The 1,103,480-nt window shown below is 39.6% G+C and overlaps 15 protein-coding genes, 4 long non-coding RNA genes, 1 other non-coding gene and 2 pseudogenes across 41 annotated transcripts; 11 read left to right on the forward strand and 11 right to left on the reverse strand.

Annotated features, from left to right (window-relative positions):
* Positions 1-22,194: 22,194 nt before the first annotated feature.
* On the forward strand, positions 22,195-138,591 carry NARS2 (asparaginyl-tRNA synthetase 2, mitochondrial). 5 transcript variants are annotated; one of them, XM_045557256.1, is made up of 14 exons: positions 22,195-22,648; positions 26,234-26,343; positions 28,291-28,411; positions 33,095-33,235; positions 40,645-40,725; positions 64,397-64,491; positions 92,252-92,384; positions 100,751-100,849; positions 100,963-101,000; positions 110,830-110,896; positions 113,074-113,211; positions 132,637-132,734; positions 134,666-134,687; positions 137,969-138,591. In XM_045557256.1, the coding sequence occupies exons 1-14, from the start codon at positions 22,508-22,510 to the stop codon at positions 138,026-138,028; spliced, it is 1,344 nt and encodes a 447-aa protein (XP_045413212.1). In that variant the 5' UTR covers positions 22,195-22,507; the 3' UTR covers positions 138,029-138,591. The 5 variants fall into 5 exon arrangements, with proteins under 5 accessions (XP_045413212.1, XP_045413215.1, XP_045413214.1 ...); XM_045557255.1 differs by having other exon boundaries at positions 22,196-22,648; positions 134,661-134,687; XM_045557259.1 differs by lacking the exons at positions 134,666-134,687; positions 137,969-138,591 and having other exon boundaries at positions 113,074-113,238; positions 132,637-132,718.
* On the reverse strand, positions 132,385-153,349 carry LOC123642285. The gene is made up of 3 exons (XR_006736429.1): positions 153,248-153,349; positions 152,374-152,530; positions 132,385-132,741 (listed from the first exon to the last, which is right to left on the reverse strand). It is a non-coding gene; the product is annotated as an uncharacterized LOC123642285 (long non-coding RNA).
* A 2,829-nt stretch (positions 153,350-156,178) lies between these two features.
* Positions 156,179-312,206, forward strand: GAB2 (GRB2 associated binding protein 2). Of its 2 annotated transcripts, none has more exons than XM_045557268.1 (10): positions 156,179-156,348; positions 254,586-254,886; positions 281,462-281,708; positions 300,110-300,702; positions 301,966-302,060; positions 303,177-303,441; positions 304,277-304,364; positions 304,686-304,788; positions 307,244-307,369; positions 308,281-312,206. In XM_045557268.1, the coding sequence occupies exons 1-10, from the start codon at positions 156,274-156,276 to the stop codon at positions 308,422-308,424; spliced, it is 2,037 nt and encodes a 678-aa protein (XP_045413224.1). In that variant the 5' UTR covers positions 156,179-156,273; the 3' UTR covers positions 308,425-312,206. The 2 variants fall into 2 exon arrangements, with proteins under 2 accessions (XP_045413224.1, XP_045413225.1); XM_045557269.1 differs by lacking the exon at positions 156,179-156,348 and adding an exon at positions 174,734-175,103.
* LOC123642291 lies at positions 262,190-277,628 on the reverse strand. The gene is made up of 3 exons (XR_006736430.1): positions 277,566-277,628; positions 263,631-263,661; positions 262,190-262,244 (listed from the first exon to the last, which is right to left on the reverse strand). It is a non-coding gene; the product is annotated as an uncharacterized LOC123642291 (long non-coding RNA).
* Positions 312,207-312,541: 335 nt separating the features above from the next.
* USP35 (ubiquitin specific peptidase 35) lies at positions 312,542-416,378 on the reverse strand. Of its 7 annotated transcripts, none has more exons than XM_045557263.1 (15): positions 416,304-416,350; positions 379,024-379,166; positions 341,129-341,280; positions 338,653-338,877; positions 336,649-336,848; positions 329,240-329,920; positions 328,090-328,222; positions 326,494-326,623; positions 326,000-326,101; positions 324,275-324,433; positions 319,543-319,736; positions 317,949-318,042; positions 316,410-316,516; positions 314,646-315,948; positions 312,542-313,706 (listed from the first exon to the last, which is right to left on the reverse strand). In XM_045557263.1, the coding sequence occupies exons 6-15, from the start codon at positions 329,910-329,912 to the stop codon at positions 313,539-313,541; spliced, it is 3,063 nt and encodes a 1,020-aa protein (XP_045413219.1). In that variant the 5' UTR covers positions 329,913-329,920; positions 336,649-336,848; positions 338,653-338,877; positions 341,129-341,280; positions 379,024-379,166; positions 416,304-416,350; the 3' UTR covers positions 312,542-313,538. The 7 variants fall into 7 exon arrangements, with proteins under 7 accessions (XP_045413219.1, XP_045413220.1, XP_045413217.1 ...); XM_045557264.1 differs by lacking the exon at positions 416,304-416,350 and adding an exon at positions 402,304-402,396 and having other exon boundaries at positions 338,780-338,877; XM_045557261.1 differs by lacking the exon at positions 416,304-416,350 and adding an exon at positions 402,304-402,396.
* Positions 337,173-353,397, forward strand: KCTD21 (potassium channel tetramerization domain containing 21). The gene is made up of 2 exons (XM_045557272.1): positions 337,173-337,239; positions 350,322-353,397. Exon 2 carries the CDS (start codon positions 350,351-350,353, stop codon positions 351,131-351,133), a length of 783 nt encoding a protein of 260 aa, XP_045413228.1. The 5' UTR covers positions 337,173-337,239; positions 350,322-350,350; the 3' UTR covers positions 351,134-353,397.
* ALG8 (ALG8 alpha-1,3-glucosyltransferase) lies at positions 384,704-408,815 on the forward strand. 2 transcript variants are annotated; one of them, XM_045557270.1, is made up of 14 exons: positions 384,739-384,863; positions 385,173-385,270; positions 391,063-391,141; positions 392,510-392,703; positions 395,103-395,212; positions 396,264-396,331; positions 399,037-399,163; positions 399,423-399,526; positions 400,329-400,449; positions 403,310-403,449; positions 404,626-404,765; positions 406,051-406,148; positions 406,465-406,537; positions 408,562-408,815. In XM_045557270.1, the coding sequence occupies exons 1-14, from the start codon at positions 384,843-384,845 to the stop codon at positions 408,791-408,793; spliced, it is 1,605 nt and encodes a 534-aa protein (XP_045413226.1). In that variant the 5' UTR covers positions 384,739-384,842; the 3' UTR covers positions 408,794-408,815. The 2 variants fall into 2 exon arrangements, with proteins under 2 accessions (XP_045413227.1, XP_045413226.1); XM_045557271.1 differs by lacking the exon at positions 385,173-385,270 and having other exon boundaries at positions 384,704-384,863.
* Positions 416,379-416,465: 87 nt separating the features above from the next.
* LOC123642293 (NADH dehydrogenase [ubiquinone] 1 subunit C2-like) lies at positions 416,466-424,497 on the forward strand. Its single transcript, XM_045557275.1, has 3 exons — positions 416,466-416,785; positions 422,635-422,778; positions 424,320-424,497. The coding sequence occupies exons 1-3, from the start codon at positions 416,617-416,619 to the stop codon at positions 424,367-424,369; spliced, it is 363 nt and encodes a 120-aa protein (XP_045413231.1). The 5' UTR covers positions 416,466-416,616; the 3' UTR covers positions 424,370-424,497.
* An 862-nt stretch (positions 424,498-425,359) lies between these two features.
* LOC123642292 (thyroid hormone responsive) lies at positions 425,360-429,258 on the reverse strand. 2 transcript variants are annotated; one of them, XM_045557273.1, is made up of 2 exons: positions 428,362-429,258; positions 425,360-426,046 (listed from the first exon to the last, which is right to left on the reverse strand). In XM_045557273.1, the coding sequence occupies exon 1, from the start codon at positions 428,831-428,833 to the stop codon at positions 428,381-428,383; it is 453 nt and encodes a 150-aa protein (XP_045413229.1). In that variant the 5' UTR covers positions 428,834-429,258; the 3' UTR covers positions 425,360-426,046; positions 428,362-428,380. The 2 variants fall into 2 exon arrangements, with proteins under 2 accessions (XP_045413229.1, XP_045413230.1); XM_045557274.1 differs by having other exon boundaries at positions 428,344-429,256.
* A 24,588-nt stretch (positions 429,259-453,846) lies between these two features.
* Positions 453,847-459,411, forward strand: KCTD14 (potassium channel tetramerization domain containing 14). Its single transcript, XM_045557276.1, has 2 exons — positions 453,847-454,105; positions 458,676-459,411. Exons 1-2 carry the CDS (start codon positions 454,055-454,057, stop codon positions 459,345-459,347), a joined length of 723 nt encoding a protein of 240 aa, XP_045413232.1. The 5' UTR covers positions 453,847-454,054; the 3' UTR covers positions 459,348-459,411.
* A 14,780-nt stretch (positions 459,412-474,191) lies between these two features.
* Positions 474,192-572,177, forward strand: INTS4 (integrator complex subunit 4). 2 transcript variants are annotated; one of them, XM_045557278.1, is made up of 24 exons: positions 474,192-474,464; positions 477,921-478,115; positions 484,869-484,986; positions 490,294-490,400; positions 501,133-501,318; positions 502,439-502,489; positions 503,988-504,076; positions 505,796-505,916; positions 514,710-514,781; positions 516,582-516,756; positions 522,991-523,196; positions 526,789-526,931; positions 530,796-530,911; positions 535,745-535,878; positions 537,240-537,397; positions 548,084-548,177; positions 552,929-553,009; positions 555,132-555,262; positions 557,820-557,879; positions 559,739-559,898; positions 560,124-560,267; positions 563,468-563,588; positions 567,680-567,903; positions 569,210-572,177. In XM_045557278.1, the coding sequence occupies exons 1-23, from the start codon at positions 474,411-474,413 to the stop codon at positions 567,856-567,858; spliced, it is 2,895 nt and encodes a 964-aa protein (XP_045413234.1). In that variant the 5' UTR covers positions 474,192-474,410; the 3' UTR covers positions 567,859-567,903; positions 569,210-572,177. The 2 variants fall into 2 exon arrangements, with proteins under 2 accessions (XP_045413234.1, XP_045413233.1); XM_045557277.1 differs by lacking the exon at positions 569,210-572,177 and having other exon boundaries at positions 567,680-568,022.
* Positions 572,178-573,812: 1,635 nt separating this feature from the next.
* On the reverse strand, positions 573,813-602,403 carry AAMDC (adipogenesis associated Mth938 domain containing). The gene is made up of 4 exons (XM_045557280.1): positions 602,268-602,403; positions 592,090-592,239; positions 575,975-576,070; positions 573,813-573,990 (listed from the first exon to the last, which is right to left on the reverse strand). The coding sequence occupies exons 2-4, from the start codon at positions 592,219-592,221 to the stop codon at positions 573,850-573,852; spliced, it is 369 nt and encodes a 122-aa protein (XP_045413236.1). The 5' UTR covers positions 592,222-592,239; positions 602,268-602,403; the 3' UTR covers positions 573,813-573,849.
* LOC123643179 lies at positions 595,635-595,836 on the reverse strand (annotated as a pseudogene).
* Positions 602,404-602,492: 89 nt separating the features above from the next.
* RSF1 (remodeling and spacing factor 1) lies at positions 602,493-722,286 on the forward strand. Of its 2 annotated transcripts, XM_045557282.1 has the most exons (18): positions 602,918-602,997; positions 634,390-634,466; positions 635,078-635,215; positions 646,512-646,603; positions 661,872-661,964; positions 666,231-666,436; positions 674,094-674,248; positions 686,051-687,819; positions 689,554-689,760; positions 694,997-695,101; positions 696,334-696,413; positions 703,017-703,071; positions 704,212-704,321; positions 710,315-710,382; positions 711,419-711,626; positions 713,907-714,127; positions 716,448-716,636; positions 719,720-722,286. In XM_045557282.1, exons 3-18 carry the CDS (start codon positions 635,203-635,205, stop codon positions 720,292-720,294), a joined length of 4,146 nt encoding a protein of 1,381 aa, XP_045413238.1. In that variant the 5' UTR covers positions 602,918-602,997; positions 634,390-634,466; positions 635,078-635,202; the 3' UTR covers positions 720,295-722,286. The 2 variants fall into 2 exon arrangements, with proteins under 2 accessions (XP_045413237.1, XP_045413238.1); XM_045557281.1 differs by lacking the exons at positions 634,390-634,466; positions 635,078-635,215 and having other exon boundaries at positions 602,493-602,997.
* Positions 637,070-637,161, reverse strand: LOC123643003 (annotated as a pseudogene).
* Positions 722,287-742,280: 19,994 nt separating the features above from the next.
* On the forward strand, positions 742,281-763,565 carry CLNS1A (chloride nucleotide-sensitive channel 1A). 2 transcript variants are annotated; one of them, XM_045557283.1, is made up of 7 exons: positions 742,281-742,504; positions 748,401-748,537; positions 753,062-753,163; positions 753,822-753,929; positions 755,281-755,454; positions 759,910-759,999; positions 762,800-763,565. In XM_045557283.1, the coding sequence occupies exons 1-6, from the start codon at positions 742,380-742,382 to the stop codon at positions 759,975-759,977; spliced, it is 714 nt and encodes a 237-aa protein (XP_045413239.1). In that variant the 5' UTR covers positions 742,281-742,379; the 3' UTR covers positions 759,978-759,999; positions 762,800-763,565. The 2 variants fall into 2 exon arrangements, with proteins under 2 accessions (XP_045413239.1, XP_045413240.1); XM_045557284.1 differs by lacking the exon at positions 755,281-755,454 and having other exon boundaries at positions 742,301-742,504.
* A 6,529-nt stretch (positions 763,566-770,094) lies between these two features.
* Positions 770,095-782,459, reverse strand: AQP11 (aquaporin 11). Its single transcript, XM_045557285.1, has 3 exons — positions 781,512-782,459; positions 772,197-772,313; positions 770,095-770,441 (listed from the first exon to the last, which is right to left on the reverse strand). The coding sequence occupies exons 1-3, from the start codon at positions 782,128-782,130 to the stop codon at positions 770,362-770,364; spliced, it is 816 nt and encodes a 271-aa protein (XP_045413241.1). The 5' UTR covers positions 782,131-782,459; the 3' UTR covers positions 770,095-770,361.
* A 569-nt stretch (positions 782,460-783,028) lies between these two features.
* Positions 783,029-783,146, reverse strand: LOC123643031. Its single transcript, XR_006736608.1, has one exon. It is a non-coding gene; the product is annotated as a U5 spliceosomal RNA (small nuclear RNA).
* A 2,902-nt stretch (positions 783,147-786,048) lies between these two features.
* Positions 786,049-818,783, reverse strand: LOC123642303. 2 transcript variants are annotated; one of them, XR_006736432.1, is made up of 3 exons: positions 818,684-818,783; positions 786,690-786,840; positions 786,049-786,357 (listed from the first exon to the last, which is right to left on the reverse strand). It is a non-coding gene; the product is annotated as an uncharacterized LOC123642303 (long non-coding RNA). The 2 variants fall into 2 exon arrangements; XR_006736431.1 differs by lacking the exon at positions 818,684-818,783 and adding an exon at positions 797,170-797,308.
* Positions 818,784-833,174: 14,391 nt separating this feature from the next.
* On the reverse strand, positions 833,175-836,002 carry LOC123642304. The gene is made up of 2 exons (XR_006736433.1): positions 835,785-836,002; positions 833,175-833,346 (listed from the first exon to the last, which is right to left on the reverse strand). It is a non-coding gene; the product is annotated as an uncharacterized LOC123642304 (long non-coding RNA).
* Positions 835,437-988,546, forward strand: PAK1 (p21 (RAC1) activated kinase 1). Of its 5 annotated transcripts, XM_045557289.1 has the most exons (16): positions 835,452-835,969; positions 836,895-837,024; positions 915,902-916,112; positions 929,560-929,660; positions 929,938-930,085; positions 934,200-934,237; positions 947,551-947,667; positions 950,846-951,020; positions 953,129-953,192; positions 958,109-958,157; positions 963,704-963,816; positions 975,279-975,396; positions 978,913-979,012; positions 980,406-980,602; positions 983,473-983,610; positions 987,202-988,546. In XM_045557289.1, the coding sequence occupies exons 3-16, from the start codon at positions 915,923-915,925 to the stop codon at positions 987,286-987,288; spliced, it is 1,635 nt and encodes a 544-aa protein (XP_045413245.1). In that variant the 5' UTR covers positions 835,452-835,969; positions 836,895-837,024; positions 915,902-915,922; the 3' UTR covers positions 987,289-988,546. The 5 variants fall into 5 exon arrangements, with proteins under 5 accessions (XP_045413243.1, XP_045413246.1, XP_045413245.1 ...); XM_045557287.1 differs by lacking the exon at positions 836,895-837,024 and having other exon boundaries at positions 835,437-835,969; XM_045557290.1 differs by lacking the exon at positions 836,895-837,024 and having other exon boundaries at positions 835,437-835,969; positions 915,905-916,112.
* Positions 988,547-1,008,436: 19,890 nt separating this feature from the next.
* GDPD4 (glycerophosphodiester phosphodiesterase domain containing 4) lies at positions 1,008,437-1,093,345 on the forward strand. Its single transcript, XM_045556938.1, has 17 exons — positions 1,008,437-1,008,625; positions 1,012,646-1,012,749; positions 1,023,191-1,023,284; positions 1,025,873-1,025,932; positions 1,027,608-1,027,706; positions 1,027,778-1,027,871; positions 1,028,698-1,028,775; positions 1,029,574-1,029,719; positions 1,030,117-1,030,199; positions 1,042,844-1,043,000; positions 1,067,588-1,067,809; positions 1,068,734-1,068,888; positions 1,080,530-1,080,677; positions 1,084,393-1,084,475; positions 1,085,238-1,085,290; positions 1,088,025-1,088,028; positions 1,092,877-1,093,345. The coding sequence occupies exons 1-17, from the start codon at positions 1,008,437-1,008,439 to the stop codon at positions 1,093,343-1,093,345; spliced, it is 2,238 nt and encodes a 745-aa protein (XP_045412894.1).
* Positions 1,093,346-1,103,480: the final 10,135 nt, after the last annotated feature.

Below are 1,103,480 nucleotides of genomic sequence, written 5' to 3' on the forward strand. Positions count from 1 at the left end.
GCTACTCATTGTACAAACATTCTGATTCTGTCCATCAGACCCACCCATTTCCCTCTGGTAGAAATCAGTGAATCATACCGAATCTTGAGTAAGCCATCATGATTGTTACCTTTTTAAGCTCTATTGCTTTTGTCTCTGATCACCTATCCTTGTCCCTGGCCTATTTTCTATCAGCTTCATATCACTATCTACAAGACATCTGGATAGGGAAGAAAGTTTAGAATAAGATTTGGAATGAGAAGTTTTTCTGGAAATAATTGGGCTAGAATTAGAGAGATCTGGTTTGGTTCTATTCCTGGTTGCTTTTGTCAACCTAAATAACAGACAGAGGCTCTTTAAAAGAAAGCATTTATCCAGGAATGAGCATTGCAATAGGAATACCTACTATGTGCATAGTCAGGGAGGTAAAGAAAGACAAAGAGTTTTAAAAAGAAAAATGAGAAGGATTACATAATTGTTTTGAGGTAATTATCCTTGGCTACAAGGATCAATAACAAGGTGGCACCGGTTTGAGTTTGGACAGGCAGTTTCTGAGCAAATGTCCTTGCAAAAGTATTTTTTTAATATAAGGTTGTAATGGCCTTTGTGCAAGGTTGTGGTTTTTGCAGTCTTTTGTGGTAGTTCTTGTTATCAGGCATCCATGCATGAGAACCTTCCCTTCATTGCCTTCCCAGGCTCTATTTGTCAAGGTTTTTAACACTAGTGACTCCATTTTGATTCTGACAACTTTCACACTTTTAACTAGCTCCTTGATCTTAAATGAATCCCGTTATGCTTCTTGATATGATTTATAAAATTATTGAATTGGAATTAATAGTATTCATGAAAAAAAGACACCAGTGACCAATTCTGGAGTGAGAGAGATATGTGATGTCTCAGGCAGGGAATTCAAAATAGTTGTTTTAATGAACCTCAATGAACTTCAAGATAATACAGAGAAGGAATTGAGAAATCTATCAGAGAAATTTAACAAAGAAACTGAGATTTTAAAAATCAAACAGAAGTACTGGAGCTGAAAAATTCAGTTGACAAACTGAAAAATTCTTCAGTGTCTCAACAGCAGAGTTGATCAAGCAGAAGAAAGAATTTGTGAGCTTGAGGACAGGCTATTTGAAAATGCACAGTTAGAGGAGAAAAAAGAATGAAGTACACTTAAAGGATCTAGGAAATAGCCTAAAAGGGGCAAATCTAAGAGTTATTGGTCTTAAAGAAAATGTAGAAAAAGAGATTGGGGTAGAAAGTTTATTTGAAGGAACACTAACAGAACTTTCCAACCCTAGAGAAAGATGAATATCCAGGTGAAAGAACACCAAGAAGATTCAACCAAATAAGACTACCCTAAGGCATATAATAATAATGATAACTCCCTAAAGTCAAGGACAAAGAAAGGATCCTAAATTCAGCAAAAGAAAAGAAGCAAATAACTTATAAAGGAGCTCTGATACATCTGGAAGCAGACTTCCAAGTGGAAGAGAGAGTGGGATGACATATTAAAAGTGATGAAGGAAAAAAAACTTTTGACCAAGAACACTGTCCTCTAATACTATGTTGAGTAGAGGTGGTGAAAGTGGGCATCATTGTCTTGTTCCAGTTCTCAGTGGGAAACTTTTCAACTTTTCCCGATTCAGTATGATGTTGGCTGTGAGTTTTTCATATACGGCTTTCTTTAATTTGAGGTATATTCCTTCTATGCCTACTTCGTTGGGGGGTTTTATCATGAAGGAATGTTGGATTTTATCAAATGCTTTTTTTTGCATCTATTGAAATGATCATATAGTTTTTGTTTTTAATTCTATTTATGTGGTGAATCACATTTATTGACTTGCATATGTTGAACCATCCTTGCATCCCTGGGATGAAACCCATTTGGTCATAATGAATTATGTTTTTGATATTGTGTTAGTCCATTTTGCATTGCTATAAAGGAAATAGCTGAGGCTGGGTAATTTATAAAGAAAAGAGGTTTATTTGGATCATGATTCTGCAGACTGAACAAGCATGGTGCCCACATCTGCTTCTGGTGAGGACTTCAAGGAGTTCCCAATCAAGGCAGAAGTTGAAGAGGGAGCAGGCTTGTCACATGGCAAGAAAGGGAGCAAGAGAGCGCCCACACTCTCTTTAAACAACCAGCTTTTGCATGAGCTAATAAAGCAAGAACTCATTCATCAATGAGAGGACAGCAAGTCATTCCTAAGGGATCTGGCCCCATGACCAAAACACCGCTCACCAGACCCCACCTCCATCCCTGAAGATCAAATTTCAAGATGAGATTTGGAGGGGTCAAACATCCAAACCATATCAGATGTGCTGTTGGATTTGGTTTACTAGTGTTTTGTTGAGAATTTTTGCTGGTCTCTGAGACCAGCTGAGAATTTTTGTTAGTTTTGTTTCTTAGTTGTGTCCTTTCCTGGCTTTGGTATCAGGATGATACTGGCCTCATAGAATGAGGTAAGGAGGATTTGCTCCTTCTTGATCTCTTGAGACAGTTTCAGTAGGATTAGTGCCAGCTTGTCTTTGGATGTCTGGTAGAATTTGACAGTGAATCTTTCTGGTCCTGGCCTTTTTATTCTTGGGAGATTTTTTATTACTGATTCAACCTCACTACTCATTATTGGTCTATCCAGGATTTCTATTTCTTCCTGACTCAAGCTTAGGGGGTTGTATGTTTCCAGAAATGTATCCATTTCCTCTAGATTTTCTAGTTTGTGTGCATAGAGGTGTTCATAGTAGTCTTTGATGATCTTTTTTATTTCTGTGGTACCAGTTGTAATGTCTCCTTTTTTATTTCTGATTGAGTTTATTTTAATTCTCTCTCTCTCTCTTTTTTTGTAATCTAGCTAGTGGTCTATCAGTTTTGTTTATCTTTTCAAAGAACAAATTTTTCCTTTCATTGATCTTTTGTATAGTACTCGTATAAAACTAGTACCATACATAGATCAATGGAACAGACTAGAGAACCTAGAAATAAAGCCAAATACCTATAACCAACTGATATTTGACAAAGCAAATAAAAACATACACTGGGTAAAGCACACCCTATTTTATCAGTGGTGCTGGGAAAATTGGATAGCCACATGCAGAAGAATGAAACCAGATCCCTGTCTCTTACCAAATATAAAAATTAACTCAAGATGGTTCAAAGACTCAATTATAAAACCTGATACAATAAAAATTCTAAAAGAAACCTAGGAAAAACTACTTCATGTAACTTACTTGTGCTGTCAGGGCCTAATCAGGTCCAATCATGCATATACTGCTTCCATTTGATGATGGAGTGCTCCTGTGCATGTCCAACTTTATGGCTTGGTGAGTAAGGTAACACCCAGTTCATGATGGGCAACTCAGGTCAGATAGTACTTTGGTGGCCCATGGCTAAGTGTTCAGTCTCTAAGGCCCAGTAGCAGGCCAAGAGCTGTTTCTCAAAAGGAGAGTAGTTATGTAAAGAAGATGGCAGGGTTGCTCCAAAATCCTAAGGGTATTCCCTGAAATTCACATACAGGGGCCTGCCAAGGGCTCCAAACAGCATCACTATCTGCCACTGACACTTCAAGCACCATTGGGTCTGCTGGACTACACAGCCCAAACAGCAGGCAGCTTGCACAGCAGCCTGGACCTGTTGCAGAGCCTTCTCTTGTTCTGGACCCCACTCAGAACTAGCAGCTTTTCAGGTCCCTGGGTCAATGGGCTAGATACCCAAAAGATGAATACGTTACTTCCAAAATCCAAGGAGGCCCACTATGCCTGTGTCTCTTTTTTGGCTGTGAGAGAGACCAGATGCAACAGCTTATTCTTCATCTTCACAAGGATACCTTGACCTGGCCCCACACCACTAGACCCCTAGAAATTTCATCGAGGCCTCTGAATTTTTGAAAAATTTGTTTCCCACTTTCTGACACACAAATGTCTTACCAATAAGTCAAGAGTAGTTGCTACTTCTTGTACACTAGGTCCAATTAGTATAATGTCAGGAATGCAATGGACCAGTGTGATATCTTGAGGAAGGAAAAGTTGATCAAGATTCTTGTGAGCTGAGAAGAATCTTGTGACACAGAGCTGGAGAGTTCATTGTCTCCTGAAGTGAGACAGTAAAGGTGTACTGCTGGCCTTGCCAGCTGAAAGAAAACTGCTTCTAGTAGTTTTTATTAACGGGAATGGAGAAAAAAAAAAGCATCTGACAAAATCAATAGCTACATACCATGTACTAAAGGATGTATTAACTTGTTCAAACAATGAAACCACGTCTGGTCCAGCAGTTACAATTGGAACTATCACCTGGTTAAACTCATAAAAATCCACCATCATTCTCCAAGATCCATCCCTCTTTTGCACAGGCAAAATAGAGTTGAATGGGAATATGAGAGTCACCACCTCTGCATCTTTCAAATCCTTGATGGTGGCACTAATCTCTGCCATCACTGCAAGAATGTAGTGTTACTTTTGGTTTACTATTTTCCCAGGTACAGGCATCTCTAATAGTTTTCGTTTGGCCTTTCCTACCGTGATGGCTCTTACCCCACAGATTAAGGAAAACCAGTGTGGGGGATTCTGTTAGCTGCTGAGTAGGTCCATTCCAATTATGCATTCCAGAACTGGAAAAATAACCATAGGATGGGTTCAGAGACCATTGGCCCACTGTGAGACAGACCTTGGCTAAAAACCCCTTTAATCACCTGACCTCCATAAGCCCATCACTGGTGAACCACAGTGATGTTTGGGTCTCCTGGAGTTAGTGTCCCTCCAGAGCCAATGTCCAGTAGTCCCTGAAAGGTCTGATTATTTCCTTTTCCCAATGCAGTTACTCTGAGAAAAGGCTGTGGGTTCCTTTGGGAAAGGCTGGGAGAAAAAATAACAGTAAAAATTTTTAGTAGTGCACCAGGACCTTTCCAATAGGGCACGTGGCCTCCCTTTCATTCAAAGGGTTCCAGGTCTACCAACTGGCTCAAGTCTGGGAATTTATTGAGGGCTGTGATTCTCTGATTTTATAATTCAGATTAGACTTTTGTTCATTTGACCTAGAACTTTTCCGCTGATTCAGATCAGAAATTTAGTAGGCTTCCTATCTTTCACTTCCAGAAACACCGTGATCTACTAGCAATGCTAGATCTGCGTGAGTCAGACTATGCTGATTGCTGGTTTGATTCTGCTGTCCATTACGGTAACCACTTCCACCTTGCCTTTGGTGGTTGAGTGCCACCACTTGGCCCCTGCCACCCCAAGATAAATCTTTCTGTGTAGACTAGCCTTATTCCACCGTCAGATTAATCCAATTCAGCATTACTTGAGCACCTACTATTGTAGGACAGGTTGCTATGAACAACTTTTCATGAGAGCTATTAAATACAAATTAAATGCTTTTATCAGTAACAAATATTGTCAATATATGCTTATCCAGGCCTTTCTCTCCTTCTTAGACTGCTCACATCCCTCTAGGCATTCCCAGAAAATTCTCAGACTTCTGACTGAGCACAGGGGCCCATTGATTTGCTAACACCTTCTTTTTACTGGGAGACTGCTCATAATTGTTCCAAGCCTCAGCTCCCTGGATGCCATCTAAGCTCCTGACCTTTACATATTTTCTCTTTGTCACCAGGTTCTGAACTGAAACCACAAAATGAGAGATGCTATTTGCTCTGATTTTGTAACTCTGATTTTCCTCGCATCTAATACTTACTTTTCATTTGACTTTTTACAAAGAGAAAGGTAAGAGCTCAGGGTTTCTTGAAGGGATCAGATCCTTTTGCCTTCAGAACTCCTTTTATAATGTCAGTATTTTAAAACTATCAAACTAAACAGGGCATATTTTAAGAAAGTTTACAGATTAGGATCTTAGCAATATGTTTCAGCTAAATGTCAGAACTAGATAATGTCAACATTAATCAAAATGGCCAGCTAAGAATTGAAATGACATTGGAACTACTTGAGTCCCTAACATTCAGGAGGTAATGCTGCATTAGCAGATGTCAAAGTTAACAGTGTTAGCCAACTAAACATGGAACTTCCAGAGCACATGTTGGACGTTAGCTGATCAGCATTGATATTAATCATGCTTTGAGCAGTAGACAGATAATCTATAAATACTCAGTTTACATCAAGGAAAAAAACTGATTTTATTTTCTTCTATTTCTAATGTAGCCCTGACCATATTTCTTGTTATATGTGAGATAAGTTCATTGACTACATTCCATCTACACCTTGTACTAACTTCTGTGGTTAGAATTTACTGCCATCTATTCTACTTTGTGTATCTGTCTCTGACCCACAGCAGCCTATAAGATTCTTAAATGCAGAAATTGTGGTTTACTAATATCTGCCAGGCCTGCAATGGAGTATCAGGGACTCAGGAGTAAAAAAAGTCTTGGATTTAATTCCTGGCCCCAGAACTTAACTGTGTCATTATGGGTAAGTTTCTTAACTTCTCTGGGCCTCATAGTACTAACTTGTAAAACAGGGATTTTAATACCTACTAGAAGAGTTGGTTAAGATTAAATGATACCATTTACTATATCATAAAGATTCTTTGGTTATAAACAGAAGGAAACTATATCATTAAGTTGTTTGTTTACAAGCAACAGAAATAAACTTTTGCTAACTTGAGGGGAAAAAAAGACATAACAACTAAACACAGAGTGTAGTTTGGGATTAAATCCTGGGTCAGAGGGAAAAATTTATAAAAAGGACATTATTGGGACAATTAAGGTAATCTTAAAAATGGACTGTATATTATAAAATAGAATTAGCTAATCTTAAATTTTCTGAATTTGATCATTTTATTGTGGTTATGTAAAAGAATGTCCTTGCTTTTAGGAAATACACAATGTAGGATTTGGAGGTAAAGGAGCATCATGCCTGAAACTCTCAAATGCCTCAGGAAAAAATTGTTTTTATATATATAATATACACATATATGACATATGTAATATACATTTATATACAATACATGTACACACATATATAAAGAGACAAAGCAATAAAGTAAATATGGCAAAGTATTAATTAGTGTATCTGAGTTAAGGATATGGGAATTCTTTGAACTCTTCTTCTACTGGTAAAAATTATTCTCTTCCTTCTTTTCATCACCTTGCACATGACTCACAATCCCAAGAGAGAGAGATCTTTCAGTGAATTAAAACAGGGGTGAGGGATAGAGAGTTTCCAGAAGCGTTCACTATTGTATCCCTCAAAACCCAGAACAGTGCCTGGCCATCACGTGGTATATCCTCAATAAATAATCCTCAATGCATATTCATACTCATTTATACACATAGTAGGCACACAAGAAGCCTATGTAAGAAGTCTACATTCCCTTTTTAAACTCCAGTTTCAAGCATTTTATCAACCATACAGCATGTGCTCTAAAATAGTTGCTACTTTAATTGTAGCATTGGCATGACCTACAGTAAGTGACTGCTGCTTAGCTATGTGGGTGTGCACATTCAGGAATCCTATCTTCTTCCTTACTAATGAGTGGATTGTCCTGGACACATGGCCTGCTTCCCAGATAGGCAATAGTTTCAAATGTCTATGACAAAATAAATGTAAGTAGAGGTGCCAAGAAAGTATAGTGACCTGACTTTAGAGTCACCACCTCTTAATGACCATGAGATTTAGGAAATAAATCTCTTCATCTCTCTAAGTCTTGGCATCCCTATTGTGATATTATGAAATATAGAAGCGGACTTCAAAAAGTTTGTGGAAAGATGCAGTTAAAAGATAAAAATATAAATATAAACTTTATTTTTCAGCATAAGCTCTACCAAGTTCAAGGCACTCTTGTAAGTGATGATACCAGCCATTTAGTCCATCCCTAAAGAACTGAGGGTTCTGGGAATTTAGCCATATCAATGTAGTCTTTTTTACATTATTAACTGAAGACAAATGGGTGCCCTTTAAAGATTTTTTAAGATTGGGAAACAAAAAGAAGTAAAAAGCAGCCAAACCAGGACTGCAAGGTGGATGCCTAATGATTTCCTATCGAAACTCTTGAAAAATTGCCCTTGTTTAATGAGCGCAATGAGCAGGAGCACTGTCATGATGGAGAAAGATGCTGATAAAGCTTTCTTGGGTGTTTTTCTGTTAAAGCTTTGGCTAACTTTTTCAAAACACTATCATAATGAGCAGATGTTGTCATTCTTTGGTGATCCAGAAGGTGAACAGGCAAAATGCTTTGAGCATCCCAGAAAGCTATTGCTATAATCTTTGTTCTTGACTAGTCTGCTTTTGCTTTGGCTGGACCACGCCCACCTCTCAGTAGCCATTGCTTTGATTGTGCTTTGTCTTCAGGATCATAGTGGTGCCAAGTTTCATCTCCTGTTATGATTCCTTTAGGATCTTGATCCCACTTGTTTAAAATTTCCATTGAAAGATCTGCTCTTGTCTGCAGCTGGTCTGGGTGCAACACTTTTGGTATCCATCGAGTGGAAAGTTTGCTCAACCTGAATTTTTCAGTCAGGATCGTGTAAGCTGAACCATTTGAGTTGTCTATAGTGTTGGGTATCATTTCTGCCATTAATCATTGGTCCTCTTCAATTAGGGCACGAACAAGGTTAATATTTTTGCTCCAAACTGATGTAAATGATCTATCACTGTGGGCTTCATCTTCAACATCATCTTGCCCCTTCTTAAAATGAGTTATCCAGTTGTAAACTGCTGATTTCTTTATGGCATTGTCCCCATAAACTTTTCATAAACAATCAGTACTTTCACCATTCTTCCACCCAAGCTTCACCGTAAATTTGGTGTTTGTTCTTGCTTCAATTTTAGCAGAATTCATGTTGCTCTGACAGGAGCTCTTTTCAAACTGGTGTCTCATCCTTCTTAGTGCCTCAAACTAGATCATGTTCAGACATGTTATGACAAGTTAGTAGGAATTTACTTTGGTGCAAAAAAACTTTTGAAATCCATGCATAGATGTTTCAGAATACACATTTTCCATGAACTTTTTGAAGACCCAGTATGTTTGGTCTTTGTCCCTGTTTCCAGCCATACAACTCCTAAAATCTGTGGAATGTTCAGACTTATAAGTGTCTTTTTGGATGCTAATGAGCTGACTAATGGCAGGCAGGCAGGCGAGGTAACTTCAGGATGGGGGCTGGTCACCAGAAAGACCAAGGCAGGATTACAGCATCGGGACATTCAGCCCCAAATCCCAACCTCCAGGGAGGGAAGAGGGGCTAAAGGTTGATCACCAATGGCCAATGATTTAATCACTCGTGCCTAGGTTATGAAGCTTCAGTAAAAACCTAAAAGAACAGCGTTTGGAGAGCTTCCAGATAGCTGAATACATGGAGGTTCCTGGAGGATGATGTATCTGGGGAGGGCATGGAAGCTCTATGCCCCTTCCCACATGCCTTGCCCTATGCCTCTTTTCATCTATATTCTTTGTAATATTCTTTATAATGAGCCAGTAAACATAAGTATTTACCTGACTTCTGTGAGCCACTCCAGCAAATTAATCCAACCCAAGGTGGGTGTTACAGGAACCCCAATTTTTAGCCAGTAGGTCAGAAGCACAGGTAAAACAACCTGGGCCATGCAATTGGCATCTGATGTAGAGTCTGCCTTGTGGGACTGAGCCCTCAACCTGTGGGATCTGATGCTATCTCCAGGTAAATAATGTCAGGATTTAATTAAATTAGAGGATAACCAGCTTGTGTCTGCTGAAAAATCTACTGTAGCATTGATTGGTCATTGATGGGAAGAAACCCACATACACTTCTTGGTAACCAGAGGTCACAGAAGCCTCTGCGTTGATTGTTGTGATGCGAGAGCGGAGGAAAAACAGTTCATTTTTTCCTCTACATCAGCAGACTCATGCATAAAATGGAATGTTAAATAGTCCTTACATTATGGCCACTAATCCCCAAGAGAACTCCTTAATGCTGCCTAGTAATCATAACATATTTCCCTAGTACATGCACTCTTCCACTCTCCTAGATAATTATTTCATGTCTTCTCTCTCTTTCAATCATTTATATCTTCCCCCATCCTCACTTTTAGCCCCCTTTAATAATTCTTCCCAGAAGTTGCACACACCACTTCGGCTATTTTCTACGTACCAGAATTTAGTTACATAGTAACATGACCATACCTACTGCAGGGGAAGCTGGGAAATGCCTTTATTATGAGGGTACATGGACCCAACTATAATTCCAGGCTTCTGTTATCAAAGGGAGGAAAATCAACACTGAGAGATATTAGCATTTTTTACTCTAATGGATTTATCATATTGTTTCCTGAGGCTAGGGGCATCACGTCAAAATTGTGACCCATGGCCTCAAGTGGGCCCTAATTCTCTCTGGCAGGCAAACTATCTATCTCTAATCTATTCACACTCCCACTCTGCTAAATGATAATTTCATAATCCTTTTCCCCTTTTCAAAACTCCAACATCTACTTTGCCATTTTCTGTCTCTCTCACATACACTTTGTATTTGTGTGTGTCTGTCTGTCTGCTTGTCTCTCTCAGTAGAAGACCTTGCTTCCTATTTTATTGTGAAACAGAAGCAAATTAAAGAGGACTTCTACAAGTTCCCATGACCATTTACACCCCCATAAACCCACCAACCTGCATGTGTGCCCATGTACTTTACCTTGTCCCTGCTACCTTAGGTAAACTGTTCACAGTGTTCTCCTCAGTTGAAGCTCGCCTTCCATTTGTACACTTGACCCCACCTCCTCTCACCGATTCAAACACAACACTCCAGGAATTTTCTTCTCTTGTTCCTGCATTGAATTTTTTCCTCTCTTCTAGATCTTCCCCTTCTGGTTTCTGGTCTAGCATGTAAAGAGGTTGGAAGTCATCATTCCTGTCCTAATGTCAACAGAAAAAAAAGCCAAACTCTGTAAAATAACTTAAAGAGGTTTATTCTGAGCCAAATTTGTGGACTATGGCCCAGAGCCACACCGAAGAAGAATTGAGCAAGTGGACTCACTGTGGTTGGGTTACAGTTTGGTTTTATACATTTCACGGAGATGAGAATTACATGTAAAGTTGTAAATCAATACATGGAAGGAATACATTGGTTTGGCCCAAAAAGGTGAGACATCTCAAAGCAGGAGGAATATAGATGGGTTTAAAGACTATTTGGTTTGTAATTGGTTAAAGAATTGAAGCTTTGTCTAAAGGTTTGGAATGTTTTAAGTTGAGAAAGTCTGTTAGTCAGAGACAAACCACCAGCCATATACCCAGACTCAAGTAACTTGTTATATATAATAAATTGAGGACCTGCAGGCTTATCTTGCACAGCCTTAGGCCTGGTAATGAGTTACAAAGGATATCTCCAAGAAGGGAGGGGGGCATGATGAGACATGCCTGACCTCCCTTCCCATGGCCTTCAACTCAGCTTCAGGGCATCCCTTGGCCAAGAGGCGGTCCATTCAGTCAGCTGGTTGCGGGGAGCTTAAGATTTTATTTTAGTTCACACTCAAAACAATAAAAAAATTAAACAAACTGAAAGTCAGCAACTTTTCTTAGATCCATTAGAGAATTGAAGTCACAGAGCAAACTGCTGCCATGAAAATTGGAGAGACAAATGGGTAAATATAGAGAATCACAACCTACCTGAAGCCCAAGAGCAGAAAAGTCTGCAGGAACAACTGCTGGGGTAAGAAAAACCTAAGCGGTAATGGATGAATTGTTGGAGACTGAGTGTGGGCAAGTTTGGAAGTTAAAAACTCCAAGGGGGGCCAGTATTACTAGATTTTACTCCCACTTTTGTGAGTTTTATCTCCAGGAACCTTACCAGGTTCTCAGGGCAAAGATCGGAGAAAAGTGCCCTCATGCTGCTGGCAAGGGGAGGAGAAAAATCGTCATTTCAAAATATGCCCAAAGTATTCTGTTCTTCTTAATCAGGCCTGCTCTCAAAAGAAACTATTTTACCACAGCCTAACTGACACAGGGAAAGAAAAAGACCCAACTCCAGCCCCTTCTTGCCAACTAAGGGGGGAAAAAAACTAAGAAGCAGTTGATGAAAGGCTCAGCCCAGCGGCATATGCTCCCTAAAAGACTGAGACCTAATCACAGGTCTGTAGAATGCTTCCTCTCTCCCGAAACCTTACTACTATATCAATAAAGCTTCTGTATAATGACATACAGAAAGGACTTCATGTCTCAGACTTTATTTAAGAAGTCTCTAGGGAAACCCAAAGAAAACAGGAGAGACAAAAACATGGACACCAGAGGAAAGTTTAACCTCTGACACATACAGCTACAGCAAACAATAAACACAGCCTAACTTCTAGCCAAACATAAAACCTCACACTAAAGCTATATTTACCTCAGTTCCTTTTATCTACTATATTATGTCCAACTTTCAACAAAAAAATTACAAGATAAACTAAAAGGCAAAAAACAGTTTGAAGAGACAGAGCAAGCATCAGAACCAAGTTCAGATATGGCAGAGATGTTGGAACCATCAGACTGGGAATTTAAAATAACTATGATTAATATGCTAAGGGCTCTAATGGGAAACATAGATCTTTCCCATTACCATATAAACATGCTGTTATTTCTCACACATTAAAGAATACCTCTTTCATGACCACCTTTCCTCACCAGCTACCACCTAAAATTTTTCTGCTCCTCTTTCAACAAAACTTGAAAATACTGTCTCCAATTTCTTTCCTCCTATTATTTTAAAGACAGGGTCTTGCTCTGTTGCCCAGGCTACAGTGCCTAGAGTATAGTGGTTCATAGCTCACTGAAGCCTCAAACTTCCTGGGCTTGAGCAATTCTCCTGCCTCAGCCTCCTGAGTAGCTGGGACTACAGGCATGCTGCCACCATGCCAGGCTAATTTTTCTATTTTTTGTAGAGATGGGGTCTCACTCTTGCTCAGGCTGGTCTCAACCTCCTGAGCTCAAGCAATCCTCCCACCCTGGCCTCTCAGAGGGTTAGGATTACAGGCATGAACCACTGCACCCAGCACCATTCTTTTTTTTAAAAAAAACTTTTTATTATGGAAAATTTCAAACATAAACAAAAATAGGATAGTACAATGAATCACCATGTACGTATTATCCAACCTCAATATTTTTCAGCCTTTTACCAGTCCTATTTCATCTATTCCATTCTACTGTTTTATTTTTTCTGAAATATTTAAAACAAAATTCCAGACATCACATTTGACCCATAAATTCTTCAAGATTGTATCTTTAAAAGTTAAATAATTATTGCACATAATCACAATGTTATATCATATCTAATAAAATTAATAACAACTCCTTAATATCAACTAATATCAGGAATTAAAGGGACATCACTACATATCCTACCATCACTAAAAGAGCAATATAAACAACTTTCTGCCAATAATTTAGCAGCTTAGATGAAATAAACAAATTTCTTAAAACATACAACTTACAAAAACTGACAGAAAAAGAAACAGAAAATCTGCACAATACCATATTTATTAAACATTAAATTTACAATTTAAAATCTTCTCATGAAGACAGCTCCAGGCCCACATGGCCATAGTAGTGAATTCTAGTCTTCTAATAGTGAATTCTATTCAAACATTTAAAAAAGAAATAATACCAATCTTATACAAACCCTCAAAATATAATACCCTGTGCCTCTTGAAATTTCTCTCTGTCTCTAAAAAACACATCTTTTCCCCGCTGACTTGTCTAAATAAGGATCTATGCATTGCATTTGGTTGCTGTGTCTTTTAATTTTCCTTTAATCTATAACGTCCCCTCTCCTTTTTTAATGCCTTTAATTGTGGAATAAACTGGTTCATTTGTCCTATAAAACTTCATATATTATGGATTAGGTTTATTTCTTCCTCATGGTATTACTTAATTTGGTCCTTTAACTCCCATATTTTCTGTAAATTGCTATTTGATCTAGAGCAAGAGTTGGCAAACTGTGTCCAGCAGGCTAATTCTAGCCTATTGCCTGTTTAAATCCTAAAAGTTAAGAATCGTCATATTTAAAATTTTTTTCCCATGTGTCTTCTCTCTTCTTTTTGAATATTTTAATTTTATTTATTTATTTTTTTGAGACAGAGTCTCGCTTTTGTTGCTCGGGCTAGAGTGAGTGCCATGGTGTCAGCCTAGCTCACAGCAACCTCAAACTCCTGGGCTTAAACGATCCTACTGCCTCAGCCTCCCGAGTAGCTGGGACTACAGGCATGCGCCACCATGCCTGGCTAATTTTTTTTTTTCTATATCTATCTATATATATATATATATATATATTTTAGTTGGCCAGATAATTTCTTTCTATTTTTAGTAGAGACGGGGTCTCGCTCTTGCTCAGGCTGGTTTCGAACTCCTGAGCTCAAACAATCCACCCGCCTCAGCCTCCCAGAGTGCTAGGATTACAGGTCTGAGCCACCATGCCTGGCCTTTTTGAATATTTTTAAATTGACAAATAAAAATTGTATATAATTGTGGTACACAACATGTTTTGACATATGCATAAATAGTGAAATGATTATATCAAGGTAGCATATTTAATAATTAGCATACCTATCACCTCACATGTGTATCATTTTTTTTGTGGTCAGAAAATGTAAATCTACTCTCTTAACCATTTTCAGATATACAATACATTATTATTAACTATAGTCACCATGTTATACAATAGATCACCAGAGCTTATTCTTCCTAACTGAAACTGTGTATCCTATAACAAACATCTCCCCATTCCCCACCCCCAAGCCCCTGGAAACCACCATTCTGTTCTGTTTCTATGAGTTTGACGTTTTTAGATTCCACATATAAGTAAGATCATGCAGTATTTGCCTTTCTGCATCTTGCTTTTTTCACTTAGCATAATGTCTTCTGGGTTCATCTGTGTTGTCACAAATGACAGGATTTCCTTCTTTTTAAAGGCTGAATAGTATTCCATTGTGTATATGTACCACATTTTCTTTATCCATCCATTGATGGACACTTACATTGATTCTATATCTTGGCTATTGTAAATAATGCTGCAATGAACATGGGAGTGCAGACATTTCTTTCACATACTGATTTCATTCCCTCTGGATATATACCCATTAACAGGATGGGTAAATAAATTGGGTTGTAATCATAAAATGAGATACTATATGGCATCAAAAATGAACAAACTATAGCTACAGGCAATGACATAGCTGAGTTTTATGAAAATAATAGTAAAAGAAACTGTACACAAAATAATACATACTGTGTGCTTCTATTAATATAAAGTTCAAAAATAGGCAAAACTAAATTATAATTCTAGCCTACATACTTAGGTGGTCAACTATAAAGAAAAGCAAGGAAATGGTTACCTAAAAGCTCAGGAGAGTAGCAACCATTAGGGGTAAAATAGCTGTGATTGCAAAGGGGAAGGAAAGTTGCTGGGGCAGAGGTGCAGCACTGACAGAATTCTTTTCCTTGACTTGCATGGTGATTACACAAATATTCATTTTATAAATATTCATTAATTATACATTTATGTTTTATGCATTTTTCTGTTATGTGTCATCATATAAACATTTTTTAAACTTGCTATTATCCTCAGCAGTGAAAGCCCAGGCAATTATTATATGCCAAATTATCCCAAATAATAAGGTATAAAATTGGTGTTTCACACATTAACCTGTTTGCAGAGGATGTTACAATTTACTTTTAACCCCACTTCAGCAAATGCAAATATTTACCAAAGAACCAGCCAATTAACAAGTATTAAACTCCAGAATTAATTGCACAAAATCACAATTTGTAGCAATCCATCCAGTGGCAAGCTTTGCCAAATAGCTGCTAAACTTAAATTTTAAAGAGTGATTAAAACCTTGGGGACTTCTGGGAGTAAGTATGTTTTCTTTAATCTGCAATGTGGTCACAGAGAATTATAGAAATCTATTTTCTATAATTTCTAGTCCTTTGTCAAACACATAAAAAGTACCATGATTAGTAAAACTACAGTAGGCAAGATTAAGATCTCAAAATGGAGGTGAGGAAAGTGACTGGACACATAAAATGACACAAAAGATATTTTTAAAATAAATTCTTGATCTTAATTTGATCTTATTTCCCTGGGGTGTAGAACACTGTGTGTGTGGGTTGGTAACAAGGTCACAGCTGCACTACTGGGTCCAACTGGTGTCATGATGCTGCTGCCTCTTAGATGGATGTGCTGGGACGTTGGTGAGGCCCCAGAGATGTTGAGATGCAGGAGCTTTTGGGCCTCTGGGCAGGATATACTCTGATAGTGGCTCATATCTCAAAATGGTGCCATGCTGCAACAGCCTGGGACCGGGGCAGTGGGGGTAATCCAATGTGAATTCCCTCCCTGGAATTATGCAGTCACAAGGACTCCAGGCAGCTCCCTATACTGGCTCAGGGCCTGTGAGGGATGTGGACCTCACTTTTAGTTAGGTTGCAGGTGTCTGTGGCATGCATGTGGACTGCTGGAGATCTACCACTTGCCTTTTCCCCACAATAGGGAGGTCCTTGTGGTTCCAAGCCAATCCTGGCCAGCTGCTTTGCTTCCCTGTCTATGTTGCCATGCCAATTTTCCATGCCTCAGAGGGCCTTTGCTACTTCGTTACTGAATTCCAGTCTTCTCAGACAGTCTGTTTGACATGTGGTTATTTATTTGTTGTTTGACTAGAGGTGAGTGCTGTATGCCTCTAATCAGCCATCTTGATGGCATCTCTATTGCACTGTTCTTATAATCAAAGTCAGATCCAGTTTTGTAAGTTCTGAAGCTTACATAATTTAGGAGGTTCTCTTTAAGAAAAAGAATACAAAATTACAAATATTAAAGTAAACATTTATTGTATGGACCTGAAGGTAACATTAAGGATGTTTCATTTCTGTTCCTCAGGGCACTTCAGGGAGCTCCACTGGCCAGAGAGAGGTTGGTAGGTATGCTACAGAAGACATATCCTCTTTATGTTGTAGGGGGAGCCATCCAAGGGTTATTTAATTACTGGAATAATAATGAATTGGGTAAGAGCATGAACTCTGCAACCAGATTGCCAAGGTAACTTGGTACAAGCCATGAGACCTCTCTGAGCTTCAGTTCCTCCTTTATAAACTGGGGAGGATACTACTAACTCTACTTCAGAGGGCTAGTGTGATGATTAAATGAGTTAATATGTGAAGAGTTCCTGGTGCATAGTAAACTTTCTAAAATATGGTAATAGAGTTAACCCTTGAACAACATGGAAGTAAGTTATGCCAACCCACTGTGCAGTCAAAAAAATCATGTGTAACTTTTGAGTCCCCCCAAAACTTAACTACTAATAGCCTACTGTTGACCAGAAGCTTTACTTAATAACATAAAGTTGACCAGAAACTTTACTTAATAACATATAAAAATAACAATAACATAAACAACATATATTTTGTATTTTTATATATATGTATATCACATACTATATTCTTTTAATACAGTAAGCTATGGAAAAGAAAATGTTAAGAAAATCATAAGGAAGAAAAAATATATTTACTGTTCATTAAGCAGAATTAGATCATCATAAAGGTCTTTATCCTTGTCATCTTCATGTTAAGTAGCCTGAGGATGAGAAGGAAGAGGAGGGCTTGATCTTGCTGTCTCAGGAATGGAAGAGCTGGAAGAGTTACAGGAGGTGGAAGGGGAGGCAGGAGAGGCAGGCACATTTAGTGTAATTTTATGCAAATACATAATAATTTCTGTCTGATGTTTTTGCTTTTCCATTTCTCTAAAAATGTCTTTATATGGCACAATTCCTCCACCATTTGCTTTAGTTTCAGTGCCCATATTGCAGGAGATTCTACGTCATAAAAGAAGTCAAAAGTAGTCTTGAATAATCAAACCCTTCTGCCAGATTATCCAATGTCAATTTATTTTTGGCACTGCCTCCTCTACATCTTCATCTTCGTTGTCTGGCACTGGTTCAGAAGCACTCATTTTCATCAAGTTGTCTTCTGTTAATTCCTCTGGTGTGATGTCTATTAGGTTTTGAATTTATCCAAGATCTGTATTTTGAAACCCTTCTTTTCTTGCCATATTCACAGTCTCTTTCATGATTTCCTTGATTGGATCTGTCGTAAATCTGGTAAAGTCATGCATAACATCTGGACACAGTTTTCTCCAGCAGGAATTTATTGTTTCAGGCTTGATGGCTTTCACAGCTTTTTCTGTATCAATGATGGCATCTGCAATGGTGTAATCCTTGCAGACATTCATGATGTTCTCTCTATGAGGATTCTCTTCCATAGCATTGACAGTTCTTTCCACAGAGTACTGTGTGTAACAATCCTTAAAGGTCCTTATGGCCTCCTGATCTAGATGCTGAATTAGAGATGTGTTTGGGGGCAAGTAGACTACTTCAGTGCCTTTGGTGTTGAACTAACTCATGCAGTTTCGGGTGGGCAGGGGCATTATTCAATATCAAAAGAACATTGAAAGGCAGTGCCTTACTGGCAAGGTACTTCCTTACTTCAGGGACAAAGCATTGATGAAAATAATGCAGAAAAAGGGTTCTCATTGTTTAGGCCTTCTTGTCGTACAACCGTAAGACTAGCAGCTGGTGTTTATCTTTTCCCTTCAAGGCTCAGGGGTTAGCAGCTTTGTAGATAAGTCCATCATAACCCTGACTTCATTCGTAAGGAACAGTAGCATTAGCCTCTCCCTTCGTGCCCTAAATCCTGGTGTTTGTTTTTCTTCCCTACTAATAAATGTCCTTTGTGGCATTTTTTTTTTCCAGAATAGGGCATCTACATTAAAAATCTCTTCAGTCAGATATCCTTTCTCCTCAATGATTTTCTTAATGGCATCTGGGTACTTTTCTGCTGCCTCCTAATATCTTGACATTTTTAAAGTCAAAACTCTTTCTAATACAATCAAACTATCCTTTGCTGGCATTAAATTCTCCAGCTTTAGTTCCTTCACCTTCCTTTTGCTTTAAGTTGTCATATAATGACTTTGCTTTTTATTGACTCATATTAGAAAGGCATACAGGTATGCTTTTCTTACAGCAATCCTGTACCCACATAAAAGCTGCATTTTCAATATGAGAGAAAAATGTATTTCACAAAAAGTGCAAGATTTTTATGCCTGCTGACATAGCTATAGTGATAACTTCATGAGTTTCCTTTTCTTCTTCTTTTTTTTTAATAGTGGCTCTTATCCTGGATTCATTTATCTTTAAATGGTGAGCAACTGCAGCTGCAGACCTCAATCTACAGTATATATCAAGCAATTCAATTTTTTCTTATAATTCCATGACTTTTGTCTGCTTCTTGGGAACACTTCCAGCATCACTAGTGGCACTTCGTATGGGCCCCATAGTGTTATTCAAGGTTTACGGTATTGCACTTAATACGATGAAAAATATGTGAGAACTGCCAGAGATAACTTTTTACTTCACTATGCAATTTACTAGAGAGATGACCTGCTTACTTAGAGATGATTAGTATCACGTGGTGTTTTAAGTGGATACTTGCAACACTTGAGTTTACTGCAACAGCAACAGCAGGGGGCTACAAAATTATTAAATAGTACAGTATATATTATAATTAATGTTATGCAGTTATGACTTAATATTGCATCTTTACATTTGTTTACATTCCTCTTGACTGTGAATGATGCCAGGCATGGCCTGTGTTTGTGTGTATAAATCTTGATAAATTTTAACTTGTTATAATAGATTTATGTATATTTTATGATAATACATGATAAAATAGATTAGTATCTACATATATATTATGCATTCATGATATCTTTTTCTTAATTTTTTTTATTTTTTATGCTACACGGTTTGTAAGTTTTTTGAAATTGTTGCAAATCTCAAAAAAAATTCTCCAATATATTTATTGAAAAAAATCCATGTGTAAATGGACCTGTACAGTTCAAATCTGTGTTGTTCAAGGGCCAACTCTATACTCATGTTTAAAACATCACTCTGGCTACCACCTGGAAGGTGATGAAGCTAAAAGGGGAGGTGTAAAGCCAACATTGAAAATAAAAGTAAACAAGAAGATGATATGATTTGATATAGCACAAGATACAGAGGATAGTTTGAATTCAGCACCAGAAGCATAAATGCTATAGTCAATTTTCAATTATATCCATTTTAAATTAACCATTGCTAATTTCAATTTCAATCACTGTTTCAATCACAATTTCAATTTCAGTATTATTGGACAGTAGTCCTCTGGTTAGAAAATAATTAACCCTTTGGCTTAAACAAGTAGTAAGGGAGAGGGTAAGAAAAGTCAGGATCCCTACTCTCCAGGACTCAGATTCCAGTTCTTAAGATGCACATTGTCAGATGGGGTATAGGGTTTTGGAGAGTAAGAAGGTACCTTTGTCCATTTTGTGTTGCTATTAAAAAATACCTGAGACTGGGTAATTTTTAAAGAAAAAAGGTTTATTTAGCTTATTGTTCTACAAGCTGAAAAGTTCAAGGGCATGGCCTTGGCTTCTGCCCAGGGCTTTTGTGCTGAGTGACAGCATGGCAGACAAAGTTAAAGGGGATGGACACGTGAAAAGAGGGGAAAACCTGAGGGGTGTCCTAGATGTATAACAACCCATTCTGGCAGGAACTAATTCATTCCCAAAAGAACTAATCCAGTCTCATAGGTGTGAGAACTCACTCACTACTGCGAGAACAGAATCAAGCCAATCATTAGGGATCTGCCCCCATAACCCAAACACCTGCCATGAGACTCTACCTCCCAACACCATCACATTGGGGATCAAATTTCAACATGAGTTTTTGTGGGGACAAAGAAACCATAGCAAAAGACAAGAAAAATACCCTGGGCAGGAAATGAGCCAACTGGTTACTGCTTTTGATGTTGCAGTTTAGGCACAGACAAAGAAGAGATTTGCACTGGAATAAACATCATTGCTGTGTACCCCAGACTGTATTATTCCCCAGATTTTACAATCAATTCATTGAAGGCATACTCATTTTTTTAAAGGTCTATAACTACATAATTCTGAAGACATTTGGTGGCAAGTTTTGTTTTTCCTTTTTCAAGGTTCAAGAGGTGCCAAAGTATTTTCCTAGGAGATATTGTCTAGTCTGTCTTGAGAACAGTTTTACAATTCTTCCAGGCCATTTGCCCTCCTGGCCACCTTTCCTGCCCACCTTCTGGCAGGAAATTTTCTTCCATCCCTACCTGGCAAAATTCTGATCCTCCTCAAAAACTCAGCTTAATTATCTTTTTCTCCAGACTACCACTCCACATGGCTTGTACATCTATATGTGTACTTGCCGGTTTATATTGCAATGATCTCTTTTTTTGCCAGTCTCCATCTCTAGAGCATGAGCTCCTTGATGAAAGGGACCATAATTTTATTTTCTACCTTGGGACACTATCTAAGCATAATAGTTTAGTGCATGGAGCCAGCACTTCTGGGTTTAAATCTCACTCTTATAGAATGTGTATCCTTAAATAGGTCATTTAACCATTCTGTGCCTAAATTCTCTTATCTGTAAAATAGGCATAATAATAGTGGCAACTTTAAGTAACTAGCCCTCACTTCTATCTTTTATTTTTTAGATAGAAACCTTTTCATGACCGTCACTGAGTTACAGAAAGAAAAAAAATTTTTTTTAAATACATTTAAAAGGTAGTCTAATATCTAAAAGGGGCATTGCTTCCAGGTCAAACAAACGCAGATAACTGTTTTGGGGAAAAAAAGAGAGACTTGAAGATTTTAACAGGTAACTCTTGGCATTCCTCCAAGTTGTCTGCAACGTCTTCACACCATCATGCCTCCTGTGACTCCCATATTCAGGGTCTCATCTGTCAGAGGACTACCTGCTCCAGGAAGCCACCTCTGACATCCCACACTCAGGCTCTGTGAGGCAATTGTCTGTTTTGATGTCTGATGCCACAACTGTGACTTGAGCAGGGACTATGCCTGGTTTTTCTCTGCGCTCAGAACTCAGGAACGACTGATACCATACTCAGGTTAATCCTGTCAACAATTTAAGAGTCTCCTGGACGTTCTCCCTCTGCATCAGTCACTCCTTGCCTCTCAGCGTTCCTCAGCCTCACTGAAAGTTTTAGAAATGAGGACCCTGAGTCCCCCCACCCCAAGTGCGCTTCCTGGTTTCTTCAGCGATAACCCCTACAACCACTGCGCCTTAACCCCGCCCCTCCCTCCGGCTTCGCCCCTCCCTCCGACGGGGCCAAAAGTACGCATGCTCTCTTAACCTCCGTAGCGTGATGACATAAGCGGCGTTGGCGTGGTGACGTAGGGGCCGTGGCTGCGCGCGCTGCAGCCCGGGGTCGAATCGCAGGTTTAGAATTATCGCGGGGCGGTGAGGCTCCTGTGCTGCCTCTGAGCGTGGTTTCTGTGGCGTTTGCAGAGTGCGCTGTCTCCATTCTGCTCTTTTGGGAAGAGTAGAGGTTCTGTGGGGACAGCTGGGAGCCCCGAAGGAGAAAGAGCAGCCGGGGGGCTCCGTAGCGCCTGAAGGCAGGGCTGCGACCGAGAAGAGGGGAGCTGCTGAGAAGGGAGGGCCCCCGCAGGCAGGGTCCCAGCCGCTGACATCAGGGCTGGTCCCGCGGAGGGCCTGGGGCAGCCGCGCGATGCTCACGGCCCGGTACCTTCTCCGAGCCCTGCGCTTCTGTTCCTCTGCTCCCTGCCCCAGGCACAAACCTTCAGCCAAACTGAGCGTGCGAGACGCTCTTGGGGCCCAGAACCCGAGTGGGGAGCGCGTTAAGGTCCAGGTTGGTGTATGGGAAGGGGTTGGATTTTTTCTTTTAGGGACTTAGCACATCCACATCTGGCTTTACTTTGTGCCCTCTGGTCAGACAGAACCACCAGCAGGGAGAAGTTAGAAAGTGTAGGCATTGCACCGCACTTTCTCATTTCCTTGGGTAGCAGTACTTTTCACAGAACTGTTCCCATGATTATAAAGTGCTGGAACTTTGCTTTCATGATACCAGGGCATTACCTGTAAACTTGTTCATCATACAAAACATGTAAACGAACAAGCCCCTTTTCTCTACTTTGATCCTTTGTAAAGTATATCCACGGTTATAAAGTGCTTGTCTTGAGCTAGCTCCTTGAGAGGAGAAAGCATGTCTTACCTATCTTGGTATTTACACATGGGTGCGGGTAAATACTTGTTCGACTAAACCGTGCGTTTTATTCCACTTCTAGGCGCCTCAATTCCTAAAATGGGGCTTTGTGTGTAATTTATGTTTAATGAATGAGGAGAAATAGTGGAACGTAGAGGTTTGAAAGAGCTCTGGAGTCAAGCTGCCTAGGTCTAAATCTCTACCACTTAGTAGCTCGTTAATTATGGACATGTTGTTTGTGTGTTCTAAGCCTCAGTTTCCTCTTATGAAAATAGAGATAATAGTTCCTACCTCATGGAGTTGTGAAAATTAAATGAGATAACGAGTATGAGATATTTAGGATAGTGGCCCACATTCTATAAATGTTAGCTGCTAGTATTTCTCTTGCTAGTAGTATTTGTAGCAGCTCCATATAGAAGATTCCCCTTTCAAGGAGCAGGTTAAGCAAGGTGGTTCGGTTGTTCCTCATTAGATTGCTGAAACACATGGATGCAGTTATTTTTGTTGTCCTCACACATTGTTACTTTTTAGGAGTACGACGATTCTGCCCCTCTTTGCATTTTGGGTTTATATATATGTGTGTGTGTGTGATATATGTCTATATCTATCTATATATGTGTGTGTGAGTTTGCACACACACACACACATATATATATATGTATACATTTTTTTTTAAATAAAGACAGTCTTCCTCTCTTGCCCAGACCGGAGTTCGATGGTATGATCATAGCTCACTGCAATCCGGAAGTCCTGAGCTCAAGTAATCCTCCTGCCTCAGCCTCCTGATTGACTAGAACTACAGACTAGTGCTGCCATGCCAGCTCTTTGTTTTTGTTGTTGTTATTTTTTTTAGAGACAGGGTCTCACTGTGTTACCCAGGTTGATCTTAAACTCCTGGTCTCAGGCAATCCTCCTGCCTAGGCGTCCCAAAGTTCTGAGATTACAGGTGTGAGCCGATGGGCCCATCAAGGGTTTCATATTCTTTCCATAATCCATATCAAAACCTTTTGTTGCATGGACCTATTAATTGGGCATGCATTTGTTAATACCTTCTGTGCGCTAGTTAAGAGAGAATTTAAAGATGAAAACAGAACCTGCTGCCCAGGTTAGAGGCTTTTTCTTTAGTCCTGTGCAGTCTAATATGGTAGCTACCAGCTAGTTGTGACTCTGAACACTTGAAATTTGACTAGTCCAAATTGAGATGTGTTGTAAGTATAAAATACATACCAATTTTGAAGAACAAAAAAGAATGGAAAATAATCTCATTAATATACTTTTATATTGATTATATGCTGAGAATATTTTGGGCATAATGGGTTAAATATTACTTTCACTTGCTTGTTTTTACTTTTAATGTGGCTACTAGAAAAATTTAAAATTACATATGTGGCTCACATATTTCTGTTGGCCAGCCCTGGTCTAATGGTTAAAACAAATAATTACAGCAGTGTGATAATTAGTAGTGGTGTATATAAGGAAAGAGCTATGAGAAAACAGAAATTCCTTAACTGTGTGAGGAGGTCAAGGAAGATTTCTTGCATGAGACGACATTTCAGCTGAGTCCTGAAGGATGTGTTACCCTTCAGAGGCAGAGGAACTGGGCATGCGTAGAAGTAGCATCCCAGAAAAGCTTGTTAAGAACAAGAACTTTGAAGTAAGAACTGCGTTTGAATCCCAACGCCACTACTTGGTAACTGTGAACCTGGACTATTGAGAGAGGTTATTCTAATGTCTCTAAATATATTTCTTCATCTCTAAAATGTAATAACCTCTTCACTACGTTCTTATGATTATTAAGTAGCATAATATTTATAAAGAGCTTAAAAGCAAGTTAAAAACTGCTCAATAAATGTTAACTTTTACTAATAAGTAAATGTAAGAAAGTGGTGCTTTGGAAATTACTACTGATCGACCATGACCAAACAGCAGATACTTTGCAGGCAGCATGGTAAGATGAAACCAGAAAGACGAGCATGCTCCACATTATGAAGGGCCTTGTACAGGAGGCTGAGGCAATTTACACCTTATTCAGGGTAGCCCAGGGGAAAGGTCAAGGGCTTTTTAGTCAAATAGACTTGGGTTCAAATTCAAGCTCCACCCTTTACCACAAGTGTGACCCTCAGGAAGTCATGTAACTTTTCTGAGCCTCAGTTTCCTCACTTTTATATGGGGATAATCCATAGAGCTGTTGTGAGATGAAACAGTTTATGAAGGTGGTAAAACATTTGTTACATAGATGTCTAATACATGGTAAATAATCTTTCACTGAAAAACATTTATGGATTACTATGTTGAGATTACTATTTAAGATTATTATGTGCCTGGCAGTACACGTGAAAGCAAGTAAAGCATGATTCTTTCACTCAGTGCATTATGGGTATGCAAATAAGTGATAGAAGGGCTTTTAATAATAGGTGGGGACACAAGGAAAATAAGGGTCAGTACAGTGTTTCTAAGTAGGATCAGCTCTTACTTTTTTCCCCGAGCGTGTTTAATGGTGAATGCCTGTCTGCTCGTTTGCTTTATACTTGTGGGACACTGTAATTCAGTGTCTGCTGGAAAAACATTATTTTCTCTTAACTAACGTGCTAGTGAAATTTAAGTTGGGTGTATCTGAGAGAGATGCTTTTAGTGTTACTGGTCTAGTTGAAAACATCTCAATTGTACTTGCATGCACCTAACCTTTAAATTCAGTCTGTCTTTGAAAGTTTATGTGTCACTTAATATGGGTTCTTAAAGAGAAATTTTTTGAGAGCTTTTCTTGTATGCTACTTTGTAAAAGGAAAAAAATCCCATAAAGATATTTCCATTCTTTAAGTACATAATTTGCCTTCTGTGAATTTGATATAAAAAGGAGAAAGACATCAATATAGTGCCCAGTTATTTATAATTGGGGGCAGGGGTGGGAGTCAGGGCGGAAAGACCTGCAATATCCAATATTGGGGGGATTGGTTGTGTGAGTTAGGCTTATCACCTTGATGGAATATTAGGCAGCCGTTCAAAATGATGAGCTTTAATAAGAAAACAAACAAAAAAGATGGACCAAGTGTGTATCTCACTGTGATAAGAATCAAATTATTATACATATGGGTAAACTAAAAGCAGTTAATTTGTTGAGGCAGGATTGTGAGTACATTTTTTCTTCTTTCATTTAGTCTTCTATGTGTATATGTAATGAAGGTGTAATATGCTATGTGTTCTAAGCTCCTTAAAAATATTTCTCTTCCTTAGGGGTGGATTCGTTCTGTCCGATCCCAGAAGGAAGTCTTATTCCTGCATGTAAATGATGGATCATCTTTGGAAAGCCTTCAGGTTGTTGCAGATTCAAGCTTTGACAGTAGGTGAGTTTTATTTTGGTTTTTTGTTTGTTTTTTCAGAGTTCTTTGATTTTTTTCTCATCTCCACTGCCTCCCCGTTCCCTAATCCAGTGTTTACATTACTCCCTGAATGATCTTCCTAAACAAATCTGCTTTCATAGCTTTGAGGATCAAGTCCAAATATTTGGAATCAAAATCCTTCAATCTGAGACCTTTCCTCCTCTATCTGACATCATCACATGCCAATATCCCTCACCTGTGCTTTGCTTTGGTCTTTACTTGCACCTCCCTTAAACTGTTCTGATCTTTTTGTGTTTTAGCATTTGTACATGTTGCTACCTCTGCCTGATATAGCCTCTTCTTCATTTGTCTTTCATAGTTCCAATTGGGCATCATCTGATGCTCCCATGCCTTGGCTGTGTCAGGTACCCGTTTTCTATGCTCCCTTGGCATCCTGTGCCTACCTCTGTGTTAGAATGTATCACACTGGGCAGTAATCAATTGTATTCTTATTTGACTTCTGCTAGACTCTTAGTTCCTAGAACTTAGGAATGTATTCACTTTTGTATTCTTGGCCGCTAGCACAGTGCTGACAAAGTGACCAATTGTTACTTGTTGAATAAATGGAAGAAATTTTATGGTCTCATTCATCAGGTTTTAAAACTAACACCATTTTAATATTAGGGTATGAACTCTGAGGAGGAGAACCATTATTCCAATTTGTTAGAATAAGAGTGCTTTGCTATTTCAAAGATCATTAGGGGTAATGTTCTTCACACATTGAATAGATTCATGGATCTCAGACTATTTGGTCAATGGACAGAATAAAAAAAATTGTTATGATGTAATAGTAACCTTTTTAAAGGTTTTTACTTTTTCTGATTATGTATATCAGTATAACAATCACATGGGTATGTCTAATACCTAAATTTTAGAGGTTCTAGAGGATGACTGCCTATGTCTTTGAAATATCCCCAACAGCCTTTAGGGTGAAATTCATATAAGTCAAGTAGTTTAAGTCAGAGCATCTCAAAATGCCCTTTCAGGTTTGGAGAGAGTATACCAGGTGTTTTCCCTCTATAATGCAATAGTGGACAATCTTATTTATATAAATTACATAACAATAAATTTAAAAGGAAATAGCATATAGTAAATGTAGTAAGCAAACAAAACTGAGTGAGGAAGCTCCTAACACATTTACTTTAATACAGTATTTTGTATACTATACTGTATTATAATATTTCAATACAATTTATTAAAGAAGGCACTCATACTTACTGTAGTTATGAAATGTTAGAACTAGAACAGATGTACCATCATTTAGTCCAGTCTACTTCTTAATAGATGATTCTTAAATGAATTTAGATGAATTTCCATAGTAGTCATATAGTTAATTTGTGGATGAACTTGAACTAGAACCTATACTTGTCAACCAGAAAATAGTTCTGTGTGTTCTGAGACCATGAGCCAGCTAACTTTTTTTTTAAACTTAAAAAAAGCACAATTTAATACAAAAATAGTACAGAGAATTCCTATGTACTTTTCACTCAGCTTTCCAAATGATAGCATCTTACATAACCATAGTTTTTATCAAAGCCAGGGAAATGGCATTGGTATGGTACTGTTAATGAAACTACGGAGCTTATTCTGATTTCACCAGTTTTTACAGTGATCTGCAATCTTTTAAAAAGGTTTTGGCCAACTTTTTAATAAGGAAAATCATATAACCTGTTAATTCCAAATACAAATACTTATATTCAAATCCTTAGCTCTCTTTTTTCCTATTTTAAAGCTTACGGAATTCATTTTTATAATTTTGGTATACAGTATAGATTCTGAAGACTGTTTAACCCAATTAAGGGTAAAAACTTCTGTCATTAAGTATTATAAATGTTCTGATAGCAAGGTTTGTATTAAAATGAAAGTTATATATAATGATATCTTGTTTATGTTGTTTTTTTGTTACTATAGAGAATTGGCTTTTGGGAGTTCTGTGGAAGTCCAAGGGCAGCTGATAAAAAGTCCATCCAAAAGGCAAAACGTGGAACTGAAGGCAGAAAAAATTGAAGTTATTGGAAATTGTGATGCTAAGGTATGCTTTCTAATACTTAGGCTTAATTTAAAATATTAGCAATCTGTTTTAAGTGTGATTATGGGAAAGACAACACTTAGAACATATTTCAGTTATGACTTCCCAGGTAATTGAAACAGGCCATAGAGCCTGTAGAGACAGTAGCAAAAATTATTTACCTAGACAGCGTAGTCTTATGAGTGAGAGCTAACTGTTAATCTAAACATCTCTGGTGCCTGTCACAGTTGAAACTCGCTGCTTTTACAAGCATGCCGAGTTAGCCGCAATGACATGCCTAGACAGGCCATTTCAGTTTCCCCTTCTTAAGAAAGCTAGAAAGGACTTGTGCATGATCTAGAACAGATCATCTAATAATGATAGGCAGTAGCCACCTGTGGCTGTTTGATATTAAAGCAATTAAAATTAAATAAAAAATCCAATTCTGGGCAAGTGTGGTGGCTCATCCCTATAATCCCAGCCCTTTGTGAGGCCAAGGCAGATGGGAATTCGAGGCTGCAGTGAGCTATGATCATGCCACTGCACTCCAGCGTGGGTGACAGAGTAGGACCCTGTCTCTAAAAAAAAAAATAAAATCCCGTTCCCTGTTGACATTAGCCGCATTTCAAGTACTCAGAAGTTGCATGCGGCTATTGGTTACTATATTGGATATCACAGTACAGAACATTTTCATTTATCACAGAAAGTTCTTTTGGATGGTGCTGATTTAGAGTGTTGCAGCTTAGGCTAAACAGAGACAAGAAAATCTGCATTAAGACATGTTAATGCCTGTTTTTGTAAGATTTTTCTGTTAGTAGCTTTATAAGTTGATAAAGAGATTAAGGGGAATAAAATCAAAGATTATCAATCTAGTTCTGTAAATTTACAGTGGTGGAGAAGATGAAGCCCAACTGGGTAAAATGACTTGCCAAAGGTTATCAGCTGATTAATGTCATAGCTGAAATTTATATTCTAGCCATTTGACTCCTCTGTGTTTTTGCTATAATTGTCTTCAAATATTTAATGAACAAAAATTGAGGAAATACAGGGAAATTACATCATTTTAATTCATTTGTAGTTCTTTTGGAATAATAGGGAGAAATTAAATGTAAGAAAGGCAGAAAATGGGAAATTTTTCTTAAAAAATGTCATTCTGAATAATTTTCCAAGAAATTCTAGTTGACATGTAAAAATCAGGGATCAAGTTCTAAGATTTCTGAAGAATAGACTATGGAATCATTTGGAAATCAAGAGTGAAATGGAAAATGTAGTTATTTTTGTTTTTGCTCTTTTAGAGGGATCTATGAGTATTAAAAATTTGCCATGTTTTCACTACAGTAGTCCCCCCTTATCTGCAGTTTCGCTTTCCATGGTTTCAGTTACCCATGGTAAACTGTGGTCTGAAAATATTAAATGGAAAATAGCAGGAATAATTCGTAAGTTTTAAATTGCACACTGTTCTGAGTAGCATGATGAAATCATGAGTTGTCCCACTCTATCCTGCCCAGCAAGTGAATTATCCTTTTGTCTAGCTTATGCATACTCCATATACTACCTGCCTTTTACTGTATAAGAAAAAAACATAGTGAATATAGGGTTCAGTACTATACATAGTTTCAGGCATCCCCTGGTGGGTCTTGGAACATACCCTCTGCAGGTAAGGCATGACAACTGTACTCTTAATTGTTCTCCCTTGTGTCTATTGATGTCAATACCTTCACCTTCCCTTCCCCTTCAGTTCAATGTCATTTTCCAACAAGTATTCCAACATTAGGGAATTCTGAACCCCTAACAGTCCCCAGATCTCTATTCTAATGTGGTCACATTTTCACTTTAGTAAGTATGGTGCTTATTTCTGTACAACATAAAAAGTAGTATGTGTACAAGGCCTAAAAAGAATAGATGAAACTGAAGAAAAGCAGGCTGCCAATGTAGCTCTTTTTTAGCTTCTCTGTTATCTTTTTTATTGAAACCTTGGTTTTTGTATGAAAGCACGTATCTGTCTTCTTAATTTTGTAACATGAGTATGGGCAGGTATGGGCAGGGTATTTCAAGCTGGGGCCATAATTTCCTTTAAAATCTTTTTGTAAATCTTCGCTGCTCTGCTAGATTGAAGAAAGCTAATTGACCTTTTATGTTCTTAGACACCAGTGACATTGATAAACAGTAATAAATTGTACCAATTGATTATGAATGATTGTGAGCTTTTAAGATATATAAGTAATTTTAAAATTGAACGCTAGCTGTGTGTATACAATGGTAGAAAACATAATTTTTAATATTTATTATATTCTGGACTCCTGTGTGCCAAACAGGATATTTTGTATAATTAACCCTAACCTCTCTATTTGAAAGAAGTGATTGACAGCTAATGGATACAAACTTGATAAATAACATTTGAGCCTCAGTGAAAGAAACTTAGCAACCCCAACCTTTCTGGAGCCAGGGACTGGTTTCATGGAAGACAGTTTTCCACTGGGGGTCAGGGGAGTAGGCAGAGCTCAGGCGGTGATGCTGTGAGTGATGGGGGGGGAGGGGAACTGCTGTGCAGGGCGGATGGTGGTAGGGGTGAGGGGTGGGTTGGGGACCCGGGGGTTGGGGACTGCAGCTATAAAGTACACGAAAAAAGTTCAACTCTTTAAAGTGCAGGGTCATTTAACTGCAAGATTAATGGAATGATCCAGTTGAGATTGATCCAGAGAGGATAAGAGGCAATTGCAATTATGTTAATATGATGATACCGCCACACTCTAGGCAAGGTGACAGAGTGAGACTCTGTCTCAAACAAACAAACAAAAAAAAGATATAATGAAAACATTCTAAAATGAATCACAAAAGAAATCTTAAAAGTGACTGTTTTGGACTATGCTGAGTACAGTGCTGCCTATGGAACTATTTTCCTAGTGTTTCCCAAACTTTAGCCATGATTTTTACTTGTACTGTAGTTTAATGCTTTTCTTTAAATCCACTTAGTTTACTTAAAAATTAGCTTTTTTGGGTGGGGGGCAAGGGCAATATATATAACCTAAACTGAGATTTTTAGACCAGTTAAAAACCCAATTTGGGGACTAGAAGCAAATTCAATTCATTACACATATCAAGAACATTCATCCAAATCCAGTTCTTGGCAGAAATAATTGAAAAAAAAAAGACATTCAATCTGTAAGGTACTATGAATATATTATTAATAACTTTTCAAATTATATTTAACCTAAGTTCAAGGATTAATGAAAGAAAGCTAGGATGGGGTGGGGGGAGGGCTATTATGCAACACTAACCCAGAACTCATTTGTAATTAAAGATATTCTTTTCCTATAAACCTATTCACCAAACAAATAACCAAAGATTCCTTTTCAATATGGCCAAATTGTTATCATTCCTATATATCCTTCCTTCCTTCCTTCATATACAAAGCTCTTTTCTTCCTATCAGTTTTATTGACTTTAGTTCTGTTCAACTCCCTTTTCCTCACATTATCCTGTATTCAATAGTAGTGTTCGGATTATAATAATCTCCTTTCTCAAATAATTTCACTAGATCTTTAACCATAAATATCAAATACACTCCATCATCAGTTTTTTGTGTTTGTTTGTTTGTTTTGAGACAAAGTCTCACTCTGTTGCCCTGAGTAGAGTCCCGTGGTGTCAGCCCAGCTCATAGCAACCTCAAACTCCTAGGCTCAAGCTATCCTCCTGCCTCAGCCACCTGAGTAGCTGGGACCACAGGCGCTTGCCACCACGCCCAGCTTATTTTTCTATTTTCAGTAGAGACAGGGTCTCGCTCTTGCTCAGGCTGGTATTGAACTCCTGAGCTCAAGGGATCCTCCCGCCTTGGCTTCCAGAGTGCTAGGATTACAGGCATGAGCCTCCGCGCCCGGCCTCCATCATCAGTTTTAAGGTTCTGGAATCCTGTTCACCCACAAGACACTGCTGTTTTGATTTCTGTCTGCTCTTTTGGCTACCTGTATTGTGCTGAGGCCAGTCACTGACTCTTAGTTTTCTTCTAGGGTTCTGTGCACACCCTCCTTACCCATTTAACTTTCATGTCACTAGGCCCTCCTTTCCAAACTTTTTTGAAAGTCTTATTTCACATAGTTTCCCAAATCAGTTTTCTCCCTTGCTCCCTCCGACCCCAAATGAAAAACAAGGGCTAAGAACCCTGAGAGTACAACTGAGACTTAAAAAAAAAACCTACTTAAAAAACATCTTAAACACTAAATGATGAAAACATATGCCATTCTAATGTTTCAGTTATCTCCAGTTTTTAAATATATCCATTTTAACATTACTTATTTTAATAAAGCTTCTCTATTATAACTTTAACACTCAGTTATTTCCATGCGGGGAAAAAAGTAATGAAGAATTCAAATCCTAATGCAGTTATACTGAATCTAGTTTCAATAATCTGAATTTAACCTTCAAAGCTAAGAATTATTTGTCATATTTTATAAGCTGTAAGTCATTCAGAAGCCAAGTCCAAGTCTTTGGCTAATAAGTAGTAGAGCTGGATTCAAGCGTACATCTTTGATTCCACCCCACCATTCCACTTAACCTGGTGGAAATAATGTGAACTGTCATCAATTAAGAAGCAAAGAAGGAAAGTATCTTAGTTTTGTTCTAAAGCACTGTTTAAGAAATGCCTTAGAAACTGATTTTATTAAACTATATCTTTTTTAGTTTCTAATTTGCTTTTTCCATTTATTGGCAGGCTTTCCCTATCAAATATAAAGAGAGGCATCCTCTGGAGTACCTAAGACAGTATCCTCACCTTAGGTGTAGGACTAATGTTCTGGGTTCTATACTGAGGGTTCGCAGTGAAGCTACAGCTGCTATTCATTCTTTCTTTAAGGTAAGATCCCAAAAGTTCCCCCTTGACCCTTGGTTATCTCTCCTCTCCCTCCTTGTGTCCCTTCGCAACCATGATTTGCTTAATAGCTTGCATTTTCTGGAGTTTTATATAAACGAAATCATTCAATATGTACTCTTTAGTCTGGCTTCTTTCACTCGGCATAATTATTTTGAGATTCATCCACACTTACCAGTGGCTTGCTCTTTTTTGCCAGTAAGTTTGATGTCAGCTATAGATTTTCATAGATGCCCTTTAGCTGATAGAGGGAAAATCCCTCCTATTCCTTGTTTGCTGAGAGTTTTATCAGGAGTGGATATTGGGTTCTGTAAAATATTTTTTCTGTGTCTTTTGAGATGAAAAACTTTTCTTAAATGTGAGTTGGAATTCACTAGTGAATCCATCTGTGTGTGCACTTAAAAATTTGTAAGGGGGGGTTTAACTACAATTTTAATTTTTTCAATAAATGTACAATTATATAGGTTATCTGTTTCTTCTTGAGTGAACTTTGGTAGTCTGTCTTTCAAGGAATTGATCCATTTTATTTAAGTGGTTAAATTTATTGCCATAAAGTTTTTCATAATATCCCCTTATTATCATTTTAATATCTGTAGAATCTGTGGTGATGTCATCTCATTCCTGATAGTGGTATTTGTCTTCTCTTTTTTCTGATCCATCTGGTTAAAGGTATATCAGTTTTATTCATCTTTTTTATTTCTATTAATATTCTTTCCTTTCACATCTACTTTGATATTATTATGGCCACTAGAGCTTTCTTTTGGTTAATGTTAGCATGGTATATCTTTTCTCGTCCTTTTACTTTTAAACTGCAGTTGACTCTTGCACAACATGGAGGTTAGGGGCGCCAACCCCCTACACAGTTGAAGATCCAAGTATAACTTTTGCCTCCCTCAGAACTTAACTAATAGCCTACTGTTGACCAGAAGCCTTACCGATAACATAAATAGTTGATTAACACATATTTTGAGTTTATTTTGGGTTTTTTTTTTTTTTTTTTGGTTTTTTCTTTTAGAGACTGGGTCTCACCCTGTTGGCTAGGCTGAAGTGCAGTGGCTCAATCATAGCTTGCTGCGGTGTCGAACTCCTGGGCACAAGCAGCCCTCCTGCCCCAGCCTCCTGAGCAGCTTGGGCTTTAGTCACACACCACCACATCTAGCTAATTTTAAAACATTTGTTTATGGGCAGAGTCTTGCTTTGTTGCCCAGGCTGATCTCCCAACTCCTGGCCTTAAGTGATCCTCCCACCTCAACACTCATTTTGTATTTCTCAAAAAGTATAAGTTTTCTCACCAATTTCCTTGTCTTTTTTTATGGGTGGTCCTTACACTGGATTCATTTATCTTGAAATGTCTATGGTACATATCAAGCAATTCACCTTTTTCTTGTAATGTCATCTTTCTTTCCTCTCATCCTTTATGCTATTGTTGCTGTACATTTTACTTTTACATGTTATAAATTCCATAATTCATTGTTATTATTTTTGTTCAAGCAATTTTTTTAAGGAGATTTATATAATAAGAAAATAATCTTATATATTTACCTATGTAGTTACTATTTCTGGGGCTCTTCGTTTCTTTGTGTACATCTGATATAATTTTCTTCCTGCCTGAAGGACTTGCTTTAATATTTCTTGTAATGCAGGTCTGCTGGTGATACATTCTTTCAGCTTTTGTATGTCTGAAAATGTCTTTATTCCACGTTTATTTTTGAAAGATATTTTTCCTGTATACAGAATTCTAGGTTGACAAGTTTTTTCCTTTAAGTACTTTAGAATTGCCACTCTGTTATCTTCCCATTTGCAGTGCTTCCAATGAGAAATCTTATGTCATCCTTATCTTTGTTCTTCTGTACATATCATTTTGCTTTGACTGATTTCAAGACTTTATCACTGTTTTTTAGCAATTTAATTATAATGTGCCTTGGTATAGTTTTCTTTATCAGTCTCGTGTTTGCGTTTTGTTGAATTTCTCAGATCTGTGGGTTTATAATTTTCTTCTAGGATTTTTAGCCATTATTTATTCAAAATTTTTTTGTGTCACCTCCCTCCTGGGAACCCAAATTATCCGTATATTAGGCCACTTGATGATATCGTGTAGCTTAATGATGTTCTTTTCTTTTTTTTCAATTGTTTTTCTGTGTGGGTTTCTTTTGGGTAGTTTTTGTTGCTGTGTCTTGAAGTTTACTGATCTTTTCTTTTGCAGTGCCTAATTTGCTGTTAATCCCATTCAGTGTATTTTCTGTCTCACACATTATGCATTTCATATCTCGATGTTCAATTTGGGCTGTTTTTTTAATACCGTTTATGTCTTCATTTTGAACATGGAATACATTTTTAATAAGTACTTAAAAACTGTTTTTATGTCTTTTTCTTCTAATTCTAACATGTCTATCATTTATGGATCGGTTTTGATTGATTCGTTAGTCTCTTCAGTATAGGTTATGGTTTCCTGCCTCTTCGCATGCCTGCTAATCTTTGGGTGCCAGACCCTGTGAATTTTACCTTGCTGGGTGCTGTATATTTATAAAGCTTCTTGAGCTTTGTTCTGGTATGCAGTTACATTACTCAAAAACTGACCCTTTGGGGTGTTGCTTCTATGATTTTGTTAAACAGATGTGGAGCAGTGCTCAGTCTAGTATTAATTATTCCCCACTACTGAGGCAAAGCCTTCCTTAGTATCCAACCGAGTGCCTTGTGAATAATGAGTTTTTCCAGTTTGGTTTGTGGGAAAAGGTCCTGTTTCCAGTGAGCATTTGGGTACTGGGCACTGTTTAATCTTTTTAGATGATTCTTTTCCTAGCATTAGATAGTTTTCTCACATGCATGCACTGATCTATCTACCTCATACTCCAAGGTGTCCCTCTACAGCTCTCTGTCTGTGCAGCTCTCTCCTACCTGATATTCTGTCCAGTGAATTCTAGCCACTTTGGTCTCCCCAGACTCTTAGCTGCATCTTCTCACCTCAGGGAGTCAGCGAGGTTCTGCCTCACTTCCCCTTCCCTGTGCTGTGGCCTGGAAGATCTCAAGGTAGTAAGCTGGGCTCCTGGTAGGGCTTAACATGTTTGTTTGCCATCTCCCAGTGAGAGGCAGCTTTTGTTGTCTGATATCCAGTGTCTTGAAAACTATTGTTCACGTGGTTTGCTTTTTATCGTTATTTTTGCTTTTTTGGTTGTTTTAGGTGGGAGGGTAAAACTGGTCTCTGTTTCTCCATCATAAATATATATTTTGTATAAAGTAAGCACTAATTTTAAGGAGGAGTTGCTGTTGATCAAGTAGGTTGATCTAATGACAAAAAGGCATTTTGTCTCATTTAGCTTTGTTTTCAACCAATTACCTGGGAAGGCCACAGTTTAATGTGGTTGACAAATGGCCAAGGTGAAGGGACCTTCCCCCATGTCGATGGGAGGGCCCCAAAGGCGAGGAGTTAAAGTTAAAGTGAAGCAGATAAATTTCAGGGTTATTATTCCATGTGGTTTTGAAGCTTTTCTTGTGCTACTTCTCCAGATCCAGCTAATTTGCAGAAGCTGTGCAAAGCCTTCCCTTGGGCTATATCCGGATTCATACAAATTCTCTTTGAAGAGCTCTTTCAGAGTTAATTTCTGGCAAAATAGCCAAAGAATATCATGGCTTTAAGGCATGTACTTTTAATTAAACAAAGAAAAATAAATCACATTATACAATGTCATTCCATTATAGTTTGAAAGGGTCCTTTTATATATGCTCTCATAAACTTTCTTATGCAACTTCCATATGGCTTTTCAGCAGTGCTTGAACCACACAAACATAAAATTAGTTCAGATCTAAAAATAATGTATATATATTTTGCCATATGGCTTCAACAGCTGATAAAGTGGACCTGCTTTAATTCTGAAATAGTTTTATAGATTTTTAACCACTAGGTGGTAGCATTGGCAATCCATTGACAAGTGAACTTCACTTTATACATTTCTTTATTACTTGAAGGTTTTACAGGTATGTAAACAATTAAAAATAAGAGAACAAAATAGAAAAATTTAAAGTAGGAAAAATAAGCAAAATAAAATATAAAAAAACATTTCAGTGGTTGGAAATGGGCCTGGTACAGTGGCTCATGCCTGTAGTCCTAACACTGGGAGGCTGAGATGGGAGGATTTCTTGAGCTCAGGAGTTGGAGGTTCCAGTGAGCTAAGATGACACCACTGCACTCTACCTGGGGTGACAGAGCGAGACTCTGTCTCAAAAAAACAAAAACCAAAGTATTTAAGTGGTTGGAAATAACTTGAATTTTAGTGCGATTGGTGATGGTTACAAAGGTAGACACCTTTTGAATGCTATAAATTCACTTTTTAATTGTAAAGCCTTGGAGCTGGGCTCAGTGGTTGTAATCCCAGCTGTTCAAGAGGCTGAGGTGGGAGCATCCTTGAGCCCAGGAGTTCAAGGCTGCAGTGAGCTATGATTGGGCCATTGCACTCCAGCCTGGTCAACAGAGCAAGATTCCATCTCTTTTTAAAGTCAATAAATTAATAATTGTAAAACCCTGGAAAATATAACGCTGATACCTCATTCTAGGTTATTTACCTTTATGTGTGATATTTAGGATTGAATTGTTTAAAGAAGTCACTGAAATACTATAGGACATGTTAAATAATAGTTATATGTTATCTAGTATTTGGTACTATTTCTTTGATTTGTTACTTTAGGTTCCCTAAAAGATGTTAAGACTTAAAATACTAAATTTTCATAAATTTCAAATCCATCAATAAAAATATAGAAATAAGGGGGGAAAATAGAAACTCGACCAGTACTTTAAGTTAGGATACTTTAAGGATCTAGAGTTATTTCTTGGTTTGAGTATCAAAAATGTTTTGTGTATAACCTGGTTTGCTCATAAAATTGACGCACTTGCTACATACTAAAACTTGGCTATCAGGACTCAAGGAATGAATGAGTCATTTAGAAAAGTCAAGTTTCTTAAATAACTGAGGAATTTTCTCTTTAGGCTGCAATTTTTTCTAAATTCTAGTGGAAGTGTTCCTCAAATGGATTACATACTTCCATGTCTTCCTTGTTTGAGCCAATAGGAAACATTTTGCCCTTTCTTAATGAGTGGAGGTTCTTCCTGAGAGTTACCAGGGATTGTTCTCTATATGGCAGTGTTTTCAAAGCCTGCCACTGTGTCGAGTAGTCATTACCCTTGTGTTGAAGGGCCACAGACTGCTGTGCCTTTGAGTTCCTATACCGGTTTTTTATGGATTTTTTAAATCTCTTGTTGTCACGTTTGTTGCCATCATTGTGCTTGTGGCTAGCAATTCCGCTCAAGCTCCTTTTTTTGTTGATTCTGATTGAATAATGGTAGTTATTTCAGTTATATGGGAAAGAAAAATATAGTCCATTAGTCTTCTCTGAGTGATATATATGGGCTTTAGTATGTGAATTTTATAATTCTGGGATACTTTAGAGCCTTGTAAAATATTTAGTTCTAGAATGTGTATCAAAATATTTAGATATTTGGAGGTGGTGAGTAGAATCTGAAAAATTGGGTGAAAGTGTTTACTTCTGGTTTTGGCCTCTTCTCTGGCCTTCATCTCTCTAATCAGAAATGCTTTGCTGTGGGATGGTATAAGTATGTGACACTGGAAACCCATTTGAGGCAGGTACTGACAGTACTCCACCGGTCCTTACTGTTTACTTTCCTTTTAATCCTTTTCCTTCCCCACTTTCACTTTTTTGGACTTTGCACTGATTTATTTTCCTTTGTACTCTCTCCTTTATAGCTTTTGGTAATGATATGGACTTTGATAAGCCTTGCTAGCAGCATTAAAGCTTAAAAAGCTGCTGACCCTTTTTGAAAGTTTTAGCATTAGTTAAAAATAATTCCCACTGCTTGTGTATTTTCTTTTTTAAAAAAATCTCATACAGTTATTTTCATAAGATTTACAGTGCTGTTTCTTGTGGCATTCAACCAGTTCTAACTTTGGCAATTATGTTCAGTCATTACATTTTCTCCTCCCTCTCCACCTCCCCTTCCCCACCCTCATTTCCTTTGGATTTTTCACTTCCTTTCTTTGTGTACTGCACTCATGCTCATAGTTGCCTGCATTCATGTGGAATAAATGATTCATGTCCATAATTCTTGGCTCCTAGGAGATAAAAATTTTATGTAGTAATGTTATTGATTACATTTCATTGGTTCTTTATAATGTGCTCTGTGTAGCACCTTTAGGCACATTGCTTTCAGATTTAGTATATATCTGAATACTTTCCGAGACTCTTAAATTATAGATTGAATATTTAATCAATGCACATCATGAGGCAAGCTGTTGACTGAGTACTTTGTATTGTGGCCAGAATACTCAAGTTCAGGAAGGGTCATATTTGGGAGACCCCTGGTAATGCGTGGAGACATTTTACATTCCACCAAACTTGGCAGAGATGTGTACATATAAATTTATTGTGTTGACTTCAAGGCCAAAATTTTGCATTAAACATATATTATTCTGTTTTTCTATTGTAAATTCACTTTTAGCTACTTGTACTCCCACCCTGCAGCATCTACACTTCATTTAACCTTTTGCTTATATCCATAGTCAAAATGAAAGAAACATAACCTTGAAGTTGCTGAATCATTTCAGTCCTACTAGCAACAGCTTTTGTGGTTCACTAATGGAAGCAGTCTCAGAGTTCTAATCAGAAGGGCTGCAGTTGGGCACCTCAGTAATGGATGGGTTTGTGCTGCTCAGAATTTACTTCAGGCAAAGGAAGTATATACTACCTGTGCCATATGGAGTGCATTGTGCCATCAGTTTAGTGATAGAGACTTCCTAAAAATCATTTATGCCTTTTTTTGCTGTTTATTCAGTCCCTGTTTGTCAACTCTTAATTTTTCTCTTTTTTGTGGTTCATTACAGTTGAGGTCTCATTTCAAGATAAGTTTATGTTGATTACTTTATATTTCCCTAGCAATGTGGGTAACATCATTATACATTAGCCTTGAGTAAGAGAGAGTGCGTTGCTGTGTGTATATTTGTTAGATCACCATCTGTATGTCAGAAAAATGGGAAGAGGAAATAGCACTAAAGAATGTGAAGACCTAGGTTCCAGTCCTGGCTCAGCCACTGACTAGTTAGTTGTGTGACTTTTGGAAAGTCACTGAATCTCTCTGGGCCTCAATTTCCTTATTTTTGAAATGAAAAGGTTGGACTAGTTAATGTCCGAGTCTTTTCCTGATTTAAAATTCTTTGTACATAGTAAAACACTCAACTGATCTTTCAATAGTTTTATATTTGGGGGATTAGAGAATGGTTTTGACGTGGCATTCTCTTATTGTGCCATTTTCATAATATAAAACGTGTGTGTTCTTGGAATTGTTTCATATGCAAATGTACTAAGGAGAGCGGCTTCTCTTTTTCTTTCAGGACAGTGGCTTTGTGCATATTCATACCCCAATAATCACATCCAATGACTGTGAGGGGGCTGGAGAACTTTTTCAAGTTGAAGTAAGTTATGCTTCCTATCTTGAAAGATATATTGCTGTTTCATATTTTTCATCTGAGGGTTTGCTTTAAATTTATTAAGAGTGGTGTGGACAGAAGACCATGGGTAGCACCTGAAATTGTCAATAATAATTCTTGAAAAACATATATAGAAAATTCCAGTTGCTCTGATTTCCAGTCCTATCAGCCGTATTACTTATACTATGACAGAAAGGAGTGAATTTTTAATTTAGTATTCCATTTGCTTTTCTTTTTCTTTTTTCTTTTCTTTCTTTCTTTTTTTTTTTTTTTTGAGACAGTCTCGTTCTGTGGCCCCAGCTAGAGTGTGTAATAATAGCTCACTGTAACCTCAAACTCCTGAGCTCAAGCAGTCCTCTCACCGCAGCCTCCCAGAGTGCTAGGATTATAGGTGTGAGCCACCTCACCTGGCATTTGCTTTTTTTAAGTCACTGTGAATTGGTGAACTAGAGCTGCGGTCCCCAACCCCCAGGCCAAGGACCAGTACCAGTCCATGGCCCATTAGGAACTGGACCGCACAGCAGGAGGTGAGCGAGTGAAGCATCATCTGTATTTACAGCCACTCCCCATTGCTTGCATCACCACATAAGCTCTGCCTACTGTCAGATCAGTGGCAGCATTAGATTCTTGTAGGAGTGTGAACCCTACTGTAAACTGTGCATGCGAGGGATCTAAGTTGCATGCTCCTTATGAGAATCTAATTCCTGATGATCTGCTGTGGAGCTGAGGCGGTAATGCTAGCGCTGGGGAGTGGCTGCAAATACAGATTATGATTAGCAGAGAGGTTTACCTGCACAATAAATGTAATGTGCTTCAATCATCCTGAAACCACCCTCCCACCCTCCATTCACATACCTCCCACCTCCTACCCCCACACCCAGTCTGTGAAAAAATTGTCTTCCATGAAACCAGTCCCTGGTACCATAAAGGTTGGGGACTGTTGAACTAGAGAATTTTGAAGAAATTAATAAGGGTTTAAAGTTATTTTTTATGAAAATTCAACCTCTAGTTAATATTTTTAAATGTAAGTCATATTTTAAAAGACAAATAGAAATAGGAAAGTATACACATGAATATCATTCTCTTTTTTAAAAGTACATCTTTTCATAAGAAATGATTTATGTTCTATACACACCATTAAGGCTCTTTAGTTTCTTTGTCTATAAATCATATTTTGAGCTCTTAGTATGTGCCAGGCATTGTTAGCCTGCCGTTATTGCAGATAATTAAAAAAAAAAAGTGTTACTGGGTTTTTTTACTTATAGGCAGTTCAAGCCTTTCATTTACCAGTTTGATAGCTATTTAAAATCATTGGTCATTTGTGTAATAATGTACAGAGAGAGCAGTATGTTGATTAATGGTGGTGCTTTTATGATTCTTTTATTTGTTTACTGGTTTCTTTATCCCTAAGAAGTCAAGACTCTTATTTATACATTTGGTTGAGGCCATCCAATGACATGACCTGTATACAACTGCTTTCTCTGGTTTAGTACTTTCTGACTCAACAGTGATGGCTCCTCTTGATATTATTGAGCAAAGAAAGTATTCACTGGAAGTTGTCCTGATATATTCAAGTCATTATTCAGAATAATAATCAGACGCTATCTTTCTTCATACATGACTCTTAGAAATCTTGGTGATGATTAGCCTTCTGTAAAAAGCAGAATAAAAATGCCTTGTTGAACGTTTATAGTGGGAGTGTTAACATCTGTTTATATAAGTTCAAAGAAGGCTGCAAATGACAAAATAAAAATACGTAAATTCTAAAAAATCTTCTCTTTTAGGTGTTTATTTTCTCTTTGTACCTTAATATTCTTCTGAATGTTGAAGTGAAGAATTACCCACTGTAAATACATTTCATAACCTCTTAATCTAAACCACTGAATATTAAAAAATAAATGACTGAGAAGGAAAGGTGTAAGTTAAAGGAGGTTTTACAAATAAAATAGGAAGTATTAAAGAGACCCAAATTAAACAAGTAAAAAACTGTAACAAACTTAAATAATGATAAATTTGGAAATAACTGGATTGCTACCAGGGAAATCCCACAAGGGGCTATGAGTGATTACAATGTGCATACTTTGGCCTCTAAACAACCCAAGGTAAGTTACCAGATAAGCATAAATAAATAAGAAGAGGAAAAAATATATATCTGAAGCTAAACAAATGAAAAATGTTCTATGTTCATACTATATTATTTCAGAGCCTAGGAGAGGAATTTTATATGGTGCAATTAGACTTGCCTATGCAGAGTCCTATAAAGAGGTACTTTTGAATTCATTGATCCGAGGCTCCTACAGTTAGGATTGAGATCAGGTTTCAGCTGATCTGTGCTATCTGGCTTTTGTGCTATATATGACCTGCTGTCTTTGTTACTTTTAAAAGTTCAACTACTAAGACTTGTCTTCTGCCCATGTCAACCCTCTGTCCTTTGAAAACAGTACTCCTTCTTATTCTCACCTCACACACTTCTATACTTCTAAGATTCATTGTGTTAATTTCCTCCTGGCTGCCTGTAGAGGCATAAGGATTTAAATCTTGGCACCCCCTTGTAGGAGGAGATGGGCTTTCATATTTAAATTCCTGCTTCTTTTAATGGTGCTCTTTTATTCTCTGGGAGTATTGAAGTGTCAGTAAGTACTATATTTAAAGATAAGGTTGCCCAGTATGTACTCAGATTTGAGGGCAGCTTTAAGAGGTCACCTTGAAAAAGCACAATAAGAACATGCACTTCTAACACTCTGTTGAGAAGTGAATGCATGCCCTATCATTTTCGTTTTCCTTGCCCTCCTCTCTGTTACCTGCTTTAAGACTTTGGATATTTGTTAACGTTTAGGGACTACTGAATACATTTTAAGAAGTTGCATTGAAGGCATTCATTTGTTATTTAATAGGCATTTGATACCATCTGTGTTCAAGGTGCTGTGCTAAATGTTATGAGGGATATAAAGATGTAGTTGAGGTTCTAGCCTGTAAAGCTGGTGAGTTGGCAGGAGTTGACAAACGAAGAGCATGCTGTTCATTCACTCTTGATGTTACTTATCTTACAACATTCCTGTTTGTATACTTTTTCCTTTTTGTCTTAAGGCTATTGCTGAGTTCCCAAAATTATGTTTGGTCTTTATGATTTTGGAACAACTAGTTTGTTTGTCTCTGAGAAGATAAAAGAGATTATGGTAAGAATTATAGGTTGGGACTGTCATGAGACAAAATTATAACAAATTTAGTTTAAAGATCTTAATTAACTTTTGTTTGCCATTTTAGAATCAAGCAACACCTCATTCTATAAAATACAGGAGGTTGGTTTTATAGACAGAGAGAGCTAAGGTGAGCAAAAACAGAAAACAAGAAATGGATTTGTGTTTTCAGAGTTACTTTCCTTGTAAAGGTTAAAGCAAAGGGGACTTCCTTATCATGCTGGCTAAAACTGATCTGTTTGGGGATTTGGCTGTTATCTCTCTTCTTGATTTCTTGGAAGGTCAGGTAAAAGATCTTAGTAGCATGGAACTCCAGCATGAGTAATTCCGTTTTGGTTTGGAAGATCAGATATCAACTCGGTTTCAGTTTGGTGACTTGTAACTTTAGTATGAGTGACTGCAATTTAGTTTGTAGTCTGGTCTGTTGAGGCTGAGTGCAGGAGCTTAGTCTAAAACAATAACCTTCTGTAATTTTTATTTAACATGACTAAGGATGTTGATCATCTTTTCATGCATTTATTGACCTTTGAAGAAAAGTCTATTTAAGTCTTTTGTGCATTTTTTGATTGGATCATTTGTCTTTTATTGTTAGAGTTATAGAAGTTCTTTTATATATTCTAGATACAAGTCTATCTCTCCCCCGACCCCTAGCAATATGAAGCCTCTGATGTTGCCACCCAGAGGGCACAGGCTTGAGAAGGCCCACAATAACCCAGGTGTGGCACTGCTTTTGGCGGGGCTTTCTTTGGCTGTCTCTTCCCTATTCATACCCAGCTCTTAAGCTCCAGTAAATGCAGACCAACTAAATTCATACTCCTTTATGGGGATAGTTCCCAAAGTCAGTGTTTGAGATTTGTTCTAACCCAAAGAGGGCTCTTCCCAGCTGTTTTCCAGTCTCTTTCCAGCATACTAGAACATCTACAGTTCAGCTTTTATGTCCAGTGAATCTGTCAATCTCCAATTGCCTTTCACCACGACCACCACTATTTTCAAGAGCACCCTTCAGTTTGAACTTTTCCATACTCTGTTGCAAATGAAGTCAGTTCCTTTAGGGAAAGATTTGGAGCTCTGTTTTATGGCCTGCTTCTTTGCCCAGTGAAAATTTTGGAGCCAGGGCTCTAGTGCTGGAGATGGGGACAATGGATGGTTCTCTCTAAGTGACATCCTGATTTATGGACTGAGTGTTCAGTGGAGCAAGTGGCAGTAGTCACAGATCTCCTTGGCTTGCCTCTCCTGGCATGAAATACACACTCCATAAGCTAGGACAAGAGTAGTTGGGGCTCTAGTATTCTCAGCATTGCTACGTCCAAAGTGGAGCCTCCATTCCACAAGTGGGGCTAGGCCAAAAAAGGGAGGCTCCACTGCACAGCCACACTTGCCCAGAACTTAGCCTCAGCAACAGGTAGCTATGAGAGAGATGAGAAACATTGGCGTGCTGCCCCTCCTGTTAGAGCCCTGTGTTCTTGGCTGTTTCGGTCTGGAATGGAGTTTCTGTCATGCTGTGCTGTGAGGGGGGAAAAGAGGGAGTGGGCTCAGGTTCAGACACTACAGACTTTCCTTTTCTTTACCAAGTTTTTATAGATTTTCTTGGATAGATGTTTCTTCATTTGCTGTATACCCATAGAACTATTTATAGAGACTTTAAATGGTTGGGTTTTCTAAATTAAAATATTAATATATTAATATATCTTTCATCGGTTTTCCTGAAGAATAGGTCTGAGGAGCTCCCTACAATGTCATGCCAGAATTGAGGGAGGAAAAAGGCTGGTCACTTTTGGACTACTTTTTATCACTATGATCCTCAGTTTCCTCGTTGGTAAAATGTGAATGACTCTATATGTATAGGTTGTAAGAATTAAGTGAAATGACATACATGAAAACTTCAAATTGCTAATCAAAAATAAGGAAAACTTAGTGTACAGGAGCAGGCTGATAGCATTTTTCTTTTCCAAACTCTTGTCTGTTCTAGAAATGGTAAGAAGTTACTGGACCTCAGGAATTTGGGAACTTGTAAATTTTTATGGCTAAGTTATTTATGACACACATCATTTTGGTTCTGTTTGATGTTTTCATTTTTTAATTACTGTTACCTGTTTTCTTTTAAACTTTGTAGTGTTGGGCTAACCCAGGTCAAACCTCTTCTCAAAATGACTTTTTTTCAGCTAACTTTAATACTTCCCTTTCTCCAACTCCTGTTTTATTCAGTTGCTATAGCCTGTTTTAACATTCAGTTCTTTAATGGTTTCTTGCACATTTGTTTTGTTTGCCAGTATAGACTGTAAACTCCTTTCAGGGAAGAGCTATATCCTCTACCTGGAACACTTAAATACTTATTCATTAATGTTTTCTAAGGGCTATTTTCGCTTTGCAGAACTTTCAGCCTGAAGACTAGTCATTTTCTTTCCTATTGAGCATACCTGTTTCTGTAAGGAGGTCCAGTTTCTGCATGTGAAAAATGCCTGACCCTGGGACTTATCTAGGAAGATAGAAGAGACTCTCAATAAAGTTTGCTCCTAGGCATGACATGGGCTTTACTCTTCTGTATTCTTTGAATTTTTGATCCTATGCATGTATTTCTTAAAAAACAAAAATGATAATATATGTATGAGGTACACAATTCAAAAGTTAAGGAAGGATCCCCACCTCTCACCTCTCACAAAAATCAATTCAAGATGGATAACAGACTTAAACCTAAGGCATGAAACCTTAAGAATTCTAGAAGATGTTAGGAAGACCCTTTCAGTCATCGGCCTAAGCAAAGAATTTTTGAAGAAGACCCCCAAAGCAATCACAGCAGCAACAAAAATAAATAAATAGGATCTGATCAAATTAAAAAGCTTTTGCTCAGCCAAGGAAACCATCATTAGAGCAAACAGACAGCCTACAGAATGGGAGAAAAATATTTGCTCTCTACACATCTGATAAAGGACTGATAACAACAATCTATTTAGAACTTGAAAAAATCAAACAACCCCATCAATAAATGGGCAAAGGAAATGAACAGAAACTTTTCAAAAGAAGACAGAATTATGGCCAGCAAACATAAAAAAAATGCCCAACATCTCTAATCATTAGAGAAATGCAAATCAAAACCACAATGAGATATCACCTAACCCCAGTGAGATTGGCCTCAGTCAAAAAATCTCAAAACAAACAAATGCTGGCAAGGATGTGGAGAGACAGAAACACTCTTACACTGCTGGTGGGACTGCAAATTAGTGCAACCTCTGTGGAAAAGAATTTGGAGATACCTCAAAGAGCTAAAAATAGAAATACCGTTCGATCCAGAAATAGCACTATTAGGCATCTACCCAAAAGAACAAAAGACATTCTATAATAAAGACATCTGCACCCAAATGTTTATGGCAGCACAATTCACTATTGCAAGAATGTGGAAACAACCCAAGTGCCCGTCAATTCATGAGTAGATTATTAAAATTTGGTGTGTATATATATATATATATATATATATACAATGGAATACTACTCAATAATAAGAAATGACAGTGATCTAGCACCTCTTATATTTTCCTGATTAGAGCTTGAACCCATTATCCGCAGTGAGGTATCACAAGAACAGAAGAATAGGCTCACAGGTACTTGCTGTCAAATTGGCACTGACTGATCAACACTATGGTGCTCACGCAGTAGTAATATTCTCCAGGGACTAGGGGGTTGTGGGGGAAACTCACAACTGATGGTCGTGGTGAGCATTATAGAGGGGAAGGGCATGCCTCTAATCCTTGCTTGGGTGAGGCAAAGACATAAAATGTAACCAACATGTTTGTACCCTCATAATATCCTGAAAAGGAAAAAAAAAAAAAAAAGGAAGAACATAAAATAAAAAGTCAGCATCGCTTCCACCCCTGACTCCCAGTTACCCAGTTCTCCTTCTGGTAGGCAGTCATTGTTATCTGTTTCTTATGTGTTCATCCAGAGGTATTGTATGCTTATACTGTAAGAATATACATATCTTTTTATATATTTACTTGTTACACAAATGGTAGTTTACTCTTCACAATGTTGTATACCTTTTTTCGTTTATGAGTACCTCTTACAGCTCCTTCCAGTAACCTGCCTCCTTCTTTTAAAGGTGCATGCCATTCCAGTGTATCAGTACATGTATTTTAATGTATTTAACGTATTCTTTTACTGATGGGGAATTTATTGGCTAATTTTTTTTTCTGTTACATGCTAGTATGTACAGATTAGTATTGGGTCCTACATTGAGAATTTTGAATTAAAAATTATTTTTTAAATTAAAATGAGTTGGTTCTCAAGAAATGTACACTTTCTTTATCCAGAAGATAAAGCTGACACATGAAATTATAGACAGAATAATTAAATGTTTAATTGGGTTTTACCTTTTATATGGGTAATTATACAGGATAAGTTATACAGAATTATTATGTCAGATTTTGATTCACTTTTTATAAGTGCTCTAGGAGAGTTTTCTGACAAAGAGAAACTAGATACTCTATTTATCAAAGATGTACACAGGACAAAGCAAGTGATCCTTTTTGATATTTCTGTCTTTGATTTTTGTACCCAACTTAGTCTATCATTTTCTGCTTCCAAAATTACCCAGATTCATACCAGTTCCCTTTCAGAAAGTCACATTGGTAGGAGTTTGAGGAAGGGAGTGGCCCATGGTGAGAAGCAAGCAGATATAGTGAATTATTGATGTATATCACTTACCTAATGCAATAATTAATTCTTTTTTCCAGTTAATATTAATTGAGTGTATACCTGTGCTGGAGATAAAGTGGCGAACAAAGTACACCGAAGTCTTTTTCCTTGTTGAATGTATATCCTTGTAGAAGGGAAGACAAATAAAATATAAAAGAAAATAGAGAGTATATTAATGTCTCCAAAGATAGTTACTGAGTACATTGTGCTTGCCAGTATTTGCACCCTTCTGTTGTTCCTGTCCACACTTAGTTTGGGTTCTGTGTAACCAATAGAACATGGTAGAAATGAAGTTTCCTTGGCAAGGTATAAATCTCACAGCTTCTGCCTTGTATCTTTTGGAATGTGAGCTCTGGGGGAAGCCAGTGTCTATATAAGAAAACTGGCTTCCAAGAGACCACTATACTTTGAGTTAGCTCAAACTGGATATATGTGAAGGCTGTATGGTAGGACAGAGTTGCCTAGCCAGCTGTTGAGCTATCCTTGCTAAGGCACCAGATTTGTGGGTAAAGAAGTCATCTTGGGTATCTGTTGATAGCTGAATTGAGCCTTCAGAAGACTCCAGTCTCAGCACCCATTTGACTATAACGACGTAAGAGACCCCTTGCAAGAACAGCCAGCTGAACTCAGGCAACCCACAGAATTGTGAAAGATAGCAATAGATTATGGCTGTAAGCCACTAAGTTTTAGGATGATTCATTTCTCAGCAATAGATAATCAGAACAGATAGTGATTAGTACTGTGGAGAAAATTAAATTGGGAAAAAGAGGTTACAAAGAGAGAGAGATTCTAGTTTAAATTGGGCAGGCAGGGAAAACCTTATTGAGAAGATGTTAAAACAAAAATATGGATGGGAAGAACATTCCAGTCAGAAGGAACAGGAAGTACAAAGTCTCTGTGGCTAGAGTGGACTAAGGTTTTCAAGAAACAACCATGAAAACCAGTATGGATAGGGCATAGTGAAAGAGGGGAAGAATAGTGGTAATTGAAGTCAGACAGGTATAGGGATTGGAGTAGGTACAGATTATATATGGCAGTGATGTTCAATTTTATGAGGTATAACGCTTTTAAAAAAAATAGCAAATATGTTGTAATAACTCATTTTTTCTCCCTAAATGAAATATAGATAATATAAACTTTTCATATACTTCACTGAAAAAATGAAATGTTTCCAACTTAATATAAAGAAGAAATAAAATGAAAGTAATATAATTAGTGTATTTTATTATATAAATGCTGTGGTCTAGAAGAATATAAGTAGCCTTTATGTAGAAATATATAGAGCTGCTGACTTTGGCAGCTATAAATTAGGACTTACACAGGTGTGTTATTGGTGACTCACATAATATGAACAATTTGGTTATGAGATTTTGTGGAATGGTGACTAATTCTTGATAGAGTTCTACACCAAACAAAGTACAGCTTTCCCTTGATTTACATGGAGGATGCATTCTGGAAAATTCAGAGTATATTAAAAGAATAAAATAAACCTAATTGACTGACATGAATGTTCCATGGGATATTTGAAACTTGGATAGTACCCACTAAATTCTAGTGTCTCTCCTCAGTTGTGACAACCAGAAACATTCCCACTGGGAACCTGTGAAAAAGGACTTTGTAGGCCATTATAAGAACTTTGACTTTGAATGAGATGAGAAGTCTTCAGAGAGTTCTCAGTAAAGGGAGTAATGTAAATCACTTATTTTAATGAGATTTTAATCCTGTCTATGGAATGGAGAATAAGTTGTTGGGGGGAGATACAGCAGAAAAGAAACCAGTTAAAAGTCTAATACTATAATCTAGGTAGGCAGACAGTGGTTTAGACCAGAGTTGAAGTGGTAGATCCCAAAATGTGGTTGGATTCTGGTTATATTTAGAAAGTCATTCATGCATCGTGGTACCTGGGTACTTTGTTTTTGTTTTTGTTATCTTTATTCTTGGCTTATATTTTCTCAGAAATAGTTATGTTAGCTAGTTCACCTCTGTTAGAGACCTTCAAACTTTTAATATGGAGAGTATTATAATATTTTTTTCTATGAATGGTTGTTTCCATTGCTAATTAAAGTAGAAAAGTAGATTTTCCTTTTTTTAAAAATGTAAACTTCCATGTTGCTAGTCTGGGCGTTAGAATTCAATTAAATAGTCATAAATGAAAAGAAGATGCCAGCTTCACAAACACTAGAAAGCTTTACAAGCTTATGCTTTTTAGGGCAAATGCCATTTAATTATTTAGGAGAATTGGTATTTGTTGGAATTAGACATTTATGGATACCATCATTGAGGGAAGCATTCCATGGTATTGTTGACTTCGGGAGACACTTTGATCTCAAAAAATACTATAAATCTCTTTTGGGTAATTTTTGGATAGCAGCACAGCTAGAGGTGAAGGATGACCAAGCCCTTCTGTTCCACTTATCAATAACTTGCTTTTCCCCATGCAGCAACTGAAAGAAAATATGTTCTTTTAGTAATTGTTGATTGGGATTAAATTTTTGTGTTTGGAGGAGGTGGGGAAGATAAGGGGCTAATTTTTGTTGAAAGAAGTTTGACAGGATTTAACATGCTCAGTGTAGTTTTGTTTTTTAAGTATTTTTTTGAGTACCTACTATGTTTAGTGCTATTCAAGTCCTTTGGGGTGGATAAGTGGTTTGGAAACTTAACTCTGGAACACAGGTTTCCCTTCTCAAGGAAGGGACTGGAAAATGGGATGAGAGGATATTTAATGTATATATCTTATCCGTCTTTATAGCCCCAGTCTGACAATGAATAAGCCAAAATTAATATTTTTTGAGTGATAGTGGCGAAAATGTTTGGTATATCTTCCATGACCCCTTCACATTTCAGAGCAAATTTACCTTTTTGCAACTTTACATTGTGTTTCTCTCCTGAAAAAAAATAAGGCAACATTGTTTATCCACTTTTTGTTTTGCCCTATCCACAACTTCTGATATAAGAGACTCCAGGCCCCCTTTTCTTGCTTCTTTCTTTGTTCTTTCTCTCTTTCTCAGACTGCTCAGCAGGAAAGCAGACTGTTTACAAACAGTCTGAGCTAATAACGTCCTTTCCTGCTTATCAAATAGTTGCTAAAATGAAACCTTTCTCAGGGCTGAGTGTGGGTGTTCTAGTTAGTGGGTGTTCTGGAATGTAAATGGCCCTTTATTTTAAGAAAGGTTATTTTTATCCTAGCAGTTCAGTATACACCAAGATACACATTTGTAGCAATTAGAAAGTATGGAAACACAAACTGGACTAATTCGAAATTATTAGATCCATGAAAGACCTACATATATGGCTTGTTAATAACAGGAATAAACTGAAACTAATACAACCAGCAAAGTAGAATGCAGCTTACTGAGTGCATTTCCTTTGGCTTTGGTTTTATGTATGAGATGCAGGCTAATGGCATGCCAGGACAATTCCTATAGCAATGAGAGCAGCCTCATTTGAGACACAGCTTGATAGGGAACATAAAACTACCAAACCACAAATCTTTGGAGACTGTATGACGGATTTAGTTCCTCTGTTTCATTTTATCTGATCAGAATTCCATACTTTGGAAAGACTAACATACTTTTTGAAAAAGCTTTCTGAATCCTGTAGCTTTATTTCAGCTCTACAAGATAAAAAATAGGGGGAACAACCTGTTATATTAGAAAGATGACTAGATGATTATATGAGAAGCAGAGAACCTGGATTCTACAACTGATCTTGCCGAAAACCAGTTGTGTGTAACATTTCCCTTAACATTTATCACTTAACATTTTTAAGCTTTTGGATCTTCTTTTACAAAGGGGCAGTTGAATTAGGTTCTATCTAATTCAGAGATTCTTTGATTCTCTATTATCTCTATCATGAAAGGTATAGTTTCCCTGTAACTCCTTAATTGAGATTTAAAAAAAGAAAATAAGATATTCACTGGTTAGAGCTTACAGTTGGTGAGTACTCTCTCTTTCTTTCATGATCTTTATAGGGAAATTGCAGATTAAACAGGGCAATGGCATTTTATATTGATTTTAGACATTTTAGGTTTCTGTGCCATGCATTTTTATATTTCTGTATGTATTCTCTTCCCAATTTTTCTTCTCTGGGATTATGAGTAAATAAAATGGAAAAAGGTGAAGGGGAGAGGGAGTGGACAAAGTAGAAGATGGACAGGTAAACAGAGGTAAAATAGAATGTGGATATTTCAGTGATGGTGAAGGTGAAATAAATTTTCCATTGTTGATTATATTCCTCTCCACTGTTAACTAACTGCTGTTTACTGGCTCCTTGCTACATATTTTACATGGAGACAGAATCAGACTTATGTGGGTTTTTCTATTTAATTCCCTTGAGACTGTGAAACTACTCAACTATATTTGTTCTGCTGTGAGAACAGATAACTGGAGGGTAATTCAAAATATTTGTTTAATACTTTCTTGGAAATCCTCAAAGAAACAGGGAGCATTTTAGATCACTATGATATGAAACTCAATGGGCTACACACATTTTTAAGTTTTTGATAACTCTTGGTTTCCCCTTTTGTGGTTCTGCTATTTTTTGTCTTCCAGTGGCAGAATAACCCAGCAAAAATTTTTACATTGTGCGTGACAGAGAAAGGCTAGGTTAAATTGTTTTGCAGTAATAAATCTTATATGATCAGAGAAGGGTTAGTTGATTCATAGACTATTAGAACGGGAGCAACTTTAAAATGTCTATTGTATTGATTTTCAAACATTTTTGCTTAAAAAGTCTTTTCCAGACAAATCTTATACCAAGACCCAAAATATACAATAGATAAAAAGTAATGACTATGTTTATTAAGTAGCTATGTGGTTTGGCTGATACACTGATCACCTATATGAATGTTTAGCAGAACGTTAGGAACTTGGGAGATTGTAGAAGTCTTAGCTGTGCAAGACTTTGTACATGTTGCAGGACATCTTTGACTCCTGCCTACTAAATGCCGCTACAAATTCCTAAAATATTTTCTAGGGATCATTATCATCATCAGTGAGAAGCACTAATCTGTAATCTCTCCCCTGGTGATTTTATCCATTTCCAAGGCTTTGTTTACCATCTGCATACTGATACACATACTGACACCATCTGCATACTGACTGCCAAACTGTTCATCTCCATCCCTGGCCTCTCTTTCTGAGCTCCAGATTTATAGAAGCACCTGCCTACTGGATATTTTTCATTTGATATGCATTCAAATGTAGTATATATTAAATAAAACTTTTGATTTCTTCCCTCCAAAAGCCTCTTTCTCTTCCAGTCTTTTCCCCCACTGTAAAAGTTACTGCTATCCACTAATTTGCTTAAGTAAAATATCTAGAAGTCAGACTAATTCATCGTTCCCCTGCCGGTCGCCTGAACCCCACATCTAATTCATCAGTGAATTTTGTTGGCTTAACTCCAGCGTAAATCCTCAACCTCTACATTTCTATTTCCAGTATTATAGGTCTAATTCAAGCTACTCCTCTTTTGTCTTCTGATTGCTCTCCCTACCTACACCCTGGTCTCCCTATTATCTATTCCCCATTCAGACACTAGAATAATTTTTAATATGGATCATGCCACAATGCTGTCCTTAAAACATTTCCTTGGTTGCTCTGTGTTCATAGAATAAGTTCACACTCCTCGTGATTTCTAAAGGCCTCATAATGATCTGACTCCTGACTTCCTCTCCAGCATCATCTTTTAACAGTCTCTCATGCTTGATCCCCACAAGCTGCAGTGACCTGCCTTCTACTCCTCTAATAATCCCACCTGCTGATTTCTCCACTGACTGTTCATTGTGCCTGGAATATTCTTTCCAGTTCATAGTATGGCAAAGACATTCTCATCCTTCATGTCTCTCTTTGCTTGTTACTGCTTAAGAGTGCTCCTCCCAATACCCAACTTGCTTATCCCAACTTGTAATTATCTTGTTTCTTTATTAGTTTACATGTTCATTTTCTTTTTTCCCATTAGCTCTTTGAGAGCTTATTCTCTATCTTATTCATTTTTGTCTCCACAGTCTAGCATAGTGCTTAGATGAATGAATGAGGTGTAAATATAGACAATTATGAAAGTACAAAGGAAAGTTATTTTTCCTAGTGTAGACACAGTTGAAGGTTGTGCGGTGGCTGTTAGTGGTAAGAAGGCTTTATGGATACGTGGTTTTTGAGCTGAATATGTTCTGCTGTGAACCTAAACTGCTGTGCAGTGAATGACATAGGCATTACGGTGTGAATGGGCTGGGTAACCAAGATCGCTACTGATGGACTAATGGCAGGTAGCATACACAGCATGGATACACTGGTAAGAGATAATTCAAATCCAGGTTGGGACAGAGCAAGATGGACCGAGATTTTATCACACTACTCAGCATAATGCACTATTTAAAACTTACGAATTCTTTATTTCTGAAATTTTCCATTTTAATATTTTCAGGCTGCAGTTGACTGCAGGTAACTGAAACTGAGAAAAGTGAAACTGCAGACTACTGTGCCTACTTAAGGAATGTTTTGAATGATGTGGTGATGATTAAATCAGACTTCTTCCTCAGGGTGTATTTAATTATTGGTTTTATCACCTCATTCTGAAACTTCTAGGCACATTTATTGTTAAAAAGAAATCTTGTTTCTGAGTCTCATCCTTACAATAAAGGAACGAGAGTAAAGATCAAGCTGTACCCACTATGAACAAGCAACCTCCTCAGCTTCCTGGTGCTACAGGTACTGACTGAGGAGTTCTTTATCTCCCTCTTGGTCACATTTGCTGAGATTGATAGAAATGAATCCAGGTACTCATTCATTCATTTGCTTCCGCATGTACATTTTATATCATGACTTAAGGTACACACACTCTTCGTATACAGTCATGCATTGCTTAACAATAGGCATGTGTCATGAGAGATGCATAATTAGGCAATTCCGTCATTGTGCGAACATCCTAGAATGTACTTACACAAACCTAGATGGTATATTCGTCTATATACACATCTAAGCTATATCGTATATTATTGCTGCTGGGCTCCAAACATATACAGAGTGTTACTGTACTGAATACTGTAGGCAATTGTAACATAATGGTTAAGTATTGTGCGGCGCATGACTGTGTTTTATCTATATTATGTATTAAATAGAGCACTGTGGCTGCTCTGTGAAAATAATTATATATTTAAGGGAAAATGAGTTCTAAGATGCAAAATAACCAACTTAAAAATGAGCCCTCAATATTATATTTCTGCTATATCTTAAAGAAAACAAGATAACTAAACTAAAAATAAATCAGCAAAATAAAAGTATTTTATGCACTATCAAAATACCATAATGACAAAACTATGAAGCATGTAATGAGATAAAGCATTCTTGCTAGTTTATGTTCAAAAATATTTTTCAAAATGAATGAAAGCTCTGATTCCAAAATTTTATCTCAATGTACAGTATTTTTTATATTCTACCATTTTTCTCAAAGGAGAGAAAATATTCAGGGAGTGAAACAAACATACTGAAGATGGGATAAAAGTAAATGAATTATGTACTAAGTTCCGAAAATCATAGAAATGACTACCTATGGGCTGGAAATAATAGAAATTACCATGGTATTATTATTAATGTCTAGAAATTCCTTGGGGAAAAAATATACATATTCACATCGCACTATCTGCCACAATGTAAATAAAAATTCTGCAATTTATTTCTAGTTGACATAATTATATGGCTACCCAGCTGATCTGGTACTACTTATTAAAAAGTCCATCTTTGCCTCAGTGATTTGAGATACTACCTTTATAATGAACTTGGGTCTATTTCTGGGCTTTCAGTTCTATCCCACAGGTTTATTTGTGTATTGCTACTACCCTATTGTAACTTAAAGGCTTTATACTATATTTTAATGTCTGGTTTTTCAAGCATTTTTGATCATTATATTCCTTACCATTAACATGAGTGGAGATTTTTATTGCATGCTCTTTCCATGGAGAAATACATTTATGTCTCTCAATTATAGGTCTCTCTCATATTTCGAGGCCCCATTTCAATTCATTTTTCAACTGAACAAATATTTACAGAGTGACTACTGTGTCCCAGGTAATAGGCTAAATGCAGGATACAGTAATGAGCAGAGTCCCTGAGGAACACCAATGTTTTTCGATTTCATTAGTTAACACTGTGAAACAAAAAGTATTTAATATGAAGCTTTGGTCTTAATAGTTTTGAGAATTTGTGAATAATTTGGAGAAGTCCTAATTTATTCACTCATCATTGGTTGGTCTGTTATTCAGCCCAAAGGATGTACAGAACTTTCTCCAAGTTTCTTACCCCTTTAGGCGTACCAACATTCCAAGAAATTCTGGCTCATGCATTCCTTAAAAAACTAACTGCTGCTCATTTTTAATGGCTGAGAGTAGGGGTGTATAAACCATGTGATCCATAGAAAACAACTCACAAACAATATCCTGGCTGAGCACACTGAAAAGCCAGTCAATACTACTACAACAAACCTATTCAAAAGGCTGAAATCCAGAACACTGATAATACCAAATGCTGGCAAGAATCTGGAGCAGCAGGAACTCTTACTCATTGCTGGTGGGATTGTACAGCCACTTTGCTGTACAGTTTGGCAGTTTCTTAAAAAACTAAACAAACTCTTACCATAAGAACCAGTAATTATGCTCCTTGGTATTTACCTGGAGGAGTTGAAAACTTATGTCCACATGAAAATCTGCACATGGATGTTTATAAAGCAGCTTTATTCGTAATTGTCAAAAGTTGGAAGCAACCAAGATGTCCTACAGAAGGTGAATGGATACATTGTATTTGTTACATCCAGACAATGGAATATTATTAAGCACTAAAAAGAAATGAGCTATAAAGTCATAAAAGACCTAGAGAAATGTTAAATGCATGTAACTAAGTAAAAGAAGCCAAACTGAAAAGATTATATACTGTAAAACTATATGACATTCTGGAAAAGGCAAAACTATGGAGAAAGTAAAAAGATCAGTGATTGTTAGGGGAAAGGAAGGGATGACTAGGTGTAGCACATATTATTAGGGTAGTTAAACTGTCCTGTATGATATTATAATTGTGGATATATGTCATTATACATTTGTCCAAACCCATAAAACGTACACCACCACCAAGGGTAAACCCTAATGTAAACTATGGGCTTTGGGTGATAATGTTGATGTAGGTTCATCAGTTACAACAAATACCATTCTGGCGGAGTATGTTGATAATGGGGGAGGCTATGCATGTGTTGGGAGACAGGGAGCATATGCGCAATCTTTGTACCTTCCCTCATTTATGCTATGAACCTAAAACTGCTCTAAAAAATAGTGTTTTAAAAAAAGAAGGCCAGTCAACATAAGAATCTCTGATTAATATGCTATGTCTTTCATTTGCCAAGAGAAATACAGTCAATGTCCCTCATGACATAATGATTGTAGTAACTGCACTCAAGCACTTGGTGGTTGTCTTCAAGCTACTATTGTTCAGCATGGTCAGTAGTAGGGAGGACAACCTAGAAACTAGAGATCACTAGGCACCTCTGTGTGTTTGTCACTGTGTCAGACTGCCACTGTCTTCTAAGAGTAGTGACCACAACTTCATTTCCTCTCAAATTTCGTACAAGTTCCTCTCTTGGCCAACTGTGACCTGGAACCATACAGGAGAGGGGATTTCTAGGAAACATAACCTGAGCTTTAGATGGGAGTAGTAACACCAAGCTGACAAAATGCAATCCAGATATCCCCTCTTTTATTTTTTGCACTTTATCCCAATCCCTACTCCCATTCCCTATTATTCTCTCTCGGAAGCACACACTTTTATATATTTGTTATTTCCTTTATTATGTATGTGACCTCAAAATATGAGTGGTATTTTATATATATGTGTTTTTTAACTTTCAGTAATGATACTATATTATGTGTCTTGTTCTGTTTCCTACTTTTTTCCATTTAACTCTTTGTTTTGAAATTCTGTCTATGTTGTTATAGGTAAATCTATTTGTTGCTTGTAATTGCTCCAAAGTATTCAATGGTATGTGTCTGCTACATTTTACTTATTCACTCTTCTTGTAATAAACTCTTAGGTTGCTTCCAATTCTAAGTTATACCCAGAAAAAAATATAGCAATATTCTTATACATATTCCCCAATGGATCTGTGTGAAAATTTCTCTAGAGTATATATCCAGGAGTAGAACTTCTAAGTTATGGGGTGTCTACATTCTTAATTTCACTAAGTTCTCCAGAATAGTGGTACGGTACCAGTTTATACTCTACTGGCATTTCCTGAGGGTTCCTGTTTCCCAGTGAATTAGTTTTCTATTGCTTTGTAACAAATTACTGCAAACTTAGTGGCTTAAAACAACACCCATTTATTAGCTCACAATTCTATAGGCCAGAAATCCAGAATGGCATGTCTGGGTTCTCTACTTAAAGACTTATGTCTTACAACACTGAAACTAAGGTGTCAGCTGGCTGGGTTCTCATCTGGAGCTTGAGGTTCTCTTCCAGACTCAGTGCTGTTATTAGCAGAATTCATTTCTTTGTGGTTGTAGGACTGAAGTGGCCATTTTCTTGCTGGCTGCTGTCCAGATTGCTTTCAGCTCCTGGAGACTACTCTCAGGACGTTTTCATGTGTCCCTCTCCATCTTCAAGCAGCCATGTCATGTTGACCCCTTGTCTTTCAAATCTCTGACTTCCTCTTTTACAGTGTGCTTTGGAAAACATTCTAACTTTGATGGGCTTGTGTGATTAGGTCAGATAATCTCTGAATCTTGAGGTCATCTGATTTGGAACTTTAATTAAATTTACGAAATCTCTTCACATTAGTGCCTGGATTAGTGTTTGATTCAATAGCCAGGGGTTGGGAATTGTGGGAGCACATCTTAGAATTCTGTCTACCATACTTTAAATCTGCATCTACAATTGATACTATATAGCTTTCTGATTTTTGTCAATCTGATGTATATAAAGTGTTCTTGAAATGCCTTCTTATAATTTGCATTTCTTTAATTCCTATTTAGTGAGTATTTCTTCATATGCATTTTAGCCATTTGAGTTTTCCTTTCTGTAAATCTACTTTCCCATTTGAGGAGCGGATTATTTTCTCTTTCTTGTTTTCATGGCAGGAGGTCCTTATATATTCTGTCCGTTAATAACTTGTGGATTTTAGATGTTGCCAATTAGTCATTTGTCTGTTAACTTTGCCTATGTCTTCCTTTATTAAATAGAAATCCTTAATTTTAATATACACAAATTCATCAATTTTCGTTTATCATTTGCAATTTGGGGCTCTTGTTAAAGAAATCCTTCCCCACTGGCATGATCACAGAGTTGGGTGTCTAATTCATATATTTTATTCTTTCTCCATTCCTAACAGAAGTATTTAAGATTGCAAATTTAAGATTGCAATCCTGGCTGTGGTGGCTCACACCTGTAATCCTAGGAGTTTGGGAAGCCAAGGTGGGAGGATTGCTTGAGGCCAGGAGTTCAAGAACAGCCTGAGGAAGAGTGAGACCCCATCTCTACAAGAAAATAGAAAAGTTAGCCGGGCATGGTGGTGCTAGCCTATAGTTCCAGGCACTCAGGAGGCTGAAGCAGGAGGATCCCTAGAGCCCAGGAGTCTGAGGTTGCAGTAAGCTAAAATGATGCCACTGTGCTCTAGCCCAGGTGTGGCAGAGTGAGACTCTGTCTAAAAAACACAAAACAAAAAAAAGATTGCAATCCTAAATCTGAAATTTGCGATTCTAGGTTAACAGTTTTTGAACCTGTGAGATTCAATAATTACTTTAAAGAACTGAGTTGAAAGTCATGTATCATAAAATTAACCATTTCAAAAGGTACACTTCCTGGAATTTAGTACCTTCACAATATTTTACAATTGCCACCCCTGTTTTGGGGTGATGAAAAACATTTTCATCACCCCAAAAGAAAACTCCATGCCCATCGAGTAATAGTTATTCCCCATTTCCCCCTATCCCCAGACCATGACTGTCTCTGGATTTACCTATTCTGGATATTTCATATAAACCATACAATATGTGACCTTTTATGTCTGTCTTTCACTTAGCATAATATTTTCAAAGTTCATTCAAGTTTTAGTATATATAAGTACATATATTTAATTTAAACAACCTATATTCCTTATGTCTGGATAATATGTTCGTGTGTATGTATGTATCACATTTTGTTAATCCATTTTTCCATAGATGGACATTTAGGTTGTTTCCATCTTCTGGCAATTGTGAATAGTGCTGTTATAAACAATCATATACAAGTATTTATTTACATCCCTTATTTTAATTCTTTTTGCTATATACCTAGGAGTAGAATTACTGGGTCATCCAGTAATTCTATTTTAACTTTTTAAGTAATCACCAAACTGTTGTCCCCAGTAACTATACCATTATTGTACATTTCTAATTTCATTCCATTGTTGCCAAAGAAGATCCTTTCATGATTTCAGTCTTTTAAATTTTATTGAGACTTGTTTTATAGCTTATTGTATGGTCCATCCTGGAGAATGGTCCTATGCATTTGAAGAAAACGTGCATTCTACTGTTGTTGGGCGGAGTCTACCATTTCTAAGTTGCCTTTTTCTTGATTCATTTATTCATTGAATATTCATTGATTCATTTCATTCATTCTTGATTCATTCATTTATTTGGTTGCTATAAACTTATAACTATTTTCCAGAGTTCTCACAGTTGATTCTGACAAGATTTGTTTTTTTTTAGAGACAGAGTCTCACTCTGTTGCCCAGGCTAGAGTGCTGTGGCGTCAGCCTAGCTCACAGCAACCTCAAACTCCTGGGCTCAAGCAATCCTTCTGCCTCAGCCTCCTGAGTAGTTGAGACTACAGGCATGTGCCACCATGCCCGGCTAATTTTTTTTCTATATATATTTTTAGTTGTCCAGCTAATTTCTTTCTATTTTTAGCAGAGACGGACGTCTCGCTCTTGCTCAGGCTGGTCTTGAATTTGTGAGCTCAAACGATCCTCCTGTCTCAGCCTCCCAGAGTGCTAGGATTACAGGCATGAGCCACCACGGCCAGCCAGGATTTGCTTATTTTTAATGAAATTTTTTGTGGTGGAACAGGCCTTTGGAGCTACCTACCCCCACCATTTTTGCTGACATCACTCTCAGTAATTACTTTTTAAAACAAATATTTTATAATGGCCATTTAATATTCTGAAATAAAATTTATAGGTAATGTAACTTAATACACACAGAAGTTTTTACAAATCAACGTAATGCCTTAATTGTAATATAAAGGAGAAATAAAAAGAAGTAATTTATAATAAAGTAGTATGAATTTCAGTATGTAAATACTCCATATGACATTAGAAGACATAATGAAGTAGCAGTATATTTGCACCCATTTAAATAAGTTGGATTTAGGAGATATAAGAAGATCAGAATCCATTTTTTATGAATGCTGATAAATGAAAGGCTAAAATCTAGTCATAAAGACGAGACTTTTTTTTTATATGTATGAGGAATGAAAGAAATCACTTTAAGTAAAGTTGCAATAAAACACCAATACAAATGATAGACTAGAGAAGTGAAGGAAAGGAAAAAGTATGGTAGTCTTATAAATTTGCTGGGCCTTACTTGGAAAACAATTCTTCAGTAAATTATTAGTGAAGAAATATTGGAGAATATATATTTTATTTTAAAGTCCTAACACATACCACATCAAGTATGTAGTCTTGAGTACTGAAGGCTTTGGAAACAATATCCTTTCATTGATAAAGGGATTTAATTTAAGGATGGACTTCAAGAAAAAAAAAAGCACTCATAGAACTTCTAAGACCAGTATCACAGTAAGTTTGAAAAACTAATAGGCAATTATTACAAAACTAAACAAAAAATTCAATTAGTGATTTTCACAGTACATTTTTTATTCATACACACACCTACCTATACACGATATTCAGTATTTTTAGAATAACCAATGAAATTACATAAGATACCATGTATTTCTATAATTTGTTATTTAGTACTAAGTCTGTTAAAGGAATCTTATACCCTCTATTACATATTTAAAATTGGCTTTATTGCTTTTACAGTAAGTGCACCATTACACTAACATAATTTCAAATGCACAGTTTGAAATACAAGAGTAGGTAATTTAGCTTCCTTCCAAAAAAAGTTGGTATGATAGTTAGAACTTGATTCAGAAGCTTTCTTAATTATATTGTTTAAATTATGTTTGTCCTCCAGATAGTTTTTTAGCTGAACTCTTATAAATGTTGACTGGCTTGTTTCCTACCCATTGGAAATGGAGTAATCATCCTGTCCATATTGTATGTTCATAAAAGTCTAATCGCTCAGTGTATCTTTTAAAGATAAGGTCCTAGCCAGGTGTCCTATCACTTTGAGAAGCCAAGGCAGGAGGATTGCTTAAGGCCAGGAGTTTGAGACCAGCCTGAACAACATAGCAAGACCTCCATTTCTACCAAAAAAAAAAATTAGCCAGGTGTGGTGATGCACACATGTAGTCCTAGCTACTTGGAAGGCTGAGGGAGGAAGATCACTTGAGCCCAGGAGTTTGAGATTGCAGTGAGCTATGATAATGCCACTGCACTCTAGCCTGAGCAACAGAGCAAGACTCTGTCTCACAAAAATAAATAAATACAGATAGGATCCTGCTCTTCCTACCTCTTGAGTTGCAGTGAAAATTAAATGAATGTGTTTGAAAGCTTATATTCATAAAAGTCTGTGTTAAAAACATTATTGTTATTTTAACAATAATATGACACCACATATTCTAGAGGCTATTCCTTTGAGAAAATTAAGTCGTAATGATAAGTCACAATTTTAAAAGATTATGTAATTCTTCACATTTAAAATTTCTAATTCATAATCTCTTGCCTCAGCTTGCCCCTTAATAAGAATCACTTTTTAGGTCAGGTGGGATGGCTCATGCCTATAATCCTAGCACTCTGGGAGGCCAAGGCAGGTGGATCGCTCGAAGTCAGGAGTTCGAGACCAGCCTGAGCAAGAGCAAGACCCCGTCTCTAGTAAAAATAGAAAGAAATTATCTGGCCAACTAAAAATATATATAGAAAAAATTAGCCAGGCATGGTGGCACATGTCTATAGTCCCAGTTACTTGGGAGGCTGAGGCAGGAAGATCGCTTAAGCCGAGGAGTTTGAGGTTGCTGTGAGCGAGGCTGACGCCACGGCACTCACTCTAGGCTGAGCAACAGAGCGAGACTCTGTCCCAAAATAAAAAAAAAAAAATCCTAGCACTCTGGGAGGCTGAGGCAGGAGAATCACTTGAGGTCAGGAGTTCAAGACCAGCCTGAGCAAGAGGGAGACCTTGAGACTCCGTCTCTACTAAAAACAGAAAAAAATAACCGGGTGTGGTGACGCATGCCTGTTGTCCCACCTGCTCGGGAGGCTGAGGCAGAAAGATCGCTTGAACCCAGGAGTTGGAGGTTGCAGTGAGCTATGATGACCCCACTGCACTCTAGGCCAGTTCTACACAAAGTGAGACTCTGTCTCAAAAAAAAAAGGAATCACTTTTTAGTGGGAAGTGTGTTCTGTGACAAAAGCACTTTGTCCTTTGGTTGTTGTGTGTTTTGACAATATGGAACAACCTTCCTTTTCCTTCAGCACTTTCCAGGCAGGTATTTTCTCTTACAGATATGTGCTTTATTTTCATGAGAGTGACCTGTCCTTGCACAGGATTAATTGCACTATGATTTTTAGTTGTGGCACATATATATGAATGTGAAAAGCAAAGCATGTAATAGCTTTTTGTGGCTTCTGTTTTTTATTTGCAGCGTTCAAGCAAAATAAAGTTACCTGAGGAGAATTTCTTCAATGTTCCTGCTTTCTTAACTGTCTCAGGACAACTTCATCTAGAAGTGATGTCAGGGTACAGAATTTTCTTTTCTCGTTTGCTTTTCCCTTTTGCATTTACAGGTTATAGTTTAGATGAGAGTGAAATAGTGCTTCCCTTCTATGCCCAAGCCTAAAAATTGAAATGTCTTTATTATTAGTTCATTTGAATTTACCACAAGTACATTTACATTGACAACTTGAGAATATCCAAGCCTCTTACTTTAAAAAAAAATCACATTAATCTAGACTTTTGCTTTCAGTGATAAATGTACCCCTGAAAATATAAAGTTATGATTTTTTTCTTTTTACTAATCTTTTTTGCTTAAATTTCAAACATGTAATCAGAATTTATTTGTAATCAGTCATATTTAAGCAAGTAAAGCCACTTCATAATTCACACCTGAATCAGGTATTAGCCCATTTCATTTAAAAAAGAGATACCTGGAACAAATGGAAGAAAACATTTTTTTTTTCAATAATTGGTTTAAATAAAGAAAATCAACTCATAGCTCCATTATGAGAGGCATACAACAAATTAGCAAATCTTTCAAGTCAGATCACATGAATTGTAGCCACTGTCAGACCTCTGGAAAGTCACTATGTTCCTTGGGGCCCAATTTTCCTTTTCTTTGAAACGGGATTGGAGAAGAAGACCTTTAAAGTCCTGTCTAAATATTATGTTCTGTGATTTTGTGAGTAATTTCTTAATGCTAACTCAAGAAGTATTGAGTTTCCTTTATACATCTTCTTTTTCCCATGTAGGGATTGGGACTTAAAAAGCTTTTCAGGAAATAACTTGAATGAAAACAAGGGAATATTATGTGTTTCTCATTGTTTTTAAAATGCACAGATGGGAAAACTCAGGAAAGGTAGTAGAATCGTTCACATTCTGTGTTTGTACCTATTTTGGAAGGATGGAAAGTCAATGGTGTAATAAAGATGGTCTTGAAATTAACTTACACTTAGATTCTTTTCTGATTTATCTTTGAGGCAGGTATTATTTGATAGTTCTAATAACCAAATAATTGACAACATTATCTGAATACTGTGAAGAAAAGCTATCATAATATAACTGTGAGATTGTAGGATTTGCAGAGCTGAATGTAGGAAAGACCATGTTGGGCATGTCATGGAAAGTTCTTTATGCCTGCCAAAGTATAATTTTAAAAAATTAAAAACATGAGTCATGCAAATATAAAGTAAATGTGTGTCAAAGATTTTACTGAATTCATTAATTACTGAGGGAACAAGTAAAATAGGTAAGGCTATTTTAAAAAGCATCTGAGGAGCTCTGTATTCATAGGCAATTTAATAATTGGTGGAGTAAGATTGCTAAGTTAGTTACAAATAGGTTAATGTCCTACATACCAGTAAACCCTAAAGTTTGGAATCATATCTTCTACCTGACAGAAATTATTTGCAACTCTACTGGACAAAAAACTATAAATTAATATGTAACTTCACTTAATCTGAGATATTTAATTCAATAGTAAATAGAATAACGGAGCAAGTACATTCCCCTAAGTAAATAACCTTTGAATAGGTCTGTGTCCCCTTATTACCTTGAAAGCACATCCCCTTCTTACGGCCATTCATCTTTTGGTCTTATGTTCAAGGTTTGGGTAACCTTTCTTAGCAGCCTTTCAATGTTTATTTCTTTTATTTATAAAGTTAGAAGCAAGGTATCTTCTCCCTCGGAAGTGTAATGATATGTGAAAGGTATACATTTACCAAACATCTGTTTCTCTATTATAATACCACTAGTGTATTAAATGTGCCTCTTTCCCAGTAAAGTGTAGTGAACCAGAGAACACAGTGTGCACGGTGAAACTTCACAGATTAAATTGGTGGAATATTAGGTTTTGTGTTTTTTAGTGTATTACAAAGTATTTCTAATAATGTCAGTCAAATGTTGTTCCTAGCTTAATATGCATAGTTTTACGACTATTAATATACAGTACATAATGTTTCTGATTAATACATGATTTAATCTCTGATAAGAAATTGTTAGTCCTCTTTCCCTCAGCTTTTTTTCTTGAGTTCTATTTAACAGGCTTTTTGAAAGGCAAAAGATTTATATGCTATGAAGAGAAACCAGAGTATTAACAGACTTTTTAAAATAGAGTAAATAGCAGTTAAATTTAGAAGGTTAACATTTTCCAAAAGGATATCTATGTTGGTTTAGTGAGTTTATAGCTCCATTTTAAAGCTATTTTTTTTTTTTTTTGTTTTTAAAATATCCTCTTTTGGAATAACTTTTATTCCAAAATAAAAGTAGTGTTACTATTATACAGAAAAGTTGAAAGGAGTGCACAGTTTTGTATCTTTCCCATCCAGTTTCCCCCATTGTTAACATCTTCCATGACAATAGTACATTTGTCAAAACTAAGAACCTGATGTTAATGCATTACTATTAACTAAATTCTTGAGTTTATTTGGATTTTACCAGTTTTTCCATGAATATCTTCTTTTTCTAAGATCCAATTCAGGGTACCACATAAAACTTAATTGTCACATTTCCCCAGTCTCTTCCAGTCTGTGATAGTTTCTCAATCTTTCTTTTTCATGACCTGTAGAATGTACCCCAATCTGGGTTTGTGTGATGTTTTTCTCATGTGAGGTTATATGATACCAGAGGTGAAGTGCTCTTATCACATGATATCATGGGGAATATGGTATCCATATGGTAATGTTAACCTTCATTATTTGGATAAGGTAGTGTTTGCAAAGTTTCTCCATGTGAAAATGGACTATCTTTTTTTCTTTCCCTACTCTATTCTTTGGAAATAAGTCACTAAGTTTGGGTTCTTTCTACAAATATTATGAGTAACGTTGTTATGAACATTTGAGTAGACATTTTTCTGTGGACATATGTTTTTATTTCTCTTGAGTTACGTACCTAGCAGTGAGATTAATGGATTATATGATAACTCCATGTTTAATTGTGTGAGGAACTACTAGACTGTTTTCCATAGTGGCTGCACCATTTTACAGTCCTACCAATAATAGTGTAAAGATTCCAGTTTCTCCACATCTTTGCCAAAGCTGATTATTATCTGTCTTTTTTATTGTAGCCATTCTAGGGAGTGTAAAGCAGTTTCTCATTATGGTTTCGATTTGCATTTCCCTGAAGACTAATGATGTTGAACGTCTTTTCATGTGCCTGTTGGCCATTTGTATATTTTCTTTGGAGAAATGTCTTCTTAAATCCTTGGCTTGCTTTAAAAATTGGGTTGTCTTTTGTTATTGAATGTGAGAGTTCTCTGTATATTCTGCATACAAGTTCCTTATCAGATATATTAATATGATTTATAAATATATTTGCCCCCATTCTGTGGGTTGTCTTTTCACTTTCTTGATGTTGGCAAACTCAAATTTTTTTTTTTTTTTGAGAGAGAGGCTTACTCTGTCGCCCAGGCTAGAGTGCTGTGTTATCAGCCTAGCTCACAGCAACCTCAAACAACTGGGTTCAAGCTATCCTCCTGCCTCAGCCTCCCGAGTAGCTGGGACTACAGGCATGCGCCACCACACCAGGCTAATTTTTTGTTTCTATTTTTAGTCGCCCAGCTAATTTTTTTCTATTTTTAGTAGAAATGGGGTCTTGCTCTTGCTCAGGCTGATCTTGAACTCCTGACCTCAAGCAATCCTCCAGCCATGGTGTCCCAGAGTGCTAAGATTACAGGCATGAGTCACTGTGACCAGCTGGCAAACTCTAATGTTTATTTTCACTTTTCTGGGTTTTGAAAGTACCTCAAATGGGCACCTCACTTTGAATGCAGATAACTGCTCATCACTACCATGCATGAACCTGGAACATACACTGTCCTTTAAATACTGATTCCAGATTTGAAATTTATCTTTAATAGGTTCTAATTTATTATTACTCTGTTTCATGTACTCATATCATCAAAAAAAAGCAATATTTTTGAGAATTTTGAAATCTCATAATTTTGTTGAAGGGAGGGTGGCCATCTTTTTCTATAATTACAAAAGTATTTTTATTTTTAGATTAAACACTAATTACAATGATCAAAGTCATGATTTTCTAAATTTCTACATTATCTTTTTCCTTTCAAACACCTTTGTATCATACTTGCCGTCAGCATTTGTCTTACTAACCTTATCAAGTAAATTTTGTGTACAAATATCATAAATGGTGAAAGAATATTGCCATACATTCTTTTAGCAAAATGAGTTGATCCAGATTCTTGCATAATGAAATCCTTATTGTGAAATGAATAATTGGTTGAAAATACCATATTTCCTTTTTGTCCTTTGCAATATGTTAACACTTAACAGTTCTTATGTTTGAGAAAATTCATTTAGGTAGATTATCAGTATCTGAAGTCTCATTGTCTTTGAGATTTCATTTACACAGTCAATTTTACCATCATGATTAGAGAGTAGATTGTTGCTGTCTCTGTGCATTAATTTTCAGATATGTCTAATAACTATGAAATACCTTTATTATTTTTCTTCTCTTTTGTTATTATGAGTGAAAAATAAGATCTGAATTCTCAACTGTGTTCTCAAAAACCACAGAAACAATAACAACAATGGTGTATCTAGGCTTCTCTTATGCCTTCTTGAAAGACAACACAAGACTTGTGTATTCATATGCACATATAGAAGTAACATTCATCCCATGTGGGGCTGGTGGGAAGGGGCGGAGGGACTGGGTAAATTCACACCTACAGGGGACAGTGCATACTGTCTGGGAGTAGGCAGGCTTGTAGCTCTGACTAGGGCGGTGGAAAGGCAATTTATGTAACCAAAGCGTTTGTACCCCTTAATATTCTGAAATTAAAAAAAGCTTTGTATATTATAAATAAGAAGACTAAAGATCATATAATGGTGATAATTTGTCTCACTATTGCATTTTCTTCTTAGGCACTCATCATTTTTCCGTTTTCTTAATATTTTACTTTTTTAAGCATAATTAGGAATAATTAATGAGTGATGATGAAATCATTCCTAGGATGATGAAATAGCAAGATGCTGCAAGATAGAGGAAAAGTAAGAACACTAAAACCCAACATATATGTTAGATTCATGAAAGGATTCAATGGGCTTTATTTTCAAAAAATAACTAGACATTTTTCTGTTTTTTGTGGATATCCTGTGTAGTGGCTTAAATTGTGTCAAACGCAACCTTATTTGGAAATAGGTTATTTGCAGATATAATGAAGTTAAAATAAGGTCATATTGGATTAGGGTGGGCCCTGAATCCAAATGACTAGTATCTTTATAAGAGAAAGGAGAGGAAGATTTGTATGTGAGGACACAGAGAAGACATACACAGAGGGAAGAATGCCATGTGAAGATGGAGGCAGAGATTAAAATGATGTCAAGGATTGCTGGGAGCTCCCAGAAACTAGGAAGGGACAAGGAAGGTTTCTTCCTAGCATCTTCAGAGGGAGCATGGCCTCGCCAACACCTTGATTTCAGACTTTAGCCTCACAGCTGAGAGAATACATTTCTGTCACTTTAAGCTACCTAGTTTTTGGTAATTTGTCACAGCAGCCTTGGGAAACTAATACAACCTCTAAAAGTACGTAAGTCATGAAATATTAATTTTTATAAATAGTTAGAACTGCTCAACAAAGAAATCCAAAATTGGGTATAATGGATCCTGGCAATATACTGCAGGTTAAATTAATTGTGATTTTTCCATATAATGGATTACTATACCAGCCTTTAAGATTGAAGATAAAGCTTTACAACATGTTGTTTTTTAAAGAGTGGTTATGAAATAGGAATTAGAGTGTGATTCCAGTTTTTTAAACTGTGTTTATATATATATTCATAGGAAAAAGTCCGGAAGAATATATACCAATATTCAACTTGCAAAAAATAGCTGTTTCTGCTAATTTTTATTTCCTTCCTTCACCTTGTCTTTTTTTCAGATTTGAAAAATTAGTGTTTATTACTTTTATAATCAGAAAAAACAGTTCTTTCCATTTAGGGAGTCAGCTTGGGCTTTGGGCTGATTTCATTCTAATTTGATTGATTGGTTGGTTTGTGATTGGCATGAGCTATTCTAAACTCATTCCCTTCTTTATTTTATCAATTCAGATAATGAGCTCAGAAGCCATGAAGCATTCATACTTAGGATACTCTCATCCTGTTTTGTGGCTGTGGTGAGAATGACAACATGTAGACCTGAGTTAAACTGGAATACTCTTTACAACTGAGTGTGAAACTGTCTTCTCATCTGCTTATAGGACTTTTTCATTCTTCATCCACTTGATACTTAGATACTTATCTAAACTTTGTTCATTTATACTCATTTGATTTTCAAGATCTTTTTGATTATGATTCATGCCATGCACCTCTGTGTTTCTAATGCTATTTGCTATATACCATTAGACTGCTTTTTCCATATCTGCCCGTTCCTAAAGGCTCAACTGAAATATTATGACTTCCTCCTTGACTCCCTCCCTGTTTTTCTCCCAATCTAATTTTTTTTCTGTTCCTTTATACTACTCAGCCATTTCATGTCCTAAAGAAAACAAGTTTAGGCCAGGTGTGGTTACTTATGCCTGTAATCCCAGCACTTTGGGGAAGCTGAGGTGGGAGGATCACTTGAGGCCAGGAGTTCGAGACCAGCATCAGCAACATAGTAGGAGCCATCTCTACCAAAAAATAAAAAATTAGCTTGGTGTGGTGGCACACACCTGTATTCCCAGCTACTCAGGAGTCTAAGGCAGAGGACAATTGCTTGAGCCCTGGAGTTTGAGGTTGCAGTGAGCTATGATGACTGCACTCTAGCCTGGGCAACAGAGCGAAATCCTGTCTCAAGAAAAAAAAAAAAGTTCTTAACATTTAGCCAATTTGTAGTTCTCTTCATAAATGTCTTTCTCAAGGATTATAATCCCTTAAGGACATGTCTTAGCTCTGTGTCCTTATAATTCCTGGCAAGTAGTAGATACTCAGTTTATTGTTAAATTGAATTTTAAAGCATGAATTCTCATTGTTTTAAAATGTTCCTCTACTGTTTGTATAGTCATCTTGTGTATATCTGAGGAGGATTGGTTCCAAGACCCCTGTGGATACCAAAATCTGCAGATGCTCAAGTATTTGCATAAAACCTATGTGTATCCTCCCAGATACTTTAAATCATCTCTAGATTATTTATAATACTAAAAGAATGTAAATGTTATATAAATAGTTGTTGTGCTGTGTTTTTCAACTTTGTATTTTTTTAATTGTTGCATTGTTATTTTTTGTTTCTTTTCTTGAATACTTTCAATCTGTGGTTGGCTGAATCTGCAGATGGAGAGGACTGACTGTACTATAGTGTTGAGCCTACAATAGGACTTAAGTATATGTTAATCCTTTTACTGTGTTTCATAGAAATGATATCACCATGAAACCTGAGATATTTATTGAGATTGCTTCCTGAATGTGTGTGAATGACGATGAATATACTTCTTTTAGTGTATTGTTTATGTTAAAAGTTAACCCCATGTAGATAGAAATATGAATTAACAGACTATGTAAAAATGACTCGGGAGCTTCATTCATTATCACCTTGCCAGTCTCATTTTTTGTGTAATATTGCCAGAGGACAAGCATTTCAAGCAGATCAATCAGCAAGTGCAGAGGCTTGAAATATTGTCGGAATATTTATCTTGCTTGGGTTCAAATACAGAGAATGGGAATATTTGAGTTAACCAGAGGTTGGAATTATTTAATACTTAGTGAGTTTGATAGAAGTAGATAGGTTCAGAAGGTTATAATGATGGACAAAGGAATCTGTGCTAGGTAAGAAAATGGGAGTACAGGTTGATAAATAGAAAAAGTGGTAGACATAAAGAATTGGAGGTCTTAATAGAGAATTGTTGGTGTGGAAGTACTATAATAAAAACCTGGATGAATTTGACATGATTGATAAATGGTATTATAAAATTTATATCAAACATGGATTCTCTGCTCAGCTCTCCACCTATTAACTGAAGTGCCAGTGTGTTTTCCAGTTGAATTACATGCACCTCAAACTCAACACGTTCAAAACTAAATTCATCATCTTATTCCCTAAATCTGTTTTTCCTCCTGAATTCCATATCTTAGGAAATGGTACTTCCAACCTTCCAGTTTGTCAAACCAGATATATGGAAGTCATTCCAAATTCTTTTTCCATACCCTTTGCATCAGTCATTTGCTTCAACTTCCCTTTGCTTCAGCTATCCTAAACTGCTTATAGTATTCTAAGCACCTCATCCTGTTTCACGTGTTTGTATTGCTTTGCATATGCTGTTTTTCTGGCTGGAATGTGCTTTCCCTATCCCTTTGTCTATCTAACTCCTGCCCATTAGTCTAAACCAGCTTTAAAAAAGAAAGAAAGAAAGGAAGATCACCACCACCTCTTTGTTTCAGTGCCCTTTTCTATGCTCATGTTGCTTTGTGCTTACCTATTTTGTAACACTGGAGTCATTGATTTATTTCTCTGTAGCTTAGACTATGAGCTTTAAATTTAGGGAGTCTTATTTTATAACTATTAATACAGAATAAAGACAAGTACCTACTGGAAAAGGGTTTCTATCAGTTCTATTTATCAAAAATATTGAAATTGTCTATTTATTAATATAACCTAATATAAACTTACCTTCCCATTAGACTGTAAATTCTTCAATCTGTATCTTGTTTTCTCTTTTTCATCTTAGGTTCTGTTACTACCACATAGCCTGATCAATGGCTCAAAAATCAGTCTCAGTCCAGTTCAACATTTACTGAGAACCAACTGTGTGCCAAGCACTAGGCTAGGTTGTGGGTTACAAAACTAAACAAGACAGATATGATTTCAACCCTTCACGACTATTTAGAATCTAATGAGCAAAATGGGCATTAGAAAAAGAAATTAGCCAAGATGGGAGGATTGCTTGAGGCCAGGAGTTCAAGACCAACCTGGGCAACAAGAGACCCTATCTGTACCAAAAAAAAAAAAAAGTAGCTGGCTTGGTGGTGCACACCCAGCTACTCCAGAGGCTGAGGTGGGAGGATCACTTGAGCCCAGTCTGGGCAACAGAGCAGGACCCTGTCTTTTAAGAAAAAAAGAAGAAAAAGAAATTAGAAATGTGATAGCTGTTGTAGAAAAGATTGTCCTAAGGACAAGAAGAGCGTAAATCAAGGGAATTTCACTTTGTCTAGGTTGAATTGACTTTAGAGGTAACTTTATCTGTAGAAGTGAACTTTTAAATGTCATTCATATTTAATGACCACTAGCTGTTATATTTGCAGTGGATTCTATCACTTTTATATTCTTGAAACAACAGAATTCCGTTTAATGCAACTTTTTGTCTATTATAATAGAGCATTTTATGGTGTATAATTTTTTTAGTTATCCTAGTGTATGTTATCTGTATTTGGCTCTGGAATATCTTTTGGTACTTTTATGTCATGTTTGATATATTATCCTTGAACAAATTGTATTCAGCCAAATCATCAAAAGCTAGAAAACTATGTAACTTTTCTGTCATGTACCTTTATCAACTTTCAGATATTTAGAATCTTTTATAAAGCTTCATGTAAAAAAGTGTGACTTTGTATCCTTTCTGACTTTAGGAGAACAACCAGGATAATGAAGGATCTGGTCATCATTGCCTAAAAAAAATGGTTGAAAATACTGGACATATTTAGTATAGGGAAGACAAAGGGAAGACATGATTTGACAGTTGTTGAAATCTATTTGGTGGGTTTCTGTGAGAGCCTTGTATACAGATGAATAAATTTTTTTAAGAACAACTTTATTGAGATGTAATTCACATACCATAAAATTCACCCTTTAAAAGTATACAATTCAGTATTTTTACTATGTTTACAAAGTTGTGCAGCCATCACCATTATCTAATTTTATAACATTTTTATCACTCCAGAAAGAAACCCCATACCCATTAGCAGTCACTCTCCATTGTGCCCTACCCTAGCCCCTGGCAGACACTACTGAATCAGAAACACTGAGAGTGGGATCCACAGCCTCTATCATAACAAACCCTCCAGGTGGTGCTAATGCTGAGACCACTGCTTTAAAGAAAGACTTTCTTTCTTTCCTTTTTTTTTTTTTCTGAGACAGAGTCTCACTCTGGCTAGAGTGTAATGTTATCCTCATAGCTCACTGTAACCTCAAACTCCTGGGCTCAAGCGATCCTCCTGTCTCAGCCTCCCAAGTAGCTGGGATTGCAGGCAGGTGCCACGACACCTGGCGAGATACTGGCCTCCATCTGTGGCCATGTTGGTCATCACTCAGCCATCTGTGTTCTGTCCTTCAAAAACTTGAGATTTCTTGTCCACTGAAGGCCACCTTCCTGTTTCTTCCTTTTAATTTTTTTGTTATCATTTTAAGGCCTCGAGGAGTGAATATAAATATCTGCTAAATTTATCATTCTAACTTCATTTCTACTGGCTTGAATGGTATTAATTTGCTTTCCTTTAATTGATGTTTAAGCTATGAATTATTCATGTAATGATTTAATGTCTTTGTCTAATATGTTGACTCTGCAGTGTCTGCATACTGCCCTTGAAAGTCTACATACTGGTTTCTCTACCCATTTCTAGTGTGGAATTCCTTTGTGGAGGGAATACCAACCTGCCTTTTCTCCACTTCAAGTGTTTGGGAGAGTAGCTCCACTGTTCTGTTATCTAGTTCACTGAGATTTGGCTAAGCAGGAAAAGTATCTAAAAAATTGATTGCCTTTATAATAAGCAAGTTTTGTGTGAGTTGTCTTTAAAAAAAATTGCCAGTCCTTTGAGTAATTATTGAAATAGTATTCATTGTGCATCAAATGCAATGCCTGTTGGTGCTCTCTAAAAGTAAATACAGGTTACTATAGTGAGACATCAAATTAATCCTGACTAATTAGCCCAATATGGACAGTAATTGGAGTTACAAAAAGCAAAACTGAGATTGTTACTTCTTTCAATTACTGCATAATGTTGTCCAAATTCTATTTTGCTCAAGTGGCTTTAATTACTTTTTTTTTTTTTTTTTGGTGAGATGTTGTCTTCTTATGTTGCTCAGGCTGTAGTATGTGCAATGGCTGTTCACAGATGTGATCAGAGTGCACTACGGCCCTGAACTCCTGGACTAAGGTGATCCTCCTGCATCAGCCTCCTGAGTAGCTTTAATTACTTTTTTAGGAGAAGGAAAAAAAATCTGTTTTGCATATTTGCAGGATTTGGTTGGGTTGAGAACAGAGAATTTTTGTTATTTGACATTTTTTTCTAGCATGTTTTTTTCTTCTAAAAATAACTATGGATATTTATTCAGCAATAATGTTAGTGTTCGCCCAAATGGTATGTAACTGTGTTGGACACCGAGGATGTCAAAAATATGAGATAGCCCCATTGATGGGCATATGAGAGTTACCAGTGCTGTTGTAGAGTGAGGCAGCTACTGAGATAATGTTATCCCTGCCAAAAAAGTACAGATCTTTTCCAAATTAATGGTTCTGTTAGTTGAAGTAGAGGCAGTAAGAGACAAATTGGAATTCTGGCTTCTTTACATACTAGTTTCATAAGCTTAATGTCTCAGCCTCCACTTTCTAATCTATAAAAAAAAATTATGATGGGCCACTTTGTATAGTGAGCTATGATTGTGCCACTGCACTCCAGCCTGAGTGACAGAGCAAGACTCTGTCTCTAAAAAATAAGTAAATAAATGGCCACCTTGAAAAGCAGTTGTGAAAATTAGGTACCATGTAAAGCCCAGTGTTTATCACACTATAGGCACTGAAATGTTAGGTAATGATGAATCTAGAACCATGTTCTAGATTCTTTTGTTCTTTGAAGTAGATCATTGCTGTGCCCCTTCTGGGTTTCCCGGAATCTGACACTTCTTAATCCCCTTTGGAATCAGTATCCTTCCACTACCCCCAGCCCTAGGCAACCACTGATCTGCTTTCTGTCACCACAGATTAGATTTTCCTTTTCTAGAATTTCATATGAGTGGAATCATACGTATTTATTCTTTTTGTTTCTGGTTTCTTTCACTCAGCATAATACTTTGTGATTTATTCTATACTTTGTTCCTTTTTTTCCTGAATATTATCCTATTGAATGGATATACCATGATTTGTTAACCTTTTTTTTTTTTTTTTTTTTGCTACAAGGTCTCACTCTGCCACTCACACTGGAGTGCGGTGGCACAATCAAAGCTCACTACAGCCTCAAACACCTGGGCTCAAATGATCTTCCTGCCTCAGCTCCCCAAGTAGCTGGGACTACAGGTGTATACCACCACACCGAGAAAATTTTTTTTTCTCTTTCTTTCTTTCTTTCTTTTTTTTTTAGAGCTGTGGTCTCATTTTGTTGCTCAGGCTGGTCTCCTGCCTCAGCCTCCCAAAGTGCTGGGATTACAGATATGAGCCACTGTACCCAGCCCCATTCATATTTTTTTTGCATTTGCTTTTATTGTGATAAGCTACAAATAACAAAATTCAGCATTTTAACCATTTTTAAATGTACGATTCAGTGACATTAAGTACACTGACGATGTTATACATCCAACACCACACACACAAATTTTTAATGAATATGTATTCACTGTTTATTTATTTGAATAGGTAACACATACACATGAAAAAATTTCAGTCATTACAAGAGTATTCTGTATATGTCTGTTAGATCTAGTTGTTTTATTGTGTTAAGTCCTCTGTTTCTTTATTTATCTTCTGTCTGGTTCTATCCATTATTGAGAAGGAGGTATTGAAGTTCTCCAGCTGTTCTGTAGAATTGTTTTCTCCCTTCAGTTCTGTCAGTTTTTGCTTTATATATTTGTCATTAGATGTGTAAATGTTTATAATTGTTATATCTTCTTATATTGAGCCTTTTATTAATATATAATATCCTTCTTTGTCTCTTTTAATCTTTTTGGATTTAAAGTCTATTTTGTCTGATATTAGTATGACCATTCCTACTCTTCTTTTGGTTGTTATTTTTATGGAAAATTTTTTCCATGCTTTCACTTTCAATCTGTTTGTGTCTTTATATCTAAAATTAGTCTTTTGAGGACAGCATATAGTTGGGTCATGCTTTTTTTAAATCCATTTTGCCAATCTGTCTTTGATTGCAGAGTTTAATCAATTTACATTGAAAGTAATTATTGATAAGGAGGGACTTCTGTCATTTTGCTATTTGTTTTCTATATGCCATATGGCTTTCTTGTCCCTCATTTCTTGCATTACTGTCGTCTTTTGTGTTTAGCTGATTTTTTGTAGTGAAACATTTAAATTCGTTCTTCATTTCCTTTTATATATATTCTGTAGCTATTTTCTTCTGTGGTTACCACGGAGATTACACTTAACATCCTAATATTATAACACTCTAATTTGAATTTATACCAACTTAACATCAATAATGTACAAAAACTCTCCTCCTTCAACAGCTTCATCTCTTCTACTTTGAGTTGCTGATGTCACAAAATTACATCTTTATACATTGTGTGCCCCCAAACATAAACTAATAATTCTTTGAAATGGATTAACCTCTTATATTATGTAGAAAACAGAATGTGGAGTTACCAACCAGAGTTGCCATATTACTAGCTTTTACGCTAATAAGTATTTATGTATTTATTTTTGAGATAGGGTCTCACTCTATCACCCAGGCTAGAGTACAGTGGCATGATCATAGCTCACTGCAGCCTCCAACTCCAGGGCTCAAGCAATCCTCCTGCCTCAGCTTCCTGAGTAGTCGGGACTACAGGTGTGTACCACCATGCCCAGCTAATTTTTAAATTTTTTGTAAGAGGGGGTGTCTTACTATGTTGCCCAGGCTAGACTTGAACTGCTGGGCTCAAGCAGTCCTTCCACCTCAGCCTCCCAAAATGCTGGCATTACAGGCATGAGCCACCGTGCCTGACCTGTTCATGAGTTTTTTATCCTATCCAAAAGATTAAAAAGATTTTCTCCCATGTTTTTTTCTAGGAATTTTATAATCTTAGCTGGTACACTTATTATAAGCTAGTATATTTATAATCATAGCTTTGTACATTGTCAGTGACCTCCCGTACTGGGGTGTAAGCTTTTGGAAGGTAAAGGCCATGCTTCATTTACCTCTGTATTCACAGTGATTAGTATTCTTTTTTTTTTTTTTTTGAGACAGAGTCTCGCTGTGTTGCCCGGGCTAGAGTGAGTGCCGTGGCGTCAGCCTAGCTCACAGCAACCTCAAACTCCTGGGCTTCAGCCTCCCCAGTAGCTGGGACTACAGGCATGCGCCACCATGCCCGGCTAATTTTTTCTATATGTATATTTTAGTTGACCAGATAATTTCTTTCTATTTTTAATAGAGACGGGGTCTCGCTCTTGCTGAGGCTGGTCCTGAGCTCCTGACCTCGAGCAATCCACCCGCCTCGGCCTCCCAGAGTGCTAGGATTACAGGCGTGAGCCACCGCGCCCGGCGTCACAGTGATTAGTATTCTAATAAGTATTTGTTGAATGAAGAAATCCATCAATATGACTTCATGGTAGATAGATAATAATGATTGTAAGATACAACCTATAACTCCTAGGCTGCTATATCTCTTACTTCTTGGCAGCTGTAATCTGTGAGGTTGAATTACTTCTGTACTTTTGACTTGGTTCATCAATATATTTTAGGTGGGGGGAAAATCAGTTAAATTAAAAAAAACATAAAATACATTTAAAAACTAGGAATAATATACTATTGAAAAAGTATCCTTATTTGAAAATGGCATTTTATTTTACATTTTTGTGTAGTGAGTGTGAATTCCTGTTTGTATGAATTCAGAAAATTTAGTGTTTTTTTAAAAAAAACAAAAATTGAAAAATATACCTGTGAACTATGTGTATGAATTACACAAGCCAATGAAACATTTATGTTAGGTCATTAAATATAAAATGTCTGTTTTCAAATAAAAAGTTTAGTTCATTATATCTCAAACAAGAAGCAGTACAATTAAAGTATGTGCCTAAACTGTCTACACAGTTTTGCCATCTTAACAGTAGCTTGTTATGCTAGCAGTGAAGAACCCTAGAGAGCGAGTAGCAATGAAATCACAAAAGGCATTTTCCACAGCTTGTTGAGAAAGAATATTTTTCCTTGCAAGAAGTGGCCCAAAGCCTGGAAGAAGTGTTAGTTGATGCAGGGTGTGGTGAATACAGTAGATGACAGTTTCTAAGTCCAGCTTTTATAGTTTGAGGACCGTTATTTGTGCAACATGTGACCCAGCATTGTCTTGCAAGAGGATTGGCCTGTCTCTATTGACCAGTCTCAGCTGCTTAATCACAATCATTCTCATCATTTTGTCCAATTGGTTGCAGTAGTATCAATTGTCTACTGCTGTAATTGATTAACCAGGTTTCATGAAGCTGCAGTGGATAATACCAGTGCTGGAACACCAGACAACATTAGCTTTTGATGAATATTTGGTTTTGGACTGTGTTTGGGCACTTCATCTTTATCTACCCATTGTGCCGAATGCTTGCAATTGTCAAAAAAATCCATTTTTCATCACATATAACAATATGGTGTAGAAATGGTGCACCTTTATGTTGTGACAACAAAGAAAGGCAAGCTTCAAGTGTGCCCGTTTTAATTCATGCAGGACCCATCTATCCAGCTTCTTTACCTTGCTGATTTGTTTCAAATGGTCCAATATTGTTGGAATAGTAAGGTCAAATCTTGAGGTTGAGATGGATTCACTTCCACTACAGCTATCAGTTCATCATTATACACCTTGATCTCAGGTCACCCATGTGGCTCCTTTTCAAGATTAAAATCACCAGAATGGAACTTCTGGAACCATTGACGTACTGTACATTCATTAGCCACATCCTTCCAAACACTTCACTGATATTTTGAGCTGTCTAGGCAGCATTGGTTCCATGACAGAACTGATATTCAAAAATAACATGAGTTTTTGACTTATCCATGGTTTCACAAAAACTGCTCTGAAACATTGGAAAGGTAATCACAAGCCAAAAACCATGTCTTTGAAAGACTTAGGATGTACCTTCACAGTAAAAATAAAACCAGCAGGGTTAAAGTGAAAATGTCAGAAATATCAGCTGTCAAACTTAGTACTTAAGGAAATAGGACATTTCATTCTAAATGACCTAAATATATATTTTACTTCACTGAAACCAACTGGCAGCTTTAGTGCAGAGCTAGGATATCCAAACAAGGATACTTTAACGCATGAAAGGGAGCGCTAGTAACAATTACTCTGTAGCAGTCGGCATAAAGTGAGTTTTTCCTGGGCAAACCCTACCTATGGTCACCCTATAGTTATTGAATAGGAACAAACTACATTTCTGCCTTCACTGGTGCTGTATTTGTTTGTTAATAGAAATGCCTCGTAGGCTCTAAAAGACATGTGGTAAAAAAGATTGTAGAGAACAAATTTTTCTTTTCTTTTCTTTTCTTTTTTACAGAAAATAAAAAGCAATTCCATCTTTGTTCCTTTAAAAGAAATTGCTAATAAAGAAACTCAGCCATGGTTTTGCTTTCCTCTTACCAGTAAAAGCTGATAACAAATAAGCTTAGTTACATGTATTGGTTGATAGTCACATTATTTTTATTTACTTTGATGTCAACCCCTCCTTTCTCTCCCATGATAAAATGAAAAAATAAAACTAGTGTTTTGCCACTTGAAACAGGTGCATGGGACAGATAAATAGATGTGTCACATAAATCTCTGTAGTTTGGAGAACATGCAGAACCCAGGCCAGCCTTTAAGAGGCAGAGTTAGCATGTGAATTATGATAGAGATCAGGAGATAGAAGCCTGTTTTTTGTTTCTGGAACATCATTTAGTGACTTTTCCTTAATTTCTTCAAATGAGTAATTACTCTGGGCTTTCCTCCTGCTTCTCCTTTAGGATAGTATAGTATGAGATTTAGTGAAAAAATTGAACTTTAGGCAAACAGGATTTTAGGGACTACTGTATAAAGAGTTATCTCAAAAATTTTCTTGCATACCTTTCTTAGCCAAAATACGTGTTTGATTTGCTAATACTGGTATTTCCCATATAGCTGTGGAGGGTTAAGTGTAACTTGGGAATTTGAAGATAACTGTCAAAATAGTTCAGCCCAGAGTCTCTCTATGTTTTATATAGGTCATCCCATGATCCATATCGTTAGGAATGTTTGCTTTTAGTGTTCATGTAGCTGAAGTGGCCTGGAATGGCAGAGCATAGCTCTTCCTCTTCCTTTTCCTACTCTATCTTTTCTTCCTTCTTCAATTTAGGGAAAATGAATAAGGATTTTTCATACATTATTTCTTTGGACTAAGTGCTCCTTTAAAAGCATTTGCTCCTGTTGCTAGTCTGTGGTGGTCCCTTTGTGCTTTTGTGTTCATAAAGCAAGCTCTGTTTGATTTGAGGTTGTGAAGAATATTAGAAGGCCGTTCATGGTGGCACGCAGCTATAATTCTAGCACTCTGAGGGGCTGAGGCAGGAGGATCACTTGAGGTCAGGAGTTTGAGACCAGCCTAAGCAAGAGCGAGACCCTGTTTCTACAAAAAGTAGAAAAATCAGCTGGGTGTGGTGGCATGTGCCTCTCTAGTCCAGCTACTTGGGAGGCTGAGGAAGGAGGATCACTTAAGCCCAGGAGTTTGAGGTTGCAGTGAACTATGATGATGCCACTGCACTCTAGCCGGGGCCACAGAGCGATACTCTGTCTAAAAAAAATATATATATATATATATATTTTTTTTTTTTTTTCATTCCTAGTCTGCAGGCCTTATGCAATTAGTACCCTTTTATGAAATAATACCTTTTCTATCAATTATTTTTGCCTTTTATTTTCAATCATAATTGGGAATTAGAAGGTCTAGATCAGTGGTTCTCAACTCTACATTAGAATGTCTCAGGAGCCTTTTAAAACATATAGATGCTTCAGCTTCCCCTTACCCCCAGAAAATTGGATTTAATTGATCTGGGACCAGGATTGGGCATCAGGATTGTTTTTTTTAAGTGCCATATGTTATTCTGTTATGCAGGCAAGGTTGCAAACCACTATAGATCAGCGTTTCTTAAAATGTAATCCTTGGACCAGCAGCATCAGTATCACCTGGGAACATATAGAAATACAGACTCTCAGGCCTACCTAGATCTGCTGAAGCAGAAATTCTGTGAGTGGGGCCCACCAATCTGTGTTTTAACAAGCCACAGGTGATTCTAATGCATGCCCAAGTTTGAGAATCACAGCTCTAGATCATCTAGGCATTTGTAACAAATCCTCCTTTTATTTAAGTCTAACCTTGTAGGCACCATGATGCTCTAGTATGGCTCTGGACCTGAAAGTAGCTAACTCAAGCCTGAGCCTGAGCAAAAGTGGCTATAGCCAAAAAGAGCTATCACGTATATCAGATGTGTTGCTATTTTTGGTATCCTAAAATGGAATGAAAATGTGTCCCGATTGACCATTAGTACTTGCAAATGACTATCCCTTTCCACTCAGAAGGGGCTGTAGTTGGAGGAAAGAATAAGAAAAAGAAGAGCTGTAATGGTAGGAAATGGCAATCACAGAGACAGCAAGTTACTGATGACGGAAGAAAAGCAAACGAGGAACAGCCCCCAAGAATGGAATAACCATGATGTACAGAGGGATAAAAACCACCCAGATGATGGTGACGTTGAAGATACAAAACTTTTCTTTGGAACATGTGGCAGTGTTTTGTTGGGTTATGAGACCATTGATCATCTGTGCTGTACTTATTAGTTTTTAAGAGTGCACACTTGCAGCAGAGTAGAAAGTGGACTGTGGACTCAGACTGCTTTTGTTAAAGCCAGTTTTGGTATGATACTCTGGACTAGTTACTAACTTGTCTAAGCCTCAGTTTCTTCCATTGTAAAATGGAGTGAAATCACTTCCCTTATGGAATAGCAAGGATAAAATAAAGCTTGTGTAAAGTGCCTAATAGACAATTAGTCTCAGTAAACTTTTTTTAATGTCTTGTGATAAAATACACATCACAAAATTTGCAATTAGTGATGTTGTACAACCAATATCACTATCTATTTCCAGAACATTTTCATCACACCGAAAGGCAACCCCATATTCATAAAGTGATTGTTCTCCATTATGGACTGAATTGTGTCTGCCCCCAAAGTCATATGTTGATGTCCTAACCCAGCATAGTGGGTTAATGAAGGTAGTGCCTTTAAGGAGGTAATTAAGGTTATATGAGGCCATAAGTATGGGGCCCTAATCCAGTAGGACTGGTGTCCCTATAAGAAAAAGATATACCAGGGTGTATATGCAGAGAGGAAAGGCCGTGTGAGGACAGCCTTCAGCAAGCCAGTAAGAGAGACCCCACCAGAAACCATCCCTGCCAGCACCTTGATGTTGGATTTTCCACCTCCAGAACTGTAGGAAAATCAATTTCTGTTCAAGCCACCCAGTCTGTGGTGTTCTGTTATGGCAGCCCATGCCCACTAATGTATTTCTCATTCCCCACCCCACCCCACTCCACCCCCCTCTCCTGCCAACCACTCTTCTGCTTTCTGTCTTTATGGATTTGCCTATCCTAGATATTTCAAATAAATGGAGTCATATCATAGGTAGCTTTTTGTGTCTAGCTTCTTACCCCAATATTTTCAAGGTTCATCCATATTATAGGATGTATCAGTATTTACTTCTTTTTATGGCTAAATAATATTCCACTGTATGAATATACCACATTTTATTTTATCCATTCATTCATAGCATGTGTTATTTCTGCTTTTTGGCTATTATGTATAATACCACTATGAACATTCATGTACAGAGTTTTGTTTAAACACTTGTTTTTATTTCTCTGGGGTATATATCCAGGAGTGAATTGTTGGGCCATTCTATGTTAAAGTTACTGAAGAACCACCAAACTATTTTCAGTAGCAATTATATAATTTCACATTCCCATCAACAGCGTACAAGGAGTTTCTCCATGTCCTTACAAACATTTGTTATTTTTCATTTTTTAAATTATAGCTATCAAGAAACTTTTAAAAAGTATATTAATTAGAGGTCTAAACTTTCTTTAGGGCAGTAGTTCTTAATCAGGGATTCATATCATAATTATTTGTGGAACTTTTAAACATATCCATAGCCAGGAACCTTCCTAGACTTTCTGAATGGAAGTCTCCAGAGGTGGGGCCCTGAATTAATACCCCTCATTTAGTATCATTGCCTAAGTTAGTAGTTTCTCAAAGTATGGTCTGGATATCTTTGGGGCTGCCTGAGATCCTTTCAGGGGAATCCTTGAGGGTAAAAAAAAACTATTTTCATAATAACACTAAGACAGTATTTGTCTTTTTCATTCTCATTCTCTCAAGAGTATACAGTGGGGTTTTCTAGTATTCATGACATGTGATAGTGCAATAGATTGAATGTAGAAGGGGATATGAGAATCCACTGCCTTCTGTCAAGCTAGACATTAAAGAGACAACAATGTAAAGCAGTGCCATCCTCTTACAATTTTTTTTTTGTTTTGGAAAAAAATTATTTTTCATAAAAATATATTCTTAATGCCATATAATGGGTTTGTCATTGTTTTTAAGTGAATTAATTTTTAATTTCTCAGTTTTAATGGTAAATATTGGTAGGTATAACCTAGATAAAATTTCCTTGAGAGTTGTAATAATTAAAAGTATGAAAGGGTCTTAAGATCAAGCAAATGAGAACTGTAGACCTATGGAAAGGAAGGAGACAAAAAATAACTATTATCCATTTTTTGAACACTTATCATGCAGTTTGAATTAGGTTAAACTTTTGACATATTTTGTTTTATTTCATCTTTATAGTAACCCCATGACATATGTACACTTAACCCCATTTCATATGGGGAAATTTAGTCTTAAGAGAACTTAGCTCATAAACAGAGGGGCTAGGATTTCAATTTAGGATTTTAGACCACGTGCTGTTAATCACTACCATAACCTTTAAAAAGTAAGAGTAATCTGTATAAGATTTGAGCCTGGAAAGTTGTTGATGGTTCAATGCCATAATGACTGACTCATCTACGTCTATAGTATCAAGCCTCTAAAAAGGTAGACCTAAATAACACTGAAACATCATGTGGTATATGCACCTAAATTAAAGTACTTAATATTGTTCTCTTTATTGATCCTCAGAACAAGGACCACTAAATATAAGAAATATAAGAAGGTTAATATTGACATGAGGAGATTCAGTTGACAAAATTATATACCTGTTTTGGAAAGGTGATTTTAGTGTCTTACTGACATGAAGATAAGTATTCAATTAGAAAGAACTATCAATAAATTGTGACCTTTTAGAATAGTTATTTTCCAAGACCTCATATCTAGTCAGTCCTCTGAAGAGTCCACAATAGCAGGAATGAAGAAGTAATATTTCACTCTGGCAGAAGCCAAAGAATCAGAAGTTCACCCAATCTAGTCCTTTTAAAAGATTTACTTGTTGCCTACTGAGCAAGAGCTAAGGGGTGGGCAGTCACTTTTTAAAAACTGATGCTGTCATCTCCTGGTGCCTTTTGTCAATAATTATTTGACAGAATAGCAAAAATTTTTGTTTAGTAATTGATATTCTGTTTACCATCTTCCTCTTCTTACTCCTCTACCCTCACCCCCATCTTAGTGCTGTTTCAGAGATTCAGTTTGGGAAGCTGGGTGCAGTGTTGTGTACTTACACTCCTGGCTACTTAGGAGTCTGAGGCAGAAGGATCTCTTGAACCCAGGAGTTCGAGGCCAGTCTGGGCAACACAGTGAGACCCTGTCTCTTAGAAACAAAAGACTCCATTTCCCCAAACTGAATCAGCATATTTTATAGAAAATGAATTGTTTGCTTATTTGACAAATATTAATTGTCTAGTGTGTGTTGGACAATGGATGAAGACTGAGGATACCACAGTGAACAAAAGAATAAAGTTGTTCATGAAATTTACAATCTGATGAAGGAGATGGACATTCAATAAATAATCATAACAGTAGATTTATATTTAGAAAGGTACTATGAACAATACTACATGGTGTTATTAAAGAGCATGATGGTAGGATTGACCTAGGAAGATTGGAGGAAGACTGAGGTCAAAGTGGAGTCTGCTGGGAGGTTTGAATTCAGTTTGTGACAAGCGAAAGGATCAACTAAGCAAATAGATACATGCTTCTGGAGCTTAAAGAGGAGCTCTAGACAAAAGGTATAAATTTGTAAATTGAATGCTAATAGGCAGTTAATTGAAGTCATTGGCTGAGGTAGATCATCTAGAAAGAGAGCATACAGTGAGAAAAGAAAAGGGTCTGGGAGTAAGTTTTAAGGAATGTTTAATGAACAGCAATGTTTAATGAAGTGGCATGTAGAAAGAGGCAGAAATAGAGATCAGAGGAATAGGAGGAAAACTAAGAGAATGCAGTGTGCAAAATTTCAAGAGGAAAGGGTTTATATTAATATTTCAAAGAGTGTCAAATAAAATCCATTCACTGCTTACCATGGCTTACAAGGAAGGCCCTGTATGTTCTGGTCCTTCCCTACCTCTTTGACTGGCTCTCTCATCCTTCATCCTGCTACTGGCCTATACTCTTGTTCTTTGAACATGTCAGGCTCTTTTCTACTTTAGGACCTATGTGCTTGGTGTTTCCTTTGCTGGAATGTCCTTTTCAAATGTCCTCAGAAATGGGTAGCCAACCCTTCACCCCCTTTAGCAGGATTGTTGTCAGACTCTATTGAACTTTGAATTTCATTATGCAATTTAAGATTATACTTTGCTTGAGCCTTAAATTCATTTTGCAGAAGTGTTTGGCAATAATGGTAAAGAAGAATTTTTAGATTGTATAATGTACCCTCCCTAAGGCATCTTAACCCGAATTGTTGAAATGATGAGGGTTGTATCTCTTTCATAGCCTTCCACCAAGTGTATTGCAAGATAGAGGAATAGAGAGGAAAGCCGAAAAGGAGGTACCTGCAGTCCACTCTGTTAGGCATGTAAAAATAATGAATGACAAATATGTCAATATTGATAATCCGGTGGACACAAAACAGTAGTAAAATAGATGATCATTTTCAGAATGATGGGAAAAACAGTTGGCAAAGACTGTTTCAAAAGCCGGTTTATGATGAACACACGTGCATAGAGGGAAGTAAAACTCAATGGAAATCGAGCAGGGAGCAGAGAGGAGGAGAGGATGGGCAAAAACCTACCTAACAGGTACAAGGAACACTATCTGGGTGAAGGGCACACTTTTAACCTCGACTCAAGCATTACAAAGGCGATCCATGTAACTAAAAACATTTGTACCCCCCCAATACTTTCAAATTTAAAAAAAGCCAGGTTAAAGCTTTCTGTCAGTTAGTTCACTTCAGTTCAGTGAACTTTTATTGAACTAACAGTAGAGAAGCGATATGGAGGGAGGTTGGGGATGGTTGGTGGGGAGGTGGACATGTAGGGAAAGTTGCTGATTAATCTTATGCTGAGGAAGTTCTTCCCCAACTAAAGAACAACAATTCCTGTATTTTTTCAAAATATGATGATTAGCTCTTAAATTTCAGGGCCAGAAAGAAGAAATGGCCAGGCAATTCGTGACCATTTTACATTAATCTGCTTGCCAATTCGAGGGCTTCATAAAACTCCACAGAAGGGAGAAAGTGACCTTTGTAGAACCTTTTTTGGTAATTTTACTTTTTATTTTCCAAAAAGCCATTTTTGTAGCTGTCTTGATTGATGTGTATTGAGTGTACTTTTGTTATCTTAAACATCAACTCCAAGCTCATGGACTTTCCTTATATAGCTTTCTTCTCTCCATAATTTGGCACAAGAATGGTTTTTAGTGCTGAGTGTTTTCTGCTGGTCTCTTCTCACAGCCAGACTGGCCTTTCACCTGGTTTTGTATCTTATTTTAGAAATGGCCTTACTCTCATATCTTATTTTAAATGTTGGTTTGTTTGAGCCTTGCTGCAAATGGCTTTCATGTCTGGAAGACAGAAAAAAAGAAGAAATCAGCAGAAATTAAAATAGGAATGATTTCAGATGGATCTAGAGACAAAATTATTGCAAAAGATACTAGAGATCAATGCCAAGCTACTCCCATCCCTGTAAGAATTTGAAGATAGGAAAGGCTAAATGACTTGCTGAAGATTATAAAATATTGATTACAATTTATCATTCTTACTATTTTCATGAAGACAACATATTCTAAAGAACTATGATTTTAACACATGAAACAAATAAGCTATTCATAAGGCTAGGAAGTATGCCAAATTACATACCCTAGTTATCTTTAAGAAGAGAGAATATACTAAAAATTTTTCTTTCTAATTCTCTGAGTTTGTAAATGTTTAACTATGAGCATCATTATTGTTAATGCCATGGTTAAGGCTTTTAGTATTAGAGTCAGATTTGGATTTGAATCTGGCATCTGTCACTTACTAAGCCATGACTCTGTGACTTTTGGGAAAGCTTCTTAACCTCTCTTCAATTTCTTATTCTGGAAAATAAATGTAATAATACATATTTTATTGTGTTAACTATAAAGGGGCTAACTCTAAGGTTCTTACATTTAATGCCTGGCTCAAAAGAATCACTCTCTAATGGTAGCCACTATTGTTACTACTACTGCTACTGTCACTTATAATAGAACCCTGGACGCTGACATAGTGATCACTGTTGAGTGATTTAAGCATTCAACTGCTTAAAGACTGGATGCTGTAGTCGGCAATTTTTCAACATACCTTTCAGCTCATTTCATATTTCCATTATTTCAGAGGGCACACCGTGATAATCAGTTCTTTCTTACTCTGAATGATACTTAACTTTTCAATACCTCAATCAGAGCCTGATACTATGATTAAAGTAAAAATTCTTAGACTGGGTGCAGTGCCTCACACCTGTAATCCCAGCACTTTGGGAGGTTGAACCAGGAAGATCACTGGAGGCCAGAAGTTTGAGACCAGCCTGGGCAACATAGCAAGACCCTGTCTATACAAAAAGTTAAAAAATTAGCCAGGCATGGTATGGTATGCACCTGTAGTCTCAACTACTTGGGAGGCTGAGGCAGGAGGATTGCTGGAGCCCAGGAATTCGAGGTTACAGTAAGGTATGATCGAGCCACTGAACTCTAGCCTGGGCAACAGAGCAAGACTCTGTCTCTTAAAGAAGTAATAAAAATAAAAATTATTGATCCTCTTATAGATCTTATACTAGAGAGCTTGCCCTGCATTGCTAGGGAAAATCATTAACCAATGTTAAATAAAAAATCCCTATTTCTGCTCATCTTGGAGCATCCTACATAGAATTGCCCTGTGAAAAGCAGATACTCTTGTGATTTGAATTTAGAGTTCTTGTTAGAAATCACTATTTTCTATGCACCTAGTATCTTAATACAAATAGCATGTCTCTTTCAAACAGCAATACCATTAGCCTTCCTTGTATTTCAGGGCCTCCAAAATAAATTTCAACTATGCCACATATGTATTTATGCCCTGGAAAATTTCAATAAAATGTCATTTAATATTAGTTAATATCCGTATATACAATTTCTTGTAATGCAGTCAGTACCAGAGAGAAATGTCACTTTATTTATACTATTTCTGATCTACCTAGAGATGGCATGGTCACAGATTGGAAACTCAGGGCCTTATAATTTTTGCATTTGTTGTTTGGGCCAAACCTGTATTGTTTGACCCATTTTAGGTACTAACAGCCTCAGTAAAGTATATCTGAGTATTTTTCTACATTTGTAATGTGACCGTTTTTGAGGATATTGTGCTTTTTCAGTTTACAACTGAGGAAGCCTGTCATCATCATTAGTACTCATTCATACAGCATGAGCACCTGTTTATCTTAGGCACTGGAGATGCAAATATGAATAAAACATGATTCCTGTTCTAGAAAAATGTCATAGTTTATTGGGGGAGAAAGATAACTTAAATACATATTACATTTCAAAGTGATATGCTCTATATAATAAATATATGAACAAAATGTTATAGTAATATATAGGAGGAGACATTAAATTTGGGGATGTGTGTTAAGGTTTCAGAGAAGAAGTAACATTCGAGCCAAGTATTGAAGTATGGATGGGAATTTGCCATTTAGAGAGAGGGAGCAGGGGATGAGGCATTACAGGGAAAGGAACACCCTATGCCAAGACCTGAAGGCATGCAGGGCCATGGTAGGTAAGGAGAATGTCTTCAGAGTGGCTGGAGAAAAGGCTGTGTGAGAGAAAATTGAGTCTAAATTAAGAGTTAGAATTTTATTTGTTGTCAGTGGTGAATCAGTGAAGTTTTTTAAATTAGGGCTGGCATAATCAGATTTGAATTTGAAAACTCTTAGAAATTTAGAGCCAGAGAAAGACAGGTGGCAGGTACCACTTAAAAACCTGTTCTCCAAGCAAGAGATAAGGATTTACAGTGACAGTAGTTGTGGAGGTAGAGAAGAGTCGCTAAATTTCAGGGAGTTTTCTAAGGTGTAAACAATTGAATTTTGTGATCCATATGATATGGGACATGTGGGCAGTAGGAGGGGTGTGGGGTTTGGCTTGGGCAATTTGATAGATTAACTGAGATTAACAGAGCTGGGGGAAATGTAAAAAGAAAAGCAGAGTTGTGCATTATTTTGTCTTTGGGAGAGTTTTCATTTTGTACAAGGTAGATTCAGACTTTCCAGGAACGTTCTAGTAGGCAAGTCTGGATCTAAATCTTGGGAGAGAGGGAACCATATTAATATTTTTGAGTTCCTACTGTTTATTTTTTCATTAAAAACTAAGCTTTTCAGAGGTTAACTGATTGTGATCTTAGGAAGGTGGCTGTAGAACCAAAACATAAATTCCGAAGCTTCTTACCAAATTGTTCTTAACTGAAATGGCCATTTGAAAGAAAAAAATAAATCTCTTGGTTTCCACTGTTCATTATTTTACTGTTTCATTTCCCAGAGTATCTTTACTTAAAAAAAACAAAAAACAGTTATATATGCAAAATCCATCCATTTTCTGCACTAAGTTTTCTGATCTTAATGTTACTTATCTGATGCACAAATGAAGAGTTTTCAGGATCATACCAAAGGAGCCGCAGACCACTTACTTTTTTCTAGCCAAACTTTAAAATTGAAAGATTAAGTCCTCAATAAATATTTATTGCTTCATTTATGCTTGATCTAATCTTAATTGTTGCCCAGTTTCAGTATGAGGGAGACTATCAGTGTTAAGAATGGAGGTATAGTGTCCACTTCTTGTAAGAATTTAAAAATAAGGTGGATTTTTTTCCCCATTTGGATGGTTGAGCTATAGTCTTTGAAATCCAGAGAATAAAGTAGGTAATTCCTCAAAATCTGCCCTAATCCCCAGATTTCAGGGATCATTCATCATTGATTGAAAGACTTGCATGATTGTGAAGGACTTGGGTAGACTTTGAACAAGCTGTACATATCTGACATTCTTTTTTCATGTATTTAAAAAATAAATGAGTACATCTTATCTACATGAAATTCTAGTTTTCACTGTTACTATCTAGATTTTCTGTTTGGTGTTTTGGGCTGTGGTATTTTTTCTTTACTTTGTTCTTGATTGCTGTGAAACGTAGTTGCCTGTTCTTTAAGGCAGCTGCAGTAGAGTGCAGCCAGAAGTGGTTATATTTCTATATTTAGTAAACCATAGGGTTTGTGAGGCAGTTGCAGATTCCTTCAGGATAAAATTGTTTCTATAAATGTAATGTTTTTAATGAAACTATTATTATCACCCATTAGAAAAATATAGCAGGAAATATGTGTGGGTTTGTGAACAAGACTGAGGCACAAAAATTTTTTTCCCTTGAGAGCTCTCTGAGTATTTTAAATACTTAAAATTAATCATGTGAATCCTACTTTTATGCTCTTAATCTTGAATTGCAGAGCTTTTACTCAAGTGTTTACCTTTGGTCCAACGTTCCGAGCTGAAAATTCTCAGTCCCGAAGACACCTGGCAGAGTTTTATATGGTAGAAGCAGAGATTTCTTTTGTTAAGAGCCTTCAAGATCTCATGAAGGTAGGTATACAGGTTTTAAAATATCAGGGATGTAAATATCAGGTATCTGTGGCATTAAAATGCTTCTGTACATATTTTTACCTCAGACATCTGTGCTTTTCAGGTATTCATAAAATGAAAAAGATGGAGAACTACTTAATTTAATAAACACCTACTGAATACATTTAGTGTAATAGTTTAAAGTACAGGAGTCAGACATTTAAGTTTATATCCCAGCTCTGCAATTAGCTTCGCTATGAAGTTACCTAACTTTCATGATCTTTTGATTCCTTGGCTGTAAAATAAGAATAACCGTACTTATTCCATAGGGTTATTTTGAGGAGCAAATAAAATAATGTGTATAATATAAAACCCCTAGTATGGGGTCTGGAACATAAGCAGGCTCAGTAAATAGTGGCTCTTCTTTGCTAGGAAAATAAATAAAACATCTGTAATAGTTATATAAACATTTAAATAGCTATATTAGAAAGCTCCCACATGAGCTGTCCAAGCTCAGTTGGAAAAGCAGGGGATGAGGCCAGAAAGATGGTCAGGAGTCACATCATGAAAGGCCTTGTATTTAAACACCATGTCAAGGAGTTTGAACTTTATTCACAAGGTGAAGAAGAAAAAGTTCTCAGTTTTAGAAGGCCTGGTTAGGTCTATGTTTTAGAAACATCTTTTTAGCAACAATATGAAGAATGATTTAGAGGTAGATAAAAATAGGATGGGAGGCCTTGTTAGGAGGCTGTGGACATAATCCAGATAGAGCACACAGGCCCTGGAATTGGATAGACCAGGATTTGATTCTTAGCTCTACCACTTACTTGCTGTGTGACTCCATTTCTCTGGGCCTCAATTTCCTCATGTATAAAATGGGAATAATAATTCCTACTTCATAGGATAGTTGAGAGGATCAGGCAGATAATACATATAGAGCACTTAGCATAATTCGTTGCACTTAGTAAATACCCAGAAATTGTTAACTGTTATTATGAATCCTCTATTCAGTAGTATTTTGGTTACTATCTTAGTTTGGATTTGTAATTATAGGATATTTAGTAATTTTCATCAACTCTCCTTTCTATTGATTTGTATAGCTTTCTACTCTTACTCAGGGACTGCTCCATCTCCACTTAAAATATAAATATATATATATATGACAAATGGAATGGACTCATTATTACCCCATGTTAGGTTGGATTTTCTGGTAAACCAATTCTTAGGCAGAGATTTGTGAGCAGGGGGATTATTGGGGAACACTCTAGAGAACAACGCCTGTAAGGAAAGGAAGAAAGTAGCATTTGAAAGAGGGAAAAGTTGAACTATGATGCATTTATAAACAGAGGCCGTAGCCTATTCTTTGAGGAACTTTGGAACTGGAATGGTCCTTTACAATTGTCCCATGTGAAGGCAAGGAGGTAGGCCTTTGTGCCTCCCCCCATCAGCCAGTCATTGGGCATGGCTAGCTGCTGGAAGGGCCATAACCTTGAGTAAGGCAGCACCCTTGGGCCTGGACAACTCCTGAAGAGAGACTCACTATAAACCATAGTCGTTAGCATTCCCGAAATCCTGTATAGGACACTTGGCTCTGAAGGAGTGTTATGGCCATGCACTATAGCGTCCACTTCCATACCCCCTTAACTCCTTTGCTTTTATTAGTCAACAAATCCGTGAAATTCTTTTATTCTGTTGTAAACATTGTCAGTAGAGCATTTCAAATCTAATGTTTGAAATGAGTCATTTATTTATTCCATTTTTTCCTCTTATTCCATTCATTCTTTGTTTTTATTTCTGGATACCCTAACTGACGGATTTTTAGGCTAGTTTCTTAAGTATTGGTGATTAATGTCTAGGCATAATGTGAACCAGAAAAATACACAAAGTTATTTTATTCAGAGCATTACCCCATACTACCATTGCTGCTGTTGTTTCAGATATCTTCCAAAATAAGTCTGGGACTAACTGAAAAGGGTTAGACCACCCCAGAGAGATGAACGGTTACTTGTCTGGTGGCTTTAGATGGGGTGGGCCTGAGTTGGGAGGTAGCTTCAGTGACATTACTCTCTGAGAGTTACACAATAGCTACCTGGAACAATTCTTATTTACACTTGTTTTCTTGGCTTAATTTTCTTTTTAATTTATTTTTAAATTTATATACAGAAAAATTCTAAGTTTTGAAAAATGTATAGACCTCTGTAACCATGACTACAATCAAGCTACAGAACAATTTGATCATTGCAAAACAACTCCCTCTTGCTGCTGCTTTGTATTCTAAATCTCCCGCTGGCAACCACTGATCTGTTCTTTATAGGTAATCTTGCCCTTTCCAGAATATCATATAAATGAAATAATATAGTATTTAGACTTCTGAGTTTGGCTTCTGTCACTTAGTGTAATGTATTTGAGTTTCGTGCATGTTCTGTATATCAATTGTTTGTTCCTTTTTACTGCTGGGTAGTATGCCATGATACAGATGCACCACAGTTCATTTATCCATTCACCAGTTGAAGGACCAGTTGAATTACTTCCTTCCAGTTATTGAAAATAATGAACAAAGTTGCTAATAAATATTCATGTGTAGGATTTATATGGACATAAAGTTTTCATTTCTCTTGGGGTAAATTCCTAGGAGTGAGATTACTAGGTCAGTGTTTGGTGTTTAATTTTACAGGAAAGCAATCTGTTTACAAACTGACTGTACCGTTTTGCATTCCCATCAGCAATGTATGAGTTTCACATTTCCACTTCCTCACCAGTACTTAGTATTGCCATGTGTGTATGTTTGAGATAGGGTCTTGCTCTGTTGCCCAGGCTAGAGTACAGTGACATCATCACAGCTTACTACAGCCTCAAACTCCTGGGTTCAAGTGATCCTCCTGAGTAGCTGGGACAGTAGGCACCACCATACCTGGCTATTTTTCAAATTTCCTGTTAAGATGAGCCTTGCTGTGTTACCCAGGCTAGTCTCAAACTCCTGGCCTCAAGCAATCCTCCTGCCTTGGCCTCCCAAAGTGCTAGGGTGTGTGCCTGTGTGTGTGTGTTTCAAGTCACTGTAATAGCTGTGTATTAGTCTCTAATTATGATTTTAATTTGCATTTCCCTAATGCTTATTGATGTTGAACATCTTTTCATGTGTTTATTGGCCATCAGTATATAGTCTTTGGTGAAGTGTTTGTTCAAATTGGGTTTTTTTGTTGGATTGTTTTCTTGTTGAGTTTTGAAAATTCTTTATTCTAAATGAAAGTCCTTTCTTAGATATGTGATTTGTAAATTTTTTCTCCAGTGTGTGGCTTATCTTTTCACTCTCAGCAGTATCATTTACAGAGAAAAAGTTTTTAATTTTGATGAACATTAATTTACCAGTTTTTTCTTTTATGGATTTTGCTTTTAGTGTCCTATTTAATAATTCTTTGCCAAACCCAGGATTATAACAATATTCCTGTTTTCATCTGAAAGTTTCATTGTTTTAATATTTTTTTAAGTTTTAATTTTAGGTTTACGATCCATTTTAAGTTAACTTTTATATAAGGTGCTGAGGGTATAGATTAAGGTTCATTTTTTGCACATGTCCAGTTGTCTTAAAAATATGTTGAAATGATTATCTGTTATCCATTGAATTGTCCGTACATCTTTTTTTTTTTAGTTAAACTTTTTATGTTGAGATAATTGTGGTTCACATGCAGTTGTAAAGAATAATGTAGAGATAGCCTGTGTACTCTACTCAGTTTCTCCCAATGGTAAAATCTTGCAGAATCATAATATAATATCACAACTAGGATGTTGATATTGACACAGTCAAAGTAAAGAACATTTCCATCACCACAATTATCCCTCATGTTGCCCTTTTTTGTATACCCTACTTCTCCTCCAGTCACCTTCATCTGTAGCCCCTGGCAACCACTATTCTATTTTCCACTTCTAAAATTTTATCATTTCAAGAATGTTACATAAATGGAATTATACAGTATGCAGTCACTCAGGACCTGCTTTTTCCACTCAGTATAATGTCCTTGATATTCATCCAAATAGTTGTGTGCATCAGTAATTCATTCCTTTTCATTGCTGAGTGGTAATCTATGGTATGTATTTCCCACAGTTTGTTTAACCATTCACCGATTGTTTTCAGTTTAGGGCTGTTATGAATAAAACAGCTATGAACATTCATGTACAGGTTTTTGAGTAAATATGTCTTCATTTCCCTGGAATAAATGCCCAAGAGCAGTAGGTCATATGATAGCCATATGTTAATTTTATAAGAAACCACCAAACTCTTTTCAGCAGACTGTTCTGCCAGCAGCGTATGAATGATCCAGTTTTTCCATATCCTCTCCAGCGTTATTTATAGTCACTATCCTTCATTTTAATCATTCTGATAGGTGTCTAGTAATACCTCATTGTGTTTTTAATTTGCATTTCCCTAGTTGCTAATGATGTTGAACATCTTTTCAGGTGCTTATTTGCCATCTGTATGTCATCTTCTGTGAAATGTCTGTTCATGTCTTTTGCCCATTTTCTATATGAATTGTTTTTTCACTGTCCCATTTTGAGAGTTCTTTATTCTAGATAGTCTTTGTTGAATGTGTGGTTTCCAAATATGTTCTCCTAGTAAGTAGCTTGTTTTTTTATCCTGTTATTTTTGATGAGGTCCAGTTTATCATTTTTTTTATTTTATGGATTAAGCTTTTGGTGTCAAGTCTAAGAACTCTTTGTCTAGCAATAGCCGTAGATCCTGAATGTTTTATAAATGCTTTACAGCTTTAGCTTTACATTTTTCATGTAAGTCCATAGTCTATGTTGAGTTAATTTTTGTGTAAGGTGTCAGACTTAGAGGCTCTTTTTATTTCTCTTTTCTTTTTTTCTTTTCTTTTCTTTTCTTTTTCTTTCTTTCTTTCTTTTTTTTTTTGCCTATGGATGTTTTCTTGCTTCAGTACCATTTATTGAAAAATCTGTACTTCATACATTGAACTGTTTTTGCATCTTTGTAAAAAATCAGTTGGTCATATTTGTATGGGTCTATTTCTGGGTTCTGTATTCTGTTCCATTGAACTTTGTATCCTTCTGCCAATACCACACGTTCTCGATTACTCTAGATATATACTAGGCCTCAATATCAGGTAGAGATTCCTCTCAGTTTTCAAAGCCTCTGCTATGCTATTTCAGTCTTTCTGATGCATGTGCCACTTGAGATTAGCCTAGAAATTGCACAGTGGTTTATATTGGGTAGTTCATTGTCAGAAACCTTCACTTGGCTGTTTTGGGTCTGTTGCACATGTTCATTGCTTGTGGGTAAGCCCTGGCCTTATGCTATTTCACATAAGGTATTAGAGGGTCACCTCCTGCTCTTCAGAATTTCCTTCACACTATGTGACTGCCTGAGGCCTTTTTTTTTTTTTTCTGGTTTCTCTGTCCAGAAAAACAGGTTTCTCCCAGGATTTTAGTGACCACCATGTTACTCATTTCCAGGTGACTGTGGACACCTGAGGTCAAAGTGGCAAGAGAAAAGATTTTTAAAATAATGGGGATTCCCTACATATATGCTCTTCGAACATTGGAAGTCCCCCTTTCCCAGTTCCTCTGATTGGAGAAGTGGGTCTCCTCTTGGAGTTTAGGCACTTGTGCCACTGTCACCCTGATAGTACAGCTCCATAACTGGGGCTGCCTTCAGGATAAGAACAGCAGAGAAAAGAGAAAAGGGAAAAAACAACCTAGGGCTTTGTCCATAAACAGTCTAGCGCTGCAGTTCCCAGACCAGGAACTGGGCTGCACATCACCACCTGAGCTCCACCTCCCCCTCTCCTCCTTCCCCCCTCAGTCCATAAAAAATTGTCTTCCATGAAACCAGTCCCTGGTGCCAGAAAGTTGGGAAACCACAGCATGAGCACACAGGGACTTTTTAAACCTAATTCTATACTGGAAATAGGAGCTTTCTCCCAGAAGTTTTGCTTCCTATGCTCAATATTTCACCCCCAAACCAAAGCCAGGAGACAAAGGAGGGAAAAATGAAACTGAAATTTATCTCCATTACAGGTTGTAAATCAAATTGACTATTTTCCAGTCTGCTTGTTTACTTTTCTGAGTTCTTAGGTATTTGCTCTTTGTATTCTGACCAGATTTTTTAGTTATGAGTGTTTAGAGAGATAGATTGTAGTCAATTTATTCCATCTTGGCCAGCTAGAGAAATAAAATGGCTTAATTATTAATATTTCTAATTTTCATTCTCAAAAAGTGTCCCAGCTTGGATAATTTATTACATAATTACACAAGAATGTCTGTGACTAATTTTGTAAGTCTTAATGCTGACCTTAATGAACTTAGTAATAGGAAATTAAATCAGATAAGAATTCAGGTTTTGGTGTTATGATTTGCTACTTGAGTTCTTATTTATTTGGTATTCCACTGGTGGTACTCAAGGCATATACTGTTGAATGATTCAGTTAATTGGGATATAAACTTATTTCCTAAAGACAGGAGAAAAAAAATGTGCTCTCCCCCAAAAGTAATGTCCCGCTTCTCTTAATTTTCTCCCTTGTATAAATTACTGTCTCTGGAAATTATCATCTTGATAAAGAGCAGTCTCTTAAATGTTAAATTAGAACATTGTAAGAGGATATTTTCCCCTCATGACCTATAAGCAATTAATAAATATTACTGTTTTAGTGCCATTGAGTAATACATATTTAAAACATCTGAGTTATGCTAACCCTTCAGTTAAGTTTCTATTTTTTTCAAATATGTTTATGGAGCATAGTTTAAAAGTCAAGGTTAGGGAAGCCAGTGATTTTCTTCTTCTAGTGGAAACTTACTGCTCATGAAAGACACCGACTTAACAAGCCCTGTGGTCAAAGTCTTCATCTTACAGATAGATGCTTGTGTCCCTCAAGAGTGCAGGCATTCCATCCAATCTACTTGCTCTTTCTTCCTCCCAGTATCTGTCGGCTTTGCTTAGTGATTGAGGGATATGACCCTTCATAAATCACTCGGGAATTTCTTTATCTCACTACTAAACTGAACGTGATATAGGCTCAAGGTGAAAGATCTTTAGCCTCCTATTTTGCGCTTTTTTTATTCCTTACTTCTATTTACCTCTCCATTAAATTAATCTAGTCTTTTTAATTTTCCTTTCTTTTCCTCCACTGGGTTAGAATGTATACATTCTGTTTCTATTATTTTAATGGTTTACCTTACATTTTTTACATGAAGTCTAAAGTTAAACATCTCTGCCCTCCTTAGGATAGAAGATCCTTAGAAAGTTCTGCTTTAATTCTGCTTATTCCCTTCCATTTTATTTTTGTTGTTGTCTAGTCTTTTGATTCTAACTTGTTTTGCCACCCCCCAAATTAGTTGTCATTATTGTTTTATACTGTCAGTGCCTTAGATACCCACATGCTCACCAATTTCTTTCGCTATGTTAGATATACATGTTAGTAGGAAGGATAAATGACCATGGTAATTGAAAGTAAGACAGTGAACCAGGAATGCTGTGTAGCTTAGCAAGACATCTATAATAAATGCCACTAATGAAGGCGGAGGCATCATGAAATAAACCTAGTTGTCACTGGTCTTTAAGTATTTGCCTACATCTGATCATATTAAATTACTTCAGTAAACCGTTATGCCCCCACCTTGTTTCCAGCCTGAAAAGGGTGTACCAGTGATGCAACAGAGGAAAAAAAAATGTCTGCCTTTGAGCAGCCCATGTTTTATAAATGTTTGTGTCTTTGTGAGTGCAACATTTGGAGTGCCTAATATGGTCTCATTGATTTAAAACCAAAAATTTTAGTTGTGATTAAAAGGATTTTAGAAATATTTTCCATCCCAGTCACTTTTTTCTTCTAAGAACAAGTTTCTCCCATGAGACTTCTATGGATATCCCTGGTACAATGCATACTTATCTACAAATTTGTGTTGTATACTTACTCATGTTATCTTTATGCTTTAGCAAAGCAAAAATGTATGTATTTGTATTTAGCTGTATCTCATTGTTTCTCTAATTTTAAAGTTCACTTTCATTTACCAATAACTGAATAAACCTCTTTTCAAAATGTTTTTACTCTTCCCAGCAATTAATGTTTATTGTATGCTTCTTTGAGCCAGGTACTAAGCTAAGTCTGATACAGGGATTATCTTATTTAATTCTCTCAATAATTCTGTAAGTTAGGTATTATTATTGTCCTAATTCTACAAGTGAGTTTATTGAAATTTAGAGAGACATTGATCAGTTACAGCTGTTCATTTGACATATCATTTCTATGCTTGTATTAGAACTATTAACATAAGATTCAAATATCCCCTCACCCACCCACCCAGAAGAAATTGAGATGCCTGGACAAGTTTTTCTCATAAAGTTGCTTACTTGTCAGGTGATTTTGTCTCATTTCTCTTAGGTTATGGAGGAACTCTTCAAGGCTACAACAGTGATGGTTCTCTCAAATTGTCCTGAAGATGTTGAACTCTGTCACAAATTCATAGCTCCTGGCCAAAAGGTAATTAGTTTTGTGGATAAACCCCAATACATCTGCTCTTTAAATATGTTAATTACATATAATGAATATAATTACATTTTAAATTTTTTCTTTTTTTCTCTTTTATTACCAAGGACAGATTAGAACATATGCTAAAAAACAACTTTTTAATGTAAGTAGATGTTATACTTTTTCTGAACTGTATTCATTGTCATTGTATTTATCACACTGTATTGTAATTTTTTGTTTACATATCTGCTTACCACATGCCCCAGACTTGAGGCAATATTCTAATTATTTTTATAGCTCTTGTGTCTGGTTCATAGTTGATAATCAATGTTTCACCAGTAAATTAATAAATCATAACAAGATAAATGGACATAGTAATTATTAGCTGTATTTGTACAATTCAAACTTATACTAACTTTTGTAATCAAAATTTGCTTGATTGAAAAAGAAACTTTAAAAAATACACACAGTGTAGGTTATAGCAACACAAGAATTTAAGAGAAGAAACTAATTAGGAGACTATTACAGTCATCTAGGTGAGAGTTAATGGTGATTTGGACCAAGTATTAGTCGGAGTTCTGGGGGCAGGGAGAATTTATTTTAAGGAATTGGCTTACAGCATTGCAGAGGCTTGGTGAGTTCCAAATCTGATGCAGTAGGCTGACAGACTACAAACTCAAGGAAGAGTTTGCAGTTCAGTCCAAAGGCAGTCAGTCTCCTGGCATAATTCCTTCTTTCTCAGGAGGAGGTCAGTCTTTGTTCTAGTAAAACCTCCACATGATTAGATCAGGCCCACCCACATTATGGAAGGTAATCTACTTTATTCAGAGTACACTGATGTAAACATTAATCTTATCCAAAAAACACCTTCAAGAAACATTCAGAATAATATCTGACCAAATACCTGGACACCATGGCCCAGCCAAATTGACACATAAAATTAATCATCACAGACCAGGATGGTGGTGAGAGTTGTCCTATTCTGGGTATATTTTAAAGATAGAGCAAACAGGATTTACTGAGGGTGAGAAAGCAGAAGACAGAGAAAGAATTCAAGGGTAACTGTAAGCTTTTTGTCTCATACAGCTGCAAAAATGGAGTTTCCATTAAATGAAAGCTGTAAGAGTAGTGGGGGGAGGTTTGGGAGTGAAGGGGGTGGTATCAGGAATCCAGACATGATAAGATGCTTTTCAGACATCCAATTGTAGATGTTGAGTAGGCAGTTGAAAATATGGATCTGGAATTTACATGAGATTTCTGGGCATGAGCATATTGATAAAAGTAGGAATGAAGTAGATGAGGAAAGAAGTAATTTGGGCCTCCCAAGGAATCTGTGCTGGTGATTAAAAAACAAAGAGAAGATCTTCATTATCCAACTCCTATGTGAGGAATAAGATATTTGCTATAAGCTAGACAGTGATAAACTTTACATAAATTAGTAATTCATTTTATCTTGACAACTCTGAGTGGTTATTATTCCCATTCTGTAGGTGGAGAATCAGCACAAAGATAGTAAAAGAGTAAAAGATAAAATGGGGCCGGGCGCGGTGGCTCACGCCTGTAATCCTAGCCCTCTGGGAGGCCGAGGCGGGTGGATCGCTCGAGGTCAGGAGTTCAAGACCAGCCTGAGCGAGACCCCGTCTCTACTAAAAATAGAAATAAATTATCTGGCCAACTAAAATATATATAGAAAAAATTAGCCGGGCATGGTGGCGCATGCTTGTAATCCCAGCTACTCGGGAGGCTGAGGCAGTAGGATCGCTTAAAGCCCAGGAGTTTGAGGTTGCTGTGAGCTAGGCTGATGCCACGGCACTCACTCTAGCCTGGGCAACAAAGTGAGACTCTGTCTCAAAAAAAAAAAAAGATAAAATGGGGACTCAAGCTCATATTCATCTGATTTCAGAGCCTATGCTTTTAACCACTTCATATATTTGACAGGGCACCAGAAATTAATGGGAGAGTAGTTGTGGGTCCCCAAATATCCTTATGACCTTTATGTATCACTTAACTTTTATACTTCGGAGTCCTTGTTTATAAGATATTATAGTTGGGAAATGACCTCATGGTCTGTGCCATTTCAGTCATTGTCATTGTAATGATTTATTCTGCATAACACAAATCATAGTTATTTAAATTTATAGGGAGAGTGACATCAGCAAGATGGTGAATAGGAGGTTCCAGGCTTCGCCCCCCACCCACAGAAAGTCCAATTAGCAACTATCAACAAGACAAGAATACCTTTATGAAAATCTCAGAACTTGGGAATAAAACTGAGACACCCACATGGAACACAGAACAAAAAATACTGCATTAGTAGGGTAAGAGGAATGGTCTCATTTTGACTACCTCTCCCAAGTCAACACAGTGCCACACAGAGGGGATGTCCCTGAGCCCAAGGTTTCTACAGTGGGAAAAGAGAGCCAGAGACAGCTATCCTGCTTCCCCAGCATTCTGGGATGCTTCCCAGAAGACCCACTCCTGTCTTATTCATGGGGAGCCCTAGGAGGTAAGGTGAAGGCTAGACCTCCTAGGGTCAGGAAGGAACAAAGAAAGGGGACAGGCCTCATAGCAGCCAGAACTTGGTGGTAGCTCTATGTTTTTACCAGCAGGGCTGCCCAATCAGAGATGCCAGCCAGCATCAGAGATACCAGCCAACGGCATAGCCCACTCACAGAGCCCAGCTAGTTGCTGCAGAAACTTAGTAGGAAGTTCTAACTGGTTTGAGTTCCTACAGGCCAGCCACCCCACCCAGCCTGGGAGCCCATCTCAAGGCTCCACCCAGGCAGACAGGCACTCATCACAAATGTTTTACATTTGTGTAAGATACAACTGGCCAACAGGTATAAGAAAAAATGTTCAACATCACTGATTATCAGGGAAATGCAAATTAAAACCACAATGAGCTACCACCTCACACCTGTTAGAATGTCAGTTATCAAAAAGTCAAAAGATAACAAGGGTTGACAAGGACATGGCATTTCAGAACCCTGATACACTGTTAGTGTGAATGTGAATTAGTGTAGCCATTGTGGAGAACAGATGGAGGTGTATGATCCAGCAATCCCACCTCTGGTTCAATTCCAAAAGAATTTGAAATCAGTATGTCAAAGAGATATCTGCACTCCCATGTTCATTGCAGCATTATTCACAGTAACCAGGATAGGGAATCAGCCTGAATGTTATTTGTAACAAGATGGATAAACCTGGAGGACATTATGCTAAGTAAAATAAGCCAGGCACAGAAAGACAAATTCCTCATGATTTCATTTGTATGTAGAATCTAAAAAGGTCAGATTTATAAAAGTAGAGAAGAGAATGGTGGTTACCAGAGGCTGGGGGAGTGGAAGGGGGTTGGGGAGAACTTGACTGGGGGTTACAAAGTATCAGTTGGACAGGAGTAATAAGTTTTCAAGATTTATTGTACAACAAGGTGACCATGGTTAATAAAAATGTATATTTCAAAATTGTTAAAAGAGTAGATTTTAAATATTCTCAGTAAAAAAGCCTTGGTTAAGTATGTAAGGTGATGAATATGTTAATTACCTTGATATAATCATTTCACAATGTATACATACATCAAAACAGCACATTATACTCCATAAATATGTAGTTTTGTCAATTAAAAAATTTTTAATTTTAAATAAATTTCTATGTGTGATTATTTGTTTAGTCTATTATTATAATACCTTTTTGAGGTCAGAGGTTGTATTTAAATAGCCTACTATTAATATTATACCCGCAGTGCCTAGCACTGTGCCGCTAACAGGCACTCAGTAAATTTTTATTGAATAACTGAATGAATGAATAAATGACTTTTGAGTAACTATGACGGTAAAGGTTCCTCTTTAGGCTGGGTCCTCTCGCTCAGATTTTTTTTTTTTTTTTTTTGAGACAGAGTCTCGCTCTATTGCCCAGGCTAAGTGAGTGCTGTGGCGTCAGCCTAGCTCACAGCAACCTCAAACTCTGGGCTTAAGCAATCCTTCTGCCTTAGCCTCCTGAGTAGCTGGGACCACAGGCATGTGCCACCATGCCCGGCTAATTTTTTTTTCTATATATATTTTTAGCTGTCCAGATAATTTCTTTCTATTTTTAGTAGAGACGGGGTCTGGCTTTTGCTCAGGCTGGTCTTGAGCTCCTGACCTCGAGCAATCCTCCTGCCTTGGCCTCCTAGAGTGCTAGGATTACAGGCGTGAGCCACCACTCCCAGCCTCGCTCAGATTTCTTATTGACTCATATCAGTACTTTATTCACTGAGTATAGTAGACTGTGATTCAGAGGACCTGGATCCTAATCTTGGCTCTACCATTTATTAGGCATTAATGAATGAATTAGTATTTTTTTTCTTTTCTTTTTTATTTTTTTTGAGAAAGAGTCTCACTCTGTTGCCCAGGCTAGAATGCACTGACATCATCATCATCATAGCTCACAGCAGCCTCAAGCTAATAGTCTCAAGCTATCTTCCTGCCTTAGCCTCCTGAATAGCTGGGACTATAGGCACTTGCCACCATGCCCAGCTAATTGTTCTATTTTTTGTAGAGATAGGGTCTTGCTGTGTTGCTCAGGCTGGTCTCAAACTCCTGGCCTCAAGTGATCCTCCCACCTTGGCCTCCCAAGGTGGGAGGCATGAACCACTGAGCCCAGCCAAATTAATATTTTTCAACAAATATTTACTGACTTCCTACTGTGAGTTAGGTACTGTGCTAGTTATTGAGAATTCAGCAGTGAAAACAGACATTGATTGATCCATTTATGGAATTTAAAATCTAGAGAAAAAGATGAACAGTTAAATATTTACATGAATAATTAATTACAACTGTGAACTTGATTAATAGTAAATCTTTATCTTTTAACTCCTGTTTCCTCATCTTTAAAAAATACCTCCTCTGTCTTATATTGTTGAAAGGATCAAATGACCATACTCTTTCAAGCAATATGTCAAACTAGATAGCTTGAAAACACTGTTGCTATAAAATATCTAAAAATGATAGTTAAAATTTTATAAAATCCTTTAATGCATTGTTGAGTTCATTAGAAAGTAAGAGACATTCCAGGCACTAGAATTAAAGAAGGAACCAAATACCAGAGTGATGTGCATAATTGACATGATGCTGAGGATTCTCAAAGTGGAGGGTAGGGAGGGTAGAAGGTGGTTTTCCAGTGTTTGAAACCAGAGATTTTGAAAGTGTTGAGAGGAGATAAGAGTAGACTTAAGCATAATGAATTAGAATTGAGATATCCCCAGAAATACACATACACACAAAGCTAGAACGTCTGAGGACCACACCATTAATGAAAAGGCCAACTAGAAAACAAGGAAACAAACAGAAAATTCAGCTAGCCATCGTAGGGAGTTTATAAAGAATTGTATCTGCTTTAACCAGAGCTTAAGGGTAGAGGCAAAAAAATAGTCTGCATTGAGAATTTGCAGCCACAGTCTGCCCTTAAGTGAACCTAGAGTTTGAATTTATAGTTCCTGTGTGGTCCAAGAATCCTCACGCCAGGACATTAAAATAAGAAGTTGTCTTGGGTTGGAGATAACCCTGGAGTACCTGTAAAAGCAAATACAAAACCAATCTTGAGGTTTACACCCTCAGCCCAGGTGGCATGATATTCTCAAAAACAAACTGCTGAAGATAATCTCACAGTCCAAACTCTGAAACAACCTACCATAGGCAAGAACAGCAGACACAATAAATCAGATTCTCAGGATGTTCAAATAATAATAATTACAATAGAATGATAATATCTTCACATTGTTGAAAGAAAATAAGTTACCTTAGAACTAAAATGCTGGGCAGCAATTACATGTAAAATTGAAGCGATATGTTCATAGTTGAAGTATGTTAGTCCTTGTGTTGTTAGAAAGGGAGGGATACTGATTAGATTTGTTAAGTCAGACCTGCATGGTAAAGTGTTAAGGATATGCCTATAATCCCAGCTACAGGGATGTTGTGGCAAGAGGAATGCTTGAGCCCAGCAGTTCAGATCTAGCCTGGACAACATGGCAATATCCCATCTCTTAAAAAAAAAATTAAATTAAAAAAAATAAATAAGAAGATGCTGGGCATGGTGGCTCATACCTGTAATCCCAGCCACTGGGGAGGCTGAGGCGGGAGGATTGCTTGAGGTCAGGAGCTGAAGACCAGCCTGGGCAATATAGCAGGACTCCTTCCATTAAAAAATAGAAAAAAAATTAGCCAGGGCCAGCTACTCAGGAAGCTGAGGTGGGAAGATCGCTTGAGCCCGGGAGTTGGAGGCTGCAGTGAGCTATGATCATGCCATTGCACTCCAGCCTGGGTGACAGAGTGAGACCCCATCTATAAAAAAATAAGTAAAATAAATTAAAAATTGTTTTAAATTTAAAAAAATGAAATGCTAAGGGTAGCCACTAAAAGCATAGTAGGATGGTGATATTGGGGTGATGATTATTAAATTAATATCATCAGAGGTAATAAAATTGAGAAATAGTTTGTGTAGTGGTGCCCACTCTAGCACCTTGTCATCACCCTTCTGCTGCTTCGTACTTTTTAAGGCACTGACTCTGAAATGCCTGAAAATAGAGATGTGGCTGAGTCTACCTTTGAGATAATCCTTTAAAAAGTAAAGCTAATGGAATAGACGGAGATAGCAAAACAAAGAAACTGTCGTCCTTTATGCAGACTGAACTATTAGTGAATCTGTATAGAGACACTACATGACTTGTATTTTTTTGAATAAATAGATTTCGGTATATTCTAAAGTGCTTCTTAAAAATGTTTTATATGAAAATATACTGTTTAAGAAACTTGTATAGTAATTGAATTTAGCCTTTGTCAAGCAGAAGTGGAATTCAGTTATTTTACATTTTCTTTGTAGTATTAAGGTTTTGAAAATATAGAGCGCTTACCTTCTTCATTTGCTTTTCATTTATCTGGGTGAATTTGAAGGAAAGAATGACAGGAATGATCTCTTTAGCTTAGCAATTTTACTCCAAGAGCTTCAGAATAATGAATTTTCTTTATTCAACAATGAAAAATTTGAAATGTGACGGTAGTTTGATGCTGTACCATGCTACATGACAATGTTTTTTCCTCCTTTCCTCAAAGCACTTTGGAAATAGTTTCTGGAAAGGAGACGAAATATTGTTCTCTATACATATCAAGAAAAATACTTAGTAGAGAGAGTTGATGAAAGCCGCTAATGATATCCCATGTAAAAAGAGTAATTTGAACTTGAAAGCTGTGCCTCAAATTAAAGTGTGAGGGGAGTGGGGTGGAAGATCTGGAATAAAAAGAGTTATTTACACATGAGAGTCATTTCTTCTTAATAATAAAACAGTAACATAACAGTGGTACAATGGTACAAAATCCTACTGCTTCCTATTTTGCCTGCTCTTATGTTTCTCAGTGTAATTAGTAGATTATACCAAGTAATTGATGTAATAGAACAATAGAATGTCTGCACAGAAAATTACTATTAGACAAGATAGTCCAATCTCATTTTACAAATTTAGTTTTTAAATTTTTGTATAACACATTATAAAAATTAATAACATGCTGGGTTGAAGTGACGTACATAGCTAGTAAGTGGTAGACTCAGAGGAAGAACCAAGAGGCCATTATTTTTTGTTTTGATTAACTGTATGAAACTCCAACTGTTTTAGACATTATCTTAGCAGTTAAAAGCTTACTCTGTAGTCAGCAGATCAGGGGTTAGTGCTTACTTATATGAGTGATCTTTGAAAAGTTATTGATTCTCTCTAAGCTTCAGCTTCCCATCTGTAGTATGCTAATTTTGAAATTATTATTATGACTACTACCAGCAACACCACCAGCAACACCACCACCATTACCTTAGAAATTACTTGTTATTTAATACTAGATTTTAATTTGAATAGAATTTTCATCTTTGATAAAACCTATCATTCAAAACATTGGTTTGGGGACTTCATTTGTACTGTAAGATACAATACAACTCTTTTCTAGTCATTGTAGGCGTGAAATTCACAGAGAATAAGTTTGTGCTAGGTAAGTTATTTTTTGAGCTCAAAGTCCTTCAGAAAGTTTGTGTGGTTTTTTTGTTGTTTTTTTTTTTAATCATCCAAAATACTGTCGCAGTATTTTCCCTGAAGTTTGCAAGGAAACTGACATTTTCATATGTTACTGTTAGGAATATATTGGTATAACCCTATAAAAAACAAGCAATATCTTTGGCAAAATCTTTCAGAAAATATAAAGGTGGCAAATTTTGATCCAACAATTTAACTTTTTCCATGTGTAAAATTAATGTAGAAGAATTATTTGTAATAGCATTAATTAGGTATATGTAGTCTTTTTTTTTTTTTTTTTTGAAAGAGAGAGTCTCACTCTGTTTTCTGGGTGAGTGCCGGGGCATCAGCCTAGCTCACACCAACCTCAAACTCCTAGGTTCAGGCAATCCTCCTGTCTCAGCCTTCCACATAGCTGGGGACTATAAGCATGTGCCATCACACCTAGCTAATTTTTTCTATTTTTAATAGAGATGGGGTCTCGCTCTTGCTCAGGCTGGTCTCGAACTCCTGAGCTCAAGCTATCCTCCTGCCTCAGCCTCCCAGAGTGCTACTGCGCCCAGCCTTGTAGCCTTGATTTGTAATTCCAAAAGATTAGAAACATGAAATATCTATCATTAGATCACTGGTTAAACTAATTAGGACACATCTACAAAATGGAATATTATGTAATACAAAAAATGGAGAAGTTATTCATATATTCATAGAAAGATATGAAATGTATATTATTGAGTAAAATAAGGTATAAAAGAGTATGTATAGTATGTATGCTATGTCTGACATCTGTAAAACAAGAAGGGATGTTGTATATTAATGTTTGCTTACATATATGTATATTCATTCCTCTAGAAGGATACTCAAGAAACCAGCAACAGTGATTGTGTGGAAGGAGAGGAACTGAACTGGGTGGCTGTGGGACCAGGATGGAAAGGAGATGTGTACTCTTTGATACATCTTGATTTTTTTTCAACTATGCAGATATATTATCTATTCACTCAGTTAAAGCAAGTCCTTGGTTTGGCTTACTTTGGAAGTGAGGTGTCTTATTGAGAGAACCAAAAATATTTTTCGTGAACAGTCTTACAATGCTTAGAATATACTACCAGGCCCAAACCGTGGCCTGACAGAGTCCATATGATCTGACTTCTGACTGCCTTGCCTGTGTAATTGCCTGGCATTCTTTCCCTTGTTAAATATGTTCCAGTCGCACTGACCTTTTTGTTCCTTAAACAAGGCAAACTGTTCCTCACTTTGGCTCCTTGTACTTACTCCTTCTTTCACCTAGAATACTCCTCCTAAGATATCTATATAGTTCATTTCCTTACTTGATGGAGGTTTCTGTTCAAATGTCACCAATTCAGTGAGGCCTTTTTTTATCTAAAATGGCACCCCCAGACACCCTGTGTCTCCTTACTGCTTTATTTTTCTTTGTAGCACTAATAGCTACCTGTTTGTTTATCTGTCTCCCCTCTCCCTAGCCCCTCCTTTTCTCTCTCTCTCTCCCTCTCTCTCTGTCTCACTCACAGACACACACACACACAGGAATATTGGCTCCACGAACACTGAGGCTTTATTTTTGTTTATTGTATCTCCAGTGCCTAGCACCTACACTTAGTAAGTGCCAAATATATGTTTGTTGGATAAATGAATGATGACTTTTAGGAAAGTCTTTTGCTCTTTCAGCCTCAGTATTTCATACCTTTTATTAGGGCATTGGCACAGCATGAATTCAGAGAAAATCTCTACTTAAGTGACCAGCTCCTTTGTGTACATTGCACGTAGATCAGCAGTGGGGTTATTGAATAGCCACTTCTTTTCATGCAGATCAGACTTTCATAGGATTAGGTCAGCCTTAATTTCTGACTACTCAGTACTCAGGAACAGGCATTTTCTAGTTTTAAGATGGACTAGTTAATAACAGCCCATGATCTTGACCTTTCTCTGCTTTTACCTTGTTTCCCTCCAGCATTTCTTATACCGAAGCAGTGGAGATCTTAAAGCAAGCATCCCAGAACTTCACCTTCACCCCAGAGGTAGTATTTTGTGTGTGTGCATGTATGTGTGTGTGAGAGAGAAAATGTTTCCCTCTTGCCCTTGTCCTTGCTTATTTTATTAAGAATCCTTCAAAATAATCTTATTTCTCTTATTAGCGTATGGTGTTTGCTCATGTGTACAAGCCTTTGTTTCATGTTTGCTCAACCTTGTTCAAATACTTAAAATGAAAGCTAATTTTGAAATATTAATAGAATTATATCATTTAGAATAGCAGTGATTAAAGGATTATAAAGGAGTCTCCCACATTTGGGATGATGAAAGTTCTAAAAAAGAATGGTAATCCCAGGATATTACTGTAGAAATCACCTAGTCCAGTATTTGCCAAAGTATATGCGGAGTAATGTTAAAAGGTGACAAACAAAAGAGGTTATGTGATCAAATAAGTTTAGGCAACATATTTAAATGATTTCCTTTTTAGTTGAACTTTACAGAGTCTTATAGTTTATGAGCCACTTTGGAAAACACTGATTTTTTTTTTTTTTTTTTTTTTAAGTCTCCTGTTTTTGTTTCTTTTTTTAAAGAGACAGAGGTGTTGCTTTGTTGCCCAGGCCGAACTTGAACTCCTGGGCTCAAGTAATCCTCCCATGTTAGCCTCCCCAGTATCTGGAACTACAGGTGCATGCCACTGTGTCTCACCAAGAACTCCTTTTTTTTTTTTTTTTTTTTTTAATTTTAAAACATTTAATTGACAAAGATTGCAATCAAATTAATTAACACATTTATCAACACCTGCACTGAACTTAAGATCCCCAAAACTTGTTCGTTCATCTTATAACTAAGTTCGTACCCTTTTATCAATATCTCCGCATTTCCCCCACTCCCCAGCCCCTGGCAACTGGTGTACTGCTCCTGTTTCTGTGAAGGAAGTCCTTTATTTTGTTGGAAAGGATGTAGGTCCAGTGAGCCCACATGATTTATCAGTGGGCATGCATATAATGTCAGAAGCGAGGCTCCTCATTTCTATTCCAGTCCTTTCTTCTATAATTAGGATATTGCCAGATAAGTGGGAGTAATAAGATGTTAAGAATGTAATAGCTTTGTCTTCAAACTATTCCTTATACCAATGCAATCCCCAGTTACAGTCAGATCCTCTTATAAGGTATAATAGTAACCTATGCTTATTTATAATCAATTAACTCTTTTTGTAATTTTTAATGTTTGTCTTCTACCCTGGAAGCTTCATGAAGTCAGGGATTATAACTGTTCTACCCTGGAAGCTTCATGAAGTCAGGGATTGTAACTGTTTTTCTTACCATTGTATCCAGGATCTAGTATGGTACTTGGAATTTAATAGTTATTTGCCAAATAAATAGATTGAACAATATTATTAAATATTCATCAAAGAGCATCTGATATGAGTTGACTATTTTTTAAAAAAATTCACCAAGACAAGCCATCTAGCCAAAGATAGGCTCAATATTGAGAATATTATCTTCTATCATTTAATTTCCTGAGACCTAGGAATAGTAACTGTGGAAGAAACTCTAGGCAATATTAATAAAAACTGTGATTCTGAAGTCAATTTTTATCCCCTTGGAAAGTGTGCTTTGTTTTCCTGCAGGTGCTATTTGTCTGCTGAATGCTGCTCCCTGAGATGGGGGACAGAAACAGTGTTTATCTGTTGGCTTTAGCTTTCATCTTTCCAGGCCTTTGGCTGTTCTTGTTAACAAATGTTTCTCTCTAGTTTAGTCAGCTGTGTCACCTCAGCAGACAGCTCCACAGCTTACTGAGCCTCAGGGAAAAGAAGCCTTTGGAACTGATATAGGTTATTTTCAGAGTTTGTTTTTGTTTTTGTTTTTTGAGACAGAGGCTTTCTCTGTCACCCTGGCTAGAGTGCAGCAGCATGATCATAGCTCACCACAACCTCAAACTCCTGGGCTCAGGTGATCCTCCTACCTCAGCCTCCCAAGTAGATGGGATTACAGGTGTGCACCACCATGCTTGGCTAATTTTTTGTATTTTTGTAGAGATGGAGTGTCTTGATCTTGCTCAGACTGGTCTCGAACTCCTGACCTCAAGTGATCCTCCCACCCCTGTCTCCCAGAGTGCTAGGATTACAAGTATGAGCCACCTCACCTGGCCTATTTTCAGGTTCTTAATTGTATGTTTCAGCTCTGTCTTCTCCTTTGGTCATTCTTTTTTTTTCTCATTACAGTGGGGTATTGATCTACAAACTGAACATGAAAAGTACCTGTTGAAGCACTGTGGCAACATACCAGTCTTCATCATTAATTATCCATCAGCACTCAAGCCTTTCTACATGAGAGATAATGAAGATGGCCCTCAGCACACAGTAAGAAGAGATACTAAATAAATCGGGGTTAGTTATCTCAGAGTCTGGATTTTTCCCTTGGTTTAATTTCACTTAGCCTTTGGCATATTTTATTAAGTTATATCCATCACTCTTTTCATCTCTTAAAATGATAAAGTTTTTCAAAGATACTTCTTTTTTTTTTTTTTTTTTGAAACAGAGTCTCACTCTGTTGCCCGGGCTAGAGTGAGTGCCGTGGCGTCAGCCTTGCTCACAGCAACCTCAGACTCCTGGGCTCAAGTGATCCTACTGCCTCAGCCTCCCAAGTAGCTGGGACTACAGGCATGCGCCACCATGCCCGGCTAATTTTTCTATATATATTTTTAGCTGTCCGTATAATTTCTTTCTATTTTTAGTGGAGACGGGGTCTCGCTCTTGCTCAGGCTGGTCTCGAACTCCTGAGCTCAAACGATCCGCCCGCCTCGGCCTCCCAGAGGGCTAGGATTACAGGCATGAGCCACTGCGCCCGGCCTCAAAGATACTTCTTAAAAAAACATTCCCAAAGAAAATCCCAATGTTCTATAAATATACTTCCTCATTTTTATCGCAAGGTGTCTGTAGTTTAACAGATGCAATTATAGGTGTTTTTTTGTTTTGTTTTGTTTTGTTTTTAATAACTGAGAGAAAGTGGCCTGGAGCACTGTGTAGCAATACCAGCTCTACTGTCAAAGTTACATACTGGTTAGGAGACTCCTGGGAGGGAAAACTTGCTGGGAAGAAATGGTAGCAGTGGCCTGAACAGAAAAAGGAAGAACCAGCTTGGCAGAGCAAGAGGCTTGGAGTACTTTGGTTTAGGCTATCAGAAAGAAATAGTGAAGGAAGGGCTATGGAGGATGTGGAGATGTAGCCAGGTTCTCCGTCATAGTTCTCACCTGACTGTCTCTTCTCTGTCTGTCTTGTCTCTGTCTCTCTGATCTCTTTAGACATTCTTGTCATCTGTTCATTGTTCACCCTTAACTTTAGTTGCTTGTTTTATTTTTCTGGTTTCCTTTTCCCTTTTTTCTTTTGTTTCTTTTTTTCCTCCCTTACAAAATTAACCATAATATAAAGAAAGAATATATTTTGACTTTTACAATATTTATTGAATAGTTATATATTTAATATCATTAGTTGTAAAAGTCTGTGAGACAGATACATTTTTATTTCAAAATAGGTCCAAAAACTAAACATTGCTATCTGATGCTTTCCACTTCCCTGTAGGTAAATACCTAAATGTAAATTAGGGCTCATCAATAAATAAAATGTCCCCATCTTAGGTATACAAGGTTATCTGTTTGAATATATTTCCCATTTTATATTATAGTATTAATAAAACTATATTAGCCACCATTTAGTAGATTCCTATGAGTCAAGCACTACCATCTCATCTCTAAACCAGAAACAACTTTGCCAAGAAATTTATCGTTTCACCCATTTTATAAATGAAAAACTGGGGTGCAGAGAGATTGATTGCATTTTCCAGTGCTATGTAGGTAGTAAGAGACAGAGTTAGTATTCAGACCTGATTCACTCCAGCTCTGAAGTCTGTGTTCTCTTGTACTCTATCAGACTGCCTCAAAATCACAAATAATATAAAATTACGTTTTAGCTATTGATTTTACTCATACCCACCTTTCATACAATATCATCAAAACCAGCGAGTAACACAACTGATTTATGATTCTTACTCTCTTTTCCCTACCAACCCTCCAGTATAATTGTTTCGCCCACAGGTTGGCAGCAAAAAGGAGGAAAGACTAGGACACAGATTATCCAGTCCTAAATATTAATAATTCAGTGTTGAGCCTATATTACAAAACAGAGGACTATGTCCATATCTCTTGGCTTACTTTTATCACTCCCACCCAGTCCTACTTCCAACCTCCCAACCATGTATTCTTTTCATATAATGGAAATGGAAATTACATGAGAAGAATACATGAGCATTTTTCAGTCACTCAATTTTGCACTTCCTTAAATCCTCTGTTTAAGATTTTTCCTTCTCTATAAAGACTTCATGGGTTACCCAGCCACTTAGAGCCTTCCTTTCTTGGATTTCTGTAGCATTCAAAGAATTAGTAAAACTCTGTAGTATTGTGTATATTTTTTGTAGTCTCTGTATAAATTTTGCTTTCTTAAACTAAACTCTTAGTTTCAGAATGGCGATTGAATTATTTATAACCATCATACCATCTCCTGCTCATTCCGTATTCCCTCTAATATGGCTTTCACCCCTATCATACCACTGAAGCAGCTCTTGTCAGAGTTAGTAATATTATTAAATCCAACAGCTTTTAAAAGTCTTTATTTTACTTGAACTCTTAGCACTATTATGGACCCACCACCCTTCTGCTGCACCACCCTGCATTCTGATACTTACCTACCACTGTCGATGACTTTCTTATTCTTAAAACCCTTTCCTTCCTTTGCTTCTATGACATCACATTCTCCTGTTGTTTTTCCTTTCTCCGTGGTTATTCTTTCTTAGTCTCCTATACAGGTTCATCCACTGGTTGCAATCCATTGGATGTTGGAATTCCTCAAGACTCAATCCAAGGTCTTCTTTTCTCTCCCAGGTGATTTCAGCTGTAACCACAGCTTACTGTTTATTCTCAGGCAACTCAGAAATTTATACTTTTTTTAAAATTATTTTAAGCCTAAACTGCCAGCTGAGAAGAAATTTATATCTCTATTCCAGACTTCTCCAAGCTCTGGACTGAGATACAGTCATTTCTTGGTATCCTTAGGGGATTGATTCCGAGACCCCCTACCTCAGATACCAAAATCGGTGGATGCTCAAGTTCCTTATATAAAATGGCATAGTATTTACATATAACCTACACACATCCCCCCATATACTTTAAAGCATCTCAAGATTACTTATAATATCTAATACAATGTAAATGCTAAGTAAATAACTGTTATACTGTATTGTTTAGGGAATGATGACAACAAAAAAAATCTGTACATGTTCAGTACAGATACAGCCACTCATTTTTTTTCCCCAGATATTTTCAGTCCTCAGTTGGTTGAATCCACAAATACAGAACCCACAGATATGGAGGGCCAGCTGTATCTTAACTGCCACTTTGATTGCCATTTAGATATCTCAAGGGTATTCAAACACAACATGTCCAAAACTGAATGCATAATCTCTCCCCTTCTCACCTCCTCCTACCAAATTTGATCATATTTCAATATTCTCTGTTCATCTAATTGTGCAAGTAATCTTTAAAATCTTCCTCTTTTACTTATTATATTCAAGCTATTACTAAGTTCTATCAGTTTTACACTCCCAAATATCTCTCACGTCCATTCATTCTCTTCATTTCCACTTTTATTTTTTTTAGATTAAGAAAGAATCATCTTTTTAGATTAAGAAGGAGTCATCTTTTGCCTAGTCAACTTTAGTAGCCTCCTAACTGGTTTTCCTGTATCTACTCTTTCCTCTCCTGAGTCTGTTCTCCCCATTTTAGTGTGAGATTTCAGAAAATGTAAATCCAATCATGTTATCTCTTTTCTTAATTAAAACAATTCAGTGTCTTCCCTTTGCTCCTAGGATAAAAGCCACAGTTCTTTACATAGCCTACAAAGCCAGTATAATCTGGCTGTGCCCCCCTCTCTATCCTGCGGGACTGAGGTGCTCCACTTTGCTCTCTCTGCTGCAACCACACCACCCTTCTTCCACGTCAGCAGACATGCAGTGCTTTTTCTCACCTCAGGATCTTTGCATATATTGTTCCTTCAATCTAGAAGTCTTCTTCATCTAAGTAATTTTACTTGTTCTTCAGATATCAACTCAATCACCACTTCCTCAGAGAAACCTTGACCCTCTGGAGTCAGAGACCCCTGTTAGATGCTACAGTAGGACCATGTTAAGTTTCAAAGTTTTAGACCCAGAGCTACTAACTTCCCACTGCCTTTTTTTTCTTTTAAGATACAGGGTCTTGCTTTGTTGCCTAGGCTAGAGTACAGAGGTGTGATCATAGCTCACTGTAATCTCAAACTTAACAGGCATAAGCAATCCCTCCTGAATAGCTGGGACTGCAGGAATGTGCCACCACACCCAGTGGATTTTTAAATTTTTTGTAGAGACAGGTCTCCCTATGTTGCCCAGGCTGGTCTCGAACTACTGGCCTTATGCAGTGCTCCTGCCTCAGCCTCTCAAAGTGCTAGGATTATAGGCATGAGCCACTGTGTTCAGCCTACTAACCCTTAATTCATCATAACCCTTAACACAGTTGTAATTTTATATTTATGTATATGACTCTTTAATTAATGACTCTTTCCTTTATGTCAGAGGACTTGAGGACCTCTTTTTCACTCACCAGTGTATTCTTAGTGCCGAGCATAATGCCTGGGACATAGCAGGTACCTAATATCTATTTGGTGCATGGATGAATGGATAAATGAATCAAACCCAACACAGTTTTAGGCACACCATGGACAAGTAGTGAGTAGTGACTTGATTTGCTACGGAAATTGCTGGGAGGCTAAAAAGCAGCTTTTAAAGAAATTTTTTTGATACCCTTTTATTGAAATGGTATATATACAAAAAAGTGCATAAATCACAATTGTATAGCTCAATGGGGTTTTACAAAGTGAACCTAACCATGTAATCACCGTCTAGATTAAGGTTTAGAACATGGCAAACATCTCATATGCCCCCTTCATGCTCCCTACCAGTCATTAACCACCCCTCCCAAAGGTAGTTCCTTGTATCTAACTTCTTATAGATCAGCTTTGCCTGCTTTGAAATTTAATATAAATGTAATCATGCAGTATGTACTTTTTGATATCTGGCTTCTTTGCTCAAAGAATCTTTGTGAGATTCATCTATGTTGTTACATGTAGTAGTAGTTGGTTCTTTTCATTGTTATATACTGTTTCATTGTGGGGCTCCACCTCAGTTTATTCATTTTACTCCTGAACATTTGGGATATTTTTATTTTGAGTTGTTTTAAATAATGCCGCCATGAAGAGTCGTGTACATGTTTTTTGGTGCACAAACATACCTAAAAGTAGGATTGCAGGGTCACTGGGTAAGATATATTTAGGTTCAGTAAATATTAGCAGTTTTCCAAATATGTTTATAGTGTAATCTCTTTGTGTAAAATAAAAGCATGTAAACACACACAAATACATACACACATTTGCCCATATGCTTATATATGCAAAGAAATTCCTTGAAAATACTCAAGAAACTATTTACCTCTAGAGAAGGGGAGGAATAGACAGGATCTATTATTTAATATCCTGTGTGCCCTTTGAATTTTGTTTTACCATAAGTATGTATTTTTTAAAAAACCAACTAGTTATTTTTAAAAACCATTTGAAAATCTTGCTACTTGAATGTATTAAAAGTTCTCTTCTGCCTTTTTTAATAATAGAACATTTTAAAAATCATTTTTGTGTTGCTAGGTTATGTCTATCTAGTTGACAACCCATTTACTTTTTTTTTTTTTTTTGAGTTTTACTGTATTTCTTTTTAAAATTTTTTTATTTAAATAGATTTAGGGGATACAAGTGGTTTTTTGTTACATGGCTGAATTGCATAGTGGAGAAGTCTAGGGTTTTAATATACCCATCACCTGAATAGTGTACAATGTACCTAATAGGTAATGTTTCATTACTCTAAGCAGTATGGCATAAAGGAAAGTCTAGAGGCTTTAGAATCGCTCTTAGGTTCAAGTCCAAAGTCTGTGTGTTACAAACTATGTGATCTTAGATAAGCCAACTAATCTGAGTCTTAGTTTCCTCATCTGTAAAAACAAGGTGATAACATTTTGTGGAGTTGTGAGGATTAAATTAGGTAATATATAAAAAGTACATAACAGTGTTTGGGGTAATAGGTAGTCAATAAGCGTGATATTGTTTCTCTTTACTTTATAAATTTTGATAAAATCTTCCCCCCTACTTTTTTTAGTTGACATGTAATAATTGTACATAGTTATGGAATACAGTGATATTTTGATATGTGTATATAATGTATAATGATCAAATTAAGGTAATTAATATATCATCACCTCAAACATTTACCATTTCTTTGTGTTGTGAATATTCAAAGTCCTCTCTTCAAGCTTTTTGAAAATATAATAAATTTGTAATAAATTACAGTTAACCATATTTACCGTACAGTGCTGCAGAACACCGGAACTCATTCCTCCTATCTAGCTGTAATTTTCTGCCTATTAACCAACTTCACCCTGTCCTCCATCCTCTCCTACCCACTACCCTTCCCAGCCTCTCACACCCACATTTCTACTCTCCACTTCCCATGAACTCAAAATTGTTTTTTTGTTCCCACATATGAGTGCGAACATGCAGTATTTATCTGTGCCTGACATTAATTTTGATAAAATCTTTATTACAGTAAAGCACAATAATGTTGTGTGTGTGTGTGTGTGTGTGTGTGTGTGGCCACATGATAACATTTCTTAAGAGGCAGTTCTCTCACAGACTGCACTCACAAACATTTCTTACCTTTCTTTAGAAGTACCAGGAGGCCTTCATTGTGGCAGTCTCTCTGATAATGTGGTCTCACACCCCGAAGGCATTATAATGGGCCTTTAGTATACTTCCATAATTTATGCAGTACTATAGCACATAGCTTCTCAGAGCTAAATTATTCAAATGTAATTTATTTAAATTCTTTACATTAGGCATAGATACTAACATTGATACATTAGTAACCTAGATTTATTTTCAGTCCACTTGTGTAAAATACTTGCTTCCACCCCTAATTTATTTTTTTCCGGGGATAAAGAAATAAGCTTTGGGCCAGACAACTAAATTCTTTGTGGTTTTAGTAGGTAACTGGCTGTGGGTAGGGTTGCAAGAGTTTCAGCAATGGATGCAATGCAGTCTTAAAAAAGATAAGACAGGTGTGTTTCACAGTTGCCTACTCTAGAGAATCAAAAGAGTAGGTAAATATCTAACCTACACTTGTAGCTTTTGGCCACAGATAACAAAAAGTAAAATGGTATATTTTTACCATTATTTTTAATATACCAATAATAACTGGAATACCAATAATAACTGGTATATTTTGACCAGTTATTATTTTTCTTTCTTTCTCCTCCCCTCCCCCCAAATGAAGGTATACACTGTGATGTAATGAAAAGTACACAGGATTAAGAGTTATTAGGCCAGGTGTGGTGGTGTGCGCCTATAGTCCCAGCTACTTGGGAGGCTGAGGCAGGAGAGTAGCTGGAGCCCAGGAGCTTGAGGTTGCAGTGAGCTATGATGATGCCACTGCACTCTACTCAGGGGGACAGAGTGAGATTCTGTCTCAAAAAAAAAAAAAAAAGAGTTGTTAGTTCTGGATTTGAAATCCATTTCTCTTACCGGTTAGCTATGTGACCTTAGGCAAGTCTCTCCAATCTCTGAGCCTCAGTTTCTCCCTCTTTATAATCAGAATTGGATTAGATAATCTCTAGGATTATGTATAACCATCTCTTAAGATTCTCTGATTTCATGTAGTCTAAGTTTTTCTTTGTTTGCATATATAAGAATAACGTGTCTTCTTTGTCTATCAAATTGCCAAGCATATTTGATAATTTAAAAAGGACAGATTGGCTGGGCATGGTAGCTCATGGATTATAGAATCCTAGCATTCTGGAAGGCCAAGGCAGAAAGATGGAGGATTACTTGAGGTCAGGAGTCTTAGACCAGCCCCAGCAGGAGCAAGACCCCATCTTTACTAAAAATAGAAAGAAATTAGCCGGGCATGGTGGCACACACCTATTGTCCCAGGTGCTCAGGAGGCTGAGGCAGGAGGATCACTTGAGCCCAGGAGTTTGAGGTTGCTATGAGCTAGGCTGACGTGACTGCACTGTAGCCCGGGCAACAGACCAAGACTCTGTCTCAAAAATTAATTAATTAATTAATTAAAAATAAAAGTAAAAGGGGACAGACCATGAGACTTGATAAAATGAATCTAAGCAAACATGCAAAATACCATAACCCCTGAGTCTGGATCTCTAGTAAGTCCCCAAAGGCAGGTGGCAAATATTCAGCTAAAGGAATGGCTTCACAGAGAAGAATATTCATTCTTTCTACCTATGTATGATTAGGAAAAGATGACCACCCTATGGTCCTTAGTGAGATGCCAGAGCCACTAGGTAGTGTTCTAATTTTCAAAAATGTATCAGTATTACTTAGCAAACAAGAAAAATGTAAGCCATTAGTGGGCATTCAATAAAGTCAACTTCAAAGAGAGAGAACTCCTCAACCAAGGGATGTCTAATGAATTTCCCTGGGTTGTAGCTAGTTAACTGACCTGCATTAAAATAGCCTGAGCTTCATACCAATAGAAATAGTGATGAAGGGAACTGTTGATTTTCCCCATATCTGGGACCTGATGACTATCCTTGGAATTTGTCAAAAGTATGCATTTCAGTCCATTGTAAAATGCTCCCAGATTCTTTATTATGAAATATTGTGTACTTTGAATTGTAGAGGTAGGGAACATAGGGAGGAGACATGTTTTTATGTGTGTGCTATATAGACTGCTAAGGTTTTATTGCCAAACTGTTTCTCCCCATTTCAGTCTTCCCATTGCCTTAACTGAACAATTTGCTTAATTATTACTAAAGCTGTTAAGATAAAAGTGAATGGAGATGGCTCCTAAGTCTTATGGTAGAATAAGAGTGTCAAGGAAGCTGCAATATTATGAAGAGTAGCAAAGAAAAGAAATTCAGAGGGTTGAGAAATTATTTATACTGTCTTAACCTAAAGAGAAACTAACTTTGCAGGATTAGAGAGGAAATCTGCTTGATATTATTGGCAGAAGAAAATGGAAGATAAGATTAACAAAGTAGATTAAATTCTTGACATTCTGAATTGACATCTATTATTGAGTACCTATGTGACAAGCATAATGTTGAAGTTTTCAAAAGAGAAATAACGTTTATCAAGTACATGCCATGTGCTAATAGTTACTTTTACCCCTTTCTTACAGATGAGGCTGTTGCTTCTCAGTGCAGCAGTGTAGTCACTTGTATAAGATCACATAGCTATTAAGTATTGCAGTAGATAGAGGCAGGAATATGGTATGTTTGGTAGCTTTGTTAGAATGCTGATCTTTCTGGAATGAAGTCTTTATGTCGGGTGACAGAAAAAGCAATGGACTTACAGCCAGGAGACTTAGGTTTTTTTGCTCCTGTATCTACCATTTAATCTTTCTTGGCCTCAGTATTCTCAGGGGATCATAGTCAATCTCATTTATTGACAGGAAAATGCAAATTAAAACCACAGAAAGACACCACTATATACCAACTAGCATGGCTAAAATGAGAATACCTGTGATTCCAGTTGTTGATGATGATGTTAAGAGATAAAAGTTTCATATGCTGCTGGTAGGAGTATAAATTGGTATAATCACTTTGCAAACCATTGGACAATATCTATTAAAGCTAAGTATATGCATATTCTATGATCCAGCAATTTCTCTCCTATTAAAATATGTACATATGTGCCCCAAAATATATACAAGATTATTCATGGCAGCACTCTTTGTAATAGCCTGAAACGGGGCTGGGGGTGGTACCAAATTAACAACAGTAGAATAAATAACAAAATTGTAGCATATTTATGTAATGAGACATTATAAGCAATGAGAATAAATACTCTACCAAGGAGTGTGTAATGAATTTCCCTTGGCTGGGGCTAATTAACCAACCTGCATCAAAATAGCTTGAGCCTCAAACCTACAGATAATACTGATGAAGGGAATTGCCAATAAACAAACTGTTGCTACATGTATCACCATAATGTATCTCACAAATATAACTTTGAGTGAAAGAAGTCAAACATAAAAGTATATACTATACGATACTATTTATAGAAAGTTCAAAAATCAATAAAACCACCCTGTGGTGATACAGGTCAGGAAAGAGGTAGTTACTTCTGGTAGAGGTAGTAACTGAAAGAAAACCTAAGGAGGATTTTTGGTGTTACTGTTGCTCTGTTTCTTCATCTGGATGGTAATTCATGGTGTGTTTGTGAAGATTTATAGAACTATATACTTATTATTTGTGTACTTTTTACGCATATGTTACACTTCAATAAAGAAGTTTAAAAGGGAATACTATGCTTGTATCATCACAGGTTTGTTGTGGAGATCAGATAAAGGAATGACAAATACTGTACTATAAAAATATTCGTAGAGTAGGGAATTGTTGGATGTTAAAAATGTCTAGGCAGGATGGGAACAAATTATGGAGAGATTGGAGTGCTATAGATAGCTCATGCTGGATCTAGTAAACAGTAGAGAGGCATTGTATTTCCTTTTTAGATGATGGCAAGATGAAAAGATTAACCAGACAAGTGCTACACAGGTTAGATTAGGGGAAGGGGAAATTGAAAATAAGTAGGATAGTTAAGGAGCTTTTTTTGCTTATAATCTGGAAATGGGAAGATGAGATCTTAGACTAAGATGACAACAGTGAAAATGGAGAGAAAGAAATGAAACTAAAACATTTCCAAAGAATAAACAATGGTGTGTGAAATAAACTGGAAATAAAAGATAAGGAAGAAGGAGTCACAGGTGATTCCTAGAGGTCAGACTAATCATAAGAAGAGTAGTGCTGTTTACAGAAATGTTTTCCTCTCTCAAGTGGAAGAACTCGTACATGAACCTTTGCGTACCTCCCAATGGTTTTCTTCTGCTCACTTGAAATTTAGAGCTAAGGAAGAAAGAAATATGATAAATCTATCTTAGCTCCAAAGGAAAGAGAGCATATGTTTTGGAGCAAGGTAAGAATTTCATTCCTTTGAAGCCATTAATATCTTTGCAAAATATAAAACTTTTGCCTTTTAGGCAGTAGAGGTATTAAAATGGACTAGCCATTATATGAGCCAAAGTCCATTTTCAGTCATTGCTGCCTACAGCTCATTTGCATCTGCTCACTGTCGCATCTACAAGGCCCTCTTTCCTGGTCATACCTAGTTGTTTTCAGTGGCAAAATATTGTCTATATCAGCAGTTAGAGCAAAACCACAAACATGTTTCCTATGGTTTGTGGAACATTCTTTTTCTTTTGATAATAGTGTGTAATGTTCCACTGTTAGTAGCTATTGTGAGAAACTGAATAAGGAGGTTTTCATTTTGTGTTTTTCATCAATATTTAAAAATACTCAGTTTGGTGGGAAGAGAGGTAGCAGAGGAAGGGACATTAAACTTTTTTCCTTCTCTTTGAATTTAGTGTAGAAAAGATTATGTATTAAAGGCCTTGTTCCTATCTAGCCTATTTGCTTTTTTTAATTCAAGGACTGAGTTTTATTTTCAGTACATTGATTGGAATCAAAGAGTCAGAGTCAGAAGGGAGTGTCATAAATAGAAACCACGGTTTGTTCAGCTTGAATACCAACATGAACAATTTCTAGATAGCATGCCACTGCAGCTGTGTGACTTAAGCAGAATCAAAACTCATACCCGGTAGAGGAAGATGTGCCAGAGAGGATTCTGGGCCTAAAAGATAAGCCCAAAGTGGAATAGGTTTTGTTTAAAACTAGGGAAGTTTGGGAAAACATAGGAAAATGATCTGTAGCCTCCTTTGTTATCTGTGCAGAAGAGGGAAAGGACAGCAGAACTCCAAGTTCTTCTACTTATTTCAGGCCTCCCAAAGATACATAGAAACACAATATTTTTAGCTACAAAAATGCTCAAATCTGGTCAACTTTGAATTAAGAAGACATTTCACTATGCAGCCAGTGAATTATGTAATGATAGATTTAGCTCTGGTTTCTATTCATTATGTAGTCCATTACTCCCAGTAGCCACTAGACCTACAGATACACTATGCATATTTTCTGGTCCTACTTTCCTTTCTCTTTGAACCCTATCTTTTTCCTAAAGTACAAACAATCGTTGATTCAAGTTCATGAGTGATTTTGGTCTGTGATTGAGGTTCCAGGAAAAAGTAATATAGGAAGATTGAATTACTTTGGGGTTCCTTTGCCTTATGTGTCTTGCTCAGAAATAGTCATAGGTGAAACTTATAAACAGGAACAAATAAGTATGTGTTTGGTCATCTAATTAAAAGATGAGGAGATTTCCTAATGGAAAGTTCAAACGCTTGCAGGTTCATCCCCCAGGGACAAGGGCGATACGCTCTAACTTGCTTAAGATGTGCCCTAACAGTCCAGCTATTTGGAAAGGCTAGCATACAATAGCTGAATGGGCAGAAAATGGGCACTGAACTGACAGTAGCCCAGTTTCAGAGTTACCTTTGCGGGTACCTTTCTGACTCTTCAGGCATACTGGAATTGACTGGAAGGGCCATTAGTTGTCCACCAATATCTGTGCTTTTGATAGTGACCATGGTCTGTATGATTATTCATGGTGCATTATCTGTATTCTTCTTGTCACATTTAATGCTTTCTGTCATACTTTCTGGCTAGCTATGATAAAATCTGATCTACTGCACTTTTTATTTATCCACAAACCCTCCCCACTTTCCCTAGTCAGGATTAATTCCTCCTGTCTGCAGTGATCTTGCCCTGGCTTTTTGTTTTTTGTTTTTCCTTTTTTGTTTTTTAGAGAGACTGGGTCACAGTGGCCTGATAACAGCATACCATAACCTCAAACTCCTGGCCTCAAGAGATACTCCCACCTCAGCCTCCCAAGTAGCTGAGATGACAGACGCAAGCCACTGTGCCCAGCTCCCACTAGCTCTTTAAGCCAGTTTTAGCCTCACATAAACCACAGACCTGCCAGCCTGTAAAGGCAAATTAGTAATCGCCAGCAAATGTTTTAGCCAATTTGCTTGTTTCCAACCTGTTTGCACTCTGCCCCACAATCACTTAACAAACACCATAAAGTTTTTCTCATTACTTCTCCAAGAAATTTATGTGATTCTCTACATGTTTTGTGCACACTTAAGTTTTGTATTATATCTGTATACATTTTATCTCCACTAGAGCCCTGGAGAAACAGGTAGTTTCTATGGTAATTAGCCCAGTAGTTACCAGGGGAAGACAAAAAATAGAAGAATCCTACCTGGAATTTCAATCCTAACGAAAAAGGTATGGAAATTTGAGGGAATTGTTCTAGCGTATTTTTGATATGCCAGAAGAAGGTGCAGCTCTGTGTATGCAAAATGTGTCTTTGTTTGTCATTAAAGAATACTCTGCTGTATTATAACTTCTCAAAAACCATACAGGATCTCTAGCTAGATTGCAGGATACAATTATAAAAGAAAAGAAGGAAGTATTAGAATCTGATATGGTTGAAAGGAAACTAACCCTGAAGTAAAGGAGAAAAGAAGAATGTTATATGGAGGAAGAGAAGACAAAAAGGCCTTTGTGGGTTTTTCTTCACAGAGGTAAATCTGTCCTTGCTGAAAAAGAAATAGTACCATTTGGTCATGGAACATTTATGAGGCATTGTAAAGGAACACCTAACTCAAAAGGAGGTACAGATATGTTAAGAGGGAAGGCGGGGCTCAGTGGCTAACGCCTGTAATCCTAGCCCTCTGGGAGGCCAAGGCGGGTGGATTGTTTGAGTTCAGAAGTTCGAGACCAGCCTGAGCAAGAGCGAGACCCTGTCTCTACTAAAAAACAGAAAGAAATTAGATGGATAACTAAAACTATATAGAAAACATTAGCCGGGCAAGGTGGCACATGCCTGTAATCCTGGCTACTCAGGAGGCTGAAGCAGTAGGATTGCTTGAGCCCAGGAGTTTGAGGTTGCTGTGAGCTAGCCTGACACTACGGCACTGTAGCCCGGGCAACAGATGAGACTCTGTCTCAAAAAAAAAAAAAGAGACGAAGCAACTTCACTCTGTATGTCAAGGAAACACATAGGAAATTCACCCACCTGATAATGTGAATTTTCAGACCATCTATACAAATAAAGGACATATATGTTATATGGGTTCCTCCTGCATACAACATAACTAGTACCAGGTAAAGATGTAGGAGTGATATAGGACTTTATCCAGATGTCTTCTAAAATTTTTTTCACTAAAATAGCCTATTTTGATAAATTTTTTCATAATGCTAAGTTCATCTCCCAGAGGACGAAGGAAGAAAATAGAGGAGCTACTATTCTGGCCTTAATTCTAATTAACAGTGAGGGATTCGTTGAGAGAGTGGAAGTGAAAGAGTCCAAGTAGATGAGGAAAGAGCAAAGGGCAAACCGTTGTATCATACACGCATAATTTCTGCTTCTCCCTCAGAGGGGATCATGCTACCCTGCCCCATTGACCAGCCCTGAGTCATGTGACTTGCATTGGCCAAGGAATGTGAGCAGAAGTGACATGTACGTTACTTAAGGACAAATATGTTTAACACACATCCATACTCTTTTTCCATTTGCTCCAAGACCAGCAATACCTTAGAAAGGGGTTGTTACATCAGCTTCAGGCCAGGATGGACATGTAGCATAAGTTTTAAGAAAGTGAATTCATTGTTGTTGTAAACTAGTGGTTCTCAATCAGGGGCTATGATGTCCCACTCCCCCTTCTCCCAAGGGACATGTGGTAGTGTCTGGAGACATTTTTGGTTGTTGCGACTGGCCTCTGGTGGGTACAGGTCAGTTATCCTGCTAAATATCCCACAATGCATAGTTCAGGCCCTCACAACAAAGAAATATCTGGCCAGAAATGTTATTAGTGCTGAGATTGAGAAACCTTATTATAAGCTTCTGGGGTTGTTTATGACTATAGCTTAACCTAGTCTATCCTGACTAATACAGCAACTATCACCCTAGGTTTGTAATAGCCAGTGCAGAAATAGTTGGGCCTAACCAGTTAGGTACCCTGAAAATTAAGAAGGGAAGTTTGGAAGAAATTTTTTTAAAAAGTAGCTATCATACCATGGCATAAGATTTTGAAGATGACTCAAAAGGATCAGAAACTTCTAGTTCCACAGCTATTACTGTGCAGTTGCAAATATGCCAAGTAAATACAAGCCAAATAGAAAGATCTAAAGCCAATGTGGTTATACAGTGAACTCTCCACTGAACTTAAATATTAAAAGAAAGGAGGTTTATAATCAAAAATAAATATGATTTATCTAACCTAAAAATAGCATTAAAAAAATTAAGATCCAAAATTAACATAATTTAGACCTGCAAAAAGTGGTAACATCCCAGAGGGCTTTTTGTTTGTTTTAGTTGTATTAGCAGCAAGATCAAGCATGAAGTGGATCTTTTATTTGATGCTTATGAACTACACAGAGAAAGCAGAACAGCTTAGCAAGGGTTGTTTCATCCCGCCTCATCTGGACTGCCTACTTCCTGTTCTTCCATAATAGCTGATGTTCCACCATCTTTTTGAGGCTATAGACCTTTTTAGCACTGGCTTTTAAGCTTTGCATGTACTTACAATATCAAAAGCAATTACTGCCTTCTCTTGTTGCATGGAATCGCCCCTACTTTAAAATCTTGGAAATGATAGATTTCTGATATACTTATCCCTTCTTTTCATTTTTTTTGATAAGTCATAGTCGTATATGTTTATAGAGTATAGTGTGATATTTTTATATATCATACTATATACAATGTGATATGATTAAATCAAGCTAATCAGCATATCCGTCACCTTGCTTACCTGTCATTTTTTACGGTGAGACATTTGAAATTTACTCTCTTAGTTATTTAAAATATATAATACATCATTATTGACTATAATCACTCTGGTGTGCCATAAATCTCAAAATCTGTTTTTCTTATCTGTCTAAAATTTTGCACCCTTTGATTAACAACTCCCATTCCCCTTTTCTTTGTAACTTTATACCCTTTCATCAGCAACTCTCCATTCCCTCCCTCCCCACTCCCAGAGCTTCTACTTTCTAATTCTATGAGTTCAACTTTACTATGTTCTACATGTAAGTGAGATCATGTGGTATTTGTCTTTCTGTGCCTAGTTTATTTCACTCAGCATAATGTCCTCCAGATTCATCTATGTCATCACAAATGACAGGATTTTCTCTCCTTCTAAGGCTGAACAGTATTCCATTATGTAAATATACCATGTTTTCTTTATCTATTCATCCATTGACGGACACTTAAATTGTTTCTATATCTTCACTAATATGAATAATGCTGCAGTGAACATGGGCGTGAAGGTACCACGTCAACATATTGATTTCAGTCCCTTTGGATATATGCCCAGAAGTGGGATTACAGAGTTACATGGTAGTTCTATTTTTAGTTTTTTGAAGAACCTCCATAGCATTTTTCATAATGGCTGTATTAATTTACATTCCCACCAAATGTATAAGAACACCTTTTCTTTGCATCCTCTCCAAACTTATCTTTCATTTTTTTGGTAAAAGCCATTCTAACAGGTGTGAAGTGATATCTCATTGTGGTTTTAATTTACATTTGTCTAATGATTAGTGATGCTGAGCACTTTTTCATGTACCTATTGGCCATTAGTATGTCTTCTTTTGAGAAATGTCTGTTTAGTTCCTTTGCTCATTTTTTCAATGGGTTGTTTTCTTGCTATTGAGTTGTTTGAATTCTTTATATATTTTAGGTATTAATCCCTTGTCAGATACATGGTTTGCAAATATTTTCTCCCATTTTGTGAGTTGTCTCTGCACTTTGTTAATTGTTTCCTTTGCTGTGCAGAAATTATTTAGTGTGATGCCATCCATTTGTTTTTGTTGTCTGTGCTTTCCAAGTCATATCCAAAAAAATCATTGCCCAGACCAATGTCTTGGAGCTTTCTCCCTGCATTTTCTTGTAATAATTTTATATTTTCGGGTATTATATTTAAGTCTTTAATCCTTTTTGAGTTGATTTTAGTCAAAGCTAAATAGGATGTAATGCTGTATTTCAGGGCATTACTATTTCCCAGGCTTTAAATATTTTTCAGGCAAAGGCCAAAGAGCCTCTTGGTTGACTGTTCTCTTCCAACTCTGATTGTCTATAATTCTAAATGTAATACTCTGGATTGAAGGTAAGAAGAAATTTTTTACCATGTCTCTTTCAACTCCTATCATATTTTAGCCATGTCTTAAAGCAAGATACTGGGAAATAAAGATGGCAGTCCTTTTGTGGCCATAGAAATTCCGTTTGTACTTTCTCTTTTCTCTGAGGATAGAAGAGGTAACTGCAGGGTCCTGATTAGAGTTAACTGTGTAGCCCATGAGAATTGCCTCATCACATTAATAAGGCAAGGCTCTCTTGTCTACCTATCTAATGTTGGTGGATGGATTTCATTACCATTTTTCATGTCTGAGTTAACATAAACACTAATCTAAAATACCTGGTTGTTCACTGTAGGCCCCTCAAGTTTATAGAATTACTGTCCAGATGTGGTCAGCAGCAGTGAGTGATAGCATGACGAAGACAGACCTGTTTGTATACTTACTCCTAATGAGCTTGTTGAGTGGCAGGGAATTTAGTAAAAGTAGAAATCATTAGTGAATCTCTGTTCTCTCTCACTCAGCCTAGTGATGAAAATCATAGCTAATGTTTTCTCTTTAATGATAGTAATGAGGATAAAGTATACAGCATTTGGGGCACATTCTTAAATTCTTCTTTATTAGTCTTAATTATTTATAAAATATACCTCAATCAGAAGTTCTGAAATCAAAACTAGAGGGATAGTGTAGTGGCTAAGTGAGGCAAAGTTTAAGAAAAAAGTTTACAATATAATGTGACATTTAAAGATTAAAATGTGTTTTATGGATTCCTAATTTTTCATTTGTTGCTATAAATCTTTCTTAGTTTTGTACCTACAAATTCTTGGGCTTAAAATATGTCTTCCTGCCCAAAATAAAAGAATTGGCAAGTCACAAAATAATACAGATAACAAACAAACATTTTTAAAAATTAAATATTACTAGTAATTAAAGAAATACAAATTAAAATATCAAGCTATCATTTTCTCCTATTAAAAGTTTTTTGATGTTTTCTATTACATCTTTACTGTAGAAAATAGGAAAATAAAAATAACAGAAAAGAAGAAAACAATGTTAAAATATCCATAATCCTTATCACAGTGGCAGCACAATTAACATCTCATTATGTAGATCTCAGTCTTTTTTCTATCCATGTCTAAAATTGACCTAATAGTCTAATAGTTGATGTATATTTGAATTTTTCGTCATTGTAAGTAATGCTGTAATAAACGTCCTGTGTGTTAATCTTTCTTGCATCTCTGATTATTTTGTTAGGACTAGTTCCTAGAACTGTTATTGCTGAGTCAAAGCATATTGCATTTTTAAGGCTTTTGATTATCTGTTGTCAAATTGCTGACCAGAAGCTTATATCAAGTGTACAAGAGCATTGGTTTATTCATTCTCTTATCTATATTATTTATGTTGTTTTCTTATCATCACCATTTTGATAATTCCAAATGGTATCTTATTCTTTTAATTTGTACTTATTTGACTAGTAATCAGAGCTTATTTTATGTCTTTTCTTTTTTTTTTTTTTTTTGGAGACAGAGTCTCACTCTGTTGCCCAAGCTAGAGTGCTGTGGCGTCAGCCTAGCTCACAGCAACCTCAAACTCCTGGGTTCAAGCAATCCTTCTGCCTCAGCCTCCTGAGTAGCTGGGACTACAGGCATTTGCCACCATGCCTGGCTAATTTTTTCTATATGTATTTTTAGTTGTCCAGCTAATTTCTTTCTATTTTTAGTAGAGATGGGGTCTCGCTCTTGCTCAGGCTGGTCTCGAACTTCTGACCTCGAGCGACCCTCCCGCCTCGGCCTCCCAGAGGGCTAGGATTATAGGCGTGAGCCACCACGCCCAGCCTAGAACTTATTTTATGTCTTAACAAAATATTACAAATTAAAGAAAATTCTCCATTGCCACATCATTTATAAGAGAAAACAAACAAAATACACACACTGAAATAAATGTTCAAGAAAAAAGGGAAGCAATTATATAAATTATAATAATTTTAAGCAATAAACTACACATCTGTTAAAACATTAAATCTATGAAGTATTTTTACTGACATGGCACAAGTATTATATACTATTAGGTAAGGCAATTAAAATGGTAAATTTTTATGTGTAATTTTATCTGTAATATACTCTTCTTAAATGTGTAAGACAAAAAAAAAAAAAACCTGAAGGGAAATATGCCAAAATGTAATTGCTTCTTATGTGGTGATCAGTGATTTTTAATATTTCATCATTTTTAACACTTTCCACATTTTTATAATTAACGTTTATATCACATTCACGAAGAAAACACATTCTTGTTGAGTACACCACACAAATGGTAGAAGAGGAGAGAGGAAACTGCCCACCTCAATTGGTGTAGCATATATTTAAAAGAGAATATTAAACATTTAAACATTTGATACTGAAACAAGGAGCATGGACAAATAAAGTGAGTAAGATTCTGGCAGGCAGTTAAACATCTAGTTGTCAAAATGTTAAAATTTCTACTTGCTCAAGAAGCTGACTATTGGAATCACCTGAAAACATAATGCTAATGATTTTTACTTCCTTTCTAGGTTGCTGCTGTTGATCTTCTGGTTCCCGGGGTTGGGGAACTCTTTGGAGGAAGCCTCAGAGAGGAGCGGTACCATGTCTTAGAGCAGCGCTTGGCCAGGTAGGACCTAAAACAACACAATTCAGAAATTTGGGGTGAGGCACTCAAAGGTGATCGTGGCATAGTAACAGAGAAAAAATTACATGGGCCTCAGGCCTTGGTGATCCAGACCTGGATCTCAGATTTCTGTGTGACTTTGAGCAAATTATTATTCAGCCTCTCTCACCTTCCCTTTCTTAAAGACTTAGAACTGTTATATGAAAAGTCTGCAATGATATTTGCCCACTATTTGTACATATCTTTCCCTATGGAAAGTAGTTTTTTAAAAAGTTAATATGAGGAGGAAGATTTCCCCCTAAAAGCCTGTCCTACATTTTTCTCTTGTCTGTATTTTCTGTTTATTCTCAGTTATGATTGGTGGACTCGTACAGGGACTTAAAGATAGACTCTGAACCAGGGACAAGATAAAGGTGGGGAAAGAAAACTGCTAAAAATGTCTGCTAAGCTAGCATTTAGAATAAGCAGATTCCCCTTCCTTGGGTTCTCTACTATGTCAGGATCTTGATTTAACTATTTGAATACTTTATTTTAACTTGCTGTTTGAGACCTGGGAAATGAATCCATAAACACATAGAGAATGTTTTGGAGATGGGAAATAGGGAATCATGTTTCTAATTGAACTTCCACTCCTGTATATGCAGTGTCTGCCAACAAACCTTAGTGACTTCCTAAACTAGCCAAGGTTATAAGCCTCTGTTTTTCCATGATTTCTACTTTTACTGTGTCAGACTTAAAAAAAAAAAAAAAAAAAAAAAAATACCTTGCCATGTCTGTATGCTTAATCCTTCTCTCCAGATAATACTGGGTTTCATAGTAACCTGGAAAAGCCATAATTGTTTGAGAATGTCATGTTAAATTAGCCGTTTGTAAGTCCTTCTTTCCCTAATGGAGAAATGCTTAAAAAGTTGGTGCTTTCCCAAGATCCCACCCTCTCCTGGGTAACTAGTTTTGTAATCCAGTCATCTGAACTGCTCTATTAGGTTAGGATCCAAAAGAAAGGGATAAATAGGTTTTGGGGAGATTCTGTGTATCATTCTACTAACTCCTTAATACCACTATCATGTTAGAAAGTCCTCAGAAAGTTGTGTAATTGAAGTAAAAGTCAGACTCTTTAGGTGGAAAGAATCTGAGGATTCTTTGGGGTTTTTTAAAAAGCACAATAAAAATAACACATGGCAAGAAACCTCATCTGTTGAAAGATTAATAGGTCTGTTTTCTTTGCTTGCTTCCTTCCTTCAGGAAACCTTTCGTCATAACATTTAATGTTGACCTAATATCTGATAATATCCAAATTTATCTTTCCTAATGAAATGAATATATGTGTTCCTTATCTCAGAGATTTGTGTGTAGCTGTGGTTCATGTTTTCTGTATTTTTGTATATTTGAATTTTTCATAGACCTGATCACTTTAGATATACTGTAGCCTCAAACATTTTTTAAAGGGCTGATATTAATTTAAATGAACACTGAGGGCTTAAAATTTTATTAATATTTCTCAAATAAGAACAAATCAGCAACCATATTACAAAGGCAGCCTCAGAATTTATGTTACTGTTTTAATGTTATAGAATGAAAGTTGTGTCTGTGTGTGCCTCCTAACAATCTTACCCAGTAAAAATAGTGCTTTTCTTATGTCATAGTACAATAAGCTGATGTCTGATGAATCCCTTCTTTTGGGCTTTGGATCATATTTTCTTTCTGTAGCGTTTATTGTCTAAACCCCTTATTTGGTAATACCTTGGGCTGTTGGTTAACTTACTACCAAGTTTCAGCTCCTCAGCTATATTGTGTGTTACTTGAGAGTACAGGCTTTGTTGTGTACTTCTTCATAAAAAGCTCTTTGCATACAACCCAGAGTAAATGTTGAGTGGTTAATGTATTTACCTTATTGCCATTCCCTGAAAGAATTTTATTATCTTTTCACAGATCAGGACTCAAAGAAGCCTACCAATGGTAAGAATATGGCCCCCAATAATTCATACATATTCTAGCTGCTTGTCTGAGTATTGCCTAGAAGAATTTTAACTTGTATTTCCAAGCCCCTGTGGAAGAGTGTTAAGAACTGTGAAAGGCAGGGAGATGTTGGAGGGGAGGTCAGAAGATTATTTATTCCCTTTGGGTTCTTGAAAAATAGTAATGTTAATAGCTACCATTTAGCTTAGTTATTGTGTCAAATAACTATGTTAAAATGTTTATGTATATTATAATATCTCATGTAATCATCACAACACTTGTGAGTTAGATACTATTATTAACCCCTTTTTATTACCCCTGTAGGCCTGAGGCCCAGAGATGTTAACTAACTTAACCAATATCACACAGGTAGAAGCATGGAGCTGGGACTTGAACTCTCTGAATCGAAAACCTTTGATCTTAACCATTGTGCTTTAATTTCTTGCTGGGCGCAGTGGCTCACACTTGTAATCCCAGCACTTTAGTAGGCCAAGGCAGGAGGATCGCTTAAACCAAGGAGTTCAAGACCAGCCTGGGCAACATAACAAGACCCCATCCCTACAAATAAAAATAAAATTAGCTGGGCAGGGTGGCACATGCCTGTGGTCCCAGTTACTCAGGAGGCTGAAGCAAAAGGATCGCTTGAGCCCAGGAGTTCAAGGTTACAGTGAGCTATGAGTGGGCCAGTGCACTCCAGCCTTGGCAACAGAGTGAGATCCTGTCTCAAAACAAAAAAAAAATTTCTTTAGGTATGAAGTAAGGGACTTGAGCTAAGTGATCCCTAAGGTATCCACGAACCGTAGAAATCTGAGCTGCTTAGGGAAGACCACCTGTCTGTACTCATGCATTTACTTCCTCAAAGTTGTTCTGGTTTTCTTTCTGCATACACTTTCTGCAAATACTTTTCAATATATACAAATCATTTATATTTCTGTAATAGCACTCCTTTGGGATCTTGACATAATAATATCTGCAATAATGTTAATCCTTTTGCTGTCCTCAAGAGAATGAAGGGGCATGTTACACCCTTGCCTTTTGGTAAAGAAGGAGGTAGGTTTCAGAGATGCAAAAAAGCTAAAATTGGGTTACAGTCATGGCCTTTGAATGCCTTATATTTACCAGTAATGACCTTAGGCATACTTAATCTCTCTAAGTCTTGGTTTTCTTGGTTATGACATGGAATGATACTATATACTTCACAAAGTTACTATGAAGATGAAATGAAACAATATAGGTTAACTATCTATGCTCAGTAAATGCTAGTTGCCTACCCCATTTCTTTACTTTGTTCTTAGTCTTGCTGTTGAATATTAGATAGATAAGCCTGATTTTTTTGAGGAAGCTTATGCATTTTACCTCAGATTCTTTCAGTCTGTGAGATAATATTTATGATGTGTAAGAACTTGCCTTAAGAAAGAACTAAATACAAATTTTAATTATTGGTTAAGTAAGTTTAGGCCTTTTCTAGTCTTTATTAATCATTTTAGTAGTATTCTTTTCCCAATGAAAGTTTTCAAATTTCTAAGATCTCCAAATGTAAATATTTATTATTTGAATTTGCTTCCTTTTATGTGGTAATCATAGCATATTCAAGGTAAGAGGGGCCTTACAAATCTTCACATTTGTGATCTCTGCTAATGTTCTCCCATATTGTGAGTAGCCACCCCAGGTGTCTAAGAATTTACTCACTTCCTATTTCTTCATGCCATATGCAAATAAAGTCTATAACTAGTTCTACAGCTTTTCTAGTATCTCTTCTATAATCTGGCTACCCTAGAATCAATCTAATGACAATCAAACAAATATACATACATTAGAAAACTTTTTTCTTAGGAGTGGATTTTTTCACCTGTTAAAGCAAAGGCAAAGAAAAATGCTGCAAACTGAATCTCTCTGCTGAATTCAGTTTGCCGATATTCATGCCAGTGTTTTGAAAGCAATGTATGAGAAATTTGGACCCATCTAAAACTATTGCTGGACCTACTAGCAGCCGCTGAGATCTTCTAGGCGTTTGTGACAGGTGGTTTGGTATGCCCTTAATCTTATTTTGTTACTAAATCAAAGTATACGCTGTCCCCCTGCCTGGTAAACTTAATTTGGCTACCAAACATTTCAATTAGTCAATAAGTTCCTTCCATTTTTCCTTATAGTTCTTACTAATCCGAAGTTTTATATTAGATACCTCTGTCATACTATTCTCTCACCTGGTACGGCTCATCTAGTTGGAATTCATCTTTATTTCAAAAAGTACTTAGTCAACTCCCTAAAATACCAACATATGTAGCCATTATTATTAATGGTGAGGAAATAGGTGGTAGACAATCTTTATGCTTGAGGAGCCAAATGACTACCAGCTGTGGTGCTTAAGTCTGATTGTGGAACTGATTTTACAAATCATTCAAGAAACTCTAAATTTATTTGAGTCAATATTATATAACTCAAGAATTTCCCCACCAAATGACATAATAAAGTATTTATAGTTTTCCTTTTTTTCTTTCCTCTCTAAAATAACTTCATCTAATGCTGGTGCATTAGAATCTGAGTTTTATTAATGGCTTGGCCATTTTCTAGCCATGTGGTCTTAAGTGGATAGGTTTCAGAGGCTGTCTAGCCTGCCAGAGAAATGACTCTGAACATCTTCACTAGGCCCAAAGTGGAGAACTAGAGATTTCTCCTCATTTCAGCATTCAAGAATATATTTTTTGCCTTCAAACAATAAACCTTCATGTAGAAGCACCTACTCTAAAGCATTCCCCGGAGATAAAAGGTTGAATGATACACGATTCCTGCCCTGTTTTAGCTTATAGTCTAATTTAGGGGATATCTTTTTGTAATGTATCAAGCGAAACTCTTCACTCTCCTCTGTGTATTGAACAATATGATTTTGGTAAGGAAAAAAGCATTATCATTAACACACCAAGAAATAGAAGAGGAATGTATTTTCAGAAAAACTAGTAAAGTTACTAGAAATTTTTCTGTAGCCTCATGAGACAAGTTTTCTGTACATAAATACATAAATAACTTATAAAGGATCAAATGACCAAAAGCTCATGACTGAATGACAGGATCTACTGCTGTTTGTCTGGGTAACCTTGGATAGATGAGATCACTTTAACTTTGATGTTTCCATCATCTGTTTGTGGAGGGGAAAGACTGGTCTACCACAATGATGTGGACAATAGCAAGTGATTGCAAAATACTTTTGAAACATAAAATTCTAATTATAACATCTGATCTCATACAGCATGTATAAGTGATGATTCTCTATTTTTAAAAAACAGGTATCTGGACCTTCGTCGATTTGGATCTGTGCCGCATGGAGGTTTTGGGATGGGATTTGAACGCTATCTGCAGTGCATCCTGGGAGTTGAAAATATCAAAGATGTTATGCCTTTTCCAAGGTTTACTCATTCATGTCTTTTATAGCTGGAAGATTGGTTAAGGAAAAGCATACCATTACAGAGGCACTGCACATGAATATGCATATAGGAGAATGCATGTTTGGGTTTTAGAAATGCAGGTTTCAATATGTAATTGTTGTACCGTGAGATGTAACATATGAAAAATATACTCAATCATGATTTTCTTAGAAAGTTGAGAGCATTTCTTGAAAGTATGAACTTCCTTAAGACAAGGTACTTATACCAAGTGGACTCTCAAATCTATTACCTCAATTAAGAAGAAATGAAGAAATTGAACTAGATGGTCTCAAAGACCCTTTCAAACTCTAAAACAGGATGAGATAGTGTATTTTACTTTGTCTTTAATCATTAGATCACTTCCCTGTGTAACTTTTAAGAAACAACTAGTAGCTAAAAATAAAATGTTTTTAGATCTTTTCTCCCTCGCCATTTAACCTGTGATAAATGCCTGTCTTGTTCTCAGTGCTTTACTAAACATTGCATTCACTGTATAAACTCTTTAATCACTTTTGTGCTATAATTATTTTCTATTAGATGTTTATTATTTCTTTAATCATCAATAAAATAGATTTTTAATTAAAATCTATAGAAAAAAGTTATAGTTTTAAATTCCATTTGGTCCTTTCCCAGTAAAATTTGGAAGAAAGGTATTTTCAATCCAGGATGAAGATGGAAACATGGTAAGCCTAAAGGATGGGTAATTCTAGAGTCAAAAAGTAGTGTGGTCTATTAGAGTAAGAAGGGCACCAAATTGGGAGTTTGAGGCCTGACAATTCTAGCACTTTGGACAAGCTGCTTACTCTGCATGAGCTCAAGCATCGTTTTCCTCACAGAGTTGAAATAATAATTACATGAAAGTGTGTATGCATATGTTTGAAATGCTACACAAACTTTTTAAAAACTCCCTTTAGTCTATATGGACGTAGAGCAAATTGTATATTCAGTAGAATTCATATGTATCAAATAATTGTAAAAGGACATACATTGCTAAATAATCAATTTTTTAAGTCTCTTTAGATGGCGTCTCTTAGGTTATTTCCTAAGGAAGTTTGTATGTATATTTTAAACTAATTCAAAATCGAGCAGCTGAAAAGAAACAAACTCCAGAACCTTAGAGTTGGAAGACACCTGAGAAGTTTTCAAGATTGGCTTTCTACCTAATGCAGAAAGATCCTATCTACCTGGGCATTTGGTTTTCCAGCCTCTTCTGGACAGAGAGCTCAGTATCCTACAAAATTGCTCATTCTATGTCTGAATCTTTTTAATTGGTAGTTTTTGCTGAGCTAAAATCTACTTCCCTGGAACCTTAATCCTGTGGGCTTAGTTACCAAGTTTAGGACAGGATAAAAGGGATAATTAAGGCTTCTATAAAGCTTGCTTCAACCATGAATTTAGTGAGAGAAATTCATTTGTTTATTCAACAAGTATTATTTGAGCTGCTTTTATATGCTAAGACTGTGCCAGGTGCTACATAAACAGTTGGGAACAAGTTGCCACCACAAAATTTATAACATGTTGGAAAAGATACTTCATAAGTAAATTAATGTATTATTTCAGAATATGATATGTGCTATAAAGTTACATAAAGAACAAGCATAGAGAAGCTTGCTAGGGAAGGCATCTCTGAAAAAGTAATATTTAATCGTAGACTTAGAAGATAAAATGCAGAAACCATATTATTTTGGGGGAACAAGGGTCACAGACATTCACAGACCCAGAACCTGGAGGCACTACAGTTTCCGAGGTATATTAGTCCATTTGTGTTCCTGTAAAGAAAATGCCTGAGGCTGGGTAATTTATAAAGAAAAGAGGTTGGCCGGGCGTGGTGGCTCACGCCTGTAATCCTAGCACTCTGGGAGGCCGAGGCGGGTGGATTGCTTGAGGTCAGGAGTTCGAGACCAGCAAGAGCAAGACCCCGTCTCTACTAAAAATAGAAAGAAATTATCTGGCCAACTAAAATATATATAGAAAAAAAATTAGCCGGGCATGGTGGCGCATGCCTGTAGTCCCAGCTACTCGGGAGGCTGAGGCAGAAGGATCGCTTAAGCCCAGGAGTTTGAGGTTGCTGTGAGCTAGGCTGACGCCACGGCACTCACTCTAGCCCGGGCAACAAAGCGAGACTCTGTCTCAAAAAAAAAGAAAAAAGAAAAGGTTTATTTGGCTCATGGTTCTACAGGTTGTACAAGCATGGCGCCAGCATCTGCTTCTGGTGAGGGCTTCAAGGAGCTTCCAATCAAGGCAAAAGGCAAAGGGAGAGTAGTGAGTATGTCACATGGCAAGAGAAGGAGCAGGAGATAGCAAGTGGTGTCAGGCTCTTTTAAACAGCCAGCTTTCATGTGAATTAATAAAGTGAGAACTCACTCACTATGGTGAGGAGGGTGGCAAGCCATTCATGAGGTATCTGTACCCATGACCCAAACCAGGCTCCACCTCCAACACTGAGGATCAAATTTCAATATGAAATTTGAAGGGGCCAAACATCCATACCATACTACAAGGCTATCAGGAATCATGCCTCCCGTGATTTTTGAGAAACTGGATAGACTTGTAATGTTAACATGATGGTAGGGCATCCAAAATTACAGTGATGGAAAGAATGCTGAGATGGAGAAATCCCAGGTTCTGGATCTAGCACCACTATGCATTTAGCTGTAGGGCATTAGGCAAGTAAAATAACTGTGGCAGCCTCCAGTTTTTTTCATCTGTAGAACTAGCATTTTGAAGTAGATAAGCTCCAAGGCTCCTTCTGTCTCTTAATCTTCTGTGAATCTGTGCTAGACATAGTCACTAATATTAGTAATTGGTTTAGAATCTAACCTTTAGATCACACATAATCAGTCCCCTATTTTGGTATATACTAAGTGTCAAAAAATGTGTAGTGAAGTCAAATCACTATACAAAAGTTGAACAACAGACTTAAGTCTGTTCAATGTGTGTGTGTATGGAGTGGGGAAAGGTCCTTCTCAAGGCATCAAACATGTATTGTTTTTCTTGCCTTTTTGATAGTCTTCAGCAGTGTAATTCCAAAACTTCAGACTTATTTATTCATTCTTTTCCTTTTCCACACAATGAGTATCTGGTTAAAGCCAAATGTTTGCCACCCATACCAAGCCTAATAATTTCCATCTTTGGCCCAATACTTCTGTTTTACCAATAATTGAACAAAAACAAACACTCACGTCAGACAAAGATGATGAAAATGCCAAAACTAATGCTTGCAGGCAGCATTAACAGGAAAAAATTTTAAATGTCTGCTCATCAGCTGATATATGAATATCTAAGTTCTACATGCAGAGAGCATTGTATAAGTCTATGTATAATGAATAAAAGTATGGATTCAATAGTTGAGTACTGTCTACACTATAACCATTATCTTATAGTGCTCAGTTTGTGAGTTAGAAGGTGATGTGAGGCTGGGTACGGTGGCTCACACCTGGAAAACCAGCACTTTAGGAGGCTGAGGCAGGAGAATTACCTGAGCCCAGGAGTTTGAGGTTACAGTGAGCTGTGATCACGCCACTGCACTCCAGCCTGGATGACAGAGTGAGACCCTGTCTCTTAAAAAGAAAAAAGTCATGTGAAGGTGAGTTAGTTTTTAACTTGAGTAACCAGTTTCCAATGAGGGAAAAACCAGATTCCGTTTTTCCAAGATTTCTAAACATCACCTCAAAATAGTAACCCCAGCAACCCAAGTAGAGTATATTCTAAAACTTAGAAATGTTTTTTCCATCATTTAATTCCATTCTCATTTCTAATTTTGAGATAAGTGGAGAAAAAGTTATTTTCCATCTGGCTGTCCTCTTGCCTGGGGAAAGTTGTGCTGTCATGTTTTTTGCTCTGACAAGAACTTAATTGTGTGAGTGATCCATTCCAGATCTAGACATAACTCTCCCACCCTCTGACCCAGCCCAGAGACTCTTTAACTGTCACAGAACAGCAAAGGAACTGTTTGACCTTTTGTCCCTGTCAGACAGGATCTGCCAGAAGCCTCGCTTTACAATGTTATATATTCAAATTCTCTATAAATTGAATCTAGACATTTAAGCATGACTAAACAGGCATTGAAGATGCAATTGGTGAGATGGATTAACTCTACCCATTTTTACATGTCTTGCTTCAGATAATTATGGATGAAAGATGCTTATTTGGATTGGATTGCTATTTGCTCGTATATTTATTTTAGTAAGTGGTGAGGCAAGAACATAAAAATGTATAGTTGAAAGATAGATTGGCCTGGGTTGATTTGGTAAGAAATGTGTGGGGTGTTTTGGCTTCTGATCAATATTTGTATTCAGTCTGCAATCTAAAGTATGTATAATAAAAAGAAAACAGGTGAGCATAACATCTCATTGTAATTCCTTCCCACTTTATCTTCCAGTTAAAAGATAGAAAAGTGTTTTAAAAGAAAAGGCAGAAAGCAACCTTACTCTGTACTGAAATGATTCAGTAGGACTTCGATAAGGCAGTCTCTTATTAGGTTATAGTCAACACCCCTCCCTGAACCTGGACATTCTACTGTTGCCAGTAGCCCTAGATTGACCTCTGATCAACTAGCGCTCCAGTTAGCTCTTGTGCAGAGTTTGGTTTGGAATCTAGTGAATTTACAGCCATTATTAGCACATTGGGTATATGTTACTGGGAGACCTTTATAAAGAAGCCACGGGGAGTTTAGATGGCTCTTAAACTATCATTCAGGCAGCTGATCATTGAATTAACATAGCTTATGACTCTTAAATAACTTTCTGCTACACCTTTACTGTTCATAATTCTTATTAATTACTATCATTTGGACATTGCTTTACATTTTGTAATTTTTTTTTAGTTTTCTTAGTTCATAATATATTATGGACTTTGTTTCTTACTGAAATTCATTTGGTTTAACGTAAGATTAGTTTGTTATAAAGATTGAGAGTTCCTACTACTGAGAGAGAATAAGACAACAAATGAAGTTCACTACCATCAGCTTCCGGAGACACTAAAGACAGAACTTTCTCATAACGGAAGAATCTTGCATCTTAAGCCCCAGAGATTGGACGTGTTACAAAATACTCTCTTTGGCCTCTACTTTCCTTTTTCTGCTCAGGGAAGAAGGGACTGAAGAATGTGAAGAAAGATGAGGATTGAGCTCAGATACATTCTAGTAAAGAGAAACATTAAAAATGTGATAAAGAATCCTAGACCCAGCAATGTACTTATCTTACTATACCTCAGGTTTTTGTTTTTTTCATCAGTTTACACTCATATTTGCCCTACCTTCCTCTTAGGATCATCCTAGAATTGTACATAGAAAGTTAGATGAAAGAATTTTGATGGGAATTACTAATGTTCTCCCCAAAGTATATAGTCCTTTGATTTTCAAGATGGTACTCTGAGAATAGAAACTTGGGCTTGCCTAGGAGAGGTTTTAATGCTACAAGTACACATGTACACAGCTAGAACTGTATTTTGCAGAACTGGGGCCATTTACAGCTGTAACTCTTTGTCTCATAACTTTCTCTACACACTGGCTCAACAAGAATTGCTGGTTTGCTGTTTTCCTAGGATCCTAGTTTTGAAAAATCTCATTAAAAATCATATCCCTTCCCCTATCTATGATGTATAAACCAACCCTCTCTGAATTTCTCCCAATTCCTAGTAATTTACCCGCTGTCTCTAAAGTGAATAGGAGCTTACTACCTTAATAGAGAACTTCTATCCTCAGAGAACTCTGGTTATTACAAACTTCTACCTGATAATGACGAAACTTGCCTCTCTGTATGATGCAAATGTAATAAATTAGAAACACAGCAACTCTTTTTCTTCTCCCCAGCCTTGTCTTCTCCAATGTGGAATCTCTGTAACTGTTCAGTTGGACAATTTGTCCTTCCCCTGAAGTGCTGCTCCTCTTAGGTTATTCATCAGGCAATATCCTTAAAATGGGCCTTTCTGTTGGGCAATGAAAGCTTCCCTCCCCCGTTCACTCACTCAGCTGCTACCCAAGTATTCTGTGATGCCAATCTTAATATTGGAAGAGCATTAAAGTCTCCAGTGCCTCCTTCCTATCTGCCTTACAGCCTGTCGTAGTTGTTCCACTTCCTGTATACATCATACTGCTGAAGGATCTTAATTACAGTTTCAGGGTGTTCAGGGAAAGTCCCAACCCCCTTCATTTGGGGATTGCACAGATGGGCCTGGGTCATATACAGACAGCATGAGATACTGTTGAAGAACAGTAAGTTCTTTCAGTGAGGATTTCCACTAATATATGCATTTTCTTTGCAGTACCCCAAAAGGCAGGAGCTGATTCTTACACAGTTAGGATATAGCTGGACAATGATCTCTTGAAATGTAATTTCCACATATCGAATTACAGGTTTTTGCATCAGGAAACTGTTGAGTCAGATTCCTGCCAGAAGATGTGCTGAGTATTTGGTGTCTTGGAAGGGTATTAGTCATAGAGGGAGAAGACCCTGGTTTAAGTCTGACATTCCACTTACTAGCTGTGGAACCTTGAGCAGGTAATGTCCTCTCTGAGTCTGTATACCCATCTGTAAAATGAGGATAATGCTCATCTTACAGTGTTGTAAAAGCAGTGGAGATTGTGTGAAAGGGTTTCATAAACTGAAAAACACTGCACAAATGTCAGGGCTTCTAAGGAAAACCTTTCAAAACTCAAGAAATCTGTATGAACCAAGATACTTATACATGTTGAGTGAAATATTTTATAAGAATTAAAAATCATAAGAGAAAATGTGTTAAAATTTAAACAATTAAAAATGGTAAGTTTACAGTTAGAACAGTGTGAATGCTACATACGTAAACCAGAATATGGAAAAAATGAAATCAGCGGTTACAGGGCAGTTGAATTAAGTGGCTTTTTCTTTAAAGACTCCTAGGTATATTTGGTTCAGTTTAATAAACTTTTATTGAGCTCTCACTATGCCAAGCCCAGTGCTAGATCCTGTGAATACAGAAATAAATAGGACATGCTTCTTCATCTCAGGGACTTCTGTACAGTCTTGTCAGTGACCCCAAGTGATTCTGATGTAGGTGGTTTAATTCTGTACTGTGAGAAAGCTCCAGTGAAGTTTTAATATTTTTACAATAAAGGATGAGTAACAATTGTACAAATCTCCTGCTCATTGAAGAAGATACTGTGTTCTCTCTGCATGTGTGAGCTGGTTTTTATGCCTCTATATCAAGGATGGAAAAGCCAGTCTGCAGTAATGCCCCTTGGAACCCATCCAGTGTAGAGCCTGCCACACCACTCAACCTTTATCTCTTTTCCTTACTCCCTCTCTCTCCACAACCTCTCCCACGTTTTCTTCTCTGCATGCATGTGTCTCCCACTCTGATTCCTCCTGTGCCTGGTAATGTAACATCCAGGTGCTTCCCCTGCCTTTCTCCACCCCTCCCCCAACCAGATACATCAATTTTATTGAAAAGAGTAACTTATATATAGTTTAATAAGTACTAATTTACACTGGTTAATGTTTTTCAAAAAAATAAGAGTGGGCTCTTCATTGATCAACAATCACAAAAAAATCCTATGGAAATTTTTACGTCTTTATGTTTCACTATTAATTCTTGATTGCTTTTTTTTTCCTGATGTGTTTGCAGCTCTCAACAGAAATTTTTTAAAGTCCACATGCTCAAATGCCTGTCCTGCCCATAGAGTTGGGGTGTACCCTGCACCCTGACTCAGTATTGCTTGTCTCCACATGCCTGTAAATGGACTTCAGTGACCTTCTCAGGCTACATACCTGTCACCTCTTAGTCAGTGAGAATCAAAGAATTAACAGCTGTAATCACACTGTTGTCTGATGCTGTGAGGCTTTATTTCAAGAGTGGTGACACTCCAGAATGCAGCTGGGATTTCTACATTTTCACGTGTTAGTGTGTATGTTACTTGTACTTCAGGAAACCAAGGGTTGGACAGTGGCTTCCAGACCTCCTTTCCTTATGCTCCCTCAGTACTTTATGCAAATGCTGGTTGTCTTATGCTGCCATTTGTCTTCTCTGCCAGAATGTGAGCTCCACAACAGCAAAGGTAAGAGCACATTCGTCTTTTTATCTGCAGTACCTTGCAGAGTGTCTGGCACATAGTGGTCACTCATTAAAAAACTGTTGAATTAATCATTTAGGTGACCCAAAAAAGGGTATGGGGTGGAAGAATGAATATGTCCATCAGACTAAAGGAAAATATTCCTTTAAAAAAAATTCTAAAAACTGGCATTTCTCTCTTTATGTGTCTGAAGTATTTCACAAATTTTTAAACTAACCCTTTCAGTACAAATCCAAGTCTGGAGCCATTCCCTGAACATAGGATCAAGAGGCAGGAATCAAAAGTAATAATGAGTTTAGCTAGTAAGCTGTCTTTATGACCTCTGTCACTGAGGGTGATTTCTAGGGCATCTTTCCTAGCATTGCTTCTGGAATATAGTGACGACTTTTAAAGACCATCTCTGTACTGTTCATCATTATATCCCCAGCACCTAGCCATGCGCCTTGTGCCCAGTAAGTGCTCAGTAAATATTGTTGAATGAATGTATTCAATTGAGAGAAAGAACATCAGAAGGAAGACTCAGATGAACTTAGTTGAAGTTGCTTAGATTTTCAGTAACTGGTTTTTCCCACCTTGCTCTCTAAATCTAGACGAGTTTATTGCCTACTCTGTGCCCATCTGTGGGGTACCCAAAAACAAGTTAAAGCCTAACTTCTTGCAGTTTTGGTCTCCATACAGTTGGTTGATAATTTCTCTGTGCCCCCACAGTACTTTGAACATAACTCTGTCATAATATTGACCACATGCTACTGTAGATATCTGCCTATTTCACTCCCCAGAAAGGTCCTGAAATTCTTAAGAACCTGGTCTTGTTTATCTTAGTATTCCTATGCTGAACTTGAGGTAGTAGGTTCTCAGATAATCCCTGCTAAGATTTGAGTAACATGTACATAAGTAAACACTCCTAATGTATTTGAATATAAATATTTTGTATTTGAATAGAAATATATATTTTTCTAAGTGTATTTGAAATTTCAAGGGATAGATACTGGGTGTGTCCTGAAAGAAACAAGATAGATTTCCATGCCTCTATTGAAACACTTTTCAAGGTGTCTACTCAGTTATCAAATCTGTCCTTACTCTCAGAATTCCCCCATCCCTGTCTTAGCCAGTGGGTCCCTATCAGACATATTGGGGGCCTTAGCTTCTCTTGGTGATTGAACTAGGGGTGGACACCTGACCCAAAATTTATCAGTCTCATTTTCTCTTGAGAAATTGGTGTTGAGAACACTAGAGAGTCTGGACTGATTACTTGAACCAGGAACATATAGAAATAAAATTAGGAGCTGTAGGGCGACCATGTGCCTCAAGAGACAGGGAAAGCAGTGTGCAGAGAGAAAGAAATGAAGGCAGAATGTTCAGAAATGAAAAACCATATGGCCTGAGAGAGACACACAGACACACACACACAAACTGGCTGCCCAGTTTTTCCCATGTTTATTCCCTGGTTGCTACTCTTCCTGAGGCCAGATTATTCAACTTTTTCTTGGGTTCCATGGGATATACCCACTTTCTTACATAAATTCCCCATTTGAGCTTGAGTGAGTTTGAAATGAGTAGCATGAGTTTGAAATGACTAAAAGAAGCCAAATTAATATACTATCTGACTTATAGAAAGAATTCACATTACTTATTTTTTGTCTCATTACCTTTTTAGTTATACCCACATATTATCCCATAACATGTTAATCAGGAAATTATTTAGATGGAGAATTCCTGATAAAATAAGATGCAGTAGGAGGGTAAGGTGGTTTCTTTGCTTTTCAAGTTTCTTAATATTCTGAGCCACAAAAAAACAGAAAGCAAATGAATGGAGGCTTATTTACAAGAGATTGGACACATGTCAGACCTTTTTGGAACCACACAATTGGATTAAAAAGATTTTGAAGAACTAACACATTTGGCAGCTTCCCAAACCATCTATTTTTGAAGATTCTGCTTTCCAGAACTGTATTAAGAATGGTATTTCTCATGGACTTTAGCTGTGTTTCAAACTAGCCAAAAATAAAAACTCTAAGAAACTAAATTTTAAAATGTGCATGCCTCGAGTAGCCTTGATCCTACTATTGGACTGGCCATAAACAATAATGGCCAAATCAATGAGAGTAAGATAAGGACCTTGCTCTTCAGAAACAGTTCCAAATGTGTGCAGGGCTTTGTATACCACATTCTTTCAACCCTGGTATGCCACACCATGAATTCAGTGCTCACTTAATCATTTTGAAGACATGCATGGAAAATAGAGGAGTACTGTGAACTGCAAAAATCATTATTTGTCTGGTTCAGGAAAATTTCAGAGGAAAATCTTAGGGCTTTTTCCTAGAATGTTGTGAAAATATCAAATTGTAATGATTGCTGCCAACATATTTCTAACCACTCTAGGAAAAGAAAACAACAACAAGTATCCAGCTCTTATTCTGAGCTGACACTGGACCATGGAGATGCTTACATGTAATTTGACTGCATCTATGTTCCTTTTTTAGTTAATTGTGTTAAATGTGCCTCATAACTTCTATTCCCAGTGGGGCTGTCATTTAAAAGGGGGCTGAGGGGAAGCTGTTTTAATTCTGGCTTTTGTTTCAGCCACTAAATGTAATGCCACATGATGTTGACCCAACAGTAATCCAGTTAAAAAAGTCTTCGGAGTTACTACATCATCAAAATTAACCCTGATTACATCAAATTATGTTGAAACAGACCACAGCTGTTTGCCCTGTTGAAGCAACTGCTTGAGAGCTCATCCAGAAGATACATCTGGGTGTCAGGAAGATATATTTCGGGTTTATTTTTGTTTCTCAACACAAATGTAGGAGGGAAACACCCTGTTCTGCCTAGAGTGCTTAATGGGAGCTGAAAACCTTGTGATTCGCCAGCAGTCAAAAATTGTCTTAATTCCCAAAGAGAAGGGAACCTGATATCTTTTGTTTCAGTCATCTATAGGAAGGATGTAAGAAAAAGGAAATTCAACTCTGTTAATATTGCTCTTGCCAGCAAAATGAAGTGGAACAGACTAACAAGAAGGTGGTGGGATTTTCTTTTGTGGGTTACACGCAGTGGTATACTAGAGCTGGCTCAAAGCAGCCTGTGAGAGTAGATTGCTCAATTGCGAAGTATTTTGCAAACTGGTTGTTAAACTATAACATTAAAATTAAATTGTAATGGAAAGTAAGTATTCAAGAAGATGTGGGCAGATTGGAACCCTCATACATTGCTGGTGGGAATGTAAATGGCATAGCTACTATGGAAAACAGTTCAGCAGTTCCCTAAAAAGTTAAACAGAGTTACCATATGACTCAGCAATTCCACTCCTGGGTAGATACCTAAGAGAACTGAAAACATGTTCACATAAAGTTGTACCTGAATGTTCATATTAGCATTATTCAAAATAACTAAAAAGTGGTAGCAGTTGAAATGTCCATCGACTGATAAATGAATAAATAAAAAGTGGAATATCCATATAATGGAATATTATTCAGCCATAAAAAGGAATAGAGAACTAATAAATGCTTCAACATGGATGAACCTTGGAGACATTATACAAAGTGAAAGAAGTCAGACAAAAGATGCCACATGTTGTATGATTCCAGTTATCTGAAATGTCCAGCACTGGGAAATTCATAGAGACAAAAAGTAGATTAGTGGTTGCCAGGGGCTGGGATCAGGAGAATGGGGAGCTAAAGCTAAGGGATATGGAGTTTCTTTTGGAGGTGATGAAAATGTTCTGGAATTAGATAGCAGGAATAGTTGCCTAAGTCGATGAATATACTAGAAACCACTGAACTATATACTTTAAAATGATGAGTTATGGTATGTGAATAATTTAAAAATTAAGTCATATAATCTTACAATTAAATGTTACATTAAAAATAAAGGGGCCGGGCGCGGTGGCTCACGCCTGTAATCCTAGCACTCTGGGAGTCCGAGGCAGGAGGATCGCTCCAGGTCAGGAGTTCGAGACCAGCCTAAGCAAGAGCGAGACTCCGTCTCTACTAAAAATAGAAAGAAATGATCTGGACTGCTAAAAATATATAGAGAAAAAAATTAGCTGGGCATGGTGGCACATGCCTGTAGTCCCAGCTACTCAGGAGGCTGAGGCAGAAGGATTGCTTGAACCCAGGAGTTTGAGGTTGCTGTGAGCTAGGCTGACGCACGGCACTCTAGGCCGGGCAACAGAGCAAGACTCTGTCTCAAAAAAAAGGGGGAGGAATAAATATCCCAGACTCATTACTTGGTAATTATTTTACATTTTACTTTTATCTCTGTTCTTGGCATTATTTATATCTATAGGATCTTTATGTTGAAAATACTGCCTGTAATCCTAGCTCTGGGAGGCCGAGGCGGGTGGATCGCTCGAGGTCAGGAGTTCGAGACCAGCCTGAGCAAGAGTGAGACCCCGTCTCTACTAAAAATAGAAAGAAATTATCTGGCCAACTAAAAATATATATATAAAAAAATTAGCCAGGCATGGTGGCTCATGCCTGTAGTCCCAGCTACTCGGGAGGCTGAGGCAGTAGGATCGCTTAAGCCCAGGAGTCTGAGGTTGCTGTGAGCTAGGCTGATGCCACGGCACTCACTCTAGCCCGGGCAACAAAGTGACACTCTGTCTCAAAAAAAAAAAAAAAAAGAAAATACTAAATAATGGTGTATTACTGTGTATCTCCTAACTCTGTATTCAAGGACATTAAGTTGATAGCTTGAAATTGGCCATGGGATGAGGAGACCAGAGTATTTATGACACAAAAATTGGTATATACGCCGGGCGAGGTGGCTCACGCCTGTAATCCTAGCCCTCTGGGAGGCCGAGGCAGGTGGATCGCTCGAGGTCAGGAGTTCGAGACCAGCCTGAGCGAGACCCCGTCTCTACTAAAACTAGAAATAAAAATTATCTGGACAACTAAAAATATATATAGAAAAAATTAGCCGGGCATGGTGGCGCATGCCTGTAGTCCCAGCTACTCGGGAGGCTGAGGCAGTAGGATCACTTAAGCCCCCGAGTTTGAGGTTGCTGTGAGCTAGGCTGACACCACGGGACTCACTCTAGCCTGGGCAACAAAGTGAGACTCTGTCTCAAAAAAAAAAAAAAATTGGTATATACTATAAATGAAGGCTCCCACCACCATGACCAAAGAGACAATTTTAAAATATTTACCAACCTATCACTGGCTGTATGGGTCAGACAATCATCTTGGGTAGCTGATAGAATTATGGAGTTATTAATAGATGAAATGATCTCCTGAGGCCTGTGGATCCCCAGCAAAAGAAAAGCTAGCAAATCTGTGTAGCCATTATGCATGCATGAAGTGCAGAAGAAAGTGGCATTTCTGGTCATCTGTTGAACGAAACCACTTTGAGTCAGGGGACATGATTTCTCCAGCTCTGCTAGTGTTCTGCCTGGGTACAAGAAAGGTTAGGTGCTAAAGCCCCTGTAGAACTGCCACAGTGAAACCAGATGTCAGAGTAACCGCAAAGAGTGTTAAGTCTTAGTCCTAGAAAGAAGGATATCAGAGGACTCTATACAACAGCAGAGTTTGGAAACTAAGCATTGACATAACTAGCTCTGTAGAACCTGGGAGTAGAAGTCAAAAGGTTAAAGGAGCCATTGTTTTTGAAACTACCCAACAATTGCAGCCATCCTTTTTTTTTTTTTTTTTTTTTAAAGGTCTGGCTTTGTCACCCAGGCTGGAGTGCAGTGGTGTGATCATAGCTCACTGCAGCCTTGATCCCCTGGCCTCAAGTGATCCTCCCACCTCAGCCTCCCGAATAGCTGGGATTACAGGCACACACCACCATGCCCACCTAACTTTTTAATTTTTTTGTAGAGATATGGGTCTTGCTTTGTTGCCCAGGCTGGTCTGGAAGGAACTCTTGGCTTCAAGCAATCCTGCTATCTCAGCTTCTCAAATCCTGGAGCACAGGGATTACAGGTGTGAGCCATCACACCTCGCCCTACACCCATCTTTAAAAGTGGAACTGCCTAGGATTGCCTTCACCTTCCCAGCTCTTCCAGCTAGGCCAGTCCCTGTGGGTTTAAATACAATGCAAAGAGAGTGGACGTTGTGTTCTCACCATAAAAATGATAACTATATGAGGTAATGCATTTGTTAATTAGCTAGAGTTAGCCATTCCACAATGTACATATACTTTAAAACATCATGCTGTACATGATAAATACATACAATGTTACCTGTCAATTAAAAAGAGTATAGCCACATTTAAGTACCTTCACAGATACTGTTCTCTGGTATGGATTGATTAGAGAGTACTGGATACTCCAGTGGTCCATAGCTCCCAGCTGTCATCCTTAAGAGTTGCTGCCTTCGTTCTCACAACAAACATTTAATGAGCTTCTATTGTGTGCCTGGCACCATCCTGGGAACCTGTGGGGATACAAATACAAGGAAGACACATTCCTGCCCTCAAAGAACTCACAGTTCCGTGACAAATAAATATTTACAGTACGTTTGATAACCCAATTTATATAGGTGCAGGGTGGATGCCAAAAAAAAAAAAAAAAGAATGAACAATTTTGCTGGGAAATGGGTATGGTAAGTTTCAGGGAAAAGTCTTGACATATGTCCAAGATCTAATTCAAGGTAGGAGTTCTCTCTGCAAAGCAAGTAAGGGGTCAACATGCAAAGTATGATTTGGAGTACTAAGGCACTTTCCCAAGGGCCTTCACAGTTTTTGTTCTTGGGAGAATATGACAACTTGCAGCAGGATCTGTGCAACACAATGATGTTAACACCCCCACCAGTGTTAGCAACGATGTTCTGGGAGCCTAACTGCCACAGAGCAATTAGCACTGGTTCTGGTTATCTACAAAGGAGAAATTGGGAAAGTGGACTTGCTCAAACTTTTCTCTTTAAGAAAGTTTGTTTCCAAAATATCTCCCACTGGGTGTAGTGTCAAACAACTGTCAGACTTTTAGCAGCCACAGACTGGGAGGAAACCCAATTAGGTCTTTAACCACACCCCAAGCCCACTGCCAGATCTCGTCCTCATCCAGATGCCAAGAGTTAACTTGAGTAAGTCAGGGTAATATGATGGAGGGAACCAAGTGGGCTTAAAGCAACCTGGGTTAAAGAGGTACACACCTCAGTGTTCCTGAGAGATGAGTGTCCTGAAAGTCACTAGCTGAGTTGGCTCAGCTGGTCACACTGACCTTGGCAGGCAGCACTCGGCTATGAAATTAACCTGTCAACTGAAGGGGAGAAAAGGCAGAAGGGCTAGGACACAAACATCCGTCCCCACCTCCAGTCCAATCACTGACGTCAGGCCTGGCATACGTGGTATTAATCACGCCAGCCTGGTGTGTGCACTTGAGGACAGCTCTCCTTCCAGCCCTTCAACCCGTTTCTGGGAGCATTCCACCAGCCATGCACCTGCCACTGGCCACAAAACCTCAACTCCCAGACAGGCACGGATGCAGGCTGTCACTGACGACAGTCAAAGCCACAGTGTACCCTTTAGAACCCCAGCCTTTGTGGGGAGTGGGGAGACGGGAGCAGGGATAAAAGTGGTACCCATGCTTTTCTCCCAGTATACAGCTCTCTAATCTCTGCAATGCTCCCTCTCCATAAGATGGTCATTTCCTGGGAATTTAATGAGAATATAGAATTAATGGTCCAAAGCGCTCTTGGAGCCAGTCATTAATTCCCTCAGGAAATACCAGTGGTCTTTAAACAAAATTGCCTAAATTAAAGGCTAGTGATGCATGTCCTCACCGGGCTGAGGGAGGGGCTGTCACTCCAACTGGTTCCAATAGATGGCGCCTATCTTCGTTTAAATAAATCATTCAAATAATTTGTTTTCCATTTTTCCCCAGTGAAAACCAGGGAGCATTAAAAAAAAAAAAAAAAAAAAGTCCAGCAGGGATTGGAGAGGATTTAGTAAAGGCCCCAATGGGAACGTTTTGTCCGAAGGCTGTTTCCAGACCTGGCATGCCTCTCAGGCTCAGGAGACTGATCCACTCCTGGTCCCGAGCAGTCCCATTTCCTAAGTGCAGCCTAGCAAGAGAAAGGTACGGTGGGAGCAAGGCTGAAAAACAGAAGAGCCTCTATCTCTAACCTTCGTGGAAGGTTGGGGTGTTGCGACTTCTGAAAGCTGATACTCTGTGACTGTCGTATTGCAAGGCCCCTCCTGCTTGGCCACAAAACATCAAACTTTTCTGTTTCCACGTGGAATTTTAAATAACAACACAGAGTCTTTTGCTAAACAAAATAAGACCCTAAAGAGTTTCTGACAGAATGTGACCTAACCCCCAATTATTGTTGAACAGTCTCCCAGTCTGTGTCTTGAATCATATAACTATCAAAGGATACACAAAAGAAAACTACTCTTCTACAGAAAGATGGGGCACATGTCTGCCTGATTTGCATCACAAACCTCAGCTGCAGCAAAACCATGCAGATTTCTCCGACTCTGCAATCCCTGAGACTTGGCACCATGACTCAGAGGTGAATGAAGTCAGAGGACTGCTTTATTTTGGTTGGGAGTCACCGCCTCCTGATTGATTTGGCATACTTTTAAGTATTTTGATATTTATGTCTCACAGGGATTTAAAGTACTTAAAGCCAGAAGTTAAAATGGCCGTAATTTTGGTGGTGGCCTTTTGTATGTGACTTAAAGATCCCTAAATTAGAACGTTAAGGGGGCTCTGGTCCCAGCTGCAGCCTGTCTGACTTTACTTTCCAACCAGCAATACAATGGATATTGAAAAAAGTCAGCGACATGTTGGGTACAGGGGATTGATCTCTAAACCTCCCAGGATGCCTAGAAGAACTAAGCACATGGTAGGGGAGTAGCTTTTACAAACCGATTGAAATGGGTGATCTTTCCCAACCCAGCCAAATCTGTTGGACCAAAGGATGTCCAACGGCTTGAAACAATGACCTTAACTGCACTGAGACAGGGAAATGAACAAAATAGCCTTAGTCTAAGATTGTATAGAGCAGTGCAAGATGCTGCTTCTCCAATTCATGCTGGAGTTGTGTGCTTCCACATACTTTATCTGTTAAACATCACCACAGTGAGAGACTATCATTATATTCCTCTTTACATATCAGAGGTCTCATAGCCTGTGTCAATGTGTTGGAACTCGGGGGGAATTTTTGTCCCTCATTTCTTGTTTTTCTACACCACCTTGCCTTCCAATTCACTATGAAATACATTGACTAATTTTTTCTTCCTCCACTCTGCAAATCATAGGATTTTTCTTCTGAATTCTGATTTCCCAGAGGCAGTGTGGGAGGCAGCCAGCTGGACTTTGTTTTCTGGCAATAAAAGGCCCCCCACGTTGGTCTGCACACGTTAAAACAATTCCCTCATTTTGAATAGCAGAGGAACAGGGCTCCCCCTCCCCCCACACACCTGAATTAGAAACTTTTCTCTGCATTGTGCTAGCTGTGGGGCCTTAGGTTATCTGTAAAATGGGAACAATACTGCCCACCCGGTTTTAGATTTGTGAAGACAATCCTGTAAACAAGGAACGCAAAGGGGCACGTAGTAGGTCTGTTTCCTTCTTTCCTACTGCCGCCAAGAGGGTGCGAGAGTTCAAGAAACTTGCTGAGAAGCGGGTCACTTATTTCAGCCGGGACCTGATCCACTGAAACCTGAAACTCTGGAAATGGCTAGGAAACGCGAGCAGTCCTCGAATGCCTTGCCTGCCCACCCTCGGTGAAAAATCGATCCGCGACCCCGGGCGCGCAGTCCCTTCCCCTCACACACACCCCCTACCGCCACCAGGGGCGCGCCTGCCGCTCGCGGCTTCGCGGGGCAAAGCGGGACCCCGGGGCGGGGCCGGCCGCCGCTCTCCGCGTGCTCACGGGCCGGGGCTCTCGGCTTCAAAGCCCCGCGGCCGTAGTCGCGTCCGTGCGGGCGCTCCCGGGGGCGTGGCGAGCGCGCCGGCCTGCCTGCTGGGGCGGACCCGCCGCGGCCGGACTGGGAGTGCGCGTGTGCGCGCGCGGGCGAGAGCGGGCGCGCGCGGGGCCGCCTCGTCCTCGCCCTGCCGCGGCCGCCCGGCCCCTCCCCTCCCCCGCGAGCTGCGCACCGCGGCCGGCGGACCCAGCGGCCCGCGCCCTTGTCCGCGCGACCCGGCGGCGGGCTCCAGTCGGCCGGCAGCATGAGCGGCGGCGGCGACGTGGTGTGCACCGGCTGGCTGAGGAAATCGCCCCCCGAGAAGAAGTTGAGGCGCTACGTGAGTGCCAACGGCGAGCGGGCGCGGCCGCCGAGGGGCGGGCGGGGGACGCCGGAGGCCTGCCAGGGGCTGGGGGCTCTGGGAGGGGCCCCCGGAGGAGAGAGCGGGTCCCGGGGCCTCCGGGGGCGAGGCGCGGCCGGCACGCCCCGCTGCTCTGGGGTGTGTGGGGCACCTGCACACCTGTCACAGGTGCGCCGCCGAGGGGCGGGGCGGGCAGGGCGGCGGGTTGAGGCGGCGGCTGCTACTCCTCGAGGCGGGCGCGCCGGCGGCGCCTCCCCAGCCAGCCTGCCTATAAACTAAATACAATGTGCAAGTTTCTTTCGATCGTTTTCGGAGACCGAGAGAGTTGATTCCCTGGGCTGGGGGACCGTAGTCACCCTGAGCGGCTTCAACCTGCAGGGTGGGGGAGTGGGCGGGAAAGGGGGGCGTAGGCTGTAGGGCCGCGCCGCCCGGCCCCACAAAGGGCGAGGCGCTCACACCCTCTTCCCTTCCCTTTCTCTGCCCGGCCCTCCCGGGTAGCCGCCTGCCTCCTTCCAGTCCGCAGCCGCTGCATCATGGCCAGCGTCAGCGGCATGTGCAGCCCTTGTATTAAGTGACTCATTTGTTTGTCCCCCGTCTTTCCCTTTATTCTGTATGTCTCTCACACACACCTCCCCCACCCCCCCACGATGGTGACACTGCAGTTTGGTCCTCTGTAACTGGCTCGGGTTTTGTATCGTGCAGCTAGCTCCTTGGTGTTTTGGGGTCGGGAGAGATCAAGGTTTTCAGTTACCAGGTGTTGCTAACCGACAGTGTTTACTGAAATTGCTGGTGCAGCCTCTTCCCTCTAGGTGAGAAACTGGCAGTATGGGGGAAGGTGTACAGTCTGGCGCTGAGCGATGGAGTTCTGGCTTTTTTTTTCCCCCCCTTTTACCAGAGGATGCCCTGCCTGATGAGGTCAAAGTACAATATGGGCCAGTTACCGAGATCTGGATGAAATGGCCCTGAGGTAGTCGCAGGAGTTTGGAAATGGAAGTAAGGAGTGCTAAAAGATGTCTCGGCCTCCCATCTTCTCCCACTTCACTTCCTAAGAAATGCCCTTGTTAAACTGACTTGTGCCGGACTCCCTGGGTGCACTCCCACAGCCTGGAAAGGAGCGATGCCCTCCAGCTGTAGTGCATCAAGGGAGCTGGGAATAGACCCTGCCCTGTCAGCTGCACCAGTGGCTGTCCATGGGGGGAGAGGCAGAAGCTTACCAGAATTTCCTGTCTTGGCTCCCCAGATCAGAATCAAGGGACTTCTGGCCTCTGGACTGAGGAAGTGACATTCTGTTTTTCAAAGGAAGTGTTGTTGTTGGGGAGTGCAAGTGTGTGTGTCAATGAAATCAGGCTCTTACTTAGATCATTGGCTGGGAAAAATCTAAGGATTTAGCACATGACTTTTGAAAGTGGACATAGATTTATAGTAGGGATGAGGCAGGGAATTGTTCATCTCAGTTTTGAAGGTCATTTTTAGGATTGTCTATGTAACCAAAGTGTAATTACTAAGAAAGAAACTTTTTCCTCTTCAGGGTTGTATCAGCACATTAGGAAGGTTGAATTTTTTTAAGAATTAGAGTTAAGGAAGAGTAATTTGCTATTAACATTTTCATAAGTATTTTAAAAAACACTTTTTTTCTCAAAGAGCTTCCAAAAACTGTCTATAAAAGTAGATACCATACCAGCTAGTGGAATAGACTGTCCAGTAAAAAATGTGACCCTTAATTTTCAAATTAGAACACTACCCTAAACAACCTTGAAATTTTGTTTTTGAAACAATTTGCAAACAATTTGATACTGTATCAACATTTGACAGATCACTACTTCAATTCTATCACCCAGAATCTCTTTATGACCTATTTCTTGGGTATTTTTGTTCACAAACAACTTTAGTTCAAAATAACTAAGTTTGGAGGCTTTGGGGCAAGCACCTTTTCCACCCATTTGAATGACTGACAACTTAGAGCCACATAATGACCTCAGCCTCTCTTTCCTATCTGCCATGCAGCTCCAGCCCACAGGGTACCTGAACAGACTGGCAACAGCTTTTCTTAGGCTAGGATGTGATGTGTTCTACTGATATCACTGGAAGCCTCTGTGACTGGAAGTTCAGTTCCCCTGGGTGAAACTGAGCTGATCTATGTAATCCTAAACTTCTGGGAAAGAGCCTACCTTTACATCTTTTCTTTTTGAATATTGAGAATTTCTGCACCCTGTTGCAAGTTAGAACTCCTCAAGGTTGCTCAGTTTGTTAGAGGCCCAAATTCATTACAACCAAACTTGGAAAGAAGTATTTCCCAGCCTCATTGCTATACATTTACCCCCAAATAGCTGCTGCTTCTGGTATACATCATAGGCATGTGGTATTATAGACTGATAAATCTTATAAAAGAATGCAGCAAGCATCTGAGATAAGGGGAAGAAATAGTTTATGAAATAGATTATAACTATTTAAAACTACTTTTAGAAACTTCTCATTTAATTTTGGGTGAGGGGTAGGTATAGGAGGGAAAAGCAACTTGTAAGAGTCAATGGTAATATCAGCAATTAGTTTTTAGGGATTTTTTTCGTCAGCCTTTTCTAATTAATTATAAGAAGGTGTAAAAGATTTATTCGTTATTTGCTGTGTTCCTTGGAGAAATTACAAAAAAAAAATGACTCTGGCAAATGCTGAGTATTGCCCTTAAGGCATCATGATATAGTTACAGTGGGAGGCAGTCAGGAAGGACAACCCTCCCATCATGCTTAAGTATGTATGTCATGTGTGCGCATGCCCCGTGTGTGTTTGTGTGCATGCATGCATGCATACAAAGCTCAAACAGAATTTTCTTGGGAAAAAAACATTTTATGACATACACCACATTGTAGATTTCTATTAATTTCACTGGGTTAAAATATTCAGGGAAAGAGAAGATTGGCAGCAACACTGCCCCCTGGTGGGTAATTTTAAGAAACTTGGGTATTGATTATAATGAACAACAGCATTAAGGAAACAGTAATTGTTTATTTTCACTTTATTTATTAAATAAATATAATGATTAAATATCTGTGTCCTGGGAAGTGGATTAGGTACTGAGAATAAAAATTAATCCAACCCTTCAATTTTAGCACATGACCTTGCTTTCTCCTTCATGAAGATTGAAATAATCAGGGAGTAGCTGTCCGAGTGTACCGTGACCACACTTCCAAATTTACCTGTATCTGCATGGTTCCTTTCCTTTTTCCCTCTTCTTAGAGTAGATGAAGTGCCCCTTCTATATACACTAATCCTGCTACTTGTACTTTGGGTCATACCTTCTCCTACCTACTCAGAATTCTTACTCTTTCTGTCACAAATCTTCAACTTCTTCCCTCTACCGATTTCCTTTCTACTATCATTTAAACATATTCCTTTTAACAAAATTCTCCCTAAGTATCACACCCTCTCCTACTCACTGTGCTTTCTCCTTTTCTTCAGGGCTAAACTTGTTGATGGTCATTTATGCTGTCTTCATTTCTCCCACCTTCTCAGTCTGCTCTAATCGAAGCCTACTTTGTCATTTTACCAAAGCTATTCTCACAAAGGCACCAGTGACACCCGGGCCACTAAATTCAGAAGATGATTTTTTTACTCATTTTAATTAATCTCTTCACTGCTTGGTTATAGTTGACCACTCACACTCTTTTGAAACACCTTCCTCTTGTCTTAGCCGACACCATTAATGCCTGGTTTTTCTCCTTTTTGCCACTCTAAATCTGCTTTGCTAGACTGACTTCCTTTACCCAGTCCTTAAAAGGTTGAAGCTCCTTTATAGTCACAGCAGCTGTGTGGTTTCTCCCCATTGGCGATCTTGTCCATTCTCCTGGCTTCAATTATCATTTGCATGCTGGTCATGATCAAGTTAAATTTCCATCCAAGAGTTGTGTTCTGAACCCTAGACTTGTATATCCAGCTGTTAATTGGGCATCTTTATTTGAATGTTTCCTAGTCAACACAAACTTACCACACCCAAAACTAGACACTTCTTCATTCCTCTCTTCTCCACCCCACATCTGCTCAGAACATAATGCCACTAACCACCCACTTGCTCAAATGAGAAACTTGGGAATCATTTTTGACCCCGTCATCCACTATCGCACATCCAGTCTTTCACTAAAATCTACTAGTGCTATTATCTGAATATTTAATATCTTTGCTATATACTTCTTCAATCCTACTGCCATGACTCATAAGATTAATTATCGTTTTATTGATTTAGATATTTGGGGGGGGTCTCAGTCTCTCACCCAGGCTAGGATGCAGTGGCACGATCATTGTCCACTGTAGCCTTGAACTCTTGGTCTCAAGGGATCCTCCTGCCTTAGCATCCCAAGTAGCTGAGACTATAGGCTCCAACCACCAAGGCCAGCTAATTATCATTTTAATAGCCATCTGCTGAGCACTTACTCTGTGCCAGGCACTATGCTTAGACCATTGATCTCCTAATCCTTTTAGCCCTCTGAGAAAGGAAGTGACTTGCCCAAAGTCATCTAGCTTTGTCCCAAAGCCTGAGCTTTTTTTTTTAATTAAACATTTTATTTTGGGGTAATTGTAGATGCACATCTAGGTATAAGAAATAGTAAAGGGAGACCTGTGTACTCTTTATTCAATTTTCCTTAATGATAGTATCATACAAAACTGTAGTACAATATCACAACCAGGGTATTAACAATGATACAGTCAAGATACAGAACATTTCCATCACTACAGAATCACTTATGTTGCCCTTTTATAGTCGTACCCACCAGCATCCCACCCCCACCATGTCCTTAACCCATGACAGCCACTAATCTGTTTTCTACTTTTATAATTTTGTCATTTCATAAGTGTTATATAAATGGATTCATGCAGTACTTTTTGGAATTTTTTTTATTGAGCAAAATAAACTAGAGATTCATCCAAGTTGTTGTATGTATCAATAGTTCATACTTTCTTATTACTAGTAGTAGTTCATGGCATGGATGTACCACAGTTTAACCACTCACCCATTAGTTGTAATTTACATTTCCCTAATGATGTAATCTTTTATATGGCTATTTGCCATCTGTATATCCTCTTTGGTCAACTGTTTCTTCAAGACTTTTGAGCATTTTCTATATAGATTTTTTTTTATTGATGTTGAATTTTGAGAGTTCCTTATATGCTCAAGATACTAGTCCCCTGTTGCATATGTGGTTTGCAAATATTTTCCTCTAGTCTGTAGCTTGTGTTTCCACCTACCTAATAGCCTATTTAATTCACTTATATTTTTGTTTACAGTGTACTTTCTTCCTTGCTGATGTTTTAAGGTTCCTCTTTTTCTCATTTCTCTTCTGTTTAAGGAATTTCCTGTAGCCATTCTTTCAGGGTAGGTCTGTTGGTGAAAAGTTCTCTTTTTTTTCCCCTTCACCTAAGAATGTCTCAGTTTCCCCCTTTATTCTGGAGGTGGTTTTCCACTGAGTATAGAATTCTGGGTTGACAGTTCTTTAAGCACCTGAAAAACGTAGTGTCTTTTCCTTCTGGCCTCAAGTGTTTATGATGAAAAATCCACTGTCATTCAAATTATTTTTCCCTAGGAGGTAAGATGTCATTTTCCTCTAGATGCTTTCATGATTTTTTTCTCTTTGTTTTTAGACGTTTGTGATGTATCTTGGTGTGGATTACTTTGGGTTTATCCTGTTTGAAGTTCACTAAACTTATAGAACCTGTAGGTTTATCTGCCTTGCCACATTTGAGAAGTTTTCAGCTTTTATTTCTTCAAGTACTTTTTCAGTCCTGCCCTCTTTCTCCTCTCCTTCCAGGAATCCAAGGACGTAAATGTTAGATCTTTTGTTATAGTCCCACAGGTTCCTTGGGTTCTAATCATTTCTTTTTCGGTCTGTTTTTTTCTGTGTTGTTCCTATTGAGTCATTGCTACTGTTTTGTGTTCCAGTTCACTGACCCTTTTCCTCTGTTCTCTTTATAGTGCTGTTGAGCCCACTGCTGAACTTTTCATTTTGTTATTGTATTTTTCAGTTCTAAAATTTCCATTTGGTTTTTCTTTACATCTTCTATTTCTTTGCTGAGACTTTTTGTTTCTTTGTGAGGCTTTCCATATTTCCATTTGTTTCAAGCACCTTTGTAACTGCTCACTGAAGCATTTTTATGATGGCTGTATTAACATCATTATCAGATAATTCTGACATCTGTTAGAATTGGCATCTGTTGATTATTTGAAGTCTTCCTTATTCTTGATATAATGAGTGTGGTTTTGTGTTAAAACCTGGACATTTTTGTATTTTGATACTCTGGATCTTATTTAAACCTTATGCTGTATTCATATTACTCTGACACTGCTCCAGCAGGGGAAGGGGGTGCCCAGCCTTAATAGTTCCAGGTAGAGGTAGAAGTCCAGATTCTCCCCTCAACCTCTGTTGACACTCACAATAGGAAGGTACCTAATTACTCCCAGGAGGGGACAGGGTTTCCAACTTCCCATGTGGTTCCACTTACTCTGCAGAGGTAGGGTACCTTGTTAATAGTCATTGGGTATGAATGCATCAACTTTCTACTTGGCTTTCTTTGAGACCTCCCTAACAGGTATCACCTGGCCTTATGACAGCCTATCAAGGGTGGAAGTCTAGATTCCCACTCAGCCTTTGCTGCTTTGAATCAGGATTGGACTACAGTTTTTTCTGTGGTGTTTGCCTACAGTAGAGCAGTTACTGTTTAGGGGTTTCATGTCTTACTGGGCTGTCCCTTTCTTGATCTTTGGCTAGAGAGAGAGGAGACTTTGGGGGGGAATTTTTCTGCACATGTTGGTGTTTCAGCCTTGCTAACTTCTTTAGCTCCAATTCTAAGATATATGAGGCACCTCAGGTGCCAGGGTCCCTAGCAAGTCTGCCTTCTTCTCTTCGTCTTTTAGATTATTCTTAGGGTTTTTTTTTGTTGTTGTTGTTGTTTTGGGTTTTTTTTTTGTTTGTTTGTTTTGAGACAGAGTCTCGCTCTGTTGCCCTGACTAGAGTGCCATGGTGTCAGCCTAGCTCACAGCAGCCTCAAATTCCTGGGCTTAAGCAATCCTACTGCCTCAGCCTCCCGAGTAGCTGGGACTACAGGCATGCGCCGCCATGCCTGGCTAATTTTTTCTATATATTTTTAGTTGTCCAGCTAACTTCTTTCTATTTTTTTAGAGACAGGGTCTTGCTCTTGTTCAGCCTGGTCTCGAACTCCTGAGCTCAAACGATCCTCCCACCTTGGCCTCCCAGATTGCTAGGATTATAGGCGTGAGCCACCGTGCCTGGCCCCTATGTTTGTTTTATATATAATATCTAAGGTTTTTAGTTGTACTTAGTGGTAGGAATGGGGAAAAGTATGTCTACTTCATTTACCCACTGTGTGTGGTATTGAGTATTGTGTATACAAAAGTACTCAGTACCAATAAACATTCAGTGTAGTAATTTCAATTATTAGGTATTTTCTTCCCTTTTTACCAGAGAAGAAACTGAGCACAAAGTTAAGTGGAAGACTTAAGTGCCACATTTATAGTAAGTAGCAGATCCAGGACTACAAGCCAAGTCTTTTTATTAAAATCCATATTCTTCCCACCACATGGCAATGATTTTCTGTGGTTTAGGATTCTTCCATACTTTATTTTTTAAAATTTTTATGGATACATAATAGTTGTACATATTTAGGGGGTGCATGTGAAGTTTGTTTTTTTTGTTTGTTTGTTTTTTTTATTTTTTGAGACATGAGACAGTGTCTCACTCTGTTGCCCTGGCTAAAGTGCAGTGGCATCATCATAGCTCAGAGCAACCTCAGACTCCTGGGCTCAAGCAATCCTCTTGCCTCAGCCTCCCATGTAGCTGGGACTATAGGCGTGCACCACCATGCCTAGTTAATTTTTTCTATTTTTAGTAGAGATGGGGTCTTGCTCTTGCTGAGGCTGGTCTTGAACTCCTGACCTCAAATGATCCTCCCACCTTGGCTTCCCAGAGTGCTAGGATTACAGGTATGAGCCACCACGCCTGGCCTGGCATGTGAAATTTTTGTACAGGCATATAATGTGTAATAATCAAATCAGGGTAATTGGGATATCTGTCACCTCAAACATTTATCATTTCTTTGTTTTAGGAACATTCCAATTCCACTCTTCTAGTTATTTTGAGGTATATAATAAACTATTGTTAAGTATAGTTGTCCTATTGTGCTACCAAACATTAGATCTTATTCCTTCCATCTAACTGTATTTTTGTACCTTTAACTGTCCCCTCTTTATTCCCTCTCCTCACTACCCTTTCCAGCCTGTGATAGCCATCGTTCTACTCTATACTTCCATGGAATCAATTTTTTTTTTTTAGCTCCCACATATGAGTGAGAAAATGCAATGTTTGTCTTTTCTGTGCCTGGCTTATTTCACTTAACATAATGTCCTCCAGTTCCATCCATATTACAAATGACAAGATTTCATTCTTTTTATGGCTGAATAATATTCTGTTTTCTTCATTTGTTGGTGGACACTTAGGTTGATTCTGTATCTTGGCTATTGTGTCTAGTGCTGCAGTAAACATGGGAATGCAGATACCTCTTTGATATACTGATTTCCTTTCTTTCGGATATATACCCAGCAGCAGGATTGCTGGATCATATGGTAGTTCTATTTTTAGCTTTTTGAGAAACTCCATACTGTTGTCCGTAGTGGCTGCGCTAATTTACATTCCCACCAACAGTATATGAGTGTTCCCCTTGCCTACACCCTCGCCAGCATTCCGTATTGCCTGTATTTTTTTCCCTGTATATTCTTATTTTACAAAAGAAAATAAAAAAGAACTGTAGATACCAGCATATATGACTCTCATGTATATAATTTTGAGCAAAAATCTGCCATTTACAAAAGAATGTACATAGATTAGACTATAGTTATATATATACAGTTTAAAACATGCATAACAGTAACATTGCTTGGAGTTACAAACATGTATAACAAGTATGCAGAAATGCAAGGAGTAATGAACACTGCATTCAGAATAGGGTTACCTCTGAGGTGAGGAATGGGTTAGAAATCAAGCAAGACAATACAGGGGAGTTTAACAGAGTGAGGTCTTGGTATTGTGCGGTGTGTTAGGTGGTGGGCACAAAGGTGGTTGATGTGTGTTCTTTTCATATATCCTAAAAAATGAAGAATATGTATTAAGGAATCTTATCATTCTCTTTCTCCTCTACTAAGGATTAGAAGAATCCTACAGAACTTGCTCACTTCTCCATTTTAAAGATAAGTAACTCAAGGCCCAGAGAAGTGACGTAATTCACCTAAGGGCACACAGTCAGGTGGTGAAAGAGCTGAGATTAGAATCCAGATTTTCTAGGTCCTGGGCCAAAGGGTTTTACACTGCTCTTTTAATTGCATTTGGTCCAGTTCCTTTTTCATTATGATAGGAAGGAAACTGAGTGTAGATGTGAGCAGGAGCAACAAAAGGGTTTAGATGCCTCTCAGGTGAATCACACAGGAGGTGCAGAGAAAGGACTTGGTGAAGCCAGGCAGATAGAACATTCTTTTTTAAAAAAAAAAAAAGTTTTATGTTTTTAAATTGACAAAAAATAATTGTACATCTTCATGGGGTACATAGCGATATTTTGGTACATATAATGTATAGTGATCAGTTCAGGGTAATTAGCATGTCCATCATCTCAAACATTATCATTTCTTTGTGTTGGGGACATTCAGTATCTTCCTTCTAGCTATTTGCAACTATTTTTATTAGCTATAGTCATCCTACAGTGGTATAGAACACTAGAACTTACTCCTTCTATCTAGCTGTGATTTTTGTATCCTTTAACAAATGTCTCCCCATGCCTCCCTTCCCCAGCCTCTAGTATCCTCTGTTCTAGTTTTTACTTCCATGAGATCAACTGTTTTTAAGCTTCCACATATGAGTGAGAACATGTGGTGTTTAACTTTCAGGCTTATTTCACTTAACGTAATGCTCTCTAGTTCCATCCATGTTGCCATGAATGACAGGATTTCATTCTTCTTTATGGCTGAATAGTATTCCATTGTGTATATATGCCACATTTTCCTTATCCATTCAGCTATTGTCAGACACCTGCGTTGATTCCGTATCTTGGCTATTGTGAATAGTGCTTCAGTAAACATGGGAGCACAGATATCTCTTTGATATACTGATTTCCTTCCTTTTGGGTGTATATCCAGCAGCGGGACTGCTGGATCATATGCTAGTTCTATTTTTAGTTTTTTGAGGAACCTCCATACCATTCTCCATAGTGGCTGTCCTCATTTATAATATATTCCCACCAACAGTGTATGAACGTTCATTCCCCTTACTCCACATCCTTGCCAGCCTCCATTATTGCCTATATTTTTGATGAAAGACATCTTATCTGGGGTAAGATGATATCTCATTGTAGTTTTAATTTGCATTTCTCTGAGATTAGTGATACTGCATTTTTTCATACACTTGGCCTTTTGTGTGTCTTCTTTTAAGAAGTGTTTATTCAGATCTTTTGCCCATTTTTTAATTCAGGTTATTTGGGGTCTTTGTGGCTATTGAGTTGTTCGAGCTCTTTATATATTCTGGTTATTAATCCTTTGTCAGACAGGTAATTTGCAGATATTTTCTCCCATTCTGTGAGTTGTCTATTCCTTGTTGATTGTTTCTTTTGTTGTGCTGAAGCTTTTTCGCTTAATGTGATGCCGTTTGTTTATTTGTGCTTTGGTTGCCTATGCTTTTGAGGTTTTACTCAAGAAATCTTTGTCCAGGCCAATTCTTAGAGCAGTTCCTGAATGTTTTCTTCTAGTAGTGTCATAGTTTCAGGCCTTAAGTCTTTAATTCATTTGATTTGATTTTTTTATATGGCAAGCAATAGGGGTCTAGTTTCATTCTTCTGCATATGGGTATCCGGTTTCCCAGCACCATTTATTGAAGGAACTATCCTTCCCTCAATGTATATTCTTCGTGTCTTTGTTGAAAGTGGGTTTTCCCTTACTTTAGCATATCTACACCTAATCTTCTATTTACTATAGTCCATTTGCAAAAGGGCAACCATTTACAAATACTTAAACAAGAGGCGATGATTTGAACTTACATAGTATTGTCATAATTGTTCTACAATTCTTCAAAACTCAAGCATTTATTAATTTTACTGTTTTTTTAAGCTATCAGGTAACCTAGCAGTTTATAAAATTTGAACTCAGTAGATAACCTTAAGTGATTTGATATCCTTGATTGGTGTCTTAGCCCATTGAGGCTATTATAACATCCTTAACTGGGTGGTTTATAAATTAAAAACATTTACTTCTGACAGCTCTGAAAGCTGGGAAGTCGAAGATCAAGGCACCGGCACATTCAGTGTCCGGTGAGGGCCCACTTCCTCATAGGTGATGCCTTCTCGCCATGCGCTCACAGGGTGGAAGAGGGGAACGAACTCTCTGGGGCTTCTAGTATAAGGTCACACTAATCCCCTTCGTAAGTACCCCTCCCTCATGACCTAATCACCTCCCAAAATCCCTACCTCCTAATACTATCAACTTAGGGGTTAGGATTCCACCATGTGAATTGGGGGTAAGGGACATAAACATTCAGTCCATTGCAATCAGATAATTCTTTAAATTTTCTAAAAAATAAATTTTAAGTCTGCTCACCATTAGAAAATTTGGACAATATTAAAGTATGTGTAGAAATTACCTGTGATCTCAGTAACCTGAGATCTTTTTCTTTAAATTTGTCTTCTCAACAGAGAGTGTGAATTTAACAAATATAATTTAGTTCAGTAATTTACCAAACAATAATTATGTGCCAAGAGCCTAAGTTCTGGGACTACAAAGCATAAAAAGAAAAGGCTTCCTAGAGAGGTGGCCCTGACTAGAAGTAAGCAAAGAAAAGAAGGCCTTTTCAGGCAGAGTGAGAGTTTAAAAAGGTGAGAGTATAAGAATCTCACTTAGAGCTTTGGGCAGGCTTGGTGCTACTTGTCAGGCACCAGCTATAAGCCAGGTACTTTCAAAGTAATTATCATTTATTCTTTATAACTCCCCCCCCCCTGAGTTTTAGGCTTGTTTCTTTTTATTTATTTACCAGTTGTCAAAATAGTGAGTGGGTTCGTTAGTATCCTTCAAAGTGATCAATTGGGGCACTTTTTAGTATCGTGACCTCACTCACTTAAACATATTCAGTGGGTTTGACTCTGTTAGAGTTGTTGTCTGTACTGAAGTTCAGACTGACCTATCTTTAGCCAGTGGGAGCCTATTCAAGTTGGTTTCTGGGTCCTTTTGACATGACCCTGCTATCTTTGATAGTTTCTACCTAGTATGACAAGATATTCCAAGTGCTTGTACATTTTCTGATCCAGACCTGGAATTATTCATTTCCTCAAAGAGTCCTGGTTTCTTGTAGTAAAAATAGTGCATAGAAACCCATTATGAGCACTAAAGGCTACTTAACTGCTATTGCTATTAGGTTGGTCACACACTTATTTTTCTCATAGTTATAATCAGCATGAAGTATCATTTTGTATTCTGCTTTTCAAAAACCATCGTTGTGAATATTTTCATTTACTTCTACATGGTATTTTTTGTAATTTTTAATTATGAAAAATTTCAAACACAAAAGTAAAGAAAATGGTATAATGAATACTGATTTACACAGTTTTCAACAAGATCTCATATTTGTTTTATCTATCCCTTTTACTGTTTCATTGCTGGAATATTTTAAAGCAAATCTTAGACATGTACGTAAGTCTCTTATAAATATCACATGAGTGAATTTATCATACCTTATATGCACATTCCCCTGGTTAGACATTTATGCTACTTCTAATTATTTACTGCCGTATACCATACAGGCTTTTGTGTCATACAGGTGGCACATCTTATGAGAGTTTCACCCAAGCTGATGAGCTATTGCATTAGGTGTCATCAACTGTTACCATAGTTCACTTGGAAGATTTTCTGGGAGAGATGATCAGTGTGTCTTTCCTTAGCCTGCCTTGGAAGAATGTGACAATTTGAGTTCTGGGAAAATGCTGAGTTTTATATATAACAGAGAGGCTAATTTTCTTGTGAGGATTATTAAAATGAGTCTGTTATTTTAATCTTTTGATACAGTTTCCTAGAGGAAAAAATTGGGTATAGAGTATATATATGTGTGTATACACACACACACTTTTTATTTTTATTTTTTTTAGAAACAGGATCTTGCTATATTGCCCAGGCTGGAATCCAGTGGCTCCTCACAGGCACAATCATAGTTACTACAGCCTCAAATCCTGGGCTCAAGCAATCCTCCCACCTTAGTCTCCTGAGTAGCTGGGGCTATAAGCATGTACCACCATACTTGGCTTTACTTTTTTAGATACCAACAGAGGCTACAGTGTGTTGAGGTTAAGGCTATTAGAAGTCTATCTGAAGATACTGTCGTTAGCAAATATTAAGAGTCTGCAGAGTATACATAATATTTCCCTCAGAGTTTATAGGGGAAGCAGCTTGAATTACAATGCCAGGCAGTATATACCCCACAAATGGCCAAGACAGTGCCACAGGAGCCCGGAAGAAATTGGTCTAGTGTGTTCAGTGTCATAAGACCTATGTGTGGATTTTCCTTGCTGGGTAATCTGCCATTTCACCTTTCTGCACTCGTTTCCTCATATGTTCTTAGGACTCAGTTCACGTGTCACCTTTTGGCAGCCTTTTCTGCCCCACTTTTCCCAACAGAATGAGTTGTAGAATTCCTCCAGCTCTCCTGTGACACTGTTATGCCTTAGTACCACTCAGTAACTGGGTTTACACTCTGCTTCACCACAGACTAGTAATTTCTAGAGTATACCGTGTCCCTTGTTCATGTCCTTGTAGCCTTGGTACCTAAAGCACAGTATATTATTGTTGGCTAGTACTTTATATGCTTTTAAGTTTTGAACAAATATTACTTTAGGATTGGTTACGTTTCCTTGGAGAAGAAAGAGCTTGAACTAGAATTGAAATCACTTTTTTTTTAGCAACAGGTATTGGGAACTTTCATAGGATGGGCTATTAAAAATTGAATCTTTTTTGTAATACTTAAGTATCACTCATAATAAAGTTATTGTAAACACAAATCACAAAAAACAAACACCCATATTAATTAAGAGCACTTGTAATATTCCTGTCAAGGCATAAACATTAAAATTTTAGGATATTTCCTAGTGTCTTTTTTTTTTTTTTTTTGAGAGGCAGTATCTCACTCTGTCACCCAGGCTGGAGTACAGTGATACGATCATAGCTCACTATAACCTCAAACTCGTGGGCTCAAAAGATCCTCCTGCCTCAGCCTCCCAAGTAACTATGACTTTAGGTGTGAGCTGCCATGCCTGGCTATTTTTTTTATTTTTTTGTGGAGACAAATTGAAGAACAGGCCTAGGCTGGTCTTAAACTCCTGGCCTCAAGCAATCCTCCTACTTCAGCCTCCCAGAGTGCTGGAAGTACAGGTGTGAGCCACCACACCCAACCCTAGTCTCTTTTTTCTATGTTTAGATGTGCTTTGTATATATATTACAAAATGTGAGTGAGACTCTACCACTCTTGTATGCCTCAAGTTAATATATTGAAAATACTTCCCTGTGTCACAAAATAGTCTTTCATGATAAGGCTTTTAATGGCCATGTAAGCAGAATGACATAACACAGAGCTTCTCAAGCATATGTAATATAAGGACACGTGAAGCAAACATTTTTACAGGTTCTTGATGTTGAATTAAATTATTGTAATTATTTTACCAAAATGTGTATAAATAAAAACTATGAAGGGTAAACATGTACTTATAGCTCTTCCACAATTGTAGACCAAAACAAATTTACAAATTAAATATAAAACTTCAGAACCAATATAATTCACGTTAATAACAGTTGATATTTTGCTAACTAAATTGGTGCTTAAAATGTGAATATGGCACTTATTTCTTTGGTGCATGTCTGTTCTGTGTCACATTCTTTGTATCCACTACATGTCTGTGTTTGAACTACAGTGAAACTTTGGTTTTTGTAGCAAGCCATATGGCTTTTAATTGGTATGACCATATTATTTATACACTGTCACCTCTGTCCTTTCTCATTAATCATTAGCGTATGAAAATTAAAGACCTTGTTACTTGATATCAGTAGGTTTTAAATGCAAATGCTGGCAATCAAGGTATAGCATTTGATCCATGAGATCCACCTGAAAGATGATCGTTCAGATAATTGAGACTGTGCTTATGCATTTTAAGAGCCCGCTTGAGATGAAAACTCACAATTGAAAAAAAAATTGTACTAGATTTTCAGATCCCTGAAGATATATCTTTGGATCCTATTTTGAAAAATCCCCATGTACCATAAAAAGCTTAGACTATAAAGCCAAGTGCGGTGACTCACGCCTATAATCCCAGCACTTTGGGAGGCTGAGTTGGGAGGATCACTTGAGGCCAGGGATTTGAGGTTTGATCGTGTCCACTGCACTCCAACCTGGGTGAGAGAGCGAGACCCTTACTCTAAAAAACAAACAAAACAACCAGCATAGGCTCTCAGCTGAGGTTAGCCCCCTGGGTTGGAATCCAAACCAAACCTTCCACAGGCTTTGTGGGCTTGGGCAAGTTTCTTAATCTTTCTGAGCTTTAATTTGCTGGTCTGTAAAATGGAGATAATAGCAACTATAATGAGTTAATTGAATAGTTTTATTAATAATTCATATACCATAAATGTCACCATTTTAAAGTGTGCATACTCAGTGTTTTCAGTATAGTCACAAAGTTGTGCAACCATCACCACTGTCTCATTCCAGAACATTCTCACCCCAAAAGGAAACCTCATATCCATTAAGCAGTCACTCCCTAGTCCCTCCTCCCCCGGTGCCGGCAACTACTAATCTTTCTGCCTCTGTAGATTTGCCTGTTCTGGACATTAAATGGAATCATACAATATATGGCTTTTTATGTCTGACTTCTTTAACTTAGCAAAATATTGTCAGGGGTCATTCATGTTGTAGCATGTATCAGAACTTCATTCCTTTTTATAATTGAATAATATCCCATTGTATGGGTATATCACATTTTGCTTAACCATTCATCAATTGATAGACATTGGACTGTTTTCACTTTTTGACTATTGTGAATAATGTTGCTGTGAACATTCATATACAAGTTTTTGCATGGATATATATTTTTGGTTCTCTTGGGAATGGAATTTCTGGGTCATATGATAACTGTGTTTAACTTTTTGAGGAACTGCCAAATTGTTTCTTTTTTTTATAAGAAGAATATATTTATGTATTATTTTTGTACTTATGGATCAATTTTTAAAATGCTTTGAAACTGGCACAGAACGTATCACATGGGATGCTAACAAGAATGTATACCCAGTTTTGATTGTATTCTCTGGGACTTGACAAGTTCTGTTTGCCTCTTAATTGATGAAGTCAAAGAATGAAAACAATGTTTGAGTTGCTTCTCTTCTGTGAGTCTCTAAAAGAAAAGGTGGAAAAGAAGATGGACTTGCTCTTCATGTCAATCTCAGATGTTTCCCCCAGAGTAAAATGTCGTCTTCTCTGTTCTGACTCCAGAGCAGCATGTTAACTGGAACTCTATCCTGGTACTTAGCACATTCTGCCAGTGAGCTAGTAGTGTGCATACCTTTCTCCTGCTGTGTTAGGACCTTGAGAGCAAAGACTAGGTCCTGTGCTCATATGTGTACCACCTATAAAGTATGTGCTTAATATGTACTCATTAAATACCAGTTTGAATTTTATTGTCATTCTTAGACTTTTCAGGTTCATTTCAAGAAGAAAATATCTTTTCTGACCAAGACACCCCTAGTTCACTTCTCTGTTAGGTAGAGTTTCTCATCCTTCTGTTTCTACCCAAAGAAGTATGCTTTAAAGGTAAGGCAAGAGTTAACTTATTTTTTCTCTTTCTTTAACAGAACAAAAGCAAGCAGTACCAGTGGTGGGAATAGGATTTTTGCATTACTTATTTTAAAGTTGTGTTCTCTAAGAATATTCATGGCTCTGGGGACAGAACATTGGTAGAGAGCATTTGGGTAAAGATAAGAGAAATTATGTTCTGAGAATATATTGTGAGCATCCATCTATAAACAATGTGAAGTCAATAGAGCACTTATTACATATGAGGTACTGTTGTGTGCAGTTCTTCTGCATTGTCTCATTTAATCTTCATAGCAGCCCTAAGAGAGACAGCATGTGGATAAGAAACTAGGCAGCAGGGAATTTAGAAAATTGCAAAGATTTCTCCATTAGAAAGTAAAAGAACCAGTTTTTGACCCCAGGTACTCTTCCTCCAGTGTCTGGTTGGCCTCTTTATATGTACCGGCCTTGCTCAAGGTTTTAAGATACACACTTTCTGAAATATGAAATTTGTTTGAGTCAGACAGATCTGAATTTGAATCCTGGCTCTACTATTTAACAGAAATATGACCTTGGATTAGTTATCTAATCTCTCTGAGTCTCACTTTCCACATGGAGTAGTCGGCAGATTGTGAGTAAAGTTCCTCATTCCATTTTAATTCCCTTCTGCCATTTCTTGGTGGAGTTTTCTTTGCTAACATTGTACAACCTGACAGTGACAGGCTATGAGAGTGATGGCAAATTCCAACTATTTAGTATATTTTGGAACTTGGTTATGTAATAATTAAGCTATTCAACACATTCTTTTTTTAGCTATGTTGACAACTTTGCTTTCTCAACCCACTGAGAGACCGCTGTTACTGTGGACTTAATTCTGACCCAGTGGGAACAATCTTGGTAATATGAACTTGATGAGAACTTGGGAATGTGATGGTCAGCTTAGTTTGTTAGCAGTGAAGAGAGAGAATATCACACCCTAGCCTGTAGGAATGCATATTTCAGAAAGTCTGTATCTTAAAACCTTGACCAAGGCCAGTACATTTAGAGAAGACAATATCCTAACAGCTCACTGGGAACCATGCCAAATGAGTTGGAGCCCAAGAGGAAAAGAAAGATTTTTTTTCTAGCTATATTATTTCTCGTGCTTCAATGTTTGAATTAATGAATTCTTTATCTTATGCCTCCTTTTCATCAAAATGGTAGTATTCCCTACTTGTCAGGCATGACTTACTGCTTTTTCTGGAAGACTATTTCTAAAATCAGACCAAGAGTATACGAAATGTATTTTCTGGGAAACATTAGTCTAGAGGATCTGAGAGGCCAGAAACTTTCACTATAAGTAAAAGAATCATGGCTCATAACCACTAGTTTTGATCTCATACTGTTGATCCTATGGGAATTCTTTATTATTAGTAACAAATAAAACGAAATCTACAGAGGCTTTTTTAAAATTGAAGAAAAAGTATTTTATAGTACTTTGAGCTTTTGGAAAAATAGACTTTCTTATGGCTAAGTCTAAAGGGGCTCATGGTTACAATTGACTTTGAAAAGGAAGGAATGAGTCACTTTCCATGCATAGTGACTTAACTTTGTATAGGGAACTGTGCAGTACACAGAGACTTACATGTTCTTGGAAGGTCCATTAAACATAAAAATGTAAGTACCCCTATTGTTAATTGCACTAGGGAAAAAAGCATAACTCAGGTCTTCTCTTTTGAGAATCCAGGAAATCTTACTTTTGGGATACTGTGGCCCCAGCAGAAGAGGGCCGAGGAAATACAGGCTTTTACCGAGTACCTACAGGATGCCTCTCACTGGGGTTGTAAATGATACAGCACTTGGCCTTCAGGAGCCCAGTATAGAAGGAAATCAGTCCACTAGTAGGTAAGTGAGAGCCACTGAGAAAAGTGCTGCAGTTCTGACATAAACAAAGTGCCCTGACAGCCCAGAGGAGGGTACAGCTAATTGACTGGGAATGATCAGAGAAGGCTACAGGAAGGTGTTCTATGAACCAGGTCTGGAAGGACCAGTAGTAACAGTTGGACTAGGAGGAGAGAAGAAAGGTATTTCAGCCAGAGAGAACACCTTGTCAAACTGACCCCTGACACACTTGAATGATCAGAATGGAGCTGACATGTGGGAGGAGTGGTGGGATTAGCCAGATGGGGCCAGGTTATGAAGACGTGTGTGTTATGTTAAGGAGTTAGAGCCCTTATTCTTCAGGAAGCAGAGAACTGTGAAGTTATGTGTGTAGGTTTTAGTGGCCTGCCTGCACACATGTGGTACAACAACCTCTAGTTCTATGATTAAATAATTTGGGAAACATTCCATACTGTTTCTTTTTCTTGGTGGTTCTATATGTACATAACTACATTGAAGCCCCTGAAATTATAAACTTAAATTGTTTAACACATGGTCAAATGTATTCAAACAATGGAACCCTTTTTATCTATTTTATCTTTTAGTATCATGTTTAGAGTATCTGATGTAGGGAAAATAGGTAAAGGGAGAAAATAAAAGAAGTTTCTAGGAAAATAAAAGAAGAACCTTGTTTACCAGTCTCTCAATATTTGGGAGTAGGAGAGGAGGAGTCATTTCCTAAACCTAAAGACAACCCGGTACTAGGTATGAGGAAGTCTGGGTTCTTATTCTGTCTTTGTTGTTAAATAAACTTTGCATCCTTGGCCAATCCACTGCTTTTTCTTTTTTGCCTTTTTTTTTTTTTTTTGAGAGTGGGTCTCACTCTGTCACCTTGGCTAGAGTGCAATGTTGTCATCATAGCTCACTGCAACCTCAGGCTCCTGGGCTCAAGTGATCCTCCTGCCTCAGCCTCCCAAGTAGCTTGGACTACAGACACGCACCACCATACATGGCTAATTTAAAAAAAAAAAAATAGTTGCAGAAACAGGATCTTGCTGTGTTGCTCAGGCTGGTCTTAAACTTCTGGCCTCAGGTGATCTTCTTGTGTCAGCTTCCCAAAGTACTAGGATTACAGGTGTGAGCCACTGCACCTCGCTCAATTCACTACTTTTTTGAGATTCATCCTGAAGACACAGATAATACTACTGGACCACAGTTAGTTGGAGTCTATGTTAAGCACTTTACATGGATTATAAAGTTAGATTCTCTTAGAGGTAAGACAGCTGAGGAACTGAGAGATTGAAGAAACTATTCAAGGTCACCCTCTGGTAAATGAAGATGCTTAAATGGATGAGAGACTAGGTATTTTTGGTGGAAGAAACAGTTTAAAGGCACAGAAGTGAAAAGGGGCAGGTAATCTTCAAGGAACCATGTATATAATCTGGTATTGTCAACCTTAAATAATGAGATTCAGAAAATATGATTAAGTATAGAGTTTATGTGAGCACAGAACTTGAAGATGACCACCTGGGAGACACTAATTCCAAACAAAGGGGGTCAGCATTTTGAAGTGGAAAAGTTAAGGTTTACAGGCAAAGACAGAAATTTTAGCAGGATTACAACATCTTCCATAGGAGACCAGTGCATACGTTACAGCAATTTGATTGTTGACAGACGCCTACATTCCAAGGAAAATTATTACTCCCTCAGTAGGGGCAGTGATCTGAGGGGATCTTATCTTTGGTGCCATTTGGTCTTAATTATTTGCAGGGGAAAAAAGGCATAAGTTGTAGCTGCATGCTACGTGACTCAGGCTGCATAGCCACATTCCTCTCAAGGCTCAGAATAATTTAAGGTCCCAAAAGCCTAAATTTGAATTATTTAACTCTGCAGTAAGCAATGTACTTAGCAGGGTGGCAGGAGATAAGAATAAAAAATGCAGGTTTAGACCAGGTTGAAGAGGGCCTTTGAATGCCGTGTTTTATTTGCATTTTATTCTGCAGTCATTAGGGAGTCATTATCATCCTAGTTTTCAAATGAGGCCTCAGAAATCTTCTCATTCAATGTCATACATCATTATTTTATGTACAACTAAGGGAAAAAAATACCTCATCGAAAGAGTGCTTTTAGACTTACCTGGATATGGATATAATTGTCACTGTCTTGCATATACAAAAAAATTATTTTTAAGAAAAAGAAGAGGAAGAAAAAAAAAACTAATTCAGGATCATAAAACATGCAAGTGATAGAGCCAGGAGCTGGAGCTGGGTCCACTTGTCTCCAAAGCTTATTGGGCTTTTCTACTGTCCCATGTTCTTCAAAATAAAGAGTTAAACTTACCTGGTCAACATGCCAGTTCTGTGTACTCCCTGCTGTGGACTAAATATTTATGTCCCTCAAATTCATACGTTGAAATCCTAATCCCCAACATGATAGTATTTGGAGATGGGGCCTTTGGGAAGTAATTAGGCCATGGTGGTGGAGCACTCATGACAGGATTAGTGTCTTTATAATAAGAGACACAAGAGAGCCTGCTTCCTCTCACACTCTCTCTCTCAGCCATGTGAGGACACAGCGAGAAGGCACCCATCTGTAAACCAGAGAGAGGGCCCTCACCAGACATGGGATCTGCTGGCTCCTTAATCCTGAACTTCCCATTTTCTAGAACTGTGGGAAATAAATGTCTGTTGTTAAAGCCACCCAGTCAACAGTAATTTGTTATATCAGCCCAAGCGGACTAAGATACTTCCCTAGTCACGTCCCCTCCCCCATCTCTCCCCAATCATGAGAATGGATTAGAACTTGAAACCTAGGGCTTCCTGACTTAGATAGAAGTCATTCTTATCTCATCCCACAGTAAAGAAAGCATGTGTTCCCATCTTTTAAACAGAAGTACTTGTTGACCTAAAACTTAAGAACATGTTTCTAAACAAAATCTTTTACTTAAAAGATGAAAATGTAGCAAGAGCTGGATGGTCTGTATTTGAATTCTACTGCTTACTAAGAAACTTTTTCTGTGTCTCAATTTATTTATCCTTAAAATGAGGCTAATGATAGAACCTAGCTCATAGGGTTTGTTGTGAGGACTGAATGAGTTAATAAAGTGCTTAGAACAGTATCTAGTACACAGCAAATACTGTATCAGTGTTAGCTCTGTTTATTAGAAGTATTATTGTTACTCATCATTAATAGACCCTCTGGTTAATGCCAAAACAGGCAGACTTTTTGCTTAAGGAATCTTCATTTTGCTGCTTGGGTCCACATCTGGAATATATGTACTTAGCTCTCAAAGGAACAGATCCACCTTACTGTAATCTAAAGCAGAAATAAACTACTGATGGTCCAGGGAGCACAGTTGTCTCCCTGCCTATCTGGTTCTGTTCACACAGGTATGTACGATTAACATTTCCCCCATATTTTCTCTTATTATACCTGTGAACTTTTAAACACGAGTTTAAATAAACTTCCCTGTCAGACTATGGGAAACAGGTGGTCTAGAGTCTGCAGAGTTACTGTCTCCAAGGGACTGAAGGAGATTTGGCAGAGGGGTGATACAAAGAGTAGGAGAGTCTAAGGACATGTGGCAGAAGCCCGTGGAGAGCCTGTGTATGTTGCTTCTCACCTTTACACTTCTGTAGAACCATGTGTATCCTTCCATTATAGTACTTAGCACATTGCATTTTAGTTGCATATGATCTCTCTCCAACTCCAGTAAAATATCAAAACCTTGAGGATAGAGATATTCTCATTCTTTGTATTTTTAGCCTTCAGCATAATGCCCAGCACATAATAGGTATTCAGCAAATATTTGAGTGAATCATCATTTCAAACATTAAGAAATGGATGATCAGTGAAGTATAATGACTTGACTAACGTATCTAGTCAGTAGCAGAACTGGGAGTCAGACCAGGATTTCAGGTCTCCGTGACCCGCAAGTTTTCCCGTTATAGTGTGTGTTTGTTGATATGGACAGTAAGGTCCTATACAGACATCATTTATAATGACTTCAAAATGGCCCAATAAATGGCACAGTGAAACTTGTGATAAACACAAGATTATTTGTATTGTAAACCCTGGGCTTTATAATTTGGGGGTTTTTGAGGGTTGATGGCAGGGTCATGAGATTGGAAAGACACAGACAGTAAGTAGTCAACCATACGGAAAATAGTTACTAAGGAAGTGGTATTTTTGGATTACAAAACTAAATTGGGATCAACTTGGCTTTTTGAGTCAACTTGTTGGAATGTGTGACTGAAGTTGGTCTGCTTATCATGTTTTATAATATGATATTGGGTCAATCAAATCGTCTGGTCTGTTTTATCAAATCCTCGCTAAAAATGGGTCTCATTAAAGGTAAACTGGGGCTGGACTGTTTTTAAAAATCTCAGGTTTCCAGGATAGACCATCTACACTTAACAAAACTATAACAATTCTTCAACAAGCATGTGTTGATACAAACTGTGTGTCAAGCACCATGCTAGGCTGGAACAACAAAGAAAGATAAAAGAAACCTTGTCTCAGAGGAGCTATTAAGTTGGCTTCTCTCCCCAAATTGAACAATTACACAAAGAGGTAAATTCTGTTAGAGGGGTTTGTAAATCATCTAACAAAAAAGGCGCTGGGGACAAAGAGGGTCTGGACAATAACAATAATACCTACATTGAGTATCATGCCAGCTACTATTCTAAGCAATTTACATGTATTACTTAAGTATCTGTGTATGTTTTGGGAAGTTTTCCTCATCCAGGGCCCACAATATATTAAAGAATTTTTATCTCTACATTTAGAACCTTTGACCTTTTTTGTTTTGTGGCTGGACCCTTATTTGATTAGAGTCATTATAATCACCTGGCAGCTTTAGGTCTGGCTCTTTATATTGTATATGTAACAGAAAAGTTGTTTGCTCCATAAATACATACAATTATTGTTTGTCAATAAATAGTAGTTATTCTCATCAGTATTAAAACAGTCTCCCCCTACTTTCTCCTGGCTTCTAAGGTGGGAGGATTCTTGCTTCCTGGGTCTTCTCCCAGGACTCTACTTCTTTCTAATAGGCCAAATGGACTGAGAATGTAAAAATCAGGAAGACACACTGACTCTCCATAATAAAGAGTTAAAAGATACAAGGGAAATGAGAGGATGCAAATCTAAAACTGGATTTTTGAAGGTTGGAGGTGGGGGTAGGTCAGTGAGTGAGAGACCCTTGAGGAACTGTAATATATTAAAGAATTGGTGAAGAGTAGATAAAAAGTGTGAGTTGTGACTTTGATTCCTTTTCATATCCATTGAGAAATGTAAGTAAAGTCTGGAATTACTCTTTTTTCATTGTTGATTGTCAGAATGTCTTTCTGCCCGGAAGTGAGCCACTTAGATTGCTGGGGTTTATTCAGGTTACACATACCTTGTCTCTCCATTTTAACTGGCTTTTATTCCGTTTCCTTGCTTAACAGTTTTTCTCTTTAGGCCAGTAGCTGACACATGAAGAATACTTAAATTCTTTTTAAGGGTTTTTGCTGAAAGATAAGTGTTTTATTTAGAGGAGTAGAATGGGCCTAGGGAATAACGCAAACCTTAGTTATCTACTGTTGGACCTTAATGGCTAGTCTCATGTATTTGAAACACTTGTTCTTTACTATATCATCAACTAAGACTTGGATATCTTTCTCTCTCACTGCCTTTGTGGTTGCAGCTACAATTCACAGCTGTCCGAGGGGTCAGGGAAAGCTCTTCATCTCTCAGCACCTCTAGTATCCCTGGCAGATCTAAAGCAGAGACAGGAGGGCAAGAGCTGAGAGAGGTTAAGGTGAATGCACTTTGTAAACTTACAGGGGATGGTATTCTGTACAATGCCTGGCACAGAGCTGACATCCAGTAAAAGAGGAGGAAAAAAGCAGACACCTTTTACTCATACCAGAAATCTCTTGGGGGGAGGGGGGACAAGAGCAATATACGTAACCTACACTTTTGTACCCCTATAATATGCTGAAAAATAAATGAACCACAAAAAATGGCAAAAAGAAAAAAGAAATCTCTTTTCTGCTTCTCCCACCTTGGTCAGCCTTGGTCAGGGTAGGGGATAGGACTGGATAAGATCCTTGTGACATAGATTAACACTATGCCAGTCATAGTTTATATTGTTTAATTTCAGTCCTTAAAATAGCCCTATAAAATACAGTATGATCCCCATTTTATGTTTAAGGGAACTAAAGTTTTAGAGAGTTTATGTCACTTGCACAAATGTTACCCTTGTAATAAGAGATGGAACTGGGATTGGAATGCAAATCTGTCTAGCTTCAAAACCTTTGATTTTTTTTTTTTCCCCTACTTTTCAGGCCAGAACAGCTGTCAGATTATGTTTATGAAGTCTCCTGGGTCCTTGAAGTGACTTTGCTAATGGTGTTATGAAAAGCTGTCTCCCTTGAGAACTGGTGTTTGAAGTTCGTGGTTTATTCAGCAAACGTGCTCAGCCCCAGCTATGAGCATAAGCTGTGCTAGACACGAAGGTGGACTCCAAAGAATCAAATAATAATCCCCTCCTCATGGAGCTCCCAGTATAGTGAGTGACCATAAATATAAATAATGCTGGGCAGAATGATGTCAGTAGTGTAATTTGAGGTCATCCTAGAGGAGCACAGGGGAGGAAGCAGATGAGGGAAGGAAAAGAATCAACCTCTCGTACGTGAGAGGCAGAGCCTACATCTCTTTTGGCCACTTTAGCTCATTAAGCTTCCCAGTAACCATATGGTATCCTGATAATATGTATGAGCAACCTACTCAACATTTCACAATAAGGAACAGGTGGATAGGACTCTCAAACTCAGAACTCTCTGGCTCCAAGTCACTGCCCTTTTCATTAGACTATTGAGTATAGACTAAGTACAGGTTTTTTCTAACATTAAAAAAAAAATACTGCATCCTTGGTGGTAAAAGTTTCGTTCTATGTACAAGTGAATGTGTTGTATGGGACTCAGTATATTTGCTGAGATTCCCTTGGTTCTCCCTGCCCCTAAGACCCTAGTCACTTGCTCAGCAGTGAGTCTGCAGCTGTTGCTACTTTTGTGGTATTTTCTAACACTGATGACTGTCTCATCCTCCCTCTGGGCGAGGACTGGATTCTGGTATGGTCTCTGTGGTGTCCACTGTGGAAAGAACTACAGCAGCTCATATGCCTGAGCCCCATCCGGTCGGACCCTGGCCTCTCCCACCACTTTAAGGTTCAAATGTAGGGTGTCTTCTGCCCCAGTGATGGTCCGGAGGGCTGGGTAAACACAGCCTGGAAGTGGGAGGTGAGGGCAGGTAATGCATCTGACCAATGCAATTGGAGGCTGGAGAAGGGAAGGAGCCAGCAGGTGAACTGCTTCCTGTCTGCCTCTCTCCCCGCTTACCCATTACGCACATACACACAATTCTGAGGTGCAGTATTCTGTATGGCCCATCCTGAAACATCCTGAATGATCTGGCAATTTTCTGCATCTTGACCTTCAGCTGTGGCCAGTTTGTTGATGCATAGCCTTGTGTTTGCCTTCCCTTCTACCCTTCCTCACTAATCTTTTTTCCCTCTTTCTGCTCAGAGATTGCAACACTTGTTAAACAGGTAAGCTTTGACTCGGGCTCTGTTTTCTAGGTTGCCAAGGCACAGTGGTATTCAATGACAAGTAGTATCTTTCCCACCACAGCCCCTTGCCCTGTTTATCCTGTTTTATGCCTTGTTATTTTTCACTTAACAGCATAATAATAGGTAATATTTGAATGCTTATGTGTCAGACACTGTTCTACATCTTTATGATTAGTGTGTCCCAAAACCCTGTGAGATAAAATAAACCGTGGATGTAGTTCCGCATTAGCACAATACAGATCAATCGTATTTGTTTTCTCTTTTAAAGGAATGATTATCGCTTTTGTTAAATGGTATATGTTTATTATAAATCAAGAAATGCTAAAAAATCCAAAGACAGCAAAAACTCACCACAGATCCCATCCTCTAGGAATAACCATTAGGTGAACAATGTCCTAGGCAACTCTCATGAATCTCAACTTTCCTTAATATTTCTATGGTGGTGTCTGAGTATACTAGTCTTTAGTTGATAAGCATTTACAGTGTTTTCTTTATTATTTAAAAAATGCTAAAATGACCATCCTTATAAATGCCTTTGTGTTTTTGTAATTCACTGGCATATAAGGTATGTTTCTCCCCCTGAAAATTTTTATTCAGATATTACCATGTGTCAAATGTACCTGTTTTGCAGACGAAAGGCTTTAAGCCAAGGCAAAACTATCAGCAAGATTATCTGCCCTGGAGTAACCTCTCTAAAGGAGGAGAATGAGAAAGCAAAATACTATATAACAGAGATGCAAATTTCTCATCCTAGAGTTTTAGTAACCAAAAGAAGCCATAAGCCACACAGATGATCAGAAGTACATTTGAGCTATTCCATTACGTTTCAGATTTACATTTTGCTATAGTAAGTCATGGCTGAAATATGGTAGCGGCACTGATTTATCATTAAGTTCATATACACTGCAGACTAATCCAGTTAAAAGGGAACAACACCAAATTTTGAAGACAGGGTGAATAAGTTTGCAACGCAGTGAGTAACAGTGATTAACAGAATCAGCTGGAGATCAGCAGGAATGATGAATTTTCCTGGCATCAAGAATGATTACTGGATTATTAAGGTGATTTTCCAGGGTCTGAGGTTGAAGATTTAAACCTATACAATTTACTTTTGTCTTCTTTTCTTTTCTTTTTTTTTTCCAGTTTGTTATCATGCTGTGTAGTTCTGTTATAAAGGTATGTAGTCATATTTACTGAAAGACTAGCTTTTATTAGAGTTTGTCGTTTCTTCTCTCATTTGGTATGTACTAATACTTAGTGAAATGTTTGCGTTTTAGAGTATGCTTTGTTCCTATTTTTATTAATTTTTTTGTATTGTGGCTGTATAGCAGTTTGTATACATTTATCTAAATAATCATAATCATCAGTTCCATATTTTTGTGACTTCTGGGCAAACATGATTTAGCTGTAGGAAAGTTTTTTGCCCAGAATAATTTGCACAAAGTCCTTGCCTTGAGAATTTGAGGTGAAAGAACTTTGCTGCCTTTCCAGATAGCAAGCCTATTATAGAGCCAATGGGAATTAATCATTTTAATGAATAGTATTAATCTGTTGACTAACCAGACAAACCAGCAAGGCAGCTACTTTAGTAGTGTTGCTGTTTATGGACTTTCTGGTTGAACAAAGCGATCTTACCATTCTTAGCAAAGAATTACTTAAGCACGCAACAACACACTGATGTAGCCAGTAAGTGCTATGAGAAATGGAAAAAGAATAGAGAATTAAGAACTCTATTCTTAGAGGCTCAGGCTAAATGCCCTCACCTCTTTGATACTGCCCAGACACTTTAGCTGGAACTGGTGCCTCTTCAAGTCCAGTGGCACTTAGTTTATAGCACTCCAGGTATGGAGTGACTGTGTCTTCAAACCAAAAATCTTGATACTTGTTCTTAGACAGATTATAAACTGGTATCTTAGGCCCGAGTTTCATCTACAAAATGTTTTGTTTGGCCTGCAGTGTTTTAAACAGTTTTAATTCGTTGTAGATTACTAAATCCTGAGCTATTTTACATAAAATCAATAAAATTTCTGGCTTCCAGATCTGAAACACTGGGCCCAGATATCTGCTTAGCAGCAACTAGCTGAAACTGGGTGGTAGCTATCCACTGTAGCCAGAGCATAAACTTTCCGGTTTGCTGTATTACACAAACGTGTGCACACACACATGCAAACACAACACATGTGCACACACACTGGTCACTTATGAATGAACATATGCCCTTTGAAGGCAGGAGTTTTGTCTGTTTTGTTCATTGCTTTTTTTCTTACGACCAAAATATTGTCTGGCACATAACACATTAAAGAATATTGTTTAATGGAAAGAATGAATTTGTGACTCTTGGTCTAAGTTTATGGGGGGGAAATGGGACAGAATATTTCAACTTTGATCTCTTTTAGAAATGGGAAATGTGTTCCCTTTGCCCTTGAGGTACTATATTAATATGTCTTAGCATTATAGTTTTCATATGTGATTTATCTCCTCTGTTGGATGGTAAAGTCACCGGGTTCAGGGACCTGCCTTGTAGTGTTTTGCTTACTGAAGAATACCTTGTATGTATTATAATAGGTGCTTAGGTACTCCTTGGATGAATGGCAGAATTTTAGAATTTCTCGTGAAGAAAGAACTTTGTGAATAAAGTCAGGGAAATACTAGTGAATATGTTGTGGTGGGGACATCATGAGGTGGCCCATTTGAGTTGCTTCTTCAGCTGTTTTCTCCACACCCCCACCCCCAAGTATATTCTGTTCACCATCATGACTGTAGAAGGTTTTTGGCAATCCTTATGCCTGCTCTTTAGTGGCAGAGTAAATTAACCACTTTCCTCACTTTGTGCATACTCTATTTTAGTGCTCATCATATTATGTTAAAAATCTTATTTCCTACACTAGACTGTGATTTCCATATCAGTAAAAACTCTGTATGGTTTGTTTTTGTTTATCTAACAGCTAGTACTTACAATATTTGTGTGCCAACTCTGAGCACTGTTTTAGGGACTCAGTGAATGTTTGGATTTAATGAGCTTGTGTTAGGAGTTGTATTAAAGTTTATGCCACCTTATAGTTTATAAAACATCTGTTATATTCATTGCCTCATTTGATCTTGAAATCAACTTAGAGATGCACATGAGAAAATTAAAACCCAGGGAAACTGTAACTGGTCCAGAGTTACGTGGCAGTTAATGGCTGAACATCCAGGCTGAACTCTGCCATTTAGTGGCTGAATATTGACTAAATTCTGATGCCTGCATAGAGAGGGATAGAGTTATGGAGGACTTGTCATTCTTGGCTGAGGAATTTGGTCCTGTGTATTGAAACGAGATGAGAAGGGGAAATGTTTCTTTATGAGTTATTTTTGGATGAGGGCTTTTTGCAATCCAAGGCAATCTCAACAATAGCATTCCTTAGGGGAGTGAGGAAGATGATGAATAGTTATTAGGTTGCTTGCCTCACCCAGATTCCATTCCTGCCTCCCAGAATTTTCCCTGTTTCCACCCAGCTCTGCAGTAACAATCAATCCGGATCAGTGGCTGTACTTCACTTTTTCTATCAAGGAATACCCCTCCCTTTTCTGTCTTCCGTCTTCAGGCTTTGGATAGGAGCCCTTTAATTGCTGTTGACTAAAGAACTGGAGGCCAGCCCCTGCATACCGGGAATGCCAGTGGCTTTGTTAGTTGAGGAGGGCACTGCGTTAGCACTGCCCTCTAAATCCCAGAGCAGGTGGAGGAAATCTAATTAGCATTTACTAAGCCAAGGTCCCCTGGGGAATTTCTGATAAAGAAAAGGTCAGTGCAAAAGGAGAAGGAACTGAGGATGGAGACTTCATTTTCCCAGTGGGAATTTTCTCAAATGGACTGGGAATCAGATAAACTGGATTCTAATCCCTGCCCTAGCAGTGGCTTTTTAACCTCAGGCAAGTCCCTCTACTTATCTGAGGTTTCATTTTTCTTGTCTGTGTCTTAGTCCTTTGCTAAACCCTCTTTTCTAAACAAATACTTGTTTCATAAAAACAAAAGGGACCCCAGATCATAAAGTCGCTATCACCTGGGAAGCTTTTCCCAATATTCACATGTCCAAATCTCACTCTGTATCTACTGAAGATTCAGTAGATATGTAGTAAATATGTATAGTTTGGGAAAATGTTTCCCAGGGAAATTTGATGAAATCCTTGGTTTATGCTTTGCGAAGAACTTAACCACATATAGCAAACTCTAGGCCTAGCACAGTGTTTGCTCCCCACACAGTAGTTGCTCAGTAATGTGTTTGGACTGGGCTTTACCTGGGCTGAGTGAGAAGCTAGTGGTGGAATAACCATCGCAAACCATAACTAGTTTACAAAATGGAGGTTGAGAGTTCTTAGTGAGTGGTGAAGTCGATGGTAATGAGTTGCTATCAGCATTTTAAAAATGAAATAGAATAAAAAGTAGCATGTGTTCTATCTAGTAAGGGTATTTCTTGAAACTTTTGGCTTCATTGTTTTTAAAGATACAGTGCTGCAGTTCAGAAAGCATTTCTTGTTGGATTGTGGTCAAAAGCCATTGATCTAGACCGGGATCAGTATTGGAGTAAAGATGGTTCTAGGGTGAAGGAGTTTTGAGAAGCAATGTGTTAAAGACACTAGGGAATGTAGGTTCTAGTCTTTACCTAAGCTGGGTTTTTTTCCTTTGGTTTTTTGTTTTTGTTTTGTTCGTTGTTTTGTTTTTTGAGACAAAATCTTGCTCTGTTGCCCAGGCTAGAGTGCACAGTGGTGTCATCATAGCTCACTGTTGGGACTGCAGGCACGTGCCACCATGCCTGGCTAATTTTTGTTGTTGAGATGGGGTCTCGCTGTGCTGCTCAGGCTGGTCTCAAACTCCTGGCCTCAAGTGATCCTCCTGCCTTGGCCTCCCAAAGTACTGAGATTACAGGAGTTAGCCACCGTGTCTGGCTTACCCAAACTGTTTTATTTTGAGCAAATCACATTTTCTCCCGAATCTCATATTCTTCTTTCTCATTGCCCTGACTAGCCTCTACCTGACTTCACCCCCACATCTGCTTGGCAAGACTTAACTCAGATGTCCCTTTTCTAACACCTGCCTGATCCTGGCATGTAGTGGGTGCTTATAAATATATGTTAAATCATTGAGAACCTTTTCCTTAAATCCGCAGGTACTTTCTCTGGGCTTTTATACCTACCACCCCATTCAAACATCTGTTGGTAGCTTTTAAAAAAAAATGCATTTCTATTTCCCTTCTGGGTTGTGGGCCCTAGAATACAGATACTTTTATTCATCTGTGTATTCTCAGAACTTAACACAGTGCCTGGTATATAATAGGTGCTTCATAAATGTGGGAGTGAATAAATATTTTTAATGGAGTGTGTAATAGGTGATTCATTAACACATTTACTGAGCACTTACTATAGACCAGGCATTGTGGTAGGTACAGGGATAGATACAAATATGTATAAGACAGCAATATCTTCCCCTGAGGAGTTGAGAGATTAAGAAATTGAAGTATAAGCACATAGAGTTGCTGACAAAGCCATTAGTGTTAATATCTGGCTATGTGGTTGCTTATGCAGCTAATGTGTAACTTCCCATTTCTGTGTTTGAATATTGGTCACCAGAACCGTGCAGGAAGCATGTCTCTCCATCCTGATTAATTTTCTCAGGAATTAAGTAAGAAATCTTATTTCTGATATGGTGATGTAGTTCCAAGGAAGCTTAATTTGAGGAGGCAAAAAGAGACTCATCCTTTACATATCAGTTATAAGAGGTAGTTTAAAAATCTCCCATTATAATAATGGACTTGTCAATTTCTACTTGCAATGATAGCAATTCTTGCTTTATATATTTTGAGACCATATTATTAAGTGCACATACTTTCAGAATTATGTCTTCCTGGAACCGTTGAACTCTTCCTATCTTTGTAAAGTGACCCTCTTTACCTTTTTCTCTTAGTATCATTTTTGTTTGTTAGTCGTATAGCTATAACACCATTCTTTTGAACAGTACCCCACGTTATGTAATTTTTTCCATCCTTTGACTTGGAACCTACCTATATGCCCTTACATTTTAGATGTATCTTTTAAAAACAGTATGTAGCTAGATTGTGTTTTTGTTTAGTCTAACAGTCTTTGTCTTTTAACTTAGAAGTTAATTTGGATTTATTGTGGTTAATACAGTGAGACAATCTTTGTCCTTTAACTGGTAAGCTTAATCAATTTACATTTATTGTGGTTATGGTCATATTTAGAGTCATTGCAGCCATCTGGTGGTGTACGTTTTGTTGCCCTGAATTTTCTTTTTTGTTTTTTTATCTTAACTTTTTGTGTTGAGTATTTTCTTTTTCTAATTTTCTTTTTACCTCTTTGGAATTTATACTGTATCTGCTTTGTTAGAAGTTATTTCAGATATTTTATTATGCATACTTATTAAAGTGTTTAAATTTAGTAGGTAATACGTACACATAGCTTAAACATTAAGCTTTTTTTTTTTTTTCTTTTTCTTTTTTTGAGACACAGTCTCACTCTGTTGCCTGGGCTAGAGTGCCGTGGCGTCAGTCCAGCTCACAGCAACCTCCAACTCCTGGGCTCAAGCAATCCTTCTGCCTTAGCCTCCCTACTAGCTGGGATTACAGGCATGTGCCACCATGCCTGGCTAATTTTTTCTATATATATATTTAGTTGTCCAGCTAATGTCTTTCTATTTTTAGTAGAGACAGGGTCTCGCTTTTGCTCAGGCTGGTCTCAAACTCCTGAGCTGAAACGATCCGCCTGCCTTGGCCTTCCAGAGTGCTAGGATTACAGGCGTGAGCCACCTTGCCCAGCCTCATTAACCATTTTTAAAGTATACTCTGAGGAGTCTCCCTTCTATCCCTCTGCCTCCATCTGCTCAATTCTAATCCCCCTGTATATCTATCTCTGTTATATGTTAGCCTCTGTATTCTAATACAGATTATAAATATAGATACAAATATATATTCTGTTTAACTCTTCCACTTATACAAATGGTAGCAGAAAGCACAACTTTGTATTTTTTTCTTCACTTCATAGTGTATCTTAATACTCTTTCCATATTAATATAGAAAGAGTTTTCTTCCCCATGCCTTTTCTAAAAACAGCTGAGTGGTATTATATCAATTGGTGGAGCTGTAACTAAATGTCTTTATTGATGGATATTTACATTGTTTTTAAGCTCCTTTAAATAGATCGCAGCATGTACATATGTCATTGTGTGCACATGTTAGTTTATGTCTAGGATAAATTTCTATTATAGAAAGGAATTGCCTAAAGGATATACACTCTTAAAATATTGATAAATTATGTGTAATTTTGCCACATGGCCCTCCAGAGAGTTTGTATTAACTATTTACACTCTTACGTGCAGTGTATGAAAGCACCTATTTTCCCACAGTCTTGCCAATATAGCTGTCAAACTTCTGGATTTTTGCCAATCTGACGAATGAAAAGTATTATTTCAGTGTATTTTTAATTGCATTCCTTTTGTAAGTCAACATTAATCATCTTCACATGTTTAATAATCATTTGTAGTTCTTTTTCTGTGAACAATCTGTTCATATCCTTTGCTTATTTTTCTACAGGGTTGATAGTCTGATTTGTAGGATCTCTTTATGTAAGAGATTATCCCTTTGTAATAGAAATTGAAGATTTTTACAAAATATTTGTGATCTCAAACCCAGGTTATTTGTTTCCTTGCCTTGCTTATAGGGGTGGGGGTGGGGGTGTGGGTGTGGGTGTGTCGCTCACCATGCAGGATTTGTAGATTTTGGTGCAGTCACTCTAACGATTGTTTTTATGGCTTCTGGTCTTCAGATCATAGACTTTCCCACTCAAAGGCTATAAAAGAAATGCGCTGTTTTATTCTATTACTTTTATAGTTGTATTTATACATTTCAATCTGATTCATTTGGAGTTTATCCTGACCTATGCTTAGAGATACAGGTTCAACTTTGTTTCAACTTTATTTGTAACGGTGTCATTTAAATTTCATACCTCAAATACCATCTCAAATCTTTTCCCCATGGATTTGTGATGCTTCTTCTATCATAATCTAAGAGTTTTATGCATTAGTAACCATTTGTGGACTCACCAAATATTAAATTCCATTGGTTGGTCTGTCTATGTATATGAGATACATTTTGTTTTGATTAATGAGGCTTTATAGTATGTTTTATCATATGGTTACAAGAGCGACCCCTGATTGCTATTCTTGTTTATTTTTCTATACATACCTTATAGTCATCTTCTCTTATTAAAAAAAAAGTATGGTATTTTTACTGAGTTCGTGTTAAATTAATTCACTTAGAGAGAATTGAGCTCTTTTATTAGCACATATATTTTAATATGGCCTAAAGTACAGTAATATATTTACTGTCTGCATTAGTTTCCTCTAGTTGCTGTAACAAATGACCACAAATTTGTTGGCTTAAGAAAACAAATTTACTCTCTCACAGTTCTGGAGGCCAGAAGTCCAAAATCAAGGCTGTGGTCCCTTTTGAAGGGTCCAGGGGAGAATCTTTTGTCTCTCCCAGCTTTTGGTGGCTGTAGATGTTCCTTGGTTCATGGCTGCATCACTCCAGTCTCTGCCCATGGTCACGTTGTGTCCTCCTCCTCTGTCTTCTCTGAGTATCTGTGTCTGTTCTCCTTCTAGCTCTCTTGTAAAAAGATACATGTCATGCATTTTGAAGCCTACCTGGAGTATCCAAGTGCCTCCTCTCAAGATCCTTAACTTAATCACATATTCTGACATATAATGTAATGTTCACAGGTCCCAGGGATTAGGATGTGGACATATCTTTTGGGGAGCCACCATTCAACTCACTACACCCTCCTTCTGAATCATACAAGAATCTTCAAATACATGCTGATCACTCCTCCTAATTTATGTTATTGTTGTCTAGTATTTTACTTCTATCTTGTTTCTTTATAACCATATAAATTAAGTAATATTCCTGTTATACACAGACAGCATTCAGATTTCCCACATATTTATCAGTATCTATGCTCATCTTTGTTTTTTTCTATGTCAGACCTTCTATCTGGTATTATTTTTCTTCTTCCTGAAATATATCCTTTAGAATTGCCTTTAGTGAAGGTCTGTCTGTAGCAGTCTCTCTGTATTTTGTATGAAAATTTTGTTTTGCTTTCATTGTTTGGTTTTCTTGGCTATAGACTTCTGCATTGAAAGTTATTTTTTCCTAGCACATTGACAGTATTATTCTATGATCTTCTGGATTTTACTGTTGCTGTTGAAGAGTCAGCTGATAGTCTAATTGCTGTTGTTTTGTAGGTAGTCTCTTGTTTCTCTTTTTTGTCTTTGGTGTTCTTTCTTTACAATATGTGGTTTCATTTCTATTTATCCTGCTTGACATTTGTTGAGATTTCTAGATCTGAGGTTTTATACTCTTTCAATTATTCTGAAAAATCCTCAGCCAAAAGCATGGAATGATACCTTTCTCCATGCTCTTATTTAATTCTTGAACTTTAGTTACGAAATTAGCTATATTAGACCTTTTTATTCTATTATTCATGTCTCTTAAACTCTCATAATATTTATATCTTTATTTCTTGGTCACTTTCTGTGGAATTTCTTTGGATCACTCTTCGGTTGACTATTTCTTTAGCTATATTTAATCTGTTTAACCTGACCATTGGCTTTTTCATTTTAATTATAATTTTCATTTCTGGAAGTTCTATTTGGTTTGTTTTCAAATGCACTTGACTCTTTTTTTATACTGTCTTGTTCTTTGCTAATTTTTTCAAGCCCTTCTTTTAAATCTTGACATATAATAATCATAACATTTTATATTCTGTCTCAAATTCCAATATCTGAAGTCTTTGAGGATCTGATTCTTCTGTTTTTCCTGGCTGTCTCTCTCATTGTGACGTTGTGGCTTACTTCCATGTGTGTCTTTTTTTTCTTTGGTGATCATTTCAGTGCTGCAGATTTGTTGCCCACACCCCAAATAATCATCACAGTTGTCACTGGTGTTTGTTACATAGCCTCAGGGCAAAGGTGGTTTAGTGCTCTCTTTCCTTCCAGGATTTCAGCTCTTATGTACAGTTTTTATTGTGGTAAAATATATATAACATAACATTTACCATCTTAACCATTTTTAAGTGAACAGTTCAGTGGCATTAAGTACATTTACATTGTTGTACAACCATCACCACCATCGATCTCCAGAACTTTTCATCTTATAAAACTGAAACTCTGTATCCAGTAAACAATAACTCCCCATTGCCCACCATCCCGCAACCATTGTCTCGGTGAATTTGACTATGCTAGGTACCTTATATAAATGGAATCATACAATATTTGTCCTTTTGTGACTGGGTTATTTCACTTAATGTAAGTCTTCAAAGTTCATCCATATTGTAAAGTGTCAGAATTCCATTCCTTTTTAAGGCTGAATAATATTGCATTGTGTGTTATTTATACATATACACACACATACATGACATCCATTCATTATCAGTGGACATTTGGGTTGTTTCTACCTGCTTTCATTTAATTTTTGTTTTCTGCAGATTCCTCTCTTTACAGCTCAGCTGGATGCATTTAAAAAAATTTTTTAAATATATATTTAGCTTTTTAAATTGTTTTCTTTGGGAGAGTATCTAGGTATCAGGGTATCTAGGCTGTCTTATTGTTGGAAACCAAAGATACCTTCTATGTGTGGACCAGAAGACAATTGAGAAGAACACATTTTGACATTCTTCCTTTTAGGGCACTAGAAAGGGAAGATGCTGAAATATGGAATAATTAAATATGTAGTCATGTATGTTTTAATGGTTTCCTTGAGATCTGTTAGGTAGTATTTTTTTTTCCTTATGTATGAGAAAACCTTTAGAATACCATAAAAAACAAATCTCTGTCTTATAAGATTTGGCATTGTTAGCATGCTGTTTGTGCTAACCTCTCACCTACCCTCAAATGCCCCAATATCTAGTAGTATCATTTGAAACTTCTTCAGAAGTATCAAAATCATAAACTGCTTGAGCTGCAGAGGTCTAATTTCTAAACACTACCCCCTCCACCACTGTGTCTTAAAGATGAGTTGGCTAAGGTTAAGTTACTGACTCAGGGTCACAAAAGGAGTCTGTAACAGCTAGAACCTCGGTTGCCTTACTTTCCTTCCAGTATACCTTGTACTTCTGTGTGCTTTCTCTCTTTGGGGAGACTATCTGTGATCATTTAGTGAGTTCTGAGCTGGGTCTTTTGAAGAGTTGCTCTGGATATTGATGATCAGACACTGATATATGGGTCGGAGTAGCAGCATGAATCCTCATCTAATTAACTGGTGAAGGCCAAATAGAGTTGGCCTTCCATATTTTACTTCAGTTCTGTCCCTCCTATTCATGGAGTCTTTTTAGATAATAGAGGGTCAGAGCTGGGTGGGGGAGCTCTTGTGATCATTGGGCCAGTCCCAGATTGCCCACAGGGGCATTTTGGGATCCTCTACCCAGAAGCTTTGATGTTCTTTATAGATGAGGAAACCGAAACCTGAAAGATGCAAATACGATTTCCCTAAGGTCACATGAAGTGTTCATAGCAAAGGCAGGGCCGAACCCAGGTCTCCTAATTCCTGTTCCAGTAGAGGATTTCTGTTACACTAATGCATTCAGTTCACTTCAGATCTTTGACTGAGCTCCCCCTCTGTGGTCTCTGTTTCCAGATTGTGAAATGTCATAAAGGTGGTTTGACTTTGAAAAGAAGCCAGAACCTGGAGGGTTAATAGAAATTGAACAGTGAAGGGGGAGCCCTTTTATCCTCTCCTCAACTAGGGAGCTGCTGGGCTGTTTCCCTTACACCGCATGTGTTCCATTATGGTATAATGATGTAATTACCAGTAATGCTGCTGCTGCTGCTGCTGCTTGAGTAGTGGTGGAGAAGCAGCATTAAGGAAAAGACTAGCCCCAGTTCTCTCCTAAGAGCCATTTCAGCCCACTTCAGTCTATTAGATTGAGGATGCTGGAAGGCGAATGGCTTCAGCAGAGGAAAAGGTCAGATTTAAAAGCTTTTCTGGGCTTGGTATTTATTGTTGCTTTTTTGACCTTCAGAAAAATCCCCTGTGTATTTGCCCTTGATTCTTGCCTTTCCCATTACTGCTTGAAAGCTGTGTTGCTGGCCAGACCAGGTCTTTGGAATAGATGGTTTTCTGTGTGGTGTTATTTGAGAAGGCATTGCCCTGTGTCCAGACGACCAGTCCTATTGCCTTTTTTATTTTTATTTTTTGTGATACAGGGTCCCACTTTGTTGCCTGGGCTAAGTACAGTGGCCTGATCACAGCTCACTGCAAATTTCAATTCCTGGGCTCAAGCGATCCTTCTGCCTCAGCCTCCCAAGTGGCTGGGACTACAAGCGTGTGCCACCACACCCAGCTAATTTTTAAATATTTTTTTGAGATGGGATCTCACTCTGTTGCCCGGGCTGGTCTTGAACTCCTGGCCTGAAACAATCCTCCTGCCTCAGCCTCCCAAAGTGCTGGGATTATAGGCATGAGCCGCTGAGCCTGGCCCCCTATTGCCTTTTATACCACCATTGTAGTGTTAGTAGTCTTTTTGACTCTTGAATGTTTTAGTTTTCAGCAATTCAGTACTTTTTATATGTATATATAATATATGTTATCTGTTATGTATAATGTTATATAATATTTGTTATATATAATATGTTATACATAAAATATATATTAGACCTAAACAATTTATGAGTTAAAACTTTAAAATACAGAAAAGTACGCAAGTGCCTTAGGCAAATCACTTAACCTTTCTGTGAATCTCTTCTAAAACATAACCTTGCCACCTGATGATTATAAGGAGGTAATCATGGTCTGCGGAATACAGTACACCCTTCCAAAAGTTTTCCTCTATCAGGGGATAGCCATCGTTCTAATATTAACATTAGAACATAATATTAAGCACCTGCTGGGCCCGAGGCACAGGTTATAGGGAGGTATAGCAAGTTTTGCTTATTTCAGTGGTTCTCAAAGTGCCATTCCTGGACCACAGCAGCATCAACATCACATAACAACCTATTAGAAATGCCAGTTCTCAGGCCCCAAGCCAGACCTACTGAGTCATAAATTCTAGGGATGGGAGCTTTCTGTCTATGTTTTACCAAGCCCTCTAGTGATTCTGATGCACACTGAAGTTTTAGAACCACTGGCTTATTTTATAGTTTAGTACCAGGAGGTATTTGATAATATAAAACCTCTTACGTTTATCTAGCCACTAGCCACTGGCAATTATTTAATTTTTAATAAATTGAAACTAAGTAAAATTAAAAATCTGTTTTCTCATTTGTACTAGCTACATTATAATTGCTCAGTAGACAAATGTGGCTAGTGGAAACTGTACTAGACAGCACAGATATAAACATTTCTGTTATCACAGAAAGTTCTATTGAACAATGCCAGGCTCACAGCAGTGGTCCTCAAATGTTAGCATGAATCACATCACCTAGAGCAGTGGTCCCCAACCTTTTTGGCACCAGGGACTGGTTTCATGGAAGACAGTTTTTCCACGGGTGGTGGGTAGAGGGAAGCAGAGCTCAGGGATGATTCATGGCCATTTTTCTAACAGGCCATGGACAGGTACCCTGCGGCCCGGGGATTGGGGACCGCAGACCTAGAGGACTTGGTAGAATACAGATTGCTGGGACCCATCCCCAGCATTTGATTCAGTTGATCTGGGGCAGGGCCAGAGAATCTACTCTTCTGACAAGCTCCCAGGTGATGCTCATGCTGCTGGTCCAGGGACCACTTTTTGAGAACTACTGGTCTATAATAAGGATTTTGGATCTGAAATCTGTGGGCTTCCAAAAATTGTAGGCAAAATGTTATATAAATTCATATGATAGAGGTTACAGGATATAGGGCTCATAGTTTTAATCTGATTCTCAAGTGGGTCAGCAGTTCAGGAAAACCTGTAGCTGCAGTTAGAAAATCTGAATGACAAGGACTTAAGTCACAAAGATATTGATGTTCATTTAGCAAAATGAGAGACAAGAAGTTTCAGGATTCTTTCAGTGGCTCAAGCATGTCACCAGGAAAATCAGGCACTTTCTCTCCCCAGAAAACCCCTTATGTTTGTTGCCCACATCTAGGTCACATGCCCACCTCCAGACCAGTCCCAGCAGTGAGGAATGAGATTTGTATCCTTGCTTTTGATTCAACCCCTGGGGCTGGGGGAGGGGTCTACCTTCCCTGAGACCATGGGATCTCTACCAGCTATCTGAACAAAATATTAGTTCTGTAGCAGAGAGGAAGGGAGAAAGGGCTATTGAGTCTCTCAGCAAGTGACCCAAAAATTAGGAGTGTCTAGTCTGTATGTTTTCAGCTCATCACATGCTTTTAGCTTGCTAGGCAAGCATGGCCCAGACATACTGAGCTGTTAAAGCCCTGCTGGGCTCTGTCCTCTCAAGCCTTATGACAGGTTCTGTGAAGCCATTCTGTATATAACAGAGGTGAAGTGGGGTGGAATTTAAGAATCTGATCCTTAGCCAAGCATGGTGGCATATACCTGTAGTCCCAGCTACTTGGGAGGCTAAGGTGAGAGGCTTGAGCCCAGAAGTTCAAGACCAGCCTGGGCATCATGGCAGGACCCCATCTCTTAAAAAACAAACAAACAAACAAACAAAAACAACCAGTCTCTGGGAGTCAGCATCAAATCAGCCTTAAAGCTAGTCCCTGGCTGGGCACAGGTGTTTGAGACCAGCCTAGGCAACATAGTGAGATCCTGTCTCTACAAAAAATAAGAGAAGTTAGCCAGGCATGGTGGTGCATGTCTATAGTCCCAGCTACTCCAAAGGCTGAGATGGGAGAGTGCCTGGGCCCAGGCGTTGGAGGTTGCAATGAGCTATAATTGTGCCACTGCACTGAACTCCAGCCTGGGCAACAGAGTGAGACCCCATCTCTTAAAACCACACAAAAAACACCCCACTAGTCTGCCTCTGATTTTGGCCCACAATTCTTAGAATTGACTCAAGGTCCCTGCCAAAGTACTAATCTTTGTACTTTTTGATTCTTTAGGGACCCCCATTATTCTATTCTTTCACTGGTCCTCTTGGAACTCGAGTCCTGGTCCTGGATTTTGGGACCAAACACTTGGATTCTGCTACCAGACTTCCAGGTTTCTGTGTACTTGCCGGGATCCCTGCTTGTCTCTCCCAGTCAGTATGCTTTAGATGATCTGCTTTGCTAAATAGAGATATCATGTCTAAAAATGCACACTGTGAGAATTTTCCATGTAGAAAGGGTAGATGAAGTGCTGGGAGTTAATGAGATCATTGAAGGAGAAGATGTGAGAAAAAAAGCTTAAAGGACCCACTACAACCTACTGAATCAGAATTAAGGCGTAGTCATCTATGTTTTCATCTATAAGCTTCGTGGGTACTGTGAATCCCAGGCTGAGAATCAACAAACCTAGTAGTGGCCCTGGGAATCCAGAGGGGTGCCATCTGATGAAAGGGATGATGGCAGCTGAGCTGGCAGAGCTTTCTGCCTGTGTCCCCTACCCCCAGAGCAGTTCTGCTTTTACTTCTATATTATCGTTCTACACAAAATTTTGTATACAGAAATAAAGGATTTCACTTCTTTAAAGAAAAAGGAGGAGGGCTACTGGCTAAATGATGTTGAAGTCCCCTTCTGACATTGGCATTCGGCTCAAGGGCTAGAATACAGGTACTAGGCTATGACATGTGAAACAGAAATGTAGTACTTTCCTATTTTAGGGGAAGGAACTCTGACCCCCTTGTTCTCCACATGGTTTTGAGCTGACAGTTGCCCCGTCAGTCAACAACTGGATATAGTACCCAATTGTTTGCAGCAAAAGTCCTGTAAGTCTGTTTCCTCTAAAAGCTACTTCCACAACTTCCCTCCCCCCATCCTCCCAGGACAGAAGTGGACACAAAGGAGGAACGTTTCAGTTCCCCTGCCTGGTTGTGTGTCTTCCTCTCATAGCCTTGTTCAGAATGTCTAGGGAATTTTTATTTTCTGAACTTGCTTACCAGAAACAGTTTGGCAGAGCATAGTTTGGGGAGGAGGCGTTAGTTAAATGAGCACAAAAGCACATGTCCCTATGGTGAATTCTCAATGCGTATGAAGGGGGAGCAAAGGAGCTTTAGCAACATTGCAGTTCAGGCTAAATCAGGAATGGAAATGAGGAACAACCAAAAACACCATAATTTGTTTCAGACCATTTAGTCCCTGACTCTCCGTAACACATACTCAGGATTACAACAGAATTTCAGTGTATGCTTTGTATATACTTCTTAGAAGTTTTTATTTGTACTATAATTTATAGTGAGACAATGAAAAGTCGCCTGTTTTTATAATACAGATTTCAGAAAGTGAAGCTTGGCTGCTGAGGAATAAACAGGCAGCAGAGCAATTCTCAAAGAGGGAAGTCATGAGACTCTTAAGGGTTTAGGGAAAAGATCACTGTTGGTTAGAAACGTTGAGCCTTTGTTAAAAGTTGAAAAACACAATCCAATCTTCGGAGGTTCTGAGAGGGAGGGTGACTTCCCAGTCTCACAGGTGATTAGACAAGTTAATCCCAGGACCCGGTCCCCTCTACTGTCCATCCACAGTGTTGTGCCCCCTTCTGATTTTCCCCGCCAGAGCACAGCCCCCAGGGTTTCTCTCTCTAGTCTAGTTTCTGCAGCTCAAGCCGTGTTCTCCTTGATCTGTTGGCCTGGCTTCAGGGAGATGGACTACAGCTGGTCTGGAGTAGGAAGAGGGTAAATTTACTTAAACTTTCAGCATGACCCATTTGCCTAACTTTTTCCACTGTGATGAATGAAAATATAGACAACAGAATGTTTCACAAGACAGACAACTCAAAGAGAATAAGAACAAGGAAGTATGCAGTTTGTTTTTGCTTTTAAAAAGAAGCATATTATAGAACTTCTTGATTTCTTTTTTTTTTTTTTTAACCTCTGTCATCTGTGATCCATTCGCCTGTCCTGCCAAGATATTTTGGCTTTTTTACTCTGGGAAACCAGTGGGTGGGTAAATACGGAGGAGCCAGGAGTTAACAAAATATCAGCAGATGCTGAAGCCAAATGAGAGGATTCTCCTCAGCCCCATAAGGAGAGGTGTACCCTACTTCCCCCCCACCTAGGCTCCTTTGAAAAAGACACTAACACTCACCTTTATGAGAGGATTTCTCAGTCCTGATGAAAGAAATCTCTAGGAACTCTTTCTGTCGCTGGGCCATTAGGGCTTTGCCTTTCTGAGCATGCCCTAAGCACTGTAAGAAATAATAGCATTGTCTTTGAAGTCAAGCTTACCCGGTCTGATTCCAGATCTGTTGCTGAATCCAAATCTACCATCTGGGCGACTTTTGATGAGTTCCTTAAACCTTCTGAGCCTGTTTCCTCATCTGTAATACAGATAATAGTGCCTACCTCATCAAATTTGATAGAATTAAATAAGATAATGTGTATTAAGTGCCTAGCACATTGCCAAACACCTGATCAACAAGCAATAAAATTTTTTTTGCAATACCACTCGTTTTCTTGGCAACTTATATGCATCTTTCTTCTGTTCTCCCAATGACCACAGATGGGAGATAGTAGCTTGCTAACTTGATTCCAGGGGCAGGAGAAGTGGCAAAGGGAGTTACTTTTTCTCCTTATCAACTTTAAGGGATAATTTACACACAATAAATGACATCTTTTAAATTTAGTGAGTCTGACAGATGTCTATACTCATGAAACAACCACTATGATAAAGATGTAGAACATTGTTACCATCCCCAAAAGATTCCTCTTGCCCCTTTCCATCTGTCCTGTCCTCTGCCCCAGCCCCAGACAAGCACTCATCTGTTTGTCACTGTGCATTAGTTTGCATTGTATGTGAATAGAATCATGTAGTGTGCATACTTTTTGTCTGGCTTCTTTGAGTCAGCATAATGATTTTTGGAAGTATCTACATTGTTGCATGTATCCTTTTTATTCCTGAACAGTATTCCATTCTGTGGATATAACACCTATTGGTGGACATTTAGGTTGTTTCTTATTTCTGGATATTTTAAATAAAGCTGGTACGAACATTCACTTGCACGTCTTTGTGTGGGCATATGTTTGTGTGGGCATATGTTTTCATTTCTCCTGGGTATACGCAGAAGTTGAATGGCTAGGTCATATGGTAGGTGTTCATTAAACTTTTTAAGAAACTGCCAAACTGTTTTCCAAACTGACTGTACTGTTTTACTTTCCCATTAGCAGTGTATATGATTTTCAGGTGCTCTACATTCTCACCAGTACTTAGTGTGGTCAGCTTTTTAAATTTTAGTCATTCTGATGGATTTACAGGTCATGGTATTCATTATGGTCTTAATCTGCATTTTCCTGATGTCTCATGATGAAGAGTATCTTTTCATGTGCTAACTGGCCTTTTATACATTATCTTCTTTTATGTTGTATCTGTTCAAATTTTTTGCCCATTTTAAAAATTGTGTTGTTTATCTTCTTGTAATTGAGTTGTAAGAGTTCTTTTTATGGTCTAGATACCAGTTCTTTGTAAGATAGAAATATGTGAAAATTTTCTTTCGGTCTGTAATAACGTGTAAATACAGTTGACCCGTGAACAGCATGGGTTTGAACTGCATGGATCCACTTATATGCAGATTTTTTTCAATTAAAGTGACACCAAGTATGCCTGCCTCTCCTGGCTTCCTTCCACCTCCTCCTCCTCCTCAGCCTACTCAGTGTGAAGATGACAAGGATGAAGACCTTTATGATGACCCACTTCCAGTTAATGAATAGTAAATATATTTCTCTTCCTTTTGATTTTCTTAATGAACGTTTTCTTTTCTCTAGCTTATTGTATTGTAAGAACGCAGTATATAATATATATAGCATAAAAAATCTGTGCTAATTGACTGTTTTGTTATCAGTAAAGGATTCTGGTCAACTATAGACTAGTAGTTAAGTGTGGGGGGGTCCAAAGTTACATGCAGATTTTCTGCTGTGTCCCTCACCCCCACACTGTTCAAGGATCAACTGTATTCTCTCCCAGTCAGTGGCATACCCTTTCATTTTCTCAATGGTACCATTTGAGGAACAAAAACTTTGACTTTTAGTGAAGTTTATTGTTTCAATTTTTCTTTTATGGTTTGTGCTTTTTGTTAAAGGTCACAAAGATTTTTCTCCTATGTTTTCTTTTAGGAGTTTTTAGTTTTAGCTCTTATATTTAGGTCTGTAATCCAGTTCAACTTAATTTTGTGTATAATGTAAGGCAAGGCTTAACATGGAAATTATCTTTTCAGTGGCAATTATGTATCAGGAATTTTCTTTAATTCTCAAGAAATAAGTGTTCTAAGATAGGTGGTTATCTCTAATGATGAAGAAAATAAGTCTCAGAAAGATTAACTTGCTCAGATTGTACAACTAAGATTCAAGCCTGTGATTGCCCAACTCCAAAGCCCATATTCTTTCTACCCTACTATGCTGGCACTATTTCCAACATCAGTTCAGATCTGTGTGGAAAATGCCTAGCTTTACCCTGTGAGGATGATATAAAACTATGAGATAGCACTAATGTTCTAAGGACGTTCATATCCCCAAACCCAGCCTAATGACATTAGCCACAGCAGGGATGTTGGGAACTAGGATCAGGGGTTCCATGTCAGGCCATATGCTTAGGTCTGTATCTCAGAAGCTATAAATATAACTGTCTTGGTGCTCTCTCGATAAGGAGCCTTATTCTGAGGATTTTTGTCCACTATATAATTGGTCCATCAGAAATATGAAGTTAAATGTCTGGCCACACAGAGAGTTAATCCTTAGAGGACTCAGTTGGATGGGTAAGTCCAACTGTGTTTGGTTTGAGTTTTTATTTTTGGAAAACAAAAAGTGAGTCAGTTTCCTTCCTTCCCTCTCTCTTTCTCACCACTCCTTCTAGATTCTCTTAGATGCTATGGTCATGCTAGGTAAATAGTATTTTCCCTAAAACTTTCCTGGACCCATGACAGAATCATGTAAGAGACACATCCCCTGTGTCTGATACTTAATGCCCCTCTTAAAAGAAAAGAAAGGTCTATGTAAAGCTAGTCACTTCTGTCACCTTGAAAGAGTCTCTGGTCTTACTTAGGAATATTTTGTTTCTTTTTAAAGAAAATGTGGAGGAGGGTATGAAGAGTCTGTTTTTGCTTCTCAGCAATGCAGATTTGGTAAATTCACTCCTTTCTGTGAGGCAGAATATAGTATAGGGGGAAGTGTGGAGCTTGGGAGTGAGAAGTATTTAGGTTTGAATCTCAGCTCCAGTGCTTACATTGCTAGCAAATTACTCAATGTTTATGAAGTTCAACCTCCTCATCTGTAAAATGGGAATAACAAGTGCTTTCTGGGTTTGTTATAGAATGTCTGTGCAGCATCTGGCACATGTGTATGCATATATTATTCTTAGATCTCTTTCTGAGGAGTAAGGACATGGGATATTCATAAAAAGTCTGAATTAAGGGAGTTTTGAGACTTATAAAGAAGTTTTTTTAGTACAAAGCCCTTAAGATGCCTTCAGACATATATTGCTTTCTCTGGCTGATCTGGGCAGTTTAATTTCAAAGCCCAGCAGCCACGGAGGATGAAGCTTTGTAGTCATTCTGCTTGTTATTTTCCTTACAGCTGCCAAGTAGATTGTCCTGGGTCTCTGGAAGCAAACTCTACTATCTGTGATGCAGTTATTTGCTAATGAAAGGCTTATCTTATGGACAAAAGTGTGAGTTGGGAAAAAGGGGGAGGAGAAAAGGCAGTCTGTCTGTCGTATACATAGAGGATCAAATATAGGTTGGTAGGAGAGAGTGGGGAACTCAGATAACACATTTAGGAGAGAGATACTTCCATCTTCTGAAATACAGCCCTGAGAAACATCAGTCTGTGTGTCAGCTGGTAGGATGAGAGCAAGTCAGCATCTCTCAGTATCTTCTGATTACCATGCTGTCCAATTGGCCTTGTTTTCCTCTTTTCCACGAGAGGCTCCTTTGCATTTCAGTCTGGGAGCAGGCCTCTGTTGCCCTTTTGCCTACTAAAGGTTCTGTTGACTCCCCAGTTACCATTTTCAAACTTGTACAACCTTCAAGATACAGTTCAGGGCTTAGCTCTTCCAAGAGGCCTCTCTTGGCCCAGTTTGATGGTTCCTAGGCCACCCTAAAATATTCAGGCCTAGAGAATCTGAATCTGTGACTATTTAATCAGTTACAAATTGCGTGTGTTCAGGAATTGGGGTTTGTTACAGAGACACAGATCAGAGTTAGTACCAGCAATAAGTGCTTATACTTGTCTCTTCTTTGTACCACTTTTGGCTCCTCAAGTATATTCCTAAACGTCTTCAGGATTGCCTTTCAGAAGCCAGGTGATTATTTTAACTCTAACCTAAATATCTCCATTTTCCCAGTGTTCATATTGCCTCTACAATTTTGGATACGATTTATTTCACTTAACATTATGAGCTTAAAAATACTTTCTGTAAACTTTGAGGGTGGTTCAATGGCTGCAGTGTGACTCACTTATTAAAGCACTTTGTACCACCAGGACTTTGGAGGCTTAGTCTTTCTAGGTAAGAAAGTGGGTGTCGTTGAAGCCCTTCGGCAGACTTGTCTTTTGCAGTTTGCCACTTACATCGAAACATCTTTTTTTCCCTCTACATCTGTATGTAAAATATTTTGACTCTCCAACAAGATGAGATAATCACTTCCTGTGTTAAGTTACATATTGTGTGGATGAATAACATTTGCATTCAGGTCTATAAAATAAATGTCTTAAATTTTACCTGTGATTCATTCTAAGAATTAAAAAACAAATATTCTTTGCATACTGTAGTCATGTTAATATTCACAGAAAAGCTAGGTTGCATCATTTGTCCCATAGGAAGAAAACAATTTGCTGATACTTAACCTGTGGTATTTATTAACAAAAGAGGATGTTCCAAACATTAAGATCTCTCAAGTAGATTCTCATTCTACATTTCATCAACTGCCACATTTTATTTCCTTTGTATTTATGCCTTATCTTTGCTTTTTGTTTACCTTGGAATTTCTAGTTGCCTTTTTTTTTCCTGAATGAAAAAAGAAGTATCCACCTTTACCTTATGACTTAGATCATTTAGCTTTTTAGTCATACTGTTTGTTCTAGGGAAATGACTTTAATCTTGACACATTTTCCTCTAATTCCTCAGAGCTCCTGTTCTAATTTCAAGGGCTGCTGCCATTCCTAGGTTAAATCTTTCTTGCATCCTATGTCATCCTCTTTTTTAAAGTCCTTTTTAATTTTGCTATAAAGCATCCTTGGTAATGTTTTCAGAAAGACTGCATAAAAGTTAAATTTTCTCAGTCCTCTCATATCTAAAATGTTTTGCCCAGCTGTTTTTTAGACAGTCCTTCAAGTACTTACCTTGATCTCTGCTCCTCTTCCTACCCGTGCTCTCCTTGTTCTCTTAACTCCGTGCTATCCAGCATGGTAGCCACTCGCCACATGTGTCTGTTGAGCACTTGAAATCTGGCTCATCCAAATTGCCCTGTGCTGTGCCTATAAAATACACACCAGATTTTAAAGACTTAGTACAAAAGAAAAGAAAATGCATCTCATTTTTATATTGATTATATGTTGAAATGATATTTTAGATATTAAATATATTATTAAAATTAATTTCACTTGTTTCCTTTTACTTTTTAAATGTGACTACTGTAGATTTTAAGATCACATACGTGCCTCACGCTACGTTTCTGTTGGGCAGTGCTGCTGTTATCCTCAACCTGGCGCCTTCCCAGGCCTCAGCAAAGAGCAGCACTGGCTACTGCACACAGCCTTCCCCACGTTCCGCAATCTGGCTTCCTATAGTTGCGTTATCTGTAGATACACCAAGATTTTGGTACATCTACAATATAGTACATCTACCAATATAAGCCCATCTACTTTCCATCTTTTGAAAAGTGTTAAAAATTTCTAGTCTTCTTTTCTCCTTATTCTTCTCTCTCCACCCTAAACACAGTTATTACTTTATTCCTTCTTGTACTACTTTGTGAGTTCTTTGGGATTTGGAAGGAAGGGAAGGTAAACATTATTTTCAGTCTGTCAACTAGAAACAGAAGATTTTGCTCATTTTATCACAGTTCTGAACAACAGTATGATGGTTGTCTTCATACATAAGTCCATCTGCATCTCTGGATATTTTCCTACGATGGCTTTCTAGAGATAGACACACAGGTCCAGAGTATATGAATTTCTTAAGGCTCTTGATATATATATTGACAAACTGATTCCCCTCAGAAGTACTAATTTATGTTTTCAGTGGGTTATTCAATAAAAGATGGGAGCAGTTACCCAAATGGTACCCACATTCACATCCAAACCCATTTATATGGATCTTTTATCTCAGCTTCTGTGGAAAGTGTGGCCTCTTTTCTGAATCACTTAACTTTTCTGAGCCTTCATTTTTTTTATTTGTAAAATTATGATGATCATGCCCTAAAATAATGTATAGGAAAGCTATGTTTTCATTAATTCCTTTCAGCAAGTGTTTGAGAACCCCCTACTTGTACTAAGTACATGTGCTATACTAGGAATTATGGGGGATGTCTGAATAATATGGACCCTGGACTCAAAACTAATTTCTTTTGAAAGGAATAGAGTGGGAAGATAAGACACATTCATAAGATGCTGCCACACAAGTCTTTTTGTGATATGTAACAAAAGGAACAGACAGTGCTGAAGTTCAGATGAGGGATGGTTTGCATTCCATTCAAAAGGTCAAGGATAACAGACTGGAGGAGGTGGCATTTAAGGTAGGCCTTGAAGGAGGAGTGTAATTTCAACATAGTCAGGGAATAAGGTAGGAGGTGATGACGTGTGAGGATGATCTTGAGAAAAGGCACAGGGGTAGATCAGTTGATAGAATTCACTAGAGTATAAGCAAAAGGCAAGGAAAACTGAAGTTGTAGGTTGAAATTTTTTTGTCTCTGACCATCCTTATTTACATGTGGCACAGGAAGAGGTCCTCCATGTATTTATTTCTGCTCTGTTTCAATAGGGAAAGTGGAGAGAAATCATTTCACTCCATTTTGGCTCTGGCTGCAATTTGTTAGGCAAAGTTTGTCCTGTCTGTAGGAACAAGAACACAATATACATCTTCTCTCCCTTCCACAGAGGCTGCAGATTATGAGGCGTTTTTAAACAGTTCTAAGGCTGTTTCACATTGCACTTATCCATTCAGGCGATAACTTGGATCAGAAGTTTTGAGGAGTGGTGGGAGGAAGAAGATCCTTGAAGAGAATAACTGAGGCCAAGGACAGGCTGGCAGTAAGGAGGGAGCAGTGAGACCGCTGGTGTCGTCACGCACAGGCGAGTTTTGTGAAGCAAAGACAGGGATTCTGCTTTCCACCCTCTTTCTGTTCTGCCTTCTGGGAGTTCTCTGCCTTCTCAGCAGTTGTTTGGTAACTTCATGTTGTTTTCTGACAGTCTAGAACCGTTTTGGGTAGCACCCTCCCCACTACTATGCCGAAGATTTTTTTTTTAATTACTTAATGGATTTAAGAGGTACAAGTTGAATTCTGTTACACGTATATATTATATAGTGGTATACTCTGGTGTACCCATCACACAAATAGTGACGTTGTATCCCAAAAGTAATTCTTCATCGCTCACCCCCTTCCAACCTCCCCCCTTGTCCATATACCCACTCTGTGTGCCCTTGTGTAGCGATAGTTTAGCTCCCACTTATAAGTGAGAACATGAGGCATTTATTTTTCTGTTCGTGAGTTACTTTACGTAGGATAATGACCTCTAGTTCCATACGGGTTGCTCCAAAAGACATCATTTCTTTCTTATTGCTGAGTAGTACCCTATGGTATATATATACTGCCAAGATTTTTTCATCCTCAGCAACATTCAAGGATTCTTTCTTGTTGCCTGTAAAGTGAAATCCAATTCCTATCCCTGGCAGTCAAGGTGGCCCCAGCTCAGGTAGAGGGTCCAGCTTATATTTATACCATTTTACTTTATGTTGTACCCCATTACTTTAACCTTGAGTCTACGGCTTAACATCTCTCATCCACTTCTTCTAACAGAAGCATCTGCTTCTTGTATTCATTCAACAAGCATTTACTGAAAGCCTATTATGTGTCATTTCTTCAATAAACTTTTATTGAGTAATTGCTGTGTTTTAGGCCTTATTTTAGAGTCTGTGAATAAAGAAATAAGAAAAAGGATAATGGTGGTAAATGGAGAATGATCATGAGATATATTTGGGGAATCAGTATAGCATACTAAATATAGGTGTGACAGGAGGTACCCATGCATTCCCCTTGAATAATCATTGCCTTTGAATATGCTAAGGAGACACTGGGATCAAGGCTTAGGTAGCATTTAAGTTCAATTCGAATATGTTGACAAATGGAGATGATGAAAAAAGCAACTATAATGGTGCTGCACTAGGATCATCAGCTCCAGGACTGCTGGTGATTTCTTAAAAGATACAGCTTAATTTGCCAGGCACGGTGGCATATGCCCTGGTCCCTGATTTCTACCGTGCTGTTGCTCACCAGTGTGATGGGAAAAGAAATGATTTGGAGCCAGATCTGCGTGTAAGACCTAGATTCACCGTTTATTTACTCCGTAACCTTGGGCAGATTTCTTAAACTGGTTAAAGGCTTTGAGAGATACAGCCTTTCTTAGGGTCATTTGTTGTGGGGTATGGATGAGAATTTTTGTGGAAGTACTTAGCATAGTAGCTGTCACGTGGTGAGTAGTACCCTTTATTTCTCCCTCCTGGAGGAGCTTTCTTTTACGCCTCCTCGCATCTTTTAAAATCTTGCCAATCCTTTTTTTAGCTCTTTTTGTTTGTTTTGAGATAGGGTCTTGCTCTGTTACCCAGGCTGAAGTGCAGTAGCATGATCATAGCTCACTGCAGCCTTGAACTCCTGGGCTTAAGCAACCCTCCTGCCTCAGTCTCCTGAGTAGCTGAGACTACAAGTGAACACCGCCACACCTGGCTTTATTAAATTTTTTTTTTTTGATAGAGACAAAGTCCCGCCTAGGCTGATCTTAAACTCCTGGCCTCAAGTGATCTTCCCACCTTGGCCTCCCAAAGTGCTGGTATCACAGGCACAAGCCACTGCATTCAGCTTTTTTGGCTCTTTTACCACATCTCCATTGAAGCTTTTCAGCATTCCGTATGTGAGAGATATATGGGCTTTCCCTTTTGTCCATCCTTTGAGTAGTAGGGGGAATGGCACAGGAAAAGGTAGAAATATGAACAAAATAGCACTGTATTTGGAAGCAGGAGAATAAGGGTCAGCGAGAGGCAATGTGTAGATGGTGTAAATAAAGGTGTCTTGTCCCTCAGGGTAAGGTGATTGATTCTCAGCCCATCTTAGTTTATCCCAGTAGGCCAAAGATGAAAATTGTCTCCAGTTCCTAGTGTTAACCACAAAAAAGGGGCCACTCACTGTTCTTTTTCAGTGAAAGTTAGCTGCCAGTCTTCCAGATAGCCCTGAACTTTTAAGATACAATGCTATGTTTTGATTAGAATTGGGCCATCATTCTACAGATTTTTTTTTTTTTTAGGAAGACCTAGCTTGGTCAACAGAATAGAAAAACATCCAGAATGACATCATTTTGGTGAGCTTTGAAGGGAACAAAGATGGTCAACACAACTGCTTGTTCTTTTATTTATCATTTCACACCTGGTGCAGTCAGGAAGCTACATTTAAAAAACAATTTTCTCTTTAAAAAGAAAAATAACGCGTAGTCAAAAAAGTACTTATTTGCTGTGGAGCCGGAAGGATTCATTCATTGGAGCTGATTGTTCACATTTGTAGAATTTAGAATTTTGTAGATGGAAGGGGTTTTACAGTTGAATTGGGTCTTCAAAAGGAAACAAAAGGCTCTTGCTTTCTGTATGAACAGAGTTCATTCACAAGACAGTTTTTCTTGATCTATGAGGAGTGATTTCAGACAATTAGCTAATTGGTTGAGGCAGGTGACCTGTCAGCTTTGCAGAGGGGACGTCTGCTCTCAGGGATCCACATAAAGAACACATCTTAAGCTTTCCATGACAGCCAAAAAGCAGCCCCATTAATCCTCCTGTGTAATGGGCAGTCATAACCACAGATGAGGAGTGCATTTCACTTGAGAGTAAAACCATGAAAACCCTAGCAGCTGCCAACAGCTGATCTCTGCCACCGTCAGCTCAGTGTTGTTTTGGGCTTTGAAATATTTTTAAATGATCTTCCAATTTGCTTTATTGTAGGGGATAAGTGACCCTCCAGAAATAGCCTGCTGTTTGTTTTTTAAGTGTTATCAGATGCTTCATCTGTTGAAATGACACTTGTCTGTTGTATCAAAATCAAGGGCAGAGCTTATTTGTGACCATCTTCAAACCCCAAATGGGTGTGAAAAAACAAAAGGGAAAGTTTCTGTAGTAAAGTGCAAAATTTTTCTGGATTTCAAATGTGAAAGAAATTCAGAGTGGAAGGAGGAGGGTCATAGACGTGTCAAGAAGGAAATCTGGAGAAGATAACTGATATGAGTCAATAAGTTGATCTCTTAGCCCCCAGTCGGAGAGCCAGTGAAATTGGAGTCATTGTTTTTGGAACATATTATTAAGATGTACCCAGAATGTAGAGTTTTGTGATGAGAATGTCTGTAACCACTGTAAGATGGCTGATCCCTCCAACCAGAACAGCCACAAGACTGGTCATTCAGAGACCTGGTTTTTGTACCACTGTGTGTATCCTTGTTAGTGTAGTGGTTAAGAGGCTTTGGATCTGTCACACATGGACTTGAATTCTATTTCTGTCACCTACCTACTTTATAACCTTGGCTAAGCCCATGGTAAGAATTTACCTCAGGAATATTTTCAGTTTATTTCTCTTTCAGGAAGAGAAAAGCAGACTGATAGTGGCTTAAACAAATAGTTCATTTTTCTCACATGACGAGAAGTCTGGAGTAAGCAGTTGCCACCTTTGGTTTAGAGACTTGGTGTTCAATCAAGGATGCTTATTCTGTCTTCCCACCCAGCCACCCAGTGTGTTGGCTTTCAACCTCATGGTAGCAGGAAAATCAAAAGCTTTCCCAAGAGCCCCACAAGGTTTCTACTTACGTCTTACTGTCCAGAACTGTGACATGTGCATACCTCCACTTACTAGGAAAGTAAACATTCTACTCCTCTAGACTCTATAATGAAGGCAAACCAGAAAGATGGGGATTGTGAACAGGTATTATGTTATCCAGCCAACAGTGCAGTGTCTAGCACAATAATTAATGTTAAATGCTATTATGATGATGCTGGTGATGGTGATAGATAACTCACCTCATTGTGCTCCTCTAAAGATTCAGTGATGTGATATTTAACATTTTATACTTCATGAAGTACTTTTATTTACCTGTATAAGGAGTTTGTTGGTAGTTATTGTTATTACATGTTTAGAAGTTCCTTGATGATTGATCCAAAGAAGAAAGGTCAACAAGGAAGGAAGACATAATAGGTCTTCACGCTGACCTGGCCCAACCCTAGGTCTGTTGTGTACAGAGCCTTCTCAGGGCACCTAGACCCATAGCAGTTGCTCACCCTTCTATAGTCCTAATATACTATTTATGTGCTGCTTTATATTTTAAAAATACACATGGATTCTTAGCGAGGTTTGGAACTCCTTAATTACAGGATCTATATAGAATGTGCCTTATGGAGTGTAGGGAGGAACTCAATTGCTATTCATTTATTTAGTTATTATTTTTTGGAGACAGGGTCTTACTCTGTCACTCAAGCTGGAGTGCAGTGACCCAATCATAGCTCACTGCAGTCTTGAACTCCTGGGCTCAAGTGATCCTCCCATCTCAGCCTCCTGAGTAGCTGGGACTACAGGTGCCCCCACACCTGGCTATTTTAAAAACTTTTATGTAGAAATGTGGCCTCGCTATGTTGCCCAGGCTAGTCCTGAACTCCTAACCTCAAGGGATCCTCCCGCCTAGGTCTCCCAAAGTGCTGGGATTACAAGTGTGAGCCACTATACCTGGCCACTATTCATTTATTGACAGAATGCCTTCTACTTCTCACTGTTAGCTGAACATGAGGCAAAGTAGGGACGGGGAATGATTAGAATAATGCGTTCTTCCTCTATGGGGGAGGAATTTTATTTTCTTTTGCCCAATACTATTTGTTCTTTCTCCAGCTTCCACCTTGTTCTTTTCCTCTTAAAAGAGTGGTATGGATTGTCAGAGGATGAAGTATATCATTCCATTTTTTATTACTTTCCAGCCTTCTTAATTAAGTCTTGACTGTGATTTAGCTGTGGGACATTTTGCCCTACTTTTTCCCATCCAAGTACTAACCAGGCCTGACCCTGCTTAGCTTCCGAGATAGACAAGATCCGGCATGTTCAGGGTGGTATGGCCATAGAGATTGCCCTACTTTCTAGTAGGACAAAAATTCCTGACCCCTCACTGCTGTCTCTGAGACTGCAACAAAAAGGAAACCTTTGGAAAGTTGCTTCTCTAGTGCCTTTTGCACACTCTGCCACTGTCCTTGTTTCTTTTTGGAGACTTAAGAGACAAATGATATCGAGTAAGGAAATCAAACCCATTGACTTAAATCTGCACTGAGATGTAAACGATTATTGATCTTTTGCAGAGACCAAATGCTAAGGATGTGTAGAGATCTTGGAAGGCGAAGGTAATAGATGGATGTCTAGCATTTGGAGCATTTAGTAGCAAGGCTAGTTGCTCAGTCCAGGGTTCTTTCAACATTTCCCTGCCGTGCTATAGTCGTCAGAAGTTCATAGAGAAAGGTAGATGCCAGAGTAATCACAGCCAGATTCCTGAGCGGTTGAATCCAGTGGGTTTCTTCCCTTTACCATGATCCCGAGATTTTAAAAATAGGAATGAGTGGTTGCTAACATGTTTTAGTTCAATTTATATCACCTCTTAAGCTATTAATCCAATTATTCTGTTTATTTATTTGTTTCTAATAGTACGAATTCCAAGAATTTTCTAACATCATGTTTCTTATACCCTTTGGCCACTTAATTTTCCCATACTTTTTATTCCTATCTATTTTTCACTGTTTGATGATAGTTGTTTAAATAGAGCAAATGAAATGCCAGATGTGGTACCTGTATTTCTAAGCTCCAAAATAAACTTAATGTGCACAAACATCCATATTTTCTTATTATCTATTTACACTATAAAGTGCTTCACCAAGGTTTTGGAGACTTAAGGTGCCAGTTAATTATCTTTCCTCTCTTCTGTTGTAAAGAATAGGAGGAGGGAGCTAAATGGAGGTGAAGTTATCAGCTTTGCTCATGACAGCCCAGTAGATCCTAAATTGTATTCTGGAGATGCAAGTCTAGGGGTACTCCCTATAGTGAGAGAAATCTAAATCACCAAGCAGTGTGTAGAGTAAGACAAGAGAAAACTGAGGATGAACTTTCGGGGACCATACACCTTAAAAGGATCCCTGTGAAGACTGAAAACGAACACAGAAATGCAGGAAATGGTGGCAGCAGATAATCTAAAGGATTTAGAAGAAGCATTTAGGAAAGAAGGAGTGCTCAACTGCCTCAAATGCTGCCATGAAATCAGCAAACAGAAGAGCAACAACAACAAAATGGGCTTTTGCAAGAAAAGAAGACCTTAGATCACCCGTGGTGAAAAACTTACTGTTCTCCCTGCCCAGGCCCCCTGGACTCCACTTGCATAGGACCACCTTAGTTTGTTTTCCAGTTTCACATATGGCTCCCATTGGGTATAAAAATATGCCACTCAAAGATCTTCAGCCTCAAATTACTCATTGTAATCCTGGAAGAAGGACTTACCAGTATATGTCTATGTATTTGGAGGATGGTTATTTAGAAGATTTTCCTTTGTAATTGGAGCCCAAAATTTCCTGGTGAGAGAACCCTAAATCACTAGATCAGGAGTGCATTAATGGGGCGGCACAAGGTCTGCCAGGGTCCTGGGCAGGCCCTGAAACAACCCAGCATTCCCCAACTCCCTTCTGTCGTTTAATAGGACGTGTCTGTCCTCCTAAGCTGAGATTCTTGATCTATTGTCGTTCAGTGCTTCAGGGGGTGCACTGATGTTGGGACTCAATAAATGTTTGGTAAAATTAGTCTTCTGCAGGGGTAAGAAAAGGGAGGGCTCTGAAAACAAATTTCATCTTCAAATTTCTGCTCAGAACCTAGGATATGAGGAAACTCCCTGTGCCTGCTTCTGCCTGTAAGCAACTTCAGAAAGGTTCTTTCTCAAAATCAACAAACAATATTCCCTAATAGCTACTTTTTAGTCTCCTACTGTTGCATTTAGTTTCCCTACTGTTCAAGCCAGAGCTATGACTTGTCATTACTCAAATGTGCCTTCAAGTGGAAATAAATTTCCTGCATCTCATTGGCACCCCCACACAGGTTTTCCAATCCTTTAAATCTTCCTAGAATCTTAAATTGTGAGGTTTATTCCTTGGTAACCAAAGTTCACTTAAACATAGGATGTCATTTGTACTATTGTTGCATTTCTCTCATCATTTGAGTCAAGCAATGTGTGTAGGGCACTCTAAGGCTTTTACCTTTTTTCTGTGCTATAATGACTTGTATGAATAGAGAGTCCAGAACACAGTGAGGACTTGATAAATGTTGAGTTGAAATTTAAATCACACCAGGTACCCAATGAGCTTTTCCCCGGGGCAAATAAAGCCAGTGTTAAGCTGATCTCACTCGGTTGTTGGGCAGGAAGAGTCCCAAGCCTGGTGGTTTCCTCAGTCACTTCTTGAAAAACCAGGGGCCCTCACGACTGGCTCCCAATAGCATGTGTATTTTTAGTCCTGCTTTTCATGTAAGTTTCCCGTTAACTGCTTGCAGGAAATCTTTTCTTGGACATAATCTGCCTATTTCCTGAAGTCTTCCTCTCCACATTGTGTCAGTTTGGGGATGAATCAAGTCAGCAGTTTTGGAGAGGGTTTGTTCTCTTCCCTGCCACAGTCTCCCCCCTTTGTGGAATACCAGAAAGCTGCCTTTCTTGTCTTTTTCTAGGGGTGAAGGGAGGAGGGTCAAGCCCTTGGTGTGTGTCAGCCTTTTAGGCCGCCTGACACAAATGTCCTTTTGTGTGTGGATGGGGCATGTGTGTGTTTTTTCCCCTTCCCAATGGACACTTTCATTTATTAGGTCCGGATGGTGTCTTCTGAGCTATAAACAATGGTATAGGAGATAAAGAGCTTCCTTAGTGAGTAAGCTGTGGTGGCAGCCACTGGTTTTCCTTCTCTGCCTCTGTCCCCCATCCCCTTTGTCTGTTGTAAATTTGGTCTGATTAAGCCAGCCTAGAACCTCTGTGATCCCTCTCTAGGCCTGGGCCAGCATGGGTACTATTCTCTTACCTTGAGAACTTCAAACTTGGAGAAAGGTTTTCTGTGATAAGGATAACAATTCCTCGTGTTTGTACAATGTTAGTTTTTAAACATGTTACATCCTTTGAAGAACTGGAATTCTGGCTTTGTTATCCCTTAAGAATGGAGGATTTGGATCAAAGGATATGTGTTGATTGCTGGCCCTGCTATTTAATAACTGTGAGACCTCAGACAAGTCATGGGGCTATTAGCAGTTTCCACTTCAGAGGGCATTCCAAAGTTTAAATAAAAAAATACATGTAATGTGCCTGCCATAGAGGAAGCACCCACGTGTTAACCAAAAAAGGAGGGGGGTGGTAAATGAGACAATATCAATGAATATGCTAGGCATAAAATCCTGAATATACAGTGCTGTTTGGTTAGATGATTAAAAAAAGACCCCTTTCTCTCCCCCTAAATCTACCCCTTCACCTGGATTCTCATTCTGACCATTCCTTCCTTTTCTCAGTCATCCATCGCTATGGGCTCTCCTATCTCAAAGTAAACCACTCTCTCTTGAAGCCAGCCCCTACCCCAGTGGTTAGCACAAAGTAGGGTTCAACATTTACTTGAATAGGTACTTATGAGACAATCCAAAATACAAACCCTCATATTCTCCTTCTTTCCCATCCTCAGGGGCCCACCCTCATCACTCAAACTTATTTCTTGATTTTTATACCTAGGGATCAGTGTGAGAAATGGATCAGTGTGAGAGCCACTTTAAACAGGAAGGAATTTAATACAGGGAATTAGATGCTTGCCAAATGGTACAAGCAAGAGATGTACTTAACAAACATTTGAATGAGTGCCTACTGTATACGTCAGTTACTGTGCTAGGCAAAGGGAACACAGTCAGAAAAGAAGACGAGGCGTGGGTTTGTTCGTGCTAGTCTAGTAGGCGGATACAGAGATGAAAACAGTTGCAAGATGATGTTATAAATTCTAAAAGGAAGGTAGTCAAAGGAACAGAAATGAGAGGTACATAAATCAGGTTGAGGGATAAAATGAGGATGAATATGAAAGGGCTGTCTGTACACATGTAACAAGTTAAGTGTAAAGGATTTATGTTACTATAAAGAGCCTACAAGGCTGTCCTTAAAACCGTAATGTCTTCCTCCAAATCACCTAACCCATCTACACACAAGACCCCAAAATGTTCTTTATTGTTCCTAAACTTTTTAATGAAAATTTTCAAATATACAGCAAGACTGAAAGAATTCTACAATAAACGCCTATATTTTGACCATTTAGATTCTGCCATGAATACTTTACTATGCTTGCTGTATCATATACCTATCCATCTAGCTATTCCTTCGTCCATCCATTATCTTTTTAAAGCATTTTAAGTAAATTGCAGACATTAGTATATTTCTCCCTAGATACTTCAGCATGCATATCATTCACTAGAGTTCTGTATTTGTTTAGTATTTTTCTTTGATGTAGAATTTACATGGAGTGAGATTTTCAGATCTTAAGTGAGCATTATTTCAGATTTAACAAAAGTGTAACTCAAGTCCCTATCATACTATAAAACATTTCCATCATTCCAGAAAGTTTCCTCTTACCCCCTCCCAAACAGTTCCCAACACCATGCCACCCTCCAGAAGGAACCATCATTCTTATTTTTTCCCACCATACATTAGTTTTGCCTATTTTAGAATGTCATATAAATAGAATCTGGTAGCATGTACTCTTTGATGTAAGGCTTCTTTCATTTGGTGTAATACTTCTGAGATCCATCCATGCTGTTGAATGTATTTATAGACCATTTTTATTGCTGAATAGTATTCCATTTCATGGACATACCAAAGTTTGTTTATCCATTCTCCTTTGGATGGATGCCTGTGCTGTTTCTGGCTTTTGGCTACTATGAATAAATCCACTCTGAACCTGTAATATTATTTTTAAGTAGACTTTTATTTTGTTCAAAAAATGTTAGAGCTGTAGAAAAATTAGGAAGGTAATAGAGAGTTCCCATATACCCCACACTCAGATTTCCCTTTTATTAATATCTTACACATAATGTCCTTTTTAATGCCTCCTTTGGCTTAGTGTTTTTGGCTGGCTGCTTACCAGATTGCTCTTTGGGAAGACTACAAATTTGGTGCTCTTAGTAAATACCCTGTAACGGGAAATCATTTTTGTCATCCCATTGAGATTATTGACTCAGGATTTATTTTATCAAATAAGTTGGTCTCAAGAATGTCTAGTGGTTGATGTTTATATCCATTTCTCAGAGTCTTGCTCAGGGAAGGGGGGTCCCAGGTGAGGTCCTGGGTTTGCAGGTGAGGGTGACAGGGCTTAGTCCTCATCAGCACAAGCAAATGATCACCACCACCACTTTCTGGCTTTTCCATTTCTAGGCCTTCTCTCACCTCCAGCAAATTCCTAACAGGGTTGGAAGATGTTTTCCTAAAGCACATCTTATGTTTATTACAATGATTAATATTTATGCTATACTTGCCAGTTTATAAAGCTCTTTAACATCCATTTCTTCTTTTCAGTCAGTAAGGTATAAATTATACCCATCCTATAAAGGAAAAATTAAGTTCAAAGAAATTAAATTACTTATCCAAAATCATATTTCTAGTTGTTTTTTAAGAGTTTAGAGTATAAACCCAGCTCTTTCTTGCCCTTAAGTCCTGATTATATATATATATCTTTCCATTCAAATTTTGGGACTCACCATTGTTTTTCAAGGCAAAATTCAAACCATTCAGTACATCATTTAAGGACCATTGTGATTGGGATTCAGTGTTTCCCTGGGCCCCTGTAGGCTCTAGAAACACTCAGTTGTATATCGTTTCCCAAACACTTCATGAATATTGCTACCTCCGTGCATTTTAATGATGGCTTCCCTTTATGTTGAGAATATTTTTTCTTTCTTCCATCCTTCGTATCTTGTCCTCAGACTTTGCTTCTGGGAATATTCTTCATCCTTTAAGAGTCATCTCAGATTTTATTACTTTTATGTGAAACATCTCTTGATCGCCTCCCCTTCCCCATCCCCTGACCCATTCCCAGCTTGAGGTGCTTGGGGCCCTAGTCAGTTCTGTTCATATATTAGAATTTGAGTCCCCAGCAGACCCATTACATATTAAGATACAAAAATAATTTAAGACATGATCCCTTGAAATTACAAATTGTTAGGGAATCAGACATGTACAGAAGTGATGATAATATAGCATAGGGATAAAAGTGACCCAGATATAGATTTATTGAGTTCCACTGTGTACCCAGCACAGATGCTCAGTACATATTTGTAGAATTGTATTGAATAATAGAAATGATGCATTTGGGCTAAGTAAGAAAGATCTTGAGCATGTACAAAGATGGTGGCTTACTTACTGTGGTTAAAGAGCATAGAAAGGGTTTTTGCTCAAATAAATCTCCATATGATTTTTTCTTAACCTTCATCCCATCACTCCACCACCACTTGCTGGCTTTTCAATTTCTAGGCCTTCCTCTTACCTCCAGCAAATCCTCAACAAGGTTATAAGACTTTTTTCCCAAAGTATAGCTCATGGGAAAATCTTACTGGGTCAGAATTGGGTCTTCTTCGGACATGTTTGAGGGTAGCAAACTGCAAAACTGAGTTAGTTCTCAGATGATTTAAACATTCTCTATAATACCATTTCATCTATTCAACAAAAGTGACCTGGCATCCTATTCTGTGTTTGTGTCTATGTCTGAAAATAACAAGATGAACAAACTGTTACCCTTGACCTTAAACTCATAGCAGAATGCAAACACCTTCACACACAAATTCACATAAGTAACATGAATCTTTTTTGGAAAAAGGATAGTAATAGTTTAACAATTTCTTATTCCTATAGGAAAGGCCTTCAGAGTGTTTTCACGGCCATAATATCAATTCTTTGTTCTTCATTTAGAAGAAATGAAACAGAGTTGATTCAGTAGAGTTTACCATTATTACCTGTGACCACTATACATCATTTCCTATGATAAGGAAATCCAAATAAATACAAAATTAAGTCCTCTTAAAAGTTTATTAATGTGAACTTAAATAATTTTCTCTTTTGAATGGTGTTTGTGTTTTATAGCTCTCCTCTGGCATCAAGTTGTGATATAATTTTAAATGAGACATTTATGTAAAAATGAGATTATAACACTGGCTCTATCTCACAAGGTTGGAAGCATCTTCTGTAAAAAGCAGTGAAGAAGTGCTTTAGATATGGTTATAGAATGAACTCTAAGATAGAATTTCAGTGGAAAAAAGCAAGGTGCATACAATATATACTATGATAATATGCTACTATTTATATTAAAAGGGGGAAATATTATACATATTTACTGTTCTGTGCATGAAATATCTCTGAAAATAAAGCACAAGAAACTGATAACAATGATTGTCTCTACGAAGCAGAGAAGGATGGCCTAGGTTAGGGTAGGAGAGGGTTGTTATTATTTGCAATTTTATGCCCCTTGATTCTTGAACCACATTGTTTCTTCAAAAATATGTGTTTAAAAAAAAATGAATAAAAAGTGGTTTGGGGATAGTTTACTAGTACAAGTTCATAGGACTAGATTATTGTGAATTGTCTTTTTTATTAGTGATATTATTAATGTCTTGTTTTCTGGTGAAATCACCTTTAAAGCAGAATCTATATATCTTGTGATTTGACTGCTGACAGTGTAGTGGTTGTCAGGGTGTTGCTAAGTTATGTAAGATTCTTAGAAATCTCAGACTTTAGGTTGATAGTAGTTTCTGTGGTCAGAGGAAGGCACATCAGAGCACAGGTAAGAATTCTTAGAAACTTAGCATCATAAACTCTCAGGCCTGAGAGAACCAGAAGTTAATTCGTGTACCCCTCATTGTGTATTAGTATGTCCTCTGAAACATTCCTGCTTAGTAGTCATTGTCACTCCAGCGTTGCTTGATATGAACAGAGCCTCAGCAACATAGTTGCTGTGCTGTCCAGAAAGATCACAGGACTAGGAGTCAGATTACTTAGCTTCTAGTCTCAGTTGTGCCGCTGATTAACTCTGGCTTCAGGGAAATCATTTTCCCTCCCTGGGTCTCTGTTTCTTCATCTCTAAAATCAGAGCATTGGACTGTGTCATGGAAGACAAGTACATAGCATGGCTGCTGCCACTTCTCCCTCCCACCTATGGTAGACATCACTTCTTAGTTATGATGGAAAGCCACAGATGAAGCCTCAGAATCCTTCTCATCACAGACTTCTAGGCAACTGGAACCAATAGATGGGCCTTGACTAACAAGATAAAAGTCATTCCCTTCCATCTCTAAGGTTCTCAAGCAACAGTGTGCTGGTAAATATTTAATGACAAGATCTCAAGGGAGAAAAAAAGAAGATGATGCCCTGGTTTGCAGCATTTGCCAATTTCCGTGGTGTAAATATTCCCTCCATGACTGATTTCAGACTACCAGTGTGAAGTCAACTGGGTTGCAGAATTCCCGAAAAGTTAACAATCCTCTTTCATGAGTTGATAGAAGCGGACTCTGGCTCATCATTGTAAAAGTAATGACTTTGGATTAATTGGCCATAGTCATAGTGAAAATGAAAATGACTATACTCCCTAGGGAATTTTATTCAGAGGCATAATTCTTACCTTGCACAGGCTTTTGGAATTTGGAAATACTTGGTTGTCATGAGACCTTGGTGAAATTATTCTGTATCCATGAGCCTCAGGTACACTATCTGGAAAATGGAAATAAGGATTCCTATGCCATCAGATGATAGTGAATAATGAGAGACTGCATATAAAGCACTTAGCATGGTGCCTAGCATATCATTTGACCTCTAGAATGTTCCCCTTCCCTCACCAGTGTAGGAGGCTATTATGTTAGATTGTATCTTTATCTTTCCCACACTTCTGAAGGGCTAGTGCTTTCTCTCCAGCCCCTTTCATTTTCTACTATATTCCCTTGACATTCCCTTTTCCTCTGTCTCTCCTCTGCTTTAATGTACTTAATCTGTCTAGGTGGAATATAAATATTTAATCTTCCCTGTTCCTAATGTTTTATCTTGTTTATCATCTATCCAGTCCTCTTTTAGTCGTCTGTTGTGTCTGAGATGATAGACACACTTGTGGGTAGAGATCAGCCCTATGTAAGTCTCTTGCATTATCCGCCTCCACCACACCATGAACAAATAAGCGCCAATAATTTCCCCATTCTTGTGATCAAACTTACATCAAGGTTGATGTCAAAAGGAGCTTCTCTTATGGGAGTACCAGAGGAGGCAGCTAAAGATCAGTCCAGAGTATGGTTTGATACTTGTATAATCATAACTACCAGTATATACTCATGACCAAAGACCCAACAGCAGGTAGAAATAATTTCACATTTTAAGAATGCGTCATTTTTTATGCAAGTGGTGTACTTCTCAAAAGGTGTCCACAAACTAAATTTTGGTTAAAACACACCATCTTCTCCCTCCTCCAGTATAATGTTTATAAAATTACAAGTGTGAGAGGAAATGTGTTGTAATCTGGGCTGCATCTCCTAAATACAGGCCTCAATTCTCCACTTACTAAGCACATATACTGTGCTTCAGACACTGCAGTGGGCTAGGAGTAAAAAGACATGAGACAATTCCTGCCTGCAAGGAACTAATGATCTCTAGACAAGAAACAAGTCAGCCAATAGTTATAACACAGAATGATAAGTGCAAGGAGTAATACAGGTAAGCGGGAGCTGTTGCAGAACATAGAGGGGGTGTTTCCATCAGCCGGGGACAGGTGGAGGATTGTGAGAGAGCATCCTGGAAGGAGTGTGTGGGAAAACTCTGTTCTTCTTTGCTCTCTCTCAGCACCTGGTACTGTGCTAAGGTTAGTAAGTCCTTGATACAGGGGTGATCATGTCCACTCTTGTTGCTTCAGTTACCATCCCTATTTGCTAATGACTTCCAAATTTATATCTCCAGATGAACTCAGTGTCATCTACACTGTACTAAATCTCCTTGAGCTCCAGGAGACCTGCCTCAGTAGATGTCATAGTTTGCTCAAGCTAGAAACCTACAAGTCATTCTTTCACTCTGTCTCCCCCCCCACATGCCAGCAATCACTCAGAAGTTGATTCTCCCTACTAAGTATGTCTTTTGCATTACCTCCTCTCTCTCTCCATTGTGCCACCATCCTTTCTCACTGGGACTATGACAGTCTCCCAGTAGATATACCTCACCCTAGTCTTGCTCTTCTCCAGTTTTCCACATAGCAACCAGAGAGATCTTTCTAGAACACAAATCCAGCTGTAGATCTCCCCCTTCCTGTTATGCTTAGGATAAAGTCCAAATTCCTTAACTTCTTCCCACTGGCTTTTTCTAACTATTGAACCAAGGACAAGACCCTCTTGCTTGCCATTCAGTCTTGTAGCACACCACATTTCCATTTATTGTAACATTGGTCATGCTTTATCATAATTATCGCTTTGTTGGCATCTCTGATAGATACTCGATTATGGACCATGTCTGTTTTGTTTACTGCTATATCCTCAGCCTCAGCACAGTGCCTGGGATACAGTAGAATACTGAATGTGTAAATGAGTTCCTTAGTTAAAATGCATTTTTAAATAATAATTTTCTATCCTATAAAATGAATAAAAGGCCTCTAATGTAGCTTTTTGGTAAATGTGGTTAGTCATTTGGCAAATTATAGCAGATCTTGTTTAGATTGTATACAAGGGCTGGTGAGAGATTCCAATTTCTGTCATTATATCTGGTTCTCACAAGAGCCATAGAGATCAACATTACAAAGCCTATGGGTAAGTTACAGGGGGAAACATGGGAGAAAAAAAATGCCTAAAGAATAAAAACTTAACCACTTTTTCCCCTACTAGTGCTGCAATATGTATTTTCATGCGTATATCTTTTTCTTTCCTTTGAATTGTTATCTTAAAGTCAGTTGCCAAAAGTGAGAATTATTACATAAAAGGCAGTGAATATGGCTCTTGAAATGTTGCCAAATTGTTTTCCAAATGCATTGTACCAGCAAATAGCCCACAACAAATATCCCTGAGCAATGTTTAAGGGTATCTGTTTTATCACATTCTTACCACCGCTGAGAAGTGTCATTAAAATGTTTTTGCTGGTTTAATGAGGAAAAAAATGGTTCTTCCCAATTCCTTTTTGTTAATGTTTGGTCTTTTTAATCTGATTCTTCATGCAGCTCCTCCTCAAGGAGCATCCCGGCCCTCAAAGACTTGTCCAGAGGCTGGGGGCTCACAACCGCGGCAGCCTCTAGGGCACAGCATCTCTGTTGTGCAGCCGTAGGGAGGGGCGGTGGTGAGAGAAAACGTAACACAAACCACACCATTGTTAGGGGATGAGGTCGCTGGGATAATGCTGTGAGAAGGGATGAAAAGAACGATTCTCCATTCTTGATTGTTGTGATTTCCAAGGATGAGCCAACAGCCCCAGCACGGGAAGGGATGGGTCTTTACTGCCTCCAGATGCTCCCTTTTCCAGCGCTGCCTCCCACTATTTCTGCTGAGAAAGGGTGGGGGATAGCATAGCAGCTGAAACAGATTAACTTTTATGCCAGTTTCCTCCCTTTAAGGGATTGGCCTGGACCTGGAGACATTCAGAATTAGTCAGAAACTGCTTAGGAATAAGAACATGGTTCGGGGTTCATAGTGTGTAAGGGCCAACCTTCTGGAGTCCATACACCATTCCTACCTTTATCTACGGGAGTTGCTTGAGGCAAAAAGAGCTTTCTTTCCTCTCCTTCCCTACTGCCACTGCCTTCGTTCCGGCCGTCATCCTGTTATGTCTGGGCTACGGCAGTGGCTTCCTATTTCCCGTAACCTGTCCTCATCTGCACTGTTGCCAAGTGATATTTCTACCATGCACAGTGGATCTTATCACTCCCCAGTTTAAACTGTCAGTGGTCCTCCACTGCCTTCAGGATGAAATCCAAGATCCTTTTCCCAGCTTTTGGGGGCACTTAGCAATCAGATCCTAAACTGCCTTTCCAGTGTGGCTCACACCTCTCTTCTGAACTGTTCGGGACCCTAATTAGTGAGTGCATTCTCTGTAAGGTGCTTGTGCTGGTCCCACTGCCCCAATCGCCCTCATCCCTCACGTCCCTCCTCAGAGGGCAGGCCCCTTCAGTTATCACCCCTTTGGTGAATTGTTTCTGGGTCTCCCCTGGTAGTTAATCACTCGTGTTCCTATAACCCTATAGTACCACCTGCACACAAAATTGTGATTTCTATGGTGGTTTCTCCCCAAACCAAGAATTATCACCTTTCTTTTGTATATTTCTATTTGTGAATCCCCAGCCCTTAGTACAATATTTTGCACATAATAAATGCTCTAACACTGCGGTCCCCCACCCCTTGGGGGTCCGTAGCCTGTTAGGAACCAGGCAGCACAGCAGGTGGTGAGCAGCCAATGAGCAAGCGAAACTTCATCTGCATTTACAGCTGCTCCCCCATGTTCACATCACCACATAAGTTCTGCCTCCTGTCAGATCACCAGCAGCATTAGATTCTCATAGGAGCTCAAACCCTACTGTAAACTGCACATGCAAGGGATCTAGGTTGCACGCTGCTTATGAGAATCTAATGCCTGAAGATCTGAGGTGGAGCTGAGGCAGTGATGCTAGTGCTGGGGAGCGGCTCCAAATACAGATTATCATTAGCAGAGAGGTTTGACTGCACAATAAATGGAATGTGCTTGAATCATCCCAAAACCATCTCCTCCATCCCCCAGTCCATGGAAAAATTGTTTTCCATGAAAACCGATCCCTGGTGCCAAAAAGGTTGGGGACCGCTGCTCTAAAATGTCTGCTTTCCTGCCTTTCTGCTATTCTTAAGCTCTTTAACCTTCAATGCATTCATATTTTTAGAACTAACAGGGAATGTAGTGAAGTTTAATCCTGTTATTTTTTGTAGAGACACAGGGTCTTGCTCTGTTACCCACGCTGGTCTCAAACTCCTGGCCTCCAGTGATCCTCCAGCCTTGGCCTTCCAAAATGCTGGGATTACAGACGTGAGCCACTGTGCCCAGCTGCTGCTGCTTTTTTAATAGTTGACAAAACCAAAGCTGAGTGAGGAAAGGAATTCACCCTGGGATGTGTAGCCTGGTTCCATGGCAGAGCTGGTTAGGGCTGAGCAGCTTAGGCAGCTTGAAAAAAAACCTTGAAATAAAGGATTGCATCAGAAGGAAAGAAAGGAACAAAGATTTATTGCCAGGTTGTTTGCTGAAAGCTTTATATTAATATGTTACCTTTTTAAAAAAAAAACTTTTTTTTTTTTTTTTAGGTTGTGGTAAAATACACATAACAAAATTTACCATCTTAGCCATTTTTAAGGGTCTATAGTTCACTGGCATTAAGTACATTCACGTTGTTATGCAACCATCAGCACCATCCATCTCCAAAACTCTTTTCATCTTCCCAAACTGAAATTCTATACCCGTTAGACTGTAACTCTCTATTCCCCCCAGCCCCCGGCAACCACTTTTCTACTTTGTCTCTGTGAATTTGACTCCTCTAAGTACGTCATATGAGTGGACTCATACAGTATTTGTCTTTTGTGACTGCTTATTTCACTTAGCATAATGCCCTCAAGATTCATGTTGTAAATTGCCAGAATTTCTTTCCTTTTTAAGGCTGAATAATATCCCATTGTATGTATATACTGTGTTTATTTCTCCATTCATCCATCAGTGGACACTTGGCTTGTTTCTGCCTTTTGGCTATTGTGAATAATACTGTGATGCACACAGGTTTACAAATATCTGTTCAAGTCCCTGCTTTCAATCCTTTGGAGTCTATACACAGAAGTAGAATTTCTGAGTCATATGGGAATTCTATTTTAATTTTTTGAGGAATTGCCATACTGTTTTCAACAGCCGCTATACTATTTTACATCCTCACCAACAGTGTACAAGGGTTCCGGTTTCTCCACATTCTCACCAACACCTATTTTTTTTTAAATATATAGTAGCCATCTTAATGGGTGTGAGGTAGTATCTCGTTGTTTTGATTTGCATTTCCTAATGATTAATGATGTGAGTATCTTTTCATGTACTTGTTGGCCATTTTTTTTTCTTTTGAAACAGAGTCTCTCTCTGTTGCCCAGGCTAGAGTGCAGTGGCATGATCATAGCTCACTGCAATCCCAAACTACTGGGCTCAAGCAATCCTCCTGCCCAAACCTCCCGAGTAGCTAAGACTATGGGTGCACACCAACACGTCTAAATTTTGTGGGGTTTGTTTCTTTGTTTTTGCTTTTGTTGGTTTTTTTTGTTTGTTTGTTTGTCTTGTTTTTTTGTAGAACTAGGGTCTCACCGTGTTGCTCAGGCTGGTCTCAAACTGCTGTCCTCAAGTGATACTCCTGCATCAGTCTCCCAAAGTGCTGGGATTATGGACATGAGCTACCATGCCTGGCCTCTTTTGGTCATTTTTTTTCTTCATTTTTTTTTTTTTTTTTTTGAGACAGAGTCTTGCTCTGTTGCCCGGGCTAGAGTGCTGTGCCATCAGCCTAGCTCACAGCAACCTCGAACTCCTGGGCTCAAACGATTCTTCTGCCTCAGCCTCCCGAGTAGCTGGGACTACAGGCATGCGCCACCATGCCTGGATAAATTTGTCTATATATTTTTAGTTGGCCCACTAATTTCTTTCTATTTTTAGTAGAGACAGGGTCTCACTCTGGCTCAGGCTGGTATTGAACTCCTGACCTTCAGTGATCCACACCTGCCTTGGCCTCCCAGAGTGCTAGGATTACAGGCGTGAGCCACCGCGCCCGGCCTTTTGGTCATTTTTTATATCTTCTTTGGAGAAATGTCTGTTCAAGTCCTTTGTCCAATTTTTAGTCAGTTTTTTTTTGTTATTAAGTTGTAGTTCTTTTATATATTCTGGATGTTAACCCCTTATAAGAGATATGATTTGTAAATATTTGCTCCCATTCTGTGGATTGTCTTTTTACTCTGTAGATTGTGTCCTTTGATTCACAAAAGTTTTTAATTTTGATGTACTCCAGTTTATTTTTTCTATTGTTGCCTGTACCTTTGGTGTCATATCGAAGAAATCATTGTCGAATCCAATGTCACGAAGATTTTCTTCTATGTTTTCTTCTAAGAAGTTCATAGTTTTTGCTCTTACATTTTGGTCTTTGGTCTATTTTGAGTTAATTTTTTTTTTTTTTTTTTGAGACACAGTCTCACTCTGTTGCCCGGGCTAGAGTGAGTGCCGTGGCATCAGCCTAGCTCACAGCAACCTCAAACTCCTGGGCTCAAGTGATCCTCCTGCCTCAGCCTCCCGAGTAGCTGGGACTACAGGCATGCGCCACCATGCCTGGGTAATTTTTTCTATATATATTTTTAGCTGTCCATATAATTTCTTTCTATTTTTAGTAGAGACGGGGTCTCGCTCTTGCTCAGGTTTTTATGTGGTATAAGATAAGAGTCCAGCTTATCTTTTTTGCATGTGGACATCCAGTTTTCAGAGCACCGTTTGTTGAAAAGTTATGTTACTTTTTTTTATATGGATGAAAATCCTGAGATGTTTTATAGCTATTTTATAGATGAGAAAACAGAAGTTAAAATATCCCTGAGGATATCCTAAAAGCAGGCCCCTTGGTAACCTTGGCAGGCCAAAGACATAAAAAAAGAGAGAAAAAGGCCATTTATGATATAAGGCAAGGAGAAGAAGAGAATGGACAGAGAGGAAAAGCAGAGCAAAACAATACAAGACTTGGTAGGTGTCAGCCTGAGCAGAACTTTGCAGAGCATTTAGTGTTCCCTGCAGAAGCCTTCTTTTTTTTTTTTTCTTTTCTTTTTTATTTCAGCTTATTATGGGGGTACAAAAGTTCACCTTATATATATTGCCCATGTCCCCCGTGCTGCTTCTTCTCTTTCCCTCTTCCTTCTCAGACTCTCTCAAGTAGCTCCTTCAGTTTGCTGTCCCTTTTGAATCTCTTTGAAAGCTTTACCACAGTCTGTCCCCAGCCTGTTTTCTCAGCCTTGTCTGCTGTCTCCCGTCCTGCCACTGTGAACCCGTGGTGGAGCTGTGGTAGTTCTCACTGTTCCTGTAGTAAACCCTGCCTTTACACACATGGTCATTCCACTGACTTTACCGTTAGTGCTTGACTGTCTTTCTCCAAGGCCTGTGGCGAGCGGGGCACATAATCACCTCTGTTTCCCAGGAGCATTGTAACTCGGTGTGTGCTCAGTAAATGTGTCAAAAGGTGACTAAACAGACTGTTTTTGTTTGTCTGCATAATCATTCAGCATATGCATTATAGGTTTACTTTCAGGGATTTAAAAAAATCATGTGACATGGTCTCTGCCTACCAGTGATTGTGGTCTAGTTGGGAGAAGACTAGATACTTTCATGTACGCTTATACTTTAATATTCTGTGTAACATGTAATCTTTATAATATTCAATGAATGACAAGGAGGACTGACTTTCATCTCCATTTTATTATTAAGATACTTTAGGACAGAAAAGTTAAGGGATTAGGCTGAGGTCACATAGCTAGCAGGTCGAAATGGGACTTAAACCTAGGTGACTGACTTCAGGCAAGATGTTTAACCACTTTAAGCAACTCAGTTTGTTCACCCATAAGATGAAGATGGTTGTATTAAAAACCAGCCAGTATATGTGGGTGAAGAGTTTGGCACAGTACTGGCACATCATATAGATGCTCAAATGCAAGCTACTATTATTTGTCTCTGTATCTGATGTTTTTGACACTAACACACTTTATGTGTATTACTTTGGAAAAGAGGCCTGCAAGTACCATCACAAATGTTTTGACCCCAGACTGTTAGGAACATTAATAATCACTCCTGCTTTACATGTTAGTCCTATGTAAAGCACCTCACGTGATGCCTGCCTGACTCAGGGCTGAATGAATGGTTCCTCTGTTTCCCCTCCTAGCTTTGTGCTTTTATGGGTAAATTACTTGGAGCCTGATACTCCTAAATTCAGAGGCTAAGGAATAAACCAGCTAGGAATAGAACTTAGGTTTCTACCATATTTTTCAGGCCATGGGTTATTTTCAGTTACTCTTTCTGCATTCTCTTTCCTGTGTTCTCTTCACATTTTTTTGGTAGTTGGATTTAAGTTGGTAGGATCACTGAGGCATAGTAGAAACTGATCTGTACTGATGTCTTATTTTCAATTTGTAGAGGCCCCAGGGCATTTGGGTGATAAATGGTGCTGTGTAAATTGAAATGCAACTAAGGGTCTCTTCAGTGTTTCTTAAATTAAGTTTATTATGTGTGGTAATTTGCACCTAGAGGCTTTTGTTGTTATTTGTTGTAGTGACTGTGGCACTAATGAGCCTGCTCCCAGAACAGCTTGGCATATGCCCCGTAGACAGTTTATTTGCATTTGGCAGGACTCCATGGTGTACCCTGGACAAACGAATCAGCCTACTTGGGGGATGGGGAAACTGAATCATAGAGAGGTTGTGGATCTTGCTCATGATCCCCTGTGATCCTGAGATGTGGGAATATCAGAGAGTTCTGCATCCTGTTCCTAGCTGGATTATTCCTTCGCCTCTGGATCTAGGAATATCAAGTCCCATGTAATTCACTCATAAAAGCACAAAGCCAGGAGGGGAAGTAAAGGGACCATTCATTGAGCCCCGAGTCAGGCAGGCATCACATGAGGTGCTTGACATAGGACTTGCATGTAAAGCAGGAATGGCTGTTACTGTTCCCAACAATCCAAGATTCTGATTCAGTCTAAAGTCTATTTGCTTTATTAGAGTAGGTAATAGTGTTTATCTGGAAGCTGTATTCACCCAAAACATGCGAGGAACTCAAAAAAAATGTGCTAAAAAAAAATCTTTTGAATGATCCCAGAGAACACACACTAAGGCTTGTACACATCTGATTCTTATGACAACTTATAAACAGAGCAGGTGACACTTTCCTCGTGAGTCTTAGAGAGGCCAAGGAGCTTGCCTGGGGAGAGGGTGGGCAGGTCATGCAGACCAAGGACTGAACCCAGGATTTCAGAGAGATCACCACTCAGAGATTCTCTAATTCTAAGGTTTAATATGAAACAATATATCATGTAATAATTTTTTGTTTTTAGTTCCTGCTTCTACCACCCTCATCAGGAGTTGGAAACTTCAGACTTGAGACGTTGCAGTAGTTTCTATCTGAGAGATGTGAGGCTGGTCTGAGGCAGGTCTTAGCGAAAGAGCACAGAAGACAGTCAGGAGTCCTTGCTTTGCCACTTTATAACTTTATATTTCCGTGGTTAAGTGACTTAGCCACTTCATGCCCCTAATTTCTTCATCTCTAAAATGGGATAATACTACTACTCATGGGATAGTTACAAGGTTGAAATGAACTAAAATATGTAAAGTGCTTAGTATAGTGCCTGACACAGAGTAAATACATGTTTTGGTTGTTGAGATTGGAGAAACCCCAAAATCTCCCTGTTGTTTCCCTCATGCTTTCTTATTGAAGAACTATTGGGAAATTACCTACCCTTCTTTCTCTCCCTGCCTCCCTCTCTCTCTCTCTCTCTCTCAACTCCACAGGTCAGCCTGGCTCAGAGTTTACAGTAAACAACAGGGGACATTCAGTTAGTTGTGGCCTCAGTTCAGGGCATCTTATGTAATGTTCTGCCCTGTGACATAGATCCAAAAAAAGGAATTGTTTCCAAGCCTAGACTTGGAAGGGAGATTGGTATTAGTCATTTGCAGCAGGGCATGAAGCTGATTTCTGTCGGTAGAGCCAGCACTGGTCATTAGGTAACATTGTCTTTGCTTGTGCCTTCTGCCCCATTTCAGGGCCTCAGGGGTCTGGCCTCCGTGTGACGTGGCCTGACTGAGCTTCAGCAGGTACCTCTTATTGGGGCCCACACCCTCCCCTCTGACTGCCAGCTCTCTCCAAGTCCAGCTGCCACAGGCTTTCTAGGTGTCTGGGTACTCTCGCAAACTAATTGCATCTTAGGTATTTGTGGACAGAATTAACATAGAGACAAATGTATTCAGACAGTGTAAAAGCAATATAATAAGCAGTACCAATACCACTGCCCTGGCCCAAGGCCTGGCAGAAAGCAGTGGCTCAGTGAAAACTTGTTGAGGAATTTATTACTTTCAGTGTAACACATTTATCCTAAACATGTGTATGGAGCCCAGTTCAAATGCTGCCTCTTTTGTTGAACTGTTCTCATGTCAAATATAAATTCTCCCTCTTCCATAATAGAACTTTAGAGGAAAGTTTATACAGGTAAAGTTTACATGATAATATTTATTTAGGAAAAGGAAAAAAAACCTTTCACTTTTATTGCCTCATTTGGTTCTCACAACAGCCCTGTCAGGATTATCATCTTCATTTTGTAACTGAAGAAGCTGAGGCTTACATATACGGAAGAGCCCAAGTTTATGCCATTCTTAAGCAGCAGAGCTGATCCCAAAACTTACTTTCAAGCATATAAAAAATGCCTAATAAATGTTCAATAAATACGAAGGAAAGAAAAAGAACTTACTTTTATATATTAAATTACTTCTGTTTCAATATGTTACTACAGGCGGATATATACTTTAGTTGTGTCTGTGTTTTAATGTCCCCACTAGAACAGAAGCCCTTTTCATTTACAGACTGTCTTATACTGCTGCTTATGCTTCACAGAACTTCACTTACAGTAAATGTCTGAAAGTGGATTACCAATTTTAACAGGGTTCTTCAATGCCAGAATCAAAGGGGTGACCAATGGCAGAATTTTATACAAAAATCAGTGTAGAGAGAGAAAAAGTTTTCAGTGGGGAGACAAATCAGACTATTTTCCTTGTATAGAGAGCTTCCTAATGAGCCTTCTTAATTTTGTTAAGGTGGAAGGACATACCCCCAAGGGCCCTCTTCCTGAAGGTTTATACCAGGCTCATGGTTTGTGGCACTGGGCTTTACCCTTTCCCATACCTGAAGCTGCAGCTTTAACACAAAGCACAGTCAAGGACAGTGATGCTGGAACACTACAAGTCCTGGGCCACGGTCCTCCTTGGCTAAATGAGATTCATCACTATTAATATCTGGGTTTCTATTAATACTCCCTTTTCACTGTGAGTTAATTTAAATCTTCTGTTCTCTAAGCTATTCTCAACCACACATTCTTGGGCCTGGGCCTGGTTCCCATTTTTAGATCATAACTTCCATTTTGTTTTTTGTACTTGCAGAAATAATAGGAACTCTGCCTTCATTGTTTCTCAGAGGAGGGGTGGGGCTTTATTGGAATTGTAAGTGAAGCGATTCTTTGTTAGGTAAGACTGTCCCTTGCAGGGTTTAAGGTTAGTACACCTGTGCCCTAACCTCTAATGCCTGTAAGGCTCCCTAGTCATTGTGACAACTCACCCCCCCCACCACTACACACTCTCTCTCTCACTCACACACACACACATTTCCAACCCCCGCCCCAGGTGGACAGTACCACCACTGGTTGAAAGCCACTGTAACCACATGCCTATCGCTGCCACCCTTGATCTCTGTTAACGTAAGTCCCTATCCAAGGTGGATCTAGGAATGGGGATGTTCCTCTCTACATCTTGAGAAAAGAAGCTTTTCAGCTCCCCAGAGCTCCCACGTCTTTAAAGTAGAGGCAAATTAGGGCTCTGACATAAGAGCTCCTTAGGGATTGGGCTGCTGTTGAATGTCATTGTTGCTCTGTCAAGACCACATTTAACCACAAGATTTTATTCTCTTAAAATTACATGAGAGCTGAAGTTGGGAAGGCTGACTGGGGAATGACTGTTGATGAGTATGGGGTCTCTTTTTGGGTAATGAAAATATTCTGGAATTAGGTAGTAGTGATGGTTGTACAACCTTGTGAATATACTAAAAGCCACTGATTGTACACTTTAAAGGGTAGATTTTATGAAACATCTCAATTTTTTTTACATCACATGGGTCTGCTACTCTTAGTATTTTTCCACCTATCACCTAGTTTCCCAAGCTTAAAAGTTAAAAAATCTTGCAGTCACTTTTAACTCTTCTCTTTCCCTCAGTTTCCATTTCTGATGGGTCACTAAGACCTAACTCATAAGTAATCTCCAGATTCCCCCCTTTTTTTCTGTCCCTACTGGCAGTGACCTCACTGAAGCTCTCCTCCCTTGCCTGTACTATTGTGATCAGCTCTTAATTTCTCTTCCTGTCTTTAGACTTCTCCCACATTCATCATCTTTCCAGGATGCCTCCAATTATGTCTTCAACTTTTTGTTGTGAGATGCAATACACATACAAAAATTCTATAAAATATACAATACTATAAAGGAAACACCCATATAACTAGCATGCAGGATATGGTGACTCATGCCCGTAATCCCAGCACTTTGAGAGGCCGAGGCCAGAGGATCGCTTGAGGCCAGGAATTTAAGACCAGCCTGGGCAACACAGTGAGACCCTGTCTCTACAAAAAATTAATTATCCAGGCATAGTGGTGGATGCCTGTAGTTTTAACTACTCGGGAGGCTGAGGCAGGAGGACTACTTGAGCCCAGGAGTTCAAGATTGCAGTGAGCTGTGATCATGCCACCGCACTCCAGCCTGGGCAACAGAGTGAGACCCTGTCTCCTCCCCCTAAAATTGCTAGCATCCCAGAAACCCCTGAATGTCTCTGTCTTTCCAATCATAGTCATCTTACTCCACCCTATCCCCCTCTTCCAAATATCATGACTTTTGTGGTAATCATGTCCTTGCTTTTGTTTATAGTTTTACCATAAGTATGTGTATTCTCAAGAAATATTGTTAGTTTTGTCTATTTTTAAACTTGGTATAAATGAAATCACATTTTAACTCATGCTGCTGCTTTCAACTTTATGTTTGTAAGATTTCTTCATGTTGTTGTGTATAGCTCAGTTATATTTTCTTAAAACTTAAGATCTGATCCTGTTTCTTCCAGTCACATAGATGCCAAGTTCAAACTCATTGATGTGGCAGCATTCAAGGGTCCCCCATGATCTTATCTTAACCTGCCTCTCCAGCCTCATTTGCTACGACCTCTCCTTCACCATCCTTTCCTGTGATCACGTTAAGAACTCGCTGTCTCCAGAAGATGCCGTGTCTTTCTCTGCCTCCAGTGCTTAAAAATCTAGACTATCTTTCTACTCTTTCATCCTGGCATATTCTTTGACTCCCTTCTCAAAGTAGAATAGTCTCTTTTCTGCATTACATAGTTCTTCATACTCTCTTTCCCCTTGTTAACACTTATAATATGTCTTGTATTAGGATAACAGTTAATTGAGCATGTACAATGAGCAGGTGCTGAGATTAGACTGGTACAAAGTAGATGCTCAATAAATGTCACTTTATTCCCTACTTTGCATAGTAGATGTTCAGTTGAATTCTTTGGGCCAGCATTCCACCTTTAAATCAGCAGCATAAGGGACTGTAAACTGCTTTAGCTACTCTGGAGCATCTTTCTGAAACCTTTCCTCCTGGTTACATTTCTGGCTAATGTGAACAGTCTCTCAGGTATTTGGAATCTCTAAGGGGCTTTTGTGCCTCAAGAGGAACGCCATCATCTGTTTATACTTTGTTTAATGTTTAATTTCAAAACTTTGAAAATAATTTTTATTGTACCTTTAGACATTATTTACAAATTTGGTTAAATTTGCTTAATATAATTGCAATTACAAGTTTAGTTTGGCTGATTCTCTTGAATACTTCAAAAGTCTTAGTAGATAAAACATATACAAATACAATGATTACAAATCTTATTTGTTTACTTAGGCTTAATCTTGTTCTGAAACATCAACACCTTCTTTGTCTTCTTGCTTGTTTATGTGCTCTCCTAGGGCTCTGCTATGCATGTTTTGATACCTTCCCAAGATTTAAGTTATATAATTTGACTTTCCCAGGGAAATAACCAGGAAATAACCTAACCAGGATGAAAAGTGAAAAAAACAACGTCTCAGATTGGCGAAGTCATGAGAACTGGATTATAAACTAATTGATCCTTGGGTTGGGGCACATGGCTAGGTTGCTTTCTCAGGGTGATTCAGACCCCTGCCACTGCTTATGAGGCTAAGCTTCCTTTTTCTAAATGAACTTTAGTTGTTAGATCCATATGACTTTAGTTCATGCCTTTCACAAAGGTTTTACTTTTTTATAATTTAGTTTCTTACCTTCAAATGAAGAGGCTTTTTAGTCTGTCACAGCCAGTTATAAAACAATGTCCAGTTATTATGATATAGTGACCTGAATGTTAGTATTGTCCAGAACTTACTTATACCTCAGTAGTATCACAGTATAATTAGTGATGCATGTGGGGCAGTGGTTCCCAAAGTATGGTTCCAAAACCAGCAGCATCCGCATCTTCCAAAAACTTGTTAGAAAATGCAAATTCTCAGACTCTTCTGACCTTCTAAATCAGAAACTCTGGGGATGAGACCCAGAAATCTGCATTTTAACAAGCATGCATGCATGCTAATGGTTGAGAACTACTTCTAGAAGATGAAGGAATAGTTCGTGGAATTATTTGTCCTCTACAAGCTGAAATGTTACCTTGGAGCATACTGTTGTACCCTTATTCTGCTTGGTCAGTGTACATGACCACCAGTGCTTTTTCAACTGTTTGAGTACCTTTTTCTTTGGCTACTGTATATGATCACTAGTGATAATCAGTCCTTCCTATTCTTTGTACAATTTCTTTTTTTTTTTTTTCTGTACTTCTTACTTACTCATAGTTCCATGTGTAGATTCTGTCTTTGCTTATACAGATAGAAACAGATACACATCTGTGCTTTATATCAGCTATATTGCTTAATAGAAAAAAGGAAATGCCCAATGTGTTGACCCCCCCTTATCAAAAATCAACAAAAATGCCAAACAAATCCCATTTGTATTAGGCAGTGTTCTATAGATTAACAGAACCAATAGAATACACATACAGATGTATGAGGGGATTTATTATGGGAATTGGCTCACATGATTATGGAGGCTGAAAAGTCCCACAATATGCCATCTGCAAGCTGGAGAACCAGGGAAGCTGGTGGTGCAGTTTAGCTCAAGTCCCAAGGCCTGAGAACCAGGCAAGCCACTGGTACAAGTCCTGGAATTTAAAGGCCTAAGAACCTGGAGTTCCAATGTCCAGGGGCAGAAAAAGATGGGTGTCCCAGCTCCAGAAGAGAAAGCAAATTAGACTTTCCTGTGCCTTTTTGTTCTTTCCTGGCCTCAACAGTTTGGATGGTGCCCACCCACATTGGGTGAGGGCGGATCTTCCTTACTCAGTCTACTCATTCAAGTGCCAGTCTCTCCTGAAAACACCTTCGCAGACACACCCAAAAATAATGCTTTACCAGCTATCTCAGTGTTCCTTAACCCAGTTGACACCTAAAATTAACCATCACACTATTATAGTCACCTTTTTTTGTAGTAAAAAAAGACTGTTGTATACTTTATTTCTTTGAATATCATGAACTCATATTTTCACAGATTCAAATTACTTATAAACTTAAAATGTTACAGCTTGGCAATGGGAGCCCCTTTAAATTGAGTCCTTTTGACTTTTAACAGTCTTTAACATTTTTTTCTGTGATATATTTTAAAGCACCCTTGCTTTTATTATTGAATAAGAAGACTGTTCAGGCCTATCTTAATTATTATTTTTTAATCCATAGCATAGAATCAACTCCCTCTCCAAGGAGTTCGGATTCCTTTGGTAGAAAATAATACAAAGGATCCGCATTCAGGACTGTGGGTACGCGTAAGAGCTTGCAGTGTTCATAAGAACTGTTGTTGCCATGAGCCACTCCTAGTGACTAAGTTGGAAAGTTAATGTTTTTCAAGTTTATGAGTTCATGTAAGAGTGCTTAAATTCAAACTTTTCTTAGAATGTGTGGTTTTACTGACCTAAATTAAGAGTCCTCCATAGCTATTGGAAAGGAGGTATTTTTAATTAACTGCTGTGGTCTCTTCCACTGCATTATGCCCAAATACAGGGGTGGTAAGAGCACACATTCAAAAGAATTAGAAGGTAAACATTTATATTTATGTAGAATATTTTTTAAAAACATAAATACCTTTTTTTCCTTTTTATAACTATGTGAGGTGGGTGGAATTTGGTCCATATTACAGATGAGGAAACTAAGGTTCACGGAGGTTAAGTGACTCCTTAGGGTCACACAGCTAGTAAGTAAAGGCTGGAATTTGAACCTATATCTTCAGATTCCAAATCCTGTTTATTTTCCACTGTACTGTGCTTCCTTTCCGTCTCTGCCTTCAGGAAGCTTACAGAAACCCTACGCACCTGAAATAACATAAATAACATTCATGATGAAACTTGGAGCTGTAAACTTTGTGAAATCTCTGCTCATAATATAGGCAAAGAAGGGTGCCTAGAAGTAAAAAGACCAGGTAACTTTTACTTCTTAAGATGAAAAGGTCCTGGTGCTCTATTTTCTGAAGAGTTTAGCACCTACCTCCACACAAAAAGACAACTCTGAACCTCCTAAGTGGCCAACACTAGATTATAAAGTTATAAAGAAGGCTTCAGAGCATCCAGAGCCCTCCTGTGCCACCTCCTCTCTTTTGTGGAGCTCTCTCTTGCCTTGCCTCAACATTCGAGATTCACTCCTGTCTAGAATCCTGATCTCTGATCTGGTATCAGTCTTATGCCTTAAAGTAAGTCTAAGTTGTATAAGCCACTAGTAGGAAATTTTTGCAATTTTAGAGACAGAACTTATTTTAGAATAAAAGGCTTTGATTCCTATCTTTAAAAAAAAAAAAAAAAGACTAGATACTGACACATGGTGAAAAGGAGACTTGGCTTCTTGTCCCAGCTCTGCCCACAGATTTTGATGTATCTTTTTAGTAAGTTATTGCCATTTTCTGGACCACTGTTTCTCAGTCTGTAAAATGATGATGATTACCCCTTTCTTGCCCTATTCATAAGGCAATCGTAAAAATATAAAAAGGGATTTGTAGTCTGAGATCCCATCGGTCCTGGTCCTCAGTTGACATTCAGGTGGACTCTTGTTTAATGAAGTGAAAGAGATGCATGGTCCCTGCCCTTCCAGGGGGAGTAAGAAAGGCTTCTGTGCATTGAGTAGAATCTTGAAGGATTAATAGGATTTTCACAGGAAACATCACAAAGGCACAAATTGCAGGGCTTTTTATATTAATGCAGTTTTCTCTGTCTGGAGTCTGGGATGTTTGGGGGCTGAGAATAAGAATGGAAGGGGAGGGAAGGTTGAAAACAATTTCAGGGAGCAGTTTTGAGCCAAATAAAACAAGGCCTTTGGATGCTATCCTAAGTAGTTTAGACTTAGCACTGTAGGACAGTGCTTTACAAAACCTTTTCATATTACACCAGCAGTCCCCAACCTTTTTGGTGCCAGGGACTGGTTTCACGGAAGATAATTTTTCCATGGACAGGTCAGGGGGATGGTTTGGGGATGATTCAAGCGCATTTATTGTGCAGGCAAACCTCTCTGCTAATGATAATATGTATTTGCAGCCACTCCCCAGTGCTAGCATCACCACCTCAGCTCCACCTCAGATCATCAGGCATTAGATTCTCATAAGGAGTGTGCAACCTAGATCCCTCAGATGCGCAGTTTACGGTAGGGTTTGCACTTCTGTGAGAATCTAATGCCGCCACTGGTCTGACAGGAGGCAGAACTTATGTGGTGATATGAGCAATGGGGAGCAGCTGTGTAAATACAGATGAAGCTTCACTCACTCACCTCCTGCTGTGTGGCCCAGTTCCTAACAGGCCATGGCCCAGTACCGGTCCTTGGCCCAGGGGTTAGGGACCACAGTATTATACCACACAAAGAAAATAATATATTAATGTCAGGCTACAGGTAGCTGGTAGCCAGAGCTGACTAGCCCCAGGACTACAGCTTCTCTGAGGCCTGAAGGAATAAAAAACTATTAATAATTTGGCACATTCTCACTGGTTGAAAAGCACTGCTAGGCAACAAGAAGCCTGATTAACAAACTTTAGGAATAATATGTCTTTTCCCATCTTTCCAGAGTCCCAGATTGTGATGTGACTTCAACTCTTCAGATTCTTGCCTTGGGAGCTGGGTCTTTGCTTAAATAGAGTACACCAAAAATGAGTCAAGCCCACAGATCCTAAAGACGTTAAAAGGATAATAGATTATAGTATAATTGCCAGGCTAGAAGAAGGGGAAAATAGAGATTGACTACTAATGAGTATAGGATTGCTATTTGGGGTGATGAAAATGTTCTGGGATTAGAAAATAACGATGTTTGCAAAACCTTATGAATATACTAAAAACCACTAAATTATAAACTTTAAAGGAGTGAATTTAATGGTAAATGAAATATATCTTTTTTTTAAAATAAAAGCATAATGGAATATTATGAACAACTTTACCTGAATAAATTTGATAACTTATATGAAATTCTATAAAAGATACACATCAAAACTGACATAAAAAGAAAGTAAAAATCTAGGCCGGGCGCGGTGGCTCACGCCTGTAATCCTAGCCCTCTGGGAGGCCGAGGCTGGTGGATCGCTCGAGGTCAGGAGTTCGAGACCAGCCTGAGTGAGACCCCGTCTCTACTAAAAATAGAAAGAAATTATCTGGCCAACTAAAAATATATATAGCAAAAAAAAATTAGCCGGGCATGATGGCACATGCCTGTAGTCCCAGCTACTCGGGAGGCTGAGGCAGTAGGATCCCTTAAGCCCAGGAGTTTGAGGTTGCTGTGAGCTAGGCTGACGCCATGGCACTCACTCTAGCCTGGGCAACAAAGTGAGACTCTGTCTCAAAAAAAAAAAAAAAAAAAAAAAAAAAAATCTAGAGTCCTGTATCTATTAAAAAAATTTAATTTAATTCTAATTTTATTTATTTATTTATTTATTTATTTATTTATTTTGAGACAGAGTCTCGCTTTGTCGCTCGGGCTAGAGTGAGTGCCGTGGCATCAGCCTAGCTCACAGCAACCTCAAACTCCTGGGCTTAAAGGATCCTACTGCCTCAGCCTCCCGAGTAGCTGGGACTACAGGCATGCGCCACCATGCCCGGCTAATTTTTTCTATATAGATTTTTAGCTGTCCAAATCATTTCTTTCTATTTTTGGTAGAGACAGGGTCTCACTCTTGCTCAGGCTGGTCTCGAACTCCTGACCTCGAGAGATCCACCCGCCTCGGCCTCCCAGAGTACTAGGATTACAGGCGTGAGCCACCGCGCCCGGCCTTAATTCTAATTTTAAATCTTCTCCAACGAAAACTCCAAGCTTGAATGGCTTCACTGATGAATTCTATCAAACATTTAAGCAAAAAAAATAATCCCCAAATTGGTATCTAGGTTCAATCCAATCAAAATCCCAGCATCTTTTTTTTTTTTTTTTTGGTAAAAATTGACAAGCTGAATTTAAAATTTGTATGGAGATGCAAAGCACCTAGAATAACCAAAACAGCCTCAAAAAAGAAGAACAAAGTTGGAGGACTCATACTACCTCATTTTAAGACTTATAAAACTGCAGTAATTGAAACAGTTTGGTATTGACATAAGTATATATAGAGAAAGAGATCAATTGAACATAACAAAGTTCAGAAATAGACCTACATATATTTGGTCAATTGGTTTTCAACAAAAATGCAAAGGTACTTTGATAAGGAAAGGGTATTTCTTTTTAACAAATTTTGCTAGAATAGCTGGATATCCATATGGGAAAAAAATGAACCATGATTCCTACCTCACACTCTACACAAACTTGGATCATAGACAAACATCAAAACTAAAATTATGAATATCTAGAAGAAAGCAGGAAATCTTTTCAACCTTCAAGTAGGCTAAGATTTCCTAGATAAGGTAGATAAGACACAAAAAAAGCCTCAACTTTTAAAAAAATTGATAAATTGGACTTTATCAAAATGAAAAACATTTGTTCTTTAAAAGATACAATTAAGAAAATGAATATATATAATTATTATTAATTAAAAATAAACATTTAGATTTTTTTTTAAAAAGGCAAGCCACAGTCTGGGAAAAAATATCCTTCCCCTCTTTCTTCTCCCATTATATATATTTGAATTACAATGGACTATATACAGAATATATAAATGACTCTTATAACTCAATAATAAAACAAATTTTAATTTAAAAATAGGTAAAAGATTTGAACAGACACATCACAAAAGAAGACAAGTGACTACTGAGCACATGGAAAGTTGCTCACCGTCATTAGTCATCAGAGAAATACAAATTTAAACCACAGTGAGATACCACTACTCACCCCCTAGAATGGCTATAGTCTTGTGAAGGAATTAGAATTCTCATACATTGTTGGTGGGAATGCAGAAATAGTACAACCACTTTGGACAACAATGTGGCAGTTTCTTATAAAATTTTGGAAAACAACATGGCAGTTTCTTATAAAATTAAACATACACTCACTATGTGACCTAGCCATTCCACTCTTTGGTATATAGCCAAGAGAAATGAAAACATATGCTCACAAAAAAAGACTTGTATGATAATGTTCGTAGCTACTTTATTCATAGCTACTTTATTCACAGTAGCTCCAAGCTGGAAACAGCCTTATTGTCCCTCAATAGGTGAATGGATAAACAAGTAATGATACCCCCATAAATTTGTAACTACTCAGCAATTTAAAAAATCACTGATACATGCAACAATATGGATAAATCATAAAAACTTCATGTTGTGCATAAAAAGCGAGGCACAAAAGAAGACATACTGTATGATTCCTTTTTTGAGACTCTAGAAAAGACAAATTTAATCTATAGTGATAGAAAGCAGGTCAGTGGTTGCTTGGGGTCAGGGTGGATAGTGAGGACTAACGTGGAAAGGGGTGAGGAAAATGTTCTATCTTAATTGTGGTGGTGGTCATATGGAATATACATTTGTCAGAATTCATCCCTCCGAAATCTTAAGATGGATGGATTTTCTTGTGTATAATTATACCTTTATAATGTTGATTTTTTTTTTTTGCAAATACTATGCCATTTTTTTTATTATTTTATTTATTTATTTATTTTTATTTCAGCTTATTATGGGGGTATAAAAGTTCAGGTTATATATATTGCCCATGTACCGCCCATGCCCCCAAATCAGAGCTTTAAGTGTGTCCATTCCCCAGACAGTGCGCAATGCACTCATCATGTAGGTATACACCCATCCCCCCCCCCCACCCCGCATCCCCCCGGGTCAGGACATTCAAGTGTGACCATTCTCCAGACAATACGCAACACATTCATCAAGTAGGTATACACCCATCCCCTTCCCCCACCCCCCACCTCAGTCCGATACCCAATTGGTGTTATTCCCAAATGTGCACTTAGGTGCTGATCAGGGAAACCAATTTGCTGGTGAGTACATGTGTGCTTATTTTTCCATTCTTGGGATACTTCACTTAATAGAATGGGTTCCAACTCTCTCCAGGAGAACAAAAGAGATGCCATATCACCATTATTTCTTATAGCTGAGTAATACTCCATGGTATACATATACCACATTTTACTAATCCACTCATGTATTGATGGGCATTTGGGTTGTTTCCACATCTTTGCAATTGTGAATTGTGCTGCTATAAACATTCGGGTGCAGTTGTCTTTTTTATAGAATGACTTTTGTTCTTCTGGGTATATGCCCAATAATGGGATTGCTGGATCGAATGGTAGGTCTACTTGAATCTGTTTAAGGTATCTCCATAATGCTTTCCACAGGGGTTGCACTAGTTTGCAGTCCCAACAGCAGTGTATGAGTGTTCCTGTCTCTCCGCATCCACGCCAACATATGTTGTTAGAATTCTAGAACAAAATGTAGGAAAGACTCTTACAGACATTGGCCTAGGCAAAGAATTTATGAAGAGGACCCCTAAGGCAATCACAGCAACAATAAAAATAAATGAATGGGACCTGATTAAATTGAAAAGCTTCTGCACAGCCAAAGAAACAGTCCCGAGAATAAACAGACAACCTACAGAATGGGAAAAAATTTTTGCATACTACACATCAGATAAAGGACTGATAACAAAAATCTATTTAGAACTCAGGAAAATCAGCAAGAAAAAATCAAACAACCCTATCAAAAAGTGGGCAAAGGACAAGAATAGAAATTTTTCAAAAGAAGATATAAGAGGCCGGGCGCGGTGGCTCACGCCTATAATCCTAGCCCTCTGGGAGGCCGAGGCAGGTGGATCACTTGAGGTCAGGAGTTTGAGATCAGCCTGAGCGAGACCCCGTCTCTACTAAAAATAGAAATAAATTATCTGGACAACTAAAAATATACACAGAAAAAATTAGCCGGGCATGGTGGCGCATGCCTGTAGTCCCAGCTACTCGGGAGGCTGAGGCAGTAGGATCGCTTAAGCCCAGGAGTTTGAGGTTGCTGTGAGCTAGGCTGACGCCACGGCACTCACTCTAGCCCGGGCAACAAAGTGAGACTCTGTCTCAAAAAAAAAAAAAAAAAAGATATAAGAATGGCTAACAAACATATGAAAAAATGCTCAACATCCCTAATCATCAGGGAAATGCAAATCAAAACCACAATGAGATATCACTTAACTCCAATGAGAATGGCCTTTTTCAAAAAGTCCTAATGTTGATTTTTTAAATTAGATAAGGAGACCAAAAAAGGAGGGATCTACCCAGGGGTCTTTCTTTTAATGCTTATATTGACTTCTCCTTATAAATAAAGCAAAAGCTTTTTCAGTAGCTCATAGAGAGGCCATGGAATCTCTGTATGGGAATGTTTTTCCCCTATACATATAATACTCCAGGAAGCTAGTCTGGTACAGATTGGGGCTCCCAGGAGCAAAACAGGGCATTTACTTGATCACCTGAGTTAATGTTTGGAATTAGGTTCAGTCTCCTGCCATCTTTTGAGTGACTTCCCTGCCCTTTTTTTTTTTTTTTTTTTTTTTTGAGTTATGTGACCAGAGAAAAGAAGCCAGGTTCCTTAAGGTCCCCATACCCAGTTCATACTGTACCTTGGAAGCAGCTTTTCATGATACTATATTAGTTCGTGATCAGCAAATTCCATTATGTACTGCACTCCGGGTGGGTAGTGAAATGCTCTCCAGGAAGCACTGGATGTTGTGCTCATGTGGGTGTATATTCACAGTCTGGGTACCTCTGGGAGGGTCAGTCTGGCATAGTCCAGAAGCCCTACCTGACATTTCCAACCCTGTATCTTTTCTTGTGGTCTTAAAATGTCACACATTGAAGTGAAGGTAGAGAACAACAAAGTTAACACTTGTACATTATAGATGAAGAAACATGGCCCAGAACAGGAAAGTGTTTCTCCCCCCGAGGTTCACATTTCAGAGACAGAGCTGGAAGTTCAAACCAAATCTCCAAACTCCTGATCCACTTATTCCTCTAGTGCAGTTCACCAAGTCAAGACCACATCGTATCAACCATTAACGATTTAATGCAATGTTTCTCAAAATGGGGTCCTTGGACATTTGTAGTGGAGCCATTCGAGATTTGTGTCCTTAGACCTACTAAGTCTGAATCTCTGTTGAGCCTGGGACCTAGGAATTTGCATTTGAACAGGTATCTCAGTGAGTCTGATGGAAACTGAAGTTTAAATACCACTGTTGAAGACAGTGGTGAGCTAATGAAGGATTTAAAGCAAAGAAGTAAAACAATAAAATCTGTTTAAGAAAATATGGAACCAGGTCTTGGAGATGGGGAGAACTGAAGAGAGAAAGCTTTGTTCTAGAGGAAAGGAAACAGTTTAACGATATTCATGGGCATTATTTATCTATCCTTCCCCTGACTTTGCCCCTGTTTTCCCTGGTAACCTTTGCTTAATTCAGTGGTTTAAATGTGACTTAGATCAGACCATTCGAGGACATGAAAGTGAGGTCCCTCAATGGAATGACCTTTTTGTCTCCAAAATGCAAAGGGTTGGCAACAGCTTATTTGTTGCTTTGTCAATGGGAGAGGCAATTGTGCTAATGGATTCCAAGTCTTCTGCAAAAAGGTTGACCCGGTCTTTGGGGAATCAATCTCATATAATTCAGTCAATGTAATTACTGATACAAGGCTCTTTGGTTTCCCAGATGTGACCCTGTCCCCCTCACATATGTCAAATTCATCTTGCTCCTTTGTCTTTCACGTGGTAGAGGCCAAGAAGGGATAGAATGCACCGTTAAGAGGCTTGTCAGAGAGATGTGGCTGGGAGTCCCTTCCCTATTACAGTAACTCATAACACAGCTCACCCACTTGCTCAAACTGGAAATCTTGGAGTCTTTCTTTATTCCTCCTCCCCCTCCTGTATCCTGCATATTCAGTTTGTCACAAAGGTTAATCATTTCAGCCTCTGAAATATATCTGAAATGTATATGCCCTTTACCACTGTCCTGGTCCAAATCACCATGTTTTCCTGGGCAGTGACCTTTCTGGGCTCCCTACTCATGCATTTTCCCTACATCATGACAGACCAGAATGATCATTTAGAATGTCAACTATGAAAAAATTTAAAACCTCATGTTCTGTTTATTTAAATAAAAATACAGAGTTATATGGTTTGAAATATGAAAATTCCTTGTATCCCTTCTCTTACCCATTCCGCTTGACAGGTAATTGGTAACAGTTTGGAATGCTTTTCTAAGCATTGGTAAAACATGTGTGTGTATACTATATGTACACATACATATGTGATTGTGTGCATATTTGTGTACATAAACACGTAAGATACTTCATATAAATAGTGTCATATCAATTATATAAATAGTATCATACTACATTAGTCTCAAGCTTATTTCTTCATTTGCCACTGTATCAATTTATTAATTATGCCCCTATTGAGGGAACTTGTTCTGTTTAAGATAAATCTAAATGTCATAAAATGGCCTGTAAGGCCCCACACAATCTGCCCTTGCCTTTCCCCCATACTACTTTCCCCTTTGCTCACTGTGGTACAGCCGTGACCTCCCATCAAGTCCTCCCTTGAGCCAAGCTCACTTCCTCCTCATGACCTTTGCACATACTGTTCCCTCTGCCTGCGTTGCTCCCCAGGGTGCATGACAACAGTTCTCACACGGCACACTACGATGTCCTCGGTCCTTCGAGATACACACCCACCTGAGTGTTGCTTATGGACTGAATAAGTGTTCCCCATGAATTTGTAGTTTTTTAAACAAAAATATGTGGATATAGTGGTTAACAGAATTATTGAGTTAATGAATTCATAGTAGCTTTTCTTTATTAGTTAACAAATACTAAAAATATGTTACTGTTCTGTGGAGGAATTCTCATATTTTTTATTTTATAGTAATATTTGACATTGAGGACAACTGACCTATGGAAAAAAAAAGTAAAACCGAACATGTCAGGCCCTACTTTAAATAGCCCCAAACTACCTTTCCAACCTTACCTTCAGTAATTTCCTTCCCACACTGTTTTTCACCCTCCCCCCATCAGCTTTACCAAACTTAGCTTTATTATCTGAGCATACCAAACTTTTTCACATATGGTCAATCCTCATATTCACACAATCCACATTCTGTATTTGTGAATTTGCCTACTCACTAAAATTTATTTGTAACCCCAAATCAATACTCACTGTATGCTATGGTCTGAATGTTTGTGACTCTCCAAAATTTGTATGTTGAAATCTAATCCCTCATGTGTTGGTATTAAGAGGTTGGGGCCTTTAGGAGGTCATCAGGTAGGTCATGAGAGCAGAGCCCTTGTGAATGGGATTCGTGCCGTTGTACAAGAGGCTTAAGGGAGACTGTTGGACCCCTTCTACCTTTAGAGGATACAGAGAAGGCACCATCTGTATCATAAACAGGGCCTTCACCGGACACCACATCTGCTGGTGCCTTGATATTAGACTTCCCAGCCTCCAGAACTGTGAGCTATAAATTTCTATTGTTTATAGATGAACCAGTCTGAGGTGTTTTGTTTTAGCAGCCTGAATGAACCAAGATAGCATGCTTTTGTGGTTAATCACAGACATGTACACGTACAGAACAGTGAAAAATTCAAGTCACCTGACATACACATTCCCAGCCAAGATGGAACAAGGCAATGCTCTGCCTTCTTATTTCAGTTTTCATACTAAAAACAAGTGTCTTTTTCATGGTATATCAGATCCCATGGATTTTCCATTTTTGTCCTTTTTATTAGTAATTTCACTATTTGAAATGATGCCCAAGCATAGTACTGAAGTTCTACCTAGTGTTTCTAAGCACAAGAAGGCTGTGGTTTGCCTTTCTCAGAAAATACATGTGTTAGATAAGCTTTGTTCAGGCACGAGTTATAGTGCTGTTAGCCATGAGTTCAGTGTTAATGAATCAAAAATATATATTAAATAAGGTGTCTTTAAGCAGAAACACACATAAAACATGGTTATCTATTGACTGGTTGACAAAAATATGACCACAGGCTCACAGGACCCTAATCCTATATTTCCCCTAGAGGAATGATTCAGTATTCGCTAATTAACTGTGCGGATTTTACTGACCATAACTACCAGGAATAACAAGAGTCAGTTATACTCATATTATTCTCTTAAGCTTAAAAATTTCTCCCTCCAGCATTTTTCTTCCACAAGCAAAACTCTTCCCATCCTTCAAGATCCATCCAGGTGTCACCTGTACTATAAAACTTTTACTGACTCTTCCCGAGCAGAGTAGTTCTCTCCTCTGAGCACCCGCAAACCTCTGTTCGTACAGATACTAGAGCACTGACCTCAGTGTACTGAGTTACCTGTGGACTGTGCCTGTCCATCCTTTCCATAAATTATGAGTTCCTGAAGGATCTAGCATTAACAGGCTTGACAAATATTGATTAAATGATTGGAAATATAAAAAGAGGAAGGAGAAGAGGGTTTGTGTAGGTGGGAATAAATACTAATGGAAAATAAACTGAAAGTGAAGGAAATAGTGAATTGAATAATGAATATGACCAGGGCTCTTGGAACAGACCCTTGAGTTACTTTTGTGGTAGCACACTGGTTCTGGGTCTCAGTATAGGACACATGCTTAAAGGCTGTATTGATTAGACATTGACTTGAGTTGCCTTAAATGAGAAAAAGAGTTTATTGAGTCACTTACCCCCAAAAGTCGAATGGAAAAACCTGGCTTCAGGATCAGCTTGATTTAGGACTCACATTTCAATAGGATCCATCTTTTAATTCTGCTTTCTCTGGGTGGGGTGTTCTTAGGCTCCAAATAGTGGTTCCTGTAATTTCAAGTTCACATCATCACATCCCTCTGTCTAGTGACAAAGTGAGCCCACTTTGAGTAACACAAACAGAGGTCCTGGAGTTGAATTTTAATGACTCTTTTTGAGCTAGCTTGGATCATGTGCCCATTGCTGAACCAATCACTGTGGCCTGTAGGATGAAATGGCATTGACTGGCTTAATCTAGGCTCCCATGATCTACCCCCTGAAGCTATAGTTGGAGTCAGTTTCCCATAAAGGGTGTGAACTTTCCAGGTGATCTTTTGTGTTATTATGTCTGTGTACCATCCTACCCAGGATAGAGAGGGGGTTACATTAACAGGTCATCTAACAGAAGTTTTGTTTGCTGTTACCAAAAGAGGAGCAAATAGACATTCTTTCCTTTTGTTCCTTTGGTATAACGTTCATTGGAGAGTTTTGTAATGCATAGCAAGCATCTAGTACTGTCCTAAATGCTGCAGATACAAAAACCCCTGACCTCAGAATGTAACAGGCTTGTGGTAAGATACAGTTCATTCTGTGCCCTAGGAACAAATAAAGTTCATTTGGAAACAGAGACTGTACTACTCACACGAAAGAGTTGGACCAAATACAGTAAGTACGTTGCCCTCTCCTAGGAGATTTGCATTTGAGGAGTGGAAATAACTCTAGACTAGGACCTGAGACCTAGATTCTTGTCCCATTATTGCCATCTGCCATCACCAATTAACTATGAACTTGAATTCAGAAATTATATGGCCAGTGTTTCTCAAGTCAGCAGTTCATCTGCGTTAGTGTCACCTCAAGTTCTTTCTGGGTCCTAGCCCTGACCCACTGGACAAGATCGTCTGGAGCTGTGATCTCTGTAAGTTGTTTAATCTCTATGAACCTCATTTTGCTCATCTGTAAAAAGGGGATCATATTTACCTTATAGCATTGGTTTGAGGATTAAATGTGATGATGGATAGAAAGCACATGGCATGTAGCAAGAGCTCAGCAATTGCCCTTTTTAAAATTTCCTCAGAATGTAATAAAGCCCATGTAGTCCAGAGTAGTTGAAGGATTCCTAGAGGAGGGAAAGCAAAAAGCCCTTCCTCCTCCAGAAATGTGTGATTGTTACATGACCCCACTGGACACTTGTAATGTTAGCTGTTAACTATTACGGGACATAAGACTGGCCTAGTGTGCTTCATGCTGGAATATATTCGGTGTAATTGTGCATCATATACTGAGAAGTCAGATCACATTCTCCTGTGTCTTTGTGGTTGTTTGAGCTTATTTTTACTGAATACTATAGAAGGAGCTTGTTGATTTGTCATGAGAAGCACCCTAGATCCCAAACCACATCACCACCTGGAACTTTAACTAAGAGAAGTGTGAGAGTATTTGTGTGTTTGTGTGTCTGTGTATGTTATTGGTGAATTTTTTTAACAAAGCAGAGTTTTTTGAAGATGCAAGTATTATGCTCTTAATATACCTAATAGGTTCAATTTATTGATATTATCCAGTAACCTCAGTTAGACTTAGATCAACTGTAATCCTCACTTGACAGGATTCTCCTGGTTTATTGGCAGTTTTTGGCTTTACCCTCATCAGAAAGAGGGAAGTTAAGAGGACACACCCATTTCTAGGAGTTATGCAAAACCCTCTTCCAAGAAATGTCTTGCCCCTTCTACAACTTTAGTCACAAGGCATGTGAGATTTGATATCAGGAAAGATGATTTGAGACTCTGAGAAGTCCTTAGTCATTCAAAGAAGAGTTTTGTTATCTTTGGTATATTACCTAAGGCAGGGCAGAAGATTCTGGAGTTTTAGAAACATTTTCAACTGTCAAAGGGGTTCTGGTTAATACTTGGTTATTCGGAAGAACACATCCCTCTGTTCCAAGAATCTGAATAATCTGATTAAATGAGATGTTACCATATCATATTTTCTTGCTTAAAAATACGTAAGTCTCTCAAGGTTGAAAAAGACCTTAGTCTTTTGTCTGTCGGTCCATTCTTTGAGCCCCTGTGTAGTCTGCCTTTCCTTAGCATGCCCCTGCTGGCACTCACTTAACTCTAGTATGTTGAGCCGCCCAAAATAAATCAAATTGGTCTTCACTGTGTCAGAACATTACCATCATGACTCCAAGCGAATCTCACTGAATCCTAGCATGATGGAACTTCTAGTCCCTCATTACCACCAGGATGGAACATGACATTCCTCATGTGATCTGGCCATTGCGAAGCTAAATTGGGGCCCACCTAAGTTTTCTGGGTGCCAAGAGCAATAAGAGGAAGTCATGGCCTTGCTCTACATGGTTGAAGACCTTAGGATCTGACCCAAAGGACAGAGAAGATAGGTTCACGTGACATGTACTCTCTGCTCAACAGCTAGGAGTGATGCAACTTCCAGGTCGTATGTACCCACTTTTTGTCTGTGGTCTGGATGGTTGTGAAATGGTTTGTTTTCTGACTGGATTTGGGTACAAAAGGAAAACAGTCACTTCTATTTCATCAGAGAAGGTGTTGGCGTACCCTTGCTCCTAGACACAAATTCTAACTTTGTTTCAACTTTTCTTGACAGTCGGCTCTGTGCCATATACTTCTTTAAACCCCATTGTTAAGTAAAGTGACTTATTAATACATTGTCTTTTCCTCTTTGTCTCCATTATTATTATCCTGATTTAGATTGCCGTCTCCTCTCACTGTTACAGACTATTGCAACAGCTTCCTAAATAGTTTTCCTTTCTCTGGTTCATCTTCCTCACTCTGCCAGATGAGAGCACAGTACCAGTTAACATTTCTCTGCTGATCTGTACTCTTTAGTAGCTCCCCGTTACCAATAAAGGAAAGATGAAACTTCTTAGAGTGGCATTCAAGGTTTTCCAAGACCTCCAAACTCTTCCCTTCTTCCTTCTTTTCCACATTGAAAAGAGACTATTCTACATTCTCTGAACCTGTCTTATCTTTTCCTATGCCCAGGCGTTGGTTATACTGTATGTGCTATTAAAAATGCCCTTTTCTCCTTCCTTTGCAAAACCATGTATAAAACCATACCTTCCTCTTTATTCATGTTTATTCCTCCCACCACCACCAAAAGTTTGATTCCCTGCTTCAGTGGTCTCATAGTATATATTCTGTCTCTCTTTATGGTACTTATAAAAAATCTGCTTTATTTTAGGCATATGTATTAATAATGTCTTCTTTCAACTTTGTAAATATTGTAAGTTACTTCAAAGGAATATTTGGTTCTTGCCTTTTTTCTTTATCCCCCAAAGCATTCAGCAGAATTTGTGCTTATTTTTACTGAATACTATAGAAGGAGCTTGTTGATTTGTCATGAGAAGCACCCTAGATCCCAAAGATTTCCAACTGTTTACTAAATGCCTTATAGTTCTACATTTTACACTTAAGTCCATGACTCATGTTGAGTTAGTTTTTCTGTTTTTAGTAGAGACGGTGTCTTGCTCTTGCTCTTGCTCAGGCTGGTCTCAAACTCCTGACCTCAAGTGATCCTCCTGCCTCGGCCTCCAGATTACAGGCATGAGCCACCACACCCAGCCTTGAGTTAGTTTTTGTATATAGTGTGAGACTTAGGTTGAGGTCTTCTACCTCTCCACCCCGCATGGATGCCCAGTTGCTTCAGCACCATTTCTTAAAAAGGGTATCTTTTTTACATTGAATTGCTTTTGCACCTTTGTCAGAAATCAGTTGGACATATTGTGTGGATCTATTTCTTGGTTTTCTGGTCTTCCATTTTTCTACACTTGATTGTAGCCAAAAGGCGGAGAAACCACCTATTCCATTGTTCTATACATCTCTCTCTCCCCCAGTGCCATGTAGTCTTGATTACTGTAGCTATGCAGTAAGTATTAAAATCTGGTAGTCTGATTTCTCTCATTTTATTATTTTTCAAATTCAGTTTTGCTATTGTGCTTTCTTTGCCTTTCCATATACATTTTAGAGCAATCTTATCTACATCTACAAAAACTTTTTGCTGGGATGATAGGAAATATGTTAAACCTGTATGTCAATTTGGGGAGATGTGCTGTTGAGTTTTTTCTGTCTGTTTTTTTTTTGGGGGGGGTGGGGGGGGAGGGGGGACAGAGTCTCAACTCTGCTGCCCGGGCTAGAGTGCCGTGGCATCAGCCTAGCTCACAGCAACCTCAAACTCCTGGGCTTAAGCAATTCTTCTGCCTCAGCCTCCCGAGTAGCTGGGACTACAGGCATGCGCCACCATGCCTGGCTAATTTTTTCTGTGTATATTTTTAGTTGTCCAGCCGATTTCTTTCTATTTTTAGTAGAGACGGGGGTCTCACTCTTGCTCAGGCTGCTCTGGAACTCCTGAGCTCAAATGATCCGCCTGCCTCGGCCTCCCAGAGTGCTAAGATTACAGGCGTGAGCCGCCGCGTCGAGCCTATGTTGAGTTTGTAATCCATGAACTGTAGGTCTGTCCATTTATTTAGATCTTCTTTGATTTCTTTCATCAGCATTGTGTAGTTGTCAGTATGTATATGCCCTGCATATGTTTTCTTAGATATATAGCTTTTCAGTTTTTAAAAGTGACTATAAATGCCTTCGTATTTTTATATTCTATGTCCACATGTTCATTAGTAGTATATAGAAGAAAACTGATTTTTGTGTGTTTATCTTGTGTCCTGTGACCTTGCTAGACTCACTTATTAGTCCTAGGAGTTTTTTTCTGTAGCTTCCTTGGGATTTTGTGTGTAGACAATCATGTCATCTGCAAATAGGGACAGATTTTTTTCTTCCTTTCCAATCTTTTGTGCCTTTTATATATGTTTCTTGCTTTATTGCCCTGACTAGAACTTCCATTAATATGTTGAATAAAAATGAGAGGAGCAGCTATCCTTGCCTTATTCCTGAGCTTAGGGGGAGAGCATGCAGTCTTTCAAAACTAAAAACAACATTGGATACTGGTCTTTTGTTGATGTTCTTAATCAAGTTGAAGAAATTCTCCTCTATTTCCATTTTTCTGGGAGTTTTTATCATGAATGTTAACTTTTGTCAAATATTTTTTTCTGCAATGAATGCTATAAACCATGTGATTTTTCTTCTTTAGCCTGTTAATATGGTAGATTACATTGACTGATTTCAAATATTGAATCAGCCTTACCTCTTGGAATAAACCCCATTAGGTCATGTGTTTTTATAGGTTTCTACCTTCTATTTGTATTTTACATTTAAGTCTGTGATCCCAGGCCAGGTTTGGTGGCTCATGCCTGTAATCCCAGCACTTTGGAAGATTGAGGTAGGAGGGTTGCTTGAGGCCAAGAGTCGAAGACCAGCCTGGGCAACATCCCATTTCTACAAAAACGAATTTAAAAACATAACTGTGCATGGTGGTGTGTGCTTACACTTCCAGCTACTCGAGTTTGAGATTTTTGTAAGCTACGATCATGCCATAAAAGTCTGTTGTTCTATTTTTTTTTTTTTTTTTGAGACAGGGTCTCGCTCTGTTGCCTAGGCTAGAGTGCCATGGCATCAGTCTAGCTCACAGCAACCTAAAACTTGTGAGCTCAAGCAATACTCCTGCCTCAACCTCCAAAATAGCTGGGACTACAGGTGCATGCCACCATGCCCGGTTAATTTTTTCTATTTTTAGTAGAGACGGGGTCTTGCTCTTGCTCTTGCTCAGGCTGGTCTCAAAACACCTTACCTCAAGTAGTCCTCCTCCCTCAGCCTCCCAGAGTGCTAGGATTACAGGAGTGAGCCACAGCACCCAGCCTATATAATTCTATTTTGAGTTAATTTTTATATGAGATTGTGTACAGATACAATAACAGTCCTGAAAAAGCCTTCTCTTTATTAGCATATTCAGGACTCACATTTCCATGTTCTCCTTGTATAATGTATCAGTAATCCAACAGTAATTTTTCATTTCTGTATCATGGGACACCTTTCAGCTGAAGCTCTCAGACCCCTTATAAATATTTATTATATGGTCACTGCATTTATCAGAATGAAGGGAACAAGATGCTAAAGAAGTCACATCATAGGAAATCCACTGCATACCTTTATCTTATTCTTTTTTTTTTCCCTGTAATCCTCTTGCTGACCTCCTTTTCTACTTCCTACTGTGAAAGCTCACTTACATTTTAAAATTGCATCTATTAGTTTAAATAAATTAACATATTCATTGAATCAAAAAAATCAACAGATCTTTACTGAATTCCCATATGTGTTAAGCACCTACCAAGCAGTTGTTGGCCACACAGGACCCTAACCTCAAGATGCTTGGAACTCAAAGGAGTGAAAGATATACAAGCAGTTGAAATGCCAAAGTGGGGAAAACTCTGGGGAAATCTGAAAGGAAGACAGGCACATGCAGCCTGCAGGTCCAACAGTCCCCTTCCTTACCCTATGATATCTGAAGACCTATTAAAAGCTTTGAAATAACTAATCACTTTTTCTCCCTCTTCTTACTCCTTCTTGGTGCAATTTAGGCCTGGAAGAAACGCTGGTTCATCCTGCGGAGTGGCCGGATGAGCGGTGACCCAGATGTTCTGGAATACTACAAGAATGATCACTCCAAGAAGCCCCTGCGGATCATCAACCTTAACTTCTGTGAGCAGGTGGATGCAGGCCTGACCTTTAACAAGAAGGAGCTGCAGGATAGCTTTGTGTTTGACATCAAGACCAGTGAGCGCACCTTTTACCTGGTGGCTGAGACAGAGGAGGACATGAACAAGTGGGTCCAGAGCATCTGCCAGATCTGTGGCTTCAACCAGGCAGAGGAGAGCACAGGTAGGAGAACAAAAAGGCCTTTCTCAGAAGGGGCTAAAACGAGGCCCTGAGATCCTTGACAAGGAGAGCAGCCTCAGCTAAGCCTTCTCTTTGGCAGAGGAGGGATAGGCAAAGGATAAGAGTGTAAAGGGGTCGGCCAGATACTAGAGAGACCCCTGACCCTAATTATGTTCAAACAGGAAACCAAAGAATGTTGAGGTCGTGACAAAGATAAACGTATGTTGTGGTATGTCCTTAGGCACTTCGACAGCATGGCCATTCCTTCGTCCCTCACCTATCCCCCTTCCCTTAGCTCTCTGGCACCCTGGCCCTGTTACCTGTCAGCCATTCCACAGGGAAGATCTCACCTTGATCCCGCCTCTGGTGCGTCTCTGTCAGAACTAGCTGTTCTCTTTCAGACCACCTGGCACAGTTACACTTGACTCTTTTTGTTTGTTTGTGGTGCTTTGCGATTATTACTGATATATAATCCAGTGCTCATTTATAGCCACTTGGGAGGGGACAGGTGAAAGGAAGAAATACTGATTTTTGTTTGGGGTTTGATAACCTTCACAAAAGAGTAGCTCAACTTTTTGGAATGAGTTTTAAGGTGCATAAATGCTCCTCAACATTCGTTTGGGCTCATTCCTAACTCTCCAGGATGGCTGAAGAGCGGGTTTTTTTTCTGAGGTAGGCAGATAGTCTAAATCAGTAATTCTCAAGCCTAGCTACACATCAGAATTAAGGAGAATTTTTTAAATATTGATACTGAGAACCATGCCAGATCAGTTAAGGATCTTTGAGTGGTAGACCTAGCCATTAGTGTCTTTTAAAAGCTTCTTTCTGAGGAGCAAGGGTACAGGGCTCAGCAACCATTTTCTGTAAATATTTTAGCCTTTGAAGACCACATATAGTTGGTGTTTCATATTCTTGTCTTTTAAATTTTTTTTACAACCCTTGAAAAATGTAAAAACCATTCTTGGCTCATCATCATCACCTGGGAAGTTGTTGGAAATGCAAATTATTGAGCCCCACCCTAGACTTACTGAATCAGAAACTCTGGGAGAAAGACCCAACAATGTGTTTTTAAAAACCCTCCAGGGTTTTTAAAGGGTTGCAAGGTTAAGTTTGAGAACCATGGGTCTAAACTCTTGCTACTTGGAGTGGCATTTGTGAGCCAGCAGCATCAGCCTCTGCTGGGAACTTGTTAGGCAGAATCTGGGGCTTTCACCAGACTTACAGGATCAGAATAGTTTAAAAACTTTTTGTTTTGAAATAATTTCAGACTTACAGAAGGATTGCAAAAATAGCACAGAAAGTTCCTATATATCATTCACTGAGCTTTCACTAAAGTTACATCTTACATAACCATGGTGCAATTATCAAAACTAAGCATTTAACACTGGTACAATGCTATTATATTAACTTAAACTACAAACTTCGGATTTCACCTGTTTTTCACTAATGTCCTAAATTTATTCAGGATTCAATACAGGATACCACATTAGATTGAGTGTCACGTCTCGAGTTTCCTCCAATCTGTGACAGTTTCTCAGTGTCTTTGTCTTTTATAACCGTGATACTTTTAAAGAGTACTGGTTAGGTATTTTGTAAAATGTCCTTCGATTTGGGTTTGTCTGATGTTTTCTCATGGTTAGACTGAGGTTATCAGTTTTGTGGAAGAATACCACAAAGGTGCTATGTTTTTCTCAGCGTGATATGTTTTTCTCATCATGATATGTCAGAAGGCACATAGTGTTAACGTCTTATTACTGGTTATGTTAACCTTGATCACTTGATTAAGGTGGTATCTGCCAAGTTTCTCAACAGTAAAATTACCATCTTTGTTTTTGTAAGTAATAAATATTTGGGAAATACTTTGATGATATGCAAATACCCTTTTTCTCCTTAAACTTTTGCCCACTACGGGTGGGGCAAGGACAATATACATAATCTAAACACTTGTACTCCCATAATATGCTTAAATTAAAAAAAAACACACACTTTTGCCCACTAATTTAGGCATTCATCAGTTCATCATATTTGCAACAGTTATTACTGTGGTGTTCTAACGATGATTCTATTTTTCTCAGAATCTGCATTATCAAGATCCCTAGGTGATTTGTAGGCACATTAAAGTTTGAAAAACACAGGCCTGGATCATTGATTCCCAAATCTGGTGGGTCATCAGAATCACCTGAATTTTTTTTTTTCCCATATAGGTGCTGATTCAGTAGATCTTATTTAGGTTTGAGGAATCAATAGTTTTTTAAAGTACCTGCCACAGAACAGGAGAAAATATTTTCAAATCTTATATCTGATAAAGGTCTAGAATCCAGAATGTATAAAGAGCTCAACAACAACAAAGAGACAATCCATTTTAAAAGTGGGCAAAGAGGCCGGTGGCTCACGCCTGTAATCCTAGCACTCTGGGAGGCCGAGGCAGGAGGATCGCTTGAGGTCAGGAGTTCGAGACCAGCTTGAGCAAAAGCAAGACCCCATCTCTACTAAAAATAGAAAGAAATTATATGGACAGCTAAAAAATATATATAGAGAAAAATTAGCCGGGCATGGTGGCTCATGCCTATAGTCCCAGCTACTCGGGAGGCTGAGGCAGAAGGATTGCTTGAGCCCAGGAGTTTGAGGTTGCTGTGAGCTAGGCTGATGGCACAGCACTCTAGCCCGGGCAACAGAGTGAGACTCTGTCTCAAAAACATAAAAATAAAAAAGTGGGCAAAGGATCTGAATAGACATTTCTCCAAAGAAGACATACAAATGACCAGTAAGCACATGAAAAGATGCTCAATTCCATTAGCCATAAGAAAAATGCAAACCAAAACCAAACTGATATACCACTTCATATCCATTAGAGTGGCTGCAATCAAAAAGATGGACAATAACAGATGCTGGCAAGGATGTGGAAAAACACATTGTTCATATGTCCCACCTTATACTTTGCTTGTGGGAACAGAAAATGATACAGCCACTTCAGAAAACAGTGTGGCAGTTGTTCAAAAAGTTAAACCTAAGAGTTACCCTGTGACCTAGCAATTCTACTCCTAGGCATATTCCAGAAAGAAATGAAGACATATGTTCACACAAAAACTTGTACGAGACTGTTCATAGCAGATTATTCATAATAACCAAAAAGTAGAAACAACCCGAATGTCCATCAAGAAATAAACAAAATATGATATATACGTATAATGGAATATTATTCAGCCATAAAATTGTACGAAGTACTGACTGATACATGCTGCAACACAGATACAAAGCTTCGAAACATGTTAAGTGAAAGAAAACATAGACAACCACATACTTTATTATTCCATTTATATGAAAGTTGAGAATAGGCAAGTCCACAGAGAAAGTAGGTTGGTAGTTGAGAGTAGGGGAATAGAGAATGTCTGCTAATGAGTACAGGGTTTCTTTCTGGAGTGGTAAAAGTGTTCTGGAATTAGATTGTGATGATAGTTGTAAAACTTTGTGAATATACTAAAAGCCACTGAATTTTGAACTTTAAAATTGTGAAATCTGTGGTAGTATTGTATCTCAATTCTTTAAGAAAAGGTCCTCAGGTGATTCTGACAACCAGCGGGTTTGGGAACTCCTAGACTTAGGACCAGCTTCATGGACATGGGACTGTACAGTCCCACTGAGCCCTACACCCAGAAGGGCCTGGACTTGGTTAACACTCTGCTTGGTGGGGAGTGGTGGTTCGCACCTGTAATTCTGGTACTTTGAGAGGCTGAGGCAGGAAGATTGCTTGAGGCTGGGAGTTTGAGAACACTCCACTATTACTATCTTGAAGTTCTTAATAATTTTTGAACAGGGAGTTCTGCATTTTCACACTGGGCTCTGCAAATTATATAGCTTGTTGTGCCTGGACTAGATGTCTTGCCCCAGGAATTCTGTTATTTATATCTTCTTTGGAAAAGGTTAATGAGCCTCCATTTACTGCTAAGTTCTTTGGTATAATATTTGTTTCCTGTGTGGAATTTCCTGTTTTCCCCAAATCTTTGTCATTTAAAAGCTTTGGGGATTTTGTTTTTGTTTTTCCCCTTAATTTTATCCCTAATGAAGAGCAATGTATGTTCAATGAAAAAAAAAATGGTGGGGAAAAGTGAAATAAGAAATGAATAAAAAGGCAGAGGGAAAAAAACTCTACAAACCCACCAGTCTCAAAGCTTTCATAAATGTGAGAATTGGGTCCAAGAAGTACCTCGGCATTTTAAGAAATAGGTATGAGAGGGGGGCGGGGGGGAAGTAACCAGAAAGCAATTTGCTTTGAACTGAATTATTTACTTGTAGGATTAGAGGTGTTCCCACCAAGAAAACAAATTCTTGAGATGTAGCAAAAATTACTCTTGCTCCAAATATCTTTTTTAAAAATCACATATTTAAAAGGTACTGACTGAATCCATCCTCTTACTATGTAGAATTTAAGTACAACGAAAATGTAGAAACCACATTCTCTGAGCTTGCTTTCTTTGGTAGCAAGATTCATTTGTTCATTCACACATTATTCATTCAGCAAACCTTACTGAGCACTTACATTGTACATAACCCGACAGCATACCCTGTCATAACCAGTTGGGGCTACAAAGATGAACGGTAGAGTCCCAGTGCTCACACGTCATGGCCTGATGGAGGGGACAGGCATGCAACCAGATAGTCACAGAGGGCTGAGACAAGGATGGAGACACTAGCCCATGTATCACAAGCTCAGGGAGGAAAGGAGATTGGGAGTGGGGGAGTCTTAAAGGGGTAACAAATAATCAAGTGTGTATTTTGTCAATGGCTTTGTCTATGACAGGATATATTCCCTTGAGCCTTTATTTTTCTTTAAGAGGATTATTTTATTAGATGTCTAGTGATTTAATTATCAGAGCAAGGATATTAGTTGTCTGTGATAGAGCCTTAGGGTTCTTTGTGAGATCTTTGTGATGAATACAGTAGGCTTTTCTTCCTTATCGGACGAGAATCTGGTATGTTAAAAGATTCAGTCATGTAATGGGTTATTTTTTAATTTAGTGCCGTTCTTAAAACTGGATTATATCTATAAAACTCTCAGGTAAGTTATTACAGCCTAATCACCCAGTGAGTGTTTTTTTAGCCAAGAGTTGGGATCTGAGGAGAAGCAGGAAATTAACATTTGACTACCTTCTTTCATTTAAGAGCCTATTTCATTTAATCACTTTATCAACTTTATTTCCATTTTTCACATGAAGAAACTGAGTACTTTTTTCCTTGCCTAGCACTTTAACTCTTCAGGACTAAAGATCTTCTCTGTCCACCTGGTCCACCCTCACCCCCAGGCTGGGTTCAGAAGGGCTACCCAACTCTTAGCCCCCCAAACTCTTCCTCAATGCAAGCAACATTGCTCTCCTTTTGCTGGGACCTGTTGAGAACAATCTAGTCACCTGGGTCTTGATATCAGCACCTGCCTTAGGTAACGAACACCCTGTATTGATGCCTAACCCTCAGCGGCCACAGAAAGAAATAATAGCTATGTATTGAGCCATCTACTCTATGAAAGTAGAGACTTTTTCCCCACTGAAAGTTCACAGTAATCCTTTGAGGTAGCAATGGTTTTAACCCAAGGTTACACAGCTAGAAAATGAGAAAAGCAGGCTGATAGTCTAACCCAGGTCTGACTTTGCATTGTAACACGCTATCTCTTTGTCCCTGACCTCCTGAAATACATCTGCCAGACCAAGCCTGGACGTTCTTGCCCCTTTGAACGTTATGCGTTGGACTGGAAGCACCCTCTGACTCTTTCACAAGGGGTCTTACAGCTGGCTCAGGTTTTTCCTCCTCACCAACCTATATTGCTCAAGTCCTTGTGCTGGAATATTCCTAAATTAGTAATTTCTAGGGCTTTAATCTAGTCATCAGGCTCTATTGCTTATTTTGTAGGCTGGGAATAAGGATGCCTTAGTTCAAATGACCACTCTGTGGTTACATGAGCAAGTTACTGTATCAGAGTCTCAGTTTCCTTTAATAGGATGGCGATAAAATACTTTCTGTTCTGACCCCATACTTCTGCTTCTCCATGGGTGCATCCAGACAGACCGTAGCCCGCCGGCAGCAGCTCAAGTTGCATATCTCCCATAGGACTGTTCACATTGTATTCTCTGTAGGAGTACCCGCTGGAGTAGTTCAGTCCAGTATCCTGCTCGCTGCTCGGTCCTGTAGAGCTGTGGCCCCCAATCCCCGGGCCACGGCCTGGTACTGGTCCGTGGCCTGTTAGGAAATGGGCTTCGCATCACCCCCTCATCCCTGGGCCGTGGAAAAATTGTCTTCCATGAAACCAGTCCCTGGTGTCAAAAAGGTTGGGGACCACTGCTATAGAGGTTTCATCACATGGGGAGCCTCCTTCAAGCAGATATTCCCTTGTTCTTTGTTTTCGTTCTTTTTTTTTTTTTTTTCTTTTAAGGGTTGTGTTGGGACCCGTATAAAAACTTCTGTTTTCTACTCTCAGCTGGAAGAGGTTTTGTGGCAGATGGAGTCTCTCTTTTTTTATTCCTTCTTGCCACCCCCAGATTCTTATTTCTACTGCCACCCTCCAGTCCTCACATACTCCAGCCAAAAATGTCTGCAGGAATAAAGCCTGCAGCATCAAGACCAGACCAGGAGTGAAACTGAGTCTGAATATCGACATAAGGTTGGAGGAAGCAACGATCCCTGATGGAGAATTCTTTCCAGAAGGAGGCAGGGGTGTGATGCTCAAGAAGAAAAGCAATTCCAAGAACGTATATCAAAGAGACTTCACGTCACATATGTGGGATTTATTTTTGTTTGTTTTGTGTGTATACGTGTGCACAAACAAAAGAGAGAACCCCACCTTCCCCTGGGAGTGAAAATAGCCTTCGGCCGTCAGAGTGAGGAACCAGAGAGCTGCCTGAGCTGTGTTTACGAGCAGGCGGTACGGGTCTTCGTATTTGTGGCCCAGTCGTGGGCAGCTGTCCCTGACCAGATGTACCACACACAAAAAGAAACAGCTCTCAGCAGACAGCTTCGATGAATTATTCATGCGCTCAGGAGTCATCTGCTGTGAGGAAAGCCCTCACCCCCTTTGAATCTTCGAAGCTGAGGATGTCTCTTTCCCTTTTATCCTCCCCCTTCTTCGTTTATTCGTAGCTGTTCCAGGGCCTGCACTGCGCTTGCGTCTCAGCCTTGCTGTTTATTTTCTGTATGATGTCGAATAAGGAACTTAACCTCCCCGAGGTTTTATCCTCTGTAAAATGGAGGTGACGCTCCCTCCCAGAGTGGTTGGGAGGTTACACAGGTAAAGCCAGAGTGCACAGTGTGATCAGTGGCTGCTCACTTCCCTGTGTTCTTTGTAGTGGTTGTGATGATAGCGATGATTTTTATATCTGTAAGACCAAGATGAACAGAATATGATTTAAATATCTGAAGTTTTTAGAGAACTGTACAGTCCACATACATTTATGTGGTCTCCTTATACTTGAATATAAGCAAACAAAATGAGGGGGGCAGGAGCTTGTGAGTATTATTCCTCTTGTACAAGAAAGGAAACTAAGGTTGAAAGACACCAAGTGACAATGCCAGAAAGCAGGGTGGCCGGGTCTAGAATCCAGGGCCTTTGACTCCGTTCTGGGGCTGTGTGCTCTAACTCTGCTGTGTCCTGACCCCGCCACCCAGACCCGTTTACTGTGGCTGCTTCTAAGTCACAAAACAGCCAGCAAGAAGGGAGAGATGCAAGAAGTTGATAAATCGCTGGGAACTATGTTGAAAGTAAAGTGCTGTCTACACATTAATATTAACCTCTGATGGCTAAATTAGCAAGATTAACGTGAGGCATCTTAGAGTAGCCAACAAATTACTGTGAGTTAGAGTCAGGGAATTTAGCTCTCCAGAGCCTCACTTTGTAACTCTTGAAGATTTTGAAGGGCAAAGCCTCCTCCATATCCTACAATTTTAGCTTTTTCCCTTCTTCTTGAACTCTGGCAGGAATTTCACAGTAGTCACATGTCTAATTCTATGGAATCAAGAATTCTCAGCATTCTAACTAACGGTTCTTTATCTCTTCTCCACCTTTTCTCCACTAAAATTTTGTCCAGGCTGTCCCCTTTAAATGTTTTGTAAATATTTAAACTTCTAGTAATCCTTGAGTCTCCCAAGTAAGTCAACAGCAGAATTATTTTAAGTCCTGGGTCCCAGCTGGGGTCAGGCAATACCCATAGGATTGCTTTGGGGGAAATCTTCAGCATCCAGTGGAGGAATGTTTTTGGGGGGTCTTCAAACAGCTCCTTCCTCTCCAGAGAGAATGATTGGTGCCTGAAAGGTCAAGACTCCTTACTCCAGCCAGATTTCTGACAGCAGGCAGGGCTGTGGTGGGGCCGGGCAGTCCACTCAGCTGCATTCCGATGACCTTGGGCCTCCCCCATGATGAGAAAAAGTGAGTGGGAGAACTGGGCAGGAGCCTTTCTCAGAGACCTCACCCTCTCTCTTCTCATCCCCGGGAGGGCCTTTTCCTCCCTTATTCCCTCCCCCACCTTTTGTACTTTGGCTTTTCTGCTTGAGGTCAGATCTCTCAACTCCTCTGGGGGGCCCTTGTTGGAAGCCAAGAGCGACCGTGGGAGGTAAGACGCAGCTTCTCCCCAGGCTGAGACTCATCTCTTGAGGAGGAAAGAACAGAGTGGAGACTGACCCAGGCCCCAGCCCAGAGGCGGAGGCCGCTGTCTGAATCACCCACCCTTTTTTTCCACTGAGACAAAGAGGAAAATAAACATCCATACCAGTTTCCAGCCAGATCTGAAATCCTCATGCCTTAAAAATAAAAAAAAATAAAAAAATAAAAATGTTATTCTAAATAACAGTGAAATATCAGGCCTTCCTCCTCAGGCTTTTGCTTGTTTGTTGTTTTTGTTTACAGTCACCCTTCAGAGTAGCCCTTGAGTTGGGACATTAACTCTGTAAAATCCTCCAGATCCTCTGCATTGTCCTGGAACAGGCTCCAGCCCTGACCTTCAGGGAAATCCAGACCCTCTGGAGGAGGAAAAGGAGACAGGGAGAAACCTGACCCTATTCTCCTCATTCTAAGCCTTGATCCTTCTTCCTGCTTTCCCTTTTGTACCAGACACTCCCCCTCACCACCCCAGCCAGCCAGCATAGATAAAGTCTAGTGTTACCTGCCAAAACCCACAGACTGCGAGAGTTGGGAGCGTCTCATCCCAACTCCTCAACACCAGAAGCTTTGGATGGCTCCCAAACATCTCTTGAGATTCCCCATTTGTTGTTGTTGTTTTTGTTGTTTGAGTACTTCTGATTATCCCTCATGATGGATGGTAATAAATGATTGCTGAGTTCGTCCCAGACAGATTCCAAAGCCTAGTCTAACTCTAATTTTGGACTTAGAGATAAAATAAAAACAGTGGGAAGGTCATCTTGGACATCTGAAGACCTTGATTATGATTAAATATCCAGTTATATATAGTCCTACGTAGGATTTTGAACTCTAAAAAATCAGTAGCTATGGGGTCATCTATCTCTAGAATCTGAATTGAGAATCAAAATCCTGATTCTAAATTTCAGGTTTGTTACTGATTCACTGTGTAGATCTCAGTTTCTTCAACAGTATATTAGGAGTGATTTTGAAACGTTTTTTTAAGCATTGATATTTAACCAAATCTCACATGGAACCAATATATGAAACAAATGAGAGAGAGCAACTTTTTTTTCTCCCAAATTTTTAGAGATAGACTCTTGCTCTGTTGCCCAGGCTGGAGCGCAGTGATGTGATCATAGCTCACTGTAGCCTTGAACTCCTCAGTTTCAAGCAAGTCTCTTGCCTCAGCCTCCTGGGTAGCTGGGACTACAGGTGTGCACCACTATGCCCAGATATTTTTTTAATTTTTTTTTTTTTTGTAGAGACGGTGGTCTTACTATGTTGCCCAATTTGGTCTCAAACTCATGGCCTCAAGTGATCCTCCCACCTCAGCTTCCCAAAGTGTTAGTATTACAGGCATGAGCCACTACACCAGGCTGAGGGAGCCACTTTGAATATTGCACGGGAGGGGGTCAAGTGCTGCAAGCTGTTGCTAGACCCTGCTACCTCCTCCTCTTCCTCTCCCGTGGTTGCCTGGGAAGGCTGGAACACAGCGTGAAAATACTGGTCTGCAGCAGATGTTTCTGAACAGAGCCCTGCGGACCAGTGCTGAGCTATGAAAATTTTCGTCAGTCCACACAAAATAAAAAACATGAGGAAGGTGAAGTCAGTTTTCGTAAAACTAAATATAATCAGATTTTTAAACTTCCCTTTATTCAGAGATTCTCTTTATGTCTGTGCATGTATGTTAAAGTGTTCTTTTGTGTGTGTGTGAGGATGACTGTCATAGCACATAGTTTTTTCATATTTGACATCATTAAAAATTGGCAGCCCTGTGTGTCCATTTCTAAAAGTGCATAAACAAATGCATAAGCAAAGAGGCAATGTTTCAACCTGTCCATGAAACAGAAGGATCTGGGAAACAGTAATCTAGAGGTGATGCTGGTGTCAGGACCGGTCCCCAGCGTCTGCTTCTGTACTTATGGCCAGAGGTCTCTGAACTCTACCATTAAGTCCAGGCCCACACTGCACACCAGCATAAAGTCAGTGCTCTGGGATCCTTTGTGAGCTAGCTGGGGTCAGCCCTGGGCTCTTGCCTAATTTTCGTGACCTTCCATCTTTGGCCTGTGAACCTGCCTGTAGTCTCAAATCCTACGCAGGACTGGACCCTATCCCGCTTTTATTTAGCCCCTCTCATAAACCCAAGTCTTACCAGACCTCAAGCCAATGGCTGGAGCCCCACTGCCCACTGGAAAACTGCTGGGTTCCTGTGGCCTGTCTGCTTGCATTTCTAAAGAAAATCTGCTTCTGCTTCCACAGAACATGCTTCCTCCTCGTCTTGGACTCTTCTGCCCACATTTCTAGGTGAGGCCCCACTTTCTGTTTCTGTGTTCACTCTGTCAGCAGCCTTATCACTGAGAACCTGCTTTTCCTGGGTCCTGTTCTAGGGACAAGGGCTAGAGAAGAGCGTAAGACATGGACCTGCTGTCAGTGAACTCCTGCGCTGTGTTATGTTCTCCAGTTTATGTTCTCAGCCCAGCACCCTGGGAACCCTTCCTAGTGACTCTCTGCCTCCCCTGTATCTAGTTCTAGGTCCTGGCCCCTCAATTTTCAGCAAGATTTACCTGCTTTTAACAGAACTATGTCTGGCTCTGTGCCAAGACATATCTACCCGATAAAAAGGTTGAGGTTAACCTCAAGTGTGAAAATAAAACGTTTTTTTTGTTGTTGTTGTTGTTTTTTTAAATTTCTGAATTTAGCTTCAACATCAAGCCCCCATCTGGCCAGTGATAGAAATGGAAGTTTTAATCAACTCAGGGTAAACCTGGTCCATACAGGATTTTCTCAGCTAATTCAGATCTCTCTTGGTTTCTCTCTGGGCTGCTGTTTCAGTTCCCAGAGGCTTAGAGAACTGGGAACAGTTTACTAAGGTCAGTGCAGAGTTTGGGGTTGAAGGAGGAAATGCATGAGAGACTAGGGTGAGAACATGGCTCATTCATCTATTGCCACATTAGCAGAGACATGTGGTAGCTGCCCCAGTAAATATCCAAATGAATGTTTTAATTACAATATCTGGTTATAACTTTGTAAACAGTTATATAAAATTTGTTTTTAAAATTTTGACTTATTTCCAAATATTGTCATTTTGAGAAATTCACTGTTGAGGAAGGAGGGGGGGAAGCTTCAAAAACTTGTCTAACTTTATTCATAGGTGATAGGGTCTGAGATACCTAAAATTTTGTATATGGAAACAGTGGTATAATGTACAAAGAAAAACAAAAATTGAAGAAAAACTCAAAATAGGCGGTGTGCTAACTAGGGCTGAAGGGATGGGGTTATGCCAAAGACCTTAAGTGTATTTTACGTATCTATCACTTGTTCATTGTTTCCCTTTATTCGCTACCTCCTCACCCCTTTTCTGGATGAGGTCAGTGAACACAACTCCTCATGGCTAGTGAATCATCTTAGCCAAAACACTCAGCCAAGACAGAAGGGAATAGATTTCATAGAATGAGAAACTTCTAGAATATGAGATATTGAACGGTCCTTAGAGAGTATTTAGTTCCAAATTCCTCAAATGACAGTATCTAGAGGTCAATCAAGGGGAGCTAATTCATTCAAGATCATACAGTCGACTGGCCAAGATAGAATTAAAACCCAGGTTTCTTGACTTTCAGTTAGTGTTTCAAATGACGTTGATGATGATGGTCACATAAAAGTCACCGTGTATGATTTATAAAGTGCTTTTGTATATGCACTGTACAGAAGGGCAATTTAGTACATAGGGTCTTGGGATCATATGAACGTGAACCCACAACATTGATGAGTCCATTGTAACATAGTCTTTGATAAGTTAATTTACTTTTCTGAGCCTCAACCTCTGCATTGGTAAAATAGAAGCAAGACATTCTTCACAAGATTATTATGAAGATTAAGTAAGAATTCATGTAAAGCATATAGCATAATGTCTGGTACACAATAAGCACATATTAAATATCTGTTTGGCTGGGTGTGGTGGCTCATGCCTGTAATCCTAGCACTTTGGGAGGCCAAGGCAGGAGGATTGCTTAAGGCCAGGAATTTGAGACCAGCCTGAACAAGAGCGAGACCTCGTCTCTACAAAAAAAAAAAAAAAAAAAATAGAAAATGTAGACAGGCATAGCAGCACACATCTGTAGTCCCAGCTGCTTGGAAGGTTGAAGCAGAAGGATCACTTGAGCCCAGGAGTTTGAGGTTGCAGTGAACTATGATGATGCCACTACACACTAGCCAGGGTGACACAGAGCGAGACCCTGCCTCAAAATGTATGTATATATCTGTTGAATCTACAGCTAATAAATTGTTGCTGCCTTCTCTATGATCTTCTCAACAGCCCTTTGACTACGTCTATCACGCCACTCTTCTTCGCCAAAACTAAAATATTCTAAATAACCCCTTTCTCTGTTTTGCTCAAACTCAAAAACATTTTTACTATGTGTGAGTAACACGTTTACCAAATAAACCTTGCTGAGTTTCCTGACTTGAGGTGCATTTTACTTAAGTTACTGTGGTACTCAAAAACAAAGGTGTCTCTTTAAATGTACTGACTACTACTAATAAAAGCTAGTATTTACAAAGAACTTACTGTGTACCAGGCAGTGTTCTAAGCACTTCACAGATGTTAACTCTCATAATCCTATGAGGTAGATACCTATTATTATTCCCATTTTACAGATAAGGAAACTGAGACACGGCGCTATTAAATAACTTCCCCTAATTCACACAGCTAGTAAGTAAAGGAGCTGTAATTCAGACCTAGACAGTTTGTCTCCAGATTAACTATTAAGCCATACCCTGAACTTCTAGATACAGTTTGTTACCTCAAACTGTCACAGTGGCTGTACAGAGACTTTAGTGTGTGCACAAGGATCTGGCCAAGATTCACTGCCATCTCTTTTCTTTTGTGGTGACCTTCTCTGGCTTGACCAGCATAGCTGCTGTGCCTGCAGTCCTTTAAGAAAGCATCACATAGAGTTCATGCTGCCTTTAATTTCAACCTAAGACAGCTTTTCCCCATTGCCCTAACCATAGCTTCAGTTTTCTCTGAATCTAGGACAGATGTTTTCACGCCCACTAGAATCCACATAATTACAAACAGAGCTGAAAGGCCAGCTGGGGGACTTGGCCATTGATGGCTGCATTTGTTTTTTTTCCAGGCAGGAGTGGTGGTGCAATCATTTGTTCATCAGGCATTGTTTTGGACACTTGCATGTGTTAGTTCAGGTTCTCTTAGAAACAGACATCAAAAAGAGTTTATTTATTATAGATATGCCAAGAGATGTATTGGGTGAAATACCCGTGAGGGGTACAGGAGGGGAGCCCGAGAAGGCAGGGAGCATCTTCAGAGTGGCATGCAGGTCTGGCACCGCTGAAGGAGGGGAGGCTAGAAGTAGAATTAGACTACAGCCTAGTGCTGCAACAGTCCCAGCCAGGTCAGTGCGAGTTCTCGCGCGTAGTCTTTAAAGAAGTCCCGTGTCTCACAGGAACAGGCCTGTGTTAGCACTCCTGCCACTGACCGAGAACTGTGGGACAAGTGCAGCCTCCGTGTGAAGCTGGGGGCGTGCAGAGCAGCTGGAGCTGTCAGTCAGTAGGGTACCCACATCAGGAGAGCTGAGCCACGTTTTTGTGGCCACCACACTGAGGCATCAAGGGTGAACAGGACATGTGGGGTTCAGACTCTTAAAGGAGAGTGGGAAGAGACAGATCAAAAACAATGTTTAAATGGTAGCAATAAGTGCTTGGTGAAAATAAGACATGGTAATACGGTAAGGAAGGGCTACAAAGCCATTTAGGTCAGGACCAGGTCGTCAGGAAAGGCTTCTCGGGGCTTTGGTTTCTTTATTAGTCATATGATAATCATTTTGTCTTTAATTCCACTGGATGTCTGTGTAGTACCTTCTAATTTCTCATCTACCTTCTATGCCTCACATCGAGCTGCCTAATGGAATGAACCCTTGGCTTGTGTGAAAAAGACTTGGGTTTGAGTCCTGGCTTGGGTACTTCCTAAGAACTCTATAACATCAAGTAAGTCATTTTATTTCTCTGAGTGTCAGTCTCTTCAGATATTAAATGAAATTGTAAAGATCACTGCCTTGCCAGCTTTTCAGGGTTGTTGGAAATGTCAGAGTTTTTGAGAGCAACCTAAAATTGGAAAATAATTTTTTTAAAACTTCCTTTTATAATCACGTGAAAAGTTAAAATACTTAGGAATCAGTTTAACAAAAAGCATGCTATATCTCTATACAGAAAATGTTACTGGGAGAAATTAAAGACCCAGTAATTGTAGAGGGATACTGTGTTGGTGGAGAAGACTCAATATTGTTAATATGTCAGTTTTCCCCAAATTGATCTATAGATTCAGTCCAATCTCTATCATAATCTTGGCAAGCTTTGTTTGTATTAATTGACATCAAAGCAAATTAGTAAATACTATATACACATATTAAAACATTACTATTTATCAAAAGAACATGTCAATAATAATTCAGTCATAATGTACTTTTTAGAGAACTTTATGGAACTATGTAAATTATTAGGTAAATGTTGTTTTCATTTTCCTTAGAAGTAGAAAAGTATATGCAGAACTTAGGTTTATAGTTCCTGCAATTAGATATATTACTAGAAAAAACACTGACGAGAATGCCATCCTTGTCCAGGCCTGCTGGGCACTCAGTCACTGGTAACTTTCTGGACCTTAGATTTCTTATCAGTGAAGTATTAAACTAAATGATCCCCTGGGTTATTTCCAGACCTGTCCTTCTGTGATAGGGAAGAAGAATAGAATCTTAAGGATCAGAAAGAACAGTCTGGTGATTTTCTTCAATCCTATTTGTATAAGTTTACCATGTTAGTCTCTTAAATCTTCTGTATGCTGACTAGCAACTAGCATGTTGTTTGTGCCCAAGTGTGCTATTAATACTAATGAATTCTCCAAACTGGCTTATCTTATTCTTTTTTCTCTTATTTCAAAGCATAAATTTGGGATTTGTTCCTTTTGGTTTTAGTTTATATCTATCTCCTTAGTGGTGAACTTAAATTAGATGCTAATATTTTATAAGAGGACATAATTATGCAAACCAGAGGGAGAACTTTTAATCTAGGGGTTGGCAAACTTTTTCTACAGGCCAAACAGTAAATATTTTAGGCTTTCCCATCCATATGTTCTCTGTTGCAAGTACTCAGCTTTGCTGTTATATAAGTAGCCATAAATAATATGTAAATGCATAAGTATAGCTGTGTTCCAATAAAACTTTATAAAAACAGACCAGATTTGATTTCTGGACTACAGTTTGCCAGTCCCTGTTCTAGTCTAATAATATGCCTTGGCAGGCCTACTCAGATACTGTACTCAGTATGGGTGGTCTTAGTGTGTTGGTCCTCCTAGTGGTGTTAAAAAGACAACTCTCCCTTTTGGACCCCAATAAAAATGCCTAGAGATGCTGAGGCATCAAAATGTAAAACTGGAAGATGAGTATGAAAGCTACAGATGTGAAGCCAGGAGATTACTGGGACCCCAGGACTGGAGGCAGGGTCTGAGAAAGAGCTGCCAGCTGCACACTGGGTCCTGCCAGCCTTTCTGTCCCTGCAGTCCTCTGTTCACCAAAGGCCAGTGGACCCCATTTGCAGCCTCTGGGCCAAATCCTAGCTCCAGTCAAACCCTAAAGGTCTGTGAATACAGAGTCGAAAGTTTCCTTCTACACCAGGTTAGCCCCCAACTCCCCGCAACAGTGAAGGGTTGAGGAACAACTACCATTTATAGAACACCTATGTGCAGGGACTTTGGCATTTCTTATTCCCTAGACCAACACTACAGGTAGCCATTTTACAAATTAGGACCCTTGGATTCAAATACCATCCCTAAGTTTCACAGCTAGTAAGCTGCAATTGTTTCCTTCCCAGTACCACACTGCCTTTCTGAAGCCAAAGTTATACTTCAGATAATTCAGCACGTTTCCTAATTCTGTAGGCAAAGCTGGAGCTCTCTGAATCCCAGCCTCACCGTCCAGACTAGATCAGTTTAAGTTACAATATTGTTCTTTTGATTATTGCCACTTATGATGATTCTTGATAAGCTCCTATAACTGTAATGTCTGATGCTTGCGTTTTACACCAATTGCCAGTTGTCTCTTAGTGAGAGTCACTGTGAAAGAAAGAGGGGAAAGCTTACCTCTTATGAAGTTGGTTAGCTACAAAATTCAGGGATATATTTTTTATATTTTTGTGGAAAGGTTTTAAGAGTCAAACGCATCATTAACATGTTGACCTATGGTACCCACTAGATGGATTAGGATACTAATGGTTTCCCAGAATGCCTTGGAGGAAGCCTTAAGTGCTGTCCTGAACATAAATTTCTTCTTTCCAACTGCAGTGTAAGCTCATAGAGCAAGGACAAGATCCACCCTTGCAGGCTGGCCTGTAGCTCAGTAGCGCCTGCAGTAAGTGCTCCTGACAGTAAGGAAGTGACAAGAATGCATCATTTCAAAATAGGTATGAACCCTTGAGGGAGACCAACCCAAGCCGCTCACAAAGGAGCAGGGGAAGGATCTGCCACAACTGAGGTGTACGGTAAGTGTAAACAAAGCTTGTAACCTGGTCTTTCGCAAATGAACAGGACAGTGCATGACTAAATATAAACTTGCTGTCCAAAAACAGAAACACACACAACCCAGAAAACCTCACTAAGTGATAACAACTTCTATCCTAAAGAACAGTTTACATTTGGATCCTGGAGTTAGTTGTTCATTCTTCCGACCCAGGGAGGAAAGATTCCAACAAAACTCACTTCCCTAGTGTGTTTATTGAACACCTTCTTACTCTACTCCAAGCGTTGACTAGGCATAGCTAAACAGCATCAGAGAAAAAGAGATGGTCTAGATCGTGACTTCTAACAGCTCACAGTCGCATTTCATGACAGATTTGTGAATTCCCAACTATTAATAAAATAAATGGCAAAGTTAAGTACTATAAAAGATTTAGAGGAAGGCATGATTAATTCTAATTGGAGGCCTTATGGAAGGCAAGGCATTTGCACCTCTAAAATGAGATGCCCCAGGGCAAAGAAGGATCTATTAATACAAGGATATGTGACAAGGGACTGTGCCCTGCCACTGTGCTGCAGCCACTCTCTCTCTTTCCTCTGTGCCCTTCACAGAATCAATTTCTGCTAATGTATACAGCGAGATCATATGCAGCAAGGTCAGGGTGTTCTGGCTTGGCTCTCCCAATCTCTGAGATGGTGTTCTTAGTCTTCCTTGGAAGGAGGAGGGGGAATCATAGAGCCAGAGAGGCCTCATGGGATCTCATGTTACTGCCTGTCTCTACCTCCCCTTTTTTCTTCCTCTGCTTTATAGTTTTTATAAACACTAGGAAACTTACATTTTTGAACTTGAGGAATTATTTATGCTGGTCTTTAGTACTTTGAATCTAGCAAATGTTTACTTACCATGCAAATATGAATAATATTATAAACTCACAACAAAGTAATGGGTCTGCTCAGCCAGTGTCCTTGTGATCAGATCTCATGGTTTGATTGCCTTCCCCACACACACATTGCAGAGAATATATCTTACTTTGGGTTCAGGGGAAGGACTCTTGGACTAAGAGATCTGAATTCTGATTCCAGGGTTCACTTCTGGCCCACTTTGTGGCCTTCAACAAGTAGCCTCACTTCTCTGGGCCAGTTTCTCACAATGTTGGTGAGAGATTTGGGAAGTGGGAGGAGAGTAATGGTGACAAGAGATTGGACTCTGGGGACCCTTCTAGCCACTATATTATGTGTGTAAAGGGGACCTTTCCTGCTGCTATATTATGTGCATTTAGTCTTATATTTATGAATTTCCTCTGATTGTAGTGTATGACAGAGAATCTTGAGAATTATTCCTTTTTACATAATGTTAGGCTTGTGACTATGAGTTAAAATGACCTACAGCTGCAGGTCCAATCTTGCCCTCAGTGCTTGTCAGTGTGCTTTTGTTTGTAGAATTTTCCACCCATCTGATCCTTGTTTTTCAATTAGCTTTCTACAGGGACCACTCACCCCTTAGAATCCTATACAATTCTGTTTTCAAAATTCTTTCAATCATCCTCTCCCCATTAGAACCCTTAGAATTTTACCCCACCATTCCACTTCTAATAATAAATGATGGGACAAGTGTCAAGCCAACAGCCATTTATTGAATATTTAATAATTATTATTTACCTATATTTCATATCATCAGATCCTCAAAAGAACTCTGTAGAGTGGGTGTTCTCTTTGGCATTTGACAATGTGGAAAATGAGGTACAAAGAGATTAAAAGTTTTGCCCAAGGCCCTGCAATAAAATAGTTTCAGAACTTGTTTCTGGGAAGCCCACACCAGGGTTATTTTTGTTGTGCTTCGTTCCTTTGGAGTTGGCCATCAGTGATGTGAGGGGCCAGTGAGAACTCAGTGGTTCTCAATTTGTGATTTTGATGACACAAAGAAAGGTTTTTGGAAGTATTTGTTCTTTAATTTGCCTTTCAGAGCCTGTTTTGCTCTTTTTCTAGTAGATCCCAGCCCTCTACCTCTGCCTCAGAATTAAGCACTGGAGATTCTTAAAACCAAACCGGTGGATCATAATCTAAACCTCTGTGTAAATATGACTCAGTGGGTCTGAGGTGAGACCAGCTCTCTGTATTTAAGTTTCCCAAAGATAACTTTGATGTGTATCCCTCACCTAATCCAAATTATTCCTTTGATAAATTTTATGAATAGAGACAAGGCTTGGAAAGATGAAATGGCATGCCCAGATTCACTCAGCCAGCAGGCAGCAGAGCCAGGACTAGCCCCTCATTCTAATATTTAACTCTGCCTCCCACAAGGCTAATACCATTTGCCTCATAGGGATCTTGTGGGAACTCTTCCCTCTACAGAAGTGAAAAGAATTGGCCTTGAAGGCAGCGAGATCTATTTCAGATCTAAGCTCTGCCATTGTCTAGCTGTGTGACTGCAGAGTTCCTTATTAACTTCTCTGAGCTTCTGTTTCTTCATCAAAAAAAAAAAAAAATGGAGGTACTACTAATACCTACCTCACAGGGTAAACTGGAGACACATAGTAGGTGCTTAGTAAATGACAGCTGTGATTATTATAGTCAGTATTGTCCTTTTGGTTCTCATTAATTCCCCATATAACATCTATATAGGATGTAGTTGCGACTAAAACAGTGACAGTTACCTTCCAAGCATCCATTATGGCTTGGAAAGCAAGTCACACCTCTTGACCAATCTCAAGGTCTCAACCAGCTCTGTGTATACTCCAGGAATAAGAGCAATAAGAATGGCTAAGTACTATGATAAATGCTTTGTATGAAATGATCTCTAATCCTCATGGCAGCCAGCCCTACAAAGTATTTATTATCCCTGTTGAACAAGTGAGAAAGAGATTTATTAACATGTCCAAGGCCACAGAGTGAGGAGTTACCAGAGCCAGGCTTTTACTCCAGCCTGGGCTCCAACATGGTCTTTGGTCTACCACTTTATGGGTTCTGCAACCCACTGAGGCTTGAGGGTGGGGATTTGGGGAGAAAGGGATAAAGATAAAAAGGGCATTGAGATAAGGGAACTAGTCATTATTTGGCCAGTCATCTTTTCCAGAAACTCCCGCCAGCCTCCCCTTTCCTGCTCCTGTTATCACTAGCCAGTTGATGGCTGGGCTGGCCTGGGCTGGGCTCCTCTGCTGAAATCCTTCAGGGCTTTCCTGTTCTAGAGTTTTGCAAGAAGGTGGGAGGAGTGCTTGTATGCTGGGCAGGCTTCCCAGGGGTGATTGTGGAAAGGAAGGGGAGTGATTTTGTAGGGACCTAAAAAGAAGCCAGGAGGAAAAGGAAAAAATAAAACCCTATTTAAAAGAAAACATATTGACTCAGGCATTTATGGGCATTATCTTTAGTCTAGACTTAGAGATAGAAGCCCAGGCCAGGAGTCTAGAAACCTCCATTTTCTTCTTGCTGTATAACTGACCTTTGTAATGACCCAAGACACATCATTACAACACCCTTACTGCCAAGTACCAGGAATGACCCAGCAACACATTGTTTAATGTTTTCATTTATTTTTACCATTCTTTTCTTCCATCAAGGGGTACCCAAGCAATAAAAACAAATTCTATTAATGTTTTATGCATGTGCATAGATTTGCTTTCACAGCCCTTATCTTATCCAACTGTTAAAACCACCCAGTGAGACAAATAGGAAGGCCAGGGATTATCCTCCCAAACTTGATAGGTACGAATTGAAGCTCAGAGAGACCTAGCAGGATCTCACAGCCAGTTAACGGCAGAACTGGAACTGGATTCTTGGTCCTCTGACTCCTGTCATGTGCATGAGGTTCACTCACTGGAAGTAGAATTTCAACCCAAGTGGGTCTTTTGACTCCAAACCGTGTATGTGTTCTTGCTATTTTGTTTTACTGAGATTCACGCTGCCTTGCTATGATTATGGGGTGAAGTCCTGAACAGGGGGGCTGGGGCAGGGTAAGGAGGCGGTATAGGGAACTGAAGGTAGGAAAGGGAGAATGTCTATTACTCTCTAGCATACTTTAGTAAGGATATTGTATTAACTGAGTGTTCTGTTTTCTCTTCAGAGAGGAAATAAAGAAAAAATAAAAGTCAGATGTGTTTTGTTAAACTACCCCTAATCTCTCACATATACTTAACACTTCATACTTTGCAAAGGACTTGGGGGGAGGGGACTGGGGTTTAAACCCATTTAAAGTGTACAAGTCAATGTCTTTTAGTATATTTACAGGGTTGTGTAACCATTGCCACAATCAAATTTTAAAACATTTTTATTACCCCCAAAAGAAACCCTGGACTCATTAGCAGTCACTTCCCATTCCCGCACCCTTATCCCAACCCTAGGCAACCACTAATCTACTCTCTTTGTATTTACCAATTCTAGACATTTCCTCTAAATGGAATCTGGCTTCTTTTTTTTTTTCCTTAGCATAACATTTTCAAGATTCATACATGTTATATAACTTATATCAGTACTTTATTCTTTTTACTGCTGAGTGATATTCCATTGTATAGGATATGACACATTTATTGATCAGTTGATGGGCATTTGGGTTTTCTACTTTTTGCCTGTTATGAATAATGTTGCTGTGAACATGTGTGTTCTTTCTGTGGAAATATGCTAACATTTCTCTAGGGTTTATACCTACGAGTGGAATTGCTGGGTTATATGATAACTCTGTGTTAACTTTTTGAGAAACTGTCAAACTGCATGTGTATATTTATAGCTTTACTGAGATATATTTCCCATACCATAAAATTCACCCATTTAAAGTATACAGGTCAGTGGTTTTGAGTATATTCCGAGGGTTGTGCAACCATCACCAAAATCTAAGTTTAGCAATTTTCCATCACCCCAAAAAGAAACCCCATACTCATTAGCAGTCACTCTCCATTCCTACTCCCCATGCCTACCCCCTAGGCAGCCACTAATCTATTTTCTGTCACTGTGGATTTTCCTATTCTGGATATTTCACATAAATGAAATCATATGATCTGTGTTCTTTCGTGACTGGCTTCTTTCACTTAGCATAGTATTATGAGGATTCAGCAAAATAGCACATTTCAGTACTTCATTTCTATGGCTGAATAATATTCCATTGTATGGATATATCACACTTTGTTTATCCCTTCATCAATTGATGGACATTTGGGTTGTTTCCACTTTTTGACTCATGAATAATGCTGCTGTGGACATTCATGTACAAGTTTTTTAGGGGTATGTATTTTAATTTGATCCTCATCAACCTATGATAAATAATGAGGCAAGTGGCAATAGTCCGTTTTTACAGATGAGGCAACTGAGGCTAAGTAGTTTGCTCAAGGTCAAATAGCAAGCTGCAAGCAGATCAGGAATTGAGCCAAGTCTCTCAACTGCTGGCCTAATATATATTTTTCTCTTACATTTACCACACCATGTAGCTTTTGTTCCATGAAGTGTTTGGAAATATTTTTGAGAACTTTAATTACAAGATGTGACACTGAGTGACAATGGAGCAGTACCAGGCCTAGGAATCAGCCCTGTCCAGAATGTGGATGTAAAATGCATCCCACTTACCAACGTGGGGTGCCATCTGGAGGAGCAGCCTTCAGGGAGCAAATAAAACAGCACCGGACTGGGCTGGCTGAAGCTCCTGCCTCCAGCTGATGAGGAAAGTGAGGTAGCGCCTCCCTGGAGCCTCATCCATGGGGCACAGGCAGCTCATCAGAATGGGGGGCTGGAGCCCTGGGGAAGGGATAGGAGAGTACTCTGCCTTCACAGTCCAAAATGGGAAGAGCTTATTCCAGAAAACTTTTCCCCGAATTCAACTTTGTGATAATTTTTCCTGAGATAGGCAAGAAAACCTTGTTTGAAGTTTTAAATTTTATGGCACTACGTTGGTTTCCTGGGGCTGCCGTAACAAATTACCACAAACTGGTAAACAGCAAAAATTTACTCTCTCAGTTCTGGAGGCTAGATATCCAAAATTAACGTTTTGGTGGCATTGGTTCCTTCTGTGTGCTCTAAGGGAGAATCTGTTTCTGCCACTTCTAGTTTCTGGTGGATGCCAGCAATCCTTGGCATTTCTTGGCTTGTAGATACACCCCCCCCCAATCTCCACCTCCATTATCACATGGCATTTTTCCTGTATGTCTTTGTATCTCTTTATCTCTTTTATAAGCACACCAGTTCATTCGATTAGGGCACAACCCAATCCAGTATGACCTCCTCTTAACTTCTTTCTATCTACAAAGACCCTATTTTCAAATAAGGTCACATTCTGAGGTTCCAGGTGGACATGCGTTTCGGGAAGACAGTATTTAACCCAGTATAGACACCAGAGAGTAATCACATAAATTCAGGCAGAGGGCTTTTAACGCTGGAACTAGACGTGGGATTTTGGCAATGTTTAGTGCCAAAACAGCTTTGAAAGAACTTTTCTGGAACTGTAGACCATTAGATAGAGCTGGCTGGTTTCATAGACGTGGCTTTGTGCTGGTAGAATAGGAATCCAAGTTTCTGTTGCATGAGGGCCAAACTCATTCTAACCCCTACTTCATCTTAATAACAGATCTTTGAATCCTCTCCTATTTTGACCACAAGAAACAGGCATATTGTATACATGCAGGGTTTTCTAGATCAAGCGTGTATTTCATCCTTATAACAACTCTATGTTGATTGGTAAATAAGGAAACTGAGACTCTGAGGTGACTTCCCCCAGGTCTGTAATTAAATACATTGAGTCACAGATACAATTCCACAGCCTGAGCCCAAGGCAGAGGGCTGCAGAGATGAGGATGGGTCACTCCTCTTTTATTCATACTCATAGCCCAAAGCATTCAACATAGGGGGCATGAAGGATGCATTGGATGACAAGGTAGGAGAAGTAGGTTGTGTCAGAATAACCTTTCTTGTCAGACTGAGGAACCTGGACTTTATTCTGAAGGCAATGAGGAATCAGTGAACATTACTGAGGGAGTAGTGACTTCTTATGCCATGTACTTTCTTTGTTTGATCAACACATGTTTATTGAGTTGTGTCACACACTGGGCTTGATGCTGAGGATAAAACCATTACAAAAGAGACAGAATCCCTACCCTCACTGAGCTTACAGCCTATTATATGCAGTGATGAAAGAGACGTTGGTATTTCCTTAGAATCCATTTGAAACACAAGGAAGTATGGATAAGAAACAAAGTTGAAATAAACAGGAAAATGATTTTAAAACAGAGAGAGAGAGAGAGCTTTGTAAGTCATCTTAAGGATAACGGAGTCATTGCAGAGTTTTAAGTGGGGCAGTGACAATGTGACATGGTTGTTGAGAAACAGGGAAGGGTCACAGCTAAAGCATAGGCTTCTGGCCTGGAGGAGATGGTGATGATGATATACTTCACTGAGGTGGGACACAGGAGTGATGAGTTCATTTAGATTGCTGAGCTTGACCTGCTGGTGCGACATCTGAATAGAGGTGCCCCGCAGGTGAAGCGATATACAACAGGGAGGCACAGAGGGATAACTGAGCCAGAGATTGAGATTTGAGAGTTGTCATCACATAAGTGGTAACGGAGGCTGTGGGAATGGACAGGATTTCCCCAGGAGAGTCTCCAGAGTGAGAGTGAGGCCATAGGAGGGTCTGCAGCAGAACCCTGAAGAATGCGTCCATCGAAGGGGTGGGCAAAGGAAGAGGAGCCCAGAGAGACAACAGAGAATACAGAATCTCACCAGAGGCTTTCTTTTGGCACATTCCCTGTGTCTTCTCAGGCAGCAATTTTTGTTCATTCCCTGGTACTGTAGCTACTCCATACCTTAGTGTAAACCCTCTCTTCTCTGCTATTAGAGAGTTCATCTTGCAAATCTAATGGAGTAATGAAGCCATTGATTCCGTTAACAAACATCCAGTTCACTGCGAGACCTGTAATGGGAATTCATTTTGGAGGTCAATACAGCTGTCAGTGGAACAATTTTTTCCCCAGAGGCCCATCGGCTTTTTCTGTCGTACACTGGCAGAAGTTGTCCTGTCTAGCATCAGAAATGACTGGAGAGTAATTAATGCTGTGGAGCATTAATGAGCTGGTGACCCTGCCTAGGGCCACGAGAAGGGTACAGCCTGAAATAGGTCAGATGATGGGGAATAGAAGAACCATGTCCCCTCTGATATGATTTGAATAACCCTAGAAAGCCACCATTACTGCCTCCAAAACCTTATCGCACCAGCTATACCACTGCCTAAAATTACATCTTTAAACTTTTATTTATTTTGAACAAGAAGTTTCACTATTGGAATTTTTGAATGCTGAATGAATGTTTTTGCTTATTCTGCAAACACGGACTAAGAACCTTCTACATACCTGGCCTTTATTAGGTACATCCTGGGGCTGTAGGGGTAACAACATCCCAGTCACTGTTCTCAGAAAGCCATGGACAGGGCAAGGATGCAGAGTGACTGTGGATCGAAGGGAAGTACGGGCCAAGTGCTTTTGGCACAGAAGAACCAAGTCCAGGACAGTTTCAGAGAGAATATGATATCCCTGCGGGCTCTTAAAGTCTGCATATGAGTTTGCCAGCAGAGTAGAAGTGAAACCTAGGCGGAAGGAACACTATAAGCCAAAACAAAAATCATAAAAGAGGCTGGTGTGTTCAGGGACTGATGATGCTTCCATATGCCTTGTTTATGAGTAGAGAAAAGCAGGAAATAAGTCAGACTGTGAAAAGCCTTGTATATTATGCTAAGGAATTTGGACTAAGCTTCGAGAGCCAGCCAAATGAATAATGCCCTTGGCTTGGGGTATAGCACTCTAAGCTATTATCTGTCCTTAATACCTCACTTCCTTTCTAACACAACAGAAGAGAGTTTGTGATAAGAGTTAAGAGAGAAAAAGAGCAATAGACAGAGAGTGGTGGGGAGTGAGGAACACAGCTGTCCTTGAAGGACTTGGACGGGCAGGCGGGAGAAGCTGAGGTCCAGTCTTAAGGGACAGCTCCAAATACATTTGTGCTTTTATCATTAATGCAGTAAGGCACAGGCTAGGGCCTCAGTGAGTGCGTCTTCAGTAAGCAAAGCCTCATGTAACAAAGCCAGCCTTAGCTTTGTGGGAGGTAATGATAGCAGGAGCCAGCAAAGAGGAGGAAGACAGGAGTACTCAGTGCTCCAGAGGCTGACCTTGCCTGAGGATCAAGGTCCCACTCTTGGACCATGAGTAGCCAACACCTCCTGGAAGTGGAGCAGATAAGGCCTTGCTGTGATAGGAAGTGGCCTCTAGGCTACTCAAAAAGCAGTACAGAGGTGCAGAGCATCTCCTCTTCAACCTAGGTGGCCAGGAGGCCCCAGCCCTCCTCTGTGAGGGCAGAGAAGGGGCAGGTATGTGAGAGAGAGAGAATGCTACTGCAATATTTTTTCTTCCTCTGACAACCCACTTTAGGATAAGGACTCCTTTCCTTCCTTTTTCATTCACAGAGCTTTCTCCTTTTCACAGATTCCCTGAGAAATATTTCCGCAGCCAGTCACCACGGGCCCCGCTCTTCTCCAGCTGAGCTCAGCGGCTCCAATCAGCACCTTCTCCGAGAACGAAAATCCTCAGCCCCATCGCACTCCAGCCAGCCGACCTTGTTCACGTTTGAACCACCTGTGTCAAACCATGTGCAGCCTACCTTGTCCACCAGTGCACCTCAGGAGTATCTCTACTTGCACCAGTGCATAAGCCGGAGAGCAGAAAACGCAAGGTAGGAGACTGCCGTGGCCATCAGATGGGCGAGTGCCCGCTCACAGGGCCTAGCACTTTTTCAGTCCCCGTATTTTCATTTTAAAGACAAGGGAGCAAAATACTATATCTTTATAGGTAAACAAACACATGTATAACAACATAATTTTTTGCTTGTGTAACCTTCACATTTTATTGGTATCGTCTGTATTGCTGCAAAGTGATAATTGGGTTCCAGAGAAACCTCCCATTATCAAAAATCATGCTATAAAAAATTTTTATTTGGGCCAGGCGTGGTGGCTCACGCCTGTAATCCCGGCACTCTGGGAGGCTGAGGCGGGCGGATCGTTTGAGCTCAGGAGTTCAAGACCAGCCTGAGCAAGAGCAAGACCCTGTCTCTACTAAAAAATAGAAAGAGATTATCTGGACAACTAAAAATATATATATAAAAAATTAGCTGGGCATGGTGGCGCATGCCTGTAGTCCCAGCTATTCGGGAGGCTGAGGCAGCAGGATTGCTTGAGCCCGGGAGTTTGAGGTTGCTGTGAGCTAGGCTGACGCCATGGCACTCTAGCCCGGGCAACAGAGTGAGACTCTGTCTCAAAAAAAAAAAAAATTTTTTTTATTTGAATGGCATAGGGGCTAGAGTTTCAGAAAAAACAAAGTCAATTTACTTGTTGGCCTTAAGAGTATAGCTATAAAACCTTTACATTGTTGAACAAATCCATATCTCACTTTTGCTCTAGAGCTGTACCATTCCGTATGAAGCTACTACCCACGTGATTATTTAAATTTAAATTAATTAAAATTAAATAAAATTTAAAATTCAGTTCCTCAGTTTTACTAGCCACATTTCAAGTGCTCAGTAGCCACATGTGGCTAGTGGCCACCGTACTAGCCAGCACAGATATGGAACATTTCCAGCTTCACAAGGACTCCCTGCTTTAGGGTAATAGTCTTTATTTTTCTAGTGCCACTAGCTCTCTCGGGTACAGAGCCTGTACTTATTTTTGTTACTTCTTATTCCTGTAGTTAGGGTAAGCAAAAGCACAGAGCCGATAGCTTTGCCAAAGCTAGTTCCCAATTGCTACAGTAGCCAGCAGATTACAAATCACATTTCTTAATTAATTAATTTAGAAATATCTAATTCAAGTTGTGAAAGTTAAGGCAAATAGAGAAATGGCTGTGCTATATATCACTTCATGATATCTGTGAAAATATTTTCTTACATAATCTCACTTAAACCTGTCAAACCCACTGAGAGATAGGCAGTATAGATAATATATCTCCGTTTTACAGATGAAGGAACTGAGGCTCACAGTTAGTAAATAGCAGAGATAGGACTAGAACCCAGATCTTCTTGTTTCTGGTCCTGTACTCTTTATGCTATGCTACTCTGCTTCTGTCTTTCTGAGTCATTTACATCACATAAACTCTCAGCATTCAATGTTAAGGTTGCCTCAAATACCCATTTTCCTGAAGGAGCATGGTTTGTTCATTTGTGAACTTTCACTAGTTCAACCTCCATCCACTTTTATATGAAGAGCTGAGTTCTAAAAAAGATAAAATGAATTAGCCCAGGTCCCTGAACTAGTTAGTGGCAGAACTATAAATACTGCCTGATTCTCCTGCATCACAGACCAGAGATAGGGAGTGTGGTATAATGAAAAGTGTGTTCAGGCTTTGGAGTCAGTCAGATACGGGTGCAAATTCAGGTTGTGTCACTCTCTTGGTGATTTTGAGCCACTTATTTAACTTCATTTACCTTCAATTTCCTTATCTTCAGAATGGGAATAACTAATTCAAAGGCTCACTAATGTGTGTAAAATGACAAAACATACTGAAAATACCCAATGTAGATACGCAGTACATACTACCTGTTCTCCTTGTACCCCGTCCCTTCCTACACATGAAATGGGCTGGGATTAGACAACATCGAGTTTTAAAAACATAGTTCTGTTGTATAAGGTGGGTAATATAAGTTCCTTGCAAACTTTAATATGCATATAAAGTACCTGAGGATCTTGTTGAAATGCTCATTCTCATACAGTAAGCCCGGGGTCATGGGATCCTGCCTTTCTGATAAACTCTAGATACCACCAGTGCAGCCTGTCTGCAGATCACACTTGAAGTAGAAGGCTTTATATTAATACAATATTAACAAATACCACCCACCTCCACTCCCATGATACTGCTAAAGTATCAAAGGAAAAAAATATGTATAAATGTCTCTGCTTGAATTAGCAGTTAGGGCCCACTCTCTGCACCCCTACCTCTTCTGTAAAACCTCTAATTAATTTTCCTAGCTAGAATTCATGGTCTTCTCTGAATTACCATAGCAGTTTTTTATTATCTCTCTCACAGCATTTGGAACCTTCTGCCTTGTATTATAGATTTTTGTATTTATATGTTACTGCTCTTTGAAGACAGGACCCAGGGCACATAGTAAGTGCATAATAAATATTTGAACAAATCTGTGTTGTAGAGAGAAAACATAGAAGAGGAGATAGAACTTACCTACAGATGGGGAAGCAGCATTGTTGTGGGTCCTTGACCAAGCTGTGCTTTTCCTATGTCTTCGTTTTCACTTGTGTGGATGAGGGAGTGAGAAGGTGATGAGAAGGAGCTCAGGGAGATATTTGGAGATAATAAGTTCAGTGTTTGCAGAATTCCAAGGGGAGGTAGAGGGTTGGAAGGAAGCTTTCTTTTTTTTTTTTTTTTTGAGACAGAGTGTCGCTTTGTTGCCCTGCCTAGAGTGAGTGCTGTGGCGTCAGCCTAGCTCACAGCAACCTCAAACTCCTGGGCTTAAGCAATCCTACTGCCTCAGCCTCCCGAGTAGCTGGGACTATAGGCATGAGCCACCATGCCCGGCTAATTTTTTCTATATATATTTTAGTTGGCCAGAGAATTTCTTTCTATTTTTAGTAGAAACGGGGTCTCGCACTTGCTCAGGCTGGTCTCGAACTCCTGACCTCGAGCGATCCATCCGCCTCGGCCTCCCAGAGTGCTAGGATTACAGGCGTGAGCCACCGCGCCCGGCCAGAAGGAAGCTTTCTTAAGTCCAGAAAGACTATATACTATGGTTTCTGGTACTAATGGTGTAGTTTACATCATACTAAACCTACTGTAACAATTATAAACTCTGGATAAAATATTAAAAAAACAATTATTTGAAGGCACCAAAGAGCAGTCAAAAATCAAACAGAAACTGGAAGAGATTTGACTCTTGAAAGAAATAAGATTCAATTTATAATCCATGGCTTTTCCTATGAAGTTCCTATAACATATAATCTCAAATGTTCAGTATACAATGAGAAATTGCTAGACATGTGAAGAAGCTATAAACATTGCCCCATAGTTGAGAGAACTGAGTACATGGAAACAGACGAAGATAAACCCAGATTTTGTAGCCAGCCTACAAAGACTTTAACATAATTATGTTAACTTTTTTAATCTGGGGGGGAAATGGGTATAATGCATGAAGAGATGGTGAATTTTAGAAGAAATAGAGACACTTTGAAAAAGATTTTAAGAGTTCTAGTTCCACTATGGTGGCAGAAGCCACTGTTACATATCCAGGGCATGTTAAATCCACATACACAGCAGGCCAACTATGTATCCCCCCACTGATTACAACTAAAAACTCTGGACAAAATCCAAAGCACGGTTACCCAAAGACGCTGAAAAGTAAATAAAAGGAGACAGATTTTAGTGAAGAGAAAAACTTGGAGAAGTGTCTACACAGAGATGAATTTTTTGTCTCATGGATTTGCCTCCAGGGTGAGCCCCATCACAAAGCAGCATGGTGGCTTCAGCCCTCATAGAAAGCCCATCGTTCTGGGTAGTGGAACCAGAAAATGAGCCCCTTGGGGGCTGGAAGGAGTAAGTATCCCAGAGTGAAGAGAGCTGAAGAAGGATCTCCTATTCTGGGCGTGAAACTACATTATGTCTCAGGCTCACCTTGAGCGGTAAGTGTGTGAGACAGGCCCAAACTAGCATAACAAAGGCTACGTGAAGTCAAGTAAGATTTGAACTACCACACCGAGGAGAGACAGAACTTGCAGTCTGAACCTAACCAGGTTGATTTCCTGCAGAAACAAAACTATCAGTTCTCTAGAGAATTATAATGGAACCCAGGGTCTACACAACATAACAGTCACAACATTCAGGATATATAATCCAAGATTTCTCAGCACACTGAGCAACAGCAAAATATAACCTGTTCTCTATGGAAGACACAGGTGCTAGTCTCAAGAAAACCCTGATGTTGTAACTATCACAGGTTTTTAAAGCCCCTGTTAAAACAACGTTCCATGTGATAACTGAAAACATTTTAAATTAATGGAAAGAAAAAAAAAAAACTATGCTGACCTAGAAGTCTTTATTCTGCAAAAGTATCCTTCAGGAATGAAAACAAAATAACATTCTCAAATGAGGGAAAAATAAGAGAGTGTCCAGGAGATCTGTTTCAAAGAAATGAAAAAGTTCTTCAGGCTGAAGCAAGATGGTATGTACCAGAAGGAAACTTGGATCTTTGGGAATGAAGGAAGAGCAACAGAAATAGTAAATATCTCCATAACTATAAAAGACTGTTTTTCCCTTTTAAGTTCTTTAAAATATGCATAAATGTTGAAAGCAAAAATTAAACATTATCTAGTGAGGTTTTTACCTGGCTTTCTTTCTCTTCACTATGAAGAGCTCCCTTTACCATTTCTTGTCATGTGAGCGGCCAGGTGACATATTTTTCCAGCTTTCATTTATCTAGAAATATCTTAATTTCACTTCCATATCTGAGAGCGATTTTTTTCTGGGTATAGAATTCCAAAATAACAGTTCTATTTCTTTCAGTATTTAAAGGATATCATTCTAGTCTTCTGACCTTTATTGTTTCTGATGAGAAATCAGCTGTTATTTTTATCCTATTCTTCTATATGTGATATATCTTCCTTCCTCTAAATAATTTTTTTCTCCTTTTTAAAAAAATTGTAAAATACATAACATAAAATACACTATCTTAATAATTTTTAAGTGTACAATTCAGTTGTGTAATGTGTATTCACATTGTTGTACAACCAATCTCTAGAAATCTTTTCATTTTGTAAAACTGAAACTCTGTGCATTAAACAACTCCCCATTTCGTCTTCCCCCAGCCCTTGAAAACTACCCTTCTGCTTTCTGTCTCTATGAATATGACTTCTCTACATACCTCATATAAGTGGATTCATACAATATTTGTCTTTCTGTGATTGCCTTATTTCACTTAACATAATGTCCTCAAGGTTCATCCATGTTATAGTATGTGTCAGAAGGTACTTCATTTTTAAGGCTGAATCATATTTCATTACATGTACCCTTGAACAACACAGGTTTGAACTATGTGGGTCCACATATAGGTGGATTTTTTTCAATCAAACATGGATCAAAAATATAGTATTTGCAGGACGTGAAACCGGTGTATGTGGAGGGCTGACTTTTCATATACTCAGGTTCCGTGTTCCCCAAGAATTCCAATTTCTTTTCTCCAATAGTTGTTATTTTGTGGGGTTTTATTTTGCCATTATTAGTATTTTTAATTGGTACATATTTATGGGTATAATTGATATTTCAATACATGTATACAAAGTATAATGATCAAATTATGGCAATTAGCCTATCCGTCATTTCAAAATATATCATTCCTTTGTGTTGGGAACATTCAAAATCCACTCTTCTAGTTATTTGAAATATACAATAACTTCTTGTTAATTATAGCCATTCTATAGTGCTATAGAACACTAGAAATTATTTTCCCATGTAGCTTTTCTTCTGTATCTGTTAACCAACCTTTGGCTATCCCCCTCTACCTCCTACCCTTCCTGGCTTCTAGTAACCACTTTCGACTTTCTACTTCTATGAGATCAACTTTTTTAGCTTCCACATGTGAGTAAGAACATGCAGTATTTATCTTTCTGTGCCTAGCTAATTTCACTTCATACAATGTCTTTCAAGCTCATCCAAGTTGCTACTAATGACAGAATTTTATACTTTTTATGGCTAAATAGTATTCCATTGTGTATATATAGCACATTTTCTTTGCCCATTCATCTGTGGATGGACACTTAGGTTGATTCCATATCTTGGCTCTTGTGAATAGTGCTGCAATAAACATGGGAGTGCTGCATATCTCTCTTCAGCATACTGATTTTCTTTCCTTTGGGTATATACCCAATAGTGGGATTATTATATCATAGATCATTCTGTATTTAGTTTTTTGAGGAAGCACCGTACTATTTCCATAATGACTGTACTAACTGACATTCTCACTAACAGTGTATAAGAGTTCCTCTTTCTCTGTGCCTTTGCCAACATTTGTTATTTTTTGTCTTTTTGGTAATAGCCATTCTAACCCAGGGTGAGATGATAACCTCATTGTGGTTTTGATTTGCATTTTCCTGATGATTAGTGATGTTTAGCATTTTTTCAAATACTTGTTGGCCTTTTGTATGTCTTCTTTTGAGAAATATCTATTCACTCGTTTGCCCATTTTTGATCATATTATTTGGGTTTTTTTGCTGTCAAGTTGAGTTCTTTGTATACTCCAGGTATTAATCCCTTGTGAGATGAGTAGTTTGCAAATATTTTCTCCCATTCCACAGATTGTCTCTTCACTTAGTTAATTGTTTCCTTTGCTGTGCAGAAACTTGTTAGTTTAGTACACTTCCGTTTCTCTATTTTTGTTTTTGTTGCCTGTGCTTTTGAGGTCTTAACTGGGCCTTTTTTTTTTTTTTTTTTTTTTTTTTGATGGGAGACTTTTTATTATGGATTCAAAGTCCTTACTCATAATTAGTCTGTTCAAGTTTTCTATTTCTTGTTGGTTCAATCTTGATAGGTTATGTGTATCTAAGAATTTATCCATTTCAGCTAGGTTTTCTAATTTGTTGGTGTATAGTTCATAATAGTCTTCAATGATTCTTTATAGTTTTGTGGTATCAGTTTTAATGTTTACTTTTTCCTTTTTTATTTATTTGGGCCTTTTTTTCTTGGTTAGTCTAGCTAATGGTTTGTCTATTTTGTTTATCTTTTCAAATAACTAATTTTGTTGATCTTTTGTATTTTTTCAGTTCAAATTTTGTCTATTTCTGCTCTGATCTTTATTATTTCTTTCCTTCTAATTTTGGGTTTGGTTTGTTCTTGTTTTTCTAGTTCCTTGAGATTGCATCATTAGGTTGTTTATTTGAAATCTTACTATTTTGACAAAGGCATGTATTGCTATAAACTTCCCTCTTAATACTGCTTTTGCTATATCCCATAGGTTTTGGTATGTTGTGGTTCTCTTTTCATTTGTTTCAAGACATTTTTTAAATTTCATTCTTAATTTCTTCACTCACCCATTGGCTATTTAGGAGCTTGTTGTTTAGTTTCCATGTATTTGCACAATTTTGAAAGTTCCTCTTGTTATTGATTTCTAGTTTTATTCCATTGTGGTCAGAAAAGATACTTGATATGATTTCAGTTCTTTTAAATTTGTATGTGTGTACCATGTGGTCTATCCTGGAGAACATTCCATGTGCTGATGAGAGGAATGCATATTTTGTAGCTGTTGGATGAAATGTTCAGTAAGTGTCTGTTAGGTCCATTTGGTCTAAAATGCAGGTAAAATACAATGTTTCTTTGTTGATTTTCTATGTAGATGATCTGTCCAGTGCTGAGAGTGCGGTGTTGAAGTCCCCAACTATTGTTGTATTGGAGTCTGTTTCTCCCTTTAGATCTTAATGATGTCCCATTTGTCTTGTAGGCTTTCTTCGCTCTTTTTCTTATTATTTTTTTTCATCTGGGTAATTTCAAACAACCTATATTAAAATTCAGAGATTCTTTCTTCTGTTTGATCAGGTCTCCTGTTGAAGTTCTCTATTGTATTTTTTATTTCATTCATTGAATTCTTCAGCTGCAGGACTTTTTTGGTTCTTTTTTATGATTTCTTTCTCCTTGGCAAATTTCTCATTCATATTGTGAATTTTTTCCCCTAGTTTCATTTAATTGTCTATATTTTCTCGTATCTCACTGAGTTTACTTAAGGTCATTGTTTTGAATTCCTTTTCTGGCAATTCATTGATTTCACTGGGGTCTAATACTAGACAGTTATGTTTCTTTAGTAGTGTCACATTTGCTTCCTTTTTCGTGTTTGTTATGTCCCTACGTTGATGTCTGCACTTCTGGTGGAACAGTTGCCTCTTCCAGACTTTCTAAAGTGGCTTTCTTGGAGAAAGACTTTCATCTCCAGTTGGGTTTTACCGTGCCAGTTGAGAATTTTTGTGGTGACTTTATTTGCAGATAAGTGGAATGGTATAGTCTCTGTGCAGCTTCTTCAGCTGTGTTAAACAATAACTATGAGTGCCTCAGTGCCTAAACTTTAGAAGTTTGTGGCAGCAGCAGTGGTGGTATAGGTTGCTAACGTCCCTGGTGTCAAGGGCTTTTGGGGTCTTTCTGTTCTCATTTTCCCCACAATAGGGAGACTTAGCTAAAGGGATCCCTCTTTGTGTCAAGTCTGATATGGCCTACAAGTAGGTGCAGTGGCACTGCATTCCAGGCACATGTGCTTGGAGCAGCTGTGGGACCAGGATCCTAGGCTCAGAGTCTTGCAAACCTATTGTGGCACCTGGGTCTTGGGGTTTAGGTTTGCTCTTTGTGGCAGTGTTAGATGTAGATTGCCTACTGAGCCAGCATTTGTGACTCTGAGGAACTCTTTAGTAGCCTGGGCCCAGAGGACTGGGTTGTAGCTGTGCTTCTGTCTCTGAGGGGCAGGGCACAGCACTGGCCCAATTCCAGGGCAAAAGGGATACCCTGGAAGTTTGATCCTGGGTAGCAGGGTACAGCTGCAACTCGGAATCCTGAGCCAACAGGACTCAATGGCAACTCTAGGCCCAGGATGCAGCACTTTGTAGTAGTGACTCTATACTGGTCACTAGGGATGGTGGAGCTAGGCAATATCCTAGACCGTGAGGCCAGATGCAGCAGCAGTAACTTACTTGGAATTCATCCATGTTGTTTCCTGTATCATTAGTTTGTTGCTTTTTATTCCTGAGTAGTAATCCAGTATATCTTTATATCACAGCTCACTTATCCATTCACATGTTGCTAGGCTTTTGGATTATTTCCAGTTTGGGGCATTACAAATTAATACTCATTTGTATATAAATAGTCATGAACAAATCTTTGTGTGGACATTTGGTTTTTTTTCTCATCCATAAATAGAAAACTATGCAGATAGTTTTACTGGTAATTTCTCTCAAGCATTCAAAGATAAAATAAGACAGATCTTACCCATATTCTTTCAGAAAACATAGGAGTAGGGAATCCTTTTGCAACTCATTTCATGAGACCAGCATAACCCTGCAAAATCTGTCAAAGATTACAGGAAAGAACTTAACAGAACAATATCCCCCATGAATATAGATATAGAAATCCTTTTTTTTAAAAAAAGTATTAGCAACTGAATCCAATTAAATATGTGTGTGTATGTATATGTGTATATATGTGTATGTATGTGTGTGTTTCAGGGATAATAAATATTAATATATTAGGGAATATGTATATGTGTATACATTAGGGGTAAGCCATCATGACAAAGTAGTGTTTATTCCAGGAATATAAAGTTGGTTTTACATTCAAAAACCAACCAATATAATTCATCACATTAAGAGGAAACGGAGAAAAATCATATCACCTTGATAGATGCAGGGAAAGCATTTGAAAAAAATCAGTACTTCATAAAAAAGTACTTCTTACCAAGGTATGCATCAAGGGGAATTTCTTTCAACTATTAAAGGACTTCTACGGATAACCTACAGCTAATATCCTACCTAATGGAGAAATATTGACCATAATCCCCTAAAATTGGAGACAAATAGAGAATACCTGCTCTTACCACTTCTTTTCAGCATTGTACTTGAGATCATAGCCACTTCCATTAAGAGAAGAAAAAGAAATAAAAATGCACAAAGATCAAAATGGAAGATGTTAACATTGTCTTTTTTTGTAGGTAACCTCACTGTAAAAACAAACTACTAAAATTAATAAACTACTGTTAATAATAGTACACTGCAAGGTCACAGGATAAAAGGTTTTTATACAAAAAAATTAAATTTTACATACTAGCAGCAAACAATTAGAAAATGAAAAATTTTTTTAATTCTTTATACAGTGGTGTCAGAAAACATGAAATACTTAGGAATAAATTTAACAACATGTAAGACCTCTTCACTGAAAACTATTAAACATTGCTGAGAGAAATTAAAGACCTAACTATGGAGAGTGATGTACTAAAGTTATGAACTGGAAGACACAATATTATTAAAATGGCAGTTCTTCCCAAATTGATCTATAAATTCAACACAATCCAAAAAAAAAAAAAATCCCAACAAGCTTTTTTCATAGATACTGAGAAGGTGATTTTAAAATATATGTGAAAATGCAAACAACCTAGAATAGCCAAAGTAATTTTAAAAAGAAAACAATAAAGTTAGAGGACTTATACTACCTGATGTCAAGACTTCCTGTCAAACTTTGGTAATAAGACAATGTTGTGTTGGTGAAAGGATAAGCACATAGATCACTAGAACAGAATAGTGAATCCAGAACAAAACGTATGTATGTCTTTAGACAAAGGTGCCAATGGAGGAAAGAAAACCTTTTCAGCAAATGGTGCTGGAACAACTAGATATCCATATAGGAATAGTAAAAAAAGAACAGCAACCCTTACTTATATCACACCACTCAAAAAGTAACTCAAGTGCAACAGAGACCTAAACGTAAAATCTAATACTGTGAAACTTAAAGAAGAAAACAAGTCTGTGATTTTGGGGTTAGCAAAGATTTTTATATAAGACACAAAAATCAGGACTCATAAAAGAGAAAAAATAGACAAAGTAGTCTTTATCAAAATTAAAACTTTTGCTCTTCAAAAGACTCCATTAAGAAAACAAAATGGCAAGTCATAAAATGTAAGAAAATACTCAAAACATGTATATCTGACAAGGGTTTCTAGAGTGTATACAGAACTGTTACAATTCAATAAGAAGACAGGCAACCCAATTTTTTTTCAATGGACAAAAGATTTGAACGTCACCAAAAAAAGATATAGGAATGGCCAATAAGCACATGAAAGATGCTCGTCTGGGAAGTACAGATTGAAACCTCAGTGAGATTCTGCTTCATCTCCACTGGAATGGCTAAAATAAAAAAGACTAACAATGCCAAGTATGTGGATGATAAGTACGTGGATGGACTTGAATCCTGCACTGCCTCTGACATTGACATTACATACTAGGTACCCTGGAAAAAAAGGAATGATGCTTTACAGTTTACAAAGCACTTTTACATTACTTACCTCATATGATTGCCAAAATAATCCTGTAAGGTTACTTTTGAGTAGGGACTGTAAAGAGAGAATCAGCTCATTTATCTCTTCGTGGCATATGTAAATATGGCTGATTGGATTGCTGAGGCCAATAGTAACAGCCTTCTGCCTATTCTTTTGTTTGTTTGTTTGTTTGTTTTGAGACAGGGTCTTGCTTTCTCACTCATCCAGGCTAGAGTGCACTGGCATCATCGTAGCTCACTGTACTCCCAAGTAGCTGGGACTATACGCACACACCACCACACCCAGCTAATTCTATTTTTTTTGTAGAGATGGGGATCTTGATCTTGCTCAGGCTGGTCCTGAACTCCTGGCCTCAAGTGATCCTCCCACCTTGGCCTTCCAAAGTGCTAGGATTACAGGTGTGAGCCACCATGCCTGACTTCCTTTTTTCATTTAAAGGGAAACCTGACATAAAGCTACAATAAATTAAGCACCTTAGAGATAAAACCGTGAATTACATATTTATTATTACTCTTACTTCAGTAATAACCGCTCTTCTTCCTTCAAGTACAGATAATATGTATTCCTGTAAAATAATTTCAGTTCTCAAAATCCAGGTCTTCCACTGAGCTAAAATAAGTAACTATTCAGAAAAGTGTCTCTTGCCAATGGAAAGAGTTTTGAACTGGCAGTGTCAAGACAAGAAGATTGCTTTTTGTCTTTGAAGACAAATTAGTTTCACAGGATTTATTTTCACCCTCCAGCCTTTGGGGTCTCATTCCAGATTCTAGCCAGTGCTTGTTGTCTTATTTCAAGAAGGCTGTTAAACCTGTAACAGATTGATGCATTGATGTGAATCAAATGCCCTGAAAAGCCATAATTCTGGTGAGGGTTGCGGGGAGTGAAATTTCATTAATGAGATTCCGTAATGAAACCATCATTGACCCTGCAGCAGTATTCTATAGAAAGGTGGCAGGTAAAAGGTAAAATTAGAAATGTCAGTGGAGAACTCAACCATGATTAATCTTTTCCAAGGTTTCCCTGACTCATTTACCCCATGGCTTTGATTGACCAAAGGCAGAATATACAACTTTTAGTTTCACATATACAACTTTGCTCTGTAACCACAGAATTGTCTCAAAATTGGCTCAAAATTGCAGAAAGAAGGGTTTGAGATACAAAGATGAGTCTCTTAAAGAATATGACAGAGTTTCCTTCCCTCCCAGGAAGGCTCCATTGGGCATGTGTCACATACAGGATAGACCAAGTGACCTCTTAAAATTGCCAGTGACAGTCACAGAACTCTACTCTGGAGCTTAATCTGCTTACAAGTATTTACATGTTAGGTTTCCCTTAAATGGGAACATACCCATTAAGAAGATGGGCTTCTTCCTGCTGCTGGAGGCTCCCTCAGGGTGGGAGGTCGCCCTTGGTAAAAGAAAAAAAATTCTTTTAAGTCAAACTAAGCCCTTCATCATTAAGGTGCTTAGAAAAACTAAGAAACCGTTTCTGAAAGCCAAGGGAGAGATGGTGTGATACCAGCAGCTTCTGGAGTAGCCGGCAGCCAGGAATGGGAAGGAGAGGCACATTGAGCTCTGGCTTGGGGAGTATTTTCTCCCAAGCTGCTTTCTGCCTCCAGGGAGCTCCCTGCACACTGTGTTTGAGTATCTTCCTGTGCCAACTCTGCCGTTTACTGTTTCCCTCCTCTGATGTGTGAGGGTAAGAGGCATCTCACAGACGTGTGAGGGAGGGTTTAAAGAGATACCACATGTGACGTGCCTGGCAGGGTCTCTTGCCTATTTTTGTGAGGTTTCTGTAAGCCTACAGGAGACCATGTGCTCCTACTACATGCAGGACGTGGCCTCTGCCTTCTAGGAGCACATGGTCTGGTCCAAGTGGAAAGACACAGACCCGAATAACCCGAGGCAGAGTACAGTGAGTGTTAGGGTGAAAGCACAGAGTACGGTGGGAGCACAGAGGCAGGAATGATTAAAGGGCAAAGGAGAATTGGGGGCCTATAATGCCTTGGTAGAACGAGGCTTCTTTTGGACTTTGTGTAAGATTGTGACATGTCAAGGAAGCATTCCTGAGACAGATGAGTAGTGCGAGCCCAGGGCTGGAGCTTAGACCATGTGGGACATGTTTCGGAATGAGTGAGCGGTTCTGGGAGCCAGAGAGGAAGATGCTGAGGTAGAGAGAAGCTGGGGCATAAGCTAGTGGATTCTAAATAGGAAAGGCTTCGATCAGCTGATCCACATGGTTAGGACAAACCTCAGGAAAAGGGATGGCAACACTACACTTTTCTTTATTCATGTGTTTACTTACTCTAAATGTGGAAAAACTAAAAGTGCTTTTTCCTGGTCTCTCATTCAACCACAACAATCATCAGTACAGGAGACTTCTGAGGCCAGATATATGGGGTTTCTCCCCACACACCAGGCAAACAATCAGTTCTGCAGAGGACACCAGCTGTGTATCCTCCCATTCTGATGCTGTCTGGCTGGAGATAGCCTCAGAAACCTCAGGTGAAGGCTCAGCCCCACAGGATAGCCCCCTCCTTCCCACCAGTAGCAAGTCCTGGCCTCTGGAACCTTTCTCCCACCTATGACCCCCTCTTTGGGTTAGATTAATTTGCTAGAGTAAGTTATAGAACTCAGGGAAACACTTGCCTTCATTTACCAGCTTATTACAAAGGATGCAAATAAATAGCCAGATGAAGAGATACATAGGACAAGATCTGGAAGTGTCCTAAGAATAGGAGCTTCTGTCCCTGTGGAGTTGGGGTGTGCAGTCCTCCGAGCTAGTGGATGAGTTCCTATTCACCTTATATGTGTTCTGCTATCCAGTAGCTCCCAAACCCAGTTTTTTGGTGTTTTTATGGAGGCTTCATGACATAGGCATGATTGATTAAACCATTGGCCATCACCTCAGCCTTCAGTCCCTCTCCTCTCCCAGAAGCCGGGGGGGGGGGGGGGGGGGGGCGGGGGTTGAAAGTCCCAACCTTCTAATACTGCTGTGGTCTTTCCAGTGACCAGCACCCATTCTGAAGCTATAGATCAGTCGGTCAGTCAGCCATCAGTCAATCATTAGCGTACAAAAAGACATCACTCTGGAGATTCTGGGAGTTATATGTCAGGAAATGGGGTCAAAGACTGACTATATATTTTATAATACACACATTCATTTGTTCATTACACAAACATAACATTCATTATTTACTATGTGACAAGCACTGATCTGAGTGCTGAGGAGAGAAGAATTAGTAAGACACAGTTTCTGTCCTCAAGGAAATCAGTCTGTTGGAGGAGACAAGTAACAATGGTACATAATACCGATAACAAGTGCTATCTCTCCAGGAAAAGGTTAAGTAAGTGACTGATAACGCTTGGAGGTAGAGGATATAAGAAACATTTTAAAAGATGCGCCGTCTGAGCTGAGTTTGAAGGATAAATGGAGCAGGAGTTGCCAGATTGAAGTAAGAGGCCTTCCAGACACAGCAAAGCCCAGGGGCGTGACTAAGTGGGCAGTTGGAACCCTGCAGAGTCGGGTTTGAGGGGATCCTGGAGTGGAGAGGGGAACGAGGGAGAAGGTACTGGAGAGATCAGTTGGGAAGGACCCTGGGGTTTGGGCTTAGTCCAGACAGGCATTGAGGCAGTATGGAAAATGTTTAAGCTGGGGAAGTTAGGAAGGTAAATACCAGTAGGATGTAGAGGATCAGAGAGGCCCTGGGCAGATGCTAGGGAGATTAGTTACTAGCCCTTTCATTAATCCAGAAGTAACATCAGGAGTAACTGAACTGGGGTGGGCTCAGTAGGACCTGATGGGGTTAGTGTGTGAGAAATTATAATGTGGGTAACTCCCAGGTTTCTGGCTTGAGTAACTGGTGCCATTCCTAAAACACGAAAGTCAGGAGGAGAAGTAGACAAGAGGAAGACGATGAGTTCATCTTGAATATGTTTAAGGTTACTGCAGGATACCTGTGATGCTCTCCCCAACCCTATTCCCACCTTAAAATCCCTCGGAGGCCCCCTGTTCCCTTCAGCCCTGGCATGGCCCCTGCCTTGTCATCTCTCAGCCCTGCCTTCTAACATGCTTTCACCAGCCTGAGCAGCTTGCAGTTCCTTGAACTTGCCGATTTATGTTCTACATCTTCCTTTCTCCGAAGGCACAGCTTTTCCCTTCTCTTGCCTTTTGCCTGGCCAATTGCTGCTCATCCTTCTAGACTTGCTCGGATGTAACATCTCTGAAGGAGCCTTCCCTGACGTCCTCCACTACCACCACCAGGGAGGGTTAGTATAAATCTGTCAGCAGCCATGCACTCTCCCCTACTTGATGGCAGTGATTTTTCACACGTTACCTCCTCCACTGCTGTGACATGCCCCCTCCACTCCCCACCCTCCCAACCTCCTGAAGGGCAGGTGGCATCTCTTTATCTATTGTGCCTAACCCTGATGGAAAGTAGGACATCAGCAACTGTTTGTTAAATGAACAAATGCAGATGGAGACATCCAACAGAGAGTGGAAATTTCAAAACACAACACAACAGATACCACAGACAAATGGGAACAGCATGAACACCTTATGTCTGCCATTGGCTCCCCTGCCCTCCCTAATCACCATAGTTATTATGTAAAGACTGGGTGTTCTGTCATCTAGGCCCATGGCTGCTGGCTTGGTTGTGTGTGTGGAACGGAATAGAAAGGGAGAAGGAACACACTGGAGGAGCACCAGAGAAGGTTTGGGTTGGGAACCAGAACTCCCAGCCATCAAGAGTGCAGTTTACAGAAGAGGGAGCCTGCCCTACACACCTGTTTCTTTTCCTCCTTTCTAAGTTTCCGGGCCCTATTTTCTAGCACCATCTGGTGGCCACATCTATAACTAACAAGCTCCCCATGAGCTAGGAGAACTTCTATTATACAAAGGCAGAGTTCCAGGAATTGTCCTCAGAGGGTTATGTATGACTGGCCCCCATGAAATAGCGTGCAAATGTATATGTATACAGGATTTGCCTTTTCTGGGAGATGCTCCAAGAGCTTTTTATTAGATTCTTAAAGATGCCTATGGCCTCCAAAAGGCTGAGAATCACTGCTATAAAGGATCGAATCTTCCTTTTTTTCCCCCAAATAAAATCCTAAGAATCATAACATAAAAGCTATAAAACTGGACCTGGATCCCTACTTGTACAGAATATCACCCTCCAATTTCCCAAAGCACCACACAGCACATAGAATCCAGTTTGAAAACCACTCTTGTGGCCGGGCGCGGTGGCTCACACCTGTAATCCTAGCACTCTGGGAGGCCGAGGCGGGTGGATTGCTCGAGGTCAGGAGTTCGAGATCAGCCTGAGCAAGAGCGAGACCCCGTCTCTACTAAAAATAGAAAGAAATTATATGGCCAACTAAAAATCTATATAGAAAAAATTAGCCGGGCATAGTGGCGCATGCCTGTAGTCCCCAGCTACTCGGGAGGCTGAGGCAATAGGATTGCTTAAGCCGAGGAGTCTGAGGTTGCTGTGAGCTAGGCTGATGCCACGGCACTCACTCTAGCCTGGGCAACAAAGCGAGACTCTGTCTCAAAAAAAAAAAAAAAAAAAGAGGCCGGGCGCGGTGGCTCACTCCTGTAATCCTAGCACTCTGGGAGGCTGAGGCGGGTGGATCGCTCGAGGTCAGGAGTTCGAGACCAGGCTGAGCAATAGTGAGACCCCGTCTCTACTAAAAAATAGAAATTATCTGGCCAACTAAAAATATATATAGAAGAAAATTAGCCGGGCATGGTGGCACATGCCTGTAGTCCCAGCTACTCGGGAGGCTGAGGCAGGAGGATCACTTGAGCCCAGGAGTTTGAGGTTGCTGTGAGCTGGGCTGATGCCACGGCACTCACTCTAGCCTGGGCAACAGAGCAAGACTCTGTCTCAAAAAAAAAAAAAAAACCACTCTTGTAAAGCCAAAGGCTTATAGAGCTTCAGAGCCAGGCAGACCCTTAGAAATCGTTGGGAGCCACTAGGTCACACCTCAGGGGAGCCTGGGTGAGCTCACAGAACACAGCAGCAGCAGGACTGGTGTCACATGCAGGCTTCCCTCGTTTGCTGCTCCTCTCTTTGCTGCTTGCCTTGTTTCCCAAAACCTAAATTAAAAAAAATAATACGTAAAACTTTTTCTATCCTGAATAAAGTTCCCAAATAGAAATCCATCTTTCCTATAGATTTCTAGATTTTTGGTAAGAGATATTTCCCCCTCTAAAGGCCTCTCAACTAACCATAATTTATGGTAGAAAATAAATCTGTAGCTTACAGTTGAATAATTGTTTATAACTTACAACATCAACACGTATGAGCTAGTTTATTTTACACTGGCAAACAGACTCAGAGACAAAATGACTTGCTTGCTGTTTTCTGACACCAACTTAAGGGTTCTTTTCACTGTTTCTCAGCATTTGTATTCAAATGTGTATATTCTGTTGTACCTAAAACAGTGCACAAGTAGGCAGCGTAACTGGCTTATTGATACCTGTTTTGGGCTCATCACAGCCATTTGCAGGTGGGGGGAGAAATAGAGGCTAATATTGATTGAACATCTGTGTATTAGATATACTAGAGTCTAATTTCTAAACAAGCCAGGTGTGGTGGCACATACCTGTCTGTAGTCCCAGCTGCTCAGGAGGCTGAGGCAGGAGGACCGTTTGAGCCCAGGAGTTCAAGACTACAGTGAGCTGTGAATGTGCCACTGCACTCTATCTAGCCTGGGTCACAGAGTGAGATCCAATCTCAAAAAAAAAAAGAAAAATTTGAAACATCTCCTGGTCAATAGGGTGACAAGCAAAAAAAAAAAGCAACTTTCAAAGCATATTTTTAATCACCATTTTGCCGATACATAAACTGAAGTTCAGAAAGAGAAGTGCCTTGCTCAAGGTCACACAGCTAGTACGTGGTGAATCCTAAATAACCCTCAGGTCTGCCTGACTCCTCGCACTGTGTTTATTTCCAGCCCAGCTACCTGCTTGGGCCTTTGAACATCCCAGCCTACCTCCCTGGAGCCATCCTTGGCTTTTCTCATGCCCCTGCCCCTTCCCTTCTTTCTCTCTTTTAGGAGTGCCAGCTTCTCTCAGGGCACCAGGGCCTCCTTTCTCATGAGGAGCGACACAGCTGTACAGAAGCTTGCCCAGGGCAACGGACACTGTGTCAACGGGGTCAGTGGTCAAGTCCATGGTTTCTATAGCCTTCCCAAGCCGAGCCGGCATAATACAGAATTCAGAGACAGTGCCTACGACCTCCCTCGGAGCCTGGCCTCCCATGGCCACACCAAGGGCAGCCTCACAGGCTCTGAGACAGATAATGAGGACGTGTACACCTTCAAGACGCCCAGCAACACCCTGTGCCGGGAGTTTGGGGACCTCCTGGTAGACAATATGGACGTTCCGGCCACCCCACTTTCAGCCTACCAGATCCCTAGGACATTCACTCTGGATAAGAACCACAATGCCATGGCAGTGGCCACCCCTGGGGATTCAGCCATAGCTCCCCCACCCCGGCCCCCCAAGCCAAGCCAGGCAGAAACACCTCGATGGGGCAGCCCTCAGCAGAAACCTCCGACCAGTGAGAATAACAGATCTCTCTCTGTCGCTGCCACCATCCCCAGGCGCAATACTCTCCCGGCAATGGACAACAGCCGACTTCACCGAGGTCAGTATAAGCCACAGCTGGGACGCGGTAGCACGGGGCTTCTCAGTGGTTTGCTAGTCCTTGGTCATCCATGGCCAAGAGAGATGTAAGAACCATCCAGGTCACTGATACTCATGAGTTTAGGCATCTTCCACCCAGATCCTTTACCAGTTGGTCCTCTGGCACCGAAGGCTATTAGCAGACAGCCACAATGGCAAGAGTGTAGCAGACCCTGCCTGAAGGAATATTCTATTAAGGGAGATAGAACATTCTTGGTTAACCACAGTACAACATATTATGGGTTTGGAAGTCCAAATCATAGTATTTTATTCATTTATGAATCAACCCAAAAGTTTAAAAAATAAATTTAGAAAATCATTCTAAACTGGAGCCAAACCTATGTGGACTAGCAGACTATTAAAACAAAATGAGATCTTCAGAATATTTTCTAAGCTACACTTCAGTCTCTTTGGTTAAAGTCGGAACTTCTGTTTGAAGTACCTAAATTCTGTTATGATTTGTTTTCCATTGAAAAGATTCCAACTCTGCATATAACCTCCTCTGTTTCATGAAAAAATAGAACAATATTAATTTCTTTAATTTTGCATCTTGCTTTAAAGCTTGCACAGTCTTTTCTAATGCATCCTGTTGTTTAAGCCAGGCAGAGAGTTTGGTGGGACAAAGCCTCATTGTCTCCATTTCTCATGAGGCTCCTGGTAGTTGAGAGTCTTATTCAGGGCTGCAGAGTCATCAGTGGCAGAGATGAGACTCAGGACCCTGGGGTCCTGGTTCCTGGTGTAGAACTCTTTGCAGTCTTTCAGTGTGTCAGCACTCTGAGCAGTCACCTGTGCTTTGGACCTGAGATCATGGAGACATACATAAAACACATTTCTGCCCTTCAGAGCTCACCTCTAGTTGGAAAAATACCACTACCATGTGTAAATTAGGATGAGTACGTTACTGTAGTGTTCACAGAGGTGATGGTTGGGGTGAGGGGACAGGTGGTAAGTGCTATAGCTGTCAAAGGAGAGGTACATAAATGAGGGCAGCAGTTGTCAAGGAGGGATTGTCTGCAGATGCTAACATTGGAGCTAGATCTAGAAGCCCAGCAGGAATTTTTGAACTGAGGAGTGATGTGTTGGAAGTGATACCTTATCATTTGGGGTTGAGAATAGTATGTTCCAGAGTTTCAGTAAGACCCTGAGCAGCACTGGTAAGGGTGTGGGCAGTGTCAGCTCCTGGACCAACTGTGAGTGTGTGTGGCTCTTCCTTCCCGTGTCATAGCTTCTTCCTGTGAGACCTACGAATCCCCCCCGCGTGGTGGAGAGGGTGCAGGCTGGTCTGCTGCGTCCATGAGTGATGGAGTCAGTTCTTTCTCGGTGAGTGCCGTTTAACCATGGGTTCTAAGGCCAGCTCAGGTGGGTAAAAGATCACACCCATGAAAAAGCACGGCACCAAAAGAATGATGGCATCTCCCTCTTAGGACTCTGCCTAGATTCTTGTCTCAGTTCAGAACCTTGGGCTGAGTTTTGGACAATTAAGATACACATATGCTAGTCTGGAAGAAATGTATGTACTTAGATAGACTGGATTATGAGGTTCACCAACCCTGCAGGTAGGCACGGGGGGTCTAAGATGCAGTAGACTCAGGATCTGGGGTGGTGGACCTTCTGAGGTGGCAGCCTTACCCACGAGGTCTCACCTGGAGGAGAGATGCTGCAGCGTGAGACTCCAGGCAGGGGTGGTACTGAGAGTCAGCCTCGGTGGCACAATGATGACTTGAGTGTGGGATCTCTGCCCACTCTCTAAAAGGGGCTGACCACAGTTCTCCAAAGAAAAAGGCAGCCCAGGAAAGCAGCCTAGGGCCTGGCTTCAGGCCCGCTGGAGAGACAGTGAAAATTAGGTAACCAAAGCAGAAGCAGCTTAGTTGTAAGTCTAGGCAAAGAGGGCAGGGGTTGGAGGAAGGCTCTAGCCAGGGTTGCTGCATTACGCAACTCTGTGGCAGCTCTGCCTGCAGCTTGGTGGTCACCTAGGGGCCCCGGGTGAGCCTCAGGCCCTTCCACGGCCAAGACTCCTAATAATGCTCCTTGCCCTGATCAGGGCCTGAGACACTGACCTGCCAGTGGTGAGTCTGAACTTCAGGCAGAAGGCAGGTCCCGAACCAAACCTACACGGTCCTTGGCATGTGCTACCCTCAGCCTTGGCCTGGCATCTAGAAACCCAAGGGGATCTAGCCACTAAGGATATTTTATATTCTAGGTATCGCAAATTATAAATGGACCTCCAAAGGTCATGAAAGCTGGAAGGGACCCACAGACCTCATTTCTTCCTGTCTTCCACTCTGCTTTCTTATTTGGTCTTCTCAAGTCTCCCTTCCAGCCTCAAAGTGTAGCTAACTCAGGCATGACTTTTCTTGCCTTGTATACAGCTTCTCACCCCCTTCTTGTTTCTTCTTGCAAGTGACAGCTGTGTTCTTTCATGCTCCCTCTCCCCAGCCAGGGAAAACGCTTGTGGGCCGATCAGATAGCAGCAATTCTGAAGACAACTACGTGCCCATGAACCCAGGTTCCTCCACCCTCCTGGCCATGGAGCGAGCGGGTGATAATTCCCAGAGTGTCTACATCCCCATGAGCCCAGGGCCCCATCACTTTGACCCACTTGGCTACCCATCCACAACCCTTCCTGTGCACCGAGGCCCCAGCCGAGGAAGTGAGATCCAGCCACCCCCTGTCAACCGCAACCTCAAACCTGACCGGAAAGGTAAGTCCACTCTTTCCTCCATCCTGTGTCAGCACACTATCCAGGGACCACTTGCATTTGCTTAGGAATCAGGTGGATGCTGGACTTGGGGTATATGACTTTGGGCAAATCATGTAAATCCGCTAAGCCGTAGTTTTCTTATCTGTGTAATCCCTGCCTCCCAGGTTTGTTTTGAAGGACAGCATCTAGGATAGTACTCTGGTACACAGCAGGTGTTCAGCAAAGTTAGATCTATGGCCTCTGCATGTAGAACAGGAATAAGTGCGGAGTTCAAGTTCCAGTCTGCCAGTACCACTCCCCGCTGGCTTTGGATCAGCGGCAGGAATTCAAAGGGAAGAGTAGGATAACTGGGCAGAGAGAGCCCCTTGTGGGTCTGGCGAACAGGGGATTCAGATTGTAGGGTTGAAGCCTCAGGGCCTCCTGGCATTTACCTTCCTCCCCTGTGGCTTGCACAGCCCTGTCCGGGAGCAGGAGGGGGCAGCCATGGTGACCATCTCCACTTCAAACACAGTCTCTTGTTTTTATGTAAAGTCATAAATCTAGGGAGAAAAATCTGTTATTAGACCATTAGTCCCCATTTTGGATTCTGAAAATATGATTATCATAGATATAGCAGAAAAAATATAATTTGGAATCTGAAGACATGACTTCAAGACCTGTCAGCGTGAGTAAGGATTATATAAGCCTTGCTGAGCCTGTGTTTCCCTGCATAAAACTGAAATGACTGTGAAGGCCTTTACGAACATGCTTGTGCGTTATACCTAAGTGTAATATACGTATGTGTGGCATTATTATTATTATTGGGTAATTACTGGACTTTCTCTTCCTGCCCCAGCAAAGCCAACACCGCTTGACCTGAGAAGCACCGTCATCGATGAGCTCCCCTTCAAATCACCTATCACCAAGTCTTGGTCCAGGGCCAAGTGAGTGTGTGTGTGTGGAAGGGGGGGGTTGGGGGAGGTGAGGGGAATGGTCGCTGGCCTGGGGCCTGGACAGCTGGATTCTGATGTTTCGGATGCTAATACTCTCATTAGCTGATCATGTCTCCTGATCTCTTGGGGTGTGGCTTCCTCAGCTGTAACAGGGAATAATTATACCTGCCCTGTATCAGATCTTAATCTGATGGAGTGTGAAGCTCTGACGGCTGAGGTCTGAGTGTTTGAGGGTCAGGGCCCAGCTTGAGGCTAAGAAACAGCAGCCATGAGACTTCCCCAGGGTTTATTGTTTGTCTCCCTCCCCAATAGCCACAGCTTCAACCCCAGCTCCTCCCAGTACTGCCGCCCTATCTCCACTCAGAGCATCACCAGCACGGACTCGGGAGACAGCGAAGAGAACTATGTCCCTATGGTAAGTCCTTGGGGGTTTGCCGGAATGACTCCTAGCAGAGTCCCCTGGTACCTCCCACTCAGTTCCCTGCTTCCCAGCTTAGCTAGCTCACCTCAGCCCAGGGACTCCTTGCATTGTGATTTACTCTCCTGCTACAGATCCTTCTTGAGCACAGGAATCAAGGAATGGGAGTTGTCATTAGATGTAAGGAAGACATAGGCCCTGCCCTAAGAAAGTCTCAGTCTTAAAGAGCTGGGGCAACCCGCCTCTCCCATGGCTGTGACACAGGTGGCATGATCCGTGACCTTGCAGAGGCAGTGCTGGAGGTCCCTACGCAGTGATGAGAGACACACATGCCTAACTCACCGTGGTGAAGGCCATAATAGAGGTGTTTATAGAGGCAGAGTATGATAAGTTTCTTCACTGAGATTTTCATTGAAAAGGGTTTAGCTGCCCAGCACCTGCTAGCCGCTGCATAGATATTGAAAGAACAAATCAACCAACAAACTGCACAGGACTATCACCTTTCTCATTAGAATAAGACTTCAGGAAAGTCCTAGACAAGGTGTGCTCTTCTAGAGCAGGAGCCTGGGTGGCGGCAGGACGCTGGAGCGTGTTATCTGAAGAACTGCTGAAGAAACAGGGCTTTGTGCAGCCTGGGGATGAGGCGAGTGCTCAGATCCCGGAGGAGCCAGGTGGAGGGAGCACACTGCTTCCGTGTGACTACCCGCTCTAGGCCACGGGTGGGAGTTTCAGAGGAGCTGATTTGGTGCAACAGAAGAAAATTTTCCAACATCCAGGGCACAAAGGAAATATGTTCCCTTTGTTACTTTTTTTTTTTTTTTTTTTGAGACAGAGCCTCGCTCTTTTGCCCTGGCTAGAGTGCCCTGGCGTCAGCCTAGCTCACAGCAACCTCAAACTCCTAGGCCTAAGCAATCCTCCTGCCTCAACCTCCCAAGTAGCTGAGACTACAGGCATGTGCCACTATGCCTGGCTAATGTTTTCTATATATTTTTAGTTGTCCAGATAATTTCTTTCTATTTTTTTAGTAGAGACAGGGTCTCGCTCTTGCTCAGGCTGGTCTTGAACTCCTGACCTCGAGCAATCCTTCCACCTCAGCCTCCCAGAGTGCTAGGATTTACAGGCGTGAGCCACCGCGCCCAGCCTTGTACATTCTTTTTAATTTTTAGTTTTTATGGGTGTCTAATAGTTGTATATCTTTACAGGGTACATGTGATGTTTTGATACAGACATACAATGTGAATTAATCAAATCAGGGTAATTGGAGTATCCATCACCTCAGGCATTTATCATTTCTTTGTATTAGGAACATTGTAATTCCACTCTTTTGGTTAAAGGATACCCTAACTTACTGCTGATTATAGTTACTTTGTGGTGCTATTAAATATTGTTCATTCTACCTATATATATTTTTGCACCCATTAATCATCCCCACCTTATCCCCCCGCCTCCCTGCTATCTTCCCAGCCTCTGGTAACCATCATTCTACTCTGTCTCCATGGGATCAATTGTTTTTAATATTTAGTTCCCACATATGAATGAGAACATGCAAATTTGTTTTTATGTACTTGGCTTATTTTACTTAACATGTCTCCAGTTCCATCCATGTTGTTCCGTCCATGGCAGGATTTCATGTATAATATTCCATTGTATATACGTACCACAATTTCTTTATCCATTCATCTGTTGATGGACACTTTGGTCAATTTCAAATCTTGGCTATTGTGAATAGTGCTGCAATGTACATGGGAGTGCAAATATTTTTTCAATATACTGATTTCCTGTCCTTTGGATATATACCCAGCAGTAGGATTGATGGGTCATATGGTAGTTCTATTTTTAGTTTTTCTGAGGAAACTCCATAGTGCTTTCCATGGTAGTTGCACTAATTTCCATTCCCACCAGTAGTGTGTGAGGGTTCCCCTTTCTCACATCCTCTATTGCCTCTCTCTTTGATAAAAGCCATTTTAACTGGGGTGAGATGATAGCTCGTTATAGTTTTGATTTTTGTTTCTCTGATGGCTGATAATGTTGTGTGGTCCATTTAGGGCAGCAAGCAAAGGCCGGGTGTCTCAGGAGACTGTGGATGAGACTTGGCCGCAGCCCTATAAAGGGGGCAGCATGGTACATGGCATTAGCACAGGTCTGGGAGTCAGAAAAGAGGCCCAGTTGCCATCACACACCAGCTGTGCCATGGGGCATAGTCCCTTCACTTCTCTGAAAGTAAAGTGAACTATGGTTTTATCTTTGTTTTAAACAATGGAGCAGTAATGATACCTACATCACAGGATTGTTGTGAGGATTAAAATGAGAACATGAAAAGTCCCTAGGTTGGTGCGTGGCTCGGAGCAGGGCTCAGTGAACCAGCAGGTCTTACACCTAGAGGTGTGTTTTTCTGGATGGTGAGTTAGTCTGTGTCCTAAACTCACTAACAGTTTTTTTCTCCTTGTGGTAGCAAAACCCAGTGTCTGCATCTCCCATTCCCAGTGGCACCAACAGTCCAGCCCCTAAGAAGAGCACGGGCAGCGTCGATTATCTGGCCCTGGATTTCCAGCCAAGCTCCCCAAGTCCCCACCGCAAGGTGCCTGGGGTGGGAGTGGGGGTGTGGGGGTCAGAGCTCTTGGGGACCCCAGGGGAGAGATCATGGGGGCCAGGGTACCTTCAGCACTAAACAACAGCACCCAGCCTCCCTCCCCCTCCAGGACCAGCTTCTGACTCACCTGGGTCTTAGAGACACGTGTTCCTCTCTCTCAGACCACAGGTACCCACAGTCCGTAGACCCTCCTCAGTCACCCTGTCCCCTTGTTGTAGAGAGATGGGCACAAGTGTACAGAGACCTGATCTGCTCACGGTTACAGAGTGAAGCAGTGGCATATCCAAGACTCGGGGATCCTGCCTCCTGGTCTCAGGGTCTCATTTAAGGAGGATGTGCTATCTGGGTGGGTCCCAGAGCCCTGCCATTGACACAGTGGCCTTCGGAAGGGATTTGCAGGCCTAGCATAGCCTCCCCAGCAAGCACACTGAGCTACTTGTCTAGATGGCAGGGTGGGGAGCTCCGCCCAGCACAGTTCCCCCCGCAGGGCAGTTGTGAGGGCTCATCAAGGTGGCACACATAAAGCCCTATGGCTAATGGTTGTTGACACCCAGCAAATTCTTTGCTGTGGACAAGTGGCCACAGGGAGATTGGTGGAGGCAGAAATAAAGGCCTGGACCCATCCACCAGGGCCAAGGATGGGCCTGGATCCTCCTAGGAGCAGGGAAATAAGAAGCCTGGCAGGGTCATGGCGTCCAGCAGGAGGGACAATTAGTTTGGAGTTCAGGCTTTAAAGCCCGCATTGGGAAGAAGACAGGCTTCTGAGGCCGACAGAGTGGCAAGCAGAGGCCACCTCTTCTCCCCTTGAGATCACTGGGGAAGTTCCCACTCTCCTCCTCCTCTTCCTCCTCTCCTTCCTGGTACTCACAGCCACTCCCTTTCCCACTCTGTCCCCTCAGCCATCCACTTCATCTGTCACTTCTGACGAGAAGGTGGACTATGTCCAGGTGGACAAGGAGAAGACCCAGGCGCTGCAGAACACCATGCAGGAGTGGACAGACGTGCGGCAGTCCTCAGAGCCTTCCAAGGGTGCCAAGCTGTGACCGGAGGAGGGGCCGCCAAGCCCAGGGAGGGGCCGGGAGGCAGTGTCTCCAGAGCTGGTCCCTCCCCACCTGTCCTCCCCTCCCCCCCCCGCAACTTTCTTCTCTGCCACTCTCGGCCTTCAAAGCACTTGACATCAGGGACCCTGAACCATTCCCCTGGGAGGTTAGGGCCTGATCAAGGCACTTCCTCTGCCCGCTCGGGGCCCACTTCTGATTTTTATCAGTAATGGCCATGCCTCCACTCACCTTAGTTAGGAGCTATTGCCAAAAAGCATCGTTCAACCTCTTCCTGGCCTTTAGACCTGACTATCTACCAGACGTTTGGAGAGAGGGGTTGGGGCCCTGAGCCAGATTCCACACCTCACATTCGGTCGCAGCCCTCAGCCCTCTTCCCTGCAGCCACTGGGCTACCTCTCCTTCAGTCCCAGAAGACAAGTCGTCTCACTGACCCAGGGAGCCAAGGACCAAAGTAGATATGGACTTTTTCATCCCTGTTTTTCTTGGTGGGGGAGGCAAGGCCAGGCCACCAAAATCAAGGCGCTTGATTGAGAAGAAAAGCCAGAGGTGGTCCTGAGGGGGCAAAGGAATTAGATCCCCAGATGCAGAGGGGCGGCTGGTACCCACAGAGGTGCCCCACTTTCAGGCTGAGGCCATGGCAGGGCAGCGGTGTGGGTGGACAGGCAGAAAGATGATGGACATAGGAAGGGAAAAGTGATGGTGGGCACCCGAGAAGGAGCAGGGCTTGCCGCTCAGGACATGGAAGTGACAAGGACAATGTGGGGTCAGGGTCCCCTGAATTCAGGAGCCACAGACATCCCCCTCCCCCGGTCACTCTCTGACAATGCCACTCTGGGCCCGAGGGCAGTCTTCTTCCCCAGTCCCCCCTGGAAGGCCCCCCACTGCACCCAGGAGCTCCACACAGGAGGCAGCTTGGACCAGGCTGGGCGACAGAGCCACAGTGTGTAGTGTGGGAAAGCCAGCATGGTGGGGGTTGGGGAGGCAGGAGGGAGCGTGGTACAGGTACAGGTGATGCAGGGACTGAGGGGGAGCCTTGGGACAGGAAGGGCCTGGCAGGGGCACAGGGCAGTCCAGTGCCCTGCAGTGGGGGTGGTGCAGCTGCAGCCAGTGAGTTTCTGGGAGGTGGACAGTGTGGCGGCGGAGGGTGCAGAGGTGGCCTGGGAGAGTGCCCCAGGCAGTGCATAGGGGTGCAGGGCAGAGGAGAAAGTGAGGAGCAATGTGCATGGCAGTATGATATGAGGGCCACTCCCAGGACGGAGGGACGGCAGGTCAGGCAGGATAAGGGTGAGCAGGGCAGAACTGTGTCTAGAGGACCACACCTGGTACAGCTGATGGGCTGGGGTACGTGCCAGGTCCCGGGGCAGGGACACATCTGGCCTGGTGCCAGGCCCAGAGGGTTTCCTCAGCCCGTCTCCCCTCTGTTGCTCCCCAGCATTCCAGGTGCCACGTTGGACTCAAACTTGGCTACAGGAATGGGAGAAGCCAACTTTCTCCCTCCAAGGCTTGAAAGGTCATCAGATCAGCAGGGACTGGAGGTAGGGTATCCCCTGAGGCTCTTTCTCTTATGCCTAAGGAGGGGGGAATGTGAATTTTTTATGCTGAAAGTTCTTGACCAAATTTTCAAGAGTTTCAGAAGCAACAGGGCACACCAGACATTTTGTCTTACGCATTCCCCTTTCAGCTCCTGTGAGCTCACACACTTCGCGAGACCCATGGCCTGGCCTTTCTCTAAGGAGCCATCCTGGGAGCAGCACGTCCCGTGGTAGCTCTTCTCCTCTTAGCTTCAGTTCAGGTCAACTCAAGAAGCATTTAGTAATGGCTGCTGTGGCCAGATGCTGGCTTAGGCACCAAGGACACAGGAATTAATCAGACTTTGTCCCTGAACTTGAGATGGTCACAATCAGTGAGAAAAGGACACGAGACAGTGTTGATGCCGTGAGAGAGAGAGAGACTTAGGATGCTGATGGAGTGTGGAGGAAGTACAGACTATGTCTCAGGGAGGTTGGTGCAAGAGGCAGGAGTGGGGTAGAGATCAGGGAAGGTGGATTCTAGGAAAACTGGGTGCCTGAGACAGCCTTACAGTTGGATAGGTTGGATTTTTATGGGGAAGGCAGGCAAGGCCTGTGTCCAATGATGGGGGAAGGCAGGCGAAACTTGGAAAGCCTCATGTTTGGGGAACAAAAAGACCTTTGAGAGTGTATAGGTCCAGCCACTCAGATGAAAGGGTAGTGATGACTATAGCTACACTGGGCAGGGTATGCAGGGGACTGGTTTACTCTGTCTAGCACTGACAGTGTCCCTTTAAGGCCTTCTACAAGGGGTCCCAGATGGCAGAGCTTTTAACTGGTACCTCCCCTGTGCCCCAAGCAGGCTCCCATAAAAATGTGAGCATGCTCTGAGCATGCCATGATGTGAATGAAACTGGCTGGAGTCTTCAGAGACTGAGGTGCTCAAATCTAATCTCCAAGAGGCCTCCTTCCAGCTCTTGGTTCCTGTAACTAACTATCAAAACCCTTAGGGTGGAAGTGTAGGGGTAGAGATGGAAGGAAGGACAAGATAAGGAATTGGGCTTTTGAAAACAGAGCTCTGGCTTAACAAGCCCCAAACTACCAGCCATCTCTAGCATGTACCCACCCCCCAAAAGGAAAACTCAACTCAGTTCAAAAAACTGGTCCTTTGGCTAATGTGTGGGTCAAAGTCCACCTTTCCTCGTGGCCTAGCAAGGACTAAGACCCCCACAATGGCAATGCCTTCCTCACCCCACAGAGCTCTCACAAGGACTCGTCCTGCCTGGGGCTTCTCCAAAGGAGCCAGCTCCACCTCTGCAAGGTTAAAGTTGAACAATGAGAGGGAGCTGGTGTCTCCCTGGGTCCTTGCTTTGCCATCTATGAAATGGGTGGTTGGGTTAGATATCTGAGGTCCCTTCCACAGCTGATGCCCAGCTGCTTTGAGTGGGAACTCCCTGCGTCACCAGGGGTGGGCAGCACCCATAACCCCCAGTCTCCTCCCTAGCTTGATTTTGGTAACTTCTTCATTTGAAGCCATTAAAATATGCCCCTTTCCTAGGACAAAAGCACAACCATTCTGAGGCTGTTGGAGCACGAGCTCAATCGGTCTTCCCTTCAGCCCCTTTACCTGCTACAGAGCTAGTCTCAGCCCCATGCCTTTGCCAGAGCCCTGGAAGAGTGCAAGATAGAGGGAAATTAGTACTCCCTTCCTGTCTGGGCCTTCATCTGTAAAATGTGAGGGAAGCAAGGCTCCAAAGGCCTTTCTGCGGGGGCTATTGTTCTGGGACTCGCCAAGCTCTTTGGGGCCTGGGACCATGGTGGGCTACCTACCGAGGGGGCCCACTGGAGATTCAGGCTGTTGTGTGATTATCTGGTGATATGTGTTCTCATGTGTTCGTTGGCTACTTGTGTCTTGAAATTTAGAATCATTTCGCACAGAATTGTTGCTATTTGTTGGGAAGGGAAAATGGACTAGAGAAAGCCTAGTTCTTTTCATGTTACCATTCAAAATTGACATTTAATTAATTTTTCAAATCACTGTTGGTGCCTAATCACTTAAGTTATTAATTTATTCTGTTTTCTTTTTTAAAAAAATTGTAACATATTTATCCTGGTGGTAGGTCCGGGGGTGGGATGGGAATGTGTGAGTGGGTTATATTTTTGCTGTGGTGACACGTGGTACAGGCCTGGAGCTTGCAGGTCCCTTTTTACTGTGGTGGTGGAGCAGGACAATAATAAAGTCCCTTAGAAATGCAACCCAGAGCCCGTCTCATCTGCAAGGCTGGGCACTGGTCCCAGCGCGGGGGTGAGAATGATCCCAGGAAGGCTGGTCTTGGGCCCTGCATGGGTGGCCAGGCCTCTCGGGCTACAGAAATGGGAGGATACCCGGAGCAAGGCGCAGGCTCTGGAGCCATGGCCGCTGCCGCCCAGCGTCCTCCCCGTCCTGGCCCGTCAGTACCGAGGGCTCTCACAAGTTGCTGGGGGTATGTCCTCACCTGACCACCAAGAAGCCTGGGTCATTGTCAGAACCCCAAGGGTACGGCAGACATCACAGCCACTGAAACAGGGGAAGAATGACATCTTTAAAAGGCTTCATTGAACCTAGTTTTATTTCTGTTAGAGACGTGGGTCTCTGCTTCACTTAGAGGGGGCTTATAGCAGTGTCGGGGCACAATGAGGTCAACATCTGCGCTTCACCACCCCCCTCAGGCAGCCACTCTCACAGCCCTAATGGCCCACTGCGCACAGACGAGCCAGCCCGCTTCCTCAGAGGACGATGGCTTCAGTCTCTGCAGTGAAGTAAGGACTCTACTTTAACCAGAAGGGGGATGCTAACGGTGGCATCTCAGGCACTGAGGCAGGCGAGAGAAGAGAGGGGATAGAGGTAAAGGGGCTCCGCCTCCCCTTGATGTGTCCTCGCTTGCTACAGGGGAGGGAGACAGGCCAAGGAGGGGTCGGACCAGATGAAACTCTGGGTCTCTGATCTGTGCCACGCTGCTTCCCCTCTACTACTCTTAAAGTAGTACAAACCAACAGTGGAGGGAACCCCCCTGGAGAAACAAGAGGATGGCCAGAGGTGACACACAGCCCCCTTTTTTGTGCAAGGACTCAGATCCCGCTGTGCTTTTCGTATTATAGAGCAGGACTCGTCTGAATAGAGCTGGAAGGGAAGTGCTACTTGATAGCAAAACATCAGAGCTGAGGTTCAGCCCTGTTTCCTGAACATAATCAGATGCTCCTGCACAGGGAGCCTGCAGGGGCAGGAGGGGGTGGAGGCAAAGCCCAGAGTGTGCCCACCTCAGTTGCTTCAAGTTAATCAGGACACTTGGGTGTAAAATGTTAATGGGACTGATCCCAGGATCAGGGGCTTGGGTCTTACCTCCACGTCTGAGAGTCTCTGTGTACCCTCCAGGCCGAGGTCTGGGGTCCCAGACGCTAGCCCTCCTCCTTGCCCTTGGAAGAGCCTACTTCAGCACTAGGCCTGCCTCCCCCAGACCCCTCCGGGCTTCCAGAAGGGAGGGGTCACTGCTTCCCGAGGTTGGCTATGGGGCCCCCCAGAGGTGGGAGCAGGCTAGGAGTGGGTTCACATTAGAAGACCAGTCTGTGGAAGTCGCCACCATTGCCACCTGCAGGGTTGCAACCCCCTGGGGAGCCTTCATCCTCATCCTTGTCTTCATCAAAGCCTCTCCCCCAGCGTGGAGAGGCAGGGAGTGCCGAGATGTAGGCCGCCCTGCTGCGTGCCTCCTTCTCCTGCTCCTGGGAACACAGATGGGGGAGGAAGCTTAGGCGTCAGACCCTGCAGCCAGAGTCCTCCTTTCATTCTCTCCCCAGCTCCACCCAGCACAGCACTTCCGACTGGCTCCCCTGGGTCGCCAGGACACAGAGGGGTTCTGGCGCAGTGGCAGGACAGGGGGGCTGGACCCATCCTTCCACCCTATGTCTAGGCTTCCAAAATCTCTCCTCTTCCTCTCAACAAAAAATAGAGTCCCTTGGTGGAAAAGAACTCATTCATACTAGATGGACTAGCCAACAAGGGCCTGACGTTGCACCGGGAAGCAGGAGGTCTGGGGACTTGCAGAGTCCCCTCACACCACACAGGAACCCAGCTGCAGGCTCCCTAACCACGCTGTGCAGCTCACTGCCCTCGAGGCATGAGGAACGGGCTCTGCCTCCTGGAGAGAGGTCACCTCCAGCTGGACAGCCCAGCAGGATGTGAAAACAGGCCTGGTGTCCCACCCCAGCTGCCACCTTTCCCACACAGGACACCAACTCCCGACACTGGGATCCTCAGGTCCTGTGTCTATGGCTAGTACCCATTGCACTGGTCAGAGCTCTCTGGTTCCTGTAGCTGAGTGTTTTGGTGACACCACCCTTGACTCTAAGAGTGGACTCAGACAGTGACAGACGAGGTTGACAGGGGTAGGGTGGGTCCCCCAGGAGCATCCACCACTGACTCGTACTCAACTACTCACTCTCACAGACGCCCATGCTGCTCTTCAAGCACTTAACTAATTATGCAGTTATTGACTGTTCCTCTGAAGTAAGTATAGTCCCAGCACTAGGCAATGGGTGAATGCATAAAAATAGGAAGAGACCCAAAGAGAAGAGAAATAACATACATAAGCTAATGGCTGCGCTGGGACCAGGCCCCCTCCCCCCGGGAGCTAGACCAAAGCCCTGGAGGGGCCCGCTCACCTGCAGGTAAAGGATGTTGTCTTTGGAAATGGCTTCCATCAAGTCCTTGTGGAGGGTGGGCTCTGCCCGGACTCTGGGAGAGCCCAACTCGGCCTCTTCCCCAGGCCGCTGCCGGTAAAAGAGCACATAGGCTGTGTCCTTGGGGAAGAAGGAGGTGACGTTGCTGACAGACTCAAAGGAGGAGAAGGACACTCGAGTGTCGTTGAACAGGTACCACTGGTTCTCGGGCTCTGGCCTGTCGGCAGCTCCCAGAGCAGGAGGGGGACGGGCAGCGCCCTCGCGGGCGTAGCAGTAGTAGTGCCCGCTCTCTGAGGACACTCCGGAGTGCACCACGACACTGCACAGGTCGTAGGCCTGGCCCCGGCCGCCGGCCAGCGGCAGGCGGAGCAGCAGGGGGATGGCGACGTCGTCCAGGATCTTGCGGCGCCGCATGGTGCGCAGGTCGAAGGAGAAGCGCAGCAGCGTGAGGATGAGGTAGCGCGGCCCCTGGCTCAGCTCCACCACCTTCTCTGCGTCTTGCAGGGAGGCACAGCACTCGCAGTAGTAGCGGTTCTCCGCCGTCAGCCTTTCGGGTGACAGGAAGTAGTTGACCAGGTCCAGGACAGAGCGGGAGCCCTCAGGGCCACACGTCTGTTCCTCACAGAGGATGACAGCATCCTGGGAGGTCCCCGAGCCCAGGCCGTCCTCTTCCTTCTCCTTCTCAGCCTCCTCCTCCTCCTGGGGCGCCGCCTCCTTTTCCTTCTCCACCTTCTCCTCCTCCACTTTTTCTTTCTCCTCTTCTTCCACTCGGGTCCTTTCTTCTTCCTCCTCCTCTTCCTTTTCCACTTCTTCTTCCTTCTCTGCTCTCTCTTCCTTCCTTTCCTCCTCCCTCTCCTGCCCGCCCTGCTCCCCCGCTGCCGGGGAGTCCAGGCCTCCGCTGTCCAGGACAGTGGGGGGCGCGTCCCCTGTGATACAGAGTTTCCTTTGCCTCCGGGGACCCACCTTTGGGCTTGCGACCTGGGCTCGGGCTGCTGGTGGGAGCTCCTGGGCTCTGATGTCCTCTGCAGGGACCATCACCGAGCCCAGGCGACGGCGGCGACAGCGCTCAGGAGGAGGAAAGGCAAGAGAGAGGTCGGTGAAGGCCTCCTCGCGGGAGGAGACATTGAGGCAGCAGAGACAGCATATCCGAGTCACAATCTTGCCCCCAAACATTTTCTCCACAGAGGTTGAACTTGGACTCGGGGGCTCCTCAGGTGGGGAGGGTGAGCTGGATTGTTTGAGCTTTTGGCAGATCCTTGTCCCAGTTTTCTCCTCTTCGTGCAGCCTAGGACAGGGAGCACAGGGTCCGTGTCCATACATGCAGGTCCTCTTCCCGTGCACTCGCCTCGCTCACGCCTGTCTACCGTACGCAGTGGGCCACACGCTTAGACACCCACCGGTGCAGAAGTCTGCACGGGGATCTAACCCAGGGACGAGGTGGCATGCCAACGCCCCCATGCACGTGCCCTCCCCCACAGGCAGGCACACACACAAGGTACATGAAGACGGGCCGCGTCCCCAGGGCAGTGATGAAGATGCCTTCCACAGAGTGACCTCCTCCCAGGGGGCCCCGCTCAGTTCAGCATCTCTAAACTTCCCTCACACTCAGCCCTCACACTCACAGCACCCCCTTCTCTGAGCCTTCCACAGGGTCAAGGCAGCGCTCCCATTTCCAGGAAGACACAACGCAGCTCAGAGGTCTGGGGCTTCCTCCCCGGCACCCTCTCCGGCCCTGGCCTCCCTTACCTATCCAGCAGGTACTTCAGGTACTCTGAGCAGTCCTGCTGGGTGCCAGGGCTGAACCAGGGTGTCCAGGACGCAGAGAGGAAGTTCTCTGGGGAAATGGCAGGTCGCTAGGACAAGGTGGGCGAGAGACAGGGTCAGTTCTGCACCTGTTAGGCCTGAGGGTCTGCCTGGTACCCCCCTGCCTCACACTCCCTGGCCTCCTCACTGATGTCCTCCCCCTGCCTCATTGTCCCTGACCCACGCAGCCTCTGAGCAGGGCGTTGGGTTCACAGAGATGAACAATCCTCTAGGAATCTGCCCTTCCCTGACACACCTCATACTTTCTCTCTGCCTAAAACATCCCTCTCCCCTGTATGTTCACAACATGCTGCACTTCCCTCTGTTAAAGCACAATGAATGTCACCTGTAGGTCTGTCTTCCTCAGAGCAAGCTCTGGGCCCCCCGCAGGGCCTTGCATAACCGATGGCCAAAGGCTTTAGGTTCCTTGAGGGCACAGACCATGTTTGGTTTGTTCACTACAACCCCTGAGGGTGCCTGGGGATATGGTTGCTCAAAAGTGACAGTAAAGCCAGGTGCAGTGGCTCATGCATATAATCCCAGCACTTTGGAAGGCTGAAGCGGGAAGATCACTTGAGCCCAGGCATTTGAGACTAGCCTGGGCAACACAGCAAGACCCTGTTTCTACAAAAAATGTTTAAACTAGCCAGGTGTGGTGGTGTGTGCCTATAGTCCCAGCTGCCTGGAGAGCTGGGGCAGGAGGATCTCTTGAACCCAGGAGTTCAAGGTTACAGTGAGCTATGATCATACCACTGCACTCCAGCCTGGGTGACAGAGTAAGACCCTGTCACTAAAAAAATAATAAATTTTTTAAAGTTACAGATGAAGCAACATGCTACGGTTAGACAGTGTCACCCAAAAAGAAAAAGCAAGGGTTGGAAACTTCACCCCCAATACAACAGTGTTGAGAGGTGAGACCTGTAAGAGGTGACTAGGTCGTGAGGGCTCTGCCCTCGAGAACGCATTAATGCCATGTTGCAAGAGGAGGTTTGTTATTGTGGGAGTGCGTTCCTGACAAAGGGATGAGTTTGGTCCCCTTTCCTCTCTCTCACACCATGGGATGTGCCTTGTGCCATGTCATCATGCAGCAAGAAGGCCCCCACCAGATGCAACCCCTCGATCTCTAGCTTCCCAGCCCCCTAGAACTGTGAGAGATCAATTTTTCTTTAAAAATTACCCAGACTCCAGTATTTTGTTATAGCAGCACCAAAAACACCAAGACACAACACCTTAATTCCACAGAATGAATCATAGCACAGAATGGGGCTTCAGGGGCCCCTCCCTCCTTGGCCCAGTAGGGTCACTGAATCGGCCCCAGGGGCTGTGGCCGTGAACCTGTGCCAGCCCAGACTGGGGCTCAGCAGGCTACTCCATGCAGTGGGAGAGGATAGCCAGATGCAGGCAGGTCCTGGGGAGGGGAAGGGTGGCAGTGCAGGGGCCTGACCTCCTCTCTGCCATGTCCCCTGCTCCCCCTGCACTCACCTGGCTGTGCTCCAGGAAGGCAAAGAGCCACTGCAGCTTGGTCATCAAGGGCTGTGAGTTGTTCTCAGTCAAACGGAGGACGCAGTGTCTGAAGCTTCAAGACAAAGCAGGAGCACCCAGGGTAAGCCACGAGCACCCAGGGAACCTCTATTCACCCATAGTGCAGGCAACCCAGAGCCACCTGGCCAGAGGCAGAACAGACAGATATGTCTAGCTCAAGCTGAGGCCAGAGGCTGGGAAGGAAGAGCTGGTAAACAACTCAGCCTGGAGTGTCTGAAGTCAGGAACACAGCAATGCCATGTTTTGGACAATGAAGGGTACAACAAGGTAACCCGTTTAGTCCCTTCCAGCTCTGATGCTCTGTAACTCCAGGACTGAAAGATTCAAATGTCCTAAGGTCCTGTGGTCCCAGGGTTGTAAGGCTTGGACTCTCTTACATGCTGCAGAGTCTGTGGCATCATCATCCCAGCCACAGCAGCCACTCACACCCCATTCCCTCTGCTTCCCTGGGAAAGGGTGTTCACACCCATCCACAGCAGCGAGCTTTGCCCCAACCTGGGCCCACCACTGTACTCCTACAGTCCCTGCCCCTAGAGCACCTTGAGTTATTCCCTTGCCTTCAAATGGGGCATCAGCTCCTAGTGACAGGGGTCTGATCCTGTGGGAGACAGACCCCCCCAAACATACACATTCCCTGGAACAAGCTAATTCCCAGACCCTGCTTAGCTTCTGCTCTCACAGGCAGCTCTGGGCAGACCAGGCGTGCATTTCTCCACACAGCCCACCGCCCAGGACAGCACCACTCAAAGTGTGATCCACTTGGCTGGCCCAAGACAAGGTAAGTTCAGAAACTGAGTGGGCATTTAGAAACTGGCATAGCATTTCAGCATTACCACAGCCACAGAAGCACACGATCATTTTTCTAGTAAGTCATTTTCTTGTTATTTTATAAAAGTAATAGGCTGCAGCAGACTGCAAGTTAGAAAACCAAACCATTCCTTCACCAGGCATTTTGAGAAGAACAAGCAGCAGCACCTTAGGAAGTCTTGGGGATCAGCTCCAGCCTCCTCCTACTGAACCTGAGGCTCAGAGAGAAGAAACCCCACTGTAAGCCATGACCAGAGGTCAGACTATAAGCCAGAATCAAAGCTTATTTTCACTGAATCAAAGCTGAAACTTTGACTTTTAAGCAACCACACCATGAGGTAGATCAGTAGCAACAGACAGGGAAGACCGTGTTTGTTCCATTTTAAAGAAGATGTCCACTACCAGGTTGGGTAGGGGTTCTACTGTGGAAGACACAGTCCACTCCCATGGACTCCCGGAGAAAAGTCAGTGATGTCAACTAACCCAGAAACAAAACCCTCTGCCCCTGCGGCCCAGCCCTGATCTTACATTCCCACCCAGTCCTGACCTACTCCTGTGGCAAAGGCCTGAGGCCCTCTGTACCCACAGGCCTCCAAGGAATCAGGCCAGCTACACGCAAAGCACAGCCCACTCTCTCCGCCCTCCATCCCGGCACCTCTCCACCTTTCACCAGGGAGCCCAAGGGAGAGACGCAAGGACCGACAGGGAATTCGAAAGCAGCACCTACTCAGAAGCCATGAACAAGGCCTGAAGGATGCTGTTCACGTAGCACGTGTTTCCCAGATTGATTAAACCAATCTTGCCCGTGTCTGACTTGGCCATGAGCCGGGGGTAGAAGCCAGCCAGCTCGCTCTTCTGTGAGGTCCAGGCATCCTGCCCCAGCAGCTGCTTGATGCGGTCCTCGTTGGGAACATGGAGGTCCTGAGGGGGGAACGCAGAGGCAGGACGATGGGCACCAGGGTCAGCTCGAAAAACAGCAGCTCCCCTGGGAGGCATCTTGGGCTGCAGTCAACCCCCCAGCCTCCCAAGCACACTGCCCCACATGTGCTCGAGAGATGCTTACAAGCTCGCTCCAGCTTCTCATCGTGGTATGTGGGACTTCTCCATGACCCTTTGGGTCACAACTGCCTTAAGATGATATAATCCCCATTTCACAGATGAAAAAATTAAAATTCAAATAGAGAAAGGAATTGTCCAGGGTCATAGAGGCAGTAAGCGAAGAATCTGTATGTTCTTAGAAGAGCCCAGGCTATGACAGACTCTAAGCAGTGACAGCCCTGGCCCACTGGCCCAATCCAGTGGTGTCAAGATGTCAACACTAGCCCTGACCCTGGCCCACCCAAGCAGTCTGCCCGTGGACAGCGAGCCTCTCTGACTCCGTGAGTGAACCTCCTTGGGCCTCAGTTTCCTTATCTGTCCAGTGAGGATACTCCTACCCTATGTCGGTTTAGCATTCTATATGTTCCTGTTTTCACCTTCTACTTCTAGATTTGCAGAATCATCTTTCAGGGGAATTAGTCAGCCCCCTGGAACGTGATCCTACAGGCAGGATGGCAGGAAGATGCTGGGGGTCTGAGGTACAGGTCCTTGGACACTAGCATGCTTCCCCACTCATTAGCCTCTGTCACATTAGACAGCTGCACCTAGAAGGGTATTACCAAGCAATAGTTCTAGGAATGATATATTTTAAAGAGAAACATCTAGACCCAATGCAGTGTTACTTAACAGATTTAAGCAACATTCATAACAGTTCTTTAGCCCTCTTATTTCCAGATCCTGACCACAATGCCCTAGAGGTTTGTCCAAGGCTCCACAGGGCTTCACACCAGCTTAGCACCCAAAGCCCAACTCCCAGCGCGCCCTACGGCTACTATGGAAGGTCTTTTAACACTTTTGCTTACTCATTTTCCAGGATCATTTATCAGATTCATCAGTCACCTCTCACAAGTGATAAAAACAAACCAAGGAGGTGCCCAGGGGGAGATACGATGATACAGGCTCAGTATCTTAGTCCCTTCCCTTTCCTTCCTGTTACGCCCCATCTAATCACCCCACACACACACCATGAACAAATAAGGACAAAAAGGCAGACAGACAGAGCCCCCCACACCCAGCACGCACACACAGAAAAGATGCAAAAATATCCACCCTAGAAAAAAAACATCAAATGCTTCTTTTCCCAAAGAAGGTAATTTTGTATTCTCAGGAAAATAAAATCTGCCAAGTAACTCTCAAGCTCCCAATGTTGTTGAAAATTTACATATGACGGCTCCCTTAGCATGTACCACAGCTCCCAGAGAAACAGCCATAACCTGATACATCTGCCCAAGTCACAGAACTTTCCAGAACTTATTTACAAAGGCACATGTATACAAAAGGATGTACTCATAGAACACATGTGAGAGAATTTTATAAATAAAACCCTAGTTGCTGCCTTGCCTCTCCAACTGCCTTGTACCAAGGAGTAGTCAAAGCCACAGGGCAAATGTGGCACATCTTCCTGCAGCTATATTCTTTAAAAACATTCAGTGAAGAAAAAACTATACACAAATGTTTACAGTTATGAAGTATATACTTGAGTCTTCAAAATAAAATGCGATTGTAGAGAAACTCTGAGCTCACATCAGGCTGCTCTGGGTAAGGGCCTGCCTCTGACGTCAAGCACTGCGCACGGAACGTTTGGGAAGCCCAGATCTCCCGGGTTAAGCAGTGACTCGGCCTGGGTTTCAGGCACTGCACTCTGATCTTGCCCATCCACCTTCCACCGACACGTTATCACCGAACTGACGTCTCACATCTGTGCCTTTCCCCCTGACTCAGCTGGAGGATCCTGCTCTTGCCAGTTTCTACCTGTCAAGGTCTAACTTCTACATGCCCTCTCTGTGAAGCTTTCCAGGACCTTCTCAAGTGGGGTTCCCTGTGCTATGCGTACCTGTCCTATAAAGCCTAACTCCCTGCACCTGCTAGTACAGGTACCGCAGACTCGCCTCGTCCCCCTGGATCAGACCATCCATCAGCACCTAGTGTGCAAAGCCTGTGTCTCCCTCATCGCCCATGGCAGGGCCACACTCCCTCCTCTTTGTCCATACCCATAACTACTGCATTCTCCACACTGCAGTCACACTGCGACGACAGTCCATTCATTTACTCACAGACATCTACTGGGCACAGAGGACATGGTCCCTGCCCACCAGAAGCTCACAATCTAGCAGTCATGAGGTCTCAGAGCTCTTGATCTGCCTCTCTCCTGAGCCTGATAACCTTGGGCAACACACCCAACACGTGGACGTCATGTTTCCCCTGCTCACCCACCTCCAGCACAGCTCCTTCCACTCTAGATAAGCTCTAATAAAAATTCTTGCTCGTGTGAAGTTTGAAAAACTGAGAAGATCCAAGTAAACGCCGGAGGTTCTGTTTACTGTATCTACCAACTCCCATTCACGGTGGGTTGTCCCTTTGTGTGTTTTGTAATTTGGGCATCATAAATTCATTCAGTAGAACTTTATGGTTTATTTCTGTTCCTACCAGGCTAACTGGGGCATCACAGGTTTATGACTCTTTTTTTTTTTTTTGAGACAGAGTCTCACTCTTTTGCCCAGGCTAGAGTGCCGTGGCATCAGCCTAGCTCACAGCAACCTCAAACTCCTGGGCTCAAGCGATCCTCCTGCCTCAGCCTCCCGAGTAGCTGGGACTACACGCATGCGCCACCATGCCCGGCTAATTTTTTCTATATATTTTTATTTGTCTGGTTAATTTCTTTCTATTTTTTAGTAGAGACGGGGGTCTCACTCATGCTCAGGCTGGTCTCGAACTCCTGACCTCAAGTGATCCTCCTGCCTCGGCCTCCCAGAATGCTAGGATTACAAGCGTGAGTCACCGCACCTGGCCTATGACTCCTTTTAATGTTAGTTCTGAGCTTGGGGGGTGTCTCACAACCCCAGAGATGATATGAATTTGAACCCCTCAACCCACATGCGAGCAGGCTTCTGATTACATTTTCCCCCAATCCAGGGCCCAGACCAAGCCAGAAAAGTTACCTTGATGTCTATTTGAGACCATGTATATAATTGTTCAAGATCACTCTTTTGCTAACAGTAAATCCTTTCTTGGGTCCTGGCTTTCAGTGGGCTTCTTGGTGCCAACTCCCTATTGGGGACAGGCCCTAAGCCTCACCTCCTGTCCCCACCAGCTCAAGCACCTTGGTGACTGAAGTTGGCCATGTCACCCACCCCCCTGCCAGACCCCAGGGAAGAGACCATCCTTTCTCACTTACTGTTCTGGAATTCAGGTCTCTCTTTGGCCCTGGGGATTCCCCGATACTTTCTTGGCAAGCTCAGCTGTGAACTTAAGTTGATGTTATATTTTAACAAGCATCTCTAGATGTTTTGTAGTGAGATACTTTTCAGGTTATCTAGTCTGCTGTGCTGCAGAAGTGACAGTCTAGACATCTTCACCCCCGCTCGGACCTGCATTCTGTCATCAAGCACTGGGGCAGGGCTTGGCATCCAGGGCCGGGGCTGTCTCTCCGTGACTTGGCACCCACATCCCCAAACCTTTTACAAATCTCTTTCCTCACATGTGAGATTGAAATAACAATACCTGCTTCATAGGTTTCTCGTGAGCATCAGAAGACAAAAATATATGAGAAAACAGTGACAAGCGCAACGCTATGTACAGCTGTCACTGTCAGACCCTAGCAACCTGTCAAGCCCAGCTTAGAAACCCTTTCATCTTTGAAGCCTCCTTCTCTAACGCGATCTTTCCCTGCTCTGGCTCCTCACTGCTCTCCGGCCAACCCTCACAGATGTTTTCACAGCGGCTTAGCCCAGAGTTTCTCGTACACAGGCCTGTCACTCCCACTCGGCTTCCTGCTCCTCAGTGGAGGAGACTCCGTCGACTTCCTGCCTGTGTGCCCAGTTCCCAGCCCAGCCTTAGCACAGAGTAGGGCACCAGTAAGGTCACATAAACAAGCGTAGATGATCCCTGCTCTGGAGTGCTCAGTCTGCTCAGGGAGACAGACACCGACAGTGACGACATGTGACACAGGGCTGCACCAGGGCTGTGGGCACTCAGAGAGTCCTGACCCAGCCTGGAGTGGGGCTGGGGGAGACCGAGAGTTATCAGGGAAGGCTTCCTGAGGGAGGCAACACTTGAGCAGAGCCTTAAAGGACAAGTAGGAACAATCGAGGAAGAACAAGAGTTTACACAGTTAGAGAGAACAGCATATGCAAAGGCTCAGAGCAGTCACGAGCAAGGATGACCCATCTGGGGAACGGTGGGCGGAACAGTGGGCAGCTCGGTATGCGTGAAGCACATGATGGACTGGGGAGGTGGCAGGAGCCAGCCAGGGACCAAATGATGGGGGTGCTGCCACCAAGCCACGGTATGGCCTTGAGGAAGGCCCAAACTGGCATCTTTGTCAGAGTGGGGTGAAGGACAAGTAGGGGACTGCCACTCACCTTGATGGCCTCCATGACAGGCTCATACAGGTCCGGGAAGCCCGGGAACCGGAACACCATGCAGTGGACCAGCTCTGCCAGCTGCTCCAGGCAGCTGGTCCCCGAGTTCGAGTCCTCCTTGAGCAGAGAGGCCACCATGGGGGGGATGTGAGGGAGGAGCTGTGGGAACAGAGCTGGGTTAGGCTCGGCCCCAGCTGACCCACCTGAGACACGGGACTGGGGTCGCTGCTGGAAGCACCCGGAGCTCTTTGGGGCAGGGAGGGTTGCCCACCTGACCACTGTCCCCTTAACTCAGATGCGGCTCTGAGCTCTGCAGGCAGGTGACTCCTTTCACCAGACACGTGAACTAAGCCACCCTGCCACCCTGCTTCAGTTTTGTCATCTGCAAAACAGGATAAATAATACCCTCCTCACAGCTGAGGCGAGGCCTGAGCCCAAGCCCCCGCTGTTTCGCCTCAGCCAGTGGACCTGCCCTGGGGGCCCGAAGACCTGAGCGCCCAGCCAGGGGTGACAGCCAGCGGGGTAGGCCCTGACAGAGCAGGCGCGGCAGCCTCTAGGGGCAAACATCATCATTCTTCCAGCAAAATCGCCATGTCAAGCACTTCATCCTTCCAAACACTTTGTGCAGCAGCAGTTATTTCCCCCTTTTTATAGATGAAGAAGCTGAGGTCAGAGTGGTTACACAGCCTGCCCGGGGGTTCGTGCTGGGTCATGAGGAAAGCTGGTGTCCGAAGCAAGTCTGTCTGACCGAAGCCTGGTTCTTTCCCCTGTGTATGGAGTTTTACCCGTCCAACCCAGAGGTGCTACACCATGACATGGTAATAGAGTCAGGCCACAGGAACCGGGAGCAGGACAGAAGGAAACAAGTATGAGTCAAGCCCCTGGTTATGTGGCAGGCTCCTGACAGACACCACTTCATCTAATCCCCTCCAACCATCCTAGGAGTTTACCCCCATTCCAGGCTCTGCAGCTAAGTGCCTAAGTGCCCAGCCTAGGCCAATACATCTGGCAAACAGCAGAGCTGGGACTCACCCCAAGTACCCCAATCCCTGGCTGTGAGCTCCTCCCACTGCGACAAGTTGGCAAGCGTGATATTTCACTGCCCTGACCAGGAACCACCAGAATCAGGGGCCCCATCTGCACATCCCAGGGACGGGCAGGGTGAGGAGGGCAGCCCCCAGGGCCTCAGGCTGTCCTTCCCAAGGGAGGGCTCCAAGGACAGCAAAATGGGCCCTGAGCTAGAGGCCAGGCCACCTGGTACTACGGCAGGGTGTAGGAAGGACACTGGGTTAGGAGTCAGGCCAACTCGGTGTGAATTTTCACTGTATCACTCGCCAGCTGTGTGTCCAGACTAAGTGACTTAACTCCCTAAACTTCAGTTTCTTCATCTGAAAAATGGAGAACATGACAGAACCTCTGTCCCAAGCTGTTGCAGGGGTTAAGTGAACAAACATACATGTTGTCCTTAGCACTGTGCCTAGCACACAGCTGGCCCCAAGGAACATTAGGCGTCTCTATCACTATACTATATGCCCTGAAGGAGGCCACACAAATTCTCTGGCCCCAGTTTCTTATCTGTGCAGAGAGGTCTCAGGCCTCTTCCAGTCCTAAAACAACAAGGCTTCAAGGTCATGGGCCTCAAGCCCCAACCCTTTTTCTCCCCAGAGACAGCACATCTGGCCTGCCAGGCCTCCTGTCCTTGGGGCGGCAGGCAGGGGCCCTTACCAGGTGGAAGGCCTCATGGGAGTGCTGGAAAGTCAGGAGCATGTACTTGAGGACAGACAAGGCAGCTCCCCGGACAATTGGGTACAGCAGCTTGGAGAAGACCTGAAAGAGAGTCCCTGGTCAGGAGTCCCGCAGGCCTGGCTGCCTGAGGCCAGGTGCAGTCTCAGGCCTGAGAGGGGGTCAGGGACACGCTAGAGCTGAAGCAGCAAAGCCACCCAGGAGCAAGAACACGGAGGAGGCTCACAGACATGGGTGGAAGACAGATATCTGATGGATGGATGGACAGACGGAAAGTGACAAAGATGCACATGCTTGAATGAGCAGTCAGAGCAATGAATGGGGGCATCTGAGGCCCAGAGAGGGGCTGTGAATTAGCCCAGTTTGCACAGTGAGCTTGGGCAGGAGGCCCGGTGCTCTGCCTCCCAGACCTGCACCACCCCAGCAAGAGACTGTTAGGAAAGGCTGTAACCCCAGGCTGGAACAGGGGCACCCACCTTCTCAATTTTGGCAAGTGAAACCTCGATCAAGATGCTGAACTTCTTAACGGCAGCCAGGCCCTTCAGCAGTGCAATGATCCACTTGTCAATGTTCTTCCCAAGGGGCCAGGAAACCCAATCGATCATCCTGGTGAGGAAAATGACAGTGACACAGGGACAAGGGAGGCCCAAGTGCCTGGCTGAGGGCAGCCAGAATGTCCCGAGTTCCCACATTGACTCACACCTGCACAGGACAGCCCCGAATCTTGTGGGATGAACAAGACACCTCTAGGAAATGCGAATGAGCCCAGCACAGACGGCTGCCAGAGACTGAGGCTCACAGCCCGCCAGGAAGGAAGCCCGGCCCTCAGCACCCCAAACCTCACCCCTCCACACTGGGCTGCAGTGGCAGAACAAGGCTTTCAGCTGCCTCTGCCTGGAAGTGCACTGTCCCTAGACCAGAAGCTCTGGCGCTAGCAAGCCCTTGCTGTGTGATCCGGAGCAAGCCACTTGCCCTGAGCCTCAGTTTCCTCCTCTGTAAAATGGGGACAATCGCTCCCTCACAGGGTTCTTATACAGATTTAAAAAGGTAATAGCTGACACTTAGGGAGTATCCCCCCTGCACCAAGCACCGTTCTATCGGCTTCACATGTACTGACTCCTCTGATCCCCACCGCACACTGCCCAAGCCGACTGAGCATGCAGCTGCCACATAGCAGGTGCTCAGGAAAACATAGTTATTATGAATTTTATGCTCATACTATGCTATAAAGAACAGTGACAGAACAAATAACAACAACACTAACTTCCATGGCACTGTTCTAGGCACTTTATATGTATCATCTCATTTTATCCAATTTAATCCTCACAACCCTACATGATGGGTTCAATTATATTCCACTTTATAGTTGAGGAAATTGAAGCATTGAGAGGTTGAGTAACTTGTCCAAAGTCACACAGGCAAGAAGTGGTAGAGGCAGGATTTGACCTCAGGCAACTTACCTTTAGAGCCCACACTCTTACCCACTAAAGGCAAGGAATCCAGGAAGGCCCTACGCAGACGGTGGAGCTGCACACGGGTTGGAAAGAGTGGCAGAGGGAGGCATGCCAGGTGGACGGGGTCTGCATAGGCAAAGGCCTGCAGGGAGGAGGGGAGGCGGCATGATCTGGGATCACCAGACGGGCAGGTGCGGCTAGAGCACAGGTGTGATGACGTTCAGATGAGGTGGGATGGGCAAGGGCTCTGGGAGCTGAAAAGCACCCAAACTCTGCTTACTGAAGTTGCCAGACTCACAGAGCACATCATAGAGCCCTCTTGCCTTCTCATCCGACCCCATGGAAGCCTAACGACTTCTCATACCACCACCCACCTCTGCTTTTAGAGGGGGAAGTTGAGGCTGAGAGTTCACTGGCATGTCCAGGGACACAGAGCTGGTACCTAGCCTGATAGCATCGCCAGGGCAGGCCTCTCTGTGGCCCCCACATCCAGCCCAGGCCCAGAGCAGAGCTCAGGAAAGGATGGACGACTGCCTGGGCCCTCTGACACTAAATCTAGTGCCCACGCCGTGGAAGGGGCTTCTGGGAGAAAAGAGGAAGGGGCCCTCAGCACCCCACCTGCTAATGGCCGTCAGCATCTGGGAGTCCGTCACACTGTCATCGTTGCTGAGGTTCCGGACGACACCGTCCATGAGTTCCAGTGGGAGGTGCTGGACCACACTGGCCAGGGCGCTAGACGGCGGCTCCTCCTCTGCAACAGGGGGCTGGGCTGAGCTTGGCGGGGCACGCGGGCCCCTCCCCTCCCTCACCACCCCACGCCCCTGTGCTGCCAAGGAACTAGGCTGGGCCTCTGCAAGGAGCACAGCAGGGCCACCTCCTCTCCTGTAGCACCACAGCCTCTGATTCCATGTTAACTCATTCACGCAATAAACCTTCACTAGTACCGCTGCGGGCTCAGTCCTGCGCTTGGCACAAAGATGCAGCACTGACCTCCACCTGTGGGCGTTCGGGCCAGAACTTTAGAAGGGGCAATGCTGGAGCTACCCAGAAAACGTAGGAGGGGTCTGTGCACTGTGGGGGAGGGGACACTCCAGGTGGACCCACATAGACCGGGGTCTAGCTGGGAAAGCACATTTAGTTATCAAAATTTGTCATCCACTCGTAATAAGGACCCAAGTCCTTATACACACGGCCCGGGTTCTCCACCCTGCCAAGTGCATTCCCTTTCTTTTCCCTGTTCAACCCCTATGGTCAGGGAAGGCACAGATCCTACGTCAGCCATTTCCTCTATAGTCCAAGTTCCACCGTTTCCAACGGAGGGTCAAGATTTTACGTTTCAGGGTTAACACCTGCAGGCTCCATAGGCCTCCAGACCTTCACCTGTGCCCGCCCAGAGAACGTCGGCCCTGCTGCCAGGTGCCACCAATCTCTCAAGCCCTGGCTCAAAAATGACTTCTATCAAATCCACTGCCCCCCCCCACCCCGGTCTTCCCTCTGGCCAGATGGCTACTGTCCTTCTCCCACCCAGGCAATGCGCTCCTCCGCGCGTTTCCAGCGCCACCAGGGAGAGGCCCCGCAGTAGACAGGTCTGCTAACTCAAAGGAGGAACACTGCAGTCCCCCCGTGCATTGGCCTCTTGCCCACACCCGCCACCCCACTGGGCGGGCACTCGCACGCAGAGAATCCTCACGTACAGCCACCTGCCCAGGAGACCCTCCAGGCCCTTGGCGTTCCCGTGCTCGCGCCCCAGCCCCACGAGCCCACGCACCTGTGCACGAGATGACCGCAAACAGCTCTTTGAGGCAGGGCAGGATGGCGGCGGGCTGCGCGCGCCACAGCTGCGCCAGGAGCCCGCTCACCTGCTGGGCCTGCTCCAGGAACTCCACGGCGCCCTCCTCGCCCTCGGCGGGGCAGCGGAAGCGACCGAGGCAGCGCACCAGCTGCTGGCAGAAGAGCAGGCGGTGCGGGCCGTCGGGCACACAGCGCGGGTGCCGCGCCAGCAGCCGAGCCACCTGCGCGCAGGCCGCGGGCCCCGGGCGCTCGCACACGGTGCGCAGCACCTCGCGCCGCAGCAGCGCGAACACCTCGTCGGCCGCGGTCCCCTCGGGCAGCAGCTGCAGGCCCAGCTGCACGCAGGCCAGCGCGCGGGCGCCCGGGGGCCCGGCCCCGCCCTGCAGCAGGCGCAGCACGCGGCGCGCGCTGAAGAACTCGGCGAAGACGTCGGGGTGGTGGCGGCCCGCCACGTGCAGCAGCTGGCAGCCCACGCGGCGCGGCAGCTCGTCGGCGCCGCCCACGTAGAGCCGCGCGCCCAGCGCCAGCAGCGCCAGGCACTGCTCCCGCTCCAGCGGCTGCCGCGCCGCCTCCAGCACGCGCCGCACCAGCCCTTGCTTCACGCTGGCCGGGTACGACGACGTCACCACCGCCTCCAAGATCTTGTCCATGGCGCCCGCTGCGGGGACAGGGGCTGCGGTCATACTCTGCCCGGCGGCCGTGTGGCTGAGCCGCCCGGGTAGTTCCCTGAGTGCTGACACTTCGGGCGAGCAACTCAACCGTTCTGGGCCTCAGTTCTGCTACCTGCCAAACGGAGCAAGGACGCCCACCCCGCTGGGAGGCAGCCTGATGAAGTAAAGCACGACAGCTGGCACATAGTTGTAGCTACTGCCACTAATTAATGGCACAAAGGCTACGTGAGCCTCCCCCACCCTCACCCCTATGCTTCTCTCCCCAGGCCTCCCTGGTGACCTCACCCACTCTTGGAGCAGGCAGGAGCTGGGTCTAGAAACTGCCGTCCAGAGACTTAGCCAAGTCACATCCATGGGAGAGAGGAGATGAGGCACACACAGAAAACTCACACATCCGGGGAGGACGGGCGCGAGGCCCCCAGGGGCAGCCAACAGGGCTTCCCGTGATCCCTGGCACACTTTACTCTGCTCCCACTCCTGGCCTTTCCCAAATGACCCGCACCTTTGCAGGACTCCACTTCATTGTGTGCGCGGTGCCTTCTGCCTGACGCATCCATCTGGCGAGAGCCCCGACCACCACACTCTGACTCCACCAGGCAAACTCCTATTTTCCCTCAAAGCCCTTAAGTACCTGTTCTCACTGAGAACACGCCTCGTGCTCCAGGCCCCAACCCATCTACCCTCAATTGCAACAACTACCTGCAGCTCTTCCTCCGATACAGCCAGGATGACTGAGTGCTGGGTAGGTATGGGGTCCCGGTCCCCTCTCTGTGCCTAGCCCTGCACACGTAGGGCCCCGCCTTCGACTCCAGCTTCAGCCCACAGTGCCCCTTGCTCTCTGTTAAGTGCCCTCTGCCCTGGGCCTTTGTGTACGTACTTCCCTCCCCTTCAGACCAGGAAGCCTGGCCTGACCTCCCCACCTGGGTCCAATTGCCTAGTTAAAAAATTAGAACATCCTGTCCATCTCGTTTGTAGCATGATTACTTGATTGGGGTCAGCCTCCTCCATGATACTTTTCATCAGGGGTCCCCAACCTATGGTGAGCTGTATAATTATTTCATTATATATTACAATGTAATAATAATAGAAATAAAGTGCACAATAAATGTAATGTGCTTGAATCATCTCAAAACCATCCCCCTCCCTCCCCGTCCGTGGAAAAATTGTTTTCCATGAAAACGGTCCCTGGTGCCAAAAAGGTTGGGGACCGCTGCTCTGTATGGTTACTGAGGGTAGGAACCACATCAGGTTTTGTTCCCCACAGTATCCTCAGCGCCTTGTGCAGCACCTAGTGCACAGTGGGCATGTGCTGGATGAGCAAGTGCAGAGAAGTGTGAGCCACCTCTACCTTATAACCTTCCTTCTGCCCTTCCCCTCCACCCGGGCTGTCTCCTGGAAGCCTCTGTCCTACTCCGGCCACTTCAACCCACTTCGCCTACCGATTCTCATGCTGGCTCACATGGTGCAGCTCGCTCTCTTACACCTAACTCTCCCCTCCTAGAAGGCAGGGCCATTTCTTTGCTTCTTTGCATAATCCCAGTCTAGGCAGGGCCTGATATAGGGCTCAGGATATAGTAGGTGTTTAACTAAACTTACTGGTCCCAGTAAAAACTATTCTTGAGACCTGGAGTGGACGTGAAGACAAACCAGAAATTTCCTGGATAATAAGGCTAGAAAATTTTATTCAGAACCACAGATATTTTGGAACCCCAACTACGTGCCAGACCCCAAGTCTCAGATGCCTCTCTGTCCTAGTTCTCAGCTGTGACCAAACCCATTACTGCATGTGTTAGATGCCACCACGTGCCCATTTGTTTAAGTGTCTCTCTCTCTCTCCAGGCTGTGAGCTCCTCTAGGCTATGGCTGGCATCTCCCATGCCAAGAGTGTGTGCCCCTTAAGAGTTAATTAAAACAAAGCATCATGAAACAAACAAACAGAAAAAAAAAAAACCAAGAATGAAAACTGAAAGTTTACTGTGGTTAGAGGTGTAGCCATGGCAGAGTTCAGTGCTTCCCAAATGCTGGCCTGGCTGCCTCAGCATCTCCTGGGCATTTGTTAGAAATTCAGATGCTCAGGGCCTGCCCCAGCCTCCTGAGCTAGGAAGTGGGGGCATGGTGTGTTAGACTCTGCTTTTTTATTCTTTGAGTGAAGCTCATCTGGGACACATTCTGGTTACCATAAAGGTTATTTATGTTCTCCAAGCCTCTGTTTTTCTACCTGGCAGGGTTGCGAAGGCAAATATTAATATAAAGTCCTTAGCATGGTGCTTCACACAAGGATGTTCTTGGAAAATATCAATTTCTATTGCTTTAGAAGCAAAGTCCTCCCCCTTTAGGAACGTCTAGTTGGCTGGTAGAGACAGATAAGTCTGTAAAGAGAGCCAGTGCAAGGCACAACCCTCCTCCCGCCCTTTTTTTTTTGAGACAGTCTCACTCGATTGCCGGGAGTAGAATGCTGTGGTGTCAGCCTAGCTCACAGCAACCTCTAACTCCTAGGTTCAAGCGATCCTCCTGCCTCAGCCTCCCGAGTACTGAGTCTACAGGTGTATACCACTACGCCTGGCTAATTTTTATATTTTTAGTAGAGAAAGGGTCTCACTCTTGCTTAGGCTGGTCTCAAACTCCTGAGCTCAAGCGATCCTCCCGCCTCAGCCTCCCAGAGTGCTAGGATTACAGGCGTGAGCCATTGCGCCCAGCCACAAAGCATAATCTCAAAAGGCCTTTAAAAGTGTCTTTAAAACCCAGTTCGAGACCCGTCTCTACTAAAAACAGAAAAAATTACCAGGGTGTGGTGGTGTGTGCCTATAGTCCCAGCTACTTGGGAGGCTGAGAGGAAGCAGATCGCATGAGCCCAGGAGTTTGAGGTTGCTGTGAGCTGTGATGAGGCCACTGCATTCTACCCAGGGCAACAGAGAGAGACTGTCTCAAAGAAAAAAAAAAAAACCTGGTCTCCCTTCAGCCCTGGTTCTCTCTTTCCTAGGCAGTGCCTGTGACAAGGCAGTTGCTATGGCTGTCCTCCTTTGCAGGAACAGTCCATCCTCCCAGACCCCTGGGACAGCTTACCCCATAGGCTAGTGGATTTAATATGCTTTCCACCCAGGCTGCCAAGACATCCTGGCACTCAGGCACCTAAAGAGAAACCCTAATCAATGAGGTGCTGGCATTATGCATGAAGGAAGAGGGCATGAGGGCAGGCAGAAGTGAGCTCTGGGGCCAGGGAAGGCTTTGGAAATAGAAAGAAAATCAGACTGGGAATGAGGAGTCCCACATTCTAGGCCCAGCTCCTTGTGTGACCTTGAGTAAATTGTATCCGTGAGCCTCTTTTCTCTTCTGTAAAATGGGGATAAACGATATTAGATTGAACCACAAGAAACTGAGTAAATCAAATATTGACAATTTCATATCGTTCTACCTAATACTCAGCACATAAGATGGGCTGTGCCTGGCTGCTGGGAGCTCAGGCAGTGGGGGCTCTGATCTCCAGGGCCGGCCCTGCAGCTCTGCTCAGTCTGGCCTGGCCATGCCAGGCAAGCCCTGCCCACTTGCCCTGCTCCCACGCAGGCAGTCTGAGGACAGCTGTCACCATGGTCACCAGCAAACCCACTCAATAATATCTTGGATGCATTCATGCAGAAGGGTTTTAGAGGCTTCCACCTCACCTGACCCCATCAGGCAGGCAGGATAAGGGCTGCTAGCCCTACAGCAGGAACGGAGAAGCCAAGGCCCAGAGAGGGAGGGACGTGGCCTTGGCAGGGCAGGGTTAGAACCTGCACTGTGCCTCCCTCGGGCTGGCTGGATTATCCCACTAGGCCCCGGATGAGGAGATGGCCTGTCGATGCTGGCTCTGACCCAAGGGACAGCTGCCCCACACCAAACGCAGCAGCAAACAGCAGCCGCGTCCTCCCTCAGAAGAGCCTGCTTTAAAAGCCTAAGACACAGGTTCTCTGCTTCAGAGTTACCAGGTGACCTTGGGTGAGTCCTTGCCTGGCTCCTCAGCCTTCCCACCTGGAAAATGGGGACTGATCTGGGCCTGGCACTCACAGAGTTGAGACCAGGTATAAAAAAGATGCGGGCTGTTCTTGGACCGTCTGGCCCTGATGGGAGAAACAGACACTGTCAGGGGAAGAAGACAGGAGCCACGCACTGCTGATCCAGCTGATTCTACAAGGCTTTTCCCCCATCAGCCCTCACTGCCCGCTTAGCGTTTCCACCATCTCTCCCCAGAGCTCCAGCCCCACCCGGGATCAGCTCCCCTTGACTTCTTGCCTGGACTAGCACGGTGGCCTCCTGAGCCCCCTCCTCATTCCCTCCCTCAATCCATTCCCCCAACAGCAGCATGTGTCCTGGAGGAGCACAGAGTCCAGGCTTTGAATCTAGCCCGGCCACTGCTCCTCATGATGGCCAAGCCATGGGGGCAGGTTCAGAGGCAGGTTCGAGCCTCTGAACCCTCAAGTGGAAGATAACTTCCTGCCCATCCCTTGGCCTTTCCCAGACAGCACTTGGGTTATACCCCTCAGCCTGCTGGCATGACAGCCTGGGAGTCCCAGCAACACCCAGCAGGCCCCAGGGCACACAGTAAGCACTCGGGAAAATCACAACCCCTTCCCCAGAAGGCCCAGATCCCTTACCTGTCTGTCAGCATTTCTGCTATGCGTTGACAGACCTCTGTTGCTACACGTCACCTCAAAGCACCCAGTGTGTGTGTGTGTGTGTGTGTACCCAAGCGAGCACACACAACTCCAATGCTCAGCTCCACCACCACACCCTGAACCCCAACTCAGGCTTCTTCATCCCCCCACGGTCTGTCCATCCCATCCTACAACATCATCAGGTTAACCTTATTTCAAATTATGCTTCATCCTGCTGTGCCCCTGCTCAGAACTGTCAAGGCTCCCCAGCCTCCTGGCCCAGGATAAGATCCAAACTCCTGAGCCTGACATCCAAGCCTGTTCTGTGACACTCAGCTAACATATGGCAGGGGTGGAGATGAACTCAACCAACACTGTTTGGTGGGGACACGACCGGAACTTGGGCAGTGAGCTTTTTCCCGATTGCCACTTGGTGTAACGACCTCTCTGCTGGGAAAGGGCTTCTCCCTCTTCTCTCCTGGCAAATCCTGACTCATCATTCAATGCCCAGCTCACATGCCCCCTCCTCTGGGTAAGCCTTTCCTTATCCCTCCACAATTCCAGTCTGAGCTCTGGCCTCCAAGGCCCTCTTAGCTACTCTCATCCCTCTGCAGTGTAACTGGACTCCATGTCTCTGTCTCCCACCAGGCTAGCACCTCCCTTGGTAGGAAGTAGGTCCAATCTCCCTTTGTGCCCAGTGCCCAGTACGGGACCAAGCACAGAGGTATCCATGAAGGTGTGCCAAGTGACTGAGGAGAGACATGTGACAGCCAGATGAGATAAAAACCAAGGATGTGACCAGAAAAGCACCTTCCTAACCTTTGGTTCAGTCACTGCTCCCTCCTCTGCCCAGGCCTGGTCTTGCATATCCATAACCCAGAGAATCTTAAACAGCAGCCAAGAAAGTCCCTGCAGAGGCCGCTGGACTGGACAGCGTGAGGCTTTAGCCATTCTAGAAAATGATTTCAACAACCAGAGCACAAGAAAAAGCAAAAACAAAACAAAAAAATCTGTTCCTGGTTAGCCCTCACGTCAAAAGCTCACAGAATCTTCTAGGAGTTGGAGAGAGGCCTTCAAGAAGGTCTCTCTCTACCTCTCCCTACCCCAGGGCCGGGCGGCCCCTCCCAGCCCCTGCTCATCACCTAAGAGTTGAGGAGCTCATTCCCTCTCCTCTGGGACACCCCCCAGCCTCCCTCCTTTGACTCCTCTAGGTGCCAGAGCTGCTGCGGGGTACCAGGCTGCCCCCCCTCCCCAGAGATGAGTGACCCCATCTCTGGCCCCTTAGGTCCCTAGGTAGCAGCATTTCTCTCTGTATTTTTTTAACTGAACTTCTGCACAAGGCAGCCCTGGGAAGGAGCCCTTCACCCTACACTGGGAGGCCCTTGTCTGGGCCACCAATCTGTCCACTGGAAAGGAAAAAAAAAAGATTTTACTGGTAAAAAGCAACTGCTCTTCTACTGAAGGAGAATGAAGAGATAGAGGGGAAGAAGGCAGAGCAGCTATTCCCTCCTCAGGAACCCACAACACTCACCCATCCCTACAGGGGCCACCCCTCACAAAGCTCTGATGGCCGCGCCCCCACCCCCACACCTGGCTTTCTGGAAGGGAGGGCACCAAGCTGACACATTGGGGTCTCCAGTTTGCAGGGGCCGTTATAGGTGGAGCATTCCAGGGCTGAGGATGCTGAGAATAGCAGAAGCCCATTCCAAGCAGTGGTGGCCTCTGGGTCTCCCAGTTTGTGCCTCACCTCGGCCCCCTTCCTGCCTCCAGTTACACTAGTGCACCCGCGTCCAGTCCACTCTGGGTCTGGGGTCCCTCACGAAACGCCAACAAGCTTCATGGTACTGGGCGCCGGCAACCTCAGCCCTGAGGAGGGCGGGAACAGAATCACCCCAACACACAATTGATGAAGAAGACGGCTGAGGCCCAGAGAGGGGTAGCTACTCGCCCAAGGTCACACAGCGAGGCCCAGGATGCACCCAGACCTCCTGATTCCCAGCCCTGGGCTCACGAGTCTGGGGTTCTCGAAACGCCAGGGTGCAAGGCCCCCTACCCCAGCCCCAGCACACCGCTCCCAGCCCTCTTACCTCCTGGACCCCAGTGGGCCCTGACTCAGAGCCGGCTCCTGGGCGGGGCGCTCAGGCCCGGCAGGACTAGGCTGGGCCGGGCTAGGTCAGGGCGGGTCCTCTGCTCCCCCCAGGTTGGGGACGCCCTCCGCCTGGTCCCAGATGGGAGGGATGCTGCTTCCACTGCAAAGTCCAATCTTCTCACCCCGCTCTGCATAAGCCTGTATGTACCCAGAGAACCAAACTGTGCGACGCGGCCGCGGGGCTGCGGGACGAAGCGGGGGAGGGGCGAGGTGCGGGAAACGGGGCGGAGCCGGAGCGGGGGCCACCCCGGCAGCCGCCACTCGGACCGCGTCCCCTTTAAGGCCAGCCGGCCTGAGCGCCGGCAGGGGCGGGGCGGGGCGCCGGGCGGCTCGCCGCAGTGCCTCCTGGGAGATGGAGTTTGAGCTCCGGGCGCCGAGCCGCAAAGGGCCTAGGGAGAACTACAAGTCCCGCGGCGCCGCGCGCGGGCCGCGGGCCGCCACGCCCCTGGGCCGGACTCCGGCCCTCCGCCCGCCTCGCACAGCTGCGCTGGCCGCCCGCGGAGGGGAGGCTGCAGAGCGAGGGCAGGAGGTGGGTGCGGCGCGGCCGGGGGCGCGGGGATCGGGGACTACCGGTGATGGGATGCGGGCCCATCTGGGCACCTGTCCTAGCAGGAAAGGTCATCTACCCAGCCTTGCCGTTCTCATCTGTGAAGTGGGGTTGGCAACCCCTGCGGGGGAGGGGACCCGTTTCGGGGAGAGAAGAGCCAGAGGGGGCAGACCTATAAGAGGGAGGCGGAGCTGGTGGGAGGAGCCAGGGGGGAAATGGTGATGGAAAAGCCCGGATAATGAGGGTCGGGGGGCTGTGGGAGGAGTCTTTGGTGGGTGGGGCAAGGAGGGTCAGAGTCTCAGGTTAGAAGCGGGACACCGGTCAGGTCCCAGAGAGGGCTCAAGGGCTGGGCAGTGGGTGCCGAAAAGCCAAGGAGGCAAGCCTGGGTTGAATTGGGTGAAGGGGCCGAAAAGCATTGGGGAAGGAAGGGCGGAGGCACAAAGATGAAAGGGACCCCTCCCAGCTCTGGAGAGCCTTGGGTGGGCGGCGCTGTGGCGGTGTGGGCAGGGGCTGCCCGAGTGGGCGAGGGCCTGTGGATGCACAGAACACTTTTCCATTCCTTGTGACTAGAAATAAAGAGCCCATCCCTTGAGCTCAGTGCGTCACATATGTGATCTCATTCAACTTTCACGCCCTGTAAAGGCGTCACCATATATGTTTACAGGTGAGGAACATGAGACTCAGAAAAGTGAAGTGACTTGCCCAAAACGACTCAGGACCCCTTGCTTCAAAGACTTTCCTTTTTCCCCCCACACTGCACTCAAGGGAGACAGAGGTTTAGTGTGGAGTGGGTGGCAGGGAAGGAACCAAAGTTTTGATGCCCTGCCCTTTGCAGGATGTCTGACAGGACTAGTTCCCCCAACCCTCCCAAATGCCAACCTACAAGGCAACCTTCTTGTGGTATTGTGAGGATGGATTTGAAAGCCCATGTTTATAAATTATCATTCTTGGGAGGAATAATTGGAAGAAAGTCCGAAGACAGTCGGAAGAAAGTAGGTGAAGTGGGGTGCTTGTGCCTGAGGAAAACCACAAGATGAAGCATGAGAGTGAGCTGAGAGGGTGAAAGAAAACTCTGGAAGAGGATGGGGGATGGTGGTGGTTGTTGGGGGTTCCACCAGGTGAAAGAATACATTGCTGTGCAAGGAGGGAGGTCATGCCAGGTCCAGTGCTGTCCTTCCTCCAGCTCACCTTTCCTCTTTTGCCCCAGTGGGCAGCTCTGTCCAGGGCCCCTGTGTGTCAGCTGAGTGTAGGAAGCAACTTTTCTCTCCTACTATGTGGATGTGGTGGTAATGGAGCCGCCTGTGGGCTTCTTGGAGATATGGACTGAGCAAGACAGGGTTAAAGATACAGCAGTTGGGTGTGGGGAGGTCAGGAAGGGGAGGGGAAGGGCAGTACCTCTACATAGTCCCCTGGACTGTGAGCCAAAGATCCCTTATCCTGGTGGGCTGATGTAGGTGGGGAAGTCTCCAGTTTATTGGAAGACAACCTTATTCATGCTGAGCATCGTCTTCTTGAAATTTACCCAGCCATGCTCTGTCCATTCCCCTGCACCGTGGAAACTCTCCTTGCATTTACTTCCAGGTGATCACATGGGTCTTGCCCCAAGCCTTAGATTCCAAACTGAAAATTCAAGAGAGCATTTCAAAATAAAAAGTTTTTAAAATCCAGAAGAGGGTGATAAATTTTCCTATTTGTAGATAGATGACAGTCAGTCTGGGGTGGGGAAAATGGATCTGTCTAAACAAGGGAAGAAATTTTTTCCTCTCCCCCTATTCTGCCTGCTTCTGTGGATATAGAGGGAGGCAATCCCAGCCCCAACAGAGGGGCCAGGCACCCATCTACATAAGTAAAGTTGGCTGGGGTAAGCAGTGAGCATAAAATGCTCTGGAAATACACAGAAGGAAGGAAGGAATTCCAGCTGAGGAGCCTGGGAAATGAATGGGATTTTCCTTTTCAATCTAGGCAGAGGGGATGGCAGATGCCAAATTGCAGAGGTAGGAAAGGACCTGGCATGGTTGGTCTATTAAGTAGGGATATAATAGTATCTACTTCATCTGTGAGATTAAAAGAGATTAACATGCCTAAAGAGCCTGGCACAGTAGTAACTGCTCAATAAATGTTAGCCATTATTATTACTGTTGTAGTGGTGGTTATTGTTAGGGTCATGATCATCTGCCCAGGAGTTGGCCTAGGGCAGTACAGCTGGTGAGTGGCAGAGCATGATTCGATACAGGCTCAGGTAACACCAAACACCATGCACTCACTGTCCTCTACCCCACACAGCCTCTCTCATTCCTTCTGCCCATCTGCAACATTTCCGAGGCCCAGAAGTGGCCCCTATTTATGAACATTCTCAGTGAGCCACGATGAGAGTTTCTTTCCTGCTGTGGTAGCAGAGACTCTGGGTTTGGGATGAGGCAGGAAAAACAAGGCCTGAACAACCATCATCTCCCAGCCTGGATCTCAGCACAGAACACAAGCAGGCCCAGTGGTGTGGTTTCTCTGGGTGATGGGTGGGTCTGTCTATAGAGACCACCCAGCTTTAAATTCTAACTCCTTCACCAATTCTGTGAGCCATTTTTGCTTAGCCCTGGTTGGCATCCTAACCCTCCAAAACTCAGTTGGAGAAGAAAATTATGAGCTTTCAGTGGCTTCTTAATAGCAGTAATAAATCTGTAATTTATTGAGTCTGGCTATTTATTGGGGTCTGGCATTCTGATTGGAACTTTACATCTATGGCCCTATGTGAGGGAAGTGTTCTTTTCTTCTCCCTTCTTTTCAAAATACAAATGTTTACAAATTTTCAAGCCTACAGGAAAGTTTAAAGTAGCCCTTCACCTAGATGCATCAACTCACACTTTGTCAATTTTGCTTTACACACACACACACACACACACACACACACACACGTGTGCACGTGCACACACATGCTTTTCTTTTTTTGGCCAAAGTATTTAAAAGTAAGTTACAGATGTCTTGACACCACTTGACCCCTAAATTCTTCAGCATGCATCTCCTAATAATGACATAATTCCATTGTCATACCTAAGAAAATTAGTAATAAGTCAGTATAACCTAATATAACCATTGTTATTCACATTTTTCCAATTGCTCAAAAGTATTTTCTCTTGTTTTTGGTTTTTAAAATCAGATCCAGTCAAAATTCACATATTGCATTTGATTATATCTCTTTAAGCAACTCATTTAATCTAAATATTATAGAGCCCATCCACCTGCTTAAATATGTTCAATTAGTTCATGAGTGATTAGATTCAGGTTGGTTTTGGGTTGGGGGTTGGTTTTGACTTTTTGGCAATATGTGTACTTCTAACTGCGTCACATCAGGAGGCGTATGATGTCAGGGTCTTACTATCCATGAATACTAAATTTGATTATTGGTTCTGATCCCTCCATTGTAAGGGTAAATTTCCCCCCCTTGTAATTAATAAGTAACCAATGGAGTGATTCTTTGAGGCTGTTGTAATCGTGTGTTCCTGATAACCTTTCACTCCACATCCACTGATAATCCGTGCCTGAATTGCAACACTGAGGGTCCCAAATTGGTAATTTTCTAATTCTGCCATTCCTTCTGTATTTATTACCTGGTATTCTTTTTTATAGAATAAATTTTTTCTGTCTCTTTCTCACTCCCTCTCTTCTTCTCTCCCTGTTTTTTCTTTTTGGAGTAACATTGTGGACTGAGGATTTTTTTTTTTTAATTCAATGTGCTATAATCATTCTTTTTGGTACTCAAATTATTACAGATTTGGCCAGTGGGAGTCCCTTCAGGCCAGCTCCTGCGTTCTTTTGACAGGACCTCATTAGTCTTTGATTGCTTCTTTGCTATCTGGCAAAGCAGTTGCAGGCTTACCTTGAACTTTTCCTGTAAAAGTCCTGGAATCATCAATTTCTCCAGGAAGCCCTGGTTTCTTTTAGAGGAGATAACATTTAGAAACCAAGAAACGGGGCCTGGTGTGCTCATTGCTGCTGGGTGTCATTTCTGGGCTCTTTGAGTGAGCAAACCTAGGAAATGATAGATGATAGATAATTATCATTACGTGGGTTTATTGTTACACTTGGTCCCCACTGATAGTGCAAAAAGGGTAGACTGCTTGGGAAGTAGTTCCATGATAGAAGTAATGTAATTCATTATGGAAGTGGGCAGTACTGTAGGAAAAGAGGAAATTGCACAGAAAAGAGCCCATGCCTACTCCAGGGCTCCATAAATGTACAGACTGTTAGCTAGGACCTCTGTGGCTAAGTACAGCTTCCTGCTGAAGACCTTCAGGGGACTGGTTCTCTGAAAGGTGTCCAAACTGGAACTCCTAGGAGCCATGATTCTGAGGTCAAGAATGCACATGAAGCCCTGGGAAAGGGATTCACGTTCTCTAAGTCTGGTTTAGGTTGTCTGTGAAATAAAGATTATGTGATCTGTCCTGCCTGGGTCACAAGAGTTGTTGTAAGGATCAGTATATATTTTTTAAATTGCTAATCGGTCTCTTCAACACATTTATTACAAAATTCCTTCTCTTTTTCATTTTAATACCACAGTTTGAAATGTCATTGCTTTATGATCTGATTTAATACATTACACAGATATCTCCTCTTTTTCAAATATTCTTTCAGGTTATCACTTATCAATTCTTCCAAATTAAGATTTTAATTTTTTTAATATTATATGAAGAATACTACTGGGATTTGGATTAGGACAGCATAACAACTGTAATTAAATTTAGATTAGAAGAACAAATTTAAGATCTTTTGTCTTCCTCTCAGAAGCATCACAGGTCTCTATTCAAATTCTATGTATGCTTCATAAAATGTCATAGCTTGTGTTACTGGAGGGGGCACAGGCTTTGGAGAGAAACTTCACTTGGAATTCTGCCTTTGCCACCTCTAGCTGCGTGATCTTAAGCAGCTGTCTTCTCCACTTTGCATTTCAATTTTATAATCCTAAAAATTGAGATGATAATCAAACCTACCTCAAACCAGCATCAGTATGGCATTTTAGTTAAATAATCTACAGGAAGATGCCTCATAGCTTAGGACATGTCATAGGTGCTCAGGAAATGTTGATTCTCTCTGGCACCTGGTCTTTATGTAGGTCAGAATCAGATGGAGATGGCAAGTGTGAGAGCACCCGGTAAAAGGTAGGAGGGGGACAAATGACAGAACTCCATGGGCCTTGGCTGCTGAATGCCCAAAGAGCAGTGTCCTCAGAATACAGACTTCGCAGTTAGACAGGCCTAGACTTGAATCCTGGCTCTGCCACTGCTTTGGGCAAGTTACCTAACGTCACTGAGTCTCAGTTTCTCCCCTAAAGTGGAGGGAATATTTGCCTTGGAGTAGTATTGCGGAGCTTAAATGAGCTAGTATACTGTATATAACGCACCTAGCACGGTACATAGTAAGTTCTCATCAAGCATTAGCTGTTTCCCTCGTGAGGCCTGCAGGGACGGTAGGTGCCCGGACATAGTTTTCAAGTAGGAATTTTGGAGCAGTGTCTTGGCTGCCTTTCCTTGCAGGACTTCCCCTCTCAAAGATTTCTGTTTTCTGTGTCACAATTAACAGGTTGCGACTAGGTGATTTTCAGGCCCTGGACTGGAATTGTCCTCTTGCTGGTGCCAGGCTGGGCACCCTCTCATTTCAGCTGCAACGCCAGGTGCCCAGGTGCCATGGCCTCCCTGCCTTGTCAGGCGGTCTGAGGCACAGACTGGCCTAGTCTCCTGGTTTGACACCAGTGGTTTTCTCAGGGAGGCAGATGGGGCTGATTTTTTTCCCTGGTTCTTTTCAGGTTGAGAGGCAGACCGGAACTTTAGATTTATAGCTTGGAAAGTCTCTGCTTAAGAAAAATTATTCATTCAGACACAGCAGTGGCATTTCTTTTATCTTCTACTTCTTAGTTCAGTTTGCAAGCCCATTTGCCTTTTTGAATCTGGCTTTTAAAAACCTTGCTTTTTGTGTTTTGCTGCTTTATCTTTAGACATCAGGAGTTGCTATTGAAGTAGAAAGGTTCACACCTCTCAGTGGACTTGCCCTGTGCCAGCTCTGAAGGGCCTCTGGGCCATCCTGGGGTCTGTCCCCCATCCTCAGATGTGAGTGGGAAGAGCCCCAGGCCAGCTGTGGACAACCCCTGTCTGGTCAGGACAGAGAATAAAGGGGTGTGTGCATCTCTTGCTCACACTGGGGCCCCATGGTGGGAAGGGAATGAGCAGAGGTGTTGGGCTCAGACCTGGGCTAAGATCCCAGCCCCTCCAGTGACTGGCCGTGCAACCTTGGGCAGTCTCTTACCCTTTCTGGGCCTCAGTGTCCTCATCTATACAATGGAGATGATAATAGTATTATAGGGGGCTTTTTTGGCTGGGCTACAAATTAAATTGACATAAGACCAATTAACAGGATAAAAACCATTTTAATTACATGGAGTCACTCAAAGACATGAGACTCAAAGAAGGGCCAGATAATTGAAGTTTCTGTAGCATCCTGAGCTCCAGAAAGGAACAGGGGGCTCAGGGCTTCTGGAGGGAGGTGGAGACAAATTGTGGGAGGGTGAGGGGAGAAACTGTGTGGTGAATAAAGGTTGCCTTGTTATGCAGATAAGTCTCTCAGGTGATAACATTTGTTTCAGAGCGGCTCTCTTCCTGGTACAGATACCTTTACTAATGAAAAGTTTTTTGGGTTTTTTTTGTTTTTGTTTTTGTTTTGTTTTGTTTTGTTTGAGACAGAGTCTCGCTCTGTCGCCCTGGGTAGAGTGCAGTGGCGTCATCACAGTTCACTGCAGCCTCAAACTCCTAGGCTCAAGCCATCCTCCTGCCTCCGCCTCCCAAGTAGCTGGGACTACAGGAGTGCTCCATGATGCCCAGATAAATTTTCTATTTTTAGTAGGGACGGGGTCACACTCTTGCTCAGGCTGGTCTCAAACTCCTGAGCCCAAGCGATCCTCCTGCCTTGGCCTCCCAGAGTGCTGGGATTACAGGTGTGAGCCACTGAGCCAGGCTGAAAAGTTCTTTTATACATATAAATTTCCTTTACAAAGAGCAGCTTTTCAGAGCTATTTCTGTGTCTGCAGTTTCTCAAAATAACTCGGAATAATCAATATGCCAGAGAGGTATATTTTAAGGTAGTATATTCTGATCTCCTGCAGTCATATTTTGAGGTGGTGTGTCCTGAGCCCCAACAGTAGCTATCTCACAGTGTGGTTGTGAATACTTTGAGGTAATGAATAGACAGCATTTAGCACAATAGTATATTATTCTCTGTACTTTTCTGTATACTTTTATTAAAAATAAATAAAATGTCACAGACTGTTTATGAAGCACGGTGAAAGCAGGAGGTGTGAGCTCAGTGTTGGTAGCTGTGGTCTTGCCAAGCAAGCTGCACCTCAGTATTTAAAAAGGCTACTTCAGGGGCCCTCAAACTTTTTGAAGCTCTTAAAGCCTTTTGAGGTTATTACAAGCTTCAGCAGCTGTGGGAACAGAATGAGCTCTCCGCTCACTGGCTGTGCGTCCTGGGCAAGTCAGCAGTCTTTCCAAGTCTCAGTTTCCTCATCTGCCAAAGGAGGGAGAATGATGCCTACTTTGTAGGACTGCTGTGAGAATTAAAAGGGCCGATGACTGTAAAGGCCTTGAATGTAGAAAAGGCTCAGTAAATATGTGTTCCCTTCCTCTCTCAGTCTAAAAGAAAAAAAAAACTGTTTCATTTACTCTCACATCAATACTCTGACACCAAATGTGTGGGGCACCTCACTCCAATTCTGACACTATCTACCTGGAGTTAGCACAGAGCCCCACAGGTTAAAGGCTCAGTCCCACAAGACTACCCCCACTTCAGATGCCAATTGCAAGTCTTGGTTGTCACCTGTGCTTATGACCAACTGGCTATAAACTGGAGGTTCCTACCACCCTCTCCTCAAGTTTAATAAGCTAGAACAGCTCACAGAAATCAGGAAAACAGTTTACTTACTAGATTACCTACCAGTTTATTATGAAAGGAACAGCCAGATGGAAGAAATGCATAGAGTAGGATGTGGGGAAATGGGCCCCCAGCTTCCATGCTCTCTTGAGGCCTGCCACCCTCCTGGCACCTCCATGCGTTCACCAACTTGGAAGCTCTCAGAACTTTGTCATTTGGGGGTTTTGTGGAGGCCTCATTATGTAGACATGATTGATTAAATCACTGGCCATTGGTGATCAAGTTAATTTCTTGTCCCTCTCCCTCCCTGGAGGTCAGGGAGTAGAGGAGGGGGTGAAAGTTCCAACCCTCTGATCACATGGTTGGTTCCTCTGGCAACCAGCTCCCATCCTTAGGGACTCTCCAAAAGTGATGTCATTAACATAAACTCAGATGTGGTTGAAAGGTGCTTGTTATGAATAACAAGATGTTCCTTTCACCTTTATTTCTGGAACTGGGGACAAAAACCAATTATTATAACAAAAGACGCTCCCATAGCTCTTATCACTCAGGAAATTACAAGGGTTTTAGGTGCCCTGGCCAAAAGCTGGGAACAAAGACCAAATGAATATTTCATATTATATCACAGTATATCACTCCCTGCTGTCCCACCCCCCCATAGCACTAGCACCTACTGCGTGCTAGGCAGTGAATATGCAGACATGAGACATGTGGTTGCTTTCAGAGAGCTCACAAACTAGGCAGTGGTTTTTAAAAAAATTTCATCACAACTCCTAGTATGAAAATACATTTTATATCATGATCCAGTTCACACACACATAACCTAAAGCAAAGTTTCAGAACAATATATATGACTGATCACAATCCACTCACTGTATTGACTTCATGACTAACTAATAGGACACAACCTTCATTTTTTTCTAGTTTATGGAGGCATCATTTACATACAGTAAAATTTACCCTTCCTAGGTATACTGTTATATGAATTTTGACAACCTTTATAGAGACATTTGACCACCACTGCATCAAGATAGAGAATATTTCCATCACTCCACAATATTGACTTGTGCTTATTTGTAGCCAGTCTCTTCTCCCCAACCCAGGCCCCGGAAAACCACTGATCTAATTTCTGTCTCTACAGTTTTGCGTTTTCCAGAATGTTATACACATAGAATCATGCAGCACATAACCTTCTGTGGTTTCTTTTACTTAGCATCGTGCTTTTGAAAGTCATCTGTGTGCTGGTGTGTTAGTAGTTAGTTCCTTTATATTGCTGAGTCGTATTCCATTGTATGGATGTGCCACAATTTATCTATTTACATTTTAGTTGTTACCAGGTTTGGGCAATTATGAATAAAGCTGCTATAAACACTCACATATAAGTTTTTACATGGACATATGTGTCCATTTCTCTGGGATAAACATCTAGGAGTGGGATTACTGTGGGTCAGGTGGTAATTGTATGCCAAACTATTTTCCACGATGATTATACTATTTTTATTCTCACCAGCAACATATGAGAGTTTCTGTTGCTGTGTGTACTCACCAGCATTTAGTATTGTCAGATTTTTTATGAGTCACTTTAATGTAGTAGTATCTAATTGTGGTTTTAATTTTCATACTCTAATGATGTGGGGCATCTTTTCACGTGATTGTTAGTCATCTGTATATCTTCTTTGGTAGAGTATCTGTTAGATCTTTTCCCATTTTTTACTTGGGTTGTTTTCTTACTGAGTTTTGAGAGTTCTTTATATATTCTCGTTAACAATGCGATAGGTGTTCTGCAAATATTTTCTCAGTCTGTGTCTTATTGTTTCATTTTCTTAAGTGTCTTTTAAAGAGCAGAAGTTTTTCATTTGGATGTAGTCTAGCTTATCAGTTATTTTATGGTTTGTTACTAGATAGGCAGAGTCCTATCCAGAAAATCTTTGCGTAACCCAAGGTCACAAAGATTTTCTCCTAGATGTTATACAGTTTTAGATTTTACATTTAGTCTATGACCCATTTTGAGTTAATTTCCCATATATGATGCAAGAGACTGATCCATCTCCTTTATTCCCCCATATGGGTGTCCAGTGATCTGCACCATGATAAAGCCAGGGAGGAGGGCTGTGTGCACAGCAGCTCCCTGCACAGTGGAATGGTGAGTGCTGCGCGGTACCAGGGAGCCTAAGAGGAGATCTGTTGACCTAGTGGTGATCTGGGAACAGCCTTACAGAGGCAGTGACTCATAGGCTGGGCCTGAAAAGTAGACAGGAGAGAAGGTGGAGAAGGTAGAAAGGGTGGTGGTATAAGGAGAGCAAAGGCAGTGCAGGTGACAGCGTGCTCTTCCCCTCTCATCTCTAACTCTGCCCTCCACGCATTCCAGGCTCGGGCACTCCAGATGTCACCGAGTCTCCCTCACGCTGTCACCTCTTCCCTCTCATCTCTAACCCTGCCCTCCACGCATTCCAGGCTCTGGTACTCCAGATGTCACTGAGTCTCCCTCATGCTGTCACCTTCGTTGCCTTTGCTCTCCCTATACCACTACCCTTTCTACCTTCTCCACCTTCTCTCCTGTCTACTTTTCAGGCCCAGCCTATGAGTCATTGCCTCTGTAAGGCTGTCCCCAGATCTCCACTCGGTCAACAGATCTCCTCTTAGGCTCCCTGGTACCATGCAGCACTCACCATTCCATTGTGCATCACCTGACTGCAAACCCTCCATCACACTCATAAGCTCCTTAGCCCCCAGGGGTGCCAGTTCCCGCCCCTCGTGTCATGTCATTTCACAACAGGGCCTGTGGATTTACGATGATGGACACCGTGGCCCTGTGACTAGAAAAGAGGGGCTTGGAGGACTGAGCTCTGTGACTCAGTAGGTATGCAGAGAACACCACAGAGCCCCCTGGCCAGCCTCTGCCCCACCTGCCTGTGTAACCCTGTGCTGCTCTCCCCAGACAAATGACCAGCAGCCACAATGTCATGGAATGAGCAAGAAAGCAGGTGCTCTGCTGCTTTTGCCGGCAGAGAAGTAGGAGTTTGGGCACCCACCTAGGGGTCCAGGGGAATGCCCTGTAGCTACTGACCGCCTCCCCCTGCAGCAATGCTCCTAGCACGTCATCACTAATGCATACAGGAGGTGTGGGTCTGCCCAGCTGTCGGGAAAGGCAGCCCAGCCTCTCTGACACCTGATCCTGCCCTTTCTGTGAAGCTGAGCCACTTCACAGAGCCTGGGCCTGGAACCCAGTGTTGGGGGGCAGAGGTTTAAGGAGAAAGAGAGACTGAAAACTAGAACATGCACATTACTATTTAGAAAGAAAAGGGGTTGGAGGAGACTAGAGTCCTGGGAAGAGGGAAGCAGGGAGGAAAAAGAAGATTCTGGAATGAGTAAGTGGTGACACACTCCTGAGTCCGGCTTCTGCCTGGGCCCTCTGGAGAGAGAACTGGCCAGATCCGCCCTGCACCCCAGCACCCTACCCAGCTGCGGCTCCGAGGCCAGTCTGTGCCCCAGCAGCCCCCTCCCTGCAGTTGGCCGCCCTCCCTGCTGGGCCTCCCCACTGTCTCGCAGCCCATCTGCTCCAGGCTTCTGCTGACGAGCCTTCGTAACTTCATCATGGGCGCATTTCTCTTCAGACACTCCAGATGGTTAATGCCTGTCTGCAGTATCGAAGTGCCCCTTTCGCCTGGGGAGGAATTGCGAGGGTCCCCACCCGAGTTGAGCAGGGCAGCTGAGCATGGCCCCCATCCTCTGGGAAAAAAGGGGTCTCAGTGCAATCAGCCTCTTTAGAAGGCAGACATGTTGAGAAGTGCTTGCCACCTCTGCTGGGTGATTTTGGGGAAGTGCCCCTCTCGGGCCTCTGTTTCCCCATCTGGACAGTAAGCATACTTGGCAGGATGATTCTTGATGTGCCAGGATTCATTCCTGCCCTGCTCCCACAGCTCTTGGTATGTCTGTCTTGTCACTGAGCCTTCAGTGTCTCTTGTCTCCCCCACCAGCCTCAAGGGCAGCAATTCCTCTTGGTGTCCCCACCTGCCGCTCTAGGGAAAGACTGCTGAATCCTTTCTGCAGGGTGACTCTTGGGAAAGTATCATGTTGGAATCTGAGAGGGTATATCCCCTACTTTCTAGAACCTTCGTTGAAGGAGGCTCACCAGCCGTAGACAGTGGCACCTGGGATCAGTGGGGGCTGTGGTAAGGAGTGGGTAATGTGCCCTTAGGAGGGTGCTCTGGGCAGAGTCCGAATTTGCCCTGACCTTGCTGCCAGTCTCAGAGAAGGTTGGAGTGCCTCTGTGACAGGCAAGGACAGTCCACCAGGAGCCAAGAACATACTCATGGCAAGGAAAGTTGGCCCGGGAGCAGTGAGAGTCTTGAAAGGACTGCTATTTGGAATCCAGAGAGCTGAGTGACCCATCATGGGCCTGCTAAATAGATGGAAATGGCACTAACACAGCCTTCATTGAGAAAAATAATTAAATTCAGAGGCAGCATTGGTACAATAGAAGGAGCCCTGGGCCTGGAGCAACTGCTTTCCTGCCCCCACCTTGAGATTTTCAGAATATTTATTAAGTAGGTAGAGTGTACCAATCTTTGGCTAGTAAGAATTTACACATCTTTCTTTTGTATAAAGGGACCTGAGTTTAAATCCTGACAAGGCACTTCACCTCTCTGAGCAAGGGGCATAAATCCTGGCACAGTTTTCCTCCTCTGCACAGCAGGGATGGATGATGGTATTGTCCATGTCAAAGGCGATACAACTACTATGTAAGCAAATACTTGTAAAAACACGTAGTATAGCTTTTAGCCCAGGCACAATTTTCCTTTCTTCCTGTAGACTAGGGGTTCTCTATTCTAACTGAACATTTAGAATTACCAAGGAGCTCTTTAAAAATACCACTGCTAGGGCCGTGATCCAGACCAATTAAAAGAGAATCCCTGGGGGGTGGGACTCAGACTTTGGGTTGGGTTTTTTTGTTTTCTTTCTTCTTTTTCTTTTTTAACTACCTAGTGAATCTAATGTGCTGTATACAGTGTGGTGATTATCACCCATTGATCAAATATTAATTCACTTCAACCCCAAGGAGTATAGGCTGGATCTACAATAAACCGTCAAGAACCACGACTACCCAGATATGGTTGAGTAATCGTCATTTCTTATTTTTCTCCCTCTCTAAGACTACTTCCTAGCACCCCAGCCTCCTGCCATGTCCGACCCCATCACGCTGAACGTCGGGGGGAAGCTCTACACCACCTCACTGGCAACCCTGACCAGCTTCCCTGACTCCATGTTGGGTGCCATGTTCAGTGGGAAGATGCCCACCAAGAGAGACAGCCAGGGCAACTGCTTCATTGACCGTGATGGCAAAGTGTTCCGCTACATCCTCAACTTCCTGCGAACCTCCCACCTGGACCTGCCCGAGGACTTCCAGGAGATGGGCCTGCTCCGCAGGGAGGCCGACTTCTACCAGGTGCAGCCCCTGATTGAGGCCCTGCAGGAGAAGGAGGTGGAGCTCTCCAAGGCCGAGAAGAATGCCATGCTCAACATCACTCTGAACCAGCGTGTGCAGACGGTCCACTTCACTGTGCGGGAGGCGCCCCAGATCTACAGCCTCTCGTCCTCCAGCATGGAGGTCTTCAACGCCAACATCTTTAGCACCTCCTGCCTCTTCCTCAAGCTCCTTGGCTCCAAGCTCTTCTACTGCTCTAATGGCAATCTCTCCTCCATCACCAGCCACTTGCAGGATCCTAACCACCTGACTCTGGACTGGGTGGCCAATGTGGAGGGCCTGCCAGAGGAGGAATACACCAAGCAGAACCTCAAGAGGCTCTGGGTGGTGCCCGCCAACAAGCAGATCAACAGCTTCCAGGTCTTCGTGGAGGAGGTACTGAAAATCGCTCTGAGTGATGGCTTCTGCATCGATTCTTCTCACCCACATGCTCTAGATTTTATGAACAATAAGATTATTCGATTAATACGGTACAGGTAAAAGGACCCCAGCAACACTGGAGAGGGGAAGTCCCAAGAAGCTTATGTCAGCCAAGGTCTTGGAGAGAGTCTCGCCAGTAGCGTGAGGCAGGGTACCATACTAATCTGTACTAATTGCATAGCAGGACTTGATTCCCCCGTGATGAAGTCCACCTTTTGGAATCCACATGTCCTCCGAGCAGAACCACCTTTTTTCTTGCCATTTTGAGCTGGAGATGGCCAGTTTATTATGACAAGTGAAGAGTCAGTTGATGTGTACTAAAAGAGGCTATAGGAGGATTTTCTGGCTGGGACAAAGGAGCAGCAGTTTTCTTATGGGCTCCATCTCTCTCTGCACCGCTAGCCAGTGACGCATTTACCCATCTGTGAAAAGGGCCCTGGAGAGGGCACGGGACAAGAACAAGAGGCTCCCTTTGGTCTCCCAGAACATGAAGTGCCCAGTGGTCCCCATCACACCTGCTCTTCCCTCCCTCGGTTGCTTCCAGAACCTTGGACTTGTTTGCCCAGGGGCGACCATGTTTGGCTGCCTTGGAACGCAGTGTGTTCTCAGAGCTCTGTCAGTGTCCCCACTGCGGGAGAGAGCTGAGCTGTGTCGTGGTCCAGAGGAGGGGGCATCCAGGCAGGCTTCAGAAGGTGGGGCTGTCCCCCTCGGCAGGGCCGAATCTAAGCAATTCTGGCTTCAGAAGTGGGCTGCTGTTCCTGCAAAGATATGAAAGTATCTGGAACCAGTGTGACATGCTTCAGAGTCCAGCCTATTGCCTGACTTTCATAATCCTTTTCCCAAAAATTTGAAGTATCATTGAAACAGGTCATTTTAAACAAATATATTATGGATTCTCAGGGTTGGAAAATAATTCAACAATTGCTTGGTCCTCCCCTGCCCCAAGCACACCCCAGCACACATGGGGGTCAGCACCTCTCCCTGAGCACCTCCAAGTGGTCACCTGTGCCTGCTTGTATACATCTGGTGACAGGAAGCTCACCTTCCCAAGGGCGGTTCCTGCCATGGTTGGATGGTGCTGACTGTTAGAAAGTTCTTCTTTATATTGAGCCAAAATCTGTCCTGCCACTTCCATGTGCTGGATCTTGGTTGCAGACCTTCTTTCTCACCAAATGTGTATCTTCACTTTCAGAATAGTCACCCTAAGAGGCCAGATGCTTGATCTGAAAATATCGTTACTCAGAATTCAGATTCCCCTTTGGGATCAGTCTTCAGAATCAAAGTTGGCTCGTTTCCATCCCCTGTCACTCAGTCCCCTTTTGTTGCAGCTTCACCTTGTTTGTGACCCCACTTCACCCACCTTCCCCAACCAGCCATGGCTCCACATGCCTTCTGACCACTGTCTGTTGGAAGCCCCTGAGGACGTCCAGAGGAAAGAGACAGGATCTCTGCGGGCACTGTGCAGCGAGGAGCCCAGGAGTGGTCCGAACCATAACATTGCCTTTGGAGTGAGCGTCCAGCCCCCAAGACGCTGCTCTCAGGGAGGCCGCCTTCCCCCCTAGTACTGTGTCCAGTTGTAACTAGCCCGCAGGTCTCCTTGGGGTGCCATCCAGGACAAGCAACCCTAAGCCACTACTTCCTATCGGGTGATGAGCCATGCAGGCCTCCAAACTGCACATTATGATTGACCCCCGGAGTGTGGCCTTGGGAGTCCTGCCGTCTTCCCCACTGGGCAGGGGCCCTCAGACAAAGCCAGGAAAGTTGGGTGACACAGGCACCCACGGAAGGTAGATCAAGGAAGGGGCTTCTCACGGTTATACCCTGTGTGTAGGGAGCTTGTGTGCTGGGCTGTGGGCAGGGCCAGTTCCCTCAGGCAATAAAGGCCTTTCCCCCGCTACACGGGGACCCAGGAGTCTTTGTGACAACTGTCCCAGGCCACCAGGCCAACATAACTTGGAAAAGCCCCTCAAGGAAAACCCAGTTATACCAGACAGCAAAAGCTGTGACACTACAACAAAACAATTCAAGGAAGAAATCTCATAAATCATCACTGCCCTTTTTTCTCTCCATAAAACTACTTCCACCATCTTGTGGTGCTTCCTAATTCAAGCAGCTTGACTTTAGAGAAATTACAGAACCTGTGAAGCCACTAACATGCTGTATGACTTTGTGCAAGTCACTCACCTCACTGAGCCACCTCTGTTTCTTCATCTGTGAAATGGGCATAACAGTAATATGTAACCCTACCTACCTCACAGGACTGTTGTGAGGATCAAATGAAATAATGTATGTGAGAATACAGTATAAATGTTAAATGACTGTTACCATTTTGTGTCTGCTTATAAGGGGGAGAAAAACACCAGTCTTAAATCAGACTGGCTCGGGTTTGCATCCTGGCTGTATTTCTTGCTCTGTGACTTTGGACAAGTCACTGAGCCTCTCTGATTTGTTGCTTCATTGGATAACATCCCCCCTCCTCCCAGGTCATACAACTTAAATGCATTGGTGTGTGTGAAAACTCCTAGCTAGGCCTGGCACATAGGAGCTCAGTAAGTGCTCACTCTTACAGGAGGTGGTAACGGTGGACTCTTGTGCCAGGAACGGAGAGTCCCAGGCAAGTACAGTTCAACCAGTCTTTTCAGAGCACTAGGTGTGCAGGCTCTGAACGTGGGAGCAGCCACAAATAAGTTCAGCTAAATTGGCCTGGGAAAAGGTTAGGGCTTCACACAGTGTGCTGTGGGAACCTAGGGAAAGAGAGCCTCAGAAAGGGCTTTGTGGAGGGTCGAGGTGTGCCTTTGGGTAGGTTGGATTTTTTGAAAGAATAAGCAAGGAGGTCACCAGGGGTGCAGGGAACAGCCAGAGCAGGGAGCTGGCAGCCAGCCAGGGAGGGTGATCAAGGAAAAGTGTGCATTCACGCATACCCACAGCACAAGGGGAGCGACAGGTTGTACCTTCAATGCAATCTCATTGCGCCCACATCTAACTTAGTTGAGTTCAGCCATCTGCTCAGCAAAAATGTGAGAAAGGGAACAAACACTAACCTATGCCAGCAGCGCCATCCCAGCACTCAAGTGAGTTAGATGGGAGTGAACTGGACAGCAGAGATGTGCTTCTTGTCAGCCCCTCACCGACCTGAGTGAGACCCAACGGCGATCTCACCTGGACTCAGTTTAGCCTTTTTTATACCGCCCAGGGCTTCTTCATCCCAGCTGAAGGGGCAATGTCAAGCACACAGCACTTGCTAGCTGTCTGTTCCTGCCCTAGCTGTGGTCCACGCATGGCAAAGGGATGCTCAGAATGGGTGCTGAAGGGAACCGTAAGGCACCTTGGTACGACCACTTCATGAGGCCACTGACACAAAACGGTCCCACATGCTTGGAGGCCAGCAGCAGCCACCACCTCAGACACCACTCTGTGATCTCACACCCTGGGGACCTCCAAACGCCCTTTCCCATTTTATGAAGGGCTAAGCCTCGTGACCCTGTTCTGCCTTTGGGCCAGAGCTCCCAGTGCAGGAGTGGCCAAGATCCCCCTTGTCCACACCTCAGACTTTGGAGCCCAGGGTGCAACCATTCTGTTTTATAAACTGCTGTGCAGCCTAAATTATATAGCATTTGTGTAACTGCCCACTTATTTACCCCAAACTACAGCTTCCTTTTATAGGTTACTCCTAAAACAGTCTGCTGTGAATGGGGGCTTAGCCACGGTCAGCCTCAGGCCAGTTTCTTGGCTGTGTGGCCAGAGCAGCAGCCCATCCCTGTCCTGAACTGCAGTCTGTTCACACTGACTGCCTGTGTCTGCCTGTGTCCCAGGGGCCTCAGGCTGATGGGGGCAGTTGGCAGGGAAATGAGGCCTGTGATCATCCCTCAGAGCAAAACAACCTTGATAACACGGTCACCAAAGGGAGGGGCCGGGGCCCATTTCCAGGCCCTGCAGGGTCCTGGCTGTGGCTGCTCCATCTGCCCAGATGGCCCAGTGACTTCAGTCTCCTTCAGAACCTTTGGGACAGTGTGGCACCAGCAGAGCTGTGGAAACAGTGTGGTGACACACTTATCCCAGTCTGGATCACAAGGACCAAAGGGGACCCTGAGGAACAACATCGGCCTGTGGAAACCAGAGAATCACCGAGTGACCCAAGACCACCCAATACAAAGAACTGCAAAACAAGCTTTGAGGCGGTACTGTCTGGCTCTGACTCTCAGGGGCAAGAAGTGCATACACAGCCTGGTGTATCTGACCCTTGCCACCCCCTTTCCTGGTCCCATTTCCTGCCAACTTCCCTGCACCCTGCAATATACACAGCATTCCAAAGCCTCTGTCAGCATTTCCCAGTTAGCTGGCAGCCCTAGAGTGTTCTAGCCTGTTCTCTTCCTTATGCCAGGCCCCTCCACCCAAAGCCAAGGTTCCCTTTTACTAAAGAGTTGGGTAAAGACCCAGCTGAGATACACTTGAAATCCTCTAGGGCTGCAGTCCCCAACCCCAGGGCCATGGACAAGTACCAGTCCGTGGCCTGTTAGGGACTGGGCTGCACAGCAGGAGGTGAGTGGCAGATAAGTGAGTGAAGCTTCATCTGCATTTACAGCAGCTGCTCCCCATCACAGCATCACCACATAAGCTCTGCCTCCTGTCAGATCATCAGGCATTAGATTCTCATAAGTGCTCAGTCCCTGCTGTAAACTGCGCATGCCAGGGATCTAGGTTGCAGGCTCCTTACGAGGGTCTAATGCCTGATGATCTGAGGTGGAGCTGAGGCGGTGATGCAACTGGGGAGCGGCTGCAAATACAGGTTATCATTAGCAGAGAGGTCTGACTGCACAATAAAAGTAATGTGCTTGAATTATCCTGAAACCATCCCCTCACTCCTGGTCCGTGGAAAAATTGTCTTCCATGAAACAAGTCCCTGGTGCCAAAGAGGTTGGGGACCGCTGCTCTAGGGATCTTGCCAGGCAAAGAACAAAGGTTCATGTGTTATGATATGGATACTGTCTCCCCCAATTGGTTCATTTTATAAATCCCATATTGGATTTGCTTCATCAACACCCTTTTGTTTGGCACCTTGTAAGTTGCCAAGCTCCTTCACATCCACAGTTTTCTTTCCCAGAACCGAAGAATATGTCTTGCCATTCCACACTCCTGTCTGGGTTGCCCTTTACTACTTTGTCTTCATAACAAACATCTGCTCACCCTTCAACACTGTGTCCGCCTGGCCACCTCAGCTCCAACCAGAGCCTGTCCCAACCCTTCTGTGCCACCCTATACCTGGTGAAGACTTTCATCAGTATACTGCAGTTGTTCACAGGCAGAGTTGTACTGGTAAATAAAGCCCTGGTTTGTATTGTTGGCCACTTTCCATGGTGTAAATACTGTCACCATGGTCGATTTCAAGCCACCAATGAGACATCACTGACAAGCTGGCAGAGAGGCACACATGAGGCTCCGGACAGCCGGAGTGAGCCAGCTCCAGCACCCACCATCCTTCTCACTGAACTACGAGCAGGTAAGGCTCGGTGAGGACAGGGCTCTGTCTTTCCCTTTGTACCACCAGTGTCGAGGACACAGAAGGTGCTCCATATATGTTGGTGGGACTCCTGCCACCTCGGGAGTAGGACATTTTTATTCCCATAGTGTTCTCTCTCGCTCGCTGAAACTCCTTTTTTTTTTTTTTTTTTTGAGACAGTCTCATTCTGTTGCCCAGGCTAGAGTGCCGTGGCATCAGCCTAGCTCATAACAACCTCAAACTCCTGGGCTCAAGCCATTCTCCTGCCTCAGCCTTCCGAGTAGCTGTGACTACAGGCATACACCACCATGCCTGGCTAATTTTTCTATTTTTAGTAGAGACGGGGTCTCACTTTTGCTCAGGCTAGTTTCAAACTCCTGAGCTCAAGCGATCCTCCTGTCTCTGCCTCTCAGAGTGCTAGGATTACAGGCATGAGCCACCGCGCCCAGCTTCAAACTCCTTCTTGAACAAAGTCTTGCTCAAACTAAAGCAGGCTGAAGAGAGCACAATTCAGGAGTCAGACTGCTTGGGATCAAAGCCTGGCCTTGTCACTTAATAGCTATGTGACCTTGGGCAAGTTACTTAACCTCTATTTCCTTGTCTGTATAGTGGAGATTATAGTATCCACTTCACAGGGTTGTTGCAAGGATTTGATGAGGTAATAATCTATAGCTTTTTGAACAGTGCCTGGAGTAAGTACTGTTGGAAAATATTATTACAACTATTATGATGATTTTCTGTCCTCATCTTTCACTGCTGTCCTACTTGCCCACTCCCTCAGTGTCTCCTGCATAGTCCATGTGGATTTCCATCTCCTGACTTTTGCTGAAGCCACTCCCCCTGCTCAGAGTGTCCCATACCCTCTCTTCTCCAGTGACCCACATCCTGTCCATCCATAGCGGGTGCCCTTCTCACCCTCCACCCACCCTCTCACTGAGCCCTTCCTCCTCTGGTCTTCTAGTGCCCTTGGGTCTAGGAAACAGATCTCATCACATGTTCTGTTCACAGACTGAATGGTTGTGTCCCCCTAAAATTCCTATGTTGAAACCTAACCCCCAAGGTGACAATGCTTGGGTGGGATGCCTTTGGGAAGTGGTGAGGTCATGAGGGTGGAACCCTCAAATATGGGATTAGTTCCCTTGCAAAAAGGGCCCCAGAGGGCTCCCTTGCCCTTTCCACCTTGTGAGGACACAGTGAAAGGACAACCATGTATGAGCCAGAAACCAAGCCCTCACCAGACGCCAACCAAATCTGCCTGTGCCTTGATCTTTGACTTCCCAGCCTCTAGAACTGTAAGAAATATATTTCTGCTGCCCAGTTTACAGTATATTGTTATAGCTTCCTGAATGGACTCTGTTCACAAACTCTGTTAAGCACCTCCTATATGCCAGGCCCAGGGCTGGGCTCTGGGAAATCAAAGGTGACCCTGCACGTTCCTCCCTTGGGAAGTCTGGTGGGGAAAGAGACAGGCAAACAAATTCCAATATAGTGGCCAGTGCTAAGGTGGAAGTCTGCTCCAGGTAGAGTGGACCACAGAGATAGGATGGCCAGCTTTAGCAATAGCCCCTTGTAGACAACACACAGTTTATAAAGCACTTTACTTCCTTTTCTTCATTTAATCCTCACAGCAGAGCTCTGAGAGAAGCTGTACAAGAGGTGCTTATTTTTCATAGATGGGAAACTAAGGTTCAGGGAGATGAAATGACTCACCTACGGTCACATTATATGTAAGTGTAGTGCCTAGCACATAGTAGGCCCTAGCCTAGGCTAAAATTAAATAGAATAAATATCATTTAATTCAAGTTAAGTGGCCAAGTTGAAGTGAGAACCCATTCTGAATCCTCCTTCGGGATTATTTCCTCTCAGCTGTGAGGCCAAGGACAGAACCAGGCTTCCAAGTGCCAGGACTGAGATCCAGGCTTTTCCACTGACATTCCAGGTGACCTTGAGCAAATCACTTCACTGTCCTTGACCTGAAACCTTCCTCAGCAAAACACAGCAAGGTAGAGTTGGTCTCTACCAGCTTGAAGTATCTTCTCACCAGAGCAGGATGGAAGCGAGATCTTCCTACCCACAGAGACATGCAAGCAGAGACCCCAAAATCCCTTGATGGGGCTGTCGTGGGGACTTCCAGCTAGGGACTGGCCCCTAGTGCCTTCTCCCACCCTTTCACCCTGTGAACGTGAACCTGTGAACATAACACTCAGTGATGGAACAGCCTGTGATTTCTGTATTTTCCAGTGTGAAATGCTGGACTGTATTAAGTGGTGCTGGGCATAAAATGACCGGGCAAAGTGGAATACTTCAATGGCACGTCACACCACAGATGCTCCCATGAGTGCAAATGGACAGCTGTTGTGAGGGGGAGGCTCACTGGATGGAAACGTGGTGCTCCTCACCTTCTTAGAAGAGAAGCCAGATGAGACAAACTGAGCCCCCCACCCACCATTCCTGAGCAGAGAGAAGTTCTCCCTTATTTGGCTGCTAACAGAGAGGGAACCTGTAGGGGACTGTCAGAACGTGACATTGGTTGGCTATTTTTTGGCATAGAATCTGGAAATGTGCTAGAAGAAGACTTAAGACTGATCATCAAAGGTAAAGAGGAAAGAGAACTGGCTTTGAGTAGAGCAAAGCAGGCCCAAACTCTGCCACTCTCAATGACTTCATCCATGAAATGGGGATAAAATACCTGCCTTGCCTACCTCAAAAGGTGATTACAAGGATTGAGGGAGAGAATGCAGGCATAGCGCCTGGCTGCCTGCATGTGGGACAGAGCTCTCCTGAAGCAGGTGCCACACCTCGTGCTCTATATCCCCAGCCCTCAGCGCACTGCCTCCAAAGGGGAGGAGCTTGGTTCACATTTGTTGAATAAGGGACTGAACTCCACTGCTTTACCCACAAGGAAACAGGTCCAGAGAGGCGGAGGGACTTGGCCTACTCCACAGCCAGGGCAGGAAGAGCCAAGGCTGGACCCCAGGACCCCCGACTCCCAGGCCTCTCTCTCCCATACACTTCCATGTGCATACAACATTTGGCAAAGCCCTCTTTGCACTTTGGAACCTTTCTGTTTTCAACCTCTTGGTTGGTGAGTAGCAGCTTTGGAACAAGAACCTAGGTCTGCCAGACTCCAAAGCTACAGGATCATTTAATGAGACCCACCAAAAGCTCACATGGGGCCTGAGCAGCATTTTAGATATGTTTCCCAGTCAGGGGTTTAGCTAGTTCTCCAAGTGATGAGCCTCAGTTAGGACGATGCTTCACCACCCTACTTCCCTGCAAAAGTCTGGTACCGGACAGCAGCCAGACTCTGAGGACCAGGCCCAGGAGCCTGCCTGCCTCCCCTACAGTAGGTCCTCACTGCCAAAAGCTAAGAAACAGGATATACTGCCTCCATCCAGTCTAAGACATGTATTTTTCTCAAATTTCAGCATCTCTGAAATCAGAATAAGGCTTAACAATTGATGGTATCTTACAATTATAATTGACAGCATTTATTCTTATGTGTTGGAACATAAAATAAACTTGTATCTTGGAACTGTCTGAGATGAAATGAAATCCAGCATTGGCCAGCCAGGGCAATGTCACTGGAGGGCTGTGCATGGTTTTCCCTGGGATAGTTATTTATTTATTTATTTATTTTGAAATGAATCCTAACTTTATTTTTTTAATATTTTACCAGAAGTTTAACTTTTTTTACTACAAAATATTAAGGAGGTGTAAATATTTTAGCTTACATGGATTGCTTTTGCAATGCTCGAGTCCTAGCTACAGGTGTGCCTGTCACCCAAATAGTGTTCATTAGGTAGGCTTTTGCCCCTCCCCTTTCCCCCACCCTGTTGATTTCCACTGAGTTTTACTTCCCTCCCCACACATGTGTGCTCATTGGTTAGTTCCAGTTTCCCTGGGCTATTTAGACCCTGGAGGCTCACTTCCTTCTGAGTTCACTGTGCCTTATTTCACCAATAGGAAAAACAGCCAAAGCCAGAAAGCCAGGCACGGCAAGCCAAGGAGAAAGGCCCTTACTGGAAACCAACCTGCTGACACCTTGACCTCAGACTCTCAGCCTCCAGAACTGTGAGAAAATACATATCTGTTGTTTGAGCCACCCAGTGTGTGGCACTTTGTTACAGCAGCCCTGGCAAACTAACACAGTGAACATGCGGACACACAGAGAAGCGCAACAGCTAGGAAGAGGCTGAAGCGGGACTTTGTACCCAGGCTGTCGGCTCCACAGCCCAACCACAGCCTCCATGCAGAGGAGGCCTCACGGCTCCCCCCAAAGCAGTGCCACTGCCCAAGGCCTGTCCTGCTTCCCAGTGCCCAGGCAGCCTAGGGAGATCCTGGGAGCTCCTCTGCCTCAAATTCCTCCAGCTGAGTATGGAGTGTAAATCCAGAATGGGCCTCGGGTGGGACAGAGAGGAAAAAATGGACCGTGATGATGGGGCTGAGAACAGACACACACACACACACACACACACACACACACACACACACACACACACACACACACACACCCTGGTAGCCTGGGTTCTTGTTTCCTAGAGCAGCAGTCCCCAACCTTTTTGGCACCAGGGACCAGTTTCATGTAAGACAACTATTTCACAGACTGGGGGCGGAGGGATGGTTTCAGGATGATTCAAGCACATTGCATTTATTGTGCAGTCAAACCTCTCTGCTAATGATAATCTGTATTTGCAGCTGCTCCCCAGCAGTAGCATCACTGCCTCAGCTCCACCTCAGATCACCAGGCATTAGATTCTCATAAGGAGCTTAACCTAGATCCCTCACGTGTGCAGTTTACAGGAGGGTTCACACTCCTGTGAGAATTTAATGCCTGATGATCTGACAGGAGGCGGAGCTCAGGTGGTGATGCAAGCAATGGGGACTGGCTGTAAATACAGATGAAGCTTCACTTGCTTGCCTGCCACTCATCTCCTGCTGTGCAACCTGGTTCCTAACAGACCATGGACCAGTACCAGGACCACACTGAAGGGGAAACAGGGGATAGTCAGAGATGCCTCACCAAGGAGGACACCCTTATGCTAGGTATTGAAGCATGAGTAAAAGTTTCCTAGGCAGACAAGGCAAGGAAGCTCATTCCAGCCATAAAGGACATCATGTACAAATAACAATAGCTAATATCAATGAAGCACTCCTCGTGTATCAGGCATGATACTGGGTACTTTACTTGCAGCATCTCATTTAGTTCTCACAACAACTGTATGTGATAGGTTTACAGATGACAAAACTGAGGCTCAGAGAGGGTGAGTAACTTGCTCAAAGTCACACAGCTATTAAGTGATAGGACCAGGATTCCGACCCTGATCTGCTGTCTCAGGAGCCTGTGCTTTCACCACTACCACGTTACTGTCTTTGTGCAGAGGCCTAGAATTAAGAGTTAATGAAAGAATGGTTATGTTTCCTTAGTAATTTCTCTGATTTTTCTAATTGTGATTAAGTATAGGCAGCTTTTTCTCCCACCTTCTCTGATGGAGGATGAGAGAAGTATCGGGTCCTGGGATGCAATGGACTCATTTGGCAGTGAGATGGGACAAGGGAAGATGTGTCTGGAGCTTGTTTATGTTTGGAAGGCTTTAGGGCCTTGTAACATTTTCAATGTTTTTTTTCTTTGCCTTAAAGAAAATCCAGACAAACCAGAAAACACGTCCTCTCCAAAGGCCCCACCATTTTAAGAAAAAGGGAGGAGGATTCATTTTGTGAAGTCTGTCCAAGTTGACTTAGTGCCCTACTGGCCAGAAGCCCCAGCTTGAGTTTGGAGTGTTTTGTTCTGCTGTTTTTGAGGACTGGGTCAGCAAAATACATCCCAGGATCGTTTGTCTGTTTTTCCCTGTTGCCTCATGACTTCCAGACAAGACTAGCCAAAGCTCACTCTCCCACCAGCACTCTCAAAGAAGTCCTCTTTGGCAGGAAATGTAAGACAGAACTAAGAAAGGCTCAAAGATGCACAAAGCCTTTTCCAACTGTTCCATGCCCAGTCGGGGTGGTGTGAGAGAGAGCAGGGCTGGATGTCAGGGGTCCTGGAGTCTGGCCTTCGCTCTTTCTTTTACCTGCTGTGTGATGTGGACAGGTCCCTCTGTCGCTCTGACTTCTTTCCTTGTGCGTGAAGCAGTGGAGTCAGTTATTCATCCAACTTATTATGTTTGTTGAAAACATGAACGAATGACCTTCCACAGACAGCACTGTGCCGAGGGCTGGGGATACTGAGTGTGAGATGTGGTCCCTGTTTTAAGAGAGCTCTCAGCCCAGGACTGGGAGCAACCAGAAAAGAGAACAAAGTAGAGAAAGTCACCTCCTTTCTCTAGCTGGAAAGGCAGGTGGGGTCAGGGATGGAGCATCTGGGCTGGTTATCTATTTATTTATTTACAGTACTTTGAGTCGCTGTTTCATGGGTGGACTTGAAAGGGCAAGTAGAGTTTGCTAAAGCCAGACTGGGGAAAGGCATTCCAGCAGAGCAAAGGCTCGGCGACTTGAAAGAGCAAGGTCAACTCTGCAACAGAGGCACTGGAGAGGAGTGGCTGGGAATGGTTAAGGGTCTGGGCAGACTGCCTGGCTTCAAGTTCTGGCTCTACCACTTGCTGGCTATGTGACCTTCAGCAAGTTATTCCACCTCTCTGAGCCTAATTTCCTCATCAGACAAATGGAGATAGTAATTCCATGTTCCTGAGAGGGTTCTGTAAAGATCAGATGAATTAATGCAAAAAAAGTGCTTAGAACAATGACTGGTACCTGTTACTCAATGAATAATAATTATCAATATTACTATTATTGTATGTAGTCTAGGCTAGAGGCTAGCTACAGCCTAGCTAAGAAAATTGGCTAAAAACGTCTACTGAAGCCAGATTATGAAGAGTTTTGTATGTCATGTGGATTCTATCCAGTCACTGTTTATCTGGCCCTGAGGATACAGTGCTAAATTGGAGTAATTGCCCCAGAGTAGGGATGCCAGGCATTGTGGAGGGAGGGAAGCAGCAGAGGTAGAATGTGCTGGAAACAACCCATGCAGGCATGTGTCCTTCATCATCATGCAGCGATTACATAACAGAAAAGAGGCCTGCCCTGATGGACCCTGCATTCAAATGTGGACAGATAATCCCTTTGGTCATAATTCCACGTGGCACAGCTGTGACCAGACTCAGACATTTAACAAGACTTTCCCTGGGGCTCAGGAGATGGTCAAATGGAAATAAACATCAAGTACAACATGAGCTAGAACACTTTCACAAAGTAAGGCGAACATTTTCACAAGGTAGGCATGGAGAACCCTTTGGCAGGCCTTTCTGCCCTGCCCATGCTGTGTGGGTATCAGAGGCCATTTTGCACCCCCACCCCACAGTCCTATTCAGCTCACATAGACCATTCTAGAGCCCCAACCCCAGAAATAAAGAGACCCCGAGGGACAGGTGGTCTTTCACTTGCCTGTCTCAGGCATATCTTTCACATTGATTTTCTCTCTTATACTCTTGTTCTCTCTCAATTGTCACATAGAACCATCACCCCTTTAAAAGAGAGACCTGTCTTCCCCTGGGGACATGACCTTACTCTCTGGCCTAAAAATATGCAGTCTCTTAGGAAAATAGATGATAAACTGATTATAGCAGAGACTTCTGGTTATCCCTTGATATCCATTTTTCCCTACTTCTTCTGGTAATAGAAACAAGAATTTTAACTAGGCACTTGGCCACCCAAAAGAAAGACCATATTTCCCAGCCTCCCTTGCAGCTAGCTATGGCCATATGACCAAAATCTGACAAACAGGGTGTGGGGAGAAGTGGTGTGGGTGTGAGGGAATATGCCTCATCCCTTCCTTCTTTCTGCTGGCTGGAATGGCAGACATGTGGCAGGAGTAGCCATGGACCATGATGTGAAGAATACATGCTGAGGATGGTGGAGCCAAAATAGAGAAGGAACCTGGGTCACTGACATCATGGAGTACTGTACCTGGGCTGACTACCTCTGCACTTTCTTCTATGAGAGAGAAAACAAATGTTTCCTTAGTCAGTTTGGGCTTCTATAGCAAAAATACCATAGATGGGTGGCTTAAACAACAAATACTTATTTCTCACAGTTCTGACAGTGGGAAGTCTAAGAGCAGAATGCTGGCAGATAGGGTATCTGGTGAAGGCACTCTTACTGGCTTGCAGATAACAGTAATCTACTAATCCCATCATGTGGGCTCCACTCTCATGACCTAATGACCTCCCAAAGACCTCATCTCCAAATACCATCACTTTTTGGATTAGGCTATTAACATATGAATTTGGGGAGGACATAAACATTCAGGCCATAGCATCATGGTAATGAAGGGCTAGTGGCTTAGCATTGGGAAAAGATTGTGTCATGTTGCAGTGGAAGACGGGAGATGGGATATTTGAGACAGAAAGTCTGAAAAAAAATATAGCCCACTGAGCTGAGTGGGAGATGTTCGGAGCTTGCTCCTGTGATGTCAGTAAGTATCATGAGCCCAGCACAATATATGGTACTTCCTCACATTACCCTAATTGCCCCAAGAGGTCAAGTCTCAAAAGATCTTAGTGAGGGAAAACATTTCTACTGCACAGAGACTCCTGCTTCTGTACCTAGCATATGCTCCAATTTGGACCCCAGATGCCAATGCCATTGTAGATACCATTCAGGCTAGGACTACTGGACATGTTCCACAGTGGGATTGTCCCCTGCCTGTACCCCTCCACATTAGTCTACTGCTGAGGCCCCAGCCTGTGTCCTGAGATACCAAGAGAACCTTTATACATGAATTTCATTCATTCCCTTTATTCATTCCAATGTGCCAAATCTTCCTAATTCTTCAAGCCCTAGCTCAAATGGCTCCTCCTCCAGGCCCTGTTAACCGTAGTTCCCCCTCCTGAGCTCCTATTGTTATTATTATTATTTTTGGGTTTTTTTGGAGACAGAGTCTCGCTCTTTTGCCCTGGCTAGAGTGCCGTGGCATCAGCCTAGCTCACAGCAACCTCAAACTCCTGGGCTTAAGCAATCCTACTGCCTCAGCCTCCCAAGTAGCTGGGACTATAGGCATGCGCCACCATGCCCAGCTAATTTTTTCTATATATTTTTAGTTGTCCAGATAATTTCTTTCTATATTTTAGTAGAGACGGGGGTCTCACTCTTGCTCAGGCTAGTCTCAAACTCCTGACCTTGAGCAATCCTCCCACCTCAGCCTCCCAGAGTGCTAGGATTATAGGCCTGAGCCACCGTGCCCGGCCCTATTGTTATTATTAATAACAATATTAATAATAACTCATTCAGCCCTTACAAAGAGCTAGGTACTAGGCTAAGTTATTGTTTGTTTGTTTTTTGAGACAAGGTCTCACTTTGTCACCCAGGGTAGAGTGCAGTGACATGATCATAGCTCACTGCAACCTCAAACTCTGAGGTAAAGTGATACCCCTGCCTCAGCCTCCTGAGTTGCGGTACTACAGGCACGTATCACCATACCCAGCTAATTTTTTTTTTTTTTTTTTTTTTGGTAGAAACAGGGTCTTGCTATGTTGCTTAGGCTGGTCTCAAACTCCTGGCTTCAAGCGATCCTCCCACCTCAGCCTCCTAATGTGCTAAGATTACAGGCATGAGCCAATGTGCCTGGCCCTAGGTTTTTTTGTTTTTGTTTTTAAGAGACAGACTCTGTCACCCAGGCTGGAGTGCAGTGGCATGATCATAGCTCACTGTAACCTCATCTTAGTTCAAGTGATCCTCCCACCTCAGCCTCCCAAGTAACTAGGACTACAGGCACACACCACCACACCCAGCTGATTTTTTTTTATCTTTTATAGAGACGGAGTTACCATGCCCAACTGAGTCACCATGACCAACTGATATTTTTATCTTTTGTAGAGATAGTGTCTCACTATGTTGCCCAGGCTGGTCTCAAACTCCTGGGCTCAAGTGATCCTCCCACCTTGGCCTCTCAAAGGCTGGTGGGATTACAGGTGTGAGCCACCATGCCCAGCCCAGGGTAGGTTATTTACAAACATAATTATTCAGCTGAATCCTCACAATGACTTTCTGAGCCAGGTGTTATTATCTTCGTTCTGCAGATGAAAAAACCAAGACTGAGAGAGGTGAACAAGGTGTCCAAGGTTAGAGAGCTGCTAAGTGACTGAGTCAGGATTTCAAGCCAGGTGTAACCTGCACTATCCCATCGGAAGTGAGCACTTTTTTCTCGGAACTCCCCTGACTCTTTCCCTGGACTCTCTTAGACTGGGATAATTTCCCAGATCCACTCCTAGGCAGCCTAGGGTTCTGGGATCATCAGAGGGAGCGTCAAAGGGGCCATAGGACCTTCTCAGTGGCTCTCTAAGAAGTACCTCCAAGGCCCTCTGGTGCTGGGCTCTTTTCTAAAAAGCTGTCCTCCCCCCACTCTGCCCTTTTGCAGGATGCATCTTTAGAATTCCTGGACTCAGCTTCTGAATATTGATTGTTTGTAGGAGCAAGTCAGCAATTTGTGGTTTCCCGACAATGGCTCTGTATTCTATTATAGGACTTGGCTTGTTTGCATTTCCATCATCAGGCTGCACAAAGGCCCGGGGCTGGCCTACCCTTTTGCCTGGTGACCCGGAGCTATTCTGGTTAGGTCCTACGGCCAGGTCACCTGCCCCAACTGCTCAGAGTGGGGACCACAGGACAGGGCAGAAGCCCAGCTCTGCTATTAGAAAAATAAAACCCAAACAAAATTGTAGCTCTTGTTCAAAGAAAGGATCATTGTGATGCCTATTTTTCTAAATGTCCATTTTCATACTTTAAAGGAAAACAAATAGTTTTAAATCCAGGGTGGCAGTGTTGACAAGGGGGTGGGAAAATGAGCACCCCATATACTAGTGGTTGGGTATAAACTAATGCAATCTTTTTGAAGGATAAATTGGTACTATGTATTGACATTTCAAATGTACAATCACTTTAATGCAGCACTTCCAGTTCCAGAAATTTATCTGACAGATATTCTTGCATGTTATGCAAAGATATATGTATGAATGGATGTTTATTTGTGTATTATTTATAACAGCAAAAAATGTTAGTAATCTAAATATCCATCAGTTAGGGACTTATTAAATAAATAATTTAGTGTTTAGCCATACAATGGAACACTTTGCAGCCATGTTTTAAAAGAAGTAAATTTGTATATGCTGAAATGGAACATTCTCCATGACATACTATGAAATTTTAAAAAAGCAATGTGCGGGGGTGGGGTGGGCAAAAAACTGGGTGTGAAAGGAGGTGAAGGGGCTCTGTTTGTGTGTGTGTATGTATGTATGTACATATAGAATATAATTCTGGAAAGATAGCAGGAAACCATCAACAATTATCACTTCTGAGGAAAAGGCCTGGGATAAGAGGGAGACTAACTTTTGAGTAACATTGACTACAAGTTTGAACTGGTTTGATTTTTTTCCCCATGTACTTATATTACTTTTATTTTTAAAATATCCTGGTTGGAGGCCAGGTGTGGTAGCTCATGCCTGTAATCCTAGTACTTTAGTAGGCCAAGGCAGGAGGATCGCTTGAGGCCAGGAGTTTTAGACCAGCCTGAGCAACATAGCAAGATCCCATCTCTATAAAAAATAAAACAAACAAACAAACAAACAAAACACCATTAGCTGGGCATGGTGGTGTGTGTGTGTAGTCCTAGCTAGTCAGGAGGCTTAGGCAGGAGGATTGCTTGAGCCCAGGAATTTGAGGTTGCAGTGAGCTATGATGACACCACTGTACTCTAGCCTGGGCAACAGAATAAGACATTATCTAAAAAAAAAAAAAAAAAAAGGATCCATGTTGGAAAAAAATATTCTTATCTAAAACAAACCTTGCTCTTCTAAACTGTTGCAAAGGCTTCCCCATGGATTCCTGTAAACTGAACTGCTACAACATGTTAAGCACTATGCCTTGTTTTTTGTAAGACTGAGGTAAGGCTCAGTATCTCAATTTTATAGCTGAGGAAACAAACTTGAAGAAATTGTGACTGTTAGTTTTATATGCCAATGTGGCTAGGCTATAGTACCCAGTTATTTAACCAAACACTCATCTAGGTGCTGCTGTGAAGGTGTTTTGTAGATGTGGTTAACACCTACAATAAGTTGACTTTTAAATAAAGGAGACTGTCCTCAATAATCTGGGTGGGCTTCATCCAATCTGTTTAAAGGCCCAGAGAGCAAAACTGAGCTTTTTCCTGGGGAGGAAATTCACCTGTGGACTGCTGTGTCAGCTCCTGCCCAAGAGTGTCCAGAATTTGAACTAGCTTAGCCAGCCCCCACAAGTGCAAAACCCATTTCCTTGCAATACATAAATATGTACATATATAGTACAAGTTCTGTTTCTCAGGTAGAATCCCAACTGATACACTTCCTGAGATCACAGGGTGAATAAATTACACAAGTAGGGTTTGAATTTGAGTCCATCTGGCTTCAGAGGATTTGTCTCCCCACCAGGTGCCAGAGTGAGCCTGACGAAACACAAACAGGTTCGTGTCACTCATCTACCCCCAAGTGAATCCCTTCATTGAATCCATCACCTACAGGATAAAATAAAAATTCCCAGCATGACTGTGTTTTTCGAATCTCTTGATTGCAAGTGACAGAAAATGCAACTCAAATTTCTTTAAGAAAAAATAAGAAGGAGGGTTTATTGTCTCATGTACTGGAGAAGATCAGAGGAAGTGCTAGTTTCATTAGGACCCATAGTTTTTCTCGGTCCATCTCTCAGCTTTGCTTTCCTTTTAAAAAAATCCCTTTCTTAGTCATGATGTCCCCTTACGGTGGCAAGGTGCCTGCTACAGCTCCAGCCTACACACTTCTAGTTCCAAGCCCTAGGGAAAAAGGGAGCCCATCTCTCCCATATCTCAAGCAAAAGTTGTAGAAAAAACTGAGTGTTAGTGGCTCTGATTGGTCTCATGTGGTCATGTGTCACTGTCATCAATGACATGCCAAGCATCCAAATTTTTTTTTTTTTTCTTTTGAGACTGGGTCTCACTCTATTGCCTGAGCTAGAGTGCCATGGCACCACTATAGCTACAACCTCAAACTCCTGGACTCAAGCAATCTTTCTGCCTCACCTCTTGAGTAGCTGGGACTAAAAGTACCTGCCAGCTAATTTTTCTATTTTTTGTAGAGACAGGGTCTGGTCTCGCTCTTCCTTCGGCTGGTCTTAAACTCCTGGCCTCTAGTGATCCTCCCACCTGGGCCTCCAAAAGTGCTGGGATTATAAGCATGAGCCACTGCACCAGGCCTCCAAGCACTGATTGATCTGGATGCAGATCTGGGGAGGAGGGGGCTGCCCTTCCCAACCAACATGGATTGAGAATAAGGTGAAGTAGATTTCTCCATGACAATCAAGGGTTATTACTGGAAGCAGGTAAATGAATGCAAGACAGTCCAATATGTCTACTTCAGTGATTTCCAAGGTCTGACATCATCTGGCCCTTGCCCTACTCCTTCTCCTACCCCACACAACCTATGCTTCAGTTTTACCCAGACACTTGCCAGTCCGTGAATGTGCCCCAAACTCTTCTTCCTCTGTGCCTTTCTCCCGCTATTCTCTCTGCTTAGAATGCTATTTCTCTCCATTCTCCATCCTAAAAATGTTACTTTTCCTTTAAGACCATCTCAAATGTAACTTCTCTGGAAAATCTTAGTGGATGCCTCTAACTTAGTTACTCTCTCCCTCTTCTTTGTTTTTATAGAGATATTTTTGACTCTATATGGGAGCATTTAACATAATATCCTTCTGATATTATGGTGATTTCATCACTTGACAGCTTCTCCTTGTCTGCAAGTTCCTTGAAGGCAGGTACAATAAATCAATCTCCTATTTAACTCACACAGTGCCCACAATAGTGTCTTGAATATATTTACTTTTTGAGTAAATGTTTATCTGTTCTGCGGCAGTTTCTATGTTGGGTATTGGAGAAAACACTGTTTCAAAACACTACTGCCCACATTTGCTTCTTTCTCCAAAGGAAAAGCCAAATATCTTGAGGCGCCGCTTAGATAGGCATGACAGTAGCAAGTCACAGTCACGAGTTCAGCATTTGAACACAGTCTGACAATCTTCACTGCCGTGCAATGCCATCTTCCAATGGGTAGAATAGGCTAGGAAATTTCACAAACCTGAGTTCAAATCCTGACTCTACCAATTCCTACAGTGTGACCTTAAGCAAGTTGTCATATCTCTCCAAAACTACAATTTCCCCCATCTATAAAGAGGACATAATATTTATATCTACTTTATAAGACTGTTGTGAAAATTAAAAGAGTTAATCCATGGAAAGCATTTAGCACAGTGCATAAAGGAAGCACTAGGTAAACATTTCCATTATTACGTTTTCCACAAAAGTTAAGCCCCGTTGTATGATTTGGAAGGAGAAAGCTCAACAGAGATATCATAAAACAAGTATTATATTTTGGATGTGGAGGAGAGAGAAAAGAGAGAAGGAAGGTAAGTAACAGAGCAATAGATGGAGAGTCTGAGGGGAAAAGTCAGCTGGTAAGAAATTCTGAGTGATAGCACTGGCCAATCAACAATAATAATAATAGTAGCTAACAGTTACAAACTGCTTACTATGTTCCAGGCAATTCTAAGTGTTTTCCATATAATAACTCAATTATCAAAACAATACTGTAAGATACATACTATAATTTTCCTCATTTTACAGATAAAGAAATTGAGGCACATTGAGGGTAAACTGCTTCCCAACATCCAACAGCTAGTTACTGGTAGAGCCAAGGTTCAAAAGCCCGTAGTCCAGTTCCCAAGTCTTTATTCTTAATGACTATGCTATACGATGGAGGGAAATTTGGAGAAGTCAAAAAATTCAGGATTCAAGGAAATCATCCAAAATGAGGGCCAGGATTTCTTCAGAAAGATGTCCCATCACGATATTATTTATTGAATACCTACTGTGTACTAAAAGCCGCTTTATTTATGCATACCACTTAATCCTCACAAAAAACATATGTGATAGGAACTGTCATCCCCATTTTTAGACAATGAATTTGAATGACAGAAGCTAAGTGATAAAATGATTTCTAGCACAAATCCACTTCACAATGGTTCTGTGCATTCACAGATACACTCTGTGGTTAATCTCCCAGTTTCTGCAAGTAGAGGCTGGTAGAGACATATTTAGCAGATATCAGAATTCTCACAGTGGTTTCCTGACCTGAGTAGTAAGAGCCTTTGTAGTAGAGAGGGCCAAATGGAAACCCTTGATATTACCCAGACACTCCAATGCCCCCATCAAGAGAAGCAATATTGCAACCCAGGAAGGAAGTGCAGAGATTAACACCATCATAACAGACTTAGCGGATACAAGCCTGTTCATCCCCATTATATCTCTGTTTAAATCACCTCTCTGGCCTCTGCAAAAAACAGACAGACTCTGACAAATGATGGTGGGCTATCATAGACTTAACCCAGTTGTAACCTTAATAGTAGTTACCATGCTGAATGTGGTATCTTTACTGTAACACAACCTCTGACATTTGAAATGTGGCTATTGATCTAATAAATGTGTTCTTCTTGATCCCCATTAGTAAAGAGCATCAAAAGTAGTTCCCCTTCCTCTGGAAAGAATGATAATCAGCATTCACTGTCTTGCCCCAAGGCTATGTTAACTCTCTTGCTCTGTAACAGGACAGTACATGATCATCTCAGTACAGAAAACATCAACATTGTTCCACTAGAATGATGATTTCCTGGTAAGCAGGAAGAGGCTAGATGCCCCAATAACACATAAATAAGGGTGGGAGATAAACCCCATGAAGATTCAGGGGCTTGCCATGTTGGAGAAGTTTTTAAGGGTTTGATGGTCTGGAGTATGTAGAACATTCCCTCTAAGATAAAGGACAGGCTTTTGTACTAGCATTCCTATCACTGAGAAAAAAGCATGGCACTTGGTGCATTTTGGAGGTGACATATGCTAGACTAAAAATGCTGCTCTGATCCATTTCTCTGATGACTTGGAAGGCTGCCAATTTGGGTCTCAGAACAAGAGAGAGGGCCGGGCGCGGTGGCTCACGCCTGTAATCCTAGATCTGGGAGGCCGAGGCGGGTGGATCGCTCGAGGTCAGGAGTTCGAGACCAGCCTGAGCAAGAGTGAGACCCCGTCTCTACTAAAAATAGAAAGAAATTATCTGGCCAACTAAAAATATATATACAAAAAAAAAAAAAAAATTAGCCGGGCATGGTGGCTCATGCCTGTAGTCCCAGCTACTCGGGAGGCTGAGGCAGTAGGATCGCTTAAGCCCAGGAGTCTGAGGTTGCTGTGAGCTAGGCTGATGCCACGGCACTCACTCTAGCCCGGGCAACAAAGTGACACTCTGTCTCAAAAAAAAAAAAAAAAGAACAAGAGAGAGTTCCTTAGCATGTTCAGTCTACAGTGCAAGCTACCTTGACACTCAGGCATATGACCCAGAAGATCTGTGGGGTATAAGGATGCTATGCAGCATCTCTGGAAAACTCTAAAAGTAGAGTTGCAGTCTAAGGGTTTTGGAGCAAGACCATGCCTTCTGTGGCAGAGAACAACTCATCATTTGAAAAACAGATCCTGACATACTGCAGGGTCCTGGTAGAGAGTGATTGCTTGACCATGGGATACCAAGCGTAGTAGGCTAAAACTGCCAACAGATATCCATGTCCTAATCCCTGAAACCTGTGACTGTTACCTTCTGTAGCAAAAAAGGACTTTGCAGATGTGATTAAGTTATAGATCTTCAGATGGGAAGCTTTTCCTGGATTATTTAGAACCCACCTGAATAATCCCCTTAAGAGAGGGAAGCAGGGGGAAATTTGACACACACAAGAAGAGGAAAAGGCAATGTGATCCTGGAGGCAGAGATTGGAGTGATGTAGCCACAAGCCAAGGAATGATGGTAGCCACCAGAAGTTGGATGAGGCAGAAACAGATTCTCCCCTCAAGCCTCCAGAGGAAGTACAGCCTTGCTGACACCTTGATTTCAGCCTAGTGATACTGATTTTGAACTTCTGACTTCCAGAACTATGAGAGAATACATTTCCATTATTTTAAGCCACAAGTTTATGGTAATTTGTTACAGCAGCCACAGGAAACTAAAATATCAAGTTACTATACAACTGGAACCCCCCATAATGAGTGAGTATTATCAGATCCATCAAGCCATAAGGATTATAGTAGCAATTCGTCATATGATGGAAATGGTACATTTGAGATTGGGCCCAAGCAGGTTCAGAAAGCACAATGACAAAAACACTTGGCCCAGACTCCCATGTCACGTCTTCCTCAACCCACACATATGGCCTGAAGGTGGGGGGGGTGGGGGGTGGGAAGTGGGACATAGGGGATTGGCCGGCCAATGAAACCAACTGTCAGAGAAGGAAAAAACTCAAACTTACTTCAGAGATAGATTGGAGCAATTTTTTGGTATTAGTCAAAAATGGACTGCTGCTTCATGACTCACGGTGGCTTTAAAGGACAGTGGCTAAGGGAAATCCTTGCAATGGACAGAGCTACAATCAGAACCCTTGGTTGTTCACTTTGTGAAGAAAGAAAAGTGGCCCAAAGTACAGCTATATGTGGTCTCCTGAGCAATAGTGAATAGTTTGGCTGAGTGGTCGGAGACTTGTAAGAAACAATTTTGGAGATTGGATGAAGGAAATCTGGGCAAGAGGCATCTCAAATCTGTGAGAGTTGCTATGTGGGTCTTTTTATCCCAGGTTAATGCCCACAGGAGAGCATTCCTGCAGAGGAGATGCCCAGCAACCAACAGGAAAGGATGATTCACCCTGTGGATGCCAGTCAGCCTCTCTCCAGCTACCCCAGTGCTGGCACAATGGGCCCATGAGTTGACTGGCTGTGAAGGTGAAGATGGAGGCTATGCATGGGCTCAGCAGGATGGACTCACCCTCACCAAAGGTGAATGCCTAAAAAGCCAGTAGCAAAGGGCAATGTTGAGCTCTCGGCGTAACACCAAACCTTGAGGAAACCAGTCAGCCACTTGGTGGCAGATTGATTACAGTGGCCCCTTCAGTCCTTTAGGGAGCAGTGAAATTATGTTTATTCTAGACACAGTTTTGCATTCCCTGTCCTCAGTGCCTACACCAGAACCACCATCTGAGAGCTTACAAGATCCCTGAGCCCATACAACATTGACTCAGAACAGGGACCTACTTTCAGCCAAGAAGGTGCTAATTACAAGATCCACTAATCTTACTGTGCACTTTATCACCCAGAAAGATTATTACCAGATAATTCTTCCAGTTAAGTGCCAGCTCAGAAACAAATCCAGCACTAATGATGAACAGGTTATTGCAGTAACTATGATCTGTCAAGGGTAAGGCAACTATAAGGACTTTAGGGAGTAAGGTCACTGTCCCCTCACTCAGCAAGAAACCCAGGGAAGCCCAAGTACTGACTGAAAATAAGGAAAATCTAGATTGAGCAGTAGAGGAAGGAGATGGTGAATATCAATTACAGCTTTGGGACCAACTGCAGCAGCAGGAATTGTAACTTGTTTTACTAATTCTCTTAGACTGTTAAGTGTTTGCAGAGATTACAGCCAGCAGTCGCACTGAACAGGACTCTGTGACAAGCTGAACTTAGAGGAAGGCATAAATGGGCTTGAATGGTGCAGGGTGGACTCTGTCAAACACCTCTTGTGTCCCACTTGCAATCCTGTCAGTCTCTCCAGCCATTGTGCAGGGATGATCACCTTCATGCAGATGTAACCTGATAGTGCCTGGCCTCAGGCCTGCCTCATGCCTCTCATTTCCTGCCTCCCAGCCTCTTTGAGCTGCCATGTGTGATGCCAGTGGGAGTCCACCCAGCTCTCATTTACAGGAAACCTAAATGTTCCCTAGGGCCACTCTTGACCAACAGGAGAGGGAAGCTGACGGATAACCTCTTCCTACTTTCTTCTCCTGAGCAAGACAGTCCGTAATGCATTTCACATAGCTTCTCAGAAGGTCTCACATGTTTGAGCCATCAGCTGTCCTTAGTGGCAGCCAATATCTTGTCCTTATATTCACTCTCCCTATTTCATTCTCTTTTTCCCTAACAGCTGCTTCCTGAGATCACTGTAACAAATTAAACTACTCACACATAAGCCTTTGTCTCAGGTTCTGCTTTTGGGAGAATCTAGGCTAAGACAAAATGCTTGAGGGCTTTAATCAGAATTGAGAGGCTATTTCAGACTCCTGCCTTGAGTGACTGGAGGTTGGAATCAGAAATTTTCCTCCATTGTGCTCTAAGATTAAACAATGGAGGTCATAAAATGTCATCTACATTTTCTGCCTATGAAACAGGGTCACCTGATGATAATCAGAAGTCCCTTTGCTCTTAGAATATTTTGCTTTCATCTTCTCCCTGATTGATATTCAGGGTCTATATAAACTTGACATTGGTAGGATCTTCTGATGTGGATAAAGGGAGGGATCCAAATACCAAGATGCTCAATGAAGTCTGGATTCCTCTGGGCTTCCAGTCAGAGCACCACAAAATACCGAACACTCATGAAGATGAGGTAGGAGGAGACCCCATAGAAACACTTCCAAGTTAAGGGCAAAGGTCTAGGGGCTAGATAGTGGAGGAGACTTTTTTCTTTTTCTTATATAATCCATCTGCAGAACATCAAGTTGGGAGCATGGAGAAAGAAGCAGTGTTAGGGTTTTATATGCAGATGCTGGCACCTGATGGGCTGGTTTGAATCCTGGCTCCATCACTCACCAGCTGTGGATACCCAAGCAAGTTCCTTAACCTCTCCCATGCTCGACCTCCTCATTACGTTTACTTAAATGAGATGACTTATGTATCACATTTAGTTCAATGTCTGGTATCCAGTAAGTGTATGCTAATAATTATGACTCGTATCCTAGTTCACATGGAGCTAGGCATCAATCAAATCTTCTAAGATTCTGTGAGTTTTACCTGTTTTTGCCTTCTCTTAAGTTACTCCAAAATCTCTAAGAGCAAAGATTACTGAAATGGGGGTCCTAGCACTAATGACAAAATACAGGAAAGGAGCTGTGAGATACCTTTTAGCAGTCAAATTAAAATCTTAGTTGTTCACTTAAGTGCACATATAGTAATAACAGTCATCGGGTATCGGGCAGATGTGGGGGATGGGTATATACACACCTAATGGGTGCACTGTGCACTGTCTGGCAGATGGACATGCTTGAAGCTCTGACTCAGGTGGGGCAAGGGCAATATACGTAACCTAAACATTTGTACCCCCATAATATGCTGAAACAAAAAAAATTTTTTTTAAAATCTTAGGTGTTGACCCAGCAGCTTAGTGATATCAATGAGCTAGGAATGAATGAAAACTCATCAGCCTCTGAGGACACACGGTGGATAGCTCCAGTTGAAGGCTCCAAACAGTGAAAAAGCAGCTACGACCAAAGCTTCTCCATGAATACTGCAGGGGGATCCTACTTCCTTCAGAAAGCCTATAAAAAGTTCCAGGAAATTCCAGAGACAATAAACCTGGTTAAGGAAGTGGGTGTGCACACATGCATGAAGGCACATGTACACACAAACACATACACATACTCCTGCGTGAGGACTGGGTGTAGGAAAAGACTGATGGGATCTAATACATGAAGAGGAGGGGAGTGACATCCAGCTTCACTAAACCATTAAAGGAGGGGGAGGAATGTGCAGGTTGAATAAGAATCATGCACTGGAACAATTCCAGGTTGGCCCTCTGCTTTGAAAGCACTTCTTAACTAGCAGGTGGGTTTTAATAATAAGCTACCCAGCAGGCCAGCTAGGTCCTCACTGTGAGGCATAAGAGAGCAGGTGGGGATTAGAATGAGGTGTGGTTGGTGGAACAAAAAAGAATAATAAGAAGTCACTTTCTCATTTTTCAGCTGAGGTACAAAGAGGAAAGGTGGCCTGCCCATGGTTATACAGCACGTTAGAGGCAGAACTTAGACTAGTGTTAGGGCTGCACCCTAGCTTCTTTTTTGTTGCATAGCAAAAATCCCTGGGAAATTCATTCTTTTTTTTTTTTCTAGGGCCTGGGTCTTGCTCAGCATACTGATGGGAGGAGACAAGTAGAGAGTCAGGCTAGTAGACAGGGACCTGGAAGTTTGGCAGCAGAATTCAAGTATTTAGTCCCAAAATCCAGGACCAGGAGTCTAGTTCCAAGAGGACTGGTGAGAAAAAAGAATAATGGGAGTCTCTAAAGAATCAAAATACAAAGACTTGTACTTTGGCAGGGACCTTCAGCAAATTCTAAAAAGAATTGGGGGCCAAAGTAAGAGGGAGACTAGGTTTTTTGTTTGTTTCGTTTTGTTTTTTTTTTTAGAGATGGGGTCTCACTCTGCAGCCCTAGCTGGAGTACAGTGGCACGATCATAGCTGACTGCAACCTCAAACTCCTGGGCTCAAGCAATCCTCCTGCCTTGGCCTCTTGAGTAGCTGGGACTACAGGTGTGTGCCACCACACCTTATAAAAGAGAGCCCAGAGAACCCTCTCATTCTCTTTCCACCATGTGAGCATACAAAAAGTTGGCGTCTGCAACCTAGAAGACAGCCCTCACCAGACCCTCTTCCTGGCACCCTGATCTCAGACTTCCAGCCTGTGGTGTTTTCAAAAAGAGTGAGAATTTCCATGTGGCTAGGATAGGTTTAAGAAGTGGGATGAAGTGAAGCTGGAGAAGCAGCAGGAGCCAAGTCAAGAAGGGCTGGAAAGGCTGGGTGTGGTGGCTCACGCCTGTAATCCCAGCACTCTGGGAGGCCGAGGTGGGAGGATTGCTTGAGGTCAGGAGTTCAAGACCAGCCTCAGCAAGAGCAAGACCCCATCTCTACTAAAAAAATAAAAATAAATTAGCCATACAACTAAAAATAGAAAAAATTAGCCAGGTGTGATGGCACACGCCTATAGTCCCAGCTACTTGGGAGGCTGAGGCAGGAGGATCACTTGAGCCCAGGAGTTTGAGCTAGGCTCAGCCCAGCTATAAGCTAGGCTGAGGCCACAGCACCCTAGCCCAGGCAACAGACCAAGACTCTGTTTCAAAAAATAAAAAAGCAAAAAATATATAAAAAGAAGGGCTGGAATGACAGCTTCGGCTTTTTCCTGGAGACAAGGTGGAGCTACTTGAAAGTCAGGAGGAAAAACCATGTTGGAGAAGCTGACTCTGGTGGTGATGCAACAGCAGGATGATGATTTGATTATTTGTGCCCTTTTATATCTTGTGCCCCTTTATATCTTTTACATGTCACTAATTCCTGCAATTATCACATTTTATCAGCAATCATGTGTCACATGCTTTGGGAGACTCTGAGCTCCCAGAAGGCCAGAATCCTGTAGATGGCTGAATAACATAATATTAGACAGTCCTGGATTCAAATCCTACCTCCTCAAACTTACTGAGTGTCCTTGAACAAGTTATTTAACCTCCCTGAGCCTCAGTTTTCTCATCTGCAAAGTGGAAATAATCATAGTACCTACCTCATAGGATGGTTGTGAAGATAAAATGAACAGAAACATTCAGCATGGTATCAGTGTACATTAGGCCTCAGGCAAAGCTGCTCTTGTTCTTATTCACCTCGAATTCCTGTGGCCTAACACAGGGCCTGCACATCTTGAAGGCTCTGTTAGGAGAACACAGAAAGGGAGGATGTTGACAGGGAGGATGAACTAGACATAATAAATAGAGGGCTTTCCCACCCCGAGAGACTGATTTATTGGGTTTTTTTCACCTAGATAAAATTATATCCCTGATAGCCTACGATTACAGCTAAAACATCTATGGTAGTATTAAAATATGTCGACAAATTCTTTGCCATGTCTCCCTTCAAGAGGTGGGGCCTAATTGCCCTCCCCTTCACTGTGAGCTAGACTTAGTAAGTAACTGCTAACAAATAGAACAAAGCAGAAGGGACCATACGCACCTTCAGATGCTAAACCATAAAAGGCATTGCGACTTGCTTCTTGCTCACTCTTGGATAACCTGATCTAGCAGTGAGCAGTTGCTATGTCCTGAGGACACACAAGCAGCCCAAGGAAAAGCCCATGTGACAAGAAGCTGAGGCCTTCTGCTGGCTTTGGAAGTAGATACACAAGCTCCAGTCAAGCCTTCAGTTGACCACAGCTCCGAAGTCATCCTGACTACAATCTCATGAGAGACCCTGAGCCACAACCACCCAACTAAGCCGCTACTGAATTCCTGATCACAGAAACTCTGAAATAATAAAGTTTCTAGGCTGCTAAGTTTTGGGGTAACTTGTTATACAGCAATAGATAACTAATACAACATCTAAATGCAATACTGCTCATTTTAAATTTTAAACTTGGAATTTGACTGTTTCTTTCTGATTTTAATTGCCCTCCAAATGACATTATGAACAATCATCCTGAGGTATAAAAACATATAATTTATTGGGTTGATCATATTTGGTTCAAGTTCCAAAAAATAAAACAAGTCTCCAGGCACTCAGAATCCATAGAGCTGCCGAAGTCTGTGAGATCGTCAAAATTTGAGCACTGCCTTCTCAGAGAGAAGCTTGGAATGGTCAGGAGAGCTTTCCAGGCACCAGAAATGCCCAGGAACTGGAGCAGAAGCAGATTAACTTCTTGGAAAGGAATGAGGCCAGGTCACATGGCTTATGAAAAACTTCACCAAGTTATGTATTGTTCCATCTGCTCAGATTTTTCCAGCTTGAAGACTATAAAACTGACATTGGCCCTTTTTTGCAATTTCTCCCCAAGTTCCAAATCTACTTGTTCTGGGTAGTGTACAGTGGGAGAAGAGTGGGGGCTAGAGGGTGGGAGAGACCTGGGCTGGAATCCTGTTTCAGACATTCATTCCATTCAACAGATATCGAGCACATATGTTGTGCTGTTGTGAGGGCTGCTACTGCTGCAATAATGAATAAAACAAACAAGGTCCCTGTACTCATGAGGAGAATGAGTAGTGAGGGAATTAGATCATCACACACACAATGTAATATTGCACTCAGCTGTCAGGTGCAGGGTAAGGGGAGGTCAGGGAAGGTTGTCCCAGAGAACTGGTGCTTGATCTGAGAGCTAAAGGATGAAGAGCTAACTAGCCAAGGAAAGAAGGAAGAACACTCCAGACAGAGGGAACAGCATGTGTAAAGGTGCAGTGACAGAAGGGAATGTGGCTAGTGTGGCAAAGGTGGGTAAAGAGAGACTTGGGCTGGACAAATGACTGGACAAATGTGAGAGACATCCAGGAGGTCAAATAGACAGGACTTGGCAATAGCCGTTAGAAATGCTTTTAGCTGGAAGAACAGACAACCTGACCAACCATGGCTTAAACACATAAGGCTGGTATATGTGTTTCCTCACATAATAAAAAGTCTGAAGGTAGAAGCAATTGGTTTAGCGGCTCAGTGATGCCAGGGCCAGCATGAGACACTTTTTCTCACAGCTGAGTCCAGTTTTTTGCCTAAATAAGTAGGAAGAATGAGAAAAGGGGCAAAATTCATGACAACTCTCTTTTTGTTTTTGTTAGAACAACTCAGCAAAATAAAATTCTGGTTTACTGTTGAACAACATTGTTTCACACATACATCAAACAGGCCAAAAAGAAGAAAGTTACTGGAATGCTCCAAATAAGATTGTTTGTTGTTGTTTTTGGTTTTTTTTTAAAGATTTTTTTCTTTTTTTCACCTTTGAGATTCTAATGAACACAATCACACCACAAGTAAAGTCAGAAGCAGGCAGAGACAGCCAGCGAGCTGGAGGGCACCTGTAGCCCTAGCTACTCAGGAGGCTGAGGCGTTGAGGCCAGGAGTTCCAGGCGGCAGTGCCCTAGAATGGGGCCTATGACAGCCTATGGCCATGCAGTGTGCTAGCACGGCACCTGCCAGGAGCCACTGCACTCCAGCCTGGGGACTCTGTCTCTGAAAAAACAAAAAAGTAGGGAGGTAGGGCAGAGAACGCTCTAAAGGCTGCGTTTGGACATCTGAGATCATTAAAAATGGCTGACTTCTAATAATATGTACAAAAATATAAAATATAAATAAAAAATGAAAACATACTTTCCTTTTAAAAATACTTTTAAGAAAAAAATGCAGAGCCTTGGAAGTATTGGTTGTTTTTCTTCCCCTGTTGCAAGTTCACATTGTGGTCTTGAAGGGTCCCAGGCCTCTCGACTACAGGGTGACCCTGTTCAGATTCTGAGAGGAGAAGTGGAGGGTGAACAGTCAGGGAAGGCTTTTATTTTTTTTTAAGTTTAGCTTTTCCTTTTTTGCTATCTAGTCATCCTCAACAGTCTTCTGCTTCTTGGTGTCAACATTGTCCTTCTCTTCATCTTCAGCTGCCTCAGCCTGCTCATCTTCATCTCCATCCTCCTCTTCACCATCTTCGCCTACCTCATTGTCAGCGTCCTGCTCCCCATTTTTCTCATGTGTTCCCATTAGCAGGGGCATCTTTTCCATTCTCCACCTCCTACAAAACTTCTTCCTTCTCCTTTAAGTCCCTGGGGCAGATCTGGGAGCCGGTGTCCACACCATAGACTCTGACATGGTGGGGCATGCCACTGATCCCATGGAGTGGATTAAAAGAAACTGAGGGCCAGGTGCAGTGGCTCACACCTGTAATCCTAGCACTCTGGGAGACCAAGGCAGGAGGATGGCTTGAGCTCAGGAGTTTGAGAACAGCCTGAGCAAGAGTGAGACCCCATCTCTACTAAAAATAGAAAAATTAGCTGGGTGTCCTGGCATGCACCTGTAGTCCCAGCTACTTGGGAGGCTGAGGCAGGAGGATTACTTGAGCCCAGGAGTTTGAGGTTGCTGTGAGCTAGGCTGATGCCACAGCACTCTACTCAGGGCAACAGAGTAAGACTCTGTCTAAAAAAAAAAAAAAAAAAAAGAACATTTGGGGACTCATGATAAAGCTGCCGGAGTCTACAGTGGCAGGCCTGGACCTGGAACTATGCAAACATGGCTTTTCAGAGCAGCCGGTCAAGACAAAGCTCTTATCAGGAAAGGAAAATCTTGTCCAGAAACCCCCCAGCAGCTTCTGCTTAAGACTTACTAGACAAAACTGTATCATCAGGGCACTCCTAGCTGCTAGGGAAGCTGGAAAATCAACTCTTTAATTTTCTAGCCCTTTTTTTTTTTGGAAACAAGGTCTCACTCTGTCTCCCATGCCGGAATGCAGTGGTGTCATTATAGCTCACTGCAACCTCGAACTAACTCCTAGGCTCAAGAGATACTCCTGGCTGACCCTCCCCAGTAGCTGGGACTACAGATGCACACAACCATGTCCAGCTAACTTTAAAACTGTTTCTTTTGGTGGTGGGGTGGTCTCAAACTCCTGACCTCAAGCAATCCTCCCACCTTGGCCTCCTAAAGTACTAGGATTCAGGTGTGAGCCATTGCACCCAACCCATTTTCTAGCCTCTTTAGAAGAAATTGAAAAGGAAGAAGGGGTTGGGAAGGGGTGTGGGGTTAGTCAATTCACATGACTGACACATTGAGTATCACACTGAACAGGTGGGAGGAGGAAGGAATGGTTGGTGTCATCATTCTGAGTGGATAATATTGAAAGATTGTGAGTTCGGTTTTGGATATACTGAGTTTGAGGTGTGTGATACACTTGAATGATGGCCTCCAAAGATATCCATGTCTTAATCCCTAGAACCTGTGAATGTTACTTTATATGGCAAAAGGGACTTTACAGATGTAATTAAATTAAGGATCATGAGATTCGAAGATTATCTAGGTGGACCCTAAATGCAGTCAGATGTATTCTTAAAAGAAGGAAGTGAGGGAGATTTTTTTTCCAGAGGGAGATTTGACTATAGAGAAGTAATAGATCGTGAGGATGGAAGCAAGAGGTTGGCATGATGTAAGGAAGAGGCCAAGGCCGAGGAATCCAGGCAACTTCTAAAAAGCGAAAAAAGCAAGAAAACAGATTCTCCCCTCAGAGCCTCTAGAAGGAATCAAACCTAAAGACACCTTGACTTTAGCCCAGTGAGACTGACTTTAGACTTCTGGTTTATAGAATTGTAAGAGAATAAATTTGTGTTGTTTTAAGCTTCTAAGTTTGTGGTAATCCGTTACAGCAGCAGCAGTAGGAAACGAATGCAAGCTGCCTTTAAAATATCTAAGAGATGTCAGGTAGGCAGTTGAAGATAAGGGTCTGAGGTGAAAGAAGAAGGCTGAGCTTGAGCTATAAATTTGTACATGACACTCATATGGGTGGCAGCTGAAGCTGTGGGAGGGCATAAACTCATTAGGGGAGTGACACTGTCACTTGCTGTCCATCTTTCAGCAAGGTATTTAACTTCTCTGACACATTATTGAGCATTTATTCTGTTCTGGAAATCATATCAAGCAATTTACATGCATTCTCCTTTAATCCTCACAACGACTTTGAGGTTGAAACCATTTTTATCTATTTACAAAAGAGGAAATAGGCTTAGAGAGTTTAAATAGTTTGTCCAAGATCACATAGTACAATGACGAGACAAGACTAATGCCACTGCATTTGACTCAGCCCTTGTTACCCGGCTACGAGCAGCACTGACGTGATCTAGTTTTTTAGACCTACTAAATCAGAACCAGAATTTTATCATAACAAGAACCTCAGGTTATTTGTACATTAAGTATAAGAAGGAGTTTCCAGTCTGCCTCCAGAATGGGTTCCACACAGACAGGTGGCTGAACCAAGAGCCTAGCTCAGAGTTCTGGAAACCCAGTGTTTTTCACCTCTGTACCTTTGCTCATGCCATTCTCTAGCTGAATTTAATACTCCAGTGCAGGCGTCCAGGTTGGGTGCCTCCATAGTAATCTCAAGTATTAATACTTTTATCTGCTGTAACTCTAGGGTGACAATGTTGCCTCCTCTCCTAGTACGTGAACGTCTCTGGCGTAAGATAGGGTTTTTTCTCACCTAGGTATCCTCAATGCCAGGCAAAATCAAGACCCACAGACGACGACTAGTCACCATCTGAATGCAAGTATGAAGTAGCAAATAAAACTGAAATCTGTCACAGCGAAGACCTACTCAGGCGCAGTGGAGCCCTCTCACGCCGGCGATAAGGCGCAGCTGTGAAAGGTTGGTGGGCGGGAGGTTTGAATGCCCGAGTTCAGCCCTCCGACTGGCTGAGCGGATGGGCGCATGCGCACAGCTCTCGGGCACCGCCTCAGAGGGCTTTCCTCGCATGCGCGGGATCCCGGATATGGATCAAGTTGATTGAAAGCGCGCAACGCTGCTGCAATGGCGGCGCTCAGAATTGCGATGGGTGCTGGCAATTGGTTTTCGGCTTTGGCGCTCGGGGTGACTCTCCTCAAATGCCTGCTCATCCCCACCTAGTAAGGGACCCGCACGGCCAAGGGCTGGGTGGGGAGGCCCCGCGGTCGGTCAGGGCGGGAGAGAGGAGTATGGATATTCCTGGGTTTAAGGAGGAAAGGGAACTTTAGGTAGGTCGTTCTGGTCGCCACCCCGCCTTTGTTAAGTTTCCCACCGATTGTTCCTTGACCGGAGAACTAGAACATAGCCCTAGCTGGCCAGGTTCAGGCCTGGCGCTGTCTTACTTGGGACAAGTCACTTTAACGTTTTGAGCCTCAGGGTTCTCATCCTTACTATGCATTTAAGAACACCCATCTCCACCATTCATTCAGCCAGTATTATCAGCTTCCTATGGTGCCGGGAACTGTTCTAACTCCAGAAGATGCAGAGGTGAACAAGAAATTTCTGGTCCTTGCCCTGGATGGAGTTGGTGAGTGGAGATAGACAAACAGGAAAGTTTCAGATTGTGATAAGATCTATAAAGGAAATAGAGAGTGACTAAGTGGCAGGGCACTTTTAGGAGATGATGTTTGGGGTAAAATTCAAAGGATGAAAAAGAATAATATGAAAAGCAGTTCAGGCATAGGAAAGAGTAAATGCAAAGGCCCTGTGGTAGGAAAGAACTCAAAGCATTCTAGGAACAGAAAGTGGCCATTGTGGCTGAAGAGCATTAAGGGAGAAGAATGGCACAGGACGGGGTAGGCAGTGGCCAGATCACACAGGGTTATGAAGGCCACAGTCAGACTGCTGTGTGAAAAATGGATAGAGGGCCAAGACTGAAAAGGCATGGGAATCAGGAAGCAACCACCAACTGGTGGTGTGCATACAATACAATGGGTACTCAATATTTATTAATATCAGCTTCCACCTTCCCATCATCCTAACTCTTTTCTTTTTCCCCTTATTCCCTTTTCTCCCTTACCTCCAGGTCCCCTACTTCCTAGTTTAGGATTTGGTTTATTGGTATCCTTTGATTGAAGCTCTTGGTGCTCTCTTGTTGGGTATGGGAGAGTTGTGTTTATAGAATATACATCCATACTGATGTGTATATGTGATTATATAAGCAGTGAAATGTATATCTAGTTCAGTAAAATGACTTACCAGGGACTTGGAGGAAAAGAGTTGATCACTTCAATTTCTGCACAGCAAATAAGAAAAATCTTTCCATGTTAAAAGCAAATTGGAAAAATCTTTCTAAAATGTAGGAAATTCCTTTCATATCAGAATGAAAGAGAATTTTTTTTTAACTGAAGTTCTGTGCATATAAGGGGATATTTCTTGCTTTAGTTACTTCAGCCTAGAAATGTACCTGCAGTGTTGTTATTTTGAATACCACTCTTGGTCCATGATTAAGAATGTGTATAGTGCTCACTCCGGCAGCAGACATACCTGCATACCTCATTTTTTGTGCTTCACTTTATTGTACTTCATAGATACTGCTTTTTTTACAAATTGAAAGTTTGTGGCAACCCCACATCAAGTCTATTTGTGCTATTTTCCAACAGCATGTGCTCACTTTATGACTCTGTGTCATGTTTTGGTAATTATCTGTTATGGTGGTCTGTGATCAGAGATCTTTGATGTTACTATTGTAATTGCTTTGGGGAACCTCGAACCACAGCCACATTAGAGGGCAAACTTAATGTGTGTATTCTGACTGCTCCACCAACCAGCCATTCCACCATCTCTCTCCTCCACTTGGGGCCTCCTTATTCCTCAAGACACAGTGATACTAAAATTAGGCCAATTAATAGCCCTACAGTGGCCTCTAAGTGTTTAAGTGAAAGGAGGAGTCACAAGTCTCTCACTTTAAATCAAAAGCTACAAATGATTACGCTTAGTGAAAAAGGCACATGGAAAGCTAAGATAGGCCAAAAGCTAGGCCTCTTGTGCCAAACAGTCATGTTGTGAATACAAAGGAAAAGTTTTTAAAACAAACTAAAAGTGGTACTCCAGTAAATACATGAATGATAAGAAAGGAAAATGGCCTTACTGATGATATGGAGAATGTTTTAGTGTTCTGAATAGAAGATGAAACCAGCCACAACATTCCCCTAAGCCAAAGCCTAATCTAGAGCAAGGTCCTAACTTTCTTCAGTTCTATGAAGGCTGAGAGAGGTGGGGGAAGCTGCAGAAGAAAAGTTTAAAGCTAGTAGAGGTTGGTACATGAAGTTTAAGGAAAAAAACCACTCCATAACATATGTGTGCAAAGTGAAGTGGTAAGTGCTAATTTAGAAGCTGCAGCAAGTTATCCAGAAGATCTAGCCAAGATCGTTGATGAAGGTGGCTACAGTAAACAACAGATATTCAATGTAGATAAAACAGCCTTCTTTTGGAAGAAGACACCATCTAGGACTTTCATAGCTCAAGAGGAGAAGTCATTGCCTAGCTTCAAAGCTTCAAAGGACCAGGTGACTCTTGTAAGGGGTTAATGCAGCTGTTGGCTTTATGTTGAAGCCAATGCTCATTTACCATTCCAAAAATCCTAGGGCCCTTAGGAATTATGCTAAATCTACTCTATCAGTGTTCTATAAATGGAACAACAAAGCCTGGATGATAACACATCTGTTTACAGCACAGTTTACTGAATATTTTAAGCCCACTGTCAAGACCTACTACTCAGAAATAAAGATTCCTTACAAAATATTACTGCTCACTGACAATGTGTCTGGTCACCCAAGAGCTCTAATAGAGATTTATAAGGAGGTTAATGTTGTTTTCATGCCTGCTAACAGAACATCCATTCTGTAGTCCATGGATCAAGGAGAAATTTTTGATTTTCAAGTCTTATTATTTAAGGAATATATTTTCTTAATGTATTTAAGAAATACATTTTCTTACAAATTTAAGAGAGTTCAACAGAGTCTTTGAAAACAGGTGGAGGAGTGGTAACTTATTTAGCAAGGCAAACCTTTAGCTCAGCATGCTTGTAGAGGAGGATAGACTAGAAAAGAGTCTATACACCTTGCAGAATCCTAGAGGGGTTTAAGACTTGGATATATAGGACTCAAAACTGGGAAATTGGTTGATAGTCAATATATTAACACTTTCAAAAAAAAGACCTGCAGTCCCATAATGCTGGCAAGTAGCATCTATACCGCTTGAAAGTGAGGTTTCTTCTCTGAAGAAATTAAATAGAATCTCCAGATTCAGAGGCACCAGGTTTTGTGTAAGGCAGAAGTGAGGCAAAGGGCAAAAAATTCAGATTAATTGAAGATCTATGTAGAGTAGTTACTATCCCTCCTCACCCCATCCTTCATCCCATCCCTCTTCCCTCAGCTCAAATGCAAGCAGAAAATCAGAGGTTTAGTCTTTGGAGAAGCTGAAACAACCCCAGAGGAAAGACTTTTACTAGCTTTGGGGGTTCTTCTAGTGAAACTGTCAGCTCTATACCTGGTCATCACAAAGTGAAGTCTCCAGTAGTTTCCAGCAAGACAACAAAATAACTACAACAACCCCCCCAAAAAAGAGACTAAAAGAGGTTGATATAATACAACTAATAAAATTTCCCCAGACTCACTCAAATGAGTTCTAAATGCCATCTTCAGAGAGATTCAAAAAGATACATTTATAAAACAACACATGCTATATGAAACAGGAATGAGAGAATACAGTACTTAAAAATAGAAAATATAATTGCCAAAATTAAAATAAAAGGGATAAATTGAGTAAATCTCTCAAAAATATGAGAGAAAAGATAAGAATCAGAAGACCAATCTAGGATGTCTAGCAATCAACTAGTTTCAGAAAAAAGAAACTGAAAACAGAGGAGAGGAGATTAACAAATAAATAATATTTTCCATAGCTGAAGGACACTTGAATGCTCAGCATAATAAATGCAAAAAGATCCTCACCAAGACATAAATCACTAGACATTTAAGACTGCTAGGGATAAAAAGAAGAAACAAAAAACTTCCAGAAATGAAGAGAAAATTGTAAAGGAAAGAGACTTATCAACATCAACATTTAATACTAAAAACCAATAGATCAAGCTTTCCAAAATTCAGAGTGAAAGTAATTTTTAACCGAGAATTCTATACCCAGTCAAGTATAATATATCAGAAGCACAAGTCATAAATGTACAGCTCACTGAATTTTTGTAGTGAATACATCTGTAAATAGCATCTAGATCAATAAACAATGTTATCAGAAGCCCCTCATGCCTCTTTCCACTCACTCCTCCCATCCAAACCCACAAAGGGTATTGGTATCTGGCTTTTAACTCCATAGATTAAATTTTGCCTATTTTTGAGTTTTATACAAATGGAATCATACAACATGTTCTCTTGGGTCTGGCCTCTTTCACTCAGTATTAAGTTTGTGTGTTGTTGCATGTAATCATAGTTTGTTCATTCTCACCACTATATAGCAGTGGTTCTCAAACCTTTTTGTCAGAATCCCTTTACCTTTTAAAAATCGAGGGCCACAAAGATGTATATGCTCATAGGGGCTGTATAATAGATATTTACTATTTTAGAAATTAAAACAAATTGGTAAAGCACAAGAATATACAAGTACAAATTGCATTTGCCTTCAGATTACATCACATTATGTAGCCTCCGGAATACACTGTATACTCATGAGAGAATGAGTGAAAAAAAAGCGAATTACATCTGAGTATTATTATTATTATTATTTTTTTTTTTTTTGAGACAGAGTCTTGCTCTGTTGCCCGGCTAGAGTGAGTGCCGTGGCATCAGCCTAGCTCACAGCAACCTCAAACTCCTGGGCTTAAGCGATCCTACTGCCTCAGCCTCCCAAGTAGCTGGGACTACAGGCATGCGCCACCATGCCCGGCTAATTTTTTCTATATATATTTTTAGTTGGCCAGATAATTTCTTTCTATTTTTTTAGTAGAGACGGGGTCTCGCTCCTGCTGAGGCTGGTCTCGAACTCCTGACCTCGAGCGATCCACCCACCTCGGCCTCCCAGAGTGCTAGGATTACAGGCGTGAGCCACCGCGCCCGGCCTACATTTGGGTATTATTATGAAAATAGTTTTGACCTGCTAAACTCCCTGAAAGGGTCTCCGTTGGAGTCCCTGAATCACACTTTGAGTATTCAATTGTATGAATGTCCCACAATTTATTGAGCCATTCTACTGTTCGAGGACATTTGCATTATCTCCACTTGTGGCAGATAATGCTGCTTTGGACATTCTTCTATAGGATGTGTCTTTTGATGAATATACATGTCTTTTGGTGAACATATTATGCATTTCTGTTGGGTATATATAATACTTAGAATTGGGATTGATGGGTCATCAGTTCATTGTTGAGTGGTGATTTGGAAGCATCTATAGGAAGTTCTGGTTAGAGTGTCAGGAGGAAATTGGAGATGTCTATCTCTAGAAATCAGGAAAAAAAAACCATTGTACAATTAATAGTTGAACCAAAAAGTGTGAATATGATTGTCCAAAGCAGAGTAAGTTGCATTAAAAAAACTGAACCTAGAGAAACATCAACACCTGATGAATATAGGAAGGGAAGGCCATGATTGAGACTGAGAAGGAGTTGCTAGGAGACTTAGGAGAAAGTTGTCATTGTGGAAAACATACACTTTCCAATGTGTGGAAACACTGGACAGCGTAAATTGGGCTTTGCTGTGGAGCTCATTATTGACTTCAGTGAAGGGTTATTCAACTAGAATGTTATTGAGCCCATCTATGTGTCAGGTACTGTTCTATATGTGGAGGGGAGATACAGCAGTGGACAAACTGGAAAAAAAGATTTTCTACTGAAGATGGGAGGTACTTGAATATATTTATACATTGTGATGGCAAGGGGGATAAGTGGGAGACACGGGCCTTTTTCTACCTTCTGTGGTGAAGTCCTCATCCTGGAAGATCCAGCTTATATGTGAGGCCTTTTCCAGATAATGAATTTTGTTAGAATTCTTTGTGAGCAAGAGGACATCATTTCTGAGCAAGGGCCTGAGGGCTTCCGTTAAGAGAAAGCGTGGGCTTTTTGTCAGCCCTTTTGATTAGCTCTGAGACCCTTTTTACTAGCTTATAGGTCCCTCAACAACTTTCCAGAAGGAGGTCTGGTCTGACCTCCAGATAAATGAGGTGTTATAGGATTATGTCATGCCTGTTTATGTCTTTATAGGACAATGAGGTGTGACTGCTTAGGGGATGTCGGTCCATTTAAAAGCATAATTATGGAAATTAGAAATTGATAAGTGTTGCAAAATCTCATTTTATTCATCTAATTGTTTTGAGTAGCCATTCCACAGATTTTGAAGTACACCGAAACTGGCTTGCTATCACCCACAGTTTGCCGATATCACAGTGGTATTATGAGGTAAGTTTTACTTTCACCTTTTTGGTTGTACTTTTTTTAAGATTATGTGTAAAACCAGGTAAATATTATTGACATTAAAAGAGTTTTCCATGAGGTCATAGATCTAATTTTTATAAAATTTGTGTTTTTTCCCCAGTTCTGTCATTTGGCACTATATTAGGGTATCCCATTATTTCAAAGTGAGTTTCCCAGTCCATAAATTGAGGATTAATCTGCCACAGTCTTTGAAAGAGCATTGGATTGGCAAAGAGGAAAAATTGGATTCTAGGCCTGGCTCTGCCACTAACTAGTTATATGGTCAGAGGAAAGGTGCTTCATCTCTCTGGACCTTAGTGTCTCATCTGGCACATGGGGATTTAGAATAGTTTCTAAGATCCTGCTATCCCTAATGTTTTGTGATTTTTATGAGGAAAGGAATAATCAAATGATATATGTAGGCATCAGGTAATATACAAACCATTCTCTCCTATTAATTATAAATGTCTGTATTTTTATTTCTGGTATGAATTACTAAATTGTATGTGATACTTTATGAAAAACAGACATTACCTCAGAAATGTCTCAATGAAAAGCAGCCCTCTGCTGTTAGGAAGATATTTTTTAAGGCAAGGTTTTTGTGACTTTTCTGTGAGTTTCAATAGTATATATATAGTATTTTGTATGTGTATATATAAGATATAGTACAGTAACCCATGAAGTAGGTATTACTACCCTGTTACATAGGTTAGAAAACAGACTTAGAGAAATGTAACAAAAAATAATATTCTAAAGTTTGCGTATTTTTCATGTACTCATTAGTGACTGTTCATTCATTTAACTAATGATTATTTAATGCTAAGGATGCAAAATGACAAAGGGTGGTTGGTTTCTACTCTCAAGAATCTCCTAACCTAGTAAAACAACAGATAAATAGCATTTGTGTACCATTTTGTTGTTTATAAATATATTTAATATGTATTATCTCATTTAATCTTCACAATACTTCATTTTACAAATACAGAAATTGAGTCTCTGAGACAGAACTTGAACCAAAGCTAGTGAATCATTTGTTATGCTTTTCATATTCAGATGAGTAGAACCATGTCATAACTCAGCTTATTATTTCAAGGTTTCAGATTAATTTCCTTTGAAATACAGTCGGCTATATTTAAGGAAATTGAAGACCATATTAAATAACTTGGAAGACAGGTTTTAGTGTTCTGCTCAGTCTTACATAGGAATTGCTCTATTAGTTTAGTGCACATTTTAAACACAATTTCATTTCACTGTGCTTTTTTAAAGACCAGAAAATGCAAAATTGTCGATGTTTACACCTTCTTTGTTTATTCAGTTACTTAAGATATGTTTTATCTTCAATTTTTATCACAGGCAACTTCAGAGTGGACCTTGGATTATCCACCTTTTTTTGCATGGTTTGAGTATGTCCTGTCACATATTGCCAAATATTTTGATCAAGAGATGCTGAATATCCATAATCTGAATTACTGCAGCTCAAGGACCTTACTTTTCCAGAGATTTTCTGTCATCTTTATGGATATACTCTTTGTGTATGCTGTCCATGAGTAAGTCTGGGGCCTATCATTTTGTGTCTATATATTGAAGAAATATTACCGTATTAAATAGTATTAACTTATTTCTTATTTAGGGGAAACAAAGTTCATATAATAGCAAATGCTAAAACAATGAAAAGCTGTGTTGTGCTTTAAACTGTATGAGTTTAAAGCAGTCTAGCTAAACTTGTGGAAGAAATGGGGATGAGGTGGGATTACAAGCAGAGGTAGAACAAGAGATTGTGAATGTTATGAAAAGAAGTATCCCAAGTAGAGTTCCAGGGCTATCTCCCCCATCCAGAATAGCTCCATATGCTTTTCTTTCCTTCTTTGCAGCAGGCCCCCAGAAGCTTCTATGACCTACTATTTTGGGGGATCCACACACATGTACATAGTACATGCACACTCATGCACACATATACAGTGTGCTAACCACCAAAGTCTGCTCTTGTGGAGCTTATATTCTAGTAAACGCAAGAAATCGGGCTGGGCACGGTGGCTCATGCCTGTAATCCTAGCACTCTGGGAGGCCGAGGTGGGTGGATCGTTTAAGCTCAGGAGTTTGAGACCAGCCTGAGCAAGAGTGAGACCCCCGTCTCTACTAAAAATAGAAAGAAATTACATGGACAACTAAAAATATATACAGAAAAAATGAGCCGGGCGTGGTGGCACATGCCTGTAGTCCCAGCTACTCAGGAGGCTGAGGCAGTAGGATCGCTTGAGCCCAGGAGTCTGAAGTTGCTGTGAAACTCTGTCTCAAAAAAAAAATAAGAAATCACACTGAGTGCTTTCAGTGGTTGTTTATATTTTTATATTTTATATCTTTTACTTATAAATTAATTTTAAGTAGTTGAATATCATATATTGAATGATTTGCACAGTGACTTTCAATTAGTAAGTTTTCAGTTAGTGTTGGTTTCCACTCTGTCCTAGTATTTAAGCCTGCTGGTGTGATTGTGACAGAGCAGTAACTGTTCATTCATTGACCCTTGTCATGAATGGCCCTCTAGACTGAACCTTTGCCCCAGTCAGTAAAGAGGCCCTTGGGAATGTTTTAACCCCTGCTCATTCTTATTGAGTAACTCTTGTTTGTCACCTCACTTTCAGTCGGTTATAACCTGGCAAGAGTTAGAAGGGAGAATGATTTGTAGTATGTTCCTTTTAACTCAATAAGTTTGAATTAAAGCTCCTGGGGAAAGGGTATACAAGCAAAAAGGGAGAGGGAGTAGAATTAATTTCCATCTGCAAAGGAGAGGGAACAGTTAAATAAGATTATTGAAATTCACGTGCCAGTTCCCAGAACCAAGCATTATGAATTAACTTACTTAATTTTATAAATTGCCCTGTAAGTTTACCTCTATTCATGAGGAAACTAAAGCTCTATGGGGGAAAAGCAGGACACCTTTCCTAGTCCCCCTTTAATTGCCTCTGTTTTTTTTTTTAGATTTCTTTGTTTTTAGAATTTGCCAATATTCAAATGTAATACATTTTAAACATATTCTTTTTATGAAATAACACATCCTCATTGTCAAAACTTTGGAAAAGCCCACACACAAACACACAGAGTAAAAATAACCATACTTCCCACCTATAGCTATCACTGTTAACATTTTAGTGCATATTATTTCAGTCTCTTTCTGTGTCTGAATATAATTTTTATAAAATTAAAAATGGAGTCACACTGTTTTGTTACCTGCTATTGTCACCTAGTAATATGTCCACATTTAAATGACATACTTTTTTATTATACATGAGGGGTTTTTTAATTATTATTTGGACAATTAGGAGCTGCAAGTTTGTGGGTCTATTCTTAATTTGTCTGGTATGGTAATACATAATTTAGAGTCCTAAATCTCTCTGGTCTGCATTTTTTACTCTTCAGAACTGACATAGTATGTGCCCTCTCAATTTTCAATATCCTTACTTTTCAATTTAGGTAGCTATTTCTGTTTTTAGTTTTATTAAATGAAGATTTTGTTTCAGATCAGCATAGCTGACAAAGAGACATGGTGTTTGTTATGTTTTGTTTTTTTGCAGAGACGGTTTCTTGCTATGTTGCCCAGGCTGGCCTCAAATTGTTGGGCTTAAGTGATCCTCGTACCTCAGCCTCCCAAGTAGCTGGGACTATAGGCCTGGCTTGCTGCCACCTTTTTAAGCAACCAAGAATGGCGTGGGCTGGGCATGGTGGTTCATGCCTGTAATCCCAGCACTTTGGGAGGCAAGGCAGGAGTATTTCTTGAGGCCAGGAGTTCAAGACCAGCCTGGGCAACACAGCAAGACCCTGTCTCTACAAAAATTAAAAAAAAAAAAAGAATGGCTAATAAAATGTTTATCATATTTTACTCTGCAGAAGTTCTAATGTTCTAATGAAGATCAAAGTTGTTTGTTTCTTTCCTGATGTTTCATTGTAGGTGCTGTAAATGCATTGATGGAAAAAAAGCGGGTAAAGAACTTACAGAGAAGCCAAAGTTTATTCTATCAGTATTACTGCTGTGGAACTTCGGGCTGTTAATTGTGGACCATATCCTTGATGGTCTATGTACTATTCCCATACTTATTGTGATATATACTAGCATAAGATTAATTCTTTCTATAATGGTGATTGTGAAATGTGATTTGCTTTTGAAAATGTGTGTGGGCTGGGTTAGTAGGCTCATAAAACTGTGGTCTCTGCCCAACTTTACCAGACTCTGGTATTATTAGAGCACTTCGTTTCTGAAAAGTTAGTGGTGATATGTGAGAACCAGTTAAACCATCAATAAAACAATATACTGGGATTTGTAAACTGTCTTTAGATTAATCTAATACATATATATTAAATAGTTTTATAACACATTATTCTAAATACCTTTTATAGGAAAGGGCACATCATAATGTACATATGGGAACAGTCTGGCATTCGTGCTTTTCTGCCATCTTGGCTTACCACATATTAATAGGCAAAGTTCTTAAATTTAAGGGGTCTGGATATAATTAAAATCCTAATGATAGAAGCCTAATGTTTTGCAGTTTTCATAGAGGTAGGCTGGTATGGAGGAAAACACCCAGACTTTGGTTTCAATCTGACCTGAACTCAAATCTTAGTTGTTGTAGTAACTTTAGGACCATGAGTAGATTAACGTCTCTGAGCCTTAATTTCTTTATCTCTAAAGAGGATAATTCTAACTACCCCACAGGTTCATTGTGAAGCTTAATCAATCAGATATTATATGTACTATGAACACGGGGGTGCTGCATGCTAGTGGCCTTCAGTGGCTGTTAGGTCCCTTCCTTTTTCATCCCTAATTCTAAAAAACAAAACAAAAACTTCTTGCCCCTTAGCGGCTGGGCCTTTAAGGTAGGAAAAAAAATGAGAAAGTTTTCTGTTTTTCTTCTTAAATGTAAATTTTAATTAAATAGTTTGTCCAAGATTTGACTCTGTTTATAGAAAACACATTATGAGAAGTCTAAACTAGTAGTAATATTTTTGTCTTGAATTTACTTATTAAGAAAGTATTTGCAATTTTTATACTCAGTCAGCTGGCACAGTTCATCATGGTATCCTCTATTATCTTTCCTTGACCTAAGTCCAGATATTCATTTCCAGTATAATGGTTTTTTATTTGGATTAATGCTACTCTCCATAGCACGATTATTTCAGGTAAACACAAAATTGGCTAATTAGATTTTTTCCAGTTTAGTTTAATGACAGTGTGGTAGGTGATGGGTAAATTTATTTGACCAACTGCTTTAAGTTGCCAAGGGCTATAGACACTTTTATTGGGTATTTCTCACAAATTCCATCTTCTCTTTTGACAATAATTTTCTTCATTTTACAGATGAGAAAATTGTACTCTAAAAACCTGTTAGCCTGTGGCAGGCCTGAATGAAATTTGAGTTTCTATGTTTGGTTGGGATCACTTATGTAGGAATGAAATCTCCAGCAGTTTTTACAATATATAATAATAATTATGATGGTCGTGCTTTACCATCAAGCATGAATAATAATGTAATGGAAAATATGGGATTTGGAATCAGAACTGGGTTGTAATCCTGCCTAATGCTAATGAGCTCTGTGACTCAGACAGGGCTTTACTCAAATGCATTGGCTGCTTCAGATTAGGTATATTGCATATATTTTATTGAGTAACTTCACAACCTTTCTGTAAAGTCATTATAATTATTGGTCTCCTTTTTTTTTTTTTTTTTTTTTTTTTGAGACAGGGTCTGGCTTTGTTGCCTGGGCTAGAGTACAGTGGTGTCATCGTAGCTCACTGCAGCCTCGAACTCCTGGGCTCAAGTAACCCTCCTGCCTCAGCCTCCCCAGTTGGAACTACAGTCACATGCCACCACACCTGGCTGATTTTTTTGTGGAGACAGAGTCTTGCCCCTGCTCAGGCTGGTCTTGAACTTATAGCCCCAAGCAATCCTCCTGCCTCAACCTCCTCCCAAAGTGCGTGAGCCACCATGACCGGCCTATTCTCCTTTTATAGAGGAGGAAATAAGAAACACAAATTTCTGGGCCACCCCTCTGTACACGAAATCAAAATCTCTGAGATTAGGGTTTAGAAATCTCCAAGGAATTTTGATACACCATCAGGTTTGTGAACCATTAACCAAAGGCAAGTCACTTAACCCTGTTAGGCTCAATTTTCTCATCCATAAAATGAAATTTACTCCAATATTCTTATTTGTAAAACAAGGCTACTTACCTCACAGGGACTTTGCAAAGATCAAATTTGATAGTCTGCTTTAAAGTTCTTTGTCAACTATAAATGTCTGGTTAAACTTTTCTCTTTTAACCGTAAAAAGCCACATATTGCTTAGGACGTAATCAGTGTTCAATAAATAATTATTGGATGCTTGTTGAACAAATGAACTAAAATTTGACCATAGAATCAGCTAGACCTTATCTGGATCTTACATAAGTTATAAAATTGGTGAAGAGAGATCTCAAAGCATCCCATTCTTTTTCCTTATTGTTCGTAAACCTACCTATTCTAGACCACACCTGATGAAACAGTGAGAAAAGGAACTGGCCTCCCCTGGTCCCTCTGGCAGTTTCTCTGCTGAACACCAGGACCATTATCTCATTTGATCCTTCCAAAATTCCTGTGAGGTAGGTAGAATTCAGACTTCTTAGTTACAGTCAACTGGGTTTTTTGCTTTTGTTTTAATCAGAATTAGTTCTTCTAGGTAGTTTGTTAGGATCAAGTGTTATACCGGTGCCTTTAGCCTGATAGTACTATGTAAGTTACTTGATCTATAGTATAAGATTTAATTGGTTCTTTGGTAGCATAGCATCATATATGTTCATTCATACTCTCATTCCCAGATCCTCTTTGGAAATCAACTCCAGCTACTGTAAAACTGTAAGGGGTGGAAGTAATTGAATTCTCTGAGCTCTAACTCCTAAGGGAGAATTTGTACTGTATTATTACTGATGACATATCCTACATCTCAGCATCAGGCTTAGTGCTTAATAAATATTTGTTGAAATAATGACTTGGCTGAGTGCGGTGGCTCACACCTGTAATCCTAGCACTCTGGGAGGCTGAGGCGGGCAGATTGTTTGAGCTGAGGAGTTCAAGACCAGCCTGAGCAAGAGCAAGACCCCATCTCTACTAAAAATAGAAAGAAATTATATGGACAACTAAAAATATATATAGAAAAAAATTAGATGGGCATGGTGGCACATGCCTGTAGTCCCAGCTACTCGGGAGGCTGAGGCAGGAGGATTGCTTGAGCCCAGGAGTTTGAGGTTGCTGTGAGGTAGGCTGATGCCACGGCATTCTAGCCAGGGCAACAGAGTGAGACTCTGTCTCAAAAAAAAAAAAAATTAGAAATAATGACTTTACAAATCCATTAGAATCAATATAAAAGATAGTTGGAATCACTTGCCTTTGTTCTCCTTATATTGCCTGTAGAACATTTACCTTGAATTTTTAAATCTTTTTATTATAGAAAATTTAAATCTCATAAAAGTACAAAGAATAGTATGACAATGTACACACAGACATTATTTTAAAACACACCCCAGATATTTCATTTGTATTTCAGAATATATCATTACAGATAGATATTTTTTTAATAAAATTTTTAAGAATAATTTTAGCTTTCCAGAAAAGTTGTAGAAATAGTACAGAGAGTTCCTGTATATGCTTCACGCATTTTCTCATCCCACCATCTTATATAACCATGGCACATTCATTCATCAAGGCTAAGAAACCAACATTGGTACATTCAGATTTCACCAGTTTTTCCATTAATGTCTTTTTCTGTTCCAGGATTTAATCCAGGATACTACATTATTTCATTTCATTTACCCTGAATTTTAAAGTGATATTTCCCTTTTAAATCTCCTAGAAAAGGCATATGGAAGGAGCATTTCTCTTTGCTGTTCTCCTACATTTCAAGCACATCTACCTCTACGTAGCACCAGCTTATGGTGTGTATCTGCTACGATCTTACTGTTTCACTGCAAATAAACCAGGCAAGTTTCAGTGATAATAACAAAACATTTTTTGTTTTCTTCTTTACTGTATTGACTTGGTAGTTTGCTTGATAAGAGGGTTTTATGAAGCACAGTAGGTATCTCTCAGCTGCCAATCCTATAAACCCTTTACCCATTCTGTCTTTGCTCTTGCCACATCATAAAGATGATTGTACTATCGGGGGATGCTTCTAGTTTTAGCCCATCTAGGTTATAGCTTTCCATGCTCCTGGTTAATGATAATGTTCCTTTTCTGTAGATGGGTCTATTCGATGGAACAGTTTCAGCTTTGTTCGTGTTATTTCCCTGGGACTGGTTGTCTTCCTAGTGTCTGCTCTTTCGCTGGGTCCTTTCCTAGCCTTGGTAAGCCTTTTTTTTTTTAAGTAATATGTTTTTTTTGTTGGTGTTTGGAAAAAATAATAAAGCCGGGCGTATATGAAATAAGCAAAAGCTACTTTTTTCTTACTCCTCCTACCCAATATAACACCCCAAAGATAGGGTAGTATTTTTTTCATACATTCTTATGCATATTCAAATATGTATATGTATATATGTATATGTTTTACTCTACATTACACACAGAGACACACACAGAATTGATCCTCATTATTGGTATATTCTGTATTTGCAAATTTACCTACTTGATAAAATATATTTGCAGCCTCCAAAATCAATAATTTTGCAGTCTTTCACAGACAGCAAACATTCTAAAGTGCCTAGAATGTAACATGTTCAAATGGTTTTCTTTTTCCCCTTACTCCCCACCCTGAAGTCAACTAATTAATTTTAATTCCTACTAAAACTGAAAAGCACCACATCTTTTGTAGTCTGCCCTGCTCTCCTCTTCACTCTAGTAGACTTGGATGAGCTGCAGTGCTCTCCTTTGCACCTTGTAAATTCGTGCATTATACTTATAGCATAATAGTATGGACTGGCACTCAAAGTATTTTTATGTATCTTGTCCCACTGGACAGCTGACAAGGTTAGATAAAAAGAGGTTCTGTGAACTGCTCAGGATTATATAACCGCCTACTTGAAGGAATAAAGACTGGGACCCAGACCTCATAACTTTCTACACACTATGCCATTGACAGTTCCCTAGTTCTCTTTTTGAATTTGGAAAAGATTGATGACTGTTTAATCAGTTTCATTTGTCTTTTAACAGAATCAACTGCCTCAAGTCTTTTCTCGACTATTTCCTTTCAAGAGGGGCCTATGCCATGCATACTGGGCTCCAAACTTCTGGGCTTTGTACAATGCTTTGGACAAAGTACTATCTGTCATTGGTATGGTTGCAAGCCTTTTTACTCAGACTATGAATATTGAAAGGACTGATCACATGGAGAAATGGAAAAACCTGCTTTGTGTTTTGAATGTGGCCAAATTGCTTATTTTCCAGTCCTGCATTTCAGCTTTCATGATGAACAAGGAGAGCAGTTCTTGGGACTGAGGCTTTAGTGCAATAAACAGACTGTTTTCCTTATAAAAGCTCCTTGTGGCAATGAGGATAGTAATCCTTTCCTTGGAAAAATATAAAATATTTAAACACTTTTTAAAGGTAATTTTTGCCTTAAGTAAAACATTATTCAGTAGTTAATGCTACTTTTAAACTTAAATATGTGAAGAAGCAAGAAAGAAAATATGTAAGTTGTAACTCTGGGTGTTAAATCAATAAAGAAAATGATAATCACATTTTAGAAGAAATTAAGGACCCAGGCTATGCTTTTTTTTTTTTTTTTTTTTTTAAGAGACAGGGTCTTATGTTGCCCAGGCTTGAGTGCAGTGGTGTGATCATAGCTCACTGCAGCCTCAAACTCCTGGGCTCCAGTGATCCTCCCACCTCAGCCTCCCGAGTAGCTGGGACTATAGGCATGCACCTAATTTTTTAATTTTTTTGTAGAAACAGCTAGAATTACGGGTATGACCCACCATGCCCAGCCAAGCTAGGCTTTTTTTTTTTTTTTTTTTTTGAGACAGAGTCTCACTCTGTTGCCCAGGCTAGAGTGCCATGGCATCAGCCTAGCTGACAGCAACCTCAGACCCCTGGGCTCAAGCAATCCTTCTGCCCCAGCTTCCCAAGTAGCTGAGACTACAGGCATGCGCCACCATGCCCGGCTAATTTTTTCTATATATGTTTTCAGCTGTCCAGATAATTTCTTTCTATTTTTTAGTCTCACTCTTGCTCAGGCTGGTCTTGAACTCCTGGCCTCAAGCGATCCTCCCGCCTCGGCCTACCAGAGTGCTAGGGTTACAGGCGTGAGCCACCGCGCCAGGCCCAGGCTATGCTTTTTTAAGTTTAGGTTGTAATGAAAAATAATGTATGCCTTGAGATCATTCTACTAAAGATAACTCACAGTCTCTCATTTGTGAATACAGCCTAGCTTGGTGGAAAATGGCAGGATCAGGAGTGGTAGTCAGCAAACTTTTTCTGTAACTGGCCAGATAGTATTTTAGGCTGTGCAGGCCACACACATGATGTGTGGGTATTTGTTTGTTTGTTTACAACCCTTTAAAAATGTAAGAACCATTCATAGCTTCAGTGTTATGCAAAAACAGGGTGCAGGCTAGATTTGGCCCTTGGGATCATAGTTCGTTGACCTCATCCTCTAGAGTCTGATGACTTGGTTTGGAGGCCCACCTGCATAAATTGCTGGCTCTGTGGCATTGGCAAGTCATTTGATTACTCCAGTCTTGCTTTCCTCACTAAGGGGATACTTGTACTTTACCTGTTCCCATGCAGTGTGTTGTAAAGAACAAAAGCAAGAATAAAGAGGTACTAGGTTATCTGTAGCAGAACTTTGGAGCCAGACAGGCTGAGTTCAGTTCTACCACCTATTAGTTGTGTGACATTGGGCAAGTTACTCCATCTCTGTGCCTCAGGGGGCTAAAAGTAGTAGGTGCAGAGCCCTTGGCACGTGTTAGATGCTTAAAGCATGGTGGCTGCTATTGCTGATTTTGATACGTACTTGTAGGAAATCATGATTTGGTATTATCTCTCACTGTGAATCCAGCACATGGCTTTCTTACAAGGTAATTTCTAAAATTTATATTTCAAAAAAGCTTTAAACAGCCAACATCGTATGAGGTACAAGGGCCAATTGCCTTGTCTTAGTCAGGAAACTGTACCTTCACTTACATACCTTCCTCTTCAAAGGTGTCTCACATGGAAAGTCAGTGGCAGGATTAGGCGACTGTGTTTCAGAGAGACAGTTGTTAGCTTTAAGAGAGAATCAGCAGGCTGGAGGAGAAAGGGAAAAAGGTGACTAAATAGAAAATATTTTGGTAGTCTACACCTTTCCCACATTGCACTGATTTTCAGTGGCATTAAACAGGGCTATTCAGGTGCTCAGACTGTCCCTGACTGTCTTATTACCCTGGAGCTTCTTAAGGCGTCATCATCCTCTGAATTGGTTCATTTAATAAGTATTTATCGAACTCATGTGCACTGGGGAACTCATCATTCCTGCCTTTAAGGAACACAGTATAATAGAGGAAACGAGTTCATAAACAAATACAGTGCAATATGGTAAATACTATGATAGAGAGCTCACAAGAAAATCAGCTCTGCTTGATTTAGGAGCTTTCTCAGGTGAGTGATTAAATTAGGAGTTAGCTTGGTGAGGGGAGTAGCCTGAGCAAAGGGACACAAGGGTTGAGTGTGGTATGTTGAGGACCCACAGTTTGTTCATTGTGGCCAAGCCACATTTGACAAAGTAGAGATGAGGCTGGAGATGTAGGAATGGGCTAGATCATGGAAGACACTCTACACCATGTTAGGATTACAGACTTTCTCCTATAGGAAATTAAGGACTCAAAGTTGGAGTGTGACATGGTCAGACTGCATTTTAGAAAGCTTGCTTCATTTGAGAGGTGAGAGCAGATTAACGTTCATGCTACCTGCCAGCAAGTTTCCTGTAAGCTGCACAAATTCCCTGTTCCAATACAAACAGCTGCTTTATATATTATAATCTTAAGACCAGAGGCATTTTAGGTAGAACAGTACAGAATTAAATTCATGAAATCTTGGCCTTTAAACAGCAGCAAGATTTAGTAGATTTATTCTTTTCTCAAGGAATTGATTAGTGAAATATGATGTCCCATTGATTCAGAATAAAAAATAAAGTAAAATGTCTGTTTACTCTGTAGGTTTGAAATTGAAGTTTCTTGATCCCAACAAGATTCCCAAGGCTTCAATGACAAGTGGTTTGGTTCAGCAGTTCCAACATACAGTCCTTCCCTCAGTAACTCCCTTGGCAACCTTCATCTGCACTCTGATTGCCATATTGGTAAGAACCCCACAGATGGTACTCATTTCTCGGGTTTTCTCTGCTTTGCTTTTGTGTGGGTGATCCAGTTTCAAGCTTTTCCAACTGTAGGATAAATTCCATGGCTGTAATCCTTCCACAGATTGAAGCATTTCCTAGCAATTCTTCGAGTAACTTTGAACACCATGAGGAAGGATTACCAGGGAAGCCTTTGTGAAAGAGATTCTTACTAGTGGCTCTTAGACCATCTGTTCACCCTGGGGTGAGGAAAAAAGAAAAGCCCAGCGAGGAGGAGACGCGGACCATGCAATGGAGAAAGAGAAAAATGTTTGTGACAGGGACATCCAGATTTTTTTTTTGTTTTTCTCATCCTTGGCTAAATGATCAAAATTCCAGATGGAATCTGGACGGCATGGATATTTTGCCTTGATGGTGATAATAAGTTGAGAGTCAACAATGGCTTTTTGAGCATCAGATAAGAGTCTTATATGAATCAGATGCTGTTAGAGGCTTCAGTCATTGTTATTTTCATTTTAACAACGAAAGTGAATTACAAACAACTCTACTGATAGTTACACTCATCTTTAATTTTGGTTTCTAAATGACCCAGATGTACTAGCAAGCCACCTGACCCCACTTAATTATGTGGCAGTACAGGTGGGTAGGTAATTAAGCTCTGCCGGTCTACTTGTTCACAGGTTTTAACTGAGGTAAAACTTTTTTTCTAAAATATCAGCCTTGTAAACTGCATATAGAAGGCCATGGTTTTGTTGTAAATTACATTCCAGCCCACAAAGCTAGATGTTTATTTATTAATATGGTAAATCTAATTTATTAGCCCCAAAATATCTATGAACTTTTGTAGTTTGACCTAATAGGTTCAGTTACTGTTAACAAAGTGAAGATGTAATTAAGTGATCAGTGTATCCCAGAACTTAATTATCATTTATAATTAATCTTGATAAGAATTAATTTTAATGAGTTAAATATATACTTCCAAATGCCTATTTTTTTTTTGAGTTTTTATATTAACTTTTGGTGGACTGTGCACGAAGTGATGAATTATCCCAGTTTCATGAAGAATTGTTGAAGATGTACTGGTTTTCAGAGATGATGCAAATTTTGTTCACCTGATCTCTGTTTCTGTAAAGTCTATTTTAATGATACTGAAGTTTTATCTTTGCCTGTTATTTCTAGCCCTCTGTTTGCTGTCTTTGGTTTAAACCCCAAGGGCCCAGAGGCTTCCTCCGATGTCTAATTCTTTGTGCCTTGAGCTCCTTCATGTTTGGGTGGCATGTCCATGAAAAAGCCATACTCCTAGCAATTCTTCCAATGAGGTAAGGAATAGCTCAGTCAGTTGGCATTTCTGGCATATTTCACAATGATCTTATTGTTTTCTATTTGCTCTGTCCCTTCTTGTCATGTTCACTGGGATAGGCAAAGATGTACAGGAACAGATTTCCATTAGGACAGGGCAGGGATGCTTAACTTGGGATCCTTGGACCCATGAAGGTTCTGAGGTATACACAGATGGATGTATTGTTTCTGCATTTTTGGTGAGGTATACTGTAGTGATCAAGTACCATGACACCAGGCTGTTAGGCCTGGATATTGAGTGGTAGCATGTTATGGAAAAAGCGTGGGCTTTGGTGTCATTCCATCTGTGCAATTAAGGTCCTCTAGTTCCTTGTTAAGTGTTAATCAAAGTAAGGCTTGAGTTCATTCTGGAATAATACCTAACATTCATACCACAGTTCAGCTTTTCCAGAACTATTTTTGTTTTGCATTCTTTCTTTGGAGCTTTACAACAACCTTTAAGATAATTAAGATAAATAAATTATTCCCTTTGTTAACATCTGCAGAAACTAGGGCTTCAGAGTTTGTGACTTGTCCAAAGTCACACAGCTAGCAAGTAGCAGAGTTAGGATTTAAACCTGATTCTTATGATGCTGAATCCTGTGATCTTTTCACTGTGCCATGCTAAAAAGAAACATTTTAAATGTAGTAGTGTACATTTTATGCATAATTAAAACCCAGCAGATAAGATAAATGGTAATAGAATCAGCCTTTTTTTCTTGGTATTTTTCTTAAATCTTGAGAAATCATTTAAGCTCTGAAAGAACATTAAGCAAATTTGTCAGGTCACTGTATGGCTTCCGTGGGTTCATTTAGCAATGTGGAGTTTCCAAGTTAAAATGTAGAGCAAAACGTTTAATGTCTTTAGTCTAAATTCATACTGAACACCAGCAGGTGCAGGGCATTGTCCCAGAATGAGCTATAGGGTTGGAAATGAAACGCCAAGTCTTGTTTCCCTAACTGCCACCACTAGGCAGCTCCCAACCCCACACATTCTCTTTCTTTGGAGAAGTCAATTACTCAGGAAAGCAAGATTCTTTTTTGGCTATTCCCTAATTCAGTTTGGTACATTGTATTGATTGCTTAATGTTTCCTACTAAAAAATTAATATTCTCAACTGAATTGGACTTGTAGCAAAATAAGTATGTTCATTTATGCTTTAGCCAGTTCTAGAAGTATTGTAATAATAGAGGCAGTTTATTTAAGCTATTTGCAAATGTAATATCCGTTGTTTTAAGAAATTATTATAAGAATTTTTATTTTTAGCCTTTTGTCTGTGGGAAAAGCAGGAGATGCTTCAGTTTTTCTGATTCTGGCCACAACAGGACATTATTCACTCTTCCCTCTGCTCTTCACTGCACCAGGTAAGCAGCTTCTTTTTAGAGAGATACATTTGACTACCATGCCCTTTTTATCGAGGCCTAGAGATTAATACTATCTGATTTAAAGAACCTTAAAATCTCTTGGAAGGAGAGATCCCATCCATTCTCTTAAATAAAATTCCAATTTGCCCCTAATCCTCAGTATCTTTAGATGTCACAAAAATGCAAAGGTAAGTTCAAAAAGCATTATTAGCACTACATAGTTGTGTCCAGTGTGCTTATATTACTTTAAGCATCATAAATGTTTCTCTTATCAGCTAAATTATCATGGGGTTTTTTTTTTCTGTTCTTTTCACAGAACTTCCCATTAAAATCTTACTCATGTTACTGTTCACCATCTATAGTATTTCCTCACTGAAGACTCTGTTCAGGTAATCCAAAATAGTACATTTAAAACTATATTTAGTTTTGTTAATTATTTACTCCTAAATGGTCATATAAGCCTTTAAAACTATTTTTAAGGCCAGGTGTGGTGGCTCACACCTGTAATTCTAGCACTCTAGGAGGCTGAGATGGGAGGATTGCTTGAGCTCAGGAGTTTGAGACCAGCCTGAGCAAGAGCAAGACTCTGTCTCTACTGAAAATAGAAAAATTAGCCAGGCGTTGTGGTGTATACCTGTAGTCCCAGCTACTCGAGAGGCTGAGGCAGGAGGATCACTTGAGCCCAGGAGTTTGAGGCTGCTATGAGCTAGGCTGATGCCATGGCACTCTACTCAGGGCAACAGAGTGAGACTCTGTCTCAAAAAAAAAAAACCACAAAAAAAAACTTATTTTTAAGTTATAATAATAACAACGTTACAAAAAATTTGTAGAGGGAGAAATTACCCATAGTCCCATCACTCAGACATAACACAGGTTGTATCTTTAGTCCGGAGGAGTATTTGAGAACTACCTAAATTAAAACTTTATATGAAAACTAAAAAATGGAATGTAAAACATGTTATAAATAAAATCACATAAATACAAATACATATGGAAAAAACTAAAAGATATTATGTAAAAATTCTTGTTATAGAATTATGGGTAGAATTTTTTTCTCTTCTAAATTTTATGTAATGTTATCTATATAACTTTTAAAAGCTTGCTTATGGTTCATATCTGATTGTATCCATAAAAACTCATATAATTAACTATGTTAAAACTCAATTATAACCACATGACCCAGCAATTCCACTCCTGTGTATATACCTGAAAGAATTGAAACCAGGGACTCAACAGATACATGTGCACCAATATTCATTCCAGCATCATTCACAATAGCCAAAAGATGAAAACAGCCCAAATGTCCATCAACAGATGAACAGATAATTAAAATATGAGGCCAGGTGTGGTGGCTCACACCTGTAATCCTAGCACTCTGGGAGGCCAAGGTGGGAGGATGACTCGAGGTCAGGAGTTCGAGACCAGCCTGAGCAAGAGCAAGACCCCATCTCTACTAAAAAATAGAAAGAAATTAACCGGACAACTAAAAATATATAGAAAAAATTAGCCAGGCATGGTGGCGCATGCCTGTAGTCCCAGCTACTCGGGAGGCTGAGGCAGGAGGATCACTTGAGCCCAAGAGTTTGAGGTTGCTGTGAGCTATGCTGATGCCACAGCACTCTAGCCCTGGGCAACAGAGTGAGACTCTGTCTCAAAAAATAAATAAATAAATAAAATAAAATATGGTATATACATACAATGGAATGTTATTCAGTCAGAGAAAGGAATGAAGTTCTGATACATGCTACATGAATGAATCTTGAAAACATTATGCTAAGTGAAAGCCAGACACAAAAGGAGAAATATTGTATAATTCTACTTATATGAAATTCTAGAATAGGCAAATTCATTGAGACAAAAAGTAGATTAGAGGTTGGGGAGGCAGGGGAAGGAAGGAAATTGTTAATCGTTTGGGAGTTTCTGTTTGGGGTGATGAAAATGTTTTGAAAGTAGATAATGGTGATGGGTGCACATTATCAATATACTTAATGCCACTAAATCATGTTCTTAAAAATGATTAAAATAACAAATTTTATGTTATATATATTTTACCAAAATAAAAAATATTTTTTAAATCCTCAATTATACATTATTTATCATGTTTTTAGCCCAATGACACAGTATCTAGCCCCTTTCCCTCCTCCTAATGCAGAGCTGATTCTCTTTGAGCAGCCTAAGCTAAGCAACAGCATAGGTAGATGACTGGGTAAATTTGAATTGTTGAGATAATATAATGTCATTATAATATATTAATATCATTTTTCTAAATGTGAAATTTAATGCATTCTTTTCACTCTGGCCTTGGCTATAATTCACATCAAGACAGTGCAGATGAGGAAGCTTTAGCTGGGAAATGTTTGCTAAACCAGGATGACTCATCTAAAATCAGACTTTTCTCTCCTTTTTTCTTCAGAAAAGAAAAACATCTTTTTAATTGGATGGAAACTTTCTACCTCCTTGGCCTGGGGCCTCTGGAAGTCTGCTGTGAATTTGTATTCCCTTTCACCTCCTGGAAGCTGAAGTACCCCTTCATCCCTTTGTTACTGACCTCAGTGTATTGTGCAGTGGGCATCACATATGCTTGGTTCAAACTGTATGTTTCAGTATTGACTGACCCTCCTGTTGGCAAGACAAAGAAGCAATGAATAAAGGAACTGCTTGGATGTATGCCAGGCAATTATTTCATGGGAAATTAATCAGAACTTGAAGAAAGTTGCCGGTGGCATGAGCAATTCATTTCAATAGATCTGTTTGGAGAACCATTCTTCCAGAGTCGGCCTTGCCCAGCCTAGCAACCTGATTGTCACCATGGCAAGAAGCCACTTTCCCTCCATAAGCAGTGAAACACATCTGAAAAAAATCTTGCCTTTCCCTGTTAAAATTGTCTGAGATCATGCAGACTGCTGTGCTTGCTCAAGCCAAACGGGGGTCTGATTAACAGCGTAATTATTTGTAGCCTTTGCTAATCATTGTCAAGATACAAAACATAATTAGACTCCTATGCTAAGGGAAATATAAATAAAATGCCATTTTGTATTTCTGCACAAAAAATTTTTGGATCATCACCAGCTGCTACATTTTCCTGTTGGCATGCACACAGGCAGATGGTGTACTGTCCCCATTCTGTACACCTTGTTCCAGGAGATTTTTTTTTCACTGAAATTATGCAATGACAATACTCACAAAGCCAAGGGGAGTACTTAATGTACTGGTTTGGCCAGGCAGCAGAGACTACAAACCACAGCTACTCTTATATTGAGTTAAGGACACCTTGCACAGCTCATTTATTCTAACAGCAAACACTGCAGTTTTGATAAGGCTGCCACTTAAACCTTTCCTCATGTGAGTGAACTGAAGTGGTTTTTGCTGTCTGGTCTTGTCCTCTCCCTTCCTTAAGAGTACTTCGTATGCACTTTTTTTCCAGGACCTCCATTTGCATAATATCTGCTGTACATTCAAATCCAGCCAACATTTATCTAGCCAACACTAGGAACTTTCACACATTTTATTTACCCATTATCCCCTAAGAAGATCAGAGAGAGTCCAAGGTCAGTGGCATCCTGGGATGAAATCCAGCTAGCCCATCTCTTAAATCCACTCCATTTTCCCCTACTTCTTGGGGATTTCGCCAAAAGGGGAGGGAAGCATGGCCCCTCTAGCCTATTTTCCTCTCCACAGTCTCCCCTGTACCCTGTGTTCCACCCGTCCTAACAACTTAAAATTCCCAGTGTGCCATGCTATTTTGTACCTCTACTTCCTTTTATTCATGCTGCTTCCTCTGTCTCCTTTCTGCTGACTTTTCTACCCTGTCATCCAATTAGACAAACTGCTACCACATCTATGAATATAAAGGTAGGATGCCATAGTGATTAAGAGTAGGAGCCCTGGGGTCATACAGCCTGGTTGTAAATTCTACCTCCATCTTTTATTTTTTTTAATCTGTAGGCATGTTATTTAACCATCCTTTGCCTCAATGTCCTCATCTCAGAAGAGCACTCAGATTTATTTTTTACAGTTTTCCTGACAAAGAACAGATAACTGATTAAGCAGGGTGGGGGTGATCACCTCTTAAAGCAGCCCCTCCCATATGTACAGCTGTTTATTACTGCATTTTTAATGCTGACTTAATATTTTTCTTCCTCTGGCTTTCACCTATTACTTTCTGGCACAGTACATAATGAGCTTCTACTCACATACACATGACAGCCTTTCGAGTGATACACAAAGGGGAAACCCCACATTGTGTCCCTTTCTGTTGAGTGCCTACTATGGTAGGCATTATCTTTTTATCCTTACTAAAACTGCAAATCAAATTCATTGTCACTTCAGAAAAATATTTACTGGATTCCTGCTGAGTGTTATGCCCTGTGCTTGGTGCTAGAGATCAAAAAGTGAACAAGAAAGACATATTCCTGCCCACAAGGAACTTACATTCTAGTGGCTATAGCATTCTAAGAACCAGGAAGAGTGGTACAAGTTGAAGTTGGAAAACTAGGCAGGGCCCAAATTATGCAGGGTCTTTTAGGCCATTGTAAGGAATTAGATTTTATTCTAAGTCAAATGGGAACAAAAGAGTTTAAGATTTTCTGAGTTACAGTTTCATGTACATGGAACAAAATTCAAAACGTTTCCAGCCACCCTGTTCCCCTACCAAGAGGCAACCATTGTTACCAATTTCTTATGTATCATTCCAGAGATACCAGAGATATTCTACATATAAAGAAGTATTTATACGTTCCCCCTCCTCACTACTGCACTTGACTAGTCTTTGAAAAAAAAAAAAAGTATTTACATATACATAAATGACAACACTGTGCACACTTTTGACCTCACTTTGTGTGTGTGCATGTGCATACACGTGTGCTTAGTATATTTTGGAGTTCATTCTATTATCAGTACATGGGAAATACATAGTACATAGCAAGTACATACCAAGACCTGGTCTCTACAAAAAATAAAAATAATTAGCTGGGTGTAGTGGTATGTGCCTACAGTCCCAGGTACTTGAGAGACTGAGGCAGGAGGATCACTTGAGCCCAGGAGTTTGAGATTGCAGTGAGCTATGATGACACCACTGCACTCTAGCCTGGGCAACAGAGAGAAACGCTGTCCTCCCTTAAAAAAAAAAAAAAGTGACATATTGATATGATGCAATATTATACAATAGTCAAAAGGAATCAGGCCGGGCGCAGTGGCTCATGCCTGTAATCCCAGCACTCTGGGAGGCCGAGGCAGGTGGATCGCTCAAGGTCAGAAGTTCAAGACCAGCCTGAGCAAGAGTGAGACCCCATCTCTACCAAAAAAATAGAAAGAAATGATTTGGACAGCTAAAAATCTATATAGAAAAAATTAGCCGGGCATGGTGGCGCATGCCTGTAGTCCCAGCTACTCAGGAGGCTGAGGCAGTAGGATCGCTTAAGCCCAGGAGTTTGAGGTTGCTGTGAGCTAGGCTGATGCCACGGCACTCACTCTAGCCCGCGCAACAAAGCAAGACTCTGTCTCAAAAAAAAAAAAAGGAATCAACCTGACCTTTCTGTATCATCATGGATAGATCTCAAAAACTTTACATGGAGTGAAAAGCAAGACAAAAACAGAAATTATGAATCATACTGTTTAGGTTAAAAAGCAGCACACACATAACACAATACTAAATATATATATAAAATTATTTTTAAAAATAGACTGGAAATATACACACTAAACTCATAATGGTTGTCTCCAGGGAAGAAAGGAAAGGAGACTGGTTTTATCTGTGGTGTTTTATTTCCTTTTTAAAAAGGGAGAGGGCTAAAAATAAATATGATAAAATGTGAAAAGTTGTTAATTCTGGGTATTAGAATATGAGTATTTGTAATATTGTTCTTTGTAATTTTTTGTATCTTAAGTTTCATTAGGAAAAAAAAAACAACACAGCCCTCGATTGAGCTCAGAAGGAGGGATGTGCTGGGGAGGGCTGGGCTAGGCTTCTGTTATGGAACCTGTTGTACATTGGTGGATTTTTTGTAGAATCCAAGCCTTGGCTAGTCTATTCAATATACAAGCATTTCATCACGGTTTTGGTTTTGTCGTTTTTTGGTTTTTGTTTTTTTTTTTCGCGAGACAGGGTATCACTCTCACCCAGGCTACAGTGTAGTCATGTAATCATAGCTCGCTGCAGTCTTGAACTTCTGGCCTTAAGGGATCCTCCCTGCCTTGGCCTCCCAAAGTGCTGAGATTACAGGTGTAAACCATCACGCCTGGCCATATTTCATCATGTTTTAACAAAGTCTTTGTAATCATTTTAAAAGTTTGCCTAATAGTTTATCTGGTATTCAGAATTTACCTCATCCTCCTAAGGAACATTTTGGTGGTTTTCATTCTTTTGATATAATTTTAAAAGAAATGCTGTGGTTAAAACTCTGTGTATAAAAAGTTTTTCATGCCACATTATTTTCATAGGACAAATTCCCAGACGTGTAATTACTGGGTCAGAGGGTATGTACTTTTGAAACATTTTTTGCCTTTCAGAAAACTTCTGATATACACTCCTTTGGAGGATCCTAACATGAAATATTGTCAGGTAGTGCTTTTTAAAGGCATAAAAAGTCCATCACTTATTCGATAACTGTAGGGGATAACGGGGGTGGGGGGAAAGGGGAAAGTTCCTCTTGGCCCTCTGAAGGTTTGCTGAAAAATCAACTTTCAAAAGGCAGATAAATTGGGGAAAAGGCATACAAATTTATTTAACATGTATATATATGAGCCTTCAGAAAGAAGACCCAAAGATACAGGGGAAATTGTCCATTTTTATGCTTAGGTTCAACAAAGTATGAACTGTCATGTGGAAATATGACTGGACAAAAAGGGTTTGATCTAATGCTAATAGACTGAGTGGGGAAACCCAGCAAAGTCTGTCTGTCTAGATTCTTCTTGGCCTCTTTGAGCATGAATTCCTTCTGGGTATGGGGCAGGACCCTCTTTGCAATGGGGGGATGTTATGGTAACAGAGTAGTTGCCCCTCCTCCCATAGACATAGGAGAGTAATACTGACAGTGGGGAACATATAACAGAAAGAATGGCCTGAAAGCCTGAAAAAAAAAAAAATGACAAAAATGCTGTTTCTTTAAAACCTCACTTTTTTTTTGAGACAGAGTCTCACTACAACTTCCAACACTCAGGCCCAAGAGATCCTCCAGCCTCAGCCTCCTGAGTAGCTGGGGCTACCAGCTATTTTTTTCTACTTTTGGCTAATCGTTTTTTTTTTTTTTGGTGGGGGGGCTAATTTTTTCTATTTTTAGTAGAGATGGGCTCTCATTCTTGCTCAGGCTGGTCTTGGAACTCCTGACCTCAAGCAATCCTCCCACCTCGGCCTGCCAGGGTGCTAGGATTATAGGCTTGAGCCACCACGCTGGTTAAAACTTCACTCTTTGTGGAAACTAAAACCTACATCCCTGCCTCAGGCCAGTGGCTGGGACAGGCAGGGGAGTGTCCTTTGTTCTCTGGGCTACAGGAAATGGCTCAGCCTAATGTCAAGATGGAGGCCCAGGCCAGGGAAGTCCTGGTGGACCTCCCAGGTGGTTAGAGGTCAGTGGATTGTCTTAGGAGATGGGAACATCAGAATCATCAATTGTTCAAGAATTGTCTGAAGCTAAATGGCTACCCTTTAGAAGTTCTGTATTTCTGCTTATGAGGACAAAGGAAGTTTTTAGACAAGAGTCTCCATCCTCCTCATTTGCTGGCAAATTAATAAATCTTTCTTTCCTTCTCCTCAAACCACTTGTCCTTGTTCTTCTGATACGGCCTGGGGGACAAGTGCTGAGCTTTTGGTAACATTATGACCTATAGTCAAACAAGGCAGGTCAGGTAATTTCTTTATGGCCAGTTTTGGCACAGAAAAATGGAGGAAAAGTCAGAGTAATATTTTTAGGTTTTATGGCTGGGTTGGGGAAAAGGGTTCTGCTGTCTATGACCTGCCTTGGGGAAAAGAGATTCTAATTTCCATGGCTAGCCTCAGAGAGAATGGGAGTGGGAGACAGGAAGGCAGGAAAAGCTCAGAGGAAAACTTCTGCTTCTAAGGCATTCATTTTGAGGGTTATTATTTTCTGAGCCCCAACATCACACTTAGCTGGTATTTAATTCTTCCACTTGGGAAATCAGTATCTTTGATGCATATACCTTTCCATAAACCTCTGGTTTAGTCAGCATTTCCCTGGATAAAATGTTGATCCCACTAATGAACAGACACAACAGGAAGACATTTTAGCTCAATATCCAGAAGGGCTTTTAAAGAGAGAGCTCTACTAGGCTGACGCCACGGCACTTACTCTAGCCCGGGCAACAAATCAAGACTCTGTCTCAAAAAAAAAAAAAAGAGAGAGAGCTCTACAGAGATAGAAGCTCCCCATTACTGGAAGTGGGTGAGCATAGAGTGGACGATTGTTTGGCACAATGTTACAAATTTTCTCTTTCCTTCATTCCTCAAACTTTTCAGGAACGCCCTCAGTCATGTCCAAGGACCTGAAGACTCAGGTGAAACATTTTAGGGTGCTGCCTCCAAATCTGAATTTCTAGAGTAGGGTAAATGATCCAGTCCTCGGCCTCTCTGAATTCTTTGCTGTTGACTGTACCTTAATTTTAGGTTTAGGATGGTGTGTATGTCCGAATGAACCCAGAAAATGAAAACTAGCTATTATGGAATTTCAATTCATTATATGAACTAAAATAAAATCTCAAGGCTTCCCCACCCTCCACCAGCTGACTGAATGGACTCCCTCTTGGCCAAGGGGATAGTAAATTGACTGCCAAGAGGAGGGAGGTCAGACACACCTTATCATGCCCCCCTCCCTTCTTGGAAACATCCTTTGTAATCCATTAACAGGCCTCAGGGTATGCAAGATAAATCTGGAGGTCCTCAATTTACACAACAAATATGTCAGGTGGCTTGTCTCTGAATAACAGTCCTCCTTATCTTAAAACATTCCAAACCATTACACAAAGTTTCATGTCTTTAACCAATTACAAGTCAAAGAATCTTTAAACCTACCTATAACCTGTAAGCCCCCCTCACCCCCCGACTCCCCCCTACCAGATGGCCCACCTTTTTGGACCAAATCAATGTATGCATTCCACATATTGATTTATGACTTTACCTGTAATCCCTGTCTCCCTGAAATGTATACAACCAAGCCGTAACCCAACCACAGAGTACACTTGCTCAAGGTTTCTTGGGCAGCCGGGTGCTGTGGCTCACGCCTGTAATCCTAGCACTCTGGGAGGCCGAGGTGGGAGGATGGCTCGAGGTCAGGAGTTCGAGACCAGCCTGAGCAAGAGCGAGACCCTGTCTCTACTAAAAATAAAAAGAAATGATCTGGACAGCTAAAAATATATAGAAAAAATTAGCCAGGCATGGTGGCACATGCCTGTAGTCCCAGCTACTCGGGAGGCTGAGGCAGAAGAATCGCTTGAGCCCAGGAGTTTGAGGTTGCTGTGAGCTAGGCTGACGCCACGGCACTCTAGCCCGGGCAACACAGCGAGACTCTGTCTCAAAAAAAAAATTTGGCTCAGAATAAATCTCTTTTTTTTTTTTTTTTGTGAGACAGAGTCTCACTCTGTTGCCCGGGCTAGAGTGCCATGGCGTCAGCCTAGCTCACAGCAACCTCAAACTCCTGGGCTTAAGCGATCCTCCTGCCTCAGCCTCCCGAGTAGCTGGGACTACAGGCACGCAACACCATGCCCGGCTAATTTATATATATATATATATATATATATATATATATATATATATATATATATATATATATATATATATATATATATATATATGTTATTTTTAGCTGTCCATATAATTTCTTTCTATTTTTAGTAGAGACGGGGTCTCGCTCTTGCTCAGGCTGGTCTCGAACTCCTGAGCTCAAATGATCCGCCCCCCTCGGCCTCCCAGAGTGCTAGGATTACAGGCGTGAGCCACCACGCCCGGCCAGAATAAATCTCTTTAAAATTATTTTACAGAGTTTGGCTTCTTTCCGTTAACAATTACGTTTCTCAAAGCTACCCACCGTGCCCATTTGTGGATGTTGGAAGCAAAAATAAATCTTTGCCCAACGGGTATTCAGGGGCAGGGGAGGAGAGGCAATTCTGGGTGGGGGAGTAAGGAAAAAAAAAATCAGTGCCTCTTACTCTTCGCTCAATTTGGCTTATTTGGTGTATTCCTCCACCCCGTGGTACCAGGGCCCCGAGTCCCGCTCTCACCAGAAGAATCAGAGCCGGTGCGCGAGCAAGGTGAGCCATTAAATAGCCCGGAACCTCCCGTACTGGGTTCCGGCGGCAGCACGCACCGGGAAGCGTTTCGGCGCTGCACCATTCCTGCGCCATGTCCTTCAGCCCGGTCCTCGGAGGAGAAAGCTTGCCGCTTACGCCGAGCCAGAGGTCGTGGTGATTTTTCTTGTAATTGGTAGTCTAAGGCCAGGCCTCAAGTGGAAACGGAGTCACTATGCTGACCGGACGGCAGAGCCCAGTGCCCTTACAGTTCCTGCCGGATGAGGCCCGGAACCTGCCCCCGCCCAAGCTGACGGACCCGCGGCTCCTCTACTCGGGCTTCCTGGGCTACTGCACCGGCCTGCTTGATAACGCGATCCGGCAGAGACCGGTGATATCGGCTGGTGAGGGCTGCGCGGGGGGGATCGGCTATGGGGAGAGGGGGTCGCAAGGCTGCAGACCAGCCCTGTCGTAGGCCCTCCTGAGGAGCTCTGTTTTTCCGTGCCTTTTTTGGCCCCAGATCACCTCTCCGGGCCTTCCGAGTCCTGTTAGCTCTTCAGAACCGGGAAGAGCCAGAGTGACATTTGGCACTTGAAGAAATTGAGATGCAGTGAAGCAGGGACTTACCCCTGACCCCACAGAGAGTCTGTGAAGGATCTGAGACTGTTCCCCTTTTCAGTTTGTGTTGCACTCTGTGCAAAAATAAGCCATGGCTCCATCCCATGCACTACTGACACTCTACCGGCATTAGAGCATTTAGTCCTCAGAACACTCTGTGGGGAGGTATTATCCACAAATGAGGAAACAGCCTAAGAGAGGTTACAGCGGTTTCCCCCAAGGTCATCTGGCTAGTAAGTAGCAGAGCCTGTTTTTAGACCTCAGAGTGTATATTCTAAACCAGTGCTTCCCAAACCTAACGTGCATGTGAATAACCTAGGGATATTACTAACATGTGAATTCTGAGTCATTAGGTCTGGGGAGAGGCTGGATGTTATCAACAAGCTCCTGGATACTGCTGCTGCTAGTCTGGGGACCACAGTTTGAATAGGAAGCTCTAAACCACTGAGCTTTATATATTTCCTACTAGTATGTTGCAGGCCTCTTCTCAGAGACTGACTATTCTGATAATAGCCAACACAGCTGTGCTAAAGACAATAGATTTCCAAAGGGCAAGAAGAGAAGAACTTTGGAAGAGATACCTTTTAACTTAGCTTTGATTTTCAGGCAGAACTGAGAGATAGCTTTCTAGGCCCATGGGCTAGTGCAAGCAAATGGAGGCAAGGGCCTCTGAATGTGGGGGGTGTTAGAAGATTGAGTGAATGGACAGGGTTAGCGGGATAAGGCTACAGTGGATATTTAGGTAGATCATGGCAATTTATTCTCTAGGCAGCCAGGAACCTTACAAGCTTTTGAGAGCTGGGAGATTGCAGTGATTAGACCTGTATTTTTCTTTCTTTTCTTTTCTTTTTTTTTTTTTTAATTTCAGCATATTACGAGGGTACAAATGTTTAAGTTACATATATTGCCTTTGCTTTGCCTGAGTCAGAGCTTCGGGTGTGTCCATCCCCAAGACAGTGTGTATTGCACCCATTAGGTGTGAATATACCCATGCCCTCCTCCTCCCCAAGACCTATATTTTAAGCAATGTGAAGCATTGGCGCCAAGGAGCACAGTTAGGAAGAAAGCTCATGCAGTGGTTCAGGCAATAGGAATCACCCCACTTGTGCCTCTTTAGCCTTCTTCCAGCTGTATGTCATGCCTGGAGGTCAGCTGCCAGCCCATCAAATCCATCATTTTCAGTGCTCAAATAGTACTAAAGTCCCATCTCCCTTGGACATGACATTCCTTCCCTCACCACAGGAAGGTATGATCTTTGCCCATTTCTGCCTCTGGGAACATGGGGTTTCCTCTCTTTTCATCACCACTCCACATTTGCTCAAGCCTGTCACTTGGTATAATGAAAGAGCTCCACTTTGGAACTAAACAGCCTTGTTCTGCTTCCCAGCTGTGTCACTTTGGGTAAGCAAGTTATGTGATCAGGCTAATCGGAGCCAAAGTTTCATCTATAAAGTGAGAATAATTAATTTTTGCATATTTGTTGTGAGAATTGAGATTCTATAGGTAAGATGTCTAAAACAAAAGATGCTGGACAAAGCTCCCCTGAACTCTCTCTGTGCTAGGCAGTGTGTTACATAAGTGGGTATGTGGGGTGAGGAATACTGCCCTTAAGGAGCTCCTAATCAAGGAGTCAGGGAGACAAAGAAGGAAACAGTTGATTACTGGTCTTGGTATGATAGATACATGTTTTGATAGAAGTGGGTGAGCAGAGCACACTTTGGGAGCACGGAGGAGGTACAGATGGGAGGGAGAATGTTCCGGAGGAAGTAGAGGTTTGCTGAAATGGAAAGTATGTACCACTTAATCTCACCTCATTGTTGTCAGTTTACCAGAAAGAGGATAGTAGTTAAGAGAATATGATTTTGGATTTGACAGCACCTCCACCCTACTAGTCATTTGATTCTGGGGAAGATCCCTATCTCTGTGAGATGAGATAATGTATATAAAGTACTTAGCACAGGAGTAGGGGTCAGAGTTCTTGAGTTCACTGAGATTACCTAAATTGCTTTGGAAAATTTAGATCCTGAGGACTTTATTGAAATGGTTATCCTCAGCATTTATTGAATTCATATTGTGTTTATCTAGCCCATTGCTGATACATATATTAACAGTAGATGCTCAATAAGTATTTATTGAATGAATAAGTATATGTAGCTTATAAGGAATATAAAACATGGTCCCAGCCCTCCAAAAGTTTATATACCAGATGGACGTATCTATTAAAAAGACAAGTTTATGCATATAGAGTAACAGGTGTGACACATAAATGATATTTCTAAGAGAGTTGGGGTACATGTGGTATTTTGAGACATGCATACAATGTGTAATGATCAAGCAAGAGCAGTTAGACCATCCATCACCCCAGTCACCTTTTCTTTATGTTGGGAACATGCCAGTTCCTCTATTCCAGCAATTTTGAACTGTACAATAAATTATTGCTAACTATAGTCATCCTACTGTACTATCAGTAAATAGAATTTTTCTTAAGTTTTTCTCTCATCACCTTGTTGCTGGTTACCACTTAACCTGCCCTAAATTTAGAGTTAGTTGGTAATCTAACTATCGTCCACAAAATTAAATGTTTATTGATTTCTAGATTAATGTCAGTAATTTATGGAGTTAGGCAAAGAACATGATGGCTTCCAGGTTTTGAGTCATTGAGTAAAGGAAAAAAGGGGAAAATGATTGTGGAGGGGTTGTGCATGTAATGAGAGGCAGACTGCTGCTGAGAGAGAGAGAAGAGAGGTTAAGGAAAAAACAGGGACTTGGGAAGAGGCCAGGCCATGCCTTTAGGGCTAGGCTGCTGACGTCATTTAAAACACGAAGTCTTTTTCTTTGAGGAATACGGGTCAGCACAGAGAGAGTCTGGTCTTGGTATCTGTGGAGTCCAGTGGCATGTGGGAGAACACACTTGGTTTGCTATGTTGTGGGTAGCCCATAAGGGGAAGCAGTGGCTGTTTGGGGTAAGAGAATGCAAAAGAGCCTAGCCCCTGTCCAGTCCCAGATCATAGGAATATTTTTCATTTTTATTGTTTTACACATTTTCCAAAATACTTTTACATACATATGTCTTGGTTTATATACTACTACTGTGAGAAAGATAGGATAGGTATTAGCTCTGTTTTAGAGGTAGTAAGTTGAATTGCCCAAGGCTATACATTTATTAAATATGTATTAAGTGCTATGTGCTTATACATAAAGATGAATCAAACATTGGTTTTGCCTGGTGGTATAGACAGAAATAAATTACTGTAGCAACTTACATGTTAATAGACATGAGTTTACCCTTTTAACTTTGAGAAGTCTGGGGAGACTTCTTAGAGAAAGTCATGTCAGGGGTGAATCCTGAAGGATGAGGTGGTCACTAGGTACAGAAATAACCAGAGCATGTTATTTAGCAGCATGAAAGTTTGTGTGAGGAATTAAAAGTAGTTCAGTATTGCTGGAGCACAATGTGCATATCAAGGGACATCAGAAGGTGAAGGTGGAAGAGTTGACTCCTGAAGGGCCCTGTTGTTTAGATTCAGGAGTTTGGACTCCTGTTGGACATAATTAAAGGATAGAAGGGACTGGCAAGATAGGTTCACATTTCAGTAAAATTCTTCTAGTGACGGGGCAAAAGCTGGGATCAGAGTAGAGTGGCTCTGATGAAATGAAAGGGAGGCCAGTTAGTGTAAGTGAGAGAAGTTCCCCAGAGTGAGGAAAGGAAATAATTACAAGGTAGAATTGACAAGACCTAGTGACTAGATGTGCAGGAAGAAGGTAGAAGAAAGGATTACTGTGTTTATGACTCAGATTCTCTAAATGGTCCTATCATTCTCTGAGGTAGGCATAAGAGGTGTGAATAGGAAAGACGTGAGTCCAGTTTGGGGTATTCAGGTGAACACAGCTGACAAACATTTGGGTAAGTATGTTATTTAGCATGGGTGTCTGGGTTAGACATACTTACAGGTCATCACCACATGGGTAGTAGATAAAACTGTAGGAATAAATGAGTTCTCCAAAGGAATATGTATAGGATAAGAAAAGAAGAGGACTAGGAATGGAATTCTAGGGTATAGCTAGAAAATCAAACCTGCAGTAAGCTTTTTGCAAAAACTGTTTCTGTGTATAAAGTTCACACCTTTGGATTGGATCTCCCCTTCAGACTTTCACTTTTGGCTTTCCCTAGATCATGTGATTTGATCCTCCCAGTCTCATTATAATAGGATAATTTTTAAAATACAGTTTTGAATAGATAATACATGTAAATGGCACAAGCTTTAGAAGGTACTAAAGAAAACAGTGAAGGAATTTCTTTTTTTTATTATTTATTTTTTTGAGACAGAGTCCTGCTCTGTTGCCCGGGCTAGAGTGCCGTGGCATCAAGCTCACAGCAACCTCAAACTCCTGGGCTCAAGCAATCCTACTGCCTCAGCCTCCCAAGTAGCTGGGACTACAGGCATGTGCCACCATGCCCGGCTAATTTTTTCTATATATATTTTTAGCTGTCCAGCTAATTTCTTTCTATTTTTAGTAGAGACGGGGGTCTGACTCTTGCTCAGGCTGGTCTCGAACTCCTGACTTTGAGCGATCCTCCCGCCTCGGCCTCCGAGAGTGCTAGGATTACAGGCATGAGCCACCACGCCCGGCCCCAGGAATTTCTTAATGAGATACTTTCATAGTGTAGCTGACTGTTCTAGTAACCAATAAATATGCATATATAAATCGGGATATGGAGACAAACCAAATTGCTTTTAAAACATTTGTAGAGGACTTTACCTCTGTCCCATCACATCCTGCACAGGCCCTAGAATGTAGGTTAGTTGGGGTCTAAAAAGATTTTTTTTTTTCCTATTCTTAGCCCAGGATTCAGGATTTTGTACTTACCTACCTTTTCCCATGAGGTCTTTTCTTTTCTTTTCTTTTCTTTTCTTTTCTTTTCTTTTCTTTTCTTTTCTTTTCTTTTCTTTTCTTTTCTTTTCTTTTTTTTTTTTTTTTTTTGAGACAGAGTCTTGCTGTGTTGCCTGGGCTAGAGTGCTGTGGTGTCAGCCTAGCTCACAGCAACCTCAAACTCCTGGGCTCAAGCAATCCTCTTGCCTCAGTCTCCCGAGTAGCTGGGACTACAAGCATGCGCTACCATGCCCGGCTAATTTTTCCTATATGTTTTTAGTTATCTGGCTAATGTCTTTCTATTTTTAGTAGAGACAGGGTCTCGCTCTTGCTCAGGTTGGTTTTGAACTCCTGACCTCGAGCTGTCCTCCTTCCTCAACCTCCCAGAGTGCTAGGATTACAGGCGTGAGCCACCACACCCGGCCTCCATGAGGTATTTTATAAAACTTGAATTTTAACAATCTTAGGTTCTATTGATAATTATGTTTGCAAATAATTATGTTTGTTTTTCATAAGTGCCAGATTTCTTTAAGAATATGTAGGATGTCTCAAGGTCAAGGATCAAGGCGTTTGTTTAGAAAAACCATATAGAAAAGCTTTTTTTTTTTTAAAGAAAAGAAATACCATACCACTAAATTATGTATCTGAAATCCCCCATCTCTAATTTTATTAAAATATATATATATCTGAAATGTAAAAATGTAATTCTTAATACACATTGACTGATTTTTGCTTTCTTTGGAATTTGTCATTTGAATTTCAGGTTTGCATCGCCAGCTTCTGTATATTACTTCCTTTGTTTTTTTTGGATACTATATTTTTAAACGTCAAGACTATATATATGCTGTGAGGGACCGTGATATGTTTGCATATATGAAATTACATCCGGAGGACTTTCCTGAAAAAGGTATTTCAAGTTAATAGTAGAAAACCTTTTTTTATTCTGTATCATTTTCCCTGGTTAATCTTATTCATGCCTATGGCTTCAGGTACCCTCTGTACTCTTCTGTTGACTCCCACATACTTATCTTTAGATCAAAATTCTCTTGAATTTATTTATCTAATTTCTGGCTGATTACCTCTGTGTCCCTTTGACAGCAACAAAGTTCATGTCCCCTCTGCCTTCCCAAACCTCCTGCTCCTCTGTGTCATGTTTCAGGGAATGGCACTACTGTCCACCTGTACACAGAAGCCAGAAGCCTGAGAATTATCTTCAAGTGTTTCTCTTTCACTTCCCATTAGTCATCCAGTCTAACCAGTTCTATTTCCTAAATACTTCTTTTTCTTTTCTTTCTTTCTTTTTTTTTTTTTTTTTTTTTTTTTGTCTTTTTATTTTTTAGTGGCAGAATCCAGGCCAGTATTTCCTAAATATTTCTCAACTTTGAACTCTCCTCTCTCTCCCACTACCACTGTGCTGGTTTAGGTTCTGATAATGCCTTGCTTGGACTGTTGCGCTTGCCTCTAAGTCATCTCTGCCTTTGGTCTTGTTTCTGCTGACAGCAAATTTGATCACACCTCTCCTCTCTGTTTAAAATAGCCATCCATTGCCTATGGGATAAAATCCAGACTCCTTAGGATGGCTCATGTCCCCAGGCTGAGCTAATTGCCTATCCTCTTTTCAGAAACACTTTTCCCAGCCAGGCACGGTGGCTCACACCTGTAATCCTAGCACTCTGGGAGGCTGAGGTGGGAAGATTGCTTCAGTTCAGTTCAAGACCAGCCTGAGCAAGAGCAAGACCCCATCACTATTAAAAATAGAAAAATTTAGCCTCTCATGGTGGCATGAGCCTGTGGTCCCAGCTACTCAGGAGGCTGAAGCAGGAGGATTGCTTGAGCCAGGAGTTTGAGGTTGCTGTGAGTGAGGTTGATGCCACGGCACTCTAGCCAGGGTGACAGAGTAAGACTCTGTCTCAAAAAAAAAAAAAGTCTCAGTGACTGCCAAGCCATAGCTAAGGACAAGAAAATAAGGAAATTTTTAAGGGTTTGTTTTATCTGTTTGGGCTGCTATAACAAAATACATTGGACTGAATAATTTATAAACAATAGAAATTTATTACTCACAGTTCTGGAAGCTGGGAAGTCCATGATCGAGGTGCCAGCAGATTCAGCACCTGCTGAGGGCCCACTTTCTGCTTCATAGATAGTGGCTTGTTGCTATGTCCTCACATGGTGGAAGGGGTGGACAAGCTCCCTTGAGCCTCTTTTATAAGGGCACTAATCCCATTCACGAGGGCAGGGCCTTCATGACCTAATCACTTCTCAGAGTCCCTACCTCTTGATATCAGTGCATTGGGGATTAGGTTTCAGCATATGAATTTTGGGGTCACACAAATATTCAGACCATGGGGTTTCTATTGATAAGGTTATTGGGTGTTAATTTTCCTTTAGGAAATATAATTTTTAAAACATAATTTTAAAATAAATCTTTTGTGATCTTTCTTTTTATAGATAGGAAGACTTACGGTGAAATTCTTGAAAATTTCCATCCAGTACGTTGAGGTCTTCAAAATGCCTGCTCCAGTTTCACTGATAACATTATTTCTGGATTTTATGGAACATGTTTCCATGTCAGCCGAAGTTTATGTTAATCTGTGTTAACACCTTATAATTAAAATAATTATCATGAGTTCTCTGACTCTTTTTTTGTTGTTGTTGTAGGAAAAATAGTTCATTGGAGAATGGTCAATTTCCATTCACCCAGTTTTAAGAAGACATCTGAAAGATTTTAAAATGGAGTTTAGTTCTAGTTTGGAATCAGCAAACTGTAGCCCAAATCAGGCCCACTGCCAATAAAGTCTTACTGGAATATAGCCATGCTCATTTGTTTATGTGTTGTTTATGGTGGCTTTCCTGCTACAACAGCAGAGTTGAGTAGTTGTGACAGAGACCTTGTGGTCTGCAAAGCAAGCATAGAATGAGACAGATTATGGAGCTTTTTGTGTGTCGTGCAAAATAATTTTGACTTGATCCTGTAGGTATTGGGAATTCACTAAAGGGTTTTAAATAAAATGGTCAGGTTTGTATAACATTTCTGAGCTCTCTCTGCAATAATATAGAAGGTAGATTGGAAGGAGGAGACTTGATAGGGAGAACAGAAGTCTGATAACTGCAAAGGGTCTTTGCTCTTAGACGGATCATCCTGGAGAAAGTGGATTCAGTAGCTGACACTGTCTACAATGGAGCTTGGTCCAATTAGAAATAAAAGATTGCACCTAACTGGAATGAGGTTATACTTTATGGTTTATCAAATCCAAATGCCTGTCCAAAAAATTGTTTGTTTCCAAGCTCAGATTTGATAATCAGATCAGGTTTTGAAGATAAATAAAATTGTTTCTTGATATGTGATTTCAGGTTAGGTGGTTGTACAAATATGAGCAGATGGTTTCTGGGTAAAATCAAATGAATTCCATCTCTATTCTCTTGCGTACCACTTGTAAAAAATGAAATCATGTTGGACGAAGTGCTTTAGAAATAAAGAGATGTACAAATACAAGGTATTTTTTTTTTTATTGCTTCTGCAATAAGTGGGATTACAGTTCACCTGTGCTTGGCCTCATCAGTGTTCAACAAGTACAAGATGGTGAACCACTCATCCCAAGGGATTCTCCTACCTCTTAGCTCTGGAGAGTAAAAAGCAAGGGCTAGAGCAAATACATAGGTGAGGGTGGGAGAAAAATTCAGCCTATTATAATAGCTCTCACATGCCAGGTGCACTTATTCATCATGTTTAATTTTCACAAGCTCATGAGGTAGAAAATATTACCCCCGTTTTGTAGATGAGGGAATTTAGGCTCCAGTGGGTTAAATAACTTGCCCAAGAGCACATAGCAAATGACTGCCAAGAGGAAGCATGTGAACTTTGGTCACATCCTAACACCTATGCTCTTTCTACTGTACCACACTGGACAGGTAACTAGTCTCTCAGGAACCACTGGTCACCACCCCAAGCTGGTAAGAGGAACAAGGGGAATTGTGAATAGCAACAGATATCCTAAAGGTATGGCAGTGACTAGAGTCCAGGAAATGGTGCTCAGAAGGAGGTAGAGAAGCATCCCAGAGAACCGAGTCGCCTTCACTTCCAGCTGCAGGTCTAGGCCTTTCTGGTCCCATCATCAGGGCTAGTGAACTGCTCCATGGCCTCATCACAGAGTCTGCCTTCTAGCATGTCAAGTGATCTGTGGATTGCAGAAGTTTGTACAAAGCCAAGTCAGTATCAATTCAAACAAATAAGGTATAGTCACATGCCTATTGAAGGAGGAAGAACAATGAAAAACGTCAAGGTTGGTGTTGCTATAGGAAAACTGGGTGCCTTAGCACTGTTAAGAAGAATCAGGTGGTCAGAGCTGGAATAACTAATCTGATTTCTCCTCTACATTTAACAGGGAAACAGATGCAGAAAGCTGAAATAAGTTGTCTAGGATCAGTCATATAGAGGTCAATGGCAGAACCAGGACAAGAGCCTAGATTTTTAAGCTTTTGGTATACCATACTGCCTCTGTGAATGAAAATCAGTTAAGTTGGGGTGTGTTGAAGCATTATGGTGTAGAATTGCTACTCTGGTCTTTGAAGCTGTTTGGTTAAGAAGTGGGGTTTCTACCCAGTCTGCCACCTCCAATTCCCACCTTCTGCTCTAAGGCTCTAAGGAACACAGAAAATCCACTGGTGTGGAGAAAAAGAATTAGACGAGTTAGGCCAGTGTTCACATCTTGGCTCTGCCATTTACTGAGTAACATTGGACTCATTTTACTTCTCAGACCTCTAGTTTTTTCAACTGTAAAAGGGAAGGATAATTCCATTAGGTAATTGATATGCAAGTGAATTTAAAACTATTCAAATGTCAGTTGTTACTTTTACTACGACAGTTACACCCAGAGAAGTGAATTGGCTTACCCAAGGCCTCACAGAACTTGAACCCAGAGCTGTTGACCTGGCCCAGTCTAATTCAAGAAGAACCTCTGAAAGGTGGCTCAGGGAGCCTTACGGGGAAGAGGAAAGCAGGTTGACAGTTTGGGCTGGGGGTGGGGAAAGGAAAACTGGCTGAGAAAATGCCTGGGGCAGTGCTTTCTTTAAGCTCTGTGTGTTTGGGGGTCCATGTTCATTCTTCATCATTACAGAGCATCCTTAAGGCAGATAATGAAGGTAACACTATATGGCAGAGAGTAGGTACAATGGAAAAAAACACTCAAAGTTGGGGTCAGTTTTGTTTTTGTCTCCTTACTATATGCCTTTGAGTCATATCACCTCTCTGGCTTTAATTTCCTTACTAGTAAACTGGGCATACAAATCTTATTCCACATGCATACGTCAGGTGATTTTGAGATTGCAATGGACATAGATGTTTTTCGTAACTGATGAGGTCAGTTTGTGGGAGCAGGGCTGCCAAGTGGCACAGGGTCAAAACTGGCATGTGCTGGGGTCCAATTTCTCCCAATCTTTATCCCTGAGTAACCTACTCATGACTGCGCCAGGTCTTCTTCCTACCTCCTACCCTATGCTACCACCTGCTTGTCTAGCTTGCAGCTCATCCACACCTCACAACCCTAGCCCCTCTGTGCATAGACATATAGTCTCAGACTCCAACCCGTGTACGCCTGTACACACAACAGGGCTTCCCAACAGCATGCCTGTACACTCGAGTGTGCCTGGAACAGATTAGAGTGCCAAGACTGGCTCCTTGGCTTTCTGTTTGGCTGGTTGTAACCTGGGATAGCCAGAGTACTCCAGCCAGTTCTAGGAGTACTGTGAGCAGCCTCACCACACACTCCGATATGCCATGTAAATATGATTCTCCACATTCTGTGATTCACTGACATACATATAGAATTCACAGTGTCCACTAAGTAAATACACATGCCTTGGGTAAGTTTCTTCATTTGTGAAATGGAAATGATAAAACCTATCTTTGTAGGTTTACTGTGAAGATTAAATGAGATAATTCTATGTCAAGCACTTAGAGGCTGTCCTGGCACTTACTATGTGCTCGAATGGAAGCTATTATTAATACATGACATCAGAGGTTCTTAGGAATCATGGATGGACCTTGATGAATGGCATAGCCCTTAAAATTACATGTACAGTTGGGTGTCTATACACCTAAACTCTCGGGAGACAGTCCATAGTTTTAATCAGACTCTTCAACAGTGAGAACACAATCATTCATTCACACGTCTCAAAGCATTTACATACTTACTAATAAATGCACACATACACAAACACATATATGTGCACATAAGGTATGCACTCACAGACCACTTTTCCTTCTGTCTCCGTGCCAGTTCATTGCCATTACTCACCAATTTGGGGTCAGTAGGATAGTAAGGCAGGCCCAATCTTGGGCCCTCCTAGGTCATGGTCCCAATACCCTGATGTGAGGGTATCTCTGCCTGAGAGCCAGGCTGTCCCTCTCCCACTGGGTTGCACTACCTCCCCGTCTCCTCCCCTGGAATGCCCCTTGATGGGCTCTGACACCTACCAGCACGGCCACCATTACCTTCCCTAGAGTCCGAGGCCTACTGGACCTGTCCCGTCATTTCCTGGTATTTCCTTGTCACCTCCTGGGCTCTTAGGGTGAGGTGGGTGAGGATGTGATGGAGGCTGGAGAAGTGCAGGTAGAATTGGGCTTCCAGGTCCAGCTCCCCTGAGGCCCTGTCATCCTCTGCCTCCTCTGTCTCTGCAACTTCATTCTCAGCCTTGTCAGCTTCCCTGCCTGCCACCTTGGCCTGCCACTCCTCCCGCAGCAGCAGCCCGTGGTCCACATCCACGCAGATGGTCTTGAGCATAGTGAAGTAGGTGTAGAGATCAGGGGCCCTGGCCTGGCCCTGGCCCCTGTGGCTGCTCAGCTGCACATCCCGCAGAAGGCTGGGGATCATCACCACCTGCTCCATGTTGCGCACCTCGGCCGAGTACCGGTCCATGACGGTCAGCAGGCAGTTCTTGGGGTAGCGCTTGGTTAGCACCTGCATGGTTGCTTCCTCTCACGCTCTGAGTCCAGCAGACTGCCCCAGCACTATTTCTAGGCTCTGGATCTGACGGCACATTGACAGGATGCCAAGGCCCAGCCGTTGGGTCAACACAGCCCTTTTTTAGGCCAATCCCAGGGCTGAGGCCCCAGCGTCTGTATCAGGTGATCTATCTGCCCAGGGACAGACCTGCCAGCCTTCTGCTTGTCACTTCAGCTCTACAAGACTGCCTCAGCAAGAGCCTGGCTCTTCCAACAGCAGCTGCTGGGCCAGTTGGAAGGAAGCTTTTCCCTTTGGCATCTGGTACACTTGACCCCAGGCAATAAATAATTCTTGCAGGTCACTTGAGACCAAGTTTCCTCTTTGCTGCCTGCTTAGCATAGCTTCCTAATGCACAGCTCACTTCTTCACCCTGGGGTGCCTCAGCTGTGAAATGAACAAGGGAAGAGGGTTATGAAATGAAACACCTTGGTGTGGGGCAAAGAGCACTGAAGTTCGAGCCAGGAGCCCAGTCCAGAAATTTCCTAGCTGAAGTTTTAGTTGTTTGCTGGCTAACAGTTATTGCAGCAGGTTCTGCACTGAGCTTTTTCACAAGTGATCTCGTTTTATCTTCACCACAACCCTGCATAAATGTTTTAATATTCCTGTTTTACCAGTGAGGAAGCTGAGGTCCAGAGAGCTAAAGGAACTTGCCCGAGGTCCCACTGGAGCTGGGATTCCAGCCCAGGATCACCCCTCTCCCACCTCCAGGCAGTGTTCTGGACTGACCTGTGAGGTTATGTAAGTCCCACAAGTCAACAGGATCATATCCTCTATCAATTTGAGGTGGTGTTGTAAGACTCGAATAAGACAAACCCAGTAAAAATGCTTTATATCAATCCAGACAAGCAATTGAGGTTAAAAAAAAAAAAAAGAAAGAAAGAAAAAAGAAAAAAAGGAAAAAAAATGTACTTTGTAAATCACAAAGCACAACCCCCAGATATATCGTCCGTGTGGATTCATGGGCCTGGCTGTAAGGTGAGGTTCTTTTCCAGAAGTATTCTTCAGAAAAGAAGGGGTTGGGCCGGGCGCGGTGGCTCACGCCTGTAATCCTAGCTCTGGGAGGCCGAGGCGGGTGGATCGCTCGAGGTCAGGAGTTCGAGACCAGCCTGAGCAAGAGTGAGACCCCGTCTCCACTAAAAATAGAAAGAAATTATCTGGCCAACTAAAAAATATATATACAAAAAAATTAGCCGGGCATGGTGGCTCATGCCTGTAGTCCCAGCTACTAGGGAGCCTGAGGCAGTAGGATCGCTTAAGCCCAGGAGTTTGAGGTTGCTGTGAGCTAGGCTGATGCCACGGCACTCACTCTAGCCCGGGCAACAAAGTGACACTCTGTCTCAAAAAAAAAAAAAAAAAAAAAAAAAAAAAAAGAAGGGGTTGTGCCATCGTCATGTCCTGACAGTCTACATTATACAGGGTGCTTTTCCTCTACTTTGCTATGAACAAAACTCTTAGCAAAATGTATTAGGCCAATGATACCTCAACCAGTCAGCAAGGTAAAGAATTTGCAAACAAATTGCTTCCTAAACTATGAGTAGAAAATAGTGATTTTCCTTAATTAATATATTAAATTAAAGAATTTAACTTTAAAAGATTACTTAAATAAACATTTCATTAATTCATTTCTAGTCCTACAACATTTTGTTTGTTTTTGACCTTTATTATGGGAAAAAAAAATTCTTCTAATGTTTTCTCCTCAAAAAAATGGGGCTTCCCTGGAATTCAGACATCCATGGTTGCAAAGCAGTGGGCGCAGCCAAAGACCATAAGGCTGGACGCTGTGATCTGGGTTCCGGTGCTGCCTCCGGGCCCTCTTGCAATCAGGCTCCCTGGGCTCCAGTGTCCACATGTAAAGCGAGGAGAAGTCTGCAGGGAAGGCCCTTCCAGCCCTGATTGTATAACTCCTTTGGAATCCACATCCAGGTCTCTAAGGACATTACTCTCTGCCTTAGTTCCTGTGCCTTTAACCTAGCCCCAGGGTCACCAACTCAGAACTGGAAAACATGTTCTGCTTGTGGACAGGGCCGGGAAAGCTGACTCTGGCCTCGTGGGCAGAGAGCAGCTGCCTCCTGCCTCTTCTGCCCAGTGGCCTGGGGCAGCCCTGGGCCTCCCTGGGCCTCACTTACTCCATCTAGAAAACTGAGAAAACTGATCTTTGATAAGACCTCTCCAGCTCAGGCTTTTGGGGACTCCTTCTGAGCACACGGTCCCTGCGCCTCTCTGTGTTTTTCTGCCTCTGTGTGTGCATTTTAACCCTCTCTGAGGCCAGTCTATCCCCAGACATGTTCCTGGGCTTGAACCAGAGAGAATGATGAAGGGAGGGAGGAGGAAAATGAGTGTGTTGGTGAAAAAGGGAGAGAGTGAATGAAGTAGTAAGTGGGTGAAAAAATGAGTTGTGTGAGTGAATGAGTGCAGAACACACGAGAAGGCCTGGGAAGGAGTGAAAGGAGGGTCCACACGAGCAGGTTCACCCAGCCAGCAGGCTACAGATCCAGACTGCCCCCAGGTCTCCCTGGCAGAGAGAAGACCCTGTATAAAAGGCTGCCAGCCATGTGTCAGATTAGAAGACAGACGGGGGGTTCTAAGGGGACAGGCTGGATGCAGACAAGTTCTAGGAGAGAGAGGAGGGCGGCAGGAAGCAGAGGCATATCGTCTTTTCAAGGGATGGAGGAGGTTCCATAGGGACTTGGCTGTTGTGGTCTCAAAGCTGCCACAACCCAGGGTCAACAGGTTATCCGGTCCCGCTGGGCCACTGCAGGTAGAAAATTCCAGCAAAGGAGCGAAGGGAAGTAGCAACAGCTGGACTAGACCTCAAGCTTCATTCTGTTTCCCAAGGCTTCCCTCCCACCCTTTCATGGGGAACTGCGGCTGAGTGAGATGCTTACTGCAATCCCCTCGGCAGAGCTGCCTATGGCCTCACCCTCGGAGGATCTGAATGCCCCAAGCTGGACACGCTGAACAGGCCCAGATGGCCTGGGGTCAAGGCCCTCAGGGCCAGGCCAGGCACAGCACGTGAACATGGTGCAAGGGGTGAGATGAGCAAGTGGTGCCCAGGGCTGGGCTGGAGCCAGGTGGCCACAGAATGGACTCAGAGCAAGGTTGGGAAAAGTTTTCCAGTTTAAAAAGTAATTTCTACATCCACACCCATCACCTGATGTCTATGGGCCTCAGGCTTTTTTTCTTCATCTTATCACTCGGGGGAGCACATGGGGCCAGGAGTCAGGAGCCTTGTAGTCACGATCTGCCCCACCCCCACCCCGTCACTCAGCCCCTATTTGTCACTAGGTGGGGGGCCTCATGCATTGAGAGTCTACTATGTGCCAGCCCCATGCTGGGCCTGTGGGTATGACTGGCCATGAGGCAGATGAGGTTTATAACCAGTGGGGAGCGAGCCATGACAAACACATGCACAGATAAATATGATAATATCTCATTGTGACATGCACTAGGGAGAAAAGAAAATAAGGTAACAAGTCTTGCTACTCAAAGTGTGATCTGCAGACCAGCAGCATCTAACCACCCCGAGCTCATCAGTAATGCAGATTCTCAGGCCCTGCCCAGGACCTACTGAATTGGAACCTGCATTTCAACAAGATTCCCAGGAGATGCCTAACTCCAAACACGGTTATTATCCCAGGGAAGGAGAGACAGCTGTGCTGAGACCAGAACGTTCTCAGCTTCTGGAAGATCTGCTGTCCATGCAGAGAGGACAACAAGTATTACCGATCACAGAATGTCCTCCTAAAGGCACAGCCAACTTGGGCGCGACCGTAAGCAAGTCAGCCTGCCTCCACGGGCCTCAGTCTCCCGTCTGGACAGCGCAGGAGCTGGACTAAATGGAGGCTCTTTCAGGCTAAAAAACACACTTCCTCTGAATGGAGGATTTTGGGGGCATCAAGAACCAAATGACCAGCCAAGGAGGAGCTATTTATTTGAGGGTGTGCCAGGGCTCCCTCTCTGGAGTCTTCAGCTCACACCAAAAGGCCCAGACCTTTCCTTCTTACTCAGGAATGTGGGTATCTCTGCCTTTCGGAGAATTCACTACAAACTCTACTGTTACAAAGGCTCCGTGTGAAGGGCTGACCAGGGTGGACCAGGAACCTGGCAGGTCTTCCCGTCCAGCCCGGCTCCCAACTTCCTCCTTGTCACCCCCTCCCCCAGTTCTGGGAAAACCCAGCCTTTCCCCACCTGATGCAACTGGCTCCAGGGCCAGCCTGAGGCCTCTGGGCTTGCTGAGTAGTAGACAGAGAGGGTGACATGTCAACAAAGCGTTCCCTTGTCAGTCAATCCCAAAAGTCTGAGTTGTCAGGCTGTAAGACTCCATAGTGATCCAGCAACCCAACCCCTACAATTCACTGATGAGGAAACCAAGACTCCAACTTATATTTCTAGTCACGTTTTGTTCCCTCCCCTGTCATATGTATCACTTACTATAAGGGTATGATATTTTAAAATCCTGTGACCAGACAAGACTAGTCACTCATACCAAAAGCATGGCTGTCTCTCTCCTACATGGGAGCCCTGGAGGGCAAGAACCAGGTCATGACTCTTGCCTATGACACCAGCACCCCAGGAGCTTAGGAAAGTGTCCTTGGTTTGCTGACTGATGGGATAAATGAACGAAAAACGTGGGGATCTCTCCACCCTTGGTGTGCTTCCCAGGTATTCACTCCTTCCTCCAACACACTGTTGCTGAGCGCCCCCCAGGAAAGCACTGGCCACAGCGGGCCCTCAGCAAGGAGGCTGCCAATGCCAGCTCCAGGCCTCCAGGGAACTCAGCTGCCTTCTTCCACCACAGCCAGTCCCTGACAGAGGAGCTCCACCAGTCACCCTTGCACGGGAGAGCTCTCGGTCGGCCCACAGGGCGGCCAGTCCCAGGCTGGGACCCTGGCCAGAGTCCAGGAAGTGATTGGGGACCCACACCCACCTGGGCACAGGTGCTGGGAAGGGGCTTTCCTGGGGGAAAAAGGTACTAACTCCCTACCACCTATATATAAACCGTGGGCTAAAATGCTGTGCTGGAACAGTCTGACAGAACCTTTCTGAAGGGCTGCTCCCGGGTTATAGACCTCAGTCTATAGTCCTCAGTAAGACCTCTAAATCAAACTAATTTTAGGCAGGGTATGGTGGTTCATACCTGTAATCCCAGCACTCTGGGAGGCTGAAGTGGGAGGATCGCTTGAGGCCATGAGTTCAAGACCAGCCTGGGCAAGAGCCCTGTCTCTACAAAAATAAAAAGTAAAAAAAGGCAAGAGAGCCTGTAGCCCCAGCTACTCAGGAGGCTGAGGCAGGAGGATCTCTTGAGCCCAGGAGTTTAAGGTTACAGTGAGCTATGATTATGCCACTACACTCCAGCCTGGATGAAAAAGCAAGACCCTGTTTTAACGAAAAAAAATTTTTTAAAAGCCAAACTAACTTTAATTCTTTAAAAGCTTGATTTTTTTTTTCTTTAGCTGATAGTCATAGCAACCAGAAAGGGGCTCAGAATGTGCTGTCCTGGGTTATCTGAAACATTGCAGGGACCCAGCGCTGTGGTCCCAGCAGGGACCCTCTGACCCCCTCCGGCTCCTCCACGGTTGCAGATGACTGGGTGAGTCTCTGCTGAGTCTCCGACCTCACTCTTGCTTGATGGGCCTGAGTTTTATTTAGCTCGTTGCTCTCACTCGTTGAGGAAGGGCTAAATTCTTCCTTGAGACTTCGTTTCTCGAGAAGGAATTCTAGTTTAAAAAAACACTAAAAAGGAATAGATACGTGATGTTGTCTGATTGGCTAGGCTTCCTTTCAATTTGACTCTTTAAACAAGGCTCAGCAGGACAAAAACTATTAAAAATCTATGAGTGGTCTGACTCAACTCCAAAGACAAGGGACACTTGCTCCTTCCAGCCAGATTCTGATTTGACATCTCCAGGTGACCGGAGAGCTCATGGAAGTGTCAGAGGTACACAATCCTTGCAATGGCAGCCGTCCCAGGTTTCTTGCCTAAGTCACTATATTCTTTAACAGATGAATAACCCTGCTCCTTGCCTACACATAATGTCTGATGACACCCATGATTATACTTCTATAAACGATCAGATTTGCTTACACCCCCACTTAAATATAATTTTGCACCATACTAAACCCTCCACCATCTAAGCAGTGGGCTAAAATGCTGTGTCAGAACAGTCTAATAAACCTCTCTAAAGGGCTGCTCCCGGGCTACAGGCTTCTGTCTGTATTCCTCAACAAAACTTCTAAATAAAACAAACTTTAATTCTTTAAAAACTTAATTTTTTTTCTTTAGTCAATAGTTGCATCCTTTTTTTTTTTTTTTTGGAGACAGAGTCTCGCTGTGTTGCCCGGGCTAGAGTGCCGTGGCATCAGCCTAGCTCACTGCAACCTCAAACTCCTGGGCTCAAGCGATCCTCCTGCCTCAGCCTCCCGAGTAGCTGGGACTACAGGCATGTGCCACCATGCCCGGCTCATTTTTTCTATATATTTTTAATTGTCCATATAATTTCTTTCTATTTTTAGTAAAGATGGGGTCTCACTCTTGCTCAGGCTGGTCTCAAACTCCTGAGCTCAAACGTTTCACCCGCCTCGGCCTCCCAGAGTGCTAGGATTACAGGCGTGAGCCACTGCGCCCGGCCAACAGTTGCATCCTTTTGATCATCTTTCATTAGCTCTTAGGTCACCTCCAGAGAACCCAGGGGACTTCACAAGGCACAGCTAGAAAACAGTCAGCCAAGATAAAGTCCAAAGCCTCGTCCCAGCATTCGAGTCCTCAGCTAGCCTTTCCGACCTTGTCCCCTGCCATCAAGTCAACAAATCTGAGCCTCACTTCTGTGCTAAGCTCTGAACTGGGCAGGAAGGACACCCAGATGCACAGTCCAGGCCCCAGAGGTCAGAGCCTGGTGGGGAAGAAGGACAAACAACTAAACAAGCTGCTCCCATACAGCTTGGTAAATACCAGGAGAGCACAGGCATCTGAGAGAAGAAGTACCTTGGCCAGCCTGGAGGTTTGGGGAAGCTTTCCGAAAGAGTAATATTAATAACTCTGTGGAGTTAGCAAGGCAGAGAAAGGTGGGAATAATCTTAAGGGCACGATGTTAAGGGAGAAAAATGTTTCTCTTTCTCTCTGCACATATATGTGTAAATACATACACATTCACACTACACACAGTACATACTCTATATACTCTCTATATGTATATACACTATGAACTATATACCCATGACATAGTATATATAATAAAGAATGTATCATTACAATTTTTCTGATTTCATGTATCTGTATATTCTTTATAAATGTATACATATGTAGTAAATAAAAACTTACATAGAAATGAAAAACACACATTTAAGGAGCCATCTCTGGGGCATGAGGGAAAAAAGGGAGGTGCACATAGGTATTTTATATTTGCTAGGTCTTATTTCTCAAGTTGAGTAATGGATACATGAATATTTATATATTCACCCTCATATTTTTGAATACGTTAAGTGTTTATAGCAAAAAAAGAAAAGGAAAAGTGGGAAATATTTTCTAGGGAGAAATACCAGCCTGGAGCAAAAGCTCAGAGGCGTGAATAGCAAAAGTACATACATACTGGTGATTCCCCAACATGCCCGCACTCCCAAACCCCACAGTAACTCGTCCAGATCTTCACTGCCCCTCTTCCTGCCTCACCCCCTGATGTCCTAGCCTAACCCCGCGCCGACTTTTCCGACCAGATCAGCCCCCTCCCCTGTAGGAAAGGCTCTCCTCCCAGTCGCAAGGGCGCGCCTCTTCTCTGATGGTTCAATTCCTGAATCTATGCCTCGCCCCCAAGACTGCGGACCCGCGGAGGCTGAACCCAGCCAGGCGCAGAGCTCCGCCCCGCCGGCGCGGCTCCGGCCAGCAGAGGGCGCTGCCGGGCAAGCCCAGGCCTGGGCTCCGTCCGCGCGGCCGCCGCGCCGCTCAGCCCTGCCCCGGGCCTCCGGCCTCCTGCCCGCCGCACGGACCCTGCGCCCGCCGGCACTTGTCCGCTTCGTCGGCCGACGGCGAGACAGTGGGAGGAAAATCCTCTCGTCTTCCCAAGACACCACTCACCAAATAGCCGGTTTCCTAAAGGGCCTTGACGTAGCAGGGGATAGCAGCGAGCCGATGTCTTGCGTTCCATTACTGCCCATGCGAACTGATTCTGCGGACTCCTTAGCTTTCCTGAGAGCCCTCTGCCGTCTAGCGCCTGGCCTTTCCAACTCGAGACTAACCCCCGTGCGGGCCGGCGTTCTAGCAAACTCCCCCTGCTGAGGCCCCCTCCGGCCCGCAGCCTCTTCCCTTCCTTGCCTGGCTCTTCTGCTCCCCCCGCCCCTCCGCGGGCTCCCCCGGCTCTCCCAGGGCTGGGGGTTGAGGGGCGTCGGGACGGGAAGGGCTAAGGACCACAGGGTCCCCTGGGCGCTGCAGATGCCCAGTGTCCCGCAGGAGCACTTGCGTGGGCTTTTGGGAAACCCACCACATCCCTCCGCAGTGGCACCCTTAAAAAAGGGGCTTTCTCCTCCTGAAGGCTGCTTACAGCCCCTCAGCTTCTGCACCCCCTTCCTCACACCTCCAGTCTCATTCTGCCGGGTCCCCTCGCCCCTAAACGGAAGCCATCTTCCACTGGGTCCATTTCAAGAAGACCCTTCTGTGGGGTCTACACGTGGATCACAGGAAGCACACAGCCGGCAGGGCAGCCCTGCCTACCAGCCCCTCCGCTCTCCAGCCAGGTGCCAGATTCCAGACCCCAGAGCCCTCGCCTACCCTCAAGGCTCCCCAGATAGTTCTCTGACAGCCTCTCTCCCCTGGTTTGGGGTGAGGGGGAGTAGCGCCTTCTACTCCCTGTTTAGGTGTGGGTTGGGGGGTGAGGCCAAGTGAGCACTCTGACAACTCTCTACAAAGGAATTTCCCCTCCAAGTTCCTGGGGGGCTTCAGCCTTCTCTCTGTGGCCAGGAAGTAGGTGAGGAGGTGGGTTTTAGCTCTGTTCTCCCTTCTGGGGAGTCCTGCACAGGTGGACCAGCCTCACTACAGGGTCAGCAACTCTGGCCTAGTTTCTGCCTTTGTGGCCTCTGCTGAAATTGTGAGGCTACTGGAAAGTATTTGTATCCTATTAGTTTCCAGCCTTTGCCTGAGAGCTATTCGCAGTGTTTCTCTCCTTGACCCAGAAGAGACCCGGCCAGAGGATTCACCCAAAACAAATCTGACCATCAATGCCCTGGGGGAACCCTTCCTCCCCCCCGCTCCTTAGGCATGCTGCATTCAGCTCCTCTGCCTTAAAGGCACTTTCTGAATCTCAGTGCTTTGTCTCACACCTTTGCCTCTCCTTCCACCAGAATTCTGCCTCTGCTTCTCCACTTAGCCAACACCTTTTGGTCTTTGAAGACTGGAGTCAAAATTTCACCTCCTCCAAGAAGCCTTCCTTGACAACCCCTCAGGCTGGTTCAGGTTCCCCTTCACTGTGCTCCCACCGCCCCTGTCACTAAGTGTCTGCTGTAATTACCTCTGTCTGAACTATCTGCTCACTTGATTCTGAGCTCTTTGAGTGTTACAGCAAGTGTCACAGCGGGTGGTTCTGAGGACAAACAGAGCAGCACACAGAGAGTGGAGAGTCGGAGAGTCGGAGAATCAAGGTTTATTTTCCGGGAGGCTCAGAGGGGTCTCACCAACAAATTCTGAGCCTCGTCTACCCAATTTTTCCCACCTTATTAGGTTGGGGGGGGTCTGAGGGGTGGGGTCTCAAGTGGCTGATGCACCAGGTAACAGATGGGGGTCTTCCTTATCATGAGGGCAAGGATGGTATTTGTTTTACTGAGTGTGTTTAATTGTTTCATATGCAAAACACAAAAAAGAAAGTCAAAGTCACGCATAATCCCACCACTCCTTTTTGGTAACAGAGAAAGGACAAAAATCTCCCTTCCCTGCCTGCCCTGCCAATCCTACCTCCAGTGACAACCACTGTCAAGAGGATGATACGGCCTGGTGTGCACAGCACACACACACACCCACACACACACACTTTTATAATTCCTATTATACATCTTGGTCTACAGTTTCCATTCTCATTACAGTCTATTCTGGGCATCTTTCCATGTTAGTACACACATACATATATTTAGCCTTTTAAACTATTTAACTATTGTGCAACCATCACCACTATTTCCAAAACTATTTCTTCACACCAAACAGAATCTCTGAACTCATTAGGCAATAATTCCCCATTCACCCCTCCCCATAACCCCTGGTAATCTCTAATCTACATTCTGTTTTTCTGAATACCTCACCCTTTTTCAATGGATGAATATTATTCCACAGTAGGAGAAATCGTCATTTCTTTATTCTCTACTGATAGACATTGAGTATATTCCCATTTTTTGCATAATACAAACAATGCTGCAACAAATATCGTCCTACATAATACACATGGGAATATTTTGGTAGAAGAAAGTGCCAGGAGTGGGGCTGCTGGGACATGGGGTGTGTGCATTAAAAAGTATAACAAGGCTGGGCGCAGTGGCTCACGCCTGTAATCCTAGCACTCTGGGAGGCCGAGGTGGGAGGATTGCTTGAGTTCAGTTCGAGACCAGCCTGAGCAAGAGTGAGACCCCATTTCTACTAAAAATAGAAAGAAATTAGCTGGACAACTAAAACTATACATGGAAAAAATTAGCCGGGCATGGTGGTGCATGCCTGTAGTTCCAGCTACTGGGGAGGCTGAGGCAGGAGGATTGCTTGAGCCCAGGAGTTGGAGGTTGCTGTGAGCTAGGCTGACACCACGGCACTCTAGCCCGGGCAACAGAATGAGACTCTGTCTCCAAAAAAAAAAAAAAGTATAACGGATACTTACAAGTCCATGCATCACACTTACCTTTAACGTGATTGTTGCCCCAATCCCAGATATTCTGGTTTAATAGGAATGAACTGGAGCCCAGCAATCTGGATTTTTAAAATATGCTTACCTGATCCTTGTGACATGGGACCACACAATAAGAAACCCAATTGAGAGGACTGGATCGCTGTGGGCCTCAGCATCCAGCCTTGAGCCTGCCCACACAGAGTGGTTTGCTCCCTGCAGCAACATCATAATTTCTGGTGTCCCTATTCACTCCCCTCTGCCACCATGCCAGTGCTGCCCTGGTGAGTCATGAGACTCAATGTGCTGGACCCTGGGGTGGCAGAGCCTCTAAGGGAAGCTTGATGTACTGTATATGTCCCAATCCCGGAGCCCAGGGTGCTTGAGTCACCCTGGCTTATCAGACAGCTCCCAATTCTGTGATCTGTTAGATTTGCCCTTTGTGAGAGAGGCAAACTCAACTCATTCAAATCAAGGCCTAGCAAAGAAAGGTTGATTGCCTTATCCCCCTGGGGAAGTGATGACTCACACTGCAGCAGTGGTGGGTGGAGGACAGAGAGCCACTGGAGAGAAAGAGAAAAAAGAAACAAGGCTGGATTCCAAGGGGTAGGGGGCAGGAATTAAAAGGTTAAGGAAAAGAGAAGACAGGAAGAAACTGCAGAGAGAGATACAGAGAGATAAGAGCCAGAGAGAAAGAAGAGCAGAGTTAAAAGAGAGGAGAAACACAGGAACAAGAATTGGAGGGAGAAAGAGAAAAAAGAAGGGAAAGAAAGAGAGAAAAGCAAGAGGGAAAAGAGAAGAAAGAGAGAAGAAGAGAAGACAGGAGAAAGAACAAAGAATTTAGAGCAGCAAGTGATTTTCTTAAGTGGTACTTTGGATCAGCCCAGAAATAGTGCTCGTGCTTTAGATCCCAGGAAGACATAGGAGATGGAGGAAGACTTGGCTTGGTTCTCAAGTCCTGGCTATCGGCCAGCTCAGGTTTCAGTCCCAGCATGCAGCTTCCAGCAGTCTGTTTGGTGTCAGACTCCGAACCTGCAGCAAAAAACAACAGGGGCAGCCACACCCTGTGTGCCCAGTTGGTGGCACAGCCTTCCCAGTAATTTGGAAACCAGGAATAAGATCCTCAAAAAAGTGCCTACTCCTTGCACAGTGCCTTAGCTATAAAGGATGCTCATTGCAGCACTGTTTATAGTAGAGAGAGGGGGAAAAAAGACAGGAAGAAAGGAAAAAAGGAAGAAATGAAACGTGGCTTAGTACATTTATGATATAGCGATACAACATAATGCCATGTAGCCATTAAAAATGATGATACAGAAGAACTCTTAATAATTTGGGGGAGCTGGGCACAGTGGCTCATGCTATAATCCCAGCACTTGGGGAGGCCAAGGCAGGAGGATCACTTTAGGCCAGGAGCTCAAGACCAGCCTGGGCAAGCAAAACCCCATCTCTACAAAAAGTAAAAAAATTAGCCAGGCATGGTAGCATGTGCCTGTAATTTTAGTTACTTGGGAGGCTGAGGCAGGAGGATTGCTTGAGCCCAGGAGTTCAGTGTCACAGTAAGCTATTACACCACTGCACTCCAGCCTGGGTGACATAGCAAGGCTCTATCTCTAATAATAATGATAATAATATTATTATTATTTGGGAAAAAGCCTCACAATACTAAATGGAAAAAATACATACATGTTTAAATAAATCTTTCAAATGGCATGATTCAAGTTTTGTTGGTGAATGTGTATGTAATGGGGGTGGTACTAACTTCTGTCGTTCAAAGTCTTCTTGAAGTTCAGTCCAATCTTGTGGTAAGAGATAGTTTTTTTTTTCCAGCAATCTAAAGTCCAGACGCTACCACTTCCCTACTAGCCCCATGTTCTTTCTCCCTTTTGGGGAAATTTCCATGAGTCTTAGGCAGGGGGCCAACTCCTGGTCCTTGCTTCCACTACAGAAGGCCAAATGGTTGGATTCTTCTACCAGCCCCTCATACAGCCAGGGGCCTGCCCATGGAGCCATCCAGTTCTGCCATGTGACCCCAGTCAGGCTCCTGCCACTGGGCCCGCAAACTCCTGGTCCCCCATTGTCTGTGAACATTGATAGTCTTCTAACAAATTCTCTTTGTTGTTTAAGGAGTGGGCATCTGTGGCCTCTATTGCTTGTCCCCAGGATCCCTGTCTGATACCCCTGCTGTGCCCTGCTGCAGGGAGTTCTGCCACTGTGATAGCACTTGTGGGGGGCCACTGGGAATGCAGGGCTCCTCCCCTTCTCTTGGGTAAAGGTGTCTAGGTCTGTGTAAGAAGGTGTCCATGCAGATAATAGGTTGGGGCCTCCACACTTGGGCTGGGCTGGCGGTGAGTAAGGAGCTGGATGGTTGCAGTTAATTCCTGAGCTGGCAGAGGTCCTGCGTCCAGGAGATGCTCTTCCAAGTGACACTGAGCCGTTGGTAAACAATGATTAGTCCCCAGATGGTGCTGAGCACCTGAAAATTGGCCCTGCAGGCCAGAGGCCATCTGCATAGCCTGAAAAAGAAGGTAGGGAGAGTATCCAAGAAGCTGTCACTCGGACTGGACCAGAAGGAAGATACTGGGGCTCCAGGAGATGTCTCAGGGAGGGAGGGAGGTAGGAGCTGCCCAGCAGGAGCAGGGCACCCAAGGACTCCAGAGGTCCTGAGACCTGGGACACCGCCCATGTTACTTTGTCCCGTCCTGTGTTTGCTGGTCAGGATTCGGTCAGAAACCCTTAGAGAAGAAAGGCCTCTGGGAGGGTGGTGGGGACAGATGGTGCCTTACTCCTTGCTGGTCTGGCAGGGATCCCTGGGGCAAGAGTAGGTAGCAATGATTTTTTTTTTTTTTTGGTCAACTTTTTATTGAAGTGTAACTTACATACAAAGGAATGCGCTCAAGTAATTTGCACAAAGTAAGTGCACCTGTGTACCAGTACCCAGCTCAAGAAAAAGAACATTAGTCACCATCCCAGAAGTTCCCTACTATGGAGGCAATGATTTTATAGAGGAAAGTGGACAGAGACTGAGAGCAGATGGGGAGGGAAGGAAAAGATCTTCCCAGGTGCCAGCCTGGGCTGATGTATAGTCCTGGGGACCAGCAGGGGCCCCTTCTTTATTAGCACCAGCTGGTGAGCTGGCACACCCCGCAAAGAGAGGTGAGCAACAATGTGTTTATAGAAGGTCAAAGACCGGGTGGGGTGGGGCCTAGAGCCTGAGGGCAAACAGGGAAGGGGATGCTTCCTGGCCAGGCAGGAAGGGAAGGGCGTGAGAAGGGAAGGGCGTGTGGCCCTGCCAGGGTCTGGGAGTGGCCTGTCCTGGGGGAATGGCCACAGCTGACACTATTTGCTCCCCAAGTTTCTGTTTGTTCAGGAATGATTCACATGAGTTCTGATCGGGCTTCCCCTCCTCTAACCTTGTGCTGAGCACCTGAGTGGGGGACAGCAGGGCACCAAGGAATGAATGTTTGGCCCCTGGTTCAGGGCTCTGTGACTTTGGGAAAGTCACGTTCCCTCTCTGGCCTTGGTTTCCTCATCAGCAAAATGGGACAACATGTACCTCATGATGCTACTGAAAGCTCGGCACTTGTCCCCAAGGCCACATCAGAAGAATGAGAACAAATGGTTTGAGGAGAAGGAAAGAGAAGACAAAGAAGGAAAATGGTAGGCTGTGGTCTCAAAATCCAAATTCCCTACAGAAGCAAACATACAGAGCTTTTAAAGGGAGGGCCCTCAGTTCTAGGCTATTGTCATTGAACTACAGTTAATGATTCTAATATCCCATCTCTGCTAAAGACAAAGCCATGACCTCTGCTCACCTGGGAGGCCCACCCAGACCACCCTTGGCCAGGCCTGGGATGGAGTGGACAGTTCAGCTGAGCTATGGCCTGTAACACAAAGAACAAAAGACATTTCTCTGCCCCTCCTGACCCTCTGCCCGAGGCAGGGATGCCAGCCTCAGGTCCCAAAAAGGGTGGGGGAAGTTTTAAAGAGACAGAAAACATCTTTTTTTTTTTTTTTTTTAACCCCAGTCAATTCCCTCTTTTACAATTAGATTGTCGCTAAGAGAAAATGAGATAAACCATGTAAAATGCCTGACATTGGGCAGGCACTTAATAAATGTTTGCTCCTTTCCTTTGTCACTTTTTCACTTAGCAACTATTTATTTGGGGCCTAGCATGTAGCAGCCCCAACTGTGCTTGGCACCAGGAAGGCAGTGATGAGCAAAACAGATGGGGAGACTGGCTGTCCTTAGGGAGCTTGGGGCATTAAATAAACAAACACATGTCATAAAGGAAAAGAGCAGAGTCTTAGTAAAAAGTATCGGTGATGACATCCTTCAAATAGAGTGGTCAGGGTGGTCCTCCTGGGAAAGGTAAGGTTTAAGCTGAGACTCAAAGGATGAGAATGAACCAGGCATTTTGGAAAGCAGTGCCCAGAGGGAGGTAAAGGGCACAGGCTTTAGAGACTTAGGATTTCAAATCCTGCTTCCTCTATGTACTCAGCTGCGGGACTTTAGGTGAGTGCCTTCGCCTCTCTGGGCCTTGGTTTTAATTTCTAGAAAATGTGGCTTAAAAGTTCCTACTTTATAGAAGTGTGAGGATGAAACCTGATTGTGTATATGAAGTGCCCAGCTTTGAGTCTGGCACATAGTGGGTACTCAGCAAAAATCAGTTCCCCTCCTGTCCCAGCTTAAGCTTAATTGTCAAGTGAATGGCACAGAGACAATGTATGCACACATGTGTACACACACACACACACGCACACACACACACACACACGCATGCACACACACACATGCACAGACAAACACAGGCAGAACACAGATAGCTTTCCCAAACTGGGTATTCCAGGAGAGTTTCCTAAAGGGACTCTTACAAGGGTATGGGTTTGGGGAGAGCAACAATCAACAGTGCAGCCCCCCAGGCTACTGACAGGGCTAGGAAGGGGGCAGTTACCGGAAGGCACTGAGGGAATAGCTGTGTGGAATGGGTCCCTGACAGGAGCTGGGACCTTCAGAAGAGAGATGCAGCCACTTTACAGGGACTTGGCAAGGAGTAAATATTCTGACTTCAGCCACCTCTTGCCTCCAAGCTCCTGCTAAGCTCCCACTGGCTGAACTCCAGTGGAAGTCAGAGGGGGCGCTGGAGCCTGCAGACTAGACTCACTCTGTGGGGATCAGCCTCCCGGGGTGAAGGTGGTGTGCTCTGGAGGGACAGATGGAAGAGACGCAGCATAGTATCCACACCCACTGGGCCTCTTAAGATGCAAGTGGCAGATGTAGCAAATGTCAAGTGGTTTAAGTAAAAAAGGAATACGCTAGGTCCCTGAACTGGAAACTCCAGGGGTAGGGCCTTAGGCATAGCTTGGTCAGTGCTCAAATGATAGCCAGAGACCAGTTTCTCACCATCTCTCAATTCCATTTTCCTACATATGTTAACTTCGTTCTCAGGCTACACGTGGTTGGGAGGTGCTGGCAGTAGAAAGTATAGGAGGAGGTGGTCCCCTGAAGAAACCGGTTCTGTACAAAGGAGTGTACGTAAAGGCAGGGTGCAAATGTTACACACACCCACTACAGTTTACATCTGGGGGCTCATGGCCTATACACTCAGGTGACAGAGATTGGGACCACCGAGGCCATGGTGAGCAGGTTCCTCTGCCTGGCTGTAGCCTGCTTGGGTAAGACTGAGGGCTGCCCATTCCCACCTCTATGCTGGGCGTGGGGAGGAGCCTGAAAGACTACCTAGCCCAGCAACCACATTTGACAGGTGACAAAACCAAGGCCCAGTGAGAAATGCTTTGCACAAGACCATGCAGTTAATGTCAAGGCAGGATTTGAACCCAGGTCACACAATCTGTCCTCTACCCGTGTCTTTTTCTGAAGAAAGAAAAGAAATAAGAAACACCCTTAGAGAATATTTCAGTGCAAAGCAAAAAGAAAGAGAGGAGAGAAGAAGGAAGGAATGAAGGAAGGAAGAAAGGAAGGAAGGAAGGAAGGAAAAGAAAAAAAAAAGAAAGAAAGAAAGAAAAAGAAATAATTGAGAGAGAAAGGAAACTAAGACAATATAAAAGAATACAGAGAGAAAAGTAATTTTCCTCCCATAGCAAACCCCTAGTCCTCTCCCTGGAGGTAATGATGGCTAAGTAGATCCTTCTAGAAATTATCAATCCAAATGTAGTGATGTGCATATACGTATAATAATTATTGTTTTTATTATCTTGGAGACTTTTCTCTATTAGCACATATATATCTGCCTCATTTTTTATTGTGGAGATAGAGTATTCTAGTATGTGGATATACTCTAGCTTATTTAAACAGTCCCCAAATGATGGACTCTTAGGCTGCTTCTAGTCTGTTGCTGTTACAAACAATGGTGCAGTGAATACTCTTGTACACATAATGTCTTTGCATATGTGTGCTCTAGAGACTAATCCTAAGAGTGGAAATGGCATCCCATGGCTTTCAAGGCTCATCCTGACTTCACTTATGCTAGAAGGAACCAAGACTGAGAGTGTTGGATGGGATCCTAACCCTCAGCAAGCCCAGCTGTTCCCTCTCTGTTTTACAGATGTAGAAACTGAGGCCCCAGGTCTGACAGCAGCCTGCGGGTAGATTTGAAGTAGACCACTCTGTGTTGTCCCAGAGAGGATGTGAGGGAAAGAGGGCAAGGCCAGGGGTTGGGCAGTCCTGGCTTTGTGTCCTGGCCTACCAGGGCTGTGAGTGGTCAGCAGAGCAGGCTCTGGAGCCAGGCTGCCTGGATTCGAATCCTGACTTAGAAAAGTAGCTTTTCCAACCTTCAATTTCCTTACCTGGAAAATGGGGATGATTTTAATCATCCTTTTGTCTTCTTTCTGGGGTTGTTGTGAAGATTAAATGAAATAATGCCTGTGGAAAAAAGATTACTTTTTTTTTTTAGGCAGAATCTCACTCTGTCACCCAGGCTGTGGTACAGTACCAGGCTCATAGCTCATTGTAACCTCCAACTCCTGGGCCCAAGCAATCTTCCCACCTCAGCCTTCTGAGTAGCTGGGACTATAGGCACATGCCACTACACCTGGCTAATGTTTAAATTTTTTGTAGAGATGGGGTCTTGCTATGTTGCCCAGGCTGGTTTCAAACTCCTGGCCTCAAGTGATCCTCCCACCTCAGCCTCCCAAAGTGTCGGAATTATTATAGGTGTGAGCCACCATGCCTGGCCCAAAGGTTACCGTCTATTACCATTCCCCACTCTGGGCACCTTGACTCCTGCTTCTTACAAAGGGCATTCTTAGGGTTAAAAGGCCCACAAGCTGGTGAACTAGAGGCACACCTGGCCACCAGCCATGATCTCTGTTCTAGTTGAGGCCAAATTGAGCAAGTTATAATCTTACCCAGAAGCTCTGGCTGGCTGCTCCCTGGAGAAGGGAGCTTGTTAGTCTGGGGGCTTTGGAAGGAAGGCCAGCCATACTGCCTCCCTCTACATGGGCACCCCGTGCCTGCCCGTGCCTGACACTGAAAGTATAGTGCCACCCAGATTCCTCCCAGAACCTCTGTAGGAACATTACAGCTCCCATTTTTTGTGTTGAAGAATATGAGGCTCTCAGAGTTCAAAGGACTTGCTTCTAAATAAAGAATACCTAGGGCAGAGTGGGGGGACTTCCCGGGGGAAGGGAGGACACATTGACCCACTGTTATCTATATGCTCTTTAGCATATCTATCTATATCTATAGTTCCTTATGCTTTTCTTCTCAGAGCACGGCTCGCACTGTAGAACCAGATATTTATTTCTGTGGTTATTCGATTACAGTCTGGGTCCCTGCTGAGAGTGAGCCCCATGAGATCAGCTCTTATCCCCTGGTTCACTGTTCTTTTCCCAGTGCCTGGCTCCATGATGGACACACAGTAGGCACTCAGATACCTGTGTTCCTCCCTTCTAAAAAGGGAATAGCATTACTTGCTATCAGCGTTGTTCGGAAGATTAAATGGGATAAAGCTCTCCAAAGTGCCTGGCACAAAGTCAGGCCAGTCTGGTCTAGTCCTGGACCATTCTTTAAAGACCTGGATGGCCGGGGGTGCGGTGGCTCACACCTGTAATCCTAGCCCTCTGGGAGGCCGAGGCGGGTGGATCGCTTGAGGTCAGGAATTCAAAACCAGCCTCAGCAAGAGTGAGGCCCCATCTCTACTAAAAAAAATAGAAAGAAATTATCTGGCCAACTAAAATATACATAGAAAAAATTAGCTGGGGATGGTGGCACATGCCTGTAGTCCCAGCTACTCGGGAGGCTGAGGCAGTAGGATTGCTTAAGCCCAGGAGTTTGAGGTTGCTGTGAGCTAGGCTGACGCCACGGCACTCACTCTAGCCAGGGCAACAAAGAGACACTGTGTCTCAAAAAAAAAAAAAAGACCTGGATAGATATTTCTCAAGGAGGTATGGAGCAGAGGAAGGGAAGAGGGTCCTTGTGGATTGGCAGGGGTCTCCCTATCCGCAGGACTCACAAAGGGAGCCTTGTGTGGGAGTGGGTGGGCAGGATGCCTTGTGGCACAGCTGGGCCCAGGCTGCCAGGCCTGGGCTGGGCTGCGCTGGGCACTCTGCCACAGGCAGCCTTCTGAGGGTCCTTTCATCTGAGTCCCAGCTGCCACTTGGCTGGCTGGCCCAAAGCCCAGCCACCTAGAGGGGAGAGAGGCTGGCAGCTTTGTCTCAGGAAGAACAGAGGGGAGTTGAGTGAGGGGAGGGCAGAGGGAAGCAGTGCTTGCTCTTGGAATCAGGCCAAAGGGAAACAAGATCCAGTCATAGAAAACATCAAGGGGTTGTCTGAATTCTTTTGTTGCCATAGCATCGAGCAAGACAGGATCACAGGGACCATCTCAGAAAACAACCCAATCCCCACCATGTTATAGGTGGAGAACTGAGGCCCAGAGAGGGGCAGGGACTTGTCCAAAGTGATACAGCAAACTAGTGCCAGAGCCAGAACTAGAGCCCTGATCTCTTGTCTCCTGGCCCTGACTGGGTCTGAAAGAAGCACTTCATCTCTGGGAGCCTCAGGGTCCTCATACGTAAAATGGAGGTACTAATTTCTATTTTGAACTGTGAGGGTCAAATGTGCTAATGGATACAAAAGGAAGAGGAGGACCATCTGAGTTGGGCCTTGAAAGCTCTGTAGGAGTTTTCCAGGCAGAGAAGAATGAGCTGGTGGGGAAAGGCATTCAGAGCAGAGGGAACAGCATAAACAAAGGCAGGAGGGCATTAGAGTGCAGGTTGTATTTCAGGGGAGCTGGAGCTTGGGAGGAACAGGAAATGGCGTTTGGCTGGCACCATGGCAGGCAGCTGTAGTCTCAGCTATTAGTGAGGCTGAGGCAGGAGGATTGCTTGCTTGAGCCCAGGAGTTTGAGGCTGCAGTGCACTACGATGGCACCTGTGAATAGCCAGTGCACTCCAGCCTGGGCAACATAGCAAGACCCTGTTTCTTAAAAAAAGAAAAATAGGAAATGGTGCTAAATGCCCAGGCTGCTTGGTGCTGTCAGAAATGCCCACTGTCCCTCTGAGTGTGCAGGCTTCCTTTCTGAGATGATGATCCTTCAGAACTCCGCCTACCTGTGGAATCATCCTGGCGCATGTAGTAGATCAGCCGTCTGGGAGGAGTCAGACTGTGCAAAGGAAGTGTGGAGTCCATGGAGGCTCCTGACCCAGACACAGCAGGCAGGAAAGCATGCCTTGAGGAGGGCACAGCTCCCGCCCCCTGGCTTGGTCCCTCCTGTAGAGTCATAATGTTCATGTATACGATTTGTTGAGATACAAAACAATTCTGCAGAGTCACAGAAAAAGAACTTTTGAGTGAGAAAGACATGGAGTCCAAACCTGGCTCTGCCAATTACTAGCTGTGTGGCCTTTGAGCCATTTGTTTAATTTCTCTGAGTCTTGGTTTCCTCATTTGTAGAGTAAGTCTTACTACTTGGGAAAATTGGTATGAGGGTCTGTGTTGGCTGCAGGTCCTCAGCTCATGATCATTTTCCTTTCCTTTCCCCCCTTCACATTGCACAGCTGATCCCCCTTCAAGCCTCTCTCGAACAAATCTCTTCCTTCTTCAAGACCCAGCTTACATACCACCATTTCCATTCTTTTTAACAGCTGCATAGTATTCCACAACATGGATAGACATGGTTTATTCAACCAGTATGCTATGCGTCTAATTTTCGCCACAGCTCTCAAACAAATCAGTGATAAATATATTGGTTCACATATCCTTTCTGAATGGTGCTTTTGTTTCTATTGGATAGATTGCCAAAAGTGGGATTATTGGGTCAGATGGTATCTGTATCTTTTTTGGTAGATATAGCCATATTACTTTCCAAAAAAATTGTAGCAGTTCACATTCCCAATCAGCAAAGTCTGAGTAGCTGTTTTCCTTCATCCTCACCACCTCTGGCATATTGTTCTTCTTAATATTTGCTAAATTGATGGATTAAAAAATAGTACAGCATTACTCCTTTAATCGCACTTCTTCAGTCCCTACAAAGTCTCAGTAATGCTTCATTTCAGTTATTTTATTTTTTTCATTTCTAGAAATCTATTTAACTTTAAAAATCTGCCTGGTCATTTTTGATCATATCTTCTTATTCCTTACTCACGTTTTATAAATACACCATTTTATTTATTTAAGCACATGAAATACACCTATATGTTATACCCGATAATCTCAGTCTCTGAGGAGTTTATGGATCTGTTTCTGTTGACTCTTGCTCATGGTACCTGGTTTCCCTTTGTGGTTTGTGACTTTTGATTGTAAGCTTGTGTTTGTTGGAATGCTATCTGTGTGGATTTTTTGAGGCTTGGTTTGATTATACTTTCCTCCAAGGAGGGTTTCATTTCCTACGTCGGCATCTGACTGCACTATCAGGTCCATTTTAAATCAAATTCCAATTGTTGTTGCTGACCACACTGGGTCCCAGATCTATTTGAGCTCTTGCCTATGGCCAAAAATTTTCAGGGGAGACTTTTCCCTACCCAGAACCAAGGAATGAGACAAGGAAATTTCCACAGCATTTGCCTTGGAGTGGCAGATTTTTCTAATTTACCCTTTTACAGTCTCTGATCTGACATCCTACCCTCTGAGTGGCCCAGAATTTGCCTTCTAGCCCCCTCCCCTTAAAATAACACTTCTAGGTCACTCAGTGTTGGAGATAACCGCAGGGAAGCCCCTGGAGTCGGTGCTCAATCATCTCAGAGTACCTCAGCGCATTTCCTTAACTTTATTGCCAGCTCAGACATATATAGACATACACATGTTCAATATTTTCAATATTTTTTATTGTTGTTTTTTATTTGTACAAATTTATGGGGTACATGTGCAATTTTGTTACAAGCATAGATTGTGTAGTGGTCCAGTCAGAGCTTTTGGGGTATCCCTCACCCAAATAATGTATGTTGTACTCATTAATTTCTCATCATCTACCCCTCAAAATTTTCAATATTTTGAGATTCCTTGTAGCTGGAGGATATCAGAATATCTAGTCCTCTATATTATTGGAAACAGACATCCAGGGTATTTTTATATACTAATTTACTCTTTCATTAAAGTTATTTGTGCTTTTCTCTTTAGCAAAGAGACAACATATTTCAGGCACCTGTGTTCCCCGCCCCGAACTCCTAGCCAAGGTCAATGTCAGTAACTCTTGGTTGAATAAATGAGTGACAACCTACATGAAAGGAGGGAGAAGAAAGGATTGGAAAGGTACCCGTGCTGGATGGGTGATGCTGGATGGGATGGCAGCATGGAGGCTAAGGAAATGGGCAATGACATTTACTGAGCCCCACTCTAGAAAAGCCCCTAAATCCTAACTGCTTTATTCTGGTGTTTTCTAAATTTCCAAGATGACAAGATGCTTGTTAAATCTAGAGATTCCCAGTACCTCCCTTGGTTACTCGGTTTCAGTCTGGAGGTGGGATCCTGGGATGGTGTTTAATAAGCACCCAGGGCAAGTCTTACCATCAGGGAAATTTGGAAACTATAGTAATTATTTCACTTAATTTAATTCTCACAACCACCTAGCCAAGTATTCACATGTATTTTACAAAAGAGGCAATTTGGGCTCTGAGAGGGGAAGTGATGGAAGGTCACATAGCTGGTAAATGTCAGGGCCAGGGTTCCATTCCCTGTTGTCTCCCTCTAAAGCTTTATCTTTATTTTCCCCCCAAGTTTCTGTACCATTAGTTGACTAACATGAGTACAGGTTATGACCATGAGTCACTATTTCCTTTTTTTGTGTGTGGTAAAAAAACATATAACATAAAATTTACCATCTTAACCATTTTAAGTGTATAGTTCAGTAGTATTAAGTATATTTTCATATCTCCAGAACTTTTTCATCCTGCAAATCTGAAACTCTGTAGATACTAAATAACAACTCCCATTTTCCTTGTCCTCCCAGCCTCTGGTAACCACCGCTCTACTGTCTGTTTCTATGGATTTGATTACTTTAGGTACCTCGTATAAGTAGAATCATACAGCATTTGTCTTTTTGTGACTGGCTTATTTCACTTAGCATAATGGCATTGAGGGTCATCCATGTTTTAGTGTGTGCCAGAATTTCATTCCTTTTTAAGGCTAAATAAGATTCCATTGTACATATATACCACACTTTGTTTATCCATTCATCTGTTGATGGACATTTGATTCCATCTCTTGGCTGTTGTGGATAATGCTGCTACGAACATGGGTGTACAACTTTCTCTTTAAAATCCTGCTTTCAATTCTTTTGGATATATACCCAGAAGTGGAATTACTGGACCATATTGCTATTTTTGATTTTTTGAAGAACCTCCATACTGTTTTCCATAATGATTGTATTGTTATTTTTTTAGCTAAGTCAGTTTTTTTAGACTTTATTTTTTAGAACAGTTTTAGATTTACAGAGAAATTGAGAAGACAAGTACAGAGAGTTCCCATACACCCCACACTCAGTTTTCCCTATTCTTCCTATTCTTAACATATTACATTAGTATGGTACATTTGCTATTATTAATGAAGCAATACTGACACATTATTATTAGTTTATTCATATTTCCTTAGTTTCTGTCGAATATCCATTTTCTATTTCAGGATCCCATCCAGGATACCACATTACAATTTAGTCGTCATGTCTCCTTAGGCTGCTCTTGGCTGTGACAGTTTCTCAAATTTTCCGTTTTTTTTTTTTTTTTTGAGACAGAGTCTCACTCTATTGCCCCGGCTAGAGTGCCCTGGTGTCAGCCTAGCTCACAGCAACCTCAAACTTCTGGGCTCAAGTGATCCTCCTGCCTCAGCCTCCCGAGTAGCTGGGACTACAGGCATGCACCACCTTGCCCGGCGAATTTTTTTCTACATATTTTTAGTTGTCCAGCTAATTTCTTTCCATTTTTAGTAGAGACGGGGTCTCGCTCTTGCTCAGGGTGGTCTCGAACTCCTGAGGTCAAACAACCCTCCCGCCTTGGCCTCCCAGAGTGCTAGGATTACAGGCGTGAGCCACCAAGCTTGGCCTTATTTTACTTTTTAACGCCACCCTGCCCCCTGGAGCCCTGTTTTTCTCATCTGTAAAATGGGTGTTTGCTGACCTTTCACCCCCAGGACTGTAGGGAGTAGAAAGTCTCTGGTTGTCAATGTCAGTTTCCTCTGCCTTCCTCAATTTGACTGTTGGGGAACCCAAGGCCCAGAGAGGGGCAGTGACTTGTATCAATCTTAATAAGGAGATTCAGTCAATATGATTAAATATTGAGTTTAAGTGCAAAGTTTGAGGACTGTCACTGGGGAGGACACGGACTCCAGAAAGATTGGGTCAGCACGTTGGAGCGTTGGAGCGGAGAGGTTTGAGCCACTCTTACATAGGCAAGGTCTGGAGAAGCTTAAGAGGAGTTCAACTTTTTTCATAGGAGGTTAGTGCATAGTTGCAGAAATCTGGTTGAAGGCAGTGTTTCTTTTTGGGAAGGGTATATTTAATATTCCACATTAACTACGTAACAGTCAAGGGATCTTTTATCCAAGTCAAGAAGTCTTTTCTCTCAGGTGCCATCTGGTCTGAGCCAGGGACAAGAAAATAAGGCAGGAAGTTAATCTTTAACAAAAGGTCGGTAATTAAAGGGCCATGCTCCATGACTCAGTCTCCAAAGTCTAGCTTCCTCAAGGCCTAACAACTTTTAGAAGCCCCAGATACACGGATTGTCCACTCTCTTTCACACCTCCCCAGGGTCTCACCGCAAGGAATGCCCAGCTCAGGCCAATCCGCCTGGGCACAGTGGCCCCCACCCAGGGGCGGGGAGCCAGGTGCACTTCCGCCGGCCCAAGTTATCCGGCCGTGGCAGGGCGCGCAGTGCGAGCCGCCCCCGGGCAGGGATGATCAGCCTGACCGCTGTGCCCCGGTCCCCGCGGCCTGGGCCGCCGACGGTGAGTGCGAGCCCGGCCAGGGGCGAGCGGGCGGACAGACCCACCGGCGGGCTCCCACCCCGCCGCGCTGTTCTCTCGCTCCTCCCGAGTTTCCGCCGTGCGCCCCAGTCCCCGAGTCCGAGTTCTCTGCTCCAGGCGCGCTGTGACGCCCTTCGCCTCTGCCTGGGCGCTCTCTTTTCCCCTTGGCTGTCCCTGCCGCTTTGACCGCTCTCCTTTCGCTCCTGGGGCTCGGTTCCTGCTCCGGCTCTATCCATCTTCTCCGTGCCCTCTTCTCTCCTGGCGGCGTGTTTGTCTCCTCCCTCCCCACTCGCTCTTTGTTTTAGTTCCTCTCTCTGTACCCTGGCTTGTCCTACTCCACGGCTCTTTCTCTGTCCCTCCCTCTCCCCTGGCCCGGTGGGAGAAGCCTGGCCAGAGGCTTGTTCCCTCACCGCAGCGCCCACCACCCCCAGCCTGCCCTTGCCTTCTGGTTGGGGCCAGATTCCTCCCGCTTGCCCGCCCCCTGCCCGGGCTTGGCTGAGGGGCGTTTGGGAGGCGGATCAGGGAAAGGCCAGGTGCGCTCTAGGAGAAGAGAATTCTGATTCTCTAATGGACTGAGAGTCCTCCTGGAGACTTGGAGGAAGAGAAAGCAGATCCGGCAGTAGGGCGAGTGTGGCTCTTTCCAATAGGGCGATGATAACGTCATTGTTGTTGGCTAGCCACAAAGCCACCTGCTTGCTCAGTGCCAGGACTGCCCCAGGTGCTCAATAAACGCCTGAATGAATTACTGGGCAAATGTAATGCATGGAGCCTGCACTGCACATGATGCCAGGTAAGGCAAGATTGGCCTTTAAGAGAATACCAGCTGCTCCTGTAAATCAGAGCTGAGGGTAAGCACCATGCCATTCAGATGCTGAGCCCCGTAGTAGGTATTGGTGAAATAATGACAAATCAAGTACAGTCCCTCCCTTAGGAACTTCACGGTCTAATGGGGATACAGGTGAACAAACAGGGAACTATGAGAGAGGAGCTGTAATGATAGGAGACTGTCTTCCCCAGCCTCTGCCCACAGGACCTGGGACAGTTTTCCCTTCCACCCAGGAATCCTTTGGCAGAGTGACTGCCAAAGGTGGGGAAGGGGAAGGGCAGCTGGTCCTGAAGAGGGGTGGAAAAGAAGTCTGTATGTTCTAGAAACACACGGCAGTATTTATAAATGAGATAAGAGGTCTGGGATTTGCAAAGGGATTGGAAGTTTTGGAAAGAGGGAAAAGAGGGACAGAATTAAGAAGCTCGGGAACAGGGCTAAGGTCTTGTTTGATAAAGAAAGAAATGGGGCTGAGGATGTCAAGCAGGAAGCTATTTTTTGAAGCATCTGGAAATTAGCTTCAGAAAGGACATTTGAAGTGATTGGATCCATTAGACTTTCAGAGCTGGAGGGACTTAGAGCTCTCTTGGTCCATTTCTTAATAATTATTTTAAGCTTATCTTAATCTATAATTAGATAAATTATCTAAGTTTAGGCCTAGAGAAAGTGAACAGCCCCAGGCACGTAGCTAAGTATTGGCAGCAGAGGGGCAGGATGTTGAGGGGGGGTGGTGAGGAGGGACATCCAAACGGTACTGGAGTCATACTGATATGGGTTTGATCCCGGCTTCAACTTTATCACTTCCTAGCTGTGTATCTTCTCTCTGATCTTTCCTCGCCTGTGACATGGGACGTTAGGAGGGCTGGTGAGATAGCAGTAATGAGAACATATTGGTCCATTCAAGGGTTAAAGTCTGCAACTTCACAGTTAACTGGCAGCTCTACAGAGGTGAACTCAGGGTTAACCAAACGGCCCGGCCAAGGAGCTTTGAGGTTTATGGGAGAAAGAAGGAGTCATAGGTTCTGGGCTTATTTTTCTCAGCTCTATTGTTTGGCTGCTGTCAAGATGCATCCTCTCCTCTGCCTTCTCCCCTCCAGACAGCAGAACTGTCCCCCGGGTAGGAGCTGTTGTCATGGCAACTCAGTTCTTCCCCGGTACTTTGGTTGCCTTTGGCTCTCTTAATTCCAGTACTTTAATCTTAGAGGTGGAGCCCGCAGACCAGTTGAGAATGTCACACATAAATCAGAATGCAGAACATTTCTGAGCCCCGTTTCCAACCTTGGCCCTGCAATGACCTGTGGTACAATCTCCAGGTTAGCTGTCCCTCTAACACTGCACAGATCTTTTCTGCAGCATGAGCTATCACAAGCCCTAGGAAACCTTCTTTGACAGCCTCCAACATACACCCACAAAACCAGCTGACCCTGCCTACCTCTGAGTCTTCCCTGTCAGCTCCTACATATTTAAACCATCTGTTTCCTTCTCTCCCCTGTGAACTCCTTGAAGACAGGGACTGTGTCCTACTGTGCTTGGCACAAGGTTTGCATGTAATAGGCCCTCCATATGTTTTGTTGAATGAACGCCTCACTAAGGGAAGAGTGGAGGTGTTGGAAAGTTGAAGGTAATTTATGCACTGACCAAGAGCTCTAGCTTTGGAGTAAGGTGAACCCAAGTTCAAATCCCAACAAGAGCTGATTGATCTTAGGCAACTTACTTCATCTCCTTAAGCCTTAGTTTCTTCTATAAAATGGGGGTTTAATATATTCTTCATAGAAGTGTTGTGAGGATTGAGTTAGATACTGTATTTAAAACACTGTGCACAGTTCCTAGACTGTGAGGGCAGGACCTACATCCTGCTTGTTCATCACTGTGTCCCAGGTATCTGGCACAAAACACAAAGTAGGCACATATATATTTTATTGAACAAGCAAGTGAATTTTAAATAACAAAAGTCGTTTAGGATTGTTCTGGTTTGTAAGGATGACTGGTGTATCACCTCATGAGTAATCATAGTTATATGGTCTTCTGGTATTATTGTGGGTCTCTGTGGCAGCACTTAGTGTTCCCTGAATGCAGCCTGAGTCTGTTTCCATATCCCTCTATTCCTCTACCCACTCACCTGTGAGCATCTACAGGCAGGCACCACCCACATCCTTAGTGCTCAGTCCTGCCCTCTGGCACAGATAAGTGGACTCTAAAAGTTCTGTTGAACAGCCAAACTTAACTTACATTTGCACCGCACTTCACAGTTTATGAAACAGTTTTACACCCACTGTATTTAGTATTACTGGCCTTTTCACCAATGAGAATATTCCTATTCTTATTCGAGACCTATGGGTCCATATTTTGAAAGACATTCATCAAACAAATTCCATTTTTGCCAGGACGATGGCTTGAGCCTGTAATCCCAGCTACTCCAGAGGCTGAGCCAGAGGAGAGCTTAAGCTCAGGAGTTTGAGGCTGCAGTGAGCTGATTGTGCCACTGGGTGACAGAGCTAAAAAAAAAAAAAACACAACAACCACAACAACCCACAAATTCCATTTTTAAAATCAATCAAGGGCATGCCAACTGCTAATCAGAACTTCTGATCTACATGAAATAAGAAATTTTGTCCCCAACTCCCAGCACAGGATGTGGGCGCCCAGTAAGTGTCCAAGAAATGCTTCCTGAATGAATACATGTGTGGTTTCTTTGGTCTTTCTGAAATGTTGAAAATGCCCCTCCTCCCAGGTTGGGAACTCCTGACTTCACAACTCCATATGCCCATTTTATAGTGCTAGGATTACAGGTGTGAGCCACCATGCCCGCCTGAGGGTGGGCATTTTAAAAAGGAAAAAGATCCTAGCACTCTGGGAGTCCAAGGTGGGAGGATCACTTGAACTCAGGAGTTCAAGACCAGCCTGAGCAAGAGCGAGACCCCGTCTCTACTAAAAAAATAGAAAGAAATTAGATGGACAACTAAAAATATATATTAAAAAAATTAGCCGGGCATGGTGGCACATGCCTGTAGTCCCAGCTCCTCAGGAGGCTGAGGCAGGAGGATTGCTTGAGCCCAGGAGTTTGAGGCTGCTGTGAGCTAGGCTGATGCCACAGCACTCTAGCCCGGGCAACAGAGCGAGACTCTGTCTCAAAAATAAATAAATAAATAAAAATAAAAGTAAATAAAAAAGATTATCTAAAATGCCTACCCTCTGGAGCTATACCGCATAAATACAACCCCCTTCAGTAAGATGGGCGTTCCAATAGCTGGAGCCAATCATTAGGGCTCACCTAAGTTCTGAAGTTCTGTACCTGGTTTATTCTTTGTATAAAAACAGGTCAAGGCTGGGCGGTGGCTCACGCCTGTAATCCGAGCCCTCTGGGAGGCCGAGGCGGGTGGATCGCTGGAGGTCAGGAGTTCGAGACCAGCCTGAGCAAGAGTGAGACCCTGTCTCTACTAAAAATAGAAAGAAATTATCTGGACAACTAAAAATATATATAGAAAAAATTAGCCGGGCATGGTGGTGCATGCCTGTAGTCCCAGCTACTCGGGAGGCTGAGGCAGTAGGATCGCTTAAGCCCAGGAGTTTGAGATTGCTGTGAGCTAGGCTGACGCCATGGCACTCACTCTAGCCCTGGCAAGGAAGTAAGACTCTGTCTCAAAAACAAACAAACAAACAAACAAAAAAACAGGTCATGAGCTCCCTGGAGGTGGCGCTGTTGGCTCACTCTGCGTGTTGTGCCCCCAGATATCTACAGTGGTGGAGCTGAACGTCGGGGGTGAGTTCTACACCACCACCCTGGGCACCCTGAGAAAACTCCCGGGTTCAAAGCTAGCGGAGATGTTCTCCAGCTCCGCCAAGGCCTGCACGGATGCGGAGGGCCGCTTCTTCATCGATCGCCCTGGCACCTATTTCAGACCCATCCTGGACTACCTGCGCAGCGGGCAGCTGCCCACGCAACACATCCCCGAAGTGTACCGTGAGGCTCAGTTCTACGAGATCAAGCCTTTGGTCAAGCTCCTGGAGGACACGCCGCAGATCTTCGGTGAGCAGATGGCTCGGAAGCAGTTTCTGCTGCGAGTGCCAGGCTACAGCGAGAACCTGGAGCTCATGGTGCGGCTGGCGCGCGCTGAGGCGGTGGCAGCGCGCAAGTCGAGCGTGCTGGTGTGCGCCGTGCACACTGAGGAGGAGGATGCGCAGTGTGCCGAGGCCCTGCGTGCCCTGGAGGCTGCCAAGAAGTCTGTTGTCAAGTTCGGGCCCTGGAAGGCGTCCCCAGACACAGATGACCTCCTGCACTGCGTGGAGATGGACATTAAGGCCCAGGGATACACGGTATTCTATGAGCGCTACCAGTTCGAGAAGGTATCCCGGGCCAGGCCCTGCCTTTCCTTCTACACGTTCATCTTCACCTGGTGGTGATCCCCAGGGGCAGGAACTGTTTGGGCTCTGGTGGGGCTTATGGAATTAAAAGTTGCCATCAAAAGCCATCTTCCTTTAATTTCACAGACAAACTTCAGACAACTTCCAAGGTGGGTCTAGAGTCTTGTCCCAAATATTTATCTCCCCTTTGAGGACTTTCCACTCCATTGCAACTGACTCCACTATACTTGCCTAGCAAGTTGCACCTGCTCCCTCTTCAGAGCCTCATGTACCTGTCAGACCCTTCTCGAAGTCCAATAACAAGACTAAGTTAGAATGTTTCAACAATGTGTTAGCAGGAGATGTGTGATGCCGACAGGATGCCATGAATCTAGATATTCCGACCTAAAGATGTAGTCTACCCAGCCCCCACTTGTGGTCCAATCCATCTAGGTGTGTGCCTTCGTGCAGTAGATGCTGCTCGGATCCCTTCACAGCTGTCCTATTCGCTAGAGCTGTGGTTTTCTAAGAGCAGCATCAGCATCACCTGGGAACTTGTTAGAACTACAAATCCTCAGGCCCCACCTCAGACTTACTGAATCAAAATCTCTGGGGTTTGGCCCAGCAATCTGCGTTACCAAGCCCTCCAGGTGATTCTGATGCACTCTAATTTTGAGGCCTTCTCTAGAAAAGAATTGCCACCTCTCTTGTATGGAGGTACAAGACACTGACCTCTAACCTCAAGCAAGTCCTGTTCTGAGCTCCTCCTGGGATGAAGCTGAAGTCAGTCTTCAGCTGAGAGCACATTCTTGCTTAGCTTTTTTTCCTGGGCCCTAGGCTGTTTCCCTCACTCCCCTTCTCCTAAGAGCACTGCTCAATAAAGTGCTTTTGGTTCTGCTGCTCAGCCTAAGACAGTACTTAACGCTAAGGAGGAAACATAGACATTCATCCTTCTACAAGTAGGTCTAAGATAGACAGTCCCCTTCCCTGCCTAGTAGCTTAACCAGCCATTCTGGGTCATCTGGGACACAGGACTTCCAGTGCCAAAACTCAGGAGGTCCCAGGTAAACTGGGATGAGTTGATCACCCTGCTGCCTACCCAATCCTTCCTCACTTTGTTTCTTTTTCTTTTGGAAAGCCTCTTCCATGGTTACAGATCCAGAAATAACCTTCCACTCAGGAGTGACCATATGTACCCATAGGAACTTAGCTTTGCTTCATAATGGGATAACCATTATCTCTATCTAGATCTTTCACAAACCATTTGAACATTTCCCTTTATGACATCTTCCCCTCCTGCAGCATCTCTGTGGTATGTTTCAACCAAAGTCCAAAAGCTTTTCTCTTGGACTTGGAGCCTGACTCCATGAGGATACTTTCAGTTTTTGTACTTTGCAATTTCTTCAAAAGGCTGAGCAGTTGTCTCTAATGCTTACAACCTACCAGAGTGATTCAGCCCATCCCTTTAGGAACTCCAGGTTTGAGGCTGTTGGGTTGTTCCTGTGCCCAAGTATCTTTAATATATTGTCCCTTGCTTTGAGAAAAAAGTCCAGTCTCCATGGTATGTGAACTCTTTTCTGGATTCGCCTATTGCTACAATCTCTCTGGGTCTCAAATGATAATAAAAGAGTCTCTTACAACTCTGCTAAGACCACATACCTATTGTGCCTGAGAACCTTACCAATCCCTTTATAGTTGCTCAGGTTGTATGAGGCAGTATTTAGAGTAGTGGTTCTCAACTTTGGCTGCACATTAGAATCACCTGGGGAGAGTTAAAACACTCCAATACATCATTAACTTCAGGCCAATGACAATTCACTGGTTTACCCCAAACCAAGAGTGATCAGTCCTTTTCATTGGCATGGCCCTTTGTCCTAACCACCAATTTGTTCTCATGTATGGTGCAGAGCAGGGCCAGGACAAGGCTTCTCTCTGGCCTCACCGTAGTCTCCATCTGGTGCAGATATCCATGATTCCATGAGTTTTAATAATCTCAGCTGGAACTCCAAGTGGAACTTCACCTGCTTATGAGTACAGGGGTTCATGTTAATTACCCAAATAGCTTTTGCCCAACTTTTTATTTGGAAAGTTTTCAAATCTACAGAAAAGATAAAAGAATAGTATAATGAATTTTTTACCCAGATCCACCAGCTATTACTATTTTGACATATTTTCACTATCACATTCTCCATACATATGTATATATACATATATAATTGTTCACTGAACCATTTGAAGGTAAGTTGTAGACATTAACATGCCTCCACCTAAATACTTCAGCTTACATCTCCTAAGAAAAAGGAGCTTCTCTTACATGATCACTGTTACCACTTCTAAAAAAATTAACAAATCTAAAATATTTAATGTATTATCTATTTTGACAGTTGTTCCATAAATGTATTTCATAGCTTTATTTTTTAAAAATCTCATCAAAGATCACACATTAGATTTGGTCTTTAGAGTTCCTTAGTTCAGAGGTTCTCACCTTGACCACATATTGGACTCAATCTGTCAGATAACTTAAATTATGCCTGGGCTATATCCCTAGGGATTCTGCTTTAACTGTTTTGGCATGTGGTCTGACCATTAGGCTTTGAAAATCTTCCTCAGATATTTCTAAAATTCATCAAAATTTGAGAAAAACAGTTTTAGTCTCTTTTAGTCTACAAGTGTCTCCCTTTTTTCCTTTTATATTGATCCAAAATTTCTTTCTTTATTTTTATTTATTGTTTTTTTGAAACAGGATCTCTCTATCACCCAGGCTGGAGTGCAGTGCCACACTCATAACTCTTTTTTTTTTTTGAGACAGAGTCTTGCTGTGTTGCCCAGGCTAGAATTCCATGGCATCAGTTTAGCTCACAGCAACCTCAAATTCCTGGGCTCAAGCAATCCTCCTGCCTCAGCCTCCCAAGTAGCTGGGATTATAGGCACTCGCCACCATGCCCAGCTAATTTTTTCTATTTTAGTAAAGATGGGGTCTTGCTCTTGCTCTTGCTCAGGCTGGTCTTGAACTCCTGACCTCAAGTCATCCTCCTGCCTTAGTCTCCCAGAGTGCTAGGATTATAGGCGTGAGCCACCGCACCTAGCCGGATCCAAAATTTCTTGAAGTGCTAGGTCCACATCTACTTGACCTAAGAACTTTGATATGCCCTCTCCTTCAAAGTCTTTTTCAGTTTCTTCTGGGAGTCCTTGGTTGCACTTGTAGTGTGAATCGTTTCTTGTCCCAGGCTCTTTTAAAATTTTTATCATTACCTTGCTGCAGTCTAATCAGTACCACTTGACCCATTGTTCAAATAGTTGCATTTCCTGGACCATGATTTTCCTAGGGCCTATGTAAAGCTACCATCATTAGACCTTTTTGGTGGGTTTTTTTGTTTTCCCTCTTTATTACTTTGGTCTGAACATGGATTCACCACACTAATACCAGGTACAATATTTGTCAACATTTAACTAAAGGCTTGGGGATTATATGTAGCAAAGTTCCCACTAGCTACTATATGTGATTGTTCCCTAAGCACGGGACTTTGATATGTCCTAAGGGGGTCCTGTACTAAGCAAGTAGTGTTATAGTTACTTCCAAGCTTAACAAAAAGCTACATCTTTAACCAATAACAGAGCTGCCTCCAGACCTGACAACTGTGATGCTTCCCAATGATAGAGCTGCATAGTCCCGTCCCACATTGACTATGGGCTTGGCAATGTGACTTGTTTACCAGTGGAACATCAACAAATGAGACACAAGCAAAGGCTTGATAAGCACTTGTGCACGGGGCTTGCACTCTTTGCTGTGAGAGAAAACCAGGCAATTCTATTGTAGAGGCTATGAGAAGGGGAACTGAGGAGGCCATCTTGGGCCATCAGTCCCTAGTTGAGCTACCAGATAACCCAGCTGAATTAGTGACCCCAGAACTGCCCAGCTTAGACCAGGCCAAATTGCAGAATCATGAGTAAATAATGTTTTCATTCTGTTTTGGAGTGGTTTGTTATTTAGTAATAGATAACTAATATACTTCCTTTTAAGAGACTTCCCCAGAATTCCCACCCAATGACATGTTTACATTTTTTTGGCTAGAATTGTGACATACAGCCACACCTAAGTGCAGTACGCAAGAGAGACTGGAAAATGTAATTGCTTGTGTGTGTGTGTGTGTGTGTGTGTGTGTGTGTAAGAATAGAAATAGTGTTAGCAAGTTATTAGAAATATGGAGGTAAATTGGTGAAAGGAACAGGGGACAATGATTTTTCATTATAAACCTAATAAAGTGACTGCTTTTATAAAAATTTTAAAAATCTGTGTGCACCTATTACATTGATTAAAATAAAAGTTAAGTTAATCTGATGAGCAAGGTTCAGCATTTTAATTTGATTTTCTTCAGTAGAAGACTTCTGTAAAACTATTCTCTTTGCTCATAAGGAGAGACAACATATGCATACATTAAGAAGACATTTCCTGGAATGAACTAGATCTGGACTGGAATCCTGTCTCCACCATTTACTATCTGGATGATCATGAGGATGTTATTTAATGTATCTGAGTCTTAGTTTCTTCATCTGTAAATGAAGGTGATAATACTACCAGCATCATAGGGTTGTGGTGAAGAATACATACAATAATGTATATAAAGTGCTTGTTTATTTACAGGAGGCTTTTGCCTATAATCCCAGCTACTTGGGAGGTTGAAGCAGGAGGATCGCTTGAGCCCAAAAGTTCAAGACCAGCCTGGGCAACATAGTGAGACCCTGTGTCTATAAAGAAAAAATGAATGTTCCTATAGTCCCAGCTACTTGGGAGGCTGAGGTGGAAGGATGGCTTGAGTCCAGGAGTTCAAGGCTGCAGTGAGCTGTAATCATGCCACTGTATTCCAGCCTGGGTGACAGAGACTTCGTCTGTAAAAAAATAAACAGGAGACCACTTGCTCAAGGCTTTTTGAGCATGGCTCTCTTTAGGCCATGGTTGCACATATTCAGCTCAAAATAAACCTCTTTAAATTTAAAATAATAAATAAAGTGCTTGTCACAGCATCTGGGGACATAGAAAGGGCTCAATTAACACTGGATATTAGTACAGACATACCTTGGAGATATTGTGGATTTTTTGGTTCCAGATCACTGTAATAAAGCAAATATCTCGATAAAGCTGGTCACATGAATCTTTTTGTTTTCCCAGTTCATATAAAAGTTATATATGCACTATTAAGTGTGCAATAGCATGTTTAAAAAACCAATGTATATACCTTAATTTAAAAATGCTAATAATCACCTGAGCCTTTTTTGCTGGTGGAGGGTCCTGCCTCGATGTTGATGGCTGTTGACTGATCAGGGTGGTGGTTGCTGAAGGTTGGGGTGGCTGTGGCAATTTCTTAAAATAAGACAACCATGAAGTTTGCCACATTGATCAATTCTTCCTTTCATGAAAGATTTCTCATGTGATGCTATTTGATGGCCTTTGACCCACAATAGAACTTCTTTCAGAATTGGAGTCAATCCTCTCAAACCCTGCTTTTGCTTTATCGACTAAGTTTATGCGATACTCTAAGTGGTCACTTCAATTCTTTGTAGTCATTTCAACAATGTTTACAGCATCTTCACCAGGAGTAGATTCTTTTTTGTTTTTTTTTTTTTGAGAGTCTTACTCTGTTGCCTAGGCTATAGTGCTGTGGCGTCAGCCTAGATCATAGTAACCTCAAACTCCTGGGCTCAAGAGATCCTCCTGCCTCAGCCTCCTGAGTATCTGGGACTACAGGCATGCGCCACCATGCCTAGCTAATTTTTTCTATTTTTAGCTGATCTTGGACTCCTGAGCTCAATCGATCCTCCCGCCAAGGCCTCCTAAGGTGCTAGGATTACAGGCATGAGCCACTGTGCCCACCCTGTAGAGTGTTTCTTGAAAGGGGACCTGCTTCAGAAGGTTGTGAGAGTGTGGTGTGTTGAATGGTGGTCCCCCAAATGAAATGTTCACCTCCTCATCACTGGAATCTACAGATGTTACCTTATGTGGAAAAAGAGTGTTTGTAGATCAAATTAAGTTAAAGGTTTTAAGATGACGAGACTAGCCTGGGTTATCTGGGTGGATCCTAAATCCAATGACAAGCACCCTTGTAACAGACACACAGAGAAGAAGGCAATGTGTATGAGGATATGACCACAAGCCTAGGAATGCTGGGGTAGTTACCAGAAGCTGGAAGAGGTAAGGAATAGATTCTCTCCTACAGTCCCCAGAGGGAACACAGTCCTGCCAATAATTTAATTTTGGACTTCTAGCCTCCAGAACTGTGAGAGAATAAATTTTTGCTGTTTTAAGTTACCAAATTTGTGGTATTTATTACGGCAGCCTCAGGAAATGAATACAGAGAGTTAAATCAAGTAATATATATGAAAATATCCAGCACATTTTAGGGCTCTGAGATTGTTGAATCAAAATCTCAAGGCTAAAAGCAATGTAAGGAAAGGCTAAGGCCAAGGCCATGGTGTTTCTTACAGACCCTGCTGGGAAGTAACAGAGTTCCACCTCTCTCACATCATTAAACAGAGAGAACAGCCACTACATCCATCATTTTGTGGAGCAAATGTTTAACCTGAAGCCACATGAGAGGGATCATAACATAAAATTCTCTCCTGACTATTTCAAAATTTCTTTTTCAATTCTTCATTTCACTGTGAGATCCACTCATATTAACTTTTAGTTTTTTCACAGGGACTTGTGATTTTATAAGTACAGTATATATAAATCCTGTCATGATCCACAGCTGCTTGAGATATTTACTTTGGTAGTTACCTTTCTTTTTTTTTGAGACAGAGTCTCACTCTGTTGCCCAGGCTAGAGTGAGTGCCGTGGCGTCAGCCTAGCTCACAGCAACCTCAAACTCCTTGGCTCAAGTGATTCTTCTGCCTCAGCCTCCCAAGTAGCTGGGACTACAGGCACGTGCCACCATGCCTGGCTAATTTTTCTATATATATTTTAGCTGTCCATATAATTTATTTCTATTTTTTAGTAGAGACGGGGTCTTGCTCTTGCTCAGGCTGGTCTTGAACTCCTGAGCTCAAACAATCCACCCACCTCAGCCTCCCAGAGTGCTAGGATTACAGGTGTGAGCCACCGCGCCCCGCCAGTAGTTACCTTTCTTGTCAGACTCAAAATATTGTTTGACTTGACAACAGAGGCAACTGTTTACCTACTTCTGGTATCATTAACTGTCAAGGCTTAAGAATAAAATTACTCAGAACACAGTCATTTTCAAAGATTACTATAATTCAGGAATCACATCTGCTTATACGTACATTTTTTTATTTTCAAAGCTTGGTCTGTTTTTCTTTTCTTTCTTTCTTTTCTTTTTTTTTAAGATAGTATCTTGGGGCCAGATGCGGTGGCTCATGCCTGTAGTCCTAGCACTCTGGGAGGCTGAGGCGGGTGGATCGTTTGAGCTCAGGAGTTCAAGACCAGCCTGAGCAAGAGCAAGACCCCCGTCTCTATTAAAAAAATAGAAAGAAATTAGCTGGACAGCTAAATATACATATATATATATATATATAAAAACTTAGCCGGGCATCTTGGGGCATGCCTGTAGTCCCAGCTACTCAGGAGGCTGAGGCAGGAGGATCACTTGAGCCCAGGAGTTTTAGGTTGCTGTGAGCTACGCTGACGCCACGGCACTCTAGCCTGGGCAACAGAGTGAGACTCTGTCTGAAAACAAAACAAAACAAAACAAAAAACAAGATAGTATCTTGCTTTGTAGCCTGGGTTAGAGTACAGTGGCAACATCATGGCTCACTGCAACCTCAAACTCCTGGGCCCAAGCGATCCTCCTGCCCCAGCCTTCTGAGTAGCTAGGACTACTGGTACGTGCCACCACACCCAGCTAGTTTTAAAATTTTTTTGTAGAGATGGAGTCTCAATATGTTGCCCAGGCTGTTACTGAACTCCTAGCCTCAGGCACCTGTTTTGGTTTTAATATGGCTGGCAATTTAGGGTGGAAAAATCCTAAATGTCTACTTGGAACTTTTTACGATGAAGAAATTCAACATTATTTGTCAAGAGGCTGAAAACAAGTCCACACTCTTTGATCAGTAATTACACTTAAGAGATTACATTCCAAAAAAGTACTTAGAGATTCAGACAATTTTTTGTAATCCACAGTTTTGCTATAGACATCCTGCTCCTTAAGACATAAATATGATTGATTTAAAAAAATCTCAATTTAATCAATTAAGGAAAGGTTAATATCCTTCCCAAGATTTCTGCACATTCCCAGAGTGCTTGTGTTCTTGTGGTCAGCTTTGGTCCTCCACGCCTGCTGATTCTTTCTACACAGGGATACTCTTGTCTTACATCCATTGTTGCTGTTCTATACAACACTCATCAGATTTAACACTCAGATCTTTTAAAAATATTTTTATAAGTGCCACCCCCATGACCTACATGTGCACATAGCAGACTGTGGAAGATATAGGCAAATAAAGGGGAATGGGTTTATAACACAGAAACACAACTTTCAATTGAATATTGGACATATCTATTCTTAAAAGTGTCAGCCATCCCCATCACTAGGGACTTTTTATTAGTAGATTGTATTTGTTTACTGTTCTCTCTTCTCTCCATGTTCTTGCCATGCTACTCTGTGGGTGGGAATATTCTTCCCCACTCCACTGACTTAATTTGGCCAGTGGAATATGTGTGGAAATTGCAGTATGCCAGTTCCAAACTAAGGCTTTAGAGGCATGCCAAGTCTCCACAAACCCTCTTGTGTTCCTTCTATTTGCTCAGAGAAGACCATGTTCCAGTTTAGCTACCTCCTTTATTGCTTTGGCTCTAGAGTGCATGCATGCCTGAAGGATCTGACCCCCCTCCTATCAAGTTACCAAACTATTTTATTAAACAAAAGTAATTCCAGTATTCTCCCAGCTCATTATATAATGCAGTTAACATGTTATTTTTATACTACTTAATTTAAATAGGAAAACAATTGGAAATAAGTCATTTTAAGTCACCAGTTATATTAGGTCTGTATACTACCATGTTATACAGCAATTAAAATTACATTATAGATGGCTTAAAATTATTGAGGAGGAGAATGCTCATTTAATTCAATGAAATTTAATTAAATCTTTGCTCCAAAAAGGATTTACAGTGGTGGGGCCTACAGGGCTGTATAAAAAAGAAATATCCAAAAAGATATACATTAGAAGTATATAAATTACATGAACACTATTGGTTGCCATTCATCAATACCATCTCCTCCCTTCCTCTTTTCTAACAGAAACAGCAAAATAGCAAAGATAGTCAATAATGTTCAAAATACCATCTCTGTTTCATTTGTATAATATATGAGACTTCTCAGATCTGTTGAGACTCAGTAAAGGAAATTATACTCAGAAGGGGAAACCTTAAAACTGTATGCTAAACATAACTGTCATTATAATCCAAAGGAAGAACACAAAGAAATATTAAAACCTTTGCAGATTGTTCTCATGAAGACACCCTAGTTCATAGCACTGCACCAGGTTTTCAGGTCTTTTCAGGTCTACATTTTTCTCCTAGGGTATCTCTCTCTCTCTCTCTTTTTTAAATTCTCTACTTATTTCCCTCATCCTCTATGCCTCCCCACCATCAATTCTCTGCCCTTTTCTGCTGTGGTTAGTGTCCTGGAAGACTGAAAGTCAGGTACTGCATATGCAGGGCCATTCCTGGTTGGCCAGAGACTTGGCAAGTTCAAGAGTGAAGATTTGTGACAAGAAGGCCTGGGGAATTGCTATGGGTGAAAATATTTATACTTCTTGTTAATGCCTACCAGAGGGCACTGACTGTAGAAGAGGGTCTCAAAAATCACAATGATTCAACCTGTGGATGTTAGCCAGTCTCTTTCCCCAGCTCCTCAGTGCTTGCTCAATGGAGTCACAAACAAAGTGGCCATGATGTCAGGGATAGAGACTATGCATGAGCTCTACAATATAGACTTCCTCTCACCAAAGCTGATCTGGCCACTGATGTATGTCCAACCTGCCAACAGCAGAGACCAACACTGAGCCCCTGATATGGTATCATTCCCCGAGAGTATCAGGCACTTCTTGGTGCCAGGTTTATTGCACTACAAATAAGTTAGCTATACTGCCCTGTAACAAACTGTTGGGAGACATTCTGGCGTTTCTGAGCAACGGGCACCAACAGCTTTTCTTGAGGATGTTTGCAAAGCTACTTAGGAGCAGGGAGCAGATTTACTTACATTCCAGGGTAATAAAGCTAATATCAATTCCTGGAGACATTACAGGGTGACAAAAAATGTCTCCCATGGGTTGGAAGGCAGATTTGTTTCCTGACAGTATAATAAAGTCTCTCCCCAGAGAAAAGCTTTGCTAGCAATCCTCTTTTAAGATTGGGAGTTTCCTAAGCTCATTGTGCATGGCATTCACCTACATTGCTGCCATGGTCCATGGGGGGAAGAATTGATACCAACTTGAAGTTCATGCCATCTGCTATGCTGTGAATAGTAAACTGCTATATTCATTTGGGTTTGTTGACTCCTTACCAGTTGAATCTATGAAGTGTGGCAAGTCAATTTAGCAGCTTAGATACTGCCTCACCATGTGACAATCCCTGACCCCCCCAAATGTAATGCCTTAAGACTATAACCATTACTTATTTCTCATGAGCCTACAGACTGGGCCACTCTGGTCTCAGCTGGCTCACTCATACATCTGTAGTCAGCTGGTGATCAGCTGAGATGGAGCTGGTCTAAGATGGCTTCAGCTGGGTCAACTTGGCTGTGTTCCATGTGGTCATTTGCTCCCAAGCAGACTAGGTTAGATTTGTTCTCATGGTAATGGTAGGGTTCCAAAATCCAGCAACAGGCCTGGGAAATTGGTATGTGGGTAGACTATCAACTTAGGCGCAAAACTAGTGCACATGACTTCTGCCACATTCTACTAGCTAGTCACAAGTCTAGCCAAAGTTCAAAGGGTGGGGACATAGATTGCACCTCTTAGTGGATGCAGTTTCAAAGTCACATTTCAAGGGGTATACATACAGAGAGGAGGAGTATTGGGGCCATTTTTGTAATCATTCTACCACACACTGGATCCTTTCCATCACAGAGGGAGCAGTTATTTGTTCTCACAGGAATAGATACGTATTCCAGATTCAGTTTTTTTTTTGTTTTTTTTTTGTTTTGGTTTTTTTTTGAGACAGAGTCTCACTTTGGTGCCTGGGCTAGAGTGCCATGGCATCAGCCTAGCTCACAGCAACCTCAAACTCCTGGGCTCAAGTGATCCTCCTGCTTCAGCCTCCCAAGTAGCTGGGACTACAGGCATGTGCCACCATGCCAGGCTAATTTTTCTATATATATTTTAGCTGTCCATATAATTTATTTCTATTTTTTAGTAGAGACAGGGTCTTGCTCTTGCTCAGGTTGGTCTCGAACTCCTGAGCTCAAACAATCTGCCCACCTCAGCCTCCCAGAGTGCTAGGATTACAGGCATGAGCCACTGCGCCCCGCCCCAGATTCAGTTTTGACTTCCCTACCTGCAGTGTTTCTGCCAGCCCCATCATCCATGGATACCTCATTCATTATCACGGTATTCTATACATTGCTTCTGATTAAGGAACTTAGATTTTGGTGAAACAATTACAGTGAACAACTCGTTGATCTTGCCAGGAACCCCATCACTCAGATGCAGCTGTTATAATAAAGCAGTTAAATTACCTTTTGTGGGCTCAGTTATGGTGCTAGCTGAGAGACAAAACATTTTGAGTTTGGGGTGCCATCTTATAGATTTGTGGTATATGCCTTATGCCAACAGCTAAAATATAGTACTGTTTCTTCCACAGTTAGAATACATGGGTCTGAGAATCAAGGGGTGGAGGTAGGAGCAGTTCCTCTCACTTTTATACCTAATAACTCATTTATGAATTCTTGGGCTCAGTAGGTTTGGAATGGTTAATTTCCAAAGGAGGAACAGTTCCACTAGAGAATATAGTCATTGTTCATCACATTGGAACATGTAATGAGACTGTCCCCTGGCCACTGGGGCTCTTGTTGCTAAATGAACAGGCAGAAAAGAGGTTACTATACTTGCTGGGGTGATTGACCCTAAATTCCAAGGGGAAGTTGGGTTGCTGATATACAATAGGAACAGGGAACACTGCTGCCCAGGGAACCCACAGGGGCACCTCAATGTATTATCATATGCAATAATAAAGGTCAAAGGACAATGGCATCAATTCAATAAAGACAGTTTTTCAATTCAACACTAAAGAATGTTGTGTTCTTATTTCTGTACCAATCTGGCCCCAACTTCTCAACTTTGTTTTTATTGCTTTTCCATTTTCCCTGTATGCACTTTACTCCCAATATGCACCGAATTTCCTTTGGTTTTATAACTGCACCAAACTCCTTCTTAAAGCCATGTATTTAATAATATTGGTGATAATACTTTGTATTATTGATGCTACAATGCACATTTAACATTTCTGAAATCAGGACACATCTTAAAATTGCTGTTGGCCAATTGCTCATGTGTAGACTGGATCATAATAATTCATGTTATCATCACTTCAACTGAGCTCTGTGTAATATCGGTAGTACATGTTTTGTCTTTAATTACTATTTAAGGCCAGGTGTAGTGGCCCACGCCTGTAATCCCAGCACTTTGGGAGGCCGAATGGGAGGATTGTTTGAGGCCAGGAATTGAGACCAGCCTAAATAGTGAGACCTCTGTCTCTACAAAAAAATTTTAAAAATTAGCCGGGCATCATCATAGCTCACTGCAACTGCAAACTCCTGGGCTCAAATGATCCTCCCACCTCAGCCTCCCAAGTAGCTGCGACTATAGGCACATGCCACCAGGTGTCGTGGTGTGCCCCTGTAGTCTTAGCTACTTGGGAAGCCAAGGCAGGAGGATTGCCTGAACCCAGGAGTTCCAGATTGCAATGAACAATGATTGTGCCACTACACTCCAACAGAGACCCTGTCTCTAAAAAGATAACATTAAATTAAATTTTTAAAAATTGCCATTTATCTTTAAATAGATTACTCTATAATTTGGCATTAAAATGAAAATTTTTTATGTACATGGAAAAACATGGACACACAGCAGTATGTCATAAGATACAAATCTATGTATAAATAAGTTTTTAAAATTTATTTTTATTTATTATTTTTTTAACCTACTGAATCACAACAGTAACTTAAGATTTTTTTTTTTTTTTTTCGAGTTCCTGGCCTTCTGCTCTCCAAAGATCTTCCTGCCTCGGCCTCCCAAAACGCTAGGATTACAGGTGTGAGTCACTGCGCCCGGCTATTTGTATTTTTTTTTTAGAGACAGGGTCACCCAAGCTGGAGTGCAGTGGCACCATCGTAGTTCACTGCAGCCTTGAGCTCCTGGGCTCAAGGGATCCTCCTACCTTAGCCTCCCATGTAGTTGGGGCCTAAGTTTAAAAGAGCTCTTTCAGTAAATATACATAAATCTAAGCAATAAGAAACCATTCTTTTTAACTTCAGCATTTTTCTTAATATACATAAAACAATGTTTTTTTTTTGTTTTTTTGAGACAGGGCCTCACTTTGTCGCCCCAGCTAGAGTGCAGTCGCATCATCATAGCTCACTGCAACCTCAAACACCTGGGCTCAGGCAATTCCCTTGCCTCAGCCTCCCAAGTAGCTGAGACTACAGGTGCACACCACTACACCTGACTAATGTTTCTATTTTTTGTAGAGACAGGGTTTTGCTCTTGCTAAGGCTGGTCTCGAACTCCTGACCTCGAGTGATCCTCCTACTTGGCCTCCCAAAGTGCTAGGATTACAGACGTGAGCCCCGCCCCCTGCCAGCAATGAGTTTTTAAAATAATTGCTGGCAGCTTAGATTTGACAGACTATGGTAATAGTAGCAATAGTAGCTAATATTTATCGAGGGCACTGATTGCTAAATGTTTTCATTTCCCTTGACATATTTGTATATCTTCTAGTCTCTGCGGTCTGGAATGCCTTTCTTTCTTTCTGCGAAAACTGTTTTAAAGCTGGATTTTTAAAAAAAGTCTTCTCTATTTTTACGAGAGGCTTCTCTGAGGAAATTAGGTCTGTTTGAACCACAATCCCGTTACACAGTACATTTCCGTTTTCCTGTAATGATCAATTTCGTCGTCTGCCTTCCCAGATTGCAGGACCTTGAGGGTAAAGACCATCTTTTATGCATTTTTGGGTCCTCTGTATCTATCACAGGCACAGCCTCCTCCTTTTTCTAAGCATCCCACATTAACTCTTTGGAAAAGACAAAACAATGAACAGCTAGTTTCAAGTAGATTGTAAATCTTGACCTTGAATTTACTAACACGTAGCACTACACTTTATAGCCTGTAAAATGCTCCTGCATTATTTCATTCCGTTTGTCACATCTGTCAGGTTAGGTATTACAAGCACATTTGTAGTTCAGGACATTTTGTTTATCGAGTGCCAGAGCTGGAGTCTGAAACTTTGTTGGTTGACCTTTGGTCTCGAGATTCTTTCCATTGTACCATAGCCATCAGAGGAGAGATCGACTGCTTAAAGGATGGTAGCTTTTGCATAACTGGAACGAGGGAGCTTGAAAAGGAAGCCCAAAGCACTGAGGAGGTGGCAAACAGCTTGAACAAAATCAACGCGCTGTAAAGCTACAAGCAGCAAACACTGTGCGCAGCAAGGGATGATGGGACTGTTAGCTCACCCTCTTTCCGTTACTTTGTGAGCCAAAATCCTTGCGCAGTTCCAGGTTTTACCTCTAGCTCGGGATCGCCCGCCTCTGCCCCTTAACCTGTACTTCCTCCCTCCCAGCGCCAGTCTCTCGGCCAATCTGAGGCCACTCGCCAGCCTCCAAAAGCTCCCATTGGCTCATCCACCTTTGAGTCCCGTCCCTTGTGCCAGAGGCCCCGCCTCCTCCAAGCCTCGCTCCGGGTTTCGTTCCTCTTGCGCAGGAGACGGCGGCGGCCAAATCGGTCCGTACATAAGAGGGGAAGTCGAGCAGCAGGAAGTGGCCTCTCTTTCCCGAAGCTCCACTGCTTTGTGGGATCGCGGTGGGTTCCTCCAAGCTGGAGAGGTTTTCCGAGTCCCTCCACCCCGCCTCCTTCGTTGAGTACGGAAGCTGAGAGGGCCCGCGAGCAGCCATGGCGGCGCATCTTAAGAAGCGGGTGTATGAGGAATTCTCTAAAGTGGTTCAGGTAAGTTTCGGCAGGAAAGGTCCCAGGCCCCGTCTGAGGCGGGAAAGTTTTCCGAGCCCCAGGCACTTTGCTGGAACAGGCGCCATAGTCCCATGTTGAGTGCCGACTAATTGTTAGTCTGAGACTGCATGTTAGTGGGCGTGTTAGCTTGCCGCCGCCGTTGTTGTTATTAACTGATATATGTAGTCTGACAGAGTTTTTAAAAATTATTGGAAGAAACAAATAGTACTTTACAATTTACAAAACTGTCTTATCAGTTATCTCATTTTGTTCTCTCACACAGCCTTCCTAGGTCGGGTTACATTAACATCCTCTTTTCCACATGTGGACGTTGAGCCTTCCGGAGGTGTACGAGGACACAGCCAGTTAGCAGCAGAGCCCATCCTAACTCTAGTTCCAAGGAAAGCGCCTAGCGACAAGTTGGGCTATAATACGCAAAGCTCTAAAGGGCTGGAAGAAGGGTCTATAGAATTTCTCCAGGCCCAGTCAAAGCAGGCGAGGCTCACAGGCTTCATTGGTGGAACAGCTCACCTAGAAAGGAGGGCAATACCTTCTTCCCGTGGTGTTAAGGATAGGTGGGCCGAGCCCCTGTCAGAGCAGTCACTGATGCTCCGTATTTCTTAAAGTAAATGTCGCTAAAGTAGAGTGTGATCTCAAATTATCCTGTGTCCAGCTTCTCAGGCTTTAATGTATATACAAATCACCTGGGGATTTGTATATAGTGTAGATTCTATTCGGGGTTGGGTGTGGGAGGTGAGGCAAGATTTTGCACTTCTGACAAGTCCCCAATTCATGCAGATGAATCAGCTGCATCCTTAAATTCTTAGACTTGTAGAGTAGCAAGACTTAGACCATCCAGCAGGAAACTGATCCATAAACATTACATTCATACATTCTGAACGCAGCAAGAGTTTATTGAATAAATGAGTGATTACTGCATACCAGGCATGGTGAAAAGTTTTGAACTATAAAGTCTAATGCACCTCAGGGTCCCTGCCCTTTAGGAGCTCCACAAGCTAATGGGAGAACCAGAACTGTGTGTCTGTGATCATAGTATAGAGAGGTAATTGCATTGACAAATCAAGTCTTCCATTATCTTTTGCAGCTCCTTTTCCGTAAACCAAACTCCTTAGCCCTTGGTGATCGACACTGTTTCTTTCCACCCTTATTGTCATTTCCTTTCTTTTTTGTTTTGTGAGCACATATTTGTCCCGTGCTCCCCTAGTCTGCAGGGAAGTTTGTCTGTTTCTTATTCTTGTTTATTCTTATAGTAGCTTTGATTAAGATTTGACCTTGATACTTTTTTTGTTGCTAATTTTTATGTGAAATTAATTTTCGTGAACTTTTACAGTGAATCAATGTTCAGGAAAGCTTTTCTAACATTACAGAGCTCCCTCTTCTGTGGCTTGCTTTCTGGAATTTTCTGGCTCTATTTCCCTTGCCCATCCTGTTTTTTTTAATTGTGATAAACTATACATAATATAAAACCTACCATTTTAACAATTTTAAGTGCAAATTTCAGTGGCATTAGGAACTTTCACATTCTTTTGCGTGTCACTTCCTTTCTTCCCAACATTCTGTTGTTCCGGTGTCCCAAGACTGCTCACCCCTCTGCCAGCATGCCATGTGTTTGAACATCTCCAGACTTTTGTACCTGTTGCCTTCCTTACATGGAATGCATGTCATTCTTCCCTTTCTTTTTGTTTTCCACTCCGTGGACTTAATGTTTTTGGTTCTAGACCCAACTGAAACCTCAGCAAGAGCTTAGTCTCTTCTTCATCTGCTTCTGTAGCACTCTGTTATACTCATTTATTTGTACTTTTCATTCAGTGCTACTATAATCACTAGTGTACCTACCTCCCCACCAGTCTGAGCTCCTTGAGGGCAGAGATAATGCCTGGTTCATCTCTGTGTCCTGTAGATTGACCATAGGGCCTAGTTCACTAAAATGTTATTGATGGTTGAATGATAGCTGATACTAGTTTGTCCTCTACCTTAATAAAGTCCCTAGGGAAAAAATTCTTTCCTGGCTTTTGACCTAACTACAACTTAGATAACACTGAAAACTGAAATTTGCATGGAATGGGATGGGAATGAGTAAGAATTTTAAGGGAAGAATTAATTTCTTCACTTTATTTTTGATGAGTACTTACCATCTAGTGATTAAATGAGATCTTAGTGTGTCTGTTTAGGATGTAGGATGGGAGATAATTGATATGTGTCTAGCACTTATTATGTGTATATTCAATAAAAACATTTAGATTTCTCAAATATTCTTGTGCAATAGATATTGGTGTTATCTTTTATAGAAGGAGAAGCCTTCCCTGGCTGGTAAGTGGTTATTGAATATAAATTACTCTGACTCCAAAGCCCTTATTCTTTTTATAATATCATACTGTCTTCTTGTCTAGAATAATAGTATGAATTTATAAGGAGGTGATTGCCCAGTACACTAAAATGATGTATTGGGTGTTAAGGAAAATTATTAATTATAACGTTTACCTTCTGTTAGGATCCTCTTCTATACCTACCCACCATGGCCTAACTTAAGACTTGAAGTAACAGGTTGCCCTTTACACAGACTTTTAACGTCCACTTTGTGTCATGAATGCATCTAGAATGGTTGTAGTTATATACTATCCTTGGGAGAATTGAGGAAATAATCACTCAAATAATTTTCTGTGTTCTGTGGCTCATATAGTCTCCTGGTTGAGAAAGACTGGTGGTAGGTGTTATTGTTCCTATTTTATAGATGCTAAAAGTGAGACTCATGACTTAGAACAGAGCAGCAGAGTTGGAACTCAAAAATAACTCTTAATTCCAAATCAATCATTCAGTAAACATCTATTGAGTGGCTACAGTTTGCTAGGCATATGGCATGTGTTTTTTCCTACACTTACCATCCTTCTAATAAAGGCCGAGTGGTTTGGGTAAAAGATAGTCACCTGTAGTAAGGGGAAGATTTTTTTCTTCAGTGTAAGCTGCAGACAGTTCCCATCAGTCCTAGTTTTCTAAGGAGGGAATCTGAGCCTGGTGGGTGCCTCAGCACAATCTCAATGTATTTGTAGAATTGATTTTTGTTTTCTAATAAAGAATGGAGTAATTTCTTTCTAATGGCTTTTAAACCCCAAAGCTACAACAATCCTCAGAGTTAGGTAGAACAAAATGTTAGTGTACCTATTTTATAGAGAAATAAACTGAGACTTGGAGAAATTTAATGACTTGCCCAGAGTCTTGTAGGAGCTAGTGAAAGGCAAAATTGGGACTCATGACCTTGTCACCAATCCAGTGCTCTTATTCCAGTTTATAACACTGCTTTTTTCCAAGTGTAGGTCTATTATCTAAATACGTTATTTGGTATAAGGGAAATTATTTCCATCAAATGAAGCGAAGTGAAATTTGTAGACTATGTTTTCAGTTAAGTTTTTATGCCTTACCTTCCCTACCTCATTGCAGCAACCACAGGAGGAAATTGCTACTAAGAAACTCCGACTGACAAAACCAAGTAAATCTGCAGCACTCCACATAGATCTGTGTAAAGCTACCTCCCCAGCAGATGCTTTGCAATATCTACTCCAGTTTGCCAGGAAGCCTGTCGAGGCAGAAAGTGTGGAGGGAGTAGTCAGGATTCTCTTGGAACATTATTACAAGGTAAGAAAACCTTGAGAACCTGATGGGAGTATGTATAAGAGTTATATTGTGTCTATAGAATGGTTAATATTGCAAATAAATAAGAAGATGTTCATTTGGCAAGCTTTTACTGAGTGCTTTCACTAGATACTGTGGATAGAGATAAAAAAGATGCAAATCCTGTCCTCAGAAACTGACAGGCAGAATACTAGATGGAGACAGACGTGTAGACAGTAAGGTGCATGATAGATACTGTGGATAGAGATAAAAAAGATGCAAATCCTGTCCTCAGAAACTGACAGGCAGAATACTAGATGGAGACAGACTGTAGACAGTAAGGTGCATGATATTGCCGAAGGTGCTGTGAGCGCATGTAAAGAGTGCAGTGGAAGCACAAAAGAGGAGTTGACGTCAACCATAACCCTTCTGTAACCAGATTCATCTCTGGAATGTAGTCCCCTTAACATCCTCCTGTTCCTGTCCTAATTTCTGGTCCTCATAGCTAATTGCAATAGCCTTTTTTTTTTTTTTTTTTAGCAAAGTGGCATTTATTTGTTTTATGTATTTTAATGGATTAGATAAAACATCAATGCATGCATGATTAAATAATGTAAACAGAAAATGAAGTCCATAATATGTGTTTATTTTTCAGTTTATGTAGGTGAGATCTGAAGTTAAAGAAGAAATTATTTGAACCACAGATTAATTAAATGTTAAAAACACTAGTATGAAATTTTCTTTTTTTTTTTTTGGCATCTCTGGGTGGGCCCAGACTTTTTTTTTTTTTTTTTTGAGAGACAGTCTCTCCCTATTCTCTGATCTAGAGTGCAGTGTGGCAAGATCATAGCTCACTTCAACCTCAAACTCCTAGGCTCAATCGATCTTCCTGCCTCAGCCTCCCAAGTAGCTGGGACTACAGGCTCACACCACCATACCGGGCTAATTTTTTTTTTTTTTTTTTTTTGAGACTGAAAATTATTAAGCTTACGGAAAAGTAGAGAAAATAGTATAATGAACTACCAAACCCTTTCCTGGAATTTAAGAGTTGTCAATATTTTGCCAAATTTGCTCCATTTGTTTTCCTGAAGTTTTTTAAGGTATCATATGATTTTTCTCTATTTCAGTAATAGCTCTGAAAAAGGGACATCCTTTTTTTTTTTTTTTGACACAATCACCTGACCACATTGAACAAAACTAATTCCTTAATGTCATCTAAGAATTAGTTCATATTGAGATTTCCGTAGTTCCCCAGATATCTTTTTATAGTTGATGTGTTCCAGAGTGCACACCAGGTTCACACATGACATTTGGTCTTCTTTGAAATCTAGAACATTTTTAATATTTTGGTGACATTGATCTGACAAAGACATTGGGTCAGTCCCTTTGTAAAAATGTCTTGTTTTCTGAATTTGTTTACTTCCCTGGGGTTAACTTTCTCCTCTGTCCCCTGTATTTACTGTAAATTAGAAGTTAATTCTATAGGCTTTGTTAGATTCAGGTTAAACATACTTTTGAGAATTTTAAGACTATGTCATAGATGATGATTTGTACTTCGTATTGCACCTATCAGGATACATATAATGTCTTGATGTGTCACCTTGCAAAAGATTCTTTTTTCCTTCAGTCTCTCTCTCTAAATTTTACTTAAATCTGTTCATTCTGTTACCTTTGTCTGACATAAAAGGTCCTCTTCTTTACATATGTAAAGTTCTAGCTTAATCAAAATGCTTGCAGTTTCCCAGGGACCTTGTATGTTTGTAGAAATCAGTGTCTTTTCACATGCTCTTTCCTCTGGCTAGACCCCTTCTCCCTTCCACTGCCCTGTGATCTGGTCATCCATTTGCTCTGCCAAGCATAATCCTTCCTCAGAGTCTTTCTACTTAGGTTTCCTTCTGCCTGGAACACTTCCCTCAGATATTTACTAGTCTACTCCCACTTGTCTTTCAAGTCATTTGAACAAAGGCTTGAACAAAATTCAACTTTGTTCAAGTCTTTGTTCAAATGTCATTTTTTCATTGAGATCTTCCTTTGCTCCTCTGTTTTCATATTGAAACTGCCTATCCCAACCCAGCACTTCCTAACCCTCTTCCTTGATTTTGTTTTCTCCATAGCACTTACTATCTTTTAATATTCTATATAATTTTCTCATTTATCATGTTCCTTGTACTAGAACGTAAGCAGGGGTTTTTGGTTTTTTTAATTGATGTATCTATAGCACCAAGAACAGTGGCTGGTAAAATAAATATATGTTGAATGAATGAATGCTTTTGGGATGCTTTTTACTCAGTTAACAAATATTTGTTATATATCAGGCATTATTCTGGGCACTGGACAGTGTCCTGTTAGCATAATTATTAGCTCTTATGTATTGCCATTGTTTGTCATATGTGTTTGTCTTCTTCAGACTTTGAACTCCTTAAATTTAGAGACTACAAATCCGTTATTCTCTATCCCAGTCCCTGGAACATTGTAGGGGCTTAATAAATGTTTCACTCATGTTTTACATGAATGAAATCAGGCTTTCTGTTCTCAAGAAGTTTTCAATCTCTGAGTGACCTATTTTCATTTAACCTTTTTCTTACCAATATCTACCTTTATTATATATCATAAAGCTCTAAGAGCCAGGCAGGATGTCACTTGCCTGTAGTCCCAGCTACTTGGCAGGCTGAGGCAGGAGGATCACTTAAGCCCAGGAGTTCAAGGACGCAGTGAACTATGATCGTGCCGCCATAGTCTGGGTGACAGAGTGAGACCCTGTCTCTTAAAAAAACAAAAACCCCCCTCTATTACCAATAACTGTAATAATACTTCTGAGAGGAGTTAACATTTATATACTTGTTAGAGGTTATAAAGCACTTTCCACATGTAATATTTTATTTTATCTTTATGACAGCACCATTGTTATCTCTAAATTCCAGATATGGAAGTAGGCTTAGAGCAATTTAGCATCCAAAGTCACTTAGCTAGTAAATGGAAAGTCTGGATTTGAACCTGGGTTTTTGTTTTCTTTGTGAAACTTTTTGTTACGGAACACTTCAAATAAATACCTATACAAGTATAGAGAATACTTTAATTAATTCCCATGTACCCATTACTCGGCCTCAAAAATTATCATTTATAGCCAAGCTTGTTTTATTTCCTTCCTCCCCCAATCCGCTTCCATTTCTTCCACTCTCACCTTCTTCACCAGATCCTTGGCATCATATCATTTCATTCGCAAATTTCACTTTATATCTCTAAATGATAAAGGCTTTTAAAAAAAACATGATCATAATACTATTATAATGTCTAAAGGAAAATTAACTCAGGTGTTCTGATGTCAGATCCCAAGCACTTTAACCATGCTATGCTACTTGCATTAGTTTAGCAGACTCTAGCCCCAGAGGAAATGGGGAGGCATGCCACATGGGTCTAGTTCTGGGTTGGTGATCGTAGTGTGTTTTACCCTTTCTTCTGTTTTATCCAGAAATGTGGTATCTTGTATTTTAGTGGATAAACTACTGGTTTCTGCTTTTTCCTCCATTTTTCTGTGGTCAGGCGATAGTATGTGAACTTATTTCACCTGAGGGATTCTTCACTTATACTACTGTGCTAGTTTCTCTGGAGGATGCAGAACTGTGAGACATATTCCTTGTCCTTTAGGGGTTAGCAGTGTAGTTGGCAAACCAAATAATATATGTAGTGTATAGATACTAAGGGCTAAAGTTATTCATTTGTTCAGTTTTTCATTTGCTTAGCATGTCTGAATACTTACTTTGTGCCAGGACTTGTGCTTTATGTTGGTAATACAGAGGTAAATATAATATGATCCCCGATCTGAGTCTTGCTGAGTGGCTAAGACAAGAAATGAATAATAACAATACAATGTTTCAGGCATGAAATCTGAGGCAGATTATAATATGACCTCAAAAAAGATGGTGATCAGTTCTACTTGGGAGCAGGGATCCAGAAATGCATTATAGGTTAGTAGCAATGCTTGAGATACATCTTAAAAACAGATTTTGGCCATTTGGAAAACAGGAAGAAAGACATTTTAGTTGTGAGCAATTGTGAGGAAAGTCATAGAGATGTGAAATAGAAGAAATTTAACTATAGTTTGGCTGGTGTAGAGTTTAGGTTGAGAGCTCGTTAAGAGATAAGACTGGAAAGATTTGGAAGGAGTCTTATTCTGAAGGGCCTTGGGTTCTGCCTTGTCAGTTTTTGTTTCAGACATGTCACTCTGGGGGAAGTGTGGAGGTTGGAGGAATGGGATGAGAGCAAGAGTGGAGGTAGGGTGACCAATTAGGAGACTGATGGGTTGGAGAAAAGTGATGAAAGCCTGAATCAGGATAGTTTTAATGGTGAGAAGAGCAGTTATTAGAGAGGACTTTCCTGGAGGTAATTGTGTTTTAGCTTAGGTGTGAAGGGAGTCATTTATGTGTCTCAGTGGAACAAGGTGCTAGGGAATTATTTCAGAAAGTAGAAGAGCTTAAGTAAAGTATCCAGATGGATAAGGAATGTTACTAGGTCAGATATTCTTTTATCTCCCTTTTCTTCTTTTTCTTTTTTAAATTGTGAAGTACATGTAACATAAAATTTATTATCCATTTTAAGTGTATAATTCAGTGGTGTTAAGTACATTCATATTGTACAATCATCACCACCATCCATCTCCAGAACTCTTTTCATCTTGCAAAGCTGAAAACTCTATGCCCATTATATAATAACCCTCCATTCCCTCCCCTCGCAGGCCCCCCCCCCCCCCCCCCCCCCGTCATCTGGCAACCACCATTCTACTTTTTGTCCCTATGATTTTGACTACTCTAAGTACTTCATATAAGTGGAGTCGTATAGTATTTGTCTTTTTGTGACTGGTTTATTTCACTTAGCATATATCTTCTAGCTTTATCTATGTTGTAGGACATATCAGAATTTCCTTCCTTTTTAAGACTCAATAATATTCCATTGTATGCATATACCACATTTTGCTTATCTATTCATTTGTCAATTGATATTTGGGTTGCTTCCACGTTTTGGCTATTGTGAATGATGCTGCTATGAACATAGGTGTACAAATATCTCTTCAGGATCTGCTTTCAATTCTTTTGAGTATATATCCAAAAGTGGAATTGCTACATCATATGGCAGTTATATTATTCCACAGCAGCTTCACTACATTTCTACCTGCAGTGCACAAGGGTTCCAATTTCTCCACATCCTTGCCAACACTTGTTTTCTGTTTTCTTGATAGTAGCCATCCTAATGGATATACGGTGGAATCTCATTGTAGTTTTTATTTGCATTTCTATTAATATAATGTCTTGTGATGCTGAGTGTCTTTTCATGTGTTTATTTGGCCATTTATATATCTTCTTTGGAGAAATGTCAGTTCAAATCTTTTGCTTATTTTTGAATCGGGTTGTTTGTTTCTTTTGTTGTTGAGTTTTGGAGTTCTTGATATATTCTGGTATTAGTTTCAAATCAACAACTTACCTTTACAGCTTAACTAGAAAAAGAATAAACTAAACCCAAAGTTACCAGAAGGAAGGAAATAATAAAGATTATGGCACTGATATTTGATTACCTACCATATGCCTATTTTTGTGCTAGTTGTTTTCCTCTCAGTAACTTTCTGAGGTTATTAGCCCCATTTCACAGATGAGGCTCAGAGAGGTTAATTAACTGCTCAAGACATATAGCTATTGTGTAGTGAATCCAGGCTTCACATCTAGATCTGGCTAATTTCAAAGCCCTTTCTTTTTCTGCTGCATCTCACAATTTAAGGTTAAGTTCCCAAGAAAATAACTTTGCCAAAGTCATGTGCATGGTAAGTGGCATAGTGTGCCAGGATTTTAGATCTTACACCCTATCTTTTGCCTCTTCACCACTTTAGGCCTCCTTGTTGTGCCTCCTTAAAAACTATATGTGGGAGGTGGGGAGTTGGTCATATTTGAAAAGCACCTCATCCTTTCAGGATACACTTAAGTAATTTTGTCTTTGGTATAGAAAGATGACCTAATCTTAGCATTGGCAAGGCACATTTTTTTCTCATTTCACATATATTTATTGACCATGTATTTATATTTATATTTATTGATGTTTTTAGTGTCAGGTATTGTGCTACATAATTGAGATATGGCAATGAACAAGAGGACATGTTCCTTTTTGTATTTGGGGGCAATTTCTCACCACAGGAATTTGGTGCTAGTTAGAGACCACCTCCCACTATTGAAGCTAAAATGGCTAGACTATTCCTTTCTGAGTCTTCTTTGCATCGGGGGCCTAGGCACAAGACTTATAATCAGCCAATTTCACTTGCCTGCCCTAGACTACTAATCAGGATCTGATGATTCAAAAAAACAGTTAAAGTGAAAGATTCTTTCTGGTGATAGCGGTGGTAGTTGTGACACTCACTTTCCAGGGACTTCAAGAGCAGTAATGCTGGCAGCATTGTAGGGTACCCAGTGTTGGTGGTGCAAGTTGTTGTGACTCAAGCCTAACAAGACTCCTCAGTGGAGGTAAATATACTTTTAATGCCAACAGCACATTTTTGATTAGAAGGTAATAACATCAGGAAGGCATAAATAAATTCCCATTCTCCTTGTGGTATTTGGGTATGATATACTGATTGAGAAAAGCTCTCTCCCCTGAAGTATATAAAGTTAATTTTTCAGAAATGAAGCCTTAGAATACTTGGATTATTGACTCTCTTTTGGAATGTTAGTTTCCCATGTTCCTATTTGTTGATTAGCTAAGAGTAGAGCATCAAGGTGACAATTGCTGCTTTTGTTCCAGGAGAATGATCCATCTGTGAGACTGAAAATTGCATCATTGTTGGGATTATTATCAAAGACTGCAGGATTTTCACCAGACTGCATTATGGATGATGCCATTAACATCCTGCAGAATGAAAGTAAGTTGCAATTTTTTTTATTTTTCCAGACAACATCTCGCTCTGTTGCCCCAGGTAGAGGACAGTGGTGTCATCATAGCATACTATAATCTCAAACTCCTGGGCTCAAGTGGTCCTCCTGCCTCGGCCTCCTGAGTAGCTGGGACTATAGGCATGCACCATGACACCTGGCTAATTTTTTTTCCATTTTAAGTAGAGACAGGGTCTTGCTCTTGCTCAGGCTGGTCTGGAACTCCTGAACTCAAGCAATCTCTCCACCCTGGGCTCCCAGAGTGCTAGGATTACAGGCATGAACCTCCTCGCCTGACTGTAAGTTGCAATTTAAAAGCCATGTAGCCAGAGCAGAAATCTTAAGTTCCTTTTATATAGACTTTAGAACAAAATTTTTTTGTGTTGGTTGTTATTAAAAAGGAATTTGAGGATGATTCCATAGAACCATGTACATATATTTACATTAGAGTTAAAATGTATTTTTGTCTCTTGATAGCTATCATTTGTTGACCAAGTACCATGTATTTAAGATAATTTACATATGATATAAGATAGATATTATTGTCTCTATTTTTGTTTGTTTGTTTTTGAGATGGGGTCTTGCTGTGTTGCCCAGGCTGATCTTGAACTCCTGGCCTGAAGTGATCCTCTTGCCTCAGCCTCCTCTCTACCCCTGCCCTAGTAACTGGGACTGTAGGCATGTGCTATTGTGCCCAGCTTATTGTTCCTATTTTATAGGTTGGGAAACTGAAGCTCAGTGAAGTTAACTAATTTGTTCAAGGTTACATAGTAGGTGGTAGAATTGATTATTTGTTCACTGTGCCTTACTAACTTAGAAACCAGGAGAGGTACTGTCCTATTCATGTGGTCCCATCACCATAGATCCCATAAAAGTGACACCTCCCAGGTCTCATACGAATTGTGTTGTTTCTTTTTCTGTTAGCTCTTTGTTGATGTCCACTAAAATATATTCTCAGAGTTTAATGTTTTGATTATATGGTTTTATGTATATATAAAATTCTGTTACAGAGTTAGTGCTTCAGTTGCCTTAATATTTATTTTAAAATTACAAAAAAGAAACCCTTTGTTTCTGTTTCTGACAATATTGTGATTTTATTTATTTGACAGAATTGGTTGTAGTTTCAAAAAATAGTTTTATTTCATTTTGGGTTATAAATATTTAATATGGCTATTTAAATATTGAATAATATTTAGTCTATAAACTTAAGAGGCTATAAGAGTAGTAAAGGTCAGATGAACTCAGGGTATCTAAATTCACTTATTGTACAACTGTTTAATGATAAATATCTTACATATGTGGGCCATTGGCTGAAGTTGAGAATTTTAAAAATTTTATTAGAAATAACTATATATTAAAATTTTACTTGTATTGAATTTTGACGCAAGACTTTTAATTCACAGGAAACAATGAAAATCTTTTTTTCTGGGAGGGGAGATCTGTTTTATTGAAGTGCCAATATAATGACATTAAAGAAAACAAAAAATATTCCTACTACTTTCATAAAACAGCTTATTTTACATTACCTTTTACTTATATCCATTTTAGATGGTTATACTTACAGTGAATGTACTATTTTGCATTTTACTATACTCAATGTTACACGGAAACATGCTATTTCATTCTTTTTTTTGAGACAGGGTCTCTGTCAGCTGGGCTAGAGTGCAATAGCACGATCATAGCTCACTGCAGCCTCAAACTCCTGGGCTCAAGTGATCGATCCTCCCGGCTCAGCTTCCCAAGTAGCTAGCACTACAGGCATGTGCCACCACGCTTGGCTAATTTCTTAAATTTTTTGTGGAGACAGGGTCTTCCTGTGTTGCTCAGGGTGGTCTTAAACTCCTGGCCTCAAGCAATCCTCCTGCCTTGACCTCTGGAAATGCTAAAATTACAGGCATGAGCCATTACACCTGGCCTTTTTTTCAATTTTTCTATGTATCTTCATAATATTGATAGTGTTGATAGTATATTAACAACAGGTACAGTAACATGTTTCTAATTTTTTGCTCTTGTAGCCGATGGCAAAAAGAAGTCCATTTTTTATTCTATCTATTATTCCTTAGGATAAATTCCTGGGAAGGGAATTACTGAGTTAGGGAGTTCAAACATATTAATGATCCTTGATATATATTATCATGCTGCTTTCCAAAAGGATTATTTCATCTTACACTGCAACTTATAACTGTGTGTGCAGTACTTGTTTCCTCAAGACACATTTTTAAAAGCTCCAAAACAATTACATTGCCTTTACAGAAGTATCATTTTTTTCCGTGGAAAATTCTTGTAGTAGCTGCATGGGAGGTGACGCTTAAGGGATTCATAGGTGCTCACTGAGTGGTGGGGTTGAGGATGGAGTCAGGTGTGGGGGAAGGTATTCTAGGTAGAGAAGGTAGCCTGAGCAAAGACAGGGAAACATGGGAAAATTCCACTTTAAGGATTTCATAGAACCATAGACTTTTTGAGCTGTAATGACCTTACAGGGATTTTTTTTTGTGTGTGTAATTCCTTCATTTCAAATGATAGAAACTAAGTCCCAGAGAGATGAAGTGAGTTGCCTAGTTCATTTAGCTAAGGGTTAGCTGAACTGAGATCTTAGCACAGTGCTCTTTCCTATAGACCATGGTTTAACTGAAACACTTTACTTCTAAAATAGAAACATTTTAAGAGAGAGTTTTGATGTAGTTTTGATGTAAACCTCATTCTAGTCTTCAAAAAAAAGGAACTCAAATTATGCAGTATCCATGGCAAATAGCTGTTTTATTTTTTGCTAAGTATTCTAATTCTGTTTCTTATTTGTTTCCAAGAGATTTGATCTAGGTCCCTTTTTGGTTTTAAGTTCCTGGCCCACCTGGATTCATAGCAGGTAGAACTGGAAGGGACCATAGAGATCATTTAAGTCCTTTATTTTGTAGCTGAGGAAAATGAACTCCAGTGAGGTAAAGTGACTACTAAAGTCATTCTATATCTGTGGAAGCCACAGACTTAGAATTTAAGTCTCCTAACTATTTGGTCTAGTATGCACCTTCAATTCCAAGAGCATGGTCTGCATTCTAGACCAAGTGTTTCATTTCAGTTCAACAGATGTATGAGTGCTTAACTTCTTGGCAAGCACTGGGCTGGGTCCTTTGAGAGGGTATCATGTATATCTCTGCTTCTCTAGTACCTGTTACGCCACTAATGATAATACAAAGTGTGTTTTAGAGGAGGTGTAGTCGGAATACTTTGGGAGCAGAGGAGAGGTGGAATCGAAAGGCCAAGTAAAGAGGTGGGTTTTTGAAGTCACAGGTGGGGAAAAGTAATGCCAAGAAGAAGGAACATTATGATAATCGGTAGAGAGCTGGGAAAGTACAAGAGATATTTGAAGAACTGAATAGTTTATGAAAGATTGGTGGGGAATGGTAAAATATTTTAAAGCCAAAGGGTAGTCTTGAGGAATTTGAATCTTATTTTGTAGGTAGTTGGACCATGTAAAGTTTTTTGAACAAGGGCATGAAATTATCAAGTCTAGTTTTAGAAAGAACTTGGCAGCTCTAAGGAATTCGGTTTGGTGATACTGAGGCTTCAGTTACTGTCCATGTGGAGATATGTGGTCTACAGTAGGTCTGAAACTCAGGAGAGAGATTAGGATTAGGGATTTAAATTTGATATCTGATTTATCAGAAGCAAGAGTTAAGCCTAAAAAGTTTTAGGTAGTTTTTCATGGATGTTATATAGAATTATATTTCTGAGGAAATAAATTAATTGGGTGGTGTTGGAGATTTTTTCGTCTCCTATTTTCTTTTCTCTTTGTGGCCTCTTTCATATTGGAAATTTTTCTTGATTATCCTTAGCTTTTCAATTAAATTTAAGGTGAGGCATTAAAAAGCTGATTGGTAGTCTGTGTGCATGGATGGGGCTGATGGTTTCCACTCTAGGATGATACATGTCTTTTGAGGACTTTTGAATATTGGTATCTTTTGGTGTTTTTTCCTGGACCCATCAGTTTTTCAAGTTTGAAGTTCATGAATCTCCTGCTGGAAGACAGAGAAATGCCTGGCTGCTGTGTTCTTGGAGCCAAAGCAGCTGAAGGCAGAGTAGGGAGAGGGAGAAAGTGTCTCATTATTCAATATGTTGACTATCCCTTAATCTCCTCTTCTTCACTGTATCTCCTCCCTATTCTCACTTGGTGTCCCCAAAATTGCATCCCTTTTGGTCCAATTTCTACACAGAACAAACCTCTTGTTTCCATGGTCACTTGGCTGTGTAGAATAGGGAAGGGGTTAGGGGTTCAACCTGCTGCTTTCTTTTTTCTATTTCTTAGAGAGATTCAAACAAATTTCTGCCTCATCCCTGTATTTTGTTTTTGTTTTTAGTCTCCAGTTCCTGAACCTTTCTGGGGTGTTATGGCTGGAATTTATTTTCTTTGCAGTGATATCCTGCTCACTAGGTATTTGATGTTAGATTTCTCAGTTTTGCCAATTTCTTCATCTTTCCATCTCTGAAAAATTTGTTATTTTTTTCAACTATTCACCTTTTTTTCTCACTTCTTGTCCTTTAAATCCTTTTAATTTCTTTACTCTTATGTTAATGAGGTTTTAGGAAAGAGCAAAGATAAACAGATGTGTTCAATGTACTATGTTTAAGTGGAAGTCTTACTAAGAAGTGATCAGAGTTTCCCAAGGTTTGGTCATTCATACATCATGCAGACCAGGTGCCATGGCTCACACCTGTAATCCCAGGACTTTGGGAGGTGGAGGCAGGTGGATCACTTGAGGCCAGGAGTTTGAGACCAGCCTGGGCAACACAATGAGAACCCCATCTCTACAAAAAAAAAAATATTTTTTTTTAATTAGCTGGGTGTGGTGATATATGCCTATAGTCTTAGCTACTTGGGAGGGTGAGGCAGGAGGGTCACTTGAGGCTAGGAGTTTGAGGTTGCAGTTAGCTATGATTGTGCCACTGCACTTTAGCCTGGGCAACAGAGCAAGACAACCCATCTCTAAAAAACAACAAAAACTATAATATATATGCCCTACTAGGGAATTTGGACATCATTTTGAAGGCAATGAAAAACTCTTGAATCAGTCAAGCACTACACGTTTTTGGAGCACCTACTATGTGTATAGGATTATGGCCAATCCTTCAGAGGACTAAAAAATTTAGATGCAATCCCTTTGGGAACTTAGATTTTAGTTAAGGGGATGAAGGATCAGTAGAACCCAGCTGACAAAAATCTACATTCTTCACCCAAGTAAATTAGTTTCTATAGTGATCTCCTCTTGAAATTTTGCAGCCCAACTTTACATCTTCCTTTCTAGAGTCTCATCAAGTCCTAGCTCAACTGCTGGATACTCTGCTTGCAATTGGCACTAAACTACCAGAGAATCAAGCTGTCCAGATGCGATTAGTTGATGTAGCTTGCAAGGTAAGCATAAGGTGGTCTGCTTTCTTGAACTGTTTTGCATTATTGGACAGGTGGTAGGAGCTGTAAAATCTGCTCAGGTCCATCCTAAACTTGTAACTGAGGATTGCCAAGGACTTTTAATGGTTTTTAGAGCTTCCTCATTTTTTTCTCTCTTGGTATTGGGTTAGGAATAAAGTTAAGTAACTTGTTATAAAATGAATTTCCTCATCCTCCCAAAAGGAATGAAAACACTTACAATACACAGCTACTGTGTATACTGTGCCTAATAATGCACTCTGCTTATTATGATTCTTTGTATTTCGTTTTTCATTTGGTCCTCACAATCCTTTAGGTAAATACTGTTATCCCTGTTTTATAAGGGTGGAAATTAAGATTTAAATTGTCCAAGTTTTCACAGCTAGGAGTTTGTAGAACCAGGGTATAAACTCTGGTTTCTGTGACTCCAAACCCATGTTCTTTTTATTATGCCTTGTTGCTTCAATAAACAGACCAACTAGACATAAGCAGCTTTATGGGAAAATTTTTTAAGTTCTTTTTTTCTGATTATAAGAGAAAAATACATGTACATTATTTGTGCCTTTTGATTTAATTTGGAGCTTAATTAGCCTCTTTGTGCATAAACAGCAGCCCTTAGAAACTTGTATTAATAGAATTGGTTTTACATTTATTTAATCTTTTTTTTTTTTTAATTTACTTTTATTTCATCTTATTTTTTTTAGAGTCAGGGTCTCACTCTGTTGCCCAGGCTGGAGTGCAGTGGTGTAACTGTTCATAGTTCACTGTAGCCTTGAACTTCTGTGCTCAAATCATCTCACCTCCTGAGTGGCTGGGACTGTAGGCATGCGCCACCATGCCTGGCTACTTTTAATCTTTTTAATAACTTTATTTTGAGAATATAAGAAGATAAGTATGTTTAAATTGTGTAACAGTATTATATTCATGGAATTAGAGAGGTATTTCAGAGCCCTAAGAAAGATTACTTCATTTATCTTAAAAAAACAGACAAATATAAAAGCAGAAACACTTAGAAAAGTACAATATCAAAAGCCTAAGTGGAAAAAACTAGGGGTTATATGTGTGAGAGAGTAAGTATATCTCCTATGTGAGAGAAAATATGTATCTGTGAAGTCGTGCTTGTGAGAGGTGTCATACTAAGTGGGTTATTCTTACAGTAACAATTTCTTAAATTTGCTTTAAATATATTTTTATTATAAAAGTTTATATTCAGCCTGAGCAAGAGCGAGACCCTGTCTCTACAAAAAATAGAAACATTAGCTGGGTGTAGTGGTGTGTGCTTGTAGTCCCAGCTACTCAGGAGGCTGAGGCAGGAGGATTGCTTGAGCCAGGAGTTTGAGGTTGCTGTGAGCTATGGTAATGCCACTGCACGCTAGCCCTGGGACAGAGTGAGACCTTATCTCAAAATCAACCCAGAAAACAAACAAACAAACAAAAGGTTTATACTCACAGAAAATTTGGAAAGATATTAAAACGTATGAAGAAAAAACTACACTTAAAATTCACTACTCAGAGGTAACCATTATTAGTCTTTTGATGTACTGCTTTCTGATTTTTTTTCTGTACACAGACTGCTATTTTTTATTTTTATTTTTTTCCCATTACATGTCCATATTGCGTAATGGTGAAGTTGGGGCTTTTGTATACACATCACTTGAAATTTGCTATTTTTTAACACATAGTTGTAATCATAGTCTATACATAATTTTGCCCGTTTTTTGCTAACATTATAACAGAAGTATTTTTCTTCTATTGTATGTGTTTTGTAAACATAATTTTTAATGGCTGTGTGATATTTTGTCCAATCATTAAAGCATAGTTTAACCATTTGCCTATTACTGAATATATTGTAACAATTTATTTAATTGGAAATAATACTACAGGGAATATTGTTATTCTAAAGTGTTTTTTGTCAAAAGTAGAATTACTAATTGAAAGCATTTATAATTTTTTAAGGCTCCTTTTTTTTTTTTTTTTTTTTTGAGACAGAGTCTCATTCTGTTGCCCAGTCTAGAGTGCCATGGTGTCAGCCTAGCTCACAGCAACCTCAAACTCCTGGGCTCAAGCAATCCTGCTGCCTCAGCCTTCTGAGTAGCTGGGACTGCAGGCATTTGCTACCATGCCCGGCTAATTTTTTCTATATATTTTTAGCTGTCCAGCTAATTTCTTTCTATTTTTAGTTTAGTAGAGATGGGGGTCTCGCTCTTGCCCAAGCTGGTCTCAAACTCCTGAGCTCAAACGATCCACCCGCCTCGGCCTCCCAGAGAGCTAGGATTACAGGCGTGAGCCACCATGCCCGGCCTAAAGCTCTTAATAGTTTTAATCAAATTGCTTTCCAAAGGGTTCCAGTTTATATGCCCACAAGCAGTATAATGAGAGTGCGTAATTTCACTGCATCATTCCAGCATTGTATATTAATTAATGTTTCAAAACCAAAGATAAACCTGTTAATTTCGTAGGAGGAAAATGATATTTCATTTTTCAAAGAAATATTTTTAGAAAGACTACTTATGAGTTTTCTTCTTCATTGGTTTTTTCTTTAGTTGTATTTTTTCTCTTGGGAATGACCTTTTCATGTCCTTTGCCAGTTTATTATATGGAGTTTTTGAGGTTTTTTTTTTTTTTTTTACCATTTGTAGAGGATTTTAGTAGGGTAAAAATTTGAACCATTTGAAAATGGCAGATCTTTCACAAGCTTTTTCAGACCCAAGTAAATAAAGGCTACCTGTGATTCATAGTTACAGCCACTGTTTCTATTGGCTGATACCATATTTGTCTATGACTATCATACAATGTGCCTAAAAATTTTTTTTATTGATATATAATTTATATACACAACATTCACTCTTTGAATAAAAAAATACAAAGTATTTCCTCCAACCGTAATGGGATGAAATTGAACATCAGTTAACAGAAATTTAGGAAACCCACAAATATGTGGAAATTAAACAACATACTCTTGTATAACCAATGGGTCAAAGAAGAAATCAAAAAGGAAGTTAGAAAATACTTTCAGATGAATGAAATTGAAGACATAATGCAGCTAAAGCACTGTTTAGAGAAGTTTATAGCTGTGGTTGTCTATAGTGAAAAAAAAGAAGATCTCAAATCAGTAACCTAACCTTCCACCTTAAGACACTGGATAAAGAAGAGCACAATAAACCTAAAGTATGCAGAAGGAAGGAAATAATAAAGATTAGAGTAGAAATTAATGAATTAGAGAGTAGAAAAACAATGGAGATAATAATCAATGAAATCAAATTTGGTTCTTTGAAAAGATCAATAAAATTGACAAACCTTTAGTTATATTGACTAAGGAAGAAAGAAGGCTGAAATTACTTGACTAACAAATGAGAGGATATTACTACAGACCTGACAAATAAAAAGGATTATGAAGAAATACTATGTAGAATTGTATACCAATAAATCAGATTACTTAGTTGAAATGGACAGATTACTAGGAAGACAAAAACTACTGAAACTGACTAAAAAGGTAGACAATCTAAATAATCCTATAACAAGTGAAGAGATTGAATTAGTAGTAAAAAAGCAAACAACAAAAAAAACCACTTACAATGAAAAGCTGAGGCCCAGAGGGCTTCACTGGTGAATCCTACCAATATTTAGATGAGAATTAATACCAATTCTTTACAAACTCTCCCCAAAAAATAGAACAGGAGGGAAGACTTTCCAATTCATTCTGAGTTCAGTATTACTCTGTTACCAGAAGCAGACAAAAGATATCACGTCAACAGAAAACTATAAGCCAGGCATGGTGGTGCATACCTGTAGTCCCAGCTACTCTGGAGCCGTGGTGGGAGGATCTCTTGAGCCTAGGAGTTCAAGGCTGCAGTGGGCTATGATCATGCCACTGTACTCCAGCCTGGGCAACAGAGTGAAACCCTATCTCTTAAAAAAAAAAAAAAGAAAAGAAAACTACGGACCAATGTTTCTTATGAATATGAATGTATACAAATATCCTTAATGAAATACTGGCAAATCAAATCCTCCAACAACATACAAACAGGATTGTACAACATGACCAAGCGGGATTTATTCCAGAGATGCAAGGTCGATTTAATATATGAAAATAAATTAATGTAATATACCATAACAATATAATAAAGGATAAAAACACATGATTATCACAGTAGATATAGAAAAAGCATTCAGCAAACTAACATCTTTTCATTATAAGAACATTAAAAATATCTGGAATAAAATGGAACTTCCTCACGCACATAAAGGGCATCTACAAAAAAACTGATAGCTAACATCATACTAATTTTGATAGAGTAGATGCTTCACCCCTAAGATGAGAAATAAAATAAATATGTCATTGCATTTCTCTCCAATTCTATTTAACTTTGTGCTAGAGGTTCTTGCTAGGGCTATTAGGCAAGGAAAAAAAAAAGGCATCCATCTTGGAAAGGAAGAAGTAAAATTCACTCTATATATATTTAGAGGTGACATGACCTTATATATAGAAAATCTTAAAGAATCCTCTAAAAACCTATTAGAAGTAATAAATGAGTTTAGCAAAGTTGCAGGATACAAGATCAATATACAAAAGATCAGTTGTATTTCCATACATTTTCAAGGAACACTATGAAAATAAAATTAGGAAAACAATCCATTTACAGTAGCATCAAAAATAATAAATGCTTATGAATAAATTTAACAAAAGAAGTACAAAACTTACGCTCTGTAAACTATATGGAATTTCAAAGGAAATTAATAGTCTTGAATAAGGCTGGTCTCGAACTCCTGAACTGAAGTCATCCTCCCGCCTCAGTCTCCTAGAGTGTTAGGATTACAGGCGTTAGCCACCACACCCAACCCCTGAACTGGGATTTGGCAGTGGATTATTAGATATGACAAAATCACAAGTAACAAAAGAAACAAAATAGATAAATTTGGTTCCATCAAAATTGAAAACTTCTTCTTCTTCTTCTTCTTCTTTTTTTTTTTTTAGACAGAGTCTCGCTTTGTTGCCCGGCTAGAGTGAGTGCCGTGGCATCAGCCTAGCTCACAGCAACCTCAAACTCCTGGGCTTAAGCGATCCTACTGCCTCAGCTTCCCGAGTAGCTGGGACTACAGGCATGCGCCACCATGCCCGGCTAATTTTTTCTATATATATTTTAGTTGGCCAGATAATTTCTTTCTATTTTTTAGTAGAGACAGGGTCTTGCTCTTGCTCAGCCTGGTCTCGAACTCCTGAGCTCAGAAGATCCACCCGCCTCGGCCTCCCAGAGTGCTAGGATTACAGGCGTGAGCCACTGCGCCCGGCCAAAACTTGTTCTTCTTAGAACACAAGAAAGTGAAAAGACAATCTACAGAATAGGGAAAAATATTTATAAATCATGAAGAGGGACTTGTATCAGGACTATTTAAAGAATGCAGCCAGGCGCGGTGGCTCATACCTATAATTCTAGCACTCTGGGAGGCCGAGGCGGGTGGATTGCTTGAGGTCAGGAGTTCAAGACCAGCCTGAGCAAGAGCGAGACCCTGTCTCTACTAAAAATATAAAGAAATTATCTGGCCAACTAAAAATATATATAGAAAAAATTAGCCGGGCATGGTGGCGCATGCCTGTAGTCCCAGCTACTCGGGAGGCTGAGGCAGTAGCATCGCTTAAGCCCAGGAGTTTGAGGTTGCTGTGAGCTAGGGTGACGCCACGGCACTCTAGTCCGGGCAACAGAGTGAGACTCTGTCTCAAAAAAAAAAAAAAAAAAAAAAAAGAATTCTTACAACCCAATAATAAAAATACATGAATACATGTAACCCAGTTAGAACTCAGGCAAAAGATCTGTTTTTTTTTGTTGTTTTTTTTTTGAGACACAGTCTCACTCTGTTGCCCAGGCTAGAGTGAGTGCCATGGCGTCAGCCTAGCTCACAGCAACCTCAAACTCCTGGGCTCAAGTGATCCTACTGCCTCAGCCTCCCGAGTAGCTGGGACTACAGACATGCACCACCATGCCCGGCTAATTTTTTTCTCTATATATTTTTAGTTGGCCAGATAATTTATTTCTGTTTTTAGTAGAGACGGGGTCTCGCTCAGGCTGGTCTTGAACTCCTGACCTCGAGCGATCCACCCGCCTCGGCCTCCCAGAGTGCTAGGATTACAGGCGTGAGCCACCGCGCCCGGCCAGGCAAAAGATCTGAATCGGCATTTCTCTAAAGAAGATACACAAAAAGGCTAAACACATAAAGATGGTCAACATCATCAGTCACTAGGGAAATGCAAATCAAAACCAGAATGAGATGCTATAATAAAAAACAGACTGACCTCTAGGATGGCTATGATAAAAGAAAGAATGATCATACCAAATGTTGGGAGTTCTTGTCCATTGTTGATGTGAATGTAAAATGGCTCAGCTTCTTTGGAAAACAGCCTGGCAATTCCTCAAAAAATTAAACATAGACTTACCACATGACCCATCAATTCTACTTGCAGGGTTTTACCAGTGAACTAAGACATATTCATTCAAAAATTTGTGTATTAATGTTTATAGCAGCATTATTCATAGTAGTCAAAGGTGGAAGCAACCCAAATGACCATCAACTGATGAATTGACAAATAAAATACAATGGAATATTATTTGGCCAGTAATAGGAATGAAATTCCAATACATTCTATCTACAGCTTGGGTGAATCTTGAAAACATTATGCTAAGTGAAAGAAGTCAGACACAAATGAACACATACTGTATGATTGTGTTTATGTTAAATTTCCACAATGGGTAAATCTACAGAGACAGAAAGTACATTAGTAGTTGCTTAGGGTTAGGGCTAACAGAGGGTTAGGCGGTTAATAGCAAAAGATTACAGAGTGTCTTGTGGGGGGTGTGGGCAGCTATGTTTCTGAAATGGTGAAGATGTTTGATAACTGGTGATGATTATACATATAAATGAATATACTAAAAATCGAATTGTACACATTAATTGGGTAAATTGCATCATGTGTGCATTCCATCTTTATAAGGCTATTAAAAATTTACCCTTTAGTGAATTTTGGTGACTCTATCAGTAGATTGATTCCACTTTTGGTTATTTTGGATAATGCAGGTAAGAGTTTTTCATTTACAAGTTTTTGTTTGGACGTATGTTTTCACTTATTTTAGGTATAGACTTTGGAGTGGAATTGTGGGATCATGTGGTAATTTTATCTTTAACTTTTTAATAAAATTGTGATAAAATACACATAACATAAAATTTGCCATCTCAACCATTTTAAAGTGTACAGTTTAGTGGCATTAAGTTGGCACAACATTCACAATGTTGTGCAACCTTCACCACCATTCATTCACAGAACTCTTCATATTGCAAAACTGGAACTCTGAACCTATTAAACGATAACTCCCCATTTGTCCCTCCCCTAGTCCTTAGCAAACACCATTCTATTTTCTGTCTCTATAAATTTAACTATTCTAGAGGCTTCATATAAGTGGAATCGTATAATATTCTGTGTCTAGCTTATTTTACTTATCATGTGTCTAGCTTATTTTACTTATCATAATGTCCTTGAAGTTCATTCACATTGTAGCATGTGTCAGAATTTTTTTCTATTTTAAGGCTGAATACTATTCCATTGTATGTATATAAGACATTTTGTTTATCTGTTCATTTCCTGATAGACACTTGGGCTGCTTCTACCTTTTGGCTCTTGTGAATAATGCTGCTACTATGTACATGGGTGTACAAACATCTCTTCAAGTCCCTGCTTACAGTTATTTGGGGTATTATTTTGGACTGAATTATGTCTCTCCAAATTCATATGTTGAACTTCTAACCCCCAATGTAACTGTGTTTGGAGATAGGGCCTTTCAGGAAGTAAATAAGGTTACGTGATGTCATAAGGGTGCGAAGTCCTAATCCAAAGGACTAAGACAAAGAGACAAGAGTTCTCCTTCCCCATGCACGTGGGAGAGGCCATGTGAGGACACAGTGAGTGGGCAGTTGTCTGCAAGTCAGGAAGAGAGCCCTCACCAGGAACTGAATTTGCCAATACCTTGATCTTGGACTTCTAGACCCAGAACTGTGAGAAAATAAATTTCTGTTGTTTAAGCCACCCAGCCTTTGGTATTTTGTTATGGCAGCCCTTATTGAGGTATTTACTGAGAAGTGAAATTGCCAGACCATATGGTAGTTTTATTTTTAATTTTTTGAGGAACAGCCATACTGTTTTCCATAATGACTGTACTGTTTTACACCACTACCATCAATGCACCAGGGTTCCAATTTCTCCATATTCTGACAGCACTTTTTTTTTCTTTTTGACAGTAGCTATTCTAATGGATATGAAGTAATATCTTATTGTGGTTTTGATTTGCATTACCTAATGATTAGTGATTAGTCTTATTAAGCATCCTTTCACATGCTTATTGGCCATCTATATATCTTCCCTGGAGAAATGAGTTTCTTTAAGGAACTCATGAGCCAGTAGTGAGACTTATAAAGTAAATACTATACATTATAATATGCTTCATGCACTAACAGGCGTACCTATAAGGTATAAACATTGTTCAGCGGAAGCAGTGAAAAAAAGTGTTTGGGGGTAAGAGGAGAAGTATTAAGGAAAGCATTCTGGAAGAGGTGACATCTCTCTTGAGTTTTGAAAGACAAATAGTAGTTTGTCAAGTAGGTAATATTAGGGCAGGATTTCTTAATTAAAACTATTTTAATTGCTTCAAAAGATGATGTGGGGTAAGGGGTAGGGGGCTTAATCAAATTAGAGAATTCAGTGAGGGTTTTCTAAAGAAAATGATAGTTGAGTTTAGATTTTAATATTTTTTCCCCCACTCCTGAAACTTAGCCATTTCTCTAAGGAGCTCTGTGAACCCACGTTTTTAACAACTCCCATTCACTTTTCTCCTCACCAGTGTCTTTCACACTGAAGAGCATGATCCATTAGTAGGTAATGTAATCAATTTCATGGGACATGATTGATTTTTTTTATGATTGATATTTTTTGAAAATAAAATACAAATATCAGAGTACATCACAAAATGGAAGGGTATTTTTTTTTAGGGTAAATATTGTTCTGTTAAACTTTCTATGTATGTGTTTTTATGTGCTATGTTGCAATATAATGTGTATTTCTTATGATGGTCTCAGTCAAAAAATGTTTGAAAGCTGGAGTTCCCACATTATTTTTTGTCACCTGATGTACATACTCATTTCTTCAAAGTATTTTTAGTTCCTGTAACTGCATTATGCAAATATCTTGTTTTAGTGGCATTGGAGTAGGGTATCCAAGAGGGAAAACATAATTTATTAAAAATGCTGGTGAGAAAAGCTAATATGAAAAAAGTTAATATTAATAGTACTAAATGTTGACAAGGGTATGGCACAACTGAAACATTTATGCAGCACTGGTGGGAGTGTAAATTAGTACAATCATTTTGGAAAACTGTTTGACAGTATCTTCTTAAGGTGCATATATGTATGTCCTGTGGCCCAGCAGTTCCACTCCTAAGTGTATATTCAACAAAAATGTGAACATGTGCGCCAAAAGCCACATACAAGAATAATCATAGTACCATTATTCAGAATAGCCAAAGACTAGAAATAACTCAAATATCCATGAACAGAAAGGCTAAATAAATTTTAGCATATTTACAAATGAATACAAGCGACACTATGTGCCATACAATGGATCAATCTCACTAACGTAACAGTAAGCAAAAGAAGCCAGATACTATTTGAGTTTATAAAGTCCAAAGCTAAGCAGAATGAATTATGTGTTAGAAGTCAGGATAGTAACTATTTTTGGTGGTGATGGTGTGGTGGGGTAGTTGCTTGGAGGGGGCAAGTGGGGTGCTTTTAGAGTGTTGGTTATATACTATTTATCTAGGTGCTTGTTATATGTGTGTATTCACTTTGTGAAAATTGAGGTGTACAGTTAAGATTTTTGCATATTTTGGTATGAGTATTAAAAGTTTTAAAAATATATACATTTTTGTCTTGTTTTAAAGTTTGATAGCAAAGGCTGGGCACGGTGGCTCATGCCTGTAATTCTAGGACTCTGGGAGGCCAAGGCAGGAGGATTTCTTGAGCTCAGGAGTTTGAGACCAGCCTGAGCAAGAGCGAGACCCCCACCTCTACAAAAAATAGAAGAATTAGCCAGTCATGGTGGTGTGTGCCTGTAGTCCCAGGTACTTGAGAGGCGGAGGCAGGAGGATCGCTTGAGCTCAGGACTTCAAGACCAGCCTTAGCAAGAGTGAGACCTCTTCTCTACCAAAGATAGAAAAAAATTAGCCAAGTGTGATGGTGTGCGCCTGTAGTCCCAGCTACTCAGGAGGCTGAGGCAGGAGGATCCCTTGAGCCCAGGAGTTTGAGGTTGCAGTGAGCTATGATGATGCCATTGCACTCTACCCAGGGCGGCAGAGTGAGACTTTGTCTCAAAAAAAAATTTTTTTTTGGTAGCAAATAAATGCAATTCAGGGACAAATTTTAAAGTACCTACTTTGTATAAGGTAAAATGCCAGTGGCTATTGGGAATACAAAGATGAAAAAATAGGGCTCTTAATTTTTGAGGACTCATGCATTTTGGGGAAGGCACATACTTAAATAACATGATGCTGGAAAGACTGGTGAGAGTATAGTGTTTGAAATCATCCCTAACGTTGATGCAGTGCTTTTGTTTCTGGTTTCACGTTTGTTTGTTTTTCAGGATATCTTAATCATGTCCTTTTGTTCCTCTTTTTTTATGTAGCACTTGACAGATACCTCTCATGGTGTAAGAAATAAGTGCCTACAATTACTTGGCAATCTTGGCTCTTTGGAGAAAAGTATCACAAAAGATGCAGAAGGCTTAGCTGCCAGAGATGTCCAGAAAATTATAGGCGATTACTTCAATGACCAAGATCCACGTGTCAGAACAGCAGCTATAAAAGCCATGGTAAATTTGATTATGGAAACTAATTGGGGATAGTTTTCATTTGGGGTTCCCCTACTTTTTTTAAGTTCATAACTAGTGCTGCCTTGGATATATTCTGAGTCTACCCAGCATACACCTTATGCACACTTTCAGGAAGGTATTACTGGTGGCAACACGGAGCTCAACTGTACACATTCCTGTATAACAAATGACTTTTCTGGTAGCTTTCATTTGTACTTCTGAAACATGAAAGGTGCAGCCTGTACCTGTTACAGTTCCTTCAGCAGGGAGGGATGTGACTTAGTATTGTACTATTACAGGGAGAAATGGTAACCATTTCTTTCCTAGCCTTCAGGTCATTATTTCATGTTTTTCTAATATCCCCTTGGGAGAGTCCATGGATTAGGTTTTTTAAATGCTTGACTGTTTCTACTGAAAGTCTTTGACCAGGTTTCTTACTTACTTATTTATTTATTTGCATTAGTATAGATTTATGGTGTACATGTGTAATTTTGTTGCATGGATAAATTGCATAGTGGTGAAGTCAGGGCTTTTAGCATATCCATCACCAGAATAATGTACATTGTACCCACTAAGTAATTTCTCAACATCTACCCCACTCTCACCCCCAACCCTTCTGAGTCTCCATTCTCCGTCATTTCCACACTTTCTGTCCAGGTGTACACATTATTTAGCTCTTACTTACAAGTGAGAACATGCAGTATTTGTCTTTTTGCATCTGTGTTGTTTCACTTATGATAATGGCCTCCAGTTCCATTCATGTTGCTCATAAGACATGATTTCATTCTGTTTTATGGATGAATAATATTACACTGTGTGTGTATATCACATTTTCTTCATCCAGTCATCCATTGATGGACACTTAATTGATTGCATATCTTTGCTATTGTGAATAGTGCTGTGACAAACATGAGTGCAGGTATTTTTTGACGTAATGATTTCTTTTCCTTTGGGTAGATACCCAGTAGTAGGATTGGTTTCTTATTTATATAACACTGATTTTGGCTAAAGGAATTATGTCAGTGTGCTGTAATAGGGGAAAATATGTGAGATTATAGGAAGACATTGGAAATACTTATCTTTTTCTCCTAAATACTTAAACCATATCTTTATTGTCTAGCTGCAGCTCCATGAAAGAGGACTGAAATTACATCAAGCAATTTATAATCAGGTACTTTAAATGATTATCATCTGGAAGGGGAGGGAAGTTATTATGAAGCTGGGAGGATGGCACTTTGGTTTTTGGAATTTGAAAACATAAGGATTTAGCTGGCTGATAATGGCAGCATAAATCGGGGTGATTGTTTAGTCATACCCAAAACATACTTTTCAGGGAGAGAACAGGGGATATGTAATTGTATAGCACTAACACATGTGAGCAGGACTTTTAGGAGGATTTGAGTAGCTCAATATGAATACCAGAGTGCATGAAGAAAAGCTTAGTATTTAGAATAAGGAAAGTGGTAGTCTTGTTGATCTCTGTTTGGGCCATACATTAAGTCATTTCTGGGCACCACACTTGAGAAACTAGAATGTATCTGGAGAAAGGTGACCAAGACCATGGGATCATATGAAAAGATATCATATGATATATTATTGATAAAGAAAGGCTTAATGGAGTTATAGAAAAGCTGATTGACAGCCCAACCAAAAGGCCCTAGAGGGTGATATTTCCCTTGGAGAATAAACGAATGAATCTGGTAACAGACAATCTAAATCCATACTCAGAGATCAGATTTTATTAGCCTGCCAAAAGTGGTTTTATTTCAGGGGAAGATGGCAATTAGCCAAGCTCCAATAACTGCTCTGTAAACCAAGTTTATTATTTTACAAAATGGAGTAGAATGGGTCCAGGATGCTTGTGTTGGTGTGACCATGATCTTCTCTTCCTATTGGGAAATTATATGGGAAGCCAAATAATTAAAGTTAACTTGGAGAGTAAGGACTCAGAGGAAGGAAAGTTAGTTGGCTGATTCAGATGTTTGGTGGCATAAGATTATATCAGTAATCTAGGCAAGGAGTAATGAGAACTCAAGGGAGTGAAGATGGAATGATAGTGTAGGATTTGAGATATAAGGTAGAATATGGTTCCATAATGAGTCTAGTTTGGTTATGTGGCATTTGAAAGGTTGATGGGACATCTATGAAGGAAGTTCCAGGCCACAGGTAGTTATGAAGGTCTGGAGATCAGGGGAAATCAGAGCTGAAAGTGGATATTTGGAGCCATTGATATCTAGGGATTATGGGGATACCCAAGAAGAGTAAATGAATTGAAACAGAGGCCAATGATTTTAGACCAAAATAAACAGAAATGTGTGCTTTGATTTTTATAGGCGGGGAGAAAAACCCATCTTTGGTATTTGAACCTTTGAGAGCAGTATTTGCTAGCAGCTTTGCTAGATTTGATGCTATTCTAGATGGTTTTGTGCTGTCAGTCTATGTGGTTCTGCCTTCAGACATGGGGAAGAAGGACTCATAGTCAGAATACAGCCAGAGCAACTGACAGAGGCCAAGCATTCTTTGTTGGGCAAAGGTTCAAGAAGTTAAAACCACCCACAAGTACTTTATTTGGCATCCTTATCCAGCCACCCTATCTTCATTTCAAAAATAATTTGAACATTTCCTGCAAAGACACAGAGCTAATAGACTTTTGGAATCCTTCTTTGCAGGCCTGTAAATTGCTCTCTGATGACTATGAACAAGTGCGCAGTGCTGCAGTCCAGCTTATCTGGGTTGTCAGTCAGCTCTATCCTGAAAGGTAAGTGTGGGTGTAAGCCAGCTTTTGTTCATTGCTAAGCCATTTCTCTCTTCTCACCATGCAAAAAGCCTATCTCTAGAAAAGGAATGTTGGTTAGATTTTTAGAAGGCGTTATGAACTAGGGGAAAAGCACAGACCCTGAAAATCAGGATGCTTGGTCCTTGTTTTTCATCTCTGATAGAAACTTTCTGTGCACCCTGTGAAAGATACTTCGTTTCTTTGGCTCCCAATCTTCTCATCTATAAGCAATGAAATTGGGATATCTTCCTTTTTTCTTTTTTTTGAGACAGAGTCTTGCTCTGTTGCCCAGGCTAGAGTGCTGTGGCGTCAGCCTAGCTCACAGCAACCTCAAACTCCTGGGCTCAAGCAATCCTTCTGCCTCAGCCTCCCGAGTAGCTGGGACTACAGGCATGCGCCACCATGCCTGGCTAACTTTTTTAATATATATTTTTAGTTGTCCAGCTAATTTCTTTCTATTTTTTGTAGTAGAGACGGAGTCTCGCTCTTGCTCAGACTGGTCTCGAACTCCTGAGCTCAAACGATCCATCTGCCTCGGCCTCCAGAGTGCTAGGATTATAGGCGCGAGCCACTGTGCCGGCCTGGGATATCTTCCTTAAGTGCTTTTTTTTTTTTTTTTGAGACAGAGTCTCACTTTGTTGCCCGGGCTAGAGTGAGTGCCGTGGCGTCAGCCTAGCTCACAGCAACCTCAAACTCCTGGGCTTAAGCGATCCTACTGCCTCAGCCTCCCGAGTAGCTGGGACTACAGGCATGAGCCACCATGCCCGGCTAATTTTTTCTATATATATTTTTAGTTGGCCAGATAATTTTTCTATTTTTAGTAGAGACGGGGTCTCGCTCAGGCTGGTCTCGAACTCCTGACCTGGAGCGATCCACCCGCCTCGGCCTCCCAGAGGGCTAGGATTACAGGCGTGAGCCACCACGCCCGGCCTTTAAGTGCTTTTTAGCACTTTAAAATAAATCTTTAGAATTGTTTGGGACCCATTTTAATTTCATTTCGTTTGGGCCAAATGCCAGATAAAGATACCAGGTGAGTTTGAGAAAAATGATCCCTTATGCACTGTTTTCCTAGTTAAAAATGTTTTCACAGCAATGAGGTCATTGATTCTCACAGTGATTCTTTGAGGTGGAAAGAAAAATATTTATTCTATTTTATAGAAGAGCTCCTTCTATAGGAAAAAGAGGTGTTCTTTCCTCTTTATTAAACTGCCAAAATTTGAAAACCAGAATGAGTTAATAAACCTATAGGAGTAGGCTCCATTTGTAGTTTTTTAGGATTTAGACACATACACAGATAAAGACTAATTGGAAATTATCTCTCCTTTTAGGACCAGAGTGGCGAGTAGACTTTATATGGATTTATTATGAGATTTACTGTATGTACAGCAGTTCAGTTATAGGAGATGTTGAACTTAAGGATATAACATACTCTGTGATAGCTAGTTTTTGGTATCTTCATAAATCTCTGAGCCTTTGGTTGGTTACCTAGTTTTAAGACACTGAAAATTTGCAATGCAACTAAAAGGGTTTCTTCATACTCCCGCAGTGATTTATTTTACTCTGAAATATATTTTATCATTGTAGGGTATGAACTACTCAATTATCATTTCCATGTGTGTCAATCTTCATTGGTCATTCTCAGTTTATTGAATCTGCAGCCTTAGGCTCATCTTTTATCATATGTAATTTCTTTTAATTTAGCATTGTCCCAATCCCTTCTTCTAATGAAGAAATTCGCTTAGTTGATGATGCATTTGGAAAAATTTGTCACATGGTCAGTGATGGCTCCTGGGTGGTTCGTGTTCAAGCTGCAAAGCTATTGGTAAGTTACATTTTCTTTAATGAACACATTGCTTGTTAAGTTTTTCCAAACATTCTGAGAAGGTACAGATAGGGGCAATGTGACCCACGTTTACAAACCCCAGAATTTCTTTTAATATAGAAAGGAATAACTCATTCTCCTATAGAAAAATAGCCTTTTAGAACTAGAAGAAAATCTTTAAGATAATCCTATTTGTTACCATCTGAGATAGCCAATGCCTAGAGAAAAAGGAAGATAATAATAAAAATAGTTGCTGCTGTTTATTAAACACCAGCTATATCATAGATATTATTGAAGGGGGCCCTTTGTATACATTTTCTCATTTACTCTTCATTGTAATCCTGCAAGATAGATGTTACTCTGTCAGTTTTCCAGATGAGAAAACTGAGGCTCTGAGGAGCTAAGTAAATTTTCCAGCTTATACAGATAGAAAATTGTAGAGTGAGCTTCAAATCCCAATCTTCTGTCTTTTTAGCCCAATGCTTTCCTACTGTTTTATGTTTGAGTACTCACAGTGCATTTATTAAAACATTTTTAACTTTTTAGGGATAAAACTGTCTTGTAGTAGAAAGACTGTTGGCCTGATACTCAGTCTTATTTTATATCTGTGTTACCTTGGACATGTTACTCCATCTTAGTATCAGTTTCCTCATCTATTAAGTGGGGTTCTAGTATCTCTCATGTTTACCTAGCAGGGTTACCATGATGCTCAATTGAGATACCGTCTATGAAATGTTTATAAACTAGAATGTACTATGCTATGTGGGGTGGATGGGGGTTATAGTATATAAAGGTATGTAAGTATCTATAAAAATGTATATATATGTCACACCAAGAAAATCTGAGATTCTTTTTGGGTACTTCCCTTTTGAGGGCCCCCAGCTCTGCCATTCTTGGTAAGGTGGTTGGCTTTGGACCTGCCTGAACAGGACACAGATCTAGTGATAGCTTTAGTGCTATGACCAGTATGTATGGGGGTAACTGCTAAAATCTGTGCGAAGCATTTTCATGGAATAATAAGTTATGTGGATGATTTTGTTATTTCCTGCTTTTAGATTATATTGCTTGTCCATAATAGAGTTAAATAAGCCAGCTGTTACTGATTTTATTTCTGAATTCACATTTTAAAACTTTCTTTTAGTTTATGAATATTTTAAAATTCATAACAATTCCATCACTCATCATATCCTTTCATTCAGCTTTTACTGAGCATCTGCAATGAACTCTGGTAGGGGGAGGTGGAAGATGTGTTAGAGAAATAATTTAATGATATATCTTTACGTGAGTAGGCAGTTTAGAAAGGTAATCCTTAAAGCAGAATCAATCAAAATTTTCACTTTTGTACCCCATAGGATTTGAAAATTATTTATGTAAAGTTGTGTGAATAATGAATGGTAAATTGAAAGGCTTTCTACTTGCATGACTCTAACTTCAGTTATGTACTTCATGTTATAATTTCATGATTTTAAATCTAAACAGCTCCAAATTATATAAGTAATTATGCTTATATTCAGAAGCAATTAATAATCTAATCTTGCTAGTATTAATAATAATAACAATTGCTACCCCTTACCAAGTTCCGGAGCTACTAAGCTAGGCATTTTTAGTCATACACACACACCCAAACACACACATTCACGTATACATATACACCCACTTCCTTGTATACAGGCATATGTATGTGCATACATACACTTTTGTGCATACTTTTTGCAAGTAATTCTTAATCCTTAAATTAAACTCTTTGAAGTAGGTATTATAGTACTCATTTTATAAATAAGAAAACTAAGGTTTAGAAAAGTGATGTAATTTGTCCAAGACCACGTAGTTAGTAAGTGACAGATTAGGACTTCAAACTTCATGATCTGAAGTCCATGTGGAATCCTTTCCTAGTGAGAGTTCAGTTATACACATTGGGAGCAGTGGTTGGGCAGTTAAGGCCCTGGTTTACTAGTTTCTCTGTGCAAGGTAAGAGGTAAAGCTGCCCTGTTCCAACTTTCCAGCACACAAACCTGTGATCAGATAAATAACATAATCTTTTAAAAAAATTTATTAATTTTTTAATGGACACATTGTAATTGTACATATTTATGGGGTATAATTTGATGTTTTGATACATATCTATGTTGAGATGTTGTGGTGAGGACTTTCAAAAGCCTTTCTTCCAGCTGTTTTGTAATATACAATATTATACTGTTAACTGTAATCACTCTAATGTGTACATGAACACCAGAATTCATTCTTTTCTATCTAATTGTAACTTTGTACCCATTGTCCAACCTCACCCCATCACCCTCTGCCTCTTTCCCTGCCCAGTCTCTGGTAACCACTGTTATATTCTCTGTCTCTGTGATACCAACTTCTTTTTTTAATTTTAAGATTCTATGTATGAATGAGATCATGTGGTATTTGTCTTTTTATTCCTGGCTTATTTCACTTAACATGTCCTCCAGGTTCCACGTTGTCACAAATGACAGGATTTCATTCTTTTTATGACTGAATAGTATTCCATTGTGTACACACACACACACACACACACACACACACACACATATGTTTTCTTAATCCATTCATCTCTTTTTGGACACTTGGCCATTGTAAATAGTGCTGCAATAAACATGGGAGTGAAGATCCCTCTTTGACATACCGATTTAATTTCCTTTGGATATATACCCAGTAGTGAGATTGCTGGATAATATGCTAGTTGTATTTTTAATTTTTTGAGAGAACTCTGTGCTGTTTTCCATGATGAGTGTACTAGTTTACAATCCCAACAGCGTGTGAGTGTTCCCTTTTCTTCACATCCTTGCCAACACTTTTCTTTTGTCTTTTTGATAATAACCATTCTAACTGGAGTAAGTTGGTATCTCATTGTGGTTTTCATTTGTATTCCCTGATGATTAGTGTCTTAGTCTGTGTCACTACGATAGAATATCTGAGGCTGCCTAATTTATAAAAAAGCAAGGTTTATTTGGCTCACAGTTCTGCAGGCTGTACAAGAAGTATGACATCAGCATCTGCCCCTGGTGAGGGCCTCACAAAGCTTCCATTCATGGCAGAAGGTGAAAGGGAGATCACATGGTGATAGGTGCCAGGCTTTTTTCAACAACCAGTTCTCGTGGGAACTAAGTGTGAGAACTCACTCATTCCCTTAAGAATGGCACCAAGGCATTAGTGAGGGACCCGCCTTCATGATCCAGACATCTCCCACCAGGCCCTACCTCCAACATTGAAGATAAAATTTCAACATGAGACTTTGTGGGAACAAACAAACTATATCCAATCCATAGCAACTAGTGATATTGAGAATTTTTTCATAATCCTGTTGGGCATTTGTATGTCTTCTTTTGAGAAATAGCTATTCAGGTCTTTTCAGGTCTTTTGCCCATTTTTTAACTGGGTTATTTTGGGGACATTGTCATTGAATTATGTTCATGTTCCTTACATATTCTGGATATTAACCCTTTGTCAAATGTATAGTTTGCAAATATTTTTTCCCATCCTGTAGGTTGTCTCTTCACTCTATTAATAGTTTCCTTTGCTGTGCAAAAGCTTTTTAGTTTTTGAGATCTACTCTCAAATTGAAAAAAAAAAAAGCTTTTAAGTTTGGCATAATTCCATTTGTTTATTTTTGCTTTTGTTTCCTGTGCTTTTGTGGTATTATTTTAAAAATCCTTCCCCAGGCCAATGTCATGAAACGTTTCTCTGTTTTCTTCTAGTAGTTTCATAGATTTTTACAGTTAAGTCTTTAATCCATTTTGAGTTGATTTTTGTATGTGGTGAGAAGTAGGGGTCTAGTCTTATTCTTCTGCATGTGGATATCCAGCTTTTCCAGCAACATTTACCGAAGAGACTCATTTCCCCCATGTTTGTTTTTGGAACCTTTGTCAATAATCATTTGGCTACAGATGTGTGAATTTATTTCTGAGATCTCTGTTCTGTTCCATTGGTCTATATGTCTGTTTTTATGCCAGTACCATACCGTTTTATAGTATGTTTTGAAGTTAGTTAGTGTGATGCCTCTACCTTTGTTCTTTTTGTTCAGGATTACTTTGGCTATTTGGGTCTTTTGTGATTCCATATGAGTTTTAGGATTGTATTTTCTATTTCTTTGAAGAATGTCATTGGTATTTTGATAGGAATTGCATTAAATGAGTAGATTGCTTTGGGTAATATGGCCATTTTTTACAATATTAATTTATTCAATTCATGAACATGTGATATTCTTCCATTTATTTGTATCTTAAATTTCTTTTATCAGAGTTTTATAGTTTTCAGTGTAGAGATCTTTTACCTTTTTAGTTAAGTTTATTCCCAGATATCTTTTTTTTTAATAGGTATTGTAACTGGAATGGTTTTCTTAATTTCTTTTTTAAATAGTTCACTCTTAGCATATAGAAACACTACTGATCTTTGTATATAAATTTTGTATTCTGCACCTTTACTGAATTTATTTATTAGCTTTAACAGTTTTTTGGTGGTATCTTTAGGATTTTCTATATATAATCATGTCATCTGCAAACAGGGACAATTTGACTTTCTTCTTTACAATTTGGATGCCCTTTCTTTCTTTTTCTTGCCTACTTGCTCTAGCTAGGACTTCCAGTGTATATTGAATAGAAATAGTGAGTGGGCATCGTTGTCTTTCTTGTTCCTGATCCTAGAGGAAAGACTTTCAATTTTTTCCCCATTTAGTATAATGTTAGCTATGGATTTGTCATATATGGCCTTTATTATATTGAGGTACATACCTTCTATACCTAATTTGTTGTGAGTTTTTGTCATGAAGGGATGTTGAATTTTCTTACAGGCTTTTTTTTTTGTGTCTATTGAGATGATCATATGGTTTTTGTCTTTCATTCTGTTAGTATGGTTTATCACATTTATTGATTTGTGCATGTTAAGCCATCCTTGCATCCCTGAGATGAATCCCGTTTGATCATAGTGAATGATCTTTTTAATGAACTATTGGATCAATATAGTAGTATCTTGTTGAGAATTTGTGTATAAATACCTGTATACATATAGGAATGCCCTGTGTTTCTTCTTTTGTTTTGTCCTTGTCCAATTTTGAAATCAGGGTAATGCTGGCCTCATAAAATAAGTTTAGAAGTATTACCTCCTCTTCAATTTTTTGGAATTATTTGAAGAGAATTGGTATTAGTTCTTCTTTAAATGTTTGATAGAATTCAATAGTGAAGCCATCAGGTCCTGGGCTTTTTCTTTGATAGAAAACTTTTTATTATTGATTCAATTTCCTCACTTATTGGTATGTTCAGGTTTCTTATTTCTTCATAATTTAATCTTGGTAGGTCATATGTATACAGGAATTTATCTATTTCCTCCGTATTATGAAAATTGTTGGCATATAGTTCATAATAGTTACTTTTTTTTCTTTTGTATTTGTTTTTATTTTTCTATAGATCTCCTCTGTGGTCACATAATAGTTTCTTATGATCATTTGTATTTCAGTGGTATCAGTTGTAATGTCTCCTTTTTCATCTCTGATTTTATTTATTTGAATCTTCTTTTTTATGAGCCTAGCTAAAGGTTTGTTAATTTTGTTTTATCTTTTCAAAAAACCAACACTTCATTTTGTTGATCTTTTGAAATTTTTTTAGTCTTTATTTTGGGTTTCTTTTTTTTTTTTTTTTTTTTTTGTGACAGAGTTTCGCTTTGTCACCCTGGGTAGAATGCAGTGCTGTCATTTATAGCTCACTCCAACCTCAAACTCCTGGGCTCAAGTGATCCTCCTGCCTCAGCCCCCCAAGTAGCTGGGACTACAGGCGTACACCACCACGCCAGGCTAATTTTTTCTGGTTTTGGTAGAGATGGGGTCTCACTCTTGCTCCTTCTGGTCTCCAACTCCTGGCCTCAAGGGATCCTCCTGCCTTGGCCTCCCAGAGTGCTAGGATTACAGGTGTAAGCCACTGCACCTGGCCATCTTAGTCTTTATTTTGTTATTTCTTTTCTGAGTTTTATTATTTTCTTCCTTTCCCGTTGTTGGGCTTAGTTTGCTCAGAGACACCATCTTACCTCAACATATTTGCCTTGGTTAAAGTAGAACAGAATGTAGATATTTTTCTGATTGGTGAGATGCACTTTATGATGAATGCATTATCTTTTTGCCCCAAATCTGCTCCTCCTGTATTTTCATGAATGATGCCATCATCCACTAAGTCATGAACCAGAGGAATCTGGGAATATTTTTTTCTATTTGGGAATATTTTTTCTATGTCCTGTATCCATTGAGTTACCAACTCTTATCAGTTATACCTCTTGATGTCCCATAAATCTATCCCTTCTCCATTTCCACTGGCCCCACATTAATTTAGGTCTCACCATTTTTCATATAGATTTCTATGCTATAGGGCTCTTTGAAATTTGTGGATTTAAAATGCAAAGCTCCTGCTGTTCATAGATGACACTGAAAATTTAATGCAAGTAATGATATGTAATTTTTTGAGGCCCAAATTTGAATAGTACCCCCTCTGTGCTGCTATGTTGGGAAGGTACTCAGTTGAAAGCATTGGAGGAGGGCACTGGGAATTATAGATGGAGTAACTAAATGTAAAGTTATTAAAACTTTCGTTCTTTGTGGCGAAAAGCCAACTGTCAATGCAGGAAAACTAAAGAGTTAGGAGATCTTAAAAATTTATAGTTCTTATTTATAAAATTGATACTTGGATTAGAAAATGAATGTTAGATTTGGCATTGGATCCGATCTGTGTAATAAACAACTGGACCACATGGGAATAAGAAAAAGTAGTTTTGAAACTACTTCAGTCAAAAATAGTACAACTGTTGTTCTCCTTGAATCATAGGAAAGGTGTTAACTTGGGTAAGGATATTCACAAAGAACATGTAATTTTCTATTAAAAATGTGATTGGAAAAAAGATCCTATCCTGTATACGCATTTCGATGTTTATTGGGAATTAAAGAAGGTCTCAGAGATATTCCTGAAGAATATCTAGGACCTACTCCAATAGCTTCCTAAATTGGTCTCTTTGCTTTCATTTGGATTCCTTGTGGTCCACTGGCCACACTATTGTAAAATGGCCTTTATGAAATATAAATCTATGTTATCCCTTACTTGAAATGAGCAAGTTACTTAATCTTAGCCTCAAATTTTCATCTAAACAATGAAGATGATAAAGGTACATTCTTTATGGGATTATTGGGAGGAATAAATTTGAAAACTATAAGTAAAATATTTTACACACTGTTTAGCTTATTAAGTGTTTAGTTGAGATTATCTAGTTATTATTCATAAGACAAACCCCTTACCATGGCAAACAAGGCCTTTTATGATCCTGTCTGTTCTGCCTCATTTTCAGCACTCCCATATTATGTTCCATTCCTAAAACCACTTAATGCTTCATTCACATGGCATCTTTCTTCATTTGCACTATGGTTTCCAATTTCCCAAATCTACCTCTCCCTGCCTCTACTCTGTACTGCTTGTTCTCTCTATTTGCATAGCATTCTTTATAGATGTGTCTTATAATATTTCATAACATATTGCAGTTATGTCTTTGCTTATCAGTTTACCTCACAAGTCTGTGAGATCATTGACTGTAGAGTTGATATCTTTTTATTTTTGTATTTTTGTTCCGATAACTGTAGGCATATAATTGAATAGTTGCTAAATAAATATTTTTATTTCTTTATTTAACTTTTGAGATAGGGTCTGGCTCTGTTGCCTGGGCTAGAGTGCAATGGTGTCATCATAGCTCACTGCAACCTGAAGCTCCTGGGCTCAAGTGATCCTCCTGCCTGAGCCTCCCAGGTATCTGGTACTATAGGTGTGCACCACCACACCCAGCTAATTTTTAAAATTTTTTATAAAGATGGGGTCTCAGGCCGGGCGCGGTGGCTCACGCCTGTAATCCTAGCTCTGGGAGGCCGAGGCGGGTGGATTGCTCAAGGTCAGGAGTTCGAGACCAGCCTGAGCAAGAGTGAGACCCCGTCTCTACTAAAGATAGAAAGAAATTATCTGGCCAACTAAAAATATATATACAAAAAATTAGCCGGGCATGGTGGCTCATGCCTGTAGTCCCAGCTACTCGGGAGGCTGAGGCAGTAGGATCGCTTAAGCCCAGGAGTCTGAGGTTGCTGTGAGCCAGGCTGATGCCACGGCACTCACTCTAGCCCGGGCAACAGAGCGAGACTCTGTCTCCAAAAAAAATAAATAAATAAATAAAAGATGGGGTCTCACTGTGTAGCCCAGGCTAATCTCAAACTGCTGTCCTCAAACAATCCTCCGGCCTCAGCTTCCCAAAGTGCTAGGATTACAAGTGTGAGCTATCATTCTTGGCAGCATTTGTTTTACTGAATGTGTGAATAAATGAACACATGAATCGAATGAATGAAAAGGAGTGGAGAGAGAGTGGAGAATAGTGGTTAAGTTGCAGAGGATTCTGGAACCAGGTTTATATCCCAGCTCTTCAGTTCACTCTTTGTGACCTTGAATGTGTTACTTAATCTTTTTATATTTCCTTTTCCCCATATATAAAATGAGACTAATAATAGTTTTTACTTTGTTAGGGTTATAGTAAGGATTAAATGAGTTAATATATGTATAAATCTCTTAGAATAGTACATGACACATAGTAAGCTCTATTTAGGTGTTAGCTGCTGCTTATATTTTTGTTATTTTCCTGATGATTCAGAGTCCATAGATATCTTTACTATCATAAGTAATGTCTTTATTCATTTAAGTTGGCTGCAAACTTTGAATTTTAAGATAATATTTAAATCATAAAAGTTACCCTGGATTCTTTCTTTTTTAGGGCTCTATGGAGCAAGTCAGTTCTCATTTCTTGGAGCAGACCCTTGACAAGAAGCTGATGTCAGATCTCAGGGTAACTTGAATTCTTCGTTGTTTAAACTGGGTTTCTATAACCAGTATCAGTGTGGCTATATGCTGAGTTGTGTCGATTTAATTTAGCAGCCTATGCATTTGTTAAATTAATGTAGGGTGACTAGATTACATTTTAATTTAACATCTTAGTAAATTGAACCAAATTATAATACAAGCTATGCCATTAAATTTTGTATTATTATGATGAAATATTTTGTGCAGGTTGTGTTTTACAAAGAAGAGGAAAGATTAACTTTCCGTTTGTTAGAAACTACAAAGGTCTGTTCTTATTTTGTGAAATAGTATGACATTTTAGGACTCCTTTTCAACAGCTATTCTCATGGAAGGGAGATCTCCAAACACTAACAAAATGCCTCTTCTAGAATCTCCTTAAGCTTTGACTGTGATGGTTTTCTAACATGATTGGTGGGACCAAATATGAGTCTGAGAATATGATATGTACAGTCATTGTCAGTGCCTCAATTTTTTAATTATAAAAGTGATAATAAAGAGTTAAAGAATTTTTAATAAATAGAAGGAAAGGGGAAACAATTTACCCATATTCCTCTTACTCTAATGCAATGACTTTGGTCATTTTGGTATATTTCTCCCAGCTCCTTTTCTTATGCATGTTTTAAACATTGCATTATTGTATGTAGACAATTTTATAGTCTACTTATTACATTTGCCACTATATCATGTGCTTTTTTCATATTGCAACTTCACACTTAGCATTTTTACAGACTACATAATCTGTTAAGTAGATGTGCCATAACTTTTTAGCCCTTTCAATATATTAGACATTTAGATTCTCCTGATTTTTCCACCATTATAAATCACATAAAGGGTAGCATCATCTTGCATATTAGCTCTTTTTTTTTGCGTCATTTTGTAAGATAAATTCTTAGAGTTGACATCTCTGCTTCATGAAACATTGCCATATAGCTTTCCTGCAGGGCATTGCCTTGATTTGAGGTTGGTGTTTGATTTTAAGTGTTCTTTGTGTGTGATGTGGTAGAAGTGTAAAGAAGGAAGTGCTCGTGGTGAATAGGGAGGGGTGGGTGATGCAAAGGTTTCTAAGACATGTCACAAGGTACAAGCTTTAATGCTGGACCTGACCCACATTCTTGCAGGCTCAGGTGCTCTATGTCATTGTTGCCTCTTAGATGACCAGCCATGAGGTTATGGATTCACACTACGAAGGTTCATGAGAGGCTGATGTATAAATCAGAGGGCTAGTTCATTCATTTATGATGAGAGCCATAACATAATCAAGTGGACTGGATATTTGCTTTTGCCAACCAGTATATTCCCCCTTAGGCAATCTGTATAGAAAGTGAACTTACTAGAAGATTGTTTGGTGAACTCACTGTTGCTCAAGCAGAGCACAGTGTTACTAAGTAGAGGATTGCTTTTACTGAGATTGAAAACAATTGTTTTCTAGAATCAATGTGTTGTCTACCCAAATCATTGTTCGAAGGGACACTGCCATTATTTACTTCTCTGGTACTCCTTTTCCTATGTCGTTGCCATGGCAAACTAAACCACCTGTCTGATCAACATATTCTTTAACTATCTTCATCCTCTTTAATTAGGTTACTCTCAGCTGTTATAGACCTATGAGCCTTTGGTCTCACTTTTAATTGAATTTGCATTTCTCTGCCCTAAACTCCTGACTAATTTTTAAAAAGTGTAACTCTCAGAGAGCAGTTTTATTTCCTACCTTCCCATGTTCTCAGGGTGCACCTTAATATCCCTTCATGAACCTCTTGCAACTGGTAATTGTTGTTGTCCTCTCCAGCGGAAACGTACTGCACATGAGCGTGCCAAGGAACTGTACAGTTCCGGGGAGTTTTCCAGCGGCAGGAAGTGGGGAGATGATGCTCCCAAGGAAGAAGTAGATACTGGGGCTGTGAACTTGATTGAGTCTGGAGCTTGTGGAGCTTTTGTTCATGGATTGGAAGATGAGATGTATGGTAAGTATGACTGCATAATAATAGTTCTCATTTGCTGGGTGACTGCTATGTGTCATGCGTTGTACTGGGTGTTATACATGCATTGTCTTGTTTAGTCTTCACAGTCACTCTATGAAATACTTACTATGATTTTTATAAATCATAATTTTACATATTTTACAAACAAAAGAGGCTGAGGCCCAGATAGTATGATACAGTGGGTAAGGGCATGGGCTTGGGGTTCAGTTAATCTATATTCAGATTTCAGCTTTTCACAAAATGGTGATAAAAATAACTATTTTTCTGAGTTGTAAGAATTAAATGAGATCATACGTACATAAAGCACTTGGTGCAATACATGACTTATTCACAGTAAGCACTTAATAATTGGTAGTAAAAATTGATATTATTAATAATAACAATAACTTGGTATTAGTCACTCAGCCAGTAAGAGACAGAAGCAAGATTTAAACCTAAGTATGTCTGACTGGAAACCCTTTATATGTCTGATAAGGACTTTATTTTACCTTCTTTTTTTTGTTTGTTTTTGAGACAGAGTCTTACTCTGTTGCCCGGGCTAGAGTGCCGTGGCGTCAGCCTTGCTCACAGCAACCTCAGACTCCTGGGCTCAGGCAATCCTCCTGCCTCAGCCTCCCAAGTAGCTAGGACTACAGGCATGTGCCACCATGCCCGGCTAATTTTTCTATGTATAATTAGCTGTCTGTATAATTTCTTTCTATGTTTAGTAGAGATGGGGTCTCGCTCTTGCTCAGGCTGGTCTCGAACTCCTGAGCTCAAACGATCCGCCTGCCTTGGCCTCCCAGAGTGCTAAGATTACAGGCATGAGCCACCGCGCCCGGCCTTACCTTCATTTTTAAAAGACATTTTTGTGGGAACAGAATTCTAGATTAGTAAGATTTTTCCCTTAGTCTTTTAAAGGTGCTGTTTCATAGTTTTCTGTTGAGAAGTCTGCTGTCATTTTTATCTTCCTCTGTATATAATGTGTCTTTTTCCCTCAAGCTGCTTTTAAGATTTTTTCCTTATCACCGTTTTTAAGCAATTTGATTATGATATGTCTAAAGTGTAGTTTTCTTCATGTTTCTTATGCTTGGAGTTTGATGAACTTCTTGGATCAAATAGTTTATAGTTTTCATCACATTTGGAAAATTCTTGGCTATTATTTCTTAAATATTTCTCTGGCTTCATGGCCGTTTGGGGACTCCAGTTGTCCTACAGCTCACTGATGCTCTATTTTTCTTTTCTTTTCTCTCTCTCTCTCTCTCTCTCTTTTTTTTACAGTTTTTATTTTCTCTTTGTGTTTCATTTTGGATAGTATCTATTGCTTTGTCTTTGAGTTCACTAATCTTTTCTTCTGCAGTGGCTAATCTGATGCTAATCTCATACAGAGTATTTTTCACCTCAGATGTATAGTTTTCATCCCTAGAAGTTTGATTAGAATTTGGGTCTTTTTAGTATCTTACATGTTTATTTAACATGCTTAATCTTTTCTCTAGCTTTTTCAATAGATAATACATTTATAACTGTCCTGCTATCCTTGTCTACTAGATCTGTTACTTCTATGGTTCCTGGGTTGGTTTTGATTGATTTTTCTCCTCCTATGTTATTCTGCTTCTGTGCATGTCCAATAATTTAAAAAAATGTTTTTGTAAAGACAGAGTTTTGCTAGGTTTCCCAGGCTGATCTGAAAGTCCTGGCCTCAGGCAATCCTTCTGCCTCAGCCTCCCAAAGTGCTTGGATAACAGGTGTGAGCCACTGTGCCTGGCCAGTGTCTGATAATTTTTAACTTGGATGCCAGACATCTAATTGTAAATTTTACTTTATTTGGATACTAAACATTATTTTATTCCTATTACTGTCGTTGAGTTTTGTTCTGATACACATTTTGCTCAGGTCTTATTTTAAGTTTTTTTGGACAGGACCAGAGCAGCATTTGGTTTAGAGCTTATTTTTCTCCATTACTGAAGAAAATCTCTCCTGAATAAACTGCAGTATTATAGGCCCTGTGTGAGCGCTGGAGATTGTTTTCTTTAGTCCTTTTGAGTGGTTCTTTTCTGGCCTCAGGTGGTTGCCTCACACATCAGAACTCAGCTGAAGACTTGAGAGGGACCCTCTGCAGGTCTCACAGCTCTCTATCTCTGTGCAATTCCTTCCTTTCTGGTAATTTGCACTGTGAACTCTAGCCACATTGGCCTCCCTAGACTCCCAGCTCTTGTCTTCTCAACTCTGGAACCTGGAACTCTCTAAACACTGAACCGCTGTAATCATAGAACTCACCTCATGTATTTCCCATTTCTCAGAGATTGCTGTCCTTTATTGTCTGATGTCCAGTGTCTGGAATGCTGTTGTTTTGTGTATTTTGTCTCTTGTCCTAAAAGGATAAAGCTGGTCCTTGTTACTCTATCTTGTAATACATATCCCATAAAGCCCTTGTGATTTCCGTAATATGATGCTATCTGTCTCACATAGATAGAATGGCAGTGCTTTGAGTGATTGACTCCAACCTCTTCATTTTCAGTGAGAGTAACAGACCTGGGGAAGTAATGTTGATTATCTAAATTTTACAGTAAATTTGTGTCAGAGACAGGATTAGAACCCAGGTCTTAAAAATGCCTATAAAAAAATCATCTCAGGATAGAACTTTTTCTTAGAAGGGCAAGAATATTATTTTTGAAAGACAGTTTTTTATCAGGAGGTAAGAATTGGGTTACCCTATCCAATTTGCTCTAAGATGTTCTCTATGTGTAGAAATTGGTTAAAGCTTCCTCTTCTTTTTTATTCTCTATGAACTTGCAACATGAATTACAATAGTTTAAATAGTATTAGATAATAAGGAAGTCCAGTTATTAAAACGCATTTTACCCAAAGATGAGTAACTGAAACCTATTTTATTTTGTTTCTCTTTTTTTTTTTTTTTTTGAGACAGAGTCTCACTCTATTGCCCAGGCTAGAGTGCCATGGCGTCAGCCTAGCTCACAGCAACCTCAAACTCCTGGGCTCAAGCAATCCTCCTGCCTCAGCCTCCCAAGTAGCTGGGACTACAGGCTTGCACCACCATGCCTGGCTAATTTTTTTATAGATATTTTTAGTTGTCCATATAATTTCTTTCTATTTTTAGTAGAGACGGGGTCTCGCTGTTGCTCAGGCTGGTCTCGAACTCCTGAGCTCAAACAATCCACCTGCTTCAGCCTCCCAGAGTGCTAGGATTACAGGCATGAGCCACAGTGCCCGGCCTTAATTTTGTTTCTATTAGCATTTTGCTTTGTTAATTTTTATAATTGAATTTCATCACTATTAATGTTTATATATTTTAGTTATATGGCTTTCAGCTTGTCACTAAGATTTAATTAAATTAACTTCAGTTTAGAGAGTGAGTAGACCATAACCAGGTATCAGATATGACAGCTTTCTAATTTTATCACATTTATGAAACTCTGGGTAAATTTGGGTTTTACGGGCGCATTGCTCAGAATGAAATGGAGCCTTATTTCATTTGGCTGTAGACTCTAGTGTAGTACCTCACACACTTTTAGTCTTCTAATTCATCCATGGTTTACTTCCCTTTTGGGGTTTTGTGCATGCAGTTCTTCTGCCTAGAAAGACCTTTTTCTTTCTTTTGATTTAGCAGCTCCTTCAGGTATCATTTTAGGGATCACTTGTTCCAGAAAGCCACCTCTGATCCCATTGAGTGGGCTATATGCCTCTTGTGCATTTTCTTACATTCCCTGTGCTTTTCCATGGTAGCACTCATCACTTTGTAATACAATTAACTATTCTTGTCTGTAAGCTTTGGGAGACAGTCTTATTCTTGTCCATCTTTGTGTTTTTAGTAATAAGTCCAAAGCTAGTAAGTAGCTAAGTCAGCTCTGATTACACATTTTCAGATACTGAGGATCAGTCTTTTTTTTCTAGTATGGCAGATTCTCTGCCCTGGACCCTTAAGGAGTCTATGACATATTTTCAACATTCCAGAAAGTTCAGTGGAAAATGTAAATTTACTTGCCTATAGCGTGGCTGGACAAGCAGAGTTAAGCACCAGATTTCTTTGCTTCTGCTTGGAATTGCATTAGCTCAGGTCACACTGATTATCTCACGCTGATCAGAAGTTCCTCTGTGATTCCCTTGATGGGCTTGCAAAGGTTACACATGAGTCAGTGTGGTTTAATGGATAAAACCCTAGGAAGAAGAGTCAGCACTTAACATATTTGGGTTCATCTCTAGCTTACTTTATAATTATTAGCAATTTCACGCTTAAATTATATTACTATGAAGTGAGCCAGGTGTGGTGGCATGCACCTGTAATCGCAGTTACTTGAGAGACTGAGGTGGGAGGATCTCTTGAGGGCAGGAGTTCAAGACCAGCCTGGGCAATATACAAGGGCTGTCTGGAAAGTATCCAGCCATTGTTAATATGTAATTTTCATATTACATGGCTGTATACTTTTCGGACAGCCCTCATGTATAGCAAAACCCCATATATGTCTAAAAATATATATATTATTGTGATACGTTAAGTGTAGAAAATACTTCCCTTCTGATGAAAAGGAGGAATTCATAACTATCAAGGAAAATCCAAATCATCTCTCTTTAATGTAGTAACTCTACTTTTATTTATTTATTTTTTTTTTGGAGACAGAGTCTCACTTTGTTGCCCGGGCTAGAGTGAGTGCCGTGGCATCAGCCTAGCTCACAGCAACCTCAGACTCCTGGGCTTAAGCGATCCTACTGCCTCAGCCTCCCGAGTAGCTGGGACTACAGGCATGAGCCACCATGCCCGGCTAATTTTTTTGTATATATATTTTTAGTTGGCCAGATCATTTCTTTATATTTTTAGTAGAGACGGGGGTCTCACTCTTGCTCAGGCTGGTCTCGAACTCCTGACCTCGAGCGATCCACCCTCCTCGGCCTCCCAGAGCTAGGATTACAGGCGTGAGCCACCGCGCCCGGCCCATAACTCTACTTTTAATGTGTCTATAAGACCTTTCTTATACAAGGAACAAATTGTGTTTGTGAGTGTTAACCACAACTTTAGGTTTTATTGTTTTGTTTTGAAACTGTATATTTTGTTGGAGAACTATTTGGGAACTACTGGAACAAAACAGCCATGTATGGAAGTCTTGTGAACATCGTCTGTATCTTAACTCATTTCTCATGTCTGTATCCTAGCACTTTGTACAGGGCCTGGCATATAGTATGTGTTCAGGAAACATTTATTAGTGAATGAACGAAGGGTTTCCAGGTTACAGAGGCTGTATTGTTACATGTTCTGAGCAGGCAAAGGGGTAAAAGACATGCCTCAGTTTTCAAGGTGCTTATAGAACCCATACTATGCCCTAGCTGATATTGATCAAGCTTTTTAACATACGCCAGGTAGTGTGCTTTGTGCTTTACCTGCATTATCTCATTTAGTCATAACAACTTTGTAAGGAAATGGATATTATCTCACATATAACAAGTAAGAAAATTGAGGTGCTAAGAAATTAAGTTACTTATTTGAGATCACCCTACAAGTTAGTGGAGGGATCACTCTCCATAATTTGTCCTGAGACTTCTATCATTCCAAAGCATGTCCCCCTAACTACTACATGATGCTAGCCTAGAATCCATAGACCTGGGTACTAGCCTTATCTCTGCCCTCACTCACTTTGAGGTAAGATAATTTACTTTGCAGAATCTTATCTCTAAAATGAGAATGATCATATTTAGCCTATTTTAATCTTAATAATGATAATATTTAATAACTGACTTGTAAAAAATACTTTACTGTGGTCAGAATATTGAGATAAGTAAGACAACTTATTAATAGTTTTCAAGAAATTCACTTCATGTAGACAGACGTGTGACTTGATCACATGTATGTGGAATCAGACTTAAATTTTTGTCCTTGTGACACCAAACTTCATGTTCTAAGATCAATGTGAAGATAGTGTCTAAAACTGTGGCATGGAGATCTCCCAGGGAGAGTTTGTAGAGTGAGATGAGTAGAGAATGAAAGACAGCCTGAAGAAGAAAGAATCTATCCTGGATTTTTTCTATGGCTCTTAACTTGATGCACAATTGTTTCCTTTATAATTTTTTTTTTTTCCTAAGAGACAGGATCTCACTGTGTTGCCCAGGCTGGCCTTGAACTCCTATGCTCAACTGATCCTCCTGCCTCAGCCTCCCAAGTAGTTGGGCCTAAAGTTGTGTGCCACTGTGTGCACTAATGTGCACTTTTATTTGTCACCTTTTCTCTAGAGGTCCGTATTGCTGCTGTGGAAGCTCTCTGCATGCTGGCCCAATCTTCACCCTGTTTTGCCGAGAAGTGCCTTGATTTCCTGGTTGACATGTTTAATGATGAAATTGAGGAAGTACGTCTGCAGTCCATACATACTATGAGAAAAATCTCTAACAATATCACTCTCCGAGAAGATCAGCTTGACACTGTCCTGGCTGTGCTAGAGGTGGGTGTTTCCAGTTTGTTACTCGTTTCCTCATCAAATATCTACTGAGTGCCCCCCTCCTTTTAAAATCAGGTATTATGCTTGGTATTGGTGACACAACAGTATGTCAGGAAGAACAGTGCTGCCTTCCCAACACACCCCTTCCCCAAGATGGAGGAAACTGACTATCAAACAGACATATAAATAAACCTGGTCTTGCTCTGATCACGAAAGGATGGGGTGCCCTGAGAATAGAGAAAGTATCTAACCTGAATTGGCTGAAGTGAGGTTGGAAGTATCGGGAAGAAAGAATAAATGCTATAGTGGACACTTCAAGGAGGAGTAGGACTTAAAGAGGCATCTTTTTTTCAAGGAGGGAGTGGCACTGGTTGTAGGGTGTAAAGGTACCAAACAGAGGGAGCAATTTCCAAAGATCCAGAGGTAAGAGAAAATATGATGTATTCAAGGAATTAAAAGGAGTTTATTATAATGATAGCATAGAGATGAAAAGGTGGGAGAGGGGAGGAAGTGGCTATAAATAAAGCAGGGGCCAAATAATGAAGAGTTCTTTTTCAACTTTTGATTTCATTCTTCTAGCGAATCATAGGCTATTATAGCAGGGAGGCCTCTTAGGGATCTATTCATTCAAACCTGTAGTTTTATAGAGAAAAAACTAAGTTGTCTGAGCAAGTTAGTGGCTGCACCCCAGGATATGAATGCAGATTTGCTTCCCAGGCAATACCTCTCTATGTGGCTCTTGAATTATTCTTCTAAAGTGCCTGGATTTTATTTGCAAATACTGAAGTTTTTCAAGGTATTCGTAAATGGGATTTGCCTTCTGGTTTCCATTTGTGGGAGATGGGGTTCAGATGTGAAAGGGATAGCAATTTGATGCTTAGTTATTAGCACACTTCTTACAGATTTCTACAACATACTTTAGAAAACAGATTGGGTGCTTTGGTTTTGAAAGTCCCTACCATTCTCTCAGTTGCTTAGCACTTCTATTAAGATTTTTCCTGAATTTGAAATCTTTATTTATAATTTTTCCTAATATGATAAGTTTACATTTTCTTTATTGTTCTTCATGGGTAGTCTCATAGTCTAGCCACTCCTTTCCTTTTTGACTTTCTTTTCCACTGTTTCTCACCTTGAACTTTATGTTGTAGTCACTTCCCAACACTTCATGCTTTTCCTCACCATTTTGCCTTCACTGTAATTTTTCCCCTCTGCCCACAAAACTTTCACCTTTCACCTAGCAGACTTCTGCTTATTCCCACAGCCTGCATTAGGCAGCACATCCAGGAAGCCTTCTTTCACTGCTGCCCCCACCCCTGGGTGTGCTAAAGGCTACTCCTTTGTATTCCCATGACACCCTGTATATACTGCTTTAGGATTTTTCAATAATTCTCTATCTCACAAGACCCAGCTTCTTAAAGGGGAGTCCTGGCTTTTTTTATTTTTTTATTCCCAGTGCTTTACAGTGTCTGACACAATTAGGAACTCAGTAAAGGTTTGCTGAGTAGTTGAGCAATGTTTTGATGTATAGAATTGTTCACAGAGCCACAGGTATGCTTGTTTGTGAGTGCTTTTATATATAATTTGTATAAGTATAAATTCCTTTACTGGTAATTCTGTTTAAGAATTTAAATTTACATAAACTTATTGTCTCTGAACTCTACCCTGCTACTCACTGCTCCCTTATGTTTACTGTGTCACTGTATTTCACTGCTTCAAGCCTAAGGTAGCTGACCCTTTCAGCTGGAATTTCCTTTTTTTTTTTATGCTAAGATACTACCCTGCCTAGAGAAATTCATTTATTTATTCAATGAGTACTGTCTATGTACTAGAAATATAGTGGTGACAAAAGATAGGATCCCTGCTGTCATGAAACTTATATTCTAAAGAGAGATAAACAAACAAAATGATTTCAGATAGTGATAAATCTTATGTAGAAGGTAAACAGTATAATGGAGGAATGAGAAATTGCACTGTAAATGAAGTGGTCAGTAAAACCTTTCTGAGATACTGTTCTAGTTGAGCCCTGAATAATGAAAAGAAGCCAGCCATGTGTTGATTGGGGGAAAGAACTACAGGTAGAGGCAACAGCTAGTGGAAAGGCTCTGTAAGGAACAAATGAGCTTTGGTGTGTTTGCAGAACAGAGAGTAAGAAGACCAGTTAGTGGAATGTAGTGAGAAAGTAGAAATGTGGTATGAGATGAGGGTTTTTTTTTTTTTTTTTTTTGAGACAGAGTCTCACTCTGTTGCCTGGGCTAGAGTGCCATGGCATCAGCCTAGCTTACAGCAACCTCAAACTCCTGGGCTCAAGCGATCCTCCTGCCTCTACCTCCTGAGTAGTAGCTGAGACTACAGGGATGCGCCACCATGCCCAGCTAATTTTTTTATGTGTGTGTGCATATATATATATATATATATATTTATTTATTTATTTTTTTTGAGACAGAGTCTCACTTTGTTGCCCAGGCTAGAGTGAGTGCCGTGGTGTTAGCCTAGCTCACAGCAACCTCAAACTCCTGGGCTTAAGCGATCCTACTGCCTCAGCCTCCCCAGTAGCTGGGACTACAGACATGCACCACCATGCCCGGCTAATTTTTTCTATACATATTTTTAGTTGGCCAGATAATTTATTTCTATTTTTTTAGTAGAGATGGGGTCTCACTCTTGCTCAGGCTGGTCTTGAACTCCTGAGCTCAAACGATCCGCCCACCTCGGCCTCCCAGAGAGCTAGGATTACAGGCGTGAGCCACCGCGCCCAGCCAGAGATGAAGGTTTGAGAGGTGGATAGGGGACAGGTGGAGAGCCTTGTAGACCATTGTACGATGTTTAAATTTTATTCTAAGTATTATGAGAAACCGTCGCTAGATTTTATGGAGAAGAGTGATGTTTTGATTTCCTTCTTTTCAACATTTCTCATTCCTGGAGTCTTCTTGAAATTCATATCAGATAGATTGATTCTTTTTCTTATTCCTTTATTTAATGCATACACGGATACCTTTATTTATTGTGCTTTGCAGATGTTGTTTTTACAAATTGAAGGTTTTTTTGCAACCCTGGGTCTGTCGGTACCATTTTTCCAATAGCATGTGCTTGCTTTCTGTCTCTGTGTCACATTTTGGTAATTCTTGCAGTATTTCGAAGTTTTTTGTTATTATGTCTATTATGGTGATCTATGATCAGTGATCCTTGATGTTACTATTGTAATAGTTTTGGGGTGCACAAACCGTTCCCACATAAGACAGCAAACTTAATTGATAAATGTTGTATGTATTCTGACTGCTTCACCAACCAACCTTTCCCCTGTCTCTCTCTTAGTCTCTGTTCTTAGCCTGTCCTTTTTCATAGTTGCAAGAAAGGTGATGTGCCTTTAGCATCATGACTGAGTTCCAGACAGGAAGGAAAAGGAAGGTTAAAGAGCCAAAGTGGGCAGGGCTACTGTATCTGTTTTTTTTCAGGAATTTTAGCTGGCAAACTTCCACATATTTTGTTACATGACCACCCTAGATGGGAAGGTGGCTAAGTAGAAGGGGATGGTAGGTGGAGGCTAAGTCTGCTATGACTACTATTATTATTATTACCTGTTGTTTTTTTTTTTAAGGATTCATCCAGAGATATTAGAGAGGCTCTTCACGAACTCTTATGCTGTACTAATGTTTCAACCAAAGAAGGGATTCATCTTGCATTGGTGGAACTGCTGAAAAATTTAACCAAGTACCCTACTGACAGGGACTCCATATGGAAGTAAGGAATTTTATGCCCATTTACTTACTGAGTCCTATAATGTGATAAATGTACAATGCTGACATTATTTGATGGATCATCATAGATTAAGGATATGGCCCTCAATTTTGCCTTTATTTTTGAAATCTGATACAACTTAACCAAACTCTCAGGAGTCTGATTCATAAACTGAATATCACATTTTAGATTATTTATTAATTTGTTCAACCTAGGAAATCTTGTGTACCTTTTGCCATGCTAAGCAAATTTTACATACCTGCTGTATGCTGACTGTGGACCAAGCCCCATGATAGATGTTAGAGGTACAGAGATGAGTCAATTTGGTTTCTCTCTTTCTCCTATGTAAAGTTAATCACTCCTTTGTCTATTTTGCATTTTTGTACGGGATCTGAACCATCATCATAGAGATTAGAGGTAGGGCTGTTACTTGACCTACAGATGGGAAATCACAATCATTTTTTCCCTTGGGTATCTCTAGCTTTACTATCATCAAGCTGTTAACACTATTCATGAGCCTCTATTTGAAGAACTACTTGCATGCATGTAATATAAAACGTGTGCTTCACATGTTTAAATGAGCTTATGTGATGAGACCACCCCAACTGTGTACAGTTTATTGATTTTCAAAAAAATTTGTCACTAAAAGAAAAGCTGTGGGTTAAATCAGGTACTTGGAAAATATATTAAAAACTGAAAATACCAGGGAATCTTGCTCTAGGTAACATTTTTGATATCTGGTTTTTTTATTTTGCTATTTCTTTATGTTTCTACAGTCCAGTTCAGCTCCATTCCATGTACATTTATTGACTGTCTTCAAGGAGCTCTCAGTTATTGGGGGTGTGGTGATTGTAGTGGGATAAACACCTGTATCAGTAACTGTAGTTCTTTGGAGACACAAAGGGAATGATTACTTTTGCTTGATGAAAGGAGTTGTTATGGAATGCTTCACAGAACATTCTTCTAGCATTAAAATAAGATTTGTAGTTATTTGGTTCACCCAGAATATTTATGTAAGGCCTCTTTATTTGGTAAGTGTGGAAAAAAACTCTTTAACCACTTAGTGCTCCAAAAGATTTTGAAGTTACCTGTTCTAATTATCACTTAATTTTTTTTCACCTTTTCCAACGAATGGTGGCCTTATTTAGAAGTGCCAAAAAAAGGCTGAGTATGGTGGCTCTTGCCTGTAGTCCCTACATTTTGGGAGGCCGAGGCGAGATCGCTTGAGGCCAGAAGTTCAATAATAGCCTGAACAACATAGCAAGACCCTGTCTCTATAAAAAATAAAAAATAAATTAACCAGGTGCTGTGGTATGTGCCTGTAGTCCCAGCTACTCAGGAGTCTGAGGCAGGAGGATCGCTGCATCCCAGGAGTTCGAGGCTGAGTGAGCTATGATTGCACCACTGTACTCTAGCCTGGGTGACAGAGCAAGACTCCATCTCTTAAAAGAAAAGAAATAACAACCAAAAAAAGTATGATAAAAGAGCAAAGGTATAGTCACAGTAGCATATTTTTAAGATATTGATAAAGATAGATACATAAATGAAGGTTCTGAAGGAGGTAGTTTTCTGTGTTTATGTATCTTTAGTTCATTTTGTAATGATTACTTGAGCACTTGTTAAAACACAATCACTGTGTTAGGTGCTGTGGAGATTTAAAAATGGATTTGGCTGAGACCTAGCCTTCAAATATCAGGAAGAGAGAGACGTAGGAAATACACAGATAGGGAGGTAGATGAGATAGTAAAAATTTAACTATGTTAATAAGCCAGAATTGAAGTCTAGCTTTAGAGAGGCCCATAAATGTGGGTGTCTCCAAGGGGACTCCATAGCACTTGTGTTCCCCATCAGAGTTCTCAATAGAATGAGAGCTAAAAATAAAGGAATGGAACCTGGAGGCCAAAATGCATCCTTTACAATAGCAATCCCCAATTTTTTTGGCACCAGGGACCGTTTTCATGGAAGACAGTTTTTCCATGGATCGGGGTTGGGGGGGGGATGGTTTTAGGATGATTCAAGCACATTACATTTATTGTGCACTCTATTATTATTATTATTGTTATATTGCAATATATAATGAAATAATTATACAACCCACCATAGGTTGGGGACCCCTGCTTTACAATGTGCCCTGAGGCACATTGAGTAAAAAGGCTGAGAGAGGCCACAAAATTAATGAATTCAGTTCTTTCCACACACAAGGAAAAGCAGACTGGGAAGAGCATACTTCTCTAAGAAGGTCAAGTGCTTTAGATGAGATGCCTTTCATACCCCATGTATTCATGACTTTGTTTATGGTGTTTGTTTTCTCTCTCTTTTGCCAATCTGCCTATTCTCCAGTCCCTGGTGAAGTCCCATATCCTTTGTGATACTTCTTTTCAATTTAATGCAGCTTCTAAACCAGAACTTGACAAATAAAAAATAATAAAAATATATAATTAACCTCTCACTTATGTAATTCCTTATTGATTATAAAGGGCCTTCATGTAGTCATGTTAGCTAACATTTATTGAGTTCTTAATATGGAGCAGATACCTTACTAAGTCCATTACCTTAGTTATCTCATTTAATCCTTATAGCACCTCTATGAAGTAATGATTTTTAATACCATTTTGTAGATGAAGAAACTTACCTGCCTACGGCTGCACAATTTCAGACTATGTCTCTGATTTCAGGACTTTACCCAGCATATTAGTTAGAATCTTTTTGCCTATAAATAAAAGACAGTCTGATTAAAAATATGTTTTTTATTTTTACTTTTTATTTTTTCTGAGACAGAGTCTCATTCTGTCACCTGGGCTAGAGTGCAGTGGTGTCATCATAGCTCACTGCAACCTCAAACTCCTGGGCTCAAGCGATCCTCCAGCCTCAGCCTCCTGAGTAGCTGGGACTATGGGCACACACCACCATGCCCGGCTAATTTTTCTATTTTTTTGTAGAGATGGGGTCTCGCTTTTGCTCAGGCTGGTCTCAAACTCCTGGCCTCAAGCACCTTGGGTTTCCAGAATGCTAGGATTATAGGTGCCCAGCCTGATTAAAAATATCTTAAACAATAGGTTTAATTTTTTTACATAATAAGAAATCAGAAGGTTGATTTCAGCATTGGTCATTCAGCAAGTTAACAGGTTAGGGCTGTGGTTGATTTCTCTGAAGTTCTCTTAGCTTTCTCCTCATAGTTGCAAGATGGCTGCCTCATAAGACAGTTTCTAAAGACACAAAGAGAGGGCATTCCCTTTCGTGCATTTCTTTTCTTATTTGGTTAAAAAAACATTCTTGAGAAGCTCCCCAGCAGACTTCTCCTCTTGCTGCATTGACTAGAACTGGGTTACTTGTCTACCAGCAAACCATAACTAGAAAAGGGAATGGGATTGCCAGGATGGGTTTAGACCTGCCCAGTTACCAGCCCATGGCCTGTTAGGAAAACAGGGCCACACATCACCACCTGAGCTCCACCTCCCCCCCAACCCCCATCCGTGGGAAACTGTCTTCCGTGAAACCTGTCCCTGGTGTCATAAAGGTTGGGGACCACTGGTTTAGACCACTAGCCGTTCAGCCTTTGGGCTGGGTCTGCCTTCTCTGAGCACTTTGCTGCCTGCCTGATACCTGAGCCAAACCAGGGCTGTCTTGGTAAGAAAAATGGGGGAAATCTCTGTTGGTTAAATAACCAGTTCTTTTATGTTTATAATAACCAATTTTTTAGATGAATTAACTAAATTCACTTCAGATGATGTATCTGAAGTCATAGAGTTAGCAAATATGTGTGGTTGAGAATTTCCAATTCCGAATCAGCTTTTCTGATTCCAGTTCCTAGTACTTTTTAAAGGACTTACTAATGTACTGAAGTGGGTTCTTCTTTGTTTGTTTCAGGTGCTTGAAGTTTCTGGGAAGTCGGCATCCAACCCTGGTGCTTCCCTTGGTGCCAGAGCTTCTGAGTACCCACCCATTTTTTGACACAGCTGAACCCGACATGGATGATCCAGCTTGTATCCTCTATTGTTTGTATAGGCCCTGTTGTGTTGGCAGGGAACTTTGGCATCTCCTTCTGCGTGTAGCTAGGGTGGTCTGAGTTTTATTTTTTTCATATCCATTAAGTAAAAGAGTATGTCTTGAGGGAGTCTGATGGTTATTATTTTCAGCTTTCATTCTTGTTTTTATAAGAATTTAATACTAATAATTATTTTTGACATTTATTTAACACTTACTATATTGTACATACTGTTTACAGTTGTCCCTCAGTATCTGTGGGGGATTGGTTCCCAGACTTCCTTGGCTACTGAAATCCATGGATGCTCAAGTCCCTGATACAAAATGGTGTATTAATTGCATATAACTATGCACATCTTCCCATATACTTTATTCATTTATTTATATTTTTTAGAAATAGAGTCTTGCTTTGTTGCCCAGGCTCTTATGCAGTGGCGCAATTATAGCTCACTGCAGCCTTTAACTCCTGAGCTGAAGCGATCCTCCTGCCTCAGCCTCCCAAGTAGCTGGGACTACAGGTGTATGCCACCATGCCCAGCTAATGTTTTTTCATTTCTTTAGAGACGGGATCTTGCTATGTTGCTCAGGGTGGTCTCCAACTCTTGGCCTCAAGTGATCCTCCCACCTCAGCCTTCTTGAGTTGCTGGGATTACAGGCCCGAGCTACCTACCAACGCCTGGCTCCTCTCCCATATACTTTAAATCATCTCTAGATTATGTATAATACCTAATACATTATAAATGTTATGTAAATGGTTCTTATACGATATTGTTTAGGAAATAATGACAAGAAAAGAAAAACTCTGTTATGTTCAGTACAGATGTAACCATCCCTCCCCTGCCTTTTTTTTTTTGAATATTTTTCATCAACAGTTGGTTAAATCTATGGAAGCAGAACCCATGAATATGGGAAGCCAACTGTAAAGGCATTATACAGTTTATCACAGATCTTCTAAACAACTCTGGAAAGAGGTATTATTTCTGCTTTACAGAAGATCAAACTGAGTCTCAGAGTTTAAGTAACTCTCCAAGCAGCAGATCTGGGATTCAGAGCCAGACATCTGTGGTTTTAAAGCCTGGGTTCTCTCCCTTATGTCTTACATAGTGTTTAATTTGATCTGTAGCCTGAAGGAGGTAATGGGCTGAGCTAGGCTGCCTGAGTCTCTGCCTCTGATACAAGTTTAGTAGGTTTGTGATAGCCTGTGCAGCATGCCATGCAATTGAATTGTTTTACAGTAATGGGACTACATTTACATCAGGGTATCCACACTCTCCCAGTGTTCATTTGCTCCGTGGGCAGATCCTCGGTGAGGTTGAGGGGTATTTATTGAAACAGGGATCAGCCAATTGGTTGTTGTAGTAGGTGATCATTATATTCTCCCTTAATTCTTCTTTTTAAAAAAAAATGAATTTATTTTATTTTTTTAATTGGCACATAATAATTATACATGTTTTGGGGGTACATAGTGATGTTTTGATACATATGTATGTATCAAATGTTTTGTTATGTATAGTGTGCAGATCAGGATAATTAGTATCTTCATCATCTCAAACATTTATCATTTCTTTGTGTTGGGAACATTCAGTATCCTTTTTCTAGCTATTTGAAACTGTATATTTAATATTATTATTGACTATAGTCATCCTACAGTGCTGTAGAACACCAAATCTTATTCTTCCTATCTAGCTGTAATTTTGTACCCTTTAACAAATCTCTCCCTATCCCTTCCCTACCATCTTTTAATTCTGTTTTTTTACTTTCACAGTGCTTTCAGAATTTTTTTTTAAAGATCTGTGTAATTGATGTACTAAGAAATGCCTGACTTCATGTTTACCTCTATGAAAGACACATCCCAGATCTTACCTCTAATGGTGTAGTATAACTATTTGAAATTCAACTTACCAGAGATGTGTTTGTACGCTAGGTCTTATTAATAATCTCAGAAGGCATATTGAAATTTTCTGAAATCTGAAGGTCCTTTCACATGAAAAAAAAACATTTTTGGAAGCCAATTTTGTTAAGGTATTTTTCTGGGTAGTTGGAGGATTGTATTTATTAATTATATTTGACTGTGAGTAACAGAGATTGTACCCAAATGTAACGTAAACAAATTAAGATTTTTATTTTTCTCTGATATAAGAGAGGTCTAGAGGTAAGCAAGCCAGTGCTGGTATAGCAGCTCCACATCATTCTTGGTGATCGAAGCTCCTCCTGTTTTTCTGTTCTTGCCATTTTTGGTTGTCCAGGGTTGTTGCTAGAGCTCTAATCATCAGGTCTAGGTTCTGGGCAGGAAATTAGAAGATATCTGGAATAAAATCAATATTGTATTAGTAACAAATAGAATATTTAGAGAAAGGATGGGATAAATACCGGGTAGCCAGGTGTTAGGCTCTGCCATAGGGAAATGTGTGGAAGATTGTTAGAAGGCATATTTATCTTTTAATTTTTGATATTCTGTTATAAAATTAATATACATAGAAAATCTAAAGAGTAGAAAAAAGAAACTTTATATTTATAAACACCTAAAGTCTTGCTAGCCAAAGTAATCTGTTAATATTTTGGTGGATTTCTTTCTCATTTTTAAAAAACCTTGAGGTTGGAATTTTGCTACTGTTATTTTTTTAACATAGTTTATTTCATTAACAAATATTTGATAATAGCTGCTATCATATCCTCTATATGTTTTAGACCCTGTTCTTTTCACTTTATAATGAAAAATGCTTATGATACAATATTAAATTCTTTTCATACAATTTATTTATTTACTTACTTATTTATTTTTTTGAGACAGAATCTCACTCTGTTGCCCGGGCTAGAGTGCCTTGGCGTCATCCTCACTCACAGCAACCTCAAACTCCTGGGCTCAATCAATCCTACTGCCTCAGCCTCCTGAGTAGCTAGGACTACAGGCATGTGCCACCATGCTCGGCTAATTTTTATACACACACACACACACACACACACACACACACACATATATGTTATATATATATATATATATATATATATATATATGGTTTTTTTTTTGTTTTTTTTGTTTTTTTTTTTGAGACAGAGTCTCGCTCTGTTGCCCGGGCTAGAGTGAGTGCCGTGGCGTCAGCCTAGCTCACAGCAACCTCAAACTCCTGGGCTTAAGCGATCCTTCTGCCTCAGCCTCCCGAGTAGCTGGGACTACAGGCATGCGCCACCATGCCCGGCTAATTTTTTTCTGTATATATTTTTAGTTGGCCAGATAATTTCTTTCTATTTTTAGTAGAAACGGGGTCTCGCTCTTGCTTAGGCTGGTTTCGAACTCCTGACCTCGAGCGATCCACCCGCCTTGGCCTCCCAGAGTGCTAGGATTACAGGCGTGAGCCACCACGCCTGGCCTAATTTTTCTATATATTTTTAGCTGTCCATATAATTTCTTTCTATTTTTAGTAGAGACGGGGTCTCGCTCTTGCTCAGGCTGGTCTTGAACTCCTGAGCTCAAACAATTCTCCTGCCTCGGCCTCCCAGAGTGCTAGGTATTTATTTATTTTAAAATATGGAGTACTTCACAAATTTGCATATCATTGTGCAGCAATATTAAATTCTTTATAAATATTTTTAATGATTGTGTGATGCATTCTATCAAGTAGGTGAAACATAGTTGTTAAATCATTTTCTTCTTTTTGGACATTTAGGTTATTTCTGATTACAGTAGTCTCCCTTTAGCTGCAATTTCGCTTTCCACAGTTTCAGTTACTTGAGGTCAAATGTGGCCTGAAAATACTAAATGGAATATTCTAGAAATAATTCATAAGTTTGCATGCTATTCTGAGAAGTGTGATAAAATCACGCATCATCCCTCTCCATCCCACTCAGATGTGAATCATCCCCTTGTCCAGCGCATTCACACTGTACATACTCCCTGCCCGTTAGTCACTTAGTAACCATCTGGGTTATCAGATTGATTGTTGAGGTATCACAGTGCCTGTGTTCAAGGAACCCTTATTTTAGTTTATAAATGGCCTCAGAGCTCAAGAGTGATGGTGATACTGGCAGTTTGGATCTACAAATAGAAGCTGTAAATGCTTCCTTTGAGTGAAAAGGTGAAAGTTCTTAAGAAAGATTAAAAAAAATCATATGCTGAGATTGCTAGGATATATAGTAAGAACAAATCTATCTGTAAAATTGTGAAGAAGGAACAAGAAACTTGTGCTAGTTTTTGCTGTTGCACCTCAAGCTGCAAAACTTAAAGCCACAGTGCCTATAAGTGCCTTTAGTTAAGGTGGAAAAGGCATTAAATATGTGGATGGAAGACCTGAACAGAAACGTGTTCTGATTGATGGCATTCGGGTTTGGAATTATCTGTGGTTTCAGGAGTCCACTTGAGGCCTTGGAACATATCCCCTGAGGATAAGGAGGAACTACTGTTTTTGCTTTTATAAATGATTCTGTGATATTAAATTATTTACTTAGAATAGATTTTGAGATGTGGAATTACTCAATAGTCACAGGACTCTTACTGCCTGGTACCAAATTATTATCCAAAGGGATTGTGCCAGTATGTACTTTAATAGGCATTGTACCAAGAGGTTCTATTTGTTGGTATTCGCAGCAACATCCGGCATTATTTTTAAAAACCTTTGGTAATTGGGATGTGGGTGGAGTAGGGGAATGTATCTGTTGTTTGAATTTGCATTTCTTTGATTATTAGAAAACCATTGCTTTTCTCTGGGTTCTTAAGAAAAAAAAAGAAAATCATAGTCCCTTGTTGGGAATTTTGAGGGTGGGAAGAGAGGGCACCAGATTCTGGCCAAGCTCAACCTTTTATACTTCCAAGTTTACTTAACCCACTGACCTATCAGATATTGCAGTTTTGGTTCTTATTTTCAATGCTGCTAAAACCTGTCCAACAATGCCAGCATTGTTCTCAGATCACACCTTCAGACACTATGCCTACCTCAGAGACAGTCTTTCTCATCTTGTTCCTGCCTTGAGGGTATGTTGAAAACATCTCTTGTCCTTGCTTTTGGGTTTTTTTTGTTTGTTTTGTTTTTTGACAGAGTCTTATTCTGTTGCCCCTGGCTAGAGTGCAGTGGCATCATTATAGCTCACTGGCAACCTCAAACTCCTGGGCTCTAGCAGTCCTGCCTTGGCCTCCAAGTAGGTGGGACTACAGGCTTGTGCCAGCATGCCCGGCTAATTTTTCTATTTTTTTTTTTTTTTTTTTAGAGGTGGGATCTCTCTCTTGCTCAGGCTGGTCTCAAACTCCAGAGCTCAAACAGTCCTCCTGCCTTGGCCTCCCAAAGTGCTGGGAGCACAGTTGTGAGCTATTACTCCTCACCTGTTTTTTTGATTTTTGGTAATTTTGGGTTATTAAATAGCAGAAAGTAGACTATATATATATATTCTTTGAAAACTCAGTCATTCATTCTCTTTCTCTCTTAGGCTCTCTCCCTTTGTTTTATACTTTTAGAAGGTTCATTTTAGTATCCCTGGGTTATTATTGATTATGTAGTATATGGCAAGAAAAAGGAATCTGGAATAATAGATAATATTTTAGACCAGAGAATCAATTGTTATATGTTAACAATTATGTAAAACCATGATTCTCAATGTGTTTATTTTTTAATAAACTGTTTATTATTTTTAAAACCTAGAGATACATAGAAAGAAGAAATTTTTTAAATGAAGCATAGTAATAATAACAAACACTTAGTGAATGCCTTGTGCCCAGCACTCTTCTAAGCTCTCTATTTGTATTATTAACTCATCCCTAATTGAGTAACTCCAAATGACTTTATTTAGAATAATATATATGGTTAGAAAATTTAAACTTTAGAGAAGATAAAAAGTGAAAAATGAAGTCCTCTTTGCTATCCCTTCTCCATCCCTTTCTTAAAAGATATCTACTTTTAGCAGTAAGAAAAGGATTATAATTATCCTCATATAAAACATTTTTATAATATGCTACATAAACTTAGTTGGAAATAAATCATCACTCTTCCATCACGTGAAAGATAAAGTTTAAAAATAAATGTAACATAGCTTGAGTTTTAGTACCATTCCTGTGGTTAGCCCGTTTATTTCGGTTGGCAACAGAAAATAATACTATACTATTCTCTTTTATTTTTCTCCTGGCATTGGGGCTGTATTGAGATAGACCATGGCTGCATTTCCTCTTTCTTTCTCTCTCTCCCTCTATACCTGGGAAAGGGGAGAAAGGTTATTTACAGACCCTCTCCTAAGCTTTTTTCCTGTTCTGTTTGACTCACGTTTTTCTGGGTTTTTTTGCGTGTGTGTTACCAAAAGCTGAGCCACAGAACTTGATGGTACTATAATCCCACTGTGTTTGCTTAGTTACCAGGTAGAAAACTGGTGTCATCAGCCGTTTCTCCCAACATCACGCCTCATGAGGATCCTTCCCAGCAGTTCCTACAGCAGAGCCTTGAGAGAGTGTATAGTCTTCAGCACCTGGACCCTCAGGGAGCCCAGGAGCTGCTAGAATTCACCATTAGGTAAGGCGATCATCCATTTCCTCTGACAGAGTTACCTTTGTTGTTTTGCTCAGCTTGACTGGTGAATTCTGGTGTTGGTTATTAGGTTTGATTTTCTGACTCTGCTGGCCTACACTGACACGTGGTTTTATGTTCTGTTTATATTTGGATTAGATTGTGGTTTGAGCATATTCTTTAAAAAAGCTCTTTGCATTCATGACTCGATTGATGATTAGTACACAATAGAATTAGTTACAAAGAAGCTATTTTTAGTTTTTCTTTCTTGTATATTAGTTAGGATGGGTTACAGAAATGCAGGGGAACAGCAGCTTAAACAGGAGGAAAGTTTAATTGTCTTTCATAGGCAGGATGGGGCTGAGATGACTATCAGGGGTGTAGGCTCATTCTTTCTTGAGTCTCCATCTGCATCAAGTGGCTTCATATCCTCACATAAAACAATTCAAAATCTAACTATCCCCTCTGTATTCCAGCCTGTGAGAAAAGAGAAAGGGCAAGAGAAAGGCATCATTTCTACCATGCACCCTTTTAAGACACTTCCCAAAAGTTGTACACTCTAATTTTACTTGGATCCCGTTGACTAGAGCTTAAATCACATGGCCATATCTGTTATACTATCTAAGTTTGTGTAGGGACACTCTGATGTTTGCACATCAAAATCGCCTTATGACACGTCTCAAAATGTACCCCCATTGGTCTTAGTCAAGTTTATTGCTCAGCATTCATTTGTAGAAAACAAAATATGTTTTTAACCAAGCAGAAAGAAATTTACTACAGGATGTTATATGGCTCATAGAACTGTTGGGAAGGCTAAAGAAACAGGTAAGGTTGAATATCCAGGAATGAATTCCAGACCCACACAATGAATGGGCCACCAAGGGGGCTGCTGTTCCCGCTGCAATCAGGAAACTGCTTGTTGAGTCAGGATAACACCGATAGAGCTACTGGCTCCAGAACCATGTCATGAACTGTGCCTCTTTCCCCACTTCATTCCCTATGTACAACTCAAGAGAATGTGTTTGACTGGCAGATCCTGACTGACTTCTGAAACCTAGCTCAAGGAAATCTGAGAAATGCAGTTTCTAACTGCTGCCATGCAGTCTGGGAAGGTACATTAGATGAAGTTTGGAATACCATGTGTGAGTGAGCCAAATGCACAGAGAATGTCATAAGTGCCAAACTTCTCTGAGTTCCATTTTACCTATCTGGAGAACTTGGTGACTAGCTGGGTACAGGGCTAGGAATGAGAAACTGGGAGAGAGTTAAATGGGTGTTGTGGTAATCTAGTACCCCTATAAAAAAGTTGAGGGTGTCATGGGCTCCCCTGGGGGCGGCCAAAGGCCAGGGCTGGACGGGCTATGGGGAGAATGCTGGGCGCATGGTTGCAGTCACAGAGACGGGGAGCATGAAGCATGTGGCCAGCAGGGGCCTCCTGTACCTCCACCTGGGGCACATAGTGTGCTGTACCCCAGTGAAGCCTCCAGAAGCCACGTGGAGGCTCATAGCAGCTCTTGCCCTGGGGTTCTCCTCAGCTACTCCAGTGGTAGGGGCCTGCAGAAGGACTCTGCACCCCAAGCAGGGAAGATTCACAAGGTCCCTGGCGAGCACAGGCCTTCGCAATTCTGCTGTGGACTGGGTGTTTCAAATCAATGGAGGCGATCATGCCAGAAATGAGAGATGCTTCAAGAAACAAAGGTTGAGTAAAAGCTTGTTACATAATGATTGGACTCACACGTACTGCCTATTTTGCAGTGAAAGCATCAGCCAAAAGGGATGCCGAATGACATGAATATTAACAAGTTGGTGGCCGGGCGCGGTGGCTCACGCCTGTAATCCTAACACTCTGGGAGGCCGAGGCGGGTGGATTGCTCGAGGTCAGGAGTTCGAGACCAGCCTGAGCAAGAGTGAGACCCCGTCTCTACCAAAAATAGAAAGAAATGATTTGGACAGCTAAAAATCTATATAGAAAAAATTAGCCGGGCATGGTGGCGCATGCCTGTAGTCCCAGCTACTGGGGAGGCTGAGGCAGTAGGATCGCTTAAGCCCAGGAGTTTGAGGTTGCTGTGAGCTAGGCTGATGCCATGGCACTCACTCTAGCCCAGGCGACAAAGTGAGACTCTGTCTCAAAAAAATAAAAAATAAAAAATAAACAAAAAACAAGTTGGAACATGGCAAAGAAAACTATGTGGTATGAAGAAGCTGCATTGGCTGCACAGGCTAAGGCTAAATGATATTCTAAGTGGCAGAGTGCTCACTTGAATACTGTGTCTGTGATCACCCACAATAAAAGACAGGGGAAAGAGAATATTTTTTAAAAGTTGAAATGATTTTAGCATGACTGTTTTTGTGCTGCTATACACTGAGTCACACACTTGATGTTTATTGAGTGCTAGCAGTGTACCAGGAACAATGCTTTAACCTAGGGGTTTAAACTACAGCCTGTGGACCAAATCTGGCCTGTTGGCCTGCTTTTGTAAATAAAATTTAATTGAAACACAACCATACTCATTCGTGTAGGTATTGTCTATGGTTGCTTTTATGCTGCAATAGCAGAGTCAAGTAGTTGCCAGAGAGCTGATGTGGGATGTAAAACCTAAAATGTTTACTATCTGAACTTTTATAGAAAAAGTTTGCTGATCCTGCTTGTAAGCTCTGGGCAGTCCACAACTCTGTAAGCCAAGGTTCCAGTCCTCTCTATACATACTCTTGTGAAGTGATGTCTCAATCACATTTCTTACTCTTCTCTCTCACCAAAGTGCTTACCTTGGGAGGCCACTAAATGAGGTTGTTGACCCAGAGCCCAGTAGAATAAGCTCCACTTCCAGACTCATCCCCGTCTAAATAAACATTTGGGTTTTGTCCTTGGCAACTGTATTGTGTTAGCACTATAGCAAGTGCAAAATGCACAAAAGCAAGCCAATTTGGTCATTAGCTGCAGTGCTGGCTGTTAGAAGGTACTCAGTAGACACCTGGTTGGTTTGAGTTGCCTTCATGATCTGGGTTTCAGAGGTGATAGTGCTGCTGGACTTTGGCCTGGCCAGATCACTGTTTTAGTGCTGTGGTCGTAGGCTCCATGTTTCTAGCTTAAGTGCATTCTTAGGAGGATAGACAGGATGGTGAAAGATGGACAGGAAAGCAGATGGAGCAATAGCTACTGAGGGCACATTATGCTTTTGAAACGTTTTTGCAAACATGTAGCAATTTGCTAGGAAGTGGCAGAACCAGAATTTGAATCTAGCTTTGCCTGACTCTAAAATTGATGCTCTGTGATATGTAGCAGTGAAGATTTCTATATCAAGTGAGATTAGATCAGATGATCCTTGGTTTTCTTTACAACTTACAGTTTCCATAGTTATTGTAAAGTGAATTAAATGTTAATCGGGGTTTCACACAAAAGGTTCTCTGATTAGGACTGAGGCCACATATTTGTTGGTATTTGTGTAAAACAAACAAACTTCACTGTCAAACACATTGCACTTTATTGTACTCCTAGAAGCCATTTAACCAAACCAAGATCTTACCTATGGAAAGTCTGCTGTCGTTCATTCAGAGTGCTGGGGAGATATTTGTTTGTTTCTGGGACTTGACATAACTACTTCGCCTTACCACTCAGGAAATATTTTTTGAAAACTATAGTTATGATGGCCTAACCAGGAATGAAGACTTTTAAGATTTGTGTAGATGGCATTTTCTTCTGGCCACACTTCACATCTAGATGTGTAGATTTGATGTTTTGTAAAGCTCTGTCCTCCTTGATTATAAGAAGAGCTGTTGGCCAGGTGCGGTGGCTCACCCCTGTAATCCTAGCATTCTGGGAGGCCGAGGTGGGAGGATTGCTTGAACTCAGGAGTTCGAGACCAGCCTGAGCAAGAGCGAGACCCCGTCCCTACTAAAAATAGAAAGAAATTATCTAGACAGCTGAAAACATATATGGAAAAAAAATTAGCCAGTCATGGTGGCACATGCCTGTAGTCCCAGCTACTCGGAAGGCTGAGGGAGGATTGCTTGAGCCCAGGAGTTTGAGGTTGCTATGAGCTAGGCTAACTCCATGGCACTCTAGCCCGGGTAACAGAGTGAGACTCTGTCTCAAAAAAAAAAAAAAAAAAGAAGAAGAGCTGTTATCTATCAAATGCCTACTGTGTACCCACTCTTCTAAGTGCTTTACATACATTATTTAATTGAATTTAAAAACAATTCCATGAGAATTACCCTGTTTTTACAATGAATGAGATAACATACCTGATCAGTGATCTGGGATTCATTCATTTACTATCTGTTTTTTGAGTATCCATCATATGCCAGTATACTAGACAGAAGGGACTCAGTAGTAAACAAGATACAGTCTCTGCTGTATCTTAAAGCCTGGTGGGAGAGATGGCTAGGCAAATAGGAAATGTAGAGTTGTGCCTTCCTTGCTACAATAAAGTGCAGGGTTCTCTAGGAAAATGGAGGGGCCCCTAAACCTTCCTTAAATGGTCTAATCCTGGAGTGGGGAACCTGGAGCCTTAAAGCCACATGTGGCTTTCTAGGTCCTCAAGTGCGGCCTCTTGACTGAATCCAAATTTTACATAACAAATCCTTTTATTAATACATTTTTGTTTTTCTTTTATATTTTTATTTTTTTTAATGAACATATTTAAAATACCAAAGAATAAAATACATTTCAACAAAATAATCCTCCCAGATTGACTGGCACAATTAGAACAATAGTAAGCCATAAGGGCTAAATTGACAGCTGCTATGCTCATGACTTAGTTCTAACTTCTCTGCCTGATTGGCACCGCTACTGCACCAGGCTGGTTGGTGAGAGTTTATGGGAGTTGAGTATGCCAGTCTGTTATCAGCGTTTGACAGCAGTGCAGTGAGTGTGTTTCTGTTGGAAGTGGAATTTGTGAATAGTTGCATAGCTCGACAGTATTTTTTAATTGTGTCTGCTTAACAGCCCATCATGTCAAGGAAGACCAAGACAACACTGAAGGAGAAAACAGATTTTTTAATGAGGATTGGGAATTGCAATATTACATCTTGTTTCTGCTAAAGATAAGATGATTTGCTTGCTTTGTGATACTGCAATATCAACATTAAAGAAATTCAATGCTCATCAGCATTATAACTCTAATAAGGACTACAAATATTTTAAATTAGAGAGAGAGGTGTGAAAGGTTGAATTGCAGAAATTAAAAGGTGAAAAGCAGAAGCAAAGACAATTCTTTCAAGCAGCAATAAGACCTGGACATAATGCCACTGAAGCAACTTATAAAGTAGTTTATGTACACAGGAAGAAAGGGAAGCCATTCAGTGATGTAGAAATTGTGAATGAATGCATTGTTGAAGTTGTAGGAAGCTTAGATTGTGATAATGTTTCAAAGTACAAACAACTGCCTCTTTCAAGGAAAACCATAACTGATTGGCAGCATGAATTAGCCTTCAACCTAACAGGACAACTTCATGCAATACTTCAAAAGAAAAATGTATATTATTCCATTGCTTTGGATGAATCAACTGATAATATTGACCCGGTGCAGGTTTTATACTTCATTCGGGTCATAACAGAAGATTTTCTTTGCTACAAAGAGTTACTCGCTTTGGGTACTCTTTCAAACAGAACATGAGGCATAGATATCTTCAACAACTTTCATGATAAATGTCATGAAGTTGGACTTAATTTGGTAAATTTAGTGAATGTATGTACAGATGATGCACCTTCCATGACAGGAAAACATAAAGGGTTTATTGCACAGATAAAGTATTAAGAGAAAAAGAAAGCATTAACAGATCCAGATGCTCTCATTTCTTTTAATTGTATCTTGTATCAGCTAAGTCTCTGTGCTAAAGCTACTATTTTAAGTGACACTTTGCAACAAGTTATAAGTATTGTTCACTATATTCCTGCAAATGTAACATGACATCGTCAGTTTTGTAACATGCTAAAGTTGAACTATGAGGTATTCAATGTGGCTTTTCTGTATCTTCTAAAGTGTGTTGACTATCACAGGGACAGGTGTTAGCCAAAATTTTATGAACAGATAAATTTTATGAAGAACAGAATCAGCAGTGTGCATTGTTGAAAGAAGATTTCTATAGGAATGCAGCATTTATTTGTGATATCATGTCAAATCAAAACGACTTGAATATTTCTTGCAATGTAAAACTAAGTGTATATATGACATGTGTCAAAATATCCAAGCATTTTGAAAAAAAGCTATCCTTTTTCCAAAACACTCCTTCTTCAAAAGAAAATTTTGGATGAACATTTTCCCAGTTAGCAAAGGTCATTGATGAGCCCAATGACATATGTGAATCATTTGAAGAATATGCAGCTGTTATAGACCTGTTCTTTGGAGAATACAATGAAAGCTTCACTGACTTTGAGAATCATGACACCACACTCAAATTAGCATTTCAGCCTCACCTAGTTGATATCCCCAAAGCACCTAAAAAACTACAGATGGAATTAATTCAGCTCTCACTAGATGACATTTTAAGGTCACTGATGCTAAGAAAGATCTAAGTAAAATATGGGAAAATGCAGTAGAATACACACGCCTTCATCAACTTGCCTGAAAAATGCTTTCTTGCTTTTCAGCCACTTATTGCTGCAAATCTACATTGTCCTACCTAACCCAAATCAAGATGCCCTTAAGGTCACAAATGACTGACACCCATCTAGAGGATCAGCTGAAACTGCAGACCTCCATGCTGCAACCAAGTATTCAAATAGTTTCCAACAAAAAGCAGATACAACAAAGTCTTTAAAAGGTTAGCTAACTTTAAAATGAACAAATAGGGGTAATCACTGTGTGGTTCTCCCTGTGTATATGTTAATAAAATTTGTATGCCTTTTCTCTGATTAATCTGCCATTTATGAGGACAAAATAAAATAAAATTAACAAATAGTCTCCATTGTTTGAAATTATTAAGTACATAGTAGTTAGATTTCTTTTATAAAATTATACATTTTTAAGTATATTTAATTACGGTTTCTTGAATGCGGCGCTATTTGATTACAGCTAAATTAATGCAGCCTTTCAACATGAAAAGGTTCCCTACCCCTGCTGTAAGCAATGACCTGAACAAAGAATAGAAGTTAGTCAAGTGAAGAAGGGAAAAGGGTGTATCTAGGACTAGGAACAGCAAACTCCTGAACTAGAGCTTAGGTCTTTCTTGCCCTACATCTTGTCTTACTCTGTTTCTGTTTAATAGTTGGTATAAAGTAAAGCATCTATTAATATGAGATTTGAAATCCAAAGGATATGGTCTAAGTCTTAATTTTATCACTTCCTAAGTGCGTGATCTTGGGCCTTAAACTCCCTCATCTGTAAATTAAGGGTACTATGTCACTCATAGGACTATTGTGAAGATTATTGTAATGATATATGTGAAAGCATTTTGAGAATAGCAATTACATGGATAATAGTTGGACATTTATGAAATTTTGCTTTAAAATTTAAATCTGTTGCTTATCAGACATACTAGACATGCTGTTGATATTTTGTAAGTAAATCCAATCCAAATTTTATAAATGTAATCATGTTTAAATTCACTATGGGGGCAGGAGGGGATTGTATTTTAAGGAATGCTGCAGTCATTTGTCTGCTGTTTCTCAGGTGAATAATAACCTCTGATTTTTCAGTTTATATTTTTGTGTAAGTCCACAAAAATGCTGTTACTAGATATATACCTTATTTTTTCATGAACCATATCATTTTTGAAGTGTTCCATAATAGACAATTGTTCTTTTGGAGTAAAACAGCTCATTCTAATCTGAAACAGAGTGGGCTTCATTTATCTGGGGTCAATAGAAATATATTTCTTTTCTTATGGGAATTGTTTTATACCCCAACCTTAAAAGAATGGGGGATTACTTGGTTGAATTTTTTAAAATCCTTCTTTTGCCATGCAACTTCCAATGTCTCTAAGGAATACTTGTGTTTTGTACAGTAGGGGAACTAGTCCAATAATTCAAAAGGTCTATAATGTATAATCATCTAGGTGCAAAGATGAAGACAGTTTTTGAAAATTCACTAGGACTGTGTACTTACTTTGTATATTGTAAAATTCCTTGTTCTACCAAGCTATGAAGACACATTAATTGTAAATTTGATATTTAGAAATTTTAAACTACATTTGATTTGCACATCCAGAGTCTTTGACTATCTTTAACAGTGATTTAAAAAATTAATTCAGTTTATTGTGTAAACTTTAAAAAAATCACATTATATGTAAACATGTTTTCCTCTAATATTTTAAAAATACTATTTATTGCCATCATGCGGACTAAGGATTGTTAAAGTGTGTGTTCCTGGGAGGAGCTCTTTTGCCCCGCCAGATCACATCTATGACAATGTAGCTCATGTATCTGGTTTTAAATCAGTTTTGGTGTCATCTGTATTTGATATAGTTCATAAATAAATGAGAAGAATTTAACAACAAATAAATAAATGAGATACAATATGATATCTTATATCATATTGTATAAAAATACTTTTGGTTTATAAAAATACTTTTGGAGTCAACAGATTCATGTCCTATATTTGCTGGTTTTTTTTTTTTTTTTTTTAGAGACAAGGTCTTGCTCTTGTCACCCAGGCTATAGGGCAGTGGCATCAGTCATCACTCACTGCAACCTCAAACTCCTGGGCTCAAGCGATCCCTCCTGCATCAGTCTCCCAAGTAGCTGGGAATACAGGCATGTGCCACCATGCCCAACTAATTTTTCTATTTTTTGTATACATGGGGTCTTATTGTATGCTCAGACTGGTCTCAAACTCCTGGCCGCAAGCTATTCTCCCGCCTCGGCCTCCCAAAGTGCTAGGATTAGAGATGTGAGCCACCATGCCTGGCCAGATATGTTTTTATATGGTTGCAATTGTGTCTGTACTTATATTCAATTAGTATACTTTTAATTCCAGGTATCAGAAAACCTTAAACTAGTTTATGATGGCTGTTTATTTCCTGCTATGATCTGAATGTTTATGTCTTCTCCCCCTACCCCCAAATTCATATTTTGAAATCCTAACCCATAAGGTAATGGTATTAGGAAGTGGGGCCTTTGGGAGGTGATTAGATCACGAGTGTACAGTCCTCATGAATGGGACTAGTGCTTTCATAAAAGAGGTGTAAGGGAGCTCTCTCATGTTTTCCACCATATGAAGATGCATGCAGGGTTGGGGAACCTATGGCCTTTGAGGTCCTTAAGTACAGCCTTTTGGTTGAATCCAAATTTTACAGAACAGATCCTTTTATTAAAAGGGGTGCAGCAGAGAAAGATGAAGCTTTTCTTGCCCCTTTGGTGCTTAAAAAAGAACAATCCTGAAATCAGAAGGCCTCAGGTTCCCATGATGTTTCTGAGGAAACAGGCTCTCACTGGACTCCAGATCTGTAGGTGCCTTGATCTTGGACTTCCCGGCCTACAGAACTATGAGAAATGAATTTCTGTTGTTGATAAGCCACCCAGTCTATAGTATTTTGTTATAGCAGCCAAATGGACTAAGACATTTCCTCACATGACCAGAAATTGAAGGTACAGTATGATTAAGTATCTTATTTATATCGTTAAGGACCCAGTTTCTTTCTCTCTCTCTCTGGATTTTTCTTGTCTTCAGCGTTGGCCTTATCCTAAGGCTTTATTTCGTTAGAGTTGCAGTATAACTGCCAGTGGCTGTAAGCGTTCTTGCTCAGTCCTGTGAGAGACAGAAACAGCAGACAGACACACCAACCCGCTCCAAGCATGGTATATAAAGGCTTTGATTTGGACTGATGAGGACAGTTCAGGTCACATATCCAGAGGGACAGCATATACTAATTGGCTTAATTCAATCAGATTCTACCTGGAATTGGGTTTGGGGATGTGTTCCCTTGAACAAAGTCAGTTCAGTTAGTAATGAAGAAGTAGAGAATGGCTAATTGGGTAAGCAACCAATAGTGTCCTCCAGAATACCTTTTTAAAAAAATAATTAGCTGGGCATGGTGGCGCATGCCTGTAGTCCCAGTTACTTGGGAGGCTGAGGCAGTAGGATTGCTTAAGCCCAGGAGTGTGAGGTTGCTATGAGCTAGGCTGACGCCAGGGCACTCACTCTAGCCAGGGCAACAAAGCGACACTCTGTCTCAAAAAAAAAAAAAAAAAAAAAATTTTTTTTTCTGATACAAAAAGTACTTGTTCATTGTATAAAATACTTGGAAAATAAAGCATAGTTGGGAGAAGGCACTAAAAAAGCACATTGAGATCATACACATTATTACCATTTTTATTTTATTGGCTGCAGTGTATTTCATTGACTGGCTGTATCCTAATTTATTTAACAATTCTACCATTGGATATTCAAGTAGTTAGAAAGTTTCACTATAATAGTCTACATAACAATGAATATTACGGGGCATAAAGCATTTCATTTCTGTTGACTATTTCCCTCAGGATTGCTTTTCAGCATAAAGCTTTATACCTTCATACCATGTGTATGTGGCTTTTATAACATAGTATAGTTTTATTTTCCAAAATGGTTTTATCACCTTAAACTGCTATCAGAATGTGAGTAAACCAGTTTCATTATAACCACTCCATTATTTGGTGTTGTCGTTTAAAAATTTATAACCAATTTACTAGGTGTAAAATGGTAAAATGCTTTTGACATGACCTTTATGTTGGTGGCATTATCTTTATTCTGTTTGGCTTGGGTTTATTTACTGTAGGGATCTGCAAAGACTTGGAGAACTTCAGTCTGAATTGGCAGGAGTAGCTGACTTCTCTGCTGCTTATCTTCGGTGTCAACTACTTCTCATCAAGGTTGGTTTGGATCCATTATGTTTATGATTGTGATGCTAAGAATGCACTTTCATGGGGCTAGCAGTGCTTAAGGCCGTAAGTTGAAAAACATGATCTTATGCAACCACTTAGCAATGGAGAAATTATGTACTCTGCATATAATTCATTATATTTGTCTCTAATTAAAGAAATGTTAACTTATATAGATATTTGAGTTTATAAATTTTTTGGAGAATTCTTTTTATCATATTATTAGATCAGATTGGATAATCATTTTAATTAGAATCCCAAGGATTTTAAATGTTTTATATAATTTGATTAACAAAGGACTGATATAAACTTTGATATTATTTTCTTAAAGTGCTCATTTTATTTTGTTAAAGTGTTGATTTCATTGCTTTTAAAAAGACCAATTTGCTAGCATTTCATACTAAATAGTTAGATAATATATGTACATAAAATTGGCACCCAAGAAGCTATTTAGTTTTGCTGAGTTAGAAACTAATTAAGGGCACCATAATTTTTCTATATTTTGCCTCCCATGGAGGCCTTTGAAATTCATCTTTATTAAAAATCAAAATATAACCAGGGTACTGAAAGTCAGTATATGAATGGTATAATTGTTACATATCCTGTCTCTTTTTTTTTTTTTTTTTCTGAGACAGAGTCTCACTCTGTTGCCTGGGCTAGAGTGCCGTGGTGTCAGTCTAGCTCACAGCAACCTCAAACTCCTACGCTCAAGCGATCCTCCTGCCTCAGCCTCCCAGGTAGCTGGGAATACAGGCACGTACCACCATGCCCAGCTAATTTTTTTCTATTTTTAGTTGTCTGGCTAATTTCTTTCTATTTTCAGTAGAGACAGGGTCTCACTCTTGCTCAGGCTGGTCTCAAACTCCAGAGCTCAAGTGATCCTCCTGCCTCAGCCTCCCAGAGTGCTAGTACATATCCTATCTCATGCCCTTCTTGTTATCTGATTAGTGTTTTTTACTGAGGAGCAACTCATTCTAGCATTAACAATAAGATACTTTTAACTATAGCAAACTTGTATTTTTGTGGTATAAAATTAACTTGGCATGATAATTCATATTATCTACCCTGCAACTTCAGTTTCTTCACAGACTAGGCATGCAGAAATAAGCAGTGGATTTTATTGAAATCTAAAGGCATTTTTGAATGACATTGTTATCAACCATTAATTGGCTCAGGACCTTTGTAATTTTTACTTAACCATATGAGTTGTCTATTTTTACACTGCTTTTTTCAGTGTGTTTCTTTATAGTTTTTCAGTTTTATGAATGCATGCTTAGTTTATTATAATCCATAACCATGTAATTAATCCTTGTAATATATTGCTTTAGTGTTTTGTGAGTGAAGTTGAATGTATTTTCAAAGAGAAACCTTTAAAACCTTAAAAAAATAAAAAATAAAAAGCCAGTTAAACTAGTTCAGTAGCATTCAGCTTCTGCAGCAGAGTCTTGTTATAAATTTAGTCTTAGAATATAAGAGAGCACTTCTCACTTGATAAACCTTTATCTTGGCTTTAGTTCTAAATGTTCAGAGTCTTCAATGTGATTAACGATATTTGACCAAAGTCAGAATAAATGGGGAAGTCAAAAATGATTTTCTAATGTAGGATGTGTAGCTTGTGCTAAATGTTCTATGTTGGGTTGTGCAGGTGGTGTGTTTGTATACATGTGAAGGTAGGTGTATACACTTAGTTGAGTTGGTATTTAAACAGTTCTTCTTAGGCTAGATAAATTCTTTCAAATGTATATACTTGTGTAACCACTACTGCAAGCAACGTAGTAGAACATTTCTATCACCCCAAGAAGTTCCTTCATGGCCCTTTGCAAAGTTGTTTGCTTTTTCCAAGCCTCTGTGAAACCCTAGGAATACAAGGAGTCCTTCGAAAAGAATCTACTTTTCTATAGTGGCAAAATATGGGTGAGAAAAAGAGATGAGATTACTCCTAAAAGGAACACAGAAGTATGATTGTTTCTCATCGTCAAGTGACCGAGTAGGTATGGGGCCCAGACCTAGACCCTGAGACATAATGGGAGACCTAGACCCTGTTTAATAATAGGAGAAGAGCTAAATAAATTGTGGCACAACACTATATTCTATAGTTAGTAATGATCTTTATGAAAAATTGGACAATAACATGACAGAATACTTAGGGTATAATGTTATGTACCCCCAAAAGGGAAGCCAATTATAATCCTGAAGGACACAGTCAGGAACACCATAATCCTGAATGTTGAAATCCCAAAAGAGGCCAGGCGGAGGCTAACGCCTGTAATCCTAGCATTCTGGGAGGCCAAGGTGGGAGGATTGCTCAAGGTCCAGAGTTCGAGTCCAACCTGAGCAAGAGCAAGACCCCATCTCTACTAAAAAATATAGAAAGAAATTAGCTGGACAACTAAAAATATATAGAAAAAATTAGCCAGGCATGCTAGCACATGCCTGTAGTCCCAGCTACTTGGAAGGCTGAGGCAGAAGGATTGCTTGAGCCCAGGAGTTTGAGGTTGCTGTGAGCTAGGCTGATGCCACAGCACTCTAGCCTGGGCAACAGAGCCAGACTGTCTCAAAAAAAAAAAAAAAAAAAAAAAAAATCCCAAATATCAAAATCCTTAATGTGTAAAATCCCAGTCCTGAAAAGATCAAAATCCCAAAAATATAATTCTGGAAAAAATAATTTAAAAATTCTTTAAAAGATATTTATTTACATTTTTAAAGGGGATTTTTTTGAGAAACATATAACAACACAACAGAACACTCCATAGGCCACTTTACGCAATAAAATAGGCAACAGCAACATTTTTGCAAGCATAAAACACTCAGGTATACCAATGACAGTTGCGTGGGTAGAACAGTTATGAATACAGGAACCATATTCATAAAGAAATAGGTCAAAAAGGGAAATGTGTAAATGTATATCACTATAGTTGGTAATTATGTGCACCTAGCTTCATATAATAACTGGGGTCATCTGAAATATGGTGACAAACAAGCTAAGTCTTTTGATAAGATCAATGGAAACTGCTATGGGGAACTTCTGCATATGTAGTCACCCAGTGAGCTGAGATCTTAAGAAATTTTATCTTTTCCAAATGCAGTTGTTCAAAAAGAAAATCTCTTCATTTACTGAGGAAGTTTCAATGCTTTTATATACATACACAATCCTTACAAAGTCAATGTTGTGATAATGCACTTTTGTGGAGTCAAATTTCTGATATCCAGGCAGCAGAAGAAACATCTGTCCCACCTGTCAGAGAGAGACCATTTTGCCTTCTGTATTTGTTCTTTCTGGGCCCTTGGCTGATTGGATGGTGCCCACCAACATTGAGGGCAGATAGTCCCCACCTAGTCCACTCAGACTCACACAATGTTCTTCTCTAGAAACACTCTTACAGACACACCCAGAATAATGCTTTACCAAGTTTCAGGCATTCCTTAATCCAGTCATATCTCCTTAAATATATCTCCTTAAACCATACTTAAATTCTAAATTAAAGACAGTAACAAGGTAATAGTTCCACCTAACATGATGCACCTATCCTGCAGACAACCAAAATACGCTAATCCCTTCCTCAGAATTGGGCTTTCAAGATTTCATTCAGAATTTTAGTCTTTCATAATTTCAGTGTTGGAGATTGTTTTTTGGGGTTATGATCCAAATCCCAAGAAAGGATACAAAATTAATTCTGCTTTCTGACTACAACTATATAAAATAGGCATATGAAAAATGATTGGAAGTAAATATTTAATACATTTCCATAGTCTGTCTATAGTCTAGACCTACGGTTATTTAATATGATAGCCACCAGATAGATATGACTATTGAGACTTGAAATGTTATTAGTTCAAACTGAGATGTGGTGTGAGTACAAAATAAACACCAAATTTCTTAAACTTAGTGTGAAAAAAATGTAAACTATCATAGTAATTTAAAAAATATTACATGGTATATATCTTAGTTATACTGGGTTAAACTTTTTAAAAACACATTCATTTCAGCTATTTCTTTTTAATTTTTAAAATGTGGCTTTAAGAAAATTTAAAATTTCATGTTTGGCTCACATTATGTTTTTATTGGACAGTGTTAGTGTAGGTTTCCTGAAATGTCATTCTATTACGTCTATAATTAAGAAGGACTGAGAAAATCAGAGGCTCTAACAGAGGTTTAGATAAGAGATGAGGTCATGTGGATGGATAGCTAAGGAGAGAGATGGAAGGTAAAATCCATGGCTGTAAGTGGTGGTATTGAATGTAGAAAGATTAAGAGAGGAAGGAATCTAGGAAAAGCTGCTCAATTTCTAGTTTGGGTATGTTGCTAAAGTGAAGAAGGGGTTATTCAAACCATAATGAGCAGATGGGCAAAGGAAAAAGAACCACAGTCAAGAAAGAAGGGTCTAGGTGGCTCAGGTAGTCCGGTGGCTCTGGAAACAAGGAGCATGCAGAGCTCGGGAAGCTGGCTTGCCTGCACATTCTGGTGAAGCCTTCTTGGCTCCTGTACTCTGCTTCCGAGCACTAGTGTGAGACCCAGGGCGTTTGGGCGAGGAATTTGGTCAAATGGGCAGGAATTCATTTAGCCCAAACCATTGGTCTCTTCTTTCTTCATAGTAGGTAGGACTTACTGGCTTAAAAGAATAAGATTGAGAGGGAGTCCTATTCATGGTAGACTTTCAAAGCAAAACAAAAACATAAATCTCAAATGATATGCCAGTCTTTGTGATGTCAGTGTTCTGTTCTCTCCTAATTTGTCTGTGTAGGCCTTACAGGAAAAGCTGTGGAATGTAGCTGCCCCTTTGTATTTGAGGCAGAGTGATTTGGCCTCAGCAGCAGCAAAACAGGTAAGCTTATTCAGACCTTCCTCTCTGATAGATTTCTCTCCCAAGAATTGTCCAGTCCAAGGTAGAGCCAGAGGTCTTCCCATGGCCCCATGCCTCTTCTGTGGTCTCCCTAATTTCAGGCTGTGACAGAAGTCAGTGATATGAGAAGCAGCATAATTAGGGGACACAGCACTAGCTTTGGAGTCAGTTCTAGTCTCAGGTCTGCCTCTTATTTGCGGAGTGATATTGAGCAAGTTCCTTAACCTCCCTGGATTTTTCTTCCTCTGTAAAGTGTATCAGTTGAAATAGATGATTTCTAAGATTCTTTTGTGTTCCAAAATATCAGTTTGTATTTCAGATATACTGAAATCTAATAAATACTATGAATTTTTCATCTGAAAATGTAGCTTAACTAATTTTGAGGCTATCTCTTTAGCCTGTCCCATTTCTTGAATGTTAAAAGTTCCTTAAATTTCTGATTAGTTCATTAAGTAGCATTTAATTTTATTTGCCTTGAGTTTTTTTTTTTCTAGCTTTGAGCAGTTCTCCTTTATCCTCAAATATTGAGACTTGGTGAACTCTTGTGAATCATGTCTTCCAGATAGTAAATCTGTATATGACTCAGTAAGAAGCTAATGATGGTGACTGTGATGATTACATTACAGTTCCCTAAATGATTTCAAGTCTGTTATCTTAATCAACCCTCACAGTAATCCCATTAGATCAGAATAAATATTATATTCATTTTACAGAAGAGGCAGTTAAGGCTTAGCAAGATTAAATTCATAGAGCTATATAAGTAGTAGAGTCTGGGTCCTTTGTACTGCCCAGTCTCTCATCTGATCTAGACTTCCTGTCAGACCTGGTATGTGGCTTATTGTAGGGGAGTAGCACTTAATGATTAGAACCCCAAATTGGACCATATTGGGAAGGATGGGACCAGGGAGTAGTAGTTTGGAAGGAAGAGAGAAAAGGAATTACCATTGCTATATACCAGGTACTGTACTGAGCACTTTCCATGCCCCACTTGATGCTTTAAATTTTATGTTGGTGGTGCTATTTCTTCCCTTTTTATAGATAGGGAAACTGAGGTACCACATAATTAAGTAACTTGCCTTACTGCCAATTGTAGGAGAGCCTAGAGTCATTTCTCTGACCCTAAAGTGTTCAAAGGGAGGCAAGCACAGAAGGGAAAGAGAAGCATCATTTGGATGGAAGTATCTTATTTGGAGAGAATTCACCAAGAACTGAAGATCCTCTGGGCTTGATCTGGGGTCATAGATACTGTTTTCTGCACTTAATTCCCTTCTCACACTCCCTCAAACAGACGAGGCCCATAGAGCAGTCTGGATGACTAACATGTGGTTAATGGTTCCTGTGCTTAATTCTTTTTTTTTTTTTTTTAGCAGGTTTTTTGTTTTTGTTTTTGTTTTTGAGACAGAGTCTCGCTGTCTCTGTTGCCCGGGCTACAGTGCCGTGGTGTCAGCCTAACTCACAGCAACCTCAAACTCCTGGGCTCAAGCAATCCTCCTGCCTCAGCCTCCCGAGCAGCTGGGACTACAGGCATGCGCCACCATGCCCGGCTAATTTTTTCTATATATATTTTTAGTTGTCCAGCCAATTTCTTTGTATTTTTTAGTAGAGACAGGGTCTCACTCTTGCTCAGGCTGGTCTCGAACTCTTGAGCTCAAACGATCCACCTGCCTCGGCCTCCCAGAGTGCTAGGATTACAGGTGTGAGCCACCGTGCCTGGCCCCTGTGCTTAATTCTTGAGGAGTTCCTGGGGATTGGGTTTCTGTACATAATATATATTAACGTGTTCCCACTGCACAGTGAGTGGTTTAGGGTAACAAAGAGTGCTTTCAGTGCTTTGCAATTTTATCAATGATTAAACCTTCATATCTTCATATCAACAAGTAAGATGATTTTATTACCAGATGAAAGTCTTTTTTTTTTTTTTTTTTGTAATTGACAAAATAATTTATTCTCTATCACAAGACACACTATACTAATTTCTCTCAACATTTAAAGCATAGAGACTTAAAATCTCAATTCAGAGTTTTGCCTAAGATCATTAAACAGTAGAATTTTGTGGTGCTCTCTAGTTAAGACTGTGATATTTTTACTTACCTTTTATTTACAGATCATGGAAGAGACCTACAAAATGGAGTTCATGTACAGTGGCGTGGAGAATAAGCAGGTGGTGATTATACATCACATGAGGCTGCAGGCCAAAGCATTGCAACTTATAGTAACAGCACGAACTACTCGAGGGTAAGTTGTGAGGTTAGCCAAAAGGTGTGGCATGCTCTTTTCAAAGACACTTCCAAATGCATTTAGACATTGCACCAAGGTTAATGATATGTAAAATGAGATTTAGGAAAGATGAGCTAAGGGATGTGTGATCTATTCATTTTTTTTCTGATATTCCAAGTTCTGTTCTTAGATCAACTTAGATCCTTGGTAATCTGATCATGTCTCTCCCTTGCGAATATCCCTCCAGTGGCTCTCCACCACCTGTAGCACAACACAGGACTTCATCTGGCAACAAGGACATTCTATATTGTCCTGTTTGATAGATTTCTTTAAAAATTTAGTTCCAGAAACCACTTTTCCTCTTCTGAAGGTACTAGTAAGCTTTTTCCCAGATAGTAAAGGCAAATCAAGAGGATGTACTGTGATGTCAGACTACTTTGTTCAAATCCTGACTTTTCCTCTTAATAGTTGTTTGATTATAGACAGGTTTTTTAACCTCTGTGTGCCTTGTTTCCCCATCTGCAAAATGAAAATGATAACATCTATCTCATGGCATTTCTATGAAGAATAAATGCGATAATACATGTAAAAAACACTTAGCATGGTTCTTGGTACTTACTTAATAGGAGCTCAGTGTAATTGTAGCTCTAAGATTTTTTGATAATGGGAGTTGCCACATTTCATTGATTCTCAGATGCACATTTTTTATTATTATAACTTCTCTGAAATCAGATATTTTGATGATGTGCCATAGTTTGATTTTTTTTTTTTTTGAGGCAGAGTCTTGCTCTGTTGCCCAGGCTTGAGTGCCATGGCATCAGCCTAGCTCACAGCAACCTCAAATTCCTGGGCTCAAACAATCCTCCTGCCTCAGCCTCCTGAGTAGCTAGAAGTACAGGCATGTACCACCATGCCCAGCTAATTTTTCCCATTTTTAGTTGTCTGGCTAATTTATTTCTATTTTTAGTAGAGACTGGGTCTCACTCTTGCTTAGGCTGGTCTCGAACTCCTGACCTCAAGTGATCCTCCCACCTTTGCCTCCCAGAGTGCTAGGATTACAGGTGTGAGCAACCGTGCCTGGCCACCATAGTTTGATTGAAACTGTTGTTTCTTGGTATTTTTTTACATAAAGATGCATCTTAAGAATGATGTAATCAGGCTGGGTGTGGTGGCTCATGCTTGTAATTCCAGCACTTGGGGAGGCTGAGGCGGGAGGATAACTTGAGGCCAGGAGTTTGAGACCAGCCTGGGGAACACAGTGAGGCCCTGTCTACAAAAAATAGAAAAAATTAGCCTGGTGTGGTGGTGTGCACCTATAGTCCAAGCTACTTGGGAGACTGAGGCAGGAGGATCACTTGGGCCCAGGAGTTTGGTGTTGCTGTGAGCTAGACTGATGCCGTGGCACCCTATCCTTGGCAACAGAACAAGACTCTGTCTCAAAAATATATATATATTAGTAAGTTATATTGGCCTAGCATGTTGCCTGGATTATTTAGGTATGCAATAAGTATTTACTAAAATGAAAACTTACTCTTAAGTACTGTGAGGGCAAAGAAAATAAGATAGAGAGGAAGGAGCAACATCTATATCTGTGGGTAAAGTAGTAAGAAAATCTTTTCCCATTTTGCATCAGGATTTGCCTTTGATTAACTTCCTGGGTGTGCTCCTTGGAACCCTGATAATGTCAACTATATTATTAATAGTAGCCTGTATTCCTATGTAAATAATGATCTCTGGGTAAATTGCATCCAAACTAGAAGGAAATATAAGTGAACTGCAGTTTCCATATGCAGACATCATAGCTTTGGGCTTCATTGAGTGCAGTGATTCTTATAACTGGACATATCCATTGTGGGGTCCCTGGAGGCTATGCCTGTGGAGTTGTTTCAAGAGATATTTGCACCTACGGAGCATGGGGCTTCTAAGCTAGGATGGTCTCCACACCTGGCTGATGTGGATCTCATCTCCTTGTACTCCAGTCAGCTGCGGGATCAAAGATCCCAGACTGCTGTGTGGACTGCTGCAAGGATTCCTACACAAGGAGAACTTGACACTGTACTACTTATTAGCTGTGCTCCTGTCTTGTATCCTTAGTGAATCTGGTGCCAAGTATAGCCTGTGATAGTCTTTGATTTAGAATGTTTATTAAGCTTAATGGGCACTGCAGTGGTTTAATCAGGTCTCAGGCTCCTGACTTGTATTTTCCCCTAGGTCCCTAGTCCTCTATTTCTTTTAGAGTTCTTTTTTTTTTTAATTTTTATAGATTTAGAGTGTACGAGTGCAGTTTTGTAACATGGATATATTGCCTACTGGTGAAGTCTGGGTTTTTTGTGTAGCCATCACCTGAATAGGGTATGTAGTACACATTAGGTAATTTCTCATCCCACCCTCTTGCCTTCCAAGTCCCCAATGTCTATTACTGCAGTCCTTTTAGAGATCATTTTATAGTGTAATATGCTCATTCTCCTTTCACATAGGCTCAGGTTTCTGGGACTTTGGTCCTCACTCCCCAGTATGCAGATTTCACAAGAAAATTGCTTATCATTACTATCTGTTTTGCATTTCTTTTCTACAGAGTTGACCCCTTATTTGGGATGTGTGAAAAATTTTTACAGGAAGTGGACTTTTTTCAGAGGTAAGTATTTTGTAATTCTCCTGGCTTATTAAATCTTGGTTTTGCAGAGAATAGCACTTACAGGTAACAAGAGCAATCACAAGTCAGATTCCTTGATTTAGCCCATGCAGCCAAACTATCATCTGTGGCAATGTGTCCTAATTTGGTATTTTCTTTAATGGTATATAACCTTCTTTGAAGTTAGATCTTCAAAACTAAGCATACAACTGAATAATAAGAACATCAGGAATCCTTTGGATCCCGCACTCAGTCTGACCATAAAATGACATGTATTGTGAAGAAAACTTGAAAACTCTTTTGTTGGGGAAAAAAACAAAAAAAAATGACAACTTGTTCATTTTTTTCACTTCTGTTCCCATTGTTCTTAAGCTTTAATATTTCTCTATAATCTACAAAGAATTGTTCTGTAATTCTTTAGGTAAATTTTATTTTGTAAAATAGGTATGTTTTCTCAGAGTTCGCTATGAAGTGAGTCAATTAAAACAAATGCAGTAGATGAATGGGAGGTTTGATGAATAAGTGGGAGTCAAAGTGGTAACCAGACCTGTGGTGTGCTGGCAATATAATACGGGGAGGAAGACATTTATAGGATTGTAAAGCACTTGCTTAAGTTTAATATTTCATTTCTTCTACCCATTGTCCCTGTCCTCATGAACCTCACGAGACCTGGGGTTTTTATGACTCTGCACCTCTCATTCATTTTTCATTTGGGTGGTGATAGCTTCCCATAGGGCTGAGTTGCAGTACCACCTTCACCAACAGTTGATGCTCTCTATCAGATGCTACAGTCTAGCTTGGCTCTTTAAGATCCTGGTTTCAGATTTGAAGAAGTTCTTGTCTTACATATGGTTTTAGATTCTTTAAGGTAAAGAGTCTGTTTTTGCACAATTGGATTGAAGAGGTTTTTGGAAACATGGCTCTGAATTACCAAAGTTTCTCATCTATTGTTAACTAGAGCTGCATATTCTTTCTTAGTTCAACCTTTGAACTAAGTTTCAAACATTTCCTTAGTGAAATGTTTTTTGACTATCCCCTTCCACAAGGCAGAAGTATCATTGAATCAATTGGAGCTGGGAATAACTTACTTAACTTTTCTGAACTTCTGTGCAACGTCATCCTCTCGGAGTCTCAGTGTTCCCATCCCTTGAATATAAGCTCCATTGAAATAGTCATTTTCTTCTCTCTTGTTTACTATGTGTTCCTAGTACCTAGAATAGTACTTGGCACTTGGTAGGCCCTATGAACATATTTGTTAAGTTAATTTATGAATCTGTAATATGAAGAAAAACCAAATTGCGAGGCACAGTGGCTCACACCTGTAATCCTAGCACTTTGGGAGGTAGAGGTGTGAGGACCGTTTGAGGTCAGGAGTTTGAGACCAGGGAAATAGTGAGATCCTACCTCTACAGGAAATTTAAAAATTAGCCAAGGGTGATGGTGTGCACCTGTAGTCCCCGCTACTTGGGAGGCTGAGGCAGGAAGACCACCTGAACCCAGGAGTTTAAGGTTGCAGTAAGCTATGATGATGCCACTGCACTCTATCCCAAGCAACAGAGAGAGAGAGAGAGAGAGGGAGACCCTGTCTCAAAAAAAAAAAAAATTCTAATGGTGTACAGGATTGCTGGGAGTATTAAATAAGATCATGTAAAACAAGAGTATGCCTGACACATAGTGGTCACTCAATAAACAGAGGATTTTATGATGATCATGTGACTAAGGCATAATTATCTGGGTACCTATCTCTCATGAACTATGAGCTTCTCCCGGTTCTTCACTCCTACTTTAGGGCTTGTCAGATGTTGGGGCCTCAGCCTGTGGTAAATGAATATGTAGTCAGTTGCTTCTGTTTGTTCCTCCAGGTGTTTCATCGCTGATTTGCCCCACATGCAAGACAGCTTTGTGGACAAACTTCTTGACCTTATGCCCCGACTCATGACATCGAAACCTGCAGAAGTGGTCAAAATTCTACAGACCATGCTGCGGCAGAGTACCTTCCTGCACCTCCCCCTTCCAGAGCAGGTCAGGGTCTATGTCAGAGCCCATCAGGCCAGATCTGTCCAGGCAGTCAAAACTGTTCACCTTGGTGGTCTTCTTTGACCAGTGGAGCAACTGGGCTAGGGCCCTTCCTCAGACTGGCTCCCATGTGCTTACTCATTAGATAAGGAGACAGAAAGGCAGGGATCATGTTTTGTTGCCCAGGAATGACCTAGCCTTAGAATTATCATATTTTCTTCTTACTTACAGATCCACAAAGCCTCAGCCACCATCATTGAGCCGGCAGGCGAGTCAGACAACCCCTTGCGGTTTACATCTGGTTTGGTGGTGGCCCTGGATGTTGATGCAACCCTAGAACATGTGCAGGATCCTCAGAGCACTGTGAAGGTCCAGGTCTGTCGGGTTTCGGTCCCCATGGAGCTTCTAGACTGTCCTTGTATTGAAGTATTCAACTGTAGTACCCCTGTAGTCTCTACTTGAGGGACAGAAACTGGAACAGGAGAAGGGATGAGCCTCTGTGGAAAAGAGCCTGGGCTAAAATCCCAACTTGACTGTTGAGTATGGTCTGGAGCAAGTTACTGTAAATGCTGAGCCTCAGATTCTACGACTAACAAGTAGGAGTAGTTGACACTGAAATGAGATAATGTATATAAAGCCTCCGGCATGCAGTAAGGGTTCACTAAATGACAAGACCCTTTGTAATCTTATGATTTGAGGTTAAGACTTGGTCTTTTATTACAGCAAGTTCTTTTCAGGCTGTGGGTGCATCAGCTAGCAAATAAAATTTATGGGTGGGAAAAAGTGATCACTAGGAAATATTTTTCCCAAGTTAAATAGATATATTAAAAACACATGAGAGATGTGGTAGGACACTAATCCAGTCTGCAATGAAAGGCCCACAAAGAGTACTTACTACCCATTCGTGCATCCTATTGTCCTTCCATGTAATAGTGCTTACTCTGTGGCACATGCTAATAAGTGCAGGAGTTGCCAGGGTAAATATGTCACAGTTCTTGCTCTCAAGATGCCCATAGTTTCATTCAGAGACAGACAAATGGACAGGCATTTAGAAAACAGAAGTTCAGTGATTAGACGTGCACAGGATAAGTTAAGAGTACTCTGGAGAGGCACTTAATTTGGAGAGTGTGGTGGAGGGATGAATAAGAGCAAAGGAGAAGGGCAAAATGAGGGATTCTAAGCCGAAGGGCTATAAGTAGAAGCGGAGATGTGAGCACTTGCAGGAAGTATAATCAGAGGACAGGAAAATAATCTGGAGGAGGCAGGAAAGGCTTCCTGAAGGAGGTAAGGATGAATCAGGCCCTGAAGATAATACTTTTTGGCTATGGTGTCAGTAGAGGAACAAGCTTTCTGGTTTCCCTGCGGGAATTATTTTAAATTATGAGACCTGCAGAGGACTAATTGTCAGCTAGCTGTGAAGTTGTATTACAGTGTTTTTTCCACAGTAGTAGTTCTCCACTCTAGCTGCACTTTAGAATTACTCAGAAAACATTAAAAAGTACTTGATGGGCTCATGCCTATAATCCCAGCGCTTTGGGAAGCCAAGGTGGGAGGATTGCTTGAGCCCAGGAATTTGAGACAAACATGGGCAACATAGTGAGACCCTGTCTCTACAAAAAATAAAAAAAAAAAGTTAACCGGGTATGGTTTTGGTGCATGCCTATAGTCCCTGTTACTTGGGAGGCTGATGTAGGAAGATTGCTTGGGCACGGGAGTTCAAGGCTCTAGTGAGCTGTGATGGCACCACTGCGCCCCAGCCTGGGTAACAGAGCAAGACCCGGTCTCTAAAAAAAAAAAAAAGAAAAGAAAAAAGTACTGATGAACAGGCCTCAGCCTGTATCAATTAAATCAGAATCCTGAAAGTAGGGTTCATGGCTACCAGTATTTATTTTAAGAGTTCATAGGTGATTCTAATGTGTAGTCAGTGATTTTTGTAGCTGCAAAAAAAGTTCACTTACCAACTGAGCATAAATGAGTTTGCAGGCAGGTTATTTAAGGGTCATCTGCCAAACTCTCTTGTGAAAATCCCCTCTGAAGCACCTCTACTACATGCAGGGCTAAACTGTTTGGGTGCCTTATAGGTAGAGAGATGGGAAACTTACTGCCTCATCATGGGACAGCTCCAGTGGTTTGAAAGTGCCATTCAGTCCAGCCACCACACCTGAATTCTTCCTCTGTTCTGAGCAATGCTTTAGATGCTAGAGATGTAGCTATAAACATGCCTCAGAGATTACATGGAGATTACATTCTCTGTTAAAATAATGTATATCTGCCCACAGCTTCATTTGACTAGCCTAAAAAAAAAATAATAATGTATATCTATTCTTTAAAGCAGACCCTCCAGGAACTCCATTTATTTACACTTTTGTTGGCCTAATCCAGGTATACCTAATGATAAGAGGAGATACAATTTTTAGTTGCTCTGAAATTCAGAATATAATTCATACTGCCCATTTTCTTCCCCTGACTTACTTGGGCCACAGATTTCTAAGCCCCGTTCATGGGAGGAATAGAGGATGATGGAAGGTTCCCAGCAACCATTTCATGGAGTCAAGGCCTTTCACCAAGGGCAGTTTTCTTGAGAATTCTGGGAGATTCTGCACCCTTTGTCATTGTTATCCATGCTCATTACTGTTTCAGCCCTCCTCTGCCCTCCTACTTAGAAAATCAAGCCCAAGTACTTCTCTTGAAAGATAATAAGGATCAGGAAGCTGGGACACCTGCATCTTTCTGCTGTAGTGGGGGCATGCAAGAGTGGGCAGTAGCGGCTTTAAGAAATAAGGGTAAAATCGAGGGAGGGGGGAGCCCCAAGGTTTAAGGAGAGATGAAAGAAGATTATGGGGAAGTGGGCTGAGACATGTCGCCCATAGTTTAAAGTTGAAAGACCTGTGTGGTTCCCTACTCTGCCGTTATATTTACATAGAGCAAGTCCTGTCGGGTCCTAGGATAACTTCATTTTGTTCCTCTAGTTCATTTGTACACTGTGCAGTGTAATAGGCCCTCTACACAGGTAGCTAGGAACCCCCACCACCAGATACTACGGAAAGAACTTTGTGGCAGTTTGTGAAATTTGAAGGAACTGGTCAGTGATTTGAGAAGACACTACATTGAGCACTTCTCTGTAGAAAGAGACGGATAAATGACTTCCTAGCTGCTTGAAATCCGGTGGAGAGAATACAGTTACAAAATAACTCTTAATACATGGTAGTTGGTGATGGATGCTGTTTTGTGATATGATTCAAAGCTAGGGAAGGAGAGTGATTCTGATGGGAGTGCCTGGGAAGGCTTTTCAAGGTCAGAATTAATATTCTTACCTGTCCTTGTGCTTAACAGACACTCTGTTCTTATCACTAATTCACCATGAATTCCGGAAATATTTACTGGACACTGCCTTGTGTTGGGGCAGGGAGTATACAGATGTCTACCATGTTGACCTCCCCTCAAGGAGAAGTCTTTTATGAAGGATGATGCCATCTTTCTTCTCCTGTTTTGGGGATCATAACAGATGTCACCCTCAATTTTGTTAAAAGCTCATCTCTTTTCTGCCTCTTTCTCTTATTTCTATTACCTCTTAGGTCTTATATCCAGATGGCCAGGCTCAGATGATCCACCCTAAGCCAGCAGACTTCCGGAATCCTGGTCCTGGGCGGCACCGGCTCATCACTCAGGTGTACCTCTCCCACACTGCCTGGACAGGTAAGGAGTCAGTGGCCCAAGGTGAGCAGGAAAATATGCGCCTGGGGATCGTACACACCCTTTAGCGTTTGGCTTTCGCAGTTTGAAGACATATGTGGTTAAATGAGGCTTGCCAAGGATTGAACTTGAGTCCTTAAGGAGTTTATAAGCTCAAACTGGGAACATTGGGACTAATTTGCTACACTGCTTTGATTGCATGAGGAGCAAGATTCTATTAGAAAATATACAGGAGATTACAATAGATTGGAGTCTCATGGAAGGGGCCCTGTTTTGATGCCAGGCAACTATTCTCTTGTCTTAACTCTGCCACTGACTTGCTGTGTTACCGTGGTCACTCTCCCTTTCTGAGTCTTTTTCCTCACCTTCAAAATAAAGATGATAATTCTTAATCTACAAATTAGTTGTGAGGATTTTTAGTCCATAAGAATAAAATGAGAGAATACAAGTGCAAAAGACATTACATTTCAAGTCTGTAAGGCTGCTTTGGAAAACTACAAAAAAAAGACAGTCTGTAGAACCTAAAATATGGGGACAGTTCGGCTCTGTGGTGTTTCCTAAATCACTGAAAAGGATTCAGGAGCATAGTTGTTACTGGAGGTGTTTAATGCTGCCAAATTTGGCTTATTTTAGAAATAGGGGGATGTCTTTTGGAATTTTCTTTCACTCCATGTTTTTAAATATATAAACAATTATTTAATGCCATTGTTAATGGTTTCCCTCTGTCAGAGGTGTTGGATGGACACTGGTGATTTTATAAAGCTTTTACAAGGTGCTTTTGAATGTTAGGGCAGCCCCTTTGGGGTTCTAGTGACCCTGGCTTTGGCATAGTTGCAGGAGCATCCAGCACTTCTTTTACCCAGGACCTGCCTCCCTGAGCATCCCTCATTCCATATCCTTGCTTCTTGGCATGTTTTTGCACTATATGCCAAAGCACTAGCCCCACAGGAAAGTAGAGTCCTTATTCTGATATTTTCTAATGAAGGGACGTATGTATGGAGCAGCAAATGCCGTGGGACAGCATTATTTTAGGTGGGACAAGGATCAGGAAAGCAAATCACAGCATGTTAGAGCTCAAAAAATGTGGAAGGTCTTGAGAGGGCTACTGACTTTCCCTGGTCACACAGCAAGTCATTGTCAAAGCCAGAGCCAGAACCCAGGCTGTCTGCTCCCAAGCTCCAGGTTCTTGCCAGTAAGGCCTCATTTCCTCTCAGGATGCCTTAGTTCATTGCAGATCTGGTTTTTGGTATAGTCAGGCTGCCTTGAGCCTGAAGAATTATAACTTATCCAGGATCACCTCCTCTAAGAGCTCACTACCCAGTCACTATTACAAATCCCTGTTTTAATTCTCTGCATAATACTTAGTAGTGTCAAATGTTTTCTCATTTAAGTGTTTACTGACTTTCCCATGAGAATGTAGGCTCTACTAAAGCAGGGAGCTTTGCTCATCTTTACCTCTCTATCCCCAGTGCCTCTATACCCTGTATCCCTAGTGCCTGACATGTAGTGGGTACTCAGCAAGTAATGAAAATTGAATATAAGATTATAAGTATGCAATAAAAATTCATTTAATCTTCAGACCAACTATGTGGTGGGAATTAGTATTCTCTGCTTCATTTTACGGATGCATAATTGGAGGCCCAAATAGGTGATCAGTGATAGTACTGAGACTGGCACTTAGATTTCCTAACTCTCAAATGCCTTGTGTTTCATTGTATTATGCTCTCTTCTGGTCTGGGATACTAAAGTGAAACATCTCATTCTAAATGCAGCTGCACCTTCTTTCTCCTAAACCAGGAGATGGGGCCTGGTGTTCCTAGGGAGCCTTTCCAGTCCCTCAGCAGCTCCCTACCGGGGGCCTCTCCTCTGGGAGGCAGGATGCTCCCATATGCTTTGAGTCACATAGACCTTTGGTTCCCAACCCCTGGGTTGTGACCTGTAACCTGTAAGGAACTGTCTGCAGAGCTCCGCCTCCCCCCAGCTCTGCCTTCCCTCCCATTCATGGAAAAACTGTCTTCCATGAAACTGAAGAACTGAGTGCACAGTAGGTACTGGTCTGGCGCCTGTTAGGAACAGGGCTGCAGAGCTCTGCCCACCCCCCACCCCCAGTTCACCCCCTGCCCACTGTCCGTGGACAAATTATCCTCCATTAAACTGGTCTGCCGGTCCCTGGTGCCAAAAAGGTTGGGGACTGCTGACATAGACCATGTTTCAAATTCTGCCTTCCTTGCTGTGTGACCCTGAGAAAGTTACTTTGCCTCTCTGTCTCATTTTCTTTCTCTTTAAGATGAGAATAAGAGTAGAAACCTCTTAAGAGATATATTCTTCCAGACATGATGAATAGGTTGTATGAGTTGTCCTAAATGATCTTTTGTCTTTTTCTCCTGCTATCCTCTCACTCTTATTTTCTCTCCTCTATTCTTTCCTCCTATGGCACTGCCTTGAGTTGCCATTCTTAACAAATGCTGGTAAGGTAAGACAAAACAACTCCTTAGGGTTGAGTCGTATATGGACTCCCTCTGACTCTTATCAGGATTTGGCTTCTTCAAAGTGCTGTGAGGGCCAGGGTGATGGTTGTGGTCTGCCACCTGGGACAGAATAGGAGAGTATGGTAGGAAAGCTGATACGGGTACTTACCCTGACTCCACCCTTAGAGGGAGATTCACCTGGAGCCTGGTACTAGAGAACAGTGATAGTTTCATTACAGATATGCTTATGGCTGGTGTGTGGCCCTCATGTTATATAGGTATGTGCTTACCACATGGCTGGTAATTATTAGTGATGCTGAGGCTGCACCCAGATGTCGTACTGACCTCTGAGGTTGGCTAGGTTGCTGTGGCCTTGGGCTGCCTGTGAGTCTTTTCCTTCCTGGAGGACAGCAATCCAGTATCTGCTCTGACCCATAGGGAGAAGTGTGGAATTGACCAGGAAGAGGTCTGGGGAGGCATTGAGAAGTACTGGGGTCTCTACCCTTGTTAATTTAGATCCATCCAGGCCTCATTCCTACTCTCTGAATTTCTTAGCCTTGGGCTTATCTTTAACACTTGCACCTTTTGCTCGAGTTGCACAAAATTCAGGAGGACATCCCAAGCTCACTGTTCCCTAACCTTTGCACTTGCCCCTAGGTTTTTCTGAAATTCTCTCCTCCTCCTTTATAGAAGCCATGTGGTTAATAGAAAGATTAATTGCTTCAGGTTATGAACTGGCTCAAAGATTCTGTCACAGGTGTGGATTTGGGCAGTCACTTAGAACCTCTCTGAACTTTCGGACTTTTTCCAAGATTGTAACAGTCTTTCTTTCATGATGTGGCAGGATAAGAACTCTTGGGGCTATGTGCTTGGCACAGAGTGGGTGTTCTACTCCAAAGCCTTCCTGCACTCCCTCTGCAGTACTTCTTACTGACTTGACTAGAGCATATAATGCACTCCATTGCAACTGTCTCTGTCTTTTCAACCAGACAGCCAGCAGCCTGATGGGAGGCCTTATCTACCCTTGCTAGGGCCTGCCACATAAAGACACTAGATCAGTATTATAATATGATGTAATAAAAGAAAGAAAGGTTTCCTCACATGATTTTAGGTCCCTGAAACATGTTCCTGTTCACTGGTGAGGAAAATTTAGCAGAACCGTTTCCTATTCAAAGGCTTCTCCACTAAGAAGGTGGAGTTCTGTGGTACCCGCAGCCCTGAGGCTTGAGATTGAACTACACAGGAAGAGCCCACTTACTTGGGTATGAGAATAGGCCACATGCACCTGTGGTCCTGTGTCCTGAGGCTGGAAGGCCTCTGAGAAGAAGGGTTTTTAGTTGGCTCTCTGATTGTCTCAGCAGCCACGGCTCGGAGCCGCAGGGAGCCCACAGAGACCCAAGGAGGAGGTGGCAGAGAAGCATCACATCTGCAGGCTCAGTGTCATCCTCACAGGATTTAGGCTGGGAAAGTGTTTTTGTTCCATGAGGGTGAAGGAAAGAACGCGGACAGATGAAGAAATGTTCTTGAAACCCTGCTGCATCTATTTTGATTTGCTTTTACTTGACATTTCATCTCAGTTCCTAGTAGTTGCCTTATCACAGAGGATTTCTTTTGTCTTTTTTCCAGAACCATGCCAGGTGGAAGTGAGGCTGCTGTTGGCCTACAACTCCAGTGCTCGCATTCCAAAATTCTCCTGGATTGAGGGTGGCGAGGTGTCACCCCAGGTGGAAACCAGCATCGAGGGCACCATCCCCTTCAGCAAGCCTGTGAAAGTTTACATAATGCCCAAACCTGCAAGGCGCTGAAGCAAAAGCAGTCTGTACAGCCACGGCCTAGAAGCCCCTTCTTAGGTATCGGAATGAGCCAGGGCCCGGGGGCACTTCACCTGGAAATGATATGTAGGCATAAGGAATATGTGACCCTTATAGTCTTGTCTGGTATCAAACACAGGATAAATTATTTTTGCATTGGTTGGGTACGGTGGCTCATGCCTGTAATCCTAGCTCTCTGGGAGGCTGAGACAGGAGCATCACTTCAGGTCAGGAGTGTGAGACCAGCCTGAGCAAGAGTGAGACCCCGTCTGTACTAATAATAGAAAAAATTAGCCAGGCACCTAAAAATAGAAAAAAAAAAAAAAATTAGGTGCAGCTTTACCAGCTGTGCATTTTCCCCATTGACAGTTCGGAGGACCTTAGACATCTGTTTTCTTGCCGAGAGGCCTCTTCCCTGACTCAGGGAATAGCTGGGCCCAGGACTGACTGAATAGCTGGAGAATGAATAATTTTCATCCTTCAGGGAAATTCTTGATCTTGCCTGCCTTTATTCTTAGAACCTCTGTGGCTTTTAAAGAAATAATAGAGAAAAGCCATATTTTAGAAAAGAAATCAAGATTCTGGGAAAGAGGGATCCAGTGTAGTTAATAAGTCATTTCCTGCTATATCTCTTATGAGTTGGTGCTGTGTGGGGGTTAAAGTTGCAAGTGCCCCAGAGAGGTCAGCCAGTTTGGCAGGGCCTGTGCTGTGTGCTTTACCTATCATTTAATCCTCACACCACCCAAATGACCCACCCAAATGACTCTTAGAGATTAAGTCACTGGTGGGAAAACTGTGTAGTAAATAAAGCATGTATTCATTCAAATCCAAGAAGATCCTAAAGGTCTAAGCTACACCACACTTCAGGGGAAGTATATGGAAAAGAGCCTTCAAATCTTGAGCTCGCTATGCCTCAGTTTCCTCATCTGCAAAATATACCTGAAGTGTTGATGAAAGAATGGATTAAATAATGTTTGGTAGAATCTGAATCTGCAGCCAGTTTGGATCATATTTGGTACTTGGAGAACTTACGACTTTTGTTTAATGTACTTTGTGCCAGGCAGTGTTGTATGCCTTTTACATGAAGTAACTCAATTAATGCTCACAACCACCCTTTGAAGTAGGTACTGTTATCTTTATTTTATAAACAAAGCAACTGAAGTTCAGAGAAATTAAGTAACTTGCCCTAGGTCACACAACTTGTAAATGACAGATCGAGGATTTGAACTGAGGCAGTCTGGCTCCAGGAGGTTATGACTGCTATAGAGGGACTAGGGGAAGAAAGATTACTTCCAGGAAGCTGACTTCCCTAGTGCGCTCACCTGTTTTGCACATCTCCCATCAGTGAGCTCTCGTGTGTCAACAACAAGATGCCCTGAAAAAGGTGCCTGCCTTAAAGATAAAATGAAGCTTGTAGCCTGGCTGAATCATGCCATGGCCCTGACACAAACACCTGATGGCAATTGCAGGGTTGGAGCATAGATGAAAACAACAGATGCATGGCTGCTGACTGAGCCCATCATGCTGGAACTATAGAAGGCCTTCTAAGAGAAGAATATGCTGGAGACTTTTCAGATACAGTACCACTTTTATAAAAATCCTTCCAATTTATCCTCCATTTTACCAATGAGGAAATGGAAGCTTTGAGGTAGTGTCTTTATCCTAAGGGACAGAGCCTGGACTTGATCCTGTCTTAAAATCCAAAATGTACTTTTTCTATCAAAGGTAGATATACACTAAGGGGGCAGATTTTGGCTTACCATCAGAATAAAAATTTGTTGCTAAGGACTTTGTATCATATGAGGGGTTGAGTTCAACCTTTTAAATCCCTTTTACCCTGAATTCTCAGGTTCTGAGAAATACAAGAATTTTGATTTTTCTGCATCTGGTTCTGTACTTTTTCACTGAAGTAAAAAAGTGACCATTTTTTTTATAAAGGCTTGGAAGGGAGTGTGGCACCTTCATTTACAAATGAAGGTGTAAGCCCAGAGAGGCTGAGTTACTGGTGAAGCTAAGGCTAGAAACCCAGGCCTCCTGATTCTCCTCCATGTGGTTTTCATAATAAGAGTCTATTCTTACTAAGAGGTCTAGCATGCACCCAGCAGTCAGAGCCAGCAACCTGTGTGCCACACTGGATTTCTTCCTTATCCCTCATACAAAAGCAGCCAAGTCCTTTAGATTCTGCTTTCTGCAGTATTTCTTGTCTCAATCCTCTTCTCATACTCAATGTTTCCATCCTGATGCAGCCACCATCATCTCTCCTCCCAGTGATCTCTTTGTCTCAGATCTTGCCCTCTTCAGTCCATTCTTCACACAGCTGTCTGTCTAAAAGCCAGATCTGATCACATCGTTCCCCTGCTTAAGCCCCTTTAAGTGGATCACTGCTAGTCCCAGGATAAAATCTAAACTTCTCTCCTTGAAGGCTCTTCATGCCTCTGGGTTGTCTCCAGCCTCCTACTCCTTCTCCCAGACTGTCCCTGTACTATGTATGCCAGCTGAACGGAATTACCGTGGTTGTTCCCAAAGCTCCCCATGCTCTCTCTCACCTCTAGGCCTTTGGACCTGCTGAACCTTGGAATGTGCTCTTGAGACTTCTATGGTTCCTTTCCTCTTATTCTTCAGGACTGGGCTTTGTACTAGAATCTACTCTTATCTGTGACTCTTCTGGGCTTGGAACATTGCCTCCTGCACATTCTTCAAGCATAGTACTTATCATTGCATTGCAGGTTCACAAATGCAAACCCCTAAAGAAGGTAGGTGGAAAAAGCAAAGGAATAAAGTGGCCAAGAGGAAGATAATAGAGACTGAAGAATGAAAGAGCACATTCTCTATAGAGAAAGCAGTTGCTATTCCATGCCAATCATTTTAATTTATAAGTGTGGGCCTGGTCATGTTAGACCTTCTCATTTTTCAAAAAAAGTCAGAAATCTGCATTTTCATGTAAAAATACCCAATTAAAAAATCTTGGTAACTAAAGTCAAGGTTAAAATTACTGAGAAAACACATCTCCAGGTAGATGTGTGCCCATTTGCAACTTCTATGTGATCACTGTATGTTTACACGTCTGTTTTTTCCAACTAATCTGTACCTGGACAATAAGAATGTCTGTGTTTTTGTATCTCCAGCACAACTCCCGCCACATACCAGGCAGGGAAAGAAAGAGTATATGAATCCAGAGCAAACTTGGCAGTACCTGGTGTGTCGCAAGAGCAAGCCCTGAGATTTAAGTTTCTGAAAGGACTTTGTATTTTCTTTGACATGATTGAGTTCAGCAAACTGAATTATGGAGAAGAAAGGTACACATATAGCACTTCTTGTCTTAGGAACCACTTACATTAGAAGAAATTAAGTGTGGGCTGATTGATGGCTGTGCTACCTAAAAACTGAATCAAAAGGATTTAATGATTAATACATGGGACTAAATATAGTGTCATGTGGAAAAATAGCTTTTCTCCAAGCTCTGTATATTTCCAGCATTGACCATGTGGACCAGATTGAAAGGAAGGGGCTATTTGTTAGCGGATTTTATACAAAGTTGGATAACCTCTAAGACATTTGTACTAAGTTCTCTTTAATTGGTGATAGCTCACTTAGGAACAATGATTACACCCACACCTAATTCAACACCCATTGGAGCTGTCTCACATTACATTTGACAAAAAAAAAAAAACTGCATCATTAAAGAAACAGTCTGAATTTTATCAAACACCTCTCTTAGGTATATAGGGCTGGCTTTATAAGCTGAGGGAACAGATCTATAAAGATCCTGTCATCTGGGAAATGCAGAAAGGGCACTAAGCAGGGCCTCCCTAGCCTTCTCTGCTGGGTGTCTTGTCTGTGAGGATCTCCCTTGCGCCTCTAAGGAACAAGGAGGTGTATGACAGAAAGAGATCAAGACAGCATTCGGTTCTGATCCTGCCTCTACTTGTTGGGTGAACTTGGAAAAATTCCTTCACTCCATTCCAGTTGTCTTAGCTTACCTTTTCTTGCCAAGCTACATCTTAAGTTGCTGTCCAGTCTGTGGATTGGCTTCCCTTAGGTCAGATGCCTAACAGTGACAGGGTCATGTGGAGCAAAAACCAGCTTTCCAGGGGTGCTGCTTCCACAATAGCTGGGGTGGAGCAATTTTATTTATAGCTGTTATAAACACCATACCTGGTAAATGTCTAGTTAGAAAGTTGCCAAGTAAATGCTTATTCAGTGAATTAATGAACATTTTACTCTTTAAGAATCAGGTTAAGTGTCATCTCCTTAATGATGTCTTCCTTAATTTTCCTTACATCTTGGTAGGATAAATTGGTCTTTTCTTTGTACCACCATCCGACCTTGTAACTTTTATAAAATCAACATGTTGTATAATTATTGTCTGTTTACTTGTCTGTCTCACATAACTCCTGAGGGCAGGATCTATAACTTTTTCCAGCCCTATTCCCCCAGGGCCCAGCAATAACCGGTCATAAGAAAATTAGCAACAGACTCTCAGTGAATGGGCATGAAAAAGAATTGCTGAATAAATGAGTGAGATAGTTCTTTTGGGCTCTAACATTCTATAAATCTATGAATTAAGAAGCTGCTATATTAAGAACTAGGAAATGAAGCTATGTTGATTTTACATAGTAGCCTCCCCCATTAATAGAAAGATAATGACAATTGTTTCAATTTATTGAGTCCTTATTATATGTCAGGCAGTGAGCTAATATTTTCTATGACTTACATCATTTAATACCTACAATGATTCCAGGTACTACTATTATCCCTATCTGACATATGAAAACAGTGAAACTCGAGAGATTAAACCAGTGAGTGGTAAAGAGCTGCAGTTCAAAGTCAAGGCTATTTGACACCAAAGACATATGCATACCTCTTTAAAGAAGAAAAAAAATTAAAAAGGTGATGCTGATAACTTGTAGTTCTCTCGGTCTATTCTAAGGCTTCACAAAGGCCACCTAGGTATTTAATAGAACAAAGACTATCTGAGCCAGCAGAGACTTTAAAGGGCATCTAGTCCAGCCCCAACATTTAATGGGAATCTGAGGCCCAGAGAGAACTGTCTGGCTCCGGTCTCAGGGTTAGTAGAACAGCCTGCCTAGAAACCAACTCTCAGGGCAGTTTTTCTACGGTTACTAAAGCGTTCCTTACCTCATTCAGGGCTCTGTTCATGTCATTGCAGACTTTCCCTGACCACTTATCTGAAGTAGCCCCCATCACTCTTTGTCTTCTTATCCTGCTTTATTTTTCTTCATACCAGATTCTACTTATGTTATGTATTTGTTTACTTGTTTATTTTCCCCACTGGAATATAAGCTTCACAAAAACAAGAATTTTACTGCTATTTTTCTGGAGCGGTGCCGGTGCCTGGCGTAAAAGGTGCTAATAAAAACTTAGTTGGATTGATGAATTAACATTCCAAAGTCAGCCTGGGCAACGTATTAATAGCAAGACTCTGTCTCTACAAGAAATTAAAAGAAAAAAAAATCAGCCAGGTGTAGTGGTGCACACCTGTAATCCCAGCTACTGGGAAGGCTGAAGTGGGAGGATTGCTTGAGCCCAGGAGTTCAAGACTGCAGTGAGCTATGATTGTGCCACTGCACTCCAGCCTCACGCAAGCGAAAGAGTGAGACCCTGTCTCAACAAACAAACAAACAAAAAACCTCCAAAACATTCCAAAGCATCAACTGAAATGTGATTTTAAATGCACTGAAACATTTTGGCCTTCAAGGCACAGCCTTTATTTTTTTGTCTGACATTTCTCATACTTCCAGCCACGTTATTAAACTTTGGTAAACATCTGTCTACTTTTCTGGTTTTTAACACCCTCAAGGATAGGGACCTTGCCTTAGTCCTGCATGCATCCCAAGAGCCTTGCACATGGCCGTGGTATGAACAGGTGTTCAGAATTGCTTAGGGAAGGCTGGTGTGGAGAATGGTAAGAGTGATAGTCGCAGGCATAGTTGTTTAGTGATTTATTCGCCTCCTAAGGCTCCATCAGCAGGTAGAATGGAAGACACCTCCCACCCTGACCCCTTGGGCAGCCAAGGCATTATACTCCTTCACTGCTGCCTCAGTCTGGAGGACCCGCACATCAATGCCATGTTTCTTGAGGTACTCCACAGTTGATGGAGGCACCTGAGAAAGAGGAAAAGAGATGAATAAGTAGGGGAATGGACCCTCAGGGCTTCCTTTTCTATTATGAGGCAAATGTACTCCACCTAATTCAACGGTGACAACTGTTACTTCCTGACCACCCAGCATGTCACCAGTTCAAAATTTGGCAGTGAGTCCCAATGAGTCAAAAATCCTCTGGGGCTGGGTGTGGTAGTTCACGCCTATAATCCCAGCACTTTGGGAGGCTAAGGTGGGAGGATCGCTTGAGCCCAGGAGTTTGAGTTTGCAGTGAGCTATGATGATGCCACTACACTGTAGCTGGGGTGACAGAGTAAGACTCTGTCTCAAAAATATAAATAAAAAATAAATAAAAGGCCTCTGAGAAGTTGACACAAGTATAATACCCATGCATAAAGCTCAAGAGAAATGGAAATGGAAGAGCATGGATATTGGAGTCAGCCTTGGTTACACTAGTAATGTAACCTTGGGTAACTGAATTAAATTCTCTGAGCTTTTGTTTCCATGTCTGTAAATTAGGGATAATAACACCTAACTCATAGGGTATGTAAAATGTCTAGCAGGGTGCAGAACCTAAGCTATGTAAATGTTAAATGTCTTGAGTCAGTCCAACCTGAGTCTAAATTCCAACCTTATCATGTACCAACCAAGAACCCTTAGGCCCTCTATTTAAAGTCTCCCAGCCCCAACTGCTTCCCTTATAAAACACATCATAAAATAAATGGTTACATCACAGCGTTGGTGTGAGGATGAAATTAACCAGTGTATGTACACTGCAGCTCAAATGTCTTCTCAGGACTTTCTTAACCATTCCATAATAGCCCTTCTCAAGTCAACATTTTCTTCACAGCATTTATTATAACATCTGAAACTGTCTAGTTTTTTATTATCCACGAGGGGCATGAACCTTGTTTGTGTAGATTATCTCACTGTCCCCAGTGCCTAGAATAGTGCCTGACCCGTAGAAAGAGCTTAATAAATATTTGTAAATGGATTTATAAAAAAGCTGTTCTCCATAGTGGCAGCTATTATTAGATGATATTTTCTCAACTCAGTGTATTATCCTAAATATTTTAAAATAGGTTTTAATTAGACTCTGCCTCCTCAGAATGAACTCTTAAGTGAAATATTTTTTAATATGCCCTATATTACTTTTCTATATGTTTAAAAGATTTATAACAACAAAAGCCTACAGACAGGAATTATTGTAATGGGAGAAAAACTAGTTTAAATTTTAAAAATATAAATGAAGGGCAACTTCATCAGTAGGAACAGGATTGTGGGACATCTATATAGAGGAAATAATGACGTAGATCTCCATATATTTATGTGGAAGGCTGTCCATAATGTAATAATGTAAATGGAGGTAAAAGATACAGAACAATACATGTAGTATTGATCCTGTTTATATAAGATGCCTTTAAGTGCACAGGTGGATATCTGTATGTATAAATGTGTATATATTTGTAGATGCATTCAGAGAGAGCTGTAGGAGTATACACCAAATGTGGAGATTTTGAAGGGGAAATCTTTTACCTTTTTGCTTCTACATTTCTACATTGAATTTTGAATCTTTCATAATAAGCATGTATTATTTCAGTAAGGAAAAATTTTTTTCTCAAAGGGGAAAGAAGCATAACTTACATTGTCTAAGAAAAGAAAGAAGAAAAAGTACTATAAAATGTGAAGATGCAAAGTAGTATTAAAATATAAAGGACAAAATATTGATAACTGTGGAACTTGAGAAATTCTAAGATTGAGGCACTTCCAAGAAACAGCTGAAATGACACAGTCTCAGTGTTAGGTAGACTGCAGAACCCAATCCTGATGGGGTAGAATAGTGTATGCAGCCATTACTCTATCCTGGGTCAGCAAAATGAGGGGGCATGATATATAGAGATGAACTCCCAAGGAGGACACATCCATAAGACAAAGGTCCCAGAGATCCCCACCTGTCTTCAGGAATGCTATGCGCAATAATACCCACCTTCAAGGCCTCACTCATCCCTCGACCAATCACAAGAGTCTGTACACCCTTCTCGACAACTTCCTTCACATCTGCAGGCTGCACACCAGGAGAATGCTGGATGTGGAAAGAGAAAGTAGACAGGTACCTGCTCTCAATCTTTCTTTGCAATAGGCATTCTTGTGGGATTCAATCATTCAAGAAATGTTTACTGAGGTTTATTCAGTGCTAGGTATTGTTCTGGGCCCTGGGATTAACTGAGAAGATACAGTGCTCCCCTTAGGGAGCTCCAAGTCTAGTGAAAAGTCAAGAAGATCAAAAAGAAATTTCAATAGTTTTATAAGTGCTTCAAGGTAAGTTCAGGGTATGGGCACCCCATTCAGACCTGGGAGGTCAGGGCAGGTGGTCAGGGAAGGTGTCCCAAAGATAGTGACATTTAAGCTAAAACCTAAAGGTCACGCAAAATTATCCAGGTTAAAGGAAAGGAAATCATAGAAACAAGGCATTCCATATACAATAGCATGTACAAAGGCTCAGAGGAAAGAAAAAGCCTAGGGAAAAATACATAATTTGCTACAGTGCGAGTGTAGAGAGGCAGGTGTGGTGAGAGAAGAAAGCACTTGCACACCATACTAAAATCTGGAATTTAGAAAATTTTTGTATGAATCTCTACACTATTAACCTTTTCCTGAACTTTCCCAATTAACCCCAGGAAACTTCTATTTATGCTTTAAAGTCTGAAAAGCCTTCCTAGTCTTCCAAGCATATTTAAGGTGAGGTGTTTAACAAAGATGAATCCAGCATTAAAGGATGGTGGCTTCTGAACTATATCTACATCAGCAAACGGGATATGGGAGTTAGAGTTTGGGATGCACAAGGATGATGCTCTCAGCACTGAAGCTCAGAGAGACAGAGCATTTCTTTTCTGACCCATATACCTCTCTCTATTCATTCATTTAACCAGCATTTACTGAGAACTTACTCTGTGCCAAGTCCTAGACTAAGCACTAGAAATACTGAGATCAACCAAATATTCCTTGGAGGAGTTTTACTCAGGTAAAGTTAGTGAACATGTGCAAATATTTATAATAGCCTGAGATTAAAAAAAGTGTTGAGGATTTCAGAAGATGAAGTGAGTAAACATGAGTGGGAAATTGTCATGGAAGACATGCTGTTTTTAGCAGATCTTTTTTTTTTTTTTTTTTTTTTTGAGACAGAGTCTCACTCTGTTGCCCGGGCTAGAGTGAGTGCCGTGGCGTCAGCCTAGCTCACAGCAACCTCAAACTCCTGGGCTCAAACGATCCTCCTGCCTCAGCCTCCCGAGTAGCTGGGACTATAGGCATGTGCCACCATGCCCGGCTAATTTTTTCTGTATACTTTTAGTTGGCCAGATAATTTCTTTCTATTTTTAGTAGAGACGGGGTCTCGCTCTTGCTCAGGCTGGTCTCGAACTCCTGACCTCGAGCGATCCACCCGCCTCAGCCTTCCAGAGTGCTAGGATTACAGGCGTGAGCCACCGCGCCCGGCCTGTTTTTAGCGGATCTTGAAGTATGAGTAGGAGTATGCCTTTATGCCATGGTTGTAGAAGGGTTACATTCTAATCACAGAGATGGTATAAGAAAAGAGCTGCTAAAATTATCAGGAAGATACCAAATGGACCAGAAGGGTTTTTCAGCTCAGAAAGATGGTTTAGATGAGCTAGGACTGAAATTTGTATATTTATAAAAGGTGCGGGGAGAGTGAATATGAGTTTTTCATTAAATCCTATAGTAATGTTTACATTACAGTTTTCATAATACATCTATATAAATTCTTTCCATGTGTTCTGCATAATAGCCTGTAAAATAAGCACAAAAGCTTCCATTCTCCTCATTTTATAAATAAGAAAACTGAACCTCATAAAAGATATGTCGCTTGGCCAAGATGACACAATTGCCAAATGTTGGAGCTGGGATTTGAACTCAAACATGTTTTACCTGTGGTTTAATGCACATTACTAGAATACTATACCCAGGAAGCAACTTTCTTGAAGGTTGAAAGAACTAAGCTAATTACCACATAGAGGAGTTGTGCATACCCCAGTAACTGGCCCATTGCAGGTATACAGTAAGTGTTAGTTTAAATGTAAACCTGAGTCTTCCCCAGAACAATCTCTTCCCTCTCACACACATGGACAGGAGAGTTAAAAGGCCAATAGAGGAGACACAATGGAATATTAAAAAACACGTGATTAACAAAAAAGAGGGCTGGTTGTAGTTACTCATGCCTATAATCCTAGCACTTTGGGAGGCTGAGGTGGGAAGTTTGCTTCAGGCCAGAAGTTCGAGACCAGCCTGGGCCATATAGTGAGACCCTATCTCTAAAAAAAAAAGAAAGAAAGAAAGAAAGAAAAATTAGGTGGGTATGGCAGTGTGTGCCTGTGGTCCCAGCCACTTGGGAGGCTGAAGCAGGAAGATCACTTGAGCCTAGGAGTTTGAGGTTGCAGTGAGCTATGATGGTGCCCACTGCACTCTATTCTGAGCATCAGAGAGAGAGAGAGAGAGAAAGACGCTGTCTCAAAAAAAAAAAAAAAAAGGAAAAGAAAAGCAGGAACAAAGAACATGAAGACAAATAGAAAGCAAATATCAAGATAAAGATAAAACATTTAAAACCTCCAAGATTCTCAGAACATAAAAAAAGCATCTAACTAAATGCTGTTTACTTTAAATATAAAGACACATCAGAGAAAAAGCCTGTGATTAAAAAGAAAAATAAGTAATTTAAATACAAATAGAAAAAAATAAATATAAAGACATAACTTGAAAACAAATGGGTGACAAAAGATATAAAATGCAAACACTAAGCTTAAGAGGACAAATAGAAAATAAATATAACATAGTGAGACTCCACCTCTAAAAAAATCAACAACAAAAAAACCCTCACATAAAACAAATCTATTCATGTCACTCTTTTTTCTTAATAGCATTCAGTGGCTTCTTACTGCCCTTAGAATAAATGCCAAGCTCCTTAACAAGGTCTGTGTTCCCAGCTACCGCTCCAGCCTCACTGCATACCACTTTCTTCATGCGCCAAACTCCGGTCAGACTGCCCTTCTATCACTTCTTCAACCATAGCACTTTCTCCCTCACCACTGTTAACATGATGGAAAGAAAATCTACAGATTGGGATAAAATATTTGCACATCATATATCTCACATAGTACTTGTATTCAGAATATATAAAGAACTGTCAAAACACAACAATAAGAAAACAATTGAATTTTTTAAATGGGCATAACAGTTGAAAACTTAATGAAAGAAGATATATGACCGGTCCCTATGTACATGAAGACTCTCAATATCATTAGTCACTATGGAAATGCATATTAAAACCACAATGAGATACCAAATGCTGGTGAGGATACAGAGAAATTGGATCTTTTATACATTGCTGGTGGTAACATAGAGTTACTTTGGAAAACAGTTTGGCAGTTTCTCATAAAGTTAAACATTAATCATGAAACTCAGCAATCACACTCCTGGAAATGAAAACTCTTATTACAAAAACCTGTACATGAATGTCCATAGCAGCTTTATTTGTAGTAGTCCCAAACTAGAAACAATCCAAATGTTCAACTGGTGAATGGATAGACAGATTGTGTTATAACTCAAACAGTGGAATATTACTCATCAGTAAACAATAAAAAGAAATAATCTATTTATACACATGCCAACATGGATGAATCTAAAATGTATTATGCTAAGTGAAACAAGTCTCGAAAGATTATATACTCTATAACTCCATTAATATGACAAGTAAATTTTAATAAGGTCTATATATGAGCTGATAGCATTTGTTAATTTCCTGATTTTGATCATTTTATTGTGATTATGTAAGAAAGTATCTTTATTTTTTAGGAAATATACACAGGTATTTAGGAGTAAAGGAGTAAACAAGTTCAGGAAAAAAAACTACCTGTAGAGGAGAGGATAATTAAAAAAACGTAAAATATTAAAATTTTGATCTCGGTGAAAAATACATTGACAATTCTTTGTACTATTCTTGTAACTTTTCTGTAAGTCTGAAATTATTTCAAAATAAGTTTTTAAAAAAAAATATAATAGTATTATGTAAGCAAATTATATATTAGCAGGAAGAGACCACATACAGGTACACATACACACTCATCTGCTCCCTGATTTATTTAGCCAAGGAACCAGAACTGAACAGAAGCAACATGGCTACACAAAGCAGAAAAGATGCAGCATATCTTTGATGGCTTTCCTCATGCCTCTCGATTCCTTGTGGGGCATGCAGCTGCTGGCGACATTCTTCACTGTCAGTGTTCCAGGGCCAATAACAAAGCCAAATTCTCTCTCACTACTAGCCTTTTATTTTCAGGCTTATCTCATCAGCATCTTCTGGAAGAATTTACACTAAAACTGTATGCACTCATGTTTAAGGGAATATCAAAGAGTATTCTAGGTTAGAATACCTGTATGTCAAAGAGTGCACCAAACTGATCAGCAGCAAAGGTGCATCCTCATCTTGGGAAAGGATGCAGAGCTAGTGCCCAGGTGTCTCTGAACAGGGCCTCTGCCTCCAGCTTTCCCTGTTCTCCACAAAGATCACAAGAGATTTGGGGAAATTAGATTGTTTTCTTATAACGTTATTTAAGTTTATAACTTTTTAAAGGCAAAACAAAATAAGGGATATATTTTCACTTGATTGCAACTAGTTCTTAAAGACTGTTATCGGATTGGATTAGATGTCCTTTTTAGTTCCACAGCTCTGGTGATCAATCATAGAACCACCCTGAGCTGAACAAATATGATTTAAAAGCTTAACATTTTTTCTAAAGATACGACCATGGTAAATGTTTAATAGAATTATAGATCTTCACCTTCCTTAAATAAATGCATTTACCTGAATTTGAATGATTCCTTCATTCAACAAAGAATAGCACCTACTTTGAGTAGTACCATGCCCACGTACTCTGAGAGCTCACATGCTAGTATAATGAAACAAGGCCACTGACTGCTAGAAATCAAGTGAAAGGTCAGAAGAGAGTACAAATCCATAATCCTCTGGAGATTCAGACTGGAGACAGCCGCAGCCTATCAGAGTTGCTGGATCAATGGAACTCAAGTGATGAATTTGGCTGTTGCTGCTTTACTGCAGGCCCATGGTGTCACATACAGAGCAGTGAAAGATAACTGCGACGGCCTGCGGATCCAGGCATTGGTAGTGATTACTCTCAGTTTTGTGCAGAGGCCTGGGACTGAAGCATCACTCTGTTATTGAGGCGTCCTCAATCTGCCACCAGCTCCTCCTGTGCTTCCTCCAATCCCTTAGGGCAAACCACTAAGGCTCGCATCCCTATTGAATGTCTGATGCTGTTCCTCTTCTCTAAGAGGCTTTCTGTCACATGACTTAAGGTTGTAAAGCTTGTTTTTTCTTAGGGGAAAGCTATTAATTGTGGAAAAACATCCAGCATTATGCCAGCTAAACAACAGTATGGCATCCTAGATGGGTCAAACATTTCCCCCTATTTTGTGTTAAATTTGAAAAGGAAACATTCCTAAATTACACTTTCAGAGAAGTATTTCCTTCTGCCAAAATAAAGTGTGCATAAATGGGTAGTAGCTATGCCATTATCTGTTATGTTGCTGATAAAAACAGATTCTGTGAGTGAAGGTGAAAGGATCTCTGGAATCTGTCCCCTGTGGACACTGCCTGAGTCACAGTCTCATTATTACTTATTTGAATTAACAGGCTCTTAATGATCTTGCTGCCTCTACCAGGGCAGAGGCCTGTTTTTCTGCCATAGGGCCCTGGCAGTATGGTGAAGCCTCTAGCCCCCTTCTCAGAATAATATTTAAAAATCCATAAAATAAAATATATAAGATTACAAAGGAAACAGATCTTATACTAAAGGAATTATAAAAATATTAAAAACAAATTTTGGGTCTAGTGATATATCTGCTACTTTATTAGTTTAGAAGAGTGCACATCTTTTCCAAAAGCCCACTAGCAGACTTAACTTCTCATCTCAACAGAGGTAGACTGCTAGTTGCTCTTTCAATATCCATTCTGACCCTTTCCTGTGGTACATGCCTGCTAAGCTAGAGACTCCATTTTCTGCCTTTCTTGCAGCTAGTTATGGCCATGTGACTGCTGTCACCAACATAAAATTCAATGGAACGTGAGCAGAAGAAATGATTCCACATCTGGGTTTGGCGTGAGATTTTCTTCTCTCTCTCCTTCCTTTAAGTTAGAATCCTGGCCCACCTACAACCAGTTCCCACCATTCAAATGCCCTAGGAGATGGTGGAACAACACAAAGAAAAACCTGGCTCCCTAAATGACCCTGTGCAGCAAAGCTGTCCACACCTCCTCCACCCTACCACCCAGGTGAGACTGGCTGCACGAATTTATGAAATACACTTCTATCTTCTTTAAGCCCTGGATTTCAGGGTATCTATTACAACAGCTTGGCCTCTACACTAAGTAATACACAGACCCATTCCTAAACTAAACCTTGATTGGTTAGGCAAATCATTTGGGGCAGAATGAGTGTTAGAGAGTCAACTACACTAGACCACTACAAGGGACGAGGTATTATATGCAGAATATAACTCTATAGGAATTCAACTATATGTTTCCAGAAAAAGAGAGAGAAAGAACTACTGAAATAAGGTAATTCAGCCATTCCATTCCAGGAACATATGCCCTCGATTCAGCATGAGATAGCAGACAGGTATCTGCTATTCCTTCCATTTCAATTTCATAGTTGCTGCTTCTAACATGAACATTTGACTTACTATGTTTCTAGTGTTTAAAACTACAATATGGGCCGGGCGCGGTGGCTCACGCCTGTAATCCTAGCACTCTGGGAGGCCGAGGCGGGTGGATTGCTCGAGGTCAGGAGTTCGAGACCAGCCTCAGCAAGAGCGAGACCCCGTCTCTACTAAAAATAGAAACAAATTATCTGGCCAACTAAAATATATATATAGAAAAAATTAGCCGGGCATGGTGGCGCATGCCTGTAGTCCCAGCTACTCAGGAGGCTGAGGCAGTAGGATCGTTTAAGCTCAGGAGTTTGAGGTTGCTGTGAGCTAGGCTGACGCCACGGCACTCACTCTAGCCCAGGCAACAAAGCGACACACTGTCTCAAAAAAAATAAAATAAAATAAAACTACAATATGCATTTTTCATACAATATGGACCTAAATGCAAGGCAACTACTTTATCTGGTCTTCATCAAAGATAACCAATAAGTTCTAACACTGAAGGGATCTTCCTAAAGGATTTATACTATAAGCAATATTTTAACTGCTGACTTTAAAATTTAATCCCTGAGTAAAATTCAAGTCTACCATATTAGTCTAAAGGATGTAAGGCTTGGAGGGACTTTAAATATCAATCTAGCCCCAACCAACTATATGATATTAGAGCCTCCTATAAAAATAAATGTTTATAGATATTGGTGACCAATTGAAGAGCTCTTCCTATGATCCTACTCCAGCATTTTCCCCATGTTTGTATGTCTAAGGATATGTTTTTCCTGCCAGTAAGCTAGTTACCCTAGTTTACCTAGAAAACATCTCCTTCAAGAGTCAAGTCAAAGATCATACCTTCTGTAAAAACTCTCTGAAGTCATCCAGGCAATTTTAGGTACTCCTTCCTCTCTACTCCCATTATACCTCTTGGTTCATCTACTGTGGCACTTATTACAATTCTCTTTTTGCTTAATTCCCCCATAGAGCTCCTTAAAGGCAGAAACAAGTGATTTATCTTAAAGACAATGCCTGGTACCTAGTAAGTAAACCCTAATATTTTAAAATGTTGGATAATGATAATACACACTATTCCTTCATAGTGAATGAATGACGCTACATATCCGAATTCATTTTTGGATGCTAGAATGCTTGAGCATTAATGAAGGATTCTAAAAGGCTTTGAGAAATCACCAAAATCTGCCATTTCATTCTTGGGAGCTTTCACCTTCTTCTCTGTTTCAACTTTGACATCAATAAAGAAAGCAATATGGAATACTGTTCATTTTTACTAACCAATTTAATCATTTCCACATTTCAAAATTGGTCGTCTTATAAATTGTTAATACTAAAATATGGTACAACCCATATAAAGGGAATTGGGAAAAAAATATCTAACAAATCTACATTTACCTTTATGTTTAACTACAATCCTAGTTCTAAGAATTTACCTTGAAGACACACTTCCTTTGTTTAAAATTTTTTTTTATTTTTTGTAGTCACTATGTTGTCCAGGCTAGTCTTGAACTTCTGGCCCCAAGCAATCCTCCTGCCTCAGCCTCCCAAAGTGCATGTGAGCCACCATGCCTGGCCATGATACACTTTCAATGATACAAAAAACATGTACAAGGTTATTCATTATAGCATTATTTATAACAGCAAAATATTGAAAGCTATCTAAGTGCTCATCCATTAGTACTAAATTGAATAAACAATATTATATTCATAAAGTGGATTACTCTGTAGTGGTTAAAAAAGAACTCTATGAACTGATGTCCTGATTTTCTGTATATAATAAGTTAAAATAAAAAAAAGGAACAAGGGGGCTAGGTGCAGTTGCTCACACCTGTAAAGCCAGCCCTGTAATCCCAACACTCTGGGAGGCCAAGATGGGAGGATCACTTGAGACCAGGAGTGCAAGACCAGCTTGAGCAACATAGTAAGACCTATTCTCTACAAAAAACAGAAAAATTAGCCAGGTATAGTGGTGCACGACTGTGGTTGCAGCTACTCAGGAGGCTGAGGCAGGAGGATCTGTTGAGCCCAGGGGTTTAAGGTTACAGTCAGTGAGCTACAATCACGCCAAAGCACTCCAGCCTGGGCAACAGAATGAGACCCTGTCTGGAAAAAAAAAAAAAGCAAAACCACATTGGGAAGAAGGGGAAAGAGCAACTAATAGTCTTGAGTATTATTATGTGCTAGGCATCATGCTGGGTAACTCAGGAAAAGAAGAAAATTAACTTTTTCTTTTTTTAAATCCAGTATCCACTACGTGAAAGGCACTATGACAGATGCTTTCCAAAGGTAAACACATTTAATATCAAAGCAACCCCATGAAGTACATTAGTTTTAAGCCCCAACCCCGAGAGACTGATTCAGCAGGTGAGAAAAGGGACAAAGATACAGAAGCTACATTTTAAACAAACACTCTAGGTGATAAATCATACTTTGAGAACTATGAGTTGAGAGAAAAGAAAGAATGAGAATTTACTTGAGCAAGGCAAGTTGCATACATTTTAACATTTATTCTTCTCAACCCATCCCTTATTCTTACATCAATCTGTGATAAACAGATACTATTCTCTTTTATAGAAGATTAAACTGAGGTACAGAGGCTAAATAACTTGTTTAAGGTTATCCAGCTAAAAAGTGACAGTGCCTAAACCTAGGAATCTAAATGTTTACCAAATGTCTCTATCTAGATGCCCTAATATAAGTTCAAGATCAACATGTTCCAAAAGAATTCATTATTTTCTCTACTTAACCCCTGCCCCAAATATAAACACATCTGTTTCTTCCCTAAGTTACTCAATCTCAACAAATGGCTCCACCACTTACCCATTTATCCATGATAGAATTCTCCCTCATCTGTTAACTCTAGTAAGTCACTTTCCCTGTCAATTTCACTTTCTTAACAGTTTTCAAATTTGTTGTGTCATTTCCATCTACGCTACTACTAACTTAAAAACAGCTTCATTTATTGATTACCTACAATACACCTATCATTGTACATTAATCCTTACATCAACTCTAAGAGGTAGGTAATATTACTATCTTCATTTTATTGATGAAAACTCTGAAACTTACATATCTTTGATCCTATGTACTTTTGCCTCTACATAGATGAGTTCTAGATCAACACCTCGGTTTTTCTTTCCTCATCTTTCCCAATACCTATCCCTCCAACTAGATAGAGAACACTTCCTCTTCCTGCTGACAAGTGTAACCAACAAGGTAAAAACTAAATTTATGGTAAACTTTTCCTATTTTCCTTTTATCATCAATGGAACCTTCACTGTTTTGTAGTTTTTAATCTTAATAAGAGGGAAAAAAACTATATATATTACACACACACACACACACACACACACACACACACAACACACACACATACACACACACACACACACACACACATATGGTCAAAAGGTACATGAAAGAAAGTTGGACTCTGACCTGAGCTTACTGTTTGTTTCATACTTTTCTAGCTCTGTGCCTACACAAGTTATATAACTTCTCTGTGCTTAAGTTTCCATAAATAAACATGAGGCTAATGGTAATATTAACTCATACGGTCTTGTGTGGGAAAAATATAATATACAGTGTTAAATACATTTTTGAGGGGAAACAAATCTCTCTAGTATCAAACACTGAGAAGTTCATGTTCCAGTATATCTTAAACCACAGTCTGGATAACCTTTGTCAGACACATCACTCTCCCACATTAGTATCTGTGATGATTAATTTCATGTGACAACTTGATTGGGTCATAGGGTGCCTATATTAAATATTATGTATGGGTGTGTCTGTGAGGGTGTTTATGACTGAGATTAGCATTTGAATTGATGGACTCAGTAGAGTGCCCTCTCCAGTATTGGTGGGCATCATCCACTGAAGGCCTGAAAAGAACAAAAGGCAGAGGAAGGAGAATTTGCTTCTGCTTCACCACTTTAGCTGAGACATCTCATTTCACCTTCTCCTGCCCTAGGACTGGGATTTAAACCACCAGCTCCCCTGGTTCTCAGGCCTTCAGACTGAGACTGAATTATACCCCTGGCTTTCCTAGGTCTCCAGCTTGCAGAGAACAGATCATGGTTGAGTCAATTCCACATAGTAAACCTCCTTTTATATATTTCATATATATCCTACTGGTTCTGTTTTTCTAGAGAACCCTGACTAATATAGTATCTAAAGTGTTACAACTTATTCATTGAATAAAATATAAACTTAGCTCTGCATGTACAGACCCTCTGTCAACCACACCACTGCCCACTCTTGCACCTCTTCAGTGTCAGTCGATGAAACACTACAGTGGAGCCATCTGGTTCAAGTAGGCCACAAGATTTAGGGCTTCTTATTCTGCGGCCTCCTCTCATTATGTCCCTTCCATTCCTTTTCCCAGTCCAGGTATATTCCATGATTTATGATCCAAGTTGGTAGCTAAGAAGCAACTAGGTGTCAAGATCAAATCAAGAGTGCATGCAGTTCAGAACCAAGGCATGAACAGAGAGTGTGTTGGGGCTCTCTTTTTATGTGGGGCCTGATTATGTAGGCCTAACTGTTTACTATGAGAAACAATGTGATAGACTATACAACCTGAAATGTTTCCTTAAACAAAATGTCAGATAAAAATAAACATCCTTTGAAATTCATAGTTGAGTTTACAAAATGGAAAGGGAAATGCCCAGAGGGCAAAAGTGAAGACAGAGTTGGAAATTAAAATGGTAAACTGATATTGAAGTTATCCTGGGGCATTTGCCATTCTCAGAGTCTTGCATTTTAACACCCATTCTGAGGCAGAGACAAGGCCTAAACAAGGTGGGAAACTGGAACTGAGCCATCCTTCCCAATCTTAAAACAGCCTTCTTAAATCCATCTTGGTTGAAATGATTGACCCCAAAATTCCATGCACTGCCTCAGCCTTGGCTCTAGATGGGGGCAAAACTCTCCTCTGAGAATTTATAAACACAAACCTGCTTGCACATCAGTTTGGGGCTCAAATATACACTATTAGCCTGGTCTAGGAAACCCTCAGTCAAGAAATTAAAAGTATCCCAGACTGAGAATAACATAGGATGCCTAGAAGCAAATATAAATCTCCTTTAACAGAACAGATCTCAAAAAAGGGCATAGTCAGACCATTCAGTATTCCCACAGATAAAGTTCTGAAAACACTATTGCTGACTTAGAATAACAAGACAAATTAGAATTAATTATCAAGGACCTTTTCAGACAAACAAAAACTGAGAGAGTTCACCAAGAGAGCCTCACTAAAGCAACTTCTAAAGGATATTGATTCCAAAAGAAAGAACCTGATCCCGAAAGATCTAAAATACAAAAAGGAATAATGAGAAAGGAAACTGGTAGAGAAACGTGGGTAAATCTAAATACCTGATTTCAGCAATGTAAGGAAACCTCTGTCAAATTGTAACTGGCTCTATGAACAAAATTCAATGACCCTATATATTTTTTTTAATAATCCTCACCTTTAAATAACTACTTGATCTTTTGAATTGTTTCCCAGAAATGGTTGATTTTCTCTAGAAAAAGGAGCTGAGATTCTCAAGGCTTTGGGTTCCTGACACCAAGATTCACCATCCCCCACAACCTGCCCCCAATGTACTTGGCCTCTAGTCAGATATACCAGGACCTGCCCCAAGGCATGTGGTCCCTCCTTTAAAAGCCCATGATCTCCCTTAGTGGAAGAGTCAGATTTGAGGCAGCTTCTCTTATTCTCCTGAGGAGATGTCTATTGTATTAAAAAATTTGGCAATCCTCATTGTCTCAATAATTGGATCTTTGTGTAAAGAACACCTGGACCTAGACCCAAACTCCCTTGTGGTTTCAACAACAAAACCATTAGCTCATCACTAAAGTAACTGAGCAGACTTCAGCAGCCACACATGACAAAGAATACAAACTTACACGACAAAGAATATAGACATTACAGAACTAGATAGGAACAAATTAACAACAAAAAACAGCAGCAACAAACCTTGGGAATGGGAAGGGAAGTTGATTTCCAGAGTTGCTACATTATATTATGTAAAATGTCCAGTTCTCAACCAAAAATTGAGAAATGTAAACAACAAAGACACGAGGACATAAAGCAAGAGAAAGTAAGAAGGCGGCCCCATACAGGAGAAAAAAAAAGCAGTCAACAGAAATTACCTCTGAGGAAGCCGAGATATTGGACTTAACTAGAGAAAGACTATTAATCAGCTATTTTAAATATGTAATAAGCACTAAAGGAAACCATGTTCAAAGGAACTATAGGAAAGTATAACACCAAATAGAGAATATCAACAAAGAAATAAAAATTATTAAAAAGAAACAAATAGAAATTCTAGAGTTGAAAAGTATGACTGAAGTAAAATTTTCACTAAAGGGGCTCAACAGTAGATAAGCATCAGCAAAACTGAAAATAGGTCAATTAAAATAATCCAGTCTGAGGCAAAGGAAAGAAAAAAAATGCAAAGGCAATGAACAGAGCTTAAGAGATATGAGGAAAACCCTTCTTAATGGAAAATAACCCAAACTCTTTAAAATAATTTAAAGAGGTTTATTCTGAGCCAAGTTTGAGGACCATGGCCCAGAGCCATGCCCAAGAAGCCATGGTTGGGCTACAGGTTTTTTTTAATTAATTAATTTATCATTATTATTTTTTTAATTCCAGAGTATTATGGGGGTATAAGTGTTTTGGTTACATGGATTGCTTTTGTACTGCTGGAATCAAAGTTGTAAGTGTGCCCATCACCCAGTTAGTGTACATTGTACCCATTAGGTATGACACAGTTTGGTTTTATACAATTCAGGGAGTCAGGAATTACATGTAAATCAATACATAGAAGGTGTACATTGGTTTGGTTGGAAAAGGGGAAACATCTCCAAGGGGAAGCAGTCCTTACAGGTTATAAGTGGGTTTAAAGATTCTTTGGTTTGTAATTGGTTAAAGAAATGAAGCTTTGTCTAAATGCTTGGAATGTTTTAAGTTAAGATAAGGAAGTCTGTTAATCAGAGACAAGACACCAGGCAAATACCCAGACTCAAGGGATCTGTTAAGTAAATTGAGGACCTGCAGGTGTGGTTCAAGCTTTGCCTTGCATAGTCTTAGGCTTGTTAATGAGCCGTAAAGGATATCTCCAAGAAGGGAGAGGGGCAGGATGAGGCATGTCTGACCTCCCTTCTTATGGCCAGCTTTACGGTATTTCTGGGGACCCCTTGGCCAAGAGGGGGCCCATTCAGTCAGCTGGTGGGGGCTTAAGATTTTATTTTAGTTCACACCCTAAAACATACCAATATATTCATGATGGGGTCACAGAAGAAGAGGGCTAGAAGGAATACAAAGAATATTTGAAGAAATAATAGCTAAAAATGTCCCCAATTTGATGAAAAACAATCTACATGTTCATGAAGTTTAATAAAGTCCAAGTAGGATAAACTCAAAGATATCCACACCTAGATATGTTTAAACTATTTAAAGCTAAAGACAGAGTTTTAAAGGCAGCAAGAGAGAAGTGACTTATCAAGTCCAAGGGACCTTTAATCACACTAACAAGTTGATTTAAAATTAGAAACCAATGTGGTCAAAAGGCAGTGGGATAGCATATTCAAGGGCTGAAAGAAAAAGAAAAGAATTCTATATCCAACAAAACTATCCCTCAAAAATGAAGGATCTACTTCTATCATTACATCATGAGGAGCTCCACTGACCCACTCTAAGTAAAAATTATTAAAAACAACAAAACAACAAAGAAAAGCCAAAACCAAAATTCACAAAAGCAACAAGAAAAAACCAACAAGGTAATGGTCCTAAGAGCAAATAGCAAATGAAGAAACATTACACAAGAAAATCTATAAAAATTTGCTACAATAGACTTAATGTTTGTGTTCCTACGAAATTCATATATTGAAACCCTAATCCCAATGTGATGGTATTCAGAGGTGGGGACTATGGGAGGTAACTAAATCATAAAGGTGGAGCCTTCAGGAATGGAATTAGTGCCCATATAAGAAGAAGCCAGAGAGCTAGCTAGCTCTCTTTCCACCATGCGAAGATACAAGAAGTTGGCTGTCTGCAAGCTGGAAGAAGGCACTCACTTACCAGAACCCAACCATGCTGGCATCCTGATCTCATACTTTCTGCCTCTAGAACTATGAGAAATAAATGTTTATGGTTTAAGGTACTCAGTCTATGATACTTTGTTATAGCAGCCTGAACTAAGACATTTGGTAAGACAGGCGAGGATCTGTGGTATTTAAATCAAGATTGCTATCTCCCTGCCTCCTCCAGTTGTGAGGCAGAGACTCCACTCCAGATTGCTGAGGCTAGGAACACAAGGCTCCTTCTCCCCTCAGCATCCAGCTAGAAGGCTTTCTTCCCAGGAAGAGTAGGAATTTAGTGGTCCTTATCCTGCCCCCAGCTTTCTGTTGTTGAGGCTAAATCCAAGGTGAATGTGGTAGAAAAGTAGAGGCTTCATTCTGTTGCTGAACGTACACCTTGGGCATGGCACACTGAGAACACTAGAAGACGCGCAATAATAGGGAAATGCACATGAGAATAACACTTCACACCCAAAGGATGGTTATAAAAAACCAAAACAATGAAAACAATAATGTGTTGGTGAGGAGGGATGTGGAAAAATTGGAACCTTCATATATTCCTGGTGGAAATATAAAATGGTGCAGCAGCTTTGGAAGACAGTTTCCCAAAAGGTTAAACATAGAGTTACCACATAATTCCAGAAACCAACTACTAGGAATACACTTAAGAGAACTGAATTATTCCATCAATATAAAACATCCACAATAGGCATATCTATAGCAACAGAAAGTAGATTACTTGTTGCCAGGAGTTGAAGGTCGGGGGGAAGAAGAATGGGCACTGATTGTTAATGGTTAATGGAGTTTCTTTTGGTGATGATAAATATATTCTGAAATTAACATTGGTAAGTATTATACAAGTTTATGAATATAAAAAATCCTTTGATATTTGGGATGGGAAAATCCTGAAGGTGGGAAGATCACTTGAGGCCAGGAGTTCAAGACCAGCCTGGGTAACACAGCAAGACTCTGTCTCTCTAAAAAAAAAAGCAAAATAGCAAGATATAGTGGCTCTGTGCCTATTGTCCCAGCTGCTTGGGAGGCTGAGGTGGGACTATTTGAGACTGGCATGGGGGTGATATTGTGAGACACATCTCTTGGGGGAAAAAAGGTCCATTGAACTACATGCTTTAAAAATGTGAATTTAATGTCATGTGAATTATATCTCAAAAATAGAGAGGAAAGTAGTTACTTTTCACCTGGTTGTTACGGCTTACGAGGTTGGAAATCACCTAGTAGGTCTCATGCAGTGTCAACTAAAGACTAGTATCTTACCTCAGTTCCTGTTTCTCTCCAATCCCAAGCCCGACTGCCCCCTGGCCATACTTTGCAGTCCTTATAGGTTGTAGTAGAGCCTTGTACTTTCATTTGCCCCCATGAGAGGGAAGCAATTTCAGGGGAAGACATAAGGAACTTAACTGAAATCTGGAATTAAAAGAAAAATATACTAAATCAGTTATGAAGTAATATTGAAATGGCTTCAAAATATAGGGATAGTAAGCCCTGATTCTCCATGATTTGAGAAGCATCTTTCTCATGGTTATCACTTCTCTAGAGATCTAAAAGGCACCTATTATTCTTGGAATCCTGAAACATCCAACTTTGGAAACCAGATACAACAATTACTTCTCAGACTCCAGAGGGAATCCTCAGGATATTTATTGAGATAAAATTTAAAGGTGGAGATTTACTTCACCATGATGGGACAGGGAGGTTGACATAGCCTCTCCCCAAAAAGAAACCATGAAGCTAGAAAAAACTGTCAAAGCAACCATTTGTCACTCTAGAAATAAAATTAAAGACACATCACAAACTGAGAAGTGGTTATCTATGAAAATCACTGAATTTCAGGTAAGAACAGCAAGATTTTTTTGTTGTTCTTGTCCTTCACTACCTTCATTCCCTTACCCCAGTTCTGTTGGCACCAAGGTTCAACTAGGTTGGAGCAGGACGTGAAAGTGAACATCCCTGCTGCCACTGCCAGAGGAGGCTCACTTGATTTGGAATATTATCAGTTTAATATTATCATCAATATTGGTGACCACAGTGTAAGCAAACATGGATGGCAGGCAGTTCTGTTTGCCTGATGTTGCCTTTTGTTTGGGAAAAGCAATAAATTGGCAGACTAGGCAGGGATTTAACAGGAATTTCCCAGAGGTCACACAGCCATAGGGGTCTCTATATGCTCTCCACATATCCCAAGTGGACCAGAGGCTCTGAGGGTATGCCTCAAAGACTTGAGTAGACCTAAGGCATCCAAACTTTCTGGGTTCATGAAGCCTGAGCCCATGCACAGTGGATGAGCAAGAAGACTCAAGAAGGCCTAGCAGAATGTAAAAGCCAGTGAAGACATAAAATAGCTGGAGCCCGAGCAACATAGCGAGACCCTGTCTCTACAAAAAATAGAAAAATTAGCTGGGCATGGTGGCATGCACCTGTAGTCTCAGCTACGTGGAAAGCTGAGGCAGGAGGGTCACTTGAGCCCAAGAGTTTGAGGTTGAGTTTGCATAAGCTGTGACGACACCACTGCACTCTAGCCCAGGCAACAGAGCGAGAGAGACCCTGTCTAAAAAAATAAAAACAAAAAACAAACAGCCAGAACTTTGAATGCACTTCCCAGTTCATACGCTGATCTATCAGCAGAAAGTCGTCCTGGCCCAAGGTGTTTGAGCAAAATCTTTGATTAATCTTTGGCTGATCACTAAGCTATGTAGACACAGAGGAGAATCCTAGAAAACCAGTTTTAAAAATAAAATCAAGAAAAAAATCCTCAACTGAACAGAGATTTCAGTGGCCGCACACTGCATGGGAGATAGAATACACAGATTTAGTTTTATGGTTTTGAGTGTTTGTCTCCTTCCAAACTCATGTTGAAACTTAATTGCCATTATAACATTATGAAGAGATGGAACCTTTAAGAATTGATTAGGTAATGAGAGCTATGCCCTCACAAATGGATTAATGCTATGATTGCGGGAGTAGGTTCATTAGAAAAGGAGTTTGACCTTTTTTTTTTTCTCTCTCTCTTGCCCTTTCTTTTCCTTTCTGCTATGTGATGCCTTCTGCTATGGCATGATGCAGCAAGAAGGCCCTCACCAGTTGCTGGCCCTCAATCTTGGACTTCCTAGCCTTCCAAACTATGAGAAATAAATTTCTGTTCATTATAAATTACCCAGTTTCATGTATTCTGTTATAGCAGCACAAAATGGACTAAGACATTCAGTATATAGGCAAGTGACTAAAAACACAAACAAATAAACAAAGAACAACTTTCAGGGGGGAATATCAGAATCTAGACTTCCTATATTATCTAAAATGTCCAGCTTTCAACAAAATATTATAAGACATCAAAGAAACAAAAATGTGTGACTTACACTCAATGAACTGAAACTGAGTACTCCCAAATGTCTGATTTAGCAAAGACGCCAAAGAAGCTATGACAAATACAAGGGAAATACTGTGTAAAAAAAATTAAACAAAAATATGATAATGACTCAATGAATACAGAATCGCAAAAAAGAGACATTAAAAAAATAAAATGTAAATTCCAGCATTGGTAAGTACAATCAGTAAAAGGTGCTTATGTCCGTCATGGTTCTCCAGAGAAACAGAAGCAGTAGATTATTATATATTAAGAGACTCATTTCAGGGAAATGGCTAATAAAATTGTGGAGGTTGACAGGTCCAAAATGTGCAGATAATGCTCGTGGCCTGCTAACTCTTGGGCAGTTGTTGCAGTACTGAAGCAGTATTTCTTCTTACTCAAGGAAACATCAGTTTTGTTTTAAGTCCTTTGAATTGATTGGAAGGGGCTCACTCAGAGCATCAAGGACAATCTCATTGCCACAACAGGCTACTGATTATAAATGTTAACCACATCTACAAAATAACTTCACACCAACACCTAGATCAGCGTTCAACTAAAAAACTGGTACTACAACCTAATCATGTTGACACATAAAACTAACCATCACAGTCCACCCTTTGTCAATTTGGCACCTATTTACATCTTAACTGTAATTAATTCTCCAAAAAAATAATTGCAAAGGCATACTTCTGCCTAACATTAATAACTACTAATCCATTTTTGCAACTGCAACTTCTGAATACCATTTTTAAAATAACAAAGAAGATCAACATACTCTTTTGGATGCTGTTCTAATGCTACACTAGAAGGGAGAAGACATATACATATAATTATAATACAAGGTAATTTTCGAAAAGTGACATAAGGGATGTATAATGAATTGACATGAGTGTTGAAAACTTCTGTATTAGTCTGATAGGGCTTCCATTAGAAAATAATCACAAACTGGATGGCTTAAACATTAGAAACTTATTTTCTCACAGGTCTGGAAGCTAGAAGTCCAAGATCAAGGTGCCAGCAGTGTTGTTTTCTGGTAAGGCCATTCTCCTTGGCTTGCAGATGTTTTCACATGGCCTTTTTTGCTTGCACGGGTACTCCTGGTGTCTCTTCCTTTTCTTATAAGCTCACCAATTTTACTGGATTAGGGTGTGATCCTTATGACCTCATTTAACTTCAACTACTTCCTATCTACAAATACAGTCATATTGGTTAGGGCTTCAACATACAGATTTGGCAGGGAGGACACAATTCAGTCCATAGCAACTTCTAAGTAGAGAACAACTTTCTAATTAAAGAAATCTGATTGAGGAAAGAGTATTTGAACTGGGTCTTGAAATTCAATTGGGAAAGAAAGGAATTAATATTTATTGGGAACCTACTATGTACTTTAGATTTATCTCAACAATTCCAAGATTAGAGAGTGGTTAAGAAACTTGACCCAGATTATATAGCTAGTAAGTGAGAAAATCAGGATTGGAATCCAGGTCTTAGGTACTCTACAGCATGTCCTCTTCAATTCTCTGTGCCATTCTCCTCCAAACTTTACATTCAACAACTATTAAATAAGGAAATGCATAGGGAAATTACAGAGGAATTTATTATACTGATAAGAACAGATACTACACTTGATCTTAGCCAAAAGGCTGAGAAGCGATACAGAGGAATTTAGAATTAGCAAAAATAACTTTCTGGGAGATAAAATGCCACTGTTTTTTTGGGAGCATTAAGAAGAAAGATGAGTTTGATGTAGAAAATAAATCATAATCGTTATATCAGTTAAACATACCCTAAAGCATGGTGGCTTGAACAAGACAAAAGGTTAAAGTCCAGAGGTAGTCAAAATAGGAATCAGGTTGCTTCTACCATTCAGCTTCACAATCTTGATGATGAGATCTTAAATCTCGTGGTCTGTTATGGAGCTCTAGCCATCACATCCATGTTCTAAGCAGCAGAATGAAGAGAAAAAGTGGAAAGGAGTAAAGGGTCTATGCCAGGTGTCCTTAAAGAAAATTCCTAAAAGGTTTCAGAGAATACTTCTGCTTGCATCCCATTTGCCAGAATATAGTCACATACAATTGCAGAGATGGCTAGAATATGTACTGTTTATTCCAAGAGGCAATGTGCCCAGGTATTATAAATATTAGGGATTTCAAGAGGGAAATACCATATACCATATTGGGGAAGTACTACTCTCTGAGATAATTATTTATCCTCATAATTCAGATTTTTATTTTTTCTTCTTTAAAAAATATGGATACCTTTTGGTCTAGTCTGGTTGAGTTCATGAGATAATCTTTTTTTTTTAACCTCTGTATCCCATTCTCTGTATTAAAGACTCTAGGTAATTATTAGTACTGTGTTCAAACTCCTTCTTAATATATTAAGTAGCATCTCCCTTCACTATATTTCATTAGTATGGCCAAGTTAACTTCTCCACGTACTGAGAAGTTTTTATCAGTTTACTACCTGCTCTTCTTTTATGATGTTGGAAAGCTTTCTATTCTGAAACTAATGTTTAAAATCCTTATCTTTTATTTCACAGCCTCTGACCAGTATATAATAATAGTAATATAGTAATAATAACAATAATACCAACTTTTACAATAAATTTGCAAGGTACACATTATAATCTCCACTTTCAGATAAGAAAGGTTGTGGTCCCCAACCCTCTGCCCCCACCCCTCCACAGAGCTCCGTCCCCCATGAAACTTAGGAAGCCCCAGACCCCCAGCATGAGGTGAGCAGTGGGTCTTCCAAGCTTCATCCGTATTTATAGCTGCTCCCCTCCCTGCCTGAGCTCTGCCTTCAGCAGCCGCCTGCCCACCTCCCCCAGTAGAAAAATTGTCTTCCATGAAACTGGTCCCTGGTGCCAAAAAAGGTTAAATACTTCAACAAAGTTACAATTTCTGAATGGTAAAGGCGAGATTTGAACCTAAATCCATCACACTTCAAAAGTCATGTTCTTTACAATATACCACACTACCTTGATACTAGAAACATTCCTCTGCAAGTACATAAGCAGTCTTTTCCTAAGCATTAGAATTATCCATAAAATCCATTGCCTACATGAAATCCATCAAAAAAGAAGTAATGGGTTTCCTTATGCCCATCTCAGTTTGATAATAAAATCATAATTAAGAGATTCTCTAATCTTCATTATGTGCTTACTTCTGTAGGAAAGTTGCATCTTCTAATTTCTTCAAAACACTGAAGGTGTTTATTGTTGGGAATGAAATCATTGCTTCCTTAAACGCTATTAGGTGAATTTGTCCTTCATTTGTATTTGCTGATACATAATTTGTATTTTATTCATTGAGTTATTAATAGTATTGATATTCTTGGTTTGTTTATGTGCACATGTAAATCTACATGAGTGTGTCTAAGATTTTAACCTTTTAAAGCACCATTTAAAAACCGATAAATAACCAACAATACGTCTGTTGTTTACAGCTTTACTTAGTATATGCTGGTAACTAGTTATAAACGTTTCAAAAACAGTTTTCTTTATCTTCAGTTTGAATTTACTTTCAGTTGTCTTCTTAGTTTATTTCTATTCAAGAAACATTTTTGAGGTTCTGACATGTACAGCTCATTGTGATGAGGTAGCAGAAGAAATAATAAGGAAGGTAGGGTTACTGAAAAATAAATGGAACCATTTAATGACTTCAAGAAAAAAGTTATCCAGTAATATTAATAACTGTCATAATCAAGTGATAAAAGATCCATTTTGTTCATTAATCTGCACACTTATTCATTAATTTGCCTCCACATGTACATTTTACATGAGTCAACACATACACATTTCATATATATGTGTATATATATCATGAAATATACTTATGAAATAATCTTTACTATATGTGATACACTGTTATATTTTCTGCTCTATTTTTATTTTTTGTTGTTGTTTTTTTTAGAGACAGGGTCTTGCTCTGTCGCCCAGGTTGAAGCACAGTGGTTCAATCATAACTCATTGTAAACTCTAACTCCTGGGCTCAAGTGATCCTCCTGCTTCAGCTTTCTGAGTAGCTGGGACTACAGAAGCAAGCCACCATGCCTGGCTAATTAAAAAATTTTTTTTTTTGTAGAGACAGGGTCTCAAACTCCTGGCCTCAAGCGATCCTCCCACTTTGGCCTCCCAAGTCCTGGGAGTATAGGCGTGAGCCACTGAGCCTGGCCTCTTTTTTGTTTTTAATATAATTCTGGTCTTGAGCCACCAAACTGATTTCAAAACCTGCTAATGAGCCATAACTCACAGTTTGAAAAATATTGCTATAGGTTAGGGGTATGTTCACAGTATTCACTAAGGACAGCATGAGCATTAATTACATCAAAATGGCAGTAGATGCTAGAATAGGGTTTGCTGTGTCTGTAACCAATGTTCAGTTGCAGGGAGTTGTTGAAGAGAGACTGAGTAGCCTGTGTAGCAGGGGTATACATAGGAGGCTTGGGGCAGGGGCTATTCTGCAACTGGATACTGCATGTAAATACAGTATCTTAATAATTTTACAACAAGCATACCCTTTCTGGTCCATACTAGTGAGTATCAATCCTTGCTGTTAAGGATACCAAACTTCCTAACATCATCCCTGCTCTCAATTATCTAATAATAAAGATTTAAAAATGTAGCGACGATATAAGGTATAGTACACTATAATATAGGCAGTCCCCCATCATCTTTTCCAGTAAAAATCTTTATTCCATCAGAGAAACTGTTCTCAGCCGTGCTTTTAAGAGACTAGAGTAACACATAACTCTTAAAAAAATTTTTTTTCAGTAAGACACTTATAAAAGTGCCTTCATCAGTGAATACACTTCTATTGTAACATAGAATTCAGTTATCAAGAGAAAAAATAGAAAATGGTTGGTTTACATCTTGTTTATATTAGGACTTCCTTTTGTTTTCCTATGTTTTCTTATTAAACTATCTTGAAGAGCAGAGATTCTCATTTCTGTTGACACTTAATAGCTTTCTCACCACATTTAACATACATCCACATACTTCCAGATGTTTTAACACTTTTTAAAAGTGAGTTTTAAACGAACCAAATTTGCTCAGCATTGATTAGGAATTCTCCAAACTGGCTCATAAACTGAATTCAATTCCCCTCAATATACATTTATGAGCTTATATTAATAATATATGAAAAAAACTGCGTAACAAGTACAAAAATAACATATGAGGAAAACAAATGTGTATAAATTGTTCTGATAAAAAGCAAACTGCTACCAATGCTACTTGGGAATATGCAGGGATAAATCATTAACGTTTAAAATCAAAGCTTAATTACATATAGTTGAATGCACAGATATTATTTACAGTTCAATGAGTTTTGACCAAATAAACTTGGCAATAGTTTATAGAAACTATATTATTACAAAGTCCTCTTGTGTCCCTTTCTAGTCAATCCCCTTCCAAGCTCAAAGGAAACAACTATTTGATTTCTATTCCTACAGATTAATTTGAGCTTCATATTGATGGAGTTATTACAGTACCTAACTCCTGTGTATCTGCCTTGTTTCACCTGTTTTTGAGATTCACCCAGGTAGAGTGTGTCAATATGTCTATCAGTATGAGTGGCAGTTTATTGTAGGAATATATCACAATTTTTCCATTCTTCTGTTAATAGATATTTGGGTTGTTTTGACTTTTTGGTATTTTGAATAAACTAGCCATTAATTCTGACTGAGCAAATTAAAAGGTTTTTTTTTCCCTAAGAGGATGTGAAATTTGAAATATCTTAAGAAATTTCTTATTCATAAGCAAAGTTGAACTGAATGTAATTTAGTGCTTGTTTAAAGGCCTCTTTATGGCAGTTACAATAAGTCAATTACAGGTTTAAAAAACAGCTAATTTTATGTACGTTTATATTCCAGTCTGACATACATAATTTAAAGTTATTTAATTACATAAATTGGGATTCTAACCCACAATTTCTCTTAGTCCAGGAAGGTAAGAAGAGATGGTAATATCATGAGTGTGTGCCATTGTTTATTTTCAAGAACAGATTTCATGAAGGCATAACCTAAACCTTGCTTTGTAGTAAAACACCTCTTTATCTTTGGGGTGGATATAACTTTCTGAGGCCCAAGGACTTTGTTCCCCTGCCAATCTGGATTACAACAGGCAGAAACTCTAACCTTATTTATCAGTCTCCTTTCAATAACAGTTAGCATTGAGAAAAGAAAACCATAGTAATGAAGTTTTTATTATTTTTTTAGAATGTTATTTTACAATCTCATGGAAGTGTGGGAAGTGAGGTGCTGGAAAAGCTGAAAGTAAAGAGAAAGGGTAAGGTTCACATAATGATATAATTAAATCTTCCCTTTGGTTTAAAGGTTCTTTCTTTAGAAATTCCTTCCAAGGATAAAGTATCTTTATTTAAGGTCAATTAAGTAAAAACTATATGAAGGTTTTTCTATCTTTCCACAAAACTTTTGTTAAAAATGTGTTCTGGGTCAGATAATTCTTAAACTGGGGTTCAGGTCCCTAGGGACTAGAGATATACACTTGGCAGCTTGAGAGTTCTGTTAAAATGTTTTGGTTAATTGTGTGTTTCATTTCAGTGATTGCTGAAAAACAATATTTTACCACTCATTAAATTAAAACCTCTTTTGCAATGATAATTCATAACCAGAAGATATTTTCCTAAAGTAAGACTTTAACTTTTTTTAACTTTCTTTACTGTGGTAAAATATAAATAACATAAAATTTACCATTTTAACCATTTTTAAGTGTGTACTTCAGTAGCATTAAGAACATTTATATTGTTTATACTTCAATTTCTTACATCAGTACTTCTTAAATTGGAATTTTCAAAATATTTGCCAAGTTTCAAAATATTTTTTTTCCTTTAAAAAGGGTCTGTATATTACCCAAGATTAAGAATCACTATCCACGGTAATAAATTCTTCTTACAATATGGAATTTTTCTCTTGATAAATGAGTATTCTTTCTTTCTTTAGATAATGAGAATGATGGTTTTTCCCTCTTTCAAAACCTGGAAATGCAGAACAAAACTCAATGGTTAACTGTGTAACCATTTTCCCTGAACCTGATATAATTATTTGCCCATATATTTCTTTATCTTCTTTTAATCACAAATTTTCCTATATTACATGGCTTGTGTTGTACCTTGCTTCAAATGCTTTTTATGAAGTAGGTATTATGTAAGTTTTAAGTGCACTCTGAAAATTCTGGCTCAAAGTAATAAACTGTAGACTAAATAAATATAGCTGAATTCAGTCTAAATTATAGGAACTCTTTTCTTCTATAACAACTAATATATTTTTAAGTACTTACAATGTGCCAGGGAATTGTGCTAATCACTTTACTGTGAATTATTTAGTAATACCCTATGATGTATTTTATCACCCCACTTTACAGAAGTTCAAAGAAATGATTAAGTGGTCCTGCTAGGACTCGTCTGGCTGAATCCAAAGCTTAGGCTCCTAACCATAATAGATATCACTTCCCAAGCTGTACATTCTATTTTACATTACCGGTGTTTTTCTTCTGGGATTCTTTGTGGGAGAATGTTCACTGCCACCCCCAACGAACTGGAACCCTGTCTTCTAACACACTTCTTGCTGTTCCACGGGCTCATGATGTTCGGCCACACTCTGACACTGGTCACTCAAAAGAGCCCCTCCACTTCGGCCACTGATAATCTCAGCAGAGCTCTGTCTCCTCACACCTCGGTCCCCCTGCAGAGCCTGGTCCCTTCAGACCCTCATCTCCCAGCAGCACCCCAACTCCTCACTCAGGTGATCCCTGAAGAGTCCCGTTCCCTCAGGCCCTTGTCACCCAGCAGAGCCCTCAGACTCTGGTTTTTCAGCAAAGCTGTGATTCTTATACCCCATCAGAGAGCAATGCCCCTCAGCAAACGTTCGCAGAGACTTCTTAAAAACATCCCATCCCAGCCCCTCATTCAGGGCACGTCTCTGCCTTTACCCTTCCCAACCTCCTCCCACAATTGTACTTCTCTTTCTCCACCTATTCGTCTCTGCTTCTTACTCACTCTGCTCTGCCTCCTCTACCATCCCGTGGCCCAGTTTCAGTTCCTGGATTCCCCCGAAAACTCACCCAGTGCCCTCTCTCTTCAGAGTTGAGTTCCCAAATCACTCAGCGCTTCACCTCTCACCTCCTGGCGTCGTGCGGCTCTGGCCCAGGCACTGCCCCCGGCCCCCATCCGGAGCGAGCCTTTCTGCCGAAAGGCGCCCGAAGCCCCGCCCCCTCAAGCCTATTGGTCACTGTTCTTGAAAAGTCCCGCCCCTCCCGCTTTCAGCCCGCCTCCCCGCCCCGCTCCCCTTGTTTTCATTCCCCCTGTCACACGAGGCAGTGGCAAACCCAAAGTGGGAGGGGAGAAATAGAGGGAGGGAAGGGGGCGGAAAGAGGGCTGAAAGTGAAAGGCACAGCGGGCCTCTCTGTCTCCCGTCTGACTCGGTTCTCGACTGCTCCGGGCCGCCGATGTATTGTGGGATCGCGGCGCCGTCCCTGAGACACTCGGATCCGCAGGGGAGCCCGCTAGAGAGCGCCTCCTGTCGTCCGTAAGGCTGCCCTGCCATTCCTCGGCACCCCAACTCCCCCCACACCCCCATCGCCTCCTCTTCCATCCTCCAGTTCAAAATGGCGACGGCGGCGGCAGCGGCGGCGGCGATGGCTCCTCCGGGCTACCCGGGTTCGTGCCCCAACTTCGCAGTAGTCTGCTCCTTCTTGGAGCGCTACGGGCCGCTGCTAGATCTGCCTGAGTTGCCGTTCCCCGAGCTGGAGCGGGTGCTGCAGGCGCCGCCGCCAGACGTCGGCAACGGAGAAGGTAAGCGAGGGGCCGGAATGCCCGGCGGGAAGCGGCCCTGGCGCGCTCCTTCTCTCTGCTCTTCACAGACACCCCAGGCCTCCGCGGCTCTGTCCTCCTCCTGGGGCGCTACTCCGCCGGGCCCATCTTCTCTGCCCAGCCCCGGAGGTCTTGGGCAGTGAGGAGGCGGGGCGGGGGCCCCCTAGGGCCACTCGGGCTGGCCAGAAGCGGAGGTGGGGGCGTCGCAGGCTAGGTGTGGGCTGGGGGCGGGGAGGGGTCATTGTGCTGGCCGGCCGCCCCAGGGACTGCTCCCCCGCGGCGGGGGCCGGTCCCCCACCCCTTCTCTCCCTTGGCGGCGGGGGAAGGGGAGCGCTGGTTCCGGCCAGCTTTGCGCTTTTCTCTTCCCTCCTTTGCTCCCCCCTCCTCCCACCAATCCTCCCGACTGTCTGGGGGGAGGCTGGGCCCGTCTTCTCGGGGCGTCCCCTTATCTCCTTTCACCTGGGTGGGCGGGGGCCAGTGGACACCCAACTCTCCCTCCCTCTGTTGAAAAGTCCCCCGAGAGATTCGTCCCCTTTCCCTTCCCCTCGAGGGCTGGTTTAACCCCCAAAACTCCTTCCTCCGAGTACGAAGGTCTGCTCCTCCCTCATGGGAGGGGGTTCCTCCTCCATTCTTGGAAGGGGGGCGAAGTCGGTTCAGATTCTCTTTGGAGAGGAAAGGGTTAATTCCTCCTCCATAGTTTTCCTCCTCCCTCCTCACCTCCCCCCCAAATAATAGAAAAGCATCTCCCCACTTTTCCAATCCCTTCCCCCTTCATCTTGGCAGCAGGGCTTAGGGGAAGGAGAAGTCGCCCTCCCATTTGCTGGGTGGGGTGGAGTGGTTAGTATGTAGGCTGGAGGAGGGGCTCTGACGGAGGGGGAAACAGTTGAAGAAGGTGCTTGTTGCTCATGTTTCTCTCTGGTGCCGCTGGTCTATTATTGGTGTTCGCAAGTGGTGCTCCTTCCACATAAGGCCACCGCGCGGGTGCAGGGCGCATGCTCTGCCCGGCCCCATTGAAACTTCCTGCTGCTGCTGGTTCTTTTGCTGGAGCATCTCAGCGCTGCGCCTGCTGCCTCCAGCCCTCACACTGAGAGCTTACACTCACCCCTATTTATTCCCGATCCATGCCTCTCCTTTTCTGGCACATTTCTTCCCTCAGAGAAGGCTTTTTTGTTGTACTCTGAGCATTGCCTTTATCTGGGAACAGCCCTTGGCTGGAGAAGAAACGTTTTCCCAATAGGTCTTTTTTTTTTCCTTTTTGTCCATATTAGATGGACAAAGTGGACTGGATTTTGTGCAAGACAGATAACTGTTTCGTTTCCAAGAAAGCAGGCTCGCTCTTCTATTCTGTATGCAAATGAAGAAGTTTCTGTTAACAGAATTTATTTACATTGCTAGGAAGGTCGTAGGTGTGAAGTTCTTCAAAATATTACTTATAGAGAATGTCTATGATGCTATGGCTACCAAAGGCTCATATTAATACAGCAGTTATAACACAGGCCTATGTCACTCCTAACCGATACAGATCCCTTCTACCCTTAACAAACTCTGGCTTACAAAAGGCAAATTTTTTAAACAATACAAAATAGGAGGGTAATTAAGTACCTTATATAAAGACTTTGTGCAGGATTTCTTTAAGAATTAAGCTCCCCAAGGTAGCAATTTCTTTCTTTCTTTTTTCTTTTTTAGAGACAGGGTCTTGCTCTGTTGCTCAGGCTGGAGTGCAGTGGCGCCATCATAGCTCACTGTAACCTCCAACTCCTGGGCTTAAGCAATACTCTGGCCTCCTGAGTAGCTGGACTATAGGTGCACCACCACACCCAGCTAATTTTTTTTTTTTTTTTGTAAGGACAAGGTCTCTCTACATTCCCCAGGCTGGTCTCAAACTCCTGACCTCAAGTGATCTTCCCTGCCTCAGCCTCCCAAAGTGCTGGCCTGAGCCACCATACCAGACCCAATGTAGTAATTCCATTATCAAGTTGTATTTACTCTTTTTTTTTTTTTTTTTAAAAGAAAATCATCATTGTGGAGTAGGATGCCTTAGTAAGTTGCTCTTAGGATAACTTTGGAAATGATAGTAATGTATTTGTCAGAGAGAAATGTGTGAATTTGGGGAAAGGATTGCTGGCAAATTGTTTTTGGAATTTGTTGGACCGAGTTGAAAGGCAAGGTATAGGCTTTTTAGGATGGCATGGTATTTTGGGTAGTGTATGACATTGCTTGCCGCTCCATTCCTTTCAGGATTTTTTTCCTTTTTTTGATGTCAAGAGGGCAAGACTTTTAGATGTTCTGACCACTGCACTTAGTTTATATTAGTATCAGAAGAAAAAAATATTAGGATCAGTTTAATACTTCTAGAGTTCACTAGTGGGCCACCAGCTAAGTAAAAATGGGAAATAATCTGGACTAAGGAATCATTTAGTTCAGCCACTGCATTACCATTGGTGCAAGTGGTAAGGGGACTGATAATAATAGATGATGTCATAAGGTGATCTTAGAATAATTACTAATTAATGTTACATAGTTCAAAACACTTTGCAAATGAAAAGTCTCTGCAGGTCAAATGCTGTTACTGTGCAGGGAAAAGATTTTCAGAGCTTTGATGATGGTCAACCTACTTGTAATAGCTGATAAAACAATACTGGTTCAGCTAACAAGATTTGAGCTGAATCTTTTTGGGAGGGAAGTGTGGCGTACTAGGAATTAAAAGATATGGATTTAGTGTGACAAAGACATGGACAGTAGTGTAATAATGTAAGTTGTAGGAGAAATCATTAATTCATATGGATCTCAGTTTCAGCAAATAGAGATAATATCTGAGGATCTAATGAAGTAATGCTTCAAAAATCCTTTTGTAAATCAAACATTTACAAATATTCTTATATTATAAATTTTATTAAAGATGTTTCTCAGATAAAAGACATTTGGAATTAAAATGTTAAATTTTTAGCATGTTGTGGGCACAAGTATCATATTGAAGTATTATGCCCTTGGGTAAAAATCATTGTTATAATCAAATGAGTTTTGCTTTGTATAAATTTTAAGTGTTTTTAAAAGGCAGCTCTTAGTGCCATTTAAAAAATCCTAGTTTATAAAACTTGTGGTTTTTACTAGTGTGATTAGCCATTGGAATGTGCCTTTTTAAGTATATTCTTCTGAGTTGCCAGTTTAATACTTTTTACATAGCATTTATTGTGATAGATGGGTCAACATTAAGATATCCTTTGGAGGAAACTGTAATTCTCTCTATTGTCATTGTTTAAGTACTTTGTGATCTTTCTCCTAAAAATTTGTTTATAAGTTTTTTTAAATTTTATTTTAGTTTTTTATTTTTTAGAGACATGGTCTCGCTCTGTCACCCAGGCCAGAGTGCAGTGGGATCGTCATTGCTCACTGCAGCCTCATATTCCTGGGCTCAAGTGATACTCCCGCTTCAGCCTCCTGAGTAGCTAGGACTACAGTTGTGCGCCACCATGCCTGGCTAATTTTATTTTGTAGAGATTGGGTCTTACTATGTTGCCCAGGCTGGTCTCAAACTCCTGGCCACAAGCAGTCCTGTCCTCCCTGCCTCAGTCTCTCAAAGTGCTGGGATTATGTGTGGGAGCCACCATGCCTGACCTATTTATAAGTTTTTTTTTTTTTTTTGAGACAGAGTCTCACTTTGTTGCCTGAGCTAGATAGAGTGTGGTAGCGTCAGCCTAGCTCACAGCAACCTCAAACTCCTGGGCTCAAGCGATCCTCCTGCCTCAGCCTCCCGAGTAGCTGGGACTACAGGAATGTGCCACCATGCCCGCCTAATTTTTTCTATATATTTTTAGTTGTCTAGCTAATTTCTTTCTATTTTTAGTAGAGACGGGGTCTCGCTCTTGCTCAGGCTGGTCTAGAACTACTGAGCTCAAACGATCTATTTGCCTTAGCCTCCCAGAGTGCTAGGATTACAGGCATGAGCCACTGCACCTGGCCTATTTATAAGTTTTAATTTGACATTATAGCTTTAGCTTAGAATGCCCCACCCCCCACAGTCAGTTATAAAATTTGGTTTTACAAACTACTTGTTTAATTTTAGTGACATAATAATAGCTGCTGTTTATTGATCATTTACTATGTATAAGCATCATCTCATTATTCTCACAACTATTCTTTGAGGTTGATAGTATTCCTATTTGGTAGACCTAGAAACTAGGTTCAAAAGGTTGATTCACTTGCCCAGGATTATATAGTTAATGGTAGAATCTGATTTCCAGTCCAAGTCCAAAGCCACAAAATTATATACTTTGGCAGAGGACCATGGTTCCCAGTCTGTACCAAGGCACCCAAGGTATTGTTGCCAACTTTGCAAAGGTGGCATTTAACAATTTAAATTTTCAAGGAAGATATAGTGATACTTGACATTTGTTAGTTGCCAGGTGAACTACTAGCTTGACAGAGTTCATGGTGTCAAGGTTAGATTGTGCTACATTCCTGTAGATGACATATCTTTGTGAAACTGGTTTTTTAATGGTTGCTGTGGTAAAATGCAAGTACTGTATGAAAATCAGTATGGAACAGGAAGTAGGATAGCAGTGTCCACTCTGATTGCAAGACTTGAGAAGTTGTGCAGTACCCAACAGTAATATACATTCCATAAAGTAAATATGGTTATTTATGGAGGAAGTAAAAACATAATTTTTTTAAATTTAGGTGGATTATTTTTTCACATGGCTGCTAACTACTTAATAAGTGGAATTGTTAATAGCAAAATTAAGTATATAATGTATTATGGCTCATATCAGCAAGGGTTCCTCAAGAAAGCATTCATAGTGAAGATTGAGTCACCTTTATTATAGACTCTAAGCTTTTTTCCTGTATTTGTACGTGTTTATTTTAATCATTTTCAGAACGGTAGGCTTATATTATAGGTTTTTATTTTTTCTTTTGTTTTTCTTATATTTTTTCACATTTCATTTTCTATGATGTATATTTCTTTGGTAATCACCAAAAAAATTATTTAAAAGTAGTTTTCCAAAGAGGTTTTATGAGAGGAAAATTGAGTTGCTGCTTTGATTTATTTACTCTTAATCCTGATTTGCCTTATTCGTTACGATTATCCACCCACATCACCCAGGTTAGAAATCAAGGAGCCATCCTAGACCCTAACATTTGCCACACTTTCTACCTTGATACCAGTCTTACTGAATCTACTTCTTTCTCTCCTTTTATATTCAACCTCACTTTTCTATCATCTCATTGCTACAGTTTTAATCATGCTGAACTGCTTGCAGATCCCTGAAGGTGTGAAAGGTTATTTCGCATCCTTATGCTTTTTCTTCATCCTCTTCCCACTGAGTTGAAAATCTCCTCCCCATCTTCCTTTCTTTGCCTACTCACTGTACTCATCATGAGTCTGTTCTTTAAACATCAAGTGCTCTGTGAAATTTTTCCTCCTTTCTTTCTGTCTCTCAAGTTAAATTAATCACTTCCACCTCCTCACCCTGTATGTACCCTGTGTACGTTTTATGTCACAGTACTCATAACGCTTTTTGCACTTACAGTCTAGCCTATGAGGTGGTAAGCTTCCCTTGGGGGCAGGGATTCTTATTTATCATCTATCCCTAGTGACTGATGGGTAATAGTGAGTATACATCATAAATGTTTATGAAGACTGGGCATGGTGGCTCACACTTGCAACCCTAGCATTATGGGAGGCCAAGGCAGAGAGGATGGCTTGAGGCTAGGAGTTGAGACCAGCCTGGGCAACATAGTGAGATCCCTGTCTCTACAAAAAACTTAAAAATTCCCTGTATGGAAGTATACACCTATAGTTCCAGCTACTTGGGAGGCTAAGACAGGAGGATGACTTGAGCCCAGGACTTCAAGTTTGCGATGAGCTATGATCGCACCACTGTACTCCAGCCCAGATGACAGAGACCCTGTTTCTAAAAATGAATGTTTATGAAATTAATAGTTCTTCCCTAATTTATTATAGGATCATGTTCTGCTCTAAAGCTTCTTTTTAGAGTTAAGCTTTATATAAACTAAGCTTTTAAATTAAATATTTGCCCAGCATATGAGAATGACACTCTTTCCATTGATAGTTGGAAGTAATTCACTAGTGGTGCTACTACTTAAATTAAGTATACTTTATGCCCCCGTTTCATTAGATGTAATATTGTGTTTGATATAAATACATGTAATTTGAAGTTAAAGCCTAGTCTGTGATAGTTCAGTACAGGGGTGGGCAAATTATAGCCTGTGGGTCAAATCTGGCATGTCATCTATTTTTGTAAATAAAGTTTTATTGGTACACAGCCATGTTCATTTGTTTACGTACTGTTGTCTATGGCTGCTTTCACACTATTGTGGCAGAGGTGAGTAATTGCCATTTCCTCGATAGTTATCTGATTTTACTCTTACTTGGGTTAGGTGAGTCTAAAAGCTTTTTTGTTAACAGACTGATGACATTACATTGAACTAATTTCTTTCACTCAAGGATAACGGTGGTGTCTTCTGTCTGATTGTCATAAGGCAATGCTGGGATAGGTGCCAAGTGACAATAGCAGTAGTTGGCAGTAAGGGTAAGAGTTGCTTCAACATTTCTGTTATACTGGCCTCAAAGTCTTATCTGAGTGGACTGATTTAAGATCTGATTTGGAGGTATAGTTCCGAGGTCTTGGTGAGGATAAGGTTGGATGAATAGTGGTGATGCTCTGTACTCAAATGGGAAAGGATATGCTTATTGAAGGTACAACTTGAAAGATTTAGTTAGGTTACTTAGAGGATAGAGGGTTGGGAGAGAACATACTTGACAATCTGCTAGTATGTGGGATTCAGTGCTTTGATCCTCAGTCAGTGAGTTTGTTTTACAGGAAAAGTGCAGTGTTACGAGGCTTGGGCACTGGCTTTGCTGGATATCTCGGGATTTATTTTCATACTTACCCTATTCCTTTTGTCCTGAGCAACCTCACAGTTGGCTCTGCAAATAAATCTAATTGCCACTTTCTCTATGTTTAAATTTTAAAAGCCTTTAGGAAGAAAAAAATTAAACTGGGTTATTCCGTATTGTATGTTTGGATATTTGGGATTTGGCCAGATTATAACACATTGAAAAACTTTCATTACTCAAGAATTATAGTGGAGTTTAATTTATATTCCCGTCAAAATCTTGCCGAGCTCTACTTTGTTAGAATCATGAAGGAGCCATGTACAGCAGCGCTAACTTGGGCTGGCATCTGAATTCAGACATTCCATAACATTCCTCATTTTAGAGATTTTTTTTGTCCTATAAATTTTCACTGTGATCAGCTGGTTTGTCCATGCTATTTTTCTTTGTGTCTCAGGGCCTTTTTATTTTATAGCCTATCTTCTCTCCTACTCTTACCTGGTCTGATTTCCCAATGATAGCTATATCTCACCCTTTTTCTTTCCTGTTTTCCCATATTTTGGACCTTCCCTTTCTACCTTAATTATCTTCTGCATTTCCATCTTTTATGAGACTAAAAATAAATTATAAAAATGTAAAAATAAGGCTGGGCGTGGTGGCTCATGCTTCTAATCCCAGAGCTTTGGGAAGCTGAGACAGGAGGTTTGCATGAGGCCAGATGTTCCATACCAGCCTGGGCAACCCTGTCTCTACAAAAAAATAGGGGAAAAAATTAGCTGGGCTTGGTGGCACGTGCCTGTGGTCTTAGCTACTCCAGAGGCTGAGGCAGGAGGATTGCTTAAGCCCAGGAGTTGGAGGCTGCAGTGAGCTATGATCACAGCAACTGCATTCCAGCCTGGATGACACAGCGAGACTCCTTCTCCTAAAAAAAAAAAAAAAAAAAAAAAAAGAAGGGAGTCTTTGTAATATGCATGCTTTACTGTAATTTTATAGGTTAAATACCTGTAATAATACTGTTACAGTTATTAGAGCTTACTTTTGAGCCAGACTCCTTAGTAAAGTCTTCTACCAAGATTTCTTTATTTAATCCTCACAACCACTCTATATTACTATTAATATTTTCATTTTATAGATAAGGAAACTGAATCTTAGGTAAAGTAATTTGCCTAAAGTAACACAGTATTAGAGTTGGAGAAAAATTTGATTAAAAAATAGTTTGAAATGCTGTGGGATTTAAAACTGGCTAAGTCTAGCTTCGGAGCCCTAGCTCTTAACCACTGTATTATCCCTGCAGGTATGATCTTATGATTATAATGTGATCCTCAGTACTGTGATCTTAGTCTGAACACTTAGGCTTCTAAGTCAGATCGTAGTGTATTTTCTACTAAGCTTTTTTTACTTTTAACAGTTCCAATTTTATTAGTATGAACATTATTTTAGAAAGAAATAGTATTCTAATGGGATACTGAAATATATTGAAACTAAAGAAACACAAGTTCATAGGTGCAGTTGAATTCCTTGAACATTAATCTTTACCTGCCCTTCATGGTTGTTCAGGATAACCCTCGTCTTCTCATACTTTAAAATAGTTTTCTTCTTGAATACTTTTAAAATAAGATTCCATGTCTCGTGGCTGTAAAATTTTGTGCATTGTGTCATCAAAAGCCTCCAGGGTATGTTCCCCTGCTGTATGACTTCCATTTATCCTAATTAAAGAAAAGGTCTAATTTTTCCTTCTAGTTTAGTGGGTTTCAGCCCTTATGATAATCATGTGATTTAATTAATTATGTCTGGCTTTGCATTAAAATCACCTGAATCCCTTTGTAAAATACTGATGCCTGGGCCATACAATGTTCCATTAAAATCAGAATCTCTGGGGATGGAGGCATCAGTGATTTTAATATGTAACCAGGAATATCTCACCTAGTTGTCCTGATACTTTTCTTCAAATCTTGTCTTAAAGGCTATTTTAAATTTATTTATTTTTGAGAAGGGTCTTGCTATGTTGCCCAGGCTGGTCTTGAACTCCTGGGCTCAAAGTGATCCTCCTGCCTCAGCCTCCTGAGTAAGTGGGATTACAGGTGCTCACCACTATGCATAGCTTAAAGTCTATTTTGTCTGGTGTTGGTATATCCACTTCTGTCTTTTACTGCTTTGCATGCTCTATCATTTTCTATCCTTTTAACCTCCTTGTGTCTTTGATTCTAAAGTATATCTCTTGCAGACAGCATGTTTGTATCATGTTTGCGTGCATCTAGTTATGGATACAGTTATAATATGAAGTATAACTGCTATGTAGAGGAATTCTAAGGTGCTTTGGGAATATGAAAGAGCGAATACCTAACTTTGGTCAGAGGAAATCATAACTTTACTATAGTCATTATGGAAATTTAAATGGTTGACTAGAAGTTGGAAAAGCATTTCAGGTAGGGAACAGCATGAGAAAAGGCATAGATGTTTGATAATATGATGTGTACAGGAAATTGTAACCTAACTATATGCATGAGGTTTCTGATAGGATTTGTGGTTGAGGAACTGAAGGCCATCTGAGAAAATTAGATTGGGAATTATAAATTCCTTAGAAGTATTTTTTCCTTTCTTTAAAGTACAATAAATAGCACATTAAATAAAGGCAACATGTCAAAGACTGACAGTAAGTTCCATAAGGAATTTATTTTTGTCTTATTCTATTTCTAGCATAGTATTTAGCATATTGTAGATGGTCAAATGTTAGTTGAATGTGTCACATATTTCATATTAGTAATAATGGGTATTTTGATGTATTGTTGGTTTTTCTTTTCATCTTTTACTTGCCAAACATTTTTCAAGGTGTAACTCTTTTTCTTTTTGGAATTGCTTGTAAAGATATACATTACTGAATCCCTCTCCCACTTGTTTTTTGACTCATTTAATTTTTTTTTTAATGACTCAGGTGTTTCCTCCTGGGTCCTCTTTATCTTGGGTTTTATAATAGTACCTTAGAAGCCTAGATGGAAAATCTTTGGGTAATCTTTTAACTCCTTTCTTGGATTATGTGGTTATACCATGCCTTAACTACATGCAAAGCATATGTTAACTTCTTCTAAGCTTATTACTTTTTACAGGAATCCTCTGAGTATAGTTTTAAAATCCAGTTTTTCTTTTATCTTTGCCAAGATACCTTGGGGAAAAGTCATTATTCCTTTTCTGCTATTTACCTTCTTTTTTTAAAATTCCCATACCAGTTTCTCTGATTTTATTAATATATGATTTTCACCAGGGGTGACCTGAAATTCTCTTTTCTGAAACTAAATGGTTTTGGGTTGTTGGAAAGGCAGTGGGTAGTTTGAGGATAGGGAAACCAGCTAGAGGTTGTTATAATATTATTCATGAGATACGAATTGGGGCAGTGGCCATGGGGACTGAGGGGAAAGACTAGATCTGAGAAAGATTTTGCAGGCAGAATTCATAAGGACTTAGTGAATGGATTGATGTGAAAGGTCTTTGAGTAGGAAGCGATTAGTATTGATTTCCAGGTTTCTGGCTTGGAGAGTGAGAAGTTAATAGTTCCATTTACTGAGGAAGGAAACTGCTGAAAAGATCCAGAGTTTATAGGGGAAATGTGTAACTTTCTAGTAACAAAAATTCAGAATTCCAAAAACTTACACATGGGTACTATTTGAAGCACTGTTAATTTCATAGCTTACTAAAACCTTATTCTGAATAGACTATGACAATACATCTCATTTCACAGCTCTTTTGGCTTTTGTGAATTATTTAAGTTGTTAAACATGTTTATGCTATACATACTTTAAATATACGTTTAACATATTCTGTTACACTTCTAAGAACAGTTTTCAAGAGTGCCTTATTTATGTACTTAAGCTAATTAAAATTAGCTTTAATTAACTATCTTGGCATTTGTGCCCAATGTGTTCTCTTATAGGTAGAGCTTTCTTTAACTGAGATATTCTGCCGTTTTTATTTGCAAAAAAAGTTTGTTGTAATTTTAGAGATTAGCTGTGTTCTGCTAGGTATAGAGATTTGATAGTTGTTGGATATTCCTTTCTGTTTTGCTCTTCCCACAAAGAAGCAAATGGAACTTCAAAGAAATTGAAATGCCATTTTAGAAAGACAAATATATGTCAAATATGTAGTGTGGATTGAGTCCATTAATTATACTGATGAAAAGTACATAAATTATGTATATGATTGTGTGGGTTGAAAGTTGATAAGAGATTCTTGATTAATCTTGAAAGATTCTCTAGCAGAGACATTTGAGTTGAATTCTACACGAGGAACGACTATTTCTCCAACTCTTAAACACACTATTAGACACCATGTGCTAACTCAGATCCCTAATATTATTTGAGCTATAAAGTCTGGTCTCATGCCATTTAATTGGTGATGGATGGTTATATCATTTTAACAGAAAAAAATAATACTATTTAAAGAAATTAAGCCAGGTGTGGTGATGCATACCTGTAGTCCTAGCTGCTTGGGAGGATGAGGCAGGAGGATTGCTTGAGCTCAGGAGTTCGAGACCTGGGCAACATAGTGAGATCTCATCTCAAAAAAAAAGAAAGAAAGAAAGAAAGAAATTATGTATATTTCTGTAATTATCAATAAGGTAAACATCATATATCTATAACAAGGAAATTAATATTGTGAGATTTTTTCCATTTCCTCTATGGTTAATACTAGAGCATGATATATTACTATAATAGGTTTAATATACTCAAGCAATATAAAAATCTTAACAGGCTTCTTTCCTGATCCTGCTTTTTAGTTCCACACTAAACCTGTCATGTTTTAATTACTTGATATTTTTAGTTCCATCTTGCCATTAATTTATTTCTACATTATTTTTCAATAATTATTTAAATCAAACTGTATGTTTTAGTAGTTTGTTTGCTCACCACTGTTCTTTATCCCTATATTTTCCTTCTTAGATTTGTTCTTTTGCTATAGTACATCCTTTTCCAAATAGGTAACTAATGGTAAACTTTAGGTTCTCACATGCCCAAAAATATATTTATTTTGCCCTCTCTTCTGACTGCTGGTTTAGATTGAATATAGTATTCCAGTGTAGTATTCAAATAACTTCCCTCACGAACTTTGACAATATTGCTGTTTTTATCTTCTGGCATCCACTGTTGCTGATGAGAAATCTGTCAGTTTGATTCTTATTTCTTTGTAAGTGAGCTTTTCTTCATTCCTGAAAGATTTGTATGATTTTTTTTCCTCCCTGGAGTTCTGAAATTTTCTATGATGTGCCTTTTTTTCCCCAAGTTTGTTAGTTTTGCTTTGACTTTTTAAACGACATTAAAAGTACAGATTTATTTGAAGCCTGCTGTGTACTACTACAATTCCTATCCCTATTTTCTTCCCTCCATTCCCACAGCAACTGCTGTCCTGAATTTTGGAGTTTATTATTCCCACAAATACTTTTATACTAAGAGTATATATTTATGTATCCATAAATAATACATGATATATGTTTACAAGCTTTAAAACTTTATACATAAATGGTATAATATTGTATGCATTCCTCTGCAATTTACTTTCCCCCAACACTGTTTTAAAAATATATCCATATTGATGCATATTGTTTTGTTTATTTTAACTGCTATATAGTATCCCATTACATGAAATTAAAGTAGTCCCCCCCCTTATCTGCCATTTTGCTTTCTGCTCTTTCAGTTGACCTGTGGTCAACTGCCATCCGAAAATATTAAATACAAAACTCCAGAAATAAACAATATGTAAGTTTTAAAGTGTGCGCAGCTCTGAATAGCGTAATGAAATCTCACTTTATCTCACTCCATCCCAACCAGGATGTGAATCGTCCCTTTGTCCAGTGTATCTATACTGTATATGCTACCAGCCTGATAGTCCCTTGGTAGCTGTCTCAATTATCAGATTGCTTATTGCAGTACACAGTGCTCATGTTCAAGTAACCCTTATTTTATTTTATAGTAGCCTCAAAGTATAAGAGAAGTGATGCTAGCAATTTGGATATGCCAAAGAATAGTCATAAAGTGCGTCCTTTAAGTGAAAATGTGAAAGTTCTCAATAAGGAAACAAAAAAAATTGAATGCTGAGGTTGCTATGGTCCACAGTAAGAATGAGACTTGTTTTGGTGGCTCATGCCTGTAATCTCAGCCAAGGTGAGAGACTCACTGGAGGCCAGGAGTTTGAGACCATCCTGGACAACATTCTTGAGACCGCTTCTCTAGGAAAAAAAAAAAAAGAACAAAGGCCTAGCTACTTGGGAGGCTGAGGCCAGGAATTCGAGGATGCAGTGAGCTGTGATAGCATTATTGCACTCCAGCCTGGGCGACAGAGTGAGACCCTGTCTCCAGTTAAAAAAAAAAAAAGTGAGTCCTCTATCCATGAACTTGTGAAGAAAGAAAAAGAAATTTGTGCATAGCATATATGTGGTTCAGTACTCTCTGGGGTTTCAGGTATCCACTGGGGGCCTTGGAACATATCTCCTGCAAATAAGGGAGGACTACCTATACTATAATTTATGCCTTTTTTTTTTTTTTTTTTTTTTTTTTTGAGACAGAGTGTCACTTTGTTGCCCGGGCTAGAGTGAGTGCCGTGGCATCAGCCTAGCTCACAGCAACCTCAGACTCCTGGGCTTAAGCGATCCTACTGCCTCAGCCTCCCGAGTAGCTGGGACTACAGGCATGAGCCACCATGCCCGGCTAATTTTTTTGTATATATATTTTTAGTTGGCCAGATAATTTCTTTCTATTTTTAGTAGAGACGGGGTCTCACTCTTGCTCAGGCTGGTCTCGAACTCCTGACCTCGAGCGATCCACCCGCCTCGGCCTCCCAGAGCTAGGATTACAGGCGTGAGCCACCGCGCCCGGCAATTTATGCCTTTTTAATTGGTGGGCTTTTAAGTTTGTTTTTGTCCTGTTATGAGCAATGTTGTGTAGTGAACATTCTAGCAACTTTGCCTAGAGGTGGAATCGCTGGGTCAAAGGGTATGTAATCTCTTTCATATGCTGCTGAATTCATTTTGCTAGGATTTTGTTGAAGGTTTTTGTGCTCCTATTCATAAGGTGCTCATCTGTAGTTTTCTTATGATATCTTTTGAATCGTTTTGGTGTCGGGGTAAAAGAAAAACGATATCTTGCATGCGAACACTCTTACACCAAATTTGTGGTTTTTCCACACCAAGCAATTCTTCAGTTCTCTGTGGATACCAACTGGGTGTCCTACGATTTAATTTGATTCGGACACTAGCTACCCAGAGTTAGTGCAGATCCACAAGTTGAGGATGCAGACCTACAAGACTGCCTTCCCACTTTAGACAGCAGTTACAAGTATTGGGTGTCCCAGGGTACCTGTACTTCGATCTGACTTGGTTATAAATTGGGGCTTCCCACAACCCCGTCCTTAGGTTCAATAATTTGTTATAATGGCTCACAGATCTCAGGAAAACACTTTACTGATATTTACAGGTTTATTATATAAAAGATACAAATGAACATGTAGATGAAGAGGTACACAGGGCAAGATCCAGAAGAGTCCCTAATGTAGGAGCTTCTGTGCCCCAGCACAGGGATATACTCACCAACCCAGAAGCTCTCCGAATCCTGTAGTTCAGGGATTTTTATGAAGGCTTCATGATGTAGGCATTACCAATTGTTAACTCAATCTCCAGCCCCTCTCTCCTCCCCAGAGAATGGGGATGGGGCTGGGGCTGAAAGTTCCAGGCTTGCAAGGCTTGCAATTATGGCTTGGTCCTTCTGGTGACCATTTCCCATTCTGAAGATATCCAGGAGCCCACCAAGAATCGCTCTGTTAGAACAAAAGATGCTTTTATCACCCAGGAAATTTGAAGGGATTTAAGAGCTCTGTGTAAGACTCTCCTCTCACCCCATCACTTAGGAAATTGCAAGGGATTTAGGAGCTCTGTGTCAGGAACCAGGGCCAATAACCAAATATTAGAACAAAAGATGCTGCTAGCACCCTATCACTCAGGAAATTACAAGGATTTTAGGAGTTCTGTGTCAGGAATCAGGGAGCAGAGACCAAATATGTATTTCTTATTATGCCACACAAGGTAAAATTGACCTCATAAAATGAGTTTGGAAGTATTCCCTTCTCTTCTGTGTTTTAGAGGAGTTTGAGAAGGATTGCTGTTAATTCTTTTTCTAAATGTTTGGTACAATTTGCCACTGAAGCCATCTGGTTCTGGGCTTTTCTTTGTGGGAAATTTTTCTTTTTTAAAAATTTTTTTTAGGTGTGGGGTCTTGCTATGTTACCCACACTAGAGTGCAGTAACTGTTCACAGTTGCCATCATAGGACATTGCAGCCTCTAACTCCTGGCCTCAAGCAATCCTCCCACCCCAGCCTCCCAAGTAGCTGCTCTTTGTGGGAAATTTTTTTTGATTATTAACTCAATCTCTTTATTCTTTATAGGGATATTCAGATTTTCCTCTTGAGTAAGTTTTGGTAGTTTGTCTGCTTCTAGGAATTTGTTCATTTCATCTAGTTTATCTAATTTGTAGGCACACAATTAATTGTTCGTAGGATTCTCTTGCAATCCTTTTATTTCTCTAAGATCATTAGTGGTATCTAATGATCTCCTTTCATTTCTGACTTTAGTAATTTATGTCTTGTATTTTTCATCTCTCTAGCTAAAGATTTGTCAATTTTATTCATCTTTTCAAACAACCAACTTTTTGTTGAGTATGATTCCATTTATATAAAATATCCAGAATAGGCATATTGATAGAGACAGAAAATAGGTTAGTGGCTACCAGAGGGTGGGATGGGAGAAATTGGAAGGGATGAGATTTCTTTCTGATTACAGAAATATTCTGTAATTAGGTAGTGGTAATGGTTGCCAAATATTGTGACTATACTAAAACCACTTAATTGTACACTTCAAAATGGTTAAAATGGTAGATTTTGTTATGTTTATTTTATTTCAATAAAAAAGTATTTTTAAGAGTTAATTGACTATACATATTGAAGTCTATGTCCGGACTCTACATTCTGTTTGAGAGATGTGTTTGCCTATCTTGAGCCCAATATCATTTTGCCTTGACTACTCTAGCTTTGTACTAAGTCTTCAAGTCAGGTAATTTAAGTTCTCTAACATTATTCTTACTTTTCAAAGGTGTCTTAGCTGTGCTAGGTTCTTTGCATTTCCAAATGAATTTTAGAATGAGCTTATCAGTTTTTACAAAAAACTTTGCTGGTATTTTTGTTGTTACTATTTTGAATCTACAGATGAATTTGGAGAAAATTGACACATTGAGATATTGAGTCTTCTGATACATGAACACAGTGCATAACTCCATTTATTTTTTATTTAATTTCTTTTAGCAGTATTTTATAGTTTTCAGTGTACAGATCTATATTTGTTGTCATATTTATGCCTAAATATTTATGTTTTTATGATACTCTAAATGCTATTGTTTTAACATTTCAATTTCTAATGTATAAAAATACAATAAATTTTTGTATATTGATCTCGTATTCTATAGCCTTACTAAACTCATTCAATTTTAATAGCTTTGAAAAAATTCTTCATAAATGATCATGTTATATGTGAATAATGACAGTTTTACCTCATTATTTCTGATCTGGATGCCTTTGATTTCTTTTTCTTGCTAGAACAACATGTACAGTGGTGACAAGGGGACATTCTTGCCTTCATTCTGATCTTAGGGGGAAAACGTTCAGCCTTTTACCATTAAGTATTAATATGATGGTAACTGCAGTTTTTTCACTATGCGTTTCTGTTATTAATAGGAGGAAGTTCCCTTCTTTGCTTAGTTGACTGAGAAATTTTATAAGGAATAGATGTTGGATTTTGTCAGATTTTGCATATATTGAGATGATTATATGTTTTTTTCATTTTAGATTTATTAACTTGGATTTTTTAAACTAATATTGCATTTCTGAGATAAACTCCATTTAGTGATTACTGAGTTGTGTCCCCCCAAAATTCATTTGTTGAAGCCCTTATACCCTTTGTGACTATCAGGGAGAGCATCTTTAGGAGGTAATTAAGGTTAAATGGGGTCATAAAGGTGGAGCCTTATAGGACTGTGGTCTTATAAGAATAGAAAGAGAGATCTCATGCTCCCTCTCTCTACACTGTGTGAGGACATGGTAAGAAGGTGGCTGTCTGCAAACCAGGAAGAAAGTCCTCACTAGAACCCAGCAGTGCTGGCACCCTGCTCTCAGACTTCCAGCCTCCAGAGCTGAGAAAGTAAGTTTCTGTTGTTTAAGCCACCCAGTCAGTGGTGGTATTATGGTAGCCCAAGAAGATTAAGACAGTCATTATGAATTACGCTTTTTATATATTTGTTAAGATTGTGTTGAGAAATTTTGCCTTTGTTTATGAAAAATATTGGTCTGTAGTTTTCCTTCTTTTGATATCTTTGTCTGATTTTGTTATGAGATGATGCTGGTCTCATGGAAGATATTTGGAAGTATTTCCTACTCCTAAATTTTCTGAACAGTTTGTATAGAATTGGTATTTTTTAAATTTGTGGTTTAATTCACCAATGAAGCCATCTTCAGTGGGCCTGGAGTTTTTTTGTGTGGAAATGTTTTAAAGTACAGATTCAATTTCTTTAGTAGATATAGGGCTGCTCGCATTATCTGTTTGGATGAGCTTTGGTAATTGTTTCTTTCAAGGAATTTTTCCATTTCATTGAAGTTATAGACTTTATCAGCATAATTTTTTTATAGTATTCTTTCTGATTATCCTGTTCATGTCTGTAATATCTGTCATCCATATCATACCTGATATTTCCCAGCTGCTCAGTTTGGATAAAGTTCATCAGATTTTTTTTTTTTTTTATCGTAAAGAACCAGCTTTTGGATTCATTGATTTCTCCTACTTTACTTCCTTTCTTCTGCCTTCACTGTTTCATTTGCTCTTCATTGTAGTTTTAAAATTTCTACTTTTGGGGCTTTCTTTAATAATTTGTACATATCAATGGGGTACATGTGGGATACATACATAGAATGTGTGATGATCAAGTCAAGGTATTTCGGGTATTTACCACTTGAATATTTATCATTTCTATATGATGGCACATTTCCAGTCTTCTTGTCTAGCTATTTTAAAAGTACAATATATCATTAACTATAGTTACTCACTCTTCTCTCAAAAATTAGAACTTATTCCTTCTATCTAACTGTATATTTGTTTCCATTCATTTCCACTCCTCCCCCATACGCCATTCCCAGTCTCTGGTATCTATCATTCCATTCTTTACCTTCAAGTGATCAATTTTTTTAGTTCTTACATATGTGAGTGACAACATATGATATTTGTCTTTCTGGTCTGGCTAATTTCACTTAACTTAATGTCCTTCAGTTCCATCCATGTTGCTGTAATAGAGATGATTTCATTCTTTTTATGGCCAAATAGTATCCCATTGTGTATATATGTTACCTTTTCTTTATCCACTCATCTATTGATTCCATGTCTTAGCTATTGTGAACAGTGCTGTGATAAACATGGGAGGGCATGTATCTTTTTGATATATTGATTTCTTTTCCTTTGGATAAATACCAAGTAATGGGACTGCTGGATTGTATGGTAGTTCTATTTTTAGTTTTTTGAGAAATCTTATAGATTCTGGATATTAGTCCCTTGTAAGATGAGTAGTTTGCAAATATTTTCTTCCATTCAACAGGTTGTCTTTTCACTCTGTTGTTTGTTTCTTTTGCTGTATAGAAGATTTTTAGTTTGATACAGTCTCTTTGAGGTCTTAGCCATAAAATCTTTGTCTAGACCAATGTCCTGAAGAATTTTCCATATTTTCTTCTAGTAGTTTTATAATTTCAGTTTGACATTTAAGTCTTTAACCCATCTTGATTTGATTTTTGTGTATGGTGAAAGATAGGGATCCAGTTTTATTCTTCTTCATATGGTTATCTTGTTTTCCCAGCACCATTTATTAAAGAGGGTGTCCTTTCCCCAACGTATATTCTTTTTGTTTTGAGACAGTCTTGTTCTGTCACATGGTCTAGAGTGCAGTGGCATCATCATAGCTCACTGCAACCTCAAACTCCTAGGCTCTAGCGATCCTCCTGAGCAGCTGGGACTACAGGTGCATGCCACCACGCCCAGCTAATTTTTCTGTTTTTTTGTGGAGGTGGGGTCTCACTCGTGCTCAAGCTGGTCTCAGACTCCTGGCTGCAAGTGATCTTCCCGCCTCTGCCTCCCAAAGTGTTAAGATTATAGATATGAGCCACTGCTCCTGGCCCCAATGTATATTCTTGATGGCTTGGTCAAAGATCAATTGGCTGTAAATATGTGGATTTGTTTCTGCATTTTCTATTCTGTTCTATTGATCTATGTGTCTATACCAATACCATGCTGTTTTGGTTACTATAGCCTTGTAATATTAATATATTTTGAAGTGAAGTAGTGTGGTGCCTCCAGCTTTGTTTTTGGTTCAGGATCGCTTTGGCTATTTTGGCTCTGTTTTGGTTCCATATGAATTTTAGGATTTCTTTTTTCTATTTCTGTGAAAAATGACATTGGTATTTTGATAGGGATTGCATTGATTCTGTAGATTGCTTTGGGCAATATAATCATTTTAATGATATTAATTTTTCCAATCCATATGGATGGGATGTAAAGTGTGTTTCTTATAGATAGCATATAGTTGGATCATTTATTTTTATTCATTCACCCAGTCTATATCTTTAAACAGAGAATTTAATCCATTTATATTCAAAGTTATTATTGACTCATGAGGTTTTGTTCCTGTCATATTGCTGTTTTCTGGTTGTTTTCTACATTTTCTGGTCCTTTATTTTTCTTTTATTGTTTGTTATTGTGGTTTGGTGGTTTTCTATAGTGGTACCATTTGAATCCTTTCTCGTCCTCATTTTTGTGTTCTCTTTACCAGTAAGTTTTATACTTTGTGTATTTTCATGATTGTAAATGTTAGTCTTTCTCTTCCAGGTTTAGGACTCCCTTGAACATTACTTGTAGGGCTGGTCTAGTGGTAATGAATTCCCTCAACTTTTGCTTATCTGGGAAAGACTTTATTTCTCCTTACTTATGAAGGGTAATTTTGCTGGGTATGATGTCCTTAGCTGACTTTTTTTTTTCTTTCAGCACTTTGCATATGTCCTCCAATTCTCTCCTGATCTGTAAGGTTCTGCTGAGAAATGCACTGTTAGACTGATGCAGTTTCCTTTATAGGTGACTAGACTCTTTTCTCTTGCCGTTTTTAGAATTATCTCTTTGTCTTTGGTGTTAGTTTGACTATAATGTGCTAAGGAGAAGACCTTTTTGCATTATATCTGCTTGGGGATTTCTGAGCCTCCCATATCTGGATCTCTAAATCTCCTACTAGACTTGGGGAGTTTTCATCTATTATTTTGTTATATAGGTTTTCTGACATCTTCATTCTCTCTTTGATCACTAGGATATCAATAATTCAAATATTTGGTTGCTTTATGGTGTCCCAGATGTCATAAAGCATTTGCTCATTCTTTTTGTTTTCTTTTTTCTTTATTTTTGTCTGACTGGGTTATTTAAAAAGACCCTGTAATCTGTTGTTGAAACTTTCAAATATGGTTTGTATTTCTTTTTTTTTTTTTTTTTGATACAGAGTCTCACTCTGTTGCCCAGGCTAGAGTGCCATGGCATCAGCCTAGCTCACAGCAACCTCATACTCCTGGACTCAAGCAGTCCTCCTGCCTCAGCCTCCCAAGTAACTGGGGCTACAGGCATGTGCCACCATTTTTAGTTGTCCAGCTAATTTCTTTATATTTTTTAGTAAAGACCGGGGTCTTGCTCTTGCTCAGGCTGGTCCTGAGCTCAAACTATCTGCCCATCTCGGCCTCCCAGGAGTGCTAGGATTACAGGCGTGAGTGGTTTATATTTCTTTCAATGAATTTTTCATCTCTAGAATTTCTGTTTTGTTCTTTTTTATGATATCTATCTCTTTGGTAAATTTCTCATTCATATCCTGAACTGTTTTTCTGATTTCTTTGTGTTATTTTTCAGTATTCTCTTGTATCTCATTGAGCTTCTTTAAAGTTAATGTTTTGAATTCTTTTTTCAAGATTTTGTAAATTTGTTTTTGATTGGGATCTGTTGCTGGAGTATTGTTATGTTCCTTTGGAGGTGTCATATTTTCTTTTTCATGTTTCCTGTGTCCTTATGTTGATATCTGCACATTTGGTGTAATAGTCACTTGTTCCAATTTTTTGAATTTGCTTTCATAGGGGAGGGCTTTTTCCTGAAGATGTATCTATGGTGTTGGTTGAGTAGGGCACTTTGGCTTTGATTCTGGGGGCATGCAGCAGTGTAGTCTCTGTATAATTTCTTTGGCTTTAATCAGCAACAGTGGGATCCGTTATGTCTTTGGTGGCTTAGTGGAGGCTGTGGTGAAGTTTTGCTGGGAACTGGGATGCCAGTCTTCGGGCCCCAGTGGTGGCAGCGGTGGTCTGAGTGTGCCTGTTCTTTGGCCTCAGGGTGGCATACACTGGCACTGATGTTAGGGGGTACATGTAGGCTGATTCTTAGGCCTCCAGATGGCTTACTTGGATGCTGGTAGTGGCAGCATTGTGCTGGGCAGATAGGCAGTTTCTGAGGCCCCTGGGCAGCTGGCATGGTGCTCATAGTGGCTGGATGAACCTCTGGGTTCCAAGTGGAGTGTGCTGGTGTTGATGATGGCTGCAGTGGGCTGGGCGGACCAGTCTGTAAGTGTGCAGGTAACATAGAGGTAGATGGTGGTTGTGGCAGGGTTGATAGGCTCAATCTCAGGCACCTGGGAGGAGTGCTCAGATGCCAGGGATGTTAGGCTGGGCAATCCTGTCTCTTGTTCTGTGTGCTGTAGCATTGTGTTGGGGTGTGAGGGGGGTGTTGAAGCCAGGCTGGTTTCACAGCTCAGCCCTTATGATGGTAGCTTATGGGTCACTTGTGCAGTGTGTGCCTCAGCCCCAGGACAGTGTGCAGTCTGTTGGGGCAGGACGCTAAAATGGCGCCTTGCTGCAGCTGCTTAACTCTCAGGGAATGTGTGGGACCCAGGCTAGCTCCCTTCCTGGAGCAATGCCTGTTGCACAATCTCCCAATCTCCTAGCAGGTCCCTATGTTAGTTTCGGGGCCCAAGTGGGTAAAAGGGCTCTCCCATGGCTAGGATTGCACAAGTCCATGGTGGGAATGTGGACCACCAAGGGTCTATCACTTACTCTTTCCTGCATTGCTGAGTCTCTCCTGACTCCCAGCTGATCCCAGCCAAGCAGGCTGCCTTGCCTCTCCTTCTTAGCTGTAGGTGTTTCCTGTCGTTTTTCTGTTGAATTCTAGCTGTGTCGCGGATCATTTATTGGAACTGTCATTATGTACTGACTATTTTGGTTCTTCTTAGTGGAGGAGATGAGTACAAAATGCCTCTAGTGAACCATCTTTAAATCCCTCTATTCTTATTGTAGTTTTTCATTTTGAAAACTTTGGTCATTGTTTTGAAACTTTTCTTTGTTTCTAATGGATTTTTAGTTTTATAAATTTTTCTACAAGTACTGCTTTAGCTGTATGCCACAACTTCCATTTTATTTTTATTTGGTAAGTTTTTCACCAGACTAAGAGTTTTTTTCTCCATATTATTTTGTTTAGTTTTCATTGTTGCATCTTTAAGTTCACTAATCTTTTTTGTTGGTAGTGTCTGATGTACTTTTCACATTCAGTATGTTTTTGTTTCAGACATTGTAGTTTTCCTTTGTAGAATTTTCATTTGGGTCTTTCTTTAGTATTAACCTTGTCTCTATCCAACATATTCAGTTTTTCCTCTAGTTTCTTGAACATAGAGATTATAGTCATTTGTAGTCATGTAATAACTCTTCAATCCTTTTTTTAAAATTTTTCTTGCCTCTATAAAATGCTTTATGGGAGACATGTCCTTTTCTATTAATTCTATTATCTGAGTAATTTCTAGGCCAGATTTGATTGATTTTTATTGTCATTATTGGTTGAATTTTTCTGCTTCCTTCGCATGCCTGGTAATTTTCGAGTGGATGCTAGACACTTGACTTTCACTATGCTAGGTGCTGCACATTTTTATATTCCTATAATAGTCTTGATCTTTGTTCTTGCTTATGATTAAGTTGCTTAGAAACATTGATTAATTAGCATTATTTTAAGCTTTGTTTGCTGAGACCAGATCCTCATTTATTCTAGGTTTAATTTTTTTCTTATTGAAGCAAGATCCATTTTTTGCAAAGTCCCAGATAGTAAATATTTTAGGCTTTGTGGGCTATATACAGTCTTTGTGTCAACTACTCATCTCTTCTGTAGTGTGAATTCGACCATAGATAGTATTTAAATGAATGAGCATGGTTGTGAACTTCATTTTTATATGTTGTAATTTGAATTTTATATAGTTTTACCTTATAAAATAATCTTCTTTTGACTTTTTGCCAAGCCTTCTAATAATGTAAAAATCATTCTTAGTTCTTGGTCTATACAAAAACAGGTGGTGGACCATATTTGATGTATGGGATGTAATTTTCTGACCTCTGCACTAACCAATGCTATTTGAAATATGAGGTTTCCCATTCTTGCTGCTGGGGTTGGGGGCAGGCCTTCTTCACAGATCTGTGTGGGCATGAGGCACTATTTCCTCTCTTCTTTTGGAGTAGTTCTTTCCCTAACCTTGGTTAACTTATTCACGTATGTGTACTGATTAGCTCATTGCTGAAGGCCCAGAGGGGACCCTTTGCAGATTTCGAGAGTGCTCCCTTCCGACACTCTGCTGTGTGAACTCTAGTCACCTTTGCCTTCTTGATTCTTTTGTTTTTATTTTCTGTCACCCTCTGAAGTGTAGTGGTTTGATCATAGCTCACCACCACCTGGAATTCCTGGGCTTAAGCAGTCCTCCCGCCTCAATCTCCTGAGTAGCTGTGACTACAGGCATGTGCCACCGCGCCTGGCTAAGTTTTTCTATTTTTTTGTAGAGAGCCTCAATCTCCCGAGTAGCTGTGACTACAGGCATGTGCCACCGCGCCTGGCTAAGTTTTTCTATTTTTTTGTAGAGATGGGGTCTGGCTATGTTGCCAGAGGCTTGTCTCAAACTGCTGGCCTCAAGCATTCCTTCTACCTTGGCCTCCTAAAATGCTGGGATTACAGGAATGAGCCACCATACCTGGCTGCCTTCTTGATTCCTAACTTTATCTCTTTTACTCAGGGAGATTACCAAGTTTTTGACTGGTCCTCCCTCTTGGTTTTTTTTACCCAGTTTGCAATTGGGGCAGTTGTAGGGTTTATCTTCTTTGTTTCTCATCTCTCATGTATCACTCATTCAGTCTTTTGTTGGCTGTTTGTTAACATATTGAGTGTCTTGCTTCATATATTGTTTAGTGTGTCAGGCAGTAAGGGTAAATTCATTCCCTATTACTCCATATTTGTTGGAAACACAAGAACATAGCCTTTTTTTCTCTTTTTTATTGTCATTATTAAGGGATTTGGGCAGGAGGTTCAGCCCACCATCTTGATATAATATACCTCCATCATAATACTTTTAGATAACTAAAATTATGGGGACCTTTTGTTTCCCAAGGTATATTGAGTGCATACTAGATACTAAATCCTTCTCTAGGTCTTATGAATAAAACTTTTATGGAACTTACATTCTAGTGGTCTCTAACAGTAGACTGTGAATATAACATCTAAGTACATGAAATAGGAAATATATGTGTTCCGTAGGGATCTACTGGCTTGAGCAAGTAATAACCAAGGGTCCATAAACCATTGTAAATATTTTTAAATGCGAACTTTAAATTTAAACAAATATACATTTATTTATCACCGTGTCACCTAGGCTAACAATCTCACGTATCATCGTCTTTATATGAAATTTTCTTAATTCAATGCGGTAATTTCTTTTCCCCATGCCGATCAGATATTCTGATTGATAATTAATAATAACCTTCCTAAGTAAAACACAGGAGACTTTTTAATAAATTTAGTTTGGTGAACCAAATCCCTATTTAAAATATAGTATCTGTGGTGAGAAATTAGGGGGAGGCAAAATGATATAGGGAATCTTACTAGCTTTGCTGCTTGCTATTTTTCTGACCAGGGCAATATATTAACTTCTGAGCTTCTTCATGATGGAGATAGTAATAGCCACCCTATAAAGTTTTAAGGATCTTTTCCCTTTATGGAAATGTTGAAAACCACTGTACAATATGCAGATTGTTTCTTTTTAGATAGTTCATAGATTATGTATTAAAAATAGATCTACTTCTAATTCACTTTTCTTTAAATTCACATCATCTGTTCAAGTACACTTGCACATCTTTAATGTTGCTTTAAAAATTAGGAATTCTGGCCGGGTGTGGTGGTGGCTCACGCCTGTAATCCTAGCCCTCTGGGAGGCCGAGGTGGGTGGATCGCTCGAGGTCAGGAGTTCAAGACCAGCCTGAGCGAGATCCCGTCTCTACTAAAAATAGAAATAAATTATCTGGACAGCTAAAAAAATATATATATATAAAAAAAAATTAGCCAGGCATGGTGGCGCATGCCTGTAGTCCCAGCTACTCGGGAGGCTGAGGCAGTAGGATCGCTTAAGTCCAGGAGTTTGAGGTTGCTGTGAGCTAGGCTGACGCCACGGCACTCACTCTAGCCTGGGCAACAAAGTGAGACTCTGTCTCAAAAAAAAAAAAAAACAATTAGGAATTCTGTCTCTATCATTATAGAGTAATAAAGGTTTTTACCCTCTTGTCATAAACAGCTAGTAAACTGGACCCAAATACATGAGCCATCTCTTTTTAGATATACCAAGGCAGATCAGGACTATGATCCCTGTGACAGGGGAAATAAAGAGGTGAGCCTTGTGATGACTGTAGCTTCCTGCCTGAAAGTAGGTTCAGGACCACAGAAACGGGGAGAAGGAATCTATTGAGAGCCTGGCAGCCTTATTCAGTTGAGGAGGCAAAGATTGGATTTGGAGAGGCTCAGGCAGCTAGAAGTTTCAGGGCCAAGTTCTAAAAAGAAGCGAGCTATGCAGAAAAAAGAACTCCAGAAATCTGTATAGGGGCCACCTTGAAGTCTTTGCTGAATACTGGGTCATATATGCATAGAGTTAAACTCCATGAGGCTAGGCATTGAACATCCAGGGAGTTATTAGGAGAACATTTCCCAGTGTTTACACTGGAGATGTTTGAATTGTGACCAGAATGAAGGGTTCTTTGGAGCACCAGAGCATTCAGTGGAGAAACCCAGTGGGCTCATTGTAACAAAGCTGACAGAAAAGGCCTTAAGATCAGATGGTTCTGAGAATAAATACCTGCCAAGACAAAACCCAGCTCTTTTTACAGGATGATTGCAAAATCCAGACATTCAACAGCAGTATTGTAACATTGATATTTTCTAGCACCCAAGCTGAAATTACTAGACATGTTGAGAAACTGGTCCATTGTTATTCAGTAACTGGAGAAAAATCAGTCTAAAAGGAAGCAGATTCAGAAATGACAGAGATGCTGGAGCTAGCAGACAAGGATGTTAAAATAGGTATTTTAATTAGTAAAAGTATTTAAAGAAAAATATGTGCATAATGAGAGAAATAAGAGATGTAAAAAGGGGACCAAATGGAATGTCTAGTGATGAAAATAACAATATCTGAAATTAAAGGAATTCAACAAAATATTGGACACTGTAGAAGAACAAACCAGTCAACTTGAAGACATAGTAGTAGACTTTATTCTAAAACGAAGCAGGGAGAGAAAGAACTGAAAATAATCAAGTGCTTTACTGGTCTGTGAAACAATATCAAAGAGGCCCAATAAAGCATATTTGAGATCCTAAAAGGAGGATGGAACCAAAAATATTGAAAGAAATAGTGGCTCAAATTTTTCAAATTTGATGAAAATTATAAACCCACACCCAAAGATCCAATAATCTCAACAAAATACAAAGATATGAAAACATATCAATTGCCAAAAACCAGTGACAGAGAATCTTTTTTTTTTTTTTTTTTTTGAGACAGGGTCTCACTCTGTTGCGCAGGCTAGAGTGCAGTGGCGTCATCATAGCTCACTGCAACTTCAGACTTCAGGGGTCAAGGAATCATCCTGCCTCCACCTCCTGAGTAGCTGGGACTACAGGCATGCGCCACCACACCTGGCTAATTTTTTTATTTTTCATGGAAACAGAGTTTGCTATGTTGCCCAGGCTGGTCTCAAACTCCTGGCCTCAGGCTATCCTCCTTCCTCATCCTCCCAAAGTGCTGGGATTACAGGTGTGAGCCACAGTGTCTGGTGATAGAGAATCTTGAAGGCAACCTAAGAAAAAGACACATTATGTACAGGAGAACCAAGAAGACTCTTTGTCAGAAACTATGTAAATTAGGGGGATAATGAACATTTTTAAAGTACTAAATGAAGAAGAACTGTTAATATATAATTCTATATCTAGCAAAATATCCTTCGCAAATGGTGAAATGAAAACCTTTTCAGACGAATAAAGCCAGAAAATAATATGTTATGAGCTAGCTGACCTGTACTATAAGAAACATCTTCAGATGAAAGGACAATTGGATCAAGTGGAAACTTGGATCTAGATAAAGTGTTGAAGAATGCAAGAAATGATAAATATGTAAGTGTGAAATAGACTTTTCCTAATTTTAAAAGACTTTAAAAAAGAGAATTGACTGTTTAAAGCAAAAATCACAGTATATTGCAAATTTCACAACACTGTGAAGAAGTAAAACATATGACAACTGTAGTGCTAAGGATGAGAGCAGGGAAATGGAAGTATGTATAAAGTTGTAAGGGGAAAAAGCATTCGCATTGTATGTGAAATGGGAGAATTTTATTTGATGGCAGACTGTTGAATTAAAGATGTGTTTTTGTAAAACTTAAAACAACCACTAAAAATTAAAGAAGTATACCTTATTAGGCAGTAGTAAATGTTAAATGAAATTCATTTTAGTCTAGTTAATCCAAAAGAAGATAAGAAAAAGAGTAAGAAGTGAACAAAGAAATGTATGTATACACAAAGTAAGTGGTAGGATTATGGATTTTAGTTCAATTGTATTAGTTATTGCAATAAATATAAATAATTTTAGTTATGGGTTGGCTAAGTTTTTTTGTAAAGATATCAGAGAATGAAAGAATATTTTAGGCTTTGTCGTCAATATGGTACCTTTTGAAACTGTTTAATTCTGCTAGTATAGCACAAAAGTAGCCATAGATATTACATAAATAAATAAGTATGGCTGTGTTCCCATATACGTTTATAAACACTGAAATTTGAATTTCATGTTATTGTCATGTGTCACAAAATATTATTTTTCCTTTGATTTCTCTCCTCCAACCCTTTTAAAAATGTGAAAACATTCTTAGTTTGCAGGCAATACAAAGACAGATGACAGGTTGCATTTACCTTGTGGGTAATAGTTTGCTAACCCTTGGTCTAAACCTACTCTCTTCAATATGTCACTACTAACCACGTGTGGTATTTTAATTAAAATTAAGTTAGAAGATGGAGATTGTCAGAGTGAATAGAAAAGCAAGATCTGGTATGTCCTGTCTACAAAAATCTGCTTTAAACATAAAGACGTAGGTTAAAAGTAAAAGCTGAGAAAATGATAGACTGTGCAAAACTAATCACAAGAAAGCTGGAATGGCTATACTAATATAAGAAAATGGAGACTTCAGAAAAAGTAATATTAATAGAAATACAGGGTGTCCCGAAAGTTGCCATACATAGAGAAAATGTAGCTAAATGTACCTTTTTTTTACTTTGCATACGAAGGAAAAATTTTGTAATGAATATTTTGTAAATAAAGGTACTTTTAGCCAGAATTTCCCATTTTCCCTATGTAGGGTGACTTTTGGAACACCTTGTAGATAGGGATATTTCATAATGCTATTCATCAGGAAGATATGATAATTCTGACAGTCTTTTCACTAATAGCAATGCTTTAAAATATGTGAAGCAAAAACTGACAACTGAAAAAAATACATACAATCCATAGTTATAATTGTAAATTTCAACATTCTTCTCTCAGTAATTGATAGTGCAGCTAGACAGAAAAGCATAATATAGAAGACATGAACAATGTTATCAGCAAACAACATTATTGCCATTTCCAGAACACTCCATCCAACAAAGTAGAAAACACATTTTTTTAAAATGACTGACACCTCAAGTATTGGTGAGGATGTAAAAACAATTGGAATCCTTATACAATAATTTTAGGTAAATGGTACAACTATTTAATACTTTGGCAAAACGTTTGGGATTTTCTTATTAAGTTAAATCTATGTTTTACCATACAACCCATCAACCCCACTACTATCTACCCAAGAGAAATAAAAATGTATCTCCACACAAAGACTTGTACAGAAGTGTTCATAGCAGCTTTATTAATAAAAGCCCCAAACTAGAGACAGCTCAAACATTCATCAATTGATGATTAGATGAACAAATTATGATATATTCATATAAAGCAACCATTATTGATAAAAAGTATGAATCTCAAAAACATTATGCTAAGTGAAAAAAGCTGTACAAAAAGGGTAAATACTGTATGGGTTGATTTATATGAAGCTCTAGAAAAGATAAATTTTTAGTGATGGAAAGCAGATGAATGGTTTCCTGAGGCCAGAAGTGGGGTGAGTGACTGCCAAGAGGAGGACAGGGGAATGATTTATTTAGTCATAGCCTCTTCTATTTTGGTTTTTGCTTTATCTTGTCCTCTTACCATGTGTTAGGAAGCTCACTAAGCATCCTAAAAGTTCAGTTTTCATAAAAGCCAGTTTGTGATTGGCTATTCATAAGTTGATAGCATGGGTGTATACTCGATTAAGTGTTATAAATGCACAGCTTCAAAATGGGTATTCTATTTTACATGTTTGTTTTGCTTTGGTGGTTTTCTAAATATGTTGTTCTTTTTTGCTTTCTGTTTCTTTAAGTATGAGCAGAAACATATATTATTGCTTACTCATTTGCTAATCAGTTACTTGGATTAGAGGAAGTTCATGTTTATGAAAAATGTATTTTTGTCTTTTTTAAAGGCCAAATCCATTTGTTGAACAGTCTTTATTGAATGCATTGTATGTGCTAGGCACTGTCCTAGGTGCTGAAGAAATAGACCTGTTTAATGTGGGGTGTAGCTCGTCAGACAGGCATTTATGATACAATGTGATACACAAGTAGACGTTAGGATCATTTTGGGATATCCAGCAGGGGCACTTAATCCTGATATGCTGGGATAAAAGAATGATTTCCAAAGGAAGCAACAACCAAGCTGAACCGTGAGGATGAGAAGAGGTGGGGTGCATGTGCTAAGGCCTGGAAGCTAGAAATGTTTGAGAACTCCAAGAATTTCAGTAATGATGGATTTGTTGAGCCATTACATGAAAACTAGTAACTCATTACTCTGGACTTCTTGGTATGTGAGAAAAACTAACCCTTTCTTTGTGAAGCCACTCTGGTAAGGTTTTCTATTATTTGAACACATCCTTAGCCAGCACACTGAGACTATTGTATATTTAAATTGAAGCAAAGGGGTGGATGAGATGACTTATGGACAAAAGAAATGAAATTCTAAAATAAAAGGAACTAACTTTCAAGGATAGGGCAGGAGCATAATAAGGTTTGCAAAGGAATCCAAAAGGGGCAAAGAGATAAAAAGAGAAATTGGAACAGTAGTGTCACAGAATGCCCAGGTTTCAAGAAGGAAGATATGGTCAATAGTGTCATATGCTGCTGAATTAAGACAAAGGCTAAGGAGTCCACTTAATTTAACTAGTGGAAGTAAAATTAGGATGGTTTAGGAGCAAATGGGGCAGGTGAGAAAATAGAGACTGAGCGCAAGGAACTTTTTTTTAGAAGAGGAGAGGAGCAGGTGTTAGCTAGAGGGGACTACTGTTAGCATGGTAACTCCAAGTTGATTTTTCAGAAATCACATTTGTATTCTTAGTTGTATTGTTGTATTGTTGTTGATTGAGACCAACAACAGTTTAAAAGATTCATTCAAAGTCATATATAAATAAAAAATCTTGTTAATTTCATTTTAAAACGTTTTTTCAAGGAACCCAGTCTTAGTAAACCACTCCTAGGAACATTTGTTTTTCTCTAAAGCATAGAAGTTTAAGCCACCAATTCTCTTATTTTCTATTATGTTAGATTTTATGCACATAAGATCTAAGTATTGAGATAATGATGCTTCTTCACCAACAATGAAGAGCAACTAGGATGTTAATTTTTCAACACAACTGAATAATTTTTTTGTTTGTTTTGTTTGAGATGGGGTCTTACTATGTTGTACAGGGTGGTCTTGAACTCCTGGGCTCAAGCAGTCCTCCCACCTCAGCTTCCTAAGTAGCTGGGATTAAAGGCATGGGCCACTGCACCTGGCACAATTGATAATTTTGATGGAACTCTTTTAAAAATGTAGTTAATATCTCAGCTGTCTTGAACCTTTATGAGGAAAGAGTCTTTTAACTGGGACCTTTCTGTGTATTTTGAATCGTCTGTAAACTCCTTGAACGGAAATTTTTATGTTTACATTTTTCTTAGGAATGTCTCGCTTTCATTCAAAACCAAGAGGTTGTCTTACGTTGGGTTCTCCAAGAAGCAGACCCTGAGACAAAAATGTGAGTGCCAGTAGTTTATTTGGGAAGTGATGTCAGGAAAGATGCCAGGAAGTGGGGGAGGGAAGAAGTGAGATGGGGAAGAGAACCAAAAGCCCATACCGGATGTATGTGTTATCAAGTAAGTTACCACTATGGGCAACTAGGCTAAATCCTCCTTTTGAGCTCTGGAAGACAGTGTGTAGGTCATATGTCAGATTTATCCCAACCAAGGGGTACAGGATAGGTAAAGGGTAGGTTACTGGTTAAGGGCTGTTGCCAGGAAGGGTAAACTTCCCTGCCCTGCAGTCAGAGAAAATCCTCAGGCAAAGACTTAACACATTTCTGCACTAGAATCATAAATGCTGAGGGGATAAAGATGAGGTCCTTGCCAGCATCTGCTAAGAGGTAACAATAAAACATAATTTCATTTCTTGGTTAATTAAAGATATTTAAAAATTGTTTAATTGACTAGAAATTTTATAACATTAAGAAATTATTGATTTTTAAAAGATGGTAATAATGGTATTATGGTTATTTCAAAAATATAATGATTATTTATGGTTAATACCATAATGATATTATGATTATTTTCAAAGAGGTAATAATGGTATTATGGTTATTTTGTTTTTTAGAGATAAACACTGAAGTATTTATGGATGAAATCATGATATCTGGAATTTGCTTTAAAATGATCCATTGGAGAAGAAAAAGTTTCTTGTTCTTCTAATCATGATTCTTGAACTGGGGTGATGAGTTCATGGGGTTTTATGGTACTAGTCTCTCTATTTTGGGGTTTGTTTCAACATTTTCATAATAAATTTTTTTTTTTCCCCAAAGTGTTTAGTGTCACCATTTTGCTGAGTAGAAGTTTTTCTCTGTATGTTCCAGAAATTCGGTGTGGAATGAATGGTTTCTTAAGCGATACAGGACTATCAGGAGCACATCCATTGTCTTTTTCTTACATTTCCAGAGTTAGCAAATGTTCACATGGAGAAATCAGTTTTTTTAGAAGTCGTTAGGCAGAACCTATTTTTTATTTCTTGTGTTTTGCTGATGTTCTGTTTGAACTGACTTAAAAATCACCAACGTTTTATTCAGACCATCCTGATTTTCTACTGATCATTTTTAGCAGTCGATTGCCTGGCCCCCAAATAGGGCATTAGAATTTTGCTTTAAGTAAGACATCATCACCATCTGGTGGTGAATAATGATAACTTTGGTTTGGATAGTGCTTTATGGTCTATAAAGTGCTTGCATATACATTTTCTCATTTATTGAAATAACTAGAAATTATAACAAGCTCATTTTGTTCTGCTTTCTGAGAAGATCTCAGGAAACTGTAAGATGACAAAGAATGTTACTCATCTAGTTACCTCTGCTCTTCAAATGAATGTCAACAGAAACAAAGTGTGAAGTGATGTGATCACTTGTTAGCAAGGAATAAAGGCAGAATATAAATTTCACAAAGAAATGGAGTTCTTTTACTGTAAGTTCATAGTTCTGCGGAACTCTTTATAAAACATCTAACTCATTTCATAACACCTAAAAATTATAGTATTGAATCATAAAGGTATCTATCTTCTAGTTTGCTGTTCAAATGGGTTTTTTTATTTTTATTTTTTTGGTTTGTGTGTTTGGTTCATTGATTTTGAGTCACTCTGTTGCCCTGGATAGAGTGCAGTGGCATCATCATAGTTTACTGCAACTTCAAACTCCTGGGCTCAATCAGTCCTCCCACCTCAGCCTCCCGAGTAGCTGGGACTACAGGCAGTCACGCCTGGCTAATTTTTCTGTTTTTTGTGGACAGGGGTCTCACTATTGCTCAGGCTGCTCTCGAACTCCTAACCTCAAGCAATCCTGCCTCCTCAACCTCCCGAAGTGCTAGGATTACACACTAAGTCACGCGGCCCGGCCTGTTCAAGTTTTTAAATACCTATGAAACATATGTGATAAGAATAGAAGCCTGGAACTTTATAGAGGTCTTGTGCTGGGAAATCCCTACATAGGTAATTGTTTAATTAAACATTTGGACTTATTTACTCTTATATATTAATACAAATGTCCATGGGAGCATTCTCCTCTCTCATTCCTATACAAGTGGGAGCGAAAAGGGGAAAAAAAGACAACAAATGAGCCCTCTTGGATTAAGGATAGCACCTAGTGGCTCACATAGCAAACTGAATAACCCAGTCTTTCATGCCATCTCATCTTCCCCATCACTTTCCTTCACACTGTTATTAGTTCAGATAATTTCTCCTTCACAGCTATGGGAACTCTCTTTTTGAGCTGTCTGCAGAAATTTTTTATTTTCCTCACTTCCTGTTGCTTTCATTCTCCTTTATTTTCTTGTCCTATTCCAGTTCTTCAATTAGTTGAATGGCTACCATGAACTTGGAACTGTGCTTGGTGCTGGGAATCCAGTGATTTGAAAGGCAGATGGATGTGTCCCTGTCTTCATGGAGCTTACATCTAAGAATGAGAGAGAAGGAAGGAGATAGATTATAGATAGTTACAAACTGAGACTATGAAGATAATTAGGTCTATATGACATCAGCCTTACCCTTATTTTCTTTCTCTTTTCCTTTCTTGGTTTTAGTTAGTTCTTGTTTTTTTTCTTTCTTTTCTTTTGTTTCTCTTTTTCTTTTTTTTTTGTAGACATTACACTGAAAAGAACAGGATACTACACTTGATCTTAGCCAAAAGGCTAAGCAATTGTTTTAAGTATCAGCATTTGGGATAAATTTTAAATAATTTTTTACCCAGTATGCTTGCTTTTGTACTTTAACTGTTAAAATTGCAAGACAATTTTTTCTATTATTCTGGTTAATGTTATTGTTAAAATTGGTTTTTGTGAGGTAACTGACCAATTTACAACTTTGGGTTTTTAGTGGGATATATTAATAGCTTATTTTGTGTAGGTTGGGTATTGTCTGTAGTAAATGTGTCACATTTTGAGTAACAGTGCTTACTTTTGAATTCTATAGCACAGTGTTTCTCTTTTTTTGAGCCCTGGTGTCTCACTCTGTCACCAGGGCTAGAGTGCCCTGACATCAGCCTAGCTCACAGCATCCTTAAACTCCTGGGCTCAGGCAATCTTCCTGCCTCAGTTTCCTAAGTAGCTGGGACTACCGATGTACATCACCACGCCCAGCTATGTTTTTTCTTTCCTATTTGTTAGTAGAGATGGGGTCTTGCTCTTGCTCAGGCTGGTCTCGGAACCCCTGACCTCAAGGGATCCTCCTGCCTTGGTCTCCCAGAGTGCTAGGATTACAGGCATGACCCACTACGCCTGGCAACATTTTTAAAAATTGTCACACCACTAAAGAGAAAATTTTAATTTAATTTAAAATAAATTTCTTTCTAGCAAGAGACATTAAGTACTAAGGAATAAGATTTTAATAGGTAAAGTTAAGATTTAAAGAACCATAAGCCATCATCTGAGATTTTTTTGCCCTACCATGAACCTGTTTTTTCTCCTTGGGGGCAATATTGCCCCCCATTGAGAATATATACTATGGCAGACTTTTCTTTTATATTTATAAATTTTCTGGAAAGCAATTTGTAAGTGGAGTGGCTGTTTCAAAAGTTTTGACTATAAGAATGGGTTGGGAAATAGTGTGATGGTTATATAACATTGGACATTTAATTAATGCCATTGGACTGTACACTAAAATGGTTAAAGTGGCAAATTTTGTATTTTATGTATTTTGCCACAGTTAACAAATTAATAATGTAATACACCAGAACCATTGGATTGTACATTTTAAATGGATGAATTGTATGGTATGTACATTACATCTCAATAATGCTGTTTTTTTAAAATGGAAGAATAGATCTGGAGGTGTAATAATAGTCCCTCTGTTTCTGTATCAACTATTAATATTTAGCTGGATTATATTTTAGAAATGGATGATGCCTCAGGGTGTACAGACAGGAGCAACCCAAGATCAGAAACCAGACACGGACCTGTGCAGAAAGAGTGGTTTGATTCCTAGTTAGGTCTTCTGAACTACTCCTTCATCCATTTGATACTTTAGAAACATTGGAAAAAGGCCTGGATTGGAAAGGCAAAAGTCTGGGCTCTCCTTGGGCTCTGTTTGATTTTGGGTAATTCCTATTACATCTCAGGCCTGAGTTTTCTAGTCTATCAAAGGGTGTGAATTAGAACATTGCTTTCAGTTCCAAAATTCTAAGATCCTATGATCAGTTGTGTTGTTATAAGGCAAATAAATACTTCAGTTGCCTAGACATAAACATTGAATATTAGAGCTGGAGGACTATAGATCATTTGGTGTAATTCATTTATGGATGAGAAATTTGATGTTTGTACCCTTGTTTCCTGTTTAGTGCTTTTCATAATGTATATATAAGATAGTTTTTAAGAATACATAGTTGAAATATTAAGGGCAGGCTTTTAAGTGATATTTGGACTTTGAAATGGTAAAGAGTATGAAATGGTAAAGAGTATGAGAAACAAGACCTGGTACAAATAAATTTATTTAACTTTATTATTAAATATCTATGTGTACATTGTTGTGTTTCTGAGTTATAAATGTGATTAAACTAAAAGTCATGGTTTCTGCTTTTGATAATGAATAATAGGGATCACACAAGACACATATAAACTAGTCACTTTTTTGGATTATGATTGGCATAGGTGCTTGTTAGAAAATTTTGTAGAATTTTAGAAAATTTCTAAATCTTACAGTTTTCCTTGAGGGTACTTCTCTGCATCTTTGCTGCCACAGCCTTAGTCCACGCCATCATTATCTCTTGCCTGAAGTACAGGGATAGCTTCTTAATGAGTCATGATTGCACCCTCCCTCTCAGTCCGTTCCTCGTAGAACAGCCAAAGTGATCTCCCTGTCCTATAAAACCTTTTTAAACTATGAAAAATGTGAAACATACAAAAGTGGAAAGTTGTATAATGAACTTACTTTCATGTGCCCATTACCCGGCTTCTGTACAAGTTTGTTTCTTTTGTAACTCCATCTACTCCCACTCCCTGGTCACTAATTTCAAGCAGATCCTGGATATAGAGTGATCTTTTAAAAACTTAAATCGTGAAACTTTTCTACATTCCCCCTGTGGGTTCTTATTACACTTAGAATAAAAATCTAAACTCTTTACGTAGCTCAAAGGCTTTATGAGATTTGGCCTTTGCTTATTTCTCCAGCAGAATCTTTTACCCTTTCCTCTTTCCAACCACACTGGTAGCTTTTGGCTACCCCAGGAGTTTCATAAAAGCATTTCCTTTTGCCTGGCATTTTCCCCACTTCCTTGGCTTAGTTGGCAGCTTCTTATTTTTATGGTCTCATCTTTATTAAAAAAAAGGCATTCCCTGACGTTTTTAACCCTGTGTGAAATGTTTACCTTTCAGTGGCAAAAATGTTAGCAATTGGTGCATCTAGGTAAAGAGTGTACTAGTCTTTCAGCTTTTCACTGGATTTGAAATTATTGGGAAAAAATTAATTGGGGGGAAATCTCTCTTCCTCCTTAAATATTATGGTATCACTCTTTCTTTTTAAATTTGTTTTGTCTCTTTCTCTCACTTCCCTGTCTCCCCCCACCACACACTCTTGACCCCTTGATTATTAAATTGAGTAGAGAGAAAAGAGAGAAGGGAAATTGGGTCATCTGGTTAGAGCTGGAGGAATATGGAACTAGAAACCATTGCCTCAAGCACCTCAAATTCTGGGACACTGTTTATAAGTATAAGCAAAGAGTATTCCTTTAAAGATTGACTGATGTGAGGGTTGCTTGCTTCATCTTACTCAGAGGCCTTGCTTCTTTTTAAAGAAACAACTGTCTTCTCCTTCAGGAAGGGTGGTTTCACATGGTGCTACAGTTTTGGGGGGTTTCATTTCTCTTAATTCTATTCTCCTTTCTGGATTGCTGGTTATCACCACCTCCAGCCTTGCTGATATTTGTAGTGTACTGATTACTTTCTTCGTTGCAGAGAAAGTTTTCTAATTTTGATTCTGAAATAATATGGGCCACATTGGTTTTTTTTCTTTACCTATGTGGGAACAGCAATATGATTCTCAGTGGAATTCAAAAACCTAAAGTACAGGTACCCTTTGATTTATCTGCCTGCATAACACTTATTCTTCGATTTATTTTTTTTCCATAATGGTAATGAATTGAGCTTAGTCATTTATATTACACTTACCTGGAATTTCTGTACTGTACTCTTTAGATGGTGGTCTAAGTTGCATTTCATAGTCTTGAGCTGTTTCTTTGCTTTTCAGAAAAGCAGGATGATTGATTAAATGAACTCTTTGAAGGTAGGTATATGAATACATGACAGTGATTTCAAGGATCAAGTGGCCTGTGGGGCTAGTCTCAATATTCTAAAACTGTGCTTCCCCAACAGAATTTCTAAAAACTTGGCAATAAGTATAATAAAAGCTTATTATAAGCATGTCTTTCAGTCACTGTATCTGATATCTATGTTCTTTTATCAATGTACTAGATAAAGTCAACTGTTGTCATAACTGTAAGTGTATCTCTGCATATAATGTTAGAGGAAATTTAAATAGAAGACTTTATTGAAGAATGAGAAGAATTGTCTTTAGTCATTATGAACTGCTGTAAATTTCTACCATTCAGAAAAGTAAAATTATAAGTAACACAATAGAATTGCAGGGACAGCAGCATTTTAAGAGTTGGTGCTGGAAAGTGGTTAGAAAAATATCAAAATATAAAACATCTTTGGGTAATTGGATCACTAATAGCGTCTGGGATTCTACCACTTTCTCCTGCTTCATACCTACATCATGTTGGCACGCCCTTCATAAATTCACACAGTCCCTGCCTGACCTTTTCTCTCTCCTACAGAATCTTTCACCTCCTGATGCCTTGTGAAAGAAAAGTGCCCATTAAAGGTTATGTATCAAATCTACAATTAAACTAAGATCTCTTTTTTTACATAATAAAGGGTGTCCCAAAAGTCTCCATACATAGGGAAAACGAGAAATTGCAGCTAAATGTACCTTTATTTACTTGTTTTGTAAATTGTAGTGAAATGTACCTTTATTTTGTAAATTTTGTAAATAAGGTACATTTAGCTACAATTTCTTGTTTTCCCTATGTATGGCGACTTTTGGGACACTCTGTATTATGTAAAAAGCTAGAGATCTTAGTTCAATCGGCACAAAAGCCTGTGTTTTTCAAAGTGACTTGAAGTTGGTTAATGAATCTTTAGAAGGAAGTTATTATCTAATGTTTCAGAAATGAGACTATTTGGAAAATGTTCTGGGTGGTAAATGAGTGAATTGAAAGCTTGTCAGTGTTTTAGCAAATTATCATGTATTTTAAAAATATGATTGATACTTTAACAGTTACCCTGTCCAAAACTATAGCCACATGCCATGTGCCTGTTTAAATGTAAGTTAATTAAAAATAAAATTTAAAGTTGATTTTCATTAGCCACATATCAAATGCTCAATAGTCGCATGTGGCTAATGGCTACGGTTCTGAAAAGTGCAGATATGGAACATTTAAATCATCCTAGAATGATCTATCGAATACACAGTGCTGTTTAGAGCATAAAAAGTATGACTTTAATATTTAATAAACTATAATGCTGATTAATTTTTCTATTGAAGTTTTTGCCTGTCTCTTATCCATTGACAAATTATTAAGAGCTACAAGTACCCTTAAAGATTATCAGCTTGTCAGTTCTATTTGTAACAGAAAGTATAAATAATTTCAGTTAATAAATTTAGTGGATTATGTATTTTAATTTCAAATAAGCTAGCTCTATACCATCCAGTGCTATTCAATACAGTAGCCACTAGCCACATCTCGCTCTTGAGCACTTGAAATGTAGCTAGTATAAATTGAGATGTGTTGTGAGCGTAAAATAATTTTTAGTACAAAAATGTAAAATATCCCAACTTTTAAAGGCTGGTTATATGTTGAAATAACATTTTGGGTATATAGTATTAAATAAAATGTATTATGGAACTTAATTTTAACCTCTTTTTACTTTTATAAATATGCTACTAGAAAATTTGAAATTAGGCGAGGCACAGTGGCTCATGCCTGTAATCCCAGCACTTTGGGAGGCTGAAGTAGGAGAATCACTTGAGGCCAGGAATTCGAGAGCAGTCTGGGCAACATATCAAGACACCATCTCTAAAAAAAATTTTAAAACTTAGCCAGGTGTGGTAGCATGCACCTATAGTCCTAGCTACTCAGGAGGCTGAGGCAGAGAATCGCCTGAACCCAGGACTCTGAGGCTACAGTGCACTGTAATCATGCCACTGCACTCCATCCTAGGCTCCTGGGTCATAGAATGAGACTCTGTATCTACAGAAAATAGTAAGAAAGAAAGAAAATTTGAAATTATGTGACTTACCTTATATTTCTATTGGACAGTGCTGTCTGTACAAAAGCTGATACTCTAATAATAATCAAATATTATATAATCTATTTGTACATACCTAAATCAGCAACTTGATCTGTAAAATGGGATGAAAATATATTTATTGCATATTTATTTTTGTCCTGTATTGGCTTGTAAAAATAGTACCAGTACTCTGGGAGGCTGAGGCGGGAGGATCACTCGAGGTCAGGAGTTTGAGACCAGCCTGAGCAAGAGCGAGACCCCGTCTCTACTAAAAAATAGAAAGAAATGATCTGGACAGCTAAAAATATATAGAAAAAATTAGCCGGGCATGGTAGCGCATGCCTGTAGTCTCAGCTACTTTGGAGTCTGAAGCAGAAGGATTGCTTGAGCCCAGGAATTTGAGGTTGCTGTGAGCTGGGCTGACGCCATGGCACTCTAGCCTGGGCAACAGAGTGAGACTCTGTCTAAACAAACAAACAAACAAAAAAATAGTACCAGTAGTATCCAAATCTTTCTTGATTTTTTATAACAGTATGGTGTGGGGGACACGCATCAAACACTGGTGCAAAACTTTTAGCCGACTACTAAATGAATGATACAGATAACAGGAGTACAGTGGGCATTCCAAAGACAAAGGAGTTGCTGGTGTTGGAAAGCTGAGACTTTTGGGACTTGTATTGCCTAGATATTGAAAGATCAATGTGATTCAAGTGGGCAGAAAACAGTAAGCTGGAAGGCTTTTTATAAAGCCCCCCACGTAGGTAATGAATGAGCTGAGTATGCTTAGTGGATGATAACTGGCCAGAATGATTTGAATCAAGGATTCCAGTGTAGAAGACAGAAAGAGAGTTAGACAGAGACTGAATATTGGGACTCTGAGGCTAGGGTAAGAAATCTAGATAGGTTTATATAGTTATTTAGGAGCCATAAAGCACATTTTTCAACTGGGAAGTGACATGAAAGCAGTATTTTTGGAAGATTGGTTTGGTTTCAGGAGACTATCCATAGCTATTTTTCTGACATGAAATGGTACGGTAATGTTCTAGAGAAACTAGGGGAAATAGGGAGCAGGTTTAAGATGTAGAAAGGGAGAACCGTCCAGACTCCTGTGTTTGAGGAAAGGAGAAACTGAAAGTGACTTCCGTTCCTAAAAAATCACAACAGAAATAGAAAGTATTTTAGCTTTATACATTGTTTTGTAGTTTCAAAACTCCGTGAGAGGGCCAGTGCATCCTTTTATTACCGATGGGAAAATTAAAGTTCAGTGTTTAGAAGACTTGACCAGAATCATTATCTCCTTGTATATGTGGTGGAACTGAGAATTGAGCCCATGTCTTTTTCTTCTTATCGTGTTGTCATTGACATCTACTCAGTTCCTAAGCCAGTACCTCAGGTTTTCATGATTCTTTATCGCTGCACAATCACTAAGTTTTAATATTTTGTTTTTCAAACATTTCTCAGACCTGTCTACTTCTCCCTATACCTCCTCTACCTTAAGTCAGGCTACTCCCATCTTTCTGGAATGTTGTTTTCCTGATTTCCATCTAATTTCTGCCCTGCACTCTACCTTCTAAAACAAGCAAATAAAAGCTGCGTTTATTTAAAAATTGTATCTTCCACAATTCAGTCATTGAAATCTTTCTAAAATGTTAGAGCACTCTTCTGCTTAAACTTTTAAATAAAATCTAAACTTAACCTGGCCTTATAAGGCTTTTTATGATCATGCCCTTTTTCTTATGCCTATGCCTCCAGTTCCATGATCATTTTGGTTTTTAGCCATTTGCATCTGCTTTTGTTTCTGCAAGGAATGTCCTTCCCTCCCTTTTCTCCAGTCCACCCTCAACCCCATACTTCAGGCCTTAGTATAATTGTCTATTTACTTATTTGTAACCACTCTTCCTCTACCCCCACCCCCAACCCACCAATCCTCCTCACTAAGACTCACTTAAGGACAGGGACTTTTTCTTGCTTACTAATAGTAGACCCACTAAAATTTATTGAGTTGGTGAATATTTTTATACTTCAAGGTATTGTTTCAAATTAGAAGTAGCTTTAGTGGAGAATGAAAGCATGACTGAAAAATATTAGGTCATCATTTCCCAATCTGTTCCTCAGCGTTTGTGTCCTACAGGATATTAGATCAAATATATTCGATAATGCTGCAGGTTATATCCCTTCTTTGGATATTCACAATGCACATAAGGGCAATCAATAAAGACTTCCAACAGTTCTGTGGTAAAAAACCTTTTTTTTTTTTGATCCAACATTTTCCTAATATATTTGATTATGGGACTTTTTTAGATAGTCTACATATAATTTCTCTTAGATACTAATGATATTTGGGATTTAGGCCATGCTGAATTTGACAGGTGTATATATCCTATATTTCCCTTAGGTTTAATTAATATAATTTAAAAACACAGTCAGATCATGACAAAAGGGATATTTGGAGGAACTCTGGTTGCTTACAGTCGGAACAGAGAACCGGAGGGAAGATATAGCAATCCTCAAATATTTAAAGGTTAGAGGATAAGACCCAGAATCAAGGGAGGATGTTGTAGGAAAGCAGATTTTTACTTAGATTAAGGGTAACTTTCTAATAATTAGAACCATCCAGAAAATGGAACTAAGTGCTTTAGAAGGTAAATAATTTTTTTGTCCATGAAGGTTGTTAAGCAAAGATCCATAGAGATGCTGTGGAAAAGTTTAGCACATCAGATAAGGGATGGATTGGAAGAGTGGTTTTTTGAAACAGTTTGAATTATACTTAATTAGACTTGATTTCTGAGTCAACTTGGAATTTATAGTTCTTGATTTCTCTAATTCTGTGAATCTGTCTTGGTCTAAAATCTCAGTAAAGAACCCAAATATGTATAATGGGAAACAAACAGATTAGAAACTTTAGTTGTGTAGTTAAGTGCTTTTACTTAATGGTAGTTTTTTTTTTTTTTTAAATAGACTGTTTTTTAGAGCAGTTTTATGTTCACAGAAAAATTAAGTGGAAAGAACAGAGTTCAGATGTACCCCCATCCTCCACATGGACAACTTCTCCCACTGTTGACTCTGGTAACAGTGGTACATTTATTATAATAGATGAACATACTACGTTGCCATATCATTATCACCCAGAGCATGTAGTTTATATTAGGTTTCACTCTTACTTGATGGTATTTTGAAAGAAATTATGAATATTCCTGCTCTTTAAGAAAGTGGGGCTGGGCGCAAGTGGCTCATGCCTGTAATCCTGGTACTTTGGGAGGCTAAGGCAGGAGGATCCCCTAAGGCCAGGAGTTCAAGACCAGCCTGGGCAACATAGTAAGAACCTACCTGTCTCTACAAAAAATCAAAAATCTTAGCCAGGTGTGGCAGCAGGCACCTGTAGTCACAGCTACTCAGAATGCTAAAGCAGGAGGATTGCTTGAGCCCAGGAGTTGGAGATTGCAGTGAGCTATGATAGCGTGCCACTGCACTCCAGCCTGGGCCGCAGAGCAAGACAGTGTCTGTAAAAAAAGAAAGAAAGAAAGTGTTTTTCAGTCATTTCAAGCTTTACTTTAGGCTTTTCTGATTCAGAGGCCTAAAGGATAGTTAGAACCAACATCATCTATTTTGAGAAAGTATTCAGGGTTGGAGAAAGTTACTTTTCTATAATCTTAAATGTTTACAAGTGTTTTATTTTGCTGGCTAACAGTATTTTTTTTCTTCCTTTTAAGTACCAAAAGAATTGGTGGAGCTCCATTTGAAGTTGATGAGGAAGATTGGTAAATCTGTTACAGCAGACAGATGGGAAAAATATTTGATCAAGGTAACTAGTATTTGTAAATTACCTTCTTTGTTACTGAAATATTACTCTATCTAGCATAAATTTATGTTATGTTTCATAATGTGCATAACTTTTAAAGTAGTTTACTAAAAGTTTTGGAATATGACTCCAAAATCCATGTTACTATAAGTGTGTGATTCTCCTCTTGCTACTATTAAGCAATGATCTTGAGTCTTAAAGTTAGATTTCAGAAGTATTTTATCTTTTTTGTGCCTAACACTGTGCTCTGGGACTTTTCATGTTTTCTCATTTAATTCTTAAAATCATCCTGATCAAATCAAATAACATATGGATAAGGCCCAGAAAAGTTGTCATTTTTGCTTGAAATCATACAGTACACATAAAATTATTTAGTGGTTTCTTTTCACTTACAAATCTAGACTGTATCATACAGAACGTGCCATCTTTTTCATTCCTCAGAGTTTGTGCATATACTTTATCTTCTCCCTGGAATGCCTTCCCACCAACTTGTTTTCCTGGCAAACTAATTTATCCTCTAGGTCTCAATACAAGTATTATTGTCTCCTTGTGGCCTTCCAGGAAAATGTTCCCTCATGGACTATGTTTAACTCTTGTTATAGAAACTATCATATAGTTTTATATTGAATGATCACTATGTACCAGGCACTGTGTTTAATGCTTTCTTTATATTATCTCAACTTCAAAATACCGATTATCCTCATTTTAATTTACAAGGAAATTGATTTTGTGAAAATAAAGGCTATAATTTGTCTGGTCTCACATTGCTGAAAATGACAGGGACAGCATTCAAACCCAGGACTTGGTGAATCCAATGCTTTGAAATATCACTGATGAAATATTTCCCCCATTTGTCTTTCTTATAGGTTATAAGTTTCTTGAAGGCTTCTTTTCATCTTTTATATATTAATATTAGCTGAATTAATTAACCACTTAGGCAGTTTCCATTTTCTTTTCCTTGGGTGCCAGTAAGCTTAATTTATTATATTTATTTCTCAATTGTAATCATTAGCTTGGTTTTTGATGGAGTTTTTACCTTCCCTGTTATATATGGCTGTTGATCTTTTTTCTCTTTATGGCACCATTATACAAATGTATTACTGAGAGCCGTTTCTTTTCCTTTTAAAGTCAATGGAATATAATTAATTTAAAATTCTGTTTAAATCCAGAGCATATCTGGCATCTGCTAGGCCTTGGTCTTTGTTCATAGCAGACATTACTAGTCTAAGCCTTTCTTGCTCAACAGACTACACAATTATTACAAATCAGAAAGCACTGGCACCTCTTTGTCATCTTTGTTAGTGTCTCCCTAAGACAGCTGAACTAGGACCTACAGAATGAGCAGATATCCGTTAGGAAATTACTAGTAGTTTAGCCTTACTGTAATGTAAAGTACCTAGAGAGAATGACAATGAATTACCAATCCTGTGATAAGGAAGTTAATTGTGATAATTGAATTGAGCAATGAAGAGGCCTGAGTTAAGGCATGAGGGATAGAAAGGAGGGGTGGGTGTGAGAGCTATTTGGAAGGTAGAGTCAACAACCCTTGATAATTGATTGGGGGAGGGAGAGGTGCATAGCAACTCCACTTAACCAAGGGCATTTGTCCTTGTGCTGTAATTTGCATTTGTAACACATACTTTCCACTCCCCAGTATCATCTAGAGTGGAAATGAACCCAAAAATCTAAGCTGGTGACTTTTTACTTTTAAGGTGGAGTTACCCTTCTAAAAATAAACCCAGTAAGTAGAAATTTAAACCAGCAGTTCTGCTAGGACCTATTAACCCCTTGCTTAGTTGTATATAGGCTCTGGTCTTACCATGCTTCACATTCCTTTTACTTGGCAAGTCATAAAAGAAGTTTGCCAGTGACCTCTCATGCTTCCGTGAAACTCTTCTATTTCCTATGGTTGTTAATGATTTTAGATACCACATGACCAATTCCAGAAACCTTGACCATGGATAATAAATGCTGCTATACTAAATGAACAGACATCTGCCTTCAAAAATTCAGGACCTGTGCCTCTATTTTCCTGCTGCCCTGCCTCCCTTCCAACTGTATGATAACTATGTGAAGGTCTTCAAAAGTGTGGAAATCCAATTTTTAATAAAGTATCCTTTAAAGAAAATCACAATTGATTTCCTCTGGCCTCAGAATAATTTCGAAGTAAATAAACAGGTGATCGGCCCGGTTGTGGTGGCTTACACCTGTAATCTTAGCACTCTGGGAGCCCGAGGCGGGTGGATTGTTTGAGCTCAGGAGACCAGCCTGAGCAAGAGCAAGACCCCATCTCTACTAAAAATGGAAAGAAATTAACTGAACAACTAAAAATATGTAGAAAAAATTAGCCGGACATGGTGGCACATGCCTGTAATCCCAGCTACTCGGGAGGCTGAGGCAGAAGGATTGCTTGAGCCCAAGAGTTAGAGGTTGCTATGAGCTAGGCTGATGCCATGGCACTCTAGCCTGGGCAACAGAGTGAGACTCTGTCTCAAAATAAATAAATAAATAAATAAAAATAAACAGGTAATCATTTATTATTGCTGTTTTTCTTTGATTCTGTGCTCTCGTCAATGCATGCCACACCATGATTTACAGAGAGTTTTTCAAAGAAAAACATCAAATGTAACTATTGATTTTAAGAAGCACTTGATTTCAAGAAATGTTAAAATATAAAAACAAATATGCTTCTTAGAATAAGCAAAGAGGGCTGGGCATGGTGACTCACACCTATAATCCCAGCAATTTGGGAGGCTGAGGCAGGATGATCATTTGAGGGCAGGAGTTTAGGACCAGTCTGGACAACATAGCAAGACCCTGTCTCCACAAAAAATAAAAAAATTAGCTTGGCATAATGGTGCCTGCCTGTAGTTCGAGCTACTTGGGATTACTTGAGCCCCGGAATTCCAAGTTACAGTGAACTATGATCTCACCACTGCACTCCAGCCTAGGCAACAGAGTAAGACCTTGTCTCAAAAAAAAAAAAACAAACCCAAAATAAGTAAAGAGTATTTTCTGGGGCTCAATACTTGAAGGATAATGACATTAAGTAGAAAATAATATGTCTCTTATAGGGTATTTTTCTGCCCCTCCCAAGAAGTGACCTCATTCATTTGACTTTCAGAAGTAAAGGGAAGACATGGGGTAATCTCAGTTCCTCAGTACCCAGGTTTAGAAATCCTTTGAAAGTGAATAAGCTTGACAATAGATGGCCAATCTAAATAGTAATTTCAAAAAGGCCCATTGCTTTCATTCCTTAGGAAGATTGTCATCTATTAGCAAATCGTAAGGGTCATCTTTTGTCATTTATCAATTTGGTCATTTTTTCCACAGCGATTAGATATTTCTTTACTGCTGTATTTCTCAGAAGTAAATTAAAATTGATTTCCTAATTTTTATTTGCATCCTTAATATCAACTTATGTTTTTCTTTTTTTACTGAAGTGTAATTCATGTAACAGAAAATTCAATTTTAAAGTACACAATTCATTGGTTTTTAATATATTCACTGTGTTATACAACCATAACCACTATCTAATTCCAACACCTCTGGAAGAAACCCTGTACCTATTATCAATCTGTCCCAATCACAACACCCCTCCCCTTAACTGTGGTTACCACTAATCTATTTCTGTGGATTTGCCTAGTCTGGACATTTCTTATATAAATAGAATCATAAAATATGTGGCCTTTCTTATCTTACTTCTTCCACTTAGTATAATGATTTCAAGGTTTATGCATATTGTAGCATGTATCAGTATTTCATTACTTTTTATTGCCAAATACAAATCTGTTGTAATACCACCTTTTGTTTATACATCATCAGTTTATGGACATTTGGTTTTTTCCACTTTGTTGGCTATTAGGAATAATGCTGCTATGAACATTTGTGTACAAGTTTTTACGTGGACATGTATTTTCATTTCTCTGCTGTATAATGTAGGAGTGGAATTACTGGGTTATATGATAATTCTGTGTTTATCTTTTTGAAGAATTGTACTGCTTTGCTTAGTGGCTGTACCATTTTTACATTCCCACTAACAATTTATGAGTGTTTCAGTTTTTCCGAAACTTTAATTATAGTGATAATAGCTAATATTTGAGAACTTAGTATAGACTAGGTACTATACTTTTTTACATGTATTAACCATTTAATTCATACAGCAACCCACATGACAGAAAGATAAATAATTCCCAAAGTCACATAGATAGTAGGTGGTGAAGCAAGGCTTGAACATAGGTTTGCCAGATACCATAGCATGAATACTTAATACTTTGCATGTTGCAAAGCATTTTCATATACTTTTAACTTTGTAAAATACTCCTTAAAGAAGCCTGTTTACTCTATGATAATGTGTGTGCAACCATGATTTACTCTCACAAGTGAAGTACAGGTGGTAGTGCAAAAAGAATACTGAATTTGTAATGGGGAAATGTTTACCTAAACTCTGCTAATTGCTAGGTGTATAAGTTTAGTTAAGTTACTTATTTGACCCTTTGTTTTTTTAATGAAAGAGTATATGAATACTCTCAGCATAGTACCTGCCAAATAGTTGGAACCCAGCAAATGTTGCTTAAATATTAATAATTACTGGCTGAGCATGGTGGCTCATGCATGTAATCCCAGCACTTTGGGAGGCTGAGGCAGGAAGAGTGCTTGAGGCCAGGAGTACAAGACTAGCCTGGGCATAACAGTGAGACCTTATCTCTACAAAAAATAAGAAAAATTAGCCGGGCATGGTGGTATGTGCCTGTAGTCCCAGCTACTTGGGAGGCTGAGGTGGGAGGATAGCTTGATCCTGGAAGTTGGAGGCTGCAGTGCACAACTGCAACTGTACTCCAGCCTGGGAGGCAGAGTAAATCCTTGTCTCTAAATACATACATACATACATACATACATATATACATACATATATACATACAAAAAATTACCAAAGAAACAGCAGAGCAGTTTTAGGGAAGTTTTTTTCTCTTCTGTGGCTGGCATGCCTTTGGAAATTGACATGAACTTAGGCCAAATTTTTTACACTAATGTTGGGTTATATTTTGTTTAGTTTTCTACTGAACTCTTATTGACTTCAGGTGTTCCAGTGAATGTTTTCAAATAATAACATACCTAAACATTCCTGTAGAGAAACATGGTAAATACCTTAATTATGACTGGGAAACCTCCTATGGCAAGAGTATTCTTAGGTAAACTTCAGGAACCTGCTTCTCCTCTCTAGAGGTTTTTTTTTTTTTTCTTCTCCAAGTGTGCAGCACTTGTATTTGTTATGACCTCTCAATTATATACTCAAAAGTACTGCTCATTTATAGTCACAGATAATTACTTAGTAAAAATACCTATAAGTGTAATGTCAGTGTGTTTTCAAAGAAGTTATATAAAAATAGTAATTTAAAGTTGTTTCTCATTGCTTTGGCTAAGCAGATAAACCTGGGAAGTAAAAATAAAATCTTTTCCTAAAATTTCATATGTATAAAAAGCTTTAGGAATTAATTGTAAACTATTATGGCATTAATGATACGTACTTTCCTTGATTTTTGACTGAGCTGAAAATGAGAGAAGAATGCAGAATACAAGGTTTATTGAATAGTTATTATAGTATTTTTAAAATATCTCTTGACTTTAAAATACTTATTTGTTGAAATATAACAGCTTGCAAAATGTAACAGATACCCTATTTCGTACCATGTGCAAAAATTAGCTCAAAATGGATAACAACCTAAATATAAGAGCTAAGTCCATGCAACTTTTAGAGGAACTCTTCATGACCTTGGATTTGACAGTGGATCCTTATATATGACACCAGAAGAGTCAGCAACAAAAGAAAAAATAGATTAATTAGACTTTGTCAAAATTTAAAATGTTTGTGCATAAAGGACATTATGAAGAAAGTGAATAGACAACCTACGGAATGAAAGAAATCATACTGCCAATTGCATATATTGCAAATCATATAAATGATAAGGATTTAATATCCAGAATACATGAAGAACTCCTAAAGCTCAATAACAAAAAGATAACCCAGGCCGGCTGGTGACTCACTCGTATAAACCTAGCACTCTGGGAAACCAAGGTGGGAGGATCACTTGAGGTAAGGAGTTTGAGACCAGCCTGAGCAAGGGTGAGACCCCGTCTCTACAAAAAATAGAAAAATTAGCCAGGCATGTGTAGTGTGTGCCTGTAGTCCCAGCTACTTGGGAGGCTGAGGCAGGAAAATCACTTGAGCCCAGGAGTTTGTGGTTGCAGTGAGCTACGATGACACCACTTCACTCTAGCCTGGGCAACAGAGTGAGACCCTGTCTCAAAAAAAAAAAAAAGACAACCCAATTAGAAAATGGGCAAAGAATTTGAATAGACATTTCTTCAAAGAAGATATATGAAAAGATATTTAACATTGTTAATCATTGGGGAAATGCAATTCAAAACCGCAATGAAATGAAATAACACTTTGCACTTAATCATTTGGCTCTTTTTTAAAATAAAAGAAATAATAAGTGTTGATGAGGTTGTGGAGAAATTGGAACCCTCCTACATTCCTCATGGCAATGTGATATGGTACAGCTGCTATGGAAAAGAGTTTGGCAGTTTCTGAAAAAGCTAATCATAGAATCGCCATATGACCTAGCAGTTCCACTCCTAAGTATATAACTACTAAAAAGCAGGGACTCAAACAGTTCCTTGTATGCCAATGTTTATTGCAGCATTATTCACTAAATCCAAAAGATGGAGAAAACCAAAGTGTTCATCAACAGATGAATGGATATTGCATTACAAATATATTTATTATATATAATAGGTGAATTGGACCTTGTTTTTGCTTTCAAAAATTTTGTAGTTTTACAGGATGCTCACTTCAAATGAAATAAAATATGTGAAAAAGTTCTTTTGTACATGATAAAAGTATATGCACTTGTTACTGCTTTCATGAGATATGTGTACAATCTGAATCTGCCTTCTCTTGAGTATCCTCTGCTACAGCTTAGCTCGAACTTCATCACCTGTACCTTGAATTATTGCAGCAGACTTTAGTTGGTCTCCTTGACATCAGAATCTATCCTCATATCTGTACTCTATGGTGCCAACAGGACTGTTTTCCATTAGTTCCTCCAAAGCCTCATTGAGTGTCGTGTTTACTAGTCAAGACCTACTTTCACAGCCCTGCTCACTGTCTTCCTTCAGAGTCTTGTCTGTCTACCGTGAACCCCAAGCACTTTTATGGTCAGGGCTCTAGGACTCAGTATAAAGAACTCCTCTTTTGAACTCCACCTTGGCAGAACATGCTATAATCATTCACATTGCCATTGGAAAATACTGTTTTTTCTTCCTGAAATGCTCTTTATCTCCTTATCTGGTAAAACCTTGCTCATCCTTCTCGTCCGAGCACAAATGTCACTATTTGAATAAAACCTTCCTCGGAACCTCTTCATCCCTTGGCTGAGTTAGTGTTTTCATAGTAGTTTATAGATATATAATATCAGTTATTCAGTTTGTAGGTAACTCACTGACTACTTTTCCCCCTATAATAATTTGTCTACATGACTGTCTCTCCGTCTCTGAATTCTGAACTTCTGGGAGCAGAGACTGTTTCATTTGTCTTTGCCCTCCCAATATTTAATGTGGGGTGTGTTATGTAGTGGTGCTGTATAAATGTCTGGTTTAGTCCTCCAGAATGATTATTAAATACAAAACAGGACATCTTTAAATATTAGGAGACTTCAGGTGAGATGTGATTTTAGTATAAATGTGGAAGTAGATGATTTATATTAATAATTCTCAATCTGTCTTCTGTGCACAGTTCTCTTGGTGACAACTGACCTGATTAGTATCTTGAATATGTACTGATTTTGCTGTAAATGATTAGAGATAATAATCCTTATTTCTCTCATTCTTTGAGTAAAGCACATAACCTCTTTGCTTCACTTTCCTCCTGAGAATAGCAGTACACCCCATCTAAGGGTTATGTGAATTTACTGAGTTAATATTTTAAAGTGTTTAGAATAGTGCTTGGCACATAGTAAACATACAATAAGTGTTAGCTGTTGTTGTCATTCTAGTAAGAGTTAAAAACATGGTTCTTTCTTTCTTTCTTTCTTTCTTTTTTTTTGAGACAGGGTCTTGCTCTGTCACCCAGGCTGGAGTGCAGTGGCAGCAGTTATAGCTCACTGTAACCTTCAACTCCTGGGCTCAAGTGATCCTTCTACTTTAGCATTCTGAGTAGCTGGTACTACAGGTGCATGCTGTCATGCCTGGCTAAGTTTTTTATTATTTGTAGAGACGGGGTCTGGCTAAGTTTCTCAGGCTGGTCTGAAAGTCCTAGCCTCCAGCCATCCTCCCTCCTCAGCCTACAAAAGTGCTGAGATTACAGACATGAGCTACCGTGCCTGACTACTTAACACAAACTTTAGGTACAAACAGATCTCTTGTTAACTTCCTTCTTCCGGTGTTAATACGTTAGTTAAAGGTACTTTTGTGCTTCTGTTTGTTAAAGCTGAGGAATCTGGATGTCATCCTTGATTTTTCTTTCCAGTCACCCTCCACATCTGTTCCATCAGAAGTTCTGATAATTCTACCTCCAAAATACAGCTGTCTACTTCTCTCTGATCCATACTACCATCATAGTTCATGCAATCACTGGCCTTAAAAAATTGGTTTCATAGTTCCCGTTCTTACCCCTGTGCAGTCCACTTTCCACACAGTGGCCATGGTTTTTTGGGGGAGGTTTTTTTTTTTTTAATTCTAGAGATAGAGTCTCACTGTGTCGCTCAGGTTGGAGTGCAGAGGCGAGATCATAGCTCACTGTAGCTTGAACTCCTGGGCTCAAGTGATCCTCCTGCCTTGACCTCCCAAAGTGCTGTGATTACAGTTGTGAGCCCACCATGCCTTGCCCGGCTATGTTTTTGAGCCATAAATCAGATTTTATTATTCCCCCATTTAACATCCTCCAGTGGCTTCCCATCATATTTGAAATAGAATCTTAATTCCTTACTCTCACTTACATAATTTGGCCTTTGGTTACTTTTTCCAACCTATCTCCTGCCCCTCTCCCCCTGATTGTACTTCATGTACACTTTTCTTTTTTCTGTTTTCTAACATGCCAAAACTTGAGGCCTTTATTAGTAACTTGTTTTCTCTGTCTAGAACATTCTCTTCCAGATCTTTTTGTGGTTGAATTCTCTTTTATCAGTCATATTTCAAGTTTTTATGTCAGATGTCAACTTTTTTTTTTTTTTTTTTTTTTGAGACAGAGTCTCACTTTGTTGCCCGGGCTAGAGTGAATGCCGTGGCGTCAGCCTAGCTCACAGCAACCTCAGACTCCTGGGCTTAAACGATCCTACTGCCTCAGCCTCCCGAGTAGCTGGGACTACAGGCATGAGCCACCATGCCTGGCTAATTTTTTTGTATATATATTTTTAGTTGGCCAGATAATTTCTTTCTATTTTTAGTAGAGACGGGGTCTCACTCTTGCTCAGGCTGGTCTCGAACTCCTGACCTCGAGCGATCCACCCGCCTCGGCCTCCCAGAGCTAGGATTACAGGCGTGAGCCACCGCGCCCGGCCAGATGTCAACTTTTTAATGGGGCCTTCAGTAAGCACCTAATCCAGAGTAGTGCTCAAATTTTCTGTATCACATTACTCTTTTTTATTTTCAGCATAGGATCCTGACTGCTTGATATTTTCTTAGTTTACGTGTTTGACTACCTCATACGATGTAACCTCCATGATGATAGGTTGTCTTCTTGTACACCATGGTGTCCCAGCTCCTAGACTAATTCCTGCCATATAAGTAGGCACACAGCAAATATTTGTGGAATCAACCAGATAAGTGAATCTCTTTCAGCTTCATGTCTCTCAGTTATAAAGTAAAGATTTGGATCAGAATGATCTCTGAGGACTGTCTTTGTCAAAGATAAAGCCTGACACTTGTTAAAGGCTGTAAAGATAGATTTTATTCAGCAGCTGTTGCAGGAGAGGAAAGCGTTGTGCTAGATTCCAGTTTGTGCAGAGGTGACTAAGAGAAAGAGGGAGTAGGAAGAGAGGAGTGGAGGGTAATGGGAAAGCTTGAGCAATGTTAGCGAAGTGAAAAATTACAAAAAGCAGGTAAGAAGGTTGTTCACAGTTAATTATGCTATTTGTGTCTGCTAACTGGCATTAAGGGAAGTTAGGCTTCTCCCCTCCCACAGAGTCTGGGAGACAGAATCTTACTTTTCTGATGATTGCATTTCACAGAAATGACTTTCAGGTCCTTAAGAAAGACAATCCCAGGTCTTCGGAGATACATATACATCTTAAAGGGACAGAGGAAGATTTTACAATTGTAAGTTTATTTAATAAATAGGAAAGGGAGGTCTGGGTCCTATCTTCAGATGTTGGCTGGAACAAATTGTAAATTCTTTTGGTAGTCTTAAGCTTTTCCAGACTGGAATTTAAGGGGAGGAAACTCCTCTCAGGGAGGAGGCCTTAGTGTGCTAGAAGCCATCTCACTCTCCAATCCCCTTTTTAATTCGTTGTTTCATGAGTTGTCAAAAAGAAAAAGATTATTGGTACTTTGTATATATGAACCCAAGATAAAAACGTTAATGATCCCACAGAGATAAATTCTATAAGTTTGCTATGTAGGCTTGTGAAAGCACCTTTCCTGTATATATTGAGCTGCTGTAGAATCTTTAAGAGCTCCTTTCTTCTCTGCCCAGCATCTTCCATTCTTAACTTTGTTTTCCTCTGTGTAGAAATTAGGAGGAAGAGGCACAGGGAGTATTGGAATGGCAGCAGCCCGGTGGCCAGGATATCTCCCAAGCCCTGCATTTGGCTTTCAGCCTTGTAGGCATAGAACATTGATTTTGAATGTGTTTCAGGTGAAGGGCTGTCCCTCAGGTACATGCAAGAGGACACAAACCAGTACCTGACCTCTCATTAATGAGATTTTTGGAGAATGAAACATAAAACCAATATTCTATACTAATTTATGGTGATAAATTTGAATGTTATATCAAAATATTTATGTTTTAGATATTGGAACATTCTTTTTCTGAAGAGAAATTACATGTGAAACCAAAGTAAAATTGTATTGCCTCTTGGTCAGAATCAAGTTGGAGCATGGGGAGTTAATAGGAGTTGCCAACATAATTGGGATTCCCTTGCTTCCAGGACCCAAGAATACACTGCTGTAGATAGTCTCTGATAGATACAACTGGTTTCTGGCTCTCTAGGCAAACTATGGCCCATGAGCTACATCCTGCCTGCTGCCCCTTTATGGATCTCGAGAGCTTGTTTGGAGGTTCTAGCCGGGAAACACAGCTACTCGTACACCCTTGACCAAAGAACGGTCCTCCTCTATCGGAGAAGGTTGTCCTCTTCAACCGAGCACGAGCACGCAGCTTTGGGAGGGACTCACATAGAGCGGTGAGGGAGGAAGGGAACACCTACCTAGGCAGCCAGATCCGCGGAATCAACCCTGGCGATCAATGGGGTGGCAGATGTCCCAGACAGATCACCCTCACATCCTGCTGCCTCTTTATGTATGGCTCAAAAAACTAAGAATGCTTTTTACATATTTAAATGATTGGGAGAAAAATCAAAAGAAGAATAATATTGTGTGATGTGAGAATTACATGAAATTCAAATTTCATTATTCATAAATATCATTGAAATACAGCTATGCTTATTCATTTACGTTCATTTATATATTTTCCATAGCTGCTTTTGCACAGTAATAGCAGAGTTGAATAGCTGCAAAAGAGACCATATGACCCACAAAGCCTATATTCCTGTTTGGTACTTAATGGAAAAGGTTTGCTCACCTCTGCTGTAGATTAAATAGTCCTGCACAAGAATTATTTACATGTTATTTAGAGCAGTGGTCCCCAACCTTTTTGGTACCAGGGACCAGTTTCATGGGAGACGGTTTTTCCACAGGTGGGGGCAGTGCTGGGAGGTGGTTGGAGCTCAAGCAGTGATGGGAGGGATGGGGAGCCGCTGGGTGGCATGACGGAGCTCTGTGGCCCTGTCCCTAACAGGTCATCGACCACTACCACTCCACAGCCCTGGAGCTGGGGACTGCAGATTTAGAGTAGTCTTTTTATTTGCAACTTTCATTTGCAGTGTTTACCTTGTGATAACAGTAGGTTGTGGGTATTTGGGCATATCTAATTACTTGGGTTTCTTTTTTTTTTCAACATCAAGTGGCGCAATAATATGTGTACATTGCCCTTAAGGAAATAGAAATGAGTAGCACATTTATCTTTGAATATCTGCACAACAAAAATTTAAGCAGTGTGGGGCCGGAGGCCTGTATCTTAATTTTCTCTATACCCACCTCTCTTTTTCTTTTCTCCTTTCACACAGTAGATGCTAATCAGTAGTTGTTCAGGTGTATTTGAAATTTGTGATGCTATGAGCCATTGCTGTGCTTCATTATCTGGGTCATTGGCCAAGCTTTGGAGTTCTGTCATTCTCAACCTCTCTCAGATAGTGACAATGAGCTTCCCCACACTCAGCATTAGCTTCTAGGATAGTCAGCCAACATCTTCTTCATCGAGGGGCCTGATATGCAGCAGATCACCCAGTAAATACCTCATCTCAGTCATAAGCTGGGCTCTGCATTATTGGTTGTCTCTGCTGTCTTTTTTTTTTCCTTTTAATTGAGATATTCACATACCATAAAATTCACCCTTTTAAAATATACAATTCAGTGCTTTTTAGTATATTTACAAGGAGTTTATAACCATCACCACTATCTTAATTTCAGAACATTTTTATAACTCTGAAAAGAAATCGCCTGCCCATCAGCAGTCACTCCCCACCCCTTCTTTCCCCTGCCCTATGGCAGCTGCTGCTTTACTTTCACTGTGGATTTGACTGTTGTAGGCTTTTCATATACATAGAATCATGTAATTTGTGGCCTTTTCTGTCTTGTTTCTTTCATTTAACATGATGTTTTCAAGGCTCATCCATGCTGTAGCATGCACCATTATTTCATTCCTTTTTATAGCTACATAAAATTCCATTGTATAGATATACCACATTTTTTTTTTCAATTCATCTGGTAGTGGACATTTGGGTTGTTTCCAGCTTTTGGCTATTGTGAGTATTCCTGCTATGAACATTTGTGTACAAGTTTTTGTGTGGACATACGTTTCATTTTTCTCGTGTAAATACCTAGGAGTGCAATTGCTAAGTCATATGGTAACTAAAAGTTAACATTCAAGGAACTCCCAAGCTGTTTTCCAAAGCAGCTGTACCGTTTTACATTCCCACCAGCAATCTGTCAGTGTTTCAGATTTTCCACATCCTTGCCAACATTTGTTATTGTCTGTCTTTCTCATTATGGCAATGTGTATTCAGGTCCCAACCTTTTAACTTTTGATTTAGTCACTTTAGGGTTTCCTTGTGTAGTGTTCCAATCTTCCTTTTCTCTGTATGTCCCAATTTTTTTTCTCTCTACAAAATACAGCACTCTCAGTCACAGGAAGTATGGTATTCCAGGGAATGGGAAGCTCATTCTTCCTGTGAACCTTCAAAGACACCCTCCATTATATAGTTCTTCACCATACCGCTTGCCTTACATTCTTTTTCTATTCTAGTACTGACCACCTGTGATTTTATTATACAAATTGGTAAGAAGATGGCACTACTGCAGGCTAGGAAAAGGGTAACCCACCTTGGAGAGTCATCCAGGTCTTATTCCTGGGTTGAGACAGTCATGAACAGTCCTGTTTGCCTGCTTGTTTTTCTTCTGTTTGCTGGTCTAGCCCATTGCTTGTGCTCTGTGATAATCTCTTGCCTTGTGTTGGTTCTTCCCCCTTGGCCCTCATTATGCTCTTTGCTCCTTGAATTGCAAAAACAGCGTGAAATTGCTAGGCATTTTATATCATATTTCATGCCTACTTAACAGCCTTTAAGATCAATATTATTACTGTTCCAATTTTATTGCTGAAAAAACTGGCTCACAGAGGTCATAAAACCCATTCCAATTTCCCTGTATTAATCTCCCGTATTCACTTCCTCTGACCTCTAGGATAGGAGGAGCTGCTGAAATGAGAGAAAGCTTCCTGGACTGACTTTTAAGTGGAGTGGTTATTCAGATTTTCTTTTTTCACCCTGTTATAGTGGCTTGGTTTGCCTGAAATGCTTGTGTAAGAAGAGAAACCTAGACATTTAAGTTAAAGTGACATTATAGGTCTCTATGTCAAACAATAGAATTTTTACTTTACCCATAAATAGGTGGACACTGAGTTGGAGAGAGGCTCAATTAAAAGTATGTGTATAATTTAGCATGTTTTTTGAACCTACTTTTGGTCTAGGCATAAGGATGAATAACCTATTGACCTTGCCCTTAAGGAACTTCCATCCATTGGTGAGATGGAATCAAATAATTACTCTCATATGGAAAAATGTGCCCAAAAATTTATATAAAGATCTTGAGAGGGCCAGGCGCGGTGGCTCACGCCTGTAATCCTAGCGCTCTGGGAGGCCGAGGCGGGCGGATCGCTGGAGCTCAGGAGTTCGAGACCAGCCTGAGCAAGAGCGAGACCCCGTCTTTACTAAAAATAGAAAGAAATTATCTGGCCAACTAAAAATATATATAGAAAAAATTAGCCGGGCATGGTGGTGCATGCCTGTAGTCCCAGCTACTCGGGAGGCTGAGGCAGTAGGATCACTTAAGCCCAGGAGTTTGAGGTTGCTGTGAGCTAGGCTGATGCCACAGCAGTCACTCTAGCTCGGGCAACAGAGTGAGACTCTGTCTCAAAAAAAAAAAAAAAGATCTTGAGAGGAGAGGAGAGAGCTACAGAGGTTGATCTTCTTATCCTTTTTATTTTATTTTATTTTATTTTATTTTATTTTATTTTATTTTATTTTATTTTTCATCGTCTACAGGGAAGACTGAATTTTTTTTTTTTTTTTTTTTTTTGAGACAGGTGCTCTGTCACCAAGGATGGAGTGCAGTGGTGCGATCATAGTTCACTGCAACCTCAAACTCCAGGGCTCGAGTGATCCTCCTGCCTTGGCCTCTCAAAGTGCTGGGATTGCAGGAGTGAGCCACCATGCTGGGCTTCACTTCATATCGTAAATTCAGTCATCAAATAATAGTAAACATTTCTGATGGCTTTAAGTAGTACGCATTTTAGGGTGGAATTGTATTAGACTGTTGTTTGGTGTAAACTCTTTCCTTTATAAATATATGTTAACAAGAACACTTAGCATAATTTTACAAGACTACCAATGTAAATAAAAATTGCTTTCATGTATTAAATATTAACTTTCTCTTACAGATATGCCAAGAGTTTAACAGTACCTGGGCATGGGAAATGGAGAAGAAGGGCTATCTTGAAATGAGTATTGAATGCAAACTAGCACTCTTAAAGGTAATACAAGGTTATTATTTGTTATAATTATTTTAATTTAAAATTTCACTTTTGACCTCTTTTGGTTAAATTGGGAAATAAACAAAAGGACATTTTTACTGTTGGTGGAAGAACACAATAGATTCTTCTATTGTTTCGTGACAAAAAGTATCTTATTTAAATTATTTTTTATTTTTCAATGCATAAGTATATGTAGGTTTAATTATCTCTTCTTGTAGGAAAAGTAACAGGATGGATAAACAGTTGCCCCAAAAAAGTTATATTCATTGTTTTCAGCTTTTATAGTAATTGCTATGTACTGTAAACTATGGTCAATCTTCTACTGATTTACTAAATTAGCAATTTGATATTGTTTTCCAGATGACTAGGGGAATGCATTTTGTATCTAATAAAATCTTCACATAATCAAACCTACTTGATTAAAATGGGTCATCTCAAAGTAGGCTTATTTTCAAGTTAGAGTTTCCCATTCTTTTCCTGTTGACTTGCTATTGTTGGCCCTTATTAGTAGCAGAGTGCTCTAATACAGGGGAAAAATACTCTTTGTGATAAAAGTAATGAAGTTTTACCACTAATAAAATTTACAGTATTTTACAACTAGGCTTCTTATTCAAAGGACCTCAAGAGTTTATGATGATTATTAAAATATAATCGTGTATATATTATTATTTTGGAGATGAGATGTGACTACAAAGTAGTTGCTATTTTGCTTTTAGATATTAATTGCTGTTAGAGCCTACACAAAAGTCTGCAAAATTCCTAAGATACTTTTGTAAGAAAATCAAAGTCATAATAAACTCAGATTTTAGGCTGTGTTATCATGTAGGCTTATCTGTCTATAGACTAGCTTATGATCTCAAAAGCATTATATAAGATGATTCTTTGGGGGTCAAGACAAAGTTATAGATCTTCTAGTCATAATTTTTAAACATCTCAACTTTTGAAATAACTTTTGTACATTCCTATAATGTATAATATGTTAGTATTATATACATTATATATACATTATGTATAGATATATACTATGTATTATGTATAATAAATATATAAGTACATGTATATTATATTATAAAATACATGCATATAATTATTCAAGATGTGTTATAAACTTTTTTATTGTTAGGGATGCTTGATCAAAAGAATTTAGAGGCCGTTATTGGAATAGTTGACACAAGCAAAGACAAAGAGGTTATGATATCTTAGTATATGAATATCTTTTCATTAAGAGAATTCTCCATAGCCAGCTATCAATGAAAGACTACTTTCCTTGAAAACTGTATATGAATCACAGGCTGAGGTGGGAGGATTGCTTGAGGCCAGGAGTTCAAGACCAGCCTGGCCAACATGGTGAGACCCTGTCTTTAAAAACCTGTTTTTAAATTATCCATGAGCAGTGTCACATGCACCCATAGTCCTAGCTACTTGGGAGGCTGAGGCAGGAGGATCACTTGAGACCAGGAGTTTGAGGTTGCTCTGAGCTAGGCTAACACCACAGCACTCTGGCCCGAGCAACACAACAGAGACTCTGTCTCAAAAAAAAAAAAAAAAAAAAAGCATATGATTATATCAATAGATACAGGAAAAGCATTTGAGAAAATTAAACTTCGCTTTCATGATTAAAAACTCATAATGATTTAGATGTGGAAGGAGTGTATCTAAATATATAATTGAGGAATGTATAATAAAGGCCATATATGACAGGCCTACAGCTTACATCATACTCAACAATGAAAAACTGAAAACTTTTCCTCTCATATCAGGAGCAATACAAGGATGTCCACTCTTGCCACTTTGTCTACTCTTGCCACTTCTGTTTAACATAGTAGTACTGGATGTTGTAGCCCGATAGGCAAGATAAAGAAATAAAAGTCATCCAAATTGGAAAGGTAGAAGTTAAATTGTCACTGTTTGCAGACAACATGATTTTATATATAGAAAACCCTAAAGACTCCACCAAGAAACTGTTAAAATGAGTAAATGAATTCAATACAATTGGAAGATACAAAAATCGTAGCATTTTTATTTGCTAATGAACTATCTGAAAATGAAATTAAAAAGCCAACTCCATTTACAGTAGCATCAAAAAAATAAAATATTTAGGAATATGTTAAACCAAAGGTGAAAGATCTGTACGTAGAAAACTATAAAATATTGATGAAAGAAGCTAAAGACAAATAAATAGAAAGCTATCCTATGTTCATGGATTGCAAGAATTAGTATTGTTAAAATGTCCATACTACCCAAAGCAATGTACAAGTTCAATGCAATCTCTATCAAAATTCCAATGACATTGTTCACATAAATAAAAAATAATCCTAAAATTCATATGGAATCACAAAAGACCCCAAATAGCCAAAGCAATATTGAACCAAGAGAACAAAGCTGGAGGCCCCATACTACCTGATCTCAAAATCTACTACAGAGTTTTATAGTAATCAAAACAACATGGTATTTATACCAACTATTGCTTATGACAAAGAAAAAACATGGTACTGGCACAAAAACAGACATATAGACTGATGGAATGCAATAGAGACGCACATCTGTAGTTGACTGATCTTCAACAAAGGTGTCAAGGTCACACAATGGAAAGGGACAGTCTCTTCAATAAATGATATGGGGGAAAATACATATCCACATGCACATAGAAATTAGACCCATATCTTACTGTTTTTAGAAAATCAACTCAAAATGGATTAAAAGCTTACAAGACCTGAAATTATAAAACTGCTGGAAGAAAATGTAGGAGAAAAGCTTCTTGGCATTGGTCTGGGCAAAGACTTTTTGGATATGACTCTAAAAGCACAGACAACATAAGCAAGAATAGACAGAGGGGATTGCATCAAACTAAAAAGCTTATGCACAGCAATGGAAACAATCAGTAGAGTGAAGAGACAACTTACAAAATTGAAGAAAATATTTGCAAACCATACCTCTGATAAGGGCTTAATATCCCAGAATATATAAAGAACTCAAACAACTCAACAGCAAGAAAACAAGTAACCTGATTAAAAATGGGCAAAGGATGTGAACAGACATTTCTCCGAAGACATAAAAATGGCAACAGATATATGAAAAAATGTTCAGCATCACTAATTATCAGGGAAATGCAAATTAAAACCACAATGAGATATCAACTCACACCTATTAGAATGGCTTTTATCAAAAAGGCAAGAGATAACCAGTTTGGCAATGACATGAAGAAGAGGAAACCCTTGTACACTGGTGATAGAATGTAAATTAGAATAGCCGTTATGGAAAATAACATGGAGGTTCCTCAAAAAATTAAAAATAGAACTACTATATCATTCAGCCAACCCACTACTGGGTATATATCCAAAGGAAATGGCATCTTTTTATCAAAAAGGGATCTACACCCCCATGTTCACTGCAGCATTAATCACAGTAGCCTTAGGAATCAACCCAAGTGTTCATCAACATATGAATTGATAATGAAAAGAAACATGACAAACATGTTTGAACCAGAATGACATTATGTTAAGTGAAATAAGCCAGGTACAGAAAGTAGTACCCATGATCTCACTTATATGTGGACTCTAAAAGGGTCAAACTCATAGAAGCAGGGAACAGAATGGTTGTTACCAGAGGTTAGGGAGGTAGAGGCAGGTTGGAAAGATATCGAAGTTACAAAAAATGAATTAGGAATTAGTTCAGAAGATCGATTATACAACCTTGTGGCTACAGTTAATAACAATATATTGTATACTAGAAAATTATTAAGAGAGTAGATTTTAAATGTTCTCATCCCACCAAAAATCTAAATATATTAGGTAATAGATACATATCGTTAGTTAGCTTGATTTAGCCATTCCATAGTACACACATGTCAAAATATCCTACTCTATACCATCAATATACACAATTTTTTGTCAATTGAAAATAAATTAATTGAAATTTTTAAATAAATAAATGAAAATTTTAAGATAAAATATTTTATACCATGAGACAATTTGAGAGTTTTTAGTATAAACAGGCTCATTGCTTGTGAAATATAATTTGATTTATATGTCAGTGGTTATGTTAAACCTATAAATCAGTATGATATTAATATAAAATGTTATCTTAAAATTTATCATTTTATATTGGCTATATGAAGCAGTTTGTATAAATGAGGGAGAGGATAGTGAAAGATGGATAAACTGTGGTCTCTCATTTTCACTGAATCAATTCTATGGGTGTATCATTTTTATTGTGATGGAGAAACATATATGAGGTATTTTAAGCCTTGTTATGACTATTTTTCAGTACCTCTGTGAGTGTCAGTTTGATGACAATCTCAAATTCAAGAATATTATTAATGAGGAGGATGCTGATACTATGCGTCTCCAGCCAATTGGGCGAGACAAAGATGGCCTCATGTATTGGTACCAACTGGATCAAGATCACAATGTCAGAATGTACATAGAAGAACAAGATGATCAGGATGGCTCTTCATGGAAATGCATTGTCAGGTATCTTTTATTAGAATCTTTTCACATTATTTTGTGTTTTGTCCTTTGATCTCTTCTCGACTAGAATGTGATCTCTGTTGTGGGATGGTAGTTTTTTTTGTGTGGGGTTGGGGAATTTCCAGGGCCTAGCCTATAGCATTAGTCATTATCAATTTGTTTCTAATTGTTTTAACTTGGTCACTTCATCTTGACACAGTATATTTTCCATTTTTGCTGTGCATGCATTTTATTGGGCTTCTGAAGAACGTTGTGCTTTTTTGTCATGGTTCTGTTTTTTAAAATTTGATTTCTTATTTGTATTGACTCATATATTTAGACAGAAACATTTAAAGCATAACCATGAAATAAAACTTTTTAAAAAAAATCAGTGAGTAATACTGGGACCTTTATTCAGAATCTTTGTCTTTGATTGTCTTTGTAGTTTTGTTATTTAGAAATTTCCCATTAATATCCAAAATATATATTAATTTTGAAAATATCAGGGGTCCTTTAAAGTAGGGAAAAGTCATGGATATCTAACTGCTGTCTTATGAAAAACTTCTTTACATTAACTCATATCTGTTTTTTTGCCCCATTTTTAATTTTAGCAGGTTTGCATTAGTGATTATTTGTTAATGCTTTGAAGGAATAACCCATAGAAATTTATATTCGTGTGGGTCAGAAAAGCTCAACTTTTACTCCCTAATAATAATTCTCCACTCCCACTGCTTCACCTGACTAGCCTAAAAGAAAAAGTGAATTGAATGAGCTCATGGGTGCTCATTTTATAAGCATGTATCACTACATGCTCCTTGTAATTATTTTGTTAACTTCAGGTAAAGAAAGTAGATCTCAAGCAAAATCTACTCACCATTTCTCCCTATGAATATAAACACCAAATGGGGTTCTGTTCATGATGGTATAGTACCATTTCTATTATTTCCCATATCTACCTTGCGTAGTTGTTTAAAACATTTTCTTTTCTTAATTTGTAGATGAAGAAAATATAACAGCAAAATAGTTATGATTACTATTGATCAGTCATACAAGCTTAAAACAATGTCTAATGTACACTGTTTTAAGCAGTTTATACTCTAATGCATGGTGTCAGATTTTAGAATTAGCAGTTAAGTTTGATCTGGGTTCATCTACTTAACCATTGGTAGGCACATTGTAGTCGTCCCTTGGTATCCACAGGGGATTGGCTCCAGGACTCTCATGAATACCAAAATCTACAGATACTCAAGTCCATTATATAAAATGGTATAATATTTGCTTATAACATACATAAATCCTCCTTTATACTTTTTTTATTTTTTTAGGAGACAGGATCTCATTATGTTGCTTAAGCTGGAGTGCAGTGATGTGATCATAGCTCACTGGAGCCTCAAACTCCTGGGCTCAAGTGATCCTCCTGCATCAGCCTCCTGAGTATCTGGGACTACAGGTGTGGCTACTGTGCCTGGCTAATTTTTTAAAAAATTTTTTGTAGAGGTGGGGGTCTCACTCTTGCTTAGGATGATCTCAAATTCCTGGCCTCAAGTGATCCTACTGCCTCATCCTCCCAGAGTGCTAGGATTACAGGCATGAGCCACTGCGCTGGGCCAGCATTAATCTTTTTAGCAAGAAATTTCTTTAGTAGCTCAAGTGATAAGGAAAGAGCAATTAAACAAATAGGACTTTGACTTTTTTGTTTAATAGGTTGCATTTAGATATTTTTCTTACCTAGTAAGTATTATTTTTTTCTAGTGAATCCAGAGGCTCCTCTTTTTGCTTAATACAATTTTCTTGGAGATCAGCTGGCATTGGAAACACATCTCTACCTAACCTTTAAAAGATGATATTATAACAAAATTTATCTAGTCTTTAGAATTCTGTTTTTTAAAGCCAGTAAGTCAGCCTTCTTAATGATTGCTAAGTCTGGAAATATAACTGAACTTTACAACTTAAAGTCAAAAGGAATATATTTTAAAAATGGAATCCACCAAAAAAAGGATAATGTTACATATTTGATCTTCTAGTGAAAATTTAATACCATAACATCAGCACAGTCTTAAAACTTCTACTGTTAAGTAGCAATTTCCATTTCTGTTTGTTACAAAATCAATAATGTAAATATATATGACATGAATAAATAGGAAGTAATTGATTCATATATAAAGAATTATATTTGACAGCCAGGTGCGGTAGCTCACATCTGTACTCTTAACACTTGGGGAGGCTGAGACAGGAGGATCGCTTGAGACCAGCCTGAGCAACATAGTGAAACCTCATCTCTACAAAAATAGAAAAATTAGCCGGGCGTTGGAGGCAGGAGGGTCGCTTGAGCTTGGGAGTTGGAGGTTGCATTGAGCCATGGTGATGCCACTGTACTCTAGCCTAGGAAACAGAGTGAGACGCTATCTCACACACAAAAAGAAAGAATTATATTTTAAGTTGAAATGAGATTTATTATGTTATGTACAAAACAACAAAAGTAGTTAAATTTCATTGAACCATATGAAACTGTGAACATTTGAACAGTCTGACTTACGAAAATGGTGGTTTTGTGTGGCTTAACCAAGTACCACAAGAGGTTTCAATATCAAAAATATGTAATCTCTAGCCAGTTTCATACTAGTTCCAATTAATGTTTAAAACAGAATTTCCACAGAAGAAAAGTATATGTTATTGTTATTGTAACTCTAATTTAGGCCTCAATGAAAGTGCAGAAAAAATATTTTTTTACATCTGACCAAATAACATGTAATAAGTGATATCATTCACCCTAGGGTATATATCAATAGAATTTCTTTAGAAATGAAAAAGACAAAGATGTGAGTATGACAAAGTGGTAATATTTGGTTATTAAAGATGAAAGAATTTTAGCAAATAGAGATCTTAGATAGACCAAACTTCATCAGGTGCTTTTTCAGGATCAAAGAGGAGCTACAGAAAGTGCATTTATACCCAGTCTACTAAGGAAAATAAAGTTTTGTGCACACTGTTGGGCAGTTACTTCATAAAGAATATATACATATGGCAAATATTCACATTAAAAAGTGTTCAACATTATTATCAGAGAATTTCCAATTAAAACCACAATGACATACCAATTTACCTTCAATAGAATTACTATAATGAAAATGACTTACAACACCAAATGTTAGTGAGGATATAATCCAACTGGAACTCTTATACCTTGCTGATGGAAATGTAAAATAATGCAATTACTTTGGGAAACAGTTTGGCAATTTCTTAAAATGTTAACAAACTGTTGTCCCTTAACCCATCAGTTTTGCTCCTGGGTATTGATATTAGAGAAATGAGAACACATTTACAAAAAGCTTTGTATAAGAATGTTTATGAAGTCCCTATTCTTAACAGTACACATACATTGAATTACTACTAAGCAATAAAAAGAGATGGCCTATGAAACTGTATGAATTTATATTAAAAATTCTTGTGTGTGAAAGAAGCCATAAGATACATAGTGTTTGATTCATTTATTATAAATTATTTAGTTAACAAAACTAATAATCCATGGTTGTAGTGATCAAAACTCTTATTTCTTTTTGCTTTGGTGGGGAAGATGGATTGAGTAGGAAAGAATAGGAGGGAATTTTTTTGTGTTTATGATACTCCTTATTTTGATTGTGGTGTGGATTTCACAGTGTATGCATTTATCAACTCATGAACCTAATGGTTAAGATATACTTATTTCACAATATATAAGTTATACCTTGATAAAAATATTTTTAAAATTAGTAATGACAATCATTTTTAAGAAGGTGAATTCTAAATAGTGTGTACAATTTTTGTGTATCCATAATTACCAACTCTGTCAAGATATTTCTAAATCTAGGCCGGGCGCGGTGGCTCACGCCTGTAATCCTAGCACTCTGGGAGGCCGAGGCGGGTGGATCGCTCGCGGTCAGGAGTTCGAGACCAGCCTGAGCAAGAGTGAGACCCCGTCTCTACCAAAAATAGAAAGAAATGATTTGGACAGCTAAAAAAATCTATATAGAAAAAATTAGCCGGGCATGGTGGCGCATGCCTGTAGTCCCAGCTACTCGGGAGGCTGAGGCAGTAGGATCGCTTAAGCCCAGGAGTTTGAGGTTGCTGTGAGCTAGGCTGATGCCACGGCACTCACTCTAGCCCGGGCAACAAAGCGAGACTCTGTCTCAAAAAAAAAAAAAAAAAGATATTTCTAAATCTAATATATATAATCTGCTAATGTAGTATTAATATAATGATTAAGATGGGCTCTAAAGCTCTAAAGTCAGACTATCTGGAATTCAGTCCTGCTGAATTGTACTGTGATCGTAGGCAAATTACTGTATCTCTCTGTGTGCCCTCCATTTCCTCATGTATAAACTGGGAGCAATTTAGCACCTATGTAATAGGATTATATTGGAATTATGTGAGCTCATTCATATAAGGCCCTTAGAGTAATGCCTGGAACATAATACTCATTCACTGATTTTAACTTCTAATGTTAATAGTGCTGCTATTGATACTGTTAATTAATGCCTATCTTCAGTTTTCTTGGCCCCAATAAAATTTTCTTTTTTGCCTACTGAATAATTTGGAAATCATACCAAAAAGTTTGAATAGTGTTGCTGAGTCCTAGAGTCATATACTACAAATACTTACAAAAGATTTGTTGTATTTGCACTGTGTTGTGCTCTGTAGATGTAAAGACATGGTCTCCATGTCTTAAGGAGTTCTCCTTGTTGTGGGAGAAAGATACAAGGAGACAGTAGAAAATAACAGTGTCATGCAGTCTTTGATGGATATCATTCGAGGGTGCTCTAGAAGAACCAGCTATGTAGCCCATACTTGGTAGAAGATGATGCCTATGCTTGACTTTGTTTTTTTTTTTTTGTCTGGTTTTTTGTTGTTGTTGTTATTTTTTATAGAATTGGACTCTTGGTTCAATTGCTTTTGCAAGGTTTAGCACCTGCCACTAACCCAAACTGAGAAGAACTTTTAGGTTGGGAGAAATCATATTTCACAATATAATGGTTAGGATTATATGCTCCATTTCATCACAGTCTAGGTTAACTTAAGGTATAGGTAGGAAAATGCAAGCATTTAGAATCTGGTTAAGTCAAAATTAGTAACCAATCTGCCCAAAACTGAGCTTCTAACCTTTCTACCCCAACACATTTGTCTCATCTTTAATAGCAGCCACATCCTTTCAGTGGCTTGGGTCCAAAACCTTGGGGCACGTCCTTGACTCTCCTTTTTCTCTCATTCCACATCCACTCTATCATCAAATCCAATCAGCTCTCCATGCAGATGTGATCATTTCTCATCTCCTTCGTATTAATAGCTATATTCTATTTAACTCCGGGACAGTTTTCTCACCAAAAAGATCTTGTACTCATTAGCAGTTACTCTCCATTCTCCCTTTTCCCATCCCTTGGCAACAGCTATCTTCTGTTTTTATAATTTGCCTGTTCTCAAAATTTTGTATACATAGAATGATAACAATATGTGGTCTTTTGTGTGTGGCTTCTTTCAGACAGCATATTTACAAGGTTCATCCATGTGGCGTAAATCAGAACTTCATTCCTTTTTATGGCTTGATAATATTCCCTTATGTGGATGTATCAGATTTTATTTATTCATTCAATGCTTGTCTTTGAAAGAGTAAATGAAGTTAGCTATGGGAACACGTTACAGGCTGAGAGAACAAAGCACAATCACCTGACATTCTAAGAGAGCATGGTATTTTGGAGGGATATATCTGATTTAATATGCCTGATAGAAGAAGTGGTTTGGAGAACAAGAAAGCAAGGGAGGGAGGGTGGAGAGGGCAAAACAAGTGGATTCTTAGAGTTCATAGTCTACTCTGAAAGGTCCTGTACATAATGTAAAGAAATTTGGATGTGATTTGAATATGTGTATATTTACAAAAAATCCCTCTATTTCAAATTTAGGATTTTTAAAACACTATTTTCTCTAGCATACTAAATCTAATCAATCAAAATAGGAGAAACCCAAAGATGGGTAGTTTTCTGTTCATATATTAATTACTACTTTAGGCTTATGTTTAGACACATTAATCAGCTTAAAAGTCTTTTAGGCAGTGTTATTATTGTGGTTGTTTTTCTTATTTCTTTCTTTTTTTTTTTTTTTTTAAGAGACAGGGTCTCACTCTGTCATCCAGGCTCTAGTGCAGTAGCGTGATCGTAACTCATTGTAACCTCGTACTCTTGTGCTCAAGTGATCCTCCTCCCTAAGCCTCCTGAGTAGCTGGAACTACCTATGAGCTCCACTATGTCCAGCCAATTTTTTCTTATTTTTGTAGAGACGAGGTCTTGCTGTGTTTCTCAGGCTGGTCTAGAACCCCTGGCCTGAAGCCATCCTCCCATCTTGGCCTCCTAAATTGCTGGGATTACAAGTGTGAGCCACAGTGCCTGGCCTAGACTGTTTATTTTATTGTGTATGCTCATGTGTATGAACATGTATGCCCAATCCCATACACAGTAAATGGTTGTCATTTTAATTTATGAAAGATGCCTAATAGTGACAATTTTACTGCTTTTGCTAGAAGTCTTTCATTTTATAGATAAGAAAGCTGAGGCCTAGTGAAGGATATATGACTTGTCTGGGGGACGTAGCCATCTAGTTTAGGAAGAATAATTTCATTCACTCATTAAACATTTGTTTTTAGAGCCTACTTAATAAGGTAGATTGCCTATTCTCAACCAGTATAGTCTAGCTGGCATGGAGATTGAAAGGGAGTGGAGGGTGGGGAACATATGTGATATGACAAATAAGGAGTCATTTCATCTTGACAGTATTCACTTTGAATTAGAGCTATTTACACAGTGCTTTGAGAACACAGATGAGAGCATCACGGTGCTGATTAATTGACCTAGTGGCAGATCTAGAGCTAAGTTTCCCAACTCTTATTCCAGGGTTTGCTTTTTATCTTCACCATTATACACTGCTTGTCTGAGCAGGGAAAATATACAAGTGAGTTTTCTCATTTGTAAGTAGTATTAAATTAACCATGCTACACCTTTGCTTTTGTCAGTTAAAATAATTTATAGATTAGAATCTTATTTATTTGGAATTTTCTGGTATTGGTGCATCAAGCTGAATTCCCTTCTCGTAGTTATATAATTGATGCAAAAAAAATCAGCAACTTAAATTCTTTTGTATTTGAACTGTGTTGTTAGACTGACTTTTTGTCATAATAATTCAGAATGTTCTAGATCATAATTTTATATTAACATCAAATGCTTTTATTCTTGAATGTAGAAAAGAGTTCTTATTTCCAAATGACTTAAGAAGTATAGAAAAAAGTACTGCAGTCAAGTTTTACATTGATTTCATCTCCCTAGATGTTACATACTACTTTGAAACGTTATAAAACTTTGATTTTTTTTATTTAACTTTGTTCCTACTTTTCTTTTCAGCCAATGAGATCTTCATTGCCATTGTAATTAGTAGGGAAAATAATCTTAAGGTTCCTCTTTGGAGAATAGTATATTTTAATATGTATTTTTCTTAAAACTTACTTTTAAGATTCAAGATAAATTAGGGCTAGCTGTACCAGTGTTTTGGATGTTCTTAATGTATTTTTCTTTTTTTAAATTTTAATTTCTAATAGGTATTATTCAGAAAGTTCTTGAGAACAGGAGAAAAATTTTTATGCTGTCTTATTTTTTCCCTTGTTTAGAAATCGAAACGAGTTGGCTGAGACTCTTGCACTCCTGAAAGCACAGATTGATCCTGTACTATTGAAAAACTCTAGCCAACAAGACAACTCTTCCCGGGAAAGTCCCAGCTTAGAGGATGAGGAGACTAAAAAAGAGGAAGAAACACCTAAACAAGGTTTTTTTTGTGTGTTTTGTTTTGCTTTGTTTTGTAATCTCCATTTTCTTCCACTCCTCTTCCCAACTATATAATTCTGAATTTCTATCTCAATTTCAAAAATTGGGAGCCTTCCTATACAAGGAGGTTGATTTTTTTTCTTTTAAAGAAAAAAATAGGCAGAAAACCATCAACTATGTTGCTCTTTTACATAGAATAGTTTAAAAATCTTAATCAAAAATGTTCAAATTATCAAAACTTAATGGACATTTAGTGAATTTTTATATTGTGACAAAGTGTACATAACATAAAATTGACCATTTTAACCATATTTAAGCATTCAGTTCTGTGGCATGAAGTACATCCACATTGTTATGTTGCAACAATCATCACCATCCATCTCCACAACTTTTTTCATCTTCCCCAACTGAAACTCTGTACCTATTAAACACTAACTCCCTATTTTCCTCTCTTCTCAATTTCTGGTGTCTACTATTCTACTTTCTGTCTCCATGAATTTGACTACTCTAGGAACCTCATGTCAGAGGGATCATATAATATTTGTCCTTTTGTGATGGGCTTATTTCACTTAACGTAATGTCTTCAAAATGTGTCAGAATTCTCTTCCTTTTTAATAATTTTAATTTCTGAATAATATTCCATTGTGCGTATATGCCACATTTTGTTTATCAAATCATCTATCAGTGGACACTAGAGTTGACTCCACCTTTTAGACATTGTGAATAATGTTACTATTGAAGATGGGTGTACAAATTACAAATATCTCTTCGAGTCCCTACTTTCCCTTCTTTTAGGTATATATCCAGAAGTGGAATTGCTGCATCGTGTGGTAATTACGTGTTTAATTATCTGAGGAACTGCCATACTGTTTTCCACAGCAGCTGCATCATTTTACATTCCTACCAGCAATGCCTAAGGACTCCCATTTCTTTCCATCCTCACCAATACTTATTTTCTGGTTTTTTGATTATAGCCATCCTAATGAGTGTGAAGTGGTATCTCATTGTAGTTGTTAATCCCTGATGACAAGTGATTTTGAGCATCTTTTCAAGTGTTTATTAGACATTTGTATATCTTCTTTGGGAAAATGTTTATTCAAGTAATTCATCTATTTTTAGTTGGGTTGTTTGGTTTTTTGTTACACTTTGCAAACTGTTTAGTCTATGATGATTATAATTGTTAAACTTGATTTCTGACTTGAGTTTTCTAGTTCGCTTAACTCGGCAGATCAAATCCTAACCTTTCTAGGAGGACAGAACTAAGTCCTAATCTCTCCAGAAGGAAAGAAACCAACTGAAATGTTGGCTAACATTTCTTAGTTAATATTTGATAACCTTTTAATGACAGGAGAAGGAATTTGTTTCCTTACCATGTTTTCTCCCTTTGCTTTTAGTTTGCCTGTACTATTTTTGCTGGAACTTAAAAAAAATGTGTTCTTACTTTATTTGATACTTTGAGGGAACCATTTATAAAGCATCCCATATCTGCAAGCATTGCTTGAAAACAGGGAATTATGCCTTTCCATGTAGTATATAATAGTGTTCCTATGTATTAAGCATTGCTTTTAGCCAAAATCCTGATTATTGCCTTCTTTTTATCATTGTTTATATGATTTCAAATCTCTCTGGTGGTTTTATTTGTAAGCCAAATTTCTGATTTGAAAAATTCTTTTCTATATGTTAAAATAAATTAGTAGGCTACTTCAGTAAAATATAATAATTTTAAAGTAGTCTGAACTCCCTCTTGAGTTTTCAGACTTTTAGTAGTATTCCCTAAGGATTAGTTCTGGGTTTAGACTTAATATTATTTATTCATTTGGTCATTCATTCATGTATTTGCTTATTCCTATATACAATTAAAATCAAAAGCAGAGAAAATGTGAATTGGAAACAAAGGTCAGGATAATAGAAGTTTAATAGGCAATTATTTCTATTCGGAGACCTTAAATTTGACACGGATCTTAAGGGGTATCTTATGGTATAAAGTAGAAAAAAGAAAAACAAAGCAAACCTTTTTCAGTAAAGTAAAGCTCTTCCTAATATTTAATGCTAAAATTTCTTTGTGGGACCTCATAGTAGTGGATGGGGGATTTCAATAATAACAACAGCTAACATTTATTGGGCACATCCTGTTTTCTTTGCAGTCTACCAAATGCTGCATATGGATTTTCATTTAACCCTCATAGCAACTCTTTGAGGTAACTACTATTATTATTTCAATTTTACAGATGAGGAAATTGGAACATTTATAAACTTGCCCCAGGTCATTTACATAATAAAGTGTCAGAGCCTAAATTTAAACCCTAATCCTTCTAAAGCCTGTGCTCTTCAACTAGAGTGATATATAGTAGTACTTCTCACACTTTAATATGCTTGTTGTTCACCTGGGATCTTTTTAACATACAGAATCTTATGGAGTAGATACTGGCTGTTTGCTAACTGGCCAGTTTAACAAGGACCTATGTGATGCTTGATGCTGCTGGTCAGAGGACCATACTTTGAGTAGCAAGGTTTATATAGGCAATATTCTCCTAACTTCTGAAACAAATACACCAAAGGCTTTTATAGAACTGTTTCTGAAAACATTTCTCAATGAATGCTGATGTTATAACTCTCAACACAACTAAGAGAAAATGGTCTGTGGGGAAAAGTAGAGGAAGAGGAGCAGGATATTCAATTCTGTTTTTCTTCCTTTTCTTAAATAGGGCTTTTCTGCTTCTCTTTCTGTAACAACAAAATGTTTCTTATTCATTTGTTCATAAATTAAACAAATATTTATTATATACCTTCTTTGTGCTAAACATGATTTTAGTGATGGAGTTCAGTAAGCAAAGCAGACTAAATTCTTTGCTTTTGTAGAGCTTATACTATAGTGAATAAAATAGTAACATTTACCATGTGCCAATACTATTCTAAGTGTTTTACGTATAGTAAGTCATTGCATCTTCACAAACGTACCTGTTAGATAGTATTATATTATCATTTCCTTTTTTTCCAGATGAGGCAAGTGAGACAAAGAATGATTTGAGTAACTTTCTTAAGGTCACACAGCCTGATAGTTGCAGACGTAATATTCAAACCTAGGCTGTCTGTCTCCCTGTGCACATTTGATGCTGCACTTACATATAATTTCAGCCCCCAAAGCCCTATCTCTTACCCTGTCCTCTCAGATGTAGTTATTATAGTGTGTTCCATGGCAAGATCAAAGAAATATGATTCTGGTTTGTCATTTTTATTATTCTGAGATATAAACAAACATTGTCCTTGGGCTAGGTTGGAGGGGATGGTGTGAAATGGGAAGGAGTAGGTTGAAAGCTGAAAATAGTCCTGGGAATGTCTAACATAGTGAGAGTGCTGAAGCAAAATGTGACAGAAGTTAAAAATTAAGTGTGGCTGGATATTTGGAAATCAGACAGTAAGAAATAAAAATAAATAGGCACTAGAGAGAGAATAAATAGCCACTGTTATTCTTGTAGGTAAAATAGATTTTTCTTTAGTCATTAATTAAATTGCTATGCCTGTATCTAACCTCAGTAAGATCATTGTTTTGTTTACTTTTGTATAGGTGCCAAGGAGAAATGTATTACCTATAAAAATAGGTAAAAAATTAAAAAATAGGCCGGCTTAGTGGCTCACGCCTGTAATCCTAGCACTCTGGGTGGCCGAGACGGGTGGATCGCTCGAGGTTAGGAGTTCGAGACCAGCCTGAGCAAGAGCGAGACCCCGTCTCTACTAAAAATAGAAAGAAATTATCTGGCCAACTAAAAATATATATAGAAAAAATTAGCCGGGCATGGTGGCACATGCCTGTAGTCCCAGCTACTCGGGAGGCTGAGGCAGGAGGATCGCTTAAGCCCAGGAGTTTGAGGTTGCTGTGAGCTAGGCTGACGCCACGGCACTCACTCTAGCCTGGGCAACAAAGCAAGACTCTGTCTCAAAAAAAAAAGAAAAAAAAAATTAAAAATGGCAGCAAGTGACCTAGAATATCCACCAACTACATAATGAAGTTGGCTTTGTTTCAAAGACAATTAGAACTGCCTTCTAAAAAAGTCTAAATTTCCTTGACTGGCTGGCATTCAGAATCTCACAATCTGACCTCTCTTTCTCTTTCTAGTGTTAGCTCCTATTTCTTACACGAGTATTGGTTCTAGATTATCTACATGCTTTTATTTTCTCCATGTGTCTTGGGCATTCCTCTGTGTCTTTGTGCTGTTCTCTCCCTCAAATGTTGTCCTCTCTGTCCCAATGAAAAGTCTGGTTAGACTTGAAGGGGCATCTGAAACCCACCTTCTTGATCCCTTTCCTGAGCTCTTCCAGGACTTTATTTATACCACTTTTATTCCACTTATATTAGGGCCAGGTGTGAAGGTCTCAAATACTTGAATTGTTATTCTTTGACTATGATAACTTTTCAAGTAAGTGTTAGGTATCATTTAAACTCTCTTATGGCTATTTAAGATCCAATGTGTCAGCGGGGCGCAGTGGCTCACGCCTGTAATCCTAGCACTCTGGGAGGCCGAGGCGGGTGGGTCGCTCGAGGTCAGGAGTTCGAGACCAGCCTGAGCAAGAGGGAGACCCCGTCTCTACTAAAAATAGAAAGAAATTAGCTGGAGAACTAAAAATATATATAGAAAAAATTAGCTGGGCATGGTGGCGCATGCCTGTAGTCCCAGCTACTCAGGAGGCTGAGGCAGAAGGATCGCTTAAGCCCAGGAGTTTGAGGTTGCTGTGAGCTAGGCTGACGCCATGGCACTCACTCTAGCCTGGGCAACAAAGTGAGACTCTGTCTCAAAAAAAAAAAAAAAGAAGTGACCAAAAAGTTAGAAAGAAACATTTCTGGGAAACAAACAAAGTTGAGGGAAACTCAACTAAACTTTAGGTTTTTTTTGTACTAATTGAAAAAAGACTGTCCTTTTATTAATGTTTACAGTCATATACTTCTATCTATACATAAGCAGACAAGGGAGTGACATTTGAGAATTTCTTGTAGAGAGAATTTACAGTTCACAGACCTAATTTGGCACAAAAACTTGTTTATTTTGATTTGTACTGTGCTGCTTTGTTTAAAAAAACCAAAGATAAAATTCACCACTTTGAAGTGTACAGTTTAGTGGTTTTAGTACATTCACAGCATTGTGCAACCATAAGCACTATCTAATTCAGAGCATTTCCATCATCCCACAAAAAAACTCTGTACCCATTTAGTAGTCAGTCCCCATTTCTTCCTTCCTCCAGCACCTGGAAACCATTATTCTACTTTCTGTCTCTGTGGATTTGCCCCTTTTGGACATTTCAGATAAATAGAATCATATAATATGTGGTCTTCTATGTCTGGCTTCTTTCACTTAGTATAATGTTTTCAAGGTTCATCCATGTTATAGCATGGATCAGTCCTTCATTCCTTTTATGGATAAATAATATTCCTTTGTATGGATATACCACATTTTGTTTATCCATTCATCACATGCTGGACATTTTGGTTGTTTCTACTTTTTGGTCATATGAATAATGCTGCTGTGAACATTCATGTACTAATTTTTGTGGGAACATATGTTTAATTTTTTAAAAATTTGAAGTTGCTGTGAACTTCTAAAATTGAAAATTAAAAGAGTTGGCAACTATGGATTATCATTTCCACATGTCAAAAATGGCTATAGTCTGGGTGTGGTGGCTCACACCTGCGATCCTAGTACTTCAGGAGGGTGAGGCAGGAGAATCACTTGAAGCCAGGAGTTTGAGACTAGCCTGAGCCAAGAGCAAGACTCCATCTCTACAAAAAAGAAAAATTAGCTGGGTGTGGTGGCATGGGTCTGAAGTTCCACCTACTTGGAAGGCTGAGGCAGGAGGATTCACTCTGGCCCAGGAGTTTGAAGTTGCAGTGAGCTCTGATGATGGCACTGTACTCCAGCCCGGGAGAGAGAGCAAGACTCTGTCTCAAAAAAAAAAAAAAAGTGGGATGGGGCATAGCTGAATAATGGTTGCTCCTGCTTGGATGGGATTTACACTCTGTAGTTTACCATAGTCCTTTCTTGTGTCTCCCAATATTGAGATTAGTTTCGTGTGATTACTTATAGTACATTTAACATGAAAATAAAACATTATATTCATGTCTTTGTCAGTGTTGAAAAAATAAAGGTAAAATAAGAATTCTTCATCTGTCAAAAAAATGGGAGAGAGGAGCTAATTGTTAGAAGTGAAGAGTATCAGTATAGTCATGATAGGTAAAAAACTGGCAGATGATCCTCATTTGTCCACTATTAACATGATATCTGATATAAAGCATGCAAAATAATATAACTTAATGTCATATATTAGTCTGCTCGGGCTGTCATAACAAAATACCACAGATGGGATGGCTTAAACAATAGAAATTTATTTTATCATAGTTCTGGATGTAGAAGTAGCAGATTTGATTTTTGATGAGGACTTTCTTCCTGGCTTGCAAATGGCTGCCTTCATGCAGTGTCCTCACATGCCTGCTTCTGTGTGTGTGCAGAAAGCAATCTGGTGTCTCTTTCTCTAATCTTATGAGAGTACCATTCCCATCATCTCAGGGCCCCGCCCTTATGACTTCATTAAACCATAATGACCTCCCCAAAGACCCTGTGTCCAAATATAGTCACTTTGGGGATTAGGGCTCCCATTTGTAAATTTGTAGGGGACCCAGTTCAGTCCATAACATGTAGTTTTATGAACCTATCCATTGTAAGAACTATGACAGTTATTGGAAAAAATACCTGATGAAGAAATTGGAAGGAATAGGGGGAAGACTGAAATTTCAAGGTTTGTTTTCAAATGCTATGTTGTGCAGCTATATATTCTTTATTTTTTTTTTTACTAACCCCAGTCAACCTAGTTTTTCCTTTTTTTCTTTTTTTTTCTTTTTTTAAACAGCTATATATTTTAAGAGAAAAATTACATGTGTATCAAAACCTTTTTTTTTTTTTTTTTTTGAGACAGAGTGTCACTTTGTTGCCCTGGCTAGAGTGAGTGCCGTGGCGTCAGCCTAGCTCACAGCAACCTCAAACTCCTGGGCTTAAGCAATCCTACTGCCTCAGCCTCCCGAGTAGCTGGGACTACAGGCATGCGCCACCATGCCCGGCTAAGTTTTTCTATATATATTTTGGTTGGCCAGATAATTTCTTTCTATTTTTAGTAGAGATGGGGTCTCACTCTTGCTCAGGCTGGTCTCGAACTCCTGACCTCGAGCGATCCACCCGCCTCGGCCTCCCAGAGTGCTAGGATTACAGGCGTGAGCCACTGCGCCCGGCCTCAAAACCTTTTTTTATGTTGAGTTTGAGTGCAGCAAAAAAGTATTTGTATCAAACTGGAATGAGCATTTGCATATGTAAGTACAATTGGAAATACTCTTGCTCATAATGAATAGATAACTTATAACAAATGAGACAAGATGTTAAATCCTTTTTTATATTTTCTATTGTACCTGATGAAAGCACAGATATTAATGACATTCATGATTTCTTTATTTGTAATATTAATGAGAATTTTAATATGACTGGGGATAATGTGGATATGGTTCCTTAATGACCCCAACTTTAGGAAATGTTCTTTTTTGTATTTTTAGGGAAAAGGTCTTAAATATAAATGTAGACAGGTCAGACTTACAAAATGTAACCTACCTGTGATCCTCCTTTTACCATTTTGAGCATAATATTCGATTAAAGCTTAAATTCAAGATGACAACATTTTGAAAAGAGATAATATTTGTAAACATAAAAGAACTTGAGTCACATCACTGTGTCATTATCTAGGGACTTTTCTATATAAAAATGTTAAAAGTAGAACACAGCGTAGTTATGGTAAACTTGTGAACTAGATAAGCTCTCAAAACTTGACCCATATTCAAAGTTTTGTTTACTGAATGAATTACACAATACAGTATTTTCTTGTATGATGTGATTTCATGATCTCCAGTGCCCATCAGGGGTCTTCTTAGGTTCAGTTAAATATTCAGATTCACAAGACTACTGTAGACCACACTTGGTATCGATTTACTAATACTGATCATAGCTTGCTAGTAGGAGCAACATTTTAGTATTTAGGAGTAGTCCTTGCTACAGTTCATATGGCCATCCAGAAGCTATTTTCTCCCAGGTAACATTCGGGAGCAAGTAGGTGGGATTCACATTGAGTGGATATAGGAAACACTTTGTCTTAAAAGCCTCATGTTCCATAGAAGCCAGTATCTGTTATTTAACAGCTCTATAGTCGGCAGTTCTAGGGTTCTCACTGCATTTAGGAGAGCCTAGCATGTGGCATCCTCATCCTGTATTTATATCTTCTTCTCATTCCAGATTGGGTGATTTTAAAATTTTTTCAAATTATTTATTTTTTTAATTGACAAATATTATATACATTGATGGTGTACAACACGAAGTTTTGAAATATATATATACATTGTGCAATATCTAAATCAAGCTAATTAACATATGTATTGACTCATTTATTTTTTGGGGGTGAGAACACTTAAAATCTACTGTCAGCAGTTATCAGGTATACAGTACATTGTTATTAACTCTAGTCACCATGCTGTACTGTAGATCTCTTGAACTTATTCCTTCTAACTGAAATTTTGTATCCTTTGACCAGCAACTCTCTGGTCTCCCCATATCCTCATCCCCACCATTCTACTCTCTGCTTTTGTGAGTTCAGCTCTTTTAGATTCCACATATAAGTGAGATCATGGGCTATTTCTTTCTGTGCATATTGAAATTACATAAAAAAATACAGTTTTATAGCCTACTTTTTTGCATAACATTCTACCCTAAGAATTTTCCCATGTCTTTAAAAATTCTTTAAAGAATAAGTTTCCAGGTGTAAAGCAAGCACTCAATAAATATTTATTGAACAATTATTGAGTGGTTCTACCTAGTTTATACTAACACTACAGGTGTATGAGCATAATTCTTTTCACCATATTTAGAAGCTTTGACCATTATCACTAAATAAAAACTTTGCTGATTGGTTTCATTAAAAATATCATTGGTTTTTGAGTTTTAATTTCTTTGATTACCATTAGAGTTTGAATATTCAACCTCCCTGAATTGTTAGTTGATATCCATAGCTAATTTTGTTTTGGGATCTTTAGTTTTGTCTTATATTTTAAATGGTCTTTTAAGGATTTATTGATCCTTCTTCAATGCAGTTTACCTTAGTATCTGTTAAATGTGTCATGTCCTTGCCCAAATCTCACTTTGTAAGTTGGTGAGATATACTTCAAAGAATTTAAGTTAAATACTGTTTTGCGATCTATATATTAATACTTTCTGTTAATAAAAACTACATAATAAAAGGTATTGATGTTGTTTGTCAACATTTAAGCTAGAATTTGTTGCCATTTCAGTTTATTCAGTTTAATCATCAGATGTTTGAGTGTCTTACTGCCCAGAGGAGTAGTTCATTTAATTAGTAGGACAGGTAGATTTGTAAATAAATAATTGTAATTCTGGGTAATAAGTGCTATTATAAAAGTCTGTAGAAAACAGTGTGCAAACACAAGGAAGGAGCAGTTAATTCTTTATAGGGAAAGAATCAGATAAAACTATAAAATGGAGTAACATTTTAACTGGGCTTGAAGGATGTAAGATCTTTCCAATAATAATATATTATAATATTGCCAAACATTTAGTGCTTTGCCATGTGGCCTCTTCTGAAGGCCTTATAGGTAGTATTATATATAATCATTATCAACCCAGGAGATACTTATGGATATGTTAATCGTTTCACAAATTGGGGAAGTTAGAAAGTTAGAAAGAGTAAAACGTAAAGAAGAATAGAAATCGCTTTCTAGGTAAAGTTAACAGAGTAAAACAAAAAAGTGATGGCAGCTTTAGGAAACCCTGTATTTTCTGATGTGACTGAAGTCTGTGGTAAGAAGGGCCAAATAATTAATAATAGCTCCCAAGTTCTTTATAAAAGTGCTTCACATCCTTCACTTTTTAAAAAATCCTCACGGCCCCTCCTTGAGGTGTAGCTATTTGTATTTTGGTTTTAGAGAGTTTAGAGTCTGAAGAGACTTAGAAAGGTTCAGGTAATTTCCCCATGGTTGCAGAGTTGGCCAGTGTGGAGGTAACATGAGGGAGTTAAGGTTTGTCTGACTTTTGAGCATCATAATTTTTAATGAAATAGTTCAAATAAAAAGTAGTGTAAAACACTTGTATACCCAGCTTTTGTTTGTTTGTTTGAGACAGCGTCTTACTCTGTCACCCAGGCTGGAGTGCAGTGGCACAATCATAGCTCACTGCAACCTCAAACTCCTGGGCTCAAGCAGCCTTCCTGCTTCAGTGTCCTGAGTAGCTGGGACTGCAGGCGTACACCACTACACCTGGCTAACTTTTAATATTAACTCATGTTCAGTAAATACTTAGTATTAAGTGGAAGTTATTTTTAAAGATAGTAATCTGTATTTTACCTGTTAACGAGGATGTTCATTTAATTAGATTGCCTGATATTCTAACCAATCTCAAAATAAATGAGAATTTATTAAACCTGTTTATCAGTGGGAAAAGGAAGATATGCAAATTTGATAATCACTGTCATCTCTTTAAATATTTAGCAGCATACCATATAGCACTAACAATGTAAAGAAGGAAGAGTAATATTGATTAGAGTTACTTTAATCTCAGACTCTGAATGGTTCTAAATATTGAATTTTCATTTTAAAAAACGTCCCACTTCATCTCCTCACTTCAATCCATCCCATTTATGTTCCTATGAAATATGTCAAATCTCTGGTTTATAGACTTGACAAGAATCTGTTCAAAATTTTAGAAAGAAATTCATATCCTGGTAAAACCTTACTTAGAATTAAGGTTTTTCAGTAGGAAGGGTAAGATTGAAGACATGTAAAATGTAGGTAAAATTAGTAGTTAATGTATTCTGAAAAGAGAATCTGAGCACAAATGCAATCTCTGTAATCCCATTCAGAGATTATGCTATTTACTGAATATGGCTTTTGTTACGTTTAAATTTGCACTAATATTAGGTACTCCATAAAGGTTGCAAATGTATAGCAAATATTATAAAAAGAGGAATGGACACATAAATCTAAATAGTTTCTTTGTTAATATTAACTTATAAAATGTTCAGTAATGACATTTGACAAAATACATTGTAATGTAAGCACATTGAGGAATGTTATATAATTATTAAATTTAATTTTTATAAAAGGCATTTAACATCATAAGAAAGTGCTAATGTTTCAGTGAAAAAAATTGAGGCAACATGATCCCAGCTTGGTGAAAAACATACAAGACCAGAAGGAAGTAACCTAAAATATTACTAGTGATTGCCTCTGGATGATAAGATTGTGGGCTTTTTTTCTCTCTATTTTTTTGTTTTCCCACTGCCATGTTCATGTTAACCTCAGTGAAATGAAGTGCTCAATGACTTGCAAAGGAGAACAGTTGTCAGTTTATATAACAAATGTGGTCTTTTAGAAATGTTTTGTGTAGTATTTTCAATTTCATATTTTTGAGCTATCTCTTGAGCTTGAATAAATTGAACTGTATAAATATTTGCATTCCATTGAGAACACTGAAGCTAAAAAGTAAAAAGGAGAAACCTGAGTCTTGCTAAATAAGTTTTTTAATATCTAGAAGTTAATGCTTCGAAGTTTTATAATTTTCTTCATTGTCAAATTTTATTTTTTATTATCAAATACCAATGACAAAAGCCACCTCTTTTTAGATAGAAACTTCGAATGGAAATATATATATGAAGTTTTATATTTTATAGCCTTGAAAGCTTCTATTCATGTAATTAAAGTTTTTCTGATTTTTAGAGGAACAGAAGGAAAATGAAAAGATGAAAGGTGAAGAACAACCAATAGATTCAGAAAACCATTCTACAGCCAATGTTCTAGAAGAGACTACTGTGAAAACAGAAAAAGAAGATGAAAAGGAACTTGTGAAACTGCCAGTCATAGTGAAGCTAGACAAACCTTTGCCAGAAAGTGAGGAAAAAAAGATTATCAAAGAAGAAAGTGATTCCTTCAAGGAGAATGTGAAACCCATTAAAGTCGAAGTGAAGGAATGCAGAACAGATCCTAAAGATATCAAGGGTGGCATAGAGAAGCTAGTGGCACAGGAACCTGAGAGGCTAGAATTTGGTGGCAATGTTAAATCTTCTCAAGAAATTACTGAGAAATCTACTGAAGAAACCGAGAAACTTAAAAATGACCAGCAGGCCAAGATACCACTAAAAAAACGAGAAATTAAACTGAGTGATGATTTTGACAGTCCAGTCAAAGGACCTTTGTGTAAATCAGTTACTCCAACAAAAGAGTTTTTGAAAGATGAAATAAAACAAGAGGAAGAGACTTGTAAAAGGATCTCTACGATCACTACTTTGGGTCATGAAGGAAAACAACTAGTAAATGGAGAAGTTAGTGATGAAAAAGTAACTCCAAATTTTAAGACAGAACAAATAGAGACAAGGTTTTATGATACAAAGGAAAATAGCTATATTCCCTCTAAAGACAGAAATGTCATCATGGAGGGAAATGGAGAAGAGTCCTTAAATTCTGTCATAATGAGTGTGAAAATAGGTGAGCTTGAGAAAGAAACTGTCCCTTTAGGGAAAGATGTAGATAGTTCAATATCAATCTTAGAGACTCAGAATCAAAAAGGGCAGGTAGAGGAACCTGGTCCTCCAGAAATGGAAACCTCTCTTGAGTCTTCTGAAATGGCAAAGGATCTCTCTTTAAAAACTGCTTTGTCTACCACTGAGTCCTATACCATGAAAGTTGAAGACAAGTCTCCCAAAAGTAAGAAAGATAAGCGCCCACCAATCCTAGAATGTCTTGAAAAGTTAGAGAAGTCCAAAAAGACATTTCTTGATAAGGACATACAAAGATTGAGTCCAATACCAGAAGAAGTTCCAAAGAGTACTCTAGAATCAGAAAAACCTGGCTCTCCTGAGGTAGCTGAAACTTCTCCACCATCTAATATGACTGACCACTGTGAGAAAGTAGCCTTAGAAAAAGAAGTGGTAGAACTGGTAGGTTCTGTTGAAGGTCAGCCTCTGCAAAAAGTTAACCCAGAAATTCTCCAAGAGGATTGTGAGCCCATGAAGATAGAAATGGATAATCTGGACAATGCCAAGACCTCTGGCATAGAGGATCCTTCTGAGACAAAGGGTTCTATGCAAAAAAGCAAATTTAAATATAAGTTGATTCCTGAAGAAGAAACCACTGCCTCAGAAAATACAGAGATAACTTCTGAAAGGCAGAAAGAGGGCATCAAATTAACAATTAGGATATCCAGTCGGAAAAAGAAGCCAGAGTCTCCCCCAAAAATTCTGGAACCAGAAAGCAAACAAGAAAAGGCAGAAAAGGAAGAAGAGAAAACAAATGTGGGTCGTACTTTAAGGAGGTCTCCAAGAATATCTAGACCCACAGCAAAAGTGGCTGAGATCAGAGATCAGAAAGCTGATAAAAAAAAGGGAGAAGGAGAAGAAGAAGCGGAAGAAGAGTCAATAGCTTTGCAAAAAACTGACAAAAAAGAAATTTTGAAAAAATCGGAGAAGGATACAAATTCTAAAGTAAGCAAGGTAAAAACTTCTACTCTGAGTTTTAATTTTTAATTAAAAATATTTGTCTCTAAGTATTTATAGCTTTTTGCTTTTGGCTAAGACTTAGTCATCAAACACAACTGAAAAAAAAAATGTATCTTTGTTCCTAAATCTGGGACACCTTTTCTCAGGAGTTATTTCTATATATTAAATTTCACACTATATAATCGTATCTTAACCTTTTTTTTTTTACAGGCAGTACAGGAATATATTCTGTTTGTAAACTGTTGAAGTAATACCCAACCTGTAGAATTATAAAATGAAAATTCTTCATAACTACTATTAACAGTTTGGGGTACATTGTTCCGATCTTTTTTTCATGCATTCATGTGTATATTTATAAACATTTACCTACTCATTTAAAAAATAAATTGGATCATTGGATCAAATATGTTCTTTTTTTCTTTGAATTTTTCACTAAACAATGTGTCTCTGAACTCTTTCTGTGTCAGTAGATATAGTTTACCTTTTGTTTATTAACGGCCACACAGTATTCCATAGTGTGGATGTACCTCAGTTTATTTAACCACTCCCTTATTGATTGACGTTTAGGTTGTTTCCAATTTTTCACTATTACAGGCAATGCTGCATTGAAGATCCTTTCGGACATGAGTGAGTATTTCTTTAGAATAGACTCCTAGAATTGGAATTGCTGGGTCAAGGGGCATGTGTATTTTAAGTTTTAATAGCTGTTGCCACATTGCCCTCCAGAAAGGCCCCATTAATAGAGTATCTTATTACTGGTGTATGAGTACCTATTTCCCCATTTTAATCGTTAGTCTTAAAAGCCAGAATCCTCTTTTCTATGGCCCTCTTATTTTAAGCAAATCTTTTATAACTCTTTTGGCTAGACTATGGGAGTTTGTTATAATTAAAAGTGCCACTTATGGTTTTAATTTATTTTCAATGATTAGAGTATTCTTCATTGTAAGTGATCTTGTGTTCCCTAAAATATTGAATTTTTAATTCTTTAAAAAAAAAGCTTCCTCTTTCATTAGAATTACTTTGTTCTTTGCTAGAGATCTATAGTGTAGAAATGAACTAAAATATGACTTAAAAGAGTACAAAACTAGGCAGTAAAAAACTGTTAATTGCATTGTAAATTTATTCTCTGAATAATGTATTTTTTAATGTTTGTCAGGATTTTTACAAGTAATTCTAACCTAGTTAAAATTTTTAAATTCATCTCTAATACAAGGTTTAAAATCTTATATAACAATATGTGAGAATACAGTCATCATGCTGTTATAGAGTATTTAAAATATACATGGCCTTTGACCCAGAATCCTCTTCGAGGAATTTATCCTAACTACAGAGATGTGCATAAAAAGTTATACTTAAAAGGATAACAGTACATTGTTGATGAAAGTGAAAAAATGGGAAACAACTTCCTAAATGTCTAATAGGGGATTAGATAAATACAGCTATGTGATGGCATTTTAGTGATATTAGAAGAATATTTTTTGACTAGGAAAAATATAAGATAGAATGTTCATTATGATTCCATTTTTTGGAAAGACAAAAATATAGAAAAAAATAATAGAAATATACACCAAAATTTAATAGTATGTACATCCGGTGATGAGGGTACAATAATTTTCATTTTTTCTTTGTGTATTGACTTAATATTCTACAATAGACATGTAATCAGGTTTGTTTTTTTAAAGACATTCTTATTATATAAAAATATCCCAATTTTTTATTTTATACAAGGTAAAACCCAAAGGCAAAGTTCGATGGACTGGTTCTCGAACACGTGGCAGGTGGAAATATTCCAGCAATGATGAAAGTGAAGGATCTGACAGTGAAAAATCATCTGCAGCTTCAGAAGAGGAAGAAGAAAAGGAAAGTGAAGAAGCCATCTTAGCAGATGATGATGAACCATGCAAAAAATGTGGCCTTCCAAACCATCCTGAACTAGTATGTACTTGATGTAAATGAACAATATTCATATTATGGGTATGCTGTGGTTTCCCAGAACAGCCTAACTCTTCTAGGTTTGACCATGATTTGAATTTTTAATGATAGAGAGCTTGTGTGCTACAAAGTAACCTTTATTTCTATTTCTCAAATAACCCAGTCCAAGGAAGGCCACGATCAAAATCCTGCTTTCATTCTACCTGGCTTATATATTGGTATTTTCTCTACTTAATAAAGATGTACCACAATCTTGTCTCAAAAGTAGATGAACTTATTCAAGTACTTCTATTCTGTTCTTTTTCTTTTAAATTACTTTATAGTGGTATTTCTGCTGAATGCAGTAGTCTTAGCACCTCAGAAGGCTGAGGCAGAAGGATCCCTTGAGCCAAGGAGTTTAAGTCTAGTCTGGGCAACATAGTGAGACTTTGTCTCAATAGATAAATTGCTAAATAAGTAAATTACTTATTTTATAATGGTATTTCTGAAGTGCCAGCTTTGTGTAAATTAGGCCTAAAGGCCTTATTGCCTTCCTATAAAAACATACAAATCAAATAGTAACCTAGTAGGTCTTCATAATTTTTTAAATGAGCAGTTTTAAAAAAATTTTTAAGAGAATAAATTATATGCCAGATATATTCAGAAGAGTAGTACCAAGTTTATATGGAGCTTCCTTTTCTAGGAATTAGGTTCTTTAAAGATGGTCTAAATCAGGAGAACCAGTTCTTAATCTGTATATATCATTTGTAGTTCACAAGTGACTGTGTTGAGGAAACAGTCTTGTTATTCCTAATTCTATGCAATTATGTAGTTCTTTTGAATAGATTTTACTTTAAAGGCAAGCTCTATTAAGTAGAAAGAAATGTAAAGAAGATGGTTCCACGTAGGCAGAATTGTGTAAAGTAGAAATGTTTTGAGATCCTCTAAAATTTGGAAAATTCATAACAGGTAGTTCTCCATGCTCTTTTTTAATTTTTTTTTTTTTTAAAGAAAGCACTGTGATTTGACGGGAACAGCATGTGACCAGACAGATCCTGTTTCTACCACTTACTAGCTGCTATTTTCACTGTATCTTGACTTCTTCATTGTAAAATGGGACTCATACCACATACTTCTGAAGGGTGTTTTTAACAACTCATGTAAAGTTCCTTAGCACAGTCTGTGATATATATAATGTGCTAGGTTAAAGTTAATTCTATTTTATGTATGCTTTTCTTTCTTAATGTTAAAGTCATATCTAGAAACTAAATTCATCATTGAGGTTTATCATATCCAGTAGCTTTTGAGGGCTCAAGTAGAAGATAGAACTGGAAAATGACTTTAGCTCTGAGAAGAATAGGTGTTGAAATTATGCTGAGAATATCATTCTAAACATTTTATTATCATCAAGGCTATGCAAGTTAGGTTAAAATTTTTGTGCAGAGAAAGAGCAAGACCTAGATTTGAGATAGTATTCTTTTCTGCTCTCTAAATCAAGAAAAAAGCAACACTTGTGTTCTCTCCCTACCATTTCCTAATGTCCCTTTAAACTAAAAGACTGCATTTTAACTAAGGGAACAACAGCTGTCAGTAAAAAGGGGCTGTGAGGAATGAAAAGTAAAATCGGGGTGAGCAGAAATTATACCAAGGAGGAGAAAGTTTTAGAGCATGCACAGGATTTTTATTTATCTATTTTATTAAGTACTTGGAAAATCTCATTGCTGCTTACTGTGCCAAAGAGAATGACATTGGAAACTGAAGATCCCAAAGGTGGTGGATGTCTTATGCTCAAATCAAAGTATCAAGCAACTATTATGTGTTAAGTAGTAGGGATATGATGCTGAGCTAGAAAGACATAGTCCTTGTCTTCCTTTGAGCTTATAGCAGAAAAGCAATAAATTCATAAATGAATATAGAACTCTAAGGGATTTCTCGTATGCTTTAGTCAAAATAAATGGATCATTACTTGACACTTGGAAATCTTACATGGAAGTATTTATTTAATGAGCTTGTTTGTTTCGTTTTTTGAGACAGACTCTCACTCTGTCACCCTGGGTAGAGTGAGTGGTGTCATTGTAGCTCAGTGCAAGCTCAAACTCCTAGACTCAAGCAATCCTCTTGCCTCAGCCTCCAGAGCAGGCATGCACCACAATGCCCAGCTAATTTTTGTATTTTCAGTAGAGACAGGGTCTTGCTCTTGCTCAGGCCGGTCTCGAACTCCTGGGCTCAAGCAATATTCCTGCCTTGGCCTCCCGGAGTGCTAGGATTACAGGTGTGAGCCACCATGCCCAGCCTCTTCAGTGAGATTTTACCTTTCATCCCACAATTTTACCTTTATTACGGAGTAGAAATAATCTATCTTCATTTTAGAAATATCTTAAATTCTAAAAGTTTACTTGGAATTTTGTTATTTGAAATTTAGTTTACATTTTACCATAAAACAAGATGATAAATGGAATTAAGTGCCCAAGTGAATCCACATATGCCTGTGTAATGAATCATATAACTGAAGTATAATACTAAAATAACTTAGTACTGAATCCTGGGTATTGGGAGCAAGGGGTGGTACATTGTGTGGAGAAGGATAAAATAATTTTCTACTTTTAACTATGTGCCTTCTCCACCTCCCCACAGGTTAGAATTTCAGAAACTTCATGTATTACTAGGGTTGAGCAAATAAATAAAGTGTAGATAATAGGAGCCAGGGTGATTACTGTTAGCAAAGCCAAAGGCTAGAATGAACCGTATTGTGCTGGATTAGAACTGGAAATACTAGTGTGAACTCATGCTTATTTTAATATAGGTACAAAAATATAAATATTAATATATGTGTATATATACATGTATTTCTTAGCTCTGCCCTTTGAGAGACCTTAAAGTAGTGATCTCCAGTAGCAATGAGCACTCAGAGCATCCAGATCTTGGCTTCTAAATACCATTCTCCAGCAAAGAAACTAAGGCTTCTTGGAGAAATGGCTGATTCTAAGGTTTGGACAGGGAAAATACAAGATGTGTCTGGAGCATTAGTAGTCCCAGAAAGTAAGGAAGTACTTGAATAAAAAAGAGGATGCAGACTGGGCACAGTGGCTCATGCCCATAGCCCCAGCTACTTGGGAGGCTGAGTGGGGAGGATCATTTGAGCCCAGGAGTTGGAGGTGCAATGACCTGTGATTGCACTGCTGCACTCCAGCCTGGGCTACCGAGCAAGACCCCTGTCTCATGAAAAAAAAAAAGGATACAGGCAAGTCCTCAGGACATAGGAACCAACCTGGAAAGAGCTTCCATTGTGTCCATGGCTGGAACAATTCCAACAACAAATTATATAATGATAGTTTTGGATTATAACCAAAATAATAAATACTCATTAATTCATATTGATATAAATAAATAATTGAATAAACAAATGGAGAGAAGGGACATATTTGTTTTTTTACAGAATTTCAGGTAACAAATGTAGAAGGCATGAAGGAAATAGAAATCACTATCAGAACACCACAGTAATAATTGTTGCAAGCAAGATCCCCAGTGAATCATGAAACTAGTGGGCAAAACTTTAAGGAAAGAAAGGATATTTGCATAGCTTCAATGTATCTCCTGCCAAAATATTTATTAATTTATTAATTACTGTAGTGATTTTAATTTATATCCACAAATTCTTTAATACTCCTACCTCTAGAAAACTTAATTCCCCTCCCCTTGGATGTGTGCTAGACTTATTATGAGAGTAGAGTATGGAAAGTAAAAAGTAGTAACTTTACAGTGGAGAAAACCAACAGATACTATTTTAATCAAGTGATCAAAGTTAATATCAGCAGTAGTAAGTCACACTGATATCATGTACACCGGATAGGATGTGATGAGCAGGGCACTTCACCATTCTCTAAAACCCATAACCCTGGTTTAGTCATTGGAACACGTCAGATAAACTCCAATTCAAGGACAATCTGAATTGGTTTACAAAAAATATCTGACTAATATTCTTCTACTATCAGTCATAAAAAACAAAGACCGACCTAGAAGCTGTTACAGATCAGAGATTAGCAAGACATGACTAAATGCAATGGGATATCCTGGATTCAGAATCAAAAAAAGGATATTAGTGGAATAACTTATGAAATCTGAATAAAGTCTGTTGTTTAGTTAGTAATATATTGCTGTTAATTTCTTAATTTTGATAAATGTACCATGGTTATCTAAGATACAACATCGGTGAAAGCAGGGTAAAGTTGCTATCTTTGCGACTCTTCTGTAAGTCTACAATTATTTAAAAATAAAAAGTTTCTCTAAGTTAAACATTCATGAGTATATCATGTTAAGTTTTAGAGATTTGGTCATTTTAAACTCAAATAGCAATAAAATAATTCTAAGACCAATTGATGTTATTAACCTTTGTATTTGAAAATGATGGTCCTCAATCGAATTGCATTCCTTTTCTATACCTCATTCCCTTCCTTATTTGAATTTACATGATAAAAAGAACCATGAGTATTTCTAGGTAGGTAATTGAAATGCTATTTAAAATAGATATTTTTTGTGTTTAAAATTCTGTGTGTGGTAGGGTAGTTTTTGATACTTGAGCTTTAAAACTTTGTTATAAAGAATATGTTGGTAGGCCAGGCGTGGTGTCTCATGCTTGTAATCCTACCACTCTGGGAGGCCGAGGCAGGAGGATTATTTGAGCTCAGGAGTTCAAGACTAGCCTCAGCAAGAGCGAGACCCTGTCTCTACTAAAAATAGAAAGAAATTAGCCAGACAACTAAAAATAGAAAGAAAAAAAAAATAGCTGGGCGTGGTGGTGCACGCATGTAGTCTCAGCTACTTGGGAGTATGAGGCCGGAGGATTGCTTGAGCCCAGGAGTTTGAGGTTGCTGTGAGCTAGGCTGATACCATGGCACTCTAGCCTGGGCAACAGAGCCGAAACTCTGTCTCAAAAAAAAAAATATATATATATATATATATATATATATATATATATATATATATATATATGTATATATGTTGTATAGTATTTATGGCTATACACCATAGGTCAGGGAAGGACTTGTTATTTTTCACTAAATTTTGTAGCTTGACTTTTTTTAGCTTTTAAAAATTTAAATATTGGCATGTCATATCCCTAATTGTGAAGCTTTTTTTAATTAGCTTTATGCAAATAAGAGTCCTATGCTGTATAGTAATAAGAAATATTGAGATGTCTTTAACATTAAGATTCATTGAATTTTAGTTGTAGTTAGGTTGACATTAATGTGGTTTATTTCAGATTCTTCTGTGTGATTCTTGTGACAGTGGATACCACACTGCCTGCCTTCGCCCTCCTCTGATGATCATCCCCGATGGAGAATGGTTCTGCCCCCCTTGTCAGCATGTATGACCCAGGCCACCTCTGTTTTTTCCACCCTTGATTTTGTATTCAAATTAACATTACTTTTTAATAGCCACTGAATATCTTTATTCTTCAAAGCAATTTGTAAATAGTGCTTACCTCTGTTTAGATTTCTACCTTTTGTTAATATCTTTTAGGTTTTCCTTTTGTTTTTTTCCAAAGCAATTCTCCGAAGTCCTCTGATTTTTGTAAAATTATAATCTATTTTTCCCCAAATTTGTTACAAGCACAAAGAGTTCCAAATTTAGATATACAGATGGGAAGAAATACATCTCTTCCTGTTGTTTATCTCTTTGTTTCATCCTCTTTTTTCATTTCTACCTACCTTCTTTTTGTCAGTAATTTTATAGATGGTGTTATCGGGGTTAGTGGAAACGTATTGTCTTTCTCTTCTATCTTAATTCAGGTAAAATTTCCTTTAAAAGGTGAAGAACAGGATATTTCTGTGTTATTGCAACCATTCAGTACTTTTCTCTTACAAACTCAGTCTCATTTTGCCTTAAAAATGATGGGCTAAGCTGGGCTTGGTGCCATGTACCTATAATCTTAGCTACTCAGCAAGCTGAGGCTGGAGGATCTGTTAAGGCCAGGACTTTCAAAACCAGCCTAGGCAACAGAGCGAGGCCCCCGTCTCTAAAAAATTAAAAAATAATAATAGTGTTTTTAAATGATGGGCTATATGTATTTCTCACCCAAGTGGACTTCTGTAGCTTAGCATAGCTTCATCAGTTACAATTTTTCAGGGCTGTTTTGACCTAGTAACCATGTGGCATTGTTGTGTACATTTTTCCACCAGTGTCTATTTTTTTTTTAACAAAATAGTTATTGGCATCATTTTATTTTACATATACTTTCTCCCTTAAAAACGTCTTGGTATCTTTTTTTTAAATTATAATCACTATTATGTATATATGTTGAATCAGATGTTATTGCCAGCAGGATAGGCATATAATGTGGTTTTTTTTTTTTTTTTTTTTTTTTGGCAAAGCTATAAGTTTCTTTAACATGTGCTTTGTTTCAAAGATACTGTGCCCGTCATCTGTTTAATGGATGCTGAAGCACCTCTTTAATTAAACACAAGGAAAGCTTCATTGTTCACTTATTGTGTGGCCCCTTATCAGCTCTCAGAGCACAGTTCCTATGAGCTTAATATGCATGTGATAAATGATTGTGGGAAGGTGTTAAAATGACACTCATCTATTTTGCTTCTTCAGAAATTACTCTGTGAAAAATTAGAGGAACAGTTGCAGGATTTGGATGTTGCCTTAAAGAAGAAAGAACGTGCTGAACGAAGGTATTTTGATGTGTGTGTTAATGTTTTGCTTGGGAATGTGGTAGCAGAATTGTTTTATATTATAATATAGTTGAGTGCACCCATCTAAAGCAGGGATTGTCAAACCGTGACCTGTGGACCAAAATCCAGCCTGCGTTTTGTTTTTATACTGCCTGTTAACTAAGAATGTTTTTTATGTTTTTAAATGGTCCAGGGGGAAAGTCACAATTAGCATCATATTTCATGACACGTGAAAATTACATGATATTCACATTTCATTCTCTATAAATAAAATTTTTTTGGCACAGCCTTGCTCATATGTTTATGTATTATCTTTGGCTGCTTTTGCTCTACAACAGTAGAGTTGAGTAGTTGTAACAGAAACCTTATGACCTGCAAAGCCTGAAATATATCTGTCCTTTTACAGGAAAAGTTTGCCAACCTTTGATCTATCAGAACGTTTTCTGAATAAATGTTGGCTCAAGTATTGTGGAGGATATGTACCTAATTAAGTATTGTAGAAAATAGTAAGAAAACTGTAAGAACTGGTCTATGATTCAGTCAGTTATCCATGTCATCTCTTTGGATGGACAGAATTAACACTAGCGAAATAGACTATTTAAATGCTGAATTGTGTTCTATTGGCTGTGAGAGTTGCCTCCCTTTTCAGTATTCCTTTGCATTGTGGTCTAAAGCAGTTGGAGAAGGCTTCTTTGAGGATGTAAGACTGAACCTGAATCTAATCTTTAAAAAGGTGCTCAGAATCAAGACAGTAAGCTTATATTTATTGGCATCTTCCTTGATTAATGTATTTCTAAACATTCATTTGCATCTGCTGTGCACCAAACTGAAGAGAAAAGATGAATAAGACAAAGCACTTGCTTACATGGAACTTGCATTTTTTCTGAGAATACAGATATGTGAACCAATGATATAATAAAATAGAAAAGTCAAGGTATATTAAAAGCAATACAAGAATTTTGTGGAGGAGCATTTTTGTTCCCATAGGAGTTGGAGTTATCAGGGAAGGCTTTGGAAGATAAATTGGGATTATACATGTGAACACACAGAGAAAGGATATTTCAAACAAAGAGTACAAACATGAGCAAAGATAAAGTATAAAAGCATGCATAGGAGAGTGGTAGGACATATACCTCTAAAAAAGCAGAGTGAGTCCAAGTTGTAAATAGCTTTCCAGGCTACGGAATTTCACTTATTCTCTGTAGGAAGTGGGGGAACCACCAAAGGAAAAATGTATAATTAGATGTTTATTTTAGAAAAATTTTCTGGTAATAAAAGAAGGAATTAGAGTTGGGGCTGTTATAGTACCAAGTCTGTGAGAGCATATAAGCCTGAATTAGGGTAATCATTGTGATAATAAGGTGGAGGTTTTGGAGGGAATTTTCAGAGGATTCATCTGTAAGACTTGATGCCTACTTGTACACTAGGACCATATGAGAAAATCTAGGCAGTGTCTCCTGCTTTGTCTTATACCTTCATTTGCTTCTGCTTTAACTTTTATTCTCTGTCTCATAGCCTGTTCCCCCCAAATTTACCTTGCCTTGTTAAGGCAGTGAGTGAGCTTATTCCATAATCCAGCAGACCCCAACCTTTTTGGCACCAGGGACCAGTTTCACAGAAGACAGTTTTTCCACAGACCTAGGGGGTGCGTGTAGGGGGATGGTTTCAGGATGATGGAAGCGCATTTCATTTATTTTACACTTTATTGCTGTTATTATTACATTGTCACTTGCCACTCACTGATAGGATTTTGATATGAGTCTGCAAGCAATTGATCTATTATGGTCTCTGTGCATTCAAACTTCTCTGCTAATGTGTATTTGCAGCTGCTCCCGGACACTAGCATCACTGCTCCAGTTCCACCTCAGATCATCAGGCATTAGAGTCTGATAAAGAACGTGCAACCTAGATCCCTCACATGCACAGTTTACAGTAGGGTTCGTGCTCCTGTGAGAGTCTAATGCTGCCGCTGATCTGACTGGAGGTAGAGCTCAGCTGGTGATGCAAGTGATGTGGGAAGCAGCTATAAATACAGAGGAAGCTTTGCTTGCTTATCAGGGGTTCGGGACCACAGCCATAGTCCACTTTACTTTACGCAAAATTAGACCTTACAAATAGATTAAGCCTCCAGAACCCAGGTTTTGATTTGTTTTTGTTTTTGTTTGTTTGTTTGTTTTTGAGACAGAGTCTCACTCTGTTGTCCAGGCTAGAATGCTGTGGCGTCAGCCTAGCTCACAGCAACCTCAAACTCTTGGGCTCAAGCCATCCTACTGCCTCAGTCTCCCAAGTAGCTGGAACTACAGGCATGCGCCACCATGCCCAGCTAATTTTTCCTATATATTTTTAGTTGTCTGGTTAATTTCTTTCTATTTCTCAGTAGAGATGGGGTCTCGCTCTTGCTCAGGCTGGTCTCCAACGCCTGACCTTGAGCAATCCTCCCACTTCGCCCTCCCAGAGTGCTAGGATTACAGGGGTGAGCCACTGCGCCCGGCCTGGTTTGCTTTAGTTTGGTTTTTACTACTCAGTTTGATCTCTCTGGCTTATAACAGATGCTACTTAGTTTAAATGCCAGTTAGTTTATAATGTTGACTAGAAAATAAAAGTACTTAGTTTTTAAAAATCAGTTGTCTAAATACCTTTGAATTTAGAAACCCTGGATTCTTTTTTTTTTTTCAGATGGGTGTCTCACTATGTTGCCCAGACTCAAACTCCTGTGCCCAAGCAGTTCTCCCACTTCATCCTCCTGAGTAGCTGGGACTATAGACATATGCCACTGCTCCCAGCTAGACCCTGGATTATTTCTGTGAACAAATTGTGTTTCAAATATTTGGAATATCTTTCAAAATTTGAAAAAATCATTTTTATTTTATTTTATTTTTTTTTGAGACAGAGTCTGGCTCTGTTGTCTGGGCTAGAGTGCTGTGGCATCAGACTAGCTCACAGCAACCTCAAATTCCTAGGCTCAAGCGATCCTCCTGCCTCAGCCTCCTTAGTAGCTAGGACTACAAGTGCTTGCCACCATGCCTGGCTAATTTTTTCTATTTTTAATAGAGACGGGGTCTCACTCTTGCTTCTGACCTCAAGCGATCCTCCCGCCTTGGCCTCCCAGAGTGCTAGGATTACAGGAGTGAGCCACCTCGCCCCGCCACAAAAAGAAAAAAATTATTTTTAAATGACACAGGGTCTCACTCTGTCACCCAGGCTGGAGTGCAGTAGCACGATCACAGCTCACTACAGCCTCGAACTGCTGGGCTCAAGCAGTCTTCCTTCCTCAGCCTCCCAAGTAGACTACAGGCACATGCCACAGGGCCTGCCTAATTTTTCTATTTTTGTAGGGATGAAGATCTCACTATGTTTTCCAGGCTGGTCTCTAACTCCTGGCCCCAAGCAGTCCTCCCACCTTAGCCTACCAAAGTGCTGGAATTACAGACATGAGCCACTGCACCTGGCCCTTCCACAGACATTTAAAAAAATAAAGAATAATCCTGTATAAAATTATGATGACTATTCTGATGTGCAGTCTCTCTTGTTTCTATTTTTGACACTGGAATAGACGTAACTCAAGATGTAATTAAATCACAAATAAAAGCTAGGTTTTCCTTTTCTGAAATGTGCCTGTCCTTAGAAATAAATAGTTTTTCCATGTCCTGAAGCTGATTTGACTCAGCAACATACGTAGCTAATAGGCTCCCCCACTAAGGGTTTACAAGAGAATATATTCTTTCTAAAAGCGAAGAATGTAAAGCACTAACAATTTTGTCTGATACTCAGATTTATCTGCTTGTTCTTTGGAGGCCTGTGATGCTTATAGCATTTACATGAGAAAAAAGCTGGGGGAAATTTTTTTACAATGTCCTCATATAATATAGGATATGCCACTGCAATTATGAAATACTTTAAATTTTAGATATTTATGTTGAAATGTGTCACAACATTTGTTTACATTATTGGTTTCCCATTTACTAGTTCTTTTGCTTTCTTTCCTATTCTTGGTAATCTTCTTTACTTAAATGTCATCCTTTAAGAGGACATTTGTGTAAGTATGGCTTTAGATGACACACTAAGTCCTAGGTGAGATTGTGTCATAGTAAAGAGAACAAAGTTATTGTTACAGGAAGACCAGTCTGGCACAAAGCCAGTAACTGAACTGTTTCTAGTGTTTGCTGATTCTCTCCAATAATCTAGTCAACAGAGCTTTTGTCATTTATAGCTTCCAGGGTGTGTGCATGTGTATATATTTGTGTGTGTGTGTGTGTGTGTGTGTGTGTGAATCTTAGGAACTCTAAAGAGCAAAATATGTGTGTTTCTAAAAGAAATATTTATCAACTGTAAATTCCAGTTGGCTTTATCCATTTTTCTATAGTGAGCATTTACATTCATCTTTTTAAAATCTGAAATAACTTCTCTAGCACTCATCCTAGCAGCTTAGAGCCTTACTCCATATGTCATAGTACAAGTGCACCTTTTCCCTTGTTTGTGCATTTATTCAACATTTAACTAGCATTTATTGGGTATCTACTTTATGCCAGGCAGTGTAATCAACATGAGGAGGTATATAATGTGGTCTCTACCATAGAGGTCTCCATAGTCTGGTGGAAAAAAGGGTTGTGTCAGTGAGTGTTTAGTGACTAGCCAGCAACTATCTACAGAACTGGAGCTGTGATGTGCTGTGAAATCGGATGTTTCAGAAGCCCACTCAGTGATTTATAAACCAACCCCTCCAGAGCTCTGTACTTCCAGAGTACTATTACTGGCTCTTTGCCAGCAGAGCATTGATTTAATCAGGGTTGGAATTTTCCAGGTAATATAACAGAGGGAAGGAGAGAAAGAGACAAGGAATTTGAAAGTGTATGCAAAGGAATATTTATAATGATGGACCATGGCACCTAAGCCAGGTAAGGGGGAAAGTAAGGACATGCAAGGAAGTGATGCATAGTGTTTAAAAGAGGGTAGGGTCAATGGGTAGAGGTTCTACTGGAGTCAAAGAATTGTTGAAATCAGTGCATAAGAGGGAGCAAACTGGAAAGTGAGCTGGTATAAGTCAGAGAACAGGATGCCTGAAATTGAAATTTTAGGAGTGTGGTTATATAATGATAACGTAAGCCAAATATCATCATTGAGCTAGGTAGTGAGATGGAATGCAAGACACATCTTTCCACAGGATTACTGAGCAAGAAAATGGTGTGACCACAAATCATACCTACCTTCAAGAGCCTGCTCAAGTGTTAGCACCTGTTTAAATCCTTCCCAAATTTCTTAACTCTTCAGACAAAATTAATCTATTCCTTTTTCACCTTTCCATTATACTTGTTCATAATGGACTATAGTCAATTTTTAAATAATTGAGAGGGCAGGAGCAATGTCTTATTTACGTATGAATTCCCAAGCAGACACAAATCCTGATCTAACATGGTGAATGTTAACGAATGTTTTTTCAGTTGAATTGGGTAGAGAGATAGTGGCCAAGTGAGAGTAGAGATTTTGAGGTATAAAGGACGAAACTGATATTTCAAAGTTGGTTATTGTAAGGACAGGTAGATGTATATCAAACATACTTAATAACAGAAGTAGCTCAAGCTCTGACTTACTTATCCATAAGTCTTCTCTACTCATTCTTGTTAGTACTGTTCTTGCCTTTTTTAGTTACAAGCTTACTAACTGTACTATATTTTTTATCAGGTTGTGATTAATATATCACTTTGTTACTTTCTTAAATATCAGTTTTTATTTCATAGCTTCATGACCTATCTCTAAAAAGATTATGACATTCTTGTTAGCAGGGCCAAGTGTTTACAGGGCACTAAAGGCTGTTCTCTAAAGGACCTAGTCAGTTGGATGCATTAATTTCCTTCTCTAAGGGACATGCAAATAAAGGGAGGAAGAATGGTGCACTGGCATGTCAGAGCTCAGCTGTCCTTGTTGAATTGGCTTAACTTTGAGAAACCAGAGAAAGCACCTGCTGTTTTTCATATAAAATTTGTTGGGTTAAAATGAACAAAGGTTTGTTTCTTGGAAATGAAACTATGGATTTATCATTAGTGGTTCAAACCCTCATTTCCTGGCTCTAAAGATGTCTTCATTGTGGCATTGGCGAGTACAGAGCCATGTGTCTGCATTGCTTTTTTTCTTCTCAACATCAAGAAGTGAATGTTTAGGTCATTCACTGGGACCTTGACATGGTTCTGTTTACACGATTTTTATAGTGATGTTTATTACCATGAGATTATAACTGCATACACATACAATATTACTAAAAACTTCCTCCAACATAAGAACTATCTAGTTTGTCAGATCAAATGTGGCTTTCCATCTAATGGTATCAACAGTAAGTCACAGCATGACTCCTCATGAAATTTCCTTGTCTACTTCAGTTAGAGGTTTTATTTCACTGGTGTAAGTCACTTCTAAAGGTATAATTTTCATATCTCTAGGAAATTTTGCACTCCCACAGATACCAGTCTTCTAATATGTCTATGGCTTCGCCTTTGCTATTACCATGAAATTGTATTAATGATTTTAATATTGTCTGTATTAGTGATATTTTCATAACAATTTTATTTTTAGCAATCTTATTTTTATTTTATGTTTGTTTCTCACTTAAAGGAAAGAACGCTTGGTGTATGTTGGTATCAGTATTGAAAACATCATTCCTCCACAAGTAAGTTTCTGGTTTGTAATATTTTTGAATGGGAGACTGCCATAATTGTTGTAAAATTTAACCCACCTTATGTACTGTGAGTGGGTTTAAATATATAATATACTAATATATAATATAATAAATATAAATATATAATATAATATATAATAAACTCACAGAAGTGTAAGTATTTTAGTATAGATCCCCAGTAGTCTTTTCTAATCTATATACTTAGTGTTGCCATGTTTATTCAGTTTTAAGAGGATCATCTGAAACATTTTCAAACTTTTCACATGTGTTGCACATATGGTGTTTACAAAACTATTAATATACCAATATTAAAAATGAAAATTTAAGACCTTAGAGAAATTACTCATAATCCCTCATGATTGAAATTATATGTGTGTAGATAACTCAAAAATGAGATGTCATATCCAAAGTAAATTTATTGCTCATCCCTTTGGAGTATATGTTTTATCGTTTTTACCCTAAATCGGGTAATTTGTTTTTAGCTTGTTTACATGCTGTTTATGTAAAATAACTAAAGAATAATTCATGGAGATTTGATTTTTAATTCCCTGTTTTGGGGGTTATTTAAAACTACAATTTGTATCTTTCCTCACAGCTTGGTTTTCTTTGAAGTATTACCATTGTTTTTCATTTGTTAGTCTAATTTATAATTAAGGATATCTCATGAGTAAAAGTACATGTAACATGGTTTTTCATTTGAAATGAAGAACTTTTCTTCATTTCATAAGCAGTTTCATTCAGGCTTAATTAAATCCCAAGATTAAATAGCCTGTCAAGTTACCTTCCTTCAACATCAACCCCTTTCTTCTAAATCCATCATTTCATTCATTTGGCATATCTGTTAAATATTTTCTGTGTCAAATTTAATTTGTTAAAAGATATATCAATGGAAAAACTTCATCATAATTGTTTTAAAACAAGTAGTAATTATAAACTCACAGAAGTGTATTTTAGTATAGATCCCCAGTAGTCTTTTCTAATCTATATACTTAGTGTTGCCATGTTTATTCAGTTTTAAGAGGATCATCTCAAACATTTTCAAACCTTTCACATGTGTTGCACATATGGTGTTTACAAAACTATTAATTCCAAGGAACATAAGTAATAACCTATATACTTACATTTTTAAAGGAGCCAGATTTTTCTGAAGATCAGGAAGAAAAGAAAAAAGATTCAAAAAAATCCAAAGCAAACTTGCTTGAAAGGCGGTCAACAAGGACACGGAAATGTATAAGTTACAGGTATGAAATATATGGAAATGTTGACAGTGAAAGAGCGCATTAAAATGGTTTTCAGTTATACAGTATGACCCAGACATATATGTTTTTCTCATCACAGTGATTATTAGCAATTGTATATGTATTTTTTAACTTCTGTCTTTAGAGTCATAGAATTTTAGAGCAGACATTGTGATCTTTTCCAAACATAAATCTACTCATGTCATCCTCTTCTGCTTAACATAGTTTGTCAGATTTCTATAGTGCTTGGGATAAGGATTGATGCTTTTAACAAGGTCCATAAGGCACTGCATAGTCTTATTTCTGCTTACCTCTCTAGCTCCATCTCATCCACATTTTCCCTTACTTTCCCTGCAGTTTTCTTCCGGGTTTATCTTGTTGACCTTCTCTAGATCTAGTCCCCCCATTATATGCCCTCATAGCAACCAGTTGTTCTCCTTGAAAGCACTTACAATTTGTGATGTGTGTGGTTACAATGATTTGTTTAACATTTCTCTCCCCTAAAAGACTATTAGGCTCAAGGTAAGGGCCACGTCTGTTTTACATGGCCTTGTGTTACCTACACGTAGTGTAGTGCTGACAAATAGTAACTGCTCCATAAATGCCTAGTGAAAGAATCAGTAAATACAATCTGGTTTACCTTCTGCCACCAAAGATACCAGAGAAAGATATTTTTCCATGGTGACTTTATTAGTAGCTAAGCTAGACTAAAACCTTACCTTCCGATTGTTTGCTAATCTAGTGTTCTTTACACCAAATCACACTGTCTCACTCAAATAATAAATAAATTATATTTTAATTATTTCAGACCAGTTTTTGGTTTTTAAATTTTTCTCCCCACCCCCTGACCTTGCTTCTTGTTTATAAACTTTCATCGGTGATTATGGAAGAATTTTGTGTGTTGAGTTTTCAGCTGTCATTATTGTTAAAACTTCATAAAATACAGCGGGAGCAGTAAGGATAAAATCCCTTGTATATATGGGAACAGTGCCTATTTTAGTCTTTAAAAAAATACTTTGAAAAATAAAAAGTATTCTATATATGAAGTCAAAGCTCATGGATGGAAAGTGCAAATGTAAAGTCAGTTCTGCTGTAACATAATATATATTCCTAAAAATTACTATGCTGTGCAAAATTATACAATAAAATCTATATGGATTATGGGAAATACGAGGTTAGAGCCTCAAACTCAAATCAATAATGATGCATTAAAAAAAGATAGGAATTTAATAAAAATAGCAGTGTCATTTGACATATGTTAAATGGTTAAGAAATATATAAATAATGTAGTAAATAAGGCATTTTACATTGAGAAAATACCTGAAGTTTGTTTCTGGAAGTGGAGGGTTATAGTTTATAAATTATGATGTGGTGGTAGAAAGAGGATTATCTGAAATCAGAAAGATGTACCATCACATGCAAATGGCTATAGTTTATAACATATGTGGTAAGCTGGTAGATATTTTAGTTATGCGCATTTTGTGTATTCCTATGCAACTTGGTTCTGTTAGGTGCCGTTTTCTGTATCTACCTAGTATTTCTAACAAACAAAATCACATATAAGCAAATACGAAATACACATTATACTTAATTGTTTTATAATATATCAGTCACATTGGAACAAATTTGCGTTTTCAAAATAAGTATTGTGGCAGAACTGATGGTATTATCTTTCAGTCCTGATGAAATTGTGGTTATTAAAAGAAGCAGAGATTTGTTTTATTAGAATTTCATCACTACTATCATTTAATAATTGTTTATAATTGCATGTCTTATTGCTTCTAACAAAGAGGATGACATCCAAGTTGACTAGAGAGAGCATTGGATTATGGGTCAGAAGACTAAAATTAGTATGCCACTTATTAGCCATATATATTTAAATGGTTCATTTCCCTTGGTCTTGGTTGCTTCATCTGTGATGGTGGATTAACACAAACGATCCCTTCAGCTCCAAAATTATATGGCAGTAACACAGAAACTTAGGGTAAACTATGTTTTTTAGCCCAAGATGTTTTATATGATGTATTTATCTATACTGTACCTATTTCCCAAAAGGATTTAAAGAAAGCCTATTTTCTTAGTGTAAAGAGCAACTTTTTAAGCATAACGCCTTAGGCAGAGACAATAATGGAAAAGATATTTGATTAGCTAAAAATTTAAAAAGACTAATATAACAACATTAACAAAAGAATGTTTGCTTATAATAAAATTAAAATTAAAAAGGAATGGCTTATGAATTTTAAAAAATGCAATGAGTATAATGTTTTCATGATGGAAATATAGTAGCATTTCACATGATAATCTCCAATGGTTTTGCATATCTGTAGACATTAACATGACTGAAGTCAAGAATAAAGCTTTTGGCCTGGCGCAGTGGCTCACGCCTGTAATCCTAGCACTCTGGGAGGCCAAGGCGGGTGGATTGTTTGAGCTCAGGAGTTCGAGACCAGCCTGAGCAAGAGCGAGACCCCTCTATTTTTCTACTAAAAATAGAAAGAAATTATATGGACAGCTAAAAATATATATAGAAAAAATTAGCCGGGCATGGTGGCACATGCCTGTAGTCCCAGCTACTCGGGAGGCTGAGACAGAAGGATCGCTTGAGCCCAGGAGTTTGATGTTGCTGTGAGCTAGGCTGATGGCACGGCACTCACTCTAGCCTGGGCAGCAACAGAGTGAGACTCTGTCTCAAAAAAAAAAAAAAGAATAAAGCTTTTTTTGTTGGGTGGTCAATTACTTAGGCAAAATTAAGATTTCATTTATTTTGGAGACCAGAACTAGACAGGATAACATTTTTGTTTGGGTATTTGGTGGGCAGGGGTTGTTGAGTGAGGCTTCACTGGAGATGTGATGGTACCCTTATTCATTTCCCCTTTACCTTATGATAGGATAGAAATAATTACAACATGTCACAAAGAGGTTAAAATCTTTAATACGTAAAAATAACAAATCAGTAAGAAAAGATGAACACACTTGCTGAAAAATGGGCAAAGGCTGCAAACTGGTACTTTACAAAAGAACAGTAAATATGACCAATAAACATGAAAATAATATGTGGCCATATTCAGTAATCAAAATTAAAAGAACAAGAAGGTAACTTTGTTTTTCCCAATTAGGAAAGAAACCTTAATGATAAAATTCACTTCATGGTTGTGTTATAAATTGTGCTACAACCCTTAGAAGAAGAATTTGTATGTCCTTTAAGCCAATTATTTTATTTGTAGTAAGAATATCAGGAACAGGCTGGGCATAGTGGCTCACGCCTGTAATCCTAAGCACCCTGGGAGGCCAAGGTGGGAGGATCTCTTGAGGTCGGGAGTTCAAGACCATCCTGAACCCTGAACAAGAATGAGACCCCACCTCTACTAAAAATAGAAAAAATTAGCCGGGCTGTGGTGGCATGCAGCTGTAGTCCCAGCTACTTGGGAGGCTGAGGCAGGAGGATCGCTTGAGCCCAGGAGTTTGAGGTTGCTGTGAGCTAGGCTTAACGCCATGGCACTCTAGCTCAGGTGACAGCGAGATTCTCTCTCAAAAAAAAAAAAAATTACATATATGTGTGTGTATACGCACACATATGCATGTTTATATATTAGGAACAAATGTGTGGGCAAACAAAATCTCACATTGGAATTTTGGGACATCTAACCAAACAAGAGAAAAAGTACAGTTGCTATAAGATTTTGAAGAAGGTAGCATTTAGATGAAACGTAAATGAAACAAATGAATAGTAAAGGCTCAAAGCAAAGCAGGACTCTGTAAAGGGGTCGGTATATCAGATCTGGACTTCAGTACGGACACTAGATCCTGTTTCCTTGGAAACAATGAAGTTAGGGTAGATACGTGGAGTGATGTGTCTACAAATTTTTTATCCAGAGCTCTGCATCTGGGGTGTAAATCAAAGACTGCTTAGTTGTGTTAAAAATGTCTTAGATCCTCCAGGCAGCAGTGTAATGTTTCATTCTTACTGAAATAATTTCAAATGTCTGAAGTTTCTGATGGTTTCTGATTTTAGAAAATTAATTTCTTAGTGGGTAAGAAGGTAGTCATTCAGAGAAATAAGTTGTTATGTCACTTTACAGCCACAACATGTCCTTTGGGGACAAATACTATTTCTGGTTAACTTTGCATCTGGCTTTTTCTGTAACTGTTCTTCTACCCTAATAAATGCATATGCAGATTTTTACTTTCTCAGAATTTATCTTAAGGAAAAGCCAGTATACAGCTGGAAGTAAATGGTTTTAACTAAATTATAATACATCAGTAAGATACCACACAACCATTAAAAAGTACATTATAGAAGAGTTCTTAACCTGAAACTTGTGAGTCCTCTGAAATTATATATTCTCAAGATGGAAGGCAAAATATTTAGCTTTTAGTTCTCGTTTTTCTTTTTTCTTTTTTTTTTTTAAAGAGACAGGGTCTCTTGCTGTGTTGCTCAGGCTAGACTCAAACTCTTGGACTAAAGCAATCCTATTACCTCAGCCACCTGAGTAGCTGGGATGACAGGCACAGGACTTTGTACCCAGCCTCTAGCTTTTATACTTGATGCTGTTGTTAATCCACTGTGTACTTTGTACCTTTAATCTCACCCTCTCCAATAGAATTTACTCTGGTGATAAAAATTTTGTGTTTCTTTGATGTCCAGTATGGTGGCCAGTAGCTATATGTGACTGTTGAGTACTTGAAATATGACTAGTTAGGAACAAAATTTTAAATTTTAACTAATTTTAATATAAATAGCCACCGAGGGCTAGTAATTACCATTTTTAGCATAGTTTTAGACAAGTTACTTCATCCTTTTTATAACCTGAGCCCTAAAGTAAAAGGAGTTTTATTTGTGGGGAAATCTTAAGAATCATTTAGTCTTGGTCCTTTTCTTTAAGTCAGGGGAAACAGCTCTTTGAGAAAAAACACATTTGCCTAATTCTAAAATTTTAACTGTATATGAATTTCAGTAATAATAATATAATTTTCAATAGCAATAATAATATGGTCCTAATAATATTATTTGTGGAACCATTATTTTGTTTGACTTACTTTGGCATATGATTTGTATAATAAGAGGTCAGCAAATTATGGCCTGTGGGCCAAATCTAGCTCACTGCTAGTTTTTATATAGCCTGTGACCTAAAAATCATTTTTACATTTATAAATGGTTGAAAAAAGAATGAAAAGTAAAATAATATTTTGTGAAAATTATATGGTAATTACATATAATTCAAATTTCAGTGTTCTTAAAGTTTTATTGGAATGCAGCCATGTTCATTTACTCACATACTGTCTGTGGCTGCTTTTGTACTACAACAGAAACTGTATAGTGTGAAAAGCCTAAAAAATTTACTATTTGGCCCTTCATAAAAATTTTTGCTGACACTATCTTAGTCCATTTGGGCTGCCATAACAAAATAACCATAAACTGGACAGCTTATAAAGAATAGAAATTTATTCTTCACAGCTTTGGTAGTTAGGAAGTCCAAGATCAAGGCACTGACAGGTTTCGTGTCTTGTGAGGGCTTGCTTTCTGGTTCATAGGTGGCACCTAGCTGTGTTCTCAGATGATCTTTAAGAATCAAAAACAGGCCAGACACAGTGGCTCGTGCCTGTAATCCTAGCACTCTGGGAGGCTGAGGTGAGAGGATTGCTTGAGCTCAGGACTTCGAGACCAGCCTAACCAAGAGTGAGACCCTGTCTCTACTAAAAATAGAAAAATTATCTGGGCGTGGTGGCACACGCCTATAGTCCCAGCTACTCGGGAGGCCAAAACAGGAGGATCACTTGAGCCCAGGAGTTTGAGGTTGCAGTGAGCTATGATGACACCACTGCACTCTACCCAGGGTGACAGTGAACCTCTGTCTCAAGAAAAAAAAAAATGGGGGAAATGGAACCCCTCTCTTCGCTCCCTTCCCCTTTAAAAAAATATTTTTAAGAAAGAAATAAAATTATATAAAAAATCAAAAATATGACAGGCTATAATGTGATCATTATGTATATTTTAGATTTGATGAGTTTGATGAAGCAATTGATGAAGCTATAGAAGATGATATCAAAGAGGCTGATGGAGGAGGTATGTGTTTGTCATTCTCTCTTCTTCATGTAACTCTGCCAACAAGTTAATTCATAAATTAGGGTAGTGATCATATTTTTTATTCTCCTCCCCAGTGTATGTCACAATCACCAGTTATGTTCATTGTCTCAGATCCAAAATAATCTTTGTATCAGATCCAGATGGACACAGTGTCAGTGTAAAGACTCAGATTATACTAAGTATTTTTAATGTAGTTTTGCTTTATGATCTGTTATGAAACGTTGATGTTCCTCCATAGATTAAAAAATTTACTTTTGTTGTCTTTGATACTACAAAGTCTCAAAATTATGGATAATCAGAATCTAAATGATTGCTTTAAATTAACCTATGAGGGGGCATTAAAATAATAGAAAAATTTGAAAGCAGTTTAATTAAAACACTACATAGGCAATGCTCTGATATGGAACATTCTGCTTTATACTTAGTTATAATGAAAACTCTGGGAAGGATTAAATAGGCTGTTTGTAGAGGAACTGAAGAAGTCACAAGCTTTTCAAGAGATTGGTGCCTTATTTACATCTTTACTCCTGAATTCTCACTTTTTCTGTCCTGAAAACATAGTTTTTAAAAAAGTCGATTGGCCTCTTTCTAAAGCCTTGTTCAAAAGATAGCCTTCAAGAAGAGATTCTTGAATGACTGCTTATAGGTACAAGGTTTCTTCTTGGGGTGATCAAAATGTTCCGGAATTAGTTAGTGGTGATGGTTGCACAACTTTATGACTATACTAAAAATCTCTGAATTATACACTTTAGAAGGGTGAATATTGTGGCATATTAATTATATAAAAATTTTAGAGGTTCTGTACATAGTGAACTTCCATTCAATAGTATAAACAAGTGCTAAAACTCTCTCTTGATGAGAGCTTTGCCATCTGAAGTTGTGAGAAAACTGCATATTTGTAGGAAGAAAATAAATCTAATGAAGAAGCTGCTAAACATGAATAAGGACTGTCTCTAAAAGTTTAAGGGAAGCTTTTAATAAGCAATTATTCTCCCCCTACCCACCCCAAACTCAGGAGTTGGCCGAGGAAAAGATATCTCCACCATCACAGGTCATCGTGGGAAAGACATCTCTACTATTTTGGATGAAGAAAGAAAAGAAAATAAACGACCCCAGAGGGCAGCTGCTGCTCGAAGGAAGAAACGCCGGCGACTAAATGATCTGGACAGTGACAGCAACCTGGATGAAGAAGAGAGTGAGGATGAATTCAAGATCAGTGATGGGTGCGTGGTCTGTCACTAGACCCCAAGCCCTACATACCAGCTTAAATAGCCCTGGGCTAGCAGAGAGGCTTGGCCATGTTGTGATGAGTTTTTTGTTCTTCATGCACATAGACTATCTCTGTTTACTTTCAGGATATTTAAAGCAGATTCAAGAATGCTAATTTTGGTTCTTCTTACTTTAAAACAGAACGGTAGGCTTGTGGTTATTTAATATTCAAAATTACATTTAAATTTGAATAACTGTAATTGAACTTTCATTGTTGAGAGCCTTTTCTGTTCCTCTGTTCTGCTACCAGGTCCATGAGGGGTTCCTAGTCATGTGTGACAAATAAGTAATTAGATACTATTCTCTGGTGACTCATAGTGGTTTGGGATGGGGGAAGTCATCCAGTGTGGAAAATCAGGAAAGGCTTCTGTGCAGAGGAGGTATTCAAAGAATACTGCAAAGTTTCTCCTTTCAGATTATTAGTGGGGGAAGCGAGCATATGAACCACAAAGTCATTCTGCGTGACTGCTACTAAAATAGAGGTAAAGCAGAAATTAGGGTACAGAGGAGAGTTAGCTCAATCCAGGAAGGTCAGAGAAAGCCTCACAGTAGAAGTAAACCTTGATCAAAATTTGAAGGATAGATGTTTGGGCAGATCCGACTGTTTGGGATTAGAAGCAGGATGAGGAAAGAAGGCATTCCAAGCAGAGAAGTCACATGTCCAAGGTAGTAAGCCATACAATCTTATAGAATATTTGAGAAACTCCTTGTGGCTCAAGGATAGCAAGAATATGAGGCTGACATAGACAGTGCCCTGCTGGAGATATGGCCAAAAGATTAAAAAGAACCAAATTGTGGAGTGTTTTATTTGTCATGCGTAAGAATTTTGACTTTATCCTGAAAATGATGAAAAACCAGGGTTCCAGGGTTTTAAACACGAGACTAATGTGAAATTTCTGCTTCAGAAAGATTCATCCTGGCATTCATTTGGAGAATAGATTTGGGGAAATGAGACTAGAGATTAGACAACTATTTGGAGAGTTGATTTTATACTTTAGGTGAGATGAAAGCCTAAAAAGAGAAGAGAAATCAGGTTTGAGCAATTATCTTTTAAGAGGTAGACTCAGGAGGAATTAGTAATTGATTAGATGTGAGAAATGAAAAGGGAAATATTTGGATATTTCTCCTAATAGCCTAGGTTTCAATACCAGGTGTCTAGTTTGAGTTACTCAATGGGTGATGGTACCAAATATCAGGCTGGGGAAGAGAAGAAAGAAGTAGGTTGGGAAATAATGAGTTCACTTTTGGACATGTTGAATTTAACACATTAACTCATGCTAGTTTTGAGCCCAGAGCCTCATGAAGTATATGTATTAATAACTTACATGTCTCTTTACCTTGGGACCTGCATGAACTATTTTTCAAGTTGCATATAACTCACACACGGAAAACAATGAAAAATAACAGATTTTTCATTAAATTAGAAGGGATCATTTTTTTATGATGCCAATTTTAAATACAGCTTTATTTAAGACATTGCATTTTCCACTTACAATACAGTGTTTATAAAGTGCAATGTTATTTCCTTCCCCTGTGCTCATGTTCCATTATTCAAGTATTGAGAATGCCCAGTAATTTACTATAGCAGCTCAACTTTAATCTGCCACATAATTTGCTACAAATTTAGATCCTTCAATGTTTTACTCTGTGGAACAATGCTACATCTATACTTGAGTTGGCTTAATCGACCTCTTCAATGGTGGGGCCTGAGGAAGCACCACCAGAAGGAGGAGCTCCGCCACCTGGGAAGCCACCAGGCATTCCTCCTGGCATTCCCCCTGGCATGCCTCCTGCACTCTGGTACAGCTTGGTAATGATAGGGTTGCAGACTTTCTCCAGCTCCTTCTGCTGATGTTCAAATTCTTCTAGAAGGCATCATTTTGTCTTCAAAGTTTTTATTCTATTTTCGTAATAAAACACCATGGCCCCAAGGAAAAAAAATTTTTTTTCTACTGTGGCAGTCAATGTGTTAAGGTACATTGGGTACATCCCAAGAGGTCAAAGCAATTTAAGTACGAAAATCGGCATCAATTCATCTTTATCACCCCTCCCAAGAGAAGGATAAAATGATTTCTCCATTTTATAAACAGGGTGTTTGATAGAATTATCCAGATATATTGCACTATATGTTACTTAATGATTCCCTGGACTCAACAGATTTTGAACTCAGAACTCAAAAATGGGTTCACTATTGAAAGTATACCATCATAATTTCTCTGGTTTATTTTGGACAGATCTCAAGATGAGTTTGTTGTATCTGATGAAAACCCAGATGAAAGTGAAGAAGATCCACCATCTAATGATGACAGCGATACTGATTTCTGTAGCCGTAGACTGAGGCGACACCCTTCCCGGCCAATGAGGCAAAGCAGGCGTTTGCGGAGGAAGACTCCAAAGAAAAAGTACTCTGATGACGATGAAGAGGAAGAATCTGAGGAGAATAGTAGAGACTCTGGTAAAAATAACTTGTATTCATATCATACCAACGTGAGAAATTATTATGACTTCTGGAGTCAAGTTCTTAAAATAAAATTCCATTCTTAAGACTCACTAGTCACTGAATTTTTCATATAAAGCACATCTGAGAAAAGTATATACAGATCAATATGTTAACTTGATACTACGTTCATTTTAGTATTGTGATGAGTCCTTTTATTACCTACCAAGGGCTTCCATGCCTAACCTTTATCTTTGTAAGTGTTCCTTGGGAGACATTCTCAATAAACTGAGAACATTTTCCTCAGATGCCCAGCTATCAGAAAGGGAAGAATATCAATTACCTCTCCTATTTAGACCATAATCAGTGATTCAGTAGCTTTTATAAATTAGCAGTGGTTGATGTTATTATAGCTTGTGCTTATCCCTATTTACTGACTATATAGTGAGAGGCACAACAGCTAAAAGAAAAGATATGAACGCTTTATGTAATTGGCAAATTGGTAGCTGTCATTTTAACGGAGAAGTGCCACTGATATGAGAATTATGTCCCTGACTCTGGCTATTCTTGGGGGTTTGGGGTTTTTTTGTTTTTGTTTTTGTTTTCCTTTTCTTTTGTTTTCTTTTCTTTCGAGATGGAGTCTTGCTTTGTCGCCTGGGCTGGAGTGCATTGGTGCCGTCATAACTCACTATAGCCTCAAACTCCTGGGCTCAAGTGATACTCCCACCTCAGCCTCCTGAGTAGTTAGGAATATAGACATATGCAACCACACATGGCTAATTTTTAATTTTTTGTTTTTGTAGAGACGAGGTCTCACTGTGTTGCCCAGGTGGTCTTAAACTCCTGGCCTCAAGTGATCCTCCTGCCTCGGCCTTCCAAACTGCTGGGCTGATGGATAAGCCACCAAGCCTGGCTCTTTTTTGTTTTAATATCTTTTTTTCTAAACCTTTGAAATAAGTGTTGATGTCATGCCCCTTTATCAGTGATTATTTCCTAAGAACAAGGACATTTCTTATATAACCACAGTACAATTATCGAAGACAGAAATTTTAACATTGATATAATGCTATTATCTAATCAACATTACACATTCAAATTTCATCAGCTATCTCAATATTGTCCTTCATATTTTTTTTTCCTAGCCCAGGATCCAATCTAGGATTATACATTGCATTTATTCTGTCTCTTTAGTCTTTTTAAATCTTGAATGTTCCTCATATTTTGTTTTTATTGACCTTGACTGTTGATCTTGACATTTTTAAAGAATACATAATTAGTTATTTTGTAAAGTGTCCCTCAGTTTGGTTTTTCTGTTTCTTAGTAATTAAATTTCAAGATATGCTTTGCTATTTTTTTTTCTTGTAATTAGTAAGTTATTTGTGGGAATTTGAGACTGTAAATATCTCAGTCCTTACAAGATATTTCATCTATTAGTTTTAGTATCTACTGATGATTTTCTAACTCCACCATACCTCTTATATGTTTATTAGTTCTGTAAGGAAGAACTTTCCCTTCTCTATGTATGTATTTGTTTACATCAATGTGTCTTGTGAATTCTTATTTTAGTCAGTGGATATACTACATTACTATCACTATTTAGGTTCGATTTGGCCAGTGGGAATCCTTTAAACCTATTGGCTAGCTATTTTGAAATATTTGAAACCCATTAGAGAACAACAAGCTTGTATGTGAGAATTCAGTGGAATTTGTTAGCACTCTGAAAAATAGCTGTGACATAATGCCATAGTATCACTCTGGTTTATTGATCAGAGATAATAAACAAGAATAATGCTATTTAGCAATACTTTGAGAGTTTAAGTAGCCCTGTGTGCTTTATTTAGCAGGTTTTTATTCCACATGGAGAAAAGCCAAAAATATAACTTCAATTCTGTACTTTTTTGGAATGGGTTTGTGAGTTTTCTTTAGTTAGAGGGTTTACCCTCTGCAGTACATTATGAGTATAGCCACAGGTAGGACCAGCAGATTATCAGGAGACATATTCTGGTAACTGTCCACTAGGAAGAGAAGTTGTGGCAGCTGTGTACCTGACCAGGTCAAATGCAATAAGGATTATTTTTTAAAAAGTATAAAACATTTCCTGATCTTCAGGATTAACTGCTAACAGTATACATTTGTGAGGTTTGGCATTAAAGACCCCCATAGATTGACTCATTATTAAAAAAATGAGACTTATAAAAATTATTATTCATTTAATTTTTATGACCAAACTCTGCTTAGTAGTTTTACATTTTTATAACCTAAGCTAGCCACATTTCTACTTAATGGACTTAAATTTTATACTTGATTTCCTTTTCTTTCCTTTTTTTTTTTTTAATAGAAAGTGACTTCAGCGATGATTTTAGTGATGATTTTGTAGAAACTCGTCGAAGGCGGTCAAGGAGAAACCAAAAAAGACAGATTAACTACAAAGAAGATTCAGAAAGTGAGGGTTCCCAGAAGAGTTTACGACGTGGTAAAGAAATAAGACGAGTTCACAAGCGCAGACTTTCCAGCTCAGAGAGTGAAGGTAAGGAATAGATATCCTATTTATAGAAGTCTGGACAAAGCAAAAGTAAATGTTACAAAGTGAATTCCCTATTGTGATTCTGTCCCATTTCTTTAAAATTCATATTTTTGTAAAAAACCCATAATTTTGTGCCTGGTCACTAATTATAGTTTCATTAAATAATACTTGATAAAAGTAATTTTTAAGATTTCCATGGCAATAATTTTTTTCATTAAAACTAGAAGAGTCTCAGAAAATTGTGATCTGATCAAGATTTACTCTCCTTTTTCCTTTCTCCTCCCTATTATTCATGGCCCTCATTTTCAAATAACTTCCAGTGCCCTGAGTAGTTGAATAGTTTCAGCCAAAATGCCTACTGTCTCTCAGCCTTAACTGTGAGTTTCAGTTGGTAACTGTTTTATTTTTTAATAGCTTTAGCTGTGCCCCATACTGGAAGTGCAAGAAAAGCTCTAATATATGAATTTGTGATTTGATTTGACTTGATTTTGATTTTTAGATATGGGTTCTCACTGTGTTGCCCAGGCTGGAGTGCAGTGTCTATTCACGGGTGTGATTGTAGCGCACTATAGCCTTGAACTCCTGGCCTCAAGCAATCCTCCTGCCTCAGCCTCCCCAGTAGCTGGAATATAGGCGTCCAGCCTCCATTTAATCTTTGTAGTTATTTTAGAGCTCTGCCCAAACTCATTTTAAATGACCTTTCCACTTTTCTTTTTTATATATTTAATTCACCATTGTTTATGGTCTGTTTTGAAGATTGGTGGCTTTCATAGATTAAACTTCAATAAAATTTGAGCCCAAGCCAGGAGAGAAAGGAGAAAAAAATGTTTGGATATGGGAGGCTAAAGAAGGGAGGTGAACATCTTTTTGAGTGTATATTTATCTTCCTATGGCATAAAGACAAACATGTTTACTAATTTAACCATTAAAAACAAATATTTATTGAACTAGGCCCTATCCTAAGCACTGGAATAAAACAGTGAACAAAATAGCCCTTATGTAACTCTTATTTCAGTTGGAAGGGAAAAGACAATAAATAAAATAAATGCTTATAAATAAGGAAGAATATTTGGAATTCAGGTTTTAACTAAAGGAAGTCCTCACTAAGAAGACAACATTTGAGTGAAGACTTCAGGAAACAATGTATATGAGTCATGCAGTTATCTGAAAGAAGGGTGATACAGGCAGATGGAACAACAAATGTGAAGGCCTTGAGGCAAGGCCTCCCTCATGATCAGGGAACAGAAGGGATTCCAGGATTGTTGGAGCAGAATGAGTAAGGGGAAGAGTAACAAGATGAAGGAAAGAGATTAGCAGGAACCAGATCAGATAGAGCAACAGTAAATCACAGCCCACCTGTTTATATAAATAACCTTTTTGCAAAGCGAGTTTTATTGGAAGACCATCACTCCTATTTGTTTACAAATTGTCTATGCCGCTTTCACAAAAAGTAAAGTAGTTGTGACAGAGACTTTAGAGCCTGCCCTTTACAGAAAAAATTTGCTAACTTCTGATGAAAAAGCACTGTCCAGCTGAACTTTCTGCAGTGATGGAAATTTTCTATACTTGTGCTGATCAGTACAGTAGCCACTAATCTCATGTCCCTATTGAATACTTGAAATGTAGCTAGTATAACCATGGAACTGAATTTTTAAGTTTAATTAATCTTAATTAATTTAAACTTAAAATAACCACAGGTAACTAGTGTCTACCATATTGGATAGCACAGAGTAGGCCATGTGTATACTCTGGGTTTTATTTTGTGTGAGATGAGAAACAACTGGAAGACTTTGAGTAAAGGAGTGATATGATCTGACTTAGGTTTTAATTTGCTACGGTAGTTGTGTTATGAATAGATTGAAGGGGTTAAAGGCAGAAGCTAGGAGACCAGTTGGGCAGTTATTGAAATAGTCCAGGTGAGATATTAGGGTGGGAGGGATGAGGACAGTAGCAGTAAACGGATGAAAAGCAGTCAAATTATGGATATGTTTGAAAGGTAAACCCAAAGTATATACTGTTGGGTTAGATGAGAGAAAGAAAGTAAACAAGGATAACTGAGCAATTGGAAGAACAAACCTAAGATTGTGGAGACCACAGTGCTGCAGATTTAAGGAGGTGGTTTAGGAACTCAGTTTGGGGCACATTAGGTTTGAGAAGCCTATTTAGATATCCAAGCATAGATGTTGAGTAGGTGGTTTGATAACACTAGCCTGGAATTTAGTGGTTGCCTAAAACAAATATGAACGTCATCAACATAAAGATGATATGCAAAGTCATGAGATTAGGTGAGATCTATTAAGATGTAAGTACAGTCATCCCTCAGTGTCCATGCAGGATTGGTTCCAGGACTCCCGCAGATACCAAAATGCATGGATGCTCAAGTCCTTTATATAAAATGCTGTAGTATTTGCATATAACCTACATACCTCCCCCCATATACTTTAAATCATCTCTAGGATATTTATAATACCTAATACAATGTAAATGCTATGTAAATAGTTTTTATACTATATTGTTTAGGGAATAATGACAAGGAAAAAAAGTCTATACATGTTCAGTTCAGATGCAACCATCCATTTTTATTTTGTATGTATATTTTCCATCAGTGGTTGGTTGAATCCGTGGGTACAGAGGGCTGACTGTATAGCCAAAAAAGAAAAGACATTTAAGACTACCAAAGGCATTTAATAACGAGATGAGAGTTGGCACAGTGTTTCAGATGTACAGAGTTGGGTGCCCAATTTTAATTTTTCCTTGTCAGTATGCTTACATGATTCCCTAATTTGAGGACTAGTGGTAAGGAGTTTCTTAGTTTGTGACTAGACTATCTTCATTTAATTCAAGGATCATCAGTTTTCTTCCCCAGGAAATCCACTCTTGCCTAAAATCATAGGTAAAGTACAGTATGAATCATATTCCTACTGGGACTGAGATGAGAGAAATCAGGCCAATTATTGAAGGGGAATATTAATGTACAAGCAAGTCTGAGAGTAGGACATGGGGTGAATACAGGGAGGAAAGGGAGAATTACTTAAATCCATTTATGGTTAACTGTGTCAATGGCTTAAATGTGCTGTTTATTCTAGAGAGCTATATGTCCAAGAATTCTGAAGATGATGAGCTAGCTAAAGAATCAAAGCGGTCAGTTCGAAAGCGGGGCCGAAGTACAGATGAGTATTCAGAAGCGGATGAGGAAGAGGAGGAAGAAGAAGGCAAACCGTCCCGCAAACGGCTACACCAGATTGAGACAGACGAGGAAGAGAGTTGTGACAATGCTCATGGAGATGCAGATCAGCCTGCCTGTCACAGCCAGCCAAGGGTCCTGCCCTCAGAACAAGAAAGCACCAAGAAGCCCTACCGGATAGAAAGTGATGATGAAGAGGACTTTGAAAATGTAGGCAAAGTGGGGAGCCCATTGGACTATAGCTTAGTGGACTTACCTTCTACCAATGGACAGAGTCCAGGCAAAGCCATTGAGAACTTGATTGGCAAGCCAACTGAGAAGCCTCAGACCCCCAAGGACAACAGCACAGCCAGTGCAAGCCTAGCCCCCAATGGGACAAGTGGTGGGCAGGAGGCAGGGGCACCAGAAGAGGAGGAAGATGAGCTTTTGAGAGTGACTGACCTTGTTGATTATGTCTGTAACAGTGAACAATTATAAGACTTTTTTTCCATTTTTGTGCTAATTTATTCCACGGTAGCTCTCACACCAGCGGGCCAGTTATTAAAAGCTGTTTAATTTTTTCCTAGAAAACTCCACTACAGAATGACTTTTTAGAAGAAAAATTTCAACAAATCCTGAAGTCTTTCTGTGAAGTGACCAGTTTTGAACTTTGAAGATAAATAATTGCTGTAAATTCCTTTTGATTTTCTTTTTCCAAGTTCATGGTCCTTGGTAATTTCATTCATGGAAAAAAAAAATCTTATTATAATAACAACAAAGATTTGTATATTTTTGACTTTATATTTCCTGAGCTCTCCTGACTTTGTGAAAAAGGGTGGATAAGAATGCATTCCAAATCTGTGAGGGCCCAAAACAGAATTTAGGGGTGGGAGAAAGCACTTGTGCTTTAGCTTTTTCATATTAAATATATATTATATTTAAACATTCATGGCATAGATGATGATTAACAGACTGTTTAAAAGTTCAAGTCTGTACTGTTACAGTTTGAGAATTGTAGATAACATCATACATAAGTCGTTTAGTAACAGCTTTCGTGAAATCAACTTGTTTACTACTGGAGATAACCACACTTAATAAAGAAGAGATCGTGAAAGTACCATCATAAGAACCTTTAACCTAAGTTTCTGTTACAGCGGGATTTCTTGTTTAAAAAAATAAAATCATCTGAAAAGCATTTGTACAGTAAAATGTATAATGAAGCTTTGACAACCAGACTGTGCTAGCAAATTTTTTAAATAGCCTTATGCAGTGGTGATAAGGTGGCCTCTAATACACTATATCTGATGGAGAGTTATTAATGAAATGGGTGTGGTCTTTCTTAAGGCCTAGGTGGAATGTAAACTTTGCCAGTAGTGTAACTCTTGTCTTCTGGCCACTTGATGTTTAAATATATGGAATATCATTTTGAAAGAAACACATCTATATATAACATACATGAAGAGATGCTAAGCTGACAGCAGTATTTTAGCACATTTAAAAACGGGGAAGGGATTTTCAGGTGAATTTTAACTGGTCTATTCTTACCCTTAGTATCTACTTCAAATTGAAGTCTACAAACAAAGCAGTTCCTTTGGGAGGTTTTTAGTTTGAGTTTGTGTGTGTGTGTGTGTGTGTGTGTGTGTGTGTGTGTGTGTGTGTGAGTGAGAAAGAGAGAGAATTTCCTATCTGCCTGGATATATTAGCAGGGTTTGAATGTAGTTTTGGCCTTTGGCCATTAGGCTTCTATTAAAATTCATTAATAGTCACACAACCAACATAGAGTTGAATGAGAACTGCCGATATACTTAATAGGCATGACATCCATTTCAAACATCTCAACACTTTGAAAAAAGATAGGCCCTTTGTTTCCAGAAAAAGGGATTTGTAACTAAATATCTAACGTAATTGACACTAAAATAGGAACTTTTATCTTACTTAGTTTCTGTTATAGCTGTAAAATTTCAGGCAGAGCCATAACATTGTACAGAGTGTAGCATTTGTGATTAAACCTTATCTGTCAAATTCTGAAACTTTCAACCATTACTTCTGTGAATACTTTTGCCCTGGGATTTGGGTTTTTCTGTTCCAGTGTTGTGTCTGTTGCCGGCAATGGGCACACCATATCTGCTGCTGGCCCAAGGAACTTCATTAATTTTTCTTTCTAGATTAAGTATTATATGTGCTAGTCAGTATATAGTAAAGCACTTCTCTTTTTTGTTATTAAAAAGCTGGCATTAGACTTGCATCTTAAATACCTCTCTAGGAACGTTATACTCCTTTTCCTTCCTCAACAGGTGTTGCCCTAGGTCTCATCCTTTGGCCTTGGAAGCTTATAGCTGTTGTTTTTCAGTTGGTGTTGGTTCTTTTGTTTCACTTTAGTTCTGTAGTACCTGCCCATTAATATTTTTGCTTTGATTCTAGCAATGTATATGTATCTGTATAAAAAATAAAATAACGAAAGCAGCCTAATAATAGGATGCATCAATAGCATGTGGTTCCAAGCAAGTTGTGATTTTTATTTTGAGACAATGTTTCACTGGAAGGGAGGGAAGGGCTTTCATTCACAGAGAGTAAAGTAGGGCTTTGGAAGGAGCCACATTCGCTTACAGAAACTCTTTTCTGGCTAGGTTTATTTTATTTATTTGAAAGTCAGCTAAGAATTTTAACCATTTTAACTATCTAAAACAGGCAGGCAATATAGAAGGATTCCTACTAGTGCAAGGTAAGTGGTTCGAATGTACAGGTTGCTTTCCCTGCCACCCATTCTCCCTCTACCGTTTTCTTTCTGCAGCTGGGTAAAGCCACTATCGTGTAGAAACTCTCCTATGTACCCTGTCTCTACCTCTGGACATACCAGCTTCTTCCACCTATTAGTTCTACTCCTCAGTTAAGCCAAGTGATCAGAAGTAGTATTAAATGAAATAATTTATTTTAACAGGATGCCTAATGTGAAATAAGGAACTTTTTTTACTCTTCTGCTATAGAAAGCCGAGGGTAATTTTTATCATAGTAAAGACTGAGTATTCCATTAGCAGATGTCCTACTGACATGGGTTATGATACCACTTTTGCTGCCTGATATTTACCAAACTTGAATAAGTGTTTGTCAACTTGATAGTGAGTGTATTCCTTCTCACCTTATATTTTGATTAAACCAATTAACTATAGGTCATCTACCAAGAATCTAATCCAAGCAGCTGATAAATGTAAATTTTTATTATGCAGATAGATTGATTATAGGTGATTAAATTTTGAACAGTTCAAAAACAATTATGCTGCTGGGTGTTTAGATAGGTCAAAGAACCTATGTTCACTGAATATTCACTCTGAATATACCTTGAAGTGGAGGGAAAAAAAACCAAAATATGGAAAAACATAAATGTTCTATATCCAAAGGTACATACAGTCATTAGGAACTAGAGAAAGTATAGGAAAGCAGTAACTGATCTAGAGTTTAGGCCATCTTGGATCCTTGTTAGAGAAGTAATCATGGATTTAGATTCACAATATTTACTATATGATAGAGCCCTTTAATAATTTAAACCCTTTTTTAAAAAATACAAGTTGGAATCCCTAGTCTACAGCAAATGTGTTAAGGGGAGATGTAGCTTAGCATTCAGTACATTTGGTTTGCAATCTCTGTAAAGGTTTGAAAACTAGCCAAATTTTCACAAAGCAGAAGCTTTGAATCGAAATATATGTGAAAAGGACTCAGATTGATAATACACATTTTGATTTTGTACATTTGTGCTGATGAAATGGTGTTTAATATAGAACATTTTCCATTGTTGGCACATTAATGCAAAATGATGGCAGAGATATTTTCAAGAATATAAATGATATATTAAGGTTGGGTTTCCTTGACATCCTTTTTCCAAATGCTCAAGGTTGCAGATTCCGAGGATAAAGGTGAGTTTCACTTAGAGTAAATCCATGTCTACTGGTAATCTATTTTTTTTAATTGACCTGCCAAAGAACCAAGAACTTCAATTGCTAACAAATGTTGAAAAAATGATTTTTAAATCAGTTAATTTTGAAAGGATTTTACACACTGTCCAGTTTTCACTTTTTGGGTGATAAAACCCATCCCATAATATACATTTGAGCAAAGTACATATATTAAGAAAAATATGGACATTTACTTGTTTAAATTGCGAGTTAATATGATAGGGAAATGTTAGCTATTTTTAAGTGGGATTGATGGAATGTCTTTTGTCACAAGGAATGCCTTTTTAGCTTGTTTGTGAGCACAAGAGATGTTAATCACGTTCTAGTTCTAGCATACAACTGTAAGGAACATAATGAATCTATAGATTTAATATTCAGAAAAAGTCACGAATTCCACTCTTTATCAACATAGCGGAACAGGTCCATAATTCAAGGTGTTGCCTCATAACTATTGAACAAGTATCCAGAGACCCAGATCTTTTGTTTAAATGGTGTGTATGTATATGTGTGTGGGTATGTATAAATACATACCCACACACTTCAGATAAGTATAACAAGAAATAAAAATGAATTCATTAATTGACTATTAAAAGATAATTATTACAATTTATGCAAAATTATGAATATCATGTAATTACAGAAAAGTCTAAAGAAAAATACTTGTCTGACATTCTTAAAATATACTCGTGGTCCTCCAAAAAGTGGAGAATGCCAAGACTACATATCTGCTATAATCTACCTATTCCTCTTTTGCTTAATATCATCCATTATTGAACTTCCTTAGATTAAAATCCATTCCTATTTTATCCAACATTCCCAGTGTGCACCTGTAAACCTACTTTGGAAGTGGCAAGCTAACTGCTGATTTTTTTCATTGCTTTTATACCAATCTTGAAAGACAAGGCCTTTTGCTATCAATGTTTTTATACTGGGTAATTGTGTTATATGTTCGCCACTCCAACTTAAGTTATCATTTAATAATTTTGAGTGTCAAGAATTGCTAAGTAACTGTAACATACTGAAGATAGTCTTTCCCAAGCAAGCAGTCATAAGCCAATATACAATGAGCTTAGTGTTATAAAGACTTTAGATTGTACACTCAACACTTTTTTTTATTCATACAAACCATCTCAGAATTTGATTAGAATAGAATCTCATTAGTGGATTTTTTCCTCATTTTGGACATCTAAGCTCAATTTTTTTTCATGTCATGTTTATACCAGTTTGCTCTGTGAAATATAGTAAACCCAATTCTGGCACATTGTAGTGGTTTCAGTTAATGCAGATATTTTTATTTTAATAACTTTGACTATCTTATACGTAAGTTATATGAGAGGGCATAAAAATTAACAGATAAGTAGAAATTTATTAAGCTCCTTAGACATTTTAAAAGAACATTTTTAAAGGAACTACATTTGTATTTTTTTGCCAAACTGGTACAAGCTAAAAAATATGCCAAGGATTGAATAACCTGCCTTGTTCTTTTTGCCACTGGATGATGTAAGTTGAGAATGGAGTTGTTAACCCTAACTATATATTTTCTTGACTTTCATCAGTTTCTAAAGAAATCTAATTTAAGTGTTTTGGGTTTTGTTTGATCTATATTTATTGAGTTCTGGTCATAGACCAGGAGCCTGTGTGTCATGCTTATGGACAGCCAGAACACAGTTATTGGGGAACTTAATGGCTCAAGGCCTTTTGAATCATTTAACTTATTTTGTATGTTGCAAAAAAACAAAACAAACAAAAAAAAGTTTATTTTGCTTGAGAGTCGCATTTTTTTATAACTGTACAGCTTTTAAGGGATGGGAGATGGGAAAATGCCCTAAAATAGGATGTAGATTTTTACAGTTGTGTTTATGCTAGAACATCTACAGGTACATTATGTAATTAAACCTAAAATTGTTTTGAAATTTGTGCCATGTCTTTTTCATTCTCCTGCCCTTCCGCAGAGTTGGTGCATGTCAATACTGCTATACGGACAAGCCTTGAAATTAGACTAACAAGCCCTATCTCCAAAGCTTTAAGATCACTGCATGAAAATTGCACACATACACACAGACACATACATATACACACAGATCTAGTTTATATTAGTGCAAATGGATTTTCAGGATCAGAACAGCTATAATAGCCCAAATTTGGGTGTTAACAGCATATACTTACAGTGCATGATTTTTGTGATGCCTAACTAGGGTATTTTCAGTGTTGGTCTAGTGTTTTGTTCTCTTATCAAAGTAGCTTCTAGATGATGGTATCTGAATTGTAGCTTGCCCAAGCCTGCCACAAGGTTTTGTGTACACTTTGAAAGAGTATGTTCTGTGATGAGGTGGGTGTGGGGCAGGGCTTGGTTTCTTTTTAATCTGTAAAAGAAGGAAAAACTAGATTTGCTTAATTTGGTTATTCAGTGGACTTAATTCCACAGGAATATTTGTCTGTTGAAACACAGCAGGAAGGGAAATTAGATTCAAATTTTAATTCCCTCCTTATTTGATAAGTATCTTGAAATCTTATAGAACTGCTGATTCTAGCACAGTCTTTTACATGGCACATTTTATCATGTTATATTGACACCTTTGTTTAAATGCCAGTACTTTTTTGCCATCTGATAAATTTGCCATTCTAATTTCTCACCTTTGTAGCACAAGCGTATTCTTGTAAAGAATTAAAATCATCCAAGTATGTTATAATTTCTATCAAAGCTGCCTTTATGTGTTGTCAGCTAATGTGGGAAGTCAGTTTCTTTGCTATCCTCACCCATTCAGAGGTGAAGCCTGGGGATCATGAGTTTCCATGTGAATAATACAAATTCCGGATAAGAATTTGTAAATGGTATATTTTAGAATTTCATTTTGATTTTAAAGTAATAGCTTGGATTCAGGGAGTGTTTGATCAGAACACCTCTTGGATTTTTAGACATGCTTATATGAAATGTTTTATTTTCCTATGCATAAAAAAAAGTATTCCTGGAATAGGTTCTCAGAATGCTTTAGTGTTTCTAGAAGATGAGAGTTAAAGCAGAAGCTCCAAGATTAGCATAAAACTAACTCTTGAGGTAATCAGGACCATGCTATTAGTCAAATAGGAGAAGCCAGAGTGCTCTCCATCACATATTAATGTACTGCATGTGTGTTGGGGGGAAGATCTGAAAACTGGAAATGTGATTCCAATAACACACAAAGTAAATTTTGTGCATAAAAAATATGGCAATTCCTGGTAGCTTAAAGCTTCAGGGGTAACTGCAGTATATGAACACCTAGTGTGTTAGAATTGCAGTGCATAGTTGTTTAAATACAATATTCCTTGTAAGTGACAAGAAAAATATGTTGTGGCTAGTGCCAATATTTTTGTTAATGAAATGTTCACTGTCTCACTACCGTCTGATCAGAACTCTTGGTGTTATAAGCCAGGCCTACAGCCATTTTATAGCTATTGGCCTAATTGTGTAACTTTTTCTTTCAAAATGTTTTATTATAATACTTCTGTCATTTCTTTCACTTAATATGTCAATTGTCATAATAAAAAATTTAAATAATTTGATGTATTTAACATGATGTGTTTGCAAACTTAGTTTATTTTAAATTCTGTGGCACATGGAAGAATTTTCTATACCAGTTCATGAAGGTTAAAATTATTTTTCTCTCACTATCTAGAAAGTAAATTTACAATTTCCCCAAAATTATTTTTAAGGCTATTTGCCAACTAGGTACAAATAGATATTAGAAAATTATTCTTGATTTCTGTCTTTAGCATCTGGAGAACTGACACATTAAAGAGGCCATGGACTTTGTGTGTGTGTGTGGTTCTATGGGAGCAGGAGCCATGGGGCAAAAGTTTTCAATTCATTCTATGGAAGAAACTTAGCTCTCTAATAACAAGCAAGCTTGGGAGTAAATTCTGAGGAATAGGGGATGTTTGAGCATAGACTGAACTGCCATTTGGCAGGAGTGTAATAGATCGACACATTCAAAAAGGGTTAGATCATAGGACTCTAACAGGCCCTTTCAACCCTATGATTCTCATCTATGAATGTTGATTTAATACTTTTTCTTTACTCTTGGAATACAGTAACATTCATGCAGAACTTGATTTTTTACCAAAAAACTAGCAGAGTTCATCACTGTGATTCTGATTGCAAATATTGATTATTTAGGTAAAGAGATTTTGAATCAGAATTTCACTTAGTGGAGTGACCGGCTGGTCTATGCTGGCAAGAAAAATGGCCAGTTACAATGCTTCTCAATGATTTATTTAAAATTTTCCCTTTAACTGAATCAGTCAAGTGGAGCAGAATTTCCCCTTAAACTGAATCAGTCACACTGGACACGCTGTGTTGGAAGATAAAGGTTATGGTGTTGTGGCGGTCTTGAGAGAGTTCAAAGGAGTCTTTTCTGGTGAGAGTAGGACCTAGAACATGGCAGTCAGCCTACTTCTTTTTCAGATTGAGACCAGAAGATGTAGAAGAGTTTTAAAAACTGAGAATTGGTATGCTATACTGTTACCATTTGGTAGAGATGGAATTATTTAAAAAATAATGAAAATATTCTAGTGAAATTAAATGTTGGGATCCTTCTGGATGAGATGAATGCTTGCATCATTTTGATTCTTCAGTGAGTTTGCATGAGCTCTTTAGGGTCCTAAAAGTCTAACTGAAAATGAAAGAGAAAGAACACTCTGAGGGGATGTGACTTGGTATTTGCAACGTTTAGCACATACACTCACATCCCAAAAGAATAGTTAGCTGGGAACCCACTAGTCATGGCATAGGCTACCCATAGATTTTTTATCATTCCTCTTGCCCATTTCAGAGCCACTTCGTCCACATTCAAGCACCCATGCCTCTCCCTAGCCTGTCTCCAAGGAGAAAGTTTCTCCTCTCTTGGCAGTAACCTGTCTGCCTGTGACTTTGATCTGGTCCCTTTCCTATTACCTCCTCTGGATCTTTCACATCGGAAATTATTTGTCTCTGATCTCCATTCCTTTACACTCACTCCTCTGTCTTTAAAGCTCTCCCCACCATGCAAATCATGGCCATTTCAATCTCCCTCCCAATTATTTCTTAATTTGACTTCCAGTCTTTAAAATAAATAGTCTATAGAAAATGTTATACTGTATTTGGAAGCCCTCACTGAAATGTCAGAAATTCCTAAGAGAAACTCTAGGAAACCAGCAGGCTTCTCAGCAACATCATTAGGAACAACTGTTACAGAAAGCTGAAATTTACAACCGGGGGAACTGTTCCTTTTTGCCTATACCTGTTTCATTGTTTTCTGTTGAATATGCATTTTGTTTTCTCTTTGACATTATTGCTTGCTAGTGAGACACCAGTAATTGCGCTATGAACTCATGCAACCAAATACCTCTTACTCTGCCATTTGAAGCCAAAAAGTTAGAGGAAAGACTTGATAAATGATAGAACCTGGTTAGAACCTGTACTATCCCTAGTTTGAACCATGAAAGTAGATTTTGTTGTTCAAATCTAGTTTCTTTATGAGTTTTGATGGTAACTAAGGCTTAGTAACAACAAAGAGAGGCAAGCTGGCTCAATGTTAGAAAATCAGAAAGTTGGCTTTAGATTCAGAATGATCCAGAATGTAGGACTGAAATTCTACTGGGAGATGGTGTGAGCAGAACCAGTAGAGTGCCAAAAAACCGAGGATGAAGGGCATGGATCCACAACCAGAAAAAACATATGAGAGAGAGGAAATAGAATACTAAGAAGCAGGCTTTAGGATGATCATCCTCTTTTTGATATAACGACTTTTAATAATCTGGATGTGCTTATATGACAGTGTCTAAAACAAAAGCACATATGTATTTTACTTATAAAACTTTTTTTTTATTGGGATATAATTCACATACCATAAAATTCACCATTGTAAACAGTGTAAAATTCAGTGGTCTTTAGTATATTCACGTTTGTCACCACCCTAAACAAAAAAATCCGTACCCATTAGTAGTGACTTCCCATTTCCTCCTCTCGAGCCCCAGGCAACTAATATTACTTTCTGTTTCTATGAACTTGCCTATTCTGGACATTTCATATAAATGGAATCACACAGTATGTAGCCTTTTGTATCTAACTTCTTTAATTTAGCACATTTTAAAGGTTCATCAGGTTGTAGCATGAATCAGTACTTCATTCCTTTCTATGGATAAATAATAATCTACTGCATGGATATTACCACATCTAGTTTATCCATTCACTGGTAGTAAACATTTGGGTAATTTACACTTTGGTAATTTACACTATTATGAATAATCAGGGCTATAGAATAATAAAAATTCATATACAAGTTTTTATGTGGACATATGTTTTCAATACTCTTGAGTACATACCTAGGAATGGAATTGCTGGATCATATGGTAACTCTATGTTTAACTTTTTGAGGAACTTTCAACCTGTTTTACAGAGGGGCTGTACCATACATTGCCACTAGCAATACACAAGGGTTCCAATTTCTTTTTTTTTTTACCTCCTCCCACCTCAGCATCTGTTCCAATTTCTTCACATCAACAATACTTAGTATTGTCAGTCTTTTTATTATTGCCATTCTGGTGGATATGAAGTTGCATCTCATTGTGGTTTGTTTGCATTTCCCTGATGATTAATGACCGTGCGCATCTTTTCATGTGCTTATTGGCTGCTCATATATTTGCTTTGTAGAAATGTCCATTAAAACCCTTTGCCCATTTTCAATTGGATTATCCATCTTTTTATTGCTGAGTTGTAAATGTCCTATAGTCTGGATACCAGACCTTTACCAAATATATGATGTACAAATATTTTCTGATTCTGGGGGTTGTCTTTTCACTTTCTTGATGCTGTCTTTTGACACACAAAGGTTTTTAATTTTTATGACGTCAAATTTCTGTTTCTTTAATTGCTTGTGCTTGTTGTCACAGGTCTAAGAAACTGCTGCCTAATCCAATATCATGAAGGTTTATGTTTTATGTTTTTTTCTAAGAGTTTCATAGGTTTAACTTAAGTTTAGGTCTTTGTTCCTTGGTGGGTTTTTGTATATGATAAGAGGGTGGGATCCAAATTCATTCTTTTGCATGTGATTATACAGTTGTCCCAGCACCAATTTATGTAAAAGACTATTCCTTCCTCCATTGAATCATTGTCAAAAATCAATTGAGGCTGGGCGTGGTGGCTCATGCCTGTAATACCAGCACTTTGGGGGCCAAGGTGGGAAGATCACTAGAAGGTAGGAGTCTGAGACCAGCATGGAGAACCTAATGAGACCCTGTCTCTACAAAAAATTTAAAATTAGCCAGGGGTGATGGCACATGCCTGTAGTCCTAGCTACTCAGGAGGCTGAGGCAGGTGGATCACTTGAGCGCACGAGTTAAGGTTGCGGTGAGCTGTGATCATACCACTGCACTCCAGCTTGGGTAAGAGAGCAAGACCCTGTTTCCAAAAAAAAAAAAATTCAATTGACCAGAAATGTATCCATTGACTTCTGGATCTCAATTCGATTCCATTGACCTGTATGTCTCGTATTATGCCAATATTATATAGTCTTATCACTGTAGCTTTGTAGTAAGATTTGAAATCGGGAGGTGTGAGTCTTCCAACTCCTTTTTTCAAGACTGTTTTGACTATTCTAGGTACCTAAAATTTCCATGTGAATTTTAGATTCAGTTTGTCAATTTCTGTAAAAAAGACAGTTGGAATTTTAATATGGTTTACATTTAATCTGTAGATCATTTGGGGGAATATAGGCTTAATATTAAATTTTGCAATGAATATAAGATGCTTTTCCTTTTATTTTAGGTCTTTAATTTTTTCAACAATGTTTTGTAGTTTTCCATGTACAACTCCTGTACTTCTCTTGTTAAATTTATTCATATGTATTTAATTCTTTTTTTTTTTTTTTGAGACAGAGTCTCGCTCTGTTGCCCGGCTAGAGCGAGTGCCGTGGCGTTAGCCTAGCTCACAGCAACCTCAAACTCCTGGGCTTAAGCTGATCCTACTGCCTCAGCCTCCCGAGTAGCTGGGACTACAGGCATGCGCCACTATGCCCGGCTAATTTTTTCTATATATATTTTTAGTTGGCCAGATAATTTCTTTCTATTTTTAGTAGAGACGGGGTCTTACTCTTGCTCAGGCTGGTCTTGAACTCCTGACCTCCAGCGATCCACCTGCCTCAGCCTCCCAGAGTGCTAGGATTACAGGCGTGAGCCACCGCGCCCGGCCTATTTAATTCTTTTTGATGTTATTGTAAATGGAATTGTTTTTCTTAATTTCATTTTTGGATTCTTCATTGCTAGTGTATAGAAATACAACTGAAGTCTTGGGCATGGTAGTCCCAGCTACATGGGAGGCTAAGGCAGGAAGATCACTTTAGCTCAAGAGTTTGGGACTGTCAGGTTCAAGTTCGTGTTGTGTTCCCTGGTTCTTGGTTCGCAGTACCAAAGAATGGTTACTGGTACCAAGTTTACAGAACACATGAGCAAGCCAAATGGATATAAACAAGTTAAACAGCAAGATTTATTGAGCACAGAACATCCTGGAGAGGGGACAGGTTTATCCCTGCTGGTAGAGACGACCCTGATTTGGAAAGGGGTCTGGTTTCTTATCCTATTTTCTTAATAATATGCTAAGCTGGGGAGAGATTATTCATGAAGTTACAGGAAAGGGGTGGAGAGTTCCTAGAATTCGATCTCTCCTTTTTTCTGGCTTTACAAGGTAGTTTCTGGGGTTGCCATGGCATTTGTAAACTGTCATGGAGGGTGAGTTGGGCGTGTGTGATTTTTACTCTACTAAGGGGTAGTTCACCTAAGGTCTCTGCCAAGCTCATCTGTGCGCATGCCCCAAGGTGTCTGTTTCTGCAGTTGGGCCATCTCTTAGGTTTGTGGGTTTCTTACCTTCCTCTAATTGTCCAGCAACAGTATCTCTACCAAATCTCCCCCACCCCGCCTCCATACCTGTTTCTCCTTCTTCTTGGTCCCTGTCTAACAAGACCAGCCTGGAGACATAGCAAAACCCCATCTCTTTTTTTCTTTTTTCACTTTCCATAGTGCTCAGAGAAAGGACCACATCTCTTTAAAAAAAGAAAAGGAAAACTTAAAAAAAATACAAAGATTTTTTACTTGGGAATAAACTTAACCAAGGAGGTGAAAGACTTGTACACTGAAAACTACAAAATGTTGCAAGAAAAAGTTAAAGAAGACATAAATAAATAGAAGACATCTCATATTCATGGATTAGAAGACAATATTATTAAGATATCAATGCTACCCAAAGCTATATACAAATTCAATCCCTACCAAAATCCCAATGGCATTTTTTGCACAAATAGGAAAATTTATCCTAAAATTCATATGGAATTTCAAGAGACCCTGAATAGCCAAATCAATCTCAGAAAAACAACAAAGTTGGAGCAGTACCACTTCCTGATTTCAAATGTTAGTACAAAGCCATAGTAATCAAAACAGTGCAATACTGGCATAAAGACAGACATACAGACCAATGGAATAGAATAGAGAGCCCACAAATAAACCCTCACTATAGTCAAGATTTTCAACAAAGATGCCAGGACCATTCAGTGGGGGAAAAGATAAAGTCTTTCAACAAATGGTGTTGGGTCAACTGGTTGTCCACATGCAAAAGAACGAAGCTAGACTCTTATACTATATGCAAATATTAAAATGATCAAGACCTCAATGTAAGAGCTAAAACTATAAAACTCTTAGAAGAAAACACAGAGGAAAAGCTTCATGACATTAAATTTGGCAATGATACCTTGGAAATGACACCAAAAACACAAGCAACAATAGAAAAAATAGATAAATTGGACATCAAAATTTAAAATTTATGGGCCAGGCATGATGGATAGATAAATTTGACATCAAAATTTAAAATTTATGGGCCAGGCACGATGGCTTACACCTGTAATCCTAGCACTCTGGGAGGCCGAGGCGGGAGGATCGCTCGAGGTCAGGAGTTCGAGACCAGCCTGAGCAACAGCGAGACCCCATCTCCTAAAAATAGAAAGAAACTATATGGAAAAATAAAAATATATACAGAAAAAATTAGCCGGGCATGGTGGCGCATGCCTGTAGTCCCAGTGACTTGGGAGGCTGAGGCAGGAGGATCTCTTCAGCCCAGGAGTTTGAGGTTATTGTGAGCTAGGCTGATGCCACAGCACTCTAGCCCGGGCAACAGAGTGAGACTCTGTCTCAAAAAAAAAAAAAATTTAAAATTTCTGTACATCAAAGACAATTTCAACAGATTGAAAAGGCACCCATGGAATGGGGGGGGAAATATCTGCAAATCATATATCTATAAGGGATCAATATCTAGGATAAAGAACTTATACAACTTGACGACAAAAAACCACCTGATTTTAAAAATGGGCAAAGGACTTAAATAGACATTTCTCCAAAGAAGATATACAATGGCAAACAAGCACTTGAAAAGATGCCCAACATCACTAATCATTAGGGAAATGCAAATCAAAACCACAATGAAATACCACCTGGTAACCATTAGGATAGCTATTATCAAATAAACAAAAAGTAACAAATGTTGGTGAAGATGTGGCAAAACTGGAACCCTTGACCATTGGTAGGAATGTAAAATGGTGCAGCCACTATGGAAAACAGTATAGCAGTTCCTCAAAAATTTTAAAATAGAATTACCATATGATCCAGCACTTTCACTTCTGGGTATATATCCAAAAGAACTGAAAGCAGAGTCTCCAAGAGATATGTGTACACCCATGTTCATAGCAGCATTATTCACAGCAGCCAAAAGGTGGAAGCAACCCAAGTGTCCATCAACAGATGAATGGATAATCAAATTGTGGTATATATGTGCAATGGAATATTATTCAGCCTTTAAAAGGAAGGAAATTCTGACATGTTACAATCTGGATGAACCTTAAGGACATTATTCCAAATGAAATAAGCCAGTCACAAAAAGACAAATACTGCTTATATGAGGTACCTAGAATCATCAAATTCATAGAGACAGAAAGTAGAATTGTGTTTGTCAGGAGGATGCAGGGGGAGGGAAATGGGGTGTTTTTGTTTAGCAGGTACAGAGTTTCAGTTTTGTAAGATGAAAAGAATTCTGGAGATAGATGGTGGTAACTTGAAAATGATTAAGATGGTAAATTTTATGTTATTTGTATTTTACTACAACTAAAATTAAAAAAGAAAAGAAATACAACTGACTTTTGTATATTGATTTTGTATTCTGAAACCATGTGAACTTTTATTAGCTCTAATAGTTTTTTGGGTGTGGACTCCCTAGGAATTTTTAGATACAAGATAATATCATTTGTGAATAGAGATAGTTGGACTCCTTACTTCTTTTTCTTGCCTAATTAACTAGCTAGAACCTCCAGTTCAGTGTTGAATAAATGTAGTTGACAATGGACAGCCTTATCTTGTTCCCGATCTTAGGTAAAAGCATTCAGTATTTCATGATTAATTATGAGGTTAGCTGAGGGTTTTCAGAGATATCTTTTATCAGATTGAGGAAATTACCTTCTACTCCTGATTTTTTAGTTTACAAGTGTTTTATCATGAAAGGTAGTTGGATTTTGTCAAATGCTTTCTCTGTATCTATTGAGATGATCATATGGTTTTCTTCCTTTATTAATATGGTATATTACATTAATTAATTTTCATATGTCAAATCAACCTTCTATTCCTGGGATAAATCCCACTTGGCTATTGTGTTGGGGATCTCCAAGACCACCCTTAGGATCAACAATTCACCAGGAGGACTCACAACTATGATTTATTACAGCAAAAGGATACAAAGCAAAATCACCAAAGGGAAGTGGCACATGAACAATATTTGGAGGTAATTAGGCACGGGTTTCCAAGGGTCCTCTGCCAGTGGAGTCACATAAGATGCCCTTAATTCCTCCAGTGATGACTTATGACAACACATGTGAAATGTCATCTATCTGCAAAGCTCATTAGAGACTCAGTGCCAAGTTTTTATTGGGAGCTAGTCACATAGGCACCATGTTGCCTAGCATGTACCAAAATTCCAGAGTCCCAGAAGCAAAGCAGGTGTTCAGAATAAACCACACTGCACTAACAATTTAGGCACAGTGAGCCACTCTTATCAGTTAAGGTGGTGGGAACCCTCTCAAAATCAATGTTCCCAGGCACTAGTGAAGGGCCAACCTTGCAAGCAGGCCTTTTTAAGGTTAAGTATTCTCAGGCTTGATATGCTAACATTTTTCTGCACAGTCTATCTCTTTGGCCCTTGTCTACAGTGTCTTTAGAGCAAAATTATTATCAGTAAGACTCCATATGGCAGGGTGAGACCAAAGTATAGTAATGACTTCGGTTATCCTGTTTAGAAGTTCTGAACTAAATTGAAGTGACCTGAATGCCTCCTTCCAGGACTGAAGCAGGGTCATGATAGTCACTGATGGGGTACACACAGAAGCATATTCCCATGGAAAGTACATGGTACCTCTGGACACAAAGTTTCTAGCACATCGTAAAGGCACTGCAAACAGGACATACATTAGTCAGGCAGTATAGGTTAACAGGGCCCTCAGTGTGGCCTTCGCATTGTGGGGCCTCTAACCCTAGGGTTTTAGTCCAGTCTGAAGTAAATCAGTTCAGATTTTGGTTTCAGAAGTGCTACAGTCAGTTCCAAACAGTTCTGCTTGTCCATGATATCAATTCATCAGTCTCATGAGTACGGATGACATCTGTAAATGCACAGAATATACAGGAGCAGGAACACCCTTGAGGTATTACAGTCAACTCTATCAGTTACGATCATAGGCTCAGCAGTCAGTTTGAATAAAGGTGCTCAGAGCAGCTTGGAAAGGCAGCAAGGGAAGTTTTTGTTAAGTAAGAGCGGAAAGCTTCCAGAAACAGCTCTGAAAAACAAAGATCATTAATTCCCTTCTTACTACTGCCCCCTGAACGCCTCCCCAGGTGTTAGGGCTTTGTTTTTTCCCCATTGTTACAAAATCAGTGTGTTCCATTCAGTCAGTGATCAAAAGCTTACATTTTTTTATCCCACACCCTCACTTAGACCTTGTCTGGATCAGCTGTATGCAAGAGGGACAAAAGAATTTTCACAGAAAAATATTTTTATACAGCTTAACCAGAAAAACACATCATGTTCAAAAATTGGTGAGGGCAACATCCTGAATTTTTGAAATGGGTTTATATTTACTCTTACCCCTTTATCCTTATTATTTACCTAGTGAGAAGCCTAGAAAGCCTCATTTTTCTGAAGACAACTGCATTTAACAATAAAATTGCATGTACATTTGTGTACTGGGAGAAAGAAGAGAGAAGTAGAGGCAGGCTATCAGTCCATTGTTGCAAACTGCAAGTAATCCAGAAAGTCAAGCACAAATCAACAGTAGTGAGGTATTCCCGAGATGAGGTTAAGAGTCTGATCTGTCAGAGGGGCAGAGGGGTCACACTCTTTGTGATGCGCCCACTCCCCCAACATGTGCAGCTTTTAGCAGGAATCACAGGTTAGGAATGCATTCAGTTTCTGCACCCAAAATATAAAAATGGGCTGGGCACGGTGGCTCATGCCTGTAAGCCTAGCACTTTGGGAGGCCACGGTGGGGGGTATCACTTGAGGCCAGGAGTTTTAAGACCAGCTTGAGCAATAGCTGCCTTTAGAAAAAGACCCTGCCTTTACAAAAAATAGAAAAATTAGCTGGGTATGGTGGTGCACACCTGTAGTCCCAGCTACTTGGGAGGCTGAGGCAGGAGGATCGCTTGAGCCCGGGAGTTCGAGGTTGCTGTGAGCTATGATGATGCCACTGCCCTCTAGCTCAGGCAACAGAAGCCTTGTCTCAAATAAAATAAAATAAAATATGACGAGCAGTTCAATTTCAGATGATCCCATCAGAGAATAACCATTTCCCTGTAGTTATCTGCAAGTGACCCAGATGAACCAGCCACCATCCATGATGTTTTCACAGTTTATGGCCCCACAAAGGGGTGTCCTAAATCTGCAATGATCCGTGAGTAGAAGAGTTGTTTTTGAGCCTATGTCTGCTTTCAGTTCAGCACAGCTCATGTTGAGGCTGAAATAGCTCAAAACAGACAGTATCTAGTTTAATATGGAGTCAGGTCCAGGCAAGTAGGGTCTACGAATTCAGGACACAAAAGTCAATAGCTTTTCTTCAGCACTGGCAATGTCAATATGCTCCAGGACCAGAAAACTGTGCTGCAAGTATAACTGATAAGCAAGACTTTACTAACCCCTTTTGTTTTATTAGCCTTATAGTCCAAATTGACCCACTTAAAAATTCACACATCAGGCAGGAAAATCATCTGTCTCTTAAGGGTCACACATCTGATTTCACAAGAGCTCATTACCAAATTAAAAACTGCTTTTGAAAACTCCAGAAGTGTATCTCTATCTGGAGATTGCCTGTCTTTTCATGTTGTCTCCCTTTTTCCTGAAGCTCCAAAATCAAATTAAGCAAAAACCATACTGAAAATCATCAGTTATGGAGAATTGTTCTGTTTCCAATACTCAGTGAGCTTAAACGCTAACATGCCCACAAAAAGCAAGGAAGTTCCATTTTATTAACACATTTTCTTTGTAGCTTTCCATGATTGGAATTGTTCCTCTAGCATTTATGAAATCACAAGCATATAACATTTTACCTCAATTTTTATACATCCAGATGTAACAGCAACAAAATACAAAGCCATTTTCTTAATTCCTCATTTTTTCCCTCACTATAAATTTACTCAAACCTCCAGCAGTAAATTCAGCATTTACAGGGTTAACATTAGAGTTGCCAGAGATAATCCTGGCTAGAGTACAAGGAGTGGGGATTACAGATCCCTGCAGCAGTAGCAGCAGCTAGGCTGAAGAAGGAGTTGGAGTGTTTTTTCCCCCTTTGTCTAAAATTTTGCTCAAGCCCTCGGCACTGATTTAACTTTTTTCCCCCCACCTAGAGGAGAGAGCAAATATCAAAGGCATCAACTGGACTGCATTCCCTGCTTCTGCCCCTACTTTAACCAGAAAAGCCAGAAGTGGCCAGGGATTCCAGTGAGCCAACTCTCCTGGAGTTGGAGCTATCATTTTAAAACCCCGTGGGTAACTTTTGCCCCTCATGACAGCAGCTTCAGCTGCTTTATGATACCACAGAGGATTCTATAGCCACCCAGGCACCAAAGGTTCATCATATTCATCATACCCCATTCCTTCATCCTTCCTTTACCCAAACAATGCTTTGGCCACATATTTCATTGAGTCAGGGTCATTCTAGTAAAATGACCACTTTTGACACCTACTGTGTCGAGGTCCTCAAGACAACTCTCAGAATCGACAGGACTCAGGACTCAGCATATAATCATAGTCATGCAGTTTGTCTTATCACAGTGAAAGGATACAAAGCAACATCAGCAAAGGGAAACAGTGTATGGGGTGAAGTCAAAATCTGGAGCAAGCCAGGTGTAAGCTACCAAGGGTCTTCTCCCAGTGGAGTCACATGGGATGAGCTCTTAATACCCCTAGCAACAAATTACGACAACACATGTGAAAGGTAGTCTACCGGGAAGCTTATCAGAGACTCAGTGCCTGTGGGTTTTACTGTGGGCTGGTCATGTAGACACCCTTGTACTAGTACATACCAAAATTCCACAGTCCCACAAGGAAAGCAGGTATCTAGCTGCTATGGTCTGAATGTGTCCCCCTAAAATTCTTATGTTGAAACTCAATTGGCAATATGATAGTATTAAGAGGTGGGGCCTTTAGTAGGTGATTAAGTCATGAAGGCACAGCCCTAATGAATGGGATTAAAGACTAATGAAAGAAGTGTGAGGAGCTGTTCATTCCTCTCTGTTCATCCACCTTCTGCCATGTGAGGAAGCATCAACAAGGCACCAACAAGGAAGCTGAGGGAGCCTTGCCCTCATCAGACACCAAACCTGCCAGCACCTTGATCTTGGACTTCCCAGCCTCCATAACTGTAAGTAATAAATTTCTACTTTTTATGAATTACACAGTATCAGGTATTTTGTCATAGCAGAACAAACAGAATAAGACAGAATGCTAGGTTAGAAAAGGCCACGCCGCTTCTATCAGCCTCTCTCTTGGGATGCTCACCTTCAAAACCCAGCTGCCATGTGAGGAAGCTCAGGCCACATGGAAAACTATGTAAAGCTATTCCATCTGACAGCCCCTAATGAGGTCCTAGATGACAGTGACCATGTGACAGACTTATTAGTAAGGAAGCCTGAGATTCTTTGGGTCTATCTATCCCTTATAAATACTTTCCACAAGTTCTCTTTCTAACTCCTTCTCTCACCCTCAAGGATATGGTCTTAAGAGTGCATAGCAAGAGCATGATCTAGTAAGAATGGATTTATAGGAAGCTTAATTCTTACTATCATCAAAAGGCAGGAATAGCTTTATAACCCTCTGCGAACTACTTCCAAGAGGAGGTGGTTTACAGTGAAAATGCTGGACTTGGAATAAAATGGAAAGGAATCTAATTTCTAGCTGAGTACTGGTAATGTAGTCTTCAGCAAATCACTTTATCTGATATTCAGTTTTCTTATTTGCAAAGTGGGCTATAATAACAGCTACTCTGTCTACCTCACAAAATTACTGTAGGAGATAATGGGTTAGAAAAGTATTCTTGCTAGGCACTGTGGCTCATGCCCATAATCCCAGCACTTTGGGAATCCAAGGCAGGAGGATCACTTGAGCCCAGGAATTTGAGGTTGCAGTGAGCTATGATCACACCACTGCACACTAGCCTGAGCAACAGAGTGAGAGCCTGTACCTTAAAAAAAAAAAAAAAAAAAGCATCTTTTAAAAAAGTAAAACACTATACAAATGTGAGATTTATTGAGTGCCTATTGCGTATGTGATTCATACGGATTTACAAAAGAAGCAGAAGGTACAAATCCTACCCTTCCTTAATTTCTTGGTCATATGCCTCAGTTTGCTTTGACATATACTTGCTTAAATGGCTCCTCTGAGCCTGGCACTGTATCAGGTTCTTAAAGAGCTCCTTATCATAGCTAAGATCCCTTTCCTTCAGTTATAAACTTGGATAAAATGTTTTGCCATTGGGCAGTCATGTTTTTCAAACGACACTATGAAAACTAGGTCAACTTGATACCAAATTATCATATTGGTTTTAGCCAATTTTCTCCCTGTATTATTTAGGGGATTCCATTTCTCAGCAAAGCATTGGCTGTTTCACTAAATAGCCAGCTACATATAGCTGTCCCATGGGAAACCTCAAAACTCTCAAAATCTCTTCCTCCTGCTGAATTCTCCAAATTAGACAAATGAGCCAGCATCCACTCGATCACATAAGCTGGAAATTTAGAAATAATCCTTGACACCTCTCCTTTTCCATCTATCCTGGTGTTCACCTTCACAACAATCCCCCCACCCTCGCCCTGGCTTCTGAGGATTTGCTTTAAAATCAGTCCCGCCTTCTCCACTCTCACTTCCACTGTCTCACCTATACTTTGGCAACAACTTCCTAATACTGGTCGGTGCACCCCTCCTCTAGTCTCACTACCAACAAACTAATCCAACTTAAAATTTTAACATTCCCCTAACTGCTGAGAAGATAGAAATAAAACTATCCCACATCCTGTCCTCCAGCCTCAACCATTGTATCACACAGGCATTATGATAGCGTTTACAGGCAAGACGAGTGGCGCCTAGAGAGACTGACTGACTTGAATTTCACTAGGTCTCTCATGGCCAAACTCTTGCTCTTGAGTTTAATGCCTCAGGTCTCCATCTGCAAAACTGGATCAATAATCATAACTTCTTCACATACTTGTCATAAAGAAAAGTAAATGAGATAACGCAAGTAAAGTGCCTAGAACAGTGCCTGGCACAGAACACTAGATTAACTTTAGCTACTATTGTGACTATTTTGTGAGCTTTATTGTTACTTTACTCTTTAGTGCCTAACAAAGAAATAAAGCACGGGTTCCAAATCTGGTGGATTCTCTTCCCTTCGGCGCCCCGTCTCCTTACTGACGTAGCCAGCTGTGCGCCCAGCGTTAATTACCCATCTGTGCTCGTTTGCTCGCCTGACACGTGGGGATACATGGCTCGTGCACAAGGGCCGTGTCAAGACCTAGACTGACGTCTGATGTATGTCTGTGTAAACCTGAGATGGGAACAGTCCCGAGAGATGGGGCGGCGGGGGCAAATGAGAAGAATCGTGGACCGAGTCAGGAGACTTCTGACTTCTACATGAGTGTGGTCTCTCACAACGAGTGCATCCTCAGGCAGAGGACTCCATGTCTCAGGCCTCCGTTTCCTCTTTTGTAGAAAAAGGAATAATTCCTTTTTTCCCTCGTATTTCTTCTCTCACAGGGTTACTGTGACGACCTTTAAGTAGCATGTCCCAGAGAACGCTCGGTTATCGGAAGCCCTAGAGCCTTAGAAATGGCGAAGAGGGGGGAGGGTGTCACGTGACAAGCCCCGCGGAGGTCTCCGTAGACCTCCGCGCGCTTTTCCTAGAATGTCTCATCTCTATGGTCGATGGCGCTCAAATGCCCGTGCAGGCAAGTTGTTCTTCCGAGGTCATTATCACCGCTTCCGGGACGGGCCGCAGCGTGCTGGGATTGCTGTGCGCCAGCTGCCTCCCGTCCTGTGTTGCCGCCCTCTCCGCTGCTATGAGCTTCCTCAAAAGTTTCCCTCCGCCCGGGCCGGCTGAGGGGCTCCGGCAGCAGCAGCCAGATACCGAGGCGGTGCTGAACGGGAAGGGTCTCGGCACCGGCACCCTTTACATCGCGGAGAGGTAGGGTTCCTGTTCCTGGGCGCTGGCTTTCCCTTCGCCTTCCTGCTTGCTGGCGCAGGCGGTGCGGAGGAGCCCGGCGAGACGCGACCTCGGGGGGGCTGCTGGGAGGGAGCGCGTGCTCCGCGTCGCCTCGGGGATGCCTCGCCTGAGAGGAAGACTTGGTGATTCTACCGTTCCCTGCTCTGGAGCCTTTTTTTCTCTCTTCTCCGGCTGGAATTTCCCCTCACAGATAGTGCTTTTTACCTGCCTGTTTACTGGAGGTCTGGCATGTGCGTTGCTGTTAACATAGTATCGTTTTAAGGTTTTGAGTTTCCACACCCTGAGTTAATCTTCGATGTGCCTGGCTTTCCGGATGGGGCAGGTGCAGGAGGTGTTCTCCTGGGCAGGATATGTAGGTTCAGAGCAGATTGTGGAGGACTTTGAAAGTTTGATTAAGGAGTATAGATTTTCTTCTCTAGGTGTGGGTGGGGAGAGGAATCCTCTGCGCTGCTCAGGCTGGGGGCGTATCCAAAGGGACCCGACTCTCCTTTCGGGTCTTGAAAGGATTTGCCCTTTTATTTGGCCGCACTTTGTACTTTCCTAGTCAGGTAGACATGCCTTAAATATTACAGTTGTAGATCTGGGGTCTGTGTTTCCTTGACATGTGGTCCCCTTTGCTTTCTAGCCAAGGGTGACACATTGAGTCCTTCCTGTCCATTAGATCTCTTGGGCTTTCCCTTTTGCTACTTCACTTTTGTCTACAGCCAGCGAAGATTTTCTACTTGTAGAGCTCATGTGCTTACGGTGGGCCCACCTAGATAATCCTGGATAATCTATGTTACTGTCAGCTGCTTAATAATGTTAATTACAAAGTTCTTTTTGTCACGTAATGTATTCACAGGCATGACACCAGTAGATGAAGGACATGTTAGCCAAAATCTGCCTACTACAGAGTTTAGGGCACCAAAAAAAAAAAACAAAAACAAAAAAAACCCCACACACCTGTAAAGAAGCCCTGCTTTCGAGGGAAATTTAGACATTGAGCAAAGCTTAGGATTTTGGCCAGTCACTGAGATAGGAAATATGAATGTGTTAGGTAAATAGTGAGGGATCAGACTAAAACCTAACAGATGGGAGGAAAAACAAGATTGGGGTGAGGGGCAGATAACGAGCTGGTCAGGACATGTGTGGAGTAATTACATCATATAAGTGTGTGTCTTGGGAGAGTGGTGTTAAAGATAGACGTTTCGAAGTCATTAGAATAAGTATAAGCATATATTAACCGGAATGGATTAGATACCCCAGAAGAGAAGAAGACCAGGAATAGAATCTTGAGGATACACCCACATTAAGAGGTGGGTCATGGCCAGCCTAAGCAAGAGCGAGACCCCCGTCTCTACTAAAAATAGAAAAATTATCTGGCCAACTAAAATATATATATATATAAAAGATTAGCCGGGTATGGTGGCGCATGCCTGTAGTCCCAGCTACTCGGGAGGCTGAGGCAGTAGGATCGTTTAAGCCCAGGAGTTTGAGGTTGCTGTGAGCTAGGCTGACGCCAGGGCACTCACTCTAGCCCGGGCAACAAAGCGAGACTGTCTCAAAAAAAAAAAAAAAAAAAAAAGAGGTGGGTCATGGAAGAAGAGACTTGAGAAAAGAGGACAAAGGAGTAGTCAAATAAAAATAAAATCTGGTGAGCTTCTTTTGGGTATTGACAAGGAGATCTTTGATGATCTTGGGGAAAGCAGTTTCTTTTAAATGGTGGAAGATGGAGCATAGATACATTCCTAGTTCCTACACAGTCGTTTTTTCTTCATGGCATCTCTTTATAGTGATTCTTCTTTCTTTCTATATTATAACTCCTCTTTGGGGACGATCCTGTATTTGTTTTTGCTTTCTGCAAAATGTGAAACCTAAAGAAAAGTTGCAAATGTTATTAATTAATACGCATATACCCTTCACAAAGATTCATTAACTAACATTTTGTCACGTTTGTGTCTCTTATGTTCCTGAGTCTTTTGAGAACTGCAGACATGTTTTCACTTCATTTTAAACACTTTAGCATGTATCTCCAAAGAACAAGAACATTCTCCTGTATAAGCACAACACATTTAATACTCAGGAAATATAACTGTTTTTAACTTTTTCAAAAAAATTCTTATGTCAGCTTTTCACTGACAAATCTCTGTTCCTTAAGTTTTTTTTGTAAAATATACATACAAAAAAGAATATAAGTTATATATGTATGGAAGAATATAAGTAATATATGTATGGAGTTATAATTAAACTAACACCTGTATATTTACCATTCATGTGAAGAACAGAATATCACCAGTAATTGGACAGTTTTATTTGTCTCTCTTTGCTTATTCTTAGCCTTGACTCCTTGGTCTCTTCCTCCATTTTGTTTCTTCCCACCGAACATTTCCAATTCATGATAGAGTTGAGGTTGTAACAAACTGGCAAGGCTTCTTGGAGGATGTGACAAGTGGTTAACAGCCAGATGAATGGGGTAGAGCTAAGGAGAAATGTTCTAATTAGAAAAAACAGAATGCTCAGACACAAGAGTGAGAAACAGTATTATGTGTACCAAGATATGTGTATTTATGTGTATTTTATACATACAGAGAGTCTAGCAGTTCTTCCTCTGAAGGAATGAGGGCTAGTGGAAAGGGATAATAGAGCCTAAGAGGGAGAGAGCCATGTTGATGAGCTTGGCTTATACTCCTTAGGCTATGGGGACTCTATTTTAGGGTTTCAGGTGAAGAGGGATAGCTTCTGATTTGGTTTTAGCTTCTCAGATGTATGTTGAAAGATTTAGAACTCTCAGGCTTATTTTCAGAGCTTAGTTTCCATAGGCAGTTGATATTTTACCCAAATAAGGAAGGTACAGAGGCATGAATAATACAAAATAGGTAGTTTATTTTATTTTTTTGTAACAGAGGGAATAGCCTGAAACAAAATAGGTAGTTTAAAACAGGTTAAAATAAAATAGGTAATTAAATTAAAATAGGTGATTTAAACATAGAAATAATGCCTTTTTGTATCTCTTCCAAAATTAATGTTAAACCAAATAATTAAGCAACCCAAATTGTAAATAAAAATCAGAATTTAGTAATCAGAGTAAGTATTGCTTTTAAGTGTGGAACTTACTTTTGTCCTGTAGAGTGCATGGAACAAATTCATGTACGGGATTTATGAGAGCTGCATAGGAAATGTGTGCTGAGACAGCATTTGTGTTCTGTCAGCATTAGTAAGGAACAGAGTAATTATTATGTACTTTTTGAAGTAAAGCCATAATTTGATAGGCACTGATTCTATGTTTAGATTTCAGTTTTTCCATCTCCCTATTGAGTCATTAAAGTTTTGTGGGCCGGGAGCAGTAGCTCATGCCTGTAATCCTAGCACTCTGGGAGGCTGAGGCTGATGGATTGCTAGAGGTCAGGAGTTCAAGACCAGCCTGAGCAAGAGCGAGACCTTGTCTCGACTAAAAAAAATAGAAAAAAATTATCTGACCAACTAAAAATATATGTAGAAAAAATTAGCCGGGCATGGTGGTGCATGCCTGTAGTCCCAGCTACTCGGGAGGCTGAGGCAGGGAGGATTGCTTAAGCCCAAGAGTTTGAGGTTGCTGTGAGCCACAGCACTCACCCTAGCCCGGGCAACAGAGTGAGACTCTGTCTCAAAAAAAAAAAAAATTTTTTTGTGGCTCTGAATATTTGAAATTATTTGGACACCCAAACTTGGAATGTTCCTTTCTGAATTGTGATAATGCCAGCAGATTTTTGAGGTAAGAGAAAGGCAGTTTATTTGCTTCAAAATAATATAGCTTTAGTAGGGGACTGGCAATACTCGAGCACTATTTCATCTCCACATTTAGAGGAAAGTAGTAGAAAGGAAAAGTGCATACAGCACACAATCTACTTACGTAATACAATCTGTTTCTTTGGAATCAGTGGAAATGAGTCATTTTGGAAAATAATTTCTAGAACTTTTATCACTTTTAGCTCTTTAAGTTTTATCACTTTTAAGCCTCCCAGGTTTTCCTTTTTTCTAGTAAACATGTTGGGTGGAAATCCTTCTTAATGACAGTAATTATTTTCTTGCTTTTGCTTTATTCAAGTATATAATTAAGTTTTAGTGTGTTTACAGAGTTGTACAATTATCACCACCATCTAATACTCTGTTTTTGCTTTTGATAATGCTTTTGATAACTGAGAGTTAGGTGTTATGGACTTATATTATGCTATAGACATTGATTGCCTTTAGGGGGACTGAGGTGTAAAGTTCATCTTCCCCTTAACATTGAACTTGAATGATCTCAGAGTGTGGTACTATCATTGTTCCTACCCAATGAAGTCCTAGGTTCTCCTGTTGTGCTTTTGCTTGTTTAAAAATTAGACGGCCAACCTTGTTAAATTTGTATAGAAAATACATAGAATGATACAGGCCAAGCACAGTGGCTTATGTCTGTAAGTGCTGGGAGGCTGAGGCTGGAGGATTACTTGAGGCCAGTAGTTTGAGACCAGTCTGGGCAACATACCAAGACCCTGTCTCTACAAAAAAATTTAAAAAATTAGCCAGATGTGATAGCATTCACCATTAGCCCCAGCTACTCAGGAGGCTGAGGCAGGAGGATCACTTGAGCCCAAGAATTTGAGGTTATGGTGAACTTTGGGTGACAGAGTGAGACCCTGTCTCTAAAAATAAAAAGAAAGAGAATAGAATGATATAAGGGTGAAGGGTGTTATTGTAGTAACGTCTTTTTTTAATAACAGCTTTATTGAGGTAATTCACATAATATACAATCTACCCACTTAAAGTATACGATTCAATGGTTTTTAGTCTATTTACAGAGTTGTGCAACTATAATCACAGTCAATTTTAGAATATTTTCATTGCCCCACAAAGAAACTGGTACCCATTAATAGGCATTTTCTAGTTCCTTCTGGCCCTAGGCAACCACTATATTGCCTTAACATTTATTGTAATTAACATTTTTTGTGGCTTCTTCAGGATCTTTTTGCTTTTTTCCTGCTAAGCCGTACAATTCCAGGTGAGTGAAGTATTGTCAAAAAATTAGCCAGTCCCTACTCAGAACTCATCTTACTGATTTTGGTGGTATGTCTCCTTTGTTATACCAATAAAATAATTGCATTTGACCACATTTTGAGGGAAAATTAGATCTAGCTTATCTGTGGTTTTCTCTTAAAGCTATAGAATAAATGAAAGGTTTCATAGAGTCTGTCTTTCAGGGTAATAATTATTTCCTAACATATGGTGAGTTTGATTACAGCCATTTCATATGTATGTTATTCAATGTAGGATTAAGGGAGAAATGACTAATTACCAAGTATTTATTGCATATTTACCTGCTGAGCACTATGCTAGTGGTTTTGAAGAATGTTAAATAAAGGAATGTGACATGTTCTGCTGTCAAGCAGCTCACATTCTGTACGGGTACATAAAACATTCACAACCACAGGGTTAAGTGCCAAATGGTATGTTAGTGAGCATGAATGCAGTTTAGAAAAAGAAGACATCATTATGGACTGAAGTAGTTGAAGGGAGGCCTTATGGAGAAGCTAGTTAAGTAACTAGATGAGGATTTGCAAAAGCAAAGAGTACGTCTGAAGACATTCCAAATAAGAATAAGCATAAAAACCATAGAAACATACATATGACTGTGGAAAATTGAATTTCAAATCTATTCAGATTTATAGCTAGAGGAAAAGAGACCATAAGAGAATTGGTCTTAAAGAAAATTCAGTTCTCATTACTGAATTTTCTTATTTTAGGAATATTTCTAAACATTCAACTTGAATTTATTCCTATGCATAAGTGTCTAAGCTGTACTATTATAAACTTTGGGATATTAAATTATCTAAAAATAATCTACTTAAAATATGTTTTTCAGCCGCCTGTCTTGGTTAGATGGCTCTGGATTAGGATTCTCACTGGAATATCCCACCATTAGTTTACATGCGGTGTCCCGGGACCTAAATGCCTATCCACGAGAGCATTTATATGTTATGGTGAATGCCAAATTTGGAGGTATGTATGTTGTAATTTAATATATAGCTTCCTTTGATAGCAAATTATATTTTAAAAAGCAGTCTTTGGTTGGGCACAGTAGCTCACACCTGTAATCCCAATGCTTTAGGAGGTTGAGGTGGGAGGATCACTTGAGGCCAGAAGTTCAAGACCAGTCTGGGCAACTCAGTGAGACCCCATCTCTACAAAAATATTTAAAAATTTAGCCAGGCATGGTGGCACACGCCTGCAGTCTTAGATACTTGGGAGGCTCAGAGGGGAGGATCACTTGAGCCCAGGAGTTCGAGGTTGCAGTGAGCTACAGTCATGCCGCTGCTCTCCAGCCTAGGCAACATAACCAGACTCTGTTTCTTTAAAAATAATAATAATTTTTTTTTAATAAAAAGCAGTCTTTGATAATAATGTGATATTACCCACTTTTAACAGTAGTTTATTAAGCAAAATTTTAACACAGTAAAATAATTTGGACATTTGTGTGTATCTGCCTTTTATTTTCTGTATATTTGCACTTAGAATTCTTAATTTATTGTGGATACGTATTTCCTTTTCCTCTTGTGTTTAACTGTTTATTCTCTTTGTCTTTGCAAAGGCACCCTTAGAGGCTTCGATCAGTATACTTTGTGCTTCCAAGAATTTAGGATAGAAATGTTTTATTTTGTTTTGTTAACTAGTATTGGTTCTCAGGGGGTGTGGGAGGTTGACTTTTCATGGGCCTCCACCCACCTCTTCATCCCCCCATATTTGGCAGTGACATTTTGATTAAAATGGGGCAGTAATGCTACTGGCATCTAGTAGTTAGATGCCAAGGATACTGCTAAACATTCTGTAATGCACAGGGCAGCCCCTCACAACAAAGAATTATCCAGTTCACATGTTAATAATGCCAAGGTTTAGAAACCCTGGGTTATGAGTCCCAAGTTTTGCTGTTGGAGATAACTGCAAAGACTTATAAATATCTAGTGAAGTTGTTAATGTTTAAAATAATAGGTTGCTTTTCTTGGAAATAGTGTGTAAAAGACAATCCCATGAGTTTCCCTGATAAGCTATTGTTCCTTCAAATTGGGATTTTAATGTTTTCAGATATAATATCATTTATATTCAATTGTGACACAAATTATTTAGTAATTTTTTAGGATTTTTGGCAAGCTCTGCCTCATTAAGTGGATTCAGCTATATAAAATTATTTTTGTCAAAGATTTCAAATTGTTGCCATTGGAAAGAGTTCAAAGACATAAAAATCTAGTGAACTTTGGAAAAGAGGAAGAGGAAAATTTAAAAGGCTGTTGTCCTTGAGGTGTAGTAAGAGTTCCTAATGAGGTATTAGGCACAGAGTTCACTCTCCATCTAAGTGAATGCACCTGTGATTTTATAACTAAGAGTATTATGTGTCGTGTTTAGTTTAAAGGATTCATTCATTTGTATAAATGCAAAACCTTACAGGTACTCTTGTCAGTCAGTTCCAAATGCTGGTGTGAAATGCCCCTAAATAGTGTCAGGCCTTGGTGTGGGGCAAAGGTTCATATCAAGAAAAGGCTAGAGAAGTAGGGTTTGAATAAATACTAACAAAAGGGAAAAGTACATTGAATAAGAAGACGCTGTCATTCACTTGCTGGGCAAATTATTTTCACCTCTGAGCCTGAATTTCAACCCCCAAGATTAGCAGAGTCTATTAGTTTCTGGTTCTCAAACCTGGCTGCACATTAGAAGCACCTAGGAAGTTTGTTAAAAATGCTGGAAGTCCCAATCTAGGAAATAACAACTCAGTAGGTTTGAGGTAGGTGGTTTAAATATCTGCTTTTTGTGACTATTTGCTTGAAATTGATGTAATTATGATTAATCCTTTCTTACTAAAATATATAGAACTTCACGTCCTACTAGAAAGTAATATCCTCCTGGGTCAGTCACATTTATTTCAGTAGTTCTCCATTTCTCTTTATCTTGAACTCCTCTCACAAATTACAAATGCTTAGGTCATATTTTCCCAGCCTTTGTTCCTCCCGTCCTGATTCTCCAAGCTGCAGATTTTTTTTCTCTTTGGCCTACTTTCTTAAGTCTCCTTAAAAATGACTATTGTTGATAAGATTAGGTTATTTTTAAAATAACTTTAAAAATTCATTCCTGTTGTTGAAAACTTAGAAAGGTTTAAAGAAAGTACGGCAGCCCCTACAGTGATCTAGCATGAGATGATGAGTGTTGATAATGGTTGTATTTTTTTCCTTATTGTAAAAATGCTATATTATATTTCTATTTATTGCCCTAAGGTAAATTCCTGAGAAAATAAAAAAAATTATTAAGAGTGGTTATTTCTGGAAATAACTAAAAAGGTATTAGAGGGACAGGGACTTTTTCCTTTGAATCCATGCAAACTCTTTCATTTATTTTTACACCAGCATATATTACCTTTATAATTTAAAAAATTATGTTCGTTCAGTTATAGAATAATTATTACAGTATGATACCATTTTGTTTTGTAAAATATATTGAAAAACGTTTGGTACAGTACCATAATTTATTCAACTATTCCCCAGTATTTTTGTGTTATTTTACTTGTTTACAGAGGACATGTATATTATATTTAATAATATAATAACATTAGAAACAGGACAGAAAATGTCTTGCTAAATCTGTTACTTAAAACAGTTACTAGTGGCCATTTTTGGTTTTTTCCCTTTTTTGCTTATCTGTATTTTCTCATTCTGCAGTGAGCTTGTATGACTTACAAAAATAAAAGTTAAAAAACAAAAGGATTTAGTGGATACCCCCCTATAATTGATTCCTATCAGTAGAATTGCTGCATTAAAGGTAATAAACATTTTTTAAATTGATAATATATTTTGTCAAATTGCTTTTCAGAAAGTTTATATCAATTTACACTTGCAGTAGTAATGTATAAGACTCCCTTTCCATCTGTCTTAATCTGCATGGGGAATTAACGCTTTAATTTTAATTAATTTTTTATTTTTTGTAGAGACAAGGTCTGCTATGTTGACCCAGGCTGGTCTTGAACTCCTGGCCTCAAGCAGTCCTCCCATGTCGGCCTCCTAAAGTGCTGGGATTACAGACATGAGCCATTGCTTGGCCCAAGAACTAACATTTTTTAATAGGATAAGATTTAATTTATATTTTTAATGTTATTAATTTTGAACATATTTTGATGACTTGGGGGTCTACTTAGATATTTTAGTGACCTGTATTTTTTTTATTATGAAATAATTCAAACATATTGAAATAAATTAAAAAATTTCTATTCAATATCCAGCATAAATTCTAACATTTTTTCATAATTACTGTAGACATTTAAGGAAATAAAATGATATCAGTACTGTTGAATCCTTTTTGTACTACTCCCATTTCATTCCCTTCTATCTCCAGAGTTAAACAGTATCCTGTAGGTAATGTGTGTCTGTCCTGTCTGTGTTTTTGTACTTTTTCTGAATATGTATATGCCCATAAGCAATATAATGGTTTTTTATGTTTAAAATGTTAATGTAAGTGGTATCATATATATTCTGCAACTAGTTCTTTCACTAAATAATTTTAAAATCTATCCATGTTGATACAGATAGATCAGATTTGTTCATTTTTATTTGCTATCTGTCTATGAAACATAATATGACCAGGTTATAATGCATCTATTTCCTTTTTTTGAATGTTTATTTTTTATATTTTCACTAGTATATTGTGAAATTTACTAGTATACTAGTGAAATTATGTATAAATTCCTTGTGTGCAGAATAAATACTGAGATGTGAAATTATTGGGTAGTAGGATGTGGACATCTTCAAGGTGGTTGTAACAATTTTCACTTCCACCAGTGTATACTAATTTTTTTGTTTTTTTAGAAACAGTCTGGCTCTGTTGCCCAGACTGGAGTACAGTGACGTAATCATAGCTCACTGTAACTTTAACTCCCGGCTTCAAGGGATCCTCCTGCCTCAGTCTCCTGGTAGTTACTACTATAGACACACACCATCATGCCCTGCTAATTATTCAATTTTTTTGTGGAGACAGGGTATAGCTGTGTTGCCCAGGCTGGTCTCAAACTCTTAGCCTCAAACAGTCCTGCCTCGGCCTCCCAGAGTGCTAGGATTACAGGTGTGAGCCACCACGCCCGGCCAGATATTCTTAATTTATCTGTTGCCTAAGTTAACTTTTATGGGCTTTAGTTTTCCCATCTGTAATTTGCTGGTGTTGAATCACATCAGTGGTTTAGAAACTGCTACTGGAGCCTTTTTTTTTTCCCCAAAGCGAAAGGTAAAAGGAGCAGATGACAGTGGAACCATACTTGTTAGAGCCCTGTTTGGGTTTTCTCACCCTCACTGTGGCCCCATGGGGGCTCCGGAATCCTAAGTGCTCCGTAAAGAACAATGTGGCTAGACCAGAGACTCTATCCAGAGCCTTTTTTAGCTTAAAATAAGCATAATTGGTAGAATTGAATTGCTACATTCAGCTATATCAATAGGCTTGTTTTTCTTTTTAAAGTTAAATGATAACATTAAAGAGTTATTTTTGTTGCCTTTCTAGAAGAATCAAAAGAATCTGTGGCTGATGAAGAAGAGGAAGACAGCGATGATGATGTTGAACCTATTACTGAATTTAGATTTGTGCCTAGTGATAAATCAGCATGTGAGTGTTCTGTAGCGTTCTTTTCCTTTTATGTAGCAAGCATTCCCCCCAGTTGATGTGTACGTGTACGCAAAACTCTCACCTTTACCTCCGTTCTCCTGCTTTTTCTTCACTTTCTCACCTATGATTTCATTGAGGACCAAATACCTGTTAATATCAAAGGTTGTGAATGTAGTTAGCGTATTGTGGACACTTTGTTACCTGGTATATTTTGTGAATGGAGGACTCTGGTTAGTTTTATTGATTGATAGTGTTGACTGAATCTCATCTGAGCGACGGCAGAGGAGTCACAGCAGTTCCAAAGTGGAATGTGCCAGGATAGCTGGAAAGAGCCCTGTCAGCTGAGAGGGGTTTCACCCTGGTGGAACAATCTGAACAGGCCTCTGACCTTTTTTCTCAGAAAATCCAGCTAGCCATGAAGAGATCTCAATAATATTAAATATCCCAAAATGAGCTTTTATTATTTTGTGACTGCTCCATTGCCTCAAGCGCTTTCAAGATTGATCTGACATGGAATTTGGCAGGTTTTGTAAATATTGTGACCTTAGTATACCTCTTATGTACCCATTAAATTGATTTGCCCTGATGGTTATTTTTATTATAAAATTTTATTTTACATTGAAAAGAATATTAGTTACAACTGAATTTCCTTGTTCAGTGGAGGCAATGTTCACTGCAATGTGTGAATGCCAGGCCTTGCATCCAGATCCTGAGGATGAAGATTCAGATGATTATGATGGAGACGAATATGATGTGGAAGCACATGGTTAGTAAAATAGATTTTTTTAAGTTTTATTTTTTTGTTTGTTTAGTGTTTCATTTTAAGAGTGTACTAGAGATAGGGGATTATAGTTCTTTAAATCTCCGTAAAGTACCCAATATGATATGATTATTAATAAAAGTGAATGACAATGGTATACATATTTATGCTTATGCTCTTTGCAGCAGACAAATTGGAGAAATTTATGGGCTTTCCAAGTTTAAAGGTAAAAAATAGAGATTATCAGGGGAAGAAAGTGGATAAATAGAGTAAATGGAAGGAAAGAAAATGCTAAATAGGAAAGTGGGTTGTCGGGAAAGTCTTTTACGCTGAGACACCTGCCCCCAGAGAACAAGCCTTCTCTCTCTATCCCTTGAGAATCTAGATCATCTATATCTTTATTTAATATATTCCAGTTGTGCAAAAACAGACTCTTGGCCAGGCGCAATGGCTCATGCCTGTAATCCTAGCACTCTTGGAGTTCAAGATGAGCCTCAGCAAGAGCGAGACCCGTCTCTACTAAAAATAGAAAGAAATTAGCCAGGCATTGTGGCACACACTGGTAGTCCCAGCTACTCAGGAGGCTGAGGCAGGAGGATTGTTTGAACCCAGGAGTGTGAGGTTGCTGTGAGCTAGGCTGACATCACGGCACTCTAGCCTGGGCAACAGAGCAAGACTGTCTCAAAAAAAAAAAAAAAAAAAAACAAACAAACCCTTATTCCTTCACTGTCAAGGACATTTGTTTTTTTCCAGAGTCATACTTCATTTATCTAGGAATGTTTCCTATTGCTTCTTCAGACCAGAATGCAGTCACTAGCCTGGTGGAGCCTTTTTGTAGCTTGAGGTGCCTGCTGTACTCTTTTCTTTTTCCTACTGATCTTATGCATACCAATCTGAGTATCCAAAGCTCTTTGTTCCATGTATACCCGCTTGCTGGCCTGAGACAAACTCATTTCTGGGATTCTTCTTCACATACCTAAAGATAACCTTATCTTTCTAGGATTTTTGGTTTTTTAATCCTTTTTGTATTTTCTAGACTTTCTGATTTTTTAAAAGGCACATATATTTTGATCAGAAGACATCTTCAGTACAAATTAATATCAACTTAATTTGTACTCACCAGTAAAATCCCACTTTGGAATAACACAGGACTCCCTGACCTTAGGAACATACATTTTTCCTTCTAGTCCTTGGACATGTGAGTCTTTGGGAATTGCTGTTTACTGGTTCATTATCTCTTAGAATCCCTTCTCATCCTAGAGGATAGGGACATTTTCTTTGGCAAATGCATTATTCATTATCCATTTTGTTTTTTCTAATTGTTGTGTAATAGCCTTAAAGTTTTCTATTTATTTAGAACAAGGACAAGGGGACATACCTACATTTTACACCTATGAAGAAGGATTATCCCATTTAACAGCAGAAGGCCAAGCCACATTGGAGAGATTAGAAGGAATGCTTTCTCAGTCTGTTAGCAGCCAGTATAATATGGCTGGGGTCAGGACAGAAGATTCAATAAGAGATTATGAAGGTGAGTGTCCTTTCTCTTCAGTGTGAACAAACAGGCACTTGGGCAATAAGTTATGGAGAAACATACAAGTTTTTTGGAAACTCTAAGAGAGAGAAATCTTAGAATTAACTCTTTACAGTATAGGAAGCAAGTGTAGAATTACATAGAATGGGAATTTTTATGTAATTTGTTTTTAGTGGTGGTTTTTCCTCACTATGAGAATAGTCTTTGTTCATAGTCAAAAATTTTTTAATTTTAATTTTTTTAAAAGAGAGGTGACACCCAGGCTGGAGTACAGTGGTACAATCATAGCTCACTGCAGCCTCAAACTCCTGGGCTCAAGAGATCTTCCTGCCTCAACCTCCTGAGTAGCTGGGTCTATAGGTGCACACCACCATGCTTTGTTTTGAGATGGGGCCTCACCCCAGCTGGTCTCAAATTCCTGGGCTCAAGTGATCCTTCCACCTCAGCTTCCCAAAATGCTGAGATTACAGGTGTGAGCCACCATACCCCACCACAAAAATTTTTTAAATATGTACAGGCAAAGAAGAAATGAAAAAAATTCAGGCTGGGCATGGTGGGTCATGCCTATAATCCTAGTATTCTGGGAGGCCAAGGTGGGAGGATTGCTTGAGCTCTGGAATTCAAGACCAGCGTTAACAAGAGTGAGACCCCATCTGTACTAAAAAAAAAAAAAATAGAAAAAATTTGCCGGGCACAGTTGCACACACCTGTAGTCCCAGCTGCTTGGGAGACTGAAGCAGGAGGATCGTTTGAGCCTAGTAGTTTGAGGTTGCAGTGAGCTAGCTATATGGTGCTACTGTACTCTAGCCCAGGGGACAGTGCAAGACTCAAAAAAAAAAAAAGTTAAGTATAAAAGGGATAGCTACTATTAATTTTCTGTTGCATCTCTGTATTAGTTTGCTGGGACTGTTGTAACAAAGTGCCATAGGCTGGGTGGCTTAAACAATAGAAATTTATTGTCTCCTAGTTCTGGAGTCAAGAAGTCCAGGGTTGGTTATTTCTGAGGGCTGTGTTTCAGGCCTCTCTCCTTGGCATGTAGGTAACTGTCTTTTCCCATATGTTTTTGTGTCATCTTCTCTCTGTGTCCGTGTTTCCTATGTCTGTTTCCAAGTTTCCTTCTATTAGGGTTCTCCAGAGAAACAGAACCAGTAGGGGGCATATATGTATTTATATACATATATATAAATACATAAATAGCGAGGGATTTATTTTAAGAAATTGGCTCATGTTGTGAAAGCAGGCAAGTCTAAAATTAGCAGGGTAGGCCAGCAGGCTGGAGACCCAGGGAAGAATTGATGTTGTAGTTTGAAGGCAGTCTGCTGGTAGAATATATTCTTGTTCAGGGTGAAGGGAGATAAGTCTTTGTTCTATGAAGACCTTCAGCAGATTAGATGAAGCCCATCACATTATGGAGGGTAATATGCTTAGATCAGAGCTTACTAATTTATATGTTAATCTCAAATCTAAAAAATAACCTCCAAAGAACAACTAGAATAATGTTTGACAGACAAACTATCTGGGTACCATGGCCTAGCCAAGTTGATGCATAACATTAACTATCTTCTTATTAACACCCTTCTTGAAAGGGCACCAGTAAAATTGGATTAAGTCCCACTCTAATGTCCTCGGTTTAACTTGATTACCTCTGTAAAGACCCTAAAGATCATATTCTGGGCTACCAGAAGTTAGAACTTGAACATGAATTTTGGGGAGACACAATTTAACCCTAAACACTAAAAGAGAAATCTCAGAATAAATTCTTTATAGTGTAGGAAGCAAATGTAGAATTACATAGAATGGGAGGTCTTATGTAATTTTTTTATTGGTTTTTTTCCCCCTAAATCCAAAAAGTCTATATTCATAGTCAAAAATTATAAAAGTGTGCACAGGCAAAGAAGAGGTAGGAAAAAATCAAGTATAATTCTGAGAGACATCTACTATTAATTTCCTGTTGTATATCCTTCCAGTCTTGTTTGCTTACATGTGTTTATTTGTGTATACATATGGATACTACCATTTTTATTTTAAAATGAATTCCTACATGACTATATGCAAAACTAGGATAGTCAGTTGATTTAAAGGATTAGGCAGCATTCAAGAAAATTGGGTTCTCTTCTCATGACAAGCTTTCGGGACCTTAAAACTGGCTTTAAGTGTTTCTATTTTCTTTCATTTGAAGCTTGTTTGTAAGTATTTTCCTTAGCACACTGATTCCTTTCCTAAATAATCCTGTTTTGATTAGAACCTCAAAGTGTTCTTTTGACTCCAGCCTTTACCAGTTTATTCTCTTATCCAGTCTAATACCTAGTTCCATGGAGTTTTCCTTACTTTCATATCTCTTTGCTATTACTACTATAATCCTGCAAACCTAGGCCTTTTTTTCTCAAACTGGATTTACACAATAGTAAATTTCTTGCCTTTATCATTCCTTCCTCTAGGTCGCTAATCTTCTGAGCATGCTTTTTAATGTCACCCCCTATGTAAAGATGTCCCCTCAGTGATTTCCTGATGCTTACCTTATAGTTCTGACTCTAAAGAGACATCGCTGTCTTTGCTCTAGGTGTCTCCAGTCTTTTTCCTGCTACCCTCAGTAAAGCACTTAGATAATGCTTATTATATGCTAGACTCTTATTTAAGCACATTACACATTTACTTATTTAATCCTCCCATGAACCCTGTGTGGTGAATGCTGATATGACCCCATTTTACAGGTGAGGAAACTGAGACACAGAAAGGTTATGTAACTTGCTTGAGGTCAAACAGCTAATAAGTGATAAGAGGTTTAAATGAGCTAATATGCCAAAAATAATATACTCACTACATTGCCCAGCCTGCATAATCAGGAATAGCTAAAAGCTTCATGGAGTAAGTGGCATCTAAGCCACGATCTGAACCAGTATAGAAGTGACCCAGAGGAAGTGGGATGGATTCACACAGGTTAGGAGGAAAGGCAGGTAGAGGGAGTAGTTATGTGCAGAGGTTCAAGAGACCATTCAGCTTTGGAGGACTGAAAGTTCATTGTGTCTGGAACTTTGTGAAGGGTAGTTATGGTAACTGGTAGATAGTGATAGATAAAGGTAGAATAGTGAACTGGGCCATGTCTTAGAGCAGTGGTCCCAACCTGTTGGCACCAGGGACCAGTTTCATGGAAGACGGTTTTTCCACAGATGGGGTGGGAATGGCAAGTGATGGGGAGTGGCTGTAACAGATGAAGTTTCACTACCTTACTCCCCCACGGCTCACCTCCTGCTGTGCAGCCTGGGTCCTGATAGGCCATGGACAATACCAGTCCGTGGCCTAGGGGTTGGGGACTGGGGTTGGGGATCGCAGTCTTAGAGGAACTCTTAGGTTTGTGGGAAGCCACAAGAATTTTAGTTTGATTAGTGTTTCACAATATAACTGGTTGCAATATGGAAAACTGATTGGAGAGCAAAAATACTAGAGAAAAGAAGAGAAACTCTGTTATGTGACTTATGTATTAGATAAGAAAGGGTGGCTTAAATTAGGTAGTGACAGTGAATATCAAAAGACTTGACACAGTTGGGTGTGGTGGCATGCATCTATGGTCCTACCCATTCAGGAGGCTGAGGTGGGAGGATCCCTTGAGTCCCAGGAGTTTGAGGCTACAGTGAGTTACGATTGTGCCATTGCACTCCAGCCTGGGCAACAGAGTGAGACCATGTCTGGAAAAAAAAAAAAAAAAAGACTTGACAGATTTGAAAGATTTAGGAGATAAGCAACAGAAGTTAGAGGTAGGGTAGGAGTCTCTGGTTTGGGCAGATAAGAGGTAACCCTTTAGCAAGACTGTTTGGGAAAAGAAACATTTTTATGTGGAAAGATGAATAGTTTTTTAGACATGTGTCACATTTGCATCTCCAAGTGATGGAGTGCCAAGGGGCTGTGGGCAGAAGCCACTTTGTGGTGGGCTGACGAGTTGAGGGGTGAATGGGAGGTGAACAAGTGGAGAAAACAGCTATAGACAAGTCTTTCCACAGAGCTTTCTATTTTTTTCTTGTCCCCTCTCATTTTATTTAATGAGCTAAGAAAAACAGGGAGATTAAGCAAGAAGCCTGCTCTACTTTTCTCCTGGATTATGTTGAAAGCTTTGTGAGGAAAGGACTGTTTACCTTAAAAAAACAACAACTAACGGTAAATACTTAACAGATCTGTAAAGAGTAATTGATACTGCATTTGAAAGTTCCTACCTACAGTTCTTTTAGTACTGAGGTTGAGAATTTATAAAGTAAATGTTAGATATAGACTGACTTTAACTCACCCTAAATCCACAGGTAGCATTTTCCTTTCTCATTTTGTTCTTTGATACTTACCAAAAAAAAAAAGCATCTCTTACCAGCAGAGGGCACTAGCTTCCTTCTGGTTGAAGTTAGAAGGTTTGTACCTATCTGAAATGCTTAGTAGAGTATCGCTCAACAATTCATTTTTTTTGTTTAGACGGGATGGAGGTAGATACCACACCAACAGTTGCTGGACAGTTTGAGGATGCAGATGTTGATCACTGAAAATGATTTATGCTACTAGAAGGTGAGTAGCTTATTTTCTTCCTTGTCATTGAACATGAAAATCATATGAAATGATTAATTTTTATTTTCATACATCAAGAGAACTCTATATAATTTGCAGTTTGGAAAAATGTTGTTACTCATTTCTGAAATTACTGAAAATTATGTGGTTTTTTTCCCCTAAGAAATCAAGGCTGCAACATGGTAATGTTCAGTTTTAACATTTATTGTACATTTCCCACATGCTGAGCACTGCAGTAGGTATTGAAAATATGTAGAAGAATAAGACACAGACCATTGTCAATGAACTTATAAGCCATTTGTACAGAAACAGACCTCGCTGGTTGGCTCAAGTGAGAGCAGTAGAGCCTGAGCTCATGTCCTGGTCTGCTCTTGAGTCACCTTTTCTCACTTGAGGTGTTTGAAATCGTAGCATGCTCATCAGAAAGCAGAGATCTGCTGCAACTCTGCTTTTCAGTTTTGGGAGGGAATAGAAGTAATTCAAAATTGAGCTTAAGACTTTAATCAAATTTTGTATCAGTTTCCCTCCTTCTGAAAATAATGGGTGACCAAGGTCGTGGTCACCTTAGTATCCAAGTCCGATTTGCCAAACCATAACAAGTTTGTGTATAGTTGTCCAAAAGCGATCATTTCCCAAGTTGTTTTTCCTGCCTGTTTTTCATGGCTGATGTAAGAGCTCTCTGCCAGTTTTCTTTCCTCTGACACATTCTTATAAGCTTTGCCTGAAGTTTGTCCCTATTTATTTGCTACTTGGTTAATCTAAGAAATATATTTTCAGTCTGGGTGATTCAGCTATATGTTAGACTGAAGGTCATGTAGCTAGTTCACATACAGAACTAGAACTAGTAATTGTAGTAGTCCCTCCTTTATAAGCTGTTAAGTTGTTGTCCCTCTTTTCCCCCCTATAATGTTCTCTTACCTCTGACCTTATAGCATTCTTTTCTTTTCTTTTCTCTTTTTTTTGAGACAGAGTCTCACTCTGTTGCCCGGACTAGAGTGCCTTGACATCAGCCTAGCTCATAGCAACCTCAAATTCCTGGGCTCAAGCAGTCTTACTGCTTCAGCCTCTCGAGTATCTGGAACTACAGGCATGTACCACCATGCTCGAGTATCTGGAACTACAGGCATGTACCACCATGCCCAGCTAATTTTTTCTATATATATTTTTAGTTGTCCAGCTGATTTCTTTCTACTTTTTAGTAGAGATGGGGTCTCGCTCTTGCTCAGGCTGGTCTCGAACTCCTGAGCTCAAATGGTCCGCCTGCCTCGGCCTCCCAGAGTGCTAGAATGATAGGCGTCAGCCACCACGCCTGGCCGGCATTCTTTTCTGAAATACTGGTTGTCTTCCAGTCTTTGAGATAAACTGCTCTCCAGATCCTTTTATTTTATTAAACTATATAGTAATAGCATGGCAAGATTTATATATTTTGACTTGGCTGTGCTACCACTGTTAGTCATCCAATTAGGTTGTGAAATCTCTTGTCATTCCCTGCTATGCTAAATATTTCAAAATTCTTTGTTTTGTTCTGATAATAGATTTTAGTTCTGAACCTTAAGTAATCATTGGCTTTTTCTCCACTTAAAATTTTTAATTCCTTTACCCCCATTCCATTTTATATTGGAAACCAGCCTTTTAAAATTCCAGTTACATTCCAAGTTATTGCCATTGTGAACACTGTATAACACTGTTTCTTGTGCTAACCATGAATTGTGGTATTGGATCTCTGCTTTCTTCTCAGGTCCTGCCAGTGGAACCATCTGAAAATAACCTCCTTGAATTCTTTGATTTTTATCTCTTCCCTTAAATACTTAATCCTAATTTCCACATTTATTTCTGTCAGTGGTAGTCATAGTCTAAAATCAATTATGTGTTAAAATTATGTGTTTGTATCACCAGAGCTCTGTTAACATTAATTTTCAGCTCTCACAGTTGCAAATGTCAGTAACTTCACTATTCTATTTCATGGGAAATCTTGTACCAACTTAAGTCATCTTTCCTTACTTCTCATCACATTTTTTTGTAGCATATTGATTTTTTTCAGCTCAGTGATACTTGTTTAGTACCTGTTTTATTGGAACTGGAAAATAGATTTTTGGATCTTCTGGCTTTTACATATTTCTTTTTGAAAAATAGACATTTCAGAGAACATCAACGACTCTGTTAATAAGGATCATTAGAAACTCATTTGGTATGTCACTAACAGTTACACAAATGGGATGTTACTACAGTCCCTGGCAAGAATTCTTATGATTCTTTGCAATGGTGAAATACCCATAAAATAGCCACAAACTAATGAGCTTTGCTTTCTGTTCATTTTATGCTAGAGTTCAGAGGCAGAGAATTATTTTTTTCATAAAGTTTATACATGTTCTTTATCTGGATAATTGACCTGAATTCCAAACAATGTCTGAATTCCAAAACAACGTTTTAATCATTTAGAGTTGTATGTGCCTTTCAAGAATGAACAAGAAATAATTAGAGTATTTATGTAACCATTAATGATTTCAAGATAATGGAACTAGGACCTCTCAATGCATGAGGTAGGATGAAGGGGGAAGCACATGAGTGGTAGAATCACAGCTCTACCACACACTGGCTATATGCCTTTGGACAAGGCATGTAACTTCTTTAATCCTCGGTTTCCTCATCTGTAAAATGGAGATGATAAGAACTGCCTGGCAAGGTTATTACAAAGACTGAGATACAATGTATCCAAGTCCTCTGGCACTCTTGACTAGGTATTCAATAAATAAATAATAGCTATTATTGTTATAAACACTGTAAAACTTTTGTTTTTCAGATTCTGCTCATAACTATAGGAGAGAACTTGGTGCCTCTTCCACTCTGGAGTGGGTTGATGAAAGTCTTTTTCCTTCTCCAAAACTTACCTGAACCGGTTCGTTCGTGAGACAGACTGAACTGAGACAACAAATTGTCACCAGCAGAAGAAACTATGACCTTTATTAACAAAGGTGAATTAACTTAACCAAGAGGGTGTTTGTAGTTTATTATTTACCCAAAAACTCTGTGTCTAGGTACCCTCTGAGGGGGTCTGTAATTCCTGCCTTCACTGTATGCATCTTCTATAAGCTGGCAGGCCTATGTGGTGGAAATGCACAGGAGCTTGGAGGTGTAGGTAGACCGGGTGGGAAAGAGAGAGGTTGAAGCTAAGATTCCCTTCTCTGGGGCTTAAGGATACCCATACTCCTAAAAAGAAAGATCTCAGAGGAATCCTAGCCTCTGCTCATTCTCCACAGGGGCAAGAATCTTATACTAATTTGGGGCCCAGATTAATTAATTCAGGTATTTGTAGGTAGCCTCTTTGGAAATATTCCAGCCACATATACTACCCTTGACACAAGTGCTTCTGACTGGCTTTTGCTTTTTTCACGATGTTTCATCATTCTGCTCTGTTATAACCTCTTCGGTTATATCCTCTAGTTTCCAACATCTTAGGTTACTTTCTGTAACAAAACAAGTGAAACTGGGATGAAATCCTCAAAGTACTTAAATGGTAATTGTTTTGTCTTTGTAATAGCTTAACAAATAAATCTAGGTTTTCTATATTACTGTGCTCTCATTCTTGACTAAAACCATTAATGAGAAATGTGTTTTGAAAAAATAATGTTGGCAAGTAGAATTTTGCTGGTCTTAATTTTTGTTCACTTGTTGAGAACATGAACATGAAATTAAGAAGAAAATGTGTAGAGCTTCTGGCAAATGTTTAGAAAGGCAAGGATTTAACGTATTTCAGGGGATTTCTGCTAATTCCTCCTGGGTCAGGACTAATTTATTATATTTATCAACTCTCAATTTTTAGTTTTCACAGACACCTGGATATTTATAAGGCTGATTTGTAATTACACATTTATACTTGGACTTTTTGGAGACAGAGTCTTACTCTGTTGCCTGGGCTAGAGTGTAGTGGCATCATCATAGCTCACAACAACCTCAAACTCAACGGCCTCAAGTAATTCTCCTGCCTTGGCCTCTCAAATGCTAGGATTAAAGGCGTGAGCCACCACACCTGGCCTGTACTTGGACTTTTGATACAATTATATGGCCTTTAAAATAAGGTTAGATAGGCTATTCAGAATCACTTGCCTAATTAGTGACTAGCGTTTGATACCACTCAGTCCAGTGTTCTTTTCAGCACTTTTGCTTGGTTTCTCACATCCTGCAAGATAGACTAAAAAAACCCAATTTTCCTTTTTCTAGCCAGGCTCTCAGAAATTCCAAATCTGTTACACAGTAGCCAAGTAAAAGAGTCACTTGGAAATGGAAATTAAAATTTACTGAGACTTCTTTCAGCCACTGTGCTGGGTCCTTTTATATATTATGTATTATATTCTTAACTACTTTGTGAGATATAGATACTTTTATGCCACTTTGTAGATGAGGAAATTAGGTTATAGAGAGAGGTAAAGTAACTTGCTTCAGGTCATGTAGATAGCGAGCTGTGATTTTTAAGCCTATGTTCCAAGACATCATATAGCGTTACCATCTACCAGCAGCTGAGAGGAAGCAAGTTCTCTCTACTGCTGCAGGGTTTTCAATGTTAAATATTCTCATAGGCTAATATTATTACAGAAATTCCATTTGAGTTCCTTTTGAAAGGAACAGATTTGTAATCACGACTTTCAGTGAAGTATAAAGTGCTCTGATAACAAAACAAACTGTCACGGAGATTCGAAATTCACTGTTTCCTGTTGGTGTTGCCATGGTCAGTCTAGTATTGTGGATAATGCAATAAACAAAAAGGAGACAAAGCATCTAGTTCTGGCTTGGCAGAGAAGTTGTTTAACATCTAAGGGCCTATTTCCTCATTTGTAAAATGAGAGGATTAGACTAAAATACTTTCAAAGATTCAACTACAGCATTCTGTAATACTAGACAGGTGTATCTATAGTTTTGCGAAAATAGGAGAAGCTGAGAAAAAAGATCAAGTTAGACTTTTAGAAAATGAAATTCATAATGATCAGCCAGCCAGTATTTATTGATTACATTTGAGCTTAATTTTAGGGTTGTTGGAATTGTTTTGTGTGTTCTTGATGTAGAGAAACTTTAAAGGCACAAACATTTCCTCCCAAAATGTAAGCCATCTAAAATTTCCATAAAAGTTAGGGTCGGTGGTTTTCTATTCTAGGTTCTATCATTTCAAAAATGTAGTCATTAAAATATGGTCCCCATGAATTTCATTCCCCCCTTAGATTAGTCAGATATTTATACTTCTTAAATAAGCTTGTTCAAGTCCTTATACATTCTGTATTTTGAGATTCTGTTAGGAGTTTCCTCAATATTGGTAAATGTGAGAGATTACGCAGATAATCATAATATACAGGTTTAGTATCCCTAGTTTGAAAATCCAAAATCTGAAATGCTCCAAAATATGAAAGTTTTTGAGTGCTGAAGTGACACTCAAAGAAAATACTCACTGGAGCATTTTGAATTTTCAGATTAGGGGTGCTCCACTGGTATAATTCACATACTCCAAAATTTTTTAAAAATTCCAAAATCCAATATGCTTCTAATCCCAAGCATTTTTGTTAAGTGATAAAATCTCAACCTATATAGTACTTTACTTTTAGAAGACAAGTGTCATTACTCCTTGTTTAGAGATACTAGATATTTAGATAGAATTTAGTTTACGTGCAGGATTTCAGATAGGTTCACTATTATATAGCTGATTCTCACGCAGGTTTTTCTAGAATTGATAAATCCACATCTAGTACCTATCTTTTTGGCCATTATACAGTAATTCAATTCTAAGCAAGATCTTTTATGAGGATCCTAATAGAATTATTGCCATCCCTTTATGAAGGAGCTGAAGCATATTTTCACTAAAATCTCACTCTGTTCATATATACATAAATAAACCAGTGTCTAATTTGGGGAAACTTCATAATTTCAGATGACATAAAAAAACTTTTTTTTTGAGACAGAGTCTCGCTCTGTTGCCCAGCTAGAGTGAGTGCCGTGGCGTCAGCCTAGCTCACAGCAACCTCAAACTCCAGGGCTTAAGCTGATCCTACTGCCTCAGCCTCCCAAGTAGCTGGGACTACAGGCATGCACCACTATGCCCAGCTAATTTTTTCTATATATATTTTTAGTTGGCCAGATAATTTCTTTCTATTTTTTAGTAGAGACGGGGTCTCGCTCTTGTTCAGGCTGGTCTCAAACTCCTGACCTCAAGCCATCCTCCTGCCTTGCCCTCCCAGATTGCTAGGATTACAGGCGTGAGGCACCGCGCCTGGCCTAGACATAAAAAAAACTTTTGGGAGTGAACCCCAAAAGTTTTGTTTTTAACTTAAGAAGATAAAATAAGAGATATATAATATGGGGATTAAAAGGCTCAGTAACTAATAGTGTATATCGGCTAACTAATATGTCTTAGGATTTTTTTTAGGATTATTTTGGAGATTACATAAATCACTACTACATGTAAAGCACTTAGAACAATAGTGCCTAGAAAATAGCTTAATAGTTGTTAATTAATACCTAACTTTTCATATCAGAAAGCAGCAGCTACAAATACAATACTAACCCACCATTTAGAATACATCTGAGAAGCTTGAACTTTAAAAATCCACTGAGCAATTAAAGTAGACATCATGAAATCTGTGTTTTTTCCTCAGGACCTTCAGGTCTTCATTGCGAGTCTCTGTTCTTGCTCTACAGACAGGTCTAATGTACTTGAGCATCTAGTTTCTAGGCACACAACAGGTTAGGAAAGGAAAAAGGGGTGGTTCTATCAGGCATAACAGTAACAGCAATAAATAGCTGGTAGAATTATGAAGAAAAGCAAATATATATTCCCCCAAAATACAGCAGTCTAAGCCTGTATAATAGATAATGCAAATATTAAGATAGTATAGCAGTTTATGTTCATAAAATTGTGACCCTATATCAGCCCAAATTCTAGTTGTAAATAAATCCAAATCTGGCCAGCTTAAGCAGAAAATATTTGTTAGAAGACTATTTGGTAGCTCATACAATGAATAGGAAGTTGACGTAAACCAGGCTCATAAAAAGATTAGGAGCCATTATGGTTTACATAAGGTGTTTGATTCCCCTGCTGCTGTTAGCCTGATTTCTTAATTGTTCCTGTGTCTTTGAGTCACCACACTTAAAATTCAAAGTTCTGGTTGGCACCAGGTGCCATAGTTGCCAGGGGCAGAAGGAGTATCTGGCCCTTTCAGATTTGGCAGCGGAAGGGCACTGCCCCGGTGTAGATTCTCACAGGAGTTGATTGCCCCAAACACAAAGGCTGCTTAGATGCTGGCTTATAAAAAATTTAAATTTACAGCTGTCTATTACAACCCTGAACCTTAAAAAAAATAATTTAAAAAGGTTGTGATTTTATTCTATTGCATGGGTGCAGGCATGGAATAGACAGATGGTTGGATTTAATTACGTTGAGGCTAAGCCATGTGAGTATGATGACATAGAGAAGGAAGGGAGTTAAGAGGGTATGCAAGCATGTGTGTAATGATGATTGGCCAAGTAATTTAAGCTGCTCAAGGAGAAAGGGTACTTTGGGAGGGTTGAGAGATGTGAAAAAGTGGTGTTATCAGTGCACAGAATTTCCCCTTGGGGGTCAGAGGATCACTGGAGATGGGATCCTAGAGTGGGCTGGAAAGGGGTTAGTGGTTGGAGGGCAGGGTGTTTGAGGTCAGAGATTTCAGTTATTGGTAATAAGCTAAAGGTTACCACCAAAGTTGTAGCTGAGGCAGAGTAGAAGACAAAATTACCAAAGGAGAGAGCCAATGAACTCCAAGGCCAAGGCATTAGAAGGGTCATCTTTGTGGGTTTTAACCACCAAGAAATAAAACTGTAGTAGTGTTGTAGAGAGTGAGACAGTAACTACAATCTTAAAAGAACAAAGGGAGTTGAGAGACTAAATAGATAACTGCAACAAGTACCTAGGTAGCTGATGACATGTTTTTAATGGAGGAAGCACAGGAGAATGGACAGGAAACAGCAATGAGGATAAGGAAGACTATTTCACCTCCAGGCACAGTGGTATAAGACGTATGGGAGAGCCAGGTGTAGGTGGCTCACACTTGTAGTCCCAGCTACTTGGGAGGCTGAGGTGGGAAGATCACCTGAGCCCAGGAGTTCAAGGCTAGCCTGGGCAACATAGCAAGACCCTCATCTCTAAAAAAATAAAAATTAGCTGGGTATGGTGGCTCATACCTGTAATCCTAGCTACTCAGGAGGCTGAGGTAGGAGGATAGCTTAAGCCCAGGAGTTCAAAACACTCCTGCAACTCCCCACACCCAGTCTCCAAAAAAAAAAAAAGAATGAGAGAAAACAGTCACCACTTGAGAGGGCTGCAGGGGAAGCAGTGTCATCAGAAGTATGATGGATGAAGTTGAGAGGGCTGGGCGTTTTTACAAATTAATAATCATTTTTTTTTAAACCACAGAAGCCCTCATGCAAGAGATGTGAGTAAAAATATTTCTGTAAGAAAAAGAGCCATGAAGCAAGTTAAACTCAGCTTCATATTTGGAAAATGGGACCATTTAAAAGGGAACAACCATTATTTTGTGTTGTTGCATGGCAGATTTAGGCCTAGTATTGCAAGGTCTTTTCCTTTTTTTTTTTTTAAGAGAAACTAAAACTATAGATAGTTGTGTGAAACAAGACATAGAATGTTGCCCTTTTTTTTTAAGTACTGTGCAGGTCAAATAAAAACATCTGCATTTAGCCATTCAGACACAATTTTTGTGAACTCTGCTTTTTAAAATACAAACTACTACAGTATGTATTTGTAGGTTAGAGCGTCAAAGTTTATGATCGTCAAACTGGCTGCCTTGTTGGACAGAATTAGCAACAAGCTGCACGTGTTCAGTCTGCAGGAGTAAGTAGAGTGACTATCTACAAGCTGATCACCAAGCAGCACTTAAATTACCTGGCAACTTATCAGTTGCTTGTTAACTGATTATTACTCAAACAGATCATATGTCACCCCATATTTTTTTATAGTCAATTCTAACTATGATAATGGAATTTCTTTTGAAGAAAAACACTCGTAACCTTTTATGGCCTGAACTTTTTTGTTTTTTTGCCCAGGGTGGAGTGTAGTGGTACGATCATAATGGCTTACTTAAGCCTCAAACTTCCGGGCTTATGTGATCTTCCTGCCTCAGCCTCTCGAGTATCTGGGGCTACAGGCACACACCACAATGCTGAGCTAATTTTTTCCTTTTTTTTTTTTTTTTCCCCTGAGATGAGGTCTTACTACGTTGCCCAAGCTGGTCTTGAACTCCTGGACTCAAGCAGTCCTCCCAACTTAGCCTCCCAAAGTGCGGGGACTACAGGTCTGAGCCACCAGGCCCAGCTCTATGGCTTGCACTTTTAATAAAAATTAGATCCTCCCACAGTAAAAAAGGCTTCTAACAGAGTAAAATGTGAAGGTTCTTTAAACCTCAAAAGATACTAGTTAATTCCTAAACAAATTTTATTATTATTATTATTATAAAGTATTTGTTTCTTCAGAACCTTCAATTTTCCTTTAGTGATAATAATGACCGAGAAGAGTTTTTGGATTGAAGTAGAAATTTAAAGATGGTATTTCTAAGGCAGGGCAGCAAACCCCTCTAAGCTTAGTTTCCTTATCTATAAAATGGAGATTAAAAATACATGCCCTACCTACTTCACAAGGTAGCTGTTAGGATCAAATGAGAATGTGAAAAGCTTAGATCTTGACTTTGTGTGGGTGCTTTGTTTTAATATAGTCTATTAGTAAAAAACAGCTTGCCTGAAGCTAGTGAGCTTGTCTATTTAGAGAAAATGTTTTAGATATTAGATTATAAAATACTTAAAATTTAGGTAACCCCTTGAGTATAAGTAGATATATAATCTACTTCCAAAAGCAACTTTCCTATTGAAAGATGACACTCCTGATGGTATCACTGTGTGAAGTAGTGGCTGAAAAGGATCCTCTCCCCAGTTCTGTAAGGTTGACTGCTTGCACTTCGGTTAAAAATGCTGTTCATTCAGGTGACACTTGATAACATGTTCTTTGGTCCTCTCATCACCTTCCCTTCCCTTCTCACCCTGTACTCATTTGTTTTTCATCAAAGTTAACAATTACCACTTGAGATTTATGTTTAATGTAATGAGTCTTTTCTAGCAGCATTTAATACATCACTCAAAAGAACAAGTCTTAACTGAGAAATACAGAATACCTCATTTTCACAGTAATTTGTTTAAGTCTCAGTGATGAAAACTTTAAGGCATCTTCCTCAAAGGAAGTTAACATTGATGAATCCAGTGCAGTTTTTGGAATATGAGGTAATAAAATCTTTATCACATCCAGCTTGACTGTCCTGTATCTTAGTCCGAGTCTTTTGGAAGTTACTCCTTTTTATTAATTGTATGGTTGTTATGCAGCCATGGAAGGAAAAAGCTGAACATCAGAATCATCAACAATATACCTGAAAGACAAAATATAGTAAAATAAAAAACAAAATAATTTTTAAGGAAGTTCATAACCACTAGGTGGGTGTAGTTTAAGATTACATATATATAACTAGAAATATGGAAAGCTATGCTTAAAGAATTAGCTACTTCAGTTCTACATGAAACATGTTAGATATTTTTAATCTAATACTGTCACATTATTTTTCTTCAACCATGAATCCTTAAAAACAGTATGTACTTAAGTAGAACCAGTAGGATCTGAACAATGACTTCAAAGTCCAAAGATTTATGGTGTTTCTCTTTCTTTCTTTTTTTTTTTTTTTTGAGATAGAGTCTCGCTCTGTTGCCTGGGCTAGAGTGAGTGCTGTGGCATCAGCCTAGCTCACAGCAACCTCAAACTCCTGGGCTTAAGCAATCCTCCTGCCTCAGCCTCCCGAGTAGCTGGGACTACAGGCATGCGCCACCATTGCCCGGCTAATTTTTTCTATATATATTTTTAGTTGTCCAGCTAATTTCTTTCTATTTTTAGTAGAGACAGGGTCTCACTCTTGCTTAGGCTGATCTCGAACTCCTGACCTTGGGCAATCCACCTGCCTCGGCCTCCCAGAGTGCTAGGATTATAGGCGTGAGAGATTTATGGTTTTAATCTTGGCTCCATTACTGACTTTCTGAGTGAGAAACCCTGGAGTTGAGTCTCCATTTGTTCTTCTTTAAAATGGCAACATTCTCCTTCCCACTGTGCCCCAGGGATGTACCCAGAGGATAAAACAACTGAAAGCACTCTGAACTTTCACTTGGAATGCTCAAATAAAAACAATTTATTAGATTACTTTCTCCCTTCTCTTTTTTGATCAATCTAAACCATTAATAGCTTTTAGAGATGTGTCAAGCAAAATACGTAAAATTTTAGCCAATGCCGAAATTTCAAATCTTAAATATAATGAAAAGCTTTAAGAATTCACATATTATTAAATCATTTTTGAGCTTACAACAATCCAGCATGCAGCCATTGGTTACTTTTTTGATGTGAAATAGGGACAGTGGACAGTAAGCCAAGGGCTCAAATCACTATCCTGAAAGGTAAATCTGCAATGGTTAATTTTTTATCTTAATTTGAACATATTTAGGCTTCAAGCTTTAGGTCAGTTTAGATTCAGATTAAAAATTAGTTTTTTGTTTTTTGGTAAGAGATGGGGTCTTGCTCTGTCACCCAGCCTGGAGTGCAGTGGTGCAGTGCGATCATAGCTCACTGCAGCCTTAAACTCCTGGGCTCAAGCAGTCCTCTAACCTCATCCTCCCAAATTGCTCGGATTTGTGCCAGAGTAGGCACAAAAAAGAAGAAGGTAGTTAACAGCCCTGAAATAACATTTTATTCCTTTAGAACTGTTTTTATCTTCAAAGAAACAAAATCTAGTTAATGGTAGTCAGCTTCAGGTATGGGTATCACTTTGAGAAACCCAGAGATCCGAGTGCAAAAAAAGCAAGGAGTGCTTACTTCCATTCAGAAATAATCTCAGCTGGGAGTGGTGGCTCATGCCTGTATTCCGAACACTTTGGGAGGCCCAGGCAGGAGGCAAGACCTTGTCTCTGCAAAAAATTAAAAAAAAAAAAAAAAAAAGCTGGGCACAGTAGCAGGTGCCTATAGTCCCAGCTACTAGGGAGGCTGAGACAGGAGGATGGCTTGAGCCTACTCTGGCAGTGACATTCCATATCATATTTTAAGATATCTCAATCTTTCAGACATTATTAGTAAATAAAAATATGCTTACCTAAAGAAGGAGCCAGCCAATACACTATAAAAAGTTGAGGGAATGCTTCATCAAAACACACGAAATGTAGCGAAAGTGCCAAAGCTGGATTAAATACAGCTCCTGTTAGACTTCCTCCTGTAATACATTTTAAACAGAATAATTCCAAATGATTTATCTTACATTTTCTTATAACTGGAAGTGAACGGGTTATTAAATGTGACTTTTATTTTGGATATTTAAGTATTACTATTCTGTGCTTTTCGTTTGCAGAATCACCTGGCATATTATAATGTATAATAACAGATTATACATTATAATATGCCAGGTACAAAAAAAAGACAACTAGGAGTTTAAATCCAGTGCTTTTCCTATATACTATAAAATGCATATTGAAAGCTAATGTGCTTTATTGTTCCTTTAGTTTTTATAAAGTAGGAGATTTTGCTGCCCTTAACGTTCATCAATTTAAATTAATTATAATAAAAGTAAAATGAAAATACAGTTAAAGTGGATACAATACCCCAGGATCCTCTTGGACATAAGCATAGCTTTGTATTGAAAACAAAAAGTAAAATGGACCAATGAATCCATTTTTGGTTCCGTTTTTACTTTTTGACAGAGCCCTTAAGAAGTAACTGTGAGCCAGGCATGGTGGCACATGCCTGTAGTCCGAGCTACTCAGGAGGCTGAGGCAGGAAGATCACTTGAGCCCAGGGGTTTGAGGTTGCAGTGAGTTATTATGATGCCACTGCACTCTACCCGGAGTGACAGAGTGAGACTGTGTCTCAAAAAAAAAAAAAGTGACTGTGAATAGTATGTGAATTATAGCTCAATAAAGTAGGTTCAAAAATAAAAAGTGACTACGAGTAGTCATGAAAGATAAGCACAAAGTTTAACTGTTGACTACTTTTTAGGATTCATGTTCCAGCTTTGCACCCAGGGCATCTCTTTGACTTGAAGCCTGGAAGTTTATAATCTGGCCACACAGCAAGTAAGGAAAGGCAGAGGAGGCTGGATACCTGTCCAATAGTACAGCCAGAACTGTGGCTTCACTTTTCAAAGAATATCCTAAAAAGCATCCCTAAGACACTGCTATTTCCAACAGTTTTTCCAAGTGGAAGTTTAGGCACACACATCTCCTTTTTTATGCTTAGCCACAGAGATAGCCCTCTAGATTTTTACAAGTTTTATATTGACATGTACCACTATAGCATGTTGTCTTCATAAAATACAGTATAGTAAAATTGGGAATTAAGTGACCCTTTCATAAGATGTCACTCATGAGATTTCACAGTTGAATAGGCTGTGAACAATGATGCTGTGTTGAGATGAAGCTCACTTGATGGCTAGGAGTTTTGTCTAGCACACCAGCCTCACAGCGTGATTCATATTCATGCCTCAGCAATCATAAATGACATCATGTCATGGACCTTTGGAATCAGTTTTGAACAGTCAAATCCTGGAATGTAACCTGCAGCTGCCAAGGGTCAACAGAATTGTTTGGTTGGCAGCTGGTCATTTCAGTTTGATTACACAAAAAAATTACTGAGTTCCATTAAAAATATACATTGTGGATAGAAAGATACTCACACAGATCTTTACAATATGATGTAATATGATATATGATGATAAAAGTGACCTGTGACTTTTAAAGGCATTTTTATCAATAAAAATGGACTGAACCATTGTCCTCAATGTATTTCCTCTAGGCCATGGTACACTGAAGACTTTCTGTTAGGTCTAAGACAAACACTGTCAGCCTTACACCATACTGAAACTGAAACTACTTTACTTCCCTTATCTTCTAATCCTCACATCACCAATTCTGTTCAGTGTGACTTGGTGGAAGCTGCTCCTCTCAGCAAGAAGTAGTCTCTCTCCCCTCTTGAGGTTGCAACTTGGATTGACAGATAGAATGCAGCCGAAGTGGCACTATGTGAATTCTGAATGTGGCAGAGTGATACTGTGTGAAGTCTAGATTCAGGTCTCAATAAAACTATCAGCTTCCACTTTTTGCTCTCTTGGAACAATGCCCTGAGCATGTAAGTTATCTGGTTTAGGCTGCCGGAGGATGAGAGGCCACATGGAGGAGAACCGAGGCATCCTACACGACAGTTGGCACCAACTGCCAGACATGTGAGTGAGGCTGCCTTGGCTTTTCCATCCCCACCACTGTCCAGCCGAATGCAGTTATATGAGTGATCTCAAGAATTGCCCATCTAACCCACAGAATCATGAAGACTAATAAGTTATTGTTATTTTAAGTTTTGGGATTATTTATTATACAGTAATAGTTAATTGATACAGAAACACCAGGTGTGGGTTCTATGTTAACAAAAGCCCCAAACATGGCATTGGCTTTGATGTTTTACTGCAGTGGTCCCCACCGTTTTTGGCACCAGGGACCAGTTTCATGGAAGACAATTTTTCCACAGACTTGGGGAGTGGGGTAGGGATGGTTTTGGGATGATTCAAGTGCATTACATTTATTGTGCAGTCAAACCTTTCTGCTAATGATAATCTGTATTTGCAGCCTCATCACTGCCTCAGCTCTACCTCAGATCATCAGGCATTAGATTCTCATAAGGAGCTCGCAACCTAGATCCCTTGCATGCACATTTACAGTAGGGTTTACACTCCTATGAGAATCTAATGCAGCTGCTGATCTGACAAGAGGTGGAGCTTAGGTGGTGATGTGAGTGATGGGGAACAGCTGTAAATACAGATGAAGCTTTGCGCTCACCCGCCGTTCACCTCCTCCTGTGCAGCCCAGTTCCTACCAGGTCATGGACAAGTACCAGTCCGCAGCCAGCTCGGGGGTTGGGGGCTGCAGTTTTACTGGACAATTCTTTGTTGTAGGGGCTGTCCTGTGCACTGTGGGATATTTAGCAGCACCCTTGCCTATACCTAGATGACAGTAACACAACCCTCTCCCCACATTACAACAACCAAAAATGTCTCTAGACATTGGGAAATGTCCCCTGAGAGACAAAATTGTCCCCAGTTGAGAACCACTGTCCTAGAAGAAAACTGGTATTTGTGTATAAGAAGACATATACAAGGTTGTTGTTTTTTTGTTTTGTTTTTTTGAGACAGTCTTGCTCTGTTGCCCGGGCTAGAATGCCATAGCATCAGCCTAGCTCACAGCAACCTCAAACTCCTGGGCTCAAGCAATCCTCCTGCCTCAGCCTCCCAAGTGGCTGAGACTACAGGCATGTGCCACCATGCCCGGCTAACTTTTTGTATATATTTTTAGTTGTCCTGTTAATTTCTTTCTATTTTTTAGTAGAGACGGGGTCTCGCTCTTGCTCAGGCTGGTCTCGAACTCCTGACCTCGAGCAATCCTCCCACCTCGGCCTCTCAGAGTGATAGGATTACAGGAATGAGCCACCACACCCAGCCACAAGGTTGTTTATCGTAGCAAAGAACTGGGAAAAACCTAAATGTCCATTCATAGGAAAATAGTTAAATAAACGAGTTTATTATTACTTTGGAATATCATGCAATATTTTGAAATAATGAGAGAAATCTCTTTACTAACATAGATAGGTCTCCACAATATATCATTGAACAACTACCACCAAGAAGAGCAAACTGTTTCTTCATCCTGTATCTCCAGTGTCATAAACAACCTGTGACTGAGTACTGCCCATTTGTCCTCCAATATGTATCTCCCAAACACTTCTCTCCATTTCCACAATTACCCCAACAGTTTGTTTAACCACTTGCTCTTTGAAGGACATCTGAAGAGTTATTTCCAGTTTTTGGCTATGAGGAATAAGCCTGCTGAGTAAGGGATGATACTTTTTATGATAACATGAACATATACAATAATATATCTAATGATACATCATTTCTATAGGATCTTATCTATGATAAATGCACATAAAAAGAGTTTGGAAGGATGTAACACACACCACACAGAAGGATTTACCCTGGTGGGAAGAGCAGGCAGAGCAGGAAAGGAGACCGGCATGGAGGGTGGCAGTCAAAAGGCATTTTGGTGTTTCAATGTTTTACAAAAAGAACATACTCAAAATCATCAGGCACAGAAATATCAGAAAATGGCTTCAAAAAACAAATTACTATTTATTGACAGTTGAAAGGGAGATGACATAACTGCATAGTAAAGAAGAGGAATAACTGGGAGATCCATCTGGCTGACAGCCAAGAGTCAAAGGACAACATGAATCTGGGGAAATTACCAGACCCAAAGGCTAAGTCCCAAATCTAGCAACGTCTAGGCACTAAAGTTTCTCAATATTCCTAAAGGAATCCAGTTCCCTGTGACAGAAAAATACTAGTTAAAATCACATAGACTCGTCTATAAGCTAGAAGGTCAATTTACTAATTTATAGTAGAAGCTAGCCCTTTCCAGTAACCAGAATATTTGTCTTCCCTCTCCAGGGCACCCATTTTAGCATGGGATCAAAGCAAAAGCAGAGTTATCAGATCAAGATGAGGTCTGATAAAATATCATTGCCCAGAGTTGAAAATACATCTCTAATGACAAGAATTGCTTGGTTTCCTCAGATTTCAGTCTCTACCACCGGACAGTGCTGGACAGATACTTTCAAAGTTTGTATCTCCAAACACTCCACTTTTCATTGTTGGTTTATATTCTGTTCATAACACTAAGCTAGCCAGCTAGCTGTTTTCAAAGTAGTTGTTATTCTTACAGACTTGAAAGAATGACATTAGACTGTTCTCAGATATGGAGAAGACCTAGGGATTTTTACAAAAAACAAGTAACTTTGACTTACTTGCAATGGACAAATTTCTGTATAAAAGTTACAACTTCTATTTTCCTGAACTTATCCCAAAAGGAGTTGTTAACAACAAAATTATCAATTATGCAAAAATGATCACATAATACTGGAAGCTTGTGGGAATTAGTAGGGTGAAATAATAACATTTCCCAAGCACTTAGTATATGCCAGGTACCATGCTACAAACTTGAATATTTATTCCTCATACTAGTCTGCTGAGATAGTATTCTCCATTTTAAAGATAAGGAAACTGAGGCCCAAATTATTAATTAAGTATCCAGTCTAAGTGGACACAGTCCAACTCAAACCTGTGTTCTTAACCACTATATTATACTGGCAAAGTAAAAAAAGATTTGGACCTTTGAAACTATTTTTCATTTGTAAATTGGTAATAGTTCTTATTTCATATGGTTATTGTATTAAGAGACAACATATGTAAAGGACTTAGTTCCTTTTTCTTTTGACAGATAATCTTACCTATATTCATGACTTAGAAAGACACCTGAATGGAAAGAAGTAAAAATACTACAATTTCTTCAGACAGTTTATTAGACTAAAATAAGTCTTCCAAAACAGGAAGCCCTTAGATATAAAATATGGAATACCCAGATATGTATTATTTCTTTCTGTGCAATTTTTAAAAATAGAGTATTTGCTAGTTCATTCACTTATTCTAAAAATAGTTTACTTTGTGCCAGATGACACTGCTAAAATATGGTTATACATTATGATGAATAAAACAGATTTGGTCTGTGTACTCAAAGTTTATCAATGGGTAGAAGAGGATAGGTATTATGTCAGAAAGGTGTAAAATTTAAAATTCTATAAAGGAATAGAATGCAGTAATAAAGACAACTTACATATGTAAAAAGTAACCTTTTTTCAAAATCTATTCATAAAAAATGAATGCAACTCTCTCTTACACTGTTCATTGAACTAAATTCTTCCAAAACTCAAAATAAGGAAGATTTGCTTGAAATCTGCATTAATAGTTTATAGCTCTAATATGCTAATAAATTACACTTTTTTTTTACATTATTAGGGAAGCTAATAAATACATAAGTGATAATGACCTCAGTAGGCCTCCATCTGCACATCAAAATTTGAGGTACTAAATCAGTAAATACACTTGGTTATCCTAGGGGCCTGTGGCTATGTTGCTGGACAGTTACGTTCTATGCATAATCAGTTATTTTGATGTGACCTGTATTGGTGCAAATGATTAAAGAAATTTTCCAACATGCAACTTTGTCAAACCTGTATGTGTATTATCTTGGAAGTTTAAGAAAGATATATCAAAATAACTTATAATGATGATGCCTGTCTTAGCCAACTCTAACCCTGCCTTTCCTCCTCTATCCATTCTTTTTTTTTTTTTTTTTTTTTGATTCAGGGTCTCACTCTGTCACCTAGGCTAGAGTGCAGTGGCATGGTCATAGCTCACTGCAGCCTCAAACTCCTGGGCTCAAGCAATCCTCCTGCCTCAGCCTCTCAAGTAGCTGGGACTATAGGTGTGCGCCACAACACCCAGCTAATTTTTCTATTTTTAGTAGAGACAGGGTCTCACTCTTGCTCAGGCTCATGCTTAAATCCTTCCCACAAAAGCCTTGCCTCTGATAGGACAGACACTCAGCTAGTCCCAAGACAGTCCATTTATTTCGAACAATACTGTTCCAAAGTTATGACTTGTATCCATATAAAGTAATGGGGAGTAATATGGTTTAATGCAGCATTTCCTAAATTATGTTCTCTTCTGCTACACACTCCTAGACAAAAAGATCTCCTAAGTTTGAAAAACTGTGGGCCAAATCCTCCTCTTGGAGTTTCACAATATGTAGTAACATAGTAAAGGCTCTGTGAAATCTTAAAATTAGAAAACCTGTTTAATCCAGTGTTTGCCAAACTTATTTCCCAACATAGCCCTTTTGTAACTTAAAAATTATTTTAAATTGTGGTGAAATATACAAAATATGCCATTTTAGCCATTTTTAAGTGCATCAGTGTTACATTCTCAATGCTGTTCAACTATCACACTATTTCTCAAAGTTTTCTATAATACAAACGGAAACTCTGTACCCACTAAACAATAAGTCCCCATCCTCCTAGGCCCTGGTAACCTATATTCTACTTTCTCTGAATTTGCCTATTCTAGATATTCCATATAAGTGGAGTTACATATTTGTCCTTTTGTGTCTGGCTTATGTTGCTTTGCATAGTGTTTTGGAGGTTCATCTATGTTATATCCTCTAGGAGATAGGATATATAGGATGTATCAGAACTTCATTCCTTTTTATGGCTGAATGGTATCCAGTTGTGCATGCTTTTGTAACTTTTGAGGAGCACACTGTACAAATGCTGATAATGGAATCAGTATGGGCTTCAGTGTCAGTTTGAACTATGGTTCCAGCACATTTTAGCTGTGTAACCTTAAGTCATTTCACTTTTCTGAGCCTCACTTGACTTAAAATGGGAACTTTATTCCTATTAATCAGTGGGTTGTTGTAAAGATTAAGGTAACTCATATAAATGTCTAGCAAAATGCTTGGCCTGTAACAGGTGCCCAGTGAATATGCTTATCTCCCTTATGCTGGCAGAAAAGAAAACAAAAAAGAACATCATAATACATTATGAATTTATGTAACTAGTAGCAATCAATAATTGTCTATTTGGTTCTATCCCTGCAAACAGTCTCCAGCATTGTCTAATACCATAGCCACTAGCTACAGCACAATTTGAGCATTGACCACTTGAAATGTGGCTACTGTGAATGAGAAACTGAATCTTTAATTTTAGTTAAGTTATATCAAAATAGCCATATGAAGCTAGTGGCTATTGAATTAGCACAGATCCAGACTCCTAAAGCAGTGGTTCTTAACATTTGTTTCATAATGGGATCATCTGGGGAACTTTAAAATATACCACCACCTAGGCCTCTCCCAGAGTAATTAAATTTTAATCTCTACACCCAGCATAGGTATTTTTAAAAAGCTCCCCAGGTGATTTTCACATGGAGAGAAGGTTGAGAACCACTGTTCTAGTGATCCCTTTACACTCTCCCCATCCCCCGTCAATCAGTACTTTTAATTTCAAGAAGAAAGCAGTGTTTTGGAACCTTAAATTGATGTATTATAGATTCTTTCCAATAACTTTCCTTATATTTATCTGTAACTTAATATTGTTTCTCTTCTCTCAAAATCTTTGTCAATTATAAAATAGGGAAAGGCTAATATATACATTATTTATGGAATCATAAGTACCTATTAAAAGTATAAAAATAAGACAAAAAGAATATCAACTTTAGGACCATTGAGAGGGAAGAGGAACATAAGGATAGAAAGATCCAACGGTAAATGTTTTATTAATTTAAAATTTGTTTTAAATTTTACTGCTTTTAATTGTACAAATACAGAGCTAACCTGTGGCATAACTCTTTTTTCCAGGGGCAGTTCTGTTCATATACAGGGGATGTTTCTACATTAGCCAAAACCTAAAACTTTAATAACTAAGCAACTACTCACCAATCCCTCAAATATGTATGTATTCACTCTTCTATACCATTTATTTCCATCTGTGTGTACTAAAAAAAGGTACTAGATCAAAGGAAGGGGAACTGGACTAGGAAGTCTTTTGTTTTTACCCTAGGAGGTCAAGCATACGTTTAAGAGTCCTAATCTTGAGGTTAGTTTCTGCTCACAATTTCACTTTTAATGGGCAAAAGATAGACTATTACTACAAATTTCCTTTGTTATATTCTTGCCTCCCAAATGTTTTATAATTTTGATAGAGTCTCAAGAAAGATACTGTCTTGTAATCATTTAAAATTTAAAATGATTAAATCATTTCATCGTTAAACACTTGTTTTTTGGATTTTTTTCCTCCCATTTAGAATATCTAGTGTAGATTACTGCATCTGAGATCTGTCAAGGTAAAAAAAATTACTTAAAAGAAATCAAAAGATTTCTCGAGTTATTTGTTTTTAAAAAGTATCTTTAATTTCAAGCAAGTTTTCATTTAAACACATCTTTCTTGATAGGTCATTTAAAGATCACTTATAACTCAAAGTGAATTATTAAGGAAATAATGAAATGATTTCAAGTAATTTATAGAACTAAGAAACGGAACTAAAGACTTTCTACTCCCCACTCTTACTATTAACCAATCATGTGCCTTGTGCTTAAACTCTAAAGCAGGATCATTTTTCAGTGAGAGTATCAGAAAGGATCTATACCACCTTGGCATGAAGAGGTAGTTAATAAGTTATCCTTCCTCTCTACCATTAAAACTATCCCTTTGTAGGATATTTGAACCCTTGGCAATATCTCAGTTTCAGCAAAGAAGTGGTTCCTTTCTCTGAGTGTTCGAAAAAAGCACTGAATGCAGGATCTATTAATATATGTTGGCCCTATTGGTTAAGATCAGGCTGCAAAATGGAAATTAAAATAATGGGGATAGCAATATTTACATCACAGCGGTGTAGGGGTTTCAAATGTATTTTGGTAAAGAACGTAGAACCTCAGGTCATACAGCTTCCGAACGTGCCAAGTGTTTTGTGGGAATGACAAACCTGCATAGACCAAAAAGGTGATGAGTGCAGCCAGCAGGTGGATGCGAAGCTTGGTTCGGACTTCCTGGAAGTGCAGCAGAGCGCTGTGGAAGATAAAGGAGCAGACGGCTTCAGTGATTACCGCTTTGGGCAAGTCGACTTGGATGGGATTCTTGCAAGCGAAGCTCCTCTCACTGACGTGATACTTGGTCAGGCTCAAGCTCCACAGGGCGCCTACGCAGTACCTGCTGCTTAGGGCACTGACCAGCTGAGCCAGCAGCCTCATCGCACCCATCTCGGGGGACATTCCCCCCAGCATCATCTGCATCATCACGCCGCACGGGTTGCTGGAGGTGCCCACCAGAGTCAGGCCATGCACCAACGAGAAGAAGTAGATTAGCGTCAGGGTCCAGGTGGGGTGCGCGGGATCCTGCTCGCTCAGCAGTTGCAGCTCGTGGGTGCAGCAGCAGAGCTGGAAGGTGGCTAGAAACTCCAAGACGAAGGCGTGGGCCGTGGGGCTGTGCAGCTGCTGCCGGGCGATCACGCGGGCCAGCCCCATGAACAGCACCAGCGACAACATCAGTCCCAGCGAGGTGCAGGTGTCCTGCACCTCGGGCCGGAGCCCCAGCAGCGCCGACATGGCTCCCTCACCGCCTGACCAGCCTGCGGGCGAGGGCTATCGGCAGGACGCGGTGCAGGGACCCGAGTCCGAAGTCCGCAGTCCCGCCCCCTCCTCACGCCCCTCGGGGCGGGCCGACTCGGGGAGAGCTGGAGGCCCCGGGGGCGTCACCCTGGAAGGCTCCTCCCCTCTTACAGGCTCTGCACTGGGCTGTGGTGACCAGAGCCGGGAGGAGGGGAGGCGAGGGACGGTGAGGAGAGCTCTGCTAGGGCGCCGGTGGAGAGGCCAATGGTCAACGTAGCCCGACGCTCACACGCCCTCCGGCGCCTCCCGCAGGGCCTGGAAGCCGGCGCCTGTGGCGCAGGGCCGGGAGGCCGGCTTGCACCCGGATCCCATTGCGCACGCGCATTGCGGCGCCTGCGCCCGAGCGGGCGGCGAGCGCTGGATTCCCGGACGGGCCCGAAGGAGCTCGTGCCCTGGCGTTTGGGTAGTTGCTTTTCAGGGAGGATCTTGTAGATTTCTTTCCTCGCTCCAAAAACTGTAAAGCCGTCGAGCCGGAAAGACCCCTAAAGGTCATCTCGGACAACTACCTCGTTTTTATTAATGGGGCAATTGAAACTGAGAAGAGAGGTGCAACACTGGGGACTTGGCGAACCAACGTTTGACCTGGGTGAGGAAGGGCATGGAACAAGGTCTCCTGGAACCTTAGTTTTCTTTGCCTGCCAAAAAATATATTTTTAAATGGTGGTGATATATAACATTAAATATGCCATTTTAAACATTTTAAAGTCAGTGTATAATTAGTGGTATTGATTACATTCACAATGCTATTCAGCCATCAGCGCTATTTCCAGAGCTTAAGTGGTGATTCTTAGAAATGAAGTACTAAGGGTTTTTTTGTTTTTTTAAATTTATATTTAGCCTTGCCTAAGCAAGGCCTCAAAAAAATGTGGTTACCAACTCATAACTGTTCCTCTTCACGGAAGTCTTTAGTAAAAGTCCAAGGATTTGTTCCTTCTGAAGAGAAACCATAACATCGAAGTCCTAAGTTTTCTAATGTCTCTACAACCTTTGGCATGAATTATTTAAATGTAACAATATGAAACAGATTTGTCTTCCTACATACACTCTTCTTACGTGAAGAGGAAACCCAAAAACTTAACTCTGGAGAGAGCTACTTCATAGAGTTGTGAGTCATATGACGCGTTCATTGATCTGCTTTAGAAAGTGTGGGAACCACTTAGCACAGAGCCCAGCCTATAGAAAGTGTTCAATAAGTGGTAGCTTAAAGTTGAAACAGCAGATTTCAACAGTCCACTTCCCAGCAACAGCTCATCCACCTCGGGTGGCCCATTGTGGGTGCAGAGTGGAAGAGAATGTCTGAGGCTCCTCGGACCTCCCTGCACCTAGTGAGGTTTTGTGCTAATGGAACCGTGTCATGGTTTAGCGTGGGGGATCACACTCCACCCTCAGACCTGCCTCACCTGGGCTTTGTTGACCACAAATGCACATTGCATAGGGCTGGAGGGGAGGGAGCGAGGAACAAAAATGAGGGGAATCATTAGCTTCAAGTGGCAGAGCATTTGGAAGGCCTTGTGGAGGATAAAGCAACTCCATCTTGGCTGGGCGTGGTGGTCATAGCTACTGGGGAGGCTGAGGCAGGAGGATCGCTTGAGCCCAGGAGTTCTGGGCTGTAGTGCCTATGCCCATCAGGTGTCCACTAAGATCCATGTCAATATGGTGACCTCCGGGGAGCCGGGGACCACCAGGGTGCCTAAGCCTAAGGAGGTCTGAAGCTGCCCAGGGAAACCAGAGCAGGTCAAAACTTTGGTGCTGATCAGTGGTGGGATTGCACCTGTGAATAGCCACTGTACTCCAGTCTGGGCAATATAGTGAGACCCCATCTCTTGGGAGTGGGAGAACAACTCCATCTTGGATGCTAATCTGCCATGTTGACTTCTGATTAACGCCTGTTCCAGGAATGTCTCTAAGATTTCTACTTTATTGTTACTGTCCCCAGGTCAAAACAACCTTGACCATAAATCCTGCCCTCAGGCAGATTCACATAGCATTCTTGCCTTTAGCTGAGGGGTTGACCTCAATTGTCTTCCACATTCCTTCCCTACGGTATATATGCCCTAGGCCTGGGGGGTAATGGTGGGAGGATCCACCATCTCATGGCCCACCCAACACCGCTTCTGTTTGTTAGTCCTTGTTAAATGTTTCTCTCTGAGAAACTGGATTTGTCAGCCTCTTCCTTTCTTGGACTTTGTGGTTAGCTTCGCATAGACCTGCTCACTGCAGAACAGGTATTGTTGCTGGTTCTCTTCAGCTTTCCTCACCAATCTCAACCTGTCCTTTTGTAACATAATGAAAGTTTCCTTTATGATACCCAGATTTCTATGGTGCCAATAGACATTCTCTGAATTAAAAAAAAACAACAATAATTCTTTCACAAAACACAAACTAGCAGAAAATGAAGTCCTTTTCTTTTTCCTGTGCTGTTCCCTGACCAGGGAGAATTTAGAATAAATTAAAACTATTTTTTAATCACTGCTGTTTAAAGAGTGATTGCTGGCCAGGCATGGTGGCTCATCCCTGTGATCCTAGCAGTCTGGGAGGCCAAGGTGGGAGCATTGCTTGAGGCTAGGAGTTTGAGACTAGCCTGAACAAGAGCAAGACCCATCTCTACTAAAATAGTACAGGTGGCGCACAGCTGTAGTCCTAGCTACTCAGGAGGCTGAGGCAGGATGCTCACTTGAGCCCTGGAGTTTGAAGTTGCAATGAGCTATGAGGAGGCCACGGCACTCTAGCCAGGGTGACAGAGCAAGACTCTGTCTCAAAAAAAAAAAAAAAAAAAGAGTGCTTATTGCTTTTAAATCAATACTGTGGTGTAATCCTTTCATTGCTCCCCTTTACTAGAAGTCACTTGAAGATTAACGTGAATGTATTTTGTTTATTGCTCTGCTGATAATTCACTTTCACTAGCAAGAATCATGTAGAAAACTAGTCTTTTGGACTTTGGTAAGAAATTTCAATATCACTCATATACATTGTCATTAAAAGGACTTTTGTCATTGTTTTAATTACTTGTGATTAAATATTTTACATCAAATAAAGTTCCTATTTTCAGAAGTAAGAAATCACTAATTAAAATCTGTTCAGAGTGATGTCATGGGCTAAGACCTCTATTAGCTTTGGTAAAACAACAGTAAAGATACAGTCCTTACTCTTGAATATCATAGAAGAGGGAATGGAAGAAAAAACAGAAAAGCAAAATGTAGTGTAAAAGTACTACGGTAAAAGAGAGGGCGCTGTAGGGGCAGAGGAAAGGGACTCTCACTCCGACTTAAGGAAAGGCTCCCTGGAGGAAGTGTTAGCCTGAAACCTGAAGGATAAGTAGAAGTTAGGGGGTGAAGGGAAAGGGAAGAAAGACAGGCAGAAGCGCCACATTTTGCAAAGGCCCAAAGGGAAAGCCCATAGCAGTCAGGATGCTCTAGGCTGGAGTACAAAGGGAGAAGTAACAAGAGAATGAGGTTGAAGGAGATAATGCCTGAAAAGTACTTAGTACATGGCCCATCACAGTTAGTGCTTAATAAAGGTTAGTATATACAAATGGAGGTACAGTAGATGATAGTTCAGCAATAATGGATTTTGCACTGAAGCCTTAGAGAAGATAAAGAAAATGAAGGGAAAAAAGTGACCAAAATTTAGAATTGCCTTCCAGTGACATCTGTGAAAAGCAAATGAGATGTTTAAATAGCTTCTGGGGGTATGTCCTTTGGCTTGATGTTATCCCAGGCAGAAACATCAGGGGAGATTTAAGTTATGACATTTAAAAATATATTTTATTTTGAAACAATCTCAAGCTTTCAGAAGAGTTACAAGTACAATACAAAGAACTATTTTTTCCTGAACCATTTGAAAGTGAATTGCTAATGTTATGCTTCATTACCCAGAATAATTTAGTGTTTATTTTCTTAAACAACAATGATCTCCTACATAACCATAAGACGACTATCAAAATCAGGAAATTAACATTGTTACTATCCACCTACTCTTCAGATCCCATTCAAGTGTTGCCAGTTGTTCCAACATTGTACTTTATAGCAAAAGGATATAGTTCAGAATCACTGGTTGCATTTAGTTGTCATGTCTCATTGGTGTCTTTCAGTCTGGAAAAGTTCCTCAGTTCTTCCTTGATTTTTGTAAAGCACCCCCGGAGAAAAACTTTAACATTCAGCCTGCCTGAGAGAACAGAGTTGTTCCTTGAGACAATAGAAAATTCTTGGGTAACCTTTAACTGATTGTTTTAATTCTTCAGTCTGTATAACCACATTGTGTAGATGTAGTTAAATTTTACTAGGACCATTTAGGCTGCACAATCTACGAAAGAATGTACTTTGACTAGGACTAATGCTTTCTGCTTCTGTAAACTTGCTTGCTTAAAGATTGTTATTGAAACAGGTGGTCCGAGGCTGGTCCTGGGCCTACGCAACAGTGGAAAATATGATGTAATGCTATCCCAACCCTTGTGTTAGAAGTCAGGTAGTCCTAACTCAAATTAGTAAAAAACTTACTTGCTTTTTCAGCTCAGGGCTGCTCTCTGTGCTGCCGCCTTTCGCAGTGCAGAGGGTAGTCACTAGCCAGCTAATAAAGACTCCCAGTTTGGCTCAATTCGGTCTTTAGGTGGTCATTTCTCGCATCTCAGACCATAGCAATTTTCATGACCTGGACAATTTTGAGGATTACAAGTCAGTTATTTTGTAGACCCTCCTTGAATTTGGTTTTGTCTGATGGACACCTGGACCAAGGGTGGGGAACCTGTGGCCTTATAGGTTGTTAAGTGCAGTCTTTTAACTGAATCCAAATTTTACAGAACAAATCCTTTTATTAATACATTTTTGTTTGTCTTTTATATTTTTATTTTATTTTTTAAATGAACATATTTAAAATACCAAAGACTAAAATAAGTTTCAGTGAAATAATCCTCCCAGATTAACTGGCACAATTAGAACATTAGTAAGACATAAGGACAGCTGCTATACTCATGATTTAGTTCTAACTTCCCCCACCTGACTGGTACCACTACCACGTGAGGCTGGTTGGTGAGAGTTTGTGGGAATGGAGTACTCCAGTCTGTTGCCACCTTTTGACAGTGGTGCACTGTATTTCTATTTGAAGTGGAATTTGTGAATAGTTGCACAGCTTGACAGTATTTTTTAATTCTGTCTGTTTAACAGCCCATCTTGTCAAAGAAGCCAAGAGAATGCTGAAGGAAGAAAACAGATTTATTAATGAGGATGGGAACTGCGATATTATCTTGTTTCTGCTAAAGGTAAGATAATTTGCTTGCTTTGTGATACTGCAATATCAATATTAAAGAAATTCAATGCTCATCAGCATTATAACTCTCATAAGAACTACAAATATTTTAAATTAGAGGAAGAGGTGCGAAAGGTTGTATTGCAGAAATTAAAAGGTGAAAAGCAAAAGCAAAGACAATTCTTTCAAGCAGCAATAAAACCTGGAAATAATGCCACTGAAGCAACTTATAAAGTAACTTATATATGCAGGAAAAAAGGGAAGCCATTCAGTGATGTAGAAACTGTGAAAAAATGCACTATTGAAATTGTAGGATACTTAGACCCTGTAATGTTTCAAAGTACAAACAACTGCCTCTTTGAAAGAGAACCATAACTGATCAGCAGCATGAATTAGCCTTCAACTTAACAGAACAACTTCATGCAATACTTCAAAAGGAAAATATATATTATTCAATCACTTTGGATGAATCAACTGATAGTACTGACTTGGTGCAGGTTTTGTACTTCATTCAGGTCATAACAGAAGATTTTCTTTGCTACAAAGAGTTACTCGCTTTGGGCACTCTTGCAAACAGAACACGGGAATACATATCTTCAACAACTTTCAAAATAAATGTTGTGAAGTTGGACTGAATTTGGTAAATTTAGTGAGTGTATGTACAGACAGTGCACCTTCCATGACAGGAAAACACAAAGGGTTTACATATTTAAAAAAGTATTAACAGATCCAGATGCTCACATTTCTTTTTTTTTTCTTGAGACAGTCTCACTCTGGTGCCCGGGCTAGAGTGCCGTGGCGTCAGCATAGCTCACAGCAACCTCAAACTCCTGGGCTCAAGCGATCCTTCTGCCTCAGTCTCCCAAGTAGCTGGGACTACAGGCATGTGCCACCATGCCCGGCTAATTTTCCTATATATATTTTAGCTGTCCATATAATTTCTTTCCATTTTTAGTAGAGATGGGGTCTTGCTCTTGCTCAGGCTGGTCTCGAACTCCTGAGCTCAAACGATCCGCCTACCTCAGCCTCCCAGAGTGCTAGGATTACAGGCGTGAGCCACCGCGCCTGGCCACATTTTTTTTCATTGTTATTTTGCATCAGCAAAATCTCTGTGCTAAAGCTACTGTTTTAAGTGACACTTTGCAACAGTTTATAGGTATTGTTAACTACATTCGTGCAAATGCAACAAGGCATCATCAGTTTTGTAACATGCCAAAGTTGAACAATGAGGTATTCAGTGTGGCTTTGCTGTATCATTCTGTTTTTTTTTTTTTGGAGACAGAATCTCGCTCTGTTGCCTGGGCTAGAGTGTTGTGGCATCAGCCTAGCTCACAGCAACCTCGAACTCCTAGGCTCAAGCAATCCTACTGCTTCTGCCTCCCTAGTAGCTGGGAGTACAGGCACGGGCCACCATGCCCAGCTAATTTTTCTATTTTTTGTAGAGATGATGTCTTGCTTTTGCTCAGGCTGGTCTCAAACTCCTGAGCTTAAGTGATCCTTCCACCTCGGCCTCCCAGAGTACTAGGGTTATAGGCATGAGCCACTGTGCCTGGCCAACCTGGAGACATTTTTGATTGTCCCAGGTCAGGGTTGGGGGGGTGCTATTGGCATCTAGTAGGCAGAGGCCAGGGATCCTGCTAAATATCCTACAATGCAAAGGACAGCACCCATGACAAAGAATTATTTGGCCCCAAATGCCATTAGTGCCAAGATTGAGAAACTCTGCCCTAGGGGCATCTCTGCTCTAGTAAACTCATTTCCAGGCTAATCTGTTCCCCCAGAGCAATGTTTTTTGAAAGGAGCCTCAGACCTCTACATCAGGCTCATACGGTGTCATTTAAAATGTTCACCTATGGACCTTACCTCAGACCTCTGTGGATAGGGTCCTGGAATATACATTTTTCAGAAGATTTGGAATGACTCTTGAAATGGTGAGAGCTAGTGTTCCAGAAACTGCCTTGATCACCAATCTGGACAGATTCCTTTACCCAGAGGGTTTATTGACAAATACTGAGTGCCTAGTCTGTGCCAGGCACCGTGCAAGGCTCTAGGGACAGATAAAGTCTTCAGGGTTCTTAAGTTGGGGCGACGAGTCAGAAAATAATAAATACATAATATGACGACTGGTAAGAGGAGCTATAAATTAAAACTAAACAGGGTAAAGGTGATAGACAGTGACCAGGGATTTGTGTTTGTGCTGCTTTATAGTTATCTGGAGTGTCAAGGGAGCCTTCTCAGCAGAACTTAGTAGCAGTGGGGGAGCAAACCATGTGGGTATCTAGGGGGAGCCTTGTAGGCAAAGGGAAGAATGAAAGGCAAGAGGCCAGTGGGCAGAGCAGAGTGAGTAAGGGGGATAGTGTCGGGAAATGAGGCCAGAGAGTAGGTTGAGGTGGGTGTGTCAGGTCACCCAGGGTTGAGGAGAAAGGGTCCTAGGAAAGGGAAAAAGCAGGACTGGAGGGTACTAGGCTCTGACAAGATCTTAGGGTGCTGTTAGTAATGGGAAAACTGCAATGGGAGGGGTTTTGCTTTGCAATACCCATGACGGCACAAGTGCTTAAGTGGAGGAATAGTTGGCCACATTTGTGAAAGGCCCACAATTTGCCAGGATATTACATATGTGTTTTAATTTGGTCTTACAGCAATACTATGAATCAAGTGTTGTCTCCATTTTAGAGATGAGAACATTTCAGACCAGAAAAGATAGGCAACTCGGCAAAGGTTGTACAGTACTAGTGAATATTAATGGGAAGAGAAGCAACTTTATTACTTTGTCTTCAGTTCTCACCTATTTTCTCACCTTGCTGTCATTGATTACTTTGGAAAAACAAAATATGTTACAGGTAGGAAGGCAATGGAAGGATGACAAAAGTGAAGGGCATGGCTAGAATTTCATCTGCTGGGATCCCGTAATGGCCACAAGATGGCAGCATCTTATACGCATTTGTTTTGTGGCCACTCGTGCTCCGTGGCCAATTTTTTCAGTATAAAAATACTGAATAAAAAATAATGTATTGGTTATAGCCTGTATTTAGAAACTGACCCTTTTTTATTTTATTAAACTTTGTTAAAATTACAACTATACAGAAACAAAAATTGAATGTACAAACAATAAGTAGAAACTGACCCATTTTAACCAGAAATATTGGCCTGGAAATACAGTGAAAGCTTCTTAAGCTCACAGAAATATTTCACCCCTTCATAGGCATTAGGATCTTGACATTTGCCTCCAAGTAAGTAGGATTTAAAAAAAAATACAAAGTATTTTCAATGCCATGTGGGAGTTGTACAAATAGAGTGCAGTGATTCCACGTTTCCATTTGGGACATCGGAGAGACCTGTATAAAAATTCTAGCTCTGACACTGAGCTACATGATGTTGGGCAAATGAAAATCTTTTAAAACTTATTCTTTACGTCTGTAAATTTCCTACCCCTTAGGTTTACTATGTATATTAAATAGCACGTATAGAGCTCTTGGTGAAGTGCCTGACACTTAACACTCAATAAATAGTACCTGTTATATAATATTTATTGCTGTTTTTCTCTATCTTCCTAATGCTAGAAACCTTAGCGATTATCTAGGCTTATGATTCTCCACCTTGGATTCACTTTGGAATCACCTGGGGAGCTTTAAATAGTCTGCAGTCCAGGATCCCACCCCCAGACGGTCTGGTCTTGGGTGCCGCATAGTCATTAGAATTTTTAAAAGCTCTCCAGATGATTCTACTATGCAGCTGGAGTAGAAAACTATTTCTGTAAACCAATGGTTTCAGTGTACAGATGGGAAAGAAAGGCCCAGAGAAAGTGCAAGTGACTTTCTGGTGGCATGAGATTAAGAACTCAAACTGAAGGCTGCTGGCCCCTAGTCCTGGGTTCCCTCAGCACACACCCGGCCTCTGGTTCTCTTCCTGTGCTTCCACACAAATGCTTTGCTTTTACCAGGTACACCTCTTTGTCTAATCCACAGCAATGCAAACAGCAAGGTGAGTGTTTATGATGTGCCAAACACTGGGCAAGCCACTTTACATATGTTATCTCTAATCCAAACAATAAGCTTTTAAGGAAGGTGTGAGTAACTCCATTGTAAGAGGAGGAAACTGCTGTTCAGAGACTTTAAGAGATAGCTAAAGTCACAGCCAGTAAGGAGAATTCAGAATTTCACACAGTCTGTTGGACTCCAAAGCCCAGGCTCTTTGGCTACACTTACTGCCATTGGTTCCTGCCAGATCTTATCTTTCCTGGGTTATTTCTCCATCAAGAATTAGCTCTAATTCCACTCCCTCCCTAAAATCCCTTCCACTCCAGACCACAGGGATCAATTCATTGACTCAACGTCATGGCAATAATCACTCACATTAGCTATTTGGCAAGGTCTACCTTGCAGGGTAATTAATTTTGTCATGTGTATGACCTGCTTCCTTAACCCATGAGACTAAGAAAGAGGAGTGTTTCTGTGTTTCTCTGTGTTTCTGTCCTGGTCCTGTAGCTGTGTTGAGGTGTAGTGATACTGCAAGACCATAACATTTACAGTTCTCTGAGATTCCCCCGGTGGAAATACCTGGAGAAGGGAAACATCTGTAGGCTCAGGTGGGGTTGAAAATTTGAACTGAGAAGGAACAGAGTTTTCCTTGGGCTCAGATTTGTGGTAACAAGTCTTTTTTCTGCAAGCAAGCCTCTAGGTGTCAGTCAAAATCCTAGTTGTAAAAGCATGAAAGTCTCATAAATGAAATCAGAAAATCTCAGGCTAGAAGGAGTTTTTTTCATCTAACTATGGACTCAAAGCTAGAATTCCCTCTCCAACATAACAACCACCATAGAAATATTCCTTCCATTTCAGGGGCTGGTGATGAGAACCCTACTTTTGTGAGGCACCTCTTCTGTGTTTGGACAGCTTATTAGAATATTGTTCTTGATTTTATATGAAACTCTACCTCCTTGTAGCTTCTACCTACTCCACAAGAAAATTAAGTGCATTTGGGCCTGGAGACATGAAAGGCTGATTATGGCTGAATGAGGCCCTCCACACAAGCAACTCTGGGGTGTTGCTGGCACCAGTGGGAGCCCCACTGCTCTGGGCTGTCCTGCCCACCAGCCCCTCCCTCTTGGCCTAAGCATTGTCCACACTCGGGGGATTGGGGAAGGGATGAAGTGAGCAACACAGCTCTGGCAGAGTGCTGTCTTCTCAGACCCAAAGAGGGTGACCCTTTCCAGCAGAGTCTAAAGACCTGGGGAGTATGTGTCTTGCTCAGACTGGACTTGGTTTAGCCAGATCCACTTTCTCTGATCAAAATAATAAAGAGAGGCCGGGCGTCGTGGCTCACGCCTGTAATCCCAGCACTCTGGGAGGCCGAGACGGGTGGATGGCTCGAGGTCAGGAGTTCGAGACCAGCCTGAGCAAGAGTGAGACCCCGTCTCTACCAAAAATAGAAAGAAATGATTTGGACAGCTAAAAATCTATATAGAAAAAATTAGCTGGGCATGGTGGCACATGCCTGTAGTCCCAGCTACTCGGGAGGCTGAGGCAGTAGGATCGCTTAAGCCCAGGAGTTTGAGGTTGCTGTGAGCTAGGCTGATGCCATGGCACTCACTCTAGCCCGGGCAACAAAGCGAGACTTTGTCTCAAAAAAAAAAAAAAACAAAAACAAAATAATAAAGAGAGATTACCACCATACTTCCTGGTCCCAGATGTATTCCTTAAAAATATATAGAACAAAGTCAGTATCTCTTCCTCTAGGGATCTGAAGACAGAGATTAAATTATCCATCCATCCATCAATTAAACAAGTTTACTAGGAGCCTACTATGTACCAGGCACTGAGTCTCCTAGCAAGCAGTCAATAAGTGGTAAATGGTATCACTAATAACCTAATGTTTAACTCAGTCACTGGTAGATCCACTTTTACATGGTGGATTTCTGAAAAGAGAATGGAGAGACAAGGGAACTAGCATTTACTGAACATGAACTGCCTACCAAGCAAGGTGCTAGGTGCTTGCTTTATATGTCTTATATTGTTTAAGACCATCTTATGAGGTAGATTAGCTACATCTCCATTTTACAAATGAGGAAGTTGAGGATTAGAGAGCTTGAATCACTAGACCGAGCACCCACAGTTAGTAAGCGATGGAGCCAGAGTCTGGATGTAGAGCTTCCCAACTGCCAAACCACTAGACCGCAGGCCCCCTAGGACAGCTGAAGGCACGCCATGGTTCCCTCATGTAGTGGGTCTGATATAAATATTGCTTTATGTTTTCCTTTTAAACTTTCAAACCCAATTCCTCATTTTCAGGTTCTAAAAAATTTACATTTACAGGGTGATTTGCTTGCTGTTTTCCATAAAGGTTAATTTTCCTGTCAATACCTTTCCATCATAAACTTGGCCACAGGACAGTCAATATTTCATGTGTAAGTTGGGTATTCATCAGTTTGTTTTTCCTTTAGAATTAGTTATTTGATTATGTTTATTTTAATATCAGTCACTGTGATAAGAATATCAAAAAAATTTTTCAAGGAAATGGAAAAAGATTACCCCAAATCTCATATCCTGATGCAACTATTTCCATTCTCATCCAGACTAATCCATAGTATATATTTTTTCAATGGTTAATCCTTAATAAAGGTAGGTTATTATTACAATTCCAAATGTTTTATATTTTGATTTTTTTCATTCAACATTACTTAAGGATCATTTACCTATGTTTCTGTGTAGCCTTCTTGATCACATTTAATGACTATGTAATAGTCTATCAATTTTCATATTTTAGGGTCATTAGGGATGAAGTTCAGGAATTACTGAAAAGAAATGCTCTCTCACTGCCTTTTTAATTCAATATTTAAACAATCTGCTCAAGCATGGCTTTAACTCTTTGCAGTATCCATTCATTGTATTACAACACCAAGAGGATAGAAAAACAAAATCAGATTTGCAATATTAGTATCTCAAGATAATGACGATGAAGTTAATTGGTGTTTATTTCTTCCCAAATCCTCAGTGCCCTGATCACCACTCCTGCTAACTGAAGCCCTCAGTTGCAGCTTCTGAAAAACTATTTAGGGTTCAGTTAATCAGTTACTCATCAGGCCTTTGCTTTGTGGACATAGGTTCTTCTTGGTAATTACTTATAATAGTGTCTACTATTTCTGGAAGCAAGTCAAGTGGTGGAGACCACAGTTTTATGTTTTTTTTTTAAAAATTGTTGTCATTGTTGGTTGTTTGTCTTATGCAATCTTAACTGTGTTTCTTTCTGCAATCTCCTTTTCTCTTCTTCAGCATAAAGGTTGCCAGAGCCAGCAGGAGAAACTGGATGCAACCAAGGTTAGAGTTTTTTTCCCAGTCAATATTGTAAGGTCCTGCTTATCTCTAAGACTTGTACTTAATATTCCCTGACCCATGATCGGGGAGCTACTGTGTGCCCCAGAGGCCTACAAGGCCTGCTGAAAGGCTGAGCCTGTCCAGTTCTGCTGCTTGATCTGCAAATCCATTTTCCCTTGGTTTTAGCTAAGGAGTGCGATAGGAGAGAAGACAAAACACTGGATAATAAACATATCCAGTTCCAGAAATGGTTCCTCAAAATAGAAGAAATATTAGGAAATTTCAAACAGAAATGATAGAATGTTCCCATTCATCCGAAAAGAAGCAGGATTCTTCTCTGGGCTGATTCATGCTGAGCACTTCAGCCAGATGGAACTGCTGTGGGCTGCAGATATTTATGGACTTAACATTCAAGGTTTTAATCATTCTGAGCAAAAGGTGGTCATGTATCATTTTGCTGCGAACTAAATTTGAATCCTATGCACTAGGACCTGAAGAAGCAAGTACATTAGCTCCACTCCTGACTTGCAAGGATACCATGAGCAGTCAGCACTCTGTAGCCAGGGAGGGGCCCTCGCCAGAAGCCAAGCATGCCAACACCTTGATCTCAGAATTTCCAGCCTCCAGAACGATGAAAAATAAATTTCTGTTGTTTATTTAAAAAAAGAGAAGCAAGTCACTTAATTAGTTGGTAATTTAGCCCAGCTGATGGGCTGTCCTTCACATCACATGTGTAGCTTGGTAGCTATGGACTCAGTATCATGTGTGCATTTTATGGGAAAAATTTTATGGTACAGTGGCATATAAACCTTTAGGGGTTCTAAAAGTTCTTGGATATATCCTTCAAATCTGTCAAGGTGTATCATTCTTCAATTCTACTGAGTTACTTCCTGCCTCTGTGCCTTATATCTACTTATCCTTCTGTTAACTATATCCAACTATTAAAATTATGTTTAACAAATGTATCACCTCTGTCAACGAAGATTTTCCAGCTTATTTTCTACTAACGTAATCTCTCCTGCTTTGGACCTCCTTAGAACTTTATTTGTACCTTTTTTATGGCTTTTATTTTATGTGACCTTATATTAGCCAGGGTTCACTGGAGAAACAGACCAGTAGGATGTATTTAGATATATAAGAGGGGATTTATTACAGGAATTGGCTCATGTGATTATGGAGCTGAGAAGACCCATGATATGCTGTCTGCAAGCTAGAGAACTGGGAACGCTGGTGCTGTAATTCAGTCTGAGTTCAAAGGCCTGAGAATCAGGGGAGCTGTTGGAGTAACTCTCAGTCCGAGGCCAAAGGCCTGTGAAACTGAGGGGGGCCACTGGTGTAAGTCCCAGAGTTCAAAGGCCAGAGAATCTGGAGCTCTGATGTCTCAGGGCAAGAGAGGATGGATGTCCCAGCTCCAGAAGAGAACAAATTCACCCTTCCTCCAAACTTTTGTGCTATCCAGGCCCTTAGCAGTTTGGATATTGCTCACTCACATTGGTGAGGGCAATTTTCTTTACTCAGACTACTGATTTAAATGATATCTTTTGAAAATACCCTAACAGCCATACCCAGAAATAATGTTTTACCAGCTATCTAGGTATCTCTTAACCCAGTGAAGTTGACACATAAAGTTAACCATCACAGACCTTGAATAATAATAACCTGTGTACTTCATCTTATTCCTGACTCTGAGATTATAGGTGTCTTCAGGTTACAAGTGGGTTTTATCCACCCAAGAAACCTCCCTACTCACTTCCCTTGCAACCACCCTACTTCCACAGAGCCCGAGACATTGCCCCACATGATAGGGGCAAATAAATATTTAAATTGAATTGGCTTAAAAGCTGGTTCTGTTGTAGCAAAGTAAATAGACATTTTGTGATGATAGTTTTTCTGGATAGTCATCTTTTGATGTCATCTACAAATAAAACCATATTGCTATGTTCTTTGGTTATCCTGACTGAGGGAATATACCAAATAGGTGAGTCTGAGCAGATCAACAGCTGCTCTAACCCTGATGTTTAATCCCCTTTTATCTTCTAATTTGACAGTTCTCCCCTTGTCCAGCTCTGTCTTTCTCAGATCAAATCCCTAGTCACTTGGTTATAGTACCCTCCTTTTTATTCCCTTTCTCATTACATCGTGTTGAAACTTCAGAAAAATAGAAGACATGCTCTAAAGAGCCTATTGGCTTAAGTAGTCCAAATGGAGAGTTGATTTAAGTGTTCTTTCTTACAGCAAAAGTTTATTCAAAGCCTATGTCAGCTTTGTAGACACTTTCTAAACAGTTTTTGGACCTGTTTTTTCTCCCTCTCCCAAATGCCACTTTTTCCCCCCTTTGCTTCACAAGGAAGGGAATGTCTTTAAAAAGTTGTCTACACTGCCTTTCTCTACTATCCTACGTTCTATTCAACTTACCAGCTTACCTTACCAGCTATGTTTCAGCCCACTTTCTCTAGATTGCAGAGCCTGGGGTCAGGATTCAAGTCCTGGTTCCTTTTTTGGGAGGTTCAAGCTTAGGAAGGTAAATGTGAAGAAAAAGGCAAGTCAAGCCAGCAGTATGATGTGTTACCACATTGGCCCGTGCTTCCAACAGGCCACCATGAGAAACAGCAGGTGACTGAACTCTTGACGTCACACAATCCACCCAGCTTCCCTAAGTGCTAGGATTACAGGCCTGAGCCACTGCTCCCAGCCTTTTGGGGTTTTTTCCTATGTAAGATCATGTCATCTGCAGGCAGGGACAAATTTACTTCTTCCTTTCTGATTTGGATGCCTTTTATTTCTTTTTCTTGCCCAATTGCTCTGGTTAGGACTTCCAGTACTATATTGAACAGAAGCAGCGAGAGTAGGCATCCTTGTCTTCTTGTTCTTGATCTTAGAAGTAAAGCTTTCCAGTTTTCACCATTAGTATGATGTCAGCTTTCTTATGTTGAAGTATTTTCCTTCTATTCTTAGATTGTTGAGAGTTTTTATGATTAAAGAGTGTTGAATTTTGTGAGATGCTTTTTCTGCATTACTGAGATGATTATGTGATTTTTATATTTTATTCTGTTAATGTGGTACATTACATTTATTGATTTGCATATGTCAAGCATATGTCAAACTATCCCTGCATCCCAGGGGTGAACCCCATGTGGTCATGGTGTACAATCCTTTTAATGTTCTGTTAGATTTGGTTTGCTAGTATTTTGTTGGGGATGTTTGCATTTATGTTCATCAGGGACATTGGCCTGTAGTTTTATTTTATTTTCTTGTGTTGTCTTTTTCTGGCTTTGGTATCAGGGTAATGCTGGCCTCACAAAATGAGTTTGAAAGTGCTCCCTCCTCTTCAGTTCTTTGGAAGAATTTGAGAAGGATTAATGTTAATTCTTAAAATGTTTGGTAGAATTCCCCAGTGAAACCATCTGGTTCTAGAAATTTTGTTGTTGCTGCTGTCGGAGACTTTTGATTGCTGGCTTAATCTTTATACTAGTTGTAAATCTGTTCAGACTTTCATTTAGTCTTAGTAGGTTGTATGTGTCTAGGAATTTATCCATTTCTTCCACATTATCCAGCTTGTTGTCATATAATATTTCACAATAGTTTCCTATGATACTTTTTATTTCTGTGACATTGGTTGTAATATCTCTTCATTTCCAATTTTATTTATTTCAGTCATCTCTCTTTTTTCTTAGTTTAGCAAGGGTTTGTCAATTTTTTTTATCTTTTCAAAAAACCAACTCTTAGTTTCGGTGATTTTTCTTTTCTATTGTTTTTCTATTTTCCATTGTATTTGTTTCTGCTCTAATCTTCATTATTTCCTTCCTTCTGCTAACTTTGGGCTTAGTTTGCTCTTCTTTTTTTATTTCCTTGATGTGTTAAGTTAGACTGTTTGAGAGATCTTTCTTCTTTTTAAATATAGATGTTTATCACCATGAACTTTCCTCTTAGTACTGCATTTACTGCATCCCATAAATTTTGGTATGTTGTATTCTCATTTTTGTTTCTTTTGAGGTATTTTTAAATTCCTTTTTTTGATTTTTTTCCCTTGATATAATGGTTGTTCAAGAATATGTTGTTTAATTTTCATGTATTTGTGAATTTTACAGTTTTTCTTTCTGCTATTGAAAAGGAAAGAGAAGGAGGTTACAGAGCTTCATACTCTGCCATGTAGCTAATGTCACTCCTCTCAACATACATTTTGCATTTTTTTTTTTTTTTTTTAGAGACACAGTCTCATCCTGTCACCCAGGCTAGAGTGCACTAGCCTGAGCAAGAGTGAAACCCTGTCTCTACAAAAAATAGAAAGAAATTAGCTGGACAACTAAAAATATATAGAAAAAATTAGCCGGGCATAGTGGTGCATGCCTGTAGTCCCAGTTACTTGGGAGGCTGAGGCAGAAGGATTGTTTGAGCCCAGGAGTTTGAGGTTGCTGTGAGCTAGGCTGATGCCACGGCACTCTAGCCTGGGCAACAGAGTGAGACTCTGTCTCAAAAAAAAAAAGAAAAGAAAAGAAAATCTTAGTTAAAATGTTATATGTTAAAGAATATTAATCTCAAACCAATAGCCAATATTATACTTAGCAGTAAAACATTAGAGACATTTCCATTGATGTTAGTAATTTGACTATCATTTAACATTATTCTGGAAATGCTAATGAATGCAATAATGAGAAAAAGAAACCAGGGAAGTATAAATATTTGATAGGAAGAGACAAAATTATCATTATTTCAAGATGATATGGTTGCTTGAAAAACTATTAGAACTAATAGAGTTCAGAAAGTTTGGCAATTACAACAAATATTAAAGACTAACAGCTTTCTTATATATTGTCAATAATTTGTTAAAGATAGGTAATGGAAAAATAACTCATATATGACAGCAATAAAAAAATATACAAGCACCTAGAATAAAGTTAATGATAAATGTGCACATCTACAAAACCTTACCATAAAACCTAAAAAATTTGAATAAAGAGAGAGATTCTTCATTTTTGTATTGGAAATACTGGAATATTGTAAATATTGTAAAGGTATTGATTTCCCTCAAGCTAACCCTATAAAATTAACCAAATTCCATTAAAAATACCACAGAACTTTTTTCAGGATGTGACAAAAAATCTATTTTAAAGTTTATTTAGAAAAATAAATAGGCCGGGCGCGGTGGCTCACGCCTGTAATCCTAGCTCTGGGAGGCCGAGGCGGGTGGATCGCTCGAGGTCAGGAGTTCGAGACCAGCCTGAGCAAGAGTGAGACCCCGTCTCTACTAAAAAAAATAGAAAGAAATTATCTGGCCAACTAAAAACATATATACAAAAAAATTAGCCGGGCATGGTGGCTCATGCCTGTAGTCCCAGCTACTCGGGAGGCTGAGGCAGTAGGATCGCTTAAGCCCAGGGGTCTGAGGTTGCTGTGAGCTAGGCTGACGCCACGGCACTCACTCTAGCCCGGGCAACAAAGTGAGACTCTGTCTCAAAAAAAAAAAAAAAATAAATAAATAAATAAATAAATAAATAAATAATGTGAAGCATATTTTTAGGAAGAACAGTACTGAAAAAATCTTTCCCTTCCAGATATTGAAGTGAACCAGCAAGGTACAATAATTAAAACATTCCTGTTCTAGCTCAAAAATAGACAGTTCAGAAATACATCCAAATATTAATACATACCTCGTGTCAGTGAAGAGACTATTAAGGTGAACTCTCTAACCATTAAGAAAAGTTACATCTAAACTCACATAGATAAATTTCACAAGGATTAAAAATTTTAATGTAAGTAGAAGAAAATAAAGATGAATATTTACAAAACCTTGGGGTAAGGGATAATTTTCTAAACATGAAACTAAAGGCTGAAAGCATAAAGTGATAGATTTGGTTATATAAAAATATAATTATGTTTATTATATACAGAAAAAATTTACCATAAACTAAGTTGAAAGACAAATGACATTGGAAAGTATTCTTAACCAAAGATTTCTGCCTTTAACATTCAAAGACCTTCTTCAAATCAACAAATGAAAATACTTCTCCACTCCCACTGCTTTGCTTCAGTAGCCTAAAAATAAAATAAAGTAGAACACATACAGTTGGCTAGAAAAAGTCATTTTACATAAGAACACTCCCCAATGACCAATAAACATGAAAAAAGTTCTTCATCTTTTAAAATTTTTAATTAAAAAAATTTTATGTATACATAATAGTTATACATATTTACAGGATACATGTTATATTTGATATAAGCATGATACGCTGCATGTGTAATGATTGAATCAGGGATATCTATCACCTTAAGCATTTATCAACTTCACTTTTAATCAAAGAAATGCAAATTAAAATCACAAAGGAAAAAAAATAAATATATGCACTATTAAGAAGAATTTGGAGATTTAGTCACTTTCAAATATTTTGGGGTATATAAACTTATACAGTCGTTATGGAGGGTATTCTACTACTAGGAATGAATAGCAAAGAAATAATTAAGGAGATATATATTAATATATATGTCTACTAATCTTCTTGATATCCTTAATATATATCACAGTACTGTCTATCATAATGAATTGTCCAAAAACACGGCATGTATATAGTCATTTAAAAAGAAGTAGAAGAATGTTTAGGAACAAAAAAAATTTTAAGGAAGGATATTTATTTAGTTAGTTTTTCACAGGAGGTTTTCCAGTAGGAACCTGAAAATCTGCTAGACAAATTAAGGAAGGATATTTAAAATAACAAGGCAGTATGGAAATGCAGCCAATAGGGGAAAAAATTGTTAGTTTGACAATCTGGCCATAGCATTCTTACAGAGAGAGACTGTTTAGATTTAGCAGAATGATTTAGAATCTCTACTGGTTGAAGCAAAACAAAAGGAGCAATGGAGTGCCTTGTACAAAAGGAAATGGGAATTGGAAATGAGTGCTTTCGAGTTCACTGCTACAGGAGATTAAACCTGGAAAATGGAAAAAGGAGGAAGGCAGGGAGGGAGAGAGGCTGGGCAGCTGGTGGAGGAGTGGCCAATGAGAATTTTCCAGTGATTAGAATGACTGATGGACTCTTAAAAGACTGGTTTTCTATTAATAATACTCAGTTTCAACTTGTTCTCTGAGCTTCAAAATAAGCTAGCCTCTCTTCTGCCAAATATTTCCTAAATGTTTGCTAAACATACAGCCTTGCTTAGGCCATATTTTGGGGAAAGAAGGAGTTGAGGAAGTGTCCAACAGGGTGATATAGCATAGAAGAAGGGACAAGGTGCCCAGGAGGGGAGATGAGGGGTGGAGATCAAGGCAGCAAACCAGAGCTAGAGGTGATCAGAAGAAACATAGCATCCCCCTCCCCGACAAAATAAGACCCTTTAGGGATATTGGTAGGGACTTGGATTTCACACCATTCATAGGATAGGGATTTGAGCACAATTCTTTTATATCTCAAAGGTTGGGGAGACTCCAGAAGGTTGGAAGACCTTATAAAATACGTGGGGGTTGGGCGAGGTAGGGAAAGAGACTCAGAGAAAATTGTTTAGAAGGACACATAGCATACAAAATTTACTCATGATGCTAAGATTATAACAATATTTATTTTCCTCTTTTTGTTCATCTGTATTTTGATTCTTCTATAATGAAACCATATTACTTGCCTAATTTTTAAAAAGAAAAATGAAAAATAGAAAAATTAGCTGGGCGTGGTGATGTGTGCCTGTAGTCCCAGCTACTCCCAGCTACTTGGGAGAGTGAGGCAGGAGGATTGCTTGAACCTAGGAGTTTGAGGTTGCTGTGAGCTGTGATGATGCCACTGCACTCACTGCACTCTAGCCTGGGTGACAGAGGGAGCCTGAGTCAAGAAAAAAGAGGAGAGGAGAGGAGAGGGTAGGAGAGGGGAGGGGAGGGGAGGGGAGGAGAGGCGATGAAAGAAAAATGTACTGAGGAAATAGGTAAATCTGCAGGGACAGAAAGCGGCTGTCTGTGGTTGTCAGAGGCTAGGGAGAGAAGGGAATGGGGAGTAAGTGCTTAATGGGCACGGGGTTTCCTTTTGGGGTGATGAAAATGTTTTAGAACCTGAAGAGATGGTGGTTGTACAACATCGTGAATGTGCTAAATGCTACAGAGTTGTTCACCTTAAAATAGTTAATTATATGTTATGTGAATTTCCTGTCAATAGGAAAAAAAAAGAAAAAAATAATGTCCTGTGGAAAAATATGCACGATAAATCAGACTCTGTCACAACATGTTCTGCTTAAAGTCCTTCAGGGACATCCTAACCCTTTAGCCTGGCTGACAGGGCTCCACATGACCTGGCCATCTCGCCTCTAGCACAGCTGCCACTCCCTGTAAACCTTATTCTCCAGCCATACAAAACCGTGAGCAGTGCTTTGAAAGGGCCTATTCTTTCCTGCCTCCATGCCTTTGTATAGGTTTTCTCTTTTCCTGGAATGCCCTCCCGTTAGTTACTTTCCACTCATTCTTCAAAACTCAGCTAAACATCTCCTTTCAGCAGCTTCCCCTGATTCTGTAGTCTGGGAGTCTCTCTTTCCTGTACCCCAAGAGCCTTCTGGGGATTTCTGTTATATCAGGGTAGGTGATTGTGAACTGAAGGCAGGACCTGGGCCTTCCCTCTGTTTACTTTCGGAACCTGGCCCAGGACAGAAGCCACAATAAATGAGGAGTGAATACGAACAGACTTAGAATCACTGAGACTTAAAATCACATCCTTTTCTAATGCATAAGGTTCCTCTGTACATGAAATTAAAAAGGATTCAAAGATGTTTAAATGGCTTACTGAGGCATTTATCAGAAGAACTGGCAATATTTTTTCTACCCCCTTGCCCCTACCTTCTTCCTTTTTATAAATTGTTTAGGAATTGAAGCACAGATATTCTCTGATCCAGTGTAACTAAAAAAAAAAAAAAAAAAGAAGCAGCATGGATAAAAATTCCAAATAGATTAATAAAAATGTCAATCTAAGTAGCAAAATGATCCTAAATGGGGTTTATGGGGTTGCACAATACTGATAGTCTTAGGAAAATAGGCTAAAAACTCAATTACTCTTGTAAAACACATGATAGATAATAAAGGATTTTTTGATACCTAGCCCCAAAACTAAGATATATTAATAGTATGGCTATCTTAGGATGGTGTTTAAAAATATCCAGCTCTTGTAGGCTTAAAAATGAACTTAATCCCTAATGAAATAATGTATATAGGCAAAAATCATCAGTGGTTACTAAAATTATTGGGTGAAAGGTTGATAAGAAACTTCATATTGGATGCATCAAGCTGACAATCCCTGAACCTACTGTATAATCTTAGCTTTATTTAAAGTGGGATGGCCAGATATTAATTGCCTCCTGATATAATGTAGTAGGAAGTATACAACACCAATTAAGAGATACTCTTGCCAAAATAATTGAACCTGAACTTAATCTTCTAACCAGCAGTTTGTGACAAATATGAAGAAGAGAGAAGCATGCAAATTGACACCATAAGAATGTAAAATATAATATCAGGCCAGTGCAGTGGCTCACACCTGTAATCCTAGCGTTCTGGGAAGCCAAGGTGGGAGGATTGCTTGAGATCAGGAGTTTGAGACCAGCCTGAGCAACAGAGCAAGACCCTGTCTCTACAAAAAGTAAAACAATATGGTGGTGAGCACCTGTAGTCCCAGCTACTTGAGAGGCTGAGGTTGAGCCCAGGAGTCTGAGGTTGCAGTGAGCTATGATGATGCCACTACACTCTAGCTGGGAGACAGAGTGAAACTCCTTCTCCAGAGAAAGAAAAAAAAAGGAATATAAAGTATAAAATATCACATCAAGAAGATGGGAATTCCATGAGAGAAATGACACAATTTCTTCAATAACTAAGTGGTATGAAGAAAAAGGAAGGCCAGGCACTGTGTAGCTTATGCCTGTAATCTCAGTACTTTGAGAGGCTGAGAAGGGAGGATTGCTTGAGGCCAGGAGTTTGAGACCAGCCTGGGCAACATAGTGAGACCCTGTCTCTACAAAAAATTAAAAAATTAACTGGGCATGGTAGTGCACACATGTAGTCCCAGCTACTTGGAAGGCTGAGGCAGTAGGATTGCTTGAGCCCAGGAGTTCCAGGCTGCAGTGAGCTGTGATCCCACCACTGCACTCCATCAGGCAGGTGACAGAGTGAGATCCTGTCTGAAAAAAAAACAGAGAGGGGAGCAGGAAAATTAGAAAATTAGAATTTCAAGAGGACTTAAAGACTTAAGAGACATATATAACAATACAAATTACAAAAGACATTTTGGAGACAATCTGGGAAAATTTACATGGATTGGATATTAGATAATATTAAGGGATTATTGTTAACTTTTTGTGTGATAATGATATTGTGGGGTTTTTTTAAGTTCTTATCTTTTAGAGATTGAAATATTTATGATAAAATATAATACCTTGAATTTGCTTTAAAATGCTCTCTCCCCAAAATATGTGTGTGGGGATAGATAAAACAATGACACAGAATATTAATAATTATTAATTCTGGGTGATAATGGGCACATGGGACTCATTATACTATTCCTTCCCTTTTTGTGTGCACATGACATTTTCCATAATAAGTTTTAAAAAATAAACTTAACGTTCAGCAGCAGTGTGGCAGTGTTAATAAGCCTGTCTACAGAGCCAGGACTATGTCATATGAGAGCATTGTCAGACCAATGGAAAGATCTTGGCTTTGGCATCAGAAAGGCCTAAGTTTGAATCCCAGCTTTTCTACTGACTAGTCCTGTGACTTTGGGCAAGGTACTCACTTCTCTGAATCTGTTTTTCCATCTGTAAATAGGGATAATATTACCTTCTTCGGAATGTTGGAGGAATATGTGAGATGTTATATATAAAGTGTCTATCACATGTCTGGCACAAAATAAATGCTCTATAAATTGACTACCTTATACCAATCCAGTTATTCTTAATTTCCTTTATTGTTTTTTTTAAATAAACTTAAATAATCCAAAGTGTATGAAGTAAAGAGTGAAATTTCCCTTCACCACATTATCCAATCTCACTTTCCAGAAAAAGGAAGTAATTGAGAATTTAGTGTCTATCTATCCAGGCTTTTTCTTTACATCTATAAATATATGTAGGTATATGCATCCACATACATATGGGGTGGTTTGTTTAACAAAAATGAAATCACACATATACATTAATATATGTATCTGCAATTTTCTTTTTCCACATTATAATATATAATGTCTCTTTTTATGTCAGTTCATAGGGTTCTATAGATGTAATTCAATCAATAATGTCATTCATATGCTTTTGCTCCCAGGTGCATTCTGTCCACTAGAATCCGATAGCAGAATTGTTGGGTCAAAGGATATAAGTAGAGTACATTTTGACAATACTACAAAGTGGTCCTACTGTCCCTCCACAATTTATTGAGCTATTTTCACATTAAGACCTCAATATTATCTATTTTATATACATTTCTATGTTGCATACCAAGAGACACTGTCCTTTCTGATACTACATATTTCTCATCTGGCCATGAAAGGGTGTTAGAGAATAAATGTGTTAGATTAGCAAAAATCAGCCTCATGGAAAATAGGCTCCATTCTGCTATTTGTGTCCCTGTTAGAGGATAATATGCTGCATGCTATTTTCAAGGCTGAATGTAGCGGTAGATTGGATACAATAAATGGGAGTCCTACTTTTCTTTGTGAAAAGCCAGTGAAGATTATGTGAGGCAGGATCCTGAAAGAAAGAGGGGGAATAAAACCTCCTCTCAAAAGAGGTCCCAGCGGATGGCAACCTTGCAAAGGTGGACCAGGAAAGAAAGGGGAAGGAAATGCAGCCTGATTCCCTGGGGAGTTCAAGATCTCGCTTTTCCCTCCTGTTGTTCTAGTGATTTTTAGAGAGGACAGTTCCAGAGAAAGATGATTTCAAAAAGAAAAGAAATCCAAATTGAATGCAATTCTGCCTTGCTTATGTAAATGCACCTGTCTTGGGGTGTATAATCAGTCCCAGGCAGACTCCCGAGAAAGATCACTTTGTAAACCACCCTTCTGCCAAGGGAAGGCCAACAATTGTCCTTTGTCCATGGAGCCCTCCCATCATCCCACTATGCAGTTACTGGTCCAAACCACTGTAAGGTTTGGGCAAGAAGAAATTCTTCCATTGTCTTTTAGAAATTAGATCACTAAGGTGATGTCATTCATGATGTAAGGCTTCCCTTGGGCCCCGGCTGTTCCAGATGCAGGAAATCATGAGTGCTCCCTCGCTGCATATATTTCTGTAGGTCCATAGGCAATATAGGCACATACTGACACCCTTCCATGGCCAGTTGAGAAATAAATGGTACCGGAAAATGACCTGCTCCAGATAAGAATCTTCTCAAGTTCTAAAAATATTTTTTGATTTCATTTTGTGAACTAAAATTAACATTTTGTTTAGTGACCTCTAAAACAATGCATGTAAAAACAAGTTAGCAAATGTCCTGATCACTCTTGGACTTAGAGATAGGTTTTTATTTTACACTTTTAAATCCAAGTTACTAACTCAATAAAATTTGGAAAACATTCCATTGTATTCATCCTCCCAAATACTTTTTGTCTTTAATTTGTTTTTAAGCCCTGGACCAAAGTCTTCTGCTAATCCACAGATAGGCTGACCACTGGCAAATGGTCAGTTGGGATTTGAGCCTTAACATAGACATGTTGCTTTTACTTTGACAGGTAATTTTAATTATTTATTAAATAATAATATTTATGTGTCAGGTACTGTTCCACGTGCTAAGGATAAAGCAAAACAAAACGACAAAAATCCTTGCCCTTGTGGGTTTACATTCTAGTAAGGAGGCTTCATTCATTCAGTCAGTCAACAAGCACTCATCGATCTTCTGGTATGACTCAGGCCTCAAGTCACATACTGTGAATAAACAGGATTTTTATCCCTGCTCTCAGAATCTAGTGGGAGAAATAAGACATGTCCCCTTACCTCCCCCAAAGCCCCTGTACACAGAGAACACAGAAAAGGGACAGCTTGCTCAGCTTGGATGGTTTGAAGAAGGTTTCTCAAGAGAAGATGACAAGTAAGATGAAACTTGAAGAATGAACTGATGAGGGAGAAAGGCGGTCCAAGCAGTGAAGAGACCAAGCAGGGCATGCACTCTGGCATAGGGCCTGAGTCATATTAGGAGATCAGTGAATGTTGTTGAATGGATGAAACTTCCCCAGTAGAGTGTAAACTCCACAAGGCATGTTCTGGGAACTGTAAGTCCCTTCCTGTGGCTGGAGTTTCAAGTGTGTGGGGAGGGACAGGAGGTAGGGCTGGGGAAGAAGGCAAAGTCCAGACGTGAGGCAGTCCTGGCTGAGGGCCTTTTTCCTGATGATAATTAGAAAACTAGTGGAGCATTTTAAACAGTGATACAACATGGTCTGATTATATTTTATTCTTTTCTTGATAAAGGTGTATTTTTAAAATTACACAAATAATATATGTTTATTTATAACTGGTACATTGCACCTCTCTCTCTCTCGCTATGGAACAACTTTTCTCTCTCATTGGTCTTGACGCACAGAAGGCTCTCAGTAAAGATTTGCTGTAGCTGATGTCCATAGACTCAGCCTGATTAAGCAAGGCTCTGATCTGGTCCAAATGTGCCCCTCAGAGAACCTGGAGCTTTACCTGATTGGGGATATTTAACAACTTCCATTGCTACTTCACTGCCATTATATTTTTTAAATCCTCATTTTTAAACTTTTTATTATGGAAAAATTCAAACATTCATATATATCTACAAAAGAAGAAGAGTATGATAAACCCTCACATACCCATCACCCAGCTTCAACAATTAAGGACTTGCAGCCAATCTTGTTTCATTTTTTTCCTTCCCTCCCTCCCACCAGAGCATTATTTTGACAGAAATCCCAGAGAGCATATCTTTTAGTATGTATCTTTTAAAGGTAAGATCCTATTTTAAACATATCCACAATTATTACACCTAACGAAAAAAAGAATTATTCTTTATCATCACCAAATGTACAGTTAGTGTTCTCATTCCAAGTATCTCATAATTTTTTTTTAATTAGCTAGTTTGAATCATGACCTAATCAAGTTCCACATAAGTATTTAGTTGATGTTTCCTGTTTCCCTTAATCAATATGTACCCTCTTTTTCTTTCTCTTTCTCTTTCTCTCTTTCTTTTCTATTTATTTAACTGTAGGCTCTTGAACAGAACTGAAAATCAAAAGCAACACTTTAAGGGTACCATTTTCCTTCGTGCTCACCTTCACTAGATATTTTTTCATATCCCTGGTAAGTTTTTAGGTAAAGAATTATATCTCATTATTGCAAAACAAAACTTGTTTTTAGCCTATCAGCTTTGTTCAAGCATCAAGATATATGGTGATCATACTATACACCAAAATGAATGATAGAATAAAATTTGATTAAATGTAAAAAATAAAACTGTTTAAAAAAATGAAAAGAAAATATTAAACTCTTTTTCTTTCTTTCCTTTTTCTTTTTTTGAGACAGAGTCTTGCCTGGGCTAGAGTGCTGTGGCATCAAGCCTAGCTCACAGCAACCTCAAACTCCTGGGCTCAAGCAATCCTCCTGCCTCAGCCTCCTGAGTAGCTGGGACTACAGGCATGCACCACCACGTCTGAATAATTTTTTCTATTTTTAGTAGAGACGGGGTCTTGCTCTTGCTCAGGCTGGTCTTGAACTCCTGAGCTCAAGAGATCCTCCTACCTCGGCCTCCCAGAGGCCGTTGATAGGCTATTGATAGGATTACAGGCATGAGCCACTGTGCCTGGCCTTTAATATATTTTTGGAAAGGGAAGAAGTTATCTAAATACAAAAGCAATGGAAGATATCACAAAGAAAAATATCCTTAGAATTGACTATATACAAAGTTAAAATATCTATTTCATTTTTATTTTTATTTATTTTATTTTTTTTTGAGACAGAGTCTCACTTTGTTGCCTGGGCTAGAGTGAGTGCCGTGGCATTAGCTCACAGCAACCTCAGACTCCTGGGCTTAAGGGATCCTACTGCCTCAGCCTCCCGAGTAGCTGGGACTACAGGCAAGAGCCACCATGCCCGGCTAATTTTTTTGTATATATATTTTTAGTTGGCCAGATAATTTCTTTCTATTTTTGGTAGAGACAGGGTCTCACTCTTGCTCAGGCTGGTCTCGAACTCCTGACCTCAAGCGATCCACCCGCCTCGGCCTCCCAGAGCTAGGATTACAGGCGTGAGCCACCGCGCCCGGCATCTATTTCAACAAACACAAAATGGAAGGACAAATGACAAACTGGGGGGAAATATTTGCCATCAACGACAGACAACAGGTTATCTGCCTTAATACACATGACCTGGTCTAGCCTGCCACTGGGTCCAGATGGGTCCAATCACAAGATTGTCCCAAGTCCTGCTTCTTTAGACCCACCTTCTTGATTATCTGCAAGTTCTGTCTTTTGCTCAGGATCTCCTGCTCCAATTATCCCTCAAGGAGCCTTTGGGATGGGAATGGGGAGTCTTACCCTTAATCCTCTGCTCTGTCTGTTGGTCTCACCACCCTTCTGCTCTCTAGACCCCAGGAGCTCTGCTGGGCCCCTGCTGACTTAATCTCAACCACCAACATCTGGCCCTCTTCTTCCCTTCCAGCAACCAGAGAAAAACACTCTGCTTCTTTTGACTGTTTTCAAAGTAGCTTCTTGCAGAAGAGCTGCTGGGCCCTTAAAGACCACAGTCCCTTCTATCCAAGAAGGTGGAGGGAGAAGGGTGGGAGAGCAAGTGAGAGGATGATCAGGCCCTTGTGCTACTTAAAATGATTCCCCCCACCCCCGACCTTCAGGATCTACTACATCAGCTATTTCCTGCAAGTGACAGAAGCTGATGCTGACAGATTAAGCAGAAAAGAGGTTTATTAAAAGGCTATTGGGTGACTCATAGAATTGTTGGGAAGGCTGGAGGAAACAATCGTGAGGCTAAGCTTCCAAGAAAATCACCCAAAATTATGCAGCGCAACTGGCCAGATGAGAAAACTGGCCACTGCCCATTACCACTCAGCAACCATATGCTGCCAGGAGCTCAATTTGACTGCAACTGCTGCTGCTGAAGGCATCAATGCCACTTCTTTGTCAGGAACTCAGTCTTACAAACCATTTCAGTCCCTCCAAACCGCAGGGATCTGCTCCCAGCAAAAGGAATGCTCCATGCAGACTTGTCCCTCACATTGTCCCCTCTCCAACTTCTCACACAAGTGAGTGTGACTGGAGGAGTACCAGTCACATGCCTGTGTCCCCGCTGCAAAGAGGAGGAAAGGGAAGAAGTATTCTGCCTTCTGTCTTGGTGGGACTCAAAAAAGGAAAATTCTCCAAACATCAGAAGGGTGTTCAAAAGGTGCCTGATTCCCAAAGACCATGACAAATGTCCACCAGAATGAATCACTTAGGCTGGGTATGGCAGGGGGAAGCCTCTTTTAGATAGGGTGGACTTTTACTTATTGATTGTGGACTGCATTAAAATATGAAATGATATACCCACAAGGTTATTTATAGACGCATTATTTGTAATAGCAAAAGATTAGAAATTGTCAAAATATCCAGTCATAGAGAATAGGTGAATAAAAATTACAGAACATCAATACACACATGGAAGACAATATGCCTAAAAATGAAGGAGGATCTTTATATACAGTATGTTCTAGAATAATCTCCAGAATATATATAAGTAAACAAGGCACAGTGGATGTCTTAGTCTGTTTTCTGCTGCAATAACAGAATACTACAGACTGAGTAATTTATAAAGAAAAGATATTTATTTGGCTTTTGGTTCTGGAGGCTGGGAAGTCCAAGAGTGAGGGGCTGCATCTGGTGAGGGCTTTCTTGCCGCCTCATAACATGGCAGGAGCATCACAGGGCGAGAAGGCATAGACAAGACAAAGGGGGGAGAAGGGGGGCCAAACTCCAACAATAACAAACCCACTCCTGCAGTAATGGCATTAATCTATTCATGACCTCATGACTGATTCACCTCTTAAAGGTCCCACCTCTTAATACCATCCCAATGGCAATTAAATTTCACCCTGAGTTTTGGAGGGGACACTTAAACCATAGCAGTGCAAAATAATGTATATAGTAGCTATCTCTTCTGTAAGAAAGGGTGGGGATATATATGGCTCAACCATAGATATTGCCATTTTTTCCAGGTAAAAAGGTTGAATATTGGCAATATCATATGATTGAACATAGTATATTATAGGATGGAAGAGACAGGGATGGAAAAGAGACTTCTCTGAATATATTTGTTATACATTTTTGACACTGGAATCTCATAAATGTATCTTACACATTCAAAAATTAAATTTAATTTCAAAAGACAATTTCTAAGATTTAAAAACAAACTGAAAATAATGAATATAACTGTATACTAAGTTAATGATGTAGCACAGAGAAGACAATTATTTCAAGCATTTACAATACAAATTTGTTATAGTACATACAGAGTAGAATATGAGGACAAAGAAATGCAAAGAAATCTCACACTTCAATTAATAGTTATATTGCTAGTAGAAGTCTTTATATTAGTATTTTGAAACTATTTTCTATATAGTGTAGGATAAAGTAATAATTATGTTATGTTGTAATTATGTTAATGTTGTTAGGAACTAAGATTTTCCTGGTAAGAGAAGAGACATATAAACTCAAAGGCATTAATATAAATAAATCTTAATATTAAACTTGTATTAGAGATATCAGCATAAACTCATGATTCTTTTTTCCTTTTAAAAAGTATATATATCCTATTTTTGTACTTTTCAGAAAGGCCTAGAAGTACTAAAAACCCATGAGCAATGAACCAGCCACCTCTAGTGCCCAGATTGTGGTCCCTAAATGCCCTTCCTCATGAAAAGGAATCAGAACTTCTTGGGTGGCTGGTTCCAAGTCTGGGGCAGTACATGTACAAGATGAGCCTGGAGCATCTTGCTGAGCCAAAAACTATGAAGTCATCAAAGATCAGGGGGTTGTATCAAAAGGACTCCAGAGCCTACAAGAAGGGGCTCCAATTGGCCAAAGATGGGATAATTTATCCAAAAAAGGAATAATTGCATTCAATTAAAATACATAGAATATATAAAAACCTAATGTATTCATGAGCAGGAAAGGGAGAATGCCAAAACAAATAAATAAATAAATTCACTGGATACTATTGGTGGTATCTAATCTTTACCAGGAAAATTGGCAATTAAAGGAAAATAAGCATTATCCTGCCTTTCCAATACAATCTGCATTTCAGAGTGACCAAATAGCCCTAATTGATGAGGAAAAGTTCTTCTTTACAGACAAATCCCAGTTAATAAATGTGATAGGAATGACAGAATTTTTTAAAAATCACCATTTTGCAAAGATCAATAAAGGATGAAAGTGTCCAGGCACGGTGGCTCACGTCTGTAATCCTAGCACTCTGGGAGGCTGAGGTGGGAGGATCACTTGAGGCCAGGAGTTAGAGACCAGTCTGAGCAAGAGCAAGACCCCTGTCTCTACTAAAAATTGAAAAAATTAGCCAGATGTGGTGGGACATGCCTGTAGTCCCAGCTACCCAGGAGGCTGAGGCAGGAGGATCACTTGAGCCCAGGAGTTTGAGATTGCTGTGAGCTAGGCTGACGCCACAACACTCACTCTAGCCCAGGCAACAGGATGAGACTCTGTCAAAAATAAATAAATAAATAAATAAAGGATGAAAGCATTAGATGAAAGGTTTAGGGAGAACTTTAGAAGAGTGAGACCTGACTGACACACTACCGGAAGCCACTGATCAAGATTATTACTCTCAGAGTGGGACAGCCAGACAGTGGCTCTTGAGATGCCCCCTTTATGGGAAAACAAACAAACAGACACAACTAAACCTCAATCTAATATGGCCTTTAAAACTACCTTCCAGTTTACATGAAATATAGAGGATAGAAACTCAAGTTTAAGTGATACTACAAGGACTTAAATAGATAAATCCAGAATATCCAGATAGAGAACATTCTATCTAAAAATAGAAATCCAGATATTCTGTGGACCATTTGAATTGGTTTGATCAAGTCAATGGCATGAAAAAAAAGTGGGGTTGGTGGGGAGAAACTTACTGTTCTAGATTTTTAAAGACTCAAAAGATAGCCATCAAACACAATGTGAGGACGTTGTCTGGATCCTGATTCTAGTGAACCAGTAATAAAAAAGACATTTCTTTAGTTATCAAGGAAGTATGAAAATGGTCTAAGAATCAGATGACACCAAGGAATTGTTACTTTTGTTAGGTATGTTACTAGCAGTGTGGTTAGGTAAGAAAATATTCCCATGAAGTATCTAGGGAGGAAATCACATGAGGTCTGGGATTTACTTCAAAATACTTGCATAGAAAAAGGGGAGGGATAGATGAAGAAAGGATGGCAAAATTCTAATAATTGTTGAATCTGAGTGATTGGTATTTTTAAAATACCATTCTCTTTGATTTTGTTTATTTAAAATTTTTCATAATGAGGATTGAACTCTGATCTTTTTCTTTGTCCCCAAAAAATTATTTTCTAAGAGGGCTTGGTGAGTCATGACTACAAATGATAAAATCTCAGTAAACAGGGTTTTATGATGTGGTTTACTTCCAAACTAATTCTGATATAGCATCACAGGAAGGGTAGAAGACCCTTATCTTGACTCAAGCATTCCTTTCCTCTGATTCCTGGTCTTTGGACAAAGCCTAACTCTTTCAACTAAAGAATCCCTAAACCCACCTATGACCTATAAGCTCCCTCTTTGAGATGCCCCACCTTTTCGGGCCAAACCAATGTATGCCTCCCAGGTATTGGTTTATGACTTTACCTGTAACCCCTGTTTCCCTAAAATGTATAAAACCAAACTGTAACCCAGCCACAGCAAGTCCACTTGCTCAAGGCTTCTTGGGCGTGGCTCCGGGTCATGGTCCTCAAATTTGGCTCAGAATAAACCTCCTTAAATTATTTTACAGAGTTTGTCTTCTTTTCTGTTGACAGTAATAAAAAAGATAGTGTGGAGAGAGGCAAAATAGAAATCTTCTGGATGACATTTCAGCCTGGTCTGTGTATATCAGTGGAGCAAACAAATGGGAAAAGTTATTGCAAATTAGACTAATTTGCTCTTCTTTAGCTGTCAGCTCCCACTAAGCCATAAAAGCAGATCTGGTGTCAGTAATCACGCCCCAGACGATGAGATCATGGTGGAAGGTAGGGCTGTTGGTGAGTGTAATAATTCTCTCTCTTTGTCACACCTCATTTTCATTAACACCTGAGGTGGCACCTCAGCAAATCCAAGAAGAGTGCTGAGTGGTTTGCAATGTTCTTTTGCATCTAAAAAATGCTAATCACACTCTCTTTGCTGATTCACTGGGGAATAATTTTTAGTCCTATAAGTAGATAAAACTTCCTTTTTTTTTTTGAAGATGAAGGATTACAAAAATCAGAGATGGCAAATCCAGCCAACTGTGTGACCACCCTCCTCTCCAGAACCTGGGGCAGGTAGACATCACCAATTGATCACAGCTTTCTTTCCCACTGGACTTGGCTTCTTGCCACAATACTCCAGATAGCACCGTATTAATGAAATCTATTTGTCATCCCTACTCAAAAAGTCTTCAGGTTAGTTTACAGAGTGGAAGAACTTGCCTAGCTATTTTTTTTTTCATTTCTACAACAGAACAAACAAGAAGAAAAATACCTTGAATAAAAATCCAAAGAATTTAGACTAGACTGGATTTAAGGAAGGGCTTCATGTGAGGATTATTGGAATCTGGAATAATCACTTAGAAAGATTAAGGTATCTTTCTTAAAAGACCTATTAAAACCAGGCAGAGTCTTACTGTCTGAATGACCTAAGGCTAATACCTATGTCAGGGCACCTGGTGTATCTGCTTACCCAACATCCCTTTCTTCTCCTCCTCATGAGAGAATATTCTTTCCTTTGGGGAAATCTGTGTTTGCACAGGGCTCCCGCTTCCCTTCTACACTGGGCAGGCAGACCTACCCAAGCAGATTACCCCATTTTCTTGACCACAGAAGCTAATATTGGGGTGGGTACATGACTCAAGCTGGGCACATCGTAATTCCCCCGCCACATCTTTCAGAGGAAAATCTCTTTTTCTGTTGAGTTTGCTAAAGTGGCTGGCTCTGAGGCCTGGGTTGCTGGTGGCTCTAATGCCTTCCACGTAGAGAGAGCCAACAAAACAGAAATGCTAGAGACAATGGAAAAGAAAGAATCTTCCTTAAATTACTTGAGTCCTTGGTTCTAACTGTTCCTAAAGCAAGATTCATTCCTGGATTATTTAAACATGAGTAAGAAGAAACTGCCTTAATTTTTCTTTAGTTAGTTTAGATTGGTTAGTGTCGTTTCCAGGGAAAGTCTTGACTAGCATGGCATATGGGATGCTTCATTCATTTATTCAATTGACATTTATCAGTCTGCTCCAATCACTTTGCTACCCTGGAGACACAGAAAGGAAAGACAGTCCTTGTCTCACTGTTCACAGTTAGAGACAGTTACAATAGAGTAATTACCTAACAGATGACACTTATGTAGCTCTTAATGTGCTACAAGTACTATTTAAGCATTTTACATATACTAACTTATTTAATTCTGACAACAACCCTTTGACTTAGGGTTATTCTGTTACTTTTTCCATTTTACAGAGGGAAAATGAAGCACAGAGAGTTTAAGGAAATTCCCCAGTCAGAAGTAGAAGATCTGGGATTCGGACCCAGGTAGCCTGGCTTTCAATCACCACATTCTACAGCTTCATTATACCTAAGGGTCAATGTTGGAGTTATGCTGAAGCATAACATATAATAATGGCTAATATTCATTGAATACACACTATGTCCCCAGTCCTGTGCTAGGTGTATTTCTACCTTAACACATTAAATCTTTTCAAGGATTTAATGCAGCAAAGATTATTCCTTGTATAGTTGAGCAAAGTGAGGCCCAGAAAGGTTAAGGGACTTGCCCAAATCACACAGCTAACAAGTGGCAAAGCCTGAATTTGATCCAGTCATGTCTGCCTCTACAGCCATTGCTCTTTCTGTCATATTACTCTGGAAGGCCTCACCTGCCAGCTTTTCCACTAGAAGTGTAGCACGTCTAGGATGCTTATGATTGGCTGCTGGTGACTGGAAAATGGAGTCAACTTGGAGAGTTCTCTAATAGCAGAGAGCATGGCATGTTTTGCTGGCAGCAGTGCTCTTGGAATTTGTGTATACCTTGCAACCTGATACACCTGAACATACATTCGGTGTAGTGGAGGAGAGATTAAGAAACTCATGGTAAGTGTACCTTTGGGAGTATAAAAAGGATGTTATTTATTTAGTTTTATGACAGCCATTCAAATGTTGAAGGAGAAACCTTGCTTTTCTGCTGCTTTCTGCCTTCAAGCCAGACCTGTGAATAAGAAGGCTTTTGGATAAGATATGAGTTAGGTATCCAGAGGACAAAACACACATTTAATTAGAAAACCAGGGAATGAGAAGGTATCCTTTGAGTGGGAAGGTTTTCAATTATGCACAGCAGACATTCTTGTATAATAAAACCACCCCATAATACAGGAGGACCGCTTAATGTTCCTCCATGTAACCAAATGCTGGGGTTTACTGATGCCCTCCATTCTTTTGGGAAAATATATCAGCTAAAGTACACCTATATGCTTCTGCACCCAAACATTTATTGAGTCTTTAAAAAGCTCTTTATATAGATTAACTCATTAAATCCATATAACAATACCACTTTACAAATGAGAAACATAAGGCATAAGGATGTTGACTTAGCACCAATTGAGTTAAGTCTTACCAGGAGGCAATGATGTTTGCTAACAAGCCAATTTTTGCCAGGCACACATGGTGTAATTTGATTACATACAATGTAAACCTGTGAAATATGAGTGTAAAAAGAAGCTGAGCTATTATTTCTATGAAAACTAAGTTGAATGTTTTGGAAAGACTTAATAGAGTATCTTTAAAAAATCATTGCTATTGAATTAGGTATGAACAAGATCACTCTCTTTTCTGCCTCTGTGCCTGTTGCTGCTGATTATTTAATAGAAGGCCTTGTCTTATATTTTCCTTCTTCAAATGCATCCTCCTGGAGCCAGCTCAACTATGACCTCCTCTGAGAAACCTCAGATAGCCTGAGTTTTACCAGTTCTGCTACTCATTAGTCTCTCTGAGCCTTAGCATCTGCGTGTGTGAAACGGAGATGATCATTTCTGTCTTGCAAAATTGTTGTGTGGATTAAGTGAGTTGATGTTTGTAAAGTTACCTGGTCCATAGTAGGCACTTGAAAAATGGCACTAATTATGATGTGTGTACAGGTTCTCCTGCATTAGGGGCTATGGAAACAGGTGGATGAAGACAGTCCCTGCCGCGAGGAGCCCCAGGCTAGCACATGACTGTCTGCCTGCTTTTGGCTCCACTTGCCTGGTAGTGAGTTGAAGCAGATTTTCACAAATGTAAGTGGAAACTTTTCTAAATGATTTAAGACACTGACACCATTATGTCATCCAAGTTCTCAGCATTTGATTAACTCATCCCGAAGGCCTGAAGAGCACCAGCACAGACAACTTTCTTATACTTAGTCACAAAATGGTTTGTCCCGAAGCTTAAAGGGGCCGTAGGAGTAGCTTCAAAAGAAATAGGTTCTGATTCACGGAGGCTACGTGACACAGTCTCTGGAATCACTCCAAACTGGGTCCAAATTATGGCTCCACCATTCACTGGCTATTTGACCTTGGGAAAGTTACATAATGACACTGATATCAAGTTCCTTAACAGAAAAAATGGTGATAATATTATAATTCTCATTTCATAGGAGTTTAATAAGGAGAAAATGACACGAAGTGTCAACTATCCAGCACTTGCATGTAGTAAATACCTAAGAAATGTTATTCTCCTAATAGGGAATACAGGTAGGACAGAATGGGGTGGGCACACTTCTCACCTGTGCGCTAAGGAACTGCAAGCAGGCCTTTCTTTAATGCTTCCGCCACTGTCACAGAGACTCTGGTCTGGAGATGTTGGTTTGATCCTGCACACAGCCTCTTCTCCGTCTTTCCATGGAACAGAACCAAAATCATATTCCATATTTACTTGCAGGGGTTATCTTAAGTGAGGTAATCCGCCTCTAGGAACATTGTTTTCTTTATAATATGAAGATACAAGTGCACATACCTTGCAAGAGTGATGAGAGGAATAAAAATAATGAAAAGCATCTAAGACGGTGCTGATGCACACTAGGTACTCGTAGGTACTCAGCGAACTGTGGCTAGGAACAATACAGTAGGAGACCGCCAATATAAAATAGAAGTTGGTCAATTATTTGAAAATGTTGTTTAGAGGAGGGAATCTTAAAACAAACAAAAAAAAGGTACAACCGTTCCTCCTCTCACCATGCCCTATGAGTACCGATGAGGTCATCAAACCTGTTAATTTCATACCTAAAGGTAGCTCCCATCCCCACTCTTGGCCTGTACTGATGGACATGAGTCACCCACGTACAAAGGCTAGAAATACTGCTCCAAACTAAAAGTTTGGTCTGCAAACTTGCAGGCTTTCTTGCTCACAGAGACCAGATAAATGACCACAGGCTAGGGTGGGAGAAGAGGGTGGGGATGGCCCTTACCATGGACCACAGAAGAGGAAGATGTGGAGAAATCTGAAATGGGGGGTGGGATGGGAGAGTTAGAGGGAGGAGGAACCATGAAGGGGAACTGCTTTGGTGACCAGCTGTCCCTCATACTGTTGTCTGTTATCAACTGCCTGCAAAATTCAGTTGCCCCTAGGCATCTGATTTGGATTGAGTTCTTCTGCCCTGGAGGCTTAGCCAGCTTTCCTTCCCCATCTGACCCTTCATGTGATAGCAACATCAACACTTGTAAGCCCCAGAACATAAGGTGAGAGGACCCCACGTCCTTAAGGGGTTATGGTGCCCTGAAGGGAAACCCTTAGGCCCCAGCCACAGTGAGACTGGACAAAACCAGTTTGACCTTGCCTTCATGTTGGGATGGTATGGAACATTCCTGCCTTGTCATGCATATTACAAGCTGCAAACTCTAAGGATTTGGGGCTCTGTGTTTCTAAGTCAAATTGGAAACTACCCCCAGTCTGACCAGGGACCATTTAGTCAATGCAAAACCTGCCAACCAAAGATGACGCTCATATTTTAATTAAATGCACACTTCTGATTTAGTTGTTCTTGCAGCTTATAATTAGACCTTGTTGTCAAGAAAAAAAAAAAATCTAAAGCAGCTGTGTTTCAGTGTTATTCAGATCTGTGACTGACCCAGTTTTTAAAAATTAAAAATGTGGCATTGCTATTTGTCACATCTTTGCACCTTGCTTACACTCTTGTAAGAAGAGTGTTGGGAAGTGTTTTCTGAGGGGTGAGCATGGAAGAGGAAAGGCCTTGTAGCTCAGGGCTTTGGGCAGCCTCCAGGCAAAATTCCAGAGACATACCTGTCTCTAAGATTTACCTTCACACACTGAAAGGAAGATGGTGAAATAGACCCCTTCGGGGGATCACCCTAAAAAGTGATAGATCTTAGAAGCAAATAATTACGGAGGTGTTTATGCTGGTGTTCCCAATATTTCTGCCACCACCATCCTCTTGGCAGAAGTAAACTATAGAGCTGAAACCTTAATAATCAATCCTCCGACCCCTCCATGTATGCAGAGGGTGGGGCTCTCCCCAGACCCTTGCAAGAAATAAGATGGCTTATTCTAAAGAAACTGAATGAATTCGGACTATCCTCTCTATCAGGTTGTATAATGGTTGGTTCCCTGTCTGCTCATTATGGAGAAAAGCTTTCAGTAATACAGCTCCCACCTAGCCTCCTACACAGAAGTCGCAGTCAGCTCTGTCCTGCCCTCATTCCTAAACATGCATAACAATCAAAGGTGACCAGACATTTTAGTAAAACATAAAGGACAAGATAAAGTAACAGAAAAAATAACTGGAGGAAGCAGAGATAACTCAGAGGAATAAGCCAAAAATAAAATAAAATAAAATGAACAAATTTAAAAGAATCATATCATTACTATTCTCATTGAAGATGGTGCATCCACAAAATGAGAACAGTTGCTATGAAAAAGGAAAAACTCAGAGTTAGAGGCTTTCCCAAAGTTGACCACAATCCTAACAATTTAGAATGCATTATTACTAAGAATGATGTGTGAAGGAGAAAGAAACTTTTTTATCATTACAAATTGTATCCACATGTTAAAATAGCGCACTGTACCCCATAAATATGTACTGTTGTCTCAATTAAAAATAATAAAAGTGAAAAAAGAGGAGCTTTTTAAAATTACAATTGCAAAGAAAAACCATAGAGACAAAACTGAATTATCTTCCCATTTGTTCTACTGAAAACGATATTACAAAATCATTGTTCTATGAAGAGGCTAACAAAAAGCAAACAGATGAAAGTTGTAGAGAAAATAAGTATACAGAGGTGTGTCATGCAGTTAATTAATAAAAAATGTGTTTCTCTGGCTGTCAGCTTTTTGAAACATAATTTGTTTTAATTTCTTTTCTCACTCTAAATAAAATTTAGTGTCAGATATAATTTTATATTCATAATTTAATATTTTTTTCTTAAAGAAGTCCCTTAAATTTTATAAGTTTCAGGCCCCATAAAATCTGGACATGCCTCTGGCAGTGAGCCACACTGCTTGGAGATAGGACAGAGAAGGGGGCAAGCGAACTGCAGAAGGAGAGACACTGTAAGATTTTAATTCAGATACTTTTCAAACATGAATCCCACTGTACTGCTTATAGCTACACATACAGGTTGTCAAAATATGAAGACATAGACTACAAAGAAGTTACACTCAATTTGTGAGAATAATTGCCTTGGAGTAAGGGGTGCTCTATATTTTTTAGTTTAAAAATTCTAAATCAAAAATGAAAAACTATTAACATGTTGATTTTGATGATGGACACATAGATGTTATAGTATCCTCAGTGATATTCTCTCTTTTCAGTTTAAGTGGTACAGCTGTAAAGCCACATTCCCTCAGCATTTGGAAGGCAGTGTCTGACAGTCTTCAGGTGTCCTGCATTCCCCAGGACATGTGCTCTGCCAGATGCCAGGCTTCACAGGTAACCTGCTTTTCTCTCTTTATCCTTGTGGTCCTGTTATTTCACAGCAATCTGTCTGAGTGTGGGCCTTGAGCCCCTCACCATGTTAGGCTTTTGTGAACTTTTAAGCCTGGAAGACTCATGTTCTTTAGCTCCAGGCAATTCTTTTCTATTAATTCTTGGTCTACTTTCCCTGTTCTCTTTGTGGATTTCCTATTTGTCAAATGTTAGACTTCCTATTTTTGTATTACATTTTGTGCAGGGTTTTTCTTTCCTATTTTATCTTAAAATCTTTTTACTGAAAGTTTTTCATACTTCATTTTTAATTTCCAAGATTTTTTCCTGTTTCATAACATTCTATTTGTAGATGATCTGTTCACTCTGAAGATACTCTAGAAGAAACCTAGATGGTGTCAATTATAGCAGTTGTTTCTTGTTTTGTAGATGGAATAAGCGCACATACCAATGAGAACTTTTCTTTAAAGAGTTAAAATGTAGTGAAGGAATCTATCTATTATAAAGTTGTCTAAGTCTCGAAATATAGGTACGAAAAACATCTAAAGATGCTAAGGTATATTTTCAAAAACTTGGAAGAGAAACCTGAACACAAACAAAATGGAAAAAGTTTGTTCAAAAAGTTGATAAAACTCTCATATACTATTTTCACCGAAATTTGCAAAAATATTTTGAAAGGTTTCAGTAAAGTAAATGAGAAATTAGAGTCCTGATTTGGATATATATGCAACTTCACACACAGACTGTGGTATAATAAAATATATATATATTTGGTCTTTGTCCCTAGTTTTTCACACAGAGCTCCTAAAACCCTTGGAATTTCCTGAGTGATAGGAGTGTCTTTTGTCATTCATTAGGAGACCCTTTGGACCAGATCTGAGTTTGTACTAATGAGGTGACTCTGGCTGAGGCTTCTAATAGCCTCAGGATAGAGGGCTGGTCACCAGAAATACCAAACACTGATTAGAGGGTGGGAACTTTTAGCCTGGTCCTCTGACCTCCAGGAAAATGAAGGGGGCTGGAGATTGAGTTATAAAAACTCTGGAATAATGAGAGTTAGAGAGCTTTGAAATTGGAGAACACATCCACATGTTGAAAGGGCGATACATCCTGACTCCACAGGACAGAAGCTCCTGTGCTTGGGACCCTTTCCAGCCTTGTAATATGTACCTCTTCATCTGAATGTTCATCTGTATCCTTTATAATAGAACTATAATAGTAAGTATAGCAGTTTCCTGAGTTCTGTGAGTTACTGTAGTGAATTATTGAACCCAAGGAGAGCATCATGGGAACCCCTGAATTTACAGTTGGTTGGGCAGAAGTGTGGGTATCCTGTGCACCCCATTTGCAGATGGCATCTGAAGTGGGGGCAGCCTTGTGAGATTGTGGGGTCAGTGCTAACTCTAGGACTTAGTGTCAGGACTGCATTGAATTGTTGGACATCCATTTGGTGTCAGAGAATTAGAGAATTGGTCTGGAAAAATGACACATATTTGGTGTCAGATGACACCACACAACACGCAGACTTATTTGCTATTTGTAGTAATATGCCCTACAAACAAAAATTTTGATAAATCTATTTTATACAACTTCCATCAAAAAAGAAAAAAGAAAAGAATTGCTGCATTATTGAGTATACCCCTGACATGAGAGAACTTCTATTCTGACTAGCTGGCAATGAGTGTTAAATCCTCCCTTTACAGTTTTACACATCTGATAATTGGAAGATTTTTCTACAGACTAACTTTAGGCTCCATTATTGTGAACCTTTGTTTCTTCTTGTTGTGCTGGGCACCATAGGATGCATTCATATTGAATATTGACGAATATTGATGGCTCTGCACCATCCTGTCACGATGCTGGTTCTGTTGTAATGGTGGGCAGTAAGAATACTCCTGGAATGGCTAGTATTAACTATATGTGAAAGTAATTGTGAGGTATATATCTTAGTCCATCTTGTGTTGCTATAACAGAATACCATAGACTGGGCAATTTCTAAAGGAAAGAATTTATTTGGTTCTGGAGGCTGGGAAGAAGTCCAAGGGCATGGCACTGGTATCTGCTTGGCATCTGGTGAGGGCCTTCTTGTCGTGTCATCATAAAAGGTAGAAGAGTGAGCAAGCAAGAGGGGCACAAACTCATTTTAATGATAAGCCCACTCTTGAAATAACTACCCCACTCAAATGATAACTACATTAATCTATTAATATTTATGAGAGTGGAGCCTTCATGACCCAATCATCTCTTAATGGTCCTACCTCTTAATACTGTCATAATGGCAATTAAATTTCAACAGGAGTTTCAGAGGGGACATTCAAACCATAGTAATATCCAATTAGACCCAAACTAAAGGTATCCTCAACTTTCCCTTAGCTGGGTCCCAGAAAGGTCTGTAGCCATTCCACTGTCACCCTATACGGAGTAATTGCAGTGGAAAGAAAAAGTGGTCTTAATTGACTGTGATAAGACAGTTTTACCTTTGCAAAATTTCAAAAACATATGGCCATGCAAGCACAGTGTTACAGCTCTCCCAGTGTAGGAAGGAGCCTGCTGAGTGAGGGGTGGAGGTGATGCTTCAACTTCATGAGCTTCAGAGTAACTCAGAAGGGAGGTGTTAGTGTCAGATTGCTCTGGTTCTAAGGCCAGCGCCAGCACTTAACAACTGCAGGGCCTTTGGTAAACTACTGTAAGATGGAGTTTAAGAATTATTTCATTGGGTTATTGTAAGGATTATATGAGATAATACTTGTAAAGCACTTAGAATAGTGCCTCACATAGTAAACACTTAATGAACACTTTCTTCCTAGCAGAGCTTATCCAGTCTCATGGTTTTGAATACTGTCTAAATGCTAATGACTCCAAAATTGAGCAAGTGTGCCTAGACCTAGACTATCTCTGAAGGATCTTCAAGAAACTAATAATAATGTCTGCTGCCCATTTATCCTTTACTACTTTTTGAAATTCATACTGTATATTATAATTTTAAAAATGCCATTAAAAAGTAAGTAGTCTTGAAACACTTGTGCACTGCTGGTGGAAATGTAAAATGGTGCAGCCCTTATGAAAAAAAGTATGGTGGTTCCTCAAAAAATTAAAAATAGACTTACCATATGATCTATCCTTTTCCACTTCTGGGTACATACTGTACCAAAAAGAACTGAAAGCAAGGCCTTGAACTTTTACATTCTGAATTTGGGATAAAGAAATAACTTATGAGCCTACAAGATTGTCCAGTTATTAAAATAGAATTAACTCTACTCAGAATTTCTAGAAAAGATAGATCTTGGTTTCTTGACAGATTGCATTGTCAAATAATTTTTTTCTATCTGTTGAAATTTTGAGAGGCCATAGGGAAGGCAAGTTCTATAATTTACCTCATAGGAGACCACCTAGGGAAAAATCGGTAATAGGTATCATTTACTTTGTTCCAGGCATGCTATCATCTCATTTAATCTTCAAAATATCTGTTTGTGGTAGTGGGTATTTGCTTCATTTAAATACAAGGAGATTGAAACAGAGAGAAGTGTCTTGCCCTAAGTCACACAGCTAGGATATAGACAAATCACTTTGATTCCAAAGACTGGGTCTTTGATTGTATCATATTACCTATTGTTTAAGAACAATTTGCATACACCATACTGATAAACAACAAATTTTCCCATTTTTCTTGTTCCCACATATAAATATACAGGTGTTTGTATCATTGGATTTGCATTTATTATTTCCATGATGGGCAAATATGTACTTTCATGCAGTTTTGAATTATAAACAATGCCTTATAAAATTAACAATAACCTAGTAATTTATAGCATTCATATTGAGAGTGTGTTGTCAGTGGTTTAAACAGTACCCCTTCACAGGCAGTCAGACACATCACCACAGAAGTATGACCACAAAAACAAAAGTTAGAGAGATAATATTTACACTGACTTCAGCAATAGGGGTATGGCTGAGTCGTAACTGAATCACAATGTATACATGTCTTAAAATCAGTTATTTGCAAATTATAGGACAAAAATGCTGCTGCTGAAAATATATGTCACTACATGTTCTATGATACTTAACAATCTAAACCAAAAAGGGGAAGCTAAACTAACAGTAATTTAAAATTAAAGAGGAAGAATAGCATCAATTGAAAAATCATGACAAAGTCAGGACAACACCAAGGATTTGATGCTCTGATGCTCAACAGAGAGTCCATTCCCTAACATAATGATATTCCAGCTATCTCTGTGAGGACAGGAGCAGTAGAAGGCAAATTGGGGTTGCCAAGATTGGCTTGGCAGCGAGACTTTAGTAAAATATTGAAAATTTATGGTCTTTAATAAACTCTAGTAACAGCTCAATTTTTGTTTATAAATATCACATTTATAATGGATAATTCATTTAGTAGATTTCTTTCTAGCAGAGCTTATCCAGTCTAATGGTTTTGAATACTGTCTATATGCTAATGACTCCATAATTGAGCATATGTGTCTAGATCTAGTCTATGTCTGAAGGATCTTCAACAAACTAATAATAATGTCTGCCACCCATTTATCCTTTACTACTTTTTTTTTTTTTTTTTTTTTTGAGACAGAGTCTCACTTTGTTGCCCGGGCTAGAGTGAGTGCCGTGGCATCAGCCTAGCTCACAGCAACCTCAAACTCCTGGGCTTAAGCAATCCTACTGCCTCAGCCTCCCGAGTAGCTGGGACTACAGGCATGCGCCACCATGCCTGGCTAATTTTTTCTATATATATTTTTAGTTGTCCAGATAATTTTTATTTCTATTTTTAGTAGAGACGGGGTCTCGCTCAGGCTGGTCTGGAACTCCTGACCTCAAGCGATCCACCCACCTCAGCCTCCCAGAGGGCTAGGATTATAGGCGTGAGCCACCGCACCCGGCCTTTTACTACTTTTTGAAATTAGTATTGTATACTCTGTTGCCCAGGAATACAGTGGCTATTCAGATTCACAGGCATGATCAGCATGGGAATTTTGATCTGCTCTATTTCCAACCTCAGCAGGTTCACACCTCCTCAGACAACTTGGCAGTCCCCCGCTCCTGGGAGGTTACCATACTGATGCTGAACTTAGTGGGGACACCCCTTTGGCATAGCACATTATAGCCCAGACTCCTGGGAAGTCCTGCAGCCTCAGCCAGGTAGCTAGGATTGTTCTGTTCTTGTACACATCTTTAAACTGATGGGCAAATTACAGCAAAAAGTTCAGAGCTCAAATCAATCTGCCACTATAGAGTTAAAATTTAGAGTCTGTTAAACTCTTTATTTTCTTTTCTTCCTTCTTTGAAACTGCAATTGCTGTTACTAGTGTTGAGATAAAGCTCACTGTCTATGATATCACTAATTCAAGGTTACTTGGATCAGCCAGTTCTAACAACAATATAAACATTAAAAACTCATTTGAAACTGAAGGAAAAAAGGTAAAAGAAGCCCTCCAATGTAATTCCTATCCCATCTCTCCTCTGGCTTTTAAGACTGTCTGATTTCAGCCACTCCCCCTTAATGACCCTCAACTGGACTCTCAGGTAGGGGCAACTCTACCACCATAAGTGAGCAGGAAGCAGTTACAGAAGAACAGACCATTGTCCAAACACCCGAATTTTGAATCCATTGATAAGAATATCAATTCTAACCAAAGATGGGGGAATGAAAGGACAGCATTGCTAAGAAACAATCTAACAGAGAAAAATAAACTAATAGAAAAAAAGAGAGTAAGATCACAGCACACAACTGCCCCTTTGATTAACCACCTGTGCTCTAAGTCCTCATTTCTAAAAGCTTCACAGCACTTGAAAAGAACTGAGCAGATAGAAGGATTATGCTTCCCCAACTCCTGCCAGACCACATTTCAAAGACCCTGATAAAGTCAGTCTCACAGAAAAGAGAGAGAGAAAAAAAAAAAAACAGAAAAACAAACACAGCTGACAACAATAACTATTCTTTTTTTCTTATCCCTTTACCCTCAATAAAACCCCCAACCCCCTTAGCCTAAAGCCAGCACTTCTTTTTCTTTTGTGCTGTGCCCTTCCCTCAAGGAAGTAAAATAAACTCTCTTTCTTTAAAACTATTTTAATCTTTGTGTTGAGAATTCTTTCTCATCCCAAGATATAAGTTCCCACCCTAACACCCACTTATCACGTTTTTTAGTGTTATCAAAGAATATTCGCACTTATCTGAAAGAGAAATTAAAATACTCCTCCCTTTTCCAACCACACGTAAGAAATTTTTCATTATACTTTCCACCCAAAGAACATATTGCAAGACATTGAATGTAGAAGCAGATATAAGAATCCAGCTGTGTTGTATTAATCTAGATAGTAAGGAGATTACAAAAATATGCTATTCTTTTCAATATTTTTTGTTTTAGAAAATAGTTATTTTTTGTAAAATATGCTAATTATGTTAACATACAAAGGGTTTATTAAGGTTATTTCATTTTATTTATTTATTATTTATTTTGAGGAAGGGTCCCACTCTGTTGCCCAGGATGGAGTACAGTGGCATGATCATAGTTCACTGTAATATTAAGGTTATTTTACAATAAGTCAATAAATACTTAAAAATTTTTCAGTTTTAATTTCAAATATAGTTAATGTTTGTTATAACTCACAAAAACAATGTTCTTTGAGGTTCTCAATAATTTTTAGAAATATAAAAAGGTCCTGAGGCCAAATAGTTTGAGAACTGTTGTCCTGCCTTGCACTTGAACTGCCCCCATCCCATCTAGGACAAGTGGCCTCCAGCACATGCTTTAACACTTCACGGGATGAGGAGATCACCACCTCTTGGAACAGCTGGTTTTATCTTTGGACTACTCGTCCTGCTACGAAGTTCTGGCAATGAGTCAAAAATCTGTCTTGTAGAGGCTCCTACTGATTGGTCTTAAACCCATTCCCTTGGTTTTACACATTGGACTTTGGAACCCTCTTGCATATCTGGAAGACAGTCATCAATTGCCCTTTGTGGTGGCCCCAGACAGAATCAGCCTTTCCTTTGGGTGACTAAAGTGCATATGCATTTTTTCTGAGTCAGTCAGTGATTTGTAGGAAGCATTGCCAAGCCAGATAACTCACAGCTGCTTTTCCAGGAACCAAAAGATTATCTCCACCTCCTCTCACCAAAATTGAGAAACTCATATTATTGTTGTTGTTTTTCCCAACAAGTTAATTTTTTCCATTATAAATCACACATTTCCTTATTAAGGAAAATAAGGAAAGGTAAAAAGAAAAGAACCTTGAAAAGAAAATTTGGTCACAATTAGCCCTGACTTTCTCATCTTGGCATCTCTCCCTTTCAGGCTTGCCCTGAATGCCATTCTTTTCATAGAGTTCCTACAAGCAGATGTGTGCATTATGACAGCCTCGCTGGGTCTCTGGGGTTGACAGGGCACCTGCCGCTTGGTGGAGCAGGACAGCTGTTGGTCAGCCTGCAGCTCCTGAAGGGCAGCTGAGGTGGGGCGCTTAGAGGGAACAGAGAGCTCCTAAGAAGGAACCCAATACTTCTGCCATCTGAAGACACTTTAGGCCAGATCTCTTCCAGCTCTTTGGGGTAGGAGGGGACACTCTACTATAGCAATGACTGGTAAATTTCTTTCTGCATTTCTTTTTTTATAAAATATGAGTTTCCTCCAGTAATTCTACTTCTGAGAATCTATCCTAAGGAAATGAGAGATGTAGACAGCATTATGTGTCTATCATTATTCATAAAACTTGGAAGAAAACTAGATGTCCAACAATAAGGGTTTAGCTTTAAAACTATCTGTATGATTGTATATTTTGTGCTGGTTAAAAACAACAGACACAAAGTCTTTTTAATGACATGAGAAAATTCTCAACATAGAGTGCTAATTGCCTTGTATTTGCCTGGCATATATGTAGTTTCTAAATAAATGTTTGTTGATTGAAAACTGAAAAAAAGTAGGATAAGAAACTTTGCATACAGTACATTATATGCGTACCGTCTCAATTATATAAATATTTTTGTGACAAAGTGAAAAAAAGGTCATTTTAATGTTGGCACCAATATATGTCATAAGGAGAAAACTGTTTTTGTGAAAACACTTTGAAATGCCCAGCAGGCACAGATGACAGCAGATGCCCAGCTCAGAGGAGGGGAAGCTGCTTTGCATGAAGCAGAGAGAGGAATTTGGTTTATTGCTTCTGAAAAGGAGGGGGAAGGAAGAAGGTATTATGTGCTCACAATTGCAAATGACAAAAATTTAACTCAATCTGGCTAAAGGGAAAAAAACAAAAAAGCCAGGTATCTAGGTAGACATGTTTGGATTCAGGGACTCAGACTTTTTTATCCATGTTTGAGTCTTCCCTTCATCTCAATTCTGTTCTCCTTTGTCGTGATTCACTCCCAAGCGGGCTCTTCACATGTGAGGGCAAAGATGGCCATAAGCAATGCTGATCTTCCTACAACTCAGTGACTCCATGGGCAAGAGTCCTCCAGTCACCAAAAGTTCCTACATGCCTGCCCCTGAGCAGCAGTGTGGCCAGGGGGATGGAATGTACCAATGATCTGGGTGTGGTCACTTGTTTGGATCACTGGGACAGCATGGGATAAGCCCTGCTCAAGTCAGTTAGGAGAAGGGCTAAGGATGGTTCCCCAAAGGACAGCCATTGCTTATTAACCCAGAAGAGGAGCCAAATTCAATGAATGTGGGGCAGGCACAGAGAAGGATGCCCACCAAAGGGAGCAGAGAGAAGAGAGAAGGAGGAAGAAAGAGAGGAGTCAGCAAGATGGAGTGTATGGGTCCAGGTGGGGTGAAGGGCCAGGGAAGCTCTCCGGTGGTGGGTTGCCATCCTTCGATTTTGAATGGTTTGCTTTGCTACAATGTGGAACTTTTCTGTATTTCCCCTTCATCCTTCACATTGCCAAAAAATTCTACTAACCTCAAAACTGCTCTATGTAAGTGGCTTTCTGGTGGAAATTGGAGGGGTTACGTTTTGACTCTGGATCCACACACTGCAGAACAGAGGACGATGTGGGGAGCCAGAAGCCCAGACGCCAGGTGGCTGTGGTAACAGAAGGCCCCCGGGGAAGAACCAAAATCTTGAGGAGGGCTTTGGATTTCCACAAGATGTGGAATTGGAGGGAGGAGGAGTTCCAGTCAATTATATCTCTATCTTTAAGGGCAGGAGGGCCCCCAGCTGATTCTGAGTTACATGTATTCATCTTTGCTATATGAATCTTGAGCTTGTGGGTTTTCACCTTTATGAACTGATTATAACTCATTTTTCCAAATGAGCAAACTTTTTCCATTCACGTATGGTCAGGGCTTGCTATCTCACACGTGTGTTCAGAGGCCTTCCAGCCACTTTCAGAGCCAGGTGTAGAAGCAGAGAATGGAAGTGTTGGCTGATGCAGGATGATGGATTTGTCAGGTGAGTGCAAGAGAAGGTGAAGGGGGTGAGACATTTAACCAGACTATATCCATAATGTTCTGTAGAAGCCAAAATGCCAGAAAGTCTACTGCTGTGTGTGTGTGTGTGTGTGTGTGTGTGTGTGTGTGTATGTGTGGTGGCAGCATAAACCAACTCAGTGTTTAAGGGAACAATATGGACCCAGAGCCCATATCAGCTCACATACATAACATTCCCTGACTGTTGGGACAGACAGACATGTAAACAACTGATTAAGATTCAACGTGTAATAAAGGTATAACCAACGTATTACTGGAATACCTAAGACACAGTAACTAATGAATCTACAGTTGAGGAATACAGAGTGGGCAGAAAAGGCTTCCCAGAGGTGGGATCATGTGTTGGATCTAGAAGGATGAGTAGGAACTATACAGTGAAGAATAAAAAGGAAGAAATTCATTCTAGGATGAGGGAGCAGCTTGAGGAAGGACACCTCTAAAATGGTATGAATAATATGACTATTGTGTAAAAAATATTTATATTTATTTACATATACACATGTAGAAGAGATTAAAAATTAAAATGTTAGCAATAAGCCAGATGTGGTGGCACATGCTTGTAGTCCCAACTACTAGAGAGGCTGAGTCAGGAGGATCGCTTGAGCCCAGGAGTTGAAGGTTGCAGTGAGCTATGCTCAGGCTATTGCACTCCAGCCAGAGTGACAGAGCAAGACTCTGTCTCACGGAAAAGAGAGAGGGAGAGAGAATTGTTTCTTCTACATATACAGATTGTATTTTTTGTTTTTTTTGAGACAGAGTCTCGCTCTGTTGTCCGGGTTAGAATGCCATGGCATCAGCCTAACTCACAGCAACCTCCAACTCCTGGCCTCAAGCAATCCTCCTGCCTCAGCCTCTCAAGTAGCTGGGGCTACAGGCGCACGCCACCATGCCCAGCTAATTTTTTCCATTTTTAGTAGCAATGAGGTCTTGCTCTTGCTCAGACTGGTCTCGAACTCCTGACCTCAAGCAATCCTCCTGCTTCAGCCTCCCTAGTAGCTGTGATTATAGGTGCCAGCCACCACACCCAGCTCTAGAACTTTTAATATGTCAAAAGCCTTATTGTTTAAATTGTAATACTTAAGCAAATACTAAGTATCAAAAATGGAGCTATTGTGAACACATGAAAATGATTAATATTCTTTTTTTTTGAGACAGTGTGTCACTCTGTTGCCTGGGCTAGAGTGCCGTGGCATCAGCCTACCTCACAGCAACCTCAAACTCCTGGGCTCAAGCAATCCTCCTGTCTCAGCCTCCCAAGTAGCTGGGACTACAGGCATGAGCCACCATGCCCGGCTAATTTTCTTGATATATAGTTTTAGCTGTCCATCTAATTTCTTTCTATTTTTAGTAGAGACGGGGTCTTGCTCTTGCTCAGGCTGGTCTCGAACTCCTGAGCTCAAATGATCTGCCCACCTCGGCCTCCCAGAGTGCTAGGATTACAGGCATGAGCCACCGCGCCTGGCCAATATTCTTTTTAAAGACTTTAAAAATTTTAGTAATTCATTTGGGAAATATTTTAATTTCATGGTCACAGAATGGTGATAGGTAATATCTGGTTGTTTTCTTTTCAGAAGTTTGGTAATTCTGTGACCATAAATATGCTGCAGGAACTTAACTCTTATTTATATCAATTAGCCTATGGGAAAATTGGTTTCATTATACATTGTTTTGCCTAAAGTTGCAGTTTCCAAGAACCTATCAATGACATTAAGTGAGGACTTACTGTATACAATTATCCTATGACTCATCTACTCCACTTCTAGCCTATCTCTGATTTGAGCTGCAGCTGTGGTGGACAGTTCTAACTCTCCTTATGCTGCTAGCATTTACTACCATAGAGCAGTCACCCTTGATTGGAGATTGTATTAGTTTCCTATGGCTGCTGTAACAAATCATCACATGTGCAGTGGCTTAAAACAATACACATTTATTATTTTACAGTTCTGTAGTTCAGAAGTCCCAAATGAATGTCAGCTGGCTTAGACTAAGGCATCATCAGGGCTCTGTTCCTTTCTGGAGGCTCCAAGGGAGAATTCATTTTCTTGCCTTTTCCATCTTCTTGAGTCTGCTTTCAAAATCCTTAATTTGAGGGGAGAGTAAAATTCATGGGAGGAGTTTCTATCTCAAAATCCCTAATTTAATGACATAAGCAGTCTTTTTTGTCATGGAAGGTAACATATTCATAGCTCCTAGGGATTAGAATGTGAGCATTTTGAGTGACCCATTATTCTGCCTACCACAAGAGAGCATGCAAAAACAGTCTAGATTACAATCAATTTATTAGGTTATGACCTAGGGTTAAGTAACTTAATCAATAAGATGGAGAGGGGGACTAACAATAATATCTATGTTAATGGGGTGTTAGAATTTTAAAGGAGATAGTGTTTGTAAAGTGCTCAGAACAGTACCTGGCACATTAAGCACAATATGAGCATTTATTCATTACATTTTAACAACGTATTGCTTCCCACTATATGTCAAATGCTGTTTTGGTGCCAGGGATATGGACAGGAATATGACTTGGTCTCAAAGAACTCAAGGAGTCAGAGATACAAATGCAGTTACTACACAGTATACTACATGCCATAAAAGGGATGAAAATACTATAGGATTACAGCATTGTTAAGGCTCAGGGGAAACTTTAGAAGTATTAGTCAAATGAGCATGACATTTGAGCTTGGCTTTGTAGCATGAATAAGTGTTGGCCAGTCAGATAAGGAAAGAAGGGCTCAGAGACATGAAGAATGTGTGTTAAAAGAAGGTTAAGTATTAATAGCATTTCAGGGTGGCTGGAGCAAAAGATATATGGTGTGCGATGAAGCTAGAAAAGCTAATGTAAACATCTAGGTTGTGAAGTGCCAAGTTAAGGAGTTTGGACTTTATCCTGAAAGCAATAAAATCCTTTCAGAGTGTTTAAACAGGGAAGGACATCATCAGATTTGTGCTTTTAAAAGACTACTCTGGTGACCGGTGAGAAAAATAGATTGGATTTGAAGAGACTAATGGTTGCTCAAGTTGTTCAGATGGTGGTAGTGGATGAAGACACTGGCAAGGACTTGAGAAATATTTAGGATAATCTACAAGACTTGGTGAGCAATTTGATATGGATGTTGAGAGAGGAAGAGTGGGATATATGTCTAGTTTCAGGGCTTCGGGGACTGGTGAATGATGGTCTATTCACTGAGACCAGGAAGAAACATAAGAGTAGCAATTTTGGAGGGAAATGATAATAGTAATAGCCAACATTCTAAAGGTCTTAATACGTGTTAAATTGTAGTTATTATTATGGTAAAACTGAGGCTTACAGAGACCAAGTTAAGAATACACAGGTACTACTAATTATTACTGACAAATTATGGCTTAGAAAAGTTAAGGTCCTATTACTAACATTTGTACAGCTGGGATTTGAAGCAAGGCAATCGGATTCCAGACCCTTACCCACTAATGCTGTCTCAGTTTTGGACATATTGAATTTGAGGTACAGCGGGGCATCCAAGTAGTGCTGTTCGGAAGATACTGGGAAATACACAATCTGAGCTCAGGGGAAAGATTTGGGTGGAAAGTAGCCTCCATAGTAGGAGAAAAAAGGGAAAGGGAGCCCATTTTCTCCTGCCAGTTCACAATAGTTCAAATTTCTCCGTTACCATTTCTTTGTCCACCTCCCACCCTCGTTCCCACACACAAAAAACAAACAATAATAGATGTCTGGCTCTAAAATCACACGAAATCAGATAGTTTTCAAATTCAGCCCTTGTCTATGAGCTAATAGATCCAGTGGTGCTTTGTAACCCGAGGACCCCAAGCCGATAGCGTTAGCCTTCTTTTACAATCTTGACTGCACCACGAGCCGTCCTAGAAATCATTCCACAACAGGAATGCCCTGTCAAAGCAGCCTGCAACCGGAGACTGCAGGCCTAGAAGAGACGCGGACGCAATGACGTCGCGTGGCAGCCGGGTGTTCCCCAGCCTTTGGCGTCACGCGCCGATGACGTCATCCCAGGCGTTCGCTTTCTCCCAGGCCTGGGTTGGACCCGTGCACTTGGGTCTGTCCGGCTCTCCCCGCCCCCTCCCACCTGCGGGAGGCGGGGCGGGCACGGCTCCGCTGGCGCCGCAGCCTCGCGGGGGAGGGGCAGGGGCAGGGGGAAGAGGAGGAGGGGGCCGGCCGCTGTGTACAATAGCTCGGCTGCGGGCAGGGGAGGCGGCCCTGCAGCTGCTGCAGCTGGAGCTGAAGGTGCCGGCTGCACAGTAGACGCCCCCTCACGGCTTCCCCCGCACACTCCCTCCTTCACAGGCTCGGCCGTCCTACTCCGCAGACGCTTACCTCTCAGACTCTCAGCCCCTTTTTCTCGGAGCCCCGCGCTCTCAAGATCCCCCTCGACGTCGGTCTCCGCATCGACTTCCCACCTCCTCCCTCAGAGGCCATCCGAGCGGCTCCCGTCCCCGCCCCCCTCAGCCCAGCGATCTTGCCCCCGCGTCTCCTAGTTCCCTCCCGCCCACCTCGCCGTCCCTTCCCTCACCGATGCCCCAGTCCTGAGGGGATCCCCGGCGCGAGCGGCGTGGGGGAGGCGCGGCCGGCGGCGGCAGGAGGGAGTACGTGAAGCGGCCGCTCGCGCGCACTCGGGCGCTCACTCCCGGCTGGGCCGCCGCCACCCCGGTGGCGGAGGAGGAGGAGGAGCTGAGCGGAGCTGAGCGAGCGCGGAAGGTGAGAGCCGGCCTCCCGCCCGGTACCCCTGGCGTCGCGGGCTGCCCCGGCTGGGGCGCGGGCCTGGGCCGCAGGGGCAGTGGAGCGGGGTGGGGTGGGGGCCTGGGCCCATTCATTCGCCGCGGTGGGGCCAGGCGCCCGGGCGGGCGGGGGCTCCAGGTAAGGTGAGGCGGGCGCCGCCCCGCGAGGCTGGCCGCTCCAGTCGGGCCAACAAAGGCCCCCTGTGCGCGCACCGGCGCGATCGCGGGTCTCAGGCGCCGGGGGACTCTGGGGACCCGGGAGGGGGCAGGGACGAGAGGGGGGCCGGGCTGGGGCCGGGGGCCCAGACAGGTCCTAGTCCGGGACCGACTCCCTCGCGAACTTTGCGGTCCTCCGGTGCTAACCCTGGCCTGCTACGAGGAAGCCCAGCAAAGCGGCTCCCCAGTTCATTCTGCGTGGAAAAACTACCCCGTCCAGGGTTGGGGAATCACCTTTAGGGTTCAACTCCTTGAAAAATAAAGATTGGTCGTACTTGACTTATGCAGCCCCTCCCCCATCCCGGGAATATTCCATGACTTGGGAAGTTAAAAACAAATGGGGAAAGAATAATTATAGTTATTTTATGTTCATTATTCCATTTCAAAAGGCATTATTATATTCTTCGCTGTTTTGAATATTTTAACAGTAAACATTATTGGGAGTGTTTTGGAAGAATGCTTGAGAAGTATTGGGTGTTCGTTGGTGTTGTGAGCAAAGTCCTTGTTTGTTAAACCCCTTGGATAACTGTTTTACACTTTAAGTTTTGTGAACAGCGAAGAGGAGGGTTACCAATAAAAATTCAAATTCATTAGTCTTACCTTTATTTTAAGAATTGTTCCTGAGGAAAATCTTTGATTTTGCCTCCTATATTTTTGGGTTCTCTCTCAACTCTGTCCGGAGAAAACAGGAGTCATCAGTACAGAGATGCCTCATCTCTCTTACCTTGTGGCTTCACCTACTTCCTGTGTCACCTTGAGCAAGTTTCTTCCAACCTTAAAAGTTCCAGAAGTTTGCCTTCATGCGACATAAACTGGCAGGTAGCAAGCACCTACTTAGTTTTCAAGAGTCTGGTGAAGAACCGCCCCCACTGTGAACTTTTTGCTGACATCCATCCCATCCCTCCTCTCAGGCTGAACTGATTTCTTCCCAAGGCCCAGGTGGAATTTCTACTACAACGCTTGTAAACCTTTTCCTATTTGGAAAATTCTAAATCAGGTGCATATTAAACGCACCCCCCTTCAACAAGAAACTGCCTCTTAAAAAGAATTTTGAGGGGCCGGGCGTGGTGGCTCAAACCTGTAATCCTAGCACTCAGGGAGGCCGAGGTGGGAAGATCGCTTGAGGTCAGGAGTTCGAGACCAGCCTGAGCAAGAGTGAGACCTTGTCTCTACTAAAAATAGAAAGAAAATAGATGGGCAACTAAAATAGAAAAAAAAAAAATTAGGCAGGCGTGGTGGCACATGCCTGTAGTCCCAGCTACTTGGGAGGCTGAGGCAGGAGGATCGCTTGAGCCCAGGAGTTTGAGGTTGCTGTGAGCTAGGCTGATGCCACGGCATTCTAGCCTGGGTGACAGCGAGACTCTGTCTCAAAATAAATAAATAAATAAAGAAAGAAAGAAAGAAAAACCGGTTTTGGGAACATGGACCCGGAAACATTCCCTGAAGCTTATCCATACCGTTACCTATATGAGCTCATGGGTCTATCTGGTGAATTTGTTTATTCAGTCATTCGTTTATCCAACATCACTGGAGTCTGGAGAGCTTCTGTGTTTCAAATCTCCTGTTGGGGCTATGGGAATTCAGAATATATTAAGATATTCCCTTGGCCAGGTGCAGTGGCCTGTAATCCTAGCACTGTGGGAGGCTGAGGCAGGAGGATCACTTGAGGTCAGGAGTTCGAGACCAGCCTGAGCAAGAGCAAGACCCTGTCTCTACTAAAAATAGAAAGAAATTAGCTGGACAACTAAAAATATATAGAAAAAAATTAGCCGGGCATGGAGGCGCATGCCTGTAATCCCAGGCAGAAGGATCGCTTGAGCTCAGGAGTTGGAGGTTGCTGTGAGCTAGACTGATGCCACAGCACTCTAGCCTGGGCAACAGAGTGAGACTCTGTCTCCAAAAAAAAAAAAGAATGATATTCCCTGTCTTCAGAGAGCTCAAAGTCTGATGGGTGAGGTAGACAAGTAAACAATGAAGGCCTGACCTAATGTCTGGGGGACTCCTGTTGTACAGGGAGTAGTATACAATAATTGAGGCTACTGGACCTGTTTTACAAGTCTTGTCCTGGCCAAAGTGAGTCCTACAGGGAAGGTGACCTGCCTCTCATCTGTAAGAGGGCAGTTGATAAAAAGCTTGTTCAGTTCAATTAGTATATATTTACTAAGCACATGTTTTGAGGCCTTATGCTGGGCTTGAAGAAAGCAATGCCTCAAAGGAAGGCAGTGTGCATCCGGAGGGATTTTTGTAAAACAAAATCTGATCACGTCAGTGTCCCCTACCCCTGACTCTTCACTGTCTAAACATAAATTGCAGACTCCTGAATAAGAAACTCTCAGAGATAGACCACTGCCTACCTTTGCAGGCTTACTTTGTATACTTCTGCCACTCTCTCATTTCTGCATTGGCATGTGCTATTTTCTTCCTGGGATTCCTACCTCTTACACCTTATCTGCTTGTGGAGATGGCCTTGTTGGAACTCTGGGCAGCAGTCCCTTGGTCTCTTCTCCTTTCCCCCCATAGAATGAGTTACTCTTCCACCCTCTGGCTCATATACATATTGTTTTTTTATAGCCCTCTATAGCACTCTATTGTAATTATTTGAGCTTCTGCCTGTCTTTTTCCATTAGCCCATCAATTTCTTGAATCTGTTTAGTTTTAGTGCCTAACAAAGTTCCTGGCAGTGAATAAGTCTTTGAATGAATGAATGTATGAATGAAGAAGCAAGGCAATGCCTATGAAATAAGGTTTACCTAATCCTTTGGTTTAGAACAATTAGTTCTCAAAGTGTGGTCCCTGGACCAACAGCATCAGCATAATCTGCAAACTTGATAACGAATTAGTGGATCCCATCGGAGATCTAAAAATGAAAAACTGTGGGCTTGGGGCCCCAAAACCTTTGCTTTCAATAAGCCCTCCAAGTTATTTTGATGCTTGCTAAGTTTTGAGAACCACTGGGTTAAAAGATCTGCTCTTAATAAAATCAGAACCGTGCTAGCTTCTTCTCTCCCTTGTTTTTCTTCCACAGTGCTTAAAGCCTGAAATGCCATTGTCTGTCTCTTGCCACTAGAATGAAAGCTTCCTAAGAGCAGGAAGTTTTGTCTGTTTTGTCCATTGCTTTAATCTCAGTGCCTAGGATAGTGACTGCATATAGCAGGCACTCAGATATTTGTTTAATGAGTGATATAAGATGATTTAGTCCCATTTACTGCTACACTGGAATTTTATTCAAGAATAGTTCTCAGAATGAAGAGAAACCACACTCCAATATGCAGATCCAATGGGATCCTAACATTTTTTGGAGATTTATTTTAGGTTGAGCTTTTGCCCATTCACAGCTATCTTTTTCCAACCAAAGCCTTCAGAATTTTTTAGCAGAGTTTTTTTTTGTTTGTTTGTTTGTTTTAGCCATCACCTGAAAACTTCTGTTGCAATACCCTAGGCCAGGATTGTTTCTTGCGAATTTGCAACTTGGTTTTGCAAGTCTAAATAAGTACCCTGACTTTTGAGTCTTTTAACTTGAAACTGTCTCTTCCGGGTCTCCTGTGGTTTTTGTCTTTCTCTAGTGATACTTACAGCCATACAAGGGCCTGTTTGACTCCACACAAAGGTTTTTTTTCCTTATGAAGCTCTTAAAATGCTTTGTTTCTTTCACTTTCTCATTAGCCCTAAGCTACCATGCCTCGTTTTCTTCTTCCCTAACTTCCCTCTGGGAGAGTTGCTTCATTTATTTATCCATTGACTTATAAACAGTTGAGTCCTTCTCCACTATGTGCCAGACCCTATGCTGGGGCTCGATGTTCATCTATACAATGCTGCAGTCCAAGTCTTTAAGGAACTAAAGATAATACAACATGGTGTAAGTGTTGAAATGAAGAGAGAAAGTAGAGGAACTTAAAACACTGCTTTATGATCATAAAGGTGGAAGAAAGCTGCCTTTCTAATTTTTTCCCTCAATTTAGTAATAGTTTGTCAAACAAACATCATTTTGATAGGCAGACTTCTAAAAATTTTTTTAGAGGTCATTGGCTTTATTGGGGAAAACTAAAACAAAAATCAAGGTAGAATCAGCAGTTGCTGATTTGAAACAATTCTCAATTCTGTTGCTGCTAGTTTTAGTGAATTTTCTAACCCCCCTCCCTTTTTTAATCTTTCTAAATCATAACCAGAAAGGAGAGTAATATTTTTTTTTAGTAAAGAGAGAAATTTAAGATTATCAAAAAAATACACCTCACTATAATTTGTTGTGTATTTTCAAAAAGCTAAAAGAGAGGATTTTCAATGTTCATGACAAAAGAAATGATAAATGTTTGAGATGATGGATGTGCTAATTATCCTGTTTTGATATTGTACATTGTTTATATGTATCAAACTATCACTCTGAATCCTATAAATGTATATACTTATTACATGTTCAACTAAAAATAAAAAGGAAAAATGCATTGATTCAAAATTAATAGTTGGTACATTCAAACTTAAAAATACAAAATTTAAAAACATTCTCCCTACTCTGGTATCTGCTCCTCTAGGTCTTTTCTCTGCCCATTATACAAAAAAAAGAGTACATCTCTTTATAGATGTTATTTTAATTCCTAAGGGGTAATGTAATTGAGGTGGGGGGAAAATGAAACCCTGGGAATGTAAGGAGACCTTCATTTAGTCTCTGTTATTGCATGACTTTGTGGAAGTAATTTTTATCTCTGTGCCTTTCATCCCAACTGTAAAATGAAGTAGCAACAGTTGCTATGACTAGCTTACAGGGTCATGAAGCAATTAAATAAAATATTGACTATAAAGAAACGTTTGAAAAATATAATTTGTTAGCTAGTTGTTAGGTGGTGGTAAACTGATTAACAGTGGCTTAAATTATTGAATACCTGTTCTGTACTGGGCACTATATGAGGTATTTAAGATGTTTTCTCCAACCCTCAGTATGCCCACGTAAGATGATTGCTAGTATCTCTATTTCATATGTAGGGAAGCTGAGGCTTATACTGGTAAAGGGAACTTGTTTAAGATTTTGCTTCATGTAAGTGGCAGACCTTAATTCCAGTCCGTATCTGCCTGACTGCAGCAGCTATGTGCTATCTTTAGTACCCAGGCTGCTTTTAATTTTTCTGCGTAGAGGATATAGGAATATTTTGCAAATAAATACCATTACTGTGAGAGTTAAAATTTATTTTCACTTAGTCTGTTCTTTTTTGTGTATTAGAAAGATTGGTGAAGACAGATTTGCATTCATTTACATTTATCCTTCGGACAGTAGGTAAAGGAATAACATCTTTCTTGGTGTTATTTTGTTCAGTCTTCACAACTGCCATGTGGGATAGGTATTCCCATTTTATGAGTTAGGAGCCTGAGGATCATAGAAATCTTGGCTTTCTCAAAGGCACATCATTAGCAAATGTCTGAATATTGGTTTAAAACTACATTTTAAAATTCTAAATGTAGTACTTGACTTTTGCCACTATATCATACTGCCTTTTAAAGTTTTGCAAACTAAACTTTGGGGCACTAGGAATATTCTGTTAGATTGCTTCCTAATCTCTTCAGCCTCTTCTCCCTAAGAAAACCCTGATTGAAGTCCACAGTTTGAATTAGAAAAAAATAATTGCTGATAAAACCCTATGTCAGATGCTCATAATATTGCGGACTTAGAAGATAATACTTTACTGAGGCTGCAAAATCAGGCTTTATCCAGTACTGTATTTTGAAACCCGTGTGCCTCAATATTCGTTTTCCTTTGTTCTAATAAATTTATTAACATAATGTACTACATTTTTCTGCCCTTGTTTTAAGACTTTTCTCTCATGAATAATTTACTCTTCTCTCCCACCCTTTTAGTTTTTGAGGTAGGGGAAATCACTTATGTGCTAGGATCCTCCCAAAATCCCCTTTGGAGGAAGAGTAAAGTAATAAGTCTAGAAAGAACCAGAGGTTCATTGATCCCTCATTAATATGATTTTGTGTGGTATTGATTAATTCTCTAGAATTGATCTAAGTCTTAGTTATAAAAAGTCCATTATGTTTTGGCTTTCACTGCTGGAGTCAGGGCTGGTAATTTGCATGTAGCATTGGGAAATCCACTCTTGTTCATGGGACTGCTTTCTTTTACTTTTCTACTTCCAGTCCTCTCCAATATTCCTTTCCTTTTCAGACTATGTAGGTACTAATGGAGGCTGGCAAGAACATTTTTCTCCTTTATAGAATCTGCCTTTTGAATCTTCGAGGATGATAAATGACAATGACAATATATTCATGGCTTGCACCCTCATCTGCCTGCCTATATCTATCTTCAAGGCCCAGCTTTCCTTATTCTCTCCTTGATTCCCACAAGGCTGGGATTGATGTCTTTCTCACTTGAGCACATGTCCTCAGGGTACTTTGTGTATTATTACAGTATTTATCTGTCACTTTCTAGAGTAGGAGATAGGTATAAAGGGAAGAGCACAAAATTTTAACTTAGGCAAAGAGCTACTTGGACACTTATTTAAATCTCCATTTCTTCATTTGGAAGAAATAATACCTAACTCACAGAGTGGTGAAGATTAATAGTATGTGTGAAAATGAATTGTAAGAAGATGAGCTATATAGATGTTAGGTAGAATAGTTGTAATTCTATGACTACAAATATGTATAGCAGTGATTTTAATTTGGCTATGCACTTGAACTGTTTGTGAAGATTTATAAAAATACAGTTGCCTGGGCTCTATCTCAAGTCTACTTAATTGAAATCTCTTGGCATCTCTGTTTTTGAAGGTTTACAGGTGATTCTGATGTGCAACCAAATTTGAGAAGCACTGCCTTATATTATAATATTTTGCAAAAATATCTTATGTAGATGTTATATGAAAACTAATTTTTTAGATGTTTTTTATTGCCATTAAAGTTCATTCATTTGCTAAACACATATTAATGTTAAGTATCAGGCATTGTCATGGGCTCTGAAGAAACTGATGAATCATACCCAAACCCTAAACTTGAGTTTGTAGTTTCCTGGAGAAACAGACATGTATGTGGACAATTACACAATATTGAGACAAAAATGACACACACTATGTGAACACAGAGGAAGGGCATCTACTCCTCTTGAAATAAAGGTGGACTGGCAAGCCTTCTTAAAGGAAGTGACACCTAAGACGGGTTTTGAAAGATGAGCAGGGGTTAACCAAGAGCAATGGGGGAGGGATGGGAAGAGAGGGGAGATGCTGGAGAGAGCACTGTGAGAGTGGAAGATTTGAGAGTCTGTTTGGGGAGCCCTGAATAGTTTAGTGTGCTTAGAAGACAGGGTTTAAGGTGGGGAGGTATGAGAGCAGAGAGGGAGGCAGGGCCCAGATGAGGGCCTTTTGTATGGTGTACAAAGTACTTTCACTAATCTTATCTCACTTTCTTCTTTGGACAGTCTCCTGGGGTAGCTAGGACAGGTGTTGTTTTATCTTCATTTTATAGAAGAAAATGCAAAGAGGTTAATTGAATTGCTGAGACTCTACAGCACAGCTAAGATTTGAAGCCAGGTTCTTCTGACTTTTTAGCTCATGCTTCTATTATACCATAACCATCTTACACCTTTATAGTATTGTAAGGATCAGGTAAGCTCCGTGGATGTGTGCACAGCAGCTTGTAAGCTGCTAGATTGATATGAGGTGGGAGATTGCAGTAAAGTGACCTCTAAAGGTGTTTTTAGCTCTAAGATTGTGTGGATATTTTGTAGGATTCTCCTTAATCTCTGAGCTCTCTTTTTTCCCGGAGTTGGTAACCAACATCCAGCAAGCTAAAATATTGTCAGACTCTTCCAATCTGAGTGTCTTTATGCAAGCCCCTTGGTTTGTTTTAAAAATACATTTATATTTCTTTTACTATGAAAATAATACATTTTTCCTATACAAAATTTGGAGAACACAGAATAAAAGTTATCCAAAAAAATTCATCAGAATTTTATCATAGAAAGATAGCCAATAATAGCATTTCATCTATTTCCTTCTAATCATTTAAAAAAATGAGTTTGGGGTGGTGGTCTTCCTCTTTTCCAGCTACCTTCTTTCCCCAACTTCATTATACTTTGGGGATAAATGAGATCAGGAACAAATCAACATCATCAGCTTCATTAACAGCTGACCTTTTACTGAGGATTTTTCATGGTGCCAAGCATTTCACATTCAATTTTTCATTTAAGCCTCAAAATAATCCTATAAGAGGTACTGTTTCATACTTATTTTGCAAATAAGGAAATTTAGGAGCAGAGATATCAAGCTGTGATTTGAAGACATTTTTATGATTATTACTGTGTAACCACAGCAAGTTACTTAACCATCCAAAACCTCAGTTTTCCTTAGCTGTCATATAGATGTGTTGAATTTGGTGCCAATTTCCCAACTCAGATATTTTGAGTGATTCTTAATTTTCTATTCTCCTCCTCCCTGCACTCCCTCACCCTTTCCCTTAATACACTAGGACTTGGTCCATGAGTGTTTCAATATGGAAACAATTCCCAGTGGACTACAGGAGCAAAATTTGTATTCCAGGTTGAGGGATGGGGTACTTGGTATAGTTGGAGGGACTCTTGGTTCCCCTGTTACCTGTTGGAAAATTACTATTTTATAATAATCCCTTCCATTTAAGATTACTGTCCCATTTTGAATTATCTGACCTGTCTGAGATTTTTTTTTTTTGGTATTAAGATTGGAATTATCTGAGAATCTGAGATTTTTATTTGGTATTAGGGTAGATATTGCTTGATTAATTCAAGAAATTATCTATATGATTTGTAAAGTAACTTAAAAAAAAAAGAGAACTGGGTGAGCAAGTGAAAAAATCCATAATGATAGGCTTTTGAAAGTCCAAGTTTTTTGAGCAGCCTAGAGGTAATATAAATCTGTGCTTTACTGTTTTCAACACACTTTCGTATAGTCTCCTTTGATTTAATTCTATCCTTAAGGCATCATATTTTTGCAAATGAAAAGAAGAAGCTTGTCCATGATTATATAGCTGGGAGGTTGCAAAATGGAATCTTTAATTCATGTCTTGTCTCTAGATCTGGTGATATGCTCATGATTATTCAGGTGCTGCCTTGCCCTGTGGTACTTCCTTCATTTTCCCTTGACTTTAAAAATATACCAGGTTCCTTGGAGAATGGTAAAAGCTGATTAAAGCTCTAACTCCTTCCAAAAATAATTTTTCTATCATTGTTACTTGCCAGAAAATCGACTTAGGTTGACTACTTGGTAAAGGTTCTGGGACAGTTAGAAATGACTGCTGAGTATATTCTTCCTTGTGGGCTCCAGTAGGAGCAACACACATGTACAAACGCCGTACAGATAGTACTTGCCTTACGATGGTTCAGCTTAATGATTTTTTGACTTTTTGACTTTATGATAGTGTGAAAGTAATACACATCTACTAGAAACTGTACTTCAAGTACCCATACAATCATTCACTTTCAGTACAGTATTCAATAAATTATTTGAGATATTCAATACCTTATTATGAAATAGGCTTTGTGTAGATGATTTTGCATAACTGTAGACTAATGTAAGTGCTCTGAGCATGTTTAAGGTAGGCTAGGCTAACCTATGATGTTTGGTTGGTTAGGTGTATTAAATGCATTTCGACTTAAGGTACTTTAAACTTATGATGGATTTATTGAGTTGTAAACCCATCATAAGTTGAGGAGCATCTGTACATCTCTATGGTGCTTCTATTTATCTATTCCTTAATTAGTCTGCAAGTATTTATGGATTTCTTACTATTCTAGCCATTTTACTTAGTACTAGGGATGCAATCATAAACAATACAGACATGGTCCTTGTCCTTGCTCTTATAAAGATTGCATTATAGAGGGCAATGCAGAGAAAAGCAAGTAGACATACAAATGAATAGTGGCAGGTTTTGGTAAGTCCTACAAAGGGGATTAAAGACTAATGTAGAGAATTTTGGAATGATAAGGGAGAGACTTTGAGGAGATGATGCTTTTCAACTGAGATGTGCAAGATGAGTAGATTTTAGTCACACAGAAAATGGGATGAAGAGCATGACAGGGAGAAGGAACACTGTAAATGCACAAAGGCCCTGAGAGTATGTAAAAGTTTAAAGCTGTGCTGCTCAGTTTGGTAGCTCCTAAGCCAATGTGGCTATTGAGCACTTGTAATGTCGCTGATTCAAATAGAGATGTGCTATAAGTGTAAAATACATGTCAGATTTGGAAGACATGGTACTGAAAAAAGGATGTAAAATAACCCATTAACTTTTTTTTTTTTTTAATGAGGTGGTAATGGGCCCCTGGATGACCCAGACAGAGTCACCACTGTTCATTAATTTTTTATATTGATTATATGTTAAAATGTTAGTATTTTGGATATATTGGGTTAAAATATATTTTAAAATTAATTTCACCTTTTTTCTTTAAACTTTAAAATACACCTACTAGAAAATTTAAGATTATATATGTGGCTTGTGTTTATGGCTAGCGTTATATTTCTATCCGATAGTGCTGGTTTAGTTCAACATAGAGAAACTGAAAAAAGGCCATTATGCTGTTGTATAGGGAGTAAGAGTGAATGGTATTAGATGCAGCTGGAGTGGCAGGAAGAGACCTTTCAAGATGCTGCCCTGTATAATATCCTAGTTAATCCTGAGAGACTGAGAGGGGATTCTTAATTTGATTTTATAGATGAAGACAATTGGTAATTGCCAAAGCCTCACCACCCTCCCAAGAGTGCCAGAATGAGGAGATGAACCAGCACATTTAGCATAGTGTCTTAGGAGTAGACTATTTCATAGTCAGCTAAAACAGCAAGCAAATAAATATTGATGAAGAATAAATCGATTAATCCAAGTTTCCAAGTGGTTTTGAGCCTGCCTCTCTGAGTAACCATGATAGATCTAAGTGGAGCTCTTGGTCAAAGAATGAGTTTCTCATTAAAAAAAAAAAAATTCCTCCTGTAGGCTGACTCCTTTTGAAACTGTTTCATTTTACACTTCTTTCAACTTTTATGTATATTTAAAATTTTTAATAATAAAATATTTGGGGGGAGTATATATGGTGAGCACCCATATACCCATTATTTATATTCTATGATGTTTTGCGTTATTTGCTTTATTACATGTCTATATATCCTTAAGTATTTTGAAGCATTTCAGAATAAGTTGCAGACATCAGTATACTTCATCCTTAAACACTTTAGCATTCATATCATTATTTGTTTACACAGACCATACTCTTACTCGCTACGTTGTGGCATTATTTGAGTAATGTCTATCTGCCCTACTAGATCCTAAGCTCTAGAGAACCATTTCTCTTGAAGGCATGATACCTTTAAGAGAATGAGTTTTAACATAGTATCCTTTACCTTAAAATAAAGAGTATCTTTTTTGGCTCAGTGTTGTATCCCCAATGTCTAACATATAGTAGGAACTCAATAAATATTTTTTTGATTGAATGAATGAAAGTGGAGCCAGCATTTAAACTGCAGTCCATATGACTTTTTTACTAAAACCACTTGATTTTCTCAAGTTCAGTGAACATAAAACAGTCTTTTCAATGTCTGGTGTTGGGAAAGGAGAGGAGAGAAGAAACTTAAGAAACTTCACTGTAATCCTAGCACTCCGGGCGGCCAAGGCGGGTGGATTGCTCGAGGTCAGGAGTTCAAGACCAGCCTAAGCAAGAGCGAGACCCTGTCTCTACGAAAAATAGAAAGAAATTATCTGGCCAACTAAAAATATATATAGAAAAAATTAGCTGGGCATGGTGGCGCATGCCTGTAGTCCCAGCTACTCAGGAGGCTGAGGCAGTAGGATCACCTAAGCCCAGGAGTTTAAGGTTGCTGTGAGCTAGGCTGACGCCACGGCACTCACTGTAGCCCAGGCAACAGAGTGAGACTCTGTCTCAAAAAAAAAAAAAAAACAACAACCAAAAAAACACTGTGCTAAGTATGTAGCTGCCTAGTGCAAATACCTGTGACCTGAGTAAAAGTTGAAAATATGTCCTGATGCTATCTAAGGATATGGAAAATTCCTAAAGCCGATCAGCAACTACTTTGCCATTCTGGGTCTTTCTTCATTTCATTTGAGTCACGCAATTACATGTAACTGAAAAATGGCATTGGATTGAGGCTCTTGTAGGGATATTTGCCTTCTAGGGGGTCAATTCTTTTTGTACTCTCCAAGATTCAGTGTTTCAAAATAGGCAGTTTTCTTTTAGGTTAATATGGGTTCCTTTAAAGTGCCATACAGTTCTAACATACACAATGTTACAAACTTTCTTCCATTAAAAATAACAGAGCTCTATTTCACAAACTGTTTTTTAACACTATTAATAAATTTAAAATTCAGCCACAATTCCATCATTCTAACAAACTCTTTTGTTTCCTTTTTTTATAGATAAACATACATGCTTACATAGTTGTAATCATAGGGTAGACCCAAGTTTTCTGTTTGTCCCTTTTTCTTGACCTATAAGCATTTCCCCTGTTACTGCTTAGTCTTCATCATAAAATTTAAGATGATATTCCATAATTTACCTAAAACCATTGTATCTATCAGTCAGTGTTCTATCAGAGAAGCAGAACCACTAGGATAATTCTTTCTCAGGGAAACCTCAGTTTTGCTCTTGAAGCCTTTCACCTGGTTGGATGAAGCCTATCCAGATTATGGAGGACAGTTTTCTTTCCCTAAAGTCAATTGTAGATGTTAACCACATCTTATAAAATAGCTTCAGGACAACACCTAGATTAGTGTTTAATTGGTTAACTGGGTACTATAGCCTAGCCAAATTGACATATAAAACTAACCATCAGTTTTAGGTTTTTAGGTTTTCCTATTACAAATTACACTGTAATTTTGCCTATAAAACTGCATATAGCTTTCTCCTTTCAAAGATTATTTCTTTAGAATAAATTCCTATAGGTAGGATTATTGGATCAAGAGGTACAAGACCTAATGGGCTTTTGATAATATTTAGTATTTGCAAACTGAAAATACCGGCACAGCCTTTCTTTTAATGATTTCTTCAGCAGTTGGTCCACTCAACTGACTCATTTCACTTTTCTGCAAACCTCGTTTTCTCCCTGTGTTTTCTAGCCCTGGAAATAGCATGCTTTTCTTCATGGTTATCTTCAGTTGTACCCTTATTCTCTCCTCCTGCCACCTCTCCCCACCCTTCATCTCTCTCTGCACCCCACCACCCACCCTCCAGGCTTTGTCTCATATATCACAGATAAAATAAAAGCTTCATATTCCTACTACTGAATCTAAGAATTTACTTGGATTTGTACCCAATTTTGCCTTTGTCCCTTCTTTTACAATGAAAGAAGTGATTCTCTTTCTAGGAAAGGCCTCCTCCTCCACATGGTTTTAGATTCCTTCCCATGGTCTGTCTGAGAAACTTCTCTGCATGGCATTTTAAAATCTTGCCTTCTACTGAGTTATGATAAGCAGTATTCAAAATTCTATTTAAAGGAAAACAACTTTGCTCTTCCCCACCAAACAAAAGTGCTCCTGAAATCCTATGTCAGCCTCTGGCTAAATCCTGTCTTGCTCTCCTTCAAAGTCAGTCATCTTTAAATAGCTGTGTACGCTTCTGTTTCCAGTTCCTTACCTCCTATTTACTCTGTAGCCTACTCCACTCTACTTCTATCCCCACCACCCCATCACAACTGCTCTTGCTAAGGCCATTGATGATGCTCATGGTGAAAAATCTACTTAAAAAAAAGCAAGCAAACAAAACCATAGTCACATACATATACCCAATAATCCCTTAATACCATCAAAATATTTGATTGTCGTTCAAATGTGATACTTTTTTTTTTAACTGCTTGAAACAATGCGGATAAGTTCTGTATAGAGAGATTGGTTGATGTGTTTTATGTCTCTTCTAATCTCTAAATTTCCTCTCAATCTCCCCGACCCCCCACTTCAGTTTATTTGTTGAGGAAACCACATTGTCCCGTGGAGTTTCTCACTGTCTGGATTTTGCATCTCCCTGTTTAACAAATTCCTTGGTCCTCTGCATTTCCTGTAGATTAGTAGTTATATTTAGAAGCTTGATCAGATTCAAGTTTTTTGTTTTGTTTTACATGACTACATCATAGATGTATGTTCTTTTATAAAAAGTCTCATAATGTCTGGGTATCCCTCATCTCTTCTGTCCCTCCTTTATTTCTCTGAAATGACTGTTTCAGTTCCATTCAATTTCATGTCCTATCACCCTGGTACCTCAGCCTGGAATTTCTCTTTCCTCTATGCTGTTAAAACTCTTTATTCTTCAAGATCCAATGTGGATGCCATTTCTTTCATGTGTGCTTCCTCAGTCCTCGTCCATCCATTCATGATTATAAGTTCCTAGAGGGTAATATAATACTTAGTTATGTTTTTAGCTGTATCCTCAGTATCTTGAACAGTGCCTGGCCTGTAATAGGCTCTCATTAAATATTTGTTGAATGACTGAATAAAATAATTTACTTATGCACTCACCCAATACATATTCATCAAACTTTCTTGAATTTCCGTATCACTCTCCTTACCTTTTGTACTGTAATTAGATATGTAGAAATTCATTTGTTATCCATACAGACTGATTACTTATAAAATTAGCCCCACTCAAAACATCCCTCCCTGCTCACCATTAGGGTCTGTACAGTCACTCCATGTGTCTTTCTAATGGTAGGATGATTAACATCTAACAATATGATGCAAATGGATTCTACATTGAAAATTGAAGAATTTTATGAAGTTGAATTAAAGTGATATTGGAGAATGGCTTGAACCACACACATAAAAAATCACTGACAAATGAGAATTAGGTGAAGTTAGACTAGTTTAAAATTAAAGACAAAATTAATGTGGATAATGACATAACAGGAGATTTAGAGGACAATAATTTGAGTATCAGGATTAAGAGAGACTCTTGGGTAAATTGGTGAAGCTCGTGAATATTTTTACAAAGTGGATCTTATAAATATGTTTTGAAAGCCAAATGTGAAGTGACAGATGTTATTTGTTTTAAGAATTACCTTTGTGGTAATTATAACAAATTTTATTAAATTAAGAATCATGGGCAGGGCGCGGTGGCTCACGCCTGTAATCCTAGCACTCTGGGAGGCCGAGGCAGGAGGATTGTTTGAGCTCAGGAGTTCGAGACCAGCCTGAGCAAGAGCGAGACCCTGTCTCTACTAAAAATAGAAAGAAATTAGCTGGACAACTAAAAATATATATAGAAAAAATTAGCCGGGCGTGGTGGTGCATGCCTGTAGTCCCAGCTACTCAGGAGGCTGAGGCGGAAGGATTGCTTGAGCCTAGGAGTTTGAGGTTGCTGTGAACTAGGCTGACGCCAGGGCACTCTAGCCCTGGGCAACAGAGCGAGATTCTGTCACAAAAAAAAAAAAAAAGAATTATGAAAAATTGTTTTATATTTGTCTTGATAATTAAAGGCCCAGTCAGCCATTAAAAAAAAAAAATTACCAAGACATTTTGGTCCTTTGTTAGCTAACTTCAAGTAGTATTTTTGGGTACTAGTTATCCTCACATAACAAGAATCCCCTCTGTATATGCTAGCTCCCTCATTAGATTTAGTTCCCTGAGGTTGGGAACTGCTTTATTTATTATATTCCTGTGATGTACATAGGGATAAGATGTGAGTAATAATTGAAGGAATTTGGTAAAGCTTCTTGAAAGGTACTGTTTGGTACAGAGCTTGTACAGCAGGTGTACAGTAGAGTTTGACTATTATATTTTGTTAGGTCCAAAAGGAAAACCTGTCTTATTCTTCCTTTTGCCAGCTCCTGCCTAGTGTGTACTTTAATATTCAGAATCTGTTCTCTGCCTCAAAAGCTCTTGTTCTCATTGCAATTCTTCCTGGAGATTGAGATGGAAATGAGAAAGGCTTTGGGGCTGCTGTCTGGGTATTCACATTCATGAGAACTTAGAAAATGCGGAGGGACCAAATGCCTTGCCTGACCTAGCCGGCTCCAGGTCAGTCAATCATTGCTTTCCTGCCTCTCTCTTTGTTCCCTGTGCCTCTAGCCTCTCATCTGCTGGAGAATTGTACTACAGCTATTTATACCAATTAATGTAATGCTAATGTGCCCCTTAATGAAACCCTGGAAGCATGTGGTTCCAGCCAATGGATAAGAACCACATAGTGGCAGTCTTCAAAGTATCTTTTCACTAACAATTGGACTAGGCACCTGAATACCTTTTCACATTGTTTTTGAAACCATGGAAACAAGTTGAACATGACCTTAGCCTTGAGAGTCTAACCCCTTATTTTATGGAATAAGGAAAAAGAAAAACCCAAAACAAAAACCTCAGAGATGATAAAGCTCATGCCAAGTTAATAATTGCAAGCTTCACATTCCAACAAAGCTCTATATCACATATTAATAAACATAATTTTATCCTCTCTCTGTATTGTATAGAAGTTAACCTCCTCTACCAACCTAACTTTGAATCCTGTGGCCCTACCATTTCCTATGTGATCTGGGGGGAGTATTTTTAATTAACCTCTAGTTTTAGTTTTCTTATCCTTCAAATAGTACTAATAATAGTACCTGCTTCATTAGGTTTGTTATTAGGAATTACATGAGGTAATAGTTGTAAAACACTTTGCAAAGACCTCAACAAATGTTGGCTATCATTATCATTACAGGGTAGAAAAGCTAAAATAATCCTAAATGATCAGTGCTTTAATTTATAGTCCTGTCGTTGAAACCTTTGTTCCTAATTCTCTTTCAATTAGAATATAAGCCTTGTGAAAACAAGGACCTTATCTGCTTGCTTCCCTGTGCCCTTAGCACCTAGACTAATTTTTAGCACATGGTAGAGGCTTACTAAGTATTTGGTGAATTAATGAATTCTCCTGGGAAAATTTTCTCTGAATAACATCTGGGTTTAGATACTCCAGTGACTTGCATCTCTTTTTCTTTACAATTGTTTATATGAATTTGCACTTTCTAAAAATAGTTTTTGTGTTGTGTCCTTGATCTTTTCAGGTGTCTTTGTTTCTTTCTATGTTGTAAATCTTCAAGAGTGGCATCTCTGCTACGGGAATCTCCCTATGTCTCCTATTTTTTGTACACAGTTATTAGTACTTAGTAATTACTGACAACTAAATGTAAAAGTCATTTATTTTCAACATTAATTTATTGAGTAAAAACTAGTATGTGCTGTGGCATCATTCCCAAATCTCAGAAGTTGTGAATTTCAACCTGAGCAACCTAGTGAGGACCTGTCTCCACAAAAAAAAAAAAAAAGAAAGAAAAGAAAAAGAAAAAGAAATAGCCGGGTGTGGTGGTGCTGGCTTGCATGCAGTCCCAGCTACTCGGGAAGCTGAGGCTGGAGGATCACTTGAGCTCAGGAGTTTGAGGTTGCTGTGAGCTATGCTTGCACCACTGCACTGTAGCTCAGGCAATAGAGCCAGACCCTGTCTCAGAAAAATAAAAGGTGTGAATTTATAGGTGCAGTCCTTGGTGGCAAGAGGCACCTAATTACCTTTATGAATGTTCATTACACTTGAAGTACCCCTCTCCTTCCTCTCTGTCCCTTTCTGCAGATGACATACTGTTCATTCTTCAGGGCCCAGTCCCCTCTGTCAAGTCTCTTTTCTTCCTTTCCTCTGTGATTCTTCTTTATGTACTTTATGTAAATCTCTTTATGGAGAAAGTAGGTAACTTTTGCAAAAAGGGTGATTTGAGGAAGGACATTCCACACTGAGGGAAGAGTTGATGCAAAGACATGGAAGGAAAGGGCCAGGTATTATGGGAATATGACAGTAAATATTATATGTCATCTTATTGGTCAGGGGCAATTAATAGGGGCAAACAACAGAATTCATTCTAGCAAGTTCAAGCAAAATGGATTTATTAAAGGGTATCAGAGATTAAAGAATCTTTGGGAAGGCTGAAGAAATGGACCTAGGCCGAACTTCCAGGAACAAATTCCCTAAACAACATTAAAGAACTGAGCCCCCAAGCATGCTCCTCTTTGCCAGAATCAGGAAGCTGTTGCGACACCTGCTAGATTTAGAACAATGCTACTTCTGCTGCAGTTTGTTCCAGCAAGAAGGATGTCCTGTGCCAGTCTCTCCCTCATCTAATTTAGTTTCAAATCAGTATCTAGTCTGAGAGCATCTGATTGGCAGAACCTAAATCACATTTAGAAGGGAATCTGGGAAATACAGTTTTTTGCTTTCCAACCTCTGTAGTGCCCAAAGCTAAACTAGATGGGGGTTGGAATAGGAGTTGAGCAAACCGGTGTGTAGATTGTGCATATAGCGAGTATTCAGGTGGTTGTACCCTCTTCTAGTACCAAATTCTGTATCATTTGGAATTCTATAAGGAGAAATTCTGACTCAAATTTGGTTTGAATCATATTGAAATATTTATCATACTTGTGTTACCTTTATCTCCAAGCTGGCTTCCATCAGTGTAGTAAATTGGCTGACAGGAACAGTTGGGGAGATAAGCTTCTTTGTTCACCAATGGATGAGAGAGACAGAGAGGCAGAGACAGACAGATACTGACTTTATCCCCTCAAATGGACAAAATTTCTTCTCTTTAGCAAATTGGACCAACAGACTACTTACTCATCCCTGAACTACAAGAGTTCCCAGGGACAAGCTACGTGCTGATTAGTTAAACCTAATCTCTATTCGAGAACTAATCAGTGGTAAGGAGAATGAGATTACCATGTTTAGTATGGATGTAGAATCAGGACCTGCCCCTGGAACTAGAGATGGGGTCAGCTTTCCTTGAGGATAGTGGTTTAAAGTATGGTCACCTGGGAACTTGTTAAAAATACAAATTCTCAGCTGTGTGCCATGGCTTGCGCCTGTAATCCCAGCACTTTGGCAGGCCAGGGCAGGAGGATTGCTTGAGGCCAGGAGTTTGAGACCAGCCTAGGCAACAGAGACCCCATCTCTACAAAAAGTAAAAAATATTAGCTGGGCATGGTGGTGCGTACCTGTAGTCCCAGATACTCAGGAATCTGAGGAGGGAGGATTGCTTGAGCCCAGGAGTTCAAGATTACAGTGAGCTATGATTAGGCCACTGCTCTCCAGCTTGGGCAACAGAGTGAGACCTTGTTTCTTAAAAAAAAATAAAAACCAATTCTCAAGCCACATTCCAGACCTATGAGTCAAAAACTCAGGGTGTGGGACTTAGGAATAATCTGTATTTTAACCAGCTCTCTAGGTGATTCTGATTGCATGCTAAAATTTTGAGAACTACCTTAGTAACAAAGGCTGATGAGAGATGAATAGTTGATATAAATCAGGGCTCTGTTGGGAAGGAGGCGAGGGGAATGGATGCTAAGTAAATAGCAGGCAGCATCCATTTCAAAACTGTAAAGGTAGACAAGGACCAGTTCATGAAAAATCTTGAATGTCTATCTTACAAGGTGGTGGTTGTGAGATATAAAACTGGATAATGTATGTCTGAAGGACCTGTACAATGAAGGAGGTAGATTATAATAGGGATAAAGTATATTGAACTTGGAGTTGGGGATTGGTTCTCATCTTGCTCTTTTTACCTCATTGAGCTTCAGACACCTCTTCTGTAAAATATAGGGAATATAACCATTGGGATGTTGGGAGAATTAAATGAATAAATATACGTGGAAGTGCCTAGTTCATCATTTGGCATATTAGTAAGTAAATATCCACAGACTGTGAATGATGATGCTTGGCTAAAGTAGTATGAGTTTTATTCTGAGGACATGGGGAGGAATGCTTTTGTCAGGAGTGACTTTCTTTTCTCTTAAGACAATTTCCTGGTTCTCAGTGATTTTTTAGGTCTTGGGTCCTTTGATCATATTCAGATCAAAGGTTTAACTCTGGTTTAACATGATTCTGCCTCTGCAGTCTGACCCTGGGGCACTATGTGAATTATTTACTTCAGCTGTTATAGGGAGATAGCAGTTTCTTTTGCCCTTATAACTAATATGTATTCAGCTTGCTGTGACCATACATATTTTATGGTCTGTCTTGGCATTATAACTCATTCCTTTTTTATTTTCTTCTGTGAAGTCATTAAAAATTGTAACACTATGCCCTTTCCCTCTTATTTTTGTTTCTTATTTCACATTTTCTAAATATAGAATATTTATAAATTCATGTTAGATTACTGTGGGAAAGGTGTTTAGAATCAGTTTGAACTTGCTCCCTTACTTTATATATAAAGAAACTAGGACAGTCAGGAGAATAATTTGTCCAAAATCTTATGTATCCCACTTCTTGCCTCTTCCTATTCTTAGTATGGAAGAACTTACATCTGGGGTTAAATTTCAATTTTTGTCTTATACTATTAATTAGTCAAAAGTTACTTGTAAATTGTTTAGATATGATGGGATTTAGTTAAAATCATAAGCCTGATCTGCTGTAAGTGAAGCATAGCTGATGTGCCAACCTAGGAAGAGAGATTAGCTAGTGAATTAGAAACATTATAAATCCAGGAGAGGGGCTGGGCGTGGTGGCTCACGCCTGTAATCCTAGCATTCGGGGAGGCCGAGGGGGGTGGATCGTTTTAGCTCAGGAGTTCGAGACCAGCCTGAGCAAGAGTGAGACCTCCGTCTCTACTAAAAATAGAAAGAAATTAGCTGGACAACTAAAAAAAAAATATATATATATATATAAAAATTAGCCGGGCATGGTGGCACATGCCTGTAATCCCAGCTACTTGGGAGGCTGAGGCAGAAGGATTGCTTGAGCCCAGGAGTCTGAGGTCACTGTGAGCTAGGCTGACACCACCGCACTCTAGCCTGGGCAACAGAGCGAGACTCTGTCTCAAAAAAAAAAAAAAAAAAAAAAAATTAAATAAATAAATCCAGGAGAGGGAAGAGGGGCCCTGCCATGAATGCACTCTTCACTCCTAAGCATACTTGACGTGTTATTAGATGTGCCAACACTGTGTTGTTAGGTGGCTTATGGCCTTTTCTTTGTTTATATCTAGGGTTTGAGAAAGGCAGGCATGAAATTGAATGTTGAATGGGTAATTTCTACTCTGTGCTACTGAGCGCATCCCACCTTATCTATATTGGATATAACAGCTCTTTTTCTTCTAGAAAGTTACTGTTGGGTGGCAAGGAAACCAGAGAAACTGCTTCTCATAGACTGGTTGGTACTAATTAAAACTTAGATTGCCAGTTGAAGGGGACTCTAGGGGTTATCTAATCCAGCACCCTTATTTTATGGATGAGAAACTGAGGGCAAGAGAGGAAAAATAACTCATTCAGTATTATATAATAAGTTAGCTACAGAGACAGGACCACATCTCAGCACTTCTGACTCTCTGTCAAGAATATTTTCACTACACCTCTCTGCAAGGCAAGTATAAGAGTAAATCTGGAGTTGTGGAAGGAGCACAGATTTGAGAGCATGAGATGTGAGTACAAACCATGGCTCTGCCACTTACTGGTCTGTTCCTGAGAAAGCAGTATCACCTCCTTAAGCACCAATTTCCTCATTTGTAAAATGGGGTTATCATTGAAATAAAATGTGAGATACAGTGGAATCATGGGGTTATCATTGGAATAAAATGTGAGATACAGTGGGAAAAATGAAGACTTTAGAGTGATTACAGTCAATTTGCTTATGAATTTCAGCTCCATCACTTATTAACTGTGATTTTGGGCAAGTCGCTTAATTTCTGTGAACAGTTTTTTCTTTGTAAAATTGGGACAGTATTAGCTCCCTTGAAAGGTTGTTTTGAGGACATTAGTGTATATAAATATACAGGAAAAGAAATTTCTTTCCATTGCTAGGTCCATGGCTGAGGCCCCTATAACAAAAGACAGGTTAACAAGAGAAGAGCATAGAAATTTATTTAATGTAAGTTTTACGTGACATAGGAGAGCCTTCCTAAGGAAATGAAGGCCCAAAGAAACAGGTAAACTTGTATATTTTTAGGCATAGGTTTGATGAAGAAGGGGATGGCTGTGAAGAAGTATGATTGGACAAAGGGGGTATGATCTGATAATAAACTGGAGATATACTTAGCAAGGCCTGTTTGCTCAGATCCTTCTTTATGTCCCTGTGTCTTCAGAGATAAGGATAGTCCTTTCCTCTGGGTATGGGGAGGGTATCTCTCCAGTGAGGATCTGATGACCTGTTTCAGGGGAGAAGGATGGGAGGAAGGTGAAAATGGTTCTCTTGCTTCTGCTGTTTTCTCAAATGTCAAGATGCCATATTTTGGGGTAGCATGTCCTAAGCTCCATTATGAGGCATTCAAAACAATGCCTGGCTCATGATAGCTGTTTATTAAATGCTTGAGGTATTCTCAGAAGACTTAGTTTTATCTCCTCAGAATTGTTCCTGTAAAGTCTTAAAATAAATATAGCAGAACTTGTTCTTATGTGGTTTTAAAATGACTGTGAAGTTTGATTCTGGAGACTGTAGGTGGTGTAAGGTATGTGCTTTGCCGTTAGTCAGATTTCCATTCTAAACTCCTGTGGCACATGGTCAGGCAGGCTCTTCTGCCAGGGAAGGGCCTCTAGAGATGGCAAGTTTTGTGGTAAATGGGTTGAAAAGAGGAGGGGGAAACTTGGAAGGGAGAATGAAAATGGGAAAAATGGTGGTACTTCTGGTCATCCCATCTGCAGCCCAGTAAGTATGTCAGGACCTTAGTGGTGAAACTAATTTTCACTGTGATCTCAGTCTCTCAGATTGTAAGTGCCTCAAAATCTGGAACCATGTCTAAGTCCTCTGCTATCCCAAAACACCTGACCCACAGTAGCTATGCCAATGTATTTTTATTGAAAGAATATCTGAGGTGGAGAACTACTGTGGCCTGTAGAGTTTCACAAATCCTTAATGGCTCCTAATTCTTCACCCCAGCTCCACCTTGCAGAGATATTTGTATTTAACTAGGCTTTTCTAGTCTTGAACCTTAAGGATTTGCAGGATTTCAGGTCTTGGGTTTTTAGGCTTTGCTCTGCTGCTAACTTCCCTTTGCACACTTGGTCAGGCCAGACAGCCATTTCCTTTATCCCTAGTCATTGTGTGGGACCTGCCAGGTTCCTCTTTTTTGGTTTTTAATGATGGAGTGGGGTTTGTGGTTCTAATGCATGAAAGCCTGGGAATACGAAATCCACATGATAGTAAACAGCATTCCCTTAAAAGGTCCAGGATTATAGGAAAATGTAATGATGGGATGTTCTCTCTTCCTCCAACACTCTCCCCTCAAAGGATATACTCAGATGAGCCATTAATTCAGTAAATACATACTGAGCATATATACTATGGATCAGACATCCTGCTTTAAATAATTATCTCACCAAATACTCAACAAGTAACACTTTGAGTTAGACTGATTATATTGTCCTCCATTTCACAGATAAGAAGTCCAGAGTTTAGATTAAAGGAAATGACTTGTCATAGCTAGTAAAGGGTAGACCCTGGGTTTGAACCCAGGTCTTTATGAATGAAAGATAATTACTGCCATGCCTGTCTACCTTACTAGAATGGGAGCTCCTTGAAGGCAAGGATCTTGTCTGATTCAAATCTTTGTTCCCTGTTCTCAGCACAGGGGCTGAAATAGTATTTTTTGTTGAATATTTAATACATTGGAAAGTCATATAGACTCAAAGAGTAGGGTAGTTGGAGTGAGGGTATTGAGAGACTGTTTCCTAGTCCATGTTATTTGTCCAGCGAAGCCCCGATCCTCAAGGTGAATTTTTTATAATCCATGGCATCAAAAAGGAAAGCATTACTTACTCCAGAAACCCATAAGGGTAACTAACACAAACATTATAATGCTTTAAAGATCTTCGTGTTTCATTGGGAAAATAACGTCTCCTTCATTGTGTTATTTTGAGGAAATGTGAGATAATATAAACAAAAGAGCCTGCTTAAACTGTAAAGTGTTACATTGTTTTTTGGCCTGGTTCTACCTGCCCTATCCCCTTTACGGTCTTCAGATTCTCTGTATGTAAAATGAGGTGTAGAACTACTGAATGGTCTTGCAGCTGTTCCATAGCCTACTAACTCATTAACATGATAACAGACAGTTGATGCCTCTGGTGTTCTGCAGCCCCATTGCCCTTCTCACTTTAAGCCCACTGCCTAGTTTCCTTTCAAGTCTGTTGCCTGCTTTAGTTTAGTTTTCTTTTTAAGCTGTTCCTGTGTGGGCTAGTGTTCCCTTTTGAGGTTGAATTGAATTGTGTAAGGCATCAGGAAGTGGTGGAAGTACCTTCCTCAAACCTGGTTGCACCAAAAGCCCATCAAGTCAAGTCTTCTCCCCAAAGAGGAAGAGAAAACCTGGGTTGCTTAGCTAGTAGATAGAGTTTCTCTCTTGAGCTTTCTGGGTTAATTTCATCACTTACAGAAGAGACATTTTCTTTTAAATTCCAAACACCCCCTCAGTATATCATTAATGTCCCGGGGCCATTTTTTTTTTTTTTGAGACAGAGTCTTGCTTTGTTGCCTAGGCTAGAGTGAGTGCCGTGGCGTCAGCCTAGCTCACAGCAACCTCAAACTCCTGGGCTCAAGTGATCCTCCTGCCTCAGCCTCCTGAGTAGCTGGGACTACAGGCGTGCACCCCCATGCCTGGCTAATATTTTCTATATGTTTTTAGTTGTCCGGCTAATTTCTTTCTATTTTTAGTAGAGACGAGGGGTCTCACTCTTGCTCAGGTTGGTCTCGAACTCCTGACCTCAAGCGATCCTCCAGCCTCTGCCTCCCAAAATGCTAGGATTATAGGCGTGAGCCACCGCGCCCGGCCCCAGGGCCATTTTTGTGTCACTCTTTAATTTCTATCCTCCTCCTAAATCTGACCCTTGTGTTAGACGAAATAAATTCATGCTGCCTTCTGCATAACAATTCTTTATCATCGGCATGGTGATTTTATTTCTGTTCTTCTCCAGCTAAATATTTTCTTTAAGAGTTTCTCAGATGACTGCCTCTTCTTGCCCTCATACCACTTTTCTCTCCACAAAAACTTTCTGTTCCTGTGTAAGCCATCACTTCTCTCTCAGTTTTCTCACTGTTGCTGGAGTAAGCCAAACATTCTTTATTATATGCCCCTAACTTGTTTCTCATAGTTTTTGTTTTTGTGAAGATGTTTTCTTTTGCTAGCTGTACTTATACTCAACCACCTTCAAGGCCCAGTTCAAATAGCTCTGTGTCTGTTGCCTCTTTCCTTCTGTCCCAAATAGAATTAATACCTCTTCCTTTATATGGTACTCTGTTCTAATGGCCATGACATCATTTATTGTATCATATTATATTTGTTTATACTGTATTATATTTTATATTGTTCTATATTGTAATAACTTTATGTATCTTATTTCTCCTTAAACACCTCCTCAAAACAATCAGTGCTTGTAAGGTTGGAAGTACCTAGCATAAACCAGTTGGTCAATAAAAGAGGAAACTAACATGTATTGAGTGCCTTACGGCTGTTCAAGTTGCCTAAGAGGTATTTTCACTTAATCCTCACAACAGGTCTCTGACACAGGTATTATGCCCATTTTACATATGAGATAATTGAGCCCCAGAGAGCTTAAGTGGTTTATTTATGATCTCACAGCTGCTAACTCAGAGAACTGAGATTTAAATTCAAGTTTGCTAACTCCAAAGTTTGAGTTGTATTTATAACAATTCTTTGACTCCTAATTTGTATATGCACATTAGAAACACACACACTGAGTATGTAGATGTGTTCAATGCAGGGATGGACAAGAGTTCAAATGGGAATGTGGTGGAATGGGGAGCAAATAGCTGTGGTACTCTCATAATTGCTGTGTATTAAGAAATGACCCTAGAGTCATTAATGCCATAATTGCAATTGTAGGCAGTCCTATAATTTGGTATTTAAAAATGAATCTGTTTAAGCTGGTTAACAGATGTAACAACACCTACCTTTGGGCATGTTCTGTTCTAAAAAAGGATGAAAAGCTGCCTCTCTCACACTACCACCGGCAAGGTGGATGCGCTCAGCTTTGACCCGAAATAGTGTGTGCTTCTGAAATCTTTCGCCTCTAAGCTTTGTCATATTTTTGTCAGATGCTGGTAACCTACTTTTTCAGAGCTGTAGAATCAGACAGTTGGAATATGGGGTTCTTATCCCAACTGTCTGAACAGCTTGAGCTCTCACCAGGGATAGCCTAAACAACACAAAGACCTTTTTGGAATTGGTAAAGGAGGCCAGAAGGTAGACCTTGGGAAACACCTCTGCCTCCTTGTTTTGTGGCATGGGCTGTTGATTCATCCTATGTTCTTTTAAGTTGACTAATAGTGGCTATGTTAAAGAAAGGTAACAAAAATAAGAAGACCTGAGTTCAAGCTCTTGTTATCTCCATGTGATTTTTGAGTATGTGATTTATACATCATAGGCCTATTTCTTTATGTGTTTTAATCTTATGATTCTTTCTGGGTAAAGTGATCCTCTTGTCCAAGGACACACATCTTTGCTGCCCAAGAACCATACAAGGCTCCGGATTACAGCTTCTTTTGCCCCCTTTTTGGTCCTCTATTCACAATCCATATTCTAAAAATTTGTTGAAGTCTCTTACCTTCTGATGTCCCCTCACCATTCTCTTCATTGTCGAGGTTTATACCTCCTTTATATCTTTACTGTCATTTTAGTGAGATTTTGGGAGGGAACACAAGTAAACGTGGCTTTAGTCTGTCCTCTTTAACTAGAAACAAACTTTAAAGTAAGTTAAAGGAATAGAAAGGTGAAGTTGCATTTATATCTAGAGTTGTAAAAACTTCACCATGAAAGTAAATGAGAGGATAGACTTTCCAGTGAGATGTCCTGGGTTCAAATCTTGGTGCTGTCATCTACTATATATATGGTCTTGGGTCTGAACTTCTTAGTAAGCATAGGCCAGCACAGCCTAGCACAGAAACAGTGAGTAAAACATTTTTATTGCATGAACAACACATATTGTATTTATTATATTCTACATACTGTGCTAGACCCTAGAGATACAAATATGACTACGATCTACTTCCTTTCTTGGAGAAGTTCACAAACTAGCAGCAAAGAAAGTGAAAATAATACCTTAGAACTGTTGATTGAGAGTGTACTATGAACTATGATAAGCATTGGAGATATAAAGAAGAATGAGACAATCTCAACCCTTGATGTGCATATCATCTAGTGGGGATGTGGTGGTGGGAAGGAATCTTGTAAACCAATAACTAATACAATGGACAAGGAAGAATGTGGTATTTACCATAAAAGAGAGAGAGAGAAATGGTATTGTGCGAACTGAAGAAGATATCACTTAGAATTACACTACATGGCCTTTAAGCTCTTTCCCAGTCCTAGTGTATAATTCTGTATTTTGTGTGTGGTATATATTATCTATACAAAAAATTAATGAAGAAAAATGTGAATTTTAAATAGCTAACTCCTGTAATAACAGAATTATATAAATAGGAAAAGTCATTTTCTGGTTATTTAATTTTAAAATAACAATGGCTGTTGAACATTTTCCAGAAAGTAATCAAGAGGGCAAATGTTTCCTGCATACCTTTTCTGAGATTAGTATTTCCCTAAGAATGGTAGATGATACAAAAGAAGTATAAAATAGTGTTCCTGCCCTTAAGAAACTTTAATTTCCCTGGGAATGTAGGATGTATATGCTAAAAATTGAACAATTTCACCAAATAAACTGGGTACAACCTTTAGGAGTTTAGAGAAAGGTGGTTGTGTTATTAAATAGTTTCCTGGGGCTGTCGTAGCAAAGTACCACAAACTGGGAGGCTTAGAACAGCAGAAGGGTATATAGTCTCACGGTTCTGGAGGTCAGAAGTCAGAAATAAAGGTGTTGGAGGGCCAGGCTCCTTTTGAAGGTGCTAGGGTAGAATGTTCCTGGCCTTCACCCTAGCTTCTGGTAGGTAGCCTCAGGATTCTTTGGCTTGTAGATGGCTTCTCCGTTTGTCACTTCATGTAGTCTTCCCTCTGAGTGTGTCTCTCTCTTGTGTCCTAATTTCCCCTTCTTATAAGGACACCAGTCATTTTGGATTAGGGCCCATGCTAATGACCTCATTTTAACTTGATTATATCCGCAACAACCCTATTTCCAAATAGGATCACATTCTGAGGTCATAGGGGTTATGACTTCAGCATAACACAGTTCAACCCATAACAGTGCACTTGATTGTCAGGAAAAGAACTTGGTTTGGTAGGATTTGGATTAGTAAAGAGAAATAGAGATATTGTTGGATAAGTCTTTGCAGTATTCAAGCCCTCATCAGAGGACAATGGAAGTGAATTCATCTTGGTGGAACCAAGGATTTTTGAGATCCTTCAAACCAGGGACATTTGGAGAAAAAAAGTGAGTTCAATTTTTTTCTTAATTGTTTTTGTGCATAGTATACTATTGTGGGCAGATTTTCTTTTTCTAGAAGCAATTTTATTGCTATGTGCCACATTTCAAGTCTTAACCATTAAGATGTTGATTGGATGGTATATAAAAATTTATTCTTAGGTAACAGAAATTAAATTGTTTTAACTTACATAGCCATTTACAATAATAGAAGATGTTTTGCTTTGAAAATGTGATGAGTTTCCAAAAAACTAGATGGCTTCAATCAGAGAATTTCCCATTAGAAAATGTTGGTAGATCAGGACATTTCTTTGTGGCTCTGGTGGTTAGGGCAATAGTTTTTGAGAGTGACCGCATCTAGGAAGCTTAAAAATATGTTGATATACGGGTTCCATCTTGGACCAAATAAATTAAATTTGGGGCATGGGGATAGGTGTGGGGCCCAGGCATCAGTTTTTTTTTTAAAAAGCTCCTCAGGCTTATATACCTGGTTGCAGTTCCTGGGTTAGGAGAATAAGAAGGAAACTGGATTCTTGTTCTTGCTGTAACCTTTTGGCCATTCCCTAAAACTTTTGATCTCAAGTACCTGTTCTCTGAGAATAAAGAATAAAGAAATATGTTCCAGCTGTTTAATAGCCATGGGCAATTCACTGGAATTCCTTTATTTTTTATTTTTTAGAGACAGGGTCTTGCTCTTTTGCCCAGACGGGAGTGCAGTGGCCAGATCAAAGCTCACTGCAACTCCAAGCTCTTGGGCTCCAGGGATCCTCCCACATCAGCCTCCCAAGCAGCTGGGACTACAGGTGAGCACTACCATGCCTGCTTAATTGCTTTTTTTTTTTTTTTTGTAGACATAAGGTCTCAGTATGTTGCCCAGGCTGGTCTCAAACTCCTGGCCTCAAATGATCCTCCTGCCTTAGCCTCTGAAAGTGCTGGGATTATAGGTGGGAGCCACCTTGTGTGGCCTGGAATTCTTTTTGAGTCTCAGTTTGCTCGTTTATAGAATGGAGATAATTAAAACTACTTTCCAGGATTGCTGTGACAATCAAATGTTTGCAGGTGTTTCAAGATGCTTTGTAGATTCCAAAGTACTATATGCTGTAAAATGTGAGAGAGTTTTTCTTTTCACTGACACATAACTTGCCCAAGGTGTTACAGCTGCTTGGTGCCCTAGGCAGGTCTGGAATCCATATCTTCTGAATCTTTTAATTTTCCCACTAATGTTAAAAGTGATTTTTCTTCCTTTTTATTTCATTTTTTGTTCTTTTATTAAGTTTTGCCCAAACACCTTCTGTATTGGATGCTTTCAGGCCACTTGGTATCATGAAAATCATATTGGCTTAGTGGAAAAAAAATCCTGGTCTTTGCAGTTGTATAGATCTGAGGTTCAATCCTGGTCCTATTACTAACCAAATCAGTTTAACCTAAGTTTGAGTTTTGCTATATGTTAAATGGAGTATTAAAGGAGAAATAATGTGAAATACTTAGTATTTTCCTTGCTGTGTAATAAGCATTGGCAATTGTTGCTTGTTGTTATTATGAGGAGCAGTGGTCAAGGGGGATACTTTTATTCTAGTTGGATAAGTGTTGTAGTAGAGAACTTTCCATTTGAGATGACTGAGCAGAGTCATCTCCTTTTGGTGGCTTTTGAGAGTGTTCTTGGGGAACCTTCCACAGTTTTTATAGCAATCTTAATTTGTATAATTCTATACTGTTTTAAAGGTACTTTTAAAAACTATTTGTTATCTGTTGCTGTGTAAATTACCTGCAAAATTAGCAGTTAAAAAAAAGTTAATTACCTCACACAGTTTCTGAGGGTCAGGAATCTTAGAGTGGCCAGGCTGGGTAGTTCTGCCCCAGTGTGTCTAAGGAGGTTACAGTCAAGCTGTTGCCTAGGGCTGCAATCATCTAGAGGCTCAACTAGGCTTGGAGTGAACCCTTTCCAAGTTCACTCATGTGGTTATTGGCTAGCCTTAGTTTCTTGCTGGCTGTTGGCTGAAGGCTTCAGTTCCTTGCCTGTGTCCCTGTCTATTGGGCAGCTCACAACACAGCAGCTGGCTTCCCCAAAGAAGTGATCTAAGAGAGAGGAGAGCAACCAAAACAGAAGTGGCATTGTCTATTATAATCTAACTTCAGAAGTGACCTAACTTCACTTCTGCTGTATTCTTTTAGTCACATAGACCAACCCTCTACTAGATCGGAGAGGACTACACCAGGATGCAAATACTAGGAAGCAAGGAACATTGGGTACCATCTTGGAGGTTGGCTACCACAGTGGTAGAGAAACTTTGGGGCCCAGGCTATACACATCATTTATTAAGGAGTCAACCTTAACAAACAGGTTCAGATTCTATTCCATGTTCCAGACATGGTAGATATGAAGAGAATTCCCATGTCTTTATGATACGGTTTCTGGGGATGCAGGGAAGAGGAATCCTTCAGAAGCCTCCTGGGTCTCATTTATCTACTATTAATCTTTCTAAGTTGGTAACACAACCATGCCTATATTTGCAAACAACCAGACACTTTAGTGAGCGTTGGGAGCACCAGAGGATTTCTTTGCCATTAGGTGCTACCTGGTGAAATTGTCCTCGGAAGTCTGAGCATTTTGACTCTTTTACCTATAGAGAAAATTAGCTGAGGGAATTGTACATGCCTCCAATACTTAGTGCTTTTAAAAACTCTTTTACATTCATGTTCCTGTGATCATCTCAAAGGGGTAATATGATGAGATGGGAAATCAGCTAGCGTTGAAGTCAGTATATCTGGGTTTGAGTTCTAGCGTTGGCACTAACTGACTATGTGATTCAAAGTCATGTTCTCCTGTGGACTCCAGTTTCCTTCAGCATAACATGAATGTGTTAAACTAGCCTCAGGGCTTTGAAGTGGAACCTCACAGGCTACTGGGGTAAGAAGGTTCAGAGGTGGGATGAGGCTGAGGAAGTGGAACTTAACCACCTCCATTTCAGCCAAAGCAGCTCTGCTTTTCAACTGTTGAAATATTGACATTACTGTAAGATTTGATTGGAAAAGGAGGTTGAGAGGCTTTTTAAAAAGCTTGGAAAGCATTGGATTGAGTGATTTGAAGTCTCAAAGGACTTCTCAGTGGAAAGAAAGGGGTAGGTTTTTTTGATGCCATCGGGCAAGGAGTAGCCTAGGGGGTGTGGGAATGCCCTTCTTTTCTACATTTCTACAGAGAGAACAGCAGAGCCTGGAGCTTGACGTTTCCTAAGAAACCTAGACTTTTTCCTCTTATTTTTTCCCTTAGATCAGCAGTAGCCAACCTTTTTGGCACCAGGGACCAGTTTCATGGAAGACAATTTTTCCATGGAAGGGAGGGGGGTGGAGCTTAGGTGGTGATGCATGGACCAGTTCCTAACAGGCCATGGACTGGTGCTAGGCACAGCCTGGGCACTGGGGACCGCAGCCTTAGATGATTTTAAAAAAACAGTGTTGGGAGAGATGGGCATTAGTTGCTGATGGCAGCATCTCCTATCTCTATAGCGGTGTATTAATAGCTACTTCAGGAACAGGATCCAGGTCTGCCTTTGGAAGGGAGAGGTAGTGGAACAGGCCTCCTGGGAGAGGAGAGGGGCAAATGAGTCAGCAGCAGGTGAGAAGGGCTAATCTTCTCAGGTGACCTCTCCCTCTTTGGGATTATTTAGTTGTAAATATACTTTCCCTGGCCTCTAGGGGTCCCCAAGCCCATCTATCTTTAGGGGACTAAATTTATGGAGCCCGCAAGGTGGGAGGAATTCAGATGGAATCTTGTTTCCAGCAGCTTAGCAACTCTCTTGTTTTTTGGTAGCTCCAATGCCTACTGTTACTTCCCACACTGTAGAAAGTAGGTTTTTGCTAGCTGATCGAAGCTAATTTCAAGCTGTATTTTCCCTACTCTCTGTTTTCTTAATTTCCAGGTAAATAGTCTATTGTGGAAAAGAAGTCTAGAAATCAGTGATTTAGTAGAAAGATTCTAACAGCTCTACTTAGAATCAGAAGAGCTGGATCAAGTTCTAAGTCTTCTACTAACCTGTGTGACCATGGGCAGGTTTCTTAATCTTTCTCAGTTTGTTTCCTAATTTGTAAAATAGGATTGCTATGAAGATTAAAGGAGATAGGCATGTGAAGTATTGTACCTGCTCTTATAGTAAGTGCTTACTAGTTGCTAAGTATTTATTGTTATTTTGGTTTTTATGTCTTTGAAGATTTAGGATAGATGCTGATTAAATTCTAAAGAATACCATTTTATATTAAAGGAACACAATCATTACTGGGAGAAATTTTACAGAAAATCTTTTGATACATTCATTTTACACATGGAATTGTTCAGGCTCAGAGTAAAGCAGTGAATGGCCCAAGTTTACCCAGTGGAGGCACTAGGAACTCAGTTTATAATATCAGAATTTCCAATGATGTAGTGTCTTAGACTAGACTGAGACTAGATTAAATATCCACACTAGGTCCCTAACTTTATGCTCTGGGGCCATTAATCTGTGTGGCCTGAGAAACCAATGGCTACCTTAGTTTAGGTACTGTGGGGTAGAGCCAATCTTGTATCTTCCCACTCTCCTGAGAAATTTTCCCTGGTGTGGACCTGGACATTTGCTGATATACCTGATGGTTCTTTCCTTGACAATTTAACCTGTTCTTCCTTCTCCATAAATTAAAAACAAACCCAGAAAAGAGAAGGCAAGTACAGTGTAGCCATGTTGTCTCTGGGAGTGAGTGACCCATTGTGTTGGTGTGGAGACGTAGAAAGAAGGGGGGCAGGAGAATACATAGGACCAGAAAACTCCTTGGGTATTTTCTTCCCTCAGAGTCCACTAAGGGCTATTCTTTCTGTTATTTTGTGAAGAGAGAATTGTAAAATTTTAGGGAGTGAAATTTCCCTTTAAGGGCATCCAACACAGTCTTTACCCCATGTTTGAATTCCCTCTGCAAAGTTCCTGCCAACTATTATAGTTCTCCAACATCTGCTTGCATACTTCCATGGGAGCTCTCTTTGCTAAAGGCAGTCATTTTCATGGTTAGGTATTTTGGCTCTTAAAACTAAAATCTGCTCCTCTGGGGTTTCTAATCACTGGCCTGTAGCATGAGGAAACTGAGGCGCAGGCAGATAAAATGGTGCATAGCAGACCATTGGGTGTGAATCTGCTGTTTTATCTCCAGCTAAGAGGGTCAGGCAAGAGAGAGACCCAGGAGTTCAGTTCTAAAACCTCAAATTCATCCTCGTGTCTTCATGGGTGAATGGTTTTTATTAAAATTATTTATTTTTGTCATGGTCTTGTTGAATTTGTTAGTACTAGAAAGAAACTTATGGTCATATGGTCTATTCTCACCACCATTTTATAGATTAGTAACTGAGTCTCAGACAGCTAGAGCCATCTCCCCAAGGTCACACACAGAGATTCTGTGACAGAACTGGGGTTAGGACCATGGTCTCCTGGTGGCCAGTCCTAGATGTCCTTCCATAGACAACTCTTCTAGAGAAGCTGCTACCAAGCTCTAAAACTATTTTTTAAGTGCCATGTGGCCTGCATACCTTGAGATTTCTATTGGAAGTGACAGCATCAATTAAAATTACACAAGTTTCAGGGCCAGGTGTGGAAGCTCACACCTATAATCCTATCATTTTGGGAAGCTGAGGTGGGAGGGTTGCTTGAGGCCAGGAGTTCAAGACCAGCCTGAGCAAGAGTGAGACATTGTCTGCAAAAACCAGTTAGCCAGCTGGGTGTGGTGGTACATGCCTGCAGTCCCAGTCACTTGGAAGGCTGAGGCAGGAAGATTGCTTGAGCCCAAGAGTTGAGATTGCAGTGAGCTGTGATCACACCGCTGCACTCCAGCCTGGGTAAGAGAGCATGACCCTGTTTCAAAAAAAAAAAACCAAAAAAACCAAAAACAAAAAAAGGAAGCAAAAGGGGTAAATTCCTCCTTCCTCTACCTTTTGTTTTATTCAGGCCCTCAACAAGTTAGATGTTGCCCACCCACACTGGGGAGGGCAGCCTACTGAATCTATCTGTTCGAATGCTAATCTCATCCTGAAACACCCTCACAGACACACCTAGAAATAATGTTTAATCTGGGTACCCTATGGCCAGTCAAGTTGACGCATAAAATTAACTATCTCAAGAGCTTAGTTTTCTGGTGTCTGAAAGATCTGAGAATACATTTTAGCTCTGCTACTTATTGGCTGTATGACCTATGGCAAGTTACCTACCCTCTCTAATGCTTACTTTCTTTATCTCTAAAATGGGGATAATAATTACCTCAGAAATTGGTTGTGAAGATTAAATGAGATAAAGTTAATACAGTGGCTGGCACATAATAAGCACTTGCTTAATATTTTCACGGGCTGAAAATATTTTGAGGAGCCAGGCATTTGTCTTTTAAATACTGGTAAGAATTAGATGTGGGAAATCTGTGAGATGTCCTCTATGTGGCTAGGTACTCTATAAAACCCTCAATGTCCTTTTCCCTTATGTATCCCTTCTCTTGGTGTTTTCTCTCACCAAGACACTCACAGTCTTTTTTTTCTTCAAAGCCACTCCCTGGGGAAAAAGTTCAATTTAAGCTGTTATAACTTGCCTCTGGCCTCTCCCTGAGCCCGGTTTATTCCCATTGGCTGGGAAAAGGAAATTAGTCCACATTGTCCAACCCAAGTTATACTTCACAGGCAGAATGCCTGCCTAACCTCAGGAGAGAACAGCAGTAGAAGCAGTTCAGGTGTAGCTCCTGCAAGAAAGGGATCCCCAGGCAAGGTAAATCGGGAAGGGCTATTGTCCTCTGATCCAAAGCCCAGATTGGAGCCAAGAGGGCAGGTCTTTAGGGAGGTAATTCAACTAGGAGGGTAGGGAGAGAGGTCAGCCTTCTGTCTGACCTCTGTTGATGCTAGAAAGGAAATAGATCTTATTTTCAAACCTGTGAAGTTGGGGGAGAAGAGGAAGGAGGAGAGAAAATGCTTGCAAGGTACCTGAGACATGTTGTTGGGTTAGCTCATGGAAGGAGCACCAGTCTGGGAATCAGGAGACCTGGGTTCCAGTCCTGGCTTTCCTACTGAATCTCTGTTTTTTTGTAGATTACTTGTGCATTCTGAGCCTTGGTAAAGTAAGGGGAGGTCTAAAACGTTTATACCTGTCTAATAAAGTCTAGAAGAGAGATCCATGTACTCTTAGAGTTCAGAAGAGAGAACTTCTGTTTGGTTTGTTTAGTCTATACTAGTTTCTTAACCTCAAGACTATTGATATTTTGGACCATATAATTCTTTGTTGAGGAGCATGGGGCTGTGCATCATAGGATATTTAACAGCATCCCTGTTCTCTACCCACTAAATGCCAATAGTGTCTACCCTACCCCAAGTCATGATAATAAAAAATGTCTTTAGACATTGCATATGTCCCCTGAGGTACAATATCAACTTTGGTTGAGGACCAGTGGTCTATATACGTGTAAATTGTGGGGACAACTAAAAGATAAAATTAATAACAATAATATAATTTTATATAGCACTTACTATGTACCAGATACTGTTCTAAACCTTTAAGTATAATAACTAATTTAATCCCATAATAATCCTATCAGTTAAGTGCTATTATTATCACTATTTTACAGGAAACTGAGAACAAGAAAGGTTAAGTGAATGAATAGCAGTTAATGTTTTCCTGTTAGTAAGTATGTGTCAGGGACTGTGCTAAGTACCTAACCTATGTGTTATCTCATTTAATCCTTACAGTTACTCTGTGTGGTGAGTTCTGATGTCATGGTTTTACAGATGGGGAATCTGTTGTGTGCCTAACCTGCTACTAACCTCTGAGGGTACACTGGAGTAAATAACTTATCTCTTTCTCTTAATGATTTTGCATTGTCTCTCCTGATACAGTGTTTTAGTTTCCAGAGTACTTTTTCCTGTTTTATCCTCAGAACAATACTGTGAAGTAGGTAGTATTATCCCCATTTTATAGATAAAGAAACTGAGACTCAGAGAGAGAAAGGGGCTTGTGTAAGATTGCACAGTAACTGATAGAGCTGGATGGCATTTGTTCTGCATTTTTGTTATTTGTGATTGCTGGATGGCATTTGTTGTGCATTTTTGTTATTTGTGATTGACCATGGTGCTTCCAGCTATACTAATCAGCAGGCAGTTGGGTGACATAATACATGGCAAAGAAATACTGAGTCCCTGTTTGTGATGGAGGGAGAACTGAGAGAAGCATCTTCTGATTTGTAATCCAGGGTTTGTTGGTGAGGTTTTCTTCTGCCTATGTGTTCTCCTACCCACATCTTTCTTCCTGATTGGCACTGGCTATATATCACAAATTGTAATTATGTTATAATTGGCTTGTTTATTTCTTTAATATGTGACTTCTGCAGTATTCTATCCTCTAAGCTTCGTAAGTGAAGACTGTTTTATTCGTGATATCCTAGCACAGTGTCTTGCATGCAGTAGTCATTTTATTTGTGAAAATTCTGAATCAGTAGGTACATAGGAAGGGAACTGAGAGACAGAGAACTTGATTTAGTCAAGATCATACAGCAATTTGATAGCAATTCGGGGACTATATCTGATTTTTCCCATCCTCAGGCCCAGAGTTCTTTGTACAACATCATGCTGTTTGCCATATACCTATCATGATTGGAGCTATGTGATCTTGCTGTGTATCCTTAGACAAGTCCCTTAGTTTTCCCTTCTGTAACAAAAGTATTAGACAGCTGTTCCTATTTCCTTGCCATCTTTGGTTGCCCACTGGTGACATCCTGGTGTGGCCTCCAACCACAGAGTGAGTGTCTACTGAGAAGCAGGAAAGCTTTGCTCTCCCTGCCAACTCAGAACTGGGAATCATGTTATCTCTTTTGAACAACTACTTCTTGTTTTAGTGGTGATGTGGTGGTCATAGTATACCCACCGAAACAGAAAGTAGGGTTTGGTTTATAGGGGAAGAAAGCAATTGGGGTGTCTGCTTTAACCCTTCTTTATTCAGGACTGTACTCTGAGTGCCTTTATATATACACTCTAGAGCTTTCTTGTACTTCATGGTGAATTTTAGGGTCTGCTTATTTTCCCTTTAGCTTGTGGAAAAAACCACAAAGCTTCTTAAATTAGATGAGGAAAATGTTCTCTCCTTAGTTTCAATCATTTTGGTCACTAATGCTAGTGACAAGGTATATCTAATCAAGAGAAAATAAGTGTATCTGGAAATCAGCTGTATGCAAGGGACTTTCATGTTTGATTTCTTACCTAATCTTCCAGCCACCTTGCGAATGTAGGGTTTACAATTATTATCCTAATTTTACAGATAAAGACACTAAGGTTGAGTGTGAAGTTATGGTTGCGTAGGTAGTGAATGGTAGAACCAGGAGTTGAACCTTAGTCTGACTTTTAAGTCTAGTGGGTACTCTTGCCACTCTGCGATAGGTGTGTGTGTGTGTGTGTGTGTGTGTGTGTGTGTGCGTGCGCGCGAGTGTGGTGTGTTTAACAGCTTTATTTTTATTTTTTGTGAGTTTTTTTAATATTTCAGAATATTACAGGCATATAAACATTTTGGTTACATAAATTGGTTTTGTACCGTTTGAGTCAAAGTTGTAAGTGTGCCCATCCCCCACATAGTGTGGATTGTACCCGTTAGGTATAATTTTATCCATCTCCTTCTCTCTCCTCCCTTAACAGCTTTATTGAGATATAATTCACATGCCATGAAATTCACCTGAAATTATATACAATTCAGTGTTTTTTAGTATGTTCACAGAATTGTACAACCAGTGCCACAATCTGGTTTTAGAATATTTTGTCCTCCTACAAGAAACCCTATACCATTAGCAGTCACTCATCATTCTTCCTCATCTCCGTCACCCTATCCCTTGGCAACTACTGGTCTACTTTTTGTTTTTATAGATTTGATTTGCTTATTTTGGACATTTCCTATATATGGAATCATATGTAGTCTTTTGTGTCTTGTTTCTTTCCTTCAGCATAATGTTTTCAATGCTCACCCACATTGTAACATGTATTATTTCCTTTTATTGCTGAATAATATTTAGTGATATTTTTTGCTGAAAAATATTCCATTGTATGGAATTCTATTCATTTCTATCTGTATAATTTTATTTTTTGCTGAATTCTGTTGTATGGATATGCCACATTTTATTTATCCATTTATCAGTTGATAGATGTTTAGGTTGTTTCCACTTTTTTTATCTTATAAATAATGCTGCTATGAACATTTATGTACAATTTTTATGTAGATGCATGGATGTTTTAATTTACCTTAAATATATACCTAAGAGTGGAATTGCTGGGTTATGTGCTAATTCTATGTTTAACGTTTTGAGAAATTGCCAGACTGTTTTCCAAAGGAGTTGTACCATATTACTTTCCCACCAGCAGTGTATGAGAATTCCAATTTCTCCACATCCTCATCAACACTTGTTATAATATATGTGTCTTTCTTATTATAGCTATCCTGGTGGGCGTGAAATAATATCTATCTCATTGAGGTTTTGAATATCCTTAATGATGAATGATGTTGAGCATCTTTTTATGTGTTTATTGGCCACTTGTATATCTTCTTTGGATAAATGTCTATTCAGATCCTTTGTCCATTTTTAAATCGGCTTACTTGTCTTTTTATTATTATGATAAGAGTTCTTTATATATTCTGGATACAAGTCTTATATCAGATATATGTTTCACAGATATTTTCTCCTGTTCTGTGGATTGTCTTTTCATTTTCTTGGTACTGTCATTTATAGCACAAAAGTTTTAAATTTTGATGTAGTTCAGTTTATCTAGTTGTTCTTTCACTGATTGTGCTTTTGGTGTCATATCTAAGAAACTGTTCCCTAGTTCAAGGTCACGAATATTTACACTTATGTTTTCGTCTGAGAGTTTTATAGTTTTAACTGTTACATTTAGAGCTGTGATCCATTTTGAGTTATTTTTTGCATATGGTAATGAGGTAGAGGTCCGACTTCATTCTTTTGCATATGGATATCCAGTTGTTCCAGGACCATTTGTTTTTTATTTGTTTGCTTTGTTTGTTTTTGAGACAGTGTCTTGCTCTGTTGCCTAGGCTGGAGTGCAGTGGCGTCATCATAGCTCACTGCAACTTCCAACTCCTGGGCTCAGGTGATCCTTCTGCCTCAGCCTCCAAGTAGCTAGAACTATAGGTGCTTGCCACCACACCTGGCTAGTTTTTTTTTTTTTGTTGTTGTTGTTGTTTAATTTTTTGTAGAGACAGGAGTCTTGCTGTGTTATTCCACTTGGTCTTGAACTCCTGGCCTCAAGTGATCTTCCTGCCATGGCCTCCCAAAGTGATAGGATTACAGGTGTGAGGCACTGCACTCAGCTCCCAGCATAATTTGTTAAAAAGACTATTCTTTCTCCATTGAATTGTCTTGGCACTCTTGTTGGAAATCAATTGACCATAACTATGAGTTAATTTTTGGACCTTCAATTCCATTTTATTGATCTATATCTCTATTATTATGCTAGTACAATACTGTCCTGATTACTGTAGCTTTGTAATTAAGATTTGAAATTGGGAAGTGTGAGTCCTCTTTTTTCTTCTCTTTCAAGGTTGTACGAGTCTTGACCTTCTTTTATTCTTTTTGATGACATTGTAAATGAATTATTTAAATTCTAGTTTTTGGATTGTTCATTGCTGCATAAAGAAATGTAGTTGATTTTTGTATGTTGATTTTGTATCCTTCAGCCTTGCTGAACTTGTTTATTAATTCTAATACGGTTTTTTTTTGTGTGGATTCCTTAGTGTTTTCTGTATATAAGATCATGTCATCTGTGAATATAGTTTTACTTCTTCCTTTCCAATCTGAGTGCTTTTATTTCTTTTTCTTGCCTAATTGCTCTAGCTAGAACTTCCAACATAATGTTAAATAGAAATGGCAAGAATGGACATCTTTGTCTTGTTCCCAATTTTAGGGAGAAAGCATTCAGATGTTTGCCAGTTAAGTATGATATTAGCTGTGGGTTTTTTGTAGATAGATGCCTTTTATGAGTTACCTTCTATTCCTGATTTCTTGAGTATTTTTATCATGAAACGGTGTTAGATTTTGTTAAATGCTTTTTATGCATCAATAGAGATGATCATATGGCTTCTGCCTCTTACTGTATTATTATAGGGTATTCATGAATTTTTTTTTTGCATATTAAACCAACTTTGCATATCTGGAATCATATTGTGTCTTCCCACAGGTACTTTTTGGGCACTAGCTGTTTACCAAGCCTGTAGGAGTACACAGATGAGTAAGATGGGGCCATTCATTATAATTGAGGAGAAGGGAAAACATGCAGGCTTAAACTTCAGAGCATAAGAGTGTGATGAAAATAGTATATCTTGTGTTGATGTGTGATAAACAGTTAGCAAATGAACTTTACAATGACCTTATTTTGAGGCTATTCAGTGATTACAGGATTGGCATATTATAAGCCTTTCTGACTTTAGGTCTGTTCTTTTTCTTCTCCAGGTATCAGTTTTCACCATTTGTACATGGGGAAGTTGGATTTGGTGGTATTTAAGATTCCTTCTAGTTATAACATGTTGTGAAATTGGCTTTCACAACAGGTAATACTTGGCTTTTGTGGGGCTTCCTTCACTTAGGTCCTTCCAAAGATGCTATTTTGATATTGGTAGTTCCAAGTAGCTAGATGGATGACTCTTCCTCTTCTGGTTCAGGGAAAAGATGCTTTACTTCATTCTTAGTTGGCCTTAATTGCACTCCCATCTCAGAGAGATTATTACCCTCCATATCAGTCCACATTCTGATGAAAGGGGATAACTCTTGAGAAAGGCCATTTCCCTCAGCATCACATAATCCCTATGAGAGGGAAATACCACTGAAGGGGGTGTGTTAGGAGTACATGTTTCAGGACTCAGCTGTATATTTATTTAACTCATTGTTGTTTTTTTTTTTTGAGATAGTCTCTCGCTCTGTTGCCCGGGTTAGAGTGCTGTGGTGTCAGCCTAGCTCATAGCAACCTCAAACTCCTGGGCTCAAGCAATCCTGCCCCAGCCTCCCGAGTAGCTGGGACTACAGGCATGCGCCACCATGCCCGGCTAATTTTTTCTATATATTTTTAGTTGTCCAGTTAATTGCTTTCTATTTTTTAGTAGAGATAGGGTCTCGCTCTTGCTCAGGCTGGTCTCGAACTCCTGACCTCGAGCCATCCTCCTGCCTCAGCCTCCCAGAGTGCTAGGATTACAGGCATGAGCCACCGCACCTGGCCTTAACTCATTGTTAAAGATTGGGGAGGTCAGTTCCTTCTATTCATGCTTCAATTGCCTCATCTATCAAATTGAAAAGAGAATAGCACTTCTATTACATAATCTCTCAGGGTTGATATGAGGTATAAATGATATCCTAGATGCATCTAAAATTATATACATGTGAGTTATTTGCAAAAGGTAGAGTTATAAATAATGTAGCAAAAATAATGAAAATACTGTACCAAATAATGCAAATATAAATAACAATGCAAATTTGTTGTAAATATTGTAAAATACTGCAAATAATATAGTAAATAATAGCAAAATATTGTAAATGCAGGCAAATAATGTAGCAAAAAAGTGTAGCTATATAATAACTACATTTTAGTGCCCTACCTGTGTTCTTGGCACATTAAAAAATTAAAAAAAATTTTTTTTTTGAGAGACAGGGTCTTACTCTGTTGCCCAGACTGGAGTGCAATGGCATGATCATAGCTTACTACAGCCTTGAACTTGGGTTCAAGTGGTCCTCCTGTCTTAGCCTCTCAAGTAGCTGGGACTGTAGTTGTTCACCACCATGCCCAGCTAATTTTTCTTAGTTTTTTGTAGAGATAAGGATCTCACTATGTTGCCCAGGCTGGTCTCAATCTCCTGGCCTCAAGCGGTCTTCCCACCTTGACTTCCAATAGTGCTAGAAATACAGGCATGAGCCATTGTGCCTGGCAACTTGGCAGTTTTGATAGATGCTTTAAACATTATTTTTCTAACACCTCCCAACAATTACTTACCTCCATTTGGTAGATAAGGAAATTCCATTTCAGAGAGGTTAAATAACCAGCCTAAGGGGCAAAGTCAGTAATCAAAACTGGATCTAACTCCAGAGTCTATATTCTTTCTATTATGTTTTGCTGCCTTTTGGGAAAGAGATCTTTTTTTGTCTGCCTTTCCCCTTGTTTTGAAAAGGTCTTGACAATGTGGGTCACATTGGTCCATTTTAAGAAAGGATAAAATTTGCTTTTGTTGACAGTCACGGCTTATCCCCACAGTCTAAACAGTGCTGAACTTTGGAGGAGACAGTAGGTCTGAGACTAATTTAGTCACTGGTTATTCAGATGCTCATAGAACTGGGCCAAAATGGGAACAAGGACTCTTAGAATAGCCAGGTCATTATCTCAGTGTTGAAGGAACAGTTGAGGTCATTAAGCTTTATTCTCATCAAATGGGGAAGTCTCTCAATATGTTCTTCCTCACCAAAAAAACCTGGTGTCCTTTAAATCTCAGCCTGACTCTGTTAAAGGCTTGTCTTCTTTACTTTCTTCCTCCATGACCCCCAACATTTAATCATTGCCAAATGTATAAGCTTCTAATTCTTAGAAGGGTATTTTCCTTGGCTGCATATAGCAGGAGACTTAGAGAAAGTCTAGTCTCAACCTTACCTTTAACTTTACTGTGTGACCCTAGAAAAATGTCTTTCTTCTCCAATCCTGGTGCTACTGCTGCTGTATTCTAGATCCTTATCATCTGTTTTCTTTTTCATTAAAATACATTTTAAAATCACAAACTTAACTTTTCTGTCATTTGAGAATGAGTTGCTGACATGATGCTCCATCAGTCCCAAAGTGTTTTCTTATATTGTAAGAACATTCTTGTGTAAGCACAATGCAACCATCCGAACCAGGAAATTAACATTGACACAGTATTACCAACTAATTAATCCTCAGACACATTCAAATTTTGCCAATTGTCCCACTGTCTTTATAGCAAAAGAATATAATTCAGAATCACATGTTGCATTTAGATGCCATGTTTTTTTAGTTTCCTCATTCTTTCCTTGACTTCGATAATCGTGACACTTTTGAAGTTTATAGGCCATTTACTTTGTAGAATACTTGATGTTTCAGGTATTAGAATGTCGTCACCAGTTGCAGGTTATTCATCTTTGGCAGGAAATATCACAGAACTGATGCTGTGTGTTTTTCATCACAGCCTTTCAGATGGTGATGGTTTCAATTTGTCCTGTTACTGTTATGTTTGTTTGTTTTTTTTCCTTTCTTTTTTTTTTGAGACAGAGTCTCACTCTGTCACCTGGCTAGAGTACAGTGGTGACATGATAGCTCACTGCAACTTCAAACTCCTGGGCTCAAGTGATCCTCCTGCCTCAGCCTCTGGAGTAGCTGGGACTACAGGCGTGTGCCACTGCCCCGGGCTAATTTTTTTATTTTTAGTAGAGATGGGATCTTGCTTTTGCTCAGGCTGGTCTTGAACTACTGAGTGCAAGCAATCCTCCAGCCTCAGCCTCCCAAGTGCTAGGATTACAGGTGTGAGCCACTGTGCCTGACTCTCCATTACTGTTGATGTTCACTTTAGTGTCTTGCTTAAGATGATATCTGCTAGGCTTGTCCACTGTGGAATTCCTATTTTCTCCTTTATAATTAATAAGTATTTTGAAAGGCAGTACTGTGGAACTATGTAGATATCCTTTTCCTTGCTAAACTTTCTTTCTTTCTTTCTTTTTTGAGACAGAGTCTCACTCTGTTCCCGGGGCTAGAGTGCCATGGCGTCAGCCTAGCTCATAGCAACCTCCAACTCCTGGGCTCAAGTGACCCTTCTGCCTCAGCCTCCTGAGTAGCTGGTACTACAGGCATGCGCCACCACGCCCAGCTAATATTTTCTATATATTTTCAGTTGTCCAGCTAATTTCTTTCTATTATTGGTAGAGATGGGGTCTCACTCTTACTCAGGCTGGTCTCGAACTCCTGAGCTCAAACTATCTACCTGCCTCGGCCTCCCAGAATGCTAGGATTATAGGCGTGAGCCACCGCACCTGGCCTAAACTTTCAATATATTTAGTTAGTTATATATCTGTGTGGACTCATTTTATTTAATGGGTAATTAATCTATTGCTAGCATTATTTGTTTTGATGCTCAAATTCTCTGATTTAGCCAATAGGCGTCCCATTCAAGTTAGCTTCTGTCTACTTTGGACATGCCACTATCATTCTTTGACCACTTCCTTGCTTTCTGGCCCAACAAAATGTTCTAGGCTCATCTTGTACTTTCTCTGTCTCAGCCCTGGATTGAGCCATTTCACCAAGTATCCCTGATTTCTTTTAGTGTTAAATGATATTTAGAATCCAAAATCTGACTGCTAGTTATGCTTGTTGCTATTGGGCCATTGCTGCTCCCAGGCCCTCTCAATAGACATAGTGAGGAAATGAGGTTCTGACACCCCCATTACAGGTTTTCTCCACTACGTGGATGCCCTCCTCATCCTGCTTGGGCTTCAGCACCCTGTACCAGGCTGCTCTTCCATGACTGCTCTTTTTTTTCTATCCTTCACTGTGTGTTTCGAATAAGACAACTCCTTCTTGACTTTGCTTGGCTTCTGACACTGCACCAGGCCACCCGTCTCCCCCAGTATGGATGCCCTTCTTGCTGTATTCAGACTCTGATGTATCCCACACCAGTCCACCTCCCTTTCCCATATGTGGATGCCCTTTTCACCCTGCTTGGGCTCTAATTCTCTTCACTAGGCTGTCTTACCCTTCCCCCCTCCTTGTGAACTTACCCTGCTTAGGCTCTGAGTACAATGTTGGGCTGCTCTCATCATCTTTTAACCAGATGTATGTAACAAAAGAGTTTCCTAACTGATCTTTCTGCTTCCAGTCTTCTCTTACCTTTCACACTTTTGCTAGGGTGCTCTTTCTAAAACATAGGTCAAATTATGCCACTGCACTGCTTAAAAACTTTGTAATAGTTGCCTTTTGTTTGTAGAAGAAACTTCAAGTTCCTTAGACTGCCATTCAGGGCACTCTAGCATCTGAACCAAATGTACCTTTCCTGCCTCATTTCTTATTAGTTCCTCTGTGTATTCTGCACTCCAACTTTGGCCACTGGCTATTCCTTAGACATACCCTAGTATTATACATTTACTTCTCTAGTTTTTTGCTTTTGCTCTCTCCTCTGTCTGGCTTAGCCAACTCCTTTCTTTACTATGTGACAAAACCCCTCAGAGTCTAGTTCAGATGTCTGGTATGGATGTCAGAGCCTGAGTACAGTGAAGAGGGTATCCATAAGGGGAAGGAATTGCTTGGTGAAGCCTCTCTGACCTCCATAGTCGTAATTGATCCCTTTTTTCCTACTTCTGTTGGAGTATTTACTTCATTCTTCCTGTTTATATGATTCTTCTTTTTTTTTTTTTTAAGAGACAGGGTCTTGCTCTGTTGCCCAGTTTGGAGTGCAGTGGTGCGATCATAGCTCTCTATAGCCTTGAACTCCTGGGCTCAAGTGATCCTTGTGTCTCAGCCTCCTGAGTAATTAGGACTACAGGTGTGCACCACCGCATCCAGCTTGTTTAAAAAAATTTTTTTTTTTGTAGAGATGGGTCTCTCTATGTTACCCAGGCTGGTTTTGAACTCCTGGCCTCAAGTGATCCTCCTGCCTTGGCCTCTCAAAGGGCTGGGATTATAGGAATGAGCCACCATGCTTGGGCTCATGATTAACTCTTTATATATCTGTTGCCTGTGATTTATTGGCTGCTTCTTGAATGCACCCAAACACAGGGCATTGCATCTACTAGATACTCAGGGAAGGCTGTTGGAACTTGTCAAGGGAATGAATTCTGGATGGTGAAGTTACTACAGCAGTTAATCTGTTGCTTTCATTTGAAGTCCATTCACAGGTCCCACTGAGGTCTGAGAAGCTCTGACTACAGGAAGGGGTTTGGACCCTGGCATCCCTGGGTCTAGATGTCTGCCCTATGCCAAAGCTCTTTCTGAAAAAATTATATATTCACACTGTTCTCCTCTTTTGTAAATTCTAATACATCCTTTAAAAAAATTCTCTATACTGTCATCCCAAATAAGAGAGTTCTTGACTACAGGCATATGGGTATTTAAAGCTGCAAATAATAGCAGCTACATCACCCTACCAAAAAAGCCTGCCCCAAATTGTCTGAAGGCTGGCATTATGACAACATGTGTTTTCTGACAGCCTGTCTGCCATTCAGTCTGTCTCTGCAGAGGCATTTAGGCTAAAGTGTCAGCAAAAGAAAGTTTTAGACTTTCTAAGTGATTTACCAATCCATACTGTTGGGGGCTGTGTGGGAAGCATCACAAGCTAGGTTCCTTGCAGGTTGTGGGGGTGTCTAGGGAGGAAGAGAAAGATAGGGAACTGTATTTTTTTAGGTCCCACTACCAACCCTACTTGCTCCAGCCAGAGCAGCATCTTGAACCTCTCTTGTTTTGCGCATTTATTTCTCCAGGCCTTTGTCCAGGCTTTCTTTTCTACTCTAAGTTTGAACTGTCTTATTTCACAGCCTAGGCTGTTTTGTGTTTCGTAATCATAGCAGTGAATTGTTCACTTGCTTTTCCTGTCAGGTTTTCAGTCTTGTTAAAATAATTCCAAAATTGAGATCAGAACATTTTCTAATATACATATTTAGTTTTTGCCTCCACAGGGATTGAATCAAGGCGTACGTACTTACGGGGCTAACTTTTAGTTTGATTTGGCCTGAGAGACAATAAAATGTTCCCAACTCAAGATTAACACCATACTATCTGCTTAGTGGTAATTAAAGTTAAAGAGGAATAAAGGCTTCTATTCTATATTTGTTTGGAAAGAAGCATGGAAAAACCTTTAGGATGTGATGGACCTGAATTCTATTCCAGCTGTGATATTTACTGGGTTTGGAAACTTCGGCAATTGTTAAGCTCTCTGTGCCCCAGTTTTCTTATCTGTAAAATGAGAGTAATAAAGCTGATTTTTTTAGAATTGTTGTTAGGGTAAATGATATGATTCTCCTAGGGTAGACTCTGGTTTTGACTTTGTCACCAACAGTGGGAGTCATCAACCTAAGTATTGTCCCTGGCCTAGTGTATACTGTATTTTCACACTTCTCATGCCACTTTTTCTCCCATTATCTTATATAGTCTTTATAGTATACTCAGAGTAAGAAAGACAGTGTGATTATTCCCATTTGGCAAGTGGGGAAATTGATGCTCAGAGAAGTGGCTTGTCTCAGGACAGGGACTTCTGACTTAGGAGTCTGAGACTCCTTCTTTTACATACTGACCAGTCCTAGGAGAGGGCCGTGTGGTAAAAAGGACCCTCAATTGAAAGTCAAGAATATCCTGATTATAGTCTTAGCTAGGATAATTTGGGAAAGTCACATCAGTTTCTACTTTTTTAAGTGGAAATGCTAACTGTTCTTCTTAACTCATTTTGGCAAGTGCTTAACAAGCATTTACTGTGTCTTGCACTGGGCTAAGCCTGTCCCTTCCCTCAAGCTGCTTATGCGTCACTAGGGATAATAGGTAATCAGTTTAAGTGAGAAGAGTTATAAGAAATGTATGTGTGTGGTGGGAAGTGGTGGTGGCTGTGGTGGGAGTGGCCCAGGAGGGTGCCACAGAGATGGCTTTGGGGCTGGGCCTTGCTTATAAGGAGAAATTTCAAAGAATTGTATGTAAGAATTAAATTGGAAATTGAATTAAATTCATAATGCGTATGAATGTGCTTTGTTAATTGCTACATAAATGCAGCTCTTTACAATTGTCATATCTTATAGAAGGTACTTCTTTTTTAGAAACTTTGGTCGACCTAGTAGAACATGATAGTTGGGAGTCTAAGCTTAATTAAAGTGAGCAAAATTGGGATCTCATTAAAAAAAAAAAACTGTGTCTAAAGTGTTTTTAGTCTAGGAGTCCTTAAAGTTGGGGGTGTATGTCTATTAAAATTGTCTTCTGCTTTGTTAACACAGTGGACCTCTAAACTGCTTTTGAGTTTATAAAGAACTTATTAATTATCACTTTTTTTTAAAGCCACTTGTGCTGTTGCATCATTTTAGATATTTAGGAGAGATATTTAAAATTTAAAACAGCCTTGGAAACAAGCATGTATCCTGGGGTATAAAGTGAATCAGAGCAACACAAAGAGAAATTGGGTGGCTGAGCCAAAAGATATGTAATGTTTTTATTTTTTAGATTTGTTTGGGTTCAGTAGATATAATTATTGAGAACTTTCCATGTGCTGGGATTTGTATGAAGTACTGAGAGAACAGAAATGAATGAAACATTTCTTAAACAAAGGGACTTATGGTTTGGATGGAGATATAAGACATCTGTGGTAAATAAAGCCATAAGAGTTTTCATGAGGTGCTCTAAGATCCTCAAGGTGGAGAACCTTCTCAAGCCTTTGGGTGAGGACTGCAAGGGAGATGGCAAGGAAGAGGAGATGACACCTGAAGGCTAAGAGTTTTCAAGGAAACAAAGGGGGATAATGAGAGATAAGGGATTCTCAGCAGAGATAACAGCCTGAACAAAGGCACTGAGACTTAGAGGTATTTAACTGGTATTTAAGGAACTCAACAAATAAGAGATAAATTCCTTAGAATTTAATGCTGGGCTGTAGTAACTGATAAGACTTTCTGTTGTGCCCTTTTGGGGGACATGTTGAGAGCATTTTTAGTTTGTTAGAGTTACAGTATGTTAGGCTGGAACATTTTTAAAAAAACAATGTATGTATGGGAAGAAAAGGTATAAGAAAGAGATATCTGAAATGGATAATTGTCATTTATTTATACTGCATAGCATTTTGTATTCACCTTTTTATTTTATTTTAGAGACAGTCTCACTCTGTTGCCCAGGCTAGAGTGTCGTGCCGTGGCGTCAGCCTAGCTCACAGCAACCTCAAAACTCCTGAAGCGATCCTCTTGCTTCAGCCTTCCAAGTAGCTAGGACTACAGGCATGCACCACCACACCTGGCTGACTTTTTCTATTTTTAGTAGAGACGGGATCTCATTCTTGTTTAGGCTGGTCTTGAACTCCTGACCTTAAGCGATCCTCCCACGTCAGCCTCCCAGAATGTTAGGATTATAGACGTGTGTGTGCCATCATGCCCGGCCCTGTTCCCCATTTTATAAAGCTCATTAGGGGCAAGGTTGCAGTCTTCTAAAGGAGGTATTAATAAACATTTAGACACTTGCTTCGCAAGCTTACCTGCTTCTAGGGCATGGGTAGTGACCTAGGTTTCAACAGTCTGATGTGCCCACACCACACTTGGATTTAGGGCTTAAGGACGTCAGAGAGAGAAAGTAATGGGGAACCCATTCTAGCATCTAGTGATCAGAAATAGCTGCCATGGTTTCCTCATTGGACTAATTCTTCAGTATAGCTTTGTGCTCATTCTGGAAGTTAAACCTTAAGCCTGTTTCTCCAGCCTTCACCAAACTTATGTGAGCCACCCAATATTCTTTCAGTAAACTGATTTTCTGCTAAATCAGCTAGGGCCTGGCATTTACATCCAAGAATCCTTTGCCTCAGGGGTCATCGAACTATAGCCTGTGGGACAAATATGGCCCGTTGCCTGTATTGTAAATAAAGTTTTGTTAGAACACAGCTGCACAAATTCATTTACATATTGTCTATGGCTGCTTTTGGGCTACAAAGGTGGAGTTGAGCTGTTGAGACAGATGATATGGCCTACAAAGCCTAACATATTTATTATCTAGTCTTTTGCAGAAAAAAGTTTTCCAACCCCTGCTTTCACTTATAATAGTTGTCTCTTAACAAAACTGAAATGTTTCCTTCATGAGACAGTGGGCATTAATTAGTTTGAGTTTCACCCTTTTCCTTTTGATTTTGGTTTGGCTTCTAGGATGCTCGGAGCAAAATTTGGTCATGAATTTGCAATAGCTATCTTTAGCAAGGGATGTTGGTACTATTTAATTTTCTTCTACTTTATTACCTGTATTCCATTGATTATTACCATTATTCTAAGGTATATATTTATATATATGTTTTATATTTGTAAGCAACCTGAAAACCATTTTTGAAGTAGACAGGTTATACAGTTATTCCGTATTTTTTTAAAAAACGACTTACTAGGGAGAGTGATTGCCTGGCTTCTTGGAAACATGCAAAATTGTGAGGCATATTTTCAGTCCTTCTTTCATATCTACTCAGTATTGTATTAATTGGCTCAGATCTTTTTCAATCTCATGCTAGGAAGTAGAATTCATTTATAGTAAGGGACCAGTAGCTAATGAGGAATTGATGTTTCAGACTGGTAAGAAGCATCTTTCTCTTGATTGTCTGGTATGCTTCTTGTTTGTATCAATTAGAAATATTTTTAGCTGTAAGTAGTAGAAAACCTAACAGTGACTTAAAATGTAGGAATTAATTTTCTTAATAAGAAGGAGGGAGGTGATTGGTTGCTGGCGTGGGTTCAGATACTAACAGTACCATTTGGAGCCCAGGTTCTTTCTGTTTTTCCACTCTGCCAGCCTTAGAGTGTGTGCTTTCAGTGCTTATGCTTATGAATTCATGGTTATAAGATAGCTACTGCAGCTCAGAAAGAATGTTTGAGGAGGGAGGAAAGGGGGAAGAGGCAGAACTAGCACTCTTCCTATTTTACAGTTAAGCAAACATTTCCCCAGAATTCATGGAAGCTTACTGGCTAGACCTGTCTCATGTGGACACACCAAATTTAAAGGGAGGCTGGGAAAACAAGTGTTTAGGTATCTTATTACTTTCCTGGACAAAATTAGGGTTTATTTGGCAAGGCTGAAGAGAAGAATGGACATTGGTTAGGCATTTGAAAGTGATTTGACTTTAGTGACTTTTTAACATGATTTTTAAAAGTGTTTTTGGACTCTGTACCATTCTATAAAAATATGTGTTGATGTCTGTTTTGTTGAAGCTGCCTTATTCTGGGCTGGGGATATAGCATTATTAGTAAATGAGGAGATACAGTGCCTTTCTAATCTAGAGGTGAAAACAGATACTAACGAATACTTTTAGTAAATTGGAATAAGTGTTTGGGCAGACTTCTCTGAGGGCCATAATTAGAAGTAACCAATTCTGTTTGAGGGATTCTAGGAAGCCTTCATAGTGACATCTAAGCTGAGTTCTAAAGGATAGGCAGAGGGGAAAATTATGGGAAGAGTAATTTGTTGCTGCATCTTCTCTGCTGAAGGGTGGGTTGGGAATGTTAATACCTCAAAGATTGTTCATTTCATTATTAGACACTGCTGATTATTGTAATGTTCTTATAGAATTCTCTAATTCTCTCTTTCTTTCTGTTTTTCTCTTTTATTATTTTATTGGTTGGGAGAGCACAAAGTGATTTGTATGACATGATAAGAGAACCACTCCTGGGCAATCACTTCTTTAGGCCACTCTAAAACTGCATTCGAATTCCTTTCCTGGCCTTCCGGGTTCTTTGAAGTGTTTTCCTGCCTGGTCTTTTTAGCTCCATGCATTCATTTGCTTTTTCATTCCTTCATTTAACCATTTCTTATCTGTCTGTCACCTACTGTATGCAAGGAATAGTTCTGAGGTCTGGAGATGAAGACAAAGTCTTTGCCCTTGTGGAGCATATATGTTCCATTGGGAGGGAGTCAATCAATAAGCAAATAAATGTCAGTTGATGAGAAGTGCTAGAATACAAATAAAGCAGGATGGGGGGAATAAAGAGTTGCTGATACAGAGTAGTGAGAGGTTTTTGTCATTTTATAAAGAATGATCAGGGAAGACCTCTCTGATAAAGTGACATTTGAACAGAGACCTGAAGGAAGAGAGGAAATAAGCCATATGGATATCTGAGAGGAAATGTGTTTTCAGGCAAAGTAACCATAAGTATGTACAAAGGTCCAGAGCCAAGAGTGTTCATAGCCTGTTGGAGAAAGCCATGGTGCCTGGAGCAGAGTGAGTGAAAGATGGGGAAGTAGGAGACAAGGTCTAAGATGGGGGAGGAAGTGAAGGGAGGTAAGATCGTGTAAGGCCTTGTAGGTCTTTATAAGGACTTTGGCTTTTACATTGAGTGATTTGGGAAGCCGCTGGAAGATTTTGAGCAAAAGAGAGTGATGCAATCTAAGACTTATATTTTAAAAGGATCACTCTGGGAGGCAAGAGTGGATCAGTGAGGAAGGCTATTGCAATATTCTGGGTCAGAGTTTCTCAACAGTGGCACTATTAACATTTTGGGCTGGGTAATTCTTTGTTGTGAGGGGATGTTTAATATTAGTAGCGTCCCTGGCTTCCACCGATTAAATGACAGTAGCACTTCCCCAGTTGTTTCAACCCAAAATTTCTCTAGGCACTGCCAAATGTCCCATGGGGAGCAAAACCCACCCTGCTACTGAGATCCACTGTTCTAGACAAAAGTTGCTGGTGGTTTGGACCAAGGTGGTAATAGTAAAGGTGATGAGAAGTGATTGGATTATAGATCTATTTTAAAGGTAGAGAATTTGCTGATGGATCCCATGTGGGGCTGATAGACAAAAAGCAGAATCAAAGATGAATCAGATTTTTAGCTTAGTAAGTGAAAGTGTTGTCTTGCCATTTATTGAGAGGGGAGGGAACAATTGAAGGAGGAACAGATTTTGGACCTGTTAAGTCTCACATGTCAATCAAGGACATAGCTTTGTCTCCTGTTGTCCTTAAAAATGCTTTGCTTCTTGATGCTAAGAACTAGGTCTTATCATCTTTGCATCTATAGCGACTGTGTCTGGGATGTAGACCATGTTCAATAAATGGTGAATGAATGATGAGATTATTTACTATTTCCTTGAATGACCAGATTATTTACTATTTCCTAAACAGAGCTCATGTGTTTTCCTCCTTTGTGCCTTTGTTTTTGTTGTTCCTTCAAGGGAAATCTCAATACCTCCATCTATGAAAATTCTACCCCTTCTTCAATGTCCAACTCAAATACTGCTTCTTCCATGAAACTTTCCCTCATTCTGCAGATGTAACTGATGTCTCCCTTCTTTGTGCTTCTTTGCCTTATTTGAACTTCAAGATGTATATTTAGACTTATGACTAGTTGCTTAGTGTCCAACTGTCACTAAATAGAATCTACTTTTTTCCATTTGTTTTTCCTTTACCTACACTATTTTATAAGTTGTTATTACTATTTGTCTTATACTCCATCTCATTTCAGAGAGTGTCCTTAATAGGCAACTGACCCTGCCACCCAATTACTGCAAGAAAAAAATGGCATATTAGATAACTATTTTAAAACCAAAATCATCATTATTGACTGACTTCCTTGTACATTTAAGTGGTGATATCAGAAGACTGTAATTTTCATTCAGTAAATGTATTGTTCTTAAAATTATTTGTGGTTGCAAAACAATCATTTTCAAATCCTATAGGCTTTTAAATCACAGTAGTCATCAATTAAATACAGAAGCCATCAGGTTGAAAGCTGTAGGCTCTAAACAAAACCAAATTTTCTAATAATTATTGATCATTAGTTTTTATAATAGAGTTAGCAGGAGTTACAAACTTGTATGTCCAGAGAGGCCAGATTTGTGACCTAAAAGGGCTACACAGACAAAACATTGCTAGCCAAGGTCCATGACTTGTAAGAACAATTTGTGAATTATTTACTTTGAAAACCAAAAGACTATATAAATGAAAGAAGTTATAATACTTAAAACAAGTTAATTGGTAACTTGTATAACTTCAGCAAGTCATTTGATATCTCTAGGATTTAATTTCTTTGAACGTACAGCTTTATCTCTAAAGTCCCTTCTACCTCATTTGATTCTGCTTTTTTATTTCTTTAGCTAATAGTTACTTCCTTGATTATAAGCTGTTAGCCCTCAGTAATAAAACTTCTGGCATTTTACCAGTATGCCTCAATTTCCGAAGTCTTGTGTTTCATGAAAGGTAGCCAAACTTAGCCAGGCTTCCTATAGCAGCACCCACCATTGAGAGAGACAATGTATGAGCCAGCTAGTTAGTTAGCCTTCTGTAACCAAACCAGCATTTGATTTTTCAGAACTAAAATCTAAATAGAAGATCTGAATTTGATCTTTCCTGCTGAAGATATTAGTAATTCTGCCTAATACTGTAATAGATTTTAAAAAATTTTTATTTTAAAATTATTATTGGTACATAATAGTTGTATATCTTTATAGGGTACCTGTGATATTTTGATACAGGCATACCATGGAATTAATCAAATCAAGGTAATTGGGGTATCCATCACCTTAGGCATTTAACATTTCTTTGCATTAGGAACATTCCAGTTCCACTCTTTTAGTTATTTTAAAATTTACCCTGACTTATTGTTGATTATAGTCACTTTGTTGTGCTATCAAATATTGTTCATTCTATTAATAACTATCTGACTATATTTTTGTACCCATTAACCATCCCCACTTTATCTGCCTATCCTTGCTACCTTTCCCAGCCTCTGATAATCATCATTCTGCTCTCTGTCTCCATGGGATCAATTGTTTTTAATATTTAGTTCTCACATATGAGTGAGAACATGTGAAGTTTGTCTTTCTGTGCTTGACTTATTTCACTTAACATGTTGTTCTCCAGTTCTATCCATATTGTTTCAAATGGCAGGATTTCATTTTTTTTGGCTATATCATATTCCATTGTGTATACGTACCACAATATCTTTATCCATTCATCTGTTGATGGACACTTAGGTTGATTCCATATTTTGGCAATTGTGAACAGTGTTGCAATAAACATGGGAGTGCAGATATCTTTTTGATATACTGAATTCCCCTCTTTGGATATAAACCTAGCAGTGGGATTGCTGGGTCATACGGTAGTTCTGTTTTTAGTTTTTTGAGGAACCTCCATACTGTTCTCCATAGTGGTCCATAGTGGTTGCACTAATTTACATTTGCACCAACAGTGTATGAGGGTTCCCCTTTCTCCACATCTTCATCAGCATTCATTATTGCCTGACTTTTTGATAAAAGCCATTTCAGCTGGGGTGAGATGATGTCTCATAGTTTTGATTTGCATTTCTCTAATGACTAATTATGTTGAGCATTTTTTCATATACCTGTTGGCCATTTGTATGGTTTTTTTAACTTCAAAATATTAAGGGGGTACAAATGTTTTTGTTACATGGTTACCTTTTATAGTGCTTAAGTTGGGGCTTTTAGTGTGCCCATCACCCGAATAGTGTTCATCGTACCTGATAGGTAGGTTTTTACCTCCTCCCTCCCTGCCTCATTTGTATGTCTTCTTTTTTTTTTTTTTTTTTTTGAGACAGAGTCTCGCTGTGTTGCCTGGGCTTGAGTGAGTGCCGTGCCGTCAGCCTAGCTCACAGCAACCTCAAACTCCTGGGCTTAAGCGATCCTACTGCCTCAGCCTCCCCAGTAGCTGGGACTACAGGCATGCGCCACCATGCCCGGCTAATTTTTTCTATATATATATTTTAGTTGACCAGATAATTTCTTTCTATTTTTAGTAGAGACGGGGTCTCGCTCTTGCTGAGGCTGGTCTTGAACTCCTGACCTCGAGCAATCCACCCGCCTCGGCCTCCCAGAGGGCTAGGATTACAGGCGTGAGCCACCGAGCCCAGTCTGTATGTCTTCTTTTGAGAAATGTGTATTGAGATCCTTTGCTCATTTTTTAATTGGATGATTTTATTTTTTCTTACCAAGTTGTTGGAGCTCCTTTTATATTCTAGTTATTAATCCCTTGTCAGATGGGTAGTTTGCAAATATTTTATCCCACTCTGTGGGTTGTCTCTTCACTTTGTTGATTGTTTCCTTTGCTGTGCAAAGTGTAGGATAGATTTTTGTTTCTTCTACCCAATCATATTTATTTTGTTTGTTTAATTTTCTAGTGTAACACTTTTTAGTTTTATATTTACCAACTTCCCCTATTAATGGTGATTTCTTAGAGACAGGCCATTTCTAGGTCATTGTTAATTCTCAAAACCTAGTATAGGCAAAGGTAGATGTTTGGTAAATGTTTGAACAGATGGCATACTTACTAGCTTTGCAGGTGACAGAGACTGTAAGGGAAAACTAGTATGTTAGATAGCAGAGAGAGAGAGCTTGAAAAGTACAGGCTGAAGCTAACAAGATGAAATTTAAGAGGGTGACAGTGAAGTTCTGCATTTTAAGTCTTAAAGAAATGGCAACATATGGGCAGACTGGAGGAAACTTAGCATGATGCTATTCTTATGAAAGGTGGTTTTGGCTGCCGAAGCTCAATGTCAGCCAAAGGCATTGCAGTGGCTAAAAATTAAATGCAGCTTCAGACTGAATTATTGGATGTACTAAGTACAGTTAAAAGAGGTGCAGGGGACAGACTGCACTTAGAGTATTGTGTTCCCTTGGGGTACCAAGCAGTAAAGAGGGTCATTGCAAACAGGACTATGTCTAGTGGAGGGTGCCCTAGATCACTATTACTGAAAGTATAGTATAAACTGTTCCTAGTCTGCAATGAGGTAAGCATAGAAATTCAGAGTATTTAGAAACTTTTCTAGCAATTTGACAGAGCAATTTTATGTCTAATAAATTTAATAAAAAGAAAATGAGCTTTATCTTGTATATTCCTTTTTCATTTTTTTGTTTGATACTTTTTATTTTTTCCTTTATTTTAATAGACTTTATTTTTTTAGAGCAGTTTTAGGTTTATTGAAAAATTGGGCATAAAGGGCCGGGTGTGGTGGCTCATGCTTATAATCCTAGCACTCTGGGAGGCCGAGGCCGGTGGATCGCTCGAAGTCAAGAGTTCGAGACCAGCCTGAGCAAGAGCGAGAACCCGTCTCTACTAAAAATAGAAAGAAATTATCTGGCCAACTAAAAATATATATAGAAAAAATTAGCTGGGCATGGTGGCGCATGCCTGTAGTCCCAGCTACTCGGGAGGCTGAGGCAGTAGGATCGCTTAAGCCCAGGAGTTTGAGGTTGCTGTGAGCTAGGCTGACACCACAGCACTCACTCTAGCTGGGCAACAGAGCGAGACTGTGTATCAAAAAAAAAAAAAAACGGACATAAAGTACAAAGTCCTTCTTCTCCAGTTTCCTCTAGTATAAACATCTCATTAATGTAGTACAAGTGAACCAATATCAGTACTTCTTCTTTTTTTTTTTTCTTTTTTTGAGACAGAGTTTCATGCTATTGCTTGGGCTGGAGTACAGTGATGTCATTATAGCTCATTATAATCTCAAACTCCTGGGCTCAAGGGGTTGTCCTGCTTCGGCCTTCCAAGTAGCTGAAACTACTGGTGCATGCCACCATGCCCGGCTTTTTTTTTTTTTTTTTATAGAGACAGGGTCTCTCTATGTTGTTTAGGCTCAAACTCTTGGCCTTAAGTGATCCTTCCTTCTCAGCCTCCCAGAGTGCTGGGATTAAAGGCATGAGCCACCACACCTGGTCTAATACATTATTATTGACTGAAGTTTCATAGTTTACACATTAGGGTTTGTTTACTCTTTATGTTGTATAGTTCTGTGGGTTTTGACAAATGCATAAGGTCATGTATCATGCAGAACAGTTTTACCACCCTAAAAATGCCCTGTGCTCCACCTATTCATCTTTTAACCCTCCTTCCACACCTTCTAAATACCTGGCAACCAATGATCTTTTTAAACTGTTTCTGTAGTTTTGCCTTTTCCACAATATCACATGGTTGGAATCAGCCTTTTCAGATTGGCTTCTTTCACTTAGCAACCAATGATCTTTTTAAACTGTTTCTGTAGTTTTGCCTTTTCCACAATATCACATGGTTGGAATCAGCCTTTTCAGATTGGCTTCTTTCACGTAGCAATCTACATTTAAGGTTTTTCCATGACTTTTTGTGGCGTGATAGTTAATTTCTTTTTATTGCCAAATAATAATCTATTGTATGGACGTACCGCAGTTTATTCAGTCAACTATTGAGGGACATCTTGGTTGATTCCACTTTTTAGCAATTATGAATAAAGCTGCAATAAACATTCATGAGCAGGTTTTTGTGTGAACATAGCTTTCAACTTATTTGAGTAAATACCTAGGAGTGCAATTGGTGGATTGTATAGTAAATACATAATGGCATCTTCTTCAGTGATGGACCACATCACATATATGATATAGCCGCTGTAATGTCCTGATATTACTCATGTGTTTGTGGTGATGCTGGCATAAACAAACTTACTGTGCTGCCATTGTTTAAAGGTATAGCACATACAATTATGTATAGTACATAACGCTTAATAATGATAATAAATCACTATGGTTTATGTATTTACTATAGTATAATTTTCATAGTTAGAGAGTTAGAGTGTACTATTTTTACTTATATATATAAAAAAAAGTTAACTATAAAACAGCCTCAGGCTGGTCCTTCAGGAAGTTTTCCAGAATGCATTGTTACATAGGAGATGATAGCTCCATGCATGTTCTTTTCCCTGAATACCATCCAGTGGGACAAGATGTGGAGGTGGAAGATAATGATATTGGTGATCCTGATGCTGTGTAGGCCTAGGCTAATGTGTGTGTTTTTTGTCTTAGTTTTTAATAAAAAAAGTTTGAAAAGTAAAAAAACAAAAAAGAATAGAAAAAAGCTTATAGATAAGGATATAAAGAAAGACAGTATTTTTGTACAGCTGTATGATATGTTTGTGTTTTAAGCTAAGTGTTATGACAAAAGAGTCAAAAAGTTAAAAAAATTAAAAGTTTATAAAGTAAATAAGTTATATATAGTAAGCTAAGGTTAACTTATTGAAGAAAGAATTTTTTTTTTTTATAAATTGTGTAGCCTAAGTGAACAGTGTTTATAAAGTCCACAGTAGTGTACAGTAATGTCCTAGGCCTTCACATTCACTCACCACTCACTGACTCACCCAGAGCAATTTCCAGTCCTGCAAACTCAGGTAAGTGCCCTATACAGGTGTACCCTCTTTTATCTTTTATACTGAATTTTTACTGTACCTTTTCTATATTTAGATCTGTTTAGATACACAAATACTTACCATTGTGTTATAATGGCTACAGTATTCAGTACAGTAGCATACTGTTCAGGTTTGTAGCTAGAAACAATAGGTTATACCATATAGTCTAGGTATGTTGTAGGCTATACCGTCTAGGTTTGTCTAAGTACCCTCTATGATGTTTGCTCAATGACAAAATTGCCTAATGATGCATTTCTTAGAAAGTACTCCATTATTGTGTGACACATGACTGTATTTAGTTTTGTAAGAAACTCCAAAGTGGTTTTGCCATTTTGCATTCCCACTAGCAATGAATGAGAGTTTCTGATGCTCTAAATCCATATCAGCATTTGGTGTTACCAGTGTTTTAGATTTTAGCCATTTTAAGAGGTATGTAGTGGTTATCTCATTGTTGTTTTTTTGTTTTTGTTTTTTTTTGAGACAGAGTCTCACTTTGTTGCCCGGGCTAGAGTGAGTGCCGTGGCATCAGCCTAGCTCACAGCAACCTCAAACTCCTGGGCTTAAGCGATCCTACTGCCTCAGCCTCCTGAGTAGCTGGGACTACAGGCATGCGCCACCATACCCGGCTAATTTTTTCTATATATATTTTTAGTTGGCCAGATAATTTCTTTCCATTTTTAGTAGAGGTGGGGTCTCACTCAGGCTGGTCTCGAACTCCAGACCTCGAGCAATCCACCGGCCTCAGCCTCCCAAAGGGCTAGGATTACAGGCGTGAGCAACCGCGCCCGGCCTCATTGTTGTTTTAATTTACAATTCCCTAATGACATGTTGAGCATCTTTTTGTATGTTTATTTGTAATGTGTATATCTTCTTTGGTAAGATCTTTTGCCCATTTTTTGATTGGGTTACTTGTTTTCTTATTGTTGAGTTTTTTAAGAGTTCTTTATGTATTTTTGATATAAGTCCTTTATTAGATGTGTTTTCTCCCAGTCTGTGATTTGTCCTTTTATTCTATTAACATTGTCTTTTGCAGAACAGAAGTTTTAAATCAAGTCCAGCTTGTCAATTTTTTCTTTCATGGATTGTGCTTTTGATGTTGTATCTAAAAAGTCATTGTCAAATGCAAGGTCACGTAGATTTTCTCACACATTATTATATTCTAGACATTTTATAGTTTTGCATTTTACAAATGCTATGGTCTGTGATCCATTTTGAGTTAATTTTTGTGAAAAGTATAAAGTCTGTGTCTAGATTTTTTTTGGATGTGGTTGTTCAGTTATTCAAGCATAATTTATTGAAAACATTATCCTTTCTTCATTGAATTTCCTTTGTTCTTTTACAGTCAGTTAACTGTATTTGTGTGCGTCTACTCTGAGAGCTCTTTTTCAGTCCCACTGATCTATTTGTCTGTTCTTTCACTAATACCACACTATCTTGATCACTGTAGCTTTATACTAAGTCATGATGTTTGGTAGTGTCAGTCTCCCAATAGATATTTATATAGCTATAGTTAATTTATATAAAAATAAGTTGCATGGGCTGCATCCCAGACCAACTGAATCAAAATCTCTGTTGGGACTCTAGTATTTTATGTATTTTTAAAGCTCATGTACAGGGAGAATTGAAAACCACCATACTAAACTCTGTAAGACCATAAAATCTTTGAAGGTATGGTTCTGTTCACTGGCGCATCTGTCCCCAGTGACTTGCACAAGATGCTTACTTGTTGAATGAGCAAATGATTAAAAGAACTGGGGGTATTTATCCTGGAGAAGAGATAAAGTGCAGGGGCTCAATAGATCATCATATACACATATCTGAAAGCCTTTAATGTGATTTGCCCTGAAGGACATTGCTCCAGGAGCAGAACTGGAAGTTTACAAAGAGGTACTTAGCTGAATGTGAGGAAGTGTTGTCTCATAGTGCTAGTGTATGAGCTCCCTGTTCCTGTGTATGTTCCAGCAAAGCCTGAAAGACCATCTATAAAAGGATGCTGCATGGGGTGCAAAGTTGGATAAGATCAGATGCTATGATTATTGATCATTAGTTTGAAAAGAGGACTGCTTCTGGCTCTCTTCTACCCTGTATAAATTGAGATGAAGGGCAAGGGTGTGGGATCAAAAGAACATCTTAAAATGACTTTGTAGCTGAGTTCTCAGAGTACAGTAGATCTCCCAGTCTTTATTATTGACCAGTTCTATCTTTAATGTGGGTATCTTAAAGAAATTCTTTGTCTCTTTTACCAAATTTGGCACCTCTGTTGGAATAGCACAAGCACAAGGGTGAACAATACTTAACAAAAGAGCTTGGTTCTTTCTTTCCTCATGGAATTCCTTCCTTACCTCCTCTGCAATTAGACTAATTTGGGTACATTGAATAGAGGTGTATACATCCGTTAGGGAAGATAGATAAATACAATAACATTTCTCCCTAGCACGCTTAATTCATTCCTCAGGCTTAATGCTGGTTACCTGCTTTTTGCTAGCAGTAGAGAGTGGGATACAGCAATTGATACAGAGATGATTAATAGTGGTCTTTTGTAAACAGTATGGCAGAGAGAAATAAATAGTAAGAGAAATAAATCAGCATAGGCTTAGGAGTCAGACCGGTGCCTGGGTGTGTGGTGCTGGGGAATCACTGCCCTCTCATACCCATCACATTCAGTCTTACACCAAGTTCTGCTGCTGCTTCTTCCAAGTTGTATCCTTAGAATATGCTTGTATCTTTTTATCTTATATTAGTCCTAATCATTACCATCTTCTTTTGCCTAGAGCTCTGAAAGAATCTATTAACTTGTTTTCTTTTATTATTTATTTATTTTTAGAGACAAGGTCTCACTCTGTTGCCCAGGCTGGAGTACACACTCATAGCTCGCTGTAACCTCTAATTCCTGGGTTGAAGTGATCCTCCTACCTTAGTCTCCTGTGTAGCTTGGACTATAGGCATGTGCCACCATACCTGGCTAAGTTTATATGTATGTGTGTGTGTGTGTGTGTGTGTGTGTGTTTCAGAGACAAGGTCATGCCATGTTGCCCAAGCTGGTCTTTTCTAAAATTTAATTTAATTTAATTTTTTTTGTTTAAATTCACCCTGACTGACGGGCTGGTCTTTTAAAAATTTAAGTTAGATTTTGTCATTCTGCTTAAAAACCTTCCAAAGCCTTCTCATTGCTAAAACTTGGAACAAAACCCAAGCTCCTATAATAATTATGACCTGGAAGGAATGCTGCATAATTTGACTCCTGTCATGTCTCTCCAGAGCAGGGTTAGGGGAGGTGATAAGGTAATACTACCTCCTAGGGAGCATTTGCAAATGCGTGAAGATGTTTTTTATTATTTCAACTCTTGGGGGGCACTACTAGTATTTAAGGGGTCTGGGCCAGGTTTGGTAAATGTTCTGTAATATGTTGTTTAGCTCAGGTTCCATCACAATGCCTGATACACAATAAGTGCTTAAGAAATACTTATTGCATGAAACCACATTCTCCCTGGACCTCAGTTTTGACATATGTGAATTGGTATGCTACCTACTTCATAAGGTTGTTGTGAGAGAGACATAATGTGTTTATAAAGTATCTGGTACACAGTAGTTCTTAATAAATGGTAGCAGCAGCTGAGCTTTCTTGGCTTACAAGCCACTATGAGGGTCCACCTAGTATTTTCCCTGGGGCGTTAGAATTATAACCTGACATGTTGGGGATAGGCTGAGGGGAGTGCATGTCTTTTCCTGAGGCCTAATCTGAATCCTGGGTCTGACCTAAAGAATCCTAGAAGAGACTCCTATATACTCAGCTGCAGAAACTAAGGCACAGAGGATCTCTGGTTCTCTTCCTTGACTCTGGGGCTCAACCAGGACTTTGACAGGTGCTAGAAAGCCTGGCCCCAGAGAGAAATTACCTTCTGGTGGAGACTGTGTAGGGGAGAATAGCTGAGACGTTGGGAAGGTAGCCTCTCCGCCCTCAGCGCTTTGCAGAAAGGAGAAGCGCTCGGGTTCCTCCCGCCTCCTTCCCTCCCTTCTTCCCCCGCCCCTTCTGCTTCGCCAACCCCGAGGCGGCGCCTTCGCTGCCGCCCTGCGAGGGCGCGAGCGTGCTGCACCTCGGGAGCTGGGCGGCAGAGCTGCTGGGAGCCCAGCCCAGCCCAGCCAAATCGAGCAGAGCCGGTGGAGCGGGGCCCTTGCGCGAATCCGGCCAGGCCGGGAGAGGTGCTGCTCTGCGACAGAAACAATCGCCAGAGATGCCGGGGCTGGCTGCCCCCACCAGGTAATGCCGGCCCTGTTTGGGGCTCTCCCGATTGGGCTGGGCTCTAGGGGATCCCTGCTGGCTTTCCGGGAGTGATGACACGGGGTCTAGTAGACTTGGGGGGCACATTATGTTCCCTTTACCTTAAGGGACCCTAAATGAGAAAAGGGGCTGAGGGTGGAACCTTTAGATGAGCCCATGCAGGGCTAGGCCTGCACTGGAATCAGCTCTGGGCAGGCAAGGGGTGAAGGGGAAGCTGAGCTTTTGGGGAACTGCTCAGCCTCAGGAACTCCACTCCTTTGTGGGCACCCTTCTGCTTGGTGGCCAACATGATGCTTTCCTCTGCCTTGGCTTAGCTGCTGGCCTACTGGGGACCTTGGGGGCTTTCTCTGTTAAGAGGTGGAGTGAACTTGGAGTTGGGAGACCTGGGAGGCTAGTCCTATTCAGGCATCCTTTGTGGGCCTCAGTTTCCTTACCTGTGCAGGGAAAGTCTTGACATTCTGTTTATAACTCTGGCTTTCCCAGGCTGTCAGACCGTCTTGGAAAGGTGAGCTGATTAAAGTCCTACAACAGGTTGCAGAGATGTCCCCCTCAACACTGTAGGAGAGAAAGAGGTGAACTTGGGAAGCAGACCTTGGTATCCTGTCTGTCAGCCAGCCAGCCAGCCTTTTGAATGGCATTTTTCTGGTCTGTTTAGGACCCAGTGACTTCAGGGGCAAGGCAGAGGCTGAGAATACTGATGCTTATTTTAATGTTGAGTGTAGGTATGTTAGGTGTAGGGAGGTGGGGTTGGAAAGAAGAAGGTCAAGGTATGTTGATGGTTTTTCTCCGAACTAGCCAATTCTTTGATCCTTATGTATAAAGTTGCTTTTAAACTAGGCTGTCTCTTCTCTAGAGTCCCCTCCTTACTCTGCCAAGTTAATGACAGACCTTGCGGCTGTGTAATGTCTTAATCACTATAATTCTATTCTTCTTTATTATCTGGCACCAAGAAACCCATGTCAGGCCTGTTACCAACCTACTATGATTATTTTGGACCTCCTTCCTCCCCCTGGTTTTTTCTTGATTCTACCTCTTCTTCCTCTCCTCACTTTTCTTTTTACTTCCTTCGCCTGATCATTTTTCCTGCCCTGCCCCCCCCCTTTTCTTCCACCTCCACTTTCTCCCTTCTCCTATTCCCCTTGTGCTTCCCCTTTCGTATCTCTCCCTCTCTACAGCCAGTTTTCCCTCCCCTCTCTTGGATCCTCCTCTTCTTGGTTAGGCTTTTTTCTCTTTTCTTCTTAGAATTTTTGATTAAGCTCTCTCATTATTAGGTTACGGGTTTGTACGGACCTTTACGGTGATGTTTATGAGGCCTGAACATTCTGTTTCCTACCTAATTTACTTGCTTTTAGCTTTCACCTTCAAATTTTGTCTTCCCCAAGTGCCAGTCTTTCTCCTTACTGCCTCTGTGCCTTGCCTCAGGCCTGCCAATAAGCAATCCTTCTTCCTGGATTTGCCCCCCACCTTCTTTCTTGGGGATGGACCGGCAGCAAGTGGCCAGTAGGGAATAAGCGAGATGGGAATTGGGGGCCTCGAAGGCTAGAGTGGGAGGAAGCAAGAGTGTTAAGTAGGGAAGGGCAGAAGCTCAAATTCCATTTAGGGAGATGAGTGTCTGGGAGATGATCAGAGACTCTTTGGCAGCTCTGAGGCATTGCTGACTTGGAGGAAAGGAAGATGACTTGTGAGACCAAAGAAGAAGAGGGGGGATAGCATGGATGAGGTGGAGGGAGAGGAGAAGGAGGTATGCTGGGGGAGAAGACAGTGGTCTTTTGAAGAAGAGGGTGGTCTAGGCAAGATAGGAGTTATTTGTGGGTAGTGGTGGGTGTGGAGAGAAAGAATATAGTCTGGGAAAGGAAACCATGTAGGTTAATTCTCTTCCTTTGAGAAGGCTGGCTTTTTGGACTGGTTTATTTCTACTCAGCAAATTTTTCTTGAGCAGTTTTCTGAAAGTGGGGGGAATTAGAAGGGAAACAGAGATGAGAATGGCAAGGTTGCTGTTTTACTGGCACTGTGTATCTAGATTAGAATGTGGAATGTGTATATATACAATAAGCTTTGACTATTGCATCCATCCACTATCAGACATTCTCTGAACCACCTACTCTATGCTAGTTATGGTGCTAGGTGCTGGGATACAAAATGGAAATTGGACTCAGTTGCTGCCCTCAAATGCAGGTCAAGGAGTGTGGAACCTCATGTGGTAAGTATTATAGAGGGAAGCACAAGGAGCTGCGATAATGCAGAAGAGTGAACCTTTGATTAAGCAAATCGGTGGTAGAGCTGGGACCTAAACTCAAGTCTTTTTTTCTTTTTGAGACAGAGTCTTGCTCTGTTGCCTACAGTAGTATGGCGTCAGCCTAGCTCATAGCAACCTCCAACTCCTAGGCTCAAGCGATCCTCCTGCCTCAGCCTCCCAAGTAGCTGTAGGACTACAGGTGTGCGCCACCATGCCTGGCTAATTTTTTGTATTTTTAGTTGTCTGGCTAATTTCTTTCTATTTTTAGTAGAGACAGGGTCTCACTTTTGCTGAGGCTGGTCTCGAACTCCTGACCTTCAGTGATCCTCCTGCGTCGGACTCCCAGAATGTTAGGATTATAGGCATGAGCCACCATGCCCAGCCTTAAACTCAAGTCTTGCCTAAAGGTGGTGGTATGTATTCTCTTATACCATGTTATCTTCTGACCCTGTGTGTGCATATAGTGTACAAAGAGTTCTCTTATATTCTCTTTTCTACCTACCACTGGAGCTAGACTCTAGATATTGCTGAGATGAAAAAAAGAACAGTTCTATGTGGTAGGTCACTGTGCCGTGGCCTAATACTCATTACTTTGGAAGGGAAATGAACTTCATCCCTGTTCACTTCTGGCTTGAGGCCACTTGGGTGGCTCTGTGCTGAGCTCCCTCTATGAGTCATTTGATCTCTTCCTTTCCTTCCTCCCCTCTCCATTTTCTTAAATTCAATTTCTGACAGGCTGTAGAGTCCAGAACCAGATGCAGCTAGGCTAGGCATTTTACTTCCACAGGCCTCTGTAGAATAGAGATTTAATACCTCAGAGGGTTGGTGAAGATCAGACAAAATAACGTGTGAAAATGCTTTGTAAAGTGCTGTACAGATGTTATTGTGGTTGTTCCTGAGTGCATTTTCAAGTTGTGAAAAAAGCTGTATCCTAAAAGTCTAGGGTTGCCACTGACTGGTTTAAAATTAAGCCTCAATCATCAATGAATAAAGGAAAAGGAGTGGGCTAGATCAAGAAAGCTTTAGGGACTGGTAATTGAGCCCCATGGTCAAAATGGAGGCCAAGAGGCGTACAAGAGTGCTTTGTTTAAGGTCAAACAGATAGTAGATAGCAATTATAAAAAATTTTTTAGTAACTTTTTATGATATAGCAAAAAAGGGGGGGCGGGGAAAGGGAACTTCAAAGTAGGTTGACTTCAGTTTAAATCCTGGTTCTAGTTACCTGATTATTAATCTCTCTATGCTTCATATATAAAATGGAAGATATTTATACCTACTTGAAGGGTTATTACAAAGCTTAAAAGCAATTATATATAAAAAAGGAAAATAATAATTATATAGTAGACATTAATAGCTATACTTAGTCTTATCCTGTAAAAATAAAATCTGAAGTCACCTTCTCAAGGAAGTCTTCCCTAACTCCCAGGTTATTGAGGGGCCCTCTTCTGGATTCATGCAGCACCTATGTGCTTCCTCTCACTACTCAGTAGTGGCGCTTACCATGTTGTATTGTTCTTGTGGTTTATGTGTCTGCCTCTCCCATTAGTCTGTGAATTTTTTGAGGGCAGAGACAGGGCCTAGTAAATTTTGATGTCTACTGGGTGCCTACTTTTGCCAAGCCCTATTTAGTTGCTAGGTATACATTGGTAAACACAACAGACTTAATTGCTGCTTTGTGAGCTTTCCATTTATTGAGGAAGATGTATAATAATTAAAAAATATAATTAATATTCATGATAGATGCTGTGAAAACTGAGAGTTCCATTTGGTCATGTTAGGTTTGAGGTATTGATGAGAAATGCAGGCAGAGTTGTCTAATAGATGGTTATCTGTCAGAAAGGAGCTGTTTGGTCTAGAGATAGAAACTTGGGCCATCATGTATTGATGGTATATAAAGCCATGGGAATGGATGAGATCATCTAGGGGAGAGTATAGTGTATGAGTAAAGAAGGTTCCAAGCTTTGAACATGTGGCGGATAGCTGGAGAAGGAGTCTGCAAAGGAGATAGGAGTAGACAGAGAAAGGTAGAAGGAAAGCCAGGTAAGTGTGTTTCCCCAGAAGACAAGAAAGTCGAATATTTGAAAAAGAAGGAAGGTCAGTTATTCTGAATGCTGCTGGGAGACTGAGTAAGGTGAGGACAGAAAAGTGACCATTTGATTTGGCAAGATGGGGATGATTGATGAAATGGTAGCGTGTTAGTTGGGACACAGAAGGGGAGGAAGTGGATGGGGAGGTAGTTTAAGTAGACAATTCTTTTGAGAAACTTTGCTATGAAGAGGAACAAAGAAGTAAATGGTGTTTGGAGGAAGATGTTGATGGGGAGTGTGTGTGTGTGTGTGTGTGTGTGTGTGTGTGTGTGTGTGTGTGTGTTGAATAGGAGACACTACAGCATGTTTATATTCACCCAATATTTCTCAGGTCAGGCCAAAAATTTAGAGATCCTCTTGATTTCCTTTTTTTTATCACATGCTACATTCAACCTTTAAATAAGCCATTTGACTCTACCTTAAAAATTTATCTACCTTTGACTTACATCTCTCTACCTGCTGCCAATCATCTAAGCCACCATCAGTTCTCACCTGGATTATTGTACTAACTTCCTAATGGTCTCTCCACTTGTTGTTTCCCCTGCAGCCTATTCTTCTTGCAGACAGGTCTATTTAAAATGTAAATCAGATCACTGCTCAAAACTCTTCATTGTCCTCCCACACTTGCTACAAAATCCAAATTTATTATTGTGGCCTCTAAGGCCCTATACAATCTGACCTCTGGTTACATCTCTATCTCAGTCTTTTACCACATTTGTCCTTCATTCAACTTCAGTCTTGCTGGCCTTTTGCTGTTCTGTGTGCCCAGTATATTCTCATCTAAGACATTTCTATTGCTTCCTCTGCTTTTTGTTTTTCTTTTTTCTTTTTTTTTTGAGACAGAGTCTGACTGTGTTGCCCAGGCTAGAGTGCCATGGCATCAGCCTAGCTCACAGCAACCTCAAACTCCTGGGCTCAAGCAATCCTTCTGCCTCAGCCTCCCAAGTAGCTGGGACTACAGGCATGCGCTACCATGCCCGGCTAATTTTTTCTATATATATTTTAGTTGTCCAGCTAATTTCTTTCTATTTTTAGTAGAGACAGGGTCTCGCTCTTGCTCAGGCTGGTCTCGGACTCCTCGGCCTCCCAGAGTGCTGCTCCCTCTGCTTAAAATGCTCTTCTTCCCGATGTTATGATTTGCTGTCTCATTTCATTCAAGTCTTAAGTGACTCTTCCTCAGAGAAGCCTGTTCTGATCACCTTATCTTATGTACCAGACCTTCCCTGCTCCCCATATTCACACACACACATATAGGCTTGACACTGGGTTTTTATTTGCTTATTTCTCCATCTCTTTTTCTTACTAGACCATAAACTATGAGCACAGGGACTTTGTCTTATTCAACTAGATTGGTACTGGTATGTTGTCGATATTCAATAAATACTTGTTGAATGACTGAATATATATAACGGAGAAGAAAAGGTTGATGTAGCTGAAAGAGGAGATCATTCTGGTGCAAGGCAGTGTAAGTGAAGGAATACAGGGAGAAGAGAGAATGGCTTTTGATGAGAGGAAGGACACTTCCTTTATTGTAACTGGAAGGAAGAAGGAGGATGTGGGTTCAGATGTAGGGAGACACATAGACTTGGAAATAGGAAAATGGAGTTCTGCAAAGATTTCTGTTTTCTCATTGAAAGTAAGCTCATCAGCTAAAGGGCAGAGTCAGTGGGAAGTCCAATTTGAGAAAAGGTGATTACATGCAGGAAGGCATCTTAGTCTGTTTTGTGTTGCTATAACAAGATACCACAGACTAGATAATTTCTAAAGAAAAGACAGTTTCTTCCTTATAGTTCTGGAGGCTGGGAAATCCAAGGTCAAGGGGCCACATCTGGTGAGGGCCTTCTTGCTGTTTCATCCCATGGTGGAAGATGGAAGAACAAGAAAGCATGAGAGAGCAAGAGTGACAAGGGAAGGGGGCTGAATTCATCCTTTTTATCAGGAACCCACTCTAGTGATAATTAGTCCACTCCCACGATAATAGCATTAATCCATTCATGAGGTCAGAGCCTTCATGACCTAATCACCTCTTTAAGGTCTCACCTCTCAATACTGTTACATTGAAGATTCAATTTCTAATACAAACTTTGGGGGACACATTGAAACCATAGCAGAAGGTAATGATAACTTTCAAGTGAAAGCTGTGAACCAAATTTTGTAATATTCTCTAGGACATTAGGCTGCTCCAGTATAGAGACAGTAGGAGAGTTAAGTTCAACTATCCCAAAGTTGGGATTTTGCCAATTAAATTTAGGAAAGGGAGGAAGGGGAAGCAGGTTGATGGGTTTTGATGTTTGAGTGGTTTTGATGGACTATGATTAGGTAAAGAGAGAAGTGAAGGCAGGGGGACTGATAGATAGTTTTTTGGAGCTCAAAATGAAATCTAGGAAGTGCAGTGGAAATTCAGGAGCAAGTGAGCTGCATGGATAGGAGGTTGGAGGTTGTGTTTAGGGTACATAAGATTCATTTTAGATATAAAAGTTGTTGAACATTTTTGTGATAAGTTCCAGGGTGTAATCATGGGAGTATTGGGTAACATGGGCTGGAGGTCAGAAAATGGAGTGGTCAGCATGTTGATAAATCATCACTGTGGCTGTTCAAGTCACCTAGAATGCTGACTGCAGAGGTACGGAAGACTGAACCAGGAACTAAAGCCTTTGAGTGGGAGTGACCAGGAAGTGAGTAGTAGGCTGTAAATAAGTGTGATAGCAGCCAGTGGAAGCTACTCAAAGGAAAATAGAGATAGATCTTTGCAACAGAAAGGGAAATAAATGATTTGGAAATGGCACTGAAAATTAAGGACAACACTGATAAGGTTGGGTGTGAGAGAGAAAACAGACTGAGTTGAGAGGGCTGCTGGAGAAGTCTCTTCTTCAGGTGATAGCCAGATTTCTTTTAAGGCAAGGAGGCAAAGGGGAGTTAGCCAATGACAGATGAGAAGTTCCAGAGGAAATAGTGGAAGGGCTCGACAGTTAGGAGGGGGTGGGGAATTTGGTCAGATTAGAGGGTTTACAGAAAAGGTTGGCGTTTGGGGATCGTGGATGACTGAAGTAAATGGACACTGAAGGATTAATTGGCTTAGTTCTGATTGTCTTTTAGAGGAGGGAGGGCAGTCCCTTTTCATACTGTGATTGTCAACACTTCAAGAGAAACTATTCATTTGAGGCAGCATGTGGCAGTGTGGGAAATCATAGGATATGCTCAGGCTGACATTGGCTGGAAGGTCAACCATATATGAGACAGTACAGTAGGTTTCAGTGTTTCCTGGGAGTTTGAACTAGGTGGCCTTTGTGGTTACTTCCATCTCTCAGATTGTAAGGGCCTCAGGTTTTCTCAGTGCAGATCATCCAATGGGAGGTCTGGAGGTTTGAAGCTGAAATTTGAATGTTTGCCTTAACTGTGGGGATTAACTCAACTGGGGCCATAGGTCATCGATTTCCCAAGATGGTACAGAGAGGATTATAAAACCTATAAGTACTGGTTTCTGCAAGTAACTCTAGTAACTGGGAGGTAGGAGGGAGAGAGATGTGTAGGTGTGCATGGAGGGGTGGTTGGAGGTACTGGGCCAGCCTAAGAGAACTTAAGTCTCTCATTCCAAATCCCGGTGCCCTTTCTACTCCACTTTGCAGCCTCTCATACCTCTTTAATTGTAGGATGCCTACCAGGTGCAGCCCCTTGTTCATTCTGTCTCAAATTATAATTAATGTAAAAAACGTGTTTTTAAGAAAAACAGACTACTCAGAGGCTAGTCATGTCTTTATAATTCCTTCATTTCGTGATCTTAAGTAGACTGCATACCCCTATAGGTTTCAGGATCCCATAAAATAAAAGTTTGAAAGTGGCTGATTCTTCAGGATCCTTCTAGATCCTATGTTTTTTCTGCTAAACCAGGCTGCCTTAGTCAGTGGACCTTTGCTAATTACCTGTTGTGTACCAGGTCTGGTCTGTGCTGGGTCGGTGCTGGGGATATAGAGATTAAACAGACTCAGTTTTTTCCCTTGAGGTATTCATGGCCTGGTGAGGACAACAAGCATGCATTATGGTTGATGTGAAATTTGGAAATTGCTGCATATACATATGTACATTTATACTTCTATGTATAAAATGCTATTAAATTTTAGGGAACAGTGGAGGTAAGGGGGCTTCTGTGAAGGTTTCATAGAGGAAGTGAGTCAAGTTGGGCCTTGAAGAATGAGTAGGACTTTGCTTGGCAGACAAGTTGAGACATTTCAGACAGAGAAAACAGCCTGGGCAAAGTTAAGAGCATGAAAGCATATTAAGCTGGAATGACTAGTTTAGGGAAAAGTAGAGAGGAAACTAGAAAAATAGGTGGGAGAAAGGAACAAATATTTATTGAACATCTGTTTTGTGCCAGGCAGTATGCTAGGTGCTTTTATATATGCTTTTTAATTCTCATAACTCTGTAAAGTAGATAGGAAACCGAGGATCAGAAATTAAAAGTAGCTTTTCTAACAGCCCAGAAACAGCCAACAGTTTTCCCACTTGCTATTGCAGCAGTTGCTTTCTTGTTGCTAAACCAGAGCATGTGGCTGGAGGCTGCATAGTGGGAATGTCTTTGACGTGTTAGAAGGACATCCCTCAGCAAATTTAAGACTGCAGCATTCCAGTCTCTTGCCAAAGAAAACCTCTTGGCATGATTTAATTAAAGATCAAATTCTCATAACCAGGCGTCAAGGGCATACAGTACTCCCCAGTCCCTGATGGATTGTTGGTCATGCCAGTTGCAGCTGCTCTGGGTTGCTTGAACTAAGAAATGTGATTAGTGTATGGAATAGGTTTTATTCTTTCTTCCATTACCTCCTTCATTTTAAATAATGGCCAGAGAGCTTGTCTAGAGGTAATATTAGAGGTTATCTAGTCCATTCTTTTGCCTCTAGAGTCAACGGTGAAGTGTGGTATAGTGGTTCTTTCACCACACAGACATAATTTCAGGTCCCTGCCTCTGCTGCCCACTAGCTCTGTGACCCTGAGTAACTGGCAACATCTCTGAAACTTTCTTCTTCTGATTTGCTCACTGTTTTATTCCCAGCACTTAGCATAGCCTGTCAAACAGTAGGTGATGAATAAATATTTACATTAATGAATGAGAAAAATGATATCTACTAAATAGATTTCCAAGTTTTCTGTAAACTCCAAAGTGCAATCTAATGTAAGTGATTATTAAAATATCAGCCCCAAATGACGGCCGAAATCCTATTTGTAAAGATGGTTACTCCTGGAGATTTTCCAGGGAAACTGTTTCTTAGAATTTCAGCAACTCTGTTAGGTGGTTTAATGGACTCTCTCAACCTCAAAGCCCCACTGTGTAAGCTCAGGGCATCACGGACTTCTCTATGCAGATGGATATCAGCTGGTATCTTCCTACAGGCAACACCTCTTTTCTCATTGCCATCTCTCCACAGCCTCGTTTTTTAATCACAAGTGTCATCTTTTATTTTTAACATGGGGCATTTATTGCCCAGCTCTAGAACTGCACAGAAGGAACCATTTTTCCTGACTAGTGCTGTGTGTGGTGCAGACTATAAAAGGCCTGCTGTGATCTGCAGTGTCCCACTTTTTCAGTCTTCCACTTTATGTTACATTTCGCCACACTGTACTTCACATTTATGGTATTCTGTGGTTGTATTTGCCATCTTCTTTCTCCATCAAAGTTATTCATTCATTTATTGTCTGTTTTCTTTGGGTCAGGTACTATATTCATGCCAGTGCTTGGACCTATCCCAGACCAATTAAATCAGAGACTCTGGGAGTAGAGCTTAAGCATTTGTGTTTTCTGCCTTGATATTTTATTAGGAAAAATTTCAAACATTGAAAGAATTTTATAGTGAATATCTGTGGACCCAGCACTTAGATTCTTCTACCATTAGCATTTTCATTTACTAACTTTATCACATCCATTATATATTGACATGCATATTATATCACATCCCTATGTTCATTAATCTATCTTACTTTTTAAAAATGCATTTCAAAGTACATTGCAGATTTTAGTACACTTATAAGTACTTCAGCACTGGTATAAAACTTCAGCACTGGTGAGCTTTAAAAAAGCTCACAGGGGATTCTACTACTCTGAGTAAAAGACCACTAGTCTGACCTGTTTATTCTTTAAGCCACTACTCTTAATACCACCTATTTTGTGAAACTTCACAGATCACTCCAATTCAGTTTAGTCTATCCTGCCTGTGTGTTTGGACATTTTGCTGTTTGTACTGTTCTACAGAACTATTCACAGTTGTGGTTTTCTAGGTTCTGCCTCTTGCTTACTAGACTATGAGAGCCTACAGGGTTGGGTCATGTCTTATTCATTTATCTATCTATCTATTAGCTATTTATTCCTGGCTTCTAGCATAGCACCTTACATGTATCTCAGTAAGTTTATTGATTTGAACTATACTTCAGTGAAGGACCTGCAACTGCAGCAAAAGGTGTACAGAACTTTCATGTGTGTTTAATTATGTACCCTGTGTTTATGTTATATTTTTTTAATTTGAGGAGCAGAAATTCATTTGTCTTTTCTGGTATTTAGCCCATAGTAGACATTTAGTAAATGTTAGTCAAGTCCAGCTCAAATGTGCTTATATATTTTTATATTTGGTATTGGCTAGATTTGACTGACCACAACATAAATCAAAAATAGCAAAATTCAGGTCAGAAAAGGTACAAAGGGTCTAGAATTACCTCAAGAACAGTTTAGTTGGAAAATCTTTTGGCAGAGAGTTTAAAGATAAGGTTTGAGTTTTACCATGAGTAAAATTTTTATCAGTTTAAAGAGGGTTCTAGCCCTACTCTACCTATAGATTCCCATGTGATCTTAGGCAATTTCCTCTTGCGCTTTAGACTTCAATATTCCTACCTGTAATATGTGGAGGTCAGATTAGATGACCTCTGGGGTTGCCTCTGGCTTTGATGGTATGTATATCTTAAAATGTTAGGTTAACTTGGTTCTGTTTTATACCAGTGGCTATAGAATCCAGGGTAATAAAGTAGAAAGAGGTAGTTGTTGGTGAGCACATTCCTTCTCTGAATCCCTGTCCACTTTTATTCAGTATGTGAAATATCTGATACACACAGTGGCTACTTGAAAATTGTTTTCTTTCCCTTCTTTCTACTCTAGCACTGTATCTTTACACTTTTTATAGCATGCTCCAACAGAGGCACAAAGTACCTTTCCTCCTTGGTTACTTCTTGGCCAGTGTTAAGTCTAGAGACTGCACTGTGGGGAACATTGTATTGCAGCACCAAATAGGCGAAGGGACTTCTGTAAGGACCATACCTAATAAAGAGCAGAGCCAAGCCTTAAACTCAGGTCTCCTGACCTTAACTCCAGTCATCTTTTAAATTATCACCCTACTAATGGCCCTTTTGAAACCTCACAGTCATCCTGCATTTATTATATAACCATTCAGTTGATTCATAATTAATACTTCAGGATAATTAGTTGCCCATAAATTATTAGGCTCCCTGAGCCTCTGGTACCTTAATAGAATGTGTTCAGTCTATCTTTCTCTCTGTCAGTTATATTTGTTTTGTGTCCAGAATGGATAGAATGGTGCCATCTGAGTGAATGTTGGCCTCAAGCCTAGCTTTATATTACAGCATGTCAGAAAGCATTGGTTTCTCATCCTCCTGAACCTTTGGCCTGCAGAGACTGTTTTTTTTTTTTTTTGAGACAGAGCCTCACTCTGGTGCCCGGGCTAGAGTGAGTGCCGTGGCGTCAGCCTAGCTGACAGCAACCTCAAACTCCTGGGCTCAAGCGATCCTCCTGCCTCAGCCTCCTGAGTAGCTGGGACTACAGGCATGTGCCATCATGCCCGGCTAATTTTTCTATATATATTTTAGCTGTCCATATAATTTCTTTCTATTTTTGGTAGAGACGAGGTCTCACTCTTGCTCAGGCTGGTCTTGAACTCCTGAGCTCAAACAATCCACCCACCTCGACCTCCCAGAGTGCTAGGATTATAGGCGTGAGCCACCGCGCCTGGCCCAGAGACTATTTGAAGATTAAGATGTGTTTCCTCTCCTTACGCAATTGTATTTCTTCTTTCTCCTTTCAGGATTAATGTTTTGGACCTGTTTTCCTACAAACAAAGTTTAAAATGGTGAAGGTTTTAAAATGTGCTAATTATTGTGCTGAGTGTAGATGGACAAAATGACCAGTGAGGGGATCAATGAATGTAAAGAGAAGAAAGACTTGTGAAGGGCCTATGGGAAAGGGCTGGTTGGAAAGTAGGATAGAAACCCTCAGTTTAAGGTAAGATCTGAAGGGCTTGATCAAGAAAGCACAAAATTGTGTGCTGTGAATATAGTTGAAAGTACTGAAAATGTTTAGCATTGAGAGATTTTGGGGGGTGTTCTTGCAAGATTATTTCAAGTATCTAAAGTGCTGTCTGGGGAAGAGGTAATAGACTTTTCTAAATAGCTCTAAGAGATAGAATTTAGTACTAACGGAAGTAATTTTTTTCCTTGTTTATTCATTTGTTCTTTTATTTGTTCATTTATTGTTTGTTTGTTCAAATATCTTTATTGATTACCTATTCTATGCCAGGCCTGGTGTTGGGGATTGAGAAATACATAAGACATGAACTTTGTTCTTGAGGTGTTCATAGTCTAAGTCTAGCAGGGGAAGGGGGTGAAGGGGGAGGCAAATGTGTAAACAAATTATTGCAATGCAGTATAAAATAGATAGAGCTTTAATATAAATGAGAACTCATTAAATGAGGTGACCCAAGGTAGAATAGGCTGTCTTTGGAGATTATAGATTTCCTATCATTGAAGGTTTTCAAGCATAGGCTGGATGACCTAGGCTGGAAGGTAGTAAAAAGGATTCAGATATTAGATTCAACCAACAGATTTTAAGTTTTAAGTAATATGAAATCTCTTTGAATGTGAATATCTACCACTGAGAATTCTCCAAACATAGTAAAAGGACTGAGAAAGGAAGAAAAGCTTATATTGGGAAGTTTGGTGAAGCCTTTCTTGGCATAATCCTGGGTTGTGGGCCTGAAACTTAGTTACATTCAAAGAAGCTGTTGGTGAAGGACCTGGGAGGCAAGGAAGGGCTTGGTTAGGGTATCAGGTGGCTGTAGGGAGTGTAATTTTGGAACTGGCAGCGGGGAGTGGGAAGGTGCATTTGAGAACTGACACAGTAAAAGCTCTCTTTGGGGAGCTGAGGGACTGGGGTTGCAGCTGGGAGGGAAAGGAAAGGCAAATCTGGGAAATGAAACTGGAAGAAATGGATAAAAAACACATCACCCACAGAATTAATTTAAATGAACAAGATTGTCCTTGCTTGCTTGGACAATCAAGCAAAAGAGAAGGAAGCAGTTGTTTGCCAAAGGTGGGTCAGGATGAATTAATCATACAAAGAAATGGGATTTGAGCTTGGCCTTAATGGATGAGTAAGATTTTTATCAGTCAGAGAAGGGAGAAATAATTGACAGAAAGTATGGTGGTGTGTGTGTGTGTGTGTGTGTGTGTGTGTGTGTGTGTGTATAAGAAAGAATACTTTGCTAGTTCAGAGGAACAGAGATTTCTGAGGCATAGTTTGAATATAGGCTGTCTAGGTGTGGTGACTTAGTTCGTAAGGATGGTCAATGTCAAATTGTGAAGGACATTGAATTTCATCTGTACTAAACTTCTTGATGACAAGATACACATCCCTGCACAAAATTTAATTAAATAAAATATTTATTGAGTTCACTGTGAATTAGATACCTTACAAGGCACTGTTGGATTGCAAAGATGACAAAATTGGGCTCAATATTTGAGGAACATTCTGCATCCCAGGGAAGACATACCTGTAAACAATTATAACAATAAAAATAAACATGATAACCTGGAAATATACCCATTGTCTTGGGAGCATGATGGTGGGGGGTGGGGGTCCACCTAAATTCTTGGAGGTAAGAACCCACTTCCAGATATGTTCATGGAAGAAGTAACAGTTGAATTAAGCCTTGAAGGATAAGTGAATTCACAGTTTGAGCATAGGGAAATTGGCGTTCTAGGTAGAGGGAACAGCATGCATAAAGAAATGAGAGTGTGAAAACTATGGTGTATTAGAAGTTGAAGAAGTTGGGTGTGGCTAGAGTGTAAGGCGAATTAGCGGGAGTGGTAGTGATGGGAAATGAGGCTGATGGATGGGCTAGGTCAAATAATAGAGGGCCTCTGAAAGCAAGCTGAAGAACTTTAGCTTTTATTCTGGGATGTCAATGAAGGGTTTTAAAAGTAGAAGAATGATGTGTTTTAAGGTCACAGATGGCCCCTGGAGAAAGGATGGAGGAGGAAACTGTATAAAAGGGATCAGTAAGTTCTTCATTTATTAGAAAATATCAGAAAGACCTCCTATAGATTTTGCTCAAACCACTTTAAGTAATTGATGTCTAAAGCAGTGGTATTCAAATCTGGCTGGCATTGGAATCACTAATTTTCAAAATATAGAATTTTGGCCCTAACCCAGCCACACTAAATCAGAGTTTTTTTGGGTGGGGGCGGGGGGGTTGTCAAGCCAGGACCACCTATATTTCCAAAAGCTCTTGGTGATTATTGTGCCGATTTTTTGAAGCCGCTAGTCTGTAAAGCACCGTTATGTTTAACTCTAAGGAGTTTATATTCTAAATAGTCATGTTTAAAGATATAATTTCTATAGTAGCATGGAAGAATAACGAGAAACATTTTTAACTCTGGATATATTCATGTCTATCTATTGTCAAGGACACTTACTTATTTTAAGGTAATAATGCATATCTTCATTAAAACTATTGGTAGCTTGTGATAGGGATTTTCTCCCCTTTCTTTTTTTTTTTTTTTTGAGACAGAGTGTCACTTTGTTGCCCTGGCTAGAGTGAGTGCCGTGGCGTCAGCCTAGCTCACAGCAACCTCAAACTCCTGGGCTTAAGCAATCCTACTGCCTCAGCCTCCCGAGTAGCTGGGACTACAGGCATGCGCCACCATGCCCGGCTAATTTTTTCTATATATATTTTAGTTGGCCAGATAATTTCTTTCTATTTTCAGTAGAGATGGGGTCTCACTCTTGCTCAGGCTGGTCTCGAACTCCTGACCTTGAGCGATCCACCCGCCTCGGCCTCCCAGAGTGCTAGGATTACAGGCGTGAGCCACCGCGCCCGGCCTTTTCTTTTAGATTTTATTCCTTCTATTTCTCAGAAGCACTGGAGATTGCCAATACATCCAACACCATGTAAGACAGGATGTTTACTGCATTGGCCAACATATATTTAGAACAAGGTAGGATTTTAGAGGAGGGAGATACTAGAGAGATGATATAGTCTCGGGGATCAGAAAACTTTTCCTGTAAAGGACCAGATGGCAAATATTTTAGGTTTGTGGGCAGGCATACATTCTCTGTTGCAACTATTCAACTCTGCTAGTGGCAGGTGAAAAAAATTCATAGGCAATTCATAAATGAATGATGTGGCTGTGTTCCAATAAAACTATTTACAAAAACAGCAGCTTTGCCAACCCTTGATATGTGGTCCATTCCAGAGAGGGAAAGTGTAACCCACCTACTATGTGGAATGCTGTTAACAGTTTCATTTAATCTTCATATAGATGAATAAATGAAACTCAAGAGGTTAAGGAATTTCTCTAAAGTTAGTAAGTGGTACTGGGATTCACAGTTTTTGCTGGGCCGAATATCTGCTTTCAGCTACATCATGGGGATTTTCTGTGCTCTCCAATGTCTCAGATATAGGAATACAGAGAAAAGCAAGATCCTTGTGACTTTTCAGCAGTGCTTGGCACAGAGTAGGCATTTGCATCAGTGAGTACTGTTGATTGAATAGGCTAGCAATATTCATGGCGTGCAGTGGAAAAGCTCGAGTTGGGCCCTGAAGGAAGGGCTCTGTAATTTGTATTCTTTAAATCTTTTTAACATGTATTTCCTTTTGCTCAAAAATAATAAAAGAATTATTATGTTCTTTCTGATTCCAGTAGCTGCTGGTGGTGCTGACAATGTCAAATAACGGCTTAGACATTCAAGACAAACCCCCAGCCCCTCCGATGAGAAACACCAGCACTATGATTGGAGCTGGCAGCAAAGATGCTGGAACCCTCAACCACGGTTCCAAACCTCTGCCTCCAAACCCAGAAGAGAAGAAAAAGAAGGACCGATTTTACCGATCCATCTTACCTGGAGATAAAAGTACAGTATTTCATTTCTTTCTCATTTGTATGCAAAAAATTTTAAACATTTTTTTGGTAATTTAGATAAAAGATCTGTCCTTCCTTGTCTTAATTTTTAAATGACTTCTCTTGTTAAATATTTCCCTTGTCTTTTCCTCCTAAAGTGGCTGAAGCCAAATGGAAAGTAGACCCATTTTTGCAATTTATTAAGTATATCTGAGCAAAATTCTAAGAGAATAATAATTCTCTTAGAATTATTGTCTCAGATTTGGGACAATCTGAAGCCATTCATTTATTTACTTAACTTCTCTTAAACTGTTTATGAAATCATAAAATATAAGCAATATTGAATTATCTTTATTTATAAAATTTTTTTTCTAAATTAGTTTCATTTGGGATATCTTCTTTCCAAAATCTTGATTGCTTCTTATTTATTCAGACTTCCTGGTCCCACACCCAGATTTGGGGATTATATATCAGTAAGAATGGCAAGTAATGGCTGAGAAAAGGAAGCAGAAATAACTAGGACTCAGCATGAGTTCATTATGAATAAGTCATACGGGGCAACCTCATTTCCTTTTTATTGATAAAACTTCTAGAACAGTAATCAGGATTTTAACAGTGCATCTGAAAAAAGTCACTGAGATCCTTATGGACAAGGTAGTGAAGTAGAGGTTTTGGTGTCCACATGGATAGGTGACTTTTGTTTGACACCAAAAATGTTAATTTGAGTGGCGGTTGATCTGAAAGTTCTCAGTGTGCTTGCAAGTCCCTGTTCCTGTAGTGTGCTGAAGAAATGGGCCTTCTGTCTGTAAATAGTTATCATGAACTTCTGATTCAGATAGACCTGGTTCACTACTTACCAGCCTAGTGACCTTAAGCATGTCAGTTAATTCTTTTACCCTTAGTTTCCTATCTTTAAAACTGAGGTATCTCAAAGGGTGGTTGTGGAGATTACATGCAAAGTTCCCAATACAGTTCCTTCCGCACAGAAGGTACTCAAATGTGAGTTTTCTTTCTCTTTACTCTTTTGTTGATGAGTAGAGACTGGGAGACATAGCTAGTAGACTACATGTTAAAATCAGAATTGAGATTCTGAAACAGTAGGGCAAATAAAACAGACACAATGGTGAATTGCAGAAAATATCTCACATTGTAGAAAAATATAACTACTAGGCCCAGTGTGGTGGCTCATACCTGTAATTCCAGTGCTTTGGGAGGCTTAGGTGGGAGCATCGCTTGAGCCCAGGAATTCAAGGCTGCAATGAGCTGTCATTGGGCCACTGCACTCCAGCCTGGGCTGCAGAGTCAGACTCTGTCTCTAAAAAAAGAAAGAAAAAAATATAACTACTGATATGGTTTGGGGTTTGGGTATTTGGCCCCTCCAAATCTCATGTTGAGATTTGATCCTAGTGTTAGATTGGTACCTGGTGGGAGGTGTTTGGGTCATGGGGTCGAATCCTTCATGACTGGCTTGGTGCCCTCCCCGTGGTATGAGTGAGTTCACTCTATTAGTTCCTGTGAGAACTGGTTGTTTAAAAGAGCCTGGCCCCTCCTCCTCCCCCTCTTGCTCCTTCTATTGCCATGTGGCACACTGGCTCCCCCTTTGCCTTCCATCTTGATTCGCCAGAAGCAGATGCTGGCACCATGCTTGTACAGTCTGCAGGACCATAAGCCAAATAAACCTCTCTTCTTTATAAATTACCCAGCCTTGAGTATTTCCTTTATAGCAATGCAAAACAGACTAACACAGCTACATTACTACAGATAGGGGAGATGGTAGATGGTAGTATCGTTAACCAAATAGGGAACACAGGAAGAAGTAACAAATTAGGAGGTTGGTGGTTGGAGAGCGAGGAAGATGAAGACTTCAGACATGTTGTATTTGAGGTATCTAATAGGCACATCTCATATATGGTAAATATTTGTTACATCACTGAAGTTAGAACTACTGAGGACTTTTAATGAGTATTTTTGGCTTGTATCTTTATGTGTGTTTATCACTTCTATTTCACCTTCATTGTGGGCTTTATGGGGTCTGGATAGAAGAGATATGAGTAAGGTGCTTAACTCTTATTTCCTAGCTGATTCATTTATATAGTAGCTGCCAACTTCCTAGGTAGAGGTGCTATGATCTAGGCAGTGTTACCCTGCCCTGAAACCCTCTCTCACCTGTATAGCCACTTTGTTTATCCCTCAATTTAGGTTTGTATTTATTATTAATATTATACCTTATCAACCAATGTTCTTTTTTTTTTTTTTTTTTGAGACAGAGTCTCGCTTTATTGCTTGAGCTAGTGTGAGTGCCGTGGCATCAGCCTAGCTCACAGCAACTCAAACTCCTGGGCTTAAGCAATCCTACTGCCTCAGCCTCCCCAGTAGCTGGGACTACAGGCATGCGCCACCATGCCCAGCTAATTTTTTCTCTATATATATTTTAGTTGACCAGATAATTTCTTTCTATTTTTAGTAGAGACGGGGTCTCGCTCTTGCTGAGGCTGGTCTTGAACTCCTGACCTCGAGCAATCCACCCGCCTCGGCCTCCCAGAGTGCTAGGATTACAGGTGTGAGCCACCGCGCCGGGCCTTCCACCAATATTCTTGATCTCTCTATATAAGTAGGCTTTCAGCCCAAGTTCATGCAGTGAAAGGACTTTTTAAATTAAAAAGTTTAAATTGTTCTTGCTGACTCAAACTAGGAAGGATAATAAGATTCTTGCCTAATAGGCATCATCAAAATTAAAAACTTTTGTGTTTCAAAGGACACCATCAAGAAAGTAAAAAAGTAACCCACGGAAGGGAGAAAAATTTCCCAACTTGTATCTTACAAAGGACTTGTATCTAAAATAGATAAAGAACTATTACAACTCAGTAACTCAAAGACAAATAATTTAAAAATGGGCAAAGAATCTGTATAGACATCTCCCTGGAGAAGATATGCAAATGGCCAATAAACACATGAAAAGATGCTCAAAATCATTAGCCATCAGGGAAATACAAATCAAAACCACAGTGAGATACCACTTCACACCCACTAGGATGGCTACAATAAAAAAGACAGATAATAACAAGTGTTGGTGAGGATGTGGAAGAATTGCAACCCTCATAATTGCTGGTGGGAATGTAAAATGGTGCAGCTTCTGTGGAAAACAGTCTGGCAGTTCCTCAAAAGGTTAAACATAGAGCTACCATATGACCTAGCAGTTCCACCAAAGAGAAATAAAAACATACATCTACACAAAAACTTGTACATTAATATTTATAGCAGCATTACTCATAATAGCCAAAAAGTGGAAACAACCCAAATATACCATCAACTGATGAATGGATAAATAAAATGTGGAATGAAATATTATTTGGTAACAAAAAGAAATGAAGTTCTGTTCCATGCTACAACATGGGTGAACCTTGAAAACACTATTTTAAGTGAAAGAAGCAAGTCACAAAGGATCACCTATTACATGATTCCAATTATAGGAAATGTCCAGAATAGGCAAATCCATAGACAAAAAGTAGAGTAGTTGCCTAGGGCTACAAAGAGGGTGAGGCAGTTGGGACTAGGGGATGATGGCCAAGAGGGGCAGGATTTCTTTTTGGAGTGATAAAAATGTGATGTTTGCCAAGCTCTGTGAATATACTAAGAGCCATTGTATTGTATACTATATGGGTGAATTGTATGGTATGTAAATTGCATTTCCATAAAGCTGTTTTTTGAAAAGGAAGATTCCTGCCTGAAACAGCAAATGGAAGCAGAACCTTCGGACATAATTGGGAACTGAAGGGACAATCTTATGTGCTGATGTGTCTTGGTTCTCCCATAAATTGGCTGCCTGATTTGGGTCAATTACTTCTTTGCAGATTTCAGTACCTTCATCTAAAAAGTGAAAGTCAGAGCAGTGGACACATACAGTTTCTTTTAGCTTTGAAATCCTATAATTACATAACTGAGATATTGCAAAGATATGGTTGGATCAGGCTTGTCTGTATAGGTGAAAAGAAACTAGGTCACTGTAAAGTACTTTAAAATCAGTGATAGAGCTGTAGACCCAGAGGTTCTTTTAGAAATCCTAGCTGAGTAACCCTAGGCTAAATATCTGATCTGAAAATAAATCTTATAGCCTCAAGATCAAAGCTGCATCTCTATAGGTTGAAAGCATAGAAGTAAAAAACAGAGTTATAAGAAGTTTTTGCAAAAGGATCTAGTAATCTCTCTTTTATCCTTTAGTTATAGATTTTCTATATTTGCCCTGGGCACATAGGTTTTACACCTTTGCTTTAAGACCCTTGATGGCCATAATTAATGTGTACATCAAAATAAGTTTGAGGTTTTTCCTTTTGTTTGGAGACTTTGTTCAACTAGCAAGCTACTCAGCTTAGTCCTAGCAGGATACACAGCAGTGTTGACAGTCTTTGAAGTGGTATGCCTTTCACATAGGATTTGAGAATTTATACCAGCTGCATAGAGTTACAGTCTAGAACTGGACTTAAGAGAACCTAGATAGAGTTCTGCTTCTGATATTTGTTAACTCTGTGATTTATTTTTTTAAATTTCTTTTAATTCCAACATCCTCACCTGTAAAGTGGGAATAATCATAATTCCCATTCACCTTACATCATGAGCAGGCTTTTGTCATTTGGCATAGTGGATGTAAAAGCATTTTCTAAACTGCAAAACATAATACAAATATGAGATTTCTTAATTTTTTTAATGGAAACCACATTTATTTTATTTGATACCTACAACAACTCATTTACCATTGGGGAGATCAAAGTTTAGAGAAAAGTAAATTGCTCAAGGTTTCACAGTTGGAAAGTGGCAGGGATAAGTGTAGAACTAAGTCTTCCTAAATTATCTTTTCCATCATAATATACTATCTCTCTTAGTTGTTCTTAATTGTTACATACATATATGATTCACTTATGGTGCTTTTAAAAAATATGGATGCCTGGGTTCTACCCAGACTTTTGGAGTTAGAATTTCTAGGGGAGTAGTTCTGGGTTTCTAGGGAGATTTGGGAGATGAGAAAGGAGAGTTCTCTGTGGGCTGCAGTAGCGGTTGAGATCTGAGCTGGCAGTGGGTAGAATGTCTTTGGGCATTACCTAATGCTGACCTCCAGCATGGCCTCCATGTATGCCTGGGGGATGCATGAATGATTGGAAAAGAAGCTGTAATTGAGGGCTTATAATAGGTGATGCTGAGTTGCAGAATTTCATGTGGGAAAGCCTGGTATCTGTGGTTAGAATCTGGAGCCTTTGGTTTATTCTAAGAAGTCTTGCAGCATTTAGTTTGAAATCTTTTGCTGACTGCATTTTCACAACCAAAGTGGAATTCTCTGAGCTTGGGAAGAGTTTAGCAAAGTTAATTTTAACATTGGATTATGTCAGTGTTTATCTCTCCAAGTTTGGAATGTTTTACTGCCTTGAGCTCAGATTAGCTCAGCTGAGCCAATGAGAGGTGCTGCTTAAATATAATTAAAAAAAAATAAGGCCAATGATTTCTGCTAAAACTTTGATGGCTATTCTGAAACATGGGATTTTGCAGTGTCAGCCTCATTTCCCATGCTATCAGAAAGCCTAATGGGCCAGCCAAAGATAGGGTTAAAATTTGGATGGGAGAGGTTGTAAGCTTCTTTTCCCACTTTATTTCCTCTCCTTAAGCAGTTTCTCTGTCTTAATGAGTAGGTTGAAAAACATTGCTCTGATAGTTTCTTATATTAATGATAACTCCTATTTGTAAATCTCTTTAGTTTACAAAACACATACTTTTCTTTAACTTAGTTGATCTTGAAAATAGTAAAAACAGTAATAAAAATAGTAATAGTAATAACAAATAGGAATAACAAAATAGTAATACCAATAAAATAGTAACAACAGTAACCCAGGTACTATTTATTAAATGCCTGTTGGGTATGACACATTATATTAGGAACTTTGATATTTGTGAAGTATACCAGTTTATCTTTTAGGTAGATAAATATTTTACTTTATAGACAGTAAACTGAGGTTCACAGTGACTATCTTACCCAAGATCACCTAGCTAGGGAATGGCAGAGCTGAGATGGACCTCTCTGTGATTCCAAGAACCTTTCTGCTGTTCACCACTCTTAGGCTCAGAGTCAGTGACTTGCCCAAGGTCACATGCTGCACAGTTGTGATTCATGAAGTCTGAATTTGAACCAATGTTTCTTGACTTCTGGACTGTGCTCTTTTAGTCTTCAGACACTATGTAGTGTTTGAAGTCTCCCAGCTTAGAGTTGTTCAGACTAGTGCTTTCAGTAGAAAGAACTGGCTGGGCCTGTGAACCTATTTTAAAACAAATTTGCATTTAATAGCATTCATTCTACCGCTCCCTGGCATATTCACTTAGTCTGCAATATGAGGAAGACACAGCACATACAGAAGCAGCTATACTGGAATTTGAGCACTAAAGTTATCACCATTGCCCTTCCCTGACTTTGTGACCTTTGGTAAGTTGTTCTACTTTTCTTAGCCAGTTATGTTACCTGTAATATGGTCATATAATAATATTTGTCTCATAGAATTGTTGAAAGAATTATAAGACCAAAGATGTGAAAAGTGTTGTATAAACTGCCATCATTTTAAGAGTTGGCAGTACTTTTAGTGGTAGTCATTCATTATTTATTATTGCTTGCAGGCATTATTCTCTCTTGGAATCTGTGATTAAAACTTTAGAGTTGTTAGGAGATGTATAAAATGACAAATCTTAAAAGGGTTCTTCTAAGATGGGATTAAAGAATGGCCCTTTCTCTCCCTAAATACAGGCCGCTTTTCCTGTTGGTTTAGACAGAGCTAATGGCAAGGCCAGATTAAATAATTTTGTGCTCTGAGACTAAGCAGACCCAAGGACAGGTTTCCCAGGAAGTCCTTAAGAGTTCACTGTAATGGCGGAAGCTGGATTCTAAGCTCTGGTTATGGGCCTAGCCCTCTGGGACAAATAATATATTTGAAACTGAGGCCAAAAACGTAAACCTGGCCTCTTAAAACTAAATCTCAGATACTGTTTATTTCTTTTACACTCTAACCTTTTCCCATTTCCTTTTCTTTTCCTTTCTTCCCCTTTTCCTTTGATGTCCTCCTAATTCACTTATATAGTTGTTGTCAACAAGGATTGGAAACATTGATATACATATGATATACTAGGAGGAGATTTGGTGACTATGTGTTCAATATTTTTTTTTTTTTGAACACAGAATCTTGCTCTATCACCCTGTGTAGAGTGCAGTGGTGTCATTGTAGCTCACTGCAACCTCAGACTCTTGGGTTCAAGCAATCCTCTTGCCTCAGCCTCCTGAGTAGCTGGGACTACAGGAATATGCCCTGATGCCTGGATAATTTTTCTTTTTTTAGTAGAGACAGGATTTTACTCTTGCTCAGGCTGGTCTTGAACTCCTGAGCTCAAGTAATCCTCCTGCCTTGGCCTCCCAGAGTGCTAGGATTACAGGCATGAGCCACCGCACTTGGCCGTGTTCAAGATTTTCTAAGGGAGAGATGTTTTATAATAGTTTTGGTTCTTATTGTAGTATTCTCATGTATTTGTTGTGTGACTTTGGACAACTCACTGAACCTCTCTGGGCTTCAATTTTTTCTAATCCATAAAATGAATTAAGTTGGACTAAATGGTCTGTAAGATCACATATAGCTCATGAACCATGATTCTTATAGTTTCTTCCACTGAATTTTTAAATCTTAACATAGAAAATTGTATACTTCAGAAATGTACAACTCAGTGAATTACCACCATGGCCACATCTATGTGGTCACTTTCTTGACCAAGAAATAGGATATTACCAGCCCCGCAAAAGCTTTCTGTATTTTCCCTTCCAGGCACTAACATCTCTCTCTTTCCCAAAGATAAACATTGTAAATGAGTTTGCCTGTTTTTGAATTTGACATATATAGAATCACACAATGTATATTCTTTTGTCAGCCTTCATTTGATCAACATTGTTCATAAGATTTATCCATGGCTTTATGTACAGCTGTAGTTCATTTTCCTTGCTGTATAATATTGCTGTATAAATATTCTCATTATAGGAATATTTTCCATTGTACTGTTGAATATTGGGTTGATTTCAGTAATAGACTATTATCAATAATGTTTTCTGGTCACTTTTGTACATGTCTTGATACATGTGTACACATATTCCTGTAGGTTTTATATACATAGTAAAATTACTGGGTACAGACATGGCTCATGTTAAACTTCAGTAGATAATACCAAAAGTTCAAAGTGGTTGTTTCCATTTATATTCCTACTACAGTCCCTAAGAATTCCAGTCATTCCACTTCTTTATCACCACTTAGAATTACCAGTCTTTAATTTTAGCCATCTGGTATGTGCAGAGTGGTATCTGATGACTAATGAGCTTGAGCAACTTTTCATGTGTTAATTGGCCTTTTGGTTATCCTTTTTTATGAAGTGCCTTTTCAATTTATTTGCTCATTTAAAAAATATTTCTTATTGACTTGTAGGAATTCTTATCTAGATGTAAGTCTTTTTTCAGTTATATATGTTACAAATATCTTCTACTCTGCTCTTAATGGTATCTTAGATAGATGCTTGTTGTGATGTCTGATAGAATTTTAATATAGTTGGCCGGGCACAGTGGCTCATCTGTAATCCTAGCACTCTGGGAGGCCGAGGTGGGTGGATTCTTGAGGTCAGGAGTTTGAGACCATCCTGACCCAGAGTGAGCCCCGTCTCTACTAAAAATAGAAAAAATTAGCTGGGCATGGTGGTGCTCACCTGTAGTTACAGCTACTCGGGAGGCTGAGGCAGGAGGATCACTTGAACAGGCTGATGCCATGGCACTCTAGCTCGAGCAACAAAGCAAGACTCTGTCTCAAAAAGGAAAGAAAGAATTTTAATATAGTCACATTTATTTCTTTCTAATGCTTTCTGTTCTATTTTCGAAATCTTTGCCTACTCTAAAGCATGAAGATTTTTTTTCTCCTATTTGACTTTTCTATGTTCATGTACATGAGCACATTATCTATAAATTGCAATTCTAATCCTCCTCCTTTTACTTCCTTTTCTTGCCTAATTGTACTGGCTAATACCTTCAGTACTATAATGAATACAGGTGGTGATAGGGAATAGCCTTCTCTTGTTTTTAATCTCAGAGGGAAAGGTTTTGACATTTCACAGTAAGTATGATGTTTGCTCCAGGTTTTTGGTAATTAGCTTTTATTGGATTAAGTAATTCTAGTTTGTTAAGAGTATCTAATCATGATTGAGATCAGATTTCAGCAAATACTTTTTCTGCATTAATTGTATTTTCTCCTTTATTTTCTTAATATAGTAAATTACATTTACTTTTTTAAAAAAATTGAGGTATAATTCACATACCATACAGTTCACCATCTTAAAATGTACAATTCAGTGGTTTTTAATATATTCACAAGATTGTACCACCATTACAATTATCTAATTCTGGTACATTTTCATCACTCCAAGAAGAAACCCTATACCCATTGCAGTTAGTCCTCATTTCTCCCTTTCCTCAGTCCCTGGCAGCCACTAATCTACTTTCTGTCTGTATGGATTTGCCTATTCTGGATATTTCATATAAATGGAATTATACAGTATGTGGCCTTTTGTGACTGGCTTCTCTCACTTAACATAAAGTTTTTAAGGTTCATCCATGTTGTAGCATGGACCAGGACTTTATGTCTTTTTAAAGCTGAGTAATATTTCATTATATGGATAATACCACATTTTATCCATTCATCAGTTTAGGGACATTTGGGTTGTTTCCACTTTTTGACTGTTATGAATAATGCTGCTATGAACATTCTTGTAGAAGTTTTTGTACAGACATAAATTTTCATCAGATTCCTCCAGACTTATACTTCTAGTCATCATAAAAAAATTTGCTACAAAAGCAGTAGTCCCAGGGGGATTGAGGTCTGTGGCCTTTGGGATATGAGATTATCAGGATCTTTAGTTTGCTTATTTTCTTCATTGTATCTTCCCCCAGTCTCAAGCTCAGAGTACATGCGTAGTAAGAGTTTATGAAATTTGGTTGATGTGCTGGGCAGGTAGAAAGCTGGGAGAAAGATCATACGTGTTTACTCTTCTTGGCCTTTGCTTATTCTGTTTCTTTCTGGAATGCCCTTCCCCACCTCTACCTGGCTAACTGCTATTCATCCTTTATGACTTCTTTCAGGTATTATATTCTCCAGAAAGGAGGTTTATTACCTACCTTCATCTACACTCTGAGCATGGGTCATTGTCCTATGTACAGACTGAGGACTTGAAACTCGAGAAAATTACTTTCCCAGGGTCACATAGTAGATTAATAGCAAAGATAACACTGAATCCTTCTTCCTCTGACTCCTAGCCCAAGATTCCTCCCACTGACAGAGATTGCTTTTAATTCCCTGACCTCAGTCTTGTCAGCTATAAAATGGAGATCCATGCTGTCTAGCTCCTGGGTTTGTTGTGAGGAGCCAGTGACTGTGAATGGGCTTTGTGAAGGGCTATGCCCATGAGAGGGAGGTGGTGTTTACTTCCAAGAGGGATTGACTGAGTTCCAGGTGACTCTGGGACTGTGTGGTTTCTCCATTTCTTTCCTACATTCCTGCCTCAGGAACACTGTTTCCTGCTGGTGGTCCCCAGCTGGTGAGTAGTCAGCCTAAATTGCACAGCACCCAGGCTAAATCCTGTCAGCTGGATATTTCCCTTTTACCTCTACTTCCCTCTTTTCCCACTTCAGCCAGGCCCTTCCTATTCTTGAACCCCAGGTCTGGTCTGTTAAACTGTTATTCCAGTCAGTAGTTGCTTCCAGTCAAATCAGTCAGTAGGGCTTGGGGGTATAATGAAGAATAAAATACATGACCAGGTGAACTGAGGCTTACAACCATGTGCTCCGTGAATCAGGACAAGTCAATTTACTTCTCAAGGCCTCTTTCCTCAGGGAGTGGAATTACATGGTCTCCAAGGTACTTTCTAATACCTTCTAGGATGTTCTTGAACTTAGTAAGCTCTGTGCTAGGTTGAGATTCAGAAGTATATTGGTTGTAATTAGAAGCCGTGGTTTTGGTCCTCAAGAAGCTTACATTTTAGGTCTTAAAAATAGCAAGGAATCATATAAGACAGGAAATGACTGGATGTATGATGTTGTAGCAAGTTTAGTGACTTGGGGATTCACAGGGAGAGGAAAGGTCAAGAAATCCTTCCTGGAAGAAGTGGGACTTGAGCCAGTTTTTAAAAGATGGTTGAGACAGAGAGAATGAGAGGCACAGCATTCCATATAAGGAGGAGACAAAGGGAGCAAAAACTTGGTGGTGGGAATATATGGAGTACATTCAAAGGTCACAGGCCGTAGAAGCAGAGCTGACTTCAGCATTACCCAGTGTGTTCATGTGTTAAATGACTTCATTTCCCTGGGGCTCTTTTCTATAAACTACTCTTCCTCTGAGCCACTCTCTCTTTGGGTCTCCATTACTAAAGTTCCTCTTGTATTTGACAGTCCATGTCTATGATATATTATATAGCATATTAATAATATGTAAGAGAAATAATATATAAAAATATATAGATATAAAGTATGAAAATCTAAATAAAACATTAATATAGTTGTACTTCCCTAAAACCTTTTAAGTGATTAGATCTGAGGGAATTTAGAAACAGAAAGCAGTTTGGAAAAGAAAGCAGTTCCAAAGCCCTGCCACATGACCCCCGTGCATTCTAGCTATGAGGAAGACGGATGGACTTATGTCATAAATGACTGCTTGACTTGGGGCCCTGGTATACCCTTAGCCTTCTCCCTCAAAGCAGCTGCTTCTGGGAGGGAAATTGCCAAGTGCATAAATAGCTTAAACCCTAACAATTCACAGGTAGGTAAGTAGTTCTTACTAAGATACCCCAATCACTCTGGGGTGATAGATGCCCAAATTACTCTGATTTGATTAATATATATTGTATGCCTGTATTAAAACATCACATGTATCATGTAAATATATACAACTATTATGTACCCATAATAATTTTTTAAAAAGATACTGAAGAAAGAATCTTTGGAATCGGAGCTGGGTTCAAATCCTAGCTCTCACCAGCTGTAGGAGTAAATTATTCCTATCTGTTTCCCTATCTGTAAAATGACAGTAGTAATGTTGATCTCATAGAATGGTAAGAATGACAGTAGCAGTATCTACCTCATAGGATTGTAAGAATGAAGGAAAGTAATGTATGTCATGTTAGGTATATGTGGTAAGTTCTTAACATTACTTCTTGTTACACTACAGTGTGTTTTCTTAATTCAACTTGAAATTCTTTAGGGGAGATAAAGTAGAATATAAGGGGAAGTAAAGTAGAATATAAAGGGTTTTGAAGCCAGCCCTTTTGGATTTCAATTACTTAATGATTGTAGGCAAGTCTATTCCTCAGTTTGCTAATCTGCAAGTAAAAATTGCCTCTCAGGATTGTGGTGATTGTATGAGATAATATTAATTTATATGAAATACCCATTAAGAATTGGGTTGCTGTCTCAGGAAGAAATCGACAGCTTTGAGAATGTGCGTCTTCCTGTTTCCATAGACTCGCAGAATGTAGGAGCTGAAAGCGCCCTTAGGATCATCTAGGCCATCCTCTTCATTGTTCAAATGGGAAAACAGAGATTCTGGACTATGTACTATGGTGAGGTAGAGGTAAAACTATCTTGGACTTTAGACCTTCTTGTGTCCCCTGCCCCCGTTTTGCTACATTTTATTAGAATTATGTTGGGTCTGTGGAGGCATTAGAACTTCAGAATTTCTTTTGGTTAGTGCACTGGGCTCCCAGACAGCAGGGTTTTAAAACGGAGTTCATAGGGGCTGAGTAACAAGTTTTGTGAAAGTCAGGCCAGAGCTGGTGAAATGAAACATTTATTCCTGCCGTGGAGAGAATTTGCATGTCTTAGGCAGGTTGCATAGACTCCTTGCCCAGTTAAGGTAGTTGTCTGGTCATTTGTTCCTTTCTTCACCACTGTCTGAGCACCTATTTTGTGCCAGGTGTGAGCTAGCCTCTCGGAATCTATGATAAACTGGACATGCCCCTGTACTTAGAACTCAGTCTGATAGGGAAGATAAACACTTAAAATAGGAAATTACTCTATTGATGCTGTGGGAATGGAGGAGAGGGTAACCTAGAGATCAAGGAGGACTTCACAAAAGAGACGACTTGCCCTGTATTGACTGGCTAATTAGTGGGATAACCAGGGCTATTAACTCTGACAAATGTTTTTTCTGCTCCTCTCTTACTTTACTTCAACAAAAAATTAAGTCTTTAAACATACATTGAGCATCTATTCCAATCCAGGTCTGTAACTGGGCTCTGTAAATACATATATGAAGTAGACAGACCTTGCTCTCTAAAGAAGCCTATAGCTCCATAAGAGCTAAAATAAGCCTAAAAACTAAATAATGTCCCTGTTTTTTATTTCCTTTTCCCTGTTTCTCTTGCAGCAAATAAAAAGAAGGAGAAGGAGCGGCCAGAGATTTCTCTTCCTTCAGATTTTGAGCACACAATTCATGTCGGTTTTGATGCAGTCACAGGGGAGTTTACGGTAAGTCGTTTAACAGAAAGGCCTTTGGTCTTTTAGAGTTCTGGCTATGCACTGTTAGATTCAATTCTTTCTCATCTTCCTAATGCTTCTGTCTTGGTCTGAGACCCTGATTACATTCTTCTTGCATTCATGAGAGGGACACTTTCATCATCTCCAGAATTGTACCCAGAGAAGCTTTTTAATCTCCATTCCTTAAATAAACATCTGCTAAGTGGCAGGCTTGGTAACAGGCTCTGTGACTGTGCCTTTCTTATAACCTTGCATGTCTTTCTTTTAGGGTATGCCAGAACAGTGGGCCCGCTTGCTTCAGACATCAAATATCACTAAGTCCGAGCAGAAGAAAAACCCACAGGCTGTTTTGGATGTGTTGGAATTTTACAACTCAAAGAAGACCTCCAACAGCCAGAAGTACATGAGCTTCACAGGTATGAGGACTATGTCCAGGGCAGTCTCAGCAAGAGGTTTTAACGTGGATGGAAAAGCTCTACATGCCTATTGGTCTGGGATAAGGGAAGAAAGTATTGGAAAGAGTGAAGTGGCACATTCACTAAGATGGAATTTTGGAATTTCAGAGCCACGATGATGGGTTTTTGTATCAAACCTGAGTCTTCACTCTGAAATTGTATGTTTTTAAAAAATAACATGGTATTACACATAAAGATACAGGTTTTGTGCTAGAAGGTCTAGATTCCAGATACTTACTAAGTTTTAACAGTCACTTCATTTCTTTGAGCCTTGATGGGTAAAAAAATTCCTGTCACAAGACATTGTAGGGAGAAATAAATGAGCTCATTGACGTGAAAGTTCTTTGTAGGTTGTAAACTATCACCATGGAAATGTAGCTATCATTACCATCATTATTGGTAATATCATTAGTTATTTAATAACATCAATGTGTATCTTTTAAGTAGGCAAGCCCGGTTTCTTCCTCAGGGGACTAATTTTCATCAGTCAAATGAAAAACAAGCCACTAATAATAAATGTTCTTTAGATGTACTCTCTGTATTATAAGGTAATGTGTTTTTCAGAGGGGTTTTAATAGCAGCATTGGGATTAGAACGCTAGGTTTCCTAATTCCTAGATGAGCACATTTTGAGTTTACTACTTGCCTCTAGTAATTTTATTTGGAGCACCTCCTTTCATAGCAGAGAAATCTTTCTTTTCCTAGTATATCTTACGAGGGGCCTATATTTCTGGAGACTTGCTTTATTTATATAGCATCTTAGGCTGTTAGAACAAGAAGTACTTTAGTATATACCAGCCCTCCCTTGTTTTGCAGACATGAAAGCCAAATAAGGCATTTCTAATGTGGCTTAATCAATGGCTGGGCTAGTCTTTTAATTCCCAGTCCCAGTACTCTTTGTTCATGTCACCTCCTTTTAAAGGACAGTATTGTTGAGAAGGTGAACTAGCTAATTTTGAAGGATGCTTTCCCCAGCTAGTATCTGGCTTGTATCAAAGGGCACAGATGGTGGGGATGACAAACTGCAGCTTCACTCACGCTGCCATGGTAGTGCCCAGCAGAGGGCCCAGCAGTATTTCCTTCCTCTCATCTGGCCCCGCTGAGTCTGTCTCATTTCTTCCATTGAGGGACTGGGTCGTTCCAAGTAGGAATTGGGATGGGAAGGCTACTGAGTGGAAAAGTTTTCTAGTCAGGAAATTAGAGTTTATGCTAGGAGTTTGTAAGCCTCAGCAATGAAGTCTCTGGAAGAATTTGTCTTTCTGAATGCTTGTATGTAGGTATGTGCAAGTGGCATGTATGTAGGTATATGGAAGCATAGCCCTGTCTGTGGGTTTGTGTGTGTTTGGAATTAAAGTCCACTTAAGTATTCATGTGTATAAATATGCACATTCAGGTGATTGTGTATATGTTCATTTGTGCAAGCATATGTGAATAATATTGAGTATATATGTATACCTGTGTGTGCATAAGCATGCTTTTGTGTATAAATTTGTTCATGTGTATATATAAGTAAATGCAGATTTTTTAATTTTCTAGAAGTTGAAGACAAGGCCCAACACTAGACAAAATTGTATATTTGGCACAGTTTATTTTTAATGTCATATCTTTCCTTTCTCTTTTCCCCTCTCATATTGTTAGTTATCATAGCACTACCTCAGTTTTTATATACGCACATGTGAATTGTCTCAGGTGTTTCTTATGATGGCCTTGGGGGGTTGTCAGGGCAAGTACTATAAATATTATCTCCATTTTATGACTCAAACTAATTAGGCACAGAGAAATTAAATGATATACCCAAGGTGACTCAGCTGATATATAATAGAACTATGTTTTAAACTTGTGCCTTTAAACCTTTTGCTGTCTATAGCCTAAGCACAAGCCTACATGTTAATTTTTTGTCAAGTTTCCTATTTTATTCAACACTTGATTTTTTTGTGCTAGTTAGTAGCTAATATGATAGGGGAAGAAATAGAAGAGATTGAAAACCCATCTGGGTTTTAGCCCTATTTTGCCACTGATTTATGTGACTTTGAACCAGTCTCTTTCCCTTTCTGAACCCCATTTTACTCATTTGTAAAATGAAGGGGTTAGAAGTACTTTCTGTTCTGTCATTCTGTGCTTTGGAATTTGATTTTGATATATAGAAATTTTACATCATCTTTAAAGGAACAATGTTTACTTGGTTTTTATATGATATAAGAGTTATGTTTATTACCAACATACCCAGTCCTCAAAAATACTAGCAGTGCATAAGGTTAGGGCTAGTGCAGTGAAGAAGGCATAGTGTTGTACTCTGCCTAGGCTGATATTCTTTTGGACAAGAAAAACATAAGAATTATGTTTAAAGTATATCCTGAATTGATTTATCCAGGGGACAACTGGCTATTCAGGGCTGGTTTTAACAACATGTTGTCATAGCTTGCCTTATTTCATGGTTTGTAGGTTTATGATTTGGTGTAAGGCCAAAGAAGCTGTACTTAATGCTTTCTTATATGATGTAATTGGGATTTTAGACATTCTCTGGGCTTGGTTCTTGGTGATTAATATGTTGGATTTGGTAGACTATTTCTCTTCCTTAGTTCCGTTGGTGGTGAACTGGCAAAGTCAGTTTCTTCTCAAACCCTTATGAATTAAAGAACAAGACTGAAGACAATACCAGGTCTTTTAGCTTCTTTTCTTGCTAAGCTCTCCATTGGGTTTCCATTTCCTATTTCATCAAGTCAAGATGTCATTGATTATAAGATACACCATTATTTTATATGCCACTAAGGGAAGAAAAGCTGCCAAGTAAACCATGAAATGCTTTTCATTATAGGACACATCTCTATTTCAGAGATGTTAATGTGAAAAAAATGTACATCTCAGAATCAATGAAATATGATAATTGTTTCATTGAGGGAGCTTGAGTCTAAGAAAACAAAATACTGCCTTTAATTATACTTGATAGGATTAATATCTCTTTTCCTAAACCCTAATGTTTCCGTTCTTGTGGGGAATAGACATGGATATAGAAAACTGAAGGTATAGGCTGGTCATGATTTGGCCTGGATGGCTCAGGATGGTGCTATGGATTTTTTCCCTTTCTCTTAGAATGCAAGGAATTTTCTTGGCCATTGAAGCCTGATGATGGTGTAGCTGATGATGTTGATATAGTTCTAGCATAGTATTTAGAATCAGACCGGAATTCAAATCTTAATTCCTCTATTTACCCTGTTTGTGAACCCTGGGCAAGTTACAGTTGTGTGCTGCAATAATGGATTGCATATATGATGATGATCTCAGAAGATTATAAGGGAGCTGAAAAATTCCTATCATCTAGGGATGTCATAGCTGTCATGACATTGTAGCACAATTACTTAACGTGTAAATAAATTTAGTGTAGCAAAAGTGTACCGTGTTGATAAAGTCTACTGTAGTGTACTATAATGTTGTAGGCTTTTACACTGACTCATCACTCACTCACTGACTCACCCAGAGCAACTTCCAGTCCTATAAGCTCCATTTTGGTAAGTGCCCTATACAGATGTACCCTTTTTTATCTTTGATATTATATTTTTACTATACCTTTTCTATGTTTAGATACGTTTAGATATGCAAATACTTACCATTATGTTACAGTTGCCTACAGTTTTCAGTACAGTAACATGCTGTACAGGTTTATAGCCTAGGAGCAATAGGCCACTATACCATATAGCCTAGGTATATTGTAGGCTATACCATCTTGGTTTGTGTAAGTACACTCTGATGTTCACACAATGACAAAATCGCTTAACAATACATTTCTCAGAACAAAGCCCTATCACTAAGTGACACACAACTACACTTAATTTCTCTGAACTTCAGTTTCCGAATCTATATAAGTGGATATAATAATAGTACTCAGAGCCATAAGTGAGGATTAAAGGAGATGATATGTATATTCTGCCTAGCATGATGTCTAGCCCATAGTACCAGTCATATATTATTAAAATTATTCTCTGAACCTGGCTAGTGCTTGATCAGATAGACTTCCTTAGCTGTCAAGAGAAGAGTAACCATAATTGCTTATTGACTAAGTCTCTTTTCTTCCTTTGCAGATAAGTCAACTGAGGATTATAATTCTTCTAATACTTTGGTAAGTCTTTATTTCCTGTGTTCTGATATGGGGAGGTATGGAGGTAAGGGTCAAGACAGTGTGGTTGAGGCAGAGCCTAGGCTGGGAGGCACTCATATTGGTCACTCCCCCACCTTGGGCCTCAGAATTCCTATCTATCCACTAAGGGAATTGGATTTAATAAACAGTGGGTATCTCTTCCAGTTTAAATATTCCACAAATTCCTTTTTCTTAATAATTTTTTTATTTTTAATTTTTATGGATACATAATAGTTGTATAATATTCTAAAAATTCTAACCTTGGAACTAGAAGATGTATGTGGCTTTTAGGCTTAATTTTTAAATTGGTAGCTTTAAACCTTAGGAAAGCCAATTTGCCTTTCTGAGCTTCAGTTTCTTTGTCAATAAAATGAGGATGATACAATCTACCTTACCTGGACATGTCTTCACAAACCTGAATTTAGAAGAAAACTCCCTCTTTGGTCTGGAGGGTCTACAAAACCAGGATTAGGACTAATTGTTGAAAGGAGCAGATTCTGTTGATTTAAGGGCCTTCATTCTGTCCTTTGAAATTGTAGTGAATGCCCTGTCACCAAAGTTTGGATGTTACAGGAATTGTTGAAGAATTGGCTGGGAAGTAAAACTGGGTGACTTCAAAGGTCCCTCTGTCTCTCTCAACTTACAAATTCTATTTTTCAGGACAATTATAAGAATAAAAGAGATGTTGATATGTTTGATATGGTCTTATAAATAGTGAAATGTGATATATATGAGAATACTATTTTTCTTTTTCTTTTTTTTTATATCTGTCTCTTTTACAAAGGTGGTTATGCCATATTGATTTACTAAATATTTGCAAAAGCCCATACTTTATGCCAGGTCCTGTGTGGAGAAGTAGCTACAAAGCTGATCAAACATTGTCCTAACACCTAAGAACTCCCCAGTCTTGTGGGGGACGTGAAGACACAAACAGTTATAGTGCAGCAAGCTAAACTTCATGAGGCCAGGGACTTTGCCTGGCTTATTAATTGCTACGTCCTTGGCATCTGGCCAAGTCCTGGTGTTTGGGGAATGAAAGGTTGGATGTGTCAGAAAAAGCTTTCTGATGGTAAAGTCTGAGCTGAATGAGTTAGTTATCTACAGTAAGAATTAAGGAGAGATGAGATCTTTCTGTAATCCATACAGAAAGAGAATAGCATGTGCATGGACAAAGAGGTTTGTGAGGTATGCCTGTATAGGGAACTGCAAGTAGTTTGGTATTCCTGGAATGTGAAGTGTGAAGGGAGTAGAGGTGGATGGTGAGGAGGAGGAGTGGTAAGGAGGCCAGATCACGTAGGAGTTTGACTTTATCTTAAAGGTGATGAAAAGCTTAAAGAATTTTAAGCAGGGAAGTAGTAAGTTCTAACATAATACTGAGTCAACCATCAAAATACTTTGAACCATGCCTCCAGTAGTGGCTCTTGGTTTCCTCTGAGTCTTTTACTCTTATTGATTACAAAATAACATTCATGTGTTCAGTGCCTTGCAGCATATTGGATCCTTTCTTATTCATTATCTCTTTTAATCCTCATAGGAGCTTAATGATGTAGGTTATTATCCTTGTTTTATAGGTGATAAAACTGAAATAGAGAAAGGTTGATGGCAGTAGGCATCTGATTCCCAGTCTGCACTGCTTTCTCCTGATTCTTGCTGCCATTCATCAAATGGAGGAGATACAATTAATGAATGGGGAAGAATTTGCAAACATAAGATCTTTGAACAGTAAATTGTTGAAGAAAGGGCCTAAACAAAGCTGAGTTGTGGCTTGTGGCTCAAATGTCTTTATGCTTTTGTAGGAAGAGTGGCAACCATCATTGAGTGCCTAATATGCAGTGTGTGTTAAGAACTTCATATATGTTAGCATAATTAGTCCTTACAATTACTTTTTAAAGGAAGTATTATCACCCCCATTTAACAGTTAGAAAGACAGAATTTTCTGAAGACTCATAGTTAGAACCAGTTCAGTATTCTTTGCACTGTGGCAGGGAACAGAGAAAGATGTCACAGAGGTCTTATAAAGGAGACTGCAGTAAAGCCATAGCTATGTTGTTTGTTACTGAGGAGGAAGAGCCCTGGGGCTCATGCCATATGGCAGAGATGGTAACACCTGCTTGGTAAAAACTTGTACTGGTTTAGTGTCTACAATTAAAACCATTCAGGCTGTCAAGGACATTTTTCTCCCCCAATTCAGAACATTTGTCTCTATAGCTCAGTGCTCTGTATTTCCTTACTAGTTTTACATGGAGGATATAGTTTGTATTGTAGTAGCATGTCATTGTTTTTCAGTTGGTTTCTCACAGATCATTCCACTCAGTTTGTGAGAAATAATCACAGTTGTCTCCATAATATGAATTAAGAAATTGATACTCAGAAAGATTAAGTGACTTGCTCCCTACCCTTAAGTGAGTCAGTGGTAGAAACCAGTGCAAAATTCTGTTCTCCTGAGCATTCATTTATTCACTCATACCATAAGTATTTCCTTAGCACCTCCTTTGTGCCAAAGTATAGGTGACATAAAAATGAATGTGCACTATTTTAGTCCTTGAGAAAAAAAAAATTAAAGACAGACTGGAGAGATAAGAGCTGCAAAACAGCTGTGAATAATGTACAGTGGGGTCATATTTGATGGAATAATTTATTCTGCCTGGTAGTACAGAGAAGTTTATAGAGTTGCTAGGCCCTAAAGGTTTCTTCATTTAACAAACATGATCTTTAAAGTCCCTTTCAGCTCTAAATTTCTATTATCTGTGGCTCATTGGTCTGAGATTTGACTCCAAGATGCTATGGCATTTTAGTACCTGATTCTCATTTATAAAATGAATACCTACCATGTAATAGGCTGTTTAGGTGCTGAGGAGCCAAGGACTGGTAAGATCTTTGCTCTTGATCTCACAATTTAGTGATGAATCAGAACATGTAAACAAGGATTTATAATGCAGTGTCAGGTAAACACAGGTAATGATACCAGGCAGAGAAAAGATCACTGCTTTACTGTCTGAGGGATAGCATGAACAAAAGTCAGGTTGTTACGAATCCAGTATGTCAAGTCTGAGAACTTGGACTTTGTGCTGGAGTGAAGGGAGTATTTTAACTAGAGGATTGATATAGTTGAATATGCAGTGTCTAAACTAACATCTTAGAAAGATTCCTCTGGAAATTGGATTGGGATAGTTGACTGAATTCATGTGCCCATCTCTCTTGCTATCCCAAATTTCTTAATTTCAACAAAGATATATTGAAAAATAAATTTAAAAATAGTGCTCTAAAACAAAAGCACAATATAAATTAACCATTGTGAAGAATTTGTGGAAGGCAGAAAGCAGATAAGGTCAGATTGACTAGAGCAGAAGAAACCATAGCTTAAAGTAAGAGAAAACTCCTAGGAAGATAAAAGTAGCTCCAGAGAAAATGGGCTGAAAGAATATATAAAAGAAGCAGGAAGGAGTCCTGAGTCATCCTGAGGGATAAATTAATTAAATTCTACATTTGAAACAGCATGGGCAGCCTCCCCCTTATCGTGAGCAAAAGGCAGCAAGTGCATTTGATTCCAAGCTAAAACCAGATAATTTTCTAAAGAAAGTAACTGTCTACCCAAGGAAAGCTCCTAATATGGGCATAAGGGCCTGAGAGAGAAGCAGAGCAGAACTGAGTTAATTGTAAAATTCTACCACAGATACAAAGAAGAGGAAAAAGGAAAAGTAGCTCTGTGGTGGAAGAAAATACATTAAAGTTCTCCATCCCAAGAGTAAATTTCCCATAACTTTGGTAACTGGGAGGAGAGGAATCTCTATATCACATGCTTTTCCATGTCTGCATACCCCAAAGTAACACTTGGCAGTAACCATCTCTCCATAACTCACTAATAGACTGCATCAGACCTCCCATTCAGAGAGGATAGTGGAGAAACAGACTTACATAAGTGCAGGAAAAGCTCATGCTAATTATACACACTAATCTAGTCCTTCACTTATAAATATGAATGGATAGCTAAGGATTCCAGACATTTGAGAGAAACAAAGCATTAAAGAGAAGGATGAAGATAAAGAAATAAAACTGGCCCCACAGGAGGTAGATAATTCAGCAAAGAGAATTGAAAAAGAAATCTAATATGTTCAGAGAGGTTTTATAGATGTTGCATCTACAAAAACACCCTGCTATTAATATTAAAGCAATCAGAGGATAAAAGAGTGTTCTTATTAATAGAATTAAAAATATAATACATAAATGCACAAGCATTAAAAAATAAATGCATATAAGTGAAGAGGTAATTAATGATATAAAAGATGGAACATTTGAGAATAAGGGACAATAGAGGGTTAGTCACAGAGATTCAAGAAGAATTAGAGAACAGAGGCATTGGAGTGGAAAAATAATCAAAGAAATAGTAGAAGAAAACTCTTCCAGCTAAAGAAAGGCTGGATGAGTCTTCAGGTGAAAGGTCTATTAATGACTAAATCAGATAATTGAAAAGAGACACAGGATAAAGAAAAAAATTTTCAAAGCTTCCAAAGAGAACATACAGCTAATGTCCAAAGCAACATTAGCATCAGACTTCTCATTAACAATAGTGGACGAAGGAATAACACCTTCGGAGGTATGAGGAAAGTTATTTAGATCCAAAAATTCCACACCTGATCAAACTAGCATTCAAGCACAAGGTAAAAATCAAGATACGTTTGGACATATGATGATCAAGGTTTACTATCTGCACATCATCTCTGAAAGGCTAAATACCAAAGAGTAACAATAATTATTTCTGGGGTTTATGATATTTAAGAATATTTACTTAAAAGTTATTATTTTTATCCAAGTATTATATCAAAAAGTCAAATAGGACTAAAAGCCATGTAATAAGTAGCTGTCTTTCTGGGATCACCCTTCACCATAGTCTTCGCAATCCCTTTGCATTTCTGTGTTGGTATTCCTATTTTCTCTATGCCATGCTTTCCTTATTTTTGGTTTACTTTTGCATTTTGGTGTGGAGCACATCCTCTAGTAGTTTTGAGAAAGTAAATGGGAAGTAAATATTTAATATCTTTCAGGTCTCAAAAATGGCAGGAGGATTCTCTATTCCACCCTTATATTCGGTTAATATTTTGGCTGATTATAGAATTCTAGGTTGGAAATAATTTTTCATCAGAATTTGGAAAACATTGTACTTTTGTCATCTAGCTTTCAGTACTGCTGAGTTCAAAGCCATTTTATTTGTGCTTCTCTGTATATGACTTATTTTTTTTTAACTCAGAAAGCTTGTAGGATCTTCTTTGTCACCATTGCTTTGAAATTTCATAATTACATTCCTATTTTCATCTATTTATTGTACAAGCTTTGTGAACTCTTTCAACCCGGAAACACAACTTTTAGTTCTAGGAAATTTGCTTGAATTATTTCATTGATGATTTCTTCCCTTCTGCTTTTTTTGTTCTCTCTTTTGGGAAGTTCTATTATTTAGAGTTTGGTTCTCTTAGACTGATTCTCCATTTTAAAAATATTATCTCTATATTCCTTACCTCAGTTTTTGGTCTGATTTTTGGGAGACTTCTTCAACTTCATCTTTCAGTCTGTCTATTGAATTTTTCATTTGTGTTCTCTTTAATTTCCAAGTGCTCTTTCATTAAAAAAAAATTATAGCACCGTATTCTTGTTTCCAGAAATGGTGTCTGTTCTTATTTCTGAAGAGAAATAAGATGATAGGCTTTCTTTTGATGTTTTCTTCTCCCTATTCAGTCTGTTTTTTCCAGGTGGCCTTTTCTCCCATTTGTTTTGTTTTCTCCCTTTTATGTGGAAGGTGTTCTTTACATATTTGGTAATCCTTAGAGGTCTACTCATATTTATGATTGAGGTACTGAAAAGCTTACTAGAATTTTAAGCTCATTGGTCAGACAATTCAACAGTTTTAATAAATTCATAGAGTTGTGTAGCCATCACCTCAAAAAATTCGCTTGTGCCTTTTTACCATACATTCAAATTGCCACGCTCAGCCTTAGGATACCACTTATCTGCCTTCTGTCTCTCTAAATTTGCCTTCTGCTAGACATTTGATGCAGACTCATACAACATATAGTCTTTACTTAACGTAGTGTTTCAAAAGTTCATTCATGCTGTAGCATGTATCAGTATGGTGTACTTCATTTGTTTTTATGTCTGAATAATATTCCATTGGATGGATAATACTACATTTTGTTTATCCATTCATCAGTTGACGTGCACTTGGGTTGTTTCCACTATTTGGTTATGAATAATGCAGTTATGAACATTCATGTAAAAGGTTTTGTATGGATGTATGCTTTCATATTTCTTGGGTATATACGTATCGAAGGAGTTGAATTGCTGGGTCATATGGTAATTTTATGTTTAACTTTTTGAGGAACTGCCAGACTTTTTTCCATAGTGTCAGCACCATTTTACATTCCCACCAACAATTATGAGGGTTCCAGTTTCTGCAGATTTTTGCCCATACCTATTGTTGTCTGTCTTTTGATTATACTCATTTTGCTAGATATGAAGTGGTATCTCATTGTGGTTTTATTTGGATTTCCTAATGGGTAATGATGTTGAGCATCTTTTCATGTGTGTATTGCCCATTTGTGTATGTTCTCTGGAGAAATGTCTTTCGTGTAGTTGATCTCTAATTTAATTCTACTGTGGTCAGATAATATGTTTTGTGTGATTACAGTCCTTTTAAATCTGTTGAGATCTGTTTTATATTCCAGCATATAGTTTATTTTGGAGATTGGTCCATGTGTGGATACCCTGCAGACATTGGTTGGAATGTTCTGTATATGTTAGTTAGGTCAAGTTGATTGACAGTGTTGTTCAAGTCTTCTGTATCTTTGCTCAATTTCATTTGAGTTCAGTTAATTATTGAGAGTGGAATAGTAAAATCTGTAACTATAATTGAAATCTCTAACTATAATAGAATTATCTTTTTCTCCATTCAATTCTGACATCTCTTGTTTTATGCAAAACTGTTGTTAGTATGTATGTTTAAATTGTATATTTATTTAAATTACATTTATAATTGTTTATAGTTATTGTTATTCTTGATAAAATTGTTATATTGTTTTGACTTAAAAAGTGTCCCTCTTTGTCTCAAATGATATTTCTTCTCTTAAAGTCTTTATATTTGATGAGCTGAAATAAAAATAAAAAAAAGTCTTTATATTAATATAGCCACTTCAGCTCTCTTATGGTTATTATTTGCATGGTGCATATTTTCCCATTATTTTGCTTTCAACTTATTCATGTCTTTGAATCTATAATGTGTGTCTTATAGATAACATATAGTTAGATCTTGTTTGCTTGGTGGTTTTCTTCCAGTCTGACAATTTCTGCCTTTTGATTGGGGTGTTTAGACTATTCATATTTAATGTAATTATTGTTAGGCTTGGGTTTACATTTGCCATCTTCTATTTGTTTTCTATATGGATCCTGACTTTTTCTATTCCTCCTTCTCTGCTTTCTTTTGTATTAAATAAATATTTTAATGCTTTTTAAAAATTATTTCTTGGTGGTTTCTCTAGGTCTTAAATTATACATTTTAATTTATCAAATCTACTTCAGATTAATATTAACTGAATTCCAATAAAGTATATAAACTTTGCCCCAGTATAGCTTCATTCCTTGCTGTTATTGTCATTCATTCATATATATGAATGTGTGTGTATATATATATATTATTTTATAAATTGTACACACACACAATGTAGGTTAGAAGCCTATCAATACAGTGTTATAGTTATTGCTTTATACAATCTTATGTTTTTTAAAGAAGTCAATGGAAGAAATCCAAAAAGTATATATTTATCCACATTAATCCATGTATTTGCCATTTTCTCTGCTCTTCATTTTTGTACCATTTGGTGTTATTTCCTTTTAGTCTGATGGACTTCTTTTATTAATAGTATTTCTTGTAAATTAGGTCTACTAACAATGAATTCTATCTTCGTTAATCTGGAATATCTCTATTACTTTTTTTTTCTTTTTCTATATCTAATTTGTTGAGAAAGGAATGTCTTTATTTCATCTTCATTTTTGGTAGGTAATTTTGTTGGCTTTGATTTCTTGATTGGCAATTTTCAAAAATTTCAGCTGTTTAAATATGTCATCCCACTGCCTTTGGGCCTCCATTGTTTCTGATCAGAAGTTTTTATTCTGATTTTTTAAAATGTGCTGATCAGAAGTTAGCTGTTCATCATACTGATTGTCCTTGTACATGATATCATTTTTCTCTTACTGCTTTCAAGATTTGCACTTAGGCTTTGGCATTCCTCAGTTTATGATGTGTCTAGGTGAATCTTTTTTGTATGTTTATCTTACATGTGGTTTACTGAGGTTCTTGGATCAATAAATTAATATTTTTCATCAAATTTGGGAAGTGTCCATTGATTTCTTTAAATATTTTCTTCTGCTCCTTTTCTTTTCTCCCTCGGAGATTCCCATTATAAGTGTATTGGTGTGCTTTATGTTGTTCCACAGTTCTTTGATGCTCTATTAGTTTTTCTTAAATCTTTTTTCTCTCTGTTCTTTATTTCGGATAATATTTATGGGTCTATTTTAAAATTCACTGATTCTTTCTTCTGTCATATAGAGTCTGTTGTTTAGCTTCTGTAAAAAGTTTTTCATTTGTTATTTTATTCTTCAATTCCAATATTTCCATTTGGTTCTTTTAAAATAATTGGTACTGAGAATCTGTTGATTCAATGTTGTTATACTTTTTTTTAACTCTTAAAACATGATTTCTTTTAGTTCTTTGAATGTATTTATAACATCTGATTTAAAATTTTTTAAATACAACATTTGGGGACATTCAGAAATCAGAAAGAGTTTCTGTTAACTGCTTTTTTCCCCTCTGAGTGTGGGTCACACTTTTTCCTGTTTCTTTGCATGTCTTGTAATTTCTTGTTGAAAACTCAACTTTTCAGTATCAATTCTGGATACTGATATTCCACTCCTCTTCCCCAAAGGTTGCTTGCTTTTTTTGTTTATTTGTTGGTTTTGTATGAACTTACTAGAGATAAATCTGTGAAATATATCTCCATCTATGGCCATTGTTATCTCTGCTCAGTGAGTTGGTTTCTGTTTGTTTGTTTAAATTTTGTAGCCTGGCTGTCTAGGGGTTGCCCCTGTGTTTGCATAGCTTAATAGCCAGCCAAGCATTTAATAGAGATTATGCTAAGAAACTTAAAATTCTCCTACCTAGTCATTTTCCTCTTCACTCTTTTCCTTGACCTTGAGACTTTTATTTGATCAGGAAGCAGCCACCCAAAATTGCTTTGGGGTATAGACTTGTCCTTGACCATCTTAGGTAAACCTTGGAGCCTTCCCCAGGTGGTTTGTAATGGGCCATGTATAATCACAGCTAGTTTAGATCATGTTGAAAGTATCATAAAGCAAACAAGCTTTTGTAGGATGTTAAAAACCATCAGACTCACTGATTTCTACTGTAAATGTAGGCTAATGGTTTAAGTCAGTTAATAGTACAATTCTTAGCCATTTTGGTTCCTTCCTCCACAATCCTGTTGCTTTTATCTCTACTCCCTCAGTTGTTTAGTGTCCCATTGTTTAAGTATTTCATTCAGGTTTAGCCTGCTATTAGATAAGACATATTCATTTAGCAATCCTTATTGAACACCTTCTAATTGTCTGGCCTACATCATTATCATAGCTAATATTGGAGTGTTTTTAAAATAACTTTTACATAGATTATCTCATTTAGTCTCACACTAACACTACAGTAAGTACTATTACTGGGTCCATTTTACAAATGAGGAAACTGAGACAAAGTTAGTATCTTACTCCAAACTCTTAGTTTATAAGTGATAAAGCCCTGATTTGAACCCAAGCTGTTCAATTCCAAAATGCCACTTTTAAACTATTTTTCTGATAAAACAGTTCAAAACAAAATCTTAACAACTGTAGAGAATTATAAAATAGTGATATTGTGTCAGAACTTCTAATGAAGAAGAAAAAGAAAAAGAGAAGGAGAGACAAATTGAAAAATGACATCAATGGAAAAGTATATGAATTATATTCAAACAGAGTATATTTGAGGTCTGTCACTGGAAGAACAGTTGAGGAAGCTGCAAGAAGAAAGAACTTATAAAGTTGGTATGGACAAAGAAGTTTCCACTGTATTTATTCTTTATTGTCATCTGGTAGTATGCTAGGAATGTACCTCTTCTTTAAGCAAATGCCCTAATTGCGAGAATGTAATCAAGGGTATTGGTCATACATTTCTGTAATAAGGAAAATCCAAACTTGTGGATGAACTTATATAGAAACTTCTTTAAAATATTGTTGAACAGTTGACGCTATCTGAAATAAAGAAGAATATAGATTCTTTAATTAGTAACATTTCTTCTCTGCCTTGATTCTTGCATCTTGTTTTTAAAAAGGTAGATAATATCATAGATTATATTTAATATTCTTTGCATATTTACAATAGAAAATTTGCGTGTGATGAATATTTTTGTATGTAAGGCAGGGAAGATGGTATATTAGTATATATGTGTGAACAATAAAAGTGCTGTTCATACAACCTTTTATGAGGTAATAAATTTGGTGCTTTCCCTGAAAGCTTTGAGTACTCCATCAGACTAGAACTGAGAACTAGAAACTCTTGAGTTCATTAGAGTTATAGGTGCAAATTTCCTTTGTTGCTTTTCACTATTTTGTTATAAAATAGGAATTTGTATTTTTTTGCCTATGATAAAAAATCTTTTCTGTAATTTGTGAGAAACATCTTAATAAAGTACATTAAGAAGAAGAAAGTGTATAGATTACATCACTATTCTGCTCATAGTCCTCCAGTGGTTTCTTATTCTAGGTATAAACTCCAAAGCTTGTATTATGGCCTTTGTGGCTTTCTGTAATCTGGTTCCTAGCTAACTTTCTGACCTTGCCTCTTTCCTCATATCCCCTTGCTCACTTTGTTACAACCACATAGCTAGAACTCCAAGAGGTTTTGGGAACACACCAAGCATGTGTCTATTTCAGGATCTTTGTAATTTTTCCATCTGCCAGGAATATCCTTGTCCCAGAGAGCCCCATGGCTTGCTCCCTCAATTCATTCAGGTCACTGCTTATATGAGACCTTGTTGGAGAGGCATCCCATGACTGTCCCATCTAAAGTAGTATCTTTCTACCCCCCAACCAATATCTGCTTCCATATGTTTATCTTATGGGAATAGACACTTTGGTGATTGTTTTTGACTCTATCCTCTTTTAGAATGTAAGCCATAAATACCAGGGGCTTTATCTATTGTATTCTTTATTATAGCCCCAGAGTACAGAATAGAGCCTGCACAGTGAATGAATGGATGGATGGATGATGCACTGGAGTTTCTGGCTTTTGTTTTAAACAGGGGTTTGTGGTTATTAGACATAATGATAATTTAATTTATTCCTTACCTCTTTCTAGCTTTTTACTATTTTCAGTGTTTTTATACCCATATTACTTCTTTTCATCCTCATAGTGGACCTCTGAGGTAGGCAGAGAGCTGCAATCATTATCCCCATTTTATAGATGAGAAACATGAGGCTTAGAGTGGTGTAGCTGTGCCCAAGGATGCAGGGTTAAGAAATAAAATCTAGACAACAATCTAGATTGCTTGACTCTGACAGATGTTAATACCACTGCCCAAAGCTATCACCTGTGGAAAAATGGAATGTGTTACTGAGGAAAATGATGAAATCCCCTTCTCTACAGAGTTTTAGAAAGCAAACAAACCTAGTATTTGCAGTATACATCAGGGAGCCACAGTGCTACGTGTTGATGAAGAAGTTTGCTGAGTCAATTCATTCCCATTTTAGAATTCTAGTTAAATTTTGTTGAGTGGAATAGTGGAAATTAGAGCAGAAAAATATCAAAATACGTGCTTTGACAGGGAAAGAACCACTACTGAATTTTGAAACTGAAGGTGACTTAAGGTCACCCCTCAAATTATACCACTCCTCTTCCTTCACATTCCTGAAGTGGTATCCTCATACCAAGAGGATAGATTCATTGCCTGTGGTCACTACAGCTGTTTACATATGCTTAGCACTGTCAGTTTTTAAGTTATGCCATGTGTTGGAGGTCTTATTAGAATCTGTGAGATTGCCAGTTGTCCTTACCTTAGTATGTCAGATGTGATAAAGCCAAACTCTCACACTCAGTAGCTCCAATCGAGTATTCCTTAGTTCTTCCCTTTATCCCCTGTCATTGTGACTCTTGACTTTCCTCTCTCAGGAGATCCGAGGTGGCAAGCAGGAGGGGAACTCACCCTCTGTCTCTTATATAAGATGGTAACTACTTCAGGACATGGACCATCTTTTTCATCTTTGTACCTTTATACCAAAACAGTATCCATCACGATGTCTCACTGAGCACAAAGTAGGTGCTCTGAAAATATCTAAAACTGTTGAATTGTATCAGTATATATAAAAAGATCCCTGTTGCTTCTCTGGTCCTCTGCTTATCAAATGATGAAATTATTTGATCTCTGTCAAAAATCTCATGTTTTGGAGCTACTTTGTCTCTTGATTCTGTGTGGTAAACAGTGATGGTATGATATTTTTGCTTGGACCTGACCTAAAACCACTCTTGGTCCAGCTCTATTATAGTTTACATGGGAAAATAAGGTTGCCACAGCAAATAAGCAGATCTAATTAGTGGGTACAGGTAAGTTCCATTCCAGGCTAGGGCAGAAGCTTAGTGCAATAGCATCTACTATGGGGAGAAACTCATTGTCCTCTTTAGATAAGGGGATCCTGATGTTCTGTATCTTCAGGTTGAGGTGAGGGCCTCTGATGACATAATGGGTCCAGGAGGTTTGGGTAAAGAGAGAAAAAGGAAAGGGCAAAAGCCTGTTCAGACTTCCATTTACCATTATCAGGAAGGCATAAGGGGTGATAATGATAAATTTTAAAAAATTCCTAACTTTTGATCCTTTCCCTACACTTCACACTTTGTTATTTGTTCAGTGTGGAGAATAAAATTCATAGAATAAAAAGGAACTATGAGCTTGTCTTTAGGGGTTGGATAAAGGAAGAGAAGCTGTAAGCTGGCTGTCCATTCCACAGTTGGGTTTTGGGTGAGACCCAAGGGACTGAGTGGATAGTGATGGCTGAAAGAAGAGAGGGAAGCAGCCTGAGTTCCTGAGACTAGCTACACAAAGGTGGAGAGCTTGGGGGCTAATGTGGGTTTCAGAAGGGGTGTTAGGATGGGGTTTCTTCTGGGGGATTGGTGATCCTGATAGCTTAAGTTCTGTGGTAGCTAGACCAGATGAATCTGGCTTTTCTTCCCTACATAGAATGTGAAGACTGTGTCTGAGACTCCTGCAGTGCCACCAGTTTCAGAAGATGAAGATGATGATGATGATGCTACCCCACCTCCAGTGATTGCTCCACGCCCAGAGCACACAAAATCTGTGAGTCTTTGGGGACCCAGACAGCTTTGTGATTTATCTGAGTGAGGAGGGAGAGGGAGGATTTGGCGCTGAGGCCTAGAAGTTTTAACATTGTGGTAGGAGTCCTTAGAGAGCTGGTGAAATCACTGAACCACCTTGACTGAAGGTACTCTCTATATGATTAAAAGACAAGAAGTTGTGTATTTATCATTGGTTTGCAGATAGTCCCAAAGTGTCCTAGGTAATTGATGTTTATACCAATCCAGCCTGATTTACTTAGCCTGTTCTCCAGAAATAGGACAGGAAGATACACAGAATTGATGTTACTTAGTGCAGGACTAACATAAATTATTCAGGTCACCTGGGAAGCAACAAATTATCTTGTTACAGATCTTTTCTTCTCTTTTAAATGTGTAGCATTCAGCCTCTTAGAGCATCATTGATGATACTGAAAGACCCAAGAGAATTTCTAAATACATTAGTGCTATTAATATGCTGGACATCAGGAGCACATTTTGATGCCGGATGTTGGCAGTGATTTCTATTTAACTTCCTTTGAGGTTCCTGTATTTCAGAATAGCCACAGTCCCTCTAGCCTTGCTTTGAACAATCTAGTCTCTGTGCCTTTTACTTGATTTAGCATCACTGAGCACTGACCTACTATCGGATGATACTCTACTAGTGTTCCTGTATTTAGGCTTTTTATTATGATGAAAACTCCATGATGAAAAAGAAAAACCATCTAGGACTTAAACTCTGTGATAATTTAAAAAAAAAAAGGCTGCCTTTGGAATAGAGCATTCAAGGAAGTGTTCAAGCAGAAGTTGGTATTGGTTGAATGACTGTTGGAGATGCTGTGGAGGAAATTCATGGGAAATAGATGGCCTCTTAGGATGAGAACTTAGAATCTATGGAATTATCTTTTCTGTGGGTCACAGAGTTACCATAAAGAAAAATGGGCTTCAAAACTGGAAAGTTGTCAAAATATATCACACTGATAGAGCCTTTTTAAGTTTGTAAGCATGTTAATTTTAAACATTTTTTTCCCCACTAAACCGTGAACCCCTCAAAAGTAGAAGAAATCCATATATGTATATTTCCAGCCCTTAACATATTTCTTGGCAGGTATCAGAAGGCAGTAAATATTGAATGAATGAATGGATTGATAAGTTTAATCTTCATAGCATTTCTTTCTAAAAAAGTATTCTTACTGCCAATTTATAGAAGAAGCAGCTGTGATTTGGGGAGGTGAGTTGATTTACCCGGTGTGTTAGAAAGCAAAAGAGCCAGGATTTGAAAACAGATAATTAATCTCAACTCCAGGTTGTTTCCCATCATAGCACAGTGGTATTTTTGTATGTGTAGGCCTGTACTAGGAGCCAGGGAAGGAGACTATTAGAGAAGGAAAAGGCAGGGTTTCTGTCTTCAAGGAGCCATCTCAGGAGAAGCGAAGGAGGAAAAAGCAGGAAAGTATAGGTTTAGGTGCCTAGGATACAGTTTGTCTGCAGATACAAGAAAAGAAAATTTAAAAAGCATTATGCTAGAGTTGTTACGAAAGAAGCCATAGTCTCTGATCTCAGTGTCTTGACTTACTGCTATTCTGGCTACATGGAAGTTCTCTCTCATTTCCACCTATTAAAAGCCTGTCCAGTCAGAAAGTAGCATGGTCAAGCAGTCCAAGGTGCAGGGTTTAGGCTCCAGTCTCTATGGAGGCATGGGTTCCAGTCCTACTGCTGCCAATGGCTCTGCATCATCACAGATGAATGATCGTTGTAGATAAATGATCCTCTATTCATTGTAAAAGTCTGTCCATCCTTCAAGATCCAGCTGAAGGATCTCATTTATTTATTCATTGATTCTATCAAATATTTGCTTTTTTTGTTAGAATGCACAAGAAAGCAAAAATGCTTGCTTTTTTTTTTATGTAAATGGTTAGATGGAGGAACGCAGGGGTGAATGATACACATTCCCTGTCCTCATAGAGCTTGTAGAATGTTATAACATTTGTCTCTTTCTCCTTTGTAGTTATGACTTTGTCACCTCTTTCACAAGAGTAAGATGATGAGGGTGGCATTTTGTAAATGGTAAGGCAAAGAGTAGATTCTTAGTAAATGTTTGTTATGTAAATAAATAAATAAATAGGAAATTTACTATTTTTAAAGCCAAAATTTAAGTGCTTAATATCTGCTGGGCATGATTCTAATTATTTCACACACATTAATCAATATATTCCTCCAACAACCCCATGAAAAAGGTATTTTTATCACCATTTTATAGCTGAGGGAACTGAAGCACAGAGAGATTAAGTAACCTGGCCAAAGTCATACCGATGGTAAGAATAAGAGTTGGGATTTAAGTCCAGGCAGTAAGGTTCCAGTGTCTGTGTTTTAAATAACCACACTATACTGCCTCTTGAAGGAAAGAGTAGTTCCTTCTTTGCAAGGGTTAAGGTTTTAAAAAGGGAGTAACTCAGTAGAAGATAATGTTAAGTGTTATATTAGCAGTGCCAAGTGCTGTAGGAATATAGAATATTTCTTTCAGCTTGGGAAAGCATAGTATGTTACAGATTTACAGGGATTCCCATCTAATGACAGAATTTTCTTTCCTTTTCTGTTCTTTTCTTCTCTTTTCTTTTTGAGACAGAGTCTCACTCTGTCACCCAGGCTGGAGTACAGTGGTATAATCCTAGCTCACTGTAACCTTGAACTCCTGGACTCAAGTGATCCTCCTGCTTCAGCCTCCCGAGTGGCTGGGACTTCAGGCGTGCACCACTACACTCAACTGATTTTCTTATTTTTTGAAGAGATACGGTCTTGCTGTGTTGCCCAGGCTGGTCTTGAACTCCTGGCCTCAAGCAATTCTCCTGCCTCAGCCTCCTAAAGTGCTAGGATTACAGGCGTGAGCCACCATGGCCAGCTGAATTTTCTTTAAACAATTTCTTTTGATAGTAGTCTAGCTTCTATTGAATATCTTTACTGCTGAAACTCTTACACCTTTTGTGTACAGTGAGAGCAAGGAATGCCATTTCACCCAGATAGGCTAGACTTAGGCACAAAGGAGGAGTAATATAGATTTTGATATAGGAGAAAGGATGAGTTTATTGGAATTTGTTCTGTGGATGTTCTAACCCCACATCTAGGAAAAGTTGCCCTATTCTAACAAAGATCAGCCTTGCCAAAATCTTGCACCACCAATGCAGGTATACACGCGATCGGTGATTGAACCACTTCCTATCACTCCAACTCGGGATGTGGCTACATCTCCCATTTCACCTACTGAGAATAACACCACTCCACCAGATGCTTTGACCCGGAATACCGAGAAGCAGAAGAAGAAGCCTAAAATGTCTGATGAAGAGATCTTGGAGAAATTACGTAAGGATTTTGTAGCTTTTTGAACCTTTCTTTGTTCTATGACTGGTCAAGCACAAAGATGAGATTCTGCTGCTGTAAAGATGCTGGTCCTAGGCTTGGTCCATTTGGCTGGCTGGCCATGTTTGGTACCTTAGCCACAGACTGCCCCACCCTGCCCCTGCATCTCCCTTCCTTGTCTCACAGCCCTGTTTGGATTCCACATTAGGATGGGGATGTGATAGAAGAGTGTGGATAGCTCACTTTGAGGGCAAGGCACCTCTCACCCCTAGGCATGGATTATAGAGATGACAGATAGCTTTTATCTAGTGAACAGTCTGGAATGCTATGTTGAGAAAAATTGAAGTCTTGTCTATACCTGGTGGGAAAGAGTGCTGTGACTGGTTATTGATGTTTGCCATTGACCTAGAAGAAGGCAGATCTGCCATCTTGGTTGTAGGAAAAGAGGGAAAGGAAACTAACATTTTCTAAACTTGTTCTATGTACCAAATAACATAATATTTTCTTGATTTATTTTTTCATTTAATTCTCATATTAACCCTGTGAAGACAAGCATATGATCCATGTTTTTGCAGTTAAGGTATTTGAGACTCAGGAATGCTAAAGGCCCTGCCCCAAATCACACACCTAGAAAGTGATAGGGAGGTTAGAACACAAGCTTTTGTTCCTATAAGTAAAGCATGCTGCTTCTTGCTGTTAGGTGGAAATTTCCATTTTACTTTCTTTAGCAAGCCAAAATGGGGATATATTAATGTTAGGGAAGTTGGTTCTGTCTTTCAGCAAACTACAGAAGAAGTAATATTAAAAGGAAGGATTAGGTTGATCTGTGGGCTTGGAAAATTCATTTGACAAGGACTTTAATTTATTCACTGTACCTACTTACTTCCAAAAAGGATTTGATATAACTGATTTGGCCATGTCTGCAAACTGGCATTGCTTTCTAAAGCCGAGGTTTCTGGTTCTCTAGCTTAGCAGCTATCTATGTCTTCCTGATAATTCTTGTTTAACTTTTAAAAAAATTTTTCATTCTTTTAAAAATTGCCCTTTTCTGAAGCCCTCATAAAATGCTCAAGTAAGAAAAGCCACTCACCTGGTCACCTAGTCATCTAATTATTCCTGTATGTTGTCTCATTCCCCAAACCAGACTTTTTTTTTTTTTTTGCTTACAATAATACTTAGAATAATGGAAAGCAGACTGTCTTGGGAGTTAGGAAACTTAGGTTGACCCTCCAGCCCTGCCACTGACTTGTGTCTTGGGCAATTTTCTGCTGTTGTCTGAACCTCTTTTTCTTGTCTTTTAAATAGGGATGTTAACACTTGCCTCACGTGTAAATCAGGTGAGGTAATGTATTCAAAAAGTACCAAATCCTAGTGATTAGCATTAATGGAAAGCACATCAAATGGTAGACTAAAATGAAACTCTAATCTTAACTGACACCAATTTGCTGTGTGACCTTGGTGAAATATCTTCCCTTCTGTGGCCTCAGTTTCCCCATTGCTAGAATACAAGTTGTAAAACCCAGTGAGCTCTCTCATGCTTCTTTCTTTTTGCACTTGAAGTAGTCCCTGTAGTAAACCTCTTTTCTACTTTCTCTCCCTGGCTAACTTCTACTTATCCTGTAAAATATCAGCCCAAATATCACTTTTCTAAAGCCTTTGCAGTCTGTTTTTTTGTGCCTCTGTCTGTACCCCTTTGGCATTTATCACAGCATTATATTTTCATGGAACTTTATGCTTATCTGTATCCTCCATGAGATTGAACTCCTTAAGAACAAGGACTGTCTTAACTGTGTCTCTATCTCTTTATTCGTAACACTCAACATATGGCTTAGTACATAGTAAGTAAATGTTTATTGAATGAATGAATTAAAAAATGAACAAGTGGCCTTTAGAAGTTTAGAAATGGAATATATTATTATAAATGAAAGCAGTCCAGGAGATAAAACTTTTGGTTGGGACTTTTGGGGGAGGAGCTAAGGGCCTGCTTAGTGTGCTTTTTGAGTATTGGAGGTAGTTTAATTCTTACCAACACCAGGGGTTGGGGGAACATGGGACCTGCTTTGTATCTTGATCTGTGAAAAAATGATTCATGGTCTCTGTTTCTTTCAAAGGGAGCATAGTGAGTGTGGGCGATCCTAAGAAGAAGTATACACGGTTTGAGAAGATTGGACAAGGGTTAGTAGGGTCATTTTCTTTCCCTGGAGAAATGACTTAAAATTATGTGTGCTGGCATATGTGATTTTGCTTTTGTTTTGCCTCTTATAAACCTTGTTTTTTCTCCACCTCACTCCTCACCCATCTGGAGGTGTTATGTTAGGCTGACTTCAGGTTTGGCAGAATTATGCTTAGTATGAGAGATGTGCCATTAGCTGACCATGTTGCTAAAAATATCCCTGCAGTGAGAGCAAGAGAACCATTTATTTTCTTAGCACAAAACCAGCTTCCCAAATTATAGCTCTGCTTTTCCAGATGAACAATGTTTGTCTTAGTGCTGAGGCCTATTAGCACTAATGTAAAGTAGAAGACTCAGAACTACAGACCCTTCTGCTAGTGTAATGGGACCTGTTTTTCTAGATGGATGCCAGAATTCATCCTTCTGGCATTCATCCTTCTCTGTGTCTTGTATGCTACGTTCAGTGTACTGGACTCAGTAAATCTTAACTGAGTTCCTATTGTATGTTTGGCACTGTGAATACAGCTGTGAATCAGAGACAATCTGCCTTCAAGGACCTCAGGTTGACAGAAGGAAATAGACAGGCAAACAAAGAATTACAATGTACAGTCATGTGTCGCTTAATGATGGGGAAACATTGTAAGAAATGTGTCATCAGACAATTTCATTGTTGTATGAACATCACGAAGTATAATTATACAAACCTAGATGGTATAGCTTACTGCCTAGGCTATATGGTATATCCTGTTCTTCCTAGGCTACAAACCTGTATGGCATGTTACTATACTGAATACTGTAGGCAGCTATAATACAATGGTAAGTATTTGTATCTAAACAGAAAAGGTACAGTAAAAATATGCTATACAAATTTTGAAAATGGGGCTGGGCATGGTGGTTCATGCCTATAATCCCAGCCCGTTGGGAGACTAAGGCGGGAGGATCACTTGAGGCCATGAGTTTGAGACCAGCCTAGGCAACATAGAGAGAGCCTGTCTCTACCAAAAAAAAGACAAAAAAATTGAGCTGGGCATGGTGGCATATACCTGTAGTTCTAGGTACACTTGGGAGACAGAGGTAGGAGGATTGCTTGAGCCCAGGAGTTTGAGGCTGCAGGGAGCTATGATCATACCACTGTACTCCAGCCTGGGGGACAGAGTAAAACTCTGTTTCTAAAAAAAATTAAAAATGGTACACTGTTATAGGGTACTTAGCATAAATGGAACTTGAAGGACTACAAGTTGCCCTCAGTGAGTCAGTGAGTGAGTGGTGAGTGAATGTAAAGGCCTAGGACATTATCGTACACTGCTGTAGACTTATAAACACTGTAAACTTAGGCTACACTAAATTTATAAAAAGATAAAGTAATTGCACTACAATGTTACAACAGCTGTGATGTCACTAGGTGATAGGAATTTTTTAGCTCCATTATAATCTTATGGGACCACCATTATATATGAGGTCTGTTGTTGACCAAAACGTTATGCGGTGCATGACTGTACTAAGTCTTTTTAAAGTGTATGGCCATAAGATACATAAAAGAGCAGATACTGTATGATTCTATTTATATGAAGTTTAAGAAGAGGCAAAATTAATATATGGTAATAGAAGTCAGAATAGTGGTTACTTCTGGGAAGGGATGAGTGGGAAGAGGCATGAGAGAATCTTTGGGGGTGATCTTGGTGATGAACACATGGATGTGTACATAATTTAAAGAATCATCAAGTTGTACACTTAAGACTTGTGCAAATTACTTTAGAAAGTTGTACCTCTATATAAAAAATGAAAATAATGAGATTTCTAAAGACCTACAAAAAGAGCTAAAATTTAAAAGAAACTGAAAAATAAAAATGTCTGGCTCTTGGTGTCAGAGGAATGAAAACATTGTTGCTAATAAAGTCATTGAAATTTTTTGTTTTTAGTTTTCTTATGTACTCAAGAACTTCTGAAAATAAGATAATGGATTGCATAATGTAGGGGGGTTATGTTTGTACAGCATTCTACAGTTTACATCTGTTACTTGCATCTATTGTTTAATCCTAAAAACATCTCTGGGTTTGAGTGGACCTCATTTTTTTCTGGTTCCACTATTTTTCCTACTAGATATACTTATGTGAATCTAAACTGGTATAAGGTGTTTAACATCTTAAGAAATTATTTTGCCTACCTCAGAGTAATGTGGGATGGCATTTCCTTTATGTAGTTAAACTGAGATATTAAGAATGTAGCAGATATGGGGCTGGGCGCGGTGGTTCACGCCTGTAATCCTAGCACTCTGGGAGGCCGAGGCGGGCGGATTGTTTGAGCTCAGGAGTTCGAGACCAGCCTGAGGAGTTTGAGGTTGCTGTGAGCTAGGATGATGCTATGGCACTCACTCTAGCCCGGGCAACAGAGTGAGACTCTGTCTCAAAAAAAAAAAAGAATGTAGCAGATATGTACATGGGCAACTGTGGACAAGTTAGGTTTCTTCTCTGGACTTGAGTTTATCTGTGAATTTAAGGAAGAGGAGTTGTGGATTGAGGACCTTTTACCCCCAAAACTTCTATGATTTTTTTATTTAATCTACAGATGTACAAGACCTGTAGGTAGCTAACATCTGCAAAATGTACTTTCCTTGTTTACTTGATAGTTCTGTTAGTGCTAAGGGAAGAATGAAGCCTTTATTAATCACCTATGCTGTTGTGTCCACATTCCATAATTTAAAAATATAAATGCCACAGCAATATGATGAATTGGTACTATTATAATTTTTGCTTGCTTTTTTTCCCCCTTTAAGACCTGAAGATTATTATTCTTTTGGACCCAGAATTCATATGTATAATTATATGCATATTCAAGGTAGAAATAAGTATTAACCAGTAGGTCTGAGTAGCTTTCTAGAACTTTGTAATAATGGAGACATAGTTGTAAAATGTCCAGTCCCCTGAGGCTTGGGCATGTTTGTCCTTTAAAAATGGTGCATCTGGTGGGATCAGGGAGGGGTAGGGATAGATACCAGCTTTATAGGAGAAGATGGCCAGGGGTAGGGCGATCTGGCACCAAAAAAATAACTGCCAGTGCAAATAGTCCAATCCTTACTTGATAGCCAGTATCTTATGATCACTGTTTCCAGGCATTTAGCTAGGGTCCCAGCTACAGAGTGGAGGTTGGGAAGCTGGTAACCATAGTTTCTACCTGGAAGGCATACTTGCAAGTGACCTTTCCCCCTGAATTGACCTCACTTCTATGGGAAGCATCATTTCAGAGCTTGCCTAGAATGCCTCCTTGCAATAGACCAGAATTTTAAATTTCTTTAAATTGCATCATATGTGCCTAACATATGGTATGTATAGTTACAAGTATGTGTTGTAAATTATTCACCTACAAATATATAGGGTTCATAGTTATAGGCATAAAATGAAGGTTTAGTTATTTTAAGTGGACATGATTACTTTCCTAGAATTAATTCTAGCATTTAGCCCCCTCCTTTCTCTATGTATGTATGAATGTGTACATACGTATATGTACTCATGTGTGTCTAATGGAGTCGTTCTTACTTGGAGATGGAGTTGAGGTAGTATCAGATTTTCTGAGAGCATGTGCATTTGAAAAGTATGTTTGGCCGGGCGCGGTGGCTCACGCCTGTAATCCTAGCACTCTGGGAGGCCGAGGCCGGTGGATCGCTTGAGCTCAGGAGTTCGAGACCAGCCTGAGCAAGAGCAAGACCCCGTCTCTACTAAAAATAGAAAGAAATTATCTGGCCAACTAAAATATATATATAGAAAAAAATTAGCCGGGCATGGTGGCGCATGCCTGTAGTCCCAGCTACTTGGGAGGCTGAGGCAGTAGGATCGTTTAAGCCCAGGAGTTTGAGGTTGCTGTGAGCTAGGCTGACGCCATGGCACTCAATCTAGCCTGGGCAACAAAGCGAGACTCTGTCTCAAAAAAAAAAAAAAAAAAAAAGAAAAGTATGTTTAATATCATTTTATGTTTGAAAAAACAAAAACTAAAAACCTACTTTATAATATAAAATATAGAAAATAAAATTCACATATCCTCTTGACAGGATAAATGCTTGAAAAACACTATGTTAAAGGGTCATAGTATCCTATGGTATCAGAATGGGAAGGGCACTTTGATATTATTTTAAATTATTCAGTGTGGTTCTTTAAGTTTTTATAGTTTTTCAGTTGTTACAGTTTTTAATGTAAATTTTAATTGAAGAGAACATACAGAAGTGTACAATTTAATGAATTTCCAAAAAGTGAACATACCCATGTAACCAGTACCCAGATTAAGAAAGAGACATCACTGATACCCCAGAAGTCCATACCCCTTTTTGATAAATATATGTCATCCTCCCACTTTATTCTGAAATTCTACCTGGGGCCCCGTTCCCCTCACCCATTACTTGCAATTGAAAAATCACAGATCTAATATTATTCATGTTTACAGATGAAAAGTTTGAAGCCACAAGAAATTAAAGCAATCTGTCAAGAGTAGTGGAAGAGAGGAGAGAAGCAAGCAGGAGCAGGAAACCAGTAATATATTGAATACCTATTGTATTTTAGCTATTGGCTAAGTTCTTTATGCAAACTGATTGATTTAAATTCTCTAATATACTCTTATGTTCACTTCACAAATGAGGAAAGTGAAGCTCAGAGAAGTTAAATAACTTATTCAAGATCATATAGCTAGTAGGTACTAGGTAGAAGTTCTAGATTAGAACTCAGGTCTGTTGGCCACTAGAGCCTGTGTTCCCTTTACTACCACATACTGCTTCTTAAATATGAGAATGGAAGGGCTGCAGAGGGGAGGATTGTTTTTGTTGCTATTATTATTAACATTTATGCTGCCAGATTGTATGTAGAGCTGCATTTGACAAATATTACTTCATTGAACATCTGTGTTTTTTCCCCCTTTCTGACTCCCACCTGTTCAGTGCTTCCGGCACCGTGTACACAGCAATGGATGTGGCCACAGGACAGGAGGTAAGTATCTACTGCCAGCTGTTGCTCCTTCAATTTTACCATTTCTTTTTATTTTTGATTAATTTTTAGCCTGTCTTAGCACAATGGGGACACTTCTAGTTTCTTATATACTAGACTAGAACCAAATAGTGGACTAACATGATGAGACTTATACAGATTTTGGAAAAGTCACTGTACATACAGTGTGGAGAACAGATTGGAGGACATAAGAGTGGATGAGATGAGTTAGGAGGTTATTGTATAATTCCAGATGAGAGGTGATGGTTTGGACTAAGGTGGTAACATAGTATAGATGGAGAGAAGTGGATGGATTTGAGAGCTACTTAGCAGGTAGATTTGACAGGATTTGGTGATTGGCTGAATGTGAAGATGACTTACAAGTGAGTGACATTATTCAAGGAGAAAGAAAAAAGGTAGAGGTATAGGTATGAAGACATTGGATCCTACCTGAGAGACCTTCTTGTAGAATTGCCTAGTGGATAATTGCTTATACAAATTTGGTGTTTGGGAGAGAAATTTGATCTAGAGGACATTTAAACCCATATCTCTTGACTCCTAATCTAGCAATGCTACCTTTACTCTGTGCCAAGGATTCCACTGGACATTGAAGTCCTCATTTATTTGGAGGCACATTTTTGTCCCTCATTTCAGTAAGGCTGGAGAACTATGACCTTATTGCTAAAACCTGCTGACCCAACATCTTATCTCCAGCAGAAGGAAGACATGAAGAGAATGTAGAGTAACTGGGGTTTCTTTGCATTCTACTCCTTGGTTGTAGAACAGGAACATTGACAAGTGGGCTGTGGATGGCAGCTGCCTGGGAGAAGTTCTTAGTTCAAAGAATACTGGGATTCAGAGCTTGAGAGAGGCACCTCCTCTTCCAATGAAGACAAGAGTTGGGCTCCTCTGAGGGAGCCTGCTAGGAACCTGCTTCTGTATTTTTGGTGGTTGAAACCACCTGGTATACTGGAGAAGTCATAGGCAATAGGGGTAGCACATATCTCACTGGGCTCTTGTGAGTCTTTTACAAGTGTTAAAACCAAATATTGAGGCTCCACCTAGGGTAAGCCAACTTTTAAAAATCATCATTATGGTTACGGACGTATTAATTGTTCTTTAACATGAGAATCGAAAGACCTATATAAGTAGCTTACCTTTAGCTACTTATATGATCTTTGATAAATCATTTGACCTCTCTGAGCTGAGTTTTATTTACTTATAAAATGTGCATAATAATATATACCTCACACAAGTGTTGAAAGAAGTTGGTAGTGTATGTGAAAACACAACATAAATTTTGAGAAACTACATTTTTACTCATATATATTTTATTTATTCCACAGAGCACTTACTGAACATTTGCTTTATGCTACACCTTGTTTTAAGAGCTCTATGTGAAAGTTCTCAGGCATTAAAATCATATGTACAATGGAATATTATTCAGCCATAAAAATAATGAAATCCTCTCATTTGCAGCAACATAGATGGAACTGGAAGCCATTGTGTTAAGTGAAATAAGCCAAACAGAGAAAGACGAGTATTGCGTGTTCTCACTCATGTGGGAGCTAAAAAAAATGGATCTCATGAAGCTAGAAAGTACATTGGTGGTTACAAGAGGCTGAGAAGGGAAGCAGAAAAAAAAAAGAAATAAATATATATATTAGCACTGAACTGTACACTTAAAAATGGTAAAGATGGTAAATTATATGTGTATATTTTACCTCAATTTAAAAAAGTTTTTTAAATCATATGTAAATATAAGAGATCATAATTTCCATTGTTCACATATAAAAGTCTTGCATTGGTGACAGGAATCTGCCCTAAAGTAAAAATAATGGTGAGGGAGGAAAGATAGTATTATCATGGCAGCAATTTTGATGATGTGAATTTGATGCAGAAATAAACAGAGGTTATATCTACCAATGCTAAAAAGAACTGTATGAGGCAACTAGTATTATTTCCTTTTTATTGCTGAGGAATTTGAGGCGCAGGAAGTGTAAGTAACTTTTTTGCAGAGTTGTGCTATCAGCAATTAGCAGGGACTGGGCTAGAATCTTTTGACTCCTAATTCTATGTGTTCTGGGCTGCAAGAGCACAGAAGACGTGAGGTTAGTCACCAGAGCCCCTCTTGTCATGTTTCTGGCCTCTCAGGCCTTATAACCCTGATGGGAGGCAGGTGGGTGATGGGCAGCTCCTGGAAAGCCTGGAGGCTGCCTGTGTGAGAAGCTGGCCACAAGAAAGAGAAATTTTACTTCATTGTGTGCCTGCTTTGTGGTTACAAAACTGTGAATGGAAGTGAGTCAATGAGGGTGGCTAATGCAGTAGGGTCAGGAAGGCCTCATTTCCTGCCCAGGGAGTGTAAATCTTTAGTGGAGTTGGCAGGATGTTCTCAGTCTTTATGAGTGAGTGCTTATTGGTGGTTATCCAGCTGGGAAGTGCAGAGCTATTGTCTCACATGTAGGAAGATGAGTGTTAGTATTAGGAAGTCTTCCAGTTATAAATTCAACAGTCATTTTTCAAGGCCCACCCCCTCCTTTTTTGAGACAGAGTCTTGCTCTGTCACCCCAGCTAGAGTGCAGTGATGTCATCATAGCTCACTGCAACCTCAGACTCCTGGGCTAAAGTGATCCTCCTGCCTCAGCCTCCTGAGTAGCTGGGAATATAGGCACATACCACGATGCGTGGCTTATTTTTCTATTTTTAGTAGAGACTGGATCTTGCTCTAGCTCAGGCTGGTCACAAACTCCTGAGTTTGAGCGATCCTCCCACCTTGGCCTCCCAGAGCGCTAAGATTATAGGCATGAGCCACCGTGCTTGGCTTCAAGCCCATTTTTAATGTGTATAATAGAAAGAAAAGACTGAAAGAGCCTTTGGAATCATATGAACCTTTGGGCATTGTTTATGACTTTATAAGTCTTAGCCTCGATTTCCTTACCTGTAAATGTGTGTCATGATTTTTACTTTGCAGGGTTGTTGTTAGGTTTTACTGAGATAATATAAATAGAGCACCTAGCACAGAGCCTGGCACACAGTAGGCATTCAATAAACAGTAGTGGTGGGACTGTGGTTGGTTGTTGATGTTGTTGCTGCTGTTGTCATTCTTTCTTCTCTGTGCCAGGTATTTATCAAATGCGGTTATTACTATGATTACCATTTTTATTGTTGTCTTACAGTATTATTTAAATCCTTTACTCATGTATGAGTAACACATTGGCTATTGTCTCACTTTATACTCAGAGAAATCCTGAGGGGAGAGGAATCAGGGTTGAGATTATTATCTTCAATGTATTGACGAAGAGATCGAGGCTCAGAGAGTTTGTGATTGGTCAAGGTCAGTTTGTGACAGTCAAGCCCAGAGCTTAGCCTCAGAGTTCAAGTCCAGATCTTTCTCTGTATAGGAGTGCTGTTTCCTAGCCTGAATAGATGGAGTCTGATTGATTAGGTGGAGGGCAGTTAGCCTGGGCTACAGTTAGTAACAATTGAAAAGGAACTCCCAGTGTCCTGTCCCAGCCTCTGTGTTAGCCTCTACCTTCCTCTCCTCCCTTGCTGCTGCCAACAGAGACTACTGCTAGGTTCATAAGCACTGCCTATCCTTGGTAATGGCCTGAGGAATTCCAGAGGTGCCTTCTGGCTCTAATACTTAATGTGTTTTACAAGGGCTTACAGTACTTAATGTCTTAAGATCAACAGATTGCTTTTCAGACATTAGGAAAAGCTAATCCCCAGCTGTTATAGAAAGCTGCAGCCAGACCAGAAGCCTGATCTAATAGGAAACCCTGCGCCACAGCAATTTTTTCTCACTTGAGGTAGAGAATGGAGGTGGTTAGAATGTTTAAAATAACAATTTCTATCATTAATAATTAACTGGGTCTCTGCAGAAGACTGCTTATACTTGACTTGAAGAAATGATAGAGTTGGGGTTTGTCCCTAAAAATTTGAATCATTAATTCTTTATACTTCTTGCTACTTTTGAGAAGATAATTTAGTTCTATTAGATGTTCATGTTCTTGTCCAATAAGCAGGAAAAAGGGAAAATATCTCCAGGAAATGAACACTTAGCAAATAATTTAAAGTATACTCCTATAAGATACAGGGGCTTATTGCTGATTTTTTGTGGTTTAAAAACAAAGTACTTATCAATCCACTGACTTTTCTCTTTCCTTCTTTCTTTCTGCAAACATTTTTTTGAGCCCCAGCTGTGTGTGTGAAGTCTTGTGCTTGGCACTGGGGATTCTGGACTTTTCACTGACCACTCAAACTTCTAAATACACATATACACATGCACACAAACACAAACACACCCCTAAGTAATCATCATACAAGGTAGCATTTTATAAGTTCTATAACAGAGGTGCAAATATGATCTTACAGGACTTTAAAGAAGGGAAAAGACATATTTGGTTTGGAGAAAGAAATTTCCTTTGGCTTGCTATAACGCGTAAGTAGCTTTTGAATGTGTGGAAATGATGCAGGGTGTTCCAGTTGGAGAAAAGATCCTGAATAAAGGCAGGTTGACTAGATACCAGGAGAACATGGAGTGTATGAAGGAATATAGTGGGAAGTAATGTAGGGGTCAGATCATGAGAACTTTGAATGTTGCACTGAGGAAGATTTTTAGACAACCAAGAGCCATTTAAGTTTTTGAGCAAGGCAGAGAGCTATCAAATGTGTACTGTGGGGACAATCTGGCTACATGTGCAGGCTAAATTGATATCACTTTTGAGGGTTCTAATCGTGACTTTGCTACTGACTAGCTGTATATGCAAGTCACATACCCTCTCTGAATCACCGTTTCCTCATCTGTTGAAAGGTAATACTTAACACACAAGGTGCCTCTGACGATTACATGAAATAACAAATTTGAGAACACCTTATAAAGTACCTGACATACAGAAGAAATAGATACAAAGTGCCTTGGAAACTAAAGCATACCTTATATTTGTATTATGTGGAAATTTATTTTTATAGACAAAGAGCCCATGAAAGATCCTTTTCACACTCAAACATTAGGGATCTAAACCCCTTTTTCTCTTCTTTTTTAACCTTGTCAGCTCTGATTTATCTTTCCACACCAAGTTCAGTAAGTCACTTCCTCCTTTATGAAGCCTCCATACATTGCCAGATTGAAAGAGTTCTTGCCCTATTTTGTGTTTCTATAGCACTTTGTGTGAACTTCTGTTATAACATCTCTTTTATATTATGATTTTTTTTAAAGTATTTTTCTCCATCAAAGTTTGATCCTTAAACTTTGGTGTATATCACAATGACCTGGAGGGCTTATTAAAACACAGAGTTTCTGATTCAGTAGGTTTGGGGTGAGGCCCCAAAATTTTTATTTCCAACAAGTTCCCAGATGATGATGATGCTGGCTCAGGGACCTCATTTTGAGAACCGCTGGTCTACATTGATAAATTCTGAGTTACTCAAGGGTTAAGAACTGTATCTTATTCATCTTTGTTTCCTTAGTACTTGAGGTCTGCTACTGAGTAAGTACTCCATAAATGTTGAATAACTCTGGTTGCATATTGACTGTACTCTGATTTCAGGTGGCCATTAAGCAGATGAATCTTCAGCAGCAGCCGAAGAAAGAGTTGATTATTAATGAGATCCTGGTCATGAGGGAAAACAAGAACCCAAATATTGTGAACTACTTGGACAGGTATGGAGTGGTGGGTCCCATCAGAGGGAGAGGGACTCAGGACTGATTGGTGGTGAAGCTGTTAGAGGACAGGACAATACCAGCACCCAGAACGGCTTTCATCTAAGAGTCTTCTGTAATTCTGAGCTCTCTGAGTTTGACTGTGTGTAATGCTGGACACCTCCGATTGCTGAAAAATCCTTCTGCGGTAGGCTGAACCCTCCCACTCTATTATATCTTGTAACAGTTGATCCTAGTACTGTTTGTTTTGCCCCAGGGAAGCACATCAGCCAGTCTGCCTGAGTAAACATCTAAGTCCTTACCTCATTTTACATCCCAAATCTTTCCATATTCTGCTTATCCTGAATAATTCCTGGTTTGTCTATATTGTCTTAAAATGTGATGCTCAGTACTAAATGTTTCATTTGAGATCTGATACTGTGGAAAGAGTGGGACTCTTCCTTTTTCTAAACTTAATGATTTCATTATTGTTTTTGAAGATGTCTGTGCCGTTGTTGACTCCTAGGAAGTTTGTGGTCAACTAAAATCTCTGATCTTTTTTTACATAAGCTTGCATTAAACTGGAAGTGTAGAATTTTTAGCTATCTTCATTAAATCCCATTTTTATTATTTCAGGCTATCATTTTAGTTCATCAAAATTCTGTTCGTCAATATGGTAATAGTGATTGTAATAAACATTTGTGTTGTGCTTTTTGTTGTACCAAGCACTTTCATGAACAGTATCACATTTTGACATAGGGTTTCTTATCCATATTTTACAGGTGAAGAAACTAAAGTTTATAAAAGTTACTAGCTTGTCCAAGACTGATAAGCCAGTAAGTAGCAAACTAGGGTTTTGAATTTGAATATTCCTAGCACCAATATTCATGCTCTTTCTATCATATCATGGTCTTTTGTCCCATACCTGAAAAAAAAAAAATTAGGCTTCTCACCCAGAGTTTAGAGACATCATAGGTGTAGGTGAGATAGACTGTCCTTGACTCTAATTTCTTTACTTACTTATATTGCATTACCAGCTACCTCTGACTGTTGTTGGCAGATTTCATAAGTGTGCTTTCTTGTTCTCCATCTAAAATGCTCGTGAGCTTCAGTTTCTTTGAAAAGGAAAGGAGTTGGTTTTTGACCTCCCCAATACTTATGTTGATAGCTGTAAAGTAATAAAGACTTCTCCTTCTTGTATCTCCTTGATGTGGATTCTGACTGGCTCTGAAGAATCCTTTGAAAGTTATTAATCACTTCCCCATCTCTTTTAAGAACTTGTACAGAGAATATATGTTGAACAAACTACTGAAGGCCATAGGGATAGTAGATTTTAGCTCAAGATAAGGAAAAATGAAAGCTGTCAATGAAGGTATGGCCTGTCTCTTAAAATAGTGAGTTCCCCATCAGTGGAGGCATCTAAACAGTAAAATGCAGGACCATGTTATTGAACGAATTTGATCTGGGAATGGGATTAGAAGACTTACAGATTTATTTATTTATTTATTTTTTGAGATCACTGCACATTTATTGGAAAAAAATAAATATGAGGTATTTATAAGATCCTAACAATAATTTAGACATGCTACCGAGTTCTTAAAATCTAGGTAAACTTGTAAGGCAGTAAGTAACAAGTCAGTTGAAGGTTTCCTTATAAATATATTTATCAGGGAATAGATAATATTGTGAAAGAAAGTTACAAACCAATTAGTAAAAATCTAGCCACTCAATTTGCAGGAAAAGATACAATTCTTTTGATATATATAGAATTACATACAAGTGTTAAAGGATAAGATGTAAGGGGAAAACAATACCATCTATAGTCTGTTCTTAACCTGGCGTTTGCAGAGTACTCTTACTACAGGTTTATTGAGAAGTGATGTCAGATTACATTGAACTTTTACTGATACAGTGCTTTCATCACTTGATATATTAATAATAAGAAACTTCCTTGAACTACTGCAGCTCTCTAGAAACAATGTCCATGCACAAGGCTACAAAAATCCTAGATTTATTCATTGATCATACCTTTCCTGGTATTTCCAGAGGCATATGCTCCACAGAAGTATATACTCTACTCAGAAATAAATAAGGCTCAGTCTTTGCCTTCAAATAGCTCCTGGTCTGATATAGAAAAAAATATATACGTCTGTGAGAACACAGAAGCTGGGTGTTACCAATGAGGGTCTGTGGTTTTTATAAGATGTTCCAGAGGAGAACTCCATCCATCTTTGTTTTTCTCCAAATATGTGATACTCTGAGGCTTTACCTTTGAGATGGGATTTTTGAGGTGTGTTGGTACAGCATGTAGCCGCAAAGTATTTGAGGCAACCTGAATCTGGTTTGCATTGTCTTAGCTTTGACAATGATGTGTCAGGCCCATGAAAAGGAGATCTGCTTTGTCATATTCCAGAAATAGTCACTTGGACCCTCACATTTCTTTCCCCAATAAGTTCAAGTTGACAGTTGTCTTGATGTTTGGATAAGAGGCCATAAGTGTGCATTCTTTGTCAGAGAGGGAATAGGCTTATTCCAGTGGAAGACTTTTAACCTAATCCTGCATTCTCTTTTGGTCCATGTCTTAATCTGTTCAGGCTACTATAAAAAATTTCAGAGGCTGAGTAGCTTATAAAAAAACAAATTTATTTCTCACAGTTCTGGAAGCTGGGAAGTATAAGATCAAGGTGCCAGCAGATTCGGTGTCAGTGAGGGCCTGCTTTCTGGTTCTTAGATAGTGCTTTCTTGCTGTGTCCTCACATGGTAGAAGGGGCAAGGCAGCTCTCTGTTGCCTCTTTTATAAGGGCACAAATCCCATTCATGAGGGCAGAACCTTCATGATATAATCACTTCCCAAAGACCCCGTCTCCTTATACCATGACATTAGTGATTAGATTTTCAACATATGCATTTGGGGGACACAAACTTTCAGTCCATAGCAGTTCAAGTATCCATACATAGTCTTCTCTCTCAAAAGAGATTGTTGAAGAAAGACTAAGTCTGTCATGTTTATTCTTCATGGACATTAAAAAATTATAAGACAGAATGCAGAGTTTTATGGATAGAGCACTAGATTAGTAGTCATGAAAATAGGTGTCAAATATTAGCCTTTGCTTGAGACCATTTGTTAAAGTCTTTCAACAGTGTCTATGTCTGCCCAGCAGTAGTTCCAATATTAAGATGAAGATAAGATGACATACAACACAACTTAAGCCAACCCAAGAAATGTTTTTTTCCAAACTAGCTTCTTTTCTGAAGGCTAGCAATAGAGTCTGTAGGGCTCTGGTTAGCCTCATTTTTATTTGTCCTGTGCTATAGGTAAGGAAACATTGACCAGACAAACATTGGCTAAGTGACCTTTTTGTATATCATCAACAGGCTTGAGTGATCTAACCCCTAAGTGAAATTATCAGTTCTAACTTGTGTCCTCCCATAATCTTACCAGGGATACATTACTAAATGATAGCCTTGGCTTAACAGAAGAGGCTTTGGCTCTGCAACCCTTACTAAATTCATTCCATTCCTAGAATTACAGACACTCAAAGTGGGGATCATTGTCAGCATAATGCCTGTGCATACAGCACTTTACAGCATTTAAAGGATTTTTACAATTATTATTTCATTTAATATTTATAATTATCCTTTAATTTACCCATTGATTTATTCAGTAAATATTAGCATCTGTTGTGCTGGACTCTGGGGATAAAGTCTTTTTTTAAAATAATTTTTATTTCAAAATATTAGAGGGTACAAGTGTTCTTGTTACATGGAGGAATTGCCTAATGCTGAAGTCAGGGCTTTTAAGTGTGCCTGTCAATGGAATAGTGTACATTGTACCTGATAACTAAGTTTTTATTCCTCATTCCCCACTCACCCTCCCCCTTCTTAGTTTCCAATGTCCTTTACACCCCTTTATGACCATTTGTACCCATCAGTTAGCTCCCAATTATTAGTGAGAGCATATGGTGTTTGTTTTTCCATTCCTGAGATACTTCACTTAGTATAAGTCTCCAGTTCCATCCAAGTTGCTGCAAATGACATTATTTCATTCCATTTTATGGCTGAGTAGTACTCCATGGTATATATATACCATATTTTCTTTATCCATTAATCAATTGATGGACACTTAGGTTGATTCCACATGTTTGCAATTGTGATTTGTGCTGCAATAAACATTTGGTTACAGGTGTCTTTTAGATATATTGACTTCTTTTCCTTTGGGTAGATACCCAGTAGGGGGATTGCTGAATTGAATGGTAGGTCTACTTTTAGTTCTTTGAGGAGTCTCCATAACATTTTCCATAGAGGCTGTACTAATTTAGATTCTCACCAACAATATATAAGTGTTCCTTTCTCACTGCATCCTTGCCAACATTTATTGTTTTTTGATTTTTTAATAATGGCTATTCTGAATAAGTGTAAGGTGGCATCTCATTGTGGTTTTAATTTGCATTTCCCTGATGATTAGTGATGCTGAGAATTTTTTCATATGTCTGTTGGCTATTTATATATCTGCTTTTGAAAAAACTCTGTTCAAGAGAGTTTTCCTCACTTTTTAATGGGGTTATTTGTTTTTTTCTTGCTGATTTGCTTGAGATCTTTGTAGATTCTGGATATTAGTCCTTTGTCAGATGTATATTTTGTCACTGTTTTCTCCCATTCTGTATGTAGATTATCTTTTTACTGTGTTGATTATTTCCTTTGCTGTGTAGAAACTTTTCAATTTAATTAAGTCCCGTTTATTTTTATTGCTGCTGTATTTGCCTTTGGAGTCTTAGTCATAAATTCTTTTCTTAGGCTGATGTGTAGAAGAGTTTTTGCTATGGTTTCTTCCAGAATTTTTATGGTTTCAGGTTTTACATTTAGGTCTTTAATCCATCTTGAGTTGATTTTTGCATATGGCAAGAGATGGAGACCCTATTTCATTCTTCTTCATGTGGCTATCCAATTTTCTCATTTTTTGAATAAGGTATCCTTTTCCCAGTGTATGTTTTTGTCTGCTTTATCAAAAATCAGTTGGTCATAGCTATATGGTTTTACTTCTGGGTTCTCTATTCTGTTCTGTTATTATTGCTTCAATGTATCTACTTTATAGAGGTACCATACTGTTTTGGTTACTATATATAGCCTTGTAATATAATTTGAAGTCAGGTAATGTGATGTCTCCAGATTTGTTTTTTCTTAAGATTGCTTTGGCTATTCAGGTTCTTCTTTTGTTCCAAATGAAGCTTAGGATTATTTTTTCTAGATCTCTGAAATATGATGCTGGTATTTTGATGGGGATTGTATTGGATCTGTAAATCACTTTGGGCAGTACAGACATTTTAATGATGTTGATTCTTCCAATCCATGAGCATGGGATGTTTTTCCATTTGTTGGTGTTATCTATGATATTTTTCATCAGTGTTTCTTAGTTCTTCTTGTAGGATCTTTCACCTCTTTGGTTAAGTATATTCCTAGGTATTTTATTTTCTTTGTAGCTATTGTAAATTGTATTGTGTTCTTGATTTGACTCTCACCTTGATTATTATTAGTAGATAGAAGTGCTACTGATTTGTGTACATTGATTTTGTAGCCTGAAACTTTCCTGAATTTATTTATCAATTCTAGGAGTCTTTTGGTGGAGTTTGTAGGGTTTTCTAGATACAAGATTGTATCATCAGCAAACAGGGATGGTTTGACCTCCTCTTTCCTGATTTGGATGCCTTTTATTTCCTTCTCTTGCCTGATTGCTCTGGCTAGGACTTCCAGTATTATGTTGAATGGAAGTAGTGACAATGGGCACTCTTGTCTTGTTTCAGTTCTTAGGGGTACTGCTTTCAACTTTTCCCTATTCAGTATGATGTTGGCTGTGGGTTTGTCATATATAGTTTTTATTATTTTGAGGCATGTTCCTTCTATGCCTAGTTTGTTGAGGGTTTTTATCATGAAGCAATGCTAGATTTTTATCAGATGTCTTTTCTGCATTTATTAAGATGATCATATAGACTTTGCTTTTGCTTCTGTTTATGTGGTGAATCATATTTATTGATTTACATATGTTGAACCATCCTTGCATCCGTGGGGTGAAACCCACTTGATCATGGTGGATTATCTTTTTGATGTGCTGTAGAATTCAGTTTGCTAGTATTTTGTTGAGGATTTTTGCATCTATGTTCATAAGGAGTATTGGTTTTCCTTTTTTGTTGTGTCCTTTCCTGGCTTTGGTTTCAAGGTGATACTGGCTTCATAGAATGTGTTAGGGAGGGTTCCCTCCTTCTGAGTGTTATGGAACAGTTTCAGAAGAATGGGTGCCAGTTCTTTGTAGGTCTGGTAGAATTCAGCTATGAGTCCATCTGAGCCAGGGCTTTTTTGTGGGGAGAGATTTTTTTATTACTGTTTCAATCTTGCTACTTGCTAGTCATCTATTCAAGATTTCTATTTCTTCCCGATTCAGGCTTGGGAGGTTGTGGGAGTTTCCAAGAATTCATCCATTTCCTTTAAGTTTTCTAGTTTATGTGAATAGAGGTTTTCATGGTAGGTTCAGATGATATTTTGTATTTCTGTGGTATCAGTTGTAAAATCTTTTTCATTTCTCATTGAGCTTATTTTGAGTCCTTTCTCTTCTATTTCTGGTTAATCTAGCTAATAGTCTATTGATTTTGTTTATTTCAAAGAACCAACTTTTTGTTTCATTGATCCTTTGTATTGTTTTTTGGTTTCCATATCATTTAGTTCTGCTCTGAGCTTTCTTATTTCTTTTCTTCTGCTAGCTTTGGGTTTGGTTTATTCCTCTTTTTTTAGTTGCTTGAGATATGACATTAGGTTGTTTGTTTGCCATCTTTCTGTCTTTTTGATATAAGCATTTAAGGCTATGACTTTTCCCCTTAGTACTGCTTCAACTGTATCCCATAGATTTTTGGGAAGCTTGGGTCACCTTTGTCATTCAGTCTGAAAAAATTTTTTTATTTCTGTCTTGATTTTGTCAATAACTCAAGGATCATTCAGCAACAGGTTATTTAATTTCTACGTATTTGTGTAGTTTTGAGAGTTGGTTTCTAGTTTTACTCCACTGCGTTCTGAGAAGAAACCTGGTATGATTTCAATTTTTCTTAATTTGCTGACACTTGTTGTGTTGCCTAACATGACCTATCTTGGAAAATGTCCCATATGCTGATCAGAAGAATATATATTCTGCAGTTTTGGGGTAGAATGTTCTGTAAATATCTGTTAGATCCATTTATCATGCAGTCTCATTTAAGTCCAGTGTTTCTTTGTTCTTCTGCCTTGATGATCTGTCTAGTTCTGTCAGTGAAGTGTTCAAGTCCCTGGCTATTATGATCTTGCTGTTTCTTTCTTTCCTTAGATCTAGTAGAATTTGCTTTATGAATCTGGGAGCTCCTGTGTTAGGTGCATTTATATTTAGGATTGTTATATCTTCTCATTGAATTGATCCTTTTATCATTATATAATGACCATTTTGTCTTTTTTTTTTTTTTTTACCATTGTTGATTTAAAGTCTATTTTATCTGATATGAGTATAGCTGCTCCTGCTCACTTTTGGTTTCCATTTGCATGGAATATTTTTTTCCACCCCTTTACCTTGAGTCTGTGAGAATCTTTGCAAGTTAAATGAGTTTCTTGGGGACAGCATATATTTGGGTTGTGTCTTTTAATCCATTCAGCCAATCTACATCTTTTAATTGGGGGGGCATTAAGACTTCTCGTTCAGTGTTAATATTGATATGTGAGATACTGTTCTGATCATCATTTTGATTGTTACCTAGTTGCTTTGTTCTCTCCCTTGTTTACTGTTTTATAAGAGCTGTGAATTTTAACTTTTGGGTATTTTTACACTGGAAGGTATCAATTGTTTTGTTCCATGTATAGAACACTTTTAAGCTGTTCTTGTTGGGTTGGTCTAGTGGTCACAAATTCCCTTAGTGTTTGCTTATCTGGGAAAGACTTATTTCTACTTCATTCATGAAACTTAGTTTTGCAGTATACCTTGGCTGGCTGTTATTCTGTTTAAGGACTCTAAAGATAGGACTCTATTCCTTTCTGGTTTGTAAGGTTTCTGTTGAGAAGTCTGGTATTAGTCTGATGGGTTTTCCTTTGTAAGTTACATGATGTTTTCTCCTCATGGCTCATAGGAGTTCCTTTTTCATGTTAACTTTGACCAGTCTGATGACTATATGCCTTTGCGATGACCTTTTTGCAAAGAATCTCCCAGGTGTTGAGCTTCTTATATCTGGATGTCTCAATCTCTAGCAAGAGTAGGGAAAATTTCCTCAATTTTTCCCTCAAATAGGTTTTCCAGGCCTTTTGCTTTTTCTTCTTCACCCTCAGGGATGCTATGATTCTTATATTTGGCTGTTTTACATAATTCCATATTTGTCGTAGAATTTGTTCATTCCTCTTGATTCTTTGTTCATTATTTTTGACTGACTGGGTTAATTTGAAAGAATTGTCTTCGAGCTCTGAAATTCTTTCTTCTGCTTACTCTAGTCTATTCTTAAAACTTTCCACTGTGCTTTGTTTCCCTAAATGAATTTTTCATTTGCAGAAGTTCTATTTGGTTTTTTATTTTAATATATCTATCTCTTTAGTAAATTTTTAATTCATTTCCTGAATTATTTTTCTGGTTTCTTTGAGTTAGTTTTCCATTTTCTCTTATTGAACTTCCTTACAATCTATATTTGGAATTCTTTATCTGTTATTTCAGTATTTTCATTTTGGTTGGGATCCATTGCTAGAGAGCTGGTGTACTCCTTTAAGGGGGTCCTTTCAGTCTGATTTTTCATATTTCTGGAGTTCTTTGCTGCTGATTCCTTCTCATCTGGAGCAGCTATTGCTTCTTGTTTTGGGATTTCTTGTTTAGATGGGACTTATTTTTCTCCCCTCACTCTTAAGGGTGTGCCCACAGCATATGTTGGGTAAGGATCTTTGGCTTTGCTTGTGGGTACTTTGATAGAGGTCTAGGTTCTAGATGGATACCTTTTTTATAGATATCCTTAATGTGACGGTTTTCTCAATTGCTAGTTATTTGTAGACTGCAGTTATGGTATACTATGTGCATGGGCAGATTCCTGTGTCTTGTCGACAAGGGGAGATGGAGGTCTTTCAGATCGCTTTTCTTTCCCCAGCTCTGTGGTTTTCTTAACAGCATGAATTATATTAGGACACCCAGTTTAATCTATTAAGTCAGCAGGTGTCACTTGTGGGTAAGAGCCAGCCATACCCTGTATGATTGAATCAGTAAATGCTCTAATGGGCTGTATAAGTTGTCCTCTCTGCCAGTAGGTGGCACTTGCAGGACAGAGCCAGCTGCAGTAGTGGTTTCTGGGACCTGTGACTGGCTCTTGTTGATCAGGAGAAGCACTCGGATGTCCCAGGCAGTGGGTGGTGCCCTAGAGCCTAGGTCACTCCTTCCTGTGCTCTATCACAGCCAAGGCAGGTGGAGGAGTGAGGCTGGGCAGGGCTGGGTTGGGTGAGCCTGCTTCACAAAAACAGGCATAAGCTCCCAAGCTGCTGGGGAAAGCCATCAGGGAGGGGCTCAAGCGGCCCCACCAAGCCATAAAGTCTGCTCATGGGGGAGGGGCAGTCTGGGTTTCACAATCTGGCAGATGGAAATGAATTTCACTCTCCTCCATCTTCCCTTGTCCCACAGAGCTCTTTCCAGTGCCTGGCTGCAAACAGCAGCCCAAACTAGCCGAGCTCACCAGCAATTGCACCACAAGGTGGGAGCTTCCCTGCCCAGGATCCCACCCTGGACCGAAAATGCAGCTTTCTTTTGTGGGGAGGGGTGCTCCACAGGTGTGCTATGGCTCTGACCCACACCGCACTCTCCTTTAGTTCTGCCCAAGTGGGCTCCCTCACCTACCAAGATTAGTTCACAAATCTCCCTTCCATGCCTCCGAGCAACATGATGGAGTCCAGGGGTTAAGGGATCTGGGGTTATTGGCCTGTGGGCCCATCCTCTGATCCCCTAAGTTCAGTCTGTGTCTGTGCCAGGGAGAAGTGTACTGGTCCCAAGTTGCACATGGAGTGGTAGAGCAGGCTTAATCTCCCTCTGCTTCAGGGTATGCCCTGCTCTGGTGGAGCAGCCAGGTGGGCAGCACTGGGGAGGGCCAGCAGGCAGGGAGCTCACACCAAGCACCCCTTGGTCTGCTGCAGGTCTTTAAGAGGAAAGACATGAGCCCTACTCTTTTGGAAGCTTCTGTGTCCAACAGAAGGGAAACAGTGGCTCCTGAGAGCTCCAGCTGTGTCGTCCTTAGGGGCACCCATGCTGACTGATGTGGGGACTGCTAGGCCTGCATAGGCAGCTGTGGGTGGGGGAGGGGAGGAGGAGGAGAAGAGTTGTAATGGAGGAGATCTGGCACTCTGGTCTCTGTTGTCTGGAGGGGCTCCCTGGCTTGCAGCACTCTCCTCTCTTCTGAAGGCAGCCTGCCCTGAAAGTCTAAGCTCTGGGATCACACAGTTCCCCTGGAACCCACCAGCCCCCTATGCCTACTGCAGTCTGGGCAGGATTTGGGAAATGTTTATGTGGGGACCAGTGACAAGACAACTGAAGGGCTGAGGCTCCCTGGGGAGGACAAAGGCACACAATGGGTAGAAAAGCAGTATGGTGCCCACTGCTTCAGCTAGGGTCTGTGGTGAGGGGGAGCAAGCCTGGGGGGATGGTAGCCCAGTGCTGTGTTCTCAAGAAGCTCCCAGTTCACTGGTGGCAGCAGCTTTCGGGCTCATGAGGGTAGAGAAGCTCTTCAACAGTTCGGGAGCCTGCAGTCTGCCAGAGGTGTGAGGGGAGGAAAAACAAACACTCCTACTTACCCTTTTGCACGGGGCTCCAAATTCCTTGGGGGTTGATTCTGCTGAAATGCTCCGTCTTGTTCTGCCCAGCAACTTCTTCCTGTGGAATCCCAGGTGGATTCTGGCACTTTTCCCTCAGAATTACACCTAGGCTATGTTTTTTTTTCATCTAAAACTTTTCCTTCTTTCTGAGACAATCTGATGACCTCCCCTCACCTAGAGTCTTGAATAAGGCCCATGGATCTCAGATCTAGTGGCTCTCCCAAGGAGGTTTAGTGAATTTCTCTAACGCTGGCAACATGAACTCCAAATCCCATCTTTGTCAAATATGTGGGTGCTCCCTGCTTGGTTGCTTCTAGAGGTGTGGGAATCATGCCAGTCTTTCTGATCTTAGGAGTCTTCATTTGTGTTGTGATGAAATATAATTTTATTGCACTTTCAACCTAAACATCTTAGTTCTGCCCTTTGGAGTTTCATAGAACATATGCTTTGTTTTCTCCAGGAGCATCCATTCGAGATTCAGAGTTAGTGATTCTGGCCCCCAGATTCTGCTTTTCCCTAAAGTAAAGAACCTTAGAGTCTTCCAGAGCTGCTGAGATACAGTTTCACTCTGTGTACATGCTTAGCCTTTGAAACCCAGTGCTGTGGCTCTGTGTACTCTAATTGTTCCTTCTCGCCCTTTGTCTGTACTCCTGCAGTTACCTTGTGGGAGATGAGCTGTGGGTTGTTATGGAATACTTGGCTGGAGGCTCCTTGACAGACGTGGTGACAGAAACCTGCATGGATGAAGGCCAGATTGCAGCTGTGTGCCGTGAGGTAAGAGCAAGGGCCAAGCAGCCTTGAGCAGGAAGCAGCCTCCATGTCCCTATATCCTGAAGTTCCACACCCAGGGAGAGCGCAGCCTGAGCTCTGTGGAAGTGGGAGAAATTAGTACTGATAATCACATCATTCCCATATTATACCTGTGTTTTATAATTTCTATCACCATGATTTGTTCTTTAAAATTAGAAAGTACTAGAAATTATATATTTAAAAAGTCACTCATAATTTCAGTTTTTAAAGATAACTGCTTATGAGCACATTATGATATTTTCCTTTATCTCTTTTATATGAGCATATATTTTAGTCACATTTTCATTCTGCTTTCCTGCTTTATTTATATGCTGTGAAGGAAATAAAGCATGGTAAGAAGGTAGTGACAGGAAGATAGGAAAGTCAGGGAAGATTTTGCCATAGATTTGAGTAAACTGCTGAATGGTATTTAAAAAAAAAAAAGCAAGCCAGTAAAAATCTAGGGTACATTACTTTAGGCAAAAAAGAATTATCAAACAAAGCTCAAATAGATATTCTCCTTTTTTCTCATTGCTGCTAAATGTCACTCTAGAACCTATAATATGCTGATGTAAGAGAAAAGAAAAGCCCTCCAGAAGGCCTGGAATAGCCACATTTTCACATTTCCATTAGAGCAAGAAGATGAAGGGAATATTCAGAGATGTTGAGAATATTGGGTGTTTTGTTGAAGAGTGACTGGAACTTTCTGATGGCCCAATAATAGAAAAGTTAGGAAATTAGGGAAAGAGTAGAAGATTAGATGAGGTTCAGAATTTTGTGAGGTGAGTAATAACACTGTGGCTGGGATTTGATAGTGAAGATCTGGACACACACTGATGAAATTGTGTAGTTGTATATTTAATCAATGTTAAGAAAAACAAGATAATGTGAAATGAATATTGCCCTAGAAAATAAGTTCACAACTTTGAGATCTGGAATGCACATAAGTAGGTTAATGGAATTAATACCTGGCTGGGATTTTTAAGAGTTCTGACTTTTTTTCTTTTCTCTACTACTAATGCAGTGTTTCTCAACCTTTTTTTCATTATCTCCCCTCTAAGGAGCCTTTCTAGACATCTTTTCCTAGTCATACTCCCCCCATAGAATTTTAATACCACAGATATATTGCACATCTGTTTATCTACTGTGGTCCTTTGGAGGGCCACAGACCATTATAATACCTAAGATTTTTTTCATACCAACCCTCCCTCCCTTAGGAACCAACTTTCACTGGTTGAGAATATGTGTGTATGTGTACTTGGGGAAATCATTTTGCCTCAAATTATCTATCCGTAAAATGGACATTGCAGCATTCACATTGTATATGCCTTAGGGATGCTATATGGTTCAAAAAACACTTGCAGAAAAGCTTAAATGTTGCATAAATAGGTGGTGTCACTATTCTTAAGTTCTAATAGAGATCATCTCCTCCTCTTTTTTTAATAGTTTTATTGTAATGTAATTCACATACCATATAATAATTCACTCGTTTAAAGTATATCATTCACTTGTTTTTAGTATATTCATAAAATTGTATAATAATCATCATGATGAGTTTTAGATCATATTTATCACCCCAGAAAGAAACTCCATATCCATTAATAGTCACTCCACGTATCCCCTGCCTTGATTTTCCCAGCTCTATGCAACCACTAATCTATTTTCTATCTCTATAGTTTGCCTGTACTGAATATTTTATGTATTTATTTATTTGTTTTGTTTTTTATCTTTTTTTGAGACAGGGTCTTATTCTGTTGCCCAGGCTGGAGTGCAATGGTGCAATCCTAGTTCACTGCAACCTCAAACTCCTGGGCTGAAGCAATCCTCCTGCCTCAGTTTCCCAAGTATCTGGGACTATAGGCTCATACCACCATGCCTGGCTAGTTTTTCCATTTTTTGTAGAGACAGGATCTCGCTATATTGCTGGTCTTGAACTCTTGACCTCAAGCAGTATTTCCTCCTCAGTCTCCCAAAGTGCTAGGATTACAGGCATGAGCCCCCATGCCTGGCCCCTGGACATTTTATCTAAATGGAATCACATAACATGTGCTTTTTTGTGTCTGGCTTCTTTCACTTGGTATAACGTTTTGATGTTTCTTCCATGTGGTAGCATGTATTAGTACCTCACTTGTTTTCATTGCCAAGTAATATTTCATTTTATTTATTCATTAGTTCATGGACATTTGGGTTGTTTCCATTTTTTGGCTGTTATAAAAAATTTTGCTATGGATATTCATATTCAGTTTTCACATGGATATATGTTGTTATTCTCTAGGGTATACACCCCTACAAGTAGAATTGGTGACTATATGGCAACTCTATACTTAACATTTTGAGGAACTGCCAAACTATTTTCTAAAAGTACCATTTTACATTCCTTTCAGCAGTATATGAGGATTCCAATTTCTTGAGATCATTTTTTTTATCATAATTTTTTGATATCCAGGGACCTGGATTTCTAGCCTTGTAAGAAGACCAGCTCTTACATTTTCAGGGAAAAGTCAATTCTGGATATTGGTTTATTCTTAATTTAGCCATTGGTATGTTCTTAGAAATTAAAGTATTAAGTGAGGACAATTTAAATAGTATTTTCCTATTGGTTTACATCTTCAGTGTGTTTTCATTGGTAGAAACTTCTAAAAATTTAGCTTTTGGTTAATGAACTTACTATTCATTTAGTACAAAAGCCAAGATCATCTCATCTGGTCCCCACATTTTACAGATGGGAAAACAATACACCAGAAAGAGTAAGTTATTTGTCCAGAATGATGTAGTCAGGTAGTGGCAAAATCAGGCATTTTAATTGTACCATTCCATCTCTTTGTTACTAATTCTACCTGTTAAGTATTCATGTTTTCTAAGGTTCTTCTCTTTCTCCTATATCCTTTGCCAGTTTCAATCATTCATATAACTTTAAAAAAACCAGCTCTTTATCTCTGTATGAAACTTAAGATTCTTAAGTTCAGTTGCCTATTAGACATTGTCTTCAGATGTTCCATAGGTATATCAAATTCAATATACCCAAAATAGTACAAACTATCCCCTCACCAAAATAAGATTATCATGCTAACTCACTGCTTCTAATTTCACTTCCATATGTCTGCTTTCCCAAACATGACTCTTGTTTTCCTCCAGTTCTGTCATTCTAAAATCTTTTCCATTCTTCTTCAGTAATTCTTTCTGGGCCTCAGGTTCTTTATCAAGGATCTAATGTTTAAAAAACAAAAAAAAAACAAACACCAAAATACACTGGAGGAACTCCTTTACTTAAAAAAACTATTATAAGGTGAAAGGCAGTATAGAGTATTAAAAGAATGTTTAGGTAGGAGATAGAAGACTTGGTTCTAGACCTGGCTCTGCCACTGATTTGGGGCAAGTCCTTTTATCATTGGAGCCTTATTTCCTTTATCTAAAATGAAGAGGTTGAATTAGTTTATTTTCTATTAAGTCTTCTGTATAATATGTCCTTTCTTTCTCCCTCTGCCCACTCCACTTCAATAGTGTCTGCAGGCTCTGGAGTTTCTCCATTCGAACCAGGTCATTCACAGAGACATCAAGAGTGACAATATTCTGTTGGGAATGGATGGCTCTGTCAAGCTAAGTAAGTAGGAGTCTTCAGAGTCATAATACTTTTCTCCCTGTGAGGCCCTGTCTCCTGTGAGATGGTAATCATGTAATAGTAACTAAGACACTCACCAAAGTGTCTTTGTTATTTCATGGAATATGTGGGCTCTTTATATTCCTCAGTATTAATTGTAGAGTATCATTTCATTTTTTCATTCATTTATACATTCAGCAGAAAACACATAACTTTGCCAAATGCTTACTCTGTGTTAGGTCCTGTGATGGGCACTGAGTGTACATTTTACTATCTTCAAGGAGTTCTCAATCTAGTACAAGAGACATGTAATATATAATTAGAATGAAAGAGTTTTGTGTAATTTCTTTCATTCAATTATTCATATACAAACTTTTATTGAATGTCTATTATATGCTGGCTCCTTTGGGGATACAAAGATGTGTAAGAAGACATAGTCCTTGCTATCAAAGGCATTCTGATTTAAATAAATTCGTAATTGCAATATAATGTAAAAACAACTGCAGGCAGAACATTTTTTTTTTTTTTTGGAGACAGAGTCTCACTCTGTTGCCTGGGCTAGAATGCCATGGCATCAGCCTAGCTCACAGGAACCTCAACTCCTGGGCTCAAGTGATCCTCCTGCCTCAGCCTCCCGAGTAGCCGGGACTACAGGCATGTGCCACCATGCCCGGCTAATTTTTTCTATATACTTTTAGTTGTCCAGCTAATTACTTTCTATTTTTTTAGTAGAGGCGGGGTCTCGCTCTTGCTCAGGCTGGTCTCGAACTCCTGAGCTCAAATGATCCGCCTGCCTCGGCCTCCCAGAGTGCTAGGATTACAGGTGTGAGCCACCCCACCCAGCCAGGCAGAACATTTTGTTGAGTGGTGTAAATACCAGTAGTCCAGAGAAAGAGGCTGTGTCACAAGTGGAAAGACTGTTAGCAGCCCCTGGCCTGGGGCACAGGGCAGGAACTGATAAAAGCAGGGCCATGCCTAGTCATAAGTGATTTGGGTTTAAGTCAGAGACTCATGCCCAGGTAATAAGGCAAGGACCTAGTTGCTAAATTCTGGGTTATAAGAGTGATTTTCAAGAACAAAGTAGAAATGGGTAAGAAATCAAGACCAAAATGGGCAGCTTGGACTTTAATGCCTAGTCCTTCTGGTTTGAGGAGAGGTAGGAGGCCAGAGATGATGTTTCTTATATTCTTCCTGCCTCTCTTCAGGATTGAATAGGGAATAGACTAGGAGCTAGACATGAAGGTGCCAGTCAAGTGACTCCTGCTTTGGAGAGACAAGGGATTGCAAAGCTGGGAGCCAGGCTGAGCTTGACACCTAGGGGTAGGCACACAGTCAACACTTCCTGGAGTAAGTATATATCCTAAATGTATATTCTTTTTCTTATTTTCCTTTCTAGCTGATTTTGGATTCTGTGCACAGATAACCCCAGAGCAGAGCAAACGGAGCACCATGGTAGGAACGCCATACTGGATGGCACCAGAGGTTGTGACGCGAAAGGCCTATGGGCCCAAGGTTGACATCTGGTCCCTGGGCATCATGGCCATCGAAATGATTGAAGGGGAACCTCCATACCTCAATGAAAACCCTCTGAGAGTGAGTGTTACCAGTCCTATTTCAAGTTATTTGAGCTGTTGTCTCTAGTCCCAGGAAATGGGACTCAGGTTGTTCTCTGTGACTTTCAACCTGGTTATCTCTTTCTGGCTATCCAGGTCGCTGTTGAACTTAAAGTATAAATGCTTAAAGAAAAGGAGTGTTAAAAATCCTTTCATTCATTTATTTACCAATTATTTGAGTACCCATGAAGTGCAAGAAAATGTTCTAATGATAATAACACAAATTAATATGTAGTAACAGATGGTACGTGCTGTCAAAAAAAAAAAAGCAGAGTAAGGGAGTTAAGAGAATAATGGAGGAAGAAGTGTGCTGTTTTATTTAGAGTACATAAAACTCTTATAAGTTATTTCAGCAGAAATGTGAAGGAAGTAAAAGGAGTAAGCCATGAGTTTAATCTCAGGCAAGAGTTTTTGAAGTATCAAGTGTATTGATTTGAGAACATGCTTGTCGTATCCTGGAGAAAACCAAGAAGGCCAATGTCCCTGAAGTGCATGAGAAAGGTGGAGAGTAGTAGACAAAGTCAGAGAATTAGCAGGTAATACTTTGTAGGCCCTTGTGAGAATGCTTTTATTCTGCAGAGTTGGGAAGTCCTTAGAGAGTTTTGAGCTGAGGAGTGATATGATCTATGTTTTAAATGGATCATTCTGGCTGCTTTTATGGGAAATAGTCTGTGAGAGACTGTTGTAGTAGTTCAGATAAGAGCAGTGTCTTGGACTCTATTGGTTGGAGTGGAAGTGAGTAGTGGTTGGACTCAGGACAGGTCTTCAAGAAGTAGCTGACAAGATGAATTGGATATTAGAGAAAGAGGTGTCAACAATGACTACAAGGTTTTAGGCCTGAATTGCTGAAAAAATTCAGTTGCCATTTATTGAAATGGTGAAGAACATGGTTAAGTGGGGTAATAAAGATTTCGTTTTGAATGTGTTAATTTGAAATGTTTATTAGACATCCAAATGGAACTGTTAAGTGGAGCTGGGCACGTGAGTCTGGAGTTAAAGGGTGAAAGGTCAGGACTATAAATATATATTTATTGGTAGATAGAATATAGTTGGTATTTAAAATCAGATCATTTCAGATCACTCACCTAGGGAGTGCGTGTAGTTAAAAAAAAGATTTGAGTACTGAGCTCTGGGTTACTCCACTATTTACAGGTTGGAGGAACCCAGCAAATTAGACCAAGGAGTGGCCCTCCTAGTCTGAGAACTGAGAGCAGTATGTCATGGAGGCCAAGAGAACAGTGCTTCAAGAAGGAGCATGGATTACTACGTCAACTGTGATAGGTTGAGTAAGATGAGTCTGTGAAATGAACATTGGATTTGGAATGTGGAGGTTATTAATGACCTTTACAATAGTAATCAATAGAGTGATGAGAATGAAAGCCTAATTAGAATAAATTCATGAGAGTAAGAAAAGAGGAAATTGAGATGGCATGTATAAACAGTTGCTTTTTCTCTCTTAAAGGAATTCTGCTGTGGTGAAGGGTAATAAAAATGGAGCAATATCTTGACATGAAGTCAAAGGAGGGTTTTGAAAAAGAAATGTTTGTATGCTAACGGAATGATCTAGTGGACAGTAGGAAAATGGTCATGTAACAAGAGGGAAGTGACAATTATAGGAGTGATGTCCTTAAATAGTTGAGAGGGGTGTGTCAAATACTGAAATAAAGAGCATTAGATTAGAGCATGGACAATTTATCCATTGAAACAGAAGAGGGAAAGCAGAATATATCAGCATAGATCCAAGTAGGTTGGTAATTTTGGTTGTGGGCAAATGTGAAAGTTACTCTGGTTGTACTGTTTTTCTTATTTACTCCAACCTCCCATCTAGTGCAGGAATTCCCGGTGCACTGTTGCTCGTAGGCGGTCGTCTACCCTCAAGTACATACTCATGTGACCCTTGGATATCTCTGATTGTTGGAAAATGCTCCATTGTACCAATCTAAAACTACCTTCTGTAGTTTCTACCCTTTGGCCCCAGCTTTGCCCTCTGACTCCACATAACACATTCTTCCCTGTCTTAGAATGGCCATGCAGAGATTTGAAGGTGATGGTTGGTGGGATGTGATAGAAATAAGACTGGGATTAGAGTCAGAGGACATGTGATTATGTGAACAGCGTGATCCTAGGCATATCTCTTTATATTTGTGGACCTTATCAGTGAAATAGGGATGATAATTCTTGCCCTATTACCCAGAGTTACTGTGGTCATATAATTAGACAGTACTTAAGTAAGTATTTTGTGAATTAAAGTGCTGAGTGCTTGTAAACAGTTAGTGTTACTATGTTTTTATTTACCTTTCCCAGGAGATGCTTCATGTTAAGGGATTAGGGAGGCAACAGTGAAACAGTTTGCTGCTTAATTAAACATTTATCTTTTTATATTCCTCTCCTGCTGGAAGAGATTAGTTCTTATATGACTGAGGTGAAGGCATCAGGAATAATTTCTTTAAGCAGCTGGGTGGAGGTTTAACTCATCAGGCTAAATGAATAATAAATCCTTTAGATTTATAATCAACAATAATAATAACCCCTTAGTTCTGTAACACCCTTCATAAGTTTACAAAGTGCTTTCCAAATACACTATCTTATTTTATTTTTACATGTGCGGGTGAGATAGGCGTTATTATCATCCCTATTTTATAGATGAGGAAGTTGGAAGTTTAGTGGCTTGCATTTAACATTTTAATGTTAAATCTAATCCTTAGGTCATATTCTTTCCAGTGTACATAGACAGCTGCCTCTTTGCATCCTACAGCACAAAGCAGCTGACCTTATTTCTAGAGGGTATGACTGGGGAACAAGAGAGAACTCCAGTTGGAGCTCATTGTGTTTCCCCATTTGTATTGCCAGGCCTTGTACCTCATTGCCACTAATGGGACCCCAGAGCTTCAGAATCCAGAGAAGCTGTCAGCTATCTTCCGGGACTTCCTGAACCGCTGTCTTGAGATGGATGTGGAGAAGAGAGGTTCAGCTAAAGAGCTGCTGCAGGTAACTGTCCCTATACAGGGAAGCACCTAATTTGAGGAATCAATAAACCAAGCTCTTTTCACTTCATTTTTGTCTGTGAGGTACTGGTACATATAGAACTAGGCTTTTCTCCTACAACTTCCCACACTCACTCTATATTCCTAGTTCCCTAACTTTCATCCCTGGGCCTTTGCTAATATTATTCCCTTAGCCTTTTCCTTAGGCTATTAATGCTCTACACATTCTGCTAGGGTCAGCTTAAAGTCTTTCTAAACACCAATTAAACTTTGCCTGTATCTTTCCTTAGCACTTCCTTTGTTCTGCCTGAAATAGTCTGGCAGAGTTTGTTTGAGTCTTGGTGAAAAGCAGTTCTCTGATGCATAAATCTTATATAATACAAGTTATATTTTACTAGAATTAGCTCAAAGGATATGTTTTTAGCAAAGAAACATAAGTTAGAGGGTAGTTGGTGAGTACAGCTTTTGGAGTCTTCACAGTTTCTTCATTGGAAGTCCTCTCAGATGGTGGCAGTGTTATGCTACTTGTTGGGAGTAAGATGCTGCCAGGTTGTGGGGAAACCTGGAGTTAAGGGTATACCAAGACTTGTATACTCCCACCTGCCTAATCCTGAAATTACAGTGTAATTATTTTATATGTTTGTAAAAACTGCCTTCAGCAGGCTACCATGACAGAGGAGGGCAGAGCAGGACCCAGCACACTGCCCTGTGTTAAAGTTAGTTATGAACATCTCTGTCTTTCCCACTGGGTTTAACCTTTATTTTATTAATCTCTGCATCTTCTGTTGTACCTATGACCTTACTCAGAGTAGCTATTCGGAAGATAATTATTGAATTGAATGGCATTACTTAAAATATTTACCTACATTGGAATGTCACCCTCTGGAACATATTTAGAATCTCTTTGTAATTAAGGTTACTGATTATAGAGAACTGGCATATTAGATATAAGATCTGGGTTCTGCCAAATGTAACCCATTAGTCCCTAGGATCCTTTGGGACTAAAAATCCCCTTTTAACAGGCAGAATAATATATAGCATCCCTTTTGCCTTTCATGTGAGTTGTGTTCTGGAAACCCTAGGCATTGGGAAATGTGTAAATTCTATGCTAAGCCTGTGATTAGTGAAGACAATCATTCTTAATTAGGTACCAAATTGTAGTTATTGAAAGGCTAGTGCCGTCCAGAGTTTTCTTCCTGATGTAGTAAGATAACTACTAATAAATACATTATATCGAATCTTTACCACATTTTAGGCACTAAGCCTTTTTTTTTAATCTATTCTTCACAACAACCCTGTGAGTTATAGCTTCTGTTCTTTTCTTCTCATTTTTACAGGTAAGGAAACTGGGGCTTCAAGTGTGATAGCTGATAAGTGGTAGATCCAGGATTTCAACCTATGTCTGTTTGGCTCTCAAATGTGTATGCCTTGGCCTCTGCTCTTACAGGTTTAAAGAGTATCAGAACTAGAAGGTCCTTAGGGCTCATCTAGTCTAGTTTGCTCATTATACAGAGAAGGAAACTGAGGCCTCCCAGTTGGGTGTTGGATCATTGCTACTTTCTCAACTCACAGAGGAGTTGTGGAAACATGTGATTTGAGAAAATTAGTTCTTTAACTTGTTGGTATATATTGTAAATATTTAAAACTATGACTTTCAGAATCTCAAATAGTGAAGGTTTCACATCTGTTTTTCCTGTGAGAACACAATTATGGGCAGAAATATATAGGATGATTTGTTTTGTTTTGTTTTGTTTTGTTTTTTTGAGACGGAGTCTCACTCTGGTGCCTGGGCTAGAGTGCCATGGCATCAGCGTAGCTCACAGCAACCTCAAACTCCTGGGCTTAAGCAATCCTTCTGCCTCAGCTTCCCAAGTAGCTGGGACTACAGGCATGCGCCACCATGCCCGGTTAATTTTTTTCTGTATATATTTTTAGCTGTCCAGATAATTTCCTTCTATTTTTTTTTTTTTTGTTAGTAGAGACGGAGTCTCGCTCTTGCTCAGGCTAGTCTCGAACTCCTGAGCTCAAACGATCCGCCTGCTTCGTCCTCCCAGAGTGCTAGGATTACAGGCGTGAGCCACCGCGCCCGGCCAATTTGTTACACTTCATATCTTCATGAGTTAGCCAGGATCTTTTATTCCTTTTATAGTTATAGTACGTTCTTGTTCTTAGTACCTCTTTATACCCTATCTCTGTCCCAACAGAAGTTGAGGCAACTTTCAGCAAAGAATATTCTTGTATGTGAATCTGTGTGTGTGTGTGTGTATGTGTGTGTATACACATGTACAATATGATTAATCAAGGGAATTATAAGCATGGGAGAAGAATCAGTTATTCTTATAATCTGAGTTAAATAGTGACGCTCAGACATCAAATTTGGTTCTCAGTTTCCTGATAGCCAGGGCAGAAAAGGAAATGTGTTAGATCCTGTATTTCTTATCCAATGGAAGAAACATCCCACATCCTTAAGACACAAAGCTTTTTCACTACTAAATGTAAAAAAAAAAAAACCAACAAAACCTTTTTGAGTTACATAAGTAATTGTTTTCCATAACAGTTTTACTGAAAGTGTAGGTGCAGTTTTCATATGGTGTTTTCTTCTAAATGATTTTCTTTAAGAGTTAAGGACCCAAAGAACAGCCCAGTGAAAGTGATTTGGGAAAGGATCAAACTATTGAAATCCCTACTGGATTAATTGGCCTAACTGGATTCAAGGATAGAGAACAAATTCCTAGGTTAATGCTCCTAAAGTGCAGTATTGCAATATACAATTATACAATATGAACTCGCTTGTATCTGGCTTCTTTCACTTAACATGTCTGTGGGAATCATCCTGTTACCACTGTAGCAGTTACTTATTCATTTTTGTTGCTGTGTAATTTTCTATATAGTATTATATAACACTATTCATTTTTCCATTCTCTTGGACATTTGGGTTCTTACCAGTTATTTTTTTAGTTTTTTTTTTTTTTTTTTTTTTTTGAGAGATAGAAACTCATTCCATTGTCCTGAGTAGAGTAACATGGCATCATCAGCTCCCAGCAACCTCAAACTCCTGGGCTCAAGCAATCCTCCTGCTTCAGCCTCCCGAGTAGCTGGGACTACAGGCACACACCATGACGCCCAGCTGATGTTTCTATTTTTATTAGAGACAGAGTCTCACTCTTGCTCAGGCTGGTCTCAAACTCCTGAGCTCAAGCGATCCTCCTGCCTCGGCCTCCTGGAGTGCTAGGATTACAGGCATGAGCCGCAGCACCCGGCCCCTTTGCAGTTATTGACTATTATAAATAAATATTTTATGGACATTCTGGCATGTGTCTTTTGGTGGATATACAAACTCATTTCTCTTGTAATTATCCCATATACCTAGAATTGCTGGCATGTAAGGTAGGTGTATGTTTATCTGTAGGTATATGCTGCAAAACAGTTTTCAAAAGTGGTTTGTTATCTTTTATAGATGTCCTTCAATTTGGGGATGATCTGAAGCTCTCCAAGCAGCACCTTGTGCAAACATGGATGCTCTTATGTTTTGTAATGTTTGCTGAGGAAAAATGGTAAATAATCATGTATCTTTTGCTATTTGTCTCCTTTCTAGCATCAGTTCCTAAAGATCGCCAAGCCCCTCTCCAGCCTCACACCACTGATTGCTGCAGCAAAGGAGGCAACCAAGAACAATCACTAAAACCATTCTCATACCAGCCTCATTGTGCCAAGCCTTCCATGAAATAAATGCTCATTTCAGAAATTCCAACCCCTGATGCCCTTTTCTCCTTTCCTTGCTTCTCCCATTTCCTGATCAAGCACTCTGAAGACTATGATCCTGGGAAACCGTATGTCCAGCATTAAAAGAGAACTGCAACTGGATGACTAATCAGATGATGGCCGTTTCTGAATAAGGAATTTCCTTCCAACTTGTGGATAAAAGGGTGGTTTATGATCAAGGGTTTATATGAATGAACACTTGGACTTCTATTTCTACATAGCAAAATCACCACCACCCCGAATACCCACCCCCCACAATCAGTCTTGACTATACAAATTTACGGTTTGATAACATTATCAATTTGTAATCAGTTGAGATTTCTTTAATGCCTGTTTTTCTGAAGCTGAACTGCCCAAACACCTCATTGTACTTGAAAACTGGAACAGCTTGGGAATGCCATGGGGTTTGATAATCTGCCAGGGACATGAAGAGACTCAGCTTCCTGGACTGTGACTTTGATGCAGCTGATCTTGACATGGGAGAACTACCACGTTTTTCTTTGTGTGTGCTTCTAGCAGGTGTTTGGGAGGACCTTGACCCAATAGTGTTCCCCATGCTATTTCTTGTGAAATGGTCTTGGCTATGTAACAGCTTTTGATTCCCTGCATCCCCTAGGCTGCTGCCCCCATTCTGTCCTTGTTTATAACATTGAGAGGTTTCCTAGGGCACGTGCTGAGTGAAAGCAGCATGAGAAGTCAGGACAAAAAATGAAGCTACTTTTAGAGCAAGGCTGGGCATCAGCACCTGTCCAGCTATGCTTGTGTGATGTTGCAAGAACTCTTTTTCCATCTGGGATAAGGAGCTGAAAGATTAACTCAGATCTTCTGATGGCCTCAATTTTAGGGTCAAAGGAAAGGGTCTGCAAATTAGAGACTACATGTTAGTTTGGGATGGATTTGGTGGCTTGACATGATACCCTGCCAGCTGTGAGGAGACCCTGTTTTTAAGATGCATGGCCAAGCTCTCTGCCAATGGAAATGCTTACACTGGGTGTTGGGTATGTTTGCTACCTCCTGCTATCTTTGTGGTTTTGGTCCTCTCACTGTGGTAGGACCCCTGGCCAGCATTGTGGCTTGTCATGTCAGCCCCATTGACTACCTTGTCATGCTCTGAGGTATCACTGCCTCTGTAGCACAAATTTCTATTTCCTTCAATAAAAGGAGATGAAAATATTCTACCTGGAGTATGCCTGCTTTTCTTCCCTTCCTTCTTCCCTTCCATTCTTTTCTAACTTTTTATGTAAAATAATGAATAATGGTTCTTCCTGAACCATTTGAGAGTAAGTTGCAGAAAGGATGCCTCTTTGCTACTATATAATTCAAGGTGTATTTTCTCTTCTTAACACCCTTATTTTAAATATAAATTAAGAGGAATGGACCAAAAACATTTGTACTATTTAAAGAACAATCATAAACACACATGTATCCACCAAATCAAAAAATGGAACACTGCCACATTCCCTTTCTCATTACAGCTTCCACCCCAAGAGGTAACTAGTCTCCAGACTTTTCTTGAAATCACTTTTTGCTTTTCTCTATACTTTTATCACATTCATATGTATTCCAAAACAAATAGAGTTTAGTTCTGCCAGTTTTTGAACTTTAAATAAACATACCATAACAGATACGTTATTTTGTGCCTGTTTATTCCACTCAAGATTATGTTTTTAAGATGTATGTGTATAGTTGTGTGTGGCTCTAGTTCTTTTATTACTGCTGCTATAAGCACTTGAGAGGAAAGTTCTAACTTGTCCAAGACTAATTCCCTGAGGACTGGCCTCCCAAAGGAGTTGGCTTTCTGCAGAGTGCTGTCATAATTGGCTACAGCCCAATGCTTAAGGCATTCGAGCCAGGTAGAATTCTTAAGTGGCTAATCAGGCCACAGTTTTATAACATCATACAGCTGCATCTATAAGGCTTGCGCCCCAGCACTGATCATGCCAGAGAAAGTGCTTCTCTAAGATGGCACAGTGGAGCTGGAGGCCAGTGTTCTGTCATGTGGTATTATTATTGGATCCCAGCACCTAATCATACCAGAAAAGGAGCTACTACTTCCTAGGAATACAAATTATAATTCCCACAGCTCAACACCTGGAGTATGACATCTGGGCCCTACTAAATCTTTTTGTCTTCCCCAGAAGGTGGTGGGCATTGGAGTTTGCACACTGGGTCCTATTTCTTGTGGTAACCATGAGTCACCACAAATAGGCTCCAGAAGGCCTGGAGTGTATGTTACCTGATCAGCTGCCCTTGTCTGCTTGATAATTGCAGCAGTAACTGGGTATTATAGAAACAAACCGAGGAATCAGAGAACCAAACTCACTGCAGAGGTGAGAAATGCCCTCTTGGGACAGGATAGCTGGTCAGCCATCTTTAAGGGCTGGGATTGTGGGTCACTGACTGGTTGCAGGAACAAAACCTGCCAAGCCAAGGTTCTTAAGAGTTATATTCCTGAAAATGGAGACCTACGGGTAGAGGATATCATCCAGGATGGCATTTCAAAGTTGTGTTGAAGACTTAGAGTCACCTAGGAGGAGATTTCCATTGCAGTGAAGGCTGAACTCCTGATTAAGTTCCCGAGAATCTTCAGAGTAGATTCACTGTGAACCAGAGTCCTGAGGTGGAGTTGGGGATTAGCAATCAGCTCTTTGAGGATAGAATTCTGTGGTGGTTACTAATGATCTTGGAGGAAGGTATCTCCCAGGAGGGGTCCATTGAGATTAAAGCTGGACCAGTACAGGATGAACTGAAAACCCTGATGTGTGGAATGTGTTCCCTGATGCCATGCCCCTTGCGTAAAGAATGGTATATGACCTTACCTGAACAGAGCCAATCAAATGGGACCCTTCCCTGATGTTCCTTCCCTGGCTGTGAGGAACAGCTTGAGATGTCACAGTGTTGCTAAGGTGTTTCTTGCTCCAGTTAAACAGGAGCAAAGATTAAAAAGTCCTAAGGTGGTGGTCCATGTGGGATACATATATATAAAGAGAGTTAGTACAGTAATCCCCCCCTTATCTGCTGTTTCACTTTCTGCAATTTCAGTTACAGTACAGTATAGTAGGATATTCTGAGAGCGAGACAACATTCACATAGCTTTTATTACAATATGTGGTTATAATTGCTGTTTCATTATTAATCTCTTAACTGTGTCTAGTTTATAAATTAAACTTTATCATAAGTCTGTATATATAGGGAAAAAACATAGTATATATAGGGTTTGCTATCTGTGGTTTCAGATATCCACTGGGGGTCTTGGAACATAACCCCTGCAGATAAGGGAGGACTACTATATAGAGTATTGGCTCACATGATTATGGAATCTAAGTCCCACAATCTGCTGTCTGGAATCTGGAAACCCAGCAAAATTCAGTGGCACCAGGAGCATTGAGAGCAGAAGAAGATCAATGTCCCAACTCAAGCAGTTGGACAGAGAAAAATTCAACCTTCCTTCACCTTTTTAGTCTATTCAGGCCACCCACATTGGGAAGTGGAGGCACCTGCTTTACTCAGTTCACCAAATCAAATGCTAATCTCAGCTAGGTGCAGTGGCTCACACCTGTAATCCCAGTGCTTTGGGAGGCCAAGGCAGGAGGATTGCTTGAGCCTAGGAGTTCAAGACCAACCTTGGCAACATAGCTAGACCCCCATCTCTAGAAAAAAATTAGCAGGTGTAATGGCGTGTGGCTGTAATCCTAGTTACTTGGGAAGCTGAGGGAGGAGGATCACTTGAGCCTAGGAGTTCAAGATTGCAGTGAGCTTTGTTCGTGCCACTGCACTCCCGCCTGGGTGACAGAGTGAGACCCAATTTCTTAAAAAAAAATTCTAGTCTCTTCTGGAAACACCCTCGCAGACAAACCCAGAAATAATGTTTAACCAGCTATGTGGGCATTCCATGTCCCAGTTAAGTTGACACATGAAATAACTTTCACCCTTCTTAGCCCCACTCCAGGTGAAAGAGATAACCCTGGCGGGACTAAGTGAGCTGACAGCTCTTATAATGCCATGTGGTGATGGCTTTTAGATCAAGGAGTCAGAAGTGCCCAATGTTGTTTCATTGGGAGAAAAAACACAAAGACACAGGGGTTCCACCATGCAGTTGTTGAAAGGACAAGTAACAATTGGATGGATTGATATATGTGAGGTAGAGAAAATGCTAGATGATGGTATCCCATCTGGATACCCCACCCAGAAGACAAGAGTGATGAGAACGCAAAGATTTTACCCCCTCACTTTGAGATTGCAATGGTAAATTGGCAAGTGTGGCGAGGACTAAGGAACCGTTAGTGATTGCCCCTTTGGAATCTTAGTCTGATTAGTTAGGTGTTAAGATAGAAGCACTGGCTGTTCTGTGGACTTTGCAACACAATTTAGGCTTTGTAGGGATCACTGTTTACTACTGGTATACCTAGACATCCACTCAGACAGTAGAACATTCTGCATGCCCAGGCAGCTTATCAGCACATTTCTATGCCTTTTACTGCCTGCAGATTATAGGGGCAAGAGAACTCTGAAACTCTCTACTCATAGACAGTTATTGCTTGTCTAATTCTTTATGTCTTAAATACTTTTATCCCATATGTTAGTTTTCTATTGCTACATAAGAAATCACCACAACATTTGTGGCTTAAAACAAGACAAGTCATTTCAGTTTCTATAGGTCGAAAGTCTAGGCACGGCATGTCTGGATTTTCTGCTCATCAGGCTGAAACCAAGGTGTTGGTTGGGGCTGCGGTTTGTGTGAGGCTTGGAGTTCACCTCCAGGCTCACTGGGTGTTGACAGAATTCATTTCCTTACAGTTGTAGGACCGAGGTCTTCGTTTCCATGCTATCTGTCAGCTGGGACCACTCTCACCTGACAGTTTCTTGCCACATGGCTCCATAGGCAACTCACAGAATGCATGTTTGCTTTCTTCCAGGTCAGCCAGAACACGTCTCTCTGACTTCGACTTTTGCAACTAGCCAGAGAAAATGACTTTTAAAGAGCTTGTGTGATTAAATCAGGTTTGCCTAGATAATCTCCCTATTTCAAGGTCAACTGATTTGGGAACTTAATTACATCTACAAAATTCCTTCACTGCAGTACCTAGATTACCATTTGGTTCAATAACTGGGAGAAAGTATGTGTACACCAAAGGCTGGGAATGTTGGGGGCTATCTTAGAATTCTGCCCAGCACACCCTGCAAGTCTCTATCTGGACCTAGGAGTTAGGGGATGGGAAAATAACTGGAGTAGCACAACTGCACTGCAGGGAACTGAATGTAGATATTCTTTTCCACACCTCTGCACTTTTTTTTCCTTCCTTGATTCTATTTGGCAGTTGGGAAGTCTGCACAATGCCCTGCACTGAGAATGGGCAAACACCAACCTGAAGGCACTGCTATTTCATGACTATCTAGTGGTCCCCATCTAACTGAGGTCACATTTATCCTACATTTGATGTTATTGTATACCTTGCCACATGGGCACTGTGCTAGCTGTCCTCACCCTTGGGTGCAAGTAAATGTAGTCCAACTATTATGGGGCCATGAGGGAAGAAGATTGGTGGTGATAGGGTTACTCCTGGATTCCTGTTAAGGTGATTGTATTAGGACAGACATAATAGATATTTCCAGAAGCCCCTCACCAGAAATAAGAGAACACCTGAAACCACAAGAGGCAAGTGGAGGGAGTACATACTATCTTATACTTGAATCCCTCTAGGAGGATTGTCACCGAGGCCATCCCAAATTCTTCCAGGCATCTCTTACAAACAATGGCTCCTTTGTTAATCTGGCACAATACTGGATCAGCCATCAGTTACTAGATGCAGCAAGGGAAAACTGGTAGCATTCCAGTGTTTCCTAACATTTACTACTCCCAGCTTCCTATCCTACTTCTTTGAATTACACTACGCACCACCTGCCTATGAAACTGTCAACCATGGACTCTCTGGTCCAGCTCTTCCTCTTCCTCCTGGGATGACACAGGATTCCTGGTCATTGGAAAAGGCTTGGGAGCAATCCAGTAGACGTTGGTTAGACTTTATTCAAGCCCTATAACTCTGAATGTTGGTTTTAGCTCCATAGTGGGTACGTGCACACACACAACTCTGGACTGGACAATATGCCCCTCCTGGGGGGGGGGGGACATAGCCTCCTAGGCTATTTTCCTGTGTGGTCAAATGGCCTTCACCGGTTTGTCTCCAGGGACTAAGACCTACAACCCTGAGGTGTCATTCAGCTGCTTCATGTTTTCTGATATTCTCAGGCCCCCACAGCCATGACTTGGCCTAGATATGAAGGGGAAAACTTCCCAGTTGACAGTGGAGGGGAAAGGAGTGGGAGACACTACATAGTCTTATTCCTGGTAGGGGTGATTGAAACTAAAGATGTTAATAGGAAATCTGCCAGTCATGCTAGGCTAAACAGCTAATGGAACCAGTCTAGCCATCCAGTGGATTAGCCTGGACTCCTTAACCAGGGTGGTTTTATTTTATTATTGTTGTTATTAATGTTCTTATTTTAATCAGAGTGGGTTGATCTTCATAGAGTTGATCTGCATAATCTGACAGAGCTGTCTGTACCCTAATCAATACATCCTATTGTTTATGGATCATGATTAGTAGAATGTAAAATAATCAGATTCTACATATAGGAAAAGGCAGTATGGTTATCTAATGTACCCCAATCAGAACTGTGGTATCTTTTCTCTTGTCTGAGTCTAGGCTCCCTCAGCCCTTGGTTTAGGGAAGGGCTTTTCATGGTTTTCCCTATTCCAGTGATTTTTCAAAGTGTGGGTCCAGACCAGCAACATTAGCATCACCTGGGAACTCTTTAAAAAGGCAAATTCTCAGGGCCCTCCATGGATCTGCAATCTGTGTTTTAATAAGCCTTCCAGACGATTCTGATATAGCTCAGTTTTGAGAACCTGTGCCATAGTCACTGTATTAACCATTCTCCATGGTTGCATATAGGTTGACATGATATATAGTACTGATGGGATGGAGTATGATACACAGAGGCCACATAAAGATTGGAGATGGGCAACTGCAGTGGTTGAGAAACAAGGGTTAACTTGTCCAAGATTTCCCGCAGGTTGGCTTCTCAGGAGGAGAGTTGGCCTTTGAGCTCCATGGAAACTGGCTATGGCCAAATACTTAAGACAATCAATTTTACTATTAATAGAATGCTGATCAGGCCACTTGTCTGCCATAACAAGACACGGACTTTGGCCCCTGATCTCATCAGGAGAGAGCCTGTGCACTCCTAACTGATGAATGATGAAGTGGTGGAACAGGGCTAGAAGTCACGGTTCTGCCACACCATGCATCTATTGGATCGCAGCCCTTGTCAGGCCAGCCATTTTTTGGTTTTCAGGCCTCTTCTTCAACAAGGTGAAGAAATAACCTTCCTCATTGGCAGTTACGGGCTCAATGGATTAGGAGGCACTGCATAGTCATATTCATGCAAGGACCAGGGGTTCTTTCATTCCTGCGTGCTGACTCCAAATGGATGGGCAGCAGAGGACCTCTACCCCTACTACTGATCCTGTATTTGTTGGTTTCCTCCAATAAATGCTGAAGGGAAGAAAATATAATTTCATTTCTTTAAACCTCATAAATTCTTAGTTCAGACACTCTCTTGAAAATAAAAGTCACATTAACAAGAGAAAAACCAGCATAAGATTATTGACACATGTTGTGCCCATGAAGAAGCCCTAGTTCAAAAGTATCTCTCTCAAGGCAGTGGCTTAGGAACGTCACTTAAATAGTATTCAATCCTATAATGACAAGACAAAGGAGAGAGCAGTTCCAGTCTTTTAAAAAGGCGGGGGAATGTGGGAAGGAAGTAAAAATCTGTTCCCAGATTCCTCTGGTGCCTGCTGGTGCCCGCTCTGGGCTAATGAGCACGTGCTGTTTCCAGGAAGGCAGGATTTATGTCCTGCCACCAGCCAAGTAGAGGATGAGGCAGAGTGTTCCCCTGGCTTTTCAGTGTCTTTAACAATCCTCAATATTTTAGGGAGAAATAATTTGCTCTCCTTCAATGTTATACTAGAAGGCCTGGTATGTGCACTGTCTGGTCATTTGGCTTTGTTTGCTCCATGTTATTCAATTGTATGAATATGCTGACATTATTCCTTCTTCCGTTGATAAATATTTGGGTTATTTCTTGTTTAGGGCTGTGGCAAGCAATGCTGCTATGAACAATGTTGTTTATCTATCTTGAGGTACCATAAGCACAAATTTGTATGTAGGTGATACCCTAGGTATGGAATTACTGGATCATAGGGCATACATTATCTTCAGCTTTTAAAGATAATGCCTAATGGTTTCCCAAAGGGGTTGTTCCAGGCCACACCTGCTATTAGTGTGGGAGTGATTGTTCAACATCCTTGCTGACACCTGATACTGTTTAACTATTTCATTGTAACCAATCTAGTGTGTGTATTGTAGTATTTCATTGTGCTTTTACTCCTTTGTGAAGTGCCTTTTCAAACTTTTTATTCATAGTTGCCATTGTTTTGTCATCTTTTTTTGTATTTTTGGATATATTTATATATATTGTGGATAATTATCTGTTTTCAATTATGTCTTGTAAAAATCTATTCTGTTGCATTTTTAAAAATTAAACATTTTATTTTGAGATAATTTGTAGATTCAAATGCAGTTGTAAGAAATAATACAGGAAGATCCCACGAATGGTAGTTTCTCCAGTGGTAACACCTTTACAGGTTCCTCCAATGGTAGCAATTGCAAAACTATAGTACTATAGTATAACCAGAGCATTGACATCGATACAGTCAAGATGCAGAACATTTCCATCACCTCAAGAATCCCTGATCTTGCCCTTTCATAGCCACCGCACCCATTTCCCTCCTTCCCCTACCCCCTCCTTATCCTATTTCCTTCCTTCTGCTTTACTCTACTGAGTCTTTTTTTTTTTTTTTTTTTTTTTTGAGACTGGGTCTTGCTCTATCTCCCGGGCTAGGGTGCAGAGACATCATCATAGCTCACTGCAACCTCAAACTCCTGGGCTCAAGGAATCCTCCTATCTCACTCAGTCTCCCAAGCAGCTGAGATTATAGGCATACACCACCACGCCCAGCTAATTTTGTCTATTTTTTTTTTTTGTTTAAGTAGAGACGGATCTCGTTCTTGCTCAGGCTGGTCTCTGACTCCTGGCCTCAAGCAATGCTCTCACCTCGGCCTCCCAGAGTGCTAGGATTACAGGTGTCAGCCACCGTGCCCAGCAACTTTTTAAAAATGTTTAATTATTATGGGTATATAATAGTATACATTGTCGTGCTTTTTGATGGACTTTTAAAACTAGGAGTAATAAGATCAGGCCTATATTTGCTCAAACCTGGGACTAATCGCTAGGGCTTGTTTCATTTTCTGATGACAAGAAATGAGAGAAAGTCTCTCAAGAAGCAGTCAGAATGGAGTTTCAAAAATTTTCATATCACAAAAGATTGCTTAATCCCTTGATTGCTCCTAGTATAATATTAGTAGTTGCCAACAGTTTAGTACTGTTATGTCAAGGGTTAAGCCAGGGTCTAGAATGGAAATTAGGAGGGAGAGGGTAAACATCTCAAGGTTCAGTCCACTTTTCTTCCTCTGCGATATCAACTACCCCATCATCCAAATTACCAATCTCTCTTCAGGTTAGCGTCATAGCCTCCTAACTGGTTACTGGGAGGCACACTCCAGGGAATTCAGCTGGGTCAGAAAAGATATCGCCTAAGTACTTAATTCAGTTTAAGGGTTGATGGGTCCGTAGCTTCTAGTTATTTATTTAACCAACCAATTGATTGACATGTGCCAAGCATTGTAGTAGGCATTGGGAATAAAGAGATAAATTATTAAAAAGATATGGTCTTTTCTGCAGGTAGATTATAATTAGAGGGGGGAAGCAGAAATTAAAACCTCTGCAAAACAGGGTGTAAGGGAAAATTTATTAGTATAGGCAATAGGTTTCTTAGGCCAAATTAAGATAACTGCTAGAGTGTTTTTTCCGACCCAGCCCTCAGAAAGCCGGCCTTCCGGTAAGACATGAGTCAGCATACTTATGTAACCAAGGTCTTATCTCCTATGTGAGCCCATATGATCATGCTTTTGCTTGACATGTTGCCACTATTATTCTGAGCCATATGTAAGCATTCACCATATTCTCACTGCACGTGGCATCTTCTCCGCCCCCCACAATAAAGAGTATGTCTCATCTACCTGCTACTGCCTCTTACCTCTTCTTTCAATTCCCGAGAAACCTGCTCCAGTGCACTCACTAGCGACAGAGCCCCCTCCCCACATAGGGTAATTAGAATCAATCAATGTGGGTAACATAGTAGTAAGAAGTTTATTTGGAGGGAGAGATAGGACACACAGGAGGAGGTACCTACAAAGCCTGGTGGTAAGGAATGGGGTGAGGATGATCAAAGAAGGCTTCCTGAGTTGTTTCACACTAAGAAAAGGAGTTAGCCAGGTAAAAGTTGGGAGTGGGAAGTTGGTAAGCCTAGCAAAAGGAACAGCGTGAATAAAGATACATAATGATGTAGGGAAGCAGTACAAGACGTTTGGTTTGCTGGAATTTCAATATAAGTGGAGGTGGAAGAGAGTAGGGGAAGATGAGCCTGGAGAGAAAGGCGGGATCCAATTTAAGGAGCTTTAACTTCAGGAATGAATTTTAAGCATGGTCAGATTTGCATTTTTAAAAGATCACCAGTTGTTCTTTGAAAGATAGATTTGGGGAGAGGGAAATTGGAAGTAGTGAGATTCTTTGGGAGTCTGCTGCAGTAAGTTAGCAGAATTAAGCTGGTTGGTACCCACTGAAATGTAACAAGGGAATGAGTAGGAGAAAAGGATAGGAAGTATAATAGGTAGAATTTGGTTATTCTGTGAGTGAGGGGGCTCTTTGCGAAGGAATGGGAATAGTCAAGAATGAGACATTGTTTCAGATCTTGTCATTCAGAGTCATAGGAGATGGAGCAGATATGAAGGGGAGATAATGAATTTAAGTTAGAGTTTACTGAATTTGAGGTGTCTACAGCAGGACATGCAGGTGAAGACCATTAGCCTGCAGTTAGATATAAGGGTCTAGAGCTCAGGAATGAGGTTAGAGTTATAGAAATAGCCAGAGGACTCAAAGATTAAACAAAGAAAAGGGAAAACAGGCCCATCACCCTTCAAATGTTTGAAACCGGTTAAAAAAAGAAAAGGCAAAAAAAAAAAAAAAGAAAGAAAGAAAGAAAGAAAAAATTAAAAAACGAGGTAACACCTCTCAGCTACTTTGGAGGCTGAGGTAAGAGGATCAGTTGAGACCAGGAGTTTAAGGTTATAGTGAGCTACAATGGTGCCTTGAGCAGCCACTGCTCCCCAGCCTGGGCAACATAGCAAGACCCCCATCTCTGAAAAAAAATAAGGCAATTTATGACTAATTGGGCTACAGAAAATAGTTAATTCCTGAACTAAATTATTAACAAGTACTAAGCTTACACTTAAGTTATTTTATAAGAACCAAAACAAACAAACAAATAGTATACCTTAAAAGACATTTAAAAAGTGGTGCTCTAGGCCGGGAGCAGTGGCTCACACCTATCATTCTAGCACTTTGGGAAGTTGAGGCAGAAGGATGGCTTAAGGGCAGGAGTCCGAGACCAGCCCCAGCAAGTGCGAGGCCCCATCTCTACAAAAAATATTATGGAAAAATTAGCCGGGTGTGGTGGCGCGCACCTGTAGTCCCAGCTACTCGGGAGGCTGAGGCAGGAGGATCGCTTGAGCCCAGGAGTTTGAGGTTGCTGTGAGCTAGGCTGACGCCATGGCACTCTAGCACGGGGGCAACAGAGCAATAATACTCCATCTCCAAAAAAAAAAGGGGTGCTCTGGGCTAAGTTGGGGTCCAGTCCTTCTCTGGCAGGGAGCATCCTTGGCCCCGCCCCGCTGCACCCGGCCCCGCCCACCGGCCCCGCCTCCCCCGGGCCCTGCTCCAGCCAGGCCTCCATCTTGAGAGACGCTGCGGTTGTCAAACCTGAAGCCCGGGTTTGGGTCTGGGGACTTCTCTGTAGCTCCGTGCTTCCTCGTGAAGCACTGCTAGAAACAAGAAGTTACATTAGTATTATCAGTCGGCTGCCAAACCTGAGGCGCTTTGACGCAGTCCGCACGATACACCGTCGTCGTCGTCGGGTGAGCTCGTTTGTTTCCCGTCCCTCGAGGGCCACGGCCCGCGCCGCCCGTCGCTGACCGCCCCACGGGAGCCGCTTCATGTCTTTCATCCAGTTTTCTGGTTGTTTATGACGAAGGGGATAAGTTTCCTCCTGCTGTCTCAATCCTGGCCAGCACCCCCTGGCTTTTGACTTAATCAGCGGGCGCATGGCGATGGTGTCCTTCACTGAGATGGGACAGATTTCAGGAGGGAGAGGTTTTGGAGGGAAAATCAAGGCTTCAGTTTTGAGCATATTAATTTTGGGGTTCCTGTGAGAAATCCAATTACTGGAGATTTCAGTAAGCTGTTGGGTATTTGGAGTGTAGAAATCAGAGAAGAGTTCGGGAAGGGAGACATAATGTTTATTGATCTCCCCCTAAATATTACTGAATTTTCCTGTGAACTTGGATAACCTGGGCTGGTGCATAGACACGAAGTTAAGGATCTGTAGGTATGTGGGAAAAGGTGGTGGTAACTATTCTGGTTTTAAAAACTGCCTTTTTAATTCAATATCCACGCAGTTTACCATCTTCCCAGTCATAGAGATTTTGTTAACAACATCTGCCTTTGGACACCCATATATGCAGTTAGTCCCACCAGGGTCTATATGTGTGTGTGTGTAAAAGTAGTTTCATCACTAGGCAATTGAAAAACTTTTTTTCTAATTTCCATTCTGATTATCTTCCTTTGGCCTATGGGTTTTTACAAATGTTCAATTCCCAAATGTGGAATTTTGTGGTTATCTTTTTCTTGTTGATTTCTGACTAAATTGCACTGTAGTCAGAAAATATATCCTTAAGATGTCAATTCTTTAAAGTTTATTAAAACCAGTTGTGTGACTCAATATATAATCACTTTTGATAAAAGTTCCATGTCCATTTGAAAAGAATGCACATTCTGCATTTACTGAGTACAGTGTTCTGTAAATGGTAAGACTAATTTGTTAATCAAGTTGTTACAATCCTCTATGTCCTTACAAACTTTTTTTCTGCTTATTCTGTACTTTTTTGAGAGAAGTGTGCTAAATCTCCCACCATGGTTGTGCATTTGTCTATTTCTCCTTCAGAGGCTGTGTGATTGGGTACCTACCAAATGAAGAAGCTTTTAAAAATCATTTTTCATCATTATGAAATGTCCCTCTTTGTCTCCAGTAATGCTTTTTTTGCCTCAAGTTTTACTTTGCTGGTCATGTAGAGAGGTAGATTGTATCTTCTGGCCCCAATTCTTCACCCTTCCTTTAGTTACACTCTGTGTTCACACACTTTGCCATGTAATTTTACTGTGCCCCCTACCATGAGGTGACCTGCCCTGATTTTTGTCTTTGGGCTCAGCCATGTGAACAAACATCCCCCAAAGGAGAGGCTTGAGATGGGCTTGCATTTGGAACTTTATTCTCTTGGACAATTTCCATCACCACGCAAACATGCTCAGGCTAATCTGATTGAGTAACATGGAGCAGAGCCAAGTCATCCAGTCATTGTAGCTGAGGCCAGCCTAGATCAGCAGAACAGAGCTGATTAGCTCAGATGTATGAGCAATAAACTCTTACTGTTATGTGTGACTAAGGTTTTGTCTTTGGTTGGTGCATGGCATTATGCTGGCAATAAAACACTGATACATATACAAGGTATGTCTTTTCCGTTTCTTTTAATCTAAAAAAAAAAAACAAACCAAATTCTTAGAAGGAGCTTATAGTTGAGTTTTGTTATTTTAATATAGTTAGACAAATTTTTAAAAATTTGAGCATTTAGTCCATTTAAAGTAATACATATTTAGTTTTAGGTCTAGCACTTACTATTTGCTTTCTATTCTCCTGCTCTATGTTCTCTTTTTACCTTTATCTTGTTTTCTTTTGGATTGATCATTTTTAAAATTCAACTTCCCCCCTTTTTGAAAAAGCTTAATTGAGACATAATTGGATACAATAAACTGCACATATTTTAAATGTATCATTTATTTAAGACTACTATGGAATAGGGGATGAATTTGGAAGGACAAGACTGTATGCAGAGAGATAATTTAGGAGGCTGTTGAAATACTTAGGGTGAGGACCTGAGCTGGGGCATTGGCCAGGGAGTGAAATTATGAGAACTAGATCATCTCCAGGTGCTCTACTGGCTCTGCCGATCTGTTATTTTAGGCTTTAAAAGGAGGAACAAGGTAGCCTAGAAGTGACTGTGGTAGGCTGAATTGTGGATGCCCCCAATGATGTCCAGGTTCTAGTCCTCAGGACCTGTGAATCCCAGAGTCTCACCCTGACATGGTAAAAAAAACACTTTGCAAATGTGATTAAGTTAAGGATCTTGAGATGGGGAGATTGTTTGGATTATCCAGGTGGGCCCAACATATTAACAAGGATTCTTATAGAGGCAGGCAAGAGGTTTGGAGTCAGAAGGAGATGTGGTGAGGGAAGCAGAAGTCAAAGAGAGGGAGATTTGAAGATGGAGGAAGGAACCGTGGACCAAGGAATGCAGGCAGCATTTAAGAAGCTGGGAAAAGCAAGGTTATAGATTCTCCCTTAGAGCGTCCAGAAGGAACACAGTCCTGGTAACACCTTGACTTTTGCTCAGTGAAACTCATTTTGGAATTCTGATCTCCAAAAGTGTAAGTAATAAATTTGTACTCTTTTAAGCTCTAAATTTTCAGTAATTTGTTACATCAGCAATAGGAAACTAATACTGTGGCCTTCACAATGGGAGAATATATTCATTTGTTGCCATACATTTGTTGAAAAACATTTATTGAGTGCCTGCTCTGTACTAGTTATAGGTGCTTGGGATACATCAGGGAACAAAAAAAGACCTCTTTCCCATGGAACATACGTTCTAGGAGGCGAAGACAGACAATAAATAGTAAACACACTAAATTATATAATATTTTATTTTCTGTAGAAAAAATATAGTATAACATAGGAGAGGAGGAGGGAGAAGGTTGCAGTATTAAGTAAGGGGCTTGGGGTAGACCTTATTGAGAAGGTGACATTTGAGTGAGCACTTGAAGGAGGTGAGGTAGCTACTTCTTTTGAGGGTGATATAGTCCCTTTGAGTTTCTTCTTTCCTTGGCAAATTAATTGTAACAGAGTACTTAATTCTTATACTGGGAATACTAGTGGTATCCCATGGGGCTGGTGGGAAGGTGAGGAATGGTTGGTGTTGCTTAGCCCCTGCCTGATAAAGAGGGTATAACAGACTAGCATAATGATGTCCAGGATGTGGACTTAAGATATTTTGAGTGAGAGGGATTACTTGGTTTTGATTTTTTTTTTTTATTACTTGGTTTGGATATGAGGTCTGTGAAACCTGCCTGGACCTGAACTTCTTTCTCACTATATTCTTCTTTAAAGAACTTCAGGAAACATCCCATATCACAGAGTGGTTCCTCCAAAGTCTTCCATAATGAATGGCACCTGCACCTGTTTAGCCTCTCAGCCTGAGTGATGGCTGAACAGAAAGCCAGAGTTCAGAGGCAATGAGGAGGCTCTTCCCTTTTCCTTCCTAGCTTGTAACCAGCCTGAAATTACCCCTGTCCTTAGAGTTAGTCCTTTGGGATAGGTCTGAGTCTTGAAAAGATCCTGTTGCCCTGACATCTGGGAATTCCTCTATCAGTGGAATTTATGTTCTGTTGCAATTGCTTGTTCAATTATCTGTCTTTCCAAATGGATGTAAACTTCTTGTTTGTAGGGACCATGTCCGTCTTGTTCATTGTTTTACCTTAGCATCTAGTCTAGGGTCTGGCACATAGTAAATGCTGAGTAGATAGCGATTGAATAAATGAATAAATACATCTGGGGGAACTGCTGACATTGTCATACACTGACAGAGGATATGGATTACTTTTACATGCTCTAGTAGCAGGGAGCAAGCACTGAAGAGGTAGGACACAGTACAGGTAAGTTTTTATGAAGATGAGGAAGGAGGGAGATTTGGGGCTTCAGGTGATTCAGAGAGGGGGAAGTGAACAAAAGTGTGGGAGATCAGAGAAAATGCTGCCACCTGTGTTACTTTCACAGGCGGGTCCAGATGGCAGGTGCCTTGCTAAGGGGGGGAGGGCTGAAGAGGCATTTTGGCCGGGTGATAGCTGTATGAGGATCATAAGGGTAGTTACTGTGGTATAGGGAACAATATAAGCTTTGGAATTAGCACACCTGAGTTCACAATTAGGCTCTGTTGTCGCCTCTTTGACCTCATGTCTTTTGGAGCATCCATTTATACCACTTTTTCCATAGGGAAAATTATACCTACCTGATACAGTTATGTGGATTAAGTGAGATACTGTGTTTACAAACATGTTGCACAGTCTATTCCATAGTATGTACCCAGAAAATGTTATTTTTACATTTTACTATTCTTTTATCATTTTTTTCCTCTTTCCTCATATTCCTACCTTCTAAGTTTTCCACTGCTGTTTTCTTTTCTTGCTTTTTTTCCTTCTCTCCTTTTCTTCACTTTTATTCTCTACTTTTCCTCTTAGTCCTCTCTCTCCTCTCTCATTTTTCCTTTTCTCTTGGCAGGACTGGCAGAGGGTTATATACTTCTGCTTTGGTTTTTTTTTTTTTTCTTTCTTTTCTCCTACTTCGTCTCTTTACTCCCCCTCTTCGTTCACCTCCTTTATTTCTCTCTCCTTCTTCTACTTTGTTCTTCTCCTTTTTTCTCTCTTTATTTTCTTATCTAGCTAGGGACAGAATATTTAAGTAGCAAGGCTCTTAGTTGTTCCTTGAATCCTATCCCTGTTTTCCATGGCCCTTACTCTTTCTAAGGCACCTACTCTTACTCAGCCTGGCCAGTCCTCTAGGTTGCTTATACCCCTCCACAGCTATGCTAGGTCTTCCAGTGATCCTGGAGGCTCCCTTCCCCCCTCGCCTCCCATCCTTTTCCTTTTTCCTTCCTTCCTACCTCCTTGATTGCAGATTTTTTAATGTTAAGCAAAAATAGATACAGGTAATAAAGGAATTTTTATTATATTTTTAGAAGTTGTGGTAAAATCCTATAACATAAAATTCACCATTTGAACCATTTCAGTGGCATTTAGTACATTTGCAAGTTTGTGCAACTATCAACACTGTCTAGGTCCAGAACATTTTCATCACTGCAAAAGGAAACCCCATACTCATTAAGCAGTTGCTCCCCATTCCTCCCTCCCCTTAGCAACTAGCAACTACCGATCTGCTTTCTGTTTCTGTAGATTTACTTATTTCATATAAATTGAATCATACAATGTGTGGCCTTTTGTGTCTCACTACTTTTCATGTAGCATAATGTTTTCAAGGTTCATCAGTGCTGCAACATGTATCAGCACTTCATTCCTTTCACTGGCTGAGTATTCTATTGTATGGATATATCACTTATCCATTCATCACTTGATGGCCATTTGGATTGTTTTCTCCCTTTTGGTTATAGTGAATAGTGTTGCTATGGAAATGAATTTATAAGTTTTTGTTTGAGTACTAGTTTTTGGTTCTTTTGAGTATATACCTAGAAGTAGAATTGCTGGATCGTATGGGAATTCTATGTTTTCACTTTTTGAGGAACTACCAAACTTTCCCACAGTGGCTGCACCATTTTAATTCCTACCAGCCCTATACAAGGGTTCCAATTTCTTTACATCTTTATCAATATTTGTTATTTTCCTTTTTTTAAAAAAAAAATTGTGGCCATCCTAATGGATGTGAAGTGGTGTCTTATTGTGGTTTTAACTTGTGTTTCCCTAATGACTAATGATGTTGAACATATGCTTTTTGGCCATTTGTATATCTTCACTGGAAAAATGTCTATTGAACTTTTCCCATTTTTTAATAGGGTTGTTTGTCTTTTTGTTATTATAAGAGTTTTTTCATATATTCTGGGTACTACACCCTTACCAAATACAACAAGTGTTTTCTCTCATACTATGGGTTGTCTTTTCACTTTTTTGATAGTGTCCTTTGAAGCACAAAAATTTTGAGTTTTGATGAAGTTCAGTTTATTTTTTTTGTTGTTGTTTTTACTTTTGGTGTCATATCTAAAAAACCATTGCCAAATCCAAGGTCATGAGGACTTCTCAACCTTCTTGGTTGAAAATATTTTTAATAAGAGCTTTATAATTTCAGCTCTTCCATTTATGTCTGTGATCCATTTTGAGTTAATTTTTGTGTATTGTGTGAGTAAGGGTCCAACTTTACTCTTTTTTTTTTGTTGTTTGATGAGTGTTAAATTCTAGGTTAAAATGTTTTGTTTTTCTTTCTTTAGTTCTTTAAAGCTGTTGCTGCACTGTCTTCTGGCTTTTATTGTTTTTAACAAAATGTCATCCTTATTGAAGGAATGCGAAGAAGTCATTCTTTGTTCCTCTGTATGTAATGTCTTTTTTCTCTGGCTGGTTTTGAGATTGTCTCTTTACCTGTGCTTTTAAGCAACTTAATTATGATGAATATTTTAGTTTCTGCATGTGACTTTTCCTTGGAATTTTTTGTGCTCCTTGGGTCTGTGGGTTTATATAATAGTTTTCATAAAATTTGGAAAAATTTCAGCTGTTAATTCATCAAATATTTTCAGCTCTTATTTTTTCTCTCCTTTCTTTCATGGACTCTAATCACCTTTAGATTAGACTGTTAATAGTTATTCTTGAGCTTTCAGTTGCTCTCTTCAATTTTTTAAATCCTCAAGTTCTCTAATGTTTCCTTATGCAATGTCTAATTTTGTCTTAGTCTTGGAAGTATGTTTTTCATTTCAGATATTGTATATTTCATCTCTAGAAGTTCAGTTTAGGTCTTTTAAAAATATTTTCCATGCTTTCCTTAATATTCTCATTTTTCTTTCATGAATGTGGAATATAGTTATAATAATGTTTTTAAGTTCTTTCCTACTAATTGAAACATCTAAGACATTTTTGGGTTTTTATTGCTTGATTACTTTTTTTTCATCCATATGGGTTATGTTTTCTTTTTTATATGTCTGGCAATTTTTGATTGGATGGTAGGCATTGCAAATTCTACTTTGTTGGCTGCTGCTCTATTTTAAAAAAATATTCTTGGGCTTTGTTTCAGAATACAGGAAAGATACTTGGAAACATTTTGATTCTTTCACAGGTGCCTGTAAGCTTCATTAGGCCAGGCCACAGCAGCCTTTAATTTAGGCCTGCTATTTCTCCACTACTGAGGTAATGCTATTCTGAGTATGAACCTAATCCCCTTGTATTATAAAAGTTTTTTTTGCTCTGATTGATGGAAACACCAACTGTTCCTAGCCTTATCTCAGCTTTGGAGATTGTTCCATCACCTCCTTTTGTGTGGTTCTTCCCCTAGCCTTGGGGAATTTCATGTGCATGCACCAATCAGTGTTCAACTGGAGACTTGGGGAAGACCTGGGGAACTCTTGCCTCCCCCACTTCCCATTTCTGTCTGCTCAATTCAGGGAGACTGCTAGACTCCACCTTCATTCTTGGTATTTCATCCTGGAAATTCTATTCTGGTTATGAATGGGAAATTAATAATGTTCACTTTTTTGTGTTTCCCCCCTCTCAGGGATTGCTAACCTGTACTGCTTCTTTTCCAGTGTCTGAAAACTGTTGTTTTGTATTTTTCCCAGTTTTTCAGTGATTTAAGGTGGGAAGGTAACTATAATCCTTGTTACTCCATTTTGGTCAAAGCAGAAGTGCAGACCATGCACTTTTAACTACAACAATAAAGTGACTTTTATGAGAAACAAAGTAGAGCATGACAGAGTTTTCAGGAGCAGAGACCGTTGCCTGGGATCAGGTCCTTAAAGATTATTCTTGTTTGTGGTTTCTAAAGTAATTTGTTCTCCCTCACCCCCAAATTCACACATCATCTCAAAATTCCTTTGGTATGAGAACAACTTTCTCCTACCACAGTGGGGTGAGAAAATGTAGTGACTGCTAGATATCCCCTTAATATCTGTCCCCTCTTCTTTTTACTAGTAGGAAAACCCCTGTCAGTGGAATGTCAGGTTCAAATTCTGTAAATAACCTTAAAATAAGGAGTTCCTTTCTTCTTTGTACCTTTGTCCTTTCTCCTAGCTGGTATTGGGGGTGATGGTTATAGCTTGAGTAGACATTTTGGACCCTGAGAAAGAAGTCCTTTGCTGGGAATGGTGGAACAGCAAGGTGAAATATGCCTGGGTTCTTAATGCCATTGTGAAGCCACATACCACATATTTTGTTCTATCTCTGAAATTTTTTTGTAGGCATATGGAAAAATAAACTTGTCTCCTTTCAGCCATTGTTCTCCTGTGGGCGCACGCGCTCACTCGCACACTCTCGAGTGCTCTCTCTCTCTCTCTTTCTCTTTCTCATTGTAGAGATGAGGTCTCATTATTTTGCCCAGGCTGGTCTCTCAAGTGATCCTCCTGCCTCGATCTCCCAGAGTACTGGGATTGATTACAGGCATCAGCCACTGCACCCAGCTCCTGCCATTGCTCTTTTGAATGTTCCATTGTTCATATTTGAAGCTAATCCTAACTAATTCTGTATGATAGAGGAGAGAAAGGAAAGGGGCAGCTAGCTATGTGTCTGAATTACATATTAGTCAAGGATTGTATTTTTCATGTACCTCGCCCATGCCTCTAACTTCTCAAGTTATTTTAAGAGCATTTGTATATATTACCTAATTTGATGTTTTCAGCATCTCTTAGTTGGTGAGGATAGGGAATATGTTCTTATTTTAGAGGTGAGAAAACTAAACCTAAAATGGTATAGTAAACAACAAGTTAGTGGGAAAAGTTAGGGTAAAGCTCCATTCTTCTACCCCGAATCCAGTATATTAGCCTCAGTTATAAACAGTTTTTCCTGGTCATCTATCTCTGATAGAATTTTCTGTAGAATGGTGGGGTAGGGTACATTAAGGGGAGCTACATTAGATCCTGATCATTTTATTTGTCCTTCCAGTGACAGGGTGAATCATGCCTAAGAAGGCTAACAGGATTGAGCCCAAGAGGAAAAACATAGAAAAACAAAAAAAGTTTCATCCATGGATTACACGAATCTTCAGCCACCAATGCTATGTCACTCTCCTTACTGGCTGCTACAGTTGTCAGTGGAAGTTCAGACGATGGGAAAAAATTAAACCTGGATCCTGTTGCTGCAGTCTGGTACAGAGAGATGAGAAGGAGCTGGACCACACTTTCTCAGATGTGGGGAACATGGGCTGGGCCCTGGACCCATAAGGGCTCATTAGAGTCTCCAGGACTGGGGATGCTAGGGCTCCAATTCTTCCGTGAAAGTAGTGCACTAATGTTAAACTTACTGCAACATGTACTTGCTTTCTTCATTTTCTTTCACTTTTATTTCCTTTTCATTACTACTCTTTAAGCCATTCATTTATTCATTTTTTTACTTTTGCATTTGTTCGTTCAGTGAACCTGGAAGAAAAAGTGAGGTTTGGGTGCACTTAAGTGTGTTTGTCTAGGGATTACAGGAATGTCTGAATCTTTAATTCTCTCTTTTCTGTGAGTTTCCCAACAGAGATATGCTCATGAAGGAAAAAAAAGCAAATGGGGAACAAGGGGCTCCTTTATTATTGGTCAGGCTAGTACCTGATTTTCCCTAATGAAGAGCTCTAGTAAGGCTGAGTGGTGGCATGTGGCCTTGCCTATTTGAGGGCTTCTTTCTTTCTCCAGTCCCTATGTTGGCACCCTCTAGTGGGCTATATGGTATGAGAGATCAAATGGTGAGCACACTGAAATGAGAAAGAGGAAGGCCAAATGGTATACCTTTACTTATTTGTAAACATGGTCCAGCCAGGGTCCAAGAATCAGGCCAGTCGAATCACTGATTTCTTATACCTGAGGTGGGGGGCACAAGGAAAGGGTAGGAAATGGGAGTCTTTCCTGGAGTAGGCAGGAATGTTCTTCTGTCCCCTGTGTCTTTCCTGTCCAGATATTTGGCATCTGTGCTACTCACTGGGGATGACAGAAGTACTTCAGGCATAGATCCTGCTCTCAAGGAATTCAGTCTACTAGGGGGAAAGACAAGTATACACACAAAGTCTCAATATAGTGAGAGAAGTGCTGTAATTGTGTGTATACATATGTGTGCAGGTACATTCCAAGGGAGAGGCCAAAGATAAGTTTATTTAGAAGGTGAAGGGTAATTAGGAATTAGATAGGTAAACGAATTGGGGGTGATGGAAGAAATGATATTGGAGGAGGCATCAAAGGGCATGATGAGTTTGGAGATTGGTATAAGGCTTATTTTAGATGGAGCAGAGTATATGAATGGAGAAGTGATGGGAAATAAAGCTAGAAAGGGAGGTGGGTCAGATGTTTTGTAGTTTTAGGAATTTAACTTCTGCCATGTAGGGAATAAAGAGTCCCTAAAGATTTTAAGCTGGTGATGTGGTTGAGCTATGTTTTGGAATGATTATTTGATTGTGTGGAGAATATATTGGAAAGGACAAAACATGTGCAGGGAGACCTCTTTGCCTTCAAAGAGAAGCAACAGTGGAACTCCAAATAAGAGATGTCATTGGCCTGGATCAGAGCAGTGATGGTAAAGGTGGAGAAGGAAGGGTAGATTCAACATATACTTACTAAGGATGAGATGGTAAGTCGCATGAGAGCTAGAAAGAAGGACATAGAGGGAAAAATAAAGGGACGCTTCATGGGAAAGGTAACATTCGAGGTAGTGTGGTGTCAAGGAAAAAATCCCTGGACCAGAGCCTGGGAGAGTATGTGTGGCTCCCAAGTCTAACTCTGCCTTTGGGCTGGTTATGTGATACCTCTGAGCCTCTCTACAGCTAGGGAATTGAACTAGGTAATTCTCAAGGGCCCTAGATAATTCTTAAGGCCCCTTTCTGCTAAGGGGAGGGAGTATGGCATATAGCATAAGTGCTAATAAAGCTTATGTTCTGGGGGAAGACTACCCGGATTCAAATTATGGCTTCAACTACTGACTGTCTCCATATTGGAGTTCCACCACTGTGGGAGCTTGGGCAAGTGACTAACATCCTGGTGCTTCAGATTCCCCATTTGAGTAATGGAGAGAATAACAGTAGTACCCACTTGCATGGTTTGTTGTGAGTAGAGAAGAGGTAATAGGTGGAAAAAAGTTCAAATTGGACTTGGTATGTAATTAGCACTCAATAAATGTTAGCTATTATTGAGTTGCTGTTCTTGGAGTCACGGACTTGTGGAAGTGACATATTGAAATGATGGCGCAGGAGATTCTGGGTGGAGGTAATAAAATGAGCAAAAGTTCAGAGATAGAGAAGCACAATGGTATGTTTAGGGAAAAATGAATTTCCAGGGTTGAATTTAGGAACATGTAAGGGAATAAATAGAAGTAGGGCTAAAAAGGAATATTTGGATCAAATTATGAAGCATCTTGATGTCAAGCTAAAATGTTTGAACTTTATCCTCTAAACAATGAGGAGCCTTTGAAAATTTTTGAGGCAACAAGGCAACAGTGAGAATCAAAGAAAGGAAATGGATTTATTCAACAAAAAAATGTATTGAACATTTAATATGTGTTTCAGTGACTGAGACAGCTAAGGCCTCTGGCACTCCTGAGGCTTACATTCTAGTGGGGATGTGTTAGGGAATAAACAACAAATGAAGAAAGACAACTTTGCATAGTGTTAAGAGCTTTGAACATAATAGGAAAATGTGTTAGAAACTGGGATGGGAGAGTGGTTAGAGAAATCTCTTTGAAATCGTGTCATTTGATCTTTCTCCTAAATGAAGAGGTAGAGCCAGCCCTGTGTATATCTGGGGGCAAAAGTATTCCAGGCAGAGGAGCCAGCAAATACCAAGCTTCTGAGGTGGGATTGAATTTGATTGTGTTCTAGAAACAGAAAGAAGACCTAGTGTGGCTGGCATCTGGAAATGGAGTCAGAGTGTTAGAAGGGCATGAGGTCAGGGATATGCAAGGGTTGACCATGTAGGATCTTGTGGGCCATGGAAGGCAGTTTGGATGATATTCTAGTACAATAGGAGGCTCTGGGGGGATTTTGGGCAGGAGAATGACATCTGATATATGTTTGTACAAGTCCACACAAGTTTCATGTAAAGTGTGTATATAAGACCTGCGTCAAATCCGGTGCCCTTTATCCTCTTACACTCTGAGGTTGATAGTTTACTACCTTGATAACCTGTAATGTATTTCTTCAGCTTTTTGGAATGCCCTTTCTATGTTTTCCATTTTATATTTTTATTCTTACTCCTCACAATAACCTCAGAATTTAAACAGAGCAGGGATTATTCTACCTAGTTTTAATAGATGAAAAATGGCGCCCTAAAGAGGTAGAATTTCTTATTTATGTATACAGAGGCTTTTAAGATTACAACTCTGATGGCAACCCAAACCTAATCCTTCTGGGAAGGGTTTGGCAACCTGTGGCATGACTGGTTTGTGATATGGTTTTCAGTGTGGGGGGTTGCCTTCAAGGCTCAGTTTCAATACTTCCTCCATAAAGATATCCTCCATACTGGCTTTTGAGTTCATATAGATCTTGGTTCCAGTCCTGTCTGTGCCACTTCTTGGCTGTGAGATGACGAGCTAATTACTTTACCTCTCTGAGCTTTCTTCTGCAAAATTAGGTTAACAATACCTAACTCATATGGCTATTATGACAAATCAAGTGAAAACACCTTGTGACGTCTCTACTATTGTACTGGCACAAAATACCTACTCAAAAAAATGTTTATTTCATAATTCTGATTCCCCCTTCCTCCCCCAGCTGGGTAGATAAATGACTAAATGAACTTATGAACGATGAATGGGTGAATTACTCAGTGAGTCACTAAGTAAACATTTGGTAGCTGCAGAAGTGGATGGATTCAACAGATGATTGTTCAGAGCCAGCTACATTCATTAAACTATGCTAGATATTGGCAATACAGAGATGTATAAAAGAAGTTCCTTTTACTTGAAGAAACAGTGTAGCATCAGATACAAACATAGAAACACATAATTACAGTTAAGTATAATGAATTTTATAAATATGCATATACAAGATTTGGCAGGGGTAAAAAGAAGAGAGTGGACACTCCAGCCTGGGGAGGGTAATACATGGCACTGTAACTATACTTACTTTTGGCAAGTGTGTACAGAAATTTCTGAGGTTACATGGATAAATGGAGCTAAGTTAAACTTCTTATTTCTCTTCCCAGAGAGAGCAATTATTTTACCCATGCCTGCTAATTTCATTTATCTTGTCTGTGATTTTCCTGTACCTATGGATAGAAACTTCAAATGAATACTTTAACTTTGACTGGTGAGTTTCACTTTTTGTACTTTGATTTGTGTAAGGGCCCTTTGGTCTGATAGCCACCTGAATTCCACCTCAGGTTGAAAATATGTGGTAGCATAGTAGAGACAGTGGACAAAACTGGGCTTTCCACAACTTACAGATGAGAGGCCTGCCTATGGGGCAGGAGTAGGATGCTTAGCACCCTAACCTTTTATACTTCCCTTCCACCTGTGCTCAGTCTCCCACTTTGATGAAATCTGGCTCAGTAGGAAGCTTTCTCTGTGCTTCCAGCATCCCCAGTCCTTTCTGACATCTTGTTCCTCGGTCTCTATGACTGGGTTACTGATGCCTACACTAGTTGGTTGGCAGGATCTCTGTCCTTTAACTGTACCCTCTCTGCTTCTCCTGTACCCTCTGCCTCCTCCTATTATTCTTATGAACACAGTGACACATATCCCTTCTCAGCACCCTTTCATGGCTAAACTCCTACTCCTGGACTGCTCCTGGCCTTTCTAGTTTTTCTGGCTTGATGCCTTCTAACCTTGCTGTAGATCTTACCCATTATTTGGTATTTGGGGGAGAAGGATATGTTTGGGAATGAGGCTTTTTTGAAAAACATAGAGTACAGTTATTTTTTTCCTTTATAGAAGTAAAACATAGCTTGCTATCTTAAATGTAAAAAATTAGAAAATATAATATCTGCTTAGTCTCATTCTTTTTTTTTTTTTTTTGAGACAGAGTCTCGCTCTGTCACCCTGACCAGAGTGCCGTGGCATCAGCCTAGCTCACAGCAACCTCAAACTCCTGGGCTCAAGCAATCCTTTTGCCTCAGCCTCCCGAGCAGCTGGGACTACAGGCATGTGCCACCATGCCCGGCTAATTTTTTTCTATATATATTTTTAGATGTCCATATAGCTTCTTTCTATTTTTAGTAGAGACGGGCTCTCGCTCTTGCTGAGGCTGGTCTCGAACTCCTGACCTCGAGCGATTCACCCGCCTCGGCCTCCCAGAGTGCTAGGATTACAGGTGTGAGCCACCATGCCCGGCCTCATTCTTTTTTTTTTTTAAACCGCTAGACCACCAGGGATTAGTCTCATTCTTGAGAAACAGTCACTTGATATATATTTCCCAACTTTTTTTATATGTTTATTTTTATATTATTATGCTCATACTGTATATATAATTTTGCTTTCCCTTTTCACTTAAAATAATTATAAACATTTGAACCAATTTTTACAACTCCTAATGAACATCATTTAAAATGGTTTCAAAATATTTCATGACATGAAGGTACTATAATACACTTAGCCATTGTTAGGCATTATAAATGTTTCCAGTTTTCTTGATTTTAAAACAGGGCAGAGAAATCTTCATATTCTTTTTTTCAATTTATTTTTATTTTTTATTTTTTTATTTCAGAATATTATAGGGGTACAAACATTTTGGTTACATGTAATGCCTTATCCTTGCCCAAGCCAGGGCTACAAGTGTGGCCTTCCCCCATACAGTGTACTCCACATACATTTGTTGTGAGTTTACCCACCCCCACCACCAGTCCCCACCTTACCGGCACCCAGTGAATATTACATTACTACTGTGTGAGCACCTTAGTGTTGACCAGTTAGTACCAATTTGATGGCCAGTACATCTGCTTGTTTTTCCATTCTTGTGATACTTCACTTTGAAAGATGGGCTCAAGCTCTATCCAGGATAATAGTTCACCATTGTTTTTTATAGTTGAGTAGTATTCCATGTCATACATACACCATATTTTATCAATCCACTCATGTATTGATGGGCACTTGGGTTGTTTCCACATCTTTGCAATTGTGAATTGTGCTGCTATAAACATTGATCTTTATTTATTATTTATTTTTTTATTTCAGCTCATCATGGGGGTACATAAGTTCAGGTTATATACAATGTCCATGTCCTGCCCATCCCCCTGAGTGAGAGCCTCAAGCGTGTCCATTCACCAGACAGTTCGCCTGGCACTCACCATGTAGTCATACCTCCATCCCCTCCCCCCACCCCCCAACAGATGTCTTTATTATAGAATGTCTTTTTTTTACTTGGGGCAGATGCCTAGTAGTGGGATTGCTGGATCAAATGGTATTTCTATTTTTAGCTCTTTGAGATATCTCCAAATTACTTTCCACAGGGGTTGTACTAATTTGCAGTCCCACCTGCAGTGTAAGAGTGTTCCAATCTCTCCACATCCACGTCAGCATTTGTTGTTTTGGGACTTTTTGATAAAGGCCATTCTCACTGGAGTTAGGTGATATCTCATTGTGGTTTGGATTTGCATTTCCCTAATGATTAGACAGTTGAGCACTTTTTTGTATGTTTGCTGGCCATTAGTCTGTTGTCTTTTGAAAAGTTTCTGTTCATGTCCTTTGCCCATTTATTGCTGGGGTTGTTTTATTTTTTTTATTTTTTTGTTAATTTTTTAAAGTTCTGTATAGATTCTTGTTATCAGCCCTTTATCAGAGAATAGAATCCCACAAGTGGTGTTATTGAATTGAAGAATAAACACTGTTAAAATTCATTATTCCCATTGCCAAAGTACTTCTGAAAAGGTTATAGAAATTTCTGTTTACAACAGAGGTATATGATTCTAGTTGTATCTGGAAGTGAGTGAAAATAATGAAATCACAGAAGTAAATACACGAAGTGATGGTCACTCACCTTTTTACACACATTGACAGAAGTTGTCTTCATCCCCTTTGCAACGAGAGCATTGAAAAGTGCAAATGTCTGAATCCCACCAGCATTGTTGCAGATGTCATTGCCAAACTATCATCTCCTATGAACTTGACTTTTGCCAAGTTTCTAGAATTCTGTAGATAAAATAACACTTGAAGAAGAATCTAATTCTAAATTGGAACTATAAAGATTTTCAGGAAAAGAAGTAAGAAAAAAATATCACACAGATCTAGGTCCACAGACACCAAATCTTATTGTGAAGTTAACCTGGACAAAACAGGCTGTCATTTTAAAATGGAGCTAGGAACTCTACTGGTTTTTGTTTGTTTGTTTGTTTTGAGATAGAGTCTCTTGCTCTATCACCCAGGTTAGAGTGCAGTGGCATGATCATAGCTCACTGCAACTTCAGACTGCTGGGCTCAAGCAATCTTCCCACCTCAGCCTCCTGAGTAGCTAGGATGACAGGCATGTGCCTCCATGCCTGGCTAATTTTTACAGTTTTTTGTAGAGATAGCATCTTGCTATGTTGCCCAGGTTGGTCTCTAACTCTGGGGCTCATGCGATCCTCCTGCCTCGGCTTCCCAAAGGGCTGGGATTACAGGCATGTGCCTCTACTTGGTTATTTATTTGGGTGGACACTTATGGAACTTGCTCATTCTAATGTGACTTAAGATTCTGAAGTACTAAGAAAAGATTTTGAGCAATAGAAAACATCCCTAGAATTTGAAATAGACATTTTACAGAGTCAAATTTCTCATATCTCAGACCTTAAGAATTCTTAAGTGACATATATTTTCTAATGAACTTAGTAAATGAGAGCATAGATTTTTGTTTTAAGAAATGAGTCATCATTTAAATACTTTGATTTTTTTATAATTTATTTTTAGAGACAAGGTCTCACTCTGTAACCCATGCTGGAGTGCAGTGGCAGGATCGTAGATCACTATAACCTGGAACCACTGGGCTCAAGTAATCATCCTGCCTCAGCTTCCCAAGTAGCTAGGACTATAGCCATGCACCACCATGACTGACTAATTTTTAAATTTTTTGTATAGATGGGGTCTCACTATGTTCCCAGGCTGGTCTTGAACTCCTGGCCTCAAGCAGTCTTCCCACCTTGGCCTCCCCAAGTGCTGGGATTACAGGCATGAGCCACTGGATCTAGCCAATTTAAATACTTGTACAATGCCACAATTCTCTTCTTTGCTCAGATGTTCTGTGACATAAACTTCATGACTTTCTCTTTTTCCTTATCCTGCATGTGTTCCAATATAACTGCTTAAAAAATAATGTGTTCAGAGAACTTGGAACCCTCATACATTGCTGGTAGGAACGTAAATGGTACAGCCACTGTGGAAAATAGTTTGGCAATTCCTCAAATACTTAAACAGAGTTACTGTACAACCTAGCAATTTCACTCCTAGGTATATAACCAAGAGAATTACAAACAGTCCACACAAATACTTACACATGAATGTTCATAGCAGCTTTATTCATAATAGCCAAAAAGTAGAAATAACCCGAATCCCTATCACCTGGTAAGTGGACAAATATATATTTGTATAGTGGAGTATTATTCAGCCACAAAGAAATAGTGAAGTGCTGACACATGCTTCAACATGGATAAGCCTAGAAAACATGCTAAGGGAAAGATGCTAGTTACTAAAGAGCACGTGTTATATAATTCCATTTATATAAAATGTCTAGAATAGGCAAATCCATAGAAACAGCAGATGAGTGGTTGCCAGGAGCTGGGGGTAGGGAGGAATGGAGACTACTAATAAACACGGGTTTCTTTTTAGGTGAAAAAGTATTCTGGAATTAGATAACGGTGATGGTTGTCAAAGGTTGTGAATATAACTAATAATCACTGAAATGGATGAAGTTTATGGTATATGAATTATATTTTGATGAAGCTATTAAAGAAATAGCCCCCAGAATTTCCTTTTACAAGAATCTACTGGTGACAGATTCTCTCAATTTTTATTTTTGTGAAAATGGCTTTATTTCATTTTCATCTTTGAAGGATGTTTTAGCTGGGCATAGAATTCTAATTTGTCAGGTTTTTTCAGCACTTTGTATTTCTTATTCTATTATCCTTTTGCTTTGTTTCTCTTGAGAAGTCTGCTGTGAGTCTAATTTTTGTTCTTTGAAGGTAACCTGTCTTTTGTATCTGCCTGCTTTGATTCTTCTGTAGGTTGCTCATGCCATTGAGGCTAGAGGCGGTAAGAGTCAGTCACAGGGTTGAATTTGTCCTTGTGGTTTCCAGTTCATCTTTGCAGGTTCTAGTTTATCCTTGTTGTTCCCACTTCATACCCAACTTTTCTTCCTGATGTCCAGCCTGACTAACGCATAGTGACCTAAAGCCCAATACCAGATGTAGAGGCAGCAATCTCTTGCACAGATTTCTCTGTAAGTTCTCATAATTATGTAAAGTCTAATCCCTATAATAAATCTCTTATTCTTTATCACTCACAGTGGTTCCGCTTCTCTGAACAAACCCTTACAGACACAGAATCAATAGCAGCAGCAGCAGTTCTAGAGGAACAGAACCTTAAGGATGGGTTTTCTAAGTTGGTTCTAGTTAGTTATCTAGAATTGATTCTCTGACTTGATTGAATTTAAAGATTTAATAGCCCTGTTTCCAGTGGTAAGAGAGACGGTGGTTGTCCATGGTGTGCAGTGATAAAAGGTACTTAAATTATCACCTACAGACGCTTGAATTAAGTAACCATGGAAGCTAAGGCTTTGGTTGACCAAGTAGTTGCTTCCATAGGATATTTTAGTGAAAACAAGGAGTGTAATGCACTTGTGGTAGCTATTTTCAGTAGCAAAGGGATGACATTGAGAACTGTTGATATCAAAGCATTCTCTCTGAATTCAGTGAGAATGATAAGATTTCTGGTTTCAGAGCCAAGTTGTGGCACTTAATTGCTAAAGACAAGGCCAGTGTGGCTACTATAATGCGCAGTAGAACTGACACAGTAATAATAATGGTCTGACCTGAGGAGACATTTGATGTTGGCTGGTTGATTAGTGTCCCTAAAACTGAAATAGATGGGCAGCCTACTAAAATCTTACTTAGGTAATATCTGTAGAAAATCTCTAGTTCTCATGAAGAGAAGTCTGAATTGAATCACCACAATAGAGAGTGTGGCCCCTCAACAAATTTCTAAATTTGATCAGTCCACAGTCTCAGAAGCTCTTGAGAGAGGAAGGCCTTAAGAAAGGACCCTCCTCACAGCCAAAGTATATACTGTCAGTCTTCCTCCTAGTTTTCCTCAAGGAACCTCTGGCCATTTACCAGGGTGGCTATGCATTGGGGAAGAAGAAATACGTTTTGGGAAATTGCTGGACACTGACTTTGAACTGACACAAATTCTTAGAGATCCAAAAAGCCACTATGATTCACAAGTCAGAGTAGGGGTTTTTGCATGTCAGGCAATCAAAGGAGTTTTGGCTTGGGCCCATCTCCACAGTGAGCCTAGTGGGTCCCCAAACCACTAAGGGCTTATTTCCCTAGTTCTGGAATGCATAGTTGGAATCAACATACATACTCGGCAGGCAGAACCTTCCCACAGCAACACTTTATCATCATATAGAACTTGTATATATGAGTGAGCTCTGGCAGGTCCTAAGGCCACAATAAGTTGCATGGGTAGTTTTCCATTGCTGCCATAGCAAATTACCACAAATTTAGCAATTCAAAACAATACCCATGTACTACCTCACAGTTCTTTAGGTTATAAGTCTGGCTTACTCAGCTAGGTACTCTGCTTAGGATCTCCTAAGACAAATCAGCTGCCAGCTGGCATGAGCTTTTACCTGGAGGCTCTGAGTGAGAATCCACTTCCAGGTTCATTCAAGTTGTTGACAGAATTCAGTTCCTTGTGGGTGTAGGACTGAAGTCCCTGCTTACGTTGTTTTCAACTTCTAGAGGCAAGTGCATTCCTTAGAGACCTTCTCCATCTCAGAGCTAGCCCCAGCATATGTGAACTCCTTCTCAGACTTCAAATTTCTCTTACTTCCCCTTTTCACTTTTCTTTGCCTTGCTCTTCTGATTTTTAGGAGCTCATGTAATTATATTGGATTCACCCAGATGATCCAGGATAACTCCCCATTTTATTTTGTTTTTTCTTTATTTATTATGTTGTTAATTAAGATGTCTAGAAAACCTCCCCATTTTAAAGTCAGTTGATTAGTAACCTTAATTTCATGTGCAAAAATTCCCTTTGACATCTAACATAACATTATCACTGGTGTGACATCAGAGAACAAAGATCATGAGTGCCAGAATTCTGTACATCTATCTATATATTAATATATATATAATCTTCTCCTGTTCCCCTACCATTGAACAAAACTTGTGTCATGTGAACGTAACTACTATTGTAGTTAATCTTATATATCAATACGTAAGTTATAGGAATAAACATCACCCAGTAGTGATAAAAGAACTTGATATCTTCTCTTAAGAAAAGCGTTGGTGTATTTTCTCAGAGTTCCATTCCCAGTATAAGACTGTGTTAGGGTTGGTCAGAAGAGAAATTTATATAACATATGAAAGAGGGAAGTGAATCAGTAGCCCCTTTTTTTTTATACTCTTGAGTATTGGTGATGAGCCCCAGGCACTATGTAGCCTTCATGCAATGTCAATATCTGGTAGTTTGCTGAGTTGTCTTGAGGCAGCATTTGGGCCCACATTCTTTCTGCTCCTGCTGGATTGTTTTCAGTTGCTCCAAGTCCTGGGCCAGATAAGTACAGTGGTGTGATCATAGTCCACCGTAACATTAAACTCCTGGGCTCAGGTGATCCTCCCACCTCAGCCTCCCAAGTATCAAGGACTACAGGTCTGTGCCACCATACCTGGCCAATTTATTTTTTTATTTTTGTAGAGATGAAGTCTTGCTATATTGCCCAGGCTGGTCTCAAACCAGCCTAAAGTGATCCTCCTGCCTCAGACTCCCAAAGATGTGACCCACTGTACCTGGCGTTCTTTCTAGAATTTTTAATTGGGCCACTTTTAAATAGTTCTTTGCTGAAATTTTTAATTTTTTTTGCAGTCTGAACAGTTAAGGATATGTAGAAGTTTGTGTCTGATACCTCCACTATCTAGATTTCCTGAAGTTCTTTTACATTGTCCATTGCTTCTTTTGGCATTCACTAATGTCTGATTCTTTTTGCTTTAGTTGCAGACATTGTATATAAGAAATTGTATAAATAATTTGGGACCTTGAATTACATTATGTCCTCTCAGAGGAGGGCTTCTGACAGGTAACCAGATCCTATTTACCTTAATCCAATTTCACATGTTTAGATGGTTCAAAGCTGGGATTCTGTCCCCCTCAAATCGGTCTATTTCCAGTTTGTGCTTACTCCTAGGATGTGGCTTGGAAGGTCCCAAATCAAAGTGTATGGTGTTTACCAGATTACCTTTTTCCCTTTTTGTCCTCTTAGCCTTGTGAGGTTTATTAGGGCTTCCTGTATCTTAACCACTTCTAGAGAAAAATCACTCCAAACGCCATGCTGTCTCTGGATTTCCTTTATTGTTTAGATCTTGGTTCCATAGTTCTTCACTGCCTGGTAGATGTCTGATGCCTTCATTTAGATTTTTAAAAACATTTTGTTTAGCTTTTCTAGTTGTTGCCCTTAGCTAGAGAGAGCAGGATTTTTGAGAGGGTAACTGTCACTTCCCTTTGTTTCCCTCTGTGTGTTATGGAGTTAGATGTGTCTCTCCTTTCCTTGCTATGTGAAGGTTCCTAATACCTCACCACCAATGTGTCTTTTTTCCTCATCTAGAGTTACTGTCAGTTGGCAGTTAGTGATGCAGATATAAAGCATTATGTATATATTAGGGAAAGATGCAAGAAAGCTTCATTTTACAGATGTGGGAAAGCAAGGAAGGGTCCTGGAAGGTTCCTTTAAACATTACAGCATATAATATGGATTTTAGATGAGTAGGTTCCATTGCCTAATCTGTTCTAAGAAGACTGTCTCAGCTGAGCAAGAAGGCCTATGTTGAAAAAGGGGGTGTGATTATGCTGCTAGAGGGATGTAACACAATCGTCCAGAGCAAAAAGAAAATTGTTTAAAAATACTAAGTCATAAGAAGCCTAAATTGGACACACCTATGTAGAGTGAGCCTGCTGCGTAGTCATCAGCACTGTGTATTCCCAGTTTAAAGAAGGATGGCCAAGAAAGGAGACTTCCTTTCTCAATTCCCAGGCAGTCACATAAACTCTTTCTAGCTCTTCTCACTCCTTTTTGTCACACCACCACCACCACCACCACCAAGACTGAGTACAGATGACTGGCATAGGAAGGAGTAGAAGAGGGGGAGAGAGAAAAAACCAGATCACAGTTCTTCCTTTGCTTATAGTTCACAAAAGGTGGGTGGGAACCTCATCTGAGTTTGGTGAGAGGGCTTTAAAGTGAACCAAACCAATAGTAGTATTTACATGTGATTAAATATCTAAAAGAAAACTTTTTAGGTTGAAAGGGATTAAAATATCAATGATTAGAAAAAGTAGAGGTACCATTAAATGACAAACCTTAAATTTTCTTTGTTACTTGGAAAGCAAAGTCAGTATAACTATTTGGTTAGGCTATTTGATTATTTCTTTGGCTGCATCTAGAGTGCTATTAAGACCATATTTCATGTTTTTTATTTAAATTTTTTTTCATGAGCTCTATTTGATTGTTTTGATAACCACCTGTACTTGTGTTAAAACATCCTATTCTTGTTTCATGGATGTGAGTCCGTCCTTTACTTCTTTAAAGCTCTTAAATATATTTATTTTTGTGGCTCTTTTCTGATTGTTCTATTAATTATGTTTTCTTGGTTGCAGATTCTTCTCTTTGTTGGCTTAATTGGATTCATTTGTTGACATTCCTTACATGTTTTCTGATTCCTTATTGTGAGCTCATCTGCTACAGAGGACTCTTCCCATGTCTTGATCTGGGATGCCTCTTGCTAGTAAGGTTGCTTGCCTATTTCTTTCTTCTAGCTGTATCTATCGGCCCTTGTCCAAGGAAAATTTCCTTTCTTATTTTTAATGTAGTTATATGTTCACTAACTTATATTTTACATCTTTAAAATGATAATTTATCCAAGTTTTATATGGAGAAGAGGTAATTTCTGTTTCTTGAAATGAAAAGTCTAAATTCTTTGATATACCTTAATACCTAAACCAAGTATAATATTGTTTCCTTTTAACAAATCATTAGCAATTTTTTCTCAAGTACTACTTTAGGAACAGATCAGGACTTTTTTTTTTAAAGAGCCCAACTCTTTCACAGAGAATAGAGCAATTAATATGGTAGCTGTGATTGCAATTATGTAAGGAAATGTATATGCATATAGATAATTTGAACATATGCCAAATTGGAAAGTATTAGTTTTGTTAAAGCAGTGAACTTATATGGTATGATTTTTTTTCTCTAATGGTATTCTAGAATTTCTGTATTATATTGTTTTTTTTTTGAAGAGGTCATAATTTCAAAATAAATATTCCAAATAACTTTTTAAAATCCTCCCACTTATACAGACCCCATTAATGTACCCAGTTTCCTACAGGACACAATGTAAAACTCCTCAAGTAAATATCCCCAAAGCTCTCACAGATTTGTTCACAAACTGCTTCTCTTTTTATCTCTCTTCATGTTTTTATGCTACATCTAGTCTGGTCTTGTGCCTATCCTTGACACAGATGCTACTGATTTGTGCTGTGTTTTAAGGTTTGAAACACATCTTTTTCAGGGTTGTTTTTCTAGGAACAGGACATTGGATCTTCTGCTCTATTCTTCTTCTAAGTTTAGCTGGGATCCTGACTGCCTACTCTTCATTGCTGTTGGTGAGTAGTGCTTCCCATTTCTCCCACTCCCTTCTTCAGTAGCCTCATGAGATGCTCCTGCCTGTGGTATAGTATCGAATTGGTGTGGGGGGCCCTCAGAACCTAAGATCACGCTTGTCTTAGTAGAGTTGGGGTTTACATTAGCTATTTGAATTTTAGGCACAAAGAATGGAGGTAGGGGGAAGGCCTGTGCTAAATTAGAGGATGTGTCTTACCCATTTGGCCCTTTGAAAATATGGCAGAACATCCTTTTTTTATTCCCGTTTCATAGACTATCCTATGGTTCACTCAGAATTGTCATTTTAGATATTCACAGCTTCATATCAGCAGTACCTTTACTCATTTCATGTCCATCTTCTGAAAATCAGTCTTTCTGGGGCCTTATAAATTCACTTGTTTGTTAAACTTGTTCTAGTGTGCAAATGCTAGGCGTGTAGCCCAGATGCAAAGTACATTTTAGCAAAAGTCTTTTGGCTATAGTGTGGCCGTGCCTCTGTTGTGTGACATAGTAGTGTTTTATGTAGTGTGAGAAATTTATGCCAGGCAACAGGAAAGTCTGTGGAAATGGAAAGCTATGGGAGGATGACTTTAGGCCGTTAGAGTTTTCCAGTGCCCATTTATACATAGGGCAAATGACTTTCTCTGATTTCACCGTTCCTTTCTCTACTGATTTCCTGTCTGGCACAGAAGAACCCAACCACCAAATCTGTTGCTATTTGCATTATCTTTTTCTTTCAACAAAATTTATTAATCATTATGTAAGCAAAACATTGTGATAAGTGCTGAGTATACAGAGATCAATAAAACATAAGCAGTTTCTGTTTTCATGTAGGGTACGTCATAAAGATATGAGATATAAAGTTACAACTGTTCATTCAATGTTTAGAATCTAGTAGGGCAACTAAGTCATAGACAAAAAATAACTAACACAGGTGGAGCATTATAATTGTCATTAGAGAGGCCTAAATAAAATTTTGTAGGGGTTCTGAGAAGGAAGAAGTGATTTTTAGGCAAGAGGATTAAGTAAGACTTCTTATAAGAGGTGGCATTGGAGTGGGATCTTGAAGGGATGTTGAATTTGACATATGGATATGGGAATGGGGAAGAACATTCTGGCCTGAGGAAGCATCATGACAAAGTCAGAAAGACAGAAAAATACTGGATGTCTTGTTAAGAGGAAAGGTCAGTACAGTCAGTGTCACTCTGGCAGGGGTACAGAACCTGTGGGCTTAGGGCGAAATGTGACCTTCTGGGTTCTTAAGTGCGGCTGAATTTGACTGAATCCAAATTTTACAGAACAGATCCTTTTATTAAAAGGGTTGCAGCAGAGAAAGATGAAGCTCTTCCTGCCTCCTTTGGTGCTTAAAAAGAACAATCTTGAAATCAGAAGGCCACAGGTTCCCCATCCCTGTGTGGGGGAAACATGGCTGGAAAGGTAGGTTTGTGACAGATTTTGGAAGGCCCAGAAAGAAAGGCTAAGACATTTAGCATAAATTGAGTTTTTATTTTAGGAAAATCATTCTGGAAGTTGTGGTATGGTGGGTTCCTTATAGGCAGAAAGACCAGTTAGAAACATTTCTTTTTAATGGGGAAAATGCAGATGAACAATGTGCCCTAGGGCAAACTCTGACCACTGAATTGTACCACTTTAATACACAATAAATATGAAATGGTATAGTTAGTTTCTAACGTGGTAATGAATTCTAGTATCCAATAAAGCAATATATTTTAACAAACTTTCTACTCTATACTGCTTATTTTTGGATACATACAATGGCTACAATAGTGAAAAAGGAGGGAGACCTGGATTCTATTAATATTTCCTATTCTACTTTGTAACTTTGGCTGAATCATGTAACTCTCCTGAGCCTCAGTTTCCTTTATTTCAAATGAGAATGATAATATTTAGCAAAATGGTATTTTATAGGGTTGAGTAAAGAACAAATGAAATCATATACATGAAATTATTTTTGTAAAAATGTAAATGCCATATACATTCAAACTGTCATTAATATTCTAGGCATCTGAGAACTCCAGTTTTCAGTTTCCATCTCCACACTGACTTGGTGACTGGCTAGAGTTAGATTCAAATCTAAGATTAATTGAGTATTTACCAATGTTAACAACAGTGGTTGACAGTTGTAATAATAGCCCTGGTTCCCCCAAGAAAGAGCCATTGGAAGGGCTGGCCCTGACTTTTATTTTCTTACAGGTAAGTCTAAGTAATACCAAGAATAAGGTCCACCACAAGGAAAAGAAATGGGCGGGAATTCAGGAAGAGTGTCAGTGTGGAAATTGTTATGAAATCCCAGGGGAGGTAATAATGAATTCTTCCTGCAGGTGCTGATGAAAGTTACAAATAGGAGGTGACACTTGAACTGGCTTTCAAGGATCAGTGGCATGGGGAGGAAGAGCGTTCCAGGCAGAGGAACTGCCTAGCAAACCACTAGAGGCTGAAAAGTACAGGTTTAGCAAGAAGAGAGCATAGTGTCAGATTGTGAAAGGAATTCTGAGTTATAGAATAGAGTGCTTTGGGCAGCAACTTGGTGATTTCAAAATGACTGTCTTTTTCTTCTTTGCTTTTGCAGTTACTTGGATATTTGTTGCTTTGGGAAGGGATTGAACTCTACTTGCACTGGTGTCATAAGGTAGGATATCTGAATCCTCCTAGGGGACCGGGAACTTAGACCTGGATTGAACATGCTCCTTGGCACTCAATGTTACATATAGAGTTGCCCTTTCTCTCATTGCTCCCCATCAAGAGATCTGCTCATGCCATTTTAACTGCAGTAATTAAATTTATAACATTTATAACTGATTTATGGAAGGGGCTAAACCCAAACTTTATTCTTTCTTACTACTACATGTTAAACTCACTCTGTGGCCTTGTTCTTCCCAACCCAATAAAATCTTAGGCAAATTCCATTACTTTCCCAGTCCTTTTTAGTCACAAGAACATTCTCATTTCAGTCATTTAAAGTTTTAGTTCACTGTAATAACCCAAACTCCAACTTAATTAACCTTAAAACTTTTCCCCTCCCCTATTTGGGCCTGATCTGAACCTGGAAGCACTGGTGGAGAGGGCCTGGTGGTCCTTTTACCTCTGCTCCACCCGAGTGGGGCCCGGGGGAAGAGGAGGAGATAGGAGAAAAGAGCACAGTCCCACAAGGAGGGCCAAGAGACAAATCAAGGGTTGATCCCATCTGGACCAGGTAAACGCACACTTGGCTTTTTCCCCCATGGGCTTTTTCCAGGTGTGTTTTCAGAGACCCTTCTGCCTAGAACCTTGACTGCAACTCTCTTGGTGGAGTCAATGCCTGTCTTCTAAAATGTTTATAGCAGCCTTGGGCAGATCACTTCACTTCTCAAGGTCTTTTTCCTTATTTATGAAATGAGAAGGTTAGACCACCAGTTCCCACCCTGAGGTCCCTGGACTCACTGGGATCTGAAAAAGTGGTAATGGAGGGAGGCAGGATAGTACCATAGTTAAGTGCATAGCTTTGCAATTGAATGGCCCTTGGGTCACCTGGGCCCTTGCCTAAGTGATCTTGGGCCAGTTACTTAACCTTCCTAAACTTCAATGTCTTCAACTGTAAAATTAAGAACATAATAGTACCTATCTCAGAGATCAAGCAGTTTAACATATGGTTTACAAATGAGTGCTCTGTCCTAGCACTCTGGGAGGCTGAGGTGGGAGGATTGCTTGAGGTCAGGAGTTCGAGACCACCCTGAGCAAGAGTGAGAGCCCATCTCTATTTTAAAATAGAAAAAATCAGCTGGGCATGGTGGTGTTTGGCTGTAGTCCCATCTACTTGGGAGGCTGAGGCAGGAGGATCGCTTGAGCCCAGGAGTTTGAGGTTGCAGTGAGCTATGATGATGCCACTGCACTCTAGCCCAGGCAACAGAGTGAGACCCTGTCTCAAAAAAAATTAAATTAAACAAGATATTACTTATAATTGTATTGAATATATAACTGAGGTATAAAGAAGTGGTGAAGATTTGTACTGGGCATTGGTAAAACTGAGTGAGACATACCAAGCAATGTTGAGGGCCCAGCTGAGGCTGGAGGTGATAAATTAATAATGGCATCAGACTGCCTAGCTGTGTAATTTTTTTCCAACCATGCTGTACAGCAAAGACTTAGGAGCCAAGAATGTGAATGAATGGATCCATCCAGTATTGGAGATTTGCAGGATGTTTAGATTAAAAAGATGAGGAAAGAGTAAGGTCCCTGACATTGTGAAGACACACATATAATTCCTAAGGACAGTTTTGATCCAAGCCTAGTACATAGAAGTCAGGAGATCCTTTCTGTTTCCCTAGATCCTGGTTCTTGTGGTTATTCTGCTGTGCGTCTTTTTTATGTTCGTTATATGCAAATTCTGGAAAGAAAGGTGGCTGGTAGCTGGGATGTCACTGAAGGTAAGCATCATCCTGTAGCTCTAGCACTGTCTGTTCAGATGTGTCCAGCCTGACCTTTGGCTTTCTCCCAGATCTTTTCTCCTTACGTGCACCTGTGCAGCGTAACTCTGATGGTTGTCCTTTCCTGGCCTTTGGCCTTCTACATGGCCCGTTTGGAAAGAGAAGGTATGTCATGTGGGGTGGAACCTCACCTGATCCCTTCAGCTCTGGCTTTAGTTTGCATACTCCACTCAGGAAAACAGAAGCTTGAGATATAGCTGCTCTTATGCCTCTTTGAAATTCATTTAGCTTGTTACTCAGGTATACTCCTGTGCTCTCATCCTCCACCTTACATGGCCTGTAATAGTATTTCCATGACCAAGCAGACCCTCTTCTAAAGAGGGGTTCGTTTTTTAGAAACATAAAATTTTTCTCCATGTTTTTACATACTAACTGGGGATGGATGGGAGGCAGTAGAGGCCATTTTAATTTTACTTGACTAGAATGCTGGTACAGGTCACAGTTCTTTCAGTTTCTATTCCAGTGTTACTAGTTTCAGCTAATACTAGGTCCAGAAATTCCTGGTTATATCCAAGTAACTCAAAGTAGTCTCCTTGGAGTCCATGTCATACCTGGGGAGTTACAACAGAAGCAAAATTTCAATCTTTGCCCCTGATTTCCTCTCCATTCTTTGCCCTAATATAATGTAAAGAAAATAAAATTGAATCTGTATACTAAACTGTTTTTGAGAGTGGAGTTATCTCTTCCCACCTGTACTGAGAAACCACAATAGGATCTTCTTTTCTCTAGGTCTCCCTTTTACTCTTGGTTAAATAGGGGTAACTTGTAGGGGGATGCAGGTGAGAGAAAGACTGGATTGGTAGTGGTGCTATTGTGTGTTTATGTATGTGTGTTTGTGTGTGTTGAGGGTAAATTTTAGAAAATATTTCTGGGGCAGGACATTAAAGGGGACAATAATGAACTCTTTTCTTTTTCACTTTCCAAATTTTAGTTAGAATAAGAAGACACATGATGACCCATTCTGAGAAAAAAAGACTCAAGAGGTGTAATATATTCACAAGGTTAAGAGGTTAGAGCTGGAGACCTGGATTTGAAAGTCACTGAAGTATAGGTGGTAACCTAAAAATGTACTAATGGGTAAAATCCTCATAGGTCTAAGTATTGGGAAATGGCTGGTCATAACAGGGATTGTGGACAGGCTCTGATGGGTGTGTGTGTGTGTGTCAGAGAGAGACAGAGAGAAAGGGAAGCAAATAATATTTATTGAGTAACTATTATGAGTTAACACTATCATAACAACTCTGTGAGGTTGATTTTGGCAGCAAGACAGCCCCATTTTACAGAAGAAAATGAAGATCCAGAGAGATTAAATAACATATCCTTAGTCACAGAATTAGGAAGTGGCAGAGTCTAGATTTGAACTCAGATTTCTATCTTTTAGTGCCCCTTCCACTATATTGTATTGCCTTAAATATAGGGGTGTTTTAAGATGATCTTTACAGGCTTTGGGGGCTTTCTCAGAACCTCCTCCTCCTCCTCCTGAGAAACTGCTCCTTAACATTAACACATTCTCTCTCCTTTCTTCCCTTCCCACCTCCTGCACAATTCATTCCTCTGTCAATTTCCAGTTCCAGTAAAGTTCCCTTAATAATAATGACTTATGTTTGGACAGTTCTGTACTTTTATATCCAAGTCTCTGAAAGTAAGTGGGGATGTGACAGAAATAGAAAGTAAATTAGCCAGCCCACGAGTCATGAAACTGATAGACTGGGGATTTACTCATACTGCTGCTTTGGGATAGTTAGTTGCCTGGGATGGTTTTCCGTCACTGATTTCCGCCACTTTCCCCTCCTTCTAACTTTTTCAGGTCTACAAGTGGCTGTTGGATTGCCCTTTTTTCTTATCCTTTTATGTCTCTATTTGATGCCACTGGGAATTTATTCTCCCTGCATTCAGAAGGAGGAGGATTTGGGGCCCAAGCCAGTCCTCTTTGGACATAGAGGTGCACCCATGGTAAGTCTGGGCGTGATGAACATGGATGAGTACAGGTATGTGTGGGGTATGTGAATGAATTAAGGGAACCTCAGAATCATAGGAAGCCCTGGAGAGGAAAGGGGATTATCTTGAGATGGCAAGAATAAGGAGTTAATTGAAGAGGTTGAACTTGAACCCAGGTTGCCTACCTCCCTGCCCATTTCTCTTTACCATGCTCAATGACATTGCCTCAGATGAACAGAGTCCCAGAATCAGATTGGACAGAGGGTTATACCAGCTCTCTTTGAAAACAGAGCGGAGGGAGCCAAACTCTGTTTCCCAAAGTCCTTTCATTACTGGCTCCATTCCTACCATAAAAGGAATGTTGCAAGGAGAGATTCTGAGGCATAGGGCCTGATGTCCTTTTATTCTGCAGCTGGGGCCTGAGAACACCATGATGTCCTTTGAGAAAGCTGTTGAACAAGGAGCTTATGGACTAGAGACTGACATACACTTAAGGTAAGAAAGCAGGGACTAGGGTGGCAGGGGAGGAAGGGCTAAGTTCAATGCCATGGAAGAAAACTAGCTTGATCCAAGCTGTAGAAAGGGCAAGCCCTGGGCACATATGCACATGCTACACTCATGAACCAAATGTCCCTTACAAACCGTACCTCTGTACCTCCACATTCTCAGTCACAGCTCACAAATCAGACACACTCTATATTGTCTTCAAACGTAATTCAAATTTGTCCCCATTGCAAGCTATCCTTACAACTTAACCCTGTATACTACCTTAGTAGTTTATTTAACTAACATTCCTTGAGCATTTATCATATTCCAGGCTTTCTTCTGATTGCTGGGAAGATCCAAATGATACAGTCATGCCTAAGAAGTATTTCCAGCTAGTGAAATAGACATGACATTTACAGATAACCACAGAATAGAGCCATTGTGGTGAAAGAATTCCAGAAAAGAATAAGTCCACTGAAATGGAACCTCAGTGGAGGAAAAGGCTACCTCTTACTGTATGAAAAAAAGAAAAAGATCTATATGCTCAAAGTTGTATTTGGGTTGAGACGTAAAGGAAAAATATCATTTTACCAAGCAGAGATCAGGGAAGGAGAGCATTCCAGGCAGAGGCATCAGCTTATTCAAGTTCATTTAAATGTGAAATAACAAGTTTATAGATCAGTGAGCTAACCTATATGGATACCGAAAGTGATATGCTTTGGGGACAGGAGAGGGCTATGTGAAGAAGTATGACTAGAAGGCTAACTGAGGCTGGATCATGGAGAATTCCTAAAGGTGTGATAGGTAGCCATGGTAGGTTTTAGAGGACAGACTACCTTATTGTTTTAGAAAGATGTGTTTTAGAAAGACTCATCTGGCAGTCTATGAAGAATTACCAGGGAGATGGATAACAGACTGTAGCAATAATCCAAGGGAGAACAAAGGAAGACATGCATTAGAGGAGGGGCAGGGACAAAAAGGCATGCTTTGCTCTAGAATCTATGTACCTGGGCAGTTGAAGTGGAGAGGCTTCATCTCTAGCATGGGCATATCAGCATATGTGATGTGCACAAAGTCCCCTCACAGTCATTCTGGGAGGCAAACAGAAAGGAAACGAACGTTCTGTTTCACAGAGGAGGAAGCTGTGGTTTGAATCTGGGTTCAATGAAGGGAAATGCATTGCTTAGGTCATAAGGTTAGAATGTACATGGTAAAGTCAGGGTTAGAACTAGACTTCCTGACCTCAGAGTGAGATTCTTGACATTAGCCAAAAATGACAACAGTTCCATGCAGAACATTTTGAAACAGGATTAAAAATGGTTGTTCTAGCAGAGCTCCTAGGGGCATTCATTAAAGGGCCTGGTGGTCGTGAGTGTACTGTGGTAAAGGTGCTGAGCCAGTGAGCTCCTGGCACTTTGTCTTTCTCTTCTCTCTTGTGACTTTAACTTTGATATAGATGATCCTTCAAACTCTTTAATTTTTCTGCTGTTGACATCTTTATTTCCAATGATCATCTCTTCTACACACTTCCACCACGTTCATGGTCATATTTATTATTACTAAAACTTCCTATTACCAAAAACTGCATATCAGTCATGGTCTGGTCAGGACATGAAAACAATAACAATAATTTGAACAGGTAAAATGTAACATCGAGAACTACTAAATAGTAAAATGTGGTTAATTACTAAAAGAGGTAAAACAAGACCCTAAGGATAAGAATAACAAGGGTAGCTACTAGAAATTTTGGTCCCAGACAAGGTGGAGTAAGCATTATTCTATCCTACTCTCTAAGAGTTACCAAGAAAAAAACCAAAACCCTCAGAATTCATAAAACAACTGGCAGAAGACAGAAAGGTAGAGAAAAGAAGGTAGACTGGCTAAGGATCATAATTCTCAAGTGTTAAATAATAACGCAGTAGGGACTTCCCTGTTTTTTGTTTAGTCTTGTTTTTTCCTCCTGTATATTCCTAACCTGAGCTCTAGAGAGGCCAAAACCAAAAAATACCTACATGTGCAGACAAAAACAAAAACAAACAAACAAACAAACAGCCCCAGGAACATGTTCCCTCTCTAGCTAAAGGACTGGGAAAAGTGTAGCCAGTAGGATATAAACATTTTCAGTATACCAGCCTTACTCAGGTAAACTCCACCAAAAAGCCACTCCCCTCCCTCTTATACTTGAGGCTATGGCCGAGAGACTATGAGCCGAACTCTGTCTTCCATTCCTGCCCTAAAATAAGAGCTGGTACCTGTCTCTGCCTCCCCCAGCTAGGTAATGAAAAGAGAATTATTCAGAGAAGTAGTCTATACAAAGTATTTTTTTTATTGTGATAAATCTGTTTAACATAAAATTTTATGGTGTATACTTCAGTGGGGACTAAGTATATTCACATTATTTTGCTACTATCACCAATATTTATCTCCAGAACTTTTTCTTCTTCTTGAACTGAAACCCCATACTCATTAAATGATAACTCTTTGATCTCCCTTACCCCCAGGCCCTAAGAACCATCATTTTATTTTCTGTCTCTGTGAATTCAACTACTCTGTTTGCCTCCTATGAGTGGAATCATACAATCTTTGTCCTTTTGTGTCTGGCTTGTTTCATTTAGCATGATGTCTCCAGGGTTCATCCATATTGTAGCATGTTTTCAGAACTAAATTCCTGTTTCTTCATTATTAAAAAGAGCATTACATAAAATTTATCATTTTAACCATTTTAAGTGTATCGTTAAATAGTGTTAAGTATATTCACATTGTTGTGAAATAGATCTCCAGCACTTTTTCATATTGCAAATCTGAAACTCTATATTCATTAAACAGCGAATCTCATTTCCCTCCTCCTCCTCAGCCTTTGGTAACCACCATTTTACTTTTTGTTTCTGTGAATTTGACTACTTTAGATACCTCAAATAATTGGAATCATACAGTAGTTTTTTTGCTTTTTTGTGACTGGCTTATATCACTTATCATAATGTCCTCAAGGTTCATCCATGTTGGAGCATGTGACAAGATTTCTTTCCTTTTTTAGGCTGAATAATATTCTATCGCATGTATATAGCACAATTTGTTTATCTGTTCATCTGGTGATGGACATTGGGTTGCTTCCACCTCTTGGATATTTTGAATAATGCTGCTGTGAATATGTGGGCAAACATCTCATTGAGACCCTGCTTTTCATTCTTTGGGATATATACTCAGATTGGGAAATGCAGGATCATATGGTAATTCTATTTTTAATTTTTGAGGAACTTCTGTATAGTTTTCCATAGCAGTTGCACCATTTTACAGTCCTACCAATGGCACACAGGGTTCTAATTTCTCCATATCCTCACCAACACTTGCTATTTTCTGTTTGATAGTAGCCTTCCTAATGGGTGTGAAGTGGTATCTCACTGTGGTTTTGAGTTGCATTTCTGTGATTATTAGTGATGTTGAACATCTTCTCGTATGTTCATTGGCCATTTATATGTTCTTCTGAGAAATGTCTACTCAAGTTCTTTGTCTGAGTAAAGAACTTTTACTCAGGTTTTTTTAATCAGGTTATTTGATTTTTTTGTTGTTGAATTATATATTCTGGATATTAAACCTTTATCAATTACATGATTTTCAAATATTCTCTCCCATTCTGTAAGTTGCGTTTTCATGTTATTGATGGTCTTCTTTGATGCACTAAAGTTTGAAAGTTTGATGTAGTCCCATTTGTCTATTTTTGCTTTTGTTGTCTGTGCTTTTGGTGTCATAGTGAAGAAATGATTATCAAGTCTGATGTCATGAAGCTTTTCCGCTGTGTTTTCTTCTAAGAATTTTATAGTTTCAGCCTTTATATTTAGGTTTTTGATGCATTTTGAGTTAATTTTTGTGTATGGTGTAAGGTAAGAGTCCAACTTCATTCTTTTGCATGTGAATATACAGTTTTCTCAGCCCTATTTCTTATCCTCCTTGAATGGTCTTGGTACCCTTGCCAAAATTTATTTGACTGTATACATGAAGGTTTATTTCTGGTCTCTTACTTTATTCCACTGATCTGTTTGTTGTCTTTATACCAGTACCACATTGCTTTGATTAATGTAGCTTTGTAATATGCTTTGAAATCAGTAAGTCTGAGCCCTCTGACTTGGTTCTTTTTTAAAAAATTATTTTGGCCATTTGGGTCCCTTGAGATTCCACATGAATTTTAGGATGAATTTTTCTATTTCTGCAAGAGATGCTATTGGTATTTTGATAGGGATTGCATTAAATCTGTATATCACTTTGGGTAGTATGGATATTTTAACCATATTAGGTCTTCTAATCCATGAATACAAGATGTCATTTTATATATTTTTGTTGTTTTTAATTTCTTCGAGCAATGCTCTGTAGTTTTCAGTATACAGGTCCTTCACTTCCTTGGTTAGGTTTATTCCTAAACATTTATTCTTTTTGATGCTATTGTAATTGGGATTGTTTTCATGTTGTTCATTGTTAGTATATAGAAATGTAACATTTTTGTATATTGATTTTGAATCCTGTAACTTTGTTGAATTTATCAGCTCTAACAGTTTATCTTTGGGGAATTGTTAGGGTTTTTGACATATAAGATCATATTATCTGCAGAGATAATTTTACTTCTTCCTTTTCAATTTGGATTCTTTTTACTTATTTTTCTTGCCTAATTGCTCTAGCTGGGACTTTCAACATCATGTTGAATAAAAGTGGCAAGAGCAGGAATTTTTTCCTTGTTTCTGATCTTAGAGGAAAGGCTATCAGTCTTTTGCCATTGAATATGATGTTGTGGGATTTTCATGCCTGACTTTTCGAGGTTGAATAATATTCCAGTGTATGTATATATCATGTTTTATTTATCCAGCTGATAAACATTTGGGTTACTTCCAACTTTTGTCTATTGTGATAATGCTGCTGTAAACATGATTGTACAAGTATGTTTCTGAGACCCTACTTTAAATTCTTTTGGATATATGCCCCAGAGTGGAATTGCTAGGTCATATGGTGACTCTCTGTTTAATTTTCTGAGGAACTGCCATGCTGGAGAAAGGGATTTTAAAAACCTATATGTAAAATCTTGAGCATACTTTTCAATAACCCATACATGAGACCAACAGGAAACAACACAGCAGAATATTTGATAATGGAACATTGCCTTGGAACATCGTCTAGGTTGTAGATTGATCTCTGGGTAGCATACAAATGGGAAAGGCCAGAAAAGCACTGAAAAGCCTTTGAAAACTAAATTGGCATTTGAACCACAGCTCATAAATGTCGGCCAGGACATGTGTTCTGAACCTAAATTCACTGACTGTCTGCTTTAATTTAATTTAAATAAGAATGAGAATCTGAAAAATATAATATTCAAAATGTCTGGAATAGATTCCAACATTATTCTTCATACCAAAATCTATAAAAATCTCAACTTGATAAGCTAGTCAATAGATATGAACACCAAGAGAAACAGATGTTGGAATTATATGAGAAGAATTTTAAAGCAGCTGTCATAAAATGGCTCCAAGAAGCAATTATGAATGCATGTGAAACAAGTAAGTAGAAAACCTTAGCAAAGAAATGAGGAGGAACTAAGTGGAAATAAAAGTTCTTCAGACAAAAGAAAATGATTTAAAAAGTAAACTTGGAACCTCAAGAGTAAAGAGCAATGGAGAGGGTAATATTAAATAAATATAAGTGGACAGTTCTCTTCTTCCACAGTTTAAGAATTATGTTTATGTATACCATGGAGTATTACTCAGCTATAAGAAATAACGATGATACGACATCTCTTTGGTTCTCCTGGAGAGAGTTGGAACCCATTATACTAAGTGAAGTATCCAAAGAATGGAAAAACAAGCATCACATGTACTCACCAGAAAACTGGTTTCCCTGATCATCACCTAAATGTACATCGGGGAAGGATACCAATTGGATATCAGACTGAGACGGGGGGTGGGGTGGGTAAGGGTGGGGGGGAGGGGAGGGATGTATGCCTACATGATGAGTGCGTTGCACACCGTCTGGGGAATGGTCATGTTTGAAGGTGCTGACTTGGGGGGGGTGGGGAGGGAGGGGATGGAGGTATGACTACATGGTGAATGCCAGGCGCACTGTCTGGAGAATGGACACGCCTGAGGCTCTGACTCAGGGGGATGGGCAGAACATGGACAATGTATATAACCTGAGCTTTTGTACCTCCATGAAGAGCTGAAATAAAAAAAAAATAAAAAAGAATTATGTTTGATGGTTAAAAGCAAAAATTAAAACATTTACTGATGTAGCTCTCAATATATTTTGAGATAATATTTAAGACAACTGTATCATAAAGGAAGAGAGTAAGTAAAGGGACCCAAAAAGTGTTTAGGTTTCCACATTCTGCTTGAAATGGTAGAATGTTGACACTAGTAGACTATGATAAATTAGATATATATATTGTAATTCCAGAGTAACCACACAAAAAATTAAACAAAGAGATATACTAAAAAACACTATACATAAACAAATGTTCAAATACCCAACAGGGAAGTGAGAAAGAGTAAACAGAGGAAAAAAATAAAAAGGACCAAACATAAAACAAATATTAGAATGGCAGACTTAAGTACTAACATATCAATAAGTATAAATATAAATGATTTAAATATAACAATTGAAACCCAGACTGGCAGAATGGGTTAAAAAATATGAACCATCTTTATGTTATCTACAAGAAATTCACCTTAAATGTGATAATATGGGTAGATTAAAAATATAAGAATGGAAAAAATATACTATGAAAATTCTAATCAAAGAAAGCTGAGTGGCTACATTAATATTAGACAAAGTAGAATTCAGAGCAAAGAAAATTACCGGAGACAGAGATATTGCATAATGTTTTAAAAAGGTAATCCATCAAGAGGACATACAGTTCTAAATGTGTGTGAACCTAACAACAGAGCTTCAAAATAAATGAAGAAAAAATTGATGGAGCTGAAAGGAGAAATTGACAAATCCACAGCTTAGTTGTGGACTACACCTTATCTTAGTAACTGCTATAACCACTAAACAGAAAACCATCAAAAATACAGTACGACACCATCAATGAACAAAATCTAACTGACATTTATACAACATTTAACCCAAGAACAGCAGAAGGTGCATTCTTTTCAAGTGTCCACAGAACATATACCAATATAGACCATATCCTTGGCTGTAAAACAAACCTCAACAAAATTAAGAAAATTGAAATCATACAGTGAGTTCTCTGACCACAATGGAATCAAGCTAGAAATCAGTAACAAAGTTAACAAGCAAATCTCCAAACACTTGGAAACTAAACAGATTTACTTCTAAATAATCCATGAATTAAAGAAGAAATCTTCTTTATTCAATATGTGATTTGCAAATATTTCACCTTATATGGGTTGTTTTTATTTTGTTGGTGCCAACTGATTTTGACAAAGGTGCAAAGTGATTCAATGACTCCTGCTTCACACCATATACAAAAGTAACTCAAAATGGATCAATCATCTAAATATAAGAGCTAAAGCTATAAAACTCTTAGAAGAAAACATAGGGGTAGATCTTCATGACCTTGGATCTGGCAGTGGATTCTTAAATATGACACCCAAAGCACAAGCAACAAAAGAAACAATAGATAAGTTGTACTGCTTGGGAATTGTTGTGCATCAAAGGACATTATCAGTGGGGTTCCAGCAAGATGGCTGAGTAGATGCAGCCAGTGGTACATGCCTCTTCCAAAGAGAGGAAACAAAATAGTAAGTAGATATTCACACTTCAAATAGACCATCTTAGAGAGAACACTGGAATTCAACAGAAGAGTGATGGGGAGGATTCCTTCCTTCTTGATGTTATGGAATAATTTCTGCAGGATAGGTACCAGTTCTTTGTAGGTCTGATAAAATTTGGGTGTGTAACCATCTGGTCCAGGACTTTTTTTTTGGGGGGGGAAGATTTTTTAATCTTAATGCAGCTTCAATTTCAGTATTTGATGTTGGTCTGTTCAGGAATTCTCTTTCTTCCTGATGGAGCCTAAGGAGGCTGCGTGTTTCTAAGAATTTGTCCATTTCTGGCCGGGTGTGATGGCTCACGCCTGTAATCCTAGCACTCTGGGAGGCCAAGGCAGGAGAATCGCTTGAGGTCAGGAGTTCAAGACCAGCCTGAGCAAGAGCGAGACCCCATCTCTACTAAAAACAGAAAAAAAGCTAGCCAGTCAACTAAAAGTAGGAACAAAAACAATTAGCCAGGTGTGGTGGCTCGTGCCTATAGTCCCAGCTACTCAGGAGGCTGAGGCAGGAGGATCACTTGAGCCCAGGAGTTTGAGGTTGCTATGAGCTAGGCTGATGCCACGGTACTCACTCTAGCCCAGGCAACAAAGCGAGACTCTGTCTCAGAAAAAAAAAAAAAAAAAAAAAGAATTTGTCTGTTTCCTCCACATTTTCAAATTTATGTGCATAGAGATTTTTATAGTATTAGAGATGATATTTTGATATTTGGTCTACTACATACATAGGCTACACAGTATAGCCTGTTGATCGTAGGCTATCTGTGCAGCATGTTACTGTACTGAATACTGTAGCCAATTGTAACATAATGGTAAGTAGTTGTATGTATAAACATAGATAAGGTACAGTAAAAACATGCTATAAAAGATAAAAAATGGTACAACTGTATAGGGCACTGACCATGAACGGAATTTGCAGGACTGGAAGTTGCTCTGGGTAAGTCAATGAGTGAGTGGTGAGTAAACATGAAGACCTAAGACATATCATACACTACTGTAGGCTTTATAAATACTGGACACTTATGCTACACTAAATTTATAAAAAAATTTCTTCAATAATAAATTCTAGCTCGCTGTAACTTTTTTACTTTATAAAATTTTTAATTTTTTAAAACTTATTGACTCTTTTGTAATAATACTTAGCTTAAGACACAAACACATTGTAAGCTATAAAAAATTTTCTTTTTTATATCCTTATTCTATAAGCTTTTTTATATTTTAAAATTTTAAATTTTTTTTATTTTTTTATTTTTTTTATTTTTTAAACTCTTTTGTTAAAAACTGAGACACACATTAGCCTAGTCCTACACAGGGTCAGGATCATCATCAATCTCTCTGTCTTCCACCTTCACATCTTGTCTTTCTGGAGGGTCTTCAGGGGCAGCAACATGTATGGCACTGTCATCTCCTGTGATAATGCCACCTTTTGGAATACCTCCTGAAGGACTTGCTGTTTTATAGTTAATTTTTTTTGTAAGTAGAATGAGCACACTAAAATAACTATAAAAAGTATAATATAGTAAATACATAACCAGTAACATAGTCATTTATTATCAAGTATTATGTACTATACATAATTATATGTGCAATACTTTTATACAACTGGCAGTGCAGTAAGTTTTTTTTACACCAGCTTTACTGCAAGCATATGAGTAGTGCATGGCACTGCAACATTACAACATCTCTAGGCAATAGGAATTTTTCAGCTCCATTATAATCTTATGGGACCACCATCATATATGTGGTCCATCGTTGACTGAAACTTCATTATGTGGCACATGACTGTATATACTTACCATACAACCCAGAAATGGCACTCCTGGGCATCTGTTCCATAGAAAAGAAAACAAGGTTCAAATCTTTACATTAATTTTCATAGCTGTTTTGTTCATAATAGCCCAAATGTAGAAACAATCCAAATATCCTTTAAAGAGGTTCAAGAGGTACATGGTTAAACAAATTGTAGTTCATCCATACTGTGGAATATTACTCAGCAATAAAAAGGAATGAACTACTGAAACATGCCACAATTTGGAGGGATCTCATGAGAATTATGTTGAATGAAAAAGCCATTCTCAAAAGTTTATGTATGGTATGATTCCATTTATGTATCATTTTCAAAATGAGAAGACTTAGAGTGATGGAGAAAAATCAGTGGTTGCCAGGGGTGATGGAGAGAGAGAGGTGGCAGGGGCTATAAAAGGTAGCACAAAAGTCTTGTATCTTTACTGTTCTGAATCTTGACTGTGGTGGTGGTCATGTATTGGCACATGTGATAAAATTAATGTAGAACTAAACATATACACAAACAAGTACATGTAAAACTTCTGAAATCTGAGTAAGGTCACTGATTTTATAAATGTACATTTTTTTCTTGTGATATTAGAGTACAATTGTACAATACGTTACTACTAGGGGGAACCAGGTTAAAGATATACAGGATCTCTCTATATTATTTCTTACAAACCCATATGAATCTACAATCATCTCAAAATAGAAATTTAAAGAATCACATCAGCTTTTTTTTTCCTAAAAACAAGATATAGACAAAGTGGTTCTAAAATCAGAAGGAGATCCATTTTAAAACTTTTCTGAACCCCACATCTGCTTCAGTTTGTGCCATGTGCTTTTACTTTCTTTTAAGCAGCACTCCAAAGAATTGTCTATACTACTGTAGGGAAGGAAAACTTTTTGTTTGCCTCTCTACCCTTCTAGGTTCTTTGGCTGGTCTACAAATTACATTGGTAGATTAACAGGTGAAAAACAATTTATTGCCTCTCTACCCTTCTAGGTTCTTTGGCTGGTCTACAAATTACATTGGTAGATTAACAGGTGAAAAACAATTTAAATTACACATAAACACATAAGGGAGTCTCACAAAAATATGAGACTCAAGGAAAAGGCCAGATAATTGAAATTTATATAGCTTCCTGAGCTACAGAATGGAATAAGGGCTCTGGGGGAGGATTATATGACAAATTATGGGAAGATGAGGAGAGGAAATGTGTGATTAATAAGAGCTGAGTTATTTTTTAAGTTTTCATTTTAACCTTTCAGCATTTGAGTAGTCCCTCATTTTATGAAATACCCCAAAGTGAATTTGTTTTGACAATGTTCACCCCACTTTGTAAAATTGCAAATGTTCTTAAGAAATAGCAAATATGTTTATATGAAACTTTCATATGAACATGATATTTTTGAGGAACATTTGAAAGGGAGGGAGACATGTCTATATCTCAAAAGCAAGTGAGGTAAACAAGTTGTTTGCACTTGAGAGAGAAAGCCTATGGGAGTCCCTGAGAAGATCCATGCAAAGACTTTTGGCTGCTGTTATCCCAAGTACAGTTTTAGCATAAAAGCCTAGCCAGCGTTATGCCTCTCTGGAGAACACTGAATTGGGTTTTCTGGGTATTGCAAAAATAGACAGACCCTGAAGCAGTGTTGACCTCCTACAGACCAAAAGAAGAAATCTTGCCTGCAGTTACTGGGAGTCCATGGAAGCTGAGTTGGAGAGAGATGAAAAGATCCCAATAAGCTTGTGTGTGCCTATTGCTTCTACTCCCTCCCTACTAACTCAGTCTCTGCTTAGCTTTTTAAGGGAAATAAATGTAAATGTTATACCTAACGTGTATGTGAGATCAGTAATTTCTCTCGGTATTACCTACCCTTCAATATCCACAATGAACAAAACATCAAAAATTTCAATGAAGATGTGCCATGCCAAGCCATATGAGAACCTGAGGCAAAAGCGAAAATCAGCAATACTAATCCTGTCTGTATTTAAAGTTTAATGTTTTGTTTATGGATTTTGGCATTAGTTTTGATTTTTTAAAATATTTTATTAGAATAGTATTTATCTTGATTATTGAATGATTTTTTTGACACCCACTTAAATTTTAGATCTATGTAGAGAGTATGGTATCATTTTGTTATTTTTTTCTTTTCCTGCCTCCTTTTGGACAAATGAGTATTTTTTAGGACTTTATCTCCACTATTATTGGATTATTAGTTGTACCTGTTTTTTTTTTCAGTGGTTGTGCTAGAGTTTACAGTATGAACTCAAACTCATCTCTTCCTTTAAATATTATATATCTTTGTGTAAAATGTAAGTTTTTTTTTTTTTTTTTTTGAGATAGGGTCTTGCTCTGTTGCGCAGGCTAGAGTGAAGTAGAGCAATCATAGCTCGCTGCAATCTCAAACTCCTGGGCTCAAGTAATCCCCCTGCCTCAGCCTCTTTGAGTAGCTAGGACAATGGGTGCATACCACCATGCCTGGCTAATTTTTTCTTTTTAATTTTTTGTAGAGACAGGGTCTTGCTGCCCAGGCTGGTCTCGAACTCCTGGCCTCAAGCAGTCCTCCCACCTCAGCCTCCCAAAGTGCTAGGATTACATGTGTGATCCACTGCACCTGGCCTAAAGTATGTCTTTCAACAGTGCACTAACATTTCACCTCTCCCGTAGTTAGACCTGGTGCTGTCCTGAACCTCATGATACATTGTTATTATTAATAACTTTTGCTATAAATGGTCAATTCTTTCTTAAAAAATGAGAAAAACATTTTACATATTTAGCAATATATTTATTATTTCTGGTACTCTTTAGTCTTTTGAATAGATCCAAGTTTCAAATTGTATCATTTTCCTTTTTACCTAATTACGTCTTCTAATTTTTCTTATGGCAAAGGTATGCTGGAAATGAATTATCTCACCTTTTGTTTGTGTGAAACAAAGTGTAAATGAATGATACTTGGTCCTTTTATGAGATTTAAAAGGGAATAAAGGTAGCTAGTAAAACTTGTGACCTTGAAGGGCTTTCTGGGGATCTTGTCTGCCAGAGTGGCTAAGTTCAGTGTATCCACCCTTGCCCCTGTTTTCCACCTCTGCCTGCAGTGTTGATCATGTGCCTTTCCTGTTGCATGACCATGACCTGAGAAGAACAACCAATATCATGGAAGTTCTGCCAGACGCTGCCTTCAAGCACCCTGCCTTCTTCGATTGGACATTTCTGTCGACTCTAAATGCAGGCAGATGGTTTGTAGACCCACAGGTAAGACACATACCCCAGTTCCACAAACCTGTAGTGAATCCCTCTTTTGTACAAGATCGTGTGCTGCCCCTGAAGATAAAGGCAATAGGTGAAGATGGGCAAGTGTACACACAGTTTCATCCCAGTTTGGTAGTGGGACTATAACATTGGCAGGAGGGCTTTTTCAGTAGTGGAATGAGTCTAAATGCTGCTTTCTACATTCACCAGAAAAGTCTGAAGACAAACTTGTCTTAGGATTCCTTTTACCCAGGCATTTTGTAAAATTTTATACTGTGCTTACCATATACATAGCATGTTCCTGGGTGAGGCAGACAAGGAAACATATTTATTCTTGATTCCTTCTCCTTGTCATTCAACAGATATTTATTAAGTACCTCCTGAGTACTAGGCACATGGAATATAAAGGTGAATAAGCACATATCCAATCCTAATGGAGTTCACAGGCTAGTATAAGAAACAGAGAAATACAATATATTGTGATAAGTGCTCGGCTAGAGTTAATTTCAGGTTCTTCAGGAGAATGCAAGAAAAATTTCTAACTGAGTCTGAGGGGTGTGGATGGGAAATTCTGGAAGGTAATAGATGTATAGACTAATAATGACTGTGGTAAAATGTAAAGCATGCGCTGTGTATAATGTAATTTTGAGGCAAGAATGAATGGTTCCTCTTGAGGAAGTTGGAAAATACTTTATGCAGAAGGACCATTTGAGCTGAAGGAAGATCATTACTAAGGGAACTATGGGCCATGATGATGATGTGTTTCAGAAATTACAGTATAGTGGAGTAAGAAGGGATGGTGTGTGTGTGTGTGTGTGTGTGTGTGTGTGAAGGAGCAGGGAAGGGTAGAGGGAAGGAGAGAAAGAAGGGAAGGGTAGGAGTAGATGGGAGATAGATTGGGAGAAGAATCTGGAAAACATGTTGAAGAAAGATTATAGGCATGCTTAAGTAACAAGTTAGAGAGTTTAGAATTATGCTTGAGTGTTTTAAAGTGGATAAACGGTCAGGTTTGCATTTGATGAAGTTATCAAGCCTGCCTTCTCACTGTAGATTGAAGAACACAAAACAGCGTGTATTTTCCAACTTATCTTACAACTAGGGGGAGTCATGTGACCTACATTCTGCCCAATCAGATATACTTATTTGAGAATTTAATTTAGAAAATAAACATCTCAGCAGGATAGACATCAGACATCCATATTGCTAGCATATGTGGCAGCAGAGATAGCTTCATGTGGGGGTCAGCTGTGGTAATAGCTTCTTTATCAGGTAATAGTGTAATAAAGAAAATAACTATTAGAGATTTTTGATTGTATACTTAAGGTGGAAGGGAATTTTGTTTATATTTGATGTTAGTCCTGAGGGCTATTTGGTAATATTCCATGTAAAAATAGGGAAAAGTGAAGAATTATGTAAGGATGGATGTATCTACTGAGATTCCACTTCAGATTCATTCTATTAACTAGTGCTAACATAAGAGATAGCTAAAAGTAGACTTGTTGCTACTGGAGTTCCTCAGAATATTTGTCATTGTGGGAGTCATAGCCTATAAATGCTGTTTCCTTATGTGAAAATAATGGGATTACTTTGATATTCCATATTTCAGAGCATATGTAGGCTCTTTACTATGTCTCAATTTTCATAAATACATAGGCACACAACAAAAACTGGAGGTGCTCCAGTAGGGTGTATATATTGGATTAGTTAGCCATAGTTAATGTTTTAGCAAATTGTATTCTAGATGAAAAAGCTGTTATCTGATATATATTGTACGGCTTGTGAAAGTCTTATTAGGATTTGTAGAATTAAACTTCTAAAATTGAGCCATAGTTTCATCAGACTGAGATGTTTGATGGAGCAGTAGGGTTGATGAATTTTAATTAGTGGATGATTTTTCTCAGTGGTCCTTATTGTTGAAAAACAACAACAGTCATTTTTCATGTCAGTGGCCATTGTTCCATACCATGTGGGAACTATGACATTTAATATTTAATACTTTTATTAAATATCACCCTCGTTTTGGGTTTTCAAAAATTTTCTTCAAAACCATCTCCTCCATCTCCTGTTATGAATGTCTTGGGTTATTTGTAAGTGGTAGGGTTGGCTGTATTATTGTAATAAATTTTGGTGGGTATTTGGGGGGATTAAGAGCTCTATTTTAGCATGTTTAGGTGCTTTGCTTATAGTGTTTAGCTATACTATTACTATGGCTACTGAGGCGTGTCCTGAAACCTAGGGCTCAAATATGGTTATTTGGGGGACTTATTTTTAGGTTTGACTGTGGAGCTTTGTTTGCTTTCATGCTGTGTAGTCAGAAGGTGATTGAAAAGGTATTTCATGTGATTTAAAAGTTTTGGAGGTTTGGGGGATTTTTCACAGTGAAGAAATTGGTTGTGAAGATTATTCTAGTGATCCTCATTGGATGGGTATGATTATTGATTGATGATGGTTGTGAATTGGTCATTGTTTATTGGTATATTCTTGATATTATTTGTGAAAATCAAGTACTTAATCTGATTAATAATAAAATGAGGATAGATACAGAAGTTCTGGGAGTTGATCCTGGAAGCTTAGCTGAATTCCTGTTTCACCAGCCTAACCAACATTTCTGTGGAACTTTCTTATATCCTTTTGTGAAAATATAATTCTCAAAATGATAAAAATATTCTCATGCAAATACATCATGATCATGAGGATAAGCTTTATTTAGCACATTAATGAAGGAACAAGCAGGATGACAAAACCCACTCAAAGAGGAATGGGGGCAGGATGGCCAACTAGAAAACCCTAATGCTCATCCCTTCCACAAAGACAGCCAAAACAATTAATAAAGCAAAAAAACTGAAACCCCCCCAAACAAAAACCCAAATAATCTGATTTTAAAATGGGCAAATGATCTGAATAGACATTTCTCTAAAGCAGATATACTAATGGCCAATACCGTATGAAAAAATGTTCAGCATCACTAATCAGGGAAATGCAAATCAAAACCACAATGAGATATCTCACTCCAGTTAAAATAGCTATTATCAAAAGACAAAAAAATACCAGATGCTGGCAAAGACATTGAGAAAAGGAAATACTAGTGCACTGCTGGTGGGAATGTAAATCAGTACAATCACTATGGAAAACAGTATGGAGGTTCCTCAAAAAACAAAAAATAGATCTGCCATATGATCCAGCAAGCCCACTCCTGGATATATATCCAAAAGAAAGGAAATTAGTATGTGGAAGAGATATCAGCATGTCCATGTTTATTGCAGCACTATTCACAATAGCCAAGATATGGAGTCAACCTAAGTGCCCACTAACAGATGAATAGATAAAGAAAATGAGGTATCTATACTGAAAAGAATACTATTCATCCATAAAAAAATGAAATCCTAACATTTACAGCAGCATGGATGAAACCGGAGGTCATTAAGTTAAGTGAAATAAGCCAGTTACAGAAAGACCATTGACATGTTCTCATTCATATGTGGGACCTAAAAAAGTTGATTTCATGGAGGTAGAGAGTAGAATGATGGTTACCAGAGTCTGGGAAGTGTGTAGAGTGGGACTGAAGAGAGGTTGGTTAATGGATCCAAACATATAGTTAGATCTATGGAATAAGTTAATAGTATTTTATAGTACAGTAGGGTGACTATAGTCAACAACAATTTATTGTATATTTTAAAAGAGTTAAAACAGAAGATTTGAAATGTTCTCAACATGAAGAAATGATAAATGTTTGAGGTGATAGATATCCCAGTTCCCTTGATTTGATCATTATACATTGTATGCATTTATCAAAATATCACATGTACCCCATAAATATGTACAAATTATTGTGTATCAATAAAAATTTTTTAATTTAAAAAAATTTAAAAGAGAAGTGAGAGATCAACCTGCCTAATCTCCAGACAGATCCTAATTTAATAGCCTGAGTAGTTATTTAGCACAACCTCACTCTGATTATACAGCAAAGAACCTTATGTGTGTTAACTGATCCTTCTTACTACATCTATGTAAATTACTAAAGCCAAATAACACAAAATCTAGAGTTTCATTTTTAATAGTCCCTATCATCTGGAGATCTTTTTAACACTATTATTTACAAAATAAGAAATTCATCTCCACCAGGTTTCATCTGTATGCCTATAAATGTAGGCAGAACATCTCTCCTTTTCCTGACAGGCTGTGACCTTCCTTACTACCTGTGGTGCTGAGACAATGTACGGCAGATACCAGACTAGGAAGGCTTATAGGCATTGAGTACAAATATCAATTATACCTGGGTCCTGCATGGGGACAGGGGGCTTGTTATTCTGATTGAATGGAATATATTCTTGAATTTGATCCTTTAGATATGGCCTTGATTGCATAATCAATTTTTCCAATTAATATCCCAGTGATAAGGAGGGCAGATTTTTATCGAACCTATGCAAATAACTGCATTGCTGTGAAAAGTAGAGATGCAGTAAAAATATGTGTTCCTGAATTCTGAGGAGTCAGTGAGACTAGACACTAAATACAAAGAATATTTTGCCAAGAATAATATAGGAGATAGAGAAAGATTAAAAGAAAAAAAGCCTTTCTCACATCAGAAAATAGAATGTTAAAAACAATACCAACAAAATTCCAAAATGAATAACAATGATTAGATTGCTCTCTTCAGTTCATTCCATCTGGCATAGTTAATATCCTGCTATATCTTGAGTTATCAGTCTGCTTTTACAAAATCATCTACTCCAGATCTAAAATATAACTTTGGAAATCTTGATTCTATCACCTAATACAAATTGATTGGCATCTACTAGAGGTGGCAATGTCAGCTTACATTGGAAGCCTGTTTCCATAAATTTATTCCTTGCCATATCAGCAGATAAGGGTATCTGTCACAGTCCTTTCAACCAAGATTTTGGGTCCATCCTTTCCATTTTCTGGTCTGTGTCTTATAGAAGAGACCTTCAGACAAGAACAGGAATAAATTATGATAATAAAACTGATTTAGTTTAGTTAAATTGCTACAGTAAGCAACAATATCAGAAAGGAGAAAAAAATATTAATAGAATGTAATATGTAACTATTTTAAAAGGATTTGTTCTGTTTCCCTTGAGGATGAGAATGTATTACGGGCAGTGACAATATTAATAGATCTCTTGGTACTTCCAATTTATCCTTTAAAATTAAAAAGTATTCAAACTCTGAAACTTATTCATAGTATTATTTCATCTGTATAATACCATAATATTAACTGGGAATATGAAGCTTCCCTTTTTATATTTTACATCTCCAGTCATATTGCAGGCTTAATAAACAGGAAGTTTTTACAATAACGTCAGGATATATAGGAAACAAGGACATTTCTACTTCTGGCCATGAGAGTTTAACAGGAAACGGATGTATCCTCCTGCCACAAACAACCAGAAAACCAGACAAAATATATGAAACAATAATTCTCAGGTATTGGACAACAGGCAGTGCAGAACTGTGATCCATGAGAGAAGGCAGTAAATAGGGGAGTCTTATACTTGTCCTTATATTCTGCCTGGAGACACTTTCCATCGAACAGGGAGGAGGATATGTAAGGCATGGCTGTCTTATGGAATTGAGTAGAGACAGATTGAATTTCAGGGAGGTTAAGGTGGATGGAATTTTCAGGGAAGAATATAAGAAGGAGAGAGCTCTTCAGAGAAAGGACTCCAGAAATCTGTCTAGGGGTCTGCTTGAGTATATTGCTGATATCTAAGTTACATACGTGTAGGGCTCTGCTCCACAAGGCTCAGCACAGTACTACGAGAGAGCTTTAAGTTGAACTATTCCAAGAGCTCACATGAGTCTGGAAGATACTCAAATTCTTACTAGCCAAATTGAAGAGAGACTTTGTTGGACATCTGGAGCATTCAGTAAAAACTCTGGAAAGGTTGTATCTCAGTAATAGGGCTAAACTAGCCTACCTTAAAAGCTATCTTAGACTCACTCAAAAAAAAAAATCAAACTGATTGGCTAGTAATTGAAATACCTGCCAAAACAAACATCAGTATACTTTAAAGGAAAACATTGGTATCGAGATCTCCAACAGTATAAAAGTCACCGTGTCTAGCATCCAATAATAAAATTACTAGGTGTACAAAGAAGCAGAAAAATGTAGCTTAAAACTAGGAGGAAAAACTCATTTTAAAAAGATCCAGAAAAGATAGCTGATGGAATTATCAAAAAGGGACTTTTCAAAAGCTATTACAAGACATGAACAGAAATTTTCAAAAGAAGATAGACTAATGGCCAAAGAAACAGATGAAAAAATGCTCAACATCTCTAATCATCAGGGAAATGCAAATCAAAACCACAATGAGATTTCACTTAACTCCAGTGAGAATGGCCTTTATCAAAAAGTCCCATAACAACAAATGTTGGTGTGGATGTGGAGAGACAGGAAAACTCATACACTGCTGGTGGGACTGCAAACTAGTGCAACCTCTGTGGAAAGCAATATGGAGATACCTTAAACAGATACAAGTAGACCTACCATTTGATCCAGAATCCCATTATTGGGCATCTACCCTAAAGAACAAAAGACATTCTATAACAAAGATATCTGCACCTGAATGTTTATAGTAGCGCAATTCACAATTGCGAAGATGTGGAAACAACCCAAGTGCCCATCACTACATGAGTGGATTAATAAAATGTGGTATATGTACACCATGGAGTACTACTCAGCTATAAGAAACAATGGTGATATAGCACCCCTTGTATTTTCCTGGAAAGAGCTGGAACCCATTCTACTAAGTGAAGTATCCCAAGAATGGAAGAATAAGCACCACATGTACTCACCATCAAATTGGTTTTACTGATCATCACCTAAGAGCACATTTAGGAATAACATTGATCGGGTGTCGGGCAGATGTGGGTGGGGGAGGGGATAGGTGTATACATATATAATGAGTGCAATGTGCACTGTCTAGGGGATGGACACATTTGAAGCTCTGACTCGGGGGGGGCGGTGGGAGGGCAAGGGCAATATACATAACCTAAACTTTTGTACCCCCACAATATGCTGAAATAAGAATAAAAAAAAAACTATAACGCATTAAAAAAAAGATGGTGAACTGATACCTCTTGTATTAACCTGGATGGAACTGGAGACCATTCTTCTAAGTGAAGTTCACAAGAATGGAAAAACAAACACCACATGTACTCACCATTAAATTGGAACTAATCAATCAACACTTACGTGCACATATGGAAATAACATTCATCAGAAATCAAGCAGGTTGGTGGGGGGAGGAAGAGATGGGTAAATTCACACCTATTGGGTACAGTGTACAGTATTTGGGTGATGGGCACACTGACAACTTTGACTCAAACAGTACAAAAGCAATTTATGTAACCAAAATGTTTACATAATATTCTGAAACAAAATTTTTAAAGTCATTACAAACGTATCACGGATTTAAAGGAAAACAACATAATGAGAGATATGTAAAATATAAAAAAGAACCAAATAGAATTTCTAGAACTGAAAAACTACAATATTTGAAATTAAAAATTGACATGTTATTCATGAAAAATATTGGTCTGTGGTTTTCTTGTAATGTTGTTATCTGTATTTGGTACTGGGGTAATTCTGGCCTTATAAAATGAGTTGGAAGTACTCTATCCTCTTACTTCCTGGAAGAGAATGTGTAGAAATGGTATTATTTTTTCTTAAGTGTTTGGTGAAATTTAACAGTGAACATACTTGGGCCTGGAGTTTTCTTTGTTGGAAGGTTTTTACTTATAAATTCAACATCATAATGGATACAGAGCATTCAGTTTATCTCTTCTTGAGTGATTGCTTATAGTTTGTCTTCTGAGGAAATGACATATCATCTAAGCTGTATAATTTGTGGACATGGAATTGTTTATAAAATTTATTATTTTAAAATGATTATGGAATCAGTGGTAATGTTCCCTCTTTCATTCTTGCTTTCAGTAATGTATGTTTCTTTCTCTCCCTGCTCCCTCCCACTCTTTTCAGCTGGCTAAAGATATATCAAGTATATTGATCTTATTGGAGAAACAGTGATTGGTTTCATTGTTTTTCTACCTTTAATTTCATTCACTTCTGTTCAAATCTTTATTTCTTTTGCTTTGTTTGTATTTGATTTTTTTTAGTTTGCTAAGGTGTTAATTTTAGATTTTTTCTGTTATAAGCATTTAATACTACATATTTTAGTACCTTTAAGCACTGTTTCAACTTCATCTTGCAGATTTTGATATGTTGCATTTTAGTTTTTTTTTTTTTTTTTTTTTTTTTTTGAGACAGAGTCTCACTCTGTTGCCTGGACTAGAGTGCCGTGGCGTCAGCCTAGCTCACAGCAACCTTAGACTCTTGGGCTCAAGCAATACTTCTGCCTCAGCCTCCCGAGTAGCTGGGACTACAGGCATGTGCCACCATGCCTGGCTAATTTTTCTATATATATTTTAGTTGTGCATATAATTTTTTTCTATTTTTAGTAGAGACAGGGTCTCGCTCTTGGTCAGGCTGGTCTCAAACTCCTGAGCTCAAACAATCCACCCGCCTCAGCCTCCCAGAGTGCTAGGATTACAAGCGTGAGCCACCACACCCAGCCTTGCATTTTAACTTTTATTCAAAATATTTTTAAATTTCACTTAAGCCTTCTTCCTTGACCCATGGGTTATTTAGAAGTTTTTCTTCAAATTTCCAAATATTTGTGGATTTTCCAGATACCTTCTTATTGATTTCTAGTTTAATTCTGTTGTTGTCTGAGTGCATACTTTGTATGATTTCTATTCTTTTATATTTATTAAGGTTTGTTTCATGGTTCACAATATGGTCTGTCTTGATGAATGTTCCAAATGCACATGAGAAGAATCTATATTCTGCAGTTGTTGGGTAGAATGTTTTGGAAATGTCATTAGGTCAATAATGTTTGAGTTGTCTTTATTCTTATGAATCATCTATCTGCTTGCTTGTTCTATCAATTACTGAGAGAGGAGTGATGGAGTCTCCAACCATAATTGTTGATTTATCTGTTTTTCCTTTTAGGTCTATCAGTTTTCATCTCATACATTTTGAAGCTTGGTTAACAACATACATATTTAGGATTTTTATGTCTCCTTAGAGAATTTACTCCTTTTTCATGATGTGTCAGAGACAGAATAATGGCCTCCCAAAGATGTCCATGCCCTAAATCTTGGAACCTGTAAATATGTTACCATACATGGTAAAAAAAGATCTTTGCAGTTGTGATTGAGGTTATAGACCTTTAGATGAGCAGAGTATCCTGGATTATCTGGATGTGTCCAGCCTAGTCACATTGAGTCCTTAAAAGCAGAGAGCCTTTCCTAGATGTGGCCGGAGAGATTTGAAACATGAGAGGGACTCAGCACTCATTGCTGGCTTTGAAGATAGAGGGAGTCTATGAGCCAAGGAATACAGGTGGCCACTAAACACTGGGAATGGCCTTTAGCTGACAGACAACAAGGAAATGGGGTCCTCAGTTCTCCAACCATCAGGAACTGAATTCTGCTAGCACTGTGAATGAACATGAAATGGATCCTCCCCTAGAGACTCCAGAATGGAACACAGGCCTGCCAGCACCTTGATTTTAGCCAAGTGAGGCCCATACAGGACTTCTAGCCTACAGAACTATAAGCCATTTTTATTTTTTTAAGCCACTAAGTTTGTGGTAATTTGTTACTGCAGCAATAAAAAACTAATTGTAGTTGGGCATAGTGGTCTATACTTGTATTCCAGCTACTCGGGAGGCCTAGGTGGAAGGATTGCTTGAGCCCTGGAGTTTGAGACCAGCCTGGGCAACATAGTGATAGCTGTCTCAAAAAAAGGGGGGAAACTAATCATGATATAATGCCCCTCTTTTTCCACAATAAAAGAAATGGTCCAGTTCCATCTAAATTGCTGCAAAGACATTATTTCATTCCTTTTTGTGGCTGAGTAGTACTCCATGATTTTTTTTTATCCACTCATGAATTGATGGGCTCTTAGGTTGCAGTTGTGAATTACAATGCTATAAATATTTAAGTGCAGGTGTCTTTTTGATAACATGACTTCTTTTCCTTTGGCTAGATACCCAGTAGTGGAATTTCTGGATTGAATGGTAAGTCCACATTTATTTCTTTGAGGACTCTCCATACTGTGTTCCATAGAGGTTGTGCTAATTTTCAGTCCCACCAACAGTGTAAAAACTTCTGTTGTCTTTTGCCCATTATTTGATGGGGTTGTTTGTTTTTTTCTTGCTGATTTGTTTGAGTTCTTTGCAGATTCTGGATATTAGCCCTTTTTCGGATATATAGTTTGCAAATATTTTCTCCCATTCTGTAGGTTGTGTATTCACTCTGTTATTTCCTTTGCTGTGCAGCTTTTTTAATTTAATTAGGTCCCATTTATTTATTCTTTTATTGCTGTATTTGCCTTAAATTTGCCTAGTCATAAATTCTTTGCCTAGGCCAATGTCTAGAAGTTTTTTCCTACTTTGTCATCTAGAATTTTTATGGTTTCGTACTTTACATTTAAATCTTTTATCCATTTTGAATTAATTTTTGCATATGGTGAGAAATAGGTGTCCTGTATCATTCTTCTGCATGTGGCTATGCAGTTTTCCCAGCACCATTTATTGAATAGGGCTTCCTTTCCCCAGTGTATGTTGTTGTCTGCTTTGTCAAAGATCAGTTGGTTGTAGGTAGATAGTTTTATTTCTGGGTTCTCTGTTCTGTTCCATTCGTCTATGTCTATACTTCCATACCAATACCATGCCGTTTTGGTTATTATAGCTTTGCATAATTTGAAGTCACGTAATGTGATACCTCCAGATTTGTTCTTTTTGCTTAAGATTGCTTTGGCTATTCAGGCTGTTTTTTGGTTCCAAATGAAGCTTAGAATTATTTTTTCTAGATCTGTGAAATATGACATTGGTGTTTTGATGCGGATTGCATTGAATCTGTAAATCACTTTGGACAGTTTTAGTAATGTTGATTCTGCTAATCCATAAGCATGGGATGTTTTTCCATTTGTTTATGTCATCTGTGATTTCTTCCATCACTGTTTTGTAGTTCTCCTTGTAGAGATCTTTCACCTCCTTGGTTAAGTATATTCCTAGGTATTTTATTTTCTTTGTAGCTATATTGTAAATGGTATTTGGTCCTTGATTTGACTCTCCACTTGACTGTTATTAGCATAGAGAAATGCTACTGATTTGTGTACATTAATTTTATACCCTGAGACTTTGCTGAATTTATTTCTCAATTCAAGGAGTCTTTTGGTGGAGTTGTTAGGATTTTCTAGATACAAAATCATATTATCAGCAACCAGGGCTAGTTTGACCTTCTCCTTCCCAATTTGGATACCCTTTGTTTCTTTCTCTTGCCTGATTACTCTGGCTAAGATTTCCAGTACTATGTTGAATAGAAGTGGTCACAGTTGGCACCCTTGTCTTCTTCCAGTTCTTAGGGGTAATGCTTTCAACTTTTCCTCATTCAGTGTGATGTTGGCTGTGGGTTTGTCATATATGGCTTTCATAATGTTGAGGTATGTTCCTTCTATGCCTAGTTTGTTGATGGTTTTTATCATGAAATGGTGCTAGATTTTATCAAATGCTTTTTCTGCATCTGTTGTGGTGATCATATGATCTTTGCTTCCGTTTGTGTGGTGAATCATGTTTATTGATTTGTATGTGTTGAATCATCCTTGCATCCATGGGATGAAACTCACTTGATCATGGTGGATTATCTTTTTTATGTGTTGTTGAATTTGGTTTGCTAGTATTTTGTTGAGAATTTTTGCATCTATATTCTTAAGGGATATTGGTCTGGTGTTTTCTTTTTTTGTTGTGTCCTTTCCTGGCTTTGGTATCAAGGTGATACTGGGTTCATAGAATGAGTTAGGGAGGATTTCCTCTTCCTTGATGATGTGGAATAATTTCTGTGGAATGGGTACCTGTTCTTCTTTGTAGATATGGTAGAATTTGCCTGTGAATCCATCTAGTCTGGGGATTTTGTGTTGGGAGATTTTTTATTACCACTTGAATGTCACTGCTTATTATTGGTCTGCTGAGGATTTCTGTTTCTTCCTGATTCAGGCTTGGGAGGTTGTGTGTTTCCAGGAATTTACCCATTTCCTATACATTTTCTAGTTTGTGTGAGTACAGGTTTTTGTAGTACTCATGGGTGATATTTTTGTATTTCTGTGGTATTAGTTGTAGTGTCTCCTTTTTAATTTCTGATTGAGCTCATTTAAGTCCTTTCTCTTTCTGGTTATACTAGGTAGTGGTCTGTCAGTTTTGTTTATCTTTTCAAAGAACCAACTTTCTGTTTCATTGACCCTTTGTATAGTGTTTTTGGATTCTGTTCTATTTAGTTCTTCTCTGAGCTTTGTTATTTCATTTCTTCTGCTGGCTTTGGGTTTGGTGTGTTCTTCTTTTTATAGTTCCTTGAGATGTGACCTTAGTTGTTAATTTGTCATCTTTCTATCTTTCTGATGTAGGCATTTAAGGCTATGGACTTTTCCCTTAGGACTGCTTTTGCTGTATCCCATAGATTTTGAAAGTCCCCTTTGTTGTTCATTTCAAACAATCTTTTGATTTCCATCTTAATTTCATCATTGACCCAAGGATTGTTCAGCAGCAGGTTGTTTAATTTCCATGACTTTGTGTAGATTTGAGTGGTTATCTTGGAATTGATTCTAGTTTTATTTCGTTGTTCTCTGAGAATATACCTTGTATGATTTCTATTTCTGTGAATTTGCTGAGACTTGCTTTGTAGCCCAAGATATTATCAGTCTTTGAAAATATCCCATGTGCTGATTAGAAGAATGTATATTCAGTAGTTTTTGGGTAGAATATGCTATGAATATCTGTTAGGTTCATTTTTTCTAGAGTCCTGTTTAAGTCTGCGTTTTCTTTATTGATTTTCTGCTTTAATGATCTGTCCAGTTCTGTCAGTGGGGTGTTGAAGTCCCGCAATTATGATGCTGTTTATTTCTTTGCTTTGATCTAGTAGAATTTGCTTTATGAATCTGGGAGCTCCTTTGTCAAGTGTGTGTGTATGTGTGTGTGTGTATTTAGAATTATTATGTCTTCTTATTGAATTGTTCCCTTTACCGTTATATAATGACCATCTTTGTCTTTTTTGTAACCATTGTTAATTTAATGTCCATTTTGTCTGATATAAGAATAAATACACCTGCTTGCTTTTGGTTTCTGTTTGAGTAGGATATTTTTTCCATCCCTTTACCTTGAATCTGTATGAGTTCTTGAGAGTTAGATGTGTTTCTTGGAGACAAAGTACTTGGATTATGTTATTTCACCCATTCAGGCAATCTGTGTCTTTTAAGAGGAGCATTAAGACTGTTCACATTCAGTGTAAGTACTGATATGTGGGATAATGTTTTGTTCATCATGTTGGATGGTGCCTTGTTTTGTTTTTCTTCTTGTGCTATTGTTTTATAAGAGCTGTGAGCTTTAACTTTGGGTGTTTTTACACTTTTGGGTATTTATTGTACTGTTCCATGTATAATGTACTTTGGAGTATTATTTCCTGTAGTGCAGGCCTAATAGTGACAAATTCCATTAATGTTTGCCTGTCTGGAAAAGCCTTTATTTCTCCATCATTTATGAAACTTAGTTGTGCAGGATACAAAATTCATGGCTGGCAATTGTTCTGTTTAAGAAGACTGGCTGGGCATAGTGGCTTGTGCTTGTAATCCTAGAACTTTGGGAGGCTGAGACAGGAGGATCACTTGAGACCAGAAGTTCAAGACCAGCCTGAGCAACATAGCTGAGAGCCTGTTTCCACAAACAATAGAAAAATTAGCTGGGCATGGTGGCACGTGCCTATAGTCCCAGCTACTCAGGAGGTTGAGGCAGGAGGATCGTTTGAGCCCAGGAGTTTGAGGCTGCAGTGAGATGTGGTGATGCCACTGCACTCTAGCCTGGGCAACAGAGTGAGATCCTGTCTCCGAAAAAAAAGAAGAAATAAGAAGAAAACTAAAAATGGGGCCCATTCCCATCTGGCTTGTAAGATCTCTGTTGAGAAATCTGCTGTTAGCCTGATGGGTTTTCCTAATGGGTTAGTTGTTGCTTTAATCTTGCACCTTGTGGAATTTTCTCCTTCATTTTAACTTTGGCCAAGTTGATGACTGTATGTCTTAGGGATGTCCTATTTGCTAGGAATCTTCCCAGTGTTTAATGACCATCCTGTATCTGGATATCTGAATCTTTGTTGATACCAGGGAAGATCTCAATAATTCCCTTGAATAAATTTTCCATGCATATTACTTTTTCTTCTTTTCCTCTGTGATGCCTATAATTTGCCTATTGGCTCATTTCACGTAGTCCCATATTTCTTTGAATGTTTGTTCATCCTTCTTTATTGTTTTTTCTCCATCTTTAACTGGGTTAGTTTCATAGCCTTATCTTCAAGCTCTGAGATTCTTTCTTCTGCTTGATGTTAGCTGTTGTTGAAACTTTCTGCTGTATTTTGACATTCCTTACATGACTCTCTCATTTCTTTAAGTTCTATTATATCCTGTCTTAATTTGTCTAGCTCTTTCATTTTTTCAATGATGTTCTGAAATATTTTTATGGCTTCTTTGTGTTGGTTTTCAACTTTCTCTTCAATCCCACTCATCTTCTTTATCATCCATATTCTGAATTCCACTTCTGACATTTCAACAATTTCCTTTTGATTGAGGACCATAGCTGTAGATCTATTGTGATCCTTTGGGGGAACAAGCTTGTTTTTTCATGTTGCCAGAGTTCTTTTGCTGATTTCTTTTCATCTGAAAACTCTTCTCTCAGCTCAGGGCAGATAGGTTTGCAGCACAACCTGTTCTCCTTTTCTGGGAACTCTTCTACTTAGTGAGAAGAAGGAGAGATCCCTAAATGGCACTTTTGTGACCTGCTCTGGAAGATTGACTTGGCAGGAGAGAGCCAGATGCACTGAGAGCCCATAATTCAGCTGTTCTGTGTTGTCCCATTCCCCTATGATTCTCACAGTCCAAGCCAGTGCTGGACGATCTCTGTGCAGTGTGGTGGGTTATTCCCCAGGCTGCTGTTGGAAGTTTGGGTGGGGCACTCGGCAAATCCCTCTCCATTGAGGCTGGTGTTGCAGGGGATTGCTCTGCCTGGGTCTCTCCATGGTGCTGTCAGTGGCAGCTGGGGGTGAGGCTATCTAGGCAGTGGTCATGGGTGTCGGGTGGATGGGAGCCTCAGGGTTGGAGCACTGGGACCCAGAGGCAGCACGGGAGCCTAGAGGGTGGAACTGTGGGGCCGGACTAGTGGCAGCATGGAAATTGCATGGGCAGGGCCGCCAGACCTGGTGACAGGACAGGAGCCTCGGTTGCCAGCCCGTGGGCTCAACCGCAGGGCAGCTGGGCCTCTCCTCCTACTTAGGTCCTGTTAGTCATATAATTTTCTTTTTTTGTAGTGTCTTTTTTTAACTTTGGTAGAAAAGCTTTGGCCTCATAAATGGGTTTGGAAATATTAATATTTCTTCTACCTCAGTGTTTTGGAAGAGTTTGAGAAAGATGTATTAGTTCTTTAAATTTTTGTATAGGAGCAGCTTGCTGACCAAGAGTGAGTGGGGACAAGCCCTCCCTCCCTGCCCCTGTGCCTTGGCTGGCTTCTGGTGATCTTAGGGAAAAGGAGGCCTTGATCAAGGTCAGCATCCTTTTGGTATAGACTGCCCTAGGCCACTATGCATTCTGGCCTCATACACACACACCCCCCAAAACCTGACAACAGGCCAGCTGCAGCCTCTTGTCATCAAAAGTCATCCCCAGCTGTGCTCCCCTCCAGTCCTCTCCTCTAAGAAGAAGTGGGCATTGGCTTGAAGTAGTTCTTGGTGGCTGGGGAAGGCCCTCTGCCTTGGAGGTCTGGTTCGGTGAGTTGCTGCTTTTCTGACAGGGAAGCTGCAGGGTTTTCAGTAAATTGCTTAGGGTCCAGATTTACTTGCTCCATAATTCTCAAGTGTGATGGGGATGGTCTGCCTCACAGCATGTGGTCTGTGTCTGGGTTGAGAAGTGGCAGGGAAAGGGGATGGGGCATGGTGCGTGGCTTGCTAGCTGTGGTCAGGTGTGGAGTTGCTGAGTAGAAACAGCACCACACAGCGGGACTGCTTGCACTCCTATTGCTTGGCAGGTTTGAGCCGCTTGTCTTTGCTTAGGTAAACTAGAACTAGGTCACCTTCAGGACTGTGCTGACTTGGAGAAGGGCTGCCTTGGGTCCCTGAGGATCGGGATGGGGAAGGCCTTCTCCTCTGAGGTCCTCCTTACTTCCCCTTCTTGTAGCCACCTCTCCATGCCCACTGCAGGCAGATTCCTCCCAGCAGCTCTTCCACATCAGATTCAGACGCCACAATGATGCTATACTTCTCTGTAGTTGAGACAGGCTGTAAGTTGCTCTTTGCATAAAAAAGAATCATGTTCCCTGTATACATTTAACAGAAAAAAAAGTAAATGTCTCAGAATTGTATGGGAATAAAACTTGTTTGAAGATTTGGAATAGTGCTGCTGTCAACTTATTTTTCTGGTACTTGTGTTTTCACATGTTAAATGATCATTATGCATGTTGAATTAAATATTTGAGTTTCCTGAGAAAAACAAAAATATACTAATTCAATTGAAATACGTTAGTAGTCTGACTGTGTGCTCAAAATTCCCATTTCGCAGAAAAAGTGGAGTACTGTAAAGAAAATAGAACAAATATTTCTTTGTCTTTTAGGGGCTTTAACCAGGACATCCTCTAGTTGGTGTTAGGAATGTTTGCTTAATTGCCAGATTTTTTTTTTTAAACATGTGATGGGTTTTTTGAGGCTCCAACCTGATTAGTCCATGGCCAGCCCTCAACTAAGGCTGAGGCATCTCTGACTGAGGTGTTTTTGTTTGATTTTGTCTTTTTAAATAATGTATTTGCTACAAAGTATTGTGCTTATCTCAATGGGAATGGTATGAAAACTGAAAAGACCTTATGTGAAATGTATCACAGTTCTCACTAAATAAATAAATTTTTGGTAGAATTCATCAGTGAAGCCATCAGTTCCTGGGCTTTTCTTGATGGGAGAGTTTTTATCACTGATTCAATCTCCTTACTCATTTTTGGTCTGTTCAGATTTTCTATTTCTTCATGATTCAGTCATGGTAGATTGTATGTTTTTAAGAGTTTATCCATTTCATGTAGGTTATCCAATTTTTTGGCATATGATTGTTTATAGTGATCTCTTATGACCCTTTGTATTTCTCTGATATCAGTGGTGATGTCTCTTCTTTAATTTCTGATTTTACTTAGAGTCTTCTCTCTTATTTAGTTTAGGTATAAGTTTATCAATTTTTGTATCTTTTCAAAACACCAATTATTATTTTCTTTTTCTTTTTTATTGTGTTTCTAGTCTCTATTTCATTTATTTCCGCTCTGATCTTTATTGTTTTCTATCTTCTACTAACTTTGGGCTGAGTCTGTTCTTTTTTTAGTTCCTTGAGGTATGATGTTAATTTGTTTATTTAAGATCTCTCTTCTTTTCTCATATAGGCATTTATTGCTATAAACTTTCCTTTTACAACTGCTTTTGCTACATCCCATAAGTTTTCGTGTGTTGTGTTTTTGTTTTTGTTTGTCTCAAGATCTTCTAAAATTTTTCCTTTTAATTTCTTCTTTGACCCATTGGTTGTTCAGGAGCATGTCGTTTAATTTCCACATTTGTACATTTAAAAAAATTCCTCCTGTTATTACTTTTTTATTTTATACCACTGTGGTCAGAAAAGATATTTAGTATGATTTCAGTGTTCTTAAATTTGTTAAAACTTGTTTTGTGGCCTAACATATGATCCATCCTGGATCCATCTATGAGTCCTTGAGAAGAATGAATATCCTGTTGCTATTAGGAGCAATATTCTATATATATCTGTTATGTCCATTTGGTCTAAAGTATAGTTTAAGTTCAGTGTTTGCTTATTGATATTCTGTCTGGAAGATCTGTCCTTTGTTGAAAGTGGAATATTGAAGTCCCTTAATATTACTTGTATTACTGTCTGTTTCTCCCTTCAGCTCAATTAATATTTTCTTTATAAATTTAGGTGTCACAAATTTAGTGCATATATATTTCCATCTTTTTTTTTTTTTGAGACAGAGTCTCACTTTGTTGCCCAGGCTAGAGTGCTGTGGCATCAGCCTTGTTCACAGCAACCTCAGACTCCTGGGCTCAAGCAATCCTACTGCCTCAGCCTCCCGAGTAGCTGGGACTACAGGCATGCACCCCCATACCCGGCTAATTTTTCTACATATATTTTTAGCTGTCCGTGTAATTTCTTTCTATGTTTAGTAGAGACGAGGTCTTGCTCTTGCTCAGGCTGGTCTCGAACTCCTGAGCTCAAACGATCCACCTGCCTCGGCCTCCCAGAGTGCTAGGATTACAGGCGTGAACTGCCGTGCCCAGCCGCACGTATTATATCATCTTGATGAATTAATCCCTTATATATCATTATGTAATGACCTTCTTTGTCTCTTTTTACAGTTTTTTTACTTAGTGTCAATTTAGTTATTGTCCTAGACCTTGCAATATACCTTTACAACTAATCCAGGTCCAATTTCAAATAACACTATAATATTGTTTCACAGGTACTGTAAGTACCTTATAATAGGAAAATAATCCTAATTCCTACCTCCTATCTCTTGTATCATTACTGTCCTTCATATCACTTACATATAAGCATACATAAGTGTGTGTCTGTATGTATATGGTTATATATGTGTACATATATAAGCATATATAATGTTGCTATTATTATTTAAACTGTTATCTGTTAGGACAATTAAGAATAAGAATTTAAACTGTTATCTGTTAGGTCAGTTAAGACTAAGAAAAACAAAAGTGATTTTTATCTTCACTTATTCCTTCTTTGCTGCTCTTCCTTTCTTTATGAAGATCTTAGTTTCTGACTTGTACATGATTTTCCTTCTCTCTAAAGAACTTCTTTTAACATTTCTTGCAAGGAACACACTGGTAACAAATTCACTCAATTTTTGTTTGTCTGAAAAGTGTTTTCTTCTCCTTCATTTTTGAAGGATAATTTTGCAACTGAATTTTAAGTTGGTAGTGTTTTTCTCTCAACACTTTAAATATTTTTTTCTCCATTCTCTTCTTGCTTTTATGGTTTCTGAGGAGAAGTCAGATGAAATTCTTATCTTTGTTCCTCTATAGCTGCAGTCCCCAGACCCCGGGACAGCTATGGCCTGTTAGGGACTGGCCCACAGAGCTCCACTGCCACCCCCTGTCCCTACCCCCACCCTCCACCACAAAACCGGTCCCTGATACCAAAAAGGTTGGGAACTGCTGCTCTACAGGTAAGGCATATTTTTCTTTTGTGTTTTTTAAGGATTCTTTCTTTCTCTCTTCCTTTCTTTCTTTTTCTTCCTCTCCTGCCTCTCCTTCCTTTCCTTCCTTTGCTTTCCTTTCTTTTCTTCTTTGTCTCACTTTGTCGCCCAAGCTGGAACACAGTGACACAATCATAGCTCACTGTAACCTCAAAATCCTGGGCTGAAGTGATCCTCTTGTTTCAGCCTCCTGGGTTGCTAGGACTACAGGCACACGCCACCATGCCTGGCTAATTTTAAAAAATTTTTATAGAGATGGCAACATGCCTCACTATGTTGCCAAGGCTGGTCTCAAACTCCTGGCCTCAAGCAATCCTTCTGCCTTGGCTTCCCAAAGAACTGGGATTACAGGTGTGAGCCACTATGCCCAATCAGGATTTTTTCTTTATCTTTGTTTTCTGTAGTTCTAAAATGATATGTAATTTCTGTTTGTCTAAAAAGTGTTTTCTTCTCCTTCCTTCACTTTTGAAGGATCATTTTGCAGCGTATTGAATTTTAAGTTGGTGGTGTTTTTCTCTCAACACTTTAAATATTTTACTCCACTCTCTTCTTGCATGTGGTTTCTGAAGAGAAGTCAGATGAGGCATTTATCCAGGTAGGGTTTCTCTAAGCTTCCTGGATCTGTAGTTTGGTGTCTGACATTAATTTGGGGTAAATTCTCAGTCATGATTGTTTCAAATATTTCTTCTTTTCTTTCTTCTCCTTTTGATATTACCATTACACATATGTTACACCTTTTGTATAATAGTTATCCCACAGTTCTTGGACATTCTGTTTTGATGTTTTTCAGTCTTTGTTCTCTTTTCTTTTCAGTTGTAGAAGTTTCTATTGATAGATCCTCAAGTTCAGAGCATTTAGCCATGTCCAGTCTACTAGAAAGCTCATTAAAGGCATTATTTTTGTTACAGTGTTTGTTTGTTTTTTTTATCTACAGCATTTCATTTAAGTTGGTTCTAAGGAATTCCATCTTTCCACTTACATTATCCATCTGTCCTTGTATGCTGTCTCCTTTATCTAGTTTTTGGTCCTTAGCATATTAATCATTGTTATTTTAAATTCTTGGTCTGATGATTCCAACATCTCTGCTAGGTCTGGTTCTACTGAAGAGACCTCTCTGAAAGGCAGAGGTCTTTCGAGTTGTGTTTTTTTTTTTTTTGTTTGTTTGTTTGTTTTGCCTTTTAGTATGCTTTGTAATTTTTTCTTAATCAGATGTGGTTTACCAGGTAAAAGGAACTGCTATAAATAGGCTTTTAGTACTGTGGTTAGGTGTTGGGGGGAGAGAAATTGTTCTGTAGTCATATAATTAGGTCTCAGTCTTCGTGAGCCTTTTCCTCTGTGCTGCAGACTTCATAAGTGCTTCTGTGTTTCCCCACCTTCCCACCCCGTTAGGTGGGGCAGGATGGCTAGAGTAGGCTAGAGTTGGGTAATTCCCTTCTTCCAGGTCAGTTAGGCTCTGATAAAACCCCAGCAGGTTCAGCCGTGGTTAAACAGTTTCTCCTGACTGCAGGCCTTGTTAAGAAGTGGAGTGCTCTGGTGTATCTCGGAACAATTCCTTTTCCTTCTCCCTGCCAAAAACATAAGGGGATTTTTCTCCAATATTTTTGAAAATCTGATGAAGCTCCTGGAGCTAAAACTCTCTCAAAAAGTGTGGGGGGGTCCTCCTTTGACTGCATCCCCCTTGAGTTTTTAACTCTCAGACTTGTCAACACTAAGACTCTAGCAATTACAGTTTAGGTTTTCCTACCCTAGCACTCTATGGTTTCCACTTATGGGTCTCATTCCAGTAAGCTGTGACTCCCCTTTTTTCACTTGCTTGTCTCTCTAATCTTGTGGGCAGCAGTTTGCCCTGTGTCCTCACCTCCCTTTCAGATCCAAAAGGAGTTGCTGATTTTTCATTCTGTTCAACTTTTTACTTGTTAGGATGGAGTGGCATCTTCTAAGCTCCATACATAATGGAACCAGAAAGTCTATTTGGTTACTTTTTGAATCAGTATAGTAATGTCCATGTCAGCTATAATTTGATAATGTGCAGTAGAATTTCTGAGGCTTCTAAAAATAATTTGTCAGCAGTACATTTCTTCTGATGGCTCTTTTTGCAAAGTAGATTCCTAACATTTAAATTTATAGGGGAAATGCCATAGAGAAGAAAGAAATATTCTTCTGACAATGGTCTCAAAGTAATAATTTTATGTTGAGACATGGAACAGGACTAAGGATTGTTAGAAATTTCTACTACTCGAGTAGTTTTAGTACTCTGAGTGACCTGATATTTTATATCCCAGTGACCTGGGATTAGTGGTAGATGTAGTGGCACCCATATTAACAAGAAAACTGTATTGTTGATTATCTGGAGTTGCAGATTGTTTTCATCAGAATTATCTGTTCAGTAGTAATGCTTTCCTTGACATGAACTATTGTACAGATTTTGAATAGTTGTCCTTCTGTTTCTTAACCAATATTATTTATACATTGTCTTTTCCAATAATCTTTCTACTGGTAATATCACTACACATAGGCATAGAGAATGAAGGACCTTTTCATTTTATTATTATTTGAGGAACTAGATGTTTTTTATCTGGAGAACCAGAAGTTTCTTTTCATTTCTACCTTTTTACTTCCTAGGGCTTTTTGAAAACATTCAACCACATGTTGGTTATAGTTTAAACAGGCATTGTCCCATTCTGGTTTATTTTTCTGATTAAGTCTCCTATTATATATGAAAAAAAAGAGGTTCAATTTACTTCAGATTTAAATCTACCCCATAATACTATTTAAAGCTTGCTGGAGTCTAGTTTTATACTCTCCTATTGATTGATCTTTATCCTTTTTGCTGTTTTGAATATTTGGTCTTGTATTGGTTTCTCCCATCCTGTTCTTTTAACAATTTTTCTTACATGAAGGTCTAACAATTAAGTGAACCAATTTGTCTGGATCTGGTAGTTTCTAACAAAATCTTGAATTCTGAAGCAAATTTCTATTTTCCTGAGAATTAAGAAAACCCTTAGTTGTAGTCCTCAACTCAGATCTAGATCATGGTATAATTCAAATTCTATGATATGCTTTCTGGTTTAGCAATTTTCTGGGGGCTATTGTACAATGTGATTGTTTCTTTCCTGAGACAAACGTGAGAAAGGGCAGCTTTGTTGAGCCTAAGAAATATTGATTTATAGAAATGCCCCATATATTTTTAGAGACAGATATGATTTCAGAAGTCTTGCAAGGCTTTGCTCTAAAGGAAATTGTAAACGTGTTAGTTCGCATATCAAAAGCTGCCTTGCCTCAGGAGGGCGTCTCAATGGTCAGTAGCAGCTGCTTTCCAAGGTGACCGCTGCAATCCAGGCCTTTGGCTCTCACCTGTTTTGAAAGACAAAGCAGGTCTTGCCTAGAGCCATGGGATGCCAGAGCTGATCAACAAAGACAGACCACTGGAGATGAGAGCTGATCAAACAGATATGCTCCTGCCCGAGCCAGGCCCAGACAGAACCATGTAGTTAAAGTAAATAGCATAAGGGACAGCTCATGCTTGACTTCTGAAATCTCTGTTATAATACACAATAACCAGAGCCACGATGTCTCTGTTTTTGGTAAAGTAATAGCCTTATCATAAAACTTAGAAGTTTGCTCTAAGAAGATTTTATAACTCATTGTTCACCTAGATAGAGTTAGTTAAAGGACCTGTAGTAGCCTTTTAGAAGACTTTGACCCTAAACCAAACTACCTATCATTATGTAAATCCCGTTACCCTTGGCAACCAAAAACCTACACCTAGGCTATAAGTATCTGTGTAAAACTTCAGTCTGGGTTGCATTTCTGCGGGAAGAGATGTAATCTTCCGGGCACCTTGCTTTGTGTATCTTCGTAAATCTTTACTTTGTAAACTATATCTTTGGCTCTGTGTGTTATTTTTATTTCTGTTTCCTACTATTTTTTCATCCTTTGTGACGACCCCTGTCTGAGGGACCCGAACTTTTGCTGGGAGCGTAGCTAACTCCCCGCACAGCTTGTTTAGGAGGTCAAGGGAAGGAGGAAAAGAAATAGAAAGGATGTGAATGAGAATGCAGATAAAGTTGTGTAGAGAAAAAGAGAGATGACTTGGGTCTTAAAATGTAAGGTAATTACTGCTTCCTTCTCCTGGGAGGTTGCCTTTAATCACTGCTTTCACCCACAAATGATTTAAAATTGTCAATTGATGATAAAAGTAGTCATCTATTAAATTTAATAACGCAAACATACTTATGGTTTGCTATGTGTTAGGTGAAATTCTGTGCATTGCAGAGAATATATGACAGTTCCTGCTGTGAGGGAGTTGCACTCTAGTAGAGTCAAGGAGAGTCTAGTAGAGTCAAGGAGAGTCAAGTAGAGTCTAGTAGAGAGTGAGGGAACTAATGTGAATTGTGCACTTTTCTATGTAGCAGACATTCTCCCAGACTTTGCAAATATTTTATTACATTTAACCCTCAGAATAATCCTAAGAAATATATAGATTAGTCCTCCCTTCTTCCATTCGTAATTTGGGCAGTGAAGACACTGAGAATTTAAATGGTTTTACCAAGGTTGCACAGCAAGAAGCATAGTGAGCCAGGGTTTGAGCTTTAATCTAAGACATGTACAAATAACTATAGAAGGCAGAATGAGACATACAATTGCAGAGGCATAAAATGGGCCAGTGGGGCTTAAAGCTGTCAGTGTCTTTAGTTAAGGAATATTTAAGGAAAGCCTTATGATGGAGATGGCATTTAAACTGGGCTTTGCAGGTTGAGGGTAGGATTTTAACAGGTGGATATGGCAAGAAAGGCAAGTGGAAGAGGTAGAGCTGGGACTGAATCCAGTTGAAGCCAAAGCACGTGTTTTTTAATAGTTAAAACAGTGAAAGCACATGTAGAAAGCCAATATAACTGAAAAGGGATATATTATCTTGAGTTACGGAAGAAAAGGCTGGAAAGGAAAGTCAGGGTAAGAACATGAAGGACTTTCAGTGCAAATACAATAGGTTCTAGGATAGAGAATAAATCATTCCAAACACCATAATTACTGATGAAGATTATATTTTGTTTCTTTCCTTGTCAACTCTTATCTCAAGGCGAGTATTTCAGAGGGCCTGGTGGGTTGAGTGGTAATGGAGCAACATGGAGGTAGAGCTGGATGTTGGGGCTATATAGCATGAGAACTGGAAAATGCTTTGATGAGAATCAATATATTTTCTGATATATTTATTTTTAGACCAAACCATTTTTCAATATGAAACCTCTATCAGAGGAGGATAAAAAAAGAGCAAGAAATCAGTCGATTCCAAAACTAGCTGATTTTTTGAGACTTGCAAAGAAGGAAAATAAATTTGTGATATTTGATCTTTATGGCCCACCACCAAAACATCCTCTCAGACACACATTTGTCCGCCGAGTAATAGATGTGATCCTTGACTCTAAAATTGAGCAACGTCGGGTATGTCTATCTCAGTATTTATGGTAGGGGTTGGGAGGTAGGTAGCATTTCCCAGGAATATAATCGTTGAACTTGACCTGCCTGTCAGTCTTCCCTGGGGTCCTTAAGTAATTTTACTTCCTGTGGAAATGGAGATTGTTGCTTATACAGCTACATGTGGTAATTTAAGAATGACCCAGTTAAATTGACCTCAGTGGGGAAAACCATTGAGGCTGCTTGCTATTCCAAACCAAATGAAATATCAGCACCCTGTTAGAGAGGAATGTGTGTGATAACTATGTGATGTGACCTGTACCATCACCGACATCGATCTATTAGAGCTTGGGTAACACTAAGGCTTTGAGGACTTGGCTTTAATGAATGATACACGAAAGACAACTGGTTCTTAGTTGAGTAGAGATTTGCTCATGTTTTTCACAAGCAACTCTGCATTTGGCAGTTACTTCAAATCCATTAAATTCTCAGAATATGGGAATGTTATGAAAATAATATGTCTTTGTACAAATGGAGCTGTTTTTACAGATGAGTCATAATAGCATCCCTGTTGGCAGTAAATGACTCCTCTCAAAGATGACTTTTAGGATCACCAACCAGAGATGTTTTGATTCCCACCATTCATCTACATCTGCCAACTCCTCATGTACTTTGCTAGTATGAGGCTTTCTGTACACAGTGGGCCCTTGACCCTTGATGTTAACTCCTAAGAAAACTCAGCTCCAGAACAGCCCTAGTAAAAGCCCCATTATAAGAATTCATTAGGCAATATTAGATGAAAGTCTAGGTTGACTTTTCACCAAGGGCCAGAATCTCTCTCTGCTTCCTGTAGGCTACTACCAGTGCTGGAATGGAGCTCCCTCCATTCCTTATGGGGCTGTTTGTACCTAGACAGCTGATTACTGAAGGACTTCCTGTTTCTCCTTACAGGTTTTTTGGTTACCGAGCCATGATAAGGCATATGTCAAGTACATGGCTCCTGGTTTTCAGCGTATAGAAACTTCACTCTCCATTGAATACCTTACAAAAGAAAATATCAGTAGAATAAATGTTGACTACAAGAATTTAGTCTACAGTAAGTTAGGGTAAGTGTTTGACCACATTTCTCTTGGCATGTATTGTCTTACTTGCACAAAAAAACACATTACAACTAAACTGCTTAACTTTTCCTTTCCATCTCAGCATTTATGTGGTTATCTTCTTGGAATCCCCTATTTTCTCCTTCCTATTCCTCCCTCCTTCCCTCTGCCAACAAACATTTATCTAGTATAGGCTATGTGCCTGGAACATAGACTTCAGCCCCTTCTCTTGTGTGCTCCGGTCTCTCATCATTCAACACACTTTTTGTATGCTTGGCATTTCTATATTTAAATAAGGTGGACATTTATTTCCTCCTGCCATTACCAGTTGATGCAATACCTCATAAATGGCTCTGTGATCCAGATAGCCATATTTCTTACAGGAATAATTAAGGATATAACTCTAAACCATTATAAAAAACTTAAAATAGACACAAGAAGAAATTAAAGTTATTAACCACTACATTTATAAATATACAATTGGAGGTGGATTTTTAGAATTAAAAGTACCTGGAGATAAGATGGTAACTTTCCAAACTTAACTGTTATTACTCATGATTAATCTGTATTCCCTTTCTCTTAGATTTAAGAATAATTTTTTAGATAATTCTAAATGCTTCAAAGTCTTCCTTGCAGATATATATACTCGTGTGTATGTGTGTGTGTGTGTGTGTGTGTGTGTGTGTGTGTAGACACACACTCTGGGCTTCATAAAAATTCTCTTACATACTATACCTTTCCTCATCACAAGGCATGAACCTCTGTTTCTGTTGCTGCTTCTTACGCCTTTCTGGCCAGGAGGTGGTTGATCATATAATAATGTCTTTTTCCTTTTAGTATTAGAAAATATATGTTTTACTTTCTATTTCCCATTCAGAAGATTTCTCTTTACTCAACTACTCCTCTATTTTGAGCATAGTTCTATTTCCTTTTACTTTTTCTCCAAATAGAAAATGGCTCAAAATGATTTCTTCCTCTCCTAATCCTAACTTAGATTGATCTAGTAGATGAAAAATGTGACTTAGGACAAGTTTCTAATTGTCAGTTTTCTCCTTTGTAAATTAGAATAACAGTGGCACCTGCTGGAATGGTTAAAAGGTTGAATGAGATTATTCATATTATACACACAGCAGAATGCTGGGCAAATACGTATGAAGACAGTAAATGTTAGCTGCTGCTTTTATTGTCACCATCTTTCCATGTTGTGCTGTGGAATTATCACTTCCTATTCACAGAGGTTAGGTAGTTCACGCGGTTGGTCAGTGTTGAACCTGAGATTTAAATATAGGTCTGACAGACTACAGAGTTCAAATTCTTTCACCACTGTGGCTTTAAAGTTAATTCCTTGGCCATAGTTATACGGGCATAATTTCAGTTGGCATCATATTTAACAGGGATCGTATCCTGAATCCTATTATAAAGTCAAGCCATTTAGTTTAGCTCAGCACATATTTACTGAGTAGTAATATGAACAGTGCACCATGATAGTTTTATGTGAAAGGTCAACGTAAGTAAGCGCCATCCTTCTTTAGGAGGGCATATACTCTAGTAAGAATAAGTCTTTTTTCTATATAGCTACACTACTTCCATAAAGCTGATCATGATAAATTCATGAGCAGGACTGTATTCCAAATCATGCCCCTCAAGGACCTCTACATTTTAAGAAAGTAAGCAGTTATACCTTAAATATTTGAGTAATATTATGACCAGAATATCTGTGATTACAATCACATTTCCAGTACATTTTCTATGATCAGTATTCATATCCTAGTTTATCAGACCAGTCACAAGACTGTCAACTTGCCATTTTGACTGAGAATGTTTTAAATACATTATTTGAATTAATGTATTTAATTATTCTAATTAAAATAATATATTTAAAGTATATCAGTATTAGAATTGCTATCTTATTGAGGCTAGAAATTTTTTAAGTGTTTTTAAGAAATTTTTAAAAGTAATATTTTTAATTGACATCATAATTATACAGGGTATAATGTGATGTTTTAATATATGTATACAATACAGAATGGTTAAATCAAGCTAATTAACATATCCATTACCTCACTTATCATTTTTCATTTAGAGACATTTGAGATTTACTCTCTTAGCTACTTTGTTTGGAGGTTTTTGGTTTTGTTTTTGTGTGTGTGTGGTTTTTTTTTTCTTTTTTGTGACAGGGTCTCACTTTGTTGCCTGGCCTAGTGTGGCACAATCATAGCTTGCTGTAACCTTGAACTCCTGGGCTCAAGCAATCCTCCTGGCTCAGCCTCCCCAGTAGCTAGGACCACAGACACATGCCCCCATGGCCAGCTAATCTTTTAATATTTGTAGAAATGGGGACTCATACTATGTTGCCCAGACTGGTCTGTAACTCCTAGCCTCAAACAATCCTACTGCCTCAGCCTTTTTCTTAGTTTGAAATATATAGCACATTATTATTGACTATAGTTACCATACTGTGCAGTAGATCTCAAAAACTTACTCCCTCTGTTTAACTGAAACTTTATACCCTATGACCAACATCTCCCCTCTCCCTTAATCCCCCAGCCTTTTTTTGGTAACCACCATTGTACTCTCTATTTCTGCAAGTTTGACTTTTTTAGATTCCACATATAAGTGAGATGATGTGGTATTTGTCTTTCTGTGCTTGGCTTATTTCACTTAGCATAGGTTCAGCAATGTTGTCACAAATGACAGAATTTTCTTCTTTTTTAAGACTGAATAGTATTCCATTGTATGCATTAATATATAGCACATTTCCTTTATCCATTAATGGACATTTAGGTTGATTCTGTATCTTCTTAACTATTGTGAATTATGGTACAATGAACATGGGAGTGCAGATATCTCTTTGACATATTGATTTCACTTTTTTGAATATATACTCAGTAGTGGGATATCTAGATCATGTTAGTTTTGTTTTTAGTTTTTTTTGAGGAACCTCCATCTTGTTTTCCATAATGGCTGTACTAATCTATATTCCCACCAACAGTATATAAGAGTTCCCTTTTTTCCATATCCTCACCAACACTTATCTTTCATCTTTTTGGTAATTGCTATTCTAACAGGTGTGAGGTGATAATCTCATTTTGGTTTTAATTTGTATTTCCTTAATCATCAGTGATGTTGAGCATTTTTTCATATACCTGTTAGCCATTTGTTTGTCTTCTTTTGAGAAATATCTTTTCAGGTCCTTAGCTCATTTTTAAATTGGATTATATGGGTTTTTTTGCTATTAAATATTTTCTCCCATTTCATAAATTTTCTTTTCAGTGTATTGATTTTTTGCTTTGCTGTGCAGAAGCTTTTTAGTTTGATGTAGTTCTGTTTGTCTATTTTTGCTTTTGTTACCTGTGCTTTTGGGGTCATATTCAAAATGATATTTTGAATTGCCCAAACCAATTGCCCAAACCAATGTTTTGGAGCTTTTCTCCTATGTTTTCTTCTAGTACTTTTAGTTTCAGGTCTTACATTTAAGTCTTAAGGTCTATTTTTATTCTTCATATGGATATCCAGTTTCTCGACACCATTTATTGAAGAAACTGTCCTTTCCCCATTGTGTGTTTGGCACCTTTGTCAAAAATCAATTGACCATAAATATGTGAATTTATTTCTGGGCTCTCTTTTCCGTTCCATTGGTATGTGTCTGTTTTTATGCCGCTTTGATACTATTTTGATTATAACAGCTTTATAGTATATTTTGAAATCAGGGAGTGTGATGTCTACAATTTGGTTCCTTTTGCTCAAGATTGCTTTTGGCTCTTGGGGGTCTTTTGTGGTCCATATAAATTTAAGGATTGTTTTTTCTATTTCTATGAAAAATTACATTGAAAATTTGATAGGGATTACTTTGAATCTGTAGATTATTTGGTATTGTTAATGGAGAAAAACCCCAACTCAGTAAAATAATTTAAAGAGATTTATTCTGAGCCCAATGTGTGTGACCATCCCAGAGCACGTGGCCTCTAGAGGTCCTGAGAAAATGTGCCAGTGGTAGCTGGGTTACAAGTTTGGTGACAGGTTACAGTTTGGTTCATGGAGACAGGAACTTACATGTAAGATCCTAAATTAATACATGGAGGGTGTACATTGGTTTGGCCCAAAAAGGCAGGACATCTCAAAGCAGAGGGATTACAGGTTACAGGTGGGTTTAAAGATTCTTTGATTTATAATTAAAGAAATGAGGCTTTGTCTAAAGGCTTGGAATGTTTTAACTTAAGGATGTCTGTTAATTAGAGATGAGCCACCAAACATTTGTGAAACTCAAGTGATCTATTGAGTAAATTGATAGCCTGCAGGTGTTATTTAAGCTCTGTCTTGTATAGTCTCAGGCCTGTTAATGAGTTACAAAGGACTTCGCCAAGAAGGGAGGGAGGCGTGATGAGGTATGTCTGATCTCCCTTCTCATGGCCAGCATTGTCAGCTTTAAGGTGTTTCTGGGGTCCCTTTGGCCAAGAGGGGGTCCATTCAGTCAGCTAGGGGACTTAAGATTTTATTTTATTTCACATAATTTAGACATTTTAAGAAATTTAAGTCTTCTAATCCATAAACACGTTATCTTTTTCCATTTATTTGTGTTTTCTTCAACTCTCTCATTTATGTTTTATAGTTTTCAGTGTTCAGATCTTTCACTTCCTTGATTAAATTTATTCCTAAGAATTTTATTTTATTTTTGTTGGTGTTGTAAATGGGATTATTTTCATATTTTCATCAGATAGTTTCTTGTTAGTGTATAGAAACACTAGTGATTTTTGTTTTTTTTTTTTTTTTTTTTTTTGAGACAGAGTCTCACTTTGTTGCCCAGGCTAGAGTGAGTGCCGTGGCATCAGCCTAGCTCACAGCAACCTCAGACTCCTGGGCTTAAGCGATCCTACTGCCTCAGCCTCCCGAGTAGCTGGGACTACAGGCATGAGCCACCATGCCCGGCTAATTTTTTTGTATATATATTTTTAGTTGGCCAGATAATTTCTTTCTATTTTTAGTAGAGACGGGGTCTCACTCTTGCTCAGGCTGGTCTCGAACTCCTGACCTCGAGCGATCCACCCGCCTCAGCCTTCCAGAGCTAGGATTACAGGCGTGAGCCACCGCGCCCGGCCTCACTACTGATTTTTGTATGTTGATTTTGTATCCTGTGACTTTACTGAATTTGTTGATGAGTTTCAGTACTGTTTTTCGATAGGGTCTTTAGGGTTTTCTATAAAAGATCATGTCATCTGCAAATAGAGACAATCTCACCTCTTCTTTTCCAGTGTGGATGCCTTTTGTTTTTCTTTTTCTTGCCTAATTGCTCTGGCTAGGACTTCCAGCACTATATTGAAAAGAAGTGGTGAGAGTAGGCATCCTTGTCTTGTCTCTGATCTTAGAGGAAGAGCTTTCATCATTGAGTATGATGTTAGCTGTGGCCTTGTCCTGTGTGGCCTCTATTGTATTTGAGGTACATTCTTTCTATATATAATCTATTGAGAGTTTTTATCTTGAAAGGGTGCTGAATTTTGTCAAGTGCTTTTTCTGGATCTGTTGAGATGCATATATGGTTTTTGTCCTTCATTCTGTTAGTGCAGTATGTGACATTTATAGACGTGTGTATGTTGAACCATCCTTGCATCCTAGGAATAAATCCCACTTGATCATGGTAAATGATCTTTTTAATGTGCTGTTGAATTGAACTTGCTAGTATTTTGTTGAGGATTTTTATCTCTGTGTTCATCAGTGATATTGGCCTATAATTTTCTTTTTTTATAGTGTCTTTGGCTTTGATATCAGGGTAATGCTGACCTTGTAAAATGAGTTTGGAAACATTCCTTTCACTTTAATTTTTTGGAAGAGTTTAAGAAAGATTGATATTAGTTTTTCCTTAAATATTCAGTAGAATTCAGCAGTAAAGCCATCAGGCCCTGGACTTTTCCTTGACTGAAGACTTTTTTTTTGTTTCTTTATTTTTGTTTTCTTATCTGACAAAAATACCCATCAGAATGATGGGAAACTTTTTATTACTCATTATTGGTCTATTTTTTAGTGTTTTTAAAAATTTTTGTATTAAAAAATAATTCATTTAGGTGAAATTTTTATAACACAGAAATAATTGCTTTCAAATAAATAATTCAATAGCATTTAATTCATTTACAGTGTTGTACAACTACCAGCTCTAGTTCCAATGCATTTTGATACTAGAAATTTTTATTTTCCCTCTTTTTCTTGATCATTCTTGCTAGGGGGTTATAAATTTTATTAATAATTTCAAAGCACCAAACTTTGGCTTTATTAGTATTTTCATATTGCAGCTTTACTTTCCCGTTACATTGATTTCTGCTCTTATCTCTGTTATTTTTTATCCTTCTACTTAGTTTTTTTTTTTTTTTTTTTTTTTTTGAGACAGGGTCCTGCTCTGTCACCCTGGCTAGAGTGCCATGGCGTCAGCCTGGCTCACAGCAACCTCAAACTCCTGGGCTCAAGCAATCCTTCTGCCTCAGCCTCCCAAGTAGCTAGGACTATAGGCATGTGCCACCAATGCCCGGTTAATTTTTTCTATATATATTTTTAGTTGTCCAGTTAATTTCTTTCTATTTTTTAGTAGAGACAGAGTCTTTCTCTTGCTCAGGCTGGTTTCGAACTCCTGAGCTCAATGATCTACCCGCCTCGGCCTCCCAGAGTGCTAGGATTACAGGCATGAGCCACTGCGCCCAGCCCTTCTACTTAGTTTTAATTTACTTTTCTGTTATTAGCTTCTTTAGGTATAAAATTAGGTGGTTGATTCTAGATCTTCTTTCTAAAGGAAGCATTTAAAGTTATAAAATTCCCTGTAAGCATTGCTTTAATTTCCTAACACAAATGATTTCGATATATTGTTTGTTATCCAATTTAAAATATGTAAAAATTTTCTAATTTCCATTTGACTCATAGGTTATTTAGAAATATATTGCTAACTTTTTAAACATTTGAGGATTTTCAAGCTACTTTAGTTATTCCTTTAGGATTTCAATATATTGTGACTAGAGAACAAAACTGTATAATTCGTCCTTTTAAATTTATTAAAACTTATTTTATGGCTCACTATATGGCTTATCTTAATGAACTTCTCATGTGCCCTCCAAAATTGTATGCCCTCTTCAGTTGTTGGGTTTAGTATTCTATAAATGTCAATTAGTTCAAGGTGGTTGATAGTCTTTTCAAAAATTTCGTGTTCATTTTTTTCTTCCTTTTCTATTGAGCTAACACGAAGCATTAGGTTGCAAATCAAACTCGCACAAATCAGAGAACTTACCTTCTATCAAGGTTTATTATTAATTTCAAGGATACAGCAGGCAGTCAAGACAAAGCAAGGAGAGATATTGATTCTGGTTCTGCAGGTATCTTCCTTTACTGAACACATATTCTATAGCCCAGAGTAACAGATGAGGCCTTCACATGAGTTTGTTCTGGGTTATCTCATATAGAAGGGGAACATTTGCATTATGAAACATCTTCATTTGATACTCCTGGAGAGTTGTCTAGTTTATGTATCATTCTCCAGGGACCCAAGCCTCATAAATCCATTCTGTGTTTATTTACAAAATTTGTAAGAAAGTAATATTTAGCCAGGAACATCCTTTTAAGAGCATTATGTATAAGGCCATTCTTCCTAGCAAATACATTATTCTATTTATAAAAGATCTAGTTATGTTGAGAAGGAAACCAGAAGGAGACCAGTACTTCTGCCATCTTTTTTCCGGGAGCAACCTCCCCAGTCAGAGAGAAATGAGTGGTTCCTTATGCCCCATCTGTCCATTACCAAGAAGGGAGTGTTAAATATATCCAGCTGGGATTGTTGATTTGTGGTTGGGTTTTTTCCTTGTGGTTTGAAACTCTTTTATTAGGTGCATTTGCATTTAGGGTTATTAGGTCTTGGTGAATTGGCCCTTTCATTATGAAATGTCCCTTGTCTCAGGTAATAATTCTTATCTAAAGTTTACTTTTTCTTTCATTAATATTGCCATACTGGCTTTCTTATAATGCGTGTTCGCATGATACTTTTTCTGTCTTTTAGCTTTTAACCATTTTGCATCTGTATATTTAAAGTGCATCTCTTATAAACAGAATTTTGTTGGTTCTTACTTTTATATCTAGTAGGACAGTGTCTGACTTTTAATTGGAATCTTTGGTTCATTAATACTTAGTTCATTTACTAATATAGTTGGGTTTACATTACCATCATGCCATTGTTTCTGTTTCTTTATTCTTTGTGGGTTTTTTTTGTCATACCTTTCCTGTTTTTTTCATTTTTTAGTTAAACAATTATTTTTTAGTATCCTATACTATCTCCTTTATTGGCTTTTTACATCTTTGAATTATTTTTTACTGGTTTCTCTAGGGATTATAAAATGCATCCTTAATTTATTACAGTTCACCTTGAATTAATATTCCACAATATAGAATATTAGAACCTTAGAATAATATAATTACATGTATTGCCTGCTGCTCTTTCTTATATTGTCATATATTTTACTTTTATTTATGTTACAAGCTCCATTGTACATGTTTATTATATGTAAAATAGTCAATATTTTTTAAAATTAAACTTTTTGAGATAATTTCAGATTAACATGTAAGAAATTATATAGAAAGATCGTATATACATTTTATCCAGTTTGCTCCAATGGTAACACCTTGCAAAACTATAATACAATATCACAACCAGGGTATTGACATTGATAGAATCTACTGATCTTATTCAAATTTCTCCAGATTTTCTCATATTCGTGTGTGTGTGTGTGTGTGTGTGTGTGTGTGTGTGTGTGTGTAGTTCTCTCCAGTTTTATCACATATATAGGTTTGTGGATCCCAACCACAGCCAAGATAAAGACCAGTTTCATCACCACAAGAATTCCTTGTATTGCCCTTTGATAACCACACTTACTTTCCTTCCATATTTTTCCGCCTCCCTCAAACACTAATCCCTGGCAATGACAAATTTGTTCTCCATTTCTATAATTTTGTCATTTCAAGAATAAACTGACTCGTACAGTATATAACCTTTTGGGATTGGCTTTTTTCACTCAGCATTAATTCCGTTGAGTTCCATCCAAGTTGTTTCATATATTAACAGTTTGTTCCTTTTGGTTCTGAGTAGTATTTCATGATGTGGATATACCAGTTTGTTTAATCATTCTTAAGGACATTTGATTGTTTCTATTTATGAGCTATTACAAATAAAGCTGTTATGAACATTTGTGTACAGGTTTTTGTGTGAACATAAGTTTTTATTTCTCTGCAATAATGTCTAAGAGGGCAATTGCTGAGGTAATTGCATGTTTTATAAGAACCTCTGTCAGACTTTTTCAGAGGGACTGTTCCATATTACATTCCTGCCAGCAATGTGTGATGATATAGAGCCTCTGCACACTTAACCAGTTTTTGGCATTGCCAGTATTTTTTATTTTAGCCATTCTGATATTTGTTTGTAGTGATGTTTCATTGGTTTAAATTTTCATTCTCTAATGACTAATGATGTTGAACATCTTATCATGTATTTATTTGCCAGTAGTGTATCCTCTTCATTGAAATGTCTCTTCATATCTTTTCTAATTGGATTGTTTGGGTTTTTATTGTTAGTTTTGAGAGTTCTTTATATATTCTAGATACTAATCATTTCTTGGATATCTGGTTTGTAAATATTTTCTCCCAGTTGTAGCTTATCTGTAGCATCTTCTTAACAGGGTCTTCCACAGAGCAAAAGTTTTTTTAATTCAATGGGTTCAGGCTAATCAGTTTTTCATTTTATTAGTGTCAAGGCTGCGAACTCTTTGCCTAGCTCTAGATCTCAAAGATCTCAAAAAATAGAAACTTTTTTCTAAAGGTTTTATATTTTTACGTTACACTTTTAAGTCTCTGATGCATTTTTGAGTCAATTTATATAAAATGTGTAGTTTAGGTCAAGATTTTTTTTTTGGGGGGGGGCGGGCTGTGGCTGTCTAGTTACACCAGCATCATTTGTTGAAAAGACTGTCCTTCTGTTGAATTACTTTTGCACCTTTGTCAAAAATAATTTGGGCATATTCGTGTGGTGCTATTTCTGAGTTTTGTGTTTCGTTCCTTTGATTTATGTGTCTGTCCCCCTAAGACCACACACTGTCTTGATTTCTATGACTGTATAATAAACTTCAATATTGGGTAGAGTGATTTCCTCTCACTGTATACTTTCCCCAGATTATTTTAGTTATTCTGGGGCTGTGCCTTTCCATATAAATTTTAGAATCATCTTGCCTAATTGTAGAAAAAACCTTGCTAGGATTTTTATAGGACTTGCATTAAACTTACAGATCAATTTGGGGAGAATTGACATCTTTACTACATTGAGTTTTTAGTCCATGAACACATATGTCTCTTCATTATAAGTCATCTTGGATTACTTTCATTAGTATTTTGTAATTTTTATCATACAGATCCTATACTTATTTTCTTGAGTTTATTCCTAGGTATTTAGTTTTCTTTGGAATGATAGTTAAATGATATTTTCAATTTTAGTTTCTACATATTACTTATTAATAATATAGAAATGTGACTGGTTTTTGAGTTTTAGTTTCTAAAGAATAAGAAGTAACTTTTTACTAGTTTTTCATAATTTCATTTTTTAAACTTTATCTGTAGAATTGTCTCAGACAATTAACTGCCAGCATCCCTGTAAATGAGGTATTATTATTGCTTTACAGTTTATACATGGAGGCTAAGAACTTGCCAAGCTCTAGTATATGGCAGAGCTGGGCTTCAAACCCAGGCTTATACAGAGCAGTTTCCAATATGCCCCATACCATTTTAGGATTAAAAATAAAATCTGAAGGCACTTACATGGTATGTTTTTTAAGAAATTGAATCTCTGAAAATGACAACTTGACTAGAATTACTAGGTGTTCCTCCAACTATTTTCTTCCTCTCTCTATACTGACATTTAGTACCATGAGGAAAACTGGGTTTTATTCTCCCTACTCAGTACTTATAAAAATTCTTTATATTTGAAATTTGAAATGTTCACCACATTGGTATTCATTTATATATTTTTTCAGTTACTATTTCTGGAGCCAGCTATTATGGTAGGTAGTGGATGTACAGAGACAAATAGACAAAGTCTCTGTTTTCCATGTCCTTACAATCAAGAAGACTGACAGGTGAGCAGATTGTAGGGGGTGGCAAATGCTTTGATAGAAGTATCAGTGATGCTACACAGTAATGTGTTAGAGCCAGCTCACACCAGCTTGTGGAAGCCAGTTATTAAATACTCAGAAACTCTGCAAATTGGTTTTACCAGTGGTAGCTTGCAGTTGGCTGTAGTAGGAGTATTTATACCATGGAAATTTGCAAATGCTACAGTAGGGCTTTCCTTTTTCTTTTTTCCCCATTCTTTCATTCTCTTTTTCTTTCTTTTTTATTAATCTCCCACAGGACATCTAGTTTACCAGCACACCACCATTGCTACAGGAGCAGAGGTACTAAATCCAATCCTTTATCTCATTGCACCATGAGCCCATTCTGTCACATCAAATCATGAATTGTCCCCGGACCAGCTGCTTCTGGTGATTTAGGCAACAGCCTTTCACAAACATCATGGCTATTCCTCCTTTAGATGATGAGAGTGAAATTGAGTCTAAATCCCCTGTGGGTTCTGTTTTTGTTCCAGAGATTATAAAGCAGCCAACATCAAGATCAACTTATACATCGTCAATGAGCCTTGGCTGTTCTCACTGGCCTGGTGCTCCAGTATTAGCTCAGTGACCACAGACAACATTCCGCTTCTGAGTCAGATTAATCACCCTTACTACTTCATGGTGAGCTGGTTGTCTAGATTGTTCTTCCAAGCCTGGTACAACAGTGGTATAGGTCCCCCCCACCCTATGTTGCCCACTGTGCAATCCCCTGGGAAGCTACTTAAGAGCACAGACTTTTATGAATATCAGAGATGTGGCATTTCCCATTTTCTCACCCAGATCCTTCTGTGATTTTCAGGGAAAAATTAATATAGTTAGAATAATTGAAATTTATTGAATCCTTACAGTGTACTTTAGGTATATTATGTAACTTAACCCTCTGAATTAGCCATTATTATCCCCATGAAGAAACTGAAGCTCAAAGATATGATCTCATGATGTAGGATTCAGAATGAGGTCTGACTCCAGAGTTTTGTTATTGTAGCCCCACCTTCCTAGAGGCATGGTAACAGTGGACAATAGCAATGGGGTAGGGAGAGAAAACCAAGTGTATTTGACTCCAGAGTGAACACTGTGTGTCCTGAACAAAAAATGCTTTTGAAGAGGGCAGCCAGCATCCAGTTGCCTAGCCTGGTTTCCTGTTCTTGCCCTTCTGTTGCTCACTGCCAGGGGCCTGGGGACCAGGTTTATAATATCCCGGCTGAATCCCATCACTTATTATCTGTAGAAGGGGCCCCAGCTAATCAGTGTCTGCTGTAGAGTCCATTTTTCTTAGCTGTATAAAGAGCATGTTGACTGGGTGGGGCACAATAGCATATACAACAGAAGACAGTTTAATTTTGCTGCATTGATTCTTTAAACCTGGTCTGTGAGCTAGGCCTTTCCCTGCCCCCGAATGAAATCTCTCAGGTCACATAGCTTTCCCAGTCACTGTTAGATAAGTTTTAAAAGTTCACTTTTAGTCATCAAAAACCTTACTTCAGAATTAAAGTGTCCAGTCCAAAGTAGTAATAGCCCAAACTCCAAACTCCTTTGAAAATTAAAGCTTTTAGGCAGAGAAGCGTAAATAAGACGGGGTCTCAGTTTGCCTTCTTCATACATCCACTCTCACTGGCCCTAGCTTCTGACCTGTTCAGGGTCAGAACCAGGAGAAGAGGGAATTAGGATCAAGGACACAGTCTCACAGGGCCAGTACTGCATTAAAGCCCTCTGGTAGAAATGTGAAATCATTGACTCCTCCTTTCTCTGATGCCTTGAACAGCTTTCTAGAGATGATCCTGAAAGGAACTTTTGATGGCAGGTCTCTCAGCACAGGTGAAGCCTTTCCACCCACATGTCCCCATACAACTCCCCTTCATATGTATACTGTGTATTTTTTAACATTTTAAAATTCAGTCATTATGCAAATGCATAGTTTAGAAAGCAACACACCCCTGCATAATCCTCTCCACCTGAATCAGTAATGTCTTAAAGTTGTCCCTTTGGTAGGTACACATTTATGCTTTTTCTGAAAGCATTTTTTCATTTTAATATTTGAGCTGATAAATTCATTTTGTTCAGGGAGGTGGGGCCAGTATCCCACAGGCTTTCTTGGCAGCCCACACTCTGGAGTTAGACTATGCAGATTCAGATCTTGGCTCTACCACTACTGTATGAACTTGGAAATATTAGTGAACCTGTTTGTGCCTCAGTTTTTTGGGGGTTTTTCTGTTTTCTGTTTTGTAAATTGGGAATAATAGTACAATAGAAGCACTTCTATACAACACAATCTGGTCTGATCATTGGTAATTCAGAAAGTTAAAGCTGGAGAATCATTAAAAAAAAAGAGATATACTCTATCAGTAAGCCACTTAAATGCTTTTAAAAAAACTACCTAAAACTTAGTATCTTAAATATTTATTATGTCTCATATTTTGGATGATGGCTAAGCAGTTCTTCTGGTTTGGCTGAGCTGGATGGTCTATCATGGCCTCATTCATTTGTTTGGAGTCTCACCTGGGATGACTGGAGTCTCTCTTCATGTAGTCAGTCGTCCTCAAGGAGGCTACCCTGAGTGTGTTCACCTGGTAGCAGTGGGTTCCCAGCAGCAAGAGAGGTCAAGCCCCAAAGCACACACACTTTTCAAGGTTCTCCTAGTGTTATGGTTATTAATGTTCCATTGGCCAAAGGAAATCACATGGCCAAGTTCAGATTCAAGGTGGATGAGAGACAGACTTCACCTTTTATTAGGCTAAGAGGCATAGCTAAGTCACATTGCATAGGGGTCTGCATGTATGGTTTGGAAGAAATTTTGTGGTCATTTTTATGAACAGTATGCCACACACATACCTCACACATTTTATTTTAATTTAAAATACTTATTAACCTTTTGACATAGAAATAGTCTTTTCTTTGAGGATACTTTAGCTGATTGAGTTCGACATTCTTTTGGTTATTTAAATACCCAAATGAACTAGGAATGATTTCCAATTTTTATTTTTTTAAAGCACAACAAGAGCTTAAAGTCATAGAATCAATCTGAATGAGTAATCCACCTGGATTTTTATAGTCACCTTACCCCAATCTCTTACAGTGTTTCACCCACACATAATCCAATTGCAGTTTATTTTTTAATGACCTATTCTGTCCTTGTTGAGTTTAACAAAGCATTTGACTTAGTTTTCTTGAAAATGACATTCGTCTTTTTCAGATTTTACAGATTTAAGCAACATTTCATCACACTGCACAATTATAATAACAAGCACAGTTGGCCTAAGCCATTTGGGGAACAAGGACGACTGACTCTTGGTGAATATTCAGCGCACCTGGAAGGCATCCTGGAGCAGTCGGCAGACCACAGCATTAGTCAATAAGTTTCCCAGAGGGGATTAAGAGCCTCAGTTTGTTGGAAGTTGGTTAAGAGCTTCGATGAGTAGGGCTGTTGTAAGGATTAAATGTGAAATTACCCCTATAGTGCTTATAACACTTGCCTGGCTCCTAATCAATGTTCATTAATTATTGTTTTCTCATTATCATGATCATTAGTATTTTTATTAATATTAATATTCAACCCAAGGGAAGACCTTGGGATAGGGTGAAGAACGGCCTGAAAAAGAATAAAAAGTGCAAGCCCCAGTAGCATCAAGTGAAATTGGAAGGGGAGCAATGGAAGTGGAAAGGGAGCCTCAAACCAGGGAATTAGAAAACTCACATAAGAGGACCCAGGAGATGGAGTTCTGGGAAATAGGTGATTTGTGCAAGGAGCATAGAGGAGGGGGCATCTAGTAAGGGGGGATTATACTTCAGCATACTTAATTGAAGTGATTGAGAACGACGATTCCCAAATGCTGGTTCACAGACTGGTTGCTTCAGCATCACCTGAGGAGCATGTTAAAAAGGCAGAGATTCTCATTCCTTAGGACTGTGGTGAGACCCAGAAACCTGTATCACCAGGAGAGAGGGAGATCTGGCCACACAGCCAGGTTTGAGAAGCCATGCCATGAAAACACAGAGCAGTAGAAGTCAAGAAACGTAGGCTGTAGTCTTGGGTCCAGAGTAGACTTCCTGTGTGACTTCTCTGGGACTGCCTCTGACTTCTGTCTTGAGAGTCAAGGGAGATGAAGGGTATACAGTGTTCTGTCCCTTGGAGAGCCCCCTGCATGTGCAAGGGTGACTGTGTTTGCGAGTGCCACATCAGTCAAGGTTCCTTCACCTGATCTCTTCCTCCAGTCCTGGCAGCAGAACAAGGGACTTGGCTCATGTGATCTAAAGGGAGGATCAAACCAGGGAATTAGAAAACTCACACAACTTCTAACTGTAAAGTTCTTTCACTGTGGTTTGTTTTATGTTTTTGCAGACACCAAGGTTCTATATGTTCATGTGGATTTTCACGGATATTGTTTCTGCAGTTGTCATTTTTGCCATATTTTATATTCACTGGTAAGTATATATTTGTAATTTCAAATGAAATTTACCAAAATGAAAGTAATAAATTGATCCTTATAGAAAGTTGAGAAAAAACAGTTATGCTCTTCCTGTAATCCCACATGGCAAAATGGGGTTTATGATCTGAACCTCTCCTTTCTTCTCATACTGTCTGCGGCTCCTCACGCCCCTTTGACCTCCCCAACACAGACAGCATTTTCAGGATAAGGACTCTCGCTGAAGCTTAGTCAAGCCTGTTACTATGGATTCAGTGTGGAGCAGTTGGGAGAGGACAGGGGTTGAAGATTATCCAGAACAACTGCCTCCATCTTCCCACCTTCCATGAAATTATACATAGCAGGGTACTGTGCAAAGAGCAAGTTCACAAACCAGGAAGACTGGGTTTTAGCCCTGGCTTTACCCTCTTAGTTGCTGGGGACCCTGGGAAAATCACTGCTCCTTTCCGGGCCAGAGTCTTTTTATCTGTCCGAGAAGATGACATTTGAGAATCCTTGCAGCCAAATACTACAGGATTGCGAGTTTCAAGGTGGAGGAGGGAAGGAATATCCTGGAAGAGGAATGTTAGTTAGAAGATACCATGGTTCTTTAGATGCCATCATTTCTTGATTTGTGATGTATCCTTTAAAGAGGGAAAGCGCAAACCCTCAGCATAAGTAAAAATGTGACTGGATAATGCTGCTTTTCTGGCCACTGCCTTGGATTATTGCCATTTTTGGAAGGGGTCTGTGAGTTCATGAATGTTCTGCTTTCTTGCAGGCGGAGAGAGATCACAAAAGCAAAATTGTTCCGAAGCTCCACCATTCTCTCAGGTAAAGTCAGATGTCTAGCCCACTCCTGTCTCTCCATCCCTACCCATTGCTCCCAGGAGATGTGGTGTCTGCTTTTCATGTCTCTGACAGGAGCTGAGGGAGTCAGGGAAATTGTAGTGAGGCACTAATGGAAGTATAGGCTGGGCACAGATTGTAGAGGACCCTTTACATCAGGCTTCAGATATCAGGCTTCATCCTCTAAGCAGTGAGATCCCTTGGAAGATTTCGAGCGTGGGTGTTATTTGTTCACTTACCCATGTATCAAACAGTTATTGAGTACCCGCTTTGTACCAGACACTTAGAGGCTAGAGATAACTGCAAGCTATCTCTTGAGGGTGGCCCAAGAGAGAGGCATGTGACCTAAGAGAGAGGAGGGCTGGCCCACAAAGAGCAGTGAGTAATAGGCAGAAGTATAGCCATTGACACCGTGGGGCCAGGCATCTAGGTCCAGGACAGTAGCTTCCATGCTCATTAGGGCTGAAGGTGCTTTATGGGGCTTCATTTGTGGGTAATGTATATGGCTGGAGGAAGAAAACTCCAGAAGTCTTGGAATGCCAGACAAGAGTCTAGTGTCTGCATATCAGCAATCAGGAGATGGCAAATGAGTTTCACATAAAGAAGCGATATGGTTAGATTTCTGTGTAAAGGGAAGGAAAAATGTTTATTTAGCAGAATAAGACTGAGGAAATGAAATAGGCCCAGTAAGGGAAGGGAAGCTAGAGTTTATTTTCAGAGGGTTATGGGGATAATCAGGCAGTTGAGCTAGTAATTTTGGAAGCCAATGCAATGTCAAAGGGAAAACCAGTGAGGAGGTAGAAGACTGTGCATTATGGGATATAATTTCCTTCCGTAGCTCCTGGAGCCTTAAGTAAAGTTGGTACAGTCACAAAATCGTGAGTTAATTTACTTTCTTGTGGAAAGTGGTGAAGATCCTGAGATTCCGTGTACCAGCTGGCAGATGATTGAACTGATACAACACTTAGGGTTGCAGGAAGGAACCCACAGGGACCATGAAAAAATAAGTTTAGAAATTTGAACAAATTAAATGGTCATTCATGTGAAACTGAAGGTTAAAGCCAAGTTCACCCAAATCTCAATGTGGCAGGGAAATCTCAGATAACTCCAAGTTACATGGATGTTAAGAGGATCACTCCACTGGCTGTGTTAAGCAGTCTGAAGGCTATATTCCAGTTACCTTATGATTATCAGAAGTTGTACTAGTAGGCTAGGTCTGCCATAACAAAATACCATAGATTGGATGGCTTGAACAACAGAAATTTATTTTCTCACAATTCTGGAGGCTGAACGTCCAAGATAAAGGTGCTGGCAAATTTGGTGAAGACCCCTAGTGAGGGCTCTCTTTCCAGCTTGTCCTCACATGGCCTTTCCTGTGTGTGTGCCTGGGGAGAGAGAGATCACTGGTCTCGCTTCCTCCTCTTATAAGGACACCACTCCTGTTGGATAAGGGCCCGATCCTTATGACCTCATTTAACCTTAATTATCTCTTTAAAGGCCCTATCTCCAAAAACAGTCTCATTGAGGGTTAGGGCTTTGACATATGAATTTGGGTGGGGGGAAGGGCACATATTTCAGCCCTTAACAGTAATTCAGCCAAGAAATGACTAGAAATGGAAATGGTGAGGAAAAAACATGAATAGGAAGGAAGTTTTGAAGGCAAGTTTGAAGAACTATATAAATTTGGATAAAGGAAGTGGCTATAATGCCTTAGAAAAAATAATTAACTTCACCTCATCCTCTATCATGTTGAAATGGTGATAAGAAAATAAGGTGAGTAGAAAATAAATTAAGAGTTTTCTCTATTTTTAAGAGTTATTAGTTGCCTATTACAGAAACTAGTTTTTCCTGATCTAAGCAGAAAGAAAATATATTGAAAGGCTATTTGGGTACATCCAAGAGACACCTAGAAGGTTCAGGACTACGTTTAGAATCAGGGAAGGAAGAAGGAAGACCAGAGAGAAGCCAGGACCTCAGCCACAACCACAGCGCAGATCCGTTCAGGTTGAGGATAACGGAGCCTCGCACACTACACACACAGTGCCACATCTTGCACCACAGCCACCTCCAGGATGGGCATGTACTGCTATACCTGCTCGTGCCACGTCTACCACCAGAAGGCATTCATCGCCCCTCTGGCTTGCGGGTGTATTTTTCAGCAATTTGAAGGAGTCAGTCCTTTGTCTTCTGTCTTACATAGTTTCATATGAAAAGTCTTCAGTTTTCTTACCTTTGTTCTTCTGTCTGCAATAGGTCTTTTTTTCTGTCTGCAATAGGCTACTTTTTAAGATTATTCTTTTAATACTGGTTTTCAGTCGTTTGATTAGAGTTTACCTTGGTGTGTGGGGGTGGGTGTTGGAGGGTGTGTGTGAGAGAGAAAAATAGAAACTGTCCTGCCTAGGGGTTTGCTGACAATCTTAGATTTGTCAGAATATAATTTTCATCAAATTGGACAAATTTTCAGCATTTATTCAAATATTTTTCTGCCCCTACCCACCACTGCTTTCTGGGATTCCAATTACACAGATGTTAGATAATATGATGTTATTCCATAGGTTACAGAGACTGTTCATTTTTATTTTTAGCCTATTTATTTGATTCACTTTGGATAGATTCTATGGCTATGTATATTCATTTTTCATTGCTATATAAAAACTTAATAATACCTCAAACCTAGAAGCTTAAAACAACACAAATCTATCTCACAGGCATAGGTTAGACAGGTCCTTTGCCTAAAGTCTTACCAGGCTAAAACCAGATATCAGTTGGGGCTGCAATCTCATCTGAGGTTTAGTGTCCTCTTCCAAGCTCACTGGTTATTAGGAGAATTCAGTTCCTCTAGTTTTTTTCTTTTTTTTTAAGCGTAAAATGAAGTTTATTGAGGGAAGGACAAGGTAGATTTACAGAGCAAGAGCAAGATGTAGGTTTACAGAGTAAGAGCAAGATACATTCACCACAGAATGGTGAACAGACTTCTCTGTCATAACAGAAAGGCCAGTTCCTCTAGTTGTAGGACTGTGAAGTCCTCCTTATTTTCTTGATGGCTGTTGGCAGGGTTTTGCTCTGAGCTGCTAGGGGCCACCCTCAGGTCCTAGCCACATGGTCCTCACAACATGGTAGCTTACTATTCACAGCCAAAAAGAGAGTATCTCTCCAGTCTGCTACAATGAAGTCTTAAGTAATATAATGTAATCATGGGAGTAACTATCCCATCACCTTTGTTATCTTAGTGTAATATAACCTAATCAAGGGGGTAACTCTCCTATCATATTCACAAGTCTCACCCCACTCAAGGGAAGGGGATTATAAAAGGGATATATAGCAGAGATTGGGAATCTTAAGGGCTATCATAGAATTTTGCCTCCCATACTGTATCTTCAACGTCACTGATCTTCTGTACTATCTAATCTGCTGTTAATTTCAACCAGTGAAATTTTTATTTCAAATATTACATTTTTCATCTCTAGAACTTCCAGTATATTCTTTTTTATATCTCCCTTTTCTCTCCTCATTGTGTTCATGTTTGCTTTAAATATCTGAACGTAGTTATAATAGTTGTTTTAATATCCTTGTTTGCTAGTTCCATCATTTCTGTTATTTCTGGGTCCATTTCTACCAACTCAGTCTTCTGAAAGTGGATCATATTTTCCTGATTCTTAGTATGTCCAGTATCTGCCATGATTTACCATATTATAAATTTAAAAATATTTACTGATTCATTTAAAAATAATTTTTAAAACCCATTTATGTATAACATAAATACCAGTTTTTGAAAAAATGACTGTTTTATAAAACAAAAATACAGAAATTATTTTACATTTTTACAAATCTCTCTAATGTCTGGATTAATAGATATAAGAATTCTCATATCTGCTTCTGTATTCAGTCTCTTGCACTATCACCTATCATGTGGCCACTGGAAAATTGATGAGAGAATGAGAATGAGAACATCAAATAACATATTAGTATTATTATGGAAATAATTTGGGCGTCATGGACCCCCCTGAAAGGGTCTCAGAAACCTCCAGAGGTCCGTAAATGACACTGATCTAAATTTTCACATTTATCAGCAAGATGGTATATATTACAGATGATTATAGGATCTCACTAGTTTTTCAGTTTTATCAGCCTTTGATGAAAAACTTGAACATAAATATCCAAGAAGCTCAAGATAGTTGGAGTAATATGAACTTAAACCCACACCAGGACACATTAGAATAAAACTGTCAGAAGACAAAGAGATGCAGGAAATAAGAAACAAGAAAACCTTTAAGGCATGTAGAAAACAAGTAGCAAAATGATAGAAGTAAATTTCTCCTTAATAGTTACTTTAAATGTAAATGGATTAAACTCTCAAATCAAAAGATGGGAGTTTGGCAGAATGGATTAAAAAAACACAATCCAAGTATATGCTGTCTACAGGAGACTCATTTTAAATCTGAAGACCCAAATTAAAAGTGAAAAAATGGAAAAAGATATTCCATGTAAATAGTAACCAAAAGAGAGTGCAGGGCTGGCTATATTAACATCAGAGAAAATAGAATTTGATCAGAAAAGCCATCATAAAGAAAGAAATATGATTGATCACTGAAAACTACAAAACTTTACTGAAAGAAAAAGACTCAAATGAAGCAATATATTATGTTTATGAATTAGAAAACCTAATATTGTAAAGATACTGTTATGAGATTCACCTATAATTCAAACCTAGGAAAAATCCCCTTTCTCCTATGAAACTGACAAAAAAATGAAGCTCATGTGCACAGCTGTTTCTTCCAGACTGAATTATATTCAGGTCAAAAATAACTTTGAGGTAGGTAAACTCACAACTAATGGATGAGGGAAGGGCATGCTTGTAGCCCTGGTTTGGGCGAGGCAAAGGTATTATATGTAACCAAAATATTTGTACCCCCATAATATTCTGAAATAAAAAAATAATAACTTTGAGCATCCATGATAACTAAAAATAAAAAATTTAAAAAATAAAAGGTATTTGTCTATTTTTTCAAAGATTAGATGGCTATATGAGGATGGTTTTATATTTGGATTTTCTGTTCTGTTCCACTGGTCTGTGTCCCTGCACTTGTGCCAATACCAGGCAGTTTTAAGAACCACAGCCTTGTAATATAGTTTGAAGTCTGGCAAATTAATACCTCCCATTTTGTTTTTATTGCTTAAAATTGCTTTTGCTATATGGGGTCTTCTCTGATTCCATACAAAATCTATAATTATTTTTTATAAACCTGTGAAAAATGATGTTGGTAATTTAATAGGGATTGCATTGAATCTGTAGATTACTTTGGATAGTATAGACATTTTAACAATGTTGATTCTTCCGATCCATGAGCATGGTATGGTTTTCCACCTATTTACGTGTTCTGCAATTTCCTTCCTCAGTGTTTCATAGATCTCCCTATAGAGGTCCTTTACCTCTTTAGTTAAATATATTCCTAGATATTTTATTTTCTTTGTTGCTACTCTGGGGACAAGAATCGCTATTCAATAAATGGTGCTGGGAAAACTGAATAGCCACATGTAGAAGACTGAAACAGGACCCACAAATTTCACCTCTCACAAAAATCAAATCATGGTGGATAACAGATTTAAACCTTAAATGGGAAACGATTAGAATTCTAGAAGAAAATGTAGGAAAGACTCTTACAGACATTGGTCTAGGCAAAGAATTTATGAAGAAGACCCCTAAGGCAATCACAGCAACAACAAAAATAAATGAATGGGACCTGATTAAATTAAAAAGCTTCTGCACAGCACAGCCAAAGAAACAGTCACAAAAATAAACAGACAGCCTACAGAATGGGAAAAAATTTTTGCATACTACACATCAGATAAAGGACTGATAACAAGAATATATTTAGAACTCAGGAAAATCAGCAAGAAAAAAAAATCAAAAAACCCTATCAAAAAGTGGGCAAAGGACGTGAACAGAAATTTTTCAAAAGAAGATATAAGAATGGCGAACAAACATATGAAAAAATGCTCAACATCCCTAATCATCAGGGAAATGCAAATCAAAACCACAATGAGATATCACTTAACTCCAGTGAGAATGGCCTTTATCAAAAAGTCCCAAAACAACACATGTTGGCGTGGATGCGGAGAGACAGGAACACTCATACACTGCTGGTGGGACTGCAAACTAGTGCAACCCCTGTGGAACGCATTATGGAGATACCTTAAACAGATTCAAGTAGACCTACCATTCCATCCAGCAATCCCATTATTGGGCATCTACCCAGAAGAACAAAAGTCATTCTATAACAAAGACCCCTGTACCCGAATGTTTATGGCAGCACAATTCACAGTTGCAAAGATATGGAAACAACTCAAATGCCCATCAATCCACGAATGGATTAGTAAACTGTGGTATATGTATACCATGGAGTATTACTCAGCTATAAGAAATAACGGTGATACGATATCTCTTTGGTTCTCCTGGAGAGAGTTGGAACCCATTATATTAAGTGAAGTATCCCAAGAATGGAAAAACAAGCATCACATGTACTCACCAGAAAATTGGTTTCCCTGATCATCACCTAAATGCACATCGGGGAATGATACCAATTGGATATCAGACTGAGACGGGGGCGGGGGGGGGGGGGAGGAGTGGGGGGGAATGGGTGTATGCCTACATGATGAGTGCGTTGCGCACCGTCTGGGGAATGGTCATACTTGAAGGTTCTGACTCGGGGAGGGTGGGGGATAGGGGGAGGGGATGGACGTATGACTACATGGTGAGTGCCAGGCGCACTGTCTGGAGAATGGACACACTTGAGGCTCTGACTCAGGGGGATGGGCGGGACATGGACAATGTATATAACCTGAGCTTTTGTACCCCCATGATGAGCTGAAATAAAAAAAATAAAAGGTAAATCTAAGCAATAATAATAATAATAACTTTGAGTTCTGGACTTGCTGCTTTGGATTCTTACTTTATATTTTGTCCCCACAGTTTCTCACTGTATGATAAACTCTTAGGTAATTTAAAGATGTTTGTGTATATCATCTGGTTTTTAATTTGTCTTTGGTAAAAGGGTTGGTCTCAGTTTCCTAGCTCCATTATTAGAAGTCTCTACCATTTATTTTTTTCTATCAGTAAGACAAAAATTATTTATTGAGCACTTACTGTGTGAGAGGGTTTTGAACACTGTGTATGTAGTGGCAAGGAAGACAAAGTTTTTGCCCTTAAAAAGCCCCCCTTTTAACTGAAGATATGTTTATTTTTCTATTTAAACTAATTTGAAACCAGTGGTTGTGAAATACATGAACTTTAAGCAAATGTCAGTCCCTGCCTTCTGAGGACTTCCATCGTGAGCTAGGGCATCACACAGTAGACTCTTCAACCCCAGCCCTAGGCTGAATTTGAGGGCCATAATAAACTTTGCACAAAGTGTAAGAAAGAGAGGAGAGCTTTGAGGAGAGAACCTAAGAGGGTAAGTGAAGGGCTGACATTTGAGAGATGACTTGGATTTCACACATGACTGGCAGAGAGTGGAGAAGTGACGTTTGAGGAATCTGCTTTTGTGTCTTTTCTATCCCACAGCTTCTAACAGTACAAGCCAAAGTGAACATCAGGGAACTTCTCACTTATCCGTGAAGGCACCTCCCCGAGTTGTGGAAAGTCCTTGGACCTTAGCGGCCCTCAACCCAGCTTTAAACAAGAGCACAGATAAATACCCGGATGCTTTTCATTTTGGTGTAGCTTCCAAGAAACCAGCACCTGTCAAGAACACTGTTGCACCTCTGAAGCCTGCCAAACATGACAGTCAACCACCAGCACCTACTAAGGTCTTTGAATTCACCCGAGCACCCAGCTGGCAGGATACCAACAATGCCACCCTTCAAGCTACATTGCCTGCCTTGAAGGTGGATAAACCAACACTGCCCTCTGTAGAGGCCCCCCATCCTGAAACAGACCCCGAAGAGACCCCCATGGCTGGATCTTCCCAGGAAACCTATGTAACTATATATTCTACCAAACCCAACATGTCCTCCTCCTATGGGATGTTTTCAAACAATTAGCCATACCTCTCCCCTTTCTTCTTCTTTCTCTCTGTGTGTAAGGGTGGTGGTGGTGGGGAGTGGTTAATAAAGATATGCAGCAGGGCCATTGAGGCTCTCAGGGGAACCATTCTGGTCCAGCCTTTCTATCAGGAATGCATCTCAAGGGCGTAGGCCAGAGGAAAACAGTTGTGTGTGGTCTTGGAACTGGAGCTGGTTGTTCTCTGGGTGTTACAGGGTTTGTTCATACTGACACTTCCATAGTATTTCCTGTTAAAGGAGTGGCTGTGCATGTAAATAAAGGAACCTCTCAGGAGGCCAGAGGGAAATGGTATATTCTTGGGACCCTTCTGTGATTACCCAGACTGACAAAGTCTGGAGGGTGGGCACAATGGTGATTTCCTCCCCCTGCCCACATTTTCTGATCTCGTGTGCAGTTACTGATTCCCCAGTGGGCATAATTCTGTGTACACCCAATGGCCTTTGGCCTTGAGAGAAAATCAGAGCCATAGCAAATGTTTGGAGCCCTGTCAATCTGGAGACTCCCAAAGAGAGAATAATCAAGATCTACCAAGTGAGAAAAAGCAGTGTGATGAGATAAAAATGGAATATTTAAAAATACTTCATTAATCAAACTCAGGCATAAGCTCTAGAGCCTGTCCTCTTAACTGTCACTAAAAATAGGATATTGCCACTTCCCTCAAATAAGATTCAATCTATTAAAGAAGCCAAATATAAATATTTGTAAATAATTCTTTAAGACAACAGTGGAAGACCAATAGTGATAGTGATAACCTGGCAAAACATGATTACTTGCCAAATAAACTCATTTAGACAGTAATAGTGACATATTTTGGAATTAGAAATATGGGAGGAATTAGAATTGGTCTGGATTCAATTCTTTTCTTTCTTTCTTTCTTTTTTTTTTTTGAGACAGATTCTCACTTTGTTGCCCAGGCTAGAGTGAGTGCCGTGGCGTCAGCCTAGCTCACAGCAACCTCACACTCCTGGGCTTAAGCGATCCTACTGCCTCAGCCTCCCGAGTAGCTGGGACTACAGGCATGTGCCACCATGCCCGGCTAATTTTTTTTGCTATATATATTTTTAGTTGGCCAGATAATTTCTTTCTATTTTTAGTAGAGACGGGGTCTCACTCAGGCTGGTCTCGAACTCCTGACCTCGAGCGATCCACCCGCCTCGGCCTCCCAGAGTGCTAGGATTATAGGCGTGAGCCACCGCGCCCGGCCTCTTTTTTTTTTTTTTGTTAGGGACAGGGTCTCACTGTGTTGCCCAGACTGGAGTTCAGTGGCTATTCACAGGTGTGATCATAGCCCACTACAACCTCGAGCTTCTTGCTTCAAGTGATCCTCCTGCGTCAGCCTCCTGAGTATCTGGGATTATAGGTACATGTAACTGTGCCTGGTTTAGAACTGGATTTTGAAGATTGGATAGGATTTGGAAAAGGAGACAGAGTGCATAGTAAATAGGCTAGACAATAGTCAAACAATTCTTTATTACCAATCTTAAGTACTTCATTTGTCTTTTCTAAAAATTGTGATAAAATACACATAACATAAAATTTGTCATTTTAACCATTTTTAAGTGTATAGTTCAGTGGCTTTAAGTGCATTGACATTGTTGTACAATCATCACAGTTCAAATTCAGAACTTTTCATCTTGTTAAACTCTGAATGGATTAAAGACTGAAACCATAAAATGACTAGAAGAAAACATAGGGGAAAAGTTTCTTGACATTGGTCTGGGTAATGATTTTTTGCATATGACACCAAGAGAAGCACAGGCAACAAAAACTAAAATAAGTGGGACTTCATCAAACTAAAAAGCTTTTGCACAACGAAGGAAACAGCCAACAGAGTGAAGAGACAACCTATGGAATGGGAGAAAACGTTTGCAAGTCATACCTCTTTAACAAGAGGTTAATATCCAAAATACATAAGGTACTCAATAACAAGGAAACAAATAAACTGACTTTAAAATGGGCTAAGAACCTGAATAGACATTTCTTAGAAGAAGATATACAAATGGCTAGTGAGTATATGAAAAAAATGCTCAACATCACTAATCGTTAGGGAAATGCAAAGTAAAACCAAAATAATGCGCACTGTCTGGGGAATGGACACGCTTGAAGCTCTGACTCGGGGGGGTGGGGGAGCATGGGCAATATACATGACCTAAACTTTTGTACCCCCATAATATGCTGAAATTTAAAAAAAGGAAAAAAAAACCACAATGAGCTATTGCTTCACACCTGTTAGAATGGCTGTCATCAAAAAGATGAAAGGTAACGAGTGTTGGCATGGATGGTAGAAAGGGAACTCTTACACACAGTTGCTAGGAATTTAAAGTAATACAGCTATTATTGAAAAGAATATGGAGGTTCCTCAAAATACTAAAAATAGAACTATCTTATCCAGCAATCCCACTTTTGGGTGTATATCCAAAGGAAAGGAAGTCAATATGTTGAAGAGATGTCTGCACTCCTGTGTTCACTGCAGCGTTATTCACAATAACCAAGATACGGAAATAACCTAAATGTCCATCAACAGATGGATAAAGAAACTGTGGTATATTTATACAATGGAATATTATTCAGCCTTAAATAGGATTAAGTCTTGCCGTTTATAACAATGTAAATGAACCTTGAGGACATTATGCTGAGTGAAATAAACCAGACACAGAAAGACAAATACTGCATGATCTCACTTCTATGTGAAACCTGAAATAGTCAAACTCAGAGTAGAATGGTGGTTGCCAGGAGATGAGGGAGGGGAAATGGAGAGATGTTGGTCTGAGAGTACAAAGTTTCAGTTATGGAGATGAATAAGTTCTGAAGATCTAATGTGCAATACCACTGTAGTTAACAATATTGTATACATGAAATTTGTGAAGTGGATAGATCTTAAGTGTTTTCACCACACAAAAATAAAATGGTAAGTGTGTGGCATGATGTGTGTGTTAATTAGCTTGATTGTGGTGATTATTTCACAGTGTATAGGTATATCAAAAAATCAAGTTAAATATATATAATTCTTATTTGTCAAGTATACCCCAGTAAAGCTGGGGTATTGTTAATGTACCAAGGTAAACAATAACTTCTCATTTCCCTCTTCCTCTAGCCCCTGGTAACCACCATTCTACTTTTTGTCTCTCTGAATTTGACTACTCTAAATACTTCATATGAGTGAAATAATACAGTATCTGTCCTTTAGTGATCGGCATATTTCACTTAGCATAATTTCCTCAAGGTTCATTCATGTTGTATCGTGTGTCAGAATTTCCTTTTTAAGGCTGAATAACACCCCATTCTATGTGTGTACCACATTTTGTTTATCCATTCACCCACTGATAAGACACTTGGGTTGCTTCTGCTTTTTAGCTATTGTGAATAATGCTGCTATAAACATGGGTGTACAAATACATGTCCCTACTTTCACTTCTTTTGGGTATATGTACAGAAGTAGAATTGCTGGATAACAATGGTAATTACATTTTTAATTTTTTGAAGAACCCCTATAGTTTTCCACAGTGGCTACACCATTGTACATTCCAACCAGCAATGCACAAGAGTTCCAGTTTCTCCACATCCTCACCAACACTTGTTATTTTCTGTGTTTTTTTCATAATAGCTAGCCATTCCAATGGGTGTGAAATGATCCCTCCTTGTAGTTTTGATTTGCATTTCCCTAATGATTAGGTATGTTTAAAATCTGGTCATGTGCTTATTGGCCATTTGTATATCTTCTTTGGAGAAATGTCTATTCAAGTCCTTTGCCCATTTTTTAACCTTGTGGTTTGTTTTGTTTTTGCTGTTTAGGAGTTCAGTTTTGGGAGTCCCTTATGTATTCTGGATCCCTTATCAAACAGGTGATTTGCAAATATTTTCTCCCATTCAAGTATTGCCTCTTTACTCTGTTGATAGTGTCCTTTGAAGCACAAAAGTTTTTAATTTTGATGAAGTCCAATTTATCTGTTTTTTCTTTTGTTGCCTCTGCTTTTGGTGTCATACTTAAGAAATTGTTGCTAAATCCAAGTCATGAAGATTTTAACCTATGTTTTCTTCTTAGAATTTTATCATTTAGCTCTTAAATTTAGGTCTTTAATCCATTTTATTTTTGTATATAGTGTGAGGTAACAGTCAAGCTTCATTCTTTTGCATGTGGATATTCAGTTTTCCCAGCACCATTTGTTTAAAAGATTGTCCTTTGCCCTTTGGTTTGGGCACCTTGTGTAAAATCAATTGACTATAAATATGAGGATTTATTTTTGGACTCTGTATTCTGTTTCATTGTTCTATATGTCTGTTTTTATGCCAATACCACACTGTTTTAATTACTGTAGCTATGTAGTAAGTTTTGAAATCAGGAGGTGTGTGAGTCTACCAACTTTGTTCTTTTTCAAGATTGTTTTGACTCCAGGGTCCCTTGAGATTCCATGTGAATTTAGGATATAAAGATGTCATTGAGATTTTAATAGAGATTGCAGTAAATATGTAGATTGCTTTGGGTAGTATTGATATCTTAATATTAAATCTTCTAATCCATGAATATGGGAACATTTATTTATGTCTTTTTAAATATCTTTCAGCAGTGTTTTGTAGTTTTCATGTACAAGTCTTTCTTCTCTGTGGTTAAATTTATTTTTTTTCTTTTGATGCTATTGTAAATGGAATTTTTTAAAATTTCATTTTTGGATTGTCCATTGTAAGTTCTCCTTGATCCTTTCTTATTAGTCTCTTTGTTTTATTTTCTTAGATCTGGGCATTACTATCATCTATGTCACTCAACTTTTCTCCTTTGTATGCCTTGCAAGTTAATCTTTGTCTTCTTTTTTAAATTTTAATTCAGTTCTATCAGTTTCTGTTTCAGATCTTCCTATGTTTTCCCATCTCTTCTCTGAGTTTTTTCATTTTTGTTTCATGGTACTCTTTCAAATATACAAGTACTTGTTTAAAAAAATTTTAGTGACTTCACATGTGTGTTATAGGTTTTCTTCTCTTCATGGCATAGTTTTTTGGGATGTATTCTTTTTTTTTTTGCCCCAAAGTTTTGCTTTTAATTTTCTGTTGGTTCTCATGGTGTCTTTGTAAAAATAGTTTAGTGTAATTTTTCTTTTTCTTTCTTTCTTTCTTTTTTTTTTTTGGTGAGATAGAGTCTCACTCTTTTGCCCTGGCTAGAGTGCCGTGGCATCAGCCTAGCTCACAGCAACCTCAAACTCCTGGGCTCAAGCAATCCTCCTGCCTCAGCCTCCCGAGTAGCTGGGACTACAGGCATGTGCCACCATGCCCGGCTAATTTTTTCTATATATTTGTACTTGTCTGGCTAATTTCTTTCTATATTTTTAGTAGAGAGGGGGATCTCACTCTTGCTCAGGCTGATCTCAAATTCCTGAGCTCAAACGATCCACCCACCTCGGCCTCGCAGAGTGCTAGGATTACAGGCATGAGCCACTGCGCCAGCCTTATTTTTCTTGTTAATTTTAGAATATGTTGAATTTCAAGGACCCACTATTCATCAGGAGGACAATTCTGTAATGTGATGAAGAGGAAAATTTTGGATACTTTTCACTTTTCTTAGTTTGAAGGCACCTTTTCTTGTTACTCAAAGGAAGTTTCTTTAATGTAGAGTGACCTTTTGGGGGCAAGTTTTCTTTTGTCTTTGTATCCTGTCTTATTGCAATAGCATCTCTAATGTCAGATGTATCTTTACTTCCCTTTGGAAACTGGCTGCTGCCTTTATGGGTGCCACCACCCTCTAATGCGCCTCCCTTTCTTTCCATCAGAAGCCGTGTCTTCCAAGTCTTCCCCTCAGTCCTCTGAACTTTGAAACCCCTTTCTTTCAGCGACAGTCCCCTCACTGCCAGGATTCAGACCTCCTCTCAGTAGTTTCTCTTCAGTATGGGACCTCTCCTTTATTGGCATTATCCAGATGCCAGCCTCACGAGAACCTCTCTTCCCGGCTCTGTATGGTCTCTCCTCACCACTGGGAACTCCAGCACCAACTCTGAGGCTTCTAGAATTTATTTCCACCCTTTTGCTTACCTTTAGATTTGTACTCTTCCCTCTTCCTTTGTCTGTAGGAGTGTTCCTGGGTATTTTTTCTCTCCTTGTGGCTCTCTGTGGTCATTAAGAGAATGTGGGGGGAGATGCGAAACTAGCTAGTATTACCATATAGAAATCCTTACTTTATTATTTTTTTTTTTTATTTTTTTTTTTTTTATTTTTTTTTTTTTTGAGACAGAGTCTCACTTTGTTGCCCGGGCTAGAGTGAGTACCGTGGCGTCAGCCTAGCTCACAGCAACCTCAGACCCCTGGGCTTAAGCGATCCTACTGCCTCAGCCTCCCGAGTAGCTGGGACTACAGGCATGAGCCACCATGCCCGGCTAATTTTTTTGTATATATGTTTTTTTTTAGTTGGCCAGATAATTTCTTTCTATTTTTAGTAGAGACGGGATCTCACTCTTGCTCAGGCTGGTCTCGAACTCCTGACTTCGAGCGATCCACCCGCCTCGGCCTCCCAGAGCTAGGATTACAGGCGTGAGCCACCGCGCCCGGCCCTGAAATCCTTACTTTAATAATTAAATCTACTGCTGTCACTTGCTTTATCAGCACTAGTTGATTTTTTTTAACCACCCGCTCCTAAGAAAATTAACTGAATGATAAGGATGCCAACTTAAACATTTTCTCCCTCTTCCCCTTCTAGTATATCACCTCTACATTGGCGAGATTTATAATATTTACATTATACCTATATCTGTTTTAGTATTTAGGCTTTCAAATAAATTCAGTGCTTAAGACAGTTCTTTTGTCATCGTATTTCCATTTATTTCTTCTTGGCTGAAATTCATTCTTTAATAGTCTCTTCAAGAAGGGCCCATGGAACAATGTACCCTAGTTCCTTTTTTTTTTCTTTTTTGTTTTTGTTTTGTTTTGTTTTTTATTTCAGCTTATTATCGGGCTACAAAAGCTCAGGATATATATATTGCCCATGTCCCGCCCATCCCCCTGAGTCAGAGCCTCAAGCGTGTCCATTCCCCAGACAGTGCGCCTGGCATTCACCATGTACACATACACCCATCCCCTCCCCCCACCCCCCGCCTCAATCTGATATCCAGTTGGTATCATTCCCCAATGTGCATTTAGGTGATGATCAGGGAAACCAATTTTCTGGTGAGTACATGTGATGCTTGTTTTTCCATTCTTGGGATACTTCACTTAATATAATGGGTTCCAACTCTCTCCAGGAGAACCAAAGAGATGTCATATCACCGTTATTTCTTATAGCTGAGTAATACTCCATGGTATACATATACCACAATTTACTAATCCATTCGTGAATTGATGGGCATTTGGGTTGTTTCCACATCTTTGCAACTGTGAATTGTGCTGCTATAAACAGTCAGGTACAGGGGTCTTTTTTATAGAATGACTTTTGTTCTTCTGGGTAGATGCCCAATAATGGGATTGCTGGATGGAATGGTAGGTCCACTTGAATCTGTTTAAGGTATCTCCATATTGTTTTCCATAGGGGTTGCACTAGTTTGCAGTCCCACCAGCAGTGTATGAGTGTTCCTGTCTCTCCGCATCCACGCCAACATGTATTGTTTTGGGACTTTTTGATAAAGGCCATTCTCTCTGGAGTTAAGTGGTATCTCATTGTGGTTTTGATTTGCATTTCCCTGATGATTAGAGATGTTGAACATTTTTTCATATGTTTGTTAGCCATTTTTATATCTTCTTTTGAAAAATTTCTATTCATGTCCTTTGCCCACTTTTTGATAGGGTTGTTCGATTTTTTCTTGCTGATTTTCCTGAGTTCTAAATATATTCTTGTTATCAGTCCTTTATCTGATGTGTAGTATGCAAAAATTTTTTCCCATTCTGTAGGTTGTCTGTTTACTCTCATGACTGTTTCTTTGGCTGTGCAGAAGCTTTTTAATTTGATCAGGTCCCATTCATTTATTTTTGTTGTTGCTGTGATTGCCTTGTGGGTCTTCTTCATAAATTCTTTGCCTAGGCCAATGTCTGTAAGAGTCTTTCCTACATTTTCTTCTAGGATTCTAATAGTTTCCCAGCTAAGGTTTAAGTCTATTATCCACCGTGATTTGATTTTTGTCTTGGTGTTCAAAAATTTTAACTGTTGACTTTAAACTGATATCAAAGTGGACCTGGGAACATTCTTGGGTCACATATTCTTTCCTTAAAGATTTTGTTGGATTGCTTCACTATTTTCAAGCATTAAATGATACTGTGGAGAAATCTAAGATCAACCTAGTTTCACCTAAAAATGATCTTTCTGCCTGGCTTAAAAGAAAAAAAAAAAAAGAGTCCATTGACTTAATTTTAAATGACTCAGTGTTGATCATTCTCGTCATTTTTTGCTTGATCTCAGTGTACTTTTATAATCTCTAGATTCATGTCTTCTTTAATTTCCTCTTAGATGTCTAATAGAAATTTCAAATATATCATGCCCAAGCACCTGAACTTCTGATCTTCTACTCCGCAAACCTACTTGATATGCATCTTTCCAGTCAATGGAAGTTAAATTTGTTCCTCCAGCCAAAAATCTCGTATCCCTCAATCCTCTCTCTCTTGCATACTCTACATCCAATCTACTTGCAAATTCTCTTAGTTGTACTTTCAAAGTTCAGGTTGAGCATCTCTAATACAAAAATCCAAAATCTGAAATGCTTGAGAACTTTTTTTGAGCACTGACATGATGCATATGAGTGGCTGAGATAGTGACACCTTTGCTTTCTGATGGCTTAATGTACACAAGCTTTATTTCACACACAAAATTATTAAAACATGGTATAAAATTGTCTTCAGGCTATATATAAGTTGTTTCTGAAACAGAAACAAATTCCGTGTTTAGACTTGGGTCTCATTCCCAAAATATCTCATTATGTATATGCAAATATTTCAATATCCAAAAAACCCCAAAATCCAAAACACTTCTAGTCCCAGGCATTTTGGATAAGGGATACTCAACCTGTATATGCAGATTCAGCTACTTCTCATCATGTCCATTGCTACCATCCTGGGTCAAGGTATCATCGTCTCTCACTTGGGTCTTGAGAATAGTTTCTTATCTCTGTGCTTCCACCCTTGCCCAACCTTCCCCTTCCCTCTCCCACCCACGTCTCTTTTCAGCACAGCAGCTGAAGTGATCCAGTTAAAACCTAAGCAGATCATGTCACTCCTCACTACTTGCTTGGAACTTCCAGTGCCTCCCTGTTTCACTCAGAATAAAAGCCAAAGCCCCAACAATGGCCTAGAATGTCCTGCATGATCTTATCTCCCTCACTCTGCTCAAGTCACACTGGCCTCACTTTTCTCAACTATCTAAGATGCTCTTGCCTCAGAGCATTTGTCCTTAACTGTCCACTGCCTGGAATCACTTGCCTCCGGTATCCGAAAGGGTTCACTCCTTGAGCTACTTCAAGTGTTGACTCAATGTCTCAGGCCTGCTGTGACCATCTTATTTAAAATTGCAAACCCACTCTTACTACTACTCTGATCAATCATTTTTCTATAGCATTTATCACTTCCTATCATACTACTAAGCTATTTATTATTCTTCCTCCTCCAGTGAGAATGGAAGCTCTGTGATGGAAAGGATTTTTGTTGCCGTTCACTTGATATATCGTCAACACCTAAAACAATGCCTGGCATATAGATGAAACTCAATATTTTAAATGAATGACCAACCAGAAAAAATTTAGAAACAGCTTTATTGAGGAATAATTAACATCCAATAAACTGCAGATATTTAAAGTGTAGCATTTAGTAAGTTTTTAGTTAGGTATACACTTACAAAACCATGACCACAACCAAGAAAATGAACAGATTCATCACCATCAAAGGTTTTGCATTCCCCTTTGTAATCACTTCCTCCTGCCCTTCGCCGCGCATCTCATCCCCAGGCACCACTGCGCTTTCAGTCCTGTGGATTAGTTTGCATTTTCCAGAAGTTTATATAAATGAAATCAATAGTATATACCAGTTTTTCTGGCACTCAGCATAATTATTTTTTGAGATTATTTCATGTCTGTATCAATACTTTATTGCTGAGTAGTATTCCATTGTATGGATATACCACAATTTGTTTATTCAGTCACATGTTGATAGACATTTAGG

This window comes from Lemur catta, chromosome 7 (genome assembly GCF_020740605.2).
Source record: "Lemur catta isolate mLemCat1 chromosome 7, mLemCat1.pri, whole genome shotgun sequence".
Lineage (NCBI taxonomy): Eukaryota > Metazoa > Chordata > Mammalia > Primates > Lemuridae > Lemur > Lemur catta.

What these genes read in the sequence shown, in the direction of transcription:
- NARS2 (XM_045557255.1), top strand. Translation starts at nt 22,508, where the DNA reads ATGCTCACGGCCCGGTACCTTCTCCGAGCCCTGCGCTTCTGTTCCTCT. An exon ending in GATTCAAGCTTTGACAGTAG is followed by an intron (nt 26,344 to 28,290) that starts GTGAGTTTTATT and finishes TTGTTACTATAG; the next exon opens with AGAATTGGCTTTTGGGAGTT. An exon ending in TTAGAGCAGCGCTTGGCCAG is followed by an intron (nt 132,735 to 134,660) that starts GTAGGACCTAAA and finishes ATCTTTTCACAG; the next exon opens with ATCAGGACTCAAAGAAGCCT.
- GAB2 (XM_045557268.1), top strand. Translation starts at nt 156,274, where the DNA reads ATGAGCGGCGGCGGCGACGTGGTGTGCACCGGCTGGCTGAGGAAATCG. An exon ending in AGAAGAAGTTGAGGCGCTAC is followed by an intron (nt 156,349 to 254,585) that starts GTGAGTGCCAAC and finishes GGTGCAATTTAG; the next exon opens with GCCTGGAAGAAACGCTGGTT. An exon ending in CGGAGAGCAGAAAACGCAAG is followed by an intron (nt 281,709 to 300,109) that starts GTAGGAGACTGC and finishes TCTCTCTTTTAG; the next exon opens with GAGTGCCAGCTTCTCTCAGG.
- USP35 (XM_045557260.1), bottom strand. Translation starts at nt 329,945, where the DNA reads ATGACCGCAGCCCCTGTCCCCGCAGCGGGCGCCATGGACAAGATCTTG. An exon ending in ATGCTGACGGCCATTAGCAG is followed by an intron (nt 326,624 to 328,089) that starts GTGGGGTGCTGA and finishes TTTCCTCACCAG; the next exon opens with GATGATCGATTGGGTTTCCT. An exon ending in CCTTCCTGGAGCACAGCCAG is followed by an intron (nt 316,517 to 317,948) that starts GTGAGTGCAGGG and finishes ACCTTGTCCTAG; the next exon opens with CGACCTGCCATTTCCCCAGA.
- KCTD21 (XM_045557272.1), top strand. Translation starts at nt 350,351, where the DNA reads ATGTCCGACCCCATCACGCTGAACGTCGGGGGGAAGCTCTACACCACC.
- ALG8 (XM_045557270.1), top strand. Translation starts at nt 384,843, where the DNA reads ATGCCTGCTCATCCCCACCTA. An exon ending in CCTTGCCCTGGATGGAGTTG is followed by an intron (nt 385,271 to 391,062) that starts GTGAGTGGAGAT and finishes TGTTTTGAGTAG; the next exon opens with CCATTCCACAGATTTTGAAG. An exon ending in CAAAGTACTATCTGTCATTG is followed by an intron (nt 400,450 to 403,309) that starts GTATGGTTGCAA and finishes TTTACTCTGTAG; the next exon opens with GTTTGAAATTGAAGTTTCTT.
- LOC123642293 (XM_045557275.1), top strand. Translation starts at nt 416,617, where the DNA reads ATGCTGACCGGACGGCAGAGCCCAGTGCCCTTACAGTTCCTGCCGGAT. An exon ending in GAGACCGGTGATATCGGCTG is followed by an intron (nt 416,786 to 422,634) that starts GTGAGGGCTGCG and finishes TTTGAATTTCAG; the next exon opens with GTTTGCATCGCCAGCTTCTG. An exon ending in GGAGGACTTTCCTGAAAAAG is followed by an intron (nt 422,779 to 424,319) that starts GTATTTCAAGTT and finishes TTCTTTTTATAG; the next exon opens with ATAGGAAGACTTACGGTGAA.
- LOC123642292 (XM_045557273.1), bottom strand. Translation starts at nt 428,833, where the DNA reads ATGCAGGTGCTAACCAAGCGCTACCCCAAGAACTGCCTGCTGACCGTC.
- KCTD14 (XM_045557276.1), top strand. Translation starts at nt 454,055, where the DNA reads ATGATCAGCCTGACCGCTGTGCCCCGGTCCCCGCGGCCTGGGCCGCCG. An exon ending in CGCGGCCTGGGCCGCCGACG is followed by an intron (nt 454,106 to 458,675) that starts GTGAGTGCGAGC and finishes TTGTGCCCCCAG; the next exon opens with ATATCTACAGTGGTGGAGCT.
- INTS4 (XM_045557278.1), top strand. Translation starts at nt 474,411, where the DNA reads ATGGCGGCGCATCTTAAGAAGCGGGTGTATGAGGAATTCTCTAAAGTG. An exon ending in AGCTGATGTCAGATCTCAGG is followed by an intron (nt 514,782 to 516,581) that starts GTAACTTGAATT and finishes TGTCCTCTCCAG; the next exon opens with CGGAAACGTACTGCACATGA. An exon ending in ATTGGAAGATGAGATGTATG is followed by an intron (nt 516,757 to 522,990) that starts GTAAGTATGACT and finishes CCTTTTCTCTAG; the next exon opens with AGGTCCGTATTGCTGCTGTG.
- AAMDC (XM_045557280.1), bottom strand. Translation starts at nt 592,221, where the DNA reads ATGTCTTCCCCTGAAATTGCTTCCCTCTCATGGGGGCAAATGAAAGTA. An exon ending in GGAGAGAAACAGGAACTGAG is followed by an intron (nt 576,071 to 592,089) that starts GTAAGATACTAG and finishes TTCCACATCCAG; the next exon opens with CATTCTCCTGGTGTGCAGCC. An exon ending in GGATGAGTGAGGCCTTGAAG is followed by an intron (nt 573,991 to 575,974) that starts GTGGGTATTATT and finishes CCTCTTTCTCAG; the next exon opens with GTGCCTCCATCAACTGTGGA.
- RSF1 (XM_045557281.1), top strand. Translation starts at nt 602,811, where the DNA reads ATGGCGACGGCGGCGGCAGCGGCGGCGGCGATGGCTCCTCCGGGCTAC. An exon ending in TCTGCCCCCCTTGTCAGCAT is followed by an intron (nt 695,102 to 696,333) that starts GTATGACCCAGG and finishes TTGCTTCTTCAG; the next exon opens with AAATTACTCTGTGAAAAATT. An exon ending in TTCCAGCTCAGAGAGTGAAG is followed by an intron (nt 716,637 to 719,719) that starts GTAAGGAATAGA and finishes TGTTTATTCTAG; the next exon opens with AGAGCTATATGTCCAAGAAT.
- CLNS1A (XM_045557283.1), top strand. Translation starts at nt 742,380, where the DNA reads ATGAGCTTCCTCAAAAGTTTCCCTCCGCCCGGGCCGGCTGAGGGGCTC. An exon ending in ATATGATGTGGAAGCACATG is followed by an intron (nt 753,930 to 755,280) that starts GTTAGTAAAATA and finishes CTATTTATTTAG; the next exon opens with AACAAGGACAAGGGGACATA. An exon ending in TTCAATAAGAGATTATGAAG is followed by an intron (nt 755,455 to 759,909) that starts GTGAGTGTCCTT and finishes TTTTTTGTTTAG; the next exon opens with ACGGGATGGAGGTAGATACC.
- AQP11 (XM_045557285.1), bottom strand. Translation starts at nt 782,130, where the DNA reads ATGTCGGCGCTGCTGGGGCTCCGGCCCGAGGTGCAGGACACCTGCACC. An exon ending in CACCTTTTTGGTCTATGCAG is followed by an intron (nt 772,314 to 781,511) that starts GTTTGTCATTCC and finishes AATGTATTACAG; the next exon opens with GAGGAAGTCTAACAGGAGCT. An exon ending in TTGGCTGGCTCCTTCTTTAG is followed by an intron (nt 770,442 to 772,196) that starts GTAAGCATATTT and finishes TTTGTCTTTCAG; the next exon opens with GTATATTGTTGATGATTCTG.
- PAK1 (XM_045557287.1), top strand. Translation starts at nt 915,923, where the DNA reads ATGTCAAATAACGGCTTAGACATTCAAGACAAACCCCCAGCCCCTCCG. An exon ending in AGAGATCTTGGAGAAATTAC is followed by an intron (nt 951,021 to 953,128) that starts GTAAGGATTTTG and finishes TTTCTTTCAAAG; the next exon opens with GGAGCATAGTGAGTGTGGGC. An exon ending in TTGCAGCTGTGTGCCGTGAG is followed by an intron (nt 975,397 to 978,912) that starts GTAAGAGCAAGG and finishes CCACTTCAATAG; the next exon opens with TGTCTGCAGGCTCTGGAGTT.
- GDPD4 (XM_045556938.1), top strand. Translation starts at nt 1,008,437, where the DNA reads ATGCCTAAGAAGGCTAACAGGATTGAGCCCAAGAGGAAAAACATAGAA. An exon ending in GAGACTGACATACACTTAAG is followed by an intron (nt 1,030,200 to 1,042,843) that starts GTAAGAAAGCAG and finishes CTCTGCCTGCAG; the next exon opens with TGTTGATCATGTGCCTTTCC. An exon ending in TTAGTCTACAGTAAGTTAGG is followed by an intron (nt 1,068,889 to 1,080,529) that starts GTAAGTGTTTGA and finishes TTTTTGTTCCAG; the next exon opens with AGATTATAAAGCAGCCAACA.